Source organism: Grampus griseus, assembly GCF_964374135.1.
Source record: "Grampus griseus genome assembly, chromosome: 19".
Classification (NCBI taxonomy): domain Eukaryota; kingdom Metazoa; phylum Chordata; class Mammalia; order Artiodactyla; family Delphinidae; genus Grampus; species Grampus griseus.
In genome coordinates this window covers 22046185-23037574 of record NC_139013.1, presented here as the reverse complement: position 1 = coordinate 23037574, position 991390 = coordinate 22046185, and the positions used below count along the sequence as shown (strand labels likewise).

At 39.1% G+C, this 991390-nt stretch overlaps 10 protein-coding genes across 17 annotated transcripts; 7 read left to right on the top strand and 3 right to left on the bottom strand.

Annotated features, from left to right (window-relative positions):
• Positions 1-56438: 56438 nt before the first annotated feature.
• PHKB (phosphorylase kinase regulatory subunit beta) lies at positions 56439-248937 on the bottom strand. 5 transcript variants are annotated; one of them, XM_082676234.1, is made up of 32 exons: positions 248830-248932; positions 246512-246624; positions 225048-225137; positions 223008-223146; positions 217362-217461; positions 212308-212415; positions 209462-209542; positions 200670-200785; positions 183973-184036; positions 172636-172731; positions 170294-170491; positions 167611-167668; positions 166996-167073; positions 157812-157970; positions 151475-151569; positions 113540-113595; positions 112933-113026; positions 108217-108300; positions 107389-107493; positions 106137-106219; positions 105840-105930; positions 90155-90216; positions 89908-90070; positions 88714-88795; positions 86814-86871; positions 85584-85674; positions 81544-81746; positions 69081-69215; positions 64521-64650; positions 60346-60453; positions 58165-58305; positions 56439-57512 (listed from the first exon to the last, which is right to left on the bottom strand). In XM_082676234.1, exons 2-32 carry the CDS (start codon positions 246564-246566, stop codon positions 57375-57377), a joined length of 3261 nt encoding a protein of 1086 aa, XP_082532360.1. In that variant the 5' UTR covers positions 246567-246624; positions 248830-248932; the 3' UTR covers positions 56439-57374. The 5 variants fall into 5 exon arrangements, with proteins under 5 accessions (XP_082532360.1, XP_082532362.1, XP_082532361.1 ...); XM_082676236.1 differs by lacking the exon at positions 85584-85674 and adding an exon at positions 84568-84658; XM_082676235.1 differs by having other exon boundaries at positions 246512-246606; positions 248830-248886.
• Positions 248938-248990: 53 nt separating this feature from the next.
• On the top strand, positions 248991-485291 carry ITFG1 (integrin alpha FG-GAP repeat containing 1). The gene is made up of 18 exons (XM_082676237.1): positions 248991-249413; positions 251071-251143; positions 256382-256527; positions 257674-257731; positions 258945-259019; positions 276605-276699; positions 316990-317051; positions 324582-324663; positions 363938-364032; positions 366263-366435; positions 414848-414998; positions 416536-416644; positions 428234-428277; positions 450378-450456; positions 475890-476014; positions 476579-476661; positions 481114-481231; positions 483873-485291. The coding sequence occupies exons 1-18, from the start codon at positions 249206-249208 to the stop codon at positions 483930-483932; spliced, it is 1836 nt and encodes a 611-aa protein (XP_082532363.1). The 5' UTR covers positions 248991-249205; the 3' UTR covers positions 483933-485291.
• Positions 485292-497327: 12036 nt separating this feature from the next.
• NETO2 (neuropilin and tolloid like 2) lies at positions 497328-563699 on the top strand (the record flags this gene model as incomplete). 2 transcript variants are annotated; one of them, XM_082676362.1, is made up of 9 exons in its annotated part: positions 497328-497361; positions 508564-508620; positions 511395-511535; positions 512198-512446; positions 517330-517353; positions 517458-517585; positions 540661-540889; positions 561861-561974; positions 563119-563699. In XM_082676362.1, the coding sequence occupies 9 exons, from the start codon at positions 497328-497330 to the stop codon at positions 563697-563699; spliced, it is 1557 nt and encodes a 518-aa protein (XP_082532488.1). The 2 variants fall into 2 exon arrangements, with proteins under 2 accessions (XP_082532488.1, XP_082532487.1); XM_082676361.1 differs by having other exon boundaries at positions 517330-517374.
• Positions 563700-635233: 71534 nt separating this feature from the next.
• On the top strand, positions 635234-648623 carry DNAJA2 (DnaJ heat shock protein family (Hsp40) member A2). Its single transcript, XM_082677652.1, has 9 exons — positions 635234-635423; positions 637058-637117; positions 637415-637638; positions 640088-640168; positions 640407-640540; positions 642330-642526; positions 646402-646546; positions 646669-646796; positions 647366-648623. Exons 1-9 carry the CDS (start codon positions 635346-635348, stop codon positions 647555-647557), a joined length of 1239 nt encoding a protein of 412 aa, XP_082533778.1. The 5' UTR covers positions 635234-635345; the 3' UTR covers positions 647558-648623.
• Positions 648624-670655: 22032 nt separating this feature from the next.
• GPT2 (glutamic--pyruvic transaminase 2) lies at positions 670656-705957 on the bottom strand. The gene is made up of 12 exons (XM_082676079.1): positions 705854-705957; positions 705356-705619; positions 697896-697985; positions 695719-695827; positions 691278-691411; positions 688900-689143; positions 684913-684992; positions 682317-682453; positions 677571-677745; positions 675688-675843; positions 674389-674501; positions 670656-673113 (listed from the first exon to the last, which is right to left on the bottom strand). Exons 2-12 carry the CDS (start codon positions 705596-705598, stop codon positions 673023-673025), a joined length of 1572 nt encoding a protein of 523 aa, XP_082532205.1. The 5' UTR covers positions 705599-705619; positions 705854-705957; the 3' UTR covers positions 670656-673022.
• Positions 705958-806754: 100797 nt separating this feature from the next.
• Positions 806755-833515, top strand: LOC309836585 (UPF0547 protein C16orf87 homolog). Its single transcript, XM_082676699.1, has 4 exons — positions 806755-806921; positions 812996-813092; positions 825622-825804; positions 832010-833515. The coding sequence occupies exons 1-4, from the start codon at positions 806856-806858 to the stop codon at positions 832126-832128; spliced, it is 465 nt and encodes a 154-aa protein (XP_082532825.1). The 5' UTR covers positions 806755-806855; the 3' UTR covers positions 832129-833515.
• A 24017-nt stretch (positions 833516-857532) lies between these two features.
• On the top strand, positions 857533-858112 carry CEACAM18 (CEA cell adhesion molecule 18; the record flags this gene model as incomplete). Its single annotated transcript, XM_082677805.1, is given in 2 exon segments — positions 857533-857676; positions 857678-858112. Coding segments are annotated over 2 exon segments (579 nt in total), but the record flags the coding sequence as incomplete, so codon positions are not given.
• Positions 858113-869802: 11690 nt separating this feature from the next.
• On the top strand, positions 869803-927708 carry MYLK3 (myosin light chain kinase 3; the record flags this gene model as incomplete). Of its 2 annotated transcripts, none has more annotated exons than XM_082677101.1 (13): positions 869803-870010; positions 887388-887478; positions 888253-888637; positions 896889-897346; positions 898756-898861; positions 899479-899572; positions 899993-900102; positions 901040-901181; positions 907603-907673; positions 921232-921360; positions 922541-922693; positions 923643-923775; positions 924817-927708. In XM_082677101.1, the coding sequence occupies 13 exons, from the start codon at positions 869957-869959 to the stop codon at positions 924874-924876; spliced, it is 1986 nt and encodes a 661-aa protein (XP_082533227.1). In that variant the 3' UTR covers positions 924877-927708. The 2 variants fall into 2 exon arrangements, with proteins under 2 accessions (XP_082533227.1, XP_082533226.1); XM_082677100.1 differs by lacking the exon at positions 869803-870010 and adding an exon at positions 880779-881249.
• A 4587-nt stretch (positions 927709-932295) lies between these two features.
• Positions 932296-939403, bottom strand: ORC6 (origin recognition complex subunit 6). 2 transcript variants are annotated; one of them, XM_082676587.1, is made up of 7 exons: positions 939272-939403; positions 937281-937410; positions 935872-936035; positions 935568-935657; positions 934269-934381; positions 933804-933872; positions 932296-932776 (listed from the first exon to the last, which is right to left on the bottom strand). In XM_082676587.1, exons 1-7 carry the CDS (start codon positions 939334-939336, stop codon positions 932649-932651), a joined length of 759 nt encoding a protein of 252 aa, XP_082532713.1. In that variant the 5' UTR covers positions 939337-939403; the 3' UTR covers positions 932296-932648. The 2 variants fall into 2 exon arrangements, with proteins under 2 accessions (XP_082532713.1, XP_082532714.1); XM_082676588.1 differs by having other exon boundaries at positions 932296-932770; positions 939272-939351.
• A 411-nt stretch (positions 939404-939814) lies between these two features.
• Positions 939815-980316, top strand: VPS35 (VPS35 retromer complex component). Its single transcript, XM_082676175.1, has 17 exons — positions 939815-939890; positions 954937-955035; positions 956352-956448; positions 957592-957715; positions 958204-958386; positions 959980-960193; positions 961188-961271; positions 967834-967943; positions 970327-970423; positions 970530-970678; positions 972121-972328; positions 972730-972885; positions 974762-974884; positions 976920-977099; positions 977607-977846; positions 978557-978700; positions 979346-980316. The coding sequence occupies exons 1-17, from the start codon at positions 939888-939890 to the stop codon at positions 979523-979525; spliced, it is 2391 nt and encodes a 796-aa protein (XP_082532301.1). The 5' UTR covers positions 939815-939887; the 3' UTR covers positions 979526-980316.
• Positions 980317-991390: the final 11074 nt, after the last annotated feature.

Sequence of the window (991390 nt, the reverse complement as noted above, 5' to 3'; positions counted from 1 at the left end):
GGTGTTGAATTGTGTTGATTGTATTTTCATTCAGTTTGAGCTCTTTCTGGTTCTTCTTGGTATGATGAGTAATTTTTTACTGAAAATTATGAAACACAGGATATTATTTTTTAAAAATTTTAGTTGGATTTTTCTGACACTGCTCTGGCAGGAGGAGTAGGGACAGTGCCTTTTTATAACCAGATGGGAAAAGAAGTCTAGGTTCCCTTCTCAGTCTCCACTGACATCTATGCATTGAGGACTCCTCATTACTGCTGAGTGGGGTGGGAGTTCCAGCTCCCTATGTGGTCTCCATTGACACTGTAGTAGGGGTAGCTTCACTACCACTGGGATATAGTGAAAGTCCTGACTCTCCACTATTCCTGCTTTGACACCTCCCAATGGGAAGAAAAGGGGAGCCTCATAACTGCTGGGTGGCATGCAAGTCCATGTTTCCCACATGGTGTCCACTGGTACCACAGGAATTAGATCTTATTACCTGCTAGCAGGTATGAAGTCTCATAACCCTACTTGGCCTTCCCTGACACCACGTCTTTGGAGGTAGTGTTGGGATACCTCTTTACACCCTCATGATGGTGGAAGTCTAGGTTCCCCACTAGGACTTTGAAGGCATGGGTGGGGATAAGAGCCATAATTTTTTCCATATTTTTTGGCTGGAGTAGATCAGTTACTGCCTAAATTCCTTCTATCTTGCTTGGCTGCTCTTGTCTGTGACCTTTGTTGGGAAATTTTTTGGTCTACACCCATTTTTATTTCCAGGTCACCAGCTTCTTCATCTCCAAGTCTGGGATATATGAGGCCAAAGGAAAACTCAGAGAACTCATCATCATGTTATTCATTAGGTCCAGTGGTCTCTAGCCAGTCTGCCTTCTTTACTTCATGTTTCTGAGGTTTCTTGTGTTTGTTTTATATATAATGTTCAGGGATTAATTATATCTTGAAAGGAGAATAGAGATAAGTACATCTATTCCATCTTCCCAGAAGTGGAAAAACCACTTTTGCCCATTTTCAAACATTGTTTTTTTTTAATTATTATTATTGAGTTGTGAGAGTTCTTTATATTTTCTGGATAAGTGTCCTTTTTTCGTATTTTTCATTGCAATTTTTTTCATTCAATCTGTGGCTTACCTTTGAGTTTTCTTAAGGGTATCTTTTGAAGAGTGAATGGTTTTAAGTGTGATAAAGTTCAATATATGATTTTAGTGTTTTTTGTGTCATAGTTAAGAAAATTTCCCAAGGTAATTAAGATTTCATTTTAGGTTTTCTTCCAAAATTTAATTGTAGATTTTATATTTTGGTCTGTAATCCATTTTGTGTTATGATCCATTTTTATGTATTTGATCTGGTATGAGGTAAAGTTCAAAGATCTCCCCTGCCCCATGAGAATATACACTTCTTCCAGCACCTTTTGTGAGAAATTAAGTAGCCATACATATGTGGGTCTATCTGGACTCTGTTCTGTTCCACTCTTCTTTGTATCTGTCTTTAGGTCAATACCATGCTATTTTGATTCCTAAAGCTTTATAATAAGTCTGGAAATCAGGTAATAAAAGTCCTCTCCCTTTGTTCTTTTTTTCAAATAATTTTGGTTATTTTAGGCACTTTGCATTTTGAGATAAGCTTTTTTTTAACTCGAAAATATTTTTTTCTAGTAAGAAATATGTAACACAAAATTTGCCGTTTAACCATTTTTAAGTGTACAGTTCAGTGACATCAAGTACGTTATAATATTATACAACAATATGTATAATATTGTATAATATTATACAACACTGAATATTATAATATTCAGTGACATCAAGTACGTTATTATATTATACAACGTTATAAGATTATACAACGTTATAATATTATACAATCTATATATTATAGATTATTGTATAATCTATAATCTATTAATGACTAATCTATTAAGTCAGTTTGTCTATTTCCACAAATAAAGCCTGTGGGTTTTGATTGTGATTGCATTGAATCTGTAGATCAATTTGGGAAGAATTGATGTCCTAATAATATTGAGTCTTCCAGTGCATGAGCCTGGTATATCATTCTATTTATTTTTGTCAGCAATATTTTGTAGTTTTCAGTACACAGGTTTTGCACATCATTTGTCAATTTTGTCCTTAAGTTTTTACGTATATTTTGATATTGTAAATGATATCATTTTTTAAATTTAATTTTTTATTATAAATATATGGAAATATATTGATTTTGCCATATTGATCTTGTACCCTGCAACTTTGCTAAACTCATTTATTTGTTCTAATAGTTTTTTGGTAGATTCCTTAGGATTGCCTGCATAGATGATCGTGCCATTTGCCAATAACAACAGTTTACCTCTTCTTTTTCAATTTGGATGCTTTTTATTTCTTTTTCTTGTCTTCTTGTGCTGGCTAAGACCTCCAACAAAATGAATAGAAGTGATGAGAGAAAACATCCTGTTTAATTCCTTATTTGGGGAAGAAAGTATTCCGTCTTTCACTATTAAGTATGATATTAATTATATGAGGGGCGGTTTGCAGCTGCCCTTCTTCAGATTGAGAAATTTCCTTTATTATAATTTTGCTGAGAGGTTTTTAAAAATCATAACTAGATGATTCTGTTAAATGATTTTTTATACATTCATCAAAATGTTTGTGTTTTTTCTTAGTTTGTTAATAAATCAGACATTTTTTATTTTCAAATGTTTGCATTTCTGGCATAAGAATGTATTGAATTTCTTTTTAATAAGATGTTGGGAGTAGGAGTTTATTAATTAATTTATTTATTTTTGCTGTGTTGGGTCTTCGTTTCTTTGTGAGGGCTTTCTCTAGTGTGGCAAGCGGGGGCCACTCTTCATCGCGGTGCGCGGGCCTCTCACTATCGTGGCCTCTCTTGTTGCGGAGCACAGGCTCCAGACGCGCAGGCTCAGTAGTTGTGGCTCACGGGCCTAGTTGCTCCGTGGCATGTGGGATCCTCCCAGACCAGGGCTCGAAACCGTGTCCCCTGCATTAGCAGGCAGAATCTCAACCACTGCGCCACGAGGGAAGCCCAAGAATGTATTGATTTTTTAAAAGGATATAGAAGCCATGCTTTGCAGGGAGGAGATGGGAAAAGCCACTCTTCAAATGAAATCTTCCTTTTTCAATTAGCATGATGCTATCCAGGAGTGACAGAAGCACTTAAACAACTGCTGCAAACTGAGCATTGTTTCTGTAATAGGAAGCAGAGTTCAGGTAGTGATTAGAAATATGTGAAATAATGTTAGATAGAAGTCAGTTGATCATTGGCGCCTCTAGGACCAAAACAGATGAGCAACTCTAAGGCTGTACTTGCTCTGTATGATTGATCATGCTATGAGTCTTGCAAAAAAGACTTACTTGAGTCACCATGAAAAGAATCACAGCCCATAACTGAGTTCCTAGGCCTGAATCAATTCATAGATCCAGAGCCTCTGGAATAAAGGGGAAATCAGGAAACGTTGAGTATGAATATTGAAATAATACAAATGTGTACTGGAAATCTCCTTACCATGGCAAGTGGGACTAGAGGCCAGTGTAACTGATCATTAAGGAAATGAAAATACTAAGACCGTTCAGAAATTACTGGACTCCAGCTGTAAGCTAGTACTAATTCCTGCAGACTCAGGATCCACTGATCAGAGTGCAGACTTATACTATTTTCTTTCCATCTCTATACATTTGGACTTTTTTAATTTAGAGGTTTTAGAATTTAAGAGAAAAAGGCTTCTACCCTGGGGGTTGCAACAATGTTTACGTTGAAATAAAAGTTGAAATTTCCACATAATTAGTTTGAATTCTTCATGTCACTGGATAAACTACCAAAAAACAGTTGTGTTGGTTGGGGCGATTGATCCTAATTGTCAAGAGGAAATAAGGGGCCTGCTACACAACAGGAATAAGAAGGAATATTTCTAGAGTCAAGGACCTTGAAGGAGACCCCTGACCAATACTCCACAATGGGAATGTAAATCCAGGTACATAAAGAGATTCCATGATTCTTCCTCCTTCCTCCTCTACAGCTACCAATGGGGGCATACATGGCCTAAGCCTAACTAACCAAAAACCTCTCCCCTCTCTCTTTCTCTCCTTTTCTCTCCCTGTCATCTTTTACTGGAAAGATACTTGGATGAAAGAAAGAAATTGTTGGCACTCAGTCATTTAAGCTGTGCTACCCTGCAGAGGAAACCACTAGCTGCCCACTAATATCCATGTGACCATCTTCCACAGTAATAAATTTAAATATGGGAAGTAGCAACCCAGCTAGGAACCATATTTCCCAGCCCCCATGGTGCCAAGTGACTAAGCTCTCATAAATAGAATGAGCAGAACAATTTCTGCCTCACATATTAAGAAAAAAAATCCCCAGCCCTGAACTCTTATTCTTCCCTTCTGATGACTGGAATGGCAGCAAGCAGAGGGACCTTAGAGGCCATATGTTTAAAACAGAAGCTTTATCATAAACCTGGATCCTTGAATATCTATCTGCACAGAGCAAGGCTTCATCAACATTGGACCACACATCTTGAACTGTAAGTTGAAAAAAGAAATAAATTTATTTGTTCTTACAGCCACTGAATTGGAGAGTCTCTGTTACAATCTTGATACATACTCTAATGGTCAATTAATTTGTTTTGATCTCAGTCTGATGTTCAGTCTTTCTGTCAATTCAGTGATCTCTATAACTAATATAGTAATTACAATTTTAAATACCCTTGGGGAAATAGATACAGTTATCCGACTCCAGCCATTGCATTAGCTGAAAAATTTTAGATGAGAGCCCCCTGAAAGCAGCATTCTCTTGAAGGGGATGCAATTATGGCAGAGACCCCTGGTCATTGCCAATATCTGTTCTTCCCTTCTCCCATAATAATAGTTCAACCACCTGTAGCTGATGACGTGGCTATCCAGCTTTCCTTGAACTAGAAATGGCCATAAGACTAAGTTCTAGCCAATGGGATGTAAATAGAAGTGATACGTGCAGATTTCAGATCACACTCTTAAAAGGTGGGGGATGCCCTCCCCTTACTCTGTCTGGAGTACAGATACGGTGTGTGACATCCTAGAAGATGAGGGCAACACAGTAGACACAGAAGAAAAATAATATAGAAACAGCCTGGGTCCCTGACACCATGGACTGCTTTGAGAGAGATAAAAACTTCTATCTTACATAAAACACTATTTTTTGGGGGGAGGGGAATCTCATTAGACCAGCCAAAGCAATGTCCTAACTGATGCATAAATTATGTTCTCAAAGTACAACTGAAATACTGAAAGGGAAACTGTAATGTGTGGATTGGAAGACAAGAGAAGGGCTCTGGCTTCAGTGGGGCTACTAACTTGCTAGGTGACTTGAGCAAGTCAGACCCCTTCTTGGAATCTCAACTTCTTCATCTAAAAATGCAGCCCCTACCAAGATGAACAACCAGTGAATAAGTTGAGAACATGCCAAACACAACAAAAAAGAAAAAGAATAGGCAAAATCAAGCCCTGCTATAGGCGAACAAATCCATGGAAAACATCGAAAACAAAAAGCAAGGCATGTATATTATAGGGGCAACTCTATGCCCTTTCTTTCTTCTTTTTTTTTCTTTTTTTCCTTGGTGTTATTTTCTTAGACATTTGTGTTTTTAAATAAATCTTACAGATTCAGTGCCAAAATCCCACCTGCATCCTGCTGAGAAGTCATAATGCCATGTTTATGACACCAGCTCTGTTTCCATGGGGATGATTGTGTCAGTGTAATTCCTGCATTATGACTTCTGGGTATGTTTGAAAAGATGGGTGAAGGCAATGAAAAAATCTTTGAATATGCACATTTGTTGTTATTCTGATAACTCACAGCCACAGGAATGATGATCCTGAAAATAGAGAGGAGGAACCAGACAGACGCCCATTAAAGGATGACATCATTTTCCTGACTGCTGAAAAGGCCACTTAACCCCTCAGCCCTTCTTCCTTGAAGTTTTTGGGCTGCTTCACTTTAAATTTTTTCTTTAAGTTTTTAATATATTAATTTGCATGAGGCAGCTGTAAGGCTTTTATGTGCTCCATCTCATTGCCTAAATCATCTGGGTAGGGATTGCATTAAGCTCATCCTGAATAATGGCTTCTATTATTTAAATCCATTTTAAATTCAATTTTGCCAAGAAGTTATCACTCCTACTCCATCTGCAAATATGGAAACTTAAATGTAGAGGTTCCTCCCGAAATTTTCCACAGAGAGAAAAAAATGTCATCCATTTAAATGCATGCTTTGAGCACTGAAAATTCCTTGAGCAAACAACTTTAAACAACCTATTTCTTTTTAATATCAAAATTGGTTTTTTTTTTAATTTGCTGATTATAAAAGTAATTCATTTACTGTAAAAAAAAAAATCAAACACTGAAGAATCTAAAGTAAAAAACAGTGTCTACTCAAAATTGCTATGATCCACAGAAACATTGTTTTATCTTCATACTTTTTCTAGATCTTTAAATATAAAGAAATATCAATATTTATGAAAATTGAATCATATAATATTGTAGCAGACTGCATTTTCCAAAGAGGACCACGTCAATATCCCCATCCTGCATGCACTTCTGCAAGTGTCCTTGCTCCCTTCAATCCATTCTTTGATGAGAAAAGGTTATTTCTCCACCCCCTGGAATCTGAGAAGGCCTTTGGACAGCTTCAGTCAATAGAATATGGCTGTCATAATGTTATGCTCATTCTGTACCTAGCCCTTAAATGGCCTGGCAACTTCCATTTCCTACTTCTTGGAAGCTGGCCACCATGTAAGAAGTAGGACTCTCCTGAGACCATCATGCTCTTCAGGAAGCCCAAGAAGGCCTGGAAGATGAGATTCCATGTTGAGAGGTGAGGAAACCAAAGTTCACCAAGGCACCAGACAGGCAAATGAAGAATTCATCTTGAAAGTGGATCCTTCCATCCCAGCTGACCCAGCTGATATATCTGGGGGGGTCAAGAACAAACCATCCAGCTGAGCCCTTCTTGATTCCTGATCTACAAAATCAGATGCAGAGTGAAATCATTGCTTTTTTTAATGATTACCAAGAAAATTTTAATGAAATAGGAAAATATAATTATGAGACATTAAGTGAAAAAACTGAAGTCCCAAACTATAAATACAAGATGTTAGCTATGCCTTTGCTTGTCTCACTTAGCTCACTGCAGCAGCCACCTAAATGGGCTCCCTCAACCAGACATGACCCCTTTCAATGCATTCTCTGTATTGTAACCAGAGAGGACTTCCTAAACTAAAATGGTTATTTTAAACTCCAAAGTTCTGGGGTTGTTTGTAACATAGCAATAGATAACCAAAACATATTCTTTGAATATTTTTTGTTAAAACAAATTAAATGGACCTCATCTCTTTTAAGGGTTCTCATATTATATGCATTTATCATACTTTAATTAACTCATCCTTAATAGATGTACTTTTAGACTATTTTCCTTTTTATTATCATAAATAATGCTGAGGTGAATATTTATTTACATATGCACCTATCTGATTATTTTCAAGAGTGAATGTTTGTAAGTCGTATTACTGGGCCAAAAGATAATTCAAAATTCCATTTTGATATCTTCAGTCTGCTTGTATTTCAGGGATGTACAGAGTTATTCCCACACAGGGTTATACGAGAATTTCTCTTTTTTCCACACTTTCATCATCTCTGGACCTTATCAACATTTATAATCTTAGCCAATCTGCTAATGTATACATAGTTTCACTTTTATTGGCCATTTCTTATATTTTGTAAATTGCTTGTTCATAAAGTATGTTTATTTCAGAGTTATTTTAAAGCTTACTTTTGTTTTTTATTTTAGATGTTGGAGGTAGGAGTTTATTAATTTATTTATTTATTTTTGCTGTGTTGGGTCTTCGTTTCTGTGCTAGGGCTTTCTCTAGTTGTGGCAAGCGGGGGCCACTCTTCATCGCGGTGCACGGGCCTCTCACTATCGCAGCCTCTCTTGTTGCGGAGCACAGGCTCCAGATGCGCAGACTCAGTAGTTGTGGCTCACGGGTCTAGTTGCTCCGCGGCATGTGGGATCCTCCCAGACCAGGGCTCGAACCCGTGTCCCCTGCATTAGCAGGCAGATTCTCAACCACTGCGCCGCCAGTGAAGCCCTAAAGCTTAGTTTTTTATGTAAATAAATTCATATATAGAAGACATTACTGTTCACCAATATTTCCATTACTCTTCCTCTTCCAGAGAAGCATAGGAAAAACAGATTTCCCTAATTAAGTGAACTTATGTATGTCTATGTACCTTGATTTGGATGGAAAACAAAAACGAAAAGGGAAAGGACATGCATAAAATCCAGGAGAATACCTTTAAAAGCTGTTGCACAATTCTCCATTCACTTCTTTCCCTTACCGCATCAATCATGAAAATACAGGTTGATAGGAAGAGTCCATAAGATCTAAATGGCCTGGAAGTCTAAACCAATCTGTTGAGAAAATTGCTCTGGAGAGTCTTCCAGACCCTCAGAGTTTTTGTGAGCAAGAAATAAATGTTTTTCAAATTGATGCACTGATAGTTAAATTGTTTACTACTGAGGAGTAACCTAACTTATCTGACTCATATTCAATACAATACACACCTGATTATATACATGCTTTCCAAATGCATGGTTTGTTGTTTGGTTTGTTTGTTTGTTGCTTGGCTCCACCCCTACCTACACATATATCAACACACACAACATGGGTCACGTTGGGAGAAGGATTTAAAAATCTGGTATGAATCCTTCCGTATTTTTCCTTCATGCTCACAATACTATAACAAATATGCACATACACGTACACAGGAATGTATGTAAACTGGGATTTTAGTCTTTGTTTTTTTAAAAAAAGAAAGCAGACTATTATATACCCTTTTCTGTATCCTGCATTTCTTACTCAATAAGTGGTAAAGTCCCCTACTATAGCTCTAATTCACTCATTTCACCAATTGCTCAACAGAATGGAGTATGAATGCTATAGAATGTATTCAACCATTCCCCTCTTGACCGGCATGCACTTTAATCCAGCGTTGTGCTGTTAGAAACAATGCTGCAATAACACTTTAGTGCCCATGCCCGTTAATAGATCTGCTTTTATTTCTATTGGCATTCTTGGGAGAAGCCTGGTAAGGTTAAATGATACATGTGTTTTTATTTTTAATAAATACTGCTAGGTTATTTCTGCCAAGGGCTATAACACTGCACATTTCCACCGGGAATAGGAAAGCATCATTTTCTTTAAATCCCCACAAGTATTAGGTGTGTAGCTCTTTCTAATGAATGTAAACTCATAGCTCTTTAAATTTGCATTTTCCTGGCTACCAGTGAATTTTAGCATCTTTTTATGTATCTGTGACCATTTAAATTTGCTCCTCTATGACTTTCCCTTAGCTGATATTTTAATTACTATATTTTTCTTGTCAGTTTGAAGAAGTACTTAGAATAATATGGACAACTTACCCCTTATCTGTCATTTGTATTATATGATTTTTTCCCACTCCATTTTTTCCATTCATTTAATTGCTTCAATAGCCATACAAAGGTTATTATAATTTGATTTATAATATCTAAGTTTCTGGTTTTAGTTGAGAAGTTCTCCTTGACCCCTAAGTTGCAGAAGTTTTTTGCAGGAGTATTGTGTTTTTTGTTGTTTTTCATTTTGAATACTTGAGCATTTAAGTCATGAGGAACCTATTTAACTTTTGTTTCTTTTTTTGATTTTAAAAGTTAAGGTATTATTTATATAAAATAAAATACACTTATTTTAAGTGTGCAGTTTGATGAATCATGATAATTATATATGACAAAGTAATCACAATCAAGATATAGAACAGTTCCATCATTATAAAATTTTTCTTATGCAGCCTTATATCTCCAACCCCAGCTCCAGGCAACCACTGATCTGCTCTCTGTTACTATAGTTTTGCCTTTTTCTAGAACTTTTCATAAATGGAATCATCCACTATAGACTTTTGTGTTTGACTTCTTTCACTTAGCATAATGTTTTTGAGATTCATCCATGATGTTGAGTGCATTAATCTTTTGTTACTTCTCATTGCAGTATAGAATTCCATAGTATAGATAAACCACAATTTGTTTATCCACTCACTGGTTTTTGCCTATTATACATTGTCCTGCAATACATTTGTATACATGGTTTTGTGAATATAAATTTTTCCTTCTCTTGGGTAAATATCTAGGAGTGGAACTTCTGGGTCTCATGGTAAGTGTATGGTTACAGTTAAATGTACTACCAGACTGTTTTCCAAAGTGACTATACAATTTTGCATTTCAGCCAGCAATGTGTGAGACTTACAGTTGTTCTATATCCTCACCAACACTTGGTATTGTCAATAATTTTCAGTTCAGCCATTCTAATAGGCATGCCATTATGGTTTTTAATTGGGTTTTCTCTGATGACTAATGACGTTGAGAATATTTTCATATGCTTATTGGGCATTCATATATCTTCATTTGTAAAATATCCATTCACAAATTTGATCCTTGTTTTAGAAAGACCTTCTGCCCAGTTTTTATTGGGATGTTTGACTTCTTAAGAGTTCTTTATATATTCTAAATACAAGTCCTTGTCTGATGTATGTTTTTGAGAAAAAAAAATTCTCCCTATTTATGACTTGCATTTTTATTTCTTAACTGTGTTTCTTAAAACCCCAAAGATTTTAATCTGAATGAAGTCAATTTTATAATTTGTTTGCATTTATATTTTATGCTGACTGTATCCTGTTTAAGAAATCTTAATGTAATCAAAGTCACAAAGATTTTTCTCCTATGTTTTCTTCCAGAAGTTTTATTATTTTAGTTCTTACATTTAGGTCTATGATCCTATTTTTTTTTTTTTTTGCGGTACGTGGGCCTCTCACTGTTGTGGCCTCTCCCATTGCGGAGCACAGGCTCTGGACACACAGGCTCAGTGGCCATGGCTCACAGACCCAGCCGCTCCGCGGCACGTGGGATCTTCCCAGACCGGGGCACGAACCTGTGTCCCCTGCATCAGCAGGCGGACTCTCAACCACTGCACCACCAGGGAAGCCCTATGATCCATTTTTAATTAACTTTTTCTAGTGTTAGGTAAAGGTGTAAGTTCATTTCTTGTGTATGAATATATAGTTATTCTAGCACCATTTGTTGAAAACTTTCTTGGCACTTGATTGACCATTTAAGTGTGGGTCTACTTCTGAACTCTGTTTTGTTCCACTGGTCTCTATGACTATCCTTATACCAATTTCGATTGCTACAGATTTATAGTAAATTTTGAAATCAGGTAGTGTAAGTCTTACAAATTGATTTTTCTTTTTCAAAATTGTTTTAAGTATTCTATGTCCATTGCCCTTCTATATAAAATTTTCAATTTGCTTTGTATATTTCTTCAAAAATCCCACTGGTTTTCATCTTCTCAGACCCTGGAGCATCCCAGATGCACAGCCCAGACTGAGAGATGTGGATACTGAGGAGGCCCAGAGTAGATAGAGTAACTGTAATCTGTTCCTTAACAGATTTGCTTTCTTGCCTGAAACAACTAACAAAATCTTTTCCTTGACAGATTTTCTTTCTTGCCTGAAACAACTAACATATAGGACAAAATAAGAAAGTTTCTCAAGACATTGAACATCAATCCAAAAAGGACAGTGATCTCTGAAAGATGAAGAACAGATGAGGTGAGCCCTACAATTTCTCTAGCTATGGCCTAGAGAGAGTTCTCAGGCAGCAGCACAGGGCAGGGCAACCCAGGTGGAGCATAGCAGTCTCCCTAAGTTGAAGAGAGGAGCTGGGATCCAGAGGGGCTAAGGCAGCTAGAATTAGCAGAGCAGAGTGTTGAAGAGGAGAGAGCAAGCTGCAAGGAAAGAGAACTCCAGAGATCTGTGAGAGTCCCAATACTCTTCAACACGCATGTGTGAGAAAACTATCAAAAGGATTAGAAGGGAAAGTCCTCGAGGAGTACAAAGGGCCAACATAGTGCCTGTTCACATGATCTGGAGTGAAAAATCCTCATAATTATAGGAACTGGTAGAATACTAAAGAGAGTTTGCCTCAGTAGTGGAGAAATTTTTACCCTAATCTGAACATTGCTCTGTTCCCTGTTATCCAAGCTTAAGGTAAGACCCAAAAGGATCAAATTGTTTCCAAGCAACTTAACTGCATCCAAAAATGACGCTCAAATATATTTAAGCAAGTATACATTAAAGAATAACGTACACAAGGAAAATTTCACAAAGCTTAAAATACATTCAAAAATTAAGAAGCAGGCAAAGAAGTAGAAAAAAATGCAAGCCATAATGAGGAAAAAAGTCAATCAAACTGACCCAGAAATGACACAGATGATAGAGTTAGGAGGCAAGGATATTAAAATAGTCATTATAACTGCATTCCATATGTTTAAGCTAGAGGAAGATTGAGCACAATAAGTAAGGACATGAAAGATATTTTAGAACAGCAAAAAATCGAAATGTTTTTTCTTGTTTCAATCCTCTTTCTGTTCTTCACCTTGGACAATATTTATCATTCTATCATCATATTCGCTTACATTTTCTTCTTTCATATCCATTTGGATTTTAAGTCCATCCAGTGAATTTTTAATTTCCAAAATTGTATTTTTTTATTTCTAGAATTTCTATTTGCTTCCTTTTTACTGTTTTTATTTCTTTGCAGAGATTTCCTTTTCTATGCTGGAATATTTTCATTAATTGAAAGTATGTTTTCTTTTACTTCATTGAGGATAGTTGTAATAGTCATTTAAATAACCTTGTCTATTAATTGCAGCAGCTGATTAATCTTGGGGGGTCATACCTGACTGACTTGTCTCCTCTTGAGAATACATTCCATTTTCTTAGTTCTTTATATGTTAGATAATTTGGGATTATATGCTGGACATTATGTTAAGTTGTGAACATTCTGGATTCTGTTATTTTTCTCTTATGAGTGTTTTTAGCAGAGAACGTTCTTGCCTGGTTTAAACTTCAAACTCTGTCTTTGAGCAGCAGCTCTAGTCTCAGCTCAGACCTTTCGTCTTTAGCTGAGCTGCTTTGAGTCTTCTACACATGCATAGTTTGAGAGTCATTATGTGGGTTCACACTCCCCCTCCAACTCTCTCCAGAATTCACAGTATTCCAGCTTCAATTTGCTGTTTCCCCTAAAGCTGCTGTGAGCACTGCCATGTGGACTCACAGAGAGGAACTTGCTAAGCTTCTTGTGCCCCTCCACCAAGTGAGCATGCACCTCCCACTAGAGTATACCTGCTTCTCTTCACTATCCCATACTTTCAGGTAATCACTTTTTGTATTGTGTCCAGGTTTTATCATTGTTTTCTGCAGTGAGGGGCAGGGGCAGGCAGGTTGTGCAGTGTAGCCTTAGTTCATCATAACTGGAACCCTGGGAGAGTTCAGGAAGGACTTATCTTTGGATGTGGTGTCAGATCAGAGTCAATTTAGCTGGATGGCTAATTGTTCTAGTGCATTTATTAAATAACCCATATTTTCCCATAGAAGTACCCATTTTTGTCATATGTAAAATTCTCAAGCATTGGCACACTCATTTTGAAGTCTCTTTTTTATATCCCTGATCTGTCTATTCCCATGCAACTATCACATTGATTTAAATACAGTGACTGTGGCATAACCTTAAAAAGCAAATTCTCCAACATGGTTATTCTTTATGATTTTCTAGATTATTCCTAGGCATTATTCTGTAATATATATTCTAAGATTATTCATTTAGATTTTAAAAAGTATTTGTATTACTAATTGGAATTTCATCAGGTTTATATAATCATTTGGGGAGAACTGCTGCTAACCGTAAGTCTTCCTATTCAAGAAACATGTTTCTTGGGGAGACCTTTCTTTTATCAGTGAGATTTTATAATTATCTTCAAATAGGTCCTGTGCCTTTCTTTTAAATTTATTCTAAACACTGCGTAATTTGTCATTTATAACCAATGTCATATAGCAATGTCATTTATAACTAACATTTCTATGTGCTGATTTCTAGAGTAATGTAATTCATTGTTATATTTATATCCAGCCAAATTCTGATACCTTCTAAAAAAGCAACTTTAAAAACCCACAAAAAGGGCTTCGCTAGTGGTGCAGTGGTTGAGAGTCCGCCTGCCGATGCAGTGGATACGGGTTCGTGCCTCGGTCCGGGAAGATCCCACATGCCGCGGAGCGGCTGGGCCCATGAGCCATGGCCGCTGAGCCTGCGCGTCCGGAGCCTGTGCTCTGCAAGGGGAGAGGCCACAACAGTGAGAGGCCCACGTACCGCAAAAACAAACAAACAAATAAAACCCACAAAAACACAACCTTTTGATTTTCTATGTTTATAGATGCCTTTAGCAAAAGCATTGTTCTTTTTCCCCCATTGTTTATGCCAGTTTTGTTTCATGCTTTATATTGTTGCAGTTTTAGAGACTCAATACTAAATACTAGCCATAGGAGGTATCCTCTATCTATTGTCAGATCATATGAAATCAGTTTATTTGCTATTTAGTTCATTTTATTATTGAACCTTGATTTATAGTCATGATTCAAGTAGTTTCCTTTTGTTGCTATTTTATTCACAATTTTAATAGCTACTGAATTTTATCAAATATCTTTTCTGTATCTATTGTTATAATATGGCTATCTTATTTACTGTATTATTATAATGGGTTACATTGATAGATTAGCATATTGACCTTGCATTCTTGGAATAAATCATACTTAGTCAGAGTTATTATTGTCTTGATTTTAAAATGACCCCAAAGTTAACAAAAAGAGTTCAGCAATGGTTCTATATTCATAAGCAAAATTGGTTGATAGTATATTTTATGAGAATTATCAAAATTAGATGTTAAGATTATCCTGGTTTCATAAAGTAATGTGGGAGGTCTGGATTTTCCATGCCCTGAAATATCAAAATACATTGGAATAATCTATTCTATAAAGGTCAAACTCGTCTTGACAATGGTGCCCTTAACAATGATAGAACTCGAATAAATTTCTAGTTTTTTCTAAGATGGTTAGTTTATTCAAGGTTTAAAATTCCTGAGTAAACTCCAGTGATATCTATTTTGCTAGGAATAATCTATTTCCTTTAGGCCTTAAACCTGGATATCATCGTTGCATGCAGTATTCTTCTGTAATTTTTAAATGGTTATAGTCCCTTGCTCATTCCAAATCTTGTCTATTTTTGCTCTCTCTCTCTTTCTGTCTCAGCTTAATTAGGCTTGCAAATGTTTCTGCTTTATTGTTTTTTTCCAAAGAAACAAATTTCTGGATTTATTTATCTTTCTCTTTTTCTGTTTCATTATTTCAACCTTTACCTCTATTAATTCCCTTTTCTTAGTTACTTAGTTTATTTGATTACTTTTTCTAACTTTATATGATGAGTATTTTGTTTCTTTAATAGTTTTATCTTTCTTCTTTAAAAATTAAGACATTTAGGGCTTCCCTGGTGGCACAGTGGTTGAGAGTCCGCCTGCCGATGCAGGGGACACGGGTTGTGCCCCGGTCTGGGAAGATCCCACGTGCCGTGGAGCGGCTGGGCCCGTGAGCCATGGCCACTGAGCCTGCGCGTCCAGAGCCTGTGCTCTGCAATGGGAGAGGCCACAACAGTGAGAGGCCCGCGTATCGCAAAAAAAAAAAAAAAAAGAAAAGAAAAAATTAAGACATTTAAATCTCTAGATTTTGGAGAGTTCTGCTGTGCTGGGTCATTTTACTTTGCTGGTGATTTCTTTTAAATTTCTTCTCGAATTCAAGTGTTTTCTAAAGACCTGTTTCTTAGTTTGCAAGTAATTAAGATTGTTTAAAAACCCTTTCATTATTTACTTCCAATTTTATTGGATTATAATCAGAAAGTATAGTCAGAAATTTTTAAGGTTTTTTTTCATGACCAAGTCCAATTTTTAAACATGTGCATGAACATTTAAAACCTTGTTTTGTATCTGAAATAAGTAAAAGTTCTATATACAGTTATTAAATCAAGTTTGAGTGCAATCCAATTCTACTATATCATTTCTTTTTTAACAAAGTTTTTCTTAAAGGGAGAGTAAAGCCAACTGAAAGAGCACCCAGTGGCCAAAGTTGGAACAATTTGAGCCACAAGATAAATAAAATTGTATTGAGTCGTAACCTAAAATGTAAGTTTCCATGAGTCCATTATGATATAAATAAATGACTGAGTAAATAAGTAATTGGGAGAGAATAGATAAATCTCCAGTGCAGAATTCCAAATAAGTTATTTGGAAACTCTACTTTCAAGGACATGGAGCAGACCTTCCACTTCTTAAGTGTGGGCTGTGTGTAGTGACTTTCTTCTACAAAGTACAGTACAGAAAGAGGAGGGGGAAAGTAACCTTATGGTGGAGAAACATGAAAAACACTACTTCATCCAGGTGATCAAGGTTAACATCTACATGATAAGTCACTCTCATAGTATGTCCCCTCGATATGATGTAACAAGAATGGCATTTTACCTCTGTGGTATTTCTTCAAAAGAAAACACTACAGTCTACTCATGAGAAAAGAAGTCAGGCTAAATCCCACTTGAGTGACACCCCACAAATATTTGACTAGTAATCAAAACTGTCAAGGTTAAGATGTCAGCAAAAATGGCAGAATAAGGACATGCCAAGGTCCGCCCTCCATAAAAGCAATGAAAAAACTGGCAAAACTGGTCAGAAATAAAACAGCAAAAAACTAAATCTCAGCGAGAGCAGCAAGATTTGTGGCATTGTAACCTAACATTCCCCACTCCTCAGCACTGTGGAGGCCTTGAAAAATAATAGCCTGCATTCCTAATACTGTACAAGAGGGAGCAAAATGAGGCTGGAGCTCTCTTTCAAAGCCTCATCACCAAAAGGGGGCCATTATATGACCGATCTGATGGTTCCCTAGAAGACCTCACTCAAAAGGTTTCATTTGACTTCACTCAAATTAGTCCAGTGCTAAAAGGTTGTCCTTGGAAGGCATTTGTCAAATGTTTTAAAATCTTGGTTGCCTGAGGCAGTGAATAACAGTTGGGGCAAACAATAGACTAACCAAAAAGCTTGAAATAAAAAGCTAAGGAATAAGGTGTCTATAGGGGCTGAAAGGTCATGCACATGCATAAAGATACACACATGTTCAAGAAAGATCTGAGACTTGAGGAAAATCCCAAGTTCTCACCTCTGACTGGCTTTGAGGCTTTGTGTAAGCATCATCAAGTTAAGACAGAGGCAGAGCTGTAAATCACCTGACTGAGTGTTGAAGATATTCCCAAACATGCACACAGAGCCCCTTGGCAAATACCAATAGACTTATTAGTTACAGGCATTTAAGGCAATTTCTGTCCAATAATTAGCTGATCACTGAGAGACTTCAGTGTCCACATATGACAAATACATAGATTTTAGAGACCTATTTCAGAAAAGTCACTAAACTAACAAGAAAAACTACAAAAAACAGCAATAGCAAAACCTGGGTAGTGTAGAGAATCTGATTTTCAGAGTTGTCATATATATTATTTGAAATGTCTAGTTTTCAACAACAAAAAAGATATGGGACATGCAAAAAAAAAAATCCATACACAGGAATCCAGTGAAAATTGTCCCTTAGGAAGCCTAAACATCGAACTTATTAGACTAAAATTTTAAATCAGCAATTTAAGTATTCCACAGAGGTAAAGGAAACTATGTCTAAAGAACAAAAGGGATCAGGCAAACAATGTGTCACCAAATACAGCGTACAAAAATAAAAAGATAGAATTTATAAAAAGGAATCAAACAGGAAAGTTGGAGTTAAAAGTATAACTGAAATGAATAATTTACTATATGGGCTCAATGTAAGATATAATGCAGAGGTAAGCAGGCAGAAGAAGAATCAGTGTACTTGAACATTCAATTCAGATTAACTGAAATAATTCAGATCCATTGAAATTTTTCAGTCAGAGGAATAAGAAGAAAAAAGAATGAAGAAAAATGAACAGATTCTCAAAGATCTTTAAGGGTCTTTGTGACATCAGCAAGCATACTGCGAATCCCACAAGCCTAATGGGAAGCTAGAGTGAGAGAAAAGGGCAGAAAGAATATTTGAAGAAATAATGGGTGGAAACTTCCAAAATTTGATAAAAGAAATGAACCTACACATTCACAAAGCTCAGTGAACTTCAAGTAAGTTAAACTCGAAGAGATCCATATCTAGATATCATAATCGGTCAAAAGCTAAAGACAAAGAGAGAATATTTAAAAATCAAGAGAGAAGTGACTCTTCATGAACATGAACAAGGGATCCTCAATAAGGCTAATAGCTGATTTCTCATCTTCTGGCTGAAGCCAAAAGGCAATGGTATGACTATTGAAAGTGCTAAAAGAAAAAAAAACACCAAACCTGTCAACCAAGAATTCTATATCCAGCAAAATTATCCTTCAAAAAATAAAGGGGAATTTTAGGAAATCCTTCAGGCTGAAATGAAAGAACAAGTAACTTGAATTTCATGAAGAAATAAGACCAGTAAACTACATAGTTAAATATCAATGACATTTTAAATTTATTTTTTTGTTCATTTTTTCCTATTTTCCTCTCTGATTTAAATTTTTTAAATTAATTGTGCTGATGGTTGCACAACACTTTGGATACAGTGAAAAAATATTGAATTGTATACTTCAAATGGGTGAAGTACATGGTAAGTGAATTATATCTTAGTAAAGCTGTTACCAAAAAATTATAACCAACTGTCTAAGCTAAGACACGTGATGACAATATAATATGGTACCCTGGATGGGATCCTGGAAGAGAAAAAGGACATTAGGTAAAAATTAAGGAAATATGGATAAAGTATGTATTTAGTTAATAATAAAATATCAATATTGGTCAATTAATTGTGACAAATGTACCATAATATTCTAAGATGTTAATAATAGGAAAAACTTCATATGGGGTATATGGGAACTCTCTGTACTATTGTCCCAATTTTTCTTTTATCTAAAACTATTCTATAGTTATATTTTATTTAATTTATTTTTATTGAAGTATAGTTGATTTACAATACTGTGTTAGCTTCAGGTGTACAGCAAAGTGATTCATTTACATTTTTTTTCAGACTATTTTCCATTATAGGTTATTATAGGATACTGAATATTGTTCCCTGTGTTATACAGTAAATCCTTGTTGCTTATCTACTTTTTGTATAGTAGTTTGAATCTGTTAATCTCATACTCCTAATTTCCCGCCCCTGACCCCTTTACACTTTGGTAACCATAAGTTTGTTTTCTATGTCTGTGAGACAGTTTATGCTCTGTATCTAGATTCATTTGTATTATTTTTTTAGATTCCACATATAAGTGATATCATATAATATTTGTCTTTCTCTGTCTGACTTACTTCACTTAGTATGATATTCTCTAGGTCCATCCATGTTGCTGCAAATGGTAATATTTCATTCTTTTTTATGGTTGAGTAATAGTCCGCTTTGTATATATAGTGTATGTCTTAAACCAATCATCTGTTAATGAGCATTTGTGTTGTTTCCATGTCTTGGCTATTGTAAATAGTGCTGCCATAAACTATTTGAATCTTTTTGAATTAGAATATTTCTCTTTTCCGGACATATACCTAAGACTGGGATTGCTGGATCATATTGTAGCTCAATTGTCAGTTTTTAAGAACTATTCATACTGTTTTCCATAGTGACTGCACCAATTTACATTCCCACCGAGAGTGTAGAAGAGTCCCCTTTTCTCCACACTCTCTCCAGCATTTATTATTTGTAGACTTTTTGATGATGGCCATTCTGAACAGTGTAAAGTGATACCTCATTGTGGTTTTGATTTGCATATCTCTAATAATTAGCACTGTTGAGCATCTTTTCATGTGCCTGTTGACCATCTGTATGTCTTCTTTGGAGAAATGCTTATTTAGTATGCTGCCAATTTTTTGATTGGGTAGTTTGTTTTCTGATATTGAGCTGTATGAGTTGTTTGTAAATTTGGGAAATTAACCCCTTGTCAGTCACATAGTTTGCAAATATTTTCTCCCATTCTGTAGGCTGTCTTTTTGTTTTGTTGATGGTTTCTTTTGCTGTGAAAAAGCTTTTAAGTTTGATTAGTTCCCACTTGTTTATTTTTTGCTTTTATTCTTTTTCCTTGGGAGACTGATCTAAGAAGATATTGCTATAACTTATGTCTGAAAATGTTTTCCTATGTTCTCTTCTAGGAGCTTAATGGTGTCATATCTTACTTGGACATCTAGACAAAAAAAAAAAAAAACACCTTGAGTTTATTTTTGTGCATGGTGTGAGGGAATGTTCTAACTTCATTGATTTATATGAGTTTGTCCAGCATTCCCAACACTATTTGCTAAAGAGACTGTCTTTTCTCCATTGTATATGCCTTCTTTGTCAAAAATTAATTGACCATAGATGGGTGGGTTTATTTCTGGGCTCTCTGTTCTGTTCCAGTGATCTATATGTCTGTTTTTGTGCCAATGCCAAACTGTTTTGATTCCTGTAGCTTTGTAGTATTGTCTGAAGTCTGGGAGGTTTATGCCTCCAGTTTTGTTCCTTTTCCTCAGGGTTCCTTTGGCAATTCTGGGTCTGTAGTGCTTCTGTGTAAATTTTAGGATTATTTGTTCTATTTCTGTGGAAAATGTCATGGGTGATTTGATAAGCATTGCATAAAATCTGTAGACTCCTTTGGGTAGTACAGCCATTTTAACAATATTAATTCTTCCAATCCAAGAGCATGGGATATCTTTTCATTTCTTTGAATGATCTTCAATATACTTTATCAATGTTTTATAATTTTCAGGTTTATTCTTATTTATTTTTTTGATGTGATTTTACATGGGACTTTTTTAATATTCTGATATTCCATTGTTAATGTAAAGAAATACAACATATTTCTGTATATTAATCTTGTATCCTGCTACCTTGCTGAATTTATTTATTAGTTCTAAAAGTATTTTTGTGGAGGAGACTTTTGGGTTTTCTATATCGTGTATCATGTCATCTGCATATAATGACAATTTTACCTCTTTCCTTCCAACCTGGATACCTTTTATTTCTTTTTCTTGTTTGATTGTTGTGGCTAGGACTTCTATACTATATGAATAGAAGTGGTGAGTGGGGAGACCTTGTCTTGTTCCAGAATTTAGTGGGAAGGCTTTCAGCTTTTCACCATTGAGTATTATGGGTTTGTCAAAAATGGCTTCTATTATGTTCAGATATGTTCCCTCTATACAACTTTGGTGAGAGTTTTTAATCATGAATGCATGTTGAGTTTTATCAAATGTTTTTTCTGCATCTATTGAGATAATCACGTGGTTTCTGTCTTTTCTTTTGTTAATGTGGTGTATCATCACATTGATTGATTGGCATACATTGAACCATCCTTGCAACCCTAGATTGAATCCAACTTGATAATGGTGTATGATCTTTTCTATGTATTGTTGGATTTGGTTTGCTAATATTTTGTTGAAGATTCTGAATCTATAGTCATCAAAGATATTGGCCTGTAATTTTTTTGTAATGTCTTTGGTTTTGGTATCAGACTAATGGTGGCTTTATAGAAAGGCTTTGGAAGTTTTCCCTCCTCTTCAATCTTTTGGAATAGTTTGAGAAGGATAGGTAGGAGTTCTTCTTTTTATGTTTGGTAGAATTCCCTACTGAATTCATCCAGTCCTGTACTTTTGTTTGCAGGAAGTTTTTTTGTTTGTTTGTTTGTTTTTAATTACAGAATCTATTTCATTTCTAGTGATTGGTCTGTTCAAATTATCTCTTTCTTCTTGACTCAGTTTTGGCAGGTTTTATGTTTCTAGAAACTTGTCCATTTCTTCTAGGTTGTCCAGTTTGTTGGCATATAACTATTCATAGTATTCTCTTATGATTTTTTTTAATTTCTGAAGTCTCTGTTGTTATTTCTTCTCTTTCATTTCTTATTTTATTTATTTGGGTCCTCTCTCTTTTCTTCTTGGTGAGTCTGGCTAAAGGTTTGTCAATTTTGTTTATCCTTTAAAAATACCAGCTCTTAGCTTTATTGATCTATTATTTTTTATCTCCATTTTATTTCCTCTCTAATATTTATTATTTCCTTCCTTTTGCTGACTTTGGGTTTTGTTTGTTCTTCTTTTTCTAATTCTTTTAGGTGGTAGGTTAGGTTGTTTATTTGAGATTTTTCTTGTTTCTTGAGGAAGAGTTGTATCTCTATGAACTTCCCTCTCAGAACTTCTTTTGCTGCATCCCATAGATGTTGTAAGGCTGTGTTTTCATTGCCATTTGTCATGCGATGTTTTCAGATTTCTTTTTTGATTTTATTGTTGACTCACTGTTTTTTTAGTAGCATATTGTTTAGTCTCTATGTGATCATTTTTTTTCCACATTTTTCTTTCTGTGGTTGATGTCTAGTTATATACCATTGTGGTCAAAATGCTTGAAATCTTTGAATGTTTCAAATAATTTCTATCCTCTTAAATTTGTGGAGGCTTATTTTGTGTCCTAGTATGTGGTCTATCCTAGAGAATGTTCCATGTGTGCTTGAAAAGAATGTGTAATCTGGTATTTTTGGATGTAGTATCCTGTAGATATCAACTAAGTTCAACTGTTCTATTGTGTCATTTAGGACCTCTGTGGTTTTATTGATTTTCTGTCTGGAAGATCTGTCCATTGATGTCACTGGGGTGTTAAAGTCTCTGATAATCTTTTGAGTAGAATATCCTATGTTGCAGGTTTTCTCCTTTCAGGACTTTGAATATATCATGCCTTTCCTTTTTGTCTGCAAAGTTTCTGTAGAGAAATCAGCTGACAGCCTTATGGGGAGGTTCCCCTATAACTGAATTTTTTTTCTCTTGCTGCCTTTAGAATCCTCTCTTTATCTTTAACTTTTGCCATTTTAGTTATGATATGTCTTGGTGTGAGTCTGTTTGGGTTCATATTGTTTGGGACCCTGTGTGCTTCCTATACCTGTATATCTATTTCCTGCTTTAAGTTTGGGAAGTTTTCAGCCATTGTTTCTTCAAATACATTTTTGATCCCATTTTCTTCTCCTTCTGGAACCCCTATGCATAGGTTGGCATACTTTATATTATCCCATAGATCTTGTATGTTGCTGTCTTTTTTTTTTTTTTTCTTCATTTGTCTTTCTTCCTGCTGTTCTGATTGGGTGTTTTTCATTATTCTATCCTCTGCAGCACTTATTCATTGTTCTGCATTATTTAGTCTACTATTCATTGCTTTTAGATCAGTTTGTTTGTTTGTTTTAAACAAACTTTTTAAAAATTTTTAATTTTTTAAAAAATTTTTGGCTGTGTTGGGTCTTCATTGTTGTGCATGGGCTTTCTCTAGTTGCAGCGAGCAGGGGCTACTCTATGTTGTGGTGCATGGGCTTCTCATTGCAGTGGCTTCTCTTGTTGCAGAGCATGGGCTCTAGGCACACAGGCTTCAGTAGCTGTGGCATGCGGGCTCTAGAATGCAGGCCCAGTAGTTGTGGTGCACAGGCTTAGTTGCTCCATGGCATGTGGAATCTTCCTGGGCCAGGGATCAAACCCATGTCTCCTGCATTGCCAGGTGGATTCTTAACCACTGCACTACCAGGGAAGCCCTAGATCAGTTTTTAGCTCAGCAATTGAGTTGTCTAATTTTGATTTATTCCTCTTTATAGTTTCTAGTTCCTTGTTACAGTGATCTGCATTTCTATCAATTGGGAGTAGTTCCTCTGCTTTTTCATTTTACTTAAATTTCTCTGTCTTCATGAATTTAGGAGAAACAATTATCTACTGTGGTCTCATTTTTTATTTTTGGCTGCGTTGGGTCTTCGTTGCTGCATGTGAGCTTTCTCTAGTTGCAGCAAGTGGGCTTCTCATTGCACTGGCTTCTCTTTGTTGCGGAGCATGGGCTCTAGGCATGCAGGTTTCAGTAGTTGTGGCTTGTGGGATAAGTAATTGTGGCTCACAGGCTCTAGAGCACAGGTTCAGTAGTTGTAGCACATGGGCTTATTTGTTCCACGGCATGTGGGATCTTTCTGGACCAGGGCTCAAACCCATGTCCCCTGCGTTGAGAGGTGGATTCTTAACCACGGCACTGCCGGGGAAGTCCCTCTGCTGTGGTCTTAAAAGGCTGTTATTATGTAGGAGCATCACTGTGTAGACTATATGAGCCCAATATTTTTGGTGTGAGGGCTGAGTTTAGTATGGATGCCTGCCATGTATTGTGCTGGCCATTTTCCCCTTGATAGGGGGTGTGATTGGTGTTGTGGTGACCAGAGCCTGCACTGGATGTTGGGCAGGGCTTCCCCTTTGCTCTGTGGCTGTCACAACCCTGTTGGGGGCAGGGTCTGATCCCCATTTGTTGGAGTAGAAGCCCTGAGGGTTGGTTTCAATAAGGCTTTGTTGCCCTTAAGTGTGTGCTTTCTCACCAAGGAGGTGAGTGCTGAAGCAAGTGAGACCTGTGTAGTTACAGCAAACCTACGTGCCACCCATGCAGGCATCTGCGGCTCTGCACAGAAGCAGCCCAAGCTTGCATGCCTTTCTCCTTTGTGTTCATCCCAGGTCTAGTGCTAAAGTGTCACTCGGGGCCAGGGCGTTGTGGCTGCAGGAACTGAGGTGGTTGTGCTGCAGCCTGGAATATATGCTGCCTCTATGGTAGGTCTCTGCCAGGACCTGTTGGCCCCAGATCCAGCTACGGGCTGCAGTGTAAGAAGGGCAGAACTGGACCACTCCCTCTGAGGAAGAACCACTGCATACTCCTACCCAGGGGCTATCCACTGGAGACACGGGATTCTGTGATGCTGCCCGCCACCCGATGTGCATACCAACAAAGTCCTCTGCTGCTGGACACACCCCCAAACCCGCCCCCATTATGGGAGCACTGATAATGGGCTCCAATGTCAGCCCCACCTCCACAATGTGCATCTCAGAAAGCCCACCACTGCCAGAGCCACTCACCACCATAAGCACGCTGACAATTGTGTTCCTATGATGGACCCATACGTAGCCCTGCATGCGCGAAAAATTCTTAGACCTGGACTATGCTCTAGGCTGTCTCTGCACAGCTAGACTGAGTCCTCTCCCAGGGTCCGCCCGAGTTTCAGTGCCTAGCTGCTGCTGGTACTAGCAGCCCCACTGGGAGTGCATTTCAGGCTGGGAAGTGCGGGAGGTGGTAGCTGTCAGAGCAGGTCTCTCTCTGCCCTGATTGCTAGCAAGCCAGCATGCACGCACTCCTCATGAGCAGAGTTCAGGCCCCTCCAGTCCTTCTATCTGTCCCAGTGGACCTCCCAGAAGGCAAGGAGGGCTCCAGGGCAAGGGGCCACCCATGTAGACCTTTCTTCTTTCACAGGTCCCTCCCAGGGGCTCCAGTCCCATTCTGATTCCTTTTTTTCCCTTCCATCTACCCAGTTACGTGGGGAACTTTCTTGCAGCTTTGGTTATATAAGAGATCTTCTGCCAGTTTTCAGTTGGTTTCCTGTGAGAATTGTTCCACTTGTAGATATATTTTTGATGTGTTTGTGGAGAGAAGCGAGCTCCACAACCTCCTACTCTGCCATCTTTATCTCCTGCCCAGTTATAGCTTATTTAAAAAATCATCTGTGCAACTCTGAGACAGGTGATTGAGGTGCCCACTTTAATTAAATTTTTACTGATTATCCCTTACTTCACATATTTAGTTGCTATTATTTTTGTCACACACATACTCGATTTATCATTGCATAATATTCCCTATTTATCCTGTTTAGTGCTTTTACCCTTCAATCCCACTTTAATTTCAACAGGGCCATTTTTGTGGGCCCATGACACATGTAGTTTCTACATGACCACAGTAAGTGGGACCTCTGATATACTCTCATTTATCGCCTATACTCCCTCTTCACAGTGTGTTTCATAATCACCTCCTTCACCTGCCTCCTTTTTGCATTATCTGCATCTCCATCTCCCAGCTCATAAATTTGCTGAGTATTTATTAGGATTTCCCCTACAATACTCCTGTTTGAAGAATGTTTGCTTTTGTTCTCTCTTATATAACAATGTCAGTCTATCCATATCCATTTACAGGTATTCTTTTGTTCACCTCATTTTCTGGTTTTCCCCAACTGAAGTTCTCTATTCTTTTTTCGTGGTCAGTCATTTCCTTAGTATATTTTTAGCTGCAGCATGTGGGTTATAACTCCAACTTCTTGCATATGAAGAAATATTTTTAGATCCATTTTTATGTATTCACTACTTCAGAAGTCACAGGAATCTTGAGGTTTAGGAACAATTTAAGAAGTTATTAATGGAGAGATAATGATTCAAACTGTCTCTCTATCTCTTGGTTTCTGCAGAAGGGTAGGAAGACCTATTTCCTATCTGGGAAAGGCAGTCTTCTCTTCCATGAAAGACTTAGAAGTCAACACATGTGGGGGCTGAAATTGGAGATTGCTGGAATTTACCTTCCTGGAGCAGCCGGAAAGTATTTGATACAATTGTTAGTGCAATCAGCACAACTGAAAGAGCAGCTTGGCTTGCTGTAGAGGGAGTATTTAAGACCAAGAGAGAAGAGTTGTCCCCCCACCCCCACCTCTCTAGGAGAAGGGAAGCAAGCCCACCCAGGTGACAAGAGTAGGTAGTTCTTTTTCTACTCTCATTTCGGAAACCTCACCAAGCAAGATTTGGTTTTCCAAATAGCCTTCTTTGTAGAAAGAAGCCAGGCCTCAATAAAAATGAATTATTTTTCTGGTACCAGTCAGATTTATTTTGATAAATAAATGTGTTGTTCCAAGGGCCTGATTCCAAGTAAAGATGGGAAAGGCAGGGGAAGGGGTAAAAAGGAGCCAGGGAGACGTTTTCATGTCTGTCTCCATGTTACCTGAGATTATTTGGGAGAAGGTACCACTTTCAGTTTTCCAGAGAGAATGACCAGTACCTAGATTTAATATAGCCAGAGAAAGATAAATAGACCAACTTTGGGCCCCTGACAAGCTTAACTAAAGATTTTGCCCCAGGACAAAGTGGGTGAGTTACTTCCATATTTCCTCTCTACATATTGATGTGCATTCTCTCAGCTTTTTGAGACTACATTCTAGGACCACTGGTCTGGGCACAATGCCTCATGGTAATTATTAATACAATTACATTTTTTCAGATCTCAAGGAAGAGCGCTAGTGTATATTTTTAATTATAAGGTAAAGTCAACATTTGACCCTATGTATATGAAACACCTTGGCCAAAGTCAGATGGGTGAGTCCTAGGACCAAGTGGGAGTATTCATATAGTCTTACATGAAGCACTTCTTCTTATCCTCAAATCTGCTCTCACCTTGTCATTTGAATACACAACATCTGTGCCATTGTTCTCAATTGCACTCTCTGATGGGAAGCTGTATGACTTGATATCTTACACATTATAGCTGTTTCATTAGGATTATCATTTAAAATAAGGGAAAAAGGCTCACTCCAGGGTGCCATATATTAAATACTTTATCTCTTCTTTTTGAAACAATCAGAGCTAAATGTTTTTATAGATAATCCCAGGTCTCATTAAAAGGGAGTAAATGTTCACTCTTATGAAAACTTTTCAGATTCCTCAATAACCTAGTTTATTAACATTTCCTTCTTCTCTTTTCCCATTTTCACATTTCCTCTAATTTCCTCACCTTTTGAAATTCAGCTGGAGCATCTCTGTCTTGTGTACCCTTGGCTGTGTTCCCCTGACTTTGCTTCCAGAAATAATTTCTATGGGTTATTTACTTAATGCCACCCTCAAAACACAAGAGTTTGCCTGTAATGGGCTGGCAGTAGTTGATGTCTTTATGTAACCTTTCATGCTTTGCATTGTGTTTTGGAGAGGGAAAAAAATCAATGAAGCTAGTCGCTGTTGCCCTTGCTTTACCTTCAGATATTATTATTGTTATTGAGAAACAGCTGAGTCTGCAATTGGACAGCCTCTTCTCCTTTAATTGAGTGAAGGAGTCCATAGCACTTCCCGCCTATCCCCTCCACCTCTGGGATGGACTGGGATCATTCTAGAACCAGAGCATTAGTTCTCCCTCTCTACATGGGAGACTTCAACTTCATGCTCAGTTGAGTAAGTTTCTTTAGTGTAGTAGAAGCCTCTCAGGTCATCCTCTAGCCTCCAGGCTGAGCCAATCCTAATGCCATCCTCAGGAATATGAATTGGGATTGTGTAGCAAGATCCCTAGCATGTAAAATCATGCCTTGCTGGTGGTCCCATCTTCCACCAGGTGACCTGGAGAACAGAGGAAGCAAAGACCTGGAATGCAGAAGATGTGCAGAGAGGAGCCACAATGAAGGCAAAAAGAGGATCCTCCTTGGTGGCATCCATGTCCTTGGTTCCATTCTTTTCTGAAACCCAGCTGCATCATGTATCTGTGAGCTACCCTGATATCCTTATAATCAATTCCCCTCAGAAATCTGCTTTTTCCCCTTGAACAGCTCCAGTAGGCTTCTGATCCAACCAATCGGGTCCTTACTAATAAACATATCTAAGTGTTAAAGAATCCTTCTTCTTCTCTTTTTAAAGAACTCTTCTTCTTCTCCTCTCCTTTTACATTTTCCCATGTAACTGCTGGCTTTTGCCTTCATGGTTTTGCTGAGTATGTACTTGTACACTTGTGTGTTGTGTGTGGATCTGCGTCCTTATGGACAAAAGACACATTTATCCTTTTCATGAATAAGTGTAGCAAAAGGCATTTCAAAACCTCCCATTGTAACAGGAGGGAAAAGGGCAGGGCACAACCTTTAAAAGAATGACATAGCCGTTGAGGATACGACAAAAACTGGTTGGACCCGTTTAGGTCCAAGATGGTGGAAGATTCAACTTCCAGTAGACCTTAAGCCACATTGTACGCTTATTGTAATACATTTAGCATATGCTAAATGACACACCCACCAGCACCATGACAGTTCTGAAGCCCAAAAGTGGGCAGTGGCCCGATTCCTGGAAATCCCCACCCCTTCCCCAAAATAGTTGGAATAACCTTCCCACTCATTAGCCTAGGAAATTACTCACCCCTATAAAAAATAACCACTCCATATTTTGGGGTCTCTCACCTTCTGAGATGGCCCACACTCTGTCTGTGGAGTGTGTTTCTCCCAGGACCTCTCTCGCCTTTTTAGACAGACCATATTCTGTCTATGGAATGTGTGTCTCTCTAAATAAATCCATTTCTTACCTATCACTTTGCCTCTTGCTGAATTCCTTCTGTGTTGAGACATAAAGAACCTGAGCTTCATTAAGTCCTCAGACCAGGTGTGCAATCTCAATTAAAAGACAGTTGGTTCAAGTCCCAGCCCGTGGGTTCAAGTCCCAATTTGGGTTTTGACTGGTTCAAATCTCATCTGAGGTGTGTGGTTTCACCTTGGTGAGCCACCTGCACCCCCTTATCAGGGGCAGTCATTCTTTGGCACCAGTCTATGTGGAAATGCAGAGCAGGTGTCAAGGAATCTTTAATTCTTTTCACAATAAATAAGAAATATGAATTTTTAGGTAAAATCTCTTGGTTTTGAAATGTTGACTCAATATGTGTTTGAATATGCAATAGACCAACCAAAAGAAACCCCACAAAACAGTCTCTGGGCTGCTTGAGATCTCCGCAGATCCTTGCTATTCAGAGTGGTCTGAAAACCAGCAGCACTGGCATCCCTTAGGAACTTACTCAGAATGCAGAATCCCAGGCCCACCCCAGGCCTGATGAATCAGAATCTGCATCTTAACAAGGTCTCCGGGTCATCTGTCTGCACATTAAAGACTAAGAAATCCTGGCTTAATTCACTTGTTCATAAACTGGGCTTCATTTGGAAATTACCTGAGCAGCTTTAAAAAGTACAGATATCTGGGTCCCACTCTCAGAGATTCTGTTTTAACTAGTTTGGAATGCAGCCTGGGCATTTTTTTCAGCTCCCCAGTTGATTTTAACTTGCTGCAAATGTCAAGAACTGTTGGTCTACGACAAGACCCCCCATTTCCTATCGCCTCCCAGATAACACACCCAGCACTACACTCAGACCTTATCTACCTTGGCCTGTGAGTTGGCGACCCCTGGTCTGGAGTCTTACGACTTTACAGGTGTTGCAGATCAAAGGTCCACAAATATTGCCAGAAGACTTTTTCTTTTTTGGTCCAGAACAGTGTTTCAAAAAAAATGTCTAATTTGATAGTCCTAAATTAGAAGACAGGACGTTTTTAAATGCTGCCAAGAAACATTGAGTATCAACATCTTAGGGAAAAAAAAAAAACAAACTATTATAGCCAAAAGTATTCAGTTACACACTGCAAGGTTTCCAAATACACAGGGCTAAGCCAAGACATGCATCTGAGATGATCTTAGCCATTTGAAAATTCCAGTCCTTCGAAAATGTAGTCAAATGAGCAACAATAGCAAAATAACCAAGGTTGAACCCTGAGAAAATGGACACCTAAAATTAGAGCAGAGGAAACATGTGTTCTTTTAAATTCTGAGACCTAATCACGCTCTCTGATCATTGCTTTACACTACAGCAGCTAAAGCAAGCTTTTTTGTTTGTATCTGTGTCTGTGTATAAAGTTCTCCCAGGGTGATAAACTGCAAACAAAAAAAAAAGCCCATAATTTTTTACCCTCCCTGTGTCCTTGCTCTTTGCAATGTGATGTGGTTTCTTCCCTTAAGAGGGAGAGTCTATTGCCACCCTTTGAATCTGGGCTGGCCTGGTAAATTCCTTTGGCCAGTAGAATGGGCAGAGGGATGTTGTTCAGTTCTGAATTTGGGCCCCTGCTTCTGCAATGTGAGCAAGCTGGATTAGCTGAACTTGGAGAAGACCCAAGGCCTTCCTGAACCAGCTGACAGCCAGCTGACTCTCAACATTTGAGAGCCCAGCCAACAGCAACAGAGTCGCCTACCTGACCCACAGCTGAACACAGATGCATGAGCAAGCCTAGTCAAGACCGAAAACTTCACCTAACCAGCCCACAGAATCATGAGTTACACAAAAGCTTGATTTGTTTTGGAGTGATCTGTTACACAGAAATAGCTAAATGACATACCCACCCTAGAGAATTTCAACTAGACATTAAAGTTCTAAAGAAATAACTAGAAAATAGCTAAGCTAAACTAGAAAAGACTAAGGAAGGTGACAAGGCCAACTACATGGGACATGGCTTACCTATCCTTGTCCACCAGGAGTGCACAAGGGTTCCTTTCTCCACATCCTCGCAACACTTGTCTTCTTTTTTCTTTTCGATAATAAGCATCCTGACGAGTGTGAGGTGATAGCTTATTGTGGTTTTGATTTGCGTTTCCTTGATGATTAGTGTTGCTGAGCATCTGTTTATGTATTTGTTGGCCATTTGTGTGAAGCACCCTGTTTATTAAATATTTCTTTAGAAGTATGCTCTGGATATCTGTCTCTTTGTTCTCTCTCTCTCTCTCTCTGACACACACACACACACAAAGTGACAATGTTATACTTGTCTCATCAAATCATCCCCATCTCCTGAGAGTCTCAGGAGAGAGAGCTATGTAGTAAGTCACTGTTGTCATTTCTTTACATCATCTTGAGCTGGACACCACCAAGGACAGGTGACCTCCAGAGAAAGAAATGGTCCCAAGTGTTAGCAATGAGCCAAGAGCAGCCCAGACATGTGAATCAGGAACATGCAAGGAAAGTAGTTTTCGATAAGTTCCTGTGAATAGCAATTCTTAGAAAGCTTTCTATGGGATGCCATCTGGATGCATAACTATCACCAGGATAAAACAGCACTAGCTTTCACTCTAGCCACGTACATGTCTCATACGCTATACTCTCAAGTTTTCTGAGCTTTTATTTTTAAAAATTAAGGGAAACTTTATTTTTTCACATTCGATTTTCAATACAATTGTATCACATTTTCCAAAATGCCAAGTAATCTAAAAGTAATTTACATCTGAGCTAGGAATATGTCGAATTTTTAGGATATTTTCCTTCTTACATCCTGAATTGTGCTCTGACTAATCTAGTAGTAAAATTAGTTAAATATTCAACTAGGCACAAACTGCATGATTAAAGAGAATAGCTGTGAGAGCTGGAAGGAAACCAGACTGATTTAAAATTTATCAAGACATCATTTAATTCCATGCAATGAGCATTTCCTGCACTGCCAGGGAACCGGTCATCATTATTCATGAAGACACAACCTTCATGGAGCTATATTAAGGAGTGATCATTCAGAGGACTCACTAGTTTTTACATACAAATGAGACCCCATGGTCTTAACAGCACAGACCAGCCTACAGATGGCTGTTTTACCTTGTGGGTCTCTAAAACGAGCCTATCCTTGGAGCTTTAACCAGCAGACAATGCCTCGCCTCACTACAGTCAACCTGAAATGTGCAGCACGTTGTATCTCGCTGCCTTGATTAAAGTGCACCAATCATCCAATTACACTGGGTGATTTCTAAGCCTCTCTTGAAACAAGCCCCTAGAAAACCAAGAGGAACAATCACATTGAAGAAGGAAGACCCAGGATTTCAACAGGCTTTAACCACAAAAGCTTCAATTTGCTTCTAGGTGTGCAAGGGGTAGAAGGGAAACAAGGTTCTTCATCTCCTGCCTGGTCTTCCACAGGCAGGGACGCGGATCCTCGGAAGAAGGTAAACGTGCCTCATTGTGAAGTCTCCTCTGGCCTATCATTCTTTCCTTCCCTCTAAGCTGACCAAGCTGGGTGCCTTCGCCTTGGCTACTAACACATAAATCTTCGAGAGGAAGCAGCTCACTTCACTGACTGCATCATTAACTAGCAAGGTCATTCTTTACATTTGATAAAGTGACCTGCAAAATAGATCTTTTGCAGAAAGTCTACACCCAAATGTCTCTTTACGAATAAAAACCAAGTGTCCGTGAAGACACTCCTCTTGAGAAATGTAACTAGCACTTTCTGAATCCCTGCCCTCTGGCTGACACAACACAAAACACTGGGTGCCCGTGTTACATTTATTCTCAACCACTCTAGTGGGATCTTGAAGTTCAGATGGGCCTGTCCTTTGCTTATGGATAGGCAAGAGAGGTGACACAGAGTAAGAAATGCTGTCAGACAATTTGACAAAACAAGTCCAGCTTCCAGTTCTTCCCAGAGGACAGGGAGTCATGGTTGGGAGCATGGACTCTGGAAGAAGACCAACTTGCGTGTGAATTGTAATTTTACCACCTTACGACCTTGATAAAGTTCTTGATCCACCCCCCCCAACCCTGAGACTTGAGATAGAGATACTCCCTTCTACCTTATAAAGCGGCAGTGAGGACTAGATGAAGTCATAATTCATGCAACGTGCCTAGCACAGTACTTGACACACAGAGAGTATTCAGTCAGTGCTGGCTATCATTATTTATTATGCTATTTTCCTTGGTTTACTCTCCTTTCAGTCCCTTACTGGAGTAGACTGAGAGCTTTAGCTAAAGCAACTTCCAGCAAAAGGAAGTAAGAAATGAGTGGAGATCATTTGCCATATGGTGATAAAGCAGTAATTAAATAGGAATTACCACCCAAACTCAGCTGGGCAGGAGGGATGGAGTAGGAAATCTGGTCTACTGTTGTTGTTTTTTTTTTTTTTTTATCAGACTGTGCTTGTGGTAATGCTGGAGCCGGAGGTGGAAGAGTGTGGAGTTGAGAGGAAATGGGAACCTCATCACCTATGGCTTTCACTTGATTAAGACTCCTTTCTTTGCACCACACCCTTCAACAAGATGAACCTTCAACACAGGCTGTGCTTCAAGAGACCCGATTTCCATCCGCTGGCTCCCAGGGCCAGCCATCTGCCACGTCTGACTGGGGAGCAGAGATGAAATTAAATTGCTGCGGCATCACTTCCCCACTCCCTAAGAAACTCAGTGGAAGATGGCAGGCTGGCTGCCTGTAGCCGCTTACAGGGCAGACCATTCTGTGTTAACAGAGCAGAAACAAGCAGAACAGGAAAACCGGGAGAGATGCATTTTATGTTTTTCTTGTTTTATGGAGGGACCTCAGGGAAAGACAACGTCCCATAGCGATGTGAGTCAAAGAAATCAGAACCATGTTAGTATGGTGACATCTCTATCAGTTCAAGGTTTCCCAGACCAGAGGAGCAAGGACAACTTTAAAAAGAGTTAGAAGAAGAGCAGCCAGAAATCAGAAAAAAGATTTATGCATGAGATCACTGCCAAAATGTAAAAGGAGCGCAATTCACCCACAGCATGGAGATGAAAGCCTTCACAGAAACAGAAGGCGGCGCAGCTGGACCAGGATCAAAGGGACCTTAGTTCTAGTGCCTCCCAGAAGCATAATGGGGGAGGTGGAGGGGGTGCTCTTTCAGCAGTGTTTTTCATATTCTATGTTGACATAGATGAAAGACATTAGAAGGTGTATGTGTGAAAGCAAGACCACGAAAAGCAGAGAAAACTGTCCAAAGTTGGCATGTGCTTGCTGTAGCCCCTCTCCCCAGACAGCTCCCCCCATGTTAGTGCTGGCTGTTAACCAACTATGGAAATCAGAGATTCATTTTCACCTGCCAGCTGGGGTTGCTGCTGCTTGTTTTGCCTCTGAAATGTTATGAGGTGGATTCATTTAGGGCTTTTACAGAAATGATGCTGTCAGTGTGCTGTTCCTCTCCGATGAGGCACAAACAAGAGAGTAAATAAACCCAGGCTTGGGAAATGGAGATTGGGGACTACCTCAAACCCTTCCTCCAGCATCTTACAAGTGAGCCAGCCATGGCTCAGGAAGGCTGGCTGATTTCTGTAAGGTCACACACCCTGTTCAGAGGTAGATCGAGGACTAGAATCTACAAAGCTTTATTTATTTGTTTAACATCTTTATTGGAGTATAATTGCTTTACAATGGTGTGTTAGTTTCTGCTGTATAACAAAGTGAATCATCTGTATATATACATATATCCCCATATCCCCTCCCTCTTGCGTCTCCCTCCCACCCTCCCTATCCCACCCCTCTAGGTGGTCACAGAGCACCAAGCTGATCTCCCTGTGCTATGCAGCTGCTTCCCACTAGCTATCTATTTTACATTTGGTAGTGTATATATGTCCATGCCACTCTCTCACTCCGTCCCAGCTTACCCTTCCCCCTCCCCGTGTCCTCAAGTCCATTCTCTACGTCTGTGTCTTTATTCCTGTCCTACCCCTAGGTTCTTCAGAACCTTTTTTTTTTAGATTCCGTATATATGTGCTAGCATATGGTATTTGTTTTTCTCTTTCTGCCTTACTTCACTCTGTATGGCAGTCTCTAGGTCCATCCATCTCACTACAAATAACTCAATTCCGTTTCTTTTAATGGCTGAGTAATATTCCATTGTATATACGTGCCACATCTTCTTTATCCATAGAATCTATGAAGCTTTAGAGCAACAATTTAGGAATTTCAACACTGAAGTGTGAACAAATTAATGGGGATCTCCTTTATTGAAGGCATGAAAATCAGGATTGATTTGTTTTATAGTTGTGACAGCTCACAAGAATCAAAGTCCTTCCCATGTCTAAGAGTCTACAGACACAGAAAAACAAACAAAATAATAAAACAGCTAAGGGACAAAGCCAGTCAGGTTTGCAGAACAGGGTGGACCTGGGGCAGCAGATACAGCTGGATGACTGTTAAGGTGGCAGGGCAAGTTCTCAGAGGATACCAGCTGGGGTTGCCTCAAGTAGAGGAATAAGAACTTCCAATATGCAAGGCACCCTTCCAGGCATGCTGAGCTCACAGAGATGTAAGAAAGTGCGTGGAGGGGAATGATGCTGCAATGCTGGGAACGGCTCATGAAGCTGACATCTCAACAAACTAAAGACTGTAACGTGGGAAGAGGAAATAAACATTCTCTGGTGTCTGCACACATTGTGTAGCACAGGGATGGGCATGAGGTATGATCTTGACAGCTCCTTCGCTGTGCTTCTGGACCAAAGGGGCTGCTGGACTCTCCCATTAGCAGAGAGCTAGTCTGTTGCAGAGTACAGATTTGGGACCTTTCCCAAGACACAGTTTAAGAAGGCTGGGGAGTCAGAAAAGGGCTTCTGGGAAGAAGAGGAACTGGATTGGACACAATGCTTACGGGGAGCTGGTCCCAACTCAGGTTTGAAAAGCTGGTAGGAAGAGGTACTTGGAGCATCAAGATGAGAGGTCATGAAGAGGTGATGAAAGTGGAAAGAGAAAATGAATGGAATTACCTTAGGGCTCTAGCTGTAGACAGCCTGTATGATTAATGTACATAAATGTGGTTATATGATATGGACCCATTAGCCTAGAGCATGCATTTAGCAAGAATCTCCTAGAAATAATGGCTTTGAGCTAAAGGACTACTGAAGCTGGCTTCACCCCCGTGGGCAGCTGGTAAGGAAATCTTTCTGGGAACGGAGGCGCTGGAGGCTCTCAAGCCCTGGAAAAGTGTCTCCTGCTTTCCTCAGCTGGGAGAGGTCCATCGCCAGAGAGTACTTCTTCCAGCCACATCAGCCGAAGACTCTGGGAAATGAAGAGAGAAGCGTATTTTTCTGTTCCATTATTTGAGTCCATCCTTCCCCTCGTGCCCAGCTTCTAATCCAGTGGTGGAAGTGAGCCACCAAAGTCTCCCTTGCTGGGTCCCTGCAACACAGGCAGCATCATGTCTTGTTTCTGAGGGACTATTATGAAAGCACTTGGATGATTAACATTTTTAATGTGCAAGAATAGATTTTGAAATTGTCAGTCCTGTTACCCAGCTCTATCCCTGGGCTTCACTCAGAGCTAACCCCGTGCCCTGCTTTCTCCACCTATCACAAATAAAAAAGCTGGTTAAAGGTCCATTTCTTCCTCCCACCACACCCCCATTATTGTTACCTAAGTTCTAGCTGTCAAGAGACATTGCTAAAGGAAAGAATGCTTTAATTCAGCATTAGCTCACCAGAAAACACTAGTGGGAGTTGAAATCACAAGTAGGCAGAGAATGAAGTTGAGCCAGAATTCCATACGAAGTCATTTTCTCCTCCCGCACTCCCCTATGACCCAGGCAAGAACCCTTATTTGTGAAGAACATAAAGATTTGCTTCTCTATATCACAGGAAAAGCATCATGATAGTTGTTGATGCTATTTTTTAAGTGTCAGGATGTTCATTCCTCTCCTGGAAAAGAGCAGTATATTTAGAAATGCTCTGATCTCTTATCTGCAATCAGCAGAAAAAATTTATAATTTAGCTCACTTTGAGGAAATGATGTTTAGACTGGACTCCAAAAGCAGCTGACGTGGATAATTGGCAATTCTCTGTCTCTAAGAACCGTGACAAATGTCATAGAAGAGCCTTGGCCATCACTTCAACAAGAGGTCCCCTGGAAGCCCTTGGGCACCTGCCCGTGCTGACAGGGAGATGTGGAGGAGGGAAGCTTTTGGAGGTGGCTGGCTGGCTTTAGGCACCTAGCATTTTGGTGAGAGCAGTTTTGAAGGTAGAAAGCAAACTCTGCAAATGTAGTCAAGTCATCTTAATTAAGGCCAGAGCCTCTTCATTAAAAAGAAACAGCACTTGAGTTCATTGAAAAGGATGGAGGGCACTGGCTAACTATGAAACTGAGGCACATATGAATTTTAGTTGCCTTTTCTTAAAGCTGGTCTCAAATTAAAGGCCAAGCGGCTAACCAGGGCCGAGGGAAGTGATTGAGTGAGAACCAGGGACTCTGACACTCAGCTCAGATGCTGCACAAACCCTCAATGGCCTTGGCCTTACCAGGGCCTGTCTTTCTTTGTTTCCAACCCTGCAAAGAGTGCCCCAAATTCCTCCTATTCCAAGGCATTCATGTCAGCCCCCTGCCTAAAATCCTCCAATGTCTTCCCATGGCACTTAGACTGAAAGCCAAACCCCAGGCAAGGCCTGCAGGGCTCCCACATGACTTAGCTCCAGCCCCACCCTCCAAACTCACATCTTCCCGTCCCCCTTTGTTCACTCCAGTCCAGCACCTCTGGACTTCTTTCTGCTCTGTGAACACAACCAATTTGTTCCTGCCTCAGCATGGCTGGTCCCTTCCCATCCTTCAGTTCACATGTTACCTGCTCCAAGAAGCCTTTCTGACATTCCCTATATAAAATATCCCTTGCTCCCTCCATAACTCTCTAATCACTATCCTGTTTTTGTTTTTGTTATCTACCTCTGACATTACTGTATTTCTTTACTTGTTTATTCTGTCTCTCCACACTGGAGTATAAGGTCTTGGAGAACAGAGATCTCACTTGTCTTGCTGACCATTAGATCCCTAGCGCCTATAACAGAGCTCAATTGCTATTTTTAAATGAGTGAATGAATAAATCTCTTAGGAGGCTCACAATAATAAAAAAAAAAATCCAGAAATAATTCTTGTAAAGCTCAGCAATCAGGAGAGTACACGTGGAAATACGTCAGTCTGGCAATCTTCACAGAGAGCTCTGCACTCCGTCACTGCAGCTCCCCTCTGCTCCCAGCTGGCACCTGACAGAAGACAGAAGTAATTTGTAGGAAGTCACTTTATAACAAAACCCAGAGGTTCTAGTTTTCACTCCCCAGAGCCACTTACGTTCATTCCTAAGTATTTTTACCCAGAGATGCCTCCTGCAGTCAGCCCTGTTAATATCTTACGTATACAAGCCACAAGAGGCATCAGTTGGAAAGTCTTTAAAATATTGTCTCAGGCAGTCTGAGCACAGGCAGTAATTTCAAAGTCAGAGTCACGCTGCTGCTTGGGAAAGAGTAGCCTGTGATGGAAAGGAGAAATTGGAACTGGACTCTCCTTCTGAAGTCCACTTACCTACCCTGTTCTTCTTACACTTCTATTTAGATGTGGTCTAGGCTGCCACATGCACACCCAGGGGACACAAAGAAGGCAGTTTGTCCAGTTAGGATGCAAATTGTGAGCGTGTTTCATCTTGAGTCGTTGATCCAGAAAAAAAAGTAGAGAGAGATGAGCTATATGGGGCCAAACTCGTCGATTGTGCTTGCTTCCCTTCAGGGTAATTCTAAAATTTGAAAAGGTTAATGGTTTGTAGAACGAAGGGTGTGTGGTCAGTCTGAATTCTCTTCTACGGCTCCCTTCCTGACTAACGAATTTCTATTGGTTACAGAATATCCTCAGTGGTGACATAGCTGTGTGTGGTACCTCTGTGGGTCCATAGTAAACAACAAGGGAACTATTCAGGAGATGTACAATAACAGTGATAAGGACAGTAATAACTCAGCTGTATTTCCCTAGGAATCACGCTGGGAGACAGAGCTGAGCACAGATCCCAGTGTGGGGACCGTGACCCTAGATATTGCTTGGCTGCTTCTGCAGGTATAGAGCCAGGCTGGGGCTGCAGGAGGACTTCCAGAGGGGAAACCAGAAAACTCAGGGTCTGATGGACTGGGAACCTCCAAATTCAGGGTCACTGCTTTCCGCTGCAGTGTGACAGAGGCCTAAGGGTGTTTATATAAAAAGCATTCAACTAATCAGGGTGGCCAACCTTTCTTTCCCAAATATAAGAAAATAACATTTACAAGTCCAGACTTACTCAGAAGGGCAGCCCTGCCATTTACTCACCCTCCTTGCCACCATTCAACCAATATTTAAGCACATGCCACGTGCAAGGCACCCTGTTGGGTGCTACGTACTCAATGATGAGATAAAAAAGTTTCCTGCCTCCCCTAGAGCTTTCATTCTAGTGTAAGTTTGTCTTTTTTTTTTTTTTTAAAGACAGCTTTATAGTGATATGATTCACATACCATACAATTCGGCCGTTTCGGGTATACAATTCAATGGCTTTTTATATGTTCATGGGGTTCTTCAACCATCACCACAATCTATTTTAGAGCCTTTTCATTACTTTAAAAGGTAGTGTAAGTTTTAGAGGAGTTAATCAATTAGTTATGAGTTGCAATTGTGGTCATTGCTCCTATAGACTTCTTTTGGAAAATGAAGTGAGTAACAGGAGGAGCTCTCTGGTTTCTCATCTCCACAGTGGCTCCCGGCAAAGTGACATTTGAATTGGGAACTGATGGATGAGTAGGAGACAGCCAGGCAAAAGGAGTGAAATGAGGAGGGGCCGGAGAAAACAAGAGCAAAGGTTTTGTGGTGAATCTGAGGAACTGAGACAGGAATTTTCAATTTTATCTTAGAACAACTGGTTCTCTAATTTTAAAGAGTTTTAAGTCTCCCTGCTCTCCCCTTACCCCCCACCTCACCCCGCCATGGTCAGATTTTCATTTCAAAGTATATCTCCTGCTGATGGCTGGAGAATGGATGGGAGGGAGGCAAGAGTGAAAGCAGGAAGGCAGTTAGGAGCCTGGGACAGAGGTCCAGCCACAAGATGATGGTGGCCCAAATTGAGGTGCTGGCCGTAGACGTGAGAGCAGAGAGCTGATGCAAAATTTTTCAGGACCTGAACTGAAAGACCTTGATATTGATTGACTGTGGGAGTGATGAATCCCAAGTATGCCTGCACAGCTAGGAATATGGGTCATGGACAGAAAACTGGAAGAAAGCCAGGATTTTAAGAGTTGGGAGAAAGATCATTACAGGTTCAATATTGGATATATTGACAGTGAAGTGTCCACAGACTAAGCTGTCAAATAGGTAGTTGAATATGAACCCGATGTCAGAGGTGAGACCTGGGCTGAAGTTACAAACACCGGCTGTTGATCATTGATGTCTTGAAAGCAGGAGAGACAACAGAGTAGAGAAGGGGGTCTTAGGCAAAGCCAAGGGGAACACCAATATTTTTTTAATTGAAGTATAGTTGATTTACAATGTTGTGTTAGTTTCTGGCATACAGCAAAGTGATCCAGTTATACATATATATGCATATATATTTTCATATATATTTTTCATATTCTTTTCCATTATGGTTTATTACAAGATATCAAATATAGTTCCCTGTGCTATGCAGTAGGACCTTGTTGTTTATCTATTTTAAATATAGTAGTTTGTACCCGCTAATCCCAAACTCCTAATTTACCCCTCCCCCTCTTTTCCCTTTAGTAACCATAAGTTTGTTTTCCATGCCTGTGAGTCTGCTTCTGTTTTGTAAATAAGTTTGTTTGTATCATTTTTTAAGATTCCACATATAAGTGATATCATATATTTGTCTTTCTCTGTCTGACTTACTTCACTCAGTATGATAATCTCTAGGTCCATCCCTGTTGCTGCAAATGGCATTATTTCATTCTTTTTTATGGCTGAGTAGTATTCCATTGTGCATATATACCACATCTTCTTTATCCATTCATCTGTCGATAGACATTTACGTGCTTCCATGTCTTGGCTATTGTAAATAGTGCTGCTATGAACATAGGAGTGCATGTATCTTTTCGCATTATAGTTTTGTCCAGATATATGCCCAGGAGGGGGATTGCTGGACCATATGGTAACTCTATTTTTAGTTTTTTTAAGGAAGCTCCACACTGTTTTCCATGGTGGCTACACCAATTAACATTCCCACTAACAGTGTAGGGGGGTGGGATGCCAACATTTTAATGGTGGGTAGAAGAGGATGAACTGGTAAAAGAGGCTGAGAACGAGCTTCCAGGGAGGAGGAGGTAAACCAGGAGAGTGTGGTGATCTGGAAACCAAGGGAAGATAGTACTTCGGGGTGGAAGAGGCTCTTTGTTTAAACAGTGCTGAGAGATAAAAAAAAAAATGTCCTTTGGACTTGGTGACAGGAAAATTATTGGTGACCTTAGTAATTTCAGTGACAGGAAGGTGAAGAAAAAAGAACATGTGCAGACTGTTTTGAGAAATTTGGCTCGAATGTAAGGAGAAGGATGGTGTGGATAAAGGGTCATGTGGGGTGAGGAAGGAAGGTTAATTTTAAGATGGGAGTGATATGAGCAAAAGTAATGCTAATAGGAAGGATTCAGTGAAAAGTAGAAAAGAAGACTGACTGATGGGTAAGGTGCTTGAGAAGACAGGAGAAGGTGAGATCCCAGCACAGCTACAGGGGTTGGCCTTACCTGGCAGGGCAACCTGCTTCTGCCCCGAGGAGCCCAAAGCAAACCTTGGTTTCATCTACATCCAGGAATGAACCCACACTACACTGGAAGCAGGGATGATGTTCTCAGAAAGCCTGGCTGGGCATTGTTTGCTCTTGACTATGCACTGGATGTGGGATGAGAGTGCTTCTTGCCCCCATGCCAAACACACGCATGCACACACACACACACACACACACTCACTCATTAAACACGTGTTTTGGAAACAGGAACCCCATAGGAGACCCTACCTCTACTTCCTGCCTTAAAGGCTTTTCCTTTCACAGCTGAGACCTCAGTTTATACCTCACACATCAAAACACCCTTTGTCCATTCCTCCTGCTCTCAGAGTTCAGATTGCCCATCCTTCACCTTCTCAGGATGATAATAAATGGCCAAGTCCCATGGACAGGCCAACTGGGGCATAATAAGCAGCAAAAGGAAGGTCAGAAATACAACAACACTCCAGAGAGGTGGTGCATGGGTCACTGCAAGGCATCATTTTCCCAAAGGCAACAAGACAGACACTAAAAGAACAGCAGCAGCAGAAGAGAGCAGCCGCTGCCCGACTCCCTGCCCCTCTGGCCTGGAGAATTCACGGAGCCTCTGGCCTGAGCTGGGTGGGGGGCCGTGTGCACTGCCCCTCTTTAGTCAGAATTCAGCTGGAATGGGCTTTGGTGCAGCCCCAGAGTGGTAGTGGGGATTAGAACTGAACTGGGCCAGTACGCTAGGGGGCGAGGAACCATCCCAGAGCAGGCTGTGAGGATAAAATGGGATGACGGCTGGGAAGTGTCCTTGAACAGGTGACTAATGTTGTCCTGAATCATTAAACGTTGGAAGAATGTGGTGAAGATTCATGGAGCCCTCTAGCCCAGCAGTCCCCAACCTTTTTGGCACCAGGGACCGGTTTCGTGGAAGACAATTTTTCCACGGACGGGGTGGGGGTGGGGGGCGTGGGGGGAGGGGAAGGGGGACGGTTCAGACGTTAATGCCGGCGATGGGGGGCGGCAGATGAAGCGTCCCTGGCTCGCCGCCGCTCCCCTGCTGCTGTGCAGCCCGGCTCCTAACAGGACGTGGACTGGTACCAGTCCGCGGGCAGGGGTTTGCGGCCCCCCTGCTCTAGCCTGTACGGGAGCTTTGGGCCAAAGGCTCTGTGGTCACTGTTCTAACACCAGCGCAGACATAGTAAAAATCAGGCTGCTCTCTGTACAATAATCCAAGGCCTGAATACAGTTAAAACTTCCTTTTATACATTGTGTAATCAAATAACTACTATGCAGACTGATTGTTTTCTACCAAACAACCTTCAATAATTAGATGCTAAAGTGTTATCCTTGTCAGTGCCCTTTCTCATTGATCACCCGTTCCTCTTCATAATGACCCTCTGTGATGTGGAGAGTGATTACTGGTTTCCCTCATAGTCTGTTGGGGAGAGGGAGCCATTAGCGACCTACAGGTGAGCACATGTTTCCTTTAGTTAATACTATGTACCGTTGCCGTGGTCTCTAAATTAAAGAATCAAAGGAAAATTTCACTGGCATAATGTATTTTAACCAAACAGTCTCCAACTAAACTCCTGTCAAGGATATGGGGCCCTGGGTTAAAAGTAGAAGGAATTGTGTTGGGATCACCCCCTGCCCCTACCTCTACCTCCAACACAGAGAAAATTAATGGCACTGCCTTGGATACATTTGAAAAAACCACTTAACTAACTGCTGACTCTGCTAGTTCTAGTTATTTACTTCTCTGTTCAATAGAAGTTGAAAAATCACTTGTATTATTAATTTGTGTGAAATCTTCCAGCTTCAGAATGTGACTCGAAAGCTGTTTTTACAAAGCAACGTTGGAATTCTCAGCTTTTTGTTTTCAAATGACTATAGTCATTCATCAGTGGTTCTTATAAACATCAAGCTTACATTTTTTACCTTACATTTTCTAGGTGAGATAAACATGTATAGGTTTACTGAATTTCTCTAGCTCTCTCACTGCACAGTCATACACAGAAGTACCAAAACAGCCCTTAGGCCCTTTCCTATTTTCAGAAAATTACCTCTCCCTTTAGGGCAATCCCTATTCATATTAAATATTTATTATCCACTCTCTTTTCTGTCGATCTAGAAGCATTTATTCAACTTCTGCTATAAGTTTAGCACTGTAATGAGTAGTGGGTGGCATGGACATATATACACTACCAAACGTAAAATAGATAGCTAGTGGGAAGCAGCCGCATAGCACCAGAGAGATCAGCTCGGTGTTTTGTGACCACCTAGAGGGGTGGGATAGGGAGGGTGGGAGGGAGGGAGACGCAAGAGGGAAGAGATACGGGAACATGTGTATATGTATAACTGATTCACTTTGTTATAAAGCAGAAACTAACACACCATTCATTGTAAAGCAATTATACTCCAATAAAGATATAAAAAAAAAAATGAGTAGTGGATGGAGACACCCAATTTATTTAGCCTTTATTGAGTACTGGGCCTCAGAGGGTTTATACTTCATCTAAAGAAAGCATTGCCCTCACCAGTAGATAGTCTGTGTTCTATAGTTGTACAGAATTACTTGGCATCCTTGGGCTGTCCAAAACTGAGACTAGTAGGAGGGGAGGGGACAGGAGGATGGAGGAACTGAACCAGAGAGAAGCCAGGGAAGTACCTTTCAGGCAAGGGGACCACATCTTGTCTGTTTTGAAGAGCATGATTAGCCTGGACTAACTCGAAAAGGCAGATCATAAGGAGCCAGGGGAGGTTTATTTACAAGATGAACAGGTGTTTACAGACATTCAGTTTTGCAACGGCCAGAAGGGAACAGATAATTAGACTCAAGTCACGAAATTGGATGGGTGGAGGATATACAGTCGAAGTATTTGGCAGTGCCCTAAAAAATGTAAAACAGGGCTTCCCTGGTGGCGCAGTGGTTGAGAGTCCACCTGCCGATGCAGGGGACACGGGTTCGTGCCCCGGTCCAGGAAGATCCCACATGCCATGGAGTGGCTGGGCCCGTGAGCCATGGCCGCTGAGCCTGTGCGTCCGGAGCCTGTGCTCCGCAACGGGAAAGGCCACAACAGTGAGAGGCCCGCGTACAGCGAAAAAAAAAAAAAAATTGTAAAACAGATAGCCAGTGGGAAGCAGCAACATAGCACAGGGAGATCAGCTCGGTGCTTTGTGATCACCTAGAGGGGTGGGATAGGGAGGGTGGGAGGGAGGGAGATGCAAGAGGGAGGAGATATGGGGATGTATGTATATGTATAGCTGATTCACTTTGTTATACAGCAGAAACTAACGTGACATTGTAAAGCAATTATACTCCAATAAAGGTGTTAAAAGCAAGAAAAAGTATTTGGCAGTGGATAGTTCTAGGAACAGAAAGTGACTCTTTCATCTGCTGCCAGTGGGGGAACCCAGGAAGAACAAAAGAACACAAAAGGACATTTGGGGTATAATAGGGAGGGGAAAAACATTGATTCAGAGCATTGTAAATGTGGAAGCCATCCTGTAGTTTGTTCCGGATTTCCTTCAGGGATTCTTGACTCCCCAGGATAGCATCCTTTCTCTCCTAAGGCAGCAAGACAAAGACACATACCTTACAACCCCATCTAGGTCACTATTCTTTTCAGTGGGGGCCCAGGGCTGGGGGGAGGTGTGCCATGGACGGTAATTTGAAAATAAAAGGTGCCCTCCCTCATGGAAGATGTACGCTTCCTGAGTTAGACACTGGACCTCTGGGTTAAAAAAAACCATTCCCCGTGAGGACAACCCACCCTGTTTCCAAAACCACCACTCTAGCCAGCCTCTCCTATAACCTCAGGAGGTGGGCTAGAGACTGGGAGAGGCTTGCTCTGGGGTCCTTTCAGTGCCTGGCTACAGTCTATGCTGCCCACCTCCCCTGACCCCACTGCAGTGTCCATAAAGAATTTCAGCTCCAGGTGGGGCCTCACCAGGACTGAGGTAGGGGCACAGGTAGAAAAGCTTCTGTCTCATCACCTGCTCTGGCATATACATGCTATAGTTTAAACCAAATCCAGGGTTTGTTTTGGATAGATCTTAAAAATTGTTAAGTTTTGGGTGGGAAGAGATGTTTATAAGCCCTACTGTCCCTGTCAATCAAATATACCATGTCCGTGGGAATTTTGGCCTAGGGAAGTACCTGCCCAAAAGACAACCCACCAAGTGTGATGGGTTCTAAGGAGAGCTATCCTCAGTTGGGTTGGGGACTCCATTCAGGGTGGGGGAGGGAGGATGCAATGCCGCAGAAATGAAGAAAGTTTCCATGCTTTCGTGTTTACAACAAGGAGGATTCTCCCTCCCCTGAGAACACTATTTCAGACTTGCTTTTTCTTAGCCATTATTGTCATTAAAGGAAGATAGATGGTAGATAGATAGATAGATAGATGGTTAAAAAATAAAATTAACCCAAATCAGCTTTTTCAGAAGGTGAGTGAATTAGCAGTGAGGTAAGAGGCCAGATCTGAAACCATGTCGATCTCTGTTCTGATCCTGGCTGTGCCACTGAGTTTGCCCAGACTGTTTAACCTCTCAGTTACTCAGTTTCCTCATCTGTGAAATGGGAGTAATAACAGTGTCTTCCTCGTTTAACCCTAACCCTAAGAGTGTTAGGGTTAAATGTGATAAATCATTCCAAAAGCTTAGCAGAGGTAGAGCCAAAACTCCTGATGGACGTCCTGGGGAGGTGTCCCAGGTAAATCTATAGGGAGAGTCTGGGCAGGATCCCAAAGGAAGTCTCTGGGTACACGGCTCCCTGGCTTTTCAGTCATCTCCTGGGGCAGCAGGCATCCTTTTTCCGGGCTGAGATCTGAGTCTTAAACCATGTTTTCTCTTTGTCCCATTTATGATTTTTTGATTACAGACAGTGAGACAGGCAGGCAAGCAGTCCCACTCCCTGCTGAGGAACTTTCTCCTGGTTCAAGCCAGATGTCAGGTGGGCAATTACAGAGAAACAAGGCCATCAGCGTCCTGGCAGTGGAAATAGGAAGATGTCAGATTCTGAAGATAGAAGTAAGAAGACAATGGGACTTGACAATTGAGGATGAGGGCTTTAAATATGACCACAGGTTTGGTGATAACAGGGATGCCACAGTGAAGAGACCTTGAAGCCAGAAGTGGGAAGTGTCTATACTGGGGAGGAAAAACAAGTTCTATAAAATTTGGATAAGAAAGGGTTTAATGAAAGATGGTAGGACAGATGAATGTAAATTTCTAGTGGACAAATAAGAGATACAATGTGTATATGTATACACACACATATATATGTTATGAGGATACAGGTGATATTTAAGGCAAGAGAATGGAGGCACTCTTTGAAAGACAGCACTTAGCAACACAGGGAGTGAAAGTTTAAAGCAAAGGGGTTGATGCACACAGTTACATAAATGGAAGATGGATTGATAAAATGGCAGAGTTGAAGGGACCTTTGCAAAAATGTAGCCCAAGTAAATCACTTTAAGGATAAAGAAACTGAGGTTCAGAGAGCATCAGTGATTCATCGAGTGGTCCTCAACATCCAGAAAAATGGGAGATCAGGGGCCTGAGACTAAGTTCTCAGACACCTAGTTTTTGTCCTTTCCCACAGTTCTAGGCAGGAGACCAGGAAATGGCTGTGTGCAAGGTGAATGTTTATTAATACTGACCACCAAAATGAAATTGGCAAGCATGAGCTTCTAAATTGGGGGTAAAATAGACTTATGAGTCAAGGAATTATGAATACTAAAAAAGTGAATGCCCTTTGTCCTTTAACATAGATCAATGAGAAACAACAACAACAACAAAACAAACCCAGAAAAATACCTTAAAATGAAATGGAATCCTTAACTGAGGGCTGATTAATGATTTCAAGGGCTGGAGAATCATTCCCCTACTTTTTTCAGGATAAGGAAGTGGCAGAAAAAATTGGATTCAAACGATTTCATTTCTGCTTGAATTCATCCTGCTTCTTTTCAGCCCAGAGTCGTGCATGAAGTTGACCAGAAGAAAAACTTGATTGCACTGCCAAACTTCTAGGTCATAAGCTGTACTTTCATAATTTGAAATATCTCCAGCAACAAACAATTGAATCTGAAGAGCTAGAAATCCATGTTGCATGAAGGATTTCTGATTATAGCACCCACTTTCAGGCTCAGAAAACAAACACTTCTCTAAATGATCCAAACCCCTTCTGAACCGATCATCTCTACTGGTGGCTCAGGTGGTATTTGAACCAAAATTGCCACTTAAAACCTGCCTCTGTAGTTCACTATACTGAGAGCACAAGATGGGACAGTTAACTATCCACCTCGCATCGTATTTCTCTACCAAACGCAGGAAGATGGCACTTGATGGTGAGTGACTGATGTTATCGAGTTTCTTCATTCTCATTCTACCGTGGGCTCAAAAGAAGAGTAAGATGCACTCACGCTGTGAACTTTCGTGCTTATTTGGTACCCTTCAGTGCGTTCTACGTGATGGAACTGGGACCTGCTTTTTCAATCAGATGGATATGCCTCAGGTAATCTCTTTGAAGCAAGAAGGAGGATTAGCCAGGTTCCAGAGTAAATGTTTCTCTTGGAGCAGCAGGGGTTCCAGCTACCTCATTTAGGGAAACTGCTCCCTTGGGTTCCCACTGTGCTGTTCCTAAGGTGCATCAGAGAGGAACCAATGCTGTTGCAAAGTGGGCATATGGGCTATGGGACAGCAGGAGAATCCCTAACCGTACCCCAGATTTCTCAAATCTTCAAAAATAGATGAGCTTGTTTCTTCATGAAGTATGTTTAAGCCAGTCATGTAACAATGTTAATATGTATCAAAATTTAAAATTTTCCATTTAAACTTCCTCTGCATATGTGAAATAATTATTTCATCGTTCTGAGTGCTAATATTGTGAACTGGAATCTGACTGTTCAGACACTATTTGTGGGGCCTTGGATAAGACGCTTAAACTCTGTTCCTCAGTTTCCTCATAACGTAAAAGGAGGATACCAATAGTTCCTACCTCGTAAGGTAGAGCTAATATACATAAAGCACTAAGCCCAGTGCCTAGGATGTTAAGTGCTCAGTAAATGTAAGCTATTATTAGACTCCTTTATTACTCTATTAAGGTAACAAGTCGTATAGCTATGTAATGTTTTCTTCAAAAAACCACCTTTTGGATTTATTGTTTTTGAATTAATTTCTGTTCCGCTTTATCATTTTCTTTCTTGTGCTTTCCTTATGCTTTATTTTAAAATTTCTGGCAATGAGTATTTAATTCATTTATTTCCATTCTATCTTGTTTAGTACTATGTTTAAAAATATGAATTTTTGTCTGAATGTGGTTTTAGCCTTCTTATATGTAGTAATTTGATTCTAGTATAGATATTCTGAAATTTCAATTTTGGTTTCAATTTAGAAAGGAATTTCAAAATTTCCTAGAGCCTGGCTTTTTTCTTTTCTATTTCGGTTATGAAACTAGGGTTTTTGTTTGTTTGTTTGGTTGGTTGGTTTTTTTCCCTTTTGCTTTACATAAAAGAATGCAGTCATTGCTACTTCTAATTTTGAAATGCTTGGAGGCTTTCTTTGGCAACCCAAATTCGGTCAACTTCAAAATGTTTTAGGGGAACTAGAAGGTGTAATCTTAGTTGTTTGGATATGGAATTAAATATTTATGTATTAGTGATTATACTATTCCCATGCTATCATTATTTGTCTGTAGATTTAGTTTGTCTACGTTTTTGTTTCTCCTTGCATTTTCAGACACTTGCTTTATGTATCTTGATACTTATACTGGTTAAACAATTCTTTGTGTTACATTCTTTCTGTCCAAATAACTGGGATAGTTTCTATCTCTGGACAGAACACTGGCTCAGTAGTCAGCGATGGCTGTTGTAGTAAGCAGAGTGTGTTGAGGAGGTGGGGACCAGCAGAGACTGCTGCACAGTTAGAAAGAGACTGAAGCAGTTTGGCTGCGACGTTCGCTGTAGTCATTGTCATCCCAGCCCACAGGAATGGGGAAGGAGCACGGAGGGGCAAGCAGGGAGGTTTATGGGGCAGGCCCATAAGTGGCACTCATTAGTTTTGCTCACATCCCATTGGAGAACACTCCCGTGAAGTCACAAGGCCACACTCAACTGTGAGAGAGAATGGACTGTATGGCAAATCTAAGCAGCCATATGCCAAGCTATAATTGTTACTATGCAAGTGAAGAATTGATTTTGATGGACAGCTAGCAATTTCTACCATGATGCTGTGTTTTGTTTTGTACATTGAATTAGGCCACTTGTATTCTAGTTACGGATTTAATGCTTTTTTAAAATTTTAATTCAATGCTGTCTGAATTAGGCCACTTGTGTTCTAGTTACGGATTTAATGCTTTTTTAAAATTTTAATTCAATGCTGTCATAAATTACGGATTTAATGCTTTTTTAAAATTTTAATTCAATGCTAAATTAAATTTAATTTAATTCAATTAAATTAAAAATTTAATTCAATGCTGATAAAGAAGATAGTTGCAGTTATAGTGGATCTATCATTATTCTTTTGTTTTCTATTTTGTGCTATATGGTCAATTTTCTGAACACCCCCCTCCCACCTTCTGGTAATTTAAAATTACTTTTGTATTTTAAATGGTAAACTTTTAAAAACTTTATTTCTTGATTTATTAACTTTAAAAAAAATGAAGTGAATATTGACATCTTGCTGTGAAAGACAAGGGAATTAGCTCACTCATACTTCCTTCTCAGCCCCCACTGAGTTTTGTCAGCAAGCTCTAGGATTTTTGTCCCAGTCCATTAGTTATATTATTTTAAATTGTGAAGTTTTTCTTTCAAGTCATCTTTACATTCTCCTCTGTAAATACAAATTGCATTGTTAATTTTATATTTTAATGGATTAATTCTTATGTTTTTAATGTATCAAGTTTTCTCCATTACTATACTCTTCACATTGATCCCCTTGATTGACTGGATTTAGTCAAATATTATTTTCAAGAAAGGTTCATGGTTGTTACGATTCCTGAGTTATTGCCTATTTAAGAATTCTTCATTTGCCTTTATAACTGGCTGGAAAAAAAACTTACGTCTCACTGTTTGTGTGACATTGAACTGGTGTGGAGAAATTCAGCCCTACCTGATGGGATTGTTTTGGTCTGAACTTCTGCAAGACGTCTCAGTGTTGCTCATTCTGTACCAAATTTTTCTGAAACGCGATGTATCCTCTTTATCTTTTAGTTCTTCCTTATTTAGGGAAAACTTTATCAAATCTTTGAATTTTTTTTTTTTTTTCCTGTGCCAGTCATAGCCTTCTCTACCTACAGATACAAATTCTAGGTTGGATCAACCTTGTCCACCCCTGTTTCTTTTCTTTTCCATTTGCATTCACTGTGGTTATCTCTCTGGTTTGCCAATCTCTCAGATGAAAAAATCAAAATGCCCACTCCTAGTAGCTATTCCCTTCCTTGGGGAGCATGACTGTGGCAGTCGTGTGGTTTGCACACTGCACAAAGGTGCCCAGTTGAGAGCATAACAGGGGGCTGAAATCCAGTTTATGCTAGGCTCTCTGAGCTACGTGTCCTAGGCTAGTTTGGGTCTGTATCTACTCAGAGAAAGGATCTTTTTCTTTGCACAAAGGTACTAAACCTTGTGCCCACAGGGCTGAGTGTGCTCAGAAAGGGTGCCTTCTTCTAATTCACACAGCTGTCAAGTGGGCTGGCAATAGTCCTGCTGGAGAATAATGTGGGACAGTGTTAAGTGTGGTGGGGGAAGAACTTCCATTCTGGAAGGACATTTTCTGTTTCTTTTCCCTTAGATGCTGATTCAACTCTCATCTGATTCCCTCCAAACGCATTAGGTTTTTCATAATTTATCTACTGACCTGTCCTCACCCTGTACAGCTTCTGGGAGGCGAGAGGATAGGAGCCAAATACAAATTCCTATGGGTCTTTTGTCTTCCTGCTGCTATTCAGAGTTTACGGTATGAGGTTGTATTGCTTCCCTAGTTTGAATGCTGCTGACGTCGTTTTGCTGATCCTTTCTCCCTCATTTTCCATTCATGTTTTTAGTTTCCGAGACAGAGTAGTTTTACGAAGCCGGCTGCATACTACCATACTTCCAGACTCTCCTTGATTTAACTGTGGTCTCTCTGTGCTGTTATAACTATGTTTTCACATTGTGTAGATTCTTCTACTTTCATATCATGTATTTAATATGCATGCTCATGAAGTACTTTTATCTGAACCTTTATCTTTACAGTTCTGGTGAAAAGTTAAATTTATTCAGGTATTCTATAAATGTTGTTTGGTATCCGTAAGGCACTGCAAGCTTATCACATATTGGAGATGACATCAAGATGATCCCACACTCTGATTTTTTAAAACTGAAATATGACTTTTTCAGACTTAAATAAAATTGAAGGAAATCTGGAAAACACCATGCTTCTTAAAATGATGTTCTGGAAATATAGCTGAATTGGACATTCAGTGAGGAGTTTCCTATAGACATTGCTTGTACAATAAACTTACACAATGAATCTGCCATTGTGATAGAGGAAGCTTTAAATTAGATTTAAGTCTTGTCATGCCAGGATAAATGTGCTAATATTTTCAGTCAGTCTCTAGTACAGCTGTTAAAACATTTTGGCTCTGTAGGCCAAATGAGGCTTCTAAAATTCATGAGTTCTGTGTTCTAATTCTTATTATTTTTTTCTTTCCTAATTAGAAAACAGACATTAGCTTCTGTAGAGGGAATATCAAGATTTATTGATCCCAAAATATCTTTCAGAACAACAAATTTTGAGTTTCATCAAAACACAAACTCGATACATATGTCACAGATTCTGAATGCCTTCAGTAGTGGAAAACTTCAGAATTCTGCATATGTAACATTTAAGCAGGAAGCTAAAACTCATATATGCATTTGCAAATGATGTTTGATTTCAGCTAAGACAGTGGCCGATTCCTGGCAACTCTGCTCAGCTAATCTGACTTTTTAATTCTTAAAAATACAACATAGTTCCTTTTCCTCCATATTTCAGCAAATATTAAATATTTCAAGGTTTTTTTTTTTTTTTTTTTTTTTTTAATTTCCAGTTGCCCTAGCTATGAACTGTCAGTCCTCAATTCTCTCCATGGGTCTCATGTTTAAGTCTTTTTCATGCTTGTTTTATAAACTAGCTGCTTCATTATCTTTTCATAAACTCTCTTAATATATCAAGTCAAGTATTATCTTCTTTTCCATATCCCTCTCCTTAAGATGTTCTTGACCATCAACAAAATGAAAAGACAACTTATTGAATGGGAGAAAAGTATTTTCAAATCATATATCTGATAAGGGACTAATACCCAAAATATATAAAAAACTCATACAAAAAAAATTCAATTAAAAAATGGGCAGAAGATCTGAATAGATATTTTCCCAAGGAAGACATATAGATGACCAACAGGTACATGAAAAGATGCTCAACATCACTAATCATCAGGAAAATGCAAATCAAAACCACTATGAGAAATTATCTCACACTTGTCAGAATGATTATTATATAAAAAAAGAAATAACAAGTATTGGTGAGGGTGTGGAGAAAAAGGGACCCTAATGCACCGTTGGTGGGAATGTAAATTGGTGCAGCCACTGTGGAAAACAGTATGGAAGTTTCTCAAAAAATTAAAAATAGAACCATCATACAATTCAGCAATTCCACTTCTGGGTATTTACCCAAAGAAAATGAAAATACTAACTTGAAAAAATATCTGCACCCTCATATTCACTGCAGCATTATTTACAGCAGCCAAGATATGCAAACAACTTAAGTGTCCATTGATGGATGAATGGATAAAGAAATACTCCACTATATATAAGCCATAAAAGAATGAAATCTTGGGGCTTCCCTGGTGGCGCAGTGGTTGAGAGTCTGCCTGCCCATGCAGGGGACGCGGGTTTGTGCCCCAGTCCGGGAGGATCCCACATGCTGCGGAGCAGCTGGGCCCGTGAGCCATGGCCACTGAGCCTGCGTGTCCGGAGCCTGTGCTCTGCAACGGGAGAGGCCACAGCGGTAAGAGGCCCGCGTACCGCAAAAAAAAAAAAAAAAAAAAAAAAGAATGAAATCTTGCCATTTGCAGCAACATGGATGGAACTTGAGGGCATTATGTTAAGTGAAAAAAGTCGTACAGAGAAAGAGACAAACACCGTATGACCTCTCTTACATGTGGAATCTAAAAGAAATAAGCAAGATCATAAACACCGAGAACAGATTGATGGTTGCCAGAGGTAAGGGGCTGGGGGTGAGAGAAATGGGTGAAAGGGGTCAAAAGGTAAAAAGAAAAAAATAAATATGATGCATTACTGAGCAACAACAACAACAAAAAAAAAACAAAAAAAAGAAGGAAAGAAAAGAGAAGCAGCATTTGTATTTTTCTGGATGCACAAACCTAAAAGCAGGACGGAAGTAACCAAATTATCAATTTCAATTCAAGTTACTTTCCTCTTTAACCATAATATTACAAGAAAACTTACACTGAAATATAAGCCATATTTTAAGTAATGTCCATGCTCATATTTTACCTGTTTTCTGAATTTGCATATGGGGGGTGGGGAGAAAAGAAAAGAATACAGTGAAAAAACTATCTATATTACTCTAAGCAATTTTGTGCATAGTGAAATTGTTTTTTCTTCCAAGAAAATGTAAAGTCATTTCTTTTTCTTAACACACATTCCAGATATTTTAAATGGATATTTCCTCAAAGAGCTGCAAAATTCACAAAGGAGTTCCTTGAAGTATTTTCACTATTGTAAATAAGCAAACAAAGAAAGGCAAATCTATATATGTATGTGTGTGTTTTTGAAGAAAAAATTAAATATATGTATAAATATAAATTCAACATACATACACATATAAATAGGAATTGAATCTATGTAAATACATTTAATATATGCATATTATGTGCATATTAATTTTCCCCACTGAAATATTATTTATTATTGCTGGTTTTTAAGGAGTTCAGATTATTTCATGCAAATCTAATTAATCTTCAGTACTTCTTCAAGGTGAATAATAAAGCATTTTTTTATTTTTTATGCATTTTTATATAGCAGACATACAGAGTTCACAAATAATACAATGTGATAGATACATTTGTTGCATGTGTGTGTATGTGTAACTGGCTCTCTGTATTCATGGGTTCTGCATCCACAATTTCAGCCAATCATGGATCGAAAATATTCAGAAAAATAAATTTCAGAGAGTTCCAAAAAGCAAAACTTGAATTCGCAGCACATTGGCAACAATTTACACAGCGTTTACATTGTATTAGGAATTGTAAGTAATCTAGAGATGATTTAACGTGTACAGGAGGGCATATGTAGGTCATGTAACTACTATGTCATTTTATATACGGAACTTGAGCATCCATGGATTTTGATATCCATGGGGAGTCCCGGAACCAATTTCCTGTGGGCACTGAGGAAAGACTGTACAGTTTGACTGACTTTAGTACAAATGCATCCATCCACATTGCCAAATATAAATTGTTCTAGCTCTTTCAAATTATTGATCATTAGAGACAAAAAAATTATTTCAGTGATACCACTTTTATTTCCTATTATTTATGTTACTACTGGAATTTTCTTCAGAGCCAGATTATGCTCTGAGTCAAAGGGAAAACTCAAATTGACTGACTAGTGAGGAATTCTCAGTGGGCAATGAGAGCTTACAGCATTTATCTGGAGGCTTGTAAAAGTGGTTTGTAATCCAGTAAAATCATGGTTTTAGACAGAAGCCAGTGATTGGTTTGGAATCAAAGATAGTGCAATCAGATAAGATAGCCTTAGGCCAGAATTCCTAAAGAAGCAAGGAGAACTCCTAAACGAAATCATCCCCCATAGCCTGAATCAACTGTTACTGGCTTCTCCCCAGTGGGTTTTACCAGGAAATGTGGCAATCTGAGACTACAATCACATTAGAGGGAAAAAAATCAGTCTGGGGTAGACTAGTGAGAAGTACACAGATTCTGTAATGACATACAGAAATCTGAATTCTTTTCATATTACAAGTGGAGGAATTTATTACATAATCTGGACCATAGTATTCTTACCTGTAAAATTGAGATAACAATTTCTATCTCATATGATCAGTATGCAAATTTGCTATTATAATTCATGTGAAACACTTAATACATAACAGGTTCTGAATAGATGTTATTTTTCTCCTTGATTTCCGAAAAAAAAAAAGTTCTATTTGGTCAGATTTTTACCTCATTTTTCTCAATTTTGCCAACCTGCACACGTATGATTTCTTATGCAGGATCTAGGCAGTGTACCTCAAAGTTATGAGGAATGTGCCTGACTCTTCAGATTTTTTCATGTGATCCTGCATCCATTTATTTGATATCAGTTTGACTTGTCACTGAAGCTACTTTGTCCTTTCTTTCTTAGATCCTTTCAAGACTCTACAAATAGGCTGCATTTTTTGTGACAAGTTTGACTTCTCAGGTGAAACTCAATAATAAGACTGGTCAGAAAAATGACTCTCTTTGGGGCCAGGGCTCAAATTAATGGGCTTCATTGTAATATTCAGTAAGGAAATAAATTCATAAAATTTAAATGTTTAATCTACTTTATATTTTTATTAACATTTGCTTAAGTAAATTTGGTAACAAAATATGCGTAATTGTAGGTACCATAGATTCTCTTCCATTTCATCTCCTGATCAATTAAATGAAAATATTCAGGAGTAATAAACTTGATACTGTGAGTAATGGAACAAAGAATGTGTCCAGATATATTCATTAATTCAGAAATAAAATTTAATGACTTTTAATTTTGTTTTTTATGAGTACAAACTAGGTTAACAGCCCACACTTCTGAATAATCTTACTTAAATTGTTTTTAGTAAGAGCACAAAGAAAATATTTGATCAGGCATAGGTTTATTATTTTAGTTCAACCACTACAGTTAGCACAAATACAAAACCACAATCATGTTTACAAGGCAAACATTGTACAATAGCTCTGTATACTAAAATATTATCGATAATGCAGTTTGAGAATCAAAATATCAGCTGGCTGATTTTGCTTTTATGATGCATACTGATATCTTTTTCTAGCATTATAATGCCACTTAAAAAATTTACCATTCTTTCAATATATTTTCATTCCTAGTACACATAATTAGTTGGAAAATTCATTTAATTGGCAGTAAGGTGGGAATTTAGTCCAAAGTGCAAAGACTCATTTTGATGAGCTGTGTAATCACAAAACATGCAGTGGTGAACTTTCAATTCATAAACAATTACTATTGTTCAGTAAAGATTATTATTGTAGTGGGCATAATCATGAGAACTTATTTTCACTTGATTATAAGCAGTTCTTACCATCAGATTGCTTATGGCATGCAAGAGGTCCAATAACTCTGCCAAGGGTGTGGCAACCACTCACCAGCACGATCAGCCCACACATTAATGGTTGCCTCGATTAAGCTTCAACACAAACTTCACACACTTCTGGAAAACCTGCCTCAACAGGGTCTCTAACACCTTCCTCACTAGCTAACCAGACACGGGTCATCATTGCTTGGCTTGACTTCTCCTTCCAGCAGCAAATTCATCACAACCTTTGTCAAATAGCTGCATGTTCCTCTTTTTCCCAGCGGGGGAGTATTGTAAAAGGAAGTCATGTCATCCTACAAAGGAAAACAATAAGCAAGTTGTTTGATTTTTTTGTTTGTAAAGAGTTGACAGGTAAAGTCAGTGTCAGCCTAGAGGGAAAAATAAATTCACAGAAATATTTCCTCATGGAAAAGATGAGCTTCTTGAGTTTTTCTTTTATTTTCCTGAGGTGTCTTCTCAGCATATAAAACAAAGACAGACATTTTTAGTATTCTCCTCTTTGCTGATAATTTTTATTTACTTAGGGAACCTTTTTACTGACAAGCATAAAATATTAAACAGAGAGCCTGGAAGGGACTATATTAGGTAGTACACAGCACCAATGTAGCCTGTTACTCATTCCCAGCCTTCCCAGAATTTAATTTTATAGCCTTCTGGAACCTATGGCTCTTTTCTGGTAAAACACATTTTAACTGCTAACTATAAAAAGGAAAATTTATCTCTTCTTAGATTTCTTTTTAGTTAGAACTTCATAGCTGAATTGACTAGTAATTAACTAAAAAGTAACATTAATTCCTTAAATAAATCAGACCTCCCTCTGCCTCTCAAGTACTCTATTTAGTACTCCGTAAATCTGTTTCATAAGATAAGTGATAAGAGATTAGGGATATTTTGAAGAATTGAGACAAAAAAGCAATTCTACAAAAAGCTATTTTGTCTACTTACTTGTTTTTCAACTTCTTTTAGTCGACTCTCATCTTTTTGAAATTCATGAAATGCTTCTTTCACCAGTTTGTCTAGATCTACTTTGTCTTGAAATTCTAGCTCAGGGTTTCTTTCCAGTACAATGGATACAACCATTAGTAACTAGAAGAGACAGACATATTGAAAGCCAATTATATGAACCATAAAAGCGACACAGTCTGGATATGTTTTCATTCTTTACTCAGACTGATGTAAGGTCCTCATATTCCACAGTGTGTTCTGTACAATGACAGGCTTTAGGATCATCCATGGATGGAATCTTCCTAATCTTGCAAACTAGTAGCATGAGTTCTGTTTGGAAACCTCACCTTTTTTTTTCATTGTATGTATCCCTGTAGCTGTATGGAAATGTTTTTTAGTTACTTAAATAAAACTAATAACTTAGAAAAATGTACTGTTAATCCTGTCAACAGTACATAGTGCCCTATTCACCCGAAGTGTCTGAACTCTTTCTGGTCTTCAGGCCTTAATCCTTGGTGGCAAGACACCAAAACAGTGTCCTGTGGAGCACAGGCTGCCTCGGAAGAGGTGGTAGGCAACAAAGCCAGAGAAGGCAGATGAGTTCAATGGAGATTCTGGATCTGGGCTCAGGATCAAATGACTTGGGAGTCTAGCACCCCAAAATGAGTATAATTCTGTGACATCATAGTATTTTTCAGGGGACAGTTATGTTTTAAACAATATACTTTGACTCTTTATGACATGAGTATTATTTGGTTTGTATAAGCTATCTTAGTTTAAGGCATCATCCTATTGTTTGGCTACCCTACACATTTATCTAAGTAGTAATGTTCATTTTATATGACAAACTGTAATATGCAAAGACTGTAATATGCAAAGATTGTATCTGAGTATACAATGCTTGGTAAAGACTTTCTCATGATGATTATGGCTCCTAAGTTGGCCATGGAACAGGAAAAAGGCCTCATAATTCCCAACTTGGGAATCTTTTTGAATGTATTTTATTGAAATGCTTCCCAAACAGAACCGGAAAGAACCAAAGGAAACAGAAAAATCCAGGGGTCACAATGTGGGAGACCTTGGGGCAGGGCTTTAGTCAAAAGAATTCGAAGTTTTGCTCAAGTACTAAATGTAGATTTCTTCCGCAAAGAGAATGACTTTATTTTAGAGACAACTATGGGCACAAGATACCAAAAGGTTAACAGCACAAAGAAGGCATTCACCCTTTTGAAAACCCCATCTTTTCTTGACCCCAGTCTCTGCCTCACTCCCACATGCTATGACACTGACTGGCTGATATTCTTTCCCAAATCCTGGCACATCAGAGATAAGGCTGAATCTCACTTAGCTGACTGTAGCTCCAGATATGCTGGATTTTAGGAGGTGCCACATCCAGTTCAGCACCCACTGAGAGCTTCTGTATCAATAAGACATATTACCCACCCTCAAGAAACACAAAGTCTGATGGAGACATTCCCAGAGAAACAGACAAAGTGAGGATGAGCTATAAATTATATCCATTCATTTGAGGGATTCTCTATGTATTTTTTTCCTTTTTCTTTACTTATTTATTTTCTCTCTATGTATTTGATATGTTTTAAAATGGCAAAAAAGCATGTGTACACATGCGCACACACGTGTGTGTGTACATTGGCATTTAACTTTATATGGAGCAATGATGATACACAAAATTACATGTCTTCTCTGTTCACAGAGAGATGTCTAGAAAGGTGTCCCTCAAAATAATAGTGGCAATCTATTGTTAGTGGATATAGAGACATTTTGGGCTTTCTTTTCTATAATTTTCTGAACTGTTGAAATTTTCTACAATAGTCATGAGTTATTTCTGTAAACAGAAAAAAAAAAAAAGACAAATAGAAAAAGGTCACTTCCTCTTTTTCATGGTACTGTTGATGCACTTACTGTGGGGGTGAGTGTATAGCTGAGAAAGTTGGGCAGTTAGCCTTTCCACCCTGATGGATTTAAGATGTTTGAATTGTTCATGTGCTTTGACTTGGGTCAAAAGCCAAGTCAAAGATGGCCATCTCCTCCAGGACTCAACTGGAGATTTGGGTTAGGTGAGGAGTGGAATTCCTGGTCTCTTGGGCAGTTTCCTTATACTAGTTTTCAGGGAACAGATAGAAAGCACTTCTTCAGCAATCTACATTTTAAAATACAAACCTCCACAACTATCTGTCTGTATTTTGGCTGGTCAATATTTCCCAACATGTCTTCCACAAGGAGAGAGAAATTCATCTCATACATGGTCATATCTGACAGGGTTGGTTGCTGAAAGAAATAACTCAATATTAATATGCTGCATTGTTATATCCTGGTTCCCACTTAATAGGAAAACTTCATTTTCTAGTCAATAATCTTTTTCAGCTTCTACAAAACCTTAGAGAGCATTTTCAGCTATATGACTGGATTTTATATATGTCAAATTACTGAAGCCAACCAGCTTGTTGTGATAAATTAAACCTCCTGTTTTTAGTAGTTATCTTCACTATTTTAATGTTTTTAGGGAAAAGGGACTATATTAGAAAACCACTTCAATACACAAACGGAAGAGCCAAAAATTGAGACAACAAATAAGAGTACATATTGCTTTCAGAATTAACACAAGAAGTTATGCTTGCTGTCAGACTTCAGCATGTAAGTCACCTGCTATTAAATTAACATCATTTCTGTGGCAGGTCCTTTCTGAGCTGGCAGCATAAAAATGCATACAAATAAGTGAAACAATATTATGCGCAGGAAAAAGCAAAACAAAAAAAATGTTCTCTACTCTACTCTTGATATTTCATTTAAGACAAGAGTATTGCAAAATCTTCCATTCACATTCCACAAACCAAATGAAAGCAGAAAATAAACTCAAATCTGAATCATATCTGGGCATGGTAGATAATCTTCAAAGGATGGAAGGAAAGGCTCTAAATGTTAGGCTTATATGGTGGAAAGCAGATGGAGTCCCCAGAATTATTACCAGAGATGCAGAGATGATGAGTCATACTTATTTGCTTTTACCTCAGTGATGATTTACAGTGAACTTAATCACAGCCTCAGAACAATATCTATCTACGTACTACTCAAAATGGGACCCAGCAGAAATGTCTCCTTTCAATCAAATGACAGCAGTGTTATTCTGCTTGGTATAATAATGCCTCAGTCCTATATTCAGTATGGTCCATCTATTGTATTCTATATTCAATACAATCCAACATAAGGTTAATGTTTACAGGTAGTACCTAATTTGGGGAAAATGAAGCTGGTTGTTCAACAGGGTGCGGGCATACCTTGTTTTATTGTGCTTCACTTTACTGCACTTTGCAGATTGTGTTTTACAAATTGAAGGTTTGTGGCAACCCTGTGTTGTTATATGACGGTTACCAATTTTTAGCAATAAAGTACTTTTTAATTAAGGTACATGCATTGTTTTTTTAGACATAATGCTATTGCACACTTAGTAGACTACAGTATAGTATAAACATAATTTTTATATGCACTGGAAAACCAGAAAATTTTATGTAATTTGCTTTATTGCAATCGTCTGGAACCAAACCTGCAATATTTGAGATATGCCTGTAATTATAACTGTTTAGATGTCTAGCAATGAGACTAATGGGGTCACAGAAGAAAAGGAAGAACTTTTCATGGGTTCACATCAATTTCCTTTTAATATATCTCATTTGAAAAGTCAACCTAGCTAGTATGCAATACAATAGTTAAACCTAGAGAAGAGACATCAAGGCTGCCTTATTTTCCAATCTCTGAAAGAAGTGGCAAGTGTAGCAGAGAAGTTAAGAGAAAAGGCTCAGAAGTCAAATTGCCGGGGAAGGGGGTTGCACTCTGGGTCAGCTACTTCCTAGATGTGTGACCTTGGAAAAACCACTTATCTGTGCTTTAGTTTCCTCATCTGTCAAACAGTAACAATAAAGTACCTAACTCAAAAGACTGTTGTGAGAATTAAAGGAGCACTTAGAAAAGTGCCTGGCACATAAAAATACTTAACATGTAGTTGTTGTTAGCAAGGAGAAAATACTAAATGTAAGTGGCCCAGGCAATTAGACAATTAAAAGAATATCTGGTAGGTATTAGCGGGGGTTGGGAAAGAAGCTAACAAAACATTGCCAGAGTCCACTGTACATGGACACAAGGCCTAGCAGAAGAAGCAGGACACGAACAGTAGAGGCCAGTTCCCCACCCACAGGAGACAGAGCTGCTCCATACAACGGTCACAGAGCATCTGGGAAAGGGCTGGAGCACCTATACTGGCGGCCGACAAGAACCACTCAACAGTTTGTTAATAGCATAAAGAATCCTTTTAAAAAGTTCTTATTCATTTTTGAAAATAAATAATAGATTCACAAAGTTCAAATTCTGAAAGGTTAAAAAGGGTTTTCAGTGAAAAGCTGCTCTGTCCCCCCAGACCACAGTTCCTTTTCCCAAAGGCAAAGACTAGAACGCTACCAATTTCTTATGGATCCTTTCAGAAATACCCTATGTACATATAAACAAAATGAGTATGGGTGTGTGTATTTAAGAATATTTTATTTTCACAGATATAGAGATCAAACTAGTAGTTGCCAGTGGGGTGAGGGAAGAGGAGAGGGGCAAGATAGGGGTAAGGGACTACGAGGTACAAACTATGCATAAAATAAATAAGCTGCAAGTATATACTATATAGCAGTGGTCCCCAAACTTTTTGGCACCAGGGACTGGTTTCATGGAAGACAATTTTTCTACAGAGCAGGGTGGGGGTGGGAGGGCATGGTTTCGGGATGATGCAAGCGCATTACATTTATTGTGAACTTTATTTCTATTATTATTACATTGTAATATATAATGAAATAATTATACAACTCACCATAATGCAGAATCAGTGGGAGCCCTGAGCTTGTTTTCACTTGCCACTGCCTGTAGGGTTTTGATATGAGTCTGCAAGCAACTGATTTATTATGGTCTCTGTGCAGTCAAACCTCTCTGCTAATGATAATCTGTATTTAGAGCCACTCCCCAGCGCTAGCATCACTGCCTCAGCTCCACCTCAGATCATCAGGCATTAGATTCTCATAAGGGGCACGCAACCTAGATCCCTCGCATGCGCAGTTCACAGCAGGGTTTGCGCTCCTATGAGAATCTAATGCTGCCACTGATCTGACAAGAGGTGCAGCTCAGGATGTAATGCGAGCGATGGGGAGTGGCTGTAAATACAGATGAAGCTTCACTTGCTCACTCGCCCGCCACTCACCTCCTGCTGTGCAGCCCACTTCCTAACAGGCCATGGACCAGTACTGGTCTGTGGCCCAGGGGTTGGGGACCCCTGCTATACAGCACAGGGAATACAGCCTATATTTTATAATAACATTAAATAGAGTATAATTTATAAAAATACTGAATCACTATGTTGTACACCTGAAACTAATATTGTAAATCAAGTATACTTCAATTAAAAAAAGAATACTTTGTATAAAGACTTTCATCAAGAATAATTTGTTTGATGTTTCAACACTATAAACAGATACACTACTCCATTTCTTGAAGGCCTAATTATTCCCTGACACCTAAATCATTGTGCATAAGCACAATGATTTAGGTGTCAGGATTAAATAAAATAATTAAATCAAAGAGGCAGGGCAGTTTATATAACTTGGGAAACCATCTAAAGGAGGGAACACTAATTCATTCGGACCAACGGTAAGTTACATCTCAATTAAATGATTGTCTAATGACCTAAAAAGTTACTGTACTTTTCACATTCAGTACAGTTCTTAACTAGTAATTTCCTTATCCACAGCATTACTAAGTCACCTTGTTTCTTAAGACTGATTTGGTTCTGTCTTTTGAATGTATGTTTTCCTGTTTGTGAGGTCCCCCAGCACTGGCCCATTACAGTTGGTGGTGAAGGAATACCACCACTCAGTAATGTCAATATAAGAAACCCTAAATTCACTAATAAGCAAACAAAGGAAGGATAGATTGCTTGGCAAAAGGTTTGACCATACGGTGTCTTTAAACTGAGAACTTCCTTGAAACATCTGAAATATGATAAAACAAAATTTTTTTTTTATTGAATACAACTTTCAAGCAAAATATCCATTTGTAAAACAAGGCTTTTTTATAGAGGAACACTAAAATTGAAAAATAAAAGGAACTCAGATTGGGAAAAAATATTTCCAATCCAATTGACCAGACTTATTTTCTCCCTTCAGGTATCTGGATACCCCTACTTTAAATACTCTTAGAAAATGGAATAAGTAGAAAAGTTATTTTCAAAGCAGAGAAGGAAAGAACTCTCTGCTCCTTGAGGTCCCTTTAGAAGTCCCTTTACTGACACAAACAGAGTGGGGCTGTACCTGGGGCAAATGCCTTCCAGCTACAATGATTCCATTGGGTGTGCGCTCCAGGATCTGCCACACTCGGTCATAGAACCCAGGGGGAGTTCTATTCAAAGACCCATCGATCTGACGCCTGTTCAGCCAACATCTGTAGACCAAAAGAAAATGCCTCAGTGTTGAAAAACAAGTTTGTTCTGGCAGAAAGCAGGGCTTTTATATGGATTAACTGTTCCAATAGAGTGAGCAAGAAAAGCCAAATTCCATCAATGATGCTTATCTACCATGTGTTACAGAGGTTACTAAATATTTCAAAGTGAAAACAGAGCTTGCAGGAAAGGAAAAAACCCCCAAGATTTAAAGAAATTTAACAAGCAAAATGTTATTCTCTAGTAAGTTACTTACAACTCACTATGTGATTAAATGACTTTCTAACATAAAAAGCAGCTCAATGTAAAAACACAGCAGCAGTCATTTTCAAAATTAGTTCATGTGGTCCTCACATACAATAAAATGTAAGCTCCATGAAGACATGGGCATTGTATTGATATATATAGCTTGATCATTCCTATACACTTCTCCAAGAAAGGTGCTTAATAAACACCTGATAAGTGGGTGAATGCTCAAAAAAGCATGATGTATCTAATGAAATTACCTTATTTTAAACCTTATGTGTCAATTTAAACCTTATATTTAGTTTTAAACCTTAATTTAAATATGGCCAAAGTACCAGTGCTGAAGAATCAGTTACCAAATTTTACATGTCATAATAATCGACATGTAAGAGTCAAAATTCTAGATCTATTATTTGCATGGATAAAGTATTAAACCTTAAAGATATAATAGTTATTTCAATCACAAACTGCTAAAGATGCAGAATTTGCATAATCTGAAAAGAACACACAAATGACATAGTAGTATATTCTTACAAAAGCTGAAGATAGTAACAAATATAAACTTTTTATACTTGGTATTAAAACAGGCTGCAGAGTAAAATGTGTCATCAACCACAAGGTGGGAATGTAATGACCAACAGTATTTCTAGGTGTGAAAATAGCTATGCATGATACAGTAAACATAAAAAGACATTTTTGTTCTGGTGAAAGAGGACCAATGAAATTATATCACTACATAAGTGAGGAGGCACTTTTTTGGACATACAGCTTCTTTTGGTAGACCCACACTTGTGTGGCTGGGTTCAGTGCTATGCTAAAGAGAAAAAGCCAAAGGAGTTCCTTCATGATGTTTTATTTTGGAAAATGGGTGTGCAAACTGAATATCCTATATTCTGCATTTGATTTTTCCCCTTATTTCCTTTGTTTGGCAACAACAAAAGAGATGTTTTCCGAGTTCTATGAAGTCATGGTTAATACTATAAAAAGGAGATGTTTGCTTAGAACAACATAAAAGGTAGAAATGTGTGAATACTCACAGAGGAGGAATTATTTTAGAAGAATTCTCTTATTTTTACTTTTTTGGCTTCTTATTTTGAAAAAAATTAGACTTACAGAAAAGTAAAAAAAAAAATTAATGAAGTTCCTCTTTACTCAACTTCCTCTACTTCTGTCATCTTACATGACAAATAGCACAACTATTCGAAACCAGGAAATAAACTACTAATCTATGGGCCTTATTCAAATTTTGCCAATTTCACCACAAATATCCTTGTTTTGTGCCTGGATCCCATCCAGGACCCCACACTGCATTTAGTTTCCAGGTCTCTTTAGGCTCCTCTACTCTGTGACAGTTCCTCAATCTTCATCTTTCACGACTTAGACATTTTAGAAATGTCAGTTATTTTGTAGAATGTACCTCAATTTAGGTTCGTCTGACGTTTTCTCATGATAAGACTTAGGTTATGCATTTTTCACAGGAATACCCAGAAATAGTTGTACCCTTCTCAGCACATCATATCAGGGGGTATGTGATGTTGATGTATCTTATTAATGGTGATGTTAACCTTGATCATTTAGTTAAGGTGGAGTCTGCTGGGTTGCTGCACTGTCAAGTTACAATTTTTCCTTTTACAATTAAAAAGTATCTTGAATGGAAATACTTTGAAATTATGCAAATTTTCCATTTCTCATCATACTTCTACCCACTAAATTTAGTGGTTCTTGCCTGCAATAGTTATTACTCTTGTATTTGCCTAATGGTGATTTTTTTATTTCCATCATTCCATCTATACTTATTAATTGGAATTCCATTGTAATACAAGTCCCTTCTCTCCCATTTATCTACTTATATCAGCATGGACTCATGGATATTTATTCTACCAGATGTAATCCAATAGTATCATTATTTATTTTCTTGCTCAAATTGTTCCAGCTTTGGCCATTGAGTCTTCTTCACATTGTCTCCAGCATCCTTCTAACACACCTCTATAATTTTTTGGAGCATTTTCTTACTTTCTGGTACCACAAGATGCTCCAGGTTCATCTTGTACTTTTCTTGCCCCAGCCCTGGAATCAACCATTTCTCCAAGGAACTCTGGTTCCTTTATTAGAAAGTGGTATTTGGAAATCAATATCTGGGCACTAGGTTTGCTCATTGCTATTGGGGTTTCATTGCTTCTAGGTTCTTTCAGTGGACAATTAGAAAAGATATGGATGTATGCTCGCATATACACATCCACATTTATTGCTGTATCTATTTCTGTATCTATACATCTGTGTAAAAATCATGAATTCATACTGATATTCCCAATTCCAGCCCAAAACCACAGGGTATATTCTAGCCACTCCTCTTTCCTTATTTGTAACTACATTTTCCAGCTTCTCAGTTGTCTTTTGGCATTGTCTATTTTTTCACCATGAAAAATGTTGCTTTTAATTTTTATATAGTCTTAATAATCTTTTACTGCCCCTGGGTTTGAATCATAGTTAGAAAGTCTTTCCCATACCAAGGTTACAAAGGAATTTACCCATGTTTTCTTTTTTTTTGAATTTATTTTTTTATATTTATTCCATTTTATTTTTTTGGGCTGCGTTGAGTCTTTGTTGCTATGCACGGGCTTTCTCTAGTTGCAGTGAGCTGGGGCTACTCTCTGTTGTGGTGTGCGGGCTTCTCATTGCAGTGGCTTCTCTTGTTGCGGAGCACAGGCTCTAGGCATGTGGGCTTCAGTAGTTGCAGCACACGTGCTCAATAGTTGTGGCTTGCAGGCTCTAGAGTGCAGGCTCAGTAGTTGTGGCACAGGGGCTTAGTTGTTCTGTGGCATGAGGGATCTTCCTGGACCAGGGCTTGAACCTGTGTCTCCTGCATTGGGAGATGGATTCTTAACCACTGTGCCACCAGGGAAGTCCCAACCTATGTCTTCTTTTAGCACTAGTATGGTTTCATTTTTTTTTTTTAACGTTTAGATCACTAATCTGTTTGGAGTTTATTCTCAAGTACAGTATAAAGTATGAATTTTATTTTATCTTTTCCAAATGGCTATCCAGTTGTCCCATCACTATTTATTTAAAAAGTCCATCCTTGACCCAATGATTTTGAGATGTCATACATGAAATTATCATACATGAAATTTCCATAAGTTCTTGGGGGGTCTATTTCTGGACTTTTTATTCTGTTCAACTGTTCTATTTTTCTGTTCATGTACCAGCATCACGTTATTTTAATTATAAAGACTTTTAAATATTTTTACTGTCTCTCTTAGGGCAAGTCTTTGTTTTATGTTTTTCTGGTTATTCTTGCATGTTTGTTTTTCCACAGGAAGTTTAGTATTAACTGGTCTAACTCCATAAAACAGCTTGTTGGAATTTTATTGGAATTTCATTAAACTTGTAAACAGACATCTTTAAAATGTTGAATTTTCCTGTCTAAGAACAAGGATGCTCTTCCATTTGTTCAAATATACTTTTGCAGAAGACTTCTTCTCTAGGTATTTCTAGGCATATAACTATACCTTGGAAAGTACCAGGTACACAGATAGTGCTCAATAAATGCTTGCTTAAATAATTTTATTAAAGCACTTTCTGTAATAAAGATAACTCTTCAATTTAATGCAATCCAAAGTATTTGTTTTGTTTTTATTCTAAGGTTAGCACAAGTTAAGTCTAAGACAAGTTTTACCTGAATAAGTTTACAGTCTACTTAGAGAGACAGAGTTACAGGCAAGATATTTAAGTAACATTACCAAATCCAAACTTTTATGCCAAAATGTTGGGAGGAATTGACCAAAGTGGAATGAAGTGTTACATTCTGCATAGAATAATAAAGATTAAGAAACATTTACAATCTATACCCGAAAAAAGTATAAAATTCAAATCAACACAAAATCACAACTGAAGACAATTTTTTTTTTTTTTTTTTTTTTTTGCGGTACGCGGGCCTCTCACTGTTGTGGCCTCTCCCGTTGCGGAGCACAGGCTCCGGACGCGCAGGCTCAGCGGCCATGGCTCACGGGCCCAGCCGCTCCACGGCATGTGGGATCTTCCCCGACCGGGGCATGAACCCGTATCCCCTGCATCGGCAGGCGGACTCTCAACCACTGCGCCACCAGGGAAGCCCTGAAGACAATTTTAATTAGTATCTCTAGGTATGCTGCCCATCTACTGGTCTTTGATAAAGGACCCTCATTACCTTCCATTCCTTTGAGGCTGCAGAATATCCAACAGAAGCTGTTTCACTTCAGTAGGTGACAACTGATATAAGTCTCTGGCTGGCTTGTTTCCACCACGGATCTGTAGTTCATACTTCATAGCATGGATGATCCACCTGAAACAAAACAGGGAAAGCATGAATCAATAACTCTTGAAATAAAATCACCTTGTGCTTCTTTTGGCAATGCCCTTAACAGCACTGACCCATCCAAAGAGGAATGAAGAAAAGGCCATTTGAATTTCCTGAACTGCTGATATAATTACTTCCATCAAGATTATGTGACATGATCAGCCTCTTAAAAATGAGCCCTGCTTGTGCATATGTGGATAGGTAGTAAAACATGAAAACAGACAGATACTGGGGCTTCCCTGGTGGCGCAGTGGTTGAGAACCTGCCTGCCAATGCAGGGAACACGGGTTCGAGCCCTGGTCTGGGAAGATCCCACATGCCGCGGGGCAACTGGGCCCGTGGGCCACGGCTACTGAGCCTGCGCGTCTGGAGCCTGTGCTCCGCAACAAGAGAGGCCGAGACAGTGAGGGGCCCACGCACCGCGATGAAGAGTGGCCCCCGCTCGCCGCAACTAGACGACCCAACACAGCCAAAAATAAATAAATAAATTTATAAAAAAAGAAAATAGACAGATACTTAGGTTCTTACCAAATGAGATTGATAAGTAGTGGCTGCCACACTACTATTTTCTTAATACTAGATATATGAAAAAAACAAATAGGATAAAAATAAATCATTTTAAGAAATGGGCTGAGATATGCTATTACATACACATTCCTTTCCCAGGAAGGACAAGTATTTTTTACCTACTTCATTTATTTTGTAGTCATTAATTGGAAGGGACAGAGGAGAAATACCTGCCTTTGAAATACAGGCACACAGTTAGTTATAACTTAATTATACTAGTATATCAGAGAACATACTTTAATCAGTAGATTTCAGAAGAATCTATTCTTTAATAGATATTTAAATGCTGTTCATAAAACACATTTGTATTACAGAAAGAGCTTTAATGTGATTATTTAGGAAAGCATTTATTGAGTACTATTTGTGTGCCTGGTAGTTATGTGTCTAGAAATGCCTAAAATATTTCATTATTTTATGTGTAAATAATTTTATTATTTAACTTGAGAAGCTTTTAGTAAGTATTTTTACAGTTTCATCTCATTTCATTTATTGTATTCTGAGGAAAGAACTCGGATAAACTAGTTATGCAAACCAAAGAAAACTCAGGAAATAATACTATGCCTTAGGGAACCAGAACTCTACAGACCATTAGGAAAAGCTAGGGAATTAGTTTTACACAGCAGATTCCTGTGCTTTATCCTTAAATCCTTTGGTGAACACTGAATAACAAACAGAGACAGAGAACTCCAAAGAACATGTCTTCATTCACCCAGGCTTTGTCTCCCAAAGGGGGTACTGTGTAGCCAGCCCACAGGTAGAAACATCTAGTTACAGCAACAAAGATTTAAAGTGGCGAAGTTACTGTGCCCAAATATTTCAATATCTTTCTCTTATACACTTCTTTGAAAGACTGCCTACAGGTTATTGCAGGTACAGAGATGAAAATGTTAGGTGGAAATAATCAAAAGATTCAAGTCCTTCTTTCTGCCAAGGTTGGTTTGCAAAACAACAGTGATGCATCCTCATGGAATGACTTTACTCTCTCTCAATGGAAAAAATGGTAAGAAAAATGGTAACCGTTTCCAGTTGAGCAGGAAGTAATATCAACCAAGCATATCACCCTGCCCACTGGGCCAGGCCATAAGCCACAAGGCAGTGTGTCTCCTGTGACTGCTCCAATCCCTCTGATAAGGCAACTCTCAGCTCTTTTTCCTATCCTCTTCACTATTCTTTGTTGTTGCCATTTCTGGAAGTTAGGAATTTAACTAGTCTGCCAGTCAAATGCAGACTATGTTGCATGACACTGAGATAGATTATAAAGGCATGAGAGATACACAAGGATAGAACATAATAATTTAAAAAATATATAACATTACTATTACTACTGATAGTACATGACAAATATTTAATACTTGCTCTTTGGTAAGAACACTAAAGATGACAAGGTATCTACAAACAACAAACTACATGTTCGTGAATTTTCTGATATGTGCAACAACAGAATATGTAACGGAGTTAAGATGCATAATTTGCACTTCTCTAATCAGCTGAAAAGCAAAACTGGACTAAACCTGTATTATTGCCAAAGACTAGAATTTATTTACTTGTTCATCTTCATTATTATGAACTACATTTAATCAAAATGTTATACAAGCATAAAAGTCACAAGGATATAGTTACTAGTTACTCTGGATGTTTTGATGTTAAAGTTGCTTATGAAATTAGTTCTTTTAAAAATTTATTTTATTGGAGTATAATTGCTTTACAATGTTGTGTTCATTTCTCCTGTACAATGATACGTGAATCAGCTATATGTATACCTATATCTCCTCCCTCTTGGGCCTCCCTCCCCCACCCCATCCCACCCATCTAGGTTGTCACAGAGCACTGAGCTGAGCTCCCTGTGCTATACAGCAGGTTCCCACTAGATATCTATTTTACACATGGTAGTGTATTTATGTCAAACCTAATTAGTTGTTACAGCAACATTTCAGTTATAATAAACTGCTCCATGGACTCTCTTTAAAATATAAAAATTCTATTTTTAATTTTATAGGTTGGACAAAATTGTTTTCTATTTATTATTTTATTTCTTTATTTAACATTTAAAATTTACATTTGAGGCAGCTTAGTATAATAGAAGGAACATCAAATTGAAAATCTAAAGACCAGCCTTTTGGTGTCCCCAAACAACTTAATGTCATGAAAAGAAAAATGGGGTAAAGGGGTACTGTTCTAGATTAAAAGTGACTTAAGAGATATAGCAACTAATGCCATGTGTGGGCCTTCTTTGGGACCCTGGTATTTTTAAAACAAAGTCATTTTGGGGACAACTAGAGAAATATGAATAAAAACAGTGTACCAGGTAATATTAAGGAATTATTGCTAACTTTGTTGGGTGTGATAATGGTACTGTGTTTATTAAGAAAATGTCCTTTTTCTTACTTTAGATATATACTTACTAAAATATTGAGGGGTAAACGTCAAAATGTCATTTGGCTGTAAATTTCCTTTATAATTTACAGCCAAAACAAAGTAAAGCAAATATAGTAAATATAAATTACTAACAATTGCTTTTAAATTGCATTTAAATAATGGGTATATAGGAATTTACAAAACTATTCTGTTATTACACATTTAAATATTTTCTTAGTGAAAAGAAAAAACAATGAAGACAGACCTGGATACCAATTCTGTCACTTACCAACTGAACCCCATTTCCAAGTTATTTTTCAAATGGGAATACTGTATTACTATTACTTGTTCAGCTCATTTTATGAAATTATTTTGAGGAATAAGTAAGACAATGTTATGTTAAAACTGTTAAAATGCTTTTGAAATTATAGAGTTCAATTTTTATGTTCAATTGTTATGTTCAAATTATGTTAGCAAACTCCTTTTATTTGACTTCTCAAACTCAGGTTGGAAGAAGTGCCTCATTGATTTCACTTCAGGAGGTGTCCTCTTCTAAAATAAGTAACTAAATTTTTTAAAACACTTACTTTTTAAGGTCCTCCCAAAACTTGAGTTATTAAAAGTAAACATTATCTATCACATTTACCTTTTAAAACCTTCAGTACCATAAACAAAGATAGTTGGAGATCTAAAAATTTCCCCTCTGGCTTCTATTTACAAAATCTCAGCAGTTCTGTGAGCAAATTATAGAAAACATTGTACTCAGCAGCCACCAAAGAAAGAAGATGACTTTTTTAAAAAAATAAATTTATTTATGGCTGTGTTGGGTCTTTGTTGCTGCATGTGGGCTTTCTCTAGTTGAGGCGAGCGAGGGCTACTCTTTGTTGCGGAGCATGGGCTCTAGGCGCACAGGCTTCAGTAGTTGTGGCACGTGGGCTCAGTAGTTGTGGCTGGCGGGCTAGAGCGCAGGCTCAGCAGTTGTGGCACATGGGCTTAGTTGCTTCGCGGCATGTGGGATCTTCCCGGACCAGGGATCAAACTTGTGGCCCCTGCACTGGCAGGCAGATTCTTAACCACAGAGCCACCAAGGAAGTCCCAGAAGGTTCATTTGAGCACAAATGAATCTAACTTATTTGCCAGATTGTTAAAAATACATTATTCATTCAAAAATATTGGCCAAGTTAATCTGTTTAGCTTGGAATTCTTCAAAAGACTACAACAGAAACAGCCAAATAGCCTTATATATGAACAGACACTTAGAGAAAGTAAATAACCAAGTGAGTCACACAGTTTAGAAAATCAAAGACATTTTAATCCATTTTTAGAACTACTAATACAAAAGAGCATTAATTCCTTTGCATGGGAAAATCTGGCTTCTTACCCTCATTCCTGCTGACAAAGTCACCAAACCTGATTTGACAATTCCAATGTAAAAGCACTTAATGCAAAATGGGGAAAGCAAGCAAGCAAGCAACTGTGGAAGGTCAAAAGAATGAAGGTTATTCTTGGACCAGATCCTTATAAATTCAGTCTGCCTAAAGAACCAGCGACATGCTCTATTTGACAACAAGCAAATGAGAGAGAGGCAGATGCACACTACTGACCAGATCAACCTTCAAATGTAGCATGGTCTGACTTGACAATGAATTCCTCCACAATGCTGGAAAAATGTGAAGAGGTGGCCTAGTATTCCTATACAGTCCTGGGAATAAGTTTATCCTTCTAAAAACTCTCTTAATGTGAGGTTGGTTAGCATGTTGTGTATGTATTGGCATTTTCCTTTCCAACCTGCCCCAATTAAGGAGTGAAATATAAAATAAGGTACATGGAAACCTGACATCACTGGTAAATCAGAACAGCTGACATTTTCTGAAAAAATGTTATAAAGAATAGCACTGATCCACAGCAAGAAACAATTTTTAAAATAATCATTTTGAGGTTATTTCAAGATACTAAGAAGTATTTGCCAAGTTTACTATTAAACACGTGAACAAATAACTGTGCAAACATTTTACTAAGCTATATGACAGGAGATGAAAAGTTGCAAGAAGGGACTGTTCTGCTTGATTCCTATTAATACAAAGAGGGAGACAATTTGATGAGGCAAAGTGAGCTTCCTGTTTGGTAACTGGAGAGAAATCACTCACCCACTCTACCTCTGATCTAATCATAACAGAATAGAGGTAGAACTCCATCATCTCACTTCTTTACCTCGTATCAAATGGCAAAAGCAAAGTACTATGAATGAGTATCAAACCAGGCTAATGAACTCAGAGCTGCAATTATATCCTTTTTCCTTTACTGCACAAGCAATGTTATGGTCTGGTACCTATGACACCAAAGGACTTCTCTTAAGCACTGGATGTGTGATCCACAGATGCAGCTGTGGGCATTGGAAGACAAGACATGCATGGATCATAATGGCTTACAGAGGATGTCCTGGCAGTATGAAAAGCAGGGATGAAAAAGACTTGATAACATATATGCTCAGGGGTTGTCTCCTGAATAATAGACCTAGAACAGAAAGCAGTTGATTGGAGGTCTTTACAGTAATGGGCCTGTCAGGAACTTAATCTATTTCAACATGAAAGCTGGAGCACAAATCAATAATGAGACAGCAAATCAAATCATTATCACACTAGAATACCATTCCTGTGAGCAGGTTAATTTTGTTCACTGGAGTGCCTGATAGCAGTAATGTTGAAGAAATTGCATTGGCAGGATTAACCTTGGGAAAAAGAGAAAAGAAACATGGTGGTATTGGTTTAAAGCAATTGAGGCAGTGGGTGATGTAAATAAATAAAATTTAAAAATCCAAAAACCTCAGAGAGAGAGGTTAAAACAGAGAGATACAAGCATACATAGTGCAGGAGAATTATGTGTAAGATGTACCATGACTCAGACAAATGTTCTTATTTTTTATGTCCATTCAGCCTAATGAATGTTAGCATTTCAGGAGGAATATGGTGTTAAAAGCTGGCTAAACTATCAATCTCTTTAAGCATAATCAACATTTGAAAGATAGAAACAACAGTAAAAAGTCAGATATGAATGAGTCTGAAATACTTTAATTAACCTGTAAGGAAATTAAAAAAATGTTTTCTATAAATCCCTTCCCTTCTTTCTTTTAAAATCATGCTACAAACACAAACGGGTGACTTAGAAGAGCAAGAAACTCAACAATTTATAAGAAATTTGACACTCAAGGACTCTATAAATGAATAATTTGCTCTTAAGCAAGGTTTTAAGCAAAACCTTCCAGGGACTAATTCCAGGTAAATTTTGTAAAGATACATAAATAGAGTATGTGTTTGCTGCTAGCAGTAAATGCAAGGAAGCTGTTCATTTAAGGAGCTGAGGTCTGAGTAAAATTTATTTAAAATAAGTTCCAATAAAAATATATTAAAAAGATACAAAATTATCTTTTTTCTTTTCAGAAGGGCACTATCACAAGCCTCACAGACAGGATAACTGCAGTTCTCTGAGGTTGTTAGATATCCCTTGAGTAGAGACAGGGTTCCAAAACCTTTCTGTTAATATGGTGGAGGAGCACCACGGGCAGGCACAGGAGAATATTTTTTTAAATTTTTATTTAATTAATTTATTTATTTGGCTGTGTTGGGTCTTTGTTGCCGCACGTGGGCTTTCTCTAGTAGCAGTGAGTGGGCGCTACTCTTCGTTGTGGTGCGCAGGCTTCTCATTGCGGTGGCTTCTCTTGTGGAGCCTGGGCTCTAGGTGCGCGGGCTTCAGTAGTTGTGGCTCGCAGGCTCTAGAGCGCAGGCTCAGTAGTTGTGGCACACGGGCTCTAGAGCGCAGGCTCAGTAGTTGTGGCACATGGGCTCAGTTGCTCCGCGGCATGTGGGATCCTCCCGGACCAGGGCTCAAACCCATGTACCCTGCATTGGCAGGTGGATTCTTAACCACTGCGCCACCACGGAAGTCCCCACAGTACAATTTTTCAGAGTCTGCCATGTGCTTCATGAGGTCCCACCAGATGATGGTGGGGTAAGACCATGTCAGATGGCAGCAGAGAATCCAAAAGGGATTTTGAGTTTCATTTTATGAAATGCTTGGGATCATCCCACTGGGCCTTGAAGGAGAATCAACTATGGTGGAAAGGGATACCTCGAGGGTGAACATCTCTTGTGGGAGCAGAGGGTCTTTGCAAACCTAGGACTGGAAGACAAGGGTGAGTATGTGTGTGTTTGTTGGAGGGGGTGGGTGGGGCATGGGATCCTCCTCCTTGGGATTTGTAGTCTGCAGAAAGAAAGCCCCAGAGGTACTTGCTCTCCAAATGCCACAAGATAGAGGACCTCAAATTACCAAATGTCACAGCAATACTGTTTAAGTTTTATCCTTTGCAAAAGACCTTCACATTCCTTACCCAGAACCGCCACAAACCAATGAAGAAGCCAAAGCAGGGACAGCCTCCCTATTTTATATATATGAGAGCTGGAAGAGGGATGGAGAAGCATGAACTCTGGAGTCATTCACCCTAGGTTCAAATCATGGTTCTTAGTATTGTGACCAAGTGCAAGTTACTTAACTTCACTGAATTTTCATAGTATCTTAATATATCTCTTGCACTGTACAAGGGGCTAACCTAGAATTAGTTCCAAATCATCCCTATTTTCTTGGTCTCATGATGAATAAAGGGGGCAAAATCTTATTTTTTATGTTTGTTAATTTGTAACTGTTCAGCCTCCTTGGTGTGTCTTGTACTGTACAATACTAAATAGTACTGATCCTAGATTGGAGGACTGACAAACTAAAGACAAAAACCATCAGGAGACAATGCACATCATAGCTGCTACATGAATACTTGAATGTAAAATGGGTCATAGGCTGAAATCATGTAGAAGGTACCATAAAGGTCATAAGGTTTTAGAAACAAACAGTAAGGCCTGTCTCCCTTAAAAGAGAGCAACACTATACATAAGTGAAAACATGCACAAAGTATTTAAGATTGAAGAACAAGAACTTTGGAGTCAGGCAGTCCTGGGTATAAATCCCAGTTCTTTCACTTACTGATTTAAGTTACCTAAGCTCTCTGAATCTCAAGTTGTTTACTTTAAAATGGGGGTCCTAGTGACTACCTCAAAGTTGTATGGATTAAATCAGATAATATATATGAAGTATTTTTAGCATACTGTCTAGCATATAATAGGTGTGCAATAAATAACATATGGTTATGGAGATGGAGGAGGAAAGGAGGATGAAACCGTTCATCAGAGTAAACTTTTGAGTGCAAAAACAACATGTTACTCACATATGTATCCCCTTAGATCCTTACAGGGAATGCTGATTAGAGAAGTACCATTATAAGGTAATTTGTACCATGCCCTGATATGATTAACTGCACCATTCCATTAATAAGTGGAGAAAGTGCTACATCCTTCTATTCTCTATATGTATGATTAAATTTTCATATAAACAAGGCCCTGTTTAACTTTGTCATTTCCCGAAGGACATGACTTGTACAAACCAAGCGCATTTATCAAAATTAAAAGAGTCTTTTATTTCTCTGAGTAGAGAGCCATGCTTTTATTTTTCCTAAATTCCCCATCACTAGCTCAAGGCAAACTACCTGAATCTACTTATAACCTATATATTAAACAATCTGTCAAATTTTATTGAACATCTCTTGTGGGCTAGAACACAATACAGATAGGAAGAGAAGATCTGGTTTCTATCCTGAGCAGACGTAAATTTCTTAAATAAATTACTTCTTATTTAAAAAAAAAAAAAAAAGACTCCGGGACTTCCCTAGTGGCACAGTGGTTAAGAATCTGCCTGCCAATGCAGGGGACACGGGTTTGATCCCTGGTCTGGGAAGATCCCACATGCCGCAGAGCAACTAGGCCCACGTGCCACAAATACTGAGCCTGCACTCTAGAGCCCGCAAGCCAAGCTACGGAAGCCCGTGCACCTAGAGCCCGTGCACTGCAATGAAGAGTAGCCCCCACTCGCCACAAGTAGAGAAAGCCCACGCACAGCAACAAAGACCCAACACAGCCAAAAGTAAATTTTAAAAATATAAATAAATTAAAAAAAAATCAGACTCCTTCCCAACTGACAATGTCCCAGTGTTTAGAGCTGACCCTGTGAGTCCAGCATATGGGGGAAATACATATAATAAGTTGGGCAGGGACAATGTTAATACCCACAATGGGAATATAATGCCTCGATTAATTCCAGGATGAGTTTCAGGACAGTGAATAAAGTTTCCCGGCAAATTTCTCCATTAGGAGGCTTTTTTCTATCATTAGATTTTTTCTATCATTAGATACTAAGTCAGATGCTCTGTCCTGACATTTTTATTTCGGGTGACAGTTTGAGAAAAAAAGAGTATTTTATTTCTCACAGAAGGCACTGAACATATAGAATAGCAGATACAAAAACAGGAAGAAAACTATTTTTAGAATAAACTAAACATACTTCATTCCCATGCAGAGAAAGAAGCTTCAGGTCAGATGGATTCAAGGAAGAAAATTACATTGGATTTTTGAGAGAACATAAATTAGCCTAAAATGCTGAATAAGCAGTAAAGGAAAATCTACTTAGAGGCTGAAAAACACAGCATTGTAAAATCCTGGGGAACAGTTAACTTTTACTTTAAGCCTTTGCTTAAGTCACCGTAAGGATGACTATCACTTAAAGAGTCCCCTGAATAGAACATTTACTACAAATAATATGATTTGGAAGAGTTATAACCTATACTTCTTAGTCAGCCTCAGAGAAATGCCTGAATCTGTGACAACAGAGTACTTTTAATACCTGTATGGATACAAAGAATCACACCTCTTTTCATTTAGAGACAACTCACATGAAAGACCCATTTCTGCATCCTCATATATAGTCAAGAATTAGAGCTGAAAATTTTAGAGCTAACAGAGACCGAAAAATCAGGATATGATTCACAGTTCTTATAATTGATTTGGAATACATCCTAATATTTGAAAGGAATTATTTTAAGGGATGAAAACGAAGGTCAAGTTCTATGCAGAGTGAGTTCATTTCTCAATCAAAAGAAAGAGGAGATAAAGAATGGGAAGCGTACCTGAAATATACTCTAACTAAAATCAGGTAAACAGTTTAAAAACTAATAACCTCAACTAAAAAAATTTAAGTAAAACTGAAAAACATAACTTACAAAGTAGAAATCTCCCAGAGAAAATAATTGACACCGATTTTATGTATATTTTTCCACATATATATTATACATATATATATATATATATACAGTATTATTGTTCTTTTATAAAAAATAGAACAATATATTTGCAACTTTTTTTTTTACTTAATTTATCTTGGACATTTATAAATATCAGTATATTGACTCTATCTTGTTACTTGTAATGGCTGCACAGCATTTTATTGTATGGCCCACTATTTCAAACAAGCATGAAATGAAGACTGCTGTTAAAGTATATCTAAATTCCTAGAATGAGAATTGTTGAAACGAGAGGCATTCAGATACTTCCAATAAGCAACTAGTTTTTAATGTAATTTTTTGAAGGAAAAAATGGGTAATCATTTTACATAAAGTGCTTCATACTCACATGCAAAATTAAAACAAAGAAATGAAAGGGAAAATGAAATCAATCCAGCAATAGAAGAAAGGAAAAAAAAAAAAAAAAGAAACAACAAGAAAGCATGGTAACTAAAAAACAAAATATAATGGTAGAAATAAGTCAAAATATAAATGAAATGGCACAAATATCACATATATTTCTATTAAAAGATAATCAGACTGGATTAAAAGTAAATATGGCATGAATGTTAAATATAAAAGACATATCTATACAAAATGAAAAAAGAACATTGAAGGTAAAGGAATGGAAGAGAGTATACCAAGCTAATAAAAACAAAAACAGAAAGCAGGCATGGCAGTAATATTAGACACAAATAATTCATTTGTTATATTTCATGCATTGTAATGGGACCATGGTTATGCTTCTAAAAAGTCCTTATGTCTTAGAGATACACACTGAAGTATTTACAGATTAAATGATATGATGGATTTGCTTTAAATCTAGACGGGAGTGTGGGTGAGGTAGGTAGTGGGGGGGTATGAGTGAAATAAGATTGGCCATATGATGATATTGTTGAAGCTGAGTAATAGTATGGGCTTTATTATACTATTTTCTATACTTTTGTAGATGCTTGAAATTAAAAATAATTTTTTAAAAATAATTCAATTACAAAATAAATGACACAAGGAAAGATTCATTGTTAAAACATGGCAACATGGACAAAAACAAAGCTTTAAAATATATAAAGCAAAACGGATAAAAATGCAAGGAGAGATTGACAAATTCATAATCAGGAGAACATTTTACAATTTATCAGCAATCGAAAGTCAAGTAGGACAGAAATAGTAAAGATATTGATGATCTAATTATACAACTAGCAAGCTAAACACTTATTCACACTCACACACATTCACAGGTATTTGCGCCTGACAGGCTACATAGTCTTTTCAAACACTTGATCATCCCCCAAATTGGCCACATATTAGGTTACTCTATATGCTCAAGTATTGTTTTTTGTTGACTTTTTTACAATTAGAACATATTCACATGATACCTGCATTCAATACAATCAAAAATATGTTTAAAAAAATGAAAAGACTCATTTGTACTTTACTCGGTTGTGGCAGGCCTTTTAAACATATTATTTTGTTTCACCTCACACAAAACAATGAGGCTGGTATGAAAACAGGAGGGAGGTTCAGCCACTGACCTCAGGCCACTGAGATGATGAGTGGCGGTCTGCACTTGCACTCAGTTCCGCTGGATGCCAGAGCCTGGTCACGTGCTTACTGCACTGCCTCACACAGTGCTTGACTAAGAAGATTCAAGATCACCAGAGCCTTACTTTCAACTTCTCCAAACAGAACACTTACAATTTTAATGACTAAAATTTAGATTTTGGTAGAAAATGGATACAGAAGAATATTCTTAAAAGGACCAAGTTTTTATTTGAGTGTGTCCTCCTGACACCTAATTTTACTAAAAAAACCCCACTCTTCTCTTAAGTCTTATCCACTTATTTAGAGGATTTTTTACAAGTATTGTGCATAATGGGGTTTTTGTTTGTTTGTTTTATTGTTTAACATGATACACCTGCTTAAACCCCTGGAGTTTGATTTTACCAGAGAACAGAGTTATTCCGCTACATCTCATGTTGGGAGTTAAATATGTTTAACAGGAGGGTTTTTTTCAGGCCACTAGTATTTATTTCTTCATACCACCAGATGTTGTCTCTATGACTTAGGGCAAGATGCACTTTCCTAAATACCCACCAGATCTGGGGCAGCACTTCATTCAGAGAGGCCAAGGACCACTTGAACAATTCTCTTTATGCAAATGCAAAGTACTTTACTCACCCAATTCGTATTTTCAGCATGCCACGGAATAACTCCGGGTTATTGGAGATGATCCAGCCAATATGGATGACCAGTTCTTGCTGAATGACCGCCTCCCTCTCATCATGGGTATTACACTTGTAATAGATGATGTCCTTAATCACTCTTGGAGACAAAGGATTAGAGATAACCTCTTCTTCATGTCCAAAGGCACCCAGAGTTACCTATAGGTGGCAGAATTTTATTGTAAAAATGTCCTAGCTACTAACAGATAAAAGAAAAAAATTCAAGGCTCAGGATGACTGGCAGGATGAAATTACTCTATGCAAGCTAGGGAATTAGGTAGAATAACTGTTCCTGCTACTTATTAAAATGGCTTTCAAAGCATGACTCCCACTGGAGTTCATGATGGTTCAGTCTGGTCTGAAATACAAGGGCAGGTGAGGGTCCTGGGTAGGAGAGTGGAGGTGAATGGATAAAATCAGGGAAGGAATATAAATAACTAATGAGATAAAATTATTCTGAATGACTTTAGTACTAGAAACCCCCCAGAGAAACCAGAATACATTGACTAGTTTTACTTTAGTGCACAGCCTATGTTTGAGAGTATATCCTTCACCTCTTTTACAGTTTCTCATGTGGAAGTGTTTACTCTTTAACAACACTGTAATCTTTTCAAAGGCAGGTGTAAGGACATAGAGTTGTAGTGTAGCCCCACTTTTCCTGGCGTAGTTCTAGGCACTCATTTTCAGTGAGTGCTGAAATACTTGTTGATGTATCTCTGGCCTGTGGAGGGGAATAAACAAGACTGCCCACAAGCCTGCGAAATGAGAAAGCACAGAGGGAAATGGCAATGAAAATTCAAAGCCAAGAGTGCTGTTGAGCCTGGGCAAGAGAAATAAATACTCTGCTCCCCCCTTCTCCTCTCGCCTTAGCATTCTGCCTCCCAGAAAAGTCTGAAGCCCCTCCTTCCTCCTCATTACCCCTCTCCCACTCTCTTCCTTGTACAGTGCACGATTATAAGATGCAGGAAAAAGAAGAGGACATCAAAGGGCCCTGTGTTTTCTGAGATGAGGGGAGAAGGCAGAACAGGTGTCTTCTGCCCCAACTTTGTGATGGAGTGAAAACTGAGAACTGCTAGTTTATTGTAACACAACTGGTACCAACCAGTTAGTCCAAGTGCGATTACTTTTATTAAAATGTCATCTTGTAAAGAAGAAAGCAAACAGAAGGCACATCATTGCCTCCAGAAGCAATGATGACTAAAGCACTATTTCATTCCAGGGAGCTTGAGATGATCGGAAAGTGCTCTGTAGAAACAATATTACTTCAGTTCTCAGGGTGGAATTTCATAAATAAGCAATTACAAACTTGGAATGTTCCATTCTCATTTCTTTTTTGTAAAAGTGTAAGATGCAGTGAATGAATGGACTTCATACACCTGAAGCAGAGCTGTCAGCCTCCCAGGTACCCAGCTCTGTAAGTGACTATTTCCCTGGGAGATGTGCTGGTCTGGTGGGCAATGGTCCAGCCACAGCCTCAGGACAGGCTCCAAGGCCTCCAGGATTCTGCTCTGTGAACAGAATCTCAGAATCACAGGCTGTAATCTCCCTCTAGATAGTGTATAGAATGGACATGACCAACCCTAACCTACCCCTCCTCTCCAACTGTCAGGTGCCAGTGACCTCAGAGATCATCAAAACCTTCTCATACATCGTAGAATTAACTATATTTTCAGATATACTACAGGGGCCTAAAATCCAAGGAAAAATAGCTTCCCAAAGCCTGTTTACTTTCTTTAAGGGGTGGCTCAGTCCAAGGCAGCAATACAGGACTCTGTGGCTGGATTTGAGGATTGCAGTGAGGAAAGGAACCCCATAAGTTACTACCTGTGTCTTGGTCTTTTTAGCTGACGAATGAGAATGAAAATTCTACCTCTTAATAATTTGGAGAAAATAACATATGTGAAAAGTGATTTAAATTTTTCTTAGGAGTTTTTTTTATTAGTACAATAATTTTTTCATTGTTATTAAATATTACAGAATAAAATATTCTTTCAACTTTTCAAAAGCTAGATGTCAAGATGAAATCATTTCTGTTTTAATGAGTTAAGAGCCCTGAGATATGAACAATGGGTTGATTCCATCAGAGAAGGTTAAAGTTTTTTGTATTATTATATCCCTAGGTTAACTATCAGGAAGACATGACAAAGCACACATACTCCCAAAGGAGAGATAGAAAGCAAGCAGGTTTTCATTCCAATCAAATGATTATTCAGCCAGGTAATTAGAGCTTATAGAAAATAAAACAAAAAATGAGCAGCCATATTCCACTCCACATAGCCACGTGCACAGGCTCAATTCAACCCACATTCACCAAGTGCCTCTCAAAGGCCATGTTGGGCACACTGGGACAGGTGCTGGACAAGACATGGACCATGACCTCTGGGGGTTCACGGCCTACCCTGGGGTGAGAGACACACATTTAAATGAACTGGGATCCAGGGCAGGTTGTGAGGAGTGTCACAGGCCTACTGTGAGAACCCAGAGAAAGGGACTGCTAACTGGAGATGGCTCTGTGAGGAGAAGATGACAAGAGCTGGCCTTGGTGGGAGGGGAGGAGCTGGAAGGAGAGGTGGTCCAGAAGGTTAAGGATGTGGGGAGTCAATGCATTTCTAAGGGGGAGAAGAATCTTAAGAGGAGGAGAAGGGAAAATGCGCCCTTCACTGCTCCCTGTCTTTGTTCTACCTATCCTAAGCCTGTCTGGAGTGCTTTAGTAGGTATCATACCATTTTCTTTGTCAGTATCTTCACTGATCTCAAGTTAACACAGAAGTTGAAAATTAAAGCTCTGAGGTGCAGCACAAATACTTAGTATCTGTGCATCTTTAAGACTAGATTTTGCTTGGGGAAGGAGCCTTTTGTAGAAATGCCTGAGCCGTGACTGTGAGAGACCTATGACACTGAGGCTTGCCAGATTTAAAAGCCAGGGTCCTGCCCAGAAACGTTTGTGACTGTGACGAAGAGTCTGAAAATCAGATACTTACCTGTTTGCCCTGCACTAAAACATTAGTAATGGATGGGGCCAGGCTGTCCACTAGTTTACTTAAAAGACTTGCTGTATGGCGCACCACCGACCTGGGGGTGAAGAAGAGAGCAGGCCAGAGGTTGACAAATCTAAATGATGAATGAGTGGGGCCCTTGAACGGGGAGACTTAAAAATATACACAATTAGGTCCTCATGTAATAATATGGAGGAAACAATGACCCCAAGACACTCGACCTAACAGCTGAAATCTCCCAGATTGTAGGACCAACCAGAATTAGGGAGGGATAACCTCATCCTCACCTCTGCCACCAGCATTATTTGTGCCATTAACAATTTAAAAAGAAAGAAAAGGGAGCCTAACTATCCCTTTGGCAGGGAGTGGCATAGGAGGAAGAATTGATTATTCTGATTTTGCATTAAAAAATTCATTATTAAGACTGTCACTGGTACATGCCCTCTATTCCTATAACCCGCTTTAAATCAAGTTTCTTTTGGTGCCTACATAACCAAATCCCTGGATCAGGGGACTCACTTAGTACTCAATTTTAGGAAGTGATACAATGAAATACCAGTATTTTTTTTCTTGCCAGAATGTTGGAGGAAGGAATTCACACTGCTATTTTTACATTTCTGAAAAAGTCTTAGACTGTAAGGAGAACAGATTTTTAAGCACAGCACCTGCAATACATAAGACACTTTTGCCCCCTCAAAAGTAAAAATTCATGTGGGACTTTTAGATGGAGAAAATAAAATAAAAATGTAGGTTTAAAACTGTTTTCTTGTATTTCAGGACATCTATGGGAGCTGACCAATAAAAAACACTTACATTGCTTAATCTCAACATAGATGAACTACTAGAAAATTAAGTCATATCTGATAAAGTTAGTGAAACAAACACTTTTAGAGAAGCTTTCACCCACACATTGTAAGACCAAAAGACATACTTAACCCTCAGAACGCAAATAAGCCCACACATTTCAAGCAGCTTGAGTTTCCACATTCTGTGCATGTTACCTGTTTCCCATGTACCAGAAAAGTAGTAATGTGTGGGGCTATAGAGGAAGGAAATTTCTGGGTAAATGCAGCCCCGTAGCGTACCGCCAACCTGGGTATGTCAGTGGAAAGCCATAAAAGGGAAAATACAGTAAATAAAACTTCCAGGAGTTTGTTCTTTTAAACATAACAGTCAGGACTCTAAATGTTTGCTAATGATTTATCTAAAATATAAGTATTAAACATAAAGCAAATACAGGTTTGCTTAACCGAAGATAAGATTATAGACCACATTTGAAATTTACTGACTAAAAAGCAACACCTATTGGTTTGCATGCCTTACTGTGCTGAGAATTTACAGTGAAAATCTGAGACTTAACCACAGGACTATTACATAATTTCTTCTGGGTTGGAATGGTATATTTATTATAAATCATAGAGTTGAAATACTGCTAAGAGACTGTTTTGTCTAATCCCCTTATTTTAGAGATTAGAAAACAGGCTCATCAAGGTTAAGGGAGTTTCTTATGACACTGCTTGAAACTTTTTTTTCAAAATTAGATAATAATGGGTTATTAAAAATATATATATATTTATATACTCTTAATTTCAAAATGTTAGATTTTGCTAGTAAAACTGTTATAATTGCTTCAAAAATGAAGATGGCATGCATTTAGACATACCTACCCCATTGTGAAATAAAACAACCTTATCTCAACTTACCTAATTTTTCTTCAGTCTCTGGGAAGAGACTACCTCTGCAGAACGTATCAGTTACTTGTTATGAAGCAACTACAATCACTGGGATTCATTCAACTTAAGTCATGAGAGAACTATTTCCTAAGTATATTATTTTTTGCTTGTGATTAAATGAAACACTGGTCTCTTCATGACCTTCTATAACAGAACAAGTTTCCCAAATACAAATTAGAACCTAAAGCATCTTGCTGGGACAGAGGAGGTGCAGGGTAGGAAAGAGCCATTGGAACATCATTCCAGTGCATCCTCTCCAGGTTCTATTCCTATGGGTGTCTTTACTCCCAGACATGTTTTTAATAACTTGGGAGAGCCATGATAAAATGCAATGTAGGCAGATTCTTAGAAAGTAGGCTGAGTCACAGTGCTGTAACCTTGGAGTTTAAAAGTAAAAATTAGGATGAATAACCACCTTTAAGACTGGTCCATTACCTTTAGGATACTGAATATGAAAACATAAAAATAAAACATAATGACAAGGACGCTAATACGAACCAACATTTTTTGCTGCCAGCTCTTCTATAGACTCTCTCAATGTGATCAGAAACGGTACCTAGACATCAGATAATAGAGTCTTTGTTGAAAAATGCTTTTTATTAAATGCATAACATTTATTCCCCTTAAAAAAAAAACACTCTTGAATTTTCATTTTGTTCCATTAGAGTTAATACATCCATCCATTAATGTTCTGAACTACCTGACATATTTAAATATGTAACCCAAATATATAGTGTGAATGTCTCCAACCCTTGTTACTACTTAGTTTGAGTATATGATTTGGAATAAGTACTTTATTTCTTGAAATTCATTGTTTTCTTAATACACAATCTATGTTTTTAATAAATAAAAATAAGTTATTTTAATTTACTATAGAAAATAAAAAACAGAATATAGCAAATTGAACAAATACTATAGACTGACTATACATAATTCTTCATTTATTTGTTCAAAAAAACTTTATGGTGATTCTGTTATATGCATGATCATATACCAGTGCTCAAAAAATACCACTGGGTTTCATTCTTTGGGAGCAATTTACATGTGGTCTGGCATCATGACTGGTTTGTCAGTAAATTAACCACGTGACAGGACAGAGCACAAAAAAGGGTAAACAAGGGTAAAGGACAAGATCTTTATCATTTTACCCTGAACTTATTTTTATAACAAATTGGATAAAATTATATTCAGATTCTGTAGATGCTTATGATTTTCAATATATAAGGTTTCACAGATTTAAAACATTTAAAGTCTTTTAAATATCTAAGTAACAGATGAATATTATTCCCAAGTTTATAAAAATGGTTTAAAAAATAATTCTCTCAACATTTTCATTATAAACTATTTTATATAAATTTTGTTTCATTTTAAAGCACTACTAAAATAACCATTCTGAATTCTAGGTTCCTAATGAAATGTCTGCTTTTTAATTATCCTATTGTTTTAAAGTATAAATTTTGATGTCCTCAATATAACTAGGATCCTGTTTACACTTTGAGTTTCAAGATTAATTAGAAACATGAAGGATTCTGTTTGAAATTTGCTTAAAGTTCTTCTGCCTTAATAATATTAAGTTAAAAAATTAAGACTATTCAATTCACTGTATAATACTCAAGCCAGTTATCTCTTAGCTACAACAATGCAAAAACTAAGTAGACCTTATTTGAATAAACAATTATGTTTAGTTCACTACCAGAACTATAAGTTTTATTAATTACATTGCTGTTTAGAATATTGACTCAATTTCTAAATCTAACTAAACAATATGCATCTCTGGACAGAGAACTTTCAGATGAGCTAAAAACTTTGAGTAGCTAGACATTAAATACTTGAAATGTATCCTACATTATTCTGTATTATAAAATGCTGGAAGTAGACCATGATGTAGAATTCAAAGATTCCTTAGAGTAGTGACTCAACATACGAGTGTAGATTTCAGGGATAATTGGGTTTCATCCTTAATGCAGAGTGGACATGAACATGATTAGAATGATTTATTCTTGTAAACAGTCTTGAGAGTGCAATTCTACTAAATGCCATGTTCCATTTCAAATGGCTGCTGCAGACCATGAAGGAGCTAATTTTTATAGCTATAATGATTGAATATTGTTCTTGGAAACATACAGAAAAAAAAACTGGAAACAGAAACTGTCAATAAACAACTATGGAGTTATCAAAGGTTAACAGTCACAGGCAGAATCCAGGTTCCAACACCATTCAGACAATCAGAGAAGGGGGTATGAATTTTCCTTTTAAAAGTTTTTTTTTAAAAAAGGTTTAATAGAGGAGAAAATAATTTGTAACATTTTAGTGGATATTCATTATGCATATTTGATATAAGTTCAAAAACAGAGAGGTCTTTTTATTTAAAAATGTTCTCTTAGACATGTACTCTTACCTTCCTTTGTGATGAAGTTGGGCCCTTCTCTTTTCAGCAGTATACCCAGCAGGATGGCTTGGCTAGCCAGACAACTACAGTCCTGAAAATATAAATCACTATGAGTAACTGTAATGAATGGGTACAAAAATTACCACAGGGGATAACTAATCATGAAACCACATGATGCAAAGAGGAAATATTCTGCTATGCAATTGAGAAAAGATAAAATGTCATTGATATACTACTGAACGTAAGATGACATTATACAACTATTTATTTTAGCTATCCTGGAAACAGTGGGTAGGCAAGCTAGCTTCCTGGGGTAGTAGGATTTACTAATCAAATTTTCCAGGAAACAAGATAAGTAATGAATAGAAAATATGTTGTCTACAAGCATTAATACTGATTCTGCCACTCTCTGAGAGATTCGGCCAAGTCATTTAATCACTCCCTTGTTGACTTTACTTGTTCATAAATGGGAGACCATGTTGCTGTCAACCCAATGTGGAGAGAAGGATGAAAGGAGGGGATGTATGTAGACCACTTATTATATGCATTATGTTTTATGCCTACTATATCATATTTATGCTTATGTCGATCCATAGATAATATCGATCAATCACAAGAACTGGTATCTGACAGGTTATATATTTAGCCTACATGCTCAAATTTGTATGGTCTAATAAAATGTCATTGTGTTTATAGCTCTACCATTAGAATTTCATTTCCTTTGATACGTACTATACCTTATACCCCCACCCCTCCTCCTTTAAAATGAAAATAACCTTAAGGAAGGTATAATACTAGGTTGCTAACATAATATTCATATGGATGTAGTTATAGGATTGCTTTCCTCGGTAACTGGAGAGACTCAAAGCAAGCATTAGACCTAAAAACTGAGACAGGAGAGAAGACCTGGGTTGGGAAAAGGCGACAAAGGGCACTGAAAGAGAAATCTGGAGATCCCAAAGGAAACTATACTTCTTTAATGGGTTACTCAAGACAACACACTCCTTAAGCATCTTTAAGACATCCACACTAATATCAGACCATGAGAACTACCTCTCATTACTGCCTCAGGTACAGACAGGCATCTACCTCCAGGTTAACTACAACCTTCTCTGGGAGGACAAGAAGAAATATGGTTTGCCCCTGGGAGTTCCTGCTCTGCCAACCTCACTCAGGGCCATGTGGGAATTGCATCTTCCTCACATTCAGTTTTTGAAGAATTTCATGGGTGGGTTTGTTTTTCCATTCAGTAATGGTGACATCTGGCTCCTGTTCTTCTTCAGGAGCATTGGAGGTACTGCTTTGTCGTTTGACTTTTGAATGCTTGGGAAGTTCTAGTTCCTCAAAACTCTTAAATTCTGGAAGCCTAGAATTTAAAAGAAAAAGTTTCAGATTCCCTGCATTCCTAATGTAATCTCAAGAAACACAATAATAACCTAAAAGAACTTACTCTTCTGTGTCACTGATTCGTAAGAAGTCAAGTTGTTCTACCACAGCTCCAGATATTAGTGTCTGAAACGTGATTGAGAAAAGAGTCACAGCTCTTAAATTCATCAAGCCGCAACCTTATGATCTATGTACATACTTTTCTGTAAATATATAATACTTTTTAAAAAGTTTACTTAAAAAATATACATGATGTTGGGCTTCCCTGGTGGCGCAGTGGTTGAGAGTCCACCTGCCGATGCAGCGGACGTGGGTTTGTGCCCCGGTCTGGGAAGATCCCACATGCCGTGGAGCAGCTGGGCCCCTGGGCCATGACCGCTGAGCCTGCGTGTCTGGAGCCTGTACTCCGCAGCGGGAGAGGCCACAACAGTGAGAGGCCCGCGTACCGCAAAAAAAAAAAAACCCCAAAAAAAAGCCATGATTTTTAAGTAACTTCTTAAATGAACATTCTACAATCAGACAGATTTTCACATACAACAAATCCCCCTGAAATAGAACATACACATCAAGCTACAAGCTCATGAGTCATAATAAATAGCAGAATCAACATGAGATGAATTGTTTTTCTTTCCATCCTCTTATTTATTTTTAAGCTCAATTAAATTTCAGTATTTATTAAAATGTTAGAAAATAAAATTTTGAAATAAAAAAAAACATGAAATACCAATGTTGTCTTCAGAAAAGATAATTACGCTTTGGATTTTGCTACAGTAATATATTTCAGGGCTATCCAATGATGAGACGTTGCCAACTCTCCATTTTTCAGGATCATGAAGGTGTTGATTATCTACATTCTGGAAACCAATATTTGGTCATTCTATATTCCACTAGTTCCTGATTATAGCTTGAGCAAACTAAATGAGGCCAAACTTGAACACAGTTGTTGTCTGTCAGTGGTTCATGGTGAATGTATAAATGAATGATAACCCACAATGATACTTAGCACTATGTGTCACTTCTAATTATCTGATGAACTGTCAAATAAAAGTGAGAAATGTACTGCCCAGAAAATAAGCCATAAATTATTATTTAAAAATAAGTTAATTTTTCAGTCTTAAATATATTATTTTCTCTATTTTCTCACTGTTCATTTCAAATGTGAAGCAACAGGATATAGGGAATGTTGCTCTTGTTGGCTAACCACCCAGAGTTGTGCTGCCTTCTCTTCTAGTGAAGACACATAAACTAGCTCATCAACAAATAGCCACTACAAATGGCATGATGGACATGTTACCAGCAATCGTACTAAAGTCTCCTTGCAGAGTTTGAGTGAGAAAGGCCAAACATGCAACTGACCTGCACGTTTTTATGTGGCCCAGCCACAGTCAGGGTCTGAGAGCAGTCTGTGCCTGGGCAGAGAGCAGTGCCAAGCACAATGGAAGTCTATAGAGTGATACTTCCTAGGATGCAGGATTACACCTACACATACTGCTCTCTAGTTAACTAGTCTGTTAGATGAATATTTACTGGACACTGATATATGCCAAGCACTATGCTAGGTATTGAGGAAATAGCATGAACAAAATTAAGTAGACAATAAACAAACAAAAACCTAAGTATGTAGAAAATATGAACAGACCAATCACAAGCACTGAAATTGAAACTGTGATTAAAAATCTTCCAACAGGGCTTCCATGGTGGCACAGTGGTTGAGAGTCCGCCTGCCGATGCAGCAGACGCGGGTTCGTGCCCCGGTCGGAGAGGATCCCACATGCCACGGAGTGGCTGGGCCCGTGAGCCATGGCCGCTGGGCCTGAGAGTCTGGAGCCTGTGCTCCACAAGGGGAGACGCCACAACGGTGAGAGGCCAGCATACCGCAAAAAAAAAAAAAAAAGAAAAAAAAAAATCTTCCAACAAACAAAAGCCCAGAACCAGATGGCTTCATAGGCAAATTCTATCAAACATTTACAGAACAGCTAACACCTATCCTTCTCAAACTCTTCCAAAATATAGCAGAGGGAGGAACACTCCCAAAGTCATTCTATGAGGCCACCATCACCCTGATACCAAAACCAGACAAAGATGTCACAAAGAAAGAAAACTACAGGCCAAAATCACTGATGAACATAGATGCAAAAATCCTCAACAAAATACTAGCAAACAGAACCCCAAAGCACATTAAAAGGATCATACACTGGGATCAAGTGGGGCTTATCCCAGGAATGCAAGGATTATTCAATATATGGAAATCAATCAATGTGATACATCTTATTAAAAAATTGAAGGAGAAAAACCATATGATCATCTCAATAGATGCAGAGAAAGCTTCTGACAAAATTCAACACCCTTTATGACAAAAACCCTCCAGAAAGTAGGCACAGAGAGAACTTTCCTCAACATAATAAAGGTCATATATGACAAACCCACAGCCAACATCGTCCTCAATGGTGAAAAACTGAAACCATTTCCTCTAAGATCAGGAACAAGACAAGGTTACCACTCTCACCACTATTATTCAACATAGTTTTTAAAGTTTTAGCCACAGCAATCAGAGAAGAAAAAGAAATAAAAGGAATCCAAATCAGAAAAGAAGAAGTAAAGCTGTCACTATTTGCAGATGACATGATACTATACATACAGAATCCTAAAGATGCTACCAGAAAACTACTAGAGCTAATCAATAAATCTGGTAAAGTATCAGGATACAAAATTAATGCACAGATATATCTGGCATTCCTATACATTAATGATGAAAACTCTGAAAGTGAAATTAAGAAAACACTCCCATTTACCACTGCAAAAAAAAAGAATAAATTATCTAGGAATAAACCTACTTATGGAGACAAAAGACCTGTATGCAGAAAACTAGAAGACACTGATGAAAGAAATTAAAGATGATACAAATAGATGGAGAGACATACCATGTTCTTGGATTGGAAGAATCAACACTGTGAAAATGACTAGACTACCCAAAGCCATCTACAGATTCAATGCAATCCCTATCAAACTACCACTGGCATTTTTCACAGAACTAGAAAAAAAATTTCACAGTTTGTATGGAAACACAAAAGGCCCCAAATAGCCAAAGCAATCTTGAGAAAGAAAAATGGAGCTGGAGGAATCAGGCTGCCTGACTTCAGACTATACTACAAAGCTACAGTAATCAAGACAGTATGGTACTGGCACAAAAACAGAAATATAGATCAATGGAACAGGATAGAAAGCCCAGAGATAAACCCACAGACATATGGTCACCTTATCTTTGATAAAGGAGGCAAGAATATACAATGGAGAAAAGACAGCCTCCTCAATAAGTGGTGCTAGGAAAACTGGACAGCTACATGTAAAAGTATGAGATTAGAACACTCCCTAACACCATACACAAAAATAAATTCAAAATGGAATAAAGACCTAAATGTAAGGCCAGACACTATCAAACTCTTAGAGGAAAACATAGGCAGAGCACTCTATGACATAAATCACAGCAAGATCCTTTTTGACCCACCTCCTAGAGAAATGGAAATAAAAACAAAAATAAACAAATGGGACCTAATGAAACTTAAAAGCTTTTGCACAGCAAAGGAAACCATAAACAAGACAAAAAGAGAACCCTCAGAATGGGAGAAAATATTTGCAAATGAAGCAACTGACAAAGGATTAATCTCCAAAATTTACAAGCAGCTCATGCAGCTCAATATCGAAAAAACAAACAACCCAATCCAAAAATGGGCAGAAGACCTAAATAGACATTTCTCCAAAGAAGATATACAGATTGCCAACAAACACATGAAAGAATGCTGAACATCATTAATCATTAGAGAAATGCAAATCAAAACTACAATGAGATATCATCTCACACCAGTCAGAATGGCCATCATCAAAAAATCTACAAACAATAAATGCTGGAGAGGGTGTGGAGAAACGGGAACCCTCTTGCACTGTTGGTGGGAATGTAAATTGATACAGCCACTATGGCGAACAGTACGGAGGTTCCTTAAAAAACTAAAACCAGAACTACCGTATGACCCAGCAATCCCACTACTGGGCATATACCCTGAGAAAATCATAGTTCAAAAAGAGTCATGTACCAAAATCTTCATTGCAGTTCTATTTACAATAGCTAGGACATGGAAGCAACCTAAGTGTCCATCAACAGATGAATGGATAAAGAAGATATGGCACATATATACAATGGAATATTACTCAGCCATAAAAAGAAATGAAATTGAGTTATTTGTAGTGAGGTGGATGGACCTAGAGTCTGGCATACAGAGTGAAGTAAGTCAGAAAGAGAAAAACAAATACCGTATGCTAACACATTTATCTGGAATCTAAAATAAAAAAAGGTCAAGAAGAACCTAGGGGCAAGATGGGAATAAAGACAGAGACCTACTAGAGAATGGACTTGAGGATACAGGGAGTGGGAAGGGTAAGCTGTGACAAAGTAAGAGGGTGGCATGGACATATATACACTACTAAACGTAAAATAGCTAGCTAGTGGGAAGCAGCTGCATAGCACAGGGAGATCAACTCGGTGATTTGTGACCACCTAGAGGGGTGGAATAGGGAGGGAGGGAGATGCAAGAGGGAAGAGATATGGGGACGTATGTATATGTATAAGTGATTCACTTTGTTATAAAGCAGAAACTAACACACCGTTGTAAAGCAATTATACTCTAATAAAGATGTTTAAAAAGAACAAAAAACAAAAAAAACCCCTAAGTATGCTATGTCAGATGATAACTGCAAAGTTGAAATGAGAAAGGCAGGGGATGGGGAATGCTGGGGCAGACAAGTAGGAAGAGGCAGGTTTACATTTTATAGGTTATTAGAAAAGACTTCTCTAATAGGGTGACATTTAAGTAGAGACTGAAGGAAGCATTGCAGTCAACAATATGGATCTGAGGATAGAGTGAACAGCAAGTGTAAAGGTCCTGAGGCAGGAGCATGCTGGGTATGTTTTAGGAGTAGTAAGGAGGACAGTGTGGCTGAGTAGAGTAGATAGGGGAGAACGGTAGGAGATGAGGTCAGAGAAGAAGGTCCAGACCATGGGCATCACTATTGGAAGAACTCTGGTTTTCACTTAGTGTGAGAGAGGAGGTCATTAGAGGCTTATGATATGTGACATAATCTAACTGCCCTATGACCAGGTAGAGTAGGAAGAAGCTAATAATTGTGTTATGGCCAATAGGAATTTAGGAGACTACTATAAAAATCTAGGTGACAGATGATGCAGCTTGGACCATGATGTTAGTGCTAGAGGTGAAGGGAAGTGGTTAGATTCTGGATGTAATCTGAGGGTAGAGAAAATTGGATTTGGTAATGGATTGTAATGTGGGTTATGAAAAAAAAGAGTCAAGAATTTTTAACTCTCAAAGCTGATAGCCAATACTGAAAACGTAAGAAAAATAATTTTGATTTAGTATTTTCTATTTTTATTAGCCTACCCACCTTAATTCAGCTCATAAAGTAAATGTTTAATCTGAACTAACAGACAAGTTCTAGATTCCATTCCATTAATAAGCTTTAGAGCTTTCAATTTGAAAAATTCAATTGGTTGCACAGACTCCTGAATTAGTTTTTTTTTTAATTGAAGTATAGTTGATGTACAATATTATATAAGTTACAGGTATACAGTATAGTGAGTCACAATTTTTAAAGGTTTTACTCCATGTATAGGTATTATAAAATATTGGCTGAATTAGTTTTATAAAAAATATTGTAATTAATTTGCTATGCATTAATACCTCAGTTCTGATGGTAATTAAACAACTTAACATTGATATATATGTCTCAAATGCAATATAGTATTCAAAAAGGTATCCTGCTCAGTGATATTCAAATATATCCCACCAGGCCTTTTCCAACTGAACATACCACCCAAGAATGTACTCCACCCCATTATTCTGCCCCCCTATCTGGCTTTATATTTGGTTCTGCTCCCCTACTAGAATAAGTCTCATGAGATCAGGGACCTTGTATATTTTTTTCACCATTGTATCTCTGCTGCCTAGAGAGGGTACTCAGTAAATATTTGTTGAATCAATGAACCAATATCTACATACTTCTTACAGAGAGAAGAGTACTCTGGGAATGCAGAGATGAGTAAAGCCTGGTCTGATAGAGTTTTCAATCGACACAGAGAAGCAGACATAAGAAACTAGCCATACCTAAAATAAGAGCTACAGCAAAGCTCAAGGAAAATGCCACAGAAACACACTGGAAGGAGAAATTAATTCCAGTCTTGGAGACTTTGCTAAAGAGGTGACATTGACCTAAGTTATAAAAGTAAAGTATGACTTAGAAGGAAAAAAAGAAAAAGGCAATTCTAGAATACAGTAACAGCATGAGCAGGAAAAAAAAATCAATTTCATTAAAGATTTTGAAATTACTCAGTATACTTGAGGAGTAGAAAGCAGGGCTGGGAATGAACTGCATGAAGACATGTCCTGGGTGATGCAGCTAGGAAGTGACGCTGAGGCCCAATGATGAGAGATTGTGGACCACAGGCTAAGGACATTTGGAAGGGCCTGAAATAAAATCCCAGAGAAGTTACATAGGGCCATTTTTATTTACTATATTAAAGAGAAGACAAAGGCTGGTATGGGGGTATGAGGGGTTGTTTAATGGGTATAGAGTTTCAGTTTTACAAGATGGAAAGAGGCTTATTCTCTGGTTAAGACTCTGTACTCAAGGGTACATATAGGGCACAGCAGAGAGCAGAAGATAAAAAGATTAAACAATGGGAGAGACAGGGACGATGGCGGAAGAGTAAGACGCGGAGATCACCCTCCTCCCCACAGATACATCAGAAATACATCTACACGCGGAACAACTCCTACAGAACACCTACTGAACGCTGGAAGAAGACCTCAGATCTCCCCAAAGGCAAGAAACTCCCCACGTACCTGGGTGGGGCAAAAGAAAAAAGAAAAAACACAGACGAAAGAAGAGGGACGGGACCTGCACCAGTGGGAGGGAGCTGTGAAAGAGGAAAGGTTTCCACACACTAGGAAGCCCCTTCGCGGGCGGAGACTGCAGGTGGCGGAGGGGGAAGCTTCGGAGCCGCGGAGGAGAGTGCAGCAACAGGGGTGCGGAGGGCAAAGCGGCGAGATTCCTGCACAGAGGATCGTCGCTGACTGGCACTCACCAGCCCGAGAGGCTTGTCGGCTCACCCGCCGGGGCAGGCGGGGCTGGGAGCTGAGGCTCGGGCTTTGGTCGGAGCACAGGGAAAGGACTGGGGTTGGCGGCCTGAACACAGCCTGAAGGGGGTTAGTGCACCAGGCTAGCCAGGAGGTAGTCTGGGGGAAAGTCTGGACATGCCGAAAAGGCAAGAGACTTTTTCGTCCCTCTTTGTTTCCTGGTGTGCGAGGAGAGGGTTGCTTAAAGGAGTTCCAGAGACGGGTGCGAGCCGGGGCTAACAGCGCGGACCCCAGAGATGGTCATGAAATGCTAAGGCTGCTGCTGCCGCCACCAAGAAGCCTGTGTGCGAGCACAGGCCGCTATCCACACCGCCCCTCCCAGGAGCCTATGCAGCCCGCCACTGTCAGGGTCCTGGGATCTAGGGACAACTTCCCCGGGAGAACGCACAGCGCGCCTCACACTGGTGCAATGTCACGCTGGCCTCTGCCGCTGCAGGCTCGTCCCACACTCCGTACCCCTCCCTCCCCACGGCCTGAGTGAGCCAGAGCCCCCAAATCAGTGGCTCCTTTAACCCCGTCCTGTCTGAACGAAGAACAGACGCCCTCCAGCGACCTACAAGCAGAGGCGGGGCCAAATCCAAAGCTGAGCCCAGGGAGCTGTGCAAACAAAGAAGAGAAAGGGAAATCTCTCCCAACAGCCTCAGGAGCTGCGGATTAAATCTCCACAATCAACTTGATGTACCTGCATCTGTGGAATACCTGAACAGACAACAAATCATCCCAAATTGAGAAGGTGGACTTTGAGAGCAAGATTTATTATTTTTTCCCCTTTTCCTCTTTTTGTGAGTGTGTATGTGTATGCTTCTGTGTGAGATTTTGTCTGTAGAGTTTTGCTTTCACCATTTGTCCTAGGGTTCTATACATCTGTTTTTCAAAAATTTTTTTCTTAATAATTATTTTTTATTTTAATAACTTTATTTTATCTTACTTTATTTTATTTTCTTTTATCCTCTTTCTACTTTTTCTCCTTTTTATCCTGAGCCGTGTGGATGAAAGGCTCTTGGTGCTGCAGCCAGGAGCCAGGAGTCAGTGCTGAGCCTCTGAGGTGGAAGAGCCAACTTCAGGACACTGGTCCACAAGAGGCCTCCCAGCTCCATGTAGTGTCAAATGGCGAAAATCTCCCAGAGATCTCCAACTCAACACCAACACCCAGCTTCACTCAACGACCAGCAAGCTACAGTGCTGGACACCCTATGCTAAACAACTAGCAAGAGAGGAACACAAACCCACCCATTAGCAGAGAGGCTGCCTAAAATCATAGTAAGTCCATAGACACCCCAAAACACACCACCAGACATACACCTGCCCACCAGAAAGACAGGATCCAACCTCATCCACCAGAACACAGGCACTAGTACCCTCCACCAGGAAGCCTACACAACCCACTGAACCAACCTTAGCCACTGGGGACAGAAACCAGAAACAATGGGAACTATGAACCTGTAGCCTGCAAAAAGGAGACCTCAAACACAGTAAGATAAGCAAAATGAGAAGACAGCAAAACACACAGCAGATGAAGGAACAAGATAAAAACCCACCAGACCTAACAAATCAAGAGGAAAAAGGCAGTCTACCTGAAAATGAATTGAGAATAATGATGCTAAAGGTGATCCAAAATCTTGGAAATAGAATAGAAAAAATGCAAGAAACATTTAACAAGGACTTAGAAGAACTAAAGGGGAAACAAGCAATGATGAACAACTCAATAAATGAAATTAAAAATACTGTAGAAGGGATCAATATTAGGATAACTGAGGCAGAAGAACGGATAAATGACCTGGAAGATGAAAGAGTGGAAATAACTACTACATACCAGAATAAAGAAAAAAGAATGAAAAGAACTGAGGACAGTCTCAGAGACCTCTGGGACAACATTAAACACACCAACATTCGACTTATAGGGGTTCCAGAAGAAGAAGAGAAAAAGAAAGGGACTCAGAAAATATTTGAAGAGATTATAGTGGAAAACTTCCCTAATATGGGAAAGGAAAAAGTTAATCAAGTCCAGGAAGCACAGAGAGTCCCATACAGGATAAATCCAAGGAGAAATACGCCAGGACACATATTAATCGAACTGTCAAAAACTGAATACAAAGAAAACATATTAAAAGCAGCAAGGGAAAAACAACAAATAACACACAAGGGACTCCCTATAAGGTTAACAGCTGATCTTTCAGCAGAAACTCTGCAAGCCAGAAGGGACTGGCAGGACATATTTAAAGTGATGAAGGAGAAAAACCTACAACCAAGATTACTCTACCCAGCAAGGATCTCATTCAGATTTGATGGAGAAATTAAAACCTTGACAGACAAGCAAAAGCTGAGAGAGTTCAGCACCACCAAACCAGCTTTACAACAAATGCTAAAGGATCTTCTCTAGGCAAGAAACACAAGAGAAGGAAAAGACCTACAATAACAAACCCAAAACAGTTAAGAAAATGAGAATAGGAACATATATATCGATAATTATCTTAAATGTAAATGGATTAAATGCTCCCACCAAAAGACACAGACTGGATGAGTGGATACATAAACAAGACCCATATATATGCTGTCTACAAGAGACCCACTTCAGACCTAGGGACACATACAGACTGAAAGTGAGGGGATGGAAAAAGATATTCCATGCAAATGGAAATCAGAAGAAAGCTGGAGTAGCAATTCTCACATCAGACAAAATAGACTTTAAAATAAAGACTATTAGAAGAGACAAAGAAGGACACTACATAATGATCAAGGGATCAATCCAAGAAGAAGATATAAGAAGTGCAAACATTTATGCACCCAACATAGGAGCACTTCAATACATAAGGCAAATACTAACAGCCATAAAAGGGGAAATTGACAGTAACACAATCATAGTAGGGGACTTTAACACCCAACTTTCACCAGTGGACAGATCATCCAAAATGAAAATAAATAAGGAAACACAAGCTTTAAATGATACATTAACAAAATGGACTTAATTGATATTTATAGGACATTCCGTCCAAAAACAACAGAATACACATTTTTCTCAAGTGCTCATAGAAGGCTCTCCAGGATAAATCATATCTTGGGTCACAAATCAAGCCTTGGTAAATTTAAGAAAATTGAAATCGTATCAAGTATCTTTTCCGACCACAACGCTATGAGACAAGATATCAATTACAGGAAAAGATCTGTAAAAAATACAAACACATGGAGGCTAAACAATACACAACTTAATAACGAAGTGACCACTGAAGAAATCAAAGAGGAAATCAAAAAATACCTAGAAACAAATGACAACGGAGACACGATGACCCAAAACCTATGGGATGCAGCAAAAGCAGTTCTAAGAGGGAAGTTTATAGCAATACAATCCTACCTTAAGAAACAGGAAACATCTCGAATAAACAACCTAACCCTGCACCTAAAACAATTAGAGAAAGAAGAACAAAAAACCCCCAAAGTTAGCAGAAGGAACGAAATCATAAATATCAGATCAGAAATAAATGAAAAAGAAATGAAGGTAATGATAGCAAAGATCAATAAAACTAAAAGCTGGTTCTTTGAGAAGATAAACAAAATTGATAAACCATTAGCCAGACTCATCAAGGAAGAAAGGGAGAAGACTCATATCAATAGAATTAGAAATGAAAAAGGAGAAGTAACAACTGACACTGCGAAATACAAAAGATCATGAGAGATTACTACAAGCAACTCTATGCCAATAAAATGGACAACCTGGAAGAAATGGACAAATTCTTAGAAATGCACAACCTTCTGAGACTGAACCAGGAAGAAATAGAAAATATGCACAGACCAATCACAATCACTGAAATTGAAACTGTGATTAAAAATCTTCCAACAAACAAAAGCCCAGGACCAGATGGCTTCACAGGAGAATTCTATCAAACATTTAGAGAAGAGCTAACACCTATCCTTCTCAAACTCTTCCAAAATATAGCAGAGGGAGGAACACTCCCCAACTCATTCTACGAGGCCACCATCACCCTGATACCAAAACCAGACAAGGGTGTCACAAAGAAAGAAAACTACAGGTCAATATCACTGATGAACATAGATGCAAAAATCCTCAACAAAATACTAGCAAACAGGATCCAACAGCACGTTAAAAGGATCATACACCATGATCAAGTGGGGTTTATTCCAGGAATGCAAGGATTCTTCAATAAACGCAAATCAATCAATGTGATACACCATATTAACAAACTGAAGGAGAAAAAGCATATGGTCATCTCAATAGATGCAGAGAAAGCTTTCGACAAAATTCAACACCATTTATGATAAAAACTCTGCAGAAAGTAGGCATAGAGGGAACTTTCCTCAACATAATAAAGGCCATATATGACAAACCCACAGCCAACATTGTCCTCAATGGTGAAAATTTGAAAGCATTTCCGCTAAGATCAGGAAAAAGACAAGGTTGCCCACTCTCACCACTGTTATTCAACATAGTTTTGGAAGTTTTAGCCACAGCAATCAGAGAAGAAAAGGAAATAAAAGCAATCCAAATCAGAAAAGAAGAAGTAAAGCTGTCACTGTTTGCAGATGACATGATACTATACATAGAGAATCCTAAAGATGCTACCAGAAAACTACTGGAGCTAATCAATAAATCTGGTAAAGTATCAGGATACAAAATTAATGCACAGAAATCTCTGGCATTCCTATACACTAAGGATGAAAAATCTGAAAGTGAAATCAAGAAAACACTTCCATTTACCCCTGCAACAAAAAGAATAAAATAGCTAGGAATAAACCTACCTAAGGAGACAAAAGACCTGTATGCAGAAAATTATAAGACACTGATGAAAGAAATTAAAGATGATACAAATAGATGTAGAGATATACCATATTCTTGGATTGGAAGAATCAACACTGTGAAAATGACTAGACTACCCAAAGACATCTACAGATTCAATGCAATCCGTATCAAACTACCACTGGCATTTTTCACAGAAGTAGAACAAAAAATTTCACCATTTGTATGGAAACACAGAAGACCCCGAATAGCCAAAGCAATCTTTAGAACGAAAAACGGAGCTGGAGGAATCAGGCTCCCTGACCTCAGACTATACTACACAGCTACAGTAATCAAGACAGTATGGTACTGGCACAAAAACAGAAATATAGATCAATGGAACAGGATAGAAAGCCCAGAGGTAAACCCACGCACATATGGTCACCTTATCTTTGATAAAGGAGGCAGGAGTGTACAGTGGAGAAAGGACAGCCTCTTCAATAAGTGGTGCTGGGAAAACTGGACAGGTGCATGTAAAAGTATGAGATTAGATCACTCCCTAACGCCATAGACAAAAATAAGCTCAAAATGGATTAAAGACCTAAATGTAAGGCCAGAAACTATCAAACTCTTAGAGGAAAACATAGGCAGAGCACTCTATGACATAAATCACAGCAAGATCCTTTTTGACCCACCTCGTAGAAAAATGGAAATAAAAACAAAAATAAACAAATGGGACCTAATGAAACTTCAAAGCTTTTGCACAGCAAAGGAAACCATAAACAAGACCAAAAGACAACCCTCAGAATGGGAGAAAATATTTGCAAATGTCAAAGGATTAATCTCCAAAATTTACAAGCAGCTCATGCAGCTCAGTAACAAAAAACAAACAACCCAATCCAAAAATGGGCAGAAGACCTAAACAGACATTTCTCCAAAGATATACAGATTGCCAACAAACACATGAAAGAATGCTCAACATCATTAATCATTAGAGAAATGCAAATCAAAACAACAATGAGATATCATCTCACACTGGTCAGAATGGCCATCATCAAAAAATCTACAAACAATAAACGCTGGAGAGGGTGTGGAGAAAAGGGAACCCTCTTGCACTGCTGGTGGGAATGTAAATTGATACAGCCACTATGGAGAACAGTATGGAGGTTCCTTAAAAAACTACAAATAGAACTACCATATGACCCAGCAATCCCACTACTGGGCATATACCCTGAGAAAACCATAATTCAAAAAGAGTCATGTACCAAAATGTTCATTGCAGCTCTATTTACAATAGCCAGGACATGGAAACAACCTAAGTGTCCATCAACAGACGAATGGATAAAGAAGATGTGGCACATATATACAATGGAATATTAGTCATAAAACGAAACAAAACTGAGTTATTTGTAGTGAGGTGGATGGACCTAGAGTCTGTCATACAGAGTGAAGTAAGTCAGAAAGAGAAAGACAAATACCGTATGTTAACACATATATATGGACTCTAAGAAAAAAAAATGTCCTGAAGAACCTAGGGGTAAGACAGGAATAAAGATACAGACCTACTAGAGAATGGACTTGAGGATATGGAGAGGGGGAAGGGTAAGCTGTGACAAAGTGAGAGGGTGACATATGGACATATATACACTACCAAACATAAAACAGATACCTAGTGGGAAACAGCCGCATAGCCCAGGGAGATCAGCTTGGTGCTTTGTGACCACCTAGAGGGGTGGGATAGGGAGGGTGGGAGGGAGGGAGACGTAAGAGGGAAGAGATATGGGAACATATGTATATGTATAACTGATTCACTTTGTTATAAAGCAGAAACTAACACACCATTGTAAAGCAATTATACTCCAGTAAAGATGTAAAAATAAATAAATAAAGATTAAACAATGCATTAAGTGAAAGACTCATAAATGAGCTGATTAAAAATTGGAGAGCTGTCATTTTAGTCCATGTTGTAGATATAAACAAAGACTTCGCTGCTTAGTGATGGGAAGCTATTATCCGTTTCTCTGACTTTCAAAGTGCAGTGTTGCACGAACTTGTGGTCCAGCATCTGTACTGTCAGAATTAAGCCACTTGTGCTGTGTACGTGAAAATAATCTGTGCTGTTGTAAGTATCCTGGACAATTTGATAATGTACTATTTTATTGTCTTCTGAATCTGCATCGGTAGAGAGAGACAACTTATTAAACAGCTGTCCCAACGAGAGATGTTTCTGATAATATACAGCACAGTGCAAAATCCCTGACTCCCCTCCCCAACCCTGCTCTCAGTACATGGAAGCAAAATGTATGTCCTTCAAGCAGAAGGCTAGATGTTTATTTTCCGGGGAAACTGAAGAGCAGAAGAGAGAAAAATCTCCAGATATTGGCATCTGGGTTTTCCCCAGCAAAAAGGGCCTTTGCCACCAGACTACCTTACAAGCAAATTCATCATGACAATGATCCTTTTTCCCAAACACACAGCTTCCAATGAAGTTTTTATTCTTTCACTCTTAAAAATGAAGGGATAGCTAAAGATTACCAGACATCTGACAAATGTCTCCAACATGAAAGAATGAGCCCCCCAAAACAGAGAAAAAAAACCTGAAAGAGATAATGTAGAAAGGAAAAATTTCCAAAGCTCTCTAGTTAATGTTCTCAGAAGGATAAGACAACATATAATACTCAGGAAAGAAAGGACAAGATAGTATGAAAGGGAAAATTAAAAACATGACAGCAAAACACAAAACTCAACAGAGGAGCTACATGATAAATAACAAAGAAATTCCCCCGTGAAGCATTACAAAAAGACAAAAGAATAAAAAATAAGGGGAAAAGATAAAAACTTAGGTAAAAATCAATCAAGTATGCAAAATATTAGGTTGGCCAAAAAGTTCGTTTCTGTAATATCTTATGGAAAAACCCGAATGAACTTTTTGGCCAAGCCAATACAAGCACCAGTGAATGATTATGTAAACATGCCATTTACCACATTACCTACACAGGTCCCTCTTTATAAATTTTCCTCTTTCTTACTCAATATTGAGTATCTACTACATAAAAGACTATGAAATGATCACAACTTTTTAAAGGAAATAAGTTGATAATGGACTACAATTTGAATAGTTTATGTTAAAGGTCATAAAAGGATATTAAAAGAGAAAAGTATCATTTCTGGTCTGAGTGATTCTGCAGAACTGGTCTTTAAAGTTTGGTAAGACTTCAAAGCCCAGTGATGTTGAAAGAAGGAAAGCTACTCCAGGCAGAGGAAATGGAGTGAGCAGAAAGGGGCAGAACCTCACAAATTTGAGAACACAGTAAGTAATCTGTATTGGCTGAAGCAGAAAGAATGTTTAGTAGGAGATCATTGTGGGCAGAGAGGCTGCTATGGTTATAGGGAACCACAAAGGGCTTCTGTTATTTAGGAGCTATGAAAATAATGCTGTAAAATTCTGAATGGAACAAGAATTATCTCCAGGTTGGATGTCACTGTGTGGTAGGGAACAGAGCACTGGACCAGGGAGTCAAAGAACCTGAGCTTATACAGCAGGTCACTTCACCACTCTGGACCCCACCTTCCTCAAATGCAAAACTGAGGTCAGAGATGATCTCTTAAAGTCTGAAATTCTGGTGGGAAACCACTGCAATTGCTCAAGCATCAGATTGGAGGGATCAGATAAATGGGGTGATGGCAATAGGAACGGGAAGGTAGACAGAGAATAAAACCTTCAGACAAAAACCTTCCACAGAATATAATTAAGAAACATAGCTGTATCTGTGGACTAATTGTGCTGGAAACAGAAACACTGAAATTCAGAAGACTACCTGTAGACGATCAACGTGAACTTTGACTCCTCCAACCACTCCGTTCTTAAAAGCTGCCAGCATATCTAGTATGGGATTGAATCGGCTACCTCTGAAAAATATAAACAGATAAACAAAATGTGCATATTAACAACAGAATGAGAAATTAATTATCTAGTACTAAGTACCCTTTACACACGCAAAACACTCTGTCACACGCTGAGATGGATATAAAAATACAAGGAGGCCCTGCTTCCAAAGGGTTCACAGTGTTAATGGTGATGAGATGCATGCGCCTCAACTCTTTCAGCCACCTACCTTATATTGTCTTCCCGGATGAGAACAAGGAAAAGTGGATGTCCATGCATTTTCCAGTATTGCTTAATAAACTGTAGTGCATTCTATTAAAACATAAGAATGAGGCAGGATGTAATGGCACAGTATCTGAGCTGATCAGGATGCTTAACCATTAGTGGCAAAGAGCCAACAAAACTATTCTATATCAAGATAATTCATAATCAAACCCTGGATAAGATAGACTACTTAGGGGTAGAAATGTTCTAATACATACAAGTTAAGCTAGAAACCATTCTGATTTTAAACTTCGTTCTTAAAAATAGATCACACATGTTTTAAGGCTGCACCGCCCCCCACTCCTTTTTTGAGGCCTAATAAATACAGTTCGAAAATGGTCCCAAGGAAGGAAAATCAACCCAGGGTTATCATCCAGAAGATTAATTCTCACTCCACGTTACTGTAGATTTATATTACAGCCGGTAGAAGAGATTGGGGTGAATCTATACAGACCATTGGAAACATGAAGAGTTCTTTATTTGACTCAATTTCTATTATCATTATCATCATCATCATCATAATCATCATCCCATCAAAGACATACATTAACACTTCACTATGTGCCAGGCACTATTCTGAGGGCTTTGCATATATGAACTCCTAATCCTCAGGACAGCCCTATTCAGTTATACAGATGAGAAAACAGGGACACAGAGAAGTTAACTAACTTGCCCAAGATCACAGAGCTGGTAAACAGTAGAGTCAAGATTTTAACAAATGAAATCTGGCTCCAGACTTCATGCTCTGGGCCATGACCCTAAGCTTTTCTACTCTGTAAATGGAAAAGGGAGTGGAGGAGATTTTAACTGAGTGGGTATAATGAGTTAGGTGAGGTTTTACTTGAAATTCTTCATAAATAAAATCATTTTGGTAACTCAACTTTTGTTCAAAAAGTGATAAACTTACTATCGTATGAACATCGTTTCCAAAAAAGTTCCCCCTCTGCTTTTACAACTACAGTATATACCCTTTAGTTCCATTTGTAGAAGGTAGACAAGTAAAGTCATACAACTTTATATAAAACAGAATACATCTATTATTCTAATGCTGCAAGTAATTTAACTCTCCAAAGCTATGCAGATGTTGTTTTACTTTCATATTTGATACTGTATTAACCCAGTATCATAGACCCAGGAGCACTTAATTTAACAACATACGATAGAAATCACTAGAAACAAAGTCATCCCATTTCAATTAAAAGGTGTTCTGAAGCTACCTTTATGTCATCTATCAGCAGTAAAACATCTTGAGACATGTAGAAATCACTTAGGTCAAAGATGATAGGGTAACAAACCACAGTCTTTCCTAGAATGCGATAAATCTGTAAAGGATAAATTTTTAAAAAAAGAAAAAATATAAACAAACAAACAAATAAATAAATAAAACAGACCAAAGGCAAAGGTACAGTACTATAAGTCCTAATAAAAATTAAAACTGATGTTTAATTCTGAATAAGCAAACAAAATAATCTTATAAATCTACATAATGTTAAGAAGGTACAGCTTCTTGATTGACTCAGTATGCTAATAAAGTAGTCCGCCTCTACTATAAGGGAAAAAGCCTCCGTCTGAGTAAATACTACTATAATCAGGTATCTTACAAGGCTCAGAAACAAAAGAGCAGTGAGATGCTTATCTATTTTTAGAAGAGTTCGTGGTATCACACAAAATTAATTTTTTTTTTTTTTTTTTTGCGGTACGCGGGCCTCTCACTGTTGTGGCCTCTCCCGTTGAGGAGCACAGGCTCAGGACGCGCAGGCTCAGCGGCCATGGCTCATGGGCCTAGCCGCTCCGCGGCATGTGGGATCTTTCTGGACCGGGGCACAAACCCGTGTCCCCTGCATCGTCAGGCGGACTCTCAACCACTGCACCACCAGGGAAGCCCCCAAACTAATTATTGATATTTACTTGTAGAAAATAATAATTCAGATAATTAGCCCAAGTATATGATGAAATGTGAGAATGGATGCATAGCAGGTCAAACATCATTCCCGTCTGTGGTATTACAATCTGAACACTGCTCTCCAAGGAAATTTCATGAGTACCTTTGATGTACCGAGGCAGCCAATGGGCCTATCTGGCCTTCCGCAGAGTCCTAATTTTTCATTGATCCCCAGATGGAAATAAGCCTGTAAGACACAACTGTGTAAATCAGAGCCAGACAAAAATTCATGCTTTTCCTTTTTTGCCCCCTTTCCCCCCCTCGACTAATGCCCTGCTAATTTCTGATTTCTCCAGAGAAAAAGAGGCCAGGGAAACTTTATTCAATGGACTTGTAGGAAAACAAGCCAGCTAATGACATCAACTTAGATTCTGGGGCACTGGGAGATTTGAGAGCAAAACTTTTGCAGATCCATTTAGCAACATTCTAAAATTTGACATTGTTCTTACACTGTCATGTCATGAATTTATAACTTGCATGGCTCTATCTGATTCATACAAGCACACAGAGAAACAAATGCTTCCTCTGTGATAAAAATTTTGGCTCTTTAAAGTTTTAAAAAACAGGGCCACATAACTTCGACCAGATTCCCACCTTCAAGTATTTCCCACCAACATGGAAATGTCTTTACTGATTTTTCCGATTATATGAATTTTATGAAAAATTTAATCCACATGCTACAAGTGAATGGTCCTGTTACTCTCGTAACCCCTTAGGCAACAACTATTTCACTTTGGTATGTGTTAAAAGGAGTGTAATTTATTGTGTGATCCCTAAAAACACCAGAAGCATAAGATAGGGTTATAGATTTTTAACAGTGCATAGATAAATACCCATATCACATACACACATACATGTATATATATTTACATAAATGGGTTCATATACTATATAATCTGGTGTTCCATTTTTTTAAACTTAATATTGTTTTTCTACAAAGTAAAAACAGATAAACTTGGAATGAACTAGGGGTTAATTAGTGCCAGAGCACTTCATCCAATCAAGAAGTCTCCTTACCCTATTTAACATGGATCCCCTGATGAAGGTAGCTCCCAATTTTTAGTTATTTCAAAACCAATTCTGTAACCAATTTTGGACAGTATACGATTACTTCTTCAGGATAATTTCTTAGACTTGATGAATCAAAGAGAATATACATTCTCTTTCAAACATACTGCCAGGTTGGTCACCCTCCAGAAATAATGGACCAATTACTTCGACATTAAATGTGCATAGGCCATTTTTGTCACTCTCTTGAGTCACAATGACATTTCATTTTAGTTTTAAACAACTGTATTCAAATATTTTGTGGTGGACCATTTTCCCATATACTTAATAGCTATTTGTATGTTCTATGCACTTTTTCCTTTTTTCCCCTGTCTACTGGGTATTTGTCATTCTTTTTCATTTGTAAAAGATCTTGGTATGTTAAGAATATTGCTGTTTTATCAAATATTTTACTCAATTTGCTCATCTTCAATGTTGTTATGAAATGTGAGAATGACTGCATAGTAGTTCAAACATCACTTCAGCATTTGGTATTTCAATCTAAACATTTTTCTGCTAGGAAATTTCACAAGCACCTTTGATGTGCCAGGTTGTTTATGCTACCTTCAATTATATTTAGTTAAATCTGTCAATCACTTCCTTAATCGATTTTTGGCACTAGTGTTACTCTAAGAATGGACTTCCCCTCACAACAGTTGTAAACTGTTCTCCTATTTTTTTTTTAGTGATTTTATATCTAAATCATTAAAAAGATTTAAATCTTTAATCTGTCTGGAATTTATTTTTGTATCTGATGAGAGGTAGAAATCTAACCTAATGGAAAATCAAACCAACTGTCTCTACACAATCTACTGATTATCATTTGAACTGATTTCAAATATCAACCTCAACGTATACAAAATTAATGTCATCACCAGAGCTCTCTGTTCATTCTGCCATGGTGCACACATGTATGTCAGAGTTAGCTGTCTCCTTCTCCTTCTCCATTGAATGTTCCTAGAAAATAGCACCCCCTGAGTTGGCACTGTGCCTGGCATACAGCTGGTGCTCAGGAAATACTCGATGGATGAATGAGGGAGCAAGTGAATGTCCTCCTGAACCACATGTGCTGTGCATATTAATTCTGGAACAGCAGTGGTTTTAGACAAAGTCCACTGGCTATAAAAAGTACTCTATAAGCATTATATAGCATTGTATAGCTACACTGAAACTACAGTGCACAGCACTAGATGGAGACCACTTTCCCTTAAATTAATATTTATGTCTAAACTACTTTAGATTTCTTCTTTTAGGCAAATGATTATATTAATCAACCATGCACAAGTTAAAATGTACTGATCTAGGCAGATTTAAAGGAAATCCTTAAATACTACTCTATTACAGTAAAAGCATTTTCCTTAACTTTCTGAACCATGGTAGAGAAGGTCTATGACAATTAAGTAATCAGATGCAGAATGCTCACTGAATTCTAGGGTACTGATAATACCGTCCCTACATTGTACACATTCACACCATTTAATGCTCTGAAACACATAGCAGGGACCAAACCACCTGGAAGTACAGAAATACTTCATTCTACATCTGCAGTGTATTCAGATCTCCCATGAGGCAAATCAAACCACAGTTACCACATTATGAAACATTAACCACACACAGTGAAAGCCTTACCCTCAGCTGTCTGCCCTCACACCCTCTTCAGTGGGCTGAAGGAGGGTACAACTTCTCAGAAGAGAATAAGCAGCCACTGGCATAAGAATATGTGTATTAACTAAGATTTGAGGGAACATTTTCACTTTTAAAAGGTAGACTATAAGAAACAATGTAGTCGGCAGTATATCTTAGAGGGTGAATCCCGAAATGCAGCTAGCTTGAAACACAGAGGCTGTAGCCACAGAGAATTTGCCATCCTGACACGTGCACAGAGAAGCTGGGTTCCTGGTCACATATCTGTCTTTTTAGCCACAACACACACCCAAATTGTAAATCATGCGTTAATGCCATCTTTAAAACAACAAAGTTTAAAATAAGTCAGGACCTGTTATAAGTCTTCACGTTGTAACAGAATGCTTCCTACCACCTCTGTGACTCCTCAGCACCTTGCACTAACATCTGTCATAGCACCGATCAAAGTGGATTGTCATTAACTATTTTTCTGTCATCCCAACAGACCCAGAGGTCACTAACTGAGAACAGGGACAGAGTCATTTTATCTGTGTGCTCCACACAGTACTCTGCACAGAACAGGTGTTACGATGAATGAATGAATGAATAAAATGCCACATTCAAGTTATTTGGAGCCATGTTGGTCTCTTAAGTCTTGATTGTATGTTGTCTGGTAGAGTACAGATGCTCCCAGAAAGAGGTGCTAATATACATTAGGCCTGAAGATACAGATTCAGGTTAATTTGTTTTGAGAGCATGTTTATCAAAGAATAATAACCTTTGTTACCATTCTCTGGAGCTTTCAGTGAGAGGCCATAAAAGTGTATCAGCAAATACAGCCTGCACCTGAACGATAAGTGCACAGTGTTACAACCTTAGATTTTCTGCCATTCCATACAGCCTCCTCTCCTTGCCTTGTGGATCCTTACTTCCCTCTTGGCCTCATTTAGCCTCTTCTACAATGAAACCTAGCTTTCCATCGTTTACTTTGTAGTGTGATTTTAAAGTGTTACCTACTCCAGGGTTCCTTGCATTTTTAGCCATGTCTCTTTAATCGAGGGGGAGAAAAGAGCTCTAATTTGTTAAGGACTTTTGAAGAGCTGGTGCTCTGGGTGACCTAACACCCAGGTTCTGGTTTTGTTGTCAATGCATGAAGTCCAGTCTGATTAGCAACAACTCTGGGGCCTTGCATTTTCCCTGCAATGTGCACCTCACTTCTCTGAGCTTTTATTCTTTGTTGTAACATCAAGGTTTTAATAAAAAACATTTTTATCAGCTTAACTGACTCAATCAATCTTGATCACTTGAGAGAGACTATTCTAAACATTTCCACCAAACACCAAAAACAAACACTGTTTTTTTTGGCCAGGCGGCATATGGGATCTTAGTCCCCGAGACCAGGGATCAAACCTGCGCCCCCTGCATTGGAAGTGCAAAGTCCCAATCACTGGACCACCAGGGAAGTCCCATTCCTGTACTGTTTTTAATGATTACCAAATAAAAACAGTGGTTTAAAAATAATTAGTGGAGATCAACAATTTCCCATCCCTAATGAGCAGTAATATTCCTAAACTCAGGCATATGCTGCAGGGCAGTGCATACAAAAGGCCTCAAAAGTCATCTTTTAATCCAATCTAATAGGTATGTAACTGCATCAAATATAAATTCAGATGTCACTTTATAATTATTTTGAGACCCAGCAAACCAAAGAGGGTAGGAATTACTTCAGACTCCAAATAGTAAGGCAAGAGAAAAAGGGAAGTAGTTATTACCAACAATATTTAGGTGAGAAGATTTCTTTAATTGTTAATAAAAGGGAAAATAAATCAAATGTAAAGATTAATTTTATACACTACTACTAAAATTAAGGCTGATTTGTTATTTAAGTGGTCAGTCCAGGTTTGTAATAGACTTTAGCAAGGAGCAGAAATCAACAAGACCTATGAATATAACGCACACACACAATGCAGTTGTGTTTCCGTAACAGTGTCTGATAAAGTGGGTCTCTCAGCTTAATCAGAAAGACTTTGGATCAATGACCCTATCTCAGAATTGGATTTTTAAATATGCTTCTTGACTATAAACTAAGTCTAATCATCATGCTCTAGTACCTACATAAAGGAGACAGTAAAGAAGCAGAATCACTTACTTTCACGAGCTCCTGCTGGGCCCAGATCTGAATGGGTTCTACCTGTTGAGGAGTTTGAGTCTGAATACCATATGTGTTGAGGAAAACCTGAAGGCTAAAAAACACAGGGAAAAAAAGAGACATTTTCAGTAATGCATTTATATGGACAATGGTGAAGGAGGAGGAGAAAAGGGGAAAGACTATGCTAGTTTGGAGCACATTATTCATTTGTTAATGTCAGCAATATGTCATCTGCACTGGAATCCAGAGCCCTCTTGGGTTCTTCACAAAGCATCAGCTGTGAGCTTTGGGGGCTGCCAGAGAGGTAAGCACTAACTTGGGGGATCCCCATAATCTGTTTGCATTAATTTCTCAGAACTACACACCAGGCAACACTGGCACTGGTCACAGACTTTAATTAATATTAACACCAACTAAAACAAAATTATTTTTAAACATGAAAAGAATGTTATTCTGGCACTTAAAGTCACATTAGTGACATCCTTGAAACCCTGTGAAGGGGTCTATGAAGTTAATTTCTACCACCACACTCAGTATTATAAGCCTAAAGCAATCAATCCCCTTCCCTCCCCCTCAAAAGAACACGCCACCCATCTGGATTTCATACCGTTGGCTTTCTGCTATGAGCGCTACATAAACAACCAAATCATTTTCCAGTGGGCCCTGTAATACAGAATAAGGGAGGGGGGAAACATTTTAAAAGATCTGGTCATCATCAACTATAATGAGAATCAAGGACAATAGTAACCATCTCTGAGCAGTTCATTAAGATGATGGACACCAGCTGGCTCTAAGCAGTTGCCTCTCTTTCCTTGCTCTCCACTGCCTACTAATCAATTTGATGGTGTAGACAGAGTAATGGAACACCAAGGAATGGAAAGCCATAAATCTCACCACTACTGGAGGGGCTAGTCTGTCAGGGCTATTTTGAACGCTGCATAAGAGTAGTTTGGGGACCGAGAGTCATTTTCCGTCATTTAACTATGAAGGGAAGAGTGGGAACTAAAAATAAAAACCTAACTTACGTATTCTCTAAAAAAATGACTGTGAGTTAAAACTGTTCATTTGACATCTTCAGCACATAAAGCTATTCCCTTTCTGGTTAGCCAATTTTCCTTTGGCACCTGATACACCAAAATAGCTTTATTCTAATATATAGCTTCTACGGTAGAGAATGAACTACCCAGTTGACTATATAATTACCACCGTGTTAGTTAAATACAAGCTGTTGGGCTTAATAGTTCTAATCAAACATAGTGTTGGATATTTGCTACTTTTTGTGTGTGTGGAAAAGATTCACTATAGCATATATTATGCATAGCTAAAATGAATCCAATTTTGAGCTTGTACATAACTAACACAGAACATTAAGAAGCACCAATAAATTACAGTATTAGGAAGCTCTGAAAATTGTGATCAAATATAATTTCTTCATAGTAATGAATCCAACATTCCCAATAGTATGCTGTAAAACATTTGATTTACTATCAGTCAGTTCCTCTCTATGGTATTTAATATGCCAGTAGAATTTATGTATGATAGAAGGCAAGAAATACCAGAATACATATATCAGCAGTAAGTAACATACAAAGGATGGTTCCCAGAATTATTGTGAAAATGCCATTTCAGGCAGTCTTCAATGTGATTTAAATGAATATATAAGGAAAAATATGATGGAACAACCTCACAGAAATAAATAGACATTAAAAATGCTATAAATTCTATTTTTATTTGATAAAGACTTTAAAAGTTGATGTTACTCAAAAGGATGAGAAAAAGTAATTATTCAGAGTCTTGTCAAGATTTCTAACAAATGAAAACACTAAGCTTCATTTTTCGTGGATGAAATCTCCCATTCATCAAAAGAAGTAACCTTAGAGCGGGCCATTATCTATAATCTTCAGGGCAATTAGAGTTTTTAAATAAAAAGCAAGTGAATACATATATTAGAATGCAGATGTTATTCCACTAACAATAAATAAGGCAGCTTACAGATCCTAATTGGTAAACTGGTTTCTTCGTTTTGAATCACAGGCCTGTTTAAGACAATGTTGTTTCTATTTGTATGACAGAGCACTCAGATCTAAAATGCCCACTACACATGTTGAATCATAGTGAGCATCTGATTAGGAGACTATTCGATGGTTGAAGAACTCTTTCATTTGAAAAGTCAGCATTTAGGAAAGTTCCAGTTCAATAACCATCTACCATAATGAACTCAGGCCTTTAACACCAGCCCAAGCGGGACGCTTCACCCCATTTCCACCCACAGAAAGAATTGTGCGTGGCCGGTCCCACCCCAACAATTTTCTTCCTTTCACTGACGAAGTTGGAACTATCTTTTCTCTATTTTCATAATTTTCTTCAAACCTCCAAAATTACTGTCTAAACCAATGAAGTCTCTCTGAAAACTGCCTAATAATAAGTAATACCTCCTATTTCTGAATGGTATTTTCCTTAATAATATTATAATATTTTCTGCTTTTAGGTTCACAAAGTACACACGTGCGCGCGCGCACACACACACACACACACACACACACACACTCAAGCCCAGTGTGGTACTAGTGCTCTCCATTTTATAAGCATGTATGCACTTATTCATTTGACCAACAGTTAAGACATACAAGAATCCACGCTAGACTCTGATATTACAAGATGAATACAACCCAGTGCCCATCCTTGAGTTTAGTCTATTGCAATAGATAGATAAGTTTTCAAACGTGTTTATTATCACAGAAAAGTATCCCACTGATATCTTCCTTTGCCAGTATAGATCTACCTGGTTTAAAAAAAAATGGCTGAAAGACATTACATTATATGGATGTGCCATAATTTATTCAAGCCATGTTTATTTTGATAACATTTAGGTGGTTTCCAATATTTCGGAGAATCCTGAGGATTCAGGGAGAACAAAGTGCCAAGTACAGTATTTGAAACATAGTAACAATAAAGGGCACGAATATTTCCTGCAGCTGTACTTACAGTTTTCACACCTATCCTAGGGCAGCTGCTTTCTCTTCCTTGTTGAGATTTGCTGTAACATCTATGTTGCCCTAGAATGTTTTCCACCATTCTAAGACATTAGGACCATCCACTATCCCATTTTTATGACTAGTTCTTCACCAAATAATTCCAAACATCTTTTCAAAGAAATCCTCAGATGACTTACCACCTTCCAAGTTTTCCCTCCCTTTATTTCTCAAACATAGACTACCACTATTTCCTTACTTTCCTTGTCTCTGTTAGTTCTGTACTCTGCCATCTATCCTGCTTTGCCTTTGAGATGGAAATCCTTACCCTTTAAGTCCTTGTTCTTCTATTCATCTCACTTCTTTCTCTTTCTCTCTTACCAAACTCATTCACTCTGGTATCTTTCATTATCACTTCTAAGCAGATGATTCCATATCTATATTTCTAGTCTTGAACTTTCTCTTGAGTTCTATCTAGTTCCCACATTTTTAACTGCTTTCTGGACATTTTCTTTTGGCTATTTTCAAAGTTAATAGGTCTAAAACTCAACTCCTTATCAATCCTACTCTACCTCAAATAGACTCACTCTAGCTCAGAACCTCTGAACCACCTTTGACTCCTCTCTTTTACCCTCAATATCCAATTTGTCACCAAAATCCTGTTAATCCTTCCTTCATAAAATACATTGCTTGAATCTTCTTCTCATTTCATTTCTATAGCAACATTCAGGATTGAAAAGTAACAACAATAGCAACAATCACTTTACAGAACATCGTACATTCTGTGTGTGAGGAGGCACTGATCTAAGTGCTTTAACAAACCATCATCCCATTTTACAGGTAACAAAAATGAGGCACAGAAAGTTTAAGTAACTAATCCAAGGTCATAAAGCTAGTAAATAGCAGAGCTAGAATTCAGATTCAGGCAGTCTAACTGCAGAGTCTGTGCTCATAATCACTCACTTACTCTGCCTCTCAAAGAGTGGAAAGAGGGCAAGTTTTAGAAGTGAAATACCCACAAAACAAGTTCCATTCTTGTCACTTCCTATCCCATGATCCTGGTTATCTAATAGGAGCCTTAAACTTACCATGGACAAAACTGAACTACTGATTTCCATCCTTAAATTCACTCACCCTTAAAGTATGTCTTATCTCTCTTTTTTAAATTTTATTTTTTTCTTTCTTTCTTTTTTTTTTTTGCGGTATGTGGGCCTCTCACTGTTGTGGCCTCTCCTGTTGGGGAGCACAGGCTCCGGATGCGCAGGCCCAGCGGTCATGGCTCACGGGCCCAGCCGCTCTGCGGCATGTGGGATCTTCCCGGACCGGGGCACAAACCCCTGTCCCCTGCATCAGCAGGCAGACTCTCAACCACTGTGCCACCAGGGAAGCCCTAAATTTTATTTTTTAATTGAAGTATAGTTGATTTACAATATTGTGTTAGCTTCAGGTGTACCACAAAGTGATTCAGTTATACATATATATATATATATATATTTATTATTTTCCATTACAGGTCTTTACAAGATATTGAATATAGTTCCCTGTGCTGTAGAGTAAATCTTTTTGCTTATCTATTTTATGTATAGTAGTTTGTATCTGTTAATCCCATACTCCTAATTTATCGTTCCACTCCCTCTTTCCCCTTTGGTAACCGTAAGTTTGTTTTCTGTCTGTGAGTCTACTTCTGTTTTGTATATAGAGTCATTTGTATAATTTTTTAGATTCCACATATAAATGATATCATATAATATTTCTCTTTCTCTGTCTGACGTACGTCACTTAGTATGATATTCTCTAGGTCTATCCATGTTGCTGCAAATTGCAATATTACAATGTTTTTATGGCTGAGTAATATTCCACTGTATATAGGTACCACATCTTCTTTATCAATTCATCTGTCGATGGACATTTAGGTTGCATCCATGTCTTGGCTACTGTAAATAGTGCTGCAGTGAACACTGGGGTACATGCATCTTTTCGAATTAGAATTCTTGTCTTTTCCAAAATATATACCCAGGAGTGGGATTGGCTGGATCATATGGTAACTCTATTTTTAGTGTTTTAACGAACCTCCATAGTGTTCTCCATAGTGGCTGTATCAGTTTACATTCCCACCAAGAGCGTAGGAGGGTTCCCTTTTCTCCACACCCTCTCCAGCATTTATTATTTGTAGACTTTTTGATGATGGTTATTCTCTAATAATTAGCAAAGTTGAGCATATTTTCATGTGCCTGTTGGCTACCTGTATATCTTCTTTGGAGAAATGTCTATTCAGCCTTTTGCCCATTTTTTGGTTGGGCTGTTTGTATTTTTTTTTATTGAGTTGTATCAGCTGTTTGTATATTTTGGAAATTAACCCCTTGTCGGTTGCATTGTTTGCAAGTATTTTCTCGCATTCCATAGGTTGTCTTTTTGTTTTGTTTGTGCTTTCCTTTGCTGTGCAAAAGCTTTCAAGTTTGATTAGGTCCCATTTGTTTATTTTTGCTTTTATTTCTTTTGCTTTGTGAGACTGATTTAAGAAAATATTGCTATGATTTATGTCAGAGAATGTTTTGCATATGTTCTCTTCTAGGAGTTTTATGGTGTAATGTTTTATATTTACGTCTTTAAAACATTTTGACTTTAGTTTTTGTATTTGGTGTGAGGGAGTGTTCTAATTTCATTGATTTACATGAGGCTGTCCAGCTTTCCCAACACCACTATTTCTTATCTCTTTAATACTGTGCACTCATTTGATCTGGCCAAAAATGTGTAAGTTATCCTTGATTCCTCTTTCTCCTTCAAACCTCATAACCAGTAACAGCTAAAACAAACAAAAAAGACAACACTTATTGAACACTGTGTAGTCATATTATTTACTGATCAAAACACCCCTATTAGGTAGGTTACTACAATTATCCTCATTTACTAAGGAGAAAACTGAGGTGCAGAGTGGTTAAAAAACTTATCTAAACATCATATAGCTAGTAAGTGGCAAAGTAGGGATCCAAATATGGGCAATCTCATCTATCTCTTAAACATTACAGTGTACTGTCTGACTCTCTAATGCACTGCTAACTCACCAATAAGTCCTACTGGCTCTACCTCCAAAGCACATCTCAAACACACCACTTTTCTCCAACTGCACTGTTACTACCACCCTACTCAAAGTCACCATGATCTTTCACTTGGTCAACTAACTGTTCTACCTACCTCAGTCTTACCCCACAATTCACACAGTCTATCCTGCAAACAGCAACAGGATGGTTTTTTAAAAAAGTGTAAATCAGACCATGTCACCTCCCCGCCAACATGCATACACACAAACACCCTGTTTAAAACTCTCCACTGTCTTCCTATTGCCCACAGAATAAGAACCAAACCGTTTACCACAGCCCACAAGTCCCTACATAATCAAGCTCCAGCCTACTTCTTCTTTCTCATTCTCTCTCCTCTCCTTCACCATGATTTAGCCACACTGGGTTCTCTCCACTGAAAATGACAACTGTGTTCCTATCTCAGGGCCTCTGTACTTACTGCACTCTTGCTTGGAATGTTTTCCCTTCAGATTGTTGCATGAGGCCCTCTTGTTATACAGGTCTCAACCATCATCACTTCCTCAGAAAGGCCTTCATTTTCTACTGTAGCCAGCCCCCCTCTATTACTTTACCTTATTTTGTCTACTTCACAGTACTTGTCATCTCCAGAAATTATTTGGTATTATTTACTTATATATTCACTGTTATTCATCCCCACCAGAAAACAATTCCCTGAGGACAAGCACTTGATCTATCTTGTCTATTGCATAGAAGAATGCCTGGCACACGGTACGTGCTTACTGTCTGATGAATGATTGCCTAGGCAAGTTTCTCTATGTTCTTCTGTGCTTATCTATAAAATGAGAATAATGCTATTTAGGAGGCCTAACACATAGGCAGAGGATCAAACAAAAGAGGGCCTATAAAAATATTTACAAACTTTAATCTGCTAAACAAATGATATTTATATTATTCTTTGTTGTGTGACTATATTAATTAACCTCTCTAAGCCTCACTTTCTTCATGGGTAAATTGGGATAATAAAAGTGTCTATAGGGTTATGAGGATAATACATAACATATATAAGCATTTAACAGTGTCTGGCATATACTCTTTTTTTTCAATGTAATATACATGCTTTTTTTAATTGAAGTATAGTTGATGTATAATATTAAATAAATTACAGGTGTACAATATAGTGTTTCACAATTTTTAACAGTTATACTCCATTTAGAGTAATGATAAAATATTTGGCAAATACTCTTAAGTGTTTAAAAACCATTAGCCCTTTTATCAATCCAGTAACATGACTACAATCCTGGATCACTGTTACAGGCTTTCTGGACTTTCTGCTTCACACTTGCCTTTGCCCATATTCTATACTTTATGGTTAGGGAAATTTTCTTGTATCTGTGATTTTCACAAAGGAGGTGGTGAAAGAATATTTGTTGAATGAATGAAGAAATGGGAGGAAGGGTGGGTAGGTGAGTAATAGGCATATTTCTGTCATGTTTAGGACATCACTTTTATACTCCAAAACCAGTGTTTCCCAAATAAAGCCCCAACTTCCTGAGGACTTTTACAACTTCACTTCTACCTGCAGTTCCCTGTTTGTCTTAGAACACTCCACTAAAAAAATAAAAAGCAGTTCATCATGTCCATCTCAAGTTTCTGTCTTCTGTCCTACACTTGGACTGTTCTTTCTGTTTCTTTCTGCTTATCCAGTTCCTGGCCCACTCTTTCAACCTAGTCTCCTCCATAAAGTCCCCCAAACATCAGGATGCCAAGATATCTCTGTCTCTATCAGCAAGAGCAGGTACTGTCTGCATGAGTCACTTGCCATCTCTCTGCCAGGGCTTTTTTCATGTTTATGAGTGGTCTGTATAATTACAGAGTGCACCCTTGACGGATGCCTCATGCTCTTTTCTCACTTAGCACGTACACAGCACATTATACCAAAAGAAGGCAGTTGGCACTCATTCGGTGGTCTGGAAGAAAAATATTTTTTTAAAGTATTGTTACATTTTTATTAGCAATATACAAATCTTTCCTTGAGCATAAAGGACAAATATTTGCAAATATAAACAAGATATTTTTAACAAAGGGAAAGAATCATAACTAAAAGTATACATATTTTTATAAGCTATTAAGGATTGTACAAGTCATTTAAACTACATGATTCAGGACCAACAACGTGTAGTTGAAAATATTCTGATTTAAAACTTTCATTTCGGGGGCTTCACTGGTGGCGCAGTGGTTAAGAATCCGCCTGCCAATGCAGGGGACACGGGTTCGAGCCCTGGTCTGGGAAGATCCCACATGCCGCGGAGCAACTAAGCCCGTGCTCCACAACTACTGAGCCTGCATGCCTAGAGCCCGTGCTCCGCAACAAGAGAAGCCACCGCAATGAGAAGTCCCCGCTCGCCGCAATGAGAGAAAGCCCGCACGCAGCAACGAAGACCCAATGCAGCCAAAAATAAATTAAAAAAAAAAACAGAACAAAAAACCACTATCATTTCTATAAATGAATAAAGTCATATTGGGTTTTTTAACAGTTTTTTAAATTGAGATAAAAAACCACATAACATGGGCTTCCCTGGTGGCGCAGTGGTTGGGAGTCCGCCCGCCGATGCAGGGGACGTGAGTTCGTGCCCCAGTCCGGGAGGATCCCACATGCCGCAGAGCGGCTGGGCCCGTGAGCCATGGCCGCTGGGCCTGCGTGTCCGGAGCCTGTGCTCCGCAGCGGGAGAGGCCACAACAGTGAGAGGCCCGCGTACCACGGAAAAAAAACCAAAAAAAACCCCCACATAACATAAAATTTACTATCTTAATCATTTTTAAGTGAACGGTGGAAGAGAAACTTTTATAGTGTAACTTGCTGGTGAGCTGGGCACTACCTGTATTAATATTGCAACCCATCTTGCTCAAAATTTAAAACTATGGTAATTAAAACACTGCATGTACATCTATCTAGATTCTAGTTTTCAAATTATCCAAATCAGGTCAAAGTAACAAGGCTAGGAGATTTTCAGCTGGGAGCTATAAATAAAACAATATAATACAACTTTCAAAGGGTATACAGAGAAATTTAAATGTGAATGTACCCTAATGGTTTTCCTTCCCCTTGTTCTTTTTTTCAATTTAATTTTAATAGACAATTAATTCATATGGTTCAAAAAATTTTAAATTATGAAAAAGTTTTCAGTGAAGTTTCTCTCCTACCTGTGGCCCATGCATCCACCCCACCACCTACCAACCAGGCAATTACTATGATTACTTATGCCCCTTTCCAGAGTTTCCTTTTGCCTATAAAAGCAAACAAGAATCTATAATCTTACTTTCTCGTATTTTAGACAAAAGGTAGCATACTATCAGCACTTTTTCCCACTTAATCATATATCATGTATTAATACACAGAACATGCCCTCATATTTTGTTTTAACTGCGTCATATACCCTTATTTTTTATATGTACCATACTTATTAATGTCATCTTTTCACATCTTTTATCATTTAAGGCTAGTCAACCTTTTGCAACTGAAATCTCTGAACATGGTTATAGTTAAATCGTGGAACCATTAAACATCAGGTTTTAATTTTGCTTATAAGAGTAGAACAACCACTCAACCGAAAACACTCAGAGGCATTACTACCACTGGCTTATGTGGGGGCACTAGAAGATTGTTATCAGAAAAGATCAGTAAGATGGGATTTTGGGAGGGGGCAGTGTTTTGGGAGGGGGCAGAGGAAGCATGTGGGTCTTTTCTAGGAGAATGGCACACAGAAAGATGTATAGATTCTGTTCATTTATAACTTATTCATGGAAATAACATGACAGCCTAGTAATAAGATTTATATTATTATTTTATTGATTACGTTTGTTTTGTTGTCCAGTTTAGAATGTCAAGGAATTAATATATCTCAAGAGTCTGCCAGGGCTTCCCTGGTGGCGCAGTGGTTGAGAGTCTGCCTGCCGATGCAGGGGACACAGGTTCATGCCCCGGTCTGGGAAAATCCCACATGCCGCGGAGCGGCTGGGTCCGTGAGCCATGGGCGCTGAGGCTGCACGTCTGGAGCCTGTGCTCCGGAACGTGAGAGGCCACAACAGTGAGAGGCCCACGTACCGCAAAAAAAAAAAAAAAAAAAAAAAAAGAGTCTGCCATATGTACTGTCACAAAAACTCCCATTTTTAAAGATCAGGAAACTGAAGTGAAGAGTGGTGAAATAATTTGTCAAAGGTCGGTGGTAGAACTTAAACCTGACTGCAGATATGTCTAAGTCTAAAGTCTATGGTGCCTGTCATGGTATATATTGCATGAATTACGTGCTGTTTGCTGCTGTGGTTTGTATTAGTTCAGGTTCTCCAGAGAAACAGAGCCAACAGGGTGCGTGTCTGTGTGCGTGCTTGTGTGTGTCCACGCACGCATGCGCACACATATTTGTTTGTGAATGTATAAAGAGAAGAAAGAGATTTACTATAAAGAACTGACTCAGGCAATTAAGAAGTCTGGCAAATCCCACAATCTGCAGGGTGAGTAGGCAAGCTGGAGACCCAGGAGAGCTGACAGTGTAGTTCTAGTCCAAAGGCCAGGAGGCTCAAGACCTAGTTCTAGTCCAAAGGCAGGAAAAAAGCCAATATCCCAGTTTGAAGGCCATCAGGCAGGGAGAATCCTCTCTTACTTGGGGGAGGGTCAGCCTCTTTGTTCTACTCAGGCCTCCTGGGATGAGGCCCACCCACATTAGGGAGGGCAATCTGACCTGCTCACTCTACTGATCTGAATGTTAATCTCATCCTGAAACATCTTAACCCTCATCCAGAATAATGTTTGACCACATATTTGGGCACTCCATGTCCCAGCCAGGTTGACACATAAAATTAACCAACACACAGTTGGTTACAGTCACAGGGAGCAGAGTGGTGAGCAAAAGCCTTTGTGTTCTACCAACAGTCACTCTTCATTCACTCGACATCAGGTCTAAAGAAAACTCAACTCCAAGTGGTGTCTACAAAACACCTATTTTCTTATCTCCTTTTTGATAGAATATATTTCTTAAATTCTTGGCAATTAAATTTAAAAATTACCTCTTCTATTAAATAATAAATACAGTATGTAAAACTCATAATTCTTATTTTTGCAACATTGTATTAAGCTCTGGTCTAAGTAGCTTTATTATTTTTTCTTTTTTTTTTTTTTTTTTGCGGTACGCGGGCCTCTCACTGCTGCGGCCTCTCCCGTTGCAGAGCACAGGCTCCGGACGCACAGGCCCAGCGGCCATGGCTCACGGGCCCAGCCGCTCCGCGGCATGTGGGATCTTCCCAGACCGGGGCACGAACCCGTGTCCCCTGCATCGGCAGGTGGACTCTCAACCACTGCGCCACCAGGGAAGCCCTAGGTAGCTTTATTTTTAATATGCCCTATGCTGCATAAAATAATCTACTGTGGCTGGCTTGAATAGGTCTTTTACTGAAAGAAGGACACAGGAGGAGGGAGAGAAGGAAAGAAAAAAAGAAGCCAACAAATAAACGGGTCACACCCCACCCAAGGCTGGTCTTGCCTCAAGGGCAGTGCATTGAAACATTCTCTGCGTCTGCTTCTGGGGCCTTAAAGAAACTCATTTATGCTCATTAGCCTTCATCAGTAGGCCCTACCAACATCCAGCATTTTTTCATTACACTCTTTTTTCAGCAAAACCTCATTAGCTGAAGAAACCAGGCAGATGCTTTATACATCTCAATTCCAACTGGAGACACCATATCCACAGTATTTTTCCTGCAAGAGCCAAGTAACAGGCTACAGCAGTTTGAACACAGGCACATCCTGATTGGAACACACTGGCATCTTATTCTGACATTTCCAACCAAGCCAAAGCAGCTACTTGGAGAAAATGAATAGGGATTCAGAGGAAAGTGGTAAGTGGAAATACCAACAACAGCATGGTTAAAAAGCTAAACTTGGCTTAAGAGTAGAGAAGGCCAGGGAGAAAATGGCCTTTTAGGATCCCTGTATTTATACATTGCATTAGTGATTATACAAGCTTTCTATTTAAGAGGAAAACAAATGAATTTTAAAAAGTATTCCCAGACCTCAGACACACAGTTTCAAATGCCTGAATGAATAAATCGGGCAATGGTTTTTGAGAGCAGTCCTTTCAATGACTGCAATTATCTTGGAAGAGAATACTAATCATCCTTTTGTCACAACAAATTAGTTTGTTAAACTGTTTTTACTCCTGTCTAAGCACATGCTGTAACTGAACGTTTCTATATTTTTATCTTAAAGAAATGACTGTGCTAAAGGTCTTGTTTATTTCCTGGAAACGATGCTAAAATGATTATATGGGCCCAGGTGGAGAAACCCTGACTCATGGTGTTCACACAGATTTAATCATAACCAGCAGGAAGAACAAATGATGAGAAACTTATAAAAACACAACAGAGTGGTCAACATAGAGAAAGACTGGTAAAATGAGGGTGAGATAGGGGAGGTAGAGGCAGAAGAAGGGGAGTATAGGTTCCAAAAATCTAGCCATTTCCCTCTCAGGGTTTCCATGTCATTTCAAAGGACCTCAGGTGTTGGGTTACCACCAATGAAAGGTCTCCAGCGGTAGACAAATGGAAACCAGCTATTTAGAATCAAGGGGGAAAAGGAAGCAAGTTATAGCAAGACAACTTGTTTTTGGTTTTTCTCCTTTGGATGCCTGCACGGACTAGATCATTTCTCTGGTGTCTGAGTTGAAATGCCAGATGTAGAAGGGGCCATTTTTATCATCTGGGAGTAGGTTATAAAAAAAGGTGTGAGGGAGTCCATGAGAGGACTCCACTTCAGCCAGAGCAGCACAACTTTTAAAGTATTTTTTATGCTGAAATTCTGCCTAAGATTTTGTCTGAAAAATGTGTTTCCTTGATAAAAATCAGTAATCCACTTGATGGATGAGGAAACTGAGGTACAGGCAAGGGAAATGGTCCAGGTCCTGAGCAAGTTAGTGGCAGACCCAGAAATAGAATCCAGGTCTCTGTACTAACTTGTTCTAGTGTTCTCTCTACCAAATCAGACTGCCTCATCTTACCAGCTTGACGGTAAACTTTTCAGTACACTAGAGAATTGCCAAGTGCACGACTCCATGTATGAGTGGAAATGAATGGACAGGCCACATGTACAGTTATTACAATGTGAAAGCCACCTAAGAAGAGAGGCTTTGAAGGGGGAAAAGTATAAAAACCTGTGCTACTTTCTCTTTCAGCACTAGATGCTCTTCTCAAGAACAGAAAGACTGGGCTAATTAAACAGTGCAAGGGAGAACCTGTGGTAAGATTTATAGCTGCTGGGTTAGAGACCGAACAGTTACAGAGGAACCCAGCAAGCTCTAGAATCCAACGAGCTTTTAACTATATAGAGCCATGTTCACTGGTTGAGGCCAAACTGTTTCTAGTGTAGATTCTCACCGGGGACCTGACTGCGGGGGACACACGCTACCATCGCTCTTAGCAGAGTAAACCTAAATGTCTTCCATATTGATGAGATCACAATGCAACAAATCTGTGTACTAGAAATGCTCAGGGTTTGTTCACCTGTTCATTCATCCAAACATCATGGTAGGAACCAGGGATGGCTGAAAGATAGATGAAATGTTATTCCTATTCTTCAGGAACTCACCATAGAACGGAGAAGACAAACTATATATGGAGTTCAGTAGGATAGTAAATACAATGCTATTAACCGGTGGGTGCTTTGAGGGCAAGGGAGGGAGCATCTAATTTAGTCTCAGAGAATTGAGGAGGACTTTATAGAAAAAGGTATATGAGCTGTAAGAATGAAAAGGATAAACGTAAAGGATGATATAATAGAGTAACTGAAGATAGGGCTACTTTAGATTAATGGTCAGAAAATAATTCTCCTGGGGGGTGTCATTAAATCTGAGACTGAATTCAATATCAAGAAGGAACAAGATCTGGTAACAAACACTCAGGCAGAAGGAATAGCAAAGGCCCTGAGAAGAAAAGGCTTGAAGAGTTTGAGGAACTAAGAGGAGACCAGTGTATGTGGAGTATAACAAGCAAGCAAAAGAATAAGAAGTGAGGGTGGAGTTAAGGCTCAAAAGGGCCTTCTAAGGAAACAAGGCATTTGGCTTTCATCTAAGTGGAACGAAAAGCTACTTTTTAAAAGGGTTTCAAACAAGGAAAGACTCAATGTAATTTACATTTTTAGAACAATAGTAATAAATACATATATAGTACCTACTATAGGCCAGGCTCTGCCCAAGCATTTTATATATATTAACTTGTAATGGCTGCTATATAAACATGATTGGCAGAAGGCAGAGTGGACACAAGGAGATTCATTGAGCACTGCAGTTGAGAGATGATAGTGGTTGGAATGAAGAAGGAGCAAGTGAAAAGATCTCAGGAGTATTTAGGAAATAGAATTGACATGACTGGATTGGGAAGGGGAGAAGTAGTGACATAGGTATGGAGGAATCAAAGATTACTTCTATGCTTTTACAAAGTTTGAAGGAGAAGGGAGTATTCAATGGTGCTGAATATCTTTGAGGACAAACAGACTAAAATCTGAAAAAGATCAATGGATTTATCAATTAGGAGGTCAGGAGTAAACTTTTGCATGTATTTTAGTAGGTTGGTGGTATAAGCAGTCAGACTACATAGGGTAAAGAGTGACTGGAAGCTAAAGAAATGGAGATGGTGCAAGTATTTTTCTAAGATGTTTGAAAGGGAAGGAAGGAAGGGAACGTGACAGGGGGCACACTTGAGGAATTTTTTTCTTTCTTTCTTTTTTTTTTTAAGGTCAGGGACAATTAAACATCTCTATAGACTGAGAAGAAGAAGTATGTAGAGGGAAAGAGGTTGACATATAGAAGAAAGAATGGATATCAAAATAGAACAGGATAAAGGTGGAGGGAAAAGAGTTGGGTGAGTTAATGCCTGGGATTCAAAAGAAAAGATCCATTCATTATTAGAGGTATCTCAGCATGTACTAGAATACATTAGTCTAGTTTTTTCTTATTCAAGTATAGCTGATTTACAATATTATATTAGTTTCAGGTTTATAACACAGTGATTCAAAATTTTAATAGATTATACTGCATTTAAAGTTATTATAAAATATTGGCTATATTCCCTGTACTGTACAATATATCCTTATAGCTTATTTATTTTATACATAGTAGTTTGTACCTCTTAATCCCCTAACCTCCATTAGCCTAGTTTTGTTTTTTTGTGTTTTTTTTTGCTGTACGCGGGCCTCTCACTGTTGTGGCCTCTCCCATTGCGGAGCACAGGCTCCAGACGCGCGGGCCCAGCAGCCATGGCTCATGGGCCCAGCTGCTCCGTGGCATGTAGGATCTTCCCGGACCAGGGCACGAACCCGTGTCCCCTGCATCGGCAGGCGGACTCTCAACCACTGCGCCACCAGGGAAGCCGTATTAGCCTAGTTTTAACCTTTATTTTTACAGACACTTCTGAGAATTTAAAACTCTATCTCCCACTTTCAACAATTTTGACCCAGTGCAAGGAAGGGCTCATGCTCTGCTACATACTATTATTTATTCTTCACTGCCACCTTTAACTCATATTCTTGGGCTAACTTTATTAGTTTCTTCAGTCTCTGATTAATGATAGAAGAGTCATAATCGGTGTTCAGTTATCTGACCATGCTACAGTGTCCCTTTTGCTCTCCAAACCACACACTCCCACAACGGAAGACGTTTTAAATAAGATTGAGGAAATAATAAGGTGCTCATAAAAATAATTAAGGATAAAATATGAAGATTTTCTCATGAAAATTCATAAAATTTATGAAATTATATAAAATTGCATGCATTACATGAATATGGCCTTCTCCTAAGCCACTGAAAGTGATTTTCAAAAGATATATTTCTTTGGCATTATATTCTGACATTTCTAATTTAACATTCTTAAGAAGTATGGGATACAACAGGATAATGTAATCTGAGAAAATGCAACAGACAGTTAAGTTGTATCTATGCCAAATCAAAACTATCAATACAGGGCCACAGGACTTCCGGGAAGATAGCGGAGGAGTAAGACGCGGAGATCACCTTCCTCCCCACAGATATACCGGAAATGCATCTACACGTGGAGCAACTCCCGCAGAGCGCCTACTGAACGGCTGGCAGAAGACCTCAGACCTCCCAAGGGGCAAGAAACCCCTCACGTACCTGGTTAGGGCAAAAGAAAAAAATAAACAGAGACAAAAGCATGGGGATGGGTCCTGCACCAGCAGGAGGGAGCTGTGAAGGGGGAAAAGTGTCCACACACTAGGGAGCCCCTTCGCGGGCGGAGACTGCGGGTGGCGGAGTGGGGGAGCTTCGGGGCCGCGGAGGAGAACACAGCAACGAGGCGGAGGGGCGGAGGACAAGGCGGAGAGATTCCAGCGCAGAGGATCAGGGCTGGCCGGCACTCACCAGTCGAGAGGCTTGTCTGCTCACCCGCAGGGGCGGTTAGGGCTGGGAGCTGGGGCTCCGGCTTCAGTCGGAGCACCGGGAAAGGACTGGGGTTGGTGGCGTGAACACAGCCTGCAGGGCGTTAGTGCACCGCGGCTAGCCGGGAGGGAGTCTGGGGAAAAGTCTGAACCTGCCGAAGAGGCAGGAGACTTTTTCTTCCCTCTTTATTTCCTGGTGCGCGAGGAGAGGGGATTAAGAACGCTGCTTAAAGGAGCTCCAGAGACGGGCGCGAGCCGCAGCTGAAGGTGCGGACCCCAGAGACAGACATGAGACGCTAAGGCCGCTGCTGCCGCCACCAAGAAGCCTGTGTGCGAACACAGGTCGCTGTCCACACCCCCCTTCCGGGGAGCCTGTGCAGCCCGCCACTGCCAGGGTCCCGGGATCCAGGGACAACTCCCCCGGAGAACGCACGGCGTGCCTCAAGCTGCCAGTGTCACGGTGGCCTCTGCCGCCGCAGGCCCGCCCCGCACTCCGTGACCCTCCCTACCCCCGGCCTGAGTGAGCCAGAGCCTCTGAATCAGCGGCTCCTTTAACCCCGTTCTGTCTGAGCAAAGAACAGACGCCCTCCGGCGACCTACACGCACAGGCGGGGCCAAATCCAAAGCTGAGCCCCTGGGAGCTGTGAGAACAAAGAAGAGAAAAGGAAATCTCTCCCAGCAGCCTCAGAAGCAGCGGATTAAAGCTCCACAATCAACTTGATGTACCCTGCATCTGTGGAATACATGAATAGACAACGAATCATCCCAAATTAAGGAGCGGTGTGGATGAAAGGCTCTTGGTGCTGCAGCCAGGAGTTAGTGCTGTGCCTCTGGGGTGGGAGAGCCAACTTCAGGACACTGGTCCACAAAAGGCCTCCCAGCTGCACTGTGAAAATCTCCCAGAGATCTCCATCTCAACGCCAGCACCCAGATTCACTTAACGACCAGCAAGCTACAGTGCGGGACATCCTATGCCAAACAACTAGCAAGACAGGAACACAAACCCACCCATTAGCAGAGAGGCTGCCCAAAATCATAATGTCTACAGACACCCCAAAACACACCACCAGACGTGGACCTGCCCACCAGAAAGACAAGATACAGCCTCATCCACCAGAACACAGGCACTAGTCCCCTCCACCAGGAAGCCTACACAACCCACTGAACCAACCTTAGCCACTGGGGACAGACACTAAAAACAACAGGAACTACGAACCTTCAGCCTGCAAAAAGGAGACCCCAAACACAGTAATATAAGCAAAATGAAGAGACAGAAAAACACACAGCAGATGAAGGAGCAAGATAAAAACCCACCAGACCTAACAAATGAAGAGGAAATAGGCAGTCTACCTGAAAAAGAATTCAGAATAGTGATAGTAAAGATGATCCAAAATCTTGGAAATAGAAGAGACAAAATGCAAGAATCAGTTAACAAGGACCTAGAAGAACTAAAGATGAAACAAACAATGATGAACAACACAATAAATGAAATGAAAACTACTCTAGATGGGATCAATATTAGAATAACTGAGGCAGAAGAACGGATAAGTGACCTGGAAGATAAAAGAGTGGAAATAACTACTACATACCAGAATAAAGAAAAAAGAATGAAAAGAACTGAGGACAGTCTCAGAGACCTCTGGAACAACATTAAACGCACCAACATTCGACTTATAGGGGTTCCAGAAGAAGAAGAGAAAAAGAAAGGGACTCAGAAAATATTTGAAGAGATTATAGTGGAAAACTTCCCTAATATAGAAAAGGAAATAGTTAATCAAGTCCAGGAAGCACAGAGAGTCCCATACAGGATAAATCCAAGGAGAAATATGCCAAGACACATATTAATCAAACTGTCAAAAATTAAATACAAAGAAAACATATTAAAAGCAGCAAGGGAAAAACAACAAATAACACACAAGGGACTCCCCATAAGGTTAACAGCTGATCTTTCAGCAGAAACTCTGCAAGCCAGAAGGGAGTGGCAGGACATATTGAAAGTGTGGAAGGAGAAAAACCTGCAACCAAGATTACTCTACCCAGCAAGGATCTCATTCAGATTTGATGGAGAAATTAAAAACTTTACAGACAAGCAAAAGCTGAGAGAGTTCAGCACCACCAAACCAGCTCTACAACAACTGCTAAAGGAACTTCTCTAGGCAAGAAACACAAAAGAAGGAAAAGACCTACAATAACGAACCCAAAACAATTAAGAAAATGGGAATGGGAACACACATATCAATAATTACCTTAAATGTAAATGGACTAAATGCTCCCACCAAAAGACACAGACTGGCTGAATGGATACAAAAACAAGACGCATATATTTGCTGTCTACAAGAGACCCACTTCAGACCTAGAGACACATACAGACTGAAAGTAAGGGGATGGAAAAAGGTATTTCATGCAAATGGAAACCAAAAGAAAGCTGGAGTAGCAATTCTCATATCAGACAAAATAGACTTTAAAACAAAGACTATTAGAAGAGACAAAGAAGGACACTACATAATGATCAAGGGATCGATCCAAGAAAAAGATATAACAATTGTAAATATTTATGCACCCAACATAGGAGCACCTCAATACATAAGGCAAATACTGACAGCCATAAAAGGGGAAATCGACAGTAACACATTCATAGTAGGGGACTTTAAAACACCACTTTCACCAATGGACAGATCATCCAAAATGAAAATAAATAAGGAAACACAAGCTTTAAATGATACATTAAACAAGATGGACTTAATTGATATTTATAGGACATTCCATCCAAAAACAACAGAATACACATTTTCTCAAGTGCTCATGGAACATTCTCCAGGATAGATCATATCTTGGGTCACAAATCAAGCCTTGGTAAATTTAAGAAAATTGAAATTGTATCAAGTATCTTTTCCGACCACAACGCTATGAGACTAGATATCAATTACAGGAAAAGATCTGTAAAAAATACAAACACATGGAGGCTAAACAATACACTACTTAATAATGAAGTGATCACTGAAGAAATCAAAGAGGAAATCAAAAAATACCTACAAACAAATGACAATGGAGACACGATGGCTCAAAATCTATGGGATGCAGCAAAAGCAGTTCTAAGAGGGAAGTTTATAGCAATACAATCCTACCTTAAGAAACAGGAAACATCTCGAGTAAACAACCTAACCTTGCACCTAAAGCAATTAGAGAAAGAAGAACAAAAAAACCCCAAAGTTAGCAGAAGGAAAGAAATCATAAAAATCAGATCAGAAATAAATGAAAAAGAAATGAAGGAAACGATAGCAGAGATCAATAAAACTAAAAGCTGGTTCTTTGAAAGGATAAACAAAATTGATAAACCATTAGCCAGACTCATCAAGAAAAAAAGGGAGAAGACTGAAATCAATAGAATTAGAAATGAAAAAGGAGAAGTAACAACTGACACTGCAGAAATACAAAAGATCATGAGAGATTACTACAAGCAACTCTATGCCAATAAAATGGACAACCTGGAAGAAATGGACAAATTCTTAGAAAGGCACAACCTGCCAAGACTGAATCAGGAAGAAATAGAAAATATGAACAGACCAATCACAATCACTGAAATTTAAACTGTGATTAAAAATCTTCCAACAAGCAAAAGCTCAGGACCAGAAGGCTTCACAGGTGAATTCTATCAAACATTTAGAGAAGAGCTAACACCTATCCTTCTCAAACTCTTCCAAAATATAGCAGAGGGAGGAACACTCCCCAACTCATTCTACGAGGCCACCATCACCCTGATACCAAAACCAGACAAGGATGTCACAAAGAAAGAAAACTACAGGCCAATATCACTGATGAACATGGATGCAAAAATCCTCAACAAAATACTAGCAAACAGAATCCAACAGCACAGTAAACGGATCATACACCATGATCAAGTGGGGTTTATTCCAGGAATGCAAGGATTCTTCAATATACGGAAATCAATCAACATGATACACCATATTAACAAATTGAAGGAGAAAAACCATATGATCATCTCAATAGATGCAGAGAAGGCTTTTGACAAAATTCAACACCCATTTATGATAAAAACCCTGCAGAAAGTAGGCATAGAGGGAACTTTCCTCAACATAATAAAGGCCATATATGACAAACCCACAGCCAACATCGTCCTCAATGGTGAAAAACTGAAAGCATTTCCACTAAGATCAGGAACAAGACAAGGTTGCCCACTCTCACCACTCTTATTCAACATAGTTTTGGAAGTTTTAGCCACAGCAATCAGAGAAGAAAAAGAAATAAAAGGAATCCAAATCGGCAAAGAAAAAGTAAAGCTGTCACTCTTTGCAGATGACATGATACTATACACAGAGAATCCTAAAGATGCTACCAGAAAACTACTAGAGCTAATCAATGAATTTGGTAAAGTAGCAGGATACAAAATTAATGCACAGAAATCTCTGGCATTCCTATACACTAAGGATGAAAAATCTGAAAGTGAAATCAAGAAAACACTCCCATTTACCATTGCAACAAAAAGAATAAAATATCTAGGAATAAACCTACCTAAGGAGACAAAAGACCTGTATGCAGAAAACTATAAGACACTGATGAAAGAAATTAAAGATGATACAAATAGATGGAGAGATATACCATGTTCTTGGATTGGAAGAATCAACATTGTGAAAATGACTATACTACCCAAAGCAATCTACAGATTCAATGCAATCCCTATCAAACTACCACTGACATTTTTCACAGAAGTAGAACAAAAAATTTCACAATTTGTATGGAAACACAAAAGACCCCGAATAGCCAAAGCAATCTTTAGAACGAAAAACGGAGCTGGAGGAATCAGGCTTCCTGACTTCAGACTATCCTACAAAGCTACAGTAATCAAGACAGTATGGTACTGGCACAAAAACAGAAATATAGATCAATGGAACAGGATAGAAAGCCCAGAGGTAAACCCACGCACATATGGTCACCTTATCTTTGATAAAGGAGGCAGGAGTGTACAGTGGAGAAAGGACAGCCTCTTCAATAAGTGGTGCTGGGAAAACTGGACAGGTACATGTAAAAGTATGAGATTAGATCACTCCCTAACGCCATACACAAAAATAAGCTCAAAATGGATTAAAGACCTAAATGTAAGGCCAGGCACTATCAAACTCTTAGAGGAAAACATAGGCAGGATACTCTTTGACATAAATCACAGCAAGATCCTTTTTGACCCACCTCCTAGAGGAATGGAAATAAAAACAAAAATAAACAAATGGGACCTAATGAAATTTAAAAGCTTTTGCGCAGCAAAGGAAACCATAAACAAGACCAAAAGACAACCCTCAGAATGGGAGAAAATATTTGCAAATGAAGCAAATGTCAAAGGATTAATCTCCAAAATTTATAAGCAGCTCATGCAGCTTAATAACAAAAAAACAAACAACCCAATCTAAAAATGGGCAGAAGACCTAAATAGACATTTCTCCAAAGAAGATATACAGACTGCCAACGAACACATGAAAGAATGCTCAACATCACTAATCATTAGAGAAATGCAAATCAAAACTACAATGAGATATCATCTCACACCAGTCAGAATGGCCATCATCAAAAAATTTAGAAACAATAAATGCTGGATACGGTGTGGAGAAAAGGGAACCCTCTTGCACTGTTGGTGGGAATGTAAATTGATACAGCCACTGTGGAGAACAGTATGGAGGTTCCTTAAAAAACTAAAAATAGAACTACCATATGACCCAGCAATCCCACTACTGGGCATATACCCTGAGAAAACCATAATTCAAAAAGAGTCATGTACCAAAATGTTCTTGGCAGCTCTATTTACAATAGCCCAGAGATGGAAAGAACCTAAGTGTCCATCATCGGATGAATGGATAAAGAAGATGTGGCACATATATACAATGGAATATTACTCAGCCATAAAAAGAAACGAAATTGAGCTATTTGTAATGAGGTGGATAGACCTAGAGTCTGTCATACAGAGTGAAGTATGTCAGAAAGAGAGAGACAAATACCGTATGCTAACACATATATATGGAATTCAAGAAAAAAAAATGTCATGAAAAACCTAGGGGTGAAACAGGAATAAAGACACAGACTTACTAGAGAATGGACTTGAGGCTATGGGGAGGGGGAAGTGTAAACTGTGACAAAGCGAGACAGAGGCATGGACATATATACACTACCAAACGTAAGGTAGATAGCTAGTGGGAAGCAGCCGCGTAGCACAGGGATATCAGCTCGGTGCTTTGTGACCGCCTGGAGGGGTGGGATAGGGAGGGTGGGAGGGAGGGAGACGCAAGCGGGAAGAGATATGGGAACATATGTATATACATAACTGATTCATTTTGTTGTGAAGCTGAAACTAACATACCATTGTAAAGCAATTATACTCCAATAAAGATGTTAAAATGAGAAAAAAAAACCTATCAATACAGGGCTAATTTTTAAAGTGCAACTATTGATATCTTCCAAATTAAAAAAAAAAAACTTGTCCAAATTAAAACAGTGGCTTGCATGTGTATAGGGACAGTCTTAATCAAAGACATACAAAGAGATAAGAGAAATTTAACAGGTCAAATACTCAAAATTTATTTTTTTCTAAATTGAATATAATCTAAAAAATATATTCAAATGGCTCCTTAATGAGGCTAATCCTTCCTTTACATTCTTTCCAATTCTTCAAAATTCAAATCTTATCTTCTGCAAAACAGCCCAACTATAATGTTTAATCAGTAGACATTATAAAAGTTTATACAAGTATTTTAATATATAATGATTAATAAGGTCAAACTCTCTGAGTACTAAAAAAACAAAAATAAATGAAAAACTTTCCAATGTGGGAGAAAACAAAGGAATGACAGAAACTAAATAGTGGTTTCACATTCCTACTGGTAAGTGACTGGTTGATAAATGATTATTTGTTGGCCTAGCTATAGAAGCACTATGCTAGTTGCTGTGTGGAAGCTGCAATAATGAAAGGTATGCTGCTTAAGACTATCTACCTTAGTCATAATTAAGGGACAATGAGGACACAGGAAAATGACATTAATATTATAAGCCCCACTGGCAATGATTCTTCACTTAAGCAAACTTTAGTCAGGCTCCTGAACCTCCTTGTAGGCTCATCTGTGTGCTTCCTTGTAAAATTCAGTTTTAGCAAGAATCCTGCTTAGTCAGTTTAACCAGAACCCTCACCATCAATATCTATTTGTTCAGCCTTTGTATCTGTTCAGATTCCTCATCCTCTACCATCCCCCAAGTGATATCTGATCACCCTGGCCTCTCTTAAGCAAAGAATCCTGTTGGTTGGTTTAGCCAGAATCCCCCTTACCAGTGATATTTCCTCTTAGTAATTTTTCATCCACTGACCACCACCCTGCTCCTTGGCTATAAATTCCCTCTTGCCCATGCTATATTTGGAGTTGAGTCCAATGTCTCTTCCCCACTGTAAAATCCCACTGCAGTGGTCCGTATACCTATTGTGACGGTCCTGAATAGTCTGCCTTATCATTTTTAATAAGTGTCACTGAATAGTATTTTCTTTAATACCATGTAGTATATGTGCATTTTCACCATGGTGTATATGGCTCATCAGGCCACACTTCAGGACACCTGGGTTCCAGCATTGGATATGTACCTGTGTGACCTCGGACATGTCACTTCTCTTTGAATCTCAGTTTCCTGCTCTATAAAATGAGGGAATTAAACAAGATGCTCTTGATAATCTTAATAGTCTCTTAATATACTTTTAATATTCTACCATGTATGTGAGGTACAGGTAATAAACATAATGGCATGGCAAATAATTTTGAACTTTATCGGTGAAACAAGAAGAAATCAACTCCTCTCTACAGAGCTATGGGTAGTTTTATGGTTTATATAGATACATTTGATTAAAAAATAAAACATTACCAAATCTAGGCTAAGGTCTATAATAATACATTTGGATCAAGTGTGTCTTAGTGAAGGAAAGTTTCTAGAAAGTGATTTTCATTTTTATGTAAGTGTGAAAAATTGTTTTATCTTATCTCTTGCCTTATTTTCTTTGGCTAATGAACACTATAGAATATAAAATATTTCATTTAGGGACAGATAAGTAAGTAGAGACCTTTTAACGAAAAGCTATTTAGCCACAACAGCAGTCTTAAAAACACTATAATGCAGTACACATTAAATCTTAATCGGCTCTTACTAGGATAAACTTCTAGAACAGAAATTATTACATTTAAGTGTATTACATTATATGGTACAGGAAACTCGATATAGCCATATATTACATTATATGATACAGGAAACTTGACATAGCCAAATAAAGAAACATCATATAGACATTTAAAACAACATTTTATAGAAATAATATGAAGAATAACTATGATAGTATAAATAAGTGTTAGCGAGTGCAAAACTGAATATCCAGTAGGACTATGCATAGTAAGAAAGCCTATGCATAGTAATAGCCAAAATGTTGAAAATATAATGTTTTTCTCCAGACTGTTTAGGATTGTTCTCATTCTCATTAATGAGAAAGCAATATTATTTATAAAATAAGTTATGTGGAATAAAATAAAAATAGCAATAATATTTATTTAGGTCTTATAATGTCAGACATTTTGTTAAGAGCTTTACATACAATATTACCACTTAATTACATACAACCACCATGAGTTATGAAGTATTACCCCTACTTAATAGATGAAGAAAGTGAGGCGTAGAGAGATTAATTAAACTGTCCAAGGTCACTGAGTTAGTAAGTAGAAGAAATGGGTTTTATATAAGCTAGGCCTCTATGATGCAAAGCCACTATACTATATCACCTTTTTAAAAATAAAAATTACATATATATCTCATATTCTTTAATCTTCAGGAAAACAATTTGTACAAAATTTTATGCAACTGTATTTTCAGGAAACAAAGTATGAAACCCCCTTTTCTTCATTAATTTGAAAAATGAGAGACCAACAAGTGTATATGTTTTTAGCTCAGATCTGTATAAATATGTACATGATTTAGTAAATACGTACTGACTTTCATCCTAAATTTAGAAACTTTGCAGCTTGGAAAATAAGCTTTTATGACTAAAAAGCATTCCTTTCATATTGACCTTTTCTCCAAAGACTGTCAAAGTAGATCAATTCATTTTAATTGGCATATTAAATGTGCTAGTCTACTTCTCAGATTCAAAGCTTGGCTATCACTGAAAATGATAAATGTGAAACTGAATTCTCTCAAGGGTGCTTCAACACACATGATCTGCTCTATCATGATGATTATGTCATAAACGTAAAATATTGCTTCAAGTAGCTGACCAAAAATACTCATATTTTATTAGTACAATGGCAAAAACACCTGGAACTCTCTAAGGACCTTGTGAGAGAACACTGCTCCTCACTGTCAGGGAGTAGGGTTTCCAAAGCCCAGTCCTCTGGTTGACAGTGCCTCATAATATGGCTCATTAAATAAGAGAGGGTTAGAATAGAAATAAAGGATAGGTTTCTCTTCAAAGATCAATAGACCTTTAAAAACTTTTTGTAGATTCAAGAATAAGAAAAAAAAGGGAAATAGGGAAGTCCCAGGTAAATTCATAAATTTATTTATATTTATGAATAAACAGGATTCTGTTCTCAGAGTAAAATGCCAGGAATATAAGTGGGCTCAGTGTGTTGAATCAGAACAGGGGCACGAATTGAGACTTGCAGTAGATTCATTAAAACAATACTAGATGATAATATTCCTTGTACATCGTTAATTTGGACAATAAACCTTGTTTTCTTGCTTGGGTCTATTTTTCCTCTTTTACATTTCAGCCATGAATATAAGAAGTCTTCATCTTGTAGATGAAATATTTCATTATATCTCACGCCTATTATTGGAATTTTAATTTTAGCAAGTTCAGTTGGTTAATTAGCATGACATGTCTCTGGTGCCGCAGTGGTTAGGAATCCGCCTGCCAATGCAGGGGACACGGGTTCGATCCCTGGTCTGGGAAGATCCCACATGCCGCGGAGCAACCAAGCCCGCGAGCCACAACTACTGAGCCTGCGCTCTAGAGCCCGCGAGCCACAGCTACTGAAGCCCGTGCATTTAGAGCCCGTGCTGTGTAACAAGAGAAGCCACTGCAATGAGAAGTTCACGCACCGCAATGAAGAGTAGCCCCTGCTCACTGCCCGCGCTCAGCAAAGAAGACCCAATGCAGCCAAAAATTAAAAAAAAAAAAAAAAAAAGAATGATGCTATTATATTTGTTTAAGCTCATTTTTTCTTTTTTCTTTTTTTTTTACTTCAAATTTAACTTTTCTAAGTTCTGGATGTTTTTGACCAAGTATTTAATTTTCATTGGCTCTGGTATAAATACTAGTTGATAGAAGGCTTTCATTTCCCTTAAAGACTGCAGACAGTATTCCTGAAGAAAACCTTTGTGTATTGTGGCATAGGCAGGCTAGACTTTCAGAAGCATTTCTGATGCCTTGACTATTTTATTCTGTTTCATTATGATAATCATAAGAACTTCTGTTCAGCACTCAAATTCATTCCCATGCTTGTAGATAAATTTGGCTTTTTGGTCCCACACAAGCACTTTCTTTCTTTGTCAAGCTAATGAAGTAGAGTTTTTTTAATCCTTTAAGTAGAAATTATGTCTCAAACTGGTTACACTATTTCAGAGCATTAGAATGAACAAATAAAACTGAGCTTCATGCAAAGTTTCTCTAAATCACCTAAGGCTAATAAACCTTTAAAAACTGTGAACAGATCTGAAACAAGAACATAAAAAAGGGAAGCAGGTATAAATCCATATTCTAGGAGTGCTATATAACAAATCTACTAAATTAGGAGAGGTTTATAACCTGTCTTGGACTGCAGCAAACTCACTTCCTGAACAGATGGCCTCCCACCATTTAATCACTCTTTAACTCCCTACAATCTGGCTTTTGGGCACACTATGTACTAAAATCACTCAAAGGTTACCTGTAACCCAGATCATGGAAGCCAGCAACAAAAGTGCTAGAAGGAGATTCACGATCAAACCCAGCCAAATAATTTTATAGATTAGAAAACTACGGTCCATAAATGTTAGCAGATTTTCCCCAGATTACACGAGGGGTGAACAATGCAAGGTCAAAAACACCAGCACTTGAGTTTCTGCCAATGCTGTGCTGTTCTCCCCTGCCAATTAGGTAGTCAGCTTTCTCGAACCACTGTCTCACAGTTAACATTTTTCACACTTTCAATCCAATGACATTGTTTTACCTTCTTGCTGGATTCTTCTGTCCTGCCCTTCCTTGAACATCCCTTTACTCCACACCACCTGCATTACCTGTACCCTTACAAAGAACTAAGCCTTAAGCCTAGCTTTCCAAAACCATCTGCTCTCATAGTTTCAATTCCCATCATGAGCCATGTACAACAGCAACACGACTTTGTAACTTTTCTTTTCATTAACTGCTGGGTACCTAAATTAACTACCATGTCTGCATTGAAACTATCAAAATGCAAATAATAATAGCTAACATTTATTGAGTGCTTAACTATAAACTAGGGGCTGCTCTAAGCTTTTCACCTATATTAACTCATTTAAATCTTTAACAAATCTATGAGGTATTATTCTGATTTCACATGTGAGGAAACTAAGGCACAGAGAGTTTAATCAACTTGCCCAAACTTGGATTCAAACCCATGCAATGTGCCTCCAGAGGCTGTGCTCTTAATTGTTTTGCTAGGCAGAATGTCTATATGAAATCTCTACTATTTATATTCTTGAATGCTAAAATAGCATTTTCATATCAGAGTGTTTTTACCTGTGACTTTTCTGTTGACATTAGAATGGCTTATTTATGTAAAAATTCTGTTGCATTCAATATCTATTTCAAGAAACAAGTTCAATTTTTTGCAAATTGATTTAAAAATTAAGAAAAGAAATCCAATTCCTGGCTGGTCTTATTCTATTGCCTGTTAAATGTGTTAGTTTCAGAAAGAATCCTGCAAACATTTAAAAAGATATTAAGTTTGTTTTCCTATTAAACCAGGAATCTTCTGTATGTTGATTAGTATAACACACATTTCAAAATAAAGTCCATTTGTTACAGAACTCCAAAAAGCCCCCAGTTGCTACAAAAGGATGTCCTTTTTAGGGTCAACTTATCCCCAGTGGAAAACCATAATGCAGAACACAATGAATCCGTGAAATGGACATAGTAAGCTGCTTACAGTTTCTTCCAAATATGAATGAGTAGCAAAGGCTCAAAACAAACAGTTTCCAAGTGACCTATCTCACATTAACATGGCAGAGGCTCTGCAGTGTGAACAGTCTAAGTCTCATCCACAGATAACCAGCAGGTAGTCAGCACGAGAATTACCTAGGCAACAGAAAATGATGGACCCCCTAACAGGAACAACTTAGGGTGAAAGAAGAAGGGGAGTAAACACTCAAATAAAGAATCTTGCTAGCCTCTGGAAAGTATCTTCCTTTGGATAAGGAAGAAGGAACTCCCTAATAAAATTACTAACTGTTAGACTTGTGGACTTGGTCTCATCCCAGTGCTAACAGGGAAGAAGAAAGTAACAATTAGACCCTATTAACATTACAAATGTTATATATAATGTATCCCAGCATACATTTTGTACTGATGTAACATCTTTCCACTTAATTTTTCAGATCATTTCCACAGACCTCTCAGTCTCCTAAGGCACAGGTGAAACTATTTTTCTGTGATGTGATATTGAGCCAGGCTGTCCAGGAAGCAAAATATTTCCTCTGTTAACTCCTTCATACCATTATGAAAATCATTGCTTCCATGCTTGACATCCCTTCCTCCTTTTCTTCTTCAGTTAACACCTTCATATTGGTTCTGCCACTTGACAACTGTGTGACCTTGGAAAAATTACCAAACCTCTCTGAGACTTGCATTATCTATCTGTAAAGTGGGTATAATAATATTTATTTCAGAAAAGTGTTAAAATCAGACATAATACATATAAAGCAGTTCGTACCATGCCTATAATCATCAGAAGCACAATCAATAGCGGTTTTCTATTTTTCTCATTTCCTTTCTCTAGCCTTGTCAAATACCAAACTAGACTGATAGAAGGCAAAAAAGAATAAGACACATTCCCTACTCTGAGTACCCCTGCCAGAGAGGCAGGCATGTAAACCAACAACTACAATAGCATGACAAGTGTTATAACATGGTGTATGCAAAGGGTTATAGGAAAGCAGACTTCTAAACCCGTAAGACTTGTTTTCAGGGAGTAATTTACAGGATGATTAGATAATATGATCTTTTGTATAATTTATCTTTTCCAAATCAAACGTGACATAGGAAAGTAGGGGTAAGTGGAGCAGGCATTGTTACCTTATCTACAAGACTAAAGAACAGATTAAATAACCGTTTGGTATAAATTATTCTCCTTCACATGTTTCTTTACCAATTTTAATAATTCTGGCATTTAATTTACTTGGTTTGCATCTACTTGGAGCTATCACAACTGTTCAGTGAACATCTACCCTGCTAAAATCCCAGTGTTAGGTCCATCAATCAAGATCTGAAGAAGCACAGAGTGTGGCTGGAGAACAAGATATTTAACAGAAACAATGAGAGAAGACTCAAGCATGGTAAGTAGACCTGGGCTTCTAGTTCTAGAGAGTGGCGTTAGCACATACACTCAATTCTCATTCCTCTCCAGACCCCACAGAAATGACCATATAGATGCTAAAAATAAACAAAACAAAACAAAAAAGACTAAAGCCATAACAAAAAAGAGAAAAAGAAAAAAGGGGTATCAAATCAGATATTTCAGCACATTTCTAGTGTAAAAGATGGCAAATAGAAGTGCATTAATGAAGAAAGCAGAGCAGAGGAAGCCTATATAACCAAACTATACCACTTAGAGTGTTACCATAATGCTGCCACAGGTATGGGAGTTGATCCACCAAATAGAGGGGCCCCAGAAGGGTACTTCGTTTGCAGAAACACTGGACAGGATAAGTGAGATGTGACACAGAACTGATAAAGGCCACTGTGGCACACAAGGAGCCACAGTCAGCAATAAAACAGTAAAACGGGGTTTTTCTCTTAACATACTGAACAAACTGGCTGGGATGAGTTAATGCTTTTAGTGTTGGCAATAGGTTCCTCAAAGTAAAGCCCTTCACATTCTGGCATTTGGCAAGAGTAATGAGGGTCTTGTTTGTTCCCCACTGGATCCTCAAGAGACAAAACTCCCAATCACGTCTTCCTCACTCCCTGTTGGGGCTGCAGGACAGGGAGAGAGGACCACTTAATACACTGAGAATAATCAGACCATCATCTATCACCTAATACACAAGTGAACAAATGAGGATCACCAGGTATGTGAAAAATAACCAACGGGAAGAAAGAGAAACACCACATTAGTAAAACATAAAAATTACCTTGGGTATTACGCTTAGTGAAATAAGCCAGACATAGAAAGGCAAATATTGCATGATTCCACTTATATGAGATACCTGAATAGACAAATTCATAAAGACAGAAAGTAGAATAGAGGTTACCAGGAGCTGGAGGGAGGGGAGTAGAGGGAGTCACTGTTTAATGGGTACAGAGTTTTTGTTGGGGATGATGAAAATGTTTTGGGTATAGATAGCAGTGATGGTTTTGCAACATTGCAAATTTATTTAATGCCACTGAATTGTGCACTTATGAATGGTTAAAATGATAAATATCATGTAATGCATATATTACCACAATAATAAAAAAGAAAAAGATCACTCAGGAAATTTAACAAATGGTGCTCTGACAACTGGATATCTGCATACAAAGAATGGAGCTGAATGCCTACCACGTACCATGTACAAAAATTAACTCAAAATGGATCAGAGGCCTAAATGTAAGAGTTACACCTATAAAATTATTAGAAGAAAACACAGGCAGAAATCTTTGTGACCCTGGATTAGACAATGGTTTCTTAGATATGACACCAAAAGCACAGCAAAAAAAAAAAAAGATAAATCAGACTTCATCAAAATGCAAATTGTCTGTGCTTCAAATGACACCATCAAGAAATTGGAATAATAGTTCACCAAATGGGAGGAAATATTTCAAAATAATAGAAGGAACTCATATGTAGAACACATAAAGAACTATTACAACACAATAATAAAAAAGACAAAGAACCCAATTTTAAAATGACCACAATATCTTAAAAGACATTTGCCTGAAGAGATACATATACATATGCCCCAAAAATACATGACTAGATGCTCAATGACTTTAGTAACTAGAGTAACTAGGGCAATGCAAGTCAAAACCACAATGATATATCACTTCTTATACACTAAAAGGCTATAATCAAAAAGACAGATAATAACAAGTGTTGACAAGAATGTAGAGAAATTGGAACCCTCATACATTGCTGGTAGGAGTGCAAAATGGTGCAATCGCTTTGAAAAACAGCCTGCAGTCCTTCAAAATATTAAACATAAAATTAGCATATGACTCAGCAATTCCATTATATCCAAGAAAAATGAAAACATGTCACACAAAAACGTGTACACAAAACTTTATGGCAGCATTAGACACAATAGCCAAAAAGTGGAAACAACCCAAATGTCCATCACCAGATGGATGGATAAATAAAGTGGTATACACACACAATGAAATGTTATTTCGCCATAAAAGGACTGAAATACTGATACACACTACAACATTGATGAACTTTGAAAACATTATGTGGAGTGAAAAAATCTAGTCACAAAATACCACACATTATATGATATACCCAGAATTGGAAAATCCATATAGACAGAAAGTAGGTTAGTAGTTGCCTAGGGCTGGGTAGGGAGAGAGAGATAGGTTGAAGAAACTAGAGAGTGCCTGGGGTCATGAAAATATTCTAAAATTTATTGTGATGAATACACTAAAAGCCATTGAATTGTACACTTTAAATTAGTGAATTGTATTGGATGTAAATTATATTTCAATAAAGCTTTTATTAAAAAATAAATGTTCAATAAATTATAGCAAATATTATTTTTAAAAATTACAGAAAAAAAGACTATTCAAGGAACAGAAGAGATCTTAACTCTTAATTATTATTCATAGAAAGACTTATGAAGAAATATTATCCATTAAAAAAAGGGGCAAGAGGGCTTCCCTGGTGGCGCAGTGGTTCAGAGTCCGCCTGCCGATGCAGGGGACACGGGTTCGTACCCCGCTCCGGAAGATCCCACATGCCGCGGAGCAGCTGGGCCCGTGAGCCATGGCCGCTGGGCCTGCGCGTCCGGAGCCTGTGCTCCGAAACGGGAGAGGCCACAACAGTGAGAGGCCCACATACCGCAAAAAACAAACAAACAAACAAACAAACAAACAAAAAGGGGGCAAGAAAGAACAAGATAGCCTGGACTCAGTTTTCCCTCCTGCTCTAAATACAATTATTTACCCTGGAAATAATTCAGTGGATAATGAGTCAAGGGCTCTGAGAACTGGAAAGAAGGCTGGCTAAGAACCAACCCCAGGACTTGAAGAATGGCAATGTGGTGAGAGTCCTAAGATCCCATACACACTGGGCTGAGCACTGTAGAGGCCTGCAGCCTGAAACAACCATCAGGCGTAGACAAAAAAATAAACACAAAAGCAATAAAAGTCTGTTCTCTCTGGCCAAAGGACTGGGAAACAAGAACCACAACAGCGACCAAGTGGGGAGATCCAACCCTAGTTCCTCTACTTGAGGTACTAGTTGGCCAATCTGCCTTCAGCAGCACCTTCAAAGCCCTAGTGGGCCCACCCAACCTCTGTTTTACAACCAGGGCACTTGATGGGCCAACACGACTGTAGCATCAGCAAAGAAGCCCCAGTGAACTGTCTTGACCCCTGCTCCACAAATCAGGCTTTAGTGGGCAGTCCAATTCATCTAGGATAGCAGCAGTGAAGCTCCAAGGGCCATCCCAACCCCCACTCCACAACCAGTGCACCAGCATGGAATTCTGAGCAGCCTACAGCAGCAGCTTCTCAGCAGTGCCAAGACTACCCAACCCCTGGGTAACCAGCAAGCGGGCCGATACACCTGCATCAGCTGAGTTTGTTATCTCCTGGCCGTCCACCCAGTGGCATAAAGAGACTTAGGCCAAGAGAAATGGCATATTACCTGTAGAAGAACACAAATTTGAATTGGCAAGGGATTTCTTGTCTGAAACTATGGAGGCCAGAAGTACACAATCATTCTTAGTGCTGAAAGAAAACAACTGTCAATCAGGAATCCTGCATCTAATGAAAGTAGCCTTCAGGAATGAAAAGGAAGTAGACATTATTAGACAAAGGAAAACTAAGAAATTTGTTGCTAGAAGACCTACTCATAAATAATGTCGAAAGAAAGCTATGCGAACAGAAAGAAAATGACAACAGAAGAAGGCAGGGACATTCAAAAAGGAAAGAATGATGAAATGGTAGAAGTTGGGATAAATACAATAGACTTTTTTTTTTTTTTTACTATACTGCTTGGCATTTTATATTTGAATATTTTGCAATAATTTTAAATGGTCTATTAAAAAAGTAGTAATGCAAACCAGTATATGACAAACCAACAGCATGCACAAAAGATACAAGTGTATATTATATGAATAAAAGTTCAGAAAGTCAGTCTTTATGATCACCTCCTCCCTTTCCCAGAACTAGCCAGCTTTGTATGATAAAACATGTACTCATAAATAGCTTATTTTATACAATATGATTATTCTTAACCCACCATTCTGTGAGCTACCCTTTACTTTATGTTTACTGAGCATTTATTATAATCCACTTCTTGTGCCATTTCATGTCAATTTACCACAGTCTTTTTAATCCCTGCATAGATTTATAAAAATTTATTAGATCTGTCTCCCACTTCTTGATATTAATATTGTTTTTAATATTTAAAGGAGTTTTAAGCACGATTGACTTTTACCTCATGACTTTCTTTAAGGGTTACATTTACATTATTCAAAAATTTAGAAGACAGATCTGGTTTAAAAAAAAAAAGAAAGGCTTTTCTGGAAATGGGGAAATTACATAGTTAATAGTACCAAATGTAACAATGTAATTGCATTGTAATCTCCTCTATATTATTTCACTTTTTACAAAATGCATCTATGTAACTTTTATATGTAGTTAAAGGAAGAGGAACTGTATAGGCTTTTAAAGGATCCTGTCTGAAAAAGAGGCCAGGGTTTCAGGATGAAGGTTGTACTAAGAGTGGAGGCCTGGGAGTGGGTGAGGGTGAGTTGTGATATTAGATCAGCAAATTGGCTGAGATCATAGTACAGGGATGGTTGGGAGAAATTTGGAGAAATTGTAAGATATAAGTGAAAAACACGAAATGAGGTGACTGTATGAGGATATGGAATTTAGACTCTACCCTGTAGACAGTATAGAGTGTCATGGAAGGTTTTCAGGAAACAACATAAATGAATCCATACTTTATAAGATCGTGTGTTCTCAAGCACAGAGAATAAACAGGAGGAGAGACTGAAGACAGAGAGAGATTACTAAAACCATGCCATTGAGTAGTAATGAAGTCTGAGTGGTACATGGCAGTGGGGATAAATATGAAGAGACAAATGTAGATGCTACTTTGAAGGCAGAGCCAATATGATAACCACCTGAATGTAAGAGCTACTGGCATGAGAAAAGAGTATTGAAGATGGTCCTTATCCAAGGTAGAGACTAGGGAGAAAAGAGCTACTTTGAAGCAAGAAGATAAATTTGGCATTAGAAATGTTGGGTTTCATTTTTTAAATTTTTAAACCACTTTATTGAGATATAATTTACATATAAAAAGCTGTACATATATAAAGTATACAACTCAATGAGACAGAGTTACGTATACATCCAGAAATGTTGGGTTTTAAAGACGAGATTTGTGGAGAGATGATCACCAGGTAGTTGGAAATTCAAGTTTAAATATTAGGAAAGAGGTCAGAATTAGAGAAATAGATTTAGGGATATTTGCATAAGTCCACGATTTTCCATGACATACCTTCTTCCCACACATACCATCAAGCACACTCAAACATTCAAGTTAAACCCTGAGAACCTCCTATATAACAGGTGTTACAGTACTATGACAGATACTGAAGCTACAAAAGTGAATAAAACATGGTATCTGGTCTCTAGGAACATACATTCTAAGGTCTGCAAAAGTTTTCTTGTTTTCTTTTGGTCAAAATCTCACAATACTATAAAGTATACCTGCTACTGCTAACAATGCATTTCTTTCTACTCCTCTAAACTTTATTTATAAAAGGGAATTTTATTCTCCAAGTAACATCAAGAGAAAACAGCAACTCCTGACTAGTGAGAGAGTAGTGAGGAGGGTCATCCCAGCTGATACCCTTTTCCAACCTCAGCCTTAACCCCGGATACAACCCCTTTTCCAAAAATAAATTTGCTAAGGGTAAAGTTAAGAAAATCAACAGCTGCCAATTCAGTCCTCAGTGTTTTGCATTTGCAATGTGCCAATAGCCCCATGCACACTTGAGGGAGTGGACCTCTCTACAGTTCTGGCACACTCACAGCTCTCTGGATTCTGGAAGACTTCCTTCTGCCATAACCCTTCTGTGAAGGAATAAGCTGGCCCAGCAGGCCTGGGTTGTTTAAATCTTGAAAATTTCCAAGAAAGGCATGCTTTCAGGATGGGCTTTCTGGCTTCTTGGAATGTTCTGTCAGATAAGAGTGTTTTTGCATGCCTGAGGCGCTGGGCCATACTGTTCCGGTCTGTCTATATGGTTTATGCGAACAATGTGATTTATGGTGAACATCTGCTTTTTCTCTGGGGGGGGGTTAGAGCTTCAATAACTGCGGTCAATCATGCAGGTGCTACCCGCTTACACAACTGACCCCCAATAAAAATCCTTGATGTTCAAGCCTGAGCAAGCTTCCCTAGCTGGCAGCACTTTGCATATGTAGTCACACATCATTCCTGGGTAACTGTGTCTCACACGACTCCACTGGGTGAGAATATTTGGAAGCTTGTGCCTGGTTTCCTCAGGACTTGACCCGTGTGCCTTCACTAATTTTATCCTCTCTCCTTTTTTTGTAATAAACTGTAAGTGTTGAGTATAACAGCTTCTGAGTCCTGTGAGTGCTGGGGACCTCAGATACAACTTCCTTCGAAGTCAGGGATTTCTCTTGTTTCCAGGAAATGTCTGAACTTTACTATTCTACTTACTTTTTCTGACACTTGACAGGGTCAATCCACACAGATCAGTTAATTTCAAGATCTGACCTGGTCAATCATGATTGAGAGGGCACTGCCACCAGCATTTCAGGCAGAGGGCCCTGTCTGACTTCCGTATTTCACCAAGCCAAGCCATCTAGCCCCAACAATGGATACGGGCATGCCAGGTCTTGGCTACTGCTTAAATGGTTGAGAAAGTGGAAAAGGCACCTCACCATTTTATATACCACCACAACCAAGCTGCCAGTAGGGTGGGGCGATAACACCTCCCGGCAATTTTCTGCTGCCAATCTTTCCTATCATTTCCTTCCCAGAAACTATATACAATGTATGGATGTAATCCCAACATGGCTGCAGGAGAAAAGCCCCTGTCCTGACCTTAGAGCAAGGCTCTTAGATAGGATACGACTCTACCTGGGAGGAACATCACATAATTTAGTAGCAACATTAGAAAATGATTTCAATATAAAAAATATACCTAGAGTAAATTCTCTATAAAATTCACTCTCACTCACTTGTACTCTGCCTTCTTGAGTGGGAGAGAAAGAGTTGCAAGAATATTGTATGTCAAAAATTACATATAACCCACAGCCCTCCTTATATGGGTCAAGCATGAAGTGTTTAAATGGTTGATTTTGTTAGCTGTGTGCTTTGATGTTCTCTGGTTCCTGCCCCCACACCTCAAACCTGCGACCAATAGGTCACTTTATATTCTAAGAAAAGGCTTTGAGATTTCATCACCCTAGAAGTGCATCACACATGCTATGTAAGTGATACACACTAGTCTTAAAATGGCTCGGAGTCACAGCACTAGGTAACATGAGGTTAAATATATTCCACTTTACTGACTGGTAAATATATTCCAGAGATGAGTGGTAAATAAAGATAAAGGCCAAATCCCTGCCTTATATGGGAACTAATAGGCCAGCGTAAAATTTTTATCACATATTAACATAGGCATCTTTCTCCCAAAAGCTTCTCATCTATGAACCACTCAGAGTAACGAGATGTTTTGTTTGAGGACCAGCAAAAGAAGCAGAGAAACAGTGTGAGAGAACCTATTGATACTAATGATACTAATGAGGCTGGTTGGCTCTCCCTTTCTCTCGTTAAAACAAGCATTTATGTGTGTGTTTGTGTGTGTGTGTGTATGTGTTATACATATATTTTTAAAGTAAAAGGAGCATTTCAATTTCGTAAGCATATTTTCTGTAAGTGCTGATGCTATTCTTATTAAATAAATTTAATAAGCGTGTGCTTGGAATCCCAGGCACACACTCAGGTTCATTCCCTGTCTCCTCAGGCAATTTCAACAATCCACACTACAGTTTCATTTTAACAGTACTCATTACTGGTATCATTTAATACATGAGGGTTTGCTCAAGTCAACATCAATCTTGCTGATCCTGCAAACACTTATTTTGTTGACACAACACAGTCTGAATCCATAGGTACTAAATGTAAAAAAAAAAAATTTAACTATTTATTCACCTGACATGTTACCAAGTACTAAGAACAACTCTGTCTGTCACTCAGTCCTGTCACAGAGACAGCACTGGATAGACATCAAGCGAAGGGCCTTTCATGGACCCCCACTCCCTTCAGTAACAGAGCCATCTCATCTGTCCCCATGCCACCCATACATACTGCATCTTCTCAAAGACATTTGACACCTTAAACACAACCACTGTGAAGGTGAAAATGTTTACCTGTGAGACATCTCGTGGGACACATCTGACTCATACTTCCTCATTAACAAATAGCCCTTTACCACAGGTAAATCTTAACTAACCAGAAGACAGAAAAGCTTTGCCCTCAGAAGGAACAATAAAAACCCATTCAGAATAAAATTTCTTCTTCAATTAAGTGTTAAATGTCTGGATGAGTCTAAGTTATGAAATAAAATATCTTTATATATCTCTTTACCTGATTGGAAAACCTCATGCTCACATTACGTTGATTCTGTAGTGGAACATAACGCTGAACAGGATCAATGTCTTTAGGACTAATTAATTCATCAGCTGAAAAAAAAAAAAGGAAATGACATGATCAAAAATGTATCTATAAAACACTGTAAACCAACTGGACCTAATAGATGTTTATAGAACACTCCATCCAACAAGAGCAGAATATACATCCTTCTCAATGCACATGTAATATCTTTCATATGCTAGGCCATAAAATAAGCATCAGTGAATTTAAAAGGATTTAAATCATACAAAGTATATACTTCAACCATAACAGAATGAAATACCAGAATTTAGAAATAGAATTCAAATAGAATTCTATTCAAATAGAATCAATTGAAATTGATTTCAACCACAATAGAAATCAATTAACAGGAAGAAGTTTTAGAAATTCACAAACATAATAAAATTAAACAACACACTCCTAAATAACCAATGGGTCAGAAAAGAAATGAAAAGGGAAATTAGAAAATACTTTCTAATGTACTTTCTGATGAGATGATTGAAAAAGAAGACACAACATACCAAAACTTAGGGGATTTAGGTAAAGCAATGCTCAGAGGGAAATTGACAACTGTAATTGCTACATTAAAACAGAAAATTCTTGGGACTTCCCTGGTGGCGCAGTGGTTAAGAATCTGCCTGCCAATGCAGGGGACATGGGTTTGATCCCCAGTCTGGGAAGATCCTACATGACACTGAGCAACTAAGCCCATGTGCCACAACTACTGAGCCCGCGTGCCATAACTACTGAAGCCTGCGTGCCTAGAGCCCACACTCCGCAACAAGAGAAGCCACTGCAATGAGAAGCCCACGCACTGCAACGAAGACCCAACGAAGCCATAAATAAATGAATGAATTAATTAAAAAATAAAACAAAATTCTCCAGTCTATAATCTATATTCCACATTAAGAAAGCAGATGAAAAAGAGCTAACTAAATCAAAAGCAATCAAGAGGAAGGAAATTAAGAGTGGAAATTAATGAAATAGAGTATAGAAAAACAATACAGAATATAAATGAAACCAAGTAGATTCTTGAAAAACTCAAAAGTTGACAAACCTTTAGCTAGCCTGACCAAAAAATAAAGAAAGAAGACTCAAATTACTAAATCAGGAATGAAACTAGGAACATTACTAGCAACCTTAAGGATTACAAGAGAATACTCTGAAAAAATGTATGCCAACAATTTAGATAACCTAGATGATATGGGAAAATTCCTAGAAATACATACATTACCAAAACTGACTCAAAGAGGAACAGAAAATATGAACAGATGTGTAACAAGTAGTGACTGAAACTTTCCACACAAAAAATGTTCAGGACCATGGGACTTCATTGATGAATTCTACCAAACAGTTAAAGAAGAATTAAAACCAATCTTTCACAAAAATTTTCCAAAAAATAATAGAGGGACACTTCTCAACTCATTCTAACAGGCCAGTATTACCTTAATACCAAAATCAAAGACACCGCAAGGGAAGAAAATCACAAATCAAAATCTTTTCTGAATATAGACACAAAACTACTCAACAAAAATACTAGCAAACTAAATCCAGTAACATATAAAAATGATTACATACCATGACCAAAAGGGACTTACCCCACAAATGTAAGAATGGCTTAACCTCCCCAAATCAGTTACTGTAATACACCATATCAATTGAACAAAGGACATAAAAATTATGTGACCAGCTCAGTAGACACAGAAAACACTTGACAAAATTCAGCATCCTTTCATGATAAAAGGCAGTCAACAAATTAGGGATAGACAGGAACTTCCTCATCCTGAAAAAGGGAATCTATGAAAAACCCATGGCTAATGTCACACTCAATGATGGAATGCTATGCTCCAAAGATCAGGAGTCAAGACAATGATGTCTACTCTTGCCACTTCTATTCAACATTGTGCTGGAGGTTCCAGTCAGAGAAATTTGGCAAGAAAAAGTAATAAAAGGCATCCAGATTGAAAGGAAGAAGCTACAGTAATTAAGACAACGTGGTGCTGGCATAAAGACAGAGATCAGTGGAACAGACTGATCCACTGATCAGTGCAGAAATAAACTGTTACATTATGGTCAACTGATTTTTGACAAGGGTGCCAAAACAATTCAACAGGGAAAAGAATAGTTTTTCCCCCACACAAAATACTGAGATAAGTGAATATACAAAGGCAAAAGAATGAAGCTGGACCTCTTCTTCACACCACCTACAAAAATAAATGCAAAACAGATTTAAAAAGTTAAATGTAATAGTTAAAAATATAAAACTGTTAGAAGAAAATATAAGAGTAAATCTTTGTGACTTCGTATTAGACAAAATTACATCAAAACATAAGTAACAAAAGAAAAAATGAGATAAATTGGACTTTGCCAAAGCGATAAGATTTTGTGTCTTAAAGGACACCATCAAGAAAGCAAAATGACAGCCCACAGAATGGGAAAAAATATTTGCAAATCACATATCTTGTAGGGGACCTCTATCTTGAATATATAAAGAACTCTTGCAACTTAACAATAAAATGACAAATAACCCAATTTAAAAATGGCCACAGGGCTTCCCTGGTGGCGCAGTGGTTGAGAGTTCGCCTGCCGATACAGGGGACACAGGTTCGTGCCCTGGTCCAGGAAGATCCCACATGCCACGGAGCAGTTAGGCCCGTGAGCCATGGACGCTGAGCCTGCGCGTCTGGAGCCTGTGCTCTGCAACGGGAGAGGCCACAACAGTGAGAGGCCCGCGTACTGACAAAAAAAAAAAAAAATGGCCACAGTATCTGAATAGACATTTCTCCAAAGAAGATATACCAATAAGCACATGAAAAGATGCTCAACAACATTAGTCATTTGGGGAATGCTTATCAAAACCACAATGAGATAACACCTCATACCCATTAGGATGGCTAATGTCAAAACACAGACAAGAATAAGGGTTGGAGAGAAAGTAGAGAAATTAGAACCCTCATACACTCCTGGCTGGAAGGTAAAATGGCACAGCTACTTTGGAAAATAGTCTAGAAGCGCTCCAAATGTTAAACACAGAGTTACCATATGACTCAGCAATTCTACCCCTAGGTATATACCCAAGGGAAATGAAAACATATGTCAAACGATAACTTGTTCATGAAAGTTTAGAGCAGCATTATTCATAATAGCCAAAAAGTGGAAACAACCCAAATGTCCATCACCTGATGAATGGATAAATCAAAAGTGGTATAACCATACAATGGAACGTTATTTTGCCATAAAAAGGAATGAAGTGCAGGAATTCCCCGGCTTCCCAGTGGTTAGGACTCCACGCTTCCACTGCAGGGGGCACAGGTTCGATCCTGATAGGGGAACTATGACTTCGAATGCTGCGCGGTGCAGACAAAAAAAAAAAAAAAAAAGGGAACAAAGTGCTAATACATGGGTGAAACTTGAAGACAGGCTAAGTGAGTCATAAAGGCCATACATTATATGATTTGAGGTATATAAAATGTCCAGAATAGGTAAATCTATAAAATAGAAAGTAGATTAATGATTGTCTAGCGCTAAGGGGAAGGATGAAGTGATTAGGGGTACATGGGGAGTGACTGCTAAAGAGTATAGGGCTTTTTTTTGGGGGGGGGATTGATGACAATATTCTAAAATTGATTGTGGTTATAGTTGCACAACTCTGTGAATATGCTAAAAAATATTGAACTGTAAACTTTAAGTAGGTGAAATGTACGTAATTTTACCTCAATAAAGTTGTTCTACAATAAAAATAATGTATTTGCAGTTTCAAGGAAGAAAACTAGCTCAGTGAGGGAAAACAGTGTTTCCTAACACTAAATTCTGAAAGAGATATCTGAGATGGAGCATTTTTTATGGGGCACTGACCAGAATGAGGGTAATGTCTTCAACTGCTGTTGTACTATAAGCATGGAAGCCCTTTTCACGTGGTAGTTCCTTGTTTATGATTTATTTACCTATTTTATAGCAAACACTGATTTTCTAAAAGTCTAAATTTTCTAAAGAAAAAAAATTACTGTAATAATTAACTATTTTCTAAGAACACAATGGGCAGTTCAGGCCTTGGGAAAGGAAACAGCATATTGAGTCTTTTTGCTCTAACATAAAAGTCACATAGTTTTGTTGTATAATTATTAACTAAGGCATACATAGAGCAAAATATTAAATTTCACCAATTACAAACTAGACTGAATTAGTGAAAGCCATATATTACAGAATATTTTTAAAGATTTACTGTTCTATTATGCTCATGTAATTCCAATTAACTGCCCACAAAATGTTGTTAAGCAGATATCCTACTGAGGCTCCTTTAATAAATAAATAAGACTTTGTTAGTAAAGGTGTTGTGTGGAATCTTAATAACATCCATAGAAGTTTGATGGTTCTTGGGGCAGGGGGGACAGTTATACAATAGTCAAGAGCAACTAAATGATTCAATCTTCTGAGACCTTATTCATTTTAACCAGTGAGTTGTTAACCAGATGACACACAGCTAGGTCAGAGTGCTAATTAATATGCAGTATCTCTTTTTCTAGCAGGAGATAAGTATGTGGTTTCGTAGTCTGCAATACACCTACTCATGTCCTCTACTGCCTTTTTAGAAGTGCAGCAGGCAAAAGAGAAACTGTTTCTTTGAATGCTCTTTCGTATTCAAAATGGTCATAAAACAGAGATGAAGGCATGACCTGGATTATTTCTATTCACTCTGGTCTTAACGTAAGAAAATGCTATCTACACTCAAAATTTGTCTACATTCAATACATTTATTTTGGAGTAAGGAAGGTCCAATGTTTTGTTACTGACTGATATTGTTTTCAATCTTTGTTTTTTAAAGCTCAATCTGCTTATATAGAATATGGTCAATCCTGCATTCAACCCCAAGCTGTATATACAGCAAAAAGCAGGATGAAGAAGGTTTAGATCTCAAATCCCATATCCCAGGTACCAGTTTTCAGTCTCAGACTCACAGAAAAATTTCATCATGCTCATTTGTTTCCAAGTGTAGTATACAGAAACTTATGATTCTGATGTTAAAATTCTTGTCCTTAGATAGGTTAACCACTCCTCTGCCAAAATATGTTTTATTTAGCTGATTATCAACAAGGCTTCTTTGTATTCATGCTAATAAGATGGAAATAAAATTCTAACCAGAGATAACCTTACCAACTTGGCTTGATTCTAAGAAAACTACCTTATGTATGTTATTTTTTTCTTTTGGAAAATCTTAAAGCAAAACCTGCATAAATAATATCAACTCCTTATCAAAGAGCTGTCCCTTTAAAGAAAAAAATTTTCTACAGGTTCTTAAATTAGGATTAAGTATATATGGAGACACAGAAAATATAGTCAGGAAATGAGCAAACTGAAGACAGCATTAACTTAATTTTCTCTTCTTTGAATAGCTTCTGTCTGCTCTTATATATATCATTTGTGTAAAGCTTGAATTGGAAATCTGGACTTTGAAATATTCTTCCCTAATGGAATATAAAAAGGAACCAAAGATGATTATTCTTACAGCACAAACAAATTTAGCTTTTATGCAGTAATACTAAGAACAACAAAGACAATAACAGTATTTCACACAGTAAGCAGTTCTTTTAGTGCAGGTACAGTATTTACAGTCAGCTTGTTTCATAATCTGTTTGTCATAAAAGAATTCTGACTATTATGATAACCTTTTTGACGGAAATGCTAATAATATTAAAAAATTTAGCAAGGAATGGTATAGCAAGATGCATAATGCTTTTTTGCGTGCATTAAATTAACTTTCATTTCAATGTATCCAAAGATACTTCAGCTGAAGTTTTAGGAGAAGCTGAAAAACAATTCTTCAAAGAATTATGAATAGTGGCTCCATTATGCCTCCACCTCACTGAGTAAACTGCCAACATGTATTTACTGGAAAGAAGAAAACTTTGAGACACCTGATTCCTTATGGCAAGTGGTTTACTACAGGTATGACCAAGCATGATTGTTATACTAAATCACAACTGTATTCCATTTATAAAAGAGACTCAAAGTTTCCATAGCCTTCTGCTAGCACCCTATCTACTAAGCTGAATGCAGCCCAAAATGATCATAGTGGTACCCACACCTATTTGACTTTCTTCCCAGAAACATCCATCATCATTCAGTGCAATAGACATATTAATGTACTTTTCCATGCTAAGAAACTCCCCCAAGACCTCTTAACAGCATGAAACACCACCCAAATCCAAAAAGAATGTCAATGTCAACAAAGACATACTTATTTCTAAAGACTTGATAATAAGAAAAAAAACTGTTCCCAATCTTCTTCACTTACCCAGGAGTTTTGCAATGACATAAAGGGCTTGTCCCCAAAGAAACAGTTTTCCATCACGGCCACAGTTGCTAGGAAATCGCTTCTGACTACCAGGGTTTCTTTTTTCATATTCTACAAAATCACCTGGCACAAAGTAGTACTTTGGTATGACAGGATAACCTATGGAGTTTAAAAATAAATATTTAAAATATAACAAATCAGTATCCTCCTCAAATTTTCCCTTCAAAAACTACAATGATGACAAAGCAGAAAGAGAGAAAGTTGTCCAATAGGATAGGAAAATTTGACTCTTTTCAGAAATTCCCAGTGAAAAATGTGGGAAAATCTTCTTTACTTTAAAACTAATTTGACAGGGTATGTTATATGCTAGCCAACAATGTGTACATAATCTCTTTTAACAACATTTAACACCTTTAAATGAATCAATAAATATATAGTATGCAAATATGTAGAGCCATAGAAGAAGCTATTTTTAATAGAATTAGTCTGTGGAAGCTTTACAAATGAGATACTGTGTAATCTTAAATGAAGAATTATAACCCTGAGCGATTGCTTAGAGCAAAGAAATCCCCATTTTAAACATTAAGGCCATTATCTACTATTCAACATCACTGAGGAGAAAAAAAAAAAATCCATCTTCCCCCTGTGACCAACTCATTTAAAAATATTTCTTGGTAGAAACTAAAAATTATTTTAAGACTAGAATCTTTGTGGATGATGTAAAGGGAGAAAAACCAACATTCTAATACAGTGCTACAGAAGACTTTTTGTAATATCATCCCACACTGAACTTAATTTTTCTAATAATACTACACAGATTTCCCTAAAATTTGCTTCTTTCTTCACGCATCAATAAATAGTGATATTTGTGTCTAAAACCAGTGAAAAGGTCTATGATACACAGATAATAGTCTGAACATCACTCTTTCAACATAAAGAAGCCTAAAGTGTGATACACAGACTACCACCTCAATGCATCAATGATCTATCACTGAATACTAAAAGATCTGATTCAAGGGATTTTAAATATATTCATTACAACATTCATTACATTGTTTCTCACATTGGACAAGTGGTTATTTGGAGCATAAAGACAAAAAACTGGTTTTAAACATTAACATTTATTTGAAATTCAATGTTTATCCATAAACATTTTGCTACTTTAACATTACACAGACTTTAAAGGGTGAGCATACAGTATAAAGTATTTACTCTAAGATACTGTGGAAAACCCTAAAGAATATCATAAACTTCATGTGAGACAGGAATAGGGCCCACTGCTGTGATTGCCAGTTTGTGCATCATGTCTGTAAGACCACCCTCTTTTTTTTTTTTAATTAACACACCATAATTTTTAACTTTCAGATAAATAGGTCGTCAAAGCTGTTCACTCATGAGAATATTTTACTATTTTACTAATACTTCCAAACACCAAAGATATCTGGAACTTCTCCTCTGGAATTCTTTCAAGAATTAGTTTTCTAGTCATACGAAAAAACTCAGTTATGTTCCTTTATGGCCCTTGCTGGTGTTTAACTGAAACCAATATATTATTTATAAGTCTGGACCTTTTGACCATTTCTAAAATATTAAACCCATCCTCAAAGGATGACATTTTAGAACCATGGCAGACATTCAAATTAATGTGAAAAAAGCCCTGAAAACATCTCCAAAGAGGAGGTCAAAATATTCTTGGCAATGGTAGTACCCTTAGGCTAGGGCAGAGCCTCCCTAAGTGGCCCTCTGAAGGGGGCAGTACTCACCTGAACAAAACATTTCTGGTGACATGGATAAAAATTAGTCATTTTATATTATTGTCACATTACATCCAGTGAAGGAGTATTACAGTAGGTAATAGATGAAGAACCTCTGCCCACCTGGCAAACTACAGTGTAGTAACTATAGCCATGAACACTTAAAATTCATCTCCCTCTCTATCACCTTGCCTAATGAACTCCTTTCATAAAAATAAGTTTATTATAACAAATTAAGAGATTATTCTTTCTAATTTGTTTGCAGCCCCATTCATTTTTTCATTTCAATATAAATTGTTCTGTTTAGAAAGGAAGTATTTATACATTTCAAAGGAACATTAAGGGAATGCTGGTAGAAAGAATTTCTTGAAAAAGCATTCCTGGGGGTGCTTCAAGATGGCACAGGACTAAGACATGGAGATCACCTTCCTCCTCACAAATACATCAAAAATACATCTACATGTGGAACAACTCCTACAGAACACCTACTGAACGCTGGCAGAAGACCTCAGACTTCCACAAAGACAAGAAACTCCCCATGTACCTGGGTAGGGCAAAAGAAAAAAGCAAAAAGAGAGACAAAAGAATAGGGATGGAACCTGCACCTCAGGGAAGGAGCTGTGAAGGAGGAAGTTTCCACACACTAGGAAGCCCCTTCACTGGTGGAGACAGAGGTGGTGGGGGTGGGAAGCCACGGAGAAGAGTGCAACAACAGGGGTGCAGAGGGCAAAGCAGAGAGATTCCCGCACAGAGGATAGGTGCCGACCAGCACTAACCAACCTGAGAAGCTTGTGTGCTCACCCCCCTGGGGAGGGTGGGCGTTGGGAGCTGAGGCTCTGGCTTCAGAGGTCAGATACCAGAGAAAGGACTGGGGTTGGCTGTGTGAACACAGCCTGAGGGGGCTAGTGCATCACAGCTAGACGAGAAGGAGTATGGGAAAAAGTCTGGAACTGCCTAAGGGTGCGTGAGGAGAGAGAATTCAGAGCACCACCTAAACAAGCTTCAGAGACGGGTGCAAGCTGTGACTATCAGCGCAGACACCAGAGATGGGCATGAAAAGCTAACACCGCTACTGCTGCCACCAAGAAGCCTGTGTGCAAGCAGGTCACTATCCACACCTCCCCCCACCGGGAACCCGTGCAGCCTGCCACTGCCAGGATCCCATGATCCAGGGACAACATCCCCGGGTGAACACATGGCGCACCCCAGGCTGTTGCAACATCCTGCTGGCCTCTGCCGCCGCAGGCTCACCCCACATTCCGTACCCCTCCCTCTCCTCAGCCTAAGTGAACCAGAGCCCCCTAATCAGCTGCTACTTTAACCCCCTCCTGTCTGGGAGGAGAAAAGATGCCCTCAGGCAACGTACACGCAGAGGTGGGACCAAAACCAAAGCTGAACCCCAGGAGCTGTGCGAACAAAGAAGTAAAAGGGAAATTTCTCCCTACAGCTTCAGGAGCAGCGGATTAAATGTCCACAGTCAACTTGATGAACCCTGCATCTGTGCAATACCTGAACAGACAACGAATCATCCCAAAATTCAGGTGGTACACTTTGGGAGCAACTGTACAATTAGGGTTTGCTGTCTGCAACTGACTTGTTTCTGATTTTTATGTTTACCTCAGTATAGTTTTTAGTGCTTCATATCATGGGTGGATTTGTTTATTGGTTTGGTCGCTCTCTTCCTTTTTTTTTTTTTAATTACTGAAAAATATTTTTAAAATTTTATTTATTTATTTATTTTAATTTTCTTTCCTTTTTCTCGTGTTCTTCTGAGGCGTGTGGCTGACCGGATCTTGGTGCTCCGGCCTGGTGTCAGGCCTGAGCCTCTGAGGTGGGAGAACTGAGTTCAGGACATTGGACCACCAGAGACCGCCTGACCCCACGTAATATCAATCGGCAAGAGCTCTCCCAGAGGTCACCATCTCAAATGCTAAGACCCAGCTCAACTAACAGCCAGCAAGCTCCAGTGCTGGACACCCCATGCCAAACTAGCAAGACAGGAACACAACACCACCCACTAGCAGAGAGGCTGCCTAAAACCATACTAAGTTCACAGACACCCCAAAACACACCACCGAATGTGGCCCTGCCCACCAGAAACACAAGATCCAGCCCCACCCACCAGAACACAAGAACCAGTCCCCTTCACCAGGAAGCCTACACAAGCCCCTGAACCAACCTTACCCACTGGGGGCAGACACCAAAAACAAAGGGAACTAAAAACCGGCAGCCTGCAAAAAGCAGACCCCAAACACAGTAAGTTAAACAAAATAAGAAGACAGAGAAATATGCAGCAGATAAAGGAGCAAGGCAAAAAAACACCAGACCAAACAAATGAAGAGGAAATAGGCATTCTACCTGAAAAAGATTTCAGAGTAATGATAGTAAAGATGATCCAAAATCTTGGAAATAGAATGGAGAAAATACAAGAAACGTTTAACAAGGACCTACAAGAACTAAAGAGCAAATAAACAATGATGAACAGCACAATAAATTAAATTAAAAATTCTCTAGAAGGAATCCATAGCAGAAAAACTGAGGCAGAAGAACAGATAAGAGACCTGGGAAGATAAAACAGTGGAAATAACTACTGCAGAGCAGAATAAAGAAAAAGCAATGAAAAGAATTGAGGACAGTCTGAGAGACCTCTGGGACAACATTAAATACACCAACATTCAAATTATAAGGGTCCCAGAAAAAGAAGAGAAAAAGAAAGGGACTGAGAAAATATTTGAAGAGATTATAGTTGAAAACTTCCCTGATATGGGAAAGGAAATAGTCAATCAAGTACAGGAAGCACAGAGAGTCCCATACAGAATAAATCCAAGGAGAAACACGCCAAAACATATTAATCAAACTATCAAAAATTAACTACAAAGAAAAAATATTAAAAGCAGCAAGGGAAAAGCAACAAATAACACACAAGGGACTCCCTATAAGGTTAACAGCTGATCTTTCAGCAGAAACTCTGCAAGCCAGAAGGGACTGGCAGGACATATTTAAAGTGATGAAAGGGAAAAACCTACAACCAAGATTATTCTACCCAACAAGGATGTCATTCAGATTCGATGGAGAAATTAAAACCTTCACACACAAGCAAAAGCTAAGAGAATTCAGCACCACCTAACCAGCTTTACAACAAAGGCTAAAGGAACTTCTCTAGGCAGGAAACACAAGAGAAGGAAAATACCTACAGTAACAAACCCCAAACAATTAAGAAAATGGGAATAGGAACATACATATCGATAATTACCTTAAATGTAAATGGATTAAATGCTCCAACCAAAAGACACAGACTGCCTGAAAGGATACAAAAACAAGACCCGTATATATGCTTCTAAAAGAGACCCACTTCAGACCTAGGGACACATACAGACTGAAAGTGAGGGGATGGAAAAAGATATTCCATGCAAATGGAAACCAAAAGAAAGCTGGAGTAGCAATTCTCATATCAGACAAAATAGACTTTAAAATAAAGAATGTTGCAAGAGACAAAGAAGGACACTACATAATAATCAAGGGATCAATCCAAGAAGATATAACAATTGTAAATATTTACGCACCCAACACAGGAGCACCTCAATACATAAGGCAAATGCTAACAGCCGTAAAAGGGGAAATAGACAAGAACACAATCATTGTAGGGGACTTTAACACCCCACTTTCACCAATGGACAGATCATTCAAAATGCAAATAAATAAGGAAAAACAAGCTTTAAATGATACATTAAGCAAGATGGACTTAATTGATATTTATAGGACATTCCATCCAAAAACAACAGAAAACACTTTCTTCTCAAGTGCTCATGGAACATTCTCCAGGATAGATCATATCTTGGGTCACAAATCAAGCCTTGGTAAATGTTAAAAAATTGAAATCATATCAGCAATCTTTTCCGACCACAACATTATGAGACTAGATATCAATTAAAGGAAAAAATTTGTAAAAAAAAAAATAACACATGGAGACTAAACAATACACTACTAAATAACCAAGAGATCACTGAAGAAATCAAAGAGGAAATCAAAAAATACCTATAAACAAATGACAATTAAAACACTATGACCCAAAACACACGGGAAGCAGCAAAAGCAATTCTAAGAGGGAAGTTTATAGAAATACAATCCTACCTCAAGAAACAAGAAACATCTCAAATAAGCAACCTAAGCTTACACCAAAGAAATTAGAGAAAGAAGAACCAAAAACCCCAAAGTTAGCAAAAAGAAAGAAATCATAAAGATCAGATCAGAAATAAATGCAAAACAAATGAAGGAACGATAGCAAAGCTCAATAAAACTAAAAGCTGGTTCTTTGAGACGATAAACAAAATTGATAAACCATTAGCTAGACTCATCAAGAAAAAAAGGGAGAAGACTCAAATCAACAGAATTAGAAATGAAAAAGGAGAAGTAACATCAGACACTGCAGAATAACAAAGGATCATGAGAGATAACTATAACAAACTATATGCCAATAAAATGGACAACTTGGAAGAAATGGACAAACTCTTAGAAAAGCACAACCTTCCAAGGCTGAACCAGGAAGAAACAGAAAATATAAACAGACCAATCACAATCACTGAAAGTGAGACTGTGATTAAAAATATTCCAACAAACAAAAGCCCAGGACCAGATGGCTTCACAGGCGAATTCTATCAAATATTTAGAAAAGAGCTAACACCTTTCCTTCTCAAACTCTTCCAAAATATAGCAGAGGGAGGGTACTCTGAAATTCATTCTACAAGGCCACCATCACCCTGATACCAAAGCGAGACAAAGCTGTCACAAAAAAAGAAAACTACAGGCCAATATCACTGATGAACATAGATGCAAAAATCCTCAACAAAATACTAGCAAACAGAATCCAACAGCACATTAAAAGGATCATACACCATGATCAAGTGGGGTTTATTCCAGGAATGCAAGAATTCTTCAATATACGCAAATCTATCAATGTGATAAACCATATTAACAAATTGAAGGAGAAAAACCATATGATCATCTCAATAGATGCAGAAACAGCTTTCAACAAAATTCAACACCCATTTACGAGAAAAACCCTCCAGAAAGTGGGCACAGAGGGAACCTACCTCAACATAATAAAGGCCATATATGACAAACATACAGCCTGCATCGTTCTCAGTGGTGAAAAACTGAAACCATTGCCTCTAAGATCAGGAACAAGACAAGGTTGCCCACTCTCACCACTATTATTCAAAATAGTTTTTAAAGTTTTAGCCACAGCAAAACTTCCAGAGAAGAAAAAGAAATAAAAGGAATCCAAATCAGAAAAGAAGAAGTAAAGCTGTCACTGTTTGCAGATGACATGATACTATACATAGAGAATCTAAAGATGCTACCAGAAAACTACTAGAGCTAATCAATGAATTTGGTAAAGTAGCAGGATACAAAATTAATGCACAGAAATCTCTGGCATGCCTATACAATAGTGATGAAAAATCTGAAAGAGAAAGTAAGGAAACATTCCCATTTACCGTCACAACTAAAAGAATAAAATACCTAGGTATAAACTTATTGAAGGAGGCAAAACACCTGTATGCAGAAAACTAGAAGACACTGATGAAAGAAATTAAAGATGATACAAATAGATGGAGAGATATACCATGTTCTTGGATTGGAAGAATCAACACTGTGAAAATGACTATACTACCCAAAGCAATCTACAGATTCAATGCAATCCCTATCAAACTACCAATGGCATTTTTCACAGAACTAGAACATAAAATTTCACAATTTGTATGGAAACACAAAAGACCCCAAATAGCCATAGCAATCTTGAGAAAGAAAAACAGAGCTGGAGGAATCAGGCTGCCTGACTTCAGACTACTACAAAGCTACAGTAATCAAGACAGCATGGTAATGGCACAAAAACGGAAATATAGATCAATGGAACAGAAAAGAAAGCCCAGAGATAAACCCACGCACATATGGTCACCTTATCTTTGATAAAGGAGGCAAGAATATACAATGGAGAAAAGACAGCCTCTTCAATGAGTGGTGCCGGGAAAACTGGACAGCTACATGTAAAAGAATGAAATTAGAACACTCCCTAATACCATACACAAAAATAAGCTCAAAATGGATCAAAGACCTAAATGTAAGGCAGACACTTAGAGGAAAACTCTTAGAGGAAAACATAGGAAGAACACTCTTTGACATAAATCACAGCAAGATGCCTTTTAACCCACCTCCTAGAAAAATGGAAATAAAAACAAAAATGAACAAATGGGACCTAGTGAAACTTAAAATCTTTGGCACAGCAAAGGAAACCATAAACAAGACGAAAAGAGAACCCTCAGAATGGGAGAAAATATTTGCAAACTAAGAAACTGACAAAGGATTAATATCCAAAATATACAAGCAGCTCATGCAGCTTACTATCAAAAAACAAACAACCCAAATTAAAAATGGGCAGAAGACCTAAATAGACATTTCTCCAAAGAAGATATACAGATTGCCAACAAACACATGAAAGAATGCTCAGCATCAGTAGTCATTAGAGAAATGCAAATCAAAACTACAATGAGTTATGACCTCACACCAGTGAGAATGGCCATTGTCAAAAAATCTACAAATAATAAATGCTGGAGAGGGTGTGGAGAAAAGGGAATCTTCTTGCACTGTTGGTGGGAATATAAATTGATACAGCCACTATGGAAAACAGTATGGAGGTTCCTTAAAAAATCTAAAAATAGAACTACCCTATGACCCAGCAATCCCACTACTGGCATATACCCTGAGAAAACTATAGTTCAAAAAGAATCATGTACCACAGTTTTCACTGAAGCACTGTTTACAATAGCCAGGACATGGAAGCAACCTAAGTGTCCATCGACAGGTGAATGGATAAAGAAGATGTGGCACATAGGTACAGTGGACTATTACTCAGCCATAAAAAGAAATGAAATTGAGTTATTTGTAGTGAGGTGGAAGGACCAAGAGTCTGTCATACAGAGTGAAGTAAGTGAGAAAAAGAAAAACAAATACGGTATGCTAACACCGTATATGGAGTGTAAAAAAGAAAAAAAAGGTTCTTATCAACCTAAGGGCAGGACAGGAATAAAGATGCAGATGTAGAGAATGGACTTGAGGACATGGGGACGGGGAAGGGTAGGATGGGACGAAGTGAGAGACTTGCATTTACATATATACACTACCAAATGTAAAATAGATAGCTAGTGGGAAGCAGCCGCATAGCACAGGGAGATCAGCTCTGTGCTTTGTGACCACCTAGAGGGGTGGGATAGTGAGGGTGGGAGGGAGACGTAAGAGGGAGGGTATATGGGGATATATGTATACGTATAGCTGATTCAGTTTCTTATATAGCAGAAACTAACACAATTTTGTAAAGCAATTACATTCCAATAAAGATTTAAAAAAAAAAAAAAGGAAAAGCATTCCAACTACACCTTCTGTTGTCTGATGAAGTACTGGAGTCAGAAGATCCTGATATTCTTTTACTTGCTTGGGATTGCCTCTAAAAACACCTAAAATGTAAAATATAAAATCCAATAGCATTTGAGCTCAATAAACACAACAGAAATTTTACCTTAGAAAAAAATTTACCCAATTGTAATTATTCTGGTATTTTTCTATGTAAATAATAAACATAAAATGGAAAAGGTTATGCAAATAAATGCATATGATAGTTTTCCAGGAAATTGATTTGAGAAATGTTAGCAATTAGAATTGAAAACTGACTTTTAATTGAAATTTCTCTATGCTTAAGTATAAATAATACAGACATTCACAATGTCACAAATTACAGTATTCATAAAAATTCTTCTTTGTAAATATGAAAATATATTTGTATCATTTTAAAAATACTTCAAAGTATTTTTAAAATTCTTTAAATGATGTAACATTAAGTCAGAAAGCAGAAAAGTAGCACATAAAAATGCAGAGTAGTTAACATCAATTAGTGCAGTCTATTTTGCTAGCTGAAAGGAGTCATATTTTATTTCTTTTCTTCTTTAAACTAGTTATATCCTACAGTTTAAATTTCAGGAGAAAAGTTCACTCACCATCAATCATCATGTAAAGGAAAAATATAGGAAATTCGCATTCAATGCCATCAAATAGCTAAAACAGAAAATAAAATATATAAAAAGTTCATCAACAATAATTTAGAACTGTATGTTAATTATATTAATTAGAACACTTACATCATTAGAATATACATACATAAAAATTTATTTATTGTAATAACAAAAGTGGACTGATTTTTTTTTTTTTTTTTTTGCGGTACGCAGGCCTCTCACTGTCATGGCCTCTCCCGCTGCGGAGCACAGGCTCCGTACACGCAGGCCCAGCAGCCATGGCTCATGGGCCTAGCCGCTCCGAGGCATGTGGGATCCTCCCAGACCAGGGCATGAACCCGTGTCCCCTGCATCGGCAGGCGGACTCTCAACCACTGAGCCACCAGGGAAGCCCTCATCATTCTTATTATTCAAAAGCTCATTCATTTAATCCATCACAGAGTAGTCATTCATTCAATAAATATTTCCTAAGTATTTAGTAATGCCTGGCATCAGCTAGACAGAGGGCTATGAAGACAAAAAGATAGAGAACCTGCTGTAGTGGGGAGACAGGCATGTAAATAAACAATTGCAGTATGTTACAAAATGTCTATACATTGTATATATATCAAGAACCAAGGGCATGAAGCATCTGAGCCTGCCCAGGGCGTCTGGAAAGGGTTTATAGGAAAGGAGATGCTTCAACTAATGCTTGATGGATTTCTCTGGAGAGATAAGCTAAGGGAACTCCATACAGAGAAGACAACAGCACAAACTAGAAATGCATTAATGAACAAAGTACGTTAAAGAAACTCACAGCAATTCAGTATTCCTGGAACAAGCAAGGAAGAAGCAGTGAAAGCTGAAGTCTAACAGGTGGGTCAGGACAGCCAGATCAGGGAGGGCCTGAGAAGTCAGGCTGACAGACAAAAACTTTGATCTGAAAGTGACAGGGTACCACTGAAGAGGATCAAATTTACTTGCTAGATGAACAGCTGGCAGTACTGAAGAGGGTTTTAGGATAAGAAATAAGGAGACCAACTGGAAGGCTGCTGGGAACAATCCAAAGAGAAAGGATGTTAACCTAAATCAATGTTTCTCAACTTCAGCACTATTGACATTTTGGGCCAAATAGTTCTTTGTTGTGGGGGTTGTCCTGTGCACTGTGGGACAGTTAGTAGCATCCCTGGATTCTACCTTCCAGATGCCAGTAGCACCCACCAAGGTGTAACAACAAAAAATTTCTTCAAATATTGTCAAATGTCCCCTGGGGAGCAAAATCATTCCCGGCTGTGGATCACTCGCCTAAACGAAGAAGTTAGTAGAGATGAAGGGACAGTTTTTAAGATTTAAAGGTAGTTAAATTTGCCAGACTTGGTGAGTGACAAAGAAGGCTGAGTGAGAGGGAAGAGCCTAGGATGAATCTCAGGTTTGGGGCTTGGACAGAAGGGTGGAAGGTGATCATAGGCAGACTGCAGCGCATTCTAGTGAGGATGTCCAAAAGGCAGCTGGATACGTGGTAGGGCACTCAGGGGTGGAAGTATGAGTTAGGGATAGAGATGTGGGATTAACAGTGATTGCTAGAGCTATGACTGCATGAATAGCATGAAAGAGAATAGGACTGAAGATGGATTCCAGGAGACAAGCAAAGGATAAAGGGAGGCAGAAGAAGAGGAACCTGCAAAGAAGACTAAGAAAGATAGTGAGAGAACTAAGCAGAGACTTAGGAAGAGATTGAAGTCACAGAAAATGGAGGAGAACCTCCTGAGAGAGGACTTACTTAAGACACTCAAATGCCAATGAGTGGTCCAGTGAAATAAAGTTAGAAAGGCATCCACAATGATCCAGTGACATAAACTGACTGAAGCCAATACAGCTACTGGGAAGTGTTGGGGACAGGAGCCAGATTATAAGGTAAAGGAGTAAGTAGGAGGCAAACAAGGAGGCACAACTAGAACACACCATGCTCTTCAGAAGTGTGACAACAAAGAGAGAGGCAAGGGGAGGCAGATAGGGAGGGGTTTGGGGGTTTTTAAAGATAATTTTCAACCTATCCCATTAAAGCAAAGTCTTCAGCAATGTGGATGGATGCTTACTTTTTTGGGGGGTGTTACAGTTTTTTGGGCAGCTTAGAAACAGCTAGAATAAACCTAGATATAGGATATGTATGTATATTTGAAATGTAAAATCTTTAAAACCAAATATTTAGAGGAGTATATTTCAGAGGGAAGTGTCTAAGTGAAACAGAAAAAAGAACATTTGCTTAAAGATTGAAAATTCAATCACAAATAGATATTTTCTATTATATTAGACAAATGGTATATAGTAGGCAGGCAAAATACTGAAAGTTCAATAGAAAAATTACTCACCCAATGACTCAACATGGCCCGATGTGAGCAAATAGGCCTCAACAGCTAACACTTACCGAGTGCTTACTATGTGCCAAGCACTGTTCTAAGCACTTTTATATATATTAACTGATTTAATTCTCAAAAAAACCTCACTAATAGTAGGTACTAACATTATTTTATCAATGAAGAATATTAAACACAGAGAGCTTAATTAACTTGCCCAAGGTCTCACAGCTAATAAGTGGCAGAGCCAGAATTCAAACCCAAGAAGTCTGCCTCCTGAATCAGTACTTTTGAACATTCTATTATGCTATCTGACATGGGATATTTTTTGATACCTTAATTTCAGCTGGTCTGTAGTAGCGTCTTTTAGGATCTTCCAATGATGTTCTATACCCATCTCTCAAGAAACGCTTAAATCCATATTTTCCTTTTAATTTTCTAACCACTTTATCAAGTGTCTGGTTAAACAGAACTTCATCATCCAAGGCAAATGCAGGATAACTGATGCAGGGGAGCAGGGCAGCATCTGTGTTCTGGGGGCAATAAGAAAAAGAAGGGAAAGTAAGTGTCTGTAATCATATGATCAACACAGCCCAAAGAGAATCACAGAGATGCAAAGCCACTAAGGTTATTTAACTGACAGTGAGACTGCTGTGCTCCAAGGGACAGACAGATGTTTATATGGCATGGTTTAGTGAACCTTACAGAGGAGATAAAACTTCATTCAATGATAAGGAGTATTTTCAAGGTTCAACACTGGACTCAAACTTTAGTACGTTATTTCAGTCATTGTGTAAAAATTTAACACCACTAATTAGTCATCACAACTAGTCTGTCATAACAATTTGTTTATAATAGTGAAAACCAGAAAACAACCTAAAGGTCCAACAATTAGCTGAGTAAATCAGCAGCCATTAAAATTTATATTATAGAAATGTTTACTAATATGGAAACATGTCCATTCAAAGAAACAGGTTATCAAGCATTATCAACAATATTCCTCCAGTTTCGTAAAATAAAAATATTATATGTGTACATAAAAATACATGGAAACATACAAACCCAAATGATGTCACCCTAAGATTATAACTGAATGGTGGAATAATGAGTGGATATATTTTTATTATTTGCTTATTTGTGGATTCTGTTTGTCTTTTATCATAATCTTGTATTACTTCTATAAAATAGTTATTTTAAAATAATTAAATTGTTCCATTTTGGGTGTTTTCTAAGAATAGAGCCACAAATAACCCCTCAAAAAATCTGCAATCAGGTATTACATAGTCATTTAAGAGATTATCAGACAAAAGAAAAGGGTGAATCAAATGAGAGAAAAGAAATAAGGAAAGCAGTTTTATTCAAAAGAAATTTAAATTATGAAAAATATTCTTCTACATTTCTAATACAGTAAGTCCCCTACATATGAACAAATTCTGTTCTGTGAGCACGTTTGTAAGTCCAATTTGTTTGTAAGTCCAACAAAGTTAGCCTAGGTACCTAACTAACACAATCTGCTATATAGTACTGTACTGTAATAGGTTGATAATACTTTTCACACAAATAATACATAAAAAACAAACGAACATGAAAAATAAAGAAAACATTTTTAATCTTACAGTATAGTACCTTGAAAAGTACAATAGTACAGTACAACAGCTGGCATACAGGGGCTGGCATCGAGTGAACAAGAAGAGTTACTGACTAGAGGAGGGAGAGGAGGTGGGAGATGGTAGAGCTAACGGATCCTCAGCAATAAGAGACCGAGGGCAAGCTGCAATTGCACTCACAGGTTCTGGTTCTTTGCTGGATTAAATTCTATCTACCCTCTTGAAAAAACGGTCCAGTGATATCTGGGTAGTAGCTCTTTTTTTCTTGTCATAGATGACACGGTAGCAAGGGACTGCATTCTGAAAGACTGCTGCAACCTTCATGAACCATTCTACATTCGGGTCCTGTGCCTCAAAAACTAACAGTGCCTCCTCAAACAAAGAAAATCCCCTTGCCATTTCCTGTGTCGTGAATCTCTTCGGTTCTTCAGTTACTTATTCTTCCTCTTGTCACTCCACTCTCTCAATTATTTTCACTTTTGTTTCCATCATTATCGCTTGGCACTTTTTAGCAGTACCAACTACATCACTGCTGCTTTTAAGCTTGCTTCCAGACACCCTGGGCTTGAAATAAAGACACTGTACTACTGTACTCTATACAGTACTGTACAGTAAAGTACACAGAAGCACAACCACTTGTTGAGGATGCACGCACGTGACAATGTACGCCAGACACATGAACTAAATTATGTGATTGGACCTGGGAACGCACATTCACATCTTTAAAAGTTCACAACTTGAAAGTTCGTGTGTAGGGTACTTACTGTATATAATATTGCATGACCAAAAAAAATTAATTTTGGCATAATGTTGCTACTCCCCCAAAGAGAAAAAAATATATCTAGTTCTGTACTGCTCTATGAAAACTCAAAGGACAAAGCAGCTTTCTCCACAGCTCTGTTCACTTCCTAAACATTGACCTCCCCAGGCCAGAGGAGTAAGCGGCAACATTCTCTCTTATCTCTTCTGCCAACTTTTAACACTTTAGAGTACTTTCTTGGAAAAAGAAACAAAACTATGTAACAATCATAAATAACAGTTCATATTAATTTATTATAAAAATATCTCACATGAGATCTTGATTCTCTGGGTAACAGTGAGCACAAAGTTTGCCGGTTGCGATTGTGGGCATCGAGATCCACAAATATAACTGACCAAGAACAGCCCTGGAATGAGAGAGAAAGAAAAATTTCCTAGATTAACATAAAAGAACTTGTAGAACATTGGGCAATTTGACTGAAATAAATTTCACATTATAAATCAATGTTACCTCAATTTACAAAAATAATAAAATTTTAAAAAAAGACAAGCAAAAAAATTTCACAAAAATATTAACATTGGTTGCATTTGAGAGTGGCATTACAGAAGATTTTAATTTTTTAAATACTTTCAGTATTTCTCAAATTTCTTGCAATAAACATATTAATTTTATAATCATAAAAAATAAATGTTATTTTTCCATTTTTCCAATTTCTCCTTAGTTTTCTTAAAAATCAAAATATATAGATTACAAGATAACTAATAAAGGATATTTTAATAAAAGTAAAAAATCATTTAGCTAATACTTCTGACAAAGAAATAAGAACTAATTTGGATTCACAAAATCTGAATTGTACAGTCCTAATAAAGAACGATCAAACTAAATGAATTTAGATATCTAGAATTACAGATATAAAAACTACTTGATTAAAATATGAAGACAGGAGAATCTCAAATAATAGTACTGTACATAATACTTGCTAATATTCATTATGTGTCAGGCACTGTGTTTTATGCTTCACATGGATTATCTCATTTAATCCCCTTATGTAGATATTATTATACCCATTTTACAGAAAACGATGCTAAATCTTAGTATAACAGAGGCAAGGGTTCAAAATCAAGTCTGACACAGAAGACCACACCTTGAACACTATATTATGCAATTTCCCACACTAAAAATTATCTTTCAAGTAAGAATCAAAAACTTGAATTAAAAAAAAGTGTTAACAAAAAATGATAATTGGTCTGCTAACCAAGTTAAAAAATTTATCAATACTATTTAGCCATTAGTGCTTTCCATTTTCAATAGCATAGTTTTTAAATAAACATGGTTTTGTTCTTTTATTGGGGAGATAGATATTTTGAAAACACAAAGAATGAAATTGGAATACGACTACTTCCATTATAAGAGAATACTCAGAAAAATACATGGGGAAAGGAAGAACACCATCACAAATTTTATGTTGCTTCATTACCTTCTAAATCTCATACCAATTCTCACCAACTTCAAAGATGCATTTGCCCTGAAGATAAAATACATTGACTGAAACTCAAAATCTAGTAGTACTAGGCCCTAGATCCAAGCATCATACTCACTCTGTATATTTTTCCTGTTAACCCATGTTCATACATGAATATTAGCTCATAAAATAGAACTTCTCATTCATAATATTATTTCTTAAATTTCTTTTAACTCTGACAATAAGTGAACAAGGAATGAGTGAGGCTGTCTCTTAACCAGATCAATTCTAAACAGTCTTTCTATTATTTGAAAGTCCCTACTTCTCATCTGTACTCACAAAATTGAGCCCAACAAACTTTCACGCAGTAGCTGCCAATGTCAGAGTAATGTGCCCTCTGCTTTGAGTAAAACAAGACAGAACATGACCTCTCCTCTTAAGGAGCTGACCCAGGTGATATACAGTCCTAAATCAGATAAATATTAAACAAAACAAAAAGACTGCACGTGGCAATATATGACTATGTACCAGGTGAGTGGTTTAGATGAAAGAATAATAATAAGCCTCTAAAGTTAACAGGAGGAAAACAAAATAGGGACCTTGCGGTACTTCATGGAGAAGGTGAGGACCAGAAATAGGATCTGAATTTTGGGGGAAGGGGGAGCAAGTAGAGTGGTTGGAACAAGACAGCAAAGAAATGAATGTGTATGTGATGTTGGGAGCCAATGAATACAGAAAATAACAGGACTTATAATTTACCCCTTAGGCTGAAAATTAATAAAGTTAATTACATGTCAAATCAGTCTGCCTTGAATTTAATTTTTTAAAAGATACAACAATCTAAGTAGGATAATTTATAAATAATGAAATGAAATGGCAAATTTGGTAATTCTTGCCATTATTTGCTTCATATAAACAGCTAACTTCTATTTTCTAGCCACAAATAAAGATTCACCAAAGTATTTATTGAGGTCCCCTCCTCTGCCAGCCTCTAAGAAATAGGCACAAAAGGAAAAATTAATCTCATAATGCTATCATATTTTAACACTAAGATCAAAAGCTAATAAACTATATTGTCTGACTATCATCTTAAAAAATATACCATGCTTTAGGTATATGGTCCGGACTTACAGAAGAATAAAATTCACCCAAGGCCATGGGCAGCTATTCCTATTCAGAAGCAAATTTTTTAAAACGTCATCAAGGAGACCTCCATATGGAATTAATTATCACCTACTTTAAATTATGAAACACGTTAATTTTAGGCTTGCAAATTTCAAAGGAAGCTAGACATGTCTGCATCGCTTTGAACACTGCGTAATATGAGAAATCTTTCTAGTCATCACCTTTTAGATTCTGGCCTCAGCTCATTTGTTAGTATCTTGATTTCTCCAATTAAAGGCAGGAATATGGAAAGATGTTTTATATGTATATGTCACTCCAGAGTATCTTATTAACTTTGGATATTTTATTTTCATCTTTCATTTCCTGAAATTATCATAACTCTGCCATAATATTCTGACTCCATCTAAAGAGCACAGATAAGACTGACAGTTCAAACTTTACTCCCAAACTGAGTTTCTGTAATTGTTTTCTAGTATACACATTACAAGATGATTCAATCTGACTTGAGTTCCAATGAAGGGGAAGAGCTGCACTGAACCATCTACCCAGGCCTCCATGACCATAACAAACACTTTTGAGATGGTATCTATGGCCAAGGGTAACATCTATGACTCAGATAGGCTGGCACCTGGGACCTGGGACCCTTAGCTGCAGTGCTTGCACCTGGACAAATGTCTCCTCGAGCAACAAAATACAAAGAAACTACAAAGGACTAAAAATAACTGTGCATGCACAGCTGGGCAAATTATGGACAAGATACAAAGAGACCAAAAACCCAACAGCCACTTTTGAAGAGCCGGAAGCAAAAGCAAGGTACTGCGCATGCCCCCTGCACATGACACCACCTAAGGGGTGGGCAAACCACCTAAGGCACCTCTCCGGCCTGACCCCTGGACGCACCCCTACCCTCACCCCATATGAAGAACCAGTTCGCCCCCCACCCAGCAAGCAAGCGAGTGAGCAAGGGAACCTGTTACTTGTTCTCTGTCCCTCCTGGTGCAGCAGGGACCCCAATAAAACCTTGCTTGAATTTCTTGTCTGGCCTCTGATCAATTCCTATTGATTAAGGAGGCCAAGAACCCTGGTAGGTAACATGACCGTAAGACGATCTCTTTAGTCTCAATTCAAAGTGAAATGATTTGAAGGATTGCCCAGGCCTTTCTTTTCCTCTTTAGACTTTTCTCTGAACCTGAGCTAATGGGCTTACTACCCTCATCTAGCATCAAAGAATAAAACAAGATGAAACGGATCAGTATATCTATTGTGTCAATACTATACATGACCTTTTCTGTTCTTCTGGAAACAAAAAAACAGCACCATGATCAGGACACTTTCTTACCTGGTCCAGCATTAGGCTGTCCTATAGCTCTGTGAGCAAGCCTAGAGACATATTCTGCAGAAACGATACTTGCTGGTGGGAATTACCCCTCTACACCACGGCTGTAGTGGCGGTGGCCTGTAAATAGCCAACTTTTACTTACTGACCCAACAGCAGCTTCCAGTAGCCCTCACTAGAGGAATTCCTACTCACATATTGTTAAAGGGGTTTCAAACTACAGAGAGAGATGAACCTGAGTGTTAATTCTCAGAGTTTTAGAAGAATAGAGCTGAGACTCAGACCCAGGAATCACAAAACTGTTGCTGATGTCTGTGACATGTGCTAACTATAAATTATGATTTATTTAAGTATTATCAAATATTTTTATATCACTATATATATTTATAAATCACTACATATATTGTCGAGTATTGTCATACACACACATACAGACACACACACACACACAGATATATATATATATATACACACACACAGAGAAAATATTTGAAATCATTATGAAATAAGTGATTCTCATATTAAGGATTATATGAGTATGTTTCTAAGTGCTCCAAATTAGCCTTTATTATAAATTTATTTAAAAAATTAAGCCACTTGATCAAATTTTCTTCTTAGATATTTTCTCCCAAACAAAAATATGTTTTGAAAATAGTTTCGGAGTGAAGATTTAAATGATGAGTCCTTTTTCTTTAATAATAAGGCAAGTCTAACAATTTAAAAAAATAGGAAAGAAAGTACAGGAACACATAATAACCAAAGCTAAAGGCTTATTCCACACAACAATTTCCCATAAAAATAAAAATTAACTTTTGTCTTATACACCAAAGCACAAAAAGGGCAAAAGTTCAACAAGTGGAAACCTCTTTCAGAAAGATCAATAATTAAGAAGAAAATGGTGTGGTCAAAAGGTACAAACTTCCAGTAAGTCCCAGGGATGTAATGTATAGCATACCTTTGAAAAGTTGTTAAGAGAGTAGGTCTTAAGAAAAAAAGTTGTAACTATGTGTGGTAGTAGTTGTTAACTAGACTTACTGTGGTGATCTCTTCATAATATATACAAATATCAAATCATTATGTTGTATACCTAAAACTAATACAATGTTGTTTCTTTTAAGTAAAAATAACAAAAACATGCCTATAAATTTTAACTTTAATACGCATGGATCACTCAAACTAAGACAAATTTTTAACTTGTGATATTCACTGAAAAGAATTATATACAATGTTTCTTTTTTAAAACAAAACAGATCAATTCACCCATTTCCGCTACCTCCCACATCCCGCCTCAGGCAACCACCAATCTGTTCCCTGTATCTGAGGTTTTGATTTTTTTTAAAGATTCCACATATAAGAGAGATCGTACAGTATTTGTCTTTCTCTGTCTTATTTCACTTAGCATATTTCACTTAGCACCTAGCATAATGCCCTTAAGGTCCATCTATGTTGTCACAAATGTCACTCCTTTTTATGACTGAATAATATTCCATTGTATGTATGCACACACCACAATTTCTTTATCCATTCCTCCATTAATGGATACTTAGGTTGTTTCCATATTATGGCTATTATAAATAATGCAGCAATGAATCTGTATATTTTTTTCAGTATTATGGACATTTCAACAACATTAATTCTTCCAACTCATGAGCATGAAACATTTTTCCATTTATTTGTGTCTTCAATTTCTCTCATCAATTTCTTTTAGTTTTTAGTGTGCAGGTCTTTCACCTCTTTGATTAAATTTATTCCTAGGTATCTTGTTCTTTTTGATGCAATTGTAAATGGGATTGTATTCTTAATTTCTCTTTGATAGCTCATTATTAGTGTATAGAAATGCAACAGATTTTTGTGTATTGATTTGTATCCTGCAACTTTACTGAATTTGCTTATTAGCTCTTTAACAGTTTTCTGATGTTTAGGGTTTTCTATATATAATATGCATATTCATGCCATATGCAAATCATGACAATTTTACTTCTTCCTTTCTAATTTTGGATGCCTTTTGTTTCTTTTTCTTACCTAATTTATCTGGCTAAGACTTCCTATCTGGCTAAGACTGGCTAATACTATGTTGAATAAAAGTGGCAAGAGTGGGCATTATATTAGTGAAACTAATATAATGTTATATGTCAATGACATCTCAATAAAAAATTAAACTAAATTAAATTTAATTTAAAAAAGAAGAAAATGGCTTAAGAGTTTTCAAAGATAATACATAGCTTTTACCACTAAAGGTAGAAAGCATTTAAGATCCAAGATTTCCTGTACTAATATCTTATATTCCAGATTCATTACCAAGTGGCTTTGGTTTAATTTCTGGTTCTGCCTCTCTGTTATGTGACCTGTGAGAATCCACCTCAACTCTATTCATTTTGAGAGAAGGGCCCTTCCAGCCCTAAAGATCTATGACTCTCTGAGTTGCCACCAACCCCGGATGTACTTTTTTTTGAAGCTCTAAATTAATTAAGTTAAAGATACATGATCAGGTCTTCCAAAACACTGTATCAATAGTCTTCAGAAATAATTGAGAATACTCATTAGACCTGAAATCCCTCAAGTCTTGAGTATGCTTCTTTAGGTCTTCACTTGAAAAAAAAACCTTTCTTTATCTCAGTTCTTTTTCCCACCACTGACTTTTTCTTTCTTTGTTTTTTTTTTTTTTTTTTTGGCTGCATTGGGTCTTCGTTGCTGCGCTCAGGCTTTCTCTAGTTGCAGTGAGTGGGGGCTACTGTTTGTTGCGGTGCACGGGCTTCTCATTGTGGTGGCTTCTCTTGTTGTGGAGCACAGGCCCTAGTGTGCTGGCTTCAGTAGTTGTGGCTCGCGAGCTCTAAAGCACAGGCTCAGCAGTTGTGGCGTTTGGGCTTAGATGCTCCGCGGCATGTGGGATCTTCCCGGACCTGGGCTCGAACCCGTGTCCCCTGCATTGGCAGGCGGATTCTTAACCACTGTGCCACCAGGGAAGTCCCTGGCCACTGACTTTTAATTAGACCACAGATCTTTTAAGTACAGGGAGTGATATTATAAAATGATTAAACACTAAAAACATCACATGCACTTTTAAATGTGCTATTGTTTAGCAAGTACATTTTTAAGTGAACTGCTGTAGAGGTGGGAATTTTAACATTTTCAAAGTCAGGTTTCTGTAATTCTCCACATCAGAAACAAAGATAAAAGGGAATTTGTAAAACTAGGATACTCTGATATTACCAAAAAAATTGGAAGATGGAGAGGCCCTACTTGCAAATGTGACATCTGTGTGGCTAAAGGAATAAGACCTTATTTGTCTATATTTCTACCTGAAATAATCAAGAAACAGTCAAGTCAGCAAACATTTGGTGCACAGCTCTGCTGGAAACAGACATGAACTAAACAAGGTCAAATGTTAACTCTGCTGAGAGCAGTTGTTCTCATCCTTGGCTGCACATTAGAATTCCCAGGCAGTTTAGAAAAATCTCAACACCACAGCCTCCCTCTAGACAATTAAGTCAGAATCTCTAGGGGTAGAGCCCAGGCATCAGTACTGTTTTTTAAATTCCTCAAATCTAACGTGCAGCCAAGATTGAGAATTTATGGCTGGGGAACAATACCAGCAGTATATTTACAACTCAGAATCAGAATGCATAGTAAAGCAATTCAGTACTTTTAGAATTATGGCTAACAAATCTACAGAAGCTTCCTGGGAAAAGTAGGCTGAAGGCAGAGCCCTGAAATATAGGTAGTTAAGAAAGGTACCATTAATGTTTGTGGGTATATATGTAGGTAGAGAGGATGCATACTAGATATGTGAACAGTATACACTAAGACTCAGGTACATCAAAGGAGATGGCATGATTGCAAAAAAAAAAGAGCTGACCACTACTTTATAATAGCTGACCTAGACATGCAATTCCATTCATCTCACTACTTGGTTACCATGTAAGGCAGAAGAGCAAGACCTGCATCTTGCCACACTGCTGTTGTAACACTACTAGTTTAGTCTGTGACTCTTCTAAGTCTCCTTGATATACCCCTGAGAAGTTTTGGAGTCCAATGGCTTTATTACCCTTCCTTAGTATTACCAGCACTTCACTAGTAATAACATGAGGTATCACTTATTGAGGGTTTAATCTTTGCCAAGCACTATGCTAAGTTTTTTATTTGCATGACTACCTTCTGAGTTAGGTTCAAGTGTCAATATCTCTATTTGTTTAAATGAGGAAGCTGAGACTTAGGTAAATACCTAGCCAAAGTCACAAATTCACTGGTAGGAGTACAGAGTATGCAGTGATTCTACCTCGTGACACTGAATACAATGGCATTCTTTTATGGCAGATTACACTCCCACTCACACACTCCTTTCTTCCTTCCTTATCTAATATATATATACACATATTCTGTAAATATTTATATACTCATACACACACATATTCATACATACACACATATTTAAATGAATGTATTGAGAGTGAGGCAGGGGGGAAAAGGAAATGAAAAGTATTGAAGGATACATGTAGGATTTCCATGAGTATGTTGACTCTTCAGAGAGACAGAAATGTTGGTACAAGCCAAGGGATCAGAGCCAGAGACACCAAGAATCTCCAGGAGAAACATATTAATTCTCATGATTTTCAACAAGTTCATATACCCCCAAACCCCCATGAGATCTGATTCCTCAATTTCTCCAGCCAGAGGTCTTGAGAGAAAAAGAGTGTGGGAAGTGGGTGATTTAGAGTCTCCTCTTGGGCACCCAGAATGAGGTGCTGCTCCCCTCTTCCCAATCCTTTCACGTCTGTGGTCGTTCTTAATCCTTCATTTCCTGGATTTAACCAGAATCCTTCCTCCAGAGGAAGTTGAAGTGAGAAGAGAGTTTACGTATGTAGGGAGAGGAAGAGAGGCAGTTGTGTCACCATGCTCCAACATGAAACTTTCCTAAATGCAAGACTTGAGGTACATAGTATCAATATTATAATTGCCATAACAAAATCCATATCATATTTTACATGTCTGCATAAGTTCCTAAAATGCATCTTCACTGACTTAATTAGCATTTTAATAGCTTAAGGTTAATTATAGTATTAGTTGAACACCTCCTTTGCCGCCTCATCTTTGGAATCTTTACAAAAATTGCTAAAAAAATTAGTTTACTTCTTGATCCAGAGAGGTAACCTGTATTGCTGCATATTATTCCTTCCACTGACAACTCAATCCATGGTCACCTGATTAGGGGCAGAAATTGGTCAAAGATCTTTTAAAAATTTAAGGCAACCCTAAGGGTTTCCCTTTTATCCCAAAGAAAATGAGATTTAGACATATGATTACAACCAGTTGAGGGTTAAGCTAGGATCACGATTTCCAATTCTTTGGCTTCACATGTTAAGCAAGTTCCCCTTTGCATGACATATACATCGATATACATTAAATTGAAACCAACGAGGGAACTGACATGGAAAATATATGGTATATAATGCCAGGAGTATTTTAAAATGTGAAAGCTGAACAAAAGACTAGAGGAAATGCTTCTCAAACTCTTCCAAAAAATAGCAGAGGAAGGAACACTCCCAAACTCATTCTACGAGGCCACAATCACCCTGATACCAAAACCAGACAAAGATGTCACAAAGAAAGAAAACTACAGGCCAATATCACTGATGAACACAGATGCAAAAATCCTCAACAAAATATTAGCATCAGAATCCAACAGCACATTAAAAGGATCATACACCATGATCAAGTGGGTTTTATTCCAGGAATGCAAGGATTCTTCAATATATGCAAATCAATCAATGTGATACACGATATTAACAAACAGAAGGATAAAAACCATATTATCAGCTCAATAGATGCAGAAAAAGCTTTTGACAAAATTCAACACCCATTTACGAGAAAAACCCTCCAGAAAGTAGGCATAGACAGAACTTACCTCGACATAATAAAAGCTATATATGACAAACACACAGCCAACATCGCTCTCAATGGTGAAAAACTGAAACCATCTCCACTAAGATCAGGAACAAGACAAGGTTGCCCACTCTCACCATTATTATTCCACATAGTTTTGGAAGTTTTAGCCACAGCAATCAGAGAAGAAAAAGAAATAAAAGGAATCCAAATTGGAAAACAAGAAGTAAAGCTGTCACTCTTTGCAGATGACATGATACTATACATACAGAATCCTAAAGATGCTACCAGAAAATTACTAGAGCTAATCAATGAGTTTGGTAAAGTAGCAGGATACAAAATTAATGCACAGAAATCTCTGGCATTCCTATACACTAATAATGAAAAATCTAAAAGTGAAATTAAGGAAACACTCCCATTTACCACTGCAACAAAAAGAATAAAATACCTAGGAATAAACCTACCTAAAGAGACAAAAGACCTGTATACAGAAAACTATAAGACACTGATGAAAGAAATTAAAGATGATAAAAAACAGATGGAGAGATATACCATGTTCTTGCATTGGAAGAATCAACATTGTGAAAATGACTCTACTACCCAAAGCAATCTACAGATTCAATGCAATCCCTATCAAGCTACCACTGGCATTTTTCACAGAACTAGAACAAAAAATTTCACAATTTGTAATGGAAACACAAAAGACCCCAAATAGTCAAAGCAATCTTGAGAAAGAAAAATGGAGCTGGAGGAATCAGGCTCCCTGACTTCACACTATACTACAAAGCTACAGTAATCAAGACAGCATGGTACTGGCACAAAAACGGAAATATAGATCAATGGAACAGGACAGAAAGCCCAGAGATAAACCCATGCACATATGGTCACCTTATCTTTGATAAAGGAGGCAAGAATATACAAGGGAGAAAAGACAGCCTCTTCAATAAGTGGTGCTGGGAAAACTGGACAGTTATATGTAAAAGTATGAGATTAGATCACTCCCTAACACCATACACAAAAATAAGCTCAAAATGGATTAAAGACCTAAATGTAAGGTCAGGCACTATAAAACTTAGAGGAAAACATAGGCAGAACACTCTATGACATAAATCACAGCAAGATCCTTTTTGACCCACCTCCTAGAGAAATGCACATAAAAAAAAAAATAAACAAATGGGACCTAATGAAACTTAAAAGCTTTTGCACAGCAAAGGAAACCATAAACAAGACGAAAAGACAACCCTCAGCATGGGAGAAAATATTTGCAAATGAAGCAACTGACAAAGGATTAATCTACAAAATTTACAAGCAGCTCATGCAGCTTAATATCAAAAAAACAAACAACTCAATCCAAAAATGGGCAGAAGACCTAAATCGACATTTCTCCAAAGAAGATATACAAGTTGCCAACAAACACATGAAAGAATGCTCAGCATCAGTAGTCATTAGAGAAATGTAAATCAAAACTACAATGAGGTATCATGTGACACCAGAGTGACGTAAGTCAGAAGGAGAAAAACAAATACCATACGTTAGCACATATATATGGAATCTAAAAAAAAAAAAAAAAGAAAAAGACTAGAGGGAAAAGTTACTGAAGAAAGAAAATGAGAATTCTTAATGAAGAGGGTTTCTTAAATTAAGCAATCTTTTTTTAGTTAGAAACCTAAAATTTAAGCAGCAAACCATATTCAAAGGAAAGGTTGTTCAACCATGGGCTGCTACATAAATTACAGACATTCTCTGATCATAATGAATGACTTGGTTAATAAATGGCCAAATTAATTAAACATGCAATTCAAAAAAATAATCAAAGTCTGTTGTTGCTATTGCTGTTTTTTTACCTGGTTGCCAAAGAGGTTGAATCCATTAATTGCTTCTAGAGCTGCTTTTGCTAAGCCAACAGAGCTGCAAGAGAAAAGGAAATACTTTATAACTCTGATGCATCTGGCTACAAAATAAGAACCATTATCTGGTGAATATTCATAGGCAAGTTTCTTTATTAACACTTATATAACATCTTCCCTAAGAAGAATGATGTCTAAGAAACTTTAGTCTGACATTTCACTATTTTAGTTTTCCTTTCTTATAGTTAGTGACCTTCAGGGAAAAATATTTCTAAGTTCACTTTGATCTAGACAAATGGTCATACTATTGATGGGAGTAGTCTTAACTCCAGTATCATTTATATTCACTAACTCAAGGAAAAAAAAAAAAGATTAAGTTTAGAGGAAGGTGTACTATGATGACATGTGCACAGCAACACCAGGGTGGGCATCATTAGCTCTGATCAACTAACAGAGCTTTTCTGATGTCAGTTCGGAGCCCTAGAAAAGATTTTGCATGCCATACACTTACCACAGAGTGTAGTTTAATATACCCATTCAAATACTCTTTGCTTAGGGTCCAATAAAATAGGCATTATTTTATGCTCACAGAGCAAATGATCATCATACTTCTCATTTTTTGCTATATTCTTCTCTTTGAAATAAAATGTGTACCCCTTTGGCCTCTCAAATGCCTCATACAATAGTGCTGGAAAATGGGAAGACCCAAATTTCATTAAAAATATATGACACCGTCATCTGATAAATATCAATCTTTAAATATTTTAGATCTAATATCTAGTTTTTTTTAGTTATTGCAATTTTTTTGTTTTTTCTCAAAGAAACTGCATATTCCATTAATCATTTAAAATTAATGACCTGTCATCATTGCTCTAAAGCAGTGATTATCAAAGTGTGGTTCCCAGAGCAGCAGCATTACCTGGAAACTTGCCAGTTCTCACTGCTCTCTGGGACTGGGGTGTTAACAAGCCCTCCATGTGCTCGAATGGACTTTAAATTTGAGAACCACTGTTCTAAGCTATTTATGTCATCACAATCTATATTTTCTATGGGTTGTTTTACATGAAATGTTAAACAAGTAAGCATTAATTTTACTATAGGATAGTAAATAGGTGGGAAACATTTTAAAATACATGAATGGGAAGGAATATACCCATTATTTTATAACTTTAAATGAAACAGAACCTTTAAAAATTGTGAATCACTATGTTGTACACCTGCAACTTATATAATGTTGTACATCAACTATACTTCAATTTTAAAAAAGGATAATTAATGTATGGAGATAGTGATCAGGTGGAAGATAAAGAGAAGAAAACAAAAACTTATAATTCAATGTCCTAATTTGCATACCTGAGAAACTTTTGACACATTAACTCTCAGATGCCTACTTTAAGTTTTAAAATACCTTGGAATTGATAAAGCAATGCAGTTTATAGGAATAAAGTGAAATCCAGGACCTCAAAGATGAGCTAAGAAAAGGAACAGATTTTTTTGTTTTTATTACAAAAGTGAAAGCACAAAGGTGAGTGACTCATACTATAAGATTTTACTCATAGCCAATATGATCACAGATATAGAAAATCCTAAAGAATCTACAAAAATGTGCTACTGGAGCTATTAAGGACATCTGGCAAGGCCCCAGGAGACAAGATCACTATCAAAATCAATTTTATTTCTACAAACTAGCCATGGACATCTGGAAATTTAAAGTTAAAAATAAATACCACTTACTATCACATGAAATATTTTATCATAAACTTAACAAAATATATGCAAGACCTGAACACTGAAAAACATTTCTGAAAAAATTAAGGAAGACCTAAATAAATAAAGAGCTACCCCATGTTCACAGATTGGAAAACTGAAGATCATTAAGATGTCAGTTCTCTCCAAAATGATCTATAGATTCAATGCAATCCCAATCAAAATATCAACAGGCATTTTTGTAGAAATTGACTAGCTAATTCTAAAATGTATGTGAAAATGTAAAGTCCTGGGTTAGTAACAAAGTTTTTTTAAAGGAGAGCAAAATTGAAGGACTACTTCGGAGGCAGAAGAGCTCCATGACTATGAAGGCAAAAGAAGAAATTTCTGAAAAGATGAGAAGAATCTGTGGTAGCGTAGAGCAGTTCTTCTTGGTTTTAAATAAAGCTATTTATTCCTTAAAAAAAAAAAAAAAAAGCTGAAGGACTACTTGATTTCATGACTTACCATAAAGCAACAATTATCAGTACAGTATAGTATGGGTCAGGGCAGACATATAAATCAATAAAATAGTCTAGAAATAAACCCATATGTATATGATCAAAGAGCCAGGTAATTCAATGGGGAAAGAATAGTCTTTAATGGTGTTGGAATAATGAAATATCCACATGGAAAAAAAAATGAACCTCAATCTTTGCCTCACACTGTACACTAAAGCTAATTTGAAATAGATCATGACTTAAATGTAAAAGCTAAAACTATAAATCTTTCAGAACAAAACCTAGGAAAAAATCTTCTCAATTTTGAAGTGGCAAAAATTTCTTAGACACATAAAACACTAACCATAAAAAATTCTGATAAATTAGATTTCATCAGAATTAATATCTCTGATATTCAAAAGATACCATTAATAAAATGAAAAGGCAAGTTACGCTCTAGAAGAAAATATTTGTAAAACACGTATCTTACAAAAGACTTGTATCCAGAATACACAAAGAACTCTTAAAACTCAGTAAGAATACAAACAACCCATTTTCAAAGTGAGAAAAGGACTTGAACAGACACTTCAAAATGAAGATATATGAAGATACATGAAGATACATAAATGCCACATGAAAAGATGCTCAATAAAATTAGTCAACAGGAAAATACAAATTAAAATGACCACATACTCATAAGAATGATTAAAAATAAAAATACTAACAATACCAAGTGTAGACAAAGATGTGGAGCAATTGAAATTCCTACCATACATTATTGGTAGGAATGAAAAATGGTAAATTCCTTTCAAAAAACAGTTTGGCAGTTTCTTAAAAAGTTAAAACACTTATTATATAACTCAGGAATTCTACTCAGGTATTTTCCAAGAGATATAAAAATATATGTTAACAAAAAGATCTGGATCCAAATAGTCAGGACAGGTTTATTTTTAATAGCCCCAAACTGTCAACAACCCAAATTCCTATCAACAGAAAATGGATAAACCAAACTGTGATTTATCTGTACAATGGGATACTACTTGTCAATAAAAAGGAACAAAAGACTGAAAAAATTAAATGAAATACATGAACGGAAGGTGGAGTTGACATAATTTTCCTTATTCATCTAAGTACCATGAAAAACCCTGGACATTGCATAAACAAAGATAAAAAGGCTCAGAAAAATGGAAAGAAGGCAGACTGCCTAGGAACCTCAGGATTCTAAGAACAGCACTATGGTGAGTCTCCTGAGTACCCTTTTTGCCTCATATATACCAGACTTAGAGCTGAAGAAACCAACAACTAGGAAATGTAGGTAGGTGCATACAAAAAATCCCCAACAAAAGCCAATGGACCAGGAAAAGGGCAGCCTAGCAAAATAGAAAACTTTTAGACAATAACCACTCAAAAAAACTGTGACCCTACTCCCACCCACCCCTGTAAATGCTGAGTGGGAAATTTAGACTTCTACGCTCCTGAGTCTATAATGAGGAACTGCATCCAACATCCAACCACCTCAGTTGTGGTGGTGTCAGAAAAATCCAAGGAGGAAGTCAAGACTTTCATTCCTGATGGATGACAAAAGTCTCCCCTCTCACACCTCAGTGTCAGTGGAGATCACATAGGGTGCCTAAACTTTCATTCTCACCCATCAGTAATTAGGTGAATCTCCCCTTCCTCTTGGGATGGTGCCAGAGGATGTCCAGTGGAGAATTAAAACTTTCACTAATGCCCAGCTGTAAAGCGGCCACACCCTTTCCCTGTCATGTAAGTGGAGGTCAACTGGAAATCAGTAATGAGGTACTTCCATCGTTCCCAGCCAGGGAGGTATTAATGGAAGCCTACTGGGGAGCTAGACATAACAACCCAGACCCAGCAGTAATGAAGAGTCTCCATCTTGGGTGTCAACAAAAAAAAAACCTGGCCTTACATTCTCACCTGGCAGTAATGGGGTGATGTGCCTACCCGCTTCCCCTGCCAGAGTGGTGGCAAAAAATACAGCTAAAATAAAAAAGTAAAGTCCCCAGGGTCTTATAATACCCCCCAAATCCATGTCTCAATAATAATAATTTAAAAAACCACTCATCATATCTAGAAACAGGACTATCTCAAACTGAATAAAAAAGGGCAATCGATAGAAACACTGAGACAAAAGAGATGTGAGAATTATCTAAGATTTTAAAGCAGCCATGACAAAAAGGCTTCAGTGAGCAATTGTGAATATGACTGAAACAAATGAAAAGAGAAAGTCTCAGCTAAGAAACAGAAAGTCACAGCAAATTTTTTAAACTGAAAAATACAATAATCAAAAGCTCAGTGAACAGGATGAAGGAGACAGAAGAAAGAATAGCTAAACTGGAAGATAAAACAATAGAAATAATCAAATCTGAACAAAAGAGAGAAACTAGACTTAAAAGAAACAAACGAAGAGAACCTCAGGGACCTGTGGGACTTTAACAAAGATTTAACATTCATGTCATTGGACTTCCTGAAGGAGAGGAGAGAAAGGACAGAGTTAAAAAAAAAAAAAAAAAAGCACTTGAAACAATGGCAGAAATTTTCCCAATTAGCAAGATACAAAAAGCTGAGTGAGACTCAAACAGAATAAAATAAAAATATCCATTCTAGAACACATCATAACTTCTGAAAACTAAAGACAAAGAAAAATCTTGAAAGTAGCCAGAGAAACCAATTTACCTACAGGGGAAAAGCAATTAAATAACAGTGACTTACTTATAGGAAACCATGAAAGCTAAAAGGATGTGACCCAAGAGTTTTTAAGCATTGAAAGAAAAGAATTGTCAACCTAGAACCTTATACCAATAAATATATTCTATTTATTTAAGCAAGGCATTCTCAGATGAAGGAAAAATAAGAGATCTGTCACAAGCAGATCTACCCTAAAAGTTTGACTAAAGTAAGTTCTCAAAACAGAAAGGAAATGCTAGATAGATAGATAGAAAGAATATGGTAAACAAAAATACTGATAAATACAATAGGTTTTTCTTCTCCTCTTGAGTTTTATAAATTATGTTTGACAGTTACAGCAAAAGTTATAACACTGTGGTTCTAAATGTATATGGAGCAAATATGTAAGATAATTATATTATAATAAATGGGGAAGGGTAACATGACACAAACAAAGGTAAGGTTTCGATAATCCCTCTAACTGGTAAAATGATGACATCAATACACTGAGTACATATGTATACATAATAATATAGAGCAACCACTAAAAAGCTATAAAAAAGATACATTCAAAACCACTATAGAGAAATCAAAATGGAATTCTAAAAAATGTTTAAGAACCCACAGGAAGGTAGGAAAAAGAAAACAGAGAAATGAAAAAGAGAGAGAGTAAACCTTAAGCTCAAACATATCAATAATTACATTAAATGTAAAAGGTCTAAACACAGCAATTAAAAGAAAGATTGGCAGAGTTGATTTAAAAACATAACCCAACTATATACTGTCTACAAGAAACTAATTTCAAATACAACAATATAGGCAGGTTGAAAGTAAAAGGATTTTAAAAAGAAGTATCATGCAAAAAAGCAAAAGAAAGCATATAACTGAAGTCCCAAGCCCAAGTATTTGGAGATGGGCCTTTGGGAGGTAATTTGGCTTAGATTAGGTCATGAAGGTGGGGCCCCAATGAATAATGGGATTAGTATGTCCATGCCACACAGCATGTGGGATCTTAGTTCCCTGATCAGGGATCAAACCTGCACCCCTTGCAGTGAAAGCATGGAGTCTTAACCACTGGACCACCAGGGAAGTCTGGGGATTAGTATCCCTTTAAGAAGAGATGCCAGAAAGCTTGCTTTCTCTCTCTCTCTCTGCCATGAGAGGACATGGCAAGAAGCTGACCATCTGCAAATCAGAAGAAAGTCCTCACCAGAGAACAGAAATGGCTGGCAACTTGATCTTGGATACTCTAGCCTCCAGAACTATAATAAACAAATTCCTGTTGTTTAAGCTGCCCAGTCTATGGTACTTTGTTATAGCAGCACAAATCAACTAATAAAATTCTATATAACAAGAATATATATATTTTTTCCAGTGCCCACCAACATATACCAAGAGATCATACCTTGGCCATAAACAGAATCTCAAGACTATAAAAGAACTGAAATCATACTGTGTTCTCTAACCACAATGGCATCAAACTAGAACCAATAATAGGACAACAACAGGAACATCTCCCAACACTTGTAAAGAAAACAATACACACCTGTCTACATAATCCACATGAACCAAGGAGGAAGTTTCAAGTGAAATAAAAAAATAGACTGAACTGAATGAAAATGAAAATATAACATCAAAATTTATGTAGTATAACTAAAGTGCTGAGAGGGAAATTAACAGCACTAAATGTATATACTAGCAAAGAGAAAAGCCTCAAATCAATTATCTAAGCCCAATGTAATGAAGCTAGAAAAAGAGCAAAATAAACCTGAAGCAAACAGAAGGAAATAACATAGGTAACAGCAGAAATCAATGACATTCAACACAGAAAACAGAAAAAAATGAATGAAACAAACACCTGATTCTTTAAAGAGCAAAAGAAAATTGACAAACCTCTAGAAAGACTAACAAAGAAATAAGACAAAACACACGTGACCAATATTAGGCATAAAACACGAGATATCACTACAGACACTGCAGACATCAAAAGGATAATGAGAAAATACTCTGAACAATTTGATGCACATAGCTTAGAAGGAATGAATCGATTCCTGGAAAAGCACAAACTATCACTACTGACCCGATATGAAATAATTTGAATAGCCCTGCAACTATTAAGGAAATTGAATTCATAATTTTCAAATGGTCAAAAAAGAAATCTCCATACATAGATGATTTCATTGAAGAAATCTACCAAACATTTAAAGAAAAACTGACACCAATTCTACACAATCTCTTACAGAAAATAGAGGGAAAAATATACTTCAGAGTTCATTTTATGAAGCTAGCATTAAGCTGATACCAAAACAAATCAAAGACAATACACAAAAAGAAAACTACAGACCAGTATCTCTCATGAATACAGATATTAAAATCCTTTTTCAAAAAATTAGCAAATGGAATTTAGCAATATGTGGAGTGAATTATCACCATAACTGACCAAGTGAGGTTTATTTTAGGGATGCAAGGCTAGTTTGATAATCAAAAATCAATCAATATAATCCACCATATTAGTAGGCTAAAGAAGAAAATTGACATGATCATCTCAGTGGTATTAGCAGAGGAATAGATACATAGAACCCAGAAAGAGACCAATACAAATATGTCCACTTTATTTTTAACACAGCACAAAGGCATTTCAATGGAGGAAAGATGGCCTTTTCAACAAATGCAAATAATGCTGAAGCAATTGGACATTCATATGGAAAAAAAAAAAAAGAATTTCAACCTAAGTCTCATCACACCTTATACAAAGTTAACTCAAAATAGATCATGAACTTAAGTATAAGACATAACACTATATAACTTTTGCAAAACAAACCATCAGAGAAAATCATCAGAATCAAGGGTTAGGCAAAGAGTTGTCAGACTTTACACCAAAAGCCCAATCCATGAAGGGAAAAATTATAAAATGGATTTCATAAGAGTTTTGCGCTAACAAAAAAACAAGCTACAGACTGGGAGGATATATTTGCAAAACAAAGAACTGACAAAGGACTCGTATCAAGAATTATATAAAGAACTCTCAAAAATCAACAATAAAAAATAATCCAACTAGAAAATGAGCAAAAGACATGAGACATTTTGCTGAAGAGGATATGCAGATGGTATATAAGCACATGAAAAGATCCAATATCATTATCCATTAGGAAATGCAAATTAAAACCACAATAAGATATCACTACAAACCAATCAGAGTAACTAAAACAAAAAATAGTGATTACACCAAATGCTGGCAAAGATGCAGAGAAATTACACTACTCATACATTGCTGGTAGGAATGTAAAGCAATATAGGAACTCTAAAAAACAGGCTTGCAGTTTTTTAAAAATCTAAACATGCAACTACCCACCAAATGAACTACTGGACATTTATCCCAGATAAATGAAAACTTTTGTTCACACAAAAACATATTTAAAAAAAAAATTGTTTTTTTTTTGGTTACTTGTGCTTTAGGTGTCATAGTTAAGGTGTGACCTTGTCTAACCCAAGGTCACAATAATCTACAACTATGTTTTCTTCTAAGAGTCTTATACTTTTAGCTCTTACTACCAGTCATTGACCCACTTCCAGTTATTTTTTGTACATGATATGAAGTAGGATCCAAATTCATTCCTTTACATATGGCTATCCAGTTGTCCCAGCACCATTTGTTGAAAAGACTACTCTTTCTCTATCAATTATCTTTGTACCTTTGTCAAAATCAACTGACCATAGATGGGTTTATTTCTAGATCATTAATTCGACTGCATTGATCTCTATATCTGTTGTTACACCAGTACCACACTTTTAAAGTATTGTAGAAGATTACTATAACTACAGTAAGCTCATTATTGTAGTAAATTTTGAAGTTGCAAAGTGTGACTCCTCCAACTTTGTTCTCAATGTTGTTTTGGCTATTCTGGGTCCCTTGCATTTCCATATAAATTTTAGGATCAGTTTGTCAATTTGTATAAAAAAGACAGATTTTTGATATAGAGTACATTGAACACAGGATATCTTTCCATTCTTGTATGTCTTAATTTTTTTCAACAATATTTTATAGTTTTTGATGTACAAGTCTTGCATTTCCTTTGTTTATCCCCTCTACTTTTAAAATGAGGAAACTAAGCCCTGAGAGATGAAGTGTAAGTGGCTTTCAAATGCATCCTTACTTCCTCTTTGGTGAAAACTCTCTTCCCTACTAGAATCTATGCAGATCATTTTACCCTGGTTCTCAAGAACAACTGAGCCAATAATCTGGGATTAAGATACTGCCCTACTGCCTCAAATCTGCTATCTAGCTTTTCATTGCCTGAAGAAGTACCTGATGCTTCCACAGGTTAAACAAATTCCATAACAATTCATGTGGTACTGCTAGTATACTTAAGACAAGGGACACAGTCTCTTTTCATAGCCAAAGTCACTTTAGAGAAATGACAAGAAGGAATAAAGTCCAAATGAAGAATATGTGGTGGTTTAACACACGTCTGCATTGAGGACACGGGGAGGGGAAGGGTAAAATGGGACGATGTGAGAGATTAGCATTGACATATATACACTACCAAATGTAAAATGGATGGCTAGTGGGAAGCTGCTGCATAGCACAGGGAGATCAGCTTGGTGATTTGTGACCACCTAGAGGGGTGGGATAGGGAGGGTGGGAGGGAGGAGATATGGGGCTATATATGTATATGTATAGCTGATTCACTTTGTTATACAGCAGAAACTAACACGACATTGTAAAGCAATTATACTCCAATAAAGATGTTTAAAAAAAAAACAAAACACGTCTTCAAAATCTTTTTTTTTTTTTTTTTTTTTTTTGCAGTACGCAGGCCTCTCACTGTTGTGGCCTCTCCCGTTGCAGAGCACAGGCTCTGGACGCGCAGGCTCAGCGGCCATGGCTCACGGGCCCAGCCGCTCCGCAGCATATGGGATCTTCCCGGACCGGGGCACGAACCTGTGTCCCCTGCATCGGCAGGCTAACTCTCAACCACTGCGCCACCAGCGAAGCCCACGTCTTCAAAATCTTTGACACTTCTCCCATCACAAGGTGGAGAATCACTAGAATATGGCCTGGTCTTACTGACTCTAACAAACAGGATGTAGTGAAAGTTATGCTGCATGATTTCCGAGGCTAGGTCATGAAAAGAAATACAGCTCCCACCTGGCCTGTGGGTTTTGAGACACTGAACCTTGGAACCTAGCCTCCATGCTGTGAGGAAACTATATGGAAAAACTTCATATATGGGTCTTCTGGCAGACAGCTCCTGCCAAAGTCCCAGTCAACACTCTGACACCTGAGTGAGGAAGCCTTCAAAGTTGACTCTAGCCCCAGCCACAAGTGATGGCAAACACATGAGACCCTAAGCACCCTAGCTTAGCCTAGTCAACCCTCTGAACCATGTGAGTTAACAATAATAAAAGATTGTTGTTGTTTTATGCTTCTAAGTTTGGGGTTGTTTATTTGAAATAATAGGTAACCATTTAAGAACCTAAGGCAGCTTCCTAACTGCACATGCACCCAGCACAATCATACCTATTCTTGCATACTTCAAATGGAAACCAAACAGTACCTGCGTAAGAATTCTAAATTCTCAGAACTTAAGAGTTAGAAGAGCCCGTAGGAGTCATATGCTCTGACAATGCATGCAAAAACATTCACTGCCGACTGGTTTTTTTGCTTAAGGATGTGTCCCCAATGCCCTAGGAGTCTCCATTAGCCCCCAGTGCACCAACGCTTACAGGCATTTAACCTAGTAATACCAGAAAACTTCCACTTACAGTGCGAGGTATATGTGTTATTAAGACTATTCACAGTATTTTGAGAAGTGAGAGAAAATAACTTATTCAAAAGGCAAATACATAAAAAATTCTGTACTGGAGGAGATACATAATATAGCCAGTCCAAGGTTCTATGTTTAAAAATGATGCAAAAAGACAGCTAAGGGATGAATTTGGAAACTGTCTTCTAAATAAAGCATTACAAAAGAAAGAAACACTGTACCTGGACTAGAGAAAAGGTCAAATTCTTAACATTTTAATTTTCTTTCCCAATGCAATTGGTTGAATAATTGGACTTAATTGAAATTCACAAATATGTTAATTTATTATTTACTGGTTATTTAAAACTCTGGCAACAGCAAGCTATTTAGAAACAGAAACACACTCCTATTGTGATCTTACATTTATTGGCAAATATAATACGTATGTTGTAAGAATTAAAAGTATTTTACTGGCACAAGACATTATCAGAAAATTATTCCATGATTAGCTAATGCACATATTAATATTAGGTGACTGTAACCAACAGAACATTCACCAATTTGATTCTTGCAAGGCGTTATCTCAACACTTACTTACGGGAACTAAAGTAAAATGATGTTTACCTGGGAGATAGTTTGTAATAAAGCTATTTATTGCATAAATGAAAGCTTCCCTAGAAAAGATGATGGGTTTGGACTAGGTGATTTAAAACCCACCATGGAATCCAAAAAATTAACTGGCAAGCATGGAAACTAAATTTACAATCTCCTATTCATTAACCTTATGCTTAAACTCCCTAAGCTATCCAATCATACTTTCTGAAAGAAAAAGGACTTTACAGTACTATAGTTTTAATGGGTGTTCATGAATTGCTCAGTACAGAAAAAATACATAAAATGAAGCAGAATGGATGGATAGCTGTTTGTATCATAGCTCAATGACTGGAACATCAAAAATGACTTAAGGAGACTAAGTAGTTACTTTAAATAACAAGCACTGTATGAAGTAAAATGGCCACTAAAAGCATCTTAAACTGAGTAAAGTAGAGCCATGTGGTTACTTATCTGATATTTTAGTGATAGCTTTCTTTATTGCAAAAGCCTAGAGAACAGAACATAAAACCGTAAAACAGAAAAAAAAAAAAAACAACCACACACACAAAAAACCCAATAATCTTTCCATTTGGATATATAACTACAATAATCTTTCCATTTGGGCATATATTACTAAATTACTACTAAGTTATTACAGCTTTCCTTTTTGTTTCCCAATAGCCAAAAAATTCAAAGTTAGGTTTGGGATTCAATTCACATTTTATAGAAGACTCATCTCTTCTCCAAAACAGAGTTTTGGTTTAAAGGGTTTAAAGATAGCCCCAAGGTGTAGAAATATCCTTACATAAATGAGGAAGGGAAAATATTAAAATTAAAAACTTGAATTAAACTTGGAGCAGTTAAGAGGACTACCTGGATATGTAACTCTGGGGATTAAGAATTAGTGTTATAATAAATAGGTACCAAAAGAATATATGAAGGAAAATGCAATTAAATCCAATAATATAAGATTTTTAAATGTAAGGGAATTTATTAAAAGACTTAGAGAATAAACAGAAGAAAAAAGGAGAATTATTTGAAATAGTTCCAGACACCCTAGGAGAAACTAAAAGGAACATGTTGCTTGAGGAAAGTTAAGTCAACAGAAAAATCGGGAGAGCAGCGAATGGTTACTTAGGAAACATTTAGAGTTATACTGAACTTAGAGCAATGGATTCTTTTACCAAATCCCTGAAAAGGGTGAGGCTGCTGCGAGAATGGTGTTGGTTAAATGTAATGAGATCACTTTTTAGAAAACAATTCTGAAGTTTATCTAAGAAATGCTAAATAATTCAAGAATTTGGACTGAAAGAGATACCAGCAAACCTGGGGCTGAAAAGGGTAGAATCAGGAAGGGACTGACAAAAGCATTATGCTGAATCAAGCTTTACTGACTGCTAAGCAAAGATATCCTTGAAACTTAGCAAAATGTCACCAAGATTGTACACCCTGCCGTTCTTTCAAACTTTAGGAAAACTTTTTCAGACTTTAAATTACAACGTGATACAGTAAAAATAACATTGGATTTGGAGGCCAACCACCTGGAATTCAGTTCTAGCTCTACCCACTTTTGATTTGAATCATTTAAGGAGTGGAGGGGAGGAAATTATAAAACCTTCTAAACTTTAGCTTCCTCCTGTATAAAAGGTAGTAATGTTTCCTGCTTGGCCTAAATAAAAATTATTCTGTAACTGTACAGTGCTACAGATTGCAATTATTAGAGGACCGCTGAGCATGGATGCTGAAGAGAGAGCCTCTATCCTCAGAATACTATGTGTAGGGACTTCCCTGGTGGCACAGTAGTTAAGAATCCACCTGCCAACACAGGGGACACGGGTTTGATACCTGGTCCGGGAAGATCCCACACGTCGCGAAGCAACTAAGCGCGTGCACCGCAACTACAGAGCCTGCACTCTAAAGCCCGCACACCTAGAGTCCGTGCTCCACAACAAGAGAAGCCACTGCAGTGAGAAGCCCACGCACCACAACAAAGAGTAGCCCTCGCTCGCAGCAACTAGAGAAAGCCCATGCGCAGCAACGAAGACCCAAAAGAGCCAAAAATAAATAAATAAAACAAATAAATTTACTAAAAAAAAAAAAGGAATACTATGTGTGTATGTTTTGGGGGCCCGGGGGCAGTAATCTTCTTTGATCAACATGCAGTTTAGAAGGGATGTGCACACTGTGGCAAAAGAAAAAGGGACATTTACCAAGCCAGTGAGCACAAGGCCTTAGGGAGCATCAAGGCGATAGTCAGATTGTGCTCTCTCTGATTCCTGCTAAGGAGAATTGCATGGCAGAGATGGAGAATGACAAAGAAAGTTAGAGGGCAAAGGGCAGTATGAGTACTTACAGCAAGAATTACTGTTTTATTTCAGGCTTTCTAAAGTTATGAGAACAGTTTAAGGATATAACAAGGATATTGCATTAAGCAATCCTTGGATCAGATCCAACTAGGCACAGATAGTTCTGGGATGTCTTACAGCAATAGACTAAGAGGTGTGACTTAATCCCTTACTGGTAGTGGCTCTACATTCTACTCCCTGGGCATAAGCACAGAACAGATTGCCAACAAACACAGGAAAGGATGCTCAACATCACTAATCATTAGAAAATACAAATGAAAACTACAATGAGGTATCACCTCACATCAGTCAGAATGGCCATCATCAAAATATCTACAAACAATAAATGCTGGAGAGGGTGTGGAGAAAAGGGAACCCCCTTGCACTGTTGGTGGGAATGTAAATTGATACAGCCACTATGGAGAACAGTATGGAGGTTCCTTCAAAAACTAAAAAGAGAACTACCATAAGACCCAGCAATCCCACTACTGGGCATATACCCTGAGAAAACCATAATTCAAAAGAGTCATGTACCACAATGGTCACTGCAGCTCTATTTACAATAGCCAGGACATGGAAGCAACCTAAGTGTCCATCGACAGATGAATGGATAAAGAAGATGTGGCACATATACACAATGGAATATTACTCAGCCATAAAAAGAAACGAAATTGAGTTATTTGTAGTGAGTTGGATGGACCTAGAGTCTGTCATACAGAATGAAGTAAGTCAGAAAGAGAAAAACAAATACCGTATGCTAGCACATAATATATGGAATCTAAAAAAAAAAAAAAAAAAAAGACTAGAGGGAAAAATTACTGAACAAAGAAAATGAGAATTCTTAATCAAGAGGTTTTTTTTAATTAAGCAATCTTTTTTTAGTTAGAAACCTAAAATTTAAGCAGTAAATCATATTCAAAGGAAAGGTTGTTCAACCATGGGATCTAAAAAAAAAATGGTTCTGATGAACCTAGGGGCAGGACAAGAATAAAGATGAAGATGTAGACAATGGACTTGAAGACATGGGGAGGGGGAAGGGTAAGCTGAGACGAAGTCAGAGAGTGGCACTGACATATATACACTACCAAATGTAAAATAGATAGTGGGAAGCAGCTGCATAGCACAGGGAGATCAGCTAGGTGCTCTGTGACCACCTAGAGGGGTGGGATAGGGAGGGTGGGAGGGAGATGCAAGAGGGAGGGGATATGGGGATATATGTATACGTATAGCTGATACACTTTGTTATACAGCAGCAACTAACACAACAATGTAAAGCAATTATACGCCAATAAAGATGTTAAAAAAAATTAAAAAAAAAAAAGAAAGATATTGGTCTTCCACCACTGCTGCCATCACTACGTCCATGAGTGCCTTAGGGCTCAGGTCTCCCGTAGTTTCAAAACAGACCATTTTGGCAGCAGAGGTGACATATCTCAAATAGGCTTGTGGATATCTGAGCTAAGAAACATTTGGGGGAAAAAAAGGTTTGAAGTTCTTTTAAGTGTTCTACCATGGAAAATTAGAAGATGAATGCTAAATGTATAAAACCCATCATCCAAAGCTAAATGGCAAACTTCATTTCCCATCCATTTGAATAAAACTGGCCTGCTACAATTGAGATTAATTTTGCATGGAAAAGGTAGCAAAGAACATCACTTAATGATCTTCCTAGCCTTGAAATAAAATCCTTAATGATTCAGTTTAAAGATGGCACAGTTACAGGAAAACATGTTGGAGCCTCTGTTTTTTTCGCTAGGGACCTCTCAATACCCTCAGTTTCTAGGGTTAATGGTAACTTTTACCCAAGGTTCTTTCTGAGCTTACTACAATTTTTATAAATAGGAAAAACCCTACTCCAAATATTTTATACTGAAAATAATGTCAGTGGGACCATACTGGCATATATTAAATATTTATTAAAAAGCAGAAAAGGGGTCTGATAAATCATAAATACTGAAAAGGTAAATTTAAAAAAATCACCTTTTCCAATCATATAAACTTTCTGTCTTGAATTTGACTGATAATCTGGAATGCTGAGAACTTATAGCTGAAATATAATGTTATCTTCCTATTTTTAGTATTTGCCAGAATTTGTTTAATGTCTGAATTGCACTTTACCACAAACTATTTCTCTCCTTTACTGTCTTCCTTACATATTGCTATTATTCTACTCTGTATTATAAAAATGCCTCATATGAATCATAAAACTTATAGGAAAGTTTGTATGTTAGCTGTCCGGAGTTAAATGAAAAATCCTTTTTGTTTCAATCTTTGTTATTAAAATATTCTTAAATATGTGAGTATACTTACATTTCAGTGTTTACTTATGCCAGGTGTTCAAATGCTTTATACATACTAACTCAATCATTACAACAACTTTATAAAGTAGAGTACATTACTATCTCCATTTTATAAATCAGGAAACTGAGGCACAGAGATCTTATACAGCTAGTGATCTGGAGCCAGTTTTTAGTTTACTAAATATCTTATATCAGCTTAATTTTTTGTGTGTAATTAGTCCTTCTATCCAAAAAAGTAGAGAGCTGCAGATTCCTCTTAACCAGTGTTTCCTAAACTTTCTTCAAGTCTCAATAAAGAGACTAAACTGACCTATAGCTGATAACCTTTAGGTTCTTAAATCTTTTACTGTGAAATGGATAGGACTGATTGAGCTACATTTTTTAGTTAAACAAAATATAAAGGGTATGAGTATCTCTTGTTACAATAAAAATCAGCTCTATAACACGAAAGGGAATTTTACATGCAATGCATATACAGTTGCTGTTTGGCAATTTTAATGTACTTGATCTTTCAAACAGTGTCATTTCAGAGAGGAAAAAGAAAATGACTTGGTTGAGCAGAAAGGCCAAGCCTTGGACTGGATACTGATATGCACGTACTGACACCTTGGGAAGCTGGGAAAGACACCCTGCTCTTTTCCTGCATCTGTTGATGGGCACTGAGAGCAGACTCTTCCTTTAATTTTATGTGAATTTCATCTGAATCATATATAGAAAAAAGGAGATGAAAATTACATAGAAACCAGAGTTCTAATCTAGTTCTTTGATTTTTGTTCATGCTCCACACATTTAAATTAAAACAAACAAACAAACACTCAGAAATCAGCAAATTACCTCGAATGCAGCTCTGTGCTGCCATTATTATATTTGCTTCCTCTTTCCCAGACACCAAAGTCAGGCACACGGTAAACTCTTTCTACACAAAATACAAGGTTCTGAATAAAAGAGACCTAAAAGAAAAGAGATGAAACATAAGGACACGTAAAATAACAGGACCTTTAGATATTGATAAGAACAATCAGATATTTGAAAATTTGGATTTGAAATTCAAAATGTATTTGCCTACCAACACTTTTTTAACATGCTGAAATTTTTGTGATTATTACATTACTATGAATACACTCTTATATCCAGTTTTTCTAATATAAAGCCTAAAGTGAGAACCTAGTATAAATAGTACAGAAATAAAATTTAAATCCTGTCAATGTTCCAACTATAATTCTTCAATGATGTATCTATCAACATTACTGTTCATGAGGGCTGTGCCTCTTAAGAATTAAGAAAAATATAAAGCACTGTTTTATACTAGATAATAATATTTGGAATCTAAAATGTCAAATGTTAAAGAAGTCTAACACTTTGGAGATAAAAAGGTATTTTTCAGTTCTAAAATGAGTCAGTCTCATGGTAGATCAACCTAGAGTCTTGAGTTTATTACTCATGGAATCTGATCTTCCTCCTGCCGTTTCTATAGCTATAGGTACCCATTTTTATACACTCAAAGCTTACAGTTGGAGATGGGCCCAACCAATAGGCCAGAAATCACAGCTTTCATGTAAAGATTTCAAACATTTGATTAAATTTGTACTTTCAATAGTAACTATGGAAAGCAGAGATTATGGTCAGTTCTCACTTAAAAGTTTATTCATTTTAATAAAAACAATATCTTATGTGGGCTACTGGTCCTAATTAGAGGGTTTTTAATTTAGTCATCATGTTTGGTTCAATATTGCATACTGAATATGTGCATCTTGTCTACCCTCTGTCTCGTTATCCCTCTAAAATGGTAATACATATTCCCTGACCTCCACCCTACACACCTAATTAATTTAATGCATATATTCTTAAGAATGACACATAATAACACTAAAAACCAAGGTAAAGTTCCACCAGTAGACTAGAAACTTTGAGAAATTATAGAAAAAGAGAAAGCAGTAGGAAAGAATTGGTTGAGAAATCAGAGCAGAGGAAAACACAGCCTCTTAAAATGATTCTTCCTTGTTCTCTAGGGTCTCTAGAAAGTCTCTAAGCCCAGAGTTAACAAATACATTGCTCAAGAGTTGACCAGGAAGCAGCCTACATACGTTCTCTCACAAATGATGAATGGCTGAGGCAGTTGAATCCGTGACCTTTTCATTCTCAATCCCAACATAGAGATATCTGCCCTCAGAGCCAAGAACAGCTCACATATTTCAGTGAAGGAAAAAGCAATTAGGGTGTTGGGGCCTCACACAGAAATATAACAGAGCATTCTAGGTTTTCATAAAACACAAACCTATCCTGTCACTTCTCCACCAAAGAGTGGAGCAGTACACACCTCCAGTAAACATTTTTTTACTTCAAATATTGGGGAGGGTCTTCCCAGCTTTCCCAATTTCTTGTTACCTTACCTATTTCCCTAAGGAAAACCTGCCCATATAAAAATTGTGGTGTAATTTTATAAAACCTGATGTCTTCAGCTTTTCCATGGTCTTTAGAGTTATTTAGATTCTATAAAACGTACAGGAAATACTTAATACTTGTCAGGTCTCCAAGTTAAAAGATTTGAAACCATCTAAATCCTTCTTCCTCTTATGACAAACTTCTTAAGTATATAGTCCATATACTTGCTTCTTCCCCCTCTTAGGAGAACTTTAGGACCAGGGCTGGGCCCAAGTGAGGCAGTATACTCAGGCTGCATGAATGGTGTAATAGTTGGCCAAGAAGGCATTTTTGGCTAATAAGTCCCATAAGTAAAACTAAAATACCATTTACATTCCAGTTCCACAAAAAAGGAGTTTAGAAATTGCCATTCCACTTCATCCTAACAAATAAAAAGCTTTTTAACTCTTCTTGGATCCATGAGAGGGGGGAGGACACAGAGCAAACTGCTGTCCCAAGACTGGAGAGACCCATAGGCAAAAACAGGCAGTTATGGCTCCCTAGAGCATAGACTCATGAGCAGAAACCACCTAGGGAATCAGTGCTGGGGTAGTAAAATCTGAACTGTAACTGACAAATTGCTAGAGGCTCACTTAAAAACTCTTGAAAGGTAAAAACTCCAGGGCGACCCAGTCATAACAGGGTCCCGACAGTATTGTGAGATTTACCTCCAAGAACTCAGCCAGGTTCCCACAGAAAATATCCTAGGAAAATCCCCTGCAGCTTCCAGCAAGGAGAGGGAAGAAGTAACCATTTTGAAATACATTGAAACATTCTGTTTTTCTTAAGAGGGTCTCCCCTTAGGGGAAACTAGTTAATCAAAGCCAGACCTGCTGGGCTATTTTCAGAGCCTAACTGACTGGGGAAGGGAAATACCCAATTCCAGCCAGCTCTAACCTTCCACATGGGGAACAGAAATTTTCAATTCCAGCCTACCAGAGCCATCCTGTCCTACCTAAGGGGAGAGAAAAAAACTGAAAACACTTATGAAGTTCATAGTCCAGAGGCACAGGCTAACTAACCGTAGGATTATAGAAGGCTAACTAGAAGACTGCCTAGGTCCATGAGCTGATCACGCGCTCTTTGAACCGTTCCTATAAAACTCCTCACTACCTCCTCCAGGTAGGTACACACAGTTTTGAGGTCATTAGACCACTGTAGCCCCCTTTGCCTGGCAAAGCAATAAAGCTATTCTTTTCTACTTCACCCAATAAATAAATAAATACTGCCTAATCATAGCAAAATAATAGCGACAATGTATTGATAACTGATTATGTATGTTTATGACTGTATCTTATGTGTGTATATGTTTATGTATGCTTATATATAAATAAAATAAATGACAGCAAAGATACAAGGGATAAGAGGAAAGAATTAGGATTTTTTTGTTATTATAAAGTACTCACACTATGTGTGAAGTAGTATAGTGTTATTTGAAAGTGGACTTACTGTAAATGTATATTGCAAACTCCAGGGCAACAAGTAAAAAAAGTAGGAAAAAAATGAAATGTAAATGATGTGCTAAAAAAGGAGAGAAAACAGAATCATATTAAAAAACTCAATTAGAGCAAAGGGAAAAAAAGAGTGGAAGACAAAAATAGACAAACTATAAGGGCAACAAATAGAAAACAGTAACCAATACAGCAGATAGTAATCCAACCACATCAATAATCACTTTGAATGTCAACGTTCCAAATGCACCTATTAAAAGACAGAGATTGTTAGAGTGGATCAAAAACCATGACCTAACTATATGTTGTCTATAACAAACCCACTTTCACTATAAAAACACATACAGATTTCAAGAAAATAAATGGAGAAAAATATACTATGCTAACACTAATCACCAGATGAGAAAGCTGAAATAGCTATTTAATTTCAAACAGAGCAGACTTCAAAGGAAGGAAAGTTATTAGGGATAAAGAAGGGCATTATATAATAATAAAGGAGTTGATTCTCTAAGAAGACATAACAATCTTTAACATGTATATGCCTAACAACATCAAATTGTGAGGGAAAAAAGCAACAGAATTGGAAAGAGAAACAGACGAATTCTCTATCAGAGTTTAAGACTTCAACACCTCTCTATAAGAAACAGATCCAGCAGGCAGAAAATCAGTAAGGATATAGTTGAACTCAATGACATCATCAATCAACTGGATATAAAGGACATTCACAGACTATTTCACTGCAGAACAGCAGAATATATGTTCTTCTCAAGCTTACATGGAACACTTACAAATACAGACCACATTCTGGGTCAAAACCACACCTTAACAAATGTAAAAAGGTATAAATCATACAATGCTCTCAGTCCACAAATGATTAAACTAGAAATCAATAACAGAAAGACAACTGGAAAATCCCCAAACATGAAGATTATATAACATAATACTAATACTATATGGGTCAAAAAAAAAATGAAATGAAACAGCTTTTCAAAATTTTAATTCAATTTATAGCATTGAATGCATATATTAAAAAACACGAGATCTAAAATCAATATTCTAAGTTTCTACTTTAGAAAACTAGAAAAAGAGCAAATTAAATCCGAAGGAAGAATAAGTAAAGAAATAATAAGAATTAGTACAGAAACCAATGAAATTGAAAACCAAGGAAATTAAGAGAAAAAAATCAATGAAACCAAAAGCTGGTTCTTTGAAAATTAAATAAATAAGCTTCTAGCTATGCTAACTAAGGAAAAAAGAGAGAGGACACAAATTACTATTAACATAAACAAAAGAGGGGACATCACTACATTTCCCATGGCAATTAAGAGTAAGTAAAGGAATACGAAGAGTAACTCTATGTTCATAAATTTGATAACCCAGATGAAACAGACCAATTCCTTGAGAGCCACAATAAAACAAAACCAACAAAAAAAAAAGAAACAGATAATCTGAATAGACCTGTATCTATTAAAGAAATTGAATCAATAATTATGACCTTCCAAAACAGAAAGCATCAGTTCTAGATGGGTTCACTGGTGAATTATACCAAACATTTAAGGAAGAAATTTTATCAATTCTCTACAATCTCCTTCAAAGGATAAAAGCAGAGGGAATACTTCCTAACCCATTCTGGGAGGCCAGCAATACCTTAACACCCAAACCAGACAAAGACATTTTAAGAAAACTACAGACCAATAACTCTCATGAACATAGATGCAAAAATCCTCAAAAAAATATTTGCAAATTGTGCTTCCTTGGTGGTGCCGTGGTTGAGAATCCACCTGCCAATGCAGGGGACATGGGTTCAAGCCCTGGTCTGGGAAGATCCCACATGCCGCAGAGCAACTAAGCCTGTGTGTCACAACTACTGAGCCTGCGCTCTAGAGCCCGCAAGCCACAACTACTGAGCCCGTGTGCCCTAACTACTGAGCCCAGGCTCCACAACAAAAGAAGCCACTGCAAGGAGAAGCCCATGCACCGCAACAAAGAGTAGCCCCCGCTCACCACAACTAGAGAAAGCCCGCACGCAGCAACAAAGACCCAGTGCAGCCAAAAATAAATAAATTTATAAAAATATATATTTGCAAACTGAATCCAAAAAAGTATAAAAAAGAATTACACCACACCAAGTAGAATTTATCTCAGGCATGCCAAGCTGATTCAACATTAGAAAATCTATTACTATAATACATCACAACAAAAGACTAATAAAGAAAAATCACATGATCATTTCAACAGATGAAGAAAAGTATTTGACAAAATCCAATACTGATTCATGATCAAAAATTCTTGGTAAACTAGGAATAGAGGGGAACTTTCTCAACTTGAAATGGACTATCTACAAAATATATACAACTAAAATCATATTTAATGGTGAGAAACTCAATGCTTCCTCACTAAGATCAGGTACAAGGCAAGCATGTTCCTTCTGGCCACTCCTTTTCAAGATCATACTGGAAGTCCTTGCTAATTTAATGGGGCAAGGAAAGGAAATAAAAGGTATTCAGATTGGGAAGGAAAACATGAAACTGTCTTTGGTGGCAGATGACATGATCATCTATGCAGAAAGTCCAAAACAATCAACAAAAAACCCCTGGAACTAATAACCAAATATAACAAGTTGCAGGATACAAGTTTAATATATAAAAGTCAATTACATTCCTATATATCAACAATGAGCAAGTGGAATCTAAAATTAACATCCTCAAAAATGAAACAGGTATAAATCTAAGGAAATATATATAAGATCTATATGAGGAAAACTACAAAACTGATTAATGTCATCAAAGAAGGACTAAATAAATGGAGAGGTATTTCATGTTCGTGAATAGGAAGACTCAATGTTGTAAAGCTATCAGTTCTTCCCAAATTGATCTATATATTCAATACAATCCCAACCAAAGTACCAGCAAGTTATTTTATGGATATTGACAAACTGATTCTAAAGTTTTTACAGAGAGGCAAAAGATCCAGAATAGTCAACCCAATTTTGAAGAAGAACTAAGTCGGAGATATCACACTACCCAATTTCAAGATTTACTATAAAGCTATGGTATTCAACACAGTGTGGCACTGGCAAAAAAATAAACAAACAGATCAAAGGAACAGAAAAGAGAGCCCAGAAATAGAACCCCATAAGTATAGTCAACCGATCTTTAACAAAGGAGCAAAGGTAAAACAATGGAAAAAAGACAGTCTCTTCAACAAATGGTGCTGGAACAAATGGACATCCTCATTAAAACAAAAAAATGAATACAGAAACAGAACTTACGTCCTTTACAAAAATAAACTCAAAATGGATCATTGACCTAAATGTAAAAGCAAAACTATAACTCCTAGAAGACAACACAGGAGAAAATCTAGATGACCTTGGGTATAGTGATGCCTTTTTAGATAAAACGTCAAGGAAACAATTTATGAAAGAAATAATTGATAATCTGGACTTCAATACAATTAAAAACTTGCGCTCTGTGAAAAATAATGTCAAGAGATTCAGAAAACAAGCCACAGATTGGGAGAAAATGTTTACAAAAGACACACCTGATAAAGCACTGTTATCCAAAATATACAAAGAACACTTAAAACTCAACAAAAGAAAACAATCTGACTAAAAAAAAATTAATTAACATTCTATGTTTGCAATGCATATTTATAATTCTCCAATTCTGGTATTCTAGCCCTTGAATACTTATAACCCATACCTTTGTTTTATATCCAATTATGAAATATATCCATTTGGATTTTCCATTAAATACCATGTTCTAAATTCTTCCACCATTTGTAAGTACTTCTGAATTCTGTTTTTCACCGTAAGACCACTGGTTTACTATGCTCTAGATCTAGAAACACATCTGTGGCTACTGTGTCTTCTTTATCCCCCATATCATTCTGACACCAAGGTCTGCTATTTTTCACACAATTTTTGTTGTCAGAAAGGTTCTGTGAATCTTGACACAGTATCACAATTCTCATGTCTAACATTCAAACCCTCCATCATCTTCCCACCCTAAGCCTGCATGCCTATATGTACTCCACAGTCTGACAGGAAGTGTAGATTCCAATTGGGCTTGGTCTTGCTCATTTCAACTGAAACACTTTTCTATGAACCTTCCTTTAGTCGCAGTTCAAATCTCCCCTACTTGGTGAAAACTCTGACTTCTTTCTCCTAACTCAAACTGCACTAGACCACAGTTCTTAATTTTTCTTTGTTTAATGTGTTTTTCCCCTCCACCTCTAATTAGTATTCAGGTCTACCATCTCTTATTTACAATATGAAAATCCCACAAACTCTGAAACTCGTTTTTTCTTAACTCATTTGTCAGCAAAACCCATAACTGACCTCAGATTATCTGCCTTATTTATCGCACTTTATGTGAATATGCATATGTCAATGTAAAAATATTAAGGGGCTATGTATGTGGTTTTGCCCTAAACCCTGCTGGGGTTATAACATAAATAAGGTATCTTATCACCTTTTCAAAACACACAAAAAAATTTGATATCTAAAACTTATTTGGTCCCAAAGGTTTCTTCTTTTTTTTTAATAAATTTATTTATTTATTTTTGGCTGCGTTGGGTCTTCATTGCTGCGCACAGGCTCTCTCTGCTTGTGGCGAGAAGGGGCTACTTTTTGTTGCGGTGTGTGGGCTTCTCATTGCAGTGGCTTCTCTTGTTGCGGAGCACAGGCTCTAGGTGTGCGTGCTTCTGTAGTTGCGGCTCACAGGCTCCAGAGCGCAGGCTCAGTAGTTGTGGCGCGCGGGCTCAGTTGCTCCACGGCATGTGGGATCTTCCCGGACCAGGGATTGAACCCGGGTCCCCTGCATTGGCAGGCGGATTCTTAACCACTGAGCCAGCAGGAAAGTCCTAATTTCTTATCATTATTGTTTCTTTATTATTTAGCTACACTTCTAAATAGGTTTTACTTATGTGTATTAAAAAGGCACAACTGGATGAATGTATAAGATTATGAACTACTAGAGGGCAGGACTACATGTACCAATTTCACAGCACCCTCAGTGCAGTTCAGTGATGACTTTGGTGTTTAGTATATGATACAATTGTTCTCCCTGCATGGATCACAGGAGAAAAATAATAAGTATATAATATACCTGCTTTTTGATGGAATTCTCATTGTATATACCATCTCAATAATGAAAGCTTTTTGCTTCAACTGTGGCCATATTTCAAAATGTGTCAGCACGTGGGTCTGTCTGTGTGTTTGTTCAAGCATTATTGCCTATGAAAGAAATGTTTCTCAACTTTGTCATATACATTATTTTCAAATTTCCTAATAAGAATAAGAAAATGGTGCTTATCTTTTGGAAAGCATCAAGAACTCTACTGAGGTTGGACAAATAAAAATAACAAAATATAATAAACGTATTTTTTTACTTTTAAAAGGATGGGTTACAAAAAGCAATGATATGAAAGAAGACATAATAATTCTAAGAAAATCTGCAAATGCTATTTTATTTTCATTGTTACTAAAATTTCTGAAAGTTACAAGTTTTTATCTCAGATCACTTGAAATATAGCCTTCAGAGGAGTGAAGTTTTATAACCTGTTACATATTTTGTTCATTTTTAAAGTGCTTTGCATTGAAAATATAAAGACTTTTTGCCTGAGTATCCAAAATCTAGTATCTGGCTATATGAATTTAGTAATCCATTTTATACAACTAAAAATAAGTTTGAAAAAGAAGAAAGATATTCTCAGAGATGAAATTTACTACTAGAGAATTTGGGGAAATCATACCTCATCAGTGTTATAGATAATCTGGAGTCCTGAGGAAATCATTTCCACAAGGTAAAGGAGATAGAGTGACACTGCATTTATCTGAAAACAAACATTATAATAGGTTAAAGGAAACAACAAAAATACTATGTTATGAAATTAAATGTAAAAGCTAAAATTACAAGTCTTTTGCTCTAGTAATGGCATATAAAAACTATTCCCTTTCCTATGAAAAATAAAGGAGCTATGGATTTAGTTCATAATAATAAAAGCTCAGCTTTGTATGTAAAACTCTAAAATCCTCAAATTCATTGTGATGGTTATTAACAGCTGATTAGGGACTATTTTTACAACATTTGCTTTCTAAGATTTATTTTTAAACTCTAGATCTGAGTACTTCTACTTTGAAACAGTTTTGCCCCACAGGCTATGTAATGTCAATCCAACTCAAATGTATGTAAATGAAAAAACTGTTTGGCAATTAAGACATTAGGACTATGCCAGTACACCATAAACAATAGGCAGTGCATCTTGTATTCAGAGAATACAGAACTTATGTAAGCAACTGCTGGAACACAGTAATCAATAATTTAAAATCTATTTATGAACAAATGAGTTTTTTCTCTTAGTTTATTAGTTTATTAAAGATAAACATTATATGATCTAAACAAAACAAAGAAAAAGACAATAATGTCCACTTTAACCAAAAATAAAGATTCTCATAGAATTCTGAATAGGATGTGTAAATTTTTTAGAGAAAACAAGCAGTGAAAGATAAATACTACAACATGGACAAACCTTGAAAACATTACACTAAATGAAAGAAATCAGTCACATAAGACCGTATGTTGTATGATTCCATTTATATGAAATGTACAAAATAGGCTTATTCACAGAGACAGAAAGTAGACTGGTAATTGCTTAGGGCTGGGGTCTTTGAAGGAGATGGGGAGTGACTACTAATAGGTACAGGATATCTTTATGGGGTGATGAAGATGTTCTGAAACTGACTGTGATGTTGGCTGCACAACTTTGTGAATATGTTAAAAACCACTGAGTTATATACTTTACATAGGCGAACTGTATATTATGTGAATTATATCTCAATAAAGCTGTTATGTAATAAACAAACAAATAAATAAATGGGAAGCAGTGAAAATTTTTCATTTAGCCAAGAAACTGCTAACTTGAGTTAAAAACAAAGAGAAGGCAAGATGTAATTTTCTCCCCATATAATTCTAACCCAAAAGATTATTACCCAATAACAGCCTTGGTACCTTGTGCCTTCCTTGACTCTCCTCCAGTCCTTTTTGAATAATTGACAGAAAGTTGGGGCAGAAAATTATTTGTGCCCTAGATGCCTTGGACAAAGCAGCCCTGTGCTGCCAGGGCCTACCAGTGGGGGTAGCTCTCTCAGGAACCAGGACTATTGTGCACATCTCCTGATTTCCCAGCACTCAAAGTCCAGTGTGTGTCGGGGGTCTTGTCAAGGTCCAAGTGGGCCACATAAAAAGACAGAGTATTCCAGTTTTTAGGTATTTTAGGTCAACATCAACTCTTGAGGGACTTTTCTCAGATCACAGTAGGGAAGAGTTTCATCCCATTGCCAAGGTCACCCAAATATTTTCTTAGAGCACTGACACTGGCCTGTCAGAAATGACCTCAAAGAAATTTCATTACTATTGACAGCCACTTACAAAAACACCTCAAAGAGCTCACTGCTCTGAATTTCAGGAGGCTTCTGTGAGAAAATAACAGTAAGTGGTAAATTGTACAGGGACTACCAAATAACAGGTTGACCAGCATTTATTTGAAAGCTACCGTGTGCCAGGCACTGAGCTTAAATTCTGAGCTACAAAAATAAGTGAGCCACTATCTTCTGAAAACCCTATGTCAATAGTAAACATATTTGTCAAAGCAAAAGGTACAGAAAACCTAATTAGGTGATAATTACAAGGAGAAGGTTGAGCAGCTACATATTCATGTAACACTAAAACTCCAAGGAACAGGTTACAAATAAGTGTAAGAGTTTCTGCTGCCTAGAAATGGGGACACAACTTTCTGTGTTTGGAGGAGTCATACTTAAGTAAGACATTTCAGATCTCTAGAGAGAGAGGAACTATACAAAGGAGACACTCTTATTTTAGTAAGGAATATATGAATAATAAGTATTCTATCCTAAAGACTACAGAACCAAATGATGAACAGGAAGAAAATCCATTAAAGATAAACAGCATATATAATATTTGTATCCTAGAAACAAGGCAATAGGATGTCCTGCTAAAAGGAGTACACAGATGTGAGAGAAAAAGTGAAAACAAAACAGTCTTATGCTGTATTCTCAGCATATAACATTTATATACAAAATTTAATATAGTATGTAAGATAAAATTTATAGACTCCAGAAATGCCTTTGGAATTACATTTTAGTGGTATGTTTTTAACGTTATTGAAGGTTGATATATTAAAAATGAACTGTCATGTAACAAAAACTTCTGATTTGCTGTTATATTACTGCTAATTGTCTTTTATTCCCTAGTTCCTAAATATTGAAATTCCTCTAAATTTGGTAATAAGAACAAGCTTTTGTCACTGAAAGAGCTGTAGGATTCCTTCTTCTAGATAGTAATAATATTATAATCTATCCACCTGCCCTTTTTGCTTTTGGACCAATAACACAGTCAAATTTAATGTTCAATCACAATACCTAATTCAGTCCTGGTGGGATTTCTTCATTTCGTGGTTGATTTTCTACTACTGTTTTGAACAATTTATGAAATCTACTTTTTAAAAATTGTAAATAGCCTCAAATCTTCTATGATGTAGAGTATAAATGGAGAAGAAAATTTGTAATCTTCTCTTTTTACCTGAAGATGACCATATTCCTCATAGGAGAGAATCTCATCTCCTGTATGTACGTTGAAAACAGAGTGAAGGCATGTTGTCGAGCGTGGATCCTGCTTAAACTGCTGGACCTAGAATCAAATATAAAATTTGAATAATGCTACTAATTCACATTTTTATCCAAGATCAGAGATTATAAATTATTTTTCAAGACATTTTTTAATGGGGAAAGCAACAGCTTATAGACAGAGGATAGAAAAAAGCAGAAATGTTATTACTTTTTCTAAAGAAACAAAACACAGACAACTCATAACTAGTAATTTAACAGTTAACACGATTGTTAAATACTTAATTGATATTTCACAAACATAGCAACTCAAGTGTAATAGGGAGCTTGTTAATATAGTAGCATTGGCTTTTGTAATGTTTTGCATCTTATTTTAGAGTCAAATAACGGTTTACTCTGTTGGACAGGATTTCAGGGATTGTATCCCACTGTACTGCTATTTGGAAATGCTTACATGACACTCAATGAAAGAGTGCTTCAGGCGACATTCTAATTCAGTAAGTGTTCAAAACTTCAAACGCTTTTTCTTTCTCCAAGGATCACAAATTGTAACCCATGCTCTTGTCAACGTGTTTTCATTTCTTTTGCCACACATACTCTCATTTCTAAGGCACCAATTCCAAGCAAATATAGGCCATACCTTTACTTATTAACTAAACGAAAAATTTAACCATTTTAGAATACTAAGTAATTACTAAATGACAAAAAGACAAACTCCAAGAACAAACAGATATTAATTCAATTCGGCAAACATTTACTGACCAGTTATATGCCAAGTATGCCAAGTACTAGTTCCTGGAAGTATGAGATGAATAGGAACAGAGAATGAATAGAATAACACATAGCTCTATGTAAGGCAATGACTTTCTTCTCTATTTGATGGTATCTGGGTGTTCATGATCTTGTCTTGTTTCACTTGGCTAAGGAACCACATAGAACCATATTCTCTTCTCTACCTTCAAATTTCTTCTCCATCCTTAAAGTCTTATCTCAAAAAAAACCCCACAAAACCTTCTTTTATAAAGTCCCTTCTGAACCCCAACTAAAATTCCTTCCTTTGGACTCCTACATCAGGGTGCTTATCACTCAATTGTTTCTCCAGTCTTTTATTTTCATTAGTTGTCTGTATCTCCCACTATCTTACAAGCTTCTAGAAGTCACACTATCCAATATGGTAGCCACTAGCTACATGTGACTAATTAAATTAAATTACAATTATATAAAATTTAGAAATTCAGTCCTTCAGTTACACTGGCCCCATATCAAGTATTCAACAGCCACATATGACTAGTGACTTCTGTAACTGTTCAACACAGTAACAGAGAACATTTAGATCATCACAGAAAATTTATTTGACAGTACTGTGCTAGAGAGCTAACACACCTTTGCACCCCCAAGAGCCCTGCACAAACAAATAAGCTCTCCCTATGGTTGAAATCAACAAAATGAAAGTCAGGACCTATCAAAAGATAATCAGAAATGAGAGAGTGAGGGTAAAGGTAGGGATGTACACCCTCTATCTATGTAGTGACCAAGCTATCCAGTGTTAACTCAGAGAAGGTGAGAAGGCTACCCCTTCTCAGTATCTGAAACTGCTGGCAATAGTCTTAGACCAGCGGTCCCCAACCAGGGACCGGTTTCATGGAAGACAATTTTTCCACTGATCCACTGGTGGGGGTGTGGGGGTTGATGGTTCAGGTGGTAATGAGACTGATGGGGAGCGGCAGATGAAGCTTCAATCGCTCGCCCGCTGCTCACCTCCTACTGTACCGCCCAGTTCCTAACAGGCTGCAGACCGGTACCCATCCACGGGCCAGGGGCTGGGGACTCCTGTCTTAGACTACACAAATAGAAATCAATGTGGTCACTACTTTCACAGTACCATGACTATTATCTCAAAGTGTTGAACATTATTCTGGGCTCATAGACAAAAATGTGGTTAAATTAAAACAAAATACATTTTGCCCACTTGATAAGGATCTAGATGGATAAGGTTTTCTTAGTTTAATAAAGTGATTGCTGCAGTTGACAAGGCAGTGTTTGTCATTTGTCTTCAAGACACACAAGTACCCAGCATGAGAATTTATATTCATTCAATCACTGTGTCAGGGGAAAAGCAATTACTAAATGATTAAAGATGCTCAAGTGGGGAATTATATAATTATGCTTTGAGTCTTAAAGCTGTTAAAGACAAATAATTTAAAATTTCAGAAAAAATAAAAGACCCAAACTCTATAAGCTTTGACAATTAATGGGGCATACTGTATGTAAAATATAGACAAAAAGTACTCTTGAAAGCAGTCAAAATCAAGAGGACATCAATTAGTATTGTATGATATCTGGCATTTGGCAAGTAAAAATAAAGAATAATCAAAGTAAAATTTTCTAGATTAAAAAAATCTAGAATAATGTTTTTTATTCTTGTATTTTATTTAGACTTTTCCTGAAAACTTTAATCATTGTGAATAAGTAGTTTATCATTCAGGAAAAGGTACTGAGTATGCTGTCATCCATTCTTAATTTATAGACTTAAAATATGCACTTAGGTGGGAAAAATCATCTCATAAGGGAATCCTGGAAAAATAAACTTTATAAAAGTTTAATGATTTCTCATGAATTAGAAACTACTTGGTAGCATTTTAAATAAATTTTTGAAGGAGATAGAGACAGCAACATTCATAGCCTATTGTAAAGCAAATCCCTGCCTGCTGAACTACTAACTGCAGACTAAATCAATTTTGAAATCTGAATGCTTCTCCTTAAGAAGTGTTAATAAAAATAGGTATATGAACATTTAAAGGTAAAAAACGTCCTAATGTTAATAAGTAGAAATTAATACAAGCAGCAAGCCAATAATAGAAATCAGATTGCTCTACATTCTTCAAATCAAGGAAAACTCTATTCACTCAAATTCATAATAAGTTAAAATATCTCCTTTAGGTAGTATTATTAGAAAATATGTCAGGAAGCATGCTTTACAATGAGAAGCAACAAAAGTGGAGAGCCTTAAACTTTCGAAGTCATGATTTTACTTCAGAAGATGAGCCTTAAGGTTAAAGAGCACTTGAACACTACAAATATGTTTTACTTCAGTTTTAAGTGAAGGCCAAAAGATATAATTTCATATTTAAAAATATGGTAACTGGGGGTGGGGGTGGTGGGATGAATTGGGAGATTGAGATTGACATATATACACTAATATGTATAAAATAGACAACTAGTAAGAACCTGCTGCATAAAAAAAAAAAAATTCAAAAATAAATAAATAAAATGCAATTAAAAAATAAAAATATGGTAACAGTCTCTACTGCTATGGAGTCATTAAGGAAATGGTGAGCACCAATAAGAGGTGAAGGTATGGTGGGACACACTGAGCTGGGTGCATGGTTCATTCCAACTGAGTCGTATGTGGATTACAGTAATATCCTCCATGCCTACTCTAAAGGTTATGGGACTCAAGAAAGATTATAACAATGAAAATGTTTTAAAATTTATAAAACCCTACATTTTGTAGTACGCAGAAATACCTAATCCTAATGTGACCTACACCTTCTTACAACTCACACTTATTTTAATGGTCTACCATCATACCTACATAAGGCAAAAAATGATAATCCTTTGTAATTTAAGGAATTCAAGACAGCTTAAGTCACATTCAAGTGTATTCAAAAGAAAACATAATTGTGAATACTGGTTAGGAAAGTTGAATAATATTTAGAAAAGGACATTAACAATTGGTTAAACAAGCCACAAAGAAAAAAATTTATATTACATCATTTTCTTCCTTTTGATAAACAATTATAATTTAAGTCCGTCAGCCTGGTTAGCAAACATACGAAATTCATGGCTCTCACAATGTTTCCTTGGGAGAAAAGTTGAATTCATAGACATAAAGCATTCATGAAATGATAAATGTGAAATAAACAGTAAACTTCTCACATAAGAAAAAATAACTTAAATCACACTTACTTCAATCTATATGACATACAAGTTTAATTCAAATATGTCAATATGACATAATACTTTATTTCAAACATTGAAAAACCTTTATAATAATGATTTGCAAAGTTAAATCTCAGTAGACAGATTACAGGTTTTTCATATATCTCTTATTATCAGCTGTGAATAAATTTACTTTCTCTGCAAACTAACATTGTTTGGTTGCCATTTTCTGGTGACAGAATATAAATTGTTTTTTTTTTTTTTTCATTTTGACTTCAGATACAGGGCTTAAAAAAATGTGCTGTCACAAAAACAATATAGTATTCATATGATAGAGATATACAAAACATTAAGTGATCAAAATTGCCTGCATTAATTACTGAAGTGCATCTTTGCTAATGAATCATCAAACCTGAGAGTGGTCTTGGGAAACCATGACGCACTGATGTAAATATTCAATATATGGATGCTTACTATATTAGGACCTGGAAACACAGAGGTGTATGTAAGTAGGGGGAATATCACATTATATTTGTATAGAGCTTTACAGTTTAAAAAGTTTTATTATGCATATTATTTCTTTAATTTCCAAAATAACCCTGTAAAGTTTGCTGTTTTCTAAGCCTATAATTCCTGCCCTCTTTACATGTAAATGAATGAAGTTGTTATAGCCTTAAACTAAAGTTCACTTAAGCCAGAGTACTCACATGTCCAAAAGGAATTTTGATAAGGATTTTCTTAAGTAATACAATATTGGTTAGAATTATGGATATCGTGAGGTTCCTGAGAAACTGAGTATTTATCAAGCAAACACCAGATGCAAAATACAAACAAATTCAAGCCCAGATAACAGTTCTCAATCAATCTCGCTTAAGGTATTTCTTCAATTTCAGTATTTCAAAACCCTGGGCTGGGAAGGCAGAGCTGTTTTAACCTATCTAGACTGCCCTAGGACGTGGCTTTACCTTTTGAAAGTACATTCTTCTTCAGAAGATGCTATTGCTATATTGGTTAAATTAATGCCTCAGAATGATGTGAGAATTTCAGCCCACACTATAGTGTTTTTACCTTATCGGCCTGACGCATATAGCAGTAGAGAATTCCTCTCATGCATTTTATAGCCGAGTGCTCCAGTTCATGGGTCCTTCCCTTGTCATCATCAATGCGCCTGGGTGAGAGAGATAACTCATGAGGCAAATTGAAAATGCATTTGAAAAGGAAGCACAGCTTTTGATAATTAAGTATTTAACTATCTAGCTAGTTAATCCTATGTTCTGGCTACATCTACTAATTCTGTAACAGTGAAACTGCAATTTCCCAGCAGATGTAGAAATGCTGGGAAAAAAAAAATGTCCCATGATGAAACTTGCACAAATTTCTCCTTCTTTTAAGGAAGTAAGCCAATTGCTTTAAAAATAGTATATAATATTTTCAACACTGACTTGGCTGAAACTTTAAAGGATATTTCTATATTGGAAAAATCCACCAAAAGATTTTTTAAATTCATTGTTACAAAGTAGAGGCAATTTTAAATATCAATCCCTTTAGGTTATGCAATGGCCACTTGGATTCAATGAAGTGTAGATTAAGGTAGACACATGTCTTCTTTGTTCTGCCATGTGTTTAATAATGCCAGCCGGGCACTTCAGTCAGGAATGCCTTCAGCTAAAACATGCATCCAGTATGATACATGATGCATTTGGGCATAAAGTTTTATATCCTTAGGTCTTAGTTTAAAATCAATTGACCATAGTTTACATCTCTTGTTTTTAAAAAGAAAAAAAAACAGCTAACACCTAACTATTAAACTAGGTTGAGATGTCCTTCTGTCTTTAAGTTCCTTCTGTCTTTAAGTTCCTTTATTATTGATCAGTGGCCTTCAAAAAAGAGGAATGAGAGTTACCCACCAATGAAAATAATAGAAGTAGTTTATTCATTGTTTTACTAAATCTTAACTAAAATATCTGGCCATCATCCTCACCTGATAAAAAACATCACCTGTCTCCTTATTTAAAAGTATACTATAATTACCTCCTCTTTCAATTACAGATCTCACATACCAGTAATGGAAAGAAGGATGATCATTTTAACATGGTACAGTGAATGTCAGTAAAGAGTAAGTTATTTGTCATTAGAACATCATTCCCCCTTTCATATGCAGGCGATAAAGTAAAGCTAGTATGATTCTGCTCTGTGATCTATTTTCACCCTGATGTCAGAGCCAAGTGTTAATAGAAGCAAATTATGGCACGGATAACAGTGGATGGGGCACTGATAAATGAAGGAAACAGCACATCTGGAGTATAATGAGCTCAAAGAAATGTTCTATATATAATTCCCACCTCACCATAAAACAAAGAAATAATTCAGGGGAAAAAAAAAGTCAAGTTTTTCTAAAACTGCCTTTAAAATAATTATCTGCCCCTAATTTCCACATTCATTAAACCACGACTAAAATATTCCAGAATAATTTAGCCGCAATAAGGAATCCTATTTCAATGAAGCTTTCGAGCTTCTCCTTTGTTCTGCAAATAATAGTGGTAACCAGAAGAATATTTCTCTTCTGACTTAGAAAATAAAAGAACAGTTGCATTTGAGTAAAAACATTTAGGCAATTAGTATATATCTATTGCCTTTCCTAAGAGTTAAAATGAACCTAGTGATCCAAAATAATTCCTCTATTTTCTACGAGGAACTGGCAATATTCTACTCTCTTTAGCCAGCTCTGTGGATGCACATTCAAGTTTTAATATGATCTCAATAATACTTTAAATTTTAAAAAACAGATAAATAACTTTATATTTAACTTTAGTCAATATATTGATCACAAGCTATGTGGAGATGTTGATCAGGTATTTCTACAATATGAAGTCTTGAGTTTATATCTGAACCAGAATTCCATACTTATAAATATATAACTAGTGAAGAAACTAAACACTTGAATCCTATCATTGGTGCATTATTTCCACACAGCCAAACTTCAAGGAAAAAAAAATAAGAATACTGTTTGGTCACGTGACTTGACTGTTTACTAGCACTAAGCTAGGGTCACCTGTTATATTCAGTTCCTAAAATAGCAATAAATCTGACAAGGGAGGGAACTGGCTAACTTCTTGCATGAAGGCATCCTCTCTCTCCCTTAGACAGTACTACAAGGTATCCTGTCTGCCTTGAGTTTTTGTATTTCTAATATATGCATATTTAAACAGTCTGAAAGTACTTCTTCAAGTCAATACTCTTTTTAAAAAAATTACTTACTCTTCTCAAATATAAAAAGTAAACTAAATTCCATATTTAAACTCTAATTTAAAGTCATGTTTTTTTCTAGAAGTTATATTAGAAAGAACAAAAAATGCAAAAACCCTACATGATACTTTTTAGTATGGCATAAAGTTTAGGTTCAACTTTCTTTTAACAGATTTTGTATAACTGACTAGGTTCAGGAACAGTTTTAACCTAAACCATGTAAATCAATATAATTATTTATAAAATAAAATAATTATAATGGTTATAATTATATAAAATTTTATTTATATTAATTATAATTATATTCACATATAATTATAATGTAATATAATGTAATGTAATATAATTATACATAGTATAATATAGATATAGTATAATATAATTTTAAACAATGACATATTCAGGACTACAACTTTATATGTAAATGACATTTTAAAAAGTCAAACATTTTAGTTAGTATTTCTTCTCTCCTCTAAAATAAAACAAAATTACAAAGTGAAACTGTAATATTACCTTTAAGGAAAACTATTTCAACGTGTAAGTTACTTCATTGTCTCTTGACTTTATCCAATTATTTAATTAAATAACATCAAATTATACTCCTAATGTATATGAAATATAAATGTGCATAAAATAATCCTTTCAAGTCCTCAGTACACATGCACACACACACAAGTTCAAACAGAAGTGAGGTTTCAAGAGATTTTTGACAAGACTTATTGAAAACTAATACAATTAGAAAACTCAAATTACTTCCATTTTCAAAAATTAATAACTTTATATTATGCATTCATTACCAATAAGAGATTGATATAAATTCATGAAGAGAAAATACTGATAGCTTAATTTTTGAGGAATTCTACCTAATATAATCTATATGATTTCATTAGCATTTAAAAGTAGAACTGGAAACAAAATTCTACTAATTTTACAACATGGGGATTCTCTAAACAAACTATCACAACATAATATTGTGAAAGTAAAAAGGGCTTCATAGTAATTTTGTGGTAAGTACCCTTGCATTTATCCAAATAGAACACATTTTGCTTGCTAGTAAAACAAAAAATCTGCTACTTTAACTATGTAAGAAGATAAACTATCCAGGGAGTTAGTACATAGATAGTGTCCCCAGCAAAGAAAAGATTTTAAATTCTCTATCAGATGTTTGAAGCCTCCTGGGAAAAGGCCGGTACTCTTGTTTTTTTTTAAGCAATTTTCCCCCAACATTTTATTTACAAAAATTTCAAATCTATAGAAAAGCTAAAAGAATGCTACAATTACTCTTCACCTGGATTCACCAGTTGCTAAAATTAGCTTGCATTCTCTAATTTATTTTCTGCAGTATTTGAATATCATTACCCACACATATTTCAGAAGTATCTCCTAAAAACAAGGACATTCTCCTACATAACCATAATATCATTATCATACCCAATGAATTGATACTATAATGTCTAATATATAGTGTATATCAAATAGAATCCAACTATCCCCCAAATATACTTTACACTTTTTTTAATGCGTGATTCAATCAAGGTTCACGCATTGCATGTAGTTCTCATAATCTAGCCATCTTCACACCTATTTTCTAATCTTCTATGATTATTACATTTTTTAAGAGCTCAGGCAAGTTGTCCTACAAGTAGTCACAATCTGGCTTTGTCTGATTGTTTATTTACAGATAGAGCCATTTACACATTTTGGTAAGAAGTCAATATGGGTAATGTGCCACATCAGGAGGCACCTAAAGTCAGTCTGTCCCATTACTGGCTTGACTACTTGATTAAGGTGCTACTGGTCCTAAGACTAGTAGTTGCTAGACATTTAATGAAGCTACATTGTGCTTACATAGAATATGGTAAAAAACGCTGGTAGTGACATTAGCAAACAAGTGCTGAAGGTGACTGCCTTTATATTATCTCACTATTTGATTTTCTTTACAAGTGCAACACATCAATGATTTAAGACAGAGAAATCATGTTCATGTGAAAGATACAGTTTTCAAATCAGAAGTACATGCATGTGGAGAGAGCAGGAAGATGGTGGAAGAGTAAGACGCGGAGATCACCTTCCTCCCCACAGATACACCAGAAATACATCTACACGTGGAACAACTCCTACAGAACACCTACTGAACGCTGGCAGAAGACCTCAGACCTCCCAAAAGCTCTATTTACAATAGCCCGGAGATGGAAACAACCTAAGTGCCCAACATCGGATGAATGGATAAAGAAGATGTGGCACATATATACAATGGACTATTACTCAGCCATAAAAAGAAACGAAATTGAGCTATTTGTAATGAGGTGGATAGACCTAGAGTCTGTCATACACAGTGAAGTAAGTCAGAAAGAAAAAGACAAATACCGTATGCTAACACATATATATGGAATTTAAGAAAAAAAAATGTCATGAAGAACCTAGGGGTAAGGCAGGAATAAAGACGCAGACCTCCTAGAGAACGGACTTGAGGTTATGGGGAGGGGGAAGGGTGAACAGTGACGGGGCGAGAGAGAGTCATGGACATATACACACTAACAAACGTAGTAAGATAGATAGCTAGTGGGAAGCAGCCGCATGGCACAGGGATATTGGCTCGGTGCTTTGTGACAGCCTGGAGGGGTGGGATAGGGAGGGTGGGAGGAGGGAGACGCAAGAGGGAAGAGATATGGGAACATATGTATATGTATAACTGATTCACTTTGTTATAAAGCAGAAACTAACACACCATTGTAAAGCAATTATACCCCATAAAGATGTTAAAAAACAAAACAAAACAAAAAAAAAAGAAGTACATGCATGTATCACCTTCAGAAAATTAATATTCAGAAACCTCATTTTTGTAACGGTTAAAGTGTATCATTATTGACTATGTGTCAGGACCCACAACAGATGCTTTCCATATATAATGAAATAAATGAAGTAAGGAGAACTTTTGTATTGTGAAAAGATTTATTTTTCTTTTACTTTATGAAATAATTATTTGACTGACAACCAGATTATTAAGTGATACCCCAAAGAAGTATAGTAAGAAAAACAATAAACTGGGAGAGGGAAGGAGAAGAGTCCTGGCCCTGGCTCTGTCATTAACTAGTTGTGCAATTTTGAACAAATCTGTTAAACTACTCTAGGTCCTAGTTTTATCACCTGTAAAATTCAATCATCATCAATTTCCTCTGTGATTGAAACCAATCAACTCAACGAGAATGGGCAATTCATTCTGTCAAAGACTAATGATGATTTACAAACCTAGAGATGAGAAATTTTGGTCACAAACTCATAAAATGTTAGAACTTGTCTCATGTAAATCCTTAGGAAAACTGAAAGGTTTAGAATCCTAAAAGGAGATGTGACCAGTTGCAGGTAACACAGTGACTCAGCAGCAGAGCCAGCTGCCCAATTTGTCTTGGGGCTACAAAACCCTATTACCTAGACTTGGAGTTACTAGTAAAAGACACACCAGCTTACCTGTATGCAAGAGCCAAAGCCCAGGCCCCAGCAGCGCAGTATAGACTGTCATGGATCTTGGCCTTCTGATCATCACCACATGTTTTTGTGGGAAAGAGACCTGTGGTTGGACTTTGATACAGCAGCAATGTTGACTTGACTGAAATTGAAAACAAGAAAAAGAACGAATTGTAAACCCATCCATTTCCCTTGAGCTGAAGGTCTTAAACTTCCTTGGTTTCCTCATCCTACAATTTTCTTGTTTCTAAACTTAGCTGTAGTATAAAACTTTTGAAGATGTAGAAACAACTCCAGGTAAGTAACTGCAGCCTAAGTAGGGATCCACCCTGCATGAAGGGGTCTTTCCACTTTTGAGGAAAGAACTCAGCTAACTGGCATTTAAAAAGCCTTTAGCACATCCTTCTTTATGTCAGTAAGTGTTATAAGGCAACATCAGATACAGAAAAAAAAAAGATTAACCAAAAAACTAAGTATATTTTCAAAACTAAGTTCAATAGGGAAAAATAAAGCAAATATACAACAAAGAGTTGTATACATTTGCTAAATCCAAAGCTAACTCAACCCTAAACAGGCCAGAATCCTGTTTTTCACTGATGACTAATTCGTACCTGAAGAGCAATGTATTCATTTTACATACTATATTAGTGATATGTTTAACATTTTAAAACTGAATCCCATCTTTATATGACATGAAAACAGCAAGCAAATAATTATTTTGTGAACATTCAACTTAAGTCAAAGAAGTCTGAAATCAGCGTTTTCCAGTTGTGCGTCAGTATGCACAGGGATGGTTCCAGGACCCACCATGCATGCGAAAATCCTCAGACACTCAAGTCCCTTATCTAAAATGGCTAATACAGTAGGCCCTCCTTATCTGCAGGTTCTGCATCTGCAGATACAGAAAGCAAACTCTACTACCTTATATAAAACAGTCCTAAAATAGAAAAATAAACACACTAAAATTACATTTCCTAAAAGCTATTTTATTCCTGTCTAACTATAAATGGATGAGTAATGTTTTTCCCCCAAATAAATTAAGTTACTCTAATCTAGATTGGCATATGTCAACTACTTTAGGACAGTTTTTCAAAGGTCTAAAGTACTCTGGTCCATCACAGAGATTAAAGACTTAAATTTCTTTTTCTTTTTTCAGACTAAACTGACATTATCATTTCTTTCAGAATACCAGGGTATTTATTATTTTTCACAGAGTAAAAAACCGGTCCTCATAGTCCAAAGTAAAAATCTGACATTTCTTTTAAAAGGCAGTTTAATCTCTTTAGCTAGTTATGGCTACAAAAATAATAAGTAGGCAACATAAGAATATATACCAGAATCTTGACCAAAATAAGTTGAAATAAGGTTTTACACGATGCTGACACAAAAAAATCCTTCTCCTTAGTGAGATAAATAAATCCAATTTTATATTTGACATACTAGGCCACATAAATGGCACAAGAAGCAAACTGACAAAAAAAATTAATAGGCATTTCCAACTTACGGTCTGATGAACAAAGAGGAGCCCCCTAAATACATACATATCTCAAAGTTGCTTGCTCACATTAAGTAACAAAATTTGTCAGGTTGATCCTGACAAAAACAAAACAGCAACCAAAAAAACAGGGACCTGATATCAGTAACAGTAACCTGAGATTACCTTTTGAATCTCAATGAATTAGAAATGGATATAAAAGGTTCAGGACTACATAGGAACCATGTATAGGTAAATAAGCAAAAAAAAAAAAATCTTTGTGTAAGAATTATTCAAGAGACAGCCTCTAGTTCTCAAATCTGGTAATATTTAGGAAGGCTAAAAGGACACAGAGGACACTGGTGACAGTTTCAAAATGATTCAGGGGACAGATATGACTTGTCAGATTCCTTCCATAGTCCCCATATCATATGCAATTGGAATATGTAGCTGTCTAAGCACTGAAACTACCCCAACATCCAAATGAGAGAACATCATCCATATAATAGATATATAATATAACTAAGGCATAGTTACCTAAGGACATGTTTTCCTCAGGTTTTGCTTACCAATTCTGTAATAGTGATCCAATTTATCCCACAGAGTTTCATTATCAGGTCTCGGAAGATTAATGCTTTTAAGAGGTTCATAAACTGAGCCTGAAAGAAAAATGAAAACCCATCGAATTCAATCATTTTCATCCAGATAAACAAAGAAACTTCTAAACAAATGAAGAAGCTCTACTTAGCAATCTAATTTTCATTTTTATAGTGAACTATCACATTTCACTACTTGTCAAATTTGGGGTGGGAAAAGGAAAAAGAAGAAAGCACTTGTAGTATTTCTAAATGTTATGAGCTATCCCCCTCCTCACTCCCAGCAGTCAAGCCAACTAACTCGTGTATACTGGTTCTAACATCTCAAATATCACTAATACTCCTGTGGTAGTCCAGTAGCTCAATAATTTCAGTTCCTTCTGAGAAATATCAATATATCTACTTACATGCCCTGAAATCCAAACTGTATTCCTTATCCTCATGCATTATCAGGCAGTTTTCTGTCAAACAATCATACCCCCGAAACCTCAAGGAAAAAGATACTGTACATGTTCCAAAGTCATCCACTTCATGAATATTCAGATAGTTTTCATACTGAAAGCCTGAAGCCTCCACTTTCTCCTAGGTAGATAATACTTGCCTTATTATCTAGACTATAAGCAGAAACCATTTCTACTTTTCAGCCATGGAAACTACAGCAAGGTGTTAGCAGAATACACTGCTCAAAAGCTACAAAATTCACGTTAATCATGATAATCTGCCACAAAATGGATACAGAAAATTGTTCACTTGACTAGTGCACTTTCTCAACTGCTGACTGAAAGGAAGACATCTGGCCCTTCAGCCATCAGAATAAGTACTGACTCTCATTCTTGTTAAAAGCACTCAGAAATTATAAACATCTCAAAGTCACAATTAATCCACCCTGGGACTCAGGTAAGCCACGTCATATAGTCTAACAACATAGCACAAGAGTGAACCTATAACTTACCAGGGCAGGGGGTCGTGTTGGAAGGCATTAAGAATCAGTTTTTAAAGAAAATTAAAGCATTTATGTTCGTAAAATTGCTATGGCCAGTATGCTAGTTTAAAGCCAAGTTATTTGAAATCTCTTAATGTTTAGGGGAAGTAAGGTAAAGATCTACACATTCAGGCAATAGTCCCATTATCTTCTGTTAGAAAGAGAGATGACTTATGGATGAAAACAGGGAATATGAATTGACTTGCTCTGAGTGAAGAGATTTTTCTAAAAAAGTCTTCACAATGACACCAATGAGAATGGCCCCCATAGTGAAGTATGGAGAGGACTACCAACACAGAGAGGAAAGCATCAGGACTGCAAAGGAGGCAAGGGTCCACACATGCCTTCTGCCTCTCTGCATTCAATTAGCTCTGGGTAGGTTTAAGTATATTGGCAGTATACGGGCAGCCTGGCAGCTGGGAAGGAATGCTTGCATGTTAGGTGATAAGCTCTGGGGGGTCTATACACTCTCGGTGAAATTCAGCCATAATTAATAAAATAAAATCAGGTACAAATCATCACGTTTTAAATTGTGCATATGGATATACAAAGACTAAAGGGGACATGTTTGCTGGGGTGGAATGATTGTGGAATGATTTGCTTTTACTTATATTTTATTTAGACTTGTTTTTATTTATTCTGTGGTGAAATGATTTGTTTTTATTTAGAGCGCTATTCGTAGAGCTAAGATTTTGCTTTATATGAGAAAAATAAAATCACCAAATGTTGCATATACATTTTCATTACAATTAGATAAATAATACATGTGCATATGCATAAAGATTGAAATAGAATATGCAAAACTGAAATCTACTTGCATTATAATAGTAGGTGAATTTATTTTGAAAGATTATTTTAATGACACTGTATCAGGGTTCTTAGAGTGAAAAAAATACTTCCTTTAAAAGTACTATTACATTTAAGGTGCCCCTTACCTCCCCCAAAAGACTAAAATGATTCTGTCATCTAATGTTTTTCAATAAAATCACCCATGGAGTTTCTTAGAAGCAACAATAAATAAATGGGAAACCAGACTTTTCAAGAAAATAAATACCCATTCAGCAAGAGCTAAAAGATGTTCAAAACAAAGCAGAAAAGTGTAAAAGTAAAATCAGCTAATTCACTGAGAATCTATGTTTTCTTACACCTTCCTATATCTTCAAAGAAAGCCCAAGGTAAATTAAGAACAGCTTGGCTAGATAAATGTCAACACTTCAGTGATCACCACTATATTGCTTCTAAAGTAACTGCATAAAATTAAATTACTTAGAAAGGAAAAGCAATAATGGAAACATTTTAAACAAGAATTAAACATCTGAAAAGCATCAATACCAATACAAACGTGGAGGAGAAAGAAATCAACAATGGAGTACAAGTTCCCAAAGACAAAGATGCAAAATAACAGAAAACTCTAATAATGTTTAGAATTCAAAATGAAATGAATTTTTAAAATATAAATTTCTCCTTTCCATGTTTTTCTCATTTGAATTTTGCCTATATCTAAACACCACAAAGTAAAATAAAACTTATCAGTTATCAAGTTTGTAAAATGAGTTTAAACATGTCAACCTGATTTCTTACCTGACAATTCACTTTGTATTAGAAAAATAGTCTACGTCTTCATTTCAGAACACATTACATCAAACAGATAACAGTGACAAAGAAGATGAAGCAGAAGTTGTTACTTGAAGAGAAATATTACAGCTTTATCATGAAGGAAGAAAGTGCTATTAACTAACAAAGACTAAAGAATGAGCTGCTCTGTAAGACATAAACAGTATTATAGAAAGATAAACTTAACAAAGGTATAAGCTTTCTGAATTTTGCACTATAAACCCAGAAGGTTTCTGAGTGTTATGGAGAGGCTCTTAAGAAATCACAAAACAGCACTGATAGTTAAATAGTAACTGTTAAAAGCATGAAATAGATGACCCATGAGGAAATTCAAGGCGGGAAACTGATCAGCAAACCAAAACATCAGAAGTGTATTATTTGGGCATCTTACTGTACATGATTCAAAGCTCTTTAATACATACAAAAATATTATTAATCAAGACTTTGATGATCCCTAAAGTAGCTTTACCATTTTTCCATGCATGGTGGTGGACTAAGATAAATATCATTATTTATTCATTCAGTTAATATATACAGTGAATGCATAAGACTCTGGACCATACATCTAGCAGGCTACCAAGGCCTACAGATTAGGAAGAAAGGTAAGGTTTTGAATAAGATTATATTTATATATATATATATATATATATATATATATATATATATATATATATGAATAACAAGGTAGAGTGGTGAGTTCCTTAAAAGACAAAGGACAGGAAAATTTAATCCCCCTGTGGGGCTCAGAGAACAGGGAACTCCTGCATTGCAATCTCTAAACTTACTAGCAATTTCAAATAATGAATTGCCATCTAAATATGAAGGTAACAACTCAACTCCAGGAAGATGTTAAGTCATAAATATATATACATATATGCACACATACTTAATATAGTTATTTTTTTTAATTTATTTTTAATTTATTTTATTTTTGGCTGCATTTGGTCTTTGTTGATGTGCGCGGGCTTTCTCTAGTTGTGGCGAGCGGGGACTCCTCTTTGTTGCAGCGCGCACTTCTCTTTGTGGTGGCTTCTTTTGTTGCAAAGCACAGGCTCTAGGCACGTGGGCTTCAGTAGTTGTGGCAAACGGGCTCAATAGTTGTGGCTCGCGTGCTCTATAGAGCGCAGGCTCACTAGTTGTGGCACAGGGGTTTCATTGTTCCATGGCATGTGGGACCTTCCCAGACCAGAGCTCGAACCCGTGTCCCCTGCATTGGCAGGCAGATTCTTAACCTCTGCGTCATCAGGGAAGTTCCTAATACAGTTCTAAAACTTATACACATGTCTCATGAAACAAGATACTATATACTAAGATTTTTTTTGAAGTGATACACATGAAGGTTTAGGTGAAGAAATTATATCACTAAAGGGTAAATTTTATTGACACACTGACCCTAGTATGCCCTTTCACAGGATAATTTTATTATAAATTTAAATCCGTAGAAAGGACCATAGGATTTTAATTCTCTCCCTCAATTAGTTTCTTTCCAGATTAAAAAAAAAAAGATAACATTCTATCACCCTAAAAAAGGTATCATTAACATTTTGGTACGTTTTGGTACATTTGGTACATTAACATTTTGGTGCATTCTTTTCAGGCATGTTTTACTGTGTATATATTTTTTAATGCGTACACTTTTTAATGTGTATGTTTTTTTAGTGTGTATATATCACATAAACACATAAAATTTACCACATATAGGATCATAACATACATATTGTTTTTCTCATGGACGTAAGTCCTTTTTTTCCTTACCTCATCCTCTTGCCCTCTTCTGTACTCATAACCACACATTTTCCATGTTTATATAATCAAACATATAGGCAAGAATGAGAGAAGAGTCTGCCCTTGCTCGTTTTATAAAAATGGGATCATGACAGACCTGTGCTTGCATTTAGCTCCTCTCATTTAACAACACACAGGGAAATCACTAAAAGTGATGGCTCTTTCTTTTGCTATACTACAACTTATTCCACTAGCCCCCCATCAGTGGGTATATAATTTGCTCCCTATTTTTACCATCACAAACAATACTGCAAAACACAGATATACACAGATATAACCAGGAGTGTGCTAGAATCAGTTAGAACTGGCTGGAGAGAGTCAACTGTGAAATTGTCAGGAATTTTGGGACTGGTTGTGAAACACAGCCATAACTGCAAATTAAATTACAACTAATTATTAAAAACAATGGTAATAAATAATCAAGCCTCATCACTTCCTATTTTACTACATTCTACTATTATATATACTTTTGAGTTTATTTATACCTATATATCTGTACATTGGAAATACTATGTAATAGCATGTTACAATACATATCTTCCCAACTCTGCATTCAGTAATGTCACGAAAAGAAGTAGTATTGAATTATTACTATTATTTTTTTTTGCAGTACGCGGGCCTCTCACTGTTGTGGCCTCTCCCGTTGTGGAGCACAGGCTTCGGACGCGCAGGCTCAGCAGCCATGGCTCACGGGCCCAGCCACTCCGCGATATGTGGGATCTTCCCGGACAGGGGCACAAACCCCTGTCCCCTGCGTCGGCAGGCGGACTCTCAACCACTGCGCCACCAAGGAAGTCCCCAGAGGGGCCACATTCTTGAGTACTTAACATCTGAATGTGTAGATCTTTACCTTACTTCCCCTAAACATAAAGAGATTTCAAATAACTTGGCTTTAGACTAGCATACTGGCCATAGCAATTTTACGAACATAAATGCCACATAAGAAGGTTTTTGATAGGGGCTTGGTCCAGAAAGATCCCACATGCCGCGGAGCAACTAACCCTGTGTGCCACAACTCCTGAGCCTGCGCTCTAGAGCCCACGAGCCACAACTACTGAGCCCACATGCCACAACTACTGAAGCCTGTGCAGTCTGGGGCCCACAACAAGAGAAGCCATCGCAATGAGAAGCCCACGCACCACAATGAAGAGTGGCCCCTGCTCACCGCAACTAGAGAAAGTCCACGCGCAGCAAAAAAGACCCAAAGCAGCCACAAATAAATATATAAATTTATTTAAAAATAATAAATAAAATGGTTTTTGATAACCCCAAGGTTATACATATAGTTACTGCAATTTTCTTCTAAGTTTTTTATAATGTTAAAAAAATAAAGTTTCCCACTTAGCTATTTTATCCATTGGGAATTTGTTTTCTAAACCGTTTTTAAAGTAAGTAGTAAATTCCGTTCATTTTAAAAAGATTTTTTTTTTTTAGGTTACAAAATATTCAATAGAAAGATCCATTTGTCCTAAATTATAAAGAGACCATCTCAAACTATGGGATTCAAATAGACAATTTCCTCTTGAAATAATACAACTTAATTTTCAAAACCTATATAAAAACTCTAATATCTAATAATGTAGCATTTGATCTACTTATATGCAAGATTTCAAACCCATCATGGACATATGATATTTACAAACAGCTTAAACAATAATCAGCTTCATGTGCAGCTACATTAATGTCTCTAAAATTCGCAATTGCCTGGAGCAACATATATTGATTTTTTTTTTTTTTAAGTACTGTACGTAGCACTCAATGATGCATATTGACACAAAGTTAAAACATAAAGTATGCTGCACCCTTTCATTTTTCTATAGGTCTTGGGTTCTAGCAGAGAAATACACAAAAAATGTGAAAGTAGAATCTTAGCCCAAGGAAAGAATCAACCAGTATCTTCTGTCTGCGTTTTATTCATGATTCTCTAACTTTGGGAATGGAGCACGGTGAGATTCACCAGTTCTAAAGACTGCAACTTTAGAATCTTCTGCCTGAGCTAATGGTAAACAGCTAATTTTATAGACATAGGACATTAAGAACTGTGATTTTTCAGTCAGGAAAATCTCTGAAAGCGTTAGTCTCTTAAGCCTAAGTTTTTGAAAACTGTTAAGTGCAGAGGCTAATAAACTAATAAGAAAGCATGTACGAAGAAGCAGTTGAATAACCAAAATCCCTGAGCTAACATATTCTCCAACAAAATGATCAGGAACTAAGAAGAATCTGAAGCCCTTGCATTGTAGAGGGTCAAAAAGCCCCACAGTTTCATGAGGTTTGGATAGTCCTTATACTTGCATATAGAGAAGGTGAGGAGGGCAGGAAGGGTACAGACCAGGAAGGCATGGAAAAGCAAAGAGATAGCCTTGTATATGAACATACAAAATATATGCAAACCACATCTGCGGTTTATCAGTTAATTATTAAAACATTAATTTCTGAGGTGTTAAGATATCAAGGTTTCCCAGAGTATAATAATTATATGTTTATCATCTATATTATGATACAACGTATTTTCAAGCAACTTTGAAATTTAAATTAAATCATTAACTTGGGATGATAAGTTCTTCATCTTAAAATTCCCTTTTACTCCTCCACTGATAAAAACTAGAAGGATACTACTACAGAAGGGACAAATTATTCTAATACATTCTCACCTTTGTATCCCTAATGCTTGTACTAGGAGGTTCACAATCCAAATGTTTATTTAATTGAACTGTGTGACCCACATGATTAGGGGGAGGCCTTCTTCAATTCCACAGGCAGAGTTAATTGTTCCATATTCTGCATTCTTACAGCACTCTGTAAATTGCCTTAAGTACTGTTCTTGCTTATGACAATACATTTTATTTTCACTAGTTGATTAATGTGCTATACTACACTGGAAGCCGATCTACAACAGGGACCATATCTAGTACGTAGTAAATAGCAGTGAAAGTTTGGTAAGAAAAGGGAAAACATGGAGAGAAGCTGACAAAAACAGTTTTCCTAAAAAGTTTGTTTTCAGGAAACTTCTGATGACCAGTTTACAATATTCTCACAGGCTATGCTATCTCCTGCTGCTCCCATCCAACTTGATTTAATCATCTAGTTCCACCTCTTCAGACTTTCATGATTAGACAAGTTGAAAAATTTACCTTACTAACTTTAGAATGGATACCCAATAACTTTTATAGTTAAAAGGTTCAAATACACTATACATGACTCAGCACTTTGAGCATCTTCAAGATCACCAACATCTCCTTCCAAAACAAAAAAACTAAACTTAAACCATGATTTTCTTTACTGTATAAATTCTTAAAATGAGAAAGGGAAATTTTGCATGCATACTACTTTGCATTGTACCAGATACTTTAAATACATAGTCCCATTTCATCTTCCTGACAAAGGAAGGAGGTTGGCATTAAATTGAAGCACAAAGAAGTTATAAATGGCAGTCTAAATTTGACCACGGGGTTCTCTAAAGACAAACTATATGTGTGCTCTTTGTCCTATACCATGAAACCTCATAAAAATGCTTGGCTAAGAAGAGTTAAGAGCCCTTAATCCCTGTTTTCATTTTCTGCTTCAAACAGATTGCTCCAAAATTATATGTACATGTATATATACATATATGTATACTTTTCCTTACTTAACTCCAATTTATGATCACAGTTCATCTGAACCCTCAACTTCTTAAGTCTATGTTTCTCCATGGCAAGTTGGGTAAGAAACGTATTTTAAATGTAAAATATGAAGTGGCAAATATAAAATAGCACAACTTCTTAAAAATGAAGTAGAACTTGCCTCTTCAACTAATCCAAATAAGATGTGAAAAGGCCATTCAACTGTTCCCATTTTATTTTTAATAAAAAGGTATTAAGTTCTTCCAGTGACCTTTAAGGAAGGAGCATGGCCAATAAAATCTATTTAAGGATATTAAATCTGGTTTATGTTTCATGAGTTGACCTTATAAATACCAATCACTCAATTAGCTATTTCATTTTCCTTTCTTATTTATAGTCTAGTAGAGTCCCTTCTCATAATATAGCATGAATGTATGTTTCTGTGAGGTCAGAGCTGTATTCTAATAATTCTAGTGTTTCTAAAAAGTTTCTGGAACTCCCTTTATGAAAAAAAATGCATTCAGAAATGACACAGTTATTTAAATTTCTCAACAGTAGTTGTTATATTCACTGTTATAACCCCAGTACCAATAGTGCCAGGAAAACAGTGAGCACTCAATAAATATTTATCCAACAAATGGAATTAATATCCTCTGATATCTAAAATTTGCCAACAATTACTTGGAATCAGCTGCAATGAATAAGGTGATTCATCAGAGCAGATAAAGTTAGGTAAGACTCACTGATCAATACCCTAAGCTGTGACCTTGTAGTAATTCAACTTGTTCTATTCTTCTATTTTAATCTGTTCTGTTCTCTTCTTCTATTGCTCATAAAGGAGGATCTGAATGAAATCATAAAAGGATACGATTTAAAAATGATTTGATCACTAGAATAAATGTATATAGCTTACAAGTGAGTTACTTTATAAAGGATAATACTAATCTGAACACATAAGATTTCTGAAGAGAAACCCAGAGTCATTATTTCATACTTATATTACAAGTAAAAATTTTCAATTCCAAACTTGTAAGACTTAAATGATAGCATCTTAGTTAAATATTAATTGAATTACATGGAGGGGAAAAAGAACTTCACTATACACCATTCCCAATCTTTACAAGAAATACTTAATTTTATTATGTCTTGTTATTACAGTGATTAAAAGCATGTGACATGAGGCATTTTGCTGTGTCATATGTTATTCAACACAAGTCCTACAGAAATAATACTTTCAAGCTATTCAGCATTTAGAAAGATGGAAACAAACCATTTTCCTTTATCATTTGCACTTTGATAAATCCTGGTCTGTATTTCTTGTCTTGGCAGAGTTCAGTAATGCATTTAATATGAATGTTAATACTACTAATTATAAATTGCCCTGATAACACTTTATAGGGTAAGCTTGAACAGAGGAAGTCTTGAATGTTAATCGATAAAAATCACAATTAACTATGAATTAGCAAAGTAAGCTAACACTAAGAATAAAAATATTCTCAACCAGAAAAAAAGTAGAAATACTTCTGACAGTATAGAGTTTGTAGACAATGAATGCTAGCTAATTTTCTTCTCATCAAAATGCACTGAACTCTACATCACTGGCTAAGTAAAACAGGGCAGAGACGGTTTTGCCATTTTCTACACTATACCATCAGACTTTGGTGATTTGCTCCAAAGCTGTCCTGCCTTCTGTAAACTGCCTTCTGTGAAGACCTACATACAATAAAATCATAACTAACAAAACTTTCTTGTATGGAATCCAATCACATTTTTTAGAAGCCATCTTTTACTCTAGTGAATAATGTTAATCCCAAGGTTCAATCAAGTAAAGAGGTCTCCCTGCTCTCCATCATCCCTCCTCCTCATCCCCCAGAGTGTAAGGAAGCTCCTGGATAGACACTGTCATAATACCTAGGAGGTTGTGGAAAGAACATGGGTGGAGAAAACAGATAGACCTTGGCTGCAATCACAGCTATGTCCTTCACAACACTGTGGATTTGGGCTCTCTCTGAGCTAGGACTTCTAACCTGTAAAGCTGGGGAAAATTTAACCTCACAGGATTGTAGTGAGACTTAAATGAAATATTTTAAGTATAGCACTGGCACACTGTATATTAACTACTTATTGTCTTCCTTTCTCCACCCTTAAATTTTTGAATCTCCTCTTGCACTTAGCCTAGGACTGGTTAGAAACTTAGAAATCAAGGAATTTTGTTTAACTGTTAATCAGAATCCTCCTGATCAATGCAAGGATGGATAAGCCCCACATAGTGATTTTAAATCTGTAATTTTAAAAATCAGTAATTAAGAAACAGCAGAAACATAACTGAATGTAATTTGAGCTGTAAATGTGATATTAAAGTACCCTGGGGTTGGTATACATAGTTTAGTGTCTATGTGCAGAAGCCATAGGAAACCAAGATTACCACTTTCTCTAAACAAGCCAGATAAACGAGCATTACTTAGGGTGGAAGAGGGAGAAAAGGTCAACTAAAATATGACCCTTAACTACACAGGAGTGATGCTAACAGGTCTTCAATACAACTTTATAACCAAAATGAGTAATTATTTCTGAAGCATGACTATTCAGAACTAACCTTAATGTCACTAACAACCTCCAAGTCTAATTATGGCCAACTGTCAAACATTCCCAAAAAACATGCAATCTCTGTGGGGAGACAAAGCAAACTCAAGACCCGTAGGAGCAGAATCAACTCTGTCACTAAGAAGCATAGGTTGCATATTAGGTTAGCATACCCATGTTATAATGAAGATATTAAAACACAAATTAACCTACATTCTAATACATACATTTAATTATAGAATTGGAACACTATAATAGGCATTCTTTCAGTACTAAATGTATACAAGCAGAACACTATTCAAACCATCTAGTATGGCTTAAATTGTTTCTTGTCTACTCTAAGTGTAGCTTAACTCTGCCATATTTTCTTTTTTAAAAATCTTTATTGGAGTATAATTGCTTTACAATGACGTGTTAATTTCTGCTGTATAACAAAGTGAATCAGCTATACATATACATATATCCCTATATCTCCTCACTCTTGCGTCTCCTACCACCCTCCCTATCCCACCCTTCTAGGTGGACACAAAGCACCAAGCTGATCACCCTGTGCTGTGGGCTGCTTCCCACTAGCTATCTATTTTACATTTGATAGTGTATATATGCCCATGCCACTTTCTGACTTCATCCCAGCTTACCCTTCCCCCTCACCTAGTAAACAAATGTATTCTCTACACCTGTCTTTATTCCTGTACTGCCCCTAGGTTCTTCAGAACCTTTTTTTAGATTCCATATATACGTGTTAGCATATGGTATTTGTTTTTCCCTTTCTGACTTACTTCACTCTGTATGACAGATTCTAGGTGCATCCACCTCACTATAAATAACTAAATTTCGTTTCTTTTTATGGCTGAGTAGAATTCCATTGTATATATGTGCCACATCTTCTTCATCCATTCATCTGTCAAAGGACACTTAGGTTGCTTCCATGTCCTGGTTATTGTAAATAGTGCAGCAGTGAACATTGTGGTACCTGTCTCTTTTTGAATTATGTTTTTCTCAGGGTATATGCCCAGTAGCGGGATTGCTGGGTGGTACAGTAGTTCTATTTTCAGTTTTTTAAGGAACCTCCATACTGTTCTCCATAGTGGCTGTATCAATTTACATTCCCACCAACAGTGCAAGAGGGTTCCCTTCTCTCCACACCCTCTCCAGCATTTATTGTTTGTAGATTTTTTGATGATGGCCATTACGACCGGTGTGAGGTGATACCTCATTGTAGTTTTGATTTCCATTTCTCTAATGATTAGTGATGTTGAGCATCCTTTCATGTGTTTGTTGGCAATCTGTATATATTCCTCAGAGAAATGTCTATTTAGGATTTCTGCCCTTATTTGGATTAGGTTGTTTCTATTTTTGATACTGAGCAGCATAAGCTGCTTGTATATTTTGGAGATTAATCCTTTGTCAGTTGCTTCGTTTGCAAATATTTTCTCCCATTCTGCGGGTTGGCTTTTTGTCTTATGATTTCCTTTGCTGTGCAAAAGCTTTTAAGTTTCATTCGGTCCCATTTGTTTAATTTTGGTTTTATTTCCATTTCTCTAGGAGGTGGGTCAAAATGGATCTTACTGTGATTTATGTCACAGAGTGTTCTGCCTATGTTTTCCTCTAAGAGTTTGATAGTGTCTGGCCTTACATTTAGGTCTTCAATCCATTTTGAGTTTATTTTTGTGTATGGTGTTAGGGAGTGTTCTAATTTCATTCTTTTATATGTAGCTGTCCAGTTTTCCCAACACCACTTATTGAAGAGGCTGTCTTTACTCCATTGTGTATTCTTGCCTGCTTTATCAAAGATAAGGCGACCATAGGTGCACGGGTTTATCTCTGGGCTTACTTTCTGTTCCACTGATCTATATTCCTGATTTTGTGCCAGTACCATACTATCTTGATTACTGTACCTTTGTAGTATAGTCTGAAGTCAGGGAGCCTGACTCCTCCAGCTCCGTTTTTCATTCTCAAGATTTGTTTGGCTATTCGGGGTCTTTTGTGTTTCCATACAAATAGTGAAATTTTTTGTTCTAGTTCAGTGAAATATGCCATTGGTAGTTTGATAGGGATTGCACTGAATCTGTAGATTGCTTTGGGTAGTAGAGTCATTTTCACAATGTTGATTCTTCGAATCCAAGAACATGGTATATCTCTTCATCTGTCTGTATCATCTTTAATTTCTTTCATAAGTGTCTTACAGTTTTCTGCATACAGGTCTTTTGTCTCCTTAGGTAGGTTTATTCCTAGGTATTTCATTCTTCTGGTTGCAGTGGTAAATGGGAGTGTTTCCTTAATTTCTCTTTTAGATTTTTTTTATCATTACGGTATAGGAATGCAGGAAATTGCTGGGCATGAATTTTGTATCCTGCTGCGTTACCAAATTCATTGATTAGCTCTAGTAGTTTTTTGGTAGAGTCTATAGGATTCTCTATGTATATTATCATGTCACCTGCAAACAGTGACAGGTTTACTTCTTCTTTTCTGATTTGGATTCCTTTTATTTCTTTTTCTCCCCTGACTGCTGTGGCTAAAACTTCCAAAACTATGTTGAATAATAGTGGTGAGGGTAGGAAACCCTGTCTGGTTCCTGATCTTAGTGGAAATTGTTTCAGTTTTTCACCACTGAGAACGATGTTGGCTGTGGTTTGTCATATATGGCCTATATTATGTTGACATAAGTTCCCTCTATGCCTACTTTCTGGAGGGATTTTATCATAAATAGGTGTTGAATTTTGTCAAAAGCTTTTTCTGCATCTATTGAAATGATCATATGGTTTTTCTCCTTCAATTAGTTAAAGGTTTATCACATTGATTGACTTGTGTATATTGAAAAATCCCTCCGTTCCTAGGATAAACCCCACTTGATCATGGTGTATGATCCTTTTAATGTGCTGTTAGATTCTGTTTGCTAGTATTTTGTTAAGGATTTCTGCATCTATGTTTATCAGTGACACTGGCCTGTAGTTTTCTTTCTTTGTGACATCTTTGTCTCGTTTTGGTATCAGGGTGATGGTGGCCTTGTAGAATGAGTTTGGCAGTGTTCCTCTGCTATATTTTGGAAGAGTTTGAGAAGGACAGGTGTTAGCTCTAGTCCAAATGTTTGATAGAATTCACCTGTGAAGCCATCTGGTCCTGGGCTTTTGTTTGTTGGAAGATTTTTAATCACAGTTTCAATTTCAGTGCTTTTGATTGGTCTGTTCATATTTTCTACTTCTTCCTGGTTCAGTTTAGGAAGAGTGTGCTTTTCTAAGAATCTGTCCATTACTTCCAGGTTGCCTATTTTGTTGGCATACAGTTGCTTGTAATAATCTCTCATGATCCTTTTTGCATTTTGGCAGTGTCAATTGTTACTTCTCCTTTTTCATTGCTAATTCTATTGATTTGAGGCTTCTCTCTTTTTTCTTGATGAGTCTGGCTAATGGTTTATGAATTTTGTTTATCATCTCAAAGAACCAGCTTTTAGTTTTATTGATCTTTGCCATTGTTTCCTTCATTTCTTTTTCCTTTATTTCTGATCTGATGTTTATGACTTCTTTCTTTCTGCTAACTTTGGGGTTTTTTTGTTCTTCTTTCTCTAATTGCTTTAAGTGTAAGGTTAGGTTGTTTATTTGAGATGTTTCTTGTTTTCTGAGGTAGGATTGTATGTCTATAAACTTCCCTCTTAGAACTGCTTTTGCTGCATCCCATATGTCTTGGGTCATAGTGTTTTCCTTGCCATTTGTTTCTAGGTACTTTTTGATTTCCCCTTGGATTTCTTCAGTGATTTCTTGGTTAGTTAGTAGCTATTGTTTGGCCTCCATGTGTTTGTAGTTTTTACAAATTTCTTCCTGTAATTGATATGTAGTCTCAAAGCATTGTGGTTGGAAATGATACCTGATACGATTTCAATTTTTTTTAAATTTCCAAGGCTTGATTTGTGACCCAAGATATGATCTATCCTGAGAATGTTCCATCAGCACTTGAGAAGAAAGTTTATTCTGTTGTTTTTGGATGGAATGTCCTATAAATATCTATTAAGTCCATCTTGCTTAATATATCATTTAAAGCTTATGTTTCCTTATTTATTTTCATTTTGGAATGATATGTCCATCATTGGTGAAAGTGGGGTGTTAAAGTCTCCTACTATGATTGTGTTACTGTCGATTTCCCCTTTTATGCCTCTTAGCAGTTGCCTTATGTATTGAGGTGCTCCTATGTTGGGTGCATAAATATTTACAATTGTTATATCTCCTTCTTGGATTGATCCCTTGACCTTTATATAGTCTCCTTCTTTGTCTCCTGTAATAGCCTTTATTTTAAAGCCTATTTTTTCTAAAATGAGAATTGTTACTCCAGCTTCCTTTTGATTTCCATTTGCATGGAATATCTTTTTCCATCTTCCTACTTTCAGTCTCATGTGTCCCTAGGTCTGAAGTGGGTCTTTTGTAGACAGCATATATACAGGTCTTGTTTTTGTATCCATTCAGCCAGTCTATGTATTTTGGTTGGAGAACGTAATCAATTTACATTTAAGGTAGTTATTGATATGTATATTCCTATTACTATTTTCTTAACTGTTTTGGGTTTGTTATTGAAGTTCTTTTCCTTTTCTTGTGTTTCCTGCCTAGAGAAGTTCCTTTAGCATTTGTGGTAAGGCTGGTTTGGTGGTGCTGAATTCTCTTAGCTTTTGCTTGTCTGTAAAGGTTTTAATTTCTCCAACAAATCTGAATGAGATCCTTGCTGGGTAGAGTAATCTTGGTTGTAGCTTTTTCTCCTCCATCACTTTAAATATGTCCTGCCACTCCCTTCTGGCTTGCAGAGTTTCTGCTGAAAGATCACCCATTAACCTTATGGGGATTCCCTTGTGTGTTATTTGTTGTTTTTTCCTTGCTGCTTTTAATATGTTTTCTTTTTATTTACTTTTTGATAGTTTGATTAGTATGTGTCTTGGCATGTTTCTCCTTTAATTTATCCTGTATGGGACTCTCTGTGCTTCCTGGACTTGATTAACTATTTCCTTTACCATATTCGGGAGGTTTTTACTATAATCTCTTTAAATATTTTCTCAGTCCCTTTATTTTTCTTTTCTTCTTCTGGAACCCCTATAATTTGAATGTTGGTGCATTGAATGTTATCCCAGAGGTCTCTGAGACTGTCCTCAGTTTTTTTCATTCTTTTTTCTTTATTCTGCTCTGCAGTAGTTATTTCCACTATTTTATCTTCCAGGTCACTTATCCGTTCTTCTGCCTCAGTTATTCTGCTATTCATCCCTTCTAGAGTAGTTTTAGTTTCATTTATTGTGTTGTTCATCATTGCTTGTTTCCTCTTTAGTTCTTCTAGGTCCTTGTTAGATGTTTCTTGCATTTTCTCTATTCTTTTTCCAAGATTTTGGATCATCTTTACTATCATTATTCTGAATTCTTTTTCAGGTAACTGCCTATTTCCTCTTCATTTGTTTGGTCTGGTGGGTTTTTACCTTCATTTGCTGTGTGTTTTTCTGTCTTTCCATTTTGCTTCTCTTACTGTGTTTGGTGTCTCCTTTTTGCAGGCTGCAGGTTCATAGTTCCCGTTTGTTTTGGATGTGCGTCCCCAGTGGCTAAGGTTGTTTCAGTGGGTTGTGTAGGTTTCCTGGTGGAGGGTACTAGTGCCTGTGTTCTGGTGGATGAGGCTGGATATTGTCTTTCTGGTGGGCAGGTGCACATCTGGTGGTGTGTTTTGGGGTGTCTGTGGCCTTATTATGATTTTAGGCAGCCTCTGTGCTAATGGGTGGGGCTGTGTTCCTATCTTGCTATTTGTTTGGCATAGGGTGCCCAGCACTGTAGCTTGTTGGTCATTGAGTGAAGCTGGGTCTTGGTGTTGAGATGGAGATCTCTGGGAGATTTTCACTGTTTGATATTATGTGGCACTCGGAGGTCTCTTGTGGACCAGTGTCCTGAAGTTGGCTCTCCCACCTCAGTGGCACAGCCCTGACACCTGGCTGGGGCACCAACAGCCTGTCCTAGAAACAGCTCCGAATTTAAGGAGAAAAAATAGAAAGAAAGAAAGAGGATAAAAGAAAGTAAGATAAAATAAAATAAAGTTATTAAAATAAAAAGAAAGTTGTTAAGAAAATTTTTTTATGTTAAAAAAAAAAAAAAACCAGACAGACAGAATCCTAGGACAAATGGTGAAAGCAAAGCTATAGAAACAAAATCTCACACAGAAGCATAAACATACACACTCACAAAAAGAGGAAAAGGGGATAAAATATTATATATTGCTCTCAACGTCCACCTCCTCAATTTGGTATGATTCATTGTCTATTCAGGTATTCCACAGATGCAGGGTACATCAAGTTGATTGTGGTGATTTAATCCACTGCTCCTGAGGCTGCTGGGAGAGATGTCCCTTTCTCTTCTTTGTTCTCACAGCTCACAGGGGCTCAGCTTTGGATTTGGCCCCGCCTCTGCGTGTAGGTTGCCTGAGGGCGTCTGTTCTTTGCTCAGACAGGACGGGGTTAAAGGAGCAGCTGATTCGGGGGCTCTGGCTCACTCAGGCCGGGGGGGAGGGAGGGGTACGGATGCAGGGCGAGCCTGCAGCAGCAGAGGCCGGCATGCTGTTGCACCAGCCTGAGGCGCGCCGTGCATTCTCCCGGGGAAGTTGTCCCTGGATCATGGGACCCTGGCAGTGGCGGGCTGCACAGGCTCCCGGGAGAGGCGGTGTAGATAGTGACCTGTGCTTGCACACAGGCTTCTTAGTGGCTGCAGCAGCAGCCTTAGCGTCTCATGCCCGTGCCTGGGGTCCGCGCTGATAGACGTGGCTCCCGCCCGTCTCTGGAGCTCATTTAAGCAGTGCTCTTAATCCCCTCTCCTAGCGCACCAGGAAACAAAGAGGGAAGAAACAGTCTCTTGTCTCTTCGGCAGCTCCAGACTTTTCCCGGACTCCCTCCCAGCTAGCCGTGGCGCACTAACCCCTTCAGGCTGTGTTCACGCCGCCAACCCCAGTTCTCTCCCTGCATTCGACAGAAGTCTGAGCCTCAGCTCCCAGCCCCCGCCCACCCCGGAGGGTGAACAGAGAAGCCTCTCAGCCTGGTGAGTGCTGGTCAGCACTGATCATCTGTGCGGGAATCTCTCCGCTTTGCCCTCTGCACCCCTGTTGCTGCACTTTCCTCCGTAGCTCTGAAGCTTCCCCGTCCGCCACTAACAGTCTCCGCCCGCGCTGGGGCTTCTAGTGTGTGGAAACCTTTCCTCCTTCACAGCTCCCTCCCACTGGTGCAGGTCCCGTCCCTATTCTTTTGTCCCTTTTTTTTTCTTTTTTCTTTTGCCCTACCCAGGTACGTGGGGAGTTTCTTGCCTTTTGGGAGGTCTGAGGTCTTCTGCCAGAATTCAGTGGGTGTTCTATAGGAGCAGTTCCACGTGTAGATGTATTTCTGATGTATTTGTGGGGAGGAAGGTGATCTCCGTGTCTTACTCTTCCGCCATCTTCTCAAATCCCCTCATGACTAGTTTTCTTAATCAAATGGCTACCATGAGGGTAGATACCAAAATGAGGTAAAGAGATAAGCAACTATGTCTGCTTTTGTAAAATCCTACTCTTAAATACATACCAGCAATATTGTAAAAGACAAACATTTTTTCGCAAAGATAAAGAATAAAATTTATTGGGCAGCTACTAAATATCAAGTGTTTTGCATATAACATCTTGTTTAATCCTCAGAATAATATCTTCAGGTAGGTTTTATTACTCCTACTTTTACAGAGAAGGAAACCAAGTCTCAAAGATGTAAAGTTACTTGCTCAAGATCACACAAGTATTAAACAACAGAGCGAGGATGAGATTCAGGTATAGTTGAACATAAAATGTGTACGTTTTCCTTAGGCTCTTTTTTTTTTTTTTTTTTTTTGCGGTACGCGGGCCTCTCACTGTTGTGGCCTCTCCCGTTGCGGAGCGCAGGCTCCAGACGCGCAGGCTCAGTGGCCATGGCTCACGGGCCCAGCCGCTCCGCGGCATGTGGGATCTTCCCAGACCAGGGCACGAACCCGTGTCCCCTGCATCGGCAGGCGGACTCTCAACCACTGCGCCACCAGGGAAGCCCGCTCCTTAGGCTCTTAAAGGGGGCCACAACACATAACAGTCCAGAAGCCTCAGGCCTATGGTCTCTTTAAGCCAAATGAACTTTATTAATTGGTTGACTACTAAATTAGGCTGAAACAAGGCTGCTACATAAGTGCCTAAAAAGAAGAGAGTGTCAGACATACAAAATAAAAAGTTGAGTTTTGCTCAGAATATACAATAAAACTTTACCAGCTATTGATATGCCTATCAAATCAAATAAATCAAATCAAATTAATCAAAAAACCTAAAAAGAAATAAATAAAGAAAAAAACTCAAGTCACATGCTGATAAACTCACTGAGATACTGATAAACTTATAGAGCCAAGATAGAGATAAGCCAATGATTCATTTTAAGGAATAATTTTTAAAATTATCTTATCATCTAAGAATAAAAGTAAAAATGCCATGGTATTTTTTACCTCATCACAAAATGCCATAGCAATTACTACAAATAATTGAACTTGTAATGCCAATGTCATTGCTCTAGCTGATCAACTCTGCTAATCTAAAATATAACTGCAGTAGTCAAATGAGAAATGGAAGCCATCTAAGTTACTGGATGCTACACTCCTTCCCTAATAATTAGTTAATTCATTTTGGTTGTGGAATTTGCCTATAAATTCATTGGCCGATAGGTTTTACCCCAAGGCTCTGTAAAGAAAAGCCTGGACATCCAGATCTCTTTTTGGATTTAAGCAGTTAAAACAAAAGAAAGTATATTCAACCACAGCACATACTGACACATTAGCATTCAGAGCACAGCTCAGGCATGCACTCACGGAAACGCAGGACACACTAAATTCAATAAAGAGTAGAAATAAAGAAAAACATAGCAGAAATAAATCCAAGAGGAATAAAGAGGGTTAAAATGCATAAAACAATCTGGGTATATTAGAAATTAATTTTCCAAAATCAAGATACTGGCTTTCACTTTTGGTAATGTTAAATAGTTTCTAGCCAAAGGTACCAAAGAAAAGCTCAGCTATAAACCCAGGACATTCTTTAAAGATTGTTAAATGAAATCACACCATTATACACTCTCCCACAATGATAACGTCCAAGGAACTACAATAGCAGAAAACAAATCATTTCCAACATAAATGAAGCATTTCTACATTAGTAAATAAACTATAAATGCAAACCACTCTATTTAACAGATAATAGTTTTATTTCTTTATAGTTATCACTAAGTTTTGGTTAGATGAACCCCAAGTGTCTATACTGAAAGTAATTTATGAGGAATCCATCTTTTAAATGGCTTATAACGATTAAGTTTGGTATTTTCCTATTTAGTTTCTTGATGCATTCTATTTTGATTTAATAATATGGTACTGGAAAAACTTCTTGTATATGGTTTTAAACACTCTATGTAATGTTAAGCACAGTTCTTAGGTTTTGAAATTTTCGGGACTATTGATGCATAAAAAAGCATACCTTTAGCATTCTATTTCCCAGTAACTGCTGAAGGACTTTGTCAGTGCTGAAAACCCATCAAGCCCTTATTAAGAAAGCCAAGATGAAAACGAGAGCCTGATGCTTAAAAGAAAGCACAGTTCAAAGATACATGTCCTCTTGTTCTCTTAGTTCAAAGATTAAATCAAAAATCAATTGGCAATGTTACATATAATATACTATTTTGTCATTTGGCAGATGACAACTAAAGACATGGATCATTATTGTTTCTTAAAGTATAAGCTTTGTTTTCTCCTGTTTGTGACTCTTCCGTAAGCTATTTCCTATTTCTTTTCTTCAAGATTTTTCCCCTCCATCTTGCCAAAACAGGGCTTGAAATACAAATGGAAATAAACGGAAGGGGAACCACCTCTGAAAGGCTATGGTGAAACCAAAAAGAAAGAATTTTTCACTGTCACTGTTTTGATTGAGTCATCTCACAGTAATGAGTCCTGAGGCTTGAATATTCTGCTTAAGGCACACTAAAGACAAAGCAGCCTCTTGCCAAGAGGCTTTTCCCAGTGTTCACACACAAAACAGGTTTTAAATGGCCCAAGGTGGGTCACAACCCACAGAAAAAAGCTGTAAAGACTTCAGTCTTCATTTCAGCTCTATGGCCACTTAACAAAGCCCTTCTCTTCCAGATATATTCAAAGGCCTGTGTTCCTAATGGGAATCCATATATGGTCTTTCCTGGATGCATGGACTTCTTCCAAATTGTTTTCAAGACCCAGGGCACTCATCTGGAGAGCAATTCCACAGCTTTCATCCAGCTTGCAAAGGGTCTCACCAACCTGACAGTCACTGCACCAACACCTCCTCCAGCCCTTACACCAGGAAGCCATGGGATGAAAGGCAAAGCACATGGCCTTGAAACATAATAGTCTCAGAACCTGGGGCAACTTGCTTCATCTCTGTGGGCTTCCCTTTCCTGTCTATGAAAATACATATAAAAATACCTACTTCACAAGGAGTTGATGAAGAGAAAATAATTGGGACGCTGACCAAATTTTTCTACTTTATAAGAGTTACTCTGTTATGCAAAAAGACAAAAATTATTGAAGAAGCGTTTTAACTACCCAGGTGATAATTAAGGCTCCCAGATACTGAGGAATTGCCCCTGGTCAAACAGAGCTAGTGTCAAGACAGGGGCTCCACTCTGCATTTCTCATGCTTCTCACACCACAGACTACATTCACCATACAGTGCAAACTTAGGCCCAACAATAACAGAAATGGTGCTCAGGCTTGGGCCCACCAAAGAGGAAATAAAACCAAAATAATATCATATGGTGACATCAACCTTCAGAAACAAAGTTATTTAAAATTACCAAGTGACCCTTTTGGGGTCTACACACTTACCAGACCTTAAGAAAGCTGGTGGAGAAGAGACGACTGCATCAGGTGAGCTGGCCATTTCAAATTGTTGACTCTAATCATAAGCATCGCAGGCTAAACTATAGCAATTTTCAAAACTGTTTAGTGAAGGTTAGAAGCAATCAGCGTTAGATTAATTGAAAGCAGTGTGAGCAGTTATTAACATGATGCGGTGTGCAACAAAGGCAATAATTGAGGTTCATTATAATTTTATTTTCTCTTTTATGACTTGAAAATTTGATTTTCTTTGCTTTGATAAGTTACATTTGCTTATATGGATGAGGCAGGAAATATATAATGGCCACTTATTAAACATTACATAAGAGTAGCATCCAGTAGCTCTATTGAGCAGTGAAGTGATTATGCTACTATGTAACAATGCTCAGAACCTTGCAGTGGCATCTATATCATAGTCAGGTTAGTCCAAGTTTCAAACAAAACTCACTTTATATACTCCTCTAAAAGTAACAAACAGAATCAGGGTGATTGCTTTTAATGACACAGGAAGTCAATGATTCACTAAAGAAAGTTTATAGTCTACACGTCACAGCTATCAGAAGAATCTGAAACCTCAACTAATTTGGAGGGATGACTTCAAATGGTATCTCTTTTATTGCTATGATGTAAACATATAGGAACATCCCACATTTATACAATACACTCAACTACCTTGTACATGAAACTGGATTTAAGTGACTGCATTCAACAATAGTTACATAAAATTTGATTTTTTTTTCTCAGTAAAGAAAGAGAAGGTAGGTTTTCAAAGCTTACTGTTATGACATGCAGTTCAGAGGAAATTAAGACTGGAGAAGAAAATAAACCCTATACATTTATTAGAGGAAAAGAGAAATGCTGTAAAAGTATATGTTGAGGGTAGAGCTCAGTTTCCTGTAAGAAAACTCCAGTTATTCTCTTTGACAGGAAATTATCAACTCAATAACCCTTTTTATAGCCCAGATAGACTCACTGTTAGTGGTCAACTCAATACTTCAGTATGACACAAAAAGTTTGAGGAAAAGTGTGAAACAGAAATAGACGTGACTATTCTAAGTAACTGTACTAACACTAAAATGTACTAAGGACTAGTTTTTGAAAAATTCTCTCATATGGTAGTTTTGCTATAACCCTAAGTAAATAAGTGCACAACTATTTTTAAGGTTTTGAAAACAGAATGGAATAAGCAACAAAGATTGGGTGGATTTCTCCTGTATGATTTATGAAATTACTTTCTTCAAAAAAAAAAAAAAAGGACTGCTAAGAACTCTGTTGTCTGCACAACAACTAAGAACTTCATGAATGGGAAAAGCCAAAATATAATGGGGTAGTATTAGCTGAGGGGAAAAAAACAAAACCCTTAATACCAATGCAAATGTATAATTAGTTTTCCTAGGACTATGTCTTTCAATGTTATCAGATTATCGACTTTGACATTATCATCTCCCAACACTAATTTATATAGTAACAACAAGCCTTCAAAAGGGAAGATTCTTAGATGAAGACTTGTCATTCCACCATCTTTCCTGTTTACAGGAACACTTTTTAGCTCGAGATTACATCCAGCCAGCCAGGAATAAGAGAAGTTTCAATCCTGGCTGTCAGATGAGTTATCAGCCACAAGTGCTAACTTCAAAATGTGACTCTGCAATTTGAACAAGTCAGCTCAGGACACTGTAACTACTATAACTGCCTGCGCAGCGTCTTCTGACCTAGGTGGCCTCGGGTTTGGGAGCCACAACTGGGAACTAGGCGTCCTGGGGCCACTTGCCCAGGGAAGGGGCCCACTTCCTTCTGAGTCCTAACTATGCTCACCGTGACCCCCTTCGTGGCCTGAGGCCCGGTCTCCCTCAATTTCTGCCACATAGATAACTGGCTAGATCTCGGAACTTGTAATGTGAAAAGGAGATACGAAATAAGGCAACAAGCAGCCGCCAGTTTTCTAGGACCAGACCCTAGTCATATGTAAAAATGAGGGGAGGAATACAGACAGGGAGGGGACTCCCGGGAATGTGGCCACCGCCTGATTTCTAAGAAGACTCCAGGAGAAGTCGGCACCACCACCTACTTTTCGAGAGGGAACACACACGAAATATAGTTGGGGAAGCAAAACGGAGCAAAGGTGGGACCACCACCTAATGGGGAAAGACATCAAGAGGAAGTCAGGGACCACCGTCTGCTTTCTAAGGGGAAACACGCGGGCACAGGTTCATTCCAGGACCCCCATCTGCCTCCTGCCCAAAGCTCTTGAGGGGAAGTACCCTCTACGGTGCGGGGGAAAGGGGTGGCGCCCCAGCCAGCCAAACCTGAGCGCTTGTTCCGGGCTCTTCGCTCCAAGAGCTTCCAGCTCACTTCGGCCACGAGCCCCGCCATCGCGCTCCGGCCGCCGTCTTGGCCACCGCCCCCGGGGCCGCCTGTCAGCTCCTCCCGGCCGGCCCCGCCCCCCCGCGCGACACTGTCGGGAGGCGCACCGGCCGGAAGTGAGCGCGAGGGCGAGCTTCAACCTAGCTTCGCGGCCTCCCGAGCGTCAGTGGGGCAGCCCTACGGGAGAGTGAGACGGGGCCTGGCCGCGGTCGTACGGGCGTCTGGGCTACGCTCTTTCTCTCTCGGCCGGCGGCACGGTGCTTTCCGGCTGCCGTCAAGCGCAGCAGTGGGCCGGCGGGCGGGGGCCGAGGGGCTGCCATGGCGGCGGCAGGCCGGCTGCTGGGTTCCTGGGTGTTGCTGGCGCCGCTGCTTGGGGGCCTCGCGCTGCTGGGAGTCGGGCCGGTCCCGGCGCGGGCACTGCACAACGTCACGGCCGAGCTCTTTGGGGCCGAGGCCTGGGGCACCCTGGCGGCCTTCGGAGACCTCAACTCTGACAAGCAGACGGACCTCTTCGTGCTGCGGGAAAGTCAGTGCTTGCCCGGCCCTCCCTCTGTTCGCGTGCCCCTCCCAGTGTTCCCCACACCCCTTGCCCGGATTCCCGGTCCTCCTGCATTTCCCGGCCCTTCTCTCCCAGCCCTCTCCCCCTTTATTTCCAGCATCCTTGCAGCTTGCCTTTTTTTCCCATCTTTTCCAAACCCAGGTCCTGGCCTGACCCCTCCACTGTTTGATCCACCCCCGCAAGCACTGGAAACACCCCGGTTTTTTGGGTTTTTTTCCTGAGACGACCGCGGCCGTCACTCACGCACCCCGCCCTTCTCATGGAACCACCTTGCAAAGTCCTTCCTGATTCCCAGTAGTCTTTGTAGCTTGCCTTTACGTTCCCTCCCAAGGTCCCTTCATTCCTGTCTGCTGTATTTCCTCCAGTCTCCCTTCCCCTTTGATGAACTGGAAAACGTGCGACTTGACAATTTCCTCTCGTAGAGGACTTCTCCCTCCCTCTTCAGTTACCTTGTTCACCCTCCCCTCCCTTTGTCAGGGTCCCAGCTTTCTTGGAAACTACTGTTCCTTCCCAAGGGCCTAAACACTCCCCAATTCTCACAAGTATTTCACAGGCACTACTAATAAACCCAGTGTCTCCTTGGAAAAGGGTTCTCAAACTGCAGGTTTTTCTCCCTTCTGGGCTGCCCTAGTCTTTTGTGTGCAAAAGACTTCCTTGCTTTGGCCACCACCCTAGTCTTCCAAATCTCTGTTTTCTTTTCCAGCTTGAGGTTCTTGGGAGTTCTTGGCTTTAACCATCACTAAACAAACTTTTTTTTGTAAATCTTGATGCTGACAATGGGCATTAGAGGGTCTTAGTATTCTCTAGTACCCACAAAGCAGGCACTGTTTAAGGTCAAGGCTGTGAAAGAAGGAAGTGAAGCACTCATAGAGTTTGACTGACAAGATCTTGGCCCAGATCTCTTGGAGTCCTTGTCAGGACTCCAGAGCCTCTTGTGGACCTTGAGAAGGGTGTATACTGCCTAACCTATAGCCACTCAACCCAAACTGGAGACAGAGATTCTCCCCTTTAAAGATGCCCTGTGTTTGACTAAACAATTTCAAAAATCTGATCCAATGAGTGCTCATTGAACTCCAGAAATGCATCAACCTGGGGGATGGTTCTGTAGGAGACACAAGAGGGTAGTCTTGGATGATGCAGCTTTTTCTGCTTAACTATGACATCATGTCCTAGTTACTAGTCAGATACCCACAGTAGGAGTTTCTGTGTCCTTGATGTGATGCATCTGTGCAATGGACTAAACAGCCTTATAAGAGGCTGAGTTGTTAGGTTTGAGGAAGACAAGACTTAACACGTAGTATAGTTATAAAGCATATTCTTTATATGCTTCCTTTAAGTCAATCAGTCTGACTCCTGGCAGAAGCCATTGGCTTCAATTTGCCTTGACCAACTACATTTTTCCTTGTTCATCCTTCTAGTTTCCCTGCTGCTTTGAATATTGAATTTGTGATATACTGTTAGGAATCTCCATTCCATTAGTCTAATAGGACCAACCTTGAGAGGGCAGACGAACTGGAGTAAAATAAGTTTTCTTATTGAAAACAGTGCCCAGAAAGCTTCTTGTAACCACTAATCGTATGTTTCACTGGGAATCATTTTTCTAATGTATACTCGCTTCTTTTAGGAAATGATTTAATCGTCTTTTTGGCAGACCAGAACGCACCCTATTTTAAACCCAAAGTAAAGGTATCCTTGAAGTAAGTACAAATGTATTTGTTTCTGTAAAACAGTCATTAGTGTAATAATAGATATGCAGTAACTAGTTGGATTGTCTTTGAAATCAATTTTACTCTGAAGTGGTGTTGTGGTACAAAATCACTAGTTATGAGGTATGAAGCAAGTAATTTGTTAGGAAAATTAGTGAGCATACCAAAGTTTAAAAATGATTTGCTTTAAAAAATAAATAAATAATTTTGAGTGGAACCGGGTCTGTTCCTACATAAACACCTTTCAGTCCCTTGCAATCTGATATGTTTTCTTGAATGTCTTGGGGATTGTCCCTCATCCTGAGTGGATTGTCCCTCATCCTGAGTGTGCCTGTGAGAGCAGCTCAGGCACAGGCTCATCAGATCAACTTTGTCCTTGGTGGTCTGAGGGAGGAGTTTGCACTGGGGTCAATGAACTCTGTTCTAATTTTTCATTTATTGACTGATAGGTGGTGACTGCTAGGTGACTCAGGTTGATTTTGAGGAAATTCAAATCAAACTGAATTTTTTAAATGTTCAAATAATAGTTATGTTTTTTTTATATGACTGGCATTGCATGAAGCACAGTGACCATCATCGATAGTGAGCCAACACAGTTTTGAAACTATAAGAAGCAAGGATTGATCACTGTCTGGAGGAAGAGATGAGTCAGTGCAGGCTAAAGTGGCAGCTTCTAGAAAGTTATGGGACTTATGCTTGACCTTAAGATAAGTAAAATTTAGGTGACGGCTTTCAAGTTTCAGGACACAGCATTAACAAGAGATGGTAGTAAACACAGCAGGTTGTGAAGAGGAGGTGGAAAGATTTGCCTGACAGAAGTGGAGGGTATACTTTGGAAAGTTATGGACTAGGAAGATGAGATCAGGGCAGACTAGGAACCTTCATAAGTATCAGAAAGAATTGACCTCAATCCCGAGAAAAGTGGGGAATCATTACCGGTTCTTGTTTAAAGGAGAGGTGGTGAAAACGGTATTTTAAATTGATTTGATTTACTCGTTAACCATGTGCAGGATGAATTGGTATGTAGAAAGATCAGAGATTACTTGGAAACTGTGCAAAAAGTTTAAGAAGTCCCCATATTGGGTAACGAGTGCTCAGATGCTACAATATTTAACTTAAACTCAGACATATGTAAAAAAAAATTGGCCTTGAGTTAGAACATTGAGGCGTTGAGGGGAAAGTTACAGATGGATAAACAGATTATCCCTTTTGAGAAATGTTCCTTGATACTGGATGTCAGCATGCTTGGAGTGGGGAGGGAACAGAAGTTGATAAATATTACATCCAAGAAATGAACTGCCTAGAAGTGGTTTTTCATGGAAGATTAAAAGTTAAGGAATTTGTGGGCTATTAAAGACTTGGATTCCACTGAGTTTTTTAAAAATCCCAGTTAATTTTTCTTTTGATTAATGTAATGTTGTTTTATATACTTATAAAAGTTAGAAACTCTTGTATTTATTTAGTATAGTTTTGAAAAATTAACTGTCCTTCACTGTTTTCTTCCCCCTCTCCCCTGTTTCTCTCTCAAATGCAACCACTTTTAAAACTTTGAGCTGTTTCTTCTGATGTTTATTTCCATATTCTAAAATAAGTTTTTATACTGTAATTTCTTGAGTTACCATCTTCATCTCTTGGATTTTTTGTTAGCATAGACAAAGATTTAGCATCTTTAAATTGGCTCCATCTCCATATAGTTATATCATATTTTAGCTTGGTCAGTAATCATTGTATAAATTCTGGCCATGTAGATTATGTGTACTTCAGAGCCAAGCAGTATACAGTATTTCATTTCTCTATGGTTTTTCCCTCCAAGAGTAAATGATTGTTTTTTAAAAAATAAATTGCACTGTTTTCTGTGTACCTATCCTTAATTTCTTTGCAGATGTTCCATCATACCTGCCATATACCTGTTGTGCTTTTTCTTTCTCCCATTGAGTCCTCTGCACTCCTCCCCAATCTGAATTCATTCTCTAGGACTTCTGCAGAGTTACTGTTTGGAGACTTTCCCTTTGTCATTCTTTGTTTGATCCCTGTCTCTTGGATCCTGTGCCATTTTGTTCTTTGCTTCTTCATTTACTTCACTGGAGTGTATCCTTCAAGAAATTCCTGAGAAAGGGTGTCCCTCCATTTCCAAAACCTTTTTCTACTCACTCTTTGATTGGCCTGTAGTCTTCTAGCTTCATCGGCTGCAGGTTTTAAATCCATTGCTATTCTTTTTCCTAATCCTTCAAATATGACTTATTTTTAATTTTTGAAGCTATTAGGGTCTCTTCTTTATCCCTGTTCTCTGAAATTTCATAATATGTCTTGGTGTAGACTATTTTTCATTCATTATTCTAGCCTCCCTTCAAGCTAGAGGCTTCTATACTTGGGACCTTTTTGAAATGTTCTTATGTTATTTCTCTGATTATTTTTTTTGTTTTCTCTTTCAGGAATTCCTACTAGTTGGTTATTGGACTGCCTAACTCCATCCTTTATTTCTTTATTTCATTTGTGTTTTTGTCATTTTGTGTTTTTTTCCCCGTGGGAAGTTTTCTTAATTTTATCTTCGGCCTTCTATTGAATAGTTTTATGTTAGCTGTCATGTTTTCTTTTTATCTCCAAGAAGTTTTCTTTGTTCTCTTATTATTCTTTTCTCTTAGCATGCTGTTCTTTTTTTTTTTTTAATGGATGTATTTTCTTATGTCTTCAAGTGTGGTTTTGAAGTTTTCTTTTGTTTCCTCTGTTATCTCTGTTTTTTTCAGATTCCTTATTAGTATTTGTTTTGGCTCTCTTTAATACTCATAGTTTTCTTTAAAAGGCAGGTAACTCTTTATTATACTATATCAAGAATAAGGTACTAAAGAGCTAATTGGAAACTCTGCATAATGGGATTTACCTCCTGTCTCCTGCCCTGTGGATATGTTCCTGGCTGACTGGCATCCTAGGAATTTGGCAGAGTTGAGGGCAAGGGCCAAACTGTTCCTTTGTATACTTTCCATTAACTCCCTGTTTTTAGTGTAAGGCCAATATCTTACCCTCTCCTGTAACTTACATGTCTAATGCCTGAAAACTACTTGGTTGTTGGCATGCTGAGCAAGAAGGAGAAGGGACCATCACAGAAAAGGTGTTTTCAGCCTTACACCTTACTTTTGTCTTCTGCTGTTTCAGATGACTCCAAATTCTGAGCCTTTCAGAGGTTTTTCAGGGCAAAAAGCCTCTTGAGCCTTTTCTCCAAGCACTTCAGCTTATACAGTTGACCATTGAACGACGTGGGTCTGAACTGCATAGGTCCACTTACATACAGATTTTTTTTCACTAAATACATACTGCAGTACTACACTATCCCCAGTTGGTTGAATCTGTGAATGTAGAACCAAGGATGTGGAGGACCAAGTATAAAGTTATACCAGCTATGGATTTTCAACTGCAAGTGGTCAGTGCCTCTAACCCCACGTGTTCTTCAAGGGTCAACTGTAGTTTCCTTGCCCTGCTAAGGCAGATCCTTTCATGATCTCTTTGTCTTTGAGGGTTATGCTTTTTTTAAAAAAAAAATTCCGTATCATTTAGTAGGTTCTAAATGAAGAAGATTCTTCTTCATTCTTCGAGGTTCTTTAGAACCTAGAAGTAGGTTCTAAAGAAGAAGAGATAAATTCGTGTGTCAGTCTGTTATTTTGTAAAGTTCTAATTCCTATTTTTACAACCATAAAGAAGGGCAATTTTAGGAATAAAACCTGATCAGGTTAAGTTCCCATCTAGTCCTTTGTAATATATTACTGACTATTTCAAGGTACCTTTTGACCCCAAATCATTAATTTATTTGAACAAGTATTACTGCCAGGTATGTGCAGCATATGTATGACTGCACATGCGTACATACACAGGTACACATACAGAGGTATACACTTAGATGCAGCTTGCTACATAGTAGCACGTGCAGTTGCTATATCATCATTTTTAAAGACCAGCTATTTTTCATGGAAAGGTTAAAGCATTGTTGGAATTCTTTGAGGAAACTGACATTACAAAAAATATTTTATCATAGTGAGGATCAATTATAGAGGCCAACCCAACTGAATTTGAATTCCAGCTATTCCATTTAACTAGCTGTTTAACAATGAAAGCTACTTCAACCTCAGTTTCCTGGTCTGTTCAGTGAGAATTACGATACCTATTTCAGGTGATGGAGATTATCAGCTAATAGCTATTAAGTACTTGATGTAATATCTGAGACATAGTAAGTAGCTGAATTAAAATAAAGCTATTATGTTGTTGTTTTTCTTAATCTTACCCTTGTCAGTATTTTCCTCATTTTCACTTTAAGTAAAACCTATTATATATATTTTTACATTCTTGATGCCATTTAGAAAATAATTATCCATAAGCTGTTTGGAAACTTACTGTCTTGCTGTTTGTTCTTAAGTAGAATTAAATGTAAATTGAATTTGAGGCCTATTTTTTGATTGGGTCACTCAGACAGCATTAGGACAAGACTCCAGAATGTTTTGTTAAGTTTTCAAGGTTAATGTAAACCATTTTAGAATATTTTATTATTAAAAATGTAGAATTAGGTATGTATGTTTTGATAGTGTATTGCCAGGTTTGGTCAAAAAGAACTTATTTTTCATTGCACATCTTGAAATAAAATGACAAGTTTTCACTGTAAATTTCAAATCTGCATTAAAATCTAAAATTAAGTAATCTATAGATAATATCTTTTATAAAATGACAGTGATACCCTCAGTGCTTTAGTAATTGATAATGAGCCTCCATTTATGTTGTTTTTGTTTTTTTTTTTGGTCGCACTGTGCTACTACAGTTCCCCGACCAGGGACCTGACCCCCACCCCCTCATTGGAAGCCCAGAGTCTTAACCACTAGACCGCCAGGGAAGTCCTTTGAGCCTCCATTCGTATAAACACCATCCATATGTCCTGGTATCTTTGACAAAAGAACTAGGTGAAAGGATTAAGCCAATGCCTGAACATAAAACTGTGCTTCCTCTTAATAAATATTTCAACTTTTTTGTTTCTTAAAACCCTCTGCATCCATCCTGAATTCTTTCATAGACCAAAGAGGCCTACATACATGAAGGATGATAAGCTATTAAAGAACAGAATGTAATTAATCAGTTCTGTGAATTTTTAAATTTTGCATTGAAAATATTTTTGTATGGTATAAATATAGAAGTGTACTTTTCTATTATAGCTCTACCGGAATGTTTGTTTATTAAAATGTTTGTTTCTTTTAGGAATCACAGTACATTGATAACAAGTGTAGTCCCGGGGGATTATGATGGAGATTCACAAATGGATGTTCTTCTGACATATCTTCCCAAAAATCACGCCAACGGTGAATTAGGAGCTATTATCTTCTGGGGACAGAATCAAACCTTAGGTGAATTTGTTTTAAGAGTTTTTAATATTTATCACTGGATATTAAAGGAGAAATATGCCTGGTATTCTTAGGTCAGTGTAACAAAAATAATGTTCAGAAATCAGTTCAAAAATGCAGTTCTTGAGTGTCAGTAATTGTCTCTAAAAACTTCTTTAAAAGACTGTTTTCTGGTTCTTCTTTCTCAACCTAGAACTGGTCTGCAGTCAGCTCCAGGGAACAAAATCTACTCTGTTAGCTTAAGGAAGAGAGAATTTATTAAAGGTTTTTTATGCTTTACAGAGTTATTGTGATGGCTAAAGAACACACACGAGGTTGAACTTTCAGGAACAATCCTCAAAGCCTTCAAAGAAGCTACTGCCTTTTTACCATCAGAAAGTGGCAAGTTGCACAACAGGTGCCAGAATGACACTTGCTCACCAGCAAAATGGATGCCATGCACCCTCCCTCTTAGTACTTAAAATTCAGTGATCAGACATTAAGACAGAAATGGCAGAAACACAGCCTTCACCTCATTCCTGCCTTGGAAAACTCACCATATCTAATTAGCAAGGCTTACATTTTATTTAGAATCTTAAATGCAAGGATATCTGAGAAATGCTATTTTTGGTTTCTAGTCTCCCCAGTACAGGAAAGCACAAAAAGTTTAGAGTAAAGGTTGAGAGTCAGTCTACCTTATCTACCCACAAATCTTCAAGTCTTATCTGAAAAGCCAATTAATTATACCTAAATGGACAACTTTGTTCATGGAGCCAGACTGAAGAAAGGAGGAGAGGAGGGCATGGACGTTTTAGAGTCTAGTAGTTTTGCATGTATTGGGTTCTTTATTTCAAAACCTTAATTGTCAACTGCTCTACTGCTAAACTGTATGTAAAGAAGACTCATCTAAGAGATTTTCAGAATGAAGACTCAAAAGGAAGTTATTGTAATGCTGGTCTTCACTGTAGAATAAACTCTCCCAATATATCTTTACAAACTTGATGTCCATTTAAGTTAGATTTATAGTGTCTCATTAATGCTAATAGTTGCAATTAATTAGAGCTGAATTTTGAAAAGAATGAAAGAGTATTTTTCCCTAAGTGCAAATATCAGAAATAATGTGTTATAAAATGCCTTTTCATTTATATATTTTCTCTTTTTTTTTAACAGATCCTTGCAATATGACCATACTCAATAGGACTTTTCAGGATGAACCATTAATTATGGAGTAAGTATGTGCTTACTTCCCTTTGAATGATTTTAAACTTACAAACATAAAATCTTTCACATAGGAAACTACTTTGCTAAGTTGTATTGACTCTTAAATTCATTCTCCATTTAAAGCTGATAGGGGCCTGTCCTCTCAATTATATATGTATTTGCCATGATGGAAGAAAGAGAAAGGTGAAATTCATTATTTTGCAAAGAGGGAGAGATTTGTCTTTTTGGTTTTGTTTTAAAAGCTTTGAATGTGTCCATGATGGATCTTTGTTGATCCTAGCCGTGTTGTTACTCAACTAAGAAAACTGTTTTTGGATAAAACTGTTAGTGCTTGATTGACAGATACGAAGGGTAGAGGATTTCCTCTAGAGACCTAGAAAGATTTCTGTATTAAGGAGAAACTTTGTCCTTTTCACAACTCTTCCTTAGTATTATCATTTATCTCCTCAAAGTAGACTCATGTACCAGGATAAAGTTAATCCAGATTTCTGTTAGGATTCTGGTAATGATGTAGATATCATTTCGGGGAGTAAACAATGTATAGCCACATTCTTGTTTCCAGTGCTGCCTTTTGTACAGTTATTAAAATCATAGTCATACATCAATAGGTCAGTAACCATTAGAAGTCTGAACTTTAATTCACGGATTAATCTTTTTAAAGGTGCGCAGCTTGATTTTTTTTATAATTGGGTGTTTTTCATTGTTGTTACAATATTCAGTGGCTAGTATAAATTTTTATACCAACTAGGGATTACTTTTGTGGGTTATTTCTCCTAAGCCTATCTGACTAAATAAGGAGGGTCATGATTCTGAAATAACAGTCTCCTTATCACTCAGAGACAGGCTAGGCTATGTAGAGGTTACAGACAACACCAAAATCTCACAACAAAAGTTTATTTCTTGCTCACACTGCAGGTCCAGTGTGGGTCAGTGATAGGCTCTTTTGCCAGCTCTCAGAGTGTCTTACAGGCCTCATCGTCTGTGGAGCTGTACCGTCATGTTCTTCTCATTGCCAAGATGACTGGAGGGTCCAATAACGAAAATTAAACACTTTGGCCTCAGAGTGAAACACGTCACATCTGACATTCCATTGATTGCAACAGATACTGACTGTTGTATGTCTACCACACCTCCCCAAAGTTTGTTTTTCTTTTTAAACTAAATTAGAAGTGAGAATTTAATAAAATGGCTGCTTAATGTTTTTAATGTTTTCTTTTTAGCTTCAATGCCGATTTAATTCCTGATATATTTGGTATCACAAATGAATCCAACCAGCCACAAATACTATTAGGAGGGTGAGTAAATATTATTATATCCATGTAATTAATTGTACATGTTGTTGTTGGAGGGACTGTGTATCTATGTGAACGGATTGCTTTAACCATTGGGGGAAAAAACCCCAGCTCATTGGAAATCCTTGTTTAAGATTTTTAAAAGGACATTTGGTCAACATATAAGCTTTCTCAAACACTATGGATTTGATCTGCGACTGGTTTCTGTGTAGAGCCAGTTTAATCCTTTTATCCCTCTGGAAATTAGAGATACAAACTTTGCAAGTCCCCATTTAAATATTGGTTCATTGGATGTTTTTAGAAATGGAAAGATTTAATTTAAATAGTATGTATAGCTGCTGTCTTGATTGAATTCTCTACCTTAGTCATGTTAGCTCCCAGATTTTCCTTGATAAGCCTTGTTCCTTCTGTTCAATGAGCAATTAATAATTGCCTGAAAATATAAACATTCCTTCTCTAAGCTCTGGAGACTTTTCCATATATACTCTATCCTTGATCCGTTTGTATGCTAGGATTCTCTTATTATCCAAGAATGCCATTCTTAGGGAAAACTGCCTGGAATCTTGCATTTCAAAGATCTCCATTATAATTCCTCTAGCTTTAAATAGAACTGCCTTCCTAACACAAGAATTCATGATAGCAAGATACTTTTCATGAGATACCTTCAACTTGGTTAATTTTTTCTGTATTTGATAAGGCAAACATTTTAAGAGTACAGAACACATTTATTTATTTTTTTGACTTTCCAGCAAGTGCAGAGAACCACCTTTATCAATCTGTCTTCCCAGGCACTATAAATCTAATGAATTTTCCCTCTGTGTTTTGGAGACGTAATGTATTTTTATGATTAGTTTCTGAAATGTGATGCACAGGCACAAAGACAAGTAAATTATCAAAATGTGAGCTATTCTGAGGTGAAACTGTTACATTTCCTGTCACTTTTTCTTAAAAGTTTTCCATAAAGAATATGAGTATTTTTATGCTAGTCATAGTGACCTTTGAAAGACTTGCTGTGAATCTTTAATGAGAAACCTGTTTTTTCCTCAAACTTTGAGAAATACCTGGAAGAGAACCCTGCTTTAGAGACCAGCTGGATGGAGATCTTGCTTTGCCTTTGCGGCTATGTCTGGGAGGAACTGAGTGTGGGTGGGCTAGGGGAAGGCACAGGTGACTCCTACCATAGCAAGCCCTGCTTGTTTGTCTTGGGTAGACATGTGATTGAGAATGTGATGGTGACTTCTGGCCTTGTTTATTTCATGGTAATCTCCATTTTAGTGAAAGAAATACTTGGAATATTTTTAATGTGATGTGGTTTGACCTTTGGAAATTTAGACTTATGAAACAGCTGTTGTAGATAATTGAAAAAGTAAAAACTACTAGATATTGTGTGATAATGTCATAGCTTATTTATTTGTTCTGAATTCTATGTTAGATTTTTTTTCCTCTGATGCTTCTTTAAAAACTTATTCTGGGGCTTCCCTGGTGGCACACTGGTTGAGAGTCCGCCTCCTGATGCAGGGGACACGGGTTCGTGCCCCGGTCCGGGAAGATCCCACATGCCGTGGAGCGGCTAGGCCCGTGAGCCATGGCCACTGAGCCTGCGCGTCCGGAGCCTGTGCTCCGCAGCGGGAGAGACCACAACAGTGAGAGGCCTGCGTACCGCAAAAAAAAAAAAAAAAAAACTTATTCTGCCTAAAGATATATTCACTTTTATTTTTTATACATTATTCTCTGGCATACTATAGTATACTGGAGTAATTCTCTACTATTTTATATTTCTCATTTAAACTTCAGTTACAGATTAAACAATAGTAGCTAACCATATTATAGGTAACAAGTTTGTATCCAAGATTTATCCTGTTACCTTTGTCCTGACAACTTTTAAAATGAAGTTATAAAAATTGACAGAAAAGAATTTTTGTCAAGAACATTGTTAGGATGACTATTGCTTGCGTTATTATTCAGACAACAGAAAGCTGAATATGTCTCTATGGGGACAAGCATTAATATGTTACTAAAATAAGAAAAATGTATTTTGCCATATCAATTTTATGTTACAGATATATGATTAGATGTATAAGTGAAAAAGCCATTAGTATTGACATTTTGGACCATTTGCATGACTAATGATTGGCAGCCCAGTCTTATCTATTAAGGAATCTAACCAACTTTTGCAACTTAACTATTATGCTCATTTATGCCAGACCCAAGGTTATCTTAAATTTAATTAAATTTGGCTAGCACCTTAATTTTATGGGAAATTTTGCAATGGTCTTTAAATAGAATGCTAAATGCTCCCATGGGATTGTGCGGGAAAGCCCATGGCTATAAGTGGCCCAATACAGGCATGGAAACAGGAGATTGCCCACAGGTAAAACTAACATCAGTTTGGCTGGAGTAAGGGTGCAGATGGTCAGCCTAAGCTGGAAACAGTGATAGGTAGAAGAATCCCTTTCAATTGGTACTGTGGGGGTTATCTGATAGGGACAGGAAGGGTGCTAAACCTCTGCTGAGGTGCCAGAGATAATTGAAGTGTGTTAAATGTACAAAGGTGAGGATTCAGTTTGCGCCTCCACCTCACTTTATAATGACTTGAAATGATGTAATAATGTGCCACATTACTTAGAAATAACACCTAGCTATTAAGTGTTAGAGCAGCTTTTGCAGTGATGAGGTTATCGTTAATGAGCATTTTCTGTAAAAGGGTATTTGAAACTGATGTTGCATAAGCATTCAGGATATTGTTTTTAGTATTGACGTGAAAACACTTGTACCTGTAATGTTAATCAAAGCCAAATGTAATGTTGGTCTGTTCATATTTTCTGTGACTCATATACTGAGTTCAAACACATTACTGGGTCAGGCCGAAGTTGTATACCTGGGAATATTAATCCAGGTATGTGACAAACAAGCACTTTTGCCATACTCCATTTACTTCACAAACATTTGCATGAATATTTTGAATGGAATATTGATGGCACTGAAAGCAGCCATTTTTAACTTATTTATGTGAGTGGATATTTTTCCTCCATTAGCAGAAAAAACTATCTTCTATTTAAATATAGGTATTTAATCTCAATTCAGAAGGAATAAATTCCTGTTCTTCTATGTAATCTTCTTACATTATAACCAATGACTGATTTATTAAATCACCCTTCATTTTTACTGCTGATTTGTTTGTTTGCTGGTGCATTACAGAAAATTTTGCAAATATTTATCTTAATGAAATAATGATATTTGTCATTTAAATCTATTTAGAAAAAATATGAAAATTAAGAGATTTATAACACAAAAGAAAACCAAATAATCATCAGGACAGCTTTTAACTTTATAGTCAGCATTAGTACTCATAGTCTTAACAGAAAAAGGTAGCTTTGAGATGATTCATATTTTCTTAGAATTCCCCTAGCAAGCCCCTCCCTTTCTCACCTTATACACCATTTGTATTTTGAGCATTGTTGTTTAAAGGAATCTATTAGGACTTAAGAAATAAGTTTTTTATTGGTATTTCCATAGAAACAGAGCATCAGTTTTATAACTTTTCTCTTTTCCTAAAGAAACTTTGCTATTGGAGATAAATTCATTGATTCTCTCGTTTCTCGCCTAAACCTTTTCTTTTCAAAATTAAGCCACAGAAATAGTGAAAGCTTTAGCAGATAACTTAGAATTGTATATGCTGTGATTATTTCAAGTGACTTGTTATTCAAGGATCCATACTTTTATTTCCTGGAGTCCCACCAGAAGCTTTTGGGGAGTCAATTAAATGACGCTTGATTCCCTGGTGATTTATTATACTGCTTTGTTTTATGTTCTGGTTGGCAGTGTTGTATGTAAGTGAACTTTTGATTGTTTCTAAGTGAATTTAAGAGGTTATTCTCAAAATTTACTCACTTTGCTTTTAGTTAAATCTTACAATTTTTTAGATATGTTTTCTTTGTAGTAATCATTTAGAAAGAGAGCTTCTTTTGAGTTTTTGTGCAAGTAAGTTCAACGGTAATTGTTCATCATTAATATTGATGATATTTAAAAGTGTTTTGAATTCAACATATTTCTATTAGCATATATCAAAATTTTGTTTCCTTCTTTGAGAGGAAACCATTTTGTTTTATTTTATTACGATTTGCATGTATTGAAAAAAGTCCATTTTAAAACAAGCATAGAGGGCTTCTCTGGTGGCGCACTGGTTGAGAGTCTGCCTGCTGATGCAGGGGACACGGGTTCGGGCCCTGGTCTGGGAAGATCCCACATGCCGCGGAGTGGCTAGGCCCGTGAGCCATGGCCACTGAGCCTGCGCGTCCTGAGCCTGTGCTCCACAGCGGGAGAGGCCACAACAGTGAGAGGCCCGCGTACCACAAAAAAAAAAAAAAACCAAAAAGACAAGCATAGAATACCAATGAACTGTACACTTAAAAATGGTTAAGATGGTAACTTCTATGTTATATATATTTTACCACAATAAAAATTAGAAAAAGAAAAACAAACAAGCACAGTTAGAGAAGCTATGTGTATAGAGCAGACTTTGAGTAAGCTTGGTCTATATTATCATTTCAATTTAGGGTAAAATGAATCAAAATAATTTATAATTCCTGAAAATACAGGTTAAGTTCTCTTTCATTAGAGTCCTATTGTATGTTTTAAAAATGTATATTCTATTGAAAATGCCCTACAAATACTTGATTTTTAACAGTCTGGAGGCCTAGGCTCTGAGCTGCATGAGTTCCTGAGTTCCATAGTAGTCCTGAGTAGAGATGGGGGCCTATGCTTCTCCTCAGACTGCCTACTCTTCTGTCTTCCTGCCCTAGGAGCCAGTGCTGCTAGGGCCGTCTCTCAGGTGTAATATCACTGTTGCACACCCTGTGGAGGTAGGAACATTTGGACAAAGTAAGGATATGGCTGAAAGAAATTGCCACATTTTCTCTTATGAACATAAGGTGCTATTTCTAAGAGGTCCTTAAGATTTATCTGGTCTGACCCATACCTTTGAATTCTAATAGAGGCCCAAGAGTGAGTGAATAACCCATCAAGTATTTACCAATGTAACTCTGTTCTTCAGCCATGCTTCTTTTCCCACTCTTCTCTCATGTGTTGTACTCCTCACCATGCCCCTCCTGAAGAGGCATAACTGAGGATTGCACAGCTTATTGTCCTCTGTGAGGCTCAGGGTTGGATGGGGAAGGATGAGATGAAAGAGAATCTTAAACAAGCCTATTTGCTTTTTAAAATATCTACTTAGTAACTCTGGGGTTGGCAGTTTCCATCAGTTGTCTCATATTTTTCCCACAACAGGTAGCTGTGTAGTTCAAGAGGCGCTGTCAAGGAGCCAGCTAATTCAAAGGTTAAGTGACCACTGTAAGCTTGCAATGTAAATAAATGGTAGATCTGGGATTTGAATCTTGGTCTTCCAAATTGTAAAGCCTTTGTTCCTGCCTTCAACTCTGTATAGCCATTACCATTGTTATAGTCACAGAGGGCCTTTGGTGGTGCTCCAACATGGTTAACTTAGACTTCCTCATAGCATAGTGGTTGTTTTCCAAGAAGAAGCAATACAAGAGTATAGACAGAAGCTGGAGATCTCTTTAAGGCTTGGTCCTGGCAGTTAAACAGCATCACTTCTGTGGCATTCTATTCAAAGAATTAGCTAATATTCTAGGGAATTTGAGGATTATGTACTCTACCTCTAGATGTGAGCGTGGCTTAACTGAAATGTAAAAGAGCATGTGGGATGGGAAATAATGTGGTCATCTTTGGATACACAGCATGGTAGGCTGTGTTTATTTACTTTACCATAGGTAAAGACTTGCAAAGGAATATGCAAACACAGATCATTTAAGCAACTAGATCCTCAGGTTTCATAGGTACTCCTACCTAAAATTGATGAGCCTGAAAACGTACCTATTTTCACTATAACTTTCTCCTCCTTCATATAAGAATGCCATGTTCTTTACCCGTCCTAAATCTCACTAATTATACGTTTCCTGGGGAGTAAAAACCCGTACAGCACGAAACACAGGTATACTAAACTAATAGAATTTCCAGTTCTTCCTCTTCTCCTATTTCTTCTTCCTATTTTTCTTCAGATGAAGCTTGGTAGCAAAAAGCATTTTGATCCACATTGATATGTTCTAAATTCAGATGTGCTAGAGTGGGGTTGTGGGAGTAATGACAGTTTTTGTTTAATGACTTTGCCTCCTGCATTCCCTGACTACTGTCAAAGAATCTGTAATTATTGAGAGAGGGTCCTGGGAGAGCACAGCACAGAGCATCCGTAAGAAACACCAAATTCAGCAAAGCAGACCTTTTAGCTCTTCTTAGTACTCTATCCCTAAGACACGTAATTAAATGGAAGGAAGGTACTTTTCATGCCTATGTAGTTTTGGATCATGCCAGTGATTGTTTCACATGTGACCAGAATGTTCTCAAGGACTACCAAACCTATGGATAAAACCTTTACATAATTTCTTTTATATTTGGTATGCATTTTTCTGTAATGTAGCTAATACCTACTTTATCAAATCATATCAAGAAAATTCCATTTAAAGTCAAATATTTTATCTTGTCTTATGAAATGTTTACTATTTTCTTTCTCCTATTAATAGAAAATAAATTTACATGCTGGCTCCTGAGCCAAATAATTTTTTGTAGTATATACCTTTCTCATTTATTAAAGTCATAGGGAAAACTTTGGTATGTCTAAAGAAATAAGAAAGAAATTGTGTGATTTCTCATTTTTGTAATCTGTTTTTATTTACTCCGAAAGCCAGATACCAGAGTCAGTATTCACATACATTTAATGGACTGTTATGTCTTTTATCATACTTATTGTATTATAAATTATTTTAGCTGTACTTTACATTGCAATGCTTTAAGTTCACTAAAGAGAAACAGCATGTTGCTTTACTATCTTGTCTTTATAACTTATTTTATGAAAATAGATAAATCAATTTTATCAAAATTACCTTAATTTTGACTGCTTTTAGTAATCTTTCCTACAATATATAATCTGTACTTTTCTCAGTACTTTTTGTAATGTTCCTTGAAACACATGTTAACAAATTTATTTGAATTGAAAAAATGAGGTCAAACTCTTTCTGACAGAAAATAGCTTTCATTTGGAGATTGGTTTGACAGTGAGGACTGGCTTTGCTAATTGGATTATATACCAGGCATTTTACATAAATTGAATGAGCTAAATCAGCAGCTCTAAATTCTTTTTTTTTTAACTTTCATTATGGAAAAATTTAAACATATGCAAAGGTAGAGCAAATAGGACAATGAATTTGCATATAATACACCTGTCATGCAGCTACAGTTAGCAACTCTTGGCCAGTCTTATTTCATTCACAACTTTTCCTTCATTTCTCTCTCTAACTCCCTCCCCAGACATTTTTAATCCATAAATATTTAAGTATATATCTCTAAAAAATAAGGATGTTTTTAAAATACATAATTACAATGTATTTATCATACCTAAAAATTAATATTAATATTAAATTTCCATGGAGATTTTAATGAACATATATGAACAAGATTTCTTAGCATCTGTATCTATAAAGATGAAGAAAAGGAGTAGACTTGACACTGAATCCTGTTTCATTCTAGCAGTGTCATGCTAGTCTAAAGGTAAGTAAACTAATATATTTTAAAGCTCCATTCATTTCTTCAAAAAAATGCATTTCCAATGAAATTTTACCTTTGATTTAATAAGCTGTCAAAGCTTTTTCATCAGGTGTACAGTAGTAGTTAAAATAACTCGACCTCAAAAAAAAAAAAAACTCAACCTCAAAGAGATTTTTTTTTAAAACACCTGGATGCATAAAGCCAATTTAAATACCAATTTGAAGATATACATTTCTTTGGAGACATAAAAAGACCAGATATAAAAACATTTTACATCATGATAAAGTTCTATAACAGAAATAGAATAGAAGTACAAGTCCAAGGATAAAGAGAAGAAGAGCTTTTTTATGTGGTTTGTGGGTGTATGTGGATGATGGTGGATAATAATCAGTATGGTATCTATATTCTACTGAATACATTTTTAAGAGTAATCATTTTAATTTTTTTATTGAAGTATAGTTGCTATAAAATATTATAAAGGTGACAGGTGGACAATATAGTGATTTACAGCTTTTAAGGTTTATATGCCATTTATAGTTATTGTAAAATATTGGCTCTATTCCCTGTGTTGTACAATATATCCTTGTTTAATAGTTTGTACCTCTTACTCCCCTGCCCCTATATTGCCCCTCCTCCTTCCCTCTCCCACTGGTAACCACTAGTTTGTTCTGTATTATATCTTTGAGCCTGCTTCCTTTATGTTATATTCACTAGTTTGTTGTTTTTTTTAGATTCCATATACAAGTGATATCATATAGTTTTTATCTTTCTCTGTCTGACTTATTTCACCTAGCATAATGCCCTTCAAGTCCATCCATGTTGCTGCAGATGGCAAAATTTCATTCTTTTTTATGGCCAAGTAATATTCCATTGTGTGTATGTATATATGTGTGTGTGTGTGTGTGTGTATTACACACACACATATATATATCACATCTTTTTTATTCATCTGCTGTTAGATACTTAGGTTGCTTGCATATCTTGGCTTTCATAAATAACGCTGCTATGAACATATCTTTCTGAATTAGTGTTTTTGTTTTAGATATATATACCTAGGAGTGCAATTGCTGGATCATATGGTAGCTCTGTTTTTATTATTTGAGAAACCTCCATACTGTTTTCCACAGTGGCTATACCAATATACATTCCTACCAACAGTGTACGATCTACATCCTCACCAACATTTGTTATTTGTGTTCTTTTTGATGATAGCCATTCTGACAGATATGAGGTCATATCTCATTATGGTTTTGATTTACATTTCCCTGATAATTAGCCAGGTTTAGCATCTTTCCATGTGCCTGTTGGCCATCTGCATTTTCTCTTTGGAAAAATGTCTATTCAGTTCTTCTGCCCATTTTTTAATTGTGTTGGTTGTTTTTTTGATGTTGAGTTATTTATATGAGCTGTTCGTATATGTTGGATATTAATCCCTTATCAGTCATATCATTTGCAAATATTTTCTTCAATTCAGTAGGTTGTCTTTTCATTTTGTCAGTGGTTTCCTTTGCTGTGCAAAAGCTCTTAAGTTTTAATTACATCTCATTTGTTTATTTTTTGCTTTTATTTCCTTTGCTTTAGGAAATGGATCCAAAAGAATATTGCTGCAATTTATGTCAAAGAGTGCTCTGCCTATGTTTTCCTCTAGGAGTTTTATAGTATCTAGTCTTACATTTAGGTCTGTAATCCATTTAGAGTTTATTTTTGTATATGGTGTTAGAGTATGTTCTGATTTCATTGTTTTACGTGTAGCTGTTCAGTTTTCCCAGCACCACTTATTGAAGAGACTGTCTTTTCTCCATTGTATATTGTTGCCTCCACTGTCATAGATTGACTATAAGTGTGTGGGTTTATTTCTGGGCTCCCTATTCTGTTCCATTAATTAGAGTAATCATTTTATTTTAAAATATCAGTAATTAGGGGCTTCCCTGGTGGCGCAGTGGTTGAGAGTCTGCCTGCCAATGCAGGGGACATGGGTTCATGCCCTGGTCTGGGAAGATCCCACATGCCGCGGAGCGGCTGGGCCCATGAGCCATGGCCACTGAGCCTGTGCGTCCGGAGCCTGTGCTCCACAACGGGAGAGGCCACAACAGTGAGAGGCCCACATACCGCAAAAAAAGAAAAAAAAAACCAGTAATTCTAATAGGTTTAAAGATTACATGCTTTTGTAGCTATTTAAAACGTTGAAAATATTTATATTACTTTCTTAGAAATGAACTTCTAGGTATTAAGAGATAGTTTTTGTAAATTCTTTTAAGAGTCTATTGGAACAAAAGTTTTCAAGACCACTGGACTAGGCGGCTTAGAGAAGCATGCTAGACCCATCTTCACGCTAGACCTATCTCCTAGTAACTGCTTTTACCTGGGTATCTTTTTTTTTTTTTAATAGTTCAGTTGTATTACATGAATGTTGTTGTTGTTGTTGTTTTTTAAATTAATTAATTAATCAATTATTTTTGGCTGCGTTGGGTCTTCGTTGCCGTGCGCGAGCTTTCTCTAGTTGTGTCGAGCGGGGGCTACTCTTCATTGCAGTGTGCAGGCTTCTCAATGTGGTGGCTTCTCTTGTCACGAAGCACAGGCTCCAGATACCTGGGCTTCAGTAGTTGTGGCACACGGGCTCAGTGGTTGTGGCTCACGGGCTCTAGAGCGCAGGCTCAGTGGTTGTGGCGCACAGGCTTAGTTGGTCCATGGCATGTGGGATCTTGCCAGACCAGGGATTGAACCCTTGTCCCCAGCATTGGCAGGTGGATTCTTAACCACTGCACCACCAGGGAAGTCCCTTACCTGGGTATCTTAAATATATGACAACTCATTGTAGGCTGATCATTGAAAAGTGAGTGGATTAGCAGTCATTTCTAAGAGCAGTTACCGTAATAGGCAACTAAAAGCTACAGTTGACATTAATTACATTTAAATTCATCCTTTGATAAATGCTGTTCTTTGAGATTAAAGATGATGATGCCTACAAATTAGAACACCTTGACATAATTATGTTTCCTGTTGGGGACAAACTAGTAATTGGAATTTTCTACAGAGGTCAAGAAATGTCAACAGATTCAACATGACTCAGAACTGCCCACTTTTTCATCTCTGCTGTTTCTTCTTTTGTCATCAGAGCAGTTAACATCTGTGACCTTGGCATTCGAATGGAGTTAAGGAAATTATAGTTTATATGGGTATAGTTGCTTGAAAAATATGGTGTCTGCTTCTTACTGAAAAACTATGTTGTGTATAAAGAGCAACATTAAAGGCAGGAGAAATGAATTTTATTTTCACCTATTTAAGTTTTTAAACAATTTAATTATCTTAGGCAACTTAAGTTGTCAGTCATCTTAAAATGTACCATGAAAGAATCAAAAGCTCTTTCTCCGCCCACCTTTGGTAGTCATCAGAATGGTAAATAGACACTGTATATAAAATAAACTATAAGAATCTGCTAACTGCCTTTTAAGAGATATTACTGTAAAATATCAGAGTATAGGCAACAAGTGTAAAACTTAAAATACTATGAAGAACTTGAATATTGATTTGAAATGTTCCAGGTAGCAATATTACAATTAATATTTTATTATGAGTTGCAAACTAAAGTGTCCGATGGGGCCCAGAAGGAAAACAAAGTGAGTGAACACTTTGGGAAGCTTCAGAGTTGACCTGCCTGGAGACTCTAGCTCTGTGTGAACAGGGCCAGTTGCTTGCCAGACCTTCTGATATTTCAAGAGAAGTTGGAAATCCTGATTTTTATTTGAAATCTGATTTTTAATTTGTTTTACCTCTGAATTCAAACTTTTTTAAACAATGTGTAGGTCAAATAAAACACATTTTATGCTGAATTTGACCCATAGTCTGCTACTTTATGACTTTTGCTTTATCGCTGTTCTAGATTCTTCATTTGAAATGTACGTTTTGTTAAATAGCTCCTAAGACAAAATGTCACAAGTTAGTTGAGGTTTTCCAAAATTCTAGCTATAACTTGTTTCAAAGCAAACCTGTAAAAAAATATGGGAAATTAGATCAGTAACTACTAGCATAGTAATTAAAGACAGCCACACGATTAACCTCATGGAGCTCAACTGTGTAAAAGTTTGTGTTTTTTTAATTCATTTTCAGCATATAATTACAAATTTGTTGGGAACATGCGAAACTCTTCTGAAATGACTTTATGTCAAACTTGTCGTAGGATCTCTAGCCTGAGCCTGATTATTTTGTATGTAATTAAAAATACTTTAATGCTTAGAATTTAAAGAACTGATGAATAAATGGCATATCTTAAAGAGAAGTGAACCAATGATTATTAAATTGGACTTAATTGAAATTATTTTAAGCATTTCTGACCTTGTGTAGTATGAAAGAAAAACATGACATGAATGCTTGGTATTGAATTACCATACAACAAATGCTAAATATAACTTTTCAATGTATATTAATATTTTCTTATTATCATAACCCTATATTATGGGGTTTTAGTTAAAGTAATACAATCAAGTTGTAGGAATACTGCTTGGTTTGGTTTTTAGTGTCTTGTTTAGGTTATAGATGAGGCCCAATATGTGCTAAAAAGAATGTAGAAGAAGGTTACTGGGAAGAAGTTACTGTTTGTAGAACCCTTTGCATAGAGAAAATTTTCTCCTGTTGAATGCTTATTCTTTTTTCCAGAATCCACCTACTAATAACAAATGAGTCAATTGTTTCTTCCCACTTTCCAAACACTGCAAAACTAAATTCACAGGTGAACCTTGTTTGCTGTCTACTCAATTGGATACTGTGTTGACAATTAACTTAGACTTAATTAGCCTTTAATTGCTCTTTGGAGATGACATATCTATGCTTCCATATTGGACTGGAACATAATACTGTGAAAAAAATAGCAAATTCTAATTAGAAGTAGAGAAGAATAGGAGATGCTACTTAAGACTACGATTCAGTTCAGCCAGTATTTGGGAGCCAGGTCCTGGTTAGGCATTGTAGATACAAATATCTATGAGTCAGTATACCTAGGATACACTCTCAGAGAAACAGTTCCTCAAGTAACTATAATGCAAACTAAAGTGCTATTACTAGAGAAAAGTATAATGGTGAAACAGTGAGAGAGGAGTAAAGGCCTTTTGGAGGAAGCTGATTTAAGTAGGGCCTTGATAAATAGGAATGCCTTTGACACTGGAGTGTTCTTCACTAGTGAGGAATTGTGGGGAGATGATTTTATTTAAACTTGCTCTTCTTTCTGTAGTTCCTAATAGTTTACCAGTATGACCTTCCTGATTTTGACAAATGCACTATGGTTATATTAGATGTTAACATTAGGAGTAACTAAATGAAGGATGTGTGAAAACTTAGTACTGTTGGTTTTTTTAGTGAGATAAAATTTGCATAACATTATTAAAATTAACCATCATTGTGTACACTTTAGTGAGATTTAGAACATTTACAACATTGTGCAACCATCACCTAGTTCCAGTGACTTTTCATCTCTCCGAAAGGAAACCCTATACCCATTAAGCAGTCACTCTCCCTTTCCCCTCTACCCCTGCACTTGGTAGCCACTAATCTTCTTTCTGTCTCTAGGATTTTCCTATTATGGGTATTTCATATAAATGAAATCATACAAGATGTGACTTTTTGAGTCTGGCTTCTTTCACATAGAATAATATTTTAAAGATTCATCCATATTGTATCATGTATCGGTACTCCAGTTATTTTATGACTGAATAATATTTTCATTGTATGGGTATATGACATTTTGTTTATTCATTCATCCATTGGTAGATATTTGGGTTATTGTGAATACTGCTGCTAAGAGCATTCATGTACCAGTATTCGTTTGAATACTGTTTTCAATTCTTTTTTTTTTTAACATCTTTGTTGGAGTATAATTGCTTTACAATGTTGTATTAGTTTCTGCTGTATAACAAAGTGCATCAGCTATACATATACATATATCCCCATATGCCCTCCCTTTTGCGTCTCCCTCCCACCCTCCCTATCCTACCCCTCTGGTAGTCACAAAGCACCCAGCTGATCTCCCCATGCAGTGCAGTTGCTTCCCCCTAGCTATCTATTTTACATTTGGTAGTGTATATATATGTCAATGCTACTGTCTCATTTTGTCCCAGCTTACCCTTCCCCCTCCCCATGTCCTCAAGTCCATTCTCTACATCTGTGTCTTTATTCCTGTCCTGCCCCTGGATTCATTAGAACCTTTTTTTTTTTTTTTAAGATTTCCTATATATGCGTTGGCATATGGTATTTGTTTTTCCCTTTCTGACTTACTTCACTCTGTATGACAGACTCTAGGTCCATCCACCTCACTACAAACAACTCAATTTCTTTTCTTTTTATGGCTGAGTAATATTCCATTGCATATATGTTCCACATCTTCTTTATCCATTCATCTGTCAGAGGACACTTAGGTTGCTTCCATGTCCTGGCTATTGTAAATAGTGCAGCAGTGAACGTTGTGGTACCTGTCTCTTTTTGAATTATGTTTTTCTCAAGGTATATGCCCAGTAGTGGGATTGCTGAGTCATCTGGTACCTCTATTTTTAGTTTTATAAGGAGCCTCCGAACTGTTCTCCATAGTGGCTGTATCAATTTACATTCCCACCAACAGTGCAAGAGGGTTCCCTTTTCTCCACACCCTCTCCAGCATTTATTGTTTGTAGATTTTTTGATGATGGCTATTCGGACTGGTGTGAGGTGATAATGCATTGTAGTTTTGATTTCCATTTCTCTAATGATTAGTGATGTTGAGCATCCTTTCATGTGTTTGTTGGTAATCTGTATATCTTCTTTGGAGAAATGTCTATTTAGGTCTCCTGACCATTTTTGGATTGGGTTGTTTGTCTTTTTGATATTGAGATGCATGAGCTGCTTGTATATTTTGGAGATTAATCCTTTGTCATTTGCTTCATTTGCAAATATTTTCTCCCATTCTGAGGGTTGGCTTTTTGTCTTGTTTATAGTTTCCTTTGCTGTGCAAAAGCTTATGTTTCATTAGGTCCCATTTGTTTATTTTTGTTTCCATTACTCTAAGAGGTGGGTCAAAAAAGATCTTGCTATGATTTATATCAAAGAGTGTTCTTCCTATGTTTTCCTCCAAGAGTTTTTTGTTTGTTTGTTTGTTTGTTTTTGCGGTACACGGGCCTCTCCCATTGCGGAGCACAGGCTCGGGACGCACAGGCTCAGCGGCCACGGCTCACGGGCCCAGCTGCTCTGTGGGATCTTCCCGGCCTGGGATCTTGCCGGCCTGGGGCACGAACCCGTGTCCCCTGCATCGGCAGGCAGACTGTCAACCACTGCGCCACCAGGGAAGCCCCTTTCCAAGAGTTTTATAGTGTCCGGTCTTACATTTAGTTCTCTAATCCATTTTGAGTCTATTTTTGTGTATGGTGTTAGGGAACGTTCTAATGTCATCCTTTTACATGTAGCTGTCCAGTTTTCCCAGCACCACTTACTGAAGAGGGTGTCTTTTCTCCATTGTATATTCTTGCCTCCTTTATCAAAGATAAGGTGACCATATGTGTGTGGGTTTATCTCCTGTGAAATTTTTTGTTCTAGTTCTGTGAAAAATGCCATTGGTAGTTTGATAGGGATTGCATTGAATCTGTAGATTGCTTTGGGTAGTATAGTCATTTTCACAATGTTGATTCTTCCAATCCAAGAACATGGTATATATCTCCACCTGTTTGTATCATCTTTAATTTCTTTCATCAGTGTCATAGTTTTCTGCATACAGGTCTTTTGTCTCCTAGGTTTATTTCTAGGTATTTTATTCTTTTTGTTGTAATGGTAAATGGGAGTGTTTCCTTAACTTCTCTTTCAGGTTTTTCATCATTAGTGTATATCAATGCAAGAGACTTCTGTGCATTAATTTTGTATCCTGCTACTTTACCAAATTCATTGATTAACTCTAGTAGGTTTCTGGTAGAGTTTTTAGGATTCTCTATGTATAGTATCATGTCATCTGCAAACGGTGTGTTTTTCAATTCTTATTGGTATACATCTAGGTATAGAAATGCAGAGTCATATGGCAATTCATTGTTTGGCTTTTGGAAGAATTTCCAAACTGTTTTCCATAGCTAATGCACCATTTTATATTCCCATCAGCAGTATACAAGAGTTCTATTTCTTTTAGCAGTTTGAGACATCTGAGTTAATTTTTGGTATATGGTATGAGATAGGGGTATAAATTCATTCTTTTTCATGGCTGAAAACTTTGGAATTAATATTTATAAAAGATAATCATTCTCCACAGTGTCGGGAAAATATCACCCATGATAATATTAAGTTATTTTTCCTACACTTAAAGAATTAAAGATATAAATATAAGAGCTAAAACATAAAAGTCTTAGAAGAAAGCATGGGGTAAATTTTCATAACTTTGGATTTGGAAATGGGTTCTTAGATCTGACACCAAAAGAAAAAAGCAACACAAAAAAATTAGAACTGGATTTGTCAAATTAAAAGCTTCTACATAGCACAGGACACTATCCAGAAACTGAAAAGACTGTACAGAGTGGGAGAAAATATTGCAAATAGTGCATCAGTTAAAGATCTAGGATCTAGTCTATATAAAGAACTCTTATTACTCAAAGCAATAAATAACCCAATTTAAAAATAGGCAAAGGGGGCTTCCCTGGTGGCACAGTGGTTGAGAGTCCGCCTTCCGATGCTGGGGACGCGGGTTTGTGCCCCGGTCCGGGAAGATCCCACATGCCGCGGAGCAGCTGGGCCCATGAGCCATGGCCGGTGAGCCTGCACGTCCGGAGCCTGTGCTCTGCAACAGGAGAGACCACAACAGTGAGAGGCCCGCGTACTGCAAAAAAAAAAAAGAAAAATAGGCAAAGAATTTGAGTAGACATTTCTCTAAAGATATACAGGTAGCCAACAAGCACATGAAAACATGCTCAACATCGTTAGACATCAGGAAAATATAAATCAAAACCACAAGAACCCTTCAGTAAGTAGCTATAATAAAACAAAGGGACAGTAGTAAGTGTTCATAATGGAATTAAAGTATTGAAATACCCATACATTGCTAGTGAGAATGTCTGATGATGAAACCACTTTGGAAAACAGTTTGACAGTTCTTTAGAAAGTCAAGTATAGAGTTACCATGTGACCCAGCAATTCTACTCCTAGGTATATACCCAGAAGAATCAAAAACATATGTAGGGGCTTCCCTGGTGGCACAGTGGTTGAGAGTCCGCCTGCCGATGCAGGGGACACGGGTTTGTGCCCCGGTCTGGGAAGATCCCACATGCCGCGAAGCGACTGGCCCCGTGAGCCATGGCTGCTGAGCCTGCGCATCAGGAGCCTGTGCTCCGCAACGGGAGAGGCCACAACAGTGAGAGGCCCGCGTACTGCAAATAAAACAAAACAAAACAAAAAACATATGTATATGTCCACATAAAAACTTGTACATGATTATTCATAACAGCATTTAATTGTAATAGCCAAAAGTGGAAACAAGTCAAATGTCCATCAACAGTTGAAAAAGATTTACAAAAAATATAGCCATGTAATTAAATATTATTCAGGGATAAAAAAGACTGAAGTAGTGACACATGCTACAGCATGGATGAACCTGAAAATATTATTCCAAGTGAAAGAAACCAGGCACAAAAGGCCACATGTTATATGATTCCATATATATGAAACGTCCAAAATAGGGAAATCCATAGAGCCAGAAAGCAAATTAGTGTTTGCCAGAGGCTTGATGGTGGGGAGAATGAGAAGTTACTAATGAATACAGAGTTTCATTTTGAGGTGATGAAAATGTGAAATTAGATAGTGGTGATGGCTGCACACTGTGAATATACAAAAACCACTAAATTGTACACTCTGAAAGAGTGAATTTTAGAGTATGTGACAGAGCTAAGAATAAGTGCGTTTTTAAAATATCTTGCATGCAGATATTTTTGTTTTAAAACAGTGCTCATTTGATGTTTGCCTTAAGAAAAAAATTTTTCTTTTAGGAATTTATCATGGCATCCTGCATTGACCATTAAAAGTAAAATGCGGATTCCACATTCTCATGCATTCATTGATCTAACTGAAGATTTTACAGCAGGTGAGTTGCACATAAATTTAAAGTATTTCTTTTAGGCTGCCAAAGAATGATGAGATTTTTACTGTTTTCCTAGTAGTCATTTGTTATTGAATTGAACATTAAGACCAAAATGTTAAAAGGTTATAAGGAAGTTAGTGATATCGGAAAAATGTAAAAAGTACTGGATGCAATAAATAAGTCTTTAGTTATTGTTTTTTGCTGTTTGTTAACCACATCAAAATTTGGATTATTGACTAATAAATGCTGTAAATTTAATTGTAAGAAAAATATTTACCTTATGTGTTAAAGAATTTCAAAGACTTCAAAAAAGTTTTATTATGGAAAATTTTAAATATAGAAAAGTAGGCAGAATAGTATGATATACGCACATTTAATCATTACCCAGCTTCAACAATAATCAGTATATGGCCAATCTTGTTTCATCTGTATAACCACCCATGAGCCCTCCTCCCACCCCGATAATTTTATAGGAATTCCCAAGCATTGTATCATTTCATTTATAAATATTTCAATCTGTATCTCTAAATGATACAGACTTTTTTATTTTTAACAACCTCACGATCATTTCCAAACATTAAAAAATTTAACAATATTCTCTTAATAGCAAATACTTACTCACTATTCAAAATGCCCCAATTCTCTCCTAATTGTTTCTATCAAATTAGGAGCTAAATGATGTACATACATACGAAGAAAAAACACCTGTCTTAAAGAATTTCTCAAAGTGTGGATTTTGCTGATAGTGTCCCCGTGATGTTAATATGTGACTCTGTCCCCTGTATTTCCTCTAAGCCAGTGATTAGATTTAAGCAGCTGTTGATGATCATTGTCAAGTCCACTATTTCAAAAGGATTTACAAAATCATAGCACCCTAAATCTATCACTCCTCAACATATATTATCAGCTGGAATTTTCTATTTAAAACAGACAAACAAAAGGAACATCTATTATTATCTTTTTAGTCACCCGAAGTACAGTTGAGACAGGCAGGTTAAATGCTTAAATTTTCTTCCTTCTCATTTTTTTCCAGTTTTTTTTAATGTGGTAAAATACACGTAATGTAAAATTTCCATTGTGACCTTTTTTTTTTTTTTTTTTTTTTTTGTGCGGTACACGGGCCTCTCACCATTGTGGCCTCTCCCGTTGCGGAGCACAGGCTCCGGACGCGCAGGCTCAGCGGCCATGGCTCACAGGCCTAGTCGCTCCGCGGCATGTGGGATCTTCCCAGACCGGGGCACGAACCCGTGTCCCCTGCATCGGCAGGCGGACTCTCAACCACTGCGCCACCAGGGAAGCCCAACTTTCTTCCTTTTTAAAGCTGAATTGTATATAACCACATTTTGCTCAGCTTCCACATTTTAGCTGTTGTGAATAATGTTGCTGTGAACTTTCATGTACAAACATCTCTTAGAGATCCTGCTTTCAGTTCTTTTGGGTATATATCCAGAAGTGAAATTGCTGGATCATATGATAATTTTGTGTTTAATTTTTTGAGGAATGGCCATCACAGAAACTTTATCGTTTTACATTCCCACCAACAGTGTACAAGGGTTCCAGTTTCTCCACATACTTGCCAATATTTGTTATTTTCTTTTTTTTCATAGTAGTCATTCTAATAGGTATAATGTGATATCTCATTGTAGTGTGGGTTTGTTCTGTTTCTTTGGTTTTTTGCTGCTCCACGTGGCTTTCTGGATCTTAGTTCCCAAACAGGGATTGAGGGATTGAACCCGGCCCCAGCGGTGAAAGCACTGAGTCCTAACCACTGGACTGCCAGGGAATTCCCTCTTTGTAGTTCTGATTTGCATTTTTCCTGGTGATTAGTGATGTTGAGCACCTTTTCATGTCCTTATTGGCTATTTGCATATCTTTTTTGGAGAAGTGTGTACTTAAGTCCTGTGCCCATTTTTCAATTGGGTTGTTTCTTTGGTGTTGTTAAGTTTTAGTTAGTCTCTGTTCATAATATTGCTCCCTCATCAGATACATGATTTACAAATATTTTCTCTCATTCTATGGGATATCTTTTTACTCTGTTGATAGTGTCTTTGTATGCAAAAAATTTTTAATTTCATGAAGTCCAGTTTTTCTGTTGTTCCTTTGTGGCCTTGTGCCTTTGGTGTCCTATCCAAAAGGTCATTGCCAGATGCACTTTCATGAAACTTTTGCCCTGTATTTTCTCTTGAGAGTTTTATACTTTTATCCCTTACATTTAGAGCTTTGAACCATTTTGAGTTAATTTATATATATGGTGTTAGATAAGGTTCCAACTTCATTACTTGCATGTATATCCTGTTTTCCTAGCACCATTTATTTTTTTTTAATATTTATTTTATTTTTTTGGCTATGTCAGGTCTTTGTTGCGGTGCGCAGGCTTCTCTCTAGTTGTGGCATGGGGATTTTCTCTCTGTAGTTGTGGTGCTCAGGCTGCAGAGCGTGTGGGCTCTGTAGTTTGCGGCACTCGGGCTCTCTTGTTGAGGCGCTCAAGCTCAGTAGTTGGGGCATGCAGGCTTAGTTGCCCTGCAGCATGTGGGATCTTAGTTCCCTGACCAGGGATTGAACCCATATCCCCTGCAATGGAAGGCAGATTCTTTACCACTGGACCACCAGGGAAGTCCCATAGCACCATTTATTAAAAGGACTTGTCTTTTCCCCGCTTATCACCCTTGTCAAAATTCATTTGACTGTATACTCAAGGGTTTATTTCTGGGTTCTCTGTTATTTTCACTGACCTATATGTCTGTATTTATGCTGGTACCTCACTGGGGTTTTTTTGGGTTTGTTTTTAACTTTTTATTTTATATTGGAATATAGCCAATTATGTTGTGATAGTTGCAGGTGCGCAGCAAAGCGACTCAGCCATACATATACATGTATCCATTCTCCCCCAAACTCCCCTCCCATCCAGGTTGCCACATAACATTGAGGAGAGTTCCCTGTAGTACTATCCTGGTTTGATTACTACAGCTTTGGATTATGTTTAGTAATCGGGAAGTGTGAGTTCTCCAACTTTGTTCTTTTTCAACATTGTTTTGACTATTTTAGGAGGTCTCTTGAGATTCTATATGAATTTTAGGACAGATTTTTCTATATCTGTAAAAAGTGCCATTGAGATTTTGGTAAGGATTGTTCTGAATCTATAGGTCACTTTGGGTAGTATTGACATCTTAACAATATTGTCTTTCAGTCCATGAACATGCAATGTGTTTTCCTTTATTTGTCTTCTTAATGATTTCTTCCAATAATGTTTTATAGTTTTTAATTATATAAGTCTTTCACCTCCTTGGTTAAGTTAATTCCTAAGTATTTTATTCATTTTGATTCTATTGTAAATGAAATGTTTTCTTAATTTCCTTTGTGGATTTTTCATTGTAAGTGTTTAGAAATGCAGCTGATTTTTGCATGTTAATTTGTATCCTACTACTTTTCTGAATTCATTTATTAGTCTGAACAGGTTTTTTTTTTTTGGTAGAATCTTTAGCGTTTTCTACATATAAGATCATATCATCTATGAACAGAGATAATTTTACTTTTTTCTTTCTAACTTGGATGCCTCTTATTTCTTTTTCTTATTCCTCCCTTTTTTTTTAAACAAGTTTTCAAACACTTCTAATCAGCTTTTGCAATTACATTTTTATATAGTATACTAATTGCAAATGAGTAAAGCATGCCTGGTGGTTGGTAAAAGTAATAAAACTTCCTTCCTTTAAAAGTATTTTATGAATTTACATTCCCAAAAAACGTGCAAGAGGGTTCCCTTTTCTCCACACCCTCTCCAGCATTTATTGTTTGTAGATTTTTTGATGATGGCCATTCTGACCAGTGTGAGATGATATCTCATTGTTGTTTTGATTTGCATTTCTCTAATGATTAATGATGTTGAGCATTCTTTCATGTGTTTGTTGGCAATCTGTATATCTTTGGAGAAATGTCTATTTAGGTCTTCTGCCCATTTTTGGATTGGGTTGTTTGTTTTTTTGTTATTGAGCTGCATGAACTGTGTGTAAATTTTGGAGATTAATCCTCTGTCAGTTGCTTCATTTGCAAATATTTTTCTCCCATTCTGAGGGTTGTCTTTTGGTCTTGTTTATGGTTTCCTTTGCTGTGCAAAAGCTTTTAAGTTTCATTAGGTCCCATTTGTTTATTTTTGTTTTGATTTCCATTTCTCTAGGAGGTGGGTCAAAAAAGATCTTGCTGTGATTTATGTCATAGAGTATTCTATGTTTTCCTCTAAGAGTTTGATAGTGTCTGGCCTTACATTTAGATCTTAAATCCAGTTTGAGTTTATTTTTGTGTATGGTGTTAGGGAGTGTTCTAGTTTTATACTTATACATGTAGCTGTCCAGTTTTCCCAGCATCACTTATTGAAGAGGCTTTCTTTTCTCCACTGTATATTCTTGCCTTCTTTATCAAAGATAAGGTGACCATATGTGCATGGGTTTATATCTGGGCTTTCTATCCTGTTCCATTAATCTATATAACTGTTTTTGTGTAAATATTATTTGCTACCTGTTTTTCAAAAAAGTTGAGGAGTTAAAGTGTAAAACACTTTTTTTTAAATTTTATTTTAATTTAATTAATTTATTTTTTAACATCTTTATTGGAGTATAATTGCTTTACAATGGTGTGTTAGTTTCTGCTTTATAACAAAGTGAATCAGCTATACGTATACATATATCCGCATATCTCCTTCCTCTTGTGTCTCCCTCCCACTCTCCCTATCCCACCCCTCTAGGTGGTCACAAAGCACCCAGCTGATCTGCCTGTGCTATGCGGCTGCTTCCCACTAGCTATCTGCCTTACGTTTGGTAGTGTATATATGTCCATGCCACTCTCTCACTTTGTCCCAGCTTACCCTTCCCCCTCCCCATATCCTCAAGTCCATTCTCTAGTAGGTCTGTGTCTTTATTCCTGTCTTGCCCCTAGGTTCTTCATGACCTTTTTTTTTTTCTTAGATTCCATATATATGTGTTAGCATACAGTATTTTTCTCTTTCTGACGTACTTCACTCTGTATTACAGACTCTAGGTCCATCCACCTCGCTACAAATAACTCAATTTCGTTTCTTTTTGTGGTTGAGTAATATTCCATTGTATATATGTGCCACATCTTCTTTATCCATTCGTCTGTCGATGGACATCATTCCATTTATATTCACACACACACACACACACACACACACTCACAGACAGACTTGTTTTTTACAATTCCTTTTTGAAGAAAGGTTTATTTTACGTATATGGTTTTAGAAACTTAGTTTCTTTCAGTTCAGTAATATTAGATTTCCTTAATCAACACCAACTCTGCCTGTAAGGAATTTTTTTTTTAATGAAAGAGGAAGTGATTGTTGTCAGATGTTGGAAAATATATCCAAACAGGTATCTCAGTAGATTTTACATTTTATTTGAAAATGACATGAATACAAGTCATCCCATTACAACAATTGGAAAATCCAAAAGTAAATATGTATAAATTCTTTAAAGCATACTTTTACTTGTTGAAGTACTGTTGAACTTCACTAATTTATTCAAAAAAGCTGTGGCTTGAGGGGAGATGTGAACATAGATATGTGATTTCAGGATGTATTCTTCAAAGAAGTAACACCAAAACATTTTCATTTCTGTTTTACTCTCCCATCCTAACGTCAATATCCAAGAGTGAAGAATGAAAGGGAATACTGGTGGAAATGCTGGCCTTAAGTACAGCTGTGAAATGGGTGAAACCTATCTTGAGGTCCCTTCATCTGTACTGTTCTTGGTCTCTCTCATCCTCCTAGGGCTCTGGTGACATTACTGTCTTTCCTTCAGCCAGCTGATGTTCTCAAACTGACCCCCATTTGCCCTGAATTTTCCACAAAGTTAATTTCATCCCTTGCAGTAAACTTTTCCCTTACAATTTATCCCAACAAAAGTTTTGCAGTGTATAATGCCTAGCCCAAGTGAAAACAAGGTAAAAGTTCGCTGCTACAGATTTTCCCTGGCCAAACAGGACATGCATTTCAAAAGAGGCCTTGGGATTCAAGGGATTCATACCTTGCTATTGAGGAATTAATTCCTGAACTTATTGTTTACCTGTGTCCTGCCTTATAGAGCATGTGGGTCATCAAAACCTTCTTATAGGTTTGCCATAAATAAAAGGAACAGTCTGAATCATTGATCATTTAAATAAGAGATTTATTATATTTAAATAAGAGATTTATTATATTTAAATAAAAGAAGACTCACTTTAAAAGGAATATCATAAATACTGGCATTAAAATTTTAACAGATTATAACATAGGTATACACAGGAAACATAACCTCTTTGTTTTCTAAAATCAAGGCTCTGTGCCTTGGGCAGGTATTGGAGAAATGGAATTTAAACTTCTCAATTAAAATTATGTATCTTGGTCTCTTGAGGGTTTTAATTTATTGGTTAAATTTTCAGTTTTTCTGGATATTAACCCATTTCTCTTCTCCTAGCAAAAATGGCAACTGGGTGAGCCTAAGGATAGGCTTATATGTCCTCAGGGAATTGGAAGAAGAGGTCTTTCTTTGTATCTGCTCTGAGGTTCTTACACAGCCATATTGATGGCCCTTGTGTATTAAGTGCCCTGCTGGTATTTGGCAGCTGGAGACCTCCTGATCTCTTCTCCTTGCTCAGTCAGAGCCTCACAGTCTTCCCTGGTTGACTTGATCCTGCCTTGAATCTGATCCTGTTTTAATGGATTCCTCTGAAGCTCCACCTCTTCCATTCAGCCCTCTGACTTGGATTGTCCACTGTTCATCGTCTACCATGGAATTCATTTGCCTTCTACCATAGTAGTAGCCCTTGGAAGATCCATCGGCCCTCGGCTTGGCTACTGTTGATATTCAGCACAGGGGGTCTTAAGTCCCTTTGCCACACATGAAAATGAAGGGAAGTTTGAGAATACTAGGTTACACCCTCCATGCTCTGTTTTTGTTCTGTGAGGATAACCCCTGTACATAGCTATCATCTCAAAAGATAGGCTCCTCCCTGAATTCCAGTAGCAGGGTCCTGGTCTTCCTTTGTACTCTGCTTTCCTTTCAACTTCATCATTGTTATCCCCCTCGAGGTTGAACCCTCACATTAAGAGTGGTCAGGGAAACTGGCCTTGACTCTACTCTGTCTTCCTGCAATCTCCGACTCCTCCTCTTTACCGCAACCTTCTCATCGCTTCCCTAGGTAGCTAACATCCAGACTTGAGTTGTTTCTACCTGTGACTTAAAGTAAAATTTGTTCAGATCCTTAGGTTTTTCTTTTAATATGTAAACAGAATTCTGGGGATTTAGATATCTGTTTTCATTCTTAACAAAGTCTGACTTTAAATACTTTTTTCTGGATAGAGACTCAATAACTGCCATTTTTGGAAATCAAAAGCTGAATATTATCTCTTTTTTGCAGTCCTGCTGTAATAACCCTAATCTTTTCCTAGGCCAGCCGTTCTCTAAGTGTGGTCTGGGTATCCCTGAGGATCCCAAAGACCCCTTTGGAGGGTCCATGAGGGCAAAATAATTTTCATAAAAACTATAAGACACTATTTGCCTTTTCACTCTTTTCACTGTCATTCTCGCTCTCATTCTCTCACAAGTGTACAATAGAGTTTTCCAGAAATTTAAAAACATATAATGACCTCATCGTTCTGACGTCTTGTATGTGTGCTTATGTATTCTTATGTTTTAAAAATGTTTCAGTTTTAAGTTTTATAGTAAATTATATCAATAGATATAGCTCACATAGACAAAACCTCTTTGGGGTCCTCAGTAATTTTTAAGAGTTTAAAGAGATCCTGACACCAAACAGCTTGAGAACTGCTGCCCGAAGTAAATGGATGCTTCTAGCTAACTGGGGTCACTGTACAAAGTAATGAGAAAGAGTAATGTAATATCCTTCATACATACATACATTTATCAAGCAAAGATAAGATCTTGGCTGTGACAACTCAGGTAGATTATAACAATTTCTTTAAGCATTCCTCCACCCCTCTTTCTTGTTCCTGAAAGAGGAACAAGAAAGAGGGGTTATCATAGTCCTAGCATCTGACACACAGCCAAATGTAGGAACTTAGAGGCTGATCTATTGGTGAGGTGTTCAGTTCCTTCAGATGGGTTCTCAGAAGAAGAATTGCTGAATCATATGGTAGTTGTATTTTTAATTTTTGAGGAACCTCCGTATTGTTTTCCATGGTGACTATACCAATTTATAATCTTACCAGGAGTGCCCAAGGGTTCCCTTTTCTCCACATCCCCAATAGCATTTGTTACCTGTCTTTTTTTTTAATATATAAATTTATTTTATTTTTTATTTATTTCTGGCTGTGTTGGGTCTTTGTAGCTGCGCGAGGGCTTTCTCTAGTTGCAGAGAGCAGGGGCTACTCTTCGTTGCAGTGTGCGGACTTCTTATTGTGGTGGCTTCTCTTGTTGCAGAGCATGGGCTCTAGGCACGCAGGCTTCAGTAGTTGTGGCACGTGGGCTTCAGTAGTTGTGGCTCAAGGGCTCTAGAGCGCAGGCTCAGTAGTTGTGGCACACAGGCTTAGTTGCTCCGCGGAATGTGGGATCTTCCCGCACCAGGTATCGAACCCGTGTCCCCTGCATTGGCAGGCAGATTCTTAACCACTGCACCACCAGGGTAGTCCCTTTTTGATGCTACCCATTCTAACAGGTGTGAGGTGACATCTCGTTGTAATTTTGATTTGCATTTCAATGTGACCTGGAAATTTCTTTAATATCACAAATCCTTTTTCACTAATTCATCAGTTTCAATAATTATTTACTGAGCCTCTACTCTGCAAGGCATTATACTAGAAACCAAGGGATCAAAGATGAAAAACAAGATCTCCAGACTCAAGAGCTACAATGGTATGAATCTCAAGGATGTCATTATAGCAAGGCATCACTCTGTTCGTGCTGCATTCAGAAGTTTAAACTTGATTTTTGAGCATACTAATTTGTATCTTAAATGTTTTAAAATTCAGCAGAATTTCAGACCCAGATGCACTTTAATACTCAAGAGTATCATTTGTTCATAGTACATTTGATGGAGCTACAGAAGATTCTTATATTTTTTTCCTTGCACACCCCTGCTGATCTTGTGGCTTTAAGCATCATCTATATTCTAATGACTCCCAAATTTATATAATCTCCAGGCTGACCTCCTTCCGAGCTCCAAACTACAGCTCCAACTATTTACCAGCCATAACTACATCCATGTCTATGTCTGATAAGACATTTCAGACCTTGTTTCCCAAACTGCGACCTCCTCAACCCATAATCTTCCCATCTCACTCAGTGGCAGTCCCATCCTTCCAGTTCCTGTGTCAAAAATGTTGGAATCATCCTCGCCACCTCTTTCTAGCACACACAGTATCGAGTCTGTTATGAAATACTGTTTATTCTACTTTCAAAATATATCCACAACTTGACCACTTTCACCACCTCCACTCTAACCATCCTGGTCCCAGAAAAGGTCATTTCTCACCTGAATTAGTCCAGTTGCTGTTCCCCTGCTTCCAGCCTGTTTTCAACATGCGAGCTGCTATGATCCTTTAAAAATGAAAATCAGGTCATGTCACTCTTCCTAAGGTTTTCCAGTGATTTCTTTATTACATTAGAGAACTAGCCAAAGTGCACAAAATGACCTACTAGGCCCCACATACTTTGGCCCACCGTCACCTCTCTGACTTTATATTTTATTTTCACACTTGATGCCTTGCACTGAACACGCTAAACTCCTTGCTGTTTCTTAAACACTGCAAAGCAAGGTCCAATCTCAGGGCTTGGGTTGAGTAGCTATTTTCTCTGCCTGGAATATTATTCCTTCATATATCCATATCACCTCTGTTTTGCAAAAAGCTTTACTTTCTGTTTCAAGGTTCATAGGATTTGCTGGCAAAATAACCACTCTACACTCAGTTAAACAAGAATTTAGAGAGACTTTATTGAATTAACAAAGATTACAGTATACTAATTAAGAAAAGAATAGTATAACTAGGAAAGAAAAGACAGAGGTTTATACGTCACCGAATTGGGGAAGCACCTACATCCAGATCCAAGCAGTGCTGGGAAGTCCCTTGAACAGCAGTCTCTGGAGTCCCAGTTAGGAAGGTCCCAGGCGGTGCGTCCTCCCCACGGGTAAGACTTTAGTTTGCCACTCGATGGAGCCCAGCTTTTAGCAATAGGCCGCAGGCTGATAACAGTCAGCCTACGTGCAAGTTTGCAGCTCTGGTTGTTGTCGTAAATGCCTTGGTCTTAACTCTAAGTCTTGGATTGTTCTTGACCCCCAGGGGCTGGCCAGACCCTCAAGGTGCAAGAAATCCCATGACTTACTCTCTATCTTATCTAATGGATTACAGATGTGTGCTGGCACCACCCCTGCTGGCCTGGGTGTAGCTCAGCAGTTTGGCATGCAGCCAGCTGTAGAGTCATTAGTGCTGCCTCTGAAGCCTGAACAAGACTACTTTACCAGCTTCCCCAACAACCTCTTTCAAGTTATTTCTCCAAATAAACTTTACTTCCTTCACATCTTCACTCACATGTCATCTTATTTGTCAGTGAGGCCTGCTGTATCTGAAATTGCAACTTTCACGCACTTCCCTGTGCTCTTTCTCTGCTTTCGTTTTTCTCCAAAGCCCTTTCACCTGCTGAAATAATATAAACTTATTTTTATTATGTCTTCTTATACTATATCATAAATTCCATGAGGGCAGGGATTTTTTTGCTGTTCTTTTCGCTGTTGTTTCTTCAGTGCCTAGAACAGGGCCTGGCACTGAATAGGGACTTGATGGATATCTGTTGAATAGTAACAATTTTGGCAGCAGAACAGAATCTGAAGACAGCTAGCATATTTTTAGGTGCTCAAACTGTCCCTAATTGGTAGGCCTCTTTCAGCTAAAGATTTAACGGCTAACCAACAGCTAACTCTTGATAAAACTGGTATTTGTTTCCAGAAGTTCAAGCACATGATTAAATGGGTTTTCTTTTAAAACACCACAAGGGATTTCTCAGAACTATATACAAAACTTAAGAACTTTGGCAGTGGGAATTTCATCTAAGCAGATGTGGAAAATAATGGAGACGTTTCTCAAGAATTCTGTCCATTTTTCTAAAAATACAAATTAAACCATTCCAACCCTTAAGATAACATAAGGTTATCTTATAAATCCCTTCTAAATGCATTCAGTTTGAACTGATTCAGATTCTTTTCCAAGTAATAGCTGATCTTTATCAGCAGAGATGAAAAGACCTGTTTACTAAAAACTGCAGTTGTTTTTGATGTTATCTGATAAGGATAGGGCACCAGGGAGACAAAGTATTAGGAAATATCTTTTTGTAAGCATCCTATAACTTTTCTGATACTTTCTCATACTTTCACACGTTTATACCTAAACATTTCTGTGTAAATTGTAGCAATTTACACTTGCTTATCTTATAACTATTAGTACCTATTATTAGTACCTGGTCTTAATCCAGAGATGCCCACCCCTTCCTCACCCCTCCCCCCAAAAGTCTTATCACAGTATCAAATCTGCCATAATTTTTTTTGGTTTTTACCTGAGAGCCAAGAATTAATAATAAAAATAATCACTACCATTTATTGAGCACTTAGAATGAGCCTGGCCCTCTTCTAAGCAGTCTATATGGATTCACTTGTTTAATCATCATGACAACATTATGGAACAAGTTCTGTTATTAACCCCATTATGTATATTGTGAAACCAACATAGAGAGGTTAAATAATTTCCCCAGAAATCACACCATGAAATCCCAAAGGCTTTCTGCCTCTAAACTTTCAGTTTATTATACATTTTACATAACTGTAGAGCTATACTCTTAATATTGTTGTGGTCCTAAACACTTCTGAGAATCTGGGGGAAGTTATAGAACCTCTCCCAAGAAAAAATGCCCATAAAAATAAAATTTTATGTTCATAAATACCCTAAGAACTATCCATAAATTCTCTCAAAGGATCCCCAGTTAAGAATGAAGTAATACAGCTCACTTTAAATGTTCGAACATTACAGACATATATGATGCAGAAAACAAAAGTCCCACATTACCTGAAACCCTAGATATTAACGTTGTTATTGCTTTGGTTTGTGTTTACCAGATTGTTTTTTTAAGCATGTGATTTTATTTTGGTTTTTTTTTTAATGATTTAAAGACTATATTAAAATGTAAAGCCTCTACTCGTCAGAAGATATCATTAAAATAAATTGGAAGACAGCCACAAGTTGGGAGAAGATATTTGCAACATATGTAACCAAGCATGAATTGAGTTCCAAAATAATTATAAATCAAGAAAAAAGACCACCTACTACAAAAATAGGCAAAAAATATGGACAGGCATATCACAAAAGTACAAATAGAAAACGTCAATAAACGCACATGTTCAACATCTACAGAAATCAGAGGAATTAAGTGAAAGCGTTCTGCATTCAGCACTGACTTTTTTTGTTTTTTCTTTTCCCATTTATTTACTCTGAAAACTTCCAAGCATTCAGAGAATATTTTAAAAATTATTCAATACTATTCACCTTGAACAATTTTTAACATTTTGCTATATTTTCATATATATACATATATATACATGCATGCATGCATACATACATACATAGGTAAAGAGAGAGGGTTTCCCTAAACTATTTAAAAGTGAGTTGTGGACATCTTGACACTTCACCTGTAAATACTTTAACATGCATCTCCAAAGAACAAGGAAGTTCTCCTACCCAACCACAATACCATTATTAGACCTAAGAAAATTAGTAGTTATCCCATAAAATCATATCCCATAAAAATCACAGTTATTCCAAAAATACCTTACATAACTTCGTTTCTTCCCTATTAAGGACCCAATTAAAACTCACATATGCATTTGGTTATTATTTCTCTATAATCTCCTAATCTAGCTATACTCTTTTTTTTCTTTTTAAATGATATTGATTTTTTGAAGAATCCAGGACACTTGTATTATATAAGGTTCCACATTATGGATTTATCTGGTTGTTTCCACATGATGTTTAACTTTTCAGCACCAGCTTCTTAAAGTAAAAAATAGAAGGTACTCCAGTAAGCTCAGTGATATTGGCTTGGTATGTTTTTACAAAATAGATGAACTTTTTTTTTCATTCATTATGAAGAAAAGGAGGGAAAAAATACTATAAATATTTCAAATATCTTTTTAAAAAATTGAAGTATCAAGTGTAATGAGTGCTTATTATATTAGTTGTATTTCCACAAAAACAGTAGTATGTGGGTCATTGCAGTTATAGGGTCTCTTTGTGATCGTTTAAAAAACATTAAATATTTTTAAGTTACTTTTTTCTTATATTAGTGTAATATGTTGATTATTGGGTAGAATAACAACATGGAATTTCTTCCTTTGATTCAAATTAAGTAGAATTCGTTGCATGAAGTACAATTTTTTCTCATGTGTTAAAAACAAAACTATATTTCAGTACATGAGATTCTAATATGTTGTACATCTATTCTTTGGGTCTATGCAAAGATATTTATGCTCATGTTTTATATTCTAGAAATAAAAGTCATCACCTTATATACATGATGAATTAGGTCATTTAAATCACTTACCTATAAACTCAGTCTATAAAAACTGTTGAGATCAAACAAAATAGTTCAAGTCAATTGGGCATTTGGTAACAAGTGGAAATATATTCCAGATATTTATCACAGAACGGTAAGTGACCAGTTTGTTAACAACCACACACACTGGCTCCAGGTGGCCAGAGCCAAGCTCCTGTAGGGAGTGGTGGCCGTGACATCCACCCAGGTCGGGCTTTGGGTTTGTCTCCTCAAGCCTAGGTTTTGCGCAAGTCCCTTTTGTCCTTTGAGACTCTGTCTCCTCATTTGTAAAAATAGCTTGATACGGTGGCTTTAGAGTGTTTCTCACCAAGAACTATAATAAGAAAATATTTTATTTCATAACCTGTACACACAGTTATACCATGTATGTTTATAGATACATACCTGTACATGTATAAACACTTTTATATTTCAACACTTGCCCATACTATGTGTGTTATACTTTATTTTAAATTGTTGACGAAATTCATTTCATGACCCATAAAGTGTTTTGAACCCTTGGTTTGAAAAAACGATTCAGTTAGTTTCAGATTTACTACCAAAATGATTCTGCCACTTTGGTCATTCAGTCAGCAAACATTTATTGAGCATTTATCATGTGCCTGATGCCACAGGGACTCCTCAAAGGCCGCTGGACTTTGGAGACTCCTGTTTACGCTCTAGGGTGAGCCTTTCAAAGAGATACTCACCCAGCACAGGCTGTGGACCAGCCAGCCTGTGGAGGTTGGTCAGATGGTCGCCATCTTCTTGATTAGTTTCACCTGCTCCTCCAGGAAGCGGCTCCTCAGGAAGTCACAGAGGTGGGAGTCTGTGTGGGCAGAACCCAGGGCATGCAGATCCAATGGTGCCAGGTTCAGGTTCTTCTCCCTAAGAATGACGGCTTCCACAGCATCCTGGGTTTTACCCCACTCATCTTGAGAAGGCTTCCGTGCATCCTGGAAGAGGGTGCGGCCGCAGCACTGGTTCTACATCTTCAAGAGACGCTGGGCACCCTCACACTTCTCCTCGGCCAATTGGCAAAGAAAGTGGCCTACACCATCCAGAGTCACATTGTTGCTGTCGAAATAGAAGCCCAGAGAGAGCCGTGTGGCTGACAGGGTCTTCATCCTCTGGCCAGGTGTCAGGCCTGTGCCTCTGAGGTGGCAGAGCTGAGATCAGGACATTGGCCCTCCACATATCTCCCGGCTCCACATAATATCAAACAACGAAAGCTCTCCCGGAGATCTCCATCTCAACACTAAGACCCAGCTCCACTCAATGACCAGCAAGCTACAGTGCTGGACACCCTATGGCAAACAACTACCAAAACAGGAACATAACCCCACCCATAGCAGAGAGGCTGCCTAAAATCATAATAAGGTCACAGACACCCCAAAACACACCACCAGATGAGGTACTGCCCACCAGAAAGACAAGATCCAGCCTCATCCACCAGAAAACAGGCACCAGTCCCCTCCACCAGGAAGCCTACACAACCCACTGAACCAACCTTAGCCACTGGGGGCAGACACCAAAAACAAAGGGAAATACAAACCTCACAGCCTGTGTAAAGGAGACCCCAAATACAGTAAGTTAAGCAAAATGAGAAGACAGAGAAACACACAGCAGATAAGGAGCAAGGTAAAAACCCACCAGGCCAAACAAATGAAGAGGAAATAGGCAGTCTACCTGAAAAAGAATACAGAGTAATGATAGTAAAGATGATCCAAAATCTTGGAAATACAAAGGAGAAAATACAAGAAACGTTTAACAAGGACCTACAAGAATTAAAGAGCAACAAACAATGATGAACAACACAATGCATGAAATTAAAAATTCTCTAGAAGGAATCAATAGCAGAATAACTGAGGCAGAAGAACGGATAAGTGACCTGGAAGATAAAATAGTGGAAATAATTACTGCAGAGCAGAATAAAGAAAAAAGAAGGAAAACAATTGACGACATTCTGAGAGACCTCTGGGACAACATTAAATGCACCAACATTTGAATTATAGGGGTCCCAGAAGAAGAAGAGAAGAAGAAAGGGACTGAGAAAATATTTGAAGAGATTATAGTTGAAAACTTCCCTAATATGGGAAAGAAAATAGTTAATGAAGTCCAGGAAGCACAGAGAGTCCCATACAGGATAAATCCAAGGAGAAACATGCCAGACACATATTAATCAAACTATCAAAAAGTAAATAAAAAGAAAAAATATTAAATCAGTGAGGGATCCCCATAAGGTTAACAGCTGATCTTTCAGCAGAAACTCTGCAAGCCAGAAGGGAGTTGCAGGACATTTTTAAAGGATGAAAGGGAACAACCTACAACCAAGATTACTCTACCCAGCAAGGATCTCATTCAGATTCGATGGAGAAATGAAAACCTTTACAGACAAGCAAAAGCTAAGAGAATTCAGCACCAGCAAACCAGCTTTACAACAGATGCTAAAGGAACTTCTCTATGCAGGAAACACAAGAGAAGGAAAAGACCTACAATAAGAAAACAATTAATAAAATGGTGATAGGAACATACATATCAATAATTACGTTAGTTGTAAATGGATTACATGCTCCCACCAAAAGACACAGACTGGCTGAATGGATACAAAAACAAGACCTGTATATATGCTGTCTACAAGAGACCCACTTCAGACCTACGGAGACATACAGACTGAAAGGAAGGGGATGGAAAAAGATATTCCATGCAAATAGAAATCAGAAGAAAGCTGGAGTAGCAATTCTCACATCAGACAAAATACACTTTAAAATAAAGACTATTACAAGAGACAAAGAAGGACACTACATAATGATCAAGGGATCCATCCAAGAATAAGATATAGCAATTGTAAATATTTAGCCACCCAACATAGGAGCACCTCAATACATAAGGCAAATGCTAACAGCCATAAAAGGGGAAATTGACAGTAACACAATCATTGTAGGGGACTTTAACACCCCACTTTCACCAATGGACAAATCATCCAAAATGAAAATAAATAAGGAAACACAAGCTTTAAATGATACATTAAGCAAGATGGACTTAATGGATATTTATAGGATATTGCATCCAAAAACAACAGAATACACTTTCCTCTCAAGTGCGCATGGAACATTCTCCAGGATAGATCATATCTCGGGTCACAAATCAATCCTTGGTAAATTTAAGAAAATTGAAATTGTTACAAGTATCGGTTCCGACCACAATGCTATGAGACTAGATATCAATTACAGGAAAATAATCTGGGGGAAAAAACACATGGAGGCTAAGCACTACACTACTTAATAACCAAGAGATCACTGAAGAAATCAAAGAGGAAATCAAAAATACCTAGAAACAAATGACAATGAAAATACGATGATCCAAAACCTATGGGATGCAGCAAAAGCAGTTCTAAGAGGGAAGTTTAGAGCAATACAATCCTATCTCAAGAAACAAGAAGTATCTCAAATAAACAACCTAACCTTACACCAAAAGCAATTAACCTTACACCAAAAGCAACCTAACCTTACACCAAAAGCACCAAAGTTAGCAGAAGGAAAGAAATCATAAAGATCAGATCAGAAATAAAGGAAAAAGGAATGAAGGAAACGATAGCAAAGATCAATAAAACTAAAACTTGGTTCTTTGAGAAGATAAACAAAATTGATAAACCTTTAGCCAAACTAATCAAGAAAAAAAGGGAGAAGACTCAAATCAATAGAATTAGAAATGAAAAAGTAGTGACACTGCAGAAATACAAAGGATCATAAGAGATTACTACAAACAGCTATATGCCAGCCAAGTGGACAACCTGGAAGAAATGGACAAACTCTTAGAAAAGCCCAAACTTCCAAGACTGAACCAGGAACAAATAGAAAATATAAACAGACCAATCACAAGGACTGAAATTGAAACTGTGATTAAAAATCTTCCAACAAACAAAAGCCCAGGACTAGATGGCTTCACAGATGAATTCTCTCAAACATTTAGAGAAGGGCTAAAACCTATCCTTTCCAAACTCTTCCAGAATATAGCAGAGGAAGGAACACTCCCCAGCTCATTCTATGAGGCCACCCTCACCCTGATACCAAGACCGGACAAAGATGTCACAAAGAAAGAAAACTACAGGCCAATATCACTGATGAACATAGATGCAAAAATCCTCAACAAAATACTAGCAAACAGAATCTAACAGCACATTAATAGGATCATACACCATGATCAAATGGGGTTTATCCCAGGAATGCAAGGATTCTTCCATGTATGCAAGTTAATCAATGTGATAAACCATATTAACAAGTTTAAGTATAAAACCATGTGATTATCTCAGTAGATGCAGAGAAAGCTTTCAAGTATGTTCAACACCGATTTATGATGAAAACCCTCCAGAAACTAGGCATAGAGGGCACTTACCTCAACATAACAAAGGCCATATATGACAAACCCACAACCAACATCATCCTCTGTGGTGAAAAACTGAAACCATTTCCACTAAGATCAGGAACAAGTCAAGGTTGCCCACTCTCACCACCATTCAACATAGTTTTGGAAGTTTTATCCACAGCAATCAGAGAAGAAAAAGAAATAAAAGGAATCCAAATCAGAAAAGAAGAGGTAAAGCCGTCACTGTTTGCAGATGACATCATACTCTACATAGAGAATCCTAAAGACTCTACCAGCAAACTGCTAGAGCTAATCAGTGAATTTGGTAAAGTAGCAGGATACAAAATTAATGCACAGAAATCTCTTGCATTCCTATACACTGATGATGAAAAATCTGAAAGAGACATTAAGGAAACACTGCCATTTACCACTGCAACAAAAAGAATAAAATACCTAGGAATAAACCTACCTAAGGGGACAAAAGACCTGTATGCAGAAAACTGTAAGACACTGATGAAAGAAATTAAAGATGATACAAACAGCTGGAGAGATATACCATGTTCTTGGATTGGAAGAATCAACATTGTGAAAATGACTATACTACCCAAAGCAGTCTACAGATTCAATGCAATCCCTATCAAACTACCAATCGTATTTTTCACAGAACTAGAACAAAAATTTTCACAATTTGTATGGAAATACAAAAGACCCCGAGTAGCCGAAGCAATCTTAAGAAAGAAAAATGGAGCTGGGGGAATCAGGCTTCCTGACTTCAGACTATACTACAAAGCTACAGTATTCAAGACAGTATGGTACTGGCACAAAAGCAAAAATATAGATCAATGGAACAGGATAGAAAGCCCAGAGATAAACCCACCCCCATATGGTCACCTTATCTTTGAAAAAGGAGGTATGAATATACAATGGAGAAAGGACAGCCTCTTCAGTAGTTGGTGCTGGGAAAACTGGACAGCTACATGTAAAAAAATGAAATTAGAACACTCTCTAACACCATACTCAAAAATAAACTCAAAATGGATTAAAGACTTAAATGTAAGGCCAGAGACTATAAAACTCTTAGAGGAAAACATAGGCAGAACACTCTATGAGATAAATCACAGAAAGATCCTTTTTCACCCACCTCCTAGAGAAATGGAAATAAAAATAAACAAGTGGGACCTAATGAAACTTGAAAGCTTTTGCACAGCAAAGGAAACCATAAACAGGACGAAAAGCCATCCCTCAGAATGGGAGAAAATATTTGCAAATGAAGCAACTGACAAAGGACTAATCTCCAAAATTTACAAGCAGCTCATGCAGCTCAGTGTCAAAAAAACAACCCAATCCAAAAATGGTTAGAAGACCTAAATAGACATTTCTCCAAAGAAGACATACAGATTGCCAACAAACACATGAAAAAATGCTCAACATCATTAATCATTAGAGAAATGCAAATCAAAACTACAATGAGGTATCACCTCACACCAGTCAGAATAGCCATCATCAAAAAGCCTGCAAATAATAAATGCTGAAGGCAGGCATGGAGAAAAGGGAACCCTCCTGCACGGTTGGTGGGAATATAAATTGATACAGCCAGTATGGAGAACAGTATGGAGGTTCCTTTAAAAACTAAAAATAGAACTACCATATGACCCAGCAATCCCACTACTGGGCATATACCCTATGATAATCATAATTCAAAAAGAGTCATGTACTACAGTGGTCATTGCAGCACTATTTACAATAGCCAGGACATGGAAGCAACCTATGTGTCCATCAAGAGATGAATGGATAAAGAAGATGTGATAAATATATACAGTGGAATGTTACTACACCATAAAAAGAAACAAAATTGAGTTACTTGTAGTGAAGTGGATAGACCTAGAGTCTGTCATACAGAGTGAAGTAAGTCAGAAAGAGAAAAACAAATACCGTATGCTAACATATATATGAAATCTTAAAAAAAAATGGTACTGATGAACCTAATGGCAGGGCAGGAATAAAGACGTAGACATAGAGAATGGACTTGACGCAGGGGGCTGCGCGGAGGCTGGGGCAAAGTTAGAGTAGCAGTGACGTATATACACTACCGAATGTAAAATAGTTAGCTAGTGGAAAGCAGCAGCATAGCACAGGGAGATCAGCTTTGTGCTTTCTGACCACCTAGAAGGGTGGGAGGGAGGAGATATGGGGGTATATGTATATGTATAGCTGATTCACTCTGTTATAAAGCAAAAACTAATACACCATTGTAAAGCAATTATATTCCAATAAAGATGTTTAAAAATAAATTTAAAAAATAAATCTCCTCCATTTGATAATAATCTTCATGGTCTATCACCCACACCTCATTTCAGGCATGGACATACCTAGTCCTTATCTCGCAGAACTCCTGACCACAACCTCCTATCCTTTTTGCTCTTATTTAACCTCTAGGCAGCGTCTTACATAAATTTTGTGTCCTTGTTATACTTCCTCTCATTGACCATGGTGAAACCTGGTTTTCTTTCTTCTCAGAACCTTCCATGGGCTTCTCTTCCTCTCTCTAATCCATAAATGCGGGTAAAGTTCAGAATTTTGTCCTCAACCCTCTTCCTTTTTTTAACACTAAACACTCTCCTTGGGCACTTCCATCAATTTGTCCGCTTCCGTGGCTTCTGTCAGTTACATTAGTTTTGCTGCCATCTCCCAAATACATATCTCCTATCCCAGGTCTCTCTTATGGATTTTACCACTCCTGTAACCCATAGACATTTCAAAGTCAACATGTCCAAAAGAGAATATGTTATCTTTCCTTCAAAACCTCCTTATCCTGCTTTGCTTTCTATCACAGTGGTGGCAGCATCTCCTCAGTTGTCAAGCCATTTACAAGAGTCATTCTTGTTCCCCTTCTTTCTCACTCCTCACATCCAGTCAGTTCCCAGATCTTCATGATTTTACCTTCTAACAAACTAACCACTATTTCAGCTGCTGATTTATCTTGCTTACTTTATCTTGCTTACATTACCGTGACAGTCTTCTGATTGGTCTCAGCCACCAGTTTCCTTCTCTTGAAGTCCAGTCTTTAGGTGGCATTCTAACATCTACAGTAGAGATTTGATCTTATCACATGCTTATTGAAATATCTTAGTGGCATTTCATTATCCACAGGAAACATTCCATGCTCCTTACCATGGCACACAAGGACTTCCCTGGTCTGGTTTCTGCCCAGTGCTCCAGCCTTAGCTCTAACCCCCATCTCCTTACGCTTCATACACAAAATAAATACTCTGAACTCCCCCTACCCTCCTTTCTCCTAGCTGACTTTTATATATCCTTTAGCTCTCAACTGAGACCTCTCTTTTTTCTGGGAAGCTTTCTCTGACCCCCAGTGTAATGGCTACTACTCTATTATAATTGCTTGTTCGCTTGTCTTTTTCTTCTTAAAGAGTGTCAACTCTTAAGCCCCTGCTTCTGACACAATCCTGGTTCCTTGTGATACCTATTTGAATGACTAAGGAAGAATGAAAGAAAACCAGTTGCTAAGAAAGACAGTGCACCATTGTGGTTAAGAATGCAGTGAATTGTATTCAGTGAATCTAGATTCCAGTCTGGCTCTACCACTGCCCAGCTGAGCAAATTATTTTGCCTACGCTTCAAACTCATCTGTAAAAATGAGAATGTTAATAGTTCCTACCTTGTACGGTAAGGAATAAAGTTAGAAAACACATGCAAATTATCCAGCACAGTGCCTGTAGTATAATACAATAAGGTTATTTCATTCCATTCTAATATATGAACAGGTAGAACTAAAAAGCTGTCTATCACTGCATTCTTTTTGACAATAAAAGCACATATACGTACGTAGAGAACTACATGACCCACTGACAGATTGCTTACTTAATATCAAGAGACACAAGGCATACTATTATATGTGGCCTTCAACCCCTGAAAATATTAGAAAAATTAACTGACTTGCCAATTGGATAAAAATACAACTGTTGTGAGCTAAAACAAAATCTGTACGTTATAAGAAACTGTGAGCCTAACTACAGTGTATTAAAAATGTACTTTATAAGTGTATGCTGCATGAAATAGAGGGGAACTTTATTGTAGCTGATAACAGATGGAAAGAACATGAGATTTCTGAACTTTTTCTGTTGGAAACATGTCTACTGAAGTATGTCTCAAAGTGTTTTTTCTTAAAGAAGGAAAATAAAATTTATCGCCTGTTAAAATTCACTTAATAGTATTACTCCATTTACCCTTTATCTCATTTTCACTGAATCTATTATCTATTAATAGATGATACCAATTAGTTTACTAGTACCTTGGTAAAATTTCTTATGCTCTCTGCAGTCTGTCAGAGTAGCCCTAGCCCTCAAAATTTGATCTGTGAAGCAAGGGAAACACTTAGCTGATTAAGGGGGAGAAGCTCTCTTCTTCTTGATGTGGAAAGTTCTTCCAGTGGGTTTTATCTAGTCTGATCCATGCATGTGGTTTGATTTTTTTTTAAATTTTTTTATTGAAGTAGAGTTGATTTATAGTGCTATGCCAATCTCTGCTGTACAGCAAAGGGACTCAGTTATACACATATAGGCATTCTTTTTTTTTTTTATTTTTCTCATGCATGTGGTTTGGAGAATTAAGCTCTCTCTGATTAATGTTCACTAAAACATTGGTAAATAAGTTTTCCATGAGTATAGAAAGAGCACTAATGAAATCATCATATTAGCTCTTTAATGTCACTAGGGCTCCATTTGATACACTGGAGAAGGAATAAGTGACACTTTGGTATTATGGTTATTATTCTGAACAGAATGCCTGCCAGCAGATTAAATTCTTTACCTGTCAGAAAGAGTCCTATTTATTTGGGGGCATTATTGCCTTGGTGACCTTGTTTGGTGTCTAATTTATTTTCAGGGACAGGAATAGGAAAGGCAACCTGAATCAAGATAGTATTTTCTTCTTCGAAATAGATTGACTTGGTTATATTCAGGCTTTTATAAATTACCATCATTATAGAAAGTAACTGCTAACTGAAATGAGATGAACAAACTTATAGGACAGCTTAAAAAAAAAGTGGTATAAATTTGTAAGCTTGAGTTATTAATGATTTCCTTCTTGAAGAGGAGAGGTTAAAATGATTGAAGAAGTTTAGTGACCTATGTTTTGCTTTCATGAGTATTTCCAAAATTGAGCTGTACAGCTTGCACTCTGTTTTTTCAGGAAGTATTTAGATACTTCTTATATTATTGATTCAGGCCTTTTTTTCTTTACCTGCCTCATGCTTCCTGCCATTTCTTTGTTCCTCAGCACCTCTTAATAGACACTGGAAATGAAGAGACAGGAAATTAAATTTTTTCATGTTTTCTCTATTTTTAGTAGTTGAAGGGTATGTGTGGCAATGCTGTTAAAAGCACTGTAGCTAAAAGTCTGAATTTCGGGCTAGCCAGCTGTGTGTGCTTTGTTAACTATAGGACCTGATGTCTCTTACCCAGGGACTTACTGTTGTTAAGGAGATGAGACATCAATGAAGCATTAAAGAGTGATGAAACTTTTGCTTAAAAGTGCTTGTAAACTGAAAAGACAAATTATTGATAAGACTGCAATCATATATAAAGCCTCCCAACTCAATGATGTGTCATTTCTTTGCTCAGAGATCTTCAGTGTCTTCTCTTTATCCTCTTCTCTTTATCCTCTAAGTCAGTTGCTGGTTTCTTAGCCTGCATACAGGGTGACCCTAGCCTCCTTTCCAACTTTATCTTCTGACTTCCTCTGCTGGTAACCTACACTTCAGCTGAACTAAAGTCAGCTTTTTCCTGAATGGGCTCTAGTTTTCCTCATTGCAATGCCTTTGCTTATGCTGTTTCCTCTACCTAAGAGTTTCTCAGTCATGGCATTATTATTTTGAGCTGGATAATTCTTTGTTGTGGGGAGTTGTCGTGTGCTTTGTAGGATGTTTAGCAGTAGCCCCAGCCTCTACCCTCTAAATATCAGTAGTAACCAAAAATGTCTCACACATCACCAAATGTCCCCTGGGAGGCAAATCACTCTTACAAATTATTTCGGCCCTATGTTCCTGCAATCTCCTGCTCCTTTGAGGCTTTTGCCACCTAGCTGCAGCAACCATCTTCCATTTTTCCTTGCTGACATGTACCAGTCTCCTAGCTTACTGGAGATACAATGCCTTCCAGGCAGTTGTCTAACTCCTGCCATCATTTTAGATGATTTCATTGACCACAGAGATGACCTAGCCCAGCACCATGACCTCCCCACCTCAGTGCATTCCTTGTACCTTGTAGGTACCAGAAAGTAAACTGTACCCCAAATCACTAAGCAGATATCCCACTCTCCTACCACACCTCCTATCCTTCTAGGCTGCCTGTTCAAGGGCCTCCCCTGCAACACTTCTTGGACCTCGCTGAGACCTCCAGGCCACTGACTGACCCTGCTATTTTAAATCCACCCATTCCCCCCTCCAGCATGGGCTTCCCTCCCTATCTATGGTACATCATTACAGTCTCTTGGAAATAACACTTAACTTCTCTCATGCTGTCACACTCAGACAGTAATCCTAGGTAAACCCAGTCACCTACAGTCTTTCTCCAAGAAAAACACATTATAATCACTGAGTCAGGAGACTGTCCCTGATCTCACTCTCAACATTCTGAAGTCAGACCCTCTTCAGAGGGTTTTATTTTGTTTTATTCTGTCTCGTAGTTCCTGAACTTTTTCTTCACTTTGTCACACTTTGAAATTAAAGTCTCCTTTCTCATCCTGATACCAAACATGCCAAACAAACACACCTTTTTTTCCTTAAAAGCAGCACAGAATATATCTGTAAGTTACCTCTGTTAGATCTAACTTTAAGTTTTTCTGTCCTCTTAGGCCAGAGTTAATTTTTTATGATTATTAAAAATATAATGCTGATGAAAGAAATAAATGGGTTCTCTTACAAAAACATTTAGAGTATGAACTACTAAAAAATAGTTCTTAAAGCCTGCTGTGCTCTTCAGTAAATCCTTTCCCATTGCTTACAGAAACATTTCTAGTATTAATCCTGGAACAAATGTTAATTATATACTGAAGTATGTAAAATGTTTAATATCTCAAAGTATGAGTCCTAGTCCACTTTCATAAGCGAGAGAGCTCAGTTTACCTTGGAGTCAATTTAAGAGACTTAAATTAAAAGCTATATATTTTAAATGACACTGACCTGTTAATGTGTTATGGTTACCTCTAGCTTTATTAATCCCCCACACATAAAACAGCCAGATTTTTGATGAAGTTTGTTATAATTCCATGGTCTTATATTTAATGACTAACTTTACATTTACAGTAAACATAAAGTCACTTTCTCTGAATAAGAATTTTTCAAGTTTTATTCATTTTTTATTTCCATATATAACAAAATATACAACATAACCATTTTTAAGTGTACAGTTCAGTTGTATTAAATGCATTCATAATGTTGTCCTACTATCACCACCATCTTTCTCCATAACTCTTATCCTCTTATAAAACTGAAACTCTACCATCTTAAACAATAACTTCCCCGTCTCCTCTTCCCCCAAGCCCTTGGCAACCGCCATTCTACTTTACACCTCTATGATTTTGACTACTCTGCATACCTCATGTAAGTGGAATCATGAAGTATTTACCTTTTTGTGATTGACTTATTTCACTTATTATAATATCCTCAAGGTTTATCCATGTTGCAGCATATGTCAGATTCACTTTTTAAGGCTGAATAATATTCCATTGTATGTATATACTGCATTTTGCTTACCCACTCATACCTCGATGGACACTTGGTTGCTCTACATTTTACCTATTGTGAATAATGCTGCTATGAAAATGGGTGTACAAACATCTCTTAGGGATCCTACTTTTGATTATTTTGGATATACACCCAGAAGTGGAATTGCTGGATCATATGATAATTCTATTTTTAATTTTTTGAGAAGCCACCATCACAGTAGCTTTACCATGTTTTATTCCCACCAACAATGCACAAGGGTTCCAATTTCTCCACATACTTGCCAATATTTGTTATTTTCTGTTTTTTTCATAGTAGCCATCCTAGTGAGTGTAATGTGGTATCTCATAGTTTTGATTTGCATTTCCCTATTATTTAGTGATGTTGAACATCTTTTATTCCTATTTGCATGGAATATCTTTTTCCATTTTACTTTCAGTCTTGTAGCTTTGGATTTAAAGTGAGTCTCTTATAGGCAGCATATAGTTGGGTCATGTGTTTTTATCTCTTCAGCCAATTTCTGCCTTTTCATTGTAGAATTTAATCCATTTACATGTAAATTAATTACTAATAAAGAGGGACTTTTATCATTTTGCTATTTGTTTCCTATATGAGCTGTAGCTTTTTTGTCATTTCCAGAATTACTGTCATCTTTTGTGTTTAGTTGATTTTTTTTTGTAGTGAAATGTTTAAATTCCTTTCTCATTTCCTTTTGTGTATATTCTGTATCTATTTTCTTTGTGGTTACCATAGAGATGACCCTTAATATTCTAAAGTTAAGACACTCTAATTTGAATTTCTACCAGCTTAACTTCAAAACATAGACTTCATAAACTCTTCTCCTTTACTACTCTATCCCCACTCCTTTAAGTTGTTGATGTCACAAGATTCATTATGTGACAAAAAACATAAATAAGTCTTTTAAATGCATTAGTCTCTTAAATTATGTTGTAAAGAAAATGTGTTGTTACAAACCAAAGTTATGATAATACTGGTTTTTAGAGCAGTGATTCTTTTTTTTTTTTTTTTTTTTTCTCCCCGCGGTAGGCACCGGTCTCATTCCACCTGCAGCTCCAAAGGGGCGCACCGTGACCCTGGGGCCTAAATTAGAGCTCCACTGCTACAGCTGGTGGTCCCGTCGTTCCAACCCACCCCTCCCCGCGATAGAGTAGTGATTCTTTTAAACAATTTATGTATTATTATGTAGAAAACAAAAAGTGGAGATATAAACCATTGTTACAGTAAGACTAGCTTTTATAATTGCCCGTGTATTTACCTTTATTGAGATCTTTATTTCAACATATAGCTTCAAGTTACTGTCTAGTGCCCCTTCATTCCATCCTGAAGGATTCCCTTGAGCATTTCTCTCAGAGGAGATCTAGTGGTCACAGACTCCCTCAGCTTTTGTTTATCTGGGAATGTCTTAATTCCTCCTGTAGTGTTGAAGAACAGTTTTGCTGGATATAAGATTCTTGGTTGATTTTTTTTTTTTCTTTTAGCATTTTGAATATATTGGCCCACTGCATTCTGGCCTCCAATGTTTCTGATGAAAATTATTTATAATATTACTGAGGATTCTTTAGATGTGATAAATCACTTTGAAGATTCTCTCTTTGTCCTTTGAAAGTTTTGATTATAATGTCTTGGTATAGGTCTTTTTGAATGCATCTTTTTTCGAGTTTATTGAGCTTCTTGGATGTTTATATTCACATCTTTCATCAAATTTGGGAAGTTTTTGCCATGTTTTTCAGATATTCTCTCTGCTCCTTTCTCTCTGCTCCTTGTGAAACTCCCACAGTGTCCCATAGGTCCCTTAGGCTCTGTTCATTTTTCTTCAGTCTTTTTTCTCTGTTCTTCAGATTCAGTAATGTTCATTGCACTACCTTCAAGTTCACTGCTTTTTCTTCTTCTGCCTGCTCAGATCTGCCTTTGAATCCCTGTAGTGAATTTTTCATTTCAGTAATTGTACTTTTTAGCTCTGAAATTTCTATGTGGTTTCCTTTTAGGTTATCTCTTTGTTGGTATTTCATGTACTGTTTGAAATACACCATTTCATTCATATACTGTTTTTGTGACTTTCTGCACATCTTCCTTTAACTCTTTGAGCCTCTTTAAGAGCATTGTTTTAAAGTCTTTGTGTAATAGATCTGTCATCAGGTCTTTTTCAGTGATAGTTTGTGTTGATTTTTTTTTTCCTTTGAATGGGCTGTTCTTTCCTTTTTGTTTGTATGCATTGTGATTTCTCATTGGACATTTGAATCTTATATAATGTGGTAACTCTTGAAATCATATCCTCCCCTTCCCCAGGTCTTGCTGGGGTTTGTTATTGTTTTTGTTTATTGTTTTTGATTGTTGTAGGCTCTCTCAGTGCCAAGGATCAGCCTGATGGGTAAACTTAAGGTCTTCTCAGGTCTTTTCTGGGCCTGCATCTTTCCCTGGACATGCACAGTTACTTTCTAATTTTTCCCATATATGCATTTGCTTTTTAATGTCAAGTATTTAATGTCTGGCTTCTGAACAGGGTAAAAGAGAAAAATGAAGGAGGGTGGGTGGGTGAGTGGAGAAGTGCCCTATCCCTTTAAATCCCCCACCCCACCCCCCGTAGTCGCTTCAGCTGGAAGGGAGGTGGGTTGCAACAGTGTAACAACAGTGGCTGTGCCCTTGCCCTTTTTCTCTGCACCTCTGTAATCAGAAGCAGCAATCAGTGATCCGAGAACAGATCTCTGATATTTGGAGGTCAGGGTCCTTTTTGCCCACCATAACTGCTCCAGGAACATGTGCACAGCTGCCTTCCATGGAGCTGGAGGTGCAGTATGAGTGGCTGATACTGTGCTAGGAGCTGAAATAGACCAAAATTAACTGCAGTTTATCATGCAGGCCTTCCCCTAGAAGTTGCAAGCCTTCAATAGACTATAGAATTCCAAAATGAGTACATCAGATAGATTCTGCAAGTGCAGTTGTTTTCTTGATGAAGAGACAGAGTCTTGGTGCTTCCTATTCCTACATCTCCCCAGAATTTTTTCTCTAATGTCACTCCTAACTCTGAAAAAAAACTCAAGAAGATCAATTCCATAAGCACTGTAGAAAAGCCAAATTTGCCTGTTATCTCTTTGCCACTTGTTCTTATAGAATCTCTCCAATCTACCAAGGATTCTATCTTGAACTCCCAGAATACTTGCATCACCAGTACAGCCCTTTGGATAGTGTATTGTGCATGCTGTATATCCTTAAGCTACTGGTTATCTAATTATGCTAGAGGAATAGAGGCTCAGGCACCCTCAAGAATGATGAGGTCAGAAAAAGAGCAGGTACATTAGGTGGACATGTCCTTGGCCGATGTTACAGATTGGGGAAACTCTGGGGACCAGGTGACCTGCCTTATTTCTTCCGGAGCATTTAAGCTCCAATCGTCCTAAAATGGCAATGCCACCACTTTTCTAGCTCTTTTTCTCTTTATTATATTGTTTTGTTTATATTCCCTCTACTTTTTCATTGATGTTGCTCCGCAGAGGCTACAGCTTTTGACATGTTCACCATCACCTTGGGATGACAGTAGTAGCAGGGCTCTCTGGCTCTTTCCCTGATCATACTCACCTGTTAGGCTCCACTGATTGCCAGCTGATTGCTCTATTATTTTTAACAACACCTTGGGGCATAAATTGCTTAGTAGTCTGGTATAGTTAAATTTGGACTGCTTTGCAGGTTAGTTTTTTAGGTCAGTGTTTTAGGTTGTTCAGACCCCCAGGAAGGTTCTTCATATTTATTCTTCCCCTAGTTCTCTCTAGTAAACTGGTCTGTGGTTTAGATTTTTTTTTTTATTGGAGTATACTTGCTTTACAATGTTGTGTTAGTTTCTGCTGTACAGCAAAGTGAATCAGCTATACGTATACATGTATCTCCTCTTTTTTTGATTTCCTGCCCATTTAGGTCACCACAGAGCATTGAGTAGAGTTCCCTGTGCTACACAGCAGGCTTTCATTAGTTATCTATTTTACACATAGTATCAGTAGTGTATATATGTCAATCCCCATCTCCCAATTCATCCCACCCACTCTTCCCCCCTTGATATCCATGGGTTTGTTCTCTATGTCTGTGTCTCTATTTCTGCTTTGTGAATAACATCATCTATACCATTTTTTTAGATTTCATATATATGCGTTAATATACAATATTTGTTTTTCTCTTTCTGACTTACTTCACTCTGTATGACAGACTGGGTCCATCCACGTCTCTACAAATGACCCAATTTCATTCCTTTTCATAGCTGAGTAATATTCCATTGTATATATGTACCACATCTTTTTTATCCATTCCTCTGTTGATGGACATTTAGGTTGCTTCCATGTCCTGGCTGTTGTAAATAGTGCTGCAGTGAACATTTTGGTACATGACTCTTCTTGAATTATGGTTTTCTCAGGGTATATGCCCAGTAGTGGGATTGCTGGGTCATATGGTAGCTTTATTTTTAGTTTTTAAAGGAACCCCATACTGTTCTCCATAGTGGTTGTATCAATTTACATTCCCACCAACAGTGCAAGAGGGTTCCCTTTTCTCCACACCCTCCCCAGCGTTTATTGTTTGTAGCTTTTTTGATGATGGCCATTCTGACCAGTGTGAGATGATACCTCATGGTAGCTTTGATTTGCATTTCTCTAATAATTAGTGATATAGGTTATTTGTTTCATGAAGCTGGCAGCCTCCTCTTAATTGCTTTCCTGCCATTGGTTTTGAGTGTGCCCTTAGGCTTGAACTTCCCCTCTTTCTGTTGTCATTTCCTTAGACAAGAACCTTGGTGTTCTCTGTGTTACAGCCTGCCTCTCCTCCTGGCCAGAATCTCTGAGCCATGGCTCCAGAGATGGAAGTATAGCCAATGATGTACTTCCCTCCCAGTGACACCCATGCTTTAGGAGCAGAGCGCAGGGTGAGGGTGGTAGTTTCTGATCTTCTTGGTTTGTCTCTCCAGCATGGAACCAATAGCCTACAAATGAGCTGGGATGCAGGTTATCAGAGCCCTGCTGTTTTGACTGTGCTGTGCCTGAGGTAGATCCTCCACCCCATCAGTGGGGGCTGAGTTGAAGAAGAGATTCTCTGACATCTTGGCTACACTTGCTTGGAATTTAGCCTCTGTAGTATGTTGCTGGGAGAGATGAGAAATGCTGGTACCTGCCCGCACCTCAGGAATATACCATAACCCTCGATTACACTAGAGGAATAGTTTGATTGGTACCTGGGGAGAAAGGGTGCCCTATGCTTTTGTCTGCACCTGCCTGAAGCAAAGCTTCTATCACACTGAGCTAGGAGGGAAAGGGAGAGGCGAGTCGTGGTTCAAATGCCACAGACTCACTATTCTTACCGAGTTTTATTTTCTTGAACGAATGTTTCTTCATCTAAAACAATTTCCAGAGACTTTAAAAGGTTGGGTTTTTCAATGATTTTCCCCAGTTATGCTTGTTTTGCTAGGGAGCAAGTTTGCAGTACTAGCTCCTCACAATGCCATTGCAGAGATGGAAATTTCACATTTGGTGGGCTTCTGCCAACCTAAAAGTAGTCCATCATAATGCCAAATGGTGGGTTTTGTTTAAACCTATGGCATTGAATTTTGTTGTTCATACTTTTGGGGAGGGGGGCTGTTTCAGGATGAAGGTTTATAGTGGATATGGGATTATTATAACATGGGATTATTCTGCTCTGTTAGAGATTATTGTATAAATTAAATATGATAAATTTACAAAGCATCAATAGAACTTTCCTATCTGGCTTAACAAGCCATTCCTTCTTATTTTTGGTACAGTGTTTTAATTAGGTTTTTAGTTTTAAATGATGAAGTTCCAATTCTTACATAAAGCCCTTTGACATTAAAAAAGAAAGGTTAAATCTCTTCTTATTGAAGTGAGCACTCTTAACATGACCTATAAATAGCATTCTACACTACATTACAAAAGGCAGAGAAGACAGTTTTAAAATTAGAGTTTTATTAGTAACTATAAGGCTTACTATTTGCATTACAATTGTGTGTTTTCCATATTGTTAAAGATATACTTTTGGAGTTAACATTAAATTTCTTAAATTATTTTATGTAGCTATTTGAAAGGACGTTTTAATGCATTTAATGTACACTTACTTTTCATGTTTAATCAATACTGTACTTACTTCTGCTTTAAGAGAAATATATTTCTAATTTCACATGTGAAGTTTAGAGACTACTTTATTTAATTCCATAATCTTGAGAAAATTATTTAATTCTCAGAATTATCATTAACTTCAGATTTCATATGGCTGGAATGGGTATATGAGCAATTTTTGTAATTGTACTTAGTATATTACATTAATAAGCTTTACCTAACATTTGTTTTTGAATGAGTTAGAGGCCATGAGTATGTCTCATTATTTTAACAAGTTGCTTTAACTTGAAGTTTCTTAATGATTTGATTGTTTAGTTTTAACTTATTCCTATAAAAAGTGCCTTATATGCTGTAAAATGACATGTGTTGGTAGCATTAACATTTCACTGATGTATCATTGCTTCTAAAACTAATTACCTGTTAAGTTTGTGACCAGCAGAAATGTTACCTTCTAAGTGAAGCCCTCCCCAAATTCCCCCCAACAGTACCTCTGTTAACTCAGTCCCGATCTTATATGTTCATAATTCTAGCTGAGCCATTGCCATGTGCTGTTTCCAGATCTGTCTCCTCCAAGGAGACAGATGTTCTCAAAGGCAAGGAGCATGCCTCATTTGTGTTTATCCAATACCTAACTGAGTGCCAAGCACATAGGATATGCTTAAAAGATGTTGAATGGGGCTTCCCTGGTGGCGCAGTGGTTGAGAGTCCGCCTGCCGATGCAGGGGACACGGGTTCATGCCCTGGTCCGGGAAGATCCCACATGCCGCGGAGCAGCTGGGCCCATGAGCCATGGCCGCTGAGCCTGCGCGTCCTGAGCCTGTGCTCCGCAACGGGAGAGGCCACAACAGTGAGAGGCCCGTGTACCGCAAAAAAAAAAAAAAAAAAAAAAAATGTTGAATGAGTAGGTAGATAGATATAAAAGAAATCTTAAAGATCATTTAGTCTTATCACACCATTTCAAAGGCAGGGAAATGAAGCCCAGGGAGGTTAATGCTTTGCTTTACTTTTAACAATTTATTGGAATTTATTACACATCAAGCATTTTATTACTACACTGCTCTAGATTCAGCAAAAATATTCCCTTCTAGTATGTTCCAAAAATGATGCACAGAAATCATATAGATAGATTATCTCATTAAGTCCACTATTATTCTAGTCTGCAGAAAGTTCCTCTCTGGTGTTTAGAAAAACAAGTTAAGAATAGAAGACAGTACAGAAATCAGGAGTTTCTAGAGGATGGGACGTAACTGCCTACTGTCAGAGATTTGCTTTTGAGTAACTGAGTTTGAATCATTTTAAATAACTCATTTTGTATGTTTAACTCTTCTTCTCTTGGATTTATAAGAGGAATAATCTGCTAAACTCTGCTGACTCATATGTATTGTGTTTTGCAGTTCAATCTTACATAGCAATTATCAGAGACTGACAGCTTCTACTCATAAATTTTAGAGCATTTATCACAGTGATTGAATCATGCCACTTAAATAAATTATTTTGAGGTTGAATTTGGTTTAAATGTCTAGCCACTCTTTTTGTGCGCAAAGTTGAGGTTTCTTCTCTAACCCTAGCCCCTGAGTAGGAGCCCATCATGTAGTGAAAACTAAGAATTCTGTTAAAAATCAAACAACTCATTAGACAGAAATGCATAAAAAATAAATTTGGTGGAAAGGTACTTTAACATCAATATAGGTACTCAGAAATCCTAGATGCCATGTTTCACCTGCCTGAAGAACTGGTTTTGGATAGTCGTGCTTGTGAAGGTGGCTTCTAAATAATTAGCAAGTATGACATCTTTATACGTTTGTATAAATTTGTAATATACACTTAGTGTGTATATTACATTAATAAGATAAGCTTTACCTAACATTTGTTTTTGAATGAGTGGACCTGATAAGAAAGGATCAGGAATGAAAGGGACTAATGGAAGTAGGTAGCCTTATTGTATAAACCAAATGTATGAAGACTGACTTCATTGCCCTAAGAAAAATCATCAGGCCAAATGCAGTTCTAAAATTTGTATTATAAAACCTTCATTCAAGAAAATTAACTTTAATGAGAGTTAATGGAAAATCTGAAAATCTTAGTGATGATTAATGCCAAGTTCCTGTACTCCAGTTCTTCCCATCATTAAGTATTATAATCTCTAATGAATTCTTTACCTTCTGGAACATAGAGGATTCTCCTAGGAGATGAAGTGTGTTCTCATATTGGAATTTTAAATTAATGTGTGTTAACCCATAGAAACATTACAAGATTGGAAAAATAAAAACTGCGGACTCAGGGGACTTCCCTGGTGGTCCAGTGGGTAAGACCCTGCACTCCCAATGCAGGGGTCCCGGGTTCAATCTGTGGTCGGGGAACTAGATCCTGCGTGCATGCCACAGCTTAGAGTTCACATGCCACAGCTGAGTCCACATGCCACAGCTAAGAAGTCATCCACATGCCATGGTGAAGATCCTGCATGCCGCAACTAAGACCCGGCACAGCCTAAACAAACAAACAAACAAAAAACAAATAAATAATTGCAAACTCCCCCAGATTCCTTAAGACCCCGATCTCATAGGAGTAGAGGAGATAATGACTTCAACTGAGATTCATCTAACACTATAGAATTCAAAATATTAATGTCTTTGAAGGTCACTAATTTACCATAATTACCTTGATTACATTTCTCTTAAAAATCTAACATCCAAGTTATAGAGAATAAATTCCCTATAATAAAAATGTAGTAATTAGAATATATCCAGTTCTCACTTGTTAATAATCTTCCTCAAATGAAAATTATAACCCCCTTAAACATTCAATTTCAGGACACTTAACAGGCTCCCGTCAATCTAACCTTTTTTTTTTCTTACAACAAAAATACTTCTGATAATGATTTGACTGATAAGAGAAGGCAGGGCGGGAGTAGGTTTATTGTTTACCCAGCGTTAAGGGCCTTTAGTCTTATAATAATGTGTGCCTGTGTTCCAGAGTATTGTGTCTAAGTGTCTAGTCAGAGCTCTCTGCTAAGCATAGAGAATCTTCATTTGGGCCCCAATGTTTCAGGATAGGAAAGAGAAAGAAAGGGAAAGGAAGTCTAGATAGAAGTTTATGAACTTAAAATTGAAATTTTAAAATGATTCTTAGAAATTTGGACTTCTTCCTTAGAATAGTATCTTGTGAATGGGGACCCATTCAAATAGGTTCCTCACCATCTACTAAATTAGTGCATTTGTACAGAATATTATCTGGCAGTGTTTGGTATAGGGAATATAGGAAGTAGGGTTGGTTCTCTGTGAACAAATATGTAACCAAAGCAATAATCTATCAGGTTTTAATCTAGTACCTCAAATTGACTTTGCAGAGATGTTTTTAATTTTTTCCCATGCTGCTTAAAATATTTTGAATTATATTTCAATATTTTTCAAATATGATTTTCCATATTTAAAAATTATATTTCTGTAGCAACAACAATTGGCTGGAGCTAACTAGTTGCCATCCTCTATGGTCGGTGATGGACTCTTTTTAGTTCCTCTCAGTCCCCTACTTCCTACTGTCTCCCCCATCCTGAGATCTTTAGTCAGTTTGTATGCCCTGTGCCTTTTTACTATTTGATCATCTTGGTTGTACCAGGACCTCTTAACTTCTTTAAGTTAGAGCCTTATGCCTTACAGTGTTTGAGTTGATGACCTCTGAGCTTCAGAATGCAGTTAAACTGCTGCCGCGAAAGGGAAGAGTTGTTGGCATTAGCTGGTTTATCTTAATGATTTCAGCAGTTATATAGCCTTCGGTGTACTGTTTTATGAACAAGTGGAAACAGATGAAAGATAATTTTATTCTACACTCTCATGCTGCCCTTTCACTAGTGTAACTGGGACTAAGAAAGACTGGACAGTACTACAGAACAGATGTAAACATGAACTTGGCAAATCCTCCTGGCTCAAGCATAGAAACAGTACAGAATACTGCTTTGAACCATTCTTTGTGAAAATGTCTGATGCTTCTAGAAAATACCAAAAATATTTTATTAGCTATGTTTTTTCCAAATGAACCATGAACTCCTTTGGAAATACAGTGACTCAGTATCCAAGGAGAATTTCTTCATGCAGGAACTATAAATGACATTACGAATACTACTTTTTAAAAATTTCCATTGGAATATTTTTCTTAAAAAGTTGAGATGTCACACTGAGGGGATACAGTGCCAGAAATCACAATTTTTAATCTCTTCCTTTATACCATATCAAAAGGATGTTAGGTGTCCATTATTAATGATTAACCTTTGTTTTGATTTTTCCTAACATGGTTTAGTTCACATAGTCCAACTTCCAATTTAAGTTTCTAAAACTCCTAAGGCTTCCTTTTGATGCCAACATTAACGAAAGGGTTCTTCATTTGAAAGGAAGGCTGTGCTGCACTTGGCAAGGATTAAAATGCAGTAGTTTAATCCTTTCAAGCTATGAATGGAGATAATTGAAGCATAAACCATTTAAAGTTTTTGTACACACTTACTTGACTATGTGTCTATATTTTGAGGAAAAGAAACTGCATGAACATAGACTATTTTCACTATTTTACTTGTTAAAAGAATCTAATGAACAAGGATTTAATTGAGTTTGGGGTTTATATCTTGAATTTTTCAACCAACTTATAATGCAATCTTTTGATAAGGATTATTTCTTCAACTGAATACCAGTGATGTCAGCTATCATCATATTGTTTCTATTAGCATTTTTAAATTAGTTTTCAAGACAAGAAGGGCAAACACATATCCAGAATATGTATCTACTCTTATAAAATGAATTGCTGCCACTTCTAGAGTAGATGAGGTCCAATGTAATCACCATACCCCCAACTCCTTATTGTGCCTCATCTTGCACCCCATCTTCCCTACCCCACCCCTTAACCCCTACCTTGATCATGTACTCTCAGAATGCCAGTACATGTTAGCTAGGTCCTGCACTTAATTCAGGCTGTAGTCCCTTTCTCCCTCAAATGTGCACACATTCCTGGTTAGGTTATCTTGTAACTTAACCCCACGTTTTGGCCTAGTGGCAGCAGAGAAGGTGGGACAGATTGTAGGAAGTGGGAAGAATGTTGCCTAATGGAGTTAGAAACTTCTCCATCATCTTCCAATAAGAGAGAACTCTAGCCTTTAGGGGAAACTTCTCCATCATCTTCAAACAAGAGGGAATGTCAGCCTTTAACAGTCCACTCCTGCAGGCTCTGAAAATCCATTCAAGTGAATCTGGGGATTCATGATTTTCAGGTTATCACCTAGATGTTCCTATCCCATGGGTCAAATATCATTTTTTCCCATCTAGGGCTCTAACCTTAACATAGCAGACCTGCTTAGGTTGAGAATTTAACCTTTTTGGAAGCTCTTCTACTCTTACCATTAAGTCCTGGTCTTAGTCGTCAGCTTTCCTTGCCCTCCTGCTACTGGAGGTGAGAACCTCTTGTTTTGCTCTCGAAGAGGCCCTCTGGCTTTCACACTTAGCTTTTAATTTCTCATTAATCATGCTCAACCTTTGTGTCTTTCCTTTATTTCCTAAATTGAGCTTAGCAATAGCCATCAAACTCTGCTGTCCTTATAGTTAGTGTTTATCTGATATTTCTCAAAAAGCCTCAAGTATCACACCCAGTGGAACATTCCCTTCCACCAGAATACTACCCAAGACAGCATCAGTAAAAGATAGTGTGGCTGTCTGTGCACTGCTTACCCCCAGTGAAGGAATCTTTATTGCCAGTACCATGATAGGTGATCCAACTCCAAAATCTTAGTGTCTGCTTTCTCAGATCACTTTTGGTATTAACTGTTGTAGATTGGGTTCCCTGCAAAGAAAATTCTGGGGTGGAGATGAGTGTACAAGAAGTTTGTTTTAGGGAGTGCTCTAGTCAGTACGAGTGGAAGGGAAAAGTTGGACTATGATTCAGTGTCAGTAGAAGCCTCAGCTGACCTTGGGACCTCTGAATGTGGAATGGCCCTGCAGAGTTGTCCTGAGTTGTGGTGAGGGGGTCTAGTCTTTATTCTTCTGAACTGACTAGTTATTGAATGCAGGCTAGCACAGAAAAGGTCACAACCTTTGGCAAGGTAGTACTCTTCAGCCAAAACTGTCCTCCAAAGGGCTGGTTTCTTAGGGCTGTCTGCCAGCAGCATTTCCAGCAGCTGAGGGAATAAGTCCTTCATTTCCGTGAGGGATCTCAGTGGCATGTTACAGCATCCATTAGTTTTATTGAGTACATTTCCTTTCATTTTATTGTGTAAATTACTCTTTTTTTAAAATATTTGTTTTTGGCTGTGTCGGGTCTTAGTTGCAGCACGTGGGATCTTTCGTTGTGATGCGTGGGCTCTTCGTTGTGGCATGTGGGCTTCTCTCTCTAGTTGTGGTGCAGGGGCTCAGTAGTTGCAGCACGTGGGCTCTCTAGTTGCGACGCACGGGCTCCAGAGCGAGCGGGCTCTGTAGTTGTGATGTGCTGGCTCCAGAGCACACAGGCTCTGTAGTTGTGGCTCACGGGCTCTCTAGTTGTGGCTCACATGCTCAATAGTTGCGGCGCATGGACCCAGTTGCCCCGTGGCATGTGGGAGGGTAAGAACTTTATCGCTTTGTTGACTAAAATTTTTTTCTAGCTGTTGTTTCATTCTCATTTCATTCAAAGTCTGAGGCATGATTCTTCATATTGAATTTTTAATAATTAATTGTCTCTATTTTTCTTTCTCCACATAATGAATTATTTATTTTTCTATAACCTCTTTATATAATTGAATGATGAAATGAAATTTTTTTTAAATCTGTTTTATAAGGTACTTACAATCCCTCATGTCACTTGACTGTTTTTCAAAGTCTTAATAAATAGCCAGTGAAGCTGTGAAAATAGAATCAACAAACATCATGGCAGTGGCAAAAAATGAGCCTGGAAATGTAGGTAGGTAGGCTTTCACCTGACAGATGATGAGATTATTCCTATATCCTGGAAGAGAAGAAATGAGATCAAATTTGCACTTTTGTTTTTTAATCATGCTGATGGCAGTGTGAAGGATACGTGGGCGAAGGAGAGAAGATTGGTTGTAGGTATATCATCACATAAATCGCAGATATTGTTTGGGAGTTTTCCTAGAGGAGTATGGAAATAAATACTTCATTGGGAGTATATGTTTGACAGATTAAAGAAATAATCTTAGTAAAAGACTACATTTCTATGTCCATCCTTAGTGTGGTGAAAATAAATGCAGAGATATTTGATACATTGACATAGACAGTTGTTCCACTTAGTTTTGAGTTCAACTAATAATAAAAGTGAACAGGTTACTTAGTTTTCCAAGAATTCTATGAAAATCTTTCTTATTGTAATTATTACATAAGTTAGCTTCATTAAATTAATATGAAGCCTTTACAGAAAACATTAACATATCAATGATAGTTTTCTAAACACATTTAATGGGATTAAAAAAAAAAACTTTTCTTAAAGGTAGTTGTGGTCTTTATACCACGTTCATCTTTTTAAAGCACAAAAGAGTAATGTCATTTTAATATTCCTATGAGTCAACTCATCATTTTAAAACTTCTCTATTTATTAAGTAAAATTGCCATTATCAAACATAGTAAATGCTGCTACTAGAATAGACTTGCAGATTACCTGGCTTTTGGATTAATAGGTTGTTTGATTTGACTGTCAACCTACTGTTTTTCAAAAAATTTTATTAAAATTCTTGCACTTTTTAATAAAACTTTTTTAGTTGGAATATATGAAGACAATTCTATTAAAATTTGAAATACAGTTTATTGTTCACTTAACATGAGTGCCAAAGATTGTGGATGCTGTAATACTGTTATTTAAAATCATGATGAAACCTGACTATGATATATACTTAAGTGTTGCTTTTAGGGTGAGAAAGCAAAATGTGATTATGATTAGAATATCTTTTTTAAAAATGTAGCCTACCTTAGAATTAAAATGTGTAAGATAAAAAAGTAGTACACATAATTGTTCTTAAAAATAAAAAATGCTTTTGAAGGACTAATACTAAATGCTTTCTTTAAATACATTTTCCTTAATTGTACTAATACAGGGTCATCTGCTTTCTTTTCTTTGATGGATCAAGCTCGTTAAAATGTAATTTAGGGACTTCCCTGGTGGTCCAGTGGTTAATTAAGACTCTACACTTTCACTGCAGGGGGGCACAGGTTCAATCCCTGGTCAGGGAACTGAGATCCCACATGCCACATGGTGCAGCCAAAAAAAAAAAAACACAGTAGCATTCATCCTTGATCTTGTAAGAGGGTCACATTACCCACCATTGATGACACTTAGATCTGAATCGTGTAAACTATCAATAAACATCATTTGATATACAAAAAAGTATATATATATGATATATATATATAAAATTTAAAATACATTTAAGTACAACTGTATTAAAACTATTTTTATGTATTGTACTTCTTCCTGTTTTTAAATGTACACATCAGTAACAGAACTTACAATTCTCTTATTTTCCTCCTAGATTTATTCCTCACGACATTGTCTTCCTCTAATACCTTCCAGTTTGAGATATGGAAAAATTTGGTAAGAAATCTTTTCTTTGAAGCATTTTTAAATGATGACTTTCAGTAAAAAAAAAAAAAAGCACACAGTCTTAGAAAGTAAAATGAAAGTAATCATTTGGTCGGTTGGTTTCAACAATAAATAGAACAACTTTAAGAGCTTTTGGTTGCATTGCTGCATTCAAACTGCTGAATATTGCTGAAGGAAATGATTCTTTCAGCATCAATTCCTCTGCAGGTTTTTAGGCATGACCCGCCAATTAAACCAATCAGTCTTCCCTAATACGCATGTTAACAGGGCCCCTGCTAGGCTGTCAGCTGTTGAGAGAGATGCCTGTCACTTAAGTTGTCAGCATGATGGTTTGTTGAAGAAAACCCCTTTTAAAAGACTAATTTTTCCTACTTGCCTTCAGGCTTATATACAAAAATAAGAACAACAGATACTAAATTTACTCACAAGTTGATGAGGCAATATAGTTTTTTAATTGCAAATAGAATATTCCCAAACTGATGTCATGGTTTCACTTTATTTTTAGCTTGATGTAGATTATATGAAATACTAATTAATGAAGAATAGACTACCCAGATTTTTAAAGTTGAATTATAGGTACATAATGGAGGACAGGATTTGAGGACAAGCCAAATTGGCCAACTGAGTGACATTCATCAAATAATGGTCGAGTATTAAACCTCACTTTCCTCATATGGAAAACAGGTATAAGAGTGTCATGTCGGCTTCATAGACTGTTTGTGAAGATTAAATGCAACAATGTGTGTAAAATACCTGGCACACAATACACACCAAATTTTAGTTTGAGATCACTTGGTTTCCCAGCTATTTACTCCAGATTGTCTTTTATTCAATCTAAATTAAACCCATAGCATTTTGTAGATTTTTGTTAAAATACTTTTGAAAAATAAACAGATTTTTAAAAATGTAAAGTGCAGGCTCATGGAAGAAGACTCATTATCAGCCATCTCTTATAGAAGAGTCATGATTCAGATTTCTTCATGGAAGGAAACTAGGATCGGGCAACAGCTTTGTTTAGACAAGATTAGGGCTTTTAAATACTACTAACTACTTCCAAACTAAGCAATTTGATCCTTTTTTCTTTTTTTTTATGAGGCAAGGAAAAAGAAAGACATCTAAACCAGAAAGATTTATCTTTGTTTAATGTACTATATATATATATATTTTTTTTTTTTTTTTTTTTTTTTTTGCGGTACGCGGGCCTCTCACTGACGTGGCCTCTCCCGTTGTGCAGCACAGGCCCCGAACGCGCAGGCTCAGCGGCCATGGCTCACGGGCGCAGCCGCTACGCGGCATGTGGGATCTTCCCGGACCGGGGCACGGACCCACGTCCCCTGCATCGGCAGGCGGACTCTCAACCACTGCGCCACCAGGGAAGCCCAAATGTATTATATTTTTTAATATAGTTGTATTTGTTTTTCTGATGATAGAAATACAGTTATATTTTTAATGATTACCATAAATGAAAATTTCCACTAGTGGGGGATACTCGTTTTCAGGTGGCCTTGAAAACAATACTTCAAGTGAATCTTGAGGTATTAGAAAATGAGAAAATCAATCATTTTGATTAACAAACTAGTATCCATCAGGGGGAGAAAAGCCTCATTACAAATAAATATTATATATATATATATAAAATTACAGACTACTTTTGAGTATATTATTTCCTCTCAACCTAGGCTGATTTAAAGGTCATAAAGTGAAGCAACTCAATAGGAGAAAAATCTTCAAGAAGAGACTCGATTTTGATTGGACTCTTTTTTCCCTTTCTTGTTTTCTTTAAAGAAAATAAATTATCTATTTGACAGTAGAGACTAAGGGTTTTTCATGTGGTAAAACAGCTGGGTCAATAAGGTACTCACATTAACAATAATATAAAAGTCATTAGTACAAAGTAAGGGGAATGTAGACTCAAAATTAACTTGTTCAGATAAAATGTAGGTTTTGTAAAATGGGAGGATCATTTTTAATTTAGAAGTTGGGCAAACAATTCACAGTAACACACTAATTGACAAAAAAAAAAACCCTCAAACCCTATAAAACCATATTAGCTAATAGAAGAATATGCGCTGCAACAAATCTTTTTAGGTAGTTTGGGCACAGCCCCATGGTAGGTGCTCTGGGAGATCAGAAGTCGACAGAAGACGAGGAGGAGGGCTAAGATGTGAGTGTAGGCAACTCTGACTGGTATGATGAGAGGTACAAACCTCATGCTGCAAGGAGTTAAAAGACAGAGCAGTTGCTTCCATTTGGACCACCCAGGATCATCTGGGAAGGCTTCAAGGAAGATGTGGTATTTGAAATGGCTGGTACAGATGAGCAGGATTTTAGTGGTTGAAAGTGAGAAGAAGGAAGAGGGCAAGGACATGCATGGGAAACACAGGACATCGAGTAGAAAGTGGCTGGTTTGGGCCAGAATATGAAAAGATACTGGAAGGTTAGATTAGAACAACTGGTTTAGACAAGATCAGCAAAGGTCTTGACTCCTAAACTAAGTAATTTGATCTTTTAAAAATTTATTGAGAAGCTTAAGTCCTAAAGGTTTTATGACTGAGCATGAGATAAATAGAGCTTTCATTATTGCAGTTAGTCTGGCTATTGCATATCAGATAGGTTAGCATGGAAAATCTGGAGGTGGGGGGATGACTTAGGTAGAATCTACTATATCCTGGGAAAGAGGTGGATGATTAAAGGAGTAGAATGTTGGGAATAGACAAGAAGGGATAGGTATGAGAAGACAGAAGGACCATTAATGCAAGGGTAACAGAAAAGACAAAGGAAGATCTAATTTGGGGCAGGAAAAAAAAATTGTTTTAGATAAGAGACATATCAATGAAATGGTTAGAAATGTAGGACTGAAACTCAAGGAAGAGAATAGATAAGTATCATGAAGGGAAAGAGTTAAGAGGGGAATGGCAAAGCCAGACCCATGGACAACACCCACCGCCCTTAGAAACTTTCAATCTTGGCACTTAATGCCATTTTAGGCCAGATGATTCTTTGTTTTTTTTGGTTTGTTTTTGTTTTTTGGAGTTTTTTTTGAAGAATAGTTGATTTACCATGTTGTGCCAATCTCAGCTGTACAGCAGAGTGACTCAGTATACATATATATACATTTTTTATGTTCTTTTCCATTATGGTTTATCCCAGGAGATTGGATATAGTTCCCTGTGCTATACAGTAGGACCTTATTGTTTATCTCTTCTAAATGTAATAGTTTGCATCTACCAACCTCAAACTCCCCCAGTCCATCCCTCTCCCTTCCCCACTCCCCATTGGCAACCACAAGTCTGATCTCTGTGTCTGAGAGTCTGTTTCTGTTTTGTACATAGGTTCATTTGTGCCATGTTTTAGATTCCACACATAAGTGCTATCTCATAGTATTTGTCTTTCTCTTTTTGACTCTACTTCATTTAGTATGAGAATCTCTAGTTGTATCCATGTTGCTCCAAATAACATTGTTTCTTTTTTATGGCTGAGTAATATTCCATTGTATATATGTACCACATCTTCTTTATACTTTCATCTATCGATGGACATTTAGGTTGTTTCCGTGTTTTGGCTATTGTGAATAGTGGTGCTATGAATATAGGGGTGCATATATCTTTTTGAATTATAGTTTTGTCCAGGTATATGCCCAGGAGTGGGATTGCTAGATCATATGGTAATTCTATTTTTAGTTTTCTGAGGAACCTCCATACTGTTTTCTGTAATGGCTGTACCAACTTACATTCCCACCAACAGTGCAAGAGGGTTCCCTTTTCTCCACACCCTCTCCAGCATTTGTTATTTGTAGACTTTTTAATGATGGCCATTCTGACCAGTGTGAGGTGGTACCTCACTGTAGTTTTGATTTGCATTTCTCTAATAATTAGTGATGTTGAGCAGCTTTTCATGTGCCTACTGACCATAGGCCAGATGATTCTTTAATGTGGAGATCTGTCCTGTGCATTGTATGTTGTTTAGCAGTATCCCCCCTGGCCCCTGCTCACTTAGATGCTAGAAGCTGGCTCTCAATTGTAACAATGAAAATGTCTCCATATATTGCCCAGTGTCCTCTGGCAAACAAAATCACCTCTGGTCAAGAACCATTGCTTTATGCAAATAAAGATGTAGACACAAGATAGTCATCCTATGTTGCTTCCTGATCATTTTTTAACATTATAAATATGGCAGTTTTAATAGTAAATATTAAAACCTGCAGGCCAAAGCATAGGTGGTCCTCCATGTAAAGATACTTGTTACAACATAGCACCTGTGGCTGGAATTCAAGCAAAAAATGGCAAATCCCTTGTCAATGGCAGTGTGTTAGCTGCTTCAATGGTGGGTAGCAGAAATAATAGTATTAATACTAGCGTTCCTACTACCAATTATAATGTTAACTACATACATATTTGTGCATATGCTGAGCTAATAAGCACTTTATATGGATTATTTTACTAATCCTCACAAAAACCTTGTAAAAATTCATTTTAGAGATAAGTAAACAGATGCTTACATTAGAACTAACTTGTTCAGACCTCAAAGCTAGGAAACAGTGGAGCTGGGAGTTGAACTAGGAAATCTGTCTCTAAAATTTGGACCCTTAAGTCATTGCACAGTCATTCCAGAAACCAAGTAGGTGGAAGAAAAGGTAAAAGACATAGTTATAATTGTAGCAGTGGGTTGGCCCAATTTTGGATTGCAGGACTACAATGAAGGCAAGTAAGAACAGCATGGTAATGAATGGGACAGAATGGAGTGGTCTCAAATAGCAGCTCATGAAAAAAGTACTTGCAGCTCAGAAGCACAGGACTGACATTATATAAAAATACCTTAAAAGTGCCTGATAACTTTACATTTTGCAGAACTCTTCCTAAAGTTTCATTCCATTGATCCTCTCTAGAACCCTGCAAGTACACAGTACATTTATCCCCTTCGAACAGTTGAAGAACAGAGACCCAGAGCAGTAAGTGGCTGTTCCAAAGTGATACAACTTAGCAATGAAAGGTCTAGAACCACGTCATCTAACTACATGTCTACTTCCCTTTCTACCAGACTGTTCTACTCTCTCAGTTTAAAAGAGTATTGATCACGTTTGTCTTTCCTACATTAAATAGGTACAAAGCAGCTTCATCTTTGAAAATAAGTGTAGGCATGCATCACTTTAAAATATGTCATCTAATAAGAGTAATAACATAGTGATGATTAAGTTTATTGAATCATTTTAATCAAATACTAAATATGTACATGACACTGAAATTAAGTCCTATAGGTTTGTACTGCCAAATGGAGTAAAGAATAAGCAATGATAATGATGGAAAGATAAATTCAATAAAGTGTTATCTTTTCCCCCAATTATGTCATATATATAATGTATTCTGCACGCTCTCACTGTAGCAAGAATATATGATTCTCTTTTTCTTACAGTTAGAAGAGGGTTTTGTTCTTCTTATACTGAGATTCATGGTGAATGTGGCATCTTAGAAATGGGAGGCTGTCACCTGGGGAGTATTCAGTGTTTCTTGGTGGAGGTGCATCATGAAGTTATACAGGCATACCTGTTTTATTGTGCTGCACTTTATTACACTTCACAGATAGTGCTTTTTTTTTTTTTCTTACAAATTGAAGGTTTGTGGCGGCCCTGTGTCAAGCAAGTATATCAGCACCATTTTTCCAGCAGTATTTGGTCACTTCTTGTTTTCTGTGTCACTTTTTGTAATTCTGACAATATTTCAAACTTTTTCCATAGTATTATATTTATTATGGTGATCTGTGATTATTGATCTTTGATGTTACTATTGCAAAAAGATTACAACCTGCTGAAGGCTTAGGATGACAGCACTTTTTTTCAGCAATAAAGTATTTTTTAATTAAGGTATGCCCATTTTTTTAGGCATAATGCTTTTGCACACTTGATAGACTACAGTATAGTATAAAAATAACTTTTATATGCACTGGGAAACCAGAATATTCCTGTGACTTGCTTTATTGCAATACTCACTTTATTGTGGTGTTCTGGACTGCAATATCTCTAAAGTATGCCTGTATCTGGAAACATTTCTAAATATATTTTATTGAGTTTAACAGTACTTCACTGGGGTAATTCATTCACTTGAGTCATTTAATAGGTTGATGTTCAGCTTTATGTTAGATGAGGCTGATGTATTTTAAGAGAGATTTTTCCATTCATTCAAGAATAATTATGTCCACTTTGTACCTGATGCTGTAATCTTTCTAGAATGCAAATTCACTTGACACTTGTCAGAAATTTGGCAATTTTGATGCATCTCTAGTGTAATTTCAGGTACTAAGTAAGACTGGAGGGGAATCCTAAGTTTTAAGACAAGTAAATAAGATTTCCGTAGAAAAATCATTCAAAAATATATCAGATACTTTAATAATGGTAGGTAGGAGAAACATGTTTCTGCATGTGGATGATGGTGTATTAAAATGGTTGGAAAACTGCCTGTCACAAGGCAAATTTTACTTATTCATGTTTCTCAAGCATGTAGTCTTCATGCTTTCAGTGTAGCAATGCATTTCTCTGTAAATGTTAGAAATAATTTCTTAAGAAACTAACTTGCAGATATGCAGTATCCTTAGAGGAACAAAGAAGAAAAATGTTTTAAAATTGTTTAATATTTTAAAATATATAGGTATCCTATATAAAGTATGTAGGAATCAGGGTCAGTATATCGAATAGTGAATAGAGAAATCAGTGATAAGAAGAGAGCTCTAAAGCTGAGAGCTCAAAACCCAAATGCAGAGTTTTGGGGTTTTTTTCTTGTGTAGTAATCTAAAATTATAGAAAAGAAAGGCAGTAATTTAAAGAAATGTATATTATTTTTGTAAGCCAGACATTCCATTTTGGTAAGAGTAACTGAAACAAATGATCTCTAATGGGTTCTCCTTTTTTGTTTAGCTTATCCACCTCTGGTTAGTACATGGCAGCTGTTGTACTCCTTTGCTCCCTTTCTGATTGATACATAAACTTGGGTTGATAATGAATGGGCCATTTAAGGATGAGTGTAATTCTCATTTCATTTGAATATTTGTTCCTAATTAACCCCCAACAGAATCATCTTCCTTGAAATCTGTAAAACATAGTGTCTTTCCTACTTATACCACTTATATGTTACCTTCAGAAATTCTGTTTTCCTGACTTATATTTTATCTCCCAACTGGACTGTAAGCTCTTTGAAGGTAGGAACTATGTTTTGGGCTTCTTTATATTCCCCAAACCTTCCACAGTACTTGAAAGTAGAAGACACTCATTCTGTCTGAAATTATGATGATGATTTAGTAAAACATACCATACCTGAATTGACAGCAAGGAAAGCACTCCAAATGCACATCTTCAACTCACAGCAGTTTCTTTCATTTTATGAGAAAAGTGGAACAGAAAATTGGGATAATTTTTTGCAGTACAACAAAAGTCTTAAATTATTTATTTTTCTGCTTTAGTTAAAATGCTTTGTTTCACATTTGACAAATGAATGGATTATGATGGTCTAATCCAAAACTTTCTGCCTTTAACAGGATGGAAATTTCTCTCTCAGTACTGTATTTGAAAAACCTCAAAATATGATGGTAGTTGGACAGTCAGCATTTGCCGACTTTGGTAAGATTGTTTTTGTCTTTGAAAGTCTCCCCGTCTCTCTGACCTAGTCATATTAATTCCCCATATCTAAAAGTAACTTTAGTGTCTTCAGAGCTATTACTGATTTAAAAGATGCCTGTCCTAGTATTATACATGGCATGTGGTCAATTCTTTAATACAATAAGGAGCAATTTATGACGTGTGTTTAAATTATAGTTTGAATTTAAGGGACTCCTGTTTGCAGGAGTAACATGCAAAAACAAGGATGTCTACTGAGGCTCTTCTAGAGAATACCAAATAGTAATTATCATGACATTTTTATGTATATCCACACTGTAGAACAAAAATATTGAAGAAATTAACCTGATCTCTTCAAACTACTTGAATATTAAAAAACATTTTTGTTTATATCTTAATTCCAAAGAGTAGCATCTGTTATGAATCTGTTTTCCAAAAGATTCTACACAATAAATCAAGTTCAGAACTTCCAAAGCATATATGGCTCTTTCATCATTTGTCAGGGTTATTATTATTAAAAGGATTTTGGTGTCAGATGGAAAAGTGATCTAGATGACCACTACCTGAGTCCAAAGTTCGCTCCCATCCTGCTTTTCCTTCATTCTACCAACAAACATCTCAGCCCTGTTCCTCAAAATGCAGGTGACATATTACCACCTCCAGAGGCCTCAGTTTCTTCATTTGTAAAATGAGGATGATGATTATAACCATCTCACAAGGCTATTGTGAATAACACAATGTGAGTAAAGCACAGCGTCAGGCACAGAGTAAGTGCACAGGAAATTATTGTATAATCTCAGTCTTTTCACTGGACTTGTTTGGTCTTGTTGTTGCTGCTTTTTGCTCTGCTGACTAAATCAACTCATTGTTCAGTGTCATAGAGACGTGTCCCATGACAACTAAAGCAGGAGGTTTGATAGTGTTATTTGATGAAAATTTCAACATGAATCTCTGTTGTACTGTATTTTAGTTTTATTACATTGAATATTACTTTGATTTTGAGCAAATTTCTGGGGCCTGATTTATAGTCTTTAATGCAAATAGTCAAGTGTTAGGATACATGAATTTTTCTTTTAATTTGCTTATGGACTTGATTAGCTGGATTAATGACAAATCCCTTTGCAAGTCTCTCTCTAGGGAAAGAAGTATATATGCAGTATATAATTCTCAGGAGACTCACAGACCTCCCTTAACCCCTGGTTAGGATCCTCCAAATTGAAGATATTTGTTTTATTATTGTGTGTTTTGTATGATGAAGTGCTTTGCTTGTAACAAAGTTATTAGTAGCTTTACTTAAAGATTTTTTTTAATTGTGCTAACCATACACATAGACATTTAATTTACATGTTTGTATTTTTTCAATGTGCAGAATATAGGATATAGTCAATTAAACATAACTATTTCTCCCCTATTTTTAATAACTTTAGGTGAGTATATCAGTAAACTTTTTTAATAGATCAGTAAATTTTAAAGAAATAGCCCACACTGTCTTTTTAAAACTTGATGTATTTTTAGCTGGGTATTATCAAAAAACAAGACTGCTTATGAGTCCAAACAGATGGCATTGAATAAGGTTATGAATATTAATATATAAAAATATGCATTTTCCTATACATTTGAATATGTCTGTAAATTGCATCCTGCCCTCCATCCACCACCCCTCCCACTCCTTTTGAACCAAGGCAAGGGAAGTGACTGACAGCCAGGAAGTCAGAGTGATATCAGAAATTCACCATTTGTTTGGTTAAGAAAAAGTACATGCTTGAAGCACATGCATGAATAAATGATATAGCTCACAGGAAGACTCCTGTACCAAAAAGGAATGTTTAAATGGCTCCCAGCTCACCTGCGTTGTCTAGGAACAGAAGTTTTTTACCTATGATGAAGTTTTTAGTTTCTAACGTAAAATATTTTTTAAAAGATATCAAAAAACCTACTCTTAAAGAAGGCTGTGCTGGTATAGTGAAAGGGAGGTAGGATGGTTTGAAATCAAACAAATCAGGAACTTCTAGCTAATAAAACAAGGAAATAATTATTCAGACTTATGATAACATTATTTATTCCCTTTATAAGACAAACAAATACTTTCCCAGAAATCACCTAAATAAAACTCTATGAAATGTTACACAGCCAATAAAATGGGAGTTATGAAGATTCTGTTAGGAGAAAAAAGCAGAACAGTATGTTGTACAGTATGATCATTAAAAAAAAATAAGACTAGAGCAAAATATATCAAAATGATGATAATGGTTGCGTTAAAGTCGGAAAATAGGTTATCTTATTACCTGTTTTCCAAATTTTCTGCTATGTGGTTAGATTAATTTAGTAATGAAAAAGTAAAATATAGAAGGATAATAGTCAACTATGGCAAGAAAGAAACCAAAGTATGTACTTAAAGTGTTTAGATATTTCTGTCGTATTACCTCTGAGTTCATATATAATTTATCCTATCCTCTGAGTTGCATGAACAACCTTCAGAAAAGGTCATGTACTTACACACAGTCTTTAACTCCTACAGCTTTGTAGATACAGTAGTAGTCCCTAGGTATCCACAGGGGATTGGTTCTAGGACCACCCCACCATCACCAGTTCCCACCAGCTACTGCCAGATACCCAAATCCGAGGATATTCAAGTCCCTTATAGTGTAGAAAATTACATGGTACAGTCAGCCCTCCATTTCTGTGGCTTCTACAGTTGATTGAATGGATGCAGAACCCATGGATATGTAGGGCCAACTGTACCTTTTTAAATTAACTTCAGAAAGTAAAACAAAATCTTCTGGTCTGATGGGATATGCAGAAGGTAATGCTTCTGGGACATGGAATAGGAAGTCAGGGGGAGTTTATTAGAATCTCTGAGATACCTGAGATTTTCATATCAAAAGAGAGGTGGATTTCAGAAGATGTGGTTCATATATACAATGGAATATTACTCAGCCATAAAAAGGAACAAAATTGGGTCATTTGTTGAGATGGATGGACCAGAGTCTGTCATACAGAGTGAAGTAAGTCAGAAAGAGAAAAAAAATATTAACACATGTAGGTGGAATCTAGAAAAATGGTACAGATGAACCTATTTGCAGGGCAGGAATAGAGACACAGACGTAGGGAACGTACCTGTAGACACAGGGGTGGGATGAATGGGGAAATTGGGATTGACGTATATGCACTGCCGTGTGCGAAATAGATAGCTAGTGAGAACCTGCTGTATAGCGCAGGGAGCTCAGCTTGGTGCTCTGTGGTGACCTAGATGGAATGGGATGGGGAGTGGTGGGAGGGAGGTCCAAGAGTGAGGGGATATATGTATACATATAGCTGATTTACTTCATCATACAGCAGAAACTAACACAACATTGTAAAGTAACTATACCCTAATTAAAAAAAAAAAAAAAGACAGGGTAGATTTAAACAGTTTTGAAATACTCGATCTCCTAAGGATGGAAACCAATCAGGAGACAGGTCGGGCATGAGGTGGTGTGAGCATGAGCTAACTACGTCAATAATTGGAGGGACAGTTGGGAGAAACTTTGCAAAGAAATAATCAGTAAATGTACTGGTTGGTTTGACAATAGAAGGATTAAAAAAAAAAAAAAAAACAACTTGCCTCTGAATAACTAGAAGAATCATTCTTTTCTCTACCATTTTTCATATCTACCATTTTTCATAGAGATAGGTAATCAGGAGAGAAAACTGGTTTGGATATTAAGATACTTTAGAGTCATTACTTTAACAATGCTAGTAAGACAACAAGCTGGAACATTTATGAAACATAAGTTTAGTAATAAAACCAAAGCAAGTTTGAAAGTCCTTCAAGAGCTAAGAGATCAAGAACTGAATGAGCCCTCCAAGAAGGAGAGTGTGAATAGAGTTTGACACGAATAAGGAGGGAGAAAAAAAGAGTGCTAAAATGTGGTCAGAAAATATTGATGATATTAAAATGTGATGTACAAGGATGACCACGAAAAGGCCTTTGGATTTACAGTTTAGCAGGGCACTAGTGGCCCAAAAAGGTGTCATTTACAGAGCTCTTTAGCATTTCCTGAGCCTTAGAAATCAGCTAATAAGTAGTAGCTGCTGTTGGTTATTAGCTGGGCCCTGGCCTCACACTTGGGAGATCTGCAACCCATAAATGCCTCTAATACTTAAACAGTCATCTTCTAGAAAACATGTTGTGCCTTACCCTATTATATCACTCTTTTAAACTGTATGTTAAAGTTGAGTGTTTTTCTAGGTAGGCTTAGAATATCAAGATGTTTAGAATTTCAGCAAATAAGGTAGTATCTGTTAAACTACATAGGACATAAAGTCAGGCTTCCCTGGTGGTGCAGTGGTTGAGAGTCCACCTGCCCATGCAGGGGACACAGGTTCGTGCCCCGGTCCGGGAAGATCCCACATGCCGCGGAGCGGCTGGGCCCGTGAACCATGGCCACTGAGCCTGCGCGTCCGGAACCTGTGCTCCACAACGGGAGAGGCCACAACAGTGAGAGGCCCGCGTACTGCAAAAAACAAAATAAAAGTCAAGAAAAATAAGGTACATTTTTTTCTATCAAAAAAAGTTATATACAACCACACTTAGAGAAAACATTAATTTTGTATGCAATGCCAGATGTAATAGAAATCAATAAAAAGCTGCAAAACTGAAGGGAGAACACAAACTTTAACAGAACGTCAGCATTTTCTATAGATTGAATCATATTTTAAATCTCATAAAATACATAAATTTATATATCCCAATCTAAATCTTGTTTATCAGATCATCATAAAGAGATCACACTTTATTCTTCAAGTGAAGAAAGAATACTGGCATGTTGGTGAAACCTGGGAATTGTAAATTAGGCCTAAATAATCCTATAAGTGATAAAGGAGTTAATGAAAATAGGAAACTTTGTCATCCGTGAAAGTTACTAACATATCGGAAAGTATTGAACCCCATAAATAGTATCACTTATGATTGAAACCAAATCTTATTCAGTTGAGTATCCCAATGGCCTAGTACAGTAGATAATAAATGACGTTTAAAGGGAGAAAAACCCCACAAGCAAGTTATTTTATGAAGTTTTTATGCTGCTTGATAAAAATTCAGATTAAAATTCCAAATTAACTGTGGTACAGCTGAAATAGTTCAAAATAACAGCAGTTTTCCTTCCTCTTGTTTTACAGTTGGGTATATTCAGTAACAATTTGATGAATTAAAATTGCTTCTTGTTAGTTTTGATCTGGAAATAAAAGAAAATCACGTGAGCCATGTATGGAAATTTAAAACTTATATTTAGCCTAAATGCTAATTGGTAATTAAATGTTCATATTCTCTTCTATTGTTTTTTTTTTAATTTTTATTGGAGTATAGTTGATTTAAAATGTTGTGTTAGATTCAGGTATACAGAAAAGTGAATCAGTTTTACATATACATATATCCACTCTTTTTCTAGATTCTTTTCCCATATAGGCCATTACAGAGTATTGGGTACAGTTCCTTGTGCTGTACAGTAGGTTCTTATTAGTTATCTATTTATATAGAGTAGTGTGTATATGTCAATCCCAATCTCCCAATTTATCCTTCCCCCCTTATCTGCTAACCATAAGTTTGTTTTCTACATGTGTGACTCTACTTCTGTTTCGTAAATAAGTTCATTTGTACTGTTTTTTTAGATTACACATATAAGTGATATCACATGATATTTGTCTTTCTGTGTCTGTCGTACTTCACTCAGTATGACAATCTCTAGGTCCATCCATGTTGCTACAAATGGCATTATTTCCTCCCTTTTTTATGGCTGAGTAGTATTCCATTTTATATATGTACCACATCTTCTTTATCCATTCCTCTGTCGACGGACATTTAGGTTCCATGTCTTGGCTATTGTAAACAGTGCTGCAGTGAACATTGGGGTGCATGTCCTTTTGGACCATGTTTTTCTCCAGATATATACCAGGAGTAGGATTGCAGGGTCATATGGTAGCTCTATTTTTAGTTTTTTAAGGAACCTCCATACTGTTCTCCATAGTGGCTGTACGAATTTACATTCCCACCAACACCGTAGGAGGGTTCCCTTTTCTCCACACCCTCTCCATCATTTATTATTTGTAAATTTTTTAATGATTGCCATTCTGACAGTGTGAGGTGATACTTCACTGTAGTTTTGATTTGAATTTCTCTAATAATTAGTGATGTTGACCATCTTTTCATGTGCTTTTTGGCCATCTGTATGTCTTCTTTGGAGAAATGTCTATTTAGATCTTTTGCCCATTTTTTGATTGGATTGTTTGTTTCCTTGATATTGAGCTGCATGAGCTTTTTGTATATTTTGGAGATTAATCTCTTTTTGGTTGCTTTGTTTGCAAATATTTTCTCTCATTCTGAGGGTTATCTTTTTGTTTTGTTTATGGTTTCCTTTGCTGTGGAAAAAGAAATTAGATCCATTTTTTAATTTTTAATTAGATCCATTTTTTTATTTTTGTTTTTATTTTTAATTAGATTCATTTTTTATTTTTTTAATTAGATCCATGTTTTAATTTTTGTTTTTATTTTCATTACTCTAGGAGGTGGATCAATAGAGACCTTGCTGCGATTTATGTCAAAGAGTGTTCTGCCTATGTTTTCCTTTAAAAGTTTCATAGTGTCTGGCCTTACATTTAGGTCTTTAATCCATTTTGAGTTTATTTTTGTGTATGGTGTAAGGGAGTATTCTAATTTCATTTTTTTACATGTAGGTGTCCAGATTTCCCGACACCACTTATTGAAGAGACTGTCTTTTCTCCATTGTATATTCTTGCCTCTTTTGTCATAGATTAGGTGACCATAGGTGCGTGGGTTTATATCTGGGGTTTCTATCCTGCTCCATTGATCTATATTTCTGTTTTTGTGCCAGTACCACACTGTTTTGATGACTGTAGCTTTATAGTATATAATCTGAAGTCGGGGAGCCTGATTCCTCCAGCTCCATTTTTCTTTCTCAAGATTGCTGTGACTGTTTGGTGTCTTTTGTGTTTCCATACAAATTGTAAAAATTTTTGTTCCAATTCTGTGAAAAGTGATATTGGTAACTTGATAGGCATTGCATTGAATCTGTAGATTGCTTTGGGTAGTACAGTCATTTTCACAATATTCAATCCTCCAATCCAAGAACATGGTATATCTCTCCATCTGTTTGTGTCATCTTTTACTTCTTTCATTGGTACCTTATAGTTTTCTGAGTACAGGTCTTTTGCCTCCTAAGTAGGTTTATTCCTAGGTACTTTATTCTTTTTAATGCGATGGTAAATGGGATTGATTCCTTAATTTCTCTTTCTGATCTTTTGTTGTTAGTCTATAGGAATGCAACATATTTCTGTGTATTAATTTTATATCCTGCAACTTTACCAGATTCATTAATTAGCTCTAGCAGTTTTCTGGTAGCATCTTTAGGATTCTCTGTGCATATTATCATCTCATCTGCCAACAGTGACAGTTTTACTTCTTCTTTTCCAATTTGTATTCCTTTTATTTCTTTTTCTTCTCTGATTGCCATGGCTAGGACTTCCAAAATTATGTTGAATAATAGTGGTTAGAGTGGACATTCTTGTCTTCTTCCTGACCTTAGAGGAAGTGCTTTCAGTTTTTCACCATTGAGAATGATGTTTGCTGTTGATTTGTCATATATGGCGTTTATTATGTTGAGGTAGGTTCCCTCTGTGCCCACTTTCTGGAGAGGTTTTATTATAAATGGGTATTGAATTTTGTCAAAAGCTTTTTCATTATCTATTGAGATGATCATATGGTTCTTATTGTTTAATTTGTTAACATGGTGTATCATATTGATTGATTTGTGTATATTGAGGAATGCTTGCATCCCTGGGATAAAATCCCACTTTATCATGGTGTATGATCCTTTTAATATGTTGTTGGATTCTGTTTGCTAGTATATCCTTGAGGATATTTGTGTCTGTGTACATCAGTGATATTGGTCTGTAATTTTCTTTTTTTGTTATATCTTTTTCTGGTTTTGGTATCATGGTGATTGTGGATTCGTAGAATGAGCTTGGGAGTATTCCTTCTTCTGCAATTTTCTGGAAGAGTTTGAGAAGTATAGGTGTTAACTCTTCTCTGAATGTTTGATAGAATTCATCTGTGAAGCCACCTAGTCCTGGACTTTTGTTTGTTAGAAGATTTTTAATTGCAGTTTCAATTTCAGTACTTCTGATTGGTCTGTTTATATTTTCTATTTCTTCCTGGTTCAGTCTTGGACGGTTATACCTTTTAAGAATTTGTCCATTTCTTGGAGGTTGTCCATTTTATTTGCATACAGTTGCTTGTAGTAGTCTCTTATGATCCTTTGTATTTCTGTGATGTCAATTGTTTTTTCTCCTTTTTCATTTCTGATTTTATTGACTTGAATTCTCTCCCTTTTTTTCTTGATGAGTCTGGCTAAAGGTTTATCAATTTTGTTTCTCTTCTCAAAGAACCAGCTTTTAGTTTCATTGATTTTTGCTCTTGTTTTCTTCATTTCTATTTCTTTTATTTCTGCTCTGATTTTTATGGTTTCTTTCCATCTACTAACTTTGGGTTTGTTTTGTTCTCCTTTCTCTAGTTCCTTTAGGTGTAAGCTTAGGTTGTTTATTTGAGATTTTTCTTGTTTCTTGAGGCAAGATTATATTGCTTTAAACTTCGCTATTATAACTGCTTTTGCTGCATCCATAGCTTTTGGATCATCGTGTTTTTGTTGTCATTTGTCTGTAGGTTTGTTTTTTATTTCTTCTTTGATTTCTTCAGTGAACCATTGGTTATTTATTTATTTATATTGTTTAACCTCCGTGTGTTTGTGATTTTTAGTTTTTTTCCTGTAATTGATTTCTAATCCAGTAGTGTGGTCAGAAAAGATGCTTGATATGATTTCAATTTTCTTAAATTTACCGAGGCTTTATTTGTGACCCAAGATGTGATCTATCCTGAAGAATGTTCTGTATGCACTTGAGAAGAAAGTGTATTCTGCTGCTTTTGGATGGAATGTCCTATAACTATCAATTAAGTCTATCTGGTCTAATGCGTCATTTAAGGCTTGTGTTTCCTTATTAATTTTCTGTCTGGATGATCTGTCCATTGGTGTAAATGGGGTGTGAAAGTACCCCACTCACATTCTCTTATATGTAAGTATTTTAAAGATCAAATACCTTCAAATAGACAGATCATTATATTACAAAAGTGGCTGTATAGGGGGGAGTTCTAAGTATTATGCTTTCTGGGCTTGGTCTCATTTTTTTGAGTCATTTAAGACTGCTTTTCATTCCAAAGACTTAATAGTGGACTTTTGTTTGTTCGTTTGTTTCCTATAGTTGAAAGTTGGTTGTTCTCTTGTTAAGTAGCCTTATTTATCTTTTCATTAAAAGGGACACTGAATTCCAGTTGACATTAGTCAATAAGATAAAATTTTCAGATAGTCTCTCTTAAATGTACTAATATAGCACCTTCATCACCAGTCAGAAATTATTAAGTAAATATAAATACAAAATACTTTAATATATGGAATATGGACAACTGGATGTAAGTGCTGGATTCAAGAAATTTGAAATATGATACTTTGAAATATAATTCATAAAATACCATGAATTTTATGGTACAGACATATCAGTTCAAATAGTTTATTCTATTCTTTAAAATTGTGGAGTGATCAGTTTTTCTCCCATTCAGTTTTCTTCCTCTTTTGTACTGGAAGATGTACAAGATGTTCATTAACCTATTCAAGAAATACTTGTTTTCAGCGCCTACTATTTAGACGATTCTGGATGCTTGGCATGTAGCCATGAATGAAGCATACAAGAACCTTGCTCTCATGGAGTTTAAACTCTGTTGAGGAAGGGAAAACAACAAGAAGTAAATTAGGTATTTTTAGAAAGTGTTAAGAGCTTTGAGCAGATAAAAGTACTATAAGAGGAAGTGAGAAGGCCTATTTTCTGTAGCTGATTGGAGGTCATATTTCACCTTCGAGTTGAATGAAGTCACAGGAAGATCTTGGAAGACTGTTTCAAGCAGAGATAACACCTAAATGAATGTTCAAAGTACAAAAAGAAGGATGGCACTTGGCCAAGTCTTCAGGGACTTGAGAACCAAGGTAAGGAATTTGGGGGGGTTTCTAGATAATTGGGAGCTTCAAGGAGACTTAAGAGGATATGTAATTAATCCCACAATATTTTGGACCTATTAAGTTTGAGATATCTATTGGACACTAAAATGTTATACAAGTGCAAGATACAAACTCTGAAGAGACATAGAGTTGGATATCAGCATATCCTTGTTTAAATACCTTTTAGAAAATGGATAATGGATAAATAAAGGAGTACCTGCTCAAAGTATCCCACCTTTCTTCCTAACACTACAAATGTAAATTATTCCAGCCACAGTGGTCTCTTTGCTGTTCTTCAAACAGGCCAGGCACTGTCGCCCTAAGGGCTTTTTCTTCTGCATGGAATGCTCTTACTCCAGATATTCCCATGGCTCACTCCCTCACTACCTTATAGTCTTGCTAAAATGTCATCTTCTCCGAGAGGCCCTCCTTGACCACTCTATTTAAAATTGTAACCCCTGCCCCCAGCACTCCTGGCCCCTTTCCCTCTTTACTTTTCTCCGTAGCATTTGTCACTATCTGATATACTGTGTTTTCACTCATGTACTCCATTGGTGTGTTTTCTTCACTGCTATATCTCATGCCTTGAAGCAGTGCCAGTCACATTGTAAATAATGAATAATTTTGAATGAATAATTTAATTTTAAAATGTATTAATTGATTAAACCAATTGGTTTTTAAGAATTGAGCCCAAATTTAGGACATGTCTTAAATATCTTCAGCCATTATCCTAAACCCAAGCTTCTTAGTGTCATTCACATGATGAGAACTGATCTAACATTACTTTTGCCCATTTTGATTAAAGTTAAGTGATTGAACTAAAAATTGTTCTTAATCTCTAAAATAGATGGATGCTGATTTCAGTAGGAGACATCCTAGGTCCTTATAAATTTTAATTGTTAGTTTCCTATTTCCATTTTTCTAATTCCTGAATTCTGACAACATACGTTAGCTATAGAATTTATATTATTTAACGTTTAAACAGACCATTGTATTTGCACAGATTCTGAATATCCTTTTGGATCTTTCTAGTGTCAGTTTGTACTGAAAGATCAAAGAAACAGCAACCAATTTAAATAGTTCTTTCTAACCTGGCAGGCTGACCTGCCCCTGTGGCACCAAAGAAAGACCATACTATTCTAAATTTGGGGTGAAACCGAAATATTTTATATGCACACATTGCCATAATTCACGGGAAGTGAGTAGACAGTCTTAGAATATTCTTCTAATATATGTCTAGTTTGTTAGTATTTTCTTTCCATTCCATGTCACTTTGGCGATCACACTGCAACGGTTGCCATAGCAAAAGTGATTAGTCCCTGAGTTTTACTTCTAGCAAAGACTGTGAGGCATCTCTCTTGGTGAGTCACAGATGCCAGATGTGATTTTGATAAATATCTTGAATGCTTTTTGATGGGAAATGGTAATTTATATACAAATTATAAAATTGCTACTTCAGAGTCTTGATTTTATACATACTCAGCATTTAAAGACTATCAGGCTGTACAACTTTTGTTTAAGATTACAAATATGAGGAAAAACTAGGATCCTAAATCCATGAAGTCTTTATGTATAAGTTTGTATATGGTAGAGTATTGCCTTTCTAGGTAAGAGGATTTTTTTAGTACAGCTATCTCTCTGACTTACTGTATTCTCAAGGCTACATTGTTCTTTTAATTTTTTTTAAGGTGCATGGTATTATGAGTATATAATTATTTCTTTGAATATTAAATTTAAAGTACTTAAAGAGTTTATAGGATAATGTTATATTTTACATTATCACATTGCTGTTTTGTAATTTAACAGGTGATATTTTTAATACTTTATCTAAAACAACCTGCAGCTAATTGGGACACTTGTCTCTCTAAGCCTGCCCTAATTAATAGAATGGATCTATGATAACTGGAGCAATCCATGTAACTGACCTGTGAACTTCACCATACATTTATCTCTTTGTTGGTTGATTGCCACAGTACTAGGAAAGTGATTATTGCAGGATCTTGCCTATTCTTAGACCTTCCAGTTACATGCAGCCTGGGAAAGACTAAAAGACAGTGAAATTTATTCCTCTCTACTATATTATACCTGAGGGGAATTCCCTGCTATCAGTCAGAGCAGTATTAGAATAATATACTCTCAGAGCCTGAGAATAATTTATGAAGATCCCCTTTCTAAATGTCCTACACCATTTTCAAGTAACTCAGGCTTCCATTTCAACCCCATTTTCTTTGCAACTCTGCATTTTCATTCAGTTTAAATGCCCCATCCATTGTTAAGCAAAAGCAGAGGTGTGCTTCTGGATATAGGTATGTATACAGCTCTCTGTGCTTATCCTTCACCCACTATGGGTTGGGCGGATAGATAGGTAGTGGATGGATGGATGAAAGTACCCTTTGCTATATCCCTTGTCCACAACAATCCATTCCCTTAGCGGCTCTCACAAAGCAATTCCATTTTCCTGTTCTGTTCCACATTAGCAAGTCAGTACCCTTTTATTCTCTGTTACACCTTGAGACAAACGGACATTATCTGTACCTAACCTGCCCCTGCCTATCATTATACCCCAAATAACTAATGTATTCTTAATTTAGTCAGTAGAAAAGTTTCAGAGTTTTGTAATCAGTGACAAAGGATTTAAGAGTTTAAGGATTTAGGAGTTTGGTATTTTTCTTTTTTTGTTTATTTTATTTTACTGTTATTATTATCATTGTTCTGGCTCTATTGGGTCTTTGTTGCTGCGCGCGGGCTTTCTCTAGTTGAGGCAAACAGGAGCTACTCTTCGTTGCAGTACACGGGCTTCTCATTGCGGTGGCTTCTCTTGTTGGAGGGCACGGTCTGTAGGCGCGCGGGCTTCAGTAAGTTGCAGCATGCAGGCTCAGTAGTTGCGGCACGTGGGCTCTAGGGTGCTCAGGCTTTCAGTAGTTGTGGCACACAGGCTCAGTATTTGTGGCTTGCGGTCTCTAGAGCACAAGCACAGTAGTTGTGGTGCATGGGCTTAGTTGCTCCACAGCACGTGGGATCTTCGAAGACCAGGGATCGAACCCGTGTCCCCTGCATTGGCAGGCAGATTCTTAACCACTGCACCACCAGGGAAGTCCAGGAGTTTGGTATTTTTCAAATACTTGTTTATCTCTTTTTCATAATACTTAACTGTTCTTACTATTTGGCAGAACTCTTTTACAGAATGTGTTTTACATTTATCTCAGTTAATCCTCCCAAACCTCTCTGAGGTGAGCAATATTACTTATCCTCGTTATACAGATGTGGTAACAGGGGTTCAGATGTTAAGAAACTTGCCCAGGGGTACAAAACTAAGAAGTAGTAGAGCTAGGAAGTGATCCTTGGCTCTGTCTCACAAGCTGTGAGACACCCCTTCTTCTGCATTAGTTCTTAAACTGTGTGAGCATCCCTTAATGGTCTCCAACAGTGACCTCTTGGTCAGCATTGTTTTGGTTTTTTAAAACCAAATAATATGTTGATGGTGAATCTTTTCTTTCTGCTCCCTGCATTTTATGATGGCATTTCCCTAATTGTTTTTAGAATTTTTATACTATCTCACCATTTTCTAATTCATTATCCATGTCAAAAATTTGATTATATATATCAATAATTCTAGAATATATAATGCTTATGGATTCCAGAAAAAATCAAAACCAAGCATTGGTCATTTCGATACAAAATTCACTATATAATAATATCTCTTGCATTAAGACAGCTTTTCAGAAAAGCTCTTTATCAAGTAAAAAAAAATTATAGTTTTTATTAGGATGAAGTCATTCTATTGTAAAGTTTCTGAATACTTTGGGAGGTCATTTCCTAGGAATAAGCTCCTTGATTTCTCTTTGATTTTGATTTTTCCCCTTACTCCAGATGTTTACCGTTTTGCAGCCACATATCTGTATTTTTCAGTCAGTTTTTTAAACTGTAACTTACTTCTAAATTGTGACTCATCATTTGAGACCGGGATCTCTCTAAATTTATTTAAACACATTTTTTCTTAAACATTCATTAATAAATGTATAAAAATTCTTTATGTCCTCTCCTAGTTCATATTTTTTAAATCAAGATTTTTTTTGCCTCATACAGATGATTTCTATTGTCCTTTGAAGTAGTAGAAAGATCTGCTTATATCTGGCATGGGTTAAGGATGTCAGTTAAGTCTCCTACATCTCATATTTCTTATAATCTTTTCAAAATAAGCTGCCAGTTTTAAAAGTGGAATATTTCATGATGAAATGTTAAGGCAGCAGAGAAAAGGAATTTAATAGATGGTTAAAAAACAACAACACTGTTTGAAATCAGTCACCAACTCAATAAAAGTAGTTGAGGGCTTATAGAGTAAGTAAATTTTTATTTTAAATCTATTACAAATCCCTATAGCAGTTAGTACTGTTTTGCTATTAAAGATTTGTCATAGGCTTTAGATCCACACAGACTTAGATTCAAATTTCGGTTCTGGGTAAGTCATTCAAACTCTTTATCCATCTATTTCCTCATATATAATATGAGGTTATAACGAGGTTGTCGTAAACATAAAATGGTATTGTAGGTGCTTTAGTGCCTTCACATTACATGCTGAATAAATGTGAGCTGCAATAATAATAACAATATTTTAGACCACTTATAGTTTAATATCCTCTTTATTCAATACATTCTTCAAAAGATAGAGAGGAGTTCAAAATCCTCCTTTAGAGTTCTTTCCCCTCTGCTGCTCCCAGAACATCTACCTAAAATTCTTCTTCCTCTGCACTGCCTTGTACTCATCAAACCACCAAAACCCATGGAGTCTTAACCTCATTCATATCTCTTTAAACTGTCCTTTCTCAGGGGCTTCCCTGGTGGCGCAGTAGTTGAGAATCTGCCTGCCGATGCAGGGGACATGGGTTCGAGCCCTGGTCTGGGAAGATCCCACGTGCCGCGGAGCAACTGGGCCTGTGAGCCACAGTTACTGAGCCTGCGTGTCTGGAGCCTGTGCTCTGCAACAAGAGAGGACGCGATAGTGAGAGGCCCGCGCACCGCAATGAAGAGTGGCCCCCGCTTGCCACAACTAGAGAAAGCCCTCGCCCAGAAATGAAGACCCAACACAGCCATAATAAAATTTAAACTGTCCTTTCCCAGGGTTGCTTCTTTAACTCATCTCTTCCCTAGCTTACTGAGAGATTACTGACCTTCTGACTATTCATATGCCTCTCCAAACCATTCTTCACTCCGTAGTGCTGCTTCTACACAAAATGAATCTGCAATACTAAAATCCTTTAATAGCTGTCCTTATGATAAGGTCCAGTCTTTGCTGTGGTACACAGACCCTTTTAGATCTGGCCTCTTTTTGCTTATCTATAACAAGACTTCACAGACACACTGATCTATGTACAGTTCTCTAAATATATCATACTCCTTTTTTTGTTTCACTTCCAGGCCTTAGTATGTGAGATTCCCTTTGCCTAGAATCCCCTTCCACCTCTTTTCACCCACCTAATGCATAATCATCTTTCAGGTTTTAATTAATAGTTATTTTTAAAACATTAATCACAGTACCTCATGCATAGTAGTCTCCCTGAAAGTGTTTACCGGATGGATAAATAAACTGTTTATATGATTGATTAGATGATTATGTCAGATGGAGTGTCAAGTTAGAGTGACTTGCTCCTGCTGCACCTACTGTATTTTAGCATTTGCCATACTCTGGTGCAACTATATATTTTTTTTTACTTCTATTTCCCTCCTTACCTAGGGGTTCCTTGGAGACGGAGAGCATGATGTTCCACATTTATATTTCAGTGTCTAGAATATTGGTTAGCACATAGTAAGTGCTTGATAAATGTTTAATGAATAATTCCTTTGAAAGGAGTCTGCTTAAATACTTTAAAATTTTTAACAATTTTATCAAGGTATAGTTTGCATAATGAAAGGCTCCCATTTTAAGAGTAGAGTGCAAGCTTTAATAGACTGTGATAGTTGTGTAACCATGACCACAGTCCCAGTTTTAGAATACTCTCATTAACCCACAAAGTTCCCTCATGCCCATGTGTATTCTCCTAGACAACCCTGCACCACACAACCACTAATAGGCTTTTTTTTAATTGTGGTAAAATCTATATAAACATACAGTTTGCCACATTAACCAGTTTTAAATGTACAGTTCAGTTGTATAAATTACATTCACACTGTTGTGGCGCCATCTCCACTATTTATTTGCAAAACTTTTGATAACCCCAAACAGAAACTCTGTAATTATTAAGCAGTTATTCCTCATTCCTCCCCCGCCCCAGCCCTTGATAACCTCTAATCTGCTTTCTGTCTCAATGAATTTGCATATTCTAGATACTTCCTGTAAGTGGAGTCATACAATATTTGTCCCTTTGTGTCTCATTTATTTCGCTTAGCATAATGTTTTCAAGGTTCATCCAGGTTCTAGCAGGTATCAAAATAAATTAATTTCCTTTTTGATTATCCATTCATCTGTTGATAAACTCTAGTTTTTTTCACCTTTTAGCTATCCTGAATAATGCCAAAATGAAGATTGGCATACAAGTATCTGTTTTGAGTCCCTGCTTTCCATTCTTTTAAGTGTATACCTGAAACTGAAATTGCTGGGTCAACTTTTTGGGGAACCATAAACTTTTCCATAGCAGCAGCACCATTTTACATTCCTATCAGCAATGCACAGAGGTTCCAATTTCTCCACATCATCACCAACATTTATTTTTCTTTTTTTATCATTATTATTATTACTATTACTACATTCCTAGATTATGTGAAGTAGTATTTCATTGTGATTTTCATTGGCATTTCTCTAATGACTAATGATTTTGAGCATTTTTTCATGTGCTTTTAGGCCATTTGTATACCTTCTTTGGAGAAATGTCTCTTCAAGTCCTTTGCTCATTTTTTAATTGGGTTGTCTCTCTCTTTATTGTTGAATTGTTGGAGTTCATTATGTATTCTGGATGTTAAATCCTTGACGTGGATATTTAAACATGTATATTTAAATATATATGATTTGCAGATATTTTCTCCCATTCTGTAGGTTGACTTTTCACTTCTTGATAATGTCTTTTGATGCATAAGATATTTTAATTTTGATAAAGTCCAATTTACCTGTTTTTTCTTTGCTTCCTTCTGTTTTTATTTTTATATGTAAAAATCTGTTACCAAATCCAAAGTCATAAAGGTTTTCCCTTATGTTTTCTACTAAGAGTTTTATAATTTTAGCTCTTATATTTATTTTTTTTTAAGAATCATCTACTTTATATTCATTTTTCCACTTTGGTAAACAATATATGAGGCACAAACTAACAAATATAGAGAGTTCAACAACATGGGATACCTTCTGTGACCATGAAAAAGATGTCACTTTTTGAAATGTTAGTGTAGTTAAGTCTTTTTCACCGTACCTCTTATTACCAAATACAAAGGAGTCTTAAAATTGAATGCTACCCAATATTACAGAAAAAACTGTCTCATAACTTAAAAGAATCTTCTAGAAGTTTAATAGTTGGTCCTTCTATCTATAGAGAGAAGCATTTTTAAATAGTAAAGTTACAAAAAAGAAACACCAAATTGATGAACTTTTTAGACCATGAGTGAAGAAAAGGTTAAAATCTTCTTCCATTTTTATGGTCAGAAAGCCTTTTCTCTATATCACGTAGGGAAATTTAACTCATTGTTCATTAACTTGTTATTTTCTCTTTAGAGGTACGTTGTAAATTCCAACACAAATAAGGCAGGAGCTATAACTTTTGCTTTTCTTACTTGCTTTAAAACATCTCAAAATAATGATGACCTTGAGGTTTGTATGGATAGATTTTTAACAAATGCAAGCTCTCCCTCATACATTACTTTATTCAGTTCTAACTAAAACTCAGGAGTAGCTACAGTGGTGTTCTAGAGCCAGCCTGTCCCAGCTCCTGAGAGCTGATTGCTAAATTTTCAGAAATAAGCTTAATAGGATTAAATATTAAGTTATATAACTTATAATCACATAAATTATATTTGAAACAAAGGTAATAAAAACTTGACTCATATCCTAATTACTTTACCACAAATTCTATAAATCAGAGGTTTTTTTCCTCTACTAAGTAGCTATTATTAGCCTAACTTTAATTCTTTTTAATTTTAATTTTATATTATAATATAGTTGATTAACAATGTTTTCTTAGTTTCAGGTGTACAGCAGATTGATTCAGTTACACATATACATGTGTCTATTCTTTTTCAAATTATTTTCCCATTTAGGTTATTACAGAATATTGAGCAGAGTTTCCTGTGCTATAGAGCAGGTCCTTGTTGGTTATCTGTTTTAAATATAGCACTGTGTTCATGTCAATCCCAAACTCCCAATCTATCCCTCCTCCCCACCCAGTAACCATAAGTTTGTTCTCTACGTCTGTGAGTCTGCTTCTGTTTTGTAAATAAGTTCATTTATATCTTTTTCTTTTTTAGATTCTGCATGTACATGATATCATATGATATTTGTCTTTCTCTGTCTGACTTACTTCACTCAGTATGATAATCTCCAGGTCCATCCATGTTGCCACAAATGGCATTATTTCGTTCTTTTTAATGGCTGAGTAATACTCCATTATATATGTACCACATCTTTTTTATCCATTCCTCTGTTGATGGACATTTAGTTTTCTTCCATGTCTTGGCTATTGTAAACAGCGCTGCAGTGAACTTTGGGATGCATGTATACTTTCTTTTTTTTTTTTTTTCATGTATACTTTCAAACCATGTTTTTCTCCAGATATATGCCCAGGCGTGGGATTGCTGGATCATATGGTAGCTCGAATTTTAGTTTTTTAAGGAACATTCATACTGTTCTCCATAGTGGCTATACCAATTTACATTCCCACCAACAGTGTGGGAGGGTTCCCTTTTCTGTAGCTCGAATTTTAGTTTTTTAAGGAACATTCATACTGTTCTCCATAGTGGCTATACCAATTTACATTCCCACCAACAGTGTGGGAGGGTTCCCTTTTTTCCACACCCTGTCCAACATTTATTGTTTGTAGATTTTTTTTGTTAATGGCCATTCTGACTGGTGTGAGGTAGTATCTCATTGTAGTTTTGATTTGCATTTCTCTAATAATTAGCGATTTTGAGCATCTTTTCATGTGCCTCTTGGCCATCTGTATGTCTTGTTTGATGTCTACTTAACTCTTGTGCCCATTTTTTATTGGGTTGTTTGCTTTTTGATATTGAGCCGCATGAGCTGTTTGTAAATTTTGGAGATTAATCCCTTGTTGATCGCAAATATTTTCTCCCATTCTGTGGGTTGTCTTTTCATTTTGTTTATGGTTTCCTTTGCTGTGCTGAAGCTTTTCAGTTTAATTAGGTCCCAATTGTTTATTTTTGTTTTTATTTCCATTACCCTATGAGACAGATCAAAAAATACATTGCTGCAACTTCTGTGAAAGAGGGTTCTGCCTGTGTTTTCCTCTAAGAATTTTATAGTATCTGGTCTTAAATTTAGGACTTTAATCCATTTTGAGTTTATTTTTGTGTATGGTGTTAAAGAATATTCTAATTATATTCTTTCACATGTAGCTGTCCAGTTTTCCAGAACCATCTACTGAAGAGACTGTCTTTCCCCCACTGTATAGTTTTGCCTACTTTCTCATACATTAATTGACCATGGTTGTATAGGTTTATCTCTGGGGTTTCTGTCCTGTTCCACTGATATACATTTCTGTTTTTGTGCCAGTACCATTACTGTTTTGATGACTGTAGCTTTGTAGTATAGTCTGAACACAAGGAGCATGATTCCTCCAGCTCCATTTTTCTTTCCCAATATTACTTTGGCTATTCAGGGTCTTTTGTGTCTCCACACATATTTTAAGATTTTTTATTCTAGTTCTATGAAAAATGGCATTGGTAATTTGATAGAGATTGCATTGAATATATAGACTGCCTTGGGTAGTATAGTCATTTTAACAATGTTGATTCTTCCAATCCAAGAACATGGTGGATCTCTCCATCTGTTTGTCATGTTCAATTTCTTTCATCAGCGTCTTATAGTTTTCAGAGTATAGGTCCTTTGTCTCCTTAGGTAGGTTTATTCCTAGGTTTTTGTTTTTTTTGTGTGTGTGATAGGAAATAAGATTGTTTCTTTAATTCCTCTTTCTGACCTTTCATTGTTAGTATATAGAAATGCAACAGATTTATGTATATTAATTTTATATCCTGCAACTTTATCAAATTCATTGATGAACTCTAGTAGTTTTCTGGTAGCATCTTTAGGATTTTCTGTGTATAGTACCATGTCATCTGCAAACAGTGACAGTTTTATATTATTCTTCTTTTCCAATTTGGATTCCTTTTATTTCTTTTTTTTCTCTGATTGCCATGGCTAGGCCTTACAAAACTATATTGAATAAAAGTGGTGACAGTGGACATCCTTGTCTTGTTCCTGATCTTAGAGGAAATGCTTTCAGCTTTTCACCGTTGAGTTTGAGGTTTGCTGTAGGTTTGTCATATATGGCCTTTATTATGTTGAGGTAGGTTCCCTCTGTGCCCACTTTCTGAAGAGTTTTTATCACAAATGGGTATTGAATTTTGTCAGAAGCTTTTTCTGCCTCTATTGAGATGTTATTATGATTTTTATTCTTCACTTTGTTAATATGGTGTATCACATTGATTGATTTGCCTATATTTAATAATCCTTGCATCCCTGAGGTAAATCCCACTTGATCATGGTATATGATCCTTTTCATGTACTGTTGGATTCTGTTTGCTAGTATTTTTTTGAGGATTTTTGCATCAGTGTTCATCAGTGATATTGGCTTGTAATTTTCTTTTTTTGTGATGTCTTTCTCTGGTTTTGGTATCATGATGATGGTGGCCTCATACAATGAGTTTGGGAGTGTTCCTTCCTCTGCAATTTTTTGGAAGAGTTTGAGAAGGATAGGTGTTAAGTCTTCTCTAAATGTTTGATAGGATTTGTCTGTGAAGCCATCTGGTCCTGGACTTTTGCTTGTTGGGAGTTTTTTAATCACAGTTTCAGTTTCAGTATTTGTGATTGGTCTGTTCATGTTTTGTGTTTCTTCCTGGTTCGGTCTTGGGAGAATGTACCTTTCTAAGAATTTGTACATTTCTTCAAGGTTGTCCATTTTATTGGCATATAGTCTCTTATGCTCCTTAGTATTTCTGTGGTGTCCATTGTAACTTCTCCTTATTGATTTCTAATTTTATTGGTTTGAGTCCTCTCCCTATTTTTCTTGATGAGTCTGGCTAAAATTTTATCAATTTTGTTTATCTTTTCAAAGAACCAGCTTTTAGTTTCATTGATCTTTTCTATTGTTTTCTTCATTTCTATTTCATTTATTTCCGCTCTGATCTTTATGATTTCTTTCGTTTTGCTAGCTTTGGATTTTGTTCTTGTTTCTCTAGTTGCTTTAGGTGTAAAGTTAGGTTGTTTATTTGTGATTTTTCTTGTTTCCTGAGGTAAGATTGTATTCTTATGAAGTTCCCTCTTAGAACTGCTTTTGCTACATCCCATAGGTTTTGTATCTTTGTGCTTTCGTTTTCACTTGTCTCGAGATATTTTTTTATTTCCTGTCTGATTTCTTGAGTGATGCATTGGTTGTTTAGTAGCATATTGTTTAACTTCCACGTGTTTGTGTTTTTTTACAATTTTTTTCTTGTAGTTGATTTCTAATCTCATAGCTTTGAGGTGGAGAAAGATGCTTGATATGATTTCAGTTTCTTAAATTTACCAAGGCTCACTTTGTGGCTCAGCATGTGATAAATCCTGGAGAATGTTCCATGTGCACTTGAGAAGAATGTGTATTCTGCTACTTTTGGATGGAATGCTCTATAAATATCTATTAAGTCCATCTGCTCTAATGTGTCATTTAAGGCCCGTGTTTCCTTATTCATTTTCTGTCTGGATTATCTGTCCATTGATTAAAGTGGGGTGTTATATTACCTTACTATTACTGTGTTACTGTCAATTTCTCCTTTTATCTGTTAGTATTTGCCTTATGTATTGAGGTGTTCCTATGTTGGGTTCATAAATATTTACAATTGTTATGTCTTCTTCTAGGATTGATCCCTTGATCATTATGTAGTGTCCTTCTTTGTCTCTTGTAGCAGTCTTTATTTTAACATCCATTTTGTCTGATATGAGTATTGCTACTCCATCTTCCTTTTGATTTCCATTACCATGGAATACCTTTTTTGCATCCCCTCAATTTCAGTCTGTCTCTATCCTTAGATCTGATGTGGGTCTCTTATAGACAGTATGTCTCCAGGTCTTGTTTTGTATCCATTCAGCCAGTCTGTGTCTTTTGGTTGAAGAATTTAACTCATTTACATTTAAGGTAATAATCAATATGTATGTTCCTGTTATCATTTTCTTAATTGTTTTGGATTTGTTCTTTATGTCTTTTTTCTTCCCCTTCCTCCTTTGTTCTCTTCTCTTGGGATTTGATGACTAACTTTATTTAGTGTTGTGTTTGGATTCCTTTCTCTCTTTGTTGTGTGTATCTATTGTAGATTTTCAGTGTGCATTTACCAAGAGATTTTGATATAGCAGTCTATATATAAACAGGATTGTTTTAAATTGCTAGTCTTTTAATTTCAAATGCATTTCCAACATCCTGCATTTGTGCTTTCCTCATAGTTGCTGGTTTGGGTATCATATTTGTATTTAGATGATTCCTACCTTTACTTTATATTTGCCTTTACATGGTGCTCTCTTCCATTCCTAATTTTCTTGTTTCTAGTAGTAACCTTTTGTTTTCCACTTAGAGAATTAGTTTTAGCATTTGTTGCAGAGCTTGTCTGGTGGTGCTGAATTCTCTTAGCTTTTGCTTGTCTGCAAATCTTTTGACTTCTCCATCAAATCTAAATGAGAGCCTTGCTAGGTAGAGTGTTCTTGGTTGTAGGTTCTTACCTTTCATCACTTTAAATATATCATGCCTCTCCCTTCTGGCCTGCAGAGTTTCTGCTGAGAAATCATCCAGTAACCTTATGGGAGTTCCTTATAAGTTATTTGTTACTTTTCCCTTGTTGTTTTTAATATTTTTTCTGTCTTTAATTTTTGTCAATTTGATTACTATGTGTCTCGGTTTGTTTCTCCTTGGGTTTATCCTGCCTGGCACTCTCTTTACTTCCTGGACTTGGGTGACTGTTTCCTTTCCCATGTTAGGGAAGTTTTCAGCTATTATGTCTTCAAATATTTTCTCAGGTTCTTTTTCTCTCTCTTTTCCTTCTGGGACCCATATAATGCGAATGTTGGTGTGTTTAATGTCCCAGAGGTCTCTTAGACTGTCTTCATTTCTTTTAATTCTTTTTTTTGTAATTGGGGTATAGTTGTTTTACAGTGTTGTGTTAGTTTCTAATGTACAGCAAAGTGGAGTTCTCTGTGCTCTACAGTAGGTTCTTATTAGTTATCTATTTTATACATATTAGTGTATATATTTCAATCCCAGTCTCCCAATTCATCCCATCCCGAACCCCGAACCCCCCACTTTCCCCCCTTGGTGTCCATACATTTGTTCTCTACATCTGTGTCTCAATTTCTGCCCTGCAAACCGGTTCATCTGTACCATTTTTCTAGATTCCACATATATGTGTTAATATTATAATATTTGTTTTTCCCTTTCTGACTTACTTCATTCTGTATAATATCTTTTTTCTTTATTCTGTTCTGTGACAGTGATTTTGTGATTTTGGTTTTTTCATAAGAAGGGGTGAGCTCACATTCTTCTACTCCACCACCTGAGGCCTTTCATTAGTGCCTTATATTTAGGTCAATTCATTTTTAGTTAATTTTTGTACATGATGTGAGTTAGAGATCCAGTTGATTTCTTTGCATGTGGAAACCCAGTTACCCCAGCACCATCTATTGAAGAGACTATTATTTCCCCATCAAATGGACTTAGCATCCTTGTCAGTTGTCCATGGATATTTGTGTTTATTTCTATCTCAGTTCTGTTCCATGGGTCTATGTGTCTGTCCTTATGCCAGTACCATATTATGGTGTTTTTTGTTTTAATTGATATATAATTGACATATGACATTGTATTAGTTTTAGGTGTACAACATAATGATTTGAGATATATATATATATATATATATATATATATATATATATACACACACATAAGAGCTTTTAAGATCTACTCTCTAAGCAACTTTCAGGTAAACAATACAATATTGTTAACTATGGTCACCATGCTGCACATTACGTTCCCAGGACTTATTTATAACTGCAAGTTTATACCTTTTGAGCACCTTCATCCATTTCACACATCCCCCACCTCTTGCAACCACCAAACTGTTCTCTGTATCTCTGAGTTCAGCTTTCTTTTAGATTCCACATGTAAGTGAGATCATATGGTATTTGTCTTTCTCCATCTGACTTATTTCACTTAGCATAATGCCCTCCAGGTCCAACCATGTTGTTGGAAATGGCAGAAATTCCTTCTTTTTATAGCTGAAAAGTATTTTATTGTATATACGGTAAGTCCGCTACATATGAACCTTCTCGTTGCAAACTTTCAAAGATGCGAACGTGTGTTTGCATGTCCAGTCATGTAAGTTGGTTCATGTGTTTGGCATACATTGTCATGTACATACATCCTCTACAAGTGGTTGTGCTTTTGTGTACTCTACTATACAGTACTGTATAGAGTACAGTAAGTAGTACAGTACCATTATTTCAAGACCAGGATGTCTGGAAGCAAACATAAAAGCAATGGTGATGTAGCTGGTACTGCTAAGAAGCACCAAGCAATATCATTGGAAACAAAAGTGAAAATAATTAAGAGAGTGGAGCTAGGCAAAAAGATGGCAGACATCACTCATTCTCATAACATGTATTGTTCAACCATTGGCACGATTCTAAAGAACAAGAACAAGATCATAGAACATGTGACGTCTGCTGTGCCAATGATGTCGACAATAATATCAAAGAAGCATGGAAAAGTGATGGAGGAGATGGAGAAACTTCTCAGTATATGGATGCAGGATCAGCATCAGCGTCAAGTCCTGCTCAGCTTAATGCTGATTCAAGAGAAAGCTAAAAGCTTTTATGAAGACTTGAAGAAGAAACACAGTGAAGAATCAGAGGGCGCATCTTTTAATGCCAGCCATGGCTGGTTTAATCGGTTCAAGGCTAGAGACAACCTTCACAACATAAAAGTACCTTCACAACATAAAAGTAAGTGGTGAAGCAGCGAAAGCATGTATTTACCCAAGCAGGTTTTTAATGTCGATGAGACAGCACTGTACTGGAAGAGGATGCCAGATTGAAGTTACATCAGTAAGGAGGAAAAGTTGATGCCAGGCTATAAAGCAGCAAAGAATAGGCTAACTCTGTTGTTTGGTGGCAGTGCTTCTGGTGATAGGCAGATGAAGCCTTTCTTAGTTTATCATTCAGAGAACCCAAGAGCCCTTTAAAACATAGCCAAGGGCTCTCTTCCTGTTGTGTGGAAGAGTATCCCCAAAGCCTGGCCTGCACAGGCCATTTTCCAGGACTGGTTTTTCCACTACTTCATCCTGGAGGTAGAGAAATATTGCTTAGAGAAGGATGTCCCATTCAACATTCTTTTGCTACTCAACAGTTCTCCAGGCCAGACCCTATTCATGGACTGCTTTCATCCCAACATCAAAGTTGTGCATCTGCCACCGAATACTACGTCGCTCATCCAGCCTATGGACCAGGGAGTTAATAGCAACTTTCAAGAAATACTATTTATGTCACACTTTTAGTCAGGCAGTAAAGGCGAGTGATAAATCAGGAACAACCTTGTGACAGTTTTGGAAGGACTATAACATCTACAAGGCCATAAAAAACACTGACTTTTCTTGGCATGAGGTTAAGGCCATCACCATGAATGGACTTTGGAAGAACCTTTGCCGGCAGTTTGTTCACGATTTTTGTGCATTTGAGAAGGTGGATGAGGAGTCCAAAGAGGTCTTCAGCAACTTAGTGAACGTCAGCAAGAAGCTGGAGCTAGATCTGCGAGAGGACAACTTCCCTGAACTCCTTGCTGTGCAACACAAGAAGCTTACTAATGAAGACCTGATAGAATTGGAGGCTCAGAGAAAGGACGAAGAGAGACAAGAGGAAGAAGAAGTAACTGAAGAACTGACGAGATTCACGACGGAGGTAACAGCAAGGGGATTTTCTTCACTTGAGGAGGCACTGTTAGTTTTTGAGGCACAGGACCTGAATGCAGAACGGTACACAATAGTTGTGCAGCCATTTAGAATGCAATCCAGTGCTACCATGTCATCTGTGAGGAGAAAAAAGAGCTACTACTCAGACATCACTGGATCGTTTTTTCAAGAGGGTAGATCGAATTGAATCCAGCATGGAACCAGAACCTGTGCCATCAACATCAGGTGTGACTGAAATTGCAGCTTGCCCTCCATCTCCTATTGCTGACGATCCTTCAGCTCTCCTATCTCCCACCTCCTCTCCCTCCTCCAGTCAGTAACTCTTCTTGCCTGTTCACTTGATGCCAGCCTCTGTGTGCTAGCTGTTGTACTGTGCTACTGTACTTTTCAAGGTACTGTACTGTAAGATTAAAAATGTTTTCTTTGTTTTTCTGTTTCTTTGTTTTTTATGTTATTATTGTGTGAAAATTACTATAAACTTATTACAGTACAGTACTATTTAACTGATTGTGTTAGTTGGGTACCTAGGCTAACTTTGTTGGGCTTATACAGTCGTGCTCTCAGACGGAACTCATTCGTATGTAGGGGACTTACTATAATAAATACTGGTGTGTAATTATTTTCCCTTTTTGTCTTTATCTGACTTTCGTATCAGGATAATGTTGGCCTCATAGAATGAATTATAAAGTGTTCTCTCATCTTCTGTTTTCTGAAAGAGTTTGAGAATATGGTGCTAATTCTTCTTTAAATACTAATTTAAATCCAGAGAAGCTATCTGCTTGGATTTCTTAGTTGTGAAATTTTTGTGAAATTAATGATTCAATCTTTTTACTCGTTATAGATCTGTTGAGATTTTCTACCTCTTCTTGAGTCAGATTGGTAATTTGTGTGTTTCTAAGAATTTGTCCATTTCATCTAGATTATCTGATTTCTTGGCATTACAGTTTTTTAAACTATTCTCTTATACTGCTTTTTATTTCTTTAAAGGCAGCAATTATGTACCCACTTTCATTCCTGATGTTAGTGATTTGCATCTTTGCTCTTTTTCCTTTTTCAGTCTAGCTACAGGTTTGTAAATTCTTTTGATGTTTTCAAAATAGCAACTTTTAGTTTTATTGATTCTCTTTTCTATCCTCTCTTTTCTTTATCTACACTATAGTTATTACTATTTTCTTTCTTTTTCTTGCTTTAGGTTTAGTTCACTTTTTTTCTAATTCATCAAGGTATATACTTAATTCATTGATTTCAGATCTTTCTTACTTTTTAATGTAGGCATTAAATTTACAGCTATTTCAAGCGATTAAAAGCCATGGAGGAACCTTAAATGCATATTACTAAGTGAAAGAAGCCAATCAGAAAAGGCTACATATTGTACAGTTCCAATTATATGGCATTCTGGAAAAGGCAAAACTATAGGAGACAGTAAAAAAGATCAGTGATTGCCAGGATTGGGGGATGGAGGGATGAATTGGCAGAGCACCAAGGATTATTAGGACAGTGAAAATACGCTGTATGATATCATAATGATGGCTACATGTCATTATACATTTGTCGAAACTCATAGAATGTACACCAAGACTGAACCCTAATGTAAACTATGGGCTTTGGGTAATTATGGTGTGTAGGATCATCAAGTGTCACAAATGTACCACTCTAAAGGGAGATGTTGATAATGGGGGAGGCTATGAACGTGTGAGGGCAAGAGATATATTAACTATATCTTCCCCTCGATTTTGCTGTGAACCTGAAACTACTCTTTTTTAAAAAGTCTCAATTTAAACAAACAAATAAATAAATAATTTACAGATATAATTACCTCTGAGCCCTGCTTTCACTGTATCCCATAACTTTGAATACGTTGTCTTTTTATTTTCATTCATCTCATTAACTGTTTTCTAATTTCCCTTTTGGTTCTTCTTTGACCCATTAATTATTTGCAAGTATGTCATTTAATTTTCATGTATTTGTGAATATTTGTTTCATTCTGGTATTGAATTCTAGCTTCATTTCATTGCAGCCAGAGAATATACTATGTATGATTTCAGTTTTATTAAATTTATTGAGACTTGTTTTGTGGAATAACTTTTGATCTACCCTGGAGAATGTTCCATGTGCACCTGAGGGGAATGTACATTCTGCTGTTGTTGATCAGTGTTTTATACATGTCAATTAGGTCTAGTCGGCTTTTTAGTGTTGTTTAAGTACTCTATTTTCTTTTTAATCTTCTGTCTAGATGTTCTGCATTACAGAAAGTGGGGTATTGAAGTCTCCAACTATTATTGTAGAACTCTGTTTCTCCTTTCAGTTCTGTGAGTGATTGATTCATATACTTTGAGGCTCTGCTTTTTGGTGTATATATGCTTACATTTGTTATATCTTCTTGATGAATTGACCCTTTTGTCAATATATAATGTCCTTTTTTGTCTCTTGCCAGTTTTTTTTACTTAAAGTTTATTTTCTCTGATACTAAGGTGGCATCCCCAGCTCACTTTGGTTACTATTTGCATGGAATATCTTTTTCAGTTCTTTCACTTTCAACCTATTTGTGACTTTGGATCTACACCGTGTCTCTTGTAAATAGCTTATAAATAGACCTCTTTTTTTTTTAATCCATTCTGCCAGTCTCTGCCTTTTGATTGGAGAGTTTAATCCATGAAGAAATGTCCTCATTTCTTTCTTTTTGTTAGTTGACTTGTAGTGAACTATTTTGCTTCCCTTCTCATATTCTTCTGCATATATTTTGTAGATTTTGTGTGTTTGTGTTACCATGGGGATTACATTTAAGAACCTAAGACTTCCCTGGAGGTCCATTGGTTAAGACTTTGCCTTCCAAAGCAGGGGGTGTGGGTTTGATCCCTGGTCAAGGAGTTAAGATCCCACATGCCTTGAAGCCAAAAAAACAAAAACATGAAACAGGAGCAATATTGTAACAAATTCAATAAAGACTTTAAAAGACTTAACCTCTTGGTACCTGTTTCTTCTCTGTTAAATGGGGGAAATAGTATAGGATAATAACACAATAGGGGTTTTATGAAGTTTAAAGGAGATAATACAAGTATAAAACTTATAACAATGTTTTGAACATAGTAAACACTCAATTCTACCATTCAGAATGGCCATTATCAAAAAATCTAGAAAGAGTAAATGCTGGAAAGAGTGTGGTAAAAAGGGAACCCTCCTGCACTGTTGGTGTGAATGTAAACTGATAGAACCACTATGGAGAACAGTATGGAGGTTCCTTAAAAAACTAAAAACAGAACTACCATATGACCCAGCAATCCCACTACTTGAGAATAATCTAATCCAACCTTCTCTTCACCCTCTTCCCAGCTTCTAAAAGTAAAATAAACAAGGCATTGCCACATAAGAATATTTAGGAGACATTTCTACCATCCTTTACCCACTGATGAGTGGGCTGATTTTGGCCTCTTCACCTGTTACCTCTTCACTCACTAAAACAGTTGGCTTTTACCTCTATCCACATAATAGAGCAGGAGGATCTCAGAACAGGAAGTTGAATAAATACATCATTAGTTTGCTTTATATCCTTAATTAGGAAAAGAATTATTAAAACATAGTAGTCAAAGAATCAGTATATTCAACAAAGCAGAAAAGCATCAGTAGATGGTATCCTGGAGACATTATTGAAACCTGATGGATATTTAGGTGCTAAAATTGACAATGAAAAATATTTTATCATTTCAAAAAGAACAGTTATTAGACTTGCAAGAGAAAAAGAAGTCATCATGAAAGTTCTATTTCATGACCAGCTACTCACAAAGCCTAAACCTATGTTAAAACAAATTCAGTTAACTTTCTATATCCTTGACCCCACCTCAAAATTTCCAGCATTACCAGGTCTGTTAGGAACCAGCAGCATCTTATTAAAGAACTACAATATTTCCGTTCTGATCATGTTCATATTCCTTCACAATATGTGTTTCTTACCACTGAGTTCTGTTAAGGCCCTGGCACTCTGTAGACTCGTCTTTAATCACCTAAGTATATTAATATATATTTATATGAGCATAACTTGAAAGTCAACCTGGATGCTATTTAAAATCTGAAGAAAAATAAGCAAACTTATATATGTATTCATAAATCTGCAGTTTATGTTATTTAAAAATGAATATTTTGAAGAAAGGAAATTTGTACCTTCCAGATGATAAGGTGACATGTTCTTCTTTTCCTGTGTGTGTATATGTGTGTTTTATAGCACCTGTTTCTTATTGTCACAGTTTGGTTCATGAGCATTGAAAAAAAAAGAAATCAAACATTTCCATGCATGCCCCCTATTTTTTTATACTATTCATCATTTATTTTAAAAGTCTGAATTTTATTTCCCCAAAGAATCTAATCTGGCTGCTGTAATGTAATCGTTTTTATATCATATTCAATGTATTTCTGTGCCAATAATGTCTCTTACATTAAGGATGTGTTCTTCGGGAAAATACTAAGTGATATACTTCATATACTGTAAGTTCCCTACATACGAACGAGTTCCATTCTAAGAAGACATTATTGATAAGTCTAATATGTTCGTAAGTCCAACAAAGTTAGCCTAGGTACCCAACTAACACAATCGGCTATATACTACTGTACTGTAATAGGTTTATAATACTTTTCACACCAATAATTATATAAAAACAAACAAAAAATAAACATTTTTAATCTTACAGTACAGTACCTTGAAAAGTACAGTAGTACAGTACAACAGCTGGCGTACAGGGGCTGGCATTGAGTGAACAGGCAAGAAGAGTTACTGACTGGAGGAGGGAGAGGAGCTGGGAGATGGTAGAGCTGAAGGATCCTCAGCAAAAGGAGACAGACGGCAAGCTGCAATTTCACCCACGCCTGACATTGATAGAATACATGTTCGCATCTTTGAAAGTTCACAACTTGAAGGTTCATGTAGGGGACTTACTGTATTATAGTGGAAGTGAACAGGAAATTTTTTTTTAGTATGTGTATTTCCAATTTTATATTAATGAATAACAAAAAATATAGAATATATGAATACATTTTCTGTCATATGTCTCGCATGTCTCTTGACAAATGTAATGGAAAAGCTGTTACTTCTACCTACATTCTGGGTCCATTTTGGCAAGAAATGCAGTTTTAGAAACTCTGTATAGATATCTTTCAGCATTGGGTCCCATATTTTAAAAGTTAAAGAAAGCCTTGAATTCTGTTTAGAACCTTCTGCCATTAATTAGTTGTGTGACTTGTAATATTTATATCTTGTGTATGCTATAGCCATCCATGAGTAAATTTTCCAGATGGTGGAAGGAGTCATTTTGACTTATTCCCCATTTGAGCTGTCATGATGTGTTCTACTCTATAATTCAGAAATCACTGATTTATTTTTATTATTGAACTCAGAGTTCCAGGTTATAGATCAAAATATTTAGCCATCTACTTACAGTTTTTTTCCACCATCTGTGGAGTAACATTCGTCAAATCCTGAATTATTGCTTTCATTTTTCATGATCAAATGTTTCAGTGTTTCCTGCTGGAAGCATTACAGTGAGTCCTGGAAGTGAGCACTCTGAAGAAAAAGCCCTCTATTCTTCTGGGAGTTATGCTTTTTTACTCTCTTGCCCACCTACCCACACAGAGTATACCACTGTCCTAAGTACACACAGCATACCACAAGTGATAGAAGGAGTATATAGGGATAATATACTCCTTTATGATTGTTTACTGCTGTGTCATTTTCCCCAGGTTATTTCCCCCACATTTCATTCTCACAATGACCCCTTTCTGTGGCCAAATTATGTTCCTATTGATCATTTTACAGATAAAGATAAATAATATAAGAGAAATTGAGTTTCTTTTCTGAAAATGATAGATCATTCAGTAAGTGGTGTGAGACAACTGGATATATCCATCTGTTAAAAAGTCATAACTCACATCATAAGCTAAAATAAATTCCAGGTGATTCTAAGACTTCAAAGTAAAAGTAATGTCCCAAAGTACTGTGAATTGGAAAAGCCTTACTAAGTTGTTAGCAATACCTAGAAACTGTAAAGGAAAGTGTTAGTAAACCACAGACAAAATAATAATTTTCTTAATGTTAAAAGGATTCCTACAAATTAGCAGCAGGACAAAAAAAAAGACCAACAAAGAGTGTTCTGCCCATGTTCTCTTCCAGGAGTTTTTTGGTTTCAGGTCTTACATTTAGGTCTTTAATCCATTTTGAGTTTGTTTTTATAAATGGTGTGAGGAAATATTCTAATCTTGTTCTTTTATATATAGCTGTCCAGTTTTCCCATTACCACTTACTGGAGAGACTTTTTTTTTCCATTGTATATTCTTACATCCTTTGTCGTAGGTTAATTGACCATGGATAGGTGGGTTTATTTCTGGGTTCTCTATTCTGTTCCATTTATCTGTGTGTCTTTTTATTGTGCACTATCATGCTATTTTGATTACTGTAGCTTTATAGTATAGTCTGAAGTCAGGGAGCGTGATGCCTCCACCTTTCTTCTTTTTTCTCAAGATTGCTTTGGTAATTCAGGGTCTTTTGTGGTTCCATATGAATTTTAGGATTATTTGTTCTAGTTCTGTGAAAAATGTCATGGGTATTTTGATAGGGATTGTGTTAACTCTGTAGATTGCTTTGGGTAGTATGGATATCTTAATATTAATTCTTCCAGTCTAAGTGCACGAGGCGTGATAGGGATATGGAATTAAGAGACACAAACTACTATGTGTAAAATAATTAATCAACAAAGATATATTGTACAGCACAGGAAAATAGAGCCTTTTTTTGGCAATAACTTTAAATGGAGTAAAATCTATAAAAATACTCAATCACTGTTGTACACCTGAAATTAATATAATATTGTAAATCCACTATGCTTCAATTTTAAAAAGACAAACACCATAATTAGTAAGAAAACTAAAACCACAATGAAATACCATTTTCATTAATCAGAGTGGCAAAAATCAAAATATTTGATAATTTGCTTATTGGTGCAACCTTTCTGGCAAAGTTTTTCAAAGTGTGGTCCAAAGTATGGATCCCAAGGGGTGGGGAGAGGTTTTCTTGCAACTCTTTCAGGGGGTCCACAAGATCAAAATTACCTTCATAAGAACACTGAGATATTATTTGCCTTTTTCACCCTGTTGACTGATGATGATATGAAAGCAGTGGTGTGTAAAGCTGCTGCCATTTGGCACAAATCAAAACAGTGGCACCAAACTTTATTACCATTCATTGTATTCTTCACCACCATATACTCACAGTATTAAAATAAAGAAGGAAGAGAAAGAAAAAGAAAATAAGAAAAATAGTTTCTCTTAAGAGTGTTTATTGATGAAGCAAAAAATATTAATTTTATTTGATCTCAACCCTTGACTACACACCTTTTTAATACTGTCAGGAAACAAGACGTATGCATAAAACACTTCTGCACAGAGTATGGTGGTCGTCTTAATGAAAAACACTGGTGTGATTGAGTTGCAAACTGAACTAACTCCTTTTTTTTTTTTTCATGTAATACCATTTTCACCATTTTTTGCTTGAAAAACAACTGACAGACAAACTATGGTTTTTCAGACTTGGGGATTTGGTAGCCATTTTCTCTACAATGAACAAAGTGAGCTTGAGACTTCAAGAAAACAACTGATGGGAAGGTGCCAATGATAAAATTTGATCTTTCAATCAAAAATTGGAATTTGGGAAAACTTTTTATCTGCTACCATGAGCTGACAGCTTTTCAGTACCTAAAGACTTTTTTGATGAGATTGGTGGTGATATTAACGAATCTGAATTTTTTATATTGTGTAATGAAATGTTTCAGCATTTGCAAAATCTACATAACTCAATGAAACACTGTCTTCTAAATGTTTGACGTGTGATTTTACAAAGTTATACATTGGTTAAACACCCATTCAAAGTGCAAGATGGACTACTGGATTTTAATTAACAGAGTAAGAAATGTTCATTGAAACAGGTTTAGATTCTTCATTGCAAGAAATTTTTAAGCAATTGTCACTTGTTGAGTTTTGATCGTAGCATTGAAGAATATTAGAGTTATCTGAAAAGGCTGTTAAAATACTTCCTCCAACTACATATTTTCATATTTGTCAACCAAAACAACAGATTGAATACAAAAGCAGTATGAAAATCCAGGTTTTCTCTGCTAGGCCAGATAATCCCATTCTTCTCACAAAATGTCTTTGTTTTGGAAAACAGTTATTTTTCATGAAAATATTAGTTATGTTTATATGTGATATATTTATGGTTTGTATTTTCACTTAAATATATAAATATTTCTTAGTCTTAATTTCAAGTTAATACCCATAGAAATACCCACAGATATTACCCACATAAACAAAGCTTATTGGGGTCCTCAGTCTTCAAGAGTATAAAGGATTCTTGAGACTAGTTTGAAAACTGCTCCTCTATGGAGATTAAAATAAAAATTTTAATTACATACAATCATTGAATCAGTAATTTCCATTTTAGGAATTTATACTATAATCTCTCAAATATGAGATATTATATGTGCAAAGTTATTCATTGTTGGATTTTTTTGATTACCAGAAGATTGGAAACAACTCAGTGTTTGTACATCAGTAGAGAATTGGCTATATTGAGATATACCCATAAAATGTAAATGTATACTATATATGAGGCAGATATAAATTTATCACTGTGGAATGCTCTCAAAGATATATTAAATCAAAAGTTGAAGGTACCAAAAAGTGTAGTGTACACTACAATTGTACAGAATTGTATATAGTATATGTGTATGCATAGCCTGTGTGGTGAAGGATACACAAGAAAAACTGCTATGGTGGTTGCCACTGTGGAGGGGAGCTGGGGACAAGAGTAGGAAAAAGACATTTCTGAAAACCTGAATACTTCTTGAGCAGTCCTAAAAAATACAGAAGTACCTGTTCCCCAAATCCTAATATTTTAAAAATATTTTTCAGTATTTTTTTCCCCAAAAGTACATGTCTAATTACTTATTAGGAGTTAAGCCAGGTTAAAAATCTAAATCTAACTGATCTTAGTCCTACCTTCTTACCATTACATTAAAATCTCCATACACTCTCATGGAGTGGCAAGACGTTCACCAAAAACAATTATTTTATGTAGTAGTACTTGTTTCGCTGCCATAATGAGTTGACCTGCACAAGAGGTACAAAAATTTGCAAAAGGTGACTTGGATTCAGTCTCAAGAGGCTGGAGCAAGATACATACTGAGTCCTAAATGAATAGTAGAATTTGATTAGCAAAAGAAGTTTGTCGTTAATGGAGGTGCATGATTAAGACAGAAATAGGGTACGTGTAGCACCCCCTGGTGTCAGTGGAAGACCAGCGTTTCAACCAGAGGGATTATGAAAATATGCATTGCTGTGCCCTACCCTTAGAGGTTCTGATTCATTAGATCTGGACAGAGGCATAAGAATCGACATTTCTAACAAGTTCCCCAGTGATGCTGAGGCTGTGGGACTGGGAACCACACTTTGAGAATCACTGCATTAGAGAAGTTGTGGTTTACAGAGTTGATGGGTAATCTGGGGCCAGAACAATGAGCTGTAATTTGCTTAAGCCATACCACAGGTCATTTAATTTCATGAGACTGAAAATGTTATGAATGTTTAAGAGGAAACATAATATAAATGTGACCCTTTCTCTTGTATATCTTCTTCTTTGTCCTCTGCTTAATTAAAAACAAAAATTATTATACCAAAATTCATTATAATCCATTTTTATGAAGACTTTACTTTAGTGTTCTCTTGATTTTAAAATTAAAATTTTTCAGAAAATCAGTTTGACTCATTAAATCTATCTCATTAAAATTATCTGTTTTAGAAGAGAATTTCTTTTGAAATTTGGCTAAGGTTAACATCAGATGGAAATTAACATGTGTTTAGTGTGTACTTTAGTCTCTACTGGTCCGCCATTCAAAAGGCCAAATTTTATACTGCATTTTATGAAATGAGTTAATCAAAATGCCATTCCTTCTGTCACAGTTTCTGTTGAGGCTTTGAGAAGGAATTTTAGCCTTTAAGAAAACTCTAGATATATAATGGGCTGAAGTTCTGAGGAGAAGGCAGTCCGTAGTTAATAATTCCTGGGACTTCTTTAAGGAATGTGTGCCAAGTTCACAGACTGGTACCTCTGTCAGCATGACATTCCTCTTAGTCTCATTGTTTTTCAGAGAATTTGCTTATTACTAGTTCCTAGCCTTGTGCCTCTGCCTCATGTGAAACTGATTTTTCTGAAACTACTTCCTTCTGTAGGTATAATAACTTATTGGAAAAGTAAAAGATTCCTGTAGTCCGAGGTTAAAAAAAAAAAAAAAGATACGCAGATTGTAAAAGGCTATGAAAATATTCTAGGGACTTCCCTGGTGGCACAGTGGTTAAGATTCCACCTGCCAATGCAGGGGACCACCGGTTCGAGCCCTGGTCCGGGAAGATCCCACATGCCACAGAGCAACTAAGCCTGTGCGCCACAACTGCTCATCCTGCTCTCTAGAGCCCATGAGCCACAACTACTGAGGCTGCGAGCCACAACGACTGAGCCTGCGTGCCACAACTACTGAAGCCCATGCGCCTAGAGCCCGTGCTCCACAACAAGAGAAGCCACCGCAATGAGAAGCCTGCACACCGCTACTAAGAGTAGCCCCAATCACTGCAACTAGAGAAAGCCCGCGCACAGCAACGAAGACCAATGCAGCCAAAAATAAAGAAAAATAAATAAATAAATAAATTTATTTAAAAGAAAAAACCTATAAAAATTTTTTTTAGAAAAAGAAAATATTCTAGATTAAAGAAGGCTAAAAATAACGACTACATGTAATTCCTACTCCTAGACTGGATCCTGTGTTAGAGGGGCAAAAATGCTACAAATGACATTATTACGTCAATGGACAAAATTACAATATAGTACAATAGATAAAAGTATCTGTGTGAATTGATAGTTGTACTGTGGTTAAGAGAATATCTCTATTCCTAGGAAATACACACTCAAGTATTTAGGGGTAAAGGGCTATAATGTATATAATTATGGTTCAGAAAAAAACTGATTTCACAGATCAAATAAATGGGGTAAAATGTTAATAGGTCAATCTGGTTAAAGTGTTTACAGGAATTCTTTTACTATGTTTATTATTGCAATTTTAAGTTTATTTACAAATAAAAAGTTTTTTTTTTAAACATGCAGAAAAGTGTAACATGTAAGATTTAAAAGTTTGTTGCCTTTAAGAGAGAAAATTTCCTTTGCGTGTGAAGTGGGGCTCTCAGAAAGCTTTTCTGCCACTTACCCTAAACATCAAAAAAATAGCACTTAGAGTCAGCACAAGGAGCACATTCTCTGATAGAGTTCTAGATTTCTGTGACCATATCTATAAAATATTACTGATAATTCCTACTAAAAGGCATGATTATGATGTTGTGACGTGAGTTAGTTATATGTTTAACAGAAGGTTATTTGCCAGCATTAAGTATCAGCCAAGTCATGGTCAAAATAATTGTGGGAAATAGGAAACTACTCGGAAGAAAAATAAACTAGGAGAAAAGAAAAGTGTACATCAAAATCTAATCTGAGTATTTTGCCATTGGGGTAAAAATGAAGGGCAGAGACTTAGTAGTTGCTCTTCTGATTAGTCCCACATTAATTGCAGTAAAATGGTTTGGCTTTTAATGAAGTCTATGATATTACTAGAGTCTGTTTATATATCACATTTTGCATTTAATTCTCTCGGCTAGCTCCTTTTTTTTTTTTTTTAAGCTATGATATATGTTTATGCCCTTGGAAAGCCTTCTCCTTTCCAAGTATTCCTGCCTAGAGTTGCTGTTTCTCTCTCTCTCAACTTTTCACAGTAGTCCAAATGTGTATACTGTCATATTACATGTATTCTCTGTGCTCTCCATTATTAATTCAACTATTTTATTTAATGTTATACTCCTCTAAGCGTTCGTCATCACAAAGAATATTAACCATGAGGATCATAAGTAATTAAACTATGAAATTAAATGAAAGAAATTCATTTTTCACTGTGCTGTGCCTTTTACTTTTCCATGCTGAGGTCACCTTCCATTGGCTAGATTTTCATCCCACACAGCCTGAAATTTTTTTTTTCTTTGTGCATACATTATTGGAGACTTGATAGGCTTGTTATAGTTATATATCTCTCTTAATATTTAAACCTATGCAAGGATGGACTTTTTTTATTGGTAAACCTTATATATCCTTCCAAGTGAAGGTACTACCTCAGGCACATATTAAATGATAACATTAAGCCATTGCAAATAAATCAGTGATTAAAGCAACACAAAATTAGGCCCTAAATTTAAAAGCTTCATGACTACTCCATTGTGTGAATGTCCCCATAGAGATTTAGCTCTGGGACATCAAAATCTGTAAACTTCATCAGGTAGGGAACAGTAGATAGGAAGGAGCACTAGAGGAAATGACTCCAAGTTCATCAGTAACCTCATCTCTAGAAGTCTTTGCAGAACATTGTGCAGCTGTTTAAAAACCAGTCAGTTGGAAATGACGTCTGTATTCCCTTCATTTGCCTCTTTATTGATAAAAATGTATTGGTGCTTTTTAGAATCTAAGTTGCTGAAAGCTTTATAACTCTTGAATTGACGTTTATGCTGTGTAAAAGAGACTTAAAAGTATGTGTAAAGATAAATTATCTGTAAAGACATTTAAAATAAGCCACATAATAATGGGTTACTATTGCATGCTTATTTTTCTCCTGTGGCAGTGATGATAATTATGTAAATAGGTCAAAAGCTACATTTTTTCAATTGATAATTTTAACATCAAAGCCTGAAATGAGGAGTTTTTCCACCATTAGATAAATATTTAACCACAGAAGAGTGAGCAATTTAAAACAAGACATGGTCCAGGTAATAGACAGTAAGGGCCAGAATAATTTTTTTAATTGAATCACATTCACTCCAAAGCCATGCATCAGATTCCTCAGTTTATCTAGATTGATGCAGAGTTTAAACAAATAGGAAATTTAATCTGTCATACAAGAACACTATTTTGTGTCTGTTTCTTTTGGCAGATGGAGATGGAAACATGGATCACTTATTGCCAGGCTGTGAAGATAAAAACTGCCAGAAAAGTACCATTTACTTAGCAAGATCCAGAACAAAGCAGGTATATCTACTTGTTTCTTAATGTAAATAGAGTTATGTTCTTGGAAAAAAATTTCAGAGGTTAGAAGAAGTATCTGAAGAATCAGAAAAGAGAAAAACCAAAAATAAATTTACTTCCTTATTTTAACTTAATGTAATGCATTTAAATCTATTTTTATTGGTTTATTGAGAGAAAAAAGTAGTGGCATAATCATTTCTGGTTAAGAAAACCCACTCTTGATCCTGTAATTAAATGATCTGTTAGCCTTTTATATGCTGGGAATATGGTAAGACACACTGTAGCTATAATAAAGGGTTATGTAGAAGAACATCCTACCTATTTTCAAGGCTAATCTTGTTTTTATTTGTGATATCTAAATCTGTTTCATTCTCTCGTGCCGACTTTATACCTGTAGCTTGTAGATAAATAATTTAGAATCTGTTAATCACAGTGGAGGATTAATGTGGGAATGATAAGTTATGACATTGAGATTTTTTCCATATTGACAGTACCTGAATGGAAACCAGTAATATAGTAGTAGAATTAATGAGTTATATTTTCTGTTTGGGGGTAATAAATGATAGAATTACATTTTGATTTTTTTAGCCCTTATGGGTAGGAAGTATCACTTTTTATACTAAGACACTAAAGAAAACAAATCTTCCTCCAGTCAGCATTCTAAAAGCATTTAACTCTTACACCCATAACCTTTATTACCTTGAACTTTTTTAAAGTTTTGAATCATTGAAAATATTAGGTCAAGTCACACTTCATCGTTGGTTCATAGCTGTAAGTAAACCTAGTAATTATTAGCCTGTCTTCAAGTGACAGACTACTGTAAGAATATTTTCAAATTACACAGTTCTCTCTGGGCAGATAAATGTCACAGTTCTTTTTTGACTGTTAAGAACATCACATTAATGAAAAATATTTTACTTCTTAGACCTTAATACATTTACCTTAACAGAAATACTTTATCCTCATTAATAAACTATCAACCTCTTCAGAAACTTGTGAAAACTTGGCATTTTGTGAAATTTCTCATCCTCTTCCAAAACAAGACCAGCAGTTTTTTTCAGAGTCACATGAAACATTAAAACATTTTGATGCTATATAATACTCTTTTGCTTTAAGAAAGATTGAAAAATTTATTAAAGATGCAGACCAGTTTTTTAAAACGGCTCATTTTCTGTAAATTTGTCTTTGTAGTTAAGCCACTTTTTTTGCTTTTTCCTTGGCAAACTTTGCTTTCTTTGGATAACATAGAAAATGTTTGGGATATCCTATGTTCTAAACCTTTTTCAAGAGGCCACTTTTTATGTAGTCTGGCTTAGAGCTATATATATGAGTCACCTGCTTATAAGGACAAAAACATCTGTAGGCATGTTTGGCCTCCTGTCATTTCAAGCCAGCTGCACCTGCTTCTGTTTGGACATCTCCAGGTTATGTGCCAGTATCCATGCTCTTAGCTAATTATGGGCACATCTATAATTTTAATGTGATGATTTCCACTCTTCAGATTTTTAGTTTGCATTAGGTTATTAAAAGTAAAGATTGGGGCATTCACAAGAAAAAGGGATTCCAAAAGCTCATTTTGAAATGATCCTATTCTCTGTGTTCTTGTTATAATCAATATAGAGACAAAGAATTTATTTAAAATGTAGCTTCCAGCTGTTTTGGTGACAGAGCTCATTCTCTGGGGCAGGCAGAGCTTGTCAGGGCTAGTATTGTTTGGTAAGCCTCAGAGCTGCTTGGCTCTGAGAATGATGACTAAAGTCATCATCATGTATAGGAGGCAAAGCAAGAGAACAAGGGAGACTGTCATGTTCTAATTCTTCCTGAGCTGGTCCTCCGAAAGGACATCAGTATTACATGATATTGTAATTTTTTAAATATTCATTTGAGGTTGTATTTCCACTCAACACATTTTAAAATGGCAATTCAAGTATATGATTATCAGCATCAGTTCAATCCTAAGATTTTGTGGTTCTGTGAAAAACCTTCTAAGCCTCTGTGAGCTAGTTCAAAGAAAGATGACTAGTGATAAATTTTAAAGGAGATGATTTTTTTCCAAAGTGTAAGTTACCTGTTTATCAAAGTAAATTATAGTACCCTACCATTTTGTAGTGATAAAGAACTTAAATAAGGTGATGCTTACCTTGAGGACTTTTCGTGGATCATTTGTTTTACAAATGGTGAATTTTTTTCTAAAATGACTATAAAATCTGATTTTTTTTCTCTTAATCCACAGTGGGTTCCTGTCCTACAGGATTTTAGCAATAAGGGCACACTCTGGGGTTTTGTGCCATTTGTGCATGAACAACGACCAACTGAAATACCAATTCCAATTACCCTTCATATTGGAGACTACAACATGGATGGTTATCCAGATGCTCTTGCCATACTGAAGAATACATCTGGAAGGTATGGAAATTAAGTCAAATGAGAAATAGTTGTGAAATATTTTCACTGTGATACTTTGTAGCTGAATGACTCCTAAATATGGTACAGTTCCTTAAATAAGGAACACTGTGAGCTCTGAACTTCTCCCAACTGCTTAGAATACCTGTTCTTTTTCTGTTTTATAGAACAATAAAAGGCTTATTTTTCATTCAACAAAACTTGATCTTTAAAAGGTCAAAATTTTTATAAGTAAATGACTCAGTTACATTTTGAGTCTGAAGACCATGGAGGTTAAGAGTTGAGCCTAGGCTTCGCTCTCAGTCCAGCCACTTAGCACCTGTGTGACCTTGAGCAGATTACCTAAACTCCCCATCTGTAAACTGAGAGTAGTAACTGCACCTCTGTCATGGAGTTGTAGTGGAAATTACATGAGGTAAAAATAAAAAATGAGACAATTAGCAAGATACTTAGCACATGCTGACTTTACTATCAGTGAATGTTGCCTTACTGTTGCTTGTTTTGTAATGGTGTTGAGAATTTCGACATGACAATTGATAATATTTGTAAATATAGAATTTCTGAGTATATTTATTGCATTATCAATGATTTTGAATGTTGTTGCTACTTTTTTTTCCTTAGGTAGAGGTACCAGTAGCTAAACGAATATAGTTAAATTCACAATTACCCTGATCTTGACAGATTCCATAAATATGACTCTTTGCAAATTTTAATGCTTTATTATATTCTTCATATTACAATTAGTTGTATTTCTTGCCCCTTATTCTTTCTTGCCTCGTACATCGTATCTATCCATAATTTTTCTTCTGAGCGTTAATTCATTTGTTGGCTCTGGAATTAGTGATGATTCAGCTCCACATTTACTACCAGGCTCATGATGCAATATAACTTTCCTGGAAAAAGAATCAGACTATTGTTGATTTTAACATCAAACAATGTTATCTAGAAATGTGATTTTTAGAAAACCACACATTGTTAGTGACTGTCCCTAAATATTTATAGAAATTATAAAATGTCTGTACTTAAACTTTTCTAACGACCTTGATTTGAAATTATAATCACTCTGAGTTGTTTATAAAACTTTCTAGGGATATGAGCGTCATGATCCTTAATAGAGAGTAGTATATACACTCATAACTTATGTGTATGAAACAGATCTTATGTAACGAAAAGAAACTTCTGAGTTGAATGTGATTTTTATTCCTTTTAAAGTGGCACGTAAAAACAAAGAAATGTAAAAATTGCTTTAATTTGAACAATTTACCCTATTCAAAAGAATAAGAAATTACGTCTTAAATTCATTTAAGATGTGATTACTTATTCTTAGAAAAACATACAAACAATTTATAGTTTTGTCATAAAAGTTCTTTATCAACATATTCTTCTTCAAACCATCAAATATTTAACTTACCTTTACCATTCAGTAATAACGATGATATCAACAGCTAATTCAGCAGTGAACAAACACTGTGGCTCTATAGGAAACATAAGGTAAAAGACAGTCATAGACTCTTGATGCTTTTATAAAAGCAACTGTTTAAAACCCAGGGTTTCTTTTTTGTTCTTTTGGGATAGATGAGAATTGAAGGATAGATTTGAGTGCATTTCAGTGTTCATTAAATCACTAGATGAGAAATAGCTCTATACTTGAGAGATGTCTGTCTAGGAAAATTCAGCATAATATTTTCTTTGAAACATAGAAGAAGGAAAATAAGACATAGTGTACCTTATAATCCTTTTCTACTGTTCACTTTTGTTGAAAAGCATTTTATAATTTTTAACTGATTTCAAGACTGCTGTATTGCTAAGAAGTAGTACAGGGTTGCAGTTTATAATTTCAAGGGTTGCTACCTGGAGAATTCTGTCTCCTTTTTTCTTCAGGTTTTGAAAATCAGGTAGAGATTAACTACGCAGTTAAGAATAAAATCCACAGTATATGTTTCATGAAAAGAAGTTCTGAAACCGTGGCTTGTTAACTTGTGTTTTTTTGTTTTCAGAGGAGAGTTGCTATTTGGCTTTCTGTTTGTTTTTTATTTTATGGTAAAAGTCTAATTGTTGAAAGTTAACCTTTAGAATCATGTTACATGAAAAAGATCTCTATTAGTGACATTTATAGAGGCAGCAGGTGACTCTAAACAAAATAACATGGTCTGAGGTCAGCCATTTTACATCTGTGCCACCACTGACTGAAAGCCATGGTTTTTTCCCTTGGCTGTCCCATTACTACTCAGTTGCCCTGTGTTTACTGTCATCTTCTGTGTGTAGTCATGTTGTCTTAATTGTCTGAATTTTCATTTTTTTGAAAGAAGGCACACTTAGAATGACATTATTCCAATAGTGTGCTCTTAAGCTAATAATAATTCTGTTTTTAGAATTTTTTAATTTCATGTGTAAAATAACACTGAAAAGATACTTTATGTCCTAAGTCTTTAGTATAGAACTGAAAAACTTTTTTAAAAGGAACTGGAGGATAAATTATAACAAAGAATATTTGAGAACCATTTATCTAATTAAACTCTTATCCTTATGGATTTCTAATCACTATTATTTCTTAATTAGCCAGAGTTACTAGAAAAACTAGTACACAAAAATGAAAAGTTTAATTTTATTTTTGCCCAATATGTGGTATACTAGAAATTTTATTTTATGCATATGTTAGAAAAAACATTTCTCTAAATATTCCCCTAGAAATATTAATGTCATAGGTAAAATTAAATACTAATTTTGAGTAACTATTAGGTTTCTATAGGAAAATTTGATAAACCATATTTAAATTAATATTCTAAACCATATTGTGTGATTTTTTAAAATTCAAAACTAACATAGATTGTAATTTGCTCAGAATAAATGCATGTTTGTTTAACACTGGTACTGTAGTCTAGAAGTTGTGTTAATGATTTACTTATCATTTTGTCAAGCGCATACAGTGCATATTTATTCCTTATTTTTAGCATTTAACTGAAGATATAAGAGAGTGACTTTTAGTCTTTGTTCTATTGCATATTAATCAGAATGTTAATATATTTAAGAAAAGTTGTATTGTTATTAATAAATTGAAAGTGGATGAAATTGTAAGCAAAACCTCAGCTTCCAGCAGGGATTTATAGAGAATCCAAATCTAAAAGTACTAAAAGAAAAAAAAAAATTTAAACAAAGGGTTTTAGCAGCAAAGGAGCAGATTCTGAGTATCAGCTGTGAGAGCTCCCAAAATCTGTTAAATGGCAAGTAAATCAATAAATGGCCAAATGCAATATATTCCTTGTCAGTTAATGCCAGGAAGCAAAGGGCTTTAGTTTATAAAGTGATTATCATCATGCATATTGCTTCACAGTAATTTCTATGGGGTGGTATTATCTTTACTTTGTAAGTATGGAAACAGTCTCAGATAAGTCAGACTACTTGTCCAGGATCACACAGTTTCAGTCAGCACTCTTAAGTTCACAGAATCTGAATCCTTTTTCTTTCCCTGTAAGAAAAAAATTTAGAAGGAAGTAGTATATAACCAAAAAAACACATTTTTAGCAGAGGTTAGAAATGATGATTTGGGCAGATAGTAAAAGTCTCTCTGACAAGAGAAAGAAGGAGCAAGCTAAGGACAAATGAATAAAGTCCATAAGTTTTCTGAGTCTTGCTGTCAGAGGAGATTGATTATATGCAAGCACGTGGCCTCTTATGTTAGTAATTTGGAAACCAGAGGTATAATTTGGATGTGTTGGTGGTATACATTCAGGCTACCAATATGAAACGATGGAAGAGGACCAGAAGCAAGTCGGGATCTGGAACTTTGTCAAAAAAGGATTACTGGGGACTTTTGCAGCTATTAGCTAATTACCCATTCAGTATAATTTGCATTTTCATCTTCACCCTCAGCTTTATAAAATAATTTAGGTTCACACTAATACCCTGAGTCACCAAGGGCGGGTTACATTATATTTCAGATATTCTGCTTTAGTGGGCAAGGAGATTGATAGTACAGATGCCTGTATCCACTTGTACATTTCAAGCCACTGTTGTTTTTCATTTTTATTATGAACTGTAACAAAGGGTTTCATATCATTTTAAATTAGATCAAATATCTTACTAATTTTATGTTTTATACTTCAAATGATTCACCATAATCTTTTTTAAATGAAGTTAATCACCATCTTTTCCATGAATGTGAAAATATAACAGACTTCCTAATTTACAATAAAAGAAAAAACATTCCATGCCTATTCTGCCGGGGAATGTTTAGTGGTAGTTTGCAAAATACATCTTGGTAGGCTATGTCACATAATTTCCATCTGTTCAAATGTTACTAGGGAGAATAGCCTGTTTCTGACATTACAACCTACATCGCTAAGTCTTATGCTCTAAATCTTTAACTAATCCTTAGTTAATGAGTAATAACTCTGGGTAGGGAAGTTATCTGCATTCACAGCTTATTGAAGACTGAAGAATATTTTTGTTTAGGGTATTTTATAGAATTATACATAGAGTTAGAGTAAGGTTTTTGTAAAATGTTTGTTTTTCAAAATTAATAAGGGTACTGAATTCAAGAATCATATTCACATCACTTCTAGGTTTAATAAAATGTATTACTTCGTCCTAAGCAGATTATTATAAAGCCTCCAGAAGCTTTCAGTATGTAATTTTTTTTTACATCTTTATTGGAGTATAATTGCTTTACAATGGTGTGTTAGTTTCTGCTTTATAGCAAAGTGAATCAGTTATACATATACATATGTTCCCGTATCTCTTCCCTCTTGCGTCTCCCTCCCTCCCACCCTCCCTATCCCACCCCTCCAGGCAATCACAAAGCACCGAGCTGATATCCCTGTGCTATGTGGCTGCTTCCCACTAGCTATCTACCTTACGTTTGGTAGTGTATATATGTCCATGCCTCTCTCTCGCTTTGTCACAGCTCACCCTTCCCCCTCCCCATATCCTCAAGTCCGTTCTCTAGTAGGTCTGTGTCTTTATTCCTGTCTTACCCCTAGGTTCTTCATGACATTTTTTTTTCTTAAATTCCATATATATGTGTTAGCATACGGTATTTGTCTCTCTCTTTCTGACTTACTTCACTCTGTATGACAGACTCTAGGTCTATCCACCTCATTACAAATAGCTCAATTTCGTTTCTTTTTATGGCTGAGTAATATTCCATTGTATATATGTGCCACATCTTTATCCATTCATCCGATGATGGACACTTAGCTTGTTTCCATCTATGGGCTATTGTAAATAGAACTGCAATGAACATTTTGGTACATGACTCTTTTTGAATTATGGTTTTCTCAGGGTATATGCCCAGTAGTGGGATTGCTGGGTCATATGGTAGTTCTATTTTTAGTTTTTTAAGGAACCTCCATACTGTTCTCCATAGTGGCTGTATCAATTTACATTCCCACCAACAGTGCAAGAGGGTTCCCTTTTCTCCACACCCTCTCCAGCATTTATTGTTTCTAGATTTTTTGATGATGGCCATTTTGACTGGTGTGTGAGATGATATCTCATTGTAGTTTTGATTTGCATTTCTCCAAAGAAGATATACAGACTGCCAACAAACACATGAAAGAATGCTCAACATCAATATGTGATTTTTAAAATCAGTTTTTACAATATAGAATATCTTAATCAGGCTTTACTTTCATTTTAAACTATTTCTGATTGTACTGTCTTATTCAGTAGCTTCTATACCTCAAATGAGGGAAAATACTAAATTAGCCCAGTATGATGTGGCAGAGTAAAAAATGATAAAATGTGTTTGAAATCTTATCCTGGATGACTCATCATTGAAGAACTCATACTGTTTCATCATGGAAGAACTCATACTGCTATGTTGACTAACCTTCACTCACAAACCAACTTCAGCTTCAGTAGTTGGAATTTGTAAAGCTCATGTTTTCTCTACAGTATGGTTGCCTATTCTTCTGCCCTAACGAATCCCTATACTAAAATGAAAAAGGATCCACTAATTAGTTGTGAGGGAAAAAATTATGTAGATGGTAAGTGAAAACACTGACAGTCTCTGTTAATTCCAAAAGGATATATATTAAATATTATTTACTCTATTAGCAATCAATTTTAATCAATCTATTAATAATCACTCCTGCACTGAGTTTATTGGCATGTTGTTGCATTCTTCTGTAATTTTTACATTTCCTTTGAGTCCATAGGTGTTTGTAATGTTATTTGCCTTTTGTATTTAATTCATCAGCCTTAGGGCTGGTCTGTTTTATTATTGCATTAATGTCTGTGTTTTTGTTGTTATATTTGTTTAAAAAATTACTTTTATTTTCAATGAGATGGATTTTTCACAAATATTTTATTTCTAATTCTGTATTTAACTCCTTCCCTTTTTTGCTTTTTTTAGATTTATTTTTGTTTTTGTTTCATTGAATACTTAATAGAATTTTCCCATTTTCTTAGTTTCTAATAAGTGTTTTTAAGACTCTTTTCTAAGTACTTGACTTCAAACCACACATTTTGATAGGTACATATTTTGATAGGAATTTGCAATGCAATAACCTTAAGAATGAACAATAAAATTACAGACTCAAACCCTAAGACAGCAATGCAACAAGGACTCACAACACTGCATGGCACAGCATAAGTTCTATGTAGTGTCTACTATTATTTTAATTATTAGTAATATTATTATGTGGTCACACATGCTTTGATTTACTCTTGCCATTTTATGTTTGTATTCATCATTTTTTTCTCATTTTTCTGCCTTCTGTTTGATCATTCAAATTTTTCTTCCTTTTGTAGTTCCTAAGATGGTTTGTATATCATAAATTTCATTTCTGTCGTAGTTGTTACAGTTAAATGTTTAGTACATATATTTAAACTTCATTTTTTTAGTGAACTACTAGAGACAAAACAGTCCTTAAGACAAGATTTTTAGCATACGTTAAAATTCTCTTTCCCCTACCCAGCCCCTCCTCATTCAGTGATATCATCACCATGTTGATATCATCTAGGATTTATCTATTTATGTATTTATTTTCACATTTTGTTGTAGCAGTTATTTACATTTGGCTACAAAGTTTACTAGTTGCTTTGATCACCATTGAACACTCCTGTCTTCCATTCATTCTTTGATTCATCTATTATTTTTCTGGATAGAGTCAAGTAATTCTATCAGGGAGAGTCTGCAGCCTCTTCCTCTAAGACCTTGCAGGTCTGAAAATTTCTTTATTTTCCTCCAGCCTACCTGCTAATTTGCAGAGAATAGGATTCTAAGTTTATATGAGTGTATGCTAGTCTTTCCAGACAAACTATATTGATAAATTTCATTACTTTATACACTATGGCCACCAAGATAAATTCCAATAAGCATTGTCTATATAATTGATGAGTACCTTGCTAACTTTGACTTTACATAAAATTATACTAATATAAAGCAAAGTTAGCTTTTTAACTTTTGAATCATCAACATATATAGTTAACTTTTATAATTGGTGGAGAGGTGCTGGAACAGGAAAAAGCATTCTGGAATATATACTTAATCCATTTTATTTCATTTTAATCCTTCCTTCCTAGAATAATAGCCACAAAGTTTTATCACCTCTAAGTAGCAGTAACAGAGTTCCTTCAGAAGAGCAGTAACATGGAAGATTTTGAACTTCAGTTTTTGTAATTCTTACCGGCTGTATAAATTAAACTACTGGTGGTAGAAACTGGGAATATGGAATCAATTTCCCAGGCTGACAGAATTGAAAATGCCTCTCCATGAATAGGGTAAAACTTAGATTCAGACCTCTCTGTTATGTATGTACTTGCAATCAGTTATATTAATGAAAAGAGAAATAAAACACAAGTGAGTTTTCTTTTTCAATTTTTTTTATTGAGGTACCATTGGTTTATAACATTGTACAAGGTTCTTGTGTACAACATTAAATTTCTGTTTCTGTGTATACTACAGTGTACTCATTACCAAAAATTTAGTTTCCATTTGTCACCATACACTTGATCCCCTTTCCCCATGTCACCTTCCTCCCTCCTTGCTCCTTCCCCTTTGGTAACCACTACTCTATTCTTTGTAGCTACATTTTTGTTTGGTTTGGTTTGACCATTTATTTGGGTCTTTTGTTTGTTTTTTATATATTCCATACGTGGTGGGTGCTTTTTTGCCTCTGTCTTGTCTGGGATCTCCTGAGTCATGAGCTCCATCACCACAGGGAGAGGGAAAGGGTAGGAGGGAGCCAGGGTCATGGGCATCCCTTCTGTGTCCATTGTTTTCTGGTTCATGGGCGCCAGCCCTGCAGGCAGGGGGTGGGGGGGCCAGAGTCGTGGGCACTTCTGCAGCTGGAAGGACAGGATCCTAGACCTTTTGCCACTGCTGGCCAGTTACCTCTGGGTGCTGGCACCACAGTAGCCAGGAGGCCAGGCCAGAGTCATATGTGCTACCTCCCCTGCTGTTACTGAGTTTTCTGGGGCTGTGGGCTCAGCTGCTGTGGCCAGGGGTCCAGGGCACTAGGGTTGTAGCTCCTCCCTTCACTGTCCCCCTTTCTCACCTCCTCTGTGTCCTAGTCCACCCAACTTTAGATGTACAGATGTGCGGAATTCTCTGGCGTCCTGGTGTGTTGGGCAGAGGCACCTTTGTTGAATTGTGGACGTTTTACTGGTTTTAAGTTGAAGGGTAGAACAAAGGGAGCATCTCAATCCACCATAATGCTGACGGCCTTTTTTTTTTTTTTTTTTTTCAATTTTTGACAGCATTTATCCCAAAAGGTATTTTTAGGGTGCATTGCGAAACACATGTTTCTTCCACTACATTGTATATCACATGAGGTTAAAAGAAAAGTTTATTTCTAAGTGCAGCTTAGGATAGGAAAAAAAAAAGAGAGAACATGGACTTTAGTCTTCAGTTCAAATGCCAGTGCTGCCACTTAGTAGCTCTGTTTCCTACAGCAAGGTATTTAGCCTGTCTATATATCTATAAATCTGTAAAATAAGGATGAATATACCTACCTGCAAGTTTCTTGTGTGATTAAATGAAATACTATTCCTTCTCCTTCCCTCCAAAGCTTACCTTATTAAGAAACTTTTAAACTACATTGTCAACAACATGAATGTCAACTTTAGTTCCAAAAGACCTATGACAGCTAAGTGATCTCCTACGACTAATAGACCACACAGATTGTCAGAGAAAGGACTGATGGCTATTTTATTCCTGTTAATTTTGTACCGCAACAGCTTCCAAAGGAAAATGAAAAAGGAAAATTAAATGGTGTCAGCAAAAAGTTTTCTTCTGTTGATTTCAGTAAGTGACTTAAAATATCCCGTCTTTCCTGATACTCAGTTTGCCTTTTCTCCCTAAAGCTGAGAGATTAAATGCTACAATGGGTCACTGTTTTCAATGTTGTTACACATGAATTAAAAGAAACAAAACAAAAAATATAAGAGGTCTGTGGTAGCAAGATCTATATTTTTATAGATAATTGGAATTATATAATTTTTGGTCCTTAATGACTGATTTCTTTCACTTAACATAGTGTTTTCAAGGTTTACCTGTGAGGTAGCATGTATAAATACCTCGTTTTACTAAATAATCCTCCAAGTATGGATATACCACATTTTATTTATTCAAGCTTCAAGTGGTGACTAGAACAATATTGTAGAAGAGTATCAAGAATGACAGTGAACTGTGTATTACCACAGACATAGTATCTCATAAAAACACAAATTTATTCTGTCACAATTCTGGAGGTCAAAAGTCTGAAATCAGTTTCACTGGGCTAAAATCAAAGTACTAGCAATGCTGGTTCTTTCTGGAGGCTGTAGCTAAAAATCTCTTCCCTTGCCTTTTCTGACTTCTCAAGGCTGCCAACCTCCTTTGTCAAAGCCAACAGTGTAGCATCATTGTATTTATTCAGGGTTCTCCAGAGAAACAGAACCAATAGGAGATAGACAGATAGAAATTGAGAGAGGGGAGGAGGAGGGATTGGGATTTTTTTAAGGAATTTTCTCACATGATTATGGAGGCTAAGAAGTCCTGTGATCTGCAGTTAACAGGCTGAAGACCAAGGAGAGCCAGTGTGTAGTTCAGTCTGCGTCTGAACCAGGAAAGTTGATAGTATAAGTTCCAGTCCAAATTCTAGCAGGCTCAAAACCCAAGAAAAGTAAGTGTTTCAGTCCGAGTCCCAAAGCCAAAAAAGAACATGTCCCAACTCAATGACAGAGTTCCCTCTTACTCAGCCTTTTTGTTCTATTCATGTCTTTAATTGATGGGATGAGACCCACCCACGTTAGGGAAGGTAAATCTGCTTTAGGAATTCTACCAATTTGAATGTTAGTCTCACCCAGAAACACCCTCAAAGACACGCCCAGAATAATGTTTAACCAAATGTTTGGGCACCCCATGGCCCAGTGAAGTTGACAGATAAAATTAACCATGACAATCTTTTCTTTTCTGATCTCTGCTTCCACTGTTACATCTTCTCCCTTCCTACCATTCTTCTACTTCCCTTTTATAAGGAATATTGTGGTCTTCTTTGTGGGACGATTACTAAGCTTACCATGATCTGAGACCCTCTGAGTTCCTAATGATTCAGCCTCATACTGCATGCAAAATACACTCAGTCCATCTCAACATCCCTGAAAGTCTCAATCCGTTAGTGCATCAGCTCAAGTCCAGAATGTCATTTAAGTCTCATCAGCTCAAAAGCCCCATAATCTCATCGTGTAAATTATCTAAATTAGGCACATGTAAGGCTATCAGAATAATTGATATTAGGGCAGAATTACTCTTCGTTTACGGATCTGTGAAACTAGAAAAAAAGTTATTTGCTTCCATAATACAATGGTGGGACAAGCATGGGATAATAATTATAGGCATTGCCATTCAAAAAGGGAGAAAACGAAAGGAAAAAAGGAGTTATTGGTCTCAAGCAGTTATAGAATCCAACCAGACATACCACTTTTGTTTTAAGGCCTGAGTCTAATCCTCTGTGGCCCTCAGCTCCATCCAACAGCCCGTGGCTCATCCTTTTTTCCTAAAGGATAGTACATGTTTGCAGCTGAGTAATTCATCAGCCTCTTTCCTGCCTCTAGAATTTTGAGAGTCTAACAGCCTTCTTTTATTTCATCCTCTCTGTTCCTTTCCATCCAAGCTGGCAGTATTTATGCTAATATAGCACCTGAAAATCTTGGTGAGTCTCCTGCATGTGTCTGAGGAATTGTCTCCATCAGACAAGAGGCTTCTCTACAAATCTTTCTTGGATAAACCCATCTCCATTTTTGGCTTCTGAGATGGCTAAAGGGATACATGAGTCACAGACCTAATCTCTTCAGGGGGATTTGTGATGGAATACTTTGATTTTTGATCCTTTCAAGACATTAACAAAATATTGTCCATGCATGTCCTTGCCATTTTCTCCTGAACATGTTTTCCTGACCGAATCTCTTAATTTTTTATCTTTTTTCAACCTGCATAGGCTGATAATTTCCCAAATGATCAAGTTCTGGTTTCTTTTTGATTACCAGTCCTTCCCTCAATGTATTTCCTACCTGTCACACTTTTTATAAACAGTGAAACCAAGTTTTACCTTCAGAAGTTTTCTTCAGAATCTCTTCAGTTGAAGGTCTACATTCATCACTTACAATTCTGTTTTTAATATAATTGTTGGACACAAGTCAGACGCGGCCATGACTCACAGGCCTAGCCGCTCCGCGGCATGTGGGATCTTCCTGGACCTGGGCACAAACCCGTGTCCGCTGCATCGGCAGGCGGACTGTCAACCACTGCGCCACCAGGGAAGCCACCAGCAGAGCTTTTAACATCCAGTTTTCCACGAACAATCTGTTTGTGATGATTTAGGTATACTCTGTGAAGGTATAGATTTTTTTGATCATTCTTCTGAGCCTTCAGTCTTTAACATCCATATTTCTACAAACAACAGTCTGTTCAAAGCAGTTTAGGCTTTTTCTATCATGCTCCTCAAAATTGTTCCAGCCTCCACTGGTTACCTAATTTCAAAGTCACTTCCATATACTTAGATATTTGTTACAACAGTACACCACTTCCTGCACCAAAATATGTATTAGTTTCCTAGTGCTACTGTAACAAATTATCACAAATTTAATGGCTGAACAATGCACATTTATTTTGCAATAGTTCTAGACGTCAGAATTTCTGTATGAGTCTTATGAAGCTAAAACCAAGCTGTTGCCAGGGTTGGTTCCTTCTGGAGGCTCCAGTAGAGAATTTATTCTTTAACTCTTTCAGCTTCTAGAAGCTATCCTTGCTCTGCTGAGGCCCACATCAGCAGATCTGCTGGCTCTGCACCCATCACCTTTTTTCCCCTCTGCTTCTGCCCTCACATCACCTTCTGACACTAACTTTGACCTCCTTCCTCCCTCTCATAAGGACCCTTGTGAATTACATTGGGCCCACCCAGATAATCACATAAAACACAGGATAATCTCCATACCTCAAGATCCTTAAGTTGATCACTTTTGAAAAGTTCCTTTTGCGTATAAGCTGAGATATTCATAAGTCCTATGGATTAGGATGTGGGCATTATTCTGTCACAGGTTGTGTATAGGTACATTATAATTGCTGATATTTACTGAGCACTGCTGATGTATCCTGGTGTTTTGCTCAGAGTTTTAAATATGATATTTCGTATTTAATCCTCACTACTATCCCAGTAAGCTGTTACACAATTTTACAGATGAGAAACTAAGGTTGCCACAGAATGAACTGAACACAAAAGATGACATATCAGAGATGATAGATGAGCTTTAAATGCTATGTTTTTATAACCTAGTGGAATAGCTAAAACAATCTTGAAAAAACAATGTTGGGGTCTCAGACTTCCTGATTTCAAAATTTACTAAAAACTATAGTAATCAAAACAGTGTGGTACTGGTATAAAGACAGACAATACAATAGAATAGAAAGCTTAAAAATAAACCCTGGCATATATGGTCAAATGATTTTTGGCAGAGGTGCCAAGACTATTCAATAGGGAAAGAACCCTTTTTTCAATAAATGGTGTTGGGAAAACTGAATACATACATACAAAAAAATGAAATTAGCCCTTTGCCTCACACTATATACAAAAATTAACTCAAAATGTATCAAAGACCTAAACATAAGATTTAAAACTATAAAACACTTAGAAGAAAACATAGGGGGAAATTTTCACAACATGGGATTTGGCAATGATTTCTTGGTTATGACACCAAAAGCACAGGCAACAACAGCAAAAATAGACAAATGAAACTACATCAAAATGAAAAATTTTTATGCTTTGACAGATGCTATCAACAGAGTGAGAAGGCAGCCCACAGAACGGGAGTAAATATTTATTTGCAAGTCATGTATCTGTTAAGTAGTTAATATCCACAATATATAAAGAATTCCTACAAGTCAGCAACAGCCACCACCCTCACCCTTCCAAAAAAAACAAACAAAAAATAGGACTTGGATATACATTCCTCCAAAGAAGATATACAAATGGCAAATAAGCACCTGAAAAGGTGCATTAAGGGAATGTAAATCAAAACAATAATAAGATGCCTCTTCTCACCAGTTAGAATACCTATTTTTTTTTAATACAAGAAATTAATAGGGCTTCCTTGGTGGCGCAGTGGTTGAGAGTCCACCTGCCGGTGCGGGGGACACGAGTCCATGCCCCGGTCTAGGAGGGTCCCGCATGCCGCGGAGTGGCTGGGCCTGTGGGCCATGGCCGCTGAGCCTGCGTGTCCAGAGCCTGTGCTCCGCGATGGGAGAGACCACAACAGTGAGAGGCCTGCGTACTGCCAAAAAAAAAAAAAAAAAGAAAGGAATTAACAAATTTTGGTGAGCATGCAGAGAAATTGAAACTCTTGTGTGTTTCTGGTGGGAATGTAAAATGGTGCAACTGCTAAAGAAAACAGTATGGTGGTTCCTCAGAAAATTAAAAATAGAGTTACCATATGATCCAGTAATTCCACTTCTGGATATATAACCAAAAGAATTGAAAGCTGGGACTCCTACAGATATTTGTTCACCATGTTCATAGCAGCTTTATGCACAGTAGCCAAGAAGGAAGCAACCCATATGCTCATCAACAGAGGAAAGGAGTTTAAAATGTGATTTATACATACAATGGAATATTATTCAGCCTTAAAAAGGAAGGAAATTTTGACACATTACCATATGAATGAACCTTGAGGACACTGTGCTAAGTGAAATAAGCCAGTCACAAAAGGAAAAATACTATATGATTCCACTTATATGAAGTACCTAGAGTAGTCAAATTCATAAAAACAAATATTAGAATGGTGATTACCAGGAGCTGGGGGAAGAGAGGAATGAGGAGATAGTGTTTAATGAGTACAGAGTTTTAGTTTCTGAAGATGAAAAGTGTTCTGGAGCTAGATAGTGGTGATGATTGTACAACAATGTGAATATACATAATGCCACTGAACTGTATACTTTTAAATTGTTAAAATGATAAATTAGGTATATTTTCCACAATTAAAAAAAGTATGGAATGTTAAAAGTGTTTTCTTCATCTGCAAAAATGGAGGCAATATGTTATCTAAGAGAAAAAAAACTATCTTTTTTACCATAATAACCTTGAAAATACCTAAAATATTCCTTTAATCAACTAAACTGATTATCTGTTTTCTTTTTCTTCTATCCTAATCTTCGTGTTATTTCAGTTTGTCAAGGTATTTTTTTTTCTCTTAAGCAAATTATACTTGTTCATATATTCATTTGCTCAGAAACTAAATAGTGCTGGGCATTTTTTTCAGATGCTAGAGATACAACAGGAGCAAGAAGAGATAAAACCCTTTCTTCTCATTGACCTTTATATTCAGTGTTTAGGACTGAGACCAAGATGTCTACTTTAACATGTTTGTCAAATAAAGCATTGCCAAAGTAATAACATTTGAGATTAAGCTAAAATGATGAGAAGGAGGTAGCCACATGAGAACTAGTGACTGCCCCATAAAACTTGGTCATTAATTTACTCGTTGAACAAATTTTATTGAGGGTATAACATGTTCCTGGCTCAACATGTTATTTAGAAATAACATCAGTGTAGAGCTGATGTTGTAGTGGGAAAAAAATAGACCACAGACAATTACATGTAAATATATTATAAAATATAAGAAATAAGTGCCAGGAAAACAAAATTAAGTGAGCAATTGTGTAACAGGATGGGAGTAGAGGACAGCTGAGAGATGGTAGACAATTTTGGCTATAGAAATCAGGTGACACTCTTCTATGGCCATGATATTTAGCTGCTCACTGAATGCAGTGACCAGGAAGCCATGGGGATGTCTGTTAAAGAATATTCTGAGTAGAGGGAAAACGTCCTGAAAGATCATGTTCAGGTGTTCCAAGGAAGTGACGTGGCTGGAGTGAGTGATCCAAAAAATGCTAGTAGGAAATGAGTCCAGAGAAGTATCCAGGGGCCAGGTCGTTTACAGCTTTATGGGCCATAGTAAAGGCTTTGGATTTTACTTGAAGTATCATGGGAAAACACTAGAGGGTTTGAACAGAGGCAGAATTTGAATTTTAAATGAGTCATTCCTAATTATTCTCGCTACTCTTTGGAGAATGCGTTTGAGGTGAAGTTGGGGAAGATTTGAATAAGGGAAGCCAATTAGGAAGCTGCTGTAGAATTCTAGGCAAGAGATAATGGTGGATTAAGGGAATAACACTGAAGTTGTGGAAAAGTGATAAGTTTTGCTATATATTTAAAGGTAGAACCAACAGGCTTTCCTTATGAATTGGATGCAGAGTCTAAGAGAATGAGAGGAGTCAAGGATGACTCCATGGTTCTTTCCCTGACTGGCTGAGTGAGTGGGAGTACCATTTCCTGAGATGGGGAGCAGCAGGGGAAAAAGCAGTTTGGGCGCTGGAGAAAAGAATGTGTAAAATCTGTTTTGACTGTGTTTGGGTGAGGATGCTCATTACTCATCCCAGAGGAGTTCTTGCATAGGTAGTTGAATATGTAAATATGTAGTTCAGAAGAGATAAAATAAAGTTGAAGTGAAAAAAAATTGAGGAACAGTCAGCTTATATATAGTGTTTAAAACCTTAATGCTGAATGAGATAATTTAGGGAATTTGTATAGATAGAGAAGCAGACTGATGACTGAGCATAAGGGCCCTCCCACATTTATAAGTCAGGAACAAAAAGTAGCCAGCAAAGGAGACTGAGGAGGTGTGGCCAGTGAGGAAAACGATCACAGTGTGGCTGCCAAAAGAAAGAGTGTCAAGGAGTAGAAAGTGATCATCTACATTAAATGTTGCTTAGAGTCTGGATAAAATAAAGCTTGAGAATTCACCATTAGATTTAGCAATGCAAAGCTCTTAGTAATTTGGACAAGATTGTTTTTAAAGGATTAAAGTCCAGTGGGAGTGGACTCAAAAGTAAATGGGGGTTTCCAATTTCAGAGAAGTTAGAATATTCAAAATGCACCTTATATCTCCTACTAATTATACCTAAAAATACATAAAATACATAAAACAATTATTATAAGACTCTGAAAGATGGACAAAAGGACATAAACTGGCTAGGGACCTCAGGACTGGAGAGATAATCCAGTGATGAGTTCTCTAGTTTTTGTTTTTGTAATATTTTTATAATTAATTGGGGATTTTGGTTGTTTGTTCACTTGTTTTTTGTTTCTTAAATATCCTGACCTGACACTAGAGTAGCCTACAGCTCAGAAATGCCATTGAGCAAAGGCAGAACAAAAAGCCCTAAGACTCTCAAGCCAGAGGATTGGGAAGATGGAGGACTTGTACAGTAGAAGTCCTCTTGACCAAATGTGTTAGGTTAGGAGGCTAGAAGCACAACATTCAAGGTGCCATCTGGGTTGGTTTCTGGTGAGACCTCTCTTCATTACTTATAGACAACCAACTTCCTGTTGTGCTCTCACATGAACTTTCCTCTGTTTCTAGTGTTTCTTTCTCCTCTTATAAGGATACCAATCTCCTGTAGGATTAGGGTGCCATCACAAAACTTCATTTTACCTTAATTACCCTAAAGGCTCAATCTCCAAATTCAGTTATATTGAGGATTAGGGCTTCAACATATGAATTTAGCAGGAGGGGGGGACATGATTCAGTCCAAAGCACCTGCTGTACTCCAAATGAACACCACGACAGAAGCCACCACCCTCCTTACTGGGTACCATGGAGACTGGGGAGTGGAACACATATATCGACTGTGCATTAACAGAAGCAATCCTCTGCTTCTCCTCATCTGGTAAACAGGCTGAGGCAAAGCCCTGTTGACCATTCCCACCCTCCATTAATAAAGTGATGTACCAACCTTTCCTTCTTAAGTGCTTTGGAGACTATGAATGGAGGGTTTTTGACCATCCCCACCCTACTGTAAGCAAATGTCATCAAAGAGCCAGTGCTTTATTACCTACTAACAATAGAGTGCAGAAAGGATTAAGGAGCGGAGAGAGCTGGACAGATTCTTTAAATCTGTGTTTGAAGTCCTGGGTATACCTGTAGGTAGCCATGCATGAAAATGACAAGGGTCAACACAGGGAAATTTCTGATAATTGAACTACAGTGTGGAACACTGCCTAGGTTCAAAATGGCCTCTGGTAGCAAACAAGCAACACAGACCAGTAGAACAATGCAGTAGTTTCAAAATCTAAATTGCCATTCAAATTGAATTCCACAAAAGTGAATTGAGACATGCATTCTGATTGACTCCTCTAAAAAAAGATTTAAAAAGAAACTAGAGTCTAGTAACATAAAATGTCAAAGATACAACCCACAGTTGCTCGTTATTATACCATTGAACAAGGAAAATCTCAAATAAGAATAAAACAATTGACAGATGCCAACACCAAGATAACACAGATCCTGGAATTATCTAAAAAGTTTAACCAATTACCATAAAAATGCTTCAGCAAGCAATTACAAACCCTATTGAAATAAATAGGAAAACAAAGAAAGAGAAGTGATAAAGTAGACCAAAATGGAAATTTTAGAATTAAAAATTACAATAATTGAAGTTTAAAACTCACTGAATGCCTCAATAGCAGAATGGAGATTACAACATAAATATTAATAGATGTTAATAATTATTAATAGACAATATTCAGCCTGATAACAGAGAAAATATGAATTGAAGACAAGATGAACAGAGCCTTAGAATTCTGTGGGACAATAAAATATCTAGCATTCATGTCACTGAAGATCCAGAAAGCAACAGAAAAGAATGCAGGACTGAAAAATACTTGAAGAAATAATGTCTGAAAACAACCCAAATTTAGTGCAAGATATAAACCTACAGATTGAAGAAAGTGAGCAAACTTCAAACAGATTACACCCAAAGAAATCCACCTATCGTAATCAAATTTATGAAAACTAAAGATGAAGAAAAAATGAAAATGATCAAAGAAAAAGGAAGCATTGCCTTTAAAGGAATAGTGATTCAACTGACTACGTGTTTCATATCAGTAACCATAGAGACTAGGAGTAATTGGCACATTTTTGAAGGGCTGAAGAAAAGAATAGTAAACCCAGAATTCTGTGCCTAGCAAAAAATATCCATCAGGGATCAAGGTGACATAGATACATTCTCAATGGGAGAAAGTCTGAAAATTCAAAGTTAGCACACCTGCTGTAAAATCATTGTTAAAAGAAATTCTTCAGACAGAAACAAAATGACACCAGAAGAAAATTTGAATATCAATAATGAGGAAAGAACGATATTTGGGTAAATACAATAGATTATTCTTTTCCTCTGGAATTATTTAAACTATGTTTGATGGTTGAAAGCAAATAATTTAACATTTTCTGATATGGCTCTCAACATATGAAGAGGTAATGTTCTAGATAATTACGTCGTAAAGGGTAAACAGAGCTAATTGGTAAGTTTTCTACATTCCATTTAAAGTGGTAAAACACTGGAATGTAGTGATGTATGTTATACATAAATGTATTCCCTAGAGCAACGCACCTTAAAAAAAGTTTTTATAAAAAACCATACAGTGCATTGGAAAAGGGTATAAGAATGAAAATAGTGAAGACAACAGAGGAATGAATACCATAGCCAACATAAACCTTATCAATACTTATATTAAATGTAGGAACTTACCTGGTGTCATGGTGGATAAGATTCTTCCTGCCAATGCAGGGGACACGGGATCGAGCCCTGGTCCGGGAAGATCCCACATGCTGCAGAGCAACTAAGCCAGTATGCCACAACTACTGACCCTGCACTCTAAAGCCCGCGATCCATAACTACTGAGCCTATGTGCCACAACTACTGAAGTCCACACGCCTAGAGCCTGTGCTCCTCAACAAGAGAAGCCACCCTAATGAGAAGCCCATGCACCACAACAAAGAGTAGCCCCCTCTCTCTGCAACTAGAGAAAGCCCGCGCACAGCAACAAAGACCCAATGCAGCCAAAAATAAATAAATTAATTGATTAATAAAAATACTTACATTAAATGTAAACGTATGAAACACACTAAACAGAGAATGTCAAAATAGATTTAAAAATTATGAACCTGTGTTATATTGTCTACCAGAAGATCACTCCAAATATAATGATATAAGTAAGTTCAAAGTAAGTGTGGGAAAACATACCATGCCAACAATAATCAAATGAAAAGTGGAGTAGCTATTTTAACACAGCAAAGTAGACTTCAGAGCAAAGAAAATTACCAGGATAAAGTGTGATGTTACCTGATTATACAAGGGTTAATTCACCAAGAAAAATAGTAATCCTAAATGTGTATGTATCAAACAACAGAGCTGCAAATATGTGAAGGAAAAAACTGATAGAACTTAGAATAGAAATAGGTAAATCCACAAACATAGCTGGGGACATCATACCCCTCTCTCAGTAATCAGTAGAACTACTAAAAAGAAAAACAGCCAGGTAGAGAAAAACTAAGCAACACTATTAACCAGAAGATCTAATTCACATTTACAGAGCACTCACTGGACAACAGAAAAATACACTTTTTCATTATAAGTTTAATTGACCTACAACACTGTGTTCTGAGTACCTGATATAGTGATTACAAAATGATTACCATGAAAAGTCAAGGTACCATCTGTCACCATGCAAAGTTATTACAATATTATTGACTATATTACCTATTGTGGGCATTTCATCCCCGTAACACTTTTATTTTCTCACTGGAAGTTTGTCCCTCTTAATTACCCTTACCTATTTCATTCATACCCCCACACCCTTCCCCTATGGCAACCACCTGTTTGTTCTCTGCATCTGAGAGTCTTTTCTGTTTTGTTATGTTTGTTCATTTGTTTTGCTTTTGAGATTCCAAATGTAACTGGATATACAATATTTGTCTTTCTCTGATTTATTTCACTTAGCATAAAGCCCTCTAGGTCCATTCATGTTGTGACAAATAGCAAGATTTCATTCCTCTATATCTGATTAATATTGCATTGTATAAATGTTGTATCTTCTTTATTCTTTTATTTATCTGTGGCTACATAGGTTGCTGCCATATCTTGGCTATTGTAAATAATGCTGAAATGATAATAGGGTTGCATTTATCTTTTCAAATCAGTGTTTTTGTTTTCTTCCGAAAAATACCCAAAAATGGAATTACTGGACCATATGATAGTTCTATTTTTAATTTTTTGGGGAATCTCCATATTGTTTTCCATAGTGGCTATACCAGTTTACATTCCCACCATCAGTGTATATGGGTTCCCTTTTCTTCACATCATTGCCAACACTTGTTACTTATTGTCTTTTTGATAATAAAAGCCATTCTCGCAGGTGTGAAGTGATGTCTCATTTTAGGTTAGATTTGCATTTTCCTGATGATTTGCGCATCTTTTCATGTTTCTGCTACCATCTGTATGTCTTCTTTGGGTAAATGTCTATTGAGATCCTTTGCCCATTTTTTAATAAGGTTGTTTTTTTGATGTTGAGGTTTTTGTTTATTTTGGATAATAACCCCTTATCAGATATATCATTTGCAGGTATCTTCTCTCATTCAGTATGCTGCCTTTTCATTTGTTGATAGCTTCCTTTGCTATGCAAAAGCTTTTTAGTTTGATGCAGTACCATTTGTTTACTTTGGCATTTGTTTCCTTGCCTGAGTAGACAGATCCAAAAAATTACTGCTAAGACCAGTGTCAAAGAACATACTGCCTATATTTTCTTCTAGGAGTTTTATGGTTTCAGGTCTTACATTTAAGTCTTTAATCCATTTTGAGTTTATTTTTGTGTATGTTTTTAGAAAGTAGTCCAGTTTGATTCTTTTCCATGTAGATGTCCAGTTTTCCCAGCACCACTTACTGAAGAGGCTATCTTTTCATTATTGTATGTTCTTGCTTATATTATTGACCACATATATGAGTTCATTTCTGGGCTTTCTATTCTGTTCCATTGATCTGTGAATCTGTTTTTGTCCTAGTACAATACTGTTTTGATTACTGTAGCTTTGTAGTATAGTTTGAAGTCAGAGTATGATATTTTTATTGTTGTCCTTCCTTCTCAAGATTGCTTGGGCTATTCAGGGTTATTTGTGTTTCCAGACAGATTTTAGAATTCTTTGTTCTAGTTTTGTGAAAAATGCCATTGGTATTTTGATAAGGATTGCCTTCAATCTGTAGGTTGCCTTTGGGGGTATGGTCCCTTTAATAATATTAATTCTTCCAGTCAATGAGCACTGTATATCTTTCCATTTATTGTGCCATCTTCAGTTTCTTTCAACAGAGTCTAATAGTTTTCTTAATACAGGTCTTTTACCACCTTGGTTAGATTTATTCCTAGATATTTTATTCTTTTTTGATGTGATTATAAATGGGGTTGTTTTCGTAATTTGTCTGATAGTCTGTTGTTAATGTATAGAAACAACGTATTTTTGTATATTTTATGTCCTGCACCTCTACTGAATTCATTAATTCTAATAGTTTTGTGCCATCTTTAGGATTTTCTATATGTAGTATCATTTCATCTACAAATAGTGACAGTCTTACCTCATCCTTTCCAATTTAGGTGCCTTCTGTTTCTTTTCCTTTTCTGATTGCTGTGGCTAGGACTTCCAATCCTGTGTTGAATAAAAGGGGCAAGAGTTGGCATCCTTAGTCCTGATCTTAGAGGAAGTGCTTTTAGCTTTTAGCTTTTAGCTTTTCACAACTGTTTATGATGTTAGCTGTGGACTTCTCATTTGTAGCCTTTATTGTTTTGAGGTATGTTCCTTCTATACCCACTTTGTTGAGATTTTTTATCATAAATGGATTCTGAAATTTGTCAAAAGCTTTTTCTGCATCTACTGAGATGATCATTTGGTTTTTATTCTTCAATTTGTTGATGTGGAATATCACAGATTGATTTCTGGATGTTGAACCATCCTTACATCCCTGGGATAAATCCCACTTAATCATGGTGTATGATCCTTTTAGTTTTTGTTAAATTTGGTTTGCTAATATTTTGTTCAGGTTTTTTGCATCTATGTTCATCAGTGATACTGACCTGTAATTTTAGTTGTCTGGTTTTGGTATCAGTGTAATGCTGGCCTCATAGAATGAGTTCAGAAGTATTCCTTCCTCTACAATTTTTTGGAATAATATGAGAAGAGTAGGTGTTAACTCCTCTTAATTGTTTGGTAAAATTCACCTGTGAAGCCTTCTGATCCTGGGCTTTTGTTTGTTGGGAGTTTTTTAAATTACTGGTTTGATTTAATTACTAGTAATTGGTCTGTTCATATTTTCATTTTCTTCCAACTCAGTCTTGTGATTGTATGTTTCTAGAAATTTATCCATTTCTTCCATATTGTCCATTTTTTGTATAATGTTCATAGCAATCTCTTAAGATCCTTTGTATTTTTGTGGTGTCAGTTGTAACTTCTCCCTTTTCATTTCTGATTTTTTGTGTGTTCCCTCTCTTTTTTTCATATTGAGTCTGGCTAAAGTTTATATGGCTATCTATACTTCATTTATTTCTGCTCTGATCTTTATTCTTTCTTTCTCTCTACTAACTTTGGATTTTTTTTTTTTTTTTTTTTTTTTTTTTTGCGGTATGCGGGCCTCTCACTGTTGTGGCCTCTCCCATTGTGCAGCACAGGCCCCGAACGCGCAGGCTCAGCGGCCATGGCTCACGGGCCCAGCCGCTCCACAGCACATAGGATCTTCCCGGACCGGGGCATGAACCCGCGTCCCCTGCATCGGCAGGCAGACTCTCAACCACTGCGCCACCAGGGAAGCCCTAACTTTGGATTTTGTTTGTTCTTCCTTTTCTAGTTCCTTTAGGTATAAGGTTAAGTTTACTATTTGAAAATTCTCTTATTTCCTGAGGTAGGTTTGTATCACTATAAACTTCCCTCTTAGAACTGCTTTTGCTGCATCCCATAGATTTTGGATCATCGTATTTTCATTTTAATCTGTCTCCAGGTATTTTTTGTTTCCTCTTTGATTTCTTCAGTGACCCATGGGTTGTTTAGTAACATTTTGTTTATTTTCCATGAGTTTTTGTTTTTTGCAGTTTTTTTTTTTCCTTGAAGTTGTTTTCTAGTCTCATAAGATTGTGGTCCCAAAAGATGCTTGATATGATTTCAGTCTTCTTAAATTTATTGTGATTTCTTTTGTGGCCTAGTGTGTGCTCTGCCCTGGAGAATGTCCCATATGCACTTAAAAAGAATGTGTATTCTGCTGTTTTGTGTTGTAAAGTTCTGTAGACATGTTAGGTCCATGTGGTCCAATGTGTTGATTAAGGCCAATGTTTCCTTGTTGATTTTCTGTCATGATGATCTGTCCTGTCAGGATGATGTGTCAACCAAAATTTCAGAAACAGAGACCTGATTGAAATAATGGGACATTTTTGGGGTTTTGTTAGGACTGCAACCTGGGAGACACAGATTCAAGAAGCACTTGAACTCCATTCTGTCAGGCTACAAAATGGAGGAAATTGTAAGGCCACAGTGAGGTGGCAAGAAGTAAGGGTTCTTGTTAAGCAAGGATTTATGGGGTCTGAAACCATTGCATAGTTACAAGGGGGGACCTTGAGACTATAAAGTTGTCACTGGTGGATGTTCCAAATATGGCTCATGGTGTCCTTGGTTTTGATACAGTTCAGAGAAAATTTAAGTTCTCAGTGGTGCAGGGATATGTCTGAGACCAGATCCTTCATGGCCACATGACTCCATTTTTGTAAGCTTGAACTATGATTATTTCATTATAATTTCAGTTTGTCATCAGATGTAAGTGGGGTGTTAATGTCCTCTACTGTTATTGTTACTTTCAGTTTCTTCCTTTATGTTTGTTAGTATTTGCTTTATGTATTTAGGTGCTCCTATGTTAGGTGCATATATATTTATAATTGTTATATCTTCTTGTTGGATTGATCCCAAGATCATTATGTAATGTCCCTCTTTATCTCTTGATACAGTGTTTGTTTTAAAAAGTCTTTCTTGTCTGATACGAGTTCTGGTACCCAGCTTTCTTTTCATTTCCATTTCCATAGAATACCTTTTTCCATCCCCTCAACTTCCGTCTGTGTCTTTAGATCTAAAGTAAGTCTCTTACAGGCAGCATATATGCAGGTCTTGTTGTTTTTTTTTTTTAACCCATTCAGCCACTCTGTGTCTTTTGATTGCAGCACTTAGTCCATTTACATTTCAAGTAATTATTGATAACTGTATTTATTGGCATTCTGTTCATTGTTTTCGGTGGGGGCAGGGGAGTGTTGTAGTTCTTTTTGTTCCTATCTTCTTCTTTTGTTCCCTTCCCTTGAGATTTGATGACTATCTTTAATGTTATGTCTGGATTCCTTTCTTTGTGTGTGTGTGTGTGTGTGTGTGTGTGTGTGTATCTATTGTGGATTTTTAGTTTGGTTACCATGAGGTTTATATATAGCAGTCTATAAATAGTGATTACTTTATATTGCTGATCTCTTAAGTTCAAACACATTTTAACAACCCTACATTTTTACTGCCCCCTACCATGTTTACTGTTTTGAACATCACATTTTACATCTTTTAGTATGTTTATCTCTTAACTATTTATTGTATATATAAATGATTTTACTTCTTTTGTCTTTTAACCTTCCTGCTATCTTTATATATGGTTGACTTACTACCTTTAGTGTACATTTGCCTTTCCCAATGAGATTTTTCCTTTCATAATTTTTCATACTTCTAGTTGTGGTCGTTTATTTCCACTTAGTGAAATCCCTATAACTTTTCTTGTGAAGTCAGTTTAGTAGTGCTGAACTCTTTTAGCTTTTGCTTGTCTGTAAAACTCTTTATATTACCTTCAAGTCAATGATAGCCTTGCGTTATGGAGTATTCTTGGTTTTAGGTTTTTTTCCTTTTATCACTTTCAGTGTATTGTGCCATTCCCTCTGGCCTTCATAGTTTCTGCTGAAAAGTCAGTTGATACTCTTTGGGAGTTCTGTTAGATGTAATTAGTCATTTTTCCCTTGTTGCTTTCAATATTCTCTCTTTAATTTTTGCCATTTTAATTACAGTGTGCCTTGGTGTGGATCTCTTTGGGTTAATCTTGTACAGGACTCTCTGTGCTTCCTAGACCTGATGTCTGTTTTTTTCCCAGGTTAGAGAAGTTTTCAGCTACTATTTCTTCAAATAAGTTCTCCAGCCCTTTCTCTCTTTTTCTGCAGTCCCTATAATGTAAATTTTAATGTGCTTGATGTTGTCCTAGAAGTGGCCTTATGTAGGAGCCCCAGCAGCACACATCCCTCTGGTCACCAGAGGTATATGCTCTAGGGGTGCTCCATTTGTGGGCTGCATGGGCCCTTCTGTTGTGACTGGGCTGACTATTATGGGCATACTGGTAGGCAGAGCTGGCCCCTAGCTCAGTTAGCTGTCAGACCCCACTTCATTGTGAGCCTGTCATCCATTGGTGTGCGGGTCTAGGTTCCAGAACGGCTGGCTCTACAGCCTGGGGAGTCATGGGGCTAGTGCCAATCTGCTGGTTTGTGGGGCCAGGTCCCTGGGTGGCTGGCTTAAGGGCCTGCATTCCCATGGTTGGTGCCAGCCCAGTGGTGGGTGGGGCTGGGTTCTGGGATAGCTGGCTGCAGGGCCTGCTGTTCCCAGATCTGGGACCAGCTTGCTGGTGAGCAGGACCAGGTGCCATGGCAGCTGTTCTGGGACTGGAGTCACCTGATGGTGGGTGTGGCTACGTCCCTGGTGCCTGTCTTCAGTGTCTGGGTTGTCCCATGGCTGCTACTGGCCTGCTGTTGGGCGGGGCCTGTTTCTGGGGTGGCTGGCTAAGGGGTTTGTTGGGACTCAAAGAGACCTACAGCTGGTGCCAACCTGCTAGTGAGTGGGGCTGTGTCCCCACATGGCTGGCTGCTTGACCTGGGCATTCTTGAGACTGGTGCTCACCAGCTGGTATGCGTGTAAGCCACCAGCACTAATACATTAGAGGGAGGGAGTACTCTAAAATGATGCTTGTCAGCACCAGTGTTATCGTGGTAGTACAAGCTTCCAAAAATGGCTGCCACCAGCATCCGTATCCCCAGGACTACTCCCACTTGCCTCCTGCTTCTCTGGCCGGCTCTCTAGGGTCAGCAAGTGTGTCTGACCCAAGCTCTTTTCAAATTACTGCCTCTGCGCTGGATCTTGGAGCATATGGGATTTTACGTGCACCCAAGAGTGAAATCTCTGTTTTCTAGAGCTCTCCAGCTCTCCAGTATGCAAGCTCTGCTGACTTTCAGTGCCACATGTTCTAGAGGCTTGTCTTCCCAGTGCTTAGTTGCTCCGCGGCATGTGGGATCCTCCTGGACCGGGGCATGAACCCGCGTCCCCTGCATCGGCAGGCAGACTCTCAACCACTGCGTCACCAGGGAAGCCCTAAATACCTATTATTGTGTATTCACTTGCTAGCATTTTTGTCGGGCCCATATTTAGCATTTCAAAAATGTTGCCTTTGTAATACAAAAAATAGCAATTAAAGAAATATAATAGCAAGGGAGAGGCCTAGAATTCTCACATTCCAAGAAAATATATTGTTCATATATTGTCCTTTCAGGAGGTGGACAACCAATGTCAACTAAAAAGAGTAGAAGAACAGATTGATACATGCTCAGATACATGTGGGAAATTTAGCAAAATATTTATGAACATGAATCCAGTCAAGGGAAACAAATATGATATATAAAATCCATGTTAGCCAAGCTTTTAAAAAGCTATTGTTCATAGGTCTTAGAAACTCCTTCCCTCCTTTCCACATAAGTAATCAGAAACCAAGTAGAATATCAAAATGAGAGTGATACATAATGATCATTTTTCGTATACTCTACAATATGAAATAGAGTTCTAAAGAGTGAAAGAGAATCATGGATTGCCTGAATTCAAACTCCTTTTGCATTATAACCATTATAGCTAGGTTGTTTAAACAGACTTACTCAGGTTTTTTTCCCACAGAACTAAAGTTGAACTCATGGTCTTTCCCACTGAGTTACAGTCTCTACATCTTCAACAACTTACTATTTGTTAGCACGAACATGAGAATCACAGTTTATTAGTGATATTTTCTATAAATTTTCATTATCATAGTATGCCATTACTTAGAAGTTTTAAAGCCATCGTTACCCCCAAAACAGAATTTTGTCTCTCCTTCAAGTAATGGTAAAAAGTAAGTTTGAATGATGAACTTAAATCTTAAATTGGGTCACTTGAGGTCACCCAAGGCCAAGAAAGACCTGACAAGGGAGAGGGTTTTAGCTTTATAGAAGCACTAATTGTGTTACATCTGCTTTTTCTTTCAGAGTTTTAGTTAATTATCTAAATTTTTTGTACTCTGCTTAATAAAGGATTTAATAGGTGATTATATATACATTCCTGGTTTAATCTTATTTTAATGCATTTTCATTGATGGGATAACGCCCTTTTTCTAAGGTACATAATTATCTTAAGTCAGCATGTTGTCAAGCTTTTCCCCAAAAGATAAAATTGAAGTTAAATGTGGTTAGTTCTTTCATCTCACTGGTATTCAAGTACAGAGGATTTCTTACCTTTCATGAACCAATGAATATTTCATAGAAGTTGATTTTAGAATATGGTGTAAACACGAAATATGGCTGGTGACAGAACAATTTGTTTTCCTTGATTGAATTTCATTGGTATTCCCAACCCTAAATGAATCTGACTGATATTTATCTAAAACACAGATGAATCAGTTGTCCAGAGGAGTCACCTTGGTAGAATAAACACTTATTTAATAATGTTTAAAACACTTTAGAAGTTCTTCTGTAAGAATTGCCTGTATGGGGAGTGATTGCTAATAGGGATGAGATTCTACATGTGGGTGATGAAAATAATCTGAAATTTAATAGAGTTGGTGGTTGTACAACCTTGTGAATATACCAAAGACTGCTAAATTGTACACTTTAAAATGGTGAATTTTTTGGTAAATTAGTTGTCTCAATAAAAGTAAGTCAGTTAAAGAATCAGACTCACGTAAGTCTCACTGATTTATATATACTTTGATTTTGTATAAATATTGTACTAACCAACCTATTTACTGACCTTAACCATAACACTTAAGTTCACATTTACTACTCACACTGAAGACTTAACCATCACTGGGAACGTTAGAAGACTCAACATCTTCCAAAGGCATCCTCAAAGAGGAATCACAAAAATGTCCTCAGCAATGACATTGAAATAAGTATAGAGCATCACAGCAAGCTTGCTTGGAGGACACAAGATTTGTGTGTGTTGTGAGATTATTCTTCTATAAAACTTGGTCATATTAACTTGTTACATTCAGTTTCTCTTGTGCAGCAATCCCAGGCTACACTGGGCCTTGTGAGGTATCTCACAGGGCAACCCAGAGAGGTATTTGGCCATCCTCAGGGGTGCAGGTAGACTACATCTCCATTTTCCTTTGCTTCTAACATATTTGATCACTTCAAAAATAGAGGAGCTGAGGAGAAAGATGGCAGTGCTTAACAATAAATTAAGCTTTTAGTGTTTATTTTTCTTATTAAAAAAGCATTACCTGTTATCTTTTACTTTAAAAAGTATTTACTGAGTGCCTGTTCTACTGAAGCAAATTCTGGGTGCCGAGGATGTAAGAGTGAATAAGAGAGATAAATTTAGGAAAAGTAGACAGTAAACAAGCAAATCATAAATAAGAAAAATATAAAGTGTGCTAAGGCTATGCAGTGAATTAAAATGGGTGATGTGAGAATGACTGGTGACTACAAGAAAACAGTATTTTCTTCCTGCTACAAAAACTACATACATATCAAAAGAAATAAACTAAAATATACTTAAAACCCTGCACACCAAGAGATAACCACCATTAGTCTTGGGTGTATGTCCTTCCAAACCCTGCTCTATCTCTGTGTGCTCAAGAGTGTGTACATGTGTGTGATGTTTTGTTTGTATTGTAAAATAAGATCATACTATTAATACAGTGCTGTGACCTGCTTTTTTCATTTAACATATTATGAACAATTTTATATGTCAGTAATATTACTTTTATAATGCCATTTTAACAATTATAAAATATTCCATTTGGTTGATTTAATCAGTCTTCAGTTATTGGATGCTTGGACTGTCTCTTGCATAACTCAAAACAATCACATGAAAGGGTGTCATATTTAGCTAAAGTTTACATGGTCAAAAAAATTATTCATTTCTAATGTTGAATGATGCAAGTTTCTCTCCATCACTGTGAGATATATACTTTTCATTCTTCTGGTTTGGTTTGTTGTTTTGGGTGGTTGTTTCTGCACCAAGAGGCATGTGGGATCTTGGTTCCCCAACCAGGGATCAAATTCTCGCCCCATGCAGTGGAAGCGCAGAGTCTTAACCATTGGACCGCCAGGGAAGTCCTGGGTTTTTTTTTAAATCTTCTATCTGCCCCCTGGGGACATTCCACAAGGCAGAATCTTCAGCTGTTGACTTTTTTTCCCTGTATTTCTTTCCTCAGTTATTTCATTCAGATTTACAACACAAGTTGTCTTAACTTCTAGGTGAAAAACCGCCAGATCTTTATCTCAAACCTTGTCTTCTCTGCCATGTGGCTGTCCGACCACTTGCCTTGTCTAAAACCTCAAGACTTGCCTTTTCTAAAACCAATCTTGCCTTGTCTAAAACCTTGTCTAAAACCAAACTTGCCTTGTCTAAAACCAATCACACCTCTCTGTCTCTTGCTTTGTCTAAAACTTGCCTTGTCTAAAACCAAACAATCACACCTCCCCGTCTCTTCAAATCCAACTCTTCCTCATAATTTCCCTGTTTACTACAAAGATATCATCATGGCCCCAATCATTTTAGCCTAGAAAAGTTAAATTACCTTTGACTCCTCCACAAAGCAGATACGATCCTCTTTCATAATGTGATTTTCAGACTTCTTTTCTTTTCCATCATCACTGGCACCTCCCTAGTGGCAAGACACTTTCTGCTTAGCCCGAATTATTATTTTAACAGTCTCCTCATTGATTTTTTTATTTGGTAACCCCTCCCTTTCAATTCTGCCTGTATCTCTGGATCTTACTGTATCAGTTATCCCCCCTTTGCCTTCAGAATCATCTCATTCCACCCTCTTTTCCTCCCAATCTTTATTTAAATATGTGCAAGTCTCCCCAGACTTAAAAATGTTTTTGTGACTCTAGACAGCTTTCTCTACTTTATTACCTCAAACTCACCCTGCCACAGTCTGGCTTCAGGCCATTCCACTCTACTAAACCTCTCATTCAATCCCAGTGGCTTCTAATTGACAAATCCAGTAGATACTTCACAGCCTTTATGTCACCGGATTTTTGTCTACATTGGGCTGTTGATAACTTACTCGTAAACTTTACTGGTTCTCTGTATAGTGTCTCTCACTGTTCCTATACCATCTCTTCAGAAAACTCTTCTCACCTTGACCTCTTAAATACTGGTATTTCTGAGGGCTCCATTCTCAGCCCTTGGTTCTCTGCATGTTCTTCATCTACTTTGGCTATTTTAATTACGATTTAGAAGCTTAGGACTTTTAAATCCCTGTATCTGGGCCTCACACTTGTGTGTATAACTGCCTGATGGATCTTCCCCTGAATATTCTACCAAAGGCACCGCAAACCTGAAACTTATCTTCTCTCCCCTAAAACCATTCTTAGTTTTCTGTTTATCTCATGTGGTGGTACTATCATTCACCTAATCATTCAAACCAGAAATGTGGAAGTCATCTTTCATTTCCCTTTCTCTTTCGTTTCATCTCTCCCTTTCCCCTCATCCAACTCGCCACTGCATTCTACAGTATTCACAACTAAACAAGAACTAGTATAATTTCCTAACCAATCTTTGTTTCCTGTGTGTGTATACTTCATAAGTTGCAGTGTGTCCATGAATTTCTCACTCTGAAAGTCTCAATATTCTGTTTATACCATTACCCAACTAACAAATAAAATGACCATTATATTTCATTTTACATAATTTAAAACAAATATTATAATACCTAGAAAAAATGTTGCAGTGGCCGCCAAATTACTAATACAAGGAATGCCTTCAAATAAAGATAAATTAAAACATTGCAAAATCTTTTCTCACCATTTATTTGACAGGAGCTTAGCATTCAGTCTTTCATCCTATTAAGTTTTGCATTTCAATTGACGTTGCTCTACAAAAGATGCTTACTTCCTCTCTTCATTCAAGAAACATTTACCTTCTGCCCACTGACTCTCCTAGCCTAGCTGCTATCTGGGGAATAAAGATATTGCTTTTGCCCAGAGCTCAAGTGAACTTTATTCTGGACATCAAGTTTATCATCTCTTTTGAACATTTCTAATTGTCAGTAGTCTGTATTACAGGAACACTTAAATAATTTTAGTAATTTCAAAGTGGAAGTTATATATATAAACTTAGCTGAGAATTCTGCATTTACCAATAGCTGGGCAGCATGGATTTCAGAGCAACAACTCAGAAACAATTGTTTCATTTTTTTTAGAGAATTCCTAATGGGCTTATTTGTGTTTCTTCTTAATTTGTTTTTCTTCTATGTGTAGAACTGCCTTTCTTAAGGTTTACACAGAAAGACATATCCCCAAATTGAAGCTCTTTTCCTTCCATGTGAGCCTAGGTTGATAATGAAATTGGGGAATTAAGAGGAAGAGAGTTAAGGACAATCTAGAAGAGCAGAACTCACTAGATAGAAATGACTAAACTGAACCCACAAGCTCTAAGAGCAGCCAGGGAGAAAATCAAACTTAAATGACCCATCAGCTACCTTCCTTTTTTAATGAGAAATAAGACAGATGCACATAGCGTATTAACAATAACAATTTAAAATACCCCGAACTTTGTCACGTGGTAGCTTATCAAGAAATAACACCGATTTTATAGCCTTGAAGAGAAATTAAAACCAGCCTCAAAAGGCTGCACATTAGATGTGTAAATATTGGCCAATTCAGAGAAGTGGCATCTGATATATGCATTTTACATGTTATGTCACTTAAACATTTCCCACAGGTATTTTCTGTGGGTTAAAATTTTCTGCACACATGTGTGACATGGAGAAGACAAGTGTCAAAACCATAAAATTGTACTTTTTTTTTTTGGCCTTGCCACACAGCATGTGGGATCTTAGTTCCCTGACCAGGGATCGAACCCGTGCTCCCTGCAGTGGAAGCGTGGAGTCCTAATCACTGGACCACCAGGGGATTCCCTATTCTTTCTTAACAGCTTTACTGAGGTATAATTCACTTGCCATACAATTCACCCACTTACTATATACAATTCAGTGGCTTTTAGTATATTCACAGAGTTGTGCATCCATTACCACAATCAATTTTGCAACATTTTCTTTACCCTAAAAATAAGCACACCTGCCTTAAGGCATCACTCTCCAATCTCACCATCCCTAAGAAACGACTCATTTTCTATCAGTTTTGCCTATTCCTAACATTTCGTATAAATGCAATCATACAGTACATGGTAATCTATGACTGACTTGTTTGACTTAGCATAATGTTTTCAGGGTTCATCCATGTGGTAGCGTGTATCAGTACTTCGTTTCTTTTTGTTGTTGAATAATATTCCATTGTATGGATACACCATGTTTCATTTATTTCAGTTGCTATATATTTGGGTTGTTTCTACTTTTTTGGCTATTACGAATAACAGACCTATGAACATTCATATACAGATTTTTCTGTGGACATGCTTTTGTTTCTCTTGAAATATACCTAGAAGTGGAATATACTTAGAAACGGAACTCTTTGTTGAACTATTTGAGGAACTACCAGATTATTTGCGAAAGCAGCTACACTATTTTATATTACCATCAACTATGTCTGAGAGTTCCAATTTTTGCATAAACTCACCAGTATTTGTTATTACCTGTCTTTTTTATTGTTGCCATCCTAATAGACGTAAAGTGTTATCTCACTGTGGTTTGCAGTTTCCTGATGACTAATGATGTTGAGCTTCTTTTTCTGTGCTTAATGGCCATTTGTGTATCTTGCTTGGATAGTTGTCCATTTTGATCCTTTGCCCATTTTATTTTTAATATTTATTTATTTATAAATTGTTATAAATAGTCTTAGTTGCAGCACATGGGCTTTTCACTTCATTGCGGTGCACAGGATTCTCTCTAGTTGTAGCATGTGGGCTCTGTAGTTGCGGCACATGGACTTAGTTGCCCCATGGCATGTGGGATCTTAGTTCTCCAACCAGGGATCGAACCTGCGTCCCCTGCATTGCAAGACAGATTCTTAACCATTGGACCACCAGGGATCTTAACCACTGGACCACCAGGGAAGCCCCCTTTGCCCCTTTATTTGTCTTTTTATTGTTGAGTTATAATAACTGTTTATATATCCTAGATACAAGGCTCTTGTTAGATACATGATTTACAAAATTTTCTCCCATTCTGTGGGTTGTCTTTTCATTTTCGTGATGGTGTCCATTGAACCACAAATGTTTTCGTCTTGACAATGTCAAGCTTATATTTTCTTTTATTGCTTGTGTTTCTAGTGTTTTCTCATGAAGGAGTACTGTATATTTTTCACAGCTTTATTGAGCCTTAATTGACATAGAGTGAACTTCACATATTTAAAGTGTGTACATTGACAAGTTTTGACATATACCTACACCTGTCGAAGTCTGTTGCCCACATATTATTTGGGATATTTGTTTTTTATGATTGCATTTTGAAAGTTCTTTATATACAGATCCTCTTATTACAAATATTTCCTCTCATCTCTGGCTTGTCTTTTCATTCTGTGAACACTGTCTTTCAAAGGGCAGAAGCGCCTAATTTTTTTTTTTTTTTTTTTTTTTTTTGCGGTACGCAGGCCTCTCACTGCTGTGGCCTCTCCCGTTGCAGAGCACAGGCTCTGGACGCGCAGGCTCAGCAGCCATGGCTCATGGGCCCAGCCTCTCTGCGGCATGTGGGATCTTCCCTGACCAGGGCACGAACCCATGTCCCCTGCATCGGCAGGCAGACTCTCAACCACTGTGCCACCAGGGAGGCCCAGAAGTGCTTAATTTTGAAAAAGTCCAATTTATTGATTTTTTCTTTAATGGATTATGATTTTTAGTGTCACATCTAAGAAATTTTTACCTAATTCAGTCACAAAGATTGCCTCCTATGCTTTCCCCTTGAATTTTTATAGTTCTACATTTTACTTGTAGGTCTGTGATCCATTTTGAGTTAATTATTCTATATGGTGCAAGATATGGATCCAAGTTCATTTTTTGGTAAATTGTTCCAGCACCATCTGTTGAAAAGACATCTTCTTTCCACGTAATTGCCTTTAATCTTTGCTGAAAATCAATTAACCATATGTGTGTTGGTGAGTATATTTCTTCACTCTCTATTCTATTCCAATGATCTACTGCCCATCTTTGCAGCAGTACCACATGCTTTAATTACTGCTGGTTTACAATGAATAGTGAACTCAGGTAGTGTAAGTCCTTAAACTTTATTCTTCTTTACCAGCATCATTTTGGCCATTCTAGGTCCTTGACATTTTCTGTGAATTTTAGGATCAGTTCATCAATTTCTGAAAAAAAAAAAAAATGTCCTGAGATTTTGATTGATATTACAATGAATCTGTAAGTCAATATGGAGATAACTGACATATTAACAATATTGAATCTTCTGCCCAATATCGAGTCTTCTGCCCGTGACCACTGTGTGTGTGGATGTGTGTGTGTCCTTTTATTTTATTTAGGTCTTTAATTTTCTCAGGAGTGTGTTATACTTTTCAGTGTACAGGTCTTGTTCATCTTTTGTCAGTATGCAAGTATTGCATTTTTTATTGCTTTTGTCACTTGTACATTTTTATTGAAATTGCTGATAGTTGTTTGCTAGCATACAGAAATACAACTGACTTTTGTATATTGATCTTGTATTCTGCCACCTAGCTCTATGTACTTATTAGTTCTACTAGGTTTTTTTAATAGATATTATAGGATTTTCTAAGTAGGTGGTCAGATAATTTATGAATAAAGACTGTTTTTCTTCCTTTCCAATCTTGTTGCCTTTTCTTTGTTTTTCTTGCCGTTTACAATGGCTACAACCTGTAATTCAACGTTGAATGGATATGGTGAGAGCAGACATCATTGTCTTGGAGGAAGAGTGATCTTAGGAAGACAACATTCAGTCTTTCACTATTACTATGATGTTCAGTGTACGTTTTCTGTGAACACCCTGTATCATGTTGAGAAAGTTCCTTCTATTCCTAGTTTGCTACAATTTTGGATCAGGAATGGATATTGGATTTTGTCAAATATTTTTCTACCTTTATTGAGATGATCATATGGTTTTCCTTTTTGAATTTATTAATCTAGTGAATTGAACTGATTTATTTTAAAATATTAAAACAACTTTGCATTCCTGCAATAAACCCAAGTTGATCATGATTTTTTATCTTTTTATTCTATCTGTAGTCTTCAATTTGCAAGGTACTTAGTTCACTGAAATATGTCCATATCAGAATCATGTCGTATCTTTGCATGGTTCTCTGGTTATCATGAAGCAAGATATGTATGAGTTTGAGTGAACACTGTACCATGCAAAGCAAGATCTGACTCTACTGTTGGATTTGATTTTCTAGAATGTTGTTAAAACTTTTCGCATCTGTGTTCGTGAAGAATATTGGTGTGTAGTTTTCTTATAATATCTTTGTCTAATTTGATGTGTAATGTGGCTTCTTAGATGAGTTGGGAAGCATGTCTCTCTCAACAATTTTCTAAAGAGTTCGTGTAGAATGGATATTATATCTTCTCTAAAAATTTGGCAGAATTCATCAGTGAAGCCATCTGGACCTGGGGTTTTTCAGAAGGCTTAAAACTGCAATTTGAATTTCTTTCTTTATCTTATGAATGAGCTTTGGTCATTTGTGACTTCCAAGGATTTTGTTCGTTTCATCTAACTTGTCAATTATATTGGCACAAAAATTTTCATAGCATTATTATCCTTTTAATATCAGTAAAATCTGTTGTGCTGTTACCTGTCTCATTCCTGTTATTTGTACTTTGTATCTTCTCTCTTTTTAATTTTTTTAAATGGCCATTCTCATTGGAAGTTTATCAGTTTTAAAATTGTTCTTCCCGAAGAACTGGCTTTTGGTTTCGTTGATTTTTCTCTATTGTTTTTCTGTTTTCTACTTCTTTGCTTTCCTCTATGTTATTATTTCATTTCTTCTGCTTATTTTAAATTTTATTTGCTCTTATACTTCAGTTTCTTAAGGAAGAAAGTGAGATCATTGATTTGAGATCTTCTTTTCTAATTAAGTGTTTAGTGCTATAAATTTCCATCTAAATACTGCTTTAGTGACATACTGCCAGTCTTGATGTGCTGTGTCTTTATTTTCATTCAGTTCAAAGTACTTTGTCATTTCCCTGTGCTGCACTGAACATTGTGGTACATGTCTCTTTTTGGATTATGGTTTTTTCAGGGTATATGCCCAGTAGTGGGATTGCTGAGTCATATGGTAGTTCTGTTTTTAGTTTTTTAAGGAACCTCCATACTGTTCTAGTGGCTGTATCAATTTACATTCCCACCAACAGTGCAAGAGGGTTCCCTTTTCTCCACACCCTCTCCAGCATTTATTGTTTGTGGATTTTTTTGATGATGGCCATTCTGACCAGTGTGAGGTGATACCTCACTGTAGTTTTGATTTACATTTCTCTAATGATTAGTGATGATAATGATCATCCTTTCATGTATTTGTTGGCAATCTGTATATCTTCTTTGAAGAAATGTCTGTTTAGGTCTCCTACCTATTTTTGAACTGGGTTGTTTGTTTTTTTGATATTGAGCTGTATGAACTCCTTGTATATTTTGGAGACTAATCCTTTGTCAGTTGGTTCGTTGGCAAATATTTTCTCCCATTCTGAGGGTTGTCTTTTCATCTTGTTTATGGTTTCCTTTGCTGTGCAAAAGCTTTCAAGTTTCATTAGGTCCCATTTGTTTATTTTTGGTTTTATTTCCATTTCTCTACGAGGTGGGTCAAAAAGGATCTTACTGTGATGTGTGTCATAGAGTGTTCCACCTGTGTTTTCCTCTAAGAGTTTTATAGTGTCTGGCCTTACATGTAGGTCTTTAATCGATTTTGAGTTTATTTTTCTGTATGGTGTTAGGGAGTGTTGTAATTTCATTCTTTTCCATGTAGCTGTCGAGTTTTCCCAGCACCACTTACTGAACAGGCTGTCTTTTCTCCATTGTATATTCTTGCCTTCTTTATCAAAGATAAGGTGACCGTATGTGTGTGGGTTTATCTCTGGGCTTTCTGTCCTGTTCCATTGCTCTGTATTTCTGCTTTTGTGCAGTACCATACTGTCTTGATTACTGAACCTTTGTAGTATACTCTGAAGTCAGGGAGCCTGATTCCCCCAGCTCCATTTTTCTTTCTCAAGATAGCTTTGGCTATTTAGGGTATTTTGTGTTTCCATACAAATTGTGAAATTTTTTGCTCTAGTTCTGTGGAAAATGCCATTGGTAATTTGATAAGGATTGCATTGAATCTGTAAATTGCTTTGGGTAGTATAGTCATTTTCACAATGTTGACTCTTCCAATCCAAGAACATGGTATATCTCTCCAGCTGTTTGTATCATCTTTAATTTCTTTCATCAGTGTCTTATAGTTTTCTGCATACAGGTCTTCCGTCTCCTTAGGTAGGTTTATTCTTAGGTATTTTATTCTTTTTGTTGCAGTGGTAAATGGCAGTGTTTCCTTAATAGTGGTGAGAGTGGGCAGCCTTGTCTTGTTCCTGATCTTAGAGGAAATGCTTTCAGTTTTTTACCATTAAGACCGATGTTGGCTCTGGGTTTGTCATATATGGCCTTTATTATGTTGAGGTAGGTTCCCTCTATGCCTAGTTTTTGGAGAGGTTTTATCATAAATTCTTGTTGAATTTTGTCAAAAGCTTTTTCTGCATTTACTGAGATTGTCATATGGTTTTTATCCTTCAGTTTGTTAATATGGTGTATCACATTGATTTGCATATGTTGAAGAATCCTTGTATTCCTGGGATAAACCCCACTTGATCATGGTGTATGATCCTTTTAATGTGCTGTGGGATTCTGTTTGCTAGTATTTTGTTGAGGATTTTTGCATCTATGTTCATCAGTGATATTGGCCTGTAGTTTTCTTTCTTTGTGACATCTTTGTCTGATTTTGGTATCAGGGTGATGGTGGCCTCAAAGAATAAGTTTGGGAGTGTTCCTCCCTGTGCTATATTTTGGAAAAGTTTGAGAAGGATAGGTGTTAGCTCTTCTCTAAATGTTTGATAGAATTCGCCTGTGAAGCCATCAGGTCCTGGACTTCTGTTTGTTGGAACGTTTTTAATCACATTTTCAATTTCAGTGCTTGTGATTGGTCTGTTCATTTTTTTCTTCCTGGTTCAGTCTCAGAACGTTGTGCTTTTCTAAGAATTTGTCCATTTCTTCCATGTTGTCCATTTTATTGGCATATAGTTGCTAGTAGTAATTTCTCATGATCCTTTGTATTTTATAGTGTCAGTTGTTACTTCTTTTTCATTTCTAATTCTGTTGATTTGAGTCTTCTCCCTTTTTTTCTTAATGAGTCTGGCTAATGTTTTATCAATTTTATTTATCTTCTCAAAGAACCAACTTTTAGTTTTATTGATCTTTGCTATTGTTTTCTTCATTTGTTTTTCCTTTATTTCTAATCTGATCTTTATGATTTCTTTCCTTCTGCTAACTTTGGGGGTTTTTTTGTTCTTTCTCTAATTGCTTTAGGTGTAAGATTAGGTTGTTTATTTGAGATTTTTCTTGTTTCTTGAGGTAGGATTGTATTACTATAAACTTCTGTCTTAGAACTTCTTTTGCTGCATGCTATAGGTTTTTGGTCATCGTGTTTTCATCGTCATTCGTTTCTAGGTATTTTTTGACTTCCTCTTTGATTATTTCAGTGATCTCTTGGTCATTTAGTAGTGTATTGTTTAGCTCCATTTGTTTGTATTTTTTACACATTTTTTCCTGTAATTGATATCTAGTCTCATAACATTGTGGTCGAAAAAGATACTTGATACAATTTCAATTTTCTTAAATTTACCAAGGCTTGATTTGTGACCCAGGATATGATCTATGCTGGAGAATGTTGCATGAGCACTTGAGAAGAAAGTGTATTCTGTTGTTTTTGGATGGAATGTCCTATAAATATCAATTAAGTCCATCTTGTTTAATGTATCATTTAAAGCTTGCGTTTCCTTATTTACTTTCATTTTGGATGATCTGTCCATTGGTGAAAGTGGGGTGTTAAAGTCCCCTACTATGATTGTGTTGCTGTTGATTTCCCCTTTTATGGCTGTTAGCATTCGCCTTATGTATTGAGGTGCGCCTGTGTTGGGTGCAGAAATTTTTACAATTGTTATATCTTCTTGGATAGATCCCTTGATCATCATGTAGTGTCCTTCCTTGTCTCTTGTAACATTCTTTATTTTAAAGTCTATTTTATCTGATATGAGTATTGTTACTCCAGCTTTCTTTTGATTTCCATTTGCATGGAATATCTTTTTCCATCCCAGCACTTTCAGTCTGTATGTGTCCCGATGTCTGAAGTGGGTGTCTTGTAGACAGCATATATACAGGTCTTCTTTTTGTATCCATTCAGCCAGTCTGTGTCTTTTGGTTGAAGCATGTAATCCATTTATATTTGAGGTAGTTATTGATATGTATGTTCCTATTACCATTTTCTTAATTGTTCTGGATTTGTATTTTAGGTCTTTTCCTTCTCTTGTGTTTCCTGCGTAGAGCAGTTCCTTTAGCAGTTGTTGTAAACCTGGTTTGGTGGTGCTGAATTCTCTTAAATTTTGCTTGTCTGTAAAGGTTTTAATTTCTCCATTGAATCTGAATGAGTTCCTTGCTGGATAGAGTAATCTTGGTTGTAGGTTTTTCCCTTTCATCACTTTAAATGTGTCCTGCCACTCCCTTCTGGCTTGCAGAGTTTCTACTGAAAGGTCAGCTGTTAACCTTATGGAGATTCCCGTGTATGTTATGTTTTGCTTTTCCCTTGCTGCTTTTATTATTTTTTCTTTGTATTTAATATCTGATAGTTTGATTAATGTATGTCTTGGCATGTTTCTCCTTCAGTTTATCCTGTATCAGACACCCTCTGTGCTTCCTGGACTTGACTCTTTCCTTTCCCATGTTAGGGAAGTTTTCCACTATAATCTCTTCAAATATTTTCTCAGACCCTTTCTTTTTCTTTTCTTCTTCTGGGACCTCTATAATTAGAACGTTGGTGTGTTTAATGTTGTCCCCAAGGTCTCTGAGACTGTCCTCAATTCTTTTCATTCTTTTCTCTTTATTCTGCTCTGCAGTAGTTATTTCCACTATTTTATCTTCCAGGTCACTTATCCGTTTTTCTGCCTCAGTTATTCTGCTATTGATTCCTTCTAGAGAGTTTTTAATCTCATTTATTGTGTTGTTCATCACTGTTTGTTTGCTCTTTAGTTCTTCTCGGTGCTTATTAAATGTTTGTTTTATTTTCTCCATTCTATTTCCAAGATTTTGGATCATCTTTACTATCATTACTCTGAATTCTTTTTCAGTTAGACTGCCTATTTCCTCTTCATTTGTTTGGTCTGGTGGATTCTTACCTTGCTTCTTCATCTGCTGCATATTTCTCTGTCTTCTCATTTTGTTTAACTTACTGTGTTTGGGGTCTCATTTTCGCAGGCTGCAGGTTTGTAGGTCCTGTTGTTTTTGATGTCTGCCCCTAGTAGGTGAGGTTGGTTCAGTGGCTTGTGTAGGCTTCCTGGTGGAGGGGACTGGTGCCTGTGTTCTTGTGGGTGGGGCTTGATCTTGTCTTTCTGGTGGTCAGGACCATGTCTGGTGGTGTGTTTGGGGATATCTGTGAACTTAGTATGATTTTAGGCAGCCTCTCTGCTAATGGGTGGGGTTGTGTTCCTGTGTTGCTAGTTGTTTGGCATGGGGCATCCAGCACTGGAACTTGCTGGCCGTTGGGTGGAGCTGGGTCTTAGTGTTGAGATGGAGCTCTCTGGGCAACTCTTGCTGATATCACATGGGGCTGGGAGGTCTCTAGTTGTCCAGTGTCCTGAACTCGGCTCTCCCACCTCAGAAGCTCAGGTCTGACACCAGGCCGGAGCACCAAGACCCTTTCTGCCACATGGCTCAGAAGAAAGGGGAGAAGAAAAGAAAGAAAGAAATTTTAAACTTTTTTAAATTATTAAAATAAAAAAATACTAAAATAGAGAGCAACCAAACCAATAAACAAATACACCAATGATAACAAGCGCTAAAAAGTAAACTAAGATAAACATAAAAATCAGAAACAAATCAGCCTCAGACAGCAAACCCCAAGTGTACAGTTGCTCCCAAAGTCCACCGCCTCAATTTTAGGATGATTTGTTGTCTCTTCAGGTATTCCACCGATGCAGGGTACATCAAGTTGACTGTGGGGTTGTAATCCACTGCTCCTGAGGCTGCATGGAGAAATTTCCCTTTCCCTTCTTTGTTTGCAGAGCTCCTGGGGTTCAGCTTTGGTTTGGGCCCCACCTCTGCATGTAGGTTGCCCTCAGGCATCTGTTCCCCACCCAGACAGGAGGGAGTTAAAGCAGTGGCTGATTAGGTCCCTCTTGCTCACTCAGTCCAGGGAGAGGGAGGGGTAGGGTAGTCATAATTGGAATGCAGGGTGAGCCTGCGGCGGCAGAGGCCACCGTGACGTTGTAACAGCCTGAGGTGCACCGTGTGTTCTCCCGGGGAAGTTGTCCCTGGATCACGGGACCCTGGCAGTGGTGGGCTGCACAGGCTCCTGGGGGGGGGATGTGGGGGGTGGATAGTGACCTGTGCTTGCACACAGGATACTTGGTGGCGGCAGCAGCAGTGTTACTGTTTCATGCCCATCTCTGGAGTCCGAGCTGATAGCCACAGCTCATGCCCATCTCTGGAACTAACTTAAGCGGTGCCCTGCCTTCTGTGGGCACAGAGGGAAGGAATCCCCTCTCCTCACACACCCTGAAACAATGGTCTCTTGCCTCTTCGGCAGGTCCAGGCTTTTTCCCAGACTCCCTCCCGGCTAGCTGTGGTGCACTAGCCCCCTTCAGGGTGTCTTCTCGCAGCCAACCCCAGTCCTCTGCCTGGGGTCTGACCTCCGAAGCCCTAGCCTCAGCTCCCAGCCCCCACCCTCCCCGGTGGATGAGCAGACAAGCCTCTCAGGCTGGTGAGTGCTGATCGGCACTGATCCTCTGTGCAGGAATCTCTCCACTTTGCCCTCCGCACCCCTGGTGCTGCACTTTCCTCCGTGGCTCCGAAGCTTCCCACCCCACACCCCCGGTCTCTGCCAGTGAAGGGGCTTCCTAGTGTGTGGAAACTTTTCTTCCTTCATAGCTCCCTCCCAGAGGTGCAGGTCCTGTCTCTATTCTTTTGTCTTGTTTTTTCTTTTTTCTTTTGCCCTACCCAGGTACCTGGGGGTTTTCTTACCTTTTAGGCAGTCTGAGGTCTTCTGCCAGCGTTCAGTAGGTGTTCCGTAATAAGAGTTGGTCCACACGTAGATGTATTTTTGATGTATTTTTGGGGAGGAAGGTGATCTCCACGTCTTACTCCTCCACAATCTTGAAGGTCCCCCCTCTTTGAGCCATTTTAATCCTGTCTCCAGTATCTCTTATTTCTGCCTCTGCAGTTATCGGTGCCAGAGTTCCTCTGGGCAGGTCCATTGTTGACATAGTCATAATCCTCTATCTGTACATCACTTTGAGGGTGCTGATCATTAAGAAGTCTTGACCTTTTCCCAGACCCTCTCATGTATTTGAGGCATATCCTGTAATGCTAGCTAATGCCTAACACAGTGCCTGGAACTGCTCACAGATTCCTCCTCCAGAACTGCTCAGGTGGCAAAATGTTTCATGTTTTGAGGTGAGAATTGAGGCTAGCTCAATATTTGCGAAATAGTTTGGAGAACATTAGTATCCCATGTCTTGTTAATGCTTGTTTGAGTTAAAGGACTCTAGGGATATCTAAGGCAGATTCATCTTCTGAGGCTGACATCACAGAAAGTAACTGCACCTTTTGACAAAAATAGTCTTTCACAGCACTGTCTGGAGGACTGGATGTGACATTTTATTCCATTGGGAATACTGTTCTTCTTCACCATGATGCGAGAGGTGCGGGGCTCTCACGACCCAGGCCACCCAGCTCTCAGATCTCTTCCAGAACAGCCCCCGGGGCAGTTGCGGCTACTGGGGCACAGACACAGCAATGGGTGATCAAAGCCTGCAGCTCCTGCCGGGCACTCTAGGCAGAGACCAGGGCGAGCCCCAAGCCCAGGTAGCCGGGTGAACAGAGATAGTGCATGGAAAATTCCCAAAGGCACGTGCTCCTCATGCGCTGAGGGGCCGCCTGATTTCTTCTTTTGCTCGTAGATTATTTAGTGGTGTTTAATTTCTAAATATTTGGAGATTTTCCAGATATCTTTTATTGATTTATTTTTTCCTTTTTTTTTCCAGCTTTCTGAGATATAATTGACATATAGTGACATTGTGTAAGTTTAAAGTATACAGTATTATTTGATATATGTATATATTGCAAAATGTTTACTACATTAAGGTAGTTAATATCCTTTATCTCACATAATTACCATTTTCTTGTTCTTATTGTTATAGTTAAAAACATTAAAGCCCTACTCTCACAGCAGCTTTCAAGTATAAAGTACAGTATTGTTAACTATAGTCATCATGCTGTACATTTGATCCCCTTAACTTAATCATCTTATAACTGAAAGTTCATGTCCTTTGACCGACATCTCCCCATTTCCCCCACCCCTCAGCCACTGGCAACCACCATTCCACTCTCTGATTCTATAAGTTCAGTGTTTTTATATTCCACATACAAGTGATACCATACAGTATTTGTCTTTCTGTTTCTGATTTACTTCACTTAGCATAATGTCCTCTAGGTTCATCCATGTTGACACAAATGGTAGGATTTTCTTCTTTTTTTAAGGCTGAATATTCCAGTGTATGTATATACCACATTTTCATTCTTCCATTGATGGACACTTAGATTGTTTCCATATCTTGACTATTGTGAATATTGCTGCAACAAACATGAGAGTTCAGATACCTCTTTGAGATCTTGGTTTCACTTCTTTTCAATATGTACCCAAAAGTGGGATTGCTGTATTATATGGTAGTTCAAATTTTAGTTTTTTGAGGAAACCTTACATTTTACATCTGCTTATGTCATTAACACCATGCTGTGTTGTTTAATTATCAGTTATCTTTAAAGAGGTTTAAATAACAAGAAAATCTTTTCTGTTTGCCTACGTATTTCACATTTTCACTGATCTTCATTCCTTCGTGTAAGTGCAGATGCTCCATCTGGTGTTATTTCCATCTGCCTGATGGACTTCCTTTAACATTTCTTATAGAGCATGAGAAAAATACTGACATAAATGAGTATATAAGTATTATTAACCTTTTAGTGAAAGAAACCATACATTTTAAAAACAATAAAAGGCTGGGGTGAAATGTTTATAACATATCAGAGTAATAATAACAGCACATATAATAATAACAGCAGATATTGAAAGTGTGTTGTGCTATGTACTGGGCACTACATTAAACCATTTACCATGTATTTTCTCATTTAATCCTTAAAACAGCTATTTGAGGTAATGTACTGTTGGGTTTTTTTTTTTAATTTTTATTGGAGTATAGTTGCTTTACAATGTTGTGTTAGTTTCTGCTGTACAGCAAAAGAGAATCAGTTATACATATACATATATCCCCTCTTTTTTTTATTTCCTTCCTGTTTAGGTCACCACAGAGCATTGAGTAGAGTTCCCTGGGCTATACAGTAGATTCTCATTAGTTATCTATTTTATACATAGTAGTGTATATATGTCAATCCCAATCTCCCAGTTCATCCCACCCACTCCCTTCCCCCTGCTTGGTATCCATAAGTTTGTTCTCTACATCTGTGTATCTATTTCTGTACTGTTTTTACACACATTTTGCAAATAAGAATATGAGAATAACAGGTAGGGGCTAATGTCCTTAACAATCAGAGATCTAAAAACCAATAATTGAAAAAATTTAAGTGCCAATTCTTAGAAGAAATATGAATAGATAATAAACATAAAAGAAATACTCAGCTTCTCTCATATAATCAGGAGAATGAGATAATTTTTAAGCTACCCAATTGGCAAAAATAAGAAGCAGTGTTACTAATATTGGCAAGATATGAAGAAGGATATACTAGAGGTATAAATTGGTACATTTTTTTAGAAGGCCATTTAGCTTTACCTATTCACATTTAAAATACGCATATCCTTTGACCAGATGACTTCATTTGGAAATCCTTATACAAATTCTCAAGGAAAAATTACGTGTGTGTGTGTGTGTGTGTGTGTGTGTAATGGGGAACAATTGAAGACAACCTGATTATCAATAGCAGGGTGTTAAAACGAATAATGGCATAGCTGTATAATGGAGTAAGCATTGAAAGGAATGGGCATGTGGGAAACAGGCAGTTTGATGGGCTGCTGCTGGGGGATATATATTGGTACAACTTCTCTGGTGGGAATTTTCAAAATAGATTTCAGAAGTCCTCATTCAGGTTGTATCCCTTTTCCCCATGTGTATGCTATGTTATTGAGTGGAAAGAAAAAAGTTGCAGAATAATATGTATAGTAGAACCCAACTGGGTTTGTTTTGTGGTTTTTTTTGAAGGATATATATACTTAAATATTTGTATGTTCCCAGAAGAAGGTTTGGAAAGATGCACACCAAGTTGTTAACAGTGATTTTCCCTGGAAAAGAGGAGTTCAACTTTTTAAATGTCTCTATTACTTGAATTTTATAATAACTTTTGCAATAGTTTTGAAAAAAAAATGTTTTTTAAAAGTTATATCGGTTGTAATTGCCAAAAACACATAGAGCAGTTGACTCAAAAGAAGCAAGACTGTTTCTCCCCAAGGGTTTCCAAACCGAATGAATCAGAATTCTTTCTTCCTGGGTTTAAATGGAATTTTTTTTTTTATAGTTAAGATTGTTGGGCTCTACCTGTAGGGCTCAGTGGAGTTTAAAAGAACTGAAATTTTGTAGACCCCATGTTCCAGAGCATAAGACTAACCTGTTTAGTGAGAATTCAGACAAAAACCATGGTGCATGGCATTTATAATCTTTACAAACTCATATCAAAAATTAAAATGACAAATTATGCAACTGCAGTTAGAGTTTTTGTTGTAGCTTATGTTGTGTATTTGAAATTGTGCCCAGAGTTATAATACAATAATGAAATCCTTTCATCCCTGTTGTGAAAAGGGAAACCAGTGGCAAATTATCACTCAAAACGTCGCCAGTGTGATGCATTGGTTGTAAAAGATTATAGAGGGCTGCCTTGGGAATTCCCTGGCGGTCCAGTGGTTAAGACTCAGTGCTTTCACCGCTGTGGGCCCAGGTTTGATCCCTCGTCAGGGAACTAAGATCTCACAAGCTGCATGGCATAGCCAAAAAAAAAAAGAAAGGCCACCTTTATCACTGGTTCTCATGTTTTAGTATAATCTAATAACAAAATAGAGTGTTCTTCATTTCTGTGAAATATCTAGTAAAATTGTTTAGCTACAAAGGTAGGATGGGTAAATTACCTGGAAAAAGTATTACAAATTAGAATTTTAAAATCAGTTATTAGACAGGAGACAAAGAAGAAATCATTATTCCTTCTAGTGGAATAACACTATTATATGTTAGGCCTTGATCAAAGCCACCTCAAAGTTTTCCATGTAAATGTTATAATCTGGGAGTTTAAACTATTTCTGTTGGAATTTTTTATCTAGAAAAATAATGTGAAGCTAATCATATGTCAAGTACATCAAGTAAATTGAATATTTTGCATGTTTCCTTACTCTATTGAACACTGAAAAATTTACCTTTCTTATAATAGAACTTTTTTCTTTTCCAAATTGCCCAGACCCAAAGTAATATCCAAAGTAATATTTTCATATGGAAAAAAAGAAATCTGTCTTTAGTTTTATTTAAAATAATTATTAGAGAAAATTGAGCAGTAATAAAATTTAAGCTTTTTAGCTTATTATTTTCTATGTAACATAGAGGGACCTGAAGGAATGTAAATATTAGAAAATGCCTATAAATAGGAGCCATTACATCAAATCACACCATTTACAAAAGTTACTTCTGTATTTAAAGAAAATATTTTTACATGGCATGCTGTTGCACTACGTAAGTAAGAGTGATGATAATACAAACACTTTTACGAAGATCTAAGTGAATGACAGGAATTGTTCTAAGTATTTTGCACTCGGTATTTCATTTCTTTTTTACAACAGTTCTTTAAGTACTCATGTTACTCAGTTTACAAATAAGGATCTGAGTCTTCAGGAGGTTAAATAACTTGTTTAAGGTCACGTAACTGCTAAATGACAGAGCCAGAATTTGAATCCAGGTAATCTGGTTCCAAAATCTAAACTCATCACCACTTTGCCTATAGAGTAGGATTCAAAAGGGAGGACTTCATAGCTATGCAAAGTACAACACTTTTTTTTTTCTATCTTTTATCTGAGAGGTACTCAGCAATATCTACTCTACTGTCCGTTTGGGAAGCTCAAATTGTATCATTGTAGATTTACTGCTTTGGGTTTACAAGACTTGGGGATGTCAGGAATCTCTATTTAAAATGCAGGTTTTTACCTAAGGAGTTATACAAATCTAAAGGGATGATGACAGTGTCCAGGAACTCAGTAATGAAACACCGGGTCGATGGCTGTGGAGCAGCAAGGAAGGGCGGAGAGATGGACTTGGAAATCACGAAAGAGGAGAGAGAGGCCAACAACTGACTAACCTCAGGATTTTTGCCAAAGGCTGAAAAACAATAGCCAACAATTTAAGTTTTTTATGACTCAGGACAATAATTAGTAAGATGTAGGGATTTTTTTCATGTTACTTAAGTGTATACCATTTACCATCTCTTTGATTCTAGTAAAATACAGCATAGCTGATGCTACTCAGCATTGATATGTTATATTGACTAAATGCCATTGCCTTTGTCTCACAGCAATCAGCAGGCCTTTTTACTGGAGAATGTCCCTTGTAATAATGCAAGCTGTGAGGGGGCGCGTCGTATGTTTAAAGTCTACTGGGAGCTGATGGACCTAAACCAAATCAGAGATGCAGTGGTTGCCACCTTCTTTGATATTTACGAAGATGTGAGTTCAGAGCTCTTCTGTGTGTTTGGAATCTAATTGCCATCCACTTTCACCCTGTTTGACCAGAAAATGTAGATGAGATTATGAAAGCAAATGAGTTAATTAAAGAAAGCTCCTTTTAATGTTAAATGACAGAGGGAACACATTTATTGACACCACTGACTGATTAGTACAGTGAAATACGAAAATGCTTTTATCTCATTTTATGCTTGTTCAGATTAAACCACTAGAGAATCATGCTCACAGCAATTGTGCATGTGCACGAGTAGAGAAAAGAACAGCCAACAGATAACAGACCCTTAAACCCGCACAAGATCACAGAAGAATGGGTTCAGTGTGTACTCTCTCTTAACCTAGTGAACTAGAGTTGGCATCTATTGCTACAGATTCTTGTGACTGTCTTCAGTTGCCAGGTGGCCTGGGAAAGGCGCTCAGGGCCCTGGTTTTCTTCTTTCTAATGTCAAAAACCAGTTTATCAAGTGCTTCTGGGCATTGTTGAGGGAAAATAGAATCTCCCAAGCTGTTTTGTTCTTTAAAAGTAAGCCAGTTTATCACTCAGAAAAATAATAAATTCTGAAAAAAATGTGTTAAATTCCAGAGTTAATATGTCACAGTATATCCTTGTAAAACAATTTGATTATTTTAAAACGTTAAATCTCCATCAAGACATTATGTCCAACCCTAAGCCCGGTTGGTTGGTTTGTTTTTTTTTTTTATAAGAGGCTAATTCTCAATTATATGAATTATCCAAGTCCTTATTTTCCTCTGTCTCTCTGCTACCAAATCTTGTGTTCGTTCACTTTTCATAAGCAATTTCCAAGCATGAAAGTAATTGGTAAAAATATCGCAAGAGGGAAAATCAAGAGAATTAACTACAAATCAATTAATTTCTGTACATAAAAATATCATAAATGAAATTTAAAATTGTGTTTAAATCTGGGAAATAAATTAGCTATGAAAGAATTAAATAATTAATATTCTTAACGTAGAAAGGTTTGTTCAAACTGATACAAGTCACCAGAAACTCCCACTGGAAAAACAGAACATGATTAAGGCAATTTACAGAAAAAACACAAGTAGCTAACATATGAAAAGATATGATAAATGATCAACCTCATTAAGAGTCAGCAGAATGGAAATTTTAATGAACACACCTTTTTTACCCCCAATAAAATTAGCAAAGCTTCCCACTTTTTTAGGAAAAAAAAATAATGGGGGCCAGGGCAGATGAAAAGGTACCTTCTTTCTCTGATGATTGGAAACACTTCGGTACTCCATATCACAGACCTTTAAAAATTCATGCAGATATGACTGGAAGGAAGTACAAAATGCTAACAGTTATTTTCAGGGATTAAAATTATAGGTGTTTTTCATTTTATTTATATTTTAATATTCAAGTTTTTATATTTTTAGTATTTTTATTTTAAACATCAAGTTGAATAAATAAGGTTTATATTTACATGGTAAACATATCATGCATTTTCATCATTTTTTTCATTCAGTCTAGTAGTTCTTACCATTTTTATGTTTTTTCCAGGGAATATTGGACATTGTAGTACTAAGTAAAGGATATACAAAGAATGATTTTGCCATCCATACACTAAAAAATAACTTTGAAGCAGATGCTTATTTTGTTAAAGTCATTGGTGAGTATTTGTTTTATATGTTTTATTATTACTATTAAATATTAACGTTTAATTTTTTTTTAACATCCTTATTGGAGTATAATTGCTTTACAATGGTGTGTTAGTTTCTGCTTTATAACAAAGTGAATCAGCTATACATATACATATATCCCCATATCTCTTCCCTCTTGCGTCTCCCTCCCTTCCACACTCCCTATCCCACCCCTCTAGGTGATCACAAAGTACCAAGCTGATCTCCCTGTGCTATGCGGCTGCTTCCCACTAGCTATCGGTTTTACATTTGGTAGTGTATATATGTCCATGCCACTCTCTCACTTTGTCACAGCTTACCCTTCCCCCTCCCCATGTCCTCTAGTCCATTCTCTTGTAGGTCTGCGTCTTTATTCCCATCCTACCCCTAGGTTCTTCATGACCTATTTTTTTTTTAGATTCCATATATATGGGTTAGCATACAGTATTTGTTTTTCTCTTTCTGGCTTACTTCACTCTGTACGACAGACTCTAGGTCCATCCACCTCACTACAAATAACTCAATTTCATATCTTTTTATGGCTGAGTAATATTCCATTGTATATACATGCCACATATTCTTTATCCATTTTTCTGTCGATGGACACTTAGGTTGCTTCCATGTCCTGGCTGTTGTATATAGAGATGCAGTGAACATTGTGGTACATGACTCCTTTTGAATTATGATTTTCTCAGGTTATATACCCAGTAGTGGGATTGCTGGGTCATATGGTAGTTCTATTTTTAGTTTTTTAAGCAACCTCCATACTGTTCTCCATAGTGGCTGTATCAATTTACATTCCCACCAACAGTGCAAGAGGGTTCCCTTTTCTCCAGCATTTATCATTTGTAGATTTTTTGATGATGGCCATTCTGACTGGTGTGAGGTGATATCTCATTATAGTTTTGATTTGCATTTCTGTAATGATTAATGATGTTGAGCATTCTTTCATGTGTTTGTTGGCTATCTGTATATCTTCTCTGGAGAAATGTCTATTTAGGTCTTCTGCCCATTTTTGGATTAGGATGTTTGTTTTTTTGATATTGAGCTGCATGAGCTGCTTGTAAATTTTGGAGATTAATCCTTTGTCAGTGCTTCATTTGGAAATATTTTCTCCCATTCTGAGGGTTGTCTTTGCATCATGTTTATGGTTTCCTTTGCTGTGCAAAAGCTTTTAAGTTTCATTACGTCCCATTTGTTTATTTTTGTTTCTATTTCCATTTCTCTAGGAGGTGGGTCAAAAAGGATCTTTCTGAGATTTATAACATTTAATTTTGTATTCTCTCTGTCAACACATTTTCCAAAGAGTAAAACATGCTCCTACATAACATATGTACAACTCTCCAAAGCAGATGATCAGCTTCAATACAACAGTACCACCCTGTTCAAATTTTGCCAACTGTCCCAACAATGGCTTCTTTCTTTCTGACCCAGAAGTCTGTCGAGGAATACCTACTGTCACATCTTCTCCAATCTGGAATAGTTCCTTTTCATGTCCTTATCAGTTTTAAAGAATACAGGCCTTACATTCTGTAGGATAATCCTGTTTCTTCCTTACCCAGCTCAGACTACACATTCTTTGCAGAAACTCCACTACATGGAATTTAGTGGAACCAATGCTGTGGCCTCTCAGTACATCAAATCAGTAAGCACGTGATGTTGACCTGTCCTGCCACCCTGGTGATAACCTTGATCATCTGGTCATCTTGATGACTACTAGGTTTCCCCACCTTAAATTCACTATTTCCCCCTTTGTCATTGATTAGTACTTTGTGGAGGGGTATTCTGATATTACTTTAATAGACTTTTCCATATCAAATTTCTACCTACCAGCCTTAGAGTCCATTGATAGCTCCTGCCTGAATCAAGCATCTATTTGATAGGTGTCAAAGAGTGATTCTATTTCCAACACCCCTGCATTTTTTGGTTGGCATTCTACTCTAAGGAAGATCTTTCCCTTATCTCATTTATCAGTATAGATCTGTGTATTTGTATTTTATTCAATAAATAATATCGTTTCTTTTAATGTTAAAATTGTTCCCAGTGAGGGCAGTAGGAGCTCCTTCAGACTGGCTCCTTTATCTTTTTGACATGTGCTCTGGCAAAACAAGATGTTCCAGGTGCATCTTTTACCTCCCTTGCCCTAAGTCTAGAATCTGATCTCTTTCTTCAAGGAGCCCTGGTTCCTTTGAGTAGAGGATGGTATTTTAAAACCCAGTTCTGGGTGCTCAGTGTGCTCATTGCTACTGGGCTGTTATTTCTTCTAGGTTTTCTCAATGGACAGAACTAAGAAATACAGGTAATGTATCACACATACACAACACATATATACATATATTTGTATATGTGTATACAACACATATATTTGTACACACAAATATACATACCTAAATATATGTGTATACAACACATATATTTGTATATACATACCTAAAACTATTTTATATATATTATATAACAATGAATTCATATCATTACTTCCATTTCTAATCCAACACAACATTTCAAGGGTTCCTTCTAATCTTTTCTGTTTGTAGACATCTTCTCAAACTCCCATTTTCCTCAGTATAGTTACCTATTTGTTCACTGTTACCTGTTCCCAACCATGCAAGCTATCTACCATCTCCTCCACCTAACACTTATGTTCATCGTAGAGATCCTGTACATGTTTTGTTAAGTGTATGCCTAAGTATTTTATTTTCTTTGATGTGATTACAAATGTTATTGTGTTTTTATGTTTAGTTTCCACATGTTTGTTTTTAGTGTATTGAAATACAATTGATTTTTGTTTGATGATCTTGTATACTGCACCCTTGCTGAACTCACTTATTAGTTCCAGGAGGGTTTTTTTAGATTCTGTGGAATTTTCTACATACAAAATCATGTCATTTGCAAAGAGGGACAGTTTTATTTCTTCCTTTCCAATCTGTGCCCTTTTTTTTTCTTTTTCTTCTTCTAGGTAGAATTTCCATTGCTATTGATATGTTGAATAAGGTTGGTGAGAGTGGACATCCTTGCCTTGTTTCTGATTTTAGGGAGAAAGCATTCCATCTTTCACCATTAAGAATGATATTAGCTTTTTGGAAATGCTCCGTATTGTATTAAGGAAGTTTCCCCTATTTATAGTTTGCTGAGAGTTCTATCATGAATTAATGTTGAAAGGCAACTGTTTTTGTGTCACTGTTATTATAGTTGACATCAAGACAGCCATATCTGTTCATTTGTGAATGAAATGACACAGTATTTTGTATAAATATTTATTACAGTTTTGAAGCGGTCATAAATAGCTGAACACAGAAAAGCGACAGAATAATGAATGAGTGTTGAGAGATTTATTTTGAGACATGAAAATGACAGAAAATGTAATTTTCTTTTCTAACCAGCAAATTCACTCTTATTTGAATGAACTAAGAGTATTTCCCCGTCTTCATTACTACTGTAGCCACACAATACTGGTATTATGAGTCTAACCATTTCTGTACTTTTAATCCATATGACTGTCTCCTGTTCTTTATGATTTTGAAGGGGGTATTATTTGGCTATTTCAGAGCTTCTCAAGAAAAAGTAAGCTTCTTTAAAGAATCAAGTAATGATACAACAAACTACTTGAAAATGAAATGACATATCTGAGGTTTTTCTTTAATCCAGGCAAGTGGGAAATGGAGTATAGGTGAAATGACTTTGGCCATGTGTTGTTGACAGTTGAAGTTATGGGAAGTATGAGTGGGATTCATACATAATCCAGGCAACATAAAAATTTTGTTTATGTTTGAAAAATTACACGTAAAAATTTTAAAAACCCAAGAGTCTCTTGAGAGTCTGTGGCCTGTAACTTCCTAACCTAAGTCAAGGATGGGTATCACTGGGTAGCACTGCCATCACCTTAACAGTATCCCAAGGAAAGTTTTCTCCAAACATTACCAAGCTCAGACCCAGAGATAGCCAATTTGATGTAGGAAGTTTTAGTTTTAGAAAGCAAGATAACTTTGCACTTATGGATATTAACATAAATGTTAATAACATGCTTTATAGAAAGGTCATGGGTAATGAGATAATTTAGAGCAATTATTTGTGAAAAATAACCTTCTAGTTGTCTTGAGATGCTCTTCCACTCTTTCCTTTGATTGTTACTTGTTTTCCTTAAGCAGACAGTTACTAGTATATAGTTACCCTTTCAAAGCCATCTACAATGTCCAGAGTTGATTTTGCTCTAAAGTAACTGTTACTCTAATGCTCAAACCAGCCTATGTTAAATGTCACTGTCTCAGTTAAGGAAATTCGGGTACCTAAGCTTCTGTGTGTGGCTAGGGAAAGGTAATGCTATCCTTCTGCCTGTTCCCTCACTGATTCCCACAACACCACAGATCTACAGAATGCTCTTCACACAGGGGACTCTGTGTGTTGTGGAATTGGAGGGGTTCCCTAGCTCCCCTGAATCAGAACTAGCTCCTAGCTCTAATTTGTTTCTCTTATTCCTGTCAGATACATTAGAGGTTCTGCATTCTGATTCTACTAGTACTTAACGCAGATTTCTAACAAACATATGTGAACCTGTATTTCCTTGGATTTTTAAAATTGTAACAGTATCTTCACCTTTCACTACCCAAATAAGATGAGACCTTTCAAAAGCTTTTATTCCCCTGCCTTCTTCCAGATTTTGTTGAAATACTGTGGAAGTTTATTTCTGGATGACTGATTTGGTAACAGTTACAACCATGTTATCAATGATTATTTAAACTTAACAAGTTTTACTGGCTTTATTGTCACCATTTACATATATACCACATCTTTACCTTTATTGACTCGAATTCCTATTTATTTTGATGGAATGCTTCCTCAAGAGATTTTCAGAAAGTTGTACATAGGCTAATATATTTTCTGAGTACTGGTATGTCTTAAAATATATTTTATTAAGCATAGGATTTTTTAATTTAAAAAATAATGAATGAAAGGTAGGTAATCAATAACAGACAAAAGAAGTTTTCCATATAGAGTCTAAAATAATGTCTAAATGACAAGAATGGGTAGGATGGGGGTCTTTATTTTACACGTGATATTTGATTATAATATTTGCTTAGGATTCATGTGTCTTAAACAAAAACTAAAGACATTTTCAGAGACTGAATGTGAACAGTCACCCATAATCCAGGCAAGGATTTTTCATTTTAAATGCTACTAAAACCATTATACAGTATTGACCTTTATAGCTTTGACTTTATTCTACTCATCCTTGTCCCAACCTGCACATTGGTTTGGTGTTACAGTATGTATGCACAATTATTGCAGTTTTTTGGTTTTGGCATTTGTATAAAGTAGCTAATGTAAAGTGAATCACAAAGCTAGAAGCCAAGGTTTTATACTTTAAATATCTTTAAGAATACATGGGCTAAAAAAATTGCAGAGGAAGGAAGACTCCCAAACTCATTCTATGAGGCCACCATCACCCTGATACCAAAACCAGACAAAGATACCACTAAAAAAAGATAATTACAGGCCAATATCACTGATGAGCATAGATGCAAAAATCCTCAGCAAAATACAAGCAATTCGAATCCAACAATACATTAAAAGAATCATACACCATGATCAAGTGGGATTTATCCCAAGGATGCAAGGATTTTTCAGTATCCGCAAATCAATCATTGTGATACAATAACTGCAGATACTTACTGAATTAGTCAGGATTCTCCAGAGAAGCAGCACCAATAGAATACAGAGAAAAAGAAAGAGAGAGAGAGATTTATTACAAGGAATTAATTCATGCAGTTACAGAGGCTGGCAAGTACAAAATCTGCAGAGCCAATGTCCAAGTTTGAGTCAAAAGGCCAGCAGGCAGTTGTAGAAAGAACCAGGAAGAACTGATGTCCAGTTCATCAGGCAGGAAAAGCTAATGTTCTAGTTTGAGGGCCATCAGACAGGAGAATTCTTACTCAAGAGAGGGTCTGGCTTTTGTTATCTTCAGGCCTTCTACTGGTTAGATGAGGCCCACACACATTATGAAGAGCAATCTGTTTTACTCAGTTTACTGATTAAATGTTAATCTTATCCAAAAACACCCTCACAGAAACACCTAGAATAATATTTAACCAAATATCTGGGCACCTCATGACCCAGCCAAGTTGACACATAAAACTTACCATTACACTTACTGTTTACTCTCTTCATCAAAGAGAGTCTATGATCAAATGTGTAGTTTAAGAAGATGGATTTTGCAGCAATGTTCAGAAGAAAAAAATAGAGGTTCATCAAAAGAAATAGGTGTTCTGACCTGAGAGGTCAGGCTGAGGGTAACCACTGGAATACACCAGTCATCCAGGTGTGAGCTGATAAGACAGTAGAAAGAAAGTTGTAGCAATGGGTGTACAGAGAAAATAAGGTTAAAGCGTATAGCTTGGTGAGATTTTACATAGGTATACTCCCTTGTAGCCACACTCCAATCAAGATAAAATATTTCCAGTACCCCAGAAGGGTCCTTCATGTTCCCCTGCAAAAGTATAACCACTGTTCTGATCTCTGTCACCATAGATTAGTTTTTCCTTTTCTAACTGTCATATAAATGTAATCAGATGGTATGTACTCTTTGTGTCTGACTTCTTTTGTTCAGTAGTATGTCTATGAAATTCATCTAACACATACATTTGTAAATAGAATCTTACTGAACATATCTGCCTTTGTCTTATTTTTTTACCTTAGCAAGAGAGTATAAACACCCTTTCATGTCAGCACTTAACAGGTCTCTCTCATTGTTTTAATAGTTCCATGTCATTCCGTAGTACTATAGATGTTCCATAATTTATTTAGCATTTTCTCTCTTAGTGGACACATAGATAGTTTCCAATATTTCATATACATGAAATTGATGAGTTGAGGGGCTATGTTTTTAGTGTTAATAGATAATGCCAAATTACCTTTCCCAACAGTCATAGACGTTTATATCCCATCAGCATAACACTGTCCAGTTTACCACATATTCATCTGAGAGCTCTAAATTTTTATTTCTGTAACAAATTTGTTTTTAAAATAAGTAGTACATGCAAATGGTGAAAAAATACAGAAGAGTCTAATAGTGAAAAGTAAGTCGCTTTTTTACCCATGTTTCCCAGTGGTACAGTTCTTTTCCCCAAAAGCAACCTCTTCTTTGTGTCTGTCTAAGATATCTTAAACACATACAAGCACATATGTTTATATGCTTTTATTTTACATAAATGGTAGTTCTAGACTTTGTTTTCTCCACTTAACAATATATCTTGGAGATTATACCATAACAATATAATCTAGAGCTACCTCATTTTAACTACTGAATAGTATCATGTGTATGGATACAACATAATTTAATGAGTTTCTTATTGACAGATACCAGCTTATTTTCAGTCTCTTTTTATTATAATTAACGCCACAGTGAATAGCCTATAGAATAAATTCCTAAAAATGGAATTACTAAAAAATAATACATGTACACTTTTTAAATATGCTCTATTGAAATATACTTACAGAAAAGTGTACATAAGTACACAGGTGTATAAATTTTGACAAAGTAAATGCACACATGTAAGTACACCCAGATCAGGAAAAACATGATACTAGCAACCAGAAGCTTCCTCATGCCCACCCTTTTCATTACTGACCCAGTTCACCTACAGGTAACCACTAATTTAATTTCCAGCACCTTAGATTAATTCTGCCTGGTTTTGAACTTTTTAACATGTGTCCCTTCATAGAAATCGTATCAGTTTAAACTTCCACTTACAGTGTAGGAGAATGCACATTTCCTAATACCTTCACCAACCCAATGGATTATTAAACTTTTTAAGTTTTGCCAGTTGTAAAGTGAAAGTATTGTCTTATTTTGCATTTTTCTTACACTGAGTAAAGTTCAGCATCTTTCCATATGTTCAAGAGCCATTTGTATTTTTATTTCTATGAATGGTCCTTGTCCTTTTTCATTTGCTTATTGATTTATAAATGTACCATAGTATATATTAGGGAAATTAATCCTTTGTGATATATGTTGTAAATATTCTTCATAGTTTGTCATTTATCTTTGATTCTGTTTTTCCTACAGACATTTTTATTGGTCTTTCATTTTTTGCCTTTCTGTTAGGTATAAAATTGATTTTTTTCCTGCCTAGTGAGGTTGAGTGTCTTTCTTCCTGGTTTTTTGATTATTTGTACTTCTCTCTTCTGGATATTGCTTCTTGATATCCTTTGTTTTTATTGGATTATCATCTTCTAACCCATATCTGGAAGCTCTTTGTATATTGGCAATAGTATCTCTTTGTAATGTATATTTTTTAAAGTTCACAGCCCCTTGTCATTAGTTTTTTTTTTAATTTTATGGTATTTTTTAAATTTTATAACAGCTTTATTGAGATATAATTTACATACCATACCATTTGCCTGTTTCAAGTATACAATTCAATAGCTTTTAGTATATTTACAGAATTGTACCAACATGACCACAATCAGTTGTAGAACGTTTTCATCACCACAGAAGAAACCCTGTACCCTTTTCTATTTTTTATTTTTTTAACTTTTTATTTTATATTGGAGTATAGTTGATTAACAATGTTGTGATAGTTTCAGGTGTACAGCAAAGTGACTCAGTTATACATGTATCTATCTATTCTTTTTCAAATTCTTTTCCCATTTAAGTTGTTACATAATATTAAGCAGAGTTCCCTGTGTTACACAGTATGTTCTTGTTGGCTATCCATTTTAAATATAGCAGTGTGTACATGTCAATCCCACACTCCCTAACTATCCCGTCCTCTCACCCTCACCACCCCCACCCCGTAACCATAAGTTATTCTCTAAGTCTGTGAGTCTGTTTCTGTTTTGTAAATAAGTTCATTTGTATCATTTCTTTTTAGATTCCTCATGTAAGCGATATCATACGATATTTCTTTCTCTGACTTAATTCACTCAGTATGACAAAAGTAAAAATAGAGCTACCAATGATCCTGAAACCCTGTACCCTTTAGCTACCACCCTCAATCCCCATCCCCAGGCAGCCACTACTTTCTGTATCCATAGATTTATCTATCCTGAATATTTCATATAAATGGGTTCATATAATATGTGATCTTTTGTGACTGACTTCTTCCACTTAGCATAATGTTTTCAAGATCCATCTGTGTTGTAGCATCAGTACTTTATTCCTTTTAATTGTCAAATATCCCACTATATGAATATACCTGCCACATTTTGTTTATCCATCAGTTGATGGACATTTGGATGGTTTCTACTTTTTGGCTATCATGAATAATACTGTTGTGAACATTCATGTACAAGTTTTTGTGTGGACATATATTTTAATTCCTCTTGATATATACCTAAGAGTGGAATTGCTGGGTTAAATAGGAACTCTTTGTTTATCTTTTTAAGAAATTGCCCAACTGTTTTCCAAAGCAGCTGGACCATTTTACATTCCCACCAGAAATGTAGGAGGGTCCAGTTTCTCCACATCTTCACCCAAATTTGTTTTTATCTGACTCTTTGATTATACCCATCCTAATGGGTGTGAAATGGTGTCTCATTGTGGGTTTGTTTTGTTTATTTTTACAATCTTAACCATTTTTGTGTGTGTGGTTAAAAAAACATGTAACATAAAATTTACTATCTTAACCATGTTTAAGTATAGTTCAGTGATGTTAAGTATATTCACATTGTTGTGAAACAGATCTCCAGAACTTTTTCATCTTGCAGATCTGAAACTCTGTACCCATTTAACAACTGCCCTTTTTCCCTTCCCGTCAACCCCTGGTAACCACCGTTCTACTTTGTTTCTTTGAATTTGACAAGTTTAGACACCTCATGTAGGTGATATCATAGAGTATTTGTCTTTTTATTACTGGCTTGCTTAGCATAATGTCCTCAAAGTTCATCCATGTTGTAACATGTGACAGGATTTCTTCCCTTTTTAAAGTTGAATAATATTCCACTGTGAGTGTGTACCACATTTTGTTTATTCATTCATCTGCCAATGGACATTGATTTGGGTTGCTTCCACCTCTTGGATATTGTGAATTGTGTACGTCTCGTTGTGGTTTTGGTTAGCATTTCCATGATAATGATGCTGAGCATCTTTTCATGAGCTTTTTATATGTCTGCATCATCTTTGGAAAAATACCTTTTCAGGTCCTTTGCCCATTTTTTAATTGGGTTGTCTTTTTATCACTGTAGTGTAAGAGTTCTTTATATTAGTAGTGTCTTTGCCAAATGTAATTTTCATGTTATGAATCAAAGTCTAACTTTATTTTCCTCCAAGTAGCCAGTTATCCAGTACCATTTATTGAATAATCCATCTTTTCCCTCCTTTAACAAGTATTTATTGAGCAAATACATTTGGCTAGGCCTGAAAAAATGATAAAAAAAACTATGCAGAGCTTACATACTGATACAAAGACAGACTTTTGAGTAAATAATATACTGTTTAGCAAGATAATGTTTTAATGAAGGTTTAGGAAAATCATTTGGGGACAAGTGAAAAAGAAGTACCAGTATCTGCCCAGAGTTGAGGGAAGAGGAACAAAGGAGAGGGAGAAGTAAGGTCATGGAGTGTTTGAGAATAAAAGAGTGATAACTAGGCACTATGCTGGGGTAAGGAACTTAAACATTGAAAACTGATTTGCAAGTATGAAACATTTATTTCACTGTTTCCTCAGGTTGAATTTAATATAAACGTACTATAGTAAATAAACAAGTATCTTCTTATGTGATGAAATTTGTCATGTTCATTTCTTATGCCTTTGCAGTTTATGTACCCTGCCTAAGTATAATATTTGTATTAGAATGATTATCATTTCACATTTGTAAAATATAAATCAACATAAGGAACAATTTTCCTATAGATATATTTGAACTAACCAATAATCACAATTATTATTGGTACAGTTCATGCTTACTGAACAGTATTATCAGCTGTCTTCCTTAAATTTATAACATATAGCATATTTAATAGCACATAAAGTCTGCCTTCTTATAAAGGAATTACTTCACATGAGTGTAGTTATGTTTCAAAATACATGTTAGTTATAGAAAGAATGTTCAGATATCCTAACCTTTTCTTTTTTGGTAATTATAGAATAAATATGTCATTAAATTATTTTTGTTATAGACCCATCAATTATTTTATAGTTATGTTCTCCATAAAAGTTATCAAGGGAGCCCAAACTTTTTTACCCAGAAAATTTGACTAGATAAATTGAAATAGTCTAGTTTGATATGAAGTGTTAAATGTTCTATTTTGTTTTTTTCAGTATAAATTTTAATTGGTTTGCATTTGGCAATTCTCTGTCAGATTCTAAGTCATCCTTGGAATGTAGCTAACCAATTGGAAAATAGAACCAACAGTAGGTATGATATTATAACCATAATTAATTATATCATCTATATATTCCACAAAATGGCAGCAGCTTGACTGCTTAATAAAGGCTTTTGAAATATTGGCCTAAAGTGAACAAAAGAAATTTAATTTACTCAGATCTAAAGAAATTGAATTGGTTTTTGCTTGACCATGAATCAATAGGGCATATTAATATTATAACAGTAATAATAGGCTTTTTTTAATTTTTCCACAGTTCTTAGTGGTCTCTGTCCTAATGAATGTCCTCGTAAGATAACAGTAAGTAACCTTAACTTTCAGTTGTAAATATTTCTGTGAAAGTTCTCTGCATGATAGATACACACAAAATAGTTGTTATAGGTTAAATCAAATTGATGTTACTTTTAGAAGTGATTAAAGTATCCTTCAGTGCTCAAGTAAAGTTTACTGGGAATAAAGTACCTTTCCTAAAAACTGTCTCACCTCAAGGTTCACTTCCTTAATGAAGTCTTTTCTGATACTCTTGGAAAAATGAACACACCTCCCACTATTTCTGGGCATACTGCTGCCATTTTGGCATATATAATACCTTTTTAATTATTTATTTATTTATTAATTATTTGGCTGCATCAGGTCTTAGTTGCAGCACACCGGATCTTTCTAAAGCATGCAGGCATAGTTGCCCCATGGCATGTGGTATCTTAGTTCCCCAACCAGGGGTCGAACCCACATCCCCTACATTGGAAGGCAGATTCTTAACCACTGGACCACCAGGGAAGTCCCTTGGCATATGTAATACTTGATCACACTTTATCTGTTTATATTTAATGCCTCTCCCCAGGCTGTAATCCTTTGAGGTCAAGAACCATGCCATCATTGTATACCTCGTTCATAGCACAGGGTCAAGCATATAGTAAACAATTAATGAATTTTTTTGGTTTAATCTTAATATTGGCTAGCTGTCTAATGGAATGTTTCCATGAAATAACAGAATGTGAAAATAATTAGGCTTAGGTTTTGAAATTGCCAGTTCATGTAAATTATAATAAGAATATTACATTATATTTGAAAGCATGAGCATGTGTGTGTGTGTTTGTGTTTGTGTTGGTATATCCCAATTTGAGCCCTCATAGTAACCCTTGTTACATAAGGAATTATCCCCCATTTAAAGATGAGGAAACTTGAGGCTCAGAGAAATAAATTATCCAAAATCATAGAGCCATTAAGTAGTGGAACTAGAACACAGAACTAGGTGTTCTGATTATATTGTCATATTTTTACTACACCTTTAAAGCACTGCTTCATTATCAATGTTTTATGTATGGTTGGGAAACTTCCCATATTTAAGACATGTGGAAGCAGACCCTGACCCAGAGATTTGCGTGCAAAGATTTAATCTAGACTATTCTTGAGAGCAAGGCTTCTGGAGTAGTGAGGAAAGCAGGTCTATCAGATGTGAAGCAAGGCTGGTTTTTCTAAGATGGCCCAGATTGAAGCAAAAGGGCCATACCTTTGTATTCTGCATTAGACACTGCCTGCAGGCAGTCCCCAGGAAGGGGTTATAATTTGTACAAGGCAGCTCCCTTTGGCTGAGAACAATTTTTAGGTAAGAACCTAGCTGCTGTGAGCTATCAGCAACCAACACTTGGAGCAGCTCGGGGAATATTGCCTCAGTCCTGAAGGGAAGGTCTGGACTGTGTCACCACATCCACTGTGAACTATATGAGTGCCTGGTCAAACCTATCTGCTTTCATATCATTATAAAAATGTAGATATAATAGGGGAGAGTCTGAGGAGGAGAGATGCAGAGGGTATGTCAGAACTCTTTATACCTTTCGCTTAATTTTGCTGTGAATCTAAAAGTGCTATAAAAATAAAGCCTATTTTTTTAAATCAAGTGCAAGTCTGATTAATTGGAGGCCAAAGATTAACTTGGTTGTTCAGGTATTGTCTACCCAGTTTGTGAAATATTCAGACCCTTTGTTCCTCTCCTTTTCTCTGATTGACCATATTCCCATCATGTGGCTCTTTCATTACCTCGTCAAGCAAAGAACTTTTAAAAAGTTGAAATTGAACCCACTCATTTTACCCACAAGTTCTAGCAGAAAATTTGATAGGGAAGGCTGTTTGCTTAAGGCAGGTTTTAGTTCTAAGATCACTAATGCTCCCCTTCTCCTTATCTTAAACTAAAAGTCACTTCTATCATATGGAGAACAGAGTCATTTAGAAAGTCATGTAAGTAAAGTGCAGCATGCACATTCTTACAGTGATTACCCTAACAGTCCAGCACCTTTGGGCTTTTCTGCAGCTGATACATCTGCCTCCCATTAATCCATTTATTACTTTCTTTGAAGTTCAGATCCTGTCAAACTGCCCTTCACATCTATCATTTTCCTTTCCCACTGATGTCATAGATCACAATTTTATAACAACCTAAAAGAAACAAATCCACACTATACTCCCCCAGTTTTCCATATATCAAATGTATTCCCACTTGTAAAATTATTTCATGATAAAGTGAGGTTTCTTCATATTGTTTTGACATCAGATCCACTTGATCATAGTCTGTTATGTAAGATATGACCCAGTGTGAGACTAAGAGGAAAAATGTGCATACCATATGATATTCTTTATCACTTGAGTTAAATTATGAGTTGAATAAATGCTCTTCTGTTGCCTATATATTCCCACCTGCTACAGGCAACCTATCTGATATATGGAGAGAGGAAATAATATTCAAATCAGCAACTAATCTCACCCAAATTCCTTTATTTCCATGCTGAAAACCCCAGAGTCTTTCATTTTCATTCAACTATGGCTACTCACTCCCGTGGCCATGTGGTGAACCTTATCTACCAGAAATGTTTTACTTTTGAAATCTCAGTACCATCCATCAACTCTCAAAAACTATTTTTCCAGCCCTCTCACTCTTGTTATTATAACTATACCTATTCAACTTTAAGTCTATTTGTTTCTTGACCTGTATCAACCTGTTTTCTTTACCTCGTTATTTAGCTACCGTATATCAACCATCACTTCACTACCTTTAACTCCCATAAAGCACTCTTCTTTTTACTCTACCTGCCTGGCAAAATTACAACCCTGGGTTGTTAATCCAGCTATCTTTCTTGTTCACTCCTAGATCTAAGCTACTGGGCATTTCTAAAGAGAAATATACAGCCCTGAATATTGTCACCACCAGTGATTCATAGTCATCAACCTCAAATGAGCATTCCTAATTGTATCATAATCTTATATGGATCCCTAGACACCCTTTTCTCCCATTCATTTTCCCAGGTTACTTTCAGGATTTTCTCTGTGTCTTTGATTTTCTGCTGATTCAGTATGAAATGCATAGGTATAGATTTTTAGGTATTTTTGCTGTTTGGTGTTCTCTAAGCTTCCTGGATCTGCAGTTTGATGTCTGTCACTAATTTTGGAAAATTCTTATATTATTTCTTCAAATATTTCTTCTGATCTTTTCTCTCCTTTTCCTTTTTTTTTTTATAAATTTATTTATTTATTTTTGGCTGCATTGGGTCTTCTTTGCTGCACATGGGCTTTCTCTAGTTGCAGCAAGTGGGGGCTACTCTTCATTGCAGTGCGCAGGCTTCTCATTATGGTGGCTTCTGTTGTTGTGGAGCATGGGCTCTAGGCACGCAGGCTTCAGTATTTCTGGCACACGGGCTCAGTAGTTGTGGCTCACGAGCCGTAGAGCACAGGCTTAGTAGTGTGGCTCACAGGCTTAGTTGCTCTGCAGCATGTGGGATCTTCCTGCACCAGGGCTTGAACCCGTGTCCCCTGCATTGGCTGGTGGATTCTTAACCACCACACCACCAGTGAAGTCCCTTCTTCTTTTCCTTTTGGTAGTCCCACAACACATATGTTACACCTTTGTGTATGTAACCTTTGTGTAATTGTTCATGGATATTCTTTTCCAAATTTTCATTAGTTTTTCTCTTTGCAGTTCAGTTTTCGAGGTTTCTATTGATATATCTTCAAGTTTACTGATCCTTTCATCTTCTGTGTCCAGTCTACTGATGAGCACATCAAAGGCATTCTTCATTTTTATTGCGGTATTTTTTATTTCTACCATTTCCTTTTGATTCGTTCTTAGAGTTTCCATCTCTCTGCCTACATTAACAATCTTTTCTTGCATGTTCTCTGCTTTTTTCCATTAGAGCCTTTATCATATTAAATATTAAATTTCTGGTCTGATAATTCCAACATCCCTGCTGTATCTGAGTCTGGTTCTGATGCTTGCTTTGTCTATTCAAACTTTGTTTTCTGCATTTTAGCATGGCTTAAAATTTTTTTCTTGAGAGCCAGACATGATGTATTGGGTGAAAGGAACTGTGGTAGATAAGCCTTCACTATGAGGTTTTATGTTTATCTGCTAGGAGTTAGACTGTGTTACTGTTTGCAGTAGCTATGCTGTCAAGAGGCAAAATTTTCCTCTATTGTCTTTCTTTTGTCTCTTCTGTTGTCTTTGTGTCACCCTACAGACTTCCTTTTAAATGGGTCTGAGGTTTGCAGTTCTTTTAACTGTAATCTCATTATTAGACAGGAGCCCAGTTGATGTGGTGGTGAGATATAAGACTATGGTAGGAGAAGCATCCTATCATCCTGTGTCTCAGTTTTTTAGTGAGCCTGTGTGGGCTGTGACTTGAAGAAAGTGCTTCTCAGCTTGCCCTCCTCTATAGGTTAAACAGGGAGGCTAGAGGGGGCTGAAGTTAGGTATTTCCTTTCCCTCGGGTTGATTAGTTTTTGGTAAATCCCAAGTTACTTAATCTCTAGTAAAATAGGTTTCCTTAAGGGCAAGCTGTTGTGAAGGAGAACAGAGAGCTCTGGGCATATTTTTAACTGGTTACTTTCCTCTCTGTGCTAGAAGCATGAGGGTTTTTTCCCCCAATCTTCCTCTTGAGAATTTGATGGAACTCCTGGAGGGAAAACTTGCAAAAGTGTGGCTCCCCTAAGACTGCCTCGCTTTCTCCCCCAGTGTTTTGAACTCTCAAACTAGTTCACACTGATTCTTCAGTAATGTCACAATCACAGTTTAAGTGTTCCTGCCAGTACTGGCTCTAGTTTCAGTCTTCTGGTTCTGGGCTTCTGCTCCCAGTAAGCTGTGATTCTCTGTATCCACCTCTCCAGTTTTCAGGGTAGCAGTTTGCTCTATGACCTTAGTTCTCTGATGGGTCAAAGCAGAGTTGATTTTCAGTTTCTTCAGCTTTTTTTGTTGTGAGTACAGCAGTGATGACTTCCAAACTCTACGTGTCGGGCCAGAAAGAAGCTCTCCTTGCATTTTTATCAGTATTGCTTTATTTTGTTTGTTAATTTCTTACAGCTTTATTGCAGTATAATTGACATGCAATAAACTGCACATATTTAATATATTCGATTTGATGTTATGACATATATAGTGTATATGTATATATACACTATACCTTCTTAATGGAGATATGTAGATGATAGATAATTAATGTCAAAATAATGAATATATCATATCCAAAAGTTTTTTTGTGCCCCTTGGCTATCCCTCCTTCCCACTTTCCTTGACCTCCTTCCCTATCCCACTCTTCCTCAGGCACCACTGATAGGTTCTCTGTCAGTGTAGCTTTATTTTAAAAGTTGTTTTTGTTTTCTTACTTCATGACTTTTTCAAGATATTTTCCTCTGTGACATTTATTGCTCTTTACCGTGAATTCATTTTTTAACTTTTTTTGGAAAATTTTTAAATACATATAAAAATATACACTAGTATAATAAAACTTCTTGTGCCCATGCTACCATCCAGCTTTTAACACTATCCTCATATGCCCAGTCTTATTTCACCTATGCCCCCACCTACTGCTTATCCCCCTTGCGGCCCCTCTTAGATTATTTTAAGGCAAATTCATCATATCTTATATTCTGTAAATACCTCACTGTGAGATAAGGACTTTACATATGACGCTAGCAGTTCTTATTCTTCATAAGAACTATTTTATGTTCTTCCCAATTTTCCCTTACAGCCAATCCCAACTTCCAGTTCTTAGAAATTCACCTTGCCTCCTACCTCAAAGAGAAAATAAGAATGTAAAATGGGAATTTCTTCAACTATCTGCAGTAACTTTGGGGAAATTATTTAACCCTTGTTAAGTCTCTTTCTCCACATCAGTATAATGGGGAAAGTCATAGTACCCACGTAGATTAGTTTCCTATTGCTGCTAACAAAGTAACCATAAAATTAGTGGCTTAAAACAACACAGATTTATTCTTACACATTTGAGGTCAGAACACTGACTGTGCTTCATGAGCTAAAATCGAGGTGTCTGCAGGGCTCCATTCCTTCTGGAGGCTTTGGGGAGAATCCATTCCCTTGCCTTTCATGTCTTAAAGCCACCTACATTCCTTGGCTCATGGCCCCTTCCTCCATCTCCAAACCCAACAGTGCAGCATCTTCCAATCACTGACCCTAACCCATCTCTCCTTCCTCATTCACTTATAAGGACCCTTGTGATTACATTGAGCCCACACACCCTGATAATCCAAGATAATCTCCCCATCTCAAGATCCTTAATCATGGATGCTTGCTTCAGCAGCACATATACTAAAATTGGAAGGATACAGAGAAGATTAGCATGCCCCCTGTGCAAGGATGACATGTAAATTCATGAAGTGTTCCATATTTTTAAGAGAAAAAAAGATCCTTAATCACATCTGCAAAGTCCATTTTCAACATAAGGAAATACATTTAGCAGGTTCTGGGAATTAGGATGTGAACCTCTTTAGGGCATGATTTTTCTGCTTACCACACTCCCACCTTTATTAAGATTAGAGGAATTAATGTAGGTAAATCACAGTGGAGGCCTAATACACAATAAATATTCAAAAAATGTATCTGCTGTTATTTGTCAATGTTAATGTTTCTTCCCTGCCTCTATAACATCCCTTTATTAGTAAGGACAGTGACTTCCAAATATTTGAGAAATGTTGGTGTTCTGTCTGCCTTCAGAATAGGACTAGAGGTCTACTTGACTTCTTGATTTTTTCTTGTCTTATTTTCTTATCTAATACATATTAAATCTTTTTTATTACATATCACAGAATTTATGAAATCTGAATATGGAGGATATCAATATTTTCAGTGAAAGCTACCATAAACATCTGTGAATCAGAAGAATATATTCCTATTTCCTATTTTTTTCTTTAAATACTCAGATAATTTTTTGAATTTTTTATCCTCAGCATAAGGCATATTTTGGCCTTCCTCTGTGTTAGTGGAGATTATAGCTTCTTTCCCTGTCACTTGGTGATTCTTTTTACCAAAGCCTGGTGCCTTTTCCCACTTTATAAATTATGAGTTTACAAGCAAGCAGATGAGTACTTTTCCGTTTGAACAGCAGAAGAGTTTAGAAGTAGTCCTTTAATACTCTATATACAAAAAGAGTCTGTGCACATTCCTTTTAAATACCTCCATGAGGGCAGAGATAGTATCAGTTTTGCTTGCCAGTGTATTATAGAACCTAGCACAGGACCTTGTGCTTAACAGTTTGTCAGTTGCCTTCTGTAGCACTAAAATGTAATCCGTTCATCCACACCCATCTCTTTTCCTTTTTCCCTTGACTAAAAATTAATGCACCAATTATGCTGTGGGTCCTACATACCTCTCAGGGACCTCATTCCATTGCCTATTCTATCTGGCCTGTGTATTCAACTCCACTTCCCTGTCAGTGCCTTCTCTTCAACATTTAAGAATGCACAAATCTCTCCTATATATAAATGCATATACAAGTACCTTCCAAAACCCCACATCCCCTCTGGCCACTGCCTAATCCCTGTTTGCTCTTCCAGCCAAACTTCTTGAGTTGTGTACAGTAGGATCTCTCCAGTTTACTTCCATATCCTTAACCCGCTGTTGTAATCAAGCCTTTGGCGTCACGCCACTGAAAACTACCCTTGATTCTGCTGACCAATTTTAGGAACACTCCCTTTCCTTGGCTTCCTTTACGCTCTCCTTTCCTTGATCCCCTTTTACTTCTCTGGCCATTCTCCCAGGTTCCTTTATGGACTTTTCCTCTGGCCATCCTTTAAATGTTGCTGTGTCTCAGGGTTCCATCCTAAGTTCTCTTCTCACTCTATGTGTACTCTTGAAGTATTTCAGTCTCTCCCCTGACTTTTTCTTTTTTTTCTATTTGTAATACTGATTACTCCCAAATCTATTTACCAGCTGTCTCTCCTAAGCTTCAGACCTTTATATCTGAGTGTCTTACAGGGACCTCTAAAACTGAAATCTAGTGTGTCCCCACAAAAACCCACTCCTCTTCTCATGTTCCCTATCTCAGTTACCTTTTCCTTTCCCTCACCCCTCAAATCTACTAGATTATTATTCTCTCCCTTTAACTGTTCCTCCTCTCTATCCTGTTACTTTAGTTGAGCTATCATCATTTTTGGCCTGACTGGAGTCATCTGAGCCATCCTTCAAAAAGCAACCAGAGGGCTTCCCTGGTGGCGCAGTGGTTGAGAGTCCACCTGCTGATGCAGGGGACGTGGGTTCGTGCCCCGGTCCGGGAAGATCCCACATGCCGCGGATAGGCTGGGCCCTTGAGCCATGGCCGCTGAGCCTGCGCATCCTGAGCCTGTGCTCCGCAACAAACCACCAGCATCAGTGCATCTCCTGGGAACTTGTAAGAAATGCACACTCCTAGGCCTCACCAAGATCTACCAAATAGGAACACCTTGGTATGCAGCCAGTGAATCTATAATTTAATAATCCCTCCAGGAGATTCTGATATATGCTAAAGTCTGAAAACCACAGCACTGGACTTTTAGAAAAGGGATTACTGTAAGCTAACAACCTTGTCTTCTTACACAGCAATTATGTATACTCAGAAGTGGAATTTCATCCAAACGTACATTCTTACAAATAAATTATTCCTGTAGTTTTAGAATCCTACAGTACACTAAAGAAAATGAATGTTAACTTGATAAATGTTTTTGTTTTGATCAAAATAATTTTATTCACTCGTAGTTCAACATAATTGAAAATGAGATATCACTACCAAAAAAGACATTAATTTATTTGGCCAAAGTAAAAAGATAATAGTGCATACATATTGAGCACTTACTGTGTGCCAGGCACTGATCTAATTATTTTACACATATTTACTCAATCTTTACTTCAATCCGATGAGATAGGTACTATGATTATCCCTAATTTAAGTAGAGGGAACTGAAAGTTAAATAATTTGCCCAAGGTTATACAGAAAATAAGTGGAAGAGGAATAATTTGAACCCAGATTCTCTGACTCTAAAAACTACATTCTTAGTTTCAAAATTTGGAAAGCTAATACCTAAAATATTCTCATGACATGAAATATTTGGAATAACTCACAAGCCTTTAAATTTTTGTTTTAATCACCTCAAGCTGCCTTTACAAAATACAATCGGAATTTATTTTCTCACAGTTCTGGAAGCTGGAAGTCCAGGATCACGAGATCAGGGTGCTAGTATGGTCAGGTTCTGTTGAAGGCCCTCTTCCTGGCTTGCTTCTTCTCACTGTGTGCTCACATGGCCTGTCCTAGCTTTGTGCGCAGGGGGAGACAGAGAGAGAGAGCAAGTTCTCTGGTGTCTCTTCTTATCAGGACACTAGTGCCATCATGAGGACCCTGCCCTCATGACTCCAACCCTAACTACCTTCCACATATCATCACATTAGTGATTGGAGCTTCAACGTATTAATTTTGGGGAGGCATAAACATTCAGTCTATAAGAATTAAGAAAAGTATTTCAGAGAAGTAAGAAAGAAGTTATGTGAAATTTTCACAGATGTGTTGTCGTTATTGCTGATTGATATTCCCATAGTTTGCATTCCCGGCATATTAGCTTTTCAGGTTTTCATAAAGGAATTCAAGGTATGGGTATAAATACTTAAACTAGAGGAATTAATTGTTTCAGAAATCCCTAATCCTTTTAAATTGAAAATTCCTTAATGATACAATCACTTCCCAAATAATAAATTTATAAAAATTGAAATTCTTTGGACCACCACTAATATAACCTAGGTATGTGAAAGGTATTAAAAGATACAGCAATACTCCTAGCATCTCTACTGTATTAGAAGAGATACAAAGTAAAAGTTATCCAAGTTTTTGCACTTGCTGAAGGTATAACCCTATTTACTACATTTTGTACTAAACACTCATATGGAGGTAAATGGCACTATTTAAGGGGGAAGAAAAATCCTGAAACATGTTTAATGCTATGACATAAGGGTTAAGAAACCAAAACACACAGGCACATGTACCAGTCATATCATTTCCATTGGGAAAGGCAGAGTAGGGATTGAATTACTCATTATGTACATGATACAGAGTACCAATTCTCAAACTTCTTGTTCTGAAGACTCCAAATAGTTTTTCTTAAGCGAGTTTTGTTTATCAGTATTACTCTATTTGAAATAAAAACTGAAACAACTTTAAATGTTTTTATTAAATCATTTTAAAACAATAGACCTATTACATGTTGACCTAAAATAAAGTTATTTTTATGGAAAAATAACTATTTTCCAAAATACAAAATGAGTGAAGAGTAACATTCCTTTGTATTTTTTTCAAATCTCCTTAGTACCTGTCATTAAAAAAAAAAAAAAAAGATTCTCATATCTCCTTTTGCATTGTTTATTATTCTTTTGGTTGAAATATTAAAAAAAAAATTTAGCCTTACACAGCTGTATAGTAGAAAAAGAGAATATTTCATATCCTGTTCAGATAACTGATAGTATACCAAAACTCAACAGTGGCAGTTACTTAAAGGTTAGTTGTAATGTGGAATTTGAAACTATATCAGTGAACATTTCCAACTCTGTCACATTACCCATTGGTTATTTAGAAGCCTGTTGTTTAATTTCCACACATTTGTGAATTTCTCAAATTTCTTTCTGTTGTTGGTTTCTAATTTAATTCCATTGTCATCAGAAAACATACTTTGTACAATTTCAGTACTTTTACATTTATTAGGACTTGTTTTATGGTCTCATATATGGTTCCCCTTAGAGAATGTTTCATGTTTGCTTGAGAAGATGTATTCTACTAAAGTTGGGTACAGTGTTCTATACATGTCTACTAGATCTAGTTGATTTCTAGTGCTGTTCAAGTCTTCTTTTTCCTTTTTGATCTTGTGCTTCATTGGTCTATCCATTAATGACACTGCTGTATTTTTAATAATTATAATAGTATCCAACAACCATTATTGTTGAATTACCTGTTTCACCCATCAATTCCTTATGTATTTCAGGCCTGTGTTATTAGGTGTATTTATGTTTATAATTGTTATGTGTTCTTGATAGATTGATGAAACTGTCCTTTTTTATCTCTACTAACATTTTTATCTTAAAGTCTGTTTGTGTCTATTATTAGTATGGCTACTCCAGCTCTCATTTGGTTACTATTTCCATGGTATATCTTTTCCATGCTCTTACTTTCAACCTATTTGTTGTTTTTGAGTTTAAAGTATCTTTTATAGACAGCATACACTTGGATCATGTTCTTCTATCTATTCTGCTAATCTCTGCCTTTTGGTAGCACTATTTAATCCATTTACATTTAATATAATTACTAATTAGGTAGATTTATCTCTGCCATTTTGCTATTTTGTTCCTTATATGTCTTATGTCTTTTTTCTTCCTCTGTTCCACCATTACTGCTCTCTTTTGTATTATATATTTTCTAGAATTTGATTTTAATTCCCTTGTTTTTTGTACTCTATATTTGAAATTATTTTTTTAGTGTTTCCTCTCAGAATTACAGTTTCCATTGTAACTTAGAAAACAATATACTCCATATTAATACCAACTTAGTTTCAGTAGCATAAACAGACTTTGCTCCAATATGCCTCAGTTTACTCCCCCCTCCTTTGTGCTTGTATTTTCATACATGTTACATCTTCATGCATTGTGAGCCCAACAACATGGTTTTTTCATTATTACTTTATGCAGTAATGTTTTAAATTAGATAGGAGAAAAGAGCTACAAACAAACATACATTTATAGCATCTAGTAAATTTACCTATAGTTACCTTTACTGATACTTTTTATTTATTTCTGTGGATTTGAGTTCCTGTCTACTTTCAGTTCAGCCAGAAGAACTCCCTTAGTATTTCCTGTTAGTTAGGTGTGTTAATAATAAATTTTCTCAGTTTTTTTCTCACAGTGTGTTAATTTTCCCTTCATTCTTCAAGGATAATTTTGCTACCTTTTAGATTTCTTGGTTGACTGTCTTTTCCTTTCAACACTTTAAATATTCATCTTACTGTCTTCTGGACTCCTGGGTTTCTGATGAGAAATCAGCTTTAATCTTATTCAGGTTCCCTTGTACATAACAAGTTGCTTATCTCTTGTTGCATTTAAAATTCTCTCTTTGGCTTTCAGTAGTTTGAGTATGATGTACCTTGGTGTGGATCTCTTCAAGTTTATCCTACTTGGTGTTCATTGAGCTTTTAGATGTGCAGTTTCATGTATTTAATTAAATTTGGGCAGTTTCAGACATTTTCACATCACATATTCTTTCTGCCTCTCCTCCCCTCCTTTCCTCTGGGACTCCTATTATTGTTGATATTCTTGATGGTGCCCCACAGGTCTCTGAGGCACTGTTCATTTTCTTTATGTTTCTCATTTTAGTTTCTGTTTCTCACACTGGATAATCTGAATTGACATATCTTCAATTTTATTGATTTCTTCTTTTGCTAATTTAAATCTATTGAGCCTCTCTAGTGAATTTTTTTATTTCAGTTATTGTACACTAGAATTAGTGTGGGATTTTTTGTGTGTATGACTTATATCTCTTTATTGATACTCTATTTTGGTGAGATATTGTTCTCATAATTTCCTTAAATTCTTTACATGATTTCCTTTACTTTCTTTGAACATATTTATAATAGCTGATTTAAAGTCTCTACCTAGTAAGTCAAACATCTGTGCTTCCTTGGGGGAAATTTCTATTGACAGCTTTTTTTTCCCTTTGTATGAAACATACTTTCCTGTTTGTGTGTCTCATAATTTTTTGTTGTTGAAAACTGGACATTATAAATAATGTGTTCACCCTGAAAATCCCCCCCTTAAGTTTGTTGTTATTGCTGCTGTTTGTCCAGTGAGTTTCCTGGATTATTACTATGAAGTCTTTATTCTTTATTGTATATAACCATGAAATCCTTATTCAGTAAGTTTTAATTGTCAGCTGTGAGTGGACACAGTTTTTCTTAAATAAAGGATTGAGAGATTAGGGCCTTCTCAGTTCTTTTGTCTGAAAACAGGTTACACACATGTGTGGACTTCTAGATTCCCAGAAATATATCAGAGGTTTTCAGAGTCCCCTTTGAACATCTCATTCACATTCCAGGAATATGTCGGAGCTTTTCAAAGTCCCCTTTGAACATCTCATTCACATTTTTCCTTTTAAGATTTGATCAACCGCTTATTAGCCCAAATTGATATCACTGTCTCAGGCAGCATCAATAAAAACAATTGCTAATGATTGTTTTTAATAAACTTCCAGTTTGATAGAGCTGTTCACACTGAGCAAGCTCTCAGTCTGGCCAAATAAAGACAAATATTGAGACTGTAGCTTTTCAGGGAACTGCCAGACAAGTCAAATAGTGATAATTCTCTGAGGATGGAACATTAGGGAGATCCGCCCCTCCCTTTGCTGCTAAGCTGTTCATTTTCAAAGCTCCCTTAGTAGCAAAGCTATTGGTCTTCAGGACTACTTCAGAGCTGGGGAGGGGTTATGGGAATAAGGCAGATTAAAAAACAATAAACACTGTTTTACTGAGATTCAGTCGTTTTTCTTAGATACTCCTTGATTCTTGCAAAAAAAAATTTAACAATTTTTGACAGTGTTCTTATTTCTTTTATGTAGACTTTTTTTGGTCCTTACTAGATCTAGAAGTGATTCTCCCCTACTCTATTACTTCAAAATCCATTGGTCTGTCTTGTACTTTAAATGATCTTTCATGTATGCATGGTTTTGTAACATCATGCATTGGCCATTTGGAAAATATTGGTTTACTGAGGTATGCATATCTTCCCAATTTTAACACGTTTCATCACATACTATTTTAAAATCACATTTGTTAATATCACTGCTGATCCCATAAGTAAAGTTTTTAGGTTTTAATGTGTCAGGCTCATGGTGGTGGATACAAGGCTTCCAAAACTCAAATTTCATTTATAAGCTCAAATTTTATCAGTAGCAACAAATACTATCAATTATCATCCCAAAAGTGACATTCAGTTTGTCATTTTCAAGAGAATGTTGGCTAATACCCAAGTCTGAATAACCCATAGTTTAGTGCCACTGCTAATTACCAACCCTTTTACCAATGGGATTTTTGGACTCCAGGGGTCTTTGCACCACATTTTGAGAGAACCACTTTGTAGAGGAATCAAGTCTGGATTTCTGGACCTTGTCTTTTAATATCAGAATGACTGGTGCATGGTGAGAAGTTAACTTCAGCTTTAGGACTCATAACAGACACTTGCTTACCTGATGTTTTTAATTGACTATAGGACAAAAGAGAAAAGCCTATATACATCTGTAAAATAAGATACTATGAATAGGAGTATGAAATTTTCCAAATGTGAATTAGAAAAAAATATTCAAGAATATAATTGGGAAGGTTCACAAAAAACAATACTTATAGCCCAAGATACCAATCTTCCAGTACATAGACTAGACTATGGGTAATAAAATAAATTTGAGGTTATAACACTCTGATAAATATAGCCTCATAAGTATTATCTCCAAGCCTCATTGCAATGAGACAGGTTTAAAGTGTTAAAAGGCATACCCTATTACAAAGAAGCAAACCTAGGAGAGATGAAATAATTTATGTTAAGAAGTGTATACCACATTAGCAATGTTTGTTGCTAAGCATGTGAAGCAACTTACAGCTGGTGGGAGTATAAACTGGTAATACCACCTCAGTAAGAAAAAGAATAGGCACTACCTGGTACAGTTGAAGATACATATATCATATAACTTCACAGTTCTGCCTCTGGGTACATAACCCCTGATAAATGTTTGCACTTGTACATCAGGTGACATACATAAGAATGCAGTGTTTATCATGGCAAAAAAATAAATGGGAACAAGCGTTGATCAACAAAAGAATGAAAAATATTTATGCTATAATCATACAGTGGAATACTTTACAGCCGTGAAAGTGAACTACAGCTACTCATCCTTAATCATGGATGAGTCTCAAATTAATGTATTTTTTAAAAAGTCACAGAAGGATACATATAGTATTATTCCATTTACATAAAAACTTAAAATAGGCATAACCAAATATATTTTAACATTTATGTATATGATAAAACTTATAAAGAAAAAAGTAATAATTGCATGAAGAAGATAGTTGAATAGAAGTTAAACTATGAAGTTAACTGTGATTTGCTTTAAAACTGCATATATATGCAGGAATCAAGATAGCAGAGTAGAACTTGGAGCTCACCTGTCCCCACAAACACATCAAAATTACATCTACCTGTGGAACAATTCCCACAGGAAACTAACTGGAAACTAGCAGAAGAACTCCTAGAAAACCAAAGCTGCAAGAAAGATCTCCGTGGAACCGGGTAGGATGGGAAAAAAAAAGGCATTCGGTTGGGACCTGCACCCCTGGGAGGGATCTGTAAGGAAGAGAAGGTCCACACAGGCCGACCCTTGCCCTGAGGAGCAAGCTAGTTGAGCCACAATTGCGGCATTCCAGTCCTGGGGTCCTGCATGGAGGAGACAAACCCCCTTGCCTGCTGGGAAGTCTGCTGAGATGGACAAAAGGGCTGGAGAAGCCTAGACTCTACTCATAAGGAGTGCACATGTGCTGGCTTGCCAACTATCAGGGCAGAGAGAGCCTTGCACTGGTGGCTGCCACCTTGCTGCCCTTTCCAACTGAAAGGGGCAAACACCCCAGCCCCACTCACTCCACACCACAGCTTGGCATGAAATCTGGGAAAAGATTCAGTCTAGCTATGCAGAGACAGACTGGGGCACAGAAATATTAAAAATCATAGAAGAATACTATGAACAGTTATATGCCAACAAGTTGAACAACCTTCCAAAAAATGGACACGTTTCCAGAAACATACAGCCTGCCAAAATGAGTCAAGAAGAAACAGATAATTTGAACAGACCAATCACTGGAAGTGGAATAGATTCTGTAATTAAAAGAAAAAGAAAAAACTCCCAGCAAACAAGTCCAGGACCAGACGGCTTCACTGGGGAATTCTATCAAGTATACAAAGAACTTACACCTATCCTCCTCAAACTATTCCAAAAATTGAAGAGAAAGGAACACTCTGAAATTCATTCTATGAGGTCACCATCACCCTGATACCTAAACCAAAGACATTACAAAAAAGAAAATTACAGACCAATATCTTTAATGAATATATATGCAAAAATCGTCAACAAAATATTAGCAAACCAAATCCAACAATACAGAAAAAGGATCATACACCATTATCAAGTTTGATTCATTCCAGGGTCACAAGGATGATTCAACATACACAAATCAATCAATGTGGTCCACCACATTAATAAAAGGAAAGACAGAAACCACATATATGATCATCTCAATAGAGGCAGAAAAAGCATCTGACAAAATTGAAAATCCATTCATGATAAAAACTCTCACCAAAGTGGGAGGGAATGTATTTCAACATAATAAAAGCCATTTATCACAAACCCAGAACCAACATAATACTCAGTGGTGAAAAGTTAAAAGCCTTCCCACCAAATTCAGGAACAAAACATGGATGCCCACTCTCACCACTTCTATTCAACATAGTATTAGAAGTCCAAGCCATAGCAATCAGACAGGAAAAAGAAATAAAAGCTATCCACATTGGAAGGGAAGAGGTAAAACTGTCACTATTTGAGAGGACATTATACTCTATGTAGAGAACCCTAGTGTCTCCACAGAAAAACTATTAGAACAAATGAATGAATTCAGCAAGTTAGCAGGATACAGGATTAATATATAGAAATCTGTTGCATTTCTTTATACTAATAATGAAATATCAGAAAGAGAAAGTTAAAAAAAAATCCCATTTAAAATTACATCAAGGGCTTCCCTGGTGGCGCAGTGGTTGGGAGTCCGCCTGCCGGTGCAGGGGATGCGGGTTTGTGCCCCGGTCCAGGAGGATCCCACATGCCGCGGAGCGGCTGGGCCCGTGAGCCATGGCCATTGAGCCTGCGCGTCCAGAGACTGTGCTCCGCAGCGGGAGAGGCCACAGCAGGGAGAGGCCCGCGTACGGCAAAAAAATAAACAAAATAAAATAAAATTACCTCAAAAAAATAAAATATTTAGGAATAAACTTAACCAAGGTGGTGAAAAACCTATATGCTGAAAACTATAGAACACTGATAAAGAAACTGAAGATGATTCAAACAAATGGATAGATATCCCATGCTCTTGGATTGGAAGAATTAATAATGTTAAGACAGCCATACTGTCCAAAGCAATATGCAGATTTAATGTGATCCCTATCAAAACACCCATGACATTTTTCACAGAACTAGGACAAATAATCCTAAAATTTATATGGAAGCTCAAAACACCCAGAACTGCCAAAGCAATCCTGAGAAAGGACAATAAATCTGGAGGTATAACCCCCCCAGACTTCAGACCATACTACAAAGCTAAAATAATCAAAACAACCTGGTATTGGCACAAAAACAGACACACAGATTAATGGAATAGAATAGAGAGTCCAGAAATGAGCCCACCCACCTATGGTCAGTTAATCTACTACAGAGGAGGCAAGAATATACAATGGAAGCTGGAGGGACCAAAAGCTAGTACAATAGCCTTTGCCTCCCTCCTCAGCTTCTAAACTTATCAGACGCAGGTGAAGAGAGGAAGAAAGAAAACCAGAATATTCCTGGACTGCAAGAACCTGACCAATCACTGACAGCCACAAGCCTGCTGCCTCCACTGCATCCTGTCTGCATGTGATGGGTGTGCTCCTGATTTAACGCCTCTCTCTCTCCCCTCCCCCCCTTTTCTTCTTCCTCTTCCCCTTTCTCCTCCTCCTCCTCCTCCCACGCCCCCTCTGCCTTCCTCCTCCTTTTCCTCTTCTTCTTCACCTCTCTCTCTCTCTCTCATTCTACAGCGTGCTGTGGGTTTGTGCTAATAAATTTGAGAATGTTCGGGTTCTGTCATCTCAGAGTGACAACTGGACAGAGGAGGAATCACAGAGAGGTTTCATATCAATTAAGACCTGTGTTGAGTATCTCTAAAGAACGGTCCAAAGTGAGCAGTTCTTAAAGACTCTTTCCTGGGGACAACAATGGATTACGGTCCATCCTGTCTCAAGAACTCCTGATTAATAAATGAATCCAGGTCCCACCCCACCCCAGAAACTGGGTGGGCTTTTTTTTGCTTCCTGAAGCTCCCACCAGTCCATTGGCTTCAGGGAGTGCGTGTGCTGTGGGAGGCCTCCATCCCATCTGAAGCAAGGAAAGTAACGGCCCAACACAAATTCTTCCAACAGGACTCTTTACTGAACGTACACACTACCCCAGGAAGAAGTACCAGCATGGAAAACTACTTTAAGTCACAGAAGCCGAAGGAGCTAAAATTTAGCATCGCACAGTTTTCTGTGAGATGTATGTGCAGGATCAGCAAGCATGGGAAATTGGAACCAACCCCTGCAGGGATTGCCTTGGGCTACAATCCAATTGCCTTGGATTCTATAAGAAAAATCCCTTTGAGAGAGCGTCCCATTCAAAATTTATTCATATGTAGCTTAAAAGCTACCCAGGTTGTCCTATCACCTGCAGCAATTATTCACATGCAAGGGAGCCAAGAAAGCATATCCTACTTTGAAGGTCAAAGAATCCCAAAAATACAGGAAAGGTGTGTTTTGGGGGACAGTGATAATAGTGTTCAATTTGTGGGATAAGACCAAATTATAAAGTTGTTATTTTAAAGAGCTTTTAAATGCTACACAGGTTGAACTGCCAGCATCCTGAAGAATTATAAATACAGCTTCATGTTTTTGTGAAAATGCCATATATTCATTTCAAAAAGTGCTTGGTTCCAGTTTTATTATCAGTGCCTGTCAGTACAGCACAATGTTTAAGAGTGTGGACCCTGAAACCAGACTACCTACGTTTGATTCCTAACTGCTACTTACTAGACATGGGGCCCTGTGCAAAGCCCTCATTTTTCTCATCTCGAAAATGGATAAAACAGACTGTTGAGCCAATGCATATAAAGTTGTTACTACTGTATCTGGCATACTGTAGATGTTCAATAAACTTTGGCTATTATTATGATTGTTTCTAGGAATCTAAAATTCTCAGCATATTCACTGAGATCAGGGTAATACTAAAGACAGTTCATTGAGACCTGGTAAATGCTATAAATGCACAGTGAATTCTTCACTTAAAGCTCTACCAATATTCAGTGCCTGAACACAATCCTCACTTCTCTAGCTGGGACACTGCGTTTTGATGGTATTTGATCATGACATCAGAAGAGACTAAATTCACAGAAAGACTTAGAAATTCCACTTGCTCGTAAAATAGGATAACTGAATAAAAAAAGTATAAAATTTATTTAGACTTCCACACCAGCTCTATTTTATCCTCCAAAAGGAGTGTTTTAGGGTCAATTTCACTAAAAATTAAATTTATTAAGGGAGATAATTCAAGCAGTTATGCTAATTAACAAGTGTTAGAGCCATAAGATTAGACAGTTGGCTTAACACTGTCTATGTTGTCCAGATAATTAGATGAAAACTTTCCTTTTATTTATTCCATTAGCCCAGCTAATTTATGGTAATTCCCTATAGCCTTCTTGCCTATAGATTTATTTTATGGATCTAAGAGACCTAGATTCTATATAAAAATTAAACAACTGGGGATTTCAGAAGCAACATGAAAAATATATATATGTATACAGTAGAGAAAAGACAGTCTCTTCAACAAGTGGTGTTGAGAAAGCTGAACAGCTGCATACAAATCAATTACAACACTCCTCAAACCATACACAAAAATAAACTCAAAATGGCTTAAAGACTTAAATATAAGACATGACACCATAAAACCAGAAAAGAACATAGGCAAAACATTCTTTGACATAAATCATAGCAACATTTTCTTAGATCAGTCTCTCAAAGCAAAAGAAATAAAAAGAAAAAGAAATGGAAACTAATCAAACTTAAAAGCTTTTGCACAGCAAAGGAAACCATCAACAAAATAAAAAGACAACCTATATAATGGGAGAAAATATTTGCAAATGATGTGACCAACCAGTACTTAATTTCCAAAATATACAAACAGCTCATACAGCTCAATAGCAAAAAAACAACCCAATTAAAAAATGGGCAGAAGACCTAAGTAGACATTTCTCCAAAGAAGACCTACAGGTGGCCAACAGGCTCGTGAAAAGATGCTCAACATCACTAATTATTAGAGAAATACAAATCAGAACTACAATGAGGTATCACCTCACACCAGTCAAAATGACCATCATCAAAAAGTCTACAAATAGTATATGCTGGAGAGGGTGTGGAGAAAAGGGAACCCTCCTACACTGTTGGTGGGAATGTAAATTGGTGCAGACACTGTGGAAAACAATATGGAGGGTCCTTAAAAAACTAAAAATAGAACTACCATATGATCCAGCAATTCCACTCCTGGGTATATATCTGGAAAAAATGAAAACTTTAATTCAAAAAGATACATGTACCCCAGTGTTCATAGCAGTACAATTTACAATAGCCAAAACATGTACAATAAATAACCCAATCAACAGACAACTGGCTTAAGAAGATGTGGTGTATATACATACAATGGAGTATTACTCAGCAATAAGAAAGAGCGAAATATTGCCGTTTACAGTAACATGGATGGTCCTAGAGAATATTATACTTAGTGAAGTAAGTCAGACAGAGAAAGACAAGATATCATTTCTATGTGGAATCTAAAAAATAATACAAATGAATCTATATAAAAAACAGAAACAGATTCATAGACGTAGAAAACAAACTTAAGGTTACCAGAGGAGAGAGGAAGCAGGGAATTTTATTCAATATCTTGTTTTTAATAACCTTTAAAGGAATATATGGGAAAAAATAGCTGAATTACTATGCTGTACTCCTGAAACTAACACAATATACTTCACTTTTTCAATTATACTTTAATTTTTTTAAAAACATGCATATCTAAAGAAAAATGCTTTCTTTTGCCTATCTACAAACAGCAATATAGATATAGAATTTTGGTAATTCTTTCATGGAAGTAGTATGTTGTACAAAGCATAATATTCTTCTTTCTACATAAAAGTACTTCATTAACAAGTTTGCTTTTATTTTTTGTGTGATAGTCTATTATGAAACTTATTCAATTAGTAATATCTTATGAGTAATTCCATTCTTGTAGCAACCTGTTTTCTCATGGTCATTGAAACAAATGGATTTCTAAAGTTCTTAAAATATCAATCAGGTTATTGTAGAATCAATGAAATTAATTAATTTCTTGTCTGTCATCTTGAAGGAAATCATTTGTAGTGCATAATTAAACTATCTAAACTTCTTTATTAACTTTTCCCTACTTTATTGGGAAGCACAGTAGAATTTTTAATTCTGCAAAGTGTTCAAAGCATTTCTTGATCATTTTCTCATCTCTTCTTAGGATACCCATTGCAGACATTGGTTTCTTTGTACCCCATTTAATTAACTTTGATTTCTAAAGGGAATAAATCATTGTATCAAGGTGTGAGGAATGTTCCAGAAATAGGGAACAATACACAAGTTGGAGATAAACCTCACCATTGTAACTAGGCTCTGCCAGTGATGTTTTCCTTGAGTGGAAAATAATGTATTCTCTAAGTCTAGTGCAGGAGATAAAAATGTTTTGGAACTACTCAGCAATATTTTTTATTCTTTTATGATTATTATGGATGGATTTTATTTATTTTTGAGAAATTTTATTTATTGAGAAAATGTAAACTATGCCCAGTCTGTTCCAGAAGGGAAAAGCAATGCTATGTTCAACAGAAATGTCATAATAAAACTATTCCAGGTGGGACCAAAAGTCGTAAAGAAAATTTTGCCTAAAATACTTATCCTTATGTAATAAGAAAAAGACATGATTAGATCTTAGAAATATCTAATAAAATTAATGAACTGTATAAATACAACTATCAAATCATTTAAAGTGTTAAGAATTTTCTACTAATACAGGGTGTTTTTAATAGATAACACTGGTTATCTGTTTATGAACATGTTCTCTAAGTAACTGCCATCTATGTAAGAATTTTATGGAGGAGTGTTTACTTTTGTAATAGATTTGCCAGAAACTTCAAATGATGCACTTACTTTCCAAGGCTTAACTATTTCTTTGTTATTGCAGCCCTTTGGAGTGAATCAGCCTGGACCTTATATCATGTATACAACTGTAGATGCAAATGGATATCTGAAAAATGGTTCAGGTAAGACTTGATATGCATAATAGCACCTTTAATCAATATATTAATGAAGTAAACTGGATGACAAAAATTATCATCATGTTTTCACATTCTTTATAAAATCTTCACTTTTTATATTGTATGTTGTCTTTCTGTATACTTACATCAGTAGATTACAAAAGGTCCTCATGACAAATATATTAACATTAAATTCTTCGTATATCCCTGTTGTATGGAGCCACATAATTATCCTTATTTTTCAGTTGAAGTAACAGAGAGATTGGGAGCATTTACTTCAGTTATCTTGATCAAAGTATGAAATAGTAAATTAGTTAACAGAGCTCGTCTTAGAAGAAGTAAAAATTAGGACTCCAATCTACTCCTAGATTAATCCTAGCTTCTTCATATGTGGACTAGAAAACTAGAAAATCCTAGTTTTTTCATATGTGGAATATTATGCAGATTTATATAATATTATGTAATCATATGTTTTGATATATGATTATAAAGAAAAATCTTGTTTTACATTTGAATAAAGGGAAATGCAATCAATCAAGACAAAAGGGAAATAAGACTAAGCAAAGGATGTCTGATCTTGACAGATGGCTAGCTGGCTGAGATACGATCCAAATCACCATAAATACAACTGTGAACATTTCAATTCTCTCAGGAGGAAAAGGAATCCTAACAATTCATATGCTTCTTTGAGAGTGCTAGAGTCCTAACCATGAAGAAGTACGTGTAAACAGAGCTACTGTTACTCTCCATTGTTAAATGAACTAAAAAAAGGGAAGAACTCATTATATAGCCATTTTCATTTTATATAATGGCATAACATAACATACCAGAGTGCATTTCCTTTTAAGCTAACTGTACACATGTAATACTGTCATCATGCTACTGCATCAGCACAGAAACATTCCATGAAACAAAAACTGAAAAATTCAAGGAGAAATTTACAGACTCAATTACAGCTTACCCTTGAACAACATGGGAGGTTAGGTACGCCAACCCTCTGTGTAGTTAAAAATCTGCCTATAACTTATAGTTGGCCCTCATTCCTCCGTATCCTCCAGTTCAACCAAGTGTGAATTGTATAGTACTGTAGTATTTACTATTGAGAAAAATCTGCATATGAGTGCAACTGTGCAGTTCAAACCTGTGTTATGCAAGGGTCAACTGTATAGTCAAATACATTAATGTACCACTGTCAGTCAAGGAAACTTAAAATAAATCTGGATATAGTTGATTTGAACAAATTACTTATTTACATTTTAATTCATATATATATTAAACTGTATATAAAAGATTCCAGGACCAGCGGGTTTTATTTTTTATCAGTTAACACTTTGAGACTTTCAAGATGCACATAATTTTAGTTCTAGATTAGATGTTTCGGAATGCAGGGGGAAAAAAGATCAAGTTACTTATTTCATTTCATGAAGCTAGTATAACTTCATAAAGCTAGTATAATTTTATGGCTAATATACAAAGCCATTATACCCAAAAGCAAAAACTTAGCTGACTGGTGAATTATCAATCAAAACTGCTATCTAAAATACTAACAATTTAAATTCATCTGTATTTTGAAAGAATTACTTACTTAAGACCATCAAGTAGGTGATTACCTCGGGAATGCACTGATGGTTTAAAATGGGGAAAATTTCTTTAATATCATAACAGTAAATCAATTTTTTAAAGATTTGCCTCCCTCTTTTTTTTTTCATATAATGTATATTGTGTAAATCTTTCCATGTCTGTTCATCTAGCTAGTCCTAATTTTTTTTAATTGAAGTATAGTTGACTTATAGTGTTATATTAATTTCAGATGTACAACATAATGAATCAATATTTTTATAGATTATATTCCATTTAAAGTCATTATAAAATATTGCTTACATTTCCTGTGCTGAACATTATATTCTTGTATCTTATTTATTTTATACCTAGTAGTTTTTAACTCTTAATTCCCATCCCCTGTCTTGCCTCTCTCACCACCACTCTTCCCTCTGGTAACCGCTAGTTTGTTCTCTATCTATGAGTCTGTTTCTGTTTTGTTGTATTCATTTGTTTGTTTTATTTTTTAGATTCCATATATGTAGAAACATACAGTATTTGTCTTTCTCTATCTGACTTACTTCACTAAGCATAATATGCTCAAAGTCCATCCATGTTGTTGCAAATGGTAAAATTTCATTCTTAGTTCTAGTTTCTTTTGGAATTGTTTTGTATGTAGATACAGTAACTGGATAATTTGCTGGGGGGGGGGTTTCAATATAACAATACAACAGTAAAGATCTATGTGATATATTTTTGTGCAGTTAAATGAATAATTCTCACTTCATAGAAAAAAATCTAGAAAAATACTCATCAAACTGTAAACATTTATCTTGGAAGACCAAGATTTCAAGAGATTCACTTCCTATTTGGTACATTTCTATAACTATTTACTACTTTTAGTCCTTTTTATTTTTTTATTTTATTTCATTTTATTTTTTTTGCGTTACGCGGGCCTCTCACTGTTGTGGCCTCTCCCATTGCGGAGCACAGGCTCCGGATGCGCAGGCTCAGCAGCCATGGTGCACGGACCCAGCTGCTCTGCGGCATGTGGGATCTTCCCAGACCGGGGCACGAACCCGCATCCCCTGCTTTGGCAGGCGGACTCTCAACCACTGCACCACCAGGGAAGCCCCCTTTTTATTTTTAAAAGATAAATTTTACAGCAAATTGAAACCTACCAAAGATTAGATATAGAAGATATTTTTTAATCAGTGATTGTTGTTCACAATATATATTTATTGAATCTCTACTACAAACTAGGCATTGGTACCTAGTAGGATATCTTATTAGATGCTAAAAACCCATTCAATAATATTCACTACACATTGCTGTTTTTTTAAGTAAATGGAAAAATATTTCCTTAGCATGATTGCTTTTTAATTTACTCCAAAACAATAATGGAACATTGAGTTTATTCTCACTCAATTATATATTTACTTCTTCCCTGGATTAGGAAGGAATTTGTAAGCAAAGTAGAAACGCAAAGTAGAAAATATCTGTAGAAAAGATAAATGCATAAATCAAATGAACGCATACATTTTCATTGCAAAAAATCATAAACAAAGATAAAAGACTATAGCAAACTGGGAAAATCTAAATGTCTAACAATTGAGAAATAATAAGTTATGATATCTTATAATAATTTCCAGCCTACAAAATATTTTAGAATAATTTTTGATGAAATGAACAGATGTTTATGGTATAACACTTGGGAAGGAGGCACATCTGTGTGCGTAATCCAAATTGTGTGGGTGTGGGTGTGGAGTTTTTAAGTGAACCCATGTATAGGAAAAATATAAAAACAAAATGACATAGAAACGTTACCAGGAATACCTCTTGGTTGTGGGATTTTGTTCTTTATTTTTTGCATTTTAGTTTATACACTGATCATATATTGCTTTTAATTTGAGAAATATGTTAATAATAAGTAATCATAAATATTTTTAAAAGATTTCACACATATGCTATATTTCATGCATAAATATATGTTCTAAACAGGGAAGTGGCACTTAATTTAATTGATTTAGGAAGTACTATTATGAAAACCTGCCCCAAATTTTAAAGGATGAAAATTACTAGTTTAAATGTTAATTAAGCATGTTGAAGTCTAAAGAAAAATTACTTGGTTAAACTATACCTTCCAACCCATACAGCCCCACTAGTAGAGAACTTTCCACTCTACGAAGAGAACGACCACATATGAATACTTCAGAAACTGTAACCCTGGTTTTCTTATAGAGCAGCTAAAGGTCACTACTCATTAGTGGATCATGAAATGAATTTAATGGGTTCTGTTAAGGGCTTTTTATTTAAAAGAATAAAAGGTAGAAAATATCAAGTGTATCCTACATTTAGTATTGTTTCACGAAAGCTTTATTTTAGGGTTTGTGTATCTGTGTCCTTACTGGGTGGTGACATAAAATGTAGTTTTTACTGTGGGCTGTGATCAAAAAAGTTTGAAAGCCACTGCCAGAGACAATAACATGCCTTAGTGTTATTCAGAAAAGGCCTGGCCTAATTATCCTTTCTGCTTGTAGACAGATCTTATTGTTAACAAATACTCTGTGGTCTTACTCCACTTCCTAGCAAAGCGTGAATAGCCAAATGTTATTAGACAGTTATATTACAGAGGAGTCATTAATTTTCTAAATAACCATTTACTACTCTTGTAAATTAGCCAGAGACCTGCAATAAGTACCCGAATTTCCTAAATAATATTTAATAAGAACTTAGTAGATAGGAGCATGTAGGGCAAATTGTATGGATTAGGGAGTTGTTGGTCATTTCTAAATAATAACACTATTAGACCAAGAATTGTTTTCTACCTCTTAAATTGCTTATTTGGCCCTGCTGTTATAAAATCATTTCCCTTTAGTCCTCTAATGTTACTATTTGTTAACATATCTGAGAAAAGCGTAAGTAACCTTTAACTACTGTGCACTCTTCATCATATGCTTCAAATATAAGAGCAGTTAAAATGTATGGTAGACTGATATGAAAGGGCAAAAAAGCATTTGGATTAGGTATAACAAAATTCATATTGATGGTAAACATTAGATTATTGAGAAAAAATGATTTGTTGTAACATATAAGCACATTGTCTTTCTATAATTTTAACCTTTCAGGTTTCTCCATTTTAATCAGTAATTGTCAATTACATCTTCCAGTGTCAAAACACATTTTATTCTTTATGTTCATTTCTCACAAAACACATTTTATTCTTTATGTTCATTTCTCATTCTTTATGTTCATATTCTTTATGTTCATTTCGCATATTTTCTGAAATTATCTTCAAAGTATAGTCATGTTCCATTATTCCACACATAATTATCCATAAAAGAATTTTTTTAGTCTTGAGTCATTTTATTTTAATTACTCATCACATTTTAAATTCTCATACCCAAAAATTTTAGCTTGAGCAATACTTATTCAGGCATATTTTTGTGTCAAAAATCATAATTCATAACAAGATAATGGAAATAGTTGTTATGCCCTGCTGGATTATCCATGACATTCTTCTTATCTGAAAGAATGAATTCTTGCAAGAAGAATCATTCCCTTTCCTTACCTCACACCAAGTAAAGACCTCACAGGAATAGTCAAGTCCACAGAGATAAAGATGAGGGCATGGCGAATAATGATTTTTTTTTTTTCACTGCAATGAAAGAGAGAAAGGGAAGGAGGGAAAATATGGTATAGTTCTAAGCAGTACTGATACATCCTCTTCATTTAATTGTAAATTGAATTAATTAATTACAAGAAATACAGAGAGTCTGAGAAACTGTAAGGAAGTTTACAAATTATTCAGCTATTCAGCAATTAGAAATCCCATCTACACAGATGCAAGTGGGTCACAGTCATATTCTGGAAAACCGAAAGAAAGAAAATAAGAAACTGTAGTGCCGGGCTTCCCTGGTGGCACAGTGGTTAAGAATCTGCCTGCCAATACAGGGGACACGGGTTCAAGCCCTGGTCCGGGAAGATGCCACATGCCGCGGAGTGGCTGGGCCCGTGAGCCATGGCCGCTGAGCCTGCGCGTCCGGAGCCTGTGTTCCGCAACGGGAGAGGCCACAAGAGTGAGAGGCCCGGGTACCGCAAAAAAAAAAAAAAAAAAAAAAAACTCATAGCAGCCAAAAAACATTTTAAAAAAAAGTATAAAATATATTCATCATCCTCAAAAAGTCTGTAATTTATTTGGAGAGTAAAAACAAGAAAAAACAAGATGATAAGCCATTAATTAAAGATTTTTAGAAGACTAGTAACTTTCTGGAAGATGACTGACTTCACTATTCACAGGCCCCTTCTATAAGACTTAGGTGTCTAGAGTGTGGAGTCTTAAAAAAAGACTAGGATTCCATATCATTACCTATAAGACTTCGTAAAAATTTGATATCCTTCTCCTTATTTGCCTGGATAACTGAACATGACACTTTGCCAGGTGCTATGAATGTGCAAAAATATCAAGACGTTGTTACTTTATATTTCAAATATCAAGAACTTTATATTTCAGGAGCTAGACATAGGTTTTTGTTTTGTTTTGTTTTGCGGTATACGGGCCTCTCACTGCTGTGGCCTCTCCCGTTGCGGAGCACAGGCTCCGGACGCGCAGTCTCAGCGACCATGGCTCACGGGCCCAGCCGCTCCGCAGCATGTGGGACCCTCCCAGACCGGGGCACAAACCCGTGTCCCCTGCATCGGCAAGCAAACTCTCAACCACTACGCCACCAGGGAAGCCCGACATAGGTATTTTAAAGTGTCTTCTTAAATAGTAATTACAAAGCAATAAGTATCAAATTAATGGCAACAATAAGTACAATAAGAACTCAAAGAAGAGGCCATTGTGGACTGACTGACAGGTGACATTTTTGTGAAGGAAGTCTTCCTTTGAAGGATTGGTGTATAATATGGATCAGAAATGAACAAGAAGTAATATAGATTTAGCATTAGCAAAGTCAAAACATGAAAAATGTAATTTTATTTGGAGCAACACAAAAAGGAAATAATTTGACAGTCAATAAAGAAAATCTTGTTCTGTTTTTTAAAAACAACACACAAATGCTATAATATCTTTGAATATTTTCTTTTTATTTTCATAAGTGCATTGAGGAAAAACTCTAGTATCCCATTGGTTTTATGTAGTTGCTTTAGTGTTTTTGTATAGCTTGGCAAATGGCCTGGAATTTAGTATAGATTGGTCTTTACACAAAATATTTCTTATTTTAAAATTTAATTCAGTGAGCAGTTTACTAACCATTATAATACATTTTTACTTAATTGTGTACATTTATAAAAAGTAGCAATTTAAAATATGAATGCTACTTAATTTATTTCAAGATTTTATATTTTTTTAAATCAATAAACAATGTAAAATAGGCCTGGTTGCCCATTTCTTGAAATATATTTTAAAATAAAGAAAAGAAAGAAAAAACAAATGAATGAAAAATCTCTGTTTAACAAGTACGGTACTGGGGACTTCTGGTTTCCGGTCCAACATGTAAAGAGCTTGGAAATCATACTCCCATCCTCCCTTCCATTCCCACCCCTGCCCCAGCCAAATGATGACCAAAATGAAAATCAACAACTCTTCTTAGATCCATTAGAGAATTGAAGACACTGGGCAAACGGCAGCCCCCAAAACTGGAAAGACAGACAAATGCATAAAATGGCAGCTTACCAGAGCAGAAGCCACAGCTAGGGCCAGCTACTGGCAGGAACACTTAAAGGGTAATTCTGGGGGCTCAGTTTGAGACTAGTTTAAGAGATTAAAAACTCCTACCTTTGGGGACCCAAACTTTCAATATTTTTACCTCTGTGAGCCACACAGGTTCTCAGGGTCAAGATCTAAGAAAAATCCTCTTGTGCTTCTGTCAGGAGAAAGGGGGAAAATAAACATTTTCAAATACTCCCAGAGCTACAGTTCTTCTTAACAAAGGCCTGCCCTCAAGGGAAATTATTTTACGAAAACCTAACCAACTTTCCTTTTTACCAGAGCCTAACTGACTTGGTGGTAATGAATATCCAGCTCTAGCCCCCCTAATTTAGTCTTCCTGTCTCACCTTCATAGGTGAGAGGGGAAAAGACCTGAGAAGCACTTATGAAAGTCACAGCCCAGGGTCATAGGCTCACTAAAAAACTGAGACCTAATCACAGGACTAGAGAACACTTACCCACCCCCTACATCTTACCACCACATCAATCAGGCTCCTATAAAACAACAGGGGAGCAAGGTTCAAACCCTATTTAAAAAGGAAACCCAAAGATAACAGAAGAGACAAAAACAAGGACACTACAGGAAATTTTAGCCTCCGACACCTACAGCTACAGCAACCAGTAAATGCAATCTAATTCATAGCCAGATAAACATAAAACCTCACACTAAAGACCTGTTTACCTTAGTTCTTTTTGCTTGATACATCATGTCCAGCTTTCAACAAAAAATTACAAGGCATGCTAAAAGGCAAAAAAACAAAACAAAAAACCCCCACATTTTGAATAGATAAAGCAGGCATCAGAACCAGACTCAGTTATGACAGAGATTTTGGAATTATAAGACTAAGAATTTACGGTAACTATGATTAATATCCTAAGGGCTCAAATGGAAAAAAAAAAAAAAAAGGAAATGCTAGAAAACAAAATCACTGCAACAGAAATGAAGAATTCCTTTGATTGGCTCAGCAGCAGCTTGTACATGGCCGAGGAAAGAATCAGTGAGCTCGAAGATGTCAATAGAAACTTCCCAAACTAAAGAGCAAAGAGAAAAAGGAATAAAAAATATAGTTTATCTTAATGAATATTGAAGTGCAAACTGCTACACTAGTGGCCCCAATGACTCATAATATAGTCTCCTTCCACATTGACTGTGCTTAACCAAGGGGACATCAGCAAACATGACACAAGTATAGCCTTGATAAGCTCTTAGACTTTGAGACTTACCCTCTTGGGATGCTGCCCTGAGATCTGCCCAGTCTAGTCACCTTAAGAATGAACGATTGTAAGGAGAGATGCCTACTCGGGCCTCCCAGCTGACCTGCCAGCTGAATGCAGCCATGTGAGTCAGCCCAGCCAACCCACAGAATCATGAGAAAGAAACTGGTATGGTTGTAAGCCACTAAGCTTTGAGTTGGTTTGTTATACAACAATAAATAATCATTAGAAGGAATGTATTCTGTTTGCTTAAGAGCCAAATATAAAAGAATTTACAGAGATGAACCTGTCAACAGTATTAAAAAGGTATGTTTGAGAAGTGCAGACTTGAGTAGACAGTAAAGGGAAAGAAGTGGAGAGAAGGAGAAGTTGAAAGCTTAAGCGTTTAAGAGAATGTGCTTACTGACATTTCACAACTTTAATCACGTCCTCTAGGAAAAAGGTACATGTGAAATAAGTGACTTTAGTAAAGGAAAAATTCAAGGTATATTTGTGTTTTGTGTATGTTGATAGCCAAGAATTGCATCTAGGTCTCTCCAAGTTGACTAACATGTGACAGATACCTAGTCTAATAAACATTTGTTTTTAATGTTTCACTAAAAATAACCTATCTTGCAATTTGTAACTAAAAACACTGCCTCTCACCTTCGATTTATAAAGTAGCTATGTGTCTTTTATCCCTATTTCAGAACTAAAACAGTTTTACTCCCTTGTGGTTTTCGTCACCACCAAAAAACACAGCTCATAGCAAAATGCCGTGGCCTATGGGTTTGCCTCTCAAAGAGGTATAGATCTCCAACTTGAAAAATAAAGTGCACTAAAGCACAAGCCAAGCTTTCCCATTTAGCTAATTTATACCACACAGTCCACTTTGGAAACCAGAGTTTATCTTTTTAATCCAGAGAGTGACAGCTGGAACATAATTGCACATAACCTCAGAAAAGTTTACCTCCTTAATACAACTCTGTACAGGAGCACTGACCATTAAATTAGACCTCCACAGGCAATAGCACCCAATGCAGTTTGGCTTTATGAGAGTTGTAGATTTATTTTATTGTTTCCCTTTGCATTATTTTTTCATGCATTGGCAATGGCTTTTATCATTCCTTCATTAGGTGCTATGTGCATTAAGCTCTAGAAAAGCAATTATCAAAATCAAACTACTCAGTTTCTCAAAAAGTTAAGCATAGAGTTACTGTATGAACCATTAATTCCACTCCTACGTATATTCCCAAGAGAATCGAAAATATATGTCACACAAAAACTTGTACATCAATGTTCATAGCAGAATATTCATATTCATAATAGCCAAAAAGTGTAATAAGCAAACCAAATGTCCATCAACTAATAAATGGATAAACCAACTGTGGCATATCAATACAATAGAATATTATCCCATTAAAAACATGAAGCATGCTATAACATGGATGAACCTTGTAAAACATTATTCTAAGTTAAAGAAGCCAGATACAAAAGGCTGCATATTACATGATTCCATTTATATGAAATGTCTAGAATAAGCAAATCCATAGAAATAGAAAGGAACTTGCAGGTGAGGGTTACCAGGAACTGGGCCAGAGAAGAAATAAGAAGTGACTGCTAATGGGTCCAGGGTTCCTTTTTGCGGTGATGAAAATGCTCTGGAATTAGTGGTGACAGTTGTACAACCTTGTGACTATACTAAAAACCACTGAATTGTACACTTTAAATTGGTGGACTTTGTGGCATGTGAATTATATATCAATTTAACAAAAGGAAAAAAACTACTCACATTCTAAATTTATAGCTGGGAAGTAGGTTGACAGGTAAAGCTTGAACCAGTGTTCTAAGCTTCCTGATTTATTCCAAAAGAGAAATCAGAAAAACTTCTATGAAAAAATGATGTTATACTGTTTTTCAGGAACTAATATCAAGTTGAAATTCAACCTAAGAAAAAAACAGAAAATATGAGGAATGATTATATAATAATAAAAATAACAAATAACATTTGTAGTTTTGCAGTTTTAAAAGCATTTTTATATACATTAAAAGTTAGGGCTTCCCTGGTGGCGCAGTGGTGGAGAGACCGCCTACCGATGCAGGGAACACAGGTTCGTGTCCCAGTCTGGGAAGATCCCACATGCCGCGGAGCGGCTGGGCCCGTGAGCCATGGCCACTGAGCCTGCGCGTCCGGAGCCTGTGCTCCACAACGGGAGAGGCCACAACAGTGAGAGGCCCGCATACCGCAAAAAAAAAAAAAAAAAAAAAAGTTAAGTACTGTTGTTGTAATTGTCTCATAAAACCCATTCAATAGGTGGTATTGTAATTCTGATTTTATAGATGAGGAAACATTCAAGTTGTATTTTTCTGTTGTTGTATGTTTAAGCATCCCCAGGTCAAGATTTGTCTTTTTCATCTCTGTAAAAGGCATACAGTGTGCATTCAGCAAAAGTTAAGGTGAATGAATAAACAAATTAAGGCTTAGGGAGGGCAAGGGACTTTCTAAAGATCAAACAAAGCAGTGTGGAATACTGTCTTTGGCATTCAAATCCTGTGTGCTTTCCATAATATCACATCACAGGTCTCCTGTGTTAAGGAACACATTTGTTCAAGTTCCAGCCTTTAAGCTGATATCAGTTATTTTAATTCAAAGCCAAAATGGAGGTCTTCAACAGCAGTCATTGATATGACATATTATTAGACCTCAAAGAAAACTAAAGTTAAACAACTGTACAAACTTTACTTTGTTGTTTACTACCAAACCTTCAGGTTAGTAGAGCAGACATTTACCAAGTGCCTGATATGTGTCAGCCACTATACTGGGCCCTAGGAATGCGGCATAGAAATGATTAAGTCACTAGATTGGAAGCACCTAAGCACCTCTTCTTATGGAACTATTTTCAGTCTAGTAAGAGGTTCTTCCACATATTTCATCACTTTATCCTTGTCAGTTATCTAGAAGCTGAGTTCAGAAATAAGTCAGAATACTCCAAAGGATTAAGTCAGACGTCAGTGGATTCCTTTACTCTCCATTATAAGCCACCTATTGACTACCAGGAAAAGAAGCCAACCATTGTTTTAAGAAAATTTCTATAAATTGCTACAATCCTAACTTCTGAAATACAGGAATTTAGCATTTAGGCATGTAGCTTCATGAACTCCCTATGTAGTGTTCACTTACTATAATACAGGCTCTTTCTTCTGGATCCACATTCTATAGCACCTGGTAACACCACATATTTTTAAAGGTATTAACTACTTTCTGTACATGGATTATGCCTTTCTATGAAGACAGCCTATTTCTTGTTCTTAAACTGATTACTAAGTAGGACTGTTAAAAACCAAGGTGTGTTTATATAGCGACGTTAAATTAACATGTTTTAGATTTATAATTTGATCACAGATTAAGGTGCTTCTCCAGTCAACAGAGTGCCTGATATATAGCATGGTGCTTAATATCTATAGAATAAACAAACTAATTAATCACAGAATTAGTAAGTGATTAGTGAGAATCCACTTACACTGGAAACTAGCTTTATGTGCCTTAGTCATATAAGCCAGTAGAAGATTTTACCATCAAGCAGAGAACAACTGCTTCATTTCTTTTTTCTATGTGGGTTGCCATCCATTTAATTTAAATCAGTGAATTTTAAGACAAAAATAAGAAGAAGCTGTGATTTAGTAAATGTTTTAAATATCAAGTGTCTATAGCCAAATTTTAAAATTAAATTCCAATATTTTTATTGTACTCAGTCAAAATTTCTTTTGGCTTCCCCTCACCTTCCAAATCTATTTTGCCCTCTTTTTTTCCCCACTTCTGAATTCTGGTGTGGCATTACAATATGATGTTGAGAAGTGCAGGTAAGTTTAGCCTGTTGACAATAAGGAGCCTTTTTGCAATTACCATGTTCTATATATAGGAATTAGCTGTCCCTCCCTAAAAGTGGCTAAACACTTTAGCAATGAATTTAAATGTTGAAAATCATCACTGTTTTAATACATTTTATCACTTGTTTTCTTTGACTACTATTCTATCTTAGTTGATAATTTATTGTTTAAAAAGTGGTCACTGGTATATATTACCAGAAATCATCCTACTGTAACAGCTATGATATTCTATATTATCCAGAATATTTGGGACAGTGTAGTCACAGATCAACTCAGTATTTTAGTAAGAAGCCACAAAGGTCACCTTAGATTTTTTAAATAACTTCCACAGAGTTAGAATACATATATGTAGCATCTGACATAGGGATTCTTTTCTATAAAGTTTACATGTAAGTTGTTTGAAACTTTTTAAATTATTTTAAAATATCAGGAAAAGGATTATATTATCAGAGTAGATCATAAACACCAATTTCACTGCTAGAGTTTTTCTGGCTAGGATATCTGATTTGATAAACATTTACAATGAGCCTTATCACATTAGATAACACAAATTATTACCCCAGGGTGGCATTCAAGAACAAAGAACCATGATAATTGTTATAGCTAGGAAGATTTTATTAGCTATATCAGAAACTTACTCTGTTGGCAACTAAATTAGAATAGCAGCAAATGAAAGTTTTTTTTTTTTTTTTCTGTGGTACGCAGGCCTCTCACTGCTGTGGCCTCCCCGGCTGCGGAGCACAGGCTCCGGACGCGCAGGCCCAGCGGCCATGGCCCACGGGCCCAGCCGCTCCGCGGCACGCGGGATCCTCCCGGACCGGGACACGAACCCGCGCCCCCCGCATCGGCAGGCAGACTCTCAACCACTGCGCCACCAGGGAAGCCGAAAGTATTTTTAACCTTTTAATTTTATTACTTGTCAGTACCTTTTTTATCCACTGATTTTAATAGAATCCTAATCACTCTTGATAACGCAATAACATAAAATATGAAAACATATTTTTCTTTCAAAGTCTTAGCTTAATTTTTCTTGACTTTAGTCTACCATTTGTTATTATCCAGCTTGCCATTCTCACAATTATAAATTCTCCTCATAGAGAAAAACACTTTCCCCTACCTGATATTCTCACCGTTTTCTTACAGGAAAATATAATTTAAGACACACACCACAGGGGACAAATACATGACGATGTTTCTTTAACATCCTCCTACAAGCAGTGAGAGTAGTCCTAAATTTTTCACTCTACCGATTATAACTTTTTAAACTATCTGGAATGAGCCAGAGAACCTGAGCTTATTCTAGCATCGGTTAAGGGCTAGTCCATAGCCAGAGGATTGTCATGTTCATAATTGTATCCCCTGTGAACATAATCATATTAAAGTTGATGTCTGTAATAGAAGATCAACAAGATAAACCAGGCTCATCTCACAGAAGAATTGCTTAAATACCTCAGGCTTTAGGTATAGAATGGGACCATCACAAAGCCTAAGGTATGCTCATTGGGCTCAAATGCCCTACAGTCTGGATTTACAAAATCAACAAATGCCATTTTAACTGGAATGTCTGTGTAGAAAACGTTACAGGTTACCATATCATATCCTAGGACCCCACAAATACAGAGATCCAAACAGTAAAAGAAATGAACAACTGACATTGGTGGGGAGGGGAGGAAATGGTATTCTGTCATTAGAAGTCCTTTTTATAGAGCAATAAGACAAATATCACACTTCTTTTTCAACTGAAAAAAAAAGGATCACAGGTAATGATGAAGGATGTGGCATTTGGAATTAAGCTACCAAAATGAAAATCCCAGGGCTTCCCTGGTGGTGCAGTGGTTGAGAGTCCGCCTGCCTATGCAGGGGACACGGGTTCGTGCCTCGGTCCGGGAAGATCCCACATGCCACGGAGCGGCTGGGCCCGTGAGACATGGCCGCTGAACCTGCGCGTCCAGAGCCTGTGCTCTGCAACGGGAGAGGCCACAACAGTGAGAGGCCCGCGCACCGCAAAAAAAAAAAAAAATGTGGTTTTGGCCAAATTGTTTGACCTCTTGATTTCCTCATAATAAAGTGAGGATAATTGATGTCACAAATGTCTTTTATGTATGTATTATAAATTGTTCAGAATTCTTATATATAACTGATACTTTACCTTTGGGTAGACTGTCTTTCTGTACTGGTATCTATGTGGTATAAATTGATACAGTATTTTTGAATTGGAATATGTTACAAGTCTCAGGTCTGACACATTTGTAGGATAGAAGTTCTTTCATTTATTCATTCATTCATTGAACAAATATGTACTGAGTGCCTAATATACGACAGGCCTATTCTAGGCTCTTATAATATAGAGGTGAAAAAAACAGACCAATTTCTCAGCCCTCATAGAGATTACATTCTAGTAGGTGAAAAGAGGTAATAAACATAATAAGTGAGTTGTTTAATACTATGTCATGGTTAGGAGGTGATATCTACTATGGGGGTGGGGAATAAAGCAGGGTAAGAAAGATACAGAAGGAGTTAGCAGTTTTATGTAGGGTGGTCAGAGTGGCCCTCTCTGAGAAAATGTCATTTGAACAAAGATTTGAAGGATATAAGGGAGTCATACATATAGTTAACTTTTGAAAAATACTCCATGTAGAGGAGAAAGCCAGAGCAGAAGCCTTAAGGTATAAGCATTCCTGGAATTTCCAAGGAACAGTGGAGAGACCAGTGTCTTGGAGTAGAATGAAAGAAGGGGGTTAAGGAGTAGAAGATGAAATCTGAGTTAAATGAGGGCATGGAGTGTAAACTGAGTAAAACAGTAGACTATAGGAAGAGCAAGAGCTAAAGCAGGGAACCTAATTAGAAAGCTAGTAAAATAATTATGGCTTGAAATGATGGTGGCTTTGACCACGGTAATAGTCATGCAGGTAGAAATGTTGGGATTGTGGATATTTTGGGATTGTGGATATATATTTGATTTTTTGGCAGACTGGGTAGAGGATATGAGGGGAAAAAAGTACTGTAACTATAGTGTTACTGGCCAGAGCAAGTAGAAAGATGGAGTTGCCATAACTGAAATGGAGCAGGTATTGGAAGAAAAATCAGGAGCTCTGGGGTTTTTTTGTTGTTAACTTTTTTCTTTTTTCTCATTAGTCATCCATTTTATACACATCAGTGAATACATGTCAATCCCAGTCTCCCAATACATCACACCACCCCACCACCCCCCACTGCTTTCCCCCCTTAGTGTCTATACGTTTGTTCTCTACTCCTGTATCTCAATTTCTGCTCTGCAAACTGGTTCATCTGTACCATTTCCTAGGTTCCACATATATGTGTTAATATACGATATTTGTTTTTCTCTTTCTGACTTACTTCACTCTGTATGACAGTCTCTAGATCCATCCATGTCTCTACAAATGACCCAATTTCGTTCCTTTTTGTGGCTGAGTAATATTCCATCGTATATATGTACCACATGTTCTTTATCCATTCGTCTGTCGATGGGCATTTAGGTTGCTTCCATGACCTGGCCATTGTAAATAGTGCTGCAGTGAACATTGGGGTGCATGTGTCTTTCTGAATTATGGTTTTCTCTGGGTATATGCCCAGTAGTGGGATTGCTGGGTCATATGGTAATTCTATTTTTAGTTTTTTAAGGAGCCTCCATACTGTTCTGCATAGTGGCTGTATCAATTTACATTCCCACCAACAGTGAAAGAGGGTTCCCTTTTCTCCACACCCTCTCCAGCATTTGTTGTTTGTAGATTTTCTGATGATGCCCATTCTAACTGGTGTGAGGTGATACCTCATTGTAATTTTGATTTGCATTTCTCTAATAATTAGTGATGTTGAGCAGCTTTTCATGTGCTTCTTGGCTATCTGTATGTCGTCTTCGGAGAAAAGTCTATTTAGGTCTTCTGCCCATTTTTGGATTGGGTTGTTTGTTTTTTTATTATTGAGCTACATGAGCTGTTTATATATTTTGGAGATTAATCCTTTGTCCGAGGATTCATTTGCAAATATTTTCTCGCATTCTGAGGGTTGTCTTTTCGTCTTGTTTATGGTTTCCTTTGCTGTGCAAAAGCTTTCAAGTTTCATTAGGTCCCATTTGTTTATTTTTGGTTTTATTTCCATTACTCTAGAAGGGGGATCAAAAAATATCTTGCTGTGATTTATGCCAAAGACTATTCTTCCTATGTTTTCCTCTAAGAGTTTTATAGTGCCCGGTCTTATATTTAGGTCTCTAATCCATTTTGAGTTTATTTTTGTGCATGGTGTCAGGGAGTGTTCTAATTTCATCCTTTTACATGAAGTTGTCCAGTTTTCCCAGCACCACTTATTTCTCCATTGTATATCCTTGCCTCCTTTGTCATAGATTAGTTGACCATAGGTGCATGAGTTTATCTCTGGGCTTTCTATCCTGTTCCATTGATCTATATTTCTGTTTCTGTGCCAGTACGATACTGTCTTGATTACTGTAGCTTTGTAGTATAGTCTGAAGTCAGGGAGTCTGATTCCTCCAGCTCCATTTTTTTCCCTCAAGACTGCTTTGGCTATTCGGGGTCTTTTGTGTCTCCATAAAAATTTTAAGACTTTTTGTTTTAGTTCTGTTAAAAATGCCATTGGTAATTTGATAGGGATTGCATTGAATCTGTAGATTGCTTTGGGTAGTATAGTCATTTTCACAATATTGATTCTTCCAATCCAAGAACATGGTATATCTCTCCATCTGTTGATATCATCTTTAATTTCTTTCATCAGTGTCTTATAGTTTTCTGCATGCAGGTCTTTTCTCTCCCTAGGTAGGTTTATTCCTAGGTATTTTATTCTTTTTGTTGCAGTGGTAAATGGGAGTATTTCCTTAATTTCTCTTTCAGATTTTTCATCATTAGTGTATAGGAATGCAAGAGATTCCTGTGCATTAATTTTGTATCCTGCAACTTTACCAGATTCATTGATTAGCTCTAGTACTTTTCTGGTGGCATCTTTAGGATTCTCTATATATAGTATCACGTCATCTGCAAACAGTGACAGCTTTACTTCTTTTCCAATTTGTATTCCTTTTATTTCTTTTTCTTATTTCCGTGTCTAGGACTTCCAAAACTATGTTGAATAATAGTGGTGAGAGTGGACATCCTTGTCTTGTTCCTGATCTTAGAGGAAATGCTTTCAGTTTTTCACCATTGAGAATGATGTTTGCTGTGGGTTTGTCGTATATGGCCTTTATTATGTTGAGGTAGGTTCCCTCTATACCCACTTTCTGGAGAGTTTTTATCATAAATCGGTGTTGAATTTTGTCAAAAGCTTTTTCTGCATCTCTTGAGATGATCATATGGTTTTTATTCTTCAATTTGTTTGTATGGTGTATCACATTGATTGATTTGCATGTATTGTAGAATCCTTGCATCTTTGGGATAAATCCCACTTGATCATGGTGTATGATCCTTTTAATGTGTTGTTGGTTTCTGTTTGCTAGTATTTTATTGAGGATTTTTGCATCTATATTCATCAGTGATATTGTTCTGTAATTTTCTATTTTTGTAGTATCTTTGTCTGGTTTTGGTATCAGGGTGATGGTGGCCTCATAGAATGAGTTTCGGAGTGTTCCTTCCTCTGCAATTTTTTGGAAGAGTTTGAGAAGGATGGGTGTTAGCTCTTCTCTAAATGTTTCATAGAATTCACCTGTGAAGCCATCTGGTCCTGGACTTTTGTTTGTTGGAAGATTTTTCATCACAGTTTCAATTTCATCACTTGTGATTGTTCTGTTCATATTTTCTATTTCTTCCTGGTTCAGTCTTCGAAGGTTATACCTTTCTAAGAATTTGTCCATTTCTTCCAGGTTGTCCATTTTATTGGCATAGAGTTGCTTGTAGTAGTCTCTTAGGATGCTTTGTATTTCTGCCGTGTCTGTTGTAACTTCTTTTGCATTTCTAATTTTATTGATTTAAGTCCTCTCCCTCTTTTTCTTGATGAGTCTGGCTAATGGTTTATCAATTTTGTTTATCTTCTCAAAGAACCAGCTTTTAGTTTTATTGATCTTTGCTATTGTTTTCTTTGTTTCTATTTCATTTATTTCTGCTCTGATCTTTATGATTTCTTCTGCTAACTTTGAGTTTTGTTTGTTCTTTCTCTAGTTCCTTTAGGTGTAAGGTTAGGTTGTTTATTTGAGATTTTTCTTGTTTCTTGAGGTAAGCTTGTATAGCTATAAACTTCCCTCTTAGAACTGCTTTTGCTGCATCTCATAGGTTTTGGATCATCGTGTTTTCATTGTCATTTATCTCTAGGTATTTTTTGATTTCCTCTTCGATTTCTTCAGTGATCTCTTGGTTATGTAGTAACGTATTGTTTAGCCTCCACGTGTTTGTGTTTTTTTCCTTGTAATTCATTTCTAATCTGATAGCGTTGTGGTCAGAAAAGATGCTTGATATGATTTCAATTTTCTTAAATTTACTGAGGCTTGATTTGTGACCCAGGATGCGATCTATCCTGGAGAATGTTCCATGCGCACTTGAGAAGAAAGTGTAATCTGCTGTTTTTGGATGGAATGTCCTATAAATATCAATTAAATCTATCTGGTCTTTTGTGTCATTTAAAGCTTCTGTTTCCTTATTTATTTTCATTTTGCATGATCTGTCCATTGGTGTAAGTGAAGTGTTAAAGTCCCCCACTGTTATTGTGTTACTGTTGATTTCCTCTTTTATAGCTGTTAGCAGTTGCCTTATGTATTGAGGTGCTCCTGTGTTGGGTGCATATATATTTATAATTGTTATATATTCTTCTTGGATTGATCCCTTGATCATTATGTAGTGTCCTTCCTTGTCTCTTGTAACATTCTTTATTTTAAAGTCTGTTTTACTGATATGAGTATTGCTACTCCAACTTTCTTTTGATTTCCATTTGCATGGAATATCTTTTTTCCGTCCCCTCACTTTCAGTCTTTATGTGTCCCTAGGTCTAAAGTGGGTCTCTAGTAGACAGTATATATATGGATCTTGTTTTTTTATCCATTCAGCAAGCCTATGTCTTTTGGTTGGAGCATTTAATCCATTCACGTTTAAGGTAATTATCGATACGTATGTTCCTATGACCATTTTCTTAATTGTTCTGGGTTTGTTTTTGTAGGTCCTTTTCTTCTCTGTTGTTTCCCACTCAGAGAAGTTCCTTTATCATTTGTTATAGAGCTGGTTTGGTGGTGCTGAATTCTCTTAGCTTTTGCTTGTCTGTAAAGCTTTTGATTTCTCCATCGAATCTGAATGAGATCCTTGCCGGGTAGAGTAATCTTGGTTGTAGGTTCTTCCCTTTCATCACTTTAAGTATATCATGCCACTCCTTTCTGGCTTGCAGAGTTTCTGCTGAGAAATCAGCTGTTAACCTTATGGGAGTTCCCTTGTATGTTATTTGTCCTTTTTCCCTTGCTGCTTTCAATAATTTTTCTTTGTCTTTAATTTTTGCCAATTTGATTACTATGTGTCTCGGCATGTTTCTCCTTAGGTTTATCCTGTATGGGGCTCGCTGCACTTCCTGGACTTGGGTGGCTATTTCCTTTCCCATGTTAGGGAAGTTTTCGACTATAATCACTTCAAATATTTTCTCAGGTCCTTTCTCTCTCTCTTCTCCTTCTACGACCCCTATAATGCAAGTGTTGTTGCATTTAATGTTGTCCCAGAGGTCTCTTAGGCTGTCTTCATTTCTTTTCATTCTTTGTTTTGTTCTGCAGCAGTGAATTCCACCATTCTGTCTTCTAGGTCACATATCCGTTCCTCTGCCTCAGTTATTCTGGTATTGGTTCCTTCTTGTGTAGTTTTCATTTCAGTTACTGTATTGTTCATCGCTGTTTGTTTGTTCTTTAACTCTTCTAGGTCTTTGTTAAACATTTCTTGCATTTTCTCAATCTTTGTCTCCGTTGTTTTTTCGAGGTCCTGGATCATCTTCACTATCATTATTCTGAATTCTTTTTCTGGAAGGTTGCCTATCTCCACTTCATTTAGTTGTTTTTCTGGGGTTTTATCTTGTTCCTTCATCTGGTACATAGCCCTCTGCCTTTTCGTCTTTTCTGTCTTTCTGTGAATGTGGTTTTTGTTCCACAGGCTGCAGGATTGTAGTTCTTGCTTCTGCCATATTTAACATTTAGTTTAACAACATTTACTGTCTCTTAGGCACTCTTTTAAGCATTATCATTCAATCAGCACAAGTCTATGAGACAAACTAATTCTGTAGCCCATGCAGCTTTACAGTTTTACATACATAGTTTAACTGTATTAAGAGCGCCTATCCCTAAATTCAGTGTTCCTTTTCATTATACTTTTCTCTTACTAATGTAAGAATTGTATAAAAAATCAGGTATATATACTTTCCAATGATGTCATATATCTGGGTAACATTAGTAGATGTTTAGCAGAGTCCCACTGAATATTAAAATGTTTAGGTATTAACTAACCCTGTAATTTTTTTTTTTTTTAATTTGGCTGTGCCAGATCTCAGTTGCAGCACGTGGGATCCTTGTCACCATGGGCAGGAGCTTTTAGTTGCGGCTTGTGGGATCTAGTTCCGTGACCAGGGATTGAACCTGGGCCCCCCGCACTGGGAGTGCAGAGTCCCAGCCCTGGACCTCCAGGGAAGTCCCTAACCCTGTTAATATTTAAATATTCTGTTTAATTATGTAGCAAATACCTAGCAAATAAATACCGTCTTTTAAAGTGAACCATGATAGAGAGAGATTGATTTTTGGAATGTCAGTGTGAGGACTTCATGAACCTGCTGTCCCCTCCCTCCCCATAAAACAAACAGACAAACAAACAAAAAGTACTGGCCTAACAACTAACATTAACCATTTCAGAACTCTGGAAATTAACCAAAGCCACAGAATGTTCTGAGCATTGTCTATCCAAGAGGAACTCCTGATACTTAAGACAACAGAGTCTGTGGCATTTTAACTTGGGGCTGTTTACATCCCACCTCCCCTCTCTGCTGAATGGTGCAGCAGCCATGAATAGCTAGTAGCCTCACAGTCACTGGACGGGATGGAACTTTGGAGTCCATTAAAATTCCCATCTCTATAGCACTGTCAATATGCGTCTAAACTAGCAACTCCTTGGAAAATCCCTTCTCAGGATGTTGGGGCTATTTGATTTGACTCAGAGTTCAACCCAGCAGGAAAAAGAAAAGCCCTATTCCTCCAAGACATTACCCAAAACAACAGTCTGTTGGAAAAATCCCAGGTGTAGTGAACAAGAGCCTGGCCAAAACATAAAAGGAAGCCCTGAGGCACCAGACAGCCACAGGCAACTTTGAAAGGCTGAAATATATTCTTGGACATCTTACATGGCTAAGAACATGCCTAGAAAGGAAAATACCTCATTCAGATACTTAGCTTGAGTGTGCTACCTCGAGGCTCTGCTCAAGCAAGAAATGAAAGGTAAGGCTATCTTGTAAAGTGCCTGAAGTTTGAAGGCATATCTTCACACACAAATCCCACTGACAAAGTTTGGAAGATATACAGACAAGATATTTAAGGAAATCTAATGGCCAATCATTAGCTGACCACTGAGTTATACTGAGCCATGTATGCCTCCTCGGAAACCAGGCTTAGAACAAGAACTTTAAAAATAAGAAAATAAAAGAACTTTGTGGCAGGCACTGTAGGGAATACAAAATCTATAGAATCCATCTAGGAAAGTCACTAAACAAATGAGCAACAACAATATCAAAAAGAAAGACCATCAAACCCTTAGAGGGAGATACCATAGCTGTTATATTATCTAAGAAGTCCACTTTCAAACAACAACCAAAAAACACTATAAAACATGCAAAGAAACAGGAAAGTATGCCACATACACATTTTTTTAAAAAAAGCAAACAACAGAAAATGTGCCCAGTGGTGTTGGACTTAGTTAACAGAACCTATAAATTGGCTATTATAAACATGTTCAAAGACCTAAAGGAAACTAGGATTAAAAAACTAAAGGTAAGTATTACAACTGTGTCCCACTAATAGAAGATATAAGTGAAGAAGTAAAGATCATTTTAAGAATCAAATGGAAATTCTGGAGTTGAAAGTACAGTAACTGAAATGAAAAATTCTGTAGAGTGCTCAACAACAGATTTGAGCTGGCAAAAGAATCAGCAAACTTGAATATAGGTCAATTGAGAGTATACAGAAAGAAAAATGAACAACCTCAGAACCTGTGGAGCCACCATCAATCATACCATCATATGCATAAAGCGAGTCTTAGAAGAAAAAGAGAGAAAGAAAGGGGCAGAATGTATATCTAAAGAAAGAATGGCTGAAACCATCCAAATATGATGAAAAACACTAATCTGCACATAGAAACTCAACAAACTCAGAGTAACTCAAAGAGTTCACACTTGGGCTTCCCTGGTGGCGCAGTGGTTGAGAGTCTGCCTGCCAATGCAGGGGACACGGGTTCGTGCCCTGGTCCGGGAAGATCCCACATGCCACAGGGCGGCTGGGTCCATGAGCCATGGCCACTGAGCCTGCACGTCTGGAGCCTGTGCTCCGCAACGGGAGATGCCACAACAGTGAGAGGCCCGCGTACCGCAAAAAAAAGAAAAGAAAAATAAAAAGAATACTAAAGGGAGCCCTTAAGGCTGAACTGAGAGGACTACTAGACAATAACTTGAATCCACACAAACAAGTAAAAAACACCTGTAAAACTATAGATAAGTATAAAATATGGTTTATGTATTTCTGTCAAATAGTTCCTCTTATTTCCTAGGTGATTTACGGAACAACTACATAAAGTAATAATTATAAATCTGTGTCAACGGGCTGATAATATATAAAAATATAATTTGTATAATAACAGTATTACAAGGGAGGGAGGATTTTGGAGGAAAGTTGTATGTGCTAGGTATTGTTATTTTGTTAAGTTAATATGCTAATTGCAATCCACAGGCAACCACTAAGAAAATAGCTCAGAAAATATATAATAAAAGAAACTATGGAATTAAAGCAGCAATGGAGGAACAGAACAATTAAAAAGACATATAGAAAACCGATAGCAAATGGCAGGCAAAAGTCCTACCTTATCAGTAATTACATTGAATGTAAATGGAATAAACACTCCTATCAAAAGGCAGAGAGATTGGCAGAATGGCTAATATAATATGACTCAACTAGGTGCTATCTGCAAGAGAAACACTTTAGATTCAACGATACAAATAAGTTGAAATTTTAAAAAGGGGGGGTGTAAATTATACCATGCAAAGAGTAACCAAAGGAGAGCTGGAGTGACCATTCTAATATCAGATAAAACTAGGGCTTTAAGACAAAAATTGTTACTAGAGACAAAGAAGGACATTTTATAATGATAATAAAAAGGTCAATCCATGTGGAAGATGTAACAACTACAAAGACATACACACCTAACAACAGAGCCCCCAAGATACATGAAGAGAGAAATTGGAGGCTTTATTACCCCAATTTTAATACTTTCAGTAATGTATCAAACAACTTAGCAAAAAAATCAATAAAGAAGAGATAATGACACTATAAACCAACTAAACCTAACAGACTTGTATAGAACACTCCACCCAACAACGGCAGAATATGCATTCTTCTCAAGCACACATGGAACATTCTCCAAGACAGACCATATGCTAGGTCATAAAACAAGCCTCAATAAATTAAAAATATTGAAATCATCCCAAGTATGTTCCCCAACTGCAATGGGATGATAATTAGAAATCAATAACAATTTAGAAATTCAAAAATATCTGGAAATGAAACAACACAGTCCTAAAAACCCAATGGGTCAAAGAAGAAATCACAAGAGAAACTAAGAAAATACTTTAGGTGAATGAAAACAGAAACACAACCTTCCAAAATATATGGAGTTCTTAGAGGGAAAAACAGTTCTTAGAGGAAAATTTATTGTTGCAAATGCCTATATTAAGGAATAACAACAATCTGAAATCAATAACCTAACTTTCTACCTCAAGAAGCTAGAAAAAAAACAGCAAACTAAACCCAAAGCAAGCAGAAGACAGGACATAGTGAGAGGAAATAAGTAGGGAGTAGAAAATCATAGAGAAAAACCAGTTGAACCAAAATTTGGGTTTTTTAAAGATTAACAAAATGTACAAACCTTTAGCTAGACTGATCAAGAAAAAGAGAAGACTCAAATTACTAAAATCCAGAATGAAAGAAGAGACCACTCGCTACCAACCTTAAGACCTAAAAAGGAAGCTACAAAAATGGCCAATAAGCACATGAAAAGAAAGCTCAACATCATTAGTTATTAGGTAAATGTAAATGAAAGCCACAATGACATACCAGTTCATAACCACTAGAATGGCTATGATCAAAAAGTTAGACAGGGCTTCCCTGGTGGCGCAGTTGTTGAGAGTCCACCTGCCGATGCAGGGGACATGGGTTCGTGCCCCAGTCCGAGGAGATCCCACATGCCACGGAGCAGCTGGGCCAGTGAGCCATGGCCGCTGAGCCTGCGCATCCGGAGCCTGTGCTCTGCAACGGGAGAGGCCACAACAGTGAGAGGCCCGCATACCAAAAAAAAAAAAAAAAGATAAAGTGTTAGAATTTGGAAAAATTGGAACCCTCAACTATTAATGTTGGGAATGTAGAATGATACAGCCATTTCGGAAAACATAAGTTGACACAGAAACTTGTATGTGAATGTTTACAGCAGCATTATTCATAAAAAGAGCACACATTGCTTGATTGCATTTATATGAATCTCCAGGATAGGCAAATCTATAAAGAAAGTAGATTAGTGGTTACCTGTATCTGGAAGTGTAGGGCTTAGAAATAGGAATAACTGCTAATGGGTATGGAGTTTCTTTTTTGGGTGATGAAAATGTTTTAAAATATGATTGTGCTTACAGCTCAACACCTTTTTGAATATACTCAAAACCACTTAACTGTATACTTTAAATAGGTGATGTTTATGAGATGTGAATTATCTCTCTTACTGTTTAAAAAATGAATCATTAATATAATGAACTGGGCATTTCATTTCACCTTTTTATGCTTAAAGATAAGTTCTAGCACCTAAACTTGTAACATTTATCATTTTAATGTTTGATGAGAGCAATGTCTCCAAAGATGTATTGTTCTTTTTTCTTTCTTTTAATAAATTTAGCTGGACAACTTAGCCAGTCGGCACATTTAGCTCTCCAACTGCCATACAATGTACTTGGTTTAGGTCGAAGTGCAAATTTTCTTGATCATCTTTATGTTGGTATTCCCCGTCCATCTGGAGAGAAGGTGAGTAAAAAAATTATAATTAATCTATTTTTAAATATTTATTATTCAAATATTTGAATTAAAATATTTTTATTCCATTTAAAGAATTTTTAAAATTCATTGGTAGTGACCAATCAAAGCTTATCTTACACAGAGCACATTATAATTTGAAGAAATAAACCTTAAGACTTCCTGCCCCTCCTCTTCCCTGCTTTTTCTCCTTATCATTTTCACCATCTAACATACCAAATATTTTTATTTTGTTTATTGTCAGACTCTACCTCAACTTGAATTTTAGCTCCAAAGCAGCATTTGTTCATAGCACCTTGAACAGTGCCTGCTACATAAGTGTGTTCAATAAATTAATGAATCCATGAGACAGAAATACAATCCTTCCCTGAAAAGATGGAGAAATTTTTGCCGATAGGAGTCCTATTTGGAGCCTAATATATGTAAATTCAGCTTAATCCATACCTAGGATTTCAGTTAATCAAAGAGTACTTAAGCTTTTTCTTATTTATTTTGAATAATTATTGTGTCTTTAAAGTGTACTGAATGTTAAATGTTCTTAAATTCTTTTTCCAGTCTATACGGAAACAAGAATGGACCGCAATCATTCCAAATTCTCAGCTAATTGTCATTCCATATCCTCACGATGTTCCTCGAAGGTAATGTCCTTGCTTGAACTGAATTTGGTAAAAATACTGTCAACTCTGAATCATAGTTATATCTTTTAAAAACTTTCTCTATTCCTGCTGTGTTCCCATGAGTGTCATGACTTAATTTGCTTACAGCAAACTTTAAATGCCTAAACATACCTACACAAAAGGTCCCTGACATTTTTCACGAAGAACAAACTAAACCTTATTAGAAAAACAGCAGGTTAACTAACTAGGGACTTATACATATTCTGCTTAAATAAACTGGTCTTCAGTTTACTGGCCATAAATTCTAAAATTTCAGGCTGCTGAACTTTATAAGCAATGATCTTTTTTAGCAAATGCTTTGAGAAGTGGTATATATCCCACAGTTGTTAGGCACAAATTTTGAAGTTCAGCGGACCCAGGCTAGAAACTCGGATCCACTGCTAGCTGACTGAGATTGGAAGCTAGTCCTTTGTTCTCTCTGAGGGTCAATTTCTGCTCTGTAGAAATTGGGAGATAAAATACCTACCTTACAAGAATGAGGATGAAATATGCTTAACACAGTACCCAGCATATAGTAATTTTTCAGTGAACAGTAGGTATTTTTATCCTTATTAGCAAAACATGTTCCTTGTATAATATAGCATTTAATTCTAAATCTTTATCTCTGTTTGTTTTTCTTTAAATTACTAGGTTGATTCCATTATTTCAAAAAGCAGGTGGTGAAGGTATTCATTAACATTTAAATTTCATTGGGAAAAATATAACTTGTTCTTAAGGCTACTCTCATGTCAATATGAAAAAATAAGCTATTAAAATGTAACTAGTGGCTTATTACATTTCTTCTCAAAATACAGCCTGTACTGTTCTTTTTTCTTCTTCCAGTTTTGTTGTGATATAATTGACATACAGCACTGTGTAAGTTTAAGGTATACAGCATAATGATTTAACTTACATACATCAAAAAATGATTATCACAGTAAGTTTAGTGAACATCCATTTTCTCACATAGATACAAAATTAAAGAAACAGAAAAAAATACGTTTTTCCTTGTGATGAGAACTCTTAGGATTTACTCGCTTAACAAATTTCATATATAACATATGGCAGTGTTAATTCTGTTTGTCGTGTTGTGCATTACACCCCTAGTACTTATTTACCTTATAATTCAAAGTTTGTACCTTTTGACTGTTTTCATCCAATTCCCCCTCCCACCTCCCACCTCCCACCTCTGGTAACCACAAATCTGATCTCTTTTTCTATGACTTTTTTTTGGAAATATAACTGACCTATAATACTATGTTAGTTCCTGTTACACAACATAGTGATTTGATGTTTATAAACACTTCAAAATGATCACCATGGTTAAGTTTGGTTACAATCTGTTGCCAAAGATATTACATAATTATTGACTATATTCCCCACACTGTACATTTCATACCCGTGACTCATTTACTTTGCAGCTGGAAGTTTGTACCTCTCAATCGCCCTCACCCATTTGTCTCCTCCCCTCATCCCTCTCCCCTCTGGCAACCACCTGTTTATTTTCTGTATCTATAACTCTGTTTCTGTTTTGTTATGTTTGTTCATTTGTCTTGTTTTCCAGATTCCACATATAAGTGAAATCATACAGTATTTGTCTTTCTCTGTTTGACTTTTTTCACTTAGCATGATACTCTCTAGGTCCATCCATGTTGTTACAAATGGCAAATGGCAAGATTTCATTCTTTTTTATAGCCAAGCAATATTCCATTGTGTGTATGTGTATATGTATAAATGTGTGTGTGTTTGTGTGTGTGTGTGTGTAGAGAGAGAGGGGGGGAGAGAGAGGGAGAGCACTCACATCTTCTTTATCCCTTCATCTATTGCTGGGCACTTAGGTTGCTTCCATTACCTTGACTGTTGTAAATAATGGCACAGTGAACATAGGGGTGCGTGTATCTTTTCTAATTGATGTTTTCATTTTCTTTGGGCAAATACTCAGAAGTAGAATTGCTGGATCATATGGTAGTTCTATTTTTAATTTTCTGAGGAATCCCCATACTGTATCTATTAAAAAATGGGCAGAGGATCTGAATAGACATTCTTTCCAAAGAAGACATACAGGTAGCCAAAAGGCACATGAAAAGATGCTCAGCATCACTAATCATCAGGGAAATGCAAATCGAAACCACAATGAGATATCACCTCACACCTGTCAGAATGGCCATCATCAAAAAGACAACAAATAACAAGTGCAGGTTGTATTGTCCTTTATTAAATTTTTAGATGGTTTGCTAGAACCAGCTCATGCCACCTCATGAGCTGATTGTGTGCATCTCTTTCCACTTATGTTCAGGGAGATCACGTTAAAATCAGCTATGATGGGACTGTTTACACCATGAAAATTGGCAAGTGCCACTCAGGGGTTTTTTTCCCCCCAGAGAGCCAGTTTACCAGCACATCCCTGGAGGTATTTTATGGTGGATTTATGGGCTTTAGAACCAAACTACTTAAGAAAACAACTTTATTACAGCATTATGCTTGAAATAAGATATCAATAAAAACAGTTATAGGCTTCCCTGGTGGCGCAGTGGTTGAGAGTCCGCCTGCTGATGCAGGGGACACGGGCTCGTGCCCTGGTCCGGGAGGATCCCACATGCCGCGGAGCGGCTGGGCCCGTGAGCCATGGCCGCTGAGCCTGCGTGTCCGGAGCCTGTGCTCCGCAACAGGAGAGGCCACAGCAGTGAGAGGCCCGCATACCGCAAAGAAAAAAAAAAAAACAGTTATGGTCTGAGTTTAGACTTTTTTAATGAGTCTATTAAAATTTTGAAATTTATAACAAAATGAATCTGCACAAGAAACTATATGAATTATAGTACTTCTATATCATGCAATATCATGATAATCTTTTAAAATAGAGTGGTAAAGCAAAAGATAAAAGGAAAATGCACTTATGAATAATAAGCAATGATTTGTGATTTATAAAGAAGATATCTATGCGTATATGTTTATGTATGTATAGAATACCTCTGGAAGGATATGTAAGAAACTGAGAAGAATGACTGCTTCTGAGTAAGAAACTCAGTATTGGCCTTTTGTTCATTGTTTTTCTTACCGAAATTCCTTTATTCATGGGTTTTTTAAATCTATTTTTAAATTAGAACTACCGGGACTTCCCTGGCGGCCCAGTGGTTAAGACTTCACCTTCCAATGCAGGGGGTGCGGGTTTGATCTCTGGTTGGGGAGCTAAGATCCCACATGCCTTGGGGCCAAAAAACCAAAACATAAAACAGAACCAATATTGTAACAAATTCAATAAAGACTTATAGATAGATAGATAGATAAATTGGAACTACCAAAAAAATCTCATGAAAGGACCTTTTCTTATGTATGAGGTAAGGTGCTGAGAATAGCTAACCTCAACTAATTAACAGTATTTGTTTCTTAAGGTTTTCTTACTCTTGAATTTCTGGGAAATTTTGTTATAGCCTTTCTTCCATAATAAGCTCAACATTTTTCACGTTTCTCTTGCTCTTTCTGAAAAAAATGTTCTTTTCAAATTTATGTACATAATAAAAACCAAATTGATTTTAGTTTGAGGTGTATTTTGAGATTTATTGACTAGAGGCTAACTTATGGATCAGTAAATTTTAATTATCCCAAAATAAGTCAGTTGGTGCTTGCCATTTATCAGAATAATCTTACCTTTATTAAACTTTTAAGATGAAAATATATCCATTATCTATTTTCAGAGAGAACAAAAAGTTCTTTATATATAACCACCTACAGTGTTGGTAATATAGACCTCAGTTTTAGGCTTTTCAGTGTTTGCAAGTGCTGTATTATGTGGACTGTTTTAGAGGAAAGAGCTAGTTCTATTTATGCTAAAGTTTGTATATTGCCATTAACACTGAGAAACTAAAAGTGATTTTGTAAGAAGTCTCAGTATCATTGTAATAATGTAAACCCTCCAACATGACATTTTGTACAAGCATCTATCTACACCTACTTGGACATATGGTTCTTTTACTTAGTCATAGTACATATGTGAACAGGGGTCAAAAAATAAGATATAGAAATCTTATCAAAAATCATGTGACTATGTAGCCTTAAAGTTCAAGGTTTCTAATTCAGTAAGTCAAACAAGACATAAAAACAATGTCTAAGATTGCCCAAAGTACCCTTGATAAGTTTACCTAAGAATAATTCTCACAGGAGCAAAGAAAAATAGCAAAGCATCTCATCAAAAATTCTATTCTATTTCAGTTCTTGGAGTAAAAATCTGAACTCTGCTGGATCGTCAATATTCTTAACCCTATCTTAATTTTAATTGCTTTTGTTTTATTTATAATGAATGGATAGACAGGTGAATGAATTAATGAATGAATGGACTGATTCATTAATTAATAAGCTCTTTTGCTTTTTGTTCTCAATAGTATTTTGTTATTTTTAAATTAAAATGTGTAATTTTAATTCTTCTCTTTTCATCTACAGCTGGAGTGCCAAACTGTATCTTACACCAAGTAACATTGTCCTGCTTACTGCTATAGCGCTCATCGGAGTCTGTGTTTTCATCTTGGCAATAATTGGCATTTTACATTGGCAGGAAAAGGTTTGTTCATTTAAATGGAACATTAACTTTATAATAGTAATATGTTACTCTTTAAAAACACTACATTTCAAACTTTTTCACATGACTAAGATTTTCTGATTTTTCAAGTTCTGTCCGTAATGTCATCTTACTAATGATAATTTTTTTCATCCCCCTGAGTTACTAATGTCTCTTAGCAATTCCTGCAAATCAGACTATGTATTTTAAAACTTTGATACTGTACAAAAGTAATAAAGTGAACACCCCCAAATCAACAGGCATATCAAAAAGCTTAATTAGAAGTAATTTCATAATGGCCTGGAAAATAATAATCATTTCTTAAATGAGCCTGTGTCCATTATTTACTGATAGGGCCATGGACATTTTTTTCTGGGAATAACAGCTATCTCTTTATAAAAAATTAGAGCAGAGAGAGTTTAGGTGGGAAGTAGCAAAGTGATAAACATCTTTTCCATCTATCAAGTATTCTTTGTACTAAACTAAACTGATTTCTGTTCTTTAGTATAACACCCTAAATAATAATTAAAAACAAAACTCCAAAAATGTAGTTTTTATATAATGTTTATGAGTAGAGAAAAAGGCTATCACATAAATTTATTCATAGTTTAGATATAAATTTAAAAAGCTAATTTCTACTTGTGTATGAATATATATTTATTACATAACTAGTGGGTTCCAATAATGTTCTCCAAAATGGGCTCTATGTGTCACAAAAGTGGTTTCATTTTTGCACCTATTATTTTTAGATTGTGATGCTCATGATAATCATTTTTGTTAACTAAAATTACCATCTGCTTTATGTTACCTGTTTTAACTTATGAAAAAGAGAACATGTTAATTGTTCTAATAAATGTTCATAGGTTTGTCTCTCAAAAAACACTCCGTTCATACAAAAAATAACATAAAGTTACATATTCAGTTGATTTTAAAATTGCAACTTAAGAGGTAAGATCAAAGATGACTCTATTTACTCTTGTCTAGAAATGTCAGAACATAGTATGACATATTACACAGCTCTAGACCTATGAAGGAAAGGAAATTAATTTTATTGATTTCACAGGAGATCTAATTACCGTGTAAACATTGTAGACTTACAATAATAATGATGCAGTGGCTAAAAACTGAAGTTTTAAATACAAATACGGATTGAAATACATATCTGTATACTGCCTCCGTCTGTGATACTGTGGTTTGTCACCTACCTCTTGGACCACTTCTCTTTTCACCTACGCTGGCTGTTCTTTCTGCCACGGTGTCTGCCCTAGGCCCTCTTTATATACTTTCCCTGCCAGTTTTATCTAAAATCATGGCTTGAGCTATTACCTCAGAGATGCCCAGCCCTCATCTCTCTCTAAAGGTCTCTCCCCCACTTCCAACTGTCACCGTGAAACCTCTACCTAGATCACTTGCAAGCAACTTAAAACCAGTTTCCTAAAGCTGTCTCTCTTCTTTCTTACTCCCTGCAAGATTTAATCAGTTGCCCTCCTCATTGTGCCTCCCTACAATCTCTGCAGCTGACTCCACTTCTGAATTCCTTACACCAGTGCTTTTAGTTTAGTTCAGCTCCTTGTTAAATACTCCCTGTCCTCCCAAATTCCATTCTCTCCCCTTCGCTCCATTTAGCACTTTTGCTGCCGGATTACTCATCATTAAGTTTAGTCTTAATCATGTCACTCCTCTGCTCAAAACCCTCTGGTGACCACCCCCTGCCTAAAATGTGTAACTCCCTCAGCCTATAGCCTACATAGTACTTCCATGTGACTCTACCATACACCTTTCCAGTCTTTATCTTATCAGTTACTGTCACATATCCCGTGCTCCTGCCAGACTTCTCAGGATTGTTCCTGTTCTTCCCGCATCTTGTAGTGAATGTCCCTCCTCTTCATTTCCATAAACACTATCTTTTCAAAGCTTTGCCTTTCATCATGCCAACCCAGAAGTAATCTCAGAATATTGGTAACATTTTTCACATTTTATGCTGAAATAGTTATTTAGTATGTTTTGCTATTTTCTTTTTAGGCTTTAATAAGTTCCTTGAGAACAAGACACAGAACTGTGTCTTTTCTAATCCCTCAAAATTTCAAGCACATAGGACTTCCCTGGTGGTCCAGTGGTTAAGAGTCCACGCTTCCACTGCAGGGGGCGCAGGTTCGATCCCTGGTTGGGGAACTAAGATCCCACATGCCACACAGCACAGCCAAAAAAAAAATTCCAAGCACAATACTTTGCTGGGAACAGAGGATCAATAAATATATGCAAAATCAATAGGTTAACCCCAAAATAATTAATGTACTTTAATATAATTAGATTCAGCAGTGTTAAGAATGGGAAAAATGTAACAGTTGATTCCATTCTTACAAAATCTAATGTTTACTCCTACTTTCAAATAAATAATAAATAACAAACTAAGCTTTTAAGGAACATTTCTTGTTGGTTTTTTAAATTCAATTTAGAGGATTGTTCATTATAAGATAGCTACTGTAAACTATAAAAATATTTCATAAGATTATTACATAATAAAATCACACCTTTTACCTACTAATTGCTCAGGGCTTTTATTTTTTTAATTAACCACTTTTTAAATTAATCTTTTCTTGACATTTTCCTATCATTTATAAACTAGTCTAAAATTCTTTTTCAGAAAGCAGATGATAGAGAAAAACGACAAGAAGCCCATCGGTTTCATTTTGATGCTATGTGACTTGCCTTTAGCAGTGCATAATGGAACGGCTATTCACTTGATTAACTTGGCTTAAATATTAAACTTGGCTTATAGAAGAAAACAGGCGATTTTATTATTTATAAATGATACATCCCTTGGTAATTATTGGAAAGTATTCAAATAAATATGGTCTGAATGTGTTACAAGGTCTTTTTTTAAAGCATTTTGTATACAATAATTTGGGTTCTTTTTTCAATTGTGCTGTACATATTTGTTCCTTCGCGGAATGTGTTGCATGTACTAAGGTGTTTACGTATTTATAATCTTATTAGAATAATGATGATGGAAAAAGACACGTGTAAATAAAAATATTTAAATGAGCAGGGTTTTTTGTTTTCCACTTGAATCCATCTTGTTTCTTATTCTAAAGATGCAAATTATACTTCTGTGAATGTATCAAAGATAAAATTATTAACCATTCACCCTCATTATAGCATGTCAGGGGGTCTTTCACTGATGGTATACAATATAGTGATTGGGTACGCTGGCTTTGGAATCGCAGTCAGACTTGCCTTAAACTCCTGGTTACACGACTTACAAGCTGTTTGAACTTAGCTAATTGCTTAAGCCTTAGTTTTCTTGTTTATAAACAGAGCTAATACACTATTCACTTGAGGTGTTGTATACATTAAATGGGATGATGTACACAAAGTACCCAGCTTGGTGCCTAGCATAGAGTAAATTTTCAATAAGTGGTAGTTGTCATTATTTATTATTATTAAATAATTTTTTTACAGACTTCTACAACTAATTATCAAAATATATTTAGACTTGATAGGATTTTATTTTCAAGCATGTAGAAAGCATAGTCTTTGGAAAACTTAAATTCCTAGTGTTGACACCCTCTATTAAGATTTATTACTTGTTTATATTAACTGAAAATTATATCATAATACCCTCCAAGAATTAATGTGCCCTAATAATTTTCATTTGAACACTGATTTTTATCATGTGGTAATGAAAAGCATTTGATTTCTTGAAAGGAAACTGCTGTAGATAGCATCTGGGAATGCAAATCTTCAATCACATTTCTATTCTCAAAAGCTTGTAAGAGTCTATAATTTACATTCAGACTTCAATGCAAATTTTTATGAACTTCCCCTTGCCAAAAAGTTACATGTAAGATTGGGAAAAAGTTTATGTATCAATGCTAATAACTTCCTAATATGCAAATGGACGTATGATAGCTATAAAACACAAAAACTTATCTGAAAGCAACTAATTTTGTTCTTCATGGTTTTTTTCCTTACAGTTCACTGAGAATGGCATGTGTATAAGTGGTTTACTTTGTGTATCTAAGCATGTTAATATGTATTCTTAATAAATATTCTGTATTGAAACAAAGAATTTTGGTGAGTGTGTAAATAATTACTTTGGACCATGATAAGCCCTAGAGGTTATGAAGTCTAAATCACAGATTTGGACAGAAGTGGCTTGCTTGTCAGGGCAAGATAGGCATCTCTGACTATGGTATCCAATTAAATTCATTTATCAACCTACAACACTGTGCCAGGCACTTTTCTACACTGTCCCTAAAGACAGGTAGGTTTAGTATCAATCAACTGATATAGCATGAGTTGTAAAACTCGCTTGTAGTCAGAGTCTACGAGGAATACTGTTATAGTCATATAAAATGTAATGAGAACAAAAAATATTGGGTTAGCCAAAAAGTTCGTTCCGGTTTTCCCTTAAGATGTTACAGAAAAATCTGAACGAAGTTTTTGGCTAACCCAATACCATCAGTGACTTTATACTGTGTTTCTGTATCGTGATACTAACCTTCAATGAAACATCAATGTCATTCATTAAGGGGCAGCAGGTGAAAAATGTGTCACAACATTGAGAATCAAATACAGTTGACCCTTGAACAAAATGGGTTTGAACTGCACAAGTCCACTTATAAATGGTTTTTTTCAATAAATATGTACTATGGTAGTACACAGTTGGTTGAATCCACAGATGCGGAATCTCAGATACAGAGGTCTAACAGGAAAATTATACTCAGATTTTCGACTGCGCAGAAGGTCAGCACCTGCGTTGTTCAAGGGCCAGCTGTACAAAGATCCTTATATTAATTTTGAATACTTTAGTGGAAACAGCACAAGACTTCGAGGTCAAACTAATCAGGATACAGGGCCTAACTCTCCCATCTTGTGACTTTTTAGTCTGTCACTTTGCCTCTTTGAGCTCTGGTTTCTTCATCTGTAAAACAAGGATACCGAGTGATACCCTAAAAAGCTATTTTGAGTCTTAAGTAGCAATATGTGCGTAGAAAGTACTTGATAAATGCTGGTTCTTTTCTTCCCTCCTGTTTCCCATTGCAGTGACAAACAACATTTTGACTGTCTTCCACTGATCTTTACTTCTATAATCCTCCTCCTTTTGGTAACAAGGAGGAGTAATTAAGACTTAGTAACCATTTTGAAGATAACAATCACATACAGGCAAACCTCACTTTATTGTGCTTCGCTTTACTGCATTTCACAAATATTGCATTTTTTACAAATTGAATGTTTGTGGCAACCCTGCATCTAGTAAGTCTATTGGTGCCATTTTTCCAACAGCATTTGCTCACTTCATGTCTCTGTGTCACATTTTGGTAATTCTTGTAATATTTCAAATTTTTAAATTATTATTATATTTGTTATAGTGACCTGTGATCAGTGATTTTTGATGTTACTGTTGTAATTGGTTTTTTGTTTTGTGTTTTTTAATGTATGTACATTGTCTTTAAAAAGACATAATGCTATTGCATAATGCTGTATTGTATAGACTACAATATAGTGTAAACATAACTTTTATATACAGTGGGAAACCAAAACAGTTTGTGAGACTCACTTTTTACCATGATATTTGCTTTATTGTGGTGGTCTGGAACCAAACCCACAACATCTCCGAGATATACCTATACTTGTAAACACAATAAATACATTGTTGTTAACACACCATTTACCTAGACTAGCGCTTTATATTTCTCCATCTACCAGCCAAAAAACTATATATTTTCAGAAACTTAATTCTCAAAATAGTTTCTCCTAGAAGGCCTCAGATTCAAAGGTAACGACTTATAAACATACTTTTTATACCCTTCCCACTCTTGATAAGGAAAGGTAGGGACCTATTACAAGTAGCTATACCTAGAGATTCACCCTCAGATTAAGTATCACTATAAAGTTGTGAAGTGCTTCTCTACTAAAGGTGGTGGTTACTAAACCATCAAAGGTAAAAACAATCTTGGCATCATAGATACAGCCTTTTCAAGCAGAGAAATCCTATAGCAAAATGTTTTGAGATATAGGAAAAATAAGATCACCAAGATTACTAAGATTAAGTAGTCTTATAAAAACTAAAATAAATTTTAGTTATTACTAAAAATAAGATCACCAGGGTAAATTAAGATATCTTAGATTTATACAAGGGTCCAGTGAGTTCATATGGTAATTGCAAAAAAATGAGCTTTATTCCATGTTTTAAAAAATAATTTTCCTCGACTTCCTTGGTGGTGCAGTGGTTAAGAATCCACCTGCCAATGCAGGGAACACTGGTTCAAGCCCTGGTCCGGGAATATCACACATGCCATGGAGCAACTAAACCCGTGCGCCACAACTACTGAGCCTGCGTTCTAGAGCCCATGAGCCACAACTACTGAGCCTGCGTGCCACAACTACTGAAGCCCACGCACCTAGAGCCCATGCTCTGCAGCGAGAAGCCACCACAATGAGAAGCCCACACACCACGACAAAGAGCAGCCCCCACTTGCTGAAACTAGAGAAAGCCTGCGCATAGCAACAAAGACCCAACACAGCCATCAATAAATAAATACTTTTTTTTAATTTTAAAAAATAGTTTTCCTTTTGTTCTTTAGAAAATCTCTAAGAAAGGATAAAAGTCAGGAAATATTAATCTTTACAGATAGCTAGAATTAACTACTTAAGAAACTCAAAAATTTGAACTGTGTCCAAGAGACCTTACTGAGGATTAAGCTAGGATACTTAAGGGCAACTCCTCAGTATAAAAGTGAACTAAAGTTGACCAGCCCTTGTGATGACTTGCAGCCTAGCTTTACATCACCTAGCCAGTTATTTTAAAAGACTAATAAAATAGATAATAGATTAGGAGGTGCTCTTGATCAACACCTATACAGAAGAAAGGAAGGAAGCAAGACTGGGCAGAGGCAGAAATCAAGTTGTGGTTCATTCTTAATAGAATGCCTCTTACAACCCTACAGTGAGTTTTGAGATAAGATGACCTCTTCTATCTCCTAACCCGTCCTAAGTTAGGGTAAGAAGGCTGGGCCTTTACACCCCCACTTCATCAGTTATTGGCTATAGGCTGCCCCAGAGCCTCTATCAAGAAAAACAAAACAGGCACAAATAACCAGTATCAGAAGTGAAAAAGGAGATATAACTACAGATAAAGTATACATTAAAACAAAAATAGGAAGATGTTAAGAACAATTTTATACCAAGGAATTTGAAAGTTTAACAAAATAGACCAATTCCTATGAAGACATAACTAAAACGGATTCAAACAGAAAACCTGATTACTTCTCTGGTAGATGCTATAATGTCCAGATCCTCACTCAAAAATAAAGGATTTATTATCCTAATTTCTGGGAATGCCTTCAATAGTTTGCTGTCAGCCCCCTTTGTGGACTGCCTCAGCTAAAGAGAGCAGACTCAACAAAGTTCATTCCACTCCTCTTGACATAAAAATCCTAAATGTGTATAAACTAAATACATAAAGCAAAACAGACCTGTAAGGAGAAAGAGACACACCATGATTTAGGTTGGAAATGTCAACACTCTTCTACAGTGATTGATAGAAAAAGTAGAAAATCAGAAAACTTAGAGGTGACCTGAAAAGCACTACCAATCAACTTAACCTAATGGAGACTTATAAAACACTTCAACCAACAACAGCAAAACACAGAGTTGTCTTAAGTGCACATGGAACATTCACTAAAAGAGACATTTATCTGGGCTATAAAACAAACCTCACCAAATTTAAAAGAATAGAAATTATACAAAGATCCTCAGACTAAATCTGAACTAAACTAGAGAAAATACCCAAATATCTAGAAATTAATGCACTTTAAAATAACCATGGGACTAATGAGGAAGTCTCAAAGGAAATTTTAAAATACTTTTAACCAAATAAAAATACAACGTAAGTCTTCAGACTAAGATTGAACTAAACTAGAAACATACCTGGAAAATACCAAAATACTTGGAAATTAATTCACTTTAAAATAACCATGGGGCTTCCCTGGTGGCGCAGTGGTTGAGAGTCCACCTGCCAATACAGGGGACACAGGTTCATGCCCCAGTCCGGGAAGATCCCACACGCCACGGAGCGGCTGGGCCCGTGAGACATGGCCGCTGAGCCTGCGCGTCCGGAGCCTGTGCTCCGCAACGGGAGAGGCCACAACAGTGAGAGGCCCACGTACCGCAAAAAAAAATAAAAATAAAAATAAAAATAACCATGGAGTCAATGAGGAAGTCTCAGAGGAAACTTAAAAATTTTTTAACCAAATAAAATAAAACATAAAATTTGTAGGAGACAGAGAAATCAGTGCTTAAAGGGAAATGTATAGCATTAAATGCATATATTAACAAAGAAAAAAGATCTAAAATCAGTAACCTAAGTTTCTACCTTAACTAGAAAAACAAAGATTAAATTAAATCTAAAGCAAACAGAAGATAGAAGGAAATGATTAGACCAGAAATCAATGAAATAAAAAGGTGGTTGTTTGAAAAGATCAATAATATTGCTACACCTCTGACCAGGAGAGAAAAGAAATAGACATAAATAACCAATATAATGAACGAAAGAGAAGACATCACTACTGATCCCACAGACATTAAAGGCGTAATAATAAAAAATACTAGGAACTAGCTATGCCCATGAATTCAATAAAGTAGATTAAATGGATCAATTCCTTAAAAGATATAAACTACCAAAACACACCCAAGCAGAAATCAATAAACACCATATCTATTTTGAAAAGTTAAATTTTTATATTAAAAAACAAACCTTCCACAAAAGAAAACTCAGTGGAACACATGGTTTCACTGGCAAATTTTACAAATATCTAAGAAATAATACCTATTCTACACAGTATCTTGAAGAAAAGGAAGAGGAAGGAATATCTCACAACTCCTTTTATAAGGTCAATATTTCCCTAATGCCCAAAACAAAGACATTGCAAGAAAATAAAACTACAGGACAATATCCCTCATAACACAGATACAAAAATTCTCAACAAAACATTAGCAAATTGTATGCAGAAATATGTAAAAAGATAATATACCATTACCAAGTGTGTTTCATCCCAGAATGCAAAACTAGTTCACTGTTTGAGGGGGGAAAAAAGCAATATAATTTATCATACTATTAAGTCAGAAAAACCATCTTATCCTTTCAATAGACACAGAAAGATAATTTGAAGAAATCTAATATCCGCTCCTAATTTTAAAAACAACAACAAAAAAAACCTAAGCAAACTATGAATAGAACTTCCTTAACCTAATAAAGGGCATTAATAAAAATAAAAAACTACAGCTAATACTGATACATACTTAATGATGAGAAACTGAATGCTTTCCCCCACCGATAATTTTCAACATAGTACTGGAAAATATTTTGTAGATCTGGGTTTTTTTAAATTAATTAATTAGTTAATTAATTTTGGCTGCATTGGGTCTTTGTTGCTGCACGCGGGCTTTCTCTATAGTTGCGACGAGCAGGAGCTATACTCTTCATTGTGGTGCATGGGCTTCTCATTGCGGTGGCTTCTCTTCTTGCGGAGCATGGGCTGTAGGCACAGGGGCTTCAGTAGTTGTGGCTCGCGGGCTCTGGAGTGCAGGCTCAGTAGTTGTGGCACATGGGCTTTGTTGCTCTGTGGCATGTAGGATCTTCCTGGCCCAGGGCTCAAACCCGTGTCCCCTGCATTCAGGACAGGCTGATTCTTAACCACTGCACCACCAGGGAAACCCCTAGATCTGTTTTAATATAGGATCTTTTTCTAATTTTTAAAAATTTTTTAACTTTATTTTGGCTGCGTTGGTCTTCGTTGCTGCACGCAGGCTTTCTCTAGTTGCTGCGAGCAGGGGCTACTGTTCATTGCGGTGTGCGGGCTTCTCACTGTGGTGGTTTCTCTTGTGGCAGAGCACAGGCTCTAGGCACATGAGTTTCAGTAGTTGCAGCATGTGGGCTCAGTAGTTGTGGCACACGGGCCCTAGAGCACATGGGCTTCAGTAGTTGTGGTGCGTGGGCTCAGTAGTTGTGGTTCATGGGCTCTAGAGCGCAGGTTCAGTAGCTGTGGTGCACGGGCTTAGTTGCTCTGCAACATGTGGGATCTTCCTGGACCAGGGATCAAACCCATGTCCCCTGCATTGGCAGGCGGATTCTTAACCACTGTGCCACCAGGGAAATCCCTTTTTAAAATTTTTTTATTGAAATATAGTTGATTTACAATGTTGTGCTGGAAATCTTAAAGTAATAAGCCAAGAAAAGGAAATAAAAGGCATACAGATTGGAAAGGAAGAAATAAAACTGTCCCTATTAGTACATGACATAATAGTCTAGAAAATCTATACACACACACAAAACTTCCTAGAACTAAGTGAATTCAGCAAGTTCAGCAGGATAAAAGGTGAACACAAAAAAATCAATCATATTCCTATATAAATGCAATGAGCAATTGGAAATTGAAATTGTTTTAAATACCACTTAAAATACACCCCAAAAATGAAATTCTTACGTATAAATACAACAAAGCATGCATAGGATCTGTATGCCAAAAACTATAAAATAGCGATGAAAGAAATAAAGGAAGACTTAAAGACACTGTGTTCATGGATTGGAAGATCCAATCTAGTAAAGATGTCAACACTCCCCAAAATGACCTATAGATTTAATAACATCCCTATCAAAATCCCAGCAGTATTTTTTGTGGACATAGACAAGATTATTAGAAAATTCATATGAAAGAGTAAAGGAACTAGAAAAGCTTAAAATAATTTTGGAAAAGGTGGCAAAGTTGGAGGTCAAACTACCTGATTTTAAGACTTATTATAAAGCTATAATAATCAGGATAATGTGGTACTGGAAAAAGATAGACACATAGATCAATGGAACAAAATAGAAAGTCCAAAAATAATCCCACACAAATATAGCTATTTGATCTTTGACAAAAGTGTAAAAGTGATTCAGTGGAAGGTGGTCTTTGAGATAGTGTTAAACTATTTGGTCATCCCTATGCAAAGAAAAAAAAGAACCTTGACCTAAACCTCACACCTCATACAATAATTAATTCAAAATGGATCATAACCTTAAATGTAAAACATAAAACTATCAAATTTTTAGAAGGAAACATACGAGAATATACTCATGAGCAGGGGTAAGGCAAAAAGTTCTTAGAAATAATACCAAAAAATCTAAAGAAGGTTTTAGATAAAAGAAAAAAATCTAAATTTAAAGAAATTTTCTTTGCCAAAAACACTTTCAAGAGAATGAACAGACAAGCTACATATGCGATGGAAATATTTGCAAATCACATATTCAACAACGGACTTATATCCAGAATGTATAAAGAACTCTCAAAACTAAACAATAACCCAATTTAAAAGCAAGCAAAGGCTTCCCTGGTGGCGCAGTGGTTGAGAGTCCACCTGCCGATGCAGGGGACACAGGTTCGTGCCCCGATCTGGGAAGATCCCACATGCCGCAGAGCGGCTAGGCCCGTGAGCCATGGCCGCTGAGCCTGTGCGTCCGGAGCCTGTGCTCTGCAACGGGAGAGGCCTCGGCATTGGGAGGCCTGTGTACCGCAAAAAAAAAAAAAAAAAAAGCAAGCAAGAACTTGGACACTTCACTGAAGAAGATATATGAATAGCAACTAAGCTCATGAAAAGTTCTCAACATCATTTGCCATTAGGGAAATGAATATTAAAACCATGAAACGAGGGGCTTCCCTGGTGGCGCAGTGGAAAGTAACTGGATGACTAGAAATTTTCCTGATAAAGTTGAAATACTTAAGTACTGGTAGTAGGCAATATTTCTTAAACATTTTCTTGCTTTGGAATTATACTAGGCAGAAATTTGGAAACAAGTTTAGGTGACATTGTTACTGAAAGAACCAGTTTTAACTCCCTGGAGACAAGTCTTCTTCAATATCATTAACACAGGGATAATTTTGGTTCATGAGTGTACGGACTGAACTCTGTCCCCCCCCCCCCAAAATCCATACGTTGAAGCTCTAACCCACAATGTGACTGTATTTGGAGACAGGGCCTTTAAGGATGTAATTAAGGTTAAATGAGTTTATAAGAGTAGGACCTTAATACAATCTGACTGGTGTCCTTATAAGAGGAGGAAAAGACATGAGGAGTTTTTGGTGCACAGAGCAAGGGCCATGTGAAGACACAGCAAGAAGCTTGCCGTCTGCAAGCCAGGAAGAGAGGTCTCGCCAGAAACCAATCCTATTGGCACCCTGATTTTGGACTTCTAGCCTCCAGAACTGTGAGAAAATAAATTTCTATTGTTTAAGCCATACAGTCTGTGGTATCTAGTTATGAGAACCCAGGCCAACTAACTCAATGAACTAATAAAAAATTTTAAAGTTTCTTTTCCTTCCCTAAAAAAATCCCCACAGTTGTATGACACTGAAATCTTCATACACTGAGATCCTGTATGATTTTGCTTTTCACTAAACTTCACCATCATTGTAGCCATATCTGCACACTGTAAGAAAAGCAGTATGAGACCCCTATTTTTTTTTTTTTACTACAAATAGATTTTCTAATATCAGTTTGGTTATGTGTCAATTCCTATATTTTCCTTAGTTATGTTATATCTCTGTATTAGTCTGCTCAAACTGCCATAACAAAATGTCATGGACTGGGTGACTGAAGCAACATTTATTTTCTCACAGTTCTGGAGGCTGGAAGTCCCTGATTAAGGCTTCAGCCAATTTGGTTTCTGGTGAGAGAGCTCTTCCTGGTTTGCAGGCAGGTGCCTTCTCATCAGGTCCTCACAAGGCATTTCCTTCATGCTTGTGCTTTCTGCTGTCTCTTGTTATAAGAAACTAATCCTATCAGGTCAGGGTCCCACCCTTATGACTTCATTTAACTTTAGAGGCCTCATCTCCAATACAGGCACACTAGGGGTTAAAACTTCAACACATGAACTTTGAGGGAAACATTCAGTCCGTAACAATCTCTAAACATAACCTGCCTTTCTAGGTTATCATTTAATAAAATGTTAGAGCTCCCAAACTCCAGCAAAAAAGAGAGACAACAAAAATCTGTTTGGTACATAAACACTGAGATAAAATTCAGCATTTTTTAAGTAAGTCAATGCTCCACACCACCATTCAAGTGCTACAGAAAACTTGGTCAGAGAAAACGAAATGTAAACTACAGGAATGATCTGTGAGGAGCTGGAGAGGCTATACCTATGCCTGGAAGATCAGGCAGGGAACAATGAAAGCAGTCCTCAATCACCTGGGCACTGGCAGGTAATCTGGGAACAGACTGGATACTACTGGGTGGTCTTCCAGGGAAATAATATTTCAAATACAGAACTCCCCAGCTGAGAGAGATGCAAACTGCTTTTCTTTTGATTTAGTCAGCATATGGCCACACAGTAGTCTCAGCTATTATCTGTGCTTTACCACATTCCTTGGAAAATCTACTACAATTACACTAGTACATCCAAAAGATAGGTGTCTTAAAAGGGAGCCACAGAATGAACAGTCCCAATCCACTCCTTGGGAATCTAGTCCCCAGCCAACATACGAGAGAAAAGACTTCTTAGGTTTCACCAAAATGGTACTACCATAAGAGGTACTAGGCTAAATGAAACAATGCTGTGTATATACTTTGTGAGTATGGTTGCTCTAATCTCTCCCCTTTTACTGTATCAACTCAAATGCCAGATTAATGTTTCCAGAACTCCATTGCTCCACTATTAAAAACTGCGTCTAGGGCTTCCCTGGTGGCGCAGTGGTTGAGAGTCCGCCTGCTAATGCAGGGGACACGGGTTCGTGCCCCGGTCTGGGAAGATCCCACATGCCACGGAGCGGCTGGGCCCGTGAGCAATGGCCGCTGAGCCTGCGCGTCCGGAGCCTGTGCTCCGCAACGGGAGAGGCCACAACAGTGAGAGGCCCGCGTACCGCAAAAACAAAAAAAACAAAAAAACTGCCTCTAGCCTCCTGAGTCAAGTACAAACTCCTTTGCCTAGCAATCAAGCAAGAATCTCCATAGTCAAAACCCACCATATTCAACTTTATCTTCACTACCAGTCACAACACTTGCCCCAAATGTGAGGCTCACCCCTGCTCCTTGCCTGATGTGAAAGTTCTTCTGCTCTCTCTCCTCTCCACTTGGCATCCACAGCCTTTTTATTCTTTGTGTGTCACCTCCTTCATGAAGCATTCTCTGATAACAACATATACACATGGATTCTTCCTTCAGTCAACAATTATGCATTAAGAACCATTATTCCAGAAGCTGAGAGGGCTCCTTCCTCCCAATTCTTTTTGTCCACCATTGTCTGTGACTTAGATTTAATAATGGTAATACTGTCCTGGTCTCCCAATAAGTCACTTTATTATATTTGTGGAAAAGCCTCTTAAATGTTTTATTTACTAGTTGGTTCTCGTGTGCAATCTCAATTTAACTGTAGGTGATTTTCCTCATACACATCTCGTATACCTTCCACAGCACACTCGGTAAAGGGCTAAATACCTTAATATTATTTGATGTTAAGTATGTTTTCACTTGCAAACCTTGTTAATACTTACTTTTGGAGGGATAGAAGGAAAGAGATATTTTCAGTTGCTGCAAATTGTCCTTAACTTCGTTAGACAAATATGTATGGAGTTCCTACTACGTGTCAGATACAGGCATAAATATTCTGTTATGATAGGGCCTCAATCACGGATATTTCCCCAGCACCCATCACTGTTTTCTGCACATAATTAATGCTCAATAAGTATGTGTTGAGGGGATATATGAATGTAGCCTCCTTGCCCTCAAGCAACTTATATTTTAATAGTGGGGGTAAATGAGATACAGGTGATGAACAAAAATAAACAAGTAGATAGGCAAGGTAATTTCAGAGCGTGATAATCACTATAGAGAAAATAAAACAATACCACGCAGTTGTTTGCAAATTTGGAGATTTGCTATCAGCGGAGTCAGGTGACCCCATCAGCATGGCTTGGTGGTAAAGAGGGCAGTCTCTGGAGGCAGATTTCTTGGGTTTACAGCCCTGCCTCCCTCTTTCACTGTGTGGCTCTGGACAAATGACTTAACCTTCCTGGCCTCCTTTTTCCCATCCTCCAACAGTACCTATCCCGCAGGAAGTGAATCGAGGATTACAGAATTGATATGGAAAATGTTTGGTGCTGTGCCTGGCAATCTGGGAAGCGGTCCGCAAATCTTAGTAATCATTACCGTTGGTCAGGTTAACTCCCTTGGCGCTAAACAGACCCGCTCTGCCCTGAGCCCCGCCCAGATCCGCGCCCCCTGCCGAGGCAGGTAGTAGAGAAGGGCTGAGCAGGGCAGAGTTTTGACCTTGAATTGAGGTCTTAAGAGGCCATGGGATCGGTGCCCCCCTTCCGTCTGCGAGGGCAGACGGAGGTGGGCAGACGGACTAGGGCCGCCGAACCGGGTGGGCGGCGGGCCCCAGCCCTCCCTCAGGAGGCAGGCCTCGAGGGCTCGGACCCGCCCACCCCGCGGCCCGTGACTGCGGGGCGCAGGCCGGGCTCTCCCTCTGCGCCGGCCTCTCGGGGTGCGAGAGGGCGGCGCCCCGAACCTTCTCGCCCCGCCCCCAACAAAACGGTCGCCAGAGGGGAGCACCGCCCACCCAGGGTGCGAGGCCGCGGGCGGGCTCGCCAGGCGATTGGTCGGGAGGGTTGCGAGGGGCACGCGGGCGGGGGCGGGGGGCGGGCACATGCGCGCCGGCGGTGCGGCCGGCACGCGGCGCTAGCGCTCTCTGCTTAAATGAGCGTGGGCTCGCCGCGCCCGCCACTTCAGCGGGGCCTGCGCCGCGGCTGCAGGCGGACGGGCCCGCGGAGGTCCGATCCCTTGCGTCCGCGCTCCCCGGCAGCGAGGCGGTCGATGGGACGGAGCGCCGCGGAGCAGGAGGCGGCGCCCGTCGGGGGACTGGGGCAGCGCGAGAGCCCGCCTGGAGGTTGGGGCATGGCGGGCCGCAGGACCTGAGTCCTACCCTGCGGGTAGCAACCTGGTGGCGGGCGATGGGGACGGAGCGGGGCTGCCGCCGCGCTGAGCCGTGAGCGCCGCGCTTCCGCCGCCGCCTCTTCGTCGCCGCCTTGGCCCCTCGCGAAGAGCCGGGCAGCTCGAGAACATGGCCCTGGAGCAGCTCTGCTCGGTCCTCAAAGGTAAGCGCCCAGAGCTGTGGACGGCGCCCCCTGCGGGCGAAGCCGGCGTCTTCGTGTCCCTGCCCGGCGCCGGGCGTCCGACGCGCCCCTTTGTCTGGCGCGAGCGGATCGCGGAGCCCCCGCTCCCGCCGGGATCGACTCGCTCCCCGAGCGCTTCTCCCCAGCCTTCTGCGTGCCGTGGCGGGGGGAACCGGGGAGCTCAACGGGACGCGGCGGCTCGGCCGGCCCTCCGAGCTGTGCCCTCGCGCCTCTTCCTCGAAATTCCGCACATCGCTTTGCAAAGTTGTGGGGTTTGTGTGAGTGGAGCGTAGGCCGCTCTTTTTCAGCATTAGTAACAAAGTCATTCCGAGCAAACAGTGAAAACCCCAGCTGAGGCGTCGCGGAGCTGTTCTTGAAAAGCCCCGCGGTGGCGTGCGGCGGAACGGCCTCCCCGCCGGCCGGGTCCCACCTGCTGCGGCCGCGGAGGCTGCGGCACCACTGCGGGCGCCGCTTCTCGGGGCTGTGCCTTGGCGCTTCCCGGGACCTCAGGATACCCTGCCTCCGGTATCTGGTTCTTTATGATTTGTTGTACCGGGAATTAAAACAGTCGGCTTGCCAAGTACACAAAGCTCCAAAACATACTACAGCTGCTTTGCATTTTCCAGGAGGTGTTATTTTAGATTAAAATTTATATACATAGATAATCAAGATGGTGATAGAAAGTTGTTTCTGAAAATCGGAATGAATAAATCCTGTTTTCGGTCCTCGGAGGAAAATCACCACCACCAATAAAGGGCTTCCCTTTTCCGCTACTGACTTCGATTGAAAACTGAATAGCTGTGTATTTGTAATGTTATGAAATATTCCCGTTTTTTAAATATTGGGTAAGGAGTTAAGGCATTGATTAGCGCTTTTCAGTGTATCTTGATATTTGTACAGTGAAAAATGTTGGGTTTTTTCCCACTCCATATTAACACTTTTCAAATTTGTTTTACTGGAAAATTCTGTATAATTTTGCTTTAAATTTTAATTGCACAAATTATCTACTGTTCAGATATTCCTGAATTCATAATTGATATTTCAGCAATTTAACTACCCACTGTATACTTATATGTACAGTTTGTGCTAAGGTAACCTAAGACTTTCTATCTGGTGATTGTTTCGCAGTCACCCCATAAATTATTAATGATTTCCTCATTGTATTAAAATTTTATATCTCTGAAATCAATTTCTGTAGTCTTTCCTTTCTGTAACTCTCAATTTATATCGCCATTCCTTGGAAATTAAGATTTTGTTTTACTTTTTCAAAATAAATTCTATGCATAGTAGGGTTTCTGATAGTGCTCCTTATCTGAATTGCTTCGTTGTCCTCTTTGCCTTAGGGTGTTCAATAATAATGACATTCCATCTGAGTAGCCCCCTCTGGGGAGAAATCACGTAGATCTATTATACAGCTTTACCTGCAGAACTTGAAACTGAACTGGATAGGACAGAATCTCTGATACTCCTGGAATGGTGAAGGGTTTTGCAGCTTTTCTGCCTTTGCCTTTGTCGTTGGTACACACTGCCCTCTCTGGCCACCGTGGTGAAGCATTTAGTTGTTGCACCTTTCAGGAAAGGATTCTGTGGTTGATGGCAGAGCTACAGTGAAAACAATGTAGTATCTGGCTTTTCTTTTTTTAATTTTACCCAACCTACACTATTTTTACATGCTGGTGTATTTTTAAAAGCTCAAGCTAACTTGTTACTGTTAGGCTTACGAGAGAGAAAGCCAGCTATTTTTAAGTCTTCTAAAGTTTATGTATATGTGCTTATAAATATGGGGAATTGGTCTGGAAAGATTCAAGAAATTAACAGAAGTTGATTCTGAGAAAGGGATCTGGGAGACTGAGAAACAAGAGTAAAGGGAAGACTTCTGTTTCACTGCACACCCATTTGTATCACTTGATTTTTTTTAAACCAAATGCATTTGTTACCTATATAAACATTGGTATTTTTAATTTTTAAAAATTACCTTTTAAAAAATATTGGCTTTTCCCAGTGCTACCATTCATTGTGTGCACCAATGCATGAAAAAGTAGCCCTTAAGTATCCTGTAAGGTGTAAATTGTTTCAACATTGAAGAGGTTCTTATCAGAAGCAGTTATTTAACATTTACATAATTATGGATATTACCTACCAAAAGCCGCCTTTGGAATATTATGGTCAGTTTCTACTAAAACAAATCAGCCATAATGACTGTGTGAAATTTTAAGCAGAAGGTAACTTTAAGATGCCATTGATTCTTTGTTTTACTTCCAGCAGTGAGAACAAAAGGATAACTCTGCTGGGCTTTTAAACGTTTCATATATTGTTAAATCTGAATAATTCACTTTTAACTGTTTATGATCACTCCAGGTCTTATAAAATTTGATTTGCCTTCTATCAAAGTTAAGTATCATAGTCACATGAAAATATTACATTAGTTTTATAAACCCGTTTTTCACTGTTCATATTCATTCTGCACACTTGCTTCAGGAGAATCCTATTAGACGCAGTTACATTTAAATCTGTATAAACTGTGGTTAAATTTATGGTGTTACAGTGCATAACTATCCTTTGGCACTATATTTTAAAAATCTTATCTGAGACTGTGACAAATATTAACTCCTGTCCTTCATCCTTAAGCCTCTTACAAGAAATTAAACCGTACAGAAATAAGTACCATAATGAGAAGTTATCCCTTTAATAGGGAAGTTTTTAAACATAGCCTTGGGAAAAATTAACTTTTTGACTTTTTCCCCCCATTTGGAGAAAATATTTTAATACTGACAGTTGAAAAGTTATCTGTGTTTTGAAACCAAACTCACCTTTTAGGAAAAACATGCAGCCCTGTAATACACGTACATGTGCATTACAAAACAAGTTCAAATCAAAGCCATTTTCAGTCCTTTTAGGAATAAGATAGAAAAAAGATAAACTATAAGTAAAGTTCATATTTAAAATTATAAAAAATAATCCAAGTTCTGCCCTTGGTTACTACCCATTCAGCACAATCTCCTGTCATTTTAAAATTTATGATCCTGCACAGTAATTTTTTTTTTTTTTTTTTTTTTTTTTTGCCTGTGGCATGCGGGATCTTGGTTCCCCGACCAGGAATCAAACCCATGCCCCCTGCATTGGGAGCGTGGAGTCTTAACCACTGGACCTCCAGGGAAGTCCCTGTTGGTTTGGGGGTTTTTTTTAATGTGTCCCTGGGGCCCTTTGAGATCCTAGTTATTGTGGTGTTTGAGTTAGAAAGGGGAATCCTAAAAGGTGATCTAATCCAGTGGGTTTCCAAACTTTCCTTAACAGAACTCCCTCAGAAGAACTCTTATGAGTGGGTACTTAAAAACTAAACAAAGAACAGATAAGAACAAGGTTGCTCTGATTGCTGAGGGCCCTCACCCTCTCAGTCACTAATCAGAGTGGCCCCCGAAGAACTAACACTTTTTAGCATCTTTGTTCACAAAATTACAGGGTGTACTAATCTGAAAGTTCAATTCGTCCTAGTCAAAATGACATTAAAACATGTTGGTTTAAATATGCCTAGAGTAATGTATTGGAAGTTATAGCCTTAGTGGGTGAGAAGATATCAAATACTCTTCAAAATGTGACCTGGTCGTGTTAAAGTCTGATGATAGTTGTTGTGTATGTCTGAGGATTCCTGTATAATTAGAGCATACAAAACGGCCATCTCAAGAGCATTTGACTAACAAGAAGGTTGTCACATTCTGCAGGAAAGAGAAAACACTTCTGCAGTTACTCTTTCTTATAAGTGATTGGCAATGTGAGTAGCACGTGGAGGGTGGAGTGATCCCAAAGTTCACCAAGATCCATCTTCTTTCTTAACTACAAAGTAAAATTGAGTTTGATTAAATTAGGGTACTTCTCTGTTCTTTGGAACATAGCTAATGGAAAACAAGTTACTACTACCTCAAGTAGTATATGGACTCTAATTGAACTCCATTTTGCTTTCATTATAGAAAATAGGAGCAGGGAGACCAGTTAGGCGGTTCTTAAGTTATGGAGTCTCATGATAGGTTTACCAAACCTTATGTTTACTGCTTAGATGCTAAAAATAGGAAGGCTGAGAAAGAGGTACATTTAATTACTAACAAAGGTAAATTGAGTCAGCTTGAGAAAAGTAAGAGTAGTAGCATATCTGAAAAAGAAAAAAAAATTCTTTTTCTGTCCCCTGATTTATGCTCAAATAAGCTGGGTCATCTCTGTGCCTGCTGTTAACCAAGATGTGTGCTTGTTAATTTGTTAGTGGGGCTCTGTACTATATGTTACAGTTACAAAGAAAGTATAATCAGGATTTTGCTTAGTCACTTCATGTATTCATCTAATTTTTGTTGAGTGCTATTATGGGCCAGCCAGTCTTCTAGTCGCTAGAGATGCATCAGTGGTTCAGAGAAAAGTCCCTCTTTCTAGTAGGAAAAGACAGATAATAAGCAAGAAAATAGCAAGTAATATAAGTAATAATTAAAATATTATTTGTATAATAAAACAAGATGAAGAAGAAAATGTAGAGCTTCTTTAGCAGTCGGAGAGGCCTCAGAAGACCTGAATAACAGGAAGGAACCAGCCATGCACAGAGAGTCTAGGCAGAAGGAATAACTAGTCCCTATGGCTAGAATTAGCTTGGTGTGTTAAAGTAATGGGAAGAAGACCTGTGTAGCCATAGATGGTCAGGTGCCACACCACATAGGACCTCTGAAGTCAGAATATGGAGTATGGATTTATTCTAGATGTAATGGGACTCTGTTGGAAGATTTTATGAAAGGCTGTGATGTGATCTGATTTATGTTTTGAAAGGATCTCTGGCTGCCGGGGACAGAGTAGGCTATAGGGGACTATGGCAGAAATAGCCAGTTTTCTTCCAGTATCCATTTTACCTTTCAGTGATTCTCTGAATTTTAACTAAGCACACAACCACCCAAAATAAATACTAGATTTTCCAGCTTTCCTTAGGATTAAGTGTAGCCATGTGACTAAATAAGTCTGACCAGTTAGATGTGGGTTCAACTTTGGGGAAGTGGTGGTATATCTGTTGTTCAGTTAAAATTTTTATTTTGATATCATTGTGGATTCTGGGCAAAAGTTTTTAAAGGAAGGAGGAATGCCCTGTGTCATTTCTTCATTCTTGCTGACTGTAATGCAGACATGGTAGCTGTAAAGAAGATATGGAACCTGGCACTCTAGCATCTATATTGGACCATAAGATGAGCCTGGAAATGAAAGTCACGCACAACTGAGCAATAAGACAGAAGGAGCTTAGGTCCCTAGTAATGGTATAGCCACCACTCTAGCCCTTGACTACTTACCTGCACAGTTTGTTTACTTGTCAGAGAAATATACTCTATCTTGTTTAAACTACTAGTTTGGGTTTTTTATTACTCATGCCAAACCTTATGCTAACATAATAGGAGTGTGCAAAATCAGTGAAAGAAACAAAACCATACAGAGATAGAGAGTTACAGAAGTGAAAAGTATGAATGCTATCTAATAAAATTAACCTTGGGAGAGTTCCTAGAAAAAGCAGGTTTTTAGCAGTGTGAACATTATTTTGTAGAAGCAGAGGGAGGTCCGTGGCAAGTGCAGATGTTCAGAAACAAGAGATATTTGTAGGGACATTATAAGAATACATATACATACATATATGTAGTAGAGCATTCACCAGCATTTCCAAAATCAACTCATCAACTCCTTGTGCCCACCCTCTGCCCCGCCCCATCCATCTTGGCCCACACGTGCTCCTACTGTCACCAAAGGAGAAAACAGGCAACTTGTTTCTGTTTCTTTCAGTGTACTGTCACTCTCCTGTTGTAGTGGTCTTCAAAGTGTTGTGCCAGGGCCGACAGCTTCAGCATCACTAGGGAATTTGTTAAAATGCAAGTTTTCAAGCCCCACCCCCAGACCTACTGGATCAAAATCTCTGGAAGTAACCCCCCACCAAGTCTATTTTAATAAGCCCTCCAGATGAATATGATGCACACTAAAGTCTGAGAACTACTGTCCCAATGATTCATTTCTCAGATCTGGAAGAACTGCTGAGTAGGATTTGTACATTTTTAAGCCTTGATATACATTACCAGATTAACCTCCCAAAAGCTGTGCCAGTTTACAATCCAGTGGCAGAATAAGTCAGTTTCCTATATCCTGACCAACACTAGAATCTACATTCTTTTTAATATTAGTAAGGCAGAATTTCTGCATTTTTTTGGCACATTTTCCTGGTGGCATAATCTTTTATCCCATCTGTTTGTAGTTTTTATTTATGTTCCTGTCTTTTGTAAATGAAGGTGTTCTCCCAAAAGTATAAATATAATGTTTTTTTCAATCTGCTATTTATTTTCCTACTTATTGATAGCTTGAAGTAGGGACCTACTTTTTTTTCCCAAATAATTAACAAGTTATCCCAGAACCATTTATTAAAACTGTCTTCTCACCAAGTGTTTCAAATATCACATATATTTTAATAAATTCTGGGATATGTATGTCTGTTTCTGAGCTTTTCCTCTTCCATTTTCTTATCTAAAGGCCCCTTGAGAATAAGGACCATGTCTTCTTGGTTCATTGTAGTTCCAGGGACTGACTCACTGCCTGAAATACAGTGGACGCTAGTAATGTTTGTTGACAGATCATCTATTTCTTCCTCTACCGTGGCTACATTTTATAATTACTGTAGCTTTATAGTAAGTATATTATTTTTATGTATTTTAGTCTTTTATTTTTATATTTTCCTTGGCCACTATAAAAAAGTATTTAAGATGACCATCAGAAGCATTTTAAGTACCAAAAAAACACACTAAGATTTTTATTAAAACATCATTAAATATTGTATGACTTACTGGGAAGAAATGTTACTTTTACATTGTTTTATTATCCAAAACATATTCTCCATTGTATTAAATTTATTTACTTACTTGTTTGTTTAATTTATTTTGGTCTTACTCTCTTCCTTTAATAGGTGTAATCATTTTCCAAGTAATTCTCTTGGGACTTCTAGGTTTTAAAATAACATTGTCTATAAATAATAATTTTGTCTCCTTTCCAGTATTTATTGCATTGGCCAGAGTTGCCACTATTAAGTAACAGTGGAAAGAATAAACCTGACCTTGATTTTTAGTTGATTGGAAAGTACGGCCTTAAACTGGAAGGTCTGGGGACAGGATTGCAGTAGAGAACTCTGATAACCATGATTCAGGGTTAAAAGGAGTACCTTGGAGGATTTGTATTTAATACCTTGACTATCACCTGTCTTTATCATTTAAGCCTTCATTTTTAAGTCAGATCTGTACACTGGTTATTAAACTACACTACATTAAACTCCAGAACCAGAGGTGAGGTCATAAGTGGTGGACAGTACCTTTTTCCAAGCATCAGATCACAGGCGGTTCTCTGCATAACCAAACTCTGTGGTTGTGGAGTTTAGAATTTTTATTTTGGCATATATTTCTGGCTTAAAGAATTAGTGCCTTCCTGGGTACGTTGTCTTTGAATTCAAAGTGTGAGGTATCTCTGGATTTGAGAAATTATTGACCCTTTTGGTAAGAGAAAGAAGGGAACAAGTGGCACATAGATTGGGATTAAGGACAGAACAGAGCACGACAGCACTGTTTCATGTACTAGATAATTCCAATGTTTGGCATCAGTAGAGTTTGTTTTACTGTCTCAGCCTGATTATAGCAAGCAGCTTACAAAGATCCTGTTATACAACTAAGCGAAAACTGTTTCTTATGACACCGAATTTAGAATGATTAATAGTCACCACTATATCACCATAGCTATCACTAAATATTTCTGTCCCTAACTGTTGTGCAAATTTGCCTTATTTATATATCATTTTTTTTAATTCAGTGGCAACAGTTCATTTGGTTGATAAGAGTTGTGAATAGCTGTTTTAAACATTTGGCAGGGGGAAATTGTGAGCAACACCCTAAATAAAGTAGAGAAGATTTAATAGGGTTATTTGGTCTTGTAATTTTATTTTTAATGTGATTTTTTCTACCTCAGTTGTATATTCTGTGTAAATTCCATAAATCAAGTGTTTTACAAAGCCAAATTTTTATTAGTCATTATGTAGAATAATTTTCTAGGCACAATTCATCTTTTTACCGTAGTTTTACTGTTGCTCTCCTGGTTTCAGTTTGTTGATTTCTTACTTTCCCTTTCTGCCTGGTTTTGTATTACTTGCTTAAATACTGTGAATTATAAATTTAAAAATTGGTAAATTGTTATGCCCGTGAATCAGGAGGAAAGGTATAATCACAAAATTTTGACCAGTTCTGTATCACCTGACTGGGATGATATGCGTTGGGGAATAGTGTCCTCTATCAAGATACATTGGTACAGATGGTTGTGATATTTGCTGAATTGTCAAATATCTAACGTTACCCTAGATTTTTGTTGTTGTTTTTGCGGTACGCGGGCCTCTCACTGTTGTGGCCTCTCCCGTTGCGGAGCACAGGCTCCGGACTTGCAGACTCAGCGGCCATGGCTCACGGGCCTAGCCGCTCTGCGGCACGTGGGGTCTTCCCGGACCGGGGCACGAACCTGTGTCCCCTGCATTGTCAGGCGGACTCTCAACCACTGCGCCACCAGGGAAGCCTTTTTTTTTTTTTTGGCTGTGCCTCATGGCTTGCAGGATCTTAGCTCCCCAACCAGGGATTGAACCCAGGCCCTTGGCAGTGAAAGCACAGAGTCCTAACCGTTGGACTGCCAGGGAATTCCCTAGTTTTTCTTTTCTTTTTTTTTAATGTATTTTATTTATCTTTATTTTTGGCCGTGTTGGGTCTTCATTGCTGCGGGCAGGCTTTCTCTAGTTGTGATGGGCGGGGGCTACTCTTTGTTGTGGTGTGTGGGCTTCTTATTGCTGTGGCTTCTCTTGTTGCGGAGCATGGGCTCTAGATGTGCAGGCTTCAGTAGTTGTGGCTCGTAGGCTCAGTAGTTATGGCTCGCAGGCTCCAGAGCACAGGCTCAGTAGTTGTGGCACACGGGCTTAGTTGCTCCACGTCATGTGGGATCTTCCTGGACCAGAGCTCGAACCCGTGTCCCCTGTACTAGCAGGTGGATTCCCAACCACTGCGCCACCAGAGAAGTCCCTAGTTTTTCTTTTTGATCAGAAATCTTCTGGGTTTTTTGTTTTTTAAAAACGGTTCAAAATCCATTCCTCTAACTCTGATCCAGTGCCAGGATGTTAAGAGTTTGAAGGAAGAATTGTTCCTACATAGCATGAGATCTTCAACACTGCTAGCAACCAAAGAAAGGGAGGGGAAATTAAAGTTGTTGAGAGAAGACAGGAAACAAAGGTCAACAAGGATACAGGTAACCAAAGATGAAGATGTATGATTAGATTATAAGATGTAAACAGCGTAAGATGACAAGAACTCTTTGTATATTGGTGACTTTGGGTAGTAGATGCTGGGTACATGCTACTGAGTGAACAATGGCTTGACCATCTACCAGTCACTTAACTAGCAATCTCTTTAGTGCCTCCATCTCCCTCACCCCTAGACATCCTTTAAGTCACCAATTGCAGTTGACTTTATATCTGAATCATGTTATAAGTATCTCCTCCTTCCCATTTACACTACCACTGCTCTGCTTCAAGACCATATCATCTTTGCTTCCTAAATGACCTCTCTTTTTAAAAATTTAGACTCCACACAGCCATGAAGATTAGTGGTCTGAAACACAGATGTGATAATGTCACTCTCTAGTTTAAAAACTCACAGTGATTTCTCCTTGTAGTCAAAGGTCCAAACTCTTTAGCATGGTATTCAAGGCTTTTTACAGTTGGATCTCATCCTACTATTTCTAACCTGATGTACCACTTTCCCCTCCACATGCTAACTGTACTATTGTACTCAGAATTTCACTAATATCGCCTATAGATAAGTGCTCATGGCTCCATGTTTTTGTCTAAGCTGTTTCTTTCTCCCTCTCCTGGGTAGAAGTTCTATCCAGTCCCACTAGAATATACCTTTTTTTTCTAAAGCTTTCCTCTATTCCTCTTAACCCCCAGCTGAATGAATGGTTCCCTTTTCTGCTTCAATTGTGCTTTCTGTTATGACCCCTGTTAAACTCCTTTCACCTTGTATTGTGGGTTGTCTTTGACAATAGGTTGACTCCTTAAGGATGGCAGTTTGTCCTAAAATCTATCATTTATTTAGCAGAATGCCTGGCACATATAAAGGGCTTTGTGCAGTGTGCATCACCTCATTTAATCTTCGCAACAACCTTGTGATATTGGTGTTATTAGCACAACATCCCCGTTTTACAAATAAGTAAACTGAGTTGGAAAGGCCTCACAGCTGGTACAGAGCAAAACTTGAACCCCAACCTGGATCCACCTAACTCCTGAAGTCCATTCTCTTTTAACTGTTTTGCTGTATTTCTCCCCTGCCTCAATCTGTGTATCCTCAGTGCCTGGTATCCAGTAGGTACTCTGTATGTGCTTGCTGACCGAATGAATAATAAAAACTCCAGTTTACACAGGAGGCTGATAGTGTGGTTTCCATTGAAAGGGAGAGTAAAAGATATCAGTGCATCATTCTTAAAAATAACATGTTATCTTCAAAACACAAACATATACAAAACAATATATTGTTCATTGGGTATCAGAAATGTTAAACTTGGGGGCGGGGGTGGGGAGAAGCTCCATTTTCTAAATAATGCTAGCTTTCGTAATGCAGGACACAGCGCTGTACCGCACAGCTATAGAGTGTCTTAAATTGATTTCTAGGAAACTGCTGCCCCCTTACTTCTGTCTTTATTATGAGTGTTCTCACAAGTCAAATAATCTAATTGAACTTTTACTGGCATAATACGTTGCAAAGCTAGCCATTATGCATGTAAAGTCTTTGAGGAGACAGTAAAATAAATACGGGATAATTGGGGTCAGCTTAGTTTGTTGTTAAAAAAAAGTATGTGTTTTTTAATCCATCATAAATTGAAAATGTACTATTAGTGCTTGTATAAATGAGTATAATACCAATTACATTTTTTCTTGGGTTCTCTTAAGTGTCAAATAGTAACTCAACATAACATTTAACACTTAAAAATCTTGAGAGTGAATGTTAGTAAGAAATAGGGAGTTTTAGTTCATCTTTTTTTGTCACCTGATTTTCCTTATAAACTTGGTAAAATCTAATGTAGATTCAACTTTTTAACTTCTCTTCTCTTTTATTTCTCTAGTGTTGTTAATAACAATACTTGTAGTGGAAGGGATTGCTGTGGCCCAAAAGACCCAAGGTAAAGACCTTACAGTGCTAATTTACTGCATGTTCAGGACAGTGGGATGGCTTATTTGGAAGGATTTCAACTTTTGAGTACTATTTCCATAATCCCTCTGGGGTGTTCCAGTGACCTGAGGCTTTCCATCAACCTGTCAGCCTCAGTTCGGCTAGGTTCAGCTGCAGTTAGCCAGAGTAAATTGTTAACATAAAGTCTTGCATTGATAAATTTAAAAAATTGGCATAACTAGTGACTCCTAGAACACTATGGATTATGTCCAAAAATCAAATGAGATTCATGCTTTATCACTAAGCAAAAATTAAAATCCCTTTTTCCAGTGTAGACAAATGAAACGTTTCCATCAATAGCTTATTCAAAGCCCTGGGGACCTGTTCTAATTGTCCTTGTTTATGAAAGAGGATTAGCTAGTGTGAGTTTTGAGCCAGATATTCGTGTCAGAGTTTAGTACATTTCCTAAATAACCTGACTTATTTTTATTTTCATCAAAGTTATACATACACATGACAAAAGTCAAAGCATTCTATAAAGTTAATTAGGAAAAATCAGTCCCCCAGCCTATCACCCCATTTCTCCATGGAGATAGCCACTCATAGCTGATTCTTTTGGTATTTTCCTGCATACTTCTAAATAACATACCATACAGCTCTTCTTGGTTATTTCAGTTTCAGGTAGTAGAAAATAATTTTCCCACCATGCGGGATGAGAATTGATCTGTTTCATGCACCTCCTCTTCACCACCTACCACATACAAGTGTTCTTTTAACTTTGTGCCACAGCACCCGCATCAGTATTGTTATAATTCTGGTTACATCTCTTCAGGGTTTACGTCAATTCACCCGTTGGGCTTTTTCAATATGAAAATTTTGTCTTTGGATGTAGGAAATTTTTCTTTCCCTTTTTTCTTGTTTAATTTTTAAAATTCCCTTTTCTCCATTTTTCTCTCTTCTGTCTTCAAGGAACTCTTATTATTAAGTTACTTTTTTAAAAAATCTTTTCTGTTTTCCATTTCTCTTTTAACTGTTTTCTTCTCAGTAGTCTACACTGAGACTTCCTCAACTTTATCTGCTAAACCAAGAATTGGAAAACTTTTTTCTATAAAGGGCCAGATAGTAATCATTTAAGGTTTTGAAGACCTTTGTAGTCGAAGGAGCACCTATTCAGATCTGTAGTTGTAGGGTGAAAACAGCCATAGACAGTACAGTACGCACATGAATGGGCATGGATATAGTCCAGTGAACTTGATTTACAATAACAGGCAGCAGGCCAGATTTGGTCCAGGGCCATAGTTTATGGACCTCTGCTCCAAACATGATATTTTTTTCATTTCTTCTATTTTTAAAAGCTTTCATTTGTTTTCTAAATATTCTGTTTTTTAGAGTATGCCTTGTTCTTGTCTTATCGATATACATTTGACCCTTGAACGATGCAGGGCTGAGTGGTGTTGATCCCCACATAGTCAAAACCTGCCTCTGTATTCGCAGTTCCGCATCCTCACATTCAGCTGACTGCAGACCAAGTAGTGAGCGCACCCACGCAGTTCAATCCCATGTTGTTCAAGGGTCAACTGTACTCTCTTGTTCTCTGAGGAGATTAAATGATCGTTTTGTTTAGTGCTTTTTTTTAATATTCTATAATCTTTGTATCCTCAGAGTTGTTTTTAATCTGTTTTTCATATTAGAGGCTTTCGTCAAATGTCTGGTGCTCCTTGAATGCCTTTCATAGTTATGAGAGGAGCATGCAGATCTGCTCGTTAGCTGTCTGCAAGTGTAGACAGGGCTTCTTTACTGCCACCCTCCCTGGTGAGTGACCAAGTCCACATCCTTGAGTCTTTTTCTTTGGGCTTATTAGATTCCCCAGAAAAGATTAAGATTCCATTTCCTGCTTAGAGGCTCTACATCTGATCAAGAGGCCTTTGGGAAGTTGAGTGGGGGAAGAGACGGGAGGTGTGGTTCAGCATGTTAACATTCACCTCATCTCCCTGTTTTCAGGTTGGTATTTTTACCCTCAGCTGTGCCTGGTGTCCCCTGGTCCAGCAACCCTGTGTACCTTCTCCAAAGAAATAGTCTCATTTTCTGATATGGTGATAGAGCAGCAGCTACTTAGATTTGTGGAGTAGGGGAGGGTATTAGAAATCAAATTGATTCCAAAGAGACTTTTAACCAAGCCTCATGTTTTTAAAAAGCCCAACTTCACCACCTCCTCGCCCACTGCCAGAGATACCTAGTGCTGCCAGTTGTTATTATTGCATCCACCTCTTTGTACTTATGGGTTTACGCCGTTAAAAAAATTGTTTACTGTCGTTTAAGTGGACTTTGAAGAAGGAGCAGAGCCAAATGCATGTGTTCAATCTACAACCTTTAACTAAAATAAAATCCCTTGGTAATCTTTGAATCTTATTTGACTTCGTCCTAAACTAAATGTAGAGGTACCACACCAGAGATAAATTCCTGGGGTCCTTTTATTTTTATGTCAGAATTGAATTTTATAGAGTTTTACTGATTTATCAGATTCTCCCACATGGTTTTGCCCTTGTAAAATCTACGCATTTTATTTCCCTGTTCTTATACATGGCAAACTTGTCCTCTAGAGCAAATGCTTCTAGCCAGCACAGCATACCATCTTCACCTTCATTTCACTTCTATATTCAATTTGTTATGCTGAATTTGTCAGTGGTTCTTAAAAATTATATATATGTGTGTGTAACAGAGTGGGCAGTTGTTTGGGGAAGCTGTGGGGGGAACTATAAGTGATGTTTTACATGTTTCCCTAAGATGGACAAAATATTGGAATCAAGCACATTCCTGCAACCCAGTGTGGCATTTGGGTTCGAACCAGCAATGGAGGTCATTTTGCTTCACCAAATTATCCTGACTCATATCCACCAAACAAGGAATGTATCTACATTTTGGAAGGTATTTGACCAATTTCTGTCTTTCGTTGGATGAATTTTTACTTATTGTAAAACTAAATATATTGGTTAAGTGCCCTGGTTAAACCAGTTTGAACAAAATTTAAATATGTATTTTAATTAAACTGTAGTCATTATAAATATTTCTTAATACTGACATTAAAAAAATAATGGTTGAAATTTTATAGGAATTTTGGATCTCCTAAAATATAATTTAACTAGATGCATCAGTATATATGAGAAACTTCTCTGATAAGAAACCTAAGCTTACTGGTATCTCTTATTAGCCTTTCTGCAAATTTATGTCCATAGTTACATTATATGTTTCTTTCATTTCTTCTGTTTTTCTATTCATCATGGTACATTGTATCTCATGAACTAAGCATTAGCTTCTCAACTCTAATTTTAATCAATTAAGTACATTCAATTTAATAAATAACATTATGCCAAAGGGAAAGATTACTATAGTTCTATGGAGTAGCATTATGATTATATTATTAATATACAATGTAACATTTATCATGAATTTTATATATAACAGTTCTCATTATGATCCTCATCTATGAAACAGTAACAGAGCAGTTGTTGTGCTTTTCTCACTTGTGTCAGGCCATTTTTACTTTTTCTTGTTTGCGTTGCCCTAATTTGCTTACTCTTATTTTCTAGCTGCTCCACGTCAAAGAATAGAGTTGACCTTTGATGAACATTATTATATAGAACCATCATTTGAATGTCGGTTTGATAACTTGGAAGTTCGAGATGGGCCGTTTGGTTTCTCTCCACTTGTAGATCGTTACTGTGGTGTGAAAAGCCCTCCATTAATTAGATCAACAGGGAGATTCATGTGGATTAAGTTCAGTTCTGATGAAGAACTTGAAGGACTAGGATTTCGAGCAAAATATTCGTTTATTCCAGGTAAAGAAGTTATTATTTCAGTGGCTAGGTCTCACTCTGGTTTTAGAATCTTAAGGCTAGAAAAGAGATAATTCAGTCAAGGTAATCAAATCAAGGCTTTAAAGAAGTTAGAAAGGTCAAAGGGAAATCAGTCCATGAATAAATAAAAACTTAACAAAAAATTAGAACTAAAACTATGTCACTTGAATTTTGAAGTATATCATAGATGGTGTCTCATTATTTCTTAGATTTCTGTATGTTTTATAGCATATATCAAATGCCAAAGATATCACAAATAAATACATTTAAAAAATAATTCAACAAATTGTCTTATTTTCATGATCTATACCAAAAATTATTTTGGCAGGTTTTTTCCATTGGAATGATTCAATTACTCATTTGAATAAACAGTCTCTAGAAAATACTGAGCAATAGAAAGAATAGCGCTCTGCACTTGGAGGCAAAAGATCTGGGTGTGAATCCTTTCTCTGCCACCTACTAGCTATAAAATTTACTATTAAGCACAGAGCTGTGCCTAAGAGTTGCTGTTGCTAAGATGGGAATATCTTCCTGAGGCCACCATAACTAATTCCCAGAAACTGGGCAGCTGAAGACAACAGTACTTTATTTTCTCAGAGTTCTGGAGGCCAGAATCCAGCAGGGTCATGTTCCCTGTGGGAACTCCAGGGGAGAATCCATTCCTAGCCTCTTGCAGCTTCTTGTGGCTGCCCCAGCATTTCTGGACATGTAGCCTCATCACTCCAATGTCTGCCTCCATCTTCACATTCCCTGTCTTCTCAGAATCCTTAGCTTAATCACATCCTTTGCCTTAAAATGTAATATTGACTTTTTTTAATCTTATAAGGTAGTATTCATAGGTTATGATGATTAGGATGTGGACATATATTTGGGTGGTGGGAGAGCACGCCCACCTATCAGCATACTCTATCTTATCTACCACACGGTTATGTGGGAACACTTTATAGTCCTCAAAGCCTGTCTACTGTAAAGATATGCATATCCCTAATGTGGCAGCACAAAGATACACTAGTTATTGCTCCTGTCTTCCAAGAGTTTACAAACTTAATAAGATGAAAAAGTAACTTAATGTAACAATTATATAATTATAAAATTATATAATCTTTTTGCTTTTATTTATGTAAAGATTATATAATTATATAATCTTTTTGCTTTTATTTATGTTTTCGTGCAAGAAATTTGCTAACTTAAAAAAATTAAATCATATCCAAATGAAAATATCCATAACCTTATCACCCTATAAATAAAAAACCGGTATTAACAATATGGTGTGTATCCCTTCAGATGTTTTTCTATATCTGTTTATTTTGTTTATTTTATATAACAGAGATCATGCTATTCTTTCAGCTAGGTTACCAGCTTTTTTGCCTGAACAATGTAGTCACCTTTTTTTTCCCTGTTAGTAAATGTGTTAATGGTATTTTTAAGTGTTACTTAAGTATTTATGTTCTCAATGTCAAAACGATAACATTTTCAAAAAGTAAAATTTATTCTTTTTTTTTTTTTTTAGAACAGTTTTTAGGCTCACAGCAAAACTGAGCAGAAAGTGCAGAGTTACCATATACCTCCTAACCACCCCCCCACACACACAGCTACCTCCAAAACCTAAAATGAACATTCTGCACTAGGGGTACATTTGTTACAACTGATGAACCTGCATTGACACATCATCACCGAAGTCCATATTTTACATTAGGGTTACATCACTCTTTTTTTGGGGTTTTTTTTTTCAGCCATCCGTATACATATATCCTCTCCTTTTTGGATTTCCTTCCCATTTGGGTCACCACAGAGCATTGAGTAGAGTTCCCTGTACTATACAGCAGGCTCTCGTTAGTTATCTATTTTACACATAGTATCAATAATGTATATATGTCAATCCCCATCTCCCAATTCATCCCACCACCCTCCCCCCTTGGTATCCATACCTCTGTTCTCTAGGGTTCACTCTTAGTGTCGTACATTCTATGGGTTTGGACAAATGTATAGTGACATATGTCTGCCATTACAGTATTATACAGAGTATTCCCACTGCTCTAAAAATCCTGTGGGCTCCACCTATTCATCCCTCCCATCCCAACCCCGACAACCACTGATCTTTTTACCGTCTCCATAGTTTTGCCCTTTCCAGAACGTCATAGGGTTGGAATCATACAGTATGTAGGCTTTTCAGATTGGCTTCTTTCACTTAATAATATTTACTTAACGTTCCTCCATGTTTTTTCATGGCTTGGTAGCTTGTTTCTTTTTAGTGCAGAATAATATTTCGTTGTATGGAGGTACTACAGTTTGTTTATCCATTCTGTTGAAGGATATCTTGGCTGCTTCCAGGTTTTAGCAACCACAGATAAACCTGCTGTAGACATCCATATGCAGGTATTTGTGTGGACAAGTTTTTAACTCATTTGGCTAAGTACCATGGAGTGCAATTGCTGGATCATATTAAAATTTGTCTTTAGTTTTTATTTAAATGGATTGTGCTGGTGGTGGCAGAACATTGTGAATGTACTTAATGCCACTGAATTGTACACTTAAAAATGAGTAAAAGGATAAATATTATGTTATATGTTTTACTACAATAAAAATAAATTTTAAAAATTACAAACAGGAGTCTAAAAAAGCTTAATTTGAAAATTCAGATAGAAGACATATATATCAACCCACCAGAATGAAAAAATTGCTAGTCTAAAAGATCTCAGAATTTTTAATTAGCCTGTTTAAACCTATTTTAATTCACAGTTTATTGTATGTAACTGGTTGCTCAATTCTTGTTAAAATTGTTTTCTTTGTTGTTTTGGCCACGCCATGTGGCATGCGGGATCTTCCCAACCAGGGATCGAACCTGTGTCCCCTGCAGTGGAAGCGCAGAATCTTAACCACTGACTTTCTGCATGGTTATCAAAGTACATGTTGAAAAAAAGTAAGAGTAAAATTTTTAGCTTAATCTAGCATACATCACAGAGACTGTTCTTTTTTAACTTAATAATCTAAACCCAACCTCCCTAAATAAAAGGGAGTGACGACACTTCAGCAATTTTGCAGAGAAATGTCAAAGAGAAATCTAAATTTAAACAGCATTAGAGTAGAAAGTCATAGCAACTGTCTGGCAGGTGAATCAGAATTTCTTCACAGGTAGGAAAGAATTCTAGGACATTGTCATTATTGCACTAAAATTTCCAGAATTATCCCAGTTACTTCCAGGACGTAGCAATCCATTAAGAGCCTCTCCCTCAACAAATATCACCAGTAGCTCAGATAATTTCATTTATTTAGAAGATACTAATTTCTCATCATCGTTAGTAAGTTTCATCCCTATTTACAAATACCTAGACAAAATTTACTTTATATGACTTTAAATAACTAGACAGCCATGATTTAGCTATTTACGAATTGTCTATTTATTTTGACTTTTTTTTTCTTTTAGTGGTAAAATTGTGGTATCATCACCCACACTATAAAGGCAAGAAAGAGTAAGAAAGAAAAATGTTACAGTAAGAAAAACTGTCTAGAGAATTAGAATCTAGTCCTGACGTTGCCATTATATGGTCTAAAAAAGTCATAATCTCTCTGATTCAGTTTCCTCATCTATAAAACAGAATAGTACATGATCTTCTTGATGTTATTGTCATTAGCATAATATTAAACATAAGGTCTGTAGAAACTCTGAAGTACTATAAAATGCAAATATAAGGTAATATAGTATAGAAATCCTTAGCATTTTATTATAATTTATATTTTAACCATAAGCCATATGAAGTTGCTCTCATGATACATAAAACTAATAGAAGAAAAAGAACTGCATTTCTTCAAACAATCTTTACATATAAAGTTGCCTGGCTTTGTTTTTTAATATTTTTAAAAGCATTAAAGCATTATTCAAATGATTAAGATGTTTGTTTTTTCTTTCAGGCAGTCTAAACTTATTTGCAAAAATCTGACTCTATATAGGACTTTGTAATGTCTTTTGATACTAAAGTGTCAATCAATTCAGTTAATTGATTTAGTTCATAAAAATCAAATACCTGGCCAGCTTCATTAAATCAGTTATTTTGATATAAACTATTGGTTGTCAGTTTTCTATGAACTATTTCATAGGGCAGACTATCCTATATATCATCTAGTCATCTCTCTTTTTCCTGCCATTGTGAAAAAAACAACTTACTAGCTGCTACTGTGGTGGGATAAATTATATGTAACATAAAATTCACTATCTTAAACCTTTTAAGTGTACAAGTCAGTGGCATTAAGTACACTTACAATGTTGTGCAACCATCACACCGTGCATTTCCAGAACTTTTTTTGTCATCCCAAGCTGAAACTCTGTCCCCATTAAACACTTAACTCCCTATCCCTCCCTCCCTACAGCCCTGTGAAAACAGTCTCTGAATTCGACTAATCTAGGGACCTCAGTTAAGGGAATCATATAGTGTCCTTAACTGTCTGGCTTATTTTACTTAGCATAATGTTTCCACACACATCCATGTTGTAGCGTGTGTCAGAATTTCATTCCTTTTTAAGGTTGGATAATATTCCATTGTATTATTTATACTACATTTTGTTTACTCATTCATCCATCAATGGACTAGCTACTGCAGTTGACATAGAGTTGTGAGTTTTCAGGTAGCATAAATAAGTTTTTAGTTCATAATTGGATCAAAAGTATAAAGGTTATCATTTTTACAATATCGATCCTATAAATGAGCACCTCAATATGCTCATAAATAGCCAGTGGTCTGTAGTTTACACAAATGAAAGCTTTTTCTTGCTTTGTTAAGTATAGCATTAGACATAACGTAAGATATTAAGCCTTAAAGTAACTCTAAACTACCTCAATGCCAATGACTTTCTTCTTTTCTCTGTTACAGATCCAGACTTTACTTACCTAGGAGGTATTTTAAATCCCATCCCAGGTTTAGTATATTACCTCTTTTTCCTCATGGCATCTTTGATCAGTCTTATTTTCCTTTGAACATCATTCATCTGTTCTTTCTAGATTGCCAGTTTGAGCTGTCAGGAGCTGACGGAATAATACGTTCTAGTCAGGTAGAACAAGAGGAAAAAACAAAACCTGGCCAAGCAGTTGATTGCATCTGGACGATTAAAGCTACTCCAAAAGCTAAGGTAGTATTAAGTATGCAGTCACTTCTAAGAAGAACATAATAAGATGTGATTTGTATAATGTATTATTTTGGTTCATGCAGATACTTATTATTTACACTGACGTTACAACTTCTTAAAAATTTTATTTCAGTCACATTATTGAACACCTAGCATCTCAGCATTGTTGTAGTTAAATAAACTACAACATAAACTTCAGGAATGTCACGCATACATTAATATTCTTATTTTAAGATTCTTAAAATCTGTGTGTTCCTATTTGGAGAGTATAGGTATTGATCAGTGTGATCATAGATTCATAAACACCTCTATGAGGAGGTAAAATAGGCCATAGACGTTAAAGTTAAGTATCATCTTAGTTCTGTTCTTACCATGCTGTCCTCTGCTAATCATATAGAGTTTTTATTGGAAAGTACCACAGGGAAGGATGTTTTTAAATAACTCTGACAGGTTGAGACTGGTTGCTGACTACTTCTGCTTTTTGCTTTTAGTTTGTACTTCTAGGAATAGTAACAGTTAAAATTATATTTATTGTTTATATATGTAAACAGAAAAGAAAGAGGGTAGGAGAATTTAAAGAATTAAGAAAATCAAATTTAAAGTTTCTGTTAATATGATGGATGAGATAACCTGAAAACCTACCTATTACAAAACACTTAGAAACATTGGATAAAATATAACGGATATCCTTTTAAAACCATAGATAAGCTCCAAAAAAGAAGATAATTCTTATGAACTAGAATGAAAGAGCTATAAATCAGAGCAGTAAACTGAAATCGATGGTACAAATGCCCCTTGCTGATTTCAGTAACCTATGACTACTCAAGGGTAGATATTGCAGGAGCTTGGCATCACCCACACTGAGACAAATAAAAGGCCTAGGGTTCGTGTGGCCTTTGAGAGGACTGCCACATGAAGCTGGAACCCTCAAAGGGAGATTATTGCCATGAAATGGTAGATTAGAAAAACTCTTCCACTAGCGCAAATTGGTAAAAAAGAAGCTTATCCTGGGCTCAGTCTTTAAGATGCGGGTGAGGCTGAGGTCTCCCCTAACCGTTTATACCTATATCTTTATTACAGCTTGGGATGTGAATTTACATTCCATGCTCAGCCCAGGAACCGCTTAGCCCCAAAATGAACAAAATGGTCCTGGGCTTATTAAACCTTTTGAGGCACCTGAAAAGATAAATACAAAATAACCATGTAGGCTACAGGATTGCTATAGCTAAAACACTGCTGAAGTAAGCTTACAACCTAAAATTAGAAAACATAGGTGAACAACCCACCATGAGTGAGTTAACAGGCATAACAGCAGAAGTTTCTTAGATCCCCAAGAACTGAAGTCTTAAATATCCTACATTAGTAATCAAAAGAATGAGAAAGAAAAGTATCAAGTATGCTTTAAAGATAACCAAATGGAACTTACTCAAGTAAAAATTATAGTATTGAAAGACAGATTTGAGAAAATTACCCAGAAAGTAGTTTGAGGATGGGAGACAGTGGCAATTTATTAAGAAACTTGGAAGAAATGACAATAGAATTATGTTTTCAAAGTGCTAAGGAAAAAAAATTAACTGGCAATCTAAAATTTGAAAATTACATGTCCAACTAATCTGTCTTTCAAGAATGAGGGCAAGGGTTCAAAATGGCGGAGTAAAAGGACGTGCTGTCACTCCCTCTTTTGAGAGCACCAGAATCACAACTAACTGCTGAACAGTCATCAACAGGAAGACACTGGAACTCACCAAAAAAGATACCCCACATCCAAAGACAAAGGAGAAGCTGCACTGAGATGGTCGGAGGGGCGCAATCACAATAAAATCAAATCCCATAACTGCTGGGTGGGTGACTCAGAAACTGGAGAACACTTACACCTCAGAAGTCCACCCACTGGAGTGAAGGTTCTGAGCCCCATGTCAGGCTTCCTAACCTGGGAGTCTGGCAATGGGAGGAGGAATTCCTAGAGAATCAGACTTTGAAGGCTAGCACGATTTGATTGCAGGACTTCAGCAGGACTGGGGGAAACAGAGACGCCACTCTTGGAGGGCACACACAAAGTAGTGTACACGTCGGGACCCAGGGGAAGGAGCAGTGACCCCATAAGAGACTGAACCACACCTACCTGCTAGTGTTGGAGGGTCTCCTGCAGAGACGGGGGGTAGCAGTGTCTCACAGTGACACAAGGACACTGGCAGCAGAAGTTCTGGGAAGTGTTCCATGGCGTAAGCCCTCCCAGAGTCCACCATTAGCCCCACCAAGGAGCCTGGGTAGGCTCCAGTGTTGGGTCGCCTCAGGCAAAACAACCAACAAGGAAGGAGCCCAGACCGAACCATCAGCAGACAAGTGGATTAAAGTTTTACTGAGCTCTGCCCACCAGAGCAACAGAGAGCTCTACCCACCACCAGTCCCTCCCAGCAGGAAACTTTCACAAGCCTCTTAGATAGCCTCATTCACCAGAGTGCAGATACCAGAAGCAAGAAGAACTACAATCCTGCAGCCTGTGGAACAAAAACCACATTCACAGAAAGATAGACAAGACGAAAAGGCAGAGGGCTATGTACCAGATGAAGGAACAAAATAAAACCCCAGAAAAACAACTAAATGAAGTGGAGATAGGCAACCTCCCAGAAAAAGAATTCAGAATAATGGTAGTGAAGATGATCCAGGACCTCGGAAAAAGAATGGAGGCAGAGATCGAGAAGATGCAATAAATGTTTAACAAAGACCTAGAAGAATTAAAGAAAAAACACCTAGAAGAGTTAAAGAACAAACCAACAGAGATGAACAGTACAATAACTGAAATGAAAAATACACTAGAAGGAATCAATACCAGAATAACTGAGGCAGAAGAACAGATAAGTGACCTGGAAGACAGAATGGTGGACTTTACTGCTGCAGGAGAAAATAAAGAAAAAAGAATGAAAAAAATGAAGACAGCCTAAGAGACCTCTGGGACAACATTAAATGCAACAACATTCACATCATAGGGGTCCAAGAAGGAGAAGAGAGAGAGAAAAGACCCGATAAAGTATTTGAAGAGATTATAGTTGAAAACTTCCCTAACATGAGAAGGGAAATAGCCATCCAAGTCCACGAAATGCAGAGAGTCCCAGGCAGGATAAACCCAAGGAGAAACGCCGAGACACATAGTAATCAAATTGGCAAAAATTAAAGGCAAAGAAAAATTATTGAAAGCAAGGGAAAAACGACAAATAACATACAAGAGAACTCCCATAAGGTTAACAGCTGATTTCTCAGCAGAAACTCTACAAGCCAGAAGGGAGTAGCATGACATATTTAAAGCAATGAAAGGGAAGAACCTACAACCAAGATTACCCAGCAAGGATCTCATTCAGATTCGATGGAGAAATCAGAAGCTTTACAGACAAGCAAAAGCTAAGAGAATTCAGCACCACCAAACCAGCTAAAGGAACATTTAAACAAATGCTAAAGGGACTTCTCTACATGGGAAACACAAGAGAAGAAAAGGACCTACAAAAACAAACCCATAACAAGAAAATGGTAATAGGAACATACATATCGATAATTACCTTAAACGTGAATGGATTAAATGATCCAACGAAAAGACACAGGCTCGCTGAATGGATACAAAAACAAGACCCATATATATGCTGTCTACAAGAGACCCACTTCAGACCAAGGGACACATACAGACTGAAAGTGAGTGGATGGAAAAAGATACTCCATGGAAATGGAAATCAAAAGAAAGCTGGAGTAGCAGTACTCATATCAGATAAAATAGACCTAAAAATAAAGAATGTTACAAGAGACAAGGAAGGACACTACATAATGATGAAGGGATCAATCCAAGAAGATATAAAAATTATAAATATATATGCACCCAACATAGGAGCACCACAATGCATAAGGCAGATGCTAACAACTATAAAACAGGAAATTGACAGTAACACAATAATACTAAAGGACTTTAACACCTCACTTACACCAATGGACAGATCATCGAAACAGAAAATTAATAAGGAAACCCAAGCTTTAAATGACACAATAGACCAGATAGATTTACTTGATATTTATAGGACTTTCCGTCCAAAAACAGCAGATTACACTTTCTTCTCAAGTTCAGATGGAACATTCTCCAGGAAAGATCACATCTTGCATCACAAATCAAGCCTCAGTAAATGTAAGAAAGTTGAAATCATATCAGTCATCTTTTCTGACCACAACACTGAGATTAGAAATCAGTTACAGGGGAAAAAAACTTTAAAAACACAAACACGTGGAGGCTAAACAATACGTTACTACATAACCAAGAGATCACTGAAGAAATCAAAGAGGAAATCAAAAAATACCTAGAGACAAATGACAATGAAAACATGACGATCCAAAGCCTATGGGATGCAACACAAGCAATTCTAAGAGGGAAGTTTATAGCAATACAAGCCTATCTCAAGAAACAAGAAAAATCTCAAATCTAACCTTACACCTAAAGGAACCAGAGAAAGAAGAAGAAACAAAACCCAAAGTTAGTAGAAGGAAAGAAATCATAAAGATCAGAGCAGAAATAAATGAAATAGAAAAAAGGAAAACAATAAAACTAAAAGGTCAATAAAACTAAAAGCTGGTTCTTTGAGAAGATAAACAGAATTGATAAAACATTAGCCAGACTCATCAAGAAAAAGAGGGAGAGGACTCAAATCAATAAAACTAGAAATGAAAAAGGAGAAGTTACAACAGACACCATCAAAATACAAAGCATCCTAAGAGACTACTACAAGCAACGCTATGCCAATAAAATGGACAACCTGGAAGAAATGGAAAAATGCTTAGAAACGTATAACCTTCCAAGACAGAACCAGGAAGAAATAGAAAATATGAACAGTCCAATCACAAGTAATGAAATTAAAACTGTGATTAAAAATCTCCCAACAAACAAAAGTCCAGGACCAGATGGCTTCACAGGTGAATTCTATCAAACATTTGGAGAAGAGCTAATACCCATCCTTCTCAAACTCATCCAAAAAATAGCAGAGGAAGGAACACTCCCAAACTCATTCTACGAGGCCACCATCACCCTGATACCAAAAGCAGACAAAGATGTCACAAAGAAAGAAAACTACAGGCCGATATCACTGATGAACATAGATGCAAAAATCCTCAACAAAATACTAGCAAACAGAATCCAACATACACATTAAAAGGATCATATGCAATGATCAAGTGAGATTTATCCCAGGGATGCAAAGATTCTTCATTATACACAAATCAATCAGTGTGATACACCATATTAACAAATTGAAGAATAAGAACCATATGATCATCTCAAGAGATGCAGAAAAAGCTGTTGACAAAATTCAACACCCATTTATGATAAAAACTCTCCTGGAAGTGGGCATAGAGGGAACCTATCTCAACATAATAAAGCCCATATATGACAAACCTACAGCAAACCTCATTCTCAAGGGTGAAAAACTGAAAGCATTTCCTCTTAAGATCACAAACAAGACAAGGATGTCCACTCTCGCCACTGTTATTCAACATAGTTTTGGAAGTCCTAGCTGTGGCAATCAGAGAAGAAAAACAAATAAAAGGAATACAAATTGGAGAAGTAAAACTGTCACTGTTTGCAGATGACATGATACTATACATAGAGAATCCTAAAGATGCCACCAGAAAAGTACTAGAGCTAATCAGTGAATTTGGTGAAACTACAAGGTACAAAATTAATGCACAGAAATATCTTGCATTCCTATACACTAATGATGAAAAATCTGAAAGAAATTAAAGAAATTCTCCCATTTACCATTGCAACAAAAAGAATAAAATACCTAGGAGTAAACCTACCTAGGGAGACAAAAGACCTGTATGCAGAAAACTATAATACACTGATGAAAGAAATTAAAGATGATACAAACAGATGGAGCGATGTGTACCATGTTCTTGGGTTGGAAGAATCAATATTGTGAAAATGACTGTACTACCCAAAACAATCTGCAGATTCAGTGCAATCCCTATCAAATTACCAATGGCATTTTTTACAGAACTAGAACAAAAAAATCTTAAAACATGTATGGAGACACAAAAGACCGCGAATAGCCACAGCAGTATTGAGGGAAAGAAATGAGCTGGAGGAATCAGACTCGCTGACTTCAGACTATACTACAAAGCTACAGTAATCAAGAGAGTATGGTACTGGCATAAAAACAGAAATATAGATCAATGGATCAGGATAGAAAGCCCAGAGATAAACCCACACACCTGTGGTCATCTGATCTATGACAAAGGATGCAAGGATATACAGTGGAGAAAAGACAGTCTCTTCAATAAGTGGTGCTGGGAATACTGGACAGCTACATGTAAAAGAATGAAATTAGAACACTCCCTAACACCATACACAAAAATAAACTCAAATGGATTAGAGAACTAAATGTAAGGCTGGAAACTATAAAGCTCTTAGAAGAAAATGTAGGAAGAACACTCTGACGTAAATCACACCAAGATCTTTTTTTGACCCACCTCTTAGAGTAATGGAAATAAAAACAAAAATAAACATATGGAACCTAATGAAAGTTAAAAGCTTTTGCACAGCAAAGGAAACTACAAACAAGACGAAAAGACAACCCTCAGAATGGGAGAAAATATTTGCAAATGAATCAACGGACAAAGGATTAATCTCCAAAATATGTAAACAGCTCATGAAGCTCAATATTAAAAAAACAAACAAGACAATCAAAAAATGGGCAGAAGGCCTAAATAGACATTTCTCCAAAGAAGACATACAGATGGCAAAGAAGCACATGAAAAGCTGCTCAACATCACTAATTATTAGAGAAATGCAAATCAAAACTACAATGAGGTATCACCTCACACCAGTTAGAATGGGCATCATCAGAAAATCTACAGACAACAAATGCTGGAGAGGGTGTGGAGAAAAGGGAACCCTCTTTCACTGTTGGTGGGAATATAAATTCATACAGCCACTATGGAGAACGGTTTGGAGGCTCCTTAAAAAACTAAAAATAGAATTACCATATGACCCAGCAATCCCACTACTGGGCATATACCCAGAGAAAACCATAATTCAAAAACACACATGCACCCTAATGTTCATTGCAGCACTATTTACAATAGCCAGGTTATGGAAGCAACCTAAATGCCCATCGACAGACGAATGGATCAAGAAGTTGTGGTACATATATACAATGGAATATTCCTCAGCCATAAAAAGGAACGAAATTGGGTCATTTGGAGAGATGTGGATGGATCTAGAGACTGTCATACAGAATGAAGTAAGGCAAAGAGAGAAAAACAAATATCATATATTAACGCATATATGTGGAATCTAAAAAAATGGTACAGATGAACCGGTTTGCAGGGTAGAAATTGAGACACAGATGCAGAGAACAAAAGTATGGACACCAATGGTGGAAAGTGGGGTGGAGGGGGTGGTGTGATGAATTGGGAATTGGGATTGACATATATACACTAATATGTGTAAAATGGATGACTAAGAAGAATGTGCTGTGTAAAAAAATAAATTCAAATAAAATGAATAAAATAAAATTCAAAAAAAAAACAATTAAAATGCTTCAACAATGACAGTGTAACATTCAAAAGGTCATTTACATATATCCAGATATGTATCACAAAAGTATGTTAAAATTTGAGGAGTTACGGTTCCCTCACAGAAAAGCATTAATACAGCCATAAAACATAATTTATTCCAAAATAAATGTTTCAAATGGTAAAATTGAAATAAAAACTGGAAACAGCGTGTGGATAAAAAAAAAAATGAGGGCAAAATTAAGGTATTTGGGGGCAAAAATAATAATTGGACCAGCTGCTATATGTAAAATCCAAGTAAATCCTGTTTCAGGTTAACTAAAGGAAATTTTGAAAATACACAAATAGGAATAAAATAGATACTAAAAGAGCTGATACAGCTATTAAAATTGAAATCAAGATCGTCACGAATTCACAAGGAAGATATATTTTAAATTTTATGTATTAATATAGCCTCAAAATGTACAAAACATGAATTGACAGTTTCTGAGGAAAACTGACAAATCCACAATTATAGCATGTAATTTTTTTTGCCTCTCAGTAATTAATCAAGCATGCAAAAAAAAAAATGTCAAGGCTTAGAAGATTTAAACAACACAGTTTGCCTAATGGAACATGATATCTTGACTTGCAACATCCAGAGAATTTTCATTCTCTACAAGCATGCCTGAAACATTTATGGAAACTGATCCATACACTGAATGGAAAGAGGAAGTCTGCCGTACATACCAGTGCTTAGTATCATGCAGAGCATCCTCTGACAAAAATGCAATTAAATTAGGAACCAGCAACCAAACAATAACTTTAAGACCCCATATGTTGCTAGGAAAGTTGGGCAGCTGCTTGTAAATCAGTGACGTTAGAACACACCCTCACACCATACATACACACAAAAAAGCTCAAAATGGCTTAAAGACTTAAACATAAGACGTGACTCCATGAAACTACTAGAAGACATCATAGGCAAAGCGTTGTGTGACATAAATCATATGAATGTGTTCTCAGGTCAGTCTCCCAAGGCAATAAAAATAAAAACAAAAATAAACAAATGGGACCTAATCAAACTTACAAGCTTTTGCACAGCAAAGGAAACCATAAACAAAATGAAAAGACAACCTACAGAATAGAAGAAAATCTGTGCAAACGAAGCAACTGACAAGGGCTTAATTTCCAAAACATACGAACAGCTCATACAACTCAACAAAAAAACAAGCAACCCAATTGAAAAATGGGCAGAACACATAAATAGACATTTCTCTAAAGAAAAAATACAGATGGCCAATAGGCATATGAAAAGATGCTCAACATTGCTAATTATTGGAGAAATGCCAAGCAAAACTACAATGAGGTACCACCTCACACTGGTCAGAATGGCCAACAAAAAGTCTACAAATAACAAAGGCTGAATAGGGTGTGGAGGAAATGGAACTCTCCTACACTGTTGGTGGGAATGTGAGTTGGTGCAGCCACTATGGAGAACAGTATGGAGATTCCTCAAAAAACTAAGAATTACCATATGATCCAGCAGCCCCACTCCTGGGCATATATCCAGGCAAAGCTGTAGTCTGAAAAGATACATGCATTCCTATATTCATAGTAGCACTATTTACAATAGCGAAGACATGGAAATACCTAAATGTCAGTCGACAGATGAATGGTTAAAGAATATGTGGTACATATGTACAATGGACTACTACTCAGCCATAAAGAAGAATAGGATAATGCCATTTGCAGCAACATGAATGGAACTAGAGATTATCATACTAAGGGAAGTAAGTCAGAAAAAGACAAGTACCATATGGTATCACTTTTATGTGGAATCTAAAATATGACACAATAAACCTATCTACGAAACAGAAACACACTCACAGACATAGAGAAAGACTTGTGGTTGCCAAGGGGGAGGTAGGGTGGGGGAGGGATGGATTGGGAGTTTGGGATTAACAGATGCAAACTATTACATATAGAATGGATAAACAATAAGGTCCTACTCTATACCACAGGGAACTATATGCAATGTCCTGAGATAAACCATAATGGAAAAGAATATAGTTTTCTTTATTTTAATATTTTAGGTTTATTTAGATTTTCAATCTCTTTTTGAGTTTAAAGTTATTTTTCTAGAATATTGCTCATGCTTTCTGGTTCCACATTTATTGGTATAATATTTTACATGGTATTCTTTTACAGTTTTTAAAACCTCAATTCTATTTGCCATTTTAAATTTGGGCCTTTGCTCTTTTTTTTTATCAGTTTGCCAGAGGTTTGTTTTCAAGAACTGCTTTTTTAAAAAATCAACTCTTGTTTCTTTGCTTCCCATTTTCTCAATTTGTGCTTTTATTTCTTCTGCTTTCTTTGGATTTACCTTGTGATTCTTTTTGCAGCTCCTTGTATTGAATTCTTTGGTAATTAATTTTCAGATGTTCTTCTTTCTCTAACAGGTACTTAGGGCTATCAGTATGCTACGAAGTATTTCCTTAGATGTTTCATGAGTTTTGATATGTAGTGTCTTCATTGTTGTTGATCTCTAACTATTTTACAATTTAAAACCGTTTTAAACGTTTTATTTTTTATCTTTTTGTTTTTAACATCTTTTTGGACTACAATTGCTTTACAATGGTGTGTTAGTTTCTGCTGTATAACAAAGTGAATCAGCTATACATATACATATATCCCCATATCTCCTCCCTCTTGCATCTCCTTCCCACCCTCCCTATCCCACCCCTCTAGGTGGACACAAAGCATCGAGGTGATCTCCCCGTGCTATGCATCTGCTTCCCACTAGCTAGCTATTTTACATTCGGTAGTGTATATATGTCCATGCCACTCTCACTTCATCCCAGCTTACTCTCCCCCATCCCGTGTCCTCACATCCATTCTCTACTTCTGCGTCTTTATTCCTGTCCTGCCCCTAGGTTCTTCAGAACCACTGGAAAAGAATATTTTTAAATGTGTGTGTATGTCTATACACACACACACATATAACTGAATCACTTTGCTCTACAGCAGAAATTAACATTATAAATCAACTAAACTTCAACTTTAAAAAACCCATATGTTTAGAAATTTAATAATATACCACCTTGTAATTGATAGGTCACATAAAAAAATCAGGATGGAAATTTGTACACATTTATAAAAAACTTAGCAATAGTGAAAATACTACATATCAAAACTTGTGGGATACTCCTAAAAGTACTTTAGGGAATTTATGATCATAAATGCATCTTTTAGGAGAAGAAAAAGATTTAAACTTAATGGCTAAAATTCAACTCAAGAAGCTAAAAGAATGACCAAAAAATCCAAAGAACGGGCAGTAATAAAAGAGCAGAAATAAGTGAATTTAAAAATTCACAAAAAGAGGGCTTCCCTGGTGGCGCAGTGGTTGAGAGTCTGCCTGCCGGTGCGGGGGACGTGGGTTCGTGCCCCAGGCTGGGAAGATCCCACATGCTGCAGAGCAGCTGGGCCCATGAGCCATGGCCGCTGAGCCTGCGCATCCAGAGCCTGTGCTCCGCAGCGGGAGAGGCTGCAACAGTGAGAGGCCCGTGTACCACAAAAAAAAAAAAAAAATTCACAAAAAGAAAGAGTCAACAAAAGCTAAAGCTGGCCCTTTGTTTAAAAATAATAATAACAATGGACATACTTCTGGCAAGATTGACCTAGAAAAAAAAGACATAAATTATGTTAGAAGTGGAAAAGGTGGTAAATCAACTACAGCTGAGATTAGAAACCATTATAAGACAAACTATGAAGAAGACCTGCTGAACAAAAGAAAAAAAAAAAGCATTTCCTCAATAAATAAATTACAAAGGGAAAAAGAAAACCAGCAGGGGACCCTACAGATTAAAAAATGTAAGTCAAATGATTAAAAAATGTAAGTCGAGTGAGTGAGTTTGGACTCAAACAAACTAGAAAAGGGTGGGAACATTAAGAGACAATTAGAAGTCTGAACACTGGTATTTTATATTAGGAAATTATTCATTTGTTTGGTGTGATAATATGAGGTTATTTTTTAAAGTCGTCTTTAACAGTACATATGGAACTATTTACATGTGAAATGATATCTCTGGAATTTGTCTCAAAATAATACATGAGAGGCAGAAGTGGGGAGAGGTATAGATAAAGCTAAAGTTAGGGGATGGGAAATGGGTTTATGATACTCTTTTTTCTGCTTATGCATGTTTGAAATTTTCCATAATCAAAGTGCTTCAGACTTCTTTGTTAATACATTTGTAAACAGTCTAAGTGGACAATTTCCTGAAATATATAATGTATGTGTATATATATACAATTCATCAAAATTAAATCAAAGAAATAGAAAACCTAAATAAACTCTTACCAAATTGATGAAATTGATTTTGTACTTAAAGTATGTTAACAGAAAAACTAGCCAAATTAGATTTTACCAGATACTCAAGGAACATGTTATATAAACTGTTTTAGAAAACTGAAGAAGAAAGAACTTTCCCCAGCCTGTTTTATCAAAACTAAATAAATAGGATGAGAGAATTTTAAGCCAGAGAATTATAAAATGAAGGAGGGAAAAAAAAAAGACCCAAAAGACTAAACAGTAACAAACTAAACCTACCAAATATTTTTTAGAAATCATAACCAAAGATGGGCTTATCTTAAAAATTTTTGGACAGTTTAATATGAGAAAATCAAATGATGTAGTTTACCACATATGTAATTCCAACATAGGATGTATCTTCAGCATGATGAGGAATATCTACTGAAATCCTTAAAGCAAACGTCATAGTTGATGGTGAAACCTTAAAATCATTTTCTTTAGACTTATGTCTATTGCTAGTATTTTATTGGTGGTGGTCAATGCAACAAGATGAGAGAAAGAAAAAATGTTCATGAGCTAGAAAAATAAATTGGTTTTCTGTACAACAGCCAAAAGCAGTTTGAAAGTAAAACTTAAAAAAAAAACTGAAAAGAACAAATCATAAGGTACCAGGGAGTAAATTTTTAAATTATATTGAAATACACAAAAGAAGGCCTACAGAAATGGGGGAAGAGAGAGACATGCACCATTTTCATGGATGGGAAGATGGAAATGTTTTTTGTTCCCTAATTAATCTATCAATTTAAAATTCCAGTCCAGATCCCAGCACGGCTTTCTGGGGAACTTGGCAAGCTAATTCTAAAATTCACAAAGAAGAGGAAAGGGTCCAGAAGAACCACGACAATTTTGAATAAAAACAAAGTGGAGTACTTACCCTTCGAGATAAAGTTGGGGTAGTTGGACAGAATGCATTTATCACTGGGGTATGCAAACTGATAAAACTGAGTAAGGTTTCTAAAAGTAGGACTACACATGTATGGAAGCTTGGTATATAATGTATAACATGCCAGATCAAAAGGAGACACTTGATAATTGATGTTACAACAGTTGACTATTGATGTGAGATCCCTGTCTTGCACTTGACATAAAATTCATTCCTAAATGTTAAAACTAAAACGTTTAGAAGAAAATACAGGAGTATAGTTCTAAATATAACCTTTGGTTAGGAAATGTTTTATTAAAAACAAGACACAGGGCTTCCCTGGTGGCGCAGTGGTTGAGAGTCCGCCTGCCGATGCAGGGGACATGGGTTCGTGCCCCGGTCCGGGAAGATCCCACATGCCGTGGAGCAGATGGGCCCATGAGCCATGGCCAGTAAGCCTGCGCATCTGGAGCCTGTGCTCCACAACGGGAGAGGCCACAACAGTGAGAGGCCCGTGTACTGCAAAAAAAAAAAAAAAAACAAGACACAAAGTGTAAACCATAAAGATAAGATTTATCAATTATACTACATTAAAATAAATGACTTCCAGAACCAGCCAAGATAGAGTAAGCCCACTACAGCTTATTGCTCTTAACTTATTATAACTGAGAACTCTGGATAGAACACAAAAAGCAACTGCATAAGGATTCTGAAAAGTAACCATTAGAAGATGGGTTTGGGAAGGAAGTAAAAACTTTAATAATCACCCCAAAAGGGTAAGAATCACAGTTTTTTTTCCTTCTCCTTTGTCTTTTGGGCTGGTTTGTGGAACTGAAAGCAGGTACAGACAGAAGAAAGCGCTCTAGCCAGAAGACTGAGAAAGGGGCCCTTACAAACTGAGGGCAGAGGGGCGTCCCTGGTTGGTTTTTTCCCCTTTACTAGCTCTGCCCAAGATCAGCACCAGTCACAGCAGCTACAGCAGCAACTGAAACCCCATCTCCTTAACCAGGAGAACTTGGAAAAGGATATGGTGATGTCTGGAGAGTACGGAGGGAATCCCCATTATTTTTTTTTCTCTTTGTTCTTAGTCACTCGGGACTCATAACAGGTTAAGAGACTAAAAACTCTGAGGAAAACTTATCTTTCTGGCCACCAGAGGAACTGAGAAGAGGAAACCGTGTTACCCAGAGAATGAGAAGTCTTGGAGAACAGGGAGGTAGAGACAGGTGCTAATTCTGGCTTCCTCCTGAGCTGCATATGCATGGAACAGGCCCACAGAAACATGGCAAAGGTGTTGAGGACCAAATTACATTATAAACACTATCCAAGTGCCTGAGTAGGGCATGTCCTGGGCAAGTCTACATAGCACAGCAAAGGCCTTCAAACTGAACCAACACTGGAACCCACACCCACAAAAAGAGGCAGTACATGCAGTCTGAACGTTTCTGGGTAGGTTGCCTGATAAAACAAGCAACAGAACTCAGCATTGTCCACAGATTTTTAAGAGGACCCAGAGTTTCAGTGTTATATCCAAAATGTGCAGGATATAATTTTAAAATTAATGGCAATATAAAGAACCAGGGAAATGTGATTAATTCTGAAAGGAGAAAGCAGCAGATCCCAACCCTAACAGGACTCAGATGAATTGTAGATTTTAAAGCAACAATATAACCATATTCCATAAGGTAAAGATAAACATTCCTGAAATGAGTGAAAAGATAGATCTTTTTTTTTTCTTTTTGCGGTATGCGGGCCTCTCACTGCTGTGGCCTCTCCCATTGCGGAGCACAGGCTCCGGACGTGCAGGCTCAGCAGCCATGGCTCACAGGCTCAGCTGCTCCGCGGCATGTGGGATCCTCCCGGACCAGGGCACGAACCCGTGTCCCCTGCATCGGCAGGCGGACTCTAAACCACTGCGCCACCAGGGAAGCCTGAAAAGATAGATCTTAGCAGAGAAATAGAAACTATAAAAATGAACCAAGTGAAAATTTTAGAATGGAAAAAATATATCTTAAACTTCTAAAATATATTCACTGTATGGGCCAATAGGAGAGTGGAGATTATAGAGGAAAGTCAGTAAACTTGAAGGTGACTCAGTAGAAACTACCTAATTTGAAGTACTGAGAAAAAAAGATTGAAAACAAATTATACTAAAGCCTCAGGGACCTGTGGAACAGTTTCTAAAGGCCTAAAATTTATGTCACTTAAGTACCAGAAAGAGAAAAGTTTGTTGTAGAAAAAAATTTGAAGAAATAACTGCAAAAAAATTGCTGAAAGACAAATTTACAGATTCAAGAAGCATAGCAAACACCAAACAGGATAAAAACAAACATAAAACAAAGCCTATTCATATCAAATCAAGCTACTTGAAACCTAAGATTGAAAGCTTTGAGCTGTGACACAGAAAAATGATGTATTTTGTATAAAGAAACAATTTGAATGACTATGGATTTCTCTTCAGAAATCATAAAAGCCAAGCATCAAAACCTTTAAGTGCTGAAAAAAGGAACTGTGAACTTAAGAATTTTTTTTTTTTTTTGCGGTACGCGGGCCTCTCACTGTGTGGCCTCTCCCGTGGCGGAGCACAGGCTCCGGACGTGCAGGCCCAGCGGCCATGGCTCACGGGCCCAGCCGCTCCGCGGCATGTGGGATCTTCCCGGACCGGGGCACGAACCCGTGTTCCCTGCATTGGCAGGCGGACTCTCAACCACTGCACCACCAGGGAATCCCTGAACTTAAGAATTTTATATCCAGCAAAAATATCCTTTCAGGAATGAGGGCAAAGTAAGTACATACCCTAATGAAAACAAACAAAGAATTCATTGCCTGCAGACCTGCTATAAAATAAATGCTAAAGGAAGTTCTTTAGATAAAAGAGAAATGGCACTAGAAAGAATCTTGGAATTTCATGAAAGGGTACAGAAATGGTAAATATCTGGATGAATATAAACCATTTTACCAACATCAGGAATAAAACAGAGGACCTCGCTATAGACCCTCCAATAAAACAATGGACTTTTCTGTGCCCCAAAATCAGATGACTCAAACGAACTGGACAAATTCCTTAAAAACCACAAGCTGCCCAAACACATCTAAGAAGAAATACGTAACCTGAATGGCCATATATTTATGAAATAAATTGAATTCATAGTTAAAAACCTTCTTACAAAGAAAGCTCCTAAATGGATACACTGACAAATTACAACAAACATTTAAAGGGGAAATAATGCCAGTTCTTTGCAATCTCTTCCAGGAAGTACAAGGGGAGGAACACTTCTAAACTCAAGACAAGCATCACCCTGATACCACCGAACACATTATAAGGAAATTACTGATCAGTATTCCCCCTGTGAGGTTTTGCTCTGTAATAAGAAATATATATATATTTGGTCTTCATGCACATTTCTGGCTCAGAGCCGCAAAACCCTTGGAATTTCCTGAGTGATAAGAGCAATGAGAGCATCTATTGTTACAATATTTGGTCTCTTGTCCCGAGTTCCTGAAAATGTTTCAGAGCCATAAAGTTGATATGGGTGTCTTGTTATTCATAACAAGCCCCTTTCAACCACAAGTGAGTTTATGTTAATGAGGTGACTTCTGGAAATCCCCAAGAGATGGAGGCTTTTTACCAGGGTAACAAATAATCTAGTAAGTAAACTGGTTTTCTGAGTCCTGTAAGCCACCTAGCAAATTAAAGGAACCCAAGAATGAGATCTTAGGAACGTCAGATTTATAGCCAGTCAGTCAGAATCATGTGACAACCTGGACTCGTGTTTGGCATCTGAAGTGGAGGCCAGTCCCCTGGGAGCCCTCGACCTTCAGAATCGGATGCTGTCTCTGGGTAGATGGTGTCATAATTGAATTGAATTGTAGGACACCCAGCTGATGTTTGAGAATTACTGGTGGTGTGGGGGGCAAAAAAGACCCACATGTTGGAATTGGTATCATAATTGTTATTCCAGAAAATAGTTGCAGGGGACTTCCCTGGTGGTCCAGTGGTTAAGACTTTGCTTCCCAATGCATGGGGTGCAGGTTTGATCCCTGGTCACGGAGCTAAGATCCCACGTGTCTTGCAGCCAAAAAAACAAAACATAAAGCAGAAGCAATATTGTAACAAATTCAATAAAGACTTTAAAAATGGTCCACGTCAAAAAAAATTTTTGATAAGAAAATAGATGCAAAAATCCTTCAAGTATTAGCCAGTCTAATCCAGCAATATATGAAAAGTATAATACACTTAAATAATCACAGCCAAGTGTGGTTTATCCCAGGAATGCAAGGCCAATTCAACATTTGAAAAATCAATGTAATTCATTATATAAATTAAGAAGGAAAGCTACATGATTATCTCAGTCTGTTAAAAACTCAACACCCAGGGGCTTCCCTGGTGGCGCAGTGGTTGAGAGTCCATCTGCTGATGCAGGGGACACGGGTTCATGCCCCAGTCCGAGGAGATCCCACATGCCATGGAGCAACTGGGCCCGTGAGCCGTGGCCGCTGAGCCTGCGCATCCGGAGCCTGTGCTCCGCAACGGGAGAGGCCGCAGCGGTGAGAGGCCTGCATACTGCAAAAAAAAAAAAAAAAAATTTGACCTATACTTATATCTTAATATCTTATATAAAAACAAGTATATTGCAAAACTTTTAGAAGAAAACATAGGCAAAATCTCTGGGTTAGGGAAAGAGTTCTTAGGTATGACATCAAAGGAGAATCCATAAAAGAAAATCTTATAAATTGGACTTCATTAAAATTAAAGCTTTTTCTCTGTGAAGGACATTGTTGAGTGAAAAAAAAAGGCACTAAGAGAAAATATTTGTAAATCATTTGTCAAAAGACTTCTTTAACCCAGAACTCAAAACGCAACCATAAGAAAAGTACCCAGTTTAAAAATGGGCAGAAGGTTGGAACAGACAGCTCACCAAAGAAGATTCAGACATTTCAAAACTGCAAATTAAAACCACAATGGGATAGCTCTATACCTCTATTAAAATAAAAACAATACCAGATGCTGGGAACTATGTAGAGCAACTGGGAATCTAATAACATTCCTGGTAGGAATGCAAAATGATATAGCCACTTTGGAAAACAGCTTGATGGTTTCCTATAAAGTTACCATGTTTTTCAGCAGTCTCCTGACTGGGTACCCAGGAGAAGGAAAAATATGTTTACACACAAAGAACATGAATGTGAATGTTTATGGTAGCTTTATCCATAATGAACAAAAACTGGGAACAGTTTTAAGTGTTCCTCAGTTGTTAATAAAGTTTGGTACATCTATGTAGTGAAATGTATTCAGGAATAAAAAGAGACGAACTATTGGTGATGCAGTAGCATAGAAGAATCTCAAATGCATTGTGCTAATCAAAGAATCCAGACTCAGCATACTGTGATTTTATTTGTATAAAATTTTTACTTAGGACTTCCCTGGTGGTCCAGTGGTTAAGAATCCGCCTGCCAATGCAGGGGACATGGGTTTGATCCCTGGTCCGGGAAGATCCCACATGCCGCAGGGCAACTAAGCCTGTGTGCCACAACTACTGAGCCTGTGCTCTAGAGCCCACGAGCCACTACTGAGCCCACACGCCACAACTACTGAAGCCTGTGAACTCTGGGGCCCACAACAAGAGAAGCCCACGCATCTCAGCGAAGAGTAGCCCCTGCTCACTGCAACTAGAGAAAAGCCCATGTACAGCAATGAAGACCCAGCACAGCCAAAAAAAAAAAAATTTTATTTATATGGGAAAGGTGGAACGACAGCGAAAGGTCATTGGTTGCCAGGAAACAAGATTGAAGATGGATTTTGACTGCTGAGGAGCAGCAGGAGGGAATTTGGGGGGTGATGGAACTTCTTGATTGTGGTGGCTGTCGCTTGACTCTGCATTTGTCAGAGGATTTTATTATATATTACTTGAGACATGACTGAATGTCTTGTGACCAAGTGTCAGCAAGGATTGAGGAACTGAAATTCTCTTAACTTACTTTGGAAGAATAAATTGCTACAGCCACCTTGGAAAGTCATTTGGTATGCTCTGGTAAAGCTGAAAATTGTTATGTGCTACAATACAGCAACCCTGCTTCTAGATAAATACCCATATACTCATCGTATGAGAGCATAACGAGAATACAAGAATGTTTACAGCAGTATTTAATATTTTAAAAAGTGGAAGCAAGCTAAATGTCCAAAAGGAAAAGGGATAGTGACTCATTTCTACAGTTGATCCAAGATTTTAAAATATACAAAAAAGTAAATAAAATATACAAAAAATACTATATATTTTTATAGATACATAAATTTAAAAATCTAAAACTGTACCTAGGAATTATAAAAATTATACTTAGGATGGGATGTGTAGAAAAGATAATGGGAACATAGAAGGCTTTGGCTGTACAGTTGACACTTGAACAACACAGGGGATAGGGCTACCAACCTGCTTGCAGTTGAAATTCTGAGTATAACTTTATAGTCAGCCCTCTGTATCTGAGGTTCCGCATCCTCAGATTCAACCAACTACAGACTGTGTAGTACTGTAGTATATATTTATTGAATAAAATCCATATAAGTGGACCTGCACAGTTCAAACCCACGTTGTTCAAGGGTCAGTTGTACACAGAATTGAACTGCACGGGTTCACTTATATACTGATTTTTTTCAATAAATATTATAGTACTACACAATCTGCAGTTGGTTGGATCTATAGATGCAGAAGCACAAATACAGAGGGCTGACTATGGGACTTGAGCATCTGCAGATTTTGGTATCCAGATCAGGTCCTTTCTAGGACCAGTTCCCCATGGATACTGAGGGATGAATGTACAGAGGTGGGGGGTTTTGACCATATTTAATAGTTAAGTATTTAAATGCTTAAGTGAAGTTAATACTTTAGATCTTGCTCTTTCTTGAAATACTTAATGAAGAAATGATTCTATATTCGTAAATTTTTTAGGAATGTGACCTAGAATGTTGAATAGTGGAGAATGTTACTCTTTATTAATAAAAGTAAGTCGATTTTTTAAAGTTAACATAAAAAGTACTGTTCACAGTTGACATGGAAAGTGGATCAAGGGACTTCCCTGGTGGCGCAGTGGTTAAGAATCTGCCTGCCAGTGCAGGGGACATGGGTCGAGCCCTGGTCTGGGAAGATCCCACGTGCCACAGAGCAACTAAGCCCGTGTGCCACGACTACTGAGCCTGCGCTCTAGAGCCCACAAGCCACAATTACTGAGCCCGCATGCTCTAGGGCCCGTGAGCCACAACTGCTGAGCCTGTGTGCCACAACTACTGAAGCCCACACACCTAGAGCCTGTGCTCTGCAACAAGAGAAGCCACTGCAGTGAGAAGCCCTCGCACCGCAACGAAGAGTAGCCCCCTCTCACTGCAACTAGAGGATGCCCACGTGCCACAACGAAGACCCAGTGCAGCCAAAAATAAATAAATTTATTTTGTAAAAAGTGGGTCAAATTTTTAAAATTGTGTTAAATAAGAAAGTAAGCAGATGATTTTATTTGAGTACTTTAAAAGAAAAAATATGAAAGACCACCATAACCCTTGAGTACTCAAAATGGGGTAAAGTACTTCATGGGTGATGTTGAAGAAATATTCACTTATATATACAAAAGAAGTCATTGGTGTTGAGTATGTAAGTAGTGTTTTAGTCTATTTTTATCAGTGGCCTTTCCATAAAAATAACAGCTTTCTGAGGATTTCATTGCATTTCTTTTGGGGCCTTTGGGGGCCCAAAAAGCGTTTTTTTCCCCACTAGAGTTACGAACCAATTGAGAACATGGAGATTCAGACTAGCCCCTTTATTACACTAAAGGCTAGGGGAAGCAACTTAGTGAGAGAATCAAACTAGACTTGCTTATTCCCTACCCACTAGATCCACCTCCTACCTCAGTCAAGACTGAACCGTCCCATCCAGGGAAAGTGCATCTGCAGAAGAGACCCACTTACCCAGGTCACTGTTTCTCGTACTCGCTCGTCCAGGGAAAGAGGGAAGGAAAAAGGGACCAAATTCCCCCCCATCCAAGTGACTCTCTCCACTTCCCTGGGGAGGGTATAGGAGTGGGTAAGAGGCCAAGAGTGCTTATGTTTACTAAAAGATCTCGTCTCCTGTAATTTAGGTGAGAGTAGAGTAGTTTGTGTCCCCCTCCACCCATTGCAATTTGTCAGCCTCATATTGTTAGAAATATTTTCTGAAGATCAGTTGAATTAAACTATTAACCAGTATTTAACTGTATTCACAATAGAAAAGAATGTCATTCTTGTCATATGACTTGCCTTAAAACCTTGACTTTTAAAAGTTATATATTTAAAGAGCATTTACTATGGCCTTATACAAGTACCATGTTTCTTCAGTTAAAAAAAAAAAAAAGTAAATACTTCAGACTTCCTGATTATTTTCTTGGTATTTAGCTCTACCAAACTAGGTTTTATAAACCTAGTCACTTTTTCATGAATTGCTGTCAGCAAGAATTGTACTGGATAGAATTAGCATGTGATACACTCATTAGAAGACCGTACAATCTAATGGAGAAGACAAATAATTACAGTAGTAGTGATACTGCCAGAGAACCATGGGCAGTATGTTTTGGTTATATGAATGAAGAAGAAAGTAATGAAAACAAATGATATATTTTAAGCAAACACATTGCTTCTGTGTTAAAATATATTTTTGGAGGTTTTATGAAATTTTGAAATGGAAATCCATTACTGGTGATTTTCCACCAGTCTCTTGAAAGTGGCTAATTGGTCATTTCAAATAAGCCAAAGTTACTAGTCAAAATTTAACTCTGAGCTGTATTTTTGAGTTTTTGTTCTTAGTTTTATGTCCTCAAGGTATTTTAAGGGGAAAAATATCTGACATTTTTGTTTTATGAAGCCCTTTAAAATAAAGAATGGGTGTGGCATCATACTACTACCTCCAGGATAGCAACCAGCAGGTGAATACCCACTAGATGTCTCCAAAGGCAATCAAAGAAGTCTTCATTCTTCATTCACTAAAATATTATTGTATTTAATTGTAGAGTTACCTATGAACAAGTAGAGCCAAAAGGTGAACTGTGTATGAGAGAGTATGTGTGTGTGTGTGCCTGCACACATAGAAGGCATCCCAGGGAATGGGAAGAACGTACAGTTTAAGAGTCAGAGCAACCTAGGTTCAAATCCTCGCCCTAAGTAATCTTGGGCAAGTTCCTTAATCCCTGTGAGCCTTAATTTCCTTCCAGCCCATAAAGAATAATACCTATTTCATTCTGTTCTTTTGGAGATTATGCTGAAGGTCTTTCTAAGCCTACAATCCAATGGAACTCTTCAAATAAGAATGGGTCAGGCACATTTTAAGAGTAACTTAGTGCCAGGTAGCAAGCTGCCTATAAAATTTGAGGAAGGGGGATACTAAGCAAAATAGAAAACTATAATAGTGCGTATTTTGAAACTCCAGTTTAAATCTCTCTGACTGAAAGTGTAGAAATTGTTAATTTATGGAGTAAAATCTTAAAACCACTTAAATGTGCAACAGTGAGATAGTGGGTAAATAAATGACAAGACATGGGAACGATTACAGTTATGAAGAGTATAGGTAAGTTTTGATGTGTTGCAGCAAAAGCAGGATGTGTGTATCTTACAATTAAACTTAGGTTTTGAAAATGTGAAGAGCAACTTCCCTGGTGGTGCAGTGGTTAAGAATCCACCTGCCAATGCAGGGGACATGGGTTCGATCCCTGGTGCGGGAAGATCCCACATGCCGCGGAGCAACTAAGCCCGTGCACCACAACTGCTGAAGCCCGCACATCTAGAGCCCATGCTCCACGGCAAGAGAAGCCACCACAATGAGAAGCACGGGCCCTGCAACGAGAGTAGCCCCTGCTCGCCGCAACTAGAGAAAGCGCGCGCAGCAACGAAGACCCAACACAGCCAAAAATAAATAAAATAAATTTTTATTAGATGTGAAGAAAAAAAAGTTTATCACAATAATTGTTAGAGTAATAGAATTATGTTTCTTTTATTTTCCCAGTTTCTCAGTACCACGAGTTTGCTTTTATAACAAGGAAAACATGTAAGATAGTCATGGAGCAAAAAATTTCTCTTTACAGACACAACACAAACTAGGTTCCTTAATGCTTGGTTTCATTATTAAGACAACCAAAGAAACAGACCATTAGTCTTAGTTCTTTTACCTACTTAGGCATCATCCTTTTAGCTGTTGTTTTTCTGTCAGATGTTATAACTCAATGCAGTTTTAACTTACATATTGATTGGATAATAGAACTAGAAAATTTAATGTATCTTTTTAAAAGCACTTTTTCTTTGTTTTCATGTTACAGATTTATTTGAGGTTCCTAGATTATCAGATGGAGCACTCAAATGAATGCAAGAGAAATTTCGTTGCAGTCTACGATGGGAGCAGTTCTATTGAAAATCTGAAGGCCAAGTTTTGCAGCACTGTGGCCAACGATGTAATGCTTAAAACAGGAGTTGGGGTGATACGGATGTGGGCTGATGAAGGTAGTCGGCTTAGCAGGTTCAGAATGCTCTTTACTTCCTTTGTGGAGCGTAAGTAAATAATTCCTATAGCATTGAGATCTTTTACTTAATCATTTATTCAGAATACAGTTACAGAGCATTTCCTTTAGACAAAGACTGCTAGTCACAGAATGTAGAAGTAACTAGGTCTTAGTATGTATTCTTAAGGAACTGACTGTCAGGCGTGAAAAAAGACATGGTAATGCATAAGTTGAAACACTACCTATTATAAAGATATAAACATATGATAGTGCAAAAAGTAGAGACCTCTCAAGATTTTCAAAATTAAAAATAATTATCAGTAGTATGAATTCAGCTTGGTGAATAATGTGAATCCACCAAACCATGTTCCCCAGAGATTTAGATTGACTGGTTTTTTTTTTAAACTTTTAAAGTAATTTTAAGCTTATAGAAAGTTGTAAAAATAGTAGAGTTCTCCTGTGCCCTTCACTCAGATTCCCTTAATGTTAACATCTTACAAAACCGTTGGAAAACTGAATATTAACACTGATGGAATATTATTAACCAATATAGAGATCTTACTGAGAAATCAGTAGTTTTCCCATTAATGTCCTTTTCTGATCCAAGATCCCACATTGCCTTTAATTGTCATGTCTCCTTTAGTCTCTTCCATTTGTGACACTTCGTCAGTCTTTAATGACCTGGATGCATTTGAAGAGCACTGACCAGCTACTTAGAATGCCTATTGATTTAGGTTTGTCCGATGTTCTCTCATGGATTCAATTGAGGTTATGCATTTCTGTCAAGAATACCATAGAAATCACATTCCACCTTTCTCAGTACATCATACCAGTGAGGTAGGGTACGTAATGTGGTTTGCCTTACACTAACTTGGATCACTTCCTTAAGGTACTGTCTGCCACATTTCTCCGCTATAAACAATAATTTTTCCTTTCTAATTAATAAGTTTCTTTGAGAGTATGCAAATATCCTTTTGCTCACTAATTTTAGCATCTGTTAATGATTTCTGCCTGTAATAGTTATTGCTGCAGTATTTACCTAATGGTGGTTTTCTGTTTCCATCATTCCTTCTACACTTAATTATAATTCTGTGAAGAAGAGCTGTTCTTTTTCCTTCATTGATTTATTCAGTTATTTGTGTCAGTATGAGCTCATTTTACTCTATTATTTTATATATAATATATATATGTTACTCTATAATAAAAGTTACTTTATTGCTCAGAGTCCCGGCTTTGGCCATTGGGAGCTCCTTCAGGTTGCCTCCTGTACGCTTTGGATAATAAGCCCATTATTTTTTTTAATCACTTCCTTACTTTCTGTTCCGCAGGCTGAACCAGGCTCAACTTGTGTTTTCCTTGCCCAAGCCTTAGAACCAACCATGTTTCCAAAAAGCCCTTTCCTTCTCTTCTAGTGAGAAATCTGGCTCTAATTATCCATGGTATATTTATTTGTTCAATCCTAGGATACACATAAAGTAATTTTAGGATTGCTAACCCATATCCCTGTTAGAAATTTCCTAACAGAGTACACTATTTGTGTGCAGTTCTTTTTATCTTGAGCCATGCTGTCAAAATATGGTGTTCCATTTACTTAGGTTAGTTGTCTTCCTCTCTCCTTTGCGTGTGGTTCATCTGTAGTACACTTAGGTTCATTTGTGACTGTTGTGACTGTTTATATTTTGTTTTGTGTCCCCCCCACCCTCATCATGGTTACTTTAAATTGTTTTTATTTTCAGAGTACCTGGAATATTGCCATTATTCAAAGAGAGCTCTACAAAAAGATACACTCAAATATTGTACCTTTCTCACCTCTCCTGTGCCAGTCCCACCCCCAATTCTTTGCACTCCATTCCTACCAACTCTCTGCTGGTAACTAATCACATTAGTCCCTGGTGTATCCATCATGCATTTCTTTTTACACAAAAGAGCTGATACATGTGTATTTTCTCATAGCTTCTTTTTTCTTACATAACAAGCATATTATACTCTTTGCACTTTGCTTCTTTCACTTAACAGTATATCCTGGAAATCACTCCATATCAGTTCATAGAGATCATCTTTATTATTTACAACTCCATAGTTATTGGGTTGGCCAAAAAGTGCCTTTGGTTTTTAAGTAAAAATAAAAGACATATTTTTCATTTTCACCAAGAACTTTATTGAACAACATATTCATCCTTTTGTTCCACTACCTTCTGCCATTTTTCAGGCAACTTCATAATTCTATCTTCCCAAAATTTTTATCTTTTTGAGCAAAGAACTGTACCTGCTGCCTTTTACAGTCTTCCAGGGAATTGAAAGTTTTTCTATTAAGAGAATTTTGTAAAGACCTAAATAAATGGAAATCCGAAGGTGCAATGTCTGATGAATGCGGTGGATGAATCAGAACTTCCTAGCTAGGCTGTAACAGTTTTTGCCTGGTCATCAAAGAAACACGCGGCCTTGCATTATCATGATGGAAGATTATGCATTTTCTGTTGACTAATTCTGGATGCTTTTTCGTCGAGTGCTGCTTTCATTTGCTCTAATTGGGAGCAGTACTTGTTGGAATTAATCGTTTGGTTTTCTGGAAGAAGTTCATAATAGAGGACTCCCTTCCAATCCTACCATATACTCAACATCACCCTCTTTGGATGAAGACCAGCCTTTGCTGTGGTTGGTAGTGGTTCATTTCTCTTGCCCCACGATCTCTTCTGTTCCACATTATTGTACAGTATCCACTTTTCATCACCCATCACAATTCGTTTTAAAAACGGAACGTTTTCATTACATTCAAGTACAGAATCACATGTGGAAATACAGTCAAGAAGGGTTTTTTCGCTTAGCTTATGTAGAACCCAAATGTCAGAGAAATTAATATAACCAGGCTGGTGCAAATGATTTTCAGTGCTTGATTTAGGTATTTTGAATATGTTGGCTATCTCCCACGTTGTATAACATTGATTGTTCTCAATTAATCTCTCAATTTGATCACTACAACTGGTCTACCGACTGTGGAGCATCGTCCAGTGAGAAATCTCCAGCACAAAACTTCACAAACCGCTTTTGACATGTTTGATCAGTCACAGCACCTTCTCCATACACTGGCACAAATCTTTTTTTGCGTTTCAGTTGCGTTTTTACATTTCTTGAGATAATAAAGCATAATATGCCAAAAATGTTGCTTTTTTTCTTTCATCTTCAATATTAAAATGGCTACACAAAAATTCACCAATTTTGTTAAGTCTTTTTTTAAATGCACACTGATATGACAGCTGTCACAATCTAACAAAATTGTTTCAAATGAAGTTAAAGACAACTAAGTGCTACTAGAGCCATCTTACAGAAAAAAATGAACCTTTTGGCCAACCCTGTAGTACATTGTATGTACATACTTTATTCAGTCTTTCAGTTTATGGGCATATGGGTTATTTACAGTATTTTGCAATTACAAGCATACTGTTACAATGAATAATGTTATGCATATGTATTTTCATATTCTTGGAGGTATATCCTCTGGATAGATTCCTAGAAGTGGGATTACTGATGTAAAAGGATGTAAATCTTTCATAGTTTGCCAAATACCCTTCCAGAATGGTTGTATATTTTTTAAAATTATGATAAAATGCACTCTCAGCCATTTTTAAGTGTACAATTCAGTGGCACTAAGTACATTCACAACATCATACAACCATCACTACTATCCATCTCTGGAACTTATGTAACATCCCAAATTGAAATTCCATACCCATTAAATAATAATTCCCATGCCCCTATTCCCCCACCCCCAGGTAACCTCTAGTCTGCTTTCTATCTCCATGAATTTCCCTATTCTGGGTACCTCATATAAATGGAATATTTGTCCTTTTGTATCTGACTTATTTTACTTAGCATAACGTTTCTAATAATTTCAGTCCTTTTCAAGGCTGAATAATATTCCATATGCATATAATACCACATTTTTGTTTATCCTTTCATCTGTTGATGAACAATTGAGTTGTTTCTACTTTTAGGCTATTATGAATAAAGCTGCTATGAACATTAGTATACAGTTATCTCTTTGAGTCTCTGCTTTCGGTTCTTTGCTGTATATACTATGCCTAGAAGTAGAATTGCTAGATCATATGGATATTCTATATTTAAATTTTTAAGGATCACCAACCGTTTTCACAGCTGTGCCATTTTACATTCCCTCCAGCAATGCAGCAGGGTTGGTCCCCATCCTCACCAAAACTTTATTTTTTGTTTTTTTGATAATAACCATCCTAATGGCTATAAAGTGTGATTTTTTTTTCATTGTGATTCCAATTTGTATTTCCCTAATGATGAGTGATGTTGGGCATCTTTTCACGCTTCTTGGCCACTTGTATACCTTCTTTGGTGAAATGTCTACAGGCATACATCATTTTATTGCACTTTATTGCACTTCACAGATACTACAGTTTCTACACGTTGAAGGTCTGTGGGTACCCTGCGTTGAGCAAGTCTATCAACGCCATTTTTTCAACAGCATTTTCTCACTTCGTGTTTCTGTGTTACATTTTAGTAATTCTCATAACATTACAAACTTTTTCATTATGTTTATTATGGTGATCTGTGATCAGTGATCTTTGATGTTACTGTTGCAAAAAGATTATGACTTGCTAAAGGATCAGATTAGCATTTTTTAGCAATAAAATATTTCTAATTTATGTACATTGTTTTCTTAGACATAATGCTATTACATAGTATAATACAGCATAGTGTAAAAGTAACTTTTATATGCAGTGGGAAACCAAAAACTTAATATAACTCGCTTTATTGCAATATTTGCTTTATTGTGGTGGTCTGGAAGTGTGGTATGCCTGTATTTAGTCCTTTACTCAGTTTTTGACTTGGTAGTTGTTTTTTTGTTAAGTTGTAGAAGTTCTTTATGTATTCTGATTATTAATCTCTCATCAGATACATGATTAGCAAGTATTTTTTTCACATTCTGTGCATTATCTTTTCACTGTCTTGATTGTGTACTTTGAGATACAAAAGTTTGATGTAGTTTGTCTATTTTTTCTTTTTTTGTCTGTGCTTTGAGTGTCATAATCCAGAAATCATTGCCAAAGATAATCTATCTTCTATTCAGTAAGTTGTATTTTCATGTTGTTGATGGTTTTCTCTCCTGTACAAAAGCTTTTTAGTTTGATTTAGTCTCACTTTATATATATTTTTATATATATATATATATATATATTTTTTTTTTTAAGGTACGCGGGCCTCTCACTGCTGTGGCCTCTCCCGTCGCGGAGCACAGGCTCCAGACGCGCAGGCTCAGCAGCCATGGCTCACGGGCCCAGCTGCTCCGTGGCATGTGGGATCCTCCCTGACCGGGGCATGAACCCGTGTCCCCTGCATCGGTAGGCGGACTCTCAACCACTGCACCACCAGGGAAGCCCTCACTTTATATTTTTGCTTTTATTTCCCTTGCCTGAGGAGACATATCCAGAAAAATGTTGCTAAGACCAAGATGAAAGAGTGTACTGCTTATTTTCATCAAGGAGTTTTATGGTTTCAGGTCTTACATTCAAGTATTTAATCCATTTGGAGTTGATTTGTGTGTGTGGTGTGAGGTAGTGGTCTAGTTTCATTCTTTTGCATGTGGCCGTCCAGTTTTCCCAGTGCCATTTATTGAAGAGACTATTCTTTCTCCATTGTGTATTCTTTGCTTCTTTGTTGTAAATTACTTGTTCATATATGTGTGGGTTTATTTTTGGGCTCTCAGTTCTGTTCCATTAACCTCTGTGTCTGTTTTCTACAAATAACATGCTATTTTGAATACTACAGCTTTGTAATATAATTTGAAATCAGGGAGTGTGATACCTCCAGCTTTGTTCTTTTTTCTCAGCATAGCTTTGACTATTCAGGGTCTTCTGTGTTTCCATATAAATTTTAGAATTTTTTGTTCTGTTTCTGTGAAAATGTTCTTGGGGCATTTGATAGGGATTGCATTGAATCTGTAGCTTGCTTTATGTAATGTGGACATTTTAACAATATTAATTCTTCCAGTCCATGAGCACAGAATATATTTCCATTTATTTGTGTCTTCAGTTTCTTTCAACAGGTCTTATGGTTTTCACTGTAGAGGTCTTACACCTCCTTAGTTAAGTTTACACTTAAGTATTATATTCTTTTTGTTGTGATTGTAAATGGGATTCTTTTCTTAACTGCTCTGTTAGTTTGTTATTAGTGTATAGAAATGCACCAGATGGTTGAATATTAATTTTATACCCTGCAACTTCACTATATTCATTTATTATTTCCAAAAGTTTTTTGGTGAATTTTTAAAAATATATTTATTTTTTATTTGGTTGCACTGGGTCTTAGTTGTGGCTTGCCAGCTCCTTAGTTGCAGCATGCATGTGGGATCTAGTTCCCTGACCAGGAATCGACCCAGGCCCCATGCTTGGGAGCGTGGAGTCTTAACCCTTGTGCCACCAGGGAAGTCCCTGAATTTTATTTATTTATTTGTTTGGCTGCATTGGGTCTTCGTTGCTGTATGTGGGCTTTCTCTAGTTGCGGTGAGCAGGGACTACTCTTCGTTGAGGTGCATGGACTTATTGCCGTGGCTTCCCTTGTTGCGGAGCATGGACTCTAGGCACGCAGGCTTCAGTCGTTGCAGCATGAGGGCTCAGTAGTTGTGGCACATGGGCCCTAGAGCATATGGGCTCAGTAGTTGTGACTTATGGGCTCTAGAGTGCATGGGCCTCAGTAGTTGCAGTGCATGGGCTCTAGGGCATGCGGGTTTCAGTAGTTGTGGTGCGTGGGCTCAGTAGTTGTGGCTCGTGGGCTCTAGAGTGCAGGCTCAGTAGTTGTGGTGCACGGGCTTAGTTGCTCCACGGCATGTGGGATCTTCCCAAACCAGGGCTCGAACCCATGTCCCCTGCATTGGCAGGTGGATTCTTAACCACTGTGCCACCAGGGAAGTCCCTAGTGAATTTTTTGGAGTATTCTATATATAAAATCATGTCATCCACAAATAGTTACAGTTTTACCTCTTCTTTTCCAATATGGATACCTTTTATTTTTTTTTCTTGACTAATTGCTCTGGCTAGGACTTCCAATACTATGTTGAATAAGAGTAGCGAGATTGGGCATCCTTGCCTTGTTCCTGGCATTAGAGGAATAGCTTTAAGTTTTCATCATTGAGCATGATGTTAGATGTGCATTTGTCATATATGGCCTTTATTATGTTTTCAGTACATGCCTTCTATACCTATTTTATTGAGAGTTTTTTGTCATAAATGGGTATTAAATCTTGTCAGATGCTTCTTCATCTATTGAGATAATCATGGTTTTTATCCTTCATTTTGTTCATGAGGTGTATCACATTAATTTATGGATGCATCCCTAGGGTAAATCCCACTTGATCATGGTATATGATCCTTTTAATGTATGGTTTGCTAATATTTTATTGAGTATTTTTGCATCTGTGTTCATCAGAGATGAACCTATAATTTTTTTGTGGTGTCCTTGCCTGGTTTTGATATCAGGGTAATGCTGACCTAGTAGAATGAGTAGGAAGTATTCCCTCTTCTTTAATTTGTTAGAAGAGATTGAGAGATAGGTATTAAATCTTTGAATGATTGGTAGAATTCACATTGTAAAGCCGTCTCGTCCTGGACTTCTGTTTTGGGGGAGTTTTTGTTTACTGTTTCAATCACTTTACTGGAGATGAGTCTATTAAAATTTTCTATTTCTTTATGGTTCAGTCTTGGAAGGTTGGATATTCTAAGAATTTGTCCATTTCTTCTAGGTTGTCCAATTTGTTGTCATACAGCTATTCATAATATTCTCTTATAATCCTTTATATTTCTGTGGTATCCTTGTTATTTCTCCTTTTATCAGAGCCTTCTCTCTTTTTTTCATAGTCTAGCAAACAGTTTGTCAATTTTATCTTTTCAAAGGACAAGCTGTTAGTTTCATTGATCTTTTCTATTGTCTTTTTGGTCTCTGTTTCACTTATTTCTGCTTTGATCTTCATTAGTTCTTTCCTTCTACTGACTTTGGGCTTTGGTCATTCTTCTTTTTCTAGTTCCTTTAGATGTAAGTTTAGATTTATTTGAGAATTTTCATGTTTCTCAGGGCAGGCCTGTATCACTATAACCTTCCCTCTTAGTATTGCTTTTGCTGCATCCCTATAGATTTGGTATGTCGTATTTTCATTTTCATTTATTTTCAGGTATTTTTAAATTTTTCCTTTGATTTTTTTGCTGATCTAATTCTTGTTCAGTAGCATTTGTTCTTCACAAATTTATGATTTTTCCAGCTTTCTTCTTCTGGTTGATACCTAATTTCATAGTGTTGTGCTCAGAAAAGATACTTGATATGATTTCATTCTTAAATTTGCTGAGATTTGTTTGTGTCCCAACATATGGTCTATCCTTGAGAATATTTCATGTGCACTTGAGAAGAATGCATTTGGATAGAATGTTTTGTACAAATCTATCAAGTCCTTCTGGTCTAACTTTTCATTTAAGTGTACTTTTCCTTGTTGACTTTTTGTCTGGATGACCTATCCTTTGATGTATGTGGGGTGTTAAAATCCCCTATTATGGTGTTGCTGTCAATTTCTCCCTTTAGGTCTGTTAATTGCTTTATATAATTTGGTGCTCCTATGTTAGCATATATATGAATAACTTACATCTTCTTGATGAATTGTCCCCTTTATCATTATATAATGTCCATCTTTGTCTCTTGTTACCTTTTTTGGCTTGAAGTCTGTTTTATCTGATATGAGTATGGCTACACCTGATTTCCATGGCTGTCATTTGCTTGGAGTACCATCTTCTATCCCTTCACTTTGAGCCTATGTTTGTCTTTAAAGCTGAGTGAGTCTCCTGGAGGCAGCATATGGTTGGGTCTTGCTTTTTAATTCGTCCAGCCACTCTGCTTTTTGATTGGTGAATTCAGTCCATTTACATTTAGGGTGATTATTGATAAATCAGGACATAGTACTGCCATTTTATTTTTTGTTTTCTGGTTGGTCTGTATCTCCGTTGTGGTTTTTTTCCTTGTGTTTCTGTCTGCTATTTTAGTTTGGTCATTTTCTAGTATGTTTTCTCAGTTTCCTCTGTTTTTATGTTTTGTTGTTCCTATAAGGTTTGTATAAAAATATCACATAGTTAAAATACTCTTTTTTTCTGTTGATAACATCTTGTTTTCATTTGCCTATATGAGTCCTGACCTTTTCCTTCTCCCCTTTTGTGTTTTAGATGTCCCAATTATTTCTTTTTATGTTGTGAGTTTGTTACCAAATTGGAGTAGCTATAGTTATTTTTACAGTTTTTTTTCCTTTAAGCCTTATGTTATGATCAAGTATTTAACAACCTATTCTGATACAGAGTTGCAATTTTCTGATTCTGTCTATCACCTTACTCAAAGTTTTGTATACTTTTGCCTTTTCATTTCAGGTAGAAGAGTTCCTTTCAACATTTTTGTAAAGCATGTCTAGAGTTGATCAACTCCCTTAGGTTTTGTTTGTCTGGGGAAAAGCCTATATTTCTCCTTCATATCTGAATGATAATTTTGCTGGAAAGACTATTCTTGACTGACAGTTTTTGTCTTTCAATATTTTGAGTGGGTCATAACACCCTCCTGGCCTGTAGAGTTTCTACTGAGAAATCTGCTGATAGCTTGCTTAATGGGGGTTCCTTTGTAGGTTACCATCTTTTTTTCCCTTTGGCTGCCTTTAAAATTCTTTCTTTGTCATTGAGTTTCAACAGTTTTAATACAATGTGTCTTGGAGAAGATCTTTCTGTATTGAGGTAATTAGATGTTCTTTTAGCTTCATGGACTTGTATGTACAGTTCCTTCTCCAGGTTTGGAAAGTTCTCAGCTATTATTTAAATAAACTCTCTGACTCCTTCTCCTTCTGGGATACCCATTATCTTAACGTTGCCCTTCCTAATAGGGTTAGATAGTTCTCATAGAATTTCCTCATTTTTTGGTCTTAATTCTCTCCTTTTCTACCTGTTTCATTTCTAGATTTCTATCTTCGAGCTTCCATATGGTCTGCTGTCTTTCCAGTGCTTTCTTCATCTGATTTATTAAGTTCTTCAACTCCAGAATTTCTGTTTGGTTTTTTTTAGAGTTTCAGTCACTTTGATACAGTATTACCTCTGTTCATTAGTTTATTCCTGAGTACATTGAGCTGCCTTTCTGAGTTTTCTTGTAGCTGGTTGAGTTTCTTTGTGACGGCTAATTTGGATCCTCTGTCAGATCACATTATTTTGATACTTTAAGTTTGGTTTCTGGAGGACTTTCGTTTTCTTTTTGTGATATGGTGTTACCGTGATTCGTCATTGTGCTTGATGAGTTGTTCCTCTGATCGCACATTTGAAGTAACAAAGCTTCCCCCCCCACACTTGATTCTTTTTTTTTTTTTAATATTTATTTATTTAGCCTGCACCGGGTCTTAGTTGCAGCACGCAGGACCCTCGTTGCTGCATGTGGGATCTTTTAGTTGCGGCATGCAGGCTTTTTTGCGGACTTCTTAGTTGAGGCATGCGGACTCCGAGTTGCAGCGTGCATGCAGGATCCAGCTCCCTGACCAGGGATCAAACCCAGGCCTCCTGCATTGGGAGTGCAGAGCCTTACCCACTGGACCCCGCCCCCCACCCCACTTGATTCTAAGGGTTCAACAGTTTAGTAATTTGAGGCCTTTCTTTAGTTTTCCAGTAGGTGGCACTATAACACAAGTTTTTGGTTTCTTTTACTGGAGCTGCCTCCGGTTATACATTTGAGGATCGGCAGTTTGTTCGTTGGCATCTTCTTTATTGTCATCGCTTGTGCCTCCAGGGTTGTTGGTGCCTTGCTGCTGTTGGCATCGCCACCTGGGACACTGGGATTGCGGGCACCTCCAGCACGTCCAGGGTCTACTGAGTTGCAGGCTCTGCTACCATGGGAGTAGGGGGAGGGGAAGAAGGGAGCTGGGGTTGCAGGTCCCAGTAACGTTGGTTCCCTGTGGCTGCAGGTACCACTGCAGCCAGGAGGCGGGTGTTGTATGGCCGCCTCCCCTGCCGCTACCAGGTTCTCTGGGGTTGCAGGCTCAGCCATAGAAACAAAGTGGCAGAGATCACAGGCAGTGACTCTGCTGTTCCCTGAGTGCTGCCTCCTCTTTGTGTTCCAGTCCACCCACCTTTAGATATACAGATGTCTGCAATTCTCCAGCATCTGGTCTATTGGGCAGAGTTGAGTTATGGTTGTTTTACTGGTTGTAGACTGAAGGGGAGAGACAAAGGGAGAACTTGCACCATCATCTTGCTGACGTCACTCCTTTTCTCTGTTTTCTTTTAAAAGCTTTATAGTTTTCACTCTTACATTTAGGACTTTGATCCATTTCATGTTAATTTTTAAATATGGTATAAGATAAGGGCCCAGCTTCATTCTTTTGCATGTGAATATACAGTTTTCCCAGGACCATTTCTTGAAAAGACTGTTCTTTCCCCTTTTAATAGTCTTGTTATCCTTGTCAAAAATCAATTGACTGTATATATGTGAGGGTTTATTTGAGGGGCTCTTTACTCTATTCCGTTGGTCTATTTGTCTGTTCTAATGCCAGTACCACCTGTTTTGATTACTGTAGCTTTGTAGTAAGTTTTGAAATTAGGAAGAGTCTTCCAAATTTGTTCTTTTTCAAGATTGTTTTGACTATTCAGTGTCCTTTGAGATTCCATGAATCTTAGAATAAGTTTTTCTATTCTGCAAAAAATACTTTTGGAATTTTGATGGGAATCACAATGAATCTGTGGATTGCTTTGAGTAGTACTGTCGTCTTAACAATATTAAGTCTTCAATCCATGAACCCAGGATATCTTCCCACTTATTTGTCTTCTTTAATTTCTTTTAGCAACATTTTGTACTTTTCATCGTACATCTTATATCTCCCTGGTTAAATTTATTCCTAAGAATTTTCTTCTTTTCAATGTGTTGTAAATGTTCCATTTGTTCCTTGTTAGTGTGTAGAGATGTAACTAATTTTTGTTGATTTTGTATGCTACAACTTTGCTAAATTAGTTTATGTGCTCTGAATCTGTGTGTGTGTGTGTGTGTGTGTGTGTGTGTGTGTGTGTGTGTGTGTGGTCTTTTAGGGTTTTACTTGTAAGATCATATCATCTGCAAATGGAGATAACTTTATCATTTGGATTTCCAATTTCCAATTTGGATGCTTTTATTTCCTTTTCTTGCCTAATTGTTCTGGCTAGCACTTCTAGTACACTATATTGAATAGAAGTGAAAGTGGACATTTTTGTCTTGTTCCTAATCTTAGGGAGAAAGCTTTCAACCTTTCACCATTGAGTATGATACTAGCTGTGGGGTTTTCATATATAACCTTTATCATGTTGAAGAAGTGTTCTTCTATTCCTACTTTATTGAGTGTTTTTATCATGAAATGGTGTTCAGTTTTGTCAAATGCTTTTTCTGATTCACTTGAGATGATCATGTGGATTTTTCCCCTTCATTCTGTTATTGCAGTGTATTACATTGATTGATTTTTGTATGTTGAACCATCCTTATGTCCCACTTGGTTATCATATTAAAATGTTGCTGAATTCAGTGCCAGTATTTTGTTGAATATTTTTGCATTGATATTCATAAGGGATATTGGTCTACAGTTTTATTTTCTTCTAGTATCTTTGTCTGGCTTTGATATCAGAGTAATGCTGGCCAATAAGTGAGTAAGAAGTGATCTCTCCTCCAACTTTTTGGAAGAGTTTGAGGATTGGTGTTAATTTTTCTAATGTGTTTGGTAGAATTCACCAGAGAAGCCATCTGGTCCAGGACTTTTCTTTGTTGAATGGTTTTTGATTACTGATTCAGTCTCCTTGCTAGTTAGAGATCTATTGAGATTTTTTTCTTTTTGTTCAGTTTCAGTAGTTTGTGTGTTTCTAGGAATTTGTCTGTTTCATCTAGGTTAGCCTTTTTTTTTTGGTATACAAATTGTTCTTAGTATTCTTTTCTAATCCTTTGTATATGTGTAAAATGTACACTAATGTCCCAACTTACATGTCTGATTTTAGTAATTTGAGTCTTTTTAATCTCTTTTTTCTCTTTTTCGTAGTCATTGTATCTAAAATCTGCCTATTTTGTTAATCTTTTCAAAGAACCAAGTTTGGTGGTTTTTATTTTCTCTGGTGTCTTTTTTCCTCTGTTTTATTTATCTCTGCTCTAATCTTTATTATTTTAATGCTTCTGACAAAGGCATGGAACTTTTAATTTAGTTTGCTCTTCTTTTTCTAGTTCTTTAAGTTATTGATTTGAGGTCTTTCTCCCTTTTTTTGTCTCCTTTTTTTAATGTAGGCATTTATAGCTATAAATTTCCTTCTTAGCACTGCTTTCGCTGCTTCCTGTAAGTTTTGGTATGTTGTGTTTTCATTTTCATTTGTCTCTAGGTGTTTTCTAATTTCCCTTGTGATATATTCTTTGACCTATTGGTTGGTTAAGAGTGTGTAGTTTATTTTCCACATATTTGTGAATTTTCCAGTTTTCCTTCTATTATTGATTTCTAGTTTCATTTCACTGTTATTGGAAAAGACATTTTGTATTATGACCATCTTTTACAATTAAGATTTTCTTTTTTTTTTTTTGGCCTAACATATGGTCTGTCCTGGAGAATGTTCAATGCGCACTTGAGAAAAATATATTCTGTTGTTGTTGGGTGGGGTTTTCTATACATGTCTGTTAGGTCCAATTGGTTTATAGTATTGTTCAAGTCCTTTATTTCCTTACTGGCCTTTTTTTTTTTTGGCCATCCTGCTTGGCTTGTGGGATCTTAGTTCCCCAACCAGGGATTGAACCCAGGCCCTTGGCAGTGAGAGTGCAGAGTCCTAACCACTGGACCGCCAGGGAATTCCATCCTTATTGATCTTCTGTGTGGTTTTATTCATTATTGAAAGTGGAGTATTGATGTCTCCAACTGTTATCATAGAACTGTCTAATTTTCCCTTAAATTCTAACAATGTTTGCTTCTTATATTTTGGGACTCTGATTTTTGGTCCATATACATTTATAATTATTATATCTTGGTGAATTGACCCTTTTATCAATGTACAGTGTCCTTTGTCACTTGTAACAGTTTTGACTTAAAGTCTGTTTTTGTCTGATAATAGGCATACCTTGTTTTATTGCACGGCACTTTATTGCGTTTTATAGGTACTGTATTTTTCACAAATTGAAGGTTTGTGGCAACCCTGTGTTGAACAAGTCTATTGGCACCATTTTTCTAACATTTGCTCACTTTATTTCTCTCTGTCATGTTTTGATAATTCTCACAATATTTCAAATATTTTCATTATTATTGCATTTGTTATGGTCATCAGTGATCTTTGATGTTACTATTGCAAAAAGACTTGCTCAGATGGTGGTTAGCATTTTTTAGCAATAAAGTGTTTTTTAATTAAGGTATGTACATTGTGTTTTTTAGATATAATGCTACTTGCGCACTTAACAGACTACAGTAAAATGTAAATGTAACTTTTATATGCACTAGGAAACCAAAAAATTCATGTGAGTACTTGAATACCCACTTCATTGTAGTAGCCTGTAGCCAAACCAGCAATATCTCCAACATATGCCTGTATTTGTATCACCAGCCCAGCTCTCTTTTGGTAACTATATGTATGGAATATCTTTCTCCATCCTTTTACTTTCAACTTAATTATGTCTCTGGATCTAAAGTGAATCTCTTATAAAATATCATATAGTTGGATCTTGGTTTTTTTAATCTTTTCTGCTAATCTCTGCCTTTTGAATGGAGAGTTTAATCCATTTACATTTAAAGTAATTACTAATAAGGAAGGACTTCTGCAATTTTGCTGTTTGATTTCTATATGTCTTAACAGTTTTGTTATCCCTTATTTCCTTCATCACAGCCTTCTTTTGTGCTTGGTTGATTTTTGTAGTGACACATTTAGATTTCCTTCTGTGCATATCCTTTAGACATCTTCCTTGTGGTTACAATGGGGATTTTGTTTTTTTCTGATTGCCTAAGTCTTTAAAGGTATCTTTACTGTTTTATGAGCATGTGTGAACTTTTTAGTATTAAAGGATGTTGTAGCTCATGTGTAGACACACTGACCCAGCTTATAGGTGGAGAAACTTTGAGAACAGATTTTAGAATTCTTCCCTTAAACCCTTGGTAATTCAAGTGAACAAATCCTCACAAGGCGAAATGGTTCACTGCTTTTGTCTCTCCTATAAAAGTACAAGTGACTTGTCAGTATTTCCTAATTATTTTGTTGATTTTGCTTATTGTAAGTGCAGATCATATTGCATTAGCTTGACAAAAAACTGCTTTTACACCATCATGTTTTTGACTTGGTTTTGAATGGCCCTTAACTTTAATCTACATTTGGGTAGGGCTGATTAGCCTGTTTAATGGGTTCCTTTCCTCACAGTCATCTCCTATATGAAGAAAACTACCATTTAAAGACTCACCCAGACTTCCTGGATACACTTGCATGTGTATGTTCCCATCACATATATTTGAAAAAATAAGTGGTATATAATATCTATTGTCCTCATGAGACAAATGTTTTAGCTTTTATGTCCTGACTGATGAGTATGGTATAATGATAAGCTATATGATTTTTGCAAATCCAAAGTTAGTAAATATTTCAATATAACAGTAAGATATTATCAGATATTTTTCTTGAGAAATTTGGAAATTACTAATTTTACCCTTTACTTATAATTTCAAAGTATTATATTATTATTCCTTGGATTCTATATTAAAATTGTGGTTGTATGTGACCATATACAGTCTTTACTGTAGCTGAACTCTTCTATCTTTAATTTTAAAGATCTTTTTGAATTGCCAGATGGTCAGTTGGGTTATGAAGTTAATTTTAGCCAACCAGTCTTCCTACCTGCCTTCCATTCATTTATTTAACTTTTACAATATGAAGTGTTTGCTATGAAGATACGAAAATGGATGATACAGTCCCTGTCCTAAAGGATCTTACAGTCACTTAAGTGAGGTGGCATATATGCAAATGAAGTAAATACAGGATTGACTATGACAAAGACCATTTAAGACAGAAAACAAAGTGCTTTCTTATTAAATATCAAAGTTACTTCTAGTGGGCAGCATTGTTTATGAAGCAAGTAGTCCTTGAAGGAAGGTCCTTTGGGTTTATCCTTGAGGGTAGGTAGATTTTAGAAGGTAGAAATGTTAATTGAGGTTATTATTCCAGCAGAGGTACTATAATGAAAAAGGTATAGAATCAGAGTTAATTTGGCCCACAAGAAGTAGTGGAAAGGAGAACAGAGAGAAATGAACTAGGAAAGGTAGATTAAAGCTAGAATTTGAAGACCTTTAAACTAAAGGCTTTATTTAGACAGGCATTGGGGAGTTTTGAAGCATGTTATACTACAAAATGATATAATCAGAGCTGTACTTTTATTGGGGCATGGAGGCTACTTAGGAGGTTACTTCCATGATTGAGGTGGGAAACCAGGAAGGTCTGAACCAAACAAGTGACAGTGAGGAGAAAGAAGAGTTGTGGAGACAGACTCCACAAGGATGCAAAGTGACAGTCACTTTCTGGGGCCCGACTGACTTGGAAAATGAAAACTGAATGGATAAAAGAAAGTGTTGAGTTATTTTGGGTGTAGTGAATTCCTCGAGCATTGGGAAATGTCAAGAGTTCAGCAGTGGTATTTGCCACAAGTAGACTGTGCTGTTGCTTTTTATCGATCTATAGATATAACCTCAGTTTGTTTCTAAAAATTGTTTTATTTTGAAAACTTTTCAAACTTGAAAAATAAAAAACAACCCTACAAAGGCTGTTTTACTGTTTCAAATAATTCAAATCAGCGCTTGATACAAAGATGCAGTTAGCAAGAAAGCCTTTTAGGCTTCTTACTTTTTTCCTCAGTACATTTACTCCCAACATCTGTACTACCCATGCTGCCCAGTACAGGGTCCATCAGCCACATGTAGCTGGTGAGCACTTAACAATGCAGCCAGTCTACATTGAAATGTGCTATAATTACAAAAATAGATCCCAGATTTCAAAGACTTGGTATGAAATAAAGAATGTAAAATATCTCATTAATAATGTTTTATATTGATTACATGTTAAAATGATACCATTTTGGATATTGTTTCAGGGCTCCCCAACACCATCCACATGATAGGTGATTTGCTAGGACCAACATACATTCGTCCTAACAGCTAAGATTATTACAGTGAAAGGATCAGTAAGGGAAAAAGATTGTCTGAATCTGGAGAAGTCCTTTCACAGGCTTCATTATGCTCTCTCCTTCCCAAGTGGGGCACACTGAGTATGTTCATTTCCCCAGCAACCAGAAAATGCAGTAATATGTAAAATGTTTCTGCCCAGAAAAGCCCATTTAGAGATTCAGCACCCAAGGTTTTATATTGGGGGCTGTTCACATCGGCACTGTCTGCCTTGCATATACCGAAATTCTAGATTCACAGAAGGAAAGCAAGTATTTGGCATAGATGACATTGTTAACACAAACTCTAGGCACCGTGAACCACCTTATCAGTCAGGTAATAGAGGAAAGCCAAGTTCCCAGATGCCAGCTAAGGGCCAGCCTTGCACACGGACCCTTCTAAAGGTAGCAGCCTTGGTCCTGCTGCATTAACTTTTTGCACAGATATATTAGGTTAAGTAAACTATCAGCAGAATTAATTCCACCAGTTTATTTTTAAAGACTTTTAAATATGGCTACTTGTTCACATTCTTAACTCACATTATATTTATTTTGGCAGTGGTCTAAACTTATATGTAAAATTCTTCTCTAACGTGTTTTAGCTGTTTTCTCTATAAACACTAATGATTTCTCTTTAATACAAATCTGATAAGTAAACAGGTGACAAGCCTCCTTCAAGTGATATCTTTACACTAGTCACTAAAGGTCAGACTAATTGAAGGCTGCAGTAGACTTAGCTCCATATCCTAAATGTAGCTTTTATTACTCAAGAAGAAAAAGAAAACCTCCCCTCCAAAAAAAGTGTGTGATCAAAATAAAGGATTTTGTGAATTTTTATAAAACAAAAGTCCCAGTTTAAGAATGTCCATTTGATAAGCACATTTGAGAGCTCCAAACAGTACATTTTTACATGCTTATCATTAATTCAAATTGTTAAACTCTTTTGTTCTCTAAAATGTTAATGATTTGTAATTATTATTAATCCATCCATGAAAATATTTCTGAGGAGGTTTATATAAATGGACTAATTCTGCATGAGAGATTCACTTCATTTCTACTCATTGTAGATTGCAGATGTGACTAAAATAGTATAACTTGGCTAAAATGAATGATATAGAATAGCAACCAGGATATGTTTGACTTCTTTCCAAGCACTGAATACTAATATATACCTCACTCTTTAAGAAAGGGAATGGTTTTAGGAAAGTAATTTCCAGGACTAGAACTGTGAAAGCAGCAGAAGATATTTTTGTTAGAATAAATCCATAGTGTGATTTTCAGTGACTTACTGCCCTACGGGTCCCCTGCAGACCTAATTGAAGGAGAGAACCATCTTTCACAATCATTGACACATCTCATCAGAAGTAGAGGGAAGCTAAAATCCTAACCCCCTCTTCTCTCCCACACCATGACCCATAGTGAGTAAAGGGGAAAGGAGAAAGTCCTCAGGCTTTAAGTAGAGAGTAGTTCATAACAGCAGTATTTTTGCTGTTATCTTTGTCCCTTATTTATAAAGACTTATAATTCAGCCATTTTATATAGTTTTGAATTGAAGCATGTCATTAGCAACCCATGTCAATAACTCATACATTGATTCTCATTATAAACAGCTATGCTTGTCCTTTGAAAATCCATAAAGCTTAATACATTTGTAATTTTAAATATACTTCACATTTCTACAAAACGAAATCTGACAATATCAGTGCTGCTCTCTAATTGCTTTAAATAATGTGGAGAACAGTTATAAAGAACTCTATGGGGGCTTCCCTGGTGGCGCAGTGGTTGAGAGTCTGCCTGCCGATGCAGGGGACACGGGTTCGTGCCCCTGTCCGGGAAGATCCCACATGCCGCGGAGCAGCTGGGCCCGTGAGCCATGGCCGCTGAGCCTGCGCATCCGGAGCCGGGGCTCCGCAACGGGAGAGGCCACAACAGTGAGAGGCCCGCGTACCGGAAAAAAAAAAAAAAAAAGAACTCTATGATAAAAAACTAAGGGTATTTTCCACTCACTGTTCAATCAATAAGAAACACTGCAGAAAACCTGTCTTTTTTGCCACTTTTGGAACTATGAAGAGCCATCAAAGTACTGTCAGATAATGTTCTGCTGATAAACGTTAAGAGCTGATGATAGTTTCACTCAGAAAATCAGAATACCTAGAAGCCACAGTGCTGTTTATAACTTCACTCACCCTGTCTTGAAAATAGCTTCTCTTCCCTGTATCCCCATTTGTGAACTGGATAAAATAGGTAAAATAAGAATTCAGCATGTAATATGATATAGTATATAATAGAATTATGTTATGATATATAAACAAAAAACAAAACTCCAGTTTTTAGAAATGAGGAATTCAAAAATGTTATATGTTCTCTAGGACACTTGTTCTATTTTAAAGTACACACATTTGTGTAATATGATTTTGTGATATATATGACACAACAGAAGTGGGTACACTAGCTAATTTTGTACTTGAATAAAATATCACCATACATCTTCCTTGGCTTTTCTATCCTTAATCTAACAGCTTATGTTATGTAACTAATACTTATTGTCCTTATGATGAGCTTTGAGACCATTAAGGTTTTTTTAAGAATTATATCAAATATGAAATTCAATGGCATATATTCCATATATCTTTACTGTTTAAAACATTTTTTTTGAAATTCCGAAGAGTGTTTTTTTTCCTTTTTGTCTGTGGTAATCCATTCATCCATCAACAGACATTTGGGTTGCTTTAACCTTTTGGCTCTTGTGTATAATGCTGCTATGAACAGCAAGTATCTGTTCGAGTCTCTGCCTTCAATTCTTAAGAGTATATACCTAGAAGGAGAATTGCTGGAGCTTATGGTAACCTATATGAATTTTTGAGGAACTGCCATACTATTTACCACAGCAGCTGCACCATTTTACATTTCTACCAGCAATGCACAAGGGTTCAGTGTCTCCACGTCTTTGCTAACATTTTCTTTTAACATTTTGAAAAAATGTACCAGGCTATGGCGCAGTGGTTGAGAATCCACCTGCCAGTACAGGGGACATGGGTTCGAGCCCTGGTCTGGGAAGATCCCACATGCCATGGAGCAACTAAGCCCGTGCGCCACAACTACTGAGCCTGCGCTCTATAGCCTGCAAGCCACAACTACTGAGCCCACAGGCCGCAGCTACTGAAGCCTGAGCGCCTAGAGCCCGTGCTCCACAAGAGAAGCCACCAAAATGAGAAGCCCGCACACCGCAAAGAAGAGTAGCCCCCGCTCGCCACAGCTAGATAAAGCCCATGCACAGCAACAAAGACCCAACACAGCCAAAAAAAAATATATATATATATATATACCGGGCTATATACTAGTTTCATAAGAACCATGGGAAATACAGTTGACCCCTGAGTAACAGAGGTTTGAACTGTGCAAGTCCACTTATACATGGATTTTTTTCAGTAGCAAATACTACAGTACTACATGATCTATGGTTGGTTGAATCCACAGATGAGGAACTGGATATGGAGAGGCCTACTATGGGACATGAGCATCTGCACGTTTTGGTGTCTGCAGCGGGTCCTGGAACCAAGCCCCCTCAGATACCAAGGGATGACCGTATATTCATATTGTCATTACACTAAAAACAGTCTTTTGGTGCCAAAACTAAGTTCAGGTTTACATGAGTCAGCAACAGAGAATATTGGCCTTTGTCTTATTGTTTGTGTAGTACAGAGTGTGTTCACAAAAAAGCCTTTGAGGTAAGATATTGACTTTATAAGAGTAAATGTAAAATAAATCAGGATGAGTTGTAATCTGTATGCTTTCAGTTCTTAGCAACAAAGTTTCCTTTTTTCCTACAGCTCCCTGCACAGGCAGCACTTTCTTTTGCCATAGCAACATGTGCATCAATAATTCTTTAGTCTGTAATGGGGTTCAAAACTGTGCATACCCTTGGGATGAAAATCATTGTAAAGGTGAGTCTATTGGCAAAGGCCAGCCTTTTTGAGAGAGGAGTGTCCATTGCCTTTCATTAAGAAAAAATTAAAATGTCTTTTTCTACAACTGTGCTTGGCATAACTGCTTTGGCTGGAATAAACACATATAAAATAAATGTTCTCCTTAATGGATCATAGACTTCTGGGATGTGGTAAAAGTGAAGAAAAATATTTATTCTCACCAAAAGCATTTTTTTTATAGACTATGTTTTTTACCTTAAAGTTGTTCAAAAGTCAATCATGGTATTTCCTGCCCTTATTTTCTTGGTCATTTCTATTGTAAAGATACCTTATTCTCATAATAATTTAGATTGTAACCTAGAGTATTCTTATTTTTTAAATTAAATGAAAATACTATTTAATAAAAATCAACTGATGGATTCAGTCTTTTACATTTACAATGTAAAAACAGAATCATTATAAGGACTGCTTTTTTTATTCCATGAATTTCCTACACTATATTTCCAGTATATACTCCCTGGAAGATAAATATGGCTTGTGGTAATACTAGTTGAATGTCTACAAACTGGTTATCAAATCACTGTTTCAGTACTAAAGTTTATCTCCCTTTTATTCTCCCAAGAGTTCAATAAATATCTTACTATGGAAAGTTAATGTAATCTGATATGGGTATCTGAAGTACTTGAGAGAAAGTATTTTCAGGTAATCATTCAAAAACAGTAGACCATGATAACATACCTGAGTGGGTTAGTCAGATCATTCTCTTGCTTATGGCCATCAGTAGAAATACTATGGGTATACTCAAAACTACCATAGAACAGAAAGCTAAACTTGATAGAACAAGGGTATTTTGTTTTGGTGTTTTCTGTATTCATGTATTACTTTGATCTGCAAGCTATGTATTCACGTACCTTCTGAGTAAAGAACCAAGTCCTTTTCCTTTTTAGTAGTCTGTCTAGCTGCGTTATGATTGGTTAGTTTAACCAGAAGTCGTAATGGGATTATTTTGTTTTAAAACCTAATTTTAAATTGCATTTTCTGTGTTGTATTTGAAAAAAAATACAGAAGTGTTCTGCTTTACTTAAAAATACTTTACCAATTTGTGACAGGACTCATGAACAAATTTTAAAAGCCTCATCGTTTTTCTTTCTCTTTTCTGCAGAAAAGAAAAAAGCAGGACTGTTTGAACAAATCACTAAAACTCACGGAACAATTATTGGCATTACGTCAGGGATTGTCTTGGTCCTTCTCATTATTTCTATTTTAGTACAAGTGAAACAGCCTCGAAAAAAGGTCATGGCTTGCAAAACTGCTTTTAATAAAACTGGATTCCAAGAAGTGTTTGATCCTCCTCATTATGAACTGTTTTCACTGAGAGACAAGGAGATGTCTGCGGACCTGGCCGACCTGTCGGAGGAACTGGACAGCTACCAGAAGGCGCGGTGCTCCTCCACGGCGTCGCGGTGCATCCACGACCATCACTGTGGATCGCAGGCACCCAGCATCAAACAAAGCAGGACCAACCTCAGTTCCATGGAACTTCCCTTCCGAAATGATTTTGCACAACCGCAGCCAATGAAAACATTTAATAGCACCTTCAAAAAGAGTAGCTACACTTTCAAGCAGGCACACGAGTGCCCTGAACAGGCCCTAGAAGACAGAGTAATGGAAGAGATTCCCTGTGAAATTTATGTCAGAGGGCGGGAAGATTCTGCACAAGCATCCATATCCATCGATTTTTAATCTTCTACTGAAGGTGACATTAATTATTAAGTATGTACGTATGTAGCCTACAGAGCACCCATACTGTTTTCAGCAGCCACCCCTTTTCTCCTGTCAGAGCCAGGAAGATCTTCATTTCCCATTAACCTAATGTAATGGTGAAGTTTTTATTATCTCAGGCAGTCTATATATGTTAACCCAACCTGGGAACTTATTCCATTCAGTAAAAAACAAAAAATAAGCCTCTATTGCTCAGTGTCCTACAAACAAAGCACCAGTTACATAGTAGCATTTGGAGAGATGAGGGGTGGTGTTGCGCCAGGCTCAGCTGCCTGCGGGTCTTAGCAGCAGGAAGACCGCTCCTGATTGATACAGCTCTGTCAATGTTTTGATCCCACAATAAGTTTAAAAGTAAGATTTTTCTTCACATTCCTTTTATTTTTTTCTTTTCTCTAAATTTAATTTTTTTTATAAGCCAGTAATTTTACCCTTTCAGTTTCTTATATAAGTGGTTCATGTATCACATGTATTTCAATATAGGCATTTGTTCTAGAATTTGTCAAAATATAACTAGTTACTGTGATAAGTGCCAATTAAGACACAGAGTTGTGTTTTGTCCATCTTTCTTCTTGACTAGTTTCTATACTGCTGCCTTTTAATTACTGGATCCTTAGTCTTTATTTTCTGTGATATGATTTAGCACCTTTAAGTCATATTTTGTCTTAGTTATACGAAAAAGTTTCATAATCCTGGGATGTATGCACCATTGCCAGTTATACATAAAAACTTGACATAGATTAAAATTTTTAGAAATGCTTTGAAATTTCCCAAGTTTTATTACATTCAGTGATAGCACATTCATTCCTGTGAGCAAAAAGTCATTTAATGCATTTGGGGGGAGGCCTATCATTATATTTATTTCCAGTGTTTCTCATTACTAGATCTGTGTTTTGTATTATTTTTATAAAAAGATTATTTCACTCCCTTTGTATTGGTTTATCTTGTAGGATATGGTAACCAAGGTTGTTTGAGAGTTAAAGGAAAATGCCTAAGAAACTGTATAAGCCTTTAAATTGCTTCTTACTTGGGACAGTACGTTTTTCTAGTTCTTACCAAGAATAACAATTTCCACTTTTTTTTAAACTGCACTTTTGACCTTATTTTTTTTTAATGGTATATAAACAATAATTTATAAACATGATATAAAAACTCATTGTGTTTTTTTAGACTTTTGATATTATTTGATACTGTACAAACTTTATTAAATCAAGATTAAAGAGCTACATGGCAGATTTCTTTCAATGTTTGCGTTAGTGACTTTGTATACAAATACGCTGTGATGGAACTGTACACTATAACTTATTGTAAAGACCTTGGTAATGTGTACATAAGCATTTGTTTCCTCTTGTTATTGCATTTAGTTTATGATAAATTTTTCACTGTGTGATATTTATTGTTCTAAATCACCACACAAATCTGATATTAAAATATACATTGTTACATGATTCTTCAATCATGTTATTTATGGCACTGAGATTTTCGATCTTAAGATATATATAGAAAGGAATCCATTTATTGAATTATAACTAAAAGATAAATTCTCATTGTTGATATTTTTTGTAGTTAAATTCTCAATGAAATGAGAAATTAAAGTTTCACTGGATTTCACTGATTTTTTTAAAGTATCACATCTGTATGTTTTCTCAGATTAATGAAAACTGTGACCTTAAACATGATACATGTATAATACTCCTTCAAAATGCTTATTATATCACATTTTTTATTTTTAAAAAAGTATATACCATCCAGAAGATAGGAAAGCCTACAAATAGTATTGTCTTGATTTAAGTTTTTTTAAAGTCAGCATAATTTCCTGTTTTAAAAATATAACTTGGGAAGGTAAAAAGACTTAACGAATGTAGTGTTCAATGAACTAATGAACCAGAGCCAGATTAGGTAGCTAAATTCTTTCAGTAGCTGAAAAGGCATTTTAGTAGGTAACACACCAGACAGTATTTAGTAAATCCTTAATAAAATAATAACTGTGATCTCATTCTTAATGAAAGGAAAATTATCATATTTTCTATGTAAAATTATATCCATTAAAAAAAACTATTAAATCGTCTTTAACATCTATAGTAGAAAATAATACAATATGCTTAACTAGTCACTTGTAACTGTATTTTTTTTTTTTTTTTTTTTTTAGTGGTACACGGGCCTCTCACTGTTGTGGCCCCTCCCGCTGCGGAGCGCAGGCTCCGGATGCGCAGGCCCAGCGGCCACGGCTCACGGGCCCAGCCGCTCCGCGGCATGCGGAATCCTCCCGGACCGGGGCACGAACCCGCTTCCCCTGCATCAGCAGGCGGACCCTCAACCACTGCACCACCAAGGAAGCCCCTGTATTTTTATTTTTGAAATTTGTATCTTGCTGTCTCTTAAAAGGGTATGAAGAGGCCTACAAAATACAAAGCCTTTAAAGAAGACATTTAACATTTAAAAAAGCACAGAAGTACATGATTTCAGGCAACTCAGCAAAGCTTGGACAACAAATTTGATTCTAAATTTTCTTGCTGCTAAAACAAATGAAATCTTTGTTTTTCATGGTAGAAAACTCAAACTTATCTGCAAGAGGCTAGTTTTCTCTTAAACTAAAGAAAGGAGGGTCTTCATATTGACCGACATTTCCTCATAATTTAAAGAAAATGCAAAATACAGAGAGAGGCCATAATGGTAAATCTTAACCCAGTGAAGACACATCATCTCAGTGTAGGCTAGGAACTAAAGAACCAGACGATCAATAGCTAAGCTAGCCTGAGACTGGCTTATTATTTTATGCTATTTTGAATTTTATTTTATTTTTTTATACAGCAGGTTCTTATCAGTTATCTATTTTATGCACATCAGTGTATACATGTCAATCCCAATTTCCCAGTTCATCACACCACACCACCACCCCCTCCACTTTCCCACTTTGGTGTCCATATGTTAGTTCTCTACACCTGTGAGACTGGCTTATTATTATTCATTGAACTATAGGTGGGTATTAGATCTCATTTATTTCTTAGTTAAACATTTGGCAGTATATGATATGAAGAGAAGAGAATGAAACTAATAAATTTTAGGCATTATTTCCAGAATAATGCTAATTGCTGTATATATAGTCTTTCATCTTTGAGGTAATGAGAAAACTTTGCAAATTGTTTACTAATGTGAAAGCCATAAATTTTAGTAATTTAAGAAGAAATTTAGCCATCTTGTGGAAGTTATTACACCCTTCACAGAGAATATAATACCCAGTGTTAAACATAGAACAAAAAAGGCAAATCTGGAGGAGAGAATATCTTCAATTCAGAAGCAGCATTAGGTGCACTTGTACAGCACTGTCATTTGTGACACCATTGATCCCAAATTTAACACAAGGTATTAATCCTCAAGTGCCCTCAAATTTCAGGAAACCTACTAATCCCAACATCTGAAGTGTGTAGGAATAAAGTATGATGTACCTTTTGTGAGGGGAGATGTTCACCCCAAAGGTTTAACAAAAAGCAAAGGATTTTCCACATTTCAAATCACAAAAGAGATCAAAAACACTCCTTTTATTTTGACTTGTTAATAGCTTGTGTCAGTGTCTTTGTCACTTTTCATATGATTATTAGGCATTAAAAGAACCTCCTAAATGCCTGAACATTTTTATAGTTCTGCTATTGTCTGGTGAGGACGCTTCCTTGTTTCAGGAGTGTGTCAACTGATGAACAGGATAGGAAAAGCCTAGTTGTGACTACAGGAATAATTCTCAATCAGAGAAGAGTATGCTCTCTTACAAAATGGTGTCTGCTGTATTGTTCATGATCAGAAGGAACCTTGAGATTTTGGTTTTTTTGAAGATACAAGAAAGATTATCTGCTCCAACTTTATTAATGAGAAGACTGAAGCACAGAGAAGAGAATGCAGTGCCCACATCTCAGAGCTAGTCCAGCGCCCTTTCCTTGCTTTCTGCTCTCTCCCTGCTTTAGCTGGCTATATGTTTTAAAAGCCACTCTAAACAGCAGCCCAGATGTTTCATGTAAGGCTGTCAGTTATTCTGATTTAAAATGTAATTTATTCTACAACAATTTCTTTCAAAGCATTATATTTTACTCTTTTTTTTCCTTATGTAACACTTTGTTATTCTACAATTTTGTTGCCACGATTTCTTGGCACCTGCAAATTCTACAAGACAATTACTGTGAATTCTTAATAAACAACGTTTGTTAACAATTTATATCCTTGACACTGGACAGAAAGAGCTTTCAGTGTTTTGCTTTTGTGATCTTTTTTAAATCTAAAGGGGAAAACTTATACTCTAGAAATTAAAACACTTGTGTGTGCTGTATCTCTTGAATTTGGAGAATGATTTGAGTTCTGAGCTAAATAATATGACAAGCTGACCTTGGATATCTTTTTTTTAGCTTTCTGCAAAATCAGTTGTCCATGTTTTATATACCTCTACTAATAACAAACTCGTAATTCTGAATTTGCTTTTTTTAAAGCAACTTTTCCATATATTTCTGTGATTGGTTTAATGACTACAAAAGCCCAGGAAGCTAATGACTGGGGTGCATGTTTAGTATGTACTGTCTTGAGTATATTCTTTTGAAGCAATGATTTTTCTTTTAGAGGTGAACTTCCAGACCATATAAGACTTCTCATATGCTTAATACTCGATTTGATATATCACAGTAAAGAATTTGACCCTTGAACTGGGAATAAAACTTGTGTTTTGATTTCCTTGCTTGCCTCAATTTCCAAAGTCTCTAGAATTCGCAAAGAATCCTAAATTCCTTCCCAGGCAAAGTTGGCATTTCCTATCTGGTCACTTCCAAACTAAAATAATCATAGTTACGATAAAAAATAAAAGCTTCCTCAGGCTATTACACCATTTTAAGTTTTCAAATAAATCTTCAAGTGAGGAACTTAAAAAAAAAAAAAAAAGAACAAGATGGTCTTAGGTTGCCTGCAGTATCCAGGCTGCTGCCTCTGGTCACTGAAGTGGCCCTGAGATCTTCCACAGAGTGGGCTGTCAGAACACGTTGTCCTTTTGAGGTACACAGCCAAGCTTAGTAAGGGTGGGTGGGTAGACCTCATGAAAGGTGTATCCTGAGGAGAAAGCAAAGAAAGCCAAAAACTCTTGAGTCTTTCAGTCACACAGATCAAGGAGCAAAAGGAGAAGAAAAGAAAGGTAGCTACCACTGGTCTGTCTCCGCAAATAGTTACAGAGCAATTTTACTTTTTGTGTTATTTAGGATCAAGAAATAGCTTTTATCTAAAAGTGGTCTCACCCTCCAAGCTTTGTCATACTCTGTAACATCTGGTGCTAGCAGGCCACTTGAGCCGGTACCTTCTTTATTGAAACATTTTGAGTACCTGCTGATTGCTAGAAGGAATTTCCATCAAAAAATCTAGGTTTTGAACATGCTTTTCAAATCTTGTTCTATTCTTCCATTGATGACATTGTCTAGGATTTGTATTAAGCTTTGTATTAAGTGGTGTTTCAGAGAAGCATTCACAAATTTTGAACCCAAAAATAGTCATGTGAATCGTAGGGGAGTTTTCTCTACCTTTGAGTAACTATCAGTCTGTTACGTGTAACGCCTCAGGAGACAATTTAGCTCTGAAAATGTGCACAAGTAACTTGCTGCAACTGACTCAAATATGTGGCCTCTGCCTGTCACATTCAGCGTCTGAAGGTAACCTTACTTTCTCAGTCATTAGTTTTTAATATAAAAAAAGAAAGAATAACGCTTTAAATAAGTGGTAGGAGGCTTCCAAGATGGCTCCCAGCAATTCCTACCTCCCAGTATTCACAATCCTCTATCATCCCCTGACCTTGAATGTGAGCTGGACCTAGTGACCTGCTTCTAATGAACAGAACACGGCAAAAAGGACACGTCTCTCCTGAGACTAGGTGACAGAAAGACTCTGTCTTCTATCTGGCTCACTATTACTCTTGTGCTTTCCTGCTCTGATGGAAGCCAGTTGCCATGTTCTGAGATGCCCTATGGAGAGGCCTATGTGACAAGAAACCAGGGTTTCCAGGCAACAGCACAGAGGCCCCCAGTACAACCACCTGCAAAGAACTGAATCCTGCCAGCAACACGTGACTGGGTCTGGAAGAGGTTCCTCCCCCCACTGGAGCCATGAGATGACCACAGACAACACCTTGATTATAGTTTGTGAGGGACCTTGAGCCACACCCAGATTACTGACTCAGAAACCCAAGATAGTATATGTTGCATTAAGCTGCTAAACTTAGGGGTAATTTGTTATGCAGCCATAGATAATACGAAGCTAGAAAAGACAGTGGCATGTCCCTGTTTCACTCCTGGGGTAAACGTATTGATGGAATCTAACACGATGTTATATGTTTGCAGAACTATCAGTGCAGTGGGCACATCTTGAACCTGGCAGCATGGAATGAGGAGAGCTAATCTTCCCCTTACATGAGTACCTGTCAGCTATTTTAGCCTCCCCAGCCACAAATAAAGACACTTAACTAAATCCGTTCTCTCTCAAGTATGGCAAAAGATACTGAAATTTGATTCTGCATTTGAAATGTAAATAAGATTACAATTAAATCCTAACTCTCTAATAGTGCCCCTTTTAAATCACTTATCAAGTCTCCTTTGAGTAAGATAAAATTATCTTAAAATGAATAAAGGATAAAATTCTATTCAAATTCTATATAGTATTCCCATAATTCAGTCAAAATCTTTCATATTTCCAATCACACTAACACCCAGTTTCCTAGACTGCAGAGCTAGTTATAACTCTATCATTACTCCACTTGAAAAGGTGATTCTTGGGAAAGCTGATTAAGAAAGCAATAGAGCACACCCCCACCCGCAAAAAAAAGAAGGTTGAGGGGACTGCACTGAGAAATACAAATCTTTCATGTCCAGAACCACTCTACCCCCAAAATGAGAAATGTAGCCAAAACATTTCAATACAGAGATTTTTCTGTTGTGATGAAAAATAATAGATTTCCTGGAAGAGAATGCTCTTTTTTCCTTTTTTTTTTTTTTTTTTTTTTGCTTTGCTTTGCTTTGCCTTGGTTCGCTTTGCTCTGCTTTGGTCAAAATGATCGAAAAACCAACTCTGCAGTTTTTTTTTCTGAAATTGTTTTCAGCAGCTGACTGACAGCCACAGCTACCTGCTACAAAGATAAACTGTATCTTTCATTGTATCTGTGTACAAATATTTCCTTTGAATTTGAAGCTGCTATTGCTGACATTGTTTTGCCCTGTGGGTAGAACTGTGTCCTAAATCCCTTTCTAATATGAATGCGTCAAACCTTAGCCTCTAGAAGTAGGATAGTACCTGTTGCTTTGGCAGCTCCACCTTAATACCCTGATCTCTGCAAGAGAGGCGCCGAATGAATCTCTAGTCTTCCCATCCTGCCATTTTTAATTGCTAGATGGCAGGCAGTGACTATACTGCTTGAAGCTTTACGTTGTTTTCCTGCGGGATTGGGAGAAGTGCCTGCCTTTCCACTAGGAGCCTTGTGGATAACCTCTCTGTCATTTAAAATAAGCATACCCACACATGCACTGTCCAAAAACTGTCCTCTCGTGCTATCACTACCTTCTTTCATGAGGATCCAGTGTTTTGTTTTGTTTTCCCATTACTCACAAATGTTCACACATTTCTTAAGGAAATTCTACAACACCAAACCAGGTTCTCTGAAGAAACTCCCAAAGTTTGTCTGTGAAAATGAGGGACCTTCCCTGACCAGTGCAGGTCAGTGCTAGGCTGAGAGGTGTACAGAGAAACTGTCTATCAAAAGCTATGTCTTAAAGGATGTGCCAGGGAATGCTTCTGTTTTAAGCTGACACTTTCACCTCTCCACCCTAGAAAAACAACTCGCTTCTCTTCCCCGCATCAGATAAGCAAAGAAAGTGATTGCCCACTTTTTAATTGTAGGTTTACATAAACGCAGAATTCTAGAGCATTGATTTTTTGGGGCCATAATCCACACTTTAACACACTGAGCTGCATTTGGCGGCATGCCAGATGTGTAAAGTTGGAATTTAATGACATTTCAGTAGCAGCCCCAGAATTTAGTACAGTACCACTGTCGAATACTAATGTGCCAGTAGCAAGAAAACAAGAACAGAAACAGCTTCTTTCTCAGGTACCTTTTTTGCCTTTCTTGGAGATGGGGAAACTGAAAGCAATTAACAATTTGGTGGAAACTTCAATCTCATAAAGAAACTCCAGTCAAAAGCAGCCCATGGTAGTCGCTATGTTCGGGGAACTTTATCAGTGAACCAAAGGTAAGTTCATTTTTAATACTTTACAATGTTAATTATACTACCTATATATGAAGTTTGTGTTTTTCCTGAAGATGTTATCAAGCACTTTTACTTTCTGAAAATAATTATGGACATCAGAAGTATTGTGACTGGCATCACCATGTGATAACATCATTTCTGCTTCTTATGACTTACAAAATGGAGTTCCATTTCCTTTTAATTAAAGGGGAGAGTGAGAAAATCTAATTTTGAAAAAATGAATTTTCTTATCCTAGAGAATGGGATTTCTCGAGCTCAGCACTGTTAACATTTCGGGCCGCATGATACTTCATTACAGGGAGACCACTTTGTGTATTGTAGGATGTTTAGCAGTGTCCCTGACCTATACTCCAGTAGCACCACCCCCATTTGTGACAGCCAAAAGTGTCTCCAGATATGGCCAAATGTCCCCTGGAGGGAGGGGTCAGAATCAGCCCAGGTAAGAACCACTGCTATAACGCGATTAAAGGGTTCCCAAAGGGCTTCCCTGGTGGCGCAGTGGTTGAGAATCTGCCTGCCAATGCAGGGGACACGGGTTCGAGCCCTGGTCTGGGAAGATCCCACATGCCGCGGAGCAACTAAGCCCGTGCGCCACAACTACTGAGCCTGCGCGTCTGGAGTCCGTGCTCCGCAACAAGAGAGGCCGCGATAGTGAGAGGCCCGTGCACCGCGATGAAGAGTAGCTCCCGCTCGCCACAACTAGAGAAAGCCCTTGCACAGCAACGAAGACCCAACACAACCAAAAACAAATAAATTAATTTAAACAAAGGGGTTTCCAAAAAAAACACCAACCAAAAGCTGTTGAATTCTATTTTAAAGAAATACTTCAACTACTCAGCCATAAAAAAGAATGAAATTTTGCCATTTGCAATGACACGGATGGACCTGGAAGGTATTATGATTGGTGAAATAAGTCACATAGAGAAAGACAAATACTCTAGGTTATCACTTATATGTGGAATCTAAAAAATAAAGCTACTGAATAGGGACTTCCTTAGTGGCGCAGTGGTTAGGAATCCACCTGCCAATGCAGGGGACACGGGTTTGATCCCTGGTCTGAGAAGATCCCACGTGCCACGGAACAACTAAGCCCATGCTCCACAACTACTGAGCCCATGCGTCACAACTACTGAAGCCTGCACATCTAGAGCCCATGCTCCGCAACAAGAGAAGCCACCACAATGAGAAGCCCATGCACCCCAATGAAGAGTAGCCCCAGAGTGCCACAATTAGAGAAAACCCATGCACAGCAACGAAGACCCAATGCAGCCAAAAATAAATAAATAAATAAAAACTGAATATAACAAAACAGAAACAAGACCCACAGATATAGAGAGCAAACTAGTGGTTACCTGTGGGAAGAGGGATGAGGGAGGGGCATAATAGGGGTAGGGGATTAAGAGGTACAAGCTACTATGTATAAAATAAATAAGCTACAAGAATATATTGTACAGTATAGGGAATATAGCCAATATTTTATAATAACTTTAAATGGAGTATAATCTATAAAAATTTTGAATCACTATGTTGTACACATGAAACTAATATTGTAAATCCACTGTGCTTCAATTCAAAATAAAGAGGGACTTCCCTGGTGGCACAGTGGTTAAGACTCTGCACTCCCAATGCAGGGGGCACAGGTTCGATCCCTGGTCAGGGAACTAGATCCCACATACATGCTGCAACTAAGGAGCCCTCCTGCCACAACTAAGGAGCCAGCAAGCCACAACTAAGGAGCCTGGCTGCCTCAACTAAGTAAATGCAGTTGATTTTTGTGCATTAACTTTATACACAAACTTTCTAAACTTACTTATTCTAGTGGCATTTTATAGATTCCTCTAGATTTTTTATATATGCAAACATAACATCTATGAATAAAAGCAGTTGTACATTATGTATGCATTTTATTTCTTTTTCTTGCCTTGTTACACTGGCTAGGACTGTCAGTATGATGTTAAATAGCAATGGTGAGAGTGGATATCCTTTTATTGTTTTTTTATTGTTATTGTTTTTCATCTCAGGGGAGAAAGCATTTAGTCTTTCACCATTTAGTATTATTTAGGTACACATTTTTCATAGATGCTTTTTATCAAGTTGAGGAAATTCCCTGTTATACCTAGTTTGCTAAGAGATTTTATTTTGTACAGGTGTTGAATTTTATCCAGTACTCTCTCAGCATCTATTGAGGTAATCATATAGTTTTCCTCTTTTTTATATGATAAATGACATTGACTGATTTTTCAAATGTTAAATCAACCTTGCATCCCTGGGATAAATTTACTTGGTTGCAATGTATTACACTTTGTATATACTGCTAGATTTAATTTCTAATACTTGCTAAGAATTTTTTGCATCTACATTTATCAGGAATATTTGTTTGTAAGCCTCATGATATGAGTTGGGAGGTAATTTACTTTCTCCTGCATTTTCTAATTTTGCATAGAATTGGTATTTCATCCTTAAATGTTTGATAAAATTCACCAGTGGAGCCATCTAAGCCTGATATCTTATTTGTCTGAAGATTTTTAATGGGAAATTTATTTTTTTAAATTGAGATAAGGCTGTTTAGTTTTCTGTTTCTTCTTGAGTCCATTCTGGAATGCAAGGAATTTGGGCACTTCATTTAGGTTGTTGATTTTTTAAAAATTTAATTAATTAATTAATTTTTAAATTTTTGGCTGCATTGGGTCTTCGTTGCTGTGCATGGCTTTCTCTAGTTGTGGCGAATGGGGGCTACTCTTCGTTGTGGTGCACAGGCTTCTCCTTGTGGTGGCTTCTCTTGTTGCAGAACACAGGCTCTAGGTGCATGGGCTCAGTAGTTGTGGCACACAGGCTCAGTTGCTCCGCGGCATGTGGGATCTTCCTGGACCAGGGATCGAACCCGTGTCCCCTGCGTTGGCAGGTGGATTCTTAACCACTGCACCACCAGGGAAGCCCTAGGTTGTTGATTTTATTGACATAATATTTTCTTATTATTCTTTAAATATATGTAGAATCTGCTGTGATGTCTCTGCCTTCATTTTTGATAATAGTAATCTGCATCTTTTCTCCTTTTTTTAAAATCAGTCCAGCTGAAATTTACAACTTTACTGATCTTTACCAAGGCCCAGCCTTTGGTTTATTTGATTTTCTCTATTATTTGTCCATTTAAAAAATTTTATTGATTTCTACTTCTGTCGTTTTGTTTTCTTCTTTCTACTTAATTTGGGTTTATTGTTCTTTCTAGCTTCTTAAGGTGGAAGATTTATCATTGGCTTTAGACTTTTCTGTTATTAGCAATGTTTCTATTACTGATTTCTAATTTAATTCTTTTATGGTTAAAAAACACATCCTATATGATCTTTGTCATTTTAATTTATTAAAACTCATTTTATGACCCAGCATATGGTCTCTCTTGGTAAACATTTCATGTGATATTTAAAAGAATATATGTTCTGAAGTTGCATGTAGTATTTTAAATCTTAAAAACAATCAGAAAAATAGGCAGATTTTATACATATATGTGTAATATTCTAAACAAATATCATTAAATGGTTATAATCTTCATTACATTATTTAAATCTTTTACATATCTGTTGCTTTTTAGTCAATTATTAAGACAAGTGTTTTGAAATCTCAAACTATAACTTAGACTTATCTATTTCTCCATTCATGTAGTTTGAAGTTCTGTTGTAAGCATACTCATTTAAGATTGTCTTCTTGTTGAATCATTATAAAACTACCCAGTTTGTGCCTTACAGCATAACCATGATAGACCTGTACATTATAACCCTGACAATGTAGACCATTTACATTTAATATAATTACTTTTAAATTAGGTTTCAATTTACCATCTTGCTAGTTTTTCCTGTGTGGTCCATCTGTCCCATATGCTCTTTATTACTTTTCTCTTTTCCTGACTTTTCTGTATTAGGCTTTTTTCCCCCATCATTCCATTTTTATCTTGACTTAATGGCTTATTAACTATGACAGCTTTGCTTCTTTTTTAAGTGGTTTGCTCTAAGGTTTTCAATATACATCCTTAACTTATACAGTCTATCTTCAAATAATTTTATTTCACTTCAGATGTAATGTCAGAACCTTACACCAGTAGGTTTCATCTTGTCTACTATTATTGTTATACATTTTAACTCTACTTAGGCCATAAAGTCCACAATACATTGTTATCACGTTCACTTTAAGAAATCAATTATCTTTTTCTTTTTTTTTTTTTTTTGCGGTACGCGGGCCTCTCACTGTTGTGGCCTCTCCCGTTGCGGAGCACAGGCTCCGGACGCGCAGGCTCAGCGGCCATGGCTCAGGGCCCAGCCGCTCCACGGCATGTGGGATCTTCCCGGACCGGGGCACGAACCCGTGTGCCCTGCATCGGCAGGCGGACTCTCAACCACTGCGCCACCAGGGAAGCCTGAAATCAATTACCTTTTAAAAATTTTTCAGGGCTTCCCTGGTGGTGCAGTGGTTGAGAGTCCGCCTGCTGATGCAGGGGATATGGGTTCGTGCCCCGGTCCGGGACGGAGCGGCTGGGTCCGTGAGCCATGGACGCTGACTGTGAGCATCCGGAGCCTGTGCTCCGCAACGGGAGAGGCCACAACAGTGAGAGGCCCGCATACCACAAAAAAATAAATAAATAAATAAATAAAAATTTTTCAGTGAAGGGAAATCTCTTATATTTACCCACATATTTACTATTTCCTGCACTCTTTCTTCCTTTTTAAAGATCCAAATGTCTGATATCATTTTCCTTCTGCCTGAAGAATTTCCTGTGCCATTTGTACTACAGGTCTTATGGCATTTGTTTGTCTAAAAAAAGTATTTTTGGAAAACATGTTTGCTGGCTATGTAATAATTCTAAGTTGACAGATTTTCCTTGTCTTTTAGCATTTTAAAGATGGATTATTATTGTCTTCTGGCTTGCATTGTTTCAGACAGAAGTCTGTGGTCATTCATTGTTTCTGTTATATAATGAGCCTCTTTTTCTGACTGCTTTTAAGATTTTTCTCTTTATCACTTTATCATTGCATTCTGGTGGGGTCCACCACCTCTGCTGACCCTATGGAGCTCCAGAGAGGCCCAGCAGAGCATCAGTTGGAAGTCTTGGTTACTTTTTTGTTTAAATATGACTAATGACTCATCTGTGGTAAAGTTGTCACAGCATCATTTACATTTGCAAATGCCAACAAATCGAGTCAAAAGTCTGTGTGGGCACCTGCACATTATTGTTTATTTATGTGAATATTAAAAAAATCCTCTGCCCAATGTTAAAGAAACACAGAGTCTGACAATTGTTAAAGCAGTAAACACACATTTTATTCAGGGACTATTGCAATAGAGGAAAAGAGACTTCAGTGTAGAACTGGGCTCAACTCCAAATACAGCATGGAATAGTGGAGATTTATAACCAAGGAGCAGGTTGGGGTTCAGTGGATGAAAAATTACTAAAAGGAAACATCAAGGGTAAGGGGAAGTCCTATTCAACAGACTTAAACAGTATTCTTGGTGAAGGCAGGGCAAGGTGATCGGACATTGCCTGGGGAATGGTGGGGATGTGAGGAATTTGATCAGAGATTGAGGGTGATCAGATATCAAGGATGGAGGAATTCTCTCTAAACTAGCTGATAGTGATTCTTGCTATAACTGGGTGATGCAGGCCCAAAAAGTACAGATGCCAAGGTCAGGGCCTAGAGATCTTAGAGGAGACTGAATAAAGTTTAGTCGAGGAAGGAGCCTCTGTCTCCAACAAGAGCAGATACATATCTCCTCAAGTGCACACAGAACTTTCTCCAGGATAGACCACGTGCTAGGCCACAAAACAATTCTTAACAAATTTAAGAAGATTGAAGTCATACAAACAATCTTTTCCAACTGCAATAGAATGAAACTAAAAATCAATAGCTGAAGGAAAACTGGAAAATCCACAGAAATAGGCAAATTAAATAATACACTGTCAAACAACCAATGGGTCAAAGAAGAAATCACAGGAGAAATAAAATATCTTGAGACAAATGAAAATGAGAATATAACCTACCAAAACTTATGGGATGCAGCAGAAGTGGTGCTAAGAGGGAAGTTTATAGCCATAAAAGCTTACATTAAAAAAGATCTCAGGGCTTCCCTGGTGGCGCAGTGGTTGAGAGTCTGCCTGCTGATGCAGGGGACACGGGTTCATGCCCCGGTCCGGGAAGATCCCACATGCCGCGGCGCGGCTGGGCCCGTGAGCCATGGCCGCTGAGCCTGCGCGTCCGGAGCCGGGGCTCCGCAGTGGGAGGGGCCACAACAGTGAGAGGCCTGCGTACCGCAAAAAATAAAAAATAAAAAAGATCTCAAATCAACCATCTAACTTTATACCTCAAGAAGCTAGAAAAAGAAGAACAAACTAAACCCAAAGGTAGCAGAAAGAAGTTAATAATGAAGATTAGAGCAAAGGTAAATGAAATAGTAGCGAAAAAAATCCTCTTTTATTTCTTCTTATGAATTTTGTGAAACTAAAAACCTTAACTTGGTCACCCCTCTCTCAGTCTTTCTATCCTAGAAAGTACACACCACAAAGTATATTCCTTTCAGTTCTGTTTCCTCAACTTGATGATGAAATGCTAGACATGCCCCAGCATCTTTAAACTGCCCTTGAGCCCCTTATTCCTTGTTTTTTTCTATGATGTTCTTAAAGGAAATCTCAGCATACACTGTTCTTGTCCCCAAGTACTATACTGAGAACTCAAAGAAATAAAAGGGCACATGTAAGAAACAACAAATGCTGGATTTACTGGCACTGAAAGGAATTAAGCCAGAAGACCTCCTGAAGTGTTCTGGGCACTTTTCAGAAGGAGGAGAGAGACAACCTGATGAGAAAGTGGGCAGACTTCCCAAACAAAGGGAAGACTCAGATTGCAGGGGCACTCATGAAGCTGACCATAAACTGGGAGCCTGTTGTGTGTCTGAGTACCCGTGAGCAGCTCTCTTCTTGCACCCCACCAGGCAGAGAGGACTGCATGGGCCTCCCTGGAAGGTTTCACCGATCTGGGCACGTTTTTTAAAAAAATTATATGATGATGAAGGGAGTAGAGTGTGGGTGCCACATTATTAATCCTGATTGCTCAGAATATGTCTGTATACTTTCATATACATCCAGAGTCCAGGATTGCACAACATCACACCTTTTCATAGTGCTGAGCTGGAGATGAAAAGGAATAGAACAAGCGCCAAAGAAAATAGAAGAGATTTCTGTATTTCTTCAAATAACTCTGAAGACTTGAGAGACTCAAATTCTGCTTGATGGAGTGAATGCTGCAGATCACATCAGCAACCAGTAAGACCAAGTATATCTCCAGAGAGCTTTGAATAGGAAATCAATGAGCCCTAACCCCAAAAGATTGGGGTTCCCGTGATCTTGGTCAGTATGATGGGAATGCTACCCACTTGGGGAGAATGTGCCTTCTCATCAGAGTCAGAGTGGACAAAGTTATGAATGATCACACAACCACCTTCCCACCTTTACAAACAAAGCGTTTGTATTAGTCAGAACTCTGACTTGGAAACAACAACAGCCTAATACAATTCAGTTAAGTGAAAACTGGAAATTTATGGGGCTCACATAGATGGGAAGAATACTGGGAAAACTCACATAATACAGAAGTTCTGCAGGAACCAGGGCTTCAGAGGCTGTAACTTGGGACCTGACACTTCCAGGTTCATCTCTGCACACATCTGCTTCTCAGTGTTGAACTCATTCTCTCTCCCTGCAGGCAGGCTTCTTGCACATGGCAAGTACATGCTTACATTCTCCAAGCATCTTTGTTCCAAAGATCAAAAATATTGAAGGGAGAAATCACATGGGCCGATTACCATACCACTTCCTGAGGCCACTGGGTCGGCATATTATGATGGGCTAGGCCTGGGTCACTTCCCTCCCCCTTGGCTTTGATGGACAGCCCCATTTAAATCACCCAGAGTAGGAGAAGTCTTTCCCAAAGGAAAAGGGGGTGAGGGTGCTATTACTGGGAGAGGAGAGCAGACACAGCTGAGTGGCTGTGGTCCAACATGGCACTCTATCTGCTCCTACGTGCGTTTTGTCTTTTATGCTCCCCACACTTCCCACCCAAACTGCTCAATATAACGTCCTAGATGTTGATTTACTTTTTAGGGCATGCAGTGGGTAAAAAAATTATTCCCAAGATAAATGGATGGTATCCCAGAAGCCCAGAATTGAGATGAGAAGTTGCCTAGGGAATTCAGGGAAAGAGTTGGGACAAACAGATGGCAGCATGGAAAGGGCATAAGATATTAACAAACTTTAATACTTATTGAACACTTACTAAGATTTATTAAGTACTTACTGTGTTATAAACTTTGCTCTGCCTTTTCTTCACAACACCTCTATTTTACAGGTGATATAACTGAAGCTTAGAGAGGTTAATCAACATTCAAAAGTCACACAGCTCCTAACTGACCATGCAAGAGTTCCAGAGCCCATTCTCTCAGTTTTCCGTATTGCCTCCCCAGGTGAACTAGATGTCAAAAGACTGAGGTTTAAACTATAAATGGGTGGGTTATTGGGGTGAGTGCTTTTTACTTTCATATGTTTTCTAGATTTCATTTCATGCATGTATATTACTTCTATAATTAAAAACAAAAATACCTTGTACAGAAAACAGAGAAACCTGGGCTATAGTTGTGAATCTGCTCTTAACTCACTCCCCACCCCTAACAACCTTTCTTTTCCCCCCGCTCTGGGCCTCTGAGTTCTCGATCATATCTATGGCTGCTGACAGCTCAGATATCCTGAGATCCTTGTCTGATCTCCCCTCCCAGGCAAGCAAGGGGACCAGTTTCTGGAACTAAGTTAGGTGAGAAGCCTGGACCCATGGATGCAAAATGCCAAACAAAGAGGAACCAGGTCAGGGCGGCCCAGGAAACCAAAAAGTTCCAGGCATAGACTCCAAGGCACGGGGAAAGGATAACCAGCTGGTGTTGAAGGAAGGGCTGACAGGGACCAGGTGAGACAGCCCAGCCGGTGCAGGAGAGGCTCCCACTCAGTTGAGCTGAGGCTGAGAGTGCAAACATCCGTGGACACTGCCTTCCCTCTATCTGCACCCTTTCCTCTGGGGAACCACCCTTTGCCCACTGCATGCAGTCTTGATGGGGCCTGGCCCTCCTGAGCAGAGTGTTAGAAGGACTGAGGACAGATGAAGCACATGCTTCCTGGTGGGGACACCTCACTGTTTCTGATGTCACATCCCCAGAGCTGTGCTGATTTCCATCTGCCCCAAAGATTGCTTCTTCCACTTTTCCTTCAGTTAAGTGTTTGCTTAAGTTCACCGAAGTCAGTTTCTCTCGCTTGTAACCAGAGAACCCTAATAGATACAACTCTTTCTCTGTTTGGATGACCTGCTGAGCTGCAGGACCTGGATGGCATCCAGGTGACCTGTCTTGCACTTTGGGTCATGGGAGTGCTTGCTGCTCTGTGCAAACACCCTCCCAGCCAGACCCAACCCAGTGCCCAGGATCCCATAACCCCAGCCCCAGGGGCTGTCCTCATTACATTCACTTGAATGTGAAACAGACACATTCAGGCCTATCATCCAGGTTGTCCCAAGCCAGCTGGAGAGGTGAGTATGGCCCCTGCGGCACAAGAGAAGCTTCCTGGGGGCTGATAGTCTCGTGCTTTGCTTGGTGGTGCCTCAAGGTGTTAGAGAAGGGTCAGATGAGCTGTCAAAGAAAGCTTCATCCAGCACCTAGCAAACAAGAAGGGGGTGGTAAATGTTTGTTGATTGATGATTGTTCCCAGAGCTGGGCCACCAAAATAGACGGTATCTTGACTATGCCAGGCTTCACCCGAGCCGGCCAGCCCTCAAGGAGCACTGGGTCAAAGAAAGGGGTGAGATGCCCAGACTGAGAAGGTGGAACTCGAGGGGCCACCCTGGCACGTGAACTCTGCTTAGACGTTCATCCACCTCCCTCTCTTCCCCTGGCCTGGTTTTAACTTCCATTAGCCAATTTGTCTCCTGTTTCTTTCTGCCCCTCTCCCCTCAGGGCCCAGTCTTTTCTCTTTATGAGGATGTTGATCCTGCATCCTCCTGGCTCCCTAGAAGAGAGACCCAGCCCTAGGCTCTCCCCGAGTCCTTCCCTTAAGGGTGGTGCTACCTCCCTGCTCACCTGAGCCCTCCAGGAGAGCCTTGGGCCACAAGGAGGGGGGTTCTGAGGAAGTGTTAAGTCTTCCACGGGAAGCATTTAAATGTAATCTTCCCTGTAAACTTGTATTGCTGAGAAAACTTGTTCAGACCAAAAGCAATGTGACGAGAGGGAAAAAGCTTTTTTTTTTTTTTTTATTTTTGCAGTACGTGGGCCTCTCACCGTTGTGGCCTCTCCCGTTGCGGAACACAGGCTCCAGACGCGCAGGCTCAGCGGCCATGGCTCACGGGTCCAGACGCTCCGCGTCATGTGGGATCTTCCCAGACCGGGGCACGAACCCGTGTCCCATGCATCGGTAGGCGGACTCCCAACCACCGCGCCACCGGGGAAGCCCAAGTGTTTTTTTTTTAAAAGGTTACAAAAATATCAGAACTGATATTTGCACAATGACACTCAAGAGGAATGGAAATTTCAATTTGAGATGTAACTCAGAGTAATACTCATAAGTTTCCCCCATGCCAACACAGCGCTGGAAAATGAAAATAGCATGTGGCTAGTGGCCAGAGACAGACTCTGGCTGCCCTGAACCTGCAACCAGGCCAGCACATCCACAAGTAGGCCAGCCCCATCTGGTACCCAGTGGTCATCTCCCAACAAATGATCTCATTTCTCAAGCCAATATCATTTCAGCCTGAGGCTGAAACAGCCAATGGAGGAAGGGACACTATTGAGATTTTAATCTCACTTGCTGGGGGTGGCGTGTGGAGGAGTTAGCCCCCTTCTCCAGACCACTGCCCTCCTGGACCAGGGGGAGGCCCACCTTTACCTCTACCATAGGCCTTTATGCATTGTTTTAATAATCTTTTATTACAGAAGCAAAACATGTGAGTTTTAGAAAATGAAAAAATCCTGACAAGCAAAAATGAAAAGAACACATTTCCAACCACTCAGAGAATACCACTCTAGCTCCTTAGTATATAGCCTTCCAGATTTTTTCCATGTACAGATTTGTACATGTATTGTTGTTACCAAAATGAAGTCATATTGCACATTGGGTTTTCTTCTCTCAACTTTTATTTTGAAAATTTTTAAACCTACAGCAACTTGAAGCACTAGTATAATGAGCATCCGTAAACATTTTCCCTAGAATCGTAAGTTGGTACCATTTTGCCACATTTGTTTTGTCTCTGTCTCCCTCTGTCCCCCAATATATAAATTTCTATATATCTCTATCCAGATATAGATATGTATATATCTCTATCCAGATATCTATATAGATAATATAGCAATATAGATCTATAAATACATGTTAAGCATGTGGGGTATGCTGCACATAGAATGGCCCTTTCCCCCAAATTCCTCAGCGTTTCTCCTAAGAACAAGGACAGTAACCTATACCACCACCATACAACCACCACACTCAAAAAATTTAACGCTGATACAATGCTATTAACTAATATACAGACCATAGTTCCCTAATCGCCCAATACTGACCTTTATAGTTATTGTCGCAGGTTGTGTTCTTTGGAAGCCAACACATATCGACATGGAGTTTGGGGTGCAAGATGCTTATCAGGCATCTACGCCTGTAAAAGGGAGCAGGTGGAAGCAGGATTGGGCAGAGGAAGAAGTGGAACCACACAGGCCTGGCAAAGTCTTGGTCTACCGAGTGGGGAAGCTCTGGAAGGAGAATTGCCCATCAGAGTATCCTGTATGAAGCCAACACGGCTCCACAGCCCCTCCTGGGTCAGTCACTGCACGGGGCTGCCCTGGGAAGGGCCTGACCTGGGGTGAGGCAGCTCTCTCAGTGGAGCAGATCTGAAGGCACTGGCTGCTGGCCACTCTCTATGGCTGGGCAGCATGAGGGGTTAGGGTTAGTCTTAGGCTTAGGGGGTCTGCGAGGCACGCCTCCTGATCTTCCGGAGATGGACTTGTAGTGCCCTTCAAATCCTGGATCTAATCAAGGGTCACTTGTTACACTAAGCTGTCGTGTCTCTTAAGTGTCCTTCAAATGGTAACATTTCCCCTGCTTTTCTTTTGTCCTTTAGGATATTAACACTTTGACTGGCCCAGTCAGTTGTTTTGTGGAATGTCCTTCAATTTGGATTTGTCTGATACAGAGTTTCCCAGCCTCCTTTGTTCAGCCAATAGTCTCCCTTCCATTTTAATAAATTTCATGTTGTGTAATACCCAAACATCAAGATTTCCCAACTGATCAGCCACTTCATCCAATCAGTGTCCAATCCTGGATCACAAATTGCATCTGGTAGTTACGTTCCTTAGGTCCCTTTCCATCTAACACAGTATCCTTGTCGTGTGGAGGTGATGTCTGGTGGAGGGACCAGACCACCTGTCTTGCAGACCCTGGGCTCTGAGCTCTCTGAACGCTTTCGTGTGGGTGCTCTACTTGATGACTTCCAGGTAATCATGTTGGGCTATAATTCATCGTAGGTGGTTATCTATACTTTGTGGAACGCATATTAGCTGATCAATAGGCACTCCGGGGCTTCCCTGGTGGCGCAGTGGTTGAGAGTCCACCTGCCAATGCAGGGGACACGGGTTTGTGCCCCGGTCCGGGAAGATCCCACATGCCGCGGAGCGGCTGGGCCCGTGAGCCATGGCCGCTGAGCCTGCGCGTCCGGAGCCTGTGCTCCGCAACGGGAGAGACCACAACAGCGAGAGGCCCGCGTACAGAAGAAAAAAATAAAAAAATAGGCACTCAGTCTTGAGACATGGGTCTCTCACCGAGTCGCCAATGCTCACTCTCCCCTCTCCTGTTTTCACAGCTCCCTGTCCTTCTTCAGGTACTTATAGAAGTGGATGTGCTCTGTCACACCTGTGCTCCCAGCAGGGCGCATCAGAGCGGGAATGAGGGAGGAGGGCAGCAAGGCCAGCACGGGGGGCAGAGCCTGTGTTCCCACCCTGACTGTGTTCTCACCTTTCTGTGTGACTTCAGGTAATGCCCCTTGACCTCTCCTCTTACCGAACACACAAATACAACATTCCTTGCCCTGCCCAGATTAAGGCAACTCTCAGAGAAGTTCACACAACCAGTCTGCTTCTGCCACCCCTGCCCAACTCGCCCTCCGTTCAGTGACAGGCAGGCCTGAGCTCAAAGACTCAGCTGATGTGGCTCAGGAGGGCAGCCAGGTCTCTCAGGCACCACTTCAGACCCAGCACCGAGGCTGAGGTGGAGTGAGGGTACAGGAAGGGCCCACCTCTGCCTTGTGCCTGGCCCAGAAGGAGTCACCAAGAGCTCCCTACTCCCAGTCCTGGGACCCCAGTCAGCAAAGACGCACACACACACACATGCATGTATGCACTCATGCAAGCACACACGCACGCACACACATGCACACACACGCATGCAGGTATACACACCAGCCCCTGCCATCATCACTTCTCAGCAGCTGCAATACAATTAGGGCAGCATTCTGGGAATCAGGCACTCCTTGAAAAGGAAAACAGCTATAAATGATTGAGAGCAATTTTCTTGATAAGAACTCATCAGGAGGCAGAGATGTCAGTTAATTAAAAGAATAAAGTGGAGCCTTCTCTGAGCTCAAGCCAAACCCAGTGTGGCATAAACTGATATTCCCAGAGCCCTTTGCAGGCTCTTACTTTCTGGAAGGAAGGGAGAGCTGTGCTCCCATGGCCGGGATTACGGAGGGGGGGAGTTAAAGACAGACAGACAGACAGAGGCAGAGATGAAACCGTGCAACTCAGATCGGGACTTGAACCCACGGTCTTTTAACCGAGATCACACACCTGGTTTCAGGACTTAATGAAGCTCAGGTTCTTGATGTCTCATCGCAGAAAGAATTCAGTGAGAGACAAAGTGATAGGTAAGAAGTGGATTTATTTAGAGAGAAACACACTCCACAGACAGAGTGTGGGCTATCTCAGAAGGTGAGAAGGCACCAGGGTATGGCGTTGTCAATTTTTATAGGGGTGGGTAATTTCACAGGCTAATGAGTGGGAGGAGTATTCCAGCTATTTTGGGAAGGGGCGGGGATTCCCAGGAATTGGGCCACCACCCACTTTTTGATCCTTATGGAGGGCCTGGGAACTGTCATGGCACCTGTGGGTGTGTCATTTAGCCTTCTGATGTGAGCATATACTGAGGCTCAAGGTCTAGTAGAAGTTATCCGGCATATTGGACCCATTTGGTTCTAATTAGTTTATGCCATGTCCTCGGGCTACGTCATTCTTTCAAAAGTTGTGCCCTGCCCCCTTCCCTCCTGTTTCGACACCACCTGATCCCAGGACTTCATGTTGCCTAAGGAGGGCAGCCTGAGACAGGGACATCAAGGAGGGGTGTGGGGCTCCCAAAGGGAAGGCCAGCCAAAGGCCCCCACACCCCAGGATGCCATAGCTGTGGCCTCACCTCTCTCCCAGCAGCATGGCCCGAGTCTCCCCCACCAGGCCCAGTCACGGCTTCAGCTGGCTGCCCACATCCCTGCAAGCAAGCAATATGCCTGCTGTGCACAGGGAGGGAGTAGGGAGAGACCCCATCCGTCACAAGTGTGCTCCCCATTCCCTCCCAACTACAGGAAGGCAGGGACTGCGTGCTATTCATTTCTACGCCAAGTGGGGCAGGGGGGTGCACGGTGGGTGAAGTAGGGTGCCCCTAAAGACCTGAAAGCAAGGAGGAAGGTCACTTTCTGAGACTTAAAACTATGAAATTAGCTCAGAGCAAAGCAGAACTATGCATTGTCACCCTAGAGAGATAGATGGACCCTCAGTCCACAAGACCAACCATAGCCTGGTTACAAGTACTAATAACCTGTCTAAAGACAGACTGTCTCTATCACAGGGCTTGGCCAGCTCTGAAAGCATAGGAAAGGGGAATCACCAACAGACAGACCAGGCCCTCCTGAGCAGTGCCCAAGGGAAATGGTGGCCCCATTTCAGTTGATCAAAGAAAGAAATGCCTTTTGGAGGAAAACAGGGCCACATTAGGAATGGAAGTTGCCTCAGACCACCATTTCCCAATGCACAAATCATCGCTGTGCGCCCACCATTGTAAACGCAAGTTCTTGTGCCTGACGCACAGTGAGGCCAAACAAACCAAAATGTCAGAGTTTAGAGCAGAGAAAGGTTTATTGCAAGGCCGTGCAAGGAGACGAGGTGGCTCATGCCCTAAAATGTCCTGAGCTCCTCGAAGCATTTCGGCAAAGCATTTTAAAAAGCCAGGTGAAGGTGGGGTGGGGGGGCGGTCGCAGGGCATGTGATCAGCTCATGCACAGTTCTCTGATTGGCTGATGGTGAGGTAACAGGCCGGTGTCACAGCAATTAACATTTTCGGTCCTTAGGCTCCAGGAGGCCTGGGATTATGTGCTCATGGTTATCAAGTAGTTAATACCTTGCATTTGGTGGGGTGTTTTCACATCTGCAAAACAGCTCAGGAAATGCACATCAAATACTATTATCTAGGTACTTCAGAGAGGAGCTAAAGCAGAGGATATGGGGGAAGGCCTGTCCCAGGAAGGCACCATAGGGTCCTGCTTGGTTACACCAAGACCCCTTCTGATAACCAGGCCTGCCACATGACTGGCCAGCAGGAGGGAAGGCACTGGTCAGGCCACACAAACCTCTGCCCAGCAGTTAGAATTCTCACTGGCAATTCATCAATGGATGTATGATTCTGCCTCAGTCTTCCATGTCTTTGGAGGTGTGGGTTGGCTTCCCTGAGTCCCGTGGGCTTGAAGATACTGACCAGGTGCAGACTAAGAACTGCCTTACGGATTCAGCCTCTCCCCCAGTATCTGCATGCACTTTCTCTACCCAAAGTGGGTATTTGGTTTTAGATAGATGAGGTGTGACCGAGTCCAAGCTCACTCCCTCTGCTCGCCAGTCAACAGGCCAGTAAATCGGGAGATGAGGTGTTGAGGCAAGAAATAGCAACTTCATTCGTAAAGCCAAGTGTCTGAGAAGATGTCCTAGAGTACCATCTTATCGGGGTCTTGATACTAGTTTCTTTTATAGAGCAGAGAGGGTGAGGAGGTGAGGAAGTAAAGTAAAAAGGCCATAAGTCCTGCAAAACATCTCCTGGTTTGGCCAACCTTGGGGAGGGGATGTGTTAATTTCTTTTCCTCTTGCAGCCGTTCACAGTTGGGCAGGTTCAGAATGCTTCCCTGTGAGCTGAACAAAGGCACTTTAACATTTAGGCAGAGAGGCAGGGTTCCCCAAGGGAGGCCATTATATATGCCAATAGCTATAGACAACATCCTTTTAGTGATTATAGTAACAAAAAGTAATGGAGAGCTAAGGTTAAAGTAAAAGAAACAGATCCGACATGGAGTCAGATTTTGTTCTTCTCTGTTACAGAGGGACAGATTGACACACAGGTAACGGAAGAGTTACTGCAAGATTAACCCTAATTTACTGGCCTTGAGAGCTGAGCCTTGCTCACCATGATGGACATCTCTTTGGCTGTATATTCATTCTTTCCTCTCCCAGCCATGCCTGGCCCAAGCTCCCGCTAACATTTATAGAAGTTTTGCAACAAAGGAGTCAAGCCGCAGGGATGGGGCCAGTGAGCTTCATGCAGTGGAGGAGGGGGTCCTGTCCTCCTCACTGGGGGACACTTCCTCACCCCTGCCAGCTCTAGAAAGTAGGAGGGGGTGGGATGCAGGACCCGTTCCTCAAGACAGTACCACATTCCATGGACAGCCATCTTCTGGGGCCATCTGTGGCTTGTGACACAGGAGATGGGAGTGTTTTAGAGTTTGTTTGTTTTAGTAAACAGCATAAAAAGGTCTCCACCAAGCTCTGGACATTGGCTGGGCAGTCAGGGTGGGCAAACAGCTGAGAAGTGTTTCCTCCTCAGGGCAGTGCTCAGTGTGTACCTGACAGCACCTCCTCCAGAGCTAACCAGGCACCCCCAGGACCAGATGGCAGAGGATCAAACTTCTCAAACCACATTCACCTTCATGCTTATCGTGATGTTCTGACCCTCCCTACTGCCCCTTCATTGTTCCTGGGCTGCTCTAGGGGTGGAAGGAACTGGGGTTTTGGAGTTCAGAGACCATGGTTCCAGTCCAGCCAGGGCTGTGAGTACAGTTGTATGACTTGTACACCAAGATAACTGGTAGATGGAGTTCTGCTGCCAGCTGTGTGCCTACAGGACTGAGTTCACCCAGAGGTGTTGATACAGAGCAGGGCCCTGTGGGGCTCCTGGGCACAAAAGCCTTTCTGTGTCTCCCATTTCTTGATTGCAGGAAATAGGCTTCATTCAGCCTCCAGGACCTTCCCTGGGCTCCTATGAGCAGGTTCAAACAGTTGCTAATCAGGGAAGGGAGGGGCTGCCGAGACAAGGGAGGGACAGTCAAACGAAACAGTAGTGCATCTTTGGGGCAGGGTCCTGGTTCCACCTCAAGGAATACACTTAACAATACCTTTGAGCTGTTTTGAAGATACTGAAACCTGTACCAGGTGGGAGAAGTTAAGGGTATGCTGCCCACACGCACGTTGACCCCAGACCGGCTGGAATAAGAAGGTTGATGATGCGGACTACCACTCACCACCACCGAGTCAGAAGAATGTCCACGAGCTGATCACGCCCTCTTTGAACCATTACTATGAAACCCCTCACTACACCCTCCAAGTAGGGACACACAGTTTTGTCGGGTTTTGTTTTATTTTTAATTAATTATTTATTTATTTGGCTGCGCTGGGTCCTAGTTGTGGCATGTGGGATCTTCGTTGTGGCGTGCGGAATCTAGTTCCCTGATCAGGGATCGAACCCAGCCCACTGGCCTTGGGAGTGTGGAGTTTTAACCACTGGACCACCAGGGAAGTCTGAGACACACAGTTTTAAGAGCATTAGTGTGCTGTGGCCCCCTTTGCCTGGCAAAGCAATTAAGTTATTCTTTTATGCTTCACCCAAAACTCCGTCTCTGAGAATTAATTTGGTGTCAGGGTACAGAGGCTGGCTTCAGCTTCAGTGCCATATGGGCTTGTAGGGGCCCCAGTCAAGGCCCTGCCATTACTCAGCTGTGTGAGCTTAGGAAAGTCATCGCATCTCCTCCAGGCCTTGGTTTTCATACCTGTAAATTGGGGGGAGTAGTGATACTTGTTCTGCCCACTTGGCAGGTGTGGGTCAGTGACACATGGGACCTAATAGTGCTTTGTGAACGATGAAGATGTTGGCCCTCCTCCAAGTGTCCCCCGTGGCCCTGCCCTGGCCTCCTAGTGTGCCAGTGTAACAGAGCAGGACCGTGTGGGGCCTTCCCGGGGACAGGCCTTCCCCGGGACAGGCCTTCCCCGGGACAGGCCTTCCCCCATGTCCTCTGCTTTAGCTCCTCCCTGAAGTAACTAGATAGTAGTATTTGATGCATATTTCCTGAGTTGTTTTACAGGTGTGAAACCCCCTCACCAAATGGAAGATGTTAACTATTTGATGACCATGAGCACATAGCCCCAGGCCTCCTGGAGCTTAAGGACTGATAATGTTAACCCCGATGACACTACCCTGTTCCCTAACCAACAGCCAATCACAGACTTGTGCATGAGCTGATCACATACCCTGCAACACCCCTCCCACACCTGGCTTTTAAAAATACTTTGCCACAACCCTTCAGGGAGCTCGGGGCTTTTTAGGGCATGAGCCAGCTGCCTCCTTGCAGGGCCCTTGCAATAAATCGTCCTCTGCTCCAAACCCCCATCCTGCCCCACTCACCGAAGTCGGCTTGCACACGCACACTCAGTGGATGTTGGTGGGGAAGGGAGGGGTGGAGTGCATACCACAACGCCCTCAGCATGGAATTCGGGGAGCCCTCGGTCGCCTCTGGGCAGCAAGGTGACCGGCATTTGCTGGGCGCCTGAGGCTGCTGCTCACGGCCCACCACCGGGGGATGTAGGTGGGAGCCTCCTGGTGCTGTGCCTGTGAGGGAGCTGCTGACTGGGGTGCGCTGACAGCTTTTTCTGAAATGCCAATAAATCACCAATCTCTGTCTGACTCACCAGGATAGATTCAATCACTTTATAAACTCTAACCCTCAGAAGCACATCACCCCCTTCCCAGTGTCATTATCTTCCCATGGCAGTTGACAAATATAACACCTCGGTTGGGGGTGTTGACTAAAAAAATATATGCACAACCTAAAAGTTGAGAGTTATGTTTTATTCGGGGGACATACTGAGGACTTCAAGCCCGGGAGGCAGCATCTCAAGTGATCATGAGAGAACTCCTCCCAGGAGGCGAGGTGGGCAGCTAGGATTCATAGAAGTTTTGCAGCAAAGGTCAGGTAGTAGGAACAAAGGATTACTGTTAATTAAAGAAAACCAGACATCTCAAGTTAAGGAATTTAGCACTTTTCTGTGTCTGGGAAGATGCAAGTCTGGGCTCACTGAAATCATTCCTTTGATATGCACCTCGGCTATCTGGGGCTGGTATCCTGTGTTTTCACACCCTGAGTTTCCTCAGGGTTCACCAGCTCACCATTGTGATTGTGGCGGCTACTATCGCTGATGACTGTGACATCCTTTGTTTACTGATATGGCAGGCAATATTCCATTTCTCAGGGGCATGGCAGGGCTCCGGGTGTGGGAGGTGAGTGCACTGTCTCTGGGTCTTTCCAGGAGGTAACTGCTGGTCAGAGGCGCCTGGCTTCTGGTCCCAGCCTGTCCTGGCTGCAGTGCGACCTTGGGCAAATTGCTTTCCCTCTCTTTACCTCAGTTTCCCCATCTTTACTAATCAGCATTGATTGAATTCACTGGCTTTACTTGTAAATGCACTTTATTTGTACTGTTTTTGAGTCCTAACACTCATTCCTTAAGGCAGGTACTTACTTTGTCATTGCCCTTTTTTTGTTGCAAATTAAGACACCTGAGGCATGGAGAGGTCAAAGGACAGCCCTACAGGGCACAAGACCAGCAGGTGTTAGAGCCAAGGTTTGAGCAGTCTAAGTGCAACTCCCACACCCCTGGGCTGCCCACTCAGGAGGCCAGAAAGGGGATCCTTCAGCCCAGCAGGAGCCCAGGGCCTTCTTTTCACAAGGGGCTTGGGGGATGGGGAGGAGAGTGCCTGAAAAGCACCTGCTGGATTCATTCAGGGAGGCCCAGGAGTGCGCAGGGGAAGGCAGAGGACACTCCAGGCTGATTGGTGGAGTGAGAGCCCCCAGGGGCTTTCAGAGGCAACACAGGCTGGGCCCAGAGCAAGGACCAGACAGAGGCTGCTTCATGGACAACTTCACCTCCCGCACCCCTCATCCCAAGATGGCCGTGGCTTCCTCTCTCTGAAAATCTCAAAGCCCCAAAAGGCTAGCTCTACCAGCTGCCCAAGCATGGGGGTGGTGTGAATGAGCCCTGTGCCACCCTCGTGCAGTGATTTGGAGTTTCAGCCGAGGACTCAGCCTCAGCTCACTAGCCCTTCCCTGGGGCTCCTCTACAGGCAAGGGACCCACAGGCCCCACTGCCAGGGGACACCAAGAACTAGTGGCCTGCCTGGGCTGTCCCCATCCCCCTAGACATGTCCTGAGAGGAGAGGCCCAGGACGCACTGGACACTCTGGTGCAGAGGGAACGTGACTTCATTCCCTGCCACACACATGCTTCCTGGGGGACCCTGGGCAAACTTAGGACTTGTGGTTTCAAGAGAGAGAAACCTGAATCCAACCAGCTCCAGAAAAAGGGGGTTATCAGGAGGATACTGGGCCTTCTCACCACCCATGTTCCTCAGGGACAACTAGAATAAAGGACTCAAATACCACAGGGTGCTGCTCACCCCTCCCTGCCCTGTCACTACCTGTCATCTGCCTTCTTGACTCCCTCCACATGGGAAGAATAGGGCTGCCATGGCTCCAGCCATCACCAGAGGGGGACTGCTCCCTTGCCTTACTTCCAGCCTGTCAAGTCCCAGAGAGGGGCTTTGATTGGCCAAGCTTGTGTCAGTAGCCCATTCCTAGCCCAGTCAGGTTTGCCAAAGGGGCAGGGCAACATGACAAAGTCAGAGCCATTGACCACCTGTGTGTCCAGATCATTCCCAGAGGAGACTCACTGAGGGCCTGGAAGCCAATCCAGTTGGTGTCTGTTGCACCTCTGTGAGACAATTTCCTCACCAGTGAATTGATGCTGTTGTTGGTTACCACTCCATGGGTGGCTGTGAGTTATTGATGAGAGAGTGCATAAGTAAATCGTTTGGTGCCTGGAAGTAATCCACAAATATTAGCTTTATTATCGTTGCTATTGTTAATAGGATTTGCTTTAGCCAAGTGAGGACTGAGGTTCCCACTGAGAAGGCTGTGGATGGAGCAGGGCCTCAGCTATTGGTCCTGCCTGAGCCCTGGTCCTCCTAAGGTCACTCACTGGCCCATGAACATGCCAAGGCAGCAGAGAGGAAGGGCTCCCTCCCTAGCTGCACCCCACCCCACCCCCATCTCGGTTTCAAATGGACGATAATTCTTTGCTACAGTTGGGAGGAACATGCAAGAAAAAGTGACTGCAAAGTCACAAAATAAGACTGCAAAGTCTTATTAGCACTTTATTGCTGTTGTTATTAATTATCATCTCCAGAAAACTGCTGGGATTATGAGCCTGTGTTTTCCTCACGTTTCCTCTAATGGCCATTACAATGAGGGAAGCCAAGCAGACTTAATGTGCTAATGCCAACTACTAAATTATGCAAAACCAGATCTGCTAATGAATCTCTCCCCTCTGGCTGCTGGTGCTGATTAGTTTGGGGTGCGTTATTAGAGGGAGAAGCGGGGAAGGGGCCCGGTACTCACTGGCCCTCTTCCATACCCAGCAGCCATCCGCCTGTGCACGCCCCCAGATGAGGGCCTCCGAAGATGTGGCTCTCTGTCCCAAGAGGCCTTGAGGGGGCTGAATAGATTCTTTGGTTTTTGATTAATCTTAATTCAAGATGGTTTTTGATTTTTTCAGTTTGAAAAGAATCAAATAGCTTATCTCAGAAGGAAGAAAAAGGACACCTCTGAATTAAATGTAAGCCCACGAATGACTTCTCTTTCTCTGCTCTATTTCTGATGACTATTTATAGATCTGAGTCCCGTCACTGAAAATGAGGGAACTTTTCCTCCTCCCCCAGCCCCTACTGCTTCCATACCAGCTCCCTGAAGGTGATGGTCATTCGGGCATCTCAGCTGAGGCTTCCCTCCTGACAAGGAGCTCCTCCAGGACAGCGGCTGGGTCTGCATGCCCAGGGCCAGGCTGAAGCTGGGCACAGGGCCGGCCTCATATCCATCTGTTAATTGGGTAAGTCACGGCAAGCTAAGGGATTTAGGCCAAAGAAGGTAGTTTACCAGAAGCATGTAGGCAGCTCACAGATGAAGAGGAAGACTTGAGTGAACTTTTCCAGCCTTGGAAAGGGCAAGAGCTGGGGCAGCCTGGGGTGCCAGGTGACAGGAACTGTATTTTTAGGGCACAAATCCTCTCCAGGTGTTCTTAGCCAAGGTGGTTGAAATCTCTCAGTACCAACCCACTGTGTGATCGTGGACAAGTTTCTGAATCTCTCCGGGGCTAATTTATTCTGTGAAATGGGGCGTGCAGAGCCTTCCTCCCCATCTCTCACAGTTGCTGTGTGTGTAGCCCAGATGCCAGCTGCAGTCATGCTCTTCTTTGAAATTTAAATTAAATTGGCTGGGACCTCCATCCCTTGTGAACAGGAAATCCAACGTTTTTCCCCCAGATTTCTGTGACTCCCTGGGGATGGCTGCGCTCAGGGCCACCTCCAGCCCCTGCTGGTGTCTCCAGGTCACCTGTGTCTCACCCCCATGGCTGCTGTGGTGTCTACTCAGTGCTGATCTCAGCATGCAACGCAGCCCTCCCTAGAGGCTCCCGGGAGACATTTATGTGGAAGAGTCTTTACTGAAAATGGGGCGGGGGAAGAGGGGGGTTGCACTGCCAATCACAAACAAACAGAAAAAGAGAAATCAGCCTCCTGGCATCTTGCCCTACTGTTGATGAACATTTGGGTAGTTTCCACTTCTTTGGACATCCTAGTAGATGTTTTCAGCACACATATGGATGTATTCCTGTTGGGTATCTACCTCGGAGTAAAACTGCTGGTTCATAAGGTATTCTTGTGTTCATTGAAAATAGAAATTGCCAAATATTTTTCTTCCCACTGTCTCCTCTGAGTGTCTACTACTCTCAGGTCACATTCTGCAGGTCACATGCCTATGGAACACGCTACACAGCAGTGCTGGGATTTGAGCTTATGCTCAGAGTCTGACCTCCTCACCACTAGGCAACACAGCTTTCCTGTGTTTCTGAGAACAAAGACTCTAGTATACAATAGAAAGTTGTGTGTATTTTGCAATGTAAACCTCCAAAAGAGGAACCTGGAACTTAGGGGAACAGAACATTCTATAATGTGCAATGGGCACATCTTTACTCCAGAAGGAAACGCTATCACTCACTTGCCGTACGTGGGCCTTTCACTGTTGTGGCCTCTCCCGTTGCAGAGCACAGGCTCCGGACGCGCAGGCTCAGCGGCCATGGCTCACGGGCTCAGCCGCTCCGCGGCGGCATGTGGGATCCTCCCGGACCAGGGCACGAACCCGTGTCCCCTGCATTGGCAGGTGGACTCTCAACCACTTCGCCACCAGGGAAACCCACACTATCACTCACTTCTAAGGTTGTTTGCTATTCAAACATCCTAGAAATGGTCATCTGGAATAAAGGCAGTCAGTGCCTCTGTTCACAAAAGGTGCAAAAGTGCGAGAGACCCTAGAGGATCATCTCCTAACACCCAGCTGCTCGGCCTGGAGACTGGGCTCTGGCCACCTGTGGCATCTCTCACCTCCATCACCAGCAGAGGTGCTGGGGCTGAAGAGGGTCTGGGAGGCTGGCCTGGAGGGGGGGACTGCGGTGCCATCTGGTGGCAGCCTGTGAGCAGTGGCGAGGCCAATCTGGGCCGGCCTCGCTGCGGGCTCTGAGGACACCAGCTGCTACCACCCTGGGGGTCACACCAAGGCCTCAGTCCAGGCCCCGCAGGGCTCACCTCCATCTCTCTGCCCTTTGCCTCTTCCTCCTTCACCTCTGCTCCCCTGGACCCTCTCTATCTCCCTGTACTTTATCCTCTCTTCTTTGCTTCTTCTCCTTTCCTCCTTCTTGCCTTTCGTGTATCTCTCCTACTTTCCTTCTCTTGCTTCCTCTCTTGATGATTTTACCTCAGGGGCTGTGGACAAACTTTAAAAAAAACAAATTAAACAAATACGAACCACAAATGTGAGGAAACAAGAAAGTGAGGCCCACCCACAATCCCCCACCCAGAGATAACCACCGTGAACAACATCCCCAGAGTTTTATACGCACACGTGTCCACACATATCAGCACGCTTCCCACCAGAGTGGGATCCTACAAAGCTCACACTTCCCAGCTACTCCAGAGACAGGGAGGCCTGTGGAGGGGGCCTGGAGGAAGACTTTCTTCCCTTGAGAAAAGGAATGAGAAGAAGCCCAGGACCACTGCTGGCTGCCCAGGGCCTTGAACTTCCAGGACGCAAACGATCCTGAGTCCCCTTCCTAGCCCATTCCTGTCAGCAGGGTGAGGCAGAGGGGCAAGTCAGGCAAGTCAGGCCTTGGCAGTGAGGGTCCTTGGGGACGGGGCCTGGGGCAGAGACTACCTGGGCACCCCCAGCCCTGAGCAGTGGCCAGATTGGAGGCTGTGTGTGTCGGGCAGGAAGGTAACATGGCTGGTACATGTGTGCATGCACTCACACAGCAGCCACGGGGGGCCCTGACACGGACGCACAACTCTCTTTCCTTTGACTCAACTCTGGACTGATTCTCATTCTTGGATGTGCCTCAGCCTCCAACCCCATCCCAGGCTGGGCTGGGAGGGCAGCCTGACTAGGTGGACTGGGAAGACCTACAGGGTTGGTGGGGGGCATTTGTGTTGTTTCTACATTTTTACTGTTACGAACATTACATTTCCAAGGTTTTTAAAGGATAAGGCTTGTTACAAGAAACTCAGACAGCAGCCAATATCAAAGAGTAATGTCAGACGTTCTCCCTAACCTCCCCTACTCTAATTCCACTCCCTGCAGGTGACCACTGGAGATGGTGGCTAGTATCCTCTCAGAGTTATTCCTCATATAAACAAAAATATGAGCCCACACATTTTGTTCTTAGTGCACTGGTCTGCAGAGTTCCACGACTTCCTTTTGCACTCACTCAAGGCCTCGTGGGCATTCTGCCAGGTCAGTACACACTGAGCTGCCTCGCACTTGGGAGGGCTGCCCAGAGAGAACCAGTCAGGACCCGGCAGGGTAAGAACCCGTCGGCCTTTCCACAAACACCGTGAACACCCACAGGCACTGAGCACTGTTCACAGGCTGAGCAAGAGTCAGAGAGACCTGCACTCAGAGCCCTCACCCCCCCAGCTGTGTGGCCCTGGGGAGGTGTCTCAACCTCCCTGAGCACTTGCCTGTGCTGCTGCTGTGGGGGTTAAGTGATCATCTGTGTGGGAGGCTTGGCAGAGTGGCAGAGCACAAAGGGCCCACAGTTGTGGAAGCCACCATGATTACCTCAAAAACAGACAAGCAAGGGGAGCAGTAGCTCAGCCTCCCGTGGGCCGGAGGCACAGAGCCTCTTCAGTTTTCCACAGTTCTCTCATTTATTCCACAGACAAGACCACTTTCTCCTGATATGTTTATCAAATCACTACATTTATACAGTTTTAGTCTGAAAAGAGGCTGTTAGTCTGATCACTCTCTGTGGTCACCTGGAGCAATGCTTGGGGTCTCTGGACCTTGCCTCCTGTCTCTAAAATGGAGAAAAATCAATCCCATCCCTCGGCTGCCTAGAGGACAAACGAGAAACTTCCTGTAAAAGTGCTTTGTAAACCAAGGTGATGCAGACCCTCGAGGGAATTGTGTGGGGTACAGGTGGTGCCCCACTAGAAGTTTCCCTCCTTTGAGGGCGGAAACATGGGCTCAGTAAATGCTTGCTGTATAATGAATGAATCTTTTCACCTGAAATAAGAAAATTAAAGCCCTGGGTCCCTAGAATGTTTAGCAAGGGGACAGGAGGGAAGAGGAAATGCTGACCACACCCAGAGTGTGTCTCCTGTCTTCTCTCCTCTCCCTCCTTCCCTCCCTTCCTTTTCCTTTGATTCAATACAAATTCTCTCTCCTGACTTTTTAGGGGGAGGAGAGAGTAACAATGACACTGACAACAGCTCCTCATTTCTTTCTTTTTTTTAACATCTTTATTGGAGTATAATTGCTTTACAATGGTGTGTTAGTTTCTGCTTTATAACAAAGTGAATCAGTTGTACATATACATATGTTCCCATATCTTTTCCCTCTCAACCACTGTGCCACCAGGGAAGCCCCTGCATGACTCTTTTTGAATCATGGTTTTCTCAGGGTATATGCCCAGTAGTGGGATTGCTGGGTCATATGGTAATTCTATTTTTAGTTTTTTGAGGAACCTCCATACTGTTCTCCATAGTGGCTGTATCAATTTACATTCCCACCAACAGTGCAAGAGGCTTCCCTTTTCTCCACACCCTCTCCAGCATTTATTGTTTGTAGATTTTTTGATGATGGCCATTCTGACCGGTGTGAGATGATATCTCATTGTAGTTTTGATTTGCATTTCTCTAGTGATTAATGATGTTGAGCATTCTTTCCTGTGTTTGTTGGCAATCTGTACATCTTCTTTGGCAGCTCCTCATTTTTGCACACACCTCACAGTTTACAAAGCACTGTCACATGATCACATCTGTTTTCTCTTTTGATCACTGAAATTCAAATTTAACTAGGCTGTCCTGTATTTCGTCTGGCAACCTAATACGCAGCCCCTGGGAGACCTCCCTCAGCACCCGCAGGCCCACGGCCCAGGCCCTCCCAGGGACTCCTGGTTCCTGGTTTATCTGGAATTCATTGATCCAGGCTTCAGAAATGGCCTGAGCGTCCGTCCCCCGCCCCCTGCCCCCCTCCCCCACCAGCCCCGTGAAGAGAGTCCTGTGCCAGACTCTCTCGGGGTGAGATGACTTGGCAGGAGAACCCCCCAGTTCCAGTTCCGTAGCAGAGCAACACTGTTACAAGGTAGGAAGTTCCTAAAAAGGAGGTTACACGATCTCTCTAAGTGTGAAAGCTGTGGTATTCCTCCACCGCTTGCACCAACCCCCTCTCTTCCTGAAGTGTTTCCCTTCCTTCCTGTGCCCTCCTACCCCTTCTCCTTCCCAGATTTCCCTTTAGACCAACCATCAGTACCCTAAATGTCTGGAAGGAAAAGTCTCTCAGTGCTTCCCTTCCTGGGGGCCATTCATTCTCTCAACCAGTATTTCGTCGGGTCTTTTGTGTGGCAAGCTCTGGGCTGGACGCACTGAGGTCACCATGTGGGTCCTGCAGGTCCCGGGCCAGCAAGGATGGCGCTCCCCCTCTCCTCCACCCCGCCTTCATCTTTCCTCCCTCCCCCCTCCCCCCATACTCCCTGCCCACCGTCTGAGCAGGCCTCCCACTCGGTGCTCGGTGCTCGAGACACACCTTTGACCTCCTAGCTCTCACGGGGCTTTCAGAAAGACCCTCGCTGTCACAGAGGAGGGGATGTGCCCACGGTTTTCTCTCCTCTTTGATTTAGTTTCAGAGCAAAGAAAGAGAACCTCCAACCTGAGGGAAACGCGGGTTGTCTTCCTCCTGGTGGTGGAGGAAAATCATTTCACAAGCCAGTCCGCCCTCTGGTGGCCAGCGTCGGGGACCGGCCGTGTTTGCGTTACCCCGACGAGCTCGGGAGGCTGGGACCCCCGCGGCGTCGCTGGGCCCTCGCTCCCCCCTCGCTCTCCCGGCCACCTGGTGCAGCCCTCCCTCTGAGTCCCCCTCCGAGACCCCCTGCTTCTGGAACCTTCCTTGTAACAGTGTTGCTCTGCTATGGAACCGGGACCGGGGGTTCTCCGGGGCACACCTTGCCAGGTCACCTCACCCCCGGAGAGTCTGGCACAGGGCTGTCTTCACGGGGGGCGCTCAGGCCATTTCTGAAGCCTGGATCAATGAATTCCAGATAAACCCGGAATCAGGCGTCACGGGGAGGGCCTGGGCCGAGGGCCTGCGGGTGCTGAGGGAGGTCTCCCAGGGGCTGCGTTATTACTTAGTTTGTCAGATGAAACACAGGATGTTCCAGTTAAATTTTAATTTCAGATATACAATAAATGAAAAAACACATTTTGTTTTTTTGGTATAAGTATGTCCCAAATACGGCAGGGTGCATACATACTTAAGCTAAAAAATGTTTTTGTTGTTTCTCTGAAATTTGAATTTAACTGATGTCCTGTATTTTATTTGCTAAATCTGGCAACCTTACTGAGTGGAGTAATGGCCATAGGAGCCCATCTGGACAAGGTGGGGGTGGGCCGGAAGGAGGCTGGGCAGGCAGGTCCCCAGAGAGGCTGGGGAAGGGCAGGGGGTCTGGGTCTAAATCCAGCTTGGGGCCACAGAGAAGAGAACAGTAATGCAAAATTCAAAGCATTTTTACCTGGAATTTACATCCACATCATGGTGGTGAGGTGAGGGTGAAAACAAGGAGATCCTTGCCTGTCCTCAAGTCTCTGCTCAAATGCTGATCCCACCCCACCCAACTACTCCACCCGCCTTCCCTAGGGCTGCAACCATACATCCATTAGCAGCATTGTTACAAGGCTAAATACGAATACATTTTACAGATGTGGAACCTGAGGCCTAAAACAAAGTTATACAATGCCTGTAAAGTCACACACCACAGTTGAAAGCCATGGTACCATTCCTCCACCACTTTGGCCATTCCACTCTCTTCCAGAAGTGTTTCCCCTCCTTCCTGTCCCCTCCTACCAGTGGCCCTCCCTCCAATGTCTTCAAACTTGAGTCTGCAGGACATACCAGCATATACCACACCATTAAGGACGGAACTTGGCCTCCTCCATGTTTCCCCCAAGGCACCTAGAAGGTATCAATAATTGCTGTGAAACGAATGGATTTAAAGAGGAAAAGTCTGGGACTTCCCAGACTTTTTGATGGTCCACATCAAAAAAAAAAAAAAAACTTTAAAAATAAATAAATAAAGAGGAAAAGTCTAACTTGGGAGCGGCTGCCTCCAAGCCTAACTTATAAGGTAGTTAATTGGTGTAAAGTCCCTAGAATGAGGCCTAGCAACAGTGTCAGGGCTCTGTAAATGTCAGCGCTTTCCCTTGTGACAACTGCTGAAACACTGCTTCCTGGGAGGTGTCTCCACTGATTTTTCTCCTGGAATGGTATTGCATTCCAGTTCTTTCCCACATGTGATGGCGCCCTTGACAATCACAAGACATTTTGGGGAGATTTCCTTTGCTTTCTGAAAAAGGGTTCAGGTGGGTGTCGAGAGTGGGATGTGATGTCATATTCCCTCAGAGAAACTATCTCTTGGCCTCATTTCCCCGTGACCATAGCTGTGCATCTATGTTTCTAGCAATATTAGCACCCATTTATAATGATTTATGGTAATTACACTGGACAGGAGTTTGATGGCTATTAGGCCTCTTTATTTGGCTGAAAAACATTTGAAGCGTGAAGCTGCGTGAGACAATCAGTGCCAGCACCATCACGAAGCATCCTTGTGTTTGGAACAAATTTAGAGTGTCATTTTTGCTATCACAGATTATCCATCTTCAGATTCCAAGTCCTTAGGATGTGTGTTCTCCTGCTCTGGTATCAGGAGGACAGCCAGCGGCAGCAGGCCTGCCCTGGGAGTGGGCAGCCAGGCTGGCACCAGCCCTAGGAATTGAATTCCCAGGGGACGCTGGGTCACCTAACACTCAGTTTTTTCACCAGCATCATTCCACCTCCTGCTTGCAGCAAGATCCTAGGACAAATGGAAACACCGTCTAGTGTGTTGCCTCAGCATGCCCTACTCTTTGCTTCACTCACAGAATGAAAAGGCTAGCTAGGACTGCTTAGGCCAGCACACACCAGTGCCGGCTGTTTGGGGCCAGCATTCATGCCAGACCTGATGTTCAGGGTTTGAGTATCACTCCTGAGTAGAACAGCCATGGAATTATAATAAATAAGAATCTCTCAAGCTGTGACTGTGTCATGCCAAAATAGCTGCATTAAAAAGTAGAAAATTCATCAACAGGCCAGATGTTTAATTTTCCACAATGACAAATAGAACACATTCCACCTAAATGTTTTCATGTAGATATATACTCTGGCTTTTTTTCAGATCACTGTAACCTGCCCACACCAACATCTAGGAGATGGTTTCATATATGTACATTTTTATAAGCATGGGAAAAGTAGAGTCTGCCCAGGTAGAACTGAAATAAGGCCATGAAAGTGCAAGACTGACCCACAGCCACTGCTGCTGTCCTGACTCCCTCACTGTTTCCAGGGCCCCCTGGGAAGATGTCTCTCTCTAAAAGCAAGAACAGCAGGTGCCATGTGACTTGTCTGACCATCGTTTTAATGAGGAAGAACAATAAGGGAGCAATTACTAGGCTGAGGAGCCCAGGGCTGCCTGGGCCTGGCAGGTCTGATTCATTTATCCTCCTCTTTGTTGGGAAACTTGGATTGACTTTAATGATGAGAAATAAAGCGGCTTTCGGGGGCTCTCTCGACACTAATGGATCCTGGGAACCCTTTCTTTAAATAGACATTGAAATATGCAAGAACACCAATGTCATCTGAATGCCCACTGACCAAAATTTGTACATTTCAACTGCTCTTGGTAATTGGATTCTGTAAAACTCCAGCCATTTCTGTCTCCATCTGGTGGGGGGGGGGTGGGGCATGGGGGGTGGAGGCTGGGGGGGTGGGGGCGCGGGGGGGGGGGTTGGGGGTTGGGGTGGGGGGGGCTGGGGGGGGCGGAATTCATTGTTTTAATATCCACTGGTAAACTTAGGGTTTTATTTGCACAGAGAAAACCCATGAAACAGAAACTGAAGATAAGGATGGGAAAACTACTTCAGTGTTTGTGCAGGTGACTTTAGAACTTCCCTCTCCCTCTCTTTCTGCCTCTGCCCTGGCTGGGGGAATGCGCACGGGACCATCAGACACTGATGGTTTTAGGCCATCTGCTCTCTGCTTCTGCTAAGGCTGGGACAGGAAGCCATTTACAGTAGCCTGGGGAGGGTGATGATTCCAGCTTCCCTCCAGAGAGATGACACAAACCTGGAGGCAGGTGTCCACCTGAGTGCCCTGGTCTAGAGGCTGGGTTCTGAGGAGCAAGCGCTGAGGGAGCACCTTTCTGCTTTAGTCACTAAGCACCCTCTGTGCTGGCCTGTGCCCTGGCCCCAGCTGTGCAGTGGGTGCCTGGCGTTCTAGAGCCCTCTGCTCTCCCTCCCTGGTACTTCCATCCCCACCCGCAGCCAGACATTTCCTCTGAGCCTAAGAGCCAAAACTCCTACTGCCTTCTTGACATCTCCACGTGGATGAGTCAAGCTCAACACATTCAAACCAAACTCCAGTGCTTCCCCTACCTACTCCCATTCCAGTGCTCCCTGTCTCCAGGAAGGGCACTCTGACCTTCCAATACATAAGCCAGAAACCTAGAAGGCACCTGTGTCCCCTTGGAATTATCCTTGTCTGACCCATGTCCGTCAGTGGCACTGGCATACTTCCAACCTGCAGGAGCTGCATAAAGAAGTCAGGGGAAGCCATTCTAGGCAAGGCAGTCTGGAAATGCCAGGAAGCTAGAATTCTCCAGGAGCAGCCTTTGACCAGTGACTGATGGCTCCCTCATTCCGCTGAGATGCGTGTTTTATCTCATTTCACCAAGTTTCCTGCAGGATTAAGCTCCATTTGCCCAAGGCAGGATGGGCTACATGGGCTTGCGATGTGTACAGCTGCGTGGGGCCCCATTGCTTAAAGGGCCCTGTGCTTGGCTGAATACTCTGCTGTTGTCGTTCTGAATTTCTCAATAATTTATAAGCAAAAGGATTTTCATTTTCATTTTGTACCAACCCTGCAAATTGCGCAGCTGGTCCTGCCCAAGGGGTAGCTGGTTTGAGAAGACACTGGCTGCCTTCCCTCCTTCCTTCCCTGTCTCTCTTCCCCACTTGCCTGCTGTTATTTCCTGACCTCAAATAAACTACTTGAACTCAAATCCTCGTCTCAGGGTCTGCTTCTGGGGGAAGCTGACCCGTGACCCCAACATATCCATTTCTCCAGAATCTGTCCACCGCCTTTGGTTTATCCTCACCTCGCCATGACACTCTCTCTCCTGGACCACTGCGATGGCCTCCCAGCTGTTATTTGCATGTCCACTTTGTTCCCTTCAATTCCTTCTCCACAGTAGCCAGAAGGTTGGTTGGTTTGAATATAATCATGTCACTTTCCTGCTTGAAACATTTCAAGGGTTAATTACTGAAGCTGAGTGATGGTATGTAGGGATCTGTGATCTTTTTCTTTCTACTTCTGCATATATTTTTAAATTCTATAATAAAAGCTAAATTAAAAACAAAGTCTCAATCACTTCCCAAAGCTATTATGAGAACAGACAAAATCACGGTGGCCCATGAGACCTGCAGGAGCTGGCGGCCCTTGTTTTTTTGCTGTCTGTACATTAGCTATAATGGCCTTTCTTTTCCTTAGATGCACTGTGCTCCTTTTGGCCTCAGGGCTGCTGCACATGTTGTGCCCTCTGCCAGGAATGCCTTCTCTCATACTCTTACTCCCTCCCAACTTAATCTCTCTGTTTCTCAGTTTTTCCTCATCTGTAAAACAAAGATGATACTAGTACCTACTACACAGTGTTTTCTCATAGAATTGTTATTAGGATAAAAGTGCCTGGCACAAAGCAAACACTCAAAGAACACCAGCTATTGATACTGTAAATATAACACTGCTGGGCTTCCCTGGTGGCCCAGTGGTTAAGAATCCGCCTGCCAATGCAGGGGACACGGGTTCAATGCCTGGTCCGGGAAGATCCCACATGCCACAAAGCAACGAAGCCAGTGTGCCACAACTACTGAGTCTGCGCTCTAGAGCCCACGTGCCACAACTACTGAGCCTGCACACCTAAAGCCCGTGCTCCGCAACAAGAGAAGCCACTGCAATGAGAAGCCCGAGCACAGCAACAAAGAGCAGCCCTCGCTCACTACAACTAGAGAAAGCCTGTGCACAGCAACAAAGACCCAACGCAACCAAAAATAAATAAATAAATTTATTTAAAAAAAAACAACACTGCTTCCTCCAGGATTTGAATAAAATTGACAATCCAGGAAGCCTGGCCATGTTTTTTCTGAGTTCCCTCGGTGCCTGTACCTCAAGAAGATCCTAAGCCAGCCAGTTGCTGTCTACCCTCCACTTGTTATGGTGAGAATCAAATGAACCTTAAAGATATCGAGGGCCTACAGGCATGAAGCATGATTATTGCATGCTTGGGGGACCCAAGAGGAGCAATGTGGCTCAGTGAATCAGAAGCCCTGAGGCTCTGCCAGCCTGCTTAACTGGTTCCTTCTAGCTGATGTTGGCCTTTGATTGGGCAGCCACACATTCAGTCAAATTCAACCTGAGGTTATCAGAATTAACCAGATGTCAAACACTTCCTCTCTGATTCAGCCAGCTTCTTGACCTGCTATGTGGCCATCTGATTATGGTTTAAGTGGGTATCATCATGTTCACAGGAATCCCAGAAGGCATGAGGTGCTGGAGTTAGGGAGGAGAGGGCAGCCCACGGTTCCTATGGTAGACTGAATATCTGTGTCCCCACAAAATTCACATGTTAAGATCCTAATTCCCAATGTGATGGTATTTGGGAGGTGATTAAGTCATGAGGATGGAGCCCTCGTGAATAAGACTGCTGCCCTCATAAAAAGCACCCCAGAGAGCTCCCTTGCCCCTATGGCCATGTGTGGTTATACTGAGAGGACTGCTGTCCATGAACCAGGAAGCAAACCCTCACCAGACACCAAATCTGCCAATACTTTAATCTTGAACTTCCCAGGCTCCAGAACTGTGGAAATAAATGTTTATTGTTTAAGCCAGCTAGTTTCTGGTATTTTTGTTATAGCAGCCCGAATGGACAGATTACCAAATGCCCAATAATGTCCAGTCTCTGTGGCAACCTTTTGAGACTCCTCATTGATTCATCCCAAAGTTACTCTTCTTAGGGGTTCTAAGGTTCAGAAGAGTCTGGAAATTGCTAAAGGTCACACAGGGAAGATTCAAAACCAGATTTGCCTGGCCCTAAGCCTGAACTCTTTCTCCAAGGTTCAGCATTTCCCAAACTCAAGATTCCTAGGCCCCATCCTCCCACTGCTAATTCAGTAAATCCGAGGGCAGGCCTGAGAATTTGTATTTTAAAAGTGACTCTGAAGATCATCTAGGTTTGAGAACCATTTATAGGGAGCCACTGTATTTCCCCAAATCCAAACAAAATGGCCCCATGAGGCTCAATTTGTGAGCCGGGCCCAATTTCACCACTTGCTTTAAACAATTAGTTAACCAGTCTATTTTACATCATGCCTGTCTTATTTCAAATCAAGCCTTTTAACATCTAAACATATAAAGTCCTTTATATATTGACCAAATCTCTGTCCCAAGACAGCATTTATTCTGTGACTATGTGCACTGTAGACCCCTCTGGTCCTCTGCCCTTTCTTGTAGTGTAACCTCCTAGAAACAGAAATTGAGTATCTATCATTTCATCCTGCATAGAAAGACACATAATACATGCCTCAGCCCAGCACACGTGGCTTGATAGGAAAAGATGTCCGCCTTGTCATCCTCCAATTTTAGTTCCTGGAGTTCTATAGCCTCCTTTCTGGCAGGAAAATTAGACCAAGAGCTGCTTTAAAGATACAGTTCTATGCCCTCCAAGGCATTAATAAACTGGAATCATGTAGGAGCTTTCTAGAGCAGAACCATCTCTGCAGTCAGAGCTGAGAGTCTGAACTAATTCAGGAGAGAAGTTGCTGCTTATGAAAAGGAGATTTGCTGAGCTTATAAATGGATTTTTTATGAACTTCTTGTCCTGCCTCTGATTTCGGCACTGGATCATGCTAGATTATGCTTCTAATGCCTTTCCCAATTCAAAAGTTAGGCTTACAATAACAACCACTTTTAATAAGTCAGGGAATTTATCTAAAGAATGGCTTATTTCATGCAGACTGTATTTCTCTCTATTCAAACACTATAACCCTCTTGTTCCACTACCATCAACAGAAAGCCTCAGGGAGCAATAGCTAACTTAATGGCTAAAATAAATGTTTAAATTTTCTGTGCAAAAAATAATAATGTAGCTAAACTTAAACATTAAAACATAAATTATTGGCTTTCCTTCAGAGTTGGCCAGAAAATGTATTAAAAATGCCCCACAAAGAATTTTTTTTTTTTTACAAAGAATTTTTTTAAGAAATGCTGGGAAAGGCAGAGAAATGATTATGACAGTATAAATGATGACAAAACTTTTTAATGAAGAGCAAAACTTAGTTAACTCTTGTCTACACCATGTCAGGAAATGTGTTTACTCTTTCCCCACTGAACTGTGTTTCTTCTTACTAAACTGATTCAATTTGCCTGACTGGCATCAAGACTATACGTGCAATTCACTTCTGTTAGGGCAGTTAACTCAGTCCCTGCATGTATGGCAGAGACGAATACTGTGTGGAGTGTGGTGGCCTTGCTTGTCTGGACATCTCATCACTTGGACTTGGGGACCAAAGACATGCCAGGTGACAGCCCCAGGATTTAGCCACTGTGACCCTTTCATTAGGGTCCCTAGACAGACACTATATGGACATAAACCAAAGGCACACTGAGGAAGGGGCACAACTGAGCCTGGGATGGAGACAGGTAGAGAGGTTTCACCAAGAGGGGACTTTGCAGCCATGTCTTGAAGGATGAATAGGAGAACAACTAGCAGATCACATTGTCTCAGAGACCCAATAACCAGCTAACTGCTGCATAATCACTTCATTACCTGCTGCAGAGCCGGTGCGGTGCTGAGTCCTCTCTCCTTGCAAACATCCTCTCCTCTTAAAGAAAGTGTTACTGGCAGGAGATTTCTGCTGGCGCACATGCTCAACTTTCCATTTCTCAGTTTCCATGATTTCCTTTGCTAACCCAGTGGACTGGCTCGGGCAGCACATCCGCAGCTGTGGTGACAGGGAACACCTCCTTCCGCTCCTCCTAATGGGGGTCCATCAGCACAATCAGCCCATGGTCGGTGCAGTACTACTCAGGCTGCTGTCTTGTCAGCTTGACTGTGTCCCTCTGTCCAGCACTCATTTTCAGCTATTCTAATCTTTCCTATATCAACCTACAACCTTTTAATCCCATGTCCTACGCAGACCAGGGAGAAAAGACATCCAGAGGGCCACCAAGGCTTGGGGCTCTGGGGGTACAATGAGGGATCCTTCAGGGTAAAAGGAGTTTCAGTGGCCTGAGTCTTTGTGGTCAGGGCTGCCCAAAACCATTCCCAAAGGGCACTCTTTGTGCATGATGGGCTCCACTTTAAGAACACTCAAATTATGAAAACCTGAATTGACAAATACCTCAAGGGCACATGTGTTTCACTCAGCATTAGGGGTGCTTCTTCAATCTGAGATTCATGTACTTCATCAAGTCTGACTATTCTTTTTTTTTTTTTTTGCGGTACGCAGGCCTCTCACTGTTGTGGCCTCTCCCGTTGCGGAGCACAGGCTCCGGACGCGCAGGCTCAGCGGCCATGGCTCACGGGCCCAGCCGCTCTGTGGCATGTGGGATCTTCCCAGACCGGGGCACGAACCCGTGTCCCCTGCATCGGCAGGCGGACTCTCAACCACTGCGCCACCAGGGAAGCCCCAAGTCTGACTATTCTTTTTCTGTAGGGTCATTTCTCATGTTGCTTAACTATCTCAAATTCTCAGGGGCTCTAATTTTTTTGTGGCTGTGTCTGCTGATATTCTCTAATGGTCTATGAATTTTGCATGAGCTCATTTTTCCTGGGGGCACATACGTGTGTGTGTGTGTGTGTGTGTGTGTGTGTATGCCCTCACACATGTGTTCTGTGAACTCTGGAATGTGGAAATGTCCCCACAGAGCAGGTCTGAGTTCCCCTCTGCCGAATAACCAAGTATTTCACCTGTGATTAGTTTTCCTCTTAATTTATTGGCTCTCGACTGCTACAACAAACAGGAAGAGTAAATTTGTGTTCCACATCCTTGCATGGAATAGGTTTGGGGTTTCAACTTCTCAAGAAGGTCTTTTTTTTTCCACGCAGAGTCCTGATGAGATAAACTCCCATGCTAGGGTCGGTGTGCACCTAATCACAGAGGCGCAGCCATTCCAGAACCCAGGTTTATGCAGGTGTCAATTCCAGCTCCCCACCACTCGTGGCTGAAGGCCATGTGTCCTATCCCACTGTGGCCAATAAACTGTTGGGGTCAGTATCAAGGTCTGCTGTCCCTGGCCCACCATGGCACTGACTTTCATGGGCACAAATGTGGTGTGAAGTCCTCTTCATTGCTGGCACATGGGGAAATCTGTTTATTTTGAGCTTGTCATTGAATTTGAACTTTTCAAAAAACATTTTACTCTACTGTTTAAAGCAAGAGGGAGGTTCACATCAGTTCATCATACTATATTCTGAAACCCAAAGTAGAGTTAATATTTTAAAAGTAAGATAATCCAACAAACAAAATACCAGGACCAGATAGCTTCACTGGTGAATTCTACTAAACACTCAAAGAAAAATTAATACTAATCCTTCGCAAACTCTTCCAAAAAATAGAAGAGGAGGGAACACGTCCAAACTCATTTCACAAGGCCAGCATCACTCTGATACCTAAAGCAGTACTCACAAGGAAAAAAGAAATTAAAGGCCAATATCCCTCATGAACATAGATCCAAAGATCCTCTGCAAAATATTATCAAACCGAATTCAACAGTACATTAAAAGGATCATACAGGGCTTCCCTGGTGGCGCAGTGGTTGAGAGTCCACCTGCCGATGCAGGGAACACAGGTTCGTGCCCTGGTCCGGGAAGATCCCACATGCCGTGGAGCGGCTGGGCCCGTGAGCCATGGCCACCGAGCCTGCGTGTCCGGAGCCTGTGCTCCGCAACAGGAGAGGCCACAACAGTGAGAGGCCCGCGTACCGCAAAAAAAAAAAAAGAATCATACACTTAAGATCACGTGGGATTTATTCATGAGATGCAAGGATGGTTTAACATTTGCAAATCAATCAATATGATACACCATATTGTGAAAATGTAGGATAAAAATTATACAATCATCTTAATAGATGCAGAAAAAGCTTTTGACAAAATTCAACATCCATTTATGATAAAAACTCTGAAAAAGTGAGTATAGAGAAAAGGTACTGCCACATGATAAAGGCCGTGTAAGACAAACCTACAGCTAACATCAAACTCAATGGTGAGAAGCTGAAAGTTTTTCCTCGAAGATCAAGAATAAGACAAGGGGGCTTCCCTGGTGGCACAGTGGTTGAGAGTCCGCCTGCCAATGCAGGGTACATGGGTTCGTGCCCCGGTCCGGAAAGATCCCACATGCCGCGGAGTGGCTGGGCCCATGAGCCATGGCCACTGAGCCTGCGCGTCCGGAGCCTGTGCTCCGCAACGGGAGAGGCCACAACAGTGAGAGGCCTGCGTACCGCAAAAAAAAAAAAAAAAAAGAGTAAGGCAAGGATGCCCACTCTCACCACTTTTATTCAACAAAGTATTGGAAGCCCTAGCCATAGCAATCAGAAAAGAAAAAGAAATAGAAAGCATACAAATTGGAAAGGAAGAAGTAAAATTGTCACTATTTGCAGATGATATGATACTATACACAGAAAATCCTAAAGATGCCACCAAAAACTACTAGTGATCATCAATGAAGCCAGTAAAGTTGCAGAATACAAAATTAATATACAGAAATCTGCTGCATTTCTATACACTACAACAAACTATCAGAAAGAGAACTTAAGAAAACAATCCCACTTACAATCATATCAAAAAGAATAAAATACCTAGGAATAAACCTACCTAAGGAGGTAAAAACCTGTACTTGGAAAATATTAAGACACTGATGAAAGAAACTGAAGATGCCACAAACAGATGGAAAGATAGACTGTGTTCATGAATTGGAATAATTAATATTGTCAAAATGACCACACTACCCAAGGCAATCTACAGATTCAATACAATCCCTATCAAAATACCAATGGTATTTTTCACAAAACTAGAAAAAATAATTTTAAAATTTGTATGGAAACACAAAAGACTTTGAATAGCCAAAACAATCTTGAGAAAGAAAAACAGAGCTGGTGGCATCATACTCCCTGACTTCAGACTACAATACAAAGCTACTGTAATCAAAACAGCATACTACTGGCACAAAAACAGACACATAGATCAAAGGACCAGAATAGAGAGCCCAGAAATAAATCCACACTCTTATGGTCAATTAATCTACAGTTAAGGAGGCAAGAATACACCAGTCTCTTCAATAAGTGGTGCTGGGAAAACTTGACAGACAGATGGAAAAGAATTAAATTATAACATTTTCTAACACCATATACACAAATAAACTCAAAATGGATTGAAGACATAATGTAAGACCATAAACCATAAAACTCCTAGAAGAAAACATGGGCAGAACACTCTTTGACATAAATCATAGCAATATTTTTTTGGATCTGTCTCCTAAGGCAAAGGAAACAGAAGCAAAAATAAACAAATGGGTCCTAATTAAACTTAAAGTCTTTTTCACAGCAAAGGAAACCACTGACAAAATGAAAAGACAGCCTACTGAATGGGAGAAAACGTTTGCAAATGATATGGCTGACAAGGGGTTAATATCCAAAATATGTAAACAGCTCATACAACTCAATATCAAAACAAACAAACAAAAACCCAGTCAAAAAATGGGCAGAAGACCTGAATAGACATTTTTCCAAAGAAGACATACAGATGGCTAACAGGCACGTGAAGAGATGCTCAACATCACTAATTATTAAAGAAATGCAAATTGAAACCACCATGAGGTATCACTTCACACCTGTCAGAATGGCTATCATCAAAAAGTCTACAAATAACAAATGTTGGTGAGGATGTGGAGAAAAGGGAACCCTGTTTCACTGTTGGTGGGAATGTAAGTTGGTGCAGCCATTATGGAAAATAGTATGCAGGTTCCTCAAAAAACTAAAAATAGAACTATTATATGACCCAGCAATTCCAATCTTGCGTATATATCCAGAAAAACCCCACTAATTTGAAAAGATATATGCACCTCAGTGTTTTGGCTATTCAGGGTCTTTTGTGTTTCTATACAAATTTTACAATTATATGTTCTAGTTCTGTGAAAAAAAAGCCATTGGTATTTTCATAGGGCTTGCATTTAATCTGTAGATTGCCTTGAAGAGTATGGTCATTTCAACAATATTAATTAATCCAATCCATGAACACAGTATATCTTTCCATTTGTTTGTGTCATCTTCAATTCTTTTATCATGTATAGCTTTCCAAGTATAGGTCTTTTACCTACTTGGCTAGATTTATTCCTAGGTATTTTATTCTTTTTGATGTGATTATAAATGGGATTATTTTCTTAATTTCTCTTTCTGATAGTTCATTGTTAGTGTACAGAAACACAACAGATTTCTTTATACTAATTTTGTATCCTGCAACTTTATTGAATTCCTTTAGTTCTAATAGCTTTTTTGATGGTGTCTTTATGATTTTCTATATATATTATCATGTCATTTGCAAACAGTAACAGTTTTACTTCTTCATTTCCAAATTAGATGCTTTTTATTTCTCTTTCTTGTCTGACTACTGTGTCTAGGATTTTCAATACTATGTTGAATAAAAGGGATGAGAGGGCATCCTTGTGCTCTTCCTGATCTTAGAGAAAATGTTTTCAGCTTTTCATCATCAAATATGATGTCAGCTGTGGTTTTGTTGTATATATGGCATTTATCATTTTGAGGTATGTTCCCTCTACACCGGCTCTGTTGAAAGTTTTCATCATAAATGGATGTAGAATTTTGTCAAAATATTTTCTGTATCTGTTGAGATGATCATATGATTTTTATTCTTTAATTTGTTAATGTGGTGTGTCACATTGATTGATTTGTAGAACCATCCTTGCACCCCTGGGATAAATCCCACTTGATCATGGTGTATGATCCTTTTAATGTATTGTTGAATTCATTTGCTAATATTTTGTTGAGGATTTTTGCATCTATGTTCAGAGATATTGGCCTGTAATTTTCTTTTTTTTTTTTTTGAGGTGTACGGTTTTGATATTAAGGTGATGGTGGTCTCAAAAAATGAGTTTTGAAGTGCTCCTTCCTCTTCTATTTTTCAGAAGAGTTTGAGAGTATAGTTATTAACTCTTTAAATACTTGGTAGAATTCACCAGTGAAGTTATCTGGTCCTAGAATTTTGTTTGTTGGGAGTTTTCTTACTACTGATTTGACTTCATTATTGGTAATTGGTTTGTTCATATTTTCGATTTCTTCTGATTCAGTTTTGGGAGAATGTATGTTTCTAGGAACTTATCCCTTTCTTCCAGGTTTTCCATTTTATTGGAATATAATTGTTCATAGTACTTTCTTATGATACGTTGTATTTCTGTGTCAGTTGTAACTTCTCATTTTTCATTTCTGACTTTATTGAATTTTCTTGATGAGTGTTGCTAAAGGTTTATCAATTTGGTTTATCTTTTCAGGAACTAGCTCTTAGTTTTCCTTGATATTTTTTATTTTTATTTTTATTTAGGCTCTTTAGGCTGCTTATTTGAGATTTTTCTTGTTTCCTGAGATAAGCCTGTGTCACTATAAACTTCCCTCTTAGAAATGCTTTTTCTGCATCCTATAGATTTTGGGTTGTTGTATTTTCATTTTCATTTGTCTCCAGATACTTTTTATTTCCTTTTTTATTTCTTCAGTGATCCATTGGTCGTTCAGTAGCATATTGGCTAACCTCAACCTGTTTCTGTTTTTTTTTATTTTTATTTTTATTTATTTATTTATTTTTGGCTGCATTGGGTCTTCATTGCTGCGCACGGGCTTTCTCTAGTTGCAGTGAGTGGGGGCTACTCTTTGTTGTGGTGCACAGGCTTCTCATTGCGGTGGCTTCTCTTGTCGTGGAGCATGGGCTCTAGGCACCCGGGCTTCAGTAGTTGTGGCACACGGGCTTAGTTGCTCCGTGGCATGTGGGATCTTCCTGGACCAGGGATCGAACCTGTGTTCCCTGCATTGGCAGGCAGATTCTTATCCACTGCGCCACCAGGGAAGCCCCTGTTTCTGTTTTTTGCAGTTTTTTTTTTCCTGTAGTTGATTTCTAGTCTCATAGCTTTGTAGTCAGAAAATATACTTGATACGATTTCAATTTCCTTAAATTTACCAAGTCTTGTTTCGTGAGATAGCAAGTGATCTATACTGGAGAATGTTCCATGTGCATTTGAAAAGAATATGTATTCTGCTGCTTTTGGATAGAATGTTCTATATGTGTATAAAGTCCATCCGATCTAATGTGTCATTTAAGGCCAGTGTTTCCTTATGATTTTCTGTCTGTTGGTCTAAGTGAGGTGTTAAAGTCTCCTAGTATTATTGTGTTGTTGTCAATATCTCCCTTTATGTTTGTTAATATTTGCTTTATGTATTTTAGGTGCTCCTATGTTGGGTGCATATATATTTACAATTGTTATATCTTCTTCTTTAATTGAACCCTATATCACTATGAAATGTCCTTCTTTGTCTCTTGTTTATTTGCCTGATATAAGTATTGACACCCACACTCCCCCCCCAGCTTTCTTTTCATTTTCATTTGCATGTAATACCTTTTTCCATCCCCTTCACCTTCAGTCTGTATGTGTCTTTAAAGTGAGTCTCTTGTAGACTGCATATATAAGGGTCTTGTTTTTTTTAATCCATTCAGCCACTCTATGTCTTTTTATTGCAGCATTTAGTCCATTTACATTTAAAGTAATTATTGATATGTATGTTTTTATTGCCATTTTGTTAATTGTTTGGGGATTGTTTTTGTAGTTCTTTTTTGTTCTTTTTGTCTTCTTTTGCTCTCTTCCTCTGATTTGATGACTATCTTTAGTGTTATGTTTGGATTCCTTTCCCTTTTTGTGTGTGATTATTATAGATTTTTGGGTTTTGGTTACTATGATATTTATAAATAGCAATATACATATATAATTATAATTTTATAATATATATGATTATTTTAAGTTGATCTCTTAAGTCTGAATGCATCCTAACAACCCTGCATTTGTACTTCTCCTGACTCAAACTTTTAATGTTTTTGAGATCACATTTTACATCTAATTGTTTTGTGTATCCCTAACAACTTATTGTGGGTATAGATAATTGTACTTATTTTATTGTTTAATATTTTTACTACCTTTATAAGTGATAGATCTACTACCTTCACTGTATGTTTGTCTTTACCAATGAGATTTTTCCTTTCTTAATTTTCATACTTCTAGTTGGGTCTTTTCTTCTTACAGAAATCCCTTTAACATTTCTTGTAAAGCCAATTTAGTGGTGCTGAACACTTTTAGCTTTTTCTTGTCTGTTAAACTATTTATCTTCCCTTCAAATCTGAATGATAGCCTTGCTGGGTAGAGTATTCTGTTTTAGGCTTTCTCCTTTCATCACTTTGAGTATATCATACCACTCCCTTCTGGCCTGCAAAGTTTCTACAGAAAAGTCAACGGATAGTGTTTGGGAGTTCCCTTGTACATAGTTAGTTGCTTTTCTCTCCTGTTTTAAAGATTCTTTATCTTTAATTTTTGCCATTTTAATTTTAATGTGTCTTGGTGTGGACCTCTTTGGGTTCATCTCGTTTGGGACTCTCTGTTCTTCCTGGACATAGATGTCTGTTTACTTTCCCTGGTAGGAAGTTTTCAGCTATTATTTCTTCAAATAAGTTCTCTGCCCCTTTCTTTCTTTTTTCTCCTTCTGGGACCCCCATGTGAATGCTAGTATGCTTTATGTTGTCTCAGAGGTCTCTTAAATTACCTTCATTTTTTTAAATTCTTTTTTTTTTTCTTTTCTGTTCAGCTTGGGTGGTTTCCACTACTCTGTCTTCCAGTTTGCTCATCTGTTCCTCAGTATCACCTAGTCTACTGTTGATACTTCTAGTGCATTTTTACCTCAGTTACTGTATTCTTTATTGCTGTTTAGTTCTTCTTTATATTTTCTAAATCTTTGCTTAACTTCTCACTATGTCCATTTGTCTCTTAGTTCATTGAATATTTTTATGATCACTACCTTGAACTCTTTGCTGGGTAGATTTTTTATCTCCACTTCACTTAGTTCTTCTTCCAAGGTTTTGTCTTTTTCCTTCATTTCTAAAATATTCCTCTGTTGCCTCATTTTGCCTGGTTCTCTATGTTTACTTCTATGAATTAGGTAGGTCAGTTACATTTCCTGATCTTGGAGAAGTGGTCTTAGTAGGAGACATCCTATAGGGCCCAAGGACACTCTTCCCTCTAGTCACCAGAGCTATACGCTCTAGGGGTGACCCCTATGGGGGCTGCATAGGCCCTTCTGTTATGGTGGCTCTACCTACTGTGAGTGTGCTGGTAGACAGGACTGGCCACTGGCCCAGTTGGCTGCCAGGCCCTGCCTTGTGTGGTGGCTGCTGGCCCGCTAGTGGGCAAGACCAGGTTCCAGTGCAGCTGACTGTATAATCCAGTGTCTTGGGGCTGATGCCAGCCCACTGGTGGATGGGACCAGGTTTCAGGGTGGCTGGCTGAGAAGCCTGTGAGGTCCCAGGGCTGGTGCCAGTCCACACATGGGCAGGGCTGGGTCTTGGGGCACCTGGATGTGAGGAGGCCAAAGGAGTCCTGGGCTAGTGCCAGCCCACTAGTGGGCAGGGCTAGGTGTCAGGGTGGCTGGCTGTGGGAGCTGGGGTCCAGGGATGGTGCTAGCCCACTGGTAGGTGGGGCTGGATCCCACGGCTGCTGTTGGCCCACTGGTAGCAGGGCTGGGTTCTGGCGGCTCATGTAGGCCCACTGGAAGGTGTGTAAGCCCCTGGAGATAATAGGCTAGAGGGAAGACTGCAAAATGGTATTTGCTAGCACAGTGCTCTCATGGTAGATCAAGCTCCCCCAAATGGCTGCTGCCAGCATCTGTGTCCCTGGGGTGAGTCCCAGTTACCTCCTGCGTCTCCAGGAGGCTCTCTAAGATCAGCAAGTGGGTCTGACCCAGGCTCCTTTCAAATTACTGCCTCTGTGCTGGGACTCAAAGTGTGTGAGATTTTGTGAGTATCCTTCAAGAGCAGTCTGTTTCTTACAGCCCTCCTGCTCTCCCACACACTCCCACTGACCTTCAAAGTCAGATGTTCTGGGGGCTTATTTTCCTGCTGCAGGACCCCTGGGCTGGGGAGCCCAATATGAGGCTTGGACCCCTCACTTCTTGGAAAGAACCTCTGCAATTGTGATGATCCTATTTGTGGGTCGCCTACCTGTGGGTTTGGGTCTTGACTATGCTGAGTCTCTGTTCCTCCTACCTGTCTCACATTTCCTTCTTTATATTTTTAGTTATGGAAAATCTTTTCTGCTAGTCTTCAGGTAGTTCTCATAGAGAGCTGCTCTGTAAATAGTTGTAATTTTGGTGTGTCTGTGGGAGGAGGTGAGCTCAGGCCCTTCCTACTCTGTCATCTTTGTGATGCCTCTGTTGTATCCTTTTCTAAAAGATATTTTCCCCCATGTGCAAATTCTTTTAGTGCAAATTTTTGCTCTATTCTTATTCTCTGAAGAAAGGTGTCAAAATTTTCACTATTTGGAGGGAGCTTTAATTTCTCACTCTCATGGATTAAAAATATTTCTCTAATGTCTGTATTAATTTGGCAGAAATCTGCCAAGATCTTGCTTATAGAGTGTCACAGTTTAATTTTTATAATAGAAGTAATATAAACCAGAAAGTCAAAAATAGAAGTTGCAACCAAATCTGGCATGCACGTTTGTCTTGGTAGGTCCCATATAGCTCAAAAAAAACAATCCATTTCCCATGAAAACTTGGATTTTCACATTGTCTTGAAACAGCAGTTCTGTAAACATGGGACTCACATTTTTTTTTCTTTCTTTCTCTTTCTCCTTCTTCCTTCCCCCCTTCCTTCCTTCCTTTCTTTCTTTCTTTCTCTTTCTTTCTTTCTTCCTTCCTTCCTTCCTTCCTTCCTTCCTTTCTTCCTTCCTTTCTTCCTTTCTTTCTTTCTTTCTTTCTTTCTTTCATTCTTTCTTTCTTTCTTTCTTTCTTTCTTTCTTTCTTTCTTTCTTTCTTTCTTTCTTTCTTTCTTTCTTTCTTTCTTTCCTTCCTTCCTTCTTTTTTTCTGCACAGCATGCGGGATCTTACTTCTCCTACCAGGGATCGAACCCGTGTCCCATGCAGTGGAAGCATGGAGTCTTAACCACTGGATCACCAGGGAAGTCCCAGGACTCACATTTCTATTTTCTATCTATCTGGCTACAATTAGCTGGACCTGAAAAGGGGCTTCTTCATTTAGTTGACATATGAGTCCTTCAGAAAACCACAATCCTCATCGATCCAAACTGTAGTACCCTCAGCTTACCCCATTTGTGCCCCTCTGCAGCTAATTAAATTTCCAAGTCCTGATCTAGAATATCAAATGCCTTCTTTGTCTAAATGATTTTCTTTTAAGTGTCATAAAGAGAGAGAAAATAACTAAATATATGAAGCAAAATGAACCTGGTACAAATGCTATAAAACCCTATAGAACCAGCTTAAAATCAGCTGCTTACAATTTTTAGAATAAAGTAATAAAGAAATTAACAATTTATTATAAATGTACTAATTTTCGGATAGTATTATTGAAGCTGCCAATCAAAATTTGGGGTTCTTGGTACACAAGGCAAGAAGCAAAGTCAGTTCCCAATCAGTACCCACCTTTGCAATTGCTGTGGGATTCTATGCAGTCCTAATGACTTTAAATTACATGCTGAGTGTTTTTCTAAATTTGAAGTGTAATTGTGACTGGCAAACATCAGTTCACAGATGATGAAGCATGATCAATGGTGTTGAAAGAGGGAAAGAGATGAATGCCTTTTCTGCATCTTTTACCATAGTGACAGCACAGTTAGAGACTTTGCTGCTGACACAGCCTGCTCAGGGCAGAGCAGCACAAACACAACAGAGATGCATGCTATCATTCCAACTTCTCAGATAATGTTGGACATTGACTTTTTAATGTCTATGCCATGAACAAAACTATACATATTTTCACTTTTTTCCTAAAAGCTTCATCTATGATAATACTGTATATTAAAAAAGGAAAAAAGGAACTGATTTATTTTTTTTCAGCCTAATAGAATGTATATACTGCTTTTCCTGTTTATTATAATTCATTTTGTCTTAAGCATTTCTAAATATTCTGCCACATCTTAGAGCTCTGAATCAAGAGTCATATACACTATGTATTGGACTCCCTCTCTCTAAAGCAGGAGTTGGTAGAGATGCATCTGGAAAGTTGGCTTGAAGGCAGGAAACCACAAAGTCCAGTTGTCCCAAAGGTAGACAGGACCAATGTGAGCTGGAAAGACATAGGTGGCTGCACCACCCCCACCCAAATTATTCATCTCCTGGGACCAAGCTTGATCCAGCCCACTTTCTGGGCCTTCTCAGCTGTTCCCTTAGGGCTTCTCTCATCAGGAGCAGACGGAGAACAGATTCTACTGCCGTCTGGTTCAGGTTTGCCAAATACCCTGCCCCCTTTTAACCCTATGAAGTGGGATACAAAGGGTAAGACGGAACTTTAACAAATAGAGCCCTCTGGAAAATTAAATGCCGACCAGGTGGAGCACTTCTAATGGATTTTCCTTTACATGATGTAACAGGAGGAGGCTGATATGCTGGGGCTGGATGGGATGGGGCCAGATGTAGGTGGAGGGGAGGGACAACTGGGCATTTTCCCAGAATAGAAACCTAAAAGAAATGCTAAGAGATTTTACTGTAGCAGTATAATTCTAGCTCTTTGCTCTTCATCTCTTCCCCATCTTCATCCATTCCAGACTAAAACAAAAGACACCCTGATTGAGGGCTGGTAGACTGGTGGGGAGAAAAGAGAGGTGGAGAGAAAGTGATGAAGGTTTAAACACAGGTGAAAACTGGGTAAACGGGAATGAATGCTGTCCGGTGGACAATGACACAAAGAAACACTAAAACCCGAGAGTCTGAGAGCAAATAGGTTTGTGTCCCCTTGCATGGGGAAAACTGCAAAACCCCAGGGAGGAAATGAATACGTAGGAGGCTAGGCAGATGTGGCTGCAGAGAGACACAGTTACTTCTCAAAGCCTAAGCACAGCAATGGAAGCAGCAGCAGCAATGCCATTCACAAGTGTGGACCCAGCTACATGACCTAAAGGGTTCAGGCAGATTCAGGGAGGGACGGCTTCATGGACACTTGATAGGCAACAAAGAGGACACACCTCAACTTCCTGGTATGACAAAAGCCCCTAGAGCTTAGACATAACCACAGGAAAGGGAGGAGCTCCAAGTTTCCACAGCCTTGGTCAAATAGGGGTCTTAGATAGAAATTGAGTTATAGAACAACAGAAAAAGTTCTATTTCTTGCCTACCTCAGTTGTATGCCCACTGCAAAATGTAAACTGCACTGGTTTTAGCCAAGGGCGATAGCACCATGAAGCTAAAATCATAAAACATTTCCAGCCACACACAGCCATGGTCAATATATCTGAACTGAACAATGCATGGTGTTGTATTGCTTATTGGGAATGAGTGATTTATTTTATGATCTAAATTTTAAATCCTTTAATATGCCTCCCAAGGGGTCATCTGATTTGGAAAATTAAAAAGGAGTGAATAGCTAACTAAGGAGTGAAAAAGACTACAGAAAAAGCAGACACTGTTTCACTGAATCTTTTTCTAACATGAACTGCTTTGACCAAATAAGGTAAATTAGTAAACCAATCTGTTTCTAGGTATAATTTTTATTAAAATTTGGTGGAAAAGAAAAACTGTGTGTTCTATACAATTATTTGTGTATAAAATGTATATATGCTTACATGTGCATAGAAAATGCCTGAGATTATACATAAGAGACTGTTATTAACAGAAATTATCTTCTGAGGAAAAAGGCTAAGAGTCTGGAGTGGAAGAGAAATAATTCTTTATTCATGAATGTATCATTTTAATTTTAAAAACAACATCAGCAATTAGCCAAAACGATGACGATAACAACAACAACAACAAAACCAAAAAAACTCCAAAGCCATTGGTAAATCAAAGTTATTAGAGGAGTAGGCAGAGGAAGCCAGTGAGCAGAGAGCAGGACAGAGTAGGCCCTCAAAACTGGGGGCACACAGCTCCCACAGTTACTGGTCCCAGGTTCCTGTGGTAGCTCCTGGTATTGGATCAAGGTTTGGGCCAAACCTTATAAATCCTTATAATAAAACTATCTTTGGGGAATTCCCTGGTGGTCCAGTGGTTAGGACTCCATGCTCTCACTGCTGAGAGCCCGGGTTCAATCCCTGTTCAGGGAATTAAGATCCCACAAGCCTTGTGGCCCAGGGTGGGAGGGGAACAAACCTTCTTTGCCTGAATAAGCTCAAGGGCATCTCTGTTCCCTGCCACCCAAAGAGTCCTACTGAAATCACCAGTCTCCTGGGAAGAAAGGCTGATTTGAAAACAAAATATCTAGACCAGAGAGTCCCAGCTTATGTACTCTCCCCATGAGCAATGGGAAGGGGTCTGATTCACAATTTTTACCCTGTGTTTTTCACCCTTTGTGGCAACTTTGTTGTCTCTCATCTGCCTTCTCTTGGCCATGGTTCTGATAGATGGGCTGAATTCTGTATCATATAGGTAATAGGTACTATTTGGGCAGATTTTTTAATAGTTATTAATATGATGATGCATTTTATTTATTAATATATTTCAGTTGAAAGTGGATTTTGTGATTTTGGTGATCCATAAACCCCTCTGAAATTAAAAGAAGGTAGAATGTATACAGTAACTGAATGGGAGTGACCTGCTGAAATATCAAACGTTTCCTTTCAATAGGAGTCAGAAGAAGCTGCTTTCCTGAAAAAAACAAAAACAAAAACAAACCCAACTAACCAACAAAGCCCACTAAATACATTCCAGCTTCAAGGCCTTTGCACCTGATGTTCCCTCTTCCTTGAAGTTTCTTCTCTCAAAGAGCAGCATGGCCAGTTCCCTCACCCTCTTTCTCTGCTCAATTGTCTTCTTTATAATGAGGTCTTCTCTGGCCATCTTATTTAAAATAGCTTCTACCACCCACAGTCCCATGCCTTCCCAGCACTCTGTAGCCTCATTCTCTCCTTTATTTTGTCCCTAGCTTTTAGTACTATTAGATAATCTTTAATTTGTTTTTTGTCTTCCCCTCCTCCTAACTGAAATGCAAGCTCTATGAGAGCAAGGAATTTGCTGTTTTATTCACAATTTTATCTCTAGGCTCTAGCACAGTGTCTGGCATAGAATAAGTGCTCATCAAAAATTTGTGGAAAGACTGAATGAAATCTGTATATTGAAAAGAAGACACACAGATGAGTCTTACAAAATTGCTGGACATTTTCCACACATACTCCCCGTGTGTCTGAGATAAATCCTTTCACTATATAGATGACACTTACAAAGACAAATCAAGTGGCTGCACATTAGGAGGGATACTAGGCTTGGTGAGCATATATTTTACCCTTATACACACAATATCCACAGGCCTCACTGAGACTGTTAAAGCCACGAGTGCTCTGTTCTTAGACCAAATTTGAATCTTCTACATGCTGCGTGATTAGGGGCACATTTCTTTTTTTTAATATATATAAATTTATTTATTTTTGGCTGTGTTGGGTTTTCATTGCTACATGCGGGCTTTCTGTAGTTGCAGCGAGTGGGGGCTACTCTTCGTTGCAGTGCACGGGCTTCTAATTGTGGTGGCTTCTCTTGTTGTGGAGCAGGGGCTCTAGGCACATCGGCTTCAGTAATTGTGGCACACAGGCTCAGTAGTTGTGGCTCACAGGCTCTAGAGCGCAGGCTCAGTTGTTGTGACGCACGGGCTTAGTTGCTCCGCAGCATGTGGGATCTTCCTGGACCAGGGCTCAAACCCGTGTCCACTGCGTTGGCAGGTGAGTCTTAACCACTGCGCCACCAGGGAAGTCCCTGGGGCACGTTTCTTATTTAGCCTTCTGAGATAAATAAAGATGGTTGATAATCTTCACAGCATAGCTAATGTTATAAAGATTAAGATAATGTATGTAAAAATTTATAAATATGTCTGCTCAGAGTGACCTGCTTTTTAAATACTCCACATATTTCCCAGGGTGACAAATGGTTCAAAACATTTAAGAATATTTAGGAAGAGAATTTTCTGCTGGGCAGGTTTGGGTCCTTTCAGTAGGAGAATCTGAATAACAATTGCTGGGGATGGAAAGAAAGTGAGGGAAAGGTTCCCTTGGCTTTTCCATTGTCCGGTGTTGTAGGGGAGATGGGAAATGAAGGAGATCCAAAAAGATTTATTTAACTTTATTTTCTTTCAAAGTTGATATAAACTCTGAAAACCAGTCACCAAGTTGGATTCAACATGTAGAAGCCACTTCATCTGCCAGCTTAAGAGTAGACAGGAGCTAAATCATGTGAGTGGATGGAAGTGAGAAAGTGGATTTCAGGGTGAATAAGAGAGGTTTGTGATGGGAGCAACTGAAAGGATGAGGTCATTGTATAAAGGTGGAAGTGCTGGGGCAATGGGGCAGTGGAAATTTGAGTGTATGCAGCGCCACTTTTCTGCTTTACAAACTTCTTAGAACATAACAGTTAAGAGACATCAAACTTATTACAAATTCTCAAATTCACAATTTAGCATTAATAGGGGACATTTTTTTTTGATAGGGACATATTAATAATACAACTTCAACAGGAGTCTAAAGAAATTTTAATTGAGGGACTTCCCTGGTGGTCCAGTGGTTAAGAATCCACCTTCCAACACAGGGGACACGGGTTTGATCCCTGGTCGGGGAACTAAGATCCCACATGCCGTGGGGCAACTAAGCCCACGCACCGCAACTACTGACCACACGCACCACAACTAGAGAGCCCATGCAAGCCCACACGCCACAACGAAGATCCCGCGTGTCACAACTAAGACCCAATGCAGCCAAAAATAAAATTAAAATAAAAAAAAAAAGAAATTTTAATTGAATTACAGCATGTACAGAAAAAGCACAAGAGTAGATGTTTCTGAGCAGAACCCTGGTACCATTTACATGTGTATATATTTTAATATAAAAAACCTTTGTGTTTTCTAAACAAAAAGATTTTAAAATAAATTCATATGGTAAATGCTTGGGAACATAACACATTCAGAAAAATTTATTCACTCAGCAAACGTATTCAGTCTACTCTATGCCAGGTACTTTGCTAGGAAATAGAGAAATAAAGACAAAAGTCACAAACCCTACCCATTAAGAACCTAAATTCTACTGGGTTCAACATTCAAGTTAAACATAATCCAGTGCAGTAAATGCTAAGCACATGCACAAGTCAAGAAATTGGCCGGGGCATGCTACTTAGCATTACCGTTTTTTAGGGGGCTTTATATTTTTGCTTTACACATGTGAACACTGTGTCAGTGCAACATACTGTGGTTGCAGACACAACTCAACACCAATTATAAGAGCATTTCCCCATGGTTTTCACCCTTCACTTTTTTTCACACCTCACAACAGATCCATAAGCCATTACTTTCTGTGTCATCTTTAAAAATCAATCCTGAATTCAGCCACTGCTAAGTATCTGGCAACAATAACACCCTGGACATCTCTTGCCTGGATTGTTGCAATAACCTCCTAGCCTATGCCCTTACTGCTCTTCAATCCATTCTCAATGCAGCAGAGTACCCTTTGAAAATGTCCATCCACCACATTGCTTCCCTGCTCAAAATCTTTCAATGTCTTCCCATCTCACCCTGGGTAAAGGCCAAAGTCTATACAATGAACATAACACTCTGTGTGTCCTGCTTTACTTTACATTTCTGACCCTGTCACACTCCTTGGCACACTCCTGCCGCAGGATCTGTATACCTGCTGTTCCTTCTGCTTGAATTGGAATGTTCTTTCCCCGGGTATCTGGTAGATCCTTCCTTCCCTCACTTCTATCTGGGCTTTACTTAAATATCACCATCTTAGGGAGGTCTTCTCTGGCCACCATATCTAAGATTTCAATACCATATCCTTCCCCTAACAGTTCCTATTCTCTTTTCCTGCTTTTTCTTCTCCTTAGCATTGATCACAATCACACTTAACATATTATTTTACTTACTTATCTCGTTTACCAACTAGAATATAAGTTCCATGAGGGCAGGGACTGAATCTGGCAATTGTCCACTGACTTTTCCCCCCAAGGGCCTAGAACAGTGCCTATACTATAAATATTTCACTTATATATTTGTGAAATGAACAAATGGATGAATACATGAATATTTTATATAAGGAATTCATTATTATTTATTATTCATTCCACAGATATCTGACTGCTTTTGAAAAAGATTCTCTCATTGGGCTTCCCTGGTGGCGCAGTGGTTGGGAGTCTGCCTGCCGATGCAGGGGACGTGGGTTCGTGCCCCGGTCTGGGAAGATTCCACATGCCGTGGAGCGGCTGGGCCCGTGAGCCATGGCTGCTGAGCCTGCGTGTCCGGAGCCTGTGCTCCGCAACGGAGAGGCCACAACAGTGAGAGGCCCGCGCGTACCGGAAAAAAAAAAAAAAAAAGATTCGCTCATTGACCAAACCAAATTCTACTCAGATTCCCCTGAACTTGTTTTCAACTACACGTGACTTTTGCACTTTTTTATTCACTACTTCATTGTCCAATTTAAACAAGAATCCTGAGAAATCTGTTTAGCCAGAATCTCCCATCCTGCATATCTCATCACCCTCAATATCTAATCAGGTTCCTCATCCTCTACCATCCCCCAGATGATGTCTGATCACCCTGGGCTGCCTTCAGCAAGAATCCTGTTAGGTCAGTTTAGCCAGAATCTCCCCTTACCTCTGATGTTGTTTCCTAGTAATTTTCCACCCAGTGACCCCCACTCTGCTCCTTGGCTATAAATTCCCTCTTGTCCATGCTATGTTAAGAGTTAAGTGCAATCTTTCTCTCTCAATGCAAAATTCCACCCCAGTGGTACTATACCTATCACTATAGTGCTCTTCCCCCTCCCACCCCCTGTAAAGTCTTCCTTACTATGCTTTAACAAGTGTCATTTTAATATTTTACCACTATGTATGAAGCACTTTTTAAAGTAGAGGAAATAAAACAAGCAAGAGAGATATAATTCCTGCTCCCATGAAATTTACAGAAAAGTAGGAAGGGATCTTTACTTACACCCTCAGAAAACTTACTGCACAACAGGATATAAGAACTGTGGTCTTCGGGCTGTGCACAAATCTACAGATGACATTTCCTTTACCCTTATAGAGCATCCTGGAACCTAACAATTAGTATTTATCTCCCATCTCCAAAGAGCAATGGAATCCTTCTTATTACTGATAAACCACATTCACGTCTCAATGTTCATCCAATTCTGGAATCCAATTGCTGGAAAACACAGGCAGTGTTGAAGCTGTCTTCATGGTGAATAGTCTTTGAGGAAAGAGGCCATGCCCATTCTATAGCACCTGGCAAGAGTGAGTATTCAGTAAATGGTAGTTATTGTTGTTACTGACCACCTCAGCAAAGAATAGCCACAACTTGTGGCCTTTCCCAGAGCAACTTTTAGAGGAGTGGTCACAGCTAAGGTTTAGAACTTCATTAATCCTGCTAAGAAAGAGAAAAAAGAACTCTTATAAGAAATTCTTGCAGGAGGTGCGGCACTTCACTTCAGGTCACCATTGATATGGTGGCTTTTTAGATAAGGAGAGCTATGCATTTATGAACCTTCTTAGTCTGCCAGCCCCCAATCTGGCTGGAAAAAAATATTTAAATAACTGATCTTTGGTTTGCTGAAAGAAAACTTCAGAATGGGATCTTCTTTCCAAGGAGACACAGACTGGAACTATAATCATTTCAGTGAGTTTTATCACTCATGGATATCCCCCTACTGTGGTTTCTTTTAGAGGAAAAGAGGGCTTCCATCGCCAAGGCCAACAATCCTCTGGATTTCTTCTATGTATTTTTCCAGTTGGACCTGAGTAGCTTGTTTCTTTAGCAGAATAAATCTGCTAGCCAAGTTCACAGCTAAACCACATCTAAAGTAATGTCTCCATTACGTTGACCTAGAAACCGTAATTCAAAGCTACTGTTCTTACAATTTCGAGATATCTTTCCCTGAAACATAGGAGAAAGTTAATGACTGAGCTCAAATGACAAACACTGATGCTGATGGCTGTTAGCTTTAGATAGTCCCCTGGGAGCTCCTTAATTCTAAGATATTTGAAATTAATGCCTCCTGCTCTAAAGAAAATTTGAAATTTTCTTTTGATTAAAGCAATTTCCTTTAAAAATTAAGCTATCAAAAATAAATTCAAAATATCTTTCAGCCTTGTAGAATACTTCTGAAGAATTAGATCCTATTTTCTAAAAGTTGGGAAATAAAGAATAATTTCTAAGGTGTTTTCATCTCTGGCATAGATACATATCTTAATTACCAGATAACACGTCAATTGTCCATCAATAAAGAGCTAATTAAATAAATCATGGTACATTCTCACAATGTACATTGCTACAAAAAAGAATCAGAAAAAAAAAATGAGGAAAATCTCTATATACTGTTGTGGAAGGATTTTCAGGATTCATTAGGTGACCAAAGCCAGTGCAGAGCAGTACATATAGTATTTTACTTTTTATATTTAATAAAAGTGGAGGTAAGAATATAAATTTGTATTGCTTGACTTGTATAAAGAAACAATGGAAGGATAAGTAAGAAATATAGGCAACTGGGGTGAGGTAAACAGGAGTGGAGAGGACAGGGATGGAAGCAAGGTTTCCTTTGTATAATTTTGAACTACATAAATGTATTTATAAAAAACCTTAATTTCCTTGTAAGCAAGATGTCTACATTCATAAAGTCATAGGTCTAAGAAACATTCAAGTTGAGATAGACGAAACTGAAAAATAGGTGATTCTGAAAATCATTTAATGAAATTTTTCTAAGGAAGACTGAATCAAGTTCTTTTTTTTCTTCTTCTTTTTCCTTTAAGAAACTGATCAATCCTTCAGATCCAGAAATTTAGAGAGAGAGCATTAGGACTCTTGATTAGGCTAGAATGGGAAAAATATCCAATATCTTTTAATATAATTAAAGTTCTGCAATAAATCATTCTAGGGTTTTTGCAGGCAGATCACACCAGATTTGAACTGCTTTAAAGCAATACTGGCTGGTACTAGAAGAAATTTAAATTCCCGTTGATTGGGTCTAAAATTATGAAGTCTGAAATTCTTCCTCTGCCCTCTGGAATTCACTGCCCATCAAAATTCCTATATCCTCAACTCCTGTGAACTTTCCCTTTGCCTTCTTATTCAAATGGAAACTGCAGCCCTCTTAAACTGTGGCTGTTTTTCCTCCTTTCCCCTGGGCCTGGAGGGTGACTTCAACCAGTTCCCAGACATTGAATGCCACCTAGGATAACTGTTGTAAAATTTCTATCCCAATCCTGACCCTGAGCTCTAAGTGATCAGATCTGATTCCTTAGTCTACATCTCTAGTTAGATATTGGAATTTCCAATTTAATTCACCAAAATAGAGTTCTCGATTCACACAACCACCAAATCTTCTTCCGCAGCTTTTTTCATCTCTATAAATGACTTTACTACCACTTTAGTGACTCAGATAAAAATCTGAAATCATCTTGATTTTTCTCATCTTTCAAATATTTATATCAAATCCATCAGCAAGTCCTATAAGAAGAGGACCCATAATCCACTGAAAGTACCACATTCTCACTGACATTCACCATCAAACATTATCATCTGTCTCCTGCACACCCTCAAAGTCCTTGTTCTATTCTCATAATGGTCTCCACTTTGCTAAATCCAATCCTGGTGTGGTTGAAAGACTGTTAGGGTCAGAGTATTAGAGGGAGTGGAAAAATAGGTGTAATCAGTGAATGAGATTAAGGAGAGTTTGGCAATGACAAAGTCATAAAACCAAGGGAGTGAGTAGCTCCACGGGCGACAGAGGACCAGACCACTGGATGTAAGTTCAAGGAAGTGAGAGGCCAGGCTGTTGGAAGTATCATTTACAAGCTAAAAATTAGGACAGTAGTGGAGTTGGAGAGTAAGCCAAGAGTTACAATTTTTGAGAAATAAGAGGGATTCTAGGGGTCAATAAATTGACAATGAAATATCAGGTAATAGGTGATATTGTCTGGTGACTAAAAACTAAAGGCTTTACATTTTCAGGAAAATGGGAGGAAGAAATATCTGGAAATAGCAATGAGATTCACCCATATTATCTGCAGGCTTTACTTCTAAAATATATACCAAATCCATTCACTCCTCTCCAGTTTTACTGTTGCCATCCTAGTCCACGCTGTCTACCTTTCTCTCTCTCTCCTGAACCCCTGAAAATGAGCTTCCTAATTGGTTTGCTTGATCCTTGTCTACCAACATTTTACATTGTGTGTCTTTGATACTGTGATTTATTTTAACCTGATGAAATTCACAGAGAAAGAAGGTATCTCATAAGAATATTAAACTGACTCCCAGATTGTGACTACCTTGATGACTAAGTCAGAATTGAATGAGCTGTTTTCTATTCATTTTTTGCTCTTTCTTAGCTATGATTTCTTTTCTGATTAAGCAATGTTAAGACCTCTTAGCACTATGTCTAGGAACAAAGATTTGACACTTAAATATCACTATAGATTTTGGATGATTTTCCTAATCTATATTATCAATTGTTAAATAACAATTGTTCTAACACTTAAGGTGTGGAAATTTTATTAAGCAGATTCACAACTTTAGAAAACTTTAAGAATTGTATTCAAGAACAAAAGCATGTGTTCTTCATGTGTGAATTGACAAAATAAAAATATTAACAGTATTCTAGAAACATATCCTATGGAAGCAACTAAGAATATGCACAAGAAATTAGACTATAAGGCAGTTCACAGAAGCATTGTTTACAATGTTAAAAAAAAACTATAAACAATCTAAGTATTCAAAAATAGAATCACCATAGACCTTTTTTTTTTTTTTTTGGCGGTACGCGGGCCTCTCACTGCTGTGGCCTCTCCCGTTGCGGAACACAGGCTCCGGACGCGCAGGCTCAGCGGCCATGGCTCACGGGCCCAGCCGCTCCGCGGCATGCGAGATCCTCCCGGACCGGGGAACGAACCCACGTCCCCTGCATCGGCAGGCGGACTCTCAACCACTGCACCACTAGGGAAGCCCACCATAGAGTATTTTTAAGAATACAATTGTAAGGTCAGATCTTAACAAACGGCACCGCGAAACAGAGGAAAGCTTCAAGTGAGCTTTATTAGGGAGCGCTCCCGGGCGAGGTTCACTAGTCCGAGAGAAAGGGGCCAGAGAAGTCGCTCCCGGGCGAGGGTTTGGGCAGAATTTATGGGAAGAAGGGAAAGGGGTGTGGTGAATCCGGGAGGGCGCAGGGTATTCCTTATTTGGTGGGCTTTTCGGGTATCGTGGGGGACCGTTAGTCCCGCTCCTCGAAAGGCGGGAAGGCTGGGCCGGGTGGAAAGTCCGCAGGTCAGTTCCTGGAACTGGGTGGTCCGGAAAGTCTCCAGGTCCGTTTCTGGAACTGGGTGGTCCGGAGAGTTTCGGTCTGATGCAACCTGTGAATCTGATTGCGTTCCCCTGCCTCGGGCTAGTTGGCCTTACAACAATGTCTTGCCCTATTTCTGATCAATTCAGTCAGGAGCTCTGGGAGGACACTGGAATTTTTAAAAAGTCCCTCCAGGGGTTCTAATGTGCAGTTATTGAGTCAACTATCATAGGTGAGATTACCCAGTCTTATCTCTTTATACACCATCAATGTGTTGACAGGGTCCTAAATTTACATCTTCAGCCTGGACTGCAGCCCTTCTAACTCTATTCTTATAAACCCACTGCTTCCTCAGCATTGTTCCTTGAACGTCTAATAAGCATCTCTAATTTAACATGAACTCTTATTTTTACCCCACTCCCATTTCCGCCCCAAATTTAATTCTATCAGCTCCAAGTTCAAAATATATCCAGAATCCAACCATTCCTCACCAACTCCAGCTCTTCTACCTGGGCCCAAGTCATCCCTCTCCAGGGTTTTATTACAATAGATTCTCAACACAGCCACCAGATGCATTTAAAATACCACTTGGTTTATGTTGCTCTTCTGCTCAAACCCTTTAAAGGCTTCCCATCTCACTCAGGATAAAAGCCAAAGTCTTTACAATGGACCTAATTGGGTCTTTCACAACGTCTGACTTCAAATCCTACTATCTACTTAACTTGCTGTCACCCAGCCATACTGGCTTCCTTCCTCTAATAAACCAGGCATGCTCTGCCTTAGGGCCTTTGCAGGCCCACTGCTGGGAAGTTTTCTCAAATATACTCCTAGCTAACTCCCTCACTTCCTTTAAAGTTCAAATATCACCTTATCAGTGAAGTCTTCCCCAAATAACATAAATAAAAATAGTGTCCAACTTCAATACTTCCTTATCTCTCTTCTTTCTCATCTGTTATACTGTGTATTTACTTGCTTGTTTACCTTCTGTCTTCACCAGTAGGATGTAAGTTCTGTGAAGGAAGAGATTTTGTTTTGTTTATGATTGTATCCTTAGCCCTGAAAAGTGCCTGACACACAGTGGGTCCATAATACATATCTGATGAATGAATTAATATATAGACATATTTTCACCACTATTTTTCCCCACACAAATGGTTAAACTTTCCAGTTTCTCTGCTTACTATACCATTGCAATGATATAAGCAAACTGAAAGTTTAAATGTGCTAATTGACTTGGAAGGGTTTGACATGACAGGGTTTGACAGGTTAGCAGTGGGACTATACAGCCATATACACTATACGTACATGTGTATGTATACAAATGTATATATGTATGTAAACATAGATACATATATACTATATATAACCATGCGTCCTATCCAGTTTAGCAACTGCAAGGAATGCAGACTATCCAGTGATCCAAACCCCACAATTTTTTCTTCTCAGAGTACCAACAATCATCGATTCTAATGGCACTAATATCCTCATGACAAGAGTACTGCCTTCCATATACCATGAAAAATATTTCAAATGGCGTCACCGGCTCTGTACATTCAAAACTAGTTAGATTTATAGAACACTCCACATAACAACAGCAGAATAAACATTCTTTTCAAGTGCACACACAAACATACACACACACAAAAAAAACTAGTTAGATAAAAGGCAGAAAGCAAAACTACTGTTTGAACTGCCTGAATCATATACACAAGGCTATCTAAAATAATGGGTTACATGCCTCTGTATTCAGTTAGCTGGGAACAATATGAATGGCCTTTCTGGTTCACACAGTCTCTCCCTAGTCCTTATCCACCTACTCCCCACCTCAACCCCACAAAGTTACACAAGTATACCAAATTAAAAAAAAAAAACAGATAAAAGAAATTGAACAATATAAACCTAGCAGAAATCTGAAATCACTCCAACTTCAAACTTTAAATAATTTGCCTAGTGAGAGCAGCCCTCAGATGCACTGTGACTCAGCATTTTATGATGCCTGAGACATGAAATGAGATAAAGGTCTTGTTCCCTTCATGGCATTACCTAAATATGGAGCGAAAATAAATGAGCTACCTTAAAAACACAAACTCAGTGGCTGAAATGTTACAGCGCTCAACCTCACGCAGATTTGACTCAATATGTGATGACAGGGAGGACGGCAAGTGTCAGCTGAAGCACACAGAACCGTTCTGAAATAACTTGACCTGTAACTTTAGCAAATAACAATGCTGACTACAATTAACACTCAGAAATGGAGAAAATATTGTGACTAAATGAAAATAAAAAATATATGAACTGTGGCGACTGATTTCAGTCAGGTAAAAAAAATAACTTAGACCTGGGGTGGGGTGGGGGGATTCACCCAGCTACTCTTCACTAGAAAACAGAAGCTAAAATTGAACCAAGGGAAAACACTTGCTATAAAAACATTAAGTAAAACTGAAACAAATAGAAAAGTTCAGCTCTTTTAGACTCGTTATGGACAGAAAGAAAATAAGATGAAAATAAAATAATAAACTATATGAAGGTTGCAATAAAGACAAAGTTTTCAGTTTATATTCTCGTGTGGAGTACAAACGGATGGAGGAAGAAGAGAATATGGTACTTGGCAAGCAGGGAGAGCTGGATATCTGAGATCAGGAAGAAGGACTGAGGAGTATTCCACATAGGCAATGGAGGAAGTTGGGGAATTCCACTTGGGAATCCAAGAATTTAAATAAAGACAATGAATAGAGACGTGGAGACAGCTTATAGGCAAATGGGCCAAAAAAAGTTGCTAATACTTACTTAGTTTTAGCTCCTGTTTTTAGTACTCTGTATTAACTTTTTTAATCCTCAAAACAAGCCAATGCTATAAATACTATTAAACCCCATTTCACACGCGAGGCGACAGCCTCAGAAAAGCTAAGTAACTTGTTCAAGGTCACATTGTTAATAAATGGCGGAGTCAGGCTACCAGCCCACACACTCTAACTCCACCACAACTTTATACTGCCTCTTATGAACCACTCAAAATGTGAAAAGGAAGTGGGGGAATTGAAATTATTGAGGCCTTTACTGCATTCAAAACTAGACCATCTGCATTCAAAAACAGAGTGAACTTCCCCTAAGGAACTTACAGCCCATTAATGGAGTTCAGACTCACAGCAAAATACCACTCAAGTCCCACATCAGACCTATCTTACAAAAGGCACAAGCCAAGGATAGTGGGAACTCAAATGAGATAGCAATGTTCACCAGGTTGTGGAATCTAGGAAGACGTCACTGAAACAGCAGCATTTTGGACAGGATTTGAGAAAACTGGAAGAGTTAGGTGAAAGGAGCATCATGACTTCACATCAATTAACTCCCCAGGGTTTTCAGGATAAAGTTCAACTCTTTGGCATGGCACTCAATGCCCTCCAAACTAGGTCTGGGGGAAAGCCAGGGAGAAGGGATTATCCTAAGTGAGATGCCTATGCTGGAGTCTTTGTTCCCGGTTCAGGTTCCAAAGGATCAGAACATCTTATTTTTTCTGTCTCCATAAATCGTTAGTGGGTTGAAGGTAGGCACCATGGCTTATTCTTAACACTCCACTCCACCAGTCCAGGCGTCCATAGCTCTTAGCACATGGCAGGTGCATAGCAAACATTTTCTGAAGCAAATCTAAATCATGGGCAACAATCACCAGATGACTGTGCGCCCAACCAGGCTGCCTGATACCATCTAGACCTCTGGTGTTGGCTAATTTTAAAGCTACCAAGAGACCTAAACACATGATCCGGAGGTAACAGGTGGAACTTGTGGATCTAGATGCCACAAACCAATTGTGAAGGAACATGAGACAATTGTGAAAATCTAAACACGGACTAGGAATTAGGTGAAGGAATTCATTTCATTACATGTGGTGATGTGATTATGCCTTAAAAAGTCATCTGTTAGACTTATATAGAGTATTTATAAACTTAATGATTTCCCTTAAAACACTGGAAGTAGGGAGTATGGGGGGAATAGATGAAACAAAGTGGGCAAAATGTAGCTAACCGTTCGGTATATTATACTACTTTTGGTGAATGTCTGAAAATGCCCTAATATAAAACACACACAGCACACACACACCCAGGTGCTGTTTTTCATCGTAAACCCCGAGGGAACCAGATCCAGAGGGTCCACCGGCGGCAGCTCGGATTCTGAGGACTACCTCCGCGAGCCCGGACCGCCTTTCTCTCCCGCCGGACTCGAAGCGGACCGAGGGGGCGGCTGTGGGCCGCATCGGCCTCTTCATCCTTTCAGCACCCCCCTAAACGCCTCTGGAGAGAGCTGGTGTCACGGAGGGTAGCGTGCAGACTTAGTTATCCCGGTTTCTACGCTGGACTTCGCCCAGTGGCCCAGAGCCTCAAGGCAGTAGACCACCTCACCCACTTCCTCAGCGCCCGAGACGCCGCCACCACCTCGGCCGAGTGCTCGAGGCGGGCTCCAAGAAGCAACGTCACGGCGCGCCGTGCGTCGGTTCAAAGGTCGGCCCTGCCCCCGCCTCCCCCTCGCTGTCTCGCTCGGCCTGCGCTGCCGCTGCCGCCGCCGCCGCCGCTGCCGTGGGCCCGGCTCCGCTCCGCCTGCTCCGCCGCCTTCCTCCCTGAGCGCTGCCAGGCCGGCCGCCATGGCGAACGTGGCCGACACGAAGCTGTACGACATCCTGGGCGTCCCGCCCGGCGCCAGCGAGAACGAGCTGAAGAAGGTATTGGGGAGCGGGCCGCCCGGGCAGGGTGTGAGGGGCGCAGGCCTGAGCGGCTGGGACTGCCAGGCCGCTCTGTGGGGCGGCCCGCTAGCCGGCGGCGGCGGGCCCAGGCTGGGGGCCGGCGGCGAGACCGGCCCGCCGCGGGCCGCGCACTCCAGCCTCGGCTGACCTTGGGCCGCCGGCCCCGCCCGCCCGCCTACAGATGCAGCAAATAAAACCCACCCCTGAGCAAACACGACGAAAACGCTTCCTTCCTCCCTCCCCCGGCGGGCGCCGGAGGCCTGGCGCTCTCGGGAGGCAGCTGCCTGCCCGGCCCTCCCCGCGCCGAGGTCACCACCCTGGAAAAACAGGTTGGACCGAGGCGCCCAGCGCATCCCGGCCCTGGGAGAGGAGTTGACCGCGCCGCGGACGTCGGCACCCGAGCCGCGTCGGGGCTGGTCTGGGGCCTGGCGGAGGGTCGAGGCCGCCCCCGCCGGGTGCCTGTGGGAACTTAGGGATGTTTCCTGGGAGCCGCGGCCGCGGAGCTTCTCCCCGCTTTTCTCCCTCGCCCATTGACCCGGAGGTGGCGTGGGTCTGTGTCTGGGTGCATTGTTCTGTGGGCAGGTAACCCAAATGTTATGTGCTCGTTTCAGGAAAAAGCTGTGGGTCCCAGCCAAACACCTGAGCGTACACTGACTAAAAATAAATAGAAGGCCTCATTATCGCTGTTTGCATTGCTGCGAATCTTTTATCTCAGGATTTCAAAGCATTTGAGGCATTTGATTAAGCCACACAGCATCTTCACGGGGCTTAGAGTATCCGAATTTGTAAGCTTAGAAAAATGAGAATGCTCCTTAGGCAGTGGGACGGGTGCAATTGAGAGTAAAAGCACTTCCTGTTACCTTACCGGAAATGCTATTCTGTGTTACATAATTCAGGTGTCTGTGAATGAACGCTTAAGTGCTTTATATCTCAGCCACCCAAATGTATGCAGCTTCACTAAGACCGAGATCACTCCAGTTAAGACCCCAATCAATCCACCGTATGAAAATAAACCATGACCTAGGAGCTTGTCTTGGCTTTTTCCTGATGCTACAATTAGAGGAGCCATCGTGAGCCAGATTCTTACCTTAGCTTAATTTTTTTTTAACATCTTTATTGGAGTATAATTGTTTTACAATGGTGTGTTACTTTCTGCTTTATAACAGAGTGAATCAATTATACATATGTTCCCATATCTCTTCGCTTAGCTTAATTTTAATAATAGTGTTTTTGCAGGCTGTAGAGCTTAACAGTCATTTCTCTTTAGAGTTAATTGGAGTCGTCTTGGTCTGCTTACGGGCCATCAAAGACATTTGACAATAGTGAAAATAGGGGATTTTTCAGTATTTTGTTTTTCTCTGTGGCTTTGTTTCATTGTTTGTATCTGGCTTTAGTGTAACTTGTTTTCAAGTATAACTACTGTCTGCTTTGTTATTAGTGAGAAAACAATATTAAGATGGAATATGCCCAACAATGCTAATGAATAAAGGATATTTTGGGAGGTTATGATTTTAGAACATTGCTTCTCAGAAAATTGGATGTTACGTTAGTACTCACAAATCTTTAAACTGGTCTTTATATATAACCTTTTTTTTAAAAATCTTTTATTGAAGGCATACAGAAAGTTAGCCAAGGAATACCATCCCGATAAGAATCCAAATGCTGGTGACAAAGTAAGTTATTTGAGACTTTTTTCCCCTGAGATTTCTGTTTTAAACTTAAATCGCCCTTCTTGGGAAAAAAAGGGAATGTTGTAAGAAAAGTCCATTTATTCCCATAGTGCCAAAGTTTTATGTTAAGAGTATTTTGGTTTTACAATGGGAATACTAACATTCGGGGCAGTGGTAGGTGGTAAATAGGACCAGAATCAAACCAAAGGTAACTTGTAACTTTTCTTTTAGAATTAAATGAATTCTAGATTCCTGTAGCTTTTTATTTGTAAATCCAATTGTTTTACTTTTTCTTTATAGTTCAAAGAAATAAGTTTTGCATATGAAGTACTATCAAATCCTGAGAAGCGCGAACTATATGACAGATATGGAGAACAAGGTCTTCGGGAAGGTAGCGGCGGAGGTGGTGGCATGGATGATATTTTCTCTCACATTTTTGGTGGGGGATTATTCGGCTTCATGGGCAATCAGAGCAGAAGTCGAAATGGCAGAAGAAGAGGAGAGGACATGATGCATCCACTCAAGTGAATATCTTTTTTCTTTTTTAAAAAAAATGCTAAATACTTTTTTTCAAGTAGAAGTACTCAGTAAAAGAGAAGAGGCATCAAAAAATACTCTGTCCATCAGAAAAAAAAAAAAATCTTCCATTTACCATGCTGTCCTCATTGGGTGACTAAGTTGAATTTAATAACCTGAATGTTGGTATTTTGCTAACAGATCTTAAAGGATGGTTGGTGTTTTTACAGAGTAGGAAGATTGATTTGGTATATGCTTCTGAGGCTGCTTGTTTTTAAATTTTCAATTATGAAGATTCTTTTCTTTGAAGTATTTAGACCTCCTGAGTTACTTTTTATTTAAAAACTTACAAATTGAGTGACCATCTGGCTAGTTTGTTAACATGTTACAGTAACTCATTACTTGTTCCTCAGTCTGAACTGTCCTAAATTGATTTCCACTGAGCTTGCTGGCCTCAAGCCTGACATTAACCTGCCAACATATGAATGGTACCTGACCTTGATCTTAGACTGTGAACCCAATATGAAAATAACTATTTTACTTTGCAAAATTTGTGAGATCTTTTGTCCCGTTAACTTTTCATGGACCAGTAATGGTTATACTAGTAAATGCCAGAGACTGAAGTTCAAGTGTTTATTTGAAATATTTCATAGTATCTAGTTTATACATTTGAGTAGGTAAGAGGAAGTAAAGTGTAATTTGTTAAAATTTTCCTGTTATTACAACATTTCATTTTGGATGGCTTTATAATATTCCATTCCATCATTTATTTAATCATTCCCTTTTCTGTAGGATGTTACCAGTTTTTTCCTATCATAAATAGCGCTGCTATGAGTATCTTTATATACAGCTTTGTCTCTCCTTGGCAGAGATTCCTGGGCAGGCATCAGTGTTTTGAAGCTGATAAATATAACTAAATTGCCTTGTAGAGGATTGTGCCAGTTTAGCCCCACTGGTGGAGAGTGCCAGCTTCACTAGACCATTACCCACATTTTTCCTTCTTTTGCCATGTTTGTTGAAGTGAAGATTTTTCTGGCCTCTTACACAGCAGTGTTGCTTACTAATTGTAGTTTAATATGTTAGGGGAAGAAGACCTACCTATCATGTAAGTCGTTGGTTAAAGGTTCTTAGGAGGAGGTTAAAGCCTGATGGAACCAAGTGCTTTGGTCTAAGGTCTAGATATGCCGTTGTTTGGAAGTGCTGGTAGTGTTTTGACCATAAATGTTTTATTATACTGTCTAGAATGTATAAAAGATAACAATTTTGAGAAGGTTTGAATGCCACAAAATAGTATAGGTGCTTTGCAAAGCACATTTAACTTCTTTTGATCCTCTATTTTTTTTTTTTGCGCGCGGTACGCGGGCCTCTCACTGCTGTGGCCTCCCCCGCTGCGGAGCACAGGCTCCGGACGCGCAGGCTTAGTGGCCATGGCTCACGGGCCCAGCTGCTCCGCGGCACATGGGATCTTCCCCGACCGGGGCACGAACCCGTGTCCCCTGCATTGGCAGGCGGACTCCCAACCACTGCGCCACCAGGGAAGCCCTGTTCCTCTATTTTAAAGTAAACTTTTACCATTAAAGGAGATTTAAAAACACCATGAGAAAGGTAAAACCAAATTAAATGCATTGCTTGCAAATTGTAAATAATATTTTTGAGACTTTTGATGTATATAGATTTGGAAATGAATGGTCCTGCAGTTCAGATATGCTGTATGAATAAAGACGAGTTGGGTTTTATCAGTTGGGATTTTTAATAGGCTTTTTAACTTGGCCATTTTGGGGTCATAGACCCCTTTGAAATTTTTGCAAAAGTTGCTCAAGTTTTGGTTATAATTCACTGCGTTTTTCAGACATCTAAAACTTGCTGTAGGCTCTCTCTTGGAAACCTATTCTTCTCATCTTTCACACTCTAGATAAGGCCAATTTTTTTTTTTTTTAAGACATATGCAATCTAATTGCCTCCTGTAAATTGTAATGTAACTTTGTAGCGTTTCTGAATTGTCCTTGAAGGGGACAGAGCCTTATAGTAGAGCCTGGACTCTGGAGCCAGACTGCCTATGTGATCTTGGGCAAGTTACTTCTCTGTGCCTCAGTTTTGTCCTGTAACATGAGGATAATAATTTTACCTCATTCAGGGGGTTGGATTAGGTGGAGGTCTTCTTGAGGCCAGAAGAAGGTGTGATGTTTTGAGTTTGTGCAGTTATCAGCTTTATCAGGAAATGCAGCACAATAAATTATTGGCCTGATCCTTTAAGTTCTGGCTTTGAGCAATACATATATTGTTTATAGCCATAAACAATTTGAGCTACAAAATAAAATCTCACTCAGTTGATTTATGTAAGATGTTCTTGAATTCTTTGTTTAAAAGATTATAGTGGAATTTGCTATATCAGCTATCGTTTATATCTTGAATTTAAGAGAACTTGGCAAAATTTGAACCTAATTCTTTTCTCCCCAGAGTATCTTTAGAAGATCTGTATAATGGCAAGACAACCAAACTACAACTTAGCAAGAATGTACTCTGTAGCGCATGCAGTGGGTAAGTGTGTTTTCTGGTTATGAAATGAATTTCATCCATTCTTTCAGTGGCACATTGAGTCCATATCAGATAAAAATTGTTCATGATTTCAAACTGACTACCCAACCCAGAACACTTTGATACCTCTGAAAGTCTTTAAATACCAGTCATTGGGCGTTGAAGATGAAGGTGAAAAGCGCAATTCCTATTTGTCATGGCCTAGGGGGCATATTCTAATTTATACTTTTGCTTGCTTTAGCCAAGGTGGAAAGTCTGGAGCTGTTCAGAAGTGTAGTGCTTGTCGGGGTCGAGGTGTACGCATCATGATCAGACAGCTGGCTCCAGGAATGGTACAACAGATGCAGTCTGTGTGTTCTGACTGTAATGGAGAAGGTATGCATGCCAGTGTTTCTCTGCTTTTATGTTGGATGGATTGGGAATGCAGAAGTTGGAGAGGCTTACAGTTTTTCTTTTTCAACGTGTGTTTGTATTCATCTTATTAAAGATACAGAGGGTTCTGAAAGAGAAATGTAAAAATAATATTTCCTTATGTATAGGCCCAGTGAACACAGATAAACAGTAAACTTATATTATGTTGAGTGAAATGTTAGTCTTTTTTCATTCCAAAAAAATGGGCAAAGTTTTTTGTCCCTTTATATTTTAAAAAGTTATATTTGGTAAAAGAGAGCAAATTGTTTAGTTCTCATTCTGATAAGTGGAGAATTTTACTGTAAGCTTTAGTTAGCTTTTGAGGATAGATTATTGCAATTGAAGCTCTTTTTACAGAAGTAAATATTTTAGGCTTTGTGGGCGAATGTTTTCTGAAACTGCTATTCACTTCTGCCCTTTTAGCACTTTTATAGCCACAGACAATATGTAAACAAGTGGGCATGACTGTCTTCTAGATAAACATTACTTATAGAAACAAGGGCATGCCCATTTTGGCCTGTGAGCCTTAGTTTGCCAGCCCTTGTTCTAGAGCAGTGCTATCCAAAAGAATTTTTCTGTGATGATGGGAAAGTTCTGTGTATGTAATGTCTAGTATAGTAGCCACTAGCCACCTGTGTATGACTGAGGAACTGAACCTTTTTTTTTTTTTTTTTTTTTGCGGTATGTGGGCCTCTCACTGTTGTGGCCTCTCCCGTTGCGGAGCACAGGCTCCAGACGCGCAGGCTCAGCAGCCATGGCTCATGGGCCCAGCCGCTCCACGGCATGTGGGATCTTCCCGGACCAGGGCACGAACCCGTGTCCCCTGCATCGGCAGGCGGACTCTAAACCACTGCGCCACCAGGGAAGCCCTGAACTTTTAATTTTAATTATTTTTAAATTAAATAGCCACATTGGCTAGTGGCTACCACATTGGGCAGTTCTAGAACATCCTTTTCCAAATTGCTTCTGGCAGAGACAAGATAATTTGGAGAAGCTGCATATCATATTCCCCTTCTGGAGCGTCTCAGGGCATTTTACCTTATTAAAGTTGCTAACAATTCCCACTCTGAAGAAATCAGAATTGACTGAAATCTTTTCCCATGTGCCATTACCATTTTAAGGAACTGGTGCTTTGCAGAACATACTTTGCAGAAGCAGTGTTCCTGAAGTCACTTATACATGTCATCTGAGCATTAAAGTGTGCCACTAATCAGCCATCAGAAATTGATGGTATTTTTTTTTCACAGTATACTATATGTACAGCTTTGGTTTTATTTTATTATAGCACTGATCAAATATTTCAGAAGAATACATAGAAGAAAAAAACTGTTAGAGTTATAAAGGATGTTTAAATCTTTATTTGGGTTGTCTCTCTCCATTGTTAAATTTAAATGAAACTAAGACAAAAAAATGAAAAAGCAGTTGTAGAAGTTCCAGCATCCGACCACCCATTTTGTTTGCTTGATCATTAGGCTTTGTTTTAACTTAGGAAGTAGAGTCACGAGTTAAGAAAATATTGTTTAAGATACTTTATACTCTGGAATAGAGGAGACTAGGTAGCTGGGTCCTTTAGGTAACCTGCAGTAAGATGTGAGTTTTGTTATTAAGAATGATATTTCAATCAAAAGTTCAGGTAGCAGTTTAAAGACATTCAGGAAATTTATTTAGTGAATAAAGGCATTATCAAGACCTGTCTTACTTAAGAGTGCGGTAGAGTACCCTTGCTGGAAGTTTGAATGACCTCTTTTTCCAGGGGAGGTAATTAATGAAAAGGACCGCTGTAAAAAATGTGAAGGGAAGAAGGTGATTAAAGAAGTCAAGATTCTTGAAGTCCACGTAGACAAAGGCATGAAACATGGACAGAGAATTACATTTACTGGGGAAGCAGACCAGGCCCCAGGAGTGGAACCAGGAGACATTGTTCTTTTGCTACAAGAAAAAGAACATGAGGTAATTTCCTTTTTGTTTGTTTTATTTTTGCCTCAGAAGACCAGAAATGGGTCTTGTATGCAAGATATAGGTTAGATCAGTTTGAGTTTCCTGAAGCAACACTGAACATAGATGAAGTTGTTAAGTCCTTAGGCTGAGTTCATAAGAACTGACTTCTTTAGTAGACCAACAAGACAGGTGCTGTCAGAAGCACTGTAGAAGGAGTTGGTCTGGGTCCCAGCTCTGCCATTGACTGGCAGTATAACCTTAAGTAATCCTGTTGTGTCTGTACCTCGGTTTCCTTATTTATGAAAATAAGGGCATTGGACCAGATAATCTAGGCAGCCTAGGTTTCACTGTGAAACTCCTTGGATGGTTGGTGAGGGCTTCAGTCCTCAGTACTGCTCTGTTGACTTGTTTTACATACTGGGTATCTATGTGAGCTTTCTTGAAAGAAAAGGTTCTGCGGTTTTAAAAACATTTTATTTTTAAATTTCTTTTTTTTTTTTTTTTGGCTGTGCTGCGCAGCTTGTGGGATCTTAGTTCCCCAGCCAGGGATTGAACCTGGGCCCACGGCAGTGAAAGCACCGAGTCCTAACCACTGGACTGCCAGGGAACACCCTATTTTTAAATTGCTCATTGACTGTGTATTGTATCCATTAATGTACATGGCAAAATGTACTGGGCTGATGATGTGGCCTGGTATATATTATTTTGATTATACCATTGTATCTGTATTTTTTAAATGTGCGATGGAGTATATTTTAAGTTTTTTGTTTGTTTTTTGATTTGGACCATTTTTAAAGTCTTTGTTGAATTTGTTACAATATTGCTTCTGTTTTATGTTTTGGTTTCTTTGGCCACGAGGCATATGGGATCTTAGCTCCCCGACCAGGGATTGAACCCGCAACCCCTGCATTGGAAGATGAAGTCTTAACCACTGGGCCACCAGGGAAGTCCCCTAAATTCTTGGATATAGAAGCATTTGACAGGATTCTGGCTTTGTACTTGATCGCACTGCCATTTTGAGTTCCTTTGGAAGCATTTAGATTACAAGTCAGCCGCCTTTTTTAGTTCACACCAGAATTTTCTCCCATTTGATGGTGATTTCTACAAATGAAGTAAATTTTAAAAATCACTTCAAGAATCCAATAGAGATTAAAGCCATATTGAGATGCAGATTCTGGGAATTTGATTTGATTCATTCCCTCATTAGATTGTGGCTTGCTCTCCTAGACAAGCCTTTCTCAAGGTATACTAGTCGAATTTATTGCCTCAGCAAAGCTGTAAATTGCTATATATCTTGGCCTTTTGTGAATATTGCCAAACCTACCAGTGGCAAGGGTCCCTAGATTGCTTTTGTGGTTGTTTTTTTTAAGGAGTAATTTCTAGAATTCTGCCTTAGAGTGTTATGGATTAAAATATTCTGTAAGAATTTGGGATTTTAAAAAATAGAAATCACTGACCTTGGAGACAAGGGACTTAAGTTCTGGCTCCCATTTATTAGCTTTAGCTTCCCTGGGCTTGGCTTTGCATACTAAAAAAAAAAAGTCATCCCTCAGAAAGATGGTGTAGAATCAAATGAGATAATGAATAAGCTGCTCTTCTTTCTTGAGGCTGTGAGGAGGAGGCATTTGGAAGTAAATCACCTCCAAAATTATTGGCAGCAGTGGAATTGCATGGAATTTCCAACAGACAGCAGATGTTACTGGTTGTCTAAAGTAGAAAGTGGAAGATGATAAAGGTTAGAATGGAAGTTCATCTAGTAAGAGGTCAAAGATTGTTCCTTCTTGGTTTTATTGTGACCGGTAAAGTAAATTTGAGCCCAAAATGAGATTTAGGTATCTTGTTTTGTTTATACCACTGAGAATATTCTTAACCTTCTTAAGAAAAATTGATTAGTTTGACTAGTTCATGAACATACTCGTATTTTGTTTGGGGCTTTCTTTTTTAAAAAAGCTCTCAACACTTGTGCTGAAGGAATTGTGAGGCCGTGAGATCAGGGTGGGTACTGTAGCTGAAACAGAGTGTAAATCTTCTGATCAAAAAACAATTCAATTTTGAGAGTGCTGTGTATGCATGTGTATCATCTTTCAGTACTGGTGTGTGTGTATTTTGGTAATCTTGCTATCATGGTGCATTTGTACAGCAAAGAACCACAGTGGTGGGTAAGATCTGGTGATGTTAGTCTCTCTTCTATACTCTTTATTTTTCAGAAATTATTACAGCTTTTATGTGTTTTACTGTCTGGTTCTTGGTAATTTCTCCTCATTAGTCTCTTTTTTCAAAATATCCTGGCCATTCTTGCCTGTTTATTCTCTGTTTGAATTTTAGCATCAAATTGTCTAATATAACCACCCTTCCTGCTGGTCCCCTGCCCCACCCAAAAAAAACCCTAATACCATTTTTTATTGGAATTACTTTAAGTTGAGCTCTCCTGTACAAGAACATAGTATCCCTTCATGCTTCCTACTTCTTTTTTTTTTTTTTAAATTTATTTATTTGGTCTCACTGTGCAGCATGTGGAACTTCCCCAACCAGGGATGGAACCCGTGTCCCCTGCATTGGGAATGCGGAGTATTAACCACTGGACCACCAGGGAAGTCCACTCCCTACTGCTAATATAGCTTTAACCAAAGGATATTTGGTTAAAGATAGTTTTTGGAACAGTAATGTAATGATATGTTCAGAAACACTTTCATTTTATGAACTTGCAAAAGCATTGAAAAGTGCTGCATGAAAGAAACCGTATTGAAGTTAATTTTTCCACCCATTGTGAGAAACAGCTGAGTAAACTCTCATAGGAAATATACATTCAGTGGTTCTCAAACTTCAGCATACATTAGAATCCCCTGGAGGGTTTATTAAAACTACAGATTGCAGGTCCTCACCTTTATAGATTCTGATGCAGTGGTTATGGGATGAGGCCCAAGAATGTGCATTCCTAACCAGTTTACTGGTGCTGCTGAGGCTGCTGGTCCAGGACCACTGGTCAAGATAATGGTTTGAGATTAACTTTTCTTCATAGGTAAATTTAGGAGGATAATTTAGGAAAAGAGGATATCTTTCAGATTTCCTCTCTTCTCTGACTGAACCAGCCAGGATTATTCTTTAGAAGAGATAACTATTGTATTGAAAAAAAATTAGGTGACCTTTCACTGCAGTTAATTTTATTTCAGCTTAAATTTCAAAAGTTAACTATAGATATTTGTGAATTCTAATAAGCAAACGTTTTAAGTTGGGCATGTGTGAAATTGGATGTATTTTTCCCTACACATTGAACGCTCATTTTTTAATGTTTATTGAATAACCTTTGCATTACCTAGTCCATAGGCTTATGGTGTAATAATAAGCCAACTTTAGCATTTGTTTTACATTCACCTAAGCAAGTTTTGAATTTTAGGTGAGGTAAAATTTGTTTGTATTTGTGTGAAGCATGGGGTTTGAGCCCCTTTACTGGCTGAGCATTACTGGTTGAGCTTTTTTAGTTGAACTTGGGCTTTCACCTTTCCCTGTTAGAATCACATCTGGAGGAAACTCCAAGTGAACCTGTTCTCCAGAATCCCACTGGGCCTTGTACACCTTTTCACTCACAGGCAGTGTTTCGAAATGGTCCATAATTGTAAAATATACCTGGTTCTGTTTTTGAAGTTTCAGTTGTACCTTATGAGTCATTGTTTTCCCAATTCCAATTCTTTCGTGATAGAAGCTTTTAGCATATTACTTGAGAATAGCTAGGTTTCCTTATATAAATTTAGGAAACCTAGGGATGGTGGCAGTTTGGCTTTTGCAGTAAATGGTAGAACTAAGGTTTTGAAATTGATTCAAGGAGCACAGAACAACAGTATGCCTCCATAATTTTTTAAAAAGATGTTTCTGGTGTGCTTTATTTGTAGGTGTTCCAGAGAGACGGAAATGATTTGCACATGACATATAAGATAGGACTTGTTGAAGCTCTATGTGGATTTCAGTTCACATTTAAGCACCTTGATGGACGTCAGATTGTGGTGAAATACCCCCCTGGCAAAGTAATTGAGCCAGGTAAATCTTGATTTTTGCCTGATCCAAGATTCTTTCTACAGTAGGTGACTCAAAAAAATATTGTTGTGCACCTTCTTGGGTAAAATTCTTAATATTTTCCCCTTTATTTACTCAAATAATAGGATGTGTCCGTGTAGTTCGAGGTGAAGGAATGCCACAGTATCGTAATCCCTTTGAAAAAGGTGATCTTTACATAAAATTTGATGTGCAGTTTCCTGAAAACAACTGGATCAACCCAGACAAGCTTTCTGTAAGTGTTCTCTAAATTTAGGCAACAGATGAGTTAAGTTTAATAATAGTTGTATTTCTGTGTCACCTTCCCTTTGTTTTGGGTGCTAAGATTAGATTACACAGTTTATTAATTTGAGTGATTGATGGGCTGTCCTGGTTGTTTTTAAAGTGCGGATACCTGATGTAAAAGTTTATGGGGCCGAGTAGGGAATAGTGAAGGAGTAAAGCAGACTGCGTGTGAGGTGGTGGTGGGAGGATTGGGGCTCCCTGGAGAACAGATATCTCACCTGAAGAGGTCAACCCCCCAGCTTAGCGTCTACTGGTTGTTCATGCAGGAAGGCATGTCTAGTGTGAAATTTTCCAGTGTTTAAATGTTAGCAACTAATTCTGGTTTTTGTTTTCTAAGCAATAGATGGGTTGTCCAAAAGATGTCTACAGATTTGGTCTGTGGATCATCCATTTGTGATCTCTGGCTTAAAGTGCAAACACTAACTGTCAAACATATACCTTGGATTGTATCAAAAGGGAACTTGATAGTGGATGAAGATAATCTTCCAGCTAACCTTATTTTTCTTTATTTTAATGAAGGAATTAGAAGATCTTCTGCCATCTAGACCAGAAGTTCCGAACATTATTGGAGACACAGAGGAGGTAGAGCTTCAAGAGTTTGATAGCACTCGGGGCTCAGGAGGTGGTCAGAGGCGTGAAGCCTATAATGATAGCTCTGATGAAGAAAGCAGTAGCCATCATGGACCAGGAGTGCAATGTGCCCATCAGTAAACTCTGCAAACAAATTGCACAGGTGGATTTTCTTTCCACACTTGCCTGGTTTGTTTTCAGCGATCCAGCTGGTCAACCCAGATGAACTGATGGACATCTGTTGGTCTATGTGTAACTTTTAAAATTGGTATAGTATCTACAGAGTGTATAATTTAAACTAACCACAAAGCTTTACATCTTCATTTCGACTGTTCTGTAGCAGAATAAAGCACTTGAAAGGAAACAAGACTCCCTTTCACATGTGGGTTATAAGTTTCAGTCCTGGTATCTGTGCTTGATTTTTATCAGTTTTGTGTAGATTTTATGTTTCATATTTTAAATTCAAATCCCACATTGTAAAGTTTGTGTACAATTTGTCCTGAAGCTTTGTGTTTGGCTGCACCTGCATAAGCTGCTACAAATAGAATAAAGAATTTCATAGCCTGTATCTATCATTTAGATGCATGGAAAAATGGGCTTTGCACACAATGGGTTTGGAGCTGACTGGGAACAATGGAAAAAATAACATTAGCTGAGCTGTGGTTGTAAAGTTTGGGGTTTCTCCCCCGGCCCTTTTTTTTTCCTTTTTTTTCTTTCTTTCTTTTTTTTTTTTTTTACCATCTTGTGAAAGGTTTCTGAAACTCAATAATAAAAAGCAGTTGGTGTAAATTACTCTTTGTCTCACATTTTTAGAAGGAAGAAGTATTTTGAACTGTAAAATCTATCCTTAAACTGGAGAATGTACCCTTAGTTCTGGTTCTTAAACAGCCCTTAAAAACCCATTGGCCTGAAGCTTATGCCTCAGGCACATGCCCATTTTATAGTTTCAAAAGATAAAAGAGAATTTGATATGTTGGTAGAAACAGGCTTTACTGGCTTCAATTAATGCTTTGTAGAGTCAAGGATATCTGAGTTATGTAACTTCTAAGTTATGATCCTGAGCACTGGGGCCAGGTTAACCTGGCCTGTATTTCCTCACCTCACCCCCTTTTTAAAAAAATAAGGTAACAGTAAATCAATATTAGAACCATGTCTGCATAGAACCTGTTAAAATGCTCTGTTTTCATTAAATGTTAAGTTAAAGATTCTCTTGTGTCCATTAAGTTGAATATTTGAGATTGGGGGGAAGCATTGATTACTATTGTTTTATAGAAAAGTAAGACTCTTAGGCTGGTATGAGAAAAATCAGGTAAAACTACTATGAAAAGGATGTTGTATTGCTCTTCTTTCATCTTCTACCTTCTTTTCATTCCCAGAGTAGGTATTTTTAGAACACACTTTAATTTTAGGGAAAAGAGACATCATTTATAGATTTTACATTTGTAAAAGGACAAATGGGAGAAAGCCGAAAACTAAAAATTTTCAATGTATTATGCCATCCCTGAGCCTAATTGTAGTACTTGTAGTTTATTTCTAGGTCTGCTAGAACCTGAATGAAAAAAAAAAAGGTGTCCTGGCATTAATCAAGGCCTTGAGGTTTAAATTATTGCCCTATCCACTCTACCTCCATTGTACAAAAACTATTTTACAACCAGCCTGGGCAAGATGCAACAGCATAGTAGTTTTGTATCCAAGGTTACTTCCCCACAACAACTTTAAGTAAGAAATGCAGTGGCAATACAAAGTTTGTAGCCTTTCCAATAAAGGTTTATAAAACATTAGAGCTGTTCAGTGTAGTCTTTCTTTCAGTTCTACCCAGGTTTTTGGACTACAGTAGAGAACCATATGGAAGGGGAATAAAACCTTGTTAAGGTCTGTTATTTCACTGAGTCTACTGGCTCTACGTTGTAGAGCATCTGTCTAAAGAATAAACATATATCATCAGTACAAAGAACCTTTTATAACAGCTTTATTGAAATATAATTCATATATCATTAAATCTACTTTTTAAGGAATGTGTGCAGGGAATTCCCTGGTAGTCCAGTGGTTAGAACTTTGCTTCCACTGCTGGGGCCCTGGGTTCTATCTGTGGTCTGGGAACTAAGATTCTGCAAGCTGCGCAGCCAAAAAAAAAAAAAAAAGTGTGCAATTCAGTGGTTTTTAGTGTATTCACAGTGTTTTGCAACCATCACCACTGATTCCAGAATATTTTCATCACGCCAGAAAAGAAAAATCCGTTAGTATTTACTTGCAATCTCTAGTTTCTAAGTATTTGCCTATTTCAGATATTTTCTATAAAATGGAATCATGACAATATGTAGCTGTTTGTGACGTGTTCATTTAGTATGTTTTCAAGGTTCATTCCTGTCATAGCATGTATTGGTATTTCATTTTTATGGCAAAATAATACTCCATTGTATAGAAATACCATGTTTGTTTACTCATCCATCAGTTGGTGGACATTTGAGTTTTTTCCATTTGGAATAATGCTGCTGTGAACATTCATGTACAAATTTGTGTGTGGACATGTTTAAAATTCTTTTCGATAAACCTAGGAGTGGAATTGCTGGGTCACATGGTAACTGTTTAATCTTTTGAAGAACTGCCAAACTTCCAAAAAGGCTGCACCATTTTACAATACCACAATATATGAGGGTTTCAGTTTTTCCATGTAACTGCCAACACTTGCTGTCTTTTAGTATAGCTATCCTAGTGGGTATGAAGTGATTTTGATTTGCATTTCCTACAACTAATGATGTTAAGCATCTTTTCATGTACTTACTGGCCATCTGTGTGTTTCTGGAGAAATGTCTATTTCAGATCCTTTTCCCATACTTTATTCAATAGATTTTCTTACTTTATAACCTTTTTCTGTTCTAGGACACCATCTTACACTTAGTCATATCTGCATAGGTTCCTCTTGGCTGTAACAGTTCTGATTTTATTTGGTTTTGATTGGTGACCTAGACAATTTTGAGCAATAGTAGTCAGGTATTTTGTAGAATGAACAATGTAATATTAGTATTAACATGTAAAAGTTGATTCTGATAGTACTAGTTGCAGGAATGTATCAGTATGATGTTTAAAAGAAAAACCTGTTTTCTCTACTCATAACACCTGATACTACCTGGAGTTAGACCCCACAGGTTAAGGGCTCAGTCCCATAAGACTGCCTGGTCTTCAGACACCAATCACAAGTCCCAGATTGTCACCTGTACTTTTGACCAACTGGTTATAAATGCAGGGTACCCACAACCCCCTCCTCGGTTTCAGTAATTTGCTAGAATGGCTCATAGAACTCAGGAACACTTTTCTTACTAGATTGATTACCAGGTTATTATAAGAGATACAACTCAGGAACAGCCAAATGGAATAGGGTCTAGGGGTCTCCCCTTCCCAGTGGTCTAGGGGTGGGACCGAAAGTTCCAACCTTCTTACCATATGGTTGGTTCACTCTGGTAAGCAGCCCCCCTCATTAATATAAACTCAGGAATAGCTGAAAGTGGCTTGTTATAAATTTAAAGACACATCACTAACCCCTATCAGGAAGTTCCATGGGTTTGGGGAGCTCTCTGCCAGGAACCAGGGATGAAAACCAAATTATTTTTCTTATTCTATCACAGTGTCACAGTGTTATTGATATTTCAGTGAAACGGCTGCATATTATAAACTCTGTCAAGGCACGTGTAAAAGTTATTTCTAATAGTCTTACTTGCATGCGTGAATCATTGTGTACTTTGGGAGAAACATGGGAAACTTTGCTCCTACCATCTGCCAACTTTTTGCTTAGTTGTTCAATTCCAGTATACACGTATGGTAGTATCAGAATTGTTAACCCATACCCACATGGGAAAAAAAAAACCTAATCAACTAGAGTACAGTGCTAAGCATAGTTCCTTTTATCTTTAATTTCACAGACTCCATTTCCAAAGTTACTTAGGAAAGGAGCCTTTCCCCCCACCCCCTTCCATGAGATTGTTTCATACGTTTGTAACATAGTTAAATTGTGTGATTGCATTCTACATTCTATCCTAGGAACCACCCCACCAACACCTCCTAAATGATTTTTTGAAATCTGCGTACAGGGAATTCCCTGGTGGTCCAGTGGTTAGGACTCCACGCTTTCACTGCTGAGGGCACAGGTTCAATCCCTGGTTGGGGAAGTAAAATCCCACAAGCTGTGCAGAGTGGCCAAAAATAAATAAAATCTGCGTACATTGAGGGTCACTCTTTGTGTTGTGAAGTTCACAATGTCTTGACAAATGCGTAGTGTCATGTATTCACTAGTATGTCATATACACAATAAAAAAATCCCCTGAACTTGACCTATTCAACTCCTCTCCCACTTCTGATTCTGTGGCAAGTACTTACTGTTTTGCCTTTTCCAAAATTTCATATAGAGTAATATAGTATGTAGCCTTTTCAGTCTTTCACTTAGCAATATGCACTTAAGATGTGTTCATGTCTTGGGGACTTCCCTGGTGGCCCAGTGGTTAAGACTTCACCTTCCAATGCAGGGAGTGTGGGTTCAATCCCTGGTTGGGGAGCTAGGATTCCACATGCCTCATGGCCAAAAAGCCAAAACATAAAACAGAAGCAATATTGTAACAAAAATTCAATAAAGACGTTAAAAAAAAAATGGTCCAAATAAAAAAAAAATCTTAAAAAAAAAAGATGCGTTCTTGTCTTTTTGTGGCTTGATAGCTCATTTCTTATTATTGCTGAAAAAGATTCCATTGTATGGCTATACCACAGTTTATCCCTTATCAGATTTATTTGTTTATTTTTGGCTGTGTTGGGTCTGAGTTGCGGCACGTAGGCTCAGTAGTTGCGGTGCTCAGGCTTAGTTGCCCCTCAGCATGTGGGATCTTAGTTCCCTGACCAGGGATCGGACCCACGTCTCCTGCATTGGAAGGGGGATTCTTAACCACTGGACTACCAGGGAAGTCCCACCTTATCAGATATTAGATTTGCAAATATTTTTTCCCATTCCATGGGTTGTCTTCACTTTCTTGATAGTGTCCTTTGAAGCACAAAGTTTTTAAAATTTTCATTAAGTCCAATTTATTTCTTTTATTACTTATATAAAATTTTTAACCAAAGGGTATAACACCGGAAATGACCTTCAGTGTTCATTGAGGTATAGTAGCTGGTTTTTTACATACAGCAGTCATCTGGCTCTGGGAGTACATAGGACATTGTAGACCTTGCTTGGTTATTAATAATTTACTTGGGAAGCCTACATGAAGTTACTGTTCAACAGTTACATCAATTAAGTCTTGGGTATTTTGCCCCAAGTACTGATTATATTATAAAGAAATATATTTCTTTCCGTTTTATTGAAATACAATTGACATACAGCACTGTATAAGTTTAAGGTGTGACAGCATAATGATTTGACTTTCATAATCATGAAATGATTGTCAATAAGTTTAGTGAACATCCATCATCTCATATAGATAACAGTAAAGAAATAGAAAAATATACTTTTTGTGTGTAACGGGAACTCAGGATTTGCTGCCTAAACTTTTATATAATATATAGCAGTGTTAATGACATTTATTACGTTGTACATTACATCCCTAGTACTTATAACTGGAAGTGTGTGCCTTTTGACTGTCTTCATCCAATCCCCCACACACACACCTCTGCCTCTGGTAACCACAAATCTGATCTCTTTGGTATGAGTTTTTGAGTTATAATTGACCTACAACTTTATGTTAATTCCTGGTACACAACATAGTGATTTGATATTTCCATACATTTCAAAATGATCCTTTGATAAATCTAGTTGTCATGTGTCATTATACAAAGCTATTATAGTATTATTGATTGTATTCCCCACACTGTACATTTCATACCTGTACTCATTTATTTTGTAACTTAAAGTTCATTACCTCTTAATCTCTCTCATGTATTTCTCTCATCCCCCCATTCCTCGTCCCTTGGCAACCACCTGTATGTTCTCTATATCTATGACTCTGTATCTGTTTAGTTATGTTTGTTCATTTGTTTTGTTTTTTAGATTCCACAGGTAAGTGGAATCATACACTATTTGTCTTTGTCTGACTTATTTCACTTAGCATAATATCCTCCAGGTCCACCCATGTTGTCGCAAATGGCAAGATTTCATTCTTTCTTGTGGCTAATATTCCACTATATATATATATATATATATATTTTTATCCATTCATCTATTGATGGGCACTTGGGTTGCTTCCATATCTTAGCTATTTTAAATAATGTTACAATGAACACAGACGTGCATACATCTTTTCAAATTAGTGTTTTCGTTTTGTTTGGGAAAATGAATTGCTGGATCGTACGTATGGTAGTTATAGTTTTATTTTTTTGAGAGCTCTTCATACTGTTTTCCACAGTGGCTGCTACACCCACTCATTTTCTTGCTTTTCCTTGCTAACCTATTTACTTATGCCACACTTAGTAAGTTAGATCCATAAACCTAGTCTTCCTTTTCTGGCTTACTAGCTTGGAAGTTTTTATAGTATTTCATTAAGTAAACACATTGTATATTAATATAAATAGCTGGAGTTTGATTACAAAGGGCTGCACGTAATCTAATAATAAAGACTCCAGGGAATTCCCTGGCAGTCCAGTGGTTAGGACTCGGTGCTTTCGTTGCCAGGGCCCTGGTTGGATCCCTTGTCAGGGAACTAACATCTCGCAAGCCAAGTGGCTCAGCCAAAATAATAATAATAATAATAAAGACTCCCAAAGTCTTGTGATTAAGTCAGCTCCAGTTGCAAGGGATTTGATAAAATTCTGAAGCCCACGTAATCTGGCACAGACTTCTAGAGAATATTGTTAGTGTGATTCTTGTTTTTAATTTCTGAAATTTCAGTTAAGTCTCTAGTCAAAGTGGACCAAATGAGTCAAGCTAAAGATGCTAGAAGACCTGACTTCTCAGCTATAGGAAGAAAAGGGCCTGAGAAATCTCTTTAGCAGGGATAGGTTGAGAACTTTCAATCAGTTGGTGTACTTTTAATAGTCTATGTGTTAACAGCTAATCCCCTCTTGTGAGCCACAAATTATTTTTTCTGTTAAGAATGCAGTACATAGCCATTAAAAAATCAAACATTGGGCTTCCCTGGTGGCGCAGTGGTTGAGAGTCCGCCTGCCGATGCAGGGGACGCGGGTTCGAGCCTCGGTCCGGGAGGATCCCGCATGCCGCAGAGCGGCTGGGCCCGTGAGCCGTGGCCGCTGGGCCTGCGCGTCCGGAGCCTGTGCTCCGCAACGGGAGAGGCCACGGCAGTGAGAGGCCCGCGTACCGGAAAAAAACAACCACCAAGTATTAAAGAACTATGTGCTTGGAAATATGAGTAATCCACTGCCCCCATCAAATCCCATGCTCATGAGACTATCAATACAAATAGATTTGTCTTTATTCTTCAAGATTTTTTTTAATGCATATAGAACCAAATCTCCCATCTTTAGTCCTCCTCCCACAGGCAACCACTTTTATCAATTTCTTGTGTGTGTAAAAATGGGATACAACTTACTTTATAACTTTTCTTTGGTCTTATTATTCCTTTGCCATATTTGCATACTAATACATAAATATCTATGTCTTCTTTTTAGTGATCTCAAAGTTCTCTTGTTTGAATGAACCATTATTCATTCTAACCATTATTCATTCTTCTATTGATAGATATTGGGATCGTTTCCAATTATTTCTTATTACAATGATATGCATAATATCTTCATAAATATGTTTCTGCATTTGTGCACAATGCACAGATTACAAAGTTAAGCTTCTAATGCAAAGAACATTGGCACATAGTAGAACCTAAATAAATATTTATTGAATGAAGGAAGTGACTTGATCTTCCCATATGGGCAATTGGTTTCAGCTGGACTCAAGTCTCTGAGGTTCTGACCTGGCTCAGGCATCTAAAAGGTGGATTCTACAGAGCTCACCAGGAGGGTTGAGCCACTTCCTTGAAGGCATAGCTGATCCTTTGTTCTCAGTGCTCTTGATGACCAGGCTCTCCAAAGAAACCTATCAATATGGATGGCAGTGGCATGACAGGACAACATGGTGATACCCTAGCCCATTCTCCTTTCATCCCGTTGATCCAGGAGTGTCTTATTTAAAGCTCCTTTGGTTCTACGTCCTCTCTTGTTTGATCCTAGACATCAGTTAGTAGCTAGGTACGCAGAATGATCATCCTAGGAAAGACAGGCAGTGTTGGACATTCCCTGTGTATCCCAACAGTCTAGAGACATCCACAATAATGGCCCCACTATAGAAATTTATGCTTTGAATACTTCATTTCTTGCTATCAAAACAAAACAACAACAAAAAAGAGAGATTCAGCTACTGGCTAGGCTCTTGCCATAGCTGATCCTTCCGAGGTGGGAAAGTTCAAAGACCAAGGATGAAGAAGCAGTGCTCCACTGGCCATCAGTCCTTTAGAAACCCTCTGACTCATTTTTAGGACGGCTTTGACTTCAAAGAGTTTGTCCAGAGTTTCCTTGTCCTTTGTATTTACTCACAGAGGACTATTGACTACATTTTTTTTTTGCCATACGCGGGCCTCTCACTGTTGTGGCCTCTCCCGTTGCGGAGCACAGGCTCCGGACGCGCAGGCCCAGCGGCCATGGCTCACAGGCCCAGCCGCTCCGCGACATGTGGGATCTTCCCGGACTGGGGCACGAACCCGTGTCCCCTGCATTGGCAGGCGGACTCTCAACCACTGCGCCACCAGGGAAACCCAGATGTATATATCTTTGATGAGAGGGCAATAGTGTTGTGGACTAAGAGGCTTAGCAGGATGGAAGCTTGCTGTCTTCTTCTATATCTCAGGGTGCGGACAGTGTCATAACAGCCATCCAACAGCATGGAATGACTGACATGTGCCAGACTCAGGGCTTAGTGTTTTACATATGTTACATCACACAACAACGCTGTAAGGTAGAAATTACTGTCGCTCCAGTTTATAGGTAAGGAAGCCAAATCTCAGAGATATGAAGAAATTTCAGAAAGGTCACGTGGCCAAAAAGTGATGAAGGGAGGAGTCCAATTCAAGTCCAAACTCCAAGGCCCAGGCTCTTTAATACAGTGCTAGACAACCAAGTCAGCAAGCCTGTAGAAGCAGCACCTCTTTTTCCACCCTCCTAGCACAAATCCTGTGTGGGGCGCCCATTGGCCTGGTGTTGGTCATGTGCCATCCTTGAACCAATCACTGGGGTCAGGGGCACCAGGCTGGGTCCCGTGTCCAACTGTGAGCCTGAGGTGGGGCCATTCTCACCTAAATGACATGACCTGGGCAGTGGCAGTGCCAGCATTTTCATATAGAAGTGTTCGGGACTGGAAGGTGAGAGCATTTTGTGTGTTTGAGAAACATCAATTGTCCACATTTGTCAGGGGGTGGGCAGGGAGAGGCCGGGAGTTGGTGTGTTACCTCCACTCCTGGCTGTTGTGCTCTGTCCTTTGTCATCTTTGACCAGCTGGAATGTTCAGAGGTCATCCCTAGAGGACCCTTTCTGACAAAGAGATGTGTATCTACCAGGGAATAGAGCCTGGGGGACAGCACCTGAATTAGTATCTTGACAACCTCTGAGGCAAGTCAGTTGTTAAATATCTTGGTTTCCTTCCCTGCAACCTGGTGAAAGAGTCTGATCTGGCTCTCAAAGCCAGTCAGAGGGTCTAAATAACTACAAGACGGCCTACAAAATGAGAATGTAGCAGAGAGAATCACCTGTAGGCTAAAACCTGCCCAGTGGATGTTCACACCTGACTAGAGTCTGGTGTGCACATCCACCCACCCACCCAGAACCCATCCTGCCTGCCACTGCACAGAATCTCTACATTGACACATGTCCATAATGTCTATTTAATCCATTGTTTTCTGTCTTGGTAAGAGTGTTTCAAAGACTGGGGGCTCTGTTAAGTGTTCCTGAGTATCAGGCATTCTTTAGGGGCTGTGTGCCCAGGTGTTTTGCACTTTCATCTCACAAAGCTGAAATATGATACAAGAGATGGGCTCAGCTACTAAGTTCAAGGGCGAGGGTTTGCTTTTAAACACACACACACACACACACACACACACACACACACACACAGAGCCTCTGGGTATCGGATAGGTGACCAGCTCCCCCTGGTGCTTAAACATTTTTTCATCTGGGAATTCCCTTTCTAGTCCTTTATCTTGGGAAAATTATGACTGTGCAACAAGATGCAATACAAGAATGTTTATTGAAAGATTATGATTGTAAGGAATTGAAAATTACCTGAACATCCTCCCATTAAACTTTGTTACATCCATTCAATGCATAGTATGTAGTTGTTAAAAAACAATGTTGTAAAGAATGTTTTATGGCATGATGTCAATTATATACTAGAAAATGCATTCAATATGTTGCTGTTTTTAAAATATATGCCTGCATAACTGTTCTGATAGGATGTACGTGAAGTTGAAAATAATGATTTTTCTCTGCATTTGAAGGTTACAGGTGTTTAAAAATGCTTTTTATTATGAAAATATACACAAAAGTCAAATAATAAAATGAACCTCTATAATCTATTGCCCCTATTCATTAATTATCATCAATATTTGGCCACACTTGCTTCACCTATTTTTTTTCCAGTAAAGAAATCCGTTTAATCTTAAAACTTACACTACTTTTTTGAACAGTAACATTTCACACCTATTTTTAAAAACAGACCTCTCTCTCCTGAAGTATTTTAAAGCAAATATCAGACATCATTGAATGTTATCCCTATATAATTCAACATGCATCTTTGAAAAGGACATTTCTTATGTGTTTACAATGCCATTATCACACCTAACATATTAACAATAAACCCTTCAGTTTCTGCACTACCCAGATTATATTTGCATTTCCATGAGTGATTTTCTCTTATTTTTTCTTATCTGTGTTTGCTAATTTTTTTTACAAATAAACATAACAACTATTATTAAAAAGCCACAGTTTAAACAATTAAAAATCCTTTGAGCAGAAGCAAGAAGAACTACAATCCTGCAGCCTGTGGAGTGAAAACCACATTCATTGAAAGACAGACAAAATGAAAAGGCAGAGGAATGAACCAGATGAAGGAACAAGATAAAACCCTAGAAAAACAATTCAATGAAGTAGAGATAGGCAACCTTCCAGAAAAAGAATTCACAATAGTGAGAGTGAAGATGATCCAAGACCTCAGAAAAAGAATGGAGGCAAAGATCGAGAAGATGCAAGAAATGTTTAACAAAGACCTAGAAGAATTAAATAAAAAATGCCTAGAAGAATTAAAGAACAAACAAACAGAGATGAACAGTACAATAACTGAAATGAAAACTACACTAGAAGGAATCCATAGCAGAATAACTGAGACAGAAGAATAACCTGGAAGACAGAATGGTGGAATTCACTGCCATGGAACAGAATAAAGAAAAAAGAATGAAAAGAAAGGAAAACACCCTAAGAGACCTCTAGGACAACATTAAATGCACCAACATTCACATTATAGGGGTCCCAGAAGGAGAAGAGAGGGAGAAAGGACCCAAGAACATATTTGAAGAGATTATAGTCGAAAACTTCCCTAACATGGGAAAGGAAAGAGCCACCCAAGTCCAGGAAGCACAGAGAGTCCCAGGTAGGATAAACCCAAGGAGAAACATGCCAAGATACATAGTAATCAAACTGACAAAAATTAAAAGCAAAGAAAAATTATTAAAAGCAACAAGGGAAAAATGACAAATAACATACAACGGAACTCCCATAAGGTTAACAGCTGATTTCTCAGCAGAAATCAAGTCAGAAGGGAGTGGCACAATATATTTAAAGTGATGAAATGGAAGAAACTGCAACCAAGATTACTATACCAAGCAAGGATCTCATTCAGATTCGACAGACAAATCAAAAGCTTTACAGACAAGCAAACCTAAGAGAAATCAGCATCACCAAACGAGCTCTACAACAAATGCTAAAGGAACTTCTCTAAGTGGGAAACACAAGAGAAGAAAAGGACCTACAAAAACAACCTCACACCAGTTAGAATGGGCAGCATCAGGAAATCTACAAACAACAAATGCTGGAGAGGGTGTGGAGAAAAGGGAAGCCTCTTGCACTGTTGGTGGGAATGTAAATTGCTACAGCCACTATGGAGAACATTATGGAGGTTCCTTAAAAAACCAAAAATAGAATTACCATATGATCCAGCAATCCCACTACTGGGCATATACCCAGAGAAAACCATAATTCAAAAAGACGCGTGCACCCCAATGTTCATTGCAGCACTATTTACAATAGCCAGGTCATGGAAGCAACCTAAATGCACATCAACAGACAAACGGATAAAGAAGTTGTGACACATATATACAATGGAATATTACTCAGCCATAAAAAGCCAATGAAATTGGGTCATTTGTTGAGACGTGGATGGATCTAGGGACTGTCATACAGAGTGAAGTAAATCAGAAAGAGAAAAACAAATATCATATATTAACGCATGTATGTGGAACCTAGAAAAATGGTACAGATGAACTGGTTTGCAGGGCAGAAGTTGAGACACAGATGTAGAGAACAAATGTATGAACACCAATGGAGGGAAAGTGGGGGGGGGCAGTGGCAGTGGTGGGATGAATTGGGAGATTGGGATTGACATATATAACTCTAAAATGTATAAAATAGATAACTAATAAGAACTTGCTGTATAAAAAATAAAATAAATAAAATTCAAACAGAAATTTAAAATCCTTTGATAGGGGCTTCCCTGGTGGCGCTGTGGTTGAGAGTCCGCCTGCCGATGCAAGAGACACGGGTTCGTGCCCCGGTCTGGGAAGATCCCACATGCCGTGGAGCGGCTGGGCCCGTGAGCCTTGGCCGCTGAGCCTGCACGTCCAGAGCTTGTGCTCCGCAGCGGGAGAGGCCACAACAGTGAGAGGCCCGCGTACTGAAAAAAAAAAAAAAAAAAAAAAAATCCTTTGATTTACACATTTTTTTCCCCAGGAACACAGATTACATTAAGCGATTAAATACTAAATCTGATGAATCCAGCAAAGCTCTAAAGACAAGTAAGGGCTTGCAACTTTTTAGCTGCTTAATGTTTCTTAAGAATTCTTCTTAAGGATTTGTCAGCTTAAGTATTTTAAGGCAGAACAACATTATGAGGGAAAATCCTTTGTCTTTAAGAGACAGACAGAGACACAGAGAATGAAAGAGACAGAGACAGAGCAAGTGAGAGAGACTGATTTCCATAATCAAATACTAATCAGGAACAGAGCTATCTCAAGGTTACCCAGGAGACCCCCACTCCCCGCTCAAAATCCACATTTCTACCTTTAAACGAAACTAGCCCCAGCCTCACTTACTGCCCTGATAAACCCAGCAACAGCTGTGGATAGCTGTGGTCACACTATTTCCTCCTCCCAGTTCCCTTTATTAAAAATCAAGCTGAGCAGTTTGAGCATCTATAGACCAGATATATACATACATACATATATATATATATATATAAAACTTTTTTTCCCCTCAATTTTCCTTATGCATATACTAACATACGCTTTGTCTGCAGCAACAGGAACTTAACTCTGGCTAACATGGCCAAAAGGAGAATTTATTGGCACTTAGGATCCAATAAATCAGATAACCAAGCCACAGGAACGGCGAAGATGTGGCTGGGAACTTTGAAAACAACTGAAGAAATTCAAGGCAAAACCCGTGAAGGCCTTTGTGCCGTGGACTCTCATCTCTGATCTTCTCTGAATGTCAGTTCTGTTGTCTCATTGAAGACCGCTTTCCTCCATGAGACAAGATCCATGTTTTTCTCTGGGGCTTGAGTTTCATTTTTTAAAAATAATTTAGCCTTTCGAGAATTAGAGTATATTTCAAGTTAGACAATCGTGGGAATGGACTTACTGATCCATCTGCAGTCCAGGGGGTACAGAGTCACCTTAGAGTGAGGCAGCTCCTGACGTGGGGGGAGAACATTCCCAGGAGAGGGTGAGTCTGATCAGACAATACTGAGATGTCCACCACTGTACTACGTACGGCAATTGCAATTGCAACTTCAATTTAATAGTGGATCTTGGATGACTTTTCATGTCAGTAGATACAGATGTACTAATCTGGATTAACAGTTGCATGGTATTCATTTGGAGGGATACACCAATCCCTCATTAGTGGATATGTAGGTTTTCCCCCTCTTTTGCTATGGCCAACAATGCTGCCAAGAACATCCTTGAATACTGTCAACGAAAATTCAATTAACTGTCAAGTTAAGAAGAAACAAAGGGCATTTTATTCAAGCCAAACTGAGGATTATAACTCGGGAAGCAGATTCTCAGAAAGCTCTGAGAATGCCTATTAGAAGTTGAAGGCACAGTCATATACATTTTTGAGACAAAAGATCGTACATGAAAATGACATACTGATACGTTACATAAAGTTCACCAAGGTTACATAGTCCAGGTAAGCACGTACAAAGTGAGAAGCAAGTCATCATGACCCCTACAGAGATGGGAAAGAACATTATTCTTCTAAAAATGTACACTGCTAGTGTCCGAAGAAAGAAATAAAAAGAGATCTTTGTGGTTGAGCAGGCACTCCCATCTTTGAGGAGCTCTGGTTAATGTAATGTAGATGTGCGCTGCACATTAGGGAGGGGGTAAGGCGGCCCAAACAAACACAGAGAGAGAATTTTATCTTTAATTTTTTCTTGTCCTGCCTTAAAATATAAATTTTATTTCATATATATATATATATATATATATATATATATATATATATACACAAACACATCTTTCACAAGTGGGAAAACATTCTAGGATAAATTCCTAGAGGTGAAATTTCTGGATCAAGGGACACATGTATTCCCTTCCCAACCCCAGTAAAGTCTGTTGAGTTATAATTTACTTACAGTGAAATACACAAATCCTAAGTGGACAGTTCTATAATTTTTGACAGATGAATGTAACAGTGTAGCACACAGCCCTATGAAGACATGGAACAGGAAAATTTTGCTCCAGGCTATGATGGAGTAACGGGCACTGGATTTACCCAACCACCTTAAAAAACTAAAAACTGAGTGGAAAAAACACAGGAAACAATATTTTTCAGACAATGGACAACAGGCAACACAAGACAGTGTTCCCTGAGAGATGGGGACCAAATGAAGGGAGCCCTAGGATGGCCCCAGCTTTCTGCCTCATGAGAGATTCCAGGCCACAGTGCAGGGAGGGGTTCCCAAACAGAGCCTTCGCAGACAAGGCCTCTGTGGACATGTGTGGACATTTATTTTTCTTAGGGAAACACCTAGCTAGAAGTGGAATTACTGGGTCACTAAGTAGATGTATGTTTGACTTTGTAAGAAGCCAGCAGTCTTCCAAAGTGATTGCATCACCCCCGAGATTTTGGTTATTCCATGCCTTCAGCATTTGGTATTGTCAATCTTCTTCAGTTTAGTCACTCTAGTGACATCTCAGTGCTTTTAATTCGCATTCCTTTCAGTCACTGATGATGTTGGGCATCTTCCCATGTGCTCATTGGCCATTTGTATATCTTCTTTTGTGAAGTGTCTGTTCAAGTCTTTCCCATTTAAAAACAAATTTTTTTTTTATTGGCGTATAGTTGCTTTACACTGCTGTGTCAGTTTCTGCTGCACAGCAAAGTGAATCAGCCATATGTATACATATATCCCCTCATTTTTGAATTTCCTTCCCATTTATGTCGCCACAGAGCACCAAGTAGAGTTCCCTGTGCTATACAATAGGTTCTCATTAGTTATCTATTTTATACATAATAGTGTATATATGTCAATCTCAATCTCCCAGTTCATCCCACCTCTGTTTTTTAATTGGGTTGTTTGTCTTATTGACTTTTGAAGTTCTTTATATACTCTTGTTACAAGACTTTTATGAGATTTATGTTCTGAAAATGTTTTCTCCCAGCATGTGGTTTGCCTTTTAATTTCCTAATCATGTCCTTTTAGAAGGCAGAAGCTCTTAATTTTTTTTTTTTTTTTTTTTTTTTTTGGCGGTACGCAGGCCTCTCACCGTTGTGGCCTCTCCCGTTGTGGTGCACAGGCTCCGGACGCACAGGCTCAGCGGCCACGGCTCACAGGCCCAGCCGCTCCGCGGCATGTGGGACCCTCCCGGACCGGGGCACGGACCCGTGTCCCCTGCATCGGCAGGCGGACTCCCAACCACTGCGCCACCAGGGAAGCCCCTGAAGCTCTTAATTTTGATGTGGTTCAATTTATCAATTTTTTTTGTTTTAAGATTTGTGCCTTTTTGTCCTGAGAAATATTTATATCATAAGTCGCAAAGATTTTTCTCTTATGTTTTTCCTCTAGAAGATTTATCATTTTAGCTCTTAAATTTAGGTCTATGATCCACCCCAAATTTTGCACATGTGTGAGGCAGGAGTTGAAGTTCATTTGTTTCCCCATATGAATACCCAGGTGTTGCAGCACCATTTGTTGAAGAGACTTTCCTTTCCTGCTGGATTGCTTTAGCATGCTTGTCAAAAATTATTTTGTCAATACAGATGTGTCAAAGATACGTGTGTGTGTGGTCTCTTTTATGCCAAAGTGATAAATGTATGTGGTTCTATTTCTGGACTCTATTCTGTTCTTTATTTTTGTCTCTCCTTAAAGTAATACCATACTGTCTTGATTACTGTAGTTTTTTTTTTTCTTTTTAAATATTTATTTATTTAGTTAGTTGCACCAGGTCTCAGTTGTGGTGGGCAGGCTCCTTAGGTGCGACTCACTGGCTCCTTATTTGTGGCATGTGGGCTCCTTAGTTGTGGTATTGGAACTCTTAGTTGCGGCATTGGAACTCTTAGTTGCGGCATACATGTGGGATCTAGTTCCCTGACCAGGGATCGAACCTGGGTCCCTGCACTGGGAGTGTGGAGTCTTATCCACTGCGCCACCAGTGAAGTCCCAAGTTACTGCAGTTTTAAAGTTGGCATGTGTATATTTAATGTTGACCGTGCCAAAATGCTCTCCCAAAAAAATGGTACAGACTTATACTCCTATCAACAGTGTATCACTGTTACTTCTCTCACTCTTATCAGCATAAGCATCATCAACCTTATAAACCATGAGACCACGTCTTACTCACTGCTGGTTCCCCATCACCAAGCACTGTGCCTGACACACAGCTACTCAGCCAGTGCTACATGCGTGACAGACGTTGTTAGCATTTCTATGACTGTTGCCAACACTTATTAGGCTGCCCTGGTAGGTAACAAAGATGAGATGATCAAGCTAAATTCCAGGCAAATGATTCTGAAAGCACAAAAGATTATGTCATTAGGATTAGGGTGGAGTAATAACAACAACAAAAATAATAGCAAAATCTTACACAGTGTTTCTGCACAAGAAACACTTGTTGTCATGTCTCAGTTGTCACCCATGCATTCCAAGCAGTTAGAGGACAGGACAAGGAAGAAAAGGGACACAGGGCAGGTTTCTCCTAAGGAAAGTTCCCAGAAGCTGCCACATGACACTATTTATGATGTCCCATTAAATTTATGGCCACACATAGCCGCAAGGGAGCCTGGGGAATGTAGGTTTGACTTCTCCAGGTCTTCTTGACTTCTCAGATTTGGTTTTCTGTCATGTACAACCAAAAGAATCCTAACATATACACTCTAACTCCTGGAGTGGGGCTCTGTCACTCAAAGTGTACCATGATGCTGACTCAAACGACTGGGAGCATTTTGTTTTAAAGTTTTAAGGTGGAAACGGCAAATAGCAGCTTACTTTAACCATAAAGGGAAAAAGGTCCACAAAGTTCCTTTTGGGAGAGGACACAACTCCATGTAAATACCGGTTCCTAACTGGTCCCAGCACGTCAAGATAGACCTGCACCAAAAACAAATGTCCAGTTTCACTAGAGTTGTAAAAGTGTTGTTTTTTATTGGACCTACCTCATAAGGAGTCTAGTGTAACTGGACCCAATGCATTTTTATTTCAGAAACTGTGACAAAAAAAGTTACCACTGACAGAAAAAATAACCTGTGTACTTTGTCTAGCAGAGTATGTTCAGAAGTATTGGGAAAGAGTCCTCACTTCCTCTACGTGTCATTTTCATATTGTATCTAGCATTCCAAGGGTGTATTTTTCCCTTCAATTTAAACATTTATTGAACATGTATCATATCAGCACTGCTCTAAAGATTAATCAGATTATCACAGAAAATGGTCAACAAATGAAGCTACTTGCATGAGATATGCTAATTCCCCCCCACACACATACATTTTCCTATTCAGTGCTCACAGTTGTTCTATTACCCCATGAATAGGTATGATTAGTCCCATTTTGCAAATGGCAACACTGAGGCTCAGTGACCTCTTAGCTGGTAAGTGCTAGAGCCAAGGTGTGCACAATGATTTGCCCAGCTCTGGCTCTGCCTCAGGGGTGAAGGACCTGGCGGTTCATGGAAAACACCCACTCCTGAGCATGTTCCACAACAAGCCTTAAAACACAAGGGTGAGGGAGGGGAATACCCTCTCTATGTATGGATGTATTAAGTGGCATTATTTTTAAAACCCAGGAACTGTATATAATCTAAATGCTTAAGTGTGCAGTTAGCCAAATGACTATTTATTCATAGCATTGATGAAGTAGCCAACCAAACTGCTCATCAGGCACTTTTATTAGCATGTTCTAATGTTAAGGGGGAAAAAAAAAGGATCTAAACACACACATACGTCTCAACCATATAAAAATACTCTCAGGAAAAGGACAGTAAGGAATGTTAGGGGAATTCCTTGGCGGTCTAGTGGTTAGGACTCCACACTTTCACTGCCAAGGGCCTGGGCTCGATCCCTGGTCAAGGTTGGGGAACTAGGATCCCGCAAACCATGTGGCGCGTCCCCAAAAAAGGAATGTAGACTTGATTAATTCTGGTTAGAGAATTACAGGGGATTTTAAAATTTCTTCCTTGACTTTTATTTTCTAGTTTTTCCACATGAACATCTTTACTCTGATAATCAGAATACTTTTTGTTTTACACTGTGATTTAATGTACACTTTTGTGCTCTGACATAAGCATCACTAGGATTCTCGATGTTTTTACAGTTTTGAAATTTAATATCTTCAAAAGGACTTCAAGGTTATGCATTCAGAGCAAAGCAGACGAAACTGGGGAGGAGATTAAAAAAAAAAAAACGGGGAAGGGTGAGCTGTGACAAAGCGAGAGAGAGGCATGGACGTATATACACTACCAAACGTAAGGTAGATAGCTAGTGGGAAGCAGCCGCATAGCACAGGGAGATCAGCTCGGTGCTCTGTGACCACCTGGAAGGGTGGGATAGGGAGGGTGGGAGGGAGGGAGACGCAAGAGTGAAGAGATATGGGAACATATGTATATGTATAACTGATTCAGTTTGTTATAAAGCAGAAACTAACACACCATTGTAAAGCAATTATACCACAATAAAGATGTTAAAAAAAAACCCCACAAAAACAGGAGAGTCAGCCCTTCATATCTGTGAATTGAACCAACCTCAAATCAAAAAATATTTTTTTCAGAAAATTCCAAAAAGCAAAAGTTGAATTAGCCACACACCAGCCACTATATACATTGTATTTACAACTATTCATGTAGCATTTACATTGTATTCGGTATTATAAGTGATGTAGAGATGATTTAAAGTATATGGAAGAATATGTGTGAGTTATATGCAAATACTGTACCATTTTATATAAGGGATTTGAGCATCCTCAGGTTTTGGTATCCTGGGAGATCCTGGGACCAATCCCCCATGGATACTAAGGGATGACTCTATATCTTCTAATTTTTTTAGTGACAGATTCTTTTTTTAAATTGTAGTTGATTTACAATATTATATTACTTTCAGGCGTACAGCATAGTGGCTCAGTATTTTAATAGATTATACTCCATTAAAAGTTACTGCAAAATAATGACTATAGTTCCCTCTGCTGTACAATATATCCCTGTTGCTTATCTACTTTATATATAGTAGTTTGTATCTTTTAATCCCATACTCCTATCATGTCCTTTCCCCTTTCCGTCTCCCCACTAGTAACCAGTAGTTTGTTTTCTATATGATACTGTTTTGCTATACACATTCATTTTTTAGATTTCACGTATAAGTGATGCAATACACAATTTGTCTTTCTCTGACTTACTTCACTTCGTATGATATTCTCTAGGTCCATCCACATTGCTGCAAATGGCATTATTTCATTCTTTTTTATGGCTGTATTCCATCGTGTGTATGTATGTATATATACAACATCTTCTTAAGCCAATCTTCTGATGATGGGCACTTGGATTGTTTCCATGTCTTGGCTATTGTAAACAGTGCTGCAATGAACATTGGGATGCATGTATCTTTGTGAATGAGTGTTTTCATTTTTTCCAGATATATACCCAAGAGTGGGATTGTTGGATCATATGGTAGTTCTATTTTTAGTTTTTGAGGAACCTCCATACTGTCTCCATAGTGGCTGTATCAATTTACATTCCCACCAATAGTGTAGCAGGGTTCCCTTTTCCCTGCACCCTCTCCAGAATTTGTTATTTGTAGACTTTTTGATGATAGCCATTCTGACCAGTGTGAGGTGGTATTTTTTTTCTTTCTTTCTCTAATAATTAGCGACATCAAGCATCTTTTCATGTGCCTGTTAGCCATCTGTTACGTCTTCTTTGGAAAAATGTCTATTCAGGTTTTCTGCCCTTTTTTTTTTTTTTTTTTTTTTTTTTTTTTTTTGCTGTACGCGGGCCCCTCACTGTTGTGGCCTCTCCCGTTGCAGAGCACAGGCTCCGGACGCGCAGGCTCAGCGGCCATGGCTCACGGGCCCAGCCGCTCCGCGGCATGTGGGATCTTCCCGGACCGGGGCACGAACCCGTGTCCCCTGCATCGGCAGGCAGACTCTCAACCACTAGCGCCACCAGGGAAGCCCCTGCCCATTTTTTTTTTTTTTTTTTTTGATTGGCTTTTTTTTTTTTTTTTTTTAACCTTGAACTGTATGAGCTGATTTTGGATATTAACCCCTTGTCAGTCAGGTCATTTGCAAATATTTTCTCCCAGTCAGTATGTTCTTTTCATTTTGCAAATGGTTTCCTTTGCTGTGCAAAAACTTTGAAGTCTAATTAAGGCCAATTTGTTTATTTTTGCTTTTATTTCTTTGGCCTTGAGAGAGAGATCCAAAGAAATATTGCTACGATTTATGTCAAAGAATGTACTGCCGGGCTTCCCTGGTGGTGCAGTGGTTGAGAGTCCGCCTGCCGATGCAGGGGACACGGGCTCGTGCCCCGGTCCAGGAAGATCCCACATGCCACGGAGCAGCTGGGCCCGTGAGCCATGGCCGCTGGGCCTGCTCGTCCGGAGCCTGTGCTCCGCAACAGGAGAGGCCACAACAGTGAGAGGCCCGCGTAACGAAAAAAAAAAAAAATGTACTGCCTACATTCTCTTCTAGGAGTTTTATGGTTTGGGGTCTTCCATTTAGGTCTTTAATCCATTTTGGGTTTATTTTTGTAGGTGGCGTGAGGGAAGAAATGTTCTAATCACTGTTTTACATGTAGCTGTCCAGTTTTCCCTGCACCACTTATTGAAGTGACTGTCTTCTCTCCATTGTACATTCTTGCCCCTATGCCATAGATTGATTGACCATAGGTGTGTGGGTGCCTCTTATTTTTTCAAGTGGGAGAATGAAATAGGAAACTCTAACTGACATGTCCTCTTAAGGAAGAGAGCTGGGTGGGTGTCTGGCAGTGAGTTTCATCTTTCTTTTTCTTGAGGGGTCTCCTGGCTCGGTGGCAGGATGAAGCCCAAAAGGAAGATATATGGAAGACCTCAGAAGGCATTGCGGAAAGAGTAGAGGTAGGTAGAGGCACCCCCAACTAGGTAGAGAACAGCATCAGTCCCTCCCTCCTTTGCGTCACCCACATTCTTCTTTTAAGCCCAGCCCTGTTGGGTGGATGGGATTTGAGCACTGAACCATCTGGTGGCCATTCCATCTGTAGGCTTTTTGAGTACAGTGACCACATCTTATTAGCTTCTGATTCCCCATTCCCTAGAAGTCTGTGGCTTATGCTTTCAAATCAAACATTTGAAAGCTTTCTAGGTGTGTTTACAGCAAACACTATACCAAAAATAGTCTAGAATAATTACTGTATTTCCCCATCCTTGTCTATTTAATAAAATCTTTGTAGAATAAACTACACCAAGTTTGCTCCCCAGACAAGAAGATGCACATGTCCCTGTGTGTGTGTGTGTATGTGTGTGTACAGTGTGTGTGTGCAGAGCATCTTCAGTCCCCTTGGTTATCAACCAGTAATGACTTTCAACCTGCCTTGAACACACCGCCTCCTTCCCCAGCCCCTCTCTAAAGAGCCACCTGTGGTTAAATGAGGTTTGTGGGTGTGGCACCACCTCCAGCCCCCATTTCTGTGGGGAGCAGCTTCTCCTCCAATGGCCCTGAGGGGTCTGGCCATTCTAGACCCTCCTCTACCACCGCTCATGCACAGGGCCAGCCAAAGGACTCTATTCTCAAGGGCCACAGTGACTGTTCAGAGAAGGGCATGTGGACCAAGGCAGAGCCCCTCCGTGGGATTTTTCGATGCAGAACTGGACAGATGGACAGGCAGGCTTTGCACTTAACAGTGCACATCAAAACTAAAGTCAGCATCCCTCCAGGATTTCAATAAATTCCTCTTACATGACACAATAAATTCTCTTCTGCTGAAGCTACTTTGAGTAGGTTTCCATGTCTTCCTCCTGAAAGAATCCTATTTTTTAAAAAATATATTTTCCAAATTTTCTATAATAAAGACAGACGTTTCTGTTTTAAGTGAAAAATAAAGTTCTGAATCCCAGAACCACACTTTAACATTGACAGGGATCTGGGAAAGGCTAGGGAAATGAATGAAATCGCTTGTATAGGCAGCTCCCCTTTCCCCACTGGCCTCAGGACTGCTTCTCTGGCTCTCCCTGCCTGCCTGCCCTCCCCTGCCCCCTGCGAAGAAGCTGTTAGTTCCTGTTTCACTTCCACTAGAAAATCAAGGTCTGTTTTCATTTGAACAACATTCTAAAGAATCGGTGAAGTTTCCCCACCTCAAGCAATAAAAAGCAGCCCAGAGTCCTTGGAGTTGACACCTAAGAAGAAATGGAAACTGAAAAGCTGTGACTTAGGAACGTAAGAATGAACATAAGAGTGAAGATATACAATTAGTGATGTCCGCTTGATATTTAGATTTAAACTACAAAGCAAGTTAAACACAGTCACCATTTTGGACATATATTTTATTGTTCAGAAATTTCCACCAGAGCTTATCACGAAGTACCTTTGTCAGGAGATGCCTACGAGAATCCAGAACGGCAAACAGGGACAGGCAGGCCTGTCAGCTCTTCCTGCAAATCCACAGACATGGGGACAACCAGTTCGGCCTCAAGGTGCAAGGTGATGGACCAACAAGGTATAGCCCAGCATCCCCACAGGCAGATCTAGATGAACAGCAGAAAACTTCACAGGTGTGGATTTAAAGTGCGACCTCAAATGACAAACGACTTACTCTGGTGGTGCCCAAACAAGACATCAGAATCTGCAGAAAATCAAATCTATCATGATCAGCGTTCCTACCTGAATGAAGTTAACCTCCTAAACCAGCTGACCTTATTAAGTTTTTACTCATTTATTTTAAAACCAAACCAAGTGTATATGACATCTTTTTAAAAAAATCATGTAAACATTGCAAAATTTTTAGGGGTTATTTATAATCTGAAGAGATTTATTAAAAAAACTACTGGACTTGTTAAAACTACAAATACTAACCCTACCCCACCCCCCCATGAAAAAAGCAATTGTTACAAAAATATAAAAAATATACTAGCTTCTACTATTTAACCTTTCCACCAGAAATCTCACAACTCTGGGACACATCCTGGTTTTTATACCATCAACAAGCACAAGTGCAATTTTCTCAAATTTTTAAGGAAGAAAAAGTCCCCAAACATTCCCTTTGTTACTTGAGATTGTGGCTACTTTCTTCATAGGGACTGTAATGCTAGTGGTAAGGACAGTTTGAAGTTTCCTATTGCATCCCCTGCATGGACCCGGCATGGGAATTATAGCACAGGAGGCTGCTTTCAAAGCTCACTCCTTTAGCCTTTTCAGATTTCTCTCCAGTCCCTTCAATTCCACTTTGGGACTTGCTGGATCCCCAGACTCCTGAGCTGGCCTTGGCTTCCCTAACCGCCCACCAGGGAAGGCCCACAGTAGGAAAAGAGGGCGTAAGCCTGCTGCCACCCGTAATGCCCACTTTCTGGGGGCACAGGTTGGGCCCTGCACCCAGGTTTGCTCATACCAGGGAAACTGTGCACTTGGTGGATGATCCCCCAACTCCCACCCCCTCCCCCGAGAGATGACTGATGCTACAGGACAGTCTGCAGAGTCTGGGAGGGGAGCCAGAAGCAGATGTGGAGGCAAAACACTTTGCATATAAGGTAAAATACTTCTATAAACTTTGAATCGGATCACATGTACACAGCAGCCACGCTACCAGGCACTTTGACCAATTAAGAGCTAGGAAAGGGACCAAATTCCGCTTGAAACAACTCAACAAACACTATGGGAAGGGGGTGTGGTTTAACTGTCTTCATGTCCTTAAGGATACCCCTCCCTCACTAGAACGTTTTCAGTGTTTCCTTGCCCTACTATCACCTAAAGGCTCACTCAAGCCCTTGGATGAGACTGCTTGTTTGCTGGGTAACAGTGGGATGTATCCACACACCACCAGGTAGAATCCCTCTACGTGACTGGGATATTGCTGGGCTGAACCCTGTGCCCCTGGAGTCCAAGGAGATCCCTGGACGGGCGTCCCAGCCTAAGCATGCCCAAGAGAACCCTTCACCCAAAGCCCTCGTGTGTGCAGAGTCCTCACTACCTGCTGTGTGCTCCCACGTGGAGGCCCGGTTCAAATCGGAGCCTGGCTCACACCCACTCCTCCCCTGCAGGACCCTCTGACCTTGGCCATAGCCCCCGGTGCCCGCCACCACCTAGTCTGGCATGCGGTCCAGCCCCATGCGCTGCTGCCCTTACCATTCTTGTCTGAGAGCAGGCTGCCTGCCTCCAGGTCAGAAGGGCGGGCCCTCTCGGAGCCTCCAGTGGACTCTAGGCTCTCCTGTTTGAAGGACTAGATTTTCATACTGCTAAAGGTTTTATTTCACAGATCATGGTGGTGAGTTTGCGATTTCCAGTCCTCACCATGGTTAAGTTATACATTTCCCGACACCTTGTTTCTCCAGATCTGAAACAGCTCACCCAACACACCCTGGTTGTTTCAACCCCAAAAGACTTTTCCAAAAGCAACAACAACAGATTCAGAGAACACCACCATATATGCTGAGCAAGTCCCCTCTACTTTGGTTGCATCAAAAAACAGGGCTTCTGAGACAACCCCAATTCACATTTGCTCAGAAGAGAGGTGCTCCCAACATCAAGGCACAAAGAAAGAAGTCTCCTGGGGCAAAATGACGATGAAAGCGACCAGTGGCCTTCGTAAGGCCTGAGGCGGAGTCGCTGGGGGGGCGAATCCAGTCTGGGCTGGGTGGGTATCAGGAGGAAGGCTGAGGGCCAGGTCTCCCTCTGGGGCCTGAGGAGTCGTCACGCGTACTTCTCCAGGAACTTTATGTGAAAGTCCTTCACCTTCTGTAGAACCGTCTTTAGCTTCTCCACCGGAGGAAGAATGGTCATTCTGTCAGGAAAGAGAACAGCGTCAGTCAGAGACAAGTGGCTCTGGAAAAGGGGAGAGAAGTGAACCTGGCAGGTCACTCCTCCACCTGCAGCTGCAGAGACCAGGTGGTGCGGGCAAGTTGTGTGGGGAGGGACAGGCCTGTCTTGTCCACTGCGATGGCTCCAGGCTCTGGACAGCACCTGGCACTTGTTGAACCACTTTCTCCCACCATTCACACATTTTTTTACCCAACTCGTATATGTGAACAAAAGCAATAAGCTGGTGGCAGCATCTCAGCTCACTAACACATCCACCCATAATCACAGAAGGTCTGCCCAACACTCTGACAGGTGCATAGAACTTTCTCCAGCGCACGACTCTTGGTATTTCCTATGGCTACAGAGCGAGACTCCATTCCTGCTAGACAGGCCTTTTCCATCTCCACCATCAGTCTCACAGTAAGAACCTCCAGTCATAACTTTCCTCCACAGGAATTCCCACATTGCCATGGTAACTAACTTCTCCCTCCAATACGGTCAGCCTGCTTCCCAGCCTTAAGGGCAGCCCTGGAGAAGTAACCACCTCTTGAATGACCTGTGAATTGCCAAGGTGAATCCAACAAGGGTGGAAAGGCCATCCACACCACCCACACATGTTTGTCCACTGCGGGGGATGGGGGGTGGGGGCTGGGGCCCTACCCACGGACCTTCACTGCCTCAAGACTTAGCCCCAGGTGCTAAGCCCATGATATTTCTTTTTTTAGCATCTGCTGCAGGAAACATCTGAGAGTGCTGCGCATGGAGAGGGTGCTGTTTGGAACAGAACTGGCCTCAGCGGAAGACCTGGCTGACCTGCTCCGGCTCGCCCAGCAGAGTCACATGCCTGTGAAAGGAGGCACAGCAATTCCACCATGTCTCAGAGGCAACATCTCAGCAGGCTTTTGGTGCAATGGACAAGCTATTGAGCTCCTGGATGCTGTATGATACCATCACAGAGTTGAAAAGGGACAGGGGAAGGAAAAGAAAACATAGCACGGGAACACTGCAGATGGCATATGATAGATGGGGGCAGTGGAGGGGAGATAGAGCAGTCAAGGAGATGACCTTGGCGTCGCCCACAGTCTTCCTTAGTCCCTGGCGCAGGGTCTCAGCTACCTCTGCAGCAGGACAGAATGGGAGTGGGATGGGGGGACAGGGGCTCCACACATCCCAGTCTCTGTAGGTGCCTTGATGTTAAGAAGCCCAAGTTTCCCAAGACAAACCCGGGACCAGCCCGCCGGTGCAGAGGAAGTGGTACCTGAAGTGGTAGGTGCCTTCCCTCTGCCCAAAGCCACTGCCGGGCACGACACAGATGCCCGTCTCCTCCAGGAGCTTCATGCAGTAGAACATGTCGGGGGCCATCTTATGGGCCTGTGGGAGTGGGACAGAACTTAGGATTCATTCCTGGTTTCGCACTGTACAAACATTACAATCTCAAAGCCAAATACACTTGAGATGGCAGGTTCTTTCCCATGGCAGGGCCCTTCTGCCCTCCCTTCCTGTGAGAACCAAGGCAGGATGCTGGGTGCTGTAAGCAGCTGGGGCCAGGAACAAAGAACCCAAAGGCCACTGTGGGACAGCCATGGGCTGCGGGGCTTCTGCTCTCCAGTGGGGAGTGCCAGCCTGTTGCCTGTGTACCCTACCCCCACGGAGCAGCTCCACAAGCATTGGCTGTGTCCTATACGCCAAGCCAGGGCCCTGAGGTCTCTGCCCAGGGGGCCTCGAGGAACAAGCCTCTCAGGGGCCCTACTGTTGGTGCTTCTCACACTTCGGTTTGCACAATCAGGCCACCTGTTAAATAGGTTCTCAGGCTCCAACACCAGAAATTCTGATTCAATCGGCTGAGGGGTGGGGCCAGATTTTGAATGTTTAACAAGGTATCGAGGAGGTAAGCAGGTAGAAGGACACTTTCAGAGATACGGCTCTGGCCCTTGATCCTCAAACCAGGGTCTGTGGCACCACCTGAGAACTTACTAGAAACGCAGAATCTTGGGCCCCTCCAAAGATTTCTTGAACCAGTATCGGCATTTTTAACAGGACCCCAGGTGATCCACGTACACACTCAAGTCTGAGAAGCGCTGCTCTAGGGTACTGTGGCCAGGTGAAAGAGACTGCTCTTGATGCTTCCCCAGCATCTGTTCAACAGGCAATGGACGCGCAGGCTCAGCGGCCATGGCTCACGGGCCCAGCCGCTCCGCGGCACGTGGGATCTTCCTGAACTGGGGCACGAACCCGTGTTCCCTGAATCGGCAGGCAGACTCTCAACCACTGCGCCACCAGGGAAGCCCTCTGTTCAGTTTTAAATGCATCATATCACATGTGGGCACCTGCCTTCAGCACACCGCTCACCTGGGGCCGGCCTCACACCCACCGCATCAACACAGCATGCTGCAGGGCTGGGTCTCTGAGAGCCCGTCATCTTTACACACTAAGTACCATCTGACCAACAGATACACAAAGTTCAGAGCCTCTAGGGCCAACACTTTAGCTCCCCATGGCAAGAAGCAGTCCCATGTGAACCCAGTGAGAGAGCCAGCCCTGAGCTGGCACCCCTGACCTGAGCTGCCTCCATGGCTTTGGCAGGGATGAAGATTCGAGGAAAGGCGTACATGGCCCCCTGCAAGGGGTTGCAGTGAATTCCTGGGACTTGGTTAAACAGGTCTTCTGTCAGCTTAGCTTTTCTGGCCAGATTACCCAAGACGGACTCTTTCTCCTGATGAGACAGAGAAAGCACAGGAGTTAGCATCTCTAGACATCATGGCTCCAGACCCTGGAAACTATCCCTTCAAACTGGGGCGTCAGGGCAGACTGGTGAAGGTGAGCTTGCGTGTGCATAAGCACAGCAAATGGGGGAGGTGGGCAAAACACATGTCCCTCTGCAGGAACTTCTTCCATAGACGCTCAGCCCATGAGGCTGCCATGTGCCCTGGGGCAGGAGCACATGGGCCACAGGTAGGTCCTAGGTAGCCTGTGTCATGGGTTCTACTTTTTTTTTTTTTTTTTGCGGTACGCGGGCCTCTCACTGTTGTGGCCTCTCCCGTTGCGGAGCACAGGCTCCGGACGCCCAGGCTTAGCGGCCATGGCTCACGGGCTCAGCCGCTCCACGGCATGTGGGATCTTCCCAGACCGGGGCACGAACCCGTGTCCCCTGCATCGGTAGGCGGACTCTCAACCACTGCGCCACCAGGGAAGCCCATGGGTTCTACTCTTGTACCAGGATGTCATTCCTGAAAATGAGAAAAACCAGTCCCTGCCCATTGGTCTGAATGAACTTGGGCCTGGATGGAACACCCTAGAACATGCTTCTAGGAGACAGCCCCACCACTTCATTTTGGGGAGTCACCCTTCCCCCAATCCATGTGGTGTGTTTGGGGCACGTGATCCAGGCAAAGCACATCAGTGACAGGCTCAGAGCTGGACATGTGTCCAAAGCTGGAGGAAGCAGTCCAGCACTTCTGCAAGTACTACTGGAATGTGTGGGTGAAGAGCTGTGGCCTGCGGATGAGCGGATCAGCAAAACGTAGCATGTACACACAGGGGAATGTCACTCAGCCTTAAACAGGAGGCACAGTCCGACACATGCCACAACAGGGATAAACCCTGAGGACATCATGCTAATTGAAATAAAGTCACAAGAAGACAAACACTGTATATGAGGTACCTAGAGTAGTCATATTCATAGAGAGTAGAGTAGAGGTTACCAGGGGCTGGGGGGGAGGGGGAAATGAGGAGTTATTGTTTAATGGGTACAGAGCTTCAGTCTGGGATGATGAAAAGTTCCTGGAGATGGACGGTGGTAATGGTTGCACAACAATGAGTGTACTTTATGCATTAAACTGTTCAGTTAAAAATGATCCAAATGGTAAATTGCATGTTCTGTGTATCTTACCACAATTTTTAAAAAAGGTTGTGAATCTAGAACAGCTGGGAACTGACTTCTTGGTTATATGACCAATAAATTCCATTTCTGTTTAAACTACTTAGAGTTGGGTTTTTCTCACTTGCAGTTAAAAAGGTTTGACTGCATCACTTCAAGCTGCAAGGACAGCCTGCAGCTGTGGCCCGTGGCCTAGAATCAATGCCATGCTCATTCATCTCCCCCTTTTAGTTTAGTAACAGAATCATTCCCCTCCCACTCCCACCCAGGGTGTTCTCAGGACACAAGGCCATTCCCTCTGGGCGCCTGCCCATCCGTAGTGCTCACAGGCGAGAAACAGGAAGGGGTGCACCCCGCCCCCCCCCCACATGCAACAGTCCTCCCACTTCAAATACAGCCCAGCTGCATCCTGAGACTTAACCTCATTGAGGTGAGTCAGGCGCCACGTGGAACCACGAGCACCCCCAGGAGGCCATCTAGACAGAGGCTGGCCATTGAGACAATACATGGTGAACACTGGTCACAGCAGTGATGCAGACAGGCCGTGGGACAAGCTGACTCACCCTGCTGAACTGCTCGAAGGATTCCTCTCCTGGCACCGGGGGGTTCACAACGATGTCCATGGCAGCCTGCCCAGACACTGGCGGGCACAGACGCACCGAGAGCAGCTTTACCAGCTGGCCCTTGATCTCAGGGTGCAGGTTGATCACCTCCATGTAGCCTCCTCTGTAGCCACACCTAAAAGGTTGAAGACAGGGAGAGGACCCACCAGTCACAGAGAGACCTCTACTAAGTGCATCCAGCCGGCCAGAATCTTTTGTAAACATCCCCATGCCCAACACTGAGTTTCCAGGTGTGGCTGAGTTCTTGCCAGTGGAAAGTGAAAGGGAGTGATATGTGTAAATTCCACATCACTTCCTTAAAAGCATGCTCTCTCCTTCCTCTCTCCCTTTCCCCACTTCCTGAGGAATGCACACACCAGAGCAGCAGCCTCAGTGCCCCATGTTGAGAAAACAGGGCCAGCCCACCAGCCCATCTCTGAATGACCTCACGGGGCAGAGCCAGTCCTGGACTCCCCCTACCTTTGGGCTGTTATCACAGAGACACACTTCCATCTTGTTTGAGCCACTGTATTTTGGGGCCTTTTGGTTAGAGCAGCTTAGCCTGACTCTTAACTTATACGCTAGCCCTGCTCCAAAGGGGCATGTGATTCAGGCTGGGCACCCCCTGCACAGGTTCGAGGGGTGGGCATGTGAGCAGTAGCCTGAGGATTTGGCTAGAACTTTCTGATGCCTGAAAACAAAGCCAACCCAAAGGAGAGCAAAGCAGGGAATTCCCTGGCGGTCCAGTGGTTAGGACTTGGCACTTCCACCGCCGAGGGCCAGGGTTCAATTCCTGGTAAGGGAACTAAGACCCCACAAGCCAGGCAGTGTGGCCAAAAAAAAGGAAAGCAGAGCTGAGAAAGAAAACAAGACAAGGCCAGAAAGCAGAAAGAGATCTGGTGACACTTTTAAGCCCCCTGATTAAACTTTACTCTTTGACTTTTTAAATTTTATTTACTTTTTATTTTTTTTTTGGCTGCGTTGGGTGTTTGTTGCTGTGTGCGGGCTTTCTCTAGCTGCGGTGAGCAGGGGCTACTCTTCGTTGCGGTGCGCAGGCTTCTCATTGTGGTGGCTTCTCTTGTTGCAGAGCACGGGTTCTAGGTGTGCAGGCTTCAGTAGTTGTGGCTCGCGAGCTCTAGAGCACATGCTCAGTAGTTGTGGTGCATGGGCTTAGTTGCTCTGCAGCATGTGGGATCTTCCCAGACCAGGGCTCAAACCCGTGTCCCCTGCACTGGCAGGCGGATTCTTAAACACTGCACCACCAGGGAAGTCCACTCCTTGATTTTTTTTTTTTTTTTTTTTGCGATACACAGGCCTCTCACTGCTGTGGCCTCTCCCGTTGCGGAGCACAGGCTCCAGATGCGCAGGCTCAGCGGCCATGGCTCACAGGCCCAGCTGCTCCGCAGCATGTGGGATCTTCCCGGACCGGGGCACGAACCCGTGTCCCATGCATCGGCAGGCGGACTCTCAACCACTGCACCACCAGGGAAGCCCTCCTTGACTTTTTACTGATAAAGATTAAAATAAATTTTTTTTAAGATTTATTATTTACTTATTTATTTAACTTTATTTTTGGCTCCGTCAGGTCTTAAGTTGCGGCACGTGGGATATTCGTTGAGGCGTGTGGGATCTTTCATTGCGGCGCATGGGCTTCTCTCTAGTTGTGGCGTGCGGGTTTTCTCTCTAGTTGTGGCGCGTGGGCTCTGTAGTTTGTGGTACGTGGGCTCTAGTTGAGGCGTGCAAACTCAGTAGTTGTGGCGCGTGGGCTTAGTTGCCCCATGGCATGTGGGATCTTAGTTCCCTGGCTAGGAATCAAACCCACGTACCCTGCATTGTAAGGCGGATTCTTTATTTTACTTTATTTTTTAATTTTATTTTTGGCTGTGTTGGGTCTTCATTGCTGCACGCGGGCTTTCTTTAGTTGCGGTGAGGGGGGCTACTCTTTACTGCAGTGTGCGGGCTTCTCATTGTGGTGGCTTCTCTTGTTGTGGAGCACAGGTTCTAGGTGTGCGGGCTTCAGTATTGCAGCTCGAGGACTCTAGAGCACAGGCTCAGTAGTTGTGGCGTACGGGCTTAGTTGCTCTGCGGCATGTGGGATCTTCCCTGACCAGGGAATCGAACCCACGTCCCCTGCACTGGCATGTGGATTCTTAACCACTGTGCCACCAGGCAAGTCCCTGTAAGGCAGATTCTTTACCACTGGACCACCAGGGAAGTGCCCTGATATGGATTTTTTAAAAAGCCTCTTTGATGTAGGCCAGTTCAACTTGAGTTTCTGTTACGTATTTCCAAAAGCATCCTGACTGATATACAGTCAAATCTCATGAAAATAAGCTGAGATCATACAGTCAAAAACAAAAACAAAAACCTTTCAGAACGAAGTCAGCTCCATCAGCCACACTTTCTGGACTGTGATTGATAACATTCAGACTAATAAGCACAGAAACGCAGGCACCAGCTCCTGCCTTCCTCTGTACGTGTACCACACCCACACAACCTCAGAGCACCTGATACGATGAGACACTCGATAAAACACTTTTGGGATCAGGCTGCAGAATGAACTGGCAGAGACAGATCCCCATGTGATCCCTCAACTCGCTTTTCCAATGCGGGAAGATAAATTCTGGCATCTCGGAAATGTTTCCTGTAACAAAGTTGAAAGAAGAAACTTTCTGCTTTATTCTCTGCTGATGAGCAGAATATCAAATTGGGCAAATCAGTCTGATCCTAGGTAATCAGGATCTGAGGGCAACAGGATACCACCTCAGGTTACCAACATCCAGGGTATTACCATTAAAACAGTCATCAGTAACACAGATGGAAAGATGGGTGGGAATGTGACAAACACACTTGAGTTTGAAAAATGAGTTAATGGAGAACATATTTGTTTAGGAAAAGAGCTACACAACACATGAAAGCCTAGCAAGGAGACAGCATCACTACTGGGGTAGACCAGAAAGACCAGCATAGATCAACCCCTGCCCACATCAAATATAGCCAAGAACAGTTGGGTGACCATCCCAAGGGGACAGCTCCCTTGACCTGGCTAAAATATTTCTTGAAGCTTCGCAGTTACACTGGCCTGCACACCTCCTCCTGACACCTGGCATAAAGCAGAACTCCCACAACGCTGGGGAATGAATGTCCTTAGCTGTAAATACACTGGCCTTTCCATCTCAGTCTAGTTTGTAGGCTCCTCCTCTCCTCCCCTAACTGCTGAGCAGGGAGGGCCTGGGCCCAGTCCTTGGACCTCTTCTCTATTTGTACTCACCCCTGGTGAGACATCCAGGCTCAGAGATCTGTCTAACAACTCATACATTGACATCTCATAAACTTTAATCTCCAGCTGGATATCAGCCCTGAGCTGCAGACTCACACATCCATCTCCATCTGGACATCCAATAGGCATCTGCAAATTCTACACATCCAAAACCAACTTCTAATTTTACCCCAAAACCTGCTTCACAAACAGCAATCCTCATCTATTGATGGCAACTCTATCCTTCCTGCTGTTTGAACAAAAAACTTGGGAATCATCCGAGACTTCCCTCTCTCACACCCACCTTTTCCATCAAGCAACACCTGTCAACTCTACCTTCAAACATATCCAAGATCAAACATCTTCTCCCCACCTCTACCCTGGCCCACGATATCTCCCCTGGACCATAACAGCCTTTTGACTCGAATGCCCACTTCTGTCCCTACCCTCATCACACAGCAACCAGAGAATCTGGTAAAACATAAGTCAGGAGAAGTCACACCTCTGTGTAAACCCTCCAAGGGTTCCCATCTCACTCTGAGTAAAAGTAAAAAATAACCTAAGTAGCTCGGGTGATCTGGCCTCCTATGACTTTTTTTGGTCGCAACTTCTGCCACTTTCTCTCTCACTCCTTTCTAGTCTCCTTGCCACTCCTCAAACAGCTGCTCCTTCCACCTCAGGGCCTTTGCATGTGCTGTTCCCTCTGTCTGGAATGCTCTTTCCTCAGACATCTGTGTAGCTCCCCACAACCCCTCCCTTGGGTCTTAACTCAAAAGCCAACTCCTCAGTGACCAGACCCCACCTCTCGGCATTCCCATCTCTTCTCTAATTATTTTTGCCCACTTGACATGTGATATTCGTTTGTCTATTGCCTCTCTCTCCTCACTAAAGCATAACTCTGTGAGGGCAGGGATGGCTGTGGTTTGCTCACTGCTATAACCTCAGTGCCAAGATCAGTACTGGACTCATAGCATGTGCTCAATAAATATTAGCTGAATGAATGAATACAGGATTGAAGCTGACTCTGGCCCCAGAGGTCACATAGTGCTGAGGCAGGGTGCATACAGAGCTCCTGCACACAGAGCTTGCCCTACTGGCCTGACAGCATTTGTCCACTCAACCTGCCTTCCCTGGCCCTCAGAGTTCAGTCACTGTCAGAGCAACAGCGACATGGCTGGCAGAAAACACTAGCGTTGGAAGCTGCTGTGAGGTCCTGTTTTCATTTTCATCACAGCCTTATTTTACACGAGCCCTTGCACAAGGTCTGTCCTCACACCACCATGCTCCCTTTGGGGAGGTGTGGTCTGTCTCCTCCTGCTTCTTAGATCAGCAGAGTCGGTGGATAAGGGCAGCTGTCTCTGTCCAGCAGACTGAGGTGGGGCAGAGCGGAGAAGCACAGGGACCAAGCAGGCCCAGGGGCAGCGGGAGGGAGGTGGGGGCCCACATACTCGCCCATGTAGCCCTTGGAGGTGGAGTGGAAGGAGGCGAGCTCCACGTTGCTGGAGTACTCGGGCCCCATCTCGTAAAGCACCTTCTTAAAGGAGTGAAATCTGCAGTCTGGAGAGTACACGTTGTCCTGGTACACCTGCAGGAGGGGACGGGATGGAGACAGTCATCGCAAGTCCCCCAGAAGCCTGAGCCACCTAGGCGCCGGCTGAGGGAGGGCACGGGTGCTCCAGGCCAAACTGCAGCCAGGCAGCCTGCCGTGAAGCCCAGCCTCGGACACCACTGCCAAGCCAGACATGCCTGGCTCTTCTTACAGAAGAGCAAGGAGGGAAGGCCTCGGGATGCATGCCCACTGGATTCTCCCACCCAGTCTCCAGATCTCCTTTCTGCCTCATGTGCCAGTGACGACATCAAGTACCCCACTTGCCCAAGCAGGTTTCCTCCCGGAGTGTGATGCTCACTTCCGTCAATAAGATGAGTGGTGAAAGCAGTTCATGTACCTGTCCTGACCTCCGCACCTGAAGTGCTAACTGTGTACCCTCCGCACGTCACGGCACTCACCCAGCTCTCTGTCCACCATTGCTGTCAGTGCCCACACTGGACCCAGCAGCCCCCACACTGGACCAAACAGCACCCACACTGGACCAAACAGCCCCACACTGGGCCAAACAGCCCCACACTGGACCCAGCATCCCCTACAATGGACCAAACAGCCCCACACTGGACCCAACAGCACCCACACTGGACCCAGCAGCCCCCACACTGGACCAAACAGCCCCCACACTGGACCAAACAGCACCCACACTGGACCCAGCAGCCCCCACACTGGACCAAACAGCCCCCACACTGGACCCAGCAGCCCCCACACTGGACCAAACAGCACCCACACTGGACCAAACAGCACCCACACTGGACCCAGCAGCCCCCACACTGGACCAAACAGCCTCCACACTGGACCCAGCAGTCCCCACACTGGACCAAACAGCCCCACACTGGACCAAACAGCCCCCACACTGGACCCAGCAGCCCCCACACTGGACCAAACAGCCCCACACTGGACCAAACAGCACCCACACTGGACCAAACAGCCCCCACACTGGACCCAGCAGCCCCCACAATGGACCAAACAGCGCCCACACTGGACCAAACAGCACCCACACTGGACCCAGCAGTCCCCACACTGGACCCAGCAGCCCCCACACTGGACCAAACAGCACCCACACTGGACCCAGCAGCCCCCACAATGGACCAAACAGCCCCCACACTGGACCCAGCAGTCACCACACTGGACCCAGCAGCCCCCACAATGGACCAAACAGCGCCCACACTGGACCAAACAGCCCCGACACTGGACCAAACAGCACCCACACTGGACCCAGCAGCCCCCACACTGGAGCGAGCAGCCCCCACACTGGACGGAGCAGCGCCTCCCTGTCCCCACACAGTCTAGCGCGCCGCAGGCAAGCGTCCCATCTGCCCTTGGAGATGAGCGTCCCATACCCAGTTTGGACATCAGGGAAACCAAGGCTCTCTGGAGTGCTGTGGGTCAGCAGGAGGGTCAAGCCAGCTGCACCTTCAACAAGCCAGGCAGAGCTTCCTTCTCCCCCACCCCTCCATTCCCAGACCCCGAGGGAAGAGGTTTGTGCACCAGGTCACTCTGCTGTACGTTCTTTCCTATAGAAATGAACATTTTAGGTCCATCTGCTATTAATCACGGCAACAATTTCGTGGGTAAGCTCTGTGTGTGGGGCGGGGCGGTGCGGGTGCTGAGAAGCAAAGAAATGAAGCTTGTGTGTTAGAAGCTACGACTAACTAGAAATCATGCAGCAATGAAGAAATGAAAACAGGATATGACGGGTCTTTCATTTCTTTCCTTGCAGGAAAAGAATGGGCATGCCTTGTCTCCAGAACTGGGGTTCAAGAAGCAGCAGCTGTGGGGGGTTAATTAAGACTCCCCTCCTCACAGGACATAGCATCAGGCCCACCTAGCACCCACTTTCCCTGCTTGAGAAAGAGGCCCTGAATTTGCCTCAGTGAACACGACCACCCCCCGCTCTCTGCAGGTTTGGGGGCACCGGGCAGAGACACTGCCCCGTGCCCAGGCCTGGTCAGTTTGCATATTGCAACCACGGGGCCACAGTAATTGGCTCAGCAATGGGTGTTTGACCCAAGCTGCACCAGTGAAGCTCAATTCTGAGACTTTTGCTGGAACCACCAGGAAGAAATGCTCTCTTTCTAGACTGCGAAGATAGCAGGCCCGTGTGTGAGGCCAAGGCAGCAGGATGGAATGAAAGGAGGTGGAAGATGTGGTCTGAGTCCCTGGATCCAGCCCCACTCCTGAGACCCTACCACCTTTTTACTTTTCAAGTTTAAAGTAGTTTGGGTTAGATTTCTGAAACTTATAACCAAGATTCCAAACCAATGTTGGGATGATTTTTGGTCAGTCTCACAGGGTGTAACACTGAACATCCTCAACCTTGTTAGAATCTCTCTTCCAACACCTAGAAAATTCTCTCTGGCTATAGAAAAACCAGGTCTGGCTCCCTCTCCCAGAAGAGAAAGCGCACCCTCACCTCTGAGAGCCAAGGCTGCTCTTACCTCATCAGCCAGGAGAAAGAGCTTCTCTTCCCAGGCAAAGTGAATCACGTCTTCTATGCACTTTCTGCTCTGCACCTGACCTAAAAAGTCCCCAAACAAAAGCAGAAGGTAGGTTGTAATGCTGTTTAAATTGTCCCCAGGCAAGAACCCCAACCAGAATCGCTCAGGTATTTGTATTCCCCAGGACCCTGTGGGACCACCCTCCCTAGCTGCTGTGACTCGGGGGGTTCAGTCAACCTCCAGGGAGTCCCGACGGTCAGCCCCGTCCCTCTGACTCACTTAAGCTGGGTACGTGGAGGGAGCAGTGTTTCACACCCAGCCTTCTTGCTATTCTTATTGGAGGTGTGTGTGTGTGGAGGGGGTATAGTTGTATTAATCTGTGCTGGAGGGCAAGAAGGCATGACAACATCATAAAGAGCGGGAAAGTTAAACTGAAGGAGTTTAATCATTCAGCCCCACTCTCGTCCTCACCCCACAGCGGCAACACCAGGAGAACTGCACTGGCTACACCTTCTGCCCACACAAGCTCCGTGAGGCAGGGACAAGGTCTGTGCGCTCAGTGCTGACCCTCAAAGCCAGCACTCAGCAGGGCTCCGGTAAATACTGTGGAATAAGCTCTAAATGAGATGAGCCTGCCTGCTAGCTCTGGCTTCTCCTGTCAGCAGCTACATGGGAGCTGCCCTCTGAGGATGCTTCCGGGTACCCGCAGTGTCCCTGCCAGGGTCTCCCTTCAGGGCTTGACTCAACATTTCATCCATCTTAGAGAAATGAGTGCCAGCCAGCAGCAAAATATTCACCCATCAGTTCACAGGAAATACTGTGGGTTTAGGTGGGGAAAGGAACAAATGCAACAAGGTAGAAATGAACCTTTTCCCAATATTTCCTGACGCCCACTGTAAGTGTGGCACTGGGTTGTCTGACGTGCTCACATAGCCTCTGGGAAAGCACTAGTCAGGCATGCTGACTTCTCACAAAACGCTGTTTCTTTACTATACATAACTGTGCATCTATGGATGTTACATATATGTATATATTTATGTGTGTATGTATGGGCACATGTGTCATTTATATATGTATCTATATCTAGATGCAAACCAGTATGTAGAGTATGTTACCTTCTTGTTAAAACTAACTATATTCTTGCCCATGTAAGAATAACAAGAATAAGTCTTAGAAAAAATATATAGATGTATCTTATAAAAGTATGGTATGATTCAGCCAGAATTTCAGACTTAAACTGTCTAAGCAATGAACCAATTCCTTTCCTAAGGGAACAACCTGTCTCCTGCCAAGAAAGGGTCAACCGGGCTTCCTATGAAGCAAGCTCATGGCTCTGGGAATTAGGAAGGGTAGTAGCCCTGGATGCTACAAGGAACCAGCTGCTGTTCCCACAGACAGACAGGAGCTGCCTATCCAGGGGGCTGAGCCTGCCTAAAAATGCTGCTGGTCTTCTCTCCCAGGGCTGCCATCCCACAAAGTGTATCCTGTTAGAATGCAAGCAAAGGTTTGAGCACCAAGAGCATCAAACCATGTGTACATACTGCCAGGGGGAGTGCTGAGAGAACTGAGTAAGGGCCAGGCCTCAGGAAGCCTGTAGCTCGGGAGAGCAAAGGAGACCTGCTGTGCGCAAATAATCCCTGTGATATGAGCGATGCAAACTGTAGGACAAGGACAGAGCTTACTTCTCTCCAGTCTTCGCCTGGGACGAAGGAGTCACTCAGAACATGCCTGCTGAGCCAATGGATGGACAAACACACATGGTGGTACAGGAGGAGAGTCACATAGGCTCTAGAGGGGCAGGGCACAGCTGTGCCCAGCAGGGGGAGACATGAGCCCACTGCACAAAAGAGGTGGCTCTGCTGTAGGCCTCAAAGCTGGGGAGAGGTCTAAGTGCCCCTTCCCAGAGGCCAGGCCAAAGGAATTTCCCACAAACTAATGGGGATACCTGTTGCTTGCACCAGCCCTGCATTCTGCCCTTTTTTGAGCAACAACACTCAGCTGTCCCAGGGAGAACTCCCTCTCTTTAAACTCCAGCAAGGGACATGGGATACAGACCCAGCCAATCAGCCTCAGTGATTTAACTAGGTCAGGCACGGGCAGGTTGGTCAACGTGGGCCAATGAGAGTCTGGCCTGTGGCTTTGGCTGAAACTATAGGCAAGGCTCTCTGTGGAGGACGCTTAGGTGCTGGGCAATGACTGGAACTGCTGAAGGCCACTCCCAGGACAGATGCTTCCTGAGAAGGATTCCAACCCAGAGAAGAGCAGAGCTGGGAAATGGCCTGGGGTTCCTATGACAATGACGCTGATTGAAGTGTGCTGCTTTACCCTGGACGTCACAGATCCACTCCCTTCAAGTCTTAAGATGAGTTTCTGTCTTCAATCCCAAAGAGCCCTGTTAGCCACTTATATCCCAGTCCATTTTGATACCTTTTAGCCAAAGTGGTCACAGTGTGTGGTTCAGGCAAGATACATGGTTATCACAGATAGGTTTCTATTTTTCCATCCCCCATCTTCCAATAGCTGATTTTCACCCATTAAGACCCCAGAGAGGGAATTCTCTGATGGTCCAATGGTTAGGACTCAGTGATTTCACTCTCAGGGCCCAGGTTCAATCCCTGGTCGGAGAGCTAAGATCCCACAAGCTGTGCAGCATGGCCAAAAAACCCAAAAAAACTGCTTATATTAACATATACTCACATGACTCCCCCACCTTTGACCTAAAACAGGAAAGTCTCTAGTGCAGTTATTTCTCCCAGGACAGCCAGGTGAAGATTTATGTTAGCACCTGGCCAAGAAGTCACCAACCCTATGATATAAACTAGGTATACAGAGTATTTCCTAAGATGTAGGGCCTACTACTCCAACTTTGGGACCAGTAGCATCAGCATCACCTGGGGGCTTGTTAGAAATGCAAATTGTCAAGCCCCACTCCAGCCTAATTACATCAGAATACCTAGAAGTGGGGCCCAGCAGTTTGTTTTTTTCTTAACAAGCTAAAGTTTTAGAACGATCATCCTAGGGCAGTGTTTCTCATCCTCAGCTGCACAGAATATTGATGCCTGGGCCCCATCCCCAGAGATTCTGAGGTGCAGCCTGGCCTTTAACATTTTTAAAAGCTCCCTTTGTGATTCTAATGTGCAACCAGGATTGAGAACCCAGCTCTGTCATTTTCCTACTGAACCAGGGTTAGACCCTTCATCCCTTCCCCCAAGCAGTTGGCGTAAATAAACCAGGGTGGAGGGCAGCTGCACCCATTTTCTGCGCTCAGGAATTCAAGTGGCGCTTTCAGCTGATTGAAGCATCATTTGATGTTCCCAAGAAACAGATTCCACAATCAACTCCACCACGCTTTGGCCCTGACCCAGTTTATCTCAACAAAGGAGGAGAGAGGAGCCCTTGTTCTCTGCATCCGAATAGCATCGGGGGCACATGAAGCCAGCAGCCTGGAAAGATCAAAACAGGCAGAACTGTGCATTTTTTTTAAAAAAGAAAAATATGCAAAATTAGGAGTGATTTTCAACTTCTGGAATCAGGTTTTTTTGGTTTGTTCGCTTTTGTTTTTAATATGGCATTTCCTTTTCAGGCCTCAAAGTACACAGTAATGCTGTGTCAAAGAAAAACAACGCACACACCAGCAATCTGAAAACTGGTTCAGAAAAACAAGTAGGAGTAAGGGTAAAATGAGGCCTATGATTAATGGTGACGGTTTGTGCGTGACCTCAAAGAGAAGATTCTTTGCAAATGCAAGAACAGGAGAAAAACTGGTCTTAATACAACCCTGCCCAGGAAAATGCCTGCATTTGCTCACCTCCTAAGGTGGTCTGCAGCAAATTTTATGGCTTTAGGTTAGCAAATCTGAAGTTGGATTGGGAACCTGGGAGCAAAGAGGACTTCATCATTTCTTAGATCTTTAGTGTCCAGACATCCAGTACTCCAGCCACCCTGCCCCTGCTCCCCAAGAAACTGGCAAGGTAGTAAAGCACAGACCTGTGGGGTTCCCGGGGTTGATGATGCACAGCACCTTGGGGTCACAGTGCTCTTTGGCCTCCCGCACGGCCCGCCGGAGCTCATTCACGTTTAGGGCCCAGCAGTTGTCCTCATCCAGGTAATAGTTCACCTGGATGGCATCGAGTTCAGAGATGACCGCCGAGTAGAGGGGGTACTGCGGGATGGGTATCATCACACCCGTCCGTGACTTGCCACCCCCGGAGACCAGGATCTTCAGGATCGTCTGCAACCGAGAAGTCATATCTTGCAAGGCCACTGCCACTTCCCACCCGCGGGGGCTGACCAGCAGCAGGCAAGTTGGAAGGCCCCAACCCTGCCTTTCACCAGCCACCCCACTGCCTGCCTCCAGTGCAGCCCCATGGGAGTGGCTGAACTTCCCTGAGCCTCACTTTCCTCATCTGTAAAATGAGGTCTGCTGTGAGAAATAAGCAAAATGTTTTAAAGTTCTCAGTACAGTGCATGGTATGTAGTTTAACACGCAATACTTGTTAGTATTTTTTAAAGAGGTCTTTTAAAGCAGTAGCCCACAAACTGGCCCTGTCTCAGAATTATTCTGACCTCACCCCTGAAACTCATTCTGTATGTCTTGGGTGGAGCCCAGGAATCTGTCTGGCCGGTAGCTATCAGTGCCCAAGGCTGGACAGACCCCTGAACAAGGGATTGTTGAAATGGGATAAAATACCCAGCTATGGCCACCAGGTGGCGCTTCAACCTGGCTGTTTCCAAAGCTGAGCGCGCCCTAGGTTCATAGGATTCCTGAGAAACCAGGCCTGGGGAGTCCTGTGGGGCACTGGTGGAGGTGGCAATAATTCACTGGATTAATAAGCCCAAACTCTTCTGGGCGAGTCCCCACCTTACACAGACTTAGCTCCTTTCTCAGGTTCGGCTCCTTGCTGCAAGAATGCCACTGGATTAAAAACTGCAATGACTTGATTCTTTCACTAAATCTTGAGGACCCCTCCCCCAACCGTCCTCTGGAACCTCTACCTATACCTGGGCTTATCTGGGAATAGAGACGGGCCTTGGCAGAACACGGTGGAAGATGCCATGGTTGGGAGCCTGAGTCCAACACTAGAATCTCAAATGCCACAAGAGGCTGACTTAGAGCAGGCAGACCACCTAAGGTCTCTGGGCCTCAGTTTCCTCCTGGGTTCCAGGAAGAGTTTAATGCATTTGAAAGGCTTTAGGAAAGGACTAAAGCATTTAACAAACAACAAAAACAGGAGCCTTTGGAAGTCAAGAGACACAGACAAAGATAACTCCATTACAGGAAGGGTCAGACAGGACAGGCTCCCTGAGTAGGGAGAACAAAGTGAGTGGATGGCACTCAGCACTGACTGGGCACGGGGGCAGGGTGCTGGAAGGGAAGGGAGGCTGCAGGTTCCTCAGGCCCTGGGTTCAGCCCCTTCTGCTATGGAACACTTGATACCAGCCCCTCGTCACCTCTTCCACGGCTGATCCCCAGCCCAAGCCACCTCTTCTCTTGCCTCCTAAACACTCCTTTACATCTATTATGCCCCCTCCTGCCACACTTAAAGCTTAAGAACCTAAATATAATTATGTCCCTCCGCCTACTTCAAATCCTTCAGTGGCTCCCAGGCTCTCAGGACAACAAGGCCTCACCTGCTTCCCAGCCCACTGCTGGTAACTGGCCCTCACCATGTGTGCTCGTCCCCCCGATGCTGTTTCCAGACACACAGCCTCCTTCCAGCTCAAGGCCTCTACATATGCTGACCTTCTGCTCCGAACCTGTCTCTCCCCTGCCTTCCTGAGTTCACAGGTACGCAGCTTCCAGATCTCTATCTGTTCAGCCTTCCTTGGAGAAACCTTCCTGCCCTCCCCAGCCCCCCAGGTCAGAGTCCCTGCTGCTCCCTCCTGTAACACTTTGTCCTCTTCCAGAAGAGAAACTGAAAGCTTAAGATTTGACATGTATTTATGTGCTATTAATGCCAGTCTTATCCAGCACTGATGTGTAAGCAGAGGCCAAACGTGTTTGTCTCCCCAGCACCTGGCACAGTGCCTCGCAGAGCAGATACACCGTATGTGCTGAGTGAGAGAAAGGCCGATGTCGCCAGGAAGACGGGCACCCTCGAGTGACCCCTGACTCCTCCCAGCTGGACCTGCTGGTGCCACTCTGGAGGGAAACTGAGGCTGCAGGGGTACCCAGGTTCATGAAGACTGAACAAGGTAAGGAGAGCAGGCTACCAGGGTGGGGCAAACAGCAGCGACCAGAGGGAGGCCAACCTCTCCTCCCAGGCTGTCCCCCTGCTAACAGGCTCACACACTCGGCTCTAACATGCAAGGCTGTTCTTCACGTGGGTGAACAGTGGACAACAACAAGCTACCCTCACACGTACGGAAATGCCGTCACTAGCTCCAGTGGTCAGGTAAATGTTGTCCGGGTCTGCAGGTACACCACCATCTCTCCTGGTGACATAGGCAGCCACATCTTCACGGATGCAGTTGACGCCCTGGCTAGCGCTGTAAGATCCTGTTAAGACAGCAAGCAAGACAGTGACTAGAGGCAGGATGTCTGGCTCCATAGCGTCTGTGATATCCATATAATTAACTGGGAGTGGGAAGGAGGGGGAGGTCAGGGAGGGCTCAGTGTGGCCCTATTCTCACTACTCTAGGCTCTGGAACTGTGGCAAGCTGCTTAACTACCTATCTGGGCTTCATCCACCCATCCCGTCATCCATCCATCCACCCATGTAGCTGCCCACTCACTCAACCATCTGTCCATCTGCTATCCATCCATTCATCCATACATCCATTCACCTGCCCACCCACCCACCCACCCACCTGCCCTTCTGTTCATCTGTCCACCCACACACTCATCCATTCATCCCCCCAGTATTTGCTGAGAACCTACTTACACATCAAGCATTATTCCAGGCCCTGGCTTCTAACCAGTTAAATGGTGCCCATACCTGCTTTACCTACCCTACTGGGGTTTACACATTCTATGATAGTATGTACCATTACAGCTGGGACTGCTATGCTTCCATCACTGTTGCCTACACATGGTTCCACAAAACTTGAGAGAATGGTCACCCCAAAATGGCACCGCCTGCCAGCCCAGGAATCCAGAACCCTCACCAGCACTAACCACAGATCCCCTGGGGCTGTGAGGCATGACCCACCTACCCCCAGCCCATGCCAACAGCATGCTCAGGCTGCCAATTTGGATCAAAATCCAAACCACCATTTACATGAAGTTCAAAAACAGTGGTGACCACTTTGGGCTTGGGGGTATTGACTGCAAAGGGGCACAGAGGAGCCTTTTGTGATGCTGGGAATGGTCAGTGTCGTGATCTGGGCAGGGGTTACACAGGTGTGCACACATAGGTGCTGTACATTAATATTTGTGCTTTTTACTGTTTGCATAAAAACTTCTTCAAAATGTCAAGCCACTACTTATGTTTTTAAAAAGCAACTGAAAATAGGTACCTGCACATGCACAAAATCTCTCTGAAGGAGACTCAAACTGGTGAGATGAATTCTCTGGGGAAGTGAACCAGGAGGCTTGGGGTCAGAGATGGGAGGCAGATCTTTCACTCTATATCCTTTTATACCATTTGAATTTTATACACATTTAAAGAAAACCAGCTCATTCCTTCTAAGACTACTGCAACAGCACCACCAGGAGGCAGGATGGAGCTCTGGAAAGTGGCCAGCTCTTCTCTGGGTCTCAGTGCACAGCATCCAAGGCCCAGCACCCAGGAGGTGCTGGGTTTCAGGGTCTGTGCAGCACTGGGCTGGCCTTTCCCCTCTGACCAGTTGTAAGTGGGGGTGGGGGAGGGGGGAAGGAGGCTGGACCACTTCTCTAAGGATCAAGTGGCAAACATTAACACGTATCAAACCTGGGTGGTGAGTACAGAGCCTTGTCACATTATTTGGGGTATTGAATGCATCTGAAATATTTTGCAAATAAAAAAGTGGGGAGGTACAGAAGCCGGTGTTAGAGAATCCTTCTTCTACTGGATGTCTTATTTGATATTTCTTGAGCTCCCATGCTCAGAAAGTTTCCTGTGCTCCCTATTTCCCTCTGCCTTCTTTCAGTGCCCTCCCCTCCACTCCATGAGGCCTGGTCATTTCCACACCAGCTAAGCCTCCTCTTCTTCCTGCCTTTAGTTCACCTGCTTCCCTGAATTCCCAGACGTTCTCCCACGGGCAAGCTCCCTGCTCCTGCCAGCCACAGACTTCCACCTTCTGTTATGCTCTGAACCACACTGATCCTTCACAGCTCAGACCTAGTCTCTCTCTAGGAAGGCTGAGATAGGGCCCCACCCCAGCCTTTCTCCCAGTCTGTGATTTCTCCAGTTATCTTATTTTATACAGATGAACCCCTGCCTCCCCATGTTGACTTGAGGGCAGGGACCATCACCTATTTCTTCTGTTCATCGCTGTAGAGCACGTACCCCTGTGTAGGACTCTGCCCTGGGACCCATGGCAACCTGCCTCCCACTGCCCACAAACTGGCACCATCTGCCAAACCCCCAGCGCCATCGCACCCAGACCCTTTCACTCGATCACATTCAGCCTTAAACTTCAAGGCCTTTGCACACACCATTTCCTCTGTCTGGTGTGCATTAACAGAATCTCTTAGTCATCTTCCACATGAATTTGAATGCCAGTTTCTCCTTAAACCCTCCCTCTACATTAGAATCCCTTGTTATAACCCCACAGCTCTCTGCTCTTTCTCTAAGAACTCATGAAAACTGGGGATTATGTTTTTGTGTTAATTCTTTTTAATGTTTGTTTTTCCCAAATCTGACAGTGAGCTTCACAAGCACAGAAACTCCACCTGCCTTGTTCACCAGTGTCCCTCAGGGCCTAGAGCAGCGCCTGGTACACGGCGTGGGCCCAGAGAGGAGCGTGACGAGGGCGTTATCTCCCGGCTCCCACCTCCCCCAGGTGTGTCTAGGTTTCACCTCAATCCTACTTAAGATCCGGGACACAGCCTGAGAACTGGATTACTCATCAAACAAAAAATAAATGGAGCCCCAGTAAGAAATAATTTTGAAGGGCATGATAAAAACACGCCCAGGTGGGCCCTAAGACCTTGTGTACACATTTTATAATCTCTCCGTGGGCCAGGGTAGCCCTGGGCACACTGACATTTTCCATTTCCTTTATTTTTGTGGGCAGGTGCTCAGGCTGCCCAAGCCTTAGTTGACAGAGCACCCCCGCCCCATTGTCCCAGTCTTGGCCAGGACACTGCCCCTCCCCCAACGATGGGCAGGAACAGGTAGTAACCTCCAGGGCGGGGCTTCTCCACACTTGACAAGGGGCACAAATGCCAACCTTCCTGCAAGCCCGGGAGGTGGGTACAAAGTATCTCCTAATTCAAGGATGAGGAAGGAGGCTCAGAGAGCACCTACCTCACCTGTCCTCATGAGCTCCCCAGACAGAACTCAATGCAGGTTCCCAAAACCCCAAAGGCCAACAGTCCCGACTCACACGGACATGGCCTCCCAATGCCATTCTCCCAGCCCTGGCTGACACAGAATAAAACTTGTCGATGAGGCTTAGTGCATGGAACAAAATCCCCTCCCCGTTCCCCAGACACTGACATCAGATATGCAAGAGCAAACCCCCTCCCTCCACCTCCGGGTTGCAGTTCCTGGAGTCTCAGGCCCACTGCCATGGGTCTTCGAGAAGCGCCTTTGTCCTCTGGGCTGGGCAGAGGGTGCAGGAGGAAAGGAGCCTGGAGGCCAGGCCTCTGGGCTGGCCTCTGCCAGCTTGTAGTTCAGTCCTTGCCACACAAGGTGCTGGCCCACACGCCAAGCAGGCTGGCGGGCAGGGAAGCTGGCCCCTTCCTGAGAGGGACACTGTGAAGGACACAAACTTGGACAGAGGGCTGGTAGGGTGACCACAGCCAGGAAAGTAAGCATAGGACTCTCCATAAAGAGACAGAGCAGAAAAGGGGGAGGGGAAAGGCAGGGAGGTGACAGAGATGCCAATTGTGGCTGATCCCCTGCTGAACAAGCCACAAGAATCCCCGTCCCATGTTTTGAAACATTCAGGCACTAGTCCTAAAAAAGCCCTAAGGACAACGATTTTCCTCAGGACAAAGGAAGCTGGATTCCCTATGTAGGCACTGGGCAAAGGAATGAAGCAAAAATAAACAGGAAAAAGAACATGAGATGAGAACAAAGAGCCAGAGGCCCAGAGGCTGGAAATCCATCTCAGCAGGGAAGGGAGAGAAGATCATTTTCACATCCACAGGGCCTTCCTCCACGGAGCCCTCTGGTGCTGGGGGCCGAGGCTGGGCCTGGGCCCCCAGCACAAAGGAGCACAGTCCGGTGACGGGAACATAACACACAAGTTGGGGGCGGGTGGGCGGCACCTTCAGAGCAAGGAAACCACCAAAAGGGGGCCACAGGCACCTCACAGCGTGGCCACAGGGAAGTGAGAAGCCGGGCCAGCGGGGCATGTGCCTCCCTCTGGCCTCCGGCTTCGGAGGCTGCCTCGGGCTCAACCTTCTGCTCTGAGGGTGGGCTCAGCATCAAAGCCAGCTCCCAGTGTAAACCCCAAATCCAGCCAAATGCAGGCTCTTGCGCCTGAAGTGCCCCAATCCACCAACAGATGGCATCGACCCCATAAGCTCAGCAAACAAGAGGCTGACAGAGCACGGACAAGAAGAACATTGTCATTTACTCTGCACGTCAGCCACCACACACATTCACACACTCACTCAACGTGTAACCCTTCATTCTGGGCCAAGGCCCAGGCCCACGCTGAGAACACACGTTCTTTTCACGCCCGCTGGGACCTGGCAAGTCGGGGCCTCACCCAAGCTGTTCCCGCCACAAGCCTGTAGGATCCGCCGGGCTCGTTTCTTAGCATCTTCTGGGAAGCTGGGGCTGTCCAACAGGTTCGGGTAGGTACAGAGTGCCATCACCTGGAGGAACAGAGGCATGGGCTGGGCTCCCAGTACCGCCCACCCCGGAGGGGCACAAAGGACTCTGGGCAGGCGACGGTGTGAGATGACAACTCTGAGGGACAGTGCCCTCACAGGCCTCTCCACAAGGGCCCCAGCCTGTGGGGGCCTGGGGACAGGCGGGGAGGAGGACAGTGGACGCTCTGCAGCGGAAGGGAGATGGTGAGAGGCAAGGTCCATGATGACCTGGGCCTGGGCGGAGGGTGGGCCACCACCCTCCGAGGAGCCAGGGGACAGAAGGAGGCTGCTTACTCTGCCCCACCTCCTCCATAAAGGACAGCAGCTCACATACCCAAGGCCACAAGAACCAGGGGTTCCAGAGCAGGGGGCTGGGGCTGAGGAGGCAGGTGCACCCCAGATGACAGGATTGCACAGACCTCTGCCTACAGCCTGAGCACCCCCCATCACCCCTTTTCCTGGCCAGAACTGAAAACCGATTCAGCTTTTTCACCTCTGTAACACAGAAAATCACCCTAACCTCACAAATTAAGAGGATTAAGCAAGGAAATGTTTGCAAAAGTGCTGGCAAACCCCCGCTCACCAGGCAAGTCTAAGCTGGAAGCTTAAGAGCGATGCCAGGAGCACTGAGGCAGGCTGTGGCTCACGGCTGGGGGACTTTGGGCGGGCGCAGGCTTCTTGGAGCCCGGCTTTTCTTCAAAAAGATTTGTGCAATAGGCAGTGACCCAGCCTGCCCTCCTCCCTGGGGTGCTTGTGAAGGCTGGAGGAGGCCAGCACCAAGTGGGAGAGGCCGGGCCTGCCACAGCCGGCGGCAGGGCTGGATCCGGGAGTGTGCCAGCCAGCCAGAAAAGGCTGAGGCAACAGGAGGCGCCCCAGGCACATGTGGGGAACCTCTGCAGAGGGAAGCCACCTTGGGCCTCTCCTCTCCTAAGCTGTGTGCTTCCAGGACGAGCTTCCAGGACAACCAGGATGCTCTGACCTCCTCTTGCTCCACTTCCCTGGCAGAGCCTCTCTGTCTTGTCTGATCCACTTCCTCCCCACGGGCCCAGCTTGGGGCCTCTGACATTCATGGGCAGCTGGCACGCTCCTGAGGTCTGCAACAGTGGCCATGGGAGTCCATGCAGTGGATGTTCCTGAGGTCGTTGCCAGCCTTGGTTCTTCTCCCCCATACCCTGTGTGAATTCCCTGAGGGGCTGAAGGCTGAGGCCCCGGGGCCCCCAACAACCCTCCACCCAGGGAGCAGGGTAGGATCGCCCCTCCTGTGTGCCAGTCCCTGCAGCAGGAAATACGGGCAGGAAAAGACCAGGGCATTCAGCACTCAGCTTTGCTGCCTGCCCCAGCCTGCCAACCTTAGCCACACAAGGACCAAATTTTGCCCCATTCCTTCTCCAGGGAAAAGCTTTCGCTGTAGCTGGTCTCCAACCTCTGTCTAGCAGGCCCTGGAGTACTCTCCCACCTTATCTTTTCCCCTCTAGCCCACCAATCCCACAGTTTTGGCCCATGCAGCATCCTTGCAATTGGCACTCAAACTGAAACACTGCAATGTGCCTCTTGAGGGCCTTCACACTCTCCATCTCATGGAGTCCCCCAGCAGTCCTCCGAGGCAGTGTCTGGTGATCTCCACTTGCCCAAAGCCACCCAGCAGGTAAGCAGCAAAGCCAACACTCAAACCTGGGGATTCTCACTTGGGAAGCCATACCTGGACCCCCACGCACCATCTCCCAGCCCATTGGGCCTCTACCTCTCCCATCTACTCTCTGATGCCCTCACCAACCCAGCTCCAAACTCAGCATCCAGGACCATGCACCTGGGAGCCTTGTATACTAGAGCATCCTCAAAATGGGTTTAGGAATTTCAGACAGCTTTGGAAGGGGAGGAGACTGAGGGAGAGAACCAGTGGGGACATCAGGCACTGGAGGGGCTGCTACTTCAATGGCACCTCCCTGTGGGATCCTGGTGTCTGCTGTGTCCTGAGGGAGCTGGACAGGCAAGGAGGCAGAGGTAATGTAATGGGCCTGGCTGGCTGGTTCCCTGCTGTCCCAGTGGCCTCTGTTCCTGAGGGCCAGCTCACCTGTCGGAGGAAGGTGATTGGCTGCTGGCCCATGGCTTGGGCATCCCCGATGTTGGCACGGATGACCTCAGTGAATGGTTTTTTGATACCCTGAGTAGAGAGAAAGCAACAGGTGTTACTTAGTGACTCTCAGACCCTGGATTCCAGAGGCCAAGCAATGCTCAACAGGATATTAATAAGCAGCCCTATTCTGAGCCTTGCCAGGTGTCAGGCCCAGTGCCCTTGACATGCTTGGTCCCATTTGACCTTCACAACCACCCCTATGAGGAAGGGCCAGTATTGGGTTGGCCCAAAAATTGGTTTCGGTTTTTCGGTTTTTCATAAGATGTTATGGAAAAATCCGAATGAACTTTTCGGCCAACCCATATACAACCCTTTTTACAGATTAGGAAATTAAAGCTTCAAAAGGTTACCCATTTTCTGAAAAGGCCAGAAGAGCTTCCTGGGCTGCCAGAGCACCCTGAGGCAGCTGCAGGTCCACGCTGACCCTGGGGCAAATGTGGTGGGAGGGAGGGAGGGGTCTGCAGCAGAAAACATCAGGGAGAGGATCCCACAACTGCCGGCTCCCTCCCCCCACGCGCAGCTCCACCTCCACCCCTAAGTGAATGACTGGGGCACTGCAGCCACCCTCCCCTCCAGAAGACACTGATCAGCAGGGACCTCTTGGGGGTCATTCTCTTGCAACCCTGTCTTTGCAGGATGAAGAATGTGGGCTGATTTTCATATTGAAAAAAAAAAAAGCGTCAGGGATGAAAAGCCTGGCTGAAGAGCAAAACTGAGGCCACTGCCTGAGCAATGCGTTTAGCACAGAACAGAGATGGCAGAGAGAGGAGGAACTCGGAAACCCTGGCAACAATGTCACTGGGGAGGTGACTGCAGGACACCCCGGCTGCTGCTAAGGAGAAAATGCATTTTGGATGGAGAACTGTGGGGATCTGGAAATGTGGGAACTCCACGCAGCTCACTGATAAATCCAGAATTAGCCACTGTAAGAGTTAGAATCAACAGCAGGTTCAAGGACCTCCCAGGGCAGCTGAAAGGATTATCTGAGACAAATAGTATGAAAGCACTTGGCAGAGTACAAACATCATCATCTTACAAAGCTGGACCAGGAACAAGGTCACAAGGGTCATGGTGGAGGAAGAAGGCGGTGGGGCAAGGAGTGGCAGTACCAAGGGGGGGTCTGGGTGGAATGCCTGGCCACCTTTCCATATCTCCAGCTGCCCTTTCCCCAAAGGCACCCTAAATACAAATTTTAAAGGTACAATTCTATGGTTCTGACACTTGCCTTCTCCATTTCACACAATGTGTGCATAAAAGCAACTTTAGAAAACTCTCCCTTTTTTAACTCAGTAATATACCCCTTAAGTAAAGACCAGTGGGCTTAAGGGATGAAAGCAGCTGCCTGCCGAACAAGTCTTCCTGACCCTCATCTGCCATTCCTCAGCCCCTCCCATACAGAAATTCTCCAGCTGCTTCGGGAGCCAGGAGGCATGGGGCGCTGAGGAGGGCACCCCAGAAACAGCACTGGACCGTCATAAACAGGGCCTGATAAGTCTCCAAAAGCTACGTTTGGTGGCGGGTAGCGGGAAGAAAGGCCTTTTAATTCCCTCCTGCTCCTTTTACCAAGTTCTTCAGGGCTGGCCAATATGGAAAGACATCTCAGGGGGCCAAGGCAGGGGGACAGCACCACCCGCTGCCCAGGGCTGGGCTGGGGTGAGGGCAGGCACCCTGGAGACAGGCTTCGGGGCATGTGGCCTCAGGGCTCGTCCCACAGGTGGAGCAATCCAGGCCACTGTGTGCAAAGGGGCAGACCTGATCCACTCCTTGGCACTGGCCTGGGCTCCTGGCATGGGACGCTCTGTCAGCCTGACTCAATTGCCACAGTCCCCCAGGGCTGGCTAGCTGAACTCAGGTGATTTCCATGGTGTGGGCACAGCCCATTCTTCGGTAGGGAGTAAATGTGTCACAGTCAAGGGCCAGGAACTACAACACACAGCTGCGGGCCCTCAGCCAGCCCAATGCAGGGAGAGAATAATGCCTGGAACAGATCCCTGGATGTTCCTTTCCTGTGCCCTCACCCTGCACTGCTCAACCAATCTGGGGCCTGCCAACAAGCAGCCTAGGAGCATAGAGCATCTCCTCTCTCGGGTCTGGGTACCTATGGTCTCCAGACACTTCGCTATGATGGACGAGCTGCAGGGTGGGAAACTGGCTCCTCTGAATGGGCAGGGGACCAGCCTGCCCAGCCAAGGGCCACCATACAAAGGAGACTCCTGTATCTAGGCACTTGAGATCTACATGGGTTGGGAAATACCAAGGAGTCAGGGGCAGGCTCCTGCCCACAGTGACTCATCCAGGCCTGCACGCACACCCAATGGCAACCTCACCTCAGCCCCGCCCTCCGGGAGCCTGCCAGGTCAGCACATAGCTTTCTAGTTCTAATTCCCAGCATCCTAGAGCCCACCTGTTTAACTCATCTGCACACATCCTGCCCAGAGCTGCCTCCCTGTGGGGCACTGAGATGAGAGCCAACACAGGGGGGCTCTCTTCCCACAGTTCAGCTCAAGGAGGGCTCAAGGAGAAGGCCCCCAGGCTCTGGGAATGGCATATTTCAGAGGGTGTTAGCAGGGAGAAGGAAAAAGGAGTTAGCATTGTCCTTCCCAGCTCACAGGCCCAGCATTAGGACAATGGACAATTCTAACAGGCACAAGGCAGTTTCCTCAAGGTAGGGGTGGTTCCTGTCATTTCATGTGACATGCGAGCGGGAAAGTTTGGTAGGACGGTGAGTCCCCAGAGAGCCTACCTCTCCTTCAACAAACACTTATGAATCATGCCCTGTGACAGAAGTGGGCAACACAGGAGAGGCTACCACCTTCAGAGCCCAGGCTGATGAAAAAGTGGACTCAGAGAAGGGAGAGAGGGCACAGCTGGCTCCAGGCCAGGAAGGCCACGTGAAAAGACCCCAGGGCCATGAGCAAGACTGGGCAGGCAGGAAGTCCAACAGAGAGCTCCAGACGGAAGCCCCAGAGACAAACCCAGCTAGTCCCCAGGGTCCCTGAAAACAGGTGCGCTGCACAGCTGAGGAAACCGAGGCTCAGCACAGGGTCTGGCCCCGACCATTATGACAGGCAAAGCTGGAAGAAACCGAGCCAAACCTATACAGGCCTGTGATTAAGAGATGAGGTGGGGGCTTCCCTGGTGGCGCAGTGGTTGAGAGTCTGCCTGCCAATGCAGGGGACACGGGTTCGTGCCCCGGTCCGGGAGGATCCCACATGCCGCAGAGCGGCTGGGCCCGTGAACCATGGCCGCTGAGCCTGCGCGTCCGGAGCCTGTACTCTGCAGCAGGAGAGGCCACAACAGTGAGAGGCCCGCGTACCGCAAAAAAAAAAAAAAAAAAAAGAGATGAGGTGGGAGCTCCAACGGCTGAGTTTCCTAACCATGGAAGCAGGGAAGGCTGGACGTAGGTTCCTGAAGTCTAGGGGCCTGTGGGAGGGTCAACCGTAGAAGCTGAGGTTTGCAGGGATGAAAGCTGAATGAGCTCCAAACAGGATAATTCAAGATAGCAAGGTTAAGGCCCAGGCAGGAGAGCAAACCCCACATTCCTAGACCCAGAGACTCAAGGGGAAGGCAAGGAAAGAGTGACCCCTGGCACTCTCCCCAAGCAACTCTCATTATCTTGAAAATGAAGACTCTTAAGAGTTCTCACTGGGGAACTCCCTGGTGGTCCAGTGGTTCGGGCTCCACACTTTCACTGCTGAGGGCATAAGTTCAATCCCTGGTCGGGGAACTAATAAGATCCCAAAAGCCATTTAGTGCGGACCAAAAAAAAAAAAGAGTTCTGACTGGTTTCTAGCTGTTCAAAGCATCATCACTAAACATCTCCAACTAGTCTTTAGGAGAAATAAATTGGGCTCATTTTGCAGAGGAATAACTGAGGCCAAGGTGCTCTGAGTAACTTGTCTGAGGCCCACAGCACATAAAGGCAAAGCCCAGGATGCAGGTCCTTGGTGACTTGGGCAGGGTGGGTGGGTGGAGGGTTCCAAATGGAAGCCTACACTACAAATTTCTTTATTTTAAGATTGCATCTAAGCTCTAAAGAAAATGACCGATGAGATTTCACCTCTTGTGCTTGGCGCATCCAGAGTTTCCAGACTTAGTTCTTAACTAACGATAAGGAGGTGCTACAGCATTCTCCACTTTTACTGTGTTTAGATGCAGCACACACTGATGTTAACACTATTCAGTTTTTCCCTTCGTAAATGTTTTGCCCTGAGTCTGTGTACTTTTACAAACAGAAGCCTTCCTGTCTCCACTTATGCCAACCTCCTCCCTTCCCCCAATAAAACAAGGGAAAAAGAAGTAGGTTGAGGAGGAACAGACAGATCTTTTCAAAACTCCTACTAATGGCAGCTTATTTTTAAATGCTGCTCCCAATGAACACCAGGATCTGAAAAGCTGATAGGTTCTCCCACTTAGAGCTGCTGTCAGGGAGAAACAGGGCCTCCCTGAGAGCACACAGCCCAGGCTGGAGGAGAATGGTCCCTTTCACACACCCACTTAGTCAAGTGCCCCTCCTCCTTCAGGCTCTCCTGAACATTCTCCTCCACTCCTACCACCAAGCAAGATAGACGAGACTTGCCTGGCAAGCCACCCCACAGTCAAAAACCACATTGACATATATACACTACTAAATGTAAAATAGCTAGTGGGAAGCAGCCGCATAGCACAGGGAGATCAGCTCGGTGCTTTGTGACCACCTAGAGGGGTGGGATAGGGAGGGTGGGAGGGAGACGCAAGAGGGAGGGGATATGGGGATATACGTATGCGTATAGTTGGTTCACTCTGTTATACAGCAGAAACTAACACACCATTGTAAAGCAATTATACTTCAATAAAGATGTTAAAAAAAAAACCCAGAGCCACGTGTCCAGCCAATCAGCCGGTACTATTTACAGAGCACCTGGTGAAATGATTCCATAAGGCAGCTTAAAGGTCTTCAGATGGACAAAAAGGCACAAAAGTCAGGACCTGGGGAAAAACCCTGGGCCCACCCGACCTTCCTTTTATAGACTAGGGAAACCAAAGCCCAGAAAGGATTGAAGATTTACCCCAAGTCACTCAACTCTCTACAAATCCCATCTCTAACCAAATCGAACCCTTTAAAATAACATCAGTCCAGTTTTGATCATTAGAGTTCAAAATGGAGGTAGAAAAAAACGAAGCTGTGCAAAGCCAACGCAAGCCAAGCCAAGCCAAAAAAAAAAAAAAAGACTGGGAAAATATGGCTCTCTCAGAAGGGGCACTGTCTAAGCTAGCAGAATGGAGAGGCTGTCTCTAGAGAATGAAAGGTTTAAGCAAGGCTATGCTGGCTTGGCTGGGGCTATTATCTCCAGCACCAAGAATCAGGCAACTGAGATTCGACCAAGTGAGAAGAGAATAAGAAGGGATGAATTTGAACGAAAGCACCGGAGAATGTAGGTGGACAGAAGGAATGTCTCAACTTACTCAGGGGTAGAACATGGCAGTGGGGCCATCTGTCCTAGAAATCACAGGGTGTTTCCAGCCCAAATGACCAAGAAATTTCTCCACCTCAATGATGGAGCCATACCCTGTTGGAACACCATCCTGGTTCCCCATTGCACACTAAACTTTGCACCATAAAGTCCTGAGCCCAGCACACAAGACTCCAGTCCCCCTTTTCCATCTTATTCATCTACCATATCTCTCTGCCAGACAGTGCTCTCCAAATAGCACCAATTCCCTTCCCCAAATGCCCAGAACTTCCCAACCTTCTGTCTTTGCTCACAGCCCTCCTTCCACCTGGAATGCTCTCACATTTTCTGTGCCTGCTAAAAAAAATCCCACCAATCCTTAAAGAATTGGGGGAAGAGAAGCTCAGGTCCAGAGGACAATATGGCAATCAGATCCCTGAAGGCAAAGACAGTGTCCCCTTCTGCCTTAATCATCCTTGTACTTCATGGAGCCCACACGCAAGCTGCTATCTAACAACAGGCAGAGATAATCCGTGGAACCCCTACAAGTTCTGGAACCAGAAAAATCAGTTGTAAAGTGATAAACCGGAAACAACTTAATCTCAGCCTTATCAGGGAGACTGTTGTCTTAAGGAGGGTCAGCTAGAGTCTGCCAGGTATCAGCAAGGAGCAGAGCAGCAAAAGCCCGTTTTCTCTGCCTGTGGCCCACCTTCGGGACAGGGAGGCACAGAAACCGAGCCAGCCTTCTGTGGGCCAAGCTTTAAACTTAGCCCTGCAAGGAGTCAGAGGGAGACACTGGACTCTGACTTGTCCAACTCAGTGTTTTGAGTCAGCAGAACTGAGTGTCCCAACAAGGTGTCAGCGAGCCATGAGCTCATCAACCCCCCAAAGTCCCCACGTTAATGTAACGGTCCCACCACGGCTTCCTCCCATGCATTCAAAGAACATTAAGTGGCCAACTCACCCCCAAGACATCCAGTTCTGGTGCCTGTGAGAGCGAGATCAAGGAACCCTCCCCCCTTCTGGGTTAGAACTATCTTAGGCAAGCAGCTGGGTGACCGCTGTCATCAGTTCTTACAAATCTTAGGAGTGTTTACTTTTTTTTACATTACCCTCTTGACTCCGCCTCCTGAATTCCACCTGGGTTAGAACTCTGGTATCCTACAGGGGCATCTCTTACACCCACCCCAGCCGCCCTGGTTGCAGGGAGGCAGAAATCACTACTGGGTGTGTGGTCACTTTACACACAGCTATGAACTCAAGTTAAGGTCCCAGCCAGCCGGCCACCAGGAGGAAGAACGTCCCAGGGCCACCCTACCAAGGCCCAAAAGGCCCAAGCCTCTGCTACCCACTGGGAGAACAAGATATGGCTGTCAGTCAGGGTTCCAAAGGGGGCCTAAGGGAAGGAATTGTGCAGGACACTCTGCAACAACTCCACTTTTGTCAGGGAATCATTACTGGCAAAATGACCCAAAAGGTCTCAGACAGAGAAAGAAAATCTTCGTGAGCAAACCTAAGTCTCCTCAGAGCCTTCCTCCCTCCCCTGGTACCTAATGTGATCTCTGAAATTCTGGTTTCTTTCTTTACTGCCTGTTGTCGTCCTCACCCCCACCCCCACCCCCCCATGGATCTTGGTTCCACGCGGGTAGGACGGCCACATAGCAGGCAGTGCCTGGCACTAAGGGCAGCTCAATTATAACTGATGAATTCAATTCAACAAGTGAACCGTATCTGAGGGCCTTTCTTTGTGCCAGGTGCCAGGCACTGGCGGGTAAAGGGATGGGGGGAGGGCATTCTATCGTTTTAGCCAAGGTGGGCCGAATGAAAGAGCTGGCCACGCTGGTGGGAGGAAGTCCAGCGGGCGAACCCCAGCAGGGGACAGCTGCTACTCTTCCCCCCCCACCACCAGTGGCCCCTAGCCTCCCAGGGCCCTCCCGCTCCACGAACCCTGGAGCCAGCGCTCACCCTCTGCAGCTCGAGCTCGATCTCGCCGGCCTTGAGCACGATGGGTCCCCGCACCGCGTACTCCACCGCCTTCACCTGCGGGTTCATGGACTCGAGCGTAAGGATGCGGTCGCGCCGGCTCCGCTCGGGCCGCACCTTGAGCACCGCCGAGGCCTCGGCGGCCGCGCTGCTCTGACCACGGCCCCAGGGGCCGAGGGTCCGGGGGTAGCAGCCCCGCCGGACCAGCGCCGCCGCCCGCTGCATCGCGCGCCCGCCCAGAGAAACCTTGGGACAAAAAGGAGAAGAGAACACACACGTCACGCACAGCCCAAGGCGGGCACGCCGACACCCGTCCCCAAGCCCAGCCAAGGGCTCTTTCAGCTAGCGGTGCCAGCCTGGCTTCTGGGACGGGTGCCCATCCCCCGTCGACTCGGACCCTGCACCTCGCCGCTGCAGAGCCAAAGCACCGCACGACAGGGGTTTTGCAAAGTCTGCTCCCAATGCATGCATGCAACGTGCCTGTCGCCACCTGGCCACCCCCTCTTCTAGTCCGGCTAGACCGCGCGCCTGGAGCTGCTCCTCGGCTCTGGCGCCCGCAGCCGCATCCCAGCTCCCGCACTACACGGCTCCTGCGCTCGCACACCCACCGCCGGCGAGTCCGCCCGGGCCTGCCAGCTGGCTCCTGGGCCTTGTAGTTCCCTAGTCTGTTTTCGTAGCAGGTGTGGAGAGCTGGTAGAACTACAAGTCCCATAGTGCCCCGCGCTGGCCTGATCGGGGGCCGGGCAAGAGGCGGGAGCGGTGGTCTGGCTCTGCTGTAGGCTGGGCGGGCTCTTTTGTCTGGCAGAGGGGATGCGGTGCCGGGACGGGTCCTGGCGGGGTCTGCCCTTCTCAAACTTCTGCGAATTTAGAGCTATTTGCAGCTTCTCCCTGGAAGCGCATCCTGCATTCCCCCCTACATCCCTTCCCCCAACACCTGCAAGGACACAGGCTGAGAGATGGTGCAGTCCTCGCCCCGGGTTTCATCATCCAGGGCCCGACGGTGGCAGTGGCCGCTCTACGGGGGCTGGTAAGAAGGGGGCTGGTAAGAAGGGGGCTGGTAAGAAGTGGGGCTTAGGAGTTTTGGACTTGACTGCCACTCTTACCCGTCTCAGCGTCGGTTTCCTTGTCGTCAAAACGGAGATCAGGTCACAGCCTCTGAGGAATGTCGTGAAAATTAAAGGACTAAGCAGCTGGTATATACCAGGTGGTCAGGCTTCCTGACAGCTCCATTTGAAACGCTACCACACCTCCGTTACCTGTGTTAATTTCCTTTCTACCCCCATTAACCATGAAAGCTCTAGAGGGCAGGGGCAGCGTTTTTCTTGTTCATCATATTCACAACACCTCTGAGTGTTCGCAGTACATAGTAAGCACCCAGTAAACGTTTGCTGATGAATGCTCAGCACATGGTAACTATTATTTTGGCTGAGGTACCTGCAGGAAAAGGCATCCTGGCTTACCCAGAGTGAGTACAGGGCAGGAGTAGGAATGGAAGACAACTGTTCTGAGACAACAAAATCGACAGAGAGGATGTGGGAGAAGTCACTTCCTGTCTCTGGGCCTCAGATTCTCTATCTGCAAAATAAGTTGGATTAAATGACCTCTGAGGTCCCTCCTGGGCTTGGAAATTCTGTGTCTAGGTGTTTTCAGGCAGATAAACAGTCCAGAGCTTCCTCACCCCAACAAATACACACACATTAGATTCGTGAAAGTGGGGGGCAAGAGGAACTTAAAAAACACAGCAGTGTAAGGGAGAAGGTACTAGAAAATCTGGGTTTGAATATAGGTGCATATAGCCACTTACCACTTGGCTGACTTTGAACATGTTATTTAGCCTTTGTAAGCCTAGTTTCCCCATCTGTGAAAAGGGGTAACACACCTACCTAGTGGGACTCTGGGGAAAGTTCAGTGAGGTAACTGTAAAAGTCAAGAGTTTGGAACCTAGTGCTGTGGATCACTCTTGTTCATCCTTATCAAGGGAATGCCATATACTTTGATTAAATAAATTGATTACCAATGAAGGGGAAAGGGGGATGGGGAGAGCAACAGAAACCAAAGATCGCGCTGAGAATTCCTATGTTAGCAAACTGTCTTGGCCTGCCGAGGTCCCTGGAAAGTTATTTGGGCTTCTCATCACTGGTCCCATCCCCAGCACCTGTGTCTGCACTAGCTCCTTCCTAGTCTCTGTCTCAATGGCTAGGTATTCAGTCTCCAGGTTAAAGATTCTCCCCTGGGGAGCTTAGCTTCTCTAAGGACTCCACTGCCTTTAATGTCATATTCTTACTCGCTCTGCCCACTTCGGGAGCCACACACCCACATGCTCCTTTCTACCTCCAAAACACGCTTAACCTTGACCTGTGTATGCTGTAAACACAGTCCCTTCCTGCTGTCTCCACCCCTGATCAGAAGGGACAGTGGACTGGGAGGTAGGGCGGGCTTAGGTGAGCACAAATCCATCTGCGTAACTGAGAAAAACAACACCCAGCACATAGCCCATCTACGCCCAGCACATAGTCCATGTACGTGGGCTCCCACGTCACCATTGTAGAAAACTAGTGTCCCAAATATGTCCTTTGCCAACCTGTCATGATTGCATGAGAAGAAAGCTCCCTTACTTTCCTGTGAACCACACTTCACAATTTGCAAAGCACTTTCTTGCCTATCATGGAGTTTGAACCTGATAGACATCAATGAAAGAGAAAGGGCAGACATTATCCCTATTTTACGGTTGAAGCTCAGAGAGATTGACTTGTTACTTAATCTTTTCAGGTGGCACAGTTAAGTGTAGAGCAGGAAGTGTGATTCCTAACCCAGTGCTGCAGCCCATACATGCAGAGACCAGGCTTGTGTAGCTCTCTGGGTTTGGAAATTGGAGCTGCCCATTGCAATGCACTGAGCCCTTAAAAGGCTTTTGGGTGGTAGTCGTGGTGATGATGATGGTGGTGGTAATAGTGTGAACTCTGCCTTTATTTTGCCTCTAGACCAGGTCAAGATAGGGCAGGAGGCAGGCTCCTAAATATCAGAGATAAAACCTGATTGAAATAATCATAAATGCCCTCCCTGTGAGCTAGCTGAGAGATCCAAATACACAGCAAGCTCTTGAGGACCCACACAGTTGTGAAAGTCATATGTGTGCAAGACATGGTACCAATCTTTATTTCTTTCCTCAGCAGGTTTTTACTGGGTACCTACCAGGGGCCAGGTGCTGGCTGAACTCTGGGTCTATAATGAGTCTCACAGAACTTCCTTGCCTACACAGAACATATAGTTTCTTAGGGAAGGCAGACATTGATTGCACACACAAACATGATTACAAACTATGATAACTGCTGAGGAGTTTTATGAGCACTTATAGCCCAAAGGTCTGAGCAAAGCTTTCCCAGAGGAAGTGGCCCGCAAGCTGGAGCTACCTGGCAGCCTGGCTGGATGATGAGGGATAGCAGTACTGGCAGGTGTGGTAGGCACAGAGATGTGCCCTCTCACCTGTCAAGGGAGAACTTGCCTTTACCCAAGGGGTGCGGTCAGCAGACAGCCTTGCACAGCACCTGCACAGAACCGCCTTGTGAGATCACCATCACACCCTAACTGGAGAAGCCTGTGGGACATGCTGGAGCAGTATTTGCTCCAGGCCTTCCCCAGGAGGTTGGCCAAAGCTTTGGCAGACCTGCATCATGGTTTTTCTTTCTCTGCCTGATACTGCTTCCTCCCACTTCCTCTTACAGGAGTGGATTCCTAATATCCATCTTGTACCTCACACTCCATCTCAGTGTCAGTGGTGAGGTGGACAGCATCCCAGGCCAGGGATCGCTGAAGGCTGAGAGGTCTGAAGACCTCCAAGAAGGCTAGGGTGACTGCAGGTCAGACAGTGAGGGAGGGGCAGGGCTGAAAGACAGGGGTCAGAGGTGAGCAGTGGTAGGACAGGCAGGCCAGGTCCTGAATGTAAGAATTTTGGTTTTCATCCTAAGAACAATTAGAAGCCCCTGGAAGGCCTAAAAAACTAGGGAGTGACATGATCATATTTATGTTTAAAATTCTGCTGTATGGAGGATGAATTGGAGGGGGGCAATAGAGGGTGCAGGAGGATGAACTGTGGCACAAATAAGGTCCAGGGTTGGCCTGGACTAGGGTGTGGGGTGATGGGAAATGGACAGGCTCCTCTGCATCCCTAGAACCTGGAATGATACCTGGCACACAGAGGTTCTCAGTAAATTTTTGTTGAATGAATGAGGAAGTCAATTCTACAAGGTCCATGCTCTCAAGGTGTTTGCAGTCCAGCAGGAGATGGGCAGCACGTGAGTGCTGAATAGAGACATTTCACAAAAGCAGTATTTGCAGTTCAGTATTGAATTGATAACACTTCAAAACAGATGCAGACACGTTGTGGTCTTAGCAGCTGACTCAACAAAATCCACGTATTGGAGAACAGGGAGAGGGAAGAGTAGAGGAGCGAAAGAGAAAGAACAGTTGTATAAGCTTCAGAAGCAAATGCAACCTCCTTTATTCAGAGTGTGTCTGTTGTTCCACATTCCTTGATTTCTTGCTCCCTGGTCTTGCCGGGATATGAGGACTCTTTGACTTTACTTCTTCCATGGAGGACATTTGGGAAAGGTTTCAGAAACAGTCCAAGGGATTAATATAAAGAGAATCCTTAGCAGCAAACTCAATGACCTCAGCTATTCAGTGCCCAAAACAGACAAAATATTAAGCAATGGCTCAAATCAATACTTCCAACTGGTTTACCCTCTGAGTTTTCCCAGATATTTTCTTCATGAAGCCACAGAATCTTTCACCTAGAGAAGATTGCAAAATAGTTTTGGGACTTAGGAACTTAAGAGAAAAAAATATTTGTGCAATACCATAAGCCCTTGTCATTTGTTGTTCTCATTTACTCCTTTAGTTTTTGGAGTTTTGGATTCTAATTCTTTTAATTATTATTATTATTATTATTATTTTGTGTGTGTGGGGAAGGAAAACGCAGCATTTATTGTAAAGGCGTCAATACAAGGAGGATGGGTGACTAGTGCTCTAAAAACCCTGAACTCCTGGATTCTAGTTCTTAAAGAAAGGGAATCTGTTTCCTATTTTATGCCTCGGGAAACAGGCACAGATTATCTGTGATTTAGGTTTAGTATCAGGGTGGCCTGGCCCAAAGCTTTCTTTATTAGTAATAATATTATTAAAATTATAGCTAGTAGTTATTAAGCATTTTTAATGTGTCAGATACTGTGCTTAGTGCTTTACTGCATCATTTCATACAAGCCTCAGAGCAACCCTAACATATTTACTACTATGATCCTTATTACACAGATAGCAAAACTGATGTTCAGAGAGATTGGGCTGCTTATCAAGATCACACAGCTAATAAGTGGCAGAGCTGAGACCTGAACTTAGGATCTCAAAGGTTAAAGGTTCAGTCCCATAAGACTGCCCCCACTTGTGACACTAGCCACAAATGGAGTCCCCAGGCTACCTGCCCTTGTGCCCGACAACTACAAACTCAAGGGATCCCACAACCCCTTGATCAGATTCAGTAATTCTCTAGGATGACTCACAGAACTCAGGGAAGTTCTATACTTATTATAACAATTTTATTATAAAGGATATAACTCAGGAGCAGCCAAATGGAAGAGATGTGTAGGGCAGGTATGGGGAGGAGAGCAGTGGCACGAGAAGTGGAGGAGGGCATACCATCCTCCCAGCACATGGGTGTGTTTGTTACCTTACCAAACTTGAGTCCACTTGCTGATGCACTGCAAAGCCAATCTACTGACACCAAGCTGTGGAAGGAAAGTACAGCGTTTACTGTAGGGCATCAAAGCAAAGGAGTGGGGAGACAAGCCTCAGACCCATTCCTACTTGGTCTTTGAGTTCAGGGTTTTTTTAAAGGGGAAGAAAAAAGAGGCTGGGATTAATCATCGTCTTGCGACATTTCTTGATCATAGTTTCAGGAGTCAGGATGTCTCTGGTCAGGTGGTCCATGGCCTGGGGGGGCTCATCCTGCCCTGGAGAAACAACCTGAGTTTGTCGTTAATGATGAGATCTACAACCGATTTTTGTACATTAACAATGTTATCTTAATGATGTTACCTACAACAGCAATTTTAGTCATCTGACTCTGGTTGATTAGTGTTCAGTTAGCACAGAATTGAGGTCAGAGGGAAGAAAAGAAATAATGTTTTGGATAGAGAGATTAATCATAAACTCGGTAAGGGATCTTGGTTTTAGGGGGACTTGGTTTCGCGTTCACCAACCTATGAGCTCCCCAAGGCTCCCTGTTCAAGAGTTTTTAATCAAGGCTTCATTACATAGGCATGATTGATTACATCATTGACCACTGGTGATTAAACTTAACCTCTAGACTCACGCACCTCTCTGGAGTTTGGGAGGTGGGGCTGACATTTCCAACCCTCTAATCAAGTGCATGGCCTACTCCTCTCTTGAAAATATCTAAGGGCTCACTTTGAGCCACCCTGTTAGCGAAAAACTCCGATTCCCAATTCTCCCATATACACAGCACCTTTTAAATGTTTTAATTTCCCTAAGTGTCTCACCCTGCTTTTTAAAGGGATCTAGGTGGTATATTGTATTCTTCAATCAGTAATCTTCTGCCCCAGGCATATGTGGGTCTGTATTCCCCCTGTGGCTTTCATGAGCCATGCCCACTGTTGCCCACAGGTTTTCCCAGCCTGAGATCTGAGCTGTGCCATGTTTGGCCATCTGAGCTCCAAGTTAGGCGACACAGGGACCAATCAGACAGCTTCCACACAGGTTAAAATGTTGAAAATTAGGTCCACTCTGCCTTCTCTGGTTCATGGAGGAAAACTGGGGATTGGATTGCCACTTCCCCTAAACCACTGTGTGCCACGCTGAGGAGAGTGTGGGGCAGGGGCAAGTAAAAACACCACAAAACTTCTTGCATTTTGAATGTGGCTTTTACTTAAACTGGGCATTTGCTTGGTTGCTATAGGTCTTTGACTGATTTGCAGAGCTCCTCTTAAGTTAGTTTAGCCAATCTCTAGTTGTTGATTTAATGTTTCCATGGGGGAACATTCCAAGGGCCTAGTGCTTCCTAGTCCACCATCTTGCTGATGTCACTCTAAGCACCTTTTAAATAATATGTGACCATAGTAAATTCCCTGTGGTCTCCACCAGGTAGGTAACAGGTGAAGTGGGACAAGCCAGGGCCTGGTAAAAACACCAGGAAGCTGGTGTCTTTATTTCCTCCATGCTGAGCGTCTCATTGGCTCCATGAGGATAGGGGCCAGTGGAGGCTATGACTGCTGCCCACCCATCAGCCAATTGAGATCTGAGGTGAAGTGTGTGGATGAAAAATATTGCCTGCCAGATCAGTAAGCAAAGGATGTTGCAGCCGTCAAGCCGGCAGCCACTGCAGCCAACCCTCACTGTGCACCCTGAGGGGACTCAGGATGGAGAAAACAGGACACTGGCCCTAGATAGTTAAGATGCACATCAAAGGAATGATTTCAATGAGCCCAGACTCTCGCATCTTCCCAAACATTAGAAAATCATTAAATTCATTAACTTGAGATGTCTGGTTTTCTTTAATTAACGGTAATCTTTTGGGACTTCCCTGGTGGTCCAGTGCATAAGACTCTGCGTTCCTAATGCAGGGGGCCCAGGTTTGATCCCTGGTCGGGGAACTAGATCCCACATGCATGCGGCAACTAAGAAGCCCGCATGCTGCACAACTGAGTCCGCTTGCTGCAACTAAGAAGCCTGCGTGCTGCAACTAAGAGTCCACATGCCACAACTAAGAAGTCTGCGTGCCGCAACTAAGAAGCCCGCATGCTGCAACTAAGACCTGACACAGCCGAAATAAATAAATTAAAAAAAAAAAAAAAAGGGACTTCCCTGGTGGCACAGTGGTTAAGTATCCACCTGCCAATGCAGGGGACACGGGTTTGAGCCCTGGTCTGGGAAGATCCCACATGCCATGGAGCAACTAAGCCTGTGCGCCACAACTACTGAGCCCACGCTCTAGAGCCCATTAGCCACCACTACCGAAGCCCCCGCGCCTAGAGCCCGTGCTCTGCAACAAAGACAAGGCACCACAATGAGAAGCCCTCACACCGCAATGAAGAGTAGCCCCTGCTCGCTGCAGCTAGAGAAAAGCTCACGCACAGCAACAAAGACCTAGCACAGCCAAAAATAAATAAATAAAATAAATAAATTTTAAAAACCCAGTAATTTTTTAATGTTCCAACCACCTGAGTTTTGTTGCAAAAACTCTTATATATCCTGGCTCCTCATTTACTTCTTCAGAGCAGTCCCTCAGAGCTATCTGAGAGTCTGTCTTCCGGGCTTAAGTCCTCAGTTTTGTCCCCCAAATAAAGCATAATTCTCAACTTTTAGGTTGTGCTTTTTTTTTCAGCTGACAAATATTTCTCTCACCCTTCCCCCCCAAAAGTTAACTGCCCACATTGAAAGTAGTTTTACAGTTTGCTAAGTGCTTTCCCTTTCGTCCTCTTAATTTTCAGCCACCCTGAGCGGTGGGTGCTATTAGCCTGTCCTACAAATGAGGAAACTGGGAATGGAAGAGCTCCAGATTTCTTCTGGGCCACATGGGTTATCTAATGGCAAAGTCTGAACTTCCCGTTGGAAACCTACGTCTGTGCCATGATGTGGTCAGCTGTAATTCTGCCTGTGGCTGAAGTGACATATGCAGTGTGGAGTCACCTTCTCTGCCTCCATGGACAAAGGGCAGGCTGCCTCTTCCTAAAGGTGACAGGGTAAGGGACTGGGGAAACCAGATTCCAGGATAGGAAAGGAGTTCAGACCTTTTAGGACCATTTCTGCTGGATGGTACAGCAGTGATGCAAGTCCCAGATGATGAGGATAGGGCCTGCTGGCCACTGCCACCTTCCCTATAAGTGCAAAGAAAAGTGTCAGCTTTCACGCCAGAAGCACCACTCACAAGGAGCAACTGGAAGTGTTTCTCTACTTAGAGGACCAGCACCTTGGCCTTCCAGCTGCAAGGCCCTGGTTCTGGGCCTCCAGCTTTTCTTTCTTGCCATAGATTTGGATTAGATGCTTGATTAGACACTTTGGTCACAAGTGCAGAGCTCCCCTTTCTCACTGCCTTGGGACACAGAGGACAGAGGCTCTTGGCTTTTGAAAAGTTTGGGGAGATAGAGGGAAGAAAACTAATATATGTGAGAAAAAAGCAAATCTTACAAAGACTGATAATCATGTGCTACTCTGTCTAGAGTGTCCAGGTCCCTACTATAATCAGGGCCTCGCAGAGGACAAGAAGGGCTCCAGCCAATTCCGTTATTTAAGCATCACTTTAATTAACGGGGAAAAAAGGTATAACAATTGTGGTATCCTTTTATTTACTTCTGTATTCAGTAAACTTTCTTATATAAAACTTTTCAAACTCACAGAAAAGTAGGACACCCATGTAACACCAACTAGATTCAACAACTGTTAACATTTTCACCATATTTGCTTCATCTGTATATATATAATACACTTCATCAAATAGAAGGTGACATTGACTGTAAGACATTCCATTATTTTATAAAACAGTAAAAATGAGGAAACACTGCCATTTAATTGTTAAGACACCACCAATTTCTAAGATACATTCCAATTTCAGGGATATTAAAAATGTTAAAAAAAAAAGTGTGTCTAAGGAGTATATATTACATAATTCCATTAGATGAAGTTCTAGATCAGGTAAAACTAATCTATGGTGAAAGAGATTATCAGAACAGTGGTTCCCTTAATGGGGGCAGGAGAGGGGATTCATTAGGAAGAGCCAGGAGAAAATTTTCTGGGGAAAATATTCTGTATTTTGATAGAGTAATGGCATTTGTCAAAACTCATGTAACTGTACCACTTAAGATCTTTATATAATACATAATGTCTTATAAAACTTAAAGTAACAAAATATTACTCAGAATCAATTTTGTTTTGCTAGAGCATTTTAAAGTAAATTACAGTAAATTTTTCAACATGCATCTCCAAAAAAATAAGAACATTCTACTACATAACTACAATACAATTATATCATACCTAAAATTTAACAATAGTTCCCTGATATCATCCTTAGTTTATGTTCAAATCTCTCTAAGTGTAATTGTCTATTTTATTTTATTTTTGTTGTTTTTAAACTTATTATAAAATAAAACACATTTACAGAAAACTATACCAAACATACATATAGATCAGTGAATTATTGTAAGGTGAATACTCTTAAAACCACCACTCAGGAAAAGAGATAAAACATTGTCAGCCATCTCAGAAGCCATCCATATGCCTCATCTCAATCACAAACACTCCTTTTTCAAAGTGACCACAAACCGAAGCAAGATTCCCCGAGGGACTTCCCTGGTGGTCTAGTAGTAAAGAATCTGCCTTAAATGCTGGAAACGCGGGTGTGATCCCTGGTCAGAGAATTAAGATCCCATATGCCACGGGGGCAACTAAGCCTGCGCACCACAACTACTGAACTCACACGCCTCAACTAGAGCCCGCATGCCGCAAACACTGCAAACTTCAGAGCCCACACGCTCTGGAGCCCGTGCCACAACTAGAGAGAGAAAACCTGCGTGCCACAACTAGAGAGAAGCCAGTGCACTGCAATTAGACAGAAACCCAAGCAGACCGTGCGCTGTAATGAAAAGATTCCGCATGCCTCAACGAAGATCCCGCCTGCAGCAACTAAGACCTGACTCAGCTGAAAATAAATAAAATAATAAATAAATCTTAAAAAGAAAAAAAAGATTCCCTGAGTTTTTGCATGTTGATAATGTGTTATTTGTTTCTGTGCCCCTTTACCCTGTTGGATACTCAGTTCAATTGGATACAAAACCCTTGGCTCATATTTTCTCTCCTTGATTATCTTATATATGACTCTATTTTCTTCCAGCATAAAGCATTGCTGTGGAAAGGTTAATGAAAATCTAATTTTCTTTCCATCATAATTCACTTGGCCTTTTTGCCTTGATGCAAAAAAGGGCCAATTTAATTCTTTTCCTTTAAAGTCTAGAGTATTTCTTGGTGTTGGTCATTCTGGGTCAACATTTTCAGGTGTAGGTGTGCCTTTTCAGTATGTAATTTCAAATCTTATTTTTTAAAATAAATTTATTTATTGGTTTCTAATTTATTTTATTTTTGGCTGTGTTGGGTTTTCATTGCTGCACATGGGCTTTCTCTTGTTGTGGTGAGCAGGGGCTACTCTTTGTTGCAGTGCGCGGGCTTCTCATTGCGGTGGCTTCTCTTGTTGCGGAACATGACCTGTAGGTGCACAGGCTTCAGTTGTTGTAGCTCGTGGGCTCTAGAGCGCAGGCTCAGTAGTTGTGGCGCACAGGCCTAGTTGCTCCACAGCATGTGGGATCTTCCCGGACCAGGGTTTGAATCCGTGTCCCCTGCATTGGTGGGCAGATTCTTAACCACTGCGCCACCAGGAAAGCCCCTCAAATCTTATTTCAAGAAAGTTTTGTGGAATTATAATTTTTAGTACTTGTCATATTGTTCCCTTGGTTTGATTTTCTTTCAGTTACTCCTATTATAATATGTTGAATCTTATTTACATGGTTTCAGTATTTGTCACTTTCTCTTGAATCCTTTTTCTTTCTTCATTCTTTTTAATTTTAAAACTTTTTTCACCTTCTATTTCTCATAAGGCAATATCTATAATGTGTATTCACTCTTGCTTTCTTTTTGATTTAGTTTCATTCCTGAAATAACTTTTATTTATTCCTAATTTTTCCTGAGATTTATCACTTAATTCCATAATTTTCTAGTTCTGATTTATGTTAATCTTTGATATCTTGTATCTTTTGAAATCAGAGATGCCTTGTACTCATCTGATATTGGAGCAGGCCAAACCCTTGTCACTTCAACCGCTTCGCTCAAATCAGTCCACTCTGCCTTCCTATGAATACCCTTTTGCTGGCCCATCAGATGCCCTGGTTTCTTCCCTCTGGTTTCTCCTGCATAAATGTGAATATCCTTTAGATCTTATAGTGTTGGTAGTGGTTGTCCTCCCTTTCCTGTATTTTGGACTTTTGGCAGGCACATCTTATCACCTGGTTTTGTTGTAGATGTTGTCCATAGTTTTTGGTTTTACTATCTAGTTGCTCTGTCTGCTTTTCTTTTCTTTTCTTTTCTTTTGATGGAGACAAGATCAGGGAGATTAAAAAACTATGCTGCTGCTTTGTCTTTCCAGTATTGTTAGGGAGGAAAAAAGAGCCAGGAGAGCTCAGGAAGCAAATTATTGTATTTGCTCCCATGGCCAGACCAGGACCAAGTACTGTGTACCTGAATCACAGGTGTTAATAGGAGAAGGTGTTTCCCAAAAAGCAAGCTATTACATTTTAAAATTCTATACCAAAGAAGGAGAAACACAACAGATGTTCACTATGGTGATTCATATAATGTTTCATTTGACAGGTTCCATTATTTAAAAAAAAAAAAGTAAACATTCATCAAAGATAATGCAATTACATGACTTGTCCTTTAACCCTATCTGTTTTAAAGTTAATTTTTATTTAATAACAAATAATTTACAAATACATTCCTTTATAAGATATCAACACATACATAAGGCTAAAGTCCTCTTTGGACACTCCTCACCAGCCCAGGTTCCCTGGCTATTTTTTGACGCCTGGCTGACTTTGCCCCTTCAACAGACTGCTGGTCCATGACCCTCTGCCTTGCTGAAAGAGCATTTAAAGTCATTTTAACATTAACCAGAGTTAAATGTAATTAGGAAAGTGAATCCATTCACAGCCATTTTGGAGGATTATCTGAGCTGCTGTTGTCCTCCATTTGTACAAAAATGTAAAACTTGAGAACAGTTGAGAATTTTAGGAACTTGGCCCTTTCTCTGTTCTTTAGCATGGTGAGAAACTTGAGGCATGATTCATCTCTGATCAGCAAGCCTACTGTTCTATCATAGCATTGGTAACTAATGGGCTTTTTGGCCCAGTCTTCACAAGGTTTATTGAGATTGTTTTCATTAAGCTGCATTCTGATTCAAGTTGCAGAAAACCCTACTCGTATTGGCTTTTAAAAAGGTATGTATTGACTCATGGAACCAAAGAGTGTGGAGGTCCTTGGCACTTCAAGAGTCACTGGATTCAGAGCGCAAATCAGGTCGTGGCAATATGCCTGGCCCAACTCCAGGGGGCCTCGTTATATTGTGTGGCATGAGCCCAACACTATGTACTCTTGGCAATGCCCTTGGAGTTCTATGCTGTGGGTCCCTCTTTTTGTTCTGTTTTCTCGGTTTGTTGACTCCCCCTCGCTGGCCTCTCTTCAAAGCAATAAAAGTGCTGTAGTAGCGCCTCTTCCCCACCTCCTCCCATCCACCAAAACCAGGAAGGAACGGAGGACTTCTTTCTCCCAGAAGCCCCAGGAAAAGTCTGGTCATGACTCACTGGCTCTGACTGGGTCACAAGCCCAGCTCTGAGCCAATCACTGAGGCAGGGAAAATGGATGATTGGCTCATGCCTGGTCAAGGTTAGCAGCTTCTTCCGAATCCCTTGAATGAAGAGGGAAGGAGGAGGGAATCAGGCATGGTTAGTAGAGTGGGGCTGTGACAGGGATAGCTCAGCCCTGCTTAGGTGGCACCCCTCATATGAGGCATCACAGTGGTTGAGAATGTGTGCTGTGGAGACACATGGCTTTGGTTCTAATATTGGCTTTACCATTTGAGGGCTGTATGACCTTGGGCAAGTTAACAAACCTCTGGCCTCAGCTTTCTCATCTGAAAAGTGGAGGATGATAGCATGTCCCCCCTAAGATTGTTGTGACATCAAATTAATTAAATATGCATATAACATTTAAAACAGTGACTGGCTTGGGACAAGATCTAGAGAAGCCTTTGCTATTATTGAGAGAGATTTAATGATCTGGAGGGGAGAATAAGGAAAATTCTCTGTACATTAAGTATTGAATAAAGAAGACAGGTTTCCTTTGGCCTAAGGCTGTGAGATACAGTGACGGGAAGAGACCCCTTTCAAAAGCTCACCCATCTTAGTTTGGAATGAAGAGCTTCCAGGTTCAATGAATTTGCATACTTGGGGGTGGTTCACACAGAGGAAATCTGGGGGTGAGGGCATAACTGCTGATTGCCCTTTGTGAGAGTTGATTCACAAACATTGTTCTAGAACTTTAGACTCTGAATCATGATTTTGCTGGCAGCCTGGGGAGCAGCAACTGCTTCAATTTGCAACAAAACACACTGATTTTATTTATAACTCTCCTCTCCACTTAACACAGCTGTTCCACAAATGACTCAGGTTGCAACTGTAAGCAGATAGGGGGTCCCTGGAGAAAGAGAACCAGGCATGGCTTTCTTGACATAAGGGAAGCCATTTTTGGCCTAAGCCATTTTGTGATTTAATCCTGGCCACAATGCTTGCCCTTGAACAGGTCTCAGTAATTAATGATCTTAAAGGAACAAAAGAATACAGAAACAACTGTTATCTGGCAAGAGAAGTAACAATAGCAAAGATAATATATCAGTTGCAAAGACTCCCAGTTCTGTTTCAATGGTAAAGATTAGCCTGAGGTGCTCTCAACTAAAGCTTGGACTCTGTCAACTGCCCAAGCGCCTTCATGAATATGCATGTACGCTTAGCTTAAAACTTCCCCAATTTTGCCAATTCCTGGCGTTCTCCTTACTTGCTGCAAGTAATAGTAAATCCTTCCTTCTCCCGATGTTTGGCTTTGTTGTGTCTTTTGGCTCGACACCCACCAGTTTTCGAGTAATACAACTTGAGGGGAAATTGGGGACTGTGACTGAACTTTCTTTATAATGAAGTGGAAACTGCCATTTTGAATAGTACTTCCTTCATAAATCCCAGGTCTCAAACATGGCAGTTAAGAGAAGGCTGAGAAACAAAAGAGGCTTGTGTTCCAGGGCTTCTTTTCAAACCCCCAAATGTTGAATTCTCTGTGCCTGTGTCTTGGCCTTGTACATGATTCCCCCCAACAGCCTCCTCCCACCCCTTTCTCAGCACAATCTCAGATCCTGGCAGCAAGTGGCATGTGAAACTGGGCACATTTTTATTCCACGCAGATAGGGTTATATAAATCTCGTTTTACAGTAATGTCTTTTGCCTTTTATTTTGTGTAACTTTAGGGGTCTGCTTGGATTCTTAATGGGCCATATCCCAGGTTGGCTTTGTTTTCTGTTTTAAGCAAAACATATTGATTCCAATGACTTTCATCCACGCACTCACACATTTATTGAGGGCCTAATATGTGGCAGTTGCCCTGCCAGGTGCTACTATAATCAGAGGGCTTCTCCATATCCTTTTAAGCTAGTTTTTTGCCCGCAAATTTTTTTTTTTTTTTGGCGGTACGCGGGCCTCTCACTGCTGCGGCCTCTCCCGTTGCGGAGCACAGGCTCCGGACGCGCAGGCTCAGTGGCCATGGCTCACGGGCCCAGCCGCTCCGTGGCATGTGGGATCTTCCCGGACCGGGGCACAAACCCGTGTCCCCTGCATTGGCAGGTGGACTCTCAACCACTGCGCCACCAGGGAAGCCCCAAAATTGTTTTTTGATGCCGTCCCCTTTTATTTTCTTTTTCACAAAAAGTTACTGGCTTAGCTAAAAGACATAATTCTTATGTGGTTACCCCCTGTCCCAGAGGGTCAATGCACTGAGACTGAGACTACATCAGGCTACGTCCCATTTCCTTGTTTTCCAATGTGCTTCTGAGGGCATCCTCCTCTCCTTCATCTTGCTGCATATGCCTTCTCATTTTTCTAAAGTTAGACCAACATCATGACTCTGAAGGGAAACTTCCTGGACCATTCTGATTTAGATATTCCTCTCCCAGGCTCCCTTGAGTCCACCACTCTTGTAGAAAGCATTGCATTTGGACTGTGAGCATTGCTTTACTTGTCTGTCTCCATCACTAGGATAGAAGCCGGGTGGGGGCCATGTCTGGTTGGACTTACTATACCTGGGGGTCTAATAGATAAGCATAAAATCAATGAATAAACACATGTTTACTGAGTATCTGCTATGTGCCAGTCACTGTGCGAGGCTCTAGGGGCACCAAAATCTAGAGGAAAGATGTATATCAGATTAATAATCACACATGTCACTACATAATCTTGAACTGATCAGTGCTTTGAAGGAAAAGAACAGGATGTTAGAAGACTGTGTGATAGGAGTCCTTGAATAAGCAGGACTTTTACCTCAGCAGGAATGGAGAGCGAGAGCTGGCAGGAGCCCCTGGGTGTACTGGATGAGTCAATAGATAAGTGAGTGTAATAAGGGGAAAGGGAACTACATAGCTGCCTGGTCATCATGGGCATCTGCTGACATGGCTTGTCCTGTGTCCCTTGTTCAGGTGAGAGTACCTTGATTTTTTTCTTGGAAATCCAAGCCTCCCTCATTCTCATCCTGACCTATGCCTCTTTCTAGCAATGGGCACTTGACCTAACCAAACTGGGTATGTCATCTCCCAGGCCCCCTTCCAGGTGATTAGTCTAGGGATCTTGGCAGAACTACGAAGAAAAACATTTATTTCTTTCAGCACTTGGGAGTTTGCACTCAAGAGAGAAGAGAAGAGATGGATGGAGACAAATGGATTACTGATCATTTTTTTTTTCCAGACACGCCTGAAGCTCATGTGGATACAGTTGTGACTAAATTCACATATGTATGGCTCTTAACGCTATTGACTAAACAATTCTTCTATCTTTTTATTGGCTTAAGCTCATTTTCATAGGGCTTCAGTTACTTGCAACTTAAAGTGTCTCTTTTTTTTTTTTTGGCTGTGCCGCGCAGCTTGCGGGATCTTAGTTCCCCGACCAGGGATCGAACCCGCGTCCTCTGCATTGGAAGGGGGATTCTTAACCACTGGACCACCAGGGAAGTCCCTATAATGATTTTAACTAATGTCACTCATTTGCTAAATTCAAAGGTGGTAGGGGAGGCCCACTAAAGCAATTGTGGAGGTCATTGAGCAAGGAAGAGTGGCAGCCCAAACACACCAATATTTCCTGCACCAGGAGGGATTCCCCCTAAGCATCTATGTTCTACAGCCTCTTCCCCATAGACCCAGTGGGTCTGTGGGTCTGCATCAGTGTTTGAGTGTCTAGCAACAGAGGTACTGTGGGAGGGCCAATAGAAGGAGATACAAATAGGAACCTTCCCAGGCCCTGGCCCAAGGTGCTGGAAAACCACAAGCTGCTGGAAAACCCACAAGCTGCTTCTATGTTGGAGGAATGTGGAACAACCCTGATTTAAGAGTAGAGAGCTGGCAGGCGAACTGGCTTTTGCAGGGCCAGGCAAGCTGGGACTGTCAGTGGCTTCTGTGAGCAGGAGCACCAGTGGGCATGACTGCCATCTAGTGCCAGATGTCACCTTCTGCAAGCTGTTTACTGGCTGTTTCCAGCTGGAAGGCTTTTTGAGAGCTGAATGGAGTTAGGAGATCATTACCTCTGCCCTCACATCAGGAAGAACCTTAAAATCAGACTCTTGATATTATCTCTAATTTAGCTTATTATATTACATACAGTCAGTCCCACAGCCAAACTGACTGGATGGGATAAAAGGGCAATCATTCCTCAGTGTAAAATTTGTGTCTCTTTCCAAACCTCTAGGTTACTATGAATTTCATAGATAGATAGATACATAGATAGACAGATAGATAGGTAATTTTTAAAAAAAATAAATTTATTTATTTTTGGCTGCATTGAGTCTTCACTGCTGCGTGCATGCTTTCTCTAGTTGCGTCGGGTGGGGGCTACTCTTCGTTGCGGTGCGCGGGCTTCTCATTGCGGTGGCTTCTCTTGTTTCGGAGAACAGCCTCTAGGAGTGCGGGCTTCAGTAGTTGTGGCTCATGGGCTCTAGAGAGCAGGCTCAGTAGTTGTGGTGCACAGGCTTAGTTGTTCTGTGGCATGTGGGATCTTCCCGGACCAGGGCTCGAACCCGTGTCCCCTGCATTGGCAGGCAGATTCTTAACCACTGCGCCACCAGGAAAGTCCCTAGATAGGTAATTAAAAAAAAAAAATCCTGGAATGATCACATTTATCATTCAGGGTTCTGGCAGGAAACAGGCAGCACACTTCAAAGGGGTGACTGGGGAGAGTTTAATGAAAGGGCTACTCAAAAAGGATGGGAAGGGACCCAGGGAAATAATCAAGGACCAGGAAAGCGCTGTAGAGTTAGTGACAGTAGGAAGCAGCTAGCACCCATAGGCCAGATGGAGCAAAAAGCGGGAGAGGACCCAGAAGGACTGTTCCATAGGAGAGATCCACTTGACAGGTGCTGTGGCCCCAGCTGTGGTTCTTGGTTGGGTTCCTGAGAAGCACACCCTTAGAGAAGGATTTACATGTAAGTGATTTAGTAAGGAAGTATGCCCAGACAGATGGGAAGTGGAGGAGGAGAAGCAGGGCAGAGAAGGTGAGAAGGCCAGGCAAAGTGATTTCTGGCAGAGTCCTGTGGAAGGTAGCTTTACCCTGACCCCTCCAAGGAACTTTGGGGGGCAGGTTATTTCTTACAAGGTCTGCCTGGAGGCAAAGAGGCTTGGCATTGAGACTCTTAACCTGCCAGTCATTCGTCAGGTGGGCAAGGAGGAGAGGAAGCAGGGGATGATGTAGGTCCTGGACCATCTGAATGTTCATTTAGGGTGAAGCGCTAACTCCAGGGCACAGCTGAAGGTGCTGGGTGTTAGAAGAGCACACTGAAAATCAGTACAAAGTTATCCAAAGGGATCTGTGTGAAGCAAGAACATCTGCTTCTAGTGGCGAGTAAGCCAGTGAGATGTGATGATTCAGTTAACCTCTGAAGGAGGAAGCTACTGAGATGGAGTTTGAGGCACAAGAGGTTTATTTAGGGGAGAGGGTAATGTCTGATAAAGGAGGAGCCTCAGAACACTATCTGCTCTGACTTTCTCAGCCAATCCCACGGGAACTCTGACGCATTAGAAGAGTCATGCATTGGGCAGAAGTGACCAGGCCCTTGCCATGTCCAGGCATTGGCTGGTAGTGGACCAGGAAGGTCATGGATCCTGAAGCTGGTACAGCTGGAGGCTGTCAGCTAAAGGTGCTCCTTCAGCTGAATGGCAAGTTCTTTAAGAAGGGAGATCCAAATGGAGCACCCCTTCAGCTGCCACACTTAATCAAATGTAGTGTCTTTGTTGTCTCAGCCACCCCCCCAATACCAGGAAGGAAGAGCTTGCCTGCACGGAGTATAGAAACAAGAGGCCGAGAGAGAAATGTGGTCTTGGTGGCGGTATTGGTGGCTCACTTGACTACGTAGATCCAGCTATGCCTGAAGCCCATCATATGCTTGGCTTTTTTGGTTCTCTGAGCCAATGAACAGTCTTTCTGCTTAAGCCATTTTGAATTTGAGTTTTCCATTTCAGTAAAAGAAAGCTTCTTGATTAATATGATCTCTGAGCTTTACTTTCTGTAACTGTAAAATGTGACAGGGTTTCAGAAGGATGAAGGTCAATAAATGTAAAGCACAGGCACAGAGAAGATGTCCCAAAATAGTAGTTAATAGTATGAGAGGAAAAAACAAAGTAGGGAAAGCAAGGCATGGGCACCTCTGGAGGCCCCTCTGTTTCCAGGGCAGGCCAGTGGGGGTACGTGTCTTGCACTGTCCAGAGGTACCCAGCTGTAAAGGACGGCTGGTGTCTTGAGTTGCTTTGAGCCTGTGGCTTTCCTGCAACAAGTGCTCCCTGATCCAGTGTGTTATTGGCCTCATAGGAAGGAAAGAAAAGCTCTCTTTCAGGACAAAGATGAGGGAGGCTTCTTCACCCTCTTTCTCTTTACATGGACAGTTCTTTGTATTTACTTTTTTTATTATTGTTGTTTGTAGACTATTCTTTTGTGGAAATATGTAAAGTTTATAACAAAATAAAAAGAGTAAACATGAAATGACCAGGACTTCCCTGGTGGTCCAGTGGGTAAGACTCCACACTCCCAATGCAGGGGGCACAGTTTCCATCCCTGGTTGGGGAACTAAATCCCACATGCCTGCTGCAACTAAGAGTCCGCATACCACAACTACGAAGTCTACATGCTGCAACTAAAGCTCCTGCATGCCGCGGCTAGACATGCCGCAGCGAAGATCACGAGTGCCGCAACTAAGACCCGGTGCAGCCAAAATAAATAAATAAATATTTAAAAAAATGAAATGACCACCTTTGCAGTGTTGTGATGATGCCAAACCTTTTGGGGGAAAAACAATAAAGAACAAAGACCTCTAATTTGTAACTCAGGAGTTATTTCTGGTTTTCCAAGAGGAATGGGAAATTTTATATTTTAAGAATCTGCTGAGCTTCTCACTGCTCTTCGTCTCCTCTCCCACCAAAAATATAGAAGCTTTAAAAGGCTCCTCAGTAGAGATTTTGTGTTCTGAATGTGAAAACACTGACAGGAGTAGAGGTGGGGGCTGTTACCTCATTTCTCCCAACCCCCCTGAGGAAGCGCACATCCGAATTACAAGAGAGAACAAAAAGCGGCTTTAAATAGCCATTTTGGTTCATCAAGTACTTAATACCTGTTATTAAAGAAGCTCCTGCCTGGCCTAATGGCATATTGTGAGACTAGAGTACCTACAGGCATTTTAGCAGCACACATGAGAGCTCTTGAGCAAAGTTAGAAATAGCATCAAAAGCCAGTGGAAAGTAGACTCCCCTGGCATCTGTCCTGGTTCTTTCTTACTTTCTGTCTTCAAATAAGGGATAGACTAGATGACCTTTACTGATCCTTCAGATTTTTCTCAGAGTCTGTGGGATCGAAAGGTGGGATCCAAAAAGCCCATCTCTATGTCATTCCTTTGTGGACCCCACCCCAGAATGCCCTGGCAGAATTAGTTATTACTTCCTGTGGGTATATGTGGTTGCCAGCATCCAGGATGGCTCCCAGTCATTCCTGGTTCCTGAGATACATGTCCTCATTTAGTCTCTTGCCACCCTGAATAAGGCTGACCTGTGTAACCAATAGGATACTGCAGAAATCACAGAGTGTAACTTCTTAAGTTAGACCATAAAAGATATTGTGAATTCCTTATTGTTCTCTCTTGGGTCACCTACTTCCACAGTGGAAGCCATGCTGCCATGTAATAAGGACACTCAAGCAGTCCAGTGGAGAAGCCCACATGGTGAGGACCTGAGGCTTCTTGCCAACAGCCAGTGTGGTGGTTTTAAAAGATGCCCACAAATTCTTTAATACATCTCTCTTAAGAGGAAGAGCTTAATTCTCTTCTTGAGTATGGACTGGACTTGTTAACTCACTTCTCTTTTGTTTTCTTTTTATAATTATTTACATTCCTGTACTGTTTTTGCTCATTTCAAGCATATTTTTTGGTATCTTAAATGAATGGAAATGGAACTTTTATGTTCACTACAGTAGTTTAGGGAAGGTAAGAACTATGACTCTTTTTTTTGGACGTGCTGCTCAGTACACGGGATCCTAGTTCCGTGACCAGGGACTGAACCTGTGCCCCCAGCAGTGGCAGCATGGAATCTTAATGACTGGACGGCCAGGGAAGTCCCAACTCACTTCTAGTAAACAGAATATAGTAGACAGGATGGTTTGTGACTTCTGAGACTTGGTAGTGAACGAAATCACAACTTTACCCTAGCTCTCTCTTTTAGGTCACTTGATCTGGAGGGAGTCTGCTGACATGCCATGAGGACACTCAAATATCCCTGTGGATAAGCCCATGGGGTGAGGAACCGGGGCCTCCTGCCAACAGCCACATGTGAGTCACCTTGGAAGCATATCCTCCAGCTCTAGTCAGTCAGATGGCTGTAGCCCCGCTGACAGCTTGATTGCCACCTCCTTGTAAGAGATTCTGTGCCAGAACCACGTGGTTAAGCTGCTCCCAAATTTATAATCGTTTAAATTTTTATAGATAATTAAGTCTTAAAAGAAATATATATCTAGCTTAAAATTATTAGCTAAATTAGAGAAGGAAAATTTATTTTTCACCCCAATGTGGCAAAACAAACTTTATTGTTTCTGGTTTTTTGCCAATAAAAGCCAAAATTAACAGTCAAGAGCTAAGATTGTGGTGTATTATTCATGGAAGTATACTGACAAATGAAACAATGAAACTGTCAAAACTTAAATAACATATACAAACAAAACACAAAGAAATAAATTAAAAATCAAAATAATCTTTTGTAAATTGATGTATAATTGACATATAACATTATATTTGTTTCAGGTGTACAACATAATGATTTGATATTTGTATATATTACTAAATGATCACCACAGTAAGTCTAGTTAACATCCAACACCATACATAGTTACAAAATTTTTTTTCTTGTCAAAATAATCTTTTTAAAGAAAGATTACTGAATTAAAGAGACAACAAAAAAATAGCGGAACTGCTTTGGAAAACAGTTTGGCAGTTGCTTAAAAAGTTAAACATAAAGTTACCATATTATCCTGTAATTCCAAAACTAGGTATATACCTAGGAGAAAAGGAAAACATGTCTACACAAAACCTTTTATACAAATGTTTACAGCAACATTTTTCATAACAGCTAAAAAGTGGAAACAACCCAAATGTCCATCAACTGTGAATGGATAAACAAATGCGGTATATCCATACAATTGAATGTAATACAGCTATAAAAAGAAACAAAGTACTGATACTTTCTACAACATAGAAGAACCTTGAAAACATTATGCTAAGTGAAAGAAGCCAGACATAAAAGGCAACATGCTGTATGTGATACAATAATAAATATATTTGGTCTTTGTCCCTAGTTCCTGACACAGAGCTTCAAAAACCTTTGGAATTTCTTGAGTGATAAGGGTGTTAGGAGCAGCTTTTGTTATTCATAAGCCCCTTTTGACCATACCAAGGCTTATGCTAATTAAATATCTCTTGGTGAGCCCCTAGATAGCTTCAGGATGGGGGGTGGTTTCAAAAGGAACCAACCATGTAAATCAGAGGGTTGGAACTTTCAGCCCATCTCTGGATCTCTGGGGAAAGGAGAGGGGCTGAACATTGAGTTCAACCACCAACGGCCAATGATTTAATCAATTATGCTTATGCAGTGGAACCACCATAAAAACCCCTAAATAATGGGGTTTGGAGAGCTTTCACATCGAAGTGCAAGGAAGGTGGTGTGCCTAGAGAGGGAATGGAAGCCCTGTACCTGTAGACTCATACCTTGTCCTATGCATCTCTTCCATTTAGCTGTTACTGACTTGTATCCTCTTCTAATAAACTGGTAATAGTAAGTAATATGTTTTCCTAAGTCCTGTGAGCTGTTCTAGAAAATAATTGAAACTGAGGAGCAATTCACAGGAACTCCTGATTTATAGTGGGTTGGTCAGAAGTAAGGTGGCTACCTGGGGCTTGCAACTGGTATCTAAAGGGGCAGTCTTATGGGACTAAGTCCTTAAAATGTGGGTTCTGTACTAACTAACTCCAGTTGGATCAGAAATGTATTGGAGAATTCCCTGGCACTCCAGTGGTTAGAACGCCACGCTTTCACTACCAAGGGCCTGGGTTTGATCCCTGGTTGGGGGACTAAGATCCTGCAAACGGCACAGTGCGGCTAAAACAAAAAGAAAAAGAAAAAAAGGAATGTATTGAATTGTAGGACACCCAGTTAGTGTCTAGGGAGTTGGAGAATTGGTTAATACGGGGAAAAACCCCCACATACTTGGTGTAGTGTTGGAAAACACTACAGGCTATATGATAGGATTCCATTTACAGAAAATCATCAGAAAAGGTAAATTAATAGAGACTAAAAGTAGATTAGTGATTGCCTTTATTAGTCTATTTAGTAATCCTCAAGAAGAGTGCTGAAGTGCTATCTGGTGTTACTAAGCACAAGAAGTCTGTGATTATCTTATGGAGAAAATATGATAAGCTTATTAAATAAGCTTTGTTCTGGCATGAGTTAGAGTGCCATTGGCTATTAGATTATAGCCAACAATATATAGTAAATAAGGTGTCTTTAAATGGAAACAAGCATAAAAATAGGTTATGGATTAATCAGTTGACAGAAACGTTGTGACCTAAATGTTAAGACTGGATACTATAAAACTCTTGGAGGAAAACATAGGAAAACACACTTTTTTTTTTTTTTTTTGGTACATGGGCCTCTCACTGTTGCGGCCTCTCCCATTGCGGAGCACAGGCTCCGGACGCACAGGCCCAGTGGCTATGGCTCACGGACCCAGACGCTCCACGGCATGTGGGATCTTCCCGGACCGGGGCACGAACCCGTGCCCCCTGCATTGGCAGGCGGACTCTCAACCACTGCGCCACCAGGGAAGCCCAGGAAAAACACACTTTGAGATCTTTTATGACCCACCTTCCAGAGTAACGAAAATAAAAATAAAAATAAGCAAATGGGACCTAATTAAACTGAAAAGCTTTTGCACAGCAAAGGAAACCAAAAACAAGACAAAAAGACAACCCTCAGAATGGGAGAAAATATCTGCAAACGAAGCAATGGACAAAGGATTAATCTCCAAAATAGGACATCCCTGGTGGCACAGGGGTTAAGAATCCACCTGCTAATGCAGGAGACATGGGTTCGAGCCCTGGTCCGGGAAGATCCCGTATGCCATGGAGCAACTAAGCCTGTGCACCAAAACTACTGAGCCTGCGCTCTAGAGCTCGCGAACCGCAACTACTGAGCCTACATGCCACAACTACTAAAGCCCACATGCCTAGAGCCCATGCTCCACAACAAGAGAAGCCACCACAGTGAGAAGCCTGCGTATCGCAATGAAGAGCAGCCCCCACTCGCTGCAACTAGAGGAAGTCTGCATGCAGCAACGAAGACCCAATGCAGCCAAAAATAAATTAAAAAGATAAAAAAACTCCAAAATATACAAACAGCTCATGCAGCTCAATATCAAAAAAACAAAAAACCTAATCAAAAAATGGTCAGAAGACCTAAATAGACATTTCACCAAAGAAGACATACAGATGATGAAGAGGCACATGAAAAGATACTCAACATCACTAATTATTAGAGAAATGCAAATCAAAACTACAATGGGGTATCACCTTACACCAGTCAGAATGGCCATCATCAAAAAAATCCACAGGGACTTCCCTGGTGGCTCAGTGGTTAAGAATCCGCCAGCCAATGCAGGGGACACAAGTTTGAGCCCTGATCTGGGAAGATCCCACATGCTATGGAGCAACTAAGCCCATGTGCTACAACTACTGAGCCTGCACTCTACAGCCCACGAGCCACAACTGCTGAGCCCACATGCCACAACTACTGAAGCCCCTGCACCTAGAGCCCATGCTCCACAACAAAGACAAGCCACCACAATGAGAAGCCCACACACCACAACGAAGAGTAGCCCCTGCTCTCCGCAACTAGAGAAAGCCCGCACGTAGCAATAAAGACCCAAATGCAGCCAAAAATAAATAAATTAATTAATTTAAAAAAATCTACAAACAATAAATGCTGGAGAGGTTGCAGAGAAAAGGGAACCTTCTTGCACTGTTGGTGGGAATGTAAATTGATACAGCCACTGTGGAGAACCGTATGGAAGTTCCTTAAAAACTAAAAATAGAACTACCATATGACCCAGCAAACTCACTACTGGGCATATACCCCAAGAAAACCATAATTCAAAAAGTCACATGTACCCCAGTGTTAGTTGAAGCACTATTTACAATAGCCAGGACATGGAAACAACCTAAATGTCCATCAACAGATGAATAGATAAAGAAGATGTGGTACATATATATAATGGAATATTACTCAGTCGTAAAAAGAAATGAAATTGGGTCATTGGCAGAGATGTCAATGGACCTAGAGTCTGTCATACAGAGTGAAGTAAGTCAGAAAGAGAAAAACAAAAATATTGTATATTAATGCATATATGTGGAATCTAGAAAAATGGTACAGTTGAACCTATTTGTAGAGCAGGAATAGAAAGGGAGACTTAGAGAATGGACATGTGGACACAGAGGTGGAAGGGGAGGGTGGGATGAATTGGGAGATTAGGTTTGACATAAATACACTACCGTATGTAAAATAGATAGCTAGTGAGAACCTGCTGTATAGTACAGGGAGCTCAGCTCAGTGCTCTGTGATGATCTAGATGAGTGGGATGGAGCAGGGAGGGAGATCCCAGAGGGAGGGGATATATGTATACATATAGCTGATTCACTTCATTGTACAGCAGAAACTAACACAACATTGTAAAGCAATACTCCAATAAAAAAAAAAAAATTGTGACCAGAGGGTTTCAGGAACCTAACCTTATATTTCCCCTAGGAGCAACGGTTCTGTCTGTATTCACTAATTCAGTGTTCATGATGACTTTCTAGAATTCATTTATTTATTTAAATTTATTTTTTATTTAACTATAGTTGATTTACAAAACTTATAGAATTTAAATACTGCAAATAATGAGAATTAACGGTATGTCCATGTGTAGTTCCCTTTCACAGTGAATATGGCCTGGCCCTGTGTTGCCAACAGAATATAGTGGAAGTAATTCCCTATGAATTTCTGAGTCCATAAGAACTTTGCATTCCCAACCTGCCCAAGGACAATACCAGCTGACCCATCTGGAACCCCAAGCTGAGCTAACTGGTGAAGGACTATCTCTGCCAAAGTGAATCTGTTTTGTCTGAAAGAGCAGAGTTTACTCAAATGTGCAGATTGCAATCAACAGGAATCAAGGATCATGTAGTATCAGGTAAATGAGAAAAAGAATGAAGAAAGCCTAGGGGACTTATGGGACACCATCAAGAGAAACCACATTCACATTATGGGAATCTTAGGAGAAGAGAAAAAGATAGGGACCGAAAGTATATTTAAAGCAATAATGGCTGAAAACTTTCTTAACCTGGGGAGAAAAATGGACATCCAGATTCATGAGATGCAAGTCTTAGCAAATTTGAGAAGAGTGAAAACATACCAAGTATTGTCACTGAACACAGTGGCATAAAACTAGATAACAATAATGGGAGGAAGACTGGAAAACTCACAAATACATGGAAATTAACATACTTCTGAACAACTAATGGATCAAAGAAGAAATTAAAAGAGAAATTAAAAGTATCTTGAGACAAATGACAATGGAAACACAATATACCAAAACCAATGGGATGCAGCAAAAGAAGTTTTAAGAGGGAAGTTTATATATGTAAACACATACATCAAGAAGATAGAAAGATCTCAAATAAACAACCTAATTTTACACATAAAGAAACAAGGAAAAGAAGGATAAACTAAGCTCAAAGTTAACATAAGGAAGGAATAACAAAGACTGGAGCAAAAATAAACAAAACAGAGAAAATAAAAACAATAGAAAAGATCAATGAAAATGAGTTGGTTCTTTGAAAAGATAAACAGAATTGACAAAGCTTTAGCTAGACTACCAAGAAGAGAAAGAACAAAAATCAATGTGAAATCATAAATGAAAGAGGAGACATAACAAGTAATACCACAGAAATACAAAGGATCATAGAAGACTACTATGAAAAATTAAAACACCAACAAACTGGACAACCTAGAAGAAATGGATAAATTCCTAGACACATACAACCTACCTAAACCAAATCAGGAAAAATAGAAAATCTGAACACATCAATGATGAGTAAGGAGATTAAATCATTAATCAAAAATATCCCAAGAAAGAAAAGCCCAGGACCAGAAATATTCACTAGTGAATTCTACCAAACATTTTTTTTAACATCTTTATTGGATCTAACAAACAGTTAATGAAGAATTAATGCCAATCCTCAAATTCTTCCAAAAAATGGAAGAGGAGGGAACACTTCCAAACTAATTTTATGAGGCCAACATTCTGGCTGATATGAAAGCCAGAGAAGGACTCTGTAAGAAAAAAAAACTGCAGGCCAATATCCCTGAAATACAGATCCAAAAATTCTCAACATACTAGCAAACCAAATTCAGCAGCACAATATAGGATCATACACTATGATCATGAGGAATTCATCCCTGAGATACCAGGATAGTTCAACATACACAAATCAGTACATGTGATACATGACATTAAAGGAATGAAAGATAAACATCATATGACCATCTCAATACATGTAGAAAAAGCATTTGATAAAATTCAACACCCATTCATGATAAAAACCCTCAACAAATCAGGTATAGAAGGAACATATCTCATCATAAAAAGGCCATATATGACAGACCTACAACTAACATCTTATTAATGGTGAAATGTTAAAGCTTTTCCTCTAAGATCAGGAAAAAGACAAAAGTGCCCACATGGGCCACTCCAATTTAACATAGTACTGGAAGTGTCAGCCAGAACAATCAGGCAAGAAAAATAAAAGCATCAAAAATGATAAGGAAGGAATGAGCTTCCCTGGTGGCACAGTGGTTGAGAGTCCGCCTGCCAATGCAGGGGACGTGGGTTTGTGCCCCTGTCCGGGAGGATCCCACATGCCGCAGAGCGGCTGGGCCCGTGAGCCATGGCCGCTGGGCCTGCGCATCTGGAGCCTGTGCTCTGCAACGGGAGAGGCCACAACAGTGAGAGGCCCACGTACCGGAAAAAAAAAAAAAAAGATAAGGAAGGGCTTCCCTGGTGGTGCAGTTGTTGAGAGTCTGCCTGCCGATGCAGGGGACACAGGTTCGTGCCCCAGTCCGGGAAGATCCCACATGCCGCGGAGTGGCTGGGCCCGTGAGCCATAGCCGCTGAGCCTGCGCGTCCGGAGACTGTGCTCCGCAGCGGGAGAGGCCACAACAGTTAGAGGCCCGCGTACCACACACAAAAAAAAAAGATAAGGAAGAAGCAAAACTGTCTCTATTTGCAGATGATTTTATATGTAGAAAATCCTAAAGACTCACCAAAAAAGTGTCAGATCTAATCAACAAATTCAGTAAAGTTGCAGGATACAAAATCATCATGGAAAAATTAGCAGCATTTCAATACACTAACAACTTATTATCTGAAAAAGAAATAAAGCAAATAATCCCACTGACCAAAGCATCAAAAACAAAATAGTTAGGAATAAATTTAACTAAGAGGTGAAACATCTTTACACTGAAAACTATAAGACATTAACAAAAGAAATTGAAGATGACACAAACAACTGGAAAGATAGCCCATGTTCATGGATTGGAAGAATTAATATTGTTAAAATGTCCATACTACCCAAAGCCATCTATACATTCAACACAATCCTTATCAAGATTACAGTGGCAACTTTACAGAAATGGAAAAAAAAAAAGTATAATTCATATGGAACCACAAAAGTCCCTGAATAGCCAAAGTAATCATGAGAGAGAAGACAAGTGCTTCTTGATTTCAAATTATATTACAAAGCTATAGTTGTCATAACAGTATGATACTGGCATAAAAATAGACATATAGACGAGTGGAACAGAATCAAGAGTCCAGTGAAAAAACCCATGCATACACAGTCGACTAATAATTGACAAGGGAGACAAGACTATTCAATGGAGAAAAGATAGTCTCTTCAATAAATGGTGCTCTGAAAATTGGATATTTACTCGCCAAAAATGAAACTAGACTCCTATCTTATGCCACTCACAAAAATTGACTTGAAATGGATTAAACACTTAAATGTAAGACCTGAAACCATAAAACTCCTAGATGAGAACAAAGAAAAGCTTCTTGTCATGGGTCTTGGTAATGATTTTTTTGGATATAACACTAAAGCACAAGCAACAAAATAAAAAAATAAACAAGTGGGACTACATCAAACTAAAAAGCTTCTGCACAGCTAAAGAAATAATGAAGAAAACAAAAAGCCAACCTCAGAATGTGAGAAAATATTTGCAAACCACACATCTGAAAAAGGTTAATGTCCAAAATATGTAAGGAACTCATACAACTCATTAGCAATAATAATAATATTGCCAATTAAAAAATGGGCAAAGGACCTTCTTTTTTCCAAAAAAGACATACAAATGGCCAAGAGGTAAACGAAAAGGTGCTCAACATCTCTAATCATCAGGCAAATGCAAGTCAAAACCACATTAAGAAATCACCTCACACGTGTCAGAATCACTATCATCAAAAAGACAAGAGATAACAAATGCTTGTGAGGATGCAAAGGAAAGGGAACCCTTGTGCATATTAGTAAGAATGTGAATTAGTACAAGCACTATGGAAAACAGTATGGAGGTTCCTCAAAAAATTAAAAATAGAACTACTGTATAAGTTAGCAACTCATTTTCTCAGTATATATCCAAAGGAGAATAAGTCACTGTCCTGAAGAGATATTTGCACCCCTGTGTTCACTGCAACATTATTTACAGTAGCCAAGACATAGAAACAACCTAAATGTAGAGACTAAACAACAGATACTACATAACCAATGGGTCAAAGAAGAAGAAGAAATGAGGTCAAATCAAAGAAGAAATCAGAAAATACCTCGAGACAAATGAAAATGAAAACACAACTTTACAAAATCTATGGGATTCAGCAAAAGCAGTTCTAAGAGGGAAGTTTATAGTGATACAGGCCTTCCTCAAGAAACAAGAAAAATCTCAAATAAACAAGCTAATCTACCACCTAAAAGAATTAGACAGGGACTTCCCTGGTGGCGCAGTGGTTGAGAGTCTGCCTGCCGATGCAGGGGACACGGGTTCGTGCCCCAGTCTGGGAAGATCCCACATGCCGTGGAGCGGCTGGGCCTGTGAGCCATGGCCGCTGAGCCTGCGCATCCGGAGCCTGTGCTCCGCAACGGGAGAGGCCACAACAGTGAGAGGCCTGCATACCTCAAAAAAAAAAAAAAAAAAAAGAATTAGACAAAGAAGAACAAATAAAATCCAAAGTCAGCAGAAGAAAGGAAATAACAAAGATCAGAGAGGAAATAAATAAAATAGAGATTAAAAAAATAGAAAAGATCAATAAAACCAAGAGTTGGTTTTTTCAGAAGATAAACAAAATTGACAAACCTCTAGCCAGGCTCACCAAGAAGAAAAGAGACAGGACCCAAATAGACAAAATAAGAAATGAAAGAGGAGAAATAACAACTGATACAACAATAAAATCATAAGAGAATACTATGAACAGTTATATGTCAACAAATTGGACAACCTAGAAGAAATGGACTGGAAGAATTAATATTGTTAAAATGGCCATACAACCCAAAGCAATCTACAGATTTAATGCAATCTCTATCAAAATACCCATGACATTTTTCACAGAATGAGAACAAATAATCCTAAAATTCACGTGGGACCACAAAAGACCCAGAATTGCCAAAGCAATTCTTGAGAAAAAAGAACAAAGCTGGATATATAATCCTTCAGACTTCAGACTATACCACAAAGATACAGTAATTTAAAAAGCCTGATATTGGCACAAAAACAGACACAGATCAATGGAACAGAACAGAGAGCCCAGAAATAAACCCATGCACCTACAGTCAATTAATCTACAACAAGGAGGCAAGAATATATAATGAAGAAGGGATAGTCTTTTCAACAAGTGGTGTTGGGAAAGCTGGACAGCTGCATACAAATCAATGAAATTAGAACATTTCCTCACGCCATATACAAAAGTAAACTCAAAATGGCTTAAAGACCTAAATGTAAGACATGACACCATAAAATGCATAGAAGAGAACATAGGTGAAATTTATGGGTGAAATTCTATGACATGAATTGTAGCAATATTTTCCAAGATCAGTCTCCCAAAGCAAAAGAAATAAAAGCAAAAATAAACAAATGGGACCTATTCAAACTTAAAAGTTTTTGCACAGCAAAGGGAACCATCAACAAAACGAAAAGACGACCTGTGGAATGGGGGAAAATATTTGCAAATGATGTGACCGACAAGGGATTAATATCCAAAATATACAAATAACTCATACAACTCAATATCAAAGCAAACAAACAACCCAATCAAAAAATGAGCAGAAGATCTAAATGGACATTTTTTCCAAAGAAAATATACAGATGGCCAAGAGGCACATGAAAAGATGCTCAACATCGCTAATAATTAGAGAAATGCAAATCAAAACCAGAATGAGAGGACTTCCCTGGTGGCGCAGTGGTTAAGAATCTGCCTGTCAATGCACGAGACATGGGTTCAAGACCTGGTCCAGGAAGATCCCCATGCTGCGGAGCAACAAAGCCCATGTGCCACAACTACCGAGCCTGTGTTCTGGAGCCTGCGAGCCACAACTACTGAGCCTGTACACCAGAACTACTGAAGCCCATGTGCCTAGAGCCTGTGCTCCGCAACAAGAGAAGCCACTGCAATGAGAAGCCCACGCACCGCAACGAAGAGTCGCCCCCTCTCGCTGCAACTAGAGAAAGCCCCCACACAGCAGCGAAGACCCCACACAGCCAATGCAACCAAAAATAAATATGAAATAATAAATAAATTAAAAACAAAAACAGAATGAGGTATCACCTCACACTGGTTAGAATGGCTATCATCAAAAAGTCTATAAATAATAAATGCTGGAGAGGATGTAGAAAAAAGGAAACCCTTGTACACTGTTGGTAGGAATGTAAATTGGTGCAGCCACTATTGAGAACAGCATGGAGGTTCCTTAAAAAACTAAAAACAGGGCTTCCCTGGCAGCGCAGTGGTTGAGAGTCCATCTGCCAATGCAGGGGACATGGGTTTGTGCCCCAGTCCAGGAAGATCCCACATGCCGTGGAGCGGCTGGGCCTGTGAGCCATGGCTGCTGAGCCTGCGCGTCCGGAGCCTGTGCTCCGCAACGGGAGAGGCCACAGCAGTGAGAGGCCCGCGTACCACAAAAACCCCCCAAAAAACAAAAAACAAAAAACTGAAAACAGAACAACCATATGGTCTAGCAATTCCACTCCTGGATATATATCTGGAAAAAATGAAAACTTTAATTCGAGAAGATACATGCATCCCCAATGTTCATAGCACCACTATTTACAATAGCCAAGACATCGAAGCAACCCAAGTGCCCATCAATAGAGGATGGCTTAAGACATTGTGGTATACATACATATACATATACATATACATATACATATACATATACATATACATATACATATAATGCAATATTACTCAGTTATAAAAATAATGAAATATTGCCATTTGTAGCAACATGGATGCACCTAGAGAATATAATGCTTTGTGTTAGACAGAGAAAGACAAATACTATATGATATCACTTATATGTGGAATCTAAAAAATAATACAAATGAATGCATACACAAAACAGAAGCAGACTCACTGACATAGAAGACAAACGTATGGTTACCAAAGGGTAAGGGGTGGGGAAGGGATAAATTGGGAGTATGGGATTAACACATGCACACTACCATGTATAAAATAGATAGACAATAAGGATTTACTGTATACACAGGGAACTATATTCAATATATTGTAATAAACTATAATAAAAAAGAATCAAAAAAAGGAATATAGATATATACATATATATGTGTAAATGAATCACTTTGCTGTACAACTGAAACTAACATAATATTGTAAATCAACTATACTTCAATTAAACAAAAAATCATTAAAAAAAATAAACACCCGGGCTTCCCTGGTGGCGCAGTGGCTGGGAGTCCGCCTACCGATGCAGGGGATGTGGGTTTGTGCCCCAGTCCGGAAGGATTCCACATGCCGCGGAGTGGCTGGGCCCGTGAGCCATGGCCGCTGAGCCTGCACGTCCGGAGCCTGTGCTCCGCAACGGGAGAGGCCACAACAGTGAGAGGGCTGCGTACCTCATTAAAAAATAATAATAATAAATAAATAAAAATAAACAACCTGTGTCCATCAATGAATGATTGGCTAAAGAAAATATGGTATATACACAACGGAATACTATTAGGTCATAAAAGAGAAGGAAATTGTGTCATTTGCAACAACATGGATGGACCTTGAGGGCATCATGCTAACTGAAATAAACCAGACAGAGAAAGACATACAATATTTGTTTTATTTCACTTATATGTGAAACTTAAAAAAACCCAACTCATAGAAACAGAGATCAGATTAGTATAGGCGGGGAGGAGGGGATTGGGTAAAGGTGGTCAAAAGTTCCAGTTATAAGAAAATGAGGGGCTTCCCTGGTGGCACAGTGGTTAAGAATCCACCTGCCAATTCAGGGGACATGGTTTCGAGCCCTGGTCAGGGAAGAACCCACATGCTGCGGAGCAACTAAGCCCATGTGTGACAACTGCTGAAGCCTGCACTCTGGAGCCCGCGAGCCACAACTACTGAGCCTGTGTGCCACAACTACTGAAGCCTCTGCACCCTGGAGCCCATGCTCTGCCACAGGAGAGGCCATCGTGGTGAGAGGCCTGCACACTGCAGCAAAGAGTGGCCCCACGCTTGCGGCAGCCAGAGAGGGCCCACAAGCAGCATCGAAGACCCAACACAGCCAAAAATAAATTAATTAATTAAAAAAAAAAGATTAGGGCTGCTTAAAAAAAAGAGAAAATGATGACTATAGCTAACAATACTGTTTTGTATTTTTTCAAGTTGCTAAGAGAGTAGATTTTGAGAGTCCTCATCATAAGGAAAAAAAACTTTTGTAATTATGTGAGGTGATGGATGTTTTAACTTATTGTGGTCATAATTTCACAATAAATATATATATCAAATCATTACATTGTACAATTTAAACTTATACAGTGTTAAATGTCATTTATATCTCAATAAAACTGGAAAAAAGGAACTCGTCAAATTCAAAAGTAAGAACATGAACAATTCAATTAAAAAATGGGCAAAAGGCCTGAAAAAACACCTTGCCAGAAACAATATACAGATGTCAAATAAGCATAAGGAAATATGTTCTACATCGCATGTCATTAGGGAAATGCAAACTGAAATAATGAAATGCCACCTATTGGAATAGCCAAAATCCAGAACAACAAATGCTGGTGAAGTTGTGCAGCAACAGGAACTCTTATTCATTACTGGTGGGAATGCAAAATGCTACAGCCACTTTGGAAGACAGTTGGACAGTTTCTTACAAAATTAAACATATTCTTACTGTATTGTGCCCCTTGGTATTTTTCAAAATAACTTGAAACCTTATCTTCACACAAATATCTGCACACAATGTTTATAGAAGCTTAATTCACAATTGCCTAAATTTGGAAGCAACCAAGATGTCCTTCAATGGGTGAAATGGATAAACAAACTGTGGTACATCCAGACTATAGAATATCATTCAGCGCTAAAACGAAATGAGCTATCAAGCCCTAAAAAGATGTGGAGGAAGCTTAAATGCATATTACTGAGTGAAAGAAGCCAATCTGAAAAGGCTACATACTGTATGATTCCAATTATACGAAATTCTGGAAAAGGCAAAACAATGGACACAGTGGTTGTCAGAGGTTAAGGGGGAGGGAGGGATGAACAGGTGGAACAGAGGATTCCTAGGGCAGTGAAACTATTTTGTACAATACTATAATGGTAGATACATATCATTACACATTTGTAAAAACCCATATAATGTACACCAAGAATGAACCCTAATGTAAACTATGGGCTTTGGGTGATAATGACGTGTCGATGTATGTTCCTTGATTATGACAAATAAACTATTCTGCTGTCATCTTTTGATAGTTTGTGGAGACAGGGTATATATGAGAAATCTGTGTACCTTCTGTTTAATTTTTTGTGAACCTGAAACTGCTCTAAAAATAAACTACTAAAAAAATTGTATTCTATATATGCCATAAATGAAAAATCAGTGTTAGCCATGAACAAAAAGTAACCCTTCCTCCCTCCCTCCTTCCCTCCCTTCATTTCTGCAAAATTCATTCCAAAAGCCATCAGGTGGTTCCAAGCAAGGTAAGTCTCTGTGGGTGTGAAGCAGCTCAACGTGTGGTTTCACAAGTTAGGGGAGGAGGATATCCCTGCAGTATGGTGTGGGATGTCGGAGTCTGTGCGTGGGGGAGGGGGACAGTGGTGGTAATGGCCCAAAGCAAGGTGTTGAAGCCCGGCAAGAATGAAGAATGTATCCACATATTGGGGAGGGGGCAATAAAAGGAGGGACCATGGGGTGTTGGACTCAAGTGGGATGAAGAAGGCAAATGTGGAGAATTGGAATTCCAGCTGGGTAAAGAGGGCATCCATAGGGAGGGGTGACAGCAACCAGCCCAAGGTGTTAGGTCCAAGAGTGGTGAGGAGGGCAACTGTGTGTGTTGCGGGGCGATGGCAGTGGCAGCTGGTGTGAAACGGTGGAGCCATTGCACAAATGCAATGGGGATGGAGGAGTATGCCCAGTGTAAGAGGTCAAAGACCAAGTAGAGTGAGAAGGGCAAAGAAAGACTGGACAAAGAAAGACAAATACTGTTTGATATCACTTATACGTGGAATCCAAAGAAAAACTGAAGTCATAGAAACTGAGAACAGATTGGTCGTTACTAGTGGTGGGGGTGAGGGGTGAGGGAAATGGGTGAAGGAGGTCAAAAGGTAAAACTTCTAGTTATAAGATAAATAAGTTCAGGGGACGTAATTACATCATGATGACTATAGTTAACATTACTGTATTGTATATTTGACAGGTGCTAAAAGATCTTAAAATTTCTCATTGCAAGAAAAAACTGTAGAGACTTCCCTGGCAGTCCAGTGGTTAAGACTTCATGCTCCCTATGCAGGGGGCACAGGTCTGATCCCTGGTTGGGGAACTAAGATCCCACATGCTGCACAGCGTGGCCAAAAAAGAAAGGAAAAGAAAAAGAAAAAAAATTGTAAATATGCAGGGTGATGGAGACTAACTACACTTGTAATCATTTTGCGAATTTATACAATGTTATATGTCGATTACATTTCTATAAAACTTGAAAAAAGTAAATCTATTAAAAATATTCTCCCTCTTCCCTCCCCCAAGTCCCTGGTAACCACTGCTCTGCTGTTTGTGTCTATGAATTTGACTACATTAGGTACCTCATACAAGTGGTATTACACAATATTTTCCTTTTTGTGTCTGGCTCTTTTTTAAAATTTATTTTTGGCTGCGTTGGGTCTTCGTTGCTGCGCGTGGGCTTCTCTAGTTGTGGCGAGCAGGGGCTATTCTTCGTTGTGGTGTGTGGGCTTCTCATTGCGGTAGCATCTTGTTGCGGAGTGCAGGCTCTAGGTGTGTGGGCTTCAGTAGTTGCAGCAGATGGGCTCGGTAGTTGCGGCATGTGGACCCTAGAGCTTGCAGGCTTCAGTAGTTGTGGTGCATAGGCTCAGTAGTTGGGGTTTGTGGGCTCTAGAGTGCAGGTTCAGTAGTTGTGGCACATGGGCTTAGCTGCTCTGTGGCTTGTGGGATCTTCTCGGACCAGGGATTGAACCTGTGTCCCCCGCATTGGCAGGTGGATTCTTAACCACTGCGCCACCAGGGAATTCCTGTCTGGCTTATTTCATTAGGCATAATGTTTTCAAGTTCAATCCATGACGTAGCATATATTAAAGGTACATTCCTTTTTATGTGTGAATAATATTCCATTGTATGTATATACCACATTTTGTATATCCATTCATCCATGGATGGGCATTTGGGTTGTTTCCACCTTTCTGCTATTTGTGATGAATGGTGCTATGAATATTGGTATGCAAATATCTGTTTGAATCCCTTCTTCAAATTATTTTATGTATATACCCAGATGTGGAATTGCTGGATCAAATGGTAATCCCATGTTGAATTTTTTTAGGAACTGCAATACTGCTTTCCACAGCAGCTGTCCCATTTTACATTCCCACCACATTCCCGCAAGGGTTCCAATTTCTCCATGTCCATAACACACCAACACTTGCTGTTTTCTGTTATTGTTTTTATCATGAAAGGGTTTTGACCATACACAAAAATAAACTCAGAATGGCTTAAAGACTTAAATATAAGACATGACACCATAAAACTCCTAGAAGAGAACATAGGCAAAACATTCTCTGACATAAATCATAGCAATGTTTTCTTAGGTCAGTCTCCCAAGGCAATAGAAATAAAAGCAAAAATAGACAAATGGGACCTAATCAAAGTTATAAGCTTTGGGGCCCCAAAGAAAATCATAAACAAAACGAAAAGACAACATACGGACTGGGAAAAAACATTTGCAAACAATGAAACTGACAAGGGTTTAATTTTCAAAATATAGAAACAGCTCATACAACTTAATAACAAAAAAATCCCAAACAGCCCAATCAAAAAATGTACAGAAGACCTAAATAGACATTTCTCCAAAAAAGACATACAGATGGCTGATAAGCAAATGAAAAGATGCTCAGCCTTGCTAATCATTAGAGAAACGCAAATCAAAACTACAATAAGGTATCACCTCACACTGGTCAGAATGGCTATCATTAAAAAGTCTGCAAATAATAAATGCTAGAGAGGGTATGGACAACAGGGAACCCTCCTACACTATTGGTGGGAATGTAAATTGGTGCATTCACTATGGAGAGCAGTATGGAGGTTTCTTAAAAAACTAAAAATAGAGTTACCATATCCGGAGAAAACTCTAATTCAAAAAGATACATTCACCCTAATGTTCACAGCAGTGCTATTTACAATAGTGAAGACATGGAAGCAACGTAAATGTCCATCGATGGATGGCTAGTAAAGAAGATGTGGTATATATGGACAATGGAATATTATTCAGGATAAAAAAGGATGAAATAATGCCATTTGCAGCAACATGGATAGACCTAGAGATTACCATACTAAATGAAGTAAGTCAGACATAGAAAGACAAATATCATGTGACATCACTTATATGTGGTATCATTTTAGATATGTGATACAAATGAACTTATTTACAAAACAGAAATAGACTCACAGACAGAAAACAAACTTATGGTTACCAAAGGGTAAAGTGTATGTATTGGGGGGAAGAATAAATTAGGATTTGGGATTGGCAGATGCAAGCTACTATGTATAAAATAGATAAATAACAAAGTCCTACTGTATAGCACAGGGAACTATAGTCAGTATCTTGTAATAAACTATAATGGAAAAGAATTTTAAAAAATAAACAGTGTTGAACTTTGTTAAATGCCTTTTCTGCCTCAATCAAAATGGTCATGTGTTCTTTTTCCCCTTCATTCTATTAATCTGGTACATTACTTTTTTTTTTAAGATGTCTTAAAAAATATTTATTTATTTATTTTTTAGTTTTTTAGGCTGTGCCAGGTCTTAGTTGCAGCATGCAGGATCTTCACTGTGGCATGTGGGATCTTTAGTTGAGGCATGTAGGATCTTTTAGTTACGGCATGCAGTCTCATAGTTGTGGCATGCAGACTTCTTAGTTGCAGCATGTGGACTTCTTAGTTGCAGCATGTGAACTCTTAGTTGCTGCATGCATGAGGGATCTAGTTCCCTGACCAGGGATCGAACCTAGGGCCCCCGAATTGGGAGCGTGGAGTCTTATCCACTGGACCACCAGGGAAGTCCTGGTACATTACTTTTTTTCTACAGCTTTATTGAGATATAATTGACAAATAAAACTGTATATAATTAAAGTGTACATGATGATTTCCTATATGAATACTTTGTGAAATGATTACCACAATTAGGTTAATTAACGTATCCAGCATGTTACATAGTTGCCTTTTTTGTGGCAAGAATGCTTAGGATTTACTCTCTTAGCAAATTTCAAGAAAACAATGTGGTATTATTTACTAAAGTCACTCTGCTGTACGTACATTAGGTCCACAGAACTTATTCATCTTATAACTGAAGGCTTCTACACTTTGACCAGCATCTCTCTGTTTCCCCCATTTCCAGACACTGGTAACCACCATTCTACTCTCTGTTTGTATGAATTGCACCTTTTTGAGGGGTTTTGTTTTGTTTTTTAGATCCCACATATAAGAGAGATCATAAATACTTATCTTTCTCTATCTGGCTTATTTTACTTAGCATTATGTGTTTTAGTTCATTCATGTTTTCACAAATGTCCAGATTTCCTTCTTTCTTATGGCTGAATAATATTCTAGTGTGTGTGTGTATATACATATGTATATATACATACATACGTATATATGTATATATACATCTTCTTTATCCACTCATTCATTGGCAGACTCTTTGGTTGTGTCCATATCTTAGCTACTGTGAATAATGCTGCAACAAACTTGGGAATAGATAAGCTCTTTGAGATACTGAGTTTATTTCCTTCATATATACACTGTGAAGTGGGATTCCTGGATGATATGGTAGTTATAATAATTTTCATGATCTCAGGAACCTCCATACCATTTCCATAATGGTTGTACATTATGCATATTATTACATTCACACCAAGAATGACAAGGGTTCCCTTTTCTCCACATCCTCATCAACACTTCTTTTTTTTTTTTCCAATTTATTTATTTATTTATTTTTGGCTGCGTTGGGTCTTCGTTGCTGCGCGCGGGCTTTCTCTAGTTGTGGCGAGCGGGGGCTACTCTTTGTTGCGGTGTGTGCACTTCTCATTGCAGCGGCTTCTCTTTGTTGCAGAGCACGGGCCCTAGAGCATGCGGGCTTCAGTGGTTGTAGCACGTGGGCTCAGTAGTTGTGGCTCATGGGCTCTAGAGCACAAGCTCAGTAGTTGTGGCGCACGGGCTTAGTTGTTCCGCGGCATGTGGGATCTTCCCGGACCAGGACTTGGACCCGTGTCCCCTGCATTGGCAAGTGGATTCTTAATCATTTCACCACCAGGGAAGTCCCCTCATCAACACTTCTTATTGCTTATCTTTTTGATAAAATCCATCCTAACAGGTATGAGGTTATGGTTCATTGTGGTTTTGAATCGCATTTCCCTGATGATTAGTGATGTTGAGCACATTTTCTTGTACCTGTTGGACATCTGTATGTCTTCTTTGGAAAAATGTCTATTTGGGTCATTTGCTCATTTTATTTTATTTTTTCAAAAGGAAAGGTTTAAAAAAATTGTCATTATTTTCAGAACATAATTGTCTACACAGAAAGCCTAGGAGTATGTATATTTTCTTTTTTTTTCTGCTGTACAGCAAAGTGCATCAGTTATACATATACATATATCCACTCTTTTTTAGATTCTTTTCCCATATAGCTCATTATAGAGTATTGAGAAGAGTTCCCTGTGCTATACAGTAGGTCCTTATTAGTTATCTACTTTACATATAGTAGTGTCAGTCCCAATCTCCTAATTTATCCCTCCCCCGCTTCCCCTCTGGTAACTATAAGTTTGTTTTCCACACCTGTGCCTTTGCTTATTTTAAAACTGGATTATCATTTTTTTAAAGTATTTCTTTTTTAAAAATTTTTTTATAAATTTATTTATTTTATTTATTTATTTTTGGCTGTGTTGAGTGTTCATTGCAGCATGCGGGCTTTCTCTAGTTGCGGAGAGCAGGGGCTACTCTTTGTTGCAGTGCGTGGGCTTCTCATTGCAGTGGCTTCTCTCGTTGTGGAGCACGGGCTGTAGGGGCATGGGCTTCCATAGTTGCAGCACATGGGGTCAGTAGTTGTGGCTCACGGGCTGTAGAGCACAGGCTCAGTAGTTGTGGAGCACAGGCTCAGTTGCTTCACAGCATGTGGGATCTTCCCAGACCAGGGCACGAACCCGTGTCTCCTGCATCAGCAGGCAGACTCTCAACCACTGCACCACCAGGGAAGCCCTATTGAGTGCCTACTTTTACACCTATACCATACTGGTTTTTTTGTTTGTTTTGTTTTTGGCTGCACTGTGTAGCTTGTGGGATCTCAGTTCCCTGATCAGGGATTGAACCCAGGCTATGGCAGTGAAAGCCTGGAATCCTAACCCCTAGGCCACCAGGGAACCCCCCTGTACCATACTGTTCTGATTACTATATCTTTGTAATATAGTTTATTTAAAAAATTGTTTCTTTCATGGAAAGGCATTTTATTTATTTATTTATTTATTTATGGCTGGGTCAAGTCTTAGTTGCGGTACACAGGATTTTTCATTGTGGTGCATGGGCTCTTCATTGTGGCATGTGGGCTTCTTTCTATTGTGGGGTGTGGGCTTCTCTCTCGTTGTGGTGCATGGGCTCCAGAGCATATGGGCTCTGTAATTGCAGCACATGGGCTCTCTAGTTGTGGCATGCAGGCTCAGTAGTTGCGGCACACGGGCTTAGTTTCCCCACAGCATGTGGGATCTTAGTTCCCTGACCAGGGATTGAACCCATGTCCCCTGCATTGGAAGGTGGATTCTTAACCACTGAACCACCAGGGAAGTCCTGGCATTTTATATTAAATATAGTAGTGTGTATATGTCAATCCCAAATGCCCAGCTTATCCCTCCCCCCACCCTTCCCTCTTGGTAACCATACGTTTGTTCTCTAAGTCTGTGAGTCTGTTTCTGTTCTGTAAATAAGTTCATATGTATCTTTTTTTTTTTTTAGATTCAACACATAAGTGATATTATATGATACATGTCTTTCTCTGTCTGACTTACTTAACTTAGTATGATAATCTCCAGGTCTATCCATAATGCTGCAAATGGCATTATTTCATTCTTTTTAATGGCTGAGTAATATTCCATCGTATATATGTACCACATCTTCTTTATCCATTCATCTGTTGATGGAAATTTTTTAGGTTGCTTCCATGTCTTGGCTATTGTAAACAATGCTGCAATGAATACTGGAGTGCCTGTATCCTTTTGAACCATGGTTTTCTCTGGATATATGCCCAAGAGTGGGATTGCAGTGTCATATGGTAGCTCTATTTTTAGTTTCTTTTTTTAAAAATAAAATGTTATTTTTAGTTTCTTAAGAAACCTCCATACTGTTCTCCATAGTGGCTGTACCAATTTGCATTCCCACCAACAGTGTAGGAGGGTTCCCTATTCTCCACACCCTCTCCAGCATTCACTGTTTGCAGATATTTTGATGATGGCCATTCTGACTGGTGTGAGGTGATATCTCATTGTAGCTTTGATTTGCATTTCTCTAATAATTAGCGAAGTTGAGCATCTTTTCATGTGCCTCTTGGCCATCTGTATGTCTTGTTTGGAGAAATGTTTCTTAGGGTCTTCTACCCATTTTTTGATTGGGTTTTTTGTTGTTTTTTGATATTAAGCTGTATAAGCTGTTTGTAAATTTTGGAGACTAATTCCTTGTTGGTCGCATTGTTTGCAAATATTTTCTCCCATTCTGTGGGTTTTCTTTTCATTTTGTTTATGGTTTCCTTTGCTGTGTAAAAGCTTTTGAGTTTAATTAAGTCTCATTTGTTAATCTTTGTTTTTATTTCCGTTACTCTGGGAGACAAATCGAAAAACATATTGCTGCAATTTATGTCAAAGAGTGTTCTGCCTATGTTTTCCTCTTATAGTTTTATAGTATCCAGTCTTACATTTAGGTCTTTAATCCATTTTGAGTTTACTTTTGTGTATGGGGTCAAAGAATGTTTTATTTTCATTTTTTTAAAGATACTTTATTTTATTTATATATTTTTATTTTTGTCTGCATTGGGTCTTTGTTGCTGTGCGTGGGCTTTCTCTAGTTGGGGCGAGCGGGGGTTACTCTTTGTTGCAGTGCACAGGCTTCTCATTGCAGTGGCTTCTCTTGTTGTGGAGCATGGACTCTAGGCGCACAGGCTTCAGTAGTTGCAGCACGTGGGCTCAGTAGTTGTGGCACATGGGCTTAGTTGCTCTGCGGCATGTGGAATTCTTCCTGGGCCAGGGCTTGAACCTATGTCCCCTGCATTGGCAGGCAGGTTATTAACCACTGCAGCACCAGGGAATTCTCTAATTTCATTTTTTTACATGTAGCTGTCCCGTTTCCTCAGCTCCATTTATTGAAGGGACTGTCTTTCCTCCATTTTATAGTCTTGCCACCTTTGTCATAGATTAATTGGCCATAAATGTGTGGGTTTATTTCTGGGTTTTCTATCCTGTTCTCCTGATCTATATTTCTGTTTTTGTGCCAGTACCATACTGTTTTGATGACTGTAGCTTTGTAGTGGAGTGTAAAGTCAGGGAGCCTGATTCCTCCAGCTCCATATTTCTTTCTCAAGATTGCTTTGGCTATTTGGGGTCTTTTGTGTCTCCATACAAATTAAAATTTTTTTGTCCTATTTCTGTGAAAAATGTCATTGGTAATTTGATAGGAATTGCACTGAATCTGTAGATTGCTTTGGGTAGTATAGTCATTTTCACAATATTGATTCTTCCAACCCAAGAACATGGCATATCTCTCCATCTGTTTGTGTTATATTTGATTTCTTTCATCAGTATCTTATAGTTTTCTGGTACAGGTCTTTTGCCTCCTTAGGTAGGTATTTCTTTTTTATTATTTATTTATTTATATATTTTTTGGGGGCTGCATTTGGTCTTCATTGCTGCGCGTGAGCTTTCTCTAGGTGTGGCGAGTGGGGGCTACTCTTCTTTGTGGTGTGCAGACTTCTCATTGCGGTGGCTTCTCTTGTTGTGGAGCATGGACTCTAGGCATGCAGGCTTCAGTAGTTGTGGCACTCAGGCTCGGTAGTTGTGGTGCACAGGCTTAGTTGCTCTGTGGCATGTGGGATCCTCCCGGACCAGGGTTCAAACCCGTGTCCCCTGCATTGGCAGGCAGATTCTTAACCACTGCGCCACCAGGGAACTCTCCTTAGGTAGTTTTATTCCTAGGTATTTTATTCTTTTTGATGCAGTGGTAAATAGCATTGTTTCTTTCATTTCTCTTTCTGATCTTTCATTGTTAGTGTACAGAAATGCAACAGATTTCTGTGTATTACATTTTTTTTTTGTATTAATTCTGTATCCTGCAAATTTACCAAATTCATTGATGAACTCTAGTAGTTTTCTGTCAGCATCTTTAGGATTATCCATGTATAGTTACTATGTCATCTGCAAATAGTGACAGTTTTATTTCTTCTTTTCCACTTGGATTCCTTTTATTTCTTTTTCTTCTCTGCCTTGGCTAGGACTTCCAAAACTATGTTGAATAACAGTGGTGAGAGTGGACATTCTTGTCTTGTTACTGATCTTAGAGGAAATACTTTCAGTTTTTCAAAATTGAGAATCAGGTTTGCTGTGGGTTTGTCATATATGGCCTTTATTATGTTGAGGTAGGTTCCCTCTATGCCCACTTTCTGGAGAGTTTTTATCATAAATGGTGTTGAATTTTGTCAAAAGCCTTTTCTGTATTTATTGAGATGATCATAATTGTTTTTATTCTTCAATTTGTTGGTGTGGTGTATCACACTGATTGATTTGTGGATATTGAAAAATCCTTGCATCCCTGGGATAAATCCCACTTGATCATGGTTTATGATCCTTTTAATGTATTGTTGGATTCAGATTGCTAGTATTTTGTTGAGGATTTTTTGCATCTATGTTCATCAGTGATATTGGCCTGTAATTTTCTTTTTTGTGGTATCTTTGTCTGATTTTGGTATCAGGGTGATGGTAGCCTCAGAGAATGAGTTTGGGGGTCTTCTTTCCTCTGCAATATTTTGGAATAGTTTCAGAAGGATAGGTGTTAACTCTTCTCTAAATGTTTGATAGAATTCATCTGTAAAGCCATCAGGTCCTGGACTTTTGTTTGTTGGGAGTTTTTTAATCACAGTTTAAATGTCAGTACTTATGATTGGTCTCTTCATATTTTCTATTTCTTCCTGGTTCAGTCTTGGGAGATTGTACCTTTCTAAGAATTTGTCCATTTCTTCCAGGTCGTCCATTTTATTGGCATGTAGTTGCTTGTAGTAGTCTCTTATGATCCTTTGTATTTCCTTGGTGTCTGTTGAAACTTTTTCATTTCTAATTTTATTGATTTGAGCCCTCTCCCCTTTCTTCTTGATGAATCTGGCTAAAGTTTTGTCAATTTTGTTTATGTTTTCAAAGAACCAGCCTTTAGTTTCATTGATCTTTTCTATTGTTGTCTTCATTTCTGTTTTATTTCTGCTTTCATCTTTATGAGTTATTTCCTTCTGCTAACTTTGGATTTTGCTTGTTCTTTCTCTAGTTGCTTTAGGTGTAAGGTTAGGTTGTTTACTTGAGATTTTTCTTATTTCCTCAGTTAAGACTGTATTGCTATAAACTTCCCTCATAGAACTGCTCTTGCTGCATCCCATAGATTTTGGATCACTGTGTTTTATTTTCATTTGTCTCTAGGTATTTTTTGATTTCCTCTTTGACTTCTTCAGTGATCTCTTGGTTATTTAGCAGCATATTGTTTAGCCTCCATGTGTTTGTGGTTTTTTTTCTTATAGTTGACTTATAATCTCATAGCACTGTGGTTGGAAAACATACTTGATTTGATTTCAGTTTTCTTAGATATACTAAGGCTTGCTTTGTGACCTAGCATGTGATCAATCCTGGAGAATGTTCCATGTGCTCTTGAGAAGAATGTGAATTCTGCTGCTTTTGGATAGAATGCTCTATAAATATCAAGTAAGTTCATCTGGTCTAATGTGTCATTTAAGGCCTTTGTTTCCTTGTTGATTTTCTATCTGGATGATCTGTTCATTGATGTAAGTGGGGTGTTAAAGTCCTCTACAATTATTGTGTTACTGTTGATTTCTCCCTTTATGGCTCTTAGTATTTGCCTTATATATTGAGGTGCTCCTATGTTGGGTATATATATATATTTACAATTGTTATATCTTCTTCTTGGATTAATCCCTTGATCATTGTGTATTGTCCTTCTCTGTCTCTTGTAACAGTCTTTATTTTAAAGTCTATCTTGTCTGATATGAGTATTGCTTCTTCAGCTTTCTTTTGATTTCCATTTGCATGGGATACCTTTTTCCATCCCCCTCACTTTCAGTCTGTATGTGTTGCTAGACCTGAAGTGGGTATCTTGTAGACCATATATATACATGTCTTGTTTTTGTACCCATTCAGCCAGTCTATGGAGCCCAAGCCCACTGGGACTGTTGGTCGACCTGCACTGCAGAGAGGAAGAACACAAGGCCAGTGACCATCCAGGTCCCCCAGCCCACCCACTGCGCCAGAGGTGGTGGAGGACCTTGGTGCAGATGAGTACAGTGGCATGTGCGTGCCACCCCCACCCTCTGGTTCCACGTTCTCCCCTGGGAAACAGGTCCATGGAGCTGCCCTCCAACATCCTCCACTTTTCGTCTGCACCTGCCTCTCCCCTTTCCCCAATGTTACCAGCTTTGGTCTTCTTTCTCAGGGTTGATTTGGCCATTTATAACATCTTTTGTGATTCTATGTGAATTTTAGGACTGTGTTTTCTATTTTTGTAAAGAATGCCATTAGAATTTTTATAGGGATTGCATTGAATTTTTACAGGGATTTGCCTTGAATGGTATGGCATTTTAACAATATTCTCTGAATCCCTGAACACAAAATTTCTTTCCATTTGTTTGTGTCTTCTTCAATTGCTTTTTATACCTTGTAATAATTTTTAATGTAGAGATGTTTCACCTCCTTGATTAAATTTATTCTTAAATACTTTATTATATTTGATGCTATTGTTAATGGGATTGCTTTCTTAACTTCTCTTTCTTGTAGTTCATTATTTGTGTATAGAAATGCAACTGATTTTTGCAGATTGAATTTTTTTCCTGCAATTTTATTGAATTCATTTATTAGTTCTAACAGTTTTTGTTGTTACTGTTCTAGCTATATAAGATTATGTCACCTGCAAACAGAGACAATTTTCTTCTTCCTTTACTGTTTAGATAGGCTACATTTCTTTTTTGTATTTAATTTCTCTGGTTAGGACTTCCAGTACCATGTTGAATAGAAGTTGTGAGAGTAGGCACCCTTGTCTTGTCCTGATCTTAGAGGAAAAGCTTTCAGCTTTTCACTGTTGAGTATGATATTAGCTATCATACTCATACTTGTCATATATGTCTTTTATTAAGTGATTTATATTCCTTCTATACCTAATTTGTTGAGAGTTTATCATGAAAGGATGTTGAATTTTTTTTTTTTTTTTTTTTGCGGTATGCGGGCCTCTCACTGCTGTGGCCTCTCCCGTTGCGGAGCACAGGCTCCGGACGCGCAGGCCCAGCAGCCACAGCCCACGGGCCCAGCCGCTCTGCAGCACATGGGATCATCCCGGACCGGGGCACGAACCCATGTCCCCTGCATCGGCAGGCGGACTCCCAACCACTGCGCCACCAGGGAAGCCCAAGGATGTTGAATTTTGACCAATGCTGCTTCTGCATCTATTGAGAGGATCATACGATTTTTATCCTTCAATCTGTTAATGTGGTGTATCACAATTATTCATTTGTATATGTTGAATCCCAGGGTTAAATTCCACTTGATCATGGTGTATAATCCTTTTAATATGCTGTTGTATTCAGCCTGCTAATACTTGGCTGAGGATTTTTGCATCTATGTTCATCAGGGATATTGTACTGTTCTTTTCTTGTTGTTTTCTTTTCTGATTTTGATATCGGGGTAATGTTGGCCTTCTACAATAAATTTAGAAGTATTCCTACCTCTTCAATTGTTTTGGAAGAATTTGAGAAGGACTGGCATTAATTCTTTAAACGTTTGGTAGAATTCTCTAATGAAACCTGGGCTTTTCTATTTGGGGAGATTTTAAAATTACTAATTAAATCTTCTTGCTTGTTACTGGTTTGTTCAGATTTTTAATTTGTTCATGATTCAGTCTTGGTTGACTGTATGTTTCTAGGAATTTATTCATTCCCTTTAGGTTATCCAATTTCCTGGATTATAATTGTTCACAGTAGTCTTCTATGATCCTTTGTAGTTCTGTGCTATCAGTTGTAATGTCTCCTCTTTCATGCTGATTTTGTCTTAGTCTACCTAAAGGTTTGTCAGTTTTGTTTATCTTTTCAAAACGCCAGCTTTTATTATTGTTGGCCTTTTCTATTTTTCTTCTTTCCTCTACTTCATTTACTTCTGCTCTGATCTCTGTTATTTCCTTCCTTCTGCTAACTTTGTGCTTAGTTTGTTCTTTTTCTAGTTCTTTAAGAGGTATAGTTAGGTTGCATAGTTGACATATTTTTTCTTAATGTAGGCATTCATCACTCTAAACTTCCTTCTTAGAACTGCTTTGTAGCATCCTGTAAGTCTTGGTATGTTATGTTTCTATTTTCATTTGTCTGAAGTTACTCCAAATTTTTCTTTTGATTTCTTCTTTGACCCATTGGTTGTTCAGGAGGGTGTTGTTTAATTTCTATATATTTTTTAGTTTTCCAGTTTTCCTACTTTTATTTATTTTTCATTTTATATTATTGTGATTAGAAAAGATATTTGGTATGATTTCAATTTTCTTACATTTGCTAAGACTGTTGTGACCTAACATACGATCTATCCTGGAGAATGTTCTGTGTTCACTTGAGAAGAATGTGTATTCTGCTGCTGTTGGAAGGAATGTTTTATATATGTGTTAGTTCAATTTGGTCTAAACTAGAGTTCAAGTCCAATGTTTTCTTATTGATTTTCTGGCTGGATGATCTATCAATTGTTGAAAGTGGGCTGTTAAAATGCCAGCTATTGTAGTGCTGTTTATTTTCCCGTTTAGATCTGTTAGCATTTGCTTAATATATTTAGGAGGTCTGATGTTGGGTACATATATATTTATAATTGTTATACCCTTTTGATGAATTGACCCCTTTATTATTATATAATGACCTTCTTTGTCTTTTGTTGCAGTTTTTGACTTGAAATCTATTTTGTCTGATATAAGTATAGCTACCCATGATTTCTTGGTTACCATTTGCATGGGATATCTTTTTCCTCCCTTAAAACTTTAAGGCTATTTGTGTTCTTAAAGCTGAAGTATGTATCTGGTAGGCAGCATAATTGGGTCTTTTTTTTTGTTTGTCTGTTTGGGTTTTTTACCCATTCAGTCACTCTATGTCTTTGGATTGGATAATTTAATCCATTTACATTTAAAGTAATCATTGATAGGTAAGGACTTACTAATGTCATCTTGTTAATTTTTTTTCTGGCTGTTTTGCAGTTTCTTGTCCCTTTCTTCTCCTCTTGCTGTCTTACTTTGTGATTTTTTTCCATAGTGGTATGCTTTGATACCCTTCTCTATATTTTTGGTATCTACTACAGATTTTTGCTTGCTCTTACCATGAAGCTTATATAAAACATCGTACAGTTACAACAACGTATTTTAAGTTGATAACAACTTAACTTCAATTGTATACAAAAACTACCCTTTATTCCCCCGATTTTATGTTTATGTCACAATTTACATCTTTTTATATTCTGTATCCATTAACAAATTATTGTAGCAATAGTTATTAGAATACTTTTTTTTTTTTTTGGTGGTACGCGGGCCTCTCACTGTTGTGGCCCCTCCTGTTGTGGAGCACAGGCTCCGGACGTGCAGGCTCAGTGGCCATGGCTCACAGGCCCAGCCGCTCCGCGGCATGTGGGATCCTCCTGGACCGGGGCACGAACCTGCGTCCCCTGCATCGGCAGGGGGACTCTCAACCACTGCCCCACCAGGGAAGCCCAGAATACTTTTTAAAAAAAATAATAAATTTATTTATCTATTTATTTTTGGCTGTGTTGGGTCTTTGTTGCTGTGTGCGGGCTTTCTCTAGTTGTGGTGAGTGGGGGCTACTCTTCATTGTGGTGCACGGGCTTCTCATTGTCATGGCTTCTCTTGTTGCTGAACACAGGCTCTAGGAGCACAGGCTTCAGTAGTTGTGGCACGTGGGCTCAGTGGTTGTGGCTTGTAGGCTCTAGAGCTCAGGCTCAGTAGTTGTGGTGCATGGGCTTAGTTGCTCCGCAGCAACGTGGGATCTTCCTGGGTCAGGGCTCGAACCCATGTCCCTTGCATTGGCAGGCAGATTCTTAACCACTGCACCACCAGGGAAGCCATATGAGAATACTTTTGTCTTTAACCTTTACATTAGAGTTAAATGATTTGTACACCACCATAGTCTTGTATTAGAGTTTTCTGTATTTTACTATATTCTTACCTTTACCAGTGTGTTTTATCTTTTCATATTTTTCATGTTATTAGTTAGCATCTCTCATTTCAGTTTTAAGAACTCCTGTCAGCATTTCTTTAAGGCAGATCTAGTGGTAATTAACTCCCACAGGCTTTATTGGTCTGGAAAATTCTTTATCTCTCCTTCATATCTGAATGACAGCTGGCAGTTTTTTTCTTTCAGCATGTTGACTGTATCATCCCATCTCACTCTCTCCTGGACTACAAGGTTTGTGCTGAGAGAGACCTTGTATGTGAGGAGGTTTTTTTTTTTTTGTTCCTTGTTGTTTCTACTATTCTTTTTGATTTTAAACAGTTTTATTACAATGTGTTTGTAGAAAATCTCTTCAGGTTGAATCGCTTAGGGGACATATGACCTTCACAAACTCACTTGTCCATATTTCTCCCTGGATTTAGAAAGTTCTCAGCCATTATTTCTTTAAATAAGCTTTCTGCTCCCTCTCCCTCTCTTTTCCTTCTGGGACTCCAATAGTGCAGAAATTGTTTTTGCTTGATAGTATCCCATACTTCATGTAGTCTTCCTTTGCTCTTTTTCATTCTTTTTTCTTTGTTCTCCTCCGAATAGATAATTTCAAGTGACCTGTCTTCAAGTCGAGATACATTCTTTTGCTTTCTCAAGTCAGCTGTTAATATTCTCTATTACAATTTTCATTCTATTCATTGTTTTCTTCAGTTCCAGAATTTTAGTTCTTCTTCTTTTTTTTTTTTATAATTTCTGTGTCTCTGTTAAACTTCTCATTTTGTTTGTGTGTTGTTTTTCTGATTTCATTGAATTATCTTTCTTTGTTTTCATGGAGCTCACTGAGTTTCCTTAAAGCATCTATTTTGAATTCTTTATCATTCAATCCATAGATCTATATTTGTGAGGTAGGTTATTGGGAAATTATTATTTTCCTTCGGTGGTTTCATATTTCCTTGATTTTTCATATGTTCCTTGAAGAGTTGCACTGCTATCTTTGCATTTGAAGAAGCAGTAACCTCTAGTCTTTACTGTCTGGCTTTGGGAGACAATTTCTGTCATCCTGGCTAGGGATTCTGAGAATTTCTCAGACTTTTTCTATGGATATACCCACTCCACACTTCTTGTTCCCTTTTATGGGGGGGGGGTGATTCTTAAGATTTGTATGCCTTCTTTTAATCCAACAAACTAGACCTTGTGCTGACAGCATCAGCTTTACTTTTCCTAAGGTGGTGGTGAATGTTCAAGTTTGTTTGCTTTCTCACAGTCTTGCAGAGTTGGGCCAGCTTTCTGCATGTGCTCACAAGCTCTCTGCCAATGCTTGTACTTGCCACCTGAGGGGCACACACAGGGAGCTGGTTACAAGGCAGAAGGTTATGTGGGTGAGGTGTGGGGAGTGTTGGGAATGCCTGTGGGCCAGCTGGGGGGATCTGCCGGCAAGGCCCCTCCAGAAGTTTGTGGGTGGTCCCTCTAATGGAGTCTGCAAAGCAGTTAGTAGGATTTGTATCTCTTTGATGCATTCCAAGCCCTGCCTGCTATGCTGCCAGCCTCTCTCCATTCTCAGCTGTGCAACCTACCTCAGTATTCTGGAAGGGGTGAGAAAGAAGTGGGCCTCTTTGGCAGTGTCCTGCACAGCTGGGGAAACTGGGCACTCACTCAGACACTCACTTGCTGCTGTGGAAGAAATTCCAGGCCTAGGGGGTCTCTTTTGCCACTGAGCTGTGTGCCTTGTGGGAGGGAAGACACAAATGAAGTAAAACTGCTTTTCTTGCCCTCTGTAATGCGTCCAATCTTGGATTTACTTTTTGCTCCAAGTATGTGCTAGAACTTCTCCACTGGACTCCTGGAATTCCACAAAGATACTCTCATTTGTGGGTGTTGTCAAAACCAGTGTTCTTTGAAGGAAAGATGGTAGAAAACTCCTATTTCACCATTTTGTTGCTGTCACTCCTGTGGTTTATTCCACTGAATGGTTTTGTATGTTGAACATCCCAGAATTCTGAGAATAAATCTCACTTGGTCGTGATGTATAAACCTTTCAATATGTTGCTAAATTTGGTTTGCTAGTATTTTGTGAAGGATATTTGGATCTTAATATATCAATGGAAGGAAGGAATGCAACGTATGGCAGTTAAGACAGAAGAACAAAAATTTAAGTTAGAAAGTTGAAAGAACAGTTTTACAATATTATTTCATATTTCGACAATTATCAATGAAAGAGACAATGAACTTGACATTGCACACCTGTGAAAATTATAATTAAATATTTTACAAATGTGATAGAACAGTTTGAATTGCACTTTCCCTCAAAAGAAGATCCTCGTATAGGAAAATCATGGATCTGGAATCAATTTCTTTCATTGAAAGACATTTTAGGGGACTTCCCTGGTGGTCCAGTGGTTAAGAATCTGCCTTCCAATGCAGGGAACGCAGGTTCCATCCCTGATGGGGGAACTAGGATCCCACATGCTGCGAGGTAACTAAGCCTGCACGCCATAACTAGAGAGCCTGCATGCTGCAACTACAGAGCCCACATGCTCTGGAGCCTGTGTGTCACAACTACAGAGCCCACCCACCGCAACTACCGAGGCCGCGCACTCTGGAGCCTGCGTGCCACGACTAGAGAGAAGCCTGGGTGCCGCAGCTAAGACCTGATGCAGACAAAAATTAATTAATTAATTAATTAATTAAAAAAGAAAGACATTTTAAATTCTAACCATTACTATATGGGATAAATTGTCAGACCTACCTACTTATAAGGATTGAATATGAATTTTGAAAATATATCATCAGTTCCTTTGGATAAAGGTTACGAATGAACCACAAATTTACTGAAATTGCTTTAAAATCTACTCTTCCATCACCATTAACATACCTCCATAAGATAGTTTTCCTGCCTTGAGAACTTAGAGATGGTTTAGACATAAATTTTTCCCTGCAAGTGGTGCTTTTATCAATCCAACCTGATTTAGATAAATGACTAAACAAGAAACAATCTTATTTGTCACACTGAAAGCTTTAAATATTTATATACATTGTTTTCATTCAAAGTGTGCTTACAGGCTTTAATATGTAGAACAGAAATTTCACTAATACCTTTGCTTTCCTTAAAATTGTAGAACAGATACCAGTGCAGCAAACATTGTCTGTAATAAATGCTAATGGGCAAATTCTGTCAGAATAAAGTGTAATTTCTTAAATTATTTCCTTTCTTATCTTTGTTCCAATTGTGTTTTTTAATATATAAATTTATTTATCTTTGGCTGCATTGGGTCTTCGTTGCTGTGCGCGGGCTTCTCATTGCGGTGGCTTCTCTTGTTGCGGAGCACGGATTCTAGGTGCACGGGCTTCAGTAGCTGTGGCTCGCGGGCTTCAGTAGCTGTGGTTCAAGGGCTCTAGAGCGCAGGCTCAGTAGTTGTGGCGCAGGGGCTTAGTTGCTCCGTGGCATGTGGGATCTTCCTGGACCAGGGATCGAAACTGTGTCTCCTGCATTGGCAGGCGGATTTTTTTTTTTTTTTTTGCGGTACGCGGGCCTCTCACCGCTGTGGCCTCTCCCGTTGTGGAGCACAGGCTCCGGACGCGCAGGCTCAGCGGCCATGGCTCAAGGGCCCAGCCGCTCCGCGGCATGTGGGATCCTCCCGGACCGGGGCACGAACCCGTGTTCCCCGCATCGGCAGGCGGACTCTCAACCACTGCGCCACCAGGGAAGCCCCAGGCAGGCGGATTCTTAACCACTGCGCCCAGGGAAGTCCCGGAGTAATATATTTTATCTTAAAAGTAAATGATGAATTTAAAAAAACCCTAGTCTTTCATCATGGACAGTAAGTAGCACTGGTCTAAACAGCTAGTCTGTGCTCCTTGAGGGCAGGCATTGCATTCTATTCTAATTTGCCTGATAGTGGGCCTTAGGCTACTATTTATTAAATAAATGAATTTTCAATCTCCAACGTTGGGTCCAGGGCGTTAATATTTAAAATCCCTACTACAATTCCTCAATGATTAGACTCGCTAACATTTACTGAAGTTTATCAAACGGCAGGATCTGTGCCAAGCGCTTCACCTCCCACCGCCTTTTTCACTCACGTTCTCCTTCCTCCGGGGGAGGGGGCGGGCTCAGCACCACGACCCGCCCTGTCTGTGCATTCGTTGGTCGAGCCTGACGCTCGTTACTGCCGAGTCCCGGCCAAACCACGCCTCCACGCCGTTCGTCTGGCCCAGAGAGGGCGTGTCCATCGTCCCGCCGGACGATCCAGTCGGTCTCCTCTCGTGAGAATCGGTACGCCCTAGAGGACCGGAGCAGCGTGGGGGGGGGGGGGCGTGTTCCGCGGTCCCTCGGAGCCCGCGCACGCCGCGCCCCGCCCCCTCAGCACGCAGGCTCCGCGCGAGCTCGCGCACGCGCGCGCGCGCGCTCTTCAGAGCCTCACTCTGGCCAGCGGGGACCGACGGGCGGAGGCTGGGCTGCTGAAGTACGAGGGGCGGAGCCAGGGCCGCCGCCGCCGCCGCCGCCGCCGCGCGGCGGCGCATGTCTGCAACTCGAGCCAAGAAAGTGAAGATGGCCACCAAATCATGCCCCGAGTGCGACCAACAGGTGGGCGCCTTGGGCCGGGCACCGGGCACACGGGCCGGTGGGGCGGGTGCGCGCGGGCGGGCGAATGTGACAGAAAGGCCTGCAGTGTAATGATGTTTTCCTCTTAGACTTAAGTAAATTGGTGATCTTTATGCTTTTTAATAATTTTCATAACCCCAATAGTCATTAATTTGGTCTAATTTTTAGAAGAACACTTTTAAATACTGTCTCCGTTAAAGTCCTGTTTTTCTAGGTGCTCTCCTCTTCATATGCTGTATATTCTTATTAACTTTTTAAAAGATGAATTTACCTTTCTTACTTTATGTGGTTTCTTGAACTTTTAATATCTGCTTTCTAAACTAAATTCACTAGGTCATGCAATGGCTTTGTGACCACTAGTGGCCTGGGGTTCAGATAGACATTCAAACTTAAAAGGGTTCAGCTATGGGGACTTCCCTGTTGGTCCAGTGGTAAAGAATCCGCCTTCCCATGCAGGGGACGAGGGTTCGATCCCTGGTCGGGGAACTAAGATCCCTCATGCCGCGGGGCAACTAAGCCTGCATGCCACAACTGTTGAGCTCTGGCGCCTCAACGAGAGAGCCCGCATGTCACAATTAGAGAGAAGCCCGCGTGCCGCAACTAGAGAGAAACACGAGGAGACTGCGCGCCATAATGGAAAGATCCTGCATGCCTCAACAAAGATCCCATGTGCTGCAACTAAGACCCAACGCAGCCAAAAAAAAAAAAAGAAAAAAAAAAGAAAATAAATAAAATAAATATTTTTTAAAAAATGGGAACTCAGCTATGACAGTAAACAATGCATGTGATCAGCACAGCATCAGAACAGCATCAAATGACAGCCCAGGTGTAAAGAAAAAAAACTATGCATGTGGTTGCAAGAGCCACCATGGCTTAGAAATTTCATGTTTCTTAGCCCATGAGCTACGCTTCCAAGGTTTTGCAGAGAATGGCAGGATTATACTGTACTTAGGGAGCCCAAAGCTGTGGCTTCTCACCAGGTGCCTTCCAGTCCAGATGCCAACAAAGGGTCATTTTTACCCTAGGCAATATTGCCTAGTAATGTAATAGAGCCGGCAGTGCAGAGCTCTTAGCACTCCGCCCTTGCTACCCGCTGTTACTCCCCCCACCCCGTTACCTGGCAACGTTACCGGGAGACCATTAATGCTGTATGGTTAGAGCCGCGTTAGAGGTCCTGCTCAGCCATTGGTCGGTGCTACAGTGGGCCCCACTCAGCCATTGGTCTGCGTCGCAGTGGGCCCCTCCCCCAAACGAGCAACTGTCAATGAGCTCCTTGTTGGCCCATTCAGCCAACAGTCAACAGTGCCGTGGTCGTCAGGCGGAGAGTGAGGTAAGAGGCAGATCCCAGCCTCTCACCAGGCCCCCCAGCTCACCCAGCCTCGAGCCAGTGACTGAGTTGGGGGGCCCAGAAAACAGGCTGGGGGCTGTGTCCTGCAGGGCTCCAGAGCCCTTGCCAAGACCGCCCACTGGCCGGGCGCAGGCCTTGAGGGGGCCTGAACCTCTCCCCCATACCTGCCTCTGCGACCTAATGGCAGCAGTCTGCATGTGACGCAGTTTTCGGGACCTGGCCCCCGCTGTTTGGGTGGCTTGAGGAGCCTGAGGGCCATTTGGGTCCTGAGCGCCTGGCTCCTTAAGCGATGACAGCTGGGCAGAGTCTGGGGATCAGGTCCTGAGGGAGCCATCAACTGAGATCTGCCTTTTCAGCCAGGCCTGGGCACTGGTGGGAAGACCCACACTGGGTGCTGGACGAATGCTCTGGGGCAGGGTAACCGGTGCCCCTGGAGACACCCCCTTTTCTTAGCTAGGCCTGGACCTCGGAGGGTGAGAGTCGTGCCTTGGGACCTTCCCTTTTCTTGTCAGAATAGAGAGTAACATTTGTTTGGTAGAGATTTACAGGAACATCGTTTCCTGACCATGACCTGACCTCAGACAAAGGATCTGACACCAAGAAGTTTGCAACAACTAACAGTACCCCTCCCTCACCTTTCCTGTAAGAGGGCTTTGCTGAAAGCTTTCAGCGAGTTTGGGGTTTTTAAGGCATGAGCCACCCATCTCCTTGAATGGCCCTGCAATAAACCTTTCTCTGTTCCAAACTCCAATGTTTCGGTAGTTTGGCCTCTGTGCGTCGGGCACGTGGACTTGCGTTTTGGTAACAGTAACACTGCTGCCATTCCATCTTTATCAAGTTGACAGGGTCAGAGTGATAGAAGATTGACCAAAGGTATTTTTTCTCATGATGGAGTTTTGTTAACCCTTTATTAATGTGTCATACATAATCCAATGAAAAAAATTTTTTTACTGACTCCTATATGTATAATATTTGATTATTCTTAACCAGAAAAAGGAGTTCATTTAAAGCTCCCTCAATTAAAACCATTTGTAAGACATCTTTTATGTCAAAATGCAGACCTTAATGTGTATTTCTTTTCAAAATAATTACCTTTCCTTTTACTTGCCCTCTCTCAGCAAGAGAAATTTACTGTCTCTACTTTCTCTCAGCATTGTTTTCAGTGTACAGGTTTTGTACATATTTTGTTAAATTTATCTCTATGAATTTAATATTTTGGATGCTACTGTAATTGGAGTTGTTTTAAAATTTTCATTTTATCAGTGTTCATTAATTATATATAGGAATACAATTTTTTTTTATTGTGGTAGAAACATAAAATTCACCATGTAAACCATTTTAAGGTATATATATATATATATATATATATATATATATATATATATATATATATATATACACTTAAGTGGGATTAATACATTCACAATGTGGTACAGCCATCACCACTATCTAGTTCCAGAACATTTTCATCATTCCAAAAAGAGAACCTGTCTTCATTAAGCAGTCACTCCCTGATTCACCCTCCCTCTAGCCCCTAGTAACTACTAATTTGCTTTCTGTTTCAATGGACTAGTCATGCAATATGTGTCCTTTGATATCTGACTTCTTTTGTTTAGCTTATCCATGTTGTATCATATATCAGTACTTCGTTCCTTTTTATGCCCAAATGACATTCCATTGTGTGGATGTATCACATTTTGTTAGTCCATTCCTTAGTTGATGGACATTTTGGTGTTTTCCACCTTCTGGTTATTGTGAATAGTACTGCTATGAATATTCATGTACAAGTTTTTCTTTTGTGTGTGTGTGTTTAATATATTCTATTTACTACTCAATTTTTGTTTATTGGCCATACCGCGTGGCTCGCGGGATCTCAGTTCCCCAACCAGGGATTGAACCCAGGCCATGGCAGTGAAAGTGCTGACTCCTAACCAGTAGACCACCAGGGAACTCCCACAAGTTTTTGTTTTAATATCCGTCTTCATTTATTATATTCCCATGAGTGGAGCTGCATGGTCATACTGTAATTCTGTGTTTAACTCTTATTGAGGAATTGTCAAACTGTTGTCCACAGGAGTTGTTGCATTTTACATTCCCACCAACATTGTATGAAGGTTCTAATTTTCCCATATCCTCACCCACACTTGTTATTTTTTGTTTTTAAAAGAATTAGTATAGTTTGACACCAAAAAAAAAAAAGAAAAGAAAATTCTCATGTTTGAAAAGCTTTAAGCTGCATTGTTGGCTCTTTATAACCATGACCAAGCCTGTCAGTTTCTCAGTGGAGAGCATGCTGGGAGGATGGAGGAGAAAAATGGACACGATGATATCTTCCTAGTTCCGGAGGGTCCTCTGGAATGTAATTTCCTAGAGCTTGTTATTAATTAATTCAACAAATATTTATTAAGCACATGCTGTGTCAGAGACTGTTCTAGTTCAGGAAGTAAAACAGTGAATAAAAGAGACAAATAGCCCTTCCTCCTGTTGGGGGGGGGGGGATTAGAATAGTCATCCTAGAGCATGTGAAGTGGGATATCATTGTGGTTTTGATTTGCATTTCCCTAATAATTAAAGGCATTAAACATCTTTTCATGTGCTTCTTTGTCATTTATATATATTCCTTGGAGAAATATCTATTCAGGTTCGTTGCCCTTTTAAAAAAAAATATTTTATTTATTTAGTGTCTGCATTGGATCTTCGTTGCTGCACGTGGGCTCTTCGTTATGGTACAGTCTTCTCTCTAATTGTGGCCCGCGGGCTCCAGAGCACGTGGGCTCTGTAGTTGTGCTGGTGGGCTTAGTTGCCCCGAAACATGTGGGATCTTAGTTCCCTGACCAACCATCAAACCTGCGTCCCCTGCACTGGAAGGCGGATTCTTAACCACTGGACCATCAAGGAAGTCCCTCGTTGCCTATTTTTGAGTTGTTAATTGCGTTGTTTTTATTGTTTGAGTTCTAAGAGGTTTTGTATATCCTGGGTACTAAACCCTTATCAGATATATGATTTGCAGATATTTGCAAAAACCCATTGATAGTGCCCTTTGTTGCACAAAAGTTTTTCATTTTGATGTAGTCCAATATGTCTATTTTTTTCTTTTGTTGCTTGTGTTTTTGGTGTCATAACTAAGAAACTATTGCCAGACCCAAGGTTATAATGATTTACCCATTTTCTCATCTAAGAGTTGTATACTTTTAGTTGTTATATATATTCCTTGATTCATTTTGAGTTAATTTTTGTATATGATGTGAGGTAAGGGTTCAGCTTCATTCTTTTGTATGTGGATATCCCACTGTTGCAGCTCCTTTAGTTGAAGAGACTATTTTTCCTCGAGTGGTCTTGGCACCATTGTTGAATGTCAGTTGACAATAGATTGATGGGTGTATTTCTGGACTCTCAATTCTGCTCCATTGATCTATATGTCTGTTATGCCAGCACTACACTGTTTTGTTTAGTTTTTCTTTTCTCATGGATACACAGGCTTCTTTTAAAGACTTTTAAAAAAAAGCTGAAGTATAGCTGATTTACAATGTTGTGTTAGTTTCAGGGGTACAGCAAAGTGATTCATATACGTATATATATCCTTTTTCAGATTTTTTCCATTATATGTTATTAAAAGATATTGAATATAGTTCCCTGTGTTATACAGCAGGTCCTTGTTGTTTATCTGTTTTATATATGGCAATGTGTATCTGTTAATTCCAAACTCCTAATTTATCCCCCCTTCCCCTTTTGGTAACCATAAGTTTGTTTTCTATGTCTGTGAGTTTGTTTCTGTTTTGTAAATAAGTTCATTTTGTATCATTTTTAAAGATTCCATATATAAGTGATATCATATAGTATTTGTCTTTCTCTGTCTGACTGACTTCACTTAGTATGATAATCTCTAGGTCCATCCATGTTGCTGCAAATGGCATTATTTCATTCCTTTTTAGAATGAGTAATATTCCAGGGTGTGTGTGTATGTATATGTGTGTGTGTATATATATCACATCCTTTTTATCCATTCATCTGTTGATGGATACTTAGGTTGCTTCCATGTCTTGGCTATTGTAAATAGTGCTGCTATAAACATAGGAGTGCATGTATCTTTTCAAATAATAGTTTTGTCTAGGTGTATGCCTGTAAGTGGGATTGCTGGATCATATCGTAACTCTATTTTAGTTTTTGAGGAACCTCCACACTATTTTCCATAGTGGCTGCACCAATTTGCATTCCCATCAACAGTGTAAGAGGGGTCTCTTTTCTCCACACCCTCTCCAGCATTTATTTTTATTTATTTATTTATTTTTAAATAAATTTATTTTTATATATTTATTTATTTATGGCTGCTTTGGGTCTTCATTGCTACGCGTGGGCTTTCTCTAGTTGCAGCGAGCAGGGGCTACTCCTTGTTGCAGTGTGCGGGCTTCTCATTGTGGTGGCTTCTTTTGTTGTGGAGCACAGGCTCTAGGTGTATGGGCTTCAGTAGTTCTGGTGCGTGGGCTTCAGTAGTTGTGGCTTGCGGGCTCTAGAGCACAGGCTCAGTAGCTGTGGCGCATGGGCTTAGTCGCTCTGTGGTATGTGGGATTTTCCTCGACCAGGGCCCGAACCCACATCCCCTGCATTGGCAGGAGGATTCTTAACCTCTGCACCACCAGGGAAGCCCTCCAGCATTTCTTATTTCTAGACTTTTTAATGATGGCTATACTGACCAGTGTGAGGTGATATCTCGTACTTTTGATTTGCATTTCTCTAATAATTAGTGATGCTGAGCATCTTTTCAGGTGCCTATTGGCCATCTGTATATCTTCTTTGGAGAAGTGTCTAGTTAGGTCTTCTGCCCATTTATTGATTGGGTTGTTTGTTTTTTTTTGATATGGAGCTGTAGGAGCTGTTTATATATTTTGGAAATTAAGCCCTTATCAGTCACATCATTTGCAAATATTTTCTCCCATTCTATAGGTCATCTTTTCATTTTGTTTACGGTTTTCTGTGCAAAAGCTTATAAGTTTGATTAGGTCCCATTTGTTTATTTTGCTTTTATTTCTATTGCCTTGGGAGACTGATCTAAGAAAGTGTTGCTATGATTTATGTCAGAGAATGTTTTGCCTATGTTCTCTTCTAGGAGTTTTATGGTGTCATGTCTTATATGTAAGTCTTTAAGCCATTTTGAGTTTATTTTTGTGTTTGGTGCGAGGGAGTGTTCTAACTTCATTGATTTACATGCAGCTGTCCAGCTTTCCCAACACTACTTGCAGAAGAGACTGTCTTTTCTACATTGTATATTCTTGTCTTCTTTGTCCAAGATTAATTTTAAAGACTTTTAAACAATTGAGGTGTAATTAAATGAGTGGTTACCAGTGGGGAGAAAGAAGGGGGGGATGGGTGATATAGGGGTAGGGGATTAAGAAGTACAAACTATCATGTATAAATAAGCTACAAGGATATATTGTACAACACAGGGAATATAGCCAATATTTTATAATAACTATAAATGGAGTATAACCTTTAAAAATTTTGTATCACTGTATTATACACCTGTAGCATATAATATTGCACATCAACTATACATCAATTTTTAAAATTAAGGTATAATTATATATTATATGCATAATTATATATTAAATACATTATTATAAATTTAATATATGACTAAGGAGAAAATATTTGCAAATAATGTGACCGACAAGGGCTCAATTTCCAAAATATACAAAAAACACAGTTGAAAAATGGGTAGGAGACCTAAATAGACATTTCTCCAAAGAAGACATACAGATGGCCAATAGGCACATGAAAAGATGCTCATCATTGCTAATTATTAGAGAAATGCAAATCAAAACTATAATGAAGTGTACCACCTCACACTGGTCCGAATGGCCATCATTAAAAAGTCTACCTGGGGTGTGCTCAGAGCACAGGGCCTGAAGAAATGGCTTCTCTGTTTACAACAAACCCAAGAGGAATCTGGGTTAATTGTGACAAGAGGCACAAAACTTGTGGCCTTCCTGTGAACAAATACCCAACACGTGTCCCCCTGCACCTCCATGTGGCTGCTGGGCAGGGCTCGATACTGGAAGGAAAGCTACAGTATTTAGTGGGGGAGTTTGCCACCTAGAGCCTATCTGGTCCACACATGGGTGGGCCATGAGTGGTCTTATAGACGTAAAGGCTTTGAACCTCTCTTTTCAAGGAAAGAAAAGAAAAAGAAAAATAGATTCTGTATGCCATTCTGGAAAAGGCAAAACTATGGAAACAATAAAAAGATCAGTGGTTGCCAGGAGTTTGCGGGGAGAGGGAGATGAATACACAGAGTACAGAAGTTTTTACGAGCAGTGAAAATGCTTTGAATGACATTATAATGCTGGCTATATGTCATCATACTTTTGTCCAAACCCATAGAATGTGCAACACTATTCACTTCATAAAGTGAACCCTAAGGTGAACTGTGGACTTTGGTGATTATCTGTCAATGCAGTTCATCCTTGGTGTTAAAAAAAAAAAGGGTGCCACTCTGTTGATAATGGCTATGCGTGTGAGGGGAGAGGATATTTGGGGGAATTTCTGTACCTTCCTGTCAATTTTGTTGTAAACCTAAAACTGCTTAAGAAAAAAAGTCTCAAAAGAATTAACACTCAGGGTAGAAGTTTTTGGCAAAACTTTTGTTTCACTTTTATATATGTATACATATTATATGGTGTGTGTTTGTTGGATTGTGATGTAAAATTTTTTTTTAGATCAAAAAAGTTTGCAGGCCACCATAGTTAAGTTATACTGGCAAATAAAAGCACAAATTAACCTCAAAAAAATAATACAAATAATAAATGCTGGAGAGGGTGTGAAGAAAAGGAAACCCTCTTAAACTGTTGCTGGGAATGTAAATTGGTGCAGCCACTACGGAAAACAGTGTGGAGGTTCCTCAAAAACTAAAAATAGAGTTACCATATGATCCAGCAAGCCCATTTCTGGGCATATACCTAGACAAAACTATAAGTTGAAAAGATACATGCACCCCTACGTTTATAGCAGCACTATTTACAATAGCCAAGACATGGAAGCAACCCAAGTATCCATCGATGGATGAATGGCTAAAGAAGATGTGGTATATATATATACCATGGAATATTACTCATTCTAAAAAAGAATAAAATAATGCCATCTGCAGCAACATGGATGGACCCAGAGATTATCTTACTAAGTGAAGTAAGTCAGAAGAGAAATACAAATACCATATGACATCACTTATATGTGGAATCTAAAATACAACACAAATATACATATCTACGAAAGAAAAACAGACTTACAGACATAGAGAACAAACTTTTAGTTGCCAAGGGGTAGGGGGGCTGGGGGAGGGAAGGATTGGGAGTTTGGGATTAGCAGATGCAAACTGGTATGTATACAATGGATAAACAACAAGGTCCTTCTGTAGCACAGGGAACTATATTCAATATCCTGTGATAAACCATAATGGAAGAGAATATGAGAAAGAATATATATATGTATAACTGAATCACTTTTCTATACTGCACAAATTAACATAACATTGTAAATCAACTATACTTCAATAAAATATTTTAAAAATTAAGGTATAATTGATATAATGTTATATTAGTTTTATGTATTAGTTATAGCATTATATTAGTTTCAGGTGTACAATATAATGAATTGATGTTTGTATATATTGTGAAATGATCACACAATAAGTCTTTGTTTATTTATTTACAGCAGTTTTAGGTTCACAACAAAATTGAGAAGAGGGTACAGAGATTTCCCATATACCCTCTGCCCCCACACATGCATAGCCTCCCCCATATCAACATCCTCCACCAGACTGGTTAATTTGTTAAAATTGATAGCCCTACATTGACACATCATTGTCATCTGAAGTCCATAGTTTACATTATGCTTCACTCTTGGTGTTGTACATTCCATGTGTGGACAAAACACGTATCCACCATTACAGTATCACTGAGTATTTTCACTGCCCTAAAAATCCTCTGTGCTTTGCCTGTTCATCCCTCCCTCCCCCTCCCCCCTGGGAACCACTGATCTTTTTACCATTTCCATAGTTTTGCCTTTTCCAGAATGTCGTATAGTTGGAATCATGCAGTGTGTGACCTTTTCAGATTGGCTTCTTTCACTTAGTAATACACATTTAAGCTTCCTCCATGTCTTTTCAGGGCTGGATAGCCTTTTTTTTTTTTTTTTTTTAAAAAAAAACACTGAATAATATTCCATTTTCTGGAAGTTCCACAGTTTATTTATCCATTTACCTACAGAGGGACATCTTGGTTTCTTCCAAGTTTTGTCAATTATGAATTAAGCTGTTGTAAACATTGTGTGCAGGTTTTTGTGTGGATATAAGTTTTCAACTCTTTCAGGTAAATATCAAGGAGCAAGATTGCTGGATTGTAAGATAACAGTATGTTTAGTTATATAAGAAACTGCCAAACTGTCTTCCAAAGTGTCTGTGGCATTTTGCATTCCCACCAGCAATGAGAGTTCCTGTTGCTTCACATCCTTGTCAGACTTTGGTGTTGTCAGTGTTCCAGATTTTGGCCATTCTAATAAGTGTGTACTGGAACCTCATTGTTTTAGTTAGCATTTCCCTGATGACATATGATGTGGAGCATCTTTTCATATGCTTAAATGCTCTTGGTGACATGTCTTTTAAGGTCTTTGGCCCTTTAAAAAAAAATTGTGTTATTTTTCTTATTGTTGAGTTGTAAGAGTTTTTTGTATATTTTGGATAGCAGTCCTTTGTCAGATATGTCTCTTGCAAATCTTTTCTCCCAGTCTGGCTTGGTCTTTTCATTTTCTTGAAAGTATATTTTGTAGAGCAGAAAATTTTAATTTTAATGAAACCCAGCTTATCAGTTCTTTCTTTCATGATCGTGCCTTTGGTATCATATGTAAAAAGTAATCACCAAACCCAAAGTCATCTAGATTTTCTCTTATGTTATCTTTTAGTTTATAGTTTTGTGTTTTACATTTAGGTCTGTGATCCATTTTGAGTTAATTTTTGTGAAGGATGTAAGATCTGTGTCTCGATTCCATTTGTTGTTGTTGTTTTCATGTGGGTGTCTAGTTGTTCTAACACCATTTGTTGAAAAGACCATCTTTGATCCATTGTATTGCCTTTGCTCCTTTGTCAAAGTTCAGTTGACTGATTTATGTGTGTCTATTTCTAGGCCCTTTATTTCTGTTCCATTGATTTATCTGTTCTTTCACCAGTATCACACTATCTTAGTTACTGTAGCTTTATAGTAAGCCTCCAACTTTGTTCTTCTCCTTACATGTTTGGTTGGCTATTCTGGGTCTTTTGTCTCTACATGTAAAGTTTAGAATCTGTTTGTCGATATCCACAAAGTAACGTGACGGGCTTTTGATTGGGATTTCATTGACTCTTTAGATCAATTGGGAAGAACTGACATCTTGACAATATTGAGTCTCTTTATCCGTGAACATGGAATATCCATATATTTTAGTTCTTTGATTTTGTTCATTATAGTTTTGTAGTTTTCCTAATATGGATCTTGTACAGTAAGTCCCCTACCTATGAACGAGTTCCATTCCAAGAGTGCGTTCTGTTCCGAGAGTGCGTTCGAAAGTCTCATTTGTTCGTTAAGTCCAACAGAGTTAGCCTAGGTACCCAACTAACGCAGTCAGCTATATAGTATTGTACTGTAATAGGTTGATAATACTTTTCACACAATAATACATAAAAAACAAACACAAAAAATAAAACATTTAAAATCTTACAGTACAGTACCTTGAAAAGTACAGTAGTGCAGTACAACAGCTGGCATACAGGGGCTTGTATTGAGTGAACAGGCGAGAAGAGTTACTGGCTGGAGGAGGGAGAGGAGGGAGGAGATGGTAGAGCTGAAGGATCATAAGCAGTAGGAGATGGAGGACAAGCTGCAAGTTCACTCATGCCTGATGGTGATGGCACAGGTTCTGGTTCTTTGCTGGATTCAATTCTATGTACCTTCTTGAAGAAACGATCCGGTGATGTCTGGGTAGTAGCTCTTTTTTCCTCGTCATAGATGACACGATAGCACTGGATAGCATTCTGAACGGCTGCTGCAACCTTTGTGTACCATTCTACATTTGGGTTCTGTGCCTCAAAAACTAACAGTGCCTCCTCAAATAAAATCCCCTTGCCGTTTCCTGCATTGTGAATCTCTTTGGTTCTTCAGTTACTTCTTCTTCCTCTTGTCTTCTTCATCCTTTCTCTCGGCCTCCAATTCCATCAGGTCTTCATTAGGAAGCTCCTTGTGTTGCTCAGCAAGGAGTTCAATGAAGTCGTCGTCTTGCAGATCTCGCTCCAGCTTCGACCTCTTTGGACTCTCATCCACCTTTTCAAACCCACGAAAATCGTGAACAAACTGTGGGCAAAGATTCTTCCAAACCTCATTCATGATGATAACCGTAACCTCATGCCAAGCAAAGTTAATGTTTTTTATGGCCTTGTAGATGTTATAGTCCTTCCAAAATTGTTGCAAGGTTGTTCCTGATTCATGTCACTCGCCTTTACCGCCTGACAAAAAGTGTGACCTAAATAATATTGCTTGAAAGTTGCTATAACTCCCTGGTCCATAGGTTGGGTGAGCGACATAGTATTTAGTGGCAGATGCACTACTTCGACGTTAGGATAAAAGTTGTCCATGAATGGGGGTTGGCCAGGAGCATTGTCAAGCAGCAAAAGAATGTTGAATGGGATGTCCTTCTCCAAGCAACATTTCACTACCTCCTGGATAAAGTGGTGGAAAAACCAGTCGTGGAAAATGGCCTGTGTAACCCAGGCTTTGGGGATACTCTTATCACACAACAGGAAGAGAGCCCTTGGCTATGTTTTTAAGGGCTCTTGGGTTCTCTGAATGATAAACTAAGAGAGGCTTCAGCTTCATATCACCAGAAGCATTGCCACCAAACAACAGAATTAGTGTATCCTTTGTTGCTTTATAGCCTGGCATCAACTTTTCCTTCTTACTGATGTAACTTTGTTCTGGCATCCTCTTCCAGTACAGTCCTGTCTCATCCACGTTAAAAAGCTCCTCGGGTAAATATGCGCCTTCATCCATAATTTCTCAAAGCATTTCAGGAAGTTCCTGGGCAGCTACTGTATCTGCACTCGCTGCCTCACCACTTACTTTTTATGTGCAGTGAAGGTTGGTTCTAGCCTTGAACTGATGAAACCAGTCATGGCTGACATTAAAAGATGTGCCCTCTCGCAGTGGTTGAGAGTCCGCCTGCCGATGCAGGGTACACGGGTTCGTGCCCCGGCCCGGGAAGATCCCACATGCCGCGGAGCGGCTGGGCCCGTGAGCCATGGCCACTGAGCCTGCGCGTCCCGAGCCTGTGCCCCGCAACGGGAGAGGCCACAACAGTGAGAGGCCCGCGTACCGCAAAAAAAAAAAAAAACTAAAAAAGATGTGCCCTCTGATTCTTCACTGTGTTTTTTCTTCAAGTCTTCATAAAGCCTTTTAGCTTTCTCTTGAACCAACATTAAGCTGAGTGGGACTTGACACTGATGCAGATCCTGCATCCACACACTGAGAAATTTCTGCATCTCCTCTATCACTTTTCCGTGCTTCTTCAATATTACTGTTGACATCACTGGCACAGCAGACTTCACATGTTCCATGATCTTGTCCTTGTTCTTTAGAATCATTGATGGTTGAACAATTCATGTTATAAGAATGAGCAACGTTTACCATCTTACTGCCTCGCTCCATTCTCAATTATTTTCACTTTTGTTTCCATCATTATTGCTTGGCACTTCTTAGCAGTACCAGATACATCACTGCTGCTTTTACACTTGCTTCTGGACATCCTGGGCTTGAAATAAAGATCCTGTACTCCTGTACGCTATACAGGACTGTAAAGTACACAAAAGCACAACCACCTGTAGAGGATGCACGCATGTGACAATGTATGCCAGACAGTTGAACTAACTTACATGATTGGACATGTGAATGCACGTTCACGTCTTTGAAAGTTTGCAACTTGAAGGTTCGTACGTAGGGGACTTACTGTACATATTTTATTAGGTTTATACTTAATGAATTGCATTTTTTTGCCATGCTAATTATAAATGGTATTGTGCTTTTAATTTCAAATTCCATTTGTTTATTCCTGGGATATAGGAAGGCAGTTGGCTTTTTTGCATTAACCTTGTGTCCTGTAATCTTGTTACAGTAGCTTATTTCAAGAGATTTTTGGTTGATTCATTTGGATTTCTACATAGACAATCATGTCATCTGCAAAAAAGACAATTTTATTTATTCCTTCGTAATCAGTATGCCCTTTATTTCCTTTTCTTGTCTTATTGCATTAGCTGGGACTTCCAGTATGATGTTGAAAAGGAGTGGTGAGAGGGGACATCCTTGTCTTGTTCCTGATCTTAGTGAGAATGCTTCTTGGTTCCCACCATTAAGTATTATATTACCTGTAGGTTTTTTGTAGATATCTACTATAAAGTTGAGGAAGTTCCCCTCTATTCCTTGTTTACAGAAAGCATTTATCATGAATGGGAGTTGGATTTTTGTTAAATGTTTTTTCTGCATCTAAAGACATACCTTGTTTTATTGCACTTTATTGTACAATACTTTGCAGATACTGCATTTTTTACACAGTGAAGGTTTGCAGCAGCCCTGTGTTGAGCAAGTCTATCAGTGCCATTTTTCCAACAGCATTATTTTTTAATTAAGGTGTATACATTGTTTTTGTAGACATAATGGTATTACACACTTACTAAACTACAGTATAGTGTAAGCATTACTTTTATACACACTGGGAAACCAAAAAATTCATTTAACTCACTTTATTGTTATAGTCACTTTATTGTAGTAATCTAGAACTAAATCTGCACTATCTCAGAGGTATGCCTATATTGATATGATTGTGTGATTTTTCTGTAGTCTGTTGATGTGATAGATTACATTATTTGATTTTTGAGTGTTGAACCAGCCTTCATACCTGAGATAAATCCCTCTTGGTTGTGGTATATGATAAGTTTTTTATATATTGTTGGATTCCATTTGCTAATATTTTGATTTTTCTCTATGGCCTGTTTTCTTTTTCATTGATTTCCTCTTTTATTATTTCCTTCCTTCTACTTGATTTTAATTTACTCTTATTTTTCCAGCTTCATGAAGAATATTAATTTTAGACCTTTCTTTTCTAATATAAGCTTTTAAAGTTACAAATTTATCTCTGGACACTGGCTAACCACATCCCACAAGTTTCGATATGTTGGGTTTTCATTATCATTTAGCTTATAATATTTTCTAATATCCCTTTTGATTTCTTCTTTGACCTGTGGGGTTTTTGTTGTTGTTGTTGTTTTTAAAGAGTAAATTCCAGTTATTTGGGGTTTTCTAGATATCTTATTTTTATTGATTTTCAGTTTAATTCTTTTGTGGTCATATGACATCTCTTGAAGATTTCAGTCTTTTAAAATCTGTAAGAATTGTTTTATGGCCCATTATATAGTCCACCTTTTTGAGTGTTCCTTGTGTACTTAAAAGGAGTATACATTCTTTCTGCTGTTGGGTGTAATATTCTATAAATTTCTATTTTGTTAAGGTGGTTGATATTGTTATGCAGATATCTTTGCTAAATTTTTTTTGTCTAGTTCTATAAATTACTGAGAGAAGTGTGCTAGAAATATCCAGTTATGATTGTGGATTTGACTGCTTCTCTTTTTAGTTCTCCCCATGTTTGTTTCATATATTTTGAAGCTCTACCATTAAGCACTTATACATTTATAATTTTGTATCTTCCTAATGTTTTGACCTTTCTGTTATTAAATGTCTCTCTTTGTCTCCAGTAAATGCTGCTTACCTTGAAATTTGCTTTGTCTGATTTTATTGCAGTCAGTTTAACCTTCTTATACTTGTTGTTCGCATGGTTGAGTAGGAAAAACTCACTTCTTCCTCTCTTTTACTCTCCCGTTACTACCACACTCACAACACTTCTGACAGCAGATGTGTAGGGGGTTTTCCTATACTAAGCAATTCTCTGTGACACCAGCTGGATGTCCTACAGTTTAACTCAGTTCTGACACTATCTACCTGGAGTTGCAAGTATTAGGTCCCCAGGTTATCCACGACTTCTGTCCGACTTGGCTACAAATCAGAGGTTCCTATGACCTCCACCCCCTTGGATTAAATTATTTCCTAGACCAGCTCACAAAACTCAGGGAAACACTGTGTAATAAAGGATATGATAAAGGATACAGAAGAACAGCCAGATGAAGAGATACATAGGGCAAGGTGTAGGAGGGGCCTGAGCACAGGAACTTTTATCTCCATAGAGTTAGGATGTATCACTCTCCCAGTACTTAGATATGTTGACCAAACTGGAAGATCTCTGAACCCCGTACTTTTGGGATTTTTATGGAGGCTTCATCACATAGACATGATGGATCATTGACTCCATCTGGAGAACTGGGGGTTGGGCTGAAAATTCCAAATTTCTAATTCCAAATTTCTAATCATGGCTTGGTCTTTCACCTCATTAGAACAAAAGACACTGCTATCACCCAGGAAATTCCAAGGGATTTAGGAACTCTGTATTAGGAACTGGGATCAAAGACCAAATATTAGAACAAAACATGTTCCTAATGTTCTTATCACATAGGAAATTACGAGGGTTTTAGAAACTCCCTGCCAGGAACTGGTAAGGCAGGGTGGGGTAGACCAATATATTTTTTCTATTATCTTACAGTGTTGTATCTTTTTTCTTACTTTTTCCCTTTAACCTGTTAGTGTCTTTGTATTTAAAGTGTATTTCTTTGTATTTAAAGTAAACAGCTTAGTGTTGGTTTTGCTTTGTTATCCATCTGACAATGTCTGCCCTTTGATTGGAGAATTAATCCATTCACATATGATGTAACTTATATGTTTGGATTTAATTTTGTTTTTTGCTGTTTGTTTTCTGTCTCATCAGCTTTTTATTCTTCTGTTTCTCTTTTTCTCCCTCTTTTGTCGTAATTACATGTTATTGGTACTATGTTTTAATTTCTCTATTGGCCTTTTACCTTTATTTGTTTGCTTTTGTGTGTGTGTGTGTGTGTGTGTGTGTGTGTGTGTGTGTGTGTGTGTGTGTGTGATTGCTCTAGGAATTACGTTATGCAGCTCTAACTTATCACAGTCTAGAGGCAATATTGGATTAGTTCAGGAAAAATATAGGAATTTTGCAACCATCTAGTTCCCTTTACTTCTCCTAGCCTTTGTGCTATAATTAGAGTGATCAGCTTATCTCCTGATAAGTTTTATTTCCTAGTTTTAGCACTGAAAGTTCTGTGTCTGGGCAACTCCCTCAGTCCTGGGCAAATTGGAAAGGTTGGTCATTTTTGCTATTGTTATCATCTTTGTTACACCTATAAATGTTATAAACTCAACAATGCGATGTTGTACTTTTTGCTTTAAGTCAGAGGTGGGCAAAATATGGCTCTCAGGCAAAAATATGGCTCCCACACCAAATCTGGCTCCTGGCCTGTTTTTGTAGGAAGAGTTACTAAGAAAAAGGAAAAAGAAAAATATGAGACACGAACAGTTATATGACCCATAAGCCAAAAATATTTACTAATCTGTGCAAAAAAAGTCTGCTGATGCCTTCCTTAACCAACCATATATGTCTTTAAAAGAAAATGATAGAAAAAATATATACACATATACTTATTTTAAATATGAGTAATTTGTAAAAACTAGAGAGCCCCCCCTTTTTTTAAAGGAGATTTTAGTACGTTGTTTGGGGAGCAATCTTGTGGACCAACCCAATCTGTATTCTGTTTTATACAAATATGGTTTATGGACAGTGGTGGAAATGTGATCAGAGAAAGATTAAACAAGAGAAATATAGTTGATGTTGTTCCAGTGCCAATAAACACTGCCAGTATATAGTATAAAAAGGATTTGGTGAGGTTTTCCAAAGTAAGGAAAACCTATTTAAACTCTAATTCTTAGCTTAAAATTAAATTTATTATGTTCTGACATAACTGACTTGAGTAATTTTACTTTGGAAGAAAATATTTCAATATTTAAAACATTTTCATTTGTTCTGATTAATTGAGTAAAAGTTTAGGTTTACATTGTATGCGTAATATCTTCCAGTTTCTTCAGGTCAGAAACTATTGTAAATCCTGATCTGTTTCACCTGGCAGGAAATAATCTTTCAGGACAAAAAAAAGCTTATTTTTTAATATGCTGGCTTAAAGGTGAAAAGAAAACCTAAGGACAACTAGAAGTTTTTGTCATTATAAGAGCTCAGTTTCATGTGGAGAGAGCTAATTATGCTACATACATTCTTTTGAATGTAACAAATATTATGTCCATTGAAGCACATTGTTTCAATTTTTAATGTAATTTCTTAAGGGAATATTCATGAGGATTTAATCAAACTTGTTGATGATTTTTTTAAAATATTTATTTATTTATTTGGCTGCGCCGGGTCTTAGTTGCCACGTGCAGGATCTTCGTTGTGCCGTGCGGGATCTTTGTTGTGCCGTGCGGGATCTAGTTCCCTGTCTGGGGATCAAACCCAGGCCCCCTGCATTGGGAGCACAGAGTCTTAACCACTGGACCACCAGGGAAGTCCCTCAAACTTGTTGATTTTTTTTTTTTTTTTTTTTTGCGGTACGCGGGCCTCTCACTGTTGTGGCCTCTCCCGTTGCGGAGCACAGGCTCCGGACGCGCAGGCTCAGCAGCCATGGCTCACGGGCCCAGCCGCTCCACGGCATGTAGGATCTTCCCGGACCGGGGCACGAACCCGTGTCCCCCGCATCGGCAGGCGGACTCTCAACCACTGCGCCACCAGGGAAGCCCATGTTGATTCTTAAATGTGCTATTTCCTCTTAGTAAAAAACTAAAGAAAGTAATATGTTATAGTTGAGGTTTTCTAAGTTTTTAAAGGTGAAGTTTTGTTTTCTAAACTTGATTAAGAAACAATTCTTTAAGATATAAGCTAAAAAAATCGGAAACCAGAAAGCCATGTTTTGTTTCTTACTCTTTTTTTGACTACACAACAAATAAGAATATTAGAATATTGCATATGAGTACTATGATGATTCTACAATACCTGAAGTATATATTAAGTTTTTATATGTATTTTATACATAATATGTAAAATCTTTAAAGTTTGAAGGAATTTTTCCATTTGAATATATTATCCTTCAAAAAAATTTAGAAACATAGTTATAGAAATACTATAAAAAGGAAAGAGGTAGAATATTTCAGTTTCTTTGTAAAATTCTCTGCAGACCTGTATTAAAAATGTAGTTCAGAATCATCTAAACCAGTAGTCCTGAACCAGGAGTGATTGTGTTTCCCTGGGGACATTCAGCAAAATCTGGAGACATTTTTGGTTGTCACAATTGGATGGGAAGTGCTACTGACATCTACTGGGAAGAGGCCAGGGATGCTGATAAACATTCTACTATGCAGAGGACAGCTCATCACAGCAAGTTATTGGTCACAAACAAAATAGTGCCAAAGTTGAGAAATATCCATCAACATCATTTATGCTTTTCATTTCCAAGGTGTGTCGCATCTATTATTCATATAAGTCAGAGTTGACCAAGTCAACTTGGTTATGAGTGTATAGTATTCAAAATTATTGTTAGCCTTCTAGCATTTAAAAAATTTTTAATCTACATAACATAAAATTTACCATTTTAACCATTTTTAAGTGTACAGGTCAATGGCATTAAGTACATTCACAGTGTTGTATAAGTATCACCGCCAACCGTCTCCAGAACTTTTCTTTTTTTTTTTTTTTTAACATCTTTATTGGGGTATAATTGCTTTACAATGGTGTGTTAGTTTCTGCTTCATAACAAAGTGAATCAGTTATACATATACATATGTTCCCATATCTCTTGCGTCTCCCTCCCTCCCACCCCCGCATCCCACCCCTCCAGGCAGTCACAAAGCACCGAGCTGATCTCCCTGTGCTATGCAGCTGCTTCCCACTAGCTATCTACCTTACGTTTGGTAGTGTATATATGTCCATGCCTCTCTCTCGCTTTGTCACAGCTTACCGTTCGGCCTCCCCATATCCTCAAGTCCGTTCTCTAGTAGGTCTGTGTCTTTATTCCTGTCTTACCCCTAGGTTCTTCATGACTTTTTTTTTTCTTAAATTCCATATATATGTGTTAGCATACAGTATTTGTCTTTCTCTTTCTGACTTACTTCACTCTGTATGACAGACTCTAGATCTATCCACCTCATTACAAATAGCTCAATTTCGTTTCTTTCTCTAGTAGGTGTCTTTATTCCCATCTTACCCCTAGGTTCTTCATGACCTTTTTTTTTTCTTAGAACTTTTCTTATTATTCCAACCTGAAACTCTGTACCCTTAAACAATAACTCCCCATTCCCCACTCCCCCCAGCCCCTGGTAACCTCTGTTCTACTTTCTGTCTATGAATTTGTCTATTCTAGTTACCTCATATAAGGGAAATCATAAAATATTTGTTCTGTTTAGTATTTTTTGTGTATATGTTGTTTTAATTATTACCTTAGGGTTTTTTGGTGTGTGTTTGTATGTTTTTTGTTTTCTTATAAAGCAGATTTTTTTTTAATTTGGGGAATGTTTTATTTGACACAGAGCAATCCCATTATGAATTATATGTCTGCTGACAGTGATTTTCAGTTCTCTTTGTAATAAAGGATTGGAATGATTTACTTATAATGTGGTTATTTTATAGCTCCTTTGAATCTAGGAAACAAAATAAAACAAGGACTTTTTCCTTGTTGTTTGTTTCCAGTTTTACTTAGAAAAATGTAAAAACAATCTACATTCAAGGAATTAATTGATGTAGTGTTCCCACAAATGATATTATTAGCAAGTGATACTTTGAATTAAAAGAAGATCCTGGAAATGCAGTGTTACAGCAAGTCATTAATATTTTTAATACAGAGTACAAATTGTAGTGTAATTAACTCTTGGATTAATAGTATCCAGCTTGTCCAACCCATTTTACAGTTGTTTCTAGAGGAAGCTCTTTTTATAAATGAATTTGGTGGAGGTAGTAGTTGCTTGTTATTGTTGTCTTGGAAGATGATAATTAGCTCAGTTGCAGGAATGTTACATTAAACATTTTCATTAAGTAATGGAAATCAACCTATTAATTGAATGTGAGTGTTTGTGTATCATTTCTCATTTAACCAAAACAGTCTTTGCTAGTTCTGAGTGAAGGCATATATGACTTTCTTGGTGATATGTTTAATTTTGAATAAATGAATTGATACCTTTGAATTTGATTTGAACAAAGATGTAAACTGAAAAAATGACAAACATACCTATCTCTACTATATTTTCCTCTTTTCAAAAATTAACATTTTTATTTGTGATTAGAAAGAACCACATGATATACTTAATAAAGTATGGACTTGGATGTATCTGGAGTAACAGTTGTGATTTAGAAGTCAGTTATCAAAGTTTTTTTCCTCTTAAATACAAGCTAGAGATCTGCTTTTTCAGTATTTTTACTGAAGAAAAAGAATTCTACCAGAATTTTAGTTAGCTTAGTGTTAATTAGTTTAGATAAAATGTTTATATTCTAGAGTATGAGGCATCTTAAAAATACATGAATGTAAAGCACTACAGCTAACCTTTATGCAAGAAAAACGGTAGAATAGACTTATTTACATATGGAATTACAGTTTTCTGTCTGAACTTATTCTTGCTGGTATTTAAAAATCATTTCTGGTTTTTGGTGAATAATTCTTAATTCAAGGATCATCATTAGTGAGATCTTGGGGGCAGTGTCTCTTCAAAAGCTTTTTTTTTTTTTTTTGCCAGGGATTGAAGTGCTAAAATATGATGAAATGCCTGAATAAGATCATGGTGGATTGTATCATATCAATATCCTGGTATTATACTCTACTTTTACAGAATCTTACTGTTGGGGGAAACTAGACAAAGTATATAAGGGCTCTCTCTGTAGTATTTCCTATAACTGCATGTGAATCTATAATTTCCTTTAAACAAGAAGCAATATGATGAAAGACCAGATTTATTTTCCCACCTGAAGAAACCATAAAAAGCAGATGAGGGCTTCCCTGGTGGCACAGTGGTTGAGAGTCCGCCTGCCGATGCAGGGGACATGGGTTCGTGCCCCGGTCTGGGAAGATCCCACATGCCGCGGAGCGCCTAGGCCCGTGAGCCATGGCCGCTGACCTGTGCTCTGCAACGGGAGAGGCCACAACAGTGAGAGGCCCGCGTACCGCAAAAAAAAAAAAAAAAAAAACCAAAGAAATAGCTGTTGACTCTTTCACCAGTGTTCAAATAAGCCTAACATCTTTTGGGCTCTTGAAGACAACATATTCCTCATTTACAAATTTTACTTAAGCCCATTTATGCTATTCTTACAGATACCTTGAATGGAGACCCTATAACAAAATGCTCTAGAATTTGCCCAAATTGCAAAATACAGACAGTCACATTAGTGCCCCAAAGACCTTCACTGTAGAGGCTTTAGGAACCTCTTTCTACACCTCCTGAAGTCTCTAGGCTACCCATTATGGCCATAAATTGTAAGCTTTTGATGCAAGAAACTGCTCTGCTTGATCCCATGCTATACACCATTAGCAGTAATTGCTGGTTACATACTGATTTTCCTGGAAATTAGAGGCTTTTATAGGCACTGAGCCCATGATGCTCCCTCCTTAGCTGCCTATTATGCCTTGGGTCATGGAAGTGGTACCCTGTAAACTCAGTACCTCATCAAGGCCTCCTTGCCAAAACAAAAGTAAACCTGAGCTCTCTGGCATACCCCACCTATAGGAGGGGTTGGTCTCTCTTGTCCTCAGTCCTTTGCCAGATGCCATAATGCTGGAGGATGTCACCCCTCTACTGGACCCTTTAGATACTTGGGGAGCCCCTTGGGATCAACTGAGTGAATACTAAAGGGAATTTGTACAGTGTTGGATGGCATCACAGTTGATGGAGCACATGGGAAAGTTGTTGCTGTTAATTCCTTAAGCAGGATGTTCCTGATCAAGGACAGGATCCAGGGGTCAGCACTACTGGCCAAACTTCACGTAATTATCTTAGCACTAGATGCTCTGGCCAACAGTTAGTTCTCTCCACATTTTTACTGACTTGGGCCACGGCCAGTAGTTTGGCTGTCTGGTCTTGCCAGTGGCAGCAATAACTCCTTACCCAAGGTTGCCCCTTTGGGTAGAAAGACTTCTGGGAATCTCTTGCCTCACAAGACACCTAATATTAACCAAACATTTCTCTGCACATGCTAAAGCCACAATACAAGTCCTCACTAAGACATTCCTTATTCCTTCTGGAGTTCCATACATTATCCATAGTGACCAAGGCACTCATTTCACTTCTCAAAATACACAATGCTGAGCTGCTGAACAAGGCATTCGGTGGAACTCTCCCCTTCTTTACTAGTCTCAAGCTACCAACCTCATATAGTGCCAAAATGGCTTAATTAAACAAGTTCACATTCAATTAAGTAAAATGTCATCAGTTAAACATCAGTAGTAAATTGTAATAAAATGCCCAACTCCGCTTTTGATATTTGATTGTTAACAGCTTTGAAGCCCCAGCACTTCTTTCCCCTTCTGTCCCACATCTGGGGAAATTGATAAGAAAGCTCAGGTACTCTCTTCTTTAATGCCAGCAGAAAGTTCAAACTGTGTAAGCCACAGCTTCTCACATACAGGAACCCTCACCCCAGTCCTTTTCCCTAACTACAATAAAAACAGAGCCAATCTCCTTTCTCTGCTCTCAAGCCATTTTGGACCTCCTTGGGAGCCTTCCCTGTAAAAAGCCTTCCCTTCCCCAAAAAGCCTCATTATGAAAGCCTTTACATACCGTCCAGGTGCATGGGTGGTATCATCAGGGTCAACATCTGAACCAAATTTTGGATAGGAGGTCCAAAATGAGCACAGTGAGCACAGTGGTAGAGAAAGGATATTTTTTTTTCAACAAATGGTGCTGGAACAATTGGATATGCATATGCAAAAACCCAAAAAACAAAACTTTTTTCCCACTTGTTTTTATTGTGGTAAGATACACGACATAAGATTTATCTTGACCATTTTTAAGTATACATTTTAATTTAATTAAATTTTAAACTATGAATCTTCTAGAAAATGGTAAAAAATCTTTGTGAACATGTTAGGCAAATGTTTGTTAATTACACACCAAAAGCATGATCCATAAAAGAAAAAAATGATAAATCCGACTTCATCAAAATTAAAAGTTCTGCTCTTTGAAAGCCACTGATAAGAGGACTTGTATCCGGAATAGGTAAAGGACTCTCAATGCTCAATAATAAGAAAACAATCTAATTAAAACATGGGCAAAAATTTGAATAGACACTTCACCAAAGTAGACATATAGATGACAATAAGCACATGAAAAAATGTTCAACATCATTAGTCATGAGGGATATTACCACAATGAGATCCCACTACCCCACTAGAATGGCTAAAATTAAAAACTGAACCCACCAAGTGTTGCTGAGGATGTGGAGGAACTACAACTCTCTTATACACTGCTGGTGAGGATGTAAAATAGTACAACCACTTTGGAAAATAGTTTGGCAGTTTTCTTAGAAAGTTAAACACTTACCTACTATATAATCCAGCCAGTAGCTATTTATCCAAGAGGAAAGAAAGTGTATGTCTATACAAAGACTTGTATTTGCTACATACATAGCAGCTTTGTTTGTAATAGCTAAAAACTGGAAATACTCCATATGTACATCAGCAAGTTGATGGATAAACAAACTGTGGTATATCCTTACATGGAATAGTATTTAGCAATTAACTTATTACATGCAACAATGTGGACAAATCTCAAAATAATTTTGCTGAATGAAAGAGGGTAAACAAAAAAAAAGAGCATGTACTTATGATTCCACTTACATAAAACTAGAAAATTCAAACTAATCCATAGTAACAGAAAGCTGATCAGTAGTTGCCTGGGGATTTTGAGGGGGGGATGTTAAGAGGGAAGGGTAGGAGGGGGGATTACAAAGGGGCATGAGGAAACTTTTGGGTCTTATGGATATATTCACTATCCTGATTGTGGTGATAGTTTCATGGGCATGTACACATATCAAAACATATCAAATTGTACATTTTAAATATATGTAGTTTATTGTATATTATACCTTAGTGAAGTTGTTAAATGAAATAATAGTTTTTTCACTTAAAAAATATGTAAAAATCATGGACTACTTCAGGTAGTAAAGAAATTTAGAAAAGAAACAGAAACCTTCAGGGCTTATGGGATTTGTTCAAGGTCTTTCCTCAAGCAGAGAATAGGAGAACCTATGTCTCAACACCTTTTCTGTAGTCTTCCATGTTCCTTTCCCTCAAACTGGCTATTGTGAATGGTCCTTTTGCTGTAATTGGCACTGACCCTCTTCCCCTCTCATGTTTGAATTCTTAGACTTATTTTCAGTTCTGTTTTATTATCAGTAATCTATTTGTGTCTAAGTCTTTTTCCTTCCTCCCTTTGAAATCTCTGTCAAATGTTTTTTTTTTAATACATTCTCTCTGCCAGCACTGCAGAACGGGCTGTTGTTGTAGAATGGGCCAAGAGCCTCTCATTCTGGGATAAATGTAATATTTTTCTAATTAATCCCTTTTTTCTCATCTAATCCATGTTGTAACTATTCTGAGATTGACATTTTAGGAAATGCATTTTGTACTTCACATTCTTCCCTTGGCCATTTACATATTGAATATTTACTATATGTGTGGAACTGTAAAGGAGAATGGGAAGGAAGTGATTCTTATCTCAAATAATTTTTGAGGAGTTGGAGTTTAAATATAAATGTGATTTCTACCTTCAAGTTACTATTGTTTAGTTGAAGAGACCACATAAACACTTGAGAAGTTTAATAAATAGTAAAATAATAATATTTTTTTTCCATTTTTTTCCCCTCCAGGTACCTGTTGCATGTAAATCTTGTCCCTGTGGTTATGTATTTATTAATAGGAAACTTCTAAAAATAAAACACTCAGAGAAATCATCAACTTTTACAGGTAACCGTGAGAGTTTACCACCTTTTCATCTTTTATGTATCTATTATATAAATTTAAAATTAATTTTTGTGAGTTAAAATTTTTTTTGCTGGTTAAGTTATAATATTAAAGTCTGTTGAAGTACACCTTTGGCTTTTATTGATACAGTATATCAATTTATGATGATTTGTTCTTTATCCAGTTTAAATGTTAACTACTTCACAATACTGATAAACTTTGTAACAAATTTTAGTGAGAATTTTAAATTGAAAATGTTAACTGGAAGAAAGAGAACTTTGGTTTTATTATTAATATAATTTTTTAAAGTACCAGTTATTTTGTTCCATTTACTGATTTAGACTATCTAAAAACTTGCTGATTTTAATTTTGAGTTTATAGCTTTCTCTTTAAAGTTGACAAATCTAGATTTATTCAATAAATGTATTCAGAGAAGGTGGGTTTTCGTTATTCTTTTCTTTTTCTGTGATAAGATCAGATTTCTAACAGTGAACCCCAAATGGGAGTAGATTTATCACAAAATTTATTGTGGCTAACATGTGCCAGGTACTGTGTATCTTGGGCATACAGCAATAAATCTACTCCCAAAACAGGTTCAGTGCTATCACAGTAGAGGAAAATATATATAGGAATATACATATGGAATATATAGGAAAAATAGCAGCTAGTAATATAAGTGCTAGGTAGGAAATTAAAATAAGAAACTGTTTTGGAGGATGACTGGAAGGTGACTTTTGCTTGAGTAGTCAGGGGATGCATCTCTGAGGAAGTAATATTTTAGCTAAGATCTGAATAGATGAAGGGGCTAAACAAAAAAACCAGGGAAAAGCAGAGGGAAAAAGCAAAGGTAAAAGTTCTAAGGCTAGATTTATTCCAGGAGTGCAAAGTTGGTACTATGGGGGAGGAGAAATTTCGCCTCCTTCCCCTCTTTGTTCTTTTGTCTGGCAATTAAAATGATATAAGGCAGATTAATGGAAGAAAATCAAGTTTATTACATGTGCATGGGAATCTACATAAGTATAAAGAATTTCACAGAAGGCAAGGTGAGGTATGTATATATTCTGGACTAAGGAGAAGGCGGTAGGGGTCTGAAGCTTCAAGGGGAAGTAAGGTAATTCACAGGAAGATAAAAAGAGTTAATGTTTGGTTAACAAATGCTTGCCCAAAGCTAGTGGGACACAGAGAGGACTTTGATCAAATGTGCATTGCTAGGTTCCTCCCTCTACCACACCTAATACTTAACCATAGTTATCTATGGTGATAGCTTCTTCCTGGGACAGGCTTCATATCTTAAATTCTTTTAGGCAGCTAAGAGGGAAGTTCAAATGTTCTTCCTGAGTCTTTTGTGCTTTGATTGTTTTTAGCTCAAAATAATCCACATGTCAGAGTGGCACACTTGGCCCCATCAGTATAATAGAAGGAAATCTATTAATATCATATGTCATATTAATAAGTATAAGGAAAACATCTCATCAGGTTATCTCTATAGTTGCTGAGAAAGTCTTTGGCAAAATTCAGTACCCATTCATGATAGAGACACTCAAGAAAGTAGGAATTGAAGGATACTTTAACTCGATAAAGTATATATCTTAGTGTTAAAGTTAGTGTTTTACTTAAATGGAAAAACACTACAGACATATCCATTAAGATCAGGAACAAGGCAAGCATCCCCACTGTCTCCACTACTGTTCAGTATTATATTAGAAGTAAATTCGCCAAGGCAGTTAAATAAGAGAAATCAGTAAGAGGCATAAAAGAAGTAAAACAGGGCTTCCCTGGTGGTGCAGTGGTTGGGGGTCCGCCTGCTGATGCAGGGGACGCGGGTTCGTGCCCCGGTCCGGGAAGATCCCACGTGCTGCGGAACGGCTGTGCCTGTGAGCCATGGCCGCTGAGCCTGCGCGTCCGGAGCCTGTGCTCCGCAACGGAAGAGGCCACAGCAGTGAGAGGCCCGCGTACCGCAAAAAAAAAAAAAAAGAAGTAAAACAGTAACTATTTGTAGGTCATAGTGTACATGGACCCCAGAGAATCAGTTATAAAACTAACTCAAACAGTGAAAGAATTCACTGAAGGAGCAGGATTTAAAATTAACAAACAAAAATCAGCTTTCATAATGTAGGCATACCTCATTTTATTTTGCTTCGCTTTATAGAGTCTTACAGATAACTGCATTTTTGTAAATTGAAGGTTTGTGGCAACACTGCATCAAACATGTCTTTAGGTGCCATCTTCCCAATAGCATTTGCTTACTTTGTGTCTCTGTGTCACATTTTGGTAATTTTTGCAAAATTAGAAGTGGTGCTTGAAGATGTAATTGAATTGCTGCAATCTCATGATAAAACTTTTTAACAGATGAGGAGTTTCTTTTATGGGTGAGCAGAGAAAGTGGTTTCTTGAGATGGAATCTATTCCTGGTAAAAATGCTGTGAAGATTGTTGAAATGACAACGAATAATTTAGAATATTATATAAACTTAGTTGATAAAGCAGAGGCAGGGTTTGAAAGGATTGAATCCAATTTTGAAAGAAGTTCTACTGTGAGTAAAATGCTGTCAAACAGCGTTGCATGCTACAGAGAAATCGTTCATGAAAGTGTTAGGGGAACCACTGACCGAAACTGCCCGCCCTGGCCAGGCAAGATAGTAGACATTTGCGTGAATTATCTTACAACAGGAGGTCCTGGTAAGGAACGTGGAACTAACAAACTACCACCAACCGGAAGAATTCGGGAAAGGTCTAAAGGAGAGAGGAGACTCCAGTCCATATGTCCTGCCAACCTCCCAGAATCCTTCTCACTGGAATCCATCTTGGCTGAACAATGCACATGCCACCAGGAAGGACCCTGAGTCAGAGTGATTGGCCAGAGACAACTGGGAAACTAACCCCATACCATAAAACCCGAGACTGCAAGCCATGTGGCAGAGCAGTTCTCCTGGGTTCCCTTACCCTGCTGCTCTCCACCTGGGCGCCCCTTCCCAATAAAGTCTCTTGCTTTGTCAGCATGTGTGTCTCCTCGTACAATTCACTTCCAAGTGTTAGACAAGAGCCCACTCTCGGGCCCTGGAAGGAGTCCCCCTTCCTGCAACAAAAGGAAGAGTCAGTTGATGTGGCAAATTTCTTTCCTTTTTGTCTTGTTTTAAGAAATTGCCACAGCCCCCCCAGCCTTCAGCAAGCACCACCCTGATCAGTCAGCAGCCATAAACATCAAGGCAAGAGCCTCCACCAGCAAAAAGAGAATGACTGAAGGCTCAGATGATGGGTAGCATTTTCTAGCAATAAAGTATTTTTAAATTAAGGTATGTACATTTTTTATACATAAGGCTATTGCACACTTAATAAACTACAATATAATATAAACATAATTTTATAAACATGCACTGGGCAGCCAGAATATCTGTGTGACTTGCTTTATTGCAATATTCATTATTGCCACGGTCTGGAACCAAACCTGCAATGTTTCCGAGGTATGCCTGTATACTTACAGTAAACAGAACATAATGTTAGAGAAAAGCCCATTTACAACAGCAAAATAGAAGATTAAATACTTAGGAATAAATTTAATAAGGTGCAAAACCTATACAACGAAACTTTCAAACACTCCTAAAAGATACTAAAGCAGATTTAAACAAATGGCAAAACATGAAGATGTCAGTCCTCCCTAAGTTAATTTATAAAATCAATGCAACCTTAATAAAAAATCTAAGTTATTTTTTTGAGTTAGACAGACTGATTTTAAAGTTCATACGGAAAAACAAACATGCAAAAAATAACCAGGAAAATTGTCAATTGACTTTCAGTAAGGGTCCCAAGGAAATTAAATGGGAAAGAAAATCTTTTCAACAAATAGTGTTAGTACACCCTGCTGGATATCTACATGTGAAAGAATGAAGTTGGGCCTCTATCTCACAGCATATACAAAAATTAATTCAAATTAGATCATAAGCCTAAATGTAAGAGCTAATCAAACTATAAAACTCTTCAAGGAAAACAGCAGTAAGTCCTTGTGACCTTAGGTTAGGCTGTGGTTTCTTAAATATGACACCAAAGCACAAGTGACAAAACAAAAAATAAATTGGACTATATAAAAATTTAAAACTTTTTTTGCTGCAAATGATATCATCAAGAAAGTGAAAAGATGATGCACAGAATGGGAAAAACTATTTGTAGATCACATATCTGAGAAGGACTTGTGTCCAGAATATATAAAGACCTCTTACACCTCAATAGTGAAAAGAGACAGCCAGGACATGGAAGCAACCAAAGTGTCCATTGACAGATGAATGGATAAAGAAGATGTGGCACATATATACAATGGAATATTACTCAGCCATAAAAAGGAACAAAATTGGGTCATTTGAGAGATGTGGATGGATCTAGAGACTCATAAAGAGTGAAGTAAGTCAGAAAGAGAAAAACAAATACCGTATGCTAACACATATATATGGAATCTAAAAAAAAAAAAAAAGGTCATGAAGAACCTAGGGGCAAGATGGGAATAAAGACGCAGACCTACTAGAGAATGGACTTGAGGACACGGGGAGAGGGAAGGGTAAGCTGGGACAAAGTGAGAGAGTGGCATGGACATATATACACTACTAAATGTAAAATAGCTAGTGGGGAGCAGCTGCATAGCCAGAGAGATCAGATCAGTGCTTTGTGACCACCCTAGAGGGGTGGGATAGGGAGGGTGGGAGGGAGGGAGATGCAAGAGGGAAGAGATATGGAGATATATGTATATGTATAACTGATTCACTTTGTTATATAGCAGAAACTAACACACCATTGTAAAGCAATTATACTCCAATAAAGATGTTAAAAAAAATAGTAATAACCTGATTTTAAAAATGGGCATAGGATTTGAATAGCATTTGTCTAGAGAAGATATACAAATGGCCAATAAGTACATGAAAAGATATTCAGCATTGGAGAAATGCAAATCAAAATCATGAGATACTATTTCACACACTGATGGTAATAACAAAAAAAGATGGCAATAATAAAAAAGACAGGAAATAACTATTGTAAAGAAAGTAGAAAATTGAAACGCTCATACACTGCTGATAGGAATGTAAAATGGTGCAGCCACTTTGAAAACAGTCTGCCAGTTTCTCAAATGGTTAAACAGAGTGATCCAATGTGATCCAGCAATTCCACTCTTAGGTATATACTTAAGAGAATTGAAAACCTATGTCTACACAAAAACTTATACATGAATCATGCTTGTACATGCTGTTATTAGCAGCATTATTCATAATAGCTAAAAAATGGAAAGATTCCTGATGTCTATTTGATGATAAACAAATGTGGTATATCCATATAATGAGATATTATTTGGCAATGAAAAGAAAGGAAGTAACATATGTTACAACGTGAATGACTTGAAAATATATTACGTGAAAGAAGCTAGTCACAAAAGATCACATACTGTATGATTCCAACTATAGGAAACATCCACATAGGCAAATTTATAGACAGAAAATAGATTAATAGTTTAGGGCTGGGAAAGGGATAGAGAGAGAATGGGGAATAACTTAATGGGTACAGAGTTTCTCTTGTGGGAGGTGGAGCAAGAAATGTTCTAAAATTAGATTCACAGCCCTGGGAATATACTAAAAACCATTGAATTACACTTTATTATTTTTTGTTCCATTTGTTTTTTTCTCAAGCCTTCCCAATAATTCCATGTGATCTGGCCAGCTGTCTTCAGGATTAAATAGTCTTCTTTAAGGTAATTCTTAAATCTTGCCCTAAGTAAACAGCCTCTGAAGTTAGTGCAAAGTCTACTAGGGTTTATTTTTTTTTTCTTCCAGTTTTACTGAGATATAATTTACATACAGCACTGTGTAAGTTTAAGGTGTACAGCAAAATGATTTGACTTTCATACATCATGATATGATTACCTCAATAAGTTTGGTGAACATCCATCATCTCATACAGATACAAAATAAAAGAAAAAGAAAATTCCTTCTGATGAGAATTCTTAAGATTTACTCTCAACAACTTTCATATATAACATACAGCGAGTTAATTATATTTACCATGTTGTACATCACGTCCCTAGTACTTATTTACCTTATAATTGGATATGTGTACTTTTTGTGCACTTCATCCAATTCCCCTTCCCCGCCGCCGCCTCTGGTAACCACAAATCTGATCTCTCTCTCTTTTTTCTTTAATTTACCCCTCAAAGTCTAGAATTCTTTTTTTTTTAATTTTTGGCTGCGTTGGGTCTTAGTTGCGGCACGTAGGGTCTTTGTTGAGGCGTGTGGGATCTTTTTTGTTGTGGCGGGCTCTTCGTTGTGACGCGTGGACTTCTCTCTAGTGTGGCGTGCATGTTTTCTCTCTTTAGTTGTGGCGCGTGGGCTCCAGAGTGCGTGGGCTCTGTAGTTTGCAGCATGTGGGCTCTCTCATTGAGGAATGCGAGCTCAGTAGTTGTGGCCTGTAGGCTTAGTTGCCCCGCAGCATGTGGGATCTTAGTTCCCCGACCAGGGATGGAACGTGTGCCCCCTGTAGTGGAAGCGTGGAGTCGTAACCACTGGACCACCAGGGAATTCCCTATATTCTCAGTATTAATCTCCTGTCAGATATATGATTTGCAAATATTTTATCCCATTCTGTAGGTTTTCTTTTCACTTTCTTGATAGTGTCCTTTGATGCACAAAGTTCTTAATTTTGATGAAGTCCAATTTATCTAATTTTCATTAATTTTTATTGTTAATTGTGGTAAAATACACAACATATAAAGTTTACACAAAATATAAAATTTACCACATTAACCATTTTTTAAAAAAATTTATTTATTTATTTTTGCGGTACGCGGGCCTCTCACTGTTGTGGCCTCTCCCGTTGTGGAGCACAGGCTCCAGACGCGCAGGCTCAGCGGCCATGGCTCACGAGCCCAGCCGCTCCGCGGCATGTGGGATCTTCCCGGACCGGGGCACGAACCCATGCCCCCTGCATCGGCAGGCGGACTCTCAACCACTGCGCCACCAGGGAAGCCCTTATTTATTTTTATTTCGGCTGTGCCGGGTCTTAGTTGCGGCATGCTTGCGGGATCTAGTTCCCCGACCAGGGATTGAACCCCGGTCCCCCGCATTGGGAGTGCAGAGTCTTACCCACTGGACCACCAGCAAGTTCCTATCTTAACCATTTTTAAGTGTATAGTTTAGTAGTAGTAAGTATATACACATCTTTGTGCAACTGATCTCTAGAACTATTTTATCTCCCAAATCTAAAACTCTATACCCATTAAAAAACAACTTGCCATTTTCCCCTTCCCCACAGCCTCTGGTAGCCTCTATTTTACTTTGTATCTCTATGAATATGATTACTCTAGGTACCTCATATAAGTGGAATCATACAGTATTTGTCTTTTTGTGATTGGTTTATTTCACTTAGCATAATATCTTCAGGGTTCATTCATTTTGCAGCATGTGTCAGAATTTACTTCCTTTTTTAGGCTGAATAATATTCTACTGTGTATTTACCATATTTTGTTTATCCAGTCATTGTTTGATGGACATTTGGGTTGCTTCTACCTTTTGGCTATTGTGAATAATCCTGCTATGAATTTGGGTTTACAGATAGCTCTCTGAGACTCTGCTTTCAATTCTTTTGGATATATTCCCAGAAGTGGAATTACTGGATCATATGGCAATTCTAGTTTTATTTACTAAAAAAAATTTTTTTTAAATAAATTTATTTATTTTTGTCTGTGTTGGGTCTTTGTTGCTGCGTGCCGGCTTTCTCTAGTTCAGCGAGTGGGGGCTACTCTTCATTGCGGTGCACAGGCTTCTCATTGCGGTGGCTTCACTTGTTGTGGAGCACAGGCTCTAGGCACGCAGGCTTCAGTAATTGTGGCACGCGGGCTCAGTAGTTGTGGCTCGCGGGCTCTAGAGCACAGGCTCAGTAGTTGTGGCACACGGGCTTAGTTGCTCCACGGCATGTGGGATCTTCCCTGTCCAGGGCTCAAACCTGTGTCCCCTGCATTGGCAGGCAGATTCTTAACCACTGTGCCACCAGGGAAGTCCCGGTAATTCTATTTTTAATTTTTTAAGGAACCAATGTACTGTTTTCCATAGCAGCTGCACCATTTTACATTCCCAACAACAGTACCCAAGGGTTCCAATTTCTCTGCATCTTTGCCAACTCTTGTTATTTTCTGTTGTTTTGTTATTGTTAACAGCCATCCTGATGGGTGTGAGGTGATATTTCATTGTGGTTTTGATTTGCATTTCCCTAATGATTAGTGATGTTGAGCATTTTTTCATATGCTTGTTGGCCATGTGTGTATGTTCGTTGGAGAAATATTTATTCAAGTCCTTTGCCATTTTTTAATCAGGTTATTTGTTTTTTGTTGTTATTGAGTTGTAAGAGTTCTTTATATATTCTGGATATTTAACCATTTATTAGATATATGATTTTCTTCCATTATGTAGGTTGCCTTTTCACTCTGTTGATTGTGTCCTTAGCATGGAAGTTTTAAATTTTAATGTAATTCAGTTTACCTACTTTTACTTTAATTGTTGCCAAATTCAATGAAAATTTCCCCAAGGTTTTCTTCTAAGACTGGTTTAGTTTTAGTTTTTACATTTAGGTCTCTGATCCATTTTGAATTAATTTTTGTATATAGTGTGGGTTAGGGTCCAGCTTCATTCTTTTGCATGTGGATGTACAGTTTTCCCAGTACCATTTGTTGAAAAACTGTCCTTTCCCACTGAAAGGTCTTGACATGACCGTGTCAAAAAAATATATATATATATATTTTTTGGCTGCACCACGCAGCATGCAGGATCTTAGTTCCCCACCAGGGATTGAACCTGTGCCCCTTGAAGTGGAAGCACGGAGTCTTAACCACTGGACTGCCTTGTCAGAAAATCAGTTGACCATTTGTGTGAGGGTTTGTTTCTAGACTTCCTATTCCACTGGTCTTGATGTTTGTCCTTACGCCTATACCATAGTTTTAATTACTGTAGCTTTGTACTAAGTTTCAAAGTTCGGAAATGTGAGTCCTCCAGCTTTCTTCTTTTTTAAGATTATTTTGATTATTCAGGGTCCCTTGCAATTCCATATGAAAATGAGTATCTGCTTTTACATTTCTGTGAAAAAGGCTATTGGAATTTTGATAGGGATTGTGTTCAATCTGTAGATTGTTTTGGGTAATACTGACATGTTAACAATGTTAAATCTTCCTATCCGTGAACACAGTTGTCTTTTCATTCTTTAATTTCTTTCAGCAATGTTTTCAGCATATGTCTTTTACCTTCTTTGTTAGATTTATCCCTAAGTGTTTTATTATTTTTGATGCTATTATAAATGGAATTGCTTTCTTAATTTTCTCTTCAGATTATTCATTGCTGGTGTATAAAACAAAACCGATTTTTGTTCTTGGACCCTACAACTTTGCTAAACTTGTTTATTAGCTCTAGTGGCTTTCTTACGGATTCTTTGGAATTTTCTATGTATAGGATCATGTCATTTATGAATAGAGATAGTTTTACCTCTTCCTTTCCAATTTGGATGCCTTTTCTTTTCCTTGTTTAATAGCTCTGGCTAAAACTTCTAAGTACAATGTTGAATAGCAGCAGTAAAAGTGAGCATACTTATCTTCTTCCTGATCTTAGGGGGAAAGTTTTTAGTTGTTCATCTGTGAGTATGACGTTAGCTATGGGTAAAATAGACCTCTTAATACTAGTGCAGGGACAAATGGGTAGCCATTTGGAAAATGATCTACTTTTATCATGGAATAATGAATGATCTACTTTTAGCATTTTCCAAATGGCTACCCATTTGTCCCTGTAATATTATTTAAAAGTTCACCTTAATCTGCTGCTAACATGAACTAATTCCTCTATAATCTTGGTGTAGAAAATAAAGGTATTTAACTCTGACTTAAAATCCAGAAGCATTAAAAGAAAAGTGATAAATTTCACTAAATTAAATTCTTGCATGAAAAGAATCCCATAAAAGAAGTTTGTGGGGAAAAGTATTGACAATCTATGCCACAAAAAAGTATAATTTTTTTTAGATGAGAATACTTCTATAATTCTTTTTTTTTAATTAATTTTTATTGGAGTACAGTTGATTTACAATTGTTAGTTTCTCCTGTACCGCAAAGTGAATCAGTTATACATATACATATATCCACTCTTTTTTAGATTCTTTTCCCATATAGGTCATTATAGAGTATTGAGTAGAGTTCCCAGTGCTATTGTCCTTATTAACAATATTTTTTATGTACAAAGAGGTCTTAAAAATTGAGAGAAAAAGTTATAACAACCAAGTTATAACAACCAGATATAAAAGTGAGAATTAGCCATGAGCAGACAACTCACAAAAAATAAGCCATAAACATGACTCTCAAATATATGAAAAAAAGTTCACATTCACTCATAATTAGAGAAATGCAAATTAAAACAATACCTGTCAATGGCAAAAATTTTAAAATATGACAGTATTCTTTGTTGGTGAAGCTGTGGGGAAACAGGTGCTCTCATACATTGCTGGTGAGAATAAAAATTGTTATAATTGTTGTAATTTTTATAATTCTCCTTCTGAAGGGAGATTTGGCAATACCTAAAAATACTACATAGGTATTTATTTACCCAGCAAGACCATTTTTGGGAATCTACCATGAAGATATACCTCCAACAATATGAAAATACATATGTAGATATTCATTACAGCATTGTATGTAACTACAAAATACTGGACACAATCTAAATGCCTATACATAGGAAAGTAATTAAACTGTTGTGTATCCATACAGTGGAATAATGGAGCTATAAAAAAAGAATGAGGATGATCTCTATCAATGGAGATGTGGATATGGAGTGTTTTCAAGAATATACAGTTAAGTGAAAAAAGTAAAGCACAATAGTACTTATAGCATACGCCTTTTATGTAAGAAAGAAGGAGATATAAGACAATACACATATATCTGTTCATCTGTGCAGAATCAGTACCGGCAGGTTAAACCAGAAAATGAAGTGACTGATAACCTGTAGGGGGTAGGTGGGAAAGGGGTGCAAGGAAATGGAGAGGCGGGAATTCGGTAGTAGGAATGAGGAAGGAGTGACATTGAATAGAATGGGGAAGAAAAGAACTAACCCAAGTAATTTTGAAAAATATCATCTTGACTGGATGCTGTAATGTTAAAGACATAAAAGAACTGTGCATTAATGCTGTAATCTAGTCAGTAAATGTATTTCTAACAGGGGTATAGATTAGCAATTCTATCTATGCTTTATGTGTGTACTAACTGAACAAATAAATACGTTTTTAGATAATAAGAACTGGGTTTCTCATAAGGAGAGGAGGAGGCTAAAATGAACTCTGTTGGGTTGGATTGGAATCTGTGATATCACTATATGTGTGGGTTAGTATGCATACATATATTTCCTAACTCTGTCCACTGTGAGGAACTAGAAGTGATGACACCTCAGCAGTAATGAACAAACTTAGCATCCAATTTTTTATTTCTAAGTATGATTCTCCAATAAAAGGAACCAGGGCTCCTTAGAGAAGTGGTCGACTGCAGGACTTAGACGGGGTAAAGGTCCCTGGAAAATCTTTAGGTGTGCCAGATAATAACAAAGCGCTTTAAAAAAAAAAAAAGAAAAGAGGGAATATTGTTGAAGGAACATGGGAGCCAACCTGAAGGAGTTCCTAATGGCCAAAGCTGGAACAATTTGAGCAAAAGAAATAATGATATCATTGAATTAATAAAGTAAATATCCATGAGTCCATACTGATATAAATTTAAAAATGGGGGGGAAAGGGACAGTTCTTCCTTTATAGTAGAATTTCAATTAATAACTGTGGAAGAATTGCAGGAAGTGGAAAGCCAGCATTAGCTAAACAGTAATTATTGTTGCAGACAAGATGCACTGATGGACAGTAAAATTAGTGAGTTAAAATAAAAGTTTTGTATAGAATCTAAGTATAGTAGTTTATACAGATTCGGTTTTCTTTGATGATTGAGTTTTTATTGTTTATTTTCTCTACAGAAGTGAACAATACCATGTCTTTGAAAGATTTACGAATTTTTTTTTATATGAATTTAAACTAGGACGTAGTGCAGCCACGGCAAGTAGAAACATCAATTCTGTCTTTGGAGAAGGCTCTGTTAGTGAAAGGACTATCCGATGGTGGTTTGAAAAATTTCATTCTGGGGATCTGAGTCTGAAAAATGAGCCTCGAGGGAGACCCAAATCTGTTTTAAATGAAGATCAGTTGAGAGCCATGGTGGAAGCTAACCCCAAAACAGCAATTCGAGGTCTTGCAGCAGACTTAGGAGTTTCTGCTACAACAATTTCTCGACACCTGGCTGCAATAGGAAAGGTGAAAAAATTGGACAAGTGGGTAGGTACCACACCAGTTAATGGACGATCATAAACTCAGATGGTTAGAGGTATGCTCATCTCTTTACATTTGAAAGAACAGAGACATATTTTGGAGAGGATCATAAGCTCTGATAAAAAATGAAATTGAAAGTGGTTGGGACAATGGTTGGATTTTGATGAAGTTCCCGAACATGTGTTCAATCACTGCAACGAAAAAAGGTTCTGGTAATGGTATGGTGGTCTACAAAGAGTGTTTCATTACCGCTTTTTTAACCCAGGTATAACTAACAGTAGCATCTTCACTGTCAAAAAGTTGAAATTATATATCAAAAAAGGTGATCTAAAAGCACTCTGTATTGGTTAGCAGACATGGACCTATACTGTTGCACGACAACATTTGACCACAGAAATCACAAACCATCATAGAGAAGTTAACTGAACTGAACTAAGAAAATATCCCACATTCATCATATTCACCTGTTTTTCAACCAATTACCACCTTTTCTGTCATTTGGAACTCTTTTCTGAGAAACAAAACTTTCTCCAATTGAGAAGCAGTAATTGGAGGATTTGAATAAACATTAACAATGCTAAATTTTATAAATATGGTACATACCATTTAATATTTGGGGAATGCAGTTAATGCTAACAGTGCATACTTTGGTTGAATAAAGCTTTTCTTTTTCTCCAAAATATTTAACATTTTAATTTGACCCATAAAAATGCAATTTCATGTGGTTCAACTTGATACCTTCCCAGACCCTGGCAGAATGTGAAGACTGAAAGGTACCTAAGGTATGGAAAACTACAAGCTGCCCATGAGTTTTGGGCTTCTTCACTGGAGGAATGTGGAGCAACCCAGTGTATTTGTGTGTGAAAGATGCTTAGGAGTCAGCCATGCAAAGGTCTGGGTACAGTGGGTTCCAGGGAGATGAGCTGCCTCATTAGAGGCTCTGGGGCTCTCAGAAAAAAAAAAATTTTTTTTAATTAATTAATTTATTTTTGGCTGCTCTGGGTCTTCATTGCTGCATGTGGGCTTTATCTAGTTGGGGCGAGTGGAGGCTGCTCTTCATTGCAGTGGACAGGCTTCTCATTGTGGTGGCTTCTCTTGCTGTGGAACATGGGCTCTAGGTGTGCAGGTTTCAGTAGTTGTGGCTCGCGGGCTCTAGAGCGCAGGCTCAACAGGCTCACTTGTGGCGCACGGGCTTAATTGCTCCGCGGCATGTGGGATCTTCACAGACCAGGGCTTGAACCCGTGTCCCCTGAATTGGCAGGCAGATTCTTAACCACTGCGCCACCAGGTAAGTCCTCTCAGAAAATATTTTTTGACTAAAGAAATGAAAGTATGTTTCTAACACTAGAAGGCATGCACACATGGCTCAGTGATGCTTTTGGGTGTTAATACTTACTCTGTCACACAGAGCCAGTCATTTCTTTCATATGTTTTCCATTCTGATTTTATATTTTTTATAAATGTAGGTGGCCTGTCAGAGACCATAATTAATGGCCTCTTTATGATTTTTTAACTAGATTGCAGTTATTCTTTGTGGCATTTAGGGATTAAGTTGGGATAAAGATACCAGGATGGTCCTCTTCCTGCCTCTTTCGCTCATGACAACGTGCTATGTCTAATCCATGAAGGAGAGGAGAGTTAAGGAATCTTGAAAGGTTAAGAGGTGAGAGGACATCCTGGAATGGATCTTACCTGGAGGGAGAGAGAGACACAGAAAGGGAGGGAAGAAGGGAAATGGAGGGAGAGATGGAATGGAAATTCCCTAAAGTAGAATTGACTATGAGCCCAAGGATTAAGGACCATGGAATGGATTACTGCAAAAAAGAAAAAAAAAAATTGTCCTTTCCTTTGGGTAGATGCAACCCTGCACTATGACACATGGCTTGGTGAGCAGAGCATAGGGTGCTTTCAGTCCTAATTTATTCCCTGGCTGGATGCCCTGGTTGGGAGTCACGTGTTCATTTACTACTCCATCTTTGGGTTTATCAAGGAATCTACAGAGTTTCTCTGGACTCTTGCTTACTTCCAGGAGAGTGAAGCTTCTGATTAGTTCAGACTGATAGGGTAAGAGGACTAAGACCGGAAGTGTGGGAAGGACTTTATTTCAAAGACAGCACAAGGGTGAGGCTAAATAGTAACAGGGTGAGAGGCAGTGGCTTGGCCAATGGGAGAGAAAGTGGTGTTTCTGGATGGTAGTTGTTCTATGACCCATCTGTCCTTCCCTCAATTCTCAGACCCCTTGTCAGACTTCCAGAGCTGGATGCTGAATTTTGGTCTAAAACACTCAGTGGATATCCTTGTCCAGCCCAAATCAGTGTTTCCGGGATGGGTAGGAAACCCAAATAGGAGCAGTAAACATGATGAGACAGGAAAAGGAGCAAATATAGGATGGTGAGCTATCTTAGCCATCTTCCCTACCATCTCCAACAAGGGGTGTAGACCCAAGAGACAGAAATGGGCCCTGTGGTTCTTGTGAGGACGTGGATCCAGTTGTGCCTGAAACTGGTACTACTTATCAGTGTTTTTTGGTTATGTGAGCCAGTAACCTTTTTTGCTTAAGCCATTTTGAGTTGGGTTTCTATTTGGGAAAAAAAAAATTCCTGACTGATAATGCTCCCTGAGCCTTACATTATTTAATTGTAACCTTTGCAGGGCTTGGGGAGGAAGAGGGACAATTAATGTAAAGGACAGGCACAGAGTAGATGCCCAATAAGTAGTATTTAATACTATGAGAGAAAAAGCAAAAGGAGGCAAAGCGAGGCGTAGGACACTTCTGGAGGCCCCTCTGTGTTCAGGGCAGGCCAGTGGGCTGAGTTCAGTGCTCAGCGAAGGCTGGTACCTGTCTCGTACTGTCCAGAGGTACCCAGCTGTAAAGGAGGGCTGGCTTCTTGAGTTGAGCCTGTGGCTTTCCTGCAATGAGTGTTCCCTGACCCAGTGTGTTACTGGCCTCACAGGAAGGAAAGAAAAGCTCTCTTTCAGGACAAAGATGGCATCTTCTTTGTTATTTGTATCTTTTTTTTTTTTTTAAGTCATAGACCGTTCCATTTTGGAAATATGGAGTATAATGTGAACAGAATCAACACAAAATGACTACATTTTCCTCATTGTGATGATCATCTCTCCATTGCTTTGGAAAAATAGGAACTACAGCTTTAAACTTCTAACTCTTTAATTTAGGAGCTATATTGGGTTTTCAAGAAAAATGAGACATTTTATACACACCAAGACCTCCCAAGCATCCCAGTGCTCTTGTTATCCTTTCCCAGAAAAGAAAGAAAAGCTTTAAAAGGTTCCTTGGTAGAAACTTTGGTTTGTTTTAGTGTCAAAATAAAGGAGTTGAGATAGAGGCTGTTACATCTCACCTCCCCTTACCCCCCAAGAACTTGGGTTGTAATTACAAAAGGGGATAAAAAATGGCTTTGAGAGAATTCCCCGGTGGTCCAGTGGTTAAGACTCTGCACTTTCACTGACAAGGGTTTTGGTTCGATCCCTCATTGGGGAACTAAGATCCCACAAGGCGAGCGGCGCAGCCACAAAAAAAAAAGAAAAAGAAAAAGGCTTTGAATGGCCATTTTGTTTTCTCAAGTACATAATACCTATATTAAAATAGTTCCTGGGGACTTCCCCAGTGGCGCAGCAGTTAAGAATCTGCCTGCCAATTCAGGGGACACAGGTTCGAGCCCTGGTCCAGGAAGATCCCACATGCCAAGGAGCAACTAAGCCCCTGCCCCACAACTACTGAGCCTGTGCTCTAGAGCCCGTGAGCCACAGCTAGTGAAGCCCATGCTCCTCAACAAGAAGCCACTGCAATGAGAAGCCTGTGCACTGCAACGAAGAGTAGCCTCCCCTCGCTGCAACTAGAGAAAGCCCATGCACAGCAACGAAGACCCAATGCAGCCAAAAATAAATAAATAAAAGGAAATTAAAAAAAAAATTCCTGCCTGGTCTAATTGCTTACTATGAGACTAGAGCACCTACAGCCACTTCAACAGCACACGTGAGGATCTTGAGCAAAGTTAGAAGTAGCATCGAAAGCCAGTGGAAAGTGGGCTCTTCCAGCACCCATCCTCAGTATGTCAGATTCTCTCTTCCTCTTTCTTTTGGTGCTTCAGCCATAATAGCTTCCTTTCATTTCCTTTTACCTCAGTTAATTTGCCCATGCTGTTCCTTCTGGCTGAATATTTGCTACTCCTCTTTACCTCATTAACTCTACCCATCATGCATACTTCCTCCAGGAAGTCTCCACTTCCACAGGGAAGCCCCACCCTACCACAGGTCAGATCTCCTTGTCAGTGGCCTTAGGGCCCCAGAATAGTACCTTCATAATTGTGATCACTGTAGTTATATATTTATTTGTATAATAGTATGTGTTTGTATGAGATTCACAACAGCAGGAACTTTATTTTACTCACAAGATTATATCCCCATCAAGAGCACAAGGTCCAGCACATAGTAGGTACCTAGTAAGTATTAAATGAATGAATAAGTGTCAGGGCCAGTATCATCCATTTTGTAGAAAGCCCTTGTTTTGGTAATGGTGTAAGTAAGGAATATGTTTGACAGCAGATAATTGAAAACCTAATGAAAAGTGGTTTAAAAAGTAGGTCGTTTCCTATAATTTATGAAAAATTTCAGACATACAAAATACTTAAATTTTACAGTGGACACCTGTATGCCAACAGCCTAGATTGTACCACTGACATTTTGCTATACTGTATTTGCTTTATCACTTATCTACCCACGTAGCCATCTTTTTTTATGCATTTCAATATAAGTTGCAGGCATTAGCACATTTCCCCATAAATACTTCAGCATACATATCATTACTTAGATTTCAATATTTGCTTAAGGTTTTTGTGGAGATAAAATTTAAATTCAATAAAACGCCTAAATCTTAAGAGTACTTTTCATTTTGACAAATGCCAATACTTGTGTAACACAAACCCCTATTAAGATACAGACTATTACTATCAGCCCAGGAAGTTCCCTCATAACCCTTTTCATTTTATCCCCACCCTTATCCTCCAAGAGGCAAATGCTGCTCTGATTTTTTTCTACCATGGAATAGTTTTGCTTGTTCTAGCACTGCATATAAATGGAACTACAGTATGTGCTCTTTTGTGTAAGGCTTCTTTTATTGAGCATAATGTTTTTGAGATTCATCCATTTTGTTGTATGTATCAGTAATTTGTTCCTTTTAAAAGCTGATTCATATTCCATTAAGTGAATATACTACAGTTTGTTTATCTATTTATGTTTACCTATTGATAGACATTTGTGTGTTTTTCCCCCCATTTTGGGTCCATTATGAATAAAGCTGTTACGAATATTCTTGCACAAGTCTTTTTGTGGACATATATTTTCATTTCTCCCGAATAAATACTTAAGATTGGAAATATGGGTCATAGGCTATGTGTATATTTAGTTTTCCTAGACCTTTTTCGAAAGTAATTACAGTATTTTATACCCCCTTCCACTAACATTTGATGTTATTAGTCTTTAATTTTATCTATTCTAGTGGGTGTGGAGCTGAATCTTATTTTGAGCTATTTTCTGCCTTTCACATTATAGGGCATCTAGGGAGGCAGGTCACAACTGGGGTGCTACTCAACAATGAGCAACCCAGGCACTTTCTAGTTTTCTATTCATCCTTCTTAGTGGATTGATGATAATTCCATGCATGTCACCTAGGGTAGCCAGCCTCTAAGATGGCTCCCAATGATCTCTGCCTTTTGGTGTTCTTGCCCTTGTGTAATTTCCTCTCATTGAGTGTGGGCTGGACTTAGTGACTTGCTTCTAATAGAATACAGCAGAAGTGATGTGATGCCACTTCTGAGATTAAGTTATAAAAAGAATGTGGCTTCTGTCATTCTTTCTTGGATCACTCATTCTAGGGGAAGCCAGTTGCCATGTTTCGAGGCACATCTGTGAAGAGCCCATGTGATGAGGGACTGTGGCCGCCAATAATTAAATGAATGAACTTAGAAGTGGATCTCCCCCTAGCTGAGCATTCAGATGAGACTGCAGAACCACATCTGTTTTAAGCCGTTAATTTTGGGGGTAATTTGTTATGAAATGATAGATGACTAATACAACACCTCATTGTCTCACTGTCATAAGATGGCTGCTTTACCTCTAGGGCCTCATATTCATGCTCCAGACAGTAAGAAAAGTGTGAAAGGCAAAGGACAAAGAGGTTTTTTCGTCATGAATCACTTCATTTTTATCAGGAACTCAGAGCCTTTCCAAAAATCTCACTCAGCAGACTTCGGTTTACATCTTATTGGCCAGAGATAACACCACATGACCCACTCCTACTTAGAAGATGGCTAGAGAGAAGGGGGGACCTGGATGAAGTCTGCATCAGACAGTTGTCAGTGCCTGCCATGTAAAGCACTTCAAAAGCCCCATAGAGATGAAGACCTCTTCCTTAACACCCACACCAGCCAAGTGCCCTTTTGGGGAGATTTCCATAAAAAGGACCCAGTCAAATGAAATTTTTAGAAAACTCCTCAGGGCCAGGATTGCTGGGCCTGGGTTCCCGATTCATGCCCTACACCATTCTCCTGGGAAAACTGAGGTACTATCTTCCTCTGCTACTTCTATTCCTCCATTTCTTTGCATTAGAAACTTCAGAGTCATCCTGAAAATGTCCATGACCACCACTCTCCCCCAGCAAAATAGCTCCTTAAGTTTTGCTAATATTATGGCCTTCATATTTAAAAAATTCCGCCCCTCTCTTTATTGTCCATCCTCTCCCCATGCCTCAGGTCTAAAACCTGAGGTATTTTTCTGGCCCAATCATTATCAACTTCAAATATAATCCTGTTACTCCCCAACTTAAAACCCTTACTGCCCCATTGAACTCAGTATGAAGTCCAAACTCCTTCCCATGGTAGCAAAGACCCTGCCTGCATAGCTGGATATGATCCACATCTCCAGCTTTAACTGTTTGCCTTGCACTTGGTGTGCTCACAACGCTAAACTCCTGACCTCTCTGCCTTTGCTTACACTGTCTCATCTGCCTGGTGAGTTCTCACTTTTGATTGGGCAATTCCACCTGACTTACTTAGGGATTCAGTTTTGGAGATAACTCTTCTAGAAAGCCTTCTAGGACCACCAACACCCTCAACAGTGGGTCAGGTGACCTCATTAGCTGTGTACAAATCCTTTTCCCTTTTGCGGGGGTGGGGGGGGGTCATATTAGGTTAACCTAGTAGAAAATTCAAATAGTACAATAGGATATGGAATATGTCTCCCTCCTCTTCCTGCCCTCCAGTTCCTATTACCAGTTTCTTAATGTATATGCAAGCATAAATAAATATATTTTCATATTATTTTTGCACAGTCTTAAACAAGGTGTACTATACTTTGTTTTTCTAGTTAATACTATTTTGGAGATCATTATATCACTTTACATACAGAACTATCTATCATTCTTTTGAAGAACTGCAATGACATTTCGTTGTATGCATAACTTAATTTGCTCAAGCAATTTGTTGATGGACACATGGGCTGTTTCTGATTTTGCTCTGAAAAGCAGTGCTGCGAAGTGCAACATTTTTGCACAAATCCATTTGAGCACATGGAGAGTATCTTTCCAAATTCTTAGGTATGGGATTGCAAGATCAAAGGCGAGGTGAATTTTAAATTTTGATATAACACTCTAGTCAACCGACTTATTCTTTCCAACAACAACCCAAATCCCCTGTATTCGAATGTTGGGCCGTCTACACTTCTAGACTACGTGTTTGAGGGCAGGCACCTCCTAGTATTCACATTTGTGTGGCAGAATTGGCCCTCAATACGTATTTGACTTAACGAATTTTATACCTCGCAGAACCGAGTCCAGGGCTGGCATATAGCAGATTCATCAGATGTCTATTACAATTCCTCAATGATTAGACTCGCTAACATTTACTGAAGTTTATCAAACGACAGGATCTGTGCCAAGCGCTTTACCTCCCACCGCCTTTTTCACTCACGTTCTCCTTCCTCCGGGGGAGGGGGCGGGCTCAGCACCACGACCCGCCCTGTCTGTGCATTCGTTGGTCGAGCCTGACGCCCGTTACTGCCGAGTCCCGGCCAAACCACGCCTCCACGCTGTTCGTCTGGCCCAGAGAGGGCGTGTCCATCGTCCCACCGGACAATCCAGTCGGTCTCCTCTCTTGAGAATCGATACGCCCTAGAGGACCGGAGCGGCGTGGGTGGGGGCGTGTTCCGCGGTCCCTCGGAGCCCGCGCACGCCGCGCCCCGCCCCCTCAGCACGCAGGCTCCGCGCGAGCTCGCGCAGGCGCGCGCGCGCGCGCTCTTCAGAGCCTCACTCTGGCCAGCGGGTACCGACGGGCGGAGGCTGGGCTGCTGAAGTACGAGGGGCGGAGCCCGGGCCGCCGCCGCCGCCGCCGCCGCCACTACTGCCGTCGCCGCCGCTGCCACCAGAGAGGAGCATGTCTGCAACTCGAGCCAAGAAAGTGAAGATGGCCACCAAATCATGCCCCGAGTGCGACCAACAGGTGGGCGCCGGGGGCCGGACACCGGGCACACGGGCCGGTGGGGCGGGTGCGCGCGGGCGGGCGTCCGTTGCCGGCGGCCGCTGGCTGTGGAGAGGCCGCCTCGCCGGGGTCCCAGCGGCTGAGCGTGTGGGCCGGCCCTTGAGCACTGGCCACCATGGGAGCCCTCAACCGGCCGGATAGAGCCCAGGGGTTGCCGGGGAAGCGCCCGGGGCCGCGGCCCGGCCGGTGCCCACCTGGCGGCGATCAGACGGGCGAGTATCTTGCCCTGTGGCCAGCGGCGTGAGAGGGGGCGTGGATTTATCGTGAGCTGACGGGGCGCCCTGTTCGGACCCTCCCAGAATCGCCTGTCCGGCTCCGGTGACAGCGGCAGGAGTGTGGGGCAGCAGCCCAAGTGGACGAGTTCGGTCCCTCAGCCCCCTCCTGCCCTGAAGAGAATCCTCGATGTGTCGACTCTGAGTCTGGGCTCCTGGCTCCGAAATCCGCCTTCTGCCAGGCAGGGTTGCTTTGTTCCCGTTTCAGATGTGTACGGTGGACCCCCAAAACTGTCTCCCCGCGACCTGGGCGGATGCTTAAATGTGACAGGCCCGCAGTGTAATAGTTTTAAGTTTTGGCGAAATATGGAGATTTTTTCTCTTAAATATATTTATTATATTTTTGACGTAAATAATCGTGAATCCTTTCTGTACATGGTTTTAAATGGAACGTTATTGAATGACGCCCCCATTGAAGCCCTTCCTGAGCGCTCCTCACTTGCCCCTACCCGCCGCGGTATCCACTGTTAAAAATTTGGCATTTTCTGCTTCCAGATCTTCTAAAATATATATATGTGGTTTTATGAATTTTAAATGACTGCTTTCTACACAGAATTAATGGTGTCATAGCTGTAAGTTAAAAAAATCTCATCTTACCGTTTTAGTTTAAGGATGCCTCATTTTTTACTAGAATAATAGAAGTTCCTCTAAACCTTATAATCGAATGAGTTAAGACTCTCAGTTAAAAGCATTAGTAAGGGCCCTATTTCACGCCAACATGCAGATCTGGGTGTGTTTTTTTCTTTTCCACTGAGAGGATTTTTTCAAAATGATTACCTCTTCTCCCTTTTTCTTTCTTTCCTTTTTTTTAAATCAGGAGTAATTTGAAATGGATGAAGACTTTTTTTTTTTTTTTTTTTTTTTTTTTGCGGTACGCGGGCCTCTCACGGTTGTGGCCTCTCCCGTTGCGGAGCACAGGCTCCGGACGCGCAGGCTCAGTGGCCATGGCTCACAGGCCCAGCCGCTCCGCGGCATGTGGTATCTTCCCGGACCGGGGCACGAACCCGCGTCCCCTGCATCGGCAGGCGGACTCAACCACTGCGCCACCAGGGAAGCCCTGAAGACTTTTTTAATAAGCTGATTTTAGTGCATACTTTAAGGAGCAAGCTTAAAGGTTGATCAAATCTTTTAACAGAAAATGTTACATGTTTTATTCAGTATCTTTTATGGGCAATGATAGATATGCTGATCAGAGGAAGACTGTGCAAGGAGAATTACGGTTTATTGATTGATTGAGTTTACTGAGTATGCATTCTAAAAACAATTTAGCCATGTTTTCCAAAACAGAGTTAAATTTCCTTTCTTTTCTTTTAAAATTTTTGTTTGCGTTGGGTCTTTGTTACTGCGCGTGGGGCTTTCCCTAGTTGCGGCCAGCGGGGGCTACTCTTCGTTGCGGTCCACGGGCTTCTTATTGCGGTGGCTTCTCTTGTTGTGGAGCACGGGCTCTACGTGCGAGGGCTTCAGTAGTTGTGGCTCGCGAGCTGTAGAGCGCACACACAGTAGTTGTGGTGCGCGGGCTTAGTTGCTTCGCGGCATGTGGGATCTTCCCGGACCAGGGCTCGAACCTGTGTCCCCTGAATAGGCAGGCAGATTCTTAACCACTGCGCCACCAGAGAAATCCTAAATTTCCATTCTTACCATTAAACTAAATTTGTTAAATTCTGAAAAAGTTGGACTTTTCTATTTAAGTCTCCTTGTTGAAGATTATTTCAATATTTAAATCATTTCCATTTGTTCCGTTTAATTGTGCAGAAGTATAACGTTTACATGGTATGCATTATGCATTCCAGTTTCTGTAGGGCATCAGTTATTGCAAATCCTGACCTTGTTGTATTTGGCATACAGTAACCTTTTGGGGAAAATAACCTGTTTTTAATATCCTCGTTAAAAAAAGAGGAAAGGATAGTAAACTTGTAGGAGTCCCTGTAACTATTCAACAAAACGTGATCAGCATTTTATTTGGAAATATCACATTCTGTTTTGTTGTTACACACACAACCTCCACTCCAGCTGCCATAACAAAATACCATAGATTGGGTGGCTCAAACAACAGTAATTTATTTTGTCACAGTTCTGGAGGCTGGAAGTCCCAAGATCCTGGCAGAAAAGAGAGCTTTCTGGTGTCTCTTGCAGGGACACTAATGCCATCCTGAGGGCTCCACCCTCATGACCTCATCTAAACCTAATTATCTCATCTCCAAATAATACTATCACGTTGGGGGGTTGGGGCTTCAACATACGAATCTGTTGCTGGGGTGTTTTTGCGAGGTGGAGACACAATTCATTCCATAAGAGGCTACAACAACATAATTTAAAATGTTGGTTTGTAGTGTTCTTTATTCTAAATACTTAAGAGAAGATAACATACATGGTGACTAATTCAAACTTTTGGTGATTCTTAAAAGCGATTTATCTTTTACTAAAAGTAACTCAATTGAAGAAAATAATAGATTAATTTTAGTTTTCTAGTTATTTGAAAGTACAGTTTCTTATAAATGAGAAAAAAATTATAATCCAGAAAGCCATTTTTAAAAAAAGCTTTAGAATACTGCTGTTATTCTAAGTTGCCTGATGAATATTAAATTAGAATTTAGATATAGTTTATAAACATAAATATAAAATCTTCAAAGTTTGAGGAGATTGCCTCAGTTGATTGGATTTACATAAATTCTGTCTATGTGTGTGTAAGTTGAAAAACAGGTACAGAGATCAGCAACCAAGAAAGACCTAGATTTTCAGTTGCTTTATTACATCCCCTTTTACATTCCCCCATTTGAAAATATAGTTCTGAAACATCTAAACCACAATACTTTTCATTTTCAACGGGTTTCACATCCACTAACTCAAGTTACTGAGCCATTTTGAGTGTAGTAGTAGTCAGGATTCTTATTATTTTTCTGGGATCTCTGGTGTATGTTTCTGTTTTTGCTTTTTTTTTTTTTTCTTTATTACATCAGCTTTTTCCCCCTTTTAGGAAAAAATATTAGGAAATTTTATGTGACATTTAGCAAATATGTCTACTCTACGTAACTTAGATGCTCTTAGCAACAAAGAGTATAGATGGATTCTCTGTATTGTGGTTATTTTTGAGCTTTTTAAAGTCAGTGAAACAATATAGGGTCAGGATTTTGTTTTTTGCAGTTGTTTTTTAAGCCTGTCTTACTTGTAAAACATGCCTACAATCTAAATACCTATTTTTCAAGGAATAAATTGATTCACAAGCCATCAGTAAACAACACTTCAAAGTTTTTTCCTTGCATTTTAAAATCCTGAAAGTATAGCATTAGAACTTTCATTACTGTTGTCTTTGGCATTACAACTGAAATTTCATGGAAGTTTAGGTGTTTGTTTAAAATCCAAATTATACAATAATTTAAAGAGATTAATATAACTGAAGTTGTCTACCTCATTTAATAATTCTTTTTACAGGATCTGTATTGTGGTGGTGGTTAGTTGGGTTTTCTTCAGGGTTGGTGTGAGGGGAAGGAACTTTACATTTTCAAAAGGACCTTAGGGTGACTTAGCTCAGGCACATGAATGTTCCTTGAGCATAAGACACTTTCATTAAGGGACGTAAATCAGCCTGTCAATTGAATTAGTCATCCCAAAGCCGAATGTACATTTCTCATCTAACTGTAGCACACTGTTAATTCTGGACATGGGTTGATATAATTTTTTTGTGTATAAGACAATTAAATTTCAATTTGTTGAGTTTCAATCGCTGAAAGAAAATGGTTGTTGAGTAGCAAAGGGTATGTTGAATAAGAACATCACGTTCTGTGTTTTTTTTGGGTAGCATTAACTTAAAACAATTTATATTGCTGTGGATGTTGTTAATGATGTGTTTAAGTATAAAGGAAATGAGTCAGTACCTTTGAGCTTGGTTTCTCTGAAGATGTGAAATTTTTAAAATGACAAAACATACCTATTTTAGGCAGATTTTACACTATTAAGAAATGTAACATTACATTTTCTGTCATGGTTTGGAAGAATCTCGTTACATTCTTTTTTTTTTTGCGGTGCGCGGGCCTCTCGCTGTTGTGGCCTCTGCTGTTAAGGAGCACAGGCTCCGGGCGCGCAGGCTCAGCGGCCATGGCTCACGGGTCTAGCCGCTCTGCGGCATGTGGGGTCTTCCCAGACCGGGGCACGAACCCGTGTGCCCTGTATCGGCAGGCGGACTCTCAACCACTGCGCCACCAGGGAAGCTCTCGTTACAGTCTTGATAAAGCAAGCTGTTAGACATACCTGGAGTTTGATTATTTTTATAGATTCATTGTTATTTTTCATAAATACAAACTAGAATTCTTTGTTCAGTATTTTTATGCAAAGAAAAGGAATTCTGCCAGAATTCTGATTTAGCTTATTTAGATCACATTTATATTCTAGAACATGAGGCATTCTCTACATAAATGGATGAAAGCTTTATAGTAGTGATTAAACTTTTACATAAGCAGAACAGTGGGCAAATGGAACTTATCTCACAAAGGGAATTGTAATTGGTATTCTGTGAGTACTTTTTGTTGAGATTAATTTCTGATTTTCAGTGAATGTGCCCTGAGTCCAAGGATCATTAAGGTTAATATTAGTGAAACAATTGTGGAGGGAAAGCTAAAGCTTTTTTCAATGATTTTCAATAATATTTGGCTTTATAAATTTATTTATTTATTATTTTTGGCTGTGTTGGGTCTTCATTGCTGCATGCGGGCTTTCTCTAGTTGCGGTGAGCAGGGGCTACTCTTCATGGCCATGTGCGAGCTTCTCATTGTGGTGGCTTCTCTTGTTGCAGAGCACTGGCTTTAGGCGCTCGGGCTTCAGTAGTTGTGGCACACGGGTTCAGTAGTTGTGGCTTGCAGGCTCTAGAGCACAAGCTCAGTAGTTGTGGCGCATGGGCTTAGTTGCTCCACGGCATGTGGGATCTTCCCAGACCAGGGCTCAAACCCATGTCCCCTGCATTGGCAGGCGGATTCTTAACCACTGTGCCACCAGGGAAGTCCCTAACATTTGGCTTTAGAAAAATATTGACAGACTTGAAATGGAGAAAGGAGACACTTGTAAAAATAGTTTACAGATTTAGAAACAGAAGCCTGAAGAGCTTGTGTTTTATCCGACGTCCTTCCTGGAGCTGAGACTGTAAGATACTAGATCTCAACTCCTGCTTTGTCCCACATTCTCTTTTGTTTGTACAACACTTTTGCCCCTCAAACGGGTTGTTGTAAACTTTTTTTTTTTCTATTGGTAGTAATAGGCATCTTACCTGCTCATGTTGGAACCTGGGTTGTTTTCAGTTCTTTACCCTTTTGAAATGTCTTGTAGATCTACCTTCTCTCCATTTACATTCTCACTATTCCAGTGGGGCCCATAATATTATGCTGGGATTACTTTAATGATTTCCCAATCATGCCCCCTTTTCCAATTTATTCTATATAAACTGCTTTCAAACTAATATTTTAGGAAATGCTACCTTTTTCCCCGTATATTTTCCTTGGCTCTGACCCTATTGTGGTTTTCTGTTGTTCACTCACATCAGCACATGTTTACCGTGCATTTGCTACATTCATGGTTATTGTAGTGTGTTACTAGAATGTGAAGATTTAGAGGACACAATACCCATCTCATAATTTGTTGTCAGGAGGTGGGGTTTAAATAAATCCACGATTCCTACTTCAAGTAATTTATCATTCAGTTTAGGAGAGTACATAAACACTGAGAAGTTAAAGAACAGAAAAATAGTAATAATAAATTGTTTCTTTTTTTTGTCTACAGGTTCCTGTTGCATGTAAATCATGTCCCTGTGGTTACATATTTATTAGCAGAAAACTTTTAAATGCAAAACACCCAGAAAAATCACCATCTTCTACAGGTAATTGTGAGAGTTTACCACATTTTTAGCTTTTTGATGTAGAAATTTAAAATTAATTTTTGTGAATTTACTATTCAATTTTTGTTGAAGTTAAAAATTAAAGTCTATTGAAGTATGTGTTTGGTTTTTATTAGCTATTGGAAATCAGCTTATGACATTAGTATGCCGTTTATTCTATTTAAATGTTAACTCCCTTGTAATGCTGATAACGCTTGTAACAAATTTTCTATTTTTTATTTTTGGAGTATGGAGAGCCATTGAAGGGTTTTAAGCAAGGGAGTGACCTGATCTGATTTTTTTTTTAAAAATTTAAATCTTTACTAAAGGTATAATTGACTTCCAATAAATTGTGCATATTTAAAGTGTATGTTTGATAAGTGTTGTCATGTGTTTACACCAATCAGTCACCACAGTCAAGATAATGAACATGTCCACCATTCCCATAAGCTTTCTAGTTCCCCTTTGTAATCTTTCCATCTTGTTTCCCACTCCCCCAGATAACCACCGATCTGCTTTCTGTCACTATTTTAGAACTTTACATTATATAAATGGAATCATACAGTATGTAATCTTTATTGCCTGACTTCTTTCACTGAGCATAATTTAAGATTCGGCCATATTGTTGTGTATATCAATAAGAATTCATTCCTTTTTATTGCTTAATAGTATTCTTTGTGTGGATATGCCACAATTTGTTTATCTGTTTACTGCTTGATGGACGTTTTGGTTTTTCCTCTCATAGTGCTGGTACAATATGTAACAACTTTAAAGTAGGTTTTTGTTTTTTTTTTTTAAACTGGTGACTGAAAAAATATAACCTGATTTTGGTGTGAATATAATTTTTAGATACATTGGTTATTTTTTGTAATTCCCTGATATAGAATATCTAAAAAAATTTTTGTTTGAATTTTACCTTCCCATTAATATAGACAAATTGGATTTGTTCAGCAAATATATTTATTAAAAAATGAAATGTTGTTATTTGTTCTTTGATAAAGTCAGAACTTTATATGTTCATGATCCCCAAATAAGAGTAGATTGATTGCAAGTGTATATATGAGCACCTGCTGTATGCTAGGACTGTTCTAAGCTTTGGGCCTAAAGTAATGAATGAATTTACTATCAAGGCGGGTTCACTGCTGTCATGGAGCTTAATGCATTCTTGTAGGCAGGAAATAGAGAACAGATAAACAGGGAGAATATCAACTTGTGAATAAACGCCTTGTAAGAAATTAAAATAGAGTGCTGAGGTGTGTGACTGGAAGGCTACTTTTGATTGAGTGGTTGGAAGCTTCTCTGAGAGGTGACATTTTAGGCTGAGGCTGAATAGGAACAGGGGGGTAGTAGCCATGATAAGATCAAGAAGAAGACCATTCTTGACAGATGAAATAGCAAATGCAAAAATTTTAAGGTTGTTAAATTTTGGTATATTTTAGGAACAAAAAGGCCAGCGTGGTTGCAGTGTAGACAGTAAAACCAGGAGAGTGTTTGATATGAGGCCAGAGGGATAAGCAGAGGCCAGATTATTTATTTAAGGCTTTGTAAACTAGAGTAAGATTTTGGTTTTTGTTCTTACAGTGTGAGGAGAAACTATCCCTGGGATGTGCAATGAGGTGAGGGGAGGGTGGCATGCTCTGATTTGCCTTTTAGAAAGATCATTCTGACTTCTGTCTAGAGAATAGTTTGTGGGGTTACAAGGTGGAAGTGAGCTTTTGCAGTATGTTAACTGAGTGAGGATGCTGAGTTAAGCAAAGAATGGTTATAGTAGGAGATGATTCAAGAATTACATATATTTATGTCTGTGAGAGGTCTGTTTATCCTAGGTCTGTGGAGAGATGGGAGGAAAGCAGTTTTAATTCCATTTCTGCCTCTGAGTTTGCTCCCTTTCAACATGGTAATGGACTTACTATTAATTCATTAGTTCTTAAAGGCTGTTGCTGGATTGGTTATATAGGAGTCATCCAGAGAACTGTTAAAAATCAATTCCTGGTTCTTGTTTCCTAAGAGTATGATTTGGGTATGGGAACTTTGGAATGATTCATTCAGTAGATTTGCTGGGGTGGCATGTCAACTCAGTTCTGAGGCTCCAAAATGAATAAGACATGGTCCATGCTATTAGTGGGACAATTGTGTTTATTAGTTTTTCACTCAACAAATATTTTTGAGACCCTTCTATATACCAACAATTCAGGTGAGAAATGAGGTAAGGAAGAAATGTAAATGAGGACAGAGAAAAGGGACAGATGCTACAAGTGTTAAGAATTTAGAATCATTTGAAGGAAAGGGAAGACTTTAGAATGACTTTCAGATTTCTGACTGGGATTACTGGTTAGAAAGGGAAGATAAAAGGGAAGACAAGTTTTGAGGGAAAGATGAAGAAACTATGTTTGGATATAGTTGTGAAATATCATCCGTGTGGATTTTTTTTTTTTTTTTTTTTCCCAGTTGGACATACCGTCTGAAGCTCAGGGAATAGCCTCAGCCGGAGAGAAAGGTTTGAATCATCATGGTTGTTGATATCATGGAAATGGATGAGCTAGTTCTATAGAGTCTATAGGGTAGGAAGAGGAAGCAGGTTCAGGGACTGAACTCTGGCAGACTCCAATCTTAAAGGGTAGAAGTGGGTAGGGAGGTCATGTCAGCTGAGAAGAAATGTCAGCCGCAGGAGAACAGCCAACAGAGGTGGTGTTACATAAGTCAGTGTGATGAGTGAGAAGCAGTTCATTATTATTTTACGTTTGGAGTTTCCTAAGGTTCTGTTGTTTAATAAGAGTAGACTTGCGACCTTGAAGTGAAGATGAAACATTGAAGCCTAGAAATCCTAGGGAGGAGGAAGAAGAACCAGCAAGACAAACAAAGAATAGAAAGGACAGAGAAATATCAGGGATAGACTGTGCTGTAGAACAAAAGGAGGAAAGGGTTTTAAGAAGGATTAAGAGTACTCAAAGCCTGGAAATCAGTTTGGTATAGTACAGACATGTACTGTATGTTGTTATATATTATATGAAGATCTGGCTTCAGATTCAGATTCCAGTTTGGACACTCTCTAACAGGTTAATTAACCTCCAGGGGCAGCTGCTGTTTAGTTGTGTTTATGTAGGTTTATAGTACCAACTTAGAGGATTGAAGTGTAGGTGAAGTGTATATGAAAATGTCTAACATAAAGAAAGCTTGGTATGTTATAGGTACTCAATAAATACTAATTTTTACAATTAAATTTCTTTTTAAAAATTTTTTCTGGCTGCATTGGGTCTTCGTTGCTGCACATGGCCTTTGTCTAGTTGCAGCGAGCGGGAGCTACTCTTCGTTGCTGTGCGCGGACTTCTTATTGTGGTGGCTTCTCGTTGTAGAACATGGGCTCTAGGCACGCGGGCTTCAGTAGTTGTGGCATGTAGGCTCAGTAGTTGCGGCATGCAGGCTCAGTAGTTGCGGCATGCAGGCTCAGTAGTTGCAGCATGCACAGGCCCTAGAGTGCAGGCTCAGTAGTTGTGGCGCATGGGCTTAGTTGCTCCACGGCACGTGGGATCTTCCCGGACCAGGGCTCGAACCCATGTCCCCTGCATTGGCAGGCGGATTCTTAACCACTGCACCACCAGGGAAGTCCCCAAGGAAGACTTTTATTTGCATAATTAAACATTTAAAACAAAAAAGAAACATCCTTAAAGCTCAGATTGCACTTATCTTAAAATCAAAGCTATAAAAGATTATTTGAAATTTCAGTAGGTTGAAACCTCTTATTTAATTATTGTAACTTTGTGTGACATGCAGGAGGAAAATAATCCGTTAAGTCATAGATTTATCTAGATTTGAAATGTTGAAAACTCACATTTTGCAAATATACTAATCATCTTTATATCTTCATAACATACATGAAAATAGGGAGATGGGACGCTAGAACAATATAGAACTTTGCTAGCTGAAAATATAGATAAATAAAATCTATTACAGAAGTTAATTTTAAATTGTAAAAATATATTAATTTCGGTGAGAGGAAAAGATGAGTGTTACAAATAAAGCTGTATTAATGCTCAGTGTTTTGTACAAGTGCATAGAACCTCAAGGCAATTAATTATTCTTTGATTCTTTTCTAAATGAGTTAGGAATGTAGTATTGTTTCTTTTATCCTTTTTAGGGGGTCAATATTAAATGGAGATAAATTTTTAAAAATTGACTATGTTGTTCATGTAGGATTTCATTTCTAAATTGAATGGTTGACTGAGAGTTTAAAAAGTAGCCTTGGGCTTCCCTGGTGGCGCAGTGGTTGAGAGTCCGCCTGCCGATGCAGGGGACACAGGTTCGTGCCCCGGTCCGGGAAGATCCCACATGCCGCGGAGCGGCTGGGCCCCGTGAGCCATGGCCGCTGAGCCTGCGCGTCCGGAGCCTGTGCTTCGCAACGGGAGAGGCCACAACAGTGAGAGGCCCGCGTACAGCAAAAAAAAAAAAAAAGTAGCCTTGAGGTTGAGTCTTCATCTGCCAATTTGAAGAAATTTTTAAAAAAAGAAATTAAAGGAAATACTGTATTTCCTAAAATTGAAAGTATCTGTACTGTGGCCTAAACCTTCAGTACTGTAGTAGTAATCTATTCAAGTATTTGGTCAGTTACCAAATACTGACAGAAGCAGTTTTTGGTGAGAACAAACTCTGTTCCAAATCTTTAAATTTAGTTTTCCAAATGGGTGTTCTGGGTGGTTTAGTGACATCAAGGGTGCTATTTTGCATTTAATAACAATGGATATACCTTTAAAATTTTTTCATTATAAAAACTGTAAAGAAAAAGTAAACTGAAAATCTAACTGAGATACTAGTTTATACAAGACTTCCGCTAAAGGTAAGAAAAAGGTTTAAAACGGTAAGAATTTTGGGGCTTCCCTGGTGGCGCAGTGGTTGAGAGTCCGCCTGCCGATGCAGGGGATACGGGTTCGTGCCCTGGTCCGGGAAGATCCCACATGCCGCGGAGCGGCTGGGCCCCGTGAGCCATGGCTGCTGAGCCTGCGCGTCCAGAGCCTGTGCTCCGCAATGGGAGAGGCCACAACAGTGAGAGGCCCACGTACAGCAAAAAAAAAAAAACGGTAAGAATTTTGAACAGCTTATTAGTATTTAACTGTTAATTTCTCAGTGAGTATAAACTTTGGGTTAAGCTTAGTCAAATAAATAACAAAATTAAATAAATTCCATTTTTTATTGAGGGAAGGAAAAAGGGATAAAAATATTAAACCTAATTTTTAAATTATTCTCTAACAGGGAAAGGCTGATAAATAAGCAAAGTCCATAAATGACATACTCACTTTTGTAGTTAAGGAAGAAAAATGGGGAAATGATTATCACCAGTACCTTTTAGAAACCCAAAATGACTGAACATTAATCAGTAGTAAGTGATCCTCAACTCTGAATTACTTGACAGTGAAGATTTGGTTTTGTTATTTCAGAAAACATTGTTCCTTACATGCTAATCACTTAAAATTGCTGTACATTCATATATGGAACATAGTTTTTATTTTGCCTTTTGATGAAAAAATACATACCTTCATCTCTGTGCCTTTCTTTAAAGTTCTTAATCATATAGTTTATATAATGATATCTATATTCATCTTTAAAAGACATTTTTCATAGAATCCTCTGATTTCTTCTAATCAAGACTGATTTTAGGTCTGCTGCACAGCTGTCATGCTAAAATTTCTTTCCATTGTACTATAAGGATAATCCTACTTTTTCTTTTTCTTTTTTCTTTTTTTTAAAGATATTTTGATGTGGACCATTTTTAGTCTTTATTGAATTTGTTACAGTATTGCTTCTGTTTTATATTTTGGTTTTTTGGCCATGAGGCATGTGGGATCTTAGCTCCCTGACCAGGGATCGAACCTGCACCCACTGCTTTGGAAGGTGAAGTCTTAACCACTGGGCCGCCAGGGAGATCCCTACTTTTTCTTTTTTTTTAAAAATTAATTTATTTATTTTGCTGAGTTGGGTCTTCGTAGCTGTGCATGGGCTTTCTCTAGTTGCGGTGAGCGGGGGCTACTCTTCATTGCGGTGCGTGGGCTTCTCATTGCAGTGGCTTCTCTTGTTGCAGAGCACAGGCTCTAGGCGTGTCTCAGAGCACAGACCAGGGCTCAAACCCGCGTCGCCTGCATTGGCAGGTGGATTCTTAACCACTGCGCCACCAGGGAAATCCCAGAATTTAGTATTTTAATCGTTTTAAGTTGTACGGTTTAGTGGCATTAAGTACATTCATATCATGTGCTTAATCATCACCACTGTCCATTTCCAGAACTCTTTTCATCTTCCCAAACTGAAACTCCACACACATAAAACAATAACTCCCCATTTTCCTCCCACTCCCCGCCCCCATCACGCCCCAGGCCACTACTATTCTTTCTGTGCTTGTGAACTTGAATTTGACTACTGTAGTTACCTTCTATAAGTGTAGTCATGCAATATTTGTCCTTTTGTGTCTGGTTTCACTTAGTATAATGTCTCCATCCACGCTGTGACGTGTCAGAATTTCCTTCCTGAATAATATTCGATTGTATGTACTTACTACATTTTGTTCATGCATTGAACAGAAGTTTTTAATTTTGATGAAATCCAAGTTGTCTATTTTTTCTTTTGTTGCCGGTACTTTTGGTGTCATATCCAAGAAATCATTGACAAATCCACTGTCTTGAAGTTTTTCCCCTAAGCATTTTATAGTTTTAGTTGTTATATTTAGATCTTCAATCCATATTGAGTTAATTCTTGTATATCGGGGTCCCCAATCCCCGGGCCGCGGACCGCTACCAGTCCGCGGCCTATTATGAACCGGACCGCAAAGTAGGAAGTGAGTGGTGGGCGAGCGAGCAAAAGCTGCTTCTGCTGCTCTCCATTGCTCGCATTACCTCCTGAACCGTCCCCCTGCCCCGCCCCTTCCCCCCCCCCCGCCCGGGGTGGGAGAATATTGGCTTCTAGGAAACCAGTCCCTGGTACCAAAAAGGTTGGGGACTGCTGTTGTATATGGTATAAGATAAGGGTCCAGTTTCATTTTTTTGCCTGTGGATATCCAGTTTTCCCAATTACCACTTGTTGAAAGTACTGTTTTTTCATGGCTACTGTTATTGAAAATCATTTGACCATATATTCGAGGATTTATTTTTGGGCTATTTTATTCTATTGGTCTGTATGTCTCTGGTAAGGCAGTACTACTTTTTTTTCTTTTTTTTGCGGTACGCGGGGGTGTCACTGTTGTGGTCTCTCCCGTTGCGGAGCACAGGCTCCGGACGCGCAGGCTCAGCGGCCATGGCTCACGGGGCCCAGCCGCTCCGCGGCATGTGGGATCTTCCCGGACTGGGGCATGAACCCGTGTCCCCGGCATCGGCAGGCGGACTCTCAACCACTGCGCCACCAGGGAAGCCCAGTACTACATTTTTTTGATTACTGTAGTTTTGTTAGAAAAGGTTTGAAATCAAGAAGTGTGATTCTCTGTTCTTTTCCAAGATTGTTTTGGCTATTTGGGGTCCATTGAGATTCCATATGATTTTAGGATGGAGTTTTCTATTTCTGCAAAAAAATCTTAATGATATAGTACTTTCAGAAGGTATGCTTTGAAATGTTTTAAGATTTTTTTGTTTCCTGAACTACCTTTGTTCCTCATGTTTTTGTTTTTATTTTGTTTTTGGCCTTGACCAGGGATTTAACCCGGGCCACAGCAGTGAAAGCCCAGAATCCTAACCACTAGACCACTAGGGAGCTCCCTGTTCTGCATGTTTTATCTTGCTCCTTCTCTCTCTCACACTTTTTATTTTCTTCAAATAGCTGGTAATCCTTAATTGCCTGTTGATATTTATAAATGAAGGTCTTGGTTTATCAGTGTAGGTAACTTGCATGAATATCCTACACTGTTTTGAAAGTCTATTTTGACATCTCTTTAGTGTACAATTGGAAGAAGCTTATTGGCAGGCTTTTAGATGTAAATTAGGTGAGCTGGGGAATGCTGTTGAAATCCATGATTGCCAAAATAAGGAAGGTTTCATTCTGGGACAGAATGTGAGATCCTTTATAGTATTTCATTTTTATGAGGAACTGGCTTTTTTGTTTGTTTGTTTCTTCTTTCTGTGTTGTGGAGGGTCAAAGTCCCCTTGAACATCGCTTGATTCCCAAGAGCTTTACGTCTTTATGTGTTACTTTGTATACATAGGCCCAACTGTTCTGCAGTAGTTCTAGTTATTCTGATGATCACCCTGTGGCCTGCTGTTCCTTACTGTACTTTTCGTCCTGTCCTGGGAATATCTTTGGGAAGAAGAGCGATCCCTGCTATAGGAGATATCTCTTATTTTTATTTTGAATTTTAGTGTTTTCTATTCTGGTTACTTAGAATCTGTTAGCTTGCCAGTTTGCTGAAATTCTGTAATTTTAGATCGTTAATAGCACCCTTTCCTGTTTCAAGCACTGCAGGTTTATTTTCCTTTTTCCCTTTACCTTTTTACCCATGTTTGTGCTCATTTCAATAGGATTTTTGAGAAGATAGTGAAATAAATCATGTGTTCAGTCTGATTTTATTTATTCAGCACCACTTAACGTGTAGGTAACGTTCTAGGTTCGGTGAATGAGACAGACAAAAGCACCCCAGCTTTCATAGAGCTTATATTTTGATGGGGGAGACATATTGAGCATATAAATAAATGTAGTAGTAGTAGTAGAAGTAGTAGTAGAAGAAAATTATAGAAAGACTATAGTAGTAGTAGTAGTAGAAGATTATAGAAAGTAACTTGGGCTGGGAGACTCAGAGGGGTGACCTATAAGTTGACATCTGAAGGAAATAAAGCCTGTCTCATGAAGAGCCTTGGGAAGAAAGCTCTAGGCAGAAGGATTAGCAAATGCAGAGACTCAAGGGAGGAAGGAACTTGTTTTATTAAAAGGAAGGCATATCTGCAGAGTACTGAACAAACTGGCTACTGGTATGAGATTAGATGGGTGAGAGGCAAATGTCAGGTCTTATAGGGGGACTTATAGTCTTTGGTCAGGAAATTTGACTTTCTTTTAAATAAAGTGAAAAGCTAATGAAAGGTTTTAGAAAGGAAGCTTATTTATACAGTTTTTTTTAAAGATAATTTTGGCAGCTATTTAGGGAATGTGTTCGGTTGCCCATAGAAGTGGGAGAAATGAAGAAATTGTGGATGTATTTTGCACAGAGTACCTATGGACTTCTATGATGATAGAAGAAACAAGCTGAGTCACAAATGACTACAAGTTATTTGGCTTTTGCAACTGGTTGGTGCTATTTACTAGTATAATGAAGGTTGGAGGAGGGAAAATCAAGAGTTATTTTTTGGCACATCTGAAATGCTTGTGAGTCATACAAGTGAAGCTGTCAGGTAGGCAGTCTAGAGCTTTGGGAAGAAGTCAGAGCTGAAAGTAGAAATTTTGGAACGATTATAACAATAGTTTTTAATGTTTTGGGTCCATGGTTTATCTGGGCTCAGGACAGAGTCCTAAGACTTTAATATTAGAGATGGAAAAGAACCTGCAGGGAGGAGAAGACAGCAGAGGTGATAAAGAGGAATGGCTGGTGAGATGGGAGATTTGCAGAACCTGAAAATCAAGTAAAAAATTAATTTCAAGGAAAAGAGGGGGCTTCCCTGGTGGCGTAGGGGCTTCCCTGGTGGCGCAGTGGTTGAGCGTCTGCCTGCTGATGCAGGTTCGTGCCCCGGTCCGCGAAGATCCCACATGCCGTGGAGCCTGCGCCTCCAGAGCCTGTGCTCCGCAACGGGAGAGGCCACAAGAGTGAGAGGCCCGCGTACCACAAAAAAAAAAAAAAAAAAAATTAATTTCAAGGAAAAGAGTAGTCCTGTGTTGAAGTTTTGAGAGATGGTATTAAGATGATTAAAGAGAGGTGTCTATTAGATTTGCTGACAGAGGTTTTTGTCCTTCTTGATGATCATTTTCATTGAGTTGGGAGCTATACTGGAATGAATTGATGGGTGAATGGGAGGTGAGAAACTGAAGGCAGAAAGTACAGATACTTCGTTTTTGAGAAGTTGGCTATGAAGAAGTTTGCAGAGATGGGTGGGTAGCTGAAGGAACAAACTTATATTCAGTGTTAAACTCTAAAAGGCATACTATAAAAAGCTTTACCTGTTACTATTTCTTTCAACTTTTTTTTTGAGAAATTCTAAGCATACTCTGTCCCATCTACATCCACTCCTTCTCTTGTATATTATTTTAAAGCAAATTTGATATAATTTCAATTATAAATATTTCATTACATGTTTCTAAAAGACAGACCTTGGGACTTCCCTGGCGGTCCAGTGGTTAAGACTCCATGCCTCCAATGCAGGGGGCATGGGTTTGATTCCTGGTCAGGGAACTAGGATCCCATATGCCATGCGGCACAACCAAAAAGAAATAAAATTAAAAATAAAAAAATAATAATAAAAGATAGACCTTTAAAAACTTAAGCACAATAAAAAATTAACAATAATTCCATAATATCAAATATCCAACTGGTGTTGAAATTTTCAGGTTTCTCATAAATGGTTTTTAAAAACAGATTTCAAATAAGGTCCACACGTTGCATATGACTGATATCTTTTTTGGCTCTCTCTTTATCCATTATTTTCTCTTTTATTCCTTGCAGATTATATGTGAAACTATCACTTGTCCATTTGGATTTACTGTTTGTGTCTCCATGGTGTATGTTAACATATTCTTTGAATGATTTCTCTTTTTCTTATAAATTGTAATTTGGATCTAAGGGCTTGATGAGATTTGATTTTTTTTTTTTTTTTGGCAAGACGACTTAGGTAGGTATTCTATAAGGAGGCACAAAGTCTACTTATCTCTGTTTTTGTGATGTTAGCTGCTGTTGATGTTTACATTTAGTTCATTTCAAGTTGAAAATGGTAATACTCTTATTCCTTCTTCAGTTTTTTAGCCACAGTGATTCTAAAATAAGAAATTGCTCTTCATCTACCCTTTTGTTACCCAGTGAGTGGTACAGTTTGAATAGAAAAGGCAGGGTAAATGCTTTATTCTTTTCCTTTATTTCACTTTTCAAAATAGTGAGTTGGTTCTTTAGGTGTTTCAGTCTATTATAGTTATTATTTTTATTGATGCTCAAATTATAATAGTCAACAGGAGCCTCTTCAAGTTAGCCCTTGAGTCCTTTAACAAGATGCTGGTGATCTTAGATAACTTTCTTACAGTTTGGAATAACTAGGTATTCTTGCATTATCTGGCATATGTTAATCTGAGACCTGGAATTAACTAATTCTCCAAGGATATGGTATTTGGAAATAACTATTAATATTTTACTTAAATTTATTTTATTTTATAGTAGCCTATTAAGCGTACTTAATTTATATAGCCTTTTATTTCATTTTATTTTTAATTAATTAATTTATTTATTTTTTGCTGCATTGGGTCTTTGCTGCTGCGCGCGGTCTTTCTCTAGTTGCGACCAGTGGGGGCTACTCTTAGTTGCAGTGTGCAGGCTTCTCATTGCGGTGGCGTCTCTTGTGGAGCACGGGCTCTAGGCACGTGGGCTTCAACAGTTGTGGTAGGTGGGCTCAGTAGTTGTGGCTTGTGGGCTCTAGAGTGCAGCCTTAGTAGTTGTGGTGCACAGGCTTAGTTGCTCTACGGCATGTGGGATCTTCCCAGACCAGGGCTCAAACCCATGTCCCCTGCATTGGCAGGCGGCTTCTCAACCGCTGTACCACCAGGGAAGCCCTATATAGCCTTTTAAATTGTTCTCTTTAGTTCTTGGGATATGAATTTTCTTATATGTTTTGCCCCTTTACCACCATGGTTTTAGGCATTTGGTGAATTTTCTTTCTTTCTTTTGAATTCAGGTACGTATTAAAGCAATTTAAAAAAATTGTTGTTTGTCTTATCCAACCTTTTGATCTGTTTGGAGTGAGAGGGGTGGCTCCTTGCATTAATTAAATCACCATGTTGAGTAAGGTTCCCCTATTGCTATTTATTTGGGATAAACATGCTCTTAGAATGTCAGAAATGACCTCTTCTGTGGATAAAGTGAAAACTGCTTACTTCCCTAGTATTTTTATATTTTTCCTAGATACTTTCTGTTTGGTTTTTATTGGGAACTTTAATATAAATATTATGGCTAAGGTCAGTTTTGCTTCTGTGTATTTGACATATTTCAATCTGTAATTTGGGTAGGGGGAAAAAAGGAATGGAATATTTATTTTCCTTTTGTAATACTTCACCATTTTTAACTTGGATACAGAGAGAAGGAAAAAGGTTGCTGTGGAATTGTGTGAACTTGTAGAGGCTGAAATTAAAAGTATCAAATAAAGAAACTTGTCTTCTGTTATAAGATTCCTACTACCTCATGTGTTAATGTGGATCTGAATTCTTTTGAATTTCTTTCTTTCCTGCATGGGTGAGGGACATATAGATGTTATGGTTGTAGTTTTATAAAATATGCCAGGCAGCAAACTCTAGTGCTATTTAGAAAAAAAAAGAAGAAAGCAATGAGAACATGGGCAAACAGTTCTTGCTAAGCCCTAAAATATATCACTTTTATTCATCCATACAGAAAACAAGCATGAGGCCAAGAGGAGGCGAACAGAGAGAGTTAGGCGAGAGAAGATAAATTCTACAGTAAATAAGGATTTAGAAAACAGAAAGAGGTCTCGAAGTAACAGCCATTCAGATCATATCAGACGAGGAAGAGGAAGACCTAAAAGTGCATCTGCCAAAAAACATGAGGAAGAAAGAGGTATGAGTAAATCCAAGCAGTTGTTTTTTTTTTTTTTTTCAGGTATTAAAGTTTTCTAACATCTGAATTAGATAGTAGTGAAGAAAATGTTTGGTAGGCATTGAACTCCTGGACTTAAAATTCCAACTCATATTTTAGTTTGTAAAAGCATTTCCTCTCATGTAGATGTTTGTTTTAAAAAAGTCACATAAATTTAATTCTTATTGGAAAATTAAAGGCTTAAATTAGATAAAATTCACCTTGCTGTAAACTGATGATAGTAAAGTTCAGAGATAATTTGTGTATGACATCCTGGATAAGTCTGTTAAAATAGTTATACTTTTTTAAAGATAAATCTGAATTCTGTTAAGACTTATTTCAAACTATTATACTGTGAGTTTTAAAAATTTACTCTCAAGTGTTCTTCAGTATGAATTTTTAAATTACTCCTATTCTGTTTCCTATTTTGAGGCAGCTTTTGGATAGTAAGGTGAATTCTTCTTGGTCTAAAACATATTCATATTCTCCTTATAGATTTTCTCTTTTCTTCTGATAAGTAGTGTGTCTACCAATAACTTGTTTGTAACCATCAACTAAAACTTCTCGTTTTCTTTGATTTATACATCTTTTAAAAAACCTTTTATTGTGGAAAATCTAAAAGATTACACAAAAGTAAAAAGAATGGTATAATGCACCCCATATGCCCATGAATATCTTTTTAAAAGTGGGACTTTCAAGCCAGTAATTAAATGAAAAAACAAGAGAGTTGCTTTTTATAATTCTTTAAAAATCTCTCTCAAGTAAATCAACGATATTTCAATTAAAAATAAATAACAATGTTGTTAGACACCACAAAAGCCTCTATTAAAATAATTTCTTCAGTGAAATGTGTTTATAACTTCTTATGTTATTTGTGAGTTATGCTTTGCTTTTTCAGGTATTCAGTCTTAGGTATTCAAATATAAATGTATTTTAGACATTGAGAATTTTTTACCTGTTCACCGTTTCTCTCTGCTTTGTGTGCTTCTATTTGAATAAAAGTGCTACTGTTAGGGAAAATAACTTCACTGGTATAGGTTTTATCAAAGTTAAAGATTTTTTAATATTGTATGGTTAAAGGACTAAGGTTTATAATGTCTTTGACTGTATTCTGTGAAGACTGTGCTTCTATACTCCTTAATTTCCTTGGGTAATTTTACTGCTTTTTCTCTTTCCTTCTATTATGCTGATCTTCCAGAGAGTTTGAGTTGTTTTCTCAACTTGAGGGTGCTTCTTTAACAATGGGATGATCAGAAAATATATGCTAAAGACTGTTTCAGAATGAAAACTAGGTAAAGAAAAGTCAACAGAGGGGCTTCCCTGGTGGCACAGTGGTTAAGAATCTGCCTGCCGGTGCAGGGGACACGGGTTCAAGCCCTGGTCCGGGAAGATCCCACATGCCACAGAACAACAAAGCCCGTGCACCACAACTACTGAGCCTGCGCTCTAGAGCCCGTGAGCCACATCTACTGAGCCCCACGTGCCACAACTACTGAAGCCTGTGCACCTAGAGCCCGTGCTCTACAAGGGAAGCCACCGCAATGAGAAGCCTGCGCACCGCAACGAAGAGTAGCACCCACTCGCCACAATTAAAGAAAGCACAAGCACAGCAACGAAGACCCAATGCAGCCAAAAAATAAAATAAATACATTTAAAAAAAAGTCAATGGAGAAAAAAGAAAAGAGGGAAATACTGCTTGGCCCAGAAAACAGAACATTCTTTACAGTTGAAGTAAAGGGAATATAACCCAAAGAATGGAAAAGGAATGCTTCTAGTCAGAGGAGATGAGAGAATAGATAATGACAGTCTTTTATTTGGGGAAACGAAGGCTCTGTAGTTGTGGTAGGACTATATATGCAGGTTTGGATCTTTTATTTCATGTTAACTTGAAAAAAGTGTTTATTTGGTATAAGTTGGTTTCAGGTATTTTTAGTTTATTATAGAAAAGTTTTAAGAAAGCTATTTCTAGAGTAAGATATGCTTTTAATACAAACAGGGAGGACCTCAAGGAATTTTTGTATAATAAAATAGAATCTTTTAATGTAGGCCAGGGGCAAGGGCATTCAGCAAACTTTTTCTGTAAAGAGCCAGATAATAAATATTTTAGGCTTCGTGGGCTATAGGGTCTCTGTCATAGCTAGTCTGCTCTGTCATTGTATCTGGAAAGCTGCCATAGAGAATACGTAAATGAATGGGCATGGCTGTGTTCCAGTAAGACTTTGTAAAAACAGGTGGGAGGCCAGATTTTGCCAATTGTATTTTACCAATTTTGCAGGCTGTATTTTACAAACCCTTAAGGCAGACCATGTTTTCTAAATATAATACTGATAGAAAATATGAACTTTTGAAATGTCTATATATTTTAGAATAGACTTCTTTGATATGCTTCTTAGTGTTAAGTAGCTACTTAAATTCAGTATTTATTGATTCCCAGCTCATAGGCCCCTTGAAGAATTTGAAGCAAGCTTTACCTTTATTCTAATAAGGAAAACCTGACAGTGTGTCTAAAAGCACATTTTTAATTGGCTTTACTGTTTCCTATGTTTTGAAAAAAATAGGAAGAATAAGGAATGAAAAGGAAATCTTTTTAGACATCTAGATAACAACATTATGATAAAAGCCAACCATTAAACTTAACAGTTTTGGATGGTTTAAAATAAGTCTTCATTTTATATGTGGGGGGTATGATTATTCTGGATATTAGTAAGTAGGAGTGACATTTTTTTTTTTTTTTTTTTTTTTTGCGGTAGGCGGGCCTCTCACTGTTGTGACTTCTCCCGTTGCGGAGCACAGGCTCCAGATGCGCAGGCTCAGCGGCCATGGCTCACGGGCCTAGCCGCTCCGCGGCATGTGGGATCTTCCCGGACCGGGGCACGAACCCGTGTCCCCTGCAGCGGCAGGCGGACTCTCAACCACTGCGCCACCAGGGAAGCCCCAGGAGTGACATTTTGACTGATTGAAATATATTGGGCAATTCTGAATACCTTATTAATGAACATAGAGAGTTAATGTAGACTTCACGTTAAAGATGGTGGATTGAATAAACACATCTAGCTCTGCACCCTCCCCAAATCCTAGTAAAATGACAAGGATGAAAGGGATTTTTTTTTTAAAGGGCCAAGTCCCACAAGGGCAAGGAGTGGGAGAAGCAGCAAAATTCTGCAAAGTGCTAACTTCTTTAGCAGACCCAAGAAACCCAAATTGTAAACTCCTTTGAGGAAAGCTGAGAAAGAAACTGATTTTTGTTTCACATCTGCCTAAGGTCAGGAATTTTTACCTCAGTTATTGTCTGAAAGTGTAGAGGTGAAGGTGAGGCTAAAAACAAGACTATTTGAAGTCTGTGTTTCAATAGCCTGCTAGGGCTCTTTACCCTGACCTCCCCTCCCTGCAAGTTTATCCTTTGAAAGGGAAAACACAGTCTCTGGTCTAGGAAACACCAGGCATCATTGAGGGCAGGAGTACCAAATTAAGATGAGGAAGATTAGGTGAAAATTGGAGATGGTAAATACTGAGTTCTCCAGTCAGGCTTTCACAGAGGAATAAAAAAATAACTTGGATATGATAAGTTTTTGCAGGGAGAAGAAAAAAATTAAAACTACCATTAATATTCTTTGTAAGAGAAGGTATGGTAGTCATGAAAGAAAAACAAGATGATGTTTAAAGGGAATTGCAGATGTCAAAAAAGTACCTGGAAAATGAACTTTAAAATGAGAATCTCAAAATATATATATATGTATGTATATGTCTATACGATTTGCAGAAATGTAAAACTTTAACAGAAGCCTTATAGACAAAATTGAAGAAATGTACCGGAATGTATAGCAATAGGAAAAGAGATGAAAAAATGAATAAGAAACGTAAGAAATTTAGAGGACCAGTTCGAGGTCCACATCTGTAAATAATTGATGTTGCAGAAGAAGAACATAGAAGATGAAGTAGATGGGAAGTCATCAGTGAAATAATTCAAGTAGTTTTCCCAAACGGGAAGGACATTGAGTTTCCATATTGAAATGCCTCACCAAATTCCCAGACCAATGGATGGTTAAAACTAGATATTATGCCAAAGCATATCATCATAAGTCATATCTCTCTGGTTAAAGGGAAGGTCCTTCAAGTGTTCAGAGAAAATAATCAAAGTGGTACAGTGGAATACTACCCAGCAAGGAACAAACTACTCATGTATGAACAACATCAGTGAATTTCAAAAACATGTTGAATGAAAGAAGCTAGACACAAAACAGTACGTACTATACCATGGCACTTATATGAAGTTTAAAAACAGGCAAAATAAATCTATGGTGGTAGAACAATGGTTGCTGGTGGGGTGGGAAGGGATTGACTGGAGAGGAGCATGAGGGATTTTCTGTATCTTGATTGTGGTATGGGTCATCCAGTTGTACACTTATGATCTGTATATTTAACTGTAGTAAATTTAGCAATAACTTAAAAAATAACTGTAAAAAGTGGTATACGGTTTTCTTAACAGTGACACCAGTAGTTGGAAGACAGTATTTTGCCTTTAAAATACTAAGAGGAGGGCTTCCCTGGTGGCGCAGTGGTTGAGAATCCGCCTGCCGATGCAGGGGACACAGGTTCGTGCCCCGGTCGGGGAAGATCCCACATGCCACGGAGCGGCTGGGCCCGTGAGCCATGGCCGCTGAGCCTGCGTGTCTGGAGCCTGTGCTCTGCAATGGGAGAGGCCACAGCAGTGAGAGGCCCACGTATCGCAAAAAAAAAAAAAATACTAAGAGGAAATATTCAAGTCTTTACTCAATCACACTATTAACTAGTGTGAAGAAAGACTAAAGACACTTTCTAATATTCAGGGTCTCAAAAAATTTGCTACCCATACTCCCTTTCCCAGGAGGCTACTGCAAGATATATGACATCAGTGAAGAAGTAAACCAAGAAAGTATCCTGGACCTACGGCACGGTGTCCAACTCAAGAGAGAGATGAGGAGAATCTCCAGCATGATGTTGACGAGAGATCTCCAGATGATAATTGTGCAATAGGCCTAGAAAGCAACCATTTCACATTGGAGCATAGAATTTCTTCAAGAAGATAAGATTGATATGTGTAAACATTCTGAAAGATTTATCCAACTAGGAGAGAGTTTGGGTTCAATTAGTAATGAAAACTAAGCAAGTGAAAAAAAAGAATCTCTTCAGTGAAAACAGTGTACAGGAAAAGTAAAATCATTTACACAGTGAATAATGTAAACACAATATTGATCTCATCAAAATGGTAATATAACTATAATGGGAAGATGTGATAAGAGTATGGTGGGGGCAAGAGACAGAAAACAATAAATCCTAATATTTCATGGTGGAAAGTCAATTAATAATGCCTATAACCAAAAATCCAAGATGTTGCATCAGATAAATATGTTACTTAGGTAAAAACCAAAAGGAATACCTGGAAAAGTAGTTTTATTTGAAGAGTAGGAAATGTGCATGAGGGAAAGAGGACTTCTGTTTTTTTTGTAACACGTTTTGTAAAAATAATTTGACTCTAAACTATTTTCATGTTTAACTTTGATTAAAAAGTCAATACAAAACAAAAAACGAGACAAATGTGGAATCATAGTAGAGCCTGAAAAAAATCATTTTGGAGAATATACACAAAAGATGTTAATCGTGATTTTAGCTGGCTCATAAGATAATAGGTGATTTTTCTTTTTTCTTTTTCTGTATTTTTCAAAGTTTCTACCATGGACTTGGATTACATTTGTAATCAGGTGGGGAAAAGTAGAAATAAATGTTGGTTATTCATGTTTTCCATAGCAGGGCTAAGGTGAAGAACTTAATATATTCATAAAGGCACCATTGATGTTCAGAAGGGACCATATTTAGGGTGAGGAGATTCATTTTGATTGAAACAGCTCATGCTAGTGAGGAGTAAGAAATATTTGAGATTCTTATAGAAATGATATCGATATTAGACTGTGTGTATAGAAATATATACAGTCTCCATTTAGTCTTAGAATTGAGTTCATGGCATTTTAGTAACTCCTTTGTGTAATTTTAAAATTTCAGTTCAGTAGCATAATACTTTATAGCAGTTAGTGTATGTTGTATTATTATGTATTATATTTATTGTCATTTAAAGGAATACTTGAAAACTTTAAAAAAAAATACTGCATCTACTGCCTTTATATTAAAAGCTTTCCCTTTTTCTTTTTAACAGAGAAACAGGAAAAGGAAATTGACATCTATGCTAACCTCTCTGATGAAAAGGCTTTCGTGTTTTCAGTCGCCTTGGCAGAAATAAATAGAAAAATTATTAATCAAAGACTTATTCTCTGATATTTGTCTGCAAAATGTGTTGAAACTTTCTTCAGGATTACATCAGCAAATTCTCAAACAGTTATGAACTCCCAGGAGCATTCTGACTGCATCAATAAGGGCCATTGATTGTTTTTTTTTCTTTATCATTTAGCCTGTGGCACACTTTGGGAGCAAAGCTGCAGGCTTGGACTGTTCTGGGATTTCCTTGTTTACCAAGGAGTATTGTCAGTGTTTTGTGTTTGGGATATAGTGTATTAACCCCCACCCCCCACTGAAAAAAAGAAAAAATGCTGGATGGCTTTTACAAGATTAAGGGGTAGGGTTGGGAGTGGAAGTAAGGAAACTAGAGAAATAAAATGATAGTTTGCAGGTTTGCCACCAGAGATGCAATATTTTAAATACTTTGAGAAAGAGTGACTTTTAAAAATATATATTTCAGATTTTCAGCACTAACATTGCATATTTGCAGTTCATTTAGTAAATTGGCAATTGATATTTTATTGAATGGGGAATTAATAATATAGACTGTAAATTTTGTCTTAAATTGATTTTTTTCTTGGCCTTTATTTTTATAACTTAAGGTATGAGTTATATTTTAGAAGCTACTTTCTAGTTTGGAAGTTTGGGTGCTATATGAAGAAAAACATTTAAGGATATATCATACTTCAGATATTAAACACCTTGTTTTCTTGAATGTAATTTATTTATTAATTAAAAAAAATACTTTTTTGCTCTCAAGATGGTGCCTGTTAACCTAAACATAAAATATATTTATTACATGCAAAATATTTCTTAGATAGCCACTTTGAAGCAGTAATGTTCTTTCTGAATGGATGTTCATTTATACATCCTGAAAATTATTTAAATTGTTACTTAACCTCACTCTGGAGGAAAAAAATAAACCTTAATATTGAAACTAATAGATTAAATAGTTTGGTATAAGCTTTTTGTTCTAGTGAAGTTTTGTGAACTGTATTTAAATTATTAATTTTCTAGTGTTAAATGATAATTGTTTATATTTGATTTGTTTTATATAAATGCTTTTGCATTTTTGTATATCGATTTAATGCTTAACATATTCAAACTTGATAATGACTTCCCTTATTTTAAGTGGACTGTGGCCTCCCCGCACCCCCCCTCCCCCATCTGTTTGGAAGTCCTGAAGCCTTATTAGGGAATGTAGGCAGCAGTTAGACTTAGCCCTTACTTAAGAGAACTTTCCTTTTTAATTTCAACAACAGCATTGTCAGCTTCAGAGTGCATCTCCCATTACCTCCCAGAAGAAAAGAGGTTTACCTTTTTTTCTACTTTATTTAAATGGTAGCCAGCAGAGGGAGCTTAAGAGGTTCTCTAGGTAGGATGTAGGATTTTTCCTAAGAATTCCTTTTCCCTCAATCCCCATATTTACCTGCAAGTACTACTACAATTATCTTGTATGCATTTTAAAGCCCTAGTAATAAAGTTTATTCCCAGAAATGTTAATGTGATTTTATCTATGAAATATAAGAAAAGTTTAAATTTTGAGAAAAAAACTTAAGATTAATATCTAAAAATGCTTGTGAACTTAATATAGGCATACCTCCAAAATATTGTGGGTTCAGATTCAGACCCCTGCAATAAAGCAAATATTGCAGTAAAGCAAGTCACATGAATTTTTTGGTTTCCCAGTGCATATAAATGTTATGTTTATACTGTACTGTAGTTTTTTCAGTGTGCAATAGCAGTATGTCTTTAAAAAATGTATATACCTTAATTTAAAAAATACTTAATTGCTAAAAACTGCTACCCATCATCTGAGCCTTCAGCAAGTCATAATCTTTGCTGGTGGAGGGTCTTACATTGATGTTGATGCTGCTGACTGATCAGGGTGAAGGCTGGGGTGGCCGTGGCAATTTCTAAAAATAAGACAACAATGAAGTCTGCCTCAGCGACTGGCTCTTGCTTTCATAAATGATTTCTTGGTAGCATGTGCTGCTGTTTGATACCATTTTACCCATAGTAGGACTTCTTTCAAAATTGGAGTCAGTCCTCTCAAACCCTGCCCTGCTTTATCAACTGAGTTTATGTAATATTCTGAATCCTGTGTTGTGATTTCAACAATCTTCACGGCATCTTCACTAGGGGTAGAGGCCATCTCAAGAAACCACTTTCTTTACTCATTCATACAAAGCATCTGTTAAAGTTACATCATGACATTGCAGCAATTTAGTCAGATCTTTAGCCTCCATTTCTGATTCCAGTTCTCTTGCTAGTTCCACCACATCTTTGGTTACTTCCTCCACTGAAGTCTTGAACCCCTGAAGGTCATCCATGAGAGTTGGAATCAACTTCTTCCAAACTCCTGTGTATGTTGATATTTTGGCCTCTTTCCATGAATCACAAATGTTCTTAATGGCTTCTAGAATGGTGAATCCTTTCTAGAAGGTTTTCGATTTACCCAGATCCATCAGAGGAATCACCTGTCTATGGCAGCTATAGCCTTTGAAATGTATTTCTTAAATAATAAGGCTTGAAAGTTGAAATTACTCCTTTATCCATGGCCTGCAGAATGGATGTTATGTTAGCAGGCACAAAAACAATATTAATCTTGCTTGTACATCGCCAGAGCTCTTGGGTGACCAAGGTGCGTTGTCAATGAACGTTAGTACTTTGAAAGGAATCTTATTCTGAGGAGTAGTTCTCAAGAGTGGGCTCTAAATAGTAAACCATGTTGTAAACAGATGTGCTGTTATCCAGGCTTTGTTTTTCCATTTATAGAGCACAGGCAGAGTAAATTTACCATAATTTTAAAGGGTCCTAAGGTTTTCAGAATGGTAAATGAGCATTGGCTTCAACTTAAAGTCACCTACTACATTAACTCCTAACAAGAGAGACTGTCCTTTGAACCTTTGATGGCAGGCATTGACTTCTCTCTAGCATGGAAGTCCTAGATGGCATCTTCCAATATAAGGCTGTTTTGTCTACATTGAAAATCTGTTGTTTAATGTAGCCATCTTCATTAATTAGACCTTCTGGATAACCTGTTACAGCTTCTGCATCAGCACATGCTGCTTGCATTTTTATTTTATGGAGACAGCTTCTTTCCATAAACCTCATGAAACAACTTCTACCTTCAAACTTTCTTCTGGAGCTCCCTCACCTCTTGGCCTTCATAGAATTGCAGAGTTAGGGCCTTGCTCTGGATTATGTTTTGGCTAAATGTTGTGGCTGGTTTGATCTTCTGTCCATATGGAAGATCTTCATATCAGCCTCCATAAGGCTGTTTCTCATCATTTATGTGTTCACTGGAGTAGCACTTTTAATTTCCTTCAAGAAGTTTTCCTTTGCATTCACAACTTGGCTAACTGGTGCAAGAGGCTTAGCTTTCAGCCTGTCTTGATTTTCGACATGCTTTTCTCACCGAGCTTAATCATTTCTAGCTTTTGATATAAAGTGAGAGATGTGACTTCCTTTCACTTGAACACTTAGAGTCCATTTAGAGGTATTAATTGACCTAATTTCAACATTGTTGTGTCCCAGAATAGGGAGGCCAGGGGAGAGGGAGGAAGACACGGACTGTCTGGTGGCGGAGCAGTCAGAATACACATATTTATTAAGGTCGTTATGTTGGCACAGTTCATGGCACCCCAAAATAATGATAATAGTAACAGCAAAGTTCACTGACTGCAGTTCACCATAACAAATATAAAAATAATGGGAAAGTTCAAAATATTGTGAGAATTACCAGAAATGACACAGAGACACAAAGTGAGCAAATGATGTTGTAAAAATTGCACCTATAGACTTGCTTGATGTAGGGTTGCCACAAGCCTTCAATTGTTAAAAAAAAAAAAAAAAAAAAAAAGGAAGTATCTGCGAAGCTCAATAAAATGAAGTATGCCTATGCCTATGGAGGTCCCCAGGAAAGGCAAGAACAGCTTATGGAGTAGGCATCTCTTTAAGGATTATTGATGTCAGAGTCATTCCATTTAAAGCTGAAGACCCTTAGAAGAAAGTCATGTTAAAATAGTCATTGGATACAATAAGGGAGGAGACTGGTGACCAGGCTAGAGTTTGCCACTTAGAAATGTAATTGTTTCAGATGTTCAAATCATTGGCTTATTTTAAAAGTTCTTTGACAGAGGGGCAAACTAGTCTTCCCCTGTTATGTGATGTAACCTATTTAATCAATTTCTCTAAAAATCATATTTGCTGATAAATATGTATATAAGCTAACTCTTTGTAAAGCTGAATTTGTCTATGTATGTTGTAGTGGTCTCAGGAAATAGTACTTTGTCACTGGTGTTGAAGAAACCTTTCTTGTCAGCAGATGTCCTAAAAGCATAATTATAGTAATTTAATTAGATAATCCAAAGTTTGTTCTGCTCTAATATTTATAAGTGATACAATTATTCAAAATGTTCTAAAATGATTCCATAATTAGATTAGGTCTGTTGAAGGTATGTTCATTCTTAAATGTGAGCAAGATTAAATAAAAGTTATTTGGGGGTTGTTAGGCTAACCTATACAAATTTGTGTTTACTTACCCAATCCCATACTATTCCAGAATGTTTTGGGGGACACTTAAGTGCTTGAGATTTGATTTTGTGTGCTTTTTTTAAAAAAGTATGAACATTTCTTATATTTTTATGGGCAGGTGAAAATTATCTAAAAGTAAGGGAAATACTGCAGATTACTTCTTTGCCAATCAGTGGAAATGATCACACAGCTTGAGGCAGTTTATATCATGATGAAATAAAAATTTTAAATACACATGACTTAGAAATTTAGCCAAAGTAAATTCACGTCTTTAAATTTCAGAAATACTTTAAAAAATAATGGTCGGTATGGCATGACATCTGTGTTTCTTCCTAAAAGTACTATTAGAAATGTTTTTCCTGAGATAAGAATTCCAATGGAAAACTACTTGACTTTCTAAACTGTGGTAATTGCACTTAATTCTCCAATTCTTACTGTAGAAATGTCTCAGCAATATATTTAATTTTTACTTTCCTCCCACCCAACCTGGTTGTTTATCCTTTAAATTTGGAGAAATTAAGCTCTTTACATAACTTCATACAAAAGTATTAATCAAATTTGTTTGATTCTGCATTCAAAATATGCTTAAGATACAGGTAGTCACTCACACTGCCGAATTTAGTGTGTTCTTCCCTAAAACGTGTCTATTATTCTTTGAAATTCCTTTACAGTTATTATTTTGGGAATTCCCTGGTGGTCCAGTGGTTAAGACTCTGTGCTTCCACTGCAGGGGGCATGGGTTCAATCCCAGGGAACTAAGATCCCACATGCCGCCCGGCGTGGCCAAGAAAGAAAAAGAAGAAAAGAAAAAAATGTAAAAAAAAAAAGTTATTTCCATTCAGCCTTCTGGTTTTGGTTTGATGCCTTATTTTCTTGAAGTTTCACTAGCATTTTCTATCTTTTTAGCCTTTAAAACATTTTTTATAAACTAGTCTCATTTTAGTTAAACTTTTTTGTGTGTGTGGCTGGTATTTTTTTGTTTTGTTTCTCTCTTACTACTGTTATATGCCTTGTTTTTACATTTGGAGGTATATTTATAGTATCTATATGCACACACTTTTTTTGGAATGTATTCACTATATTTTATTAATTTATTTTAACATCTTTATTGGAGTATAATTGCTCTACAATGGTGTGTTATATAACAAAGTGAATATATTTGCTGCTTTAACAAAGTGCTTTAGAACAAAGCTGCTTTATAACAAAGTGAATCAGCTGTACATATACATATATCCCCATATCTCTTCCTTCTTGTGTCTCCCTTCCACCCTCCCTATGCATATACTTTTTTAAAGTTATTCTTTTGTGCTGTTTAACCCACTTAGTTATTAGTAGTATTTATTGCTCAAAGATTACAATTATAATAACGAGTATTCTAACATACAAAACAAACTCTCTGGAATGAAAAGTATGAGAAACATAATGAAGCTCTAGGCTGGACTGGAACAATTATTCTTTTTACCACAGTCAAATATTTTCCTTTTGTATTATTAAGGAATCTATTTTATCCTCTTATTGTTGAGGCGTCCTCCCCCACCCCGCCGCCACCTCCTTAATGTTTTATTAGTTTACAATCTGTATGCCTTTTATTTCTTATCCTTGCCTTATTGTACTAGCAAGGACTTCACTCAATACAGTGTTGAAAAAGAACGGTGAGAGAAGAAATCCTTGCCTTGATTCCAATATTGAGGGTGGGGCGTGAAATTCAGTCTTACAGCATTAAGTATGATGTTAACTATAGATTTTTGTTGCAGAATACTCCTTATCAAATTGAGGAAATTCCATCTATCACTGTATGCTGAGGTTTGTTTGTTTTTAATCTGTTTTATTTGAGTCCCAATCTTATTACATGTAAAATAAGAAGAAGGACATGTTTCCTTCTCCCATCATTTTGCAGTTACATTGAACTTTCCTATGAAATGACCCTAGTTTATTTTTTAATTTTTAATTTTATTGAAGTGTAATTGATTTACAATGTTGTATTAGTTTCCATTATACAGCAGAGTGATTCAGTTTTATATATATATATACCCTTTGTCAGATTCTTTTCCCTTATAGGTTTTTTTTTTAAATTTTTTATTGGAGTTTAGTTGATTAACAATGTTGTGTTAGTTTCAGGTGTACAGCAAAGTGAATCAGTTATACATATACATATAGCCACTACTTTTTAAAGATTCTTTTCCCAAATAGGCCATTACAGAGTAGAGTTCCCTGTGCTATATAGTAGGTCCTTATTAGTTATCTGTTTTATATATGCTAGTGTGTATATGTCATTCCGAATCTCCCAATTTACCCCTCTTCCTCCTTACCCCTGGCAACCATAAGTTTTCTACATCTGTGACTCTGTTCCTGTTTTGTAAATAAGTTCATTTGTACCCTTTTTAAGATTTCACATGTAAGCAATATCATGTGATATTTGTCTTTGTCTGACTTACTTCACTCATTGTGACAATCTTTAGGTCCATCTGTGTTGCTGCAAATGGCACTATTTTGTTCTTTTTTATGGCAGAGTAGTATTCCACTGTATATATGTACCACATTTTCTTTATCCATTCGTCTGTCAATAGACATTTAAGTTGCTTCCCTGTCTTGGCTATTGTAAATAGTGCTGCAATGAACATTGGGGTACATGCATCTTTTCGAATTATAGTTTTCTCCAGGTATATGCCCAGGAGTGGGATTACTGGGTCATATGGTAATCCTATTTTTAGTTTTTTAAGGAACCTCCATACTGTTCTCCATAGTGGCTGTATCAATTTATATTCCCACCAACAGTGCAAGAGGGTTCCCTTTTCTCCATGCCCTCCAGCATTTGTTGTTTGTAGATTTTTTGATGATGGCCATTCTGACTGGTATGAGGTGATACCTTATTGTAGTTTTGATTTGCATTTCTCTAATAATTAGTGATGTTGAGCATCTTTTTAAGGCTGGATACTATAAAACTCTTAGAGGAAAACAGGCAGAACACTCTCTGACATAAATCACAGTAAGACCTTTTTTGAACCACCTCCTAGAGTAATGAAAATAAAAATATATAAATGGGACATAATTAAACTTAAAAGCTTTTGCACAGCAAAGGAGACCATAAACAATGTGAAAAGACAACCCTCAGAATGGGAGAAAATATTTGCAAATGAAGCAACAAACAAGGGATTAATCTCTAAGATATACAAACAGCTCATGCAGCTCAATATCAGAAAAACAACCCAGTCAAGAAATGGGTGGAAGATCTAAATAGACACATTTCTCCAAAGAAGACATACAGTTGGTTAAAAAGCACATGAAAAGAATTCCCACTTCTACTGCTGCTATTCAACATTGTAATGGAGGTTTTAGCCAGAGCAATGAGACAGGAAAGAGAAAGAAACATGAAAATTGGAAAGAAGCAAAACTGTATCTATGTGCATAAAACATCCTATACATAGGAAATCCAAAAGAATCCACAAGAAAGCCACTATAGCTAATAAGACAAACTCAGCAAATATGATCATATGACTTTTACCTTTCATTTTGTTAATGTGGTGTATCACATTGATTGATTTATAGATGTTGAATCATCCCTGCATCCCTGGAGTAAATCTCACTTGATCATGGTGTCTGTTCCTTTTAATGTACAGTTGAATTTGGTTTGCTAATATTTTGTTGAGAATTTTTGCATCTATGTTCATCAGGGATATTGGCCTTCGATTTTCTTGCAGCGTCCTCAACTTGTTTTGGTATCAGGATAATGCTGGCCTTGTAAAAATGAGTTTGAAAGTGTTCCATCCTCTTCAGTTTCTTGGAAGAGTTTGAGAAGGATTGGTATTAATTCTTTCTTAAATGTTTGGTAGAATTCACCAGTGAAGCCATCTGGTCCTAGACTTTTCTTTATTGAGAGTTTATTTTGTTTTTTGTTTTTTTGTTTTGTTTTTTTTTTTTGCGGTACGCTGGCCTCTCACTGCTGTGGCCCCTCCCATTGCAGAGCACAGGCTCCGGACGTGCAGGCCCAGCGGCCATGGCTCACGGGCCCAGCCGCTCCGCGGCATATGGGATCTTCCCGGACCGGGGCGCGAACCCGTGTTCCCTGCATCGGCAGGCAGGCGAACTCCCAACCTCTGCACCACCAGGGAAGCCCTATTGAGAGGTTTTTAATGATTCAGTTTCCTACTAGTAACTTGTTTGTGCAGATTTTCTGTTTCTTCATATTCAGTCATCAAGGTTGTATGTTTCTAGGAATTTATATATTTCTTCTATGTTGTCCAATTTGTTGATTGTATAAGTATTCATAGTAGTCTCTTATGATCTGTAGCGCTGTGGTATCAGCTGTAACGTCTCCTCTATCATTTCTTTTTCTTTTTTAAATTTGAGTCCTTTCTCTTATTTCTGGGTAAGTCCAGCTAAAGGTTTGTCTATTTTGTTTATGTTTTCAAAAAACCAGCTTAGTTCATTTATCTTTTCTATTGTTTTTTCTTCTCTTTCATTTATTTGCACTTCAATCTTTGTTGTTTCTTTCCTTCTTCTAACTTTGGGTTTAGTTCTTTTTCTAGTTCCTTGAGGTGTAAAGTGAGGCTGTTTATTTGAGATCTTCCTTGTGTCTTAATACAGGCTTTTATTGCTATAAACTGCCCCCTTAGAACTGCTTCTGCAACATTTCATAGGTTTGATATGTTGTGCTTCAGTTTTCACTTTTTTTCATGATATTACTTGATTTCTCTTTAGATTTCTTCTTTGATCCATTGGTTGTTCAGGAGCATGTTGTTTAATCTCCACATATTTGTGGAGTTTCAGCTTTTCTCTGTTAATGAGTTCCACTTTTACACCATTGTGGTCAAAAAAGATACTTTGTATGATTTTAATCTTCTGAAATTTGTTAAACGTTGTTTTGTGACCTATCATGTGATCTACTCTGTAGAATGTTCAGTTTCTGCTTGAGAATTATGTGTATTCTGCTACTGTTCAATGGAATGTTTTATGTTTGTTAGGTCCAGTTGGTCTAAAGTATGATCAAGTCCAACATTTACTTGTTGATTTTTCTGTCTAGATGATCTAACCATTGTTGAAAGTGGGGTATCGAAGTCCCCCTATTAAACTGTATTGTTGTCTGTTTCTCCCTTGAGATCTGATAGTATTTGCTTAATATATATTTAGGTACTCCGATTTTGAGTGCATATATATTTATAATTGTTATACCCTCTTGCTGAACTGACCCTCTTAGCATCATATAATGACCGTCTTTGTCTTGTTACCATTTTTGGCCTAAAACTTATTTTTTCTGATGTTACTATAGCTACCCCTTTTCTATTTTGGTTTCCTCTTGCATGGAATGCCTTTTGCCATCCCTTTACTTTGAATCTATGTGTGTTCTTGGAGCTGAGTCTTTTGTAAGCAGCATATTGTTGGCTCTTGTTTCTTAATCTATCCCGCTGCTCTATGCCTTTCAATTGGAGAAGGCAATCCATTGACATTTAGAATAATTGATAGGTGAGAACTTGCTTAATACCATCTTATTGTTTTCTGGCTGTTTTATAGTTTCATATATTTTCTTCCTCTCTTGCTATCTTCTTTTGTAAGTTGATGTTTTTCTGTAGTGGTAGTATGGTTTCCTTTTCTTTATCTTTTGTGTATGTATTGTAGACTTTTGCTTTGTGGTTACCATGAGGTTTACATAAAACATCTAATAGATTTAATAGTCTATTTTATGGTGAAAACAGTTAAACTTATATCACCTATAACATATCATATATAAAATATTCTTTTACTCCCCCCTTTTATGTTTTTGATGTCACCATTTACATGTTTTAATTGTATATCCATTAACAAATTGTTAACTTATAGTTATTTTTAATACTTTTGTCCTTTAACATTTATTCTACAGTTAAGTAGTTAGCACATCACCATTTTACAGTATTAGGGTATTCTGAATCTGATTATTTGTTAACCTTTACCAGTGTGTTGTATGTTTTCATGTTACTAATAAGCATCCTTTTCTTTCAGCTTGAAGGACTCCTTTTAGCATTTCTTGTAAGGTAGATTTAGTGGTGATGAATTCCCTCTACTTTTGATTATTAGGGAAAGTTTTAATTTTGCCTTCAGTTCTGAAGGACAGTTTTGCTGGGTTAAGTATTCTTGGTTGGCATTTTCTTTTTTTTTTTTTATTGGAGTATTGCTTTACAATGTTGTGTTAGTTTCTGCTGCACAGCAAAGTGAATCAGCCATATGCATACACACATCCCCTCCCTCTTGGACTTTCACCATCCCACCCAACTAGGCCATCACATAGCACAGAGCTGAGCTCCCTGTGCTATACAGCAGGTTCTCACTAGCTATCTGTTTTACACATGGTAGTGTATTTATGTCAAACTTAATCTCCCAATTCGTCCCACCCTCCCTTTCCCACCCCGTGTCCACATGTCAGTTCTCTATGTCTGCCTTTCTATTCCTGCCCTGCAAATAGGTTCATCTGTACCATTTTTCTAGATTCCACATATATGCATTAATATACGATATTTGTTTTTCTCTTTCTGACTTACTTCACTGTATGACAGACTCTAGGTCCATTCACATCTACATGAATGACCCAGTTTCATTTCTTTTCGTGGCTGAGTAATATTCCACTATATATATGTAACACACCTTCTTCATCCATTCTTCTCTTGATGGACATTTAGGTTGTTTCCACGTCCTGACTATTGTAAATAGTGCTGCAATGAACATTGGGGTACTTGTGTCTTTTTGAATTATGGTTTTCTCAGGGTGTATGCCCAGTAGTAGGATTGATGGATCATATGATAGTTCTATTTTTACGTTCTTAAGGAACCTCCATACTGTTCTCCACAGTGGCTGTATCAATTTACATTCCCACCAACAGTGAAAGAGGGTTTCCTTTTCTCTGCACCCTCTCCAGCATTTATTGTTTGTAGATTTTCTGATGATGGCCATTCTGACTATGAAGTGATAACCTCATTTTAGTTTTGGTCTGCATTTCTCTGAAAATTAGTGATGTTGAGCATCTTTTCATGTGCCTTTTGGCGATCTGTATGTCTTCTTTGGAGAAATGTCTGTTTAGATCTTCTGCTCATCTTTTGATTGGGTTGTTTGTTCCTTTGATATTGAGCTGCATGGGCTGTTTGTATATTTTGGAGATCAATCCTTTGTTGTTTCGTTTGCAAATATTTTCTCCCATTCTGTGGATTGTCTTTTGGTCTTGTTTATGGTTTCCTTCGCTGTGCAAAAGCTTTTAAGTTTAATTAGGTCCCATTCACTTATTTTTGTGTTTATTTTCATTATTCTAAGAGGTGGGTCATAAAAGACCTTTCTGTGATTTTTATCAAAGAGTGTTTTTCCTATGTGTTCCTCTAAGAGTTTTATAGTGTCTGGTCTTACATTTAGGTCTCTAATCCATTTTGAGATTATTTTTGTGTATGGTGTTAGTGTGCTAATTTAATTCTTTTACATGTAGCTGTCCAGTTTTCCCAGCACCACTTACTGAAGAGACTGTCTTTTCTCCATTGTATATTCTTGCCTCCTTTGTCATAGTTTAGGTGACCACAGGTGCATGGGTTTATCTCTGGGCTATCTATCCTGTACCATTGGTCTGTATTTCTGTTTTTGTGCCAGTACCATACTGTCTTGATTACCGTAGCTTTGTAGTATAGTTTGAAGTTGGGGAGCCTGATTCCTCCAGCTCTGTTTTTTTTCTCAAGATTGCTTGGGCTATTTGGGGTCTTTTGTGTCTCCATACAAATTGTATAATTTTTTGTTCTAATTCTCTGAAAAATGCCATTGGTAATTTGATAGGGATTGCATTGAACCTGTAGATTGCTTTGGGTAGTATACTCATTTTCACAATATTGATTCTTCCAATCCAGGAGCATGGTATATCTCTCCATCTGTTTATGTCATCTTTGATTTCTTTCATCAGTGTTTTATAGTTTTCTGAGTACAGGTCTTTTGCCTCCTTAGGTAGGTTTATTCCTAGGTATTTTATTCTTTTCGTTGCGATGGTAAATGGGTTTGTTTTCTTAATTTCCCTTTCTGATCTTTTGTTTTTAGTGTATAGGAATGCAAGAGATTTCTGTACATAAATTTTGTATCCTGCAAACTTACCAAATTCATTAATTAGTTCTAGTAGTTTTCTGGTGGCATCTTTAGGATTTTCTATGTATAGTATTATGTCATCTGCAAACAATGACACTTTTACTACTTCTTTTCCAATTTGTGTTCCTTTTATTGCTTTTTCTTCTCTGATTTCCACGGCTAGGACTCCCAAAACTATGTTGAATGAGAATGGCAAGTGTGGACATCCATTTTTCATGATTGAGAATGATGTTTGCTGTGGGTTTGTCATATATGGCCTTTATTACTGAGGTAGGTTCCCTCTGTGCCCACGTTCTGGAGAGTTTTTATCATAAATGGGTGTTGAATTTTGTCAAAAGCTTTTCCTGCATCTATTGAGATGACCATATGATTTTTATTCTTTAATTTGTTAATATGGTATATCACATTGATTGTTTTGCGTATACTGAAGAATTTTTGCATCCCTGGGATAAATCCCACTCGACCATAGTGTATGATCCTTTTAATGTGTTGTTGGAGTCTGTTTGCTAGTATTTTGTTGAGGAGTTTTGCATCTATGTTCATCAGTGATATTGGTCTGTATTTTCTTTTTTTGTAGTATCTTTGTCTGGTTTTGTATCAGGGTGATGATGGCCTCATAGAACAAGTTTGGAAGTGTTCCTCCCTCTGCAGTTTTTTGGAAGAGTTTGAAAAGCGTAAGTGTTAACTCTTCTCTAAATGTTTGATAGTATTTGCCTATGAAGCCATCTGGTCCTGGACTTTTGTTTGTTGGAAGATTTTAAATAACAGTTTCAATTTTATTACCTGTGATTGATCTGTTTATATTTTCTAATTCTTCCTGGTTCAGTCTTGGAAGGTTATACCTTTCTAAGAGTTCATCCATTTCTTCCAGGTTGTCCATTTTATTGGCATAGAGTTGCTTGTAGTAGTCTCTTAATATCCTTTGCATTTCTGTGGTGTCAGTTGTAATCTCTCCTTTTTCATTTCTAATTTTATTGATTTGAGTCCTCTCCCTTTTTTTCTTGATGAGCTTGGCTAAGGTTTATCAATTTTGTTTATCTTCTCAAAGAACCAAGTTTTAGTTGTATTGATCCTGGCTATTGTTTTCTATGTTTCTATTTCATTTATTTCTGCTCTGATCTTTATGATTTCTTTCCTTCTACTAACTTTAGGTTTTGTTTGTTCTTCTTTTTCTAGTTGCTTTAGGTGTAAAGTTAGATTGTTTATTTGAGAATTTTCTTGTTTCTTGAGGTGGGCTTGAATTGCTATAAAGTTCTCTCTTACAACTGCTTTGCTGTGTCTGATAGGTTTTGGATGGTTGCGTTTTCATTGTCATTTGTTTCTAGGTTTTTTTTGTTTTCTTTTTGCGGTATGCGGGCCTCTCACTGTTGTGGCCTCTCCCGTTGCAGAGCACAGGCTCCAGGTGCGCAGGCTCAGCAGCCATGGCTCACAGGCCCAGCTGCTCTGCGGCATGTGGGATCTTCCTGGACCGGGGCACGAACCTGTGTCCCCTGCATCGGCAGGCGGACTCTCAACCACTGCACCACCAGGGAAGCCCTGTTTCTAGGTATTTTTTGATTTCTTCAGTGACCTCTTGGTTATTTAGTAGTGCACTGTTTAGCCTCCATATGTTTGTGTGTTTTATAGGTTTTTTTTTTTTTTCTGTAATTGATTTCTAATCTCATAGCGTTCTGGTCAGTAAAGATGCTTGATACAATTTCAGTTTTCTTAAATTTTCCAAGGCTTGATTTCTGACCCAAGATGTGATCTATTCTGGAGAACGTTCCATGTGTACTTGAGACAAAAGTGTATCTTTCCACTTTTGGGTAGAATGTCCTATAAAAATCAATTAAATCTACCTGGTCTATTGTGTCATTTAAAGCTTCTGCTTATTATTAATTTTCTGTCTGGATGATCTTTCTGTTGGTGTAAGTGGAGTGTTAGAGTCCCCCAGTATTATTGTGCTACTGTTGTTTTCCCCTTTTATCACTGTTAACATTTGCCTTATGTATTGAGGTGTTCCTATGTTGGGTGTGTAAATATTTATAATTGTTATGTTTTCTTCTAGGATTGATACTTTGATCATCATGTAGTGTCCTTATCTCTTGTAACAGTTTTTAAAGTCTATTTTATCTGGTATGAGTATTGCTACTCCAGCTTTCTTTTGATTTCCATTTGCATGGAATATCTTTTTCCATCCTCTCACTTTCAGTCTGTATGTGTCCCAAGGTCTGAAGTGGGTATCTCGTAGACAGCATATATAAGGGTCTTGTTTTTCTATCCATTCAGCCAGTCTGTGTCTTTTGGTTGGAGCATTTAATCCACTTACATTCAAGGTGATTATTGATATATAAGTTCCTATTACCATTTTCTTAATTGATTTGGGCTTGTTTTTGTGGGTCTTTTCCTTCTGTTGTGTTTCCTGCTTAGAAAAATTCCTTTAGCATTTGTTGTAAAGCTGGTTTGGTGGTGCTGAATTTGCATAGCTTTTGCTTGTCTGTACATCTTTCGATTTCTCCATTGAATCTGAATGAGATCCTTGTTGGGTAGAGTAATCTTGGTTGTAGGTTTTTCCCTTTCATCACTTTAAATATATCCTGCTACTCCCTTCTGGCCTATAGAGTTTCTGCTGAGAAATCATCTGATAACCTTATGGGGATTCCCTTGTATGTTATTTGTTGATTTTCCCTTGCTGCTTTTAATATTTTTTCTTTAAATTTAATTTTTGTTAGTTTGATTAATATGTGTCTTGGTGTGTTTCTACCAGGGTTTATCCTGTATGAGAGTCTCTGCACTTCCTGCACTTGGATGGCTGTTTCCTTTCCCATGTTAGGGAAGTTTTCAAGTATAATTTCTTCAAATACTTTCTCAGACCCTTTCTTTTTCTCTTCTTATTCTGGGACCCCTATAATTCGAATGTTGATGTGTTTAATGTTGTCCCAGAGGTCTCTGAGACTGTCCTCAATTGTTTTCATTCTTTTTCCTATATTGTGCTCCACGGCAGTTATTTCCACCATTTTATCTTCCAGCTCACTATTGATTCCTTCTGGAGTGTTTTGGATCATCTATACTATCATTACTCTGAATTCTTTTTCAGGTAGGTTGCCTATTTCCTCTTCATTTATTTGGTCCTGTAAGTTTTTACCTTACTCCTTTGTCTGTAACATATTTTATTGTCTTTTCATTTTTTTTTTTTTTGATGGGCGGGGCTTTATTCCTGTCTTACTGGTTGCTTGCCCTGAGGTGTCCAGCACTGGAGTTTTCAGGCAGTTGGGTAGAGCTGGGTCTTGCTGCTGCTATAAGGAGCTCCAGGAGGCCTCACTCCGATTAATATTACCTGGAGTCTGAGGTTCTCTGTTAGACAAGTGGTTTGCACTCAGTGCTCCTACCGCAGGAGCTCAGGCCTGACCCTAGCCTGGGAACAAGGATCCTGCAAGCCATGCAGCACAGCAATAGAAAACAAAAGGGAAAAAAAGGAGCTTACAATATCAAAGAGTAAAAAATTAGAGCAGAAGCAAGAAGAACTACAATCCTGCAGCCTGTGAAACAAAAACCACATTCACAGAAAGATAGACAAGATGAAAAGGCAGAGGGCTATGTACCAGATGAAGAAACAAACTAAAACCCCAGAAAAACAACTAAATGAAATGGAGATAGATTCTTTCCAGAAAAAGAATTCAGAATAATGATAGTGAAGATGATCCAGGACCTCGGAAAAACAATGGAGGCAAAGATCGAGAAGATGCAAGAAATGATTAACAAAGATCTAGAAGAATTAAAGAACAAATAAACAGAGATGAACAATACAATAACTGAAAGGAAAAATACACTAGAAGGAATCAATAGCAGAATAACTGAGGCAGACGAATGGATAAGTGACCTGGAAGACAGAAAGGTGGAATTCACTGCTGCAGGACAGAAAGGTGGAATTCACTGCTGCAGAACAGAAAAAAGAATGAAAAGAAATAAAGACAGCCTAAGAGACCTCTGGGACAACATTAAATGCAACAACATTTACATTATAGGGGTCCCAGAAGAAGAGAGAGAGAAAGGACTCTAGAAAATATTTGAAGGGATTATAGTCAAAAACCTCCCTAACATGGGAAAGGAAATAGCCACCCAAGTCCAGGAAGTGCAGAGAGCCCCATACAGGATAAACCCAAGGAGAAACACACCGAGACACATAGTAATCAAAATGGCAAAAATTAAAGACAAAGAAAAATTATTGAAAGCAGCAAGGGAAAAACAACAAATAACATACAAGGGAAGTCCCATAAGGTTAACAGGTGATTTCTCAGCAGAAACTCTACAATCCAGAAGGGAGTGGCGTGATATACTTAAAGTGATGAAAGGGAGGAACCTACAACCAAGATTACTGTACCCAGCAAGGATCTCATTCAGATTCAATGGAGAAATCAAAACCTTTACAGACAAGTAAAAGCTAAGAGAATTCAGCACCACCAAACCAGCTCTACAGCAAATGCTGAAGGTACTTCTCTAAGTGGGAAACACAAGAGAAGAAAAGAACCTACAAAAGCTAACCCCCAAAATCAAGAAAATGGGAATAGGAACATACATATCGATAATTACCTTAAATGTGAATGGATTAAATGCACAAACCAAAAGACACAGGCTTGCTGAACGGATACAAAAACAAGACCCATATATGTGCTGTCTACAAGAGACCCACTTCAGACCTAGGGACACATACAGACTGAAAGTGAGGGGATAGAAAAAGATATTCCATGCAAATGGAAATGAAAAGAAAGCTGGAGTAGCAATACTCATATCAGATAAAATAGACTTTAAAATAAAGACTGTTACAAGAGATAAGGAAGGACACTACATAATGATCAAGGGATTAAATCAAGAAGAAGATATAACAATTATAGGTATATATGCACCCAACATAGGAGCACCACAATACATAAGGCAACTGCTAATAGCTATAAAAGAGGAAATCAACAATAGCACAATAATAGTGGGGGACTTTAACTCCTCACTTACACCAATGGACAGATCATCCAAACAGAAAATAATAAGGAAACACAAGCTTTAAATGACACAATAGACCAGATAGATTTAAGTGATATTTACAGGACATTCCATCCAAAAACAGCAGATTACACTTTCTTCTCAAGTGTGCACGGAACATTCTCCATGATAGATCACACCTTGGGTCATAAATCAAGGCTCAGTAAATTTAAGAAAACTGAAAATATATCAAGCATCTTTTCTGACCACAATGCTATGAGACTAGAAATCAATTAAAGGGAAAAGAATGTGAAAAACGCAAACACATGGAGGCTAAACAATACGTTACTAAATAACCAAGAGATCACTAAAGAGATCAAAGAGGAAATCAGAAAACACCTAGAGACAAATGACAATGAAAACACGATGATCCAAAAACAATGGGATGCAGAAAAAGCAGTGCTAAGAGGGAAGTTTATAGATATACAAGCCTACCTCAAGAAACAAGAAATACCTCAAATCAACAATCTAACCTTACACCTAAAGGAACCAGAGAAAGAAGAACAAACAAAACTCAAAGTTAGCAGAAGCAAAGAAATCATAAAGGTCAGGGCAGAAATAAATGAAATAGAAACAAAGAAAACAATAGCAAAGATCAATAAAACTAAAAGTTGGTTCTTTGAGAAGATAAACAAAATTGATAAACCATTAGCCAGACTCATCAAGAAAAAGAGGGATGGGACTCAAATCAATAAAATTAGAAATGAAAAAGGAGAAGTTACAAGAGACACCACAGAAATACAAAGCATCCTAAGAGACTACTACAAGCAACACTGTGCCAGTAAAATGGACAACCTGGAAGAAATGGATGAACCTTAGAAAGGTATAGCCTTCCAAGAGTGAACCAGGAAGAAATAGAAAATATGAACAGACCAATCACAAGTAATGAAATTGAAACTGTGACTAAAAATCTTCCAACAAACAAAAGTCCACGACCAGATGGCTTCACAGGTGAATTCTATCAAAGATTTAGAGAAGAGCTAACACCCATCCTTCTCAAACTCTTCCAAAAAGTTGCAGTGGAAAGAACTCCCAAACTCATTCTGTGAGGCCACCATCACCCTGATACCAAAACCAGACAAAGACACTGCAAACAAAATTACAGACCAATATCACTGATGAATATAGATGCAAAAATCCTCACCAAAATACTAGCAAACAGAATCCAAAAACACATTAAAAGGATCATACACCATGATCAAGTGGGATTTATGCCAGAGATGCAAGGATTCTTCAATATACGCAAATCAATCAATGTGATACACCATATTAACAAATTGAAGAATAAAAACCATATGATCATCTCAATAGATGCAGAAATAGCTTTTGACAATATTCAACACCCATTTATGATAAAAAACTCTCCAGAAAGTGGGGATAGAGGGAACCTACTTCAACATAATAAAGGCCATATACAACAACCCCACAGCAAACATCATTCTCAATGGTGCAAAACTGAAAGCATTTCCTCTAAGATCAGGAACAAACAAGGATGTCCACTCTCACCACTATTATTCCACATAGTTTTGGAAGTCCTTGGAACAGCAATCTGAGAAGAAAAAGAAATAAAAGGACTGCAGACTGGGAAAAAAAGAATTAAAACTGTCACTGTTTGCAGATGACATGATACTATACATAGAGAATCCTAAAGATGCCACCAGAAAACTACTGGAGCTAATCAATGAATTTGGTAAAGTTGCAGGATACAAAATTAATGCACAGAGATCTCTTGCATTCCTATACACTAATGATGAAAAATCTGAAAGAGAAATTAGGGAAACACTCCCATTTACCATTACAACAAAAAGAATAAAATACCTAGGAATAAACCTACCTAGAGAGACAAAAGACCTGTATGCAGAAAACTATAAGACACTGATGAAAGAAATTAAAGATGGTACCAAGAGATGGAGACATATACCATGTTCTTTGATTGGAAGAATCAATATTGTGAAAATGACTATACTACCCAAAGCAATCTACAGATTCAATGCAATCCCTATCAAATTACCAATGGCATTTTTTACAGAACCAGAACAAAAAATCTTAAAATTTTGTATGGAGACACAAAAGACCCCAAAGAGCCAAAGCAGTCTTGAGGGAAAATAATGGAGCTGGAGGAATCAGACTCCCTGACTTCAGACAATACTACAAAGCTACAGTAATCAATACAATATGGTACTGGCAGAAAAACAGAAATATAGATCAATAGAACAGGATAGAAAGCCCAGAGATAAACCCACACACCTATGGTCAACAATCTATGACAAAGGAGGCAAGGATATACAATGGAGAAAAGACAGTCTCTTCAATAAGTGGTGCTGGGAAAACTGGACAGCTACATGTAAAAGAATGAAATTAGAACACTCCCTAACACCATACACAAAAATAAACTCAAAATGGATTAGAGACCTAAATGTAAGACAGGACAGTATAAAACTCTTAGAGGAAAACTTAGGAAGAACACTCTTTGACATAAATCACAGCAAGATCCTTTTTGACCCACTTCCTAGAGAAATGTAAATAAAAACAAAAATAAACAAATGGGACCTAATGAAACTTCAAAGTTTTGCACAGCAAAGGAAACCATAAACAAGACAAAAAGTCAACCCTCAGAATGGGAGAAAATAATTGCAAGCGAATCATTGGACAAAGGATTTATCTCCAAAATATATAAGGAGCTCATGCAGCTCAATATTAAAAAAAACAACACAATCCAAAAATGGGCAGAAGACCTAAATAGACATTTCTCCAGAGAAGACATACAGATGGTGAAGAAGCATATGAAAAGCTGCTCAACATCACTTATTATTAGAGAAATGCAAATCAAAACTACAATGAGGTATCACCTGACACCAGGTAGAATGAGCATCATCAGGAAATCTACAAACAACAAATGCTGGAGAGGGTGTTGAGAAAAGGGAACCCTCTTGCACTGTTGGTGGGAATGTAAATTGATACAGCCACTATGGAGAACGGTATGGACTTTCCTTAAAGAACTAAAAATAGAATTACCATATGAACCAGCAATCCCACTACTGGGCATATACCCAGAGAAAACCATAATTCAAAAAGACACATGCACCCCAATGTTCATTGCAGCACTATTTACAATAGCCAGGTCATGGAGGCAACCTAAATGCCCATTGACAGACGAATGGTAATGAAGATGTGGTACATATATACAGTGGAATATTACTCAGCCATAGAAAGGAACGAAATTGGGTCATTTGTAGAGACGTGGATGCATCTAGAGACTGTCATACAGAGTGACGTAAGTCAGAAAGAGAAAAGCAAATATCGTATATTAACACATATATGTGGAACCTAGAAAATGGTACAGATGAACCGGTTGGCAGAGCAGAAATTGAGACACAGAAGTAGAGAACAAACGTATGGACACCAAGGGGGAAAAGCAGCAGGGGGTTGGGGTTGGGATGTGATGAATTAACAGGTTGAGATTGACATGTGTACACTGATGTGTATAAAATGGATGATCAATAAGAAAATAAACATTAAAAAAATTTTTAAGTTTTAGGAATTAGAAAGATAAAAAATATATTAGGAAAAATATAAATATAATTGAAAGAACTACAACAAGGTATAACAGAACCACAACAGAAAAGAGAAAGAAAAAAAAAGTAAAAACAAGAGAGGGGGGAACATCCCCAAAGGAGCAGAACAGTAACAAATTATAAATAATAAAATAAAATTAGAAAAATGAAAGATTTATTAGAAAAAAGTATAATATAGATGAATCAGCAACAATGGGTTAAAACAGAACCACAACCTAAAAGAAGAAAGCAAAAAAAATGCCAGAAAAGGCCTTGGCTGTGGGGGGCGGAGCTTAGGCGAGGTGGGGTTTAGGGTGGGCATGGGGACTAGGCTCAAGACCCATGCAGCTGGAAAAGGCCTTGGGGGCGGGGCCTAGGCGGGGCGACATTCAAGAGTGAGGTGGGACCTAGGCTTAGGACCTGGTGACAGGGGAAAGGCAGTTCTGAGGGGGGCCTTGGAGAGTGGAGCTCCAGAGTTTGGAGGTAAGCTGTGAGTGAGCGTTTGTGGGCGAGGTTTAGGCCCAGTGTGGTTGGAGCGGGTCTCAGAGGTGGTCTCTGAGTGTCGCTTGTAGAAGTAGGGCTCTGAGTGGGGGTGTAGGGGCAGGGCTTAGGGTCTGCAATGCTGGAGGGAGCCTCTGAAGGCACAGTATTAAGCCCAGGAGACCAAGAGGCTCCCTGGTGCCCAAGTCAGCAGGGAAAGTGTTGGCCATGCTCCCTTCCGTTCCTCCACTCTCCCAAGCATCTCCCCTTGCTGCTGAAGTGTGGGTGGGTCCCACCATGTGTGGGAACTTCTACTCTCCACCCGCCGCCCCCCAGGGGTGCCAGTCCTGTCCGTCTGGCCTTTACTTTTGCTCCCCCTTCCCTCCCTCCCACTCCCTCAGAACCCATGCTGTTGGAGGGGACCTTGGTTGGCAGAGGATCAGGCCCGGGATCTCAGCAGGCTCCCCAGGGCCCAACTGCACAGGGGAAACGTTGGCTATGCTCCCTTCTGATCCTCTGACCTTCCAATGGTGCCCCCCTTTCCCCCTCTGGGCGTGTGATCCCTTCCTCTCCCCCAGCCGCCCCTCAGGGGCACTGGTCCTGTTCCCCCTCCACTTCTCCTCTCCCGTCACTCCCCACCCCACAACCTACCTGGTCGCTGGGGATTCCTCCCATCCCCTTAGGTGTCTGTGGTCCCCCACCAGTGCCTGGTAGGTGCCCTAGTTGTGCAGAGACGCGAATTCCACGTCCTCCTAGTCCACAATCTTTGGTAGTTTATTTCTTTTAGCACTTTGAATATATTAGCTCATTTTCTCCTGGGCTGTAATGTCTCTGCTGAGACATCCACTGATAGCCTTATGGGGGTTCCTTTGTATGAGAGATATTTTTTTCTCTTGCTTCTTTTTTTTTTTGGCCATGATGTGCAGCATGCGAGGTCTTAGTTCCCTGACCAGGGATCAAATCCGTGCCCCCTGGAGTGGAAGTCTTAACCGCTGGACTGCCGGGGAAGCCCTCTCTTGCTTCTTTTAAAATTATCTCTTTGCCTTTGTTTTTAGACACTTTAAAAAAACGTAATTAATTAATTAATTTTTGGCTGTGTTGGGTCTTCATTGCTGTGCGCAGGCTTTCTCTAGTTGCAGCGAGTGGGGGCTACTCTTCATTGTGGTGTATGGGCTTCTCATTGCAGTGGCTTCTCCTTGCAGAGCAGGGTTCTAGGAACGTGGGCTTCATTAGTTGTGGCACATGGGCTCAGTAGTTGTGGCTCACAGGCTTTAGAGGGCAGGCTCAGTAGTTGCGGCACATGGGCTTAGTTGCTCTGCAGCATGTGGGATCTTCCCGGACCAGGGCTCACACCCGTGTCCCCTGCATTGGCAGGTGGATTCTTAACCACTGCACCATCAGGGAAGTCCTAGACACTTTTATTACTATGTGTCTTAGAGAAAAACGTTTTGGATTGAGAGTTTGAGGTGACATATTTGCTTCATGAACTTTGATGGCCTAATCTCTCCCCATATTTCAGAATTTCTCAGCCATTATTTATTGAAATAAGCTTTCTATTCCTTTGTCCCCTAGTACACATTATTTCTTTTGATGGTGTCCCATAACTTCTGTAGACTTTCTACACTCCTTTTCATTCTTTTTTCTTTTTGCTCTTCTGTTTGTAAAATTTCAATCAATCTGTCCTCTGGATCACCAATTCGCTCTTCTGCTTGTTCAAGTCTGCTCTTGAAGCTTTCTATTCAATTCTTTATTTCAGTCATTGTATTCTACAGCTCCAGATTTTCTGTTTGGTTCTTTTTTTATGTTTTCTATCTCTTTTTTGAGGTTCTCATTTTGTTCTTGTATTGTTTTCCTGATAGCATTAAATTTTTCATCTGTGTTCTCTTGTAGCTCTCTGAGTATTCATAGAAGAATTATTTTGAATTCTTTGTCAGGCAATTCTTGGATTTCCATTTCTTTGCAGTCAGATACTGGAATTTTACTGTATTCTTTTGATGGAGACATGTTTCCCCTGATTCTCCATGACCCCTGTAGTGTTGTATAGGTATCTGCACATTTGAAGAAGCAGTCACGTCCTCCAGACTTTACTGACTGATTTTGTTAAGGGAAGCCTTCTACCTGCTGATAGGGACCCATACTGGTTATTCTGTGACCCTGATCTAGTGATGCAGAGTGCCATGTGGAAAGGTGCATGGTGGCACTGGGTCCAATGGTATATGATGTCTCTTTGGCTCCAGGACATTGGGGTCCACAGTATTGACAACTGTGTGGTCCTTGGCAAGCACTGCAGGAATTCTGTGGCTTCAAGATCTTTTGGGCTCCTAAGTGGCACCTCCAAGACTGGTAGCAGGGCAGGCAGTGGTGGTGGATGGAGCCAGTGGTGTGCACATACTCGGCTGCAGGGGCCAGCTGCAGGTACCTATGTAGTGGCAGAGGGGGCCAAAGCAGGTAGCAAGGGCTGGGGCCAATTATAGGCTCACTGGCGTTTGCCAGTACCATACTGTTTTGATTACTATAGCTTTATAGTATAGCTTAAAATCAGGAAATGTGATGACCCCTGCTTTGTTCTTTCTCAGCACTTATTTGGACATTCAGGGACTTTTTTATTTCCATATAAGTTTTATCCTCCTTTCTCATCTCCCTAAGACAACAGTATGATGATTGGGACAGGCTTGAATCCTAATGAGAAGAATCTATCAGATCCTTAGAGGGGTAAGGTCCTTGCTTGAATATCTTCACTTCCATTCAGCCTTCCACCCTAGTGATAATCCCATTTGTTTGGGCATTATCTCTATCAATTGACTGTACTCCTTATGTAACCCACAACTTTCTAAGTCTTCTCTAAATCTTATGCTAGGGACATAAGCTCCTGGATTGTCCCTAACTCAACTCTCCACATTTTTTGCAGTTGACAGTGAGCGTTCACCTGATAGACCCTTCACTTGGCTGTAATATGCCCTCCACATATATCTTGGTCTGTAAAGCTTTCTAGACATCACTACTGCATGGAACTGACTAGGGAATTAACTAAGGTCATTCTTATTGGCCATGTGACCTTGAACAAGTTACTTAGCCTTTCTGAACTTCTGAGGTGGACATAAAAATTGTACCTAATTCATATAGTTGTTACAGGATTAAATGAGTTAATGTAAAGCACTTGGTGCCTGACTTGTTTAGGTGCTTAGAGATAGTGTGATTATGCTGTTGCTACTACTGCTGACTACTTCAGCTTTAAAACTTGCACTTGCTTGTTTCTTCATTGACATCAAGCCTTTGCCTACAGAGCCCTTTCACTTTGTCCCATCACCTTTCTTTCTCAGGAGCCCCAATCCTTTGGCTGCCTGAATGTATGTTGAAGAATGGAAAATTCCTGTGGTTTTGTTGAGCTGTGCCTCCCATATTGGGGGTGGGGGCCTGAAGGGATAGGGGTGCCAACCTGTTCATAACCAAAAGGCCAATAAAAGTGTCTTCCCAAATGAAATATTGAACTTCATTAAATCTAAGACATCATCAACTGTGAGCCACACCCTTATTTTATGTAATACTAAGAAAGAAATAAGCAACCTTTAGAATTTTAATTTTATACTTATTTAAAAGTTATTTTGATGCAGGTCTGTGAAGGGGCATAAGAGGCTTCCTGGTCCCTAGAGAGACCCCTCCACCAGGAGGACGTACACAGCTCATGGACCTTTCCAGACATAGATGCAGCCTCTGGGGGGAGCTGGTCCTTGTGGCATGGGCCCATGTTCAACAGCCAGGAAAGAATGTACATGACAGGTGACTGCTGATCAGGGGGTCTCAATTAAGTGATACAGGGAGCTACACTGTGTGGGTAGAAGCCAGCAACGGGACCCAGAGAGCAACTGGCTGGCCTGAGATTCGAGAGTTGGAAATCCCAGGCATCTCAGTCAACATTAGCTCCGTGGGCAGAAAACATGGATTCCGTGGCTGCTGTCTGCCATACCAGTGCCACCAATGTCAAGTGGTATGTGAGTTACACACAGGTGTCCAGCTATGACCACATGACAGTCTCCCCAGACAACAAGACACTCATCATCCAAAGGATCAGTAGCTGCAACTCACCACTTCAGTGTGGGATAGAAATCCTCCCACAGATTATTGAGAGAAGTGAAGTAATCTTTCCGACATTGACCTATGGTCCCTCCAGTGTGCTGATCAGGAGTAAGCGCCGTAACTTCAATGGCATCCTGCCTGCTGAGATGGGCTCCCAGGTGGAGATGGAGTGTATCTCCTATTTCAGACCAGAATTCAAGTACCAGTGGATCCACTTCCACTGTGGATTCAAGTACCAGTGGATCCACTTCCTCCTGAACTTCTCAGAGAAAAAATTACCTTCCTGAATCTGATCTAGGACCAGATGGGCAGATACAGATATCAGGAAGTCCAACTCCAGGTGCCCTGGCACAGGACTGCTTTTAGCAAAGGTTTCACTATCTCAGGATCCTTGCTGGTATTTCTCATCATGGTGACAGCAGTGGGCAGTGTCCTCTTCTGTGCATTCCTCATTCATACCCTGATCAGACATTACTCTACCAGGGCAAATTGGGCTACATGACCACCCACCTCAGACATAGAAGACAAGACCAGATGGGCAAGGAGGGTTCCAACTCCCCCACTTCCTTATCCGACACCATGGGACCATCAGGTATGCCCCTTCTCAACATTGCCAGGGACAGAGAAACGGAACAACCTATACATGCCCAATAACCGGGAATTGCTTAAATGGGATGCAGCACATGTTGAGTGAATCTGTCATTGTTAGAAACCACGCTGGGGAAAGCCATTTACTGATGCAGAGAATGTTCACAACTTGTTGCCAGGTTAGAAATGCATAATGCAAACCTGCATCTGATAGTATCATATTGTGAAAAGTATAGATTAGTTAATTGATATAGATGTAATATTACAGTGTGTATGTATGTATGTGTTTTCCAGTTTTATGTGTACACACACACACATATATATGTGTATATATATATACATATATATATACACACATATATACGCACCTGTGCAAAAATTGTGGAAAATATTACCTATCAACAGTGTTATCTCAGTTTCCTTCTTTGCACTTTACTGTATATTCTGAAGTGTTTTTTTTTTCACAAATTATATAAATTGTTCTTATTATTAGAAAACAAACCCCAATAAAGGTAAAACAGCATGAAGTTAAAAAAAACTTATTTTGACAGAGATTAGGATGGTGGTCACCAGGGGCTGGGGGTGGGGGCACTGAGAAGATGCTGTATAAGGGTACCAACTTACAACTAGTGGATAAATAAGATCTGGAAATCTGATGCACAACATAGGGATTATAGTCGACAATACTGTATTACAAACTTCAAAATTGCTAAGAGACTAAATCTTAACTATTCTCACTATAAAAAAAGAAATTATAAATATGTGCCATGATAAAGGTGTTAGCTAGCACTACTGTAGTAACCCTATGGCAATATGTAAATGAATCAAACCAACACATTTTACAACTTAAACTGTACAACGTTATATGTCAGTTATATCTCCATAAAAAAGGAAAAATATATTTTGAACAGCTTTTTTAAAAAGTTATTTTGGACTTATTTAGACATAGAAACAATGATAATATGAATGGCTATGGCTGAATTCACTCATGTAACTTGATAGCCACATCATAAACTGCTGCCTGGGTGATGGTCAGACACTATTGATTGTAAGATGCACATGAATTTCAGAGACGCTGAAATGTGAAAAATGAAAAAGTACATCTTAAAGTTAATGAAAGGTATTCTGTTTCCCTTCAACCAATCTTCTAGAATGTAGAAACTTCATTTTCTTTGTATAGTCACATATCTTTGATACATGAATTTTTGTAAAATAATTTCCCTCTATTCAAGACTTCAGGTCTTCCTAGCTTTAAATCTTCCGAGCTCTAAGAGAAAAATACCTTGGCTGACGCAAGTGTTTGTTGTTGATTATCATCATCTCAGACAATAGTAGAGGCTCTGTGATTGAGCTACTAATTTTGTCTTTTTCATTTTATTAGATGGAAAGCAGGCTGAAAGTTATATCCCTCCTACAGAGATATGTGCTGTTTGATACTTAGCTGTAATTTCATAACACTTTAAATTTCATCTCAGTGTTGTATAAAGAACAACATTTTGGAGTCAAACAGACTTAGGTTTATATTCTGCTACTTACTAGTCATGTGACTAGGTACATTACTTCACCTTCCTAGGCCTCAATTGCCTTATCTGTAATCTCATCATTGATTAAATAAATAATATATATAAAGTGTAAAATGTTTGCCTATAATATCTGTCCAGTAAACCGCTGTTTTGATGGAAATGATGTTCTACTGGAGAACTAAGAATATGTTCTCTGGAAAGGTGGATGTCAAACTTGGCAGCAGTGTTGCCAGAGCCTTGCCTGGAGTCAATGTGGCCTGGAAGCACTGTTTTCTTATAGGTCATTCCTCGAGAAATGGTGAGGTGACTACTTTTAGGGAAAGACAGTTAGTACTAATAAATGCTTTATTGTTCAATGGCAACATTATATTAATCTGGGAGCAAAAGGAAATGTTGGGAATGCAAAAAGAATGGTTTTGATCATTTGAGAAGGATTTTGAAACAGGAATTCTTTACTAAAGGTTAGGAATGGATAAAATTATTCATTAACTCATAAAATATGTATTGAGTACCTTCTCAATGCTAGGTGCTCTGCTAGGTCCTGGGAACACAGTGCCTATGTGTTTGTTCTAGTAAAGAATGCAGAAAAAGGCCTGTCCTTGTGGAGCTTACACTGAGGGGAGGATTTAGGGATATGCAATAAAAAGTAAACAATTTTTAAGACAAGATAATTCCATAATGCTGCTTAAGGTTTGGTGGTAAGGGAAGGCTTCTCTGAGATGGTGCCATTTTAGCTGAAACCTGAATGACAAGGAGTGATTTTTCTTATCCTTTGTGTTCATTAAGCTTCTCATATATGTGGATTTACAGTTTTCATCAAATTTGGAAACTTTTTGGCCATTATTTCTTTCCCTCTCCTTTGGAGACTGATTATACACATATTAGGCCTCCTGAAGTCCCATATCTCACTATTGCTCTCATCTTTTCTTTCTTTCTTTGCTTTTTTAGAGTCTCTCTCTTTTTTTTTTTTTTTGGTATTCCTTTTTCGATAGTTTCCATTGCTTTGTCTTCAAGTTCACTAATCTTTTCTTCTGCAACATTTAACCTGCCTTTAATTCCAACCAGTGTATCTATCATCTCAGATGTTGTAGTTTTTATTTCTAGAATTTCATTTTAAGACTTTTTAATATCTTCCATGTCTCTACTTAATACATTCTGCTGTTTCTCTAGGTTTCTGGAAACTGGAACAATCATGGGGTTCACCTTGTGTGTTCCCCATCTCTCATGCATCACTGTCCTTTATTGCCTGATGGCTAATGTCTTGAGAACTGTTCTTTCATATGCTTTGTCCTTATTTTTAGTTGTTTCAGATAGTAGGGTAGGGACTTCCCTGGTGGTCCAGTAGGTGGGACTTCGTACTCCCATTACAGGGGGCCCAGGTTCGATCCCTGGTTGGGGAACTAGATCCTGCATGCATGCCACAAGTAAGAAGTCCACATGCCACAACTAAGAGTCTGCATGCCACAACTAAGAAGTCCGCATGCCTCAACTAAAGGATACCGCATGCCGCAACTAAAATTAAAAAAAGAAACTGGGGCTTCCCTGGTGGCGCAGTGGTTGAGAGTCCGCCTGCCAATGCAGGGGACGCGGGTTCGTGCCCCGGTCCGGGAAGATCCCACATGCCGTGGAGCGGCTGCGCCTGTGAGCCATGGCCGCTGAGCCTGCGCGTCCGGAGCCTGTGCTCCGCGACGGGAGAGGCCACAGCGGTGAGAGGCCCGCATACCGCAAAAAAAAAAAAAAAAAAAAAGAAACTGATAGTAGGGTAAATCCAGTCCTTACTCCATCTTGGCTGAAAGTAGGAGTGTTCTGCCTCTATTATTTACCTCATAATTATTCTCAGGTTTTAAAATGTACAAAAAGGCCACATATTGGTTTTAACCAGTTGCTATCAATAGAAAACACTTTAGAGTCTGATTATACATGTTTTCCTGATGTGTGATAAAGCACATGCCATCTATTTGGTCTCTGAACTAATCTTTGTTCAGAATCTATTAACAACATAACCATCAAAAAGCTCTAATATTTTTCTTCTTTTTTTTTTAATGAAAAAATTCCATCTGTTTTAACCAGTAAGAGAAATCTGCTTCAGAGCCTTTTGGTATTTATTATGCTATTATGGTATCACATTCCTGGGCTGAGCTGCTTGCCAGATGTAGTTATCAAACATTTTTGTGGCATTATACATGGCCCAAGGACTTTAGACGTCTTATTTTTGTTTTATGTGGGTTGAGGTGGATTTATGTTTTTTTTAAATTGTGCTTAAAGTCTATATAACAAAATTTACCATTTTAACCATTTTTAAGTGTATAATTTGTGAATGTCATAAAGTACATTCACAATGATGTATAACAATCACCACTATCTATTTCTGAAACTCTTTCATCATCCCAAAGAGACTTTGTACGCATCAAACAATAACTCCCCATTCTCTCCTCCCCCCACCTCCTGGTGATCTTTATTCTACTTTCTGTCTTTATGTTGCCTAGTATATGTACCTCATATAAATGGAGTCATACATTTGTCCTTTAGTATCTGGCTTATTTCACTTAGAATAATACTTAAGGTTCATATTGTAGCATGAATGAGAATTTTATTTCTTCTTAAGGCTGAATAATATTCCCTTGTATATATATAACACATTTTGTTTATTCATCTGTTGATGGACACTTGGGTTGTTTCTACCTTTTGACTATTGTGAATAATGCTGCTGGGAACATTAGTATACAAGTATCTACTTTCAGTTCTTTTGGGTATGTGCCTAGGAGTGGAATTGCTGGATCATATGGTAATTTTATGTTTAATTTTTGAGAAATCACCAAACTGTTTTACATAATGGCTGCACCATTTTACATTCCCACCAGCAATGCACAAAGGTGCCAATTTCTCCACACCCTTACCAACACTTGTTTTTCTTCCTCTCTTCCTTCCTCCTTCATTTTAAAAAAAAATAGTACCCATTCTAATGGGTGTGAAGTGGTATCTCATTGTGGTTTTGATTTTTATTTCCCTAATGACTAGTGATATTGAACACTTTTTCATGTGCTTACTGGCTATTGTATATTTATTCACATCCTTTGCCCATTTTTGAATTGGGTTGTTTGGTTTTTGCGGGAGAGCTGTAAGCCCAAATCTATATGTTCTTCAAAGATCTGGGAGTTTAGATACTCATTTGGTATTTTATATCTAACATATCTAGAAAATACTCCACAGAAAATTTTTCCATGTTTCTATAACAGTGGTGTGACATATGTGGCAGATCTTTCTTTGTAATAGATGAAGCAGACAGTGATTCCAAGTTGCTTCCCATGTATCTGGGCTGTTTTCAGTGTTCTCCTTTTGTTTCTACATGGCAAACTTCCAGAAAAGAATGGTTGACTAGACTAATGGAAGTGATTGTGTGTGAGACTCCCAAGGCTCCAGTTATAGACCTGTTAAACTTCACTTTTCTTTGGGTTGGAAAATTTTATCTCAGTGAAATACAAAACATAAACAAAACAAACAAAAACACCTTTACTCTTTGGTTGCTAATTAGACTTGCAGTTGAGAAATTCACTTTCTAAATTTCATACGTCATTATTGAGAGAATCTGCTTCTGCTCCAGCAAAGGCAGCTCTGACACAAGTTTGCTAGGCACCTCTTTTAACTCAAAAGCTACAACCCAAGAGCTATATAAATTTGGTGCTAAATATATTGATAAATGTAACTAACTTCTGACCTTCATCAGGGAGCTCAGGGTTAAAAGTTTTAAGTGTGATTTTGAGGCCGTAGAAATATAAAGCACACTTAAAAATTTCAAACATGTTTGTAACAAATGAATCAGTTGAACACATCTGAACACATTTGTTTATGTCTTTTATGGTAGTGCCAGTGTTTGAGTGCAAATAAAAGGAACAATAGCAGAAACAATAGAAAAGAACAACCATTTATGGAGTACTCACTATGTCCCAGGCACCATGCCAAATGCTTTCCATGTATGATTGTGTTTAATAATTACAAATCAGGAAAATGAAGCTCAAAGATTCAAGAAAGTTGCTCAGGTCACATACTTGGGAAGTGGCAGAGACTGGATTCAAAGCCAGGTCAGTGTGACTCCAACTTCGTAACAGAAATACAACATCTTGATGGATGGAGGAGAAACAGGGAAATACATTTCAAATAGCTTAATATTATTGCGACTGGCTGAAGGCAGCATAAACATCATCTAGAAAATAGTAGGAGATTTAAGTAGACAGAACTTGTTTTTTTTTTAACTGTGTTGGGAATGTTACATAGAAATGCAGAAAGCCAGGCTTCCCTGGTGGCGCAATGGTTAAGAATCCGTCTGCCAATGCAGGGGACACGGGTCTGAGCCCTGATCCAGGAAGATCCCACATACCGCGAAGCAACTAAGCCCATGCACCACAACTACTGAGCCTGTGCTCTAGAGCCCGCAAGCCACAAATACTGAGCCCGCGTGCCTAGAGCCTGTGCTCCACACAAGAGAAGCCACCGCAATGAGAAGGCCGCGCACCACAACGAAGAGTAACCCCTGCTCGCCGCAACTAGAGAAAGCCCTCACGCAGCAATGAAGACCCACACAGCCAAAAAAAAAATAAAAAAAAAAAATGCAGAAAGCCAAGCGCTCATCTTAACCTTCTTGACTGATGCTGGCATCTTCTTTAAGTGTGTTGCAGTTTTTCTTTTCGTATTCAAATTTTGGATTAAAATATTTTGTTTATGTTTCATTGGCTTTTATACTGACTATTATGCTCTCCTCATTGGCCTTACCACCTCTTTCTGAACAAAATGCTAATTCAAAATTTCCTTTCCTAAGAGTTCTTACCATGCCCCCATCTTTCAACTCTAAGCCTCGACTGCTTCCCTAACCCTGTCTAATGGATTCCGTTTCTTCATCTGAGGTTTAAAAGTCTCCAGTTAATCTACCTTTGCCTATATTATAGTTCTTGGTTCTTGACAACCATACTTTTGAGACTTTTGTCTTATACTTTCTCACTTGTGGCATTTTCTGGTTTTTTTTGGCTTTTTTCTACCCTGTCTTTTTGAATTTATGGGAATTCATGGCCCATCTCTGTAGGTTGAAACCTAAAGACTGTCTCCAGAATCTCTCTTACTAGACCAATTTTCAACTTTCTAGAATGGCAAAACCAGTTGTTTCTAATTGATCAGAAATCTACTCTTGGATCAGTCAGTCATGACAAGTTGAGTAGGGACCAGAATCCCACAGTACAGACATGGCTGCTGGGAGTCTACTGACTTCATTAGGGGCTTTCCTGGAAAAGGCAGAATGTTTACTAGCCAGGTACTTATCCAAGAGGTGCCTTCTTCACTCTGTAGACCAGGACACTGGAAAAAGTTATGATATCCTTGTAAACAAGATGGAGAAACATGAGCTGAATCTTGGGGAATTGGGTGCAATTGTAAGTAACTGAACAATCAAATCCAAAGAAGGTGTACTGATGTTAGCCTGAAGGCAGGTCATTAGTGATGAGCTGAAAGGCTCTGCTCACCCTGCCCGGATTTTAACGTTTCTTTCAGTGATTCAGATGAGCTATCCCTAAAATGCAAATTCCCACAAGAACAGAGGCTATATGACCCTGGCTTCCTTGGTGATATCAGGGCACATTAAAAAAGTGATAGCCATTTGCCATTTTCTGACCACCCTCAACTCCCCTTCCTGAGCATACTACCCCTCAGTCGTGATGGGAATCCCATTAGAGCTCCCTGGGAAATGAGTGATGCAAAGATGGGAAAATGGCTGGAGTTCACTCATCCCTCCCCTCCCACTCCCAGCCTTTCCTCTATACTTTTCTCCTGGGACTCCATTTACTGAAGCTTGGACTTTCAGATTTTATCTGTTCTTTCACATTTTCTCTCTTTTTATCCTATGCTCTAGGAGATGTTATGATTTGTGAACATTTTATTTCTGCTATCATATTTTAAATCTCTAATCGCTTCTCTGATTATTCTTTTTTCAAATCAACATCTTCTTCATAAAAATCTTTCTTAAATCTCTTTGAGTCAAGTTTTCTTCTATTCCCTGATTATTTTTGTTTTCACCAGAATTTGTTTTTCATGTTTATATATCTTGGTCTTTCCCTTTCAAGCTGCTGGATCTGCTAATATCTTGGTGATCTTTGCTTGTCTGGTCATATTTAAGAAAGAAGGTCCATGCAATTGGAGTGACATCTCTCCAGTGATAATTCTGACTGGGTGCTCTGGACATGAGGTGGGGGAGGTGAGTGGGAACTCATTTTTAGGCTGAGCCCACCTGATGGCTAGAATGAGAACTTTACTGTGAGACATGAAGTTGATGACTAAAAACCTTAGATTCTCCAATATGGAGAATTGTTTAATTTCTTTAAAGAAGAGCTATCAGGGACTTGTTTGTTTACTTTTGCCTGAGGATAAATGCCAGCTGCCTGTACTTACTGGGTATGAGGGAGGGACTGGAGGGTGGAAGCCGGTGGTGGAGAAAAGCAGGTGGGTACAGTTGATCCACCTTCAGAGCTTGCCCGGTTCTCCAGGCTAACTGGCAGCCCTCCTCTGCAGCCCTCATAGCTTGTCCTGGGCTGGCTGTCTAAGGCATCCTTTACCTGTTAAACCTCTTCCATCAACTTTCTGGCTTCCAGAAAGTTGCTAACTTGCTGGCTTCCAGATATATGCTAACTATCTCATCCCCAAGTAATACCTCCTTACTCTGTTCTCCTTCAGGTATGGGTTTATTCCTTTGTGTACTTCTGTTCCTTTAGTACAAAGAGTCAAGGCAGAGAGAGCATGTCTGGTTCATTAATAAAAAGCAACATACACATTTACTGTTTATTATCCCACAAATAATATTTCTAACAAAAGAACTATAAATTAATGTAATGGTTACATTAAAATAAATAAATTATTTTTTATTGCTTAAAAAGTACAAGTAACATATAAAAACATGCTCCTTATAAAAATGCAAATACAAAATCATGTAGACTATACAGGGAAATTGGCTGTTCCCTTCTTTTTTCCCCAACGCAATTCTGCTCTTTTCCCAGGAAGTAACTGCTGTTAATAACTAGGTATATATATACTTGACTATTGCTAATGTATTTATATATCTGTATCTGTTTGGTTATCAGGCTGTTTGTCTTTTTTATTTAGATAGATCAAGTTTTATATGTGGTTTTGTGAATTTTAACTCGATCATATGTCTTGGATAGCTTTTCATGGCAGTAGGTGTAGAGCTATCATTCTTTCCCCTACCAGTTGACATCTAAGTAGTTTGTAGTTTTTCTTTTTCAGAAAGGCAAAATCTATTACTTTCCTGTTTCATTGTCCCTTAGCATTCTTTCCACTCAAACTGAGAAATCCTTGTCATACCTGTAAAGAATCCCAGTGGATTAAACTGAAAAGAATCCCAGTGGATTAAACTGACTGAATGAAATATAGCAAGTTGAACAGATCATAATATATGATAATATTTAGAGGTACAGTACTAAAACTTCTTTATTAAAATTCATATTATCCTACCCCAGTTAATGAATGGAACAGAATCAGATCACATTTATTTTGATCAGAGTTAAGGAGGCAAACCAGCTTGCGTGTCATCTCTCAAACGTACTAATAACAAATGCCCACGTTTAAAACGTTCTTTTTTTCCCCTACTGTTCTTTTCCTACTATTTCCTGCCTTTTTTCTTTGTTTATTCACCATGCTCTAAGCTCTTGATTTATTGCTCATTTTTTTTGTTACAGGTCTTGAAACTGGAATCAGTTTAACCTCAAGAGAATCATCAGAGTGTTAATTTCCAAATGAATCCTCTTTCTAACAATGATAAGACTATCTATGACGAAAATACACATTTTGGGGACCCAGATCCACACCTGCCCTGGAGAAAGGTCACATTCTCCACTTTTGAAGAGCAGAAATCCTTCTGCATGGCCAGTTCTGGCAGGTCCTTATGTTGTCCCACACCAAAAGGTTTTGAGAGTTCTATGCTTGGTTAGCACTGACTTTCTTGGCTCTGTGGCAGAATGACCCCCCTCGGTCCCCCTCACCCAGGTTTTCACATTTCTTCATCTATAGAAACCTGGTGCTCCCTGGCCTCCCCTCTGTAAGGCTGGATCAGATCTCCAGCTTACACCCTGCTTTTAACAAATTCACCAAGCACTAAACTATGTTTAGGCACTGTTGTATTAGGCATTTCACGTTCATTATCTCATTTAATCCTCAAAACAATCCCACATATTAGCTTTAGATATGGTTAAGGTACTTGCTTAAAGTCACACAGGAAGTGGTAGAGCTGGGCTTCAAACCTGGGCTTGCCTAGCACCAAAGCTTGAGCTCTGACCTCTGTGCTACACATTCACCACTCAGCCAATGAACCCTCATGAGCGCGTGAGAAGAGAAACTTGAAGGCCCTTGAGTGGCTGAGAGGCTAGATGATGGCCCCCCAAAAGGTATTCACCTCCTCCTCCCTGGAACCTGTGAATGTTACTTTATATGGTGAAAAAGGACTTTGCAAATGTGATTAAGTTAAGAACCTTGAGATGGGAAGATTATCCTGTACTATCCAGGTGGGATCTAAATGCAGTCACATATATCATCATAAAAGGGAGGCAGGGGATCTGACACACACACAGAAGAGTTGGTAAGGCAGTGTGATCGTGGAGGAGGAGACTGCAGTGATTGGCCGCAAACCAAGAAATGCCACCTGCTACCAGAAGCTGGAAAAGGCAAGGAATGATTTTCCCCTGGAGCCTCCGGAGAAAGCACAGCCCTGCTGACGCCTGGTTTGGCCCAGTGATACTGGTTTCAGACTTCTGGCCATCAGAACTGTGAGAGAATATGTTTCTGTTGTTTTAAGCCACTAAGTTTGTGGTAATTTGTTATGGCGATCACAGGTGACTTTGTGATCTCTCTAGGCCAGTTTCCTTATCTGTAAAATGAGGATATTAGTGGTAATACCTAGAATTAAAAAAAAAAGAAAAGCGCTAGCATTTACCTAGCACAAGGTAGATGCTCTGCAGGGCTATTATCGCTCGCAGGGGCCGAGAGGAAGATGTATGGGGTGCTTTGGGAGCACATTGGAAGGAAGGGCAATTAACCCAGCCTATAGTTCATAAATGCACATGACCATCCAGTAAGGTTAACAAAGAAGTTGAAATTAATTAAAAACGACAGTATATGGCATTTATTGACCAAATGACAGAGAGTTCACAAAACAATCTCCACCCTTAATTTCTAAGAGTGACTGCAACCATCAGAGAAACTTTTCAGGTGGTAACTCATTACCTCGTGGATGCCCCAGCAACTTTATTTTTCTGGAGGTGATTCTGAATGGTCATTCTAGGACACATTAATTAATGAACCATAAAAATAAACACTGCAACTGGAAACTGGAAGTGTAAATTCAGTTGCCTATTACGAATGTAATCTGTGACCATCACACTTTGTCCATAGAAATGAGCAGAGGGAAGGCTGGACTTATCTAGGGGCCTGGTTCCCAGGTATGTAAGGATTATTTCTCCCTGAGGGCTGGACTGAAGCCGGGCCAGAGAGTTTGCCTTTGAGCTGTTCCTATTTGTTCATCCAGCTCCTGGAGAGTCGTCATTGCCTTCGTTATGGATTGCTCTGAGCTAGTGATGGAAGAGTTAGCAGGGTGGCCTGGAGTGGCTCTTAGCAGGCTGGTGCCAGCTGACACATGCCACTTAGGTTTCCAAGGAGCCAAGCTGTCCCCACTCACGCATGGCTGATGCACTTGTGGCTAAATGTGGTGCCACCAGGGCCCCGGGCCAGATTCAGGGCAGGAAATAGAATGCCATCTCCATCACCAGGGAAACCGTGGCCTGCGTGCATGATTTAAACCAGGGCCAACAAAAAAGCTCAAAGGCAGGGTCAGAAGAGGAAGGGAGACCAGAGGGCGGCTTGCATGGATTTTGTCTTGGGTTATAACTGTTGACAAGCCACTTAGCTGCCCACATGTTTAAGTTTATCTGCATATAAGATGGAGGTAACAATATTTACGCATCTCACTGGGGACTTATGAAAACAACATTTCTTACAGACCACTCAGGATCCATGGATGGAAGGTGGTATGTAAGTGCAGATGGTAAACTTACTGTGTGTGTGTGTTTTCAGCAGGTGCATTAGGGGCATGTAGACCCTCCGGAAAACACATTTAGAGTCTGACCAAAAGCAAGCAATAATAAAAACTAACAATTTTAAGTGCATGGATTTGTCTTTGGGTTTGTGCAGGTTTGGGGGAATTGCATGTGTAATTCAGACTTCAAGACTGTTTTCAAACATTGCTGTGATTAGTAATACTTATGGCTCAAATCATTTGAGAATGCTGTGGTTGTTGATTGTTTCCAAATGTTTGCCAAATTTGCTCTAAAAAATTCCCAAGTTAATTCTCCCGTATAGTTTATGAGTTGCACGTGGAGTCTGGAACTTTTGTTCCCAAGTTGGAAGGAGGCAAAAATCTATTTAAAAAACAAAGTGCAAAGAGGAATCTGTTGCTCTAACCCCTGGAGGTCTGCTATTTCTGAGGAGTCCTGAGTCTGTTACATATACATTTGTTCTGTTCATTTAAGGTTAAGCAATTGACCTCTGACCTCCCTATAAGGTTACTAAACGCTGCTTTCTGTCAGCTGGGTTCCTGAGGGAGTCTGTCACTCTGTTCTTGGTTAATTAAACCTTTCTCTGGTGCATATTGTCTGTCTAGAATAATTCCTGTGGGTCCAGGTGAATGGTGACTATTATAGAAAAACAAACTTGTTTAATAACACAAATAATACACTTAAAAATTAGAATAATTATATAAGTGAAATATAGAAAAGAAAGATCATCTGCAATTGTCTCATGCAGAATTAACCATACTGGCATATATATATATTTTAAACAAATATGGGATTCTAATGTATGTACTTGCTGTTTTGTGACCTGCTGTTGGGCTGAAGCCTTCACCTATTGTATCTGGGTGGAACACCACAGATCCTTGGAGTGTCTGGCCTACAGTGGGGAGAGGTCCTGCTTCGGTTGTGGGCATGGGGGTGGTAGAAGGAGGGCCTCAGAGCTTCAGTCAGGACTTGCGAAAGGAGTTTCAAAGATTTGTTCTCTTGGGCTTCACTGGTGGCACAGTGGTTGGGGGTCCGCCTGCCGATGCAGGGAACGCGGGTTCGTGCCCCGGTCTGGGAAGATCCCACATACCGCGGAGCAGCTGGGCCCATGAGCCATGGCCGCTGAGCCTGCGTGTCAGGAGCCTGTGCTCCGCAACGGGAGAGGCCACAACAGTGAGAGGCCCACATACAGCAAAAAAAAAAAAAAGACTTGTTCTCTCAGATGTCACTCCACTTCCTTAGCGCTCCCGTGTTTTGGCAACAGCATACATCCCAGAACTGGTAAACACTTGCTGATTTTAGCGTCTGTGCAGATGATGGTCCTGTGTCCTCCTGATCCATTTGCATTCTGCTGTCAGATCCATCAGTTCCCCCTTCCTCCCTTTTCTTCATACTAACAGAACTTGATTAAGGCATGGTTTATATGCAGCACAATGCACAAATCTTACAGCCTTTTGAATTGAATACTGCACACCTGTATGCACATAGGCATGACCCAGTGTAACCACTACCCGTGATATAAAACATCTCCAACATCCCAGAAGTGGCTTTGTGTCCCCTCTGAGTCAATCCCTCCTACCCCTAGGTAATCATTCTGTCCATTCTTAGACACTAATTTTACCATATTATTTCCCACCTAAAAACATTCCACAGGATTGTTGCCCCTTTATCTTGCTCCTTTGGGTCTAAATGTCCCTGCTTGACTTTCCAGGTCCACTTTCTTAAGGGTCCTGCCTGCTGAATCATTTGGGCCTCCACTGACATCTCCTGGCCTGAGGCCAGTCTCTGCACTGTCACTTCCATCTGCCAGGCTCCACCTGGAGCTTTGTTCACTCTGTGCCCTCACATTTCCCTGGCCTCCCCGAACCTCACCCATCCTTCAAGGCTCAGCCCAAGTCCTGTTTCTGGCAAGAAGTCCTTCCATTTTGCCAAAATTTTTTCCTATTTCTTTACCTCTCTCTTACACCCTGTATCGGTTGACATCAAGTGACTGAGTTTCTGCAAAGACTTGGGGCCATGGAAGGTAGACCACCCTGCCATTCCTACTTATGATTCCCCATGACCATCCACATGTGGCAGCACACAGTTTTCCAAACCCTCCGTTCTTTTCTCACCCATTCTCTCGCATCATGGGGCTGCCCCAGGTCTGCAGCTCCCCAACCCCAGGCCCTGCTCCCTGTCTATCTCTCCCCGTCTTTTCTTCCCCTTCTTGGTACTTTGCTACCCAGCTCACTAAATTGTCTCCTCCAGACCTCAGATTCCACCCCTTCTTCAGATCTGACACCAAAAATCCTGAGACCAGGCTCTCCTCAGAGGGTAGGGATAAAATGCGGGGAGAGAATTTGAGCAGATGATGATGGAATTCTTTTTCTCAGATACAAGAGGGCTGGAGACACTGGTGCATCATATAATTTTGCCCCATCCCACCCACATCCTTTGCACCCAGCAGTTAGTGGCTGTCCCGCCTCCTCTGTTGTTCCAGTGTGTTAACTTTGCTCCCACCCAGACTTCCTGAGTTTGCCATGGCACAAACAGAGTTCTGAGCTCACAAGAGTCAGCACAATCAAGGGGTTTAAGTAAGATATTGCAGCTAAAGGGCTTAGCACAGGTCTGCTGTGGTCAGGCTCAGAGCTAATATCAAAAGCCTGCAACCCCTTCTCTGATTCCTATCAAGTCAGATGTGTTGGGGATCCGAAAGTGACTGTGATTGTGTGTGAGTGAGTGTGTGTGTGTGGTCAGAAACCCTACCTTCTACAGTGAACACAGGCCCTGGGGCCAAGACCAGCTCTGCACTGCCTCTCCCTGGGACCCTCAGTCTCTTCATGAGTAAAATAAGATTCATAATCCATGCACCTCCGATGAGTGTAAGTGAAGCACACAGCAAAGCACTTTGCAGGTGGGCCCACCCTGCCATTGTGAGCCGGTAGAAGGACGGGCAATACAATGTGTTGGCAAGAAACTGGTTGGCCTAGTTCCAACTTGCAAATATAATTGTGTTTCTGAACTGGCAGTTGGCAAATGCAGCTCCCCAGAGACAAAGTCCGGTTCTAGACAAAATATTTCAGTTAGACTCCTTCAGTGGTAAGCAGACTCAGGAGTCTGGCTGCCTGCATTGATGTACAGGTTCTTACACTGACTTTGGAAAATGGCTTCGTCATTCCAAGCCTCAGTTGACTTGTCTGTGAAATGGGAATAATAGTCTCTTCCTCTTAGAATTGTCGTGAGGGGCAAAAGTAATTTATGTGAAGCTATAGAACAGTGCCTGACACATAGAAACGCTCGATGAATATTAGTGCTTTTATTATTTCCTAATAAGTGTTGCTCTGTACCTGTTTAATGAATGAATAGCTGCTGGTGTGGATTTGGCTTATGAGGGTGCTTTTTGTTCTTCTCTGGTATTTTCAGGCTGATTCCATCTGACCGTGCTTGGCTGGGAACAATTTTGACTAGGTAGGTGGGAAAGGAAATGACGAAATGAAAAGACTTCAACCAGGGGTAGGAATGCTGACTACAGAAGACCGTGAGATCCTGGGAGTAAACCCACTAGCCACCTGAGAGCTACCAGAGGACTTCCCTGAGGCCCAGGCCAGCCATGCAGCTGTCATTTCCCTCTCTGCTTCTTCAGAGAGGCCAACTTGACTTTGGTTTTATTCCCAAGCACATTTCCTGGCTTCATCCTGGCAGGACTGTGGCTATTTTTCTGGATAGCCAGATGAGATAAGCTGTAGACGTTTTTCTACAAAAGAATAAGCAACCAATATAGTATCTGGGGGTCCCTGCCCTGTGGCCCCCTCCTCATCTCCTCAGACAACTGTCAGAGCTGAGCCTGTGGGCAGAGGCCTATTTCATGACACACACACCCTTCTGAAACCCAGAGAGCAGGGTGGAGGGTTCCATGGCCACTCTGAGGGCAACAGTTTTGTTATTTGGTCCTGCCTTTGCCTTTGACTTACTATGTGACCTTCAGAAAGTCCCTTCCCCTCTCCAGGTCTCAGACTCTCCATCTACAAAATGAGGGAGTTGACCCTTACCGTCTCTGAAGTCCTCACTGTCTCTGAAAGTGGCAGAGTGCTGTGAGTTATCAACCTGGGTTGGAATTCTGGCTCCACTGTTTTCTGACCTCGTGGCCTTGGGTAGGCCACTTAAGTTCTTTAGATTGATCCCCCTCTGTAAAATGGGGATGATAAATAGTAATCTACCCTATAGGGTTGTAGCAAGGTTTAAATAAGACCTGTGCGGCTAAAGTGCTTAGCGCAGGATCTGCCCATGGTCAGGCTCAGCAAAGCAAGCCAATATCAAAAGACTGCAGCCCCTTCTCTGATTCCTGTCAGCCAGGCCAGGTGAGTTGGGGCCCTGGAGTGATATGCGCGTGTTTCCATCTGTCTGTCTGTGGACATGTGCCAGTGTATGTGGAGGGCTTGGCCTCCCCCAGGGCACTCTGGGAAGATCTGTCCAGGGAGCCTCCCTGAGGGCACCAGCTGAGTTGGAGCAGGTGTCTCATTTAGCAGAAGAGGCAGGTCATAGCCTTCCCCTCACTGCAGCATGCCTCAGTCTTTGGGACTCTAGATATCTTCATTGTTTCCTGAGCAGTTTTCCTTGAAGAGGCAATAGCTGGTCCCTCCCAGTGTGGAGATAACTAACCAGGTTCCCAGCCAGGGTGCAAGCATCCCCTGAAGCAACCTGTTCTATTGCTGCTCAGGACTTTGCTCTGTCTTGGAGGGCTGCCTGAAGGCAAGGAGCCCCAGCTCCTCTCCTGGGCCCCTGGGTTTTGAACTCAGGTCAGCTCTGTCCTAGGACTCCCTCCCATCTTTCTTCTCTCCTTGGACCACGTGGTGTTTGTTTCACACTGGACACTCCGCTAAGTGATGCAGGAAGTAGGCCCCCAGGGAGGCAGATACCGCCCAGCAAAGCAGATAACCAAGTGAAACCTCTGGATGCCTCTGGGGCCTGGGGCAGGCTCAGTGATAAGTGGAAATGCCAGGCTTATCGCTGCAGGCCGAGTTCTAGAGAAGCTATCCTGGCCAGCCCACCTCGCTCCCAGGCCTCCGGGCAGTCGGGCATCTCCAGGCAGAGTAAACGCTGGGTTGGCACAGCCGCAGCAGCAGGACGGGGATACTGTGCCCCACTCTGGCACTTCGCAGTCCCAGCGCCAGAGGCCAGTAGCGGGCGTCGGATTACACCCAGATATTTGCGGTAAGCAGGCCGGTCTGCTTTGAAGTAGGAGCCCGAGGAAGCATTGTTAGGTTCATGGGACTAAGGGAGGCTCGGTGACAATTGTTCCCCCGATCTGGGTCCTCTTGGACCAAGAAGCTCCATCAGCAGGAAGGTTTGGTTGATGGGTACAGCCCGGGGACGGTCAGCGCAGGCCTTTCCCGACTAACATGCCATATAGCGGGCAGAGGAGGCTGAGGGGCAGCTAACCCCGAAGTTGTCCACGTTGAAGCCTGCGAGACTTTCTGAGGTTCTGTTTCAGCTCTGGTTTCCTTCCAGGAGTAAGCGCAGCTTCATGGAGGACGCGTTTGCCCTTTCTGAGCGCACATCGGCTAATGGTGCATGCGGGGAGGTGGCTTGGGCCAGGCCAGGTGGCTGGGGGAGCTGACTTAGGACTGGGAAGACATCCCCTCATCCTCCTGTCCTCCCCCTGCCCCCGCACAAGGAGGGGACTGAGTACACTGCCATCCTTGTTGGCTGACCTTCTGGGGTGGGATGGGTGTGGTGAGGGGTGGTGAGTTCCAATCTCCACATTTTCATGTACTTTACCATGTGCCAGGTGCTGTGCTAAGTGTTTTACTTATCCTAATACTCAAATAGCCCTGAAGTTATTGCACTGTTATGAGCCCCTTTTACAAATGAGGAAAGCTGTGTTCGGGGAGATTAAGTTCCAGGTACGCAGCTGGTCCCTACGGGCACTTAGGTATGAAAGTAGGTAAGCACCCCTTTCCTCAAGATACGTGGCCTCTGTCTCTCAGAAAACTGCCATGATGTTTGATTTTCTTAGAACAAGACCTTTCACTGCCTTGTGCTGCCACACTTGTTATAAATCCACAAACCTACACAGTCTACCGCATGTCAGTCTCCCCCTCAGATGTTGTGCCCTTGAGCTTTGCAAAACCTGCTTCCTCTCCTCTGCTCCCCAGCCGCAAACACACTGAAGTCTTTGAGCTGTTTCTCCTGGCGTTCGACTCCAATTCTCTCCTCATCAATTTTGTTCATTATCTATGGACTTCCTCTTAAGAGAAACGAAGATTTAGCTCTCCCCATTTTCCCATCACAACTCTTGTAATACATATATCACTGTTTTAACTTAGTAAAGTATTTACTTTATTATGGCATAAAGTTATATAATATATATAATGTAATATTATATTATATAAATATAATTCACTGAAAATTCAATCATGTACTTTAATTTCATTCTTTCCTGAACTCTGATTTTCTCGGAGTCTCTGATTCCTTTTGTTCCCTTTTTGTCCTGTTGCCAGCATCATACTGATGGCTAACATTTGAGCACTCACTGGGTGCCAAGCTCTGTTCCAGGTGCCTTGCAAGAATTCTCCAGTGACCATCCTGAAAACTCTATGAAGTGTGTGCATTGTTACTATGTTACAGCCCAGGAAGTACAGACTCAGAGAGGTTAAATAAACTGGCTCGTGATTCTGCCCGAAAACTGGCAGAGGCAGGAGTTAAATCCAGATGGTCTGACCCTAGGCCTCGTGCTCTTAATATTTTACTACATGTCCTTAATTATATTATATCGTATACTGTTTTTTTCCCCCCTGAAGTCCTCCCTTTTGGGGATCCTCCATCTTCCTGCTTCAACTTTGGGCCTAGGTTGAAGCTGTTGTTTCCTGGAGCTCTGTTTTTTTGTTTGCTTGTTTAGTCCCTGGTTTTGCTGGTGTTTATCCTCCAAGCAGCTTCCTTGGAAAGGGGGCATACATTTTTTTACATCTTGGAAAGTCTTAAAAGTCTTTATTCTGTCTCCTGACAATGGTGCAATTTCTTCAAAATTCTAATTCTCTCTCATCTCGAATTTTACATGCAACCTAACTGTCTTGCCGCATCTGGTTGTTTTTAGGATGAGAAGTCTGATGTCATTCTGATTCCAGTTCTCTGATATGAGATTTTTTTTCTTTTAAATTTCAGGGAGCTTTTATAGTCTTCTCTTTACTTCTCTGTTCTAAAATTGCATAATGTCTGCAGTATTTCTTTGATAAATTCCTTCCCTCTTTCTTTCCTTTCTCCTCCTGAACTCCAGTTAATTAGATGTAGGACCAGCTGGATCCACTGTCTCTCTTTCTTATCTTTTCTCTCCATCTTCATCTTTCAGTTCTGTTTTCTGGAATATTATCTTAACCTTGTTTTCTAATCCCTATATTGGATTTTTAAATGTTAACATTCATATTTGTAAAAGACCTCCCTTTTATTCTATGTTTGTTCTTTTTCCATAACACCCTCTTCTTTTTTAATGGATGGAACAGTCTTTCACACTTTTCTGTGGTTACTAATGAGAGCCTTTTTTTAAAACTTTCCTCTGTTTCTGCCACAATTATATTTCGGTTTATTTGTTCTGAGCTCCCCTTTTCATCTTGGGGGCTTTCTTTGAATACCTGGTGATCCTTTTTTTCTGTGCATAGTTCAGAATAAGTCACAAAAACCTGGGTGGGTGGTTGAGGCTTGTTGACTGCTTGGCTTTGTTGAGGATCAGATGGGGAGCTCCCAAGGGACCCCAAAGCCAGTGCATAGAACGGTTGTATTGTGGACTGCTCCGTCTCTGCAGAAACAGATCTCTGATCTGCAGGGAGGGTGGGGAAGGAGGAGAGCCATAGCTTTGGATGGACTCCTCAGCCTTGCATTTCTGCTCCCCTCTTCCTCCACCTAGGGTCTCAGGGTCCACAGGCCTCTCTGGGGTTTTTCAGGGAAAGCTGGCTGTCACCAGAAAGACAAGGGAAGAGTCTTGGGATTCAGCACACACTGACCGCAGCCTACGGCAGAGGTCAGCCTGTGTTTTTCCGGGAGTGGATCGGCTGCCAGTCCTCAGCCAGGAAGGATGAGGTGTCATTGCACTTGCTACTCTGTATCCATCCAGCTAGGCTGCCTTTTCTCTGTCTGCGTTCTCTTGGCTTGCTGGGTGGAATGCCTCCCCCATCCTCTGGGCAGGCGGCATTGCCCAAAAGGAATTGCCCGTGGCTCTTGCTGTGCCCTCTAAATCAGGGAGTTGGAGAGAAGCCATGCACCAGCCCTCAGAGAACCCATGTGCTCACAAACTCATGTCTTCTGGAGGCTGAGAAATGAAAGGGGTTCAAAGCTGGTTTTCCTGGCTGCTCCTTTTCATCAAAGAGACCTAAGGACGTGTCCTGTCGGCATATTCTGAGCTTTCTCCCAGAGGGTCCCAGAGCTTACTTCTGGCAATTGTCAGGACTTCCTGCCTTCTGCTCATTTGATTGTTTTGGAAAATCTGGGCTGCAGCTTCCTCCTTCCGCAATTCTCCCGGTGGTCAGCCCAGCCTCCGGCTCCTGCTGGAGCCTCCTTTATTCATTCCTTCCATACCTATGTGCCAGGCACGTTGTGCCTCCTTTATTCATTCCTTCCATACCTATGTGCCAGGCGCTGGGGAAAAAGGCAAGCCAAAGGGGCACTGTTCTGGCCTCAGGGGCCTTCAAGGTGGTTCTGTACCAGTGTATGACGCAGCAGACATGTTTGCAGTAAACCAGCTGCCTTGCAATTACTTGTCGCTTAAGGGAGACCTGGGGCAAATACTTTTGTAATTTAAATAATTTGCTTTTGATATGAATAGGTGTCTGGGACATTTATTTTTGTCCTTTGTGTTCATCTAGACTTTCTTTCCAGGCTTTATTAACCCGGGACCTGCCTGGATGCAAGCTACTCTGAAACTCTCTAGAGCAGCGGTCGTAGTGAAGCCAAGGATTGGTGGGAACTGTCTCCCAGAGACAGCATCTGTCTCTTTAGACTGTGGGGACTTCCTTTCACAAAGATTATCGGCACCTATTGTAGGACAGACAGTTGTGCTGGGTGTTAGACTTCCAGAGATTTCTCTAGGCGGACACTTCCCGAAGTTTGACCCAGGGAACAGTAGTTCCACAGGGAAGTATTAAGCAGGAATTACGGAGGAAGAAGTAAGTCCCTACCCAGGTGCTGGTTTCTTTCTGTGACAGGTGAGGTCCTGCTGAGGGTGAATCCTCAGGAGGGACTGGAGCCTCGTGTGTCCCACATTTCTTTTTCAAGGAGAGTTTATCTGTGTGTTTTAAATCACAGTAAATGTAACAGACCAGTGCCCTTTTGAGCATGCTCTGGGCCGTTCCATCAATGACACCCAGTCCGTGCTCCCAGAAATGGGTCTGGATTTCTACATGGGCTGCTAAGGGCAGCTGTCCTGACAGAGGGCGAGTGGCAAGGGGTTTGCGGTCAAGCTGCACACTGTGTTTACTACTCAGCTACAGCTTAAAACAGCAAAACGATCCCAAGGTGTTTTTAGATGTCAGAGTTCCAGGTCAAATTTATTCTCATAATTGCTTTTATTCAGAAGGAGGGAGTTTAGGGGGATGCTAACACTCACCTCCCTGGTGCCAGCCTTCACCAGAGCTGCGCTATCCTCAGGAGGTCATGTGCCGGGGCCACCTTGGACAGAGTCCCTCTCTGGCCTTGTTTTCTCTCTCTGAGGGCCTGGATGCAAGTGGTGTCAGTGGACTGTTCTGCGGCAGCCTTGGGCTCTGTGGTGCCCCCTCACACCCCACCTTAGTGTCAGCCTGAGCGTGTCCTTTTGTCTGGTATATTTATTGTGGCTTCTGTAAAAGTTTCATTTGAACCAAGTGTTTCTGAGGCTAAAATATTTGGAAACCACAGGAAACGCAGGCCCCCTTGCTCTCTAGGGCCTTACTGTGCCTGTTTCAGTTTAGAGACTGGGTGCCTGATGCCTGTGTAGACATCCTTGGGGGAGAAGGGTGTCACTGGCAAATGGTCCCCAGAGGGCTCTGCAAGGAACATGACCTGAGGGATGATACTTGGCCACTGTTCTTCACTTCTATTTTTAGGTACAAGTGACTAGTGACTGGGGGCCCCATGTGGGGAAGGACCTGCTGATTCACCCCAGAGCAGACTAAACACCTTTGGGGCATCAGCAAAGTAGGGGAACCAAAATTTTGTTTTTAATTTGCAGAAGCACCAAATTTTTTCATCATGGCAAAATCAGAACTTTGTTGAATGGCCTCACGTTTCCTTCTGTTTTAGTCTAGCTTCTTATTGTGAATTGGATGTGTATGTGATGGGTGGGACCATCTGCTTCTCAGTGCTTTGGACCTCTAAAGCCCTTACTCTGCCCTGGTATCCCTGAGGCCCCCTCATAGAGTCCAGTTATCAGGTTGTTACCTAAAGGATCCCTTTTCTTCTAACCTTTAGTTTCAGCTACACGAACTCTGCCTGCCCTGGGCAGATTCTTAACATATTTGCCCATCAACAGCCTCTCAGAGAGGAATGTTAAATGCTGCAGTGATGTCAAAGGGGCCCCCAAGGGGAAGGGCCTGGGCCAAGCCCAGCCTGTCACTCATGGCCACAGCAGAGTGGGAGATAAGCAAAGGCAACAGCTCGGAGAGAGTCTGGTCTTCTGGGCGCCCTGAACAACCCAGGTGAGCCTTAGCTAGAGAACAATGAACTTCCAGACACCGCTGCCCAAGTGAAAGCAAGAGGTCTGCAGCTCTTCTGATTCCTCACCCTTGGCAATCTTCATCAGGATGTCAGGAGCCCCCAAGGAGAGTTTGCCGGGGTTGCCAGGGCTGGGCAAGGCCTGCTTAACCACCATGGACCAAAAGCTTAATGTGCTGGATGAGAAGGTTGACAAACTCTTAAATTTCCAAGAAGACGTCATGGAGAAACTGCAATGTGTGTACCGAGGCATGGGCCACCTGGAGCAAGGCCTGCACCGTCTGGAAGCCTCCCGTACTCTGGGCCCAGCTGGGGCCGACCGCACTCCCCCCGCTGACATGCAGGCTGGGTGGCCGGAGGTCCTGGAACTGGTGAGGGCCGGGCGGCAGGATGTCGCCCAGCAGGGCGCCAGGCTAGAAGCCCTCTTCCGGATGGTGGTGGCTGTGGACAAGGCCATAGCTTTGTTGGGGGCCGTGCTCCAGAACTCGAAGGTGGTGGATTTTATCATGCAAGGGAGTGTCCCCTGGAGGAAGGGAAGTCTGGCCGACGGCCCTGCGGAGGTTGGTTCCTGCTGCCCTGCCCCGGTGCCCTTCTGGCTGGAAGGGAGGCTCGGGTCCCTGGTGGGGAGACCAGACAGGAAGCTAGTCCTAGGAGAGCTGGAGGGCTGTTGTCCCCTCTTGTGCCTCCTGCGTGACCTGTTGATGGGAACATGGAGAGATGGAAACTTAAAGACCATAGGTGGGTTTCCAGACAGGCCAGGACAGGTGGATTTCCCCCAGGGAAAGGGAGAGGCAGTGCCTCTGTGGGGCCCTGGGCTGTGCAGGGAACCTAGAAGTGAGGGACAAATGAGCCATTAGGGAGAGGAGGGCAGTTACACTTCTTTGACATCCCAGGAACTTCTTTTCTCCTTACACCTGGGGTGGGAGAGAAGTGGGGAGTGCTCAGTTTACCCCGACAGAGCCCCCTTCAGAAACCCAAACCTCCCTCCCTTCCTGTCCCCAGCCTTGTGCTCTGTCCCAGAGTGGGCGGAGTGTGCAGCTGCCTGTGGGGACATGAGTGTTGACAGTGACCCACGGGGGACACAGGCGGGAGCCGGAGCCTGGGGGTGGAGTGTGGCATTTCTGGGAGCAGCTGTTCCCAAGGGTTGCATAATCAGACCCACTGGCTAATGGAAGCTTGGCTGGTGTGTGTGTGTGTGTGTGTGTGTGTGTGTGTGTGTGTGAGAGTGTGTGTGTGTGTGTGTGTGTGTGTGTGTGTGTGTGTGTGGTGTGTAGAGGCAACACTGGGAACAGCAGGGTAAGCCACCTAGCAACACTCACATGGCCTGCAGCCACCCTTTCAGATCTCTGCAGCTTCCCCCCAGCTTGAAGTCTGTGCTTAAACTCTGTCAGCGACTGAGGCTTTCAGAGGCAAGGCTGCAGGAGTTTGCCTTCCCTCCCCCTCCCCAGCCAGGCCAGAACTCGCTCTGCAGATCCCTTCGCTCCCTGCCCAGCTGCTTCTCCAGAGCTGGCCCCTCCCACCCCAGCTCCCTGCTTTCTGCACCTCCCCTGAAAGTCAGGCCTGCAGGGGAGATGTGACCTTCTGCTCTTGACAATGATAACCAACCTCAGCTTTAAAACAGAAAATAAATCTAATTTATGCTCATGGTAAGAAAACATTCTCCCTCCTACTGCATCCCCCCAGTCCCCGGGACAGCCCTCCTCCCCAGACAATCATAGGAACCAGTCTCCTGTGAAACCTTCCAGATAGAGTCTGTTTATCTACAAGCACATTGGTATACACACCACCCTCTTTGTTTTGTTTTGTTTTAACTCAAATATTACTCACATTGTACTGGCCTGGATTTTTTCTAACTTAATATATTTGGGGCATTGTTTCATATTTATAGCTAGAAAGCTTCCTCGTTCTTGTTAAGTTGCAGAGAGCTCTCTTTTTGAGGATGTGTCTTAATTTGCTAATCAGTCCCATATCATTGTTTGTTTATATTGTTTCTCATTTTTAGCTATTATGGATAATGATGCAGTGACTAACCATGGAAGTGTGAGTTTATCTATATGACACACTCCTAGAAGTGGCAGTGCTAAGCCAAAGGGTAAATTTATACAATAAATGAAGCCAAACCAACCTTCAAAGGAGTTATTCTAATTCAATAACGTATGGGAATGCTTGTTGCCCCATTTTTGCTAACAAAGCATATTATCCAGTTTCTGACTCTTTGCCTGTCTGGCGGATGAAAACATCTTATTATGCATGTGATTTTTAAAAAACATTTTAGTATAAAAAATGTCAAACATTTATAAAAATAAAGATTAGTACAATGAACCCTGTGAGCCCATAACTGGAGGCTGATGTTTCCCACCCACTTCCCTCTTTCCAGATTATTATTTTTTTTTTTACGGTACGTGGGCCTCTCACTGTTGTGGCCTCTCCCGTTGCAGAGCACAGGCTCCGGACACACAGGCTCAGCAGCCATGGTTCACGGGCCCAGCCGCTCCGCGGCATGTGGGATCTTCCCGGACCGGGGCACGAACCCACGTCCCCTGCATCGGCAGGCGGACTCTCAACCACTGCGCCACCAGGGAAGCCCTTTCCAGATTATTTTGAGGAAAATCTGAGATAATGGATTATTTCTTCCATAAGCATTTCAGCACGTATATCTAAACCATAAGAGCTCTTTTAAAAAACATTATCATGATCTAAAATGTGAATGGTAACTTGATATTACCAGTCAGCATTCAAATGTCCCTGATCGGCTTATGCCTTATTTATTTATTTTTATCGTTTGTTTATTTGAGTTAAAATCCGAATAAGGCAATTGGTTATATGCCTCTTAAAGCTAACTTTTTAAAAAAAATTAAAAAAAAAACTTTTTATTATGAAAAATTTCAAACATAACCAAAAGTAGACAGAATGATATATCTCATTGTAGTTTTAATTTGCTCATGCCCTTTTCCCTCTATTTCTTTTTTTTGCCTTTTTCTTGATTTGTAAGAATTCTTCATATATTAGTGAAATCAGCTGTCATACGTGTTGCAGATATTTAGGCATCTCTGGATAGGGTGAAGTCATGGAACTTTCTGTTTTCTGAGTTCTTGCCATGGTTCCTGCCTGTGATTGATCTGGCACGTGACTGATCTCTCTTCCGGTCTTTGTGTTTACTACACATCCCAGTAACTATGTTACTAGATCTAGTACTAGATCTAGAACTAAGGGCTAGATCTAGTCTCCCAGGCAGGCTGTCAGCTCCTTGCTGACTGTGAGGCCTCTGCTTCCCTCTGTGTGCGGGCAGGGCTGGCCATTAGACAGCTGTGACCGAGCCCCAGCTACTTAACACACTGTCCATGCTGAAAGCAGCGCACTGTGGAGACTGTCTGGGGATCCTCTTTGTATTTCCTAGGAGAGTAGGGGCATAGCAATTTGTGGAATTGAATTCAGCCTTAGCAGTGGCTGCCAGGACTTCGGGAAGCTTCTCCTCAGGTCTGGAGTGCCCAGTGGCACTTCGTTTGGTTGTAACAACGAATCAGATTATTACTGGAAGCCACGTGCTCTCTCATGGACAGAGTCAGGCTCAGCCAGGATGCGCAGAATCAGTCAACCTGCTCAGAAGGCATCGGTCCTCCAGATGCCTAGGCATTTGGGGTCTATCCTTTTTCTTCTGGATGCATCGGACAAGGCAGGAACCAAAAGTTTGAGCCTTGAAGTCAAAACCCAGCTCTGCATGTGTGTGTGTTTGTATGTGTGTGTGTGTGTGTGTGTGTGTGCGCGCGCACGCACGCCTCTCTCCACCAAAGACAAAGGGAGGGAGAAGACAGTCTGAGCCCCACAAAGTCTACCAAAGGACAGTCTGTTCAAGTCTTTCTCTACTGGTGGGTGAAACAGGAGGCAGCGTGATAATGCTTTCAGTTCCCCCAACTACGGGGGTGGCAGGGCAGAGTCTGTAGAAAGAGACCAAAGGAGAGGTCTCTGCAGAGCAGGGCATCCGGGTCACATTGATGATGCTGGTGATAATCATGATGACAGCAGCTAGCACTTATTTATTACGTGTTTCCATGTGTTATGTTGTTACCATTAAGAGGGCAAAGCTTACTGTCCTGGAATCCCAAAGACATGAGCAGAAAACAGGACTGAGGGGCACAGCATAGGAAAAACAGTGGAACCAACCTGGAACCAAGCAGAACCCTATGTGCCACCCCCCACCCCCACTCCAGTACAAAGGCCCCTCCACGTCCCCTGCCTCTTGTTTGTGGAAAAGCTGAAGTCTCCCAGGCCTCCCCAAGCCACAAAAGAGCAGGCCAAAGCAGCTAATGATTAGGACAACAGAGTCACAGACTCAGTGTCTGATGCACATTCCTGAGTTGTTTTACAGATACTGTAACTGCCACCAGAGGGAAAAAGCTAACTACATGATGGCCAGACTGCAGCCATGACTTAAGCTCCATCTTGAGCAGCACTGAATCTATGGCTAGCAAAATTTCAAGAACTGGCCTCAAGAGAATGGGATACTATTGCTCATAATAATCTATATCTTTGTGGGCATCAACATAATTGTAGCTTCTTCTGCCCGTATATGTAAATGGGCAACTACACTTGACAGCAAAGAGATGCTACAGACCCATGCCGACATCTTCCACTCTAAGAATATGGCGCCCTATGTCAGCACGAAGTAGTTACAGAAGATGGACCTTTGCCCATAATCCCATAGAAATGGAATGATGTTCTGACAAGTGGGGATTTGTAAGCAGCTTTTGGCAGGAAAGAGCTCTTTGCAGGAGGCCCCTTTTGTCTTGCCACTAACCTTAAACCAGGCACCCCCATGCTCTACTCATCTCTGGCCCAAGCGCAACTTTCAAGTCTTTTGATCACACAATACCTTGCCTAACAAGTCAGTTCTTTCTGTAGATCAAAGAAGTAGAAATGAAGAATAAGTAACTAACAGAAGACCAGATCTCTTCCCTAGCTTCTCCTTCAGTAAGCTCACAAACTGTGTGAACAAACTGTGAACAAGATAGCATCAACAAGCCTGCACGACAAGCCTGCATACACTGGGGGATGGCGACAACTCTGATTAACTGAGATTACTTCACTCTTTCCCTTTAAAAACTTTCATGGCTGAGCAGATTCTTTGGAGGCGGTTTTTGGGGGACGCTGAGTCCACCCTCTCCCCAGATTGCCAGCATTCTGATTAAAAGCAACTTTCCTTTCTACCAACATTTGCCTCTCTCAAGTATTGCATTTTGAGGAAAAAGCAGCTGGACCTGATTTGGTAGCAAATGTAACCTCCATCCTTAGTGTCAGGGAGACATGCAAGAGAGGTGAGCACTATGGTGGGAATTGCTCCAGCTGATTTTTGCCACATGGGCCTGGAATTCCCAGATCTTCCAATTTTCTTTTTCAAGAGAAGCTGGGAACCTAGAATTTTTTCTAATCAGTTTTATTAAGGTAAAATTTACATACAATAAACTGCACATACACACACTAAGTATGCACAGTTTAAGTATACAATTCAACAAATGTATACACCCTAATAACCACCACCACAATCAAAATGTAGAACAATTCTATAACCCCCAAATGGAACTTAGAATTTTGATGTAAAAATCTCCTAGATTTAAAATGGTGGTAACAAATTTAAAATTTTTAAATTCTATGCAAGCCAAAAAAAATGCGAGCTCTTTTTGGACTCTGGCCTCCTAGTTGGGGCCTCTGTGGCCAAGGCAGGAGAAAGGGCCTTCGGTCTCTGGCCTGAGACCAGACCCACTTCTGTGACAAGTGCCAGGAGGAATCTTAGGGGCCATATCAGTCAAAGGCTCAGAAATACCAGGGGGGCCCAGCAAGGGTCAGGCCACCTAGAAATATTTGCATTTGGAAATACTGAGTGCTCTGGACGATTTCAGGGGCACGAGTATATGCACTGGACTGGTGTGGACCATTCAGTTCAGGAAGACCTGCTGAGAGCCTCACTGGGTGGGCTCCGAGTGTCCTTACATGATCTGCTCTGTCTCAGACAACACAAAATCATCCGAGCTATTGAGCACTTACCATGTGCTGGGAGCACTTCTCAGGAAATTCCACAAATTAACTCCCCCAATCCTCCCGCTAGCTCTACGAGTAGATAATATTATTCTTCCCATTTTACAGATGAGGAAAGTGAGATGCAGAGAAGTTAAGGATCTTGGCCAAGTGGTGAAGGTGGGGTTTAAACCCAGCAACTCTGGTTCAAGGGTCCTGTACTGCAAAGAGGCAACCTTGGGATCCACCCACCTAGCTCCCAAGCAGACATTATTAATTGATAGTGGCACTCTCCCCCTGCAAGCATAGATTTATCTGACCTTAGTATCCAACTCAAGCCAACACTGTAAAAGCCATGACCGATTGATCTAAATTGACACCTTAAATTTATTTTCCATGCCTTGTCTAGTATTTTCAGGTCTGGTCTGTTTAGATCACCCTGTCGGGGGCTAGGTCTGCCCCTTACCTGCACTATGGTGACCCATTAGAAAGGACTTGGTGACCTTGGGAAAGCCTCAGCATCCTTATCTCTAAAATGACAATAGTAATATGTACCCTCTAGTATTACTCTGAGACTAAGAAATAACCTAAGTTCTTCTATTTCAAGCACAAGGTAGGTGCTCAACAAATGTTTGTGGCCTGAACGATGATGTTGATGATGATGCTAGTTTTTATGGTTATTCTTTTAGAACAAAGAGCGAGTGGAAGAGAAAGGAGCAAAACCAAAGCACGCACTGAGCACCAGAGGCGTGCAAGCCGAGCTCAAGGGGCCTTGGGAAGGTGAGTGGGGCCCCGTTGGCTTTATCCCACCTGCCCACCTAATTTCAGAATAAAAATACCACCACCACCACCACCAATATGATTACTGAAAAACTGCTGAAACTTATTCTTCGTCCTCTTTTTTTTTTGCAGTTCTTTTTGTCCTTTATGCTTATTCCATTCTGTATTGCTCTTTATTTCACTTTGCTTTAAATTTTTATGGATCGCTTTTTTTAAGCACTTGGTCAACTTTAAAGTTTTTTAAGCTAATTTTCTTTTATAATCTTGCATAATAGTTACATGGTTCCAAAGTCGAATTGACAAAACAAGGTATATTAAGAGAAGTCTAGCTTCTATGCATGTTCCCTGCATCCTATTTTCTCCCCTGCATATGTAACTATGTAAAAAAGTTTTTGTCTTGTCTTTCCTTTGAGGTCCAGTCTCTTTAGACCACATTATAAGTGGTTATACACACACATATGCAGGCTCACATACACACAGCCTTCCTTCTTAGACAAACAGAAGCATACCACACACTTCTCCTCCTTGCTTTTCTCCACTGTATATCCTGAGATCACTCCATAGCCGCATATGGAGATATTTGTTTCTCCTTTTTTATGCCTGGGTGGCCCTGGTTTAGTCAATCAACTCCCTCCTGATGGTCACTTGCATTATCTCCAGTCTGTCTATTATAAACATGGTGCACTGAATGGCCTTCTACATATTTTTCAGGATACCTTTGGGATAGGTTCTTCTAAATAGGAGAGCATTTTTATCCTGCTTATTTTCCTATAGAGAGCCAGAAGGTGGAGCTGCCAGAGGGGACAGTGGAGAGGTTGCCCCCCATCAGTGCTTCGGGGATAGGAGCTGACCTCCTTACCCAGGCAGAAGCCTCACCAGGGCAGGGAGACAGAGTTCCTGGCCCAGCCCAGGTACGCCCAGAGGTGGAAGCCAAAGCTCCTGTAACATCCAGCGAGAACCCCAGGACGGGCCTGGAATTGTCTGTGGTGTCTGAAAGGGTCAGTGAGGCTCCCACCAGCCAGGAAGCTGCATCGGGTGCAGGACGAGGAACATCATCCAGTAGACCTGACCCTCAGCCCTCGGAGGAGGGCATGAGGCTGACTCCAGCGCTGCCAGCCCAGGCCAAGTCAGCTCACGGTGGTGGAGAAACACCTCCAAGGTAAGGGATGTGCCTCCAAGCTGGGCAAGGGAAGGCATTAACCGCAGCTCCTGGGCTGGAGCCTGCTAAGGGGCCAGCTGCTCCTGTTTGTGTGTCCACTGTGTGTGCAGCTCTGGCTAGCCTCGAGACGAGAAGACAGGAGAAGGCCGAGGCCCTGCTTTCAGAAGCTTAGAGCACTGGTTCTTACCTGGCACCCATTAGAATTACTGGAAGGAATTTTTTAGATACGAATGCCCAGAGGTTCTGATTTATTCAGTCTGGAGTGATGCTCAAACATCGTTTTTTTGTTTATTTGTTTGTTTTTAAAGCTCCCCAGGTGAGTCCCATGTGGAACAAGACTGAGAGCAATAGTAGTAGCTATAATAATACTTAAAAGTGTTCACTGAACACATCCCAGGTGCCAGTCGTTGGCTGAGCGTTTCACAGACATCATCTCGTTTTATTCTCACAACCTCCCCAGGAGGCAAGTGTGGTTGGTGTCCCCAGTTTACTCATGATGAAACAGGGTCAGGTTGCCCAGGGCCACACAGCTTGGGATTCATAGAGCTGGAATCTGAATCCAGGTGTTTGTTTGTTTATTACGGAAGTATAGTTGATCTACAATATTATATTAGTTTCAGATATACAGCATAGGGATCAGAAGTTTTATAGTTTATACTCCATTAAAAGTTATTATAAGATAATGACTATAATTCCCTGGGTTATATAATATATCCTTGTTGTTGATCTAGTTTATACATGGTAGGTGTACCCTAATGAGCAACTCCCCGCTTCACTCTCCCCACTGGTAACCAGTAGTGTGTTCTCTGTATCTATGAGTCTGTTTCTGTTTTGCTATATACCTTCATTTGTATTATTTTTTAGATTTCACATATAAGTGATATCATACAGTAATTCTTTCTCTGTCTGACTTATTTCACTAAGCATAATATGCTCTAGTTGTATCCACGTTGCTGCAAATGGCAGAATTTCATTCTTTTTTATGGCTGAATAATATTCCATTATCTGTATATACCATGTCTTCTTTATCCATTCATCTGTTGATGGACACTTGGGTTGCTTCCATATCTTGGCTATTGTAAATAGTGCTGCTATGAACATTGGGGCACATGTATCTTTTTAAATAAATGATTTTGGTTTTTTTCTGGATATATACCCAAGATTGGAATTACTGAGTCATATGGTAGTTCTGTTTTTAGTTTTTTGAGGCACCTCAATACTGTTTTTCATAGTCACTGCACAATTTACATTCCCACCAACAGTGTGCAAAGGTTCCTTTTTCTCCACATCCTTGCCAACATTTGTTATTTGTAGTCTTTTTTTTTTTTTGGCTGTGTTGGCTCTTCGTTGCTGCATGCAGGCTTTCTCTAGTTGTGGCAAGCGAGGGCTACTCTTTGTTGCAGTGTGCGGGCTTCTCATTGTGGTGGCTTCTCTTGTTGTGGAGCATGGGCGCTAGGCTTGCAGGCTTCAGTAGTTGCAGCACGGGGGCTCAATAGTTGTGGCATGTGGGCCCTAGAGCACGTGGGCATCAGTAGTTGTGGCTCATGGGCTCAGTAGTTGTGGCTCGCGGGCTCTAGAGTGCAGGCTTAGTAGCTGTGGTGCACAGGCTTAGTTGCTCCGCAGCATGTGGGATCTTCCTGGACCAGGGATCGAACCCGTGTCCCTGGCATTGGCAGGTGGATTCTTAACCACTGTGCCACTGGGGAAGTCCCTATTTGTAGTCTTTTTGATGATAGCTGTTCTGACAGGTGTGAGGTGATATCTCATTGTTGTTTTGATTTGCATTTCTCTAATAATTAGCAATGTTGAGCACCTTTTCATGTGCTTTTTGGCCATCTGTATGTGTTCTTTGGAGAAATGTCTATTCAGGTCTTCTGCCCATTTTTTCATTGGCTTGTTTGTTTTTTTCATATTGAACTATATGGGCTGTTTATATATTTTGGATATTAACCCCTTGTTGGTCATGTCATCTGCAAATGTTTTCTCCTGTTCAGTAGGTTGTCTTTTTATTTTTTCAATGTCTTTTCATTTTTTCATTTTTCTTTGCTGTGAAAAAGCTTTTAAGTTTAATTAGGCCCTGTTTGTTTGTTTGCTTTTATTTCTTTCGACTTAGGAGATAGATACAAAAAAAACAGTTGATATGATTTACATCATAGGCTGTTCTGACTGAACATTCTTTTCCAGGAGTTTTATGGTTTGGGGTCTTATATTTAGATCTTTAATCCATTTTGGGGTTTTTTTATTATATGGTGTGAGAAAGTAGTCCAGTTTGATTCTTTTGCATGTAGCTTTTCAGTTTTCCCAACAGTGTTTATCAGAGAGGCTGTCTTTTCCCTGTTGTATATTCTTGCCTCCTTTGTCATAGATTAATTGACCATAGGTGTATGTGTTTATTTCTGGACTCTCTGTTCTGTTCCATTGATTTATATGTCTGTTTTCTGTGCCAGTACCATGATGTTTTGATTACTGTAGCTTTGTAATATAGCCTGAAGTCTGGGAGGGTGATACCTCCAGCTTTGTTCTTTTTTACCAAGATTACTTTGGCACTTTGAGGTCTTTTGTGGTTCCATATGAACTTTAGGATTATTTGTTCTCATTCTGAAAAAATGTCATGGGTATTTTTATAAAGATTGCATTAAATCTGTAGATTGCTTTGGGTAGTATGGCCATTGTAACAATATTAATTCTTCCAATCCAAGAGCATGGGATATCTTTCCATTTCTTTGTATCATCTTCAATTTCCTTCATCAATGTTTTATAGTTTTCAGTATATAGGTCTTTCACCTCCTTTGTTAAGTTCCTTCCTAGGCATTTTTAAAATGTGATTTTAAAAGGGATTGTTTTTTACTTTCTCTTTCTAATAGTTTAACATTAGTGTATAGAAAAGCAACAGATTTCTGTATACTAATCTAGTGTCTTGCAATTTCATTTAATTTGTTTATTAGTTTTTATAGTTTATTTGCTTTATAGTTTTATCTGTTTTATTGTTTGTTTATTTGTTTTATAGTTTTCAGGTGTAGACTTTAGGGTTTTCTATTTAAAGTATCATGTCATCTGCAAATAGCGACAGTTTTACATCTTTCCTTCCAATCTGGATGCCTTTTATTTCTTTTTCTTGTCTGATTGCTGTGGCTAGGTCTGCCAATATTATGTTAAATACAAGTGGAAAGAGTGGGATTCTTGTCTTGTTCCTGAATTTAGAGGAAAGGCTTTTAGCTTTTCACCATTGAGTGTGATGTTAGCTGTGAGTTTGTCATGTGACCTTTATTATGTTGAGATGTGTTCTCTCTATACCTACTTTGATGATAGCTTTTTATAATGAGTGGATGTTGAAGTTTGTCAAATGTTTTTTAGGCATCTATTGAGATGATCATGTGATTTTTATCCTTCCCTTTGTTAGTATGATGTATCACATTGATTGATTTGCAAATATTGAACCATCCTTGGGTCCCTGGAATAAATCCCACTTGATCATGGTGTACAATCCTTTTTATATATTGTTGGATTTAGTTTGCTAATATTTTGTTGAGGATTTTTGCATCTATTTTCATCAAAGATACTGGCCTATAGTTTGCTTTTGTTGTAGTGTCTTTTTCTGATTTTGGTATCAGGGTAATGGTGGCCTCATAGAATGCATTTGGGAGTGTTCCATCCTCTTCAAGTTTTTGGACTAGTTTGAAAAGGATAAGCACTAGTTCTTTTTTATAGAACACAAAAAAGAATTACCCTGTGAAGCTGTCCAACCCTGGACTTTTGTTTGCTGGGAGTTTTTTTTAAATTACAAATTCAGTTTCACTACTAGTGATCAGTCTGTTCAAATTGTCTGTTTGTTCTTGATTCAGTCTTGGCAGGTTGTATGTTTCTAGAACTTTGTTCTAGGTTGTCCAATTTGTTCACGTATAGCTGTTCATAGTATTCTTTTATGATTTTTTGTAGTTCTGTGGTATTGTTTGTTATTTACCCTCTTTCATTTCTTTTCTTGTTTGTTTTTAATTGAAGTATAGTTGATTTACAATGTTGTGTTACTTTCTGCTGTACAGCAAAGTGATTCAGTTATGCATACATATACAGCAAAGTGATTCAGTTCTACATATATATACATTCTTTTTAAAAATATTCTTTTCCACTATGGTTTATCATAGGATAGTGAATATAGTTCTCTGTGCTCTACAGTAGGACCTTGTCCTCTTTCATTTCTTATTTTGTTTATTTGGGTCCTCTCTCCTTTCTTCTTGATTAGTGTGGTTAAAGGTTTATCAAAAAAAAAAAAGGTTTATCAATTTTGTTTGTCTTTTCAAAAAACCACCTCTTGGTTTCATTGATATTTTCTATTGTGTTTTGATCTCTATTGTATTTATTTCCTCTTTAATATTTATTTTTTCTTTCCTTTTGCTGACTTTGGGCCTTCTTTGTTCTTCTTTAGGTGGTAATTCCTTTAGGTGGTAGTTTAGGTTGCTTGATGTTTTTCTTGTTTCTTGAGGAAAGCCTGTACTGCTATCAGCTTCCCTCTTAGAACTGCTTTTACTGCATCCCATAGGTTTTTGAGTGTTGTGTTTCCATCTTCATTTGTCTCAAGGTATTTTCTGATTTCCTCTTTGATTTCATCATTGACACATTGGTTTTTTAGTAGCATGTCATTTAGTCTCCACGTGTCTCTTCTTGTTCCATTTTTCTTTCTATAATTGATTTCTGATTTCATACCACTGTAGCTGGAAAAAATGCTTGATATAAGAATACACATTCAGGATTTCTCTGGTGGTGCAGTGGTTAAGAATCTTCCTGCCAATGCAGGGGACACGGGTTCGAGCCCTGGTCTGGGAAGATCCCACATGCCACTAAGCCCGTGTGCCACAACTACTGAGCTTGTGCTCTAGAGCCCGTGAGCCACAACTATTGAAACCCACGTGCCTAGAACCTGTGCTCCGCAACAAGTGAAGCCACTGCAATAAGAGAAACCACCGCAATGAGAAGCTTGCGTGCTGCAATGAAGAGTAGCCCCCACTCGCTGCAACTAGAGAAAGCCTGCACACAGCAACGAAGACCCAACACAGCCATAAATAAATAAATAAATAAATAAATACACATTATTTTCAAGTACACATGGAATGTTCTCCAGGATAGATCACATGCTAGGCCACAAAACAATTCTCAAAAAATTTAAGAGGCTGGATCTAGGTTTTTGGACTCCAGAGTCTGTGCCCCTAACCACTGCACCATCCTGTTTTTTCAGGTCAGCATTTAGTTAAGTCTTAAATACTATGATGGGGAGAGAATGATGGGTGTTCAGAGGTGGGAGGTTGGTATGGGCTGAATCAATCCAGGGGCTTTCAGAAAGATTATGCTTGGAGCTCTGGAAGTGGACTTGGAGCTCTAAGGACTCAGTCTCAGGACATGCCCTCAGCAGACATGGTGCAGGAAAATGAAGAGCCAGAACTGCTGACTGTCAGGTCCTACCTAGCCCTGTGTTTTCCAGCAGTGTTCTCCAGGGGCAGCGCATCCTGGTCCCAGGCAGCCCACTGAAGGGCACTCTGCTTCCTGGGCCTTTCTCTAAAGGGACTTGTGCCCTTCTGCACCTGCCCTTGGCTGTCCTGATCTATAACTGAGTCCCCCAAGGCCTGGCTCAGGGAGAGGAGCTGGTGTCTGTGTATGCTGTGGTGGCTGGCAGGGAAGCCCAGTCCTTTTTCTGCCTTTGTTCTGGAAGGAAATATGAGTCCCCAGGAGACCTAAACAGCTGGAGGGAGGGATTCCTGGCAGGCATCCTTGGATCCTGGCCAAGGCTCTAAATGTGGAATCTAGGGTGGGGATGAACTTTCCATGAACTTGTTAGGGGCCCTAAAAGAATTCTGGGTGAGGGGGAAAGGTCTGTGTGTCAGTTTCAACCCTGAGTTGAATTTCAGACACCAGACTGGGCTCAGGAAGTGGGGCGATCACTGCCTACCCTCCGTCACCTAGCACATGGGTATATCTTGAGAAAAATGGATTTGAACTCGAGCATTGGCTGTGATTGGCAGTGGCTGCCTGTGTAGAGGATCCTTGGGCCGTTGCTGGACTTGGTGGAATAGAGTGCTGCAATCAATTAGCAATGCCTGCCCTGGGTGTGCTGCGCAGGAAGTGGGGAAGCCTTAGGCACTCAGAGTGGCATGGGAATGCATGGCAGTACCTTGGGGTCATCCCATGCCCCCAGGTATGAAGACCAAGAGGAACTCAATGGCTGTTGGCCTTCTTAGCTGGCTACCTGGCTACCTGGATATTCTTCCAGAAACTGGCTTCCTGCAGTTTCCCATGTCCCTTGGTTAAGGCAAGGGCTGAGCTGGGCTTGGATGCCACCCTTCCCATCCTACCCTATCATCACCAACCCGTACTTGCTCCTGAGGGAGTGTCGGGGGACTTTTGCTGGCTCCCACCCAAGGCTTAGCTGTGAACAGGCTGCCGAACCAGGTGCATTCAGAAGTAGGCACTGCTCTCAGAGGACCTGCAGCAGCTCAGAGGAGGGGCCTGGGCCTCCAGCTGCTAGGGAAAGCCTTAATTTTTAAAAAAATGTGGTTAAAAACTCATAACATAAAATTTACCATCTTAATCATTTTCAAGTGTATAGTGTAGTTGTGTTAAGTATATTCATATTGCTGTGACACAGATCTCCAGAACTTTTTTGTCTTGTAAATCTGAAACTCTGTTACCATCAAACGCCTCCCCTCCAGATCATGGTAACCACCTTTCTACTTTCTGTCTCTATGAATTTGACTATTGTAAGTCCTTCATATGATTCATTCATTCATATATGTGGAATCAGTCTTTCTGTCACTGGCTTATTTCACTTAGGATAAAGTCCTCAAGGTTCATCCAGGTCAGAACTTCCTTCCTTTTTAAGGATGAATAATATTCCATTGTATGTATATGCTACATTTTTTTATCCATTCATCCATCACTGGACACTTGGGTTGCTTCCACATTTGGCTGTTGTGAATAATGCTGCAGTGAACATGGCTGTGCAAATCTCTTTGAGATTCTGCTTTCAATTCTTTTGGATATATTTCCAGAAGTGAGATTGCTGGATCATATGGTAGTTCTATTTTTACATTTTTTAGGAACTGCCATACTGATTTCCACAGTAGCTGCACCATTTTAGGCTTCACTGTTTGAACCTCCTGCATTTGTACTTTCATTTCTTAGTCGACTCTCAGTACATCTGTGAAGTGTTACTGTCCCTGTTTGACAGAAGAGGTTGCTGAGGCTAGACTTGCCCAAACCCAGCCCTGTTCAGCAACCTGTGGCAGAACTACGGCCAGGATGGAGGCCGCCTGGCTCCCTCCTGAGACTCAGTCCCCCCCAGGCACTCACCCCCTCACCCCTGCCCCAACACTCATAGACCTCGGCAGTGGGGTTGTGAAGGGCAGTCAGAGGGCAACTCTGAGAGGGAGGGTCTGAAGCTCCCAGGATCAGGGTACTTCCCTCTGAATGTCAGGGCTTAGAAGGCCTTCCTGACCTCCAGCTGGCTTCCAAAACCACAATGCTGCTTGGTCTGGGTAACAAAGGTGGATGCAGCGGGCCCAGTGGCATGGCCCAGTGGCATGGCCCATTGGCATGGCCCAGTGGTGCAGGGGGGCCTGTAGGGAGGCAGAGAGTTTCCTCAGCTGTGTAAGCACGCAGGCCCAGCACAGCCAGGACTGTTTTATTCAGGAGAAACAGAAAGTCCAGACTCTTATGAGCAATTCCCTGATTTTACTAAAATGTGTCTGACCTGAAGCTTCAGTGTGATGTTTGACTTGGTTCACCCTTCTCTTCATTTAATGGAAGGGAAACTGAGGCCCAAAGAAGGGAGGGAAGAGCCCAGGTCTCCTGCCTCCCGGCCACATTCCTCCTGGAGCAGAAGCACATTCCCAAGGGGCCACAGAGACAGCTGGTGCCCACCTCCCCACTCCTCCCAAGCCCCATCCACCACAGGTTGCTTCAAGTCTTTCCTGGATGCTGATCCAGTGGAATCCTGAGAGCTGGTGGCACCGTATGTCACTGAAGCCAGTCTCTCCCCTGGTGTCCTGTCTAGGTAGAGAGGGACAGGGGATGGAATCTGCTGGTTTCAACCACAAGCTAACTCTTACTATTATAACAACCCAAAGGGCCCGTTTTAACAGATGAGAAAACTGAGGCTAAGAAGCCGTGGTCAGTGAATGGCAGCAGCAGGCATTTGAACCCAGGTCTGTTCTGACTCAGGTTCTTGCTTTTAACCTCAGGGCCACATTTCTCTCTGCCCCAGGATCTCCATCCATGTGCAGGAGACAGACATCCCTGGGGAGCTACTTGTGACACGAGGCGGCAGCCTCAGAACCACGCCCCCTGCAGAGGCTCTAGCAGCTGCCCATCCAGGTGAACAGGACTCACCTGGGCCCACGTGCTACCCCCAGGCCCCTGGGACTGAGTCAGGAAAACATATCCCAAAAGGAGCCGGGGTGTTTTCCCCACTGTGGAAGCGGAGCAGCGACTGTGGAGCAAAGGCCAAAGAGAAACAGGGATCTGGGCCTGAGCCCGCCATGACACCAAGCAGGGCCTGGAGGGACAAGGGAGCCGATGCCAGGACCCCAGGCCTGCAGCAGGACACAGGCCCAGGAGCAGGGAACCCTGAGCCTGGAAAAGACTACACAGCCAGGGGCACGAGCAGAGCTGAAGCAGGAAGGAGGACACCCCCAGGAGCTGAGGCGGGCAGCCTGTTTCTGGGTAAGTGAGGGCATTGCTATGTGCCCCGAGGTGAGTGAGTTTGAAAGGCCTACTCTGGGAGGCCTCCCTGAAGCTTCCAGGGAGAGAGAATGTGGGTGTTGGGGAGTCGAAGACTGGGAACAGCCTGCCAGCACATCCCAGGGCTGGAGACCAAGGCACGGAGATGCAGCAGGCTGAGCTCATGTTGGCTCTAGCCATCGGAGAGGAGGGAACCCATGGGGCTCAACTCGGATTTCTCAAAGCCACCTGCCTGCCCGATACTATTGGTATCATTCTGGATTGAGACAGGGAAGGCTTCTGCTAAAAGGCAAATCCATTAACTGGTATATATAACCCACTATCAACCATTTGCACTCAGTGGGCTGACTCTCATCCAGGATTGGGAAGGGGCTGCTGACCTGCTTTCTGTCCCAATGGTGGTGGGAGGCGTCCTTGTGTTCCTGTGACCTAAAGGGCCTCAACTCCTCCAGCCCTTAGGGCCACACCCTCGTTGGTCTGAGCCCTCATCCCATATGGCTGCTGGAAGGCCACCATTTGCTGACTCCCTGTTCCAGAATTTCTGGAGGTCCCTGAGGAAGAGCTGAGCATTCTGCAGGTCATCCTGGTGCCCCTTGCCAGTTCCGGGCTCCACGGTTGCCCTGTGCTGTGCTCTGACTTCTCTGGCTGCTTCCTCTCCCCTTGTATGACCTGGTCCAGATGTGGACGTAGGCCTCCCTTAATTCCTGAAACACAGCTGAGAGCAGGCTGTGACTTTAGAGCCTTTTCTGAGACTTGAGATGGTGATAAAGCCAATGTTAGCTGAGGACTCCCTGTGAGCCGAGCCTCGGGCATTTGTGGTGGCGTTTACCCTCACAGGCCTGTGGAGTGGAGACACGTGAAACACAGGAGGGGCTAAGAAGCACGTTTAAGGTCACAAGGTCAGTGCTGACAGAGCCAGGATCTGATGGTTGGGCTCCAGAAGAGAAGGCAGTTACTTTGCAGTGAAGGAGACTTCAGACTGGAATTCTAGATGTGGATTCTCTGCGACACACCCAGGCTTTCCAGGGGCCCAGGAAACAACACAATCATGCAAATGTTACCCCCTTGTAGTCTAGGGCTTGGGCTCACCTTTGCAGACACAAAAAAGGTACACAATATGCTCTCAAAGCAAATTCAGTCTTCTACTTTGGGGAGCAGAAAGTGGCTTGTGAGACAAACTAAGAGAAAATAGAAGTATTTCCCCTGCTCTGGGTCCAGGGTTGCAGAGGTCATGGAGTTGTTCCTGGAACACTCTGAGTACTCCCTCGATAAGCCCCCAACAAACTGGCAGAAGCCGTTTTTGAACCAAGTGGGTCTGGGACTGGGGGTGGGGGGAGCTGAGAGGTGGGGACGGCACGAAGGAGGCTCACAGGTTGCTGTCTCCCGAACAGACGACAGTCCAGCCCCGCCAGCCCCCTTCGAGCATCGGATGGTGAGTGTGAGGGAGACCTCGACCTCAGCGGGCTACACAGTGTGCCAGCACGAAGTCCTGGGAGGGTAAGCTGGCCTTCTGCCTTGATGAGGGGCGGGGCAACTGGACAGCTGCGTGCCGCTGTGGTTCTCAGGAACTGATCGATGGAGCCACCGCCAGGAGTGGGATGTCCCGCACAGCATGGGAGTGGGCGGAGGGCTCACAAAGAGTGGGTGAGGAGATATCCGCGGAGTGCAGGAGGGCCCGCATGGTGTGAGTGAGATGAAGTGTAGGGTGCAGGAGGGCCCACAGTGCGGGCCTGAGACCCGTGTAATGGAGGTGGCACAGGAGCTGACATGGGGTGGGGTAAGAGGGATGTCCTCTAGGGTGCAGGACGGCCTGGGTGGTGTGGGTGACAGGGACACCACCTGGGGTGCAGGATGGGCTGGGTTCTGTGGGTTGGGGGGACATCCTCTGGGGTGCAGGATGGCCCACATATATGGGGTGAAGAAGCTCTTTTCCAGGTTCAGAGCCCGTGGGTGTGCGGGTGGTGACTGATAACTCTGGGGTGCAGGGTAATCCCTGTGGTGTGTGCGGAGTAGAGGTAGGACCAGAAAGCCCAGGGTCCAGGATGGGGCTGGCCCACCACATGGCGGGTGTGCTTCTGGGGCTCTGAGACTGCTCTGTCATCATATCTCTGCAGGGGCCGGTTTGGCCAGGTCCACAGATGCACGGAGAAGACCACGGGCCTCTCGCTGGCGGCCAAGATCATCAAAGTGAAGAGTGCCAAGGACCGGGTGAGGTTTTTGCCCCAGGCCAGTGGGTGTCCCGGACCAAGCTCAGGATTCCTTCACTTCCCTCTGGGCCACCCTGGACCCCACACTGCACCAGGCCCCTCCACTCTGAGCAGGAAACCTAGCCACCTTTCCTGCCTCTTTTCCATGACTCCCACACTCCAGTCAGCAGGTCACCTTGCACCCTGGGCAACAGGTCCTCCTAGACCTCCAGGGTTCCTTTTTGGGCTTCAGGTTTCCTATCTGTGAAATGGGTGGGCCCTTGCTGCTGTAAGAAGCTGGTGTGGGTGGTGAGTTGAGGAAAGCTGGTGTGAGAACAGGAAATGAGGATGCAGGGTGGGGATGTGTGTGTCTTGGGAAGGGCAGCTGACTTCTCTTCCTGACCCATTTCTTGGAAACTCCTCTCCCCTTTGGCTCCACAAGGAGGATGTGAAGAACGAGATCACCATCATGAACCAGCTCAGCCATGTGAACCTGATCCAGCTCTACGATGCCTTTGAGAGCAAGAACAGCTTTACCCTTGTCATGGAGTAGTGAGCATGGGAGACGGGGCCAGGGCTCGGGGTGGGGCTGGGAACTGAGATTCCAGCAAAACTCTCCCTTTCCTTCCCCTCTCAGTGACACCCAGGGAAAGGCATCACCTCCTCTGCCTGACCTCCAACATAGAGCACAGAGGACAAAGCCATTTGTCACAAACCAGCAGCCAGTGAACCTGATTTGACCTACAGATATTGTTTTGGCCTACACAATTTTTAGTAATTTTGATTTAGTTGTTAACTAAATTTAGTTGTTAGTTGGAAATTGGGAAATTTCACATTAAAACCTAGATGTCTAGCTTTCCTTGCAAATATAAAAGATCTGGTAATGCTGGATCTACATTTCCAGTTGGAAGTGGTGTGATGGAGCTCATAGTAACTGACCTTTGTAGACGGGGCAATCAAACTCCCATTTGCTACAGTCCCTATCACTTCCAGCTACCCATGACGTTGAGGCCAGGGGCTCAGGGGACATTTATTATTGTGCTTGTGTTGCTATTTTCCTTCTGGTAGGACTGAGGATAGTGAAATATTTGTCGTGTCAGTTCTCTATAAAAAGTGGAAAAAGAAGTTAGACTAAGGGCTATGTGTTCTAAGAAAAGTTTTGTCTTACATCTGGTCTGATTTAGGCTTCTTGCCATGTAGGTACTAATTGGCCCCTGTAGGCCAATGAGCTTACAACCTTGGCCTAGAGTATCAAGAGTGAGTATCCAGAGTGAGCCTGGATGATCAACACTGCAGATAAGCCCCAGTCTCCCATCTGGCCCATCGCTTCCTTTTTACCACCCATACTCTGAGCTGGGAATGGACAAGAGCAAAGGTCCCCGTAAAACCCCAGATGGCAGTGGCACCCTTGGGCTCACCTGGTGATGAGTGGACCAGTCTTCTGAGAGCCCTGCTCAGTCAGTGCTTGCCTCTTCCTTTGCCTTGGCAGTGTGGATGGGGGTGAGCTCTTTGACCGGATCACAGAAGAGAAGTACAACCTGACTGAACTGGATGTGGTGTTGTTCACCAAGCAGGTCTGCGAGGGTGTGCAATACCTCCATCAGCAGTACGTCCTGCACTTGGACCTCAAGGTCAGGCTCCGCCCTGGGCATGTGGCGGTTGGGTGCCCTGGTTCCTGAGCCTCTGCTGCTCTCTCATCTTTGAGAGCTCTGTCAGCACCCAATCCTGGCTTCCATTCCTTACTCTGCCATTGCCTACTTCTGGAGTCTAGGGCAGGCCAAGTCTCTGAGCCTCAGTTCCTCCATCTGTGACATGTGGAAAATAGGTACCTCATTAAGTGTTCTTTGACGATCAAATGATACAGTGACTTTTTTCTATAAAAAAATCTCTAAGATTAGTTTTTAAAAACTAAAATAGAAACATGCATGTGGTAACAAGTATAGACAATATAGAAATGTATGAAATGCACAGTGAAAGTTCTTCCCACCCAGTCTCTGTGCTGAGAGGTCTTCTGTATTAGCAATTTGGCACAACAAACACACACACACACAAGGGATCATACTATACATCTCGTTTTTAAACTTGCCCTTTTTAGTTAACAGTACACTGTAGACATCTTTTCTCATTCTCTTTAAGGGCCATGGTATAGTCCATTGAATGAATGCATTACAGCTTCTTTTGTCTACTTGACAAAAAGTAAGCACGAGGTAGCCATTCTTTTCTTTCTTTTTTGTACATGGGTTTATTTCTGGGATGTCTATTCTGTTCCATTGATCTACATGTCTGCCTTTTTATGCCTATATTATACTATTTTGATTAGTGTAGCTTAGTTATAGTTTGAGATCAGGAAGTGTGATGACTCCAATTTTTTAGATTCTACTTATAACTGAGATCATACAGTAAGTGTCTTTGTCTGTCTGATTTATTTCACTTTGCATAATGCCGTCAAGTTCCATCTTGTCACAAATGGCAGAATTTCCTTTTCTTTTCTTTTCTTTTTTTTTTGACTGTGCCTTGTGACATCTTCGTTCCCCAACCAGGGATCAAACCCATGCCCCCTGAAGTGGAAGTGTGGAGTCTTGATCACTGGACTGCCAGGGAAGCCCCACATTTGACTACTAAGCACTTGAAATATAACCGGTGTGAGTGAGGAACTGAATTTTAAATTTTATTAATTTAAATCTAAAAATTGACATGATTAAATTATTGAAAAACATTAAGTATATTTGGAACAATTTCAATATGTTAATTTGTTTTTCAAAAGCTATCAATTTCATGAAATCTAAATACAAATAATTCATGAGATCTAAATACATCTAAAGTATTTCTGATGAAAATTTAGTGTCTGATTTGAGATGTGCTATAAATGTAAAATGCACAATGGACTTCAAAGGCAATATGATAAAAATAATGGAAAATGTTTCATCGATATTTTTTATTTTGATAACTTATTGAAATGGTAGTGTTTTTGATATATCAGGCCAGAGAAAATTATTATTAAAATTAAGTTTTAGAAAATACTTTGAGATGAATGAAAATGAGAACACAACATGCCAAGACTTATGGGGGTGCATCTAAACTAGGAATGAAATTTGTAATTGCAAATACTTATATATTAAAAAGAACATCTCAAACCAATAATCTAACATTCCATCTTAAGAAACTAGAAAAAGAAGAGCAAGCTAAACTCAAAGCAAGCAGAGGATACAAATAAGAAAGGTTAGAGCAGAAATAATTGAAACAGAGAACAGAGAAACAGTAGAGAAAATCAATGAAACCAAAAGTTGGTTCTTTGAAAAGATCAATAAATTGACAAATCTTTAGCTATATTGAACTAGAGAGAAGACTCAAATTACTAAAATTAATGGAATGAAAGAGGGGGCATCACTACCAATCCTTACAGAAATAAAGATTATAAGGGAATGTTATGAAAAATTGTATGCCAGTAAATTAGATAATGTAGATAAAATGGAAGAATTCCCCCAAAAGACACAAACTTCTGAAAACTCACTCAAAAGGAATAGAAAATCTGAATAGACTTGTAACAATTAAAACAATCAAATTGGTGTAAAAAGCTACCCACAAAGAAAAGCCTAGGCCCATGTGGCTTCACTGGTGAATTCTACCAAATGTTTAAAGAATTAATACCAATCCTTCACAAACTGTTCCAAAAATTAGAAGAGAATAAAACACTTCCTCACTCATTTTATGAGACAAGACTTATCCTGATTCCAAAACCAGGCAGACATCACTTCTTGTGATGAAACTACAGACGAATATCCCTTGTGAATATAGATGTAAAAATTCTCAATAAAAAATTAGTAAACTGAATACAGCAACATTTAAAAAGGGTTATACAGGGCTTCCCTGGTGGCGCAGGGGACAGGGGTTTGTGCCCCGGTCCAGGAAGAGCCCACATGCTGCGAAGTGGCTGGGCCTGTGAGCCATGGCCACTGGGCCTGCGCGTCCGGAGCCTGTGCTCCGCAACAGGACAGGCCACAACCGTGAAAGGCCCGTGTACCGAAAAAAAAAAAAAAAAAAAAGGATTATACACATCACAAAGTGGGATTTGTCCCAAGAGTGCAAGGTTGGTTTAACATATGAAAAATCAATCAATGTAATATGCCATATTAAAAGAATAAAGGACAACATCACATGATCATTTTAGTAGCTAGAAAAATCACTTGACAAAATCAAACAACTTTTCATGGTGAAAACACTAAACAAATTAGGTATAGAAGAGAACTCCTTAACCTGATAAAAGTCATCTATGAAAAACACACAGCTAATTTTAAACTTAATGATAAAATGTTGAATGTTTACCTTTTAACATCAGAAACAAGACATGGGTGTATATTCTTGCCATTTCTATTAAACATTGTACTTGTGGTTCTAACCAGGGCAATTAGGCAAGAGAATAAATAAAAGACATCCAGATTGGAGAGGAAGAAGTAAAATTCTATTCACAGATGACATGATTTTGATATAGAAAATCCTAAGGAGGGTGGAGGGAAACTATTAGAACTAATAAATTAGTTCAGCAATGTTGTAGGATGTAAGATGTAAAAATCAATTGTATTTCCATACATTAGCAGTTGACATTCTGTAAATAAAATTAAGAAAACTATTTCATTTACAGTAGCATCAGAAAGAATACAATACTTAGAAATGAATTTGACCAAAGATGTATAAGCCTTATATTCTGAAAACTATGAAACATTGTTGAAAGAAATTAAAGATGGCATAAGTAAATGGAAAGACATCCCATATTCGTAGATCAGACAACTTAATATTGTTAAGATGGCAATACTCTCCAAAATGATCTGTGTGTTCAGTGCAATCCTATCAAAATCACAGCTGGCTTCTTTGCAGAAATTAATGATCTAATCCTAAAATTCAGATGGAAATTTATGGGACCCAGAATAGCAAAAACAATCTCGAAAAAGGACAAATTTGGAGGACTCACATTTCCCAACTTCAAAACTTACTACTAAGCTACAGAAATCAAAACTGTATTATGATGTAAGGACAGACAGACAGATCAATGGAATACCATTGAGAGTCCAGAATTAAACCCTTATATTTGTGGTCAATAGATTTTTGAAAAAAGTGCCATGACAATTCAATGGGCAAAGAATAGTCTTTTCAGCAAATGGTGCTGGGACACCATGCTTGATATCCACATGAAAGTTGAACCCCTACCTCATAATATATACAAATATTAACTCAAAATGGTTATAGACCTAAATGTAAGAGCTAAAACTATAAAGTTCTTAGAAGAAAGCATAGGAGTATATTATATATGAATCAAAAGCTCAAGCTATAAGAGCAAAGTTGATAAATTACACTTCATCAAAATTAGAAACCGTTATGTTTCGAAGGACACCATAATGAAAATGAAATAACAGCCCACAGAATGGGAGAAAATATTTTCAAATCATATATCTGATAAAGAACTTGTATCTAGGATATATAAAGAACTCTTACAACTCATTGAGAAAGACAAATTTGAAAATGGGCAAAGAATTTGAATAGACATTTATCCAATGAGGATATAAAAATGGCCAATAAGCACATGAAAAGATTTTTAACATCATTAGTCAGAAGAGAAATGTAAATCAAAAGTACAATGAGATACTATTTCACACCCATTGGATTAGCTAAAATAAAAAATAAAAATGGCAGACAAGAAGTGTTACTAGGATTTGGAGAAATTGGAACTCTCGTACATTGCTGGTGGGATTGTAAAGTTGTGCATCCACTTTAGAAAACAATTTGGCAGTTCCTATAATGTTAAACAAAGAGTTATCATATGACCCAGCAATTTCACTTCTAGGCATATACTCAAGAATTGAAAACAGAAGTCAACACAAAAACTTGTACACAAATGTCCTTAGCAGCATTATGCATAATAGCCAAAAAGTAGAAAAAACCCCAATGTTTACTAACTGATGAATAGATAAACAAAATGTGGTAGGTACTGTCCTTACAATGAATATTATTCAGCCATGAAAAGGAATCAAGTATTGGTACATGAATGAACCTTGAAAATATTATGCTGACTGAAAGAAATCAGATGCAAAAGGTCACATATTTATGATTCATATGATTCCATTTATATGAAATGACCAGAACAGGCAAATCTACAGAGACAGAAAATACATTAGTGATTGCCAGGAGTTGTGGGTGAGGAGGATGGAGAGTGACTGCTGATGAATATGGGTTTTTTTTTTTTGAAGTGCTGAAAATGTTCTAAAATTAGATAGTGGTGAACTATCTACTGAAAACCACTGAATTGTACACTTTAAAATGGTAATTTTTTTATGATCTCATGTTTTATTATTTATTTATTATTTATGTTTATTATTTATATTTCAATAATTTATGTTTATTATTTATATTTCAAAATTTTAGGAAAATTAAGTTCACCTATTTCTTTTTACTTATTTAATGTGGCTATTAGAAAATTTTGAATTATATATGTAGCTCACATTATATTTCTATTGGACAGTGTTGTTCTAGACCTTACAAAGAAGACATGAAGACTTTTTGTTTTAGTTTTATTTATTTATTTGGATTTTTAAATAAATTAATTTATTTTTGGCTGCGTTGGATCTTCGTTGCTGCATGCGGGCTTTCTCTGGTTGTGGCAAGTGTGGGCTACACTTCCTTGTGGTGCGCGGGCTTCTCATTGCAGTGGTTTCTCTTGCTGCGGAGCATGGGCTCTAGGTGCATGGGCTTCAGTAGTTGTGGCAGGTGGTCTCAGTAGTTGTGGCTCACGGGCTCTAGAGCACAGGGTCAGTAGTTGTGGCGCACAGGCCCAATTGCTCTGCGGCATGTGGGATCGTCCCTGACCAGGGCTCGAACCCGTGTCCCCTGCATTGGCAGGCGGATTCTTAACCACTGCACCACCAGGGAATTCCCAAGACATGAAGATTTTTAATCATCAACTTCCTGAACCTATCTGAGGGATTTCACAACCGCTTTGTAACGTAAATAGCAATAAAAACTTCTGTTAGGAGAAATAGTACCTGACATTTGCTTCATAAGCTGGAAAGTTTTTAATGCGTACTCTGTCATTTGATCTTCCCACCCTCCCAGGAGGAAGGCAGGAAGAGGTTATTATTCCCATTTTACAGATGGAGACACTGAGTTTCCGGAATGGGAAAGTACTCATCTAGGGCTAGGGACCCTGGTAATGGACCCCTGGACCTCAGGCACTGGCCTTAGGTCTCTAGATCCTTTATACCATAAGCCCTCCATCTGCCCTCCACCCCTACCCCTATCCAAATTTGTCTGGCACAAGCAACGAGAATCGTTCCAGTCTCCCTCAGGGCCTCCAAGCTGATCTGAAACACTTAAGAGAAGTATGTCAAGTCCAGCACCTCCATCCCATGGGTCACAGCTGTCACCACAAAATGGCAGGTTGACATTTTGCAGCTCTGATCTCCTTGACCAAGCTACTGCAGATTTGGTCTCACCCCTGAGATTCTGATGTAATCAGGTCAGGGTTGGGGCCTGGGTGTTGGGACTTTTGAGGACTTCCTTGATGATTCTAGCGTGCAGCCAGGGTTTGGAGCCGCCACCCCAAGCCAATGGTCACAAACAATCAGCTTGTGGGCCAAATTCGCATCCCAGACATGTCGTGTTTGATTCCTATACGTGATGAATGCATGCTTAAATTGGATTAAGTTGTCAACATTTAAAAGCATGGAATTTTTACTTAAACCTGGATTTCTGGCTTCCCTTGAGGACTGAGGAACTCTGGCGACTGGGCCTGCATTCCTGTGTGGTGGCCAGTGGCTGGAGCTGAGCAGTGGCTGCCCCTTTACCCAGGACAGGAGTTCTCCAGTTCCCCACCGTCCATACTACTCCTTATTGTCTCACACTAGGCCACATCATTTATTTTCAATATCTATCCATCTCTATAGGGCTGCCCTGTAGGGCTTTCCCTTGCAGGCTGGGAAACTGAGGCCTATTGACAACTAAGTGTGGGAACTCAGACCTTCTTAGCTGTTGATTAAGCTATGCTAACTTCTCTTTCTTTCCCAGCCTGAGAACATACTGTGTGTCAATCAGACGGGACACCAAATTAAGATCATTGACTTCGGGCTGGCCAGAAGGTAAGGGAGTTTTATTTCGGTGGTTTGACAGAGCTCCTTGGAAACCCTTGGTGGCTCTCTTGGACATGGTTACCTACAACTCAGCCAATTTTTGAGTTTTGGGACTGATATAAGAAAGCTCTCTCGCTGAGGCTGGCAGCCTTTACAAAGACTGCGTAGAGAGGCCTCGTTACTACTGCAGGGGGCGGCTTTGTGCGGCGGGCTCTGCTTCTCCTTAAAAGGCTGTGGGATTAACAGTATTTCAAACCACCTGTGTGAACAGAGAGGGGAGTGATAAAGGGGGTCACTGAATGGGAGTGCTGGGAAGCTCCTTCTATTCATCCTGCAGGCCTCCTGGGGCCAAGATGTACTGGGCTGTGTGATGCATTCATCACCAACCCTGCCCTCCAGAAAATGACTAGGTTAAATAGGATGGTGCCATGGGTAAGTGGTTCTGGGCACTCAGGACTGGGTTAGATCTTGGTAAAATGGTGATACAATGCAGTGCCCGCTGATATGGGCAATAATGAAGTTTAAATGAGATAATACATCAACAGTGGAGACCCATTCTATGAGGGTGATTAGGTTCTCAAGTTTCAGTGCATAAAGAGAATATCATATATAATTTAAAAAACATCTTAAAGTCCCTTAAAACGCCTAAAGCCTAGTGACATATAGTTTTACTGTTGGATCCTCATGCTTGATGAACACCGTGTCTCTGCAGGGCTCTTGCCCGTGGCGTGCACAACCAGTGGTGTGGCTGTAGCAGACCCTTGGCATTGGGGAGGGCATCCACAGTCTGTGAAGATGGCAATAAATGTATGTTCATCCTCCAGGCTTCCTCCAGAATTCTATTTCCACCAAGAATGACATTTCTCTGAGAATCACATACTTTCTAGATATGTCTTCACACCACGGCTTCAAATCTTGAAATGTTCTTACTCTAATGGTCATTTTCCACACAGAAGTTGTTTTTGTCACTTTCGGAGCCTTGCAGCATCTACCACTCCATCCACAAGGGGGGAAAGGATCACTTCATCCCCATGGTGGCAGAGCCGTGCCTGAGCTCAGCCTCTGGTGTCCAGCACTGGCCTCCCAGAGGGGGCGTTCAAACCCACAGTGGTGGTCCTCCTAGGTCACTTCCCCACTGGTTGGAGAGGTAAATGTCACCTCTTTGCAGGTGTGAAAGGTACATTTTCAGGGCCCCACATGATGGATAGGAGGCTAAGTGTGGTATTGGAGCAACAGCAGAGGGAAGTTCTTACCACCGCGCTGTACCTTCAGGGTCCACACTACACAGCATACTGCATTTCATGAACAGTCCCGAATCCCCCAACCCACTCAATCCATAATGTAAAAAATTTGCTTAATATTTTCCCAAATAATGTTGTATAAAATTGGGATGCGTCCTATACACTTGCACACCTTATGCACCAGGGCGTGTTTCTCAACCTATTTTTCATGTCTCCACCTGCCCCACAAAGAGCCTTTTTAACCATTTCTTTCCTAATCCCTCAGTCCCTTCCTCTTGAAATGTAATGCCACAGGTGTATTGTGTATCTGTTTACGTACTGTGGCCCTTTGGAGAGCCGCAGACCGTTGTAATAGCTAAGATTTTTTTGCCCTTCCCCCAAGAACCACTGTTCCCTCACTGTGGGGCAATATATTCTTCATTCAGACCTCACACACTAGTGTATGCAGGACCCTACCAAATGCCGGGTGACCAATTGCCAAATGAGGATTTACAGTGACACACTGTGAATTCAGAGCAAGAAGTAACCACCTGAGGTTCCTGGAGTCTGGGACGTCTCTGAGCAGCCAGAAGAGACGAATGGACAGGGTTTTGTTACCTGCAGGCAGTAGTGTGCTGGTAAATGTTTAACAACCCGCTGCGGCTGGGGCATGAGAGGAGGTGGGGTTGATTTGTAACCTTTGCTAACTTTGGCTGATTTCAAGCTACCAACATGACGTCACTGAGTGCAGAGTTGGGAGGAGACGTGCACCATTGGCTCTCATGCACCTGTGAGAACCGGCTCCAGCACGACTCTGTGTGGAGGGGGGCAGGAGGGATAGTGTCAGTTAGGGACCAAGAATAGGATGCACACTGTGCATGAGCAGGCTGGCCTGGGGAAGGCAGGAGCTGTGGGTGGGACTGGGGAAGGAAGACACAGTAGAAGGTGAGGGCACTAATGGGGCATCCTGAGTAGGGAGGCTCAGATGTTGGAATGGTATCCAATAGGCCATTGAGTCTCAGATGGTGGGAGGTGAAAAGTGTTGTAGGCCAATTTACCGAAAATCGATTAGCCAAAATCTATTCCCAATACACACTACTATATATAAAATAGATAACCAACAAGGGCCAACTGTATAGCACAGGGAACTATAGTCAATATTTTGTAATAACCTATAATGGAAAAGAATCTAAAAAGGAATATATATATATATATAAAACTGAACCACTTTGCTTTACACCTGAAACAAGCACAACATTGTAAATCTATATTTCAATAAAAATTTTAAAAAATCTATTCCAAACTGTCAGTCAAATTTGTTAATCTGGTTAAGGGCATTAATGGCAATAATTTTTTTTTTTTTTTTTTTTTTTTGCGGTAGGCGGGCCTCTCACTGCTGTGGCCTCTCCCGTTGCGGAGCACAGGCTCTGGACGCGCAGGCTCAGCGGCCATGGCTCACGGGCCCAGCCGCTCCACGGCATGTGGGATCCTCCCAGACCGGGGCAGGAACCCATGTCCCCTGCCTCGGCAGGCGGACTCTCAACCACTGCGCCACCAGGGAAGCCCAATGGCAATAATTTTGCCAGTGGGAACAGAGGTAGAGGGCAAGTTCAAGAAAATAAATAAATAAAATAAATAAATAAAATTTATTAAAATAAATTTTTAATTTTAATTTTTTGGCCGCACAGCATGTGAGATCTTAATTCCCTGACCAGGGATCGAACCTGCACCCCCTGCATTGGGAGCACGGAGTCTTACCTACAGGACCACCAGGGAACTCCCAGGGAGCCATATTTAAGAGAAAACCACCCATGAAAAATTGCTGGGCACTGGAGAAGTGCAGGTGTCAGAAAACGTGATACTCAGGAAATTGCACTTAGTGGAACTGGGCTGACAGGTTCACAGGTTCTGGCTGTGAGATGAAAGGAAAACATCAAAAGCATCCTCAATAGTCTGGCAAACTGGTCATTCAGCAAAAAGATTCTTTGGCAAATTGGTTTTTGACAAATTGGCCTGCTTCCTGGGAAGTGTGTCCTTCTAAAAGAAGGGATCTGTGGGGGGAATGTGCAGTTTGAGAGAGGATGCTTTATGCTCCGGAATAGTTAAATGTTTGTAAAGAGGGAGGAAATGACAAATTTTCCCCATAACACGAATTATAGAAAATACAGTTGTATTTCTGGGTGGGACTATGAGAAGGCGCTGAGATTCTGAGTGCAGGTATGACCCCCAGTAGAGTAGGGCCATACACATCTTCAGAGACTCTGACATCTAGCAAGAGGGACCAGTTTTTTGTTTGTTTTTTTTTTTTGCGGTACACGGGCCTCTCACTGCTGCGGCCATCGTGGAGCACAGGCTCCGGACGCGCAGGCTCAGCGGCCATGGCTCACGGGCCCAGCCGCTCCGCGGCACGTGGGATCTTCCCAGACCGGGTCACGAACCCGCGCCCCCTGCATCGGCAGGCGGACTCCCAACCACTGCACCACCAGGGTAGCCCAAGAGGGACCAGTTTTACACCAGGCTGGGTGGTGAGAGTCATCAGTGGGTCTAAGTAGGGACATGTCAAGGGGTCGAGAATGGAGACAGAATGGGAAGTATCTTGTTTAATTATCTTGGTCTCCAGAATGTTGAGTGCAGGGATGAGCCTCCTGACTCCCAGTCCAGTGCTCAGATTGGAATCTAAGCCCATTTCATCAGATCCTTTGGCAGGGCAAGGAGTTGCCTATCTCAAACCTTATGAGGCTGCAACCTCATATGTGACCTTATGATCACAGAGGGCCTTGCGCTGGGAATCTGGAGAGGGGGGTCTTAGTGGATATTTTGACACAGCTTTGGGGTGGATGGATCAGTTAACTATTGCTACAGTACTGTTGTATAACAAATCACCCCCAAATGCAGTGACTTAAAACACCAATTGTTTATTTTCCTCCACACATTTTCGAGTCAGCTGGGGAATTAGTATGCTGGACCCAACTTATACTAGCTTATGATAAGGAATCTTGTAAGCCAGTTGTTAAACATGGCCATTATTAAAAATTAAGTTGTATAAGCTTACAATTAAAGAAATTATTTTAAAACAAAGATGTTACATTTTAAAAAGTTAACACTTCCTAACTATTTCACTACATTTCACAGTTATTTATGTTCATGAGTTTATTTACGCCGATTGTTATCTATATGGTGGAAAGACTATAGAATAGTGTGCTATTGCCGATCTCTTCCCAACTCTTCATTCAGTGACATGATGATGGTACTTTTAAATCAGACACGGTGAAATCAGTATTTACACGATTGGCAAATGCTACAAATCGAAACTTAAAAGAAATCAGATAGCTGGTTATTAAACTTTTACCCACAGACCACTGGTTGGGAGTCACTGATCTAGGCTGAATTGAACTGGGCTTGGATGCAGGTCAGTGAGGACAGGTCTGTTCCAGGTGTGTCTCATTCTCTTCTCATGGTGATGGCCGAGGAGCAAGAGGGCACGCTCCTACAGCCTAGCTTGGAATTGGCCCACCGTCATGTCCACCCACATTCCACTGGCCAAAGCAGCTCATGTGACCAAGCTCACCATCAATGGGATGGGGCAGTATATGCCATCTCTAGTGGAAGGAACTACAAAGTCACATGATACAGGATGTGGCTGTAGGGCAGATGAAGCAGTGGAAACAGGAATGCATCCTGGGAAAGGGACATCCAGGGGCTGAGAGCCTGGACCTTCTCTCCTCAAGGGGAAGCCTGTTCCTCTCAGTTTGGCTCCTTGGCCCTGAGGCTCCAGTCAGGTGCCAGTGCAGGGGAGGAACAGACTGCCAGAGGAAGGCTCTAACTCTCCTCCCCTCCCTGGCTTCCCACCACAACTCAGCCACCAAGGTGATCTTTGTTGCTCTTTCACTGGATGAGTATGGTCTGTGTTGGCTCAGGGTCTGCATTTGCCTGACTCTCAGCAAATTTGGAAAAGAAGAGACTGTATTTTGAAAACGCACGTCCCTGATTTAAGGGAATCAGGCACATTGGCAGGATATTTATTTTATTCTTCTCTATTTCTCAATTGCCTCATCTGTAAAATGGGGACAATAAACTTACCTACTTCATAGGGTTGTTGTGAGAATGAGAAGTTTATATAAGTAAAACTTTTAGCATGGTATCTGGCGAATAGGAAGTGCCCATTAATTTTTTTAAATTAACACTTCATTTTTTAGAGGAGTTTTAGGTGCACATCAAAATTAGGGGGAAGGAACAGGGATTTCCCATTTATTCCCTGTCCCCACATGCAAAGCCTCCCCTCATCACCATTGATAAGCCTACATTGACACATCATAATCACCCAAAGTCCACAGTTTAAATTTAGGTTCACTCTTGGTGTTGTACATTCTATGGGTTTGGATAAATGTATGATGACATGTATTCATCATTATAGTATCATACAAAGTATTTTCACTGCCCTAAAAAGCCTCTGTGCTTCACCTGTTTATCTCTCCCTCCTCCCTAATCCCTGGCAACCACGGATCTTTTTACTGTCTCCACAGTTTTGCCTTCTCCAGAATGTCATATATTTGGAATCATACAGTATGTAGCCTTTTCAGACTGGCTTCTTTCACTTAGCAATATGCTTTTTTTTTTAACTTTTTATTTTATATTGGAGTATAGTTGATTAACAGTGTTGTGTTAGTTTTAGGTGTTTTAGGTGTACAGTTTTGCTGTACACCTAAAGATATCTATACAGCTATATAGGTGTATAGATACACCTATATGATTCAGTTATACATATAGGTGTATCTATTCTTTTTCAAATTCTTTTCCCATTTATGTTGTTACATAATATTGAGCAGAGTTCCCTGTGGTATACAGCAGGCCCTTGTTGGTTATCCATTTTATTTATTTATTTTTATTGGAGTATAATTTCTTTACAATGTTGTGTTAGTTTCTGCTGTACAGTGCAGTGAATCAGTTAATGTATACATATATCCCTTCCCTCTTGGACCTCCCTCCCCCCAGCCACCCCACCCATCTAGAACATCACAGACAACCAAGCTGATCTCCCTGTGCTATACAGCAGGTTCCCACTAGCTATCTATTTTACACGTGGTAGTGTATTTATGTCAAACCTAATCTCCCAATTCATCCCACCCTCCCCTTTCCCACCGTGGCCACACATCCATTCTCTACGTCTGCCTTTCTATTCCTGCCCTGCAAACAGGCTCATCTGTACCATTTTTCTACATTCCACATATATGCATTAATATACGATATTTGTTTTTCTCCTTCTGACTTACTTCACTCTGTATGACAGTCTCTAGGTCCATCCACATCTCTACAAATGACCCAATTTCATTTCTTTTTGTGGCTGAGTAATATTCCATTATATATATGTTCCACATCTTCTTTATCCACTCCTCTGTTGATGGACATTTAGGTTGTTTCCAGGTCCTGGCTATTGTAAATAGTGCTGCAATGAACATTGGGATACATGTGTCTTTTTGAATTATGGTTTTCTCAGGGTATATGCCCAGTAGTGGGATTGCTGCATCGAATGGTAGTTCTAGTTTTAGTTTTTTAAGGAAACTCCATACTGTTCTCCACAGTGGCTGTATCAATTTACATTCCCACCAACAGTGCAAGAGGGTTCCCTTTTCTCTGCACCCTCTCCAACATTTACTGTTTGTAGATTTTAAAAGTTCTTCCATGTCTTTTCATGGATTGATGATTCTTTTTTTATCACTGAATTTATTTATTTATTTTTTAAAATTTTATTTTATTAATTTTTTTATACAGCAGGTTCTTATTAGTCATCCATTTTATACACGTCAGTGTATACATGTCAATCTCAATCTCCCAATTCATCACACCACAACCCACACACCCTGCTGCTTTCCTCCCTTGGTGTCAATATGTTTGTTCTCTACTTCTGTGTCTCAATTTCTGCCCTGCAAACCGGTACATCTGTACCATTTTCTAGGTTCCACATATATGCGTTAATATACAATATTTGTTTTTCTCTTTCTGACTTAACTTCACTCCACATGACAGTCTCTAGATGCATCCACGTCTCTACAAATGACCCACTTTTGCTACTTTTTATGGCTGAGTAATATTCCATTGTATATATGTACCACATCTTCTTTATCCATTCATCTGTCGATGGACATTTAGATTGTTTCCATGACCTGGCTATTGTAAATAGTGCTGCAATGAACATTGGAGTGTATACGTCTTTTTGAATTATGGTTTTCTCTGGGTATATGCCTAGCAGTGGGATCACTGGGTCATATGGTAATTCTATTTTTAGTTTTTTAAGGAACCTCCATACTGTTCTCCATAGTGGCTGTATCAATTTACATTCCCACCAACAGTGCAAGAGGGTTCTCTTTTCTCCATACCCTCTCCAGCATTTGTTGTTTGTAGATTTTCTGATGATGTCCATTCTACCTGGTGTGAGGTGATACCTCATTGCAGTTTTGATTTGCATTTCTCTAATGATTAGTGATGTTGAGCAGCTTTTCACGTGCTTCTTGGCCATCTGTATGTCTTCTTTGGAGAAATGTCTATTTTGGTCTTCTCATTTTTTGATTGGGTTGTTTTTGTTTGTTTGTTTGTTTGTTTGTTTTTGTGGTATGCGGGCCTCTCACTGTCGTGGCCTCTCCCGTTGCGGAGCACAGGCTTCGGACGCGCAGGCTCAGCAGCCATGGCTCACGGGCCCAGCCACTCCACGGCATGTGGGATCCTCCCGGACCAGGGCACGAACCTGTGTCCCCTGCATCTGCAGGTGGACTCTCAACCACTGTGCCACCAGGGAAGTCCTGTTTGTTTTTTTAATATTGAGCTGCATGAGCCGTTTATATATTTTGGAGATTAATCCTTTGTCCAATGATTCATTTGCAAACATTTTCTCCCATTCTGAGGGTTGTCTTTTTGTCTTATTTATGGTTTCCTTTGCTGTGCAAATGCTTTTAAGTTTCATTAGGTCCCATTTGTTTATTTTTGTTTTTATTTCCGTTATTGTAGGAGGTGGATCAAAAAAGATCTTGATGTGATTTATGTCAGAGTGTTTTTCCTATGTTTTCCTCTAAGAGTTTTATAGTGCCCACTCTTACATTTAGGTCTCTAATCCATTTTGAGTTTATTTTTGTGTATGGTGTTAGGGAGTGTTCTAATTTCATTCTTCTACATGCAGCTGTCCAGTTTTCCCAGCACCTCTTATTGAAGAGACTGTCTTTTCTCCATTGTATATTCTTGCCTCCTTTGTCATAGACCATAGGTGCATGGGTTTATCTCTGGGCTTTCTATCTTGTTCCATTGATCTATATTTCCGTTTTTGTGCCAGTACCATATTGTCTTGATTACTGTAGCTTTGTAATATAGTCTGAAGTCAGGGAGTCTGATTCCTCCAGCTCCATTTTTTCCCCTCAAGACTGCTTTGGCTATTTGGGGTCTTTTGTGTCTCCATACAAATTTTAAGATTTTTTGCTCTAGTTCTGTATAAAAATGCCATTGGTAAGTTGATAGGGATTGCATTGAATCTGTTGATTGATTTGGGTAGTATAGTCATTTTCATAATATTGATTCGTCTAATCCAAGAACATGGTATATCTCTTCATCTGTCGGTATCATCTTTAATTTCTTTCAACAGTGTCTTATAGTTTTCTGCATACAGGTCTTTTGTCTCCCTCGGTAGGTTTATTCCTAGGTATTCTATTCTTTTTGTTGCAGTGGTAAATGGGAGTGTTTCCTTAATTTCTCTTTCAGAATTTTCATCATTAGTGTATAGGAATACAAGAGATTTCTGTGCATTAATTTTCTATCCTGTAACTTTATGAAATTCATTGATTAGCTCTAGTAGTTTCCTGGTAGTATCTTTAGGATTCTCTATATATAGTATCATGTCATCTGCAAACAGTGACAGTTTTACTTCTTTTTTTCCAATCTGTAGTCCTTTTATTTCTTTTTCTTCTCTGTTGCTGTGCCCAGGACTTCCAAAACTATGTGGAATAATAGTGGTGAGAGTGGACATCCTTGTCTTGCTCCTGATCTTAGAGGAAATGTTTTCAGTTTTTCACCATTGAGAATGTTTGCTGTGGGTTTGTCATATATGGCCTATATTATGTTGAAGTAAGTTCCCTCTATGCCCACTTTCTGGAGAGTTTTTTATCATAAATAGGTGTTGAATATTGTCAAAAGCTATTTCTGCATCTACTGAGATGATCATATGGTTTTTATTCTTCAATTTGTTAATATGGTGTATCACATTGATTGATTTGCGTATATTGAAGCATCCTTGCATCTCTGGCATAAATCCCACTTGATCATGGTGTATGATCCTTTTAATGTGTTTTTGGATTCTGTTTGCTAGTATTTTGTTGAGGATTTTTGCATCTATATTCATCAGTGATATTGGTCTGTAATTTTCTTTTTTTGCAGTGTCTTTGTCTGGTTTTGGTATCAGGGTGATGGTGGCCTCATAGAATGAGTTTGGGAGTGTTCCTTCCATCTCAATTTTTTGGAAGAGTTTGAGAAGGATGGGCGTTAGCTCTTCTCTAAATGTTTGATAGAATTCACCTGTGAAGCCATCTGGTCGTGGACTTGTGTTTGTTGGAAGATTTTTAGTCACAGTTTCAATTTCGTTACTTGTGATTGGTCTGTTCATATTTTCAGTTGCTTCCTGGTTCTGTCTCAGAAGGTTATACCTTTCTAAGAATTTGTCCATTTCTTCCAGATTGTCCATTTTATTGGCATAGTGTTGCTTGTAGTAGTCTCTTAGGATGCTTTGTATTTTGGCAGTGTCTGTTGTAACTTCTCCTTTTTCATTTCTAATTTTATTGATTTGAGTCCCCTTCCTCTTTTTCTTGATGAGTCTGGCTAATGGTTTATCAATTTTGTTTATCTTCTCAAAGAACCAGCTTTTAGTTTTATTGATCTTTGCTATTGTTTCTATTTCATTTATTTCTGCTCTAATCTTTATGACTTCCTTCCTTCTGCTAACTTTGAGTTTTGTTTGTTCTTTCTCTAGTTTAGGTGTAACATTTAGGTGTAACATTAGATTGTTTATTTGAGATTTTTCTTGTTTCTTGAGATAGGCTTGTATAACTATAACCTTCCCTCTTAGAACTGCTTTTGCTGCATCCCATAGGTTTGGATCATGTTTTCATTGTCATTTGTCTCTAGGTATTTTTTATTTCCTCTTTGATTTCTTCAGTGATCTCTTGGTTATTTAGTAATGTATTGTTTAGCCTCCATGTGTTTGTGTTTTTCACATTCTTTTCCCTTTAATTGATTTCTAATCTCATAGTGTTGTGGTCAGAAGACATTCTTGATATGATTTCAATTTTCTTAAATTTACTGAAGCTTGATTTGTGACCCAGGATGTGGTATATCCTGGTTAATGTTCCATGTACACTTGAGAAGAAAGTGTAATCTGCTGTTTTTGGATGGAATGTCCTATAAATATCAATTAAATCTATCTGGTCTATTATGGCATTTAAAGCTTGTGTTTCCTATTAATTTTCTGTTTGGATGATCTGTCCATTGGTGTAAATAAGGTGTTAAAGTCACCCACTATTATTGTGTTACTGTTGATTTCCTCTTTTATAGCTGTTAGCAATTGCCTTACATATTGAGGTGCTCCTATGTTGGGTGCATATATATTTATAATTGTTATATCTTCTTCTTGGATTGATCCCTTGATCATTATGTAGTGTCCTTCCTTGTCTCTTGTAACATTCTTTATTTTAAAGTCTATTTTATCTGATGAGTATTGCTACTCCAGATTTCTTTTGATTTCCATTTGCATGGAATATCTTTTTCCATCCCCTCACTTTCAGTCTGTTTGTGTCCCTAGGTCTGATGTGGGTCTCTTGTAGACAACATATATATGGGTCTTGTTTTTGTATCCATTCAGCCAGTCTGTGTCTTTTGGTTGGAACATTTAATCCATTCACGTGTAAGGTAATTATCGATATGTATGTTCTTATTACCATTTTCCTAATTGTTTTGGGTTTGTTTTTGTAGGTCCTTTTCTTCTCTTGTGTTTCCCACGTAGAGAAGTTCCTTTAGCATTTTTTGTAGAGCTGGTTTCGTGGTGCTGAATTCTCTTATCTTTTGCTTGTCTGTAAAGCTTTTGATTTCTCTGTCAAATCTGAATGAGATCCTTGCTGGGTAGAGTAGGTTCTTCTCTTTCATCACTTTAAGTATATCATGCCACTCCCTTCTGGCTTGTAGAGTTTCTGCTGAGAAATCAGCTGTTAACCTTATGGGAGTTCCCTTGTATGTTGTTGTTTTTCCCTTGCTGCTTTCAATAATTTTTGTTTGTCTTTAATTTTTGCCAATTTGATTGCTATGTGTCTCGGCGTGTTTTTCCTTGGGTTTATCCTGTATGGGACTCTCTGAGCTTCCTGGTCTTGGGTGGCTATTTCCTTTCCCATGTTAGGGAAGTTTTTGACTATAATCTCTTCAAATATTTTCTCGGGTCCTTTCTCTCTCTCTTCTCCTTCTGGGACCCTTATAATGCGATTGTTGTTGCATTTAATGTTGTTCCAGAGGTCTCTTAGGCTATCTTCATTTGTTTTCATTCTTTTTTCTTTATTCTGTTCCACAGCAGTGAATTCCACCATTCTGTCTTCCAGGTCACTTATCCGTTCTTCTGCCTCAGTTATTCTGCTATTGATTCCTTCTAGTGTAGTTTTCATTTCAGTTATTGTATTGTTCATCTCTGTTTGTTTGTTCTTTAATTCTTCTAGATCTTTATTAAACATTTCTTGCATCTTCTCGATCTTTGCCTCCATTCTTTTTCTGAGGTCCTGGATCATCTTCACTATCATAATTCTGAATTCTTTTTCTGGAAGATTGCCTATGTCCACTTCATTGAGTTGTTTTTCCAGGGTTTTATCTTGTTCCTTCATCTGGTAGATAGCCCTCTGCCTCTTCATCTTGTCTCTCTTTCTGTGAATCTCTTTTTTGTTTTTTTTAAGTGTTGAATACTATTCCATTTTCTAGATGTACCATACTTTATATTATCCATTCTCCAACTGAAGGACATCTTTTTTGCTGCCCATTAAATTTCAGCTAGAAGTTTTCTTCTTTTTCAAGATTGATTCTAAAAACCAACTTTCTCCAACCCCTTTCCCCATACAGCCACCAATTCTCTTCCTAGCCTTCCTTAAACTTCATGTCCAGAATACTTTTTCTAGATCTTTCTCTTTTCGTAATTGTATAAAATACACATAACATAAAATTTACCGTGTTAACAATTTTCAAGATTAGTTACAGTAGTCTTTAGATATGTTCATATTTTTGTGCAACCAATCTCCAGAGCTTTTTTTACCTTGCAAAACTGAAACTCTGTACCCAGTAAATAACTACCCCTCATTTTCCTCCTGCCTTCAGCCCCTGGAAACCAGCATCCTACCTTCTGTCTCTGAATTGACTACACTGGGAACCTCATATAAGTGGAATCATACAGTATTTGCCTTTTTGTGACTGGCTTATTTCACTTATTGTAATGTCTTCGAAGTTCATCCATATTACAACATGTGTCAGAATTTCCTTTCTTTTTAAGGCTGAATAATATCATATTGTATGTATATACCACATTTTGTTTATCCATTCATCTGCTGTTGGACACTTGGGTTGCTTCCACCTTTTGGCTATTCTGAGTAATGCTGCTATGAACATGGGGGTATAAATATCTCTTTAAGACTCTGCTTTTAATTCTTTTGGATACATACCCAGAAGTAGGATTCCTGGATCATATGGTAGTTCTTTAAAAAATTTTTTTGAAGAACTGCCATACTGTTTTCCATAGCAGCTGCTCCCTTTTACATTCCTACTGACAGGGTTCTAATTTCTTCACATCCTAACCAACACTTGCAATTTGCTATTTTTTTCTGATGGTGTGAGGTAATGTCTCATTGTGGTTTTGATTTGCATTTCACTGATGATCAGTGATGTTGAGCATTTTGCCTCTTTCTATAACTCCTATCGTCTTCCCTTTAACTATGATGCACAATAGAGCAGTCCTCCCCACACAGCTTCTACACAGGTTGTTTGTGCTCATCCGTGTGACTGCAGGCCAGTCACATAAGATATATTGATCTTCCCTCTTTTTCAGATTGTAAATACCTGGAGGAGGAGGAGGATTGTGGTTTTCTTATTCTCCACAGTGACTTAGGAAAGTCTGCATTTAGGGCCTGGGTGTGTGATGATTTCCCAGTAAACCAAGTGTGGTGGGATGTGATGTCCAGAAAACATGGCTGACAGCAAAGGTTAGGGAGTGTTTAGCGCCCCCCAAGGAATTAGCCGGGCATCCACAACTTCTCTCAGGGCTCACTCCCATTGTCCTCTGCACCTCTCCTCCCCAGGTACAAGCCTCGGGAGAAGCTGAAGGTGAACTTTGGCACTCCCGAGTTCCTGGCCCCAGAAGTCGTCAATTACGAGTTTGTCTCGTTCCCAACGGACATGTGGAGTGTGGGAGTCATAACCTACATGCTGTGAGTGCCCAGGGGCCTCATGCCCCACTGGGAATGGGGGCCATTTGTCTTAGTTTGGGTATCCTTAGAAGCAGCAAGAATTTGAGGGCAAGGAATTTATTGGGGAGGCATCCCTAAGAAAAGCCAACAGAGAAGTGGGGAAGTGAAACGGGGAAGGAAGGCAGCCAGTAAAGTGTGTGTGGTGGAGTCAGTAACCACTGTGGGCACCTGGAGTTTAATCCTGCAGGGAACTGGGGCCCACTGTGGGACACCCACTCAGAGCTAGGCCAGCTAGTGGGGGAGGGAGTTGGGGTATTAATACACCGACTCTAATCAGTTGTTGCTAGTGGGCTGGTCCCAGAATTATTAATTCCCTGAAACTTCTGGGTGGATAAATCAGCTTCCACTGGAGAGAAAGCCCTCTGGCAAAGAAATGCAGGTGCTGTGGTGCAAGTGGGACTGGAGTGCATTGAAGTGGTAAGGAGAGGGGAGGGCAGGGCAGGGCACAGCTCCTGCATCTTCTAACTTTGTCCTTCTGCTCTGCACTCCCTGTTTTCTGTGGGCTGAGGAAGCAGAGTTAGGATGGGCTGAGAGGAGATACGTACACAGACTAAATGTCCTCTTCTCTCTCCAACTGTGGACATCCCTCAGCTATTTCCTCAGAGGCCCAACAAAATCAAGCTTTGCTCCCAGTCTTATTATTACAGTTTAACTCTTTCCCCACACTTTGTGTGTGTGCTACACCAGGTTGGGGAATATTGTGGCCCAAGGCCAGCCAGTGAAGTTGTCTCATCTCTCTGCCCTCCTCTAGAGGAGCCTAATAAAGCCAGTTTTCCTTTGGCCCCTGAGGCCTGGGTAGTCTCAGAGACATGCCAAGCTACCTTCACATTCAGTCAAATGTACCTGATAAATGGGCATATTGGGTTGGATCCAAATTTACTCTTACTTCAGGGTAAGGGGGAATGTGGTGAGCATGATAGGGGACTTATTCCACCACTCTTCCTGTCATCAATTTTTCAGTGCTTCCACTTTACTGAGCGCACTGGACTTCTCCTGTGGAGAGGCAATGGGGGTGCTTTTTTTTTGAACCCTCTTGGTTCTGATTAGTTCTGCTTGACCTTGTAAGAGTCTTCTTTATATTGTCGGTGTGTGTTGGCAGGTATAGCTTCCACATACTGACAGTCCTTTCTCTCCTCTGTAGGCTCAGTGGTTTGTCGCCATTTCTAGGGGAAACGGATGCAGAGACCATGAATTTCATTGTGAACTGTAGTTGGGATTTTGATGCTGACACCTTTGAAGGGCTGTCAGAGGAGGCCAAGGACTTTGTCTCCCGGTTGCTGGTCAAAGAGAAGAGGTACCCTTTATTGCTTGTCACCCATGATCCATCCTGATGGTGACCATCCATTTGGGTGCTGTGGAAATCAGGCTGGTGCTGGGCAGGGCTGCTGGAGCGAATGGTCCTTTCTCCCTGTAGACCGATTCTCTTCAGGATTTCTTAGTCTGCTACTTCTTTGGGGAAAAAAAAGAAAAGGTAGCAGGGAAAGGGACAAAGGAAGTCAGTTAAGAAACAAGCAACTAGGAGCATAAAATCTAGACAAGAGTTTTAGAAAGGACCATATTTACAAATAAGACCTATTTCCAAGTTATTGCTTTTCATAGGCTAATGTTGAAAAAAAGTTGAGATATGCAGTTGTTATTCCCCAGAATAAAAGACAGAAAACCTTACTTCTTGGTGATGAAGACCTACTTCATTTTCAGTAGCTATATCAAGGTTATGGGTTGGGCCACTGAGTTTTCCGATACTCAGACATATGGGAATAACTACAAGTGGTGGGGCCCAAGATCTGGGCTCTGAGACAGCTCTCGTTCCCTGGCCTTGGCTGTTTGAAAAGTTATGTGAGAGGAAATATATTTCTAATTCAGATGAACAAGTTGACATTATTCTCTGTGAAGAAAGATGAGCTTCTTTCAAGGCTCATGCTCTTTTACTTCTTAAGAGCAATTCCAGGCACAGATGGCCCTCCTACTGTCCTGCCTTGATTCCCCAGCTCTCTCTGGGAGGTGGTGATTAATCACGAGGACACATACCCTCAATAGAGGGCAGGGAACATTTTGCTGACGACATTCTTGCACTTTTAAGGATGGGAATTTTAGGTAGTAGGTCTTTTTTTAGCACGTGGCATGAATCTGCCTATATGATTAATCTGTTCCACTGACTCAGCTTCCTACCAATTAAACAGATTTTGGATAGCCAGAAAAATGCAACCCCAACTAAAAGTCTCACCTGCTGTTTGATTTCACAGCTGCAGAATGAGTGCCACACAGTGCCTGAAACATGAGTGGTTGAATAACTTGCCTGCCAAAGCTTCTAAATCGAAAGTTCGTCTCAAATCCCAACTATTGCTGCAGAAATACATGGCTCAGAGGAAATGGAAGGTATCTGTTTTTCTTTTAGTAAAAGCAGCATTTGTTTTCTTAAAATGTCCTTTGAAAGAAGTGTACTAAGTTTTTACTTACGTTTTGATTCTAAATAGATTATTTAGGGGGAAAACTGTCTCACGTCAAAAACCTGTTACCTTCGCAACGGAAGAGGCCACAACAGTGAGAGGCCCGCGTACCGCAAAAAAACAAAAACAAACAAAAAAACCTGTTACCTTGATTAAAAAATGCCACAGACCAAAAGTGACTGGCATAAAAATAGCTTTCAATTCATACTTATGTGAACACTTGAAGTGACAGAATGAAGTCTGAGCATGTGTTCTCAATGAACACTGCAGTGCAGCGCTCAGAACTAACTGCCCATAGCTTGAGGATGATTCCTCCACATTTTAGAAAAAGGGCCTAGGAAAGCCCTATTAGGCTTTGAAAGCTTTATAATTTTGTTTACAGCAGAACGCTTTGGAACCATGGACATAGAATGTCTCTTAAAAACAATTGTCCTCCAGGGAAGTGACTTTCCAACATTTTGATACTGGCTTAGATCTTCAATAAAAAACAAAACCAAAATGCTTTACCCAGAGAGCCAGTATACAAGTACACGTATACTCGCACACATGTGAAACAAAAATACTGCGACATTTGCTCCACAGAGTGTGATGCACTTTTGATATTTTCTATTCTATGATATTTAGTTTCATTTAAAAAAAGTTGTTAGTCATGCCCCACCAGTTTGATTTCATGACCCACTGGTGGGTTGTGAGTTACAATTTGAAAAATACCATTCTAGGGTGCTCCATTTTTCACATGAAAAGGGTGGGATAACATATTTTCTCACTTCAAACTTGCTCTAAACATGTCCCTGAAAGTCATGTGACTGTTTTACTATAATTGTGCTAGAATCTTCTTTTCCCCTTTAGTTATCAATTTTAAACAAACCCAAGTGGCTAAACTTAAGCAAGTCCTTTTATTGTTTCTTCTTAAAGTAATTGATCTATAAATATGCCTTTTTCCCTTCCTTTTTTCTCTCCTTACCTTAAGAAACACTTCTACGTGGTGACTGCTGCCAACAGGTTAAGGAAATTTCCACCTTGTCCCTAATCCTCAACTCTGCTGCTCCCATGGGCCCAGAAATTACTGAGACTTGTGGTGAAGTCATGACTGAAGATTTTTAATAATCTGGCCTTCTACTTATTTTGTAAAAAAAGGTTATGGCTGTTGCCTTCCTTGTGGATGAAAAGTGGCTGTAAAGAGACTGACCTAAGAACTTTTTTCTGCCTTATAAGATCAGTTGAAATGCTGGGATTACTTTTCAAGTGTACCTACTTTTGGTGATAAGTGTAGGCATGCTTTAGGTAGGTAGGAAAGCTTCTACTTTGCATATGTCAAATTTAATGTCTAAGCTTACTCTGATTAAAGAACCCAGTGGACTATCACGCAGGGCATGTTAGTATTACCTCCTCCAGTGCAAAGAATTCCTAGCATTTTGACTTGCTCAGGTGTGAGCTGACATTTTGTACTACATTTGTTGCTCTAGTGTGAAGCAACGTGGATTCAGGGCAGAGATCCTCAAACTTGTTTTAACGTGTGCTCCTTTTTGAGAATCAAAACATGCATCCTTTAATATTCTTTGAAATTTCAAAATGTACTGACTGTCATGGCTATATCAGAGTAATGATAGTTTTGAATAAGCTTTTAAAATCTGTACATACCTCTACCCTCTCCTAATTCTGCCCTGTCCTGACATTGGCAGTCTCCCTCCTGATCTCTCTTCCACAGTTATGAATCTATGGTCTAGTAAGTCTGGGAACTGATATGTAATATGTGAAAGAGAGATAAGAATGTAATGATGTTCAGCTTTCTGAGAGAAACACAGAAATGATGCATCAAGAGAAAACAAATGCAAACTGCTCTCGTACTGTTTTATCAGGTATATACCCATCACTTAACTAACTTCAAGAAATTATTAACAAGGAGTAATTATTCAAAAGGAAACAATCCTTTTAATTTCCTTAGTTGTAAGGAAGTTTTTTGCTATTCTCATGACCTTCTTGGGCCAGAAGTTTTTAGTTACTTTTAATTTTTAATTAGCCATGCAACAGTTTCACAGCCTTTCAGGACTTTTGTCCCATAATAAAGACTTTTTTTTATTGTGGGGAGAGAGGCAGAAGATGGAGATATTAATCCTCCTGCTGCATTTCTTCGGTTATAACTTTCCTCTGGAACACTAACCCCTGTTGGGAAGCTAAGATTTTCAGTATCAGCACATCTAGGCCTGCTCCAAGCTTGTCAGCTTGTGGATGAATATCAGAAGAGATGGCTGCTGGAAACCTCCCTTTCATGGGCCAGTAACAGTGATTTGGTAAAATGCTTTATTTTTAAGGTGTTCTGAAGGCAGCCTCCAGAAGGAGCTATAGAGGATATCTATAGTTCCATCTATAGTATGGTGATTCTTCCCTTCCATGGGACTTCACATTCTTGGGGGAATGCTATAAATCTTCTCCCCAGAAAAATGTAGTTAGTTATCCTGATCTAGAGCACCACTCCCTCATGGAAATATAATATGAGCCATATACATAATTTTAAATTTTCTGATAGCTTCTCTAAAAATACCCCGGTAAAATTAATTTTAATAATTTATTTAACATATCAAAACCTATTTTAATATGTAATCAATATAAAAATTATTGAATTTTTTTCATACTAAGTCTCCAAAATCTGGTGTGTATTTTACACTTAAAATACATGCCAGTTCAGATTCTAGATTTTTATCAGACATACAATTTGTATTTAGATTTCATAAAATTTACTGTGGAAAAATATAGTCACATATTCAAGTTGTTCAAGCATCTTAAATATTTTCTAGTATTTTTATGATTAATTAAAATGAAATAAAATTAGAAATACAGTTGCATTAGCCACATTTTAAGTGCTTAATAGCCACATATGTTTAGTGGCTTCTATATAAGACAGGGCAGATTCAGAGAAAATCCGATAGCTATCAAATTTTAATTTTTCCCCCTATATGCTGTTATTCTCTACCTAGAGAAACTTTTCAACAAAGTTCCTTTGAGGGATTTGTTTAGACCAGGCCCACACAAGTGAGAGGTACTGCAGAAGTTAGCTTCCCTTATTTGAAAGGCGAGGGAGCTTTTATGAAACTTTAATTTTCTGGATATTTTTAGTTCTCTGCTGGTGTGTACTTGAAAATTTTTTAGATTGCAACTTTGCTAGCATTAACTATTTCAAACGGGACTTTTTAATTTGAATGAACAGTCATTGAAAACTTCTGGGAAATCAATGATACTCCAATATAAAATAAAAATTAAATTTAAAAAAATGAAAGAAAACTGCTGGGCAGAGGAACTCTGAAAGGTAGTCAGGACCCACTTTTTTCACCTATCAGATTTGGTGAGGGTGTGGGGAAGATGGAATTTTTCACTTTTGATGAATATGTATCCAAATAAAAGTCATGCCCATACTTTCACCCGGCAATTCCATTTCTAGAAATTTATCCCTCAGCAATACTTGAACAAGCGGGCAGAGATGTATGCAAAGTGACCTTTACTGTAGCAAAATGGCCCATATAGGTTGAAAACAACCTATATGTGCCTATCAGCAAGGGTTTAAATTTTGCCACATACATATGGAAGGTTACCTTGTAGCCAGTAAAGATAGATCTTGATGTACTGAGTTTTATTATGAAAAAAATTATAGAACATATATATGGTATTATCCCATTTATGGAGAGACATGCTTATATGTGCATTAAACTTTTCTAGGTTATGCAAGAAAGTTAACAGTGTGGTGTAGAAAGTGGGTGATGGGGAGAGAGGGAATTCTACTTTTCACTTTATTACTTTCTAAATCATTTGAATTTTTTTTTTAACAATGAGCATGTATTGCTTTTAAAATTAAAAATTAGCAACCCACTGTCAAGTGTGGACCTTGTCTTGACCCTGATTTGAGCAAACAAACGATAAAAAGATATTTCAGAGACATCCAGGGAACTTTAATTCTAAATTGCATATTTGGGCTTCCTTGGTGGTGCAGTGGTTAAGAATCTGCCTGCCAATGCAGGGGACACGGGTTCGAGCCCTTGTCTGGGAAGATCCCACATGCCGCGGAGCAACTAAGCCCGTGCACCACAACTACTGAAGCCCATATGCCTAGAGCCTGTGCTCCTCAAGAGAAGCCACCGCGATGAGAAGCCCGTGCACTGCAATGACAAGTAGCCCCCACTCACCTCAACTAAAGAAAGCCCGCGTGCAGCAACGAAGACCTGATGCAGCCAAAACTAAATAATTTTTTTTAAATTGCATATCTGATGATAGAATTTCTATTAATATTGTGACGTATGATAATGGTAATGTGGCTATAATGTGGGTTAAATGACTTCAGGAAAAAGGGAGATACAGTTAAGCAAGTGTGGCAAAATCTTAACTGTTGGGTTTGGGTAGTCAGTATGGGGTAGCATAATATTGTCTTCTAGTAAAGAGGTATATATTTGTTGTATACATTTGAAAACTTCCATGATAAAACATTTTTTGATCAGTTAAATAAGCCAAGAGGAGCTGTTAAAGAAATGAGCTTCCAGAAAGTCTTTACAACAGTACTGAAATATGGACCCACTAAGTAGTAAGCTTCCATAGCTGGAGTATGAATGTGTTGGAAAATTGTGAAGGATTCCTGCCCTAGGAGGGCATTTGGACAAGATGGCTTTAAGGCAATTCCCCTACCCCACAACTAGTTTAAAAAATAACGAAGTACCTACTATATTCCAGATAATCAAGATATATTACCATCACCTGCTTTCAGGGCATAGAAGAAAAAGTCACAAACAGTACTTATATTTATTCTCATGAAATCAACAGTGAAAAGGCAATCTTAAGAATGGGAGAAAATATTTGCAATAATTTTTTAATAGGGGGTTAATATTTACACTATATAAAGAACAACTCAACAACAAAAAACCTATTAAAAAAATGGGTGAAGGACTTGAACTGACATTTTCCCAAATGGCAAACAAGCACATGAAAAAGTGCTCACTAATCATTAGAGGAATGCAAATCAAAACCACAATGAGATACCACCTCACACCCATTTAGGATGGCTACTAACAAAAACAAACAGAAAATACGCGTTGGCCAGGATGTGGAGAAATTGGAACCCTTGTGCACTGTTGGTGGGAATGTAATATGATGCAGTTATTATGGAAAACATAATATGTTTCCTGGTGGTTCCTCAAATTTAAAAACAGAATTATCAAATGTCACTTCCAGGTAAATGCCCAAAATAATAGAAAGCAGGATCTCCAAGAGACACATAACTATACACGTCTATAGCAGCACTATTCACAACAGCCAAGAGGTAAAAGCAACCTAAATGTTCATTGACAGATGAATGGATAAAGTGTGGTATATCCACACAATGGAAAATTATTCAGACTTAAAAAGGAAAGAAATTCTGACACATGCCACAATATAATGAACCTCAAGGACATTATGCTAAGTGAAAAACAGCAAAAAATGAATACCATATGATTCCACTTAGATGAAGTATCTAGCTAGAATAGTTAAAATTCAGACGGAGGTAGAATGGTGGCTGCCAGAGGCTGGGGGAGGGAGGAATGGGAGTTGTTTAATGGGTTTCATGGGTAGAGTCAGCTTTGCAAGATGAAGAGTTCTGGAGATCACATAACAATGTGAATGTACTTAACACTAGTGAACTGTACTCTTAAAAATTGTTAAGATAGTGAATTTTATATTTACCACAATTTTTTAAAAAAGTGAATGTGCTTTAATTTTACCTGGTGATGAATAGATTGCTTTGACCCAAAGCTAGAATCTAAATCTTGGTACCAAAATCAAATTATATACCTTCTTAAAATAAATGAGGAAAAGACTCACATCCATTTTAGATCAAAGTAATAATAGAAGCACTATTTAGTGAATGCCTTCTAAGTGTCACACACTTTACAAATATTACCTTTAATTCTCACAAGGTAGATAATATTTCCATTTTATAAACAAGGAAACTGAAGCTCATTAAGGTTGTAATATTTCCTCAGGGTATAAGTGGCAGAGTCAGAATTTAAATGCAAGTGCATGTGGTTCCAAAGCTCACGTTCATTCCCCTCTACCACATGGCTGTGGGACATTATGCATGTGTGGGATCATTTGATTACAGCATTTCTCTAACCTTAGCTTGCTAAATGTCTAGAATTAAAAGGGGCAGGGAAAGAAAATCACTCCCTTAGTTACTCCTGTTCTATGCAGCAGGTATTATACCTTATTTACAGCAGATAGAAGGCAACCACTATTATTGATTCCATTCTGATTAGGCTTTAAAAATTTGGATGCAATCACTTTATTGCATTCTTCATGGAAATATTTAATTAGATCATGTATTCTTTATTTTTGAAAGTTAATAAACTTTATTTTTTAGAGCAGTTTTTAGGTTCATAGCAAAATTGAGCAGGAAGGACAGAGATTTCTGCTATGCCCTCTGTACCTGCCCATACCGCCTCATCCACAACCTCCTCCACTATTGACATCACCCGCTACAGTGGGTGTATTTACTACAGTTGATGAACCTACAATGACACATTGTTATCACCCAAAGTCCATTGCTAACATTAGGGTTCACTCTTGGTATTGCACATTCTGTGGGTTTTGATGAATGTATAATGATATATATCCACCATTGTAATATCATACAGAATAGTTTCACTGCCCTAAAAATCCTTTATGCTCTGCCTATTCATCTCTGCCCCCACCCCAACCCCTGGAGACCACTGATCTTTTTACTGTCTCCATAGTTCTTTCCTTTTTCATAGTGTCATATACTTGGAGCCATAAGGCCTTTTCATATTGGCTTCTTTCACTTAGAAGTACGCATTTAAATGTCCTCCATGTCTTTTCATGATGTGATAGCTCATTTCCTTTTAGTGCTGAATAATATTCCATGGTCTGGATGTACTACAGTTTATCCATTCACCTACTGAAAGACATCTTGGTTGCTTCTAAATTTTGGCAATTATGAATAAAGGTGCAATAAATATCAATGTGTAGGTTTTTGCAGACGTAAGTTTTCAACTCATTTAAGCAAGTACCAAGGAGCGTGATTACTGGATTACATGGTAAGAGTATGTTTAGTTTCGTAAGAAGCTCCCAAACTGTCTTCCAAGTAGCTGTAACATTATGCCTTACCACAAGCAACGAATGAGAGTTCCTGTTGTTCCACATCCTCGCCAGCATTGTTCTTCTCCTTCAATATCGACTTGTTGTTCTGGGTCTTTTAATTTTCATATAAACTTTAGTCTGTTGATGTCCACAAAATGCTGGGACTTTGATTGGAATTGTGTTGAATCTATACATCAAGTTGGGAAGAACTAACATCTCAACAATATTGAGCCTTTCTATCCATGAACATGCAATCTCTCCATGCATTTTATTCTCCTTAGATATGTTGATATTTTATTGGAGTTTTGAAGTTAGCTTTGTAGTAGATCATGTATTCTTAATTTTGGTTAAAATCATGTCTGGCATGATGCCTCAGAGCCCCTAGCAACTTATCTTTCCAGGCCCTTTTCCATAGTTTTAAAGTAAGTATTTAGTAAGGTTACATTTTTCAGTATGTGGATATCAAAGAAAATAAACCTTGGGCTCTTTTTTAAAGTATAATTGACTTACAATATTATATAAATTTCAGGTGTACAATATAGTGATTTGATATTTCTACACATTATGATCACCAGTCTAGTTATGTCATCAGTGATTACATATTATTGACCATATTCCCTATGCTGTACATTACATCCCCATGACATTTATTTTATAACTGGTAGTTTGTACTCCTTAATCTCCCTCACCTATTTCACTCATCCCCCCTACCCACCTCCCCTCTGGCAACCACCAATTTGTTCTTTGTTTGTTTTGTCCATTCGTTTTGTTTTTAGATTCCACATGAGATCATACGGTATTTGTACTTCTGTCTGACTTATTTCACTTAGCATAATACCCTCTAGGTCTATCCATGTTGTCACACTTTAGTCTGTTTCTTAATTTTTTAATATGATGCTAATATATAATTATGTGAGACCTCTATGTGTTTCTTTCTGTATTTTAATACTTACTAAATACTTACACCAGGAGCTGTACTAAATGCTTTACATGTATTAGCTCAGATACTCCTCCAAATTATTCTATGAGGTAGACATTATTTTTATTCCTACTTATTGATTTGGCATACAGAAGCTAATTAATTTGCTCAAGGTTTCACAGGTGGTAAATGGCTGAGTAGTGTTTTAAACCCAGAAAGTCTGATTCAAGAGTTTGTGCTCTGGGGAGCAGTATGGTTCAGTGTTCAGCAACCTGGGCTTTTTTCCTGCTAGAGTAGACGGCTTTTGGCATACCACAGATTCTCCCAAACTGATAACAACTGCACCTTGAATGCATATAAAAATAATATTTATTAACTCAGGTTGTACTATATATTTAGTCAAACCAAGAGATTAACACAAAAACTTAAAATCTTTAGACTCCATTCAGCTTGAATTTCATATTCTAGATAGGACAGGAGACTGTCTTTTGCTTAAAACAAAACAAGAAAGCAAAATGGTTTCAATGACATTTTGTAGGAGAGAGCAGACCTGTGGGGAGCCAAGGCTGAGCCAACCAGGCACTGTGGCTTATCTAACGAATTTGCTGCCCATGTGAGAGCCACCCTGCTCAGCCCCAATGCTGGTTTCTTTGCTATTAAGGATAGGATCCTTGTTATAAAAGTTCAAACAAATTTCCAAAGCCCTCACATCTTCCTTGAGGTGGCAGATGCACCGCTGGTTTGCAGTACAGGTGGTCCGGAAGCTGAAATCACTCTGTTGTAGCCTTTTGTGCTTTGGCAGCATTTTCCAAAATTTTCCTTTTCCACTGTTCATAATCCTGTGTCAGATCTTCATCTTTTTGCGGTTTATGTGGGATCTCTACTACATTCTCTATTTCTATGAAAGAAAAAAAATTTTTAATGTTTCAAAATCCTTATGTTTACAAATGAGTAAGAAAGAAGTAAGCTTGTTTACTTTAAAACCTCTATCTTAATTAAGGTAATAGGGAATAAGATACCAAAATGAGAAGTGGAAACAGAAGTTAACACATCAGTTTTTCGCTCTCCCTTACACTCCAAGCATTCCAAGACATCTTGATGATAGCTAACATTTATCAAGCCCTGAATCCAGCACTTTTTAATTGTATTATCTCATTCAACCCTCACCACAATTATGTGAAATGGGTGCTAATATTAATCACATTTTATAGATTAGGAAGTTGAGGCTCACAGAAATTGTCACTTTCCTAAAATCACAGAACCACTCGGTGGTAAAGCAGGATTTGAACCTCAGCAGTTTGCCTTCAGATGTATTCTTAATTACATGATACTTCTGTAAACTACTGCTTGGAAAACTGGTCTTATCAAATGATTAACTTCCAGGATTTAGTTAAAATCTGACTTTTTTTTTTAATTGAAGTACAGTTGATTTACAATGTTGTGTTAGTTTCTGGTGTACAGCAAAGTGATTCAGTTATACATATATGTATATTCTTTTCCATTATGGTTTATCACAGGATACTGAATATAGTTCCCTGTGCTACAGTAGGACCTTGTTGTTTATCCTTCGTATATATAATAGTTTGTATCTGATAGTCCCAAACTCCCAATCGAACCCTACTCCTTGGCAACAAGTCTGTTCTCTACGTCTGTGAGTCTGTTTCTGTTTCGTAGATAAGTTCATTTGTGTCATATTTTAGATTCCACATACAAGTGATATCATATGGTATTTGTCTTTCTCTTTCTGACTTATTTCACTTAGTATGATAATCTCTAGACCCATCCATGTTGCTGCAAATATAAAATCTGACTCTTGTCAAGGCAAGCTGCTAAAGCAGCAAAGGGCTGTTCACTGCATTAAACCCACTGTACACTAATCCCATTGTACTAATTTCAATGTTCATCCGGTGTTAATAATGCTTCACCCGTTGCTGAAGGTTCAACCACTGTCTTCTTTTTCTTCCATGGTGGAGTAGCTGAATCTCCAGGCTCTCCTTTAGGGGAAAAAAAAAGTATTATCAGAGTTATTTTTTCTCCTATTTTCAATTTTAGTTTTGGGGCTTATTTTGGATCACAAATAAAAACCAGATACCTTGATTGACCAAATACTAGGATAAGGAGAAGGCAAATGATCTTGCCCTTCTCTTTTCTTTGGCTTTTCCTGTCAGACTTCAGAACAGAGAATCTATTTTTTAGGTATGAATTTACGGAATCACAGGGTTGGTTATTTTGTTTTTGTTTTTTAGTTATTAAGCTATTTTATTTGAAAAATAGAAAAGAACAGTAATTTTCTCAGTAAAAACCGATCTTGTCTACAGATAGACAAGAATATATATTTCAGAGACGTTCTTTCAAATGACACATTCTTGCAACGTGGAATGAATACTCACTGTCGATCTGCTGCCCAATCTTCTCTAACTGTTTATAGAGTCGATCAAACATGGCTTTTTTTACACCGGATGTGGCTGCCATTTTATTTTTGTCCACCTTTAGCTTTAGAATCCTACAAAAGAATTTGATAACTTACTGTTCTTAAGATCAGTATTGTTATCTTCTTTGGCCAACCAGTTATCAACTTATTTCCTTTCCACTAAGGCTTTATGAAGAGCCCCCAACTGTTTAATTTTCCCTTTATTTCAAACGTATATCATTAGCTAAAACCATGCAAACTTACCTTTTAAAGCTATTTATTTAGTTATTTATTGTACTGCGAGAGATAAAATGCACACGGGGTCTGTTACATAACAAATAGGGCACATAAAAACATTTGCTATAGTACTTCATGCTTTATAGAACTCTTATACATCTCAGATGTTAACTTGTTAAATGACAATTACAGCATTTTAAAGTGTTTAACTCACTTTAAACACTTATGATGCTTATATTTATATGACTACAAGAATATAAACCACCCTCCCCTCCAAAAACCCCCCCTAATAACACTTCACAACAACCACTAATGAAAAATACAAAACAAACTTATTTAAAATAACAGACCCATTCAAACCTTTCTTTGTTCAGTGAAACGTGCTTTCAAAAGTGAGGTTGTCAATACTGCTTTCTACCATAACAGCCATACTCCCTCCACACATACATATACCTTTGTTGAAATAAAGGGACTATTTCTATTCACTAATAGTAGCTAAGGGAGCCAAACACACCAAAATTAGTGGTTAAATAGTAAGAAACCTATTCTTTAAGCACCAGCTACAATTTGTTTTCTAATGAGTTTTCCAGCAAGATAAAACAAGACAACTTTAGACAAAGATAACAATTACTAATATTTCCAGGGTAAAATTTCAGTATACACACAGATAACCCCAAAGATTCAAATTAAGAATTTATCATTGAAAAGTTTTATAAATTACTTGAAAAAGAGTTGCAATCAGTACTTAAAAAAATGTGACTGGAAAATCACAACTAAGCACTGTTTTAATGATAGGTTTCATGACTTAGCATACATATACATATATGTGGCTGTCACTTGGCAAGTGGGCTTTGGGCAACACTAGTTCCTAGTTGTCAGGTCCATCGTGGGATAAACTGAGAATCAGGTCACTTGGCCACTATTAAGGTTATTTAGGAAAATATGCTCTGAGTTGAAATCAACTAAATTAGAAGTATTCTTTGGCAACGAGAAATTTATTTATAAATTACAGACTTTTCTGAATGTTCAAAGGAACACTTACTTGCATGCTGAAAGTAGTGCAGCAGTGGTGAAAAGCGGCCTGGATAAGTCAAGATCCACTTGCTGTGTTTGTGGAAGACTGGACTCATAGCTAAGTGAAAGCAGTGTTTGCAGAGTTATTTGTTAGAAAATATTATTTCAAAGAAACTGAAAATGCAAATCAGAACTTACAAACTATTTAAATGTATAAGATACGCATTCTGTCACTTCAGCATATTAGTTATTTTTTAAGACGGAAAATTACCATGACATTGGATATTTCTGCTTTATGTATCAGTATCGATTTTCAGTTATATGCCTCATACCTTTGCAGTATCTTTGAAGCCATGTTCACTGCTTCTGTACAGCTAAACTGTACAGCTAGGTCTCTTATTCCAATATTCGAGTTCAGGCCCAGTAAACACTCAAAAGATTTAAGGCAACTCTGATACATCTTCTTGTTCAAACCAGAAAGTTTAATTAAATAATCCTTTGAAAGGAAAAACAGATGAATCATAAAAATCATAAGTGCTGTATATTAGTGCCTTTAACACTTGTTTAATAAGTCAACTTTCCAAGATTAATTAATTCTGTGGCAAGTCACTCTACCTAAAGGTTTAGCTTCATTTAGTCAAAAATCAGTAATCATATCAGGCAAGTTAAGTACCGCTGGCAATAAGCTCATACTATAGAAAGGCAGTCATGCATGTGTGCAGATAATTTAAAATACAACATAGTGTTACCACAGCCAAGCTGTGAATTAAAAAACACAGGAGATGCATATATGGTTATTTGCTTTAACAAAGGTGCCAATGTGCAATTCATTGGAAAAACAAAGGAGGGAAGTAGTGGGAGTGAGATGGGGAGGGAGAGTGTGTGTGAAAGGGAGATAAGAGGGAAACTGGGAGAGAAACAGGAGGATCAACAACTGAGGGACACCAACTCTGCTTGGGAAAGGAAAGCTTAATAAAGGATGTAACAGCAAGGCAGGGTCATTTTAAGACAAACAGGAGCTTGCTAGAAAAGCATTCCAGGTTAAAAAAAAAAAGGCATTGCATTTACAAAGTCAGTCATTAAGATGCATGGTCTGTTAAGTGAACAGTGTAGCTTGAGGTTAGTAGGGTTCAAGAAGGGCTGGAGAGTTTGATGTTAATGGGGAGCCAACCCATGGGGAGCCAATGGTGTTTTTAATGCCACCATTTTTATCAGTGTACCATTATGTGACAGGCACTGTGTTAACAGTGTAACATATAGTACATTGTTTCCTCCTTACAATTATCCAGTGAAATGGATACCTTTATCCCCATTTGATGGATGAGGAAACTAGAGACACACAGAGTTAGTAACCGGTGGTGTTGAGATTTGGTCTCAACATGTGAGTCTTGCCATAGCTTGGCTCTCAACCACTGTGACACTGGAAGAAAAATAATACATGGGTTTTAAAGTATGTGATTTAGGAGAATGATGCTAGTGGCAGGGTGGAAGACAGCCTTCTGTAAAGAAAGAGGTGCTCAGGAAAACTAGGTAGTAAAGAATAGAGAGAATGTTGCAAAAAAATTTTTTTTCTCAAACTCTACAAAATGATTCTAAAGTTCATCTAGAATAACATACGAGAATAGCCAGGAAAATTCTAAAACACGGAGTTTTGATGGGGGCTAGTCCAACCAGAGATGAAAACATGATTAAACTTCAGTGTTGCACCAGATTATTCAGACATTCAGTGGGACCTACTTACCCTGTTCAAGGGGAACTTCACGTAGGAAGCTGCAAGGTCCAGGCACATGACTGCATTGCTGGTTTCTGTGGTTCGTGCCGCTAGGCCAATACACTTCACATGGGACAGTCGCAAGTACTCCTCTGCTTTCCTGAGCAACACATTCACTAAAACTCTTTCCCAGAAGTCTGCCCAATACTTTGGTAAACAATGAATTCAGCCTGGCGAACTTCACTCCGACCCTAATTCCTATGCAAGTTTATTTGGGGCTGGGAATGAAACTCCCATCTTTTGGGGGAGGACAGGGTTCTACAAAACAGAACAGACCCTCTGACTCCAGACATCACTGTGCTCAAGTACTTTCAAGCAAAAGTAAGTTCCTGAAATCCTCCCAAAAAGGCCAACCCTTCTTTCAGCCTTCCATTACTGGAACAAGCATGAATTGTGACATAGGCAGGCAAGTGAGACCAGGGTTCCTCCTTCCTCTAAATCTGTGGTTCTTGGGACTTCCCTGGTGGTGCAGTGATTAAGAATCCGCCTGCCAATGCAGGGTACACGGGTCCGATATCTGGTCCAGGAATATCCCACATGCCGCGGAGCAACTAAGGCCCTGCGTCACAGCTACTGAGCCTGCGCTCTAGAGCCCACGCGCTGAGAGGCCATGCTCTGCAACAAGAGAAGCCACTGCAATGAGAAGCCCGCGCACCGCAACTATGAGTAGCCCCCACTCGCCGAAACTAGAGAAAGCCGGCGCACAGTAACGAAGACCCAACGCAGCCATACGTACATACATACATACATACTTACATACATAAATAAATAAAAATAAATCTGTGGTTCTCAAACTTTAGTGTACATGACAGTCACCTTGGGGCTTGTGAAAAGATTGCTGGTCCCAGCCCGAGTTTCTGATCAGTAGGCCTATAGTGGGGCCTAAAAATGTGCATTTCTACCAAGTTCCAAGGAGATACTGATACTGCTGGTCCAGGCACCACACTTTGAGAACCACTGTTCTAAATGATTACGAGTCCAGGAGGTGTTCCTTTCCTTCCCTTCTGTCACCTAATTGACAGTCCAAGCACCCAGGCTAGCCCTGCCCCCCCAGTTTAACTACAATTCTTTCTTTCTTTTTTTAACATTTATTTACTTATCGGCTGTGTTGGGTCTTCGTTGCTAAACGCGGTTTTTCTCTTGCGGCGAGCGGGGGCTACTCTTCGTTGCAGTGCGCAGGCTTCTCATTGCGGTGGCTTCTCTTGTTGCGGAGCACAGGCTCTAGGCACACGGGCTTCAGTAGTTGTGGCACGCGGGCTCTGTAGTTGTGGCTCACGGGCTCTAGAGTGCAGGCTCAGTAATTGCGGTGTACAGGCTTAGCTGCTCCGCGGCATGTGGGATCTTCCCGGACCAGGGCTCGACCTGTGTCCCCTGCATTGGCAGACGGATTCTTCACCACTGCACCACCAGGGAAGCCCCAATACTTTATTTCTAACCCTGGATCATGCAAAAGTCCTTCCCATCTCCGGGGTTTTGCACAGGCTGCTGTCCCTGCTTGGGCCCTCTTCGCACATCTTCCCGTGGCTGGCACCTTCTATAAATCGGGTCTCAGCGCCAATGGCGCCCCCCCCCATCCGAGGCTTTCTCGCAAGTTTCTTTTAAATTAAAGGCTGCAGAGAAGCTGCGCTCCGCTCCATCCCCAGCGGCTCCGCACACCACCCCATTCCACTTCCTGCGTAGTCGTTGCCACCATAGACACTGCCCTCCATGAGGTCTCTACCCCGTAGGTCTGCCTCCGCCGTAAACGCACTCTCAATAAGTTTCAGGGAAACGACCCAAGCTCTCCGCCTCTCTCCCTTTCCCACCACCGTGCATCCCACAGTGCTAGCTGTTCCCAGGGGCGTCTACACTCGCCCCTCCGGCCTGCTCACGAAGCTCACTGTCGGGAGGTTTTTCTTAAGGTAGGGCCTAAATCCCTTCTGAGGGCGCAGGGCCGCTGGGGTGCGCCCGACCGGACTCACCTCAGCACCTCCGGCTCGGCGATGCCCAGGCGCGGGGCTAAACGCCGGATCAGACCAGGTTCCATGGCGCGGACAAAGACTACACCCGCAAACAGCTGCAACGCGACGAAACCCGCGCGCGGACGTCTCGCCAGCCAGTGAGGGCCGGGACCCACCCCCCCGCTGCATCTGGATTGGTTGGGACAAGAAGTTGCGACTACCCCGTAAACCAATCCTGGTCTTCCTCTTGAGCGTGCGCGCTGCGAGTACATGCGCCAAGGCAGAAAGTGAATGTGCTCCGGCAGCTCCCACTCCTTTTATTCCTCCCTTTTAGGCAGACGCAAACGCTGCCTTAGGCTCTTGCTGTCTCCTTCCTGCAGCCGATGGATTTCCCCCTACTCCGCACTGTCCCGCCACACACTGTGGAGAGATTGGCTGGCGCCTAGGTTCCTCAGTCCAGCGTGAAGTGACAAGGACCAATAAATACGCGAGACTTGGAGGGCCAATCTAGGAGCTGCCTGCAGCGTCCGAAGGCGGAGCTAGAGGGGGCGGGGCTTGGAGGGGCTGCAGAGTCACCTGACCGCGGGAGGCTCCGCGCGGGGTGGGTGCTGTTAGCTGCAGGCTTAGGGGAATCGCCATGGTGAGTGCTGAGGGGCCGCGGGCCCCGGGCCGACCCTTCTCCCAGCACCTGCTCACTCCCACCGCCTTGGAGCCTTGCAGGAGGAGTCGGGGCCCCGCAGCCGGGTCGGGGCTAATACCAGCCCGGCTTGGCCTGCGGGGTGGGCGACAGGCCGGGGAAGGCCGCAGGCGGGGCGATCCGGGCTCGGGTGGGCGGGGGTGCTTGGCCGCGGCCGTTACTCTTTGAGGAGGTGTCTCCGCCCATTAGCTCTGGGGGTCCGTGAGGGACTGCGGCCCCTCTGAGTGGAGTCGGCCACCGCCCGCCTTGATGGGATCCAGAGTGCCGGGTCTGGGCGTCTGGCTGGAACGGGAGCGTGGGGAGGGCCTGAGGCTCAGAGGTGGCGTTGGGATCCGCCCAGAGGCTGCTCCCTTGCTGGCGGTTCCACCTTTGTGCCTGGTAGTGCTTTCTTATCCCTTCCTTGTGCAAGAAATACCTTCCGGAGGGGCCTTAATGGTGCCCGGGCCTTCTTCGGCCTCATAGCCCCCTTCGATTGCAGTGTGTGTCAGAATTCTAGGGACTCGCTTACGTGAATTTCCTGGAAGGACTCATGCTCTCTGATATCTACTAATTCTGAGAGACGGAAAGGAGACTGCTTGTTTCCTTTAACACTTGTTCGTTGGGCGTCCTGGCTCTCTTACTGACCTCCCCATTGATGAAATCCAAGTGTTTTACTTCCTGGAAGTAGGCATACTCCTTAGCGCCTCTCCGTGCTGGCAGCAAATCGTGGTGTGGCTGTTGGCTGGTGAACTTGAACTTCCTCAAAGTGTGAATCCTTGTGTCTAGTTTCCACAAAGGCAAGTTGTCACTTGCATTTTATTAGCGTTTGACATAGTCTGCACAGTATGAATAATGTTTTTGGATGTTGGTGTACAGTATGTCAGTTTTATCTCACTATTTACTTTACGTAGACAGGCTTCTGAAAACCTGTAAGCCTGGAAACAGGGGTCGCTTTAAATGTGTTAATGCCAGAAAGCAGAATGTTTGACATATATTACTTTCATATAATATGATGCCATACAAGGTGATTTTGCTTATTTCTCAGAATTTTTAGTTGGGAATTGATATGAGAACGGTGCAAAAATTAAACTAGGATATCTGTTTCTCAACGTTTATGGATTGACATTTATAGTGTTTTGTAATCAAAGCAGTTACTTGAGGATCTACTATACATCCAGATTCTGTGCTTGATGAACCAGTTTGGAGCAGTGAGCCAGACACAGTGAGCCAGTCCTGTTCTCATGAATTTTATTGGGAAAGAAAACTTGAGTAGCAGTCTTGTCACAGCCACTGTCTCTGTGACTTGGGCAAGTCACTCAATCTTCTTTGAGTCTCCTTTTTGCACCTGAAAACAAATGTTGCCTCTTTGGCCCTTCCCAATCCTAAAATTCTAGGATCCAGTTCAATTCATCATGCATCTTGTGTGCCTTCTATGTCATGGACTGTGCTGGGCAATGGGAACATAGTCCTTGCTTTCAAAGAACTTAAGGGTCTAGCAGGGAAGACTTGCTTGTGGCACTTAATGGAATACAGTCTGAGGATCGCTTTGCTAGCACTGTCAACTCAGTGTTGTGGGGCCCCGGAGGGAGAGACGGTTCTGCCTTGGGAGCTTGGGAAAGACTACAGGAAGTAAATGTTAACTTTGATTCTGAGGAAGGTGAGCAGAAATTCCCCAGGTGGAGAAGAAAGCATATTGCTAGTAGATAAAGCTGGGAGAAGTGAATGCTCATGGTGTGTGCCATCATAGGATTCCTGGGGCAATTTATTGGTAAATTAAGGTGGAGACACTTTGGTATTAAAATACATGTTTGGACGTTCCCATCCCTTCATCATCCTTAGTTCTCCCTACGTCAATTGCTATTTTGTGTCTTATCATCATTTTTAAAATAGTACTTTCATTAACATAATGAAATTCTGTATCTTTGAGAGACTGGTTATTTTCACTTTACAGTTGCTTTGCATCGCGTTGTTAGATTACATCTGTAGCATGAGTGGAGAGATTGACAAATAAGTTTCTAGGATCGTTGGAGATAATTGCTGATGTCCAAGGGGGATATAATAATAATGGTAACACTTATGTGAAGTGCTTATTACTAAGTGCTAAGCACTTTTCAAGCTTTATCTGTGTCACTTCACTTATTACTCATAATGGTGATGTAAGTACTCTTATTAACCTTGTTTGCTACAAGAGGAAGTGAAAGCACATTGTTTGAATGGAGAATAGTTTTATAAGTGATATGTTCATAGTGACCTTTGTTCTCTCTGCACCTTTTTGAAAAAATAAATTTATTTATTTAATTTTGGCTGCGTTGGGTCTTCATTGCTGCACACGGGCTTTTTCTAGTTGCGGCGAGGGGGGCTACTCTTTGTTGTGGTGCATGGGCTTCTCATTACGTGGCTTCTTTTGTTGCAGAGCATGGACTCTAGGCGCGCGGGCTTCAGTAGTTTGTGGCCCATGGGCTTAGTTGCTCTGCGGCATGTGGGATCTTCCTGGACCAGGGCTCGAACCGTCCCTGCATTGGCAGGCAGCTTCTTAACCACTGCACCACCTCTCTGCACCTTTTAACTGTGTAGACTTGGGAGGGCTGTTCGGCTTGAGTCTCACGCTAAAATGGGCCTGATCACAAATGTTAATTTGATTTTGACTCTGTAGTGTTTCCATTTTTCTCTGATGCATGTAGCTGCTATGTACAGGGTCATTTGTAAACGGAGAACCACTTTCATGAGTGAGGAATCATTGGTTACCTGGCTTGTGTTTAATGAGAGCGTGTTCACGTTATACCTGACACTACTCGCAATGTGACACTTCCCAGGAAGGGCATCTAGATGCTCCTTTAGAATAGCCATTTGGGGACTTCCCTGGTGGTGCAGTGGTGAAGAATCCGCCTGCCAATGCAGGGGGCACGGGTTCAAGCCCTGGTATGGGAAGATCCCACATGCCACAGAGCAACTAAGCCCGTGTGGCACAACTACTGAGCCCATTTGCCACAACTACTGAAACCCGCGCACGTAGAGCCCGTGCTCCGCAACAAGAGAAGCCACCGCAATGAGAAGCCCGTGCACTGCAACGAAGAGTAGCCCCTGCTCGTCACAACTAGAGAAAGCCCACACACAGCAATGAAGACCCAATGAAGCCAAATAAATAAATAAGTAGACTAGAATAGCCGTTTGTATAATAACTACATTGTCTTACAAGTAATATGTAAAAATACATTAATATAGCTTTATCTCTTCATTTGTAGCCTACTAATAAGTCTGTAATTTTCTACATTGTGTATATATATGTTTCTATTAATTTTAAACCCCATTGATACAAAATAGAAAAATTTTGCCAATTTGTTTTCAGATTACTGAATCTGGTCATTTCTATACAAGTATTTTTGAATTGCTTGTAATCTCTTTTTTTTTTTTGAAGTCAAATCACCCTTTATTCTTCTATTCTGCACTTGATGCACTTGGTGCTCGGTAGGTTGAATCAAAAATGATTTTCTTTTTTTTTTTTTAACATCTTTATTGGGGTATAATTGCTTTACAATGGTGTGTTAGTTTCTGTTTTATAACAAAGTGAATCAGTTATACATATACATATGTTCCCATATCTCTTCCCTCTTGCATCTCCCTCCCTCCCACCCTCCCTATCCCACCCCTCCAGGCGGTCAGAAAGCACCGAGCTAATATCCCTGTGCCATGCAGCTGCTTCCCAGTAGCTATCTACCTTACGTTTGTTAGTGTATATATGTCCACGCCTCTCAATTGCCCTGTCACAGCTCACCCTTCCCCCTCCCCATATCCTCAAGTCCGTTCTCCAGTAGGTCTGTGTCTTTATTCCTGTCTTACCCCTAGGATCTTCATGACATTTTTTTTTTCCCTTAAATTCCATATATATGTGTTAGCATACGGTATTTGTCTTTTTCTTTCTGACTTACTTCACTCTGTATGACAGACTCTAGGTCTATCCACCTCATTACAGATAGCTCAATTTCGTTTCTTTTTATGGCTGAGTAATATTCCATTGTATATATGTGCTACATCTTCTTTATCCATTCATCCGATGATGGGCACTTAGGTTGTTTCCATCTCCAGGCTATTGTAAATAGAGCTGCAATGAACATTTTGGTACATGACTCTTTTTGAATTTTAGTTTTCTCAGGGTATATGCCCAGTAGTGGGATTGCTGGGTCATATGGCAGTTCTATTTGTAGTTTTTTAAGGAACCTCCATACTGTTCTCCATAGTGGCTGAACCAATTCACATTCCCACCAGCAGTGCAAGAGTGTTCCCTGTTCTCCACACCCTCTCCAGCATTTATTCTAGACTTTTTGATGATGGCCATTCTGACTGGTGTGAGATGATATCTCATTGTAGTTTTGATCTGCATTTCTCTAATGATTAATGATGTTGAGCATTCTTTCATGTGTTTGTTGGCAGTCTGTATATCTTCTTTGGAGAAATGTCTATTTAGGTCTTCTGCCCATTTTTGGATTGGGTTGTTTGTTTTTTTGTTATTGAGCTGCATGAGCTGCTTGTAAATTTTGGAAATTAATCCTTTGTCAGTTGCTTCATTTGCAAATATTTTCTCCCATTCTGAGGGCTGTCTTTTGGTCTTGTTTATGGTTTCCTTTGCTGTGCAAAAGCTTTGAAGTTTCATTAGGACCCATTTGTTTATTTTTGTTTTTATTTGCATTTCTCTAGGAGGTGGGTCAAAAAGGATCTTGCTGTGATTTATGTCATAGAGTGTTCTGCCTATGTTTTTCTCTAAGAGTTTGATAGTTTCTGGCCTTACATTTAGGTCTTTAATCCATTTTGAGCTTATTTTTGTGTATGGTGTTAGAGAGTGACCTAATCTCATACTTTTTCATGTACCTGTCCAGTTTTCCCAGCACCACTTATTGAAGAGGCTGTCCTTTCTACACTGTACATTCCTGCCACCTTTATCAAAGATAAGGTGTCCATATGTGCATGGGTTTATCTCTGGGCTTTCTATCCTGTTCCATTGATCTATCTTTCTGTTTTTGTGCCAGTACCATACTGTCTTGATTACTGTAGCTTTGTAGTATAGTCTAAAGTCAGGGAGCCTGATTCCTCCAGCTCTGTATTTCGTTCTCAAGATTGCTTTGGCTATTCGGGGTCTTTTGTGTTTCCATACAAATTGTGAAATTTTTTGTTCTAGTTCTGTGAAAAATGCCAGTGGTAGTTTGATAGGGATTGCATTGAATCTATAGATTGCTTTGGGTAGTAAGAGTCATTTTCACAATGTTGATTCTTCCAATTGAAGAACATGGTATATCTCTCCATCTACTTGTATCATCTTTAATTTCTTTCATCAGTGTGTTATAATTTTCTGCATACAGGTCTTTTGTGTCCTTAGGTAGGTTTATTCTTGGATATTTTATTCTTTTTGTTGCAGTGGTAAATGAGAGTGTTTTCTGGATTTCACTTTCAGATTTTTCATCATTAGTATATAGGAGTGCCAGAGATTTCTGTGCATTAATTTTGTATCCTGCTACTTTACCAAATTCATTGATTAGCTCTAGTAGTTTTCTGGTAGCATCTTTAGGATTCTCTATGTATAGTATCATGTCATCTGCAAAAAGTGACAGCTTTACTTCTTCTTTTCCGATTTGGATTCCTTTTATTTCCTTTTCTTCTCTGATTGCTGTGGCTAAAACTTCCAAAACTATGTTGAATAAGAGTGGTGAGAGTGGGCAACCTTCCTGATCTTAGTGGAAATGCTTTCAGTTTTTCACCATTGAGGATGATGTTGGCTGTGGGCTTGTCATATATGGCCTTTATTATGTTGAGGAAAGTTCCCTCTATGCCTACTCTCTGCAGGGTTTTTATCATAAATGGGTGTTGAATTTTGTCAAAAGCTTTCTCTGCATCTATTGAGATGATCATATGGTTTTTCTCTTTCAATGTGTTAATATGGTTTATCACATTGATAGATTTGCTTATATTGAAGAATCCTTGCATTCCTGGAATAAAGCCCACTTGATCATGGTGTATGATCCTTTTAATGTGCTGTTGGATTCTGTTTGCTACTGTTTTGTTGAGGATTTTTGCATCTATGTTCATCAGTGATATTGGCCTGTAGTTTTCTTTCTTTGTGACATCCTTGTCTGGTTTTGGTATCAAGGTGATGGTGGCCTCGTAGAAGGAATTTGGGAGTGTTCCTCCCTCTGCTATATTTTGGAAGAGTTTGAGAAGGATAGGTGTTAGCTCTTCTCTAAATGTTTGATAGAATTCGCCTGTGAAGCCATCTGGTCCTGGGCTTTTGTCTGTTGGAAGATTTTTAATCACAGTTTCAATTTCAGTGCTTGTGATTGGTCTGTTCATATTTTCTGTTTCTTCCTGATTCAGTCTTGGCAGTTTGTGCATTTCTAAGAATTTGTCCATTTCTTCCAGGTTGTCCATTTTATTGGCATAGAGTTGCTTGTAGAAATCTCTCATGATCTTTTGTATTTCTGCAGTGTCAGTTGTTACTTCTTTTTCATTTCTAATTCTATTGATTTGAATCTTCTCCTTTCTTTTCTTGATGAGTCTGGCTAATGGTTTATCTATTTTGTTAATCTTCTCAAAGAACCAGCTTTTAGTTTTATTGATCTTTGCTATTGTTCCCTTCATTTCTTTTTCATTTATTTCTGATCTGATTTTTATGAGTTTTTTCCTTCTGCTAACTTGGGGTTTTTTTTGTTCTTCTTCCTCTAATTGCTTTAGGTGCAAGGTTAGGTTGTTTATTCGAGATGTTTCCTGCTTCTTAAGGTGGGTTGTATTGCTATAAACTTCCCTCATAGAACTGGTTTTGCTGCATCCCATAGGTTTTGGGTCGTCGTGTCTCCATTGTCATTTGTTTCTAGGTATTTTTAAATTTCCTCTTTGATTTCTTCAGTGATCACTTCGTTATTAAGTAGTGTATTGTTTAGCCTCCATGTTTTTGTATTTTTTACAGATCTTTTCCTGTAATTGATATCTAGTCTCATGGCTTTGTGTTCGGAAAAGATACTTGAAACAATTTCAATTTTCTTAAATTTACCAAGGCTTGATTTGTGACCCAAGATATGATCTATCCTGGAGAATGTTCCAGGAGCACTTGAGAAAAATGTGTATTTTGTTGTTTTTGGATGGAGTGTCCTATAAATATCAATTAAGTCCATCTTGTTTAATGTATCATTTAAAGCTTGTGTTTCCTTACTTATTTTCATTTTGGATGATCTGTCCATTGGTGAAAGTGGGGTGTTGAAGTCCCCTACTATGAATGTGTTACTGTCGATTTCCCCTTTTATGGCTGTTAGTTTTTGCCTTATGTATTGAGGTGCTCCTATGTTGGGTGCATAAATATTTACAATTGTTATATCTTCTTCTTGGATCGATCCCTTAATCATTATGTAGTGTCCTTCTTTGTCTCTTCTAATAGTCTTTATTTTAAAGTCTATTTTGTCTGATATGAGAATTGCTACTCCAGCTTTCTTTTGGTTTCCATTTGCATGGAATATCTTTTTCCATCCCCTCACTTTCAGTCTGTATGTGTCCCTAGATCTGAAGTGGGTCTCTTGTAGACAGCAAATATATGGGTCTTATTTTTGTATCCATTCAGCCAATCTGTGTCTTTTGGTGGGAGCATTTAGTCCATTTACATTTAAGGTAATTATTGATATGTATGTTCCTATTCCCGTTTTCATAATTGTTTTGGGTGTGTTATTATAGGTCTTTTCCTTCTCTTGTGTTTCTTGTCTACAGAAGTTCCTTTAGCATTTGTTGTAAAGCTGGTTTGGTGGTGCTGAACTGTCTCAGTTTTTGCTTGTCTGTAAAGGTTTTAATTTCTCCATCAAATCTGAATGAGATCCTTGCTGGGTAGAGTAATCTTGGTTGCAGGTTTTTCTCCTTCATCACTTTCAGTATGTCCTGCCACTCCCTTCTGACTTGCAGAATTTCTGCTGAAAGATCAGCTGTTAACCTTATGGGGATTCCCTTGTGTGTTATTTGTTGTTTTTCCCTTGCTGCTTTTAATATGCTTTCTTTGTATTTAATTTTTGACAGTTTGATTAATATGTGTCTTGGCGTATTTCTCCTTGGATTTATCCTGTATGGGACTCTGTGTGCTTCCTGGACTTAACTATTTCCTTTCCCATGTTAGGGAAGTTTTCAACTATAATCTCTTCAAATACTTTCTCAGTCCCTTTCTTTTTCTCTTCTTCTTCTGGAACCCCTATAATTTGAATGTTGGTGCGTTTAATGTTGTCCCAGAGGTCTCTGAGACTGTCCTCAGTTCTTTTCTTTCTTTTTTCTTTATTCTGCTCTGCAGTAGTTATTTCCACTATTTTATCTTCCAGGTCACTTATCCGTTCTTCTGCCTCAGTTATTCTGCTATTGATCCCATCTAGAGTATTTTTAATTTCACTTATTGTGTTGTTCATCGTTGCTTGTTTCATCTTTATTTCTTCTAAGTCCTTGTTAAATGTTTCTTGCATTTTGTCCATCCTATTTCCAAGATTTTGGATCATCTTTACTATCATTATTCTGAATTCTTTTTCAGGTAGACTGCCTATTTCCTCTTCATTTGTTAGGTCTGGTGGGTTTTTATCTTGCTCCTTCATCTGCTGTGTGTTTTTCTGTCTTCTCTTTTTGCTTATCTTACTGTGTTTGGTGTCTCCTTTTTTCAGGCTGCAGGTTCGTAGTTCCAGTTGTTTTTGATGTCTGTCTCCAGTGGCTAAGGTTGGTTCAGTGGGTTGTGTAGGCTTCCTGGTGGAGGGGACTAGTGCCTGTGTTGTGGTGGGTAAGGTTGGATCTTGTCTCTCTAGTGGGCAGGTCCATGTCTGGTGGTGTGTTTTGGGGTGTCTGTGGACTTATTATGATTTTAGGCAGCCTCTCTGCTAATGGGTGGGGTTGTGTTCCTGTTTTGCTAGTTGTTTGGCATAGGTTGTCCAGCACTGTAGCTTGCTGGTCGTTGAGTGAAGCTGGGTGCTGGTGTTAAGATGGAGGTCTCTTGGAGATTTTCACTGTTTGATATTATGTGGAGCTGGGAGGTCTCTTGTTGACCAGTGTCCTGAAGTTGGCTCTCCCACCTCAGAGGTAGAGCCCTGACTCCTGGCAGGAGCAGCAAGAGCCTTTCATCCACACGGCTCAGAATAAAAGGGAGAAAAAGTAGAGAGAATTAGTAGAAGTAGGAAGAAAGAAGGAAAGAAAGGAGGGAAGGAAGGAAGGAAGAAAGAAGAAAAGAAGGCAAGAAGGAAAGAAAGGAGGGAGGGAGGGAGGAAGGAGGGAAGGAAGGAGGGAAAGAAGGAAAAAAGACAGAAAAGAAGATACAGTAAAATAAAGTATAATAAAGTTATTGAATTAAAAAATAATTATTTAGAAAAAAAAGGGGGACGGATAGAACCTTAGGACAAATGGTGGAAGCAAAGCTATACAGACAAGATCTTACACAGAAGCATACACATACACCCTCACAAAAAGAGGTAAAGGGGAAAAAATCATAAATCTTGCTCTCAAAGTCCATCTCCTCAATTTGGGATGATTCGTTGTCTAAAGGAGGGAAGGAAGGAAGGAAGGAAGGAAGGAAAGAAAGAAAGAAGGTAAAGTATAATAGAGTTATTAAAATTAATTATTAAGAAAAAAATTTTTCAAAAACCAAAACAATGGATGGATAGAACCCTAGGACAAATGGTGGAAGCAAAACTATACAGACAAGATCTCACACAGAAGCATACCGATCCTCTGTGCGGGAATCTCGCCGCTTTGCCCTCCGCACCCTTGTTGCTGTGCTCTCCTCCGCGGCTTCGAAGCTCCCCCCTCCGCCTCCCGCAGTCTCCGCCCGCGAAGGGGCTTCCTACTGTGTGGAAACCTTTCCTCCTTCACAGCTCCCTCCCACTGGTGCAGGTGCCGTCCCTATTCTTTTGTCTCTGTTTTTTCTTTTTTTTCTTTTGCCCTACCCAGGTACATGGGGAGTTTCTTGCCTTTTGGGAGGTCTGAGGTCTTCTGCCAGCATTCAGTAGGTGTGCTGTAGGAGTTGTTCCACGTGTAGATGTATTTCTGGTGTATCTGTGGGGAGGAAGGTGATCTCTGCGTCTTACTCTTCCGCCATCTTCCCAGCACCCCCCCGCTTGTAATCTGTTTATAACCACAGTTTTATTTGCTGTATAATTATACACAATAGCCAAAAGGTAGAAGCAACCCAAATATCTATCAACAGACGAACAGATAAACAAAATGGTATATACACATGATGAAGTATTTAGCCTTAAAAAGAAGGAAAATTTGACATATGCTACAGCATGGATGAGCCTTGAAGATATTATGCCAAGTGAAATAAGCTGGACACAAAAGGGCAATATTGTATTATTCCACTTATATGAGGTTAAACTCCTAGAGAGAAGTCAAACTCCTAGAGAAAAAAAGTAAAGTGGTGGTTGCCTGGAGTGCAAGTCGGGGGATGGGGAGTTACTGTTTAATGGGCACAGAATTTCCTTTTGGAAAGGTGAAAAAGTTCTGGAAATAGATGGTGGCATTGGCTGTAAAACGATGTAAATGTGCTTAATACCAAACCGCACACTTAAAAATGGTTAAAATGGCAAATTTTATGTTATATATGTTTTACCACACTAAAAATTATAAAAATTTCCTGATGTATCACTACTTATCTCTAAGTTGGCCATCTGAATCTAGTGAAATCCATTGATTCTAATAATTGTTAAATCTATTGCATCCAGAGTTTAGAGCCAGAAAACCCAAACCATAGCTTGGTCTTCCTGAAGTTTTCAGATGGCTAGACCGTGATGAACAGTGAATTTCATGAAGTCAGAATCCTTAAATGCTGATGTTCTCCTTGCCAACATTTACACTAATAGTTCTGTTGTATAAATTAGTGTTCAGTTTAAAAGATACATAGCTTTTTCTTTGAAATTTATGTATGCTTATGAAGAAGTATGGTCACAGGGAAACTCAGTTTACTAGAGTTTGCCACAGGAAAAGATAGAGAGATGCTTGGCATTGCTTATTATTTAATTTTTTTCCTCTTTACAAAATTAGACCAAGAAAGTATTCTATTTTTATGAATGATTCTAGTTCAGAAGTGGGTTTTATGTGCTTTTTGTTAATCTTGAAATTAAGTGTTGTTTTGATTGTCTTTGATAATGGAGCAGACCAGATTTAACTTTAATGTTTATAAGTAAGTGCTTGCCTTCCATCTTCCTAGTTCATTGTGTAAGAGGCATTCTATCTCTAGTCATTTTTCTTTTTTATTAAGGTAGAATTTACATAAAATTGACTGACCATTTTAAAGCAAACAATTCAATGACATTTTGTACATTAACAGTGTTGTATGACTACCATCTCTGTCTAGTTTCAAAACATTTTTATCACCCGAAAAGGAAACCCTGTACTCATTAAGCAGTTACTCATCCACTCTCCCTCCTGGTAACCACCAGTCTGCTTTTTGTTTCTATGGATGATTTACCTATTCTGGATGCAAGCTTACTTCGTTTTATTGTGCTTTTGCTTTACTGCATTTTTTTTTTTTTAACAAATTGAAAGTTTGTGGCAACCCTGCAGCTAGAAAGTCTTTTGGCGCCATTTTTCCAACAGCATTTGCTTACTTTGTGTCTTTGTGTCACATTTTGGTAATTCTTGGAATATTTCAAACTTTTTCATTATTATATTCTGGTGATTAGTGATCTTTGATATTACAATTGTAATTGTTGTGGGGTGACACAAACTGTGCCTATATGAATGGGCGAACTTAATTGATAAATGTGTGTATTCTGACTGCCCCCCGACTGGCTGTTCCCCGTTACTCTCCCTCTCCTTGAGCCTCCCTATTCCCTGAGATACAACAATATTGAAATTAGGCCAATTAATAGCCCTACAGTGGCCTCTAAGTGTTCAAGTGAAAGAAAGGGTTGCACGTTCTCACTGTAAATCAAAAGCTAGAAATGATTAAGCTCTGTGAGGAAGGCATGTCAAAAGCTCAGCCTCTTGCACCAGTTAGCCAAGCTGGGAATGGAAAGGAAAAGTTCTTGAAGGAAATTAAAAGTCCTACTCCAGTGAACACATGAATGATAAGAAGGCACAACAGCCTTATGGTTGATACGCAGAAAGTTTTAGTGGTCTGGATAGATGATCAGACCAGCCACCACATTTCCTTAAGCCAAAGCCTAATCCATAGCAAGGCCCTCTCTTCAGTTCTTTGAAGGCTTAGAGAGGTTAAGGAAACTGCAGAAGAAAAGTTTGAAGCTCGCAGAGCTTCATGAGGTTTATGGAAAGAAGCCATTTCTGTACCATAAAAATGCAAGGTGAAGCTGCAAATGGTGATGTAGAAGCTGTAATAAGTTATCCAGAAGGTCTAGATAAGACAATTAATGATGGTGGCTACACTAAACAACAGATTTTCAATGTAGACAAAACTCTCACAGCTAGAGAGGAGAAGTCAACGTCTGGCTTCAAGAACAGGCTGACCCTCTTGTTAGGAGCTAATGCAGCTGATGGCTTTAAGTTGAAGCTGATGCTCATTTACCGTTCCTAAAATCCTAGGGTCCTTGTGAATTATGGGCCTGTGCCCATAAATGGAAAAACAAAGCTTGGATGACAGCACATCAGTTTACAACATAATTTACTTAATGTTTTAAGCTCACTGTTGAGACCTAGTGCTCAGGAAAAAAGGATTCCTTCCAAAATATTAATGCTCATTGACAATGCACCTGGTCACCCAAGAGCTCTGATGGAGATGTACAGTGAGATTAATACTGTTTTCACGCCAGCTAACACAACATCCATTCTGTAGCCGACAGATCAAGGAGTTATTTTGAATTTCAAGTCTTGTTATTTAAGAAATATATTTCATAAGGCTATAGCTGCCATAGTTAGTGATTCCTTTGATGGATCTGGATAAAGTAAAGCCATTAAGAATATTTGTGATTCATGGGAAGAGGTCAAAATATCAACATACACAGGAGTTTGGAGGAAGTTGATTCTAATCCTCATGGATGACCTTGATTGGTTTAAGACTTCAGTGGAGGAAGTAACTGAAGATGTGGTGGAAATAGCAAGAAAACTAGAATTAGAAGTAGAGCCTGAAAATGTACCTGAATTGCTGTAATCTCATGATCAAACTAACAGATGAGGAGTTGCTTCTTATGGATGAATAAAGAAAGTGGTTTCTGGAGATGGAATCTACTCCTGGCGAAGATACTGTGAAGATTGTTGAAATGACAATAAAGGAATTAGAATATTACATAAACTTAGTTGATAAAGCAGGGCAGGGTTTGAGAGAACTAACTCCAATTTTGAAAGAAGTTCTATTATGGGTAAAATGGTATCAAACAGCATTACATGCTACCGAGAAATCGTTCATGAAAGGAAGAGCCAGTCGCTGAGGCAGACTTCATTGTCTTATTTTAAGAAGTTGCCACGGCCACCCCAGCCTTCACCCTGATCAGTCAGTAGCATCAACATCAATGTAAGACCCTCCACCAGCATAAAGAAAATGACTGAAGGCTCAGATGATGGGTAGCAGTTTTTAGCAATAAGTTTTTTTTTTTCGGTATGTGGGCCTCTCACTGATGTGGCCTCTCCTGTTGCGGAGCACAGGCTCCGGATGTGCAGGCAGGCTCAGTGGCTGTGGCTCACGGGCCTAGCCGCTCCGTGGCATGTGGGATCTTCCCGGACCGGGGCATGAACCCATGTCCCCTGCATCGTCAGGCGGACTCTCAACCACTGCGCCACCAGGGAAGCCCCAATAAGTTATTTTTAAATTAAGGTATATACATTGTTTACTTAGACATAATGCTATCGCACACTTAATAGACTACAGTACAGTGTAAACATAACTTTTGTACATACTATGAAACCAAAAAGTTTGTGTGACTCACTTTATTGCAATATTTGCTTTATTGCTGTGGTCTGGAACTGGACATGCAATATCTCTGAGGTATGCCTGTATTTCATATCAGTGGAGTCATACAATATGTGGTCTTCCGTGTCTGGTTTCTTTCACTTAGCATAATGTTTTCTAGGTTAGTTCACGTAGCATGTATCAATACTTCACTCCTTATGATTGAGTAATATTCCTTATATGTATATAACACAATTTGTTTATCCACTCATCTGTTGATCCTTTAGTCATTTTTTATTAAAAACATAATCTAAAACCAGCTTATTCATTCGTACAGTGAACATTTATGAAGCATCCATTATGTGTCAGGCAATGTGTTGGGTCCCAAGGATGTAAAAATGGCCATCGTTTATAATTATAATGTGATACCTGCTGTAGTAGAGGTGTAACACAGTGTTTATACAACATAAGGGGTGGAGTGGTTAACACTGCTTGACAGGTGGATCTAATTCATCTTGCAAGCAGATTTTTCTGATGGCAAAGAGAAGATTATATAGATGTACTTCGTTCATTATAACTGTAGATCTCCATATTTGAAATGATAAGGTAGGTTCTTGAGGAGAGTACTCTTTATGGTGTTCTACTACAGGTCACTGACAATAATTTTAGCTATTTTATTTCTAAGCTGTTTAGTCCCTCGTTATATATTACCTAAGGGGATAAGTGTTCTCATAAACTAGTTCCTTGGTCTGCCTAAGAATAGACTAAGATGCAGATGAGAGGCTTTTAGAGATTTGGGTTAGACTATACTTACCACCCCAGATTGGTTATGTTCCAGTTGAATTCAGAGTGTATTAGCAGAACATAGGCAGCCATAAACTACCACCTTATATTTCTTTGAAGCCAGCCTGCTAGAGGAATGTTGAGTCAGTTTCTGAGAAGAAGAAATTCTCTGTACATATTACTTTTCTCCTTCAGCAATCTTATGCTGTTAACTTCAGTGATGACACAGCTCTCTGTTCAGTTGTCAAAAATTGATAAATTAGTTTGAGATGTAGAACTGGAATGAGTCTTATATGAAAGCCTTGGAAATATAAAGTATGGTGGGAAATATAGAAAGAACAGATTTACTAGAAGAGAGTGCTAATGAGACATTAATGGGAGGTTTTTAAAAAAATTTTTCAGCCTACAACACAGCAGTCACCTCAGGATGAGCAGGAAAAGCTCTTGGATGAAGCCATACAGGCTGTGAAGGTCCAGTCATTCCAGATGAAGAGATGCCTGGTAAGAAGGACAATTGCAGTCTATGTATTCCTAAGAACACATATGCAGTGTTCTCTAAAGTTGTATAGCACTACTGCTTCTGGTAAATCTAATCTTCAGTCCCACTTCCCTCAAGCACTGCTTGGAGCAGTTTCAACAGATAGCCCTGTTGAAATATTTACTTACCATTATATTTATGTTTTGAGATTGTCTGTCTTCCCTACCAGAATGTAAGCTCCATGAGGACAAGAGACCCTGACTCCTATTTACACGTCACTATATTATCACCATACCCTATCTCACCTGAATTACTAGCCTCATTAGTTCTGTACCTCAGAACTGAGGAGTACTTGACATATAATCGTTGCTTAATAAATATTGGTTGAACAAATGGATTTAAATGCTTTCAACTTGAATTATTCAGCTTTTCCCCCCTATCTTGAAGGATTTTATTTCTGTCCTTAATAGATACATTTTTTTCAGGAACTACCTTAAAAATTAGACCTATTTATATATTTTCATATTCTGAAAGGGTAGGAGATTATCTGTGTAGAAACTATAAATTCTCTGGATTAAAATTTAAGAAATGGAACCAAATAGGCTGGTACTTCAAGTTGTAAGTTGCTGTGTTGATGATGATAATAATATCTTGCCTTTGTAAAGTGTCTTAGAGTTTCTAAAGCTTAGTAATATGCTCTTTTAACCAATTGTATCTACTGTATTGCTTTTCTCGCAAACCAATTTGTAAAAACAAAACTCTTGGAATGGAGAAAATGGGTGAGCATGGAGCTTGCTATTGCTTGCTTCTGTCTCTTTCTGTGTATGAATAGTGTTTCCTGTATCTAAAGGAGTTGTCTGCATTTATGTGTTAAGTGGGACACATGGACATTGTGAGGAGGAAAGCATAATTAAAGGAGTAGTCATTCCAGACATCTCTGAAGAGTATTTAACCTATGACCAAACCATTGTCAGAATAGTATCTTGCTTCAAAAGGATCAGTATGCCAGTTTTCTTTATTGCAGGTAAAATATGAATTGGTGGAGTTACAGTTTCAGTGTTGCTAGGGGTTGTAAAGACGAGTTATTGCCAGGAAGCTTGCAGCCCTAGATAAATTAGATTTGGTAAGCTTTGCAGCCCTGGTGAGGAACTATGTTTCTTATTCTTTTCAGTAAAGAGAAGGCAGGGTGAAACTAAACTTGATTTTTATGCGATTAAAATAGTTTAGGTGCTGTATACTTATAAAACTGTGTAACAGATCCTTGGTGAAAGTTTATATAACCAAGTTAAATGTTTATTTAAATTAAGCATTCTCACCAATTCTCTTGGTATTTCTGTAGGACAAAAACAAGCTTATGGATGCTCTGAAACATGCTTCTAATATGCTTGGTGAACTTCGGACTTCTATGTTATCACCAAAGAGCTACTATGAACTTTGTATCTTTTGAATGCTGAAGAATGAACATTTTGATCATACTTTTTTCTCAATAAGGCCATATTTTTGTTTGTTCCTTAAGTTTTTCTGAAGTTGTGTTATTGTCTTAACCAAATAGTACTCCTTCTCCATGCAAATGTGCTCAGTGAGAAAAATAAAAACTCAGTATCAGAAACCCTTTTTCTATGCTTAAATTTCAAGTGGGTTGTTGTTACATCTCAATTTTCAGACTCTCATGAAGGTTATTGAAAGTATTAGACAATTGGTTCTTTTTGTTTGTTTGTTTTTTAATTTGTTTTGGGCTGTGCTGGGTCTTCGTTGCTGTGCGCGGACTTTCTCTATTTGCGGCGAGTGGGGGCTACTCTTCGTTGCGGTGCGCAGGCTCCTCATTGCAGTGGCTTCTCTTGTTGCGTAGCACAGGCTCTAGGCTTGCGGGCTTCAGTAGTTGTAGCACACTGGCTCAGTAGTTGTAGCACACTGGCTCAGTAGTTGTGGCTCGCAGGCTCTAGAGCACAGGCTCAGTAGTTGTGGCGCACAGGCTTAGTTCCTCCGTGGCATGTGGGATCTTCCCGGACCAGGGCTCAAACCCGTGTTCCCTGTTTTGGCAGGCGGATTCTTAACTACTGCGCCACCAGAGAAGTCCCTAGGCAGTTGGTTCTTTAATGCTAAGATTTTGTCATGCAGGACTCTGAAATGGAAAGGAAATCAATGCTTTGCCATTTCAAAACCCTTTAGTAGTCTGACAGGCAATCTTGTTTTTGTTGCCTTGCTTTACCAGACATCTTTTAAAACCCTCATTTTAAAGTAGGGAAAGCCCAGAAGAAATTCTGTCTTTACTTAATTTAAAAATGCTCTCATACATGACTAACGTTTAAGAAATTTGCCCAATATGGTAGTTCCCTGGTGGCCTAGTGATTACGATTCTAGGTTTTCACTGCCATGGCCCAGTTTCAGTCCCTCGTTGGGGAACTAAGATCCCACAAGCTGCGTGGTGTGGCCAAAAAATAAATAAATAAATAAAATAAAGAAATGGCAATATCAAAAAAAAGAAAAACAGAAATTTGCCCAATAATTTAACGACTCCAACAAGTTGCAGAGTATTGCTTAGGTTGACTTAGCTTTGAATCCTTAATGATAATTAAAAGATATGGCTATTTCTGATGAACTGCACTACTTGGAAGTTTACCTGACAGATGAGTTTGCTAAAGGAAGAAAAGTGGCAGATCTCTATGAACTTGTACAGTATGCTGGAAACATTATCCCAAGGCTGTAAGTTATTAAGACTGTGAGGGCTTTTATATCTGCATTTCCCACTTTATGTTATATCCTTTAAAATCAGCAGCTTTTTTAAACCAAGTTTAAGGTTATTTAATTTCTTAACGAATAGAGGTTAACATTCCGATAGTGATTAAGGTTTTAGAGTATAATTAGTTTTACTTTTTATAGATTATTGAGGAACTTTGGAAATAGGAAAAATGGACATATTTTATTTAATTTCTTGACTACTAGAAAAATTAATATAATGACAATTATAAGAGACCTAATGTGTTTAAAGGTGATGATATATATATAAAAATGGAGGGGTGTCAGTAAACAGTTATATTTTAAATCAAACGATATTTTCTTCATTGTGCAGGAGAAAACCTGCTCCCTGTCTTGTTTTTTTAATGTTTGTATATGCTATGTTTGAATATAATCAAATTCTTGACTTGAGTATTTTATATTTCTAATCTAATGTTGCCTCATAATTCTTCTAGTTATCTGTTGATCACAGTTGGAGTTGTATATGTCAAGTCATTTCCTCAATCCAGGAAAGATATTTTGAAAGATTTGGTAGAAATGTGCCGAGGTGTGCAGCACCCTTTGAGAGGCCTGTTTCTTCGAAATTATCTACTTCAGTGTACCAGAAACATCTTACCTGATGAAGGAGAGCCAACAGAGTAAGTGCTTTTCTTTCTTGATTTAATTGTAGTATTTTTTTGTTGTAAAACATACAAAAAGTATAGAAAAGTATATAGAAGGAAATAAATAATCAATAATTCTCCTGCCCAGAGTCAGCCACTGGTAGCATTTTTTTTCTTTTTTTTTTTTCCGGTACACGGGCCTCTCACTGTTGTGGCCTCTCCCGTTGTGGAGCACAGTCTCTGGATGCGCAGGCTCAGCGGCCATGGCTCACGGGCCCAGCCGCTCCGCGGCATGTGGGATCTTCCCGGACCAGGCCACGAACCCATGTCCCCTGCATCGGCAGGCGGACTCTCAACCACTGTGCCACCAGGGAATCCCCACTGGTAGCATTTTGTGTATAGATTTCCTTTGAGACACAGAACTCCTCAGTATATGTGATGTGATACAAAATGTACTGTTATGAAAATTATGTGTGGATTATTAGTACCTGCTTTTTTCATGCAACATAATTGAGAGCATATTTTTCATTCCATTAGATATTCTTTGAAAATGTGACTTTTTAAATGAGTTACATTTTGAAAATGGTATTTGTGATAAAATAATGAAATATGCTTAACTTTTTCTATGAGCTAGCCAGTTTTCATATTGTTTCTTGAATGTCTGTCAGTTTTTATAATTTGTCAACTTCTAGTTACCCCAGAGTATTAGTGATTTCAGTTATCTGTGCACACAAATTAGATATTAACTCCAAAACAGAAAGCAAAAAGCCATTCAGAGAGAGCCCTATCTCTTATGTGAGCAGTATTCCAGCATCCGAGTCCATTGTGCTTTTATCCCACAAAAAGGGTAGATGGTCAGCCTGCTGTGGTCTCATCCAACTGGGTGAACTATTCATGAGACACGTTCCCTTGATTGAGGAACTTAATTCCCTTTTTTTTAAAGTTTATTCATTTATTTCTAATGTGTATATTTTAGTGGTTTTTAGTATATCTGCATCATTTCCTTTTCAAAAGAAAAACTTTAATAAAAATTTAACCAATGCACAAGACAAAAAGTTTAAATGGTATAGAAAATATAAAAATTTAACGGTGTAGAGAAGATGGTGAGGTTATTTGCTTTATTATGATTTGACTCAGTTTTGAGCATTTAATTAGGCAATAAGCAAAAAATTTTGAAAACTCCTAAGTTCACCATCTTAGGAGATGTAAAAATAAGGAGGAAATACTTGGTATCTTCCCTTGCAGAGCTTACAAAGCTTATACTCCAATTGAAAACATAAAATATTCAACAATAAAATGATGAGATAACAGTGACACTTGTGTCAACTTTTTTAGGCCTTTTGAATTAATGGAATACAATTCCAAGAACATGTTTAGTTGGCCCAGGAAAGGGAGTGGTGGGGGAAGCGTTTTGTCCCTTTACACTTGAACTGTGTCCTCTCCCTGATATTTTTTTCTCGAGTCTGTTCCCTTTGAAATTGAGCACTGAGCCAGTGAGGTTGAAAGTGTCTTTCATAAAGCATTTGGTGTATTAAAGAGGTAAGAAGGAAATGCACAAAGAAGAGGAATAGTAGTAATTTTTCCTATAATTTAAATACTGTATATAAAGATTTTTCCATTTCTTTGCAGTGAAGAAACAACTGGTGATATCAGTGATTCCATGGATTTTGTACTACTCAACTTTGCAGAAATGAACAAGCTCTGGGTTCGAATGCAGCATCAGGGACATAGCCGAGATAGAGAAAAAAGAGAACGAGAAAGACAAGAACTAAGGATTTTAGTGGGAACAAATTTGGTGCGCCTCAGTCAGTTGGAAGGTGTAAATGTGGAACGTTATAAACAGGTTTATATCTTTTTACTTCTCATCTTTTCTTATGTCGTGAGATGTAAATTGAAGTCTGATTTTTAAAATTGAAATATTTTTAAAAATAATGTTACACTGAAAACCATTGACAATCAAAGAAGACTTAAATAAACTAAAAGATATATATTTTGAGTCTGTGCTTGTGGATTGGAAGACTCAATATTATCAAGATATCAATTTTCTTTAAATTGAGATTTAGTATATTTTAACTATAGATTTACTCTAAAGCTACAATAAGATAATCTGGTATTGGTGAAAGGGATAAACACATACATCAGTGGAGAATAAATCAGGAATTAGCAAACCTTTTCTGTAAAGGACCAGATAGTACATATTTTTTGGTTTTGTAAGCCATATAGTTTGCAGCTACTAAATTCTGCCAGTGTAGTGCAAAAGCAGGGAAATACAATGAGGAAACAATTTACAAAAATGGGCATTAAACTAGGTTTGCTGACCCCTAGAAGAGATGATCCAGAACAGACCCACATGTATATAATCAACTATTGTTGATAAGGGTGCAAAGGCAACCTTTTCAACAAGTGATTCTGCAACAATTGGACATCTGTATGCAAACAAAGCCTCTGAACTGCAACCCATTTTCATGTAGAGAAACTAAAAAAAAATGATCAAAGTCATAAGTGTGAAATTTGCAACTACGAAACTTTTAGAAGAAAACACAAAGGAAATCTTTGTAACCTTGAATTACATAAAGCTTTCCTAGGACACAAAAAGGACAAACCATAAAAGAAAAAAAACTGATGACATGGACTTTGGCTTTTATGAAATAGAAACCCAGAATTTTTAATTTAAAAATTCTGTAAAATTTCAAAGTTTAGTCTAGAAATGATGTATATGTCAGAAAAATCTAAAATATGACTTTTAAACTAATAGCTCAAATGTGTTATTAGAGGAGTTACTTAGGATTTTGAAAATAATTTTTTAACTCCTAAAAATTTTTCTCTTCTCTTTTCAGATTGTTTTGACTGGCATATTGGAGCAAGTTGTGAATTGCAGGGATGCTTTGGCTCAAGAATATCTCATGGAGTGTATTATTCAGGTAGGTGAGAACATTTCAGGGTATTAAAGAACTCATTTTATATTTCATTAATTTTCATTGTTTTGGAAAAAAATCTTGATTGAAGAGGAATTAAGGTTTCCTGAATAAATCCCTTTCTCCTATTAATGTAACAACTTGGTCTTTGTATTAATGTCTTTTTCTCCCAAAAATGTAGAAAAGATTAACATCCAAGTTTTCTAGGTATCGTTAGTTTTAGTTTAATTGTAGCTGTACTTTGGAATTGCTTCAAGATGGCAGAGAAGGGCTTGCGCTCACTCCCTTTTGCGAGAGCACCAGAATCACAACTCACTGCTGAACAATCATTGACAGGAAGCCACTGGAACTCACCAAAAAATATACCCCACATCCAAAGACTCCTGCTGCAATGAGACAGTAGGAGGGCACAATCATGATAAAATCAATCCCGTAACCACTGGGTGGGCGACTCACAAACTGGAGAACAATTATACCTCAAAAGTCCACCCACTGGAGTGAAGGTTCTGAGCCCCACCTCAGGCTTCCCAACTTGGGGGTCTGCCAAAGTGAGGAGAAATCCCCAGAGAATCAGACTTTGAAGGCCAGTGGGGTTTGATTGCAGGACTTTGACAGGAAAGGGGGGAACAGAGACTGTACTCTCGGAGGGCACACACAAAGTAGTGTGTGCACCAGGACCAAGGGGGAAGGAGCAGACACCACAGGAGACTGAACCAGACCTACCTGATAGTGTTGGAGGGTCTCCTACAGAGGCAGGGGGCGGCTGTGGCTCACTGCGGGGACAAGGACACTGGCAGCAGAAGTTCTGGGAGTTACTTCTTGGCGTGAGTCCTCCCAGAGTCTGCCATTAGCCCCACCAAAGAGCCTTGTAGGCTCCAGTGTTGGATTGCCTCAGGCAAAACAACCAACAGGGAGGGAACCCAGCCTCACCCATCAGCAGACAAGCATATTAAACTTTTCCTGAGCTCTGCAACACCCAGCTTTACCCACCATTAGTCCCTCCCAACAGGAAGCTTGCACAAGCCTCTTAGCCCCATCCACCAGAGGGCAGACAGCAAAAACAAGAAGAACTACAGGCTTGCAGCCTGCTGAATGAAAACCACAATCGCAGAAAGATAGACAAAATGAAAAGGCAGAGGACTATGTCCCAGATGAAGGAACAAGATAAAACCCTGGAAAAACAACTAAATGAAGTGGAGATAGGCAACCTTCCAGAAAAAGAATTCCGAATAATGATACTGAAGATGATCCAGGACCTCGGAAAAAGAGTGGAGGCAAAGATTGAGAAGATGCAAGAAATGTTTAACAAATACATAGAAGAATTAATGAACAAACAAACAGATGAACAATACAATAACTGAAATGAAAAATACACTAGAAGAAATCAATAGCAGAATAACTGAGGTAGAGAAGAATGGTTAAGTGACCTGGAAGAAGGAATGGTAGAAATCATTGCGGCAACAGAGAATAAAGAAAAAAGAATGAAAAGAAATGAAGACAGCCTAAGAGACCTCTGGGACAACATTCAACGCACCAACATTGGCATTATAGGAGTCCCAGAAGGAGAAGAGAGAAAGAAAGGACCCAAGAAAATATTTTAAGAGATTGTAGTCGAAAGCTTCCCTAACATGGGAAAGAAAATAGCCACCCAAGTCCAGGAAGCACAGAGAGTCCCAGGCAAGATAAACCCAAGGAGAAACACGCTGAGATGCATAGTAATCAAATTGACAAAGATAAGGACAAAGAAAAATTATTAAAAGCAACAAGGGAAAAATGACAAGTAACATACAAGGGAACTCCCATAAAGTTAACAGCTGATTTCTCAGCAGAAACTCTGCAAGCCAGAAGGGAATGGCATGATATATTTAAAGTGATGAAAGGGAAGAACCTACAACACAGAATACTCTACCCAGCAAGGATGTCATTCAGATTTGATGGAGAAATCAAAAGCTTTACAAACAAGCAAAAGCTAAGAGAACTCAGCACCACCAAACCAGCTCTACAACAAATGCTAAAGAAACTTCTCTAAGTGGGAAACACAAGAGTAGAAAGGACCTACAAAAACAAACCCAAAACAATTAAGAAAATGGTAATAGGAACATATATATCGATAATTACCTTAAATGTAAATGGGTTAAATGCTCCAACCAAAAGACGCAGACTGGCTGAATGGATACAAAAACAAGACCCTTATATATGCTGTCTACAAGAGACCCACTTCAGACCTAGCAACATGTACAGACTGAAAGGAGGGGATCGAAAAAGATATTCCATGCAAATGGAAATCAAAAGAAACTGGAGTAGCAACTCATATCAGATAAGATAGATTTTAAAATAAAGACTGTTACAAGAGATAAGAAAGGACACTACGTTAATGATCAAAGGATCAATCCAAGAAGAAAACATAACAATTATAAATATTTATGCACCCAACATAGGAGTACCTCAATACATAAGGCAAATGCTAACAGTGATAAAAGGGGAAATCAACAGTAACACAGTAATACTGGTGGACTTTAACACCTCACTTACACCAATAGAGAGATCATCCAGACAGAAAATAAATAATAAACACAAGCTTTAAGTGACACAATAGACCAGATAGACTTAATTGATTTTTATAGGACATTCTACCCAAAAGTGGAAGAATAGACTTTTGTCTCAAGTACACACGGAACGTTCTCCAGAATAGATCACATCTTGGGTCAAAAATCAAGCCTTGGGAAATTTAAGAAAACTGAAATTGTATCAAGTATCTTTACTGACCACAACGCTATAGATTAGAAATCAATTACAGGAAAAAAAAACCTATAAAACACACAAACACATGGAGGCTAAATAGTGCACTGCTAAATAACCAAGAGATCACTGAAGAAATCAAAGAAGAAATTTAAAAATACCTAGAAACAACTGACAATGAAAACACAATGATCCAAAACCTATGGGACACAGCAAAAGGAGTTCTAAGAGGGAAGTTTACAGCAATTCAAGCCCACCTCAAGAAACAAGAAAATTCTCAAATAAACAATCTAACCTTACACCTAAAACAACTAGAAAAAGAAGAACAAACAAAACCCAAAGTTAGTAGAAGGAAAGAAATCATAAAGATCAGAGAAGAAATAAATGAAATAGAAACAAAGAAAACAATAGCAAAGATCTATAAAACTAAAAGCTGGTTCTTTGAGAAGATAAACAAAATTGATAAACCTTTAGCCAGGCTCATCATGAAAAAGAGGGAGAGGACTCAAATCAATAGAATTAGAATTGAAAAAGAGAAGTTAACAATGGACACCACCGAAATATAAAGCATTGTAAGAGACTACTACAAGCAACTCTATGCCAATAAAATAGACAACCTGGAAGAAATGGACAAATTCTTAGAAAAATATAACCTTCCAAGACTGAACCAGGAAGAAATAGAAATTATAAACAGACCAACCGCAAGTAATGAAATTGAAACTGTGAATAAAATCTTCCAACAAACAGAAGTTCAGGACCATATGGCTTCACAGGTGAATTCTGTCAAACATTTAGAGAAGACACCCAGTCTTCTCAAACTCTTAATATTGCAGAGGAAGGAAGACTCCCAAACTCATTCTACGAGGCCACCCTCACCCTGATATCAAAACCAGACAAAGACACTACAAAAAAAGAAAATTACAGACCAATATCACTGATGAATATAGATGCAAAAATCCTCAACAAAATACTAGCAAACAGAATCCAGTAACACATTAAAAGGCTCATACACCATGATCAACTAGGATTTATCCCAGGGTTGCAAGGATTCTACAATATATGCAAATCAATCAGTGTGACACACCATATTAACAAATTGAAGGATAAAAACGATACGATTATCTCAATAGATGCCACGAAAGCTTTTGACACAAGTCAACACCCATTTATGATAAAAACTCTCCAGAAAGTGGGCATAGAGGGAACCTACCTCAACATAATAAAGGCCATATATGACAAACCCACAACAAACATCATTCTCAATGATGAAAAACTGAAAGCATTTCCTCTGAGATCAGGAACAAGATAAGGATGTCCACTCTCGCCACTGTTATTCAACATAGTTTTGGAAGTCCTAGACATGGCAATCCAAGAAGAAAAAGAAAAGGAATACAAATTGGAAAGGAAAAGGTTAAACTGTCTCTGCAGGTGACATGATACTGTATGTAGAAAATCCTAAAGATGCCACCAGGAAACTACTAGAGGTAATCAATGAATTTGGTAAAGTTGCCAGATACAAAATTAATACACAGAAATCTCTTGCATTCCTATACACTAACAACAAAAGATCAGAAAAAGAAATTAAGGAAATAATCCCATTCACCATTGCAACAAAAAGAATAAAATACCTAGGAATAAACTTACCTAAGGAGGTAAAAGACTATAAGACGCTGATGAAAGAAACCAAAGGTGACACAAACAGATGGAGAGATATACTATGTTCTTGAATTGGAAGAATCAGTATTGTGAAAATGACTACTACGTAAGGCAATCTACAGATTCAATGCAACCCCTATCAAATTACCAATGGCATTTTTTACAGAACTAGAACAAAAAGACTTAAAATTTGTATGGATATACAAAAGACCCCAAATAGCCAAAACAATCTTGAGAAAAAAAAAATGGAATTGAAGGAATGAGACTCCCTGACTTCCAACTATACTACAAAGCTACAGTAGTCAAGACAATTTGGTACTGGCACAAAAACAAAAATATCAATGGAACAGGATAGAAAGCCCAGAGATAAACCCATGCACATATGGTCACCTTATATTTGATAAAGGAGGCAAAAATATACAATGGAGAAAAGACAGTCTCTTCAATAAGTGGTGCTGGGAAAACTGGACAGCTACATGTAAAAGAATAAAATTAGAACACTTCCTAACACCATACACAAAAATAAACTCAAAATGGATTAAAGACCTAAATGTAGGACTGGACACTATAAAACTCTTAGAGGAAAATACAAGAAGAACACTCTTTGACATAAATCACAGCAAGATCCTTTTTGACCCACCTCCTAGAGTAATGGAAATGAAAACAAATAAACAAATGGGACCTAATGAAACTTAGCAGCTTTTGCACAGCAAAGGAAACCATAAACAAGACAAAAAGACAACCCTTGGAATGTGAGAAAATATTTGCAAAGAAATCAGCAAACAAGGATTAATCTCCCAAATACATAAACAGCTCGTGCAGCTCAATATCAAAAACACAACCCAATCAAAAAATGGATGGAAGACCTAAATAGACATTTCTCCAAAGAAGACATACAGATGGCCAAGAGGCACATGAAAAGCTGCTCAACATTACTAATTATTAGAGAAATGCAAATCAAAACTACAATGAGGTATCACCTCACACTGGTTAGAATGACCATCATCAGAAAATCTACAAACAATAAGTGCTGGAGAGGGTGTGGAGAAAAGGGAACCCTCCTGCACTGTTGGTGGGAATGTAAATTGATATAGCCACTATGGAGAACAATATGGAAGTTCCTTAAAAAGCTAAAAATAGAATTACCATATGACCCAGCAATACCACTACTGGCATATACCCAGAGAAAACCATAATTCAAAAAGACACATGCACCCAAATGTTCATTGCACACTATTTACGATAGCCAGGTCATGGAAGCAACCTAAATTCCCATCGACAGATGAATGAATAAAGATGTGGTACATATATACAATGGAATATTACTCAGCCGTAAAAAGGAATGAAATTGGGTCATTTGTAGAGACGTGGATGGACCTAGAAACTGTCATACAGAATGAAGTAAGTCAGAAAGAGAAAAACAAATACTGTCTATTAATGCATATATGTGTAATCTAGAAAAATGGTACAGATGAACTGGTTTGCAAGGCAGAAACGGAGACACAGATGTAGAGAACAAATGTATGGACACTAAGTGGGGGAAGCGGGGGTGTGGGGTTGTGGTGGTGGGATGAATTGGGAGATTGGGACTGACATACATACACTAATGTGTATAAAATAGATAACTAATAAGAACCTGCTGTATAGCACAGGGAGCTTTAGTTCGCTGTACAGTAGAAACTAACACAACAGTGTAAAACAACTATACCCCAATTAAAAAAAGAAAAAAGGGAAATAAAATAAAGACAGAGTTGTTAACACTGCCAGATGGGCCATACTGGAAGCTGATGCAAAGGAAAAATACTGATCTTCCTTAACTTAAAATTTTGATATTTTGGTTTGTCATTTTTTGGCATTACTGAGTCTCATTTTTCTTACCTTGAAATGGGACTAACAGAGATCCTTATAACAGGAGCATTAAATAGATAAATAAATATAAACCTGGAAAAAAACTTGTAGATGTACTTTGGTTAATAGAATATTTCTTTCTGGGGTTATGTTTAGAGAGGCTTAAAAGTGATGTATTTGAATTTGGTTTTATAAGATTAAAATGATTTTTTTCCCCACAAATATGAACTTTAAATACTAAGTCCAGAATATTGTGTGAAATGCTTTTTCTAATTGATCTTTACTATTTGGTTTTAATAATAATTGAGTATTATTTGATTTTCAGGTTTTCCCTGACGAATTCCACCTTCAAACTTTGAATCCTTTTCTTCGGGCCTGTGCTGAGTTACACCAAAATGTAAATGTGAAAAACATAATCATTGCTTTAATTGATAGGTAAGAATTTCCAACACTGGAGGGCAGATGTTCCGACTTGGGAATAATGAATTTAAAACATTTTTGTGAATTCTTTTTTTCTGTTCCATCTTTATTAATATTTTTGATGTAGTTACACTAGTTCTGTAAGTCTGAGTACTTACTAAGTGCTTGTCTAGCTTACGCATGAAATAAGTTTAGCTCTTAATTGTACAGGGGTCATGAAGGTAATGTATTTTAATCTATGCATTTAATTGGCATTTAAAGACATTATATAGACCTAAGATGTTAGTCATAAATCCAAATTTTATAAATCCAAAGATCACTGAAGAGCAAAACTTGCTTTTACCACGATGAAAGTATCTTGGGCTTCCCTGGTGGCACAGTGGTTAAGAATCCGCCTGCCAATGCAGGGGACACAGGTTTGATCACTAGTCCAGGAAGATCCCACGTGCCATGGAGCAACTAAACCTGTGCACCACAACTACTGAGCCTGTGCTCTAGAGCCTGTGAGACACAACTACTGGGCCCACGTGCCACAACTACTGAATCCCATGTGCCTAGAGCCCGTGCTCCGCAACAAGAGAAGCCACCACAATGAGAAGCCCGCACACCACAACGAAGAATGGCCCCTGCTCGCCGCAACTAAAGAAAGCCCGCGTGCAGCAATGAAGACCCAACACAGCCAAAAATAAATTAATTAATTAATTAAAAAAAAAAGAAAGTTATCTTTCAGTGGGAACCAGTTTGATCTGGAGTCTTCTTTATCAAGTAGCCATAAATATAGATGATTAAGAATGTTCAGGTAGGGCTTCCCTGGTGACGCAGTGGTTGAGAGTCCGCCTGCCGATGCAGGGGACACGGGTTTGTGCCCCGGTCCGGGAGGATCCCACATGCCGTGGAGCGGCTGGGCCCGTGAGCCATGGCCGCTGAGCCTGTGTGTCCGGAGCCTGTGCTCCACAACGGGAGAGGCCACAACAGTGAGAGGCCCGTGTACTGCAAAAAACCAAAAAAAAGGACGTTCAGGTAATCACTGCATCATCACATGTTTTTAAAGAAGAATTTTCAAGTATTAAAAATGTTAGTAAATCCTCTTTAAGTTTGACTTCTTTAGCCCTTGGTCTTTGTTAAAAGTATAAAACTTGGCCTTTAATAATAGCTTTAATGAGTGCATGCTGGGTGCTAGTACATAGTATGTGTCCTACTTGTGAGCATACACTCATTGACATTATGAAACCAGAAACCCAAGTGTAGATTTATTTCTGCAAATACGTTTTATTATATTTTAAATATCTAAGTTATTAGTTTTAAAGTCTGAGAATTTATATAGCAGAATTCTTCAAATTATCTTGTCAGTCCTGGACATTAAGAATTATAAGTTACTTGGCCATGCTCTTTTTTTTTTCTTTTTTAAAGCATTTCTCTTTTTTTATTAATTTATTTTATTTTTTGCCTGCACTATGTGTTAGTTGCGGCATGTGGGATTTTCATTGAGGCATGCGGGATCATTTGTTGTGGCACACAGGCTTCTTTCTAGTTGTGGTACACGGGTTTTCTCTCTCTTGTTGTGGCATGTGGGCTCCAAGGCGCATGAGCTCTGTAGTTTGCGGCACACAGGCTCTCTAGTTGAGGTGTGTGAGTTCAGTAGTTGTGGCCTGGAGGCTTAATTCCCCCGCAGCATTTGGGATCTTAGTTCCCCAACCAGGGATCCCACCCGCATCCCCTGCACTGTTAGGTGGATTCTTTACCACTGGACCACCAGTAAAGTCCTCTATTTGGGCATACTCTTAATGGAAGCTAATAACTGGATTTTCCTATGTTGGGTGTATTGTCACTTAACTGTTTCTGTCAGTAGTGGTTCTTCTGTGCATAACAAAATGTGCGTCTAGTTGTAACCATGATAAACACTTAGTGATAATGGAACAGACATTATTTTGTATAGTTTAAGATGTGGTAAATAGAAGTTAACTTTACTACTTTTAGAATTCGTTGTGTTTTAAACTTTTCAGTAGTAAAAATGCAGTGTCTTAAAAGAGTCTAGGTGCTTTTTATATTTAAAAGATTATTTTTTCTAATCATGGCTGTTGAATACGTTTATCACCTTTAATACATTTCTATCCATATCTACTTAATTAATTTGGCAGAATTGGCCTGTCGAAAATTTGTTGTGTATGGTAAGAATACAGTGAAATAAGGCATCATTGGTAAAACTGTTTCATTAAAAATGAATTGAGGGAATGGTCAGCTACGTTCCCTGTCCTTCTTAAAAATCTTTTTAGGAGAAAGGTTCTAGGAGAAATACACTTGGAGAAAATACAGAACAGCATAAAGAATAAAATGTCATCCATGATCCCACTACCCAGATCCCTATATCCTTTTAAATAAAGATTATTTTCTTTTTTAGATTAGCTTTATTTGCTCACCGTGAAGATGGACCTGGAATTCCAACAGATATTAAACTTTTTGACATATTTTCACAGCAGGTGGCTACAGTAATACAGGTTTGTATGGCTTTGTTGCTAAGTTCTCAAAACTTTCAAACTTCTCAGGTGGTAGTTCCTCTTCTAATTGTTTAAAATAAATTCCATGGTTTTCTGAACATTCCAGTCGAGACAAGACATGCCTTCGGAGGACGTTGTATCTTTACAAGTCTCTCTCATTAATCTCGCTATGAAGTGTTATCCTGATCGTGTGGACTATGTTGATAAAGTTCTAGAAACAACAGTGGAGATATTTAATAAGCTCAACCTCGAACAGTAAGTCAAAGTTAAACATTTTTGTAAAAACCTTTGTAAAGCACTTTTTTGTCCCAGATTTATTTTTCTTTCGCAATTCCTTTTTGAAATGTTAGCGTTCATCTTGTTTTAAGTATTTGTTAGATCGACATGCTTGGTACTAATCAGGGCAGAAAGTGGCAACCAACTGCTTGGCTGTGTACATTGATCAAGTAGTGGCACTCATAGACCATAGCAGTCTTCAGGGACCAGTGTCTCCAATTCAGACCCCTTTGTATATATGGGTGAGTTAGTTTTTAAACTGGTAAGGAAACTATTTATATCAAGCAGTATTTCCATGAGAAGTGGTTTCCTACAGATGAGTAAGATGTGAAAAAATTAGGGAGGCATGTATGTATTTAAGGTGTAGAAATTAATTGGTTTAAATTTTTCTCTATTTTGAGCTTTGATTTTGATACCATCAAGGATAGTATAATATTCTGTTGTCTACTTGCATCTTCTTCAACTATGCTGTCCTGGACCTGTTGCATCCTCTAGTGGCCACTGTGGGCAGTTCTGATCCCTTTTTGTTTTCCCAGCAGTCCTCTTACTGTCCCATCCTTCACTGCTTCTGAACATGCGGTCAATTTAGGACCCTCCTTGCCCTATACCCCTCCTTGCCCAATCTAGACCCCTCCTTGCCCCTCCTTGCCCTATATATATAGGTCCCTATATATACTCATGTAATCTTTCCGCTTTCCATCTCTCCTCCAGTGGTTTAGTTAACATCTGGAAGATTTCTTTTCCTTTTACCTCTTTTTATTCCTCCTTTTTCTTTTTGTCACTCCCATTTTTTGTGAACTGAAAAACATTCCAGATCTTGAATAAGTGATGTATCTATATCTTCCCCCACTAAGTGAGTTTTAAAGTAAAATTAGACAAGATAAAAAATTAGAAATCCCAACCTCTAAAGGTCTTATAAATGCCTGGATATTCTTCAGCCCCCACGGAATGTTCCTAATTTCATCCTGCTTTTCCTTAGTCATCAACATCTGATGCAGAAGAAATAATTTATGTATTTTTCTATTTTGTTGAATTGCTATTTTTGCATGGCTTTGTCACCCCGAATATCCCGTACTTATTGGCTGCCCTAGAAACCTAACTACCACTTAAAATACTTCCCTTAGAAATACCACATTCTAGACAGGCATTTTAACTCCAGGTATACAACCTGTTTATGAATTGGAGACTAGCATAACTTATTGTATCAATAGGACATTAATAGATGAATAAATGTGTTTAGAAAGACATCTGATAAACCTCTCTTGGAAGTCATTGGAGTGTTTTGGGATGGTGTGATTCACTTGACCCATTTCCTTTAATATTATAAATGAAAAATTTCAAGTTTTTGTGAATCAAGTGCTGTTTGTGTATATAAGAAGTTAATTTCATTCACTAAAGGGCTGCTGTTTTTCTTTTTGCAGTATTGCTACCAGTAGTGCAGTTTCAAAGGAGCTCACCAGACTTCTGAAGATACCTGTTGACACTTACAACAATATTTTAACAGTCTTGAAATTAAAACATTTTCACCCACTCTTTGAGTACTTTGACTATGAATCCAGAAAAAGCATGAGTTGTTATGTGCTTAGTAATGTTCTGGATTATAACACAGAAATTGTCTCTCAAGACCAGGTAAGAGAATACCCACATGCTTTATTAGAAAAACAGAGACAATGTAGTTATGGTTTTAGACCTTGAGACAAACACATGAGATGGGCGGGGAGGGTAATTTACTAAAAAAAGTTACAAGTAGCTTATTCATTATATAAATGAGATAATGTATAAAGAAGAAATTATAAAATAACTATAATCCCACCAGGAAGAGAGGTCCATTGATTAACTATTGATTAACATTTGGTGCGTCTCTTTCTAAATGTTTATATGTGTACCAACATGCATATACTTTCATACAGAAGAAGGAATTATGTTGGAATACTATTTCGTAACTACTTTACACAACTAGAAATGCTTTTGTCAGTGGCATTATATGCTGATTGTTTCACCCCAGTGGGTTTCTGTCTCCCATGATACAGGTGGATTCCATAATGAATTTGGTATCAACGTTGATTCAGGATCAGCCAGATCAACCTGTAGAAGACCCTGACCCAGAGGACTTTGCTGATGAGCAGAGCCTTGTGGGCAGATTCATTCATCTTCTACGGTCTGAGGACCCTGATCAGCAGTACTTGGTATGAGTTAACTCTTACTATACCCCTTCAACAACTTCTAATGAAGTCGTGTAGATGTGTCTCAAATGGTCTAATCCAGCTTGTGGTATTAAAAGGTTTTGAAAGAATTGAAACTGAATAAGAGATTAACTGAACTTTATGATTAAATGCATAATTGTTTGTAAACTTCTGGAGCTTATGAAGAACAAGTTGGTTGCTGTCATTTCTTTTGAAGACTTCTTAAGAATTGTAGAAAAACCTATCTTCCTTTAGTTGGGTGTCCTATAATCAGTCCATGTTCATTTTCTTTTTGAACTGTGTGTTACTTGTAGAATTGTTCATTTGTTTTTCATAATAAACTTTTAAAGTATGAGTAAAATCCTTATATTCAACTGTGTATATGTTTCCAAGGTTTGCAAATAGAAGTTGTTTGTGTTTGCCACATGGAAAATGTGTGAAGACTTTAAAATTAAAATTGCCTTTTTCTTAACCCCCTTTTCCTGGAAAAAAACAATCAGATGAGATTCTCCCTTTCTTTGTCCTTAGTCCTCAATAAACCTTTGTGAAATGAATAAAACATGTTGCCTGAGTAGGAGTATTGGTGACTGATACTGGACAATTTATGTTTATGAAAGGTAGCACATATGGCTGCCTAATTATCGTTTGGGCAAAGTAGTTTAACCATTGTTGGATGCATGAGGCTAAGTGTTAGTAATGAAGAACACCTTTATTTGAGGATGAGTCCTGACTTTCTTCCTGTGTTGACTTTGTCATAGTTGACACTCTAGTACTTCTTCATAGCCATTGTGAAAAAGAAGCTGATTTCTGTTGGTAGTGTGACAGTCTTCAACTTGGCTTAGTGTCAGATAATCTGTGCACTGTGTGTGATCTATACCTAGTGGCTGGCTCCATTGTTCAGATGTTTTAACTGATTCCCTTATGTTTCTGTGTCACATGGCCTATGTGTGTTTTCATTTTTTGTTGTATACCAAATGTAGTAGTTAGGAAGTATGCTTTCCACCTGTGGCCAGTTGGTTATGCCATGTACAGAAACACCTTTAAGGTGAGGATCATTAGCTGTGACTTCCCCAAGGGGGAATGCATTCTCTTCCTATCCATCTATGACTGTCAGAGAAATTTACAAAACCTGAATATGTCACACACTGTGACACACATATTAAGTTATTTCATGAATTCTTGTGGTTTTTTTTCTGAAACAACCAGACATTTGTTTACTAATGGCTCTTTTTTAAAGTGTGTTACCATTTCCCTTGACTTAAATGGTCTTAATGTTTTTCTGAAGTAGGAGGTGTGATATACCAGCAATATGCATATTTTTTGTATCATAATAATAGTCAATATTTTGAGTACATACCTTGTGTTAGTACTGGTAACACTTTACATCTATTACTTGATCTTCCCAGCAACCCTAAGAGAAATATACTGCCCCATTTTTCAAATGAAACTTACAGCTAAGAGAAGGTAAATATTAATGTGCCCAGGGTCACACAGATAGTAAGTGTTAGAATCTACTTTTAACTGTATCTGTCTTCAGAGCCTGTGCTCTTTATCAACACAGTATACTTCTCACATGTGTGTATGAACATGTATTTATATCTGCCCCTGACTAGCTATGTAACTTTGGGCAAGTTATACAACCTCTCTGAACCTCAGTCTTCCCCATTTGTGAAATGGGTTTAGTATTTGTCTCTAGGGTGATTGTGATGACTCGGCAAGATAAGAAATGTAAAAGTATACCATGAAGTCTGGTATATCATACATATTCAAAAAATGGTAGCAATCATGATGATTAGAGCTCCTGTTTAATTTTATAAGTGATTAATTACAGTTTCTATAATTACAGAAAAGATTAATGGGTTTTGTTTGTTTTGGTCAGATTTTAAACACAGCACGAAAACATTTTGGAGCTGGTGGAAATCAGCGGATTCGCTTCACACTGCCACCTTTGGTATTTGCAGCTTACCAGCTGGCTTTTCGCTACAAAGAGAATTCTAAAGTGGTGGGTTTACTTTTAAGTATGTCACTAATTTTTCCCCTTTTTCCTCTGTGTATGTGTTTTAGTTTATCACTATAGAAAATTTCAAACATATACAAATAGATAATGGTGTAATAAAATCCCAGTTTCAATAACTCTCAATTCATTACTCATCCTGTGTTATACTTAAGTATCACTATTGACAATAGTGATGTTGGTAGATAAGATTACATACTAGTTGAGGAATCACATAAAAAACACTTAGAAATGAAAGATTAAAACAGTTTAAATTTATGTTAGAAGTTTTTCCTGTGTCTAAAGATCACTTGTGAGACATCTATAAGTTTATTACAAAATGGCTCAGAATGCTTTAGTTTCTCAAGAACGATTTTATTTTCTTGGGAGTCTTTATGAAGTACTAATTCTGAAGTGATATAATAATCTTATTCAGAGGTTGCAGTACATAACAAGTAAGATCTAATTCATGTTAAGCTTTGCCTAATGAAAGGGCCCAGCATTGCATAATTGCTGCTCTCTAAAAGCCTGTAATTGAATAATTTTATGAGTTGTGTACATTTTTTAATGAGCTTAGTCCTTTTACAAACAGGATTATGGCTAAGTCTTCAGTGGTGTAGAAAATATCCTAATCTGGGAGTTCCCTGGCCATCCAGTGGTTAGGACTCTGCTTTCACTGCCGAGGGCCCAGGTTGCATCCCTGATTGGGGAACTAAAATCCCACAAGCCTCACGGCGCAGCAAAAAAAAAAAAAACCCTAACCTAATGTACCTGAAAGTTGGACAATCAGGTTTATATTAAGGAACAAACACCATAAACTTTATTTTCTAATAATGGAGAAACAAGGTATATTCAGTAGACTTACCAGTATGACATAGCATGCCTTTGGCCAGTTTTTATGAGGCCAGCCTCTCATAGTTCCTTTTTCCCAGTATTTTATGGATAGATGTTTGTGAATGTAACAATAAAAAAAGCAACGAGCATTTACTTACTATGTGCCGTACACTGTGCCAAGGAGTATAAACTTGGATTATTGCATTTAGTCCTTGTAAAAGTCTGTGACTATTATCCTCTCTTAAAAGTGAAAAGAATCAATTGCATTAATAAGAAATTTGGATGGTCAAATGTGGATAAAATATTTAACCTCACTACTAATTGTAACAGTGAACCTTTTTAGAAATCTAACTGGTAAAGAAAAAAGAAAAATAAGGTTCAGCAATAGCCGTGGTGTGATGAGAATTCATTCTCATCTAGTAATGGTGGGAATGTGAATTACTACAGTCTTTCTAGAAAACTCTGGCAGTGTGTAACTAGAGCCTTAAAAAACCCAGTATTTCCACTTCTAAATTTACACTAAAGAAAAAATTAGGGATTCAATAAAGCTTTGTGTTTACAGACCATTTGTTATATTACATTTATTTCCAAAAGGAAGTAGTTAAGTAAATTATGCTATATCCAGTTTGTGGAATATTTTCTAGTGATTAAAATGATTTTAAATAACTTTAGTATCATGAGGAAAATTATGACAAAATAAGTGAAAGAAAAGAAGTTGAATACAAATTACATGCAGCATGAGCCCAATTTAATTCTTCAGTAAGTACTTTAAAGTAGAAAACGATACACAGAGGATCCCAGTTACATTATATTTGCATAGAAAAAAGAAAGGAAGACATTAACATTAGAATGTTATCAGTGATTATTGCTGGGTGGTAGATTTAGGGATGGTTTTAATTTTTAAAAAATTCTTTTGTGTATTTTCCTAATTCTGTCCAATTTGGGAATATGTTGCTTTTTCTGATGCAAAAAAAACAATACCAAGTATATAAAAATTGCAAAGCCAGTGACTTCAAATGGATGTTTTGAGAAGACATCCTGCTTGATTTCCTTGTGTACTCCACAGATGAGACAGAAGATAGCAGGAAAACTGTGAACTCAATTTTAACACTTTTCCTGTTTGTTCTATAGACATTTTATATAAAATGAATATTCTTAAGCAAGTTAATCTTGAACTTAAAGTAATTTGAACTATTTTTTTTTGTTTTAGGATGACAAATGGGAAAAGAAATGCCAGAAGATTTTTTCATTTGCTCACCAGACTATCAGTGCTTTGATCAAAGCAGAGCTGGCAGAATTACCCTTAAGACTTTTTCTTCAGGGCGCTCTAGCTGCTGGAGAAATTGGTTTTGAAAATCATGAAACAGTAGCATATGAATTTATGTCCCAGGTGTGATCTGCTCTCTTTCTGGGATGTTTAATCCGTTTGCTCTGTTCAGTCACCTGTCTGTAGTTAATGGTGGTGGTGCACGTGGATTTACTCTTCACTGAATTTATAACTACCCCTTTCTCACCATCTTGATGGGAAATACTATGCTTCTTAACACTATAGTTTTATTGACTGGTTTGGAGCAGGAAAATTGATCAGTTATTGGGTGCTAATGAGATTGAAGATTTTCCAGTGGGTTATGGTAAAAACTGTTTCATGGGGGAAAAAAATTCCTTTGTTATTCATTTTGGGAACCCTGGATTAAACAAAAGTTAAAACAAGTTTCTTTGTTGCAACTTGTCAGCATCTTTGTCTTGTGCCTCTCCAAGCGAGGGCACTGCGTATTCTGATCTGAACCATATTCTGATCTGAATGACTCACAGGATGGGGCTTTGATGGGAAATACTTTGGAAAATGCTCTAGTAGATGGTTGGTCCCTAAAGGTCACTTCTGCTTTGTGTGTACCAGGCATTTTCTTTGTATGAAGATGAAATCAGTGATTCCAAAGCACAGCTGGCCGCCATCACCTTGATCATTGGTACTTTTGAGAGGATGAAGTGCTTCAGTGAAGAAAATCATGAACCCTTGAGGACTCAGTGTGCTCTTGCTGCATCCAAACTTCTGAAGAAACCTGATCAGGGCCGAGCTGTGAGCACCTGTGCACATCTCTTCTGGTCTGGCAGAAACACAGACAAAAATGGGGAGGAGGTAAGGTGGGAGGTCATTCCTAACCAACAGTGTTAGAGGAGAGGGGATCATTGATAGGGAACGGCTGCTGGGGCCTTTTGCCTTGGAGGTGAAACATGTGCAGTGCTTGGAAACCTGACAAAGAATATTGCTTTGTTTTGTTAAAAGAAACGAAATGGACAGTAACATATAGAGTTACATCCTGTGGTGAAGCCTCCACTTTGAGGATTTTGTAACATAGCAAGTTTGTACCACTATCTTTAAAAAATATACAAAACACATAAATATAAAACATTTAACATATAAATATATAAAACAAATAATATATTTGTTTTAAAATATAGCTTTGTGGGCTTCCCTGGTGGTGCAGTGGTTGAGAGTCCACCTGCCGATGCAGGGGACATGGGTTCGTGCCCCGGTCCGGGAAGATCCCACATGCCGTGGAGCAGCTGGGCCCGTGAGCCATGGCCGCTGATCCTGTGCGTCCGGAGCCTGTGCTCCGCAACGGGAGAGGCCACAACAGTGGGAGGCCCGCGTACCGCAAAAAAAAAATAAAATAAAAAAATTAAAAAAAATATAGCTGTGTACTTTAAAAAATGAAGAGGATTTAAATTGGTTTTGTCCTTTTAAAATATGAAAGAGCCACTGTAGTGTGTTTATTTCTTTGTGTGAAATGGGACATTTGTGATTCATTAATCTCTTTAATACTCCCCTCACTCCCTTTATTCTAGCTTCACGGAGGCAAGAGGGTAATGGAATGCCTAAAGAAAGCTCTAAAAATAGCAAATCAGTGCATGGACCCCTCTTTACAAGTGCAACTTTTTATAGAAATTCTGAACAGATATATCTATTTTTATGAAAAGGAAAATGATGCGGTAAGTGAATAATAAATTGCTGTTAGTGAACTATTTTCCTTTCCTACTCTTAGATTTGATACATACAAAAGTTTATCATCCTGATACTTTTCTTTTTTGTTTACAAGGGTCAGAGTTTGGAGAATCTACCTAGTGGTCTCTTTCATTCTCTAAAATTCTTCTCTGTCTATATAGATGCATCTTACAGAAGAGCTTATTATGTGCAAGAAAATTCTTATCTCTTTTGTTTATGAATATTTTATAAAATAGTCACTCCCTGTTTAAAAAATAAAAAATAATTTACAAATGCTGAATAGTAGGCTGATTTGTCATCCCATAAAAGTGTAGAATAATTCCCAAATAAAGGATGGATCAATATTTGTAGGTTAAATAAAATTTTGCTTTTGTTCTTTTACTGGTTTATGATTTTCTGTATTTCCATTAAGTTTTTTTTTTTTTTTTCAGTTGTTGTTTTGGATGAATGTCCAATAATTGTTGCTCAAACCAGGAATCATGTTCTCATCTCTTTTTTTTTTTTTTTTTCTTTGTTTTCATAATCTGGTAACTGCTGAGAGTAACACAAGCTCCTCAAAACATTTTTATTAAATTACGTTATTTTTTGTGTGTGTGTGGTACATGCTTGATGGTAAAATTGTTCTTTTGTAGGTCACGATTCAGGTTTTGAATCAGCTTATCCAAAAGATTCGAGAAGACCTCCCAAATCTTGAGTCCAGTGAAGAAACAGAGCAGATTAACAAACATTTTCATAACACACTGGAGCATTTGCGCTTGAGGCGGGAATCACCGGAATCTGAGGGGCCAATTTACGAGGGTCTCATCCTTTAGAAAGGAGCCAGGCTCACCATCCTCCTTTCCATGTACATCCAGTAAGGGTTTTATTATACTAGGCTTCCCTTCCATAGATTGTGCCTTTCAGAAATGCTGAGGTAGGTTTCCCATTTCTTACCTGTGGTGTGTTTTACCCAGTACCTCCAGACACTCACCTTCAAGACCTTAATAAAATTATTCACTTCATAAGTGTTCAGGTCTGTCTGATCACCCTAAGTAGCATGATTGATCTGCTATTTTAAATTCCTGCGATCTGTTTAAAAAAAAACAAACAAAAAAAGCCAAAAAAACCCCACTTATCTCTGTGACTAATGAAGCTCTCCTTCCTTTTTTTCTGTTTTGTTTCATTGTTGAGTGTGTAATTTCCTTCATTACTTGCGAGTACTAACCAGAAAGTGTCTGTCTCTCTGTTCTGAGATTAATTTAGAGGAAAGGAATACTGTTTGTGAAATTCAGCTTGGGCTTCTCCTGAAATGCAAGATAAGGCCATGTGTAATATTTTCCCTAAAATTAGAGTATATTAATGCATGTTTGAGAATTTTAAAGCACCATGGTCTAAACCAGAAGCTATATTTTGCATATTTGGACTCAGCCATCCATTAAGAACTTAGGTTGTCCTCTGGACATATTTATCAAAATAATTTTGTTCTAAATAGTATAAAATAGAAAATTTGTGATCTATATAATTTATGTATAACCTTCATTGTTGTAAATTTAGGGGGAAATGCATCATACAATTATGATTTTTTTTTTTTCACCAGTGAAACAATAAAAGTTGCTATTAACAATTTTGGACCTTCTTCCTTTCACACTACCTTAATTCATAAAAGGAACTAGTAGAATATATATGGAGTTTATTGTATATTCTCAACATTCACAACACTCACTTGTTCAACTGTTCACTTGTTTTAAACACTTATTGAGCAGGACACCATCTACTCTTTTAGTCATATTTACTCATTTGCTTTCTTCAGCCTTACTCTTCTTTCCTAGGAATGATACCTCCACATAAACTCCCAAAAGCCTCCCACCTATATTAGTTACCTATTGTGTGACAAATTATCCCAAAACTCAGTGTCTTAAAACAGACATTTATCTCACAGTTCTCTGGATCAGCAATTTGGGAGTTTAGCTGGGAATAAAATGGATTGATAGGATAGTGTGTGCAAATTTGGTAAAATTACATAAGCTTGAGCCACAATGATTTTAAGCCTTAAATAGGATACATCCACAGGAGATGGGTGTTACAAAACGCTTTTTGTCAACTATTTTTACCTTCCTACACATCCCCTGGACCAATGATTTTCAAGCTTTATCAAACATACAAATCACATGAGGGTCTTGGTAAAATGCAGATTCTGGAATTCACCAGGTCCGGGGTGGGGACCAAGAGTGTATATTTCGAATAAACCCCCAGGTACCCCCCCCCCCCCACACAACATATTGCCAGTCCAGGGACCACACTTTGAATAACAATGCCCTAGATGGAAATTCCATAGACGTTTTTTTCTTAAATAAATTTTATTTATTTATTTATGGCTGTGTTGGATCTTCGCTGCTGCTCACGGGCCCTCCCTAGTTGCTGCGAGCGGGGGCCATTCCTCGCTGCGGTGCGCGGGCTTATTGCGGTGGCCTCTCTTTGTTGCGGAGCACAGGCTCCAGGCGCACAGGCCTAGTGTTTGCAGCACTTGGGCTCAGTTGTGGCACAGGGGCTTAGTTACTCCGCAGCATGTGGGAATCTTCCCGGACCAGGGATTGAACCTATGTGCCCTGCATTGGCAGGCGGATTCCCAACCACTATGCTACCAGGGAAGTCCCCATAGACAACATTTTAACAGTACTTGGAATAACTTATTTCATTTGTTTCTTAGATGGTTCTCACGTTTCCTTGTGGCAAACACTAAGAAGGGGGTGACAGTGTCCTAGAGAAGTGTTTGTGACTGTCTATCCTTTGTGGAGTATAGGGGCTTAGGCAATCCAGTACAGGAGGCATTTCTGTCATGTGTACTATATGACAGTGGATCTTGGCTTTCCCAGGGCACAGCAATTTAATGAATGCTTTTCGGAAACTCAAGTGTTAGAGCAAGTCGGTACAGAATAGTTAGCTGAAATCAGCTACCGGAGCCAGAAGGACATCTCATAGAGTAGTGGACATCAATCCCATGACAGGCAGTTCAGAGGATCATGAGCAAAATGTAGGGGGCCCATGTGGGATCTTCCTGGACCAGGGATCAAACCCGTTTCCCCTGCATTGGCAGGCAGATTCTTAACCACTGTGCCACCAGGCAAGTCCTGGAATGTTATCTTTTAAGGAGTTGTCTTGTTGATTCTAGGAGAATGTTGCTCTTTATGGTTGAGCATGTATTTCTGCCAAGGAGGGAGGTTTAGTCAATGCATAATGCAGATACACAATGCGCAGTAGGAGAGAGTGAGGAGGCCAAAGGGCAGGAAAATATTATATGTAAATTTTTTCTTGTCTTGCTATAAGATATGAATTTTATTTCACAATACTCATGTCCTGATTTGCTTATTGATGAATGCTACAAACGTTTATTGTGCACTGATTATGTGCCAGATACTGAGCAATGCACTAGGAGTTAGTGATAAGAAAGCAAACATGTTTCTTGCCCTCATGGAGCTACTGTTTAAAAGGGAGAAAGGAATAACAGAGAAGTGTAAATTCTGATAAATCTTATATAGGAAAAATGCAGGAGACTATTCAGTATTACTTTGATATCAAAACCAGACAAAGGCATCACAAGAAAAGAAACCTACAGAAAATGTCTTATAAATATGGATGCAAAGATCCTCAACAAAATACTAGCAAATTGAATCCAGCAGTACATAACATGGATAACACCATGGCCAAGTGAGGTTTATCCCAGGGATGCAAGATTGGTTTAATATTTAAAAATCATTAATGTAATACACCACTTCAATAGAATAAAGGACAAAAGCCACATGATTATCTCAAGAGACATAAGAAAAGCATTTGATAAAGTTCAACACCCCTTCTTAATAAACACTCAGTAAAATAGGAATAGAAGGCAACTTCCTCAGCCTGATAAAGTCAGGAAAAATCCACAAGTAACATTATACTTAATGGTAGAAGAATGGATGCTTTCTCCCTAAGATCAGGAAGAAGACATAGATGTTAGCTCTTGCAATTTCTTCTCCTTTTTCATTTCTAATTCTGTTGATTTGAGTCTTCTCCCTTTTTTTCTTGATGAGTCTGGCTAATGGTTTATCAATTTTGTTTGTCTTCTCAAAGAACCAGCTTTTAGTTTTATTGATCTTTGCTATTGTTTCCTTCATTTCTTTTTCATTTATTTCTGATCTGATTTTTATGAGTTTTTTCCTTCTGCTAACTTTGGGGTTTTTTTGTTCTTCTTCCTCTAATTGCTTTAGGTGCAAGGTTAGGTTGTTTATTCGAGATGTTTCCTGTTTCTTAAGGTAGGATTGTATTGCTATAAACTTCCCTCTTAGAACTGCTTTTGCTGCATCCCATAGATTTTGGGTCATCGTGTCTCCATTGTCATTTGTTTCTAGGTATTTTTAAATTTCCTCTTTGATTTCTTCAGTGATCACTTCGTTATTAAGTAGTGTATTGTTTAGCCTCCATGTTTTTGTATTTTTTACAGATCTTTTCCTGTAATTGATATCTAGTCTCATGGCGTTGTGGTCGGAAAAGATACTTGATACAATTTCAATTTTCTTAAATTTACCAAGGCTTGATTTGTGACCCAAGATATGATCTATCCTGGAGAATGTTCCATGAGCACTAGAGAAAAATGTGTATTCTGTTGTTTTTGGATGGAATGTCCTATAAATATCAATTAAGTCCATCTTGTTTAATGTATCACTTAAAGCTTGTGTTTCCTTATTTATTTTCATTTTGGATGATCTGTCCATTGGTGAAAGTGGGGTGTTAAAGTCCCCGACTATGAATGTGTCACTGTCGATTTCCCCTTTTATGGCTGTTAGTATTTGCCTTATGTATTGAGGTGCTCCTATGTTGGGTGCATAAATATTTACAATTGTTATATCTTCTTCTTGGATCGATCCCTTGATCATTATGTAGTGTCCTTCTTTGTCTCTTCTAATAGTCTTTATTTTAAAGTCTACTTTGTCTGATATGAAAATTGCTACCCCAGCTTTCTTTTGGTTTCCATTTGCATGAAATATCTTTTTCCATCCCCTTACTTTCAGTATGTATGTGTCTCTAGGTTTGAAGTGGGTCTCTTGTAGACAGCAAATATATGGGTCTTGTTTTTGTATCCATTCAGCCAATCTGTGTCTTTTGGTGGGAGCATTTAGTCCATTTACATTTAAGGTAATTATCGATATGTATGTTCCTATTCCCATTTTCTTAATTGTTTTGGGTTCGTTATTGTAGGTCTTTTCCTTCCCTTGTGTTTCTTGCCTAGAGAAGTTCCTTTAGCAGTTGTTGTAGAGCTGGTTTGGTGGTGCTGAACTCTCTCAGCGTTTGCTTGTCTGTAAAGGTTTTAATTTCTCCATCAAATCTGAATGAGATCCTTGCTGGGTAGAGTAATCTTGGTTGTAGATTTTTCTCCTTCATCACTTTAAATATGTCCTGCCAGTCACTTCTGGCTTGCAGAGTTTCTGCTGAAAGATCAGCTGTTAACCTTATGGGGATTCCCTTGTGTGTTATTTGTTGTTTTTCCCTTGCTGCTTTTAATATGTTTCCTTTGTATTTAATTTTTGACAGTTTGATTAATATGTGTCTTGGCGTATTTCTCCTCGGATTTATCCTGTATGGGACTCTCTGTGCTTCCTGGACTTGATTAACTATTTCCTTTCCCATATTAGGGAAGTTTTCAACTATAATCTCTTCAAATACTTTCTCAGTCCCTTTCTTTTTCTCTTCTTCTTCTGGAACCCCTATAAGTTGAATGTTGGTGCGTTTAATGTTGTCCCAGAGGTCTCTGAGACTGTCCTCAGTTCTTTTCTTTCTTTTTTCTTTATTCTGCTCTGCAGTAGTTATTTCCACTATTTTATCTTCCAGGTCACTTATCCATTCTTCTGCCTCAGTTATTCTGCTATTGATCCCATCTAGAGTATTTTTCATTTCATTTATTGTATTGTTTATCATTGTTTGTTTCATCTTTAGTTCTTCTAGGTCCTTGTTAAATGTTTCTTGCATTTTGTCTATTCTATTTCCAAGATTTTGGATCATCTTTACTATCATTATTCTGAATTCTTTTTCAGGTAGACTGCCTATTTCCTCTTCATTTGTTAGGTCTGGTGGGTTTTTATCTTGCTCCTTCATCTGCTGTGTGTTTTTCTGTCTTCTCTTTTTGCTTATCTTACTGTGTTTGGGGTCTCCTTTTTTCAGGCTGCAGGTTCGTAGTTCCCGTTGTTTCTGGCGTCTGTCTCCAGTGGCTAAGGTTGGTTCAGTGGGTTGTGTAGGCTTCCTGGTGGAGGGGACTAGTGCCTGTGTTCTAGTGGATGAGGCTGGATCTTGTCTTTCTGGTGGACAGGTCCACGTCTGGTGGTGTGTTTTGGGGTGTCTGTGGACTTATTATGATTTTAGGCAGCCTCTCTGCTAATGGGTGGGTTTGTGTTCCTGTCTTGCTAGTTGTTTGGCATAGGATGTTCAGCACTGTAGCTTGCTGGTCGTTGAGTGAAGCTGGGTGCTGGCATTGAGATGGCGGTCTCTGGGAGATTTTCACTGTTTGATATTATGTGGAGCTGGGAGGTCTCTTGTTGACCAGTGTCCTGAAGTTGGCCCACCTCAGAGGCACAGCACTGACTCCTGGCTGCAGTACCAAGAGCCTTTCATCCACACGGCTCAGAATAAAAGGGAGAAAAAGTAGAAAGAATTAGTAGAAGTAGAAAGAAAGAAAGAACGAAAGAAAGGAGGGAGAGAAGGAGGGAAGGGGGGAAGGAAGAAAACAAGAAAGAAAGAAAATAAAGTAAAATAAAGTAAGATAAAATATAATAAAGTTATTAAAATTAAAAAATATTTATTAAGAGAAAAACAAAAACAGACGGATAGAACCCTAGGACAAATGGTGGAAGCAAAGCTATACAGACAAAATCTCACATAGAAGCATACACATACACACTCACAAAAAGAGGAAAAGGGGAAAAAATCATAAATCTTGCTCTCAAAGTCCACCTCCTCAATTTGTGATGATTCGTTGTCTAGAGGAGGGAAGGAAGGAAAGAAAGAATGAAGATAAAGTAAAATAAAATAAAGTTATTAAAATAAAAAGTAATTATTAAGAAAAAAAAGTAAAAAGCAAAAATGGAGGGATAGAACCCTTGGACAAATGGTGGAAGCCAAGCTATACAGACAAAATCTCACACAGAAGCATACACATACACACTCACAAAAGAAGGAAAAGGGGAAAAAATCATAAATCTTGCTCTCGAAGTCCACCTCCTTAATTAGGGACGATTTGTTGTCTATTCATGTATTCCACAGATGCAGGGTACCTCAAATGGATTGTGGAGCTTTAATCCGCTGCTTCTGAGACTGGTGGGAGAGATTGCCCTTTCTCTTCTTTGTTCTCACGGCTCCCAGAGGCTCAGCTTTGGATTTGGCCCCGCCTCTGCGTGTAGGTCGCCAGAGGGCGTCTGTTCTTCGCTCAGACAGGACGTGGTTAAAGGAGCAGCTGATTCGGGGGCTCTGGCTCACTCAGGCTGGGGGGAGGGAGGGGTACGGAGTGCGGGGCGAGCCTGCGGCGGCAGAGGCCGGCTTGACGTTGCACCAGCCTGAGGCACGCCATGCGTTCTCCCGGAGGAGTTGTCCCTGGATCCCGGGACCCTGGCAGTGGCGGGCTGCACAGGCTCTCTGGAAGGGGGGTATGGATAGTGACCTGTGCTCACACACAGGCTTCTTGGTGGCGGCAGCAACAGCCTTAGCGTCTCATGCCTGTCTCTGGGGTCCGCGCTGTTTGCCGCGGCTCGTGCCCGTCTCTGGAGCTCCTTTAAGCGGCGCTCTTAATCCCCTCTCCTCGCGCACCAGGAAACAAAGAGGGAAGAAAAAGTCTCTTGCCTCTTTGGCAGGTCCAGACTTTTCCCCAGACTCCCTCCCGGCCAGCCGTGGCGCACTAACCTGCTGGAGGCTGTGTTCATGCCGCCAACCCCAGTCCATTGCCGGCGCTCCGACCGAAGCTTGAGCCTCAGCTCCCAGACCCGCCCGCCCCGGCGGGGGAGCAGACAAGCCTCTTGGGCTGGTGAGTGCCAGTCGGCACCCATCCTCTGCGCGGGAATCTCTCCACTTTGCCCCCCGCACCCCTGTTACTGTGCTCTCCTCCGCGGCCCTGAAGCTTCCCCCTCCGCCACCCGCAGTCACCGTCCGCGAAGGGGCTTCTAGTGTGTGGAAACCTTTCCTCCTTCACAGCTCCCTCCCACTGGTGCAAGTCCCATCCCTATCCTTTTATCTCTGTTTATTCTTTTCTCTTTTGCCCTACCCAGGTACATGGGGGGTTTCTTGCCTTTTGGGAGGTATGAGGTCTTCTGCCAGCGTTCAGTAGGTGTTCTGTAGGAGTTGTTCCACGTGTAGATGTATTTCTGGTGTATCTGTGGGGAGGAAGGTGATCTCCGGGTCTTACTCTTCCGCCATCTTCCCGGAAGCCCCAGCTCTTGGGCAGCCCCATTTCTATTCAACATTGTACTGGAGGTTCTTCTAGCCAGAGCAGTTAGGCAAGAAAAAGAAATAAAAGACATTCAGAATGAAAAAGAAGAAATAAAACAATTTCTATTTGCAGATGACATGATCTTATCAAGGAAATGCAAATTTAAGGCATAATGAGATAGCACTATATACCTACTACAGTGGCCAAATTAAAAAGCAAGAAACAAAAAACACATGTTGGTGAGGATGTGGAACAACTGGAACCCTCATTTATTGCTGGTAGTAATGGAAAATGGTATAGCCACTTGTAATAGAGTTCTCTATTAACTGAAATATATATACATATATATATGTATGTATATATGTGTGTGTATATATATATATATATATATATATATATATATATATATATATACACACACACACAGGTCCTAAGATCTGATATATACACACACACACAGGTCCTAAGATCTGCATATATACACACATATATACATACATATATATATATGTATGTATATATGTGTGTATATATATATATATACACACACACACACAGTCCTAAGATATATATATATATATACACACACACATATGTATATATGTGTGTGTGTGTATATATGTGTATATATATATATATATATATATATATATATATATATATATATACACACACACACAGGTCCTAAGATCTGCAGGGTGAGTCAGCAAGCTGGAGACCTAGGAGAGCTCATGGTAGTTCCACAGTCCAATTCCAGAGGCCTGAGAACCAGGAGAGCTGATGGTATAGTTTCAGCCCAAAGGCCAGCAGGCTTGAGATCAAGGAAGAGCAAATGTTTCAGTTCTGTCTTATCCTGAAGGTTTTAGCCCAGTGCCCCTGCAAAGAGGGCCCTGCCTAGGATTCCCTCTAATTGGTGGCATTTATCCCAAGTCTGACTACACTCACTGGGTATTCTCTTGTTTAATATGCCTCTCCCCTGCTGGACCATGAGCTCCGTGAGGTAAGAGTTAGGTTTATTTGCTCTCTTCTAATCCCTGGAGCCTCGCACAAGGCCCAGAGGCTCTAGAGGAAACTGGCTGAAAGGACTTCTCAATGCTTTACCAAGTGCTAAAGACTTATTTTGAAAGTTTAAGCTTCCCTCTAGTGGAAAATACAAGCCAAAATTCGAGCCTAGCTTTTATTCTTTGTTTTTGTCAATAAGAGCCCCAGACTCTCAGACCAGAGAAGCAGAGACCTAGCATCTCTTCTCTCCCTGCCGTGGAGTAGACATCGTGGGCTACCTGCCCACCCTGGGCCCACGTGGAGTTCCCCATAACTGCTGATGGAGGGACAGGCCTCCCCCAGTGGGACCCCTCCCAGGATCTGGGGGCTCTCCCCACCCTTCTCTGATGTTCAGAATTTGCACTGTCTCTCTTTGTCCTTGTCTGTGCTCAGAAACCCATTCATATGGATGTGGGAACACATTCTAAAGCAGGGCAATGGGGGCCATGCTGGGCTTCTCTCCCCCACGGGTCAAAGTCCTGAGCTGCACACTTTAGAGAGTGCTTCTGTCCTGGGGAAACTGGTGGGCTGGTTTGGGGGCAGAGGGCCCCCAATACAGGCCACATTCCCTGACCCTGACTTTGGTAATGGTAATAATGTTGAATCTGTGGTTCTGGGTAGGGGGTCTCTGGGCAGCAGCAGCAGCAGAAATGGCCCAGATCTGGCCATTTGACTCTAAACCTGACCCTTTGGCTAATGGCATCATAAAATTACACTATATATAAAAGGAGCAGTATCAATTTAATTTGTCCCTTTACTAAGTGAAGTTTAGTAGTAGTTACCAGCAGTACAAAGATGAATATTACATGGTACTTGTCTTCAAAGGACCACAGCCTCTGACGCAATGTCACAAGTAGACTAGGCCTCAGAAGTTGCAAACTGGTGGTCTACAGATATGTTTTATTTGGCTGGCACAGTGTTTAAGTTGTTAAAAATTGGTTGCCAATCTTTTTTTTCTTAATTAACTTTTTTAAAAAAATTAATTAATTAATTTATTTTCGGCTGCACTAGGTCTTCGTTGCTGCATGTGGGCTTCTCACTGACGTGGCTTCTCTTGTTACAGAGCACGAGCTCTAGGCATGCGGGCTTCAGTAGTTGTGGCTCGGGCTTTAGAGCACAGACTCACTAGTTGTGGCGCATGGGCTTAGTTGCTCTGCGGCATGTGGGATCCCCCTGGACCAGGGCTCGAACCTGTGTCCCCTACATTGGCAGGCAGATTCTTAACCACTGCACCACCAGAGAAGACCCGGTTGCCAATCTTTTAATAAGGGAAATTTCTTATAAAAATCTAGACTTCTGGCTTCAATTGGAAAACCAACGTGGCAACATGGGGTCCATACCCATCACTTCTCACGGGACTGGCACCAGTGCCCACTTCTCCTTCTGTCATCCGCCTGGCCATTCCGGGCACTGCATTGAGACTCCTGTGCTAGGAATAGCAAGAGGGAAGCAATTAATTCTGGAAGCAGTGAGAGAGTGGGTGAGTCCTCTCAGGTGCGGTGACTTCCCAGGTGCCATCTCGACAGCCTGCATGGGAGATGGTGGTGGCCACAGGGGCTGTGGCAGGGAGGGTGGGATGAGATGAGAGCCTTATAAGCTGGAGGATGGACTGCACTTGTCTTTGCAGCATTCAGGAACGTGAATCATGAATGAGAGCTCCAGGTCAAGTTTTCCAGCAGGAGATGAAACTGAAATAGCTGCAGGAGAGAACTCAGGTCTGAAGATCTCTGTATCAAACATGAATTATGCTACTTGAGGACTGGGGATCTTGTTGAAATGCAAATTCCAGTCCAGCAGATCTGGGGGTAGGGGAGGGACTCTGCATTTCTAACAAGCTCCTGGTCCCTGGACTGTACTTTGAGCGGCTGGGGCTTAGAACAGAGGTTGTGATCCTAGTAGGCTGTGGGCCAAATTTGGCCTGGGAAATAAGGTTTTTCTGGGTTGCATAGTGTTTACATTAAAAAAAAAAAGTTGCTAACAGCTTAAAATCAGGCATTTTCACATAAAAGTCTGAATCTGTCTTCACCACTCATCATTCTCTATTACATCACTGAATTTTATTTTATTATTTTTCATAATTGAATCTTGCTTGTTAATTGATTTTTTACTTGTTCATTGTGCATCTCCACTAGGCTGTGAATTCCATGCGGGCAGGACCTTGTCTGCTTGTTTGACCCTGCTTCCCTTGAGCCTAGAACAATGTCTGGCACACAGTCTATACTCTCTATATTTATTATTTGTCAAGTGAACTAGCACATCTGCTTTCCTGTGTGCTCACAGTGAGTGCCACTGTCCACACTTGGCCTTCTTCACTCACTTCTGTTACCTCCTGATGAAGGTGGACTCAGGAAAATGCCCTTGGGAGTCCCCTGGTTTTAGGGGATCTGAGAAGGAGGAAGAAGAATGAAGGCAGGAAGGAGAACCAGAAGAGTGAAGGACCAGAAGAGAGAAGGCCCGGAGGCCAGGGGAGGAAGGACTACGGAAGGGGATGCTGGGCTGTCAGTGCTGCAGCGGGCGGAGGGCGATAGGAGCGAGGGAGGGCAGGCCTCTGGAGGAAGCTACTGGCTGTTGAGAAAGCAGGAGAGGAAAGGCACTACCCCAGAGCAATTTGGTGCTATCCAGAAAGTGTGGAGGCAGTATCTCAAGATTGCAGTTGGGCTTTGGGAAGTTTTTAGGGGAGGGCAGTAACTTTCGAGCCCCTGTGTAGACAGAGTATAAGGACCTAGTGGTGAGAAAGAGTGAAGATATAAAAAGGACTGGGAATAATGGGTGCCACCCCACCTAAGGCAGGTGGAAGGCTGTGATGGGCTGCAGATGGAGGGATTGGAAAGGAAGAATTAAAAAACCCTTTCCTTAGGGTAAGGGGGAGGGGGCAGGAAAAGCAAACTCCCAAGAAATGTGTGCTCCTAAAAGGTCTCCACTTAGGGGAAAACTCTAAAAACTTTCCATATAATCCATGCAAGCATAGGTTTGGAAATGTACCCAGTTTAATAAGTGATTTGTCCTTAATATCATTTCAGCTGTGAGGGATCTGAGAGACTTTAGCCCAAGGTTTTCCTTTAAGGCAGTAAGTGGAAATGTCTTCTCTGTGATAACTGTCATGACCAGGCTCTTGTCTTTCTGTGGGACTCATCTTCCTGGTGTTCTGGTAACCTCTGCTGTTGCCGGCCATCTCAGGTCTGACTAGTCATGGCCTGGCAGAGCCGTTAAAGTG

Coding starts and splice junctions, on each gene's coding strand:
- PHKB (XM_082676232.1), bottom strand. CDS start 248,896: ATGGCGGGGCTCGTGGCCGAAGTGAGCTGGAAGCTCTTGGAGCGAAGA. Junction 200,786..209,461: donor TTATCTATAACACTGATGAG/GTATGATTTCCC, acceptor CTTTTCTTTTAG/GTCTCTTTTATTCAGAACCT. Junction 167,074..167,610: donor CCTTTACATGATGATTGATG/GTGAGTGAACTT, acceptor TTTACATTTTAG/GTGTTTTTAGAGGCAATCCC.
- ITFG1 (XM_082676237.1), top strand. CDS start 249,206: ATGGCGGCGGCAGGCCGGCTGCTGGGTTCCTGGGTGTTGCTGGCGCCG. Junction 416,645..428,233: donor TTATTTTGTTAAAGTCATTG/GTGAGTATTTGT, acceptor ATTTTTCCACAG/TTCTTAGTGGTCTCTGTCCT. Junction 428,278..450,377: donor AATGTCCTCGTAAGATAACA/GTAAGTAACCTT, acceptor TTGTTATTGCAG/CCCTTTGGAGTGAATCAGCC.
- DNAJA2 (XM_082677652.1), top strand. CDS start 635,346: ATGGCGAACGTGGCCGACACGAAGCTGTACGACATCCTGGGCGTCCCG. Junction 637,118..637,414: donor ATCCAAATGCTGGTGACAAA/GTAAGTTATTTG, acceptor TTTTCTTTATAG/TTCAAAGAAATAAGTTTTGC. Junction 642,527..646,401: donor TACAAGAAAAAGAACATGAG/GTAATTTCCTTT, acceptor CTTTATTTGTAG/GTGTTCCAGAGAGACGGAAA.
- GPT2 (XM_082676079.1), bottom strand. CDS start 705,598: ATGCAGCGGGCGGCGGCGCTGGTCCGGCGGGGCTGCTACCCCCGGACC. Junction 689,144..691,277: donor GAGCTAGTGACGGCATTTCC/GTACGTGTGAGG, acceptor TCTCGGTTGCAG/ACGATCCTGAAGATCCTGGT. Junction 684,993..688,899: donor CAACCCCGGGAACCCCACAG/GTCTGTGCTTTA, acceptor GGGACTTTTTAG/GTCAGGTGCAGAGCAGAAAG.
- LOC309836585 (XM_082676699.1), top strand. CDS start 806,856: ATGTCTGCAACTCGAGCCAAGAAAGTGAAGATGGCCACCAAATCATGC. Junction 813,093..825,621: donor AAAATCACCATCTTCTACAG/GTAATTGTGAGA, acceptor TCATCCATACAG/AAAACAAGCATGAGGCCAAG. Junction 825,805..832,009: donor AAAACATGAGGAAGAAAGAG/GTATGAGTAAAT, acceptor TCTTTTTAACAG/AGAAACAGGAAAAGGAAATT.
- ORC6 (XM_082676587.1), bottom strand. CDS start 939,336: ATGGAACCTGGTCTGATCCGGCGTTTAGCCCCGCGCCTGGGCATCGCC. Junction 935,658..935,871: donor GCTTCAAAGATACTGCAAAG/GTATGAGGCATA, acceptor GCTTTCACTTAG/CTATGAGTCCAGTCTTCCAC. Junction 933,873..934,268: donor GATTGGGCAGCAGATCGACA/GTGAGTATTCAT, acceptor TTTCCCCTAAAG/GAGAGCCTGGAGATTCAGCT.
- VPS35 (XM_082676175.1), top strand. Junction 956,449..957,591: donor AAAGAGCTACTATGAACTTT/GTATCTTTTGAA, acceptor GATAATTAAAAG/ATATGGCTATTTCTGATGAA. Junction 977,100..977,606: donor CATATGAATTTATGTCCCAG/GTGTGATCTGCT, acceptor TGTGTGTACCAG/GCATTTTCTTTGTATGAAGA.